This window comes from Triturus cristatus, chromosome 12, assembly GCF_964204655.1.
Source record: "Triturus cristatus chromosome 12, aTriCri1.1, whole genome shotgun sequence".
Lineage (NCBI taxonomy): Eukaryota > Metazoa > Chordata > Amphibia > Caudata > Salamandridae > Triturus > Triturus cristatus.
Window position 1 is genome coordinate 277,124,580 of NC_140595.1, and position 1,139,460 is coordinate 278,264,039.

Here is a 1,139,460-nt window from a genome sequence, read left to right on the forward strand (position 1 = left end):
TTTCGCAAAAAACACGCCCCCCGATCCGAAAAGGACGGGGCATGATTGGAGTGACGGGACCTCTTCTCCAATGGCTGGCCAGCATTTACTAGGCCAGCCAATGGAGAACAGGGGAGAAGAGGGGCGGGTTCAAGCCCCTCTTCTCCCAAGTCATTATCTCTCGCGAGCGAGACTGCGCAAGCGCAGCCATCGCTAGCCGAGACCTAAAAACGATGACGTGAAGCCTCTTTACATACCCACCACAGCTCGTTCATCGCTTACTCAGCTGCTCACCCACAAGCAATAACCACTAAACAAAGACGTTCCAGTCTGTGAATAAGGGTCCATCCTGGGTTTGCGTTCTTTTGCTGCATAACTAATTTTACCTCCGAGCCCCCTCTTTCGATAATAGTCAAAGGTTTTCTTCATTTTTATTATGTCAAAATAGCCCTAGTCGTGTGATACGTGTGCAACAGGCATAGGAATGTTGCAACATTGTGATTTGATGTCATTGCCGGTATATTGCACATATGAAAAAAAAAATTCCACCAGCGAAAAGTTTCTTTACTATTTCCCTGGTGACATTTGAGAAAAGATGTGTGCACGTGATTCATTCACAGCAACTTTGTCCTCCCATGGAAACTTTTTTTTAGGTCTCGCCTGGCGTTAGCGAGGGCTTCTTGGAATAAATGCGATTTAAAAACCTTGCTTTCTGCTCCGCGTGTATTTTCCATTGTTGCGCGTCATTTTGCGTCACCAATTATGCAAAACCGAGTGTCATTATTGTCCCGTAGGCTTCAGATTCACTGGATTAGGGTCCTGGGGAAGTGTGCCCCGGAGGTTTCACCGCCTCCATCTTGTAAATGCTGGTTGAGGGCGCCTGCCCAGAGTGACGGCCCATGTGTCAGGAGCCACAGTGGCCGCTCGCACACAGCCTGCAAACGAAGCATGCCAAATGCAATAGGTCTTGCCTTTAATTAAGTTAAAGCCATTTGCTTTGCTAATGGTTTTGTATTCTAGATTTGCATTATTTAATGTATATTTGTGATATGTGGATATATTTACTCTTCCCTCGACCCTTTCGTCTGCCTAGCCTGTGGCAACAGTTTAACAAGCATTTGCAATGCAATAGGTCTCGCCTTTGCATAAGTTTGAACAATTGGCATTGTAAATGACAGTGCCTTTTATTTATGTGTTTTGAAAACCTGCAAATGGTGCGTAAACACGCACTTTGTGCTTATAGTCGTTGCTTACGAGAAGCAAGGCTGGCAGTAACTGCGCCTCTTTTACTGCCAGCCTTGCTTCTCGTAAGCAAAGACTATAAGTGCAAAGTGTGTGTTTACTCACCGCTTACAGGTTTTCAAAACACATAAATAAAAGGCATTGTCATTTACAATGCCAATAGCTCAAACTTATGCAAAGGCGAGACCTATTGCATTGCAAATGCTTGTTTAGTAAATCCGTTTCTCAGGCAGGTCAACATTGCTATTAAATAGGTGCAGTATTTTGGGCATCTTGAAAGCAGTCCCTCATTTAAGAATCTTGAGATTTAAGTATGAGTGTTTAGTATAATTTTATAAATGTGGCTATAATACAAATCTATGCTACAGGTGCAGATCTCATGTAAAGACACATACCAGACAGTGACCAGATTAGAAGGTCACAATTAAAACCATTAGGTTTCCAAATCATTATCAGTTAAAAACAAGCATTGGCATAGCCAATATGTCTCGCTTTTGGGACCTTATAAGTGTTTAGCCATGCAACAGTTGATGTTGTTGCACCAAGGATATTGTGCTGCATAACCAAATACTTAAAAGGTCCCAAAAGCGAGATCTATTGGCTATGCCAATGCTTGTATTTTTTTGTTGCTGTGACACTGGGGTGCACTAGGTATGGCAGGGTCCTGCAGCTAGGGAGGTAGTGCTTATGCTAACCCAGCCACTTGGTGGCCGACCCACTCAGGGCTAATCACCTAACACAATTTGGATGTTTTGAGGAAGGCAGTAGTACACATTGCTATATTGTAATGTCTTGCACTTGTGCAAAAAAGTGGTGCAAACACACCTCACAAAATGTGTTCTGTTTCTGTGTTAGCATATAAGCCTATATAATTTGGACCACAAACATTTGCACTAGGGGAGAACACAGCAAACTGAGTTGACCTATTACTGTATCGAAACAATAAAAAACAGGAAATACATTTTCTATATGTGAGTTGGGCCCAGGTTTGAGGCAAAATCAGCGTGCTCCTTTTCTGAGTAAACAAATATTCCATTCCCAGTGTAAAAGAAGCTCACATGCTAAACATGCATACATTATTTTACAATGATTTCACAATCCATTATCTAAATATCTGTTCAGATGCAGATACAATGATGTAATATGGACTGATCACACTGACCAGGAATTTAAACTTTCTGGTACATACTGCAGAAACAGTGGGCCCTGGATAAACATTAATGGCAACCATTTGTGCAATATTTCGAACGTGACCATAGTGTCTAGGGAATAGCTGCTTGCTATATTGTCCGTCGTTCATCACCGCGAAAACGCCTTTGGGAGCAAAAAGGTGCTAGAGAAGCCGGAAACACATAACGTGTATTTGTAAAGCGCACGTTCACCGCGCCGGGTATCTTGGCGCTGAATGACAGATGTTTATTTTAGAAATGAACGGAGTTACGTACTACAGGGACTCGTCCTAGTAATTTACAGAAATGTTTGTAATGCTACCGAAGGAAAAATATGCAATAAACTTATTACCGGATATTTAATCCTTTATGAAGCAATTCAGTATGTTCAGTATACGGCAGTTAGCAGGGCACAAGTTATAAAAAAAAAAAAAAGAAGTGGGTGAGACCACGGCTAGAGCTTCCGATTTGGGAACCTCCCCCCCGGAGCTCTGTAGAGCGTGCAAACAACGGACAGCAGGGACAAACAAAACAAGGTGTGAATGTGTTGATTACAGGAGGGAATTAATTGCACCATTTGCTCGGTTTACACTACCTACAGCAGATACCTTGGCAGTACTGCCAATTACTTGTCATGGATGTGCACCATATGCTAAAGATGCCGATCAGACATCAGGAATACTCAACAGGTGCTAGAGAGCTCCAACAAGTGCCTAAGTATGCAGAAAATGTTTTCAAGGTGCTTTCTGTACAGCGCTGCATTCCTGGGAGGCCAGGTCCCAGTGGTATGGCTTATAACCAGCATTCAACAGTGAGCATCTCTGAATGACTTTCATTCTCTCCGATCGCAACTCCCTGGGGCATTTGCCATGCAGAGCTCTGCAGTGGTCTGGCGCAGACAGGAAGGTGAAGTGCAGTTCAAATCACCTGTGTTTTTGGTGGAATATTGTATGTCTAAGAGGTGGCACACCTGTGCCTGCTTTCTAGTTATGGGAACTCATAATGTTTTGTTAACTTTGATAAAGAGTAGAAAAGGCAAGAGTAAAGACAGGTGGACCTTTATTTCAAATGGTGCTGCCGGTATTGGACTGTTCAGCTTCGGGAGCTAAAGTTTGACTGTATGCACTGTATATGTTGCCAGGTTCAACAACATTTCCAGTACATAGAGCTAGACTTCATAATTCAGTCACACTATCTTCAGAATCGGCTGCAGTGCTTAATTTGTGCCGGTGGTTGTAGATGGTGGGCACTGGCACTTATCTTTGGACACTGGAACTTATTCTTCATGCTCAGACTTTGACCCAAACGCAGAGACAAAGGCAGTAAAGGAAGAAGAAAGGAGGAATAGAAAGATAAAACAGTGACAAAGACTGAAAACAGGGATGGAAAAACCCCTCTGCGGGCCCTGCAGGCGGTAGTAATACCTCACTGCCAGGAGGGGAGGGCAAGAGCGAGCGGGGGCGGTGGAGAAGGTGAGGGAAGGGGAAGTGAGGGGAGGGAGAAAGCAAAGGGGAGGTGGGGAATAGGGAGAGAGCGAGCGAGGGAAGGGGGTGAAGGTTGGCGAGCTGTGGCACGGCGAAGAGGGATGCTGAGAGGTGGTGACCCAACAAATTAACACAGAGAGGCAAGGCAAGCGGAGTCTGGAGGCAGGCGCCTGCTCCGGGCCGAGTCTCCGGCATGTAAATCACACAAAAAACAAATACATGATCAAATGTCTTTAAAGTTAAAAGAATGCATTTCTGTAACATGTAGGCGCATTTCAGAGCTTTCCGAACTCGTGCATTGTGCAGTTCAACTTGCCCAAAATCACACAGTGCAGAAGCAGAGACACTGTGATTAAGCTCGGATTGTGGAGGAGATGAGGGAAGGGCAAGTGAGGGGAGGGAGAAAGCAAAGGGGAGGCGGGGAATAGGGAGAGAGCGAGCGAGGGAAGGGGTGAAGGTTGGCGAGACTATGGCACGGTGAGGAGGGATGCTGAGAGGTGGTGACCCAACAAATTAACACGGAGAGGCGAGGCAAGTGGAGTCTTGAGGCAGGCGCCTGCTCCAGCCCCGAGTCTCCGGCATGTAAATCACACAAAGAACAAATAAATTTCAGAACTCGCGCATTTGAAGGTGCGGTCATTTGAGATGTGCACAAAAGGGGCCTTGTTGAAAAACAATTTGCCCAAAATCACACAGTGCGGAAGCAGAGACGCCGTGATTAAGCTCGGATTTTTTTATTTTCACGCTGCAATTCAACTTGCCCAATCTCTTGGCATATTGTGGCAGGGGGCCCGGGAGCGCATTCCAGGCGGGGGAGCGGACCATTTGAAGTATGATGCCGAGGGTACGCGCCAGTGGGCTGAAGCGCTTCCCCAAACGGTTTGCATGGCGGCACGATGCACGTGATTGTGCGCGTGCTCGCCATGCAATCCCCTTTCGGGAGCACTTTGAAATGCCCCTCTTACTAGAGTCTCGCATTGCGATTGCATAAACGCAATAGCTAGGCGAGACCTAAAAATGAAGAAGACATTTAAGAGCTTTTCCTATTTCCCTGACATACACTGCTGAATCACTAAATTAATTTTTAAAAGGTCTACGCAAGAAGCTGGGAGGGAGGGTTGCTTGTGATACGAATTCACACATTGTGAGGCCACTATGGAATCTCACTCTTTGGAGGTTGATAACACCTGCTATTTACATTATTCCAAAATAGCAGAAAATGTATGTGGTAGCAAGTAGGCCATAAACAAGTTACTACCATCCATAGTATTTCCATATTAGCAGACACAACAAATGAAACCGCATATCCAAGTAACCACCCACAAGCCTGAGATATCAGAATTATTTCAGGAGGTTTACTCTTCCAGATATCTCCAAAAAGGAAAGCTCTCCTCCTTTCCTGAGCAAGAAGTATGAATTAGCCATTTTAAAATTGACAGACCCCCATTAATTATTCCAGTGAAATGAGTCTTCAGAGTTGCAACAGTATTGTTTGAGATTATGCTGTTTACTTAGTGCCAGACGTTCTAAACTCTCTGCATAAGCAAAGATGTTCTACAATACAGAAGGGCTGCCCAAAACCAGGCAGTACAACTTAGCATGAACCTGTTATGGAATCCAGTGCGGTGTAACGTCTTTGATCCCTCAATTAAAAATGTTTACCTTCATGCAGCTATACCAAAAGACAGGATGCACAATACAACCCATCCTTCTTAGCTTGTGTAGACAAGCATTTGCAATTCAATAGGTCTCGCATTTACGAGAATTTAAGCTAGTGTCATTTACAATGGCAATAGCTCAAACTCTACGAGACCTATTTCACTTCAAAGAAGCGGCCAATATTGTCTGGGCCTGCTTGAAAATTAAAGCGCGCATGTTGTGCCTGACGTAGGAGAAACTTATTAAAGAAAATAGTGATTACAGACTAAATAATACATACCGTGTAACAGAGGTAAAAGGGCCAGTCAGCATGGAAGGTTACAAATGCAAACAAGGTGGTACCAAGGAGGGACTAACAAGCCTAATAAAGACTCTGAAGCCCGCGTTTACAAAGTACAAGGACACAAGGCAATTAAAAATATGGGTGGGAGTGGAGCAAATGAGAGCAATCTAAACAAGATCTTAATCTGGAACCAGGTGAGCACGGTTGCCCGTCTTTTATTTCCATGACGGTTGATGTTGTGGGAATAAAAACGGCAATGGCACTTATTTCGTGTGAAGTGCAACTGGTGCTCCCGAACGCGCTGGCCGATGTGATGGCACCGGTCGCACCGCCCTAAAAGCCAGCACTGACCAGTGGAATAGCTTTCACAGTGATCTCTTTGGCTAGAAGACGATTCTCTAAAGGTAAACAGTCTGGCGTTATTGCGCTGACTTTTACATAGTTTCTTATGGCAAATCTAAAAATATCCGAAAAATGAGATAATGGGCATCTCACCTTCGTCACATATTTGTTGAAATGGTTTGAAGTGGGCACATAGCCATCACCTGTCTTTGACTTTTGGGATTTTGATTCTGAAAATAAAAAAAAACATGTTAAAAGTTTGATGGACTGTGCCATCATGTTGATGGAGCTGTCTGTCAAACTTTTTTAAATAATTGTTAAGATCCGCCGTGAGGGTGGTTTCTGTCAATATAAGAGATGTCCACTGGGGTGGTGGGCATTTGTAAGTTCAGAGTGAGGTTACTCCTTTAGGACGACAAAGTATTTTACTCCCTCACCCTGATAGAGTGAAAACTGTATTCTGAACTCTAAATCAGCCCAGAGTTTTCAAGCTAATTTTGGATTCCGACTTCCATGGCAGAATACAACCCTACTGTCCACAGATGGACATCAACTAGGGGCGCCAGGTGTCGCAGCTGCGATTCCTGACTTTACCTGTGTGACCTCTTGGACTGCCCTTGCGATCCCTGGTTCAGAGAGGTCACTGGCAACTTCAAAATGAGAAAGCCATGTTTTTAGGTCGAGCATTCGAGACCTCTTGTATATACTTTAGTAGAAACTTAAATGTGTATGTACTTTGTGGGCTCTGGAGATCAGCCCTAGGACTTGTTTGCTTCCGCTTAGGGACTTTTTTTCTGTTCAACTGCCTCTATTTAACTGTCTTGATAGAAAACGACCAGTAGAGGTCAGTAAAATACTGGAATTGCTTTCTGCTTGTTCAACTGCCTCTATTTAACTGTCTTGATAGAAAACGACCAGTATTGGTCAGTAAAATACCAGAAATGCTTTCTGCTGAGGGACTTTCTTTTTTACATTTTTCTGGCAACTGCCTCCATATAACATTCTTGATAGAAAACGACCAGCAGAGGTCAGTAAAATAGCAGAATCACTTTAACATTCTCTAGATTCCAGTCCATAGAAATTCTTGATAGAAAACGACCAGCAGAGGTCAGTAAAATACCTGAATCACTTTAACATTCTCTAGATTCCAGTCCATAGAAATTGTCTTCCATGAGCACCCGTAGACAATTATATTTTTTTCAAATCTTGTATTTTCAGTGATATGAACACAGAAGGCTCTGATTGTATATTAAAAACATAGCTTTGGACTATACCATTTCCCGATGGAAGGTAATATTTCCCTCCATGTGTTCCCATACCTGGCATGTCACGAAGTTTGGTGCTTACTTTCCCTCCATGTTAAAGAACAGTAGATGTTTCAGCACCCAGGCTAATGTGCTGCATAGGTAAATACATATAAGGTCCCAAAGGCGAGACCGATTGCATTGCAAATGCTTGTTATTATGAAGCTCTCATGCCCTTGTCATTTCATTTGGCTTTCAGAAGCTGACAACGTACACTGGTCTCGAAACTGAAACTGGAATTGATTTTGTCTGTTAGGAGAGTGGGGGCTTCTTTCAGAGAGTGAGTGGGGCTACCCTGGAGGCGGATTAGGGGATGTGTTTTTTTGGACATCACCGCTAATACATCATAAGTTAAAGTCCCCCGAATGGGAATAACATGAATCCGAACTATTAGATCTTTTACCACACGTGCACTCCTGATCTGTGGGCCTAACAGTTGACGTGTTCTATATGCTGTGAATAGGTGGACAATGTCAGTGGACACGCATGTGTCTTTGGCAGGTATGGAAAAATGTCAGGTAACTTTGGGTCTTACACCTGGTAATTTAGGAAGAGGAACACCAGGCAACTCAGAATCAATGCAGAGGTTCCCTGTGGACACTGCTCAAACGGGCTGGGAAAGAGGACCTAAACATTCCACAGAGCTCTCAAAATGCATTTATATCCTCACTTGCGCCAGGCATCACTATCCCAGTGCCAAGATTTCCATGGAGCTCTCGCGATGCATCTGTAGCCTACCTTGCGTTATGCATTACTGTACTAGGCCGGTGATATCTTCATAGCCTTCCCATTGCGCCTCTATAAGTTGTATTAACAGTGTCTGAACTGTAACATGCAGTGTTGTACGTCTACTCAGACATCTGCAGTGCTTTAACATTGCATCTCTCTCCTGATTTACAGTATGCACTGGCATGCTAGTATGAGCACATCCTTTCAGGTCTTGCAAAATGCTTCTGACTTGTACTATGCACTGGAAACTCAGTATCGAGGCAAGAACAGCATGGCTAAAATGAATTAGGCTCAAAACCTTTGAGTATGATATGGTATCTGGGACAGTGGGAGGCAGGTTTCAAAGCATGTAGTGTCATTGATCTATACCTGCCATCAGTAAATTCAAAGATTCTCAAAGCGGATACCTACAATTGGTTCATTACAACACATGCAACCCAACTCAGGGTAATTCCGTGCTACAGATGCTTTTTATTTTCACGGCAAGAGTGGTTTTGTAATACATACAGCACTGTCTGGTGGGGATGTGCTAGCATTGTAGGTGGTAGTAGTGTGAAATTAATGGAAGGTGGACCTTGTGCAAGTCATGGAGTGGGCCAACAGTTGTTGGGTTAGTCACAGACACTCCCACTGGTTCAGGGATGAAGTTGTATGAAGATGAGGCAGGTGGCGGCCTTGTATGGATGGCTGGATAGGGGTTGGAGCAGATTAGGGCTGGGGTCTTACACTTCCCCTTGTTAGAAATAGCATCCTCACTCTTCCAGTCAATTCTCGGTACCAGACCACCTTTCTCTCTTATGAATCCCACCTCCTCGTTCAACGTCCACCCCCACCCCACCTCCCACAGCGTGGGTCGCCCTCTCCTGGCATGGGATGCTGATCCCTTAGATGTTGGGCTACATGTTAGACCATCCTCCGATGCCTACTAAATGCTACCCTATCTGTCTGCTGCTGTTAGTTTGCCTAGCCCATTCGCTCCAGAGTCCAAGGCTGTGGTTCATCTTCAATGTCCAGCAACATTAGCTTTTGGTTGCTTTTCCCTTTTCACTTGGGACTGATGTTTTGTGTACAGGGCTCATCCTCTGCCCTCTAGCAGTACCTGTGTGTTGGGTATTAGAAAGGCCCAAGACTGAATTCCATACAGCATTTGTGTATCTGTTCTGGCTTTTCAACTGCTGGCATTTGTGGATGCTCACTGACACCAAGCCAAAGATGGGAGACATAGGGAGCAATCGTACTCTACACTGTGGAGGGCAGGCGTCTTGGACACCTCTGCCTTATAGGTTGGGTCCACTTGTCAGCCTCCTTTCTTCCAGTGCCCTTCAGTTGAAGGGCAATCAATGCCTATATGTTTCATTATTCAATGTCTATTACTATTGTTTTGAGCATAGCCAAATAGCTGATGTTCGAACACTGTTAGATTTGCTTATTATTGACTTCACCCCTGTCCCATTTAAAAGCAATACTTAATTTAAATGACTTCTATCTAACCTATTCATTTTTGGGCGATAATACTATCCGGAAAGATACTAATAGTATTAGCACTGAAAGGTAAATAGTCGCTAGAAGTCTTTCCTTGCAATGCTACCCAAGCTAGTCCACCTATACCTTTTAAGTAGAGCATGGTGCATGCACATGGCACAGCTTAGATATGTAGCTATCATGGGCCTCCAAGAGCACTCAGCATTTACTCAAGATCCAACACAACATATTAGACAGAACTAGGTACAAAAGCTACACACTCCAGACACATTTCATGATTTGGTGTTAACTTGCTCCCTACAGCCCTTTCCACCAAATAAAAACAGACACAAACGTCCAACACAACAAATTAGGCTGAGTACCTCACACACTTTAGACAATGCAAAGATTTACCACTTGCATGCTTGCTATCAGTGCACCCTGCACAAATGAATATACATCTTATAAGAACACATAGGATTTACCTGGGATAGTGCAAATAAGCAAGTAGCTGGTTATTATGACTTTTCCCAATACATCCAGCTAATTCACTTATATTCAAAAGCCAGATATCTCAGCCAGTGCATAAGTATTTTGGTTAGAGATCCACACCCAACAAATATATATACTAAGTACAAGAAAACAAGGAATATCTTCAAACTGCCTGCTACTTAGTAGAAACCCCAAACACCAGATTAGTCCGCAATGTAATTCTTGAAATCTGGGTAAAGAGCAACCAAACATGATTTATGCAGGGGGGCGTGCCTGTTCACGCACAATGTGTGCTATATCAACACAGACAATACTATCTTACCTAAAAATCCTTGATGGCTCAGTTACCCATATTAAATTCCAATGATGGTGAAAGCATGTGTGCTTCAACAGTAGAGAATTGTGGGTTGTAATCGCATTTGCTTTCACCGTCCCCATGTTAGTGTTACAGGACTGAACTAGAGGTAGTCACTAGCCATGAGTTACAGCTGAGCTCACACTCTTATCTCATGTAATGTCCAATGATGACAACAATGAATGGAGAAAAGGTGAGGCTGACATTCAGATAGGGTAGAGATGCAGGAATTCTCTAAAACATATTGTTTGTACTTACTGCTGTGCTTATTTCTTTCTGAATACAATTTGATATTAAACACTTTTATGAATAGAACTGCCGTCAAATAAGAATAGAGAAGTACTTTGCCCACCTTGAGTTTTATTGTGGGCGTTCACTTAACGTAACATTTCCACATGCAGGGTCGCCCTAAGGGGGCAATGGGGATTGTAAACTGGCTTAGAGGCTGTGAACTCTCCCACCGAGTTGAGGGCAGGGGCTATGTGAAGACACACCTTAGGGAGTGGATAAGGGATGGACCAACACTTGCTACTGGTGATTTGTTATGATGGAATGGAAGGTGGATTCCTTGCACACCTTTCATCCCATCTCACCTCCGTCCTCCTCTTTGCTGATCCTATTTGATAAAGGTAAACACCCACAGCTGTGGGTATGTGTTGATCCTAGCATGATTGTGTTTGATAATTTATCTATGTAAGTGTTATATATTTTTTATTACTCAGTGCTGTTTGATATCTACTGTAATAGTCTAGAGATTTGACACATCATTATGCAACAAAAAATATGCAAAAAATATAACAATGCTGCATGGTGGAGTAACATGCTTATTTTTCAATCCTTGCAATGTACCTTTAATCAGGCAATGCAAGGACAGTAATCATCACATTTCCTTTATTAAAAAGTCCTTAGTAGGTTCTCCAGTGATGCTTAAACAACAAGGTAATGGATGGAATGCTTGAAGGAATCTTAGCCACTGGCAATCACTCGGGCTGCATCCCACTCCATTGATTTTCCCCCACTATGCAACCTCAGTTTTGATACAGCCATATGCAAATCACTGTTGGCCCTACTCCTCATGGGAACACTCCAGCCCGAACTGCCAGGCAAGTTCCTCCTTGAACAGGAACACAATCAACCTAGGACTGGTTTCACTCATATTATGTCTTTGCAGCCAGGTATATCTAGGTTTCGTGGCACAGTGAGTGAGGGGCCCACATCTGGGCATAACCCAGTGCCACTGTAACCAAGCTAAAACCAGCTGATGTGCCCATAACAAGGGCCAAACCGGTCCTGGGTTGCTTGTGCTCTGGTTCAGAGAGGACCTGGCTTTGCAGCTCGGGCTGGACTGTTCCGATTGGAGCAGGATCAAGGTTAATTTGCATATAGATGGGCCCAATGGAATGGTGTGTAAATTAACAATGGATTGGGTTGCGGCCCTGTGTAATTACCAGTGGCTGAGATTAATTCAACCTGTAGTGATAGTGTGTCATCCCTCTTTACTGTGCCGCATTGTATGTGCTGTTTATTATTGTGTTGAGCTCCATGTTCTGTGTTTCTTCTCAATGGTTGTCAACTCTGGTTTCTCCCATTGGAGTTGGGGACTGATGGAGAGAGGATCTACAGGACGTGGGCTCCTTTACTTATAATAAAGACTTCAACATTAGTATTTCAGGAGCCCAAGATCCTGTCAACTGGGACCTTGCCTTAGTTCCCCGGGACCTACTACGGCAGTCCTGGTTCCCCTTTACCCCTGGATATTGCATTATCGCTTCCTGGATTTAAGACAAGCCTCAGGATGTTTGTCTGCTTGCGTCATCCCCACGCACGGTGTCCACATCATCAGGTTAGTCTTTTGGTAAGCCTGATGGATGAGCGGTGCACGCTTGTGTAGGCGTCACCTTAGCAACAGGCCTTCGTGAGCCGACGCGCCCACAAATAAGTTGCCATAACAGTACAAGTCAACAAGAGCGTTGCATTGCTCTCCGATTTGCAATTATTCAACATGTCTAGTAACAGCATTAGCAACCATTACGGGGACCATTTTTCCATATTTCTTCACACACCAACAGTCTAAAGAAAGGTTTTTCGGGTGCTTTATTTGATTTCAACCATTTAAACCTGGAAGTGCATTGGCTGCTAGAGAAATCTGGTTTATTCATTTCCACCATTTGGAAGTTGTAATTTTCATTATTTTTTTCTCTCTTCTTCTTCAGTTTTTTACAAAAAAACCTTTAATAAAATGTTCTTTGTAACAAAGAGACATGTAACCATTCAGTACATTGGTAGTGTAGCATCGAAATCAAGCGTAAACTATGATATCACTGTCTTTCTAACCGCTTATAACTTACAAGGTCAGCTTTCCATCACGACAATCCCATTTCACAACATGTTCTGTATGTAGCTCAACAACATTTACATCTCTTGGCCTTAACACAGGGCCACCTTTTGCTTCCCAAACATGCTAGCGCAACAGTGACTGGCCCTCTGTCCGTCCGACCTCAGAGTCTCTGACAAGAAACATACCATGGTGCCTTCTACCCTTGTTCTCATGAACCCTCTTTCCCATGCGGAATAGCGTCCGTGCTTTCAGCCTTATTATCCTTAGTCGCTAGGTATGTCTTGTATAGTGTCCAGAGGTTTTTAGGACAACTGCGGTAGTTCGCAGCCCATATCTGCATAACCTCTCAGGCATATAGTAAACTATTCAAGAATTTAAAGTGAATCAACCTCTGCCTGCTGTTTAGGGAAATACTTTTCCTGCTTTCACAACAATATTTACACGTTGCGTCATCTAGATCTCTGCCCCAGTCAGCCTGCCATGCGGGGCCGAGCCTTAGTGTAGTGATTTTCCTGGTACCCTAGGGACAGTTTGTATATTTTAAACACAATTTGAGTTGGAGAGTAAGCTTTTATCAGATAGGTGAGGGGAGCTAGTTCATGTGGCTCTGCTAGATCACTTCCTCAGAGTCCCGTCAAGGCGTGCCTAGTTCAATGGAACTGGAATCTGTGGAGCAAGAGACCATTCTATGTAGTGGCCTCTACCTCCTCCCATTTCTGAGTATGTGTGTACTTTGACTCCTAGATACCGTACTGGGTCTGTTGTCCATTGTAGCGGGTAACCGGGTGTGAAAGGCATGGTGGCAGGAGTAAGGGGAAAATGTATGATTTTGTCCAATTTACCTTAAGGTCCGAAACCATGCCGAATTTCACTACCTCCCTCAATGTTGTCGACAAGTTATGTTCAGGATCACGCACATAAAGCAGCGTGTCATCTGCGTATGTAGAAACGATCAATTCATAATCCGGAAATCGAATCCCCCTATGTTTGTGGTACTCTCGGAGTGCGCAAGCCAATGACTCTGCCGTCAGTGCATATAGTATCGGGGATAGGGGCACCCTTGTCGCGTGCCTCTACATATATGAATCGGGGCAGTAACAAGGTTGCCAATCTTGATTCTGGCCTTTTCCAAAGTGGTTCTTACCTTAGACACTACTGATGGTAATAGCAAGTTTGTCAAAGGACACATATTTCTGGGAAGGAAAGGCATTGCAAAAATGTATGCATCTCTTAAAGGTAAACTTATTATTGTCTGGCAAGATTTACCAAAACTGGGCCTTGTGTTAATTCCGGGTTCTGATGTTCCTGTAGAAGTCTTGCTTGTGTGGCAACTGCTTGTGACTCTACAGAAGAGATTGAAGGGATTAAAGGTATTACAAAAGCTTATCCAGATGTGTTTCAATCTAAAATAGGAATTATTTCTAATTCTGAGCACAGATTCAAAAAGAAGCCGCATGCCATGCCAATCTCTCATAGAACATCAAGTGTTATTGAACATATTGGATTCAGAAGTTGTAATTACTCCCACAGACTCTTCAGAGTGGCTGAGCCCCACTGTTACAGTATGGAAAAAAGATGGCGATATTCATTTTTCTGCTGACTTACGCACACTCAACAATAATATCTTGGTGGATTGTCATCCTCTTCCTAAAGTTCAGGATTTATTGGCCAATTTGTCAGAGGCAAGTGATTTACGCTCAGCTTATCAGGTACCACTCACTGCAGATTCCCAAGATCTGTCCACCTTTGTGACCCCAATTACAGCTTACAAGTTTCTAAGACTTTCTTTTGGGCTGGCACCTGCAGCAATTGTTTTCCAAAAGCTCATCGATACCATATTGGTGGGTATTTCTGGTAACCAAGCGTACCAAGATCATGTGCTGATTTTTGGTAAGTCTGTTGAGGAGCATAATGAGAGTTTATTTAAAGTGTTAAATGTTTTTAAAAAGTATGGAATCACATTGAAACATGATAAATGTTGTTTTTTGGTGCAAGAAATTGATTAGGTCACCATGTTTCCATTAATTATACTAAACCAAAGATGACCCTGGTGTAGGCTATTTCAGAGTTACTGGCCCCTAAGGGCAAAGCGGAATTAAAATCATTTCTAGTGATGAGCGAATACTATTTACACTTTATTCAAGGGTATGCTTTTGTGGGAAAACCCCTCCGAAAGCTTTTAAATAAAGGGGAAAAATTCACATGGGACAGCTCAGTAGTTCAAGCTTTTGAATCCATCTATTAATTGTTCAAGCTCCAGCTCTTCTCTCATACAATTCAGGATGTGAGTGTACATTAATGGTGGTTCTAGTCAAACAGGTCTAGGCGCTGTTCTTTCCCTAAGTGTGCAAGATAATGAACGCACCATTGCATTTGCCTGTCACCTTTTGTTGCTACCCGAGAAAGTGTACAGTACGATTGAAAGAGAGGCACTAGCGTGTTCTTGGGCAATAGATTTCAGAGTTTTCTTTGGGGTACACATTTTACAATGTACATGGATTATAAACCATTGCTTCACATGCTTAACGGAAATGACTCAGGTAAAGCGTCTACAAGGTTGGGAAGACTTTTATCTAGTCTTCATTCACGATTTTGAATATACCAGGTAGGAGAAATGTTAGGGCTGATTACCTTTCAAGGTTGCCATTGACATTTGTTGAGCCTGCAGACGTTAAGAATGATGTTGAAAGCATTAAGGCTAGCCTAGATGATGCGCTTCTTTCTTCCTCTGGTACTATTTCCAAACTTCAATGGATGGAAGCTTTGGATAAGGATGAAGCACTTTTGTTGGTTAAACTGTTTTTAAGCAGAGGTTCGCCCAAAGAAAGATCTTTAGCAGCACCGTTGAAACCATTTGCACAAATTCAAGAACTCTCATTAGTTTATGGTGTTCTTATGAGGAATTATTTATGCATTCCTCCCTCTTTCATCAGAGAAAACATCATTGCTGCAGAGCATGCTGACCACTTGGGAGTGGGTGGTACATGTAAAAATGTTTTTTTTTTAAATTGGGTGGCCATCTTTGGACATGCAAGTTGCAAATTGGGTTTCAAAGTGTACTACTCATCATATGTCTGACAAAGATTAGACAACTCATCTTACACCTTTGCACACAGTTCCACTCCCAGTAGATGTTTGATCTAAAGTTGCGTTGGACTTCGCTGGTCCCTTTGACATACTAATCAGTGATATCTTATTGTTCTTGTTGTTGTCTAAGTGGGTCTACTTTGATTTTGTTTTAGTGTCTGCTACAGCTAGTGTCATTAGGTTTCTGCAAAAAGTTATTATTTAGAAGGCACACCTAGAGAATTAGTGATGGACAATGCAACTCATTTCACTTCTGCACAAATTGAAGGGTTTTTGGCAAAACATCATGTGAAGCATCTACAAGTCACACTTTATTCACCTACATCTAATGGTTTGGCTGAGAGAGTGAATAGGTTTCTCAAAGATGAAGTGCAGACAGCAATAGCGAACAAGCTACCTGTGGAAGAATTTTTGAGAGAGAAGATTTGGGCATACTCCATCAACCCACACAGCACCACTAGCATGGTTCCTTTTTGCCTTTTGAGGAATCGGACACCCATAAATAATACTCGTCCTGATTGGACTAGAGACATGCCTTCGAAAGATAAGACCTGTTGGTGTGAGCCCAGCAACCTTGTCAAGTTAGAGTATCCCAGGCACAGGAGATTCAGAAAAAGCACTATGATAATAAGTATGGTGTGAAATGTGTAGAATCTTGTGTTGGTGATTTAGTGATGATTAAAACTCCACAAAAAGTAAAAAAAAGGAGAAGCAACATTTTCTGTTCCTGTCAGAGTAATCAAAGTTGATAAAGTGTCATTCCGAATGGGTGATAGGAGGGTGATGGAGTAAAATAGCAGCAGTGAAAGTCACTCCAGAACAAGCCAATATTATAAGTAGATTCAGGGAGAAATGTGACTCTGGTCAAGGTTCTGGAAACATTTGGATTTTCTCTCACTCAGAGAACTTGCCCTATTGTCATTCTTGTCAAAAGAACTTTACACAGCAGAACGGTCTTGAACAGTCATCTGCTGGTGTGATGTCAACTTGTGGTCAGGCTGTATTTCTACAACAAGGGATGACTGAGGTCAGGGACTTCGAAGCTGACCTTATGGTGGCTACGCATGATTCTGGTATCCCCATGTCCAACAGGCATGCGCAACAGGTTTCAGGTGATTCCATTTCCAGCAGTCGTGATGATTCAACTAATGGTTCTAGAACACCACACAATGTTTCTTTACCCTCTAGGTTTAAGGATTATTACATGACTTAATTCAAGTTCTATTTTGTACTAAATGCATGTACTATTTCCATCAAAGCTTTTGCATATGTTTTTTTGTTTTGTTGTTTTTTTGTTTTTGTAAGGGGGAATTGATGTAGTGATAGTCTGTCATCCCTCTTTACTGTGTAGCATGCATGCTAACTGTGATGTAGCATCTCATGCACTGTTTATTCTATTGTTGATCTCCATGTTCTGTGTTTCTTCTCCACGGTTACCAACTCCGGTTTCTCCGGTTGGAGTTGGGGACTGATGGAGAGAGGATCTACAGATGTGGGCTTGTACTTATAATGAAGAATACTTCAACATTTGAACAGCAATTTGTCTCCATGCCTTTTTTTCTGTCACACCCACAGCTTCATAACCACCATGTATTGTATTATAATTGCATTTATATAGCACTTGTCACCCCGATGAGAGGTTGAAGCATTTTTTCGGCGAGTAGCATGGTACTCTGGAACCCAAAAATATTAGTGGTGAATTAGTGTAGTGAAATATGAAATTGATTTGAGCGGTGGATATGTTAGTCTGTTATTTGTACTGAGAAGGGTAGTGGAGGGATAGAAGAGGGAAATATTTGCATTTATATAGCGCTTGCTACCACTGATGAGGTGTTAAATTTCTTCTTGGCGAGCATCACTCTGATGTTAGTGGAAGGGTTCATGAATATTATGCATCATTCTTGCGTGTAAACATGTGTGTGCTTGGGGTGTGCACGCCTAAAAATATAAAATAAGATTTTGACAGTGTTAAAGTATGAAATGCGCTCATGCTTCCCAAAAGTAACACCTACTTTAAGGGATGTGAGGTAGTTTGTTGCTATTGTGTCGAGCCCTTAGGATTGGCAGCTGAAACTTGTGCCATGAAATATATTCTACTGCCAGTGAAAACCAAGACAGCCCACTCCAGTTGCTTAACCTATGCCCCAGAATGAGTGTTTGTACTACCACTCATTCTGTGTCTGTTTTGAGTTGTGGGGAAGCTTGCACTTCTGCTAACTCTGCTCTGCCTACTCTGTGAGCATGAGGGAAGCCTGCACTGCTACAACACATGATGTTCCTAATATGTGTGCCTGACGGACGCTTCCAGTTGTAACGGTGCCTGAGCATTTGGGAAGTTGTCTAAAATTTGAGGATCTAATTAATCTGCGTGGCATATGATGCCTTCCCCTGGGCATGTGATGGCTGCATGCCTGGCATATCGTGGAAACGAATACATGTGTTGTAATTAAATGAAGTTCATACTTGCTTTACCATTGTTGCTATTTAATTAATTTGATCGCAGAAATTAGGCCATTAATATGGTAACCAGGGGCTGTGATTTCACGTGGCACCCTCAGATGCAAATTTATAAAGCACTATATGCTTCTCTCTAAAAATTACGGACACCCACAGTACCACTTCGTTCCGGTGCAGGAATATCTCACCGGTGTCCCCGCCATACTCGTAATGGGGGCTGAGCAGTGAATTTAGGTCTCTGAAGTTCAATATGTTCTGCCATTTATGGTTTAGGTAATAAAAAGCATAACAAATAGCTTTGCAGTTAATAAAGGAAATGTTAAAACAGCGCATGCCTTATACCATATAGTCATAATATAACAAGAGAGATTTGCATGACTGCTGCAAAGGACGCTAAAAGGCCAGTCATGCCGTAGTCATAGTAAAAGGCAAATCCACTGTCAAAGCTAAAATGTGTTATTCATCTCAAAATACGTATCTCGTTTTTGCAGGTTCCACGCCTAACATTAGCAATGGCTGAATGCCATCTCACTTCAGTATCCAGTCGCTGCACCCCACCTACATGTACCCACACATCCGGGTCAGAACCTTGTCCAAACTCTCCTCTACTAGGCGCCATGCTTTCCCTCCAGACCGGACTCACATTGTTTAGCTAGCCCACGTGGGGCATGTGCTCCAGCGCGGAGTGCAAAATCCCTCCCTACCGTCACGGACCAAAAGATCTCACATACACACACTATCCATACATTCGCTGGTGGGGCCCATAACACCAACATTCACTCACCATCAGTCCGTGCGAGAGGCGATTATCCTTCCAAGCGCTGGAAATGAGGGGGAAAAATACCACTTTTACCCTAATGAGCAACAAATCTACACAACCTTCTAATACTCATTAGGCCCTGAATTTCACCTTTAGTATTCCTCTCATAAACGGGACGGATCAGTTAGTTGTAGGTTTAAGTGACTTTCTAACTCTCTAATTAACCTTTTCATTTTCACATTTCAATGAATAAACAACCCAACTCATTTCTGTAGATGTTCAAATTAAATTTTATATTAATATTGCAAATTAAATCATTCATTTGATCAAGTTGCCATTCATATTTACCTATTCTGGCTAAAGTCGTCCTCTATGTCAAATCTGGCAGTCTCGCAAATCTATGCCCATCAATTTTAGCAGGTTCAGTTCATCAGGGTTTTGGGCATTAATTCAGTCCGTCAAAGATTCAGGCTAACAGCTGTCCTGCAGTGTCACCGTCCTCTCCGCCAGCATATCATCAGGAAATCGAAGGAGCGACTCCCAACCTCTCTATTCTATGGGTTTTTATAATAATTTCAATAATAAAATGTAACAAAAATGAGTTTTAAACTGTTCTGATTGGCTGGTCAGGGGTCGTCCTACAAAGTTCTCATAAGGTTTAGTCCATGGTGTCAGCATACTTGCTGGTTCCGGTTTTTAAAGAAAGTCTTTTGTCTGTAGTGTTGGCACTATTCCCAGTGCGACCTTGATAAGTACAGCTTGCCTGGGGTCAGGACGAGGCCATTGTTGCTCATCTTAGCGCAGGCGCACTTCACCCAAGCCTTGTTCAGCGTTGGCAGTCGGGTTAGGCACCAAAGGCAGCCATCGTTCGATAGGCCAAAATGGTCAACTTAAGCAAAGAAACACAAACGTAATTAATACATAAAAATGACTATGCAAATGTTATTCCCTCGCTAATACCCATATGTGTGTGTATTTATCTAGCCAAAAGCAACACTCAATGCGGTTTATACTTACTAAATAAAGCACGAATCACAATTACATCACAAAAGCAACATATATCGTGCAATATTCTAATTGTTTATCATTAATATGCGTACGAAATTTAGTTCACATAATTAATTAGGCCATGCAGATGCAGATCCCACGTGTAATTCATATATTAGTAAGGTTGGTAAATATTTTCCACATCACTCCAATCCGTTAGTTCGATTATAATTAATTAATTAATATAATTAATAAAATATCATGCAAAATGGGGTGGGTATACAAATTTTTGCATAACCCGCTCCAGCAATCCCCCCTTTGGTGATTTTATCACCACACCACCCAAAATTTTGTTCTGTCTTACGGAATCTTTGAAATGTTTTCTTGCTCTTCCCTACAAATGTACTACCAAGCCTCACTAAGAAATTTTTAATAGCAGCAATTTTCTTACCAATTCTTTCCCAAACACCTTCAACCTCCAGTGGTGCAAGTTCATCATGCAATTCAGTAATATTCTTAATGTACGTTTTCAGATCTTTGCTTTCATCAGGAACGTAAGTACAACAATGTTGAACTTTCAGCATTCCACATACTCCACCCTCTTTTGCCAATAATATATCAAGGGCAAGTCGATTTTGCATTACCATAGCACGCATGGCAACCATTTCAGTGTTAACCAATAAAAATCCTCCAGCGGTGCTTGTTGACAAGCGATCCACTACTGTTGACAATTTTCTAATTTTGTTTGCATTCAGAGTTATTCCCACTGCTGGTATCAATGCCTGAAAAATGTCACCTACAATTTCTGCCCAAGATTCTCTCTTGGTTCTAGCTAAATGAGTACTTAAGCTATGTACACCATCTTCTCCTCTATCCATATGAAAGATTTTCGGAAAGACCTGGCCTACGTAACATGTGCCATACCAATGGTCTGGCAAACGATAATATGCCCTGTTCCCACAAATAAAATATAATCCAGGAAAGACTGGATCTCTTCCACCTTTAAATCCCCATCCACCCATGATTCGATATGTATCATGGCACTCACTATTACCTAGAAAATAATTATCATACACAGTTTGATTCCTTCGAATGCAAAATTTCCCTTTCTGAGGCAAATCTAAAGCTATAGTTGGACTAGCTTCTCCTTTCAAATGTTTTTCTTTCTCTATATCCCATATTGTTTTCTCCACTTTCCCTTCTGCTGCTTTTCTTTGCATTTTCAATCTTCTTTCCTCAACCATGTCTAGGAACGTCTTTTCCTCCTTCTTCAAACTGCATGTTAAATAGTTTCTAATGTTAGTTCCTTAGTTTCTAAAAAGAATTCACCTAATACCTTAGCAGGTTTTACTTTGTTTAATTTATTATAAGAAGGCACTTGCGCAAAAATGTTATCTACATCTGAAAAATAATATTCTAATTTCCCTGTGTCATAAAACAAACTAGCTATTACACTACATGTCATTCCATACGTTGCCGGAAGGTGATGATATGTCACTCCTCCAGAAACAGATGCAGGTAACTGCATAAATACATAGCAGTCCCGCACGTCCATTGTCTTTACATATTCATACAATAATTTTGAAAACACATTATTAGAAAAATCTGTTATTGACCTGTCTTTATGTAAATAGTTATTATCTATTCTAGTTGGAACTACCTTTGGAGTTTTCCCTAGTTTTGTTCTCACTATGTACTTCTAATGTATCTATAGTGGCCTTAAAGGAAATGACAAGAGCAAGGATGCTCCATGAAAGCATTAATAATCCTGTACAACAAAAACACATTTTACACCATCTTTTCATGAATGTACATCTACCTTTACTACTCTATGTTAGCCATCTTTGTTAAAATGGACCGTGTCTTTTGACTAAGCCTCTTGTACTTCACAACGAGTTTTTCTAACCTAAGGTTCTAACACCTATTTGGTTCTACCAGTCTCTATCTTTTGATTCAATATCTTGTTTTCTTCATCAATAGTTTTCTTAACTTATTCAGTTTGGCATCTCATCATTCTTCACTCTCCTCTCGTCATCCAAATATGGATTTTCCTGAACTTCCGTTTCTTCTTCCCCAATATCGGACAAGAGAACTCTCAGGATTTCCGATTCTATTTCATCCTCAACCACTTTCAGAACAGCCTCCTCTGGATTTCCTTGACTATCTGCCTCTTCTCCCTTTTCAGGCAGAGCCACGTACGTCCATTCTGGTGACTTATACTTCTGGTTAGGTTTCCTTGTTCTTCTACTCTCTTTGTCTTCAGTTAATTAGTCTTCTTTTGATTTTTCTTGACTTGTCACTTCATTCACCTGTTCAGCTCTCGGTGAATTCACTCGTGTCAGTCGGTATCTCAGCTTCCTTATTTTATTGGGCCAAACATCATCTCTTGCAACTCTTTTTACTTTACTTCCTTTGTCATTCTTTTCATTTCTCCAAGCTCTCTTTCTTAGAACTCGACCTTCAGGTATTTCATTTTCACTCTCTTCAGACTCTGTCTCAACTTGCTTTGTCTTTTCAGCAATTTTTCTTCCACCACTTGTTTTGTTTTCCCTACTTCTGTCCCTCCTCGGATCTCCGACACGCAATCTTCCTGCTGGCTACTTGTCCCTTCACCTAACTGGATGTTGCAGTTCCCTACACCTCCTCGGCGGTCTTCCGCAGAAATCTGTCCCTCTCTCTCTGTACCTGTCCCTTGTTCACTTAGATTTGTTACTTCAGGTGGAATTTCTCTCAGTCTCTCATCTGGTACTTCCTTGTCACGAATTTCTTTTATTGTATCTTCAGTACTCTTTCCTCTTTTCTTTCTGTGCTCTTTCTTAGAACCCTGCGCTTCTTGCTCGTTTCCAGAATCGCTGGAATAAGAAATCTGCAATCTTCTTCTCAGAGAGCTACTTCCGGGGACTAAAACTGAACTTTGTTCTGTTTCCCCCCTTTCAGAGTTTCCTCGTGTCTTTGACCCTTCGTCATCTGATTCAGTGCTTGATTCTGATTCATCAAAGTATTCTTTTCCTGTGCTGTCCACCGGATTTGGAATTCTCAATGTATGACTGGCATGGATCCAGTTCTTTAGTCCAGCACACTTCACAGCTGTGGTCAGAATGACTTGTCGTGGTTTTCCCCACCTTGGAACCAGACAATTTCTTCTTCTGTGGACTTTTATCCTTACCCAATCACCTGGGCTCAGATCATGGGCTTGCTTCTTTTCAAGTGTGGTGGCATCTGGTCCAACCTGATGAAACACAGAGTGAACTGTGTCAGCCAGGCCTTTACAGTATTCCAACACCATGTCATCAGTTATTGTTGTCATCAGCTTGTTGACTGGTATAAACACATGTCTCATAGCACGTTCCATGATTATTTCATGAGGACTCAATCCTGTAGTTCGTTCTGGAATTGACCTTATTGTCATTAGTACTAGAGGCAAGACATCAGGCCATTTCATATCTGTAGCCAAACACATTTTCCCTATTCTATTTTTGATAGTACCATTCATCTGTTCAACCACACCAGAAGCCTCTGGTCGGTAGGCACAATGAAGTTTTTGTTGTACATTCAATGCTTCACAAATTAATCCTACAATCTCATTATGAAAATGTCCTCCTCGGTCTGACTCAATTGTCACTGGGAACCCGAACCTGGGGATGAACTCTCTCAGCAGTAGCTAGGCTACTGTCAACCCATCATTTCTTCTTGTTGGGAATGCTTCCACCCCCTGGAGAATAGGCAGGCCACAACCAAAACATACCTTAGTCTGTTACAGGGAGGCATCTCAATGAAATCTACTTGCATTCTGGTGAAAGGCCCTCCTTCTCGACTATTGTTCCCAGACTCACTACTGTCTTCCTTCCAGGATTGTACTGCTGACATATTAAGCATCTCTGACAAAGACTTTCTGCCACAAGTCTGAATTTTGCATTGTACCAGGTCTGCTTAAATGACCTGATCATGGCATCTCTCCCAATATGTCCCTGGCCATGATACATCCGTGCCATGGTAGACATCATGCTATCAGGCATAACTGGTCTTCCATCGCGATAGACCCATACATGTTCCTTTTCCCTTGGGGCACATCCTGCTTTGACCCACTGTCTCATTTCCTCATCTCCTGCCTCATCCTGCAATTGTTTTAACTCTTCCCAAGTTCCCACAATGTTAGTGAACATCAATGAGCAAGAAGACATTTCTCTTTCCTTAGCCCGATTGACCGAATTCTGATTTCGTGCACAATACTGTGCCATGTCGTTGGCGTACCTGTTCCCGGTGGCAATATAATCACCACCTGACTATGTGCAGCACATTTTACAACAGCCAATTGTTTAGGCAGCTGTATCGCCTCAAGCAACTTTCCAACCACTTCTGCATTCTTAATGGGAGTTCCACTCGAGGTCAGGAAACCTCTTTGTAGCCATAGTTGGCCGAAGTCGTGGACGACTCCAAAGCCATACTGGCTGTCAGTTATCACAGTCACTCTCACACTCTTCCCAATCTTGCATGCTCTAGTCAAAGTCACAAGTTCTGCTACCTGGGCTGATTTCACTCCTTTCAAATATGATGCTTCTATTACTGCTGCGACTGTGCATACTGCATACGCTGCACTCAGCACTCCTTCATCTGTTCTCAAACATGACCCATCGACGAACATTACAAAATCACTTTCTGGCAAAGGTACATCTTTTATGTCTGGTCGGGGTTTGGCACAAAAATCAAGTACATCCAAACAATCATGATCAACTTCATCTCTTACCTCCACAATCTCAGCATCAGGCAACAAAGTTGCAGGATTCACATTCACACATCTCGCAAGACTCACATTAGTTACACCCAATATGACCTTTTCATACTTAGTCAGCCGACTATGTGTCATATACTGAGTACGACTCCTTGTCAACAGAATTGCTACATCATGGGGTACAAACACTTTCAATGGATATCCCATCACAATTCCTTCACTCTGCTCCAAACTTCGACATGTTGCAGCCACCGCTTTCAAACATCTAGGTAAACCTACAGCTACTGGATCTAGCATTGATGAAAAATATGCAATTGGTCTTCTCATTTTCCCATGTTTCTGGGTCAACACAAAGTGCACATCCATTTCTCTCACTGCAATACAACTCAATTTCTTTCTCATAGTCAGGCATACCTAATGCAGGTGCTTCACACAAACCATCTCTCAATTGTCTAAATGCTGCCAATTCTTCTTTGTTTAATTCAAGGGGATATTTTACATCACTTCTCATTAATCGCACCAAAGGCTTTGCGATCAAGGAAAAGTTACCTATCCACTGACGACAGTACCCAACCAGTCCCAAAAACATCCTCACTTCTCTTTGAGTCATGGGAGCTCTCATTCCTTTTATTATTCTGATTCTGTCTATGGTTATTTTCCTTAGTCCTTTCTCAATGTTATGTCCCAAATACTGCACTTCCTTCTTACAAAACTGTAGTTTTGCTGGTGACACTTTAAGTCCTCCATCTGCCAAATGATTCAGCAAGGCTATTGTATCTACCTCACGGGCTTCACGTGTTTTTGATGCCACTAAAAGGTCGTCAATATATTGGACCAATACAGAGCTCTCTGGCATTTCTAGACTCTCCAAAGACTTCTTTAATAACTGATTGAATATTGAGGGGCTCTCTGTATACCCCTGTGGGATTCGGCACCATGCCAAAATACGCTCACCAAAACGAAATGCAAAAATTTGCTGACTGTCATGGTGCAATGGGATGGAAAAGAAAGCATGACACAGATCAATTACTGTGTACCATTCTGCATCATGGGGAATCTGATATAAAATCACTGATGGATTTGGTACAATGGGACAACATGATACCACAATTTTATTCACCTTTCTCAGATCTTGCACTATCCTGAATTTCCCATTAGGCTTTTTCAGTCCCATTATCGGTGAATTACATGGACTACTCATTATTTCTCTCAACATTCCTTGCCTGATCATTTTCTCTATCACAGGAGTTACACCTTCAATTATTTCAGGTGTCAATCTGTACTGTGGAACATTTGGATATGTTACTCCTTCTTTTACAGTTATTTTAACTGGATCTACATTTCTCATTAGTCCTACATCTTCTCCAGTGAAATCCCAAACTTCTGCCTTTACAGATTTTCTCAGTTCTTTTGGAATTCATCTGGGTTGAATACAGCATATGTTTCAGTAACTTCACTTTCTCTGTTAGCTAGGGTCATCTTATACAATACATCATCATCTGGTGTTTCAAAAGCTATTCCATCCGGAGTACAAAATATGGCGCAATTCATTTTGCACAACAGGTCCCTACCTAATAAATTCACAGGACTGGAGTCACACACCACAAAATTTCCCTATGCTGACTTTCACTGGTTCTGTAAGATATGTCTTAATTTGCCTGTTGAACACACCAACTACTTGGATCGTTTCATCCGAGAGAGGAAGATTCTTAACATCAGCTGATCTAACAGTTGATCGAGTAGCACCAGTATCCACTAGGAAAGTAATATTTTCATCGTTAACCCTCCCATCTACAAAAAGTCCTGTCTGGTCTACTTCTAGAGTTGCGCCAAGTACGCACTCTTCTTCCTCCCTTCGGCACCGTCAATAACTCTCTTCTGCGTCACTCTCATCGCGTTGCAGCCAATACTGCGAGACAGCGGTAGCGCGTGGCAGCTTATTTACCTGTTTTTCTTTCGAGAATCCCGATTCACTACTACACTTCTGTGTGTTTCTGCTCTGTGGAAAAGGCAGTTTTGGCACCTGATTCTGTGGGGGAACAACTTGCTGCTGTTGCTGCAGTTGACCACTCACCTCATGCTGCACCTGTGGATTCAATGATGGATTTTCATTGTTAGTACTCGGGGGAAACTTACACTCGGATTTCCAATGCCCTATCCTGCCGCAATTATGACACGGGAACTTCTTTTTGCCTTCTTCAATATTCCCTTTGTACTTCCCATTACTACATTTTGGCTTTGTCCCTGCTTGTTCTACCAATTGTGCTTCCTGTCTCTCCGCTACCTTTACCTGTGCCCACATTGCCTTCTCCTTTAACTTCCGCTGTTTTGCTTCAATTTCATCACTGAAGTATTTAGCATGTCTCAATACTTCATCTATTTTCTTGTTTTGCCAATCTACCGTATGCTGTTTAATCATCTCACCAATTTCTGGTCGTAAACAATATACAAATCTGTATACAAAATGGCTCAAATTCTTTTCACTCAGATTCTCATCTCTGCTAAACTGCTTAAAAGCTTGTATTAGCCCTTCGTAATATGCATGTACTGACTCTTTACTTACCTGGTGTGTTCGATCAATTTTTACCCAGTCTGTTTCTTTAGGGGGCACTTTATTTTTCAGAAATACCATAACCTGCTCATATTTCTTCATTACCTCGGGGTCTGGTGCTCCTGTTTTAGGATCCCTTGGATATTCCTTGGTTGGCCAATTTATCATCAGTTTGCACTCTGACCATAGATCTGCTGGTACTATTATGTCAAATAGACTATTCAAATCAATCCATAGTACTTTAGACAATTTCAAAAATCTGTCTACCTGTCTGTACCACTCGACGGGCTTTTCGCGTAGTCGAGGGAAATCATTCGTAAAAGACAAAATATCCTGTCTCGTCCATGGGACATGTACATATCCTCCTCCTGGAATCTCTCTCATAGGGCACTCTGTTACTACCTTCTCCTTTTCTCTTACAGGAAAGGCTGAAAATGTCTTATCTGAGGCATCATCACGTTTTCTATACCACCTGCTTCTCCATTTATCCACATCTCCCCAGTTTCTCAGCAAAATGATTATGTCCTTAATTTGACCTATTCGTCCTGTGGTGTTCATATTATCAATGTCCTTTTCAGTGAATTCTACTCGATATGGTTTCTGTAGGGATTTTACCTTTTCAATATCAATGCCCATCTCATTTGCTACCTCTTCTAACCTTTCATGTAAGTTTTTCGCCCTCCAGGTCACACTCTTGCACAAAAATAATAATTCTTCATCCTGATAGGTTTTCAATTTTTCTGTCGGGATAGTCCCTATGATTAATTCTTCCAATACCATTCGTAACTTGGCCACATCAATTGATTGGGATTCTTTGTCTTTCCTCTGCAAGCTTCTTAACCATTCAGTTAACTCGTCTGTTGATGGTCCTACTGGTTTTTCTACATTTCCGTGTCCAAAAGCTTTTTGTGTTTCTGACACTGTCTCTATCATTGTCATACGTCTCTCTGCACAATTCTGATCTACAAATGGATTATTTGTAAAATTTGGTTCCATTACACTCATAGTCTGCCTCCATGGATTCTCATTCTGACTCACTCTTGGTTGTTCTACGGATTTATTACTTCTGTAAGGGACTGTCAAACAGTGCTCACTGTCCTTCTGTTTTTCAAAAATAGGCATTACTGGACCTATCCTTACTGGAACAGTTACGGCTTCTAGATTCTTGGTCAATTCTCTTATTTTCTCGGTTAATTCCAGGGTTGTTTTCGCTAATTCTACAGAATTTTCTCCATCTGTTCTTCCTTCCGATCTCTTTTCTACTTCCCTGGTACCACTGTTTTTACTCAAACTTAGGGATTCTGGTTCCGATTTCATAATTCACATCGTTTCTCTCATTGGGGCACTTGGAGTTAACATTTCTGGTTCTGGTCGATACGGTGGTGGATTTTTATAGAACATATCATCAAGAATATCATCCTCAGACTCATTCGCTCCATACCCTCTCGACTCCAAATTATGCCTCTTTTCTACACACTTTCGTCCTTCATTCTCTCCTACAGTTCTTACAGGGAACACACCCTCAGTCATACTCGTATCTCGCCATCTTTTCATTCGATCGCTATGCGTTTCATGTCCGTATAGTCTTCCAAACCAGTACCTATATCCTCTACCACTTCTTTGTCTCTCTCGTTCATGCATTTCGTCTTCCCATTCTGTCAAAGCCTCAAACTGTGTCGGTCTAGGTCTCGGTTCTAAATTCATCATCCTTTCCCTCAAGTTTCTTAAAACAGCCAAATTAAAAGAACCATGCTCTGGAAACGCTAAAACTCCGTCGTCCTTGGTGTATCTCACCCAGTTATCCAACCAAATACAAGTATGATACCCATATTTCGCAATCATAAAGGATGCAGGGGTTTTCGGTGGAGGAAGTAACTGTCCTTCCCTAGTCTTAACTGGTTTGTCCTTTTTAAACCACTTCTTGATTCTCCCTAACCAGGTTTTCTTTTCTTTCTCTGATGGGTCGTAATACATTTTCTTGTCTTTCGCGCAACGCTAGTCCCTCTTTACAACTGTACCGCTAATCTATCCAATCACAGCGCGACTTCACACTAACGCACCAATTCAGAGCGTCCACGTCACTGTCACAGTCCTCAAATCCTAGCGCGACTCACACTAACGCACCAATAAGGAGCGTCTACGTTACCCTGTTTCCTCCAATCCTAGCACGGCGTACACTAACGCACCAATCCGGGGCGTTTCACAGTTCTGACCGACTGTCCAATCCCAGCGCGGTCGTTCTGACGTCAACAGCCGCTGCGGCAGCTCCTGCTCCTGCTTCTGTCTACCCCTCCTTTACAAATCCGCTCAATAGATTTTTGTTTCAATTTCTACACTTCTGTTAGTAACAACATAGAAACCTCTCCATTGTCCACTTCGCTAACCAAAGAACAGAAAAAGACCTTTCTTACGAGAATTCCGTCTTTCCCGAGAGCAGCGCTTACCTCTGCCCTACTACGGAATCATTACTTCCGTTGATAAAGTAGCACATCCCTCTACTTCACCCTTCTAACAAGCATTAGCTAATTATTTCTCAAGACACATAGTTGGAGACCCAATGCTCCTGAGAAATAAACCTAGAGTTTCGCAATCAACCCAAATGTCTTTACATTCACACTCGTTCACACAAGAAAATGTAGTACATTCACACAGAATCCTGTCTTTCCCGAGAACAGCGAACAGTCTGTCCTACTACAGAATTATGACATACGTTAACAAAGCAGCGCTTACCTCTCCTTTGTCCTTCTAACAAGCTCAGAGAGTACCTATTACCTTTCCAGTGATAAGCGTTATCGGAATGCCAGTTGGATCCCTGGTACCTAAGACCAGAATTTCACAGGTAACCTTCGTTATCATACACACTTCTCTCACACAGAAAATGTCTCTAATGGAAACACACGATGATGCTACCGAATCGAACCCAGACAATGCGCCATGCAACTTCAATTGTCACACGTTTCCCCTGTGTACCTACAGGGCAACAACAATTCCGTCTTTCCCGAGAGCAGCGCTTACCTCTGCTCTACTACGGAACCGTTACAAACTTCCGACTTCCTACATCCAGAAGCCGTGCAAACAACATAAGACTCGACGTAACTCGACATAGAGTGTTAGTACATAAATCAATACCAATCAATAACCAAATCAATAAGCAATGTACAAGCAATAATCACTAAACCAAAACAATAACAACCATCATCTTGCTACCAGAAAAACTGCTCCAGCGCGGAGTGCAAAATCCTTCCCTACCGTCACGGACCAAAAGATCTCACATACTCACACTATCCATATATTCGCTCGCGGGGCCCATAACACCAACATTCACTCACCATCAGTCCGTGCGAGAGGCGATTATCCTTCCAAGCGCTGGAAATGAGGGGGAAAAATACCACTTTTACCCTAATGAGCAACAAATCTACACAACCTTCTAATACTCATTAGGCCCTGAATTTCACCTTTGGTATTCCTCTCATAAACGGGACGGATCAGTTAGTTGTTGGTTTAAGTGACTTTCTAACTCTCTAATTAACCTTTTCATTTACACATTTCAATGAATAAACAACCCAACTCATTTCTGTAGCTGTTCAAATTCAATTTTATATTAATATTGCAAATTAAATCATTCATATGGTCAAGTTGCCATTCATATTTACCTATTCTGGCTAAAGTCGTCCTCTATGTCAAATCTGGCAGTCTCGCAAATCTATGCCCATCAAATTTAAGAAAGGTTCAGCTCATCTGGGTTTTGGGCATTAATTCAGTCCGTCAAAGATTCAGGCTAACAGCTGTCCTGCAGTGTCACCGTCCTCTCCATCAGCATATCATCAGGAAATCGAAGGAGCGACTCCCAAACTCTCTATTCTATGGGTTTCATAATAATTTCAATAACAAAATGTAACAAAAATGAGTTTTAAACTGTTCAGATTGGCTGGTCAGGGGTCGTCCTACAAAGTTCTCATAAGGTTTAGTCCATGGTGTCCGCATACTTGCGGGTTCCGGTTTTTAAAGAAAGTCTTTTGTCTGTAGTGTTGGCACTATTCCCAGTGCGACCTTGATAAGTACAGCTTGCCTGGGGTCAGGACGAGGCCATTGTTGCTCATCTTAGCGCAGGCGCACTTCACCCAAGCTTTGTTCAGCGTTGGCAGTCGGGTTAGGCACCAAAGGCAGCCATCGTTCGATAGGCCAAAATGGTCAACTTAAGCAAAGAAACACAAAAACGTAATTAATACATAAAAATGACTATGCAAATGTTATTCCCTCGCTAATACCCATATGTGTGTGTATTTATCTAGCCAAAAGCAACACTCAATGCGGTTTATACTTACTAAATAAAGCACGAATCACAATTACATCACAAAAGCAACATATATCATGCAATATTCTAATTGTTTATCATTAATATGCGTACGAAATTTAGTTCACATAATTAATTAGGCCATGCAGATGCAGATCCCACGTGTAATTCATATATTAGTAAGGTTGGTAAATATTTTCCACATCACTCCAATCCGTTAGTTCAATTATAATTAATCAATTAATCTAATTAATAAAATATCATGCAGAATGGAGTGGGTATACACTTTTTTGCATAACCGCTCCAGCACATGCACGTGCCAAAAGGGGCTCTCATGGCCGCCCAATGTTCATCAGGGTAATATCAACCATCTGCTAGGCATGCACTATTACTGTGCAGCTTCATTAAGCCTGCCTAGTAATCTTACAACTCTGAGTGACAGATGCACTCTGAACAATTCCTCATCCAACTTACTCAGTTAATCCTCTTTCAGACATTTTGATTTTGTGAACTGCAATCTATGCCTCAGCCATTCACCCTAAATGTCCTATATTAATTAGGCCAGCGTGAAATATTTACTGCACGAGCAACATCTTCTGTAATAAAAAAATTCCAGTTTTTCGCATTACATGCATTTCGCATAATGTGCTCTGTGTCATGCTTTTTCTGTGAAATATTCATCAGTGGGAGGTTGGTTCGAGCAGAAACTATCTTTTAGGAAGTGTAAAACGAATGTTTGCGGCAGCCGATAGACATTCACTGCTCGAATCAGTGTTCTTCTAGAATCTCACGTTATCAGCGTAAGCGAGATGTACCCTTGTATAAAACTACAACGACCACGACATATATGTCACATAACAAATGCCATTTTCATGGAAATTACACAAATTACTCAAGGAAGAAATGTGCAACTGCATCACACTTGTTTTTGAGAAATGGTGCAATACACATTTATTTTAACTTAATTGTCTTCAGTGTGTTTGTGTATCAAACATTTGTACCACGCCAGTATACCATTGAGTTCTGTGGTGCAATGTTTAGAACTACATTGTGTTTGCCTTGAACATGATTTGACTCATTAGAAGCGTAGTGAAATGAATGTATGACATATCTTGTTTCAGGCTGTGTAGGAAGCTGGGTTTCTGTTGCAGTAACTCCCCCCCACACACTTTTTGCCAGATTTCTGATGCACTTTGACTTGCTGTGCCCTGGATCCCTGCCAATCAGGTTCCCAGGGCCTGTGTTCTTTCCCCAAACTGTACCTTTGAACCCCCAATTGCCATCTCTCTGGCCAAATGTAAGTCCCTTGTAAAAGGTACCATGGGTACCAAGGGCACTGTGACCAGGGAAGGCCTCTAAGGGCTGCAGCACATACAGTGTTCCCCTTGGAGGTCCTGTACCTTAACACACACTGCAGGCTGTGTGTTTTGGTGAGAGAAATGTGAAGAGTCGACATGGCACAAATTCCTGTGTGGCATGCCTGCAACCCACTGCCTATGGTATGGGTAAGACACCCCTCTAGCTGGGTGCACTATACCACTGGTGAGGGTACCGTTGCATGAGCACTGTACCCATTCTTAGACATTTTAAGTCTACTAAAGCCATAAAGAGTATATGGCCTGAGAGTTTGTCATTACGAACTCCACAGCACCATAATGGCTTTACTAAATTCAGGGAAGTTTGGTAGTAAACCTCTCAGCATAATAAACCCACACTGATGCCAGTGTGGGATTTAGTATGCAATGCACTCAGAGGGCATCTTTGAGCTACCACCTGAAAAATAACCAGCTTCTGGTGGGTTCTCTGACTGGTCCACACCAGCCTGCTGCCACAAGACATGTTTCTGGACCACTGGGGTGGGAGCCTTTTCTCCCTGAGCCCAGAAACAAAGCCTTTCCTGGGCGGAGGTGGTCACACCTCCACCAGGCCAGGAAGAGCCATCTGTGGCAGGGGAGCTTCAAAGGCCATGTCGCCTTTGTCACGTGACCCCCAGGCTCTCCTGCTATCAGCAGGCCCCCTTCCTGTCTCCCCTTCTTTTCGGCGGGAAGACAGGCAGTGTGCCCACGTCTGCCAACCCTACCCCTCAGGTGGGAGAGGCGAGGTGAAGCCCACTCTTCAGTGCCCACCATCTTGCTGATGGCAGGCACTCTCCAATCAGGATTAGGGATTGTGCGCACTTCCCCACGTGGGGTGAGCACACCAAGGGTGTAGCCACCCTAAGGTCAGTAGCCCTCGAGACCCCTAAAACGCCCCCTAAATACAGTATTTAGGGGGCAGCCCTGAACCAAGAAGACAGATTCCCGCAACCTACGAAGAAGGATGAAAGAAGATTCCCAGCAGAGGAGACTGCAGAGAAGAACTGACTTGGCCCCATACCTACTGGCCCGTCTGCAGTTTCCAGAGATCCTGTGCCAAAAATCACCTTGTCCTGCAGCCAGCTACCTCCAGAACCCCTGGGAGTACTGACAGCCTTCAACAAAGTCCAGATCTCCTGTGAACAGCAGCTCTGTTCAAAAGAAACTCCCAAGATAGACTCTGAGCCTGCAGAGCACAAAAAAAACGACACCAGGAACCACCACCTCACCCGACACCTACGGCTCAAATCTGGGTGGCCCACCGGTCCAAGCAAGGTCTCCCAGCACTCCAAAGTCCGAGTCCACTGTGGGTTGACCCCTCCAGGACTCATCAACATTACCTGCAGCCTCTGCACGGAGACCCTCTAAACCACGAGTGGACCAGTAAGGTGTAATCCGACCTCAAAAGACACCACTGCATCCAGCCACCCTGTGCCCTGGAGAAGAGAACCCGAGGTGCAAGTACGTCTGTGAGCCCTCCAGCTTATCTGCCCAGCTGTTCGTTCCTTCCGGAAGTCTTCCTGGACCAAGCCTGCAGCCAAAATAAATCCAAAACCAGCAACTCCCATTGAAAACAACAGGGCACCCGACGCCAAAACAGCACCCTGCACCCGACCACCCCTGTGCCATTGTGTGTGCACCTTGTGTGCTAAACTGGATCCTCCTTTGCCCTGAGCTTAAGTCCAGGAGCTTTGCTCCCTCAACCTTGTGGCCTGCTTGTGAGCAGCCACCAACTGGAAGCCCCCTATTCCCCATTGGATAACACTTGACCTCAGCACTCGGCCCCCGGCCATCCTAGTGCCGTTGCAGGTGCTTTGAGAGTGCATCCTCAACCCTAGGTGAACTCTGGTTCTAACCCCAGAATACTAACTCCATAACCTAAGTATTTACCGATAAACTGATAACTTAATTTCCTCCTATAGGATTGCATTGACTGCTTCTCTTAGATAATGTGCACACTTTACCTTACTTTGGTATAGTATATACAGAGCCAGCTTCCTACTGACTGTATGAATTATTTGCACACTGTACAAAGGTGGAATATTATGTGGTGATGCTGGGTAGGCCTCACCATGCAATACGCTCACAGACCCATAGATGGTTCTTGGTTTCACACTAATAAATCCTTAGTTCAGTCCTGGTAGTGTGGCAAAGGTAGTGTTCCCGCCCAGCCCGGGTGAATGTGACAGACCCCGCCACACACGAAGCACTGGTTTGCTCGTCTTTATTCTTCAACATGCAACCGTTAACTGAACATACTGCATCACAAACTTTATTAACCACACCCAGTCCCCCAGATTTACCTACTACTTGTAAGGAATCTATGCAAATGATCACTAGAGGCCTCATAAACACAAACACAGGACACAACATCTCCCCCTTTGTAAAATAGAAAGTATGGATAAATATATACACATTAATATTCATCGATGAGTCGTCGATGTGCTCGTCCCAGTCTTCCAGATCTAGTTGTACGAGATAGAGGATGGATGCCTTCATCTGGCATCTCTAGAGAAGAAATCAGATACTTGACTCGGGCACTAAGGTGGATTTGCCTCACTCATGAGGTCTGGAACTGATGAACATCGAGGCAACGGTTTAAAGTGTGACAAGTCTCTGTTTATGGATTTTCTGTCTGTTGGGCATTTACCATATGTCTTTTGCTAGCCACAGCTCTTAGCAGTTCAGATCAAAAGGAGTGTCAGTCTTGCGTCTCTGCTTTTGCTTGACAAGAATTCTTTCTCGAAACTGTGTCTAGAGTGCATCTGCGCTTATCGGTGTAAGATTTTATTTTGCATGTATGAGAGTGACACAAATGTCGTCAGGGTCTTCTGACCGACTGGTGGTCCATTGTGGTATCTTTGTTCCAAGAGCTCTCCCGAACAGCAAGGTAACAGGACTTTTCCTGTCTTGGAATGAGAAGTGGAATGGTAGGCACAGAGTGCTGGGCCTAAGGCTGACTTGAGGTCGATGCCTTCTCGTGCAGCACGCTGAACCACCCTTTTCAAAGTACCCATAAATTATTGAACAATGCCATTTTCCTGTGGCCAGAGAGGTGTACTTTTCTGATGTTTGAAGTGCAAGCAATTAAGAAAGCCTTTGAACTCTCTGCTACAGAAGGGGAGACCGTTGTCAGATTTGAGAATGGTGAGAACATCCCATGTTGTGAAAATGTCATACAGTCTCTTGATGACTGTGTGGTTGTTGATGAGTCTTCCACTAGAGGAAAGCGTGCCCCACCCCCCTGTTCTCCCATTCGCCACCCCGCTCCCGCCTCCCAGCTGCTCCTCCCTCCCAACTCCCCCTATATGGAGGGCACGCAGCGGCCGCGCCGCTGGCGCGCCACTGGTGCACCCAAGGCAAGCCCGTCTGCACCTGTACGTGCCTGGACCACGCCCAGCACCAGGACCCCTGGCCCCCGCTACCACCAAGACACCCGTCACCGCTACGATCACAGCACCCTCCATGCACTCAACACCGGATGATCACACACCTGCTTCCTGGCCGCCCCGAAGCACACCCACGGACCTTTCACCTGCCAGAACGGCAGCTTCTCCAGCATCCGCCCCGCCAAACCGCCGACCTGGAAAGAACCCAACTACCTCAGATGCATCCTCCTCAACACCCGCTCCGCCCGCAAACACGGCGTTGAACTCTGGGACCTACTCGACTCAACCACCCCAGACGTCGCCTTCCTGACGGAGACCTGGCTGAACCCCGCCTCGGCACCCGACATCGCCATAGCCGTCCCGGAAGGCTACAAGATCACCCGCAGGGACCGCACCAACGGAGTAGGGGGAGGAATCACCATCGTCCACAGGAACACTCTTAGAGTCTCGACCAACACCGACGACACCCTCAGCACCGCCGAACACCTGCACTTGCTGATCCACACCGACCCCAACACCTCACTCAGAGGAACCCTCATCTACAGACCCCCGGACCCCGACCACAGCTCAGCAACTCCATCGCCGACTTCGTCAGCACACACGCCCTCGCCTCCACGGACTACATCCTCCTCGGTGACCTGAACTTCCACCTCGAAAAGAACGACGACACCAACTCCACCACCCTGATCGACAACCTAGCAAACCTCGGACTCAGACAACTCATCACAACACCCACCCACTCCGCCGGCCACATGCTTGACCCCATCTTCTCCGCAAGCCCCGCGTCTCGTTCAACCACACCACCGAACTCCACTGGACCGACCACCGCTGCATTCACTTCACCTTCAAGAAGCCCACCACGCACCACCGCACCCAACAGACGCCTCGCCGCTGCTGGAGCAAAGTCACCAAAAACCAGCTAACCACCTCCCTCACCCAGAGCCCACCCGCCAACCCCACCGACCCCAACACCGCCGCCCGCAACCTCAGACAGTGGATCGACGACTGCGCCAACACCCTCGCCCGTTCAAGAAACCCTCCAACAGTCACACCAGCAAGAAAGCCAGCAGGGTTCACTGAAGACCTCCAGGCCTCCAAGCGAACCTGCCAAAAACTGGAGAAGAACTGGCTCCGTGAACAAACACCGGACAGCTACGCAGCCCACAAGAGCGCCACCCGCAGACACCATCATCTCATAAGATCTGCCAAAAGGGCCTCCTTCAAAGACCGCCTAGACAACAACGCACACAACAGCAAAGAGCTCTTCAACATCGTGAGGGAACTCTCCAACACCAACGACGTCCCACCTTCGTAAAACCTGTGCGACTCGCTGGCCACCTTCTTCCACCGCAAGATCGCAGACATCCACGACAGCTTCAATGCCACGCCCACCCGGACAACCACCGAGACGTCCGCCCCCACGACCACCATCCGCACCAACCGCCTGCTCGCCTGGACCAACATCACCGACGATGACGCCATCAAGACCATGCACACCATCCACTCCGGATCTCTGTCAGACCCATGCCCAAACAACATTTTCAACAAAGCCAGCACAGCCATCGCACCCCATCTCTGGAAAGTCATCAACATCCTCTTCAAGACAGCAACCTTCCTGGAGAGCTGGAAGCATGCCGAGATCAACGCCTTACTCAAGAAACCCAAGGCGGACCCCAAGGACCTCAAGAATTTCCAGCCCATCTCCCTGCTCCCATTCCCGACGAAGGTAATCGAGAAGACCGTCAACAAACAACTGACCCGCTACCTCGAGGGGAACAGCATCCTGGACCCTTCCCAATCCGGGTTACGCAGCAACCACAGCACCAAAACTGCCCTCCTCGCCGCCACCGATGACATCAGGACCCTGCTAGACTACGGAGAAACAGCGGCCCTCATCCTTCTGGACCTGTCAGCCGCCTTCGATGCGGTCTGCCACCGCACACTACGAACACACCTCCACAATGCCAGGATCCAAGAGAAGGCCTTGAACTGGACCACCTCCTTGCTCGCCGGCAGAACACAGAGTCCGCCTTCCCCCCCTTCCGCTCCGAAGCCACCGAGATCACATGGCGTACCCCAAGGCTCATCCCTCAGCCCAACGCTGTTCAACATCTACATGGCACCACTCGCCCATGTCACCGACTGTACGACCTCAACATCATCTCCTATGCTGACGACACCCAGCTGATCCTCTCCCTCACCAAAGACCCCCACACCACCAGAACCAACCTCCACGAAGGAATGAAGGCCATCGCCGAATGGATGAGGAACAGCCGACTGAAGCTGAACTCGGACAAGACAGAGGTCTTCATCCTCGGATCCACTCCCTCGCCCTGGGATGACTCCTGGTGGCCGACCGCACTGGGAACAGCCCCAACACCCACCGACCACGCACGCAACCTAGGGGTCATCCTCAACTCCACCCTCCCCATGACTAAGCAGGTCAACGCAGTCTCTTCCTCATGCTTCAACACCCTCCGCATGCTTCGCAGGATCTACAAGTGGATCCCCACCGAAACGAGAAGAACGGTCACCCAGGCCCTCGTCAGCAGCAGACTGGACTATGGAAACGCCCTCTACGCAGGAGCCTCGGCCAAACTCCTGCGATGGCTGCAATGCATCCAGAACGCCTCTGCATGCCTGATCCTCGACATCCCTCGCCGCAGCCACATCACACCCCACCTGTGAGACCTGCACTGGCTCCCCGTCAACAAGAGGATAACCTTCAAGCTCCTCATCCACGCACACAAGGCACTCCACAACACCGGACCAGCTTACCTCAACAGACGACTCAGCTTCTACACCCCCACCCGCCAGCTCCGCTCTGCTGACCTCGCCCTCACCATGGTCCCCCGCATCCGAAGAGTGACCTCCAGTGGCAGATCGTTGTCCCACCTGGCCGCCAAGACCTGGAACACACTCCCCACCCACCTACGGCAGACCCAAGACCTACTGACCTTCAGAAGACTCCTCAAGACCTGGCTTTTTGAGCAGTATCAGCATCCCCCACCCCCAGCGCCTTGAGACCCTCACGGGCAAGTAGTGCGCTTTATAAATGTTATGATTGATTGATTGACAACTATCATGAGATGATGTCCATTATTGAGGGGTCTGAAGAAGTCATCCACAATCATTTGGCAGGCTTGCTTAGGAATGTTTGACATTCTCAGCAGGTGCTGACCCATTTTAGGAAACAGGCAGGTGCACAAATGACAAGCTGTAAGCAACCTTTAAACTAATTTGTCAAGGTGTGGGACCCACACTCTATCCAGGAGGGCCTTTATAGTTGCAGCAAAGCAACACTGTCCTTTGTGTGCCAGTTCAATGGCTTGTTGCCTCAGGCTTAACTATTCTTGCCCCTTGAAGTATGACACCATCATGTGTAACAGAAAGTTCTTCCTGAACATTCCTGAATTTCTGCTATTTAACATCATCTGTAAGATTTCTAGTATGTTTTCTCCATGATTGCGTTCTAATGATTTCTTTGAACATAAGCATGTCTTTGTCCGTATTAGTAGCTGTCAGAATCTGTTTAATAGAAAGAGCTTCATGCGCACTTGACGTCACTATGATATTGATGTAGGCCACGGCCCCTTTGGCCGTTGTGATATGACGGTTTAACAGCACTCGTAAAAGAAGTCTGCGCAGTTTTGATCCTTCCCTGGTTTGTGCACGATAGTGCAATCATACCCCTGCAGACACAAGTCCCTCCTCCCATGCGAGGGTGCTTTTTGGCTGTCGAATTTCCAAAGATGATGAGTAAGGCCTAATGATCTGTGACGAGGGTGAAACGCTTTCTGTATAGAAACACATGGAAGTGTTCACATGCCCATACTATAGCTAAGATTTATTTCGCAGCTTGAGAATAGGCACGTTCAGTCTGAGATAGGTTCTGTCTAACATAGGTCAAATGTGTCTCTGAGCATCGGACTGTCCATTGTGCTGGACAGGGATCACGCTCAACCCCACCAGGTTGCATCCACCAAAATCTCTGTATGTAATTTCAGATCAAAGTAAGACATTTCATTTGCATTTTCAATTGCATGGTTTATTTTCTTAAAACTTCGGTCATACTTAGGTGACCTCTCAAACAGAAAATCTCTTTGTTAGTTCTCTTAGAGGGGCACTCACAGTTGCAAAATCACAAATGTATCTAGACAAGTAGCTGGCCATGCCTAAGAATGGTCGTAACATGAGCACATCTTCTGGAGGTCAAATAGATGACAATGTTTGTACCTTTTCGGGGTCAGGAGTCATTCCCTTTTCAGCAAAAATATGCCCAAAGAATTTGAGTCTCTTTTTGTGAAACTCGCACTTCTCTGCATTTTGCATTTAGTGCAAGACCTGTATCCGCAAGCAGATGGCATACTTGTGTGAGTGCTTTATCATGTTCCTGTCATTTATCCCCAAACACCAGTATATCATCACTGTTGTTAAAAGCATGTGTGACAGGCTGAATTATTCGACCAATGACAGCTTGAAAGATTTCTGCAGTTGACACACATACTGAAAGGCTTTTTTATGAGCCCCTTGCGCCGCTGGTTTGTCCCTTTTTGTGACGCACCGGCGGGGTAAAATATATCACCACACTGCAACATATTTAAAAAGTGACGCATCTAAGCAGACCCTTTCACAATGGGGTTGCCCCATGTGAAAGGACACATTACTGGAGTTGCATCTGTTTTCAGACACAACCCAGCAATGCACCAATTTTGAGCCTACAGATATGTGAGGAATACCGACGCATCTGTAAATCCTTGCAACATGGAGCGCCATACAGTAAATATAGCATATCCATGGTGTCGCAAGAAGGGCGTACTGAAAAGTGTTGCATCGCTGTTTTTACGCAGCAATGCAACACTTTCCATATATGATGCTCTGGACCTTTTATATCTGAACAAATCAACATGAGTTGAAAAAGTAGAAATGTACCTACAGTTTTCTTCCAGTTCAAGCTGATGGTAGCCTTTGTTCAAATCAAGGTGGGAGAAAACTGGTGACATTCACCTGTGTGATCATGTCCGCAATGTGTGGACATGTATGTCTTTCTCTTTCGATTGCTTTGTTGGTCTGTCGCATATTGAAACAAATGCGCACTGATCTTCCACTGTCCTTTTTTGGCATCACCATGATCGGTGAAACCCATGCTGTCAGACCTGTTGAGCGCTTGATGATTTCATTTCAGAGTACGAACATGGACAATAAGTAACTGGCACAACTAAGGAGAAATCTGAAGCCAATTTATAAAAATACATAGTATTTTTATCTTCTTTAGACACCAAAACAAATGGAATAGTATACATATAACTGAAGTTATACATTTTTGAAGCAATATAAAATCACTGCAAAATAATACAATGAAAATGTAACATTGCAGTCAATTGGAAAAAAACACTAGTGACAATTGGTCACTTGCCGGCCCAGTTGTGTGTACCCTTGTAGGGTAAAGGCTTGTGAAGTTTCTGGGGATGCACAATTCGAGACCCTCTCCGTATGACCTTCAGGGGTTACTACCAGCTCCTCCTGTGTTTTGTGAAAAGCTGCTAATTCATCCAAGTCATCTTTCTTGGATGTCCCGTGTTTCAGTGTTTGTTGGACTTGGCCTTTTTTGCAGGGTCATCCCTGAACTTTTTGCCTTCCTCCTAGCCTTTTTTATGATATGGTGTTGGTGGTTTTAGGACTCTGGGCACTTTATCACTGCTGTCCAGTGTAAAGTGCGTGTGCTCTCTGTGATAAACATGGTAAGATTGGTCTGCACCTGTTTGGCTTATTTAATTTACCTGTCAGTTGCTTGTAAAGTGGTGTCTCATATACCCGGGGCTAGTAAATTAAATGCCACTGGTGGGCTTGCAGAGCTGATTGCGCCACCCACCAAAGTAGCCTTTCAAACCTGTCTGTGTGCCATGTAGGTGACCACCCTTTTACTGCATGTCAGTCACCCCTAAGGTAGACCCTAGCTAACCCCATGGGCAGGGTGCATTATAGGTAAAAGGTAGGACATGTACCTTAAGTGTGTGACATGTCCTGGTAGTGACAAACAGCCATTTTGGTTTCTCACTGCTGTGAAGCTGCCCTGTATTGGGGATTCCCTGATAAGTGTTTCAGTGGTAATTCCTAATATGAGAGGAGGTCAAGTTTGGTATGGTTGGAATAGTAATAATAAATGCTGCACAATGGTGTGCGCAGATTTATTATCACTATTTTAGAAATGCCACTTTTAGAAGTTGGCATTTCTGTGTGCTATGTGTCTGCCTGCCTGATGTGGGTTGCATGTCTGGCTTTGGAGTGACAGGGGCTGGTGAGGTGTGTGTGGCTCCAGGGAGGGCAGGGTGAGTCAGCACTAGGCTGAATAGGGGATATGCATTTGGAGTAGTGGAAGGAGTAGTCACCTGACCCTGAATAGGTCTGTGCCTGCCTGGGTGAATGCTGTCTCCGCCCCCCTGTGGTGGTCTGATGACAAATCCTCCACCTGACAATAAGGAAGAGGAGCCCTGTAAACAGTGCTCCAAAAAAACCCAGAACCAGTTCAGGCTGGTTCCCCCAAGCCCTGTGCCAAGGGCATATAAAGGAAAAGGTTGTATAAATATTAGGGCTGTGACCCCAGGTGGGGTTGTGCTTTTTGTGCTTCCTTGGGACTTTCTGCGGCTGGGCACCAGGAGGAACCGCCATGAGGGACTACCTCCTTGCTGGAGGGCTCTGTGAGCTGGCCTGCCTGGGCCCAGCCTTGTGCCCCTGAAGCCTTTGCCTGGGCACCTTGTGGGCACTTTATTCTTCTCTCCCAGGATGGGGAGAGTGCTGGGGCGTTGCAGTGCTGAAGCTGCAACCTATGGAGAGGGAATCCAGATGTGGGGTTCCCCCGCATTTGCTGCCTTGGAAGCAGAAGCCCACCCCCCATTGCCGTCACTGAAAGCGGGAGCCTACTCCGCTGTTTTGGGATCCTGAGAGCGGGAGCCTACCCCCCATGGTGGGCGCATCTGCAGCAGAGCGGGAGCCCGCGCCCAAGATTGGCCCGGCCCTGTATATAATCCCCAGCAATTTTTACCTAGTACCAGTTGGCACAGTGTATGTGTGATTATGATTCTAATGTGTTTTAGATAATACAAAGGCTATTTCTTTTATAAACTTGGGTGGAGTTTCTTTTGTAGTGTGCCTAGTGTGTTGCTACTGTGTGTGTGTGTTGTGCAAACGCTTTACACATTACCTCTGGGATAAGCCTGACTGCTCGTGCCAAGCTACCGAGGGGGTGAGCAGGGGTTATCTTCAGAGTGTAACTCCTTTGCCCTGACTAGAGTGGTGGTTTCTGTCTGGCTTAGGGCCATGCCCTAGCCAACCAGAAATCCCATTTCTTTTTTTTTTTTTTTTTTTTTTTTTTTTAGTTCAGGGTTTCCTTATTTTTTTTTTTGTTTTTTTTTTTTTTTGTTTTTTGAAACCGTTTATTGCAGGTTGTAAAAGTTACAGGTATGGGCCTACAACCACCCGGCCGGCCGCTAGAATGACAAAAGCATATTGCATACATACAGTAAAAGTCTCTCGGCAGTGCAGAGCAATGAAACAGGAGTAATCAATGGTGCAGGCCACATAGCTCCAAGCCCACAGTACGGTTCCCTTTTCCTGAAACAAAACAACACCAAAAAACCACACCCGCAAGGCAACCCGCGATCCAAAGTGACAGCACGTGCTCCATAAGTGGGGGATCAAACCAGCAGCAGAACTCTGTGGAGGGGAATGGGAGTAGATCAGGGACTGGGGGACCGCGCGCCCGCGGCCGAGGGAGGGGGGCCGTCTAGGGAGACGGAGCAGGCGAGGCAGCCGGTAGCAGTGGTGGCTCACAAATACCCCCGCGGTAGGCGTTCCAGGGGCCCCAGAGTTTCACCCACGCCCCAGGCTTACCCCTCGCCACATACACCACCTTTTCACGAAACATACACCAATCCATATGCTCTTTCCAGGCCGACACCGCAGGGGGCCTCTGGGATCCCCACAATTGAGCAATGTCACGCTTAGCTATCATGTATCCCAGAGTCACCCACCGCGTCTGCGGGACCGAATAGTCATTCGGTTCCCATACATTCAGCAAGCATCTCCTCGCTTCAGGCAGCAGCGCGACACGCGTAACCACACGCAGGACCTCATGCACACCACGCCAGAATCGCTCCACCTTCGGGCACTCCCACAGTATATGCATGAAAGTCGCCAACGCACCACAGCCACGCTTACACATTCCGTCACCAGCAAAACCCATACGCAGAAGCCTTGGCCCCGTCACGTAAACCCGGTGAAGGATCTTGAGCTGGACGAAACGAAGGCGAGCCGGGATGGCCACCTCTTTCGGAGAGGCCACCGCGGAAATCCAATCCTCGTCGTCCAGCTCCAGCCCGTCGGCAACCCAGGCCTCGCGGAGACTAGTCAGCAGGCACGATCTATCGTTGATCAGTTTTTTGTATATGAGGGAGATCGTGCTGTCCGGTACATGGCCGTCCAGCACTCTGTCCTCCAGGGGGGAAGACTCCGGAATGGATGCGACGTCCGGGAAGACGGAGCCCAGCGCATGGCGGACTTGTAGGTACCGAAAGTACTCACTGCCCTGCAGCTGAAACTCCGCCTGCAGCGTCTCAAAAGTTTTGAATCCCCCCCTCGTCCAGAGATCTCCCACCGTGCTGATTCCGATCGTGTCCCACTTCTCGAAGCCCTTCGACGTCCACAGGGAGCCCAACCTCTCAGACGCATACAGCGGTGACGCCCGGGTCAAACGGTCCTTCCACCCCATAGCTGCATTAGCCGCGTGCCAGACACGCACCATGACACGCGTCGGTCCCGTCAAACGGGAGTCGGGCGCGCCAGAGTAGAGCGCGCGATTGTAATCGCCACCGGGTAGGAGCATCTTATCCATCTCAAATGCCGGGTTCAAGGCGGGCCCATAAAGGCCATGATTAATTGCAGCTAGTTGGGAGGCCCAGTAATACCGTTTAATGTCCGGGAGGGCGACCCCCCCATCGTACCACGGGAGCGTCAATTTAGCCAGAGCAATGCGCGGCCTCCCGTCCCAGAACAGGCGCCGCTGGAGGCCCTCCACCTCCCGGAAATAGCGTGCCGGGACCAAGTCCATAGTATTCTGGAGGGCGTAGAGGAATCGCGGCAGGGACATCATTTTGAACAAAGCCGCTCGGCCGAGCGGCGAGAGCGGCAGACGCCGCCAGCGCACCACGTCCTCCTTCAAGCGCTGGAGGGGGGGTAGCAAATTCCGCTCATAGCGGGCCTCCGGGTCAAGTGTGATATAGATACCCAGGTACCGAAAACCTTGGGAGGCAATCTGGATCGGACAGTCCCGTGGTAGGGCCGGAGCCTCCCCGGAAAGCACATAGACACAGGATTTCGCCCAGTTGATGACCAGGCCTGAGTTGCGACCGAATGAGCGCAAAACATCAACCAGGACGATCAGTGATTTACGCGGGGAGGCGAGATACAGAAGGATGTCGTCAGCATAGAGGGACACACGGTCCTCATGCTCGGGGGTCCAGCGGAGACCACGGATAGAAGGGTGCCACCGCAGCCACTCCGCCAGGGGCTCCAGGGCCAGGGCAAACAGGAGAGGCGACAGGGGGCAACCCTGTCGCGTACCCCTCCCCAGCGCAAATGGGGCCGAGACTCGCCCATTCACTACCACCTGCGCCAATGGGCTCGAATATAGCAATTTGACCCAGCTAATGAAACCCGGGCCGAACCCGAATTTCGCCAGCATCGCCCAGATGTATGGCCATTCAAGCGTATCAAACGCCATGGTGGCGTCCAAGGACGCCAAGATGGCCGGCTCCCGCACAAATGGGACACGCGCGAGCACCCCGTGCAAGCGCCGCAGATTGAGCGCCGTGTTGCGGTGCGGTATAAAGCCAGATTGGTCTTGGTGGACCAAGTCGCCCACCACGCCAACCAACCGGTTGGCCAACACCTTGGCAAGGATTTTGGGCTCCGCGTTCAAAAGCGAAATCGGCCTATAGGATGTGACCCGTTCACGGGGCTTCCCCTCCTTGTGGATCACCACAATTGTGGCCAGACGCTGGTCCGGCGGGAGGGAACCCTGCGAGTGGGCCGCCAGGAACATCGCGCGCAGGTGGGGCGCCAACACATCCGGGCGTAGCTTGTAGAGCTCGATGGGAATACCATTGGGGCCCATGGCCTTGCCGGATGCAACCGAGCGAATAGCCAAGGCAATTTCGTCCGAGGTGGGAGGGGCGTCCAGCGAATCCCTGTCCTCCACCGTTAGGAAGGGCAGTGCGATGTCCCGAAGCAGGGCATGGGAATCTTCCTCCGAGCAGGGGGAAACCGGGGAGTAGACTTCGCGGAAATAATCCGCGAAGCAGGAGACAATGGCTTCCGGCTCGGTGACACACGCACCATCAACACTCTCAATCAAAGGCACCACGCGGCTCGCTCTCTCCCTCTTATCCAACCATGCAGTCAATTTGCCAGCCTTATCACCCACATCATACAATCGCCCCTGCTGCTCTCTACCGAGGCCCCTGGCCGCCTCCGTGACGAGGGCCCGATAGGCCGCCTGCTTTAGGTGTAGAACATGCAACTTGGCGTCTGTTACCCCGCTCCCCAGGTCACCCTCCAGTTCTGCAATCTCGGCCTCTACCCTGGTCACCTCCTCCCGCTCGAGCCGCCGGGCATGGGAGATAAAGGAGAGGGCCTCCCCTCTAAGGACTACCTTGAAAGCCTCCCACAGGGAGATGGCCGAAGAGACCGACCCCACATTCTCGTCGAAATATCGCTGTAAGGATTTGATCAAATCGGCACGAATGGTGGGGTCGCGCAAATACCATGCATTAATTGGGGCCACCCTGCCATCCCCCCTCGGGAAGACATCGAAATGCAACAACAATGGGGAGTGGTCTGAGATACCCCGCGCTAGATGGCGCACCTCCCCCACCCTCCCTGCATGGGCCGCCGGGACAAGGATGTAATCAAGCCGCGAGAGGCTACCATGGGCACCCGAGTGGAAGGTGTACTGTCGCAGCGCGGGATGCTTTAATCGCCAGCAATCCACCAGGCCCAGCGTGTCCAAAAGGCCGGGCAGCCACGCCCGTGCCCGGGGGTGGTCCCTAGGGGGATGGCGATCCATAGACCCAGAGGCTACCGCATTAAAGTCCCCTCCAACCACCAGCAGGCCACTCGGAAGGTCCAGAAGGAGGCGCCCCAGGTCCGCGAATGTGGTGGCTTGTAACCCAGGCGGGACGTACACTGATATAAAGATAAACACTCTACCCTCCATTCTTCCCACCAGAACCGTGTAGCGTCCCCTCTCATCATGGCGCACCTCATCAATCTCCAACGGGAGCGAGTTCTTGATCATAATACCCACCCCCCGCGAGCCCGAGGTGAAGCCGGAATGGGCCACCAAACGATATCCCCGCCGATTCATTGCATGAAAGGAGTTACCTATAAGGTGCGTCTCCTGCAGGAAGACAACATCTGGTGTAATACGTTTTAAGTACTGCAGGACCACACCACGCTTAATCCTATCCCCCAGGCCGTTAACATTCCATGACAACACAGTCAAATCCCTACCCCCCATCATACGTCGAATCAATCGGTCGTCCCCCATCGAGCATCCTAAAAACAACAACATAGTAGCGGGTTTGCCCTGCGGTGTTAACATACAACACACCCCCCCCACCCCCCGGTCCCAACAGAACTCCCCCCTCCCTGCACCCCTGCATGAGCCCAAACAGCCCCCCCAAAGTGCAGTGTGCCTGTCGCCCCATAGCTAAAATACTAACTAGTCCCCCAGAGGAGGAGGGAAGCCCCCAACAGACCCCGCGCGACCTCCATAGGAGGGGAACATACGCAATCAATAAATGGTGAAGGAACAACGTCCAGAGCAAGGCCTATTCAGTCACCCCTCAATTCTGATCCGGCGGGCCCTCCTCGCCTGCCGCGCCCCCCCGGCCCCGATCTCCAGGCAGAGTGTCCAGCCAGTCCCCAGCCGCCTCGGGCCGGTCGAAGAAGTGCGTGCGACCATCCACCTCTACCCGCAGCTTGGCTGGAAAGAGCATTGAGTACTTGAGGTTCAGGTCCCTTAGGCGACGTTTAACACCAAGAAAGCTCTGTCGCTGCTTCTGGACCGCCGGAGTAAAGTCTGGGTAGAAATGTACCTCCATGTTTTCAAGCTTGACCGGTCCCTGTTGCCTGGAGGTCTGGAGGATAGCATCTCTGTCCCGAAAATTAAAAATCCGGGCAATGAGCGGCCGCGGCGGGGCACCAGTCTTAGGTCTGCCCCCGGGGACCCGGTGAGCACGCTCCACCGCAAAAAGCTTACTCAGCCCCCGGGGCTGGAGATGGGTCAGGATCAAATCTTCCACGAAAAGATCCGCCGCCTCCGCCTCTCGTCCCTCCGGCACCCCCACAATACGGACATTATTCCTTCGGGCCCGACCCTCGGAGTCCTCCAATCGCCGGTCCATCAGGGCGCTCGCCTGGCCAAGCCGGCGCACCTCCTTCTGGAGGGCCACCACGTCTGTCGTGAGGCTCGTCGTGGTGTGGGCCAGGGAGTCGACTCGGTCGTTTGTTTTGGACAAGTCTGCCCTCACAAGGCTCACATCCACAAGGACCGAGTCTATTTTTTGCGCTAAGGTGTCGAAACGCTGGTCCACCGAGGCCTTCATCTCTGCGATGGCGCCCATGACGTCCCGGAGGGTCAGATCCACCGGATGAGCAGATGCCTCCGTCGGGCCCACCGGGGGTGCACGCGATGTCTCCGGAGAACCCTTCTGAAGCGTGTAGCGGTCCATACTGTTGGCCTGGTGCGCCGTGCCACGGCGGGTCGTCTTCACCTTCGCCCGGTCGCCATCTTGTTTGGTGGACATGCTGGCTCTTCCACCGTCGTGCCAAGCTCCCCAAACGGGCCGCTATACCAAGTCACGGGTGCCGGGGGGGGGCAGGGGCGACCACCGAACCGCGGGTCAACCCACCGCCGGCGGGTCAGCCGGGCTCCCGGACAAGGCCACACCACCGCACCCCGCTCCGCAGCCCGACCCGGCTTGAGAGCTAGGAGGGCGCAAAAGCGAAAGTGAAAGTGCGGGGTACGCCAGTCGCCCAGCCCCGCTCGCCGCTGTTATTCACTTTGTCCCCGGATCGCCCCACTACTCCAGTCCGGGGGGCCGGCGAGGAGAAGGCCGCAACCTTCGATCGATGCTTCCACCGGCGTTCGGGGTCCGATTCGAGCCCAAAAAACGGGTGGCGCCTCAGCTCCGGTTCCCCAACACAGTCCCCTCAACAAGGACAGGATATCGCCAGGATTAATTCAGGAGGTCGCGGAGGTCCTCGGGAGCCTCGCACCTACGCGGCCATCTTGGTTGCGCGCTAGGCTCCTCCAGAAATCCCATTTCTAACAGTGTTTGTGTGTCAATCATACATTTTATAAGATGGGATCCTCTTTTGTGGCAGCACATATCTGTGGCCAGGACAGTGCTCGTTTGTAGTCTAAAGTTGAGATATTCTTCAACCAGAGAACACTTTGGGCAGGTTATTGGTAGTGGCTAACAGGAGAATTAGTCAGCAGGGTTCCATTCCTTCCCTGGCTTGTGAATGATGTCGTAGTCATACCCCTGCAGTCTCTTTCCCCATTGTTCAATTCTTGGGGGCATTTTTACTTTCAGATTGTAAATAAAGTTTGGTGGTCTGTGATTACGGTGAAGCATTTTTCATACTGGAAGATGTGAAAATGTTTGCAGGCCCAGGCAACCGGCAGACACTTTTTTCTGGTTGGGAGTAAGCCCTTTCCGGTGGTGATAGGCTCCTGCTGCCATAGACTTCTATGTGTATTTCAGCTTGAGGCGTACCAGAGTATTTTACCAGGATAGCTCCTAGCTCCATATGGGCTGGCGTCTACTGTGACTTCCGTGTCCAGTGCAGGATCAAAGTATGCCATCACTGTGGCCTTTTCTTTTGCAGTCTTGATGTTTTGAAAGCTTTGTTCACTTTCAGGTGGCCATTTGAACTCAACTGTTTTTCTCATGAGATTGCTCAGAGGTTTACTGAGGGTGGCATAGTCCTTGATGTATCTGGCACAGCAGGGCCGGCTTTTACATTGGTGGCGTCCCGGTGCGAAAGCCTTAGTTGTCACCCCCAGGACCTCCTCCACAGATTCCCTCGCAGCCACCAAACAAAGGTGCCCCTCATCCTTCATTAGCCTATCTTTCACATTTGTTTTATTTATAGCACCACGCTCATCGTAATGTAGGTTCTCAGAGTGCTTAACATTACACAAATACTTTGCCGAGACAGTGAATCATACAAGTGTGTAAATCAATGTATAGGAAAAGTTACATTAGACAAAAAGGGTGTGCCACGCTGCTGCTGGGCAGTATATTTTAAGAGTGCTTCATCTGGAGAAACACAAACTCAGGATTTAAAACATAATTCAGTGACTGGTGCTAGCTATACTAATAAGAATGTTTCACTACCAAAAGGAAACCTTTTTAGCAAACTTAGAATACAACTTGGAGGAAAAAAGTCCTAATCCTTTGCCTTGCAGTTTGCCTGTAGCTCTTATAAGTATTGTAATGCAGGAACTGCAAGTAGCAAAAAGATATCCATGTCAAACGCAGTAACCCACTGAGTTTTCTGCATGGAATAACACATTTATAACCTTCGTGTTACACGTTGCGTTGCGCAGGGTTTCATTGTGTCTCCCTCAGTGTTCCTTAAATTTGCCTGTACGTCCCCCAAAATTCAAACATTCATGCTCATCACGTATCCTTACAAAATTCTGAGCCTAAAGGCTGTTCCATTCCGCAGCTTTCATTTGACACGTGCATGCTGGAAATTGTAGTTTTAGTTCACTTCCAATGAACAAACTGTACAAATGCACCATAAAATGGTAGTTTGTTGGAATATAGAGCGCATTCCTGATAAACATGTTGAGGATCCCTGCCAGCCAATTATTGGTGGATGCTACGGTATTTTACAAGCACCCATAACAATGGCGCAAAAAGACAAAAAAAACAATCATTTGTGAGGAAGTTTGGCCATGAAACACAAGAGCCTATGGTAAAATGCTGGTTTGGGGAGCGGGGGATTACTTTTGTCACACAACATGTAAATGCCATCAGTGCCAAGCAGGAGCCCATGCTTACCTGCGAGTTTTGAAGCTCCAGCAGCAGTTCTACTCTTAGGCAACCTGGCAGAATGAAGTAAGTTCCATGTACGAAGGTAGCACGGAAACCGACCCACCAGTAATGAATAACTCCCGAAAGCCCCTTGGATAGTAAAGCAGAAAGCAGCAGGCCAGCTCTGCACGCTGCACCATTTCCCAGCACGCAGTGTGCAAGTTAACTTAGGGAACTGGGGAATTTTGGGCACCAGTGAACAGTGGCCAGGAATTATGGGTAAACTAAGTTTCCCACAATTCCCTTGTTAGCTGCTTGCTTCGCATGCCCTAACACCTCCCAGGACTGGCGGTTGAACTCAGCTGCAGCACCAGGCCAGCACTCACTGAATATACAGTGGGCAGAGACGCCTTTCGGGTGGAGGGCAAGTATCAGCCCAAATTTGACAAACAAGCAGAGGAACTTTTTCAATGGACAAATGGGAAAATGTGGCGCATTTGAGTGGGAATAAGCAAAGTCCAATCAGGCAACACTGTTCGTGCACGCACTCAGAACTCCAGGAGGAGCGTGCTTTTAAAGTGCATGCACAAACGGCGCCCCCAGAATGTGGCACCACCCGCACTGCCCTAGAGCCGGCCCTGTGGCACAGTATCTTACCATTCCTAAGGAGGACTACAGCGTGGTGATGTCCTGGAGTGGATTAGTTGTTGAGAATGCCTGTACATTATCTGGGTCAGGAATCATTGTCCTCTGAGAAGATATCCCCAAAGAATTTGAGTTTGGTGTTGTGAAACTCACATTTGTCCACATTCAATGTGAGTCCTGCTTCCACTAGCGGCTGGCACACACGATTTACTGCCTTGCCATGAGCTTTCCGAGTTCACTGACATTTTTGAAGGAAAGAGGGCACTTTGACGAAAAAATACGTATCCCGTATCATGGGGATTAAACAAACGAGGACAAGACTTAAACCTGATGCGAGCTGGGGCACAGCGTTTTAACTGATTTTATGTGTAAAGAGATTCTTAATCAATATAAAGACAACCATGAGGATGCTCAACATCAATATATGGATATCTAATTATCAAAATAGGACGTTGGATTAGATCACTACATCCTATTAGAAATGCAATTGGACAAGATTGTCACAATTTGAGTCCAGATGGTGTACTTTCATTTTTACGGGATCTAGTGCTCTAAAACAGAGCATTTTTGCTTAAGCCCTGAAGAAGCGCAGTGTGTACGAAACGTGTTGGCTGGATAAAGAGATCCATATTTATATATTTATACATATATATTACTGAGTGGCGGTAACCACTCTGTAGTTATAGTTAGTGTTACCAGGGATAGGTATTCCTTGGATTTTTGTCCTTTAATTACTTTTCACATTTTGTTATGAATCTCGGCTAAAGTTTCCAGAACTATCGCCTCCTATACCATTGGCAGAGTATGTAAAATTTTGCAACTTTTGGACATAGGCATGCAAACAAAAAAGGGGGATAGGTAAACACATTCTGACCCTAATGCACTTTACATAGACTTTTTGTATTGGGCATTGCAAGATGGATTAATTTAGAAATTCACAGCATGGTATGTAGATGATGCTTTTTTACACAGCAACTGCATTGGTTTAGTGGTTGTTAAGTTATAAGGCAAAACAACTTAGTGACATCTATTGTCGTGGTAGTACTGAGGCACACATTGATGACATCACTACATATGTTTGGCTACTGGGAGATAGTTCACAGAGAAAAGGCAGCCAATTTTGATTAGCAACAGAGGTTTGGCTGTGAGAGGTCTATCAAGAAGGAAATAAGACAGATCAATAATATAAATGTAGTATATATTCGCTTTGGAAAGTCCACCTAAGCTAGTGGTGGTAAGGATATGCCACTTAATATGTGTAATTTGTTTGAAACATAAATGGGGCACATTCATTCATATGTTTTCAATAGACTTTAGATTGGCTCGGAAAAGAGTCTTTGGTTTATGAGTAATATTTAGTATTACCTATGTTGCGTTTTTCATTCTTGGATGTTGCACGAGAACACATTATTGCAATGGGTGGTTAAATGGACACCCTTTGAACAATATAATAATGGGTTTGAAAAACAATATTAAAGTGGTAAATAGAAAACATCCCATGATCCCTCTGAAATGCAGTCAGTTGTGTTTATAAATCTGCTGCTTTTTTTGCAATTTGAAGAATTTGAGCGTGAGCATTTCCATTTTAAAATAAATGAGCTGTGTAACAGAGATCTGACAAAATAGAAAACAAATATACACCACAGCTGTGTAAAGAGGGTTTTGAAGAGAGAAGGGGAAGAAAACCTGTGCATGAATAGAATTGTACTTCTATGTGCCATATGAATCTAATATCCATTCAGAAACAAAGGACATTTCGTGCAATATTCAAAAAATCACAAATGCAAAAAAAATCTAAACTTTACAACTTTTGGAAACTTGCCCATTTGGGGACAAGGGCATTATTTAGTGAGCCTTCAAATTGAGATTTGCAATTCAACAGTCCATCACTTTAAAATGCTTTCCACTCATCATTGTACTACAAGGAAACTTAAACGGACATTATACTTTGCTAAAGGACCAGCATTACAACTTGAACAACTTAATAATGCTCTACTTCACTCAAATCCAACAGACATTAACTCTGTATGCTGGAGGACCTATATACCCTAGAAAGCGCTTTGCTTTCTACATGCCTGCCAGACACTTGAGATCGTCATCTCAGCTGCTTGCGCAAGTTCCTCGTGTGCGCCTTCAAAGAATGGGGGGCAGATCTCTGGCCGTGAGGGCAGCCACGGCTTGGAATTCTTTGCCTTTTTCTTTGCGCTGCATTCAAGAGCTGAGGCAATTTAAGAGACAGATCAAAACTTTTCTGTTTTAATTTCTACTTAATTGGCACCTTATAGGCTTGCGCCGGGACGCTCCCAGGAGTAGCTGCGTGCGTTATAAAAACCCAATAACATAACATATTATATACTTCATACAATTGAAATACTTTGTTGATGATTCAGAAAAGCCTACATTTCCAGATGTTGTTTACACCTACAATTCATGTCAAAATTGATAACTAAATTTACAGAGTTATAAAATGGAGATCCTCCATTTTCAAGAAACTATTTCAGAAATATCAAACAAAATATGTATTTGCTCAAGAAGAGCTCATTATGTAAAACAAACAAAAAATATTGATCTGCTTCAAAAGACTGAAAAAGAAGTGAAGGTAGCATTGAGAAAACTAGCTATAATCCTATTGTGGAAAACAAATATGATGTTTGTGATTATCAAACTGAGTGTAATTACTGGATTGCAAAACTGGACCATAACTTCATGCTTTCACGTACAATTCATAACAATTTGGAAATTAAGCCGATACCTCCAGAATTAATGAATCTATATTTACATGAAACTATTTCAATTCAAAAGGTACATCCATTTCAAACCATTTTTAGAAGGCAATCCAAATCTGGAAAGTTTCAACCTCAAGAATTAGTCTGTGCACTAAAAGGAAAAGTCATTTTCCTTCAATCAGATTTTAAGAAACAGCTTACAAACTCTTGGAGTGGAACACAAATTACAAGAGCCTTTAGTGGTATCAGTTAATAGAGAACCAACATAAGACAAAACAATTTGGCATGAATTAATAAGTATTTCAAAAATAAAGGAAGCCATGTCTTATCTTTGAAAAACAATATACACTATCAAAATGTGGATGTTGACTATTTTATCTATTGTACTCAGCTGCCAATTACACATGGCAAAGTGATTGGAATGTTTGTAAAATCCTCTCATCTTGTAGTCAGAGAAAAAAAATAAAACACCGCATTTTCATGTTAAAATCAATAGCAGCAATTTGTGAGAAGCCAGAGCCCGACATTTGACCTCTGAGACAAGATAAAAGTAAGGGCATCAGTATTGCGCATTTATGTCCTGAGCTCCAGCATGGCTATTTTGGAGGGGTGCTGCAGCTGTAGCACCCCCACGCCCCTACTCCCAGCGCCTACGGCTACAGGAGCTTTATTATACACTAACCTACTAAAGAACACGTGCAGCAAAATATTAGCAACAGCGTGCAAGATCAACGTATACAAGATGAAGAGCGCAAGCGCTACGTATGACCGCGGGATTTCCCAGGTGCCCTATCCCTAGATACTAGAAGCCAAGAGCTGTCATCGCGAGAAGTGAGCTGGATAGTCGGATCTCTGACCCAGAGTGAGGGCAGCCCAGCTGTCTTCGGAGGCGCCGCTCCTGGGATGCTTTGATCCTGGGCCTCCCTGAATGTACGGAGGCGCGCGCCTTTTATATGACGCTGAGTGGGAGTCAGGCCAGCTTGCTTATTAATTAATAAGCATGTCGGCGAATTTGCATCGCCTCCCTGCGTCACTTCTTCATTTTTCTAGTACCGGTCCCTGTTTGGAGTAGATGCTCCAATGTTTTGCCCGTCCCCCTGGAAACTCACATACTTCCCACAGATTAAACTTTGAAGAAGTGTTATATTATGCCTTAATGCGCATCATTACGCTCTCAGAATTGGGACTATTTTGTGTGTACGTTTGCAAACGAGGATGTGTAAATTTGGAAACATTACACCTAGCACGCCTACTGTTCAGATATTATGAGGTGGAGCAGCCTGGTGGCTGAATGAGATCCTACAGCTTTGCAACAATTGCAGAAGTGGTAATTATGCACAGGGATGCCGGCAGTAAGAAAGTTCAGCAGATCACTAGAAAACAGCTTCACACAAAGAAGATGACATGGAAAGGGCTTACGTCATTGTTCATCCTGAATAATATGCCTTCCCAGGTCGTGCACTCTCCCCTCACACCTTATTATCATAATCCAATGAGGGGAAAAGTGTAATGCTTTGAAATCATGATTCAGGAGCAAGAGCGGCAAACCTCAGGGGGCATTCGAGAGCTATCCCTGAACAAACAATTGCAATACACGTGTCATCAATGCCAATAAATTGAAATCTCACATAGACTTCGGTTATAAATCAGACTGACAAGGTCAAGTCTTGCACGGTAAATCAATAATGCCCCGCCTCCTCCCTGCCAGCGCGCTAATGATTGATGCTGCTGCTCAGTCTACATTCAGTTTCAGCCAATTATTTCTTTCCACTGGTGGATCTTTGACAAGACAACGGGCCTGCACAGGCTAACAGGGTGCAGGTATAGGTTGCAGAGGCTAAGGAGTTTATTAAAAGGAAGCAGACAGGGCCCTTGACTAACTCCCCCATCAATTTCTGGAGCTCTGCACCTTAATTCTTATTTTATGCAGTGAATACTCTCCTGCATCCAAGGGCTTAGTTCTCACTGCTGTTATTGGTATCCTTTTGGTCACTCTCATCTTCTTTGCTTATGTAAGATACCTTCGATATCAGAATTGATTCCTCACAGCATTTGCCATACATACATTGCAATGATGCACCCCTGCTGTGTTAGACCTGGCATCCTTGGTGTAGTTTCCCCTGACTATTTTGCCTCCTGACCTCCTGTTTTGCTGCCTTCATTTTTGCTGACTTTAGGATTCTGGGCACCTTACCGCTGCTAACCAGTGCTAAAGTTGACTTGCCCTCTACTCAAAACATGATAACATTGGCTTATTCACAATTGACATATTTAAATTTACTTGTGAGTCTATATGTGCCCAGGGCTTGTAAATTAAATGCAACTAGTGGGTCTGCAGCACTGAATGTGCCACCCCCTTCAGTACCCTTTAAACATGTCTCAGGTCTGCCACTTGCTGAGCCTGTGTGTGCAGTTTAAACTGCCATTTCGACCTGGCAAGTGAACCTACTTGCCAGACCCACACCTTCACTTTTATTACATTTAAGGCATCCCTAAGGTAGGCTGTAGGCAACTCTATGGGCAGGGTGCAGTGTATTTAAAAGGTAGGACACATACTTTTGAGTTTTGCATGTCCTGGTAGTGAAGAACTGCTAATGTGTTTTTCACTACTGCAAGGCCTATCCCTCCCATAGGTTCATATTGGGATTCCCTTAAACATCGTTTAAGTGTAATTTCCAATTGAGGAAATATAGAGATTTGGAGTTATGTGTATCTGGACTCGCAATTCAAAATTACAACTTATTTTGAAGTCGGATTTTAAATTCTTAAATGCCACTTTCAGAAAGTTGTCATTTACTTACTTTAACCATTCTGTGCCTCTGACTTTCTCTGCATACACGTTGGGGTTAAGTGACGGCTGGGCTTTGTGCATTCCCTCTATATAGTCCCACAAAGAGAGCTGGGGTGTGACATTTGCATCTTGATGGCCCATCACCAGACTGATGGGCCTTCTTGAGGTAGATTGGAAGGGAGGAGCTGACACTTGCACCTGACTAGGGCTGTGACTGCCCCCACACACAGATTTGCATACCCCCCTGTTGTGAGTCTGGAGCCAGGGCAGAAAAGGCAGGGACCATGTCATCTTCAAAGGCCTCTTTGAAGTCTTCCCTACTTCAAAGGCACATTTGGGTATACGTACTAGAACCCTGACACAACCAACTCAGAACTTTGCTGGAACGAAGGACATTCTGTCAGGAAGAAGAGTTGCTCTGCTGTAGGAGGGACTGCCACTTTGCTAGCTGCAAAGCTGTGTTGGCCTGCTGCCTGTTGATTACTGTGCTGTAGGAGGGACTGTCACTTTTCTACCTTCTCTGCTGTGTTGGCCTGCTGCTTCTTGCCTGGGAGTTTGAAGGACTGGACCTGTACTCTACATCCTTGAAACTAAGTTTCCCCAAGGCTTGCTGATTTAGCTCCTGTTTTTTGAAGTTTCAGGGAGATAAAAGACTTCTTGCAATTCTGCTGGTGCTGTTGGACTCTGCCATCTGTGAGTCCTACCCTTGCCTGAGGTGCTCTCTTCAGTCCTGGGACTCAGAAGTGGGTTCTGCAGGTGTTTGTGCTTCAAAGTTGATGGCGATCAGAACCAAAAGTAGGGCCCTCTGATGCCAACCCGCTGCCAATTCGATGACAATGTGGGTCTCGACTGTGCAGTTGTTCATTTGTAAATAAATAAGTGCTGGGGCTCTCGTCAGGAAGCATCTTGCACCAGCGCATTTCTCCTGTTAAAAACAGAACCAACGGGGGAGGAGCCTAGCGCGCAACCAAGATGGCCGCGTAGGTGCGAGGCTCCCGAGGACCTCCGCGACCTCCTATGACTATCCTGTCCCAGATGAGGGGACTGTGTTGGTGAGCCCGAGCTGAGGTGGCGCCCGTTTTCCGCTTCCAAATCGGACCTCGGACACCGACTTTAGCACCGATTGAGGTTTGCGGCCTTCTCCTAGCCGAACCCCGGATTTGCGTTGTGGGGCGATCCAGTGACGAAGCGAATAACAGCGGCGGATAGGGCTTGGTGGCTCGCGTAACCCACGCTTTCACTTTCGCTTTCGCACCCTCCTTGCTGTCTATGCGAGGTTGGGTCGCGGGGCTTTGTGTGTTGGTGTGGCCTCGCTGGGGGACCCTGCCTGCCCGCCGGCTGTGATCCGCCCCGCAGATCTGGGGTGGCACCCCCCCGGAGCCCGTGGACCGGCTTGCCCGCCCTTCACGACGTGGCTGGTGCGATCGGGAGACTGGGACCATGGCCACGAAACAAGATGGCGATCGGGCAAAGGTAAAATCGACCCGGCGTGGCGCAGCCCATCAGTCCAACAGCATGGATCGCTATACCCTCCAGAAGGGATCTCCTGAGGTGCCACGCAGGTCCCCTGAGGGCCCTACTGATGCCCCCGATCTGCCCACGGATCTGACTCTGCGGGATGTCATGGGCACCATCGCCGAGATGAAGGCCTCTGTGGGCCAGCGTTTTGACACACTGGCGCAGAAGATCGACTCGGTCCTCGTAGATGTTGGCCTGATAAGGGCCGATCTCTCCAAGACCAACGACCGAGTCGATTCTTTGGCCCACACCGCATCGGGCCTTACGACAGATGTGGCGGCCCTGCAAACGGAGGTGCGCCGGCTTGCTCGGGCGAGTGCGCTGATGGATCGTCGCCTGGAGGACTCCGAGAGTCGGGCCCGGAGGAACAACATCCGTATCATCGGGGTGCCTGAGGGACGTGAGGAAGCGGCGGCGGACCTTTTCGTGGAAGACCTGATTGTTACCCATCTCCAGCCACGGGGGCTGAGTAAATTCTTTGCTGTGGAGAGGGCCCACAGGGTTCCCGGGGGAAGGCCTAAGGTCGGAGCCGCTCCGAGACCTCTCATCGCCCGGATTTTTAATTTTCGGGACAGAGACGCTATCCTGCAATCCTCCAGACTACAGGGACCGATTAGACTTGACAATATGGACATTAATTTCTATCCTGATTTCACCCCTGCGGTCCAGAAGCAGAGACTGAGCTTCCTTGGTGTCAAGCGCCGTCTTCGGGACCTAAATCTCAAATACGCCATGCTTTTCCCAGCTAAGCTGCGAGTGGAGGTGGAAGGTCGCACACACTTTTTTGATCGTCCCGAAGCGGCCGGGGACTGGCTGGATACTCTGTCTGGAGATCGGGATCGGGGTGGCGGGGGGGGAGCGGCCGGGGGAGAGGGCTCGCCGGATCAAGACTGAGGGTCTAATATTAGGCCTCGCTCGGGACAAAAATGATGCCACTTTTGACTATACGTCGGATTGCTTAAGTTCCCCTCCTATGGAGGTTGTGTGGGGTCTCTTGGGGGTTCTCCCTCCTCCTCTGGGGGTCTAGTTAGTTTAACTATCTATGGGGCGACAGGCACACTGCACGTTGGGGGGGCTGTCTGGGCTCATGCAGGGGTGCAGGGAGGGGGGAGTTTTGTTGGGGTGGGTGGGCAGGGATGGGGTGTTGTTCGTTATTATCACAAGGCAACCCTTTTTTCGTGTTGGTTCTACTGTGCTCTCGGGGGGACGAATGATGGTTTCTGTGTATGATGGGGGTAGGGAATTAACTTTGTTGTCTTGGAACGTCAATGGACTGGGGGACAGGATCAAACGAGGTGTGGTCCTACAGTATCTGAAGCGACTCTCGCCTGATGTGGTCTTCCTGCAGGAGACACACCTTATTGGCAATTCCTTCTGCGCCATGAATCGGCGTGGCTACCGCCTCGTGGCCCACTCGGGCTTCACGTCAGGCTCGAGGGGTGTGGGTATCATGGTAAAGAACTCGCTCCCGTTAGAAATTGATGAGGTGCTCCACGATGACAGGGGACGTTACACTGTCTTGGTGGGTAGAATGGAGGGCAAAGTGGTTGTCTTTGTGTCAGTGTACGTCCCACCGGGGTTGCAGTCGACCACCTTTGCAGATCTGGGGCGCCTCCTCCTTGGCCTTCCGGGGGGGCTTCTGGTGGTGGGGGGGGGATTTCAACGCGGTGGTTTCTGGGACTGTGGATCGTCACCCCCCTAGGGACCTCCCCCGGGCACAGGCGTGGCTATCCGGCCTCTTGGATACACTGGGATTGGTGGACTGCTGGCGCTTAAAACATCCCACGCAGCTGCAATACACTTTCCACTCGGGGGCCCATGGTAGTCTCTCACGGCTTGATTATGTCCTTGTCCCGGCGGCCCATGTCGGGAGGGTGGGGGAGGTGCGCCATTTGGCACGGGGTATCTCGGACCACTCCCCGCTATTGTTGCATTTTGATGTCTTTCCGAGGGCTGAGAGCAGGGTGGTCCCAATCAATTCCTGGTACCTGCGCGACCCCACCATTCGCGCTGACTTGATTAAATCCCTCCAGCGCTATTTTGAGGAGAATGTGGGGTCAGTGCCTTCAGCTATCCCCCTGTGGGAGGCCTTCAAAACAGTACTTAGAGGGGAGGCCCTATCCCTTATTTCCCACGCCCGGAGGCGCGAGCGGGAGGAGGTGACCCGGGTGGAGGCTGAAATAGCTGAGCTGGAGGGTAATCTAGAAGATGGGGTGACGGATGCTGCACTACATGTCCTCCAGCTCAAACAGGTGGCTTATAGGGCCCTCGTTACGGAGGCGGCCAGGGGCCTTAGTAGAGAGCAACAGGGGCGACTGTATGATGTGGGTGATAAGGCTGGTAAACTGATAGCGTGGTTGGATAAAAAGGAGAGAGCGAATCGTGTGGTCCCGCTGATTGAGAAAACGAATGGTGTGTGTGTAACTGAGCCAGAAGAAATTGTCTCCTGTTTCGCGGAGTATTTCCGCGAGGTGTATTCCCCGGTCTCTTCTTGCTCGGAAGAGGATTCCCGTGCCCTGCTCAGGGATATCGCGCTGCCTTCCCTGTCCGGGGAGGACAGGGTGTCGCTGGACGCCGCTCCCACCTCCGACGAAATCGCCCTCGCCATACGCTCGGTCGCTTCTGGCAAGGCCATGGGCCCGAACGGTATCCCTATCGAGCTGTATAGGCTGCGACCGGATACATTGGCGCCTCACCTCCGCGCAATGTTCCTCGCGGCCCACTCGCTGGGCTCACTCCCGCTTGACCAGCGTCTGGCTACAATCGTGGTGATCCACAAGGAAGGGAGACCTCGGGATCGGGTTACTTCTTATCGGCCTATCTCATTACTGAATGCGGAGCCCAAAATTCTCGCTAAGGTACTCGCCAATCGGCTGGTCGGTGTGGTGGGAGATCTGGTTCATCAGGACCAGTCTGGCTTTATTCCCCATCGCAATACAGCCCTTAATCTGCGGCGTTTGCATGGGGTGCTTGCGCGCGTCCCATTTATACGGGAACCGGCCATTTTGGCGTCCTTAGACGCCACCATGGCGTTTGACACGCTTGAGTGGCCATACATCTGGGCGATGCTTGCGAAGTTCGGATTTGGCCCAGGATTCATCAGTTGGGTCAAACTGTTGTATGCGGGCCCATTGGCGCAGGTGGTCGTGAACGGAAGAGTATCGGCCCCGTTTGAGCTGGGCCGGGGCACGCGACAGGGCTGTCCCTTGTCGCCGCTTCTTTTTGCGCTTGCCTTGGAGCCCCTGGCGGAGTGGCTGCGGTGGGAGCCTTCCATCCGTGGTCTCCGTTGGACCCCCGAGTATGAGGACCGCGTATCCCTATACGCTGATGACATCCTTCTGTACCTAGCCTCCCCACGTAAATCACTTATAGTGCTAGTTGATGTTTTACACTCGTTTGGTCGTAACTCCGGTCTCGTCATCAACTGGGCTAAATCGTGTGTGTATGTTCTCTCTGGGGAGGCTCCTATTCTCCCGCGGGGCTGTCCGATCCAGATCGCCCCGCAGGGATTTCGGTACCTGGGTGTCTTCATTACTCTGGACCCGGAGGCCCGGTATGAACGGAATCTGCTTCCCCCCCTCCAGCGTCTGCGGGTAGATGTCGCACGCTGGCGGCGCCTGCCGCTTTCGCCGCTCGGCCGGGCGGCATTGTTCAAGATGATGTCTCTGCCGCGTTTTCTGTACGCTTTGCAGAACACTATGGACTTGGTCCCGGCGCGCTACTTCCGTGAGGTGGAGAGTCTGCAACGCCGCCTGTTCTGGGACGGGAGGCCGCGCATTGCTCTGGCTAAGCTGACGCTCCCATGGTTTGACGGGGGGATTGCCCTCCCGGATATTAAACGGTACTATTGGGCCTCCCAGCTCGCTGCCATTAACCATGGCCTCTACGGGCCCGCCTTAAACCCGGCATTTGAAATGGACAAGATGCTCCTGCCATGTGGCGACTACAATCGAGCGCTCTACTCTAGCGCGCCCGACGCTCGTCTGACGGGCCCCACGCGTGTTATGGTGCAAGTCTGGCACGCGGCCAATGCAGCTATGGGGTGGAAGGACCGTTTGACCCGGGCATCACCTCTATACGCGTCTGAGCGGTTAGGTTCCCTGTGGACCTCTAAGGGCTTCGAGAAGTGGGACATAATAGGTATCAGTAAAGTGGGGGATCTTTGGACGAGGGGAGGATTTAAAACGTTCGATATGCTACAGACGGAATTTCAGTTGCAGGGCAGTGAATACTTTCGGTATTTGCAGGTCCGTCATGCGCTGGGCTCCGTCTTCTCGGACGCTGCCTCCATCCCGGAATATTCCCCCCTGGAGGATAGAATGCTGGATGGGCACGTCCCGGACAGCACGATCTCACTTATATACAAAAAGCTCATAAACGACCGCTCGGGCCTGTTGACTGCCCTTCGTGCGGCTTGGGTTGCCGACGGGCTGGAGTTGGACGACGAGGACTGGACCTCCGCGGTGGCCTCCCCGAAGGAGGTGGCCATACCAGCTCGCCTTCGCTTCGTCCAGCTCAAGATACTCCACCGGGTCTACATGACGGGGCCAAAGCTTCTGCGTATGGGCTATGCTGGAGATGGGTTGTGTAAGCGTGGGTGTGGTGCTTTGGGGACCTTTATGCATATTTTGTGGGAGTGCCCGGAGGTAGAGGGGTTCTGGCGTGGTGTACATGAGGTGCTGCGACTGGTTACGCATGTGGCGCTGTTGCCTGAAGCGAGGAGATGCCTGTTGAATGTGTGGGAACCGACTGATTACTCGGCGCCGCAGACGTGGTGGGTGACTCTGGGATATATGATAGCCAAGCGTGATATTGCTCAACTGTGGGGATCCCAGAGGCCCCCGACGGTCTCGGCCTGGAAAGAACACATGGACTGGTGCATGTTTCGCGAAAAGGTGGTGTATGTGGCGAGGGGTAAGCCTGGGACATGGGTGAAAGTATGGGGCCCCTGGAACGCCTACCGAGGGGGTATCTGCGCACCACCGCTGCTGCCTGATGCCTCGCCAGCCCCATCCCCTTAGCCGACTCATTCCCCCGCTGCCGGGCATTGGGTTCCCCCAGTCCTCGCTCTGTTCTCTTCCCCCTCCTCACACTTCTGTGTATAGTTGGGATCCCCCCTCTTGGGGAGCACGTGCTGCTATTTTTGATTGTGGGTTGCCTTGTGGGTGTGGTTTTAATTTTTGTTGTTCTTAATTTAAAATGAAACCGCATAATGGGGCCTGGATGATGTGGCTTTTGACATTGTTACCTACTGTGAAATGCTCCTCCTGTAATGCCACGTGTTCCATAAATGTATGTCGTATGTTCCTACCATTGCTAGCGGCCGGCCGGAAGGTTGTGGGCCCATACTTGTATACTTTTAAGACTTGTAATAAACGGTTTAAAAAAAAAAAAAAAAAAAAAACAGAACCAACTACTAACCACGAAAGTGGGGAGAGGATGTGGCGTAATGGTCAGAGCTCCCGACTTCTGAGCTGGGGAACCAAGTTTAAGTCTCTGCATCCGCTCAACATCTTGTGGTTCTGGCCAAATCACTTTAATATCCTGGTACCTACCATAGACGAATGTGTCCTTAACTGGTGCTCATGAAAAGAGCTGGTGTTGATGATTAAGTGCCGGTACTAAGCACCGAAAACCACTGGCTCAAATTAAGCACTGTGACTGCAATGCTAGATGATGATGAAGTGGCGATCCAGAGCCCTGACTGTGAGGTTCGACTGTGATGCAGCGCCGATCCGAAGATGCCACTGCTAGGCTTGACTTCGATGCATCACTCTGACTGTGTGCTTTGGAACTGACGCAGCAAGCCTTCAATGCCGACACTTGGTCCATCCAACATATTTTTTCAACAGACCCTGAGTGGGTCCTGTAGCCGGCCTGCCCTCAATTGTGGTCGACCTGGAACTTTGGATTTACCCCAGTCTAGGGCGACGTCAAGTACCTTTCAGCGCTATTAACCTCTAAACAGTGTTTTGGGATTGAATCTTTAAAAATTCATATCTCCAGTTCTACTTATTGGAGTTTTGTCATTTTGGTTTTGTTGTACTCAGATAAATATTCTCTTTTTTTTCTAAACAGGACTGGAGTCCTTTTGTAGTGTTTTCACTGTGTTACTGTAATTAAAGTGTGCACAAATTCATTACACATTCCCTCCTAACTTAAGCCTAACTGCTCTGTTCCAAGCTACTAGAGGGTGAGCACAAGTTAATTCAGGTTGTGTATCTGACTTATCCTGAGTAGGATTGTGGTCCCTACTGGAAGGGTGCATACCTCTGTCAACTAGAAACCCAATATCTAACATTGGTTATCAGCGTTAAGGATAGGACTTGTGTTTGTGCAGTACTTTACAGTAAATTGGTGTACACTACCATCCACAATAAGACAAATTCGAATCAACTGTCTCTGATCCATATTGGAATTATTTTTCCTACTCTCTTTAATTGGTATTTATTTATTTTTAATTGTCACTGATTGGCATTTTTACTTTTTCCTAAAAACATGTCTCTGATTGGAGGTTCTGCATTTGCACCTGCACAAATGGAGTTTGAGCTAGCCAAACTAGAGGGTTACATTGTGGCCCAGCTCAAGGATTTCTGAAAAGGACTTTGGGCTTTCTATAAAGAGCACCACAAGGAAGGTGAAGCAGCGAAAGGCACTGAGAGCCTGGGTAGAAGCCCATGATGCATTTAATGAGACCCAGAGGAGGATGAGACTGAGGAGGAGCAGGATGAGGAGGAGGATTTGGACAAGGGTCTAAGAGGAGGCCTTGGGATGCTATCTGTGGATGAGTAGGCCAGTTTACTTCCACTGAGTAGTGATTCCTTCCAGAGCAGGGTTGCAATGTGTCATCCAAAGGCCTATTCTTAAGGAGCTGGAGGACAGGAGGGAGGAGAGAAAGTGCAGATTGGAGCTGGCCGAGCTCAAAATTGAGGAAAAACAAAAGCAACTGGCCATAGAGGAGGAAGAGAAAAGGAAAAGGTTGACCTTGATGAGGCGAAGATTATGTTGGCTCAGGAACTGAGCATGAGAGAGCTGGACATTAAGGCTAGACATGTGGAGTACAGCAGTGATGGTGGCAGCATTTCTTCCATGCCCTCTGACAGGACAAAGGTCTGGTGTCTGATTTTGTGGTGGAAGACGACATAGACAGATGGATTGAGGCCTATGAAATTGCACTCCAAATGCACAAGGTCCCTAAGAGGCAGATTGGGGGGCTAGTCTTTGGAAAAATATCCCTAGTGTGGGGGGGGGGGCACTCTACTGGTACTAGAAGGGAGTGACAGGATGAGTCATCACCCCATGAAGGAGGCCCAATCAGAAAGTTTGGTTGGACCCCAGAGAAATACAGACAACAATTCAGGGATAGTCAGAAGACTTCCGATCAGACCTGGGTGGATTGTGTGGATTCTTTTTGCAAGGCAGTGGATGTCTGGGTGAAAGGCATTGTGGTAAAAGTTTATCAGCGGCTGTATAATTTGTCTGCAACAGAGCATATGTCCAGTCTTTGCTTTCCAGATCTGTGCAAAACCCTTGTTGATAGCTTAGTGACCCTAGACAGCTTGCTCATGATGTGCCACTGGCAGGTCATATCGGGCAAGACAAGACCGTTGACAGGCTTGTCACCCACTTCTATTGGCCTCAAATGAGGAAGGCCCCAGGTGCGTTCTGTATGTACTGTCCTACCTGCCAGGCAAGTGGTAAGTCGGGGGAAATACAAGGCACCCTCTGCAACCTTTTCCTGTCATTAGCACCCTTTTTGAGCGAGTTGGCATCAACATTGTAGGGCCTCTGGATCCTAAGCCAGCCATGGGCAACAGATTAGTTCTGGTCTTGGTGAACTATGCCACTAGTAACCCAGAAGCTATTCCTGAGGTTAGTGACTGCACCCATGGTGGCGATGGCACTGATGGGGATCTTTACCAATGTGGGTTCCCCAAGGAGGTGGTATCTGACCGGGTTACCAACTACATGTCCAACTACATGAAGTCCATGTGGAAGGAATGTGATTTGGCATAAGTTCACTACTCCTTAATGCCCCAAACCAATGGGTTGGCTGAAAGGTTCAACCGTACCCATAAAGGCATGATTATGGGTCTACCTGAACCCATGAGGCATATGTAGGTAGTCCTGCTGCCTTGACTTCTGTTTGCCTACAGGGAGGTTCCACAGAAGGGAGTTGGCTTCAGCCCTTTTGAACTTCGATATGGACTCCCTGTGAGAGGACCTCCCAGTTTGGTTAAGCTCCCAAGAAGCCACCCCAGGATGTATGCAGCTACATGCTGGAGTTCTGCAACCAGACAGCCCACTTGCGGAAGCTCACACAGTAGAACCTGGAAGCTAGTCAGGAGGACATAAAACAATGGTCAACCAGAATACCAATCTGATTGATTTTCAGCCTGGTCAGAAAGTGTGGGCAATAGAACCAGTAGAGTCCTGGGCCCTGCAAGACCGTTGGACTGAGCCTTATGAGGTAAGGAGAACATGAGTGATGACACCTACCTGGTGGACCTCAAGATTACTAGGAACCTTTTGAAAGTCCTGCATGTGAAATACCTCAAGCCCCACTTTGAGAGGTCTGAGATTACCATGCTTATAGTTACTGATGATGGGGTGGAAGAGGAGAGTGAAACTCTCCCTGAACTCCTATCTTCAAAGGAGCAGAATGGGTTGGTGGAGGATGTCAGTATCTTCCTTACACTAACCCTAGATCAACAGAGGGACTGTAGCCTGTTGCTGAAGCAGTTTGCCTCTTTGTTCTCCCTTACTCCATGACTCACTATATGGTGTTTCCATGATATTGATACTGGCAGGGACAGTACAAAATGTACAGACTGTATGATAAGATGTGGGGTAGCATCAAGGAGGAGGTCTCCAAGATGCTGGCGTTAGTGGTCATTGAACCCTCAAACAGCATGTGGTCCAGCCTAGTGGTGTTGGTTCCCAAGGCTACAGCTCCAGGTTTCACACCTGAACTTAGATTCTGTGTAGACTACTGAGGACTCAATACAGTCATCAAGACTAACCCACACCTCATGAGGTCATTGATCGGCTTGGAGATGCCAACCTCCTCAGCACATTTGACTTGACGTCTAGGTACTGGCAGATTGCCTTGAGCGAGGGGGCTAAATAGAGGTCAGCGTTCTCAACAGATGGGCACTTCCAGTTCCAGGCCATGCCTTTTGGGTTGAAGTACACCAATGCCACCTTTCAGAGGCTGGTTAATGAGGTCCTGGCTGGGATAGAGAACTTCAGTTTTGCCTACCTAGGCAACATTGCGGTCTTCAGCTGTATTTCGGAGAACCACTTAAACCACCTCCAGGAAGTGCTTCGGGCTCTGCAGCGCACAGACCTGACTATCAAGGTCACTAAGTGCCAGATAGGGCAGGGTTCTGTGGTCTACTTGAGACATCAAATAGGGGGCGTCAAGGTACAGCCTTTGTAGCCCAAATTTGACACCATTCTAGATTGGGAACCTCCCAAGACCCAGACAGAAGTGAGAGCCTTGTTAGGCCTCACTAGATATTACAGGAGATTTATCAAGAGATATGGCACTGTTGTTGCCCGATTGACAGAGCTGTCTTCCAAGAAGCAGCCACATCAGGGGATCTGGACCAGAAAGCTTTTGACATCCTGAAGGAAGCCATGTGCATGGCACCTGTGCTCAAGGCACCTGATTTCTTCCAAGAGTCTGTTGTGCAGTTGGATGGCCCAGAACATGGCAATGGGGCCGTGCTCTCACAGCTAAATGACGAGGGCCTGGATCAGCCTTTAGCCTCCATCAGTAGGAGGCTACTTCCCGGGGAACAGAGGTGGAGCGCAATTGAAAGGAAACCCTTTGTTGTGGGCTTGCAGTTAAAGAAGCTAAGGCCATATATGTTTGGCACTCACTTCTGGGTTCAGACAGACCACAGGCCCTGGTTATTGCAGATGAGGGGTGAGAATCCCAAACTGTTGAGGTGGTCTGAACTTTATGGTGGAACACCATCCTGGCACAGTCCATGCCAATGCTGACAATCTCTCCAGGTTCTTCCGCCTTAGTGAAGAGACCTCCCAAGGGGTTGGGAAGCTCTTCCCACCTTCAGGTGGGGAGGTTACATGTTAGGTCTGACATCCTTGGCATAGTTTCCCCAGACTTTTTGTCTCCTGACCTCCTATTTTGCTGACTTCATTTTGCTGGATTTAGGATTCTGGACACATTACCACTGCTAACCAGTGCTAAAGTGCATATATTCTGTACACAAAACATGGCAACATTGGCTTATCCACAATTGGCATATTTAATTTACTTGTAAGTCCCTAGCAAAAATGCACCACATGTGCTCAGGGCCTGTAAATTAAATGCTATTTGTGGGCTTGCCACCCACATCAGTAGCCTTTAAACATGTCTCAAGTCTGCCACTGCAGAGCCTGTGGGCGCAGTTTAAACTGCTATTATGAGCTGGCAAGTTAACCTACTAGCCACGCCCAAACCTTCCATTTTATTACATATATGTCACCCCTAAGTTAGGTCCTAGGCAGCCCTATTGGCAGTGTGCAATGTATTTAAAAGGTAGGACATGTACTTTTGAGCTTTATATGTCCTGGTAGTTAAAAAACGCAATTCATTTTTCAGTACTGCAAGGCCTATCTCTCCCATAGGTTAACATTTGGGTTACCTTAAAACATCGTTTAAGTAGATTTGGAGCTTGGTGTCTCTAGACTCACAATTTAAAATCACAACCTATGATGAAATCAGATTTTACATTGTAAGTCTTGAAATGCCACTTTTAGAAAATGTGTATTTTCTTACTTTAACCATTCTGTGCCTCTGCCTGGTCTGAATACACGTCTAGGTTGGGTGACTGCACAGCTTTGTGCATTCCCTCTAGAGAGACACACAAAGGTAGCTGGGTTGTGACATTTGGATCCTGATGGTCCATCTCCAGGCTTATGGTCCTTGCAGAAGTAGATTGGAAAGAAAGAGCTGCCACTTGCACCTGAATAGGGCTTTGTCGGTCCCCACACAAAGACCTGCATACACCCCTGTAGTGAGTCTGGAGCCAGGGTAGGAAAGGCAGGTACCTTGTGATATTCAAAGGCCTTTTTGAAGTCTCTCCCTCTTCAAAGACACATTTGAGTATAAGTACTGGTCTCCTGACACCTACAAATCCAAACTTTGCTGGTGGAACAAATGCATTCTGCCAGGAAGAAGGGCTACTCTATATATATATATATATATATAGCAATGCTAACTGCATTGCTACATTCTCCTACTAATTGCTGTGCTGTAGGAGGGACTGCCACTTTGCCACCTGCTCCGCTGTGTTGGCCTGCTGCCTGCTGCTTCTTGTCTGGGAGCGAGAAGACTGGACCTGTTTTCTACCTCTTTGAGCCCAAGTTTCTCCAAGGGCTTGCTGACTTGAGTCCTGTTTCCCGAAGTCTCAGAGCCATAAATGACTTTTTGTAAATCTGCTGGCGCTGCTGGACTCTGTCATCTGTGAGTTCTACTCTTGCCCCAGGTGCACTCTCCAGTCCTAGGCTTCAGAAGTAGTTCTACAGCTTTTTTGTGTCAAAATCAACAAAGTCACACATCTGCATCGACTGGAACCGATGCAGTGCCCTCCAACGCCAACTCAGTGCCGATTCAACATCAACATGGGTCCCAACTGCAAGGCTCGAGGATGACGCAGTGCCAATCTGGAAGCCTCACTGCGAGGTTCGATGATGATGCAGCATTGATTTGATGGCGCCGCTGCGAGGCTCGACTTCGATGCATGGGCGAATCGGAACCGGCACATCCAGTCTTTGATGCCGATACTTGCTCCATCCAAGGTTTTTTTTCAGAGGGCCCTGCTTTGGCCCTGTAGCCAGCATGCCCTCCATCACAGTCGATCTGAAAATTTTGATTTTCCCCGGGTTTAGCGTGATCTCAAGTAACCTTTTATTGCTATTGTCTTCAAAGCACTGTTTTTGGGTTTAAGCTTTCAAAATCCATATCTCGAGTTCTACTTGTTGGATGTTTGTCATTTTTGTCTTGTTTTACTCCCTCTTTTACATTCCCTCTTAAGTTAAGACTAACTGCTCTGTGCCAAGTTACCAGGGATTGAGCACAGGTTAATTTAGGTTATGTATCTGACTTACCCTAAGTAGGATTGTGGTACCTACTTGGACAGGATGCATGTCTCTGTCAATTAGATGTCCACTTTCTAACAGCCTGTATCCTTACTCTTTTGCATAAGCAAGAAACTATTAATTTCCTTACTGTGTGTTCTTCTAAAGTTCTCATGTCTGTTTGTTTGCTTTCTTCCCTGCTTGTGTATGTCGGCACTCAACAAACTAGAACTTCCTCTGTCTTCCATGTGCCTTCCCACAATGCCTATTCATGTGGACTTAGAGAGTCATCCTTCTATGCCAATACCCGCTTAATGGACACACAGTTAGGAAAGGAAATGTCATGCAAGTTTCTTAAGGTTGTTAATTATCTTTTTTATCCTACATATTATCTTCCACTAACCCCTTTCTCTGTTGCTGTGCCTTATTTTAATTCTTGTCTATTTCGAAGCAGCATGAAAGTGATGCCTAGATATTCACTAATAATAAATAAATAGATAAATAAATGAACGAACAAATAAATAAATAAATGAACATGTAAGCAAGCAAGCAAACAAATAAATAAAATGTGAGCAATATTTGTTCATTCTTCAATGAGCCATAAGAGAGAATGACCTCTCATTATAGGGCTACTGAATTGGCGCTGCATTTTGAGTTCTGTTTCCTCTTTGCATTGCTTTTTTTTTTTTAGTTAATCCTCCGTGCATATAAGTAGGGCTCACAGTTTTATGTTTTTACAGATAAATACAAACAGAAAACAATATGTCACCTGTCTGCATTTATTTTTGAAAGTGGAAAAATACAGAAAATTATGCTTCCTGTGAGTGACTTTTCAGGCTGTCCATGAATTTCTGGCCAACAGCTGAGCAGATAGACAGCTTGGAGAGTCAAAAAACAGGTTGATATTTCCTTACATACAGGCATATTTTAACATATATTTGCATATAATGCTAATATTTACCAGTGGGTGTAGTGCTTTGCTCTATTGCCTGCTTAATTTGCTAAAACACAACAGGCATCAAAGTATGGTTGCATGTTTATCAGTTAAATGAATGTAGAAATATACATTTTTTCCACTCTATTTATTCTTAAAACACAAAATAAATATGAATAAATACTAATAAGATGGGTACAAAATAAATATGGATAAATACAGACATAAATGTTAAAAGAATAAATGCAATAAAATCGGTAACCTTACATATAAGAAACATTTTGAGAGCCTTAGGTGGTTACCTGAAATGGCTGTTCTGTGCTCTGTATACCACACGCATTGTTTTCTATTTAGCCTTTATGACAACTCAGTTGAATAAGAAGTCCATTGAAGTTGTCTCGGCTTAACCTACAGATCATGAGTTAGAATGCCAGTAGGGCCACTCGGGGCCAGACTGCCCATTTTTCCCATTGGGCATTTTCCCAGAAGACTGGAGTCTTTGGAGACTGGGTTTGAAGATGGAGGTTCGCTTCCTCCGTCTACAGCTTCCTAGGGCTCATGGCAGCAGGCGCAGCAGAGGCAAAAATGGAGAGAAAGCGAGTCCGAGAGAAAAAAATGAATGAGTGAAAAGAGAGCAGGCTGGTTTGAAAATTTTTCAATAGCTGCTTTTGGTTCCCAGTCTTGGGTTTGCTCACTATTTCACCCTTCTGGGGTTGTTAAATGAGTACCTTCTAGGTGGGTACTAATTACCATTTCTTTTGCATGCTAAAGTCCAAACCGATGGTCGAATGTGTTGCACAAGTGTAAATATAATTCTTTCTTTTGCTGTTATTTTCTATTGTAGATTGCTCTATCAGACCCCCCAGGATATAGCGGCATGGATTAGCAAATTTAGCGGCACAAATATGGCAATTTATCGGTACAAATATGGCAATTTAGCGGCATTTTTGCGGCACTTTATTTTACTCATAATCATTCATTTTTATCAATGGAAACTGTTTTAGCAGAGTATTCCGCTTTGAAATGGGCAACCTGGGATATGGAACAGAGGAAGCAGCCAACAGGTGAAGGCTGTTAGCCCTCTGGAAATGCAGTTCTCCATTTGTTTTAGTATAGGTTCTGAGAAGCCCATCAAAGATGGCCTGGTAGCATCCCATAGGAAATGGTATTCCAGAACCTACATTAGTGAAATTAAATATTTGCCTAAGATCACACAATTTCAGTATGGAAGCCACGATTTTATCCAGATTTTCTGGTTTCACTCTGTACAAATCAGCAAGTAAGTGGGTATCTATTTGTCTTTCCTTATGTTAAGACTTTGTTTTTAGTTTTAACCTCCTAGTGCATTCTTCTGTAGTTTTTTAAATTATAGCTCCAACTTGATCGAAGGTATTGAAGCGCTTCACATGCACACCAGTCACACTACACAATTACAATACAAACACATGCATTGTTTATAGGCATAGAGAGATTAAGTGCCCTGCCCAGAATCACAGGATGACGAGCCACAATTTCCAAGTGTATTAAAGCAAATCTAACTCAGCAACTGTTTAAACTGGTTAACATCCTGTAAGATATGCTCTCTGCCCTGTCTGCCACACAGGGAGGTCTAATACCTCCTCTGACACAAGGGCTTCCAGCACATCTGCCCCTATTCCTCCTTGTACCTCCATTCCAACCTATAACCTCATTCCGCCACCTGACCCCACTCAAAGCACTCACACTGTCCCAAAGTCCACCCAATGTCTTCTGGTGACCCAATTCCTCCACCTCCTTGAACAATTCCACATCTCCCTAAATTATCCCATACCCCTAAACCTCACCATTTCCATAAACATTCCTACCCATTAGACCCAGGCTCTGCCCCCATAAAAGTCTTCAAATCCCCAGCCAGGCTCAAAAAGTAGGACTTTCATCTGCTCTAAGTGTATATAATGCCCTAAGAGGGGGGCATTACTACAAAGGTGTGGAGGCAAGCTGAAGTCCTGGAGCCAAAATAAAAGACACTGTTTTCATTCCCCACCCCTGGACTTTGAGTTGGATTTTATTTTTCTGCCACCTACATATGTACATCCACACACAACCACCAAAATCTCCTAAGATCATTTTAAATTACACAGTACCTGAGCTGTGAGCACAATGGGAGCGGTGCTTTAGTTGCATACCATTTATAATCTTGTAGGGCTTTCTCCAAACTGATATTCTGCTCCTATAATGTCATGAAGAGACATGAAGAGACAAACTTTATAAAAGATCCAGATTTAGCGCCTGCTTTCATCTCTAATTGCATCGTGCCTTTAGAACAAAATCATAAAACATATTTTCTCCATGTTTGAACACCTGTCATTCCAAAACCTATGCACTTCCACCTCCATTTAATCCCCTCTCAGGTCGTCTTCAACCTTCTTTGAAGGTGCAGCCCTTGATTTCTATTGGTTTTCCTTTCTCTGGAGCGGGTGTAATTCCTTACCCCGTTAGAAGCAATCTGTGCTGTAAAAAAGAATATTATTTTGTTGCCTGATTTGTGGATGTATGCAAGGGTGATGTGTGCATCCTTCACATGCCTTCCCACACAGAAGACTCCGTATCAAGAATAAAGGGCCACCACTTTGAATTACAAATAAGAAAACCATTGAAAATTCAATAAACCGTACACATGAACATCTCGAGGAGCAATCACATCTTTATATGAGTATGTTCTGTACAAAAGAAACAAACTTCAGCAAATCAGTGCATTACTTTCAGTGGGATATTGGATAAGTCCCAATTGGGTTACCTGCGAAATGCCTATTCACATGAAGCCCTAATGACCCCCTCATAAACCTTTTCCCTGCATTCCTTAAATTACATGGGCACTTTTGTAAAAATCGCTGAATTTTTACAAAAGTGCAGATGTCGCGGTTTGCTGCGAAATCCTGGAGGGTCTGGCTAATGCTCCTGCTTCATGCAGTGGTTCTTCATTGGGTTATTTTTAGTATTGTTATTTGGCCCTTGCATATTGCACAATCCACCATTAGTCTATCATCACAGAATTGGGGTATATTCACTAAGAAGTGAAGGAGCGTGGCTTTAGCCTCCTTGGCTTAACAGAGCACTCCGCCACTTCAGAAACTCAGGGCTTCCCCATATTTACAACAATATGGTGCAGCCCTGCGTTTCCTCCTGCATTGGCGCTAAATTTAGCAGCCTAGCGCCAACGCAGGCACCCTTGCACCACAGTACAAGGGTGTCTGCGTTCAGCGGAAGAATGTTTATGTGCATGAAGGTCCCCCTTTGTGCACATAAGCAATCGTTAAATGGCGTTTTGTCGCTTCTATGTGTGCTGCTTAATGCTGCATGCAAAGAAGAACATTTTTTTTTATTGTTTATGTGAGCAAGGGTCACCTTCCTGCACATAAACAATCAATGGCAATTTGCTGTTTCTATGCTTGTTGCACAATGTAGTACAGATGGAAACAGTAAAAACAAGGAGAAATAAAGCACTTCTCCTCGTTTCGCCAGTTTAAGACCAGGTTTTCCCTGGTCTTAATTTTGGGGCTGCCTCCTATTTACGCTGCCCTTGTAAATAGGGGACATTGTCAAAATCAATGGATGTTGCGGTGGAACACCCACCGCAACACCCATTGCCCCCCATTTCACTCTAAGTACAGCATGAAAGGGTGCCTTATTTACCAGGCAGCGCTAAGCCACGTTAAGTGGCTAAATGCTGCATTGTAAATAAGGCGAAGGTCCTATCATCACCACAACGTCACTAAAAGTGACACTGTGGTGATGATAGGGGCTTCTAAATATACCCCGTTGTGTGTTATCCTCCTTTTTCTTTCACCGTGTTCCCAGTCCAATACTGTGCTTATCTGGAACAGAGCTCTTCTATGGGCTGCTCACAAGTACTGCATATTATTTTCAATTTAGTGTCCAAGCTGTAGGCTTATGCTGCAGGTGTACAAGAGAGATTGCACTGCAGGGCTTCCATGTCAGTCAATTTATTCCCCAAGAGCAAACTCTGTGAGAACAGATGCTTCATTACTTTCATATATTACTTTTGGATCAAAAACGTCTCATCTCATAAACCATGCCTAAAGTCATCCCGTACAGTGTGAGATCTCATATATATGAAAATTGAAAGACGAGCCCTCCCTTCCTCTGCCATCTTGTGAAAAATGCACCAGAGGCCTTAAAGAAATGATGCAGGATATTACCATCTTAGGAAACAATGTGAAGAAGATATAGTATCAGTACTGTGCTCAAGTTAATTCAGCCAAAATTAAAATGGCAACTTGAGCTATGGGCTCTTGGATCTACAAGTAAGCCAAGACATTTCACTGAACCAACAAATCCAACTTTTTATCCAACTGACAGCTCCAAAGAATCTTCAAATTTCAAACCTTAAGTCACGAAATGGCCATGGTTCCTCTTGGGCCATTTTTCCTATCCAGCCGTCTTGGTTACAATGTCTCTCTCTCAGTGAGAACCTACTACTCCCACTGCTCATCCCACGGATACTTTAGTCCTTTATATTGTGCATTAACACCTCAAGGAGTGGAGGCACCTGAGTCATGTGGAGTAGGTTTAAAGATTGGCAGCTTGCATCCTCACCGTAACTGATCTTCAGAACAGCAGCATGTAAGGTCGTCTCTGGCTCCTAACTGCTCCTTAAGTTGGTAAATAAATAAACAAGAGCAGGGGCCAACATGTTTCTTAAGAGCCCGTCGTTGGCACTGATGAATACTGGGGTGGCTAAATACCAAGCCTGACTAATCTTGATTGCACCTCATGTTCCCTTCTTCCTCCACCTCTCACTTCCCTCCTTCATTTCACTCTTGCAGATCCCTTTTAGGTCTGGCATGAGCCAAGACCTTTTCATTTTACCAAAATAGCATGTATAATATACTTACTTAAAGGGGCTTTCAGCAACCTCTCTCCACCCATTGCTCTTTTGTAGTGCCATTCTCATTTTGCTTCCGCCCACTACAGCATACAGCATGGGAGGGGGTCAGCTTACTTAAGCCTCTGGTTAACGTCACTTTGAGTGACTGCAATTTGCTCTTTCAGAAGGTGGACGTTTGCACACAAGGTAGTTCCCTTTAGTGCCAGTGTTGCATGATGTGATAGCAGGACACATTTGAAGTGTGCACAGGGCATATTCCAGCTTTATCAGTGCCTGTCTCCTTCCAATGCTGTTATAAATTCCTCTTAAAGTGGACTGCTGCTATTTTACAGGATACTATTTTGTGTTCCGGCACTCAATTTCACTAATGGCTCTTTAGTTCAAAGTCAAAGTCTTATTTACTCGGATATAAAATAGCCATAAAAGCACGTAAATTATCCGTACAGACACTTTGCAAAGAAGCAGGGATCCTATAATACATGAACCAGTAATAAATATGAAAACAAATAAACCTGATAAAATTCACAGCAGGCAATATTTTAGTAAATCCGCGTGCTGCAGAAAAAAATACTTTAAAACCTAAGCACAGAATTATCAGTAAAATCAATCCTCTAACATTGTTTTCCTGGAGGATACAGCAGCTTGGAGAAACATAGCTACACAACAACAAGATTCATCATCTGTAAAGGCGTGTCAAAAATGACATGCCTGCATACAGGGCTGTATCTTTCTGGATCTCATAAAAGGCATAAGAAATATTTTTCTATATAACACATAAAAACGGAAATAAAAGAGAAAGTGCATCATGGTTTGTTTAGACTGATTGTTACATGGGCATATCCTCAGATCAAGCTCCTGCTGATGCCCGGAAGGGAAGCATAAAAGATATTTTATTCTACCACCCCTAAAGTTGAACAGTAAGGCCCACATGCATCAAAGCAAAAGCCAGTCGCAAACGGGCAGATTCTCAGAATCTGCCCCTTTGCGACTGGGATTTTAGCATTTGGGATGCATCATCCCAAATGCAAAAATAGCAATTTAAGGAATCTCTAAATTACGATTCCTTAAATTGCTATTGCATTTAAGGAATCCCAAATTGAGATTCCTTAAATGCAATGCATGAAAGTTTAAAAATTAGTGATTTCGCTAATAGGGGGAGCAAATTACCATGAAGTTGAACTTCATGGTAATTTGCAAAAACTTTGAAAAATGCACTAAAGTGCATTTTTCAAAGTTCCATTTTACACACACACATGCCCTTGGGGCATGTGTGTGTGCAAGATGTATTCATATGCAGATTTCAGGGGTGCAACAGGGTGTCTTTTCGACGCCCTGGCACCCTTGAAATAGCATGAGCAATTTGCGATTCTCTAATTGAGATTAGCAAATTGAGAAAGTCTTCCCATTCATTCCTATTGGCCTCTAGGCCCATAGGAATCAATGGGGAGGTATTCCTTAATTGCGACTCGCAATTTGCGAGTAGCAATTAAGGAATGTTTAGAAATCGCTATTTTGTAAGCGATTTCTACATGCATAGCCTTTTGCTATTCCTTATTAGCGAATCCTTATTTTTCGCTATTAAGGAATCGCAAATGGCATTGTTGATGCATGTGCCAGTAAGTAACGTACCCAGCTCCTATTTGGGATCCATAAATAGTCTGAGGGGGACTCCCCTAAATTAAAATACAAGTAATCTGTGACACTCATTTTCATACTTTTGGCCCGCAATCTGTCTGTTGCAGCTGTCTCCAATAGTACCTGTCTCACTTGCTTCCTACAAGTAGCAGTCTGTGACCCTCTGTCCAAAAACATATCAATGAGGCCTATTCCTGCCAAGAATTTTTCAACATAAGCCACACAAGGGATGGAGAGACCCTTATCGCAAGCCAGGCAGTCCTTAATTATATTCTTTGTCAGTGTAGCATCTTCCGAGCTCCAAGTGGATAACTACAAGATGGCCGGCCGACTATGGATATAGTCACTCAAATAGTCTATGCCCAACTCACTTTGGCAAATGAAGTGAGGGGTGGATATGGGGGCTAATAGTAACCTCCTACAGAAACGATTCTCCTCCCTCTGGAGGTTAGTAGGATCACCCGAGCCCCAAACACCTGCTCCATAAGTCGCAATGGGGGCGCACTGTGCAGAGCATATTTGCATTGGAGATTTCAAGGGCCTCCCACCCTTTGGTGACTGTAAACTAAGTAGAGACCCGATTGCTCTATAAAACTTTTCTGTACACTGTGCAATGTGAGGGCACCATGAGCCTGAAGAACCAAAATTGATCCTCAAGTAAGTAAGTGCTAGTTAAAATGTTCATGCCAACAGTAATGGAGTGTTGTTTTGTGCGCTTCGGCCCACATGTCATTAAAAAGGACTTAGTGCAATTAGTCGACAGATTAAGATTTGCCATAAAATTAAGAAAGGAATGTGTTAAAAGATGCAAGGCTTTGGACGTTAGAGCAATTAAAACTGCATCATCAGCATTAACGCAGGGAGGGGGTACCCTGCACCAAAGGTACATCTTAGTAAGCTCTAAACTGAGCTCATTTATATGTAAAATAAAAAGTGATGGAGCCAATACGCACCCCTGGGGGATCCCCCACTTACTGCTACACTTGGAAGAAACTTCCCCCTTGCTCCCAAACCTCACTCGAGCCTTAGTACCTGTGTGTGTGGAAATAAGTAAATGTACTATAGATGGGTCCGTTTTTAATTTAATGAGCAAATGCCACAGTTTTGCCCGGTTGACACAGTCAAATGCCATTGCCAAGTCCATGAAGGTAAGATACAATGATGACTGTTTGGCCACTGTATACTTCCCAGGCTTAAATTTAGGCATTGCTCTATAGTCCCTATGCCGCATCTAAAACCATATTGACCGTCGTTTAGTACCTTGTCTTCGTTGGCCCACTCTACCATTCTATTATATAAAACCCTACTCAGAATGTTCACTGGAATGTCAATCAAGGAAATAGGATGGTGCATTTTGACTCCGCCCTGTTTCCTATTTTGAAAATTGGAACAATGACCGAAGAAGTCCAGGAGCAAGGAATTGAAGAATAGTTCAAACTATTATATACATTTGCCAACAATGGGGCCCACAGATTTAAATAACATCTGATGATGTCAACAGGGACACCATAGGGCCCCAGTGCTTTACCTCCTGCACTTTTTTGAATAGCAGCCTCAACTTCCAGCAAAGAAATAATCGAACAGAGTGGGTCGGCCCCTTGCCATAACCACAAGGAAGTGGGACTACCGTCTCTATGGATGTCTACAAAATGGAACACCCACTTTTCCATACTTATATGGCAACTCACTGCCGCTCCTCCCTGGTCAAAGGAGCACATACTAGACACAGCAGTCCAGAATGTTTTACTATCTTGTGTGTTGACAGTAACAGTGAAGAGAGACCACTGCTGTGTGATGACTTAAGCCCTTCTCTTGTGTGTGTCTGCTTTATTTAAACCTTCCATAAAGCAGTCACTAATATGCGATCCCAGGGATCTTTATTAAACTTTCCGGAGGGAGAAAACCAAACATTATTGTGTTTCATTTTATTTACACATAGGTGGGGTGGAATTTGGGTTTTTGCGTCCAATATTTTATACTGTGAACCCTAGTTCCTTCCTTTTTTTCCATGTTCTTTCTTTCGTTCCTTATATACTTTCCTTCCTTCCTATTTTCTTTTCTTCTTTCTTTCCTTCCTTTCTTTACTTAATGTTTACATTCTTTTTCCTTTTTTTCCTTCTTTCTTTCTTTTTTGCCTTTACTTCCATCATTCCATTGTTCTTTCTTTTTTTTGCCTTTCCTTTTTATTTCCTTCCTTCTTTCCTCCTTTCTTTTTGCACCTTCTTAATAATTTTCTTTCCTTCTACTGTCCTTTCTTTTTTTCCCTCATTTCCGTCTTTCATTTTTTTCTCTTTCTTTTGTCCCATCTTTCATTTTTCTTTCCCCTTTTCCTCTCATTCTTTCCTATTTTCGTTCCTTCGTTTCTTCTTTATTCTTTTCCTCCTTCTTTCTTTCTGATTTTTCTTCATTCTTTCTCTTTTTCCTTCTTTCACCTTCTTTCTTTTTACTTTTTTCATCAGCCAATGCCAGAACAATTGCTTTTTTTAGGTCTGTTTTAGCCAAGACCTTTTGATTTTACTAAAAGTATGTAAAGCATAGTTACTTATAGGGTTTGTTTGGCCAGACTTCATCCATTAGCCTGTGATTGTGTCATGCACATTTTTATTCCACCCACTCCAGCCTGCACCAAGGGCCAATGTTAGCCCACGTCAGCCATTGACTGTCTTTACTATGAGTTACGGCATTCTGCCCTTTCACAAGGAGTACATTCACACACAAGGTAGTTCCCTTCAGTGCCGGTGTACCATGGTAATGTGTATTTTTTTTAAATCAGAAAACACTTTTGTTTTAACCAGCGCTTTTTTGTTTTAGATTTAATGAGGACCCGGCCACTTCCCAAACATTAAAGTTTTGCAAAAACCATGATATTACATAAAAAGGAATTGCCAAAAGGCTGCTGGCCAACGCCAGACCTGTTGGCTATGCCAATGCTTGTTCATCGCTACTTTCTACCTTTGTCACTCTTTTCCCATTTTAGTCATTCTCCTTCTTTCTCTCTTTTCGATTTTCCTCAGGCTTGATCGGATGCAAAGGCTCATCCTAACAGATAAATCCCAGTGCCCAAGTACCTTAAATCACATGCACAAATTAGGCATTGCTGCTAATGAACAAGAAAGACTCAAACTGAAGTCATTCTGCATCAGTCATGGAGCCTCCTATTGGTCCAATTTTTCATCAGATTTCATCATCGCATTCCTTCACGTTTATGGTGGCCCTACAGTTTGCTAAAACCAGGGCTTTCAGTACAGTGGCTTCCCACTACGTTTTTCTCTCTCAATCAATTTGGCACACTGAAATCCTCTATTAATTGAGGAGGAGGAGGGGTTACACTGTCAATTTAGCCATTTATCTAGTTTGGGTTTTATAGTAATGTATGTTGTGGCACTGTGAAGCCACTTCTATGACATATTGGTGTTCTTAAAGTTGTCTGTAATCGTTTGTAAAGTCAAGTCACCAATGAGATGTAATAACTCATTTGATTTCACGAGATGCAGATGATGTGAATCCTCAGCCGTGCAAAGTCAATTTAAACCAATGCTTCTTTTATGGGAAGGCTCTGCTGTAACTATGGGTTATATTTTGAGACCATTGACATACAGGCCATCAAAACTCCTTCCCTCAAATATGTAAGTGCTGTTTGGCATTTACAAACAACACGAAGAGTGATCTTTTTTATCAATTTTTATCAATGATATATTGATCCAGCAGTGCAAATTTTCCATTAGTTGCCAGTGTTAAGTACACTTTATGGGAGCAGGAGAGTCACGCAAAACCAATGCTGATTCTGAAACACCAACGGAGTTTCAGCAAATTGCTGCCAACGAAAATTTAGGAAAAGGTCTTCAGATGAAATTCTCTCAGTAGAATACCAAGGCAAGATCTAATTTGACATTACCACTGTTTGAGCTAGCTGTTATCTTCTGGAGTGTTCTATGTGTGCCTGATCTAGGATGTGGCCTGGAGTGAAGTCGTGGGGTGGGAGGGCATACACATATGTTCCTGAAGACCCTGATGCCTGAGCAAAATCCTCCTGTTCCAGTAGATAGCCTTCAAGACATGTCAGCTCATGTGGCTAAATGTGCCACAAACAGACTGACAAGCTGAAGATCAAGGGCAGCATAAAAACTCTTGCCCGATTTCATTGTTGTATGTAATTCCTGTATTTAAAACGAGATTACTAACAATTGGCGGATCCCCTTCCAGTGTAGGACTTCAGGATGAGTATTATGGTCTCTGTGATTTTAAAAAAGCCATTCGAGCATCCTGAGATTTTCAGTGTTCCCTTCCCTTTTATCGCTAGTAGTCATCAAACCCTCTTAGAAATATTGTGATAAAGATTGTTCTACTGAATATCGATCCCCAGAATATCAAGGGCAGAATATTGAGGGACAAAATATAGAAAGGTGAGTGTATATAGGGACATATAGATTTACTATTCCTAACTTCACATCTTCGTACCTTGAAGATAAATGTACAGTGTGGGTACATGTAGGAGGTGCTAGGTACAGAAAATGTATACTACCTAACCTGTCAATATTTGTAAAACTACTCCTCTAGATTGTTTCCCATTGATATTCTGCAGTGTATATTCAGGGTGCACGCCATAATATGACGAGGTTATAACATTAATAAAAGGAAAATGATGTTAGAAGATTCTGTAACCTTGTTTAGAAGGCTACTCTTTATTACTTGCTTCAGATGAAGCAGAGGATTGTTGATAATTACTTTTCTGTAACAACAATTAATCTCTCAACATCTGTTTTAGTGTCTACATAGGACTCATGTTTGAATATATCACCTAGAACAATTGGTGTGATATTGGATACTCTCTTGGTCGAGGTACTGTTGGCGGGAGAGCAGTCGATTCCGAGGGAGGACCTAGTCGCCATAGATGCATCTATGACACTTTATTTGGCTATAGGTCATGGCCATCATTACTTCTGGAACCTCTTCCATGTAGATCATCTATTGAAGCCAAATATTATGCAAATGCTAAGTTTTGGGGGAGGGCTGAAGCAGGGTGGGTCAAAGTCAAAAAAGTATTTCATCACTTAGTGCTGAGCCACTGTTTACCAAGTGCTAAACATTTGATCTCATTATATGTCTCAAATATTCCAATTATTGGCCCTAGAGCTAAACTAGATCCAATAAATCTGTACAAAACTATGGTTTCAGTAGAATCAATGCGTTATTATAATTTTACCATTAAAAGTCACGGGAAGTTAATTCATGCCTAGCAAAAGAAATGAAGAAGAACATTTTTTGCAATGGGATTCAACTTTATTATCTCAGTTCTAAGTTTTCAATGTATCCCGACAAAGTATAGATTCTTGCCATTTCAGGGTTTTTTCTATCTTGCCCACTGTTGACCAGACCTGCCTGTACCTCGCAGAAGGGGAAGCCGCTCGTGAGCCGCTGTCGAGACTCTAACTCCCACAAGCCCCTGTTGAAATCGCGTATTAAAGTGCACATCTAGCACGCTCCTGGTGTTGCCCGCAGTTGCCCTGACCTACCTAGACCTCGCAGATGGAGAAGCCGCCTGTGAGCCGCTGAGGAGACTCTAACTCCCACAAGCACCGGCTGAAATCGCGCATTTAAGCGCGCACCGAGCTTGCTGCGCGGGACGTGCCCGGGCTGCACCCAGGCAAAGCTTGGGTCAAGAGTGGGCCCGTCCACACCCTTTGGAGCCCGGAAGAGGCTGGGCTGGGCCCCCCTCTCACTAATTGAGGAAGGGAAACCTGAAGACGACGAAGGGGTCACTTGAAGTATGGGGAAGAAGAAGACAACTCACCTGCCAGCTAAGGAGGTAACTCTTACATCTCTAGATTCATTTTTAGCTAAAGCCTCTTCAGCCAAAGAGGTAGCCCGTGCGGAGAGGAGACTTTCGACGGGCATAGATGACTACACACACAGGGTGACCACACAAGGTGCTTAATGAGGGCCAGACACTGAGCACACAAGCTGTCTTAACTAGCCCCCTCACTCCTAGCAGGGTTGTTCTGTTCACCCATATGCCTGTGAGAACAGCATCCACTGCTTTAGTGTCTGCCCACAAAAGAAAGAGGCCCTACCAAAGTCCCTTGTACCAGTAATCCAAAGTGACCTAGAAATTGCAAATTACCTTCAGCAAATCTGCTAACTGGTAACATGGTAACTTTACAACCACAGCCCAATGACCCGCCATCAAAGGTCCTGAACCCGGATGATCTTTACGATAAAATAACTGGGCTCCTATCTCCAGTATGTCAACATTTGGAATCTATTGAAAAAGCAATCAAGGAGCTAGCTGTAATGAAGCATGTGCTACCTTGGGAAGAAGGGGTTAGAGGCAGATCCATAGGGCCGAATCAATCTATCTCAGAGGGTATCAATAATGTAATGGATCATAATGGTCCAAGTCATCCACTCCAGGTGAATCGACAACCTCATATAGTAGCCTTACCAACCCTGACTGCACACTTGACCATGGACGACATTCGTTTTCAGCCTTAGTCGCAACCTCAGCCGTAGAGTCAGCGGCAGACACTTGTATACATCCTCCACCACAGGATGCAGTCCAGGGTAATTCGGCTCCAAGGTATGGGGGCCCACGCATAACACAGAGATCCTATGATCGGCAGAGGTTAGACCTCCCACCAGCTGCATGTTCTTATGTGGTTATTCTGGTGAATACCCCAGAACTAAAAAGTAATCAAATAGAAACCACCACTCAATTAATCCATAAAGCCAATCACTGGATTTACAAATTTATTAACGAACAGGCAGAGGGGCATCTTAAAATTCTAATAGCATGAACAGTTACTTGGTTGGGCAATCTAGATAAATCTATCAAGGGGGATTGCGTAGTTTTAAGCTTTAAGACACCAGCCATGGCAGAAAAACTACTGCACTTATTACCCAATACTCCAACAGCAACATCACAAATATTTGCCCTGCCACTTGGATTTTTCTACAAACCGAGGTTGCATCAGCCATGCACCAATGGAGTTAGGTGCCACAATCAAATCCCACTTTCATCAGATGCTGAAACGTGCTTGAGAAGTGCACTTACCCCCTCACCACTCTTATCAACCTCCAGCTGATTCATGGTATTGTCGGACTTGGATGCTTGTGAATGACGGAGAACTAAGGAGGTGACCCAAAACGTAGTAGTTACTGGCACCTCTGAGTGTGCGGGCTCCCAAATCTCATTACCAAAGGATACAGACAAATTCACAGCCATCACATGGAATGTTGCAGGCTTGGGATATAAACTGTCCGATCCAGATTGGCTCAAGTATATTCCACCTTTGATCTAGTTTGCCATATACTATATAGAGGGTCACCGTGTAATTACACGATGACCATGTAAAAACTGGCTGCAACAAATCCTATTTCATTTGGTATCAAACACGTTGGAATCATACCCCACACCGTAAACGGTGTCAGAGGTAAGATTCCAAGCACTGAAAGAACCCTCTTTTAGGCTTTCAGTGTTCCCAGTACCACCCTTCTTAACCCGGACAGCACAAAATGGTTGCTTCCGACCAGAGACACAATTCTGCCCTCCTGCTGCTGAGCCAAGCTCGAGCAGGGGAAGGCAGAACAATGGGCATCCTGTCACAGGGAGGTGTGATCACCTCCCAGACAGGATTTAGTGTATTGGGGTTGGGTGGGTGCGCTTGCAAGCGCCACTCAGTCTGCGTGAGGAGCACATTTGGTGTCCCTGTGCATACTCCAGTTCAAACCAGTCCTGGAAGCTGTTGGCTCCCGCTCTGGAGCAAAACTGGACAAAGGACATGAGAGTAACCTCCCCCCTGTCCAGACCCTCCCCTGGGAGGGTCCCCTAAATCTACTCAACCCTTTCCCTTGGGTACTTTAGGGCTTACCTGGGTGTAGGTCCCTAGATCTGTTGTGGGATAAGATTCAGATCAGACACCACTTCTTCTACCGTCTGGGCACTCTGGACTTCGCTGGACTTTGTTTGGGCCTGACTCAGTCTCCCTTCCAGTCTGCTGCATCATCTGCACCTGTGCATCATACAAGAACTTTCCAAGGCCTGTGAAGCATCAAAGACACTTGAAGGAATCTCCCTTGGAGTGGAGGAGTCACTCCCTTGCATTCGCAGGTACTGCAACTAAGTCGACCAGTCTGCTGATCCTGAGCTCCTCCGGACTCCGTAAGGTTCTGCAACACAGATAGTAGTTTTTCACAGTTCCCGAGGCTTGCCCTGCCCTCTCACCAAGTTTGAGGCCAGTATGTCTCATTAGGGTTGCAATAACTGAATCCCTGTGCACTGCGTCAACTTGCAGTTGCAAAGGCTTGCTGACTTCTTTCCAAAAAGATCTTTGGGCTCCAAGTAGCCCTAACCTCCAGCACCTCCAGTGACCAGAATCTTCAGCCACACCACATTGTGTGCATCGTGGCCTGCATCTTTTGGTGACCCGCTTGAGGTCCTCTCGCAACTCCAGTGCCTCCAACCGGTGGGTCAACTTGATTTCACTTGTTTCTTTTGGGCTCCCCCGATTGCTCGCGGCCTACCCTGACTCTCCTGCTTGTGGTGAGTCCCTTGGACCTTGCTGGTCCCGACGTTGCTCCTTCTTCACTTCCTGCATTGGTTGCATTTGCCAAGGCTTGTTCGTGCTCCCCCCGGACACCGACCCCTCAGCACTCGATATCCTTCACTAGGACAGCTTGTGCATGGCTCCTGGTCTTTCCTCAGCATCGCCTGGTCCCCACAGCTGCAGAGTCATGGTCATCGTCACCCATCCTACAACAACCAACATCGGAGGGCTTTTGTCTTCCAAGTCTCCTGGTCACTACTGAGTAACATAGACTCTGTCCCCTCTGTTTGCAGGTACCACTCATCTATAATCCTCCTTCGAATTCCACCAGACTCTTTCTCCTTCTTCAGCAGTGGCACTTTCCTGAAGTCCTCCATTGGGTTTGACGGCGGTTTCAGACACCACTTCACCCGCATGCACCCGGCTTCCCTGGTGTAGGTAACGTGGGTACTAGGGTAGCCACAGGTGGGGTGGCTCTCAAACCTTCTATCTTCCACAGGGTTTCTTCAGGGTCCACTTGGAAGGGTCCTTAACCTTTAAAAATCCAACCACTACTTATATATCGAGTTGTAAGGAGCACGGGTCGTGTTCCCACACTGCTCAAGCTCTCCATGTGGTCTCTATCTACTCACCTTGGGTGGTTCCTTGGGTCTCCAGCACTTCTACATCCTCTCGACATTGTCTTGACCTGAGCCGTGGTTCTTAACCCACATTCTTAGTATATGGTTTTGTCCCCCCCTGGGGTCCACTGTGTATTTAGTGCTATTTACTGTGTTTCTTTGCTAAAGTATTGTGTGCATTGTGTTTATCTCCGTGTAGGAGATATTTGAACATACTAGAGAGTACTATATAATGAATATATATTTCTATAAATACTTGGTGTGGTTCTTTTCACTTCATCTATACTATAAGAGTGCATTCTGGTAAAACAACCTGCTTTAAACTCCTTCTGTACTAAGCCTGAAGGCTGCTCTCCACAGCTACCACATATAGAGCTTTCTAAGGTTGTCTAAGACCTCTTAAATCACCATAAGGGTTGTCTGGACTGATGCAAGGTGCCAACTTACATTAGTGGACATCATATACCAGGCCATCTTCTCACAAGCACCATTATGGCATTCCAATCAATTTTGCTATAGATAAAAAAGAACCTATCGAAGAGTGGCGCAACCTCCATAATTAAGGACCAGAAGTGGTTCGACCAGCACTGCACCAGGATAAGGCTGATCCTTCAGAGGTGGTCATCTAATAGGCGGGCGGGCTCAGGGGTTGCGTGCTCTCACGGCATAACTGTTAGTGTAATAGGTGCATAATGCTCCCCATTTTTCTTTGACATGGTCGATTTTGTGTTGTTTATTGTTTGCTTTGGGGGAAAACATATTGTGCGGGAGGGATACGCCGGGGGCATGTTTTGAAGGCCCTCCTCCAGTTTATTAATACTCTCTCTACCCCCCCGTCTGGTGGGGTTTCTTTTCTTACTCCTTTTTCTCTGTTTCTTCTATATTTCGGGTCTGGTTCCGGGGCGACAGGCACACTGCTGGGGGGGGGGGGGGGCCGTACTCATCTGCAGAGGTGCAGGGTGGGGGGTTGGGGGAGGGAATTCTTTAGTCTTTAACCCTTTTTTTCCATGGCCTCCTTTTTATTCTCTTATTCTTCTTTGTCTTTCTTTTCTGGGATCAGCATGGTAGAACTTCTTCGTCGTTAATCACTGCTTTTTCATGTGTGCCACAATTTCCGTGGTGTTTTCTGGGTTTTAGGGCAGGGGACTGCAGGCGCAAATGGCCGTGATATTCCTCCACATCCTGAACTTCCTGTTTCAGCGCCATTGATTAGATAGATTGCTGTTTATTGTTGACGTTTATTATTCTGCCTGCCATTTTTCGCAGCTGGGAAACTGTTTGGCACCTGATCCTTCCATCCTCCCTTATTATAAAATGAAAACCTTTTGTATCCTGGTCTCCTACTTGGGCTGTTCAGTGGCCAAGAGTATACTAGCATGGAGATTCTGCTCCCCGAGGTGCTGCCTGTGATAAACCTTGATTTCTGTTACTCTGACTGCTTAGCGGCCGGCCCCGGGGGTTGTAGGCCCATACTTGTTATTGGTTGAAATGTCAATAAAGGTTTTTCAAAAAAAAAAAAAAAAAAACAGGAAATGGCACATTCGTTGCGATTGTTTTTAAATGCTTTCTAGCTGTTTTTTATTGGAGTTTTATTGTACATATCTGTGATGCACATATGAAATTTTATGATTAATTTGTATAAATCGAACAAAGTAATTCTGATTCTTTTTCTATCCTGGAGTTTCCTAATTTTCTTTTGCCCATTCTCTCCAACAACAGCACTGAGCTTGGTGACTTCTTGCAGCAGGTATATGGAACCAATTTGGCATGCCGTTCATCAATTACCTAGTCTGAAAAACCTAGTGATGCTTATTTCACTGATTGATGGTAAAATGCACCTTGTTTTCAAGGCAGAGCCTGACAGTGATGAATGGCCACTCAGAAAAGCTGGATACCAATTTACAGCCAAGTGGTTCACAGATGAGCAGTGAGCCATGTGTTTATGTCACTTTCAACAGATCACATGAAATCACAAGCAGCTCTCCATTGTTGGACTTAGGAAAGTGAAGTCACCAGTTCTGATCAGCACTGCTCCAAGTTATGTAAAACACAGCATAGTAATTTTGATGACTACTGTAACAAATTGTGTGACTTGTGAAAATGTTCATTAACACACACAAATTTGAGGCAGGAATTTATAACAAAAGAATTGGTTCACCAATTCCAATGCAGTGCATATATTCAGTGCTCACTTTAGTTTATTGCAATGGGCCTGCAGGTTCCACATGCTTGTCATAAACATCATTGACAAAGCCGATAAGTTTCGCCCATGCAAATTCTACTGGCCTTGTCAATGCAGTTGAGCTGCTGTGCAACATGGCTTAAAGTAAAAAAAAAAAAAATGAGACGTGCCCATAGTGATTTTTTTTAAAACTTTAAGCCATGTTGAACAGAAGATCAACTGCTGAGCAACCTATAAAAAAATTGACAAACCCAATCAGTTTCGCGTAGGCGAAACCTATTGGCTTTGCCAATGCCTTTGTTTTTTTACCTGTGTGCCGTGAACAGCCCCACAAAACTGCTTTAAGCTTCTGGTAGTGCCTGCCTGGCTGGAAAGCCAGTATAATAATTATATATATGTACTGCAGTTTCCCTGTTTTACATATCCTCACACAAAGCTAGAAAAAATATACAAAAAGGAAAAGTAGAAAGGGTAATGCTTAAAAATCACTTTATGTTGCAATTCTTATTATTGCAGGGTAGACAAATCAATTCTCCATAAAACAAATGCTTGATGTTGAATGTTTCTAGTTAAAATTTAAGAAATCAGTTCTCTTACAGGTAAAGACATCTTGCCAAATCTTCCACTCTGGCATTAGTCATTAGAGGCTTGTAGTTCTGAGGAAGATATGTGGTCTAGCTTCCAAGTTGATTTAAAATATGTTATCACTTTAAAAACGAAAGAGAACAAAGCACAGGCAAACATTCAATCTCAGTAATCTTACATCTATAATATTTTGATAGATAAATGTTTGGAAACACAACCATAAATACATTTGGTATATATTATATCACTTAATAGGAAACATGAGCAATGTTGCATGTATTAATATGAGCAGATAAGCTGGTCAGATAAATCAACGAGAAAACCCCTGATTCTGGCATCTTGTGATCTGAAAGCCACTACTTCAAATCCTGTCAGAGCTCATTCCTCCAAGGTCAATAAATGGAGCACTGTTAGTAGGGGTGATGGTGTTTGCCACCAGCGACATTAACCCTATCCATTGCGGTGATGATAGATGGGACGTATCTCAAAATTCTACAGGATTCATTTTATCAACGATGGAAGAGTGAGGTGTTGAGATGACCCTGCCAGGTTCAAAACTGTGAACGACACAGCAGTAGAGCAGAAATGTACATTCACTGGCCTCCTTCCAGTAACATAAAGCTGTCTGCACATCAAGAGCCAGTTACCTGCCTCTTAATCGCTGGTGCATCAGTATAGGATGCTTTTGAGAGTTATTTATTGGTGTATAAGGAGCGCTGCTGTAGTTTCACGTTAGACGCACTATAGCTCCTCTGCTCTGATAGACAGGGGTGTTGATGCCCACTATGCAGGGAGCGGATTGGCGTGCTTTCTACGCTTTTTACGCAATGAATACAGACGCCCAGTGGCTCTACTAGAAAACAATCAATCAAGTAAATAAAATATAAGTCCAAGTTTTATCAGGACAAGCATGGGACTTCCCTACACTGATTATCTAATCAGGGCCGAGTGAGTACGTCGCCCTCAGGACCTGTATAGACACCACCAGAGGCGCAACTAGAGCCAAATTTCGGGGGGGGGGGGGGGGCTAAGAAAAAATTTCAGGGGGGGCTGAATCTTTTAAGCCAAAGGCAGAGTGGAGCTGCAGGGGCTCTTAGAAGGGGTGAAACAACAGCGAGGCCTCATTAACATGTAAATGGTCTTTTAAAGACCTGTGAAGTGCTCGGGTGCGGCTGTGTGTGCCCCGGGAAGCTGTCTCATCCCGGGCTGCCACACACGACGGGGGGAGGGGGGGGGGGGGGGGGGGGGGGGTTCGGGGGGGGGGTTCGGAGGGGGCGGGGCTGAAGCCCTGTGAGTCCAATGGGTGTTGCGCGCCTGGACACCACAGGACAAAACAAAAACAAGCATTTGCAATGCAATAAGTCTTGCGTTTGCAAGAGTTAGAGCTAATGACGTTCTAAATTACAATGTCCTTTACATGTGTTTTGGTTTGCAGTAGAGTGGACGCATAAACAACTAGTAAAGCACACGTAAAGATGGAGTCCTTTGCAGCTGCAGCGGGTACAGGTAAGAGAGGTGGGGCGGTGGGAAGTCGCCAGACAACGAAATTGAGAAAATTGCATTAAAAACTAAAAGAAAAAACACACATCGTCGGCGATGCGGCGAGCGCGAAGTAAGTGGTTTTCTTTTTTTTGTTTTCCCTATTCCATCATCTGTTGACTAACCAGCCCTCCCCACCCCACTGCTCTTACCTGCACCGGCCTAGACTAGTCCTTTGACCAACGTATAAAATGCAAAATAAAGATCAGGGGAGGGCCGTGCTTTGCTTTCAAGAACAAGTAGGCACGATTAAATAGCAAACCGAATGGATTCAAAGATCAATACCACATTCATGAATAAGCATATTCCATTAAACCAAAACAGCCATAAAGTTGTTACCCAAGAAACAATTCCACAAATTAACACATACACTGCAAGGTAATGACATCTCACGTGGCTCGTATTTCCATCACATTGATGGCAAATGCTTTGAAGCTTCCTTCATAGTAACATCAAGACAACAAAATATATATCTTAAAACTGAATAAACGGAGCACGTACAGCAGAAATGATGCATTCCTTATTTCACCCCACACGAAAGAACTCCTGTGCCTCTAACTCTAGCGCGCGCAGCAGATGTGTCTGCTAACCAGGAAACGCCCACCGTTTGGCTGTATTGCTCCTACGATAGAGCTCGGAATAACTTCACAACCTCAAAGGAGCGCAACGTCACACGAAAAGATAGACGTCTATCAAAAATAGCCAACAATCAGACACTATTCGTCTAGTTACAAAATTTGTAATTTTTTATCTTATTTGTACGCAAGTTATACCTGTCAGCCAAAGACAGCGAAAGATGTGTGATTGTATTCAATTACATTACAGTGTGTTTTGTAATATCGAATATGCTTTTGTGTTAGAATGTACTGTAATTTTTGTTACCATATTGCACTGAATGCTATTATATCACAGAGGTTTGTAATTCACTTTATTCTGCTGTAATTACTTCTACGGTATCGTGCTCTGGTACAGGGGAGTGTATTACACCGAAAGGTGTTCTTCTATTAATAATGGAAGGGAGGGAGGAAGTGCGGCCCGGGCGAAGAGTCAACAGATGGCCAGAGCTGGCCAACCAAAAGAAGCAATCGCAGAAGCACTGTAACAGGCAGTGACGGGCGGGAGGCAGAGCCCTACCTGACTTCTGCTCTCCTATTCAAGGAGTCCTTAGTTTCTCTTTGTACCAGCCTTAGTTATTACCTATAAAGAAAAAATATTTTTTAGAATATTGATGAATTGTGTGAAGCCTTGATATTTTGGCTTGACAGCCCTGCACCTATTTTTGTGTTTTTTTTATTTTTCGTTTACCCTTTACGTTAAATTACTTGTTCCATTTCTGGATATTAGTATTTACATCTGGGGCTTACTAAAGCATGATACAGAATGTTTTTAGGTTGGTGATGTACTACATTATGTTAGCACTATAAGACGTGTTATTGACTTGGTGAATATCAAGTAAATGCCATCTTTTAGTTTTGTATGTATAGATTGTATGCAAAACCTGTGTATGCAGTTATTTCTCTTTAATTCAGGAGCGGGGAGTCATCAAGGTAGTTAATGATTACACAACTCAATACAGGACTATTGTTAACTGTTTAGTCCATCCATAGTAAGTCCTACTAATACTGATGCTGTTCTGTTTCTATACACACAAGGAACACATGGAAGTCACCTGAGACCCTACCTACCTTAATGAAGTGCTTCATGGGACAGGTGTTGTTTCTGCTTCCCCTTTCTTCCCCTCTTCCCTCCTCTTACCACAACATACTTTGACAAGGTTGGGTGTTCGTAGTGCAGTGTGGAAGATGGGATCTAACATCCTGTTCTTCATATTGATCCTGCGGAAAAGACCGGAGAGGGTTACAACATGATGATCAATTAGAATGAGAGAAGCCAAGGAAGTCTGGACACTATTGTCCAAGAGTTTAAACCCAACAAAGAGAGAGAGATTTGAATGCCTTTGATTGTCAGTCTACTGCCCTGGTAGACGTGTCTGCTACATCAGACGTGAAGGAGTGGTGGCCATTTTTGTGATGCGCATAATCCTGAGGTCTATATTTAAAACTGATTTTAGTTTTGACCAAAGAGGTTGTGCGCATATCAAAAAACACTAAGTAATCAATTCAACTGTAGCAAAGTTAGTACCATTTTGTGATTGCCTGCAAGCTCCCACAATATCCTCTTGTATAAGCATTTGACAGCCTCTAACCTTCCGTATCCGGTGAATAGATTTATTGATTAGCGTGTCTTTCCCTTCTATGGCCGAGGCATGCCTGAGTTTGCGAACATCTGTCATAAAAATTGAACAATTGTGGTTGCAGTGGGGGGCTAAATGCCCCCGTTTTCGGAATATTGTTTGCTTGGAGGGCCAGAGACATCTGAATGGTACCTTTCTTCTTGCAAGGGTTCAAAATGGGTTGAGATAAACATTTTGAATGTTCTGGCTGGGTTGTACTAGATGGTTTGGCACTCTTGAACTTATCAACACAAGTAGCTAATATCTTCAGACATGTTTAGAGCAAATTTCACTTTTCGCAATTGAATTGCTGGTGCTACTTAGACTGTTTACGAGCGTAGATTGATGTATTAACTCATATCTGGGCCCCCCACCTCATTTTTAAGCTCAATTATTTGCTAAAGAGGTAGATGCTGTAAGTTTTGCTATCTGGGACCCTTCTTCTATCTTGATTGTAAGGGAGATGTTTTCTGTACGTCCAAAGAGGAGAAGCGATTCCTGCATGGGACCATCGGAACATATGCTGCTGAGTCTGCTCGGGCGCTAGGATCTGGGGTTAGCCCGGGAGCTTGTAAGTCTTGCAGGATGGGTATGTCCTTAGCTAATGTCTCCCTGTGGGGACCCATAAAATAAATCGCTATATTGGAGCTGTACACTTACTCTTGGAAGCCTATCGTCTCTGACTATTGGGGTCACGACTGCGTTTCCGCTTAGGGATAGCACCAGCTGCCGCCTAAGAGACAGGGGTAGTTGTATGTGTAGTGTTAGCTCCTGGTTCAGCTGGAATAGATGAGTTTTTGCCAATAAGGGACTCGATCTCCTCAATTAGGAGTTTGATTTCCTTAAGTGTACTATTGTCAGGATTAGAGGTGCTTTTAAGGTACTTTTCAGTGCCCTGCACCTGATCCGAGGCCTTCCGTAGTCCCATAGTTGATTTGGCCACTACCAATGAGGAAGAAATGAGTAACAAGAAAGTGTCTCAGTCATAAAATAGAATAAGTAACTGTCTATCATCGACGATAGAAGCATAAAAGCAAACGTAAATAGCACATATGGGACATCAATAAAGCTGAAATAGCAGGTAACAAGCCATGGAAACCCACATGAACTGAAATATTAGCTTGTGATAAAAAGCCCCTAGATAACAAGAGATGGAAATTAACTAAGCCAAGGAGGGGAACTAGCCGAGCCTCCCCCGGCCTTCTCCGAGCTCTGACGGGTGTGGATGGGCCCACGCTCGTCTCAGGCTTCGCCGGATGCGGCCCGCACAGCGGCGTTGTGAGTCAGTTAAATACTGTAGCTTACAGGCAGTGCCGGCTCTAGAGCGGTGCGAGTGTTGCCACATTCTGTGCATTTACTTTAAAAGCACGCTCTTCCGGGAGTTCAGAGTGCGTGCACGAACAGTGTTGCCTGATTGGGCTTTGCTTATTCCCACTCAGTCAGTCAGTCAAAATTACTTTATTCGGCTCATATCAAGAACCATAAAAGTGCAAAACATCACAATATATACAATAAATAACATTTAAAATAAGCATTTACACATGATTTTAAAACACTACTTAAAATAAGACTAGGTCGGGTTTAATCAAAGTTCACAATTAATTTTAAACAACACTATGTCCACTTGATTTTTTTCCTTAATCTCATCGCAATAGCCCAAAAATTTGCTATATTAAAAATCTCCCAAGTAGTACCTAGCAGCTGGAGATACAAAAGAGCAGGTTTGACTTGTCTGAATCCTTTGTTCTTAATAAGAGGGATGATGAACTTTTTGCGGAGAGGGGACAAATGTTTACAAAAGAAAATAAAGTGGGCAGTATCCTTGAGGGAGAATCTGTCGCAAGAACAGATCTCCAGGTCCCTGTCCTTCATCCAACCAACAGAATCAGTGAGCAAAAGATGGTATTTGTTCAGTCTAAACCTTGTCAATAAAAAGCGATGATTCATGTTATTCACTATGGTCAAGTAAGGTTCAATGCTGCCTGTAGTTATTAATAGCTGATGGGCCTTTACTGTGGGTTTTGTTAGCTCCTTTTCTTCTCTGGCTAAAGTAATTCTAAGCTTGTGTGTGTCTTTTACCCATTTAAAGTCTCCCTTTGATAAATTGTTGGGATTATCAAATATGTCTGGGCGACCTATTTCGTCACTTAGGTTCTTAACATAGCGCAACCAAGGAATAGCCTTTCCGAACTCGAGCGATAAGCAATCTGTTATGATTTCACGATTTAGCTCGAGTTCCGGATTTTGCCAGATTGATAACCATTTTAAAAGGGGGGCTAATGCTATCCGGTCAGTTAAATAACCAACCCCACATTCTTGATGTACAATGTAACCAGAGGTTGCCTGGGGAAGTGATAGAATGGTTTTTAGGAACTTGTCCTCTACCACCTGAAGTTCCTTCACATTTTTAAATCCCCACAGGTCCGCACCATACATAGCTATAGAGATACATTTAGCTGCATAAATGTTCATATAGCTTGCATGGGTTTCACCCCCAGTTTGCGAGCAAAGTCCAACACACCTATGATTGATCTGGCAAAGGCATTTCGTTTTGCAGCTAGTTGAGGGACCCAGGATGACTTATCATCAAAAATAACCCCCAAATATGGGAAACTGGTAATTCTAGATAGGACATGGCCCTCACAAAGCATAGTCTTGATTTTCTTGGGTTTACAACCTACAGTCATAACATGAGATTTGGCGAAATTCACGCTTAAGTCAAGTCTTTTCATAAAATCAGCAAATGTGTCTAAAAGACTTTGAAGCCCTACTGCTGTACGCGCTAACAGTGCAGCATCGTCTGCATATAATAATGCTGGAATTTGGTACTTCCCTGCCCTAGGAATGTCCTTACAAGACTCAGTTAAGGCAGTGGCTAGGTCGTTGATATAGAGTGTAAAAAGCAGGGGGGCTAAAATACAGCCCTGCCTAACACCATTAGAGATTCCGATCTTGCCAGTGCAGTTGCCCAATCGGTCGAATCTAACTGTAGCAGAGAGATCTCTGTGAAGATCTGCTAAGAAATAGACAAGGTTTTCGTCTACTCCCTGCTTGAGAAGAAGTTCCCACAGTTTCGACCGGTTAACTCGGTCAAAGGCCGAGGATAAGTCCATAAAGGCCAGGTATAACGTCCCTTTCTTAGCTATAGTGTATTTACCTATTAAAAGGTAAAGATTCAAGCTTTGGTCTATAGTGCCACGGCCCTTACGAAACCCATATTGTAGGCACGAAAGGGTGTTGGTATCCTCCAACCATTCTGTTAATTTACCCAAAACTACTCGCCCCAGGACTTTTACTGCGGAATCAATGAGTGAGATAGGGCGGTAACAACTAGGGTCCCCTCTATTACCCTTTTTAAAAATAGGAATGATCACGGACTCGGACCAGGTGTCCGGAATGCCTGCGACACAGACCCTGTTAAAAATATTCATTAAAACTGTGGACCAAGTCTCAATGTCTGATTTAAAAAGGTCCGATGGGACGCCATCGGGTCCTGGAGCCTTATTGCTCGTCATCTTGCCGATGGCCTCAGCCACCTCGCCCTTGGTTACGAATAAAGTATATTGTTTCACAGTGGGAAGAGGAGGAATTGATCCACCATTCATACACACTTCGTAGACTGACTTGAAGTGAGAGTACCACTGGTGTACCCCGATACCGCAATCTAATTGATTATTACAGGGATCACGAAAGAAGGGTTTATTGACGACAGACCAGAACTTTGCACTATTACGAAGGACGTCAACCGAGGAAAGTTCTTCCCACGCGTCCTCCCGGATCTCCTTTTTCCTGGTTGCCAAGGTTTTAATATATTCTTTCCTGAGTTGGGCTATGTTAGACCGATTCAAAGGGTTACTGCTCAAGACCGCCCTCAGCTTTCTGTTGGCCAATGAACAGTTTTTGTCAAACCAACATAACTCTGCCTTGTCCATTGTTTTAACTGGACACCGAAGATCTGCTGAGATCTGGGAGCAGATTGCGGAATACGCCCCTAGTACTTCCACATTCCCTGCTTCTGAGTCAAGGCACATGGTCAACTCAGGGCCAACCTTCTTTTTCAAATTGGCAAAAAAATCATCAGGAATAACTTTGTTCCATCTGATCCTGCGATCCTGGTCTGTGGGGCGAATATGAGATTTGTCCGTTCTATCAGGGGCCGTAACAGGTTGTAAAAAGAGATCAGACAAAATGAGGACCACAGGATTATGATCGCTGAAATATGTCCAAGCTGCTGAATATTCCATAGTCCTGTTCCTCAATACTGAACTGGTGAAAATATAATCAATCACAGAGTATTTGCCGTTCCCTTTGAATGTTGGGATATTCTCATCCACCATGGCAGGGAGTAGCAAGCCATGATCAGCAAGGATTATTTCCAAAAGAGCACCCTGAGGTGAGTGCTCAAAATGGGCCTCCCGTGATTCTATTGGGCCTAAGGGATCCGTCAAAGGACATTTCTCTGGGCATCTGTGAATGTTAAAGTCGCCCATGATAATGATGGGACAAATAATCTCAGTTTCCTCCTTAAATTTAACCAAAAAACAATTTAATGCGGTGAGATGATCAACCGTGGTATCTCTATGATAAGAGTTATAAAAATTTACAATTAAGAAATTACTGCCCCCGTTGAGGGAAATTTGAACTGCCAAACAATTACATGAGCCAGTGTCAAGTTGAGTCAGCGAGCCAGAAATGCTAGCTGAAATCAAGGTAACCAACCCCCCCTTAGCCCTCCCCATATTAGACGGTACAGCAGACGCAAAGAAGCTTTTATATCCATCGATACACAAGGTGTTGTCCGTATCCCAAGTCTCTTGAAGACAGATTACTTCGCCTGAGCAGATAAGATCTCTCCAGGCTGGGTCATCTGTCTTATTTCTCAGCCCAGCTATGTTCCAGGTAACCAATTTAGTTAAAGGACCCATGAATCCATGGCTAGGGCCATTGACTATCAAAGGCACTATATCTGGGACTGCAGGCTGAGTTTCAGGCGCTATAGTTAGTTCTTGCAGCCCTAGTCACTCATTGTCATCCAAGGTGGATAGGGCAGAATATCTATTAGAGATATTCCCACTCAAATGGGCCCCATTTTCCCATTTGTATATTGAAAAAGTTCCTCTGCTCGTTTGTCAAATTTGGGCTGATACTTGCCCTCCCCTCAAGAGGCGTCTCTGCCCATTGTAAATTCAGTGAGTGCTGGCCTGGTGCGGCAGCTGAGTTGAACCGCCAGTCCTGGGAGGTGCTAGGGCATGCGAAGCAAGCAGCTAACAAGGGAATTGTGGGAAACTTAGTTTACCCATAATTCCTGGCCTCCGTTCACTGGCACCCAAAATTCCCCAGTTCCTTAAGTTAACTTGCACACTGCGTGCTGGGAAATGGTGCAGCGTGCAGAGCTGGCCTGCTGCTTTCTGCTTTACTATCCATGGGGCTTTCGGGAGTTATTCGTCACTGGTGGGTCGGTTTCCGTGCTACCTTCGTACATGGAACTTACTTCATTCTGCCAGGTTGCCTAAGAGTAGAACTGCTGCTGGAACTTCGAAACTCGCAGGTAAGCACGGGTTCGTGCTTGGCACCGATGTCATTTACATGTTGTGTGACAAAAGTAATCCCCCGCTCCCCAAACCAGCATTTTACCCTAGGCTCCTATGTCCAAACTTCCTCACAAATGATTGTTTTTTTTGTCTTTTTGCGCCATTGTTATGGGTGCTTGTAAAATACCGTAGCATCCACCAATAATTGACTGGCATGGATCCTCAACATGTTTATCAGGAACGCGCTCTATGTTCCAACAAACTACAGTTTTACGGTGCATTAGTACAGTTTGTTCATTGGAGGTGAACTAAAACTACAATTTCCAGCATGCACGTGTCAAAAGAAAGCTGCGGAACGGAACAGCCTTTAGGCTCAGAATTTAGTAAGGATAAGTGATGAGCAGGAATGTTTGAATTTTGGGGGACGTACAGGCAAATTTAAGGAAAACTGAGGGAGACACAATGAAACCCTGCGCAACGCAACGTGTAACACGAAGGTCATAAATGTGTTATTCCATGCAGAGAGCTCAGTGGGTTACTGCGTTTGACATGGATATCTTTTTGCTACTTGCAGTTCCTGCATTACAATACTTATAAGAGCTACAGGCAAACTGCAAGGCAAAGGATTAGGACGTTTTTCCTCCAAGTTGTATTATTCTAAGTTTGCTAAAAAGGTTTCCTTTTGGTAGTGAAACATTCTTATTAGTATAGATAGCACCAGCCACTGAATTATGTTTTAAATCTTGAGTTTGTGTTTCTCCAGATGAAGCACTCTTAAAATATACTGCCCAGCAGCAGGGTGGCACACCCTTTTTGTCTAATGTAACTTTTCCTATACATTGATTTACACACTTGTATGATTCACTGTATCTGCATAGCATTTGTGTAATGTTAAGCACTCTGAGAACCTACATTACGATGAGCGTGGTGCTATAAATAAAACAAATGTGAAAGATAGGCTTTGGAAGGATGAGGGGCACCTTTGTTTGGTGGCAGTGAGGGAATCTGTGGAGGAGGCTCTGGGGGTGCAACTAAGGCTTTCACACCGGGACGCCACCAATGCAAAAGCCGGCCCTGATTACAGGTGGTGATGTGACAGAGAGTTGTGGGAATTGCAGCCCTCAGCGACTGTCAGTGGCATAGAGGCTTACCCCCTGAGTCTGGCATGTTCATGGACAGGCAGGCAGCCCTTTCCTGCAGTGGCAATGCAGAGATATGCCACTGTGCCCCCCAGCATACAATGAAATGCAGGCAAGGTCGAGAGGCTTTTTCCCCGAGCAGCGGGGCTGTGAGTCAGTTAAATAGTGTAGTTTTCAGGCAGGTGGTGATGCTGCAGAGGGTTGTGGGAATTACAGTCCCCAGTGGCTGTCAGTGGCATAGAGGCATACCCCCTGAGTCTGACGTGATCCTGGACAGGCGAGAAGGCCTTTCCTGCAGTGGCAATGCACAGGAGCCACATGGTCAGGGGTGGCTCCTCCGCTAAGGTGGAGGAGCGTTCCCCCACTGCTTTCAGAGCAATGCAGAGGAGAAATAAAATTACAATAATGGGACATTATTATCATTTTATGTTTCTTGTTCCTATGTGCAGTGACGGCGGGGCTGGAGTGGTGGGCACACTTTTAGTGGGCATGACTGTTTGGCCAGCTGTCTTGGCCTGTCCAAACAGTCCTGCGCACTTTACATTTTCCCCACGAGGCTGCATTACACAGCCTGGTGGGAAACATGCCGAGGCTCCCTGTTCGCTTCTGAGTGCCAAACCACAGCGCTCAGACCAATCAGCATTGTGATTGGCTGGGAGCCCGGCTGCTTCCTGCTGTGACAGAAGAGAGGCGGCAGAGAGGCAGCAGCTGGCGACCAGAGGGGGTAATTTTTTTTTTTTTTTTAAATGTTCTACACACCTGCTACCGTTGCCTACCACCCGCCACTGGTCATGGTGCTTCCTAACATGAAATGAAACACAGTCAAGGTTAAGATTAAAGTACGCCACACAGAGAGCTTGGTATTACAAGTCTTCATTCTCTAGAGTGTAACCGTTAACTGACTTCTACTGCGTCATGAAGTTTATTAACCACACCCACTTACGTCACTAGACTTCGGAGTCCGTTAGGACCATAGGGGTCCTGCGCTCTATAATACACAAGACACTACACCATCTGTCATATTTAAGCTCCAAATATGGGCTAAAATGCTATGTGTAGATTTGCGTATTGCATAGCTGTGAAACGCATGTAACACATATATTTAGGTGATTCACAAGGAGGAAAGAAGGAAACATATGTAAACATGTAGAAATTCAATGAGGCCTGTCCATCTTCTCCATTCAGAGAATATACAGTTTGTGAGAAAAACAGGACATTTCTCATTGGTGTGTCCTGAAATAATTATTTAAAGCACAAAAATGGCATTCGTAAGTGAACAATGAGATAGTGACTGAGGAAGGCAATGCAAATCAGAACTCCAACCCAGGAATAACTCATAGATTGCCAAACACAGTTTACACACAGTCCAGTGCCAAAATCACAAGCAGAAGCGTCTTACACACATGTATACATCCTGTGAGTAAGGCACACACTAAATAGAGCTAACACAGTGGAAACACAAAGGATTCATGACATGAGATACTGTCAGGAAAAAGCAGGGTTTGTAGATACTGGGACATGCTGTCGGAAGAGGACACAACACAGAATATATGCCTGAATCGCTGTGAGAGTTCTGCGGGCTGGCCTTTAGTGGCTGTGGCACCAGGACCACTAGCCTGGACCGTCAAGGGGTGAGACATTCAGGTCATGAGTGTTAGAAGGGCTTTATAAACAGTTAACTTCCCTCTGGAAAGTGACTGGCATCTTGCTGTGTTGTACTGGCTCCTTTGCTGTTGCTCGAGGACGTTCACCTTTTATGAGCCTATCATTGATACTACCCCTCATCATGAGGGGGAGCACCTCAAGGACCTTTGCTGAGCTGAGGAGATCACGCCCACAGGAGCTGTGATATCCTCATCCCAGCAAAGTTCAGCTCAGGCAGCCTGGAGTCCGCAGCATGTCTAGCTCTTGGCTGCCTGACCTGAGATTAAAGAGTGTCTGTCAGGCTGACCTTTGCCCAGCCTGACATACACTCTTTATGCCTAAAATGTGCAGGGGCATGGCCCCTCTGCCCTTAAGGATGAGCCGCTGCTGTTACCCGTTCTTCATGCTTGTTGTTTTGCTGTTTGTTTAGTTCAGAAGTTAGACCTGGTGGTGGATTAGAATGGGGTTTTTTTCTGTGTGTTGTCCTTTCCTTGCTTTAACTTTTTTTACATGATTGCTTTCAGTCTGGAGGTCACCATTTTCAATACAGTCATCCTCCATGTTGGCTTGGGTTCACTGCGGCCCCCATACTGAAGCTGGTAAGCATGATAACGAAAATCATCTTTGTTATTCAATAGCTTTTGACTGTGAACTATAGTAAATGCTTGCCTGTTTTTCACACCTTTAGTAAACGCTTGACTTTTACCTGTAAAAACAGTACAGCGAATCCCCTAAAGTTTCCAAGACATACACCAGATGAGACCCTGGCCATCTCTTTTATCTCTCATTACCATTCTTCCTACCCTACAGAGTTTGTTCTTGTAATCCAGCATTCAAAGTGCATACAAAAATGTACGGGAATTGTGATCCTAAATGTAATGGGGGTGAAGTCAGTGAGTGAGCGGGCAGAATCCAAAGTGTGCCTAAAAAGACCGAAATATTCTGAAAGTATTTTGTTGGTCTTTCACCTTCAGGTAACTGCTTATTAAATGAAACATACTCTGATGGAAAAAAACTGCAAGTTCAAATAATCATTCAAACTTACACATTGTGAATCCTCTGTTGGTTACTGCGATCATTACAGATATCTGTGTCTGTAACCAGAGAGCTACAGAATTGAAATCTGGTTGGTGCAATGGGGAAACGTGAAACGAGGTCTAAACCAGTGGCAGAAAGCACTGTGAACATGCATGCCATTATTTAAACTTGCATCACACACAGTATAAGATACGCTGAAACAAAATGTGTGAAAAGATTTAGGTTTAAAAAAAAGAAGTGCTTCCAAAATATAGATCTGAGTAATATGGATGCTGTGCCTAGTGCCATTTTTTAAACTGTCCATTAAAAGCACACATTCCACGGCTCATCATGTCACCTTACAATACCTCCTAAAAAGAATACTTATCAAGTAACTAAATCAATTAAAGCCAATACCGGCTTCTAAGCAGCCTGTACATTTCTAGACAAAATGCACACATTTAAATTGTTTCGGGGGAAGCAGACACCCTGGCAAAAATGCTTGTTCCTTGTTCAGCTGGCTGTTGCTCCCTCTGCTTCACAGCACAGGAGACTCCCTCTCTTCAACTTCAGTTGAGGGATCTCAGATGTCGGAAGTAACCATCCTGGGACAGTTGCCTTGTAAACTCAAATCAGGGGAAATGCTTTTGTCAAATGTTTAAAGTATGGGCACGTTGTGCCCCTCAGATTCTGTCTTCTTTGACCTTTGCTGCTGTCTATGTTTACTCACCTATGAGCTGGACTACATCTTGGGGGTGGGACAGATTGCTATCAAACTCTACTGTTCAAGATCTCCAAATCCTAACTCATACACATAATTAACTGGGATGACACCACTGTCAATAAGAAAAAGACATTTCAGTATTGTGATTGTGGAGGGGTCAGACAATGGTACTTCAAACAAACTTAGTTCAAAACCCTGTGAAGTACTTTTCAATATGTTAGTTGTTCCAGCTTTTATGATCACAGGAGACAGTTAAGAACTCTTGAAATATTGTATGTTTGAAAGAAATGTCTTAATGGAGAAAGAACACCTGTGTCTGTATGTTTACATGATTATAAAGAAACTCCAACAGTAATGAGGAACGTTTGCTATCCCAATCTGTGTGCAGTACGTAAAGTAGCATGGAATGCTCAACACTAGTGAACCTGAATGGAACCTGCTAAACCTAATCAAATTATGGAGCACACAACCAATGGAAAAATATGAAAACTGTGTACAGAAGCACAACAATTACACCACACACTTGCCACAGACGAAACCCATGTTACATCATTCATTACATGGTCAGTGACATCACAGGTGACATCTCAAATGACATCACTAATGACATCACTGGTGACATCCACGTGATAATCTGATACACTTCCTCACACCCTAATATAACCTTTGATACACCCAGTCTAAAATACAGACTACCATTTTCGAAACCATAGACACACCAGTACCAATTACTACATACCCACTCACTGATTCCTAGGTCTACACACACATCCACTCACTCACCCATACAGTCACTCATACATGCAGCCACTATCATATGCACTCATACACCTATACAGACACTCACACACTACCACTCATCCAGTCAGTCATGCAAAGAATCAATCACACTCCCATTTACTCACCTATACAGTTATACACACACCTCCTCACTTATTTATACAGATACTAACACATACTTACACTCTTATACAATCACTGATACAAGCACAGCTAATCCATACAGCTACTCTCACAATCACTCACTCTCACATATAGTCATTTATATACTCCAACACTCACATATACTGTCTTTCACAAATGCAGTTACTCACACATGTACCATTGAGACATCCATTCACTCACCAAAACACCCATACACACACTCACCCACCCATACAACTCTTCACAGATGCACTCTTGAACCCATACACCCAGTGAACCACCCACTCACACATCTATGCACAGTCACACACCTCCGACCCGCCCACACAGACACTCAGGCACCCATACAGATACTCAGACAACTAATCAATAACCCATATAGACACTCATGTAGCTACTCACCAACCCATGCAGTCGCTTACACACTTATAGTTAGTTGTACTAACTACATCTCGCGTACCCGCAATCCACTGCTGATGATGTCACATATTACATCATTCATGACATGGTCAGTGACATCACTGATGACATCTCAAATGACATCACTGATGATATCATCCAGTGAATGAGGTTTGGTTCTTATTTAAATATGTATTATATATATATATAGCAATTTGCATTGAAGAACGAGCGGATATATACAAATAAATATCTGGATGGAGGATTTAGTAGCAGTGTGATTGACTGTTTACTTGACTAATTTATAGTGGCTCACTAAATATATTGGATAGTGACTAAACTGTGTGAATATCTGTATCACTTTGTCAGTTGTTGTGTAAACTGCTGCACCAGTTGGTTACTAGCTACGTGAAAGTCTATATTATTAATTGATTAGTTAACTGAGTATTTGTATGGGAGAGTGAATGTGTGTGTGGTTCGGTGGGGGGTGTGTGACTGCCCAAAGATGTGTGAATAGTTGATTCAGTAGGTATATGAAGTTAAAACTACATGTTATAACAGTTGTTTGGGTGAGTGAATATCTTTATGGGTGTGGCGATGAGCAAATATATGTCTCAATGGTACATGTCCAACAAACTAGAAGAATAAAAGCCAGTGTATGTGTCAGTTGTTGTATATAAATAAGTATACATAAGACTCAGTGATTGTATGAGTGACTGTATGGATAACTGTATACTTGTAATAGTGTTTTTATAACACACTAAGTATGAGTTATTATGTATATGAATAGATTAAGTGGTGTTTTTATAAGTGTATAGCTAAGTAAAAGTAAGTATGATCCATTGTTTGCATAAGTGAGTAGGATGACTTCATAAGTGATTAGGATGTGTGCTAGTGTGTAATGTCGATGTAGGTGTATAAGTATATTTGATAGTGTTCTATTGATCATTGACAGCATGTATGAGTGAATCTATAGGTAAGTGATTACATGTGTGTATAGATCTAGGAATCACTGAGTGGGTGTTTAGAAACTTGTATTGGTGTGTTAATGGTTTTTAACCTGGCACTCTTTTTTTTATAGTGAGTGATGAAAGGTTATACTAGTGTATGATGAGGTGTATCTGATTGTCACATGGATGATGTCATCAGTGATGTCATTTGAGATGTCATCAGTGATGTAACTGACCATGTCATGAGTGATGTAATATGTGACATCATCAGCAGTGGATTGCGGGCATGCGAGATGTAGTTAGTACAACTAACTATATCAGAGGAATTTCAATGGTTTTGTTCGAGTGAAATGTCCAGCTAGCTATAACACCCCTAAAACCTATTGTTTTTTCAGTGAATTTCTAAAGTTTTTTAAATGCTAATTCCTAACTATATCAGGCCTAAAACCTATGGTTTTTTCAGTGAATTTCAAAGGTTTTGTAAATGACAATTTTTAATGTATTAATTGTTATACCGATTATTTTGATACTGATTTACTACATTTTGTAAACTGTTTATTTTTAGATATTTTATTTTTTTAATTACATTATACATTACAATACAAAAAATACTTTCTCAGTACTTACTTCAGTTTAAATACTTTGCAAATAGGCAAAAGACTTTTAAGTACAGTAGTTACAGTTGTTGCAATGGGCAACACAATATCAAACTGCAACATTGAGCTGAATGTGAATTTCTACTCAAATGCAATTAGTTACTTTAGGGATTACTTTTCTAACCAGAGGACTGGGTCCTAGATTCAGTCCTTGGACATCTCCTGTAAACAGTTGAGTAAAAGCCTTTTGGTTACAGTAGTGATTTTTAAGGAATATTATTGTATTTTAAAAGTTGACACTTTGAAAAATGTTCACATAGAATCACCAATGTTATCCTATGGCAGAAAATTCCCTTAGCAGGTAAGTAGTGTTATCGTTACTTTTTCTTACTCAGTGGTGGATCCTGGATCCAGCACTGGCCAATCTCCTGTAAACAGTTGAAAGAATGTGTTTAAGTCATACAGACGATTTTTTAGGAATATTTTTAGTTTGTGAAAATAGACACTTAGAAACTTTTCTGGTAAAAACGACACAATGGATTCCTATGGAAGGAAATACAAGTTACTGGTAAGTACGCGTAGAATTACTTTTCAGAGTCAGTGCTGGGCTAAAAGATGCAGCCCTGCGTTCTCTCCTGATAACAGGTGAGTAAATGGGAATTCGTAGTTCGGCTGATTTTAGAGGAATATTTGTACAATGGTAAAGGAAGGGGGCGGGGCCTGAGGTGACGTGTGCAAACACGCCCTGTGGTGCGTTTTAAGTTGGGGAATTAATTCCTCTTCAATCCAGAGGTCCCCTGGGGGCCAACTAGCCCACCAGGTACCTCCAGTATGCGCCACGGAAACGCGTTAAGATTTGCCTTGCAATAATGAATAAATTATCTGATTCACTGCGGGAGTGCGGCTCATTTCTTTTTTACCGAAAGGAGAGTGTTGTGGCAATATATATATTACCTACTGGCAATAGGAAATCCGCAACATTCTATTTGGAATAACGTTGGCGCCGATTGACAAATCTTTTTGAAATGTTCCAAACTTTTGGCCTGCTCCAGTCCGCTCCTAGAAAAAAGGGGGGGTCCCAAAACGCGTTTTCCCCATGCATTTTCCCATAGGACCTGTTGACGCAGCTACAGCCCAAACTGCTGAATGGAATTACACCAAATTTGGCAAACCGGTAGTCCTCAGTTCAGACTCGTGCCTTTTGCTTAAATGGTGTAAATCCGTTCAGTAGTTCCTGAGAAAATTAGAGTTAAATAGATAGATATATCTGGGCGGAGCCTAACTACACATCTCATCGTGAGATCTGATTGGCTGTCAGCACTTCATCCAAGAAGTGTTGGCAGCCATCTTGGGACCAATATACATGATAGCACCTCATTAAAAAGCATTGCAGTTAATAGAAGGTTTTAAGACTTTAGTTACATTATAAATCATTTGTTGATGGTACCATACTCATTTTAGGAATTGTGGTGTGTTCTAAGGTGATTTTACCAATTGAAAAGCCTTCTGCTGTAATATCATGAATCATGTTTGAGAGAAAACTATTTTCTCATGCGTTTCACTCAGAGGTTTGGAAGGTGATCTATAAGCTAAACTGAGAGCATATTTTCTGTAAATTCACATTATCTTTCTCAGTCATGTGAGTATGAAGTCTGACATTCTCAGTAAAACATGTACATCCAACAAGGGCAGAGACTGTCAGTTGATTCCTTTGTGTTCTACTGCAGCTTCCCAGTGTGTTCTAAAGAACAACTAGAGCGCTAACAGTCCTACTTATGACAAACGTATTGCACACCTGAAGCCATCTTGATTGGAATAAAGTGGTAACTCTTAAAACATTTAATCTAAAAAGGAACAAAATGAGGGGGTTCATTTTGCCATAGAAAGTATGAATAGTGCTGCAGAAAGAAAAATTAGGGCACATTTTGAGTGACTTCTCAAATCCTCTTCTATTTCATTAAAAAATTCTGACATGCAGACTGTAACATGCACTTTCAATACCAGCAGCAGACTTCCCTGGAAAGCAGTAGCTTTACTACAGTGATCTAATAAGCAACTAAAGTGCTAACATTCTGAATTTATGGCAAATGTGTGACACATCTGAATGCCTTCTTGATGGAATCAAAGTAAAAAAACCTGAAAGTATTTCCTACTGAGGAGACTGTAATAAATGATGAAATAAGGAAACTTCGTAACAAATAAGTCTCCCAAAATGGCCACCAGAGACAAAAGAGCCCAAATGTAGCACAAATATCACCAAGATGTAGCCCAAGTATAGCCCAATGACAGAATGTCCCAGAGTGTTCTAACGAACAACTAGAGCACTAACAGTCTTACTTATGACACAAGTATGGCACACCTGAAGCCATCTTGATTTGAATAAAGTGGTAACACTTAAAACATTTAATTTACAAAGGAACAAAATGAGGGGGTTCATTTTGCCATAGAAATTATGATTAGTGCTGCAGAAAGAAAAATTAGGGCACATTTTGACTTCTCAAATCCTCTTCTATTTCATTAAAAAACTTCTGACATGCAGACTGAAACATTAACTTTGAATACCAGCAGTAGACTTCCCTGGTAAGCAGTAGCTTTACTACAGTGATCTAATGAGCAACTAGAGTGCTAACATTCAGAATTTATGGCAAATGTGTGACATATCTGAATACCTTCTTGATGGAATCAAAGTAAAAAACTGAAAGCATTTCCTACTGAGGAGACTGCAGTAAATGAGGAAATTAGGAAACTTCATAACAAATAAATCTCCCAAGATGGCCACCAGAGACAAAAGAGCCCAAATACAGCACAAATATCACCCAGATGTAGCCCACATGTAGCCCAATGACAGAAGTGTGCAAAACAATTATTTTATGTGTATTTGCAGTTTTATATAGTGCAGACTTGTCAGGTATTGGAGTGCTTGACATGAGCATTGGTTACATCACACAAGATCAAATTCATTTTGGTTGTAGACATGGGGAGACTAAGTGATTTGACCAGAATCACAGAATGTTGACCTGAAGCAGAAACTCCAACCTGGTTCCCCAGTTGCAAAGTCTGCAGCTCTGGAAGTAACACCACATCCTCTCCCCTAAGTGCAACATTTAATCAAGTGGTCAACTGGATAAAAAAACATAAAGATTACAAATAATTTAAACGTTCTTTGTCGCTATTTGAAAACTCAGAGAATATGTCCTCATTTTAGTTTTTTAGAGCACTAACCATCATTTTGATGCAAATAAGACCCTCTCATATATGTAATTTCTAAAGGAAATGCTCTAGGTATTACAGTTTTGATTACATCAAGATGACTACAGGCGTTCCACACTTTTGTAACAAATATAGAATGTTAGCAATCTAGTTGTTCATTGGGATACTGTTGAGAGGCAGAGGCCAGGGGCACGGACTCTGAAAATTGAAGGCAGGTAGGAGAGTGCAGAGGCAACAATTTGACCACACTGGGCAGGCAGGAAGGGCAGTGGCAGCACAACAGACTATGGAGGGCAGTGGAAATGGGGGCAGGGGCAACAAACCAACAATACAGGACTGGCAAGAGAGACTGTGGCAATATAATAGACCATTGTGGGCAGAAGGAAGAGGCAGTGGTAGTACAACCATACATGCCAACAGACCCGTTTCAGCCAGGAAACGTCCAATGTTTTTAAGCTCAAATGGGCTTTATTTGATCTGTCTCCTGTCTACAATCTCCTCTTTTTCAATGGAACTCAAAGGGGAAAATCAATACCCCAGTTTTTTTTCCAAAATCTCCCTCTTACCAAGTTCAAAATGTTCGCAAGTATGGTACATTGGATCATGGTAGGCAGGAGGAATTGGGGTAGGGACATGGACTCGGATAACAGAGGACAGGAGGGACATGGAGAGGTGCACCAAACAGACCCTACAGGGCAGGCATCAGGGTTTGCAGCAGCACAATACACCACAAAGGGCATGCGGGACGGGAGTGCAGCACAACAATCCATAGAAAGCAATAGGGGGGGGGACAGGACCATGCACATGGACAACAGAGAACAGAGGGGAAAGAGGCAATGGTAGCTAGCTGACCATAATGGACAGACAGGAGAGAAAGCTGCAGCATAACAGACCATAAAGGGCAGGAGGGACGGATCAGGGGCATTACAATGGAACAGACAAGCCAGGAGGGAGGGAATAGGGGTCTGCACATGGAAACAGGGGGCTGGGGGCAAGGGGGCAGGGCAGGAGCAGCAAGATGACCATGGAGGTCAGGCAGGATGGGCACTAGAAACAATGCACACCATGGAGAGCAACAGTGGGACTATGATGGCATACACACAGACCATGGAGGGAAGGTGGGAGGGGGTCAGGGGCAGCTAGCTGACCACACAGGGAGGGTGGGAAAGGGCCATGGCAGCACAGAAGACCATGCATGGCAAGCGGGAGGGTTAGTGGCAGCACAATGGCTATGATGGGCAAGAAGGAGGGTGTAGGGGCATGCACAAAGGACCATGGAGGATAGAAGGGAGGGTCAGGACCTGAGCACAGACAAGAGAGTTCAAGGGAAGGAGGCTCAAAACAGACCGCGCGGGGCAGGCAGGAGGAGCAGTTGCAGCACAACAGACCAGGGAGGGCAGAAGGGTGTGGCAGTAAAATGGACCATGGAGGACAGGAGGAAGGGGATAGGGGCATGGCATGTGGACAGGCAGGGTGGAGGTGGCAGGGACAGGTTACAGTCATCTGACAATGCTAGGCAGGTGGGAGGGGAGTGGCAGCTCAACAGAACACTCAGAGTAGATAGGAGTGGCAGGTCCATGGAACATGGTGGGCAAAAAGTATGGAGCAGGGGCATGCACAAAGACATTGGAGAGCAGGGGGAAGGAGAATAGGGGCAGCAAGCTAAGCACAGAGGCTAAGCAGGAGGTCAATGATGGGTCATATAATTGGGCAATGGAGGGCAGGAGGAGTGGACTGGTATATCATGCTAAATGGAGGGCAGTGGCAGCACATCAGCCCATGCATGGCAGGAGGGAGGAGGCTAGTCCATGGATTCAGACAACAGAGGATAGGGAGGAGGTGGATGGGGCAGCAAGCTAACTGTTCAGAGAAGGTGAGTATTAGGAACTTTATTGTTTTTAAAATGTGTGTCTGTGCGAACTACTTAAAATATGAACAAGTATGCAGCATAATCTCACTTTTATTCAGGAAGAAGAGGACGTTTGTGACTGTGACTCAAGGGCTCATTTGGCAGAAACACCCCCTGACCCTCCACCCCCCATCGCAAAATGTAATGCCCGTGAAAAGGGTAGGTGGACGAAGTGTTATATAGAACATAGTCCTGAGAGCACTATTGAAAATGAAAACTAGATATAGTATATGGTATAAACTATGCACCAAAAAGTGTGATATAAGATGAACCGGGGCATGAAATATAATATGAAATACATTGTGCGCAATGACAGATTCATTGGAGAGCGCGAGATAGCACAGGCACTAGCGCGTGCTATGCGATATGCGCCTTGGAGTGTAATATACACAGGGCAGTGTTTTGTAACCTAACTAGTCTCTAAAGTTGTAATATAAAATATGTGCTGGGGAGTGTAACGTTGCATATGCACTGTGACAAAGATATGGATCCCAGATTGTAATATATATGGCACAGCGCTGTGCGTTATAACATAGCAGTACAAAAGGGGGTGGTGATGGACGGAGCATCAGTACCAATCAAACACTCACACCCAGTCAAGAGATCTGGGTTTGATCTGTGGTAAATAAAATCTTCTTTACCGGACTGAATTTCATACGGAATCTTAAAATAAAATAAAATAGCTCAAAATAACAAGAGGCAGAATCCGTGGTATAAGAGGTTTTCTAAATGGGCTTTATTTCCACTCAAAATGGCCGACTCGAGTCGCGGCCTTCAGGTTCCGTCACCACGAGGGTTCAGGAAGTGAAGTACAATACTTTATTGACAGACATGCATTTTTATAATAAGTACATTACAATGAAACGAATGTAGAAGGCGTAACATTTGATAAGAAAAGTGACATAACAGGTACGTAATCGAAACTAGGCGTAATAAGGAATAAAAGAAACATGATTGGTTAGGATTATCAGACATAGGTGGATCTATAAGATAATACTTGGCATAGATGCGCGCGCAGCAGCATGACGTGTGAGTGACGTGCAACTAGGGGGTGAAGGGACTTGACATTTAGCTCTACATGTGGAGACGAGAAGTCTGGGGGGTCAAGTCAACCTAATCCCAAATCATATCTAACATCCTATGTTTAGAGAACTATGTTATCCACAAGGAAGGACTCTCGGACAGAATCTATTCTATACTAACTGTGTGTGCGTGTACAAGCGTCTAAGTGTCTATATGAGATGCGAGGGGCAGAAAACTTTCCATGGCAGCAGGGCTATGAATCATTTGCAGGAGGACGGAAAGGCTGAGTCCTTTGCTTGTGAGCTAAAGGAAATGTTTACCTAAATCACTAGACAGGAATGCATCGGCTGGAGAGCAAAATAGATAATTCGAAGGTGAAATACAGCTTCTTGGCAGGCAGGCGAAAACTGGCCGAGGCAGGCACCGTTAGCTGCACAGGGAGTAGGACAAAGTTCATGGATACAGATGCGAGCTCAAGCTGAAGCTGTCAGAGACAGAGAGCAGGGAAAGGCTTTGAGGACAGAATCGGGCCTACTTGCCTGAACTGTAAAAATGTAGTAACTTAGCCATATAAAGTCGGTGGCCTTTCATACTTAGGAATCGAATATCCAGCCCATCGATGGCGGATCTGACAGAGAACATGTCGACGGTAGACACACATATGTTTGCGTCTTAGAAACTGGAACTGGAGGGAACATACATGTACTTGTAACATGCATATAGAACCGTTGGGGTCCAAGATAGGGGACATAACTGATCAGGAAAATCCACATTTCCACATTCCCTCCTTGTCCCCTACTTGCCCTTCAAGAGATATCAATCTTCATCATTCCATCGATTTGCTCATGGAGCATCATTTCTTCTTCCTTCTTCTTCCGGTATTTTGAACGAGAACTGTGATATGGAATGCATGATGTGGCACACAGACCACAAATCGCTGGTCCACATTGCAGGCATAAACAACAACTGAAGAGCATAAGAAGGCCAATACCTAGGAAGGATAGAACTCTCCATCCCCAGGCTGATATCACACTCCAAAACCACCCGGACCACGTCCAAGTGCCTGGATTCTCGTGTATCTGGCTCACAATCTTATGAAGGCATGTTATAGCTTTATATACAGATGGCGAATTTTCTGGTATGAATATGCAGCAGCTGGATCCGATGACCCTGCAAGCTCCGCCCCTATCGGCCAGGATGACGTCAAGGACAAGACGATTCTGGAGAACAACAATTCTCATCACTGATTGTTCCTCTGTCAGATTGCCTAGGGCGGCTATAGTCTCGTTTACTACAGCTTCAAGAGTCTTGGTGAGTCTGCGTATCAGCTTACTATTTGATATGGTACCTATATAGGGAAAGATACCTTTATTGAAATCTACATACTTGTCCCATGCCGTCTCAGTATAATCGACAACTGGGAGATCTCTACGCTTTCTTTTGTGTACTAAATGAACATTTCGATAATAATCAGGGGGAGCTAGGAAAACAGGTGGCAGAAGGAATGCTATGTAACAGGTACCATCCCAATCTAGAGGCAGACGCATATATGCCGTCTGACCACATATAAAGTAAGAATGGCGAGAAGCTCTAAATGAAGATTTACCTTGATCACGATATTCTACTGTAGTAACGCATTGGCTATGGCCCATATGTATGGAACCAACTTTTCTCACACATAATTCACCCTTAACTGGAAATACAGACATAGTGGGCAGAATTAGTTCAACTTCGGATTTGACATTCAAAATCATAAGATTAGGCGTAAAATTACCTAATTTATACACTTCATTTTCTAAATCAGTTCCTGTTCTACTGGGGTGACCCTCCTTATTGGGGTGACAGACTTTGAATAAAACTAGATTCAGATTTCCCCATATCCAATGTTGTTGATAAACTGCTGTGTCTGGGTCTATGGAATTTAATAAACTAAACCATGCTCCACAGGAGCCATTGTGTGTGAACGGATGTGGAAAGAAAGGCAGAACTCCTTTGTTATTCTGATAGGGAGGGAGTCGGCCACACACCCAACAATTGGTGGCATTACTAGTCTGATGGGAATGATGTAACATACTAATGAATGTGTTATTGCGCAGCGCAAGTCTATAGGACAACTCATGTGGGGGTAGGTCACTAAAAGAATGTTCATCAGTTATATTGAAAGCACGTTTAGAAACAGGATAATACATATGCAACAATATACTTGCAGTAACTATTAAAAAACTCAAGGAAAACAAAATTAATAAAGTCACAATACAGTGGCTACGCAGTAATTTACAATAAGCATGTCGTTTCATTATGATTCTGGACTCTACATCATTCAGACCTAAGGGATACATGTCGGGACAGATTCAACCGCTTCACCTTGGAGAGGACTTAAACAATCAAATCGTCCGACAGTTTGGATCTGGACCTGAGTTTCTGCTTATAGAATTCGGTGCTACTGGCCTCAGCCAAGGGTAGCTTTGAGTCAATGGGGGAAGACACACGGGGAGTACTGTTTGTGTCAGGAGGAAGTCCATGAAATTTCTTGATATGGCTGGAATGCACCCAGCCTTTTCTCCCTTCGATCTTCACAGCTGTTCTGGTCGTCAGCAGGACCAACTTAGGAAGCCTCCACCTTGGCTCCAGTTGGGTTTTCCGATCGAAATTCCTGACGAGAACATAATCGCCGGGAATTACATCATGAGGTTTCACCTCGGTGTTGTCGGGAAAAGCTGCGACTACCTGTGAACGACAAGATTGTAGTGCAGACATCAAGGAAGCCAGGTAATCTGTCAGCATATTACAGTCAACATCAGTTATTTTACGGGGTATAGGCGTCCCCCACATATTCGGTGGTCTACCAAAGATCACCTCATAAGGGGATAGCCCTGTTCGAGAGTGTGCTACCATTCTCATGTAAAATAGCGCAACTGGTAAGGCTACTATCCAGTCCACACCTTTTTCCTGACATATTTTAGACAATCTGATTTTTAAAAGTTGATTATGTCGTTCCACGAGACCTGCTGCCTCGGGGTGTCGGACACAGTGGAATTTCCACTGATATCCCAACAAAAGTGAGACATGTTTCATTAATTCGGATGAGAAAGGCTGGCCGTTATCTGAATATACAACACGTGGTAAACCGTACCGTGGGAAGAATTCTCGAACTAGCTGCTTGGCAGTAGTCGGGGCAGTGTAATCTGATACGGGATACGCCTCTGTCCAACGGGAGAGAGCGCAGACAACTACGAGAACATATTTGAATCCTCGACAACGTTCCATCTGAATATAATCCATCTGGAGGACTTCAAAAGGATGGTCAGGAGGCTGAAATCCACCCTGCTCTACGGGAACACTCTTTCCTGGATTAAACTGACAACATATCATACAGGTACGAACTTTTTGTTTAGCTGCTGCTCGTAAATGTTTGTTGAACCAAATGTGCTGAATGCTGTCTAGCATAGCCTTCTCTCCTAAATGTGCTGGACTGTGAACTGTAGCTATAATGGCTTGAACCATGGAATCAGGGAGAAACCATACAGATTTCTCCTTCGTCATCCATCCTTGATCTGTCTGGATCCCTCCTAGTTCAGTCCACTTCTTTATTTCTTCTGCTGTGGCATGTGTCTGTATGTCAATTACGTCAAGTGCGGGATCCTTAATTGTCATACACTGTGTTGGTGTCTGAACTATTGGCTTTGTCATGTCTAATGTGCGATTCTGAGCAGTCTGTTTAGCTGTTCTGTCAGCTAAATCATTGCCTTGAGAAATGATATCAGTAACCTTCGTGTGTGCTTTACATTTCATAATCGATATAGCAGTGGGTAGATGTATTGCGTCTAACAAGGCATGAATGAGGGGTCCGTGCTGAATGTGGGCACCATGGGAGGTTAAATAACCTCTCTCTCGCCACAGCACGCCGAAGTCGTGTACAACTCCGAATGCATAACGTGAGTCAGTGTATACATTAACTTTCTTATTTGTGGCTTGAATACAGGCTTGCGTTAGAGCAATAAGTTCTGCTGCTTGGGCTGACAAAGTATCTATACAATTTGTCTCAATAACTTTAGTGTCTGTTGTGACTGCATACGCGGCCACTAAATCTCCTGTACTTGTTCTCATGCACGATCCGTCTACATACAACGTCAGGTCTGGATCTAACAATGGAACGTCTGTCAAGTCTTGTCTAGGTTTCGTCTTTATTTCAATGATTTCAACACAATCATGAGCTAGTGGGTCTGTTCCAATTACAGGTAATAGTGTAGCAGGATTCAATGTATTACACCGTCGGATCTCTATGTGTGGTTGAAACAATGTCAGTTCATAACCGGTAAGTCTTGCTATGGTCAAGTGTTGTGTTTGTGTTCGGTTCACAAGAACCTCTACTGCATGTGGTACTTGTACCGTCAATGGATGTCCTAACACTATGGCATCGCTTTGTCTGATTGCTAAAGCTGTCGCTGCCACTGATTTCAGGCATGCAGGCAAAGCCTGAGCTACGGGATCTAATGTACTGGAAAAATAAGCACATGGCTTGCGTGATCCTGCTTGATCCTGAGTGAGTACTGACAAGGCAGTACCTTCGCGTTCTGTGACAAAGAGTGTAAAATGTTTGCTATAACATGGTGTTGCTAAAACAGGTGCTTGACATAAAGCTTCCTTTAGGCTTTCAAAAGCTTGTGTATGTTCCTGAGTCCAAGGGAGAACAGTCGATGTGGCTGCCTCCTGTGTGGTTAACTGAATGAGTGGTTTTGCTAGAAATGCGTACTGAGGGATCCACTGCCTACAATATGAAGTGAGGCCTATGAAAGCCCGCACCTCCTTTTGTGTCTGGGGTATTGACATGTTAGCAATTAACTGGATGCGATCTGGTGTAAGCTGCCTTCCCTCCTTGGACAGCGAGTGACCAAGATAAATAACTCGCTGGACACAGAATTGCAGCTTAGAAGGAGACACCTTGTGCCCCTTGTCGGCTAGAAAATGTAAAACTGTCAGAGAAGCCTTTTCACATTCAGGTCCGCTTCTCGCGGTGATCAGCAGATCATCGACATATTGAAGCAGTGCAGTATTGACTGGCATGTGGATACTGTCAAGTTCTCGTTTCAGTGCTTGGCTGTAAATGCTGGGGCTTTCTGTGAATCCTTGGGGAGCGCGTGAGAATTTAAAACTGCGCCCATTTAAACTGAATCCGAACAAATATTGGCTTTCCGGATCTATTGGGACGCTGAAAAAGGCATTCTTGAGATCGATTACAGTAAAGAATGTTGCTTCGGAATCAATTGCTGTCAACAATGATGATATATCAGGGACCACAGGGAATTGTGGTACAATGCACTTGTTTAGTTCACGCAAATCAATAACCAATCGGTACACTGGTGGGGCAGTAGGATCAGTTCGTTTAAGAATCGGAATTATCGGTGAATTACATACATTGGAGTCTGTTTCTACAACTACTCCCTGGGCAATCAGCTCATCAATGATTTTCAGCAAAGCCACTACAGCATCATGCGGTAACTTGTATTGTCGCATTCGTGGTAGTACCACTCCTGCTTTCAGTGTGACTCGATAGGGTGTAATGTTCATGCAGCCAACATCCGTAGGGCCTTGTGCCCATAGATGTACTGGTAAAGTCTGTAGTCGGGGATCCATGTCTCTAGACACATAGTGACCTTTAAAATCACGCAAAAACAACCTTACTCCTTCCGGAGAACAACATATTATGGCTCCTAGTGCTTTCAGAGTTTTAATTCCTAACAGATTTTCTGGGCATGATTTAGTAAGCAATAAATCTGTAGTTCGTGTCAAAGGTCCTATCGTAAGTGGTAGAGGCTGTGATACTTCATTAACAATAGGTTTTCCCGAAAAACCAAGGGAAACATTTTGAGAGCCTGAGAGGGGTGCCCCTGGAACTTCACTACGTTTTATAGTTGTTCGACTTGCCCCTGTATCGAGTAAGAATTTTCTATCTTGACCTAATAATTCACTATGTACATAAGGTCCTTCTTGATCTACAGGAATCTCGATAAGCGGTAAGTCAACTTCCCTCTCTAGGCTGGTTCATGCGTAACGCTGATACTCAGGATATTCATACTGTGCAGTCTGATACATTTGTCGTGTTGTGGTTTGTGTGGCAGTAGCAGGCAACGGTGGTGCAGCTGGCACAAACTGTATGGGTTGCTGTGAGGCTGGCATGGACTGTTGTTGAACTGGCATGGACTGTCCATGCTGCATAGCTCCTTGTTCATTCTGATCTTGTCTAACTAATCGTGGTCTCTCCTTTGCAATACCTGTAGCTATATTACGTTTCAGGACTGGACAATCGTGTACATAATGGCCCAGTTGTTTACAGTAATTGCAGGTTCCTTTTACAGGAACTGCAGAATCACCAGAATGTGTCACACCCTTTTTGTGACCATCTGCTGGTACTGTCTGAGAAACTAACATTTTCATTTTTGTATCCTTCATGCGTCTATGCTCGTGTTCTTGTTCATCCCTAATTCTATTGTGATGATACTGTAACATTTGTAGCATTTGCGACGGAGTGTTACTTTGCCAGGTACTCTCGAATTTCAATATTCTATTCTTTACTGGAGGCAATGCATTTTCCACTAAATTTGTCACAAATAAATGTGGATATGAGTCACTACTTGCTTTTATACCACTATTTATACCAAAACATTTTTCAAATCGAGCATAATAATCGCTTGTGTCTTCATCTTGCTTTTGTTTGCAGGCTGTGATTGCACCCCAATCTTCCTTTTTTGTAGTTAATAAACGTGGCAGTACCTGTACTAGTAAACCTGGTAACAGTTTAACTTTATCCCCGAGCCCTGAACCTGCAGTTCGGCCCCTTTCTTCCTTTGCTAATGCTGTCCAGTCTATCTTTTGGTCACCCACTTCCCACTCTTTTTCTTTCAGTTTTTCATAAATGCCAGCAGGCAAAAGCACCTTTAATATCGTCATAATATCAGGAAAGGTGTACTCTCCCATCAGTAACATGTCTTTAATTTCTCGGTGGAAACCCGCTGGGTCTTTGTCATGACTAGGTACTACTTTCTTCATTTCCAATAATTCCATTTTTGATATGGGTGTGTAAACAAATACACGGTGAAACTCATTGTCTTCGCCTTTTATTGGGTGCACTTCTCGTAGGGGATTTTGTCTATCCATATAGTACGGCGCTCTTTCTCTGCGGGGCAGCGAGAGAGAATCCGGACTTACAAAAAGGACATACTGCTTACGTGACACTAATATCTCTTTAATTAGCTTGTTACTAGAACCTCTCCATCTGTTCGTGAGTAGTTCCGTTAATATATCAGGTAAAGGACCAGGGTCAGCATGTTGGCTCTTATATAATATGAGGAGTTGCTGAATCATATAGATTCCAGCTAAACGTTGTTCATCTGTACTGAGATTAAAAAACGTGTGTGCTACGGTCTCATCACCGTATTTTTCAGGACTGTCAATCCAGTGAACAGCTGATCTGGCTAATTCTTGCTCATCCATGGAATCGAGGAGGTGGTAACCCCTTCGTTCTCGTAGTATTTTATCTGCGGCTTGAAACGAATGTTCAGGAGACTTCAGATTTATTACAGGCGTCGGATACGTTCTGCTATTATTTGGACATACAGAGTGTATGGGATCAGAAAAACATCTAGTATTTTCACAGGATCTTCCTCTGCCTACATAGGCTATGGTCTCTGACTGTCTTGCGGAATTCCCTGATTCGGACACTTCATCTTGCTCAAACTCGTCTGTTCCCAATCTCTCTTCATGAATACGCTCTATTTCTTTACGGATTTTTCGGCACATGGCTATTATACAATTTTGCTTATCGTGTCTCCCTTCTGATATATTCTGACTCCATCTTGTAAGAATAAGCATTGCATTCGGGTCTACCCCCGGACGGTCTTGATTTCTGATCACACAGTTTATGAGGAAACGTAACAGTTCCCCCTGTATCTCTACTTTCTGGAATTCCATAGCTCTGTTAATACATCCTGGATCTCGTCCTGTTTGAACAAAATGATATATGTTATCTAGATGCGTAATCATCCCTGGTAACCTCGCTAAATACTCTGCGGCTCGCCTGATACGTAATGATGCCAGGACCATTTCATCCTCTTTACCAACCACCGGGTCATATCTACAATTTACAAGGAGTTCTTTAAGCGTACGTTCACTTACGAATTTAGGTGTACGAGAATGCGCTGACTCTTGAAAAACAAGTTTATTTATTCTGGGTGGTGTAAAGGTACTGCTAGCACCTCCCGTGGCCCCATCTGGGGCGTCGGGTGTGAATGGGTTCGTTGAACGTGACACAGCAACTATGGGCGTCGACACCCCTGTAGAATCGACTGCGGAGACAGATGCGGAAACAGATGTGCTTGCCGAAGCTTGTGTCGGGACTTGCTGTTGCACGGGGACAGATACCTGATCCTGACGTTGAACCCCTCCGCCAGACGGTCTATATGGTGTGGCGTTAGCATACTCGGGAGCTGCATCGTCTAGATATGAGGAAAGAAAAACATCTTCTGCGGTTCTGGGATGCCCTTTTTGATGTACCTTAATTGGAAATAATGGGGGTGGCAAGTCTTTTGGCATCTCTGTAACAGCCTTAGGTAGTCCTTCGGCTAGAAGGGGATACATACCATTCATAAGAGCATTTCTTTGTCTATTTACTTGTTCTGATTTCACTCGGATACCTTCCTCAATTAATAGATTTTCTTGAACTTTATTTGAACTTTCTTTACTCCTCTCTTCTTGTCTACGTGCTTTTTCTGTACGTCTATGAGATTCTTTACGCCATAACTCAACAGCGTCTTTCTGTGACTGTCTGACCTTTCTTTTCCATAACTCTTCCTCTACTTTCATGATGCACTCTGCATCCCAGGTTCCCGCTGCGGGCCACCTTTGACTTTCCGGCAATCCCTTGGTATAATCTACCCATAGATCAAGAAACAATATGGCATCTAAGCCATGCTTATGGTACATAAAATGCCCTGGAGTGTCCCTAGGAGGAATAGGAACTGCTTCTTCAAGCACCCCTTTTCTGGTAGTAATCTGTCTTAACTTCGAGAAAAGCGGCATATTGACAACTGATCTGATACTTACTCTTGAACTTACTTAATCCGAAAAAACACAATAATGAACAGTGAACAATGAACAATCATTCATACCACAATATGCAAGACATTTAAACACTTTAAATATTGAACATTAAATATTTTAACAATGACCGACAATGATGACAGTCTGCCTAACTAATCACCACGCTGAATTCTTGACAGTAACTGAATACTTCGGAATACTTGATATACTGCTAAACAGTACATATACACTGCTAAACAGTGCAGACCGGATTTGTGTACCCAAATCCGTCTTGACCGGCACAACCTATGTGCGCGTCAACACGCCTCCCCGGCGATGGTACTCACCGAGTAGCTCCTTGAAACGGAAGGCCTCAGAGAATGGACAGGACTCGATGACTGCGGACAGCGGACCCTCTGGACATCGGGATTTCGAGAAACCTGGTGGGCCTCTGTATACCTCGGATCTTGCTCTCTCAGCTAGGCTCTGGTCGGGATACTTCGCACTTCTCACCGCCTCGTCTGGGTTGATCGCAGCCTCAGTCGCCCCCGCTTGACCGGAGGGAGCTTACAGGAAATCCTGCTGGTACGCGTTTATGGTCCGTCCAGTTGTGGCAGGAGACCGGGCCTGCAACGCACCGCCGGCGCGTGAGATGAGAAAGTGTCCCTGTTCGGGCGCCATTATGTGGTAAATAAAATCTTCTTTACCGGACTGAATTTCATACGGAATCTTAAAATAAAATAAAATAGCTCAAAATAACAAGAGGCAGAATCCGTGGTATAAGAGGTTTTCTAAATGGGCTTTATTTCCACTCAAAATGGCCGACTCGAGTCGCGGCCTTCAGGTTCCGTCACCACGAGGGTTCAGGAAGTGAAGTACAATACTTTATTGACAGACATGCATTTTTATAATAAGTACATTACAATGAAACGAATGTAGAAGGCGTAACATTTGATAAGAAAAGTGACATAACAGGTACGTAATCGAAACTAGGCGTAATAAGGAATAAAAGAAACATGATTGGTTAGGATTATCAGACATAGGTGGATCTATAAGATAATACTTGGCATAGATGCGCGCGCAGCAGCATGACGTGTGAGTGACGTGCAACTAGGGGGTGAAGGGACTTGACATTTAGCTCTACATGTGGAGACGAGAAGTCTGGGGGGTCAAGTCAACCTAATCCCAAATCATATCTAACATCCTATGTTTAGAGAACTATGTTATCCACAAGGAAGGACTCTCGGACAGAATCTATTCTATACTAACTGTGTGTGCGTGTACAAGCGTCTAAGTGTCTATATGAGATGCGAGGGGCAGAAAACTTTCCATGGCAGCAGGGCTATGAATCATTTGCAGGAGGACGGAAAGGCTGAGTCCTTTGCTTGTGAGCTAAAGGAAATGTTTACCTAAATCACTAGACAGGAATGCATCGGCTGGAGAGCAAAATAGATAATTCGAAGGTGAAATACAGCTTCTTGGCAGGCAGGCGAAAACTGGCCGAGGCAGGCACCGTTAGCTGCACAGGGAGTAGGACAAAGTTCATGGATACAGATGCGAGCTCAAGCTGAAGCTGTCAGAGACAGAGAGCAGGGAAAGGCTTTGAGGACAGAATCGGGCCTACTTGCCTGAACTGTAAAAATGTAGTAACTTAGCCATATAAAGTCGGTGGCCTTTCATACTTAGGAATCGAATATCCAGCCCATCGATGGCGGATCTGACAGAGAACATGTCGACGGTAGACACACATATGTTTGCGTCTTAGAAACTGGAACTGGAGGGAACATACATGTACTTGTAACATGCATATAGAACCGTTGGGGTCCAAGATAGGGGACATAACTGATCAGGAAAATCCACATTTCCACAGATCCATCACCGTTCTTTAGCCCACTCAGCCACCCCAGTTCAGACATGGCTATATGCAAATCAGTCTGACCCTGTGCCTCATGGGAACAGTTCAGCCCGAACTGCCAAGCCATGCCTTCCCTGGACCGGAAACAAGCTTCCTAGGACCGGTTTCTGGCATTTTAGCCGTCTTCAGCCAGGCTTGCTTGAATCCAGTGGCAAAGTGAGCAAGGGACTCACGTCTGAGCATACCCTGCCAACTTATGGCGAACAAAGCAGTACAAAAGGGGGTGGTGATGGACGGAGCATCAGTACCAATCAAACACTCACACCCAGTCAAGAGATCTGGGTTTGATCCATCACCGTTCTTTAGCCCACTCTGCCACCCCAGTTCAGACATGGCCATATGCAAATCAGTCTGACCCTGTGCCTCATGGGAACAGTCCAGCCCGAACTGCCAAGCCATGCCTTCCCTGGACCGCAAAACAAGCTTCCTAGGACCGGTTTCTGGCATTTCAGCCGTCTTCAGCCAGGCTTGCTTGAATCCAGTGGCAAAGTGAGCAAGGGACTCACGTCTGAGCATACCCTGCCAACTTATGGCGAACAAAGCAGTACAAAAGGGGGTGGTGATGGACGGAGCATCAGTACCAATCAAACACTCACACCCAGTCAAGAGATCTGGGTTTGATCCATCACCGTTCTTTAGCCCACTCTGACACCCCAGTTCAGACATGGCCATATGCAAATCAGTCTGACCCTGTGCCTCATGGGAACAGTTCAGCCCGAACTGCCAAGCCATGCCTTCCCTGGACCGGAAACAAGCTGGCTATGTCTGAACTGGGGTGGCAGAGTGGGCTAAAGAACAGTGATGGATCAAACCCAGATCTGTTGACTGCGTGTGAGTGTTTGATTGGTTCTGATGCTCCGTCCATCACCACCCCCTTTTTTACTGCTTTGTTCGCCATAAGTTGGCACGGTATGCTCAGACGTGAGTCCCTTGCTCACTTTGCCACTGGATTCAAGCAAGCCTGGCTGAATACGGCTGTAATTCCAGAAACCGGTCCTAGGAAGCTTGTTTCCGGTCCAGGGAAGGCATGGCTTGGCAGTTCGGGCTGGACTGTTCCCATGAGGCACAGGGTCAGACTGATTTGCATATGGCTATGTCTGAACTGGGGTGGCAGAGTGGGCTAAAGAACGGTGATGGATCAAACCCAGATCTGTTGACTGGGTGTGAGTGTTTGATTGGTTCTGATGCTCCGTCCATCACCACCCCCTTTTTTACTGCTTTGTTCGCCATAAGTTGGCAGGGTATGCTCAGACGTGAGTCCCTTGCTCACTTTGCCACTGGATTCAAGCAAGCCTGGCTGAAGACGGCTGTAATGCCAGAAACCGGTCCTAGGAAGCTTGTTTCCGGTCCAGGGAAGGCATGGCTTGGCAGTTCGGGCTGGACTGTTCCCATGAGGCACAGGGTCAGACTGATTTGCATATGGCTATGTCTGAACTGGGGTGGCAGAGTGGGCTAAAGAACGGTGATGGATCAAACCCAGATCTGTTGACTGGGTGTGAGTGTTTGATTGGTTCTGATGCTCCGTCCATCACCACCCCCTTTTTTACTGCTTTGTTCGCCATAAGTTGGCAGGGTATGCTCAGACATGAGTCCCTTGCTCACTTTGCCACTGGATTCAAGCAAGCCTGGCTGAAGACGGCTGTAATGCCAGAAACCGGTCCTAGGAAGCTTGTTTCCGGTCCAGGGAAGGCATGGCTTGGCAGTTCGGGCTGGACTGTTCCCATAAGGCACAGGGTCAGACTGATTTGCATATGGCTATGTCTGAACTGGGGTGGCAGAGTGGGCTAAAGAACGGTGATGGATCAAACCCAGATCTGTTGACTGGGTGTGAGTGTTTGATTGGTTCTGATGCTCCGTCCATCACCACCCCCTTTTTTACTGCTTTGTTCGCCATAAGTTGGCAGGGTATGCTCAGACGTGAGTCCCTTGCTCACTTTGCCACTGGATTCAAGCAAGCCTGGCTGAAGACAGCGGTAATGCCAGAAACCGGTCCTAGGAAGCTTGTTTCCGGTCCAGGGAAGGCATGGCTTGGCATTTCGGGCTGGACTGTTCCCATGAGGCACAGGGTCAGACTGATTTGCATATGGCTATGTCTGAACTGGGGTGGCAGAGTGGGCTAAAGAATGGTGATGGATCAAACCCAGATCTGTTGACTGGGTGTGAGTGTTTGATTGGTTCTGATGCTCCGTCCATCACCACCCCCTTTTTTAGTGCGTTATAACATAGGCATCGAGGAAGGCACGTTAGATGGGGCAATATAACCCGTGCGAAGGCAAGTGTGGCATGACATATTCATGGGGTGGTGTTACAGTGCACGTGGGCTTGAGAGTGTCATAGCATACGCACTAGCTGGTGGAATACAACACAGAGGTGTGTGGCACTCGGCCGGGCACTGGTGGGTGTAACACTGCATTGGGCTCAGCCAGGAGCACGCTGTGACTCTCAAGTGAGGTTTGTCTCCTTTCCAGAGAGTAAAATAAAAAGTATTACACATCCGGCGGTGGATGTGTGGTTAATTAACCGTGAGGGGGGTTTCTTGCATAGTTTGGTCGAATTTTTGTCGAATCCCCTTTGAATGGCTTGGTGTGCGTGTGTATTAAATGTGCCTGTCAATAGCTACCCATGTTTGTATAAATAAACGACAAGGGTGTCTACTTGGAGAGTACCCACCGGCGGGGGCGCCGGGATTAGGCACGGTAGGGTGTCAGACACGTCAGAGCTTCACTAGCGGTGTAAATACATTCCACGTTGATTCATTGTATGCATAGTCACCTTTTAATGAATATCACGCAAATCGTCATGGTGATAGGCACATACGGTTTGTCCAGCATGTCCTAGGTGTTTCTATAAATATATATTTTTTTAAAATAATAAAAACAAAGGCCGGCCCCGGGGGATGGGGTACCTGGGGCCATAAGTGGCCTGAGGAGGGGGGCAATGCAGCCCCCTCCTAAAGATTTTTTTTTAAAAAAGGCCATGACCTGGGGGTTGGTGTCCCCGGGGCCGATTAAGGCCTTGAGAGGGGGGCCACACAGCCCCCTTCCAAATTTATTTTTTTCAACAAAGTAAATTATGGTGCAGGCCCTGGGGAATGGGGTTCCCAGGGCCAATAAATTAGAAAAAGAAGGGGGCCACACAGCCCTCCTTCTTAAAAAAATAAAATAAATAAAAGACCGGCATCTCACCGGAGGCCCCGCCCCCTCCTTGCAGCACTCCGCAAACGCGCCCCCTGGACAGTTGTTAGTTGGGGAATTAATTTCCCTTCAATACTGAGGGTCCCTGAGGGCCAACTAGCCCAACAGGTATCACCAGTATGCGCCAGGGAGCTGCGTTGCAGACAGGTGTTCTGAGGCCATGCCCCTTTTTACACCTCTATGCAACGCAGCTCTGTGGCGCTTACTGGAGGTACCTAGTGGGCTAGTTTGACCCTAGGGACCCTTAGGATTCAAGGGGACTTAATCTCTCAACTTAGAACGGCCACAGGGCGCGTTTACACAGTGGTGAAGGGTGGGGACGGGGCCTGAGGTGACGTGTGCAAACACGCCCTGTGGCGCGTTTTAAGGTGGGGAAATAATTCCCTTTCAATCCTGAGGGACCCTGGGGGCCAACTAGCCCACCAGGTGCTTCCAGGAAGCGCCACTGCTCTGCGTTGCAGAGAGGTGGTGCAGGCCGTGCCCCTTTTTACACCTCGCTGCAATGGCGCTTACTGGGCGTACCTAGTGGGCTATTTTGCCCTTAGGGACCCTCAGGATTCAAGGGGACTTAATCTCCCAACTTAAAACGGCCACAGGGCGTGTTTACACAGTGGTGAAGGGAGGGGACGGGGCCTGAGGTGACGTGTGCAAACACGCCCTATGGTGCGTTTTAAGTTGGGGAAATAATTCCCCTTCAATCCTGAGGGCCCCTGGGGGCTAACTAGCCCACCAGGTGCTTCCAGTAAGCGCCACTGAGCTGCGTTGCAGAGAGGTGGTCTAGGCCGTGCCCCTTTTTACATCTCTGTGCAACGCAGCTCTGTGGCGCTTACTGGAGGTACCTAGTGGGCTAGTTGGACCCTAGGGACCCTCAGGATTCAAGGGGACTTAATCTCCCAACTTAAAACGGCCACAGGGCGTGTTTACACAGTGGGGAAGGGAGGGGACGGGGCCTGAGGTGACGTGTGCAAACACACCCTGTGGCGCGTTTTAAGAGGTAGTTTTAATCCCCTGCCCTATTATATACTAGGGGCTTACAGAGGAGGTCATGCTAATCACAGGGGGACCCCAACGCATAGTGTTCCCTAGTGTATGTAGGTGTTTTCACTGTATTCTGAGTGTCTTTTAACATAGCACTGGCTCTAGGACTGGTTAGTCAGACTCAGTTACCACCAGTATCCGTCTGAAAAAGTTGAGGGTACAGGATGATTTTGCAACAAGGCTTCTTTCTGCTCTTCTGTTTGTTCTTTCTGCACGTTATCCTTCTTCCTGCACTTTTCTTCGTCTTTGAGGACTTCTGTTGCTTCTTTCTGCATTTCTTTTTTTTCTTTCTGTGCGTTTTTTCTTCTTTCTTCACATGTCCTATCTCTGTAGTCATAGTTAGAAATTAGCATTTAAAAAACCTTTGAAATTCACTGAAAAAACCATAGGTTTCAAGCACGTTATAGTTAGGAATTAGCATTTAAACAACCTTAAAAAGTCACTGAAAAAAACATAAGTTTCAGGGGCGTTATAGTTAGCTGGACTTTTCACTCGTACAAAACCATTGAAATTCCCACGTTATAGTTAGTTCAGCTAACTATAACTCGCGCGCCCGCAATGCACTGCTGATAACGTCACATATTACATTACTCATGACATGGTCAGTGACATCACTCATGACATCACTGATGACATCTCAAATGACATCACTGATGAGATCACTGATGACATCATCCTTGTGATAGAGTGGTAGACCTCCTCTCCCCCTAATATAACCTTTGATACACACATTCAAAAATAGAAACTAACATTTTCAAAACAATGAACATACCAATACCAGTTACAACAACCTATTCAGTAATTCTAAGATCCACATACACATCCACTCATTCACCAACAGTCCTATGCAGTCACTCATACATGTACTCACTTATCATATGTACTCATACACCTATACATCCTGTTACACAACGCCACTCATCCATAGAGTTACTCACACACATAGTCACTCATGCTAATAAAGAATCAAACATCCATTTACTTGCATATACAGTTATACACACACCACCACACCTACTTCTACAGAAACTTACACATACTTAGTCTTTTAAACAATCACTTATAGAAACACATACTTATTCATACAGGAACTCTTCCGATCTCTCAATCTCACATATACTAACTTATATACATCAATAGTCACATATACTAGTTTAAAACATATGTAGTTACTCATAAAGACACTATTGAGACAGTCATTCACTCACTAACACATCCATGCACACACTCATCCACCCATACAGTCCTGCACACATGCTGTCTTCAACACATACAAACAGTGAGTCACTCATTCATGCACCTACGCACTACGTAATACCTCCCACCGAACCATACAGACATCAGACACTCATACTGATACTCAAAAAACCAACTAATAACCTATATAGACACTCATGTAGCTACTCACCAACCCATGCAGCCACTTATACACAAAGTGAGAGACTGATACAGATATTTACATATTTAAACATTACTCACTAAGCCATGTATTCACTAAGATACACTTAATCAGTCAGTTATACAATCAATTTTTCAAAAACAAATCATCCATTTAGACACTTATATACCCATTTATTCTTCCATCGACCTTGAGACATACATATATAAAACATATGTAATTTTCAGAAAAACACACATTCACTGGATGATGTCATCAGTGATGTCATTTGAGATGTTATGAGTGATGTCATGAGTGATGTCACTGACCATGTCATGAGTGATGTAATATGTGACGTCATCAGCAGTGAATTGCGGGCGCGCGAGTTATAGTTAGCTGAACTAACTATAACGAGGGAATTTCAGTGGTTTTGTACGAGTGAAAAGTCCAGCTAACTATAACGCCCCTGAAACCTATGTTTTTTTCAGTGAATTTTTAAGGTTTTTTAAATGCTGATTCCTAACCATAACGTGCCTGAAACCTATGGTTTTTTCAGTGAATACATATATATATATATTCACTGAAAAAACCATAGGTTTCACACATGTTATAGTTAGCTGAACATTTTACTGATAAAATACCAATGAAATTCCCCCGTTATAGTTAGTGCAGGCAACTATAACTCACGCGACCGCAATCCTCTGCTGATGACATATGTGTCTTTATGAAAAAAAAATATTTGTAATATATGTATAGCTAAAATTTAATGGAAGAAGACATGGGCAAATAAGTGTCTAAATACAGTATTAGCATCAGCAGAGGATTGCGGTCACGTGAGTTATAGTTGCCTGCACTAACTATAACGGGGGAATTTCATTGGTTTTTTATCAGTAAAATGTAAAGCTAACTATAACATGTGTGAAACCTATGGTTTTTTCAGTGAATTTGCAAGGTTTTTTAAATGCTAATTCCTAACTATAACGTGTGTGAAACCTATGGTTTTTTCAGTGAATTTGTACGGTTTTTTAAATGCTAAGTTACTTTACGCCATTCGTGGCGTGCGCGCCCACTTAACGCAGTTCGTTCCGTGCGCGCACGGTGCGCTTTGCGCACCGTGCGCGCACAAGGAGCACGCGGTGCGCTTCGCGCACCGCGCGCCCACTTTACGTAGTTAGTGCCGTGCACGCAGGGTGGGCACGCGGTGCGCTACGCGCACCGCGTGCCCACGTTACGCTGGATGGGCCATGTACGCACGATGCGCTTCGCGCACCGTGCGCACATGGAGGACATATTATGCGCTTCGTTGTGAAAGGTAATGTTTGATTTTTTGAAGTGCAATGGTTCAAAAATATTATGCCATGCACAAATGGTGCCCTTCGGGCAACATTTGCACAAGGGGTATGGAGAATATGGTTATTTTTTACGCGTACGGTAAGCGTAATCGGCGATTTTTCGAAAAAAATTACATTTGCATTTTTGGCCTTGGGAGTTCTTTGAGGACACCTTCATCAAGGCTAGGTGGTTGGGAGCTGTCTAAACGGCCCCTTTATATGTTTTTTGTCTTTGTTTTTCTTCCACCTCCTCAGAGTGCGAGATAGAAAATGGTGGACGCCGCTTCCTGGTTTCGACCGATTCGAATGTTTACTAAGATCTAACAGCCAATCAGAATCGCGCTCGCGCACGTCACCGTACGCGTACGGTAAGCGCACGGTAAGCGCACCGTAAGCTGGCTCAGATATATATATTGATTTAAAGGCTATTTTCTCAGAATCTACTGAACAGATTTACACCAAACCTACAAAAGGCACTTCCTTGACCTGTAGACTACCTCTCTGCCAAATTTCAAGGAACTCTGTTCAGCCGTTCGGGCTGTAGCTGTGTCTAAAGGTCCTATGGAAAAATGCATGGGGAAAAACGCGTTTTGGGACCCCCCTTTTATCTCAGCCCCCGCTTGAAGAATCCCCCCGAGACTTTCAGGGTAGGAGCGGAGCGTAGCGCCCCATTAGTTTTGAAAATTTCGCGAGGATTCGTCGACCGGCGCCAAAGTTATTCAAAATAGAATGTTGCGGTTTTCCTATGGAAACAGGGTCCTAACTATAACTACCTACTGGCGACCGCCAGTAGGTAATATATATAAATATATAAATATATATATATATATGTGTGTTTGTGTGTGTATATATATGTGTGTGTGTGTGTGTGTATATATATATGTGTGTGTATATATATATTCACTGAAAAAACCATAGGTTTCAGGGGCATTAAAGTTAGTTGGACCTTTCACTCGTACAAAACCATAGAAATTCCCCCGTTATAGTTAGTTCAGCTAACTATAACTCGCGCGCCCGCAATGCACTGCTGATGACGTCACATATTACATCCCTCATGACATGGTCAGTGACATCACTCATGACATCACTGATGACAACTCAAATGACATCACTGATGACATCATCCTTGTGATAGAGTGGCAGACCTCCTCTCACACTAATATAACCTTTGATACACACACTCAAAAATACAAACTAACATTTTCAAAACAATGGACATACCAATACCAGTTACAACATACCTATTCAGTAATTCCAAGATCTACACACACATCCACTCATTCACCAACAGTCCCTATACGGTCACTCATACATTTATTCACTCATCATATGTACTCATACACCTATACATCCTGTTACACACCACCACTCAGCCATAGAGTTACTCACACACATAGTCGCACATGCAAACAAAGTATCAAACATCCATTTACTTGCATATACAGTTATACCCACACCACCACACTTACTTCTACAGAAACCTACACATACTTACTCTCTTAAACAATCACTTATAGAAACACCTACTTATTTGTACAGGAACTCTTCTAATCTCTCACTCTCACATATACTCACTTATATACACCAATACTCACATATATTAGTTTAAAACATATGTAGTTACTCATAAAGACACTATTGAGACATTCACTCACTAACACAACCATACACACACTCATCCACCTATACAGTCCTGCACACATGCTGTCTTCAACACATACAAACAGTGAGTCACTCATTCATGCATCTATGCACTAAGTAATACCCCCACCAAACCATACAGACACTCAGACACTCATACTGATACTCAAAAAAACAACTAATAACCCATATAGACACTCATGAAGCTACTCACCAACCCATGCAGCCACTTACACAAAGTGAGAGACTTATACAGATATTTACATATTTAAACATTACTCACTAACCCATGTATTCACTAAGATACACTTAATCAGTCACTTATGCAATCAATTTTACAAAAAAATCATCCATTTAGACACTTTTATACCCATGTATTCTTCCATCGACCTTGAGATATACATATATAAAACATATTTAATTTTCAGAAAAACACACATTCACTGGATGATGTCATTTGAGATGTCATCAATGATGTCATGAGTGATGTCACTGACCATGTCATGAGTGATGTAATATGTGACGTCATCAGCAGTGCATTGCGGGCGCGCGAGTTATAGTTAGCTGAACTAACTATAACGGGGGAATTTCTATGGTTTTGTACGAGTGAAATGTCCAACTAACTATAACGCCCCTAAAACCTATGTTTTTTTCAATGAATTTCTAAGGTTTTTTAAATGCTCATTTCTAACTATAACGTGCCTGAAACCTATGTTTTTTTTCAGTGAATATATATATGTTTATTATACTATGTATACATGTGAAAATGTCTCGGTCCGCCTGTTTGCCTCAGTGGCACAGAAAAAATGGGTGGAACTGACGTCAGCACGCCAACGAGGTCCTCTTATGGCTCCGATGACGTCATATGGTGTCGCGAGCGGAGCCGTACTGTGATGATGTCCTTGTCGACGTGGGAGAGCTAGGAAAGAATTTCCGTGGAATGCTGCTGCAGGGGATATTCACCTAAGTGTTCAGGCTAGTCCTTTGGGAGCAACTGTTTATGTTGCCACTCCAGAAACCGAAACCAGTGATCTGAGGGCAGAGGCCCTGCGGATGGCACACGAGGTGGGGTGCCCAGTCGTGTGCACCGGCGGAGCAGCGAAGTGATAAGCACTGCAACCCACAAAAAAGGTAACAAGGGCACTGAATAACACAGGATCTTCTCTTTGTATCTGGCAGGAACAACAAAGTTAAAATGCCCTAGTACCAAAATGTAGAATTAGTGCTACAACGGTCTTCAAGAGGACCTGCGATGCCGCTTCTGCCTCCCATACCCAGGAGGCGGCACATGGGTCACGGGGTACGGTCATACTGCGGTGGGACGCACACTCGTTGACCTCTCATGGCACTGCTCCACACTTCAGGAAGGACGCTTTCCCTTAGCTAGGTTTTTTGATGACGTGTCGCGTTGGCCCTGTCCAACATCAGAACTCCTTTAGATCCAAAAAGACTCTTCCACTTTCTCACTGGTAGTGAAACCAGGTCACGTGGACACTTTCACAATACAACAGCTGGGAATGCACTTTTCAGTAAAAAAAACACATTCCTTCCTCCTAATCAATCAAATAAACGTCTCACTAAAGAACAGGGGCCAGCTTCGATCGGTAAACAGCCGTTACAACGACTTTTTTACTTCGCGATACCATTGCAACGCATGCATTACCACGCATGCGTTGTACATCGCAAAGTCATTACTACATTACTACACATTTTTTAGAACACATGGTCATTTACCACGCATGCCTTTACAACAAATTTTGTTGTAAAGGTATGTATGGTAAATGACCATGCATTAAAAAAACATGTAGATGATCCACATTGTTGTAAGGAAACAGAGGCTGTTCCGTTTCCTCGCAACAACATGCACTGCCCCTCAGAGATGACGTGAAGCAGGAACCACGAGTAGAGAGGAACCACAAGGAGTGAGAGGTAAGGGGGATTGGGCATGGGGTGTGTTTTTTCCCCTAGGGTTTATGGTAGTGCAGTGGTGTTTGGGTAGTGTAGGGGGTCGTGCTGGGGTAGTGTTTTAGGGTTTAGGTTAGTGCAGTGGTGTATGGGTAGTGAAGGGGGTCGTGTTTAAGGGTTTAGGGTCGTGCAGTGGTGTTTGGGTAATGAAGGGGGTCATGCTGGGGGTAGTGTTTTAGGGTTTAGGGTAGTGCAGTTGTGTTTAGGTAGGGAAGGGGGTCGTGCTGGGGGTAGTGTTTTAGGGTAGTACAGTGGTGTTTGTGTAGTGTAGGCAGTCATGCTGGGGTTAGATTTAGTGTTTATGGTAGTACAGTGGTGTTTGGGTAGTCTAGGGTGTAGTGCTGGGGTAGTGTTTTAGGGTTTATGCTAGTGCAGTGGTGTTTGTGTAGTGTAGGGGGTAGTGCTGGGGGTAGTGTTTTAGGGTTTAGGGTAGTGCAGTGGTGTTTGTGTAGTGTAGGGCGCAGTGTTTTAGGGTTTAGGGTAGTGCAGTGGTGTTTGTGCACCGTAGGGGTTCGTGCTGGGTTCTAGTGTTTTAGGGTAGTGCAGTGGTGTTTGTGTAGTGTAGGGGGTTGTGCTGGGGGTAGTGTTTTATGGTTTAGCGTAGTGCAGTGGTGTTTGTGTAGTATAGGGGTTGTGCTGGGGGTAGTGTTTTCGGCTTTAGGGTAGTAAAGTGGTGTTTGTGTAGTGCAGGGGGTCATGCTGTGTGTATTGGTTTAGGGTAGTGCAGTGGTGTTTGTGTAGTGTATCTTGTCGTGCTGGGGGTAGTGTTTTAGGGTTTAGGATAGTGCAGTGGTGTTTGTGTATTGTAGGGGGTCGTGTTTTAGAGTAGGCCAGTGGTATTTGGGTAGTGTAGGGGTTCATACTGGGGGTAGTGCTTTAGGGTGTAGGGTAGTGCAGTGGGGTTTGTATAATGTAGGGGTCGTGCTGGGGGTAGTGTTTTAGGGTTTAGGTTAGTGCAGTGGTGTTTGGGCAGATCGACAACAATAGATCTCGCTAAGCGTGCAACGAATGCACTACGTCTCTAGGCGAGACCTAAAAGCATTGCACCAAGATGGCTGCCAACACTTCCTGGATTGAAGTGTTGTCAGCCATTTAGAGCCAAGCTCGTGCTTGTGTAGTTGGGTCCCGCCCAGATATATAAACACATTTTTCCTTTAATATCTCAAAAACTACTGAACAGATTTACACCATTTAAAAAAAAGGTCTCTTTCTGAACCAAGGGCTACCTTTTTGCCAAATTTGGTGGTACTCTGTTCAGCAGTTTCAGCTGTAACCGTGTCTAAAGTTTCCTATGGGAAATTGATTTTCCGACCTCAATTTTTTGAATTTCTCAGGTGCACAATAAGGTTTTTGTGCGGTTTCCTGGTGTGCTGTCTTCTCATTCCTGGAATTGACGCGGAATACGAGATTCTGAACGCATATATATATATATATATATTTTTTTTTTAAAACATTACTCAAACTACACAAATATAGATATATATGGAAACTGCAATTTGGTATCATTATAAGGAAAACATTAGAATGCACACTTATGTAAATGTCTGGATTATACAGCAAATGCACCGTCAGTATTTCAGTCAAGTGCACCGCTTTACATTAATGATATTAAAGCACACAAATATATGGTACTACATCACAGATATATAACATTGTCGGGATCTAAAAGGGAGGAGACAAAATTATGTTGCTTAAGCTCCAAATCTTTTCAGAATCCTGCCACAAAGTGAGTAACAGGATATGTGATTCAGTTCATCAGTCAAAGCAGGATGAGGAGAGAGAGGGTACAGACTGGAAGAATCAAACACTTTGGCGTGGCTGACAGAGTTCACCGAAAGGTATAGCTTCAATTTCATTTTCAATTACAATGTTTACATCCCCAAAATGAGGCAACTAAGGGCTCCTAAGAGAACAAGCCAGGAAAATTAAGAGAACGGGTGGGTGTTTCATGCTTTTTGAAACCAAAAGAAATACTGAATATGACTGATGCCATCCAGCAATGAATTCCTCAAGGAGATAACTTGGCAGAAAGAATCTGCCTCTGGCTTTTTCTGATAGTTTCAGGAAGCCCTATCAAATTCATTCCAGCAGGCCACAAACAAGTCAGTTGACTGTTACACTCCTTAGAAATGCTTAAGGCCCGATAAGCAATAAAAATAGGTACATTAAGCAATACAAATATTAATTAAATGAACAACAAAGATATTTGCATAATGGCATCTTTCAAACTTAAATTATTACTTGTAGAGCATAATAGGTGATGCTTGTTAGACTGGAGAACAATCGTATTAGCGTTCCTCTGGTCACACTCTTGTGATGGAATGATACAAAGGGGCATATTTGCAAGCTCCTATCGCCACCACATCATCACCTTTAGTGACGTTGTGGTGGTGATAGGAGCTTCGCCTTATTTACAAGGCTGCGTTAAGCCACTGAACGTGGCTTAATGCTGCCTTGTAAATAAGGCCCTCTTTCACGCTACACTTAGCGTGAAAGGGGCGGGCAATGGGTGTTGTGGTGGGCGTTCCACCGCAACACCCATTGATTTTGATGTTGCCCCCTATCTACAAGAGCAGCATAAATAGGAGGCAGCGCCAAAATTAAGACCAGGGAAAACCTGGTCTTAAACAGGCGAAACGTGGAGAAATGCTTTATAGCTCCTCGTTTTTGCTGTTTCCATGTGTGTTGTGTGGTGCAGCACACATAGAGCAAAACGCCAATGATTGTTTATGTGCAGGAAGGTCCCTCTTCCTGCACATAAATAATCATTTTTAAAAAAATGCTGTTTTGCAACTTCTATGTGTGCTGCACATAACAGATTGTTTATGTGCAGAAAGGGGGACCTTCCTGCACATAAACAATGTTCCCTATGGTGCAAGGGTGCCTGCGTTGGCACTAGACAGCTAAAATTAGTGCCAGCGCAGAGGGAAACGCAAGGCTGCACCATATTCTAGTAAATGTGGTTCAGCCCTGCGTTTCTAAAGTGATGAAGTGTGTTGTAGCCTTCTTGGCTTAACGACACACTTTGTCACTTTATTGTAAATATTCCCCAAAGTTCAACACACACACAGTTGTCAAAGTATATCTGCGCACACGCAATTTTAGTAAGAACATTTTATTACATATGAATCACATATTCAGACAAAACAACGGGGCCCCCAACAAACTGTACTGTAGCGAACTCAGTAAGGACAGATAAAGTGGTAATATATAGTGTTGTACACACAGGCTTCCAGTGGGAGTCACATGATAACGTAAAACAAATGAAGTACACCGTGTCTGAATCTGACATATAATGAAAAAGGAAGAAAACAAGCTTTATTTGCAACAAGAATGCAAACATCTCATCTGAGCAAGCTAGTCAGCATTTACTTCTCTCAGGAGCCAAGATGTGAAATAGAGGTTCTAAAGGTCAAAGGCAGCCACTTCCTTTAAGCGTAGTTGGTATGGGCGGGGCTGAGGCGATTACTGTTACTCTAAGGCAATATCTAGCATTAACAGTGGGAAATTAAAATGATGTGATATGTTTTCACATGGTATAATTATTATGTACATAGTGGCTCACAAAGTGGGTCCTACAGTGCTTCTGAGAAGGTGAAGTGATAACAGCACTGTTACACTGACATTGTTACCTTTTTCACAAGCACAGAGGAAGTGTTGTTTGTACTTAATACCATTATAAATTCACAGGCTGGAGAGGTGACTGCCTAACCATTTAAAGTGAAAAGCTAAAGCTTGTTTCTAAAACATGAGGATGCTCTCCTTAGTAGCAGAGCAAAATAAAAAAGTGACCAATTTGTCTGGTCTACACATCAAAAAATGAGAACCACTTGTGGTTGCATCTCTTTTGCATCAGTTTTTCCAATGACAAAGTTGGCAGTGGTTTAACCATAATTAGAACTGCTATCTGAAAGCGGAAACATGATTTTCCTGCACAAGCAACCAGATTTTTTGCATTTGTCAGGACCCTATTTCTGCTGGTATTAGGACTCTTTGCACTATGGCACTGCTATGCAGTACAGCAGTGTGTGGGAAGGCTAGATTTTCCATGAATATGCCTGGGTGTAATTAAAACTATTATTTCATATCTTTGCTTGGGAAAATGCTAGCAAAATGATACAAAGTTGTTTTCCACTTTGTTTCAAAAGTTTACCTCCTCAGTGAAAGAAGATTTTGATAACTTTAATGGAAAGTAACTTTTTAAAGGTGTACTTTGTGCTGCCCGACAGAGAACTGGTTCAGAACTAATTTCTATTCAGTCCTGCTTCAGAGGCTCAATAAACATTTAGGTTAGGAGTTATAATTCCTGATTCCAGAGGACAATGGCATGACTACTGAGCCTAGGAATGTTGTCAACTAATGGCCATTTAATAAGACTAAGCCATCTCACAGGGGTTGCAGGAACCGTGGGAATAACATAGGACAGTCTTAGCATTTCTTCCTTTGAATTGGTGAAGGCAAAAGGGGTTTACAAGAACTTCTCCCACTCATTAGTTCGCTACACTAGACTTTGTAACTCCAATTCTCGCACAAGGGAATACCAGTTTAAGACCTTAACTTAGTGGAGGGCACCTCATCTATAGACAGGCAGTGCTATGGGCGAGCCAGAGACCCACCCGATGGGATAAGGAATGAACCATGTTAGAATTAGAGCTTCTTGGAAGTTTTACAGTTAATCAAAGAGGATTTTATCTAAAAGGATGTGGAGAATCAGTGAGAAAAAAAAGCCAGAATTGGATGGCTAGAATTCTCTAATCACTAAACAAAGCACGACATTAGACTGGCATCGCAACACCACCACTTCAGAACACTTCTTGATCTGGGAAGGCAACATCTGAAGAAAGGATACTTTGCTAAATGAAAGTGTCTGGAATTGCTCTTAAACGATCAGGTGATGAGTCTCCTATTTACGTGACCCAGGAACATAAAGAGTGAAAGGATACCTGACACCAACATGGCCCAGTTGGCTACTGAGGACTGGATCCTGCAGGAGCTCTGGCAGGTGATGATTAGCAGCCTGCCCGGAGGGTTACAGACATGAATTGGGACAACTTCCCAGCAGCTGGGGAAACGTGGTACTTAGTCATTGTTTCCACCTCCAGAGTACCAGGACAAGGCACTTGGTCCTAGATGGGAGAAAAAAACTGGTTTATCACACTCATTGCACTTTGCTGCAGTGAAAAGAAGGTCAGCAGAACCTCATGGTTGAGATATCTGTACTCATGGAGCACTGCACAGCATCAGTTTCCAGCCTTGCCCTGTTAGAAGATTTTAAGAAGCAAAATGGTGACTAAGACCAAAAGTAAATCCGTGGCCCGTGGCGAAGTGAAAAATGAATTGCAGCAGGGAATTGACAGACTCTAGCCAATATGTGGTCTTTGTGGTCTTGGTGATTCTGCTGGTTATGTGGAGGAGTAGGCAAACATTTATCTTGAGAGGTCTCATAAAGCACTAAAGAACTATAGCCGGCATGTACTTTTCCAGTTCTTAGACTGTTGCTTTCGTTGATGCATTTTTTAGTGTATTATCTAGTTTTTTATACTGTGTATGGTTTTTATACTCTTTTTACAAGCTTATTTTATTTATTGTCACTGAAGACATCTGATTTTATATGTGTAATGTGATGTTGTATGCACTTTGATGGCAAATTACCAAATAAAGTTTTGTTAAATGGACTTTGGTGGTTATTAAATCCAAGTTTGCCCCGCTCTGAGCTTTGGGTACCAAAAGCAACAGCTTCAACTAGAGCTCGATAATGACATATATGACTTTGAGGTAGTCTCATAAGCTTCAGCCCTGGTCCTTGCTCCACTAGAAGACTTTGATCTTCACAAACATGACTAAGTCCCTGCTTGTGGTGCACTGGTGACCTGGTTGATGTGTCCAACATCTGCCCCATGGTCAGCCTGAAATTGCACCTATGTTTCAGTTCTTGGCGAACTACTATTTTTCAATGCCACTTTTCTTTTTCTTGTCACCCTTTGACCACACAACTTTAGAATTCATATCTTTGGTTACACTTATCAGATTTTTATTCTTTTGGCTTCTTTTTGCTTTTTCAATTTTTCTCTCCGTGACTAAAATGGTTTGGAAATTGTATTGTGTTACTTTCCCGACTTTAAAATTGTTGGTCACTGCTTGAAATGTTCACACACACATTTCTCTGGGAAATTGCCTCTTGATTGTGGCATAGTTACCAGGCGTTGATCAGAGATTCTTTAAGAATTGTGTTTTTTTCCTATAAAGATTGTGTTTACTAAGTTTGTAGGGACTCTCCCTTTCACATTTATAACTCCGGGTCATATTTATGCGGAATTGACGTAGAACAGCGCCGCAAGTCTTTCTGCTGCGCTGGCCTATGCCAATGTGACAGGGCAGGAATGCACCATATTTATGGGATATGGTGCATTCCTGTGCTTTCCCCCTGTGCTGCCGCACAATTTTCTGCCCAGCACCAACATACGCACCATTGCACCATGGTGCAAGGTTGCCTCAGTTGCAGGCAGGATTGTTTTTGTGTAGCAAGGAGCACCTTCCGGCCCAAAAACAATTCCAAGAGGTATTTTGCTCTTTCTATTTGGGTTGCTGCAGCACACATGGAAAGAAGAAAAAACTAGGTGAAATAAAAATGTGTCTCCTCATTGCACCTGCCCTGGGAAGGCATAAGCTTTTGGCACTACCCCAGGTTTACGTGATTAAGTAAATCTGGGCAGTGTCAAAATCCATGGATTCTGCTTGGAAAAAAACATTGCAACGCCCACGGAATGCCTCCTTGACTCAGAGTAAGACAAGGCAGTGACTTGCGCTGCTTTGTCCTACTCCTTATCTATGAGGACATGCAAAGCCATGCAGAGTGTCTTTGCGTCACCTCATAGATATGATTGAGAGGCTTGCACCACCAGAGTGTGAAAAAAAGTGATGGTCCTGCAGCGAACGCCTCTCATAAATAAGTCCTCCAGCCTCCAACACCCAGCATCTAAACATGACTGGAGAACTGGGAGGTGCATCGTCAGGTAATATGCTGTTTTTAGTGAATCTTATTTTACCACCGATCAGTAAACAAGGCATGTATTGTTAAAAAGCTCATTAACATATACCACCTTATTAATTCTTTGAGATTTTAACCTTTGTGCTGACACTTGAAATTGACAAACTAAAACAACATTCTACCAAACGCATATGAAAGACATACATTTTCCCTGGGGTTTACCAGGACAACCCTATGTGCAGGATATATACTGAACATGACATTCTACCCAGAATGCATAATTCAGTAGATTCAACAATCCCTCTTGCTAATATGGCCACATTACTGAGCCATTTGCTAGACCGTGTCGGAACCCTCCCGATCGACTCGGTCGGTTTACACTCTGCCTGACCGAATACGATGTTCAGGGTTGGATTGTAAACCACACGGTCTTTCTGAATCCATTCCGACCGGCTCTCGGAGATTTAGTGTCGGTCGGAACCACATCATACAGCTCTATGGACAGCGTTTCGGACCGAGCGATTACAATGCCGGTTTCTAAAAGCCTTTATGAGCCAGCCTGTCCGACATGAAAAGGCTGTCAAAAACTGTCTTTGGGGGCCCCTTGCAGGCCCCCTTCATCCTGCAGCCTCCGGTTTGAGGTCAAGGGGGCACCTCAGGGACCCCCTGTAAAACCCTGCACTGTGTGGCTGGCACAATGGGGTTTTCCGTACACCCCCCAATTTCCCCATAGGAGCCTGTGTTGTCGGGCGGAACACAGGCTCCCATAAAAGTCAATGGGAACCCGACCGAACAGTATTCGGTCACATCGTAATCAGTCGGGTGGAACAGCCGAACACAAGTCAGTCGGTTCTGATTCCGATACGGAGTCGGACAGAAAGTTTCCACCTGACATCGTAATAAGGCCCATTGTTGCCATTGGCAAGAACCAGGCCGAAACATAAAACTAAATGCTTTATAAAATCTCAGCCAATGGCAATCGCTTGAGCTGAATTCTGGTCTATTGTTTTAATGCCCAATATGCCACTCTCGACAGGTGCTAACCATATCCAAATCAAACTTTGTCCTGATCCACTGGGAACAATCCAGCCTTAACTGACAGGTCAGGCACCCTCTAAAGAGGCACACAATCAACACTAGATCGTTTTCAACCATATTCTGCCTTGTTAGAGAGTTGCAGCATGTGTTCTACGGTACTGCAAGCATGGGACCAATGTCTAGGCATATTCGTCACACTTCGAGCATCACGCTAAAACACAAATGTTATGGGTAAAATATTTGCAAACATTTTGGTCATTGTCAATTTTTCATGTCTGCAATAAAAGCCATAATTTTTTGTCCACTGATCCCCAAAAGACAAGGACAATATCTGAATCTGACCTGGTTCAGTCTTAAATTATCAAGACATATCCTGTTTGTATGGGAAATCAAGCAACCTTAGACTGTTATTTGCCTTGTAGGACCTCATCAGGAACCTACGTCTAGGGATCTGTAGCACTGCAAGTATGGGACCCTCATCTGAGCATACCCAACACACTTAGAGCTTCTCACTAAAAACACAAATAGGTGGAATCATTACAAATATCTAAACCACTGGCAGTCTTTCAGAACTGCATTCCTGTCCCTTGCTTTTTTGTCCACCATGTGGCTATGTACAAGGACCAGCTATATGCAAATCAGGCCCGGTCCTTCTCCTTGAGGAACAGTCCAGCTTGAACTACCAGAACTGATCCCCTTCGAAAAGGATTACAAGCTTAACCAGTGAAGAGCTGCATGAGTCTTGTGCAACTAGAATCACACACCTACTTATGCGAATACCTCTAATACTATACTACAAGCACAAAGGTAATGGGTAGAAGGTTGGCAGAAGTCTCAGACACTGGTAATCGTTGAGGCCTGCATTCCAGTCATTTCCTTTTTTCCCGCTATGCCAAATTTCACAAGGGCCAGATAGCTGCAAATCATGCTTGGTCCTGCTCAACTAGGACCTGTCCAACCTGACCTGCCAGGCTAGATCCCCTCTGAAGAGAAACACAAGCACATTTACACTTCCTTTGGCTTTCTTGGGTCCCATTAGTGGGGTGTAGTATGGGTCGTGTGGCATCAGCGGCATTGTGCCCAAGTCTGGGTATACCTGTCGCACTTAGTCATCACAACAACATAAAAGGTAATGGATGAAATGTTTGCAAATGTCTCAGCCACCTGCAATCATTCCAAGTCACATTGCAATTCATTACCTTTTCCCCACTATGCCACTCCACATAGCAGCCAGACACACACTAAGACACAGTGAACTAAAATGCAGTTCAAACTGATTAACATTAGCTCTGATTAATTAAATTATTTCACCCTCCCTTTATTTTCTTTCTCAGTGAGACGCCCACTGCGCAACTAGTACGTCAAATGTGAGTTGCATGTATCTCGTACCATAGGACTCAAGATGTACCCACTGATGAGGCCCAATAAGTTTGAAACAGCTCTGAGGTACTTGTGCTCTCATTTACAGAGGATGTGGCTTGGCAGTTCGAGCTGGATGTTTCTTACTGGACCAGAAACAAGGCTGAATTGCATAGGGTTGGTTGTGTGTGTAGTGGTAGAGTGAGTAAAAAGTGCTGTACTACAATGAGGCACAGAGTGACTACCTACAATATCCTAGAAAACCACAGAGATTAAAGGATGCTAAAGTGGTGTACAATGACTGCCCTCCTTATTCCTCATGGCGTCATAAGCACATTCAGTAAGTGGGTAGGCCTGGCTCTTTGAATGAGCCACAGTGCCCAGTCGGACCTGCAACACCCTTCCCCCACAAGCACCTTGATACCCTCACGGGTGAGTAGCCATGCTTAATAAATACTGATTGATTTATTGATAGACATTGTTCACTGGAAAGAGCAGTTTATGGTTTGGGCTTGGGGAAGTTGACAATGCTTCCAATCCTGTATATAAGGCAGCCAGTTGCAGCACACATACTTTCACTGTGATGAAAGATGTTGTGGGTTCTAGTAAAAACATGAAAATAATTGAAATATCACCCATCCTGCACAACTTCCATCCCCATGTGCATGCGCCCACTGAAGAGCAACCCGTAGGAGGTCATTTGTTAGTTACACTCAGTCACCTTGCGATCAATTTTAATTTTCTAGCTCCCTGAAACTAGGGCAAATGCATAGGAGGCACGCTAGCTTGATGAAATCTCATTGGTGTAAGAATACAGTGGGTTCTGCTTCTGGAAACATTTCTGGAGTGTCCAAAAGAGTTGGAGAATGACCCTAGCCATCCAGGATCAGGCTTGCTGATCCGGCATCGTTCCCAGGCAGATGGTGTCCCACTGGACTCTAACTTCAGCATGACCTGACCAGGGCACCAGTGCAGCTTGTGAAAGGAGCAGAATCTCTGTGAAGACCTGCTGGGAGTCTTAGCATTGATTAATTTGAGCCAGAGGTTGTTGGCAGGGCCCACCTGCACTTATTTTTAGGGACCAGCACTTATGTTTCGGCATCAAATGTTTAGTCAGTTCAAGACAGGGAAAAACACACAGATCGGAAAGACATGGAAGAGAAAGAGGCAAAATTATCACAGAGGGAGCACGCAGGAACCTACAAGAGTGAAAAGAAAGTGTCAGGGAGAGTCTGGTAGTGGATTAAAGACCATCACCCTTGGGATTCGCCGTCATTTAATGGCACTGGTCGCCGCCTTCTGAGCAGAAGTTTGGTCACCAGCACTATTTCTTTCTCAAAGTAAGCACTGACTGAGCTCACTGAATGGAGTCTCGCTGGAGTTGCCCTCTCCTCTGCCAGGGACACTAAACTACAGCACAGAAAAGCCTGAGGCTAAGGACAGGCTATAAACCCTTTCAAGGACACACTTAAGATAATATTATCACTATAGTGTGTCCTGCTGTAGTGTTAATTACAAGTATGCTTTGAATAAAGATCTCAGCTGTGTAGATAGATAGATATCTTTTATTTCGGCAACCAAGCCATAAAAAGTTTACATAAATAAGATCAATAGCAACAAGCATAAGACATACAAAATTATTGCACATGGGGAGATACAGATAAAACAATCTTAAAAAAGGAAGAAATAGCTCAACTAACAGATCATTATTAATATAATCGATCATAACCGTATCGTTGCTATATTGTGATTCTGTTGCCTTATAAAATGAGAATGTATCCTCTTGTACAACAAACAGTATACAAAGAAAAGATTTCATAAGTTACATATAAAACACGTTCATATATCACTCTGAAAGCAATTTGTAAAAATATAGCATGAATCAATATCTTGGGTGTAGAGGGAAGAGGAGGTCACTACACAACCTGTTTAAGTTTTGCTTGACAATTTAACTATCATAATTTGGAGTTATCTATGGCCTTCTTTCTTTGTTTCCACGCACAAAGCAGGTACCGAGATATCGCGATGGCTAGTTGTTCCCTAGTGTTGCTCTTAAAGAGTCTGATGGCTTCCCAATAATGTCTCAAACCCACAAGTTTACATACAGCCATGAGCCATTTCTTTCGAGCGAACCTATAAAGGGCAGAAAAACATAAAATGGATCTCCGATTCTTCGATATTAGGGCAGCTAGGACAGAATTTAGGATGAGATGGCACATTGGTCCATTTCAAAGTCTAAGTTCTCAGGGGTAGAAGCCTACATCTAAACTGGACATATAAGCGTTTGGACGGGAATGGATACATTCTGTCCATGTAGGGTTCAAGGCCTGGGACACACTTATGATTAAAGAACTGGCCTGTCAAGCTGCTATCTTGGTAAGCATCCCACGTTTGGATCAAGACTGCCTCCCAATATGACTGTATACCTTTTTGTGCATCTTCCTTAACAATCAGCTCAGGGGATGTCCATAGTTCATCCATACCTATTCCGTATGATGTTTCTTTGATATTCTTCAGCCATAGAGTGCACAGTGGTCTATCAGCACCTATTAGGTCTCTAATGCAATCTCTATAAATTCCTAATTCTTGCGTAGACCATAATCTAATCCAGTATAACAATGGTTTTATTAGGACTGTTAGGTGTATAGGTTTTAGTGCTAGGTCTAATCGCAGTGGAGTAATGGGAGAGCTTGGGGGGAGTTAAAATAAGCCCTTAATGAACTTATTTGCAATCTTAGTTATGGACTTCAAAGTAGCATACCTCCATATCTCTGCTCCATACATTACCGACGGTACCAGTGCTGCTCTATATACTGTAAGAATAGGGGAAATCGCACCTCCAGAAGCAGCCCTGTATTTTCTCCCTATTGCAGAGGCTTTCTGTTGGAGTATGACTTTGCTTTTTTTTTTAGCTGCGGACCCCATGTTTGGCTATTGCTTAACCTCACCCCAACATAGTCGAAATGGGACACTTTTTCTAGAGGAAGTCCTTCGATAGTCATGTTGCCGCTATATTTTTTGTGGGGGTTTATAATCATGGCCTTAGATTTAGAAGGATTTAATTCAAGTCCTCTATCCTTACAAAAAGTGTCAAAAGCATTCAATTCGGTTTGCAGGCCCATCGGGTATGAGAAATCAACAAGGTGTCATCTGCAAACATCAGCTAGTTTAGGGAAGTCATTTATGAATTCCTTCAACTTCCTCGCTGCACCATTAATATATAAACTAAAAAGTGATGGGACAAGGACACACCCTTGTCTAACTCCTTGGTTAATCTTTATCCTTTCCGTCAGATCACCTACATTGTTCCATCTAACCTTTGCATAGGTGGTAGCGTGGAGCTCTATCAGTAGTCTTAGTAGGTCTGGGGGATACCATCTCCTGCCAATACTTCCCACATCGTTTTTCTTGGCACCAGGCCGAATGCCGCTCTCAGGTCGATGAAAGTGACATGTAGATGGTCACGCTTCAAGGTGACATATTTCCATGTTATCTCCTTGAAGCAGAGGACCTGGTCCAATGTGCTGACCTTTGGTCTGAGCCCTGCTTGCACATCATCAAGGATGTTATTCTGTTCTACCCATTCATTCAATTTGAAGAGGACCTGTCTGCAGAATATTTTTTGTGTATTATCTAGCAGGCTTATGGGTCTGTAATTGGAGGGGTTTGTTCTGTCTCCCTTTTTATAGATAGACATTATGACGGCACCGTGCCATGTTGGAGGAATTGGATTGCCTTTTAATATGCTATTGAATAGTGCGTTCAAATATGGACACCAGATGTCAACTGTGTATTTTGTCGTAGCCCATTTTTCTGTACTAAAAGGTGTGTAGTGACAAGACAGCACAGAGAAGGCATTCTCGCAGCGCCAATTTTCACTAGCAAGCACCACAAAGGAGGAAGAGGAACGGTTTGGCGCTACACGGTGCTGCCTAGAGCTGTGCACTGTGTCCTACTCGGTCACTGCTGGAGGGATGTTCACAGAGTGGATAGGTTTGTGCCTACAAACATTATCATGAATCTTAGGGTTGATACAATCCCAGACTCTGGATTAGTGTACAAGAGACAAGACGTGAGATGGTATGTTGTTGTCGTCTTATTCCTCAGTACGTAAATAAACGCAAAATGGCCGTTGCAATCTTGTCCTTTTTATTTATTTAGTATGCTGGTGAATGCAGAAACAGCCAACACATGTTTCGCCCGTTGGCCAGCAGGCCAGGGCTTCTTCAAGGCAAAAAATATGCAAAAGTTTGGGTCTACCTTCGCACCACAGGCAGATCTGTAAGATGCTCACTTCTAAATGGGCGCATAAAAGGGAATTGATCCATAAATCATTCTTCAGTGAAATTGCAGCACTAGTTATGTTAACACGGTTAACGGTTTGACACGTTTTGTTACATTGGTTCTCAACAGAAAATAGGGTTTTGTGAGTAGTACATGGTTGAGTAAAAAATGAAACGTAGATGTCAGGTGCCTGCATAAATGCATTTGGTGATCGAATCAAGGTGGAATGTGTAAAATAAAGGAGATTCGCCTGGGTCCTCTGCAGGGGGGGAGAGGGGCATGATAAGCAATTTTTGATCAATGCTTTCAGAATGCAAACATCCAATAAACATTCTGTTAATACCTGTTCCTGGTAAACAGGTACACAGTCAGCACACATTGATACTGCAGCCTCGAGGGTGCACCTGGGCTGTCAGTTCTGGCTGGACTGTTCCTGTTGGAACCGGATGAAGACCACTTTACATACGGCGGGTGTCTGTCTCAGTGGCATAGGAGGCAAAAAGCAGGGGTCTGGATGAGGCTCTAGCCGGTGGGCAGCATGTGAGGTTATTTCAAGCAATACTTCCATTCCAGTTGTTTGTTGCGGTAGATGCATAAAGGCCATGCTCATTATGCCACAGGAATCAAGCTATACCTCCTCGCTGAGGCCTAAGTAGGGCGACACTGGTCTGGGGTTGCTTGTTTCCATCTGGAGCAGGGGCAGCTCCTCCATTATGGTGGAGGAGTGTCGCCCCCCACCCCGCTGAAAGCCAGCAGAGGCAACTAACAAAAATAAAATGATCATAAAACATTTTTATTATAATTGTATTTTTAGCCCTACAGGCTGAGGGAGGGGCGTGGCCTCTCATACTGAGGCTGAAGCACTACGGAAGAGAGGGGAGGGATGGGCACTGCCACAGTGTGTTGTATAGCTGGGTGGAGAGCTGGGAGCCTGCCCACTGGGCAGCAGTTCCTGAACGTCTGGGCAGCGAGGATCGGGAGGAAGCAGGTGGAGCAGGTAAGTGCAATTTTTTATATGTGTATTCTTTTTTTGTATTTCCCCTCCCCCGCCTCACCATTTCTTAATAAGAGTGACCGCCACTGTCTGGAGGGCCCCTGGCCTGGCGGCTCGGGGTGGACCGTTCCCATTAGTGCAGGACTAGCACTAGGTTGCATATGGCAGGTGTCTCTATCGAGGGGCATTGTGGGTGAAAACCAATAGTCTGGAATGCAGCCCAAAATAAATACCAAGTCTGAGATTAATTCCAGAATTCTACTCATCACAGGGTTTTTTCTCCAGACGTTCATATATCTGGTATGGGCATGCACAATGTGTGTGGTGACCAAAGGCACAGGTTTGTGATGTGCCAAAGCCCCCCCCCACCTGCCCTGTCCCTAGAGGAACAAAATCAACCCCATACCAATTTTTGTTTTTTTAGTAAGGGATGTGAAGTTTGTTCCTACGAGACAGAATGTGTCCAGGACCTACATCAGGCAATACCCGTAGCACTTTAGGAAGCTCAAAAATCGAAAAAGGTGATTGCTGAAATGTCTGTATTAATCTCATCCACTCATACTCACTTGGGGACACACTCCAGGCCGTCATTTTTTTGCCCACTATGCCACAATAGCAGAGACAAATGGGAAGGAGGCATGGTCATCGTCCAATTGGAACAGACCTGGCCGAACTCCCAGGCAAGGTCCTCTCCAAACAGGAACACAAGTAACCCCATTTTGGCATGTTGGGCCTGGACAGTGAGGTGCACCTTGAGTCTAATAGCACAGTGAGCACCAGACCCAGGTAAGGGCATGGCTGTCGCACTTTGGGTGTCCCAGTTCAGTGTGGACTGGACTGTTTCAAATGGAGCATGACCAAGACAGGTATGCATGTGGCTGGACGAGAATAAGGCCTGAGTGATTTCCAGCGGCTGACATTAATTCAAACATTCCTTTCATGACTTTTATGTTAGTAGAAATAGACACCCTGAGTATGATGTGCATGTTCAGATGTGGGTCAGTTCTACAGGCCTCAAGATGTACCTCACTGACCACACATAAGTAGGCCAAAACTGGCCTTCGGCTGCTTGCACGCCGATCTGGAGGGACCCTCGCCTGGAAATTCGGGCTGGACTCAATTTTGGTGCAAGAGGACATTTTCTTCCTCCCATCACTTTGCTGTTTGTGGTAGCAGACATGTTAATGGATCACAGGTGTACTTTAAGGCGTTTATGAAGGAAAGTGCTGGCTTTCCATATGTTTGCATAAAAAGAATGTAAGAAATAAACATGAAACGCCTCTACTGGATTCCTAACACTACACCTCCTACTACCAGGAGACTGAAGACCTCCCCTCAGCGGCATGCATGCTGCAGCGCCTGCGCCTACTACCGCCACACCCAGAGGCTTCAAGACTGAAGACCTCCCCTCAGCGGCATGCATGCTGCAGCGCCTGCGCCTACTACCACTACACCCAGAGGCTTCGAGACTGAAGACCTCCCCTCCACAGCATGCATGGCTGCAGCGCCTGGGCCTACTACCGCCACACCCAGAGGCTTCGAGACTGAAGACCTCCCCTCCGCGGCATGTATGGCTACAGCACCTGGGACTATTACCACTACACCCAGAGGCTTCGAGACCGAAGACCTCCCCTCCGCGGCATGTATGGCTACAGCACCTGGGACTATTACCACTACACCCAGAGGCTTCGAGACCGAAGACCTCCCCTCCGTGGCATGCATGGCTGCAGCGCTGCCCGCTATCACTGCACCAGAGGCTTCGTGACTGAAGACCTCCCCTCCACTGGATGCATGGCTGCAACGCCTAGGCCTATTACCACTACACCCAGAGGCTTTGAGACTGAAGACCTCCCCTCCACAGCATGCATGGCTGCAGCGCCTGGGCCTACTACCGCCACACCCAGAGGCTTTGAGACTGAAGACCTCCCCTCCGTGGCATGCATGGCTGCAGCGCTGCCTGCTACCACTACACCAGAGGCTTCGAGACTGAAGACCTCCGCTCTGCGGCATGCATGTCTGCAGCGCCTGGGCCTACTACCGCCACACCCAGAGGCTTCGAGACTGAAGACCTCCCCTCCGTGGCATGCATGGCTGCAGCGCTGCCTGCTACCACTGCACCAGAGGCTTCGAGACTGAAGACCTCCCCTCCGCGGCATGTATGGCTGCAGCACCTGGGACTATTACCACTACACCCAGAGGCTTCGAGACCGAAGACCTCCCCTCCGCGGCATGTATGGCTACAGCACCTGGGACTACTACCACTACACCCAGAGGCTTCGAGACTGAAGACCTCCCCTCCGTGGCATGCATGGCTGCAGCGCTGCCTGCTATCACTGCACCAGAGGCTTCGTGACTGAAGACCTCCCCTCCACTGGATGCATGGCTGCAACGCCTAGGCCTATTACCACTACACCCAGAGGCTTCGAGACTGAAGACCTCCCCTCCGCGGCATGTATGGCTACAGCACCTGGGCCTACTACCGCCACACCCAGAGGCTTTGATACTGAAGACCTCCCCTCCGTGGCATGCATGGCTGCAGCGCTGCCTGCTACCACTACACCAGAGGCTTCGTGACTGAAGACCTCCCCTCCACTGGATGCATGGCTGCAACGCCTAGGCCTATTACCACTACACCCAGAGGCTTCGAGACTGAAGACCTCCCCTCCACGGCATGTATGGCTGCAGCACCTGGGACTACTACCACTACACCCAGAGGCTTCGAGACTGAAGACCTCCCCTCCGTGGCATGCATGGCTGCAGCGCTGCCTGCTGTCACTGCACCAGAGGCTTCGAGACTGAAGACCTCCCCTCCGCGGCATGCATGGCTGCAGCGCCTGGGCCTATTACCACTACACCCAGAGGCTTCGAGACTGAAGACCTCCCCTCCGTGGCATGCATGGCTGCAGCGCTGCCTGCTACCACTGCACCAGAGGCTTTGAGACTGAAGACCTCCCCTCCGCTGCATACATGGCTGCAGCGCCTGGGCCTATTACCACTACACCCAGAGGCTTCGAGACTGAAGACCTCCCCTCCGCGGCATGCATGGCTGCAGCGCCTAGGCCTATTACCACTACACCCAGAGGCTTTGAGACTGAAGACCTTCCCTTCGTGGCATGCATGGCTGCAGCGTCTGGGCCTACTACCGCCACACCCAGAGGCTTTGAGACTGAAGACCTCCCCACCGTGGCATGCATGGCAGCAGCGCTGCCTGCTACTACTACACCAGAGGCTTCGAGACTGAAGACCTCCGCTCTGCGGCATGCATGTCTGCAGCGCCTGGGCCTACTACCGCCACACCCAGAGGCTTCGAGACATTTTCTTCCTCCCATCACTTTGCTGTTTGTGGTAGCAGACATGTTAATGGAGCACAGGTGTACATTAAGGCATTTATGAAGGCAAGTGCTGGCTTTCCATATGTTTGCATAAAATGAATGTAAGAAATAAACATGAAACGTCTCTACTGAATTCCTAACACTACACCTCCTACTCCCAGGAGACTGAAGACCTCCCCTCCGTGGCATGCATGGCTGCAGCGCTGCCTGCTACCACTTCACCAGAGGCTTCGAGACTGAAGACCTCTGCTCCGTGGCATGCATGGTTGCAGCGCCTGGGCCTACTACCACTACACCCAGAGGCTTTGAAACTGAAGACCTCCCCTCCACGGCATGCATGACCACTGCACCCAGAGGCTTTGAGACTGAAGACCTCCCCTCCGCTGCATACATGGCTGCAGCGCCTGGGCCTACTACCACTACACCTAGAGGCTTCGAGACTGAAGACCTCCCCTCCGCGGCATGTATGGCTGCAGCGCCTGGGACTACAACTGCCACACCCAGAGGCTTCGAGACTGAAGACCTCCCCTCCGCGGCATGCATGGCTGCAGCGCCTGGGCCTACTACCGCCACACCGAGAGGCTTTGAGACTGAAGACCTCCCCTTTGCAGCATGCATGGCTGCAGCGCCTGGGCCTACTACCACTACACCCAGAGGCTTTGAGACTGAAGATCTCCCCTCCGCGGCATGCATGGCTGCAGCGCCTGGGCCTTCTACCACTACACCCAGAGGCTTCGAGACTGAAGACCTCCCCTCCGTGGCATGCATGGCTGCAGTGCCTGGGCCTACTACCACTACACCCAGAGGCTTTGAAACTGAAGACCTCCCCTCCGCTGCATGCATGGCTGTAGCGCCTGTGCCTACTACCACTACACCCAGAGGCTTCGAGACTGAAGACCTCCCCTCCGCGGCATGCATGACCATGCACCCAGAGGCTTCGAGACTGAAGACCTCCGCTCCGCTGCATGCATGACTGTAGCGCCTGTGCCTACTACCACTACACCCAGAGGCTTCGAGACTGAAGACCTCCCCTCCGCGGCATGCATGACCATGCACCCAGAGGCTTCGAGACTGAAGACCTCCGCTCCGCTGCATGCATGGCTGTAGCGCCTGTGCCTACTACCACTACACCCAGAGGCTTCGAGACTGAAGACCTCCCCTCCGCGGCATGCATGACCATGCACCCAGAGGCTTCGAGACTGAAGACCTCCGCTCCGCTGCATGCATGGCTGTAGCGCCTGTGCCTACTACCACTACACCCAGAGGCTTCGAGACTGAAGACCTCCCCTCCGCGGCATGCATGCCTACTACCGCCACACCGAGAGGCTTCGAGGCTGAAGACCTCCCTGGCGCTGCATGCATGGCTGCAGCGCCTGGGCCTACTACCGCCACACCGAGAGGCTTCGAGGCTGAAGGCCTCCCTGGCGCTGCATGCATGGCTGCAGCGCCTGGGCCTACTACCACCACACCGAGAGGGTTCGAGGCTGAAGGTCTCCCTGCCGCTGTATGCATGGCTGCAGCGCCTGGGCCTACTACCACCACACCGAGAGTGTTCGAGGCTGAAGGCGTCCCTGCCGCTGCATGCATGGCTGCAGCGCCTATGCCTACTACCATTACACACAGAGGCTTCGATTCTCTGTTGCATGCAGCCTGCAGCCGTCTGCGCTTCCCCTGTCAGGTTTACGAGCTCTATTGTTCCAGCTAATCCCCAGAGTGGAAGCAAGTGACACATCCAATTTCGCCCCTCGGCGCACATAAATAGCAAACGGAGGATGTATTTTAGGTCACTGGAATCTTTTCTTGGAACGGGGAGAACTCGCCTGAATGTGCAGAGATTCTGCTCCCGTCTCTAACGTTTACCTTCAGGTTTTTATTTAGCTCAGTAGCAGCCTGAGACAAAGCAGGTGTGCCGATACCAAAGCGTAGGGTGCCTCGGAGCCAGAGAGCGCACTTCATGACGCACTAAGTATTTCCAAGTGCTCGTCAGGCGTGCAGTTTCGGCGCTGCGAGTTTGGGAAGGCTGAAGACCCCCCAACCAGTGGTGTAACAAAACACGAGGGGCGCACCCTGCAAGAAATTCTGAAGGGGCCCCTCACACTCACCCATCGCCCCGTCATCGCTGCCAAACAACTATTAACCATCTCTCTCGCATGTAAATGCGACAGTAAATATTATTCCAGGTCCCTAAAGCTAAAGGAATGGCTGGGGATAGTATTAGTATTTTTTTTAATGTATATTGTTTCCCTAAACAGCTGTTATACTGCTCCTCTCTAAATAACATGAGCAGCGCCACCTTGTGGCAGACTGCCTTAAGTGTGGTGTTGAAAATTAGGTGCCGGTGCCGAGCACCGGAAAGCTCCACCTCAAATTAAGGGCATGTGTCTGGACTGCACTTACAACTGCAAAGTGTATTGCAGGTTTAGGAGTGGTACACGATTCAGGGACAAACTCTAGGTTTTCAAAGTGGGAGGTCTGATATCAAAGGAATGATACCAAAAGAAAATATTTTGGGAAACTTTTCCCAGAGAGAGAGGCAGCCACATCCTCTGCGTTGCACAATTATTTTCTTTTCACTACTGTATAAACCGTGGCATCCATTTCAAGAGCAAACCGGTGAACAGTTATTTTCCAATACTTTGAAACAGTGCACGTGGCTTTTAATTTTTGAATGAAATACTGCACACTCCTTTCTATTATTGGAGTAAAAAATGAACTTTTATTTTTTGAGTAAAACAGTGCAATATCAAATCAAAACAGTCCACAAAGGTTTCAGTTACTAAATGACCAGTGTGCCTGCCTTTTATTAACTAAATATAGCCAAGCACAATCCCTCCCATTACTGGAGCATAAGAGTAGCCAGACTTTCCAGCCCTGGGGTTGAAGTGCAGAAGAAAAGGTATGAGAACACTGATCCTGAAGGCAAAGGATCAGGGCCACTGGGTGTGGGGGTAGGGTCCACGGCGTGGCTGAAAATAACAATATAATGTAGCTATTTTAGAGGTCTTTGATCTTCAGGTAGCTATCTATAAAATAATACACACATCTTAAATGCAAATACATGCAAGTTAAACTCTTAAATGGGAAATTCACTCTTTTATGTTATGAAAGCTCAGCTGTCTAATGCGATCACTGCAGATGTCTGTGTATGTGACAAGAGACTCATAGAATTGAATCCTGGTTGGCGCAGTGAGGAATAATGACTTGAGTATTTATAGTGTTATGATATCCCAGCCTGTGACAGGAAGCAATGTGAATATGGATTATTTTAACATTGTATTACACATATTAAAAGAAAAGATAGCCAAAATATGTGTAGCAATATTTGGTGTTTAAGATAAAATAGTGCTTTCAATCTATATTGTATTGTAAATGCATTTATATAGCGCTTACTACCCTTGATGGGGGCGTTGAAGCGCTTTGTCGGCAAGTAGCACGCTACTCCAGAACCCATAAAGGATTAGTGGTGAATTAGTATAGTAATATATGAGTGGTGGATAAGTTAGTAAGTTAATTGGATTGAGAAGGATAACAAAGGGATAGAAGAGGGAAAAAGGTTTACATTTATATAGCGCTTGCTACCCCTGATGAGGAGTTGAAGCGCTTTTTCGGCAAGTAGAACGCTACTCTAGAACCCATAAAGGATTAGTGGTGAATTAGTATAGTGAAATAGGAAATTAATTTGAGTGGTGGACATGTGAGTCTGTTATTTGGATTGAAAAGGGTAGTGGAGGGATAGAAGAGGGAAGGATTTAGAAATCTTTTTTTGTGTTTGTTTTAGGGCTCATAGCAGTAGGAGGAGACTTGGGATGAGCAATAGGGAAGTGGAAGGGAATGGTTTAGAAAGGCTTACTTTTGGGGATCGGAATAGTAAGAGAGGTATGAGATGATGCAAGGAGGGGTAAAGTAGGGAAGAGTCTACAAAGGGTTATTTTGGGGATCATAGTAGTGGTATGGGGTTTGGGAGGAGTGAAAGAGTGGAGGTAGAGGATATATTGATAGAGGTATAGGGTGACAAATAGGGTAGTGCATTGGAAAGGGTAGTAGAAAGTAAGCCCGAGTGGAGTGCCACTACGCGGAGTTCCACGGAGTTGGAAAAAACTCTGCTCCTCTTCGCTCCCCTCCACCCTCCCTAATTTAAATTATAACAAAAAAAGGCACTTACCTGCTGTGGCGTGTCTGGGCTGCCTCCTCCTTGCTGTGGTCTGGGTGGAGGGGCCGGCTAATTCCACTCCGCTATGAAGTCAGAGGTTTGCCTGAACTCCGTGTTCTCAAATGGAGCGCGGAGTAGGCAAAACTCCATAAACTCTGCTGGCGGAGCGGAGCTCTCCGCCCGGGGTTAGTAGAAAGATGTTTCAGATGAGTCAGAGAGTTGAGGTAGAGGATATATTGAGAGCGGTATGGGGTGAGAAATAGGGTAGTGCATTGGATTTGCTGAATTAGAAGAAAAGTAATAAAGATATAGATCCATAAGTACATGGACTGTACCTAGATGCCTAAATGGAGGTAGTATACGTAGATTAAAGATGTATTAAATAAACTCTGGCTTTCAAGTGTTGTTGTACTTTAAATTCATTTTATTTATTCATTTATATATATATTTTTGTAATTCAATAGCGAAGCAATTGTAGGTAGTTATAAGATTTACTTGTTTATGCACTCACTTATATATATGTTAAAAGCATAGAGTAATGTAACTATCAGTAATATGTACATTTGTTAAGCAGAACTAATGAATATCTATACATATAAAGTTTTAAAAACATAATTATTCTACACGTTTATAAAAAGCAATACACATATATAGTTACACATCTATAGTACAAATAAATGCTTATATACAGAGGGATATGTTGTATATTTCTGTTTACGTATGGTGGTTATGTGGGGGAAGAGCCAACTCTTGAGTAGTTTTCTGAAGATAGGTGGTTATCCGTGGATCTTATGTTGGGGGTAAAGAGATCCATATTTTGGCTGCTTAAACAGAGAAGGATGTGCCACCCATGTTTTTATTCTTGTACGTTGGGATTTTGAGGCGAGGTGTCTTTGTTGAATGAGTTTGGTGAATTTATTCCTGATGAAGAGCGGTCCTGTTCCATGTATCGCTTTGTGGGTGATACAAAGCAGCTTGAATGTGGATCTTCTGGCAACCGGTAAACAATGCAGGGCTTTCAAGGCAGGGGAGATGTGGTCTTGCTGATTTATTATGTAAGAGTAGTCTGGCAACCGAGTTCTGAGTCCGTTCTAGTCTTTTCATGGTTGTTAAAGGTGGTCCGTGGTAGAGGCTATTGGCGTAATTGAGTTTGGACTGAACAAGCGGGATGGTAGCCTGGACCTTGTGTGGAAATCCCAAATGGGGGAAGATTAGTCGCAGAGTTTTAATAGTAACAAAGCTTGATTTGCTAGTTTGTCCACTTGGGCATTTATTGATAGCTTGGAGTCCATGGTCGTTCCGAGGTTTCTTACTTCCTTCGATACTTTAGGCGGTGCTCCCAGATCATCAGGCCACGAGGCGAGCGGGTCATAATGTTTCCAATCATCACACATGAGTATTTCCGTTTTGGAAGCTTTCAATTTGAGATGGCTCACCATCCACTGAGCCATGGTTCTGAGACATCTGAAAACTGGAGAGTTTCCAATGTATTTGCGGCATTCCAGTTGAAGGAGTATTTGCGTGTCATCTGCATCGTTGTAGCACGTGAGGTGAAATTGATTGATCAGTGCCAGTAATGAATTCATGTAGATGTTGAAAAGCATAGGGAAGATGATGGAGCCTCGAGGGACCCCTGCTTTTGTGAAGTATGCTCTGGACGAGAAAGGTAGGGTATGGATGGCATTAGTTCTGTTGCGAAGGTAGGATGTGATCCAGTCTAGAGCAGTCCTCTCTATGCCGGCTGGGTTACAGTATTCTGGATTGGTGTATTGTAAAAGGGTCAGTGCTGGTGCTTTGTCTTTGTTTCAAGTATGAGTCCAACATGTATGCTTTGGCCGTGTAATCATTTGCCAGTTTGTCTGTGAAATCTTGAGTAACGGGATGGGCTCCTTCTAGACAATCTGGTTGACGAAATTCATTGAGAATTTTTATAGAATTCTTTATTTGCACATTTAGCCATTTGAATTCTGTCTGAATATTATGTTTTCTCCGCTTTTTTGATAGCTGACTTGTATAATCTGTTATTTTCTGTAGGTGACGTTTGTCTTGATTGCCATTTGTTTTGAGCCAGGTATGTTGCAGCTTTCTAATTTGTTGTTTTATCTCTGTATTTTTCCAAGGTGCTTGTTTTCTTTTGTTCTGTTGTGTGGTTTTAAGTGGTTTCAGGATATCAAAAGCTTCCTGTTGCCACTCATATAGTTTTTACACAGAATTTACTGTTTCTAGATCTGTACTGTATGTCAGTTGTGTTTTTAAGTGTTTCAGTCGAGTTTGTTCCACGGTCGATACACATAAGATGGTTTTAGGTGCATCGCTTAGTGTTGTTTTATGTTGGAAAGCAAGCAAACAGTGGTCTGAACATGTGACCAGAGTATTTGTTTGAAAGGTAATTAGGTCTGTATTGGTAAAAGGGACATCTAGGATGTGTCCATCGATGTGTGTGGCTTTGTGGACTATCTCATGCAGGTTCAGTGCATCTAGGCCAGCGATGATTGTTTTCGGATGGGGGATATTAGTTTGTCAAACCAAATGTTAAGGTCACGCAGAACACATATGTTGGAGTGTAGTGCTATTAGGTTTGAAACCGTGTCTAGGAATGTTGAATTGCTAGGTGGAGGTCTGTAAAGGAGCAGGAAGCTACAGGAGGTGTAGGATTGCATCAGCTAAAAAGGTCCCCACAATTATTTATGGAGACTTTGTCAACTTTAGTGATATGTAGTGTTTGCCTGAACACGACAGCTAGGCCCCCTCCTTTTTTGCCTATACGATTTTGGGTGATCATTTGATAGGCTAGACCAATGGCTTCATGCAGATTTCTATTCTTAATATGTAACCAGACTATTCAAAGTATAACAATTATTTTGTGTATCCACTAAAAGGGCGCCCTCCAGAACTGGCTGCTAACACCATGTTATTACCTCTCAAAAATAACAAATCTTTGTTACCATGAAGCTTCAAGTGATTTTATCAATTAACATCTCTACTGGTTCCCAAGCAACTTTTACATGTGCTGATTAACCAACTACACACATTTATATGTCTTTTCGGTAGCAGGCAACCAAACAAGAAGGCTTGTTGTCTCTTCTTTATCTCTCTGTCCCTCCTTCAGCTTCACAGCACAGAGGAACCCACCCCTTACCCCTCAGGGTCAGACTGGGACAGAAAAGAGGCATGGACACCAAAATAAATGTGGTCCCCATTAGTGAAATAAAAGTGGGCCATGTTTGCAAATCAGGCCGTTTTAAACTTGTAATGACATGTTGTAAATGTGTTTTGCAAGGTATGGGAAACTGCATGGATTTGATCTTCCTGCAGGCAATGTTTATTTTAATATCAGGGAAATCAGAAGTAAAAATCATCCCACCAGACCATAAAACAGGCCCACTCCAGTGTTTAATCTGAGCCGGAGGTTTCGGCTGGTTGGCACAGGCACTTAATTGTCAACACCAGCGCTTGTGAAAGTGTTCCACAAGGTGGCGGTGTCTGGCTGATTTAGAAATGACCACAACATCAGTTAATTATTCATTCATTATACATTAAAAGTGACTATCTACTGCCTCCCAAGGCATTCATCTAGCTTGGGGTCCTGGAATAGTCCAAAATGTCACAACTGTAGGAGTGTGATGGTTAGGAATTGTGTTGTTACCATCATTGGCAGCATGGCAGGGGCATTGTGTGGTGAAAACTGCACTGGCCTTCTGACGAGAGCCCAGGCACTCATTTGTTTTGCAGATTAAGCCCTGGCCCACTCACAGCCATAGAACCAGGCCACGCGCTGACATTTCAGATCAGCCCATCGGGCACTGCCTGACTGCTCTGCAGCCCAGTCCGGCCCTGCTCCCTCTACACTCCCGTGGCTTTCAGTGAGAGGCCCCTCAATGTCCACAATAATGATCCGGGGATGGTTGATCCTTCACAGACAGCATGGACACGGTTTTAGCCAGATTCAGAAAAAATGGACGTGTCCTTCCCCATAGAGCCTGCCCACTTTAACCCTCACCCTTTCAATATTAAATAAAGAGTGTACTTTTGTTCCATTTTGGGAAACAAATGCACGATCTCTTTGTTACTGAAAGCAAAAGCGCACATTCCTTTCTACTGTGGAATTAAATTGTGCCTTCCAAAGCAATTTCTGGAAAGAAAACAAGGCGCACTTCTTTTCAGTTCAACTTTCAGCAGGGCATATTGCATTCGTCACAGAGCTTTCTAACACAGAAACCATACGTTTCTTCGGAGCCTGACGCACCCCTGCGCTCATCCTGTGTTACCTTGTGGATCAGAGTCTGACATGAGGCACAGGCTGTGAGTAGAGGAGTGGACACTCCCAGAGGCAGGAAGTGCACCACTGCCTCTAAATACAGCCTTACAGAGTTGGGAGGCACTTTCATTTTTTTAAGTGCACGTGTAACCCACGGATAGATTTCGTTTTGTTAGTAATGGGTTATTCTATTTGTGACAGCAGGCCTGCCCCTAAAATGCTTCCTCTGGCATGGGGCAGGTGTCACTGTGTGTGAATGAGCTGGACATTAGTATTCACTCGGACCTGCCCACAGGACCTCGGGCACACGGGCCAGTGCTGGTGGGATCTCAGCACAGTAGGGTGATGGCCGGTTTGAGTGCGACAAGGGAGGACTTGCTGTGCTGTTTGGTCTTCCGGGGAGGCGTTCCACCAGGAAGGCGTCCCAGGGCAGATCATGCTTTGAAGGAATAACTGGGACCCTCTCATGATGTACACGGGGGTGGTGCCCGGCCCTCAACAATCTACAAAAGAAAACATTCAGTAAAAAATCCCAAAACATTTTTGGTATGTGTAAAACATAAAATATACATGTTCTACTTTTTACATACCATGCAGACAGCCCTATGGCCACTTAGGGCCAACCTTAGAGATGACACATCATTATTAAAAAATAAGGTTTAGGCCTGGTGAATGGTTTACTTTGCCAGGTCAAATCAGCATTTTTAAAACTGAAAATGCAGTATAAAGGGGCCACCCTGGAGACATGCTTTGCACTGTCAAATTAGTGGTGGTACAATATGTGCTGCAGTCCACTAGTGACATTAAACTTACAGGCCCTGGGTACACTTTTGTACCATATACTAGGGACTTATAGATAAGTTAAAAATGCCAATCAGGAGGATGTATGACGTTACAGCGCGTGCTGTTACAACGCGTGCTGTTACAACAAAACTTTTACAACGCAAGTGGATTTACAACGCTATGCCATTACAACGCAAGTCTTTACATCGACTTGCGCTAGATGGCGTGCTAACATTAGAAAAGTGTAATTTACTATTCCAACTCCAGTCCACTTAACAGTAGGGAAGGTGTTGGGATAGTAAACTACACTATTTGTAATGTTAGCACGCCATCTAGTGCAAGTCGATGTAAAGACTTGCGTTGTAATGGCATGCGTTGTAAATCCACTTGCGTTGTAACAGTTTCGTTGTAATGGTAGTGCGTTGTAAAAGTTGCGTTGTAAAGGTTGTTTACCCAATCAGGAGTGTAGACAATTTCGACATGGTTTTGGGATCTGAGCACATTACAGTGGGACCAGTGCAAAAAGCCAAAAAAAACATTAGATCAAAATAAAAATGAAAGTAACCATGCAAACATAGGCACTTTCTTACAGTAGGCATATTATACATGTCATCTTAGTAAAATCAAAGGTCTTGGCTAATACTAGACCTAAAAAAGAGCTGCATATACTTTAAAAAGGCTCACCATGGAATCCCATTCAGCATACCCAAAAATGTATTCACCCAGGCATTCAGTTTCACCAGCACTCCATTTTCATGAAAAGAGCTCTGAGTTCAACAAGAAACCTGAAACCCATCCTACAATTTTACAGTACAGCACCATTGTTTTATGCTTAATTAAGTTGTGGAGGGAGCCCCGAGACAGCCACCTCCATTTTGTAGCCCAAGCTTTACTGAGCCCCGAAAAGCCCATCAGCAAGGACAAACAAATGTGGTAAGAACACAGACTTTGTGCTGGCTGTGTTTGAAACTGTTTAAAAAAAAGCTCTTTTTCTCTACATGTGCATGTTTACAATTTTTTTGTTGGATTCTGTTCAATTTGGACTTTTAAAACTTCTCTTTTCTTCTACCAGTGACTGTTTAAATTTCTCTACTGGTTTTCCTCTACACTATGCTGAGACTCCTAGAAGGCAACGCTCCCCGCTTTACAAACTAAAACAGTAAAATACTCCCCTAAGCTTAGCCAGGGTGGGCTTTAGCGCTGGTGGTGCCCAGTGCAACACTTTTTGTTGGCGCTTGCCAGTGAGCAACTCTGCCATGGATTCCCTCACTACCACCCTTTAACAGTGTCCTTCAAGACTCCATAACCACTCTCTCTCGGATGCATTTAATTCATTTTATAGAGCCACTCATACTAGTGTAGGGTGTCAGAGTAATTTACATCACACACACCACACAGAGACAATCAATCATAGGTGTGTAAAGCAGTGAATAGGAAATGTTAAGTAAGAAAGAGGACTACAAGATGTGGGAGTCACATGTCATCCCTACTGGCAGACCGTATAGTTTAATAATGCTTGGTTTGGAGAAGCACAAACTTGGAATTTAAAATGTAACTGCATGGTTGGGGGGGTTCTCCTTAATAATCAGAATTGATATAAATCCAAATGAACCCTTTTTCCAACATTAGGCTAATAAAAGGCTGGTGAAAAATGATAACACTGTAATCTATGCCTTTTAGTTTGCAGGCAGCTGTTTGACGACAATTAATACCTCACTGTTCTATGTTAGGATTTTAACTTACAAACTGCAAGTAACAAAAGGATTACTCAGACAAAAGCAGCAACCCATTGACCTTTTTATGTTATATGCACTTTGTGATCTGCATGGTACACGTTCTTTGTAGCAGGCATATTAACTTGCTGCCCTACATTACCACAAGCCAATACTTTCACTAGACAAAGCTCCGATCTATCTCTAGGAAGAACATTAATCACCGGAGTTATCGCTACATTTTTATTGTTGCCTGAAAATTGCTGGACGCCAGCAGCGCGGCAGTAGGTGCTTTTCAAACCATAATATACTTGCAAAGATGATGACCCACCCGAAGTCAGTGCCTGGTGCAGTCCCACCAGTCGTACTGTCCTAGAGCCAGTCCTGAGCCTAACCAGAATGTTTTTAAGAGACTGTTTAAACTGTTTTGTGTGTGTTTGGAAAATGCATTTAACACTTGCTTTTTGCTAGAATAAGTGTGTTTTATGCGTGCAAAAAGCAGTATTTATGTGGTTTTTGATTTGGGCCTTAACGGAAGGGTTGAACAGGAACTACAAAGTATATATTGAACCTGTCTGTATCCATGGAGATTCTGACTTCAGGAGCACCTCCTTGCCCCTGCACACCAGTTTGTGCTTTAGAGACTATTTCCTCTTCTATTACTCACTTGACTCACCTTATACCTCAATTTACTACTATGATCACCCAAATTAAAACGTTCTAGACTCTCCCCTCCTCTCCTCTGTCACCCTTTGACTCATCCCAAACCTCATTTTACTACTATGATCTCCCAAATAACACTTTCTACAATCTTCCCTCCTCTCTCCCTCCTTTATGCTATTCAATCCAAGTAACAGACTCACACGTCCACCACTCGAATTAACAATTTATATTTCCCAATACTAATGCCACAAATACATTTTGGGTTCTGGCAGAGCATGCAAGTCACCTAAAAGCACATCAATGCCCCCTCTGGGGTAGTAAGCACTATATAAATACAATTACCATCACAAAGGGGGAGTAGATAGGGCTTAGAAAACCACAGATCCTGAACCAAAGTAACTTTGCTTTATGCATGTTAGAGCTTCTTTGTACTTAGAGCTAAATACGGAATTCACATTTAAATCCCTTGGTGTAAAATCCCTTTGAGTAAAAAAAGAATCGAAGAGTGTGGGTGATGTCTGTTCTCTAAGAATCTGGAAGCAAGGGCTATTCGAATCAGAGTGACACCCTCTGATGCAGAGACAGCAGTGCAGTGCCAGGCATTATTCAGCACTCGCGTCCCTATTGGTGCTGAGGACGGAAACAAACATTTGCAAAAAAGGATGTGGCTACATTTAATGTGTGCACAACAACTTGGAAAACTAGACAAGACACAATAAGACATGTCCAAATTCTAACGTTCATGCTTACTCCAAGCCCAGCTTCTCTCACATTGACTGAAATACAGGGAGCAGATCCTGTGACTGAAGACAGTCAGGCCCAGCTCAAACATATACCCAGTGCGCAACCCAGTGGCAGACCCTGGAGGCAAGGGCAGGGGCGAACTTTGCTCCCAGGTCTGCCCTATCCCCAAACTCATGTTATTAAATAGTTCAGTATCAGACGAAACATAATGAAGGTGCAAAAAGGGATGGGTTATCGTGAGTACTTCAGTTCCTCGTTTTCCTCTACTAATGTTCGAGCAACTGCTACCAGATGAAACATGGGCCGGGGGAGGCGAAGCCGGACCCTATAGGGGCGCGTGCCGAACGCCTCTTAACGGCAAACATAAATGTAGGTTAAAAAAAGCATGGGGACATTAAATATGTACATAATAACATGCCTGAGCAGAGGACACGCAATAACACATTTCCAGTCAGGCATAACATTAATTTTGGATGAGCTAGAATTTCTGCATATCATTCTGTGTTACCTAACAGAAGAAACAGACCAAATATGAGCATTGGGCAGCAGGCTCATGTGGCGCAGTGCTCAGAAACATACCGAGGGGCTGCAACTCTGCCCGCAGCACCCCCTCCCATCCCCCCACAAGAAGGGTGCACCCCTGATGCCCTCATCCCTTGTTTCCTATTCTCTGCATAGGACATGCCAGCACATGCACCCCCCATGCCACTGAAGACATTTGCTGAGGCTTCTCTTCTCGCAGAAAAGACCAGCTGGGAGTTTATTCATCAGATTGTGTGTTTTGCTGATTGCTAAGTGCCCTCGGGTATGCTCTCAGTGCCAGGGGAGCATATACACCCCTCTCGGCACTCAGTAAAGAATCAGGGACAGTATTCAGTAGCCACCGTGGATGCTCCCTGCAGGCCTGGCGCTACTGCAACCCCTAGGCAAGACAACCCTTTCACTGGGAGGCCAGGAGGTTAGGCGGCCCAGGGGTGGCTGGCGCTCTGTGAGGCGTGCAGAGGAATCCGGCCTTGTGACACCCTGTTGTAGCCTGAGGGAAGGTAGGAGTGCAGTGTGTCAGACAACAGGGCTGCTGAAATTATGCAGCAGAAGAAAAAGTCACGGCGAAAGAACATTGAAATTATGTGGCGATGTGTGGCACATTTCGTGGATTTATTTCTTCATTATTTTGATGTTTTTAGCAATGTAAGCACAGAGGCGTTTTAAAGCATAAACAAAGTGGGCCCTGGTCCAGGGCCCCAGCCTTTTGGGAGGGGGGGGGGGGGGGGGGGTGGGGGGGGGGGGCTGATAGAGCCAGCTCTGTTTTGCAGAAAGGCTGCCCTGATGACTTTGAATAATTCTTAAACAGATTTTTTGAAATACCGTTTCCCTTTGATACATTTTTAATGTGGGTGATGTGTGAGAGTCTATAACAATCATTGTACAGAGAAATATTGTGTTTTGAATGCAACATCCATAAAAAAAGTTTCTTTTATATCAAAACAGAACCTCATATATGAGAAATGGAAGAGTGTCACGGAATTTATTTGCAGTAATATTAGTGAGCTGCGGCGGTGTTACAGTGCTGAAAACACCCATCACTATACCTGAATATTAGATTTAAACACATTTAGAATTTGGACCAGTGTGACTATGCACTGTCAGTAACCTGGCCAAAAAGGGCATGAAAGAGTTGAAATTGGATCATAAATTCAAAACTGTTCCGAACAGGGGCCCCCAAAATACATTTGTTTCAGGGCCCCCAAAATCCTTAAAATGCCCCTGTGTTAGCACTGTCTGGGCAAATGTTTCAACTCATTAGTATCAGTTTATGTCCTGAATACAGCAATCAGCAACTGAAAGCTGACGACCAGTTAAACTTTGTAAAGGGCCTGCTGCTGGGTGGCAATCTGTATGGACGCGTTTTTTACTAACTATTGATCTGTTTTAACTGAACACAAGTTTTGGGGGTTAAAATCTGCAAATTATGCAGAAGATGATGGATTATGTGGGAAATGCATCAAATCCATAATCATGCGGAAATCGCCATGGCTGTAGATCACATAATTCCATGCTCATGGTTATGCCTCACTGCAGTCTGTGGGGTGGGAAGTAGTCCCTTCTGCTCTGCTATCGTCTGTGGTACAATGGACTCTGCCCTCTATTATTTTCCAGCATGACATCTGAGGCATTTTTTTCTTAGTTACATATTGCTCCCCTTGGATTCTGGGATGTCCAGTTCAGCAGGAGGTATTGGTGGCTGAAGGGACATTTATTTTCCCATCCAGTACATTCATTCATTCATCCATACTCGTGCTCTCAGTAATTTGTCCATTCATCCCGCTACATCTTTCATCCACAATCCCTTGCTCTCATCCATCCACGGACATACTAGTCCACTTAAAAAATGCACAAATACAACAACGTTTGATCACACAAATTCAGGCACGCCGGTGATCCCAATGCATGTTTAATTCGCATCAAGCATTTAAACAACTTTGCTTCATAGGTTACGGTGAACATTCACTGGGTATTTGAAATGTTACCCTTGAAATGAAACACCTTGGGCAGCATGCTTTTACTTAGTCAAGGACTGATCAAGGTTTTAGCTACACTGTGTGAGGCTTCCACATGCAAACAAAGGATACTGTTTCAGCAGGGGCTCTGTGTGCATCAGCAGGGCCTCTGTGCGCATCACCAGAGCCTCTGTGTGCACCAGCAGGGCCTCTGTGTGCATCAACAGGGCTTTGGTGTGCATCTCCAGGGCCTCTGTGTGCATCAGCAGGGCCTCTGTGCGCATCACCAGGGCCCCTGTGCGCATCACCAGGGCCCCTGTGCGCATCACCAGGGCCTCTGTGCGCATCACCAGGGCCTCTGTGCGCATCACCAGGGCTTCTGTGTGCATCGCCAGGGCTTCTGTGTGCATCGCCAGGCCCTCTGTGTGCATCGCCAGACCCTCTGTGTGCATCACCAGACCCTCTGTGTGCATCACCAGACCCTCTGTGTGCATCACCAGACCCTCTGTGTGCATCACCAGGCCCTCTGTGTGCATCACCAGGCCCTCTGTGTGCATCACCAGGCCCTCTGTGTGCATCAGCAGGGCCTCTGTGTGCATCAGCAGGGCCTCTGTGTGCATCACCAGGGCCTCTGTGTGCATCAGCAGGGCCTCTGTGTGCATCAGCAGGGCCTCTGTGTGCATCAGCAGGGCTCTGCACACATCAGCAGGGCCTCTGTGTTCAGCACCAGGGCCTCTGCGCACATCACGAGGGCCTCTGTGTGCATTACCAGGGCCTCTGTGTTCAGCACCAGGGCCTATGTGTGCATCAGCAGGGCCTCTGTGCGCATCACCAGGGCCTCTTTGCGCATCACCAGGGCCTCTTTGCGCATCACCAGAGCCTCTGTGTGCACCAGCAGGGCCTCTGTGTGCATCAACAGGGCTTTGGTGTGCACCACCAGGGCCTCTGTGTGCATCAGCAGGGCCTCTGTGTGCATCAGCAGGGCCTCTGTGTGCATCAGCAGGGCCTCAGCGTGCATCACCAGGGCCTCAGCGTGCATCACCAGGGCCCCTGCGCGCATCACCAGGGCCCCTGCGCACATCACCAGGGCTTCAGTGTGCATCAGCAGGCCCTCTGTGTGCATCACCAGGGCCTCTGTGTGCATCAGCAGGGCCTCTGTGTGCATCAGCAGGGCCTCTGTGTGCATCAGCAGGGCTCTGCACACATCAGCAGGGCCTCTGTGTTCAGCACCAGGGCCTCTGCGCACATCACGAGGGCCTCTGTGTGCATCACCAGGGCCTCTGTGTTCAGCACCAGGGCCTATGTGTGCATCAGCAGGGCCTCTGTGCGCATCACCAGGGCCTCTTTGCGCATCACCAGGGCCTCTTTGCGCATCACCAGAGCCTCTGTGTGCACCAGCAGGGCCTCTGTGTGCATCAACAGGGCTTTGGTGTGCACCACCAGGGCCTCTGTGTGCATCAGCAGGGCCTCTGTGTGCATCAGCAGGGCCTCTGTGTGCATCAACAGGGCCTCTGCGTGCATCAGCAGCGCCCCTGTGCGCATCACCAGGGCCCCTGTGCGCATCACCAGGGCTTCTGTGTGCATCAGCAGGGCCTCAGCGTGCATCACCAGGGCCTCAGCGTGCATCACCAGGGCCCCTGCGCGCATCACCAGGGCCCCTGCGCACATCACCAGGGCTTCAGTGTGCATCAGCAGGCCCTCTGTGTGCATCACCAGGCTCTCTGTGTGCATCACCAGGCTCTCTGTGTGCATCACCAGGCTCTCTGTGTGCATCAGCAGGGCCTCTGTGTGCATCACCAGGGCTTCTGTGTGCATCAGCAGAGCCTCTGTGTGCATCACCTTGGCCTCTGTGTGCATCAGCAGGGCCTCTGCATGCATCAGCAGGGCCTCAGCGCGCATCACCAGGGCCTCTGCGCGCATCACCGGGGCCTCTGCGCGCATCACCGGGGCCTCTGTGCGCATCACCGGGGCCTATGTGTGCATCAGCAGGGCCTCTGCGTGCATCAGCAGGGCCTCTGCGTGCATCAGCAGGGCCTCTGCGTGCATCAGCAGGGCCTCTGCGCGCATCACCAGGGCCTCTGCGTGCATCACCAGGGCCTCTGTGTGCATCACCAGGGCCTCTGTGTGCATCACCAGGGCCTCGGCGTGCTTGCAGAGCTCCATACTCCACCTAGGTGGCCTCAGGAGACAAGAAAAGTTTGCAGACCTCAGGAAGACTAGTCGTCTACGATCCCACTTGTTCACACATCCCCTCAGCCATCAGCAGGGCCTCTGAGTGCATCAGCAGCAGGGCATCTGTGTGCTCCAGCAGGGCCTCTATGTGCAGCAGCAGGGCCTCTATGTGCAGCAGCAGAGCCTCTATGTGCCACAGCAGGGCCTCTGTGTGCATCAGGAGGGCCTCTGTGTGCATCACCAGGGCCTCTGTGTGCATCACCAGGGCCTCTGTGCGCATCACCAGGGCCTCTGTGCGCATCACCAGGGCCTCTGTGTGCATCACCAGGGTCTCTGCGCGCATCACCAGGGTCTCTGCGCGCATCACCAGGGCCTCTGCGCACTATCACCAGGGCCTCTGCGCTCAGCACCAGGGCCTCTGCGTGCATCACCAGGGCCTCTGTGTGCATCACCAGGGCCTCTGTGTGCATCACCAGGGCCTCTGTGCGCATCACCAGGGCCTCTGTGCGCATCACCAGGGCCTCTGTGCGCATCACCAGGGCCTCTGTGCGCATCACCAGGGCCTCTGTGCGCATCACCAGGGCCTCTGCGTGCATCACCAGGGCCTCTGCGCACATCACCAGGGCCTCTGTGTTCAGCACCAGGGCCTCTGTGTTCAGCACCAGGGCCTCTGTGTGCACCAGCAGGACGTTTGTGTGCCTCAGCAGGGTCTCTGTGTGCATCAGCAGGGTCTCTGTGTGCATCATCATGGCTTCTGTTTGCACCCGCAGGGCCTCTGCGCTCAGCACCAGGGCCTCTGCGCTCAGCACCAGGGCCTCTGTGTGCATCACCAGGGCCTCTGTGCGCATCACCAGGGCCTCTGTGCGCATCACCAGGGCCTCTGTGCGCATCACCAGGGCCTCTGTGCGCATCACCAGGGCCTCTGTGCGCATCACCAGGGCCTCTGTGCGCATCACCAGGGCCTCTGTGCGCATCACCAGGGCCTCTGCGTGCATCACCAGGGCCTCTGCGCACATCACCAGGGCCTCTGTGTTCAGCACCAGGGCCTCTGTGTGCCTCAGCAGGACGTTTGTGTGCCTCAGCAGGGTCTCTGTGTGCATCAGCAGGGTCTCTGTGTGCATCATCATGGCTTCTGTTTGCACCCGCAGGGCCTCTGTGTGCAGTACCAGGGTCTCTGTGTTCAGCACCAGGGCCTCTGTGTGCATCAGCAGGGCCTCTGCGTGCATCACCAGGGCCTCTGTGTGCATCACCAGGGCCTCGGCGTGCTTGCAGAGCTCCATACTCCACCTAGGTGGCCTCAGGAGACAAGAAAGGTTTGCAGACCTCAGGAAGACTCGTCTCCTACGATCCCACTTGTTCACACGTCTCCTTATTATTCCTAGGTTTATGCAAAAATAGGAATCTAGTCCTTATGTAAGGAAATAATAAAGTGCTTCTCCTGAAAAAAAAATTGAAAGTGGAACACTGTCCTCTAAACACACAACCCCTTTTTCCAAAGGACTATTCCAATTCCAGCTTTAGAATGTAGATTAAACCATGTTTTCTTGTTTTTTTCCTTTCCATGCTCCTTATAGTTTTGTTTCATTTGAATGTTGTCACATTTGTAATATACTGCAACAATCCACTTTTTGAGAAAGCTCAAGTTCAAAGTTCAAAATATCTTTATTTCGGCCATTCTGGTCATAAAAGTACATTTGTTTAAAACAAGCAACATATTTCATACAGTTTTGTTATACAAAATGAAATAAAGTGCTGGACAGTGAAATACTTAAAAGGTCTCAATAAAAGCATTAATGTATATAAAACTACTCAATTTTGTACAATAAAAAAGAATAAAAATGGTTTAAAAATGTAAGAATCCAATTAAACCTGACTAGATTTTAGTACAGTTGAACGAATACACAACATGGAGAATAAATAAATATCGGGAAATTGAGTACACAATAGGGAGGCTGGTGTCATATTTTAATATCCTATAAGCCTCCCCGCAAAGAGTTGTCCCAAGATTCCGGCAGACCTGTTGGAGCCATCGGTGCCTGATCTTCTGGTATGCCGGACAGACAAACAATACATGTTGGTCCGTTTCAGAGCTATTCTCACAGACCGGACACCCCTTAGACTGTGCACCACCCCAATTATTTGTAAAGGCACGGAGTGGTAATACCCCGTGCCTAAATTGCAAATAAAGTTTCTTGGCTAGGGGGGCTGGACGATGTCAAGAACAGATTCTAACCTGTATTGGTCCTTGACTTCTAGAAATTGTACAGTCAGTGTACCAGTGGTCGAGTTTTCCTTAATCTGGTTTATCTTGAGTTCTCTAAAAAGCTTTTTAAAAGCTTTCCTAGGAATTGTTGGGCAAGATACTTCAGCGTTGGCCCATAGGTCACCCATCCTTAGAGTAACTAAGGTATTTTTGATATAGGCTAACCATGGGATTTTGCCCACCCCCTGCAAATTTAAGACCTCCTTCATCTCATCCTTAAAAGCCACCAATTCCGGTGTGCACCATAAACGTCTCCAGTGGAGAAGGGGCCTAAGGGCAACTTCCTCAGCAATTGGACAGACCCCAAGGTCCATACGGAGTGGTGTCAGTGGTGTACTTTTTGGGAGGCCTAGGATTTGTCTAATGAAGGAATTTTCATTCCTGGAGAGGGAGTCAGATGATTGATGGCCCGAAATTTCTGCCCCATACAGGGCCGCCCCCCTTGCTTGTGTCTTGTAAATTTCCATAGCCGGGCCAACCATTTTGTGGGTGTTTTTCTTAAGGTTCTTCGCCAGTCCCCCCGAAGTTTGGGCTAGTCTTAAACAAGCCTTCTTAATTTGGGCGTGCCACTGCTTTTTTATCAGTGAGGGTTTTGGGAAAGCACTTTCTTGACATCTGTTAATTACATTTTGGCATTGAAATTCTACTTCCTGAAAAAATCTAATACCTCCATTTGAGGGGCAAAACAACTTTTGACGCAGCTTAGCCTTTAGGAGACAGTATCTTCATCAGCTGCTTTACGGTGGGACTGAATCCTAGAATTCCTTTCAGGCCGTGAGATGCTTGAAATACTACAATATGAATCATATTACAAGGTGCCACGATTTTTAGGTCGAGCCTGGGCAGCACATATGCTGCTCTGCGAGGCATGCTGTATTGGAGTATGGACTTGAAGCCCCGTCCATTTGTCATTGGCTTTTGTCATTGGCTTGTGTCATTGTCCTTCATAAATGCTGATATCTGATTCCTTAAAAGGCTTGTTAGTCTCTTCGTAGTACTGCCTTGTCTTCACTTGTATTCTCCAATGAGGACTGGCCCTTTTACCTCTGTTGTTACCCGGTATGTCTTATTTAGGGGCATATTATCAAGAAACGGCGTTAAAATTATCCCCACTTTAGCGGCCCTTGAGAATTCCCATAGAAGCCCATGTTCTGGTGTCAACATGGGCTTCTATGGGAATTCTCTGCGGCATATTATCAAGCCCATTACCGCCGCTTTAGCTGCAGTTTTCTGCCGCTAAAGCGGCAATAATTTTAACGCCGTGCTTGATAATATGCCCCTTAGTCTGTAAGCACTACTTTTTTAATGCGTTTCTCCTCCTGCAGGTATGACATATTTTCCTGCATCTTTCAGTGTGCCAAGCGTGCCGTTTTACTTTGCAAGCAGCCCGTCCCGTTCCAAGCAGCCCATGGCGGTCGAGGTCTAGCATTTACAAGAGTTTGAGCTATCGGCAGGGCCGGACTGGCTGTAGCGGGCAACTGGTGTTTCCCCGGTGAGCCACCAGGGTGGGCCCGGTATTTGGCCCTGAGGGCCGTTTTTGGTACCGGGGGCAGTTTTGCATCATAGCTGCCCCTGCAACAAAAGCGGCCCAAAGCTTTCCACTAGCAGCCCCCCATCCTCCCGGCCAGCTGAGTCCTTTCCCAGGGCCAGTTTCAGTTCCCAGTCTGGCCCTGGCTATTGGCATTGTAAATGACAATGCCTTTTATTCATGTGTTAATTTTCAAAACAGATAAATAAAAGGCATTGTCATTTACAATGCCAACAGCTTAAACTCTCGCAAATGCGAGACCTATTGCACTGCAAATGATTGCTTCTGACTGTCTCGCTATCCAAGTGCCAGACAAATTTGGTTACTTTGCTAAACGTTTTAATAAAAATATCTTGTGCACTCATAAGACATCTGTACCTAATTATTCTCTTAAAAGTGTTTTAAAATGTTTTATGAAGTTGATATTGAACATGTTCAGTTTCTCACAAACGTCCACACTGCATGCAGCGTTTAGCAGGGTTATAGTGGCCTTGCAAAAGTTAAAATTGTAAAATAAAGTTGTTGAAGAGCTAAAAAAATAGTGTGTTTACATTTTATGGAGATATAATGTACTTGTAAAAGGCGGACAGGCTGTCACGTCTAATCAACACCCCAGCCTCGTTTTCAAGAGGTGGCGGTGGAGAACCGACTCTGCAGTAAATATTCGGTAATCTGGCAGGACATGACTAGCACGATTCTCCTTCAGTTACTGAGCCGTGATCTTGCTTTTCACACAGTGGGCAGCACTCAGAGGAATGGCAAACTGCCAAACGATGTAGAGGACTTCCATCCAGACCAATGGAAGCATTCACCCCCGACACGGATCACTCATAACTCGAGATTTTGAAAACAACACATTCAATTTTAGGTGACCAGTTCTAGTGCCCTTTCAACATCTAAGAGACGAAGAGACCAAATATAGAGTTATTTTAGTCCTTAAGCAAAAAAAAAAAAAATACTGGCTAAGTCTCTGTCTCAATATTAAGGTCCTAAGGGGATGTGTAGGCTTGGTGGTGCGGGACGACTGCAGTAAATTTGCCCTTCTACCAACCAGTCAAACCTACAGTTTCTTTGTCCCATTCAGAGATGGGGAGAGTGTAGTGCTTAATTGGTAAATAAATAAGTGCCAGGGCCCTTGTCAGGGGTCCACTGCAGCTTGCACCACCCATGGCTCAGCTGCCATTGACAGTCCCAACACAACTACTGACCATGACAGTCCTACAAACAGGACCAATCAGACTATTCTAGGCCCCCAAAGCTATAACAATGGCTTGGGCAGCAGGTATTAATCATTTTCATGTGGTGTTACACTTCTTTGTAAATTAGACAAACAGTGCCTCCATGTGGCAGACTGCTCTAAAAGCCCGTGTTGACAATTAAGTGCCTGAGCACCGGAAACCACCGCCTCAAATTAAGCACTGGGAGAGTGCCATTTGCACAAGCAAGAGCTCAGCTTGTCTGGCAGATGTCGACCTTTGACCTAGTGACCATTCCACCCCTGGACTGCTGCCTCATAGCGAACGTCGCCTCACCCTATTTAAGGTGAGGGAGTCATCATTCGATTTCCCTGGCTACGGCCGCCACAGCCTTTGCTGACCCAGCCAGTCAATATACCCGCCAGGGTCTAAATGGCTCTCTTAGATCTAGCCGTTTCACTTACATCGCAACAATTGTACAAAGCAAGAGCAAGTTTCCAACGCCTGCTTTCACATATTCAACAGTACTGGACTTTTCCATAGTTGATGAAAGAGGAGAGCACAGAAACATGATCACAGCTCTTCCCTTCCAAGCTCTAACCAAGAACACAAAAAACAATAACAGTAAAAAAAAAATCCATTTCACATAGTCAAAGACCTTTACTTCAGTTTTGTCGGTTAATAATTAATCTGTTTTCGTCATAATATTTGGATAAATAGATGAGTTGGCTTAAGAGACATCCAATGTTAAATCCATATCAACTAAGACATCAGAATAAAGTAAAAAATTAACTTGTGTCTGCAAAGCCTTAGGAGGGAAGAATGTGTCTCCCCAGAGTCACCTGGCGGTCGACCAAAAAGAGTGAAGACAATGTCAGTGAGAGGACGCACCCTGCTTGAGGTCAGCGGTGTGTGGCATTCGTCCCCGAGAGGGAGCCATGTGCATACATTCTGGAGGCGGGCATACATTTATTGCAATCACTTCAATTTTGTAATTTACATGGAGGAGCCCTGAAAATGAATGGACACTTCAGTTGTATAGGTTCAACAATTAAAGACTTAATAAAGATATCACCCCTGAAAGCTGGACACTCCATGGCTTGTGGTACATTAGCATCTTAGCTGCTCACGTGTGGCGGTCTACAAGCCAAGTCTCCATGTGAATCAGTAAGTCATAACCATTTATTTTCTCTTCTAAATTCTCTGATTCCATCCAAGGGGCAGAACCAATAAATGTTCCAGAAGACTACTTGCAGCTCTGATTCCCCCTCCTTAGTTCTAATAATAACCTTCAAAGCCTCGAATTAAATCTTCAGAGTTCAGAAGGTGACGGCGGATTACACACTATAAGTCTCAAATTACTTATACCTGGAAAACCTAAATGGATTGGGTGTTACTGATACTGAGCAAGGTCAGTATCCAACCATTCGATATTCCTGGCAACCTGTTCTTCATCCAGTGCTTTATGATTGGTCAAGAAGGGGCCACATACGCATTAGCTGAACATTGCACAAAGGGAGCGCCCACTCAGTGCCCATTCCTTTAGTGAGTCATTCAGTCATTGTTTCTATATTTGGTTAATACAGCATTAAAATAATACAATAACGTGAAACATGAATATTACACAAGTCAGACCATTGATCAGCTACATAACATTTAGACTGCATGATGATCAATCAATCAATGTTTTGGCTGACGTTTTAACATGGTTCCTATCTGCCTTTTACTCTGTGCTTTATTGAAATCTGATGGGGATGTATCATAATTTTAAATATGTGAACAATATATTTCTTGTACTTTTATGATCTTAACATTTAAGATCGAATAAAGTTATATTGATTGATTGATTGACTGCATGACGAGTAAAACTGAACAATAACATAAAGTAGGCATAGTATTTCATGGGACATTTAAAATATGAAAGGGTAAAGAACAAAGGCAAAGTACCCCAAGCCATTCAGTGCAACAAAGAATACAGTTCAAATTGGGCATTCGATCGCATCTGAAATACAATTTAAACTGAAACTCCGTATCTTTTCCTCACTATTAGAGAACCTCGAACATAATTAGTCACTGCTCAACAAACCTCAAATGAACCCAGCTGCTGTAAACAGAGCATTATAGTTCCTAATGCTAGCAGCTTGAAAAATCGGTGCTAAAAAGCGGGGGTGCCATAATCTATGCAATATGCAAAAAAGTATAAAGTGGGTAGCGCTTTGAGAGGACAAATTCTCATGGGCGATTTGGGAGATTCAAAAACCAAGCACACGCGGATCCCCTCCACGAGCCTTAAAAAGGCGATGGGGACCGCATTCCCGAGGGACGATTTTAATTTTAAAAGGAACGGGGGCCACGGGACCCATGCCTAATGGCAGTATATATATATTTATCTATATATCACGTCTCATGTGGCATCTTCACTCTTCGAGCACTTCATTTAATATTTTTACGGCCTGCTCTGGCCGGGAGGATGCCTCACTGCCTCAGAAGCAGGTCCAAGCGCTGGTGGCTTCAGGGCGCAAGGGGAGAGACGTGCGTCCGTGTTGGTGAGACGCAAACCAAGCAGAAACCCAGTTGTGCTCAACACGCGACCCACTTGATTAAAGAACTATAAAGACCATCATGCACCAGCAAGAGACACGCCCATATGGGCGGAACAAACTATATAAATCGCGAGTGCGAAATGCATGCTGTTTCCTCCGGTTATGCCAGTGAACAAGGGACTTTCTTACCCGAAACGCGTATGGCAGAGAACTTATGCCGAGAGGCACTACTGAGTGTGCTGCTGTCTGCTGATTAAAAAGGTCAAATTTCACGTCTTGTGTGGCATCTTCAATCTTCAAGCACTCCAATATATATATATATATATATATATATATATATCTATATATATATATGTAAAGGAAACCCTCTTGCTTCACAACAAAAAGGTAGGAGTCGCACTCAGGATTGCAGGAAAAGAAAAGTTTATGTCTGACGCGTTTCAACCTCACGGTCTTTGTCAAAGTATATAATTTTTTTCCCCCAAACGATTCCTTTGAATCAGCGCGCTCACGATAGGTTTAAGTAGTGCGGAAAAGGAATCGAGATCCGCATTATGTATATTCATCAAAGAAAGGATTACTCGCACTCCAAGAGGTTCATTTAAGAGGCTTATTTAAACCCGTGTGTAACAGCCAACACCTTCAAATTCTCACAAACCAACGCGCTTCGAACAGATTGGTCTTGATCACGTGATCAAGACCAACCTGGTCAAACCGCGTTGGTTTGTGAGAATTTGAAGGTGTTGGCTGTTACACACTGGATTAAATAAGCCTCTTTAACTGAACCTCTTGGAGTGCGAGTAATCCTTTCTTTGATGAATATATATAGATATATATATATATATACTCACACACATATATGTTAAAAGGTGAGGGTTGCCATGCGGTCCTTTACCCGAGCCTATTATGGCCCTGTATATGTTTATTAAAGGAGGGTGCGCGGCCCCCCCCTCTCTGAGCTGTATTTGGCCCCTGGGGTCCCATCCCCCGCGGCTTCAATAAATGAAAGGTGGGTGCCCTAGGCCCACTCGGGGCACCCACCAACCACGTGTTCAGGGGCTGTGGGAGAGCCCCTTAGCCCTGTGGCCCCAGGCGTGTTCCCACATGCAGCGAGAGCCAGCATTGTTCCCACCCGCAGGGAGCAGCTATTTATGCTGCTCTCTCTGGGCAGGAGCAATATCTTGATCTGTTTCCCTGCTCTCACTGAACAGATAAAAAATATGCTCTCCGCTGGCGGGAGCATTTTTAAAGCTTCCTCCGGCTGGGAGCAGAGTTAGTGTTTGCTCCAGTTAGGCAGAAGTTTTGAAAATGCTTCTGCCAGGCAGGAGCAAACACAAGTTTCTCTGCCCAGGCCGGTGTGAGTAGAGAAACTGCTGTGTCCCATGGCTGGGCTCGCTAAGACATAGCAAGTGAGGTGGCCCCGGGGATTGGATCCCCAGGGCCAATAATGGGTCAAGGAGGGTGAGCCAAGCAGCCACACTCCATTTTGTTAAACATAGCTGCTCTGGGGGAGGGAGTCCCCAGGGCCTTTTAAAGGCTAAGGGAGAGGGGGGACGTGCTACCCCTTGTCTTTTGGCACATTTAGGCCCCAGGGGTTGGCTTCCTGGGGTCTTTCAAGGCTCAGGGAAGGGGGACACTCCCTGCCCCCTTTATAAAATACAGCCCCGGGGTTGGTTCCCCGGAGCCTATATTGGCTTGGAGAGGTAAGCCGCACACTGCCTCCCCTTAATTTACCAATGCAGAATTCGAGCCACCATTTTGGTTATCTTTTTTTTATGGTAGCAACAATTTCTGTCTTTATTCTAATTTTGGCCCCGTGGGGGTTCATCTGGGTTCCCCTCCATAGGGCCTACAGGGGGCAGGGCATGAGTTTCTGAGTGGGTCTGTTAGTTGGTTTGTGAGTCTCTGACTGGGTCTGTGAGTAACTACAGGAGTGGCTTTGAAGGTCTGTGAGTGGATGGATGAGTCTCTGAGTGGGTCTATGAGTGGGTGAGTGAGAGTCTGAGTGGGTCAGTCAGTGGGTGTATGAGTCTCTGAGTGGATCTGTGAGTTTGTGGATGAGTCTCTAAGTGAGTCTATGAATGGAAACAGGTGTCTCGGTTGGGTCTGTTAGTTGGTGAACGAGTGTCTGAGTGGGTCTCTGAGAGCATGTAAGAGTCTCAGAGTAGGTGTGTGAGTGGGTGTGTGAGTGGATGTGTGAGTCTCTAAGTGGGTCTCACCTTTATTTTGACTCTTTCTGCTCCGTTCTGACCTTTATTCTGCCTCTTTCTGCTAGTTTCTCACCTTTATTTTGCCTCGTGCTGCTGGTTTCTAACCTCCATTTTTCCTCTATCTGCTCGTTTCTCACCTTTATTTTGTAATTTTCTGCAATTTCTCACCTTTACTTTGCCTCTTTCTTCTCGTTGCTGACCTCTATTTTGCCTCTTTCTGCATGTTTCTGACTTTTATTATGCCTCTTTCTGTGCCATCCTGACCTTTATTATGCCTCTTTCTGTGCCATCCTGACCTTTATTATGCCTCTTTCTGCTCGTTGTTGACTATTATACTGCCTCTTTATGCACGTTTCTCACCTTTATTTTAACTCTTCCGGCTTGTTTCTGACTTTGATTCTGCCTTTTTCTGGTTCCTTCTGACCTTTATTCTGCCTGTTTATGCTCGATGCTCACCTTTATTTTGCCTCTTTCTGCTCATTTCTGACTTTTATTCTGCATCTTTCTGCTCCCTTCTGACCTTTACTCTGCCTCTTTCTGCTCATCTTGCCCCTTCATTTTGCCTCTCTCTGCTTGTTGCCGACCTTTATTCTGCCTCTTTCTGCTCGTTGTTGACTTTTATTCTGCCTCTTTATGCTCATTTCTCACCTTTATTTTGCCTCTCTCTGCTCGTTCCTGACTTTTATTCTGCCTCTTTCTGCTCGTTTCTTACCTATATTCTGCCTCTTTCTGCTAATTTCTGACTTTTATTCTGCCTCTTTCTGCTCCCTTCTGACCTTTATTTTGCCTCTTTCTGCTCGTTTCTCACCATTATTCTGTCTCTTTCTGCTCTTTTCTCACCTTTATTTAGCCTCTTGATGCTCATGTATGACCTTCATTCTACCTCTTTCTGCTACTTGCTGACCATTATTTTACATCTTGCTGCTTGTTTCTGACCTCTATTTTGCCTCTTTCTGCTTGTTTCTAACCTTTATTCTTCCTCTTTCGCCTAATTTCTCCTCATTATTTTTCCTCTTTCTGCTCATTGCTGATATTTAGTCTGCCTCTTTTTGCTCATGCTTTGTTTCTCACCTTTATTTTTAATTTTCTGCTCATTCCTCACCTTTATCTTGCCTCTTTTGGCTAGTTTCTAAGCTCTATTCTGCCTTTTTCTGCTTGTTTCTAAGCTCTATTCTGCCTTTTTCTGCTTGTTTCTGACCTTTATTCTGCCTCTTTCGGCTCATTTCTCACCTTTATTTTGCCTCTTTCTGCTTGTTGCTGACCTTTAGTCTGCCTCTTTTTGCTTGTATCTGACCTTTATTCTGTCTTTTTCTGCTCGTTCCTCACCTTTATCTTGCCTCTTTCTGCTAGTTTCTAACCTCTATATTCTGCCTGTTTCTGCTTGTTTCTGACCCTTACTTTGCCTCTTTCTCCTCTTCTCCTGGGACCGCGGGGGAGCCTCAAGGCCCCTGTGGTCCTAGCCAGCTCCCGACTTCTGCTGGAGCTGGCATTGCCAGCTCCCGCAAGCAGGAAGCTGCTTCAAATAGCATCTCCCTGATGGTGGAAACAATGATTTTATCTGTTTCCCTGCACTCATTTCTATGTGCAGGGGAACAGATGAAAACTCTGCTTTCTGCAAGCAGGAGCTGTTTAACAGCTCCCACTTGCAGAAAGCAAAGCTTTGTTTGCTTTTGCTTGGTAGGAGCTGTCAGCTCCCACCAAGCAAAAGCAAACAGCTACCTTCCGAGGGTGGGCACATTGGGAGGTAGCAGGAGCCGGCCCTGGGGGGTGGCGGTCCACAGGGCCATCTATGGCTCAACTAGGGGTGCTGAGCGGCCCCCCTCCATTGTGGAAGTTAGCCCCGGGGAGGTGGTGAACCCCGGGGTCTGCTACTGACCCCCTACATTAATTTATTTCAGCCCTGGGGAGGTGGCGGTCCTCAGGTCTCCGGGGGAGGAATGCAGTCTTCCCTTAAATTGAATGAATTGTTCCAGGGAGGTGGCGGTCCCAGAGGCTCCGGGGGGCCTTATGGGTCCCCCGCATTAATTTTATATTTTTAGCCCCAGTGAGGTGGGGTTCCCTGGGGTGCGGATGGGCCCAGCAGGCCCGCCCGCATTATATGTGTAAGTGCCTGTGGAAGGTGGTGGTCCCTGGGGCTGCAGGCATTAATTTTATATGTTTAGCTCCGGGGAGGTGGCGGTCCTTGGAACATGGGTGGGCTCAGTGGGCATACATATTTTTAAGTGCCTTGTGGAGGTGGCGGTCTGCGGGTCTCCGAGGGGAACGCGCCCCAACACATTACTTTTATGTGTATTAGCCATTAGAGGTGGCGATACCCGGGGTGCGGGCCTACACACATGCATATTTTTAGGTGGCCCCACCCGACTGCATTTATTTATAGAGATTTGCCCTGAGGAGGTGGCTGCCTCTGGGGCTGCGGGGGGGGGGGCACCTATCCCCCTGCATTTATTTATAGAGATTTGCCCTAGGGAGGTGGCGGACCCCGGGCACGGAGAGCTGCATGAGCACCCCCTGTATACATTAACAGCAGTGACCGGTGGAGGTGGCAGTCCCCGGGGCAAAAATAAGCCATGAAAGTGGGTTCCAACTAAAAAAAAAATAGAGTCATCTGATTGGCTGTTGGGGGGTTTTATATTTGATCAGCCACCTCACTCCTGTAGGAAAGAGAGGCTCCCATGAACTCCAGTTCGAGCTTGTGCTCTGATTGTCTGGCCGTAATATGAAGAGAAATGTCGCTGCCGCCATTTCAGGACATAGGGGCTAGGTAAAGGGGCAGGGTAGGAGTACCCCGACCTCCCTTACCATGTTGGGGGAGTCCCCGAGAGACACCCCATGAGGTAAACTTTAATAAATATATATTTGTAGGGGTTTCTGTGACACCCGTAGAAGCCAGAGCGCCCCCTGGACTGCTACAGAGTTCCATGGGAGCGGAGGAGCCGTGCTAGTGCCAGCAAAAATCTAGCAGGTTCAGATTCTTTTTTTTTTTTAAAGGGGGGGGGGGGCTGAGTACCTGCAGTGGATTGCAACAAACAGGCAGTTGGCCCTTTGGCCAACCCCAGGCCATGCACAGCAGGGGGTTTGACTGCCCATGGCAGGTTGGACATAGGAACTATGACCAATGACTTGCTGTGCATGGTTGACTGTCATTCGTTGCTGGGTGTTGGCTGTGTGCAGGAGGTTGCATCCTTGCCATGCAGTGCTTCGGACCTCAATTAGTATTAGATTATGACATGTTCTGTGACATCATTGATAACATTACTGATGACAACTGAACTGACAACACTATGCATGGCTGGGGCTCAAGTTATTGTTACTTGAAATAACTAGAACTGTTGAATTTCAGTGTTCCTTTTAGTTTAAAATGTTATGTTTAAACTGATTTTTTCACCGAACTATAACATACCTTTAACCTTTGTTATTTTCAGTGAACATATTTAGGAGGCGCATTTGAAGGTGTGGAGCCGAAATACGTTGGTCCTCTCAATTTTTGTGTTTTTTGTTTTCACTCATGATAACCGTTGGTGTTCACGCATTCTTTTTACACAATCTACCTGCTAGAAACAAATCTGTGCTTTAGCCATTGTGTCACGGGTCACTGAGGAGGATTCTGTGGAGACGTATATTTAGACACAAGTCTAAGTTAAAGCTGTTATTTACTATTTAAGTGGGTGACATATTTGTGCCAATAGCATTACCAAGAGCTTACCAGGGATTTCATATATTAAACTAAGCTGGAGTGCCTCAAGCACTGCCTGGCAACACTTTGTTGGACGTGGCACTCAGAGCCTCCTCCCAGCCTGTATCACTCTGGCATCTCAATATAAGGTGTGTAATGCAGGCCCCTGCAGTGCAGGGAATTCCCCAACACTTCCAGGCCCCCACACCTTCATTAGGCCTCTTTAAGCCCAAAGCCAATAAATATATGTGAGACATGGGAGACTACATGGTCCCTCATCAGAGGACCCAAATATTTTGTATAATTCCACTGCTCCGCACATATGGTTACCCAGATGGGTGTTTCGTTAGTCGCTTGGCGCACCGAGCTCAAAGCATAGTGTGAAGTCTGCAGAATTCAGCCTGGTACACAGGATGTAAAACTTGGGTTCCTTTGTTCTTCAAATGAATTCCAGAAAAGAGACATGGACAAACCTTAGAAACAGCCCTGTCCAGGATGGTGGTCTGTCCACAGGATGCTAGTCATGTCCCTAATGCAAGATGTAGGAGAGTTTTTTCCTGTGATGTCAGTTCCTGTTTGAATCCTATGTAAAGGAGACAATCACAAGAGGAAGATGCATTGTAATGCATTTCTTTCCAGATTTTCCATTGGCCCATTAACTTGGCCCCCCGCTGCCCCCCCCCCCCGCACCTGAGGTCGCAGAGGTTGGTGGCAGCAACGGGTGACAGGTGAGGTATTCCGTGGAGGTAGCTGGGGAGAGAGCTACAGCTGAGGTGAGAGGAGAGCGCGACTGTCACTATTGGTGGCCGCAGAGTGTAGTGCCCAGCAAGACTGCGGAAGCAACCCAACTGGGTTGGGTGCGGCTTGCAGTCTGCCAGTGTGCCCTGCTCTCACCCCCAACCCTCCATCTCCTCCCCCTTCATTCCCTCTCATTTCCCGTACCCCTGTAGTCTGGTGCTTGGTGCCCATAGCACCCATTCAGCCGCACTGTACCGGGAGCCCGTGATTGTCTGCTCTTGTCTGCCCTTTGTCGCCTACCTGCATTCCTGACAGGGGACTGCAATCCCCACAGACACACGTGCCGGGGGAGGCGCCAATGTTGCACTCTTGCGCCAGGAAGCCGGGGCTCCAGCAGCGCCAAGGGCGGACCAGTCCATGCCCGTCGCAGCCCGGAGGAGGCTGGGCTGTGCTGGGCCACCTCCTAACAATGGTGACACAGGATACTAGGACTTGGCTCCACAACCTCCTGGTTCTGTGGCGTATTTGCGCCATTTATTTCTACCATAATTGGTGTCTGTGGTGTTGTCTATTGTTGTTCCCACAATGAGCAAATATAAGTTAGTTGTGGGGACTTTGGACGCTTTTGTCAGGGCCGTATCAATGCTGAGATTGAGCTGACTGAGAGGCGACTCTCTTCAGGTCCTCTATCTCTGCAGAGGCGCCATTCCTTAGGTTCAATCATCTCGGGTGATGTTTCTCAGACTCGCTTGTCCCCCATCATACAAGGCCAGCCGCAGTCTTCTCCTCTATCTTCTCCTTCTCCTCCACCTGCACCTGACTTGGAAGTTTCCTCTTTGGATCCTGTAACCAGGCCAAGCATAGTCACAAGGACACGGACTTCTAAACCCCATCGCGAGGTCAAGACGAAAGAGCCACCAGTGAAGCGAAGAAGGGTGCAGGCACACAAAAACCTAAACAACTGAAAGGGATCCGGCATGCTAATCCTGAGGTGATACAAACTTCTACCATCAGTACACAAACCAATGCTGTTTTCCCCTTACCTATATGTAGTACACCTGGGGTGTTGTTCTGGACACCGCTGGGGAGACCGTTCTGGACATTGTTCTTGCACAGTTTAAAGAATTAATAGACACTAGCCTTGTTCCACTTTGGGGGTGCTTGGAGCACTTGGATACTGCAATGAGTAAACTGATTGGCCAAAAAGAGTCATCGCAGACCGCTGTTGTCACAGGGGAGGGTTTAGGTCCAGATGTTCCTCATATACCTGTAGGTGCCTATAGAACCCCGAGGGAGGCACTTTTAAACGTGCCAACGGAAGATATCATAATAGATGCCCGTAACACTGAGTTAGCAGTAACTACTGTTCCCCATCAAGTAGGGTCTGATTTCCATCAGAATCAAGCCTGGAGGCTTTCTACTGGCCCCAGGGGTTCTAATACTCCGAAAGGGACCTATGATCCCGTCTCCCACATGATGGACCCAAATGCTAAAGCACCTGTCTAAATAGTGCCAGGGGCGGATGGGGTAGGAGGGGATTCTCTGGTGGCTATTAAGGAAGGTACTGGAGCTGTGATGCTTCTGACTATTAATCTACCCCCAGCTTCACTTCCATATGTCATTATATTGACTGGAGTACCCGAGACCAAAGTCTGCTAGAAGGAAACACAGTTGGACTTGAGGAATAAGTATCTATTCTGGCTGGCTAGACATGGGTAGTTTTTCTACGACTGTGCAGGAGAGATTTTAATTGTTCATAGAGTTGGCTGGGTGGGCACAAGACCCAAAACAATGTAAGGGGACTGTATTGTCATTAATTTTAGCAACCCTCAGACTGCTCGCATCTTGGCTAGCCACATCCATAGTCCCCAAGCGCTACCTTCAGGAGTCAGGGCCCACACTTTGGACTATTTCTATCTCCACAGTCGCAATCATAATAGGTCCACTAACATCTGTGCCCCAGTCAATAGGTTCTTAGGGCAATCTACAGTGGCCCCTTACCCCAGACCACTTTTCTTTAACATCCTAGTTGCGAACAGGTATGGGGTTTTAGATGAGGTGGATTGATTTGCATGGAATGGTGGATCTGACCCGAAAAGTGGGCATAGGAGTCTAGGTAGGGAACCAAGGGGTTCCAACAGAGGACAGATGATTCAGGTTATTCCGTGTGGTGTCAGGGAATGTTCCAGGGGTCTTGCTAACTGATTACCAGCAGGGAAACCCACTGTTGGTTGTGCACGATTTTCCCTTCTCTGGCACATCTAGCAGCGGTTCCCCTAGGGAAGGAGTGGAAGCAGTCCCTTTGGCCCAGCATGAGAATACCTTAAGCCCAGATTCTAATAGTCATCTTCCCTCTGGTGAATACCCTAATTCTGACCATAAGTTGAGGATGTTATCCTGGAACATCGCCGGAATTAAAAACAAACTGGACTCCCCTGAATGGGGGCTTTTTGTAGGTAGTTATGACGTGTGTATGTTCCAGGAAACTTGGGCAAGGGATGATATTATGAGGATGGGGTATGCAACCTTTAACATCTCAGCTACAAAGCGGGGGAGAGGTAGACCCTCTGGGGGCCTCTGTACCTGGGTTGCTACACATTTGGACTGCACAGTGGACCACTTGAACACCTTGTCTAATGACATCCAATGCACCATACTTACCTTTCCACCTAGCCTCAAAATTGCCTTTATTAATATTTACTCTCACCCTGTAAGTATCTGCCATAAATCACAGACCTTTAAACAACTTAACACCTTCATTGGTACCGTTCCCCCGAATACAAGATTGGTTTTAGAGGGTGACTTTAATTGTCAATTGAGCCTCTTGTTGCCTCTTCTGATGCACTCCCTAGTGCGGAGGATCGGTTATGGCTAATCCCCTGGACTCCGCTAGCACTTCAGATCAATGCAGTTACACTAACCTACTCTCTGAGAGCTTGTAATGGCCGCACCAAGTCAGGCAGACCAGGGAAGTCAACCGTTAATAGACCTGGACAATCCTCCCTGCTGGATTACATTTTAGTTGAAGCAAGATCATGGAAATGGATGGCTGATTTTGCTGTCCTGCCACGGCAGGACTGTGATCATAATGCCTTGAAACTGGAGCCTCGCCTCCCAAATTTCAACAACCCTATGGACAGTAGTTCCCCGGTAGCTAGCAATCTAATTCTTGCTAACAATAGGAGGAGAATTAGATGGGGGACACTAAAGAAGTCTACTGACAAGATAGCTGCACTATTCTCTCTAACTATAAAGCCCATACAGGAAATGGAGGAGATTGCTAGGAAAATGAATTCTCCCCAATCTATCGATAGAATAGAGATGCTGCACATAGAACTAACAACTAGTTTGGCTAACATATTTAACCCCCGTTACATCCCAAAGCAAAGCAGGGTTCCAAATCAACCTAGTACAATTACACTTGTCACAAGGCCAACCGAGCCCTCCTCGATGCTATCAAAAGTAGTGAGCGATACCTGATCAAGCAAATGAGGTGCTGCTATCGAGATTGCATTAAACAAGCAAAGAAGGTCTGGGAGTCAGATAAATGGGATGCCATCAGATTAGCCCTTTCAAATAGAGACATGAAGTTGTTCTGGTCACTAGTGTGCCCAGATAGCAACGAAGGCCAGCCAGCTCTAAAACACAATATTGCTGCAGCGGCATGGAAGTCTCACTTCCAAGCCTTATACTCCACAGAAGTAGGCACTAACCTAGAACCTGGCAGCTTCTCACCAATCCCCGGGATGGTACCTGGTGAGGACCGAGGGATCACCCTAGTTGAGGTCCTAAATGCAATTAGGAAGCTCTCTCTTGGCAAAGCACAGGGTTTAGACAAGATTCCAGGGGACTTATTTAGGGAAGAACCAACAATATGGGGACCCTACCTCTGGGTAGTCATTAATGCTGAAATTTACCCTATTTTCAAAAAGGGCTCACCTCTCTTACCGACCAACTATAGGCCGATCAGTCTGATCGATGTCACACAAAAACTGTTTGCTAGGGTCCTCCTAGATCGCTACCAGGCAGGTTTTAGGAAAAACATCTCCACTATTGACCAAATATTAAGGTTACAGCTATTATACTGGAAGACTGTATCAATGGAGAGTGTCAACCTCTAATTGATATTTGTCGACCTGAAAACTGCCTTCGATTTGGTACCCAGAGAAAGTTGTGGGAGGTTCTCAAACAACAGGGAATCCCCCCTTATCTCTTGACATTGATCATGAGACTGCACGTGGGGAATTATGCCCAAGTAAGGTACTGGAAATTTGGGGAACTAACCCCTCGTTTTCAAGTCAATAGAGGAGTAAGGCAGGGGTGCGTGCTTGCCCCAACCCTCTTTTGTCTTTTCATCAACGGTCTGGTCAAGAGCACAGTACCTTGGCATCTCATTCGCACAGTGGTTTCCAGCAGTGATAAAATCCCATCCACTCCTGTATTCTGCACATTTCACTACAGCTACCTCAGCAAGCAGTTGTAATGCATCAAGTAAATCCATCACATAACTTTCATTCCTGATAGAGGAACCAGAAGAATCCAATTAACCTCTTTGGGACCACAACTGACCAAATCATTGACCATGCCAAACCCATACAGACTGTCAGTATAAATGGTAGCTCTCAAATGGTTAGATACACAGAACGCTCTAGCAAGACCAATCAGTTCAGCTACCTGTGCGGATGTTACACTGCTCAAATAGGAGGCTTCCACAACACCTTCTAAGGGGCACACAGAATATGCTTCTCTCAGAACTCCTTGTCCATCTCTTAACCAAAAGCCATCCACAATCAAGGTAAAATCAGGCTCTTCCAGTGGGATATCTCGAATGCCAACTCTTGGTGTGGTACACAAATCTGTCACATCAAGACAGTCATGGTCAACCCCATTTCCATCATCATTAGATACAGGAAAAGGCAGAAGTGAAGCAGGGTTTAAGGAATGACACCTCTCCAGTGCCATGTTTTCGGCTGGCAGGATGACTTGCTCATACCTTGTGAGTCTGATATTTGTACGAGTTAACAAAATCTTTACTGAGTGAGGGAGCATCATAGTGATTAGTATCCAAGCACTATGCCCTCACACTGCTGAATGCTGACACAAACTTCAGCTACTGCCTTAACTCGTCCTGATAATGCTGCGGCTACCGGATCAAGTGTGGCAGAAAAGTAGGCAACAGGTTGCTTTGCTTCCCCCTGGGTAACAGTAAAGGACAAAATCTTTTTTCAACAATGCAATGGTGTCTTGTCTGCATGCATCTTGAGTTGTCAACACCACAAGCAGGTTGCCAATGTATTGGTCCAAGACCAAGTTGCACAGCAACTGCAAGGTCTCCACATTTTTCTTCAGTATCTGGAAAAAGATCGAGGGGCTGTCTATATACTCCTCTTGGAAGGAAAAGTCTCTTTTTGCATGATCATCCACAAAGTTTTGTACTGATGCTGTTGGTTTTTTTAACCTGAGAGTGAACCGAGGCCTGCTAACTAGACGTCAGTGCCAGTGTCAGTGTTCTAACCCTTTACAAAATGTGTTTTGGATTGGCTATCCACAATTGGCATATGTTAACTTACTTATAAGTCCCTAGTATATCGAAACCAGGGGTGCCCAGGGTCTGCAAAATAAAGTGTTCAATCAGGGCTGCAGTACTGATTGTGCCACTTTTTATGTGACAAAGCACAACATGGCTCTCACTGCAGACTCGAAAGCGGTTTTAAACTGCTATTTCGACTTTGCAATACAAACTCATTGCCATAGCATTAATGATTTATATGTCACTCCTAAGGAAGGCCTATTGGCCCCTAAGGCAGGGGGCTGTATATTATTAAGTAGTATATAAGTTCCTATCAGTAAAAGCCACAAATTGTCGTCACTTTTACTGTGGAAGAGCTTGTAGCCCCATTGGCAAGTACAGTTATAGGCTGACATCTCAGCCCTGCAAACGTCTGAATGGGACTACTAATGTTAGAGCTTCAAGGTACCGCGACATCAAACCCAACTTCATGCCCGAGTTGGATTTATGGTCACTTTTAAGGACAAGCAACTTTTAGAAAGTTGCAAAAACAACAGGTGATGGACAGAATGCAGAACAATGTCATACATTCACCCCAGTACAGAGGTCTGGGCCTAAATCCATCGTTTTTTTGCTCACCATGCCATTCCAGTTTGAACCCAGCCATATGCAAATCAGTCTTGACCCTTTGCCTCATGGGAACAGTCCAGCCCGAACTGCCAAGCCAGGTCCTCCCTGGACTGGAAACAAGCATCCTAGGACCGGTTTCGGGGTTTCACCCCTCTTCCGCCAGGATAGCTTGATTCCACTGGCATGGAGAGCACAGGACCCACGTCTGGGCATACCTGTACCACTCGGGGTGACAAATGCAAAAACAACAGGTGATGGACAGAATGCAAAAAAATGTCATACATTCACCCCAGTACAGAGATCTGGGCCTAAATCCATCGTTTTTTTGCTCACCATGCCATTCCAGTTTGAACCCAGCCATAAGAAAATCAGTCTTGACCCTGTGCCTCATGGGAACAGTCCAGCCCGAACTGCCAAGCCAGGTCCTCCCTGGACTGGAAACAAGCATCCTAGGACCAGTTTCGGGGTTTCACCCCTCTTCAGCCAGGATAGCTTGACCCCTTTGGCATAACTTTTAGAAAGTTGACATACTGTTGCCCAATTATTCTGTGGCTATTCACAGACCCTGGCCACGCGACAGTCTTCTGCCCTCCTAGGGAGGCGACTCTCACTCACAGGAACAAAAGAGGCCTACCGGAGAGGAAGGTGTTACTTCCCCCTCAACAGAAGCCACACAGGGTTTTGGCCCATAAGGTAAGCTTCAAAGCAGAAGCCACTTTTGATGGGCAAATGGTAACCACACTCGAGAATGACTGCCCCTTTGTTCAGTGAGATGGCCGGCAGCGGGAACAGAGAGGGAAACCAGTTGCCCACATGTAACCACAAAACTAGGGTGGAATACCAAGCTACTTATGATGAAAGACTGGTTTAGACATCTTGAGAGTGGGCAAAATAGTGTACTCTCGGATAGCTAAGATGCCACACATAACCATATGTCTTCATAAGGTAGAAGGGAACCTGGTAACCCATTGACTAGTGACTGCTTTTATCCCTCAAGGACATTTCTGGGCATAAATATGACACTCCTGGTATCCTGAACCTCAGATCAAATCTGGACTGGAGAGAGGATTAAAGAAGGTCTTCCCTGCTGATCTCTGGACCTGGCAAGAGAGGCAGCATGAACATCTGGACTGCACCTGCTACTTCTTGAGCTAGCAAAGAGAGGACTGTGCCTCTGGTTCCTGGCTCATGAAAAAGTCACTCCTGAACCCCAAGGAGAAAAGGTGAACTCCAAGTGACAGTCACCTGACTCCCTTTTCTAGCATCAGAGCCGTAGAAGTAGCACGTACTGGCCAGTCAGTAGCCACTTTCATCAAAAAGCTGCTGGGGTGCAGCCAAGAAGAGCACTCCTCAGCAATCATAAGTTGTACCTAAGTCTTTCAGAACCAGTACAATCATCAGAGTGCAATTTGGTTGGCAAAGACAGACACTAGCCTTCACTAAAGAAACTGCTGTACCTGCTGTGACCTGAGACCAATATCTCAGTCGCGGCTGACCTTCCGCTGCATCAAAGAGGTCTTAGAGGGTCATCAACCCCTGTGGCCAAAGTGGCCTCACCTGGACCGAGGAACCATTGCAGGAAGAGAGACCCCCATTGACTGCACAGCATCACACGCATCTTTGAGCATCCTCTGCATCCTGTAGCCTCAGCATCAGGACCACTGCTTGATGTCTATGATGGTCCTTGCACAAAGTGTGCAACTGGATTTGAGATTGCTTTGTTGACCAGGTAACTGTCCAGATATCCTTATTCCCTTGGTCTTCTCCCTGTCAGAATTGGTCACCCAGTCCGGCCGGAGTAGTCAAATACAACTCTTTCAAACTTGTAGAAAGTTTCTAAACTTTATGGTTACCAATGCTTGTTTGTGCTTTGGACTAAAAAGGTGAGATTTACGTTATACTTACAAATCTATATCTTTGGAACATTCTGGTGTGTTCTGCACCTCTTGGTGTCTTAAAATTCATAAAAATCTAATCTATTTTACAAATTGGTGTCAGCTTTCTTTCTTTTTGTGTGACGTTCATATTCTGTTGTTTGGTAGGTCTAAATGCTTTACAATAGTTCTTTTATTTAAGCCTTGTTGCTCAAAGCCACAGCTACCAAGGGTTGAGCTAGAGGTTTTATAAACAAGTCTGAATGGACCCAAGATGGCTTTGTGAGTGTAATAAATGGGGAGGTCACACAACCACAACATATAATACACCATAATCCTCACACCAAAGGCACTCAACACCATCCCAGGGTTTTATTTTGGAACCAGAATATGAAAAGAAATTGTCTTTCCTCATATAGAGAAATGGAAGAGAATGCTTGCCACAGGTTGATAACTAAGAGTCATTCAGTGTCTTAGGGTATTTGGAAGAGTATCATAGAAAGATTCTGTACCACAGGACAACATGGGACAACAATTTGATTAACTTCTCTTAAATCCTGAATGACTTTTTATTTATTTTGTATTCAGTTTTAAATCCTGCTCTAACATGGATTCAATCACAGGGGAAATTCCAGCTACCGCCTCTGGTGAAAGATTGCTTTGGGACGCTTAGAGATACTGTGAATTAGGTTTTATAGTTATCCTCCAAGTTCAACGTCTTTGGTTAGACCAATGCATTTACCAGTAAAATCCCAGACTTCTTCTTTCACCTACTCTCATAAGTCAGGAGCTAAGTCTTCCCTTGTCAGAACCAGGAACAGCTAAATGATTGACTCTTGACTTCAAATTTAAAATCTGCATCTTTATTGTGTATTGAAAGCTCAACGCCATCTGGTGTGCAATAGATTAGACAGTTGTGTTTACATTGTAGGTCCCTACCTAATAGATTAATTGGACTCGAATAACATATTACAAATGAATGGTCCTCCTCAAGAGGCCATATTTCACAAGGAATTTAGCTGAAACTAGGTTTCTACTTTTATTGGAAAGACCTACAACTTTGACTTGTTTTCCTGATATGGTAGCTTTAGGACCTGTACTGTTTTAACAGTAGAGCGAGTAGCTCGAGTGTCAATCAAGAATGATACAGGATGGCCATTCATATACAAATGGCCCATCTGGTCTGCCTCTAGACCTGCGCCAAGCATGCAGTCCTCGTCCCCTTTCAGGCACCATCATTGTGATTGATCAGAACACGGATCTCTGAGATTATTGGGATCTGGGAACTGTTGGAAGTTGTAGGGGTTTATGAAAGGGTTTTGGCGAACCTTTGAGTTTGGGTTTAAATTAAACCTTGCGTTGGGCCTGTTTGGCTGCCTTATTGGAACTTGAGGTATATTGGCATTATGAGCTCTTTGCATTTACATATTTTGCATTGGCATCACATTCATGTTTCGTACTTGAACATCATTTTGCATTTGGTTTGGATTCAACCTACATCTGCATTTCCAGGGTCCCATCTTGTTACAATAATGACATGGAGTAATCTTTTTCAATATCAACAGCCATCACTCATCCTCTGCCTTGCAGAACAAAGTTCCCATTCTGCATTATCTGACTACTGCCATGATAACTATCTCCTTGCATTCCTGCACCAGAGCCAGAACTATAACCTGAATTTGCCACATATGGGCCACTCTGAAATGCAATTTAGTTTGTGGCAACATGAATATCTCCTTAATATTCTTCTGCCTCACTTCCAAGTCATTGCTACAATACTTTGCCTAAAGTATTCATATCCTGCAACAATGCCTTCAAGATTTTCACAAGCCTCTCCACTTGTGTGCACCATGGGTCACAATGTTATCGCAACTTTAGAAATTGATTAGTAAATGTGGAAAGATCACCATGACTCAAGGCTACATGCACATGTCCGCTATCAGGCACTTCTCTCAATGGATACTCCTTAACCTTCAAATGGCTTACACTAATTTCTACCTTTGACCCCCCATTGTCCTTCTGTTTCCTTCCCTTGCTAGATCACTGATCCTTGTGGCTTTGAGTGGCACTCCACTTTCAGATACTGCCAACCAATTCCTTCACATGTAATTTAATACCTGATGTCTTCATATTCTTTATGTTATCCTCACTAATGAACGTTTTGATATTCTTTGTTGAATCATTACTTTTAGACAAGTTAACCCAATACTCTCTAGCTAACTCTTCCAAATTTTCTTGGGATTCATAGGCATGCCTTGTAGCTTCTATACTCAAATACAAGAGATCTTCCTAGTTGTACCGATCCACAAACCCCTAACTCAAGGTTCCTCTTGACAAGCTCCTCAAATTCTTCTGCCTTTAACCTCAAAATATCTAGTCTCCTTGAAGGGGTCCCTTTCTCCAGAGTTTGTGACTCAGGACGTCCTTCAACCTCAACGACAGGCATACTTACAAGGGGAACTCCTTCTTTTCAGGTCGTGCTCCCAAAATTAATGCAGTACTAATACCAGATGTACCCAGGGCTGTAGTAACAGAAGAGGTACTTGGGGTTGAATTAATAATAGTGCTGGTGGCAGTCAATAATAGATCTGGTGCGACAAGGGGTAAGCCACCCTCCAGGAGACTCTGATCAATTGGTTCACTTGCACCAGTGCGTGCAGGCTGTTGGTTCCCTCCAGCTTGATGGGCAGTATTATACAGAGGTGGCCGGGAAGTTAACAAATCATTCAGAAAGTCATCACTTGAGTCACTGTCATCCATCTCTCTTCTCCTCATTCCCAACTCCCTTTTGTGGTTTCTTTCTTTCTGTTTTCCCTTTGCTATCACATGATATATCCCTATGGCCCCTATCATACTTTCTCTCCATTCCTGCAAACCTTATTTCTCGCTCATGTCTGATATTTCTCCTTATATTTTACATGAGTGAAACGCACCCATGCATTCAACACTTCATATTGAGCAAGTCTTCGTGGGGGTTTCATCTCATACAACATTCACCTCGAGTTCTCCATTATTCCTGAGTTAAGGGTACCTTGTGGAGGAAATTGCTTGGAACCTTCATTCACTGTGAGCTTATTCCATTGTTTAATCCAAATACACATCTGTAATCCTATCTTGGTTGTCATGAAATGTGTACGGGTGCCCTCTGGAGGGGCCTCTCATGGACAGGTATTCGTACAACCTTTCTCGACAAAGCTTCCAATTGCTGGAAGAATTTCATCTTTTTCTGTATGCACCCAACACAACATCAGTAAACTTCAATTTAAATAAACAGCAATGTCCATCAAATAACAATGCATAATCCAGCAACACAAGGACCCAATCCTAGCGTGACACCACAGAACCAATTGCTCTCAGCATGGCACCCAATTATGTAATGACCAATCCTAACGTGGCACACACACCAACCGACCTATATCAGCACAACAACTTAAGACGAAACTCGCAGCACCTCACAGAGGCTTTTATTCCACAGTGATCAGCTTCACATAAGCAAAATATTGAAACTTAAAAGCGAAACAATGTCTCTTGTCTGTTTCGCTAAAGAAAAACCAAACTCCGCAATCATTCTAGAGGGAATAGGAAATAACCCCATCCCGGTGCTGTCACAAACAGGGTTTGAATTCTCAACCTGCAGGAAATCAACTTGATTAGCACACTCTACTACTCTGCTCAAAAGATTAACCCAACAACACTCTCAGTTAGTACTCTCTCCCAACAGTAGTTTAATAAGTTCTTAACTGGGAATGGCCGATGGCACCCCACAATACCTCAAACTTAACAAAAGAGTCAAACATTTATATAACTCAGTTTCTGTACCAGGATCTTGGATTATGGTAAATCTTATAACCAAAATTCAACTCTTTGCTGCAAGCACGTTTATCATTATAAGCCCAGCAATACACATTAAAAAGCATTTCAATCATCAACTTTATCGCGCAGCCCTCCTGGACCTGATGTGACACCACACATCAGATTAGAATGCGGATTGGGTCGGACTGATCCTAACTATCCATGGGGCAAATTTTGATCTCCTATGCCTCAGTGAAATCATTCTCTGCTACTAGATTTGATGTAGCACTTTGAAAAATTTCTTATGCAAACTCATACACAGGTTACGCTCAAATGGCTAGACCTTTAGTTCCAGCCGAAGATGACATATCATTCAATACATTTCAATAATGTGAAGCACATTTGGCACCACAAAGACTAAAGCATTAGATTTGCAACCAAGAAGGTTTATTAACACATTAGCAAAGTTACAAATTCAAATCATCAAATTACTTGTAAATCAATAGCCAATACATGAATGATTAGTCAATATAATTCAAAGCAATTTGAAATCATAAATGCAAAGACAAAGTATTATAAAGTTGACATAAAATAAATCAAAGCACACTCAGATTTCCATGAAGGGAACCCCCTTCTCAACTAAACTAAGAAAAAGTCTGAAAAGTTGTGGAGAAATCAGACGGGAGGTATCAGTATGGAAAGCTTTTGAAAGGCAGTTTCTACTTATCAAAAAAGATTGGTCAAAAAAAGTGGGGAAGATAGTTTCTCAAGAGAGCAACTCCTTCAGGCAAGAGGAAAATACATCATCTCTAAAAGGAGTGGAAAAGGCATCTGAAAACAAGTCTACACTGCTTTCGTTTAAAAGCCTATTTTCATCAGTTTACTACACCTAAACATGATTCCCATGAAGGGAACCAATCATGTTGAGGTTCATTCGGCTAAGGTAACTTGAATACAATGAAGTCTTTCTCAAACGCCCTCCAGTATCGCGTCCTATCCCACGTACTGTAAAATCAGGAGATTCTTCAAGGATTGCGGAAGCTAGACATTTACAAGAGAAAACAACAATAAAGATACATCTTTCAAGGCTGCTGGTAGAGCTTCTCTCCTGCCATAGAAAACAAGATACACTTTACAGAACTCAGGGAAAACCAATGCTTGCCATTTTCATTTGAGGCCTATCTTAACTACGGTCAAGTAAGACTTGAAAGTGCACGATAAATACATTTGCATGTTGGAAGTTAATGTTGTTATGTGTGAAAAACATTTAATTATGAAGAAAAATCTTCCAAAACTGTTGAGTGTATTAATGCTAGGAGTCAAGCAAGTAATGCTCACAAAATGCAGGAAAACACCTACATGGAATGACTAGTAATGGAAGTTATAGTTTATGTTGGGAATGGAAAAATTCTCTCGCTGAAAGAAAAGAGAAGAAAGACGATTTGAAAGGACTTGGGGCCAAGTTTTAGACTGCTTCACTAAGAACTAGAGGACTTTAGCCTGTGCCCAATCCTTGAGAGATCTCCAAAACATACCCTATTGATTGCATCAAGCAGTTAGAAGTGTGACGACAAGTGGATTTAAGACTACGGTGACTTGGCTTTATTCACATATAGCTGCACTGTGGAGAAGGTGGGACTCGAGGGAAAAAGTCTTGTTCTTAAGTTAAATTCAATAAAAATGCATTGAAACTTAAAGCTTCCCCTAAAAGCCACAACATTGCCTGTTGGTCCTCCCTTGAAGACCAAACTCTCCCTCATGGCTCCCTGACTGCCAGCCTCCAGTTGGCAAAGCACTTTGATCCACTCTTTGTGCTCCATCAGGGTACTTGCTCCAGTGTGGAATAAGTACAAGCCTTGTAAATGCTTTATTAGAACATTGGAACGTTGGCAGCTCCATTGAAGACAATGGAGTGCTCCGGCCTTATAATGGCTGGTATAAGCCCGGAGCACCAACATTCCAATGTGTCTTTGTTCACAGCTCTGGCTGTGAACAAAGACTTCAGGGAGCCTGAGGGGATTTCAATCCCCTCGCGCTCCCTGAAGGGCTTTGTTTTGGTAGAACATTCTGCCCTCTAGTGGCAGAATGTTGTAATAGCCTTATAGCCCTTCGTAGCAGGGCTATACCGCTGTTAATGGCCCGCTGCTGTTGTTAAAGTCCCTCGCCTTCGGCTCGGGCCTTTAACGCTGCAGCGGGCCATTAACAGCCGGTATAGCCCGCCACGGCGGGCTATAAGGCTATATTAACTTCTTAAAACGGTGCACTGATTGCCGTCTCAAGCTGGCACATGTGCAGTAGGAGGGATGCCACATTCATGGCCACCATACTGACACGGCTTTGACTTTTGTGTTTAACTTGGTTTCCCATATAGTCATGTTTTGTTTTGTAGTCAGAGAAAGCAATCGGGTCACTGAAGTCAGGCACACACTTGTATACGTCGGGGCTTGATGCACTGTGTGTATGAGGATCAAAAACCAGGCATAAAGACCAAAATAAGCATTATTTCTACAAGGAAAGACATATTTCCAAAAGAGGTTCAGTGGTGGAGTTGAAAGGCTTCAGATTATCCACTTTTGACAAATCCATAAACTGGGTAGCATCATTTCGTATCACATACTCAATAATTCCCTGGGATGTCTCAAGGGGAGAATCAGGTGGGACATTTTTCCCTGGGCCTTGCACTTCTGAGAGCCATGCAGGGTTGTTATTTAATTTGAATACTAGACCAAGGGAACTGGAAGCTATACGTCAAATATATTGCAATTGTAATTACATTTATATAACACTCACTACCCTCGACGAAGCCTCAAAGCGCTTTTCAGCAAGTAGAATGCTACACTGGAACCCAAAATTTATTAGTGGTGAATTAGTATAGGGGAAATATAAAATTAATTCGAGCGGTGAACATGCGACTCTGTTAGTTGGTTTGAAAAGGATAGTGGAGGGATCGAAGAGGGAAGGCTCTAGTGTTTATTTGGAGATCATACCAGTAGGAGAAGGTTTATGATATGTAAAGGAGGGATGGAGGAGGGAACAGTCTCTAGAAGTGGATTAGGGAGAGAGATGAGGTATCGCATGAGCCTAGGAGGGATACATGAGGGAGGAGTTTAGAAAGGCTTGTTTGGGAGATCTGAATAGTAAAAAAGGTTTGAGATGATGGAAGCAGGGGTAGAGGAGGGAAGAGTCTAGAAAGGGCTATTTATAAGATCATCGTAGTAGAATGGAATTTGGAATGAGTCAGAGAGGGAAGGTAGAGAATACATTGAGAGAGGTATAGGGTAGTGCATTGGAGATGCTGAATCAGGAGTAAAGTAATAAATATAAAGATACATATGTACATGGACGGTATATTTGTATAAGGAAGGTAATCTATCTATATTTAAGTTGTATTTCATGTGTTACTGCACTTTAAGCTAATTTATTTGTTTTTGATTTCTTTTTTATAATTCAATAGTGAAGCAATTGTAGATAAATAGTTATGATAACAATTAATGATTTATTCAGTGACCTATATAGAAGTTAAATATAGAATAATATAACCATAAGTAATATGTACATTTGTTAAGCAGACCTAATGAATATCTTTATATTTATAAACATAATTATTATACAAATTTATACAGAGGAATATACATCTCTAGATACATACATATAATCCAAATAAATGCTTATATACACAGGGATTTGCTGTACTTTTATGTTTGAGTATGGTGGTTATAAGGGGAAGAGCCAACTCTTGAATAGTCTTCTGAAGAGAAGGTAGCTATCCGTGGATCTTATGTTTGAGGTAGAGATCCATACTTTGGCTGCTTGAACAGAGGAGGATGTGCCACCTATGGTTATGTTCTTGTTTGCTGGGATTTTGAGGCGAGGTGCCAATCTAGAGTGGAGGTTCCTTTGTTGATCATATTTAGTTATTTTATTCCTGATGAAAAGAGGCCCTGTTCCAAGTATCGCTTTGTGAGTGATACAAAGCAGCTTGAATGTAGCTCTTCTCGCAACCAGTAACCATTGTAGGGCATTCAAGGGAGGGGAGATGTGGGCTTGTGGCTTTACATGTAGGAGTAGTCTGGCAGCAGAGTTCAGAATCCGTTGTAGTCTTTTCATAGTTGTTAAAGATGATCCGTGGTAGATGCTATTGGCGTAGTCGAGTTTAGACAGTACAAGAGATAGTAGCCTGGACCTTGTGTGGAAATTCCAGGTGGGGGAAGATGCGTTGCAGAGTTTTTATTGTAATGAAGCTTGATCTTGCTAGTTTGTCCACTTGGGCATTCATTAATAGCTTTGAGTCTATGGTAATTCCGAGGTTTCTTACTTCCTTGGATACCTTAGTCGGTGTTCCCATGTTGTCAGGCCAGGCGGCGAGTGGGTCATAATTTTTCCAATTGCCACATGTGAGCATTTCTGTTTTAGAAGCATTCAATTTGAGATGGCTCCATGTCATCCACTGCTCTGAGGCAACCAAAAATGTGTGATCTGTTAAGTTTCTGTAGGGGAAGTTTGTCTTTATTGGTGTTTGTTTTGAATCGGGTGCGTTGCAGCTTTCTAATGTGCTGTTTTATCTCTTTAAGCTCTGCATTTTTCCAATGTGCCTGTTTTTTATTTTGTCCTGCTTTGTTGTCCTTAGTGGTTTTAGGATATCAAAAGCTTCCTGTAGTCACTCATACAGTTTTTGTACTGAATTCAGATGTGGATGTGTATTATTTGTGTAGCCAGGAGGGCAGGTGTGGGCGCATGTTTCTAGTTTGTTATGGAAAGTATTATGAGGCACTATGTGTGTGTGGGAGAGAGATTTTGTTGTGCTGGTGTGTGTGTTATGTTTTGATTTTGAGGAGATAATGATGTAGTTGTCTTCTGAGAAGTATTTGTATGTAAAGTATTGTTGGTGAGTGGAAGCTGAATGGTAAAGGGAATGGTGATATGTTTTGGAACAGAGATTGTATGTGGTGTGTGTGAGAAGCTGGCCTGGCATATGATGTCCACCAATGTAAGTGGGCACCTTGCACCAGTCCTTACAACCCTTATGGTGATTTAAGAGGTCTCAGAGAACCTTAGAAAGCTATCCAAGTGGTAGCTGTGGAGAGCGGCCTTCAGGCTTAGTCTTGAAGGAGTATAAAGCAGCTCATTTTACCAGAATGCAATCTTATAGTATTGATTAAATGAAAAAGAACCACACAAAGTATGTATAAAAATATGTATTTACTATATAACTCTATCTAGTATGTTACAGTACCTCCCACACAGAGATAAACACAAAGCACACTATTCTTTAGCAGAGAAATCACAGTAAATAGCACTAATACACAGTGGGCCCCAGGGGAGGACCAAACCATATGCTAAGAAAGGAGTATAAGAACCATGACTCGAGTCAGGACGATGTCGAGAGGACGTAGAATTGCTGGAGACCCACAGAACCACCCAAGGTAAGTAGATAGGGACCCCACGGAGAGCGTGTGCAGTGTGTGAACACAACTGCGTTCTCCGTACAAGTCTATGTGCAGGTCGCTGATGGATTTTTAAAGATTAGGGACCCTTCCCAGTGGACCCTGAAGAAACCATGTGGAAGACAAAGTTGGAGAGCCACTCCACCCGTGGATACCATAGTACGTAGCTTACCTATCCCAGGGAAGCCGGGTGCATAGGTGTGAAGTGGCATCGGAAACCGCTGTTGAACCCAATGGAGGACTTCAGGACAGTGCCGCTGCTGGATGAGGAGAAAAGGTCCAGAGGAATACAAATGTAGATTCTTGAAGAGGAGTACCTGAAAGCAGAGGGGACAAAGTCTATGTCACTCAGGGGTGACCATGAGACTTGAAAGACGAATGCCCTTCGAAGTCGGGTGCTTCGGGGAAGCTGTTGATGGCCTTGACTCTGCAGCTGGGAGGACCAGGCGATGCTGGGGAAGACCAGGACTCACAGACGAGCTGTCCCATGAAGGATGTTGAGTGCTGATGGGTCAGTGTCCGGCGGGAGCCCCAACAAGCCTTGCCAAATGCAACCCACGCAGGTAGGCTAGAAGGTGCAAAGTTGGGACCAGCAAGGTCCAGGGGACTCACCACAAGCAGGGGAGTCAGGGCAGGCCTCAAGCAATCAGGGGAGCCCAAAGGAAACAAATATGACCCTCAAGTGGACTCACAGTCCGGAGGCACTGGAGTCGTGAGAGGACCTCAAGCAGCTCACCAAAAGATACAGGCCACGATGCACACGATGCGGTGTGGCTAAAGACTCTGATCACTGGAGGTGCTCGAGGTTGGGGCTACTTGGAGCTCAAAGATTTTCTTGCAAAGATGGTAACAAGCCTTTGCAACTGCAAAGTAGATGCAGTACTCAGGAGTTAAGTTATTGCAACTCCTACAATGAATACTGGCCTCAAATTTGGTGAGAGGGTAGAGCAGGCCTCGTGAACTGTGGAAAACCACCACCTGTGATGCAGAGCCCACGGCGTCCGGAGGAGCTCAGGATCTGCAGATCGGTCTACTTAGTTGCGGTTCCTGCGAATGCAGGGGAGTGACACCTTCACTCCAAGTGAAATTACTTTGGTTTTCCTTGATGCTTCACAGCCCTTGGAAGGTTCCTGTATGATGCACAGACGATGCAGCAGACTGGATGAGAGATTAACTCAGGCCCAAACTAAGTCCAGCGTAGTCCAGACTGCCCAGGCGGTAGAAGTGCAATGATGTCTGGTCTAAATCTTATCCCACGGTGATTCTAAAGACCTACACCCAGGTAAGACCTCAGGAAAGGGTTGGGAAGATTCAGGGGACCCTCCCAGGGGCAGGTCTGGACACGGGGAAGTTTACTTGAATGTCCTTTGTCGCGTTTCGCACCAGAGCGGGAGCCAACGGCTCCCAGGACTGGCTTGAACTGAACTATGTAAAAAAAGGAACTTGAGAGGGACCCCTTGAAACTCAAGGGAAATGGGGTACTTTAAACCAGTAAAGAGAGAGATATTCCCTTGTTACTACTTTTAGAAAAGCATGCAATGTTATGTCAAACAGAGGGTATTTTGTATCAAATATTTATTATTCTTTTTTAAAAAAAGATTCTTTAAAAAAACATGTTTATCTTTACAAACATACACAATTATAAAACATTTCATGTTACATCAAATCACATTGATTAAAAACATCATACAGTACATGTCATTTTCATCTCAAACAAATATAGACTTTTGGCCCAATTATGACCAGCATAACACGGAGACAGACAAATAATAAGATCCAATTACTCTTTTTCAGTACATATCAAAAAAAAAACTGAAATACAGCTTGTCACACGTTGATAAATCTGTGCGTCATTGAATCTGTATTGGGACTTTGATTATGCAAATCCACTGCGTCGACGCGTTTCGATGGTTTTATGGGGATCTGACCATCTTTATCAAGACAAATTAATACTGTCTCCCTCCAAAGTACGAGTAAGTCCTCTTCTTTTTTACAGCGTGTCTCAATTGCGCTGTATACTGTCCGTCGTGTTTTTCACTGGATCGGAGCATAATTATGGACTTAAATGCAATCCCTTATGATGTGATTATTGGGTCCCTCTATCTGAAGGAAGAAGAAGGCCAAAAGTATATACCTCTAATATCGACGAAAAGACAAAAGGCAATTCGCCATTGAACAAATCAGGAGAAAAATAGATGGAGAGTTGGGGTTTGCTCAAAACCTACAGAACCGGGAGCACATAGTAAAGTCTCGTGGAATCGAGGAATTACTCGTACTTTGGAGGGAGACAGTATTAATTTGTCTTGATAAAGATGGTCAGATCCCCATAAAACCATCGAAACGCGTCGACGCAGTGGATTTGCATAATCAAAGTCCCAATACAGATTCAATGACGCACAGATTTATCAACGTGTGACAAGCTGTATTTCAGGGTTTTTTTTTATATGTACTGAAAAAGAGTAATTGGATCTTATTATTTGTGTGTCTCCGTGTTATGCTGGTCATAATTGGGCCAAAAGTCTATATTTGTTTGAGATGAAAATGACATGTACTGTATGATGTTTTTAATCAATGTGATTTGATGTAACATGAAATGTTTTATAATTGTGTATGTTTGTAAAGATAAACATGTTTTTTTAAATAATCTTTTTTTAAAAAAGAATAATAAATATTTGATACAAAATACCCTCTGTTTGACATAACATTGCATGCTTTTCTAAAAGTAGTAACAAAGGAATATCTCTCTCTTTATTGAACTGAACTATGCACAGGGACACCAAATGTGCCCCTCATGCACACTTTCTGGCGCTGGCAAGCACACCCACATAGCCCTAATACATTAAATCCTGTCTGGGAGGTGGTCACACCTACCTGTGACAGGATGCCTATTGTTCTACCTTCCCCTGCTTGAGCTTGGCTTGGCTCAGCAGCAGGAGGACAGAAATGTTCCTCTGGTCGGCAGCAACCTTTTTGTGCTGTTCGGGACTAGAAGGCGGGTACCGGCAACACTGAGAGCCTCCTGGAGGGCTCTTCCAGTGCTTGGAATCATACCAATACCATATGATTCCAACATGTTTGATACCAAACATAATAGGATTCGTTGCAGCCGTTTTCAAGATGGTCATCGTGCGATTACGCAGTGCCCCTCTATATAGTATATGGCTGCTTCACTGACAACCCGGGAGAATGGACTCTGTAGGCTGCAGGGGTGTCCTGCTCATGCAGGGGCACCATCTCACTTAGATTCAAGCACCCTGCCTTCAGGATTGTAAAGGTGTGCTATAGGGGTGACTTATAGGTTTTAAGTGCAGTGACCCTTAAATAGAGTAAACCTATATGCACCAACACACACAGGCTGCAATGGAAGGCCTGTAGTTCCATTTTGAATGGTCTCTCATGGGTGGCATACTACATGCTTCAGCCCATGGGAGGCCTGTGGGGTACCGATGCCCTGGGTACAGGGGTACCATATACTAGGGACTTATAGGGGTACCCCAGTATCCAATCTGGGATGTACCTAAGTACTGAACACAGCAAATGAGGGAGAAAGCAGATAGACTGGGGTCCTGATTAGCAGGATCCCAGTCAGACTAGTCAAAAACAGCATAACATCAAGCAAAAAGTGGGGGTAACCATAAGAACCAGATCCTACTTTCCTAGTGTGTGAGAGGGAAAAACAAGAGTTAAGAGTATTTGTGTTAGATATGATAGGTGGAAGAGGTAATATGTGTGGTAGAGTGGAATGTGAGGGCTGTGTTTTTTTGGTAGACCAAGCAGGAGACTGCTGGTGGATGAAATAATGGAATGTTGAGTATAGGTATGGGGTGACAGAAAGGGGTGTGTTAGGAGTAAGTAAAGGGTAGAGCTGGTGCTTTGTATGAGCAGGGAGAGTGTGTCTGGATGGGATATAGTTGCGTATAGTGGGGATTTGTGTTGTGTTGGCGATGTGTGAATTTGTTAGTGGTGTTTTGTGTGTGAGTAAAGGTGCCATTGTGTAGTAGCTAGGGTAGAAGGGTGTGTAAGTGTGGTTTGTGGTGTTTTCTGGTGGCTGTTGCATCAATGAGAACTGGTTAGGGTTTCTTTGTAGTAAAAGAGTAGAGTGCATTTGTAGTGAGTTTGTTAATATGTCTGTAGATGTGGATGGGTTAAGGTGCGTGCTGGTGAATGGAAAATGACCAAAAAGTGTGCTTCATTCACGTAAATGCTGAAGATCACCCTGTATAATTGGTTATAGATAGGAATGACCTAAAAGTAGAGATAGGATCAAGTCAACAGGACCACCACAAGAGTTCTGCTAAACGCTTGTGTATGTAGCAATGTACGGCAAAGCTTCTGTTCTGTGGGACAGACATAATTAAATCAAAGCTGGTGCCAGATCTAACATGTAGCTATTAGTTGTGGGATGACAGTGGAACATTTGATGGTAGCAAATACCAAGGTTGTAACACTGCCCACATTTAATTTTCTTTGTAGAGCATCCCTTACGGTCAGAAGTATGGATACTTGGGGGTATACTTGGTGGTGTGGGCAACAGCCGACCAAGATGGCCGCAGCTTAGTGAGGCTCCGGCCAGCCATCACAAAATACCATGTAAATCTATACAGCTATCTGGACAAGATTACCAAGAAAGACATTCAGAGGCCATAGTGACCTCGGGGGGCGAGTTCAACCCCCGACTTTAAGATTCAGTGGCCGCCGGCTGGGTCTGCAGTCGCAATCTGTCATGAGTGGAGAGGCACCGAGCTGGCCGAGGGAAGTGCTCTCCACAAGCCTCGGACAAGCCCGTGATTGGCACAGGGGAGAGAGTGCCCAGATGGGTGAGGCAAACACAGAGCAGGGCCAGCGACAGATGAGCACAACACCACCAGTCGAGATGTGAGGCCGACGGATTTGCCAACACACCTGGAGGCGAAGGGCTGGGTATAGAGGGAGGGCACCGGTCACAGGATCCATGCCAGGCGCCTTGTGCGGTCCCGGTTTAGGCTGCAGTACTGCCCCTCCAACAAAGGCTGCGGCTCGGGACTCCGAGCCTGCAGGACAGTCCCGGTTGACGACGGCCTGGTCAAAATAAAGAGAGGCCGTCCAGGGAACAGAGACACCGTGCTCCACTCTACTCGGTCTTGGCACAAAAGCGGGCCCTGAGGTAGTGGTAGATCAGTGCTACCTGCCGGAGGCATGACCAAGATGGCTGCCGACTCCAAGGGCCCACTCCGGGGCAACCACTCCTGGGAGGCGGAGAGACACGTACCAGGTCCCGCAGATAAGAGAGCGAAGGCCCACCTCCGGGAAGATATACTGTGATCGAGGTGCCACTTCCCCTTCCCTTCTGTGGTGCTAAAAAACAAAGGGTGAAAAAACAAAATCCCACACATCCAGTACGGCCTAAAATGCACAGATAGGGTACTGAGACTGATCCGCATCCAGACCGGGTGGAAGAGCCTTTTTTGTGATACCGGAGACCTGAGACAGTGATCTGTCAGTGAAGCTTGGGGGTGGTGTGGGCATGCAGGTGAGAGCTCTTTGGGGGAGAGGCAGCCAACAGGCTTCTGCGTAGGGCTTTGAAGCCCACAGGTAGGCGGCTGTGATAGCCCCGTCAACTTAGTCCATTGCGTGCCCTAAACCTCCCCTCCCCTCTTTTCTCCTGATTCAATGCCCCACGGGTAGGTGGAAGACGGCATTCCCTGCCTGAATGAGCAAACAGTAATGTTGGAACTGAAGGGAGCACGCTCGGCCTGTTAAACGGTAAAAATTTAATTTTATTCAATTAGCCTCTGCTCTCAGCCATTTTGTCCACCAGCCCCATTTTGTGTTTCTGCAGGGACTCTGGTGAAGTCAGAAGTTACGTGTTCACTGAAAGCTGGTTGTATTGATAAGGCTAGCATGTCAGAGTAAGCAGCCCTGCCCTGCCGAAAGGCCTACATGCACAGATGTCTAATCTGTTAGCCCACCAACGCCTGTACCCTCCCTTGCCTATCTACAAAGATCACATGGGTAGGGGTTTATCAGGATTCTACAGTACGGCATGTAGGTGTTGTGTAAGGGGGTTGTGTAAGTGTTATGTAAAAAATGCTATAAGAGGGTTATGTAAAAGTGTGATGTAACCATGACAAAGGGGTTTTTGGTGAATTTCTATGGTACCCAAAATGTATAAAAGGCAGGTCTTAGACTGTTCTAGTTCGTTCCCTCTCAGGCACTTGTAGTGTCTGTATGACAGAGCCATCTCATGAGATATAATAAACTTGTGTTTTGTACCACTCCAGTGTCGATCCTCATTTACTGAACCCGTAGACAAAGGGTGTCCCTGCACCAGTGAGACTGGTAGGAATCTCACTTCTACAGGCCCTCCAGACCAAAATAGAGAAATATGCCCAGCCTTGGGTGGCAATCCCCACCCCGGGGATAGAAAACCAGCAGCCCTCAGTAGTAATACAGGCCTCTGCAACTGATGAGTCCCCAACTCTGCAGGATATTATGGCAGCTAAACAGGGTATAAAAATGTCTTTGGAGAGCAAGATTGATTCTGTAACGGCAGAAGTAACACCAATGCATACAGATCTCCTTAATGTAGGGGCCCAGGTTAAACATCCGGAGGATTCCATAACGTCTCTCTAGACAGAAAGGAAGACACTACGAGCCCAGGTAAGGGAGATACAAGAAGCTGTCAAGGTACTGGAGGCCAGAATGAAGGGTTTTGAGGGCAAATCAACGCCGGAATAACATCAGGATAATTGGGGCCCTGGAACAGTCTGAAGACCCAGCAGTGGACCTATTCGTGGAAAAAACAGTACTCAAACACTTACAGCCCTGCAGCCTTTCAAAATAATTCTCAGTGGAAAGGGTGCACCAGGTTGCTGGGACTCTGCTGGAACCGGGCACCCCACCGTGGCCTATTATTGCCCATATCTTCAATTATAGAGATGTAAGTTTGCAGGCTGCGCGCAGTGCACAGTCACTACACTGAGAGAACAGCATCATTACTTTCTTCCCAGACGTTACTCTACGGGTCCAGAAACTGCAACGCTCATTCCTGGAAGTTAAAAAAGTTCAAGCAAGAAAGATCTGAAATATGCATTGCTGTTCCCAGCAAAACTCAGAGTGGTGGCAGATGGCAAGACCTAGTTTTTCGGCACAAAGGAGGAAGTGTGGAACTGGTTGGATGTTATGAAAATGTGGATAAAGGTGCTCTGCATAGTTGTGGAAACAGGCAGTTTAAAGTCCGTCATGCAGGGAGGCGCAGTGGGGGGTGGGGTTGCAATATGATGTGTGTAGTAATTAAGCAAAGATGACACAAATCAATAGACACATGTTCCGACGAGATGTGGCTCTTTCCCCCCTGTCTCCCGGCAGAGCCACAGTTATAAACAGGGAAGCTCACAGGCAGCTACATCAGGGTGGGTGGATTTTCCCCATCACAACCCTACGGGGTGACTTGGAATGCCCCAGCCACATTAGACAGCTTCTTTGGGCCATGGCAGAAGTCAAACATGGAGTCAGACAAAAGATTTAAGATACTCTCCTGGAACGTGAATGGATTGGGGGAGAAAATTAAAAGAGGGGTGGTCTTCTAATACTTAGAAAGGTACTCCTCCGAGGTGGTTCTACTCCAGGAGACCCACATCATAGGCACTCACTATGCGGCACTGAACAGATGGCGATATAAATTGGTTGTCCATGCAGGATACACCAGAGGCTCTAGAGGGGTGAGCATCCTTGTGAACTCCTACTTTTTAATATGATTTTGCTCTATATGCTGCCAAGATTGCAAGCGCAGATGCTCTCGGATTTGGGGACCTGCTCCTTGATCTCCCAGTGGGCAGCATAATAATGGGGGGAATGTAATGTGACCCTCTCCTCTGAGATTGACCGTTGGCCAGTACGTCCACAGGATCACACAGGCACTATTTTAGTGGACTTTTTGTCAGCAGTGGGCCTCACGGACACATGGAGGGCACTCAACCCCACCACGTGTCAATACACCTACCATTCAGGAGCTCCTGGCAGTCCATCACATATTGACTATATCTTCACACTTGCTCATCAGCTCCCATGCTTTTGTGATGCAAAGCGCTTGGCCCTCTGTATTTCACACCATTCCCTGGTGTGAGTGAGTTATGAGTGTGGCTCCCCTCACCGATCCTGCCAGTGGGGGATCAATCCCTGGTATCTCAAGATTCCCCACATCAGAGCAAAGCTTCAGGAAGTGATGGCCCACTATATCTGGGAAAAAGTGGGGACAGTCGATTCTGCTAGCAAGCTTTGGGAGGCCTTCAAACGGTTGTTAGAGGACAGGACATTTCCCTAGTGGCGGGCCATAAAAAGGAGAACAAAGGCAGGTTGGGGACCCTAGAGCGGAAGATCTAGGGACTGGCGGCATGCCTAATCTCGGATGGCAATGAGTCTGTAAGACACTGCTTGACACTTAAGCAGAGGGAGTCTCGGGAAGCGGCTGAAGAGGCAGCCAAGGTTAGACATAATGCGTTACAACATAATCTCTATGAAGTTGGGGACAGCGCATGCAAACTATTGGCGTGGTTGGAAAGGCGAGAAGCAGCGTTGAGGTGGGTGTTTGAGGTTAAAATGCAGGATGATACCAAAGTCCAACAAGGGAAAGATATAGCAGACATGTTCTCAGAATATTACAGTTGGCTGTACACTCCGTCATCCACAGCCACCACAGAGGAGGTGCAAGATTTGCTGAGGACCCTCCAGGTGCCAGGGCCAGCAGCAGAAGACAGAGACCTCCTTGAACAAGATTTGTCAGACACTGAAATAGTCCAGGCAATCAGGGCGATGCGATCAGAGAAGACGGTCTCGTATAGTTCCTAGGAATCCCCAGGACCTGCTCGTTTTGGATTACCTCAACTGGGGGTGTGGTGTCCGGTCACCCCACAGCATATGTCAGCTGTTAGACCAGCTAAATCTTCAGTACCACTACCACCCCCCTGTATCTTAGAGTGATGTAGGTAGTTATCTGTCAACCACTGAACATGACACCCCTGATTCCTCAGGGATCATGGAAAACAGTACAGTACCTTTCACTCAGTCACTCGTGCTTGCTTATTCTCAAAAAATACACAGGATGGCGATTAGGACGTTTCAATAAGTATTTATTGGTCCAGCATCAGTCTTGTGTAAAACATATTTGCTGCGATAATTAGGAGACAAAAACATATGAATGAAATCCCAAGTACCAATATAGTAAACAGTAGATACATTTTGACTATAGTGCTAGGAAGATGAACATATACAGCAGTGGCATAACGAAACTTGAGGGGTGCCCCCCTGCAAGCCCACTCCGGACTCAATCTGGAGCTCTCCGGCCGAAGTGCGGCGCTGAGGGGGCCTCCTGGAGGTTGGGGGCCACCCTGGGCTGCGGGAGCCTGTGTTACGCCCCTGATATACAGTTCAGATAAAAAAATATCACTTGATTACTCCTAGAATGCGGGCCCTAAGGAATTGCCTAAATGTATCTAGCCTAGATCTGTATGTGTTGCATGTATATGCGTATAGATATGCTTATGTATATATGTAGCCAAGAATTCCCTAGCGAAGAACCAACACCCTCCCCTGATGGTAGAGAATTGAGGACTCCATCTCTGCTTTGAGGATGACACCCCGCAAGGGATGTCAGACCGCTGTGTGTCGAAAATTCAGCATGTAGGACCCTGTGTCAGCTTGGAAAGAATTCTCCTCTGATTTGTAAGGGGAAATAAGGGTCTTATATACTAGAGTGGTCACTCCAGGGTTTCTTCTAGAATCAATATGTTTTTAAAACAATCAAATGTTTTGAAAACAATCAGAAATGTTTTTCTAAACAAATGCGATCATGCAGAGTGGGCTGTTTGCCAAGGATGAAAAAAAGTGGTGACCCTTATACAGAATAATTATGCAGTGCCTGAGGACATGTTTATTTACGTCAGGTACAGGGATTATGATAGAATACTAAGAGCCTGGTGTCGAAGAGACGGGAGCAAGCTACTAGGTAAAAGGTCACCTGTTCAGAACCGTTAATGTCGTGGGGATGGGACAATGTATGTAAAAAAGGGCTACATGACAGGACTATCCTAAAAGAAATGACAGCGGGAGGTCCAAATGGCTTACCTATTGAGCTGTACAAGCTAACAGCAACAAATGTGGTTCCTCTGCTCTTACAGATGTTGCAGGAGAGCTGCGAAGTGGGTTACTACCAGGGGACCAAAGAATAGATAATGTGGTGGTGATCCACAAGGCAGGCAAGACCAGAGGTGATTGTGCCTCATACAGGCCAATTTAGCTTTTAAACGTGGAGGTGAAGATCCTGACTAAACTGCTGGCAACACGGCTAATCCAGGTCATACATTCACTGATCCATCTGGACCAGTCCAACTTTATGCCAGGAAGAAACACTGCGCTCAATTTGAGGCAGGTGCATGGAGTCCTGGGCAGAGGCAGCAGTGGTATCACTAGATTCACAGAAGACTTTGGGCCACGATTCCCAGTGTGGATCAGACTCCTAGACCCGTTGGCTCAAGTGACAGTTGACAGGGGCATATCCGAAGTCTTCCCGTTGTGATGGGGCACGAGGCAGGGGTGCTCCCTTTTGCCGCTCATATTCGCGCTGGTGTTGGAGCCTTTGGCAGTGTGGATATGAGGTGACCCCCTAATCCGGGGCCTGGGGTGGACATTGGAATGGGAAGATAGAATCTCACTTTATGAGGATGACCTCCTATTATACACAGCTAACCCTATGGCAACACTCCACAGGATACTGCATATTTTTTAATTATATTGCAAATACTCCAGCTACACCATCAACTGGGATAAGTCGGTGATCTATGTGCTCTGGGGGAATCCACCAAGCCTGCCCAGGGGTTGCACAATACCCATAGTGACTGAAGGGTTTCGATACCTGGGTATCTTTGTCACCAGAAACCCCAAGGTTTTCCACGACCAAAATTTAGACCCTCCCTGATTTGGCGTCTCCGAAATGACATCCAGCACTGGAGTTCCCTACCGCTGTCTCTCCTGGGAAGAGCATCACTTTTTAAAATGATGGCCTTGCCCCTATTCCTATACATGCTCCATGCCGAACCAACCTCCACCACACTACTGGTTTGGCAGGAAGCGTTAGCAGCCCTGGACTGGCAAGATAAGCTTACGCAGATGACACCCCTATGGGACTCCGTGAAGCTGGGACTATTGAAATGGTAGCAGGGCTTCGACCCATGGGATCTCATTAGCCTCTCAAGAGTGGGCGACCTGTGGATTGGAGGAGACATACGACCATTTGCAAACCTGCAAAAGGAATACCAGCTGGCACAATTGGAAGCCTTTCGATATCTACAGGTCCGCCATGCACTGAGAGCAGTGCTACCAAAATGAAAGACACTTCCTGAATCCTCTCCATTAGAGGACAGACTTCTTGTATACCATAAGAACATGACTAATTCCCCAGACCCCTTAACAGACCTCCGAACTCGCTGGGAAAGTGATATGGAACAGTTAGACGATGACAAATGGCAGGAGTCCTTGGCCTCCCCAAAAAAGTTGCCATACGCTTGTGTTTTAGGTTGATAGAGCTGAAGATATTTCACACAACTAACTTCACCTGCGCCACACTAGTAAAAATGGGAAGGGCTGACTCCCCGATGTGCTTGAGGGGCTGTGGACAGGAAGGTAATTTCTTCCATATTATATGGGAGTGTCCAGTGCTGCAGCAATATTGGGGGTCAGTGCTGTCCTGTATGCACGAGGTTTATAACATAGACACCACTGAGTCGCCTAAGTGCTGCCTGCTGAACATATGGGCCGAAATGACTCTCGCCAAATGCAATATTGCTAAGTTATGGAGAGCCGCAGCGGCCTCTACGTTGAATGAATGGAAGAAAGATATGGACTGATGCATGCTGGCAGAAAGGACGGTATATGAAAGTAAGAGATGTCCCAACAAATGGTCTAAAATCTGAAGGAAGTGGAATGAAAGCTATGCACACCACTGCCCCTATGAGGGCAAAGGGTATTGTTTGTAGACTTCTAATGGGGGATATAGGAACTCGGTGATGGAGGAAGATTTAGGAGTTGTGTATTGGAACACGGAAGACGCTTCCTCCTCATTGTCAGACTGTATTGCAATATCTTATGAACTGAATGTGAATTGCCATCGCTTTGCTATGTTTTCATTTTATGCAATAAAAAAGATTCAAAAGCAAAAAAATGAAGTATGGATACTTTGTTGGAACCTACATCTGCAGCTGCTTACTCTAGAAGATTTGTGTTGCAGTTCCAGAGCCCCAACTATTCTAACGCCTTCGCTGGAAATTGGTTCTTTGACGCCATCTTGAAATGACTCAGGCTGTAAGGATTAAGGGAAGATTTCTATAACAATGTAGGCTCAAAAGGCATCAGACTATCTGGACCAAAAAAGCCATGGAAACTTGGTATTTTGAGCCAGTTCTTAAATCAGGGTTTACCACCTTTTTTTTGTCCAGCCACCTCAAGTGGCAGCGGTCGGCCAGCAGGTGATTTAATTATATGGAGTAAAAACTAGCAAGCTCTTACTATTATAAGCCTTGATATAAACTCTCAAGATGTCCTAGGGTTGTCTGTTGCCGGACGAGGGTTTCCTGCTTTGCTTTTAATGTTTACAACAGGACATGTAAGGTAAATAGGCCTTCTAATACCCTACACATGTTAAAAAATGGCATGAATATTCTCCCACAAAATGACAGGGCAATCGCCGCCGGTGACTTTAATGTTACCTTTGAACCTTTTTGGCTCTAGGCCGTTTAAACTAACAGAAGAGGAGGATGCAGGTCGGGGTGTCCCTCAGCTAGATTTGGAACCTTTAAAGACATGTTCTGTGGTTGCTGACCAGTTGATGAGTCCATCTCTACATTTAGGTCTTAAGGCCTTTCATGGCAGGTCCATTATGGATCGTATTGGTGTCCATACCTTTAACCATATACTGTAAAAGAGTCTCATTGAATACATATATTAGCATTGCCATTGTGGTCTTCTCCTAAAGACATGGTGGTTGTAAAGAACCACAATAGGGGCCACAAAGCTCTTCCTTTGACTCTTAGTGGGCTTTCTTTTAATTTATTTTTTAGAGTTTTATATTGCGCGAACTAGACCCGAGACATCGGGTATCAGAGCGCTTTACATGAGCACAGTTTCGTTACAGAAGGACACATTCCTTTTTGTTAGGCATGGGGAGATTAAGTGATTTGTCCAGAATCACAGGATGTTAAGCGTCGTCGCCAGACTCTAATCCAGTTCCCCAGCTTCAAAGTCGACCACTCTAGCCGTAAAGCTATATCCTGGCTTGGGTCCGATGCACACGAGGGTAGTATTTCCAAATCTGGGGCCGACCCAACACTTTTGAATAACAAGCGTGCCCTAAAATGGGAGGGTGTCTGCAAGGATTCAATTGCCCAGGTCCAGATTTATGGCTAGGTGGCTGGCACTCTTGGAGGTACTGATTATTAGTGGACCCCGAACCCCTAATCCCTCTTCTAATCTTAAATCCCATGAAAAACTGTTTGTCTCTTGAAGGCTTGCTATGTAAAGATGTTCGCAAGGCTCCTAGGTTACATACTCGTTGCGTATGGTTCAATAGCAGCTGTAGAAAGATCAGGCATACTCTTGTACACAGTCTAAAAGCTGGTAACATGCAAGACATTTCTAGAACCGGGAAGCACTTTTGCAGCCTAAACTAGAATGTGAAAGAGAGTTGTGGGAGGATCTGATTGTAGAAGTCATGGTAGGGGACACTAAATAGTTTTGTGGGATAGTGGCCCATGGCAAACACAAAGCTGCCAATGGTGTTAATTACAATCTTCAACCTCAGACCTGGGTGGATCATTTCCAAAATATGTACGCAGCCAAGCCCATCTGTGAGAGAAGAGAATGAGAGAATCTCTTTACAGGTGAAGGCACCCCTCTGATTCTCAGGTATGAAGACATTGTAGAGGAAATCATGGTTCTCCCATCCCTGATTTCATCCCTGGGGACCTGTTCAGAAAAGAACCCTTGATCTGGGCCTCTTATTGTCAGCTGCTTTTCGCTGCTTATTGGAAGGTGGTCTGATTCCTGGGTCTTGGCAGACCGCTGAGATTGTCCTGATTTACAAAAAAGGATGCAAAGTGGAGCCAGGGAGTTATAGGCCCATCAGCCTTATTGCCACCTACCAGACAACCTTCTCTCATCTTCTTCTAGGGCAGTTGTTGGCTTGGATTAAGGACAATGCCATTCTTTCTGAGATGCAGGCGAGGTTTAAAAATGGGGTCAGCACAGTGGACCAAATCCTTTGCCTCTGTGTTCTTTTTATTGGAAAACTGTAACACTCGACAGAGGCCACCTGTCTGTAGTATTTGTCAATTTAAGATCAGCTTTTGATTTTATTCTCAGGGCTAAGCTGTGGGAAGCTTTGAAACAGCTGGTTGTCCCTGCCAACCTCTTGTCTGTTTTAGTCAGGCTGCATGCTCACAACACTGCTGTGTTGGGTATTGCAACAATGGTGAGCTTCCAGCCCCTTTTAATATTGAAACCGGTGTCTGACAGGGCTGTGTGCCGGCCCTGACACTGTTTACAGTGGTGTAGCTAGGGGGGGGGGGGGGGGGGCGGTGAGGGCGGTCCGCCCCAGGCGGCTCTATTTTGGGGACGGACAAAGGCATTCAGATAAGGCTCGGCTTGCTTTCGTGGACGTTCGGGGACGGGCAGAGAAGGAATAGGACTCGGGCAATATCCTCTTCTTTTTTGTGCTGGCAGCTCTCCCCCCCTCTCTTCCTATTATTCCCTCTATTTCTGTCTTACTCCTCACTTACTGAAAACTGTAACTTGAAGAAACGGTTCACAACCGCTTTCCTTCTTTCATTTATTTGCTTCCCTGTGAAATGGATCCAAAAAAGAAAAACACTCTTGCGGGAAATGCCCTTTTTCTGACATTTTTCTATTCCAAAGTGCAGCGGGATGGAGAGAAATAGAAGGTTTTAAATATGAAAAATAAATACATAACTAAATAAGGCAAGACAGAGTGGTTGCAAAGTGGCCAGATTGGTTTTATTCACATCCAAACACATCAGCCTCACTTTACAGACTTTGCAGTGAAGCGCTACTTTTGTTTTCTCATCTTGCTTTGAACAGCATTGTTGTCCCCAGGTGGGAAAGTGCACCATTCCTGGAGGTACTGCAATACCTGGTTGATGGGTGGATTGGAAAACAAAATGCGTACCATGGCTCTGTTTATGGATGTGGTCTTTTTAAACCATACTGCTTACGTTTATTGAGGATATAAGCAATCGACATTGAAACGGTTCCCTTCAGGGCCCTGCAGTCATGTCCTTAACTTTTCAGATAAAACCACTGGCTGATTTCTGAATAGTGAGTGAGAGATCGTTAAGGTAACCATGTTGTTTCTGCTTACATTTCATATGCTTTACTTAATCTTGCATTCCCTATGAGTGGTTGCTTTTTTTTTTTTTTTTTAGGCAGCATATTACTCTTATCAAGTGCATAATATGAATTGAGCCACATCCAAGTGTTTATAGCAGGGCACAATTAGGTTGTAGCTGAAGGCAGTGCGAGTTTCTCTCAGTGGGGCAGTATGGTGTTCAGTGGGGGAGAGGATGTGGCACTATGGCCAGAGCTGTCGAATTTGGAACTGGGGAACTGGGTTCAGCCTTCATGACCAGTCCACCAGACCACTCTACTGAGGGAGCACATTCCCATGCTAGACCTTAGAAGGCCCCTCTAGACCTTAGAAGGCTTGATGTCTTAGCACAAGCTGGTGGACCCTAGTGGTGTCAATTGTGAGTTAACCTTGAAGGCCTGTCCACCACAATCCATACTGAAGTTCATCTCCAGTCTTGCGGGCAGGCCTACGAAGCAGCACACCCTAGAGCAACAGTGATCCAGTCACTGTGACTCTGTTACTGAGGTCACATGAACCTTGAGCAGGTTAGGGCGGTGCAAATGGTGTGACCGCACTGGGTACCTATTTCGGGTGGGTGTGTAGTGTTTGCAAGTATTTTATGGTTTAAAAAAACACTTGCTGCCACCTTCTTGGCCTCCAGCAATTTTCATAAACAATAAAAATGTCATGATAACTTCGGTGATTAATGTTCTTCCTAGAGAGAGATCCGAGTTTTGTCTAGTGGAAGGGTTGACTCCTGGAAAGGTAGCACAGGGGGTTAATATGCCTGCTGCAAAGAACATGTACCATGCAGATCAAAAAGTGCACTGCTTTAATGGGGGGATGTTAAAGCTTGTAACAGGAAAAAGAAAGTGAAGGTTAAGTGTCTCGATGAAGTTGATTATGATTCAAGCGAATGTGAGGATAATATTAAGAAACTTACCATTAATGACTCTGGTAATTCACAAAACCTTGATCCTAAGGAGCTATTTATTTGGAACATTTATGACAACAATGATAGAATTCTTAAAAAACCCTTATGTTCCATGCTCATAGGTGGAATTTCAGTACAAATGCATGCTGATTCAGGTTCGCCTTATACGATAGTAGATGAAGAGACATGGAAATCTCTTTTTGTGGCACGTTTAGGCAATAAACTTCTAGAACCTGACATTCAACCAGTGGGGTTTTCTGGTGAAAAGATTGACATGGTTGGGTATAGGTTATTGCTTTTTGTATTCAAGAATAGACAAACTACCAGCAAACTATATGTTGCCAATTAGGGACCATCAGTTTTAGGTTGGAAGGATCAGGGAAAACTTGATATAATCCTCAACCCCAACAGTCCAGAACCTGTTATGGTACTTAATGAAGACAATTCGTTTTGTAAAAGTTTGTTAGAGAAATTTCCCAAAGTTTTTAGTGGCAGTATTGGAAATTTGAATGATTTTGAACATCGCATCATATTGAAATCTAATGCCTGTCCTAAGATCCACAAAGTGAGACAAATCCCTGTTCTCCTCAGAGATGATCTGAATAAAGAATTAGAGAAATTGGTCAAAGCGGACATTATTGAGCGTATTGAATACACTGAGTGGATTTCTCCGATTGTTGTTGCAAGACGTAGCAACGGAAAATTAAGATTGTGCATTGACCTTAGACATCTAAATAATAATATTGTCGTGGATAAGTTTCCTCTTCCGAAGATGTCGGAAATGTTGTCATTGGTGAAAAATGCAGAATGGTTTTCAACCATAGATCTTTCTGCTGCTTACCATCAGATTTCACTATCATGTTTCACGGCGCTTGCCGTTCCCCGCTATTCCCGCTAAACACACACAGAAATGCCGGGATACTCACTTCCGGGCGGAAGTTGAGTCCTGGTCTAGTCCTTGGCAGCTGACCTTCGTCTACAGAAGCACTTCCGGGGGAAACGCTTAAACATCGCGTTTCCCGCCGGCTCCGTGCTTCGAATTCCTTCCGGATTCTCCTGAGACGCGATTGATGTTCCCGGAGCTGAGACGCGTCAGGAATCAGCTGTTCTACTCCGCGCTGGAGCGCTGTTTGTTTGCTTTCCTCGCCGCGCTGGAGCGCGAGTCGAGGTATTGAACTTTTCCCCGACCTGTGAACCCTTGCCGCGCAGGAGCGCTGTTGTTTGTTCTATGTTGTACTCGCGCAGGAGCGCTTGCTTGGTTTCCTTTGGTCTCTCTGCGCTGGAGCGCTATCCAGGGCAGTTCGTTTTCTGCCTACATTAACCCTTGCCGCGCAGGTGCGCTGTACGGGGGTTAAGGGTTATTGCACAGGAGTGCTTTACTTTGGGTTTTCCTCACAGTTGTTTTGTTTCCCCATCGCGCAGGAGCGCTGCATTGGGGTATAGCTCCACAGAGCTGGAGCGTTGTTCATAGCTTACGTTAGCCTTCCTGGATGCCACATTTTTCGTTGTGACTAAGCATTGGTTAATGCAGTACGCGCAGGAGCGCTTTGCCTTCTGGTTTGACATTTGTTTATTGCACATTGCGCAGGAGCGCTTTCCCTTGGTTTTGCTTGGGTACCATTGCGCAGGAGCGCCTCACCTTGATTATCCTTCCTTGGAGCTGCAATGATTTCTGGGTACCGTAGTCTACAGAAGCACTGGTGAGTTCCCAGAAGGAGAACATTTTCTGTGTGTGTTTTAAGGGTTGCTCAGAAAGCGGGAGGTGTGGTCCTTTTCTGATCTGGTTCTTTCTTGTTTTCCAGTTGGCACCGAGATACCCCGCAAGCTCCACACCGCACACCAAGCCTCTACATTCTTGTCTGGCTCCCTTCCCTGCGTCCATCTCGCCCCTGCTGGGTCCTACATTCCACGAGGGTCAGGTGGGTACAGGGGCGGGTGCTCTTGTCGTCTCTGCGGATTTGCTTCACAAGCAGAGGTAAGTCTTGTGGGGCATCTGACAGAATTCGAAGCCCACAATAACTATTCCGCCCAGACGACATGGGCGACCCGGAGGTTACCTTGCAAGACATAGCAGTCATGCTGGCTGCCATGCAGGCAGAGAACCTCAGTTTACGCCATGACATAACTGCCCTACAGGGCCAGATGGCAGCCGGGGTCACCAATCCTTGGGGAACTACCCCTAGCCCCAGAGTCAGACAAGAAGGTCTGTTGAGACAGCCTACGTTTACTTTTGGGGGGTCCTCCGCTGCCACCAACCAGGACACAGCCATACAAGTCGTCACCCCCCATCCTGTACAGCTGGCACCACCCGAACGCTTCTACGGTGACAGCACCAAGTACGGAATATTCATCCATCAATGCCACCTGCATTTCATGGATAGAACCGCGGCTTTTCCCGATGATGCATCCAAGGTCGCATACGTTCTATCATACATGGGCGGGGACGCCGCTCAGTGGTCCATTGCATTGGTAGAAAATGACGATCCTATGCTCAACCACCTGCCGACATTTAAGGAAGCCATGCGGCGTATGTTCGCTCGTCACACCTTTGTGCAAGCCGCAGACAATGAGTTGCTCAACCTAAAACAAGGCAACCAAGACCTGCTTCATTACATCACCATGTTCAGCAGGCTTGTTATCGAGGCCCATTGGCCTGAGGATAAGAAGGTATCGGTGTTCTATCGGGGATTGCATGATGACCTGAAGGATCTCATATCACAGTTACCCAATCCGCCTGACGAAAAAGGTCCTTTCATCGATTTGGTGGTGAAAATGAACTGCTGACTACAGGAAAGAAGGACCGAGAAGGGAAAAGGCAGTGACAACCGTTTCTTGTCCTTTGGGGACAAGGGCGCCGAAAAGGCCAAAGAAGAATCCACTCCCCAGGGCGAGGCTCCTGAACCCATGCAGATCGGTGGCATAAGAGGACCCTTGACTAGTCAAGAAAGAGAAAAAAGGAGGAAGCAGAACCAGTGTCTGTACTGTGGTAAAAGCAGACACTTCGTCAGGGAATGTCCGGTGAAACCAACTAAACCTCGGGGCAGAAGGCCTTTTGCGTTGCCCATCACCAAAGGCGACAAGACGGGAAACGAGACAACCCAGTAGACAAGGGGATCCGTCCTCTGGGTTCTTCGTATTGCACCTCAGCGATCCCTGCATTATTCGACGGCAGTCACCACGTAGGCGTGGAAGTGTCCTTACGGAATCAGGCGGGCAGAACATGGCTGGTAACCGCTATGTTGGATTCCGGTGCGACAGGCAGCTTTATTGATACCGTTTTTTCACGTGCCTTGGGCATGAAAACAGTGTCAAAAGCACAACCAGAAACAGTCAAGGCTGTTGATGGAACGGACTTGACTTCCGGCCCTATCAGGCATCGAACCGAGAACATAAGTATGTCCTTTGCTAACCACCACGCTGAGTCCATCAGCTTTGACGTCATCGACGCCCCTCAATTCAAGGTCATATTGGGTTTGCCGTGGTTGGTGAAGCACAATCCCCGCATCAATTGGGTGTCCAGAATCATACACCTGGATTCGGAACACTGCTGTGGAACCTGTTATGCGAAGGACGACCTACTAGGTGCTCGCTCCATACAAGCACGATCGCTGCCATTACAAGGCATGGGGATGGTTTCCCAAGCAGCCATACCGGAGGACCTAGCGGAAGTGTTCGACAAGAAGGGAGCCAACACTCTGCCACCACATCGGTCATTCGACTGCCGAATAGACCTGATCCCCGGCTCCACGTTGCCATGCAGCAGAATTTATTCTCTCACGGAGAAGAAGAACAGCCACCTTCGATCCTATCTGGACGAGTATCTGGACAACGGTTTTATTCGTCATTCCAGGTCTCCGGTTTCCTCTCCTCTTTTCTTCGTGTCGAAGAAGGAAGGTGATCTAAGGACCTGTATAGACTTTAGATCGATGAACGCCATCACCGTGAAGAACCGGTACCCACTACCATTGATCTCCAACCTCCTGGATCAGGTAAAAAACGCCTCCGTTTACACAAAGCTCGACCTGCGGGGTGCTTACCATCTAGTCAGAGTCCGAAAGGGTGACGAATGGAAGACCGCCTTCCGGACGAAATTCGGTCTGTTCGAATAACAGGTCATGCCTATCGGACTCTGTAACGCCCCCGCAGCATTCCAGTTCTTCATCGACGAGGTGTTGAGTGACTACATAGACGTCTTCTGTATTGTCTACATAGACGATATCTTGATATGTTCACAGACCATCGCAGAACACGTGCAGCACGTGCGTTCCGTCCTCCAACAGCTGGGAAGACACCGTTTGTACGTGAGACTGGAGAAGAGCGTTTTTCACGTCACCTCTGTTGAATTCCTGGGGCACATCATCACTCCGGCAGGCATCCAAATGGACAACAAAAAAGTAGAAGCCATCTTGTCTTGGCCTACTCCGGAGTCCGTAAAAGGGGTCCAAAGGTTCCTAGGTTTTTCCAACTACTACCGTTGATTCATCACAGGCTTCTCCGAGATGGTGGCTCCTATTACACGCTTGTTGCGCAAAGGGGTGCGTTTTGGTTGGGATCAGAAAGCAGACAACGCCTTCCAAGAACTAAAAAGGCGTTTTACCATAGCCCCAGTTCTGGTGCATCCTGATACCGAGCAGCCCTTCATAGTGGAGGCAGACGCCTCTAAGGACGCCATAGGGGGCGTGTTATCACAAAGAAGCACCAGCACAGGACAGCTGAATCCAGTGGCCTTTTACTCCAAGAAACTCCAACCTGCTGAACGCAACTACACCGTGTCCGACCGGGAGCTCCTAGCAATCAAGACAGCATTCGAGGAATGGCGCCAATTCCTAAAAGACGCCAAACAAACAGTAACCATCTACACAGACCACAGGAACCTCCAGTTTCTACGTTCAGCACGTGCCCTCACAGCCCGACAGCTTCGATGGACCCTATTCTTCAATGAGTATAACTTTGTGATCACGTTCTGACCCGGGAAAGAAAACGCCAAAGCAGATGCCCTTTCGCGGCTAGACGAATCCAACGAGGATGCCGAAAACGCCAAGCCTGTTTCCATAATATCGGAGAAACACTTCCAGGGCGTCGTAGCATCCTCGGACTTCATGACTCTGGTGAAAAAAGACACGAAGCGGTCTGATCCAGTTGTCCTGGCAGAGGGACACGAAGGTGTGACTTGTGTGAACGGGTTGCTGTTCAGAGGAGAACGGTTGTACCTGCCTGGGGTGCCTTGTCAGAAAAGAGCAGTCCGCATGTGCCACGATCCTGTACTCTCCGGCCACCCTGGCTATCACAAGACGCTCGATCTCGTACAGAGACAGTTTTGGTGGCCAACAATGGTGACCGACACGGGAAACCATGTGACAAACTGTGCCGTTTGTCTGCTAGGCAAGAACAGTTCAAAGCCTTCTGTTGGTCTTCTGCGTTCCATCCCTGTGCTACTGTATCCGTGGAACACCATCTCCATGGATTTCGTGGTCGAACTCCCGCTCACCAAGACTGGTCACACCACGGTTCTCACCATAGTGGACCACCTCTCCAAGGTGGCGCATTTCGTTCCCTTGGTGAAATTACCCACAGCAGCGGAACTGGCCTTGGTCTTCGTGCACAAGGTAGTTCGCCTCCATGGCATTCCATCAGTGGTCATAACGGACCGGGGCTCGCAATTCGTGTCCCGCTTCTGGAAGGAGGTATGCAGGATACTCGAGATGGACGTGCGCCTGTCCTCAGCGTTACACCCCCAGACCGACGGTCAGGCCGAAAGAACAAACCACACCATGGAGCAGTACCTCCGTTGTTTGCTGCTTATGGTTGAGAAGGAACGGTCTGAGGTGATATGGATGGCGGAATACGCGTACAACAACAGCAAGCATTCGGCCATCGGCATGTCCCCCTTCTTTTGCCTCCACGGCCGTCACCCTCGCACTACTGCCTGGGAGGAACCCCTGGACAGCCAGTTACCAACAGTACGGTCTTATCATGATTCCCTGCGCAGACTCTGGCGGCAAGCACGGTTTGAGTTGGCCAAGGCGAAGGACACCTACAAGGCGCATGCTGATGCTCATAGACAGAAGGAGCCCGACTACCGCTTGGGTGACAGGGTGTGGCTTTCCATTAGGCACCTCAACGTGCATGGCCCCAAGAAACTGTTGCCCCGTTTTGTGGGTCCCTTTGTCATCGAGAAGGTGGTCAACCCCGTGGCTATGAAGCTCTCGCTTCCTCCGCACATGAAGATCCACCCGGTCTTCCATGTCTCCCTTCTGCAGGCGGTCCGTTCTGGTAGCGCTGTTCCCTCTCCTCCTTCTCCGGTGGTGGTGGAGGACCATGTTGAGTATGAGGTCAGGGCCATCTTGGGTTCTCGTCGTACCAGGGGTAAGCTATTCTACCTGGTGGACTGGAAGGGGTACGGTCCGGATGAGCGGTCTTGGGAGCCCTTATCCCATGTACGCCATGCTCCCGTTCTGGTCCGTGCTTTTCATCTGAGTCACCCTCTGAGCCCTCGTCCTGCCTCCCCCTTCTGAGTTCCGGGGGTGTTGGGGGGGATCTGTTTTTGGGGGGGGGTACTGTCATGTTTCACGGCGCTTGCCGTTCCCCGCTATTCCCGCTAAACACACACAGAAATGCCGGGATACTGACTTCCGGGCGGAAGTTGAGTCCCGGTCTAGTCCTTGGCAGCTGACCTTCGTCTACAGAAGCACTTCCGGGGGAAACGCTTAAACATCGCGTTTCCCGCCGGCTCCGTGCTTCGAAATCTTTCCGGATTCTCCTGAGACGCGATTGATGTTCCCGGAGCTGAGATGCGTCAGGAATCAGCTGTTCTACTCCGCACTGGAGCGCTGTTTGTTTGCTTTCCTCGCCGCGCTGGAGCGCGAGTCGAGGTATTGAACTTTTCCCCGACCTGTGAACCCTTGCCGCGCAGGAGCGCTGTTGTTTGTTCTATGTTGTACTCGCGCAGGAGCGCTTGCTTGGTTTCCTTTGGTCTCTCTGCGCTGGAGCGCTATCCAGGGCAGTTCGTTTTCTGCCTACATTAACCCTTGCCGCGCAGGTGCGCTGTACGGGGGTTAAGGGTTATTGCACAGGAGTGCTTTACTTTGGGTTTTCCTCACAGTTGTTTTGTTTCCCCATCGCGCAGGAGCGCTGCATTGGGGTATAGCTCCACAGAGCTGGAGCGTTGTTCATAGCTTACGTTAGCCTTCCAGAGATGCCACATTTTTCGTTGTGACTAAGCATTGGTTAATGCAGTACGCGCAGGAGCGCTTTGCCTTTTGGTTTGACATTTGTTTATTGCACATTGCGCAGGAGCGCTTTCCCTTGGTTTTGCTTGGGTACCTTTGCGCAGGAGCGCCTCAACTTGATTATACTTCCTTGGAGCTGCAATGATTTCTGGGTACCGTAGTCTACAGAAGCACTGGTGAGTTCCCAGAAGGAGAACATTTTCTGTGGGTGTTTTAAGGGTTGCTCAGAAAGCGGGAGGTGTGGTCCTTTTCTGATCTGGTTCTTTCTTGTTTTCCAGTTGGCACCGAGATACCCCGCAAGCTCCACACCACACACCAAGCCTCTACATTCTTGTCTTGCTCCCTTCCCTGCGTCCATCTCATCCCTGCTGGGTCCTAAATTCCACGAGGGTCAGGTGGGTACAGGGGCGGGTGCTCTTGTCGTCTCTGCGGAATTGCTTCACAAGCAGAGGTAAGTCTTGTGGGGCATCTGACATTCCCTTGCAGAAGAGAGCAAAGCGCTAACAGCTTTTGTTACCCCTTTCGGGTGTTTTCAGTGTAAAAGGCTTCCTTTTGGTTTAGCCTCTGCGGCTGCTATTTTTCAAAGGTTGATGTATCATCTATTTGGTCAAATTAAAAATGTTTCCAAGATGATATTCTTGTGTTTGGAGCTAATAGGGATGAACACGATAGAATCCTTAGTGAAGTCTTTACTATTTTGGAGAATAAAGGATTGACCGTTGAACATTCCAAGTGTAAGTTCGCTGTGAAATCAATCACTTACTTAGGTCACACCATCAGTAAAGATGGTATTTCTCCCAAACGTTCTTTAATAGAGGCTATTCGTGATGCACCTAATCCCACAAACAAGGAAGAAATTCGATCTTTCCTGGTCTAGCTGAATTTTATTCCAGATTTGTAAGAAACGTTTCTGCTAGAATGTTCTTCATTAGACAACTCCTTAAGAATAAAGTAAAGTTTTTATGGAGCACTGAATGTCAGTCTGAATTCGATAACATCAAACGTGCCATTGTAGAAGCCCCAGCCCTAAAGGGGTTTGATCCTGATGTAGACAACATTGTCCCAGTAGACGCTAGTAACAAGGGGTTAGGTGGCGTATTGTCTCAAATAGGACCAGATGGGAATGAGAACATCGTTGGTTATGCTTCTCGTGCATTGTCCCCTTCCGAAGAAAAATCTTCCGTTATTGAAAAAGGGTTGCCTGTTCAGGTTATCTCTGACAATGGAGTTCAATTCATGTCCAATTTAACTCAAGAATATTTTAAGAGAGCTGGCATTAAACATAGGACGACCTCGCTTTACAACCCTTCTGGTAACGGCATGGTTGAAAGATTCAATAGAGTTCTTAAAAACTCTATTCAAATGGCTGTTCAGAATGGTTGTGACTGGGAAGTGCAAATTTTCAAAACCGTGTGGATGTACAGAACAACACCCCATGAATCTTTAGAAGTAACACCTTTTGAAGTCATGAGAGGTCGAGGCGCCAGAACTAAATGCAATCCTGAATGGTTATTAGAAAGTACTTCTACTGCCTTACCTGTTGATGTTATTAGATCCAGAATAGTTACTAAATGTAACAAGTATCATGAAATGTATAACAAAAAACACAATACTAAGGATGTTTGTGTAAAAGTTGGTTCTTGGGTCAGGGTCAAGAAGCCTTGGAAAACTAGTAAAGGTGAAAGCCAATATTTCGAACCTTTGCAGGTTAAAAAGGTTTTAAGAAATGCTGTCCAATTGTCAGATGGTAAGGTTTGGAATCTTAAAAGAATTGCTATTTTTCGTCCTCCTCCTAATTTTCCTAATTTGGTAATTAACCTATCACATGATTCTCATTCAGAATGGGATGTTACTACAGAGGGGGATGGGAATGTGATTGCTTCTGATACTCCTAACTGTGTTAATGTTGGTTCTGATTCTGTTAATGATATTGTTATTTCGGAGGAAAGTTGTAATGGAGACTTATCTTCTTGTGAACAGCGAAACAACATGGAATTGTCATCGGAAGGGGTTCATGGGGAAGATCAAGTGATTACTGATGAACCTACTTGTAGTACCAAACGTACTCTATCAAAACCAAAATGGATGTCAGATTATTTTTGTGATGTTGCATCTTAATTTTTTTGTTGTAATTTGTTGATTATTGTGTAAGGGGAAGATGTGTTATGTTATATTTTATTATTGAGGATTTGTCTCGTGCTCTCCTTATGATCCTCGTGACACTGTCCACGCGAGGGGAGGTTCGAGAGTGTTGGGAGGTGGATTGAGTGTCGAGGAGAGAGCGGAGGCGTTACTCTGCTGATGCCGTGTTTACTTGAAATAAACACTTTAAACGATTGCCTGTCTCCGACCCTGACTTTACAGGGGACCATGATGAATGGTCATTTAATGTCAGCTGTAGATGATGGATCCCTAAGCAGTGTCATGTATGTGCATGTTTGCATTGTACTGAGGGGATTACCAGGTAATTGTTCACGCAGCTCTCTGAAGGATGTCACATGCGGTTTTTGCTGAGTCCCCAGATAGATCATGCAGTCTGTGTGTTCTCTTTTGTACTGCCAGTCACTGCCAGTCACCGGTGTATTCAACTGTGTAGCCTTGGACCGTGTCATGTATGTGCATGATTGAGGTAACAATTAGCAGCGATACTACGTGTCTCTCGGACCTTTTTCAAGTGGTCGCCGTCCTTTTTCCCCAGCAAAACCCACCCCCCCCCCCAGGGGCGGCAATCTGAGGGATAGCCCCGGGCGCCACAAGCTCTAGCTACGCCTCTGACTGTTTACTCTTTATATCAATGATTTAGCCAAAACATTTGACTTTCCTGGAAAGGCGCACCCAACCTAGGCCCTCACAAAATTGCGAAGCTGCTTTTTGCAGATTACGCGGTTTTGATATTCAAAACCCTGTGTGGCCAACAGGCAATAGGTGATCGCTTTTTAATCTTTTGAAGTGCTCCGGGCCTTGAGCTTACCTTTAATAAAAGTAAATGTATGGTGCTTAGCCCCTGTAAAACTGCCAGAGGAAATATCTTGGCACAAGGTGACACTCTTAAACAAGTGCAGGAGATGGTGTACCTGGGGGTTTGTCTAAACCACAGAATGAGCTGGTCCACGCGCATGAGAAAGTGTGCGTTGAAGCTCCAACAAGAAGCTGATGCTGTGACATAATTGCGCAAGGAAGCCCATGCATGCTCTCTTGAACCAGTGGTGGAGATGTATGATCTTGAAGCATCTGCCCGATCTATCACCACATTATGCCTCAACCTATTCTCTACTGCCATAGACTTTAGTCCACAGATGAATTGGAAACCTATAGAGTCTCGATTAAGGCACTTTTAAAATCTCCGGGCTGTGAGAAGATTGCCTGATCGGCCTATATTTAGCCTGTGCTGTATGAATTAGCCCTGCCTTCTCTTTGGGGTACTCCAGACACAGCCAAGCTAGTTCCTCATTTCTTGATTAAAGATCATCGAAAGGGGCATCTGCGAATGAGGAAATTGAAATGTGTTAAAGCGGGGAGCCCGACAGGCTTGTCCTTAGATATAAAGATCTCCCCTGCTAATGTTCTTTAATATCCTCCCAGGATCTACCCCATTGCACCTTTATTTAAAATGGAGGTATGAGGTTCTGCCAGTGAATAGCTTTTGTGAGAAATGGGGCATGAAGTATTGTAATTCAGGTAAGTGTCCCTCTTGTAACATGACTGAAAAAACTCTTCCCCATTTTGCTTTTTTTTTTGTCTCGCTTATGCTAAGCCACGCAATCAATGGTTAAAACTTGTGTGTAAACGTTTGGGCTTCCCTCATTATGTACCTGCACTATGAACTTTACGCTCTGAGGTGATTGTTGTTGCAATTAAAAAAACAATTTGCATGCTGCTAGGATGATCCGTATTCGTAGTGCTAAAGAGATGAAGTGCTGATATGTTTATGGTATTTTTTTCCCTTCCTTTTATTGATATGAGCTTTTTTATTATAGGTATACCCCACCTGTATTTTTGCTGAATGTTGTTTTTAATACTTCCAGGGGTTCCTTTTTATTACTTACAGATAATTCTTGCTTGTGATTGCTGGTATTTATTGCTCTTAAACTATATTCAATATTTTTACCACAAATTTTGTAACTTGTGTTTTGTTTATGAATTATTATATCCATAAGGAACATTCTTTGATGATGATGATATATGCTAGGTCTGGTTCCTCAGTGGACTAATGTGTCTATTGCAGGGGCCTGTGTTTCACCTCATGGTCACAGTTTCAAATCCCAGTGGCACCCCTCAGCCTTTCATCCATCTGAGGTCGATAAAATGAGTACCACTGAGATGGGTAACAATAAACATCTGTTATTCAGCACCAAGATGCCTACGGGTGAACATGCGCTCTAATACACAATATATATATATATATGTATATATCTGTATATTACCTACTGGTGGTCGCCAGTAGGTAGTTATAGTTAGGACCTATTATCCGTAGGAAATCCACAACATTCTATTTGGAATAACTTTGGTGCCGGTTGACGAACCTTCGGGTCCGCTCCTATCCTGAAAGTCTCGGGGTGATTCGTCAAGCGGGGGCCGATAAAAAAGGGGGTTTCCAAAACGTGTTTTCCCCATGCAATTTTCCATAGGAACCGTTAATCGCAGCTACAGCCCGAACTGCTGAACGGAATTACACCAAATTTGGCAAAAAGGTAGCCCTTGGTTCAGAGTCATGCCTTTTGGTTAAATGGTGTAAATCCGTTCAGTAGTTCCTGAGAAAATCAAAAGTAAAATCATATATATATCTATGGGCGCGGTGGATCAGCGCACCCTGCCGAGCACGAGCTGTATGCTAATTGGCTGTCAACACTCCAAACCAGGAAGTGTTGGCAGCCATCTTGTGCCTCGGTAGAACCGAGACACAAGGAAACAGAAGAAAAAACACGCAGAATGCAAAAAGGGGGCAAGGTAGAAACACCCTGATGCCCTAGGCCTGCTCAGGGGGTCCCCCAAGGCCCCAATTTTTTTTTTTTTTTTTTTAAATGATGCTTATATTTTCAAAATGATGTGCTTTTTATATATTTTATGAAAACTAAAAATGGGTTTTTATAATTTTTTACAATATGCTATTAATGTTATATATACATATCCGCAACATTCTATTTGGAATAACTTTGGTGCCGGTTGACGAATCTTCGGGAAAGTTTCAAAACTAGTGGGGCGCTCTGGTCCGCTCCTGTCCTGAAAGTCTCAGGGTGATTCGTCAAGCGGGGACTGAGAAAAAAGGGGGGTCCCAAAACGTATTTTCCCCAATGCCGGCTCCCGCAGGATGTGGGGAGCCGGCTGGGACCGTGGGGGGATTGGGGACCACCCCACGGCCTCCAACAGAGAGGGCCAGCCCCGGGGGATGGGGTCCCCCGGGTTATTAGTGGCCTGGGAGGGGGGCCACGCGGCCCCCCTCCTCAAATTGAAAAAATATATATATATATTTTTAAAAAACAAAGGCCGGCTCCGGGGGATGGGGTCCCCGGGGCCATAAGTGGCCACAGGAGGGGGGCAAGGCAGCCCCCCTCCAAAATAATAATAATTAAAAAAAGGGCCATGCCCCGGGGGATGGGGTCCCTGGGGCAAATTATGGCCTCGGGAGGGGAGCCACGCGGCCCCCTTCCGGATTTCTACTTTTAAAATAAAAAAATTGGGGGCAGGCCCTGGGGGATGGGGTCCCCAGGGCCAATAAATTAGAAAAAGAAGGGGGGCTACACAGCCCCCCTTCTTCAAAAATAAAAACATTTTAAAAACAGGATCGCGGCAGAGGCCACGCCCCCTCCTTGCACCACTCTGCAAACGCGCCCCCTGGCTAGTTGGAACCTAGGGACCCTCAGGATTCGAGGGGACTTAATCTCCCAACTTAAAACGGACACAGGGCGCGTTTACACAGGGGCGAAGGGAGGGGACGGGGCCTGAGGTGATGTGTGCAAACACGCCCTGTGGCGTGTTTTAAGTTGGGGAAATAATTCCCCTTCAATCCTGAGGGCCCCTGGGGGCTAACTAGCCCACCAGGTGCTTCCAGTAAGCGCCACTGCGCTGCGTTGCAGAGAGGTGGCACAGGCCGTGCCCCTTTTTACACCGCTCTGCAACGCAGCTCTGTGGCGCTTACTGGAGATACCTAGTGGGCTACTTGGACCCCAGGGACCCTCAGGATTCAAGGGGACTTAATCTCCCAAATTAAAACGGACACAGGGCGCATTTACACAGTGGTGAAGGGAGGGGATGGGGTAGGAAAGTGGCTCTATATATAGTGGACCAAAGTAAAATCAGCCTAACTACGAATTCCGATTTACTCACCTGTTATCAGGAGAGACCTCAGTGCTGCATCTTTGAGCCCAGTACTGATCCTGAAAAGTAATTCTAACCGTACTTAGCAGTAACTTGAATTTCCTTCCATAGGCTAACATTGACTAGTTTCACTTGGAAATTCTTCTAAGTGTGGAGTTTTGGAACTTACAAATATTCCTCTAAAGTCAGCCGAACTACAAATTCCGATTTACTCACCTTTTATCAGGAGAGACCTCCGTTCTGCATCTTTGAGCCCAGTGCTGATCCTGAAAAGTAATTCTAAACGTACTTACCAGTAACTTGAATTTCCTTCCATAGGCTAACATTGACTGGTTTCACTTGGAAATTCTTCTAAAGTGTGGAGTTTTGGAACTTTAAAATATTCACCTAAAATCATCCGAAAAACGAATTCCGATTTACTCACCTGTTATCAGGAGAGAACCCAGTGCTGCATCGTTTAGCCCAGCACTGACCCCGAAAAGTAATTCTAACCGTACTTACCAGTAACTTGTATTTCCTTCCATAGGAATCCATTGTCTGGTTTAAACCAGAAAAGTTTCTAAGTGTCGATTTTCACAAACTACAAATATTCCTTAAAATCGCCTGTATGACTTAAACGCATTCTTTCAACTGTTTACAGGAGATGCACCAGTGCTGGTTTCAGGATCCATCACTGAGTAAGAAAAAGTAATGATAACACTACTTACCTGCTAAGTGAATTTCCTCCCATAGGATAACATTGGTGATTCTATGTGAAAAAGTTTCCAAGTGTCAACTTTTAAAATACAATAATATTCCTTAAAAGTCACTAGTGTAACCAAAACGCTTTTACTCAACTGTTTACAGGAGATGTCCCAGGACTGAATCTAGGATCCAGACCTGTGGTTAGAAAAGTAATCCATAAAGTAACTAATTGCATTTAACTAGAAATTCCCATTGAGCTCAATGTTGCATTGTGTTTGAAATTGTGTTGCCCATTGCAACAACTGTAACTACTGTACTTAACAGTCTATTGCCTATTTGCAAAGTATTTAAACTAAAGTAATTCATTCTGAGAAAGTATATTTTGCAATGTATAATATAATAATAAAGTAATTTAAAAAATAAAATATCTAAAAATAAATAGTTTAAAAAAATGTAGTAAATCAGTATCAAAAAAATAAATACATTTAAAAATTGTCATTTACAAATTCTTTGAAATTCACTGAAAAAAACATAGATTTCAGACATGTTATAGTTAGGAATTAACATTTAAAAAACCTTAGAAATTCACTGAAAAAAACCATAGGTTTCAGGGCTATTATAATTAGCTGGACATTTCACTTGTACAAAACCATTGAAATTCCTCCGTTATAGTTAGTTCTGCTAACTATAACTCGGGCGCCCGCAATCCACTGCTGATGATGTCACATATTACATCATTCATGACATGGTCAGTGACATCACTGATGACATCACTGATGACATCTCAAATGACATCACTATGCCACCCTACACTGATAAAAGTAGTGCTATACAACAAATGAAATGCATATGAGAGAGGGGCTATGGAGAGATGAGGGGCGCTGGTGGAGGGTGGCAGTGAGGGAATCTGAAGAGGAGGTCATTAGGGGGAGGGGCTACGGTGTGATGAGGGGCACTGGAGATGGGTGGTAGTGAGGGAGTCCGAGAAGGAGGTCAATGGGTAGGGGGGCTACAGAGAGATGAGGAGCGCTGGTGGAGGGTGGCAGTGAGGGAATACGAGGAAGAGGTCAATAGGGGGGGCTATCGAGAGATGAGGGGTGCTGGTTGAGGGTGGCAGTAAGGGAGTCAGGGATGGAGGTCATGAGGGAGAGCCAGCGAAGTGTCACTAGCCAGATTCTCCCACCTCAGAAACCTCCTCTTCCCATCAAAGGGACATTACATGAAGAAAAAAACTTTTTGAGAGTAATAACAGTTAGAAAGAGATTTGGAAAGAAAAGAATGCATTTTACTGGGCCTTGTAAGTCTAAGGAGAGATAATGGAGGGCCCTGAAGCAGGCCTGGCTAGACTTATAAGTGACAAATCGGGCCTGCAGTGGCGCCACCCGGATGCACCCTTGGCCCACTCAAATACAAATTCCTGGAGCTGGGCCTGCTTTGAGATGTGTACTGTGACTGACCAGGTATTTTTTAGGTCTCGCGACCTGCGTTGCACTGCGCAGCAGTGCTTGCGCAGGCGAGAGTCCTTTTGTTCTGGGTTTCAGATATCGATCTAGGAATCGCACACGCTCGTGCGTGTGCGATTCCTTTGTAACTCCCCCATTGGCCTTTGCGTGAGTCTTCTTCCAAAAGACTGCACGCAATAGGCCTGAGGCACGCTCATAGCTCCTCCCATGGCCTATTGGTGTCTATTACGTGCACCAAGCGCGTAATAGACACCAATAGGCCATGGTTGGAGCTGTGATCGTGCCGAGAGTCAGGCGTGATGCGCGCGCCACTTGCTTTTCTTTACTTCTGGTATTAGCGCGGCACCCGCGCTTTACAGTAAAGCGCAGGTGCCGCGATTATACCAAAGGTAAAGAAATAGATTTTTGTTTCTATTTCTTTACGTTTGGTGTAATCGCGTCACCCGCACTTTACTTTTAATGTTATAAGTAAAGCGCGGGTGCCGCGATTATACTAAAAGTAAAGGAATAGAAAAAAACATCTATTTCTTTACCTTCTGTATAATCGCGGCACCCGCGCTTTACTTATAACATTAAAAGTAAAGCGCGGGTGCCGCGATTATACCAAAGGTAAAGAAATAGATTTTTTTTTCTATTTCTTTACGTTTGGTATAATCGCGGCACCCGCGCTTTACTTTTAATGGTATAAGTAAAGCGCGGGTGCCGCGATTATACTAAAAGTAAAGGAATAGATGGAACCAGGGAACAGAGCGATATGGTGACATGCCCAGGATCACACCATTACCTGAAGTGAGGAAATGAGTATGAGAGTTTGGTGCAGCTTTTCAGTGTGAGACCCTGCCTTCTGTTAATGGCACGAAGTGTTTGTAGCTCCTGTTTGCACTTTGGCAACACTTTTTCAGTCTAGCGCATATTGGAATGCACATAAACGACCTAGATATGCTTTTGACTCGGAACAACATTGCTTTTATTGTCAGGCCTCAAGGACACAGCGCCTTCCTTGCTATTTTACCATCACCGTCACACTACATAGCCTACCCATTTTCTTTGCGTTGGAGTCTGCTGATGTAAACCAAGTTGTCCTCAAATATAAAGCTCTAGATTACGGTTAGCAACGAGAGCACAATGTAAAAACAAAACATGTAAAAAACTATATATTATATGTGTGCTCAATGCTGGAAATCATTAGACTGGAATAAGCTTTAATGGAAGAAACCACAGCTGCTCTCTGCGATTCTGGGATGATTGCTTTATCTTATGCATTCTGTGGGTCCACCTCTTGGGCTATTGGCCTTTGCTGAATGGATTAAACTGATGGGGCAATATGGTTATCTTGGCACATGGGCAATCACGATTAATGCAAAGCTGATGGGGAAGTATAATGCTTATTTTTTCAAAATGATGTGCATCAAAGCCATAGTTGTTGCTTACTTGTCTAATGCAACTAACAACCATTGACAAAGCCAACAGTCCTGGCTTGTTGTAGGTGTAATGTTACTCGTTGTATCTGGATGGAATGACGAAGCAGTAAAATATCAGTGGGGCAACGCACTATGCTAAGCATGGGTTTTCAGTTCGTGGTTTTAAGCAACGCCCTTCATTACATCGGCCGCGTCCCTTTCAGAGCCCCCCCCCCCCAAAGCCTTTTCATTCCACTTAAAGCCCTGCCTCCGTTATAGTGACTTCCTGCTGTAGAGGGAGAACAAGTTCACTCAGGTCATCATACCTGCCAACTTGTTATGAATATTACAATTAATATTTTAACAAACATCGCATAAAAAATAACACTAAATAATTTCTTACTAATGAAAAGATTACACAACTATTACCATACCCAATACGTATCGCCTTCATATTCTTAAAAGTATTGCATAATTGTTACAGTATTCAAATTACAACTAATTCCATTTTTTTCAGATATTTAATATCATCTGCATAACCTGCTACATCTATTTGCATTTCTGACAATTTTTAATAGGTTGCTTAGCTTATAAGTACTTCATTTCTTAATTTCCCGTACAAATACAAAAAAATGATAATCTCATTTTCAGTGCCAACAACTCAAACTTTAATAATGCGAGACCTATTGCATTGAAAATGCTTGTTTATAGTAGAGGAGGGGTTCAGGCTGTCTCGAACATCGAGGGGCATTTACCTCCCAACGCGTTGGCAAAGGCTTAACACTCACCCTGTTGCAGACACACACTGCCCGACATTTCTTTCATTCATGGAAGTGATAGACCCAGGTGAAGCGGGATTGGTAGAACTTTCTGGAGACTGGAGTTTAGGAGGCATCTTCCTCAGAAGGAGACATGAATTGAGATATGCACCATCAACCACGTATCATGATGATGTCACCATTGCCAGACATGTGAGGCCCGGGTACAGAGGGTATTAGCCAGTCTCTAAGAGGGGGTGCACTTCAAGTGACCCCTCAATCTCCGAGCTGTCCTTTTAAACAGGAGGTCCCTGATTGAACATGTTTGATGGTCGAGCACACTTATTTAAAGTAAAAAACCCTACAGCTACTTTACAGTGAGTTGCTGAACGTTCAACATAATGCAGGTGCGCGTGCTCCCTATAGACGGCAGCAAGGCAGTGGGAAAGGTGGAAACAGAGGAGCAGAGCGGCATGATTGAAGGCAGGAGGAGAGAGGGCGAAGGAACTGAGCAGAGGAGGCTGACAACAGGTACAAGGCAAAGGGCGGAAGGCAGCAGCGGATCAGGAGAAGTGCCGGACAGGAGGAAGCAGGGAGTAGCAGAGCTGGGCAGGGGGAGAAGAAAGACCAGGCAGTGCTTAATTTGTTTAAAGAAAATGTGTCCTGTTGTCCAAGTTATTTCATTGGAGATACTACAGCTTATACACCCTGTCAGTGCTGCCAGAAGCAGAGCCACCGTTACATACTAAGTATCACATGTCAACAAATGTGACAATTTGAATTATTCCATGTCACCAAAGCTGTACGATTGTGGTACTCTTATTATAATGTATGTTGAAGTTTTAATCACCGACGCAAATTAAGCACTGCAACCAGGGCAGCAAACAACCAGGCAGGAGAGGAGGGGGTGGTAAAGTAAGGAAGGAGAGAGCGGAGGAGGCAGAAAGGATGGGCAAATGAGGCGGGCGATGAAGTGGGGTTCAATGGAACATGACCAATTACTGAACTAGGTGCAGGCAGGAGGGCATGACAGAGCTGGGACACCTCACAAATAAGAGCCTGAGGGTAGTTAGAGTGGGGAGAGGGTAAGAAAGAAGAGAAAACTATTCAAATTGGTGCAAGAGAATAGTGAGGAGAGGGTCATGAGCAAGGGAACACAAGGAAGGGAGCAAAATAAATGAGTCAAGATCACCCCTCAAATAAATGAGGGGTGAGCTGAGACCACTGCTGAAATAACCGAAGGAAAGAAAAGAATCCCCTGATCAAATAAAAGAAAGTCGAGATTAGGGGTCACTCCTTAAATAAAGGAGGGGGCTGCAGAGGCGGGGCCTCAAACCGAGGAGGAGAGATCACAGCAGCCTCTCCACAGGTAAATGAAGGGACCGCTCCTCAAATCAGGAAAGGAGCGGCGACCACCTTCAAATGAATTATTTGATACCCAACAGAGGCCAAATGGAAATAAATGAGCAACACACATAGCACTACTCGCACAAAAAAAATTGGCGAGAGGTCAAGACCTTCCCCAAAATCAATGAGGAACTGACAGGGGCGGCTCCGAAAGTTAAGGAGAAGTGAGATGAACGGACTCCTTAAAAAATACTCAAATAAATAAGGTGAGAAAGTACTCATAAAAGAGCATTCACAAAGGAGTGTCATTAGGGGAAAGAAGACCATGCCTCAAAACTCCCCAATTAAAAACAAGCACGCAGAGGTCACTCACTGCTCGAATACGAAAAGAACATTTCGAGGGCAGAGATCCCTAATTAACAAATGTGCAGTACACAGCTGGGAAAACGCCTCACTAAATGAAAAGAGAGCAGAAGTCACTCCTCACTTAAATAATGGGAGGAGGTTGGCCCCTTCTCAAATAAAGGAGGATGTGCATGGGATCTGGTTCAGGGACCAACTCCCAAATACATGAAGGTCTATTACCCCCTCCAACAAATCAGTAAACAGAGCATAGAATGCACCAAATATGAGCTGGAACCTGGGACCACTCCGCAAACAAAGGAGCAGCGATTACTTTCCAAATGAAACAGAAAGAGAGCAGAGAACATTCCTGAAATTTCATCAGCAGGTACCATGCGTGTAATGCATACAGGGGAGGGCTGGGACAGCCCACTCCTCGATAGCACAAGTACAAGAAAGAGCATTGCTGCCCCCCCCCCATTACCTCCTCGTCCAGTCTTCCTCGCCACAGTAATCACAAATGAGCCTCCGGCTCCACACAGAACTCCAAGTAAACTTAAAAGAGCAGCGCTCTAGTCTCCCCTCCCTCCTCCAATATGGCCCCCAGTGGCTTCAGCCAATCCCATAAAAGGATACATACCAACCATCTCGACCTGGTCTTTTTTTCTGCACTTCTCCGAGTGCTGTGTTACCTGCTGGTCAGGTTAGTGGGGCTGGGGTCCTGCTTGAGCAGACCCGTTTTTGCCCTTGGGTATTAACCCCTTCGCTGCTAGGCCTTTTCCCCTCCTGTGCTAAGCCTTTTTTGGGCTATTTGAGGTAGTGCGCGCTTAGGCCCCTGTAACTTTTTGACCACATTAGGTATCCACGCCAAATTTGCGTCCTTTTCTTCCAACATCTTGGGGATTCTAAAGGTACCCAGGGTTTGTGGATTCTCCTAGAGGGTTCCCAGAAATTAGTCAAAATACAGCAATTTTTTTTTTTTTTGTGAAAAATGTGAAAAACGGGCTGCAAATGAAAGCTTCTGGGTTTTTCTCTGCAAATGGTATCAAAAAAGGGTTTGTGGGGCTGAAATCACAATTTCTCCAGCTTTTAGGGAATGACAGAATTTTTTACACAGTTTTGGCATTTTTCTGGGACATACCCTATTTTTGCAATTTTTTGTGCTTTCAACCTCCTTCCAGTTAACGGTAGAAATGGGTACAAAAACAATAATGGATCCTGGAAAGCTATACATTTTTGAAAAGTAGACAACATTCTGAATTCAGCAAGGGGTCATTTGTGTAGATCCATCAAGGTTTCTTTATAGAAATTTACAGGCAAATATAGAAAAAATTAAAAATTTGTTGAAAAAAGCAGCCTTTTGAGTCAACGTTTTTACCTGTAACTTCTTCGAATTATGACATCTCTTTGAAAGCAATGTACCGTTACATCCGGTAGACCTTCCTGGTTGTGGGGACATATAGGACTTGTAGGTTCACCAAGAGCCCAACGAACCCAGAGTAGAAAAATGAGCAGCATTTTGTTAAGGTTTTTTTTTTTGGTCCGGGTATATAGCAATTATTGTGGGAAAATGTATACATGGAAAAATCGGTATGAAAGTCACCTATGTATTTCTGAAATGGGAACAAATTACAGAGTTCAGAAACAGTGCATATTTGCACATTTTCGAAATTGGGAATACTCATATTTGCATGACAATTATTGGTCATTTTTCAAAATGACTTTTTTTTTACACAATGTCTTTCATTTGGAAGGGAGAAATGCATCAAAAATCAATAGGTAATAACAGTTGCTTTACAAATGTGAACTACCCTAAGTCTCCCGATAAAAATGGTACCTCACTTGTGTGGGTAGGCATAGTGCCCACGACAGGAAGTGGCTCAAAACCTAAGGTGAACACACCACATTTTCACACTGAAAATTTACACTTTTTTTGCAAAGAGAGCTGTAGTTTTTGAACCCTAGCCCTGCCGGCACCTAGGGAAACCTAGCAAACCTATACATTTTTGAAAACTAGACACCCAGGGGAATCCAGGATGGGGTGACTTGACTGCCTCCCACCATGGTCTGTTACCCAGAATCCCTTGCAAACGTAAAAAATTGACAAAAAAAACACATTTTCCCCACATTTCTGTGATGGAAAGTTCTGGAATCTGCGTGAATCCACAAATTTCCACCCACCCCGCGTTCCCCAAAGTCCTACGAGAAAAATGGTACCTCACTTGTGCGGGTCGGCCTAGTGCCTGCGACAGGAAACGGCGCAAAACGCAACGTGGTTTTGCAGTGAAAAATGACCCTTTTTTTGGCAAAGTGACTAGCTGTAGATTTTGAACCCTAGCCCTGCAAGCACCTAGGGAAAACTAGCAAACCTATACATTTTTGAAAACTAGACACCCAGGGGAATCCAGGATGGGGTGACTTGACTGCCTCCCACCATGGTCTGTTACCCAGAATCCCTTGCAAACGTAAAACATTGACAAAACAAACACATTTTCCCCACATTTCTGTGATGGAAAGTTCTGGAATCTGCGTGGATCCACAAATTTCCACCCACCCCGCGTTCCCCAAAGTCCTACGAGAAAAATGGTACCTCACTTGTGCGGGTCGGCATAGTGCCCGCGACAGGAAACGGTGCAAAACGCAACGTGGTTTTGCAGTGCAAAATTACCCTTTTTTTGGCAAAGTGACTAGCTGTAGATTTTGAACCCTAGCCCTGCCGGCACCTAGGGAAACCTAGCAAACCTATACATTTTTGAAAACTAGACACCCAGGGGAATCCAGGATGGGGTGGCTTGACTGCCTCCCACCATGGTCTGTTACCCAGAATCCCTTGCAAACGTAAAAAATTGACAAAAAAAACACATTTTCCCCACATTTCTGTGATGGAAAGTTCTGGAATCTGCGTGGATCCACAAATTTCCACCCACCCCGCGTTCCCCAAAGTCCTACGAGAAAAATGGTACCTCACTTGTGCGGGTCGGCATAGTGCCCGCGACAGGAAACGGCGCAAAACGCAACGTGGTTTTGCAGTGCAAAATGACCCTTTTTTTGGCAAAGTGACTAGCTGTAGATTTTGAACCCTAGCCCTGCCGGCACCTAGGGAAACCTAGCAAACCTATACATTTTTGAAAACTAGACACCCAGGGGAATCCAGGATGGGGTGGCTTGACTGCCTCCCACCATGGTCTGTTACCCAGAATCCCTTGCAAACGTAAAAAATTGACAAAAAAAAACACATTTTCCCCACATTTCTGTGATGGAAAGTTCTGGAATCTGCGTGGATCCACAAATTTCCACCCACCCCGCGTTCCCCAAAGTCCTACGAGAAAAATGGTACCTCACTTGTGCGGGTCGGCCTAGTGCCCGCGACAGGAAACGGCACAAAACGCAACGTGGTTTTGCAGTGAAAAATGACCCTTTTTTTGGCAAAGTGACTAGCTGTAGATTTTGTACCCTAGCCCTGCCGGCACCTAGGGAAACCTAGCAAACCTATACATTTTTGAAAACTAGACACCCAGGGGAATCCAGGATGGGGTGGCTTGACTGCCTCCTACCATGGTCTCTTACCCAGAATCCCTTGCAAACGTATAAAATTGACAAAAAAAACAAATTTTCCCCACATTTCTGTGATGGAAAGTTCTGGAATCTGCGTGGATCCACAAATTTCCACCCACCCCGCGTTCCCCAAAGTCCTACGAGAAAAATGGTACCTCACTTGTGCGGGTCGGACTAGTGCCCGCGACAGGAAACGGCGCAAAACGCAACGTGGTTTTGCAGTGAAAAATGACCCTTTTTTTGGCAAAGTGACTAGCTGTAGATTTTGTACCCTAGCCCTGCCGGCACCTAGGGAAACCTAGCAAACCTATACATTTTTGAAAAGTAGAGACCCAGGGGAATCCAGGATGGGGTGACTTGACTGCCTCCCACCATGGTCTGTTACCCAGAATCCCTTGCAAACGTAAAAAATTGACAAAAAAAACACATTTTCCCCACATTTCTGTGATGGAAAGTTCTGGAATCTGCGTGGATCCACAAATTTCCACCCACCCCGCGTTCTCCAAAGTCCTACGAGAAAAATGGTACCTCACTTGTGCGGGTCGGCCTAGTGCCCGCGACAGGAAACGGCGCAAAACGCAACGTGGTTTTGCAGTGAAAAATGACCCTTTTTTTGGCAAAGTGACTAGCTGTAGATTTTGTACCCTAGCCCTGCCGGCACCTAGGGAAACCTAGCAAACCTATACATTTTTGAAAACTAGACACCCAGGGGAATCCAGGATGGGGTGACTTGACTGCCTCCCACCATGGTCTGTTACCCAGAATCCCTTGCAAACGTAAAAAATTGACAAAAAAAACACATTTTCCCCACATTTCTGTGATGGAAAGTTCTGGAATCTGCGTGGATCCACAAATTTCCACCCACCCCGCGTTCCCCAAAGTCCTAGGAGAAAAATGGTACCTCACTTGTGCGGGTCGGCCTAGTGCCCGCGACAGGAAACGGCGCAAAACGCAACGTGGTTTTGTAGCGAAAAATGACCCTTTTTTTGGCAAAGTGACTAGCTGTAGATTTTGAACCCTAGCCCTGCCGGCACCTAGGGAAACCTAGCAAACCCAGGCATTTTTGAAAACTAGACACCCGGCGGCTTCCAGGGAGGTATGGCTTGCGTGGATCCCCCAACGTTTCCTTACCCAGAATCTCCTGCAAACCTCATTTTTTGCTCAAAAAATCACTTTTTTCACACATTTTGGGGTGGGAAAGTAGTGGCATCACCGGGCTCACACAAATTTACCACCACCCAGCGTTCCCCCAGGTCTCCCGGTAAAAGTGGTGCCTCACTTGTGTGGGAGGCCCAAGTACCCGCGGCAGGCAAGGGCCCCAAACGTAGTGAGGCGACATCAAAATGGCCTATCGCCAAACCACCTGGTTTTGCAAGGGGGGTCACTTTGGTTTTTGGCCCGGTGCGCGGCGGCCATCTAGGGAAACCTACCAAACCCAGGCATTTTTGAAAACTAGACACCCGGCGGCTTCCAGGGAGGTATGGCTTGCGTGGATCCCCCAACGTTTCCTTACCCAGAATCCCCTGCAAACCTCATTTTTTTGCTCAAAAAATCACTTTTTTCACACATTTTGGGGTGGGAAAGTAGTGGCATCACCGGGCTCACACAAATTTACCACCACCCAGCGTTCCCCCAGGTCTCCCGGTAAAAATGGTGCCTCACTTGTGTGGGAGGCCCAAGTACCCGCGGCAGGCAAGGGCCCCAAACGTAGTGAGGCGACATCAAAATGGCCTATCGCCAAACCACCTGGTTTTGCAAGGGGGGGTCACTTTGGTTTTTGGCCCGGTGCGCGGCGGCCATCTAGGGAAACCTACCAAACCCAGGCATTTCTGAAAACTAGACACCCGGCGGCTTCCAGGGAGGTATGGCTTGCGTGGATCCCCCAACGTTTCCTTACCCAGAATCCCCTGCAAACCTCATTTTTTGCTCAAAAAATCACTTTTTTCACACATTTTGGGGTGGGAAAGTAGTGGCATCACCGGGCTCACACAAATTTACCACCACCCAGCGTTCCCCCAGGTCTCCCGGTAAAAATGGTGCCTCACTTGTGTGGGAGGCCCAAGTACCCGCGGCAGGCAAGGACAACAAACGTAGTGAGGCGACATCAAAATGGCCTATCGCCAAACCACCTGGTTTTGCAAGGGGGGTCACTTTGGTTTTTGGCCCGGTGTGGTTTGACACCCCAAAATGTGTGAAAAAAGTGATTTTTTGAGCAAAAAATGAGGTTTGCAGGGGATTCTGGGTAAGGAAACGTTGGGGGATCCACGCAAGCCATACCTCCCTGGAAGCCGCCGGGTGTCTAGTTTTCAAAAATGCCTGGGTTTGGTAGGTTTCCCTAGATGGCCGCCGCGCACCGGGCCAAAAACTAAAGTGACCCCCCTTGCAAAACCAGGTGGTTTGGCGATAGGCCATTTTGATGTCGCCTCACTACGTTTGGGGCCCTTGCCTGCCGCGGGTACTTGGGCCTCCCACACAAGTGAGGCACCATTTTTACCGGGAGACCTGGAGGAAGGCTGGGTGGTGGTAAATTTGTGTGAGCCCGGTGATGCCACTACTTTCCCACCCCAAAATGTGTGAAAAAAGTGATTTTTTGAGCAAACAATGAGGTTTGCAGGGGATTCTGGGTAAGGAAACGTTGGGGGATCCACGCAAGCCATACCTCCCTGGAAGCCGCCGGGTGTCTAGTTTTCAAAAATGCCTGGGTTTGGTAGGTTTCCCTAGATGGCCGCCGCGCACCGGGCCAAAAACCAAAGTGACCCCCCCTTGCAAAACCAGGTGGTTTGGCAATAGGCCATTTTGATGTCGCCTCACTACGTTTGGGGCCCTTGCCTGCCGCGGGTACTTGGGCCTCCCACACAAGTGAGGCACCATTTTTACCGGGAGACCAGGGGGAACGCTGGGTGGTGGTAAATTTGTGTGAGCCCGGTGAAGCCACTACTTTCCCACCCCAAAATGTGTGAAAAAAGTGATTTTTTGAGCAAAAAATGAGGTTTGCAGGGGATTCTGGGTAAGGAAACGTTGGGGGATCCACGCAAGCCATACCTCCCTGGAAGCCGCCGGGTGTCTAGTTTTCTAAAATGCCTGGGTTTGGTAGGTTTCCCTAGATGGCCGCCGCGCACCGGGCCAAAAACCAAAGTGACCCCCCTTGCAAAACCAGGTGGTTTGGCGATAGGCCATTTTGATGTCGCCTCACTACGTTTGGGGCCCTTGCCTGCCGCGGGTACTTGGGCCTCCCACACAAGTGAGGCACCATTTTTACCGGGAGACCTGGGGGAACGCTGGGTGGTGGTAAATTTGTGTGAGCCCGGTGATGCCACTACTTTCCCACCCCAAAATGTGTGAAAAAAGTGATGTTTTGAGCAAAAAATGAGGTTTGCAGGGGATTCTGGATAAGGAAACGTTGGGGGATCCACGCAAGCCATACCTCCCTGGAAGCCGCCGGGTGTCTAGTTTTCAAAAATGCCTGGGTTTGGTAGGTTTCCCTAGATGGCCGCCGCGCACCGGGCCAAAAACCAAAGTGACCCCCCTTGCAAAACCAGGTGGTTTGGCGATAGGCCATTTTGATGTCGCCTCACTACGTTTGGGGCCCTTGCCTGCCGCGGGTACTTGGGCCTCCCACACAAGTGAGGCACCATTTTTACCGGGAGACCTGGGGGAACGCTGGGTGGTGGTAAATTTGTGTGAGCCCGGTGATGCCACTACTTTCCCACCCCAAAATGTGTGAAAAAAGTGATTTTTTGAGCAAAAAATGAGGTTTGCAGGGGATTCTGGGTAAGGAAACGTTGGGGGATCCACGCAAGCCATACCTCCCTGGAAGCCGCCGGGTGTCTAGTTTTCAAAAATGCCTGGGTTTGGTAGGTTTCCCTAGATGGCCGCCGCGCACCGGGCCAAAAACCAAAGTGACCCCCCTTGCAAAACCAGGTGGTTTGGCGATAGGCCATTTTGATGTCGCCTCACTACGTTTGGGGCCCTTGCCTGCCGCGGGTACTTGGGCCTCCCACACAAGTGAGGCACCATTTTTACCGGGAGACCTGGGGGAACGCTGGGTGGTGGTAAATTTGTGTGAGCCCGGTGATGCCACTACTTTCCCACCCCAAAATGTGTGAAAAAAGTGATTTTTTGAGCAAAAAATGAGGTTTGCAGGGGATTCTGGGTAGGGAAACATTGGGGGATCCACGCAAGCCATACCTCCCTGGAAGCCGCCGGGTGTCTAGTTTTCAGAAATGCCTGGGTTTGGTAGGTTTCCCTAGATGGCCGCCGCGCACCAGGCCAAAAACCAAAGAGACCCCCCTTGAAAAACCAGGTGGTTTGGCGATAGGCCATCTTGATGTCGCCTCACTGCGTTTTAGGCCCTTGCCTGCCGCGGGTACTTGGGCCTCCCACACAAGTGAGGCACCATTTTTACCGGGAGACCTGGGGGAACGCTGGGTGGTGGTAAATTTGTGTGAGCCCGGTGATGCCACTACTTTCCCACCCCAAAATGTGTGAAAAAAGTGATTTTTTGGGCAAAAATTTAGGTTTGCAGGGGATTCTGGGTAAGGAAACATTGGGGGATCCACGCAAGCCATACCTCCCTGGAAGCCGCCGGGTGTCTAGTTTTCAGAAATGCGTGGGTTTGAAAGGTTTCCCTAGATGGCCGCCGAGCCCTGGGCAAAAAACCAAAGTAACCCCCCTTGCAAAACCAGATTAACTATTGTTACTACAGCGTGAGAATTTAGGAATAATACTGCAAAGAAAATGTGGCAGACAGTTTGAGGTTTACAGGACAATGGGGATAAAAAATATTTCTCAAATCACTAGAGAGACATCACCATGAACTCCCAAGGGTTTTCGACAATATCTACAGTTGGTGGGTTATTCTTACATGGAAAGTGTACCTTGGCAGAGAAACTAAAGACAAAGATTCCTGCACAACCATCTATTCCTCAAACACACACACATACTGGTTGGATTTGGCACGAGGGCGAGTCATGGTTCAGTGTATTAAATTTTATTAACAAGAGATTTCACAAAAATGAAATGCACTGTCAATAATTAAATTCACAAAAAACCAAACCAATGACTTGCAGCTCGTGAGCTGTAAAGCCACGTCAAGGCACCAACCACTTTACAGGCCATTCACACACCTTTCATACGTGATACAAACAAGACCATTCGCACCACCAGGTACAAAAGCAACACAGTACAAAAATCACAAAAAAGGGACAAGGTACACCCTGCTTCAGAAAGACAAATATTACTGCACAGCCATCTAACCCGCAAGCACACACACATACTGGTTGGATTTGGCACGAGGGTGAGTGATGGTTCAGTAGATAAAATTGTATTACCAAGTGATTTCACAAAACATGAAATGCACTGATAATAATTGAAAGGGCAAGAAACTGAACCATTGTCTCACAGCTCGTGAGCTGTAAAGCCACGACAAGGCACCAACCTCTTTACAGGCCATTCATACACCTTTCATACGTGTGAGACATACAAAACCATTCACACCGCCAGCCGCGGGCCCATCACATAACAAAACTCACACCAGCACACAGCGCCATTCAAGGGCCCATCACTTTCACACGCCCACAATCCAGACACAGCAACTACACAGGCTGAAGGATTGCGTGGAGTGGCACTCAGCTAGCAGTGTGTGTAGTGACCAGCAGAAAGTCACTACTCACACACAGCCAGCCAAGCACCAGTCGACACACACCGCTAGCCAAACGCCAGTCCACGCACACCGCTAGCCAAGCGCCAGTCCAGGCACACCGCCATCCAATCGCCAGTCCAGGCACACCGGCAGCCAATCGCCAATCCACCTACACCGCCAGCCAAGCTCCAGTCCACGGACACCACCAGACAAGCACCACTCCGCACACACCACCAGTCCACGCACACCGCCAGCCAAGTACCAGTCCACGCACACCGCCAGCCAAGCACCATTCCACGCACACCGCCAGCCAAGCTCCAGTCCACACACACCACCAGACAAGCTCCAGTCCACGGACACCACCAGCCAAGCTCCAGTCCACGGACACCACCAGCCAAACACCAGTCCGCACACACCACCAGTCCACACACACCGCCAGCCAAGTACCAGTCCACGCACACCGCCAGCCAAGCACCATTCCACGCACACCGCCAGCCAAGCACCATTCCACGCACACCGCCAGCCAAGCACCATTCCACGCACACCACCAGCCACGCACCAGTCCACGCACACCGCCAGTCCATGCACACCACCAGTCCACGCACACCGTCAGCCAAGCACCATTCCACGCACACCACCAACCAAGTGCCAGTCCACACACACCAACAGCCAAGCGCAAGCCTACACACACCGCCATCACATTTTGGATTTTTTTAGAAAAAAATAAAAACACAAACAAATTGCAAATAGATACAAATCTTCTAACAGAAAATCAGCAACTAAATACATTGCACTAACACCAACCTTGAAACAGAATCATATTTTCCAAAGAATACAGACCAGCCAGTTCACTTTACCACTCATGAATGTTCCCAAAAGTTTTTTCGCGTGTGGTACGCTCTGAAACAAGCAGGGAGACACAGTGCAGGATGAGAGGGACAATCGGGGCAGTACATACGACTCTCCTTCCGCAAACCTCTTCGCCAACAGACTCTACATCTCCTACTGGGAAAATCTTTTGCGGGTGTGGGAGGAATGTGATCTGGAAAGTGGCGTTCTTTCAATCTAGCAACATCCTCCACCAGTCCAACTCTAGGAACACTTGCCTGTTCCACTACAACAAGGCTGCCTATTACAGACTCCTGAAACTTAGCAAAAGTCATCTTTGACTCAGGGCAAGAATCCTGGAACACAACAAAAGCATTAAACATTGCCAAGTGGAAAAGATGGATAGCCAACTTCTTGTACCAAATGTAAGCCTTACGAAGAGCAGCGTAAGGTTCCAACCTCTGATCTACTCTGTCAACACCACCCATGTGCCTATTATAGTCTAAAACGCACACAGGTTTGCGCACTTCAGCGACCTGACCCCAAACAGTCACATGTGCAGTGCTTTCATCATGGATGGAAGTCAGCATGTAGACATCTCTCCTGTCTGTAAACTTCACAGCAAGAAGCTCCTGGCAACGCAACGCACTGCACTGTCCCCGCACAAGCTTTTGACAAACAAGTTCTTTTGGAAAACCTTTACGGTTACAGCGGATTGTGCCACAAGCAAAAGTGTCCACTTTGGCCAATTCCCTGAACAACCGCACACCAGTGTAGAAGTTATCTACATATAAATGGTGGCCTTTGTTAAAAAATCCTCTACCAAGTTCCCAAACAATTTTCTCAGTCACTCCAAACGTGGACGGACAACCAGGGGGGTTAATCCTGGATTCCTTACCGGTGTACACCCTGAAATTAGAGACATATCCAGTCCTACTGTCACACAGCATATACAGCTTTATTCCATAGCGTGCCCTCTTACTAGGAATGTATTGCCTAAAAACCAAGCGGCCCTTGAACAACACCAAAGACTCATCCACTGCAATTTCTCTACCAGGGGCATAAATCTCAGAAAATCTATCAACAAAGTGATCAAGGACAGGCCTAATCTTAAAAAGACGGTCACAATCAGGGTGATCTCGTGGCAACGCTAAACCATTATCAACAAAGTGCATCATCCGAAGCAGAAGCAAATACCTGTCACGAGTCATGACTGCCGGAAAAATAGACGTTGCCATCAAGGGACTGCTAGACCAATATGAAGCCAATGATGGCTTCCTTAGCAAGCCCATCAAAAAAGTTAAACCCAAGAACTTCTTCATCTCTTCAACATTTGTGGGAGTCCACCGGGTAGCTCTAGAGTGTGGCTTAAGACTGGCACTGTTGTCCCTCAAAAACTGTTCGGCATACACATTAGTCTGCTCAACAATCTCTGCCAAAAACACATCGTCCATAAACAACTGAAAAAAATTTACAGGCAAAAAGTTCTCAGTATTCACTCTAGACCCTGGAACACCAGTAAACTCTGGAAATTCCGGCTGCACCATGCCAGGGGCAACCCAGAGGTCATCACTTTCAACGGGAAGACTTGCAGCCCCAGCCTGCAGCCCAGATGTCTCTTGCCGCACTACACCAACGGAAAGGCTTGCAGCCCCAGCCTGCAGCCCAGATGCCTCTTGCCGCACTACACCAACGGGAAGCCTTGCAGCCCCAGCCTGCAGCCCAGATGTCTCTTGCCGCACTACACCAACGGAAAGGCTTGCAGCCCCAGCCTGCAGCCCAGATGCCTCTTGCCGCACTACACCAACGGGAAGCCTTGCAGTCCCAGCCTGCAGCCCAGATGCCTCTTGCCGCACTATCGGCACATCAGTCTCCTCCTCTAACACAGGCACTTCATCCGCACTAAGAGTATCTTCATCATCCGATGACCCCATACGGAGAGAAAACTCACTGCCAGAATCGTCCCCTGCCTCCTCTCCCTCAGAAGCAGAGTCAGTCTCTGACCCAATATCAGAGGAAGACTCAAACAGCAAACCAACAACCTGCTGAGCAGTCATCCTGCGGCTAGCCATTATACTTACTAAGATAGAAGACTGCACAAACAAGTCAACAACAACCAACAATGTGCAAACCAAGTAAGTAAAAAAATGTGTACCTTTTATCACAAAGATCAATGTACTCAAAAACTATACAATCCAATTACAAGAGACAGCTGCACTCACCAGAAACAAACTCTGCAGTGACACAGCAAAGACCAACGATATAAAACTAGAAAGAAGAAAAAAAAACAAATTACTCACAAGACAACAAAATACACATCGAGCACCAATGCAAAAAGTTTTTGACACTCAAAAACCAAACATACTGCTATTATTACACCATTTGCAAAAAAAAACAGGCAGAGAAATCAAACACATTTGCATTGTACAAAAAAACAGTCTCTTACCAAACTACACAAACAGCAGAACCACCAGTACCACAACGTCAACGTGAACAGAAGAAAAGCCTTCACCTAGAACAAAAAAGTAAACAAAAAAAACATTACAATTGGAAATCACAAAAAATATAACAATAAACATTATAACATGCCATGTCACTACCCAAATGGTCAATCGGTTTGTGTGCCAGGTGGGGCAGAAAACAGCAGGAAAAAAAAGGCTACTCAGTCCCGGGGTGGGTGAGCCAAATACATATAACAAATTGCACCCTGGAAGCGAGGGGTCACTTCTATTTCTAATTGAACTAATTCCCTGGTGTCTAGTGGGCTTTTCTGCCCCCAATGGGAGCAGAAACGGCAAAAAAATAAAACCGATCTTCCCCCAGAGGGGGCAGAAAAGTCTTCAAAAAATTTAGGGGCCCAAGGAAGCGACCCTTGCCCAAGGGGTCGCTTCCTACAATAATATTTATATCCCTGGTGTCTAGTGGGCTTTTCTGCCCCCCCCCTAGGAGCAGAAACGGACAGAAAGATGACCAATCTGCCCCCAGGGGGGGCAGAAAAGTATTCTAAATAATTAGGCCGCAAAGGAAGCGACCCTTGCCCAAGGGGTCGCTTCCTACATAAAGAAAAAGACATCCCTGGTGTCTAGTGGGCTTTTCTGCCCCCCCCTGGGGGCAGAAACGGGCAGAAAGACGACCGATCTGCCCCCAGGGGGGGCAGAAAAGTCTTCTAAATATTTTACCACCCTAGGAAGTGACCCTTGCCCAAGGGGTCACTTCCTACATAACATAAAAGACATCCCTGGTGTCTAGTGGGCTTTTATGCCCCCCCTGGGGGCAGACACGGGCAGAAAGAAGACCGATCTGCCCCCAGGGGGGGCAGAAAAGTCTTCAAATTATTGGGCCCCCCAAGGAAGCGACCCTTGCCTAAGGGGTCGCTTCCTACATAGCATAAACGACATCCCTGGTGTCTAGTGGGCTTTTCTGCCCCCCCCTGGGGGCAGAAACGCGCAGAAAGCGGACCGATCTGCCCCCAGGGGGGCAGAAAAGACTTCCAAAAATTTTGCCCCCAAGGAAGCGACCCTTGCCTAAGGGGTCGCTTCCTACATAGCATAAACAACATCCCTGGTGTCTAGTGGGCTTTTCTGCCCCCCCCTGGGGGCAGAAACGCGCAGAAAGCGGACCGATCTGCCCCCAGGGGGGGCAGAAAAGACTTCGACAAATTTTTCCCCCAAGGAAGCGACCCTTGCCTAAGGGGTCGCTTCCCAAATTCGAAAAAACAAATCCCTGGTGTCTAGTGGGGCATCCCTACTCCACGATCGCGACGCTGTGCGCGATCGTGGAGCAGGAATGCCCTGTATTGAGACATCGGGGGAGAGGAAATACTCTTTCCTCTCCCCCGATGCCTCAATACTACAAATTTCACCGCCGCGGCCCCCACCGGACAAGAAAACCTACCTCTTCCCCCTTGGACGCGCTGGAAGAAATGGATTCCAGCGCGTCCAACGCTTCCTGATGACGCCGGCGCGCGCTGTGCGCGCTGACGTCATCAGAAAGCGTGGGGGGGCTCGGGGGGGGCTCGGGGGTGGCAGCGGAAGCTCTTCCGCTGCCACCCCCGTAAAGGGGGGCAAGATCGCTGCACAAGGGGGGGAGCGCCAGCGCTTCCCCCGGGGGCTGTCCTCATGACGGAACGGTTCCGTCATGAGCACAGCCCAACCGATGCTCATGACGGAACCGTTCCGTCATGAGCATCGAAGGGGTTAAGTTTGGGGGAAGTGGTTGTTTGTATATATTGTTATTGGTTTTTCTTTTCCCCCTTCTTCTGCCTTCACGCCTCTGGTCCTGCTTCAGCGGACTTTCGTGGCGTTTGTGTTTGGGATTTCGTCTATGTATGTTATGGGAGCGCGCCGGGGCGTTTTCCAGTGGTGTTCGAGTCCTGCTACCGCTGTCGCGGTTGGTATTTCATACCTGCTGGGGGGTATTTGTATCCTTTCCCGACCGCGCGTCCTGCTGAGCGGACGTGGCGCGGCCGGGTCCGTTTGTTCTGGGGGCCGGAGGCTCCCGGTCACATTCCTACCTGCTGCCAAGGCCGTGTTGGTGCTCTGGGCCGTCCTCCTTCCTTCCCCCGGTGTCTGGTCTGGACCGGTTGGGTTCTGCTTTAGCAAGCCCTGGGTGTACAGGAGGCTGGACAAAGGGGTCTGAATGTCCCCTCGTCCTTGTGGGCAGAGTATTTGTTTGTTCACTGTGTGCTGCACCTCTGGCTTCTCTGTTGTTGTGCCTTGCTACATCTTTGCATTCCTGGCGACCACGGCTGCACCGGCTTGCTACAGATCTTTCTTGTGTCCGGCGAGGCTTCTCCTTTACTGCCCCGGATGCCGCGCTGCCTGTCTTGCTGGTTCCACGGCTGCCTCCTGGCCTGCATTCACTGCTGCTTCCATGGGGCCGGCGCTGGCAGCTGCGGGGCTCCAATTATCCCTGGTGTGTATTGGTGCTACGTTTGCTTTGGCTTTTGTTGACCTGAAACCAGACCCGGCGGGCGCCGGGGGCTGGTTTTCCATATGGCTCCCCCGGGCCCGGGTGGGCGCGCGCTCCCTCCCGGGTGCCGCGCGCTGCTATGTTTGCCTCTGGCGTTCCCGGTCCCAATGTTGCTGCCCGCTCGCCCGTTCCTGGGTTCAGGGGCGCGCGCTTGGAGGACGTGGTTCTGTACAGTATTTGTGACCCTGGAGTGGCTCATGTCCTTACACAACGAATCACAGGGTGTGTAAGGCAATTGGCGCTAACAACAGAATTGCACACAATCAAACGCATGTGAACCTATTTCACAGCGTTGGGAGTGGTAGAACTTCGCTAATACATTAAGAAGAATAGAAGCTGTGTGCTGCATCTGACTCTTTTGCAATTATGCATTTACTTTATTAGCGTGTGCATCAACTCCTTTTTTGGCTCACGTCCTTGTGGGTTTCTTTCGGTATTAACCTGGAGCTACAGCTCAACGGTAAGTCTTGTACCTCTGGTTGCAATGGGTCTCACAGGACAAGGGTTCAAGTCCCGCTTATGCTGTCAAAGTGTCATTAAATGGCGAACACTCACACTCTAAAACTTTCATTTCCCACATCGCTGTCTGGCCGTGTTTTTCGTTTGTTGTGTCTTGCACGCACGCATGCGCGCTCCATTCTCTCACGCTACGACACAGACTCGTGCTTTACGTCTGTGTGCGTGTGTTGTTTGACTGGGCACTTCTGCTGCCTGTCGTTTTTTTGACTCTGCCGTCTCGTTGTGCTGTGCCACGGGACCTGCGTCCTCTGGGTGAGTGTTCTTCTGTTGCTTTGCATATTTGCATTCCTGGGGGGTTTTAGGCACCTGTTACTGTGGTATTTGCCTGACACCTTTCGTTGGTTGATTTCCCCCATTTTACCCTTTTGTAGTCGGTCCTGACAGTTTGCATGTTTGTGCTTTGTTTGTTGGGTTTCTGTGTACTGCTTTTGTTGCGGTTCTGCCCTGCTGCTTGTCTTTGTGCGCTACTGCTTCCGTTGTGGGACCCTCTGTTTGCACTCATAGTTACGGGTTGGCCCTCCCAGCGGGTCCACTTTGGCCTTTCGTCCTCCTGGGGTCGATTTCGTGAGTGTCGCTGAGTTGGGTGTCAATGGACGTCTGTTGTTCAGCGCCGAGTCTCCTACGGGCACTCAAGGTTCCAATAGTCTCAGTGGCCTATTGGTTCAAGTCTGAGGCTCTTAATCTCACGGTTGCTGGTTCAATTCCCATTGATTCTCTTCGTTTCGATGTTTTGTTGTTGTTGTCCGCCCTGGTGGGGGTGGATTTTTATTATGTCTTTGGGTACCACGAGCTATGGCTCTAGGGTTGGTCATGTGCCTGTGTGGGACATGTGTCTAGTTGGGCGGGGTTAGTCTCCTGCTGATGCTGTCTAGGTGTCCTAGGATGGCGGATTTGCACGATCTGCTTTATAAGGTTTGCGGCTAGGTTTCTGTTGGGGGCGGGCTGCTGTTGGCACCTGTCATTTCCCACGGCTGCTTCTGTGGGTGCCCAACCGGAATGGGATGTGGCCTTCTTTCCTTGTCGGTTTCTTTCCCATTTCCCGAGTCCCTACTGGGGCTTGGGACTCTGTGTTGGGCGGAGGCGCTGTGTTGTTTTTTTTTTGTGTTTGTGTTGAAGCAGGAATGTGGCTCTCCGCTGTGCGGTTGGTTTTTGGCCTCCTTGGCCCCATGGCACAGGATCCCCTTAATCCCGGGGGGTGCTTCCGTCTCGCGGTATGGCCATGTGTGTTTTTTTTGGCGTTTTGTGGGGCCCTGGTTGGGCCTTCCCTTGTGCGTGTTTCGCTGTGGCCTAGTGGTTGGTGCTTCTTGCTCCTCGAGGTTTTGTGTTAACCTCTTTTTCTAGTGTCACCTTCGCGAGGTTGTTGGGGATTCTGTTTGTGTGGGGAGTTCTTCGCCCGCTGTTGACTTGATTTCATTCGGTTGATCTGGTGAGGTGGTAGGGTGTTCCCTTCCTTCCTCTCTGTGGCACCGTCTCTGGTGTTTTGTTGCACGGAGGGGTGGCTTGCTGCCACGGTTTTGGGGCGCTGTGCCTTGGTATTTGGGTGTATTCTCCTGCTGCCCATGCTTGGCTTCCAGGGCCCTGTGGTAAACAGAGTCACTATGGCCTGTTGGGTAAGGTCTTAGACTCTTAATCTGAAGATTAGGTGTTCATTCCCTGGTCATTCTCTGTTTGCTCAGCCTACAGTTTAGGCAATGGTATTTCCTTCAGTTCGGTTGGAAAATATTTCCCAGTCTCAGATGGCTGCTCACTGGCAGATGCTTCAATTGTCACATGACCTATGTGATTTCGCAAATGGTAATGTTTGTATTACGTGCACGGTTATGCCTTGCCGGGATGCCTGGAGAGTGGATGCCCTGTCGTTCCCTTGGCCGACGGGTCTCTTGTATGCCTTTCCCCCTGTTCCCCTGATTCCGGCGGTCTTGCAGAAGATCGAGTGGGAGGGGTCGTTTGTGCTTCTCATTGCTCCGGGTTGGATGCGTCGCCCTTGGTATCCCCTGATGTTGGAATTGGCTGTGTCTCCGGGGTGGGCCTTGCCATTCCGTCCTTACCCTCTGTTGGGTCCTCCTCTTCCTCTGCCTGTGTTCCGGTCCTTGGGTCTGCGGGCCTGGCTCTTGAGAGGGATTCGTTGATGCGAACTGGCTGTTCATTGGCTGTAGCTGGGGTCATTCAGCAATCCAGGAGACCTTCTACTCTTAACTCCTATGCTAAACACTGGGATAATTTTGTTTCTTGGTGTCTGGGTCGCGATCTGTCGGTGGCTTCTTTGGATCCGGCTCGCATTTTGGATTTTTTGAATGATGGTTTTGTACTAGGCTTGGCCATTTCGACTCTTCGGGCTCAGTGGGCTGCGATTCAGGCGTTCCATGTCCTCCCTTTGATTTCTGTTTCACCATTGGTTGCTAGACTTTTTAAGTCTCTCTCTTTCCCACGAGATGGTTGGTATGTATCCTTTTATGGGATTGGCTGAAGCCACTGGGGGCCATATTGGAGGAGGGAGGGGAGACTAGAGCGCTGCTCTTTTAAGTTTACTTGGAGTTCTGTGTGGAGCCGGAGGCTCATTTGTGATTACTGTGGCGAGGAAGACTAGGACTCGGAGTAATGAAGATTACCGGTAAGTAATCGGGGCATTCCCTTTGTGTGTTGGGGGGGCTCTCGGTTTGTCTTCAAGGCTCTGTCACAACAGCCTGTGTCACCGAGCTCAGACCAACCGCAGGCCCCCAGGGGTGAGATGGGCAGCTGTGCGCGGGCTTGGTTGACACCCACGAGATCTGGCAGGAGCAGCTGAGGGCAGTGAAGACACCAGCTGCGGATTTGAGGTGAGGAATGAGCAGCGGCAGAGATGGCAGCCCGCTCACTAGAACCCGATTTACACAAGCATTTTGTCAAAGCCCCCCATGCTGCGCTTTCACGTTAATGTCGGCCGCGCCCCTTTCTTTAGACAAGCCGCATCTAAAGAAAGGGGCGTGGCCCACATGAAAGTGAAATCACTGCATGGGGCGATTTGACCCAAAAAAGCACCTGTTTGTCATATTTTTGTAAAACTGCCCATGCTGCGCTTTCCCTTAAATAGCGGCCGCGCACCTTTCTTTAGACATGGCTTGTCTAAAGAAAGGGGTGCAGCCTCCATTAATGTGAAAGGACCGCATGCGCGCTAGTAAACATAAATAAATAAATAAGGGCAGCCACTTTACTTAAAGTGGACCTCGCTGCTAAAATAAATAAATAAAACGTGACTGCTATAGTTAAGGCCGACCGCCATTAGTAACTAAAATAAAAGCGGGCGGTGTGCTGCGAGTAGTGGGTGGAATAGGGGCACATTATTGAACAAAATAGTGCTTACAGCCAAAATAAAGCAGACCCTGTAACAAGAGAAGTAAAAGCTCCAGTTGTTATGGAAGGTAACAGATGCAGACAAGGTGGTACCAAGGAAGGACTAAGAAGCCTAATAACGACTCGGAAGCCAGCCTTTACGTAGGACAATGACACAAGCCAATTACAAATATGGGCGGAGTGGGCGGGGCTTCAAAGCCATACTCTAATACTGCATGCCTCGCAGCAGCTCATGTGCTGCCCAGGCTCGACCTAAAAAGCAATGGTGATAAGGGCCATCCTGTTGGGTGCCTTTAAAAAGGTATAAATTACTAGAGAATTGACCATTAATGAAAGGTCTGGCTGAAGGACCTGAACAGAGTGCTAATATCATGCGAATAAACAAACAGCCACAATTAAATGCAGACAAGTTACGAAATAAATGCTACCAATTGACTTTAACAAAAGCTTTTTCAGCATCAAGTGCTAGGACTCCAGAAGGAAGAGACAAAGGATGGACTAGTTGCAAACGCATTGGAATAATAATCTAGTGTTGTTCACAGAATGTCTATTTTTCATGAAACCAGATTGATCAACGTGAATAACATTGTCAAGAATAGAGGCTAATCTGGTTGCTAGAATTTTCGCATAAAGTTTACAGTCTTGATTAATTAAAGATATAGGGGAATAGTTTGAAACTTTAGTGGAATCTTTATTGGGTTTCGGGAGAACTATAATCAAGCTTTAGTGAAGGAACAGAAGTAGGTCCTGAAATACTAAAGTGAGTAACTAGTTTGAGTAGATGAGGTAAAAGGCGAGGAGAAAAATTCTTTTGAAATTCAACAGGTATACTGACGAACCGTGGTATTTAAGTGATTTAAGGGATTTAATGGCCGACACAATCTCTTCAAGATAAATCAGTAAATCCAATTTATCTGTAACTGATTGGGAAATTTTAGGTACCCTACAAAGCTCAACAAAATTATCAATATGAGGAATATCCATAGATGGAGGATTATTGTATAAAGTTGAATAATAATCCAAAACTTTTAATACAAAGATAATTTGCTAAAAGCCTTCCAGATTTATTAGCACTGAAACAAAATGTAGCCTTATTATTAGACATTGGAAAGCCAGCAGTCTTGCTTAATAGGGTGTTTAATTCAGAACAGAGTTTTATAAGTGTATTTTGTAAGTGATATCATTAAATGTGATAAAGGGGCGTTCATACTTCGCTATTTGTTTATTTAAACCCTTAAGTTTATAGTTAAATGACAACATTATGTGCCATAATAAATACGGTTGCACCTCTGACAAAAGCTTTGAAAGCATCCCGATTGACAATTGAAGTAGTGTCTTCTTGATTAAATGGAAAATAGCCATGCATTACACACAAAACTATTAGTTTAGGCTTTTCATTGTGGGCAACATTCACATTCATACTTCATCTACTTTGAGATGGCTGAGTGGAGTTAAGTTGCAAAACAAAAGAAATGAGCGCATGATCGGAAATATCGATATTATGAATAATGGGATCAGAAATTGAATGGATTACTTGACGGGATATTAATAAATAATCTGTTTTGAAATAGGAATTATGAGTATCACAGAAAAAGTTAAATATGTATCTGTTGGTTGATGCAAGTGCCAAATATCTACCAGTTTGGTAGTTTCAATAAAGGACCTGAGAGTTTAAAATGCTTTGGGAGGACAATATTTAGCCAGAGATGTTCTGTCCAAGAAGGGGTCATATATTAGGTTAAAATCATCTCCAATAATAAGCAGAACATTACATCCTTGTAGCACTTCAGATGTAAGGACGGACCATACATTTGGGTCTTCATTTATTGGACTATAAACATTATTCAAGCGTAAAATAGTATTATCAATTTTAATTCTCACTATAAGATAACAACCATCTGAATTAGAATTATTTTTGTAGCTGGAAATTAAGCTTTTTTTTTTAGAAAAGAATAGGAACTCCATTTGTTTTGTTAGCAGCAGGAAAATAAATAACATTACCAACCTTTTTTTTTATTCTTGTGTTGTAAAAAAGTTATCATCAATATGAGTCTCTTGGAGTAAACAAATATCAGCTTTATGTCTTGCAAAGTAATCTAAAATTTTCATTCATTTAACACAGTGGCGTAAACCTTTAACATTAAAAGAAACAAATTGTAATTCCATTAACGTCATCCATATTCATTAAAGCGAGAAAACAGTAAGAAAGAAGAAAAAAAGACAATCTGTAAGAGTAAAAAGTAGCTCTATGAATAAATTAAAGACGGGAAAGCGAAGACAAACATAGAAAAGATGACATAGAAACATAATTAATAATCCAGGATTGGCACACATGCATGTGCAAGAGTGACCTGCAGGGAAAATTCTCTAGTAAAGATAGTTGGGAAAATGGGCTAGCTATAAGTAAATATTAAATCAAAAGAATCAAGCATCAGTCTCATTCATTTCGATGGAGAGCTGAGAGTGTTGATCTAAGAAGGCATGAAGAAGGACTTGGAGACCATCTTTCTATATTCTCATAGTATATGGATCAAAAAAGGCCGTATTTTAAACCAGAGCTTCTTAATTGTGGTCTGAGCTCTGTAAACTCTTTGTGATTTTAACAGTTTCCTTGGTGAAGTCCTGATGGATGATTTTTTTTTTACCATTGACCAATAAAGATGGGATCTCTCTTGCTGCTTTATGGCTCATCATTAAGGGATGATGACGCAGAACTTTAAAGATCATTTGACGAGGTTTGAAATGACTTGGGTTTCGATGTGAAGGAATTCTTCAGCAGCAGTATGTAGGAGAGACCTGTGAGAGGCTCAAGAGGAAACACATCGCTAAAACCCCAGGAAACGTACCAACAAATGTATCCTCATGAAGCTCTGGCAATATATAGTTGTTAGAAGCACGACCAATGAGGTATAGCTATCCTGAAATATTGTAAATTATTGAAGATGCAGGCATCGGGGACAGTTAACGAGAGGCAGCCAACTTGTTTTGCGTGACTCCATCTTTAAAAAATTCTAATAGAAAGCATCCTTTTCATAAAAAGAAATCCTTGATTCACTTAGCATAGTCCTGGCTGTGGCAGCATAACTCCTCGATCACTTAGCAAATATGCTGTGGGCCATAAAGAAAGTTAAACCCAGAAATCTAAGGTGGCTACTCCTCCAAACTATGTGGGAGTTCAAGGCTTTCTTGGAAATGTATTCCATCATTGGGGTGCGATCACATAGCTCATTCTTCACACACACAAAGCATATTTCCATACAGCACCAAAACTCTGCAAGAACATCCTGACTTCCATTCTCTGAGATGGACTCAGTGTGAGCAGGTCTGGAATAACGCTGGCCCGCGCTTGCTGAGCCTTAAATGGCAAGCTATGTCTCAAGACATACTTCAAACATCAGGAAGACTAGAGTGGTTGTGGGGTGCTCTCCTCTTTTGCTAAGAGGGGCAAGACAAGGAACTCATCATGACAGTTGTCTGACAATTGCTACAAACGTAAAAATTCTTTGGTAACCCTTCTACAATAGCCGTATCAAAGGAGCAGCATGCAACACATCAAGGTGACCGTTTGTATCCTTGAAACCCAGTAGTGAATTGTCTCAAAAGCTCAGCTGCTCTTTAATGGACTTTTTAAGTTAAGGAACTATTTTCTTGTGCTTTACTTTTTTATTGTTTTTCTGATTAACTCCATTTCTGTTTAATCTAATTTTCTATTGCAATAACCTTTCATAATTTGATCATTTCCGTATGAGCTAATGGCCTTTTGCAGGTTCTCCCCACTTTTTAACAATTAGGCACTGGTGTAGTGATTCTCTGATGCACAGGGCCCTACTGACCAGGCCAAAGTGCATAGTGCATGTGTTTTTACCCTTCAATCCTGTACGTCCGATTGGCTCACCCACAATTTGCACAAGTTAACTTACTCATAAGTCCCTAGTATATAGTACCTGGGGTACCCAAGGCCTGTAAGTTAAAGTGTCACTCAAGGACAACAGCACTTATTGTGCCAACATGAGTGTGGCAAAATAAGACTCCCAGTCTGCCATTGCTGGCTGGCAGAGCAGTTTTCAAACTGTCATCTTGACATTGTCATTTAAACTAATGACTAAGTCCAGCTCTTCCTTTTTGATATATATGTCACCCCTAATGCAAGCCTATCGAGCCTTAAAGCAGGCTGCTATATATTAAAAAGTGGGATATGTGTTTTTACTTGTCCTAGCAGTAAAACCCCCAAATTGTGTTTTTCCCTGGGGAAGGCTAGTAGCCTGATTGCGAGTGGAGGGTTACACGCTGACAACTCAGCTGTGCTAACTTCTCAATGGGGCTAATAAAGCTAGTACTTTCAAAGGTATCAACAGAATTGTTACATTAAGTCCGACTTGATACCCAAAGCAAATGTAATTTAACTTTGAAGCAGCTGGCAACTTTAGAAAGTTTTCCTGTCACAGTTTATGGTTTGTGGCTACAAAACAGCCTTCTGCCCTCCTGGGAGGAGGTATGAACGACTCTCAGGAAGGATCACAAAGTACCTGCCATTGGAAGAGGTATTATCACTTACTGGCAAGAAGGCCAAACAGGGTGTGAGTCCACAAAGAGAGCTTGAAAGGGGATGCCACATTTGAAGGGCAAATGGTGGGCACACATGAGAAGGGTAGTTCTTTTATTCTGGTAGACAGGTTGGCATCGGGGACAGAGAGAGAGAAACAGTTGCCAAACTAATTTTCCAGAGGGAGTGTAGCACTTAGGTAGCCACATCTCTGGGTGTGCTACCGAGCTCTACGCTGCAAAAGAGGGGTTCTACCATTTAGGGAGTGGGCAGAATATTGCATTCTAGATAGCACACTTGACACAAAATTGTCATCAGGCTTGACAGAACCTGGTAACATTGGCTAATAGCAACCACATTCCCAGAGAGCAAGTTCGGGGCATAAAAGTGGCACCATTGGCACCAAGACTTCAGATCACTGAGAGAGATGATTGAAGAAGGAATGCCCTGCTGTTCCAGTGGACTGAGCAAAGAGAGGCGCAACAAAGACTGGATTGCACCTGCTGATCCTTGAGCTCAAAAAGAGAGGACTGTGCCAGTGGTGCCCTGCTCGAGAAAAAGTCGTCCCCAAGCCCCATACAGGAGAAGTGACTCCAAGACTCAAATCAAATCAAATCAAATAAGCTTTTTTTTTTTTTTTTTGTGGTATAAGCTTTATTCGATATAAAAAATATCATAAAAGCAATACATTTCCAAGTATACACATTATTTACATAAATAAAATAGGTTAAAAAGTCATTAAATCATCCTCTGGAAAGCTTATATAATACAAATTCCACAATTAGTTAAAAATTCATGGTTCGATTGTTAAAAGAAAAAAGACTGAATCTAAAATATGTAGACTAAAATCCAATATATGAGAGGGACAGGTGTTCGCCATCAGCGTCTACAGGCTTCCTGGCTAATAACTTGCTTCTAATTAGCCAGGCGGATCCCAAGAATTTAGCTACCCCACATATCAGAGTGAGGGAGGAGGTATCAGTGCAGAGGATGCGGAGAGCGTTACGATGGCACATTGGGCCCAATAGTTTGCAGACCGGTTTTAGCCACCTCATCCTGGGGAGCCTATACGCCGGACAGGCAAACAAGAGGTGAGCCGGCGTCTCGTTATGGTAGGCACAACCCGGACAGGGTAAAGATGGCATAGTTGGCCCTTTCCAACGCGAAACAAAGCTGTTGGTCGGCAAGGTCCCGAACCTTAGCTTCATATATAGTACCCTGTGGCTGGGGGTCTGAATAAAATCCAGATAAGTTTCTAGTGAGCGAGTGTGTTTGTGTTGGAAGAATCCCTCCGTCAGTTTCCCCAATCTGGGATTTTGGATAACCAGCTTCTGGACCCATTCCCAGTACAATTTTTTGATAACCTGTTTTGTGGGTGGTGATTGGGTGCGCCAGGCCTCCTTTAGACCAATAGAAATTAGAAGTTTTCGAAGGTCAGTTAGCCATATTATCTTGCTCCCAGAGTCCGCTGCAACTAGTTCGTCAAAAGCTGCAGCGTAATGGGAGAGTTCTGGAGTCCTTTTTATGCGGGCCCAGAACAAAAGGGGGCGCAAGCGTACTATATCCTGGAGTGAGTGTCTCCCTAGATCAAAAAATAGGGGCTTCAAGGGCGTCGAGGAAGGTAGGGAAAGCATGTCTCTCATAAACTTATTTTCCGTCAAGACAAGATCACTCACATTCTGAAAGCCCCAGAGCTCGGAGCCATACAAGGCTGAGGACAATGCTTTGCCGGCGTAGACCACAAGGACAGGGGCCACAGGCCTACACCCAGTAAGACGCTGCTCTCTCAAAATAACACCAGACGTCCTCTTGTGATTTAAGAGCATCTTAGCAAGGTGTGGGCCCCATTTCATGTCTTTTGCAAGAGAGATTCCCAAGTATTCAAAACCCTCCACGTTATCCAACGTTACCCCATCTAGGGTGAAGTGGTTTTTAAAACGATTGGACGGGTTGATGCACATGGTCTTAGTTTTGGTGGTATTAACTATCAGACCATGTGAATCACAGAAAGAGGCAAAGTTGTTCAAAAGTTTCTGGAGCCCCCCCGGGGATTTTGAAATCAAGAGAGTATCGTCTGCGAACAGGAGAGTCGGGATCTTCTCCCCGGCCAGTGATGGTGCATCGGCCGGGTCCTGGCTTAAAAAGTCAACCACCCCGTTGATGTAAAGAGAAAACAGGGTGGGTGCCAGCACACATCCCTGTCGAACTCCCCTGTTCACGGCGATTCTCTCAGTCAATTGCCCCTGGGACCCCCATCTAACCTTGGCGTAATTGCCTTGGTGTAGACGCTGGATCATGTCTAGGACCAAAGGGGGAGCACCAAGTTGTTGTAGGGTAAGCCAAAGTTTCCCCCGGGGAACTAAATCGAAAGCGGTCTTCAGATCTATGAAGGCAAGGTACAAGCTGCCCCTGCCCAGAAGTACTATCTTCCAATAAATCATGAAAAGTCTGAAGACTTGGTCGATTGTTCCCATCTTGGTCCTAAAACCTGCTTGAAAGTGGGAAAGAAAGTTGTTGTCTTCCATCCAATTGCCTAACCTAGCTAGTAAGACCCTGCCAACGACTTTCTGAATAACGTCAATTAGACTGATTGGCCGGTAGTTGGCAGGGTCTTCCCTATTCCCCTTTTTAAAAATGGGGACCACCTCGGCGCCCTTCCAAGAATCAGGTACTGGTGCACCTCTGGCTATCAAATTCAGAATCAGAAGGATAAGGGCTGCCCAAGGCTCAGCGAAGTGTAAAAGCAAGTCTCCAGGGAGGCCATCGGGACCTGCCGCCTTGCCAGGGGCTATGCTTTTGATTGCTGTCGTTACCTCGCTTAAGGCAAAGAGATCCCGGTGGTGACTGGGGGCTCTGGTAGGGGATGAATGAGCCATATCAAGGGAAGAGGGAGCATTAACGTCCTCTGTGTATAGTTTAGAAAAATGGAGCAGCCATTGGTTGGCGGTGATATGATTGGCCAGTGGGGGATTAATGGTGCTAGCCCTCTTGTTAATTAAATCCCAGAAGCCTTTCGAGTCTTTCTCAGATGAAGCATGTTTTAGTTTAGCCCAGTGATCCTCCTCCCAGCTTTTCTTTGCCTCCCTTTGTGCCTTGGCATACTCCTTCCTAGCTCTAATGACTGCGGCGGAGTCTTTTTTCTTAACTTCCAGAATGAGTGCCGCCCTTTTTTCCTTACAAGTAACAGAATACCAGGGGTTCGAAGCCTTGGCCTGTAGGCCTCCAGTGATGACCTTGCCTCTAGTTGTAAAGAAGGCGCTCAGATTCAAAATAAAATCTTGATAGATTTTATGGAAATTAGATAGGGACAAAGCGGAATTGGCATAAGATGTAAAATTGCTAATCTCTACTTCTAGATTGCCCTTTATGCTTGCCAATTTGTGTTCCTTAATCACAACTTTCTGCCATTTGAGGCGTCTACAACAATTACTAGGGACCACTTCTCTAGTAGACAGGAACGCTCGGCTAGTTGCGTCGGCACCAGGTACTTGCCAGACATTATTTAATTTTAAGCATAAGGGGTTGTGATCACTATCTGTGGAGGGTTTAACTTCCATGTCTAGCAGATCACACCATAGCCTGACATCTAAGAGAATATAATCTATCCTAGATGGAGAACAAATCCTATTAAAGGTGAATGCCCCATGGAGGTCTGAAATGGATCTTCCATTTACGGCTCTAAGGTTGAACTCTTGGACGAGGGCGTTTAATTGGATAACCCTCTGGGACCACTTTCTGATCGGAGGGAGATTGAGGGTCGGGATACTCCATTTGGCATCTAATTCAGCGGTACCCAAAAAATCCTCCGCACCAAGCGGTTCGAAAGTGCAATTTAAATCACCCCCTATAAGAATGTACGAAGACGGGGAGATGCCGGAAAGAATGCTTTCCAGCGTTGATATAGTAGCGGATCCCAGGGTGCCCTTGGTTCCCCTAGCATAGATGTTAAAAAGATCCAATGAGGGTTTATTGTGTGCTCCACCTACTGTTAAGTGCAAGATGTCATGAGAGATGCAATTGTGAGAGGAAATTGACCAATTCAGTGAAGCACTAACCCATATATGCAGGCCTCCAGAGGGACGTCCCTTTCTTGATCTGACTGCCGGGCAGAAATAGGTGGTATAACCTGACTTGTGTAGGGGTTTCAAGCTCCAAGTTTCCTGGAATAGGCAAATTTCATATTTTTCAACCTGGGCATTCCATTCGGGGATGGCTAGTTTCTTTTCCAGGCCCGCTATATTCCAAGACATAATATGGAGTGTGGAAGTATTTAGAGCATGGGGTGTCGAATTAGAAAGAGTGTCCACAGTCTCGAATTCGTCTTGGGGAATGAGGATATTTGAGATTCTAGGACCGGGGCTGAGTAATGTTGGCAGTCAGTCCACCTTGTTCAAGCCAGATTCCCCCCCTATTTCCCCCGATGGCATGTGGGGTGTAACTCCTATTGGGGGCCATAATGGTGATCGTCTAATTTGAATGGATGAAAAATCGGGAGAAGAAGAGCGAAATTCAAGAGCCACTAAATTCTCCGCCAGATTTTCGTCCACAAGTTCCAACTCTAAGCAGTCAAACGGGGAATTATGGGTCGATAGCCTTTTTACCCTGATTATATCCTCCCTAATGATAGATCTGCAGCCCCGGACCTGGCGCAACCAGTGTATAGCCTTATTACAAAGTGATACACTCCCTTCCAGACCCCGATTGGGGGGAAGTTTGGGAACTTTGACCAAGAAAACTGACTTCTTATGATTTAGGCCCAAATGATATGCGCCAGGTGCCTTATGAGTAGATACCGGGGCGTCCTGCTTAGCGGCGGGGTGGGTTTCAAAGTCCCTGGGAGTGCCCCCTCTACAGGTTCCAATAGGACGAGTGGAACTAATTACACTAGCTTTCTTCGCATAGCTAGACGTAGAGGTAGAGCTGGATGGCAAGGGGGAAGACGTGCTTGGAGGGTGGGGCAAAACACCAGGTCGTCTAGGCGGGACCAATTGGGAAGAAACGGTCTGCAAGCTAGCAGTGTGTGCAACTACAGGGGGAATAGTTGGAGAGGGTTGGGCGATATCAAGAGGCAGGGAAAGATTTAGCTTTACATTGAGAGCCTCAATGATCTTGCTGAGAGTGGTCACTGTACCCTGGAGTGAGTCAACTTTCTCCATAAGGCTCTCAAGAAGTTCTTTGCAGCTACATGGGGGCGACAGAAGAGCCTTTTGCTCGGTGTGTCCACATCTACTGGGAAGGAGGCAAGCTACAGTCTCAGCTACAGTCTCAGCTATATCTAATGCAGGTTCTAGCACTGAGAAGCGGTTGGAGCAGGGGATAGATTGAAAGGAATCATCTAAAGCTTTCTTGGAATCGTGATCGCCTTTAACTGGAGACTTAGGGTGGGAGACCGAGGTATCCAAAACTAAGGTAAGTCTAGTGTCCTCCATTAGTGAGCTGTGGGGAATTGGATTCAGGTGTGAAGCAGTTGTGTTAGGAGTTTTTTTCTTTTTTAAGAACATAGAAGGTATACCCTTTTGGGGAGTTTTATCCAACCTCTCCACATTATCCCCAACAGGCCCAGTAGAGTTCCCACTCAGAATGTCCTCACAATCCAAAACTATGTTCTCGATTCTGGCCATAACACAGTTGCTAGCAGCATGCTTTAAAACCTTAGATTTTTTCCCCTTCTTGCTTCCTGTGGGGCCCCCGCTCTCCATTGCCTTTCTCTTGCCCATTTCCCAGCAACTGCAGGAATCGCTGTGTTTTCTCTAGACACTGCAACAGTGATACAGCACTGTGACCAATCGGCTATAGCAACAGCGGAAGGTGTATTAAAGGTGTATTAAAGCAATAAAACAGTTACATAACCAAACCCTCAAAATAAACCAGTCTCAGGAGTTGGCTGATGCGCAAGACACAGCTTTATTCGGAAGGTTAATTTCAGTCCATAAAAGCATATACAATTTTATATTTCATTTTATACAATAAAACAAGTAACCTTAAAAATATATGTACAAGATATGTAGCAGGAGACTTTCATGTAGGTGATACTGGTTAGTATATGTGCAAATGGCAATCTATAGGCATGGAATAATTTCATCTTTGATTTATAAATTCATGAGTTTGGCTCTTGGTTAAGAAAAGAGTAATATAGAGCAATAGCTGCAATACAACTGATAAAAGTACAATTTGTTGAAGTATCAGACATAATAAAAGATTAATGATGTTTTAGAGCGGGAAAGAAGAAAAAATAACCCCCGTCTGCAGTATTAGGATCGTTGGGGGATATATCCAAAACAACGTTTGGTACCTAATAATTACAATACTTCATCACAACAGCTCTAATAAACAATTTGCTCTATCCTCAATTATACTTGTGTGCTATCGCTATTAAAAGAGTCTAAAACAATACTCTTTCGGCATTTGATAAGATTTTTTAAGAAAATAGTAACGTTAAAATTTATACAATCATTATCAAGACATTGGAGAGCCAGAAATGCTGGGCGACATTGTCGAATGCCCCAGATTTTAAGAATTGGGGTTAACCATTTCCTTCTCAAGTCTTTATAGAATTTACAAAATAAAATAACATGAATAGTTGATTGTTCGGAAACAGAATCACATGGACATTTTGGTAATATTTTTGACCAGTTATTAACAGTTGGAAATGCCACTAGCCTATGAAAGATGTTCAACCGAAAACGAGTAAGAACAAATCTGTCATATCCTTTTTCAGTTGTTAATAAATACAATTGCATGCCAAATGAGGATGAAATCATAAGGTGATGGCTGACAGAAGATTTTGAAACTTCACTCGTAAATCTCAATCTCTCCATGTGATTCAGACAACATTTCTTGAAATCTTTCCTTGAGACAGTCAACATGGAGAAAGGGTTATTAAAATATTCAGGATTTCCAATGTCTTTCATGAAGTCCCTCACATATCTTATCCATTCTATGTCACAGGAATGATCCAGTTTAAGGGCATCCTGTAGCACTAGCTGATTGAAGCGATTTGTCTCTGACTTCCAAATACGATGCCACAGGATTGCAGGTTGGATTTTTATGATGTCTGTTAGATAGGGGACTCCCAGCTCGGCGTGACAGACAAAGGTAGATGTAGAAGGCGGAACCGCCAATAAATATCTAAAAAAAGCATTTTCCACTTTCTGCAGTTCGTGAACATTGCGGTGTCCCCAAATCCCTGCCCCATATGTCGCTACACTCATACATTTTGCATTATATATTTTTAATAATTCCAAGGGAGCTCTTTTTCCTAATTGTTGAGAAAAATTAACAAGGGCAGAAGTGGCTCTCATAAAAAGGAGTTTTCTTAAAGTAATTGCTTGGCCCCAAGAGCCCTTTTCATCTATTAGAATCCCCAGGTATGAATAAGTGGAAGTAGTGGCCAGTTTACTCCCATTTAGATAGATATCTTTTACTTTTTTATTACCTTTGCCACAGTTCATCACAAAGGTTTTTGAGACATTTATCCTCAAATCAATGCCTTGCATAAATTTATTATAGGATTCCAATGCCTGCTGAAGAGCTAAAGGTGTTCTTGCTAAAATAACTGCATCGTCCGCATAGAGCAATGCTGGTATGCGTCTGGTAACCGAATTTAGTTGCACTTGGGGGACGTCCTGACTTCCCTCCAATAAGGCCTTCTCGAGTCCGTTGGTATATAGGGTAAAAAGGAATGGGGCCAGGACACACCCCTGTCTTACCCCTCTGTGGACCCTAAATAATGAGGTACATTCGCCCACTCTATCAAATCGGACACGCGCTGAGGCATTACTGTAGAGCGCTTTCAGGAAGTCGATTAGGTGTTCCTCTGCCTGCATTTCTTTTAAAATACGCCATAGTTTCGTATGAGAGACGCAATCGAAGGCCGAGGAGAGATCGACAAAAGCTAGATGGAGTTTTCCTCTCCTCGCCTTCGTATAGAGCCTGGAGCTGGACAGGAGATTAGTTTAACTGCAATGTAACAGTCCTGCCAAGCCTCATTGGCCTCTGTGACTCACTTCCTGCTGGAGTTGGCCACCCAAAGCGGGTCAGAGTTGTCGGTTAAAACTTTACAAAAGATTTCCAAGTAACAATGGTAGTTGCCAATGCCTGTTAACGATTTTAAATAAATACAGCGACTTATTATTTGCTTAGCAATTTATATCTCCAGAAATCTTTGGTGGATTTTGTTCTGTTTGGTGTAGAAAAATTTCATAAAAATAAACGCTATTTTTATAAATTAGTGTCAGATTTTTTTTGTGTCATGTTTCTTTCTCGGTCAACTGTTGTGGTACTTCTAAATGCTGTGCACTTGCTCCTTTGACAAAGCCTGACTGCTCAAAGTCAGAGCTACCCAGGGTTGAGCTAAAGTTTTACAAAGAAGCCTGACTGGATCCAAGGCGGCATTGTGAGTTTATTACACTGAGACATCACACAACTACACCACACAATAAACAACTTTCCACACAGAAATGGTTTATTGGACATTTTGTAACTGAGCAGCTGACTGACAAAGAAGGCAAAAACAAAGGAAAAGATACTTCCTAAATATGATACAGACATTTAATACATTGATAAAATAATTGATACAATGGAGACACTCTGCAATTGGAACCTAAAATGTATCCATAGCAGTTTAGTGTGCAAAAATGTTTTGTTGAGTTAGAAATGTACCATGCTTGGTATATAGTTACACGCCCAATCCTGCATGCCTAACTCTGAGCATCTGGTTTGGCATTTTTGTTTATGTTCACCTAGCCTCCCGCTAATCTATCAGATGTGTATATTTAACAAGCGTCTGGTCCTGAATCTGAAGGGGTGTACCGTCCATAGTTCCAGAGGACTACTATCTCTGTTTACAAATGGAAGAGGTGGTTTGATTGGTAGCACATCTGTTCTCTTTGTGCATTCAACGTCTGACATCCAAGTATTGGTGCCCCTCAAGGTTACAGCGACTGCACCCCACTCACTACCTAAGGTGCCAACAACTGGAACCCAATAGGATCCAGTGAAAGTGCAAAATGAAAATATAAACCTCTGCACTCTAATTCAGTTATTATATCAATTCATATAGTTGTTTGGCACAGATCAATTCAAAGTAACAACAGGACATCAATTCCGTTCTCACTGTATCAAACAGAGCAACTGAACTGACCCAGGACTCAACCGTCTGCAAAGAGGAGGCCTGTCTGCAATCTAGCAGCTCACATTCTGCCCATGCCATCAGCCCATGACAGGGCCTCTTTTGACAGAGTCGGACTGAGATAGAAAATAGGTCTGGACACCATATTAAAAATGACCCCCATTTGTGAATTAGAAAGCTAAAAAAGAGGCACATGTTTGCAAATTGGGCAAGTTTAGAACATGTAAAGATATGCTGTATAAGTGTTTTGCAATATATGAAAGACTTCATGGATTTGAGTTTGCGGCAGGTAATGTTTGTTTTAATATCATGAAAATCAATGGTACAAACTGGCCCAGCAGACCATAAAGCAGGTACACAAACAGGCAAAAAATCATCCCACACGCTGACCTGTCAGGCCAGCCCGTTGGCTACTTAGTGATTGCCCTTTGGGCCAGTCAGACCCTGCCGTCTGAAGATAGCCTTGCACTGCCACTGCCTCAATGACACTGCTGAGTGGTTTGCACCTGTAAGGGAGAGTGAATCTCCTATCTAGCCCAAAAGCAGCCAGAGGACCTTCTCCTGAGTGACAGAGGATCCCTACCTGAAGGGAGGGAGGCCGACACAAGACCAACTGCAGCTGTAGGACAACTCCAAGAGACTGATTACTACACCTGCTTAAAAACTGGTAGCCTGGGTGGAAGAAAGCACTGCAACTGCACTACTACCCCACCAATGTGCCCCTTCATAAGGTGGGCGGCAGGATGGAAACAGAGTGAGAAGGGGTTGAGCCTTACCTTCAAGAATTAGCCTCTCACCAGTATCCCAGGGGTCGTATTACTCAAAGTACCCTGGGGGCACAATAGGTGTTTTTGCCTGCTTTGCACTCCCTCCGGGGCACTTTCGTATTACAGAAGGGGCTGCAGATGCTAGTGCAGCCCCTTCTGTAATACCGATAGTGCTGGCACACATTAAGCACCAGCACTATATTCAGGGGGCATTCCCCATTTGCATGGGGGCGTGCCCTATGCAGATGATGGAATCCCTTTGCCTCTGCGCCGTATTACAGACGCGTGGGCACAGAGGCAAAAAAGCTCTCAGAAGACGCACTGACAGAGGGACATTTAAAAGGCGGCACACTGTCAGTGCACCCCCTGTGAGTAGCCCTCTGGATGGGGTAAAGGGGATCCTATGGACCCCCCAGACATCCCCTTGCAGGTGGGTGCCGTCAGTGACAGCACCCGCCTGCAAGAGTATCTCAAATCACCCTTCAAAGTGCCGACGGGATGCCTCATGTACTGTGAAAACAGGGAGCTGCTTTAAAGCAGCCGCTCTGTTTTTCATATGAATGCGCTGCCACATCAGTTCACGGCTGCCCTGGGGGCAGTGCATTCACCACAATGTGGCGCATTTTCCTTCATTGAGCTGGATGCATCTTATTGAAGGTGTGCAAAGTGCAATGAAGGAAAGTGCGCCACATGTATAATGCGCCCCAGGTATTTGATATTTTTGTGTTGAGTGTAGTATTGAGTTTTACCATGTATTATGGTGCTTTTCTTTTCTCATAGGAGAGTACCGGGCTACAATCACGTTATTGTGCTGGTAGGGTCTGTCAAGCGCTGAGCCTGTTATACTCTCACGTTCGCCTCCCTTAGAAGTCTGACTGCTTGCACTGCTACCAACAGGAATCAGTCATGAAGGGGTTGTCCTTGGCCCAGTTTGCAGATTCATAGTAGAACTGATCTCATGACATCAGAGGTAAAAGGTTCCTGCCCCACAGCTGTGGTCCAATAGCCTTCGCTTGCCCCTAGCCACCCCCCCCCCCCGAATAGGGATTGAGATGCCTGCTAATAACATTTGTCATGAGTCACCTGGATATTGGGGCAGTACAAGTCTGCTCACTTGCAGCTGGTATTGCTGGTGCTGGTTTCTTTGTGTTTCTGCCTTTTGTGCGTCTTTGATACAGTTCCCCATTTTTACCAAAGGTTCCCTCACAGTACTAAGGTTTTCTCAATCCTGCTGAAACACCAGCCTTTTCACCCTTGTTTCTTCCTTTCCTTTGCTTGCATTGTGAACCCTGCATATACATAACTTGGGCTGTAAACACGTACTGCTTTGTGCTGAAAATCTTAGAGAAGTGAGTGCCTAAATATAAAAAAACTCAAGTGCGTCTCACTCTAAATTAAAACAAAATCTGTTTCTCACAGTATCATGCTTCGTGACTGTCCAGTCCAAAATACTTAATTCGGTTTAAAGCATGTAAAGACAAAGAAAACAATATAACTTCGGAAGTCCATAGTTTTATTAAAATAGCTCACATGATAAAAAACTTAAAGAGAAGAAAAAAAAAATCCTGACTGCATACCTTGCGTGGTAAAATGTAAGAACAGCACTTAGTTCCTCAGTCTAAAATCCTCAAGTTCCGCATTCTAACTGCACCGTTTAACAAGCATTGGCATAGCCAATAGGTCTCGCTTTTGGGACCTTATAAGTATTAAGTTATGCAGCACAATATCCTTGCTGCACCAACATTACTGTTGCATGGCTAAACACTTATAAGGTCCCAAAGGCGAGACCTATTGGCTATGCCAATGCTTGTTTTAGTTATGGGGTAGATTAGGTGATTTGTCCAGAGTTACAGGAAAGTGAGCCAAAGCAGAGATTCGAAGCTGGTTCCCCTATTTTCAAAGTGGGCACCTCTGACCGTACCGTCGGCAATCATAGTCCTCGAGCAAGTTTTGTTTTGGCAGCAGGGGGCAAACGGCGTCACGTTTCTAAAGAAATTGCATAAATGAAAGTGAAAGCAAATGTTAGATTGTGAACTTGAAAGGGCTGGGATCGAGAGAGCCATTTTTAATCCATTTCTGAAGGATGTGGGGAAGGGGCTGCTGGTGTCGAAGATACGCTTATTCTTTTGTTATATAGCAGAAGAATGGATTTTGAAATATTCCTAAAATGCTGGGTTGGCGGCAAATTGCGATGTACCAAGGTAGGAGACGATACGTAAAGCTCCTATGCATCCTAGCGGCATTGAGGGTGTGAAAGGAATGGCTCTGTCAGCGGGACTTGTCGAACAATGGTGACCTGGTGACGCAGCTAGCGGGTGCGGTCACGAGGCTGCCCTCTCGAGCCTGCCCTCTCGAGCTCCCGGGTTTTATTTCATTTGCGTCTGTAAGAAAGATTTAGATGGTGTCTAATTGTTCGGCGGTGCTTGAAGCCGTGTAACAAACGGGATGATTTCCGAAGGTCGAAGCAGTGACAGAAGTCATCGCATTTTTATAATGAATATTTGTTTATTCTGTATTACATTATTGTATTGTTCCGTATTCTATACTGTAGTATCTTTAAAGGGTATGGATTTGCCTTTGGGGTTTGTCTATTTCTTCGCTTTCACTTCTCGTTTGGGAGTGTGTCGCATCCACCATAAAGCGAAACAGTAAACGTTTGTTTATTTGGGTATGGTGATGTCTGTGGGGCGGCACCCTATGACCCGATCCGACGTGTCTGTGGAATTTGTTTAAAGAATCAGTGTTTTTTCCAAAGTTGAATATTTCAAAGTTGAATATTTCATGAGCTACCTGCCTGTGGTGTACGTGCTCGTGTTACATTATACAGTACAATTCAGTCCTGGAATTGAAAAAAAACCAAGAAAAACAAGGCAAGCCCGGCGGAGCGTGGCGCGTGCGCTTGGCGGGGGCGGGGGAGCGCATTCCAGGCGGGGGAGCGGACCCTTTGAAGTGCTCCCAAAAGCGGAGTGCATGGCGGCACGATGCGCGTTATTGTGCGCGTGCTAGCCATGCAATCCGCTTTTGGGAGCACTTTGAAAAGCCCTTTTACAATAGTCTCGCTTTGCGAGTGCTTACGCGATAGCAAGGCGAGACCTAAAAAGCAAGCAGCATGATGACAGGTTCTAACGTCCAGCACAGGGCTGGATTAACCATTAAGCAAAATAAGAAGGTGCGTAGGGCATCAAGGGCATGGGGGCACCACAGAAACATTCCATTGCTGGATTTCCATAACGTGGAAGTATACAGAAGTAAACACTATTTTCATTCTTACTATATGGAGGCAAACAAATCTTTAAAGTGTTTAGGACCTCTAAAGGTCTTAATCGGCCTTGGTCTGGCAGCATCTGCAGGTGCAACCGAGTGGGCCTTGCTTGCCTACAATTGCAGTCTGCCAGTATTGGCTTTAAAAAATATTTTACGCATGTAAGAATAAAAGGGGCATACAAAAACAAAGTGTAAGGTGCCTTGGACGCAAATGCCATCTTATAAACAAGTAGCATTATCTGTCTCCTTAGTTCATCCCTTCGGGACTCATAGCAGATGTATTTAATTAAGCCTGAAGCAGGTAAACAAAAAGCATTGGATTTTTGTCATCGCATAAATTCGATACAATTCCTGAGAATAAGTGGTTTGAATCAATCCATAAGATCTGACAGCAGTTATAGACATGGCATTAGTTTCCCTTTCATTCCTCCTTACCATCAAGTAGGCTTTCTTGACCCAGGCTATATCTTTCTTAAAAGACTCTGGGTTATGAAACAAAGCAGGTTGTTCAAGTTTGTGCAATATTTTACCTAGTCAAGCCACAGGATCTTGTTGGCATGGTGCAGCCTCAGTCGTTAATAATTAATAATTTCAATCAATCAGGGGGTTTGTAAAGCACGAGCTACTCACCGAATGGTTCTCAAGGCACTGAGAGAGCCGGTGTGGGGGGGTGGGGGGTTCCGCAGCTCCTGCATGTTCACTGACTTCCATCGAAGAGCCAGGTTTTACGTAGTTAAGCCACAGGATTTTGTTGACATGGTGCAGCCTCAGTCTTTAATAATTAAACTGTTAAACTCAAGCTCGTTCTTGAGCCAAACAGATAACCACAAAGTCAAGGGACGAAGTTGAATTAGGTAGGAAATAAAGCCAATCGCTAGATCTTCATGGACATTCCAAAGCACTCAGCCAAATATCCAAATTTCCCTCCAATAGACCTTTTTAGGTGCCTGAGAAATAAAGAGCAATTAATATCATCCAAGAGTTTAATCTACAGTGTAGCTCGTTTGGCCACACAGTGAGGACCAAAAGTCAATAAATGGGATTAAATGTAGGTGTATTACAAATTCAAAGCCAAACTAATGTATACAACTCTCAAAAATAAATTGTAAAAATACGGAATCACTACTGGCAGTCTAAATCATCTAACACATTTAAGTCTCAAAAGCATAAAATATACTAGGAATTCAGTAATAGCAATGCAGAAAATAAGAAACATATCTGGTGATCAGTATATAATTTCTGGTCCTCTTGCCTAGGTATGAGTAAATCTAAATTACCTAAACTAAGCCTGAACTAAGTAGTATTAATTCGAGAAACCCTAACTAGATCCAGTAAAGCAGGAATGTGTCAGCATTTCAGAGTCTTCTGTGAGTCATAAAGCCACACAACAGAAATATAGCATAGAGATCTGTGCCCCTCGAAGTATAAAAGGAATCTGACTCAAGCGAAAGTGTGACTACCATTTAAACTTCCAGAGAACATTGGCGAATCCCACATCATGTGTTCCAGTACTTTTCCACCTTCTCACAGTAAAACTTTGCAACCTTATTCGATACACCCATCTCATGATCTGAACATCAGGAAGTCCATGGATTCCTCCCGTCTCTAGATATAACATGAATAGGTGTCCTCCCTCTGTTAGTTAGCTCCTCTTGTCCTTGCCAAGAGTTCTCTTCCTGAGCCTCACTAACTTTCATACACAATGTGCCTTTCACTTAGGCCTGGGCTAAAATTCCGTTCCGGTTGCGGAAATTGCGATAATTTGACATTTTCGCGATCCGTCGAGAGCGCGAAAATGTCAAAATTTCCGCAATCCGCATTTTACTGGAAATTTTTTGCTTGCTCGCGCTGTAAAATAATACATTCTCGCGTGCGCGCGATCGCCTTACCAGAATCCCCGCGTTCGCCGACAAGTTTTCCCGATCCAGTCGCGTTCACCATGAGATGTTGGATTGTTGGTGGCCATTTGCGCTGTCTCGTGACAGTTCGCGCCCGCAGTGACGTAATTCGTCGCGCGATCACGTCTTTCTTCTCGCGATCATGCACCGCGAGACAAGTGAAAACAAGATGGCCGCGCCAGCGAGCAACCACATGGGTAAGTTGGCGAGCCGCGACCATGCAGAAAATAACACGAACGGACGGGAAAAAAACTTCCGCATCTTCGCGATATTTCCACGTGTTTGCGGAGATTTTTAACATTTTCACGATAATTTGCGAAAGTGAATTTCGCAAATTCCGCCCATCCCTACTTTCACTAACTATGCGATCATATGAGTGTACCTGCAAAGAAGAAGAAAATAATGCAACCTGAGCAAACTTTTAAGTTGAAGGTTAAACATTAGAGTCCAAATGCTTGAGACCTGTGGTCAAGCTAACGCAGCAAAACACTTCAATACACATTTAAATGCATGGTTCTGGATTCATATACAGTTAAAAAAAATGTATGAAGGATGCTATTCAAATGATTGAAAAAAATTACTCAAACTACACAAATGCAGATATATATAAAAAATGCAATTTGGTACCACTAGAAGGAAAACATTAGTAAGCATGCTCATGTAAATGTCTCGATTATACAGCAAATGTACCTTCAGTATTTCGTTCAGGTGCACCACTTTACGTCAATATTATTAAAGCACACAATTATATGGTACTACATGCACATATATATATGGCATAGCCAAGTCGTGAAAGGGTGGAGCCCATTATAGGGGGACACGTTGCAGGGTAAAAAAAAATAGGTACTATAAAAATCTGTTCTGTGTTGATTGTAGTTGCGACAGATTAGTATACCCCCAAATCTCGTTGCCATATGTAGCTATGGCAAGACATTTCACCTTGTAGATTTTAAGCAAAGTAATAACACATCTCTGCCCTAATCTGGAGGCAAAGTCAAAAACAGAAGCAATGCTTCTGGCAAAAGTGTGACTTTTGGTGCTAACCAAAGGAGACCAACTAATAGAGGAATCAAAAAGAATCCCAATATAGAGGAACATCTTCACTTTGCTAAGTCTGCTACAGTGGAATCTACTCTTGGTATTTTCGGGCCAATTACCATGATATTAGATTTGATAAAGTTGATATTGAGTTCCAGGCTGTACACAAAATCCACAAAACTGTCAAAAGCAGTTGAGGGCTCAGGGTAGTTCTGGACATCAGGACAGCATCGTCGGAATAGAGCACAACGGACACTGCCTGACTACCCAGCAAGGGTAGATCTTGTCCTGTCAAAGATAAAAAAAAAGTTTCTAAATAATTAATATACAACATGAATAAACAGAAAGCTAACACACATCTATCCGACATCCCTTTGCAAAGCAAACTTCGTCGTACACTCCCATAACGAACAGAAGCGGTAAGGTTCATGTGCAAATCATGCAAAAGGCAATAATAGATTTATCACTCATATTCCAAACATAACAGTCCAGAACATAGCCCTATTAACCCTATCAAAGGCTGTGCTCAAGTCCTTAAACCCCAAATGAAGTGAGCCAGCCTTAGCATTAGTATATTTAGTTATAAGCACGTAGAGATTCAAACATTGAGCTACCGTCCCCTTCCCAGACTGGAACCCATATTGAACCTCAGTCAAAAAATGATAGTCATTGACCCACATGTTTAGTCTATTACTTTTAGTATTACTCCTACTATCACCATGACCATGGAATCGATCAAGGAGATAGGGCGATAACAATGTGGATCCTCTTTACAGCGCTTTTTAAAGACAGGTACCATTATCAAGTTGGACCATGAGAAGGTATTTGATGTCTAATGGTGGTATTGAGATAAAGGCCCTCATTTTGATGTCGGGCGGACTGCCACCGACAGGCCATTGGTGGCTGTCTGCTAGATATCTAGGATATATTAACCCGAGACTCCATCTCCCAGGCAAGTTAAAAACTCCCTGGAACATTTGCTGAACAAGTCCTAATACAATTGTCTGGGGATAACCTTATCGTCCACATAAAGTGTGAAAATTTGGCACTATATTGCCCACCCATGGGACGTGGCCACGGCAGCAACCAAGATGGCTGAGATCTTGTGAAGCTGCGGTGGCTGTAGCCCGCATCGCACAAGAATCTCTGCCATCCTTTTATTTACCCTCTTCCTCACTGCCTAACGATGCAACTGTCAATGAGATGATGCTGAATGCAGGCCTTCCCATGGCAGGGCCACTTCCTGGCCATATTTGAAGTGTTGGGTGGCCTGCGTGGCTCGGCATGGCCTCGGAGGCCCCATGGTGATATGGGCCATGGGCGATCATCAAGCAGAGACTACCCAGTCTAGCTGGTGCTGCTGGCCACCCTCACATCTCCGCAACACCCCAGTGAGGCTGTGGCGGAGGCCCACTCGACACACCCGCCATCTTGCCACAACTCAACTAGCTCATCCTGCGACGGGCACGCTACTGATGCAGTTTCTCAGCTCCACGGCCTAATAGGCCACAAACATACCAGTGGGTGAGTAGTGATTCTTTTATAGAAGGTATGGGCTGCAAAGATTAATAGACAGAAGCAGACAAAAGTTATAATAATTGTCAACACAGTTAACAAAAACAGTTCCACCAACTTGCTAAGACGGGCTATATATGTATGCATATACACTTTAAAAATCTAGCATACTCCTACGATGCTAACCCTAACTTACATGTCAAGTGTGTGAATGTATGATCTGCCAAGAAAACCCCAGAATGGATGATCTAATCCCTTAACCTGGTGGGTAAGAGTGTATGACCCCGTCTTGGTCACGAACGGGAAAACCCTCACAGAGATGTCAGTAAGCTGCTAGGGGAAGGCTTCGACATGCAGGGATACCTTGAAGTCAGCAGAAGTGTCTCCTCCAATCATGTTAGGAAACAAAAGGCTATATTTGGAAAATGGCATCCTTACCTCTGGTCGAGATTGTGATCAGGCAACCATTGTTTGTGTTCTACAGATAGCTGTGTCACCATGTGGATGTAATAATAAAACACATTTGCATTACGCACGTGAGAGGCCTTGCACCGAATGCCAAGGCAGTGTGATAGTATTCTAATGAAGTGTTCCGTGCCAGAAAGGTCAGTGTTTATGCGAAACCAGTCCAAGCGTCACAAATGCAAAATGTGTGTCAAACGTTAATGTGGCAAAGAGAAAGCAACTTTAGAAAAAAAGATTGCATATATGCAAGAATCACACAAAATCCTACAGGGTCTATCTCAGGCACATGACATTTGGGTTTCTGATTTTTTGTATTCTGGTTTTTGCACTTTGCTCATCAGGTACACTATGTGCTTTTCATTGATATGGCACTATCTCACTCACATTCTCATTTTAAATGGAATCTCTTAATGGCTCAGGAGGGTGGTAGACATCACATTCCTTCAGGGATGGCGCCTCCATTATGGAGGAGGAGCGTCGTGCCCCCCCGTCCTCCCCACACACACTGAAAGTCAGCAGAGGCAACCAAAAAAAATATATATAATAAAACAATTTTACTATCATTTTATTTGTTGTCACACAGGCTCGGCTCGAGGGAGGGTGGGGGCCAGTCATCCTGATGCTTCAGCACCAGGGAGGAGGAGGGAGTTGTGGGCACTGTCAAGTGGGCATGACTGTTTGGCTGGCCCTCTGGGGCTGACCAAACAGTCATGTGCACATAGCCTTTCTCCACCCAGCTGTGTTGTACAGCTGGGTGGAGAAACCAACACAGGCTCTCAGTCCACATCTGAGTGCCGAACCCAGGCGCTCAGACCAATAGCATTCCCGGTATGTGAGCAGTGCTGGGATTGGGAGCTGGCAGCCTGCGCAGTGTGCAGCAGTTTCTGGACAGCCAGGAGGTGAGGATCGGGACCAAGGTGGCGGCCGTCGGAGCAGGTAAGTGTAATTTTCATATTTATATCTTTTTTTCTTTACTTTGCATTCCCCCTCCCCCGCCCCACTACTTTACAATACCAGCGACCCCTACTGCCTTCCTTACATGGAATATTCATGATATTAATAATTCTCCTAATGGCACGCAAGTCCTCTCCTACCGGTCTTGTCATGGAGTGAAGATCGCCTTTCTTCAAGTAACACACCTCTCCCGCCTAGGGACTGTGACATTTGCCTCTACTTGGGGCTCACATCGCTACTTCTCCTGTTATAGCTCCCATTCTTGGGGAGTCTGTATTCTCGTAAATGAAAGCATACCCTTTTCACTGCACACTAGCCTTGTGGATACAGATGGTCGATACCTGACACTATCTGGCACCCCTGCTGACAAGCACACACCATTTATTAACATATATGCCCCTAAAATCGACACCCCTGAATTCTATCATGATCTTTATGCTCATATGGCATGGTTGGATGCGGATCTGGTAATACTGGATGGAGATTTTAACATGCTATTTTACCCTACAACGACTCTACAGGTCCTCCCCCGAGTAGAAAACACCACGCACTGGGCGTACTACACCCATATCATCAACACATATGCCCTTCATGACATCTAGCACACTCAACATCCCTCCATGCCTGACTACACCTTATATTCTACCCCTCATGCCATATGTACAAGGCTTGACTATTGTCTCCTCTCTGCCAATGCCTCACTTTGGACCACTGAGGTAAAACCTTTAACGCAAACCTCATCAGACCATAGCCCGGCCCTCCTGCACCCACAGCTCCCTTATGGCAGATCGGAGGCACTCCTGTAGATTCCCTGGTGACGCCCGAAATGATCAGGTCTTCCGCACTGAACGCCACAACTCAGTAGTTGAGTACTTTGCCTTGAGCTCCAGAAAAATCTCTACCCAGTATACTCTTTGGGAGGCCTTCAAGGCATACATTTGTGAAGTGTTCATATCTAAGCATGTGGGTATCCTGCACAATATATGCTCCCAATTCCAATGTTTAGAAATTGAACTTTCGCAACATTGACCAAGCCACCTCTCAACCAGTCAGCAGCCCCTAACTACACTGACGCTCTGTCATACTGACTGTGTTTTGCGACTTGGCTGACAGTGAGATCATGGCTACTATGCCCCAACCATCTTGGTGGCTATGTCACAGTTACATCCACACTCTGGGAACCCCATATCTGACAAACAGGGCATCCTGGCTGAGTTCCATCGCTATTATACACATCTATACACAACACACATGTCCGCCAAATAATAGAAGATCCCACTTACTTGACAGAAAGTGCCATGGTTTGACTTATGAATGACCATTGCTGCTTCCTCAGTGAACAAATCACATGCGAAGAAGTCATGCAGTCGATTGATGCTTTAGATGGGCTCAAAGCCTCCAGCCTGAATGGCTTAACAGGATCATTCTATAAAGCTTTTAAATAACAATTAGCTCTGCATCTTCTGGCCATGTACACTGAATCCTTAGACACAAGTTCCCTGCCTCCCACTCTCTGAGAAGCTGTACTAATTCTACTTTTGAAACTCAGCAAAGACCCTCATTTATGTGCTTCCTATCGCCCATTATCCCTTCTTAATCTGGACAATAATATCTTAGCAAAATTCCTTCTGCCAGATTGTCCTTACTAATGGAACAAATGATCTCCCCTATGCAGTCTGGTTTTGTCCCCCATAGATCCACTTCCCTTAATGGCTATCTTTGCGGTGCTAACAAGATCTCCCCCACAAACACAGCAGTAGCTGTCCTTTTAGAAGCTAAGAAAGCATTTGACCCCTGAGATGGCCTTTTTGAGAGCAACTTTGACAAAGATAGGCCTCACCAGGGGCTTTATCTCCTTAGTCAGGCTTCTCTATTCCAGTCCACTGGCACGCCTAAGCATCAGCGCCACACTTACAGAGGCCTTTCCTATCATCAGAGGGACCAGACAGGTTTGCCCCGTCCCCTCTCCCATTTATTATTGCAATGGATCACCTCATCCATCATCTCCAGGAGTGCTATATTGACTGCGGCCTCCAACTCACCCGAAGCCCCCTCCTACTCTCAATGTAGGTGGATGACATGTTGTTGTTTGGACGCCACCCCAATCCTGATTCTGCAACCTTTCAGGACTCCATATCAACTGAGCCAAATCTGAACTTTTTCCCCTCAGAGACAGCTCCCAACCTATTTCTATCAAATACCCATTAGCATGGTATGTGGAGAGCACTAACTACCTGGATAAACCCCTTCCTAGGGATAAAGACCAGATACTTCAGCTTAACTACGGCCCTGCTCTAGATAGGCTTACGACCCAGATAGAACGTTGGTTCAAACTCCCCCTCTCCATGTTGGGACTATAGCCAATAATCAAAATGGTGGTCCTCCCTTGTTTCCTTTATCACTTCCTAAACATTCCTATATCACTTACACAAGTTTTCTACTACCCTTCGTAGTCTCTTAACATGGCTCATTTGGGTAGACCGCACGCACCTTATACGCATGGATAGTCTAACTCTCCCCTTCTAACATGGCGGTTTTGGAGTCCCGGACCTCTACCATTAGTACCTTGTGGTCAATGTCACTACGCACATCTCTGGTACCACCCAGATGCTCGTATTCCCGATTTTAAACCCCAGAGGGACTAACTAGGGGACCTTCCCCACTCATCCATACTCATGAAGGGTCTTACCATAGACCCTTCAGACCTCCAAACCATCTCCACAACGTGCTGGGCATGGTGGAAACTCCACCGGATACTGGGTGGTGGTCTTCTCTACTCTCCTGCCATACCTTTGGCTAATAACCCATGTCTACCCCTTACACATGAGACTAGTCCAGCGCACCCTTCAGCGTCACAACCTCCATTACCTGGGAAACGCTTTCCTGAATGGGCATGTCCTAACACTTGCTGATCATACTCGCTTTCAAAACGCCTCCTATATGGACCACTTTGTGCTTAGACAGCTCCATAACACTCTGCACTTCCGTGTACCTTCCTACCCTTTGACCCCGATGACTTCCCTCCACTGTTGCTTTTTCCGCTGGACACGGATGGGGATAGAATGGTTTCAAGGCTGTGCACACTTGCGTGACCATGACACCCAATACCGCGACCCGGGTCAGGGGGGCCTGGGGCGCTGAACTGGGCTCCCCACTTACAGATAAGGTATGATCCTATTGCTGCTTTCAGACTCGCCGCATATCCGTAAACCATAAACAAATCTACTGCATTTCAAATTCCTACACCGGGCATACATCACCCCTTCTACTATTGCAAAGTTTGGTTCTACACGCTAACCCAATGTCCCAAATGCTTCTCTCCTGAAGCAGACTTTGCACACATGGCATAAACGTGCCCCCAGATTAGTCATTATTGGACCTCTGTGTTTCTCTCATCTCCACCATGATAGACGTAGAGGTCATACCTCACCCTCTTATGTAGATTCACATCATTGGCACTCCTCATCAAATGCAAAATTGCAATCCTCTAAGGCAACAGCCGCACCCCCTTCACCTTGAGCTAGTTTAAATGTATTTCACAATGTGACAAGGTCAGCGGGAACTATGCTCAACTGCAGCCTCTATGCCTAAAGATTTCTGGCAGCCCCTTAGAGGTTATCTGCTCACCTTGGAACCTGACACATTGGACTGACTGCTGCATCTCTCCCGAGGGTAAACAGCCCTTATAACAAATCTGTCACCCCGCATGCAATTACAAAGTGGTCGTTACAATGACTGCATTGTAATAACGCATGCCATTACCCCGCGATCTAAAATCCAACATCTTCCCTTCTGTCCGCACAGACTGAGTTGGAATTGTAAATTATACTATTCCAACATCCACTTGTTACGACTTGTGGGGTAATGGTATGCGTTGTTACAACGCGGGCGTTGTAATGACCGTGTTGTAATTGCATGCAGAGTGAAGGTATGCGTAATAAGGAGGCATATTCCTCTCGTGAGCATTCAACCAAACCTTTCCTTACCTGCCATACCATCTGTGATAACATGCTTCCGTGTGTAAACTACCTTGGATGAATGTGTCATATGTATGCAACATCCTCGTTTATGTCATACTCATGATGATATACCAAGTATCCTGACTCATAGCCACTGTAACTGTCTGCAATTGTGCTTTATTCATTGTTATATTTGTTGCTCTGCATGACCTTTCATGTATTAAAAGCTTAAAAAAAGAAAAGAAAAAAAGAGAATTGCCCACTGGGAAAAAGTAGCACACCAAGGAATATGATCACTTCTGGAATTCCAGAGCACCTCAAAGTTCAGAAAAGAAGATGCTAAGCCATAAGAGACAAAAAATAAAGTTGATAGTGAAAAAACAACACCTCCTGGTGAATGTAGGCACAGTTGAGATGCACCTCTCGTCTACACTGGCTGACTCAATAAGATTAAGAACAAAATTGAAATTACTTAATATGCGACTGAACAGTTCGCCTGGAGCAGAATAACTAAAATGTTGGGGGGACAGGTGGTAAGGGTGGCCAGTTGCAGAACTCTTGCACAGGGCAAGCGTGACGTAGTTGTGTGTTGAAGCATTTCCCTTTATAGGGCAGGCATGTTTTGCAACAAACATCTTTAATGGGAAGCACTAACATCTTCATCCTGACTAGGGTTAGCGTTATAAAAATTGATAAGCAGTAAATTACAATGATTCCGAAATGAAAGGCTGACTGCTAGTAAGTTTGTAGAACCTGTGTCCAATTATTTGAAGCTATTCAAGATACTCACCCACGCCTACAAACGCCTCCACAGCACTGGACCCCAATACCTCAACAATAGAATCTCCTTCCACATACCCAAGATAAACCGCCGATCCGCCGACCTAGTCCTCGCCGAAACCCCGTGCATCCACAGAACCAGAACAGGTGGAAGAGCCTTCTCCTTCATTGCGGCCAAGAGCTGGGATGAGCTACCGATCGACATCAGACGCGCCCCTCCCTGAACATTTTGAGGAAGACACTCAAGACTTGGCTCTTCGACTGAACTGAGCTGCTTCCCCCCCCCACCCCCAGTGCCTTGAGACCCTCACGGGTGAGTAGCGCGCTTACATTTCCTCAGATTGATTGATTTAAACTTAGTGAAGTTAGTACTTAGAGGCCCACCAATGTTACTACCCATGCTTAAATCTATTGCAGGGACAGAAATCCCCTTATAGCCCTCCAAAAGCAGACTGTTGGTTATCTCCCATGTTTCTTGCAGACAAATTACATTGTGTGTTTTCAAAAATTAGATCCAACGAACATTGTCCTTGTTTCTGGCTGCTCCTGCTACTTCACAAAACAAAATGGGAACGGTGTCTGTGTCATTTACGTTAGAATGGCCCCTGTTGTCAGTAGCACCATCATTGTTGCAACATTCTTGAAATAGTCAATCACGGACAGTCAGAGAACTCAGGGCTCCAAATCTGTGGTTAGTAGGGACACAGGGTATATAATCCTTATGTTATACATTGAAGTGAATGGATGAAGGCAATTGGTAGGATGCACAATGATTGGCAAGAATAGCAGGAGGCTTTTAGAAAAAACCTAAGGAGAGGGGCAACGCACCAGTAGAAGGTGCATGCAAATTTGACCAATCTGATAGCAAAAGGCCAGCTGTGTGGGAATTGTTAAAATTCACAATCATATCATTGTTGAACAGAGTTTTTCCTGACTTGCCTATCCAGTTGACCCTTTGCAACATATTAACACTGTTAAATAGAATGAAGTTATTGCCATGCCACCCCTCAGACCAATAGTAAATTTGTTTTTAAGTTGCAAATAATGTTGAACCCCCCCAGGTTTTAGAGGGGGTGCACTGGCAAGCACATCAACATAGGGTGTTGTAGTGAGCCATCTCGCAACTATCCTACAATGTTGCACCTTACACCCTCAGGCCAGGCTCAGTCCCGACGTGATAAATAAAGGTGCTTAAGCAGCTCATGGCTTATGTACGTAACCACGACTTGTCTGCTGTGCCCTTCCATAATGTGCCCTGCCCAATTATGTCCTAAGGTCATTGCAGTACCCCAAGGTGCCACCCCTCTACACTGGTGATGAGGGGGTCTGTCCCTGCTGCAAGGCTCAACCTGGGAAGCAACGAGTAGCAGCGCACAAAGGTGTGGTATCAAGTCTACCTGACATGGTCTCCGGGCCGAGGGAGTTGTCGGACTCATGTGCCCGCGAGTTGCAACTAGTGGCGAAGAAGCGGAGCAGGAGCCACAGCCGGAGGCGTTGCGGAGTGGCTGGAAGTGGTGTCGGCAGCGCTGAGGGAAGCTTTGCAGTGGAGCAGTTGCGGTGGGCATGACAGCCAGGCAGCCATCCCGAACACTGATGGGTGCTGTCGAGTCCCTATGCCGGCAGAGGAGAGAGGTCGGTGCTGGCGAGGCTGTGTTAGACCAGAGAAGTGCGGCGAGAGAGATGCTGCCCGGTGTGGCCGATGGTGAGACCACACGGTGAATGGAAAGTGAGTGTGAAAGGCAAGGCCCTGAGTGCACGTGGGCCTAGTAAATAAGACGAAAGTGCAAAGCATGACCCTGAGAGCAAGTGGGCCGATTTGAAAAAACAACTTGTGAATTCTGGTCTATCTAGCCATCCTGCACCCAAGAGACTGTGTCAGCTGCGGGGTCAAGTGCAGGTGCATTTAAAAGCGAGACAAGCCATACAGATGTGCCACAGGCAACCTTAAGTAGTTACTGAAGTGGATACCTGGCGCCTCGTTGTGGTTGGGGGCAACATGTCAGTACACGTGCTGCAGATCGGAGCATATAAATTCTCCCTGCTTCCACGGACAGAGTAAACCTACAGTCACACGCACATACACACATCATACGCTAGGGCCCATCACACTAAAATTCACTCTGTTACTCTATCCACACTGAATATAGGAGAACCAATCTGCATCTACAATGAGGTCAATGCGACCTGAATGATATTGCCCTGAGTCATGATTTTAAACATAAGAAATATATTTGGAACTCAATAAATGACAAGAAATAAACACCCAACAACTTAATTCAATCAATGCTTATTTATCTAAATTAATTCAAAATGGAAATCAATTATTAACGAAATCATTATTCTCATAGTTACCTATTCAAGCTAAAGGGTCAGGACAGGTCTCTCTGTAAGGTCTCTCGAGATGCCGTCCTCAGCATAGGTTCAGGAAGAAGTCCAAAACGCGATGAACCACAATGGAACGCAATGGAAGTAATGAGCGCAATGGAACACGGACCCTCTCTAGTCTAACATATTTATAGTGTATGTTGCAAACAAAAGTAACAAACAAATATTAGATATCCGTTGAGCCACTGAGCAGAGCGAGCAGGAAAGGAAGTCCCTCGGTTACATTTAGAAAACCTCCGCTCAGGAAAAATCACAAAAATAAAAAGACGGAACTCGAGTTTGCAAATGTATCTTTCGTAAATGTTCTTCCTTGATATCTTAGCAGAGTCACCGCAGACTGGACAATGTTCATTGTACTTTATCCTTGTCCAAGGCCAGCTGGAATCACTCCCAGAGCTGCCATCCTCACGGAAGATTTTCTAACCAGGCAAAAGCTGCGGTCAGGTGACTCTCGACCATATTCAGCAAGGCCTCCCATCAAAATTCACTCACTCGAGCGCAGGCTGTAAAAGGCAGCCATCTTGGTTTAGGCCAAAACGGACCATCTTAATTAAAAGAAACACAAAACAACGTTACCACAGCATAATGATAAAACAGTGTTAATTCCCACTAATACCCTTATGTGTATGTAATTATCTAGCCTCTTGCAACACAATAAAGCATTAGTACACGTTATTTCAAAAGCGTTTCGTGCTTTAAACAAACAGCACTTTGCAACATTAATTTAATTAAAACTGCACATTATTATTAAGCAACATATATGCATTCCCACGTGTAGTTTTCTCTCATTAGTAGTGTTGGTTAATCCGACTTCGACAAAACAAACTATGAATTAATGATTTTAAATTAATAATTTTAGTTAAACCATATAAACGAAACTGGAGCTTAAAACTCGATAAATTTTCAACAGAAAACTCTGCTCCAGCACAAGCACGTGAGGAGGCGGAGAATGCATCGCAGCGCTGCTCCCACTCAACGTTTGCAGTGCTACCGCCATTCACTCTACTAGCGGACCCTGCGACAGGAGCCCCAAGATGGCAGAAGTGGATTGGGCGGCTGGAAAACTACTTTCGCAGCTCACGCGGAACGGATGGTGCTGTAAGCAATCAACCATGTTACACATGGGGGAGATGAACTGCATGAATTGTTTCTGGACCTACCCAATACAGGGGCTGATGATGATTTCGAAGCAGTGGCGAGAGAGCTGAACAGGCATTCTCCACCCTCAAATAAACCCGGATTATGAACACTTCAAGTTTAGACAAGCCCGTCAGATGAAGGGGAGTCTGTAGATGTATTCTTTGCGAGATTGCACAAATTGGCCAGTGCCAGCACTGGAATGAGGAGCGGCCCGTGCACTTAAGAGCAGTAGAGTGGTGGGCCGGGTTTGAGAGGGATTCGACAGACGACCACGAGGTAAAATTAAATAAATAATTCATTTTTACTTGTTGTAGTCTGTCGAAATCCCTGACACCACTGCCCCACCGCCCTTACCTGCACGAGTCGCGGCTGACAGGAATAGACAAGGAATTTGGAAATATGTACGCAATTAATACAGGTCTTCTGCTCCATCAACCTGAGTCAGCTGATCCTGAGTCAGCAGGGAATATCCTAACATGACATCCTAATATCAGGAAGATATCATGAGCTAGCGGATGCCAGAGCAGGTGAAATGGAGTCGGTACTGGCCCTCAAAGCTACAACCTCATCACAATCAGGCCCAATGAAAATCAAGGAGGAACAGGTGGAAACATTCAGGAGATGGCCTAGGAAAGGACGTGGGGGTGTCAGCAACAAACAAGGGGAGAAGGTCTGTGGGAACTGGGAACTCAGTCACCCGCCAAGAGGTTGTCCGGCAAAGGGAAAGCCTTGCTTAAGATATGGGAGGCTGAACCATTTTGTAAAAGCTTGTTCTAATGCAACCCGAGTGCCTAGTGAAGGGGGTAAGAAAAAATAATTTGGCAGAGCCAAGCTAGTATCTGAGGAAGGGGAGGAGCAGGACTCGAAGCATGTAGTGTGTCAGTAAACAAAATTGCTGGAAGAGGACGGCGAAGACGAGGAAGAAGTATTCACCATATCATTCACCAGGTGTAGAAACCAAAAGAGAAGGCCCCCTCCTTTGTGCCGTGTTTAAGTCCAATAACAGCCCTTATCAATACAGGAGCATATCAGCCATTTAACCCTGTCCAAAACTTATGAACACCAATGCAAAGATATGCAAACGTATGGGGGCGCGTCGCCCATTCCCTTGCAGGGAGTTGGAGAGGTGGAGGTCAAACATGGGAAGATGGTCTCGCAGACAAGGTTGCAAGTCACCCAAGACAGTTCGGGCACCCTATTAGGCTGTCACACAGCAGAAGATTTGGGGCTGGTACTGTTTGCTTGACAAGTTCACCAATCACATGCTGAAGAAATAATGTCAGAGTTTGCAGAGCTCTTCGAGGGATTAGGGTGTTTGAAGATTGTAAAAGTGAAACTACACATTGATCAGGCCGTTAAGCCAATAGCTCTGCATCACTGGCATGTCCTGTTCCATCTTCAACCTTTAGTGAAAGCAGAGCTGGATAAACAAGAAAAAGTGGGAGCAATATAAAAAGTGTCTGGTCCCACCCCATGTGTATCTCCATTGGTATTTGCCCCCAAACACAAACAGCCAGGGGCAAAACGGCTATGTGTGGACATGTGACTGCCAAATAAAGCAATACGTAAAGAAAGACACATCACTTCAACGATCGATAAGATAGTGACTGGCATAAATAGGACAAAATGGTTCACTAAAGTTGATCTCAACTCTGGATGAATCCAGTCGGGACATAACATTCTCGACGCATGTGGGGTTGAGAAGATTTAGGGGACTCAGTTTTAGCATGTCTTCTGCTGCAGAGGTGTTCCAGGATGCTATAGGGGAGGCTTTGTCTGGAGTGGTGGGCGTCATCAGCGTCACAGATGACGTCCTAATTTTAGCGTAAACACTAGAAGAGCATCATGTGCGTTTAAGAGCAACCATGCAGCGTCTCGTGGAGCATTGACTGACACTACACGAAAGTAAAGACTCATTCTACACCAACGACGTGGAGTTCTAGGGCTACAAATTCTCCCAAGAGGGTCTCCAGGTGGATCCGGCCAAGGTCAAGGCCAGCAGAGCAGCTGTTATTCCCCAGAAACACACTGAAAAGCGTGGTTTCCTAGAGATGACCAACTATTGTAGGAGGTTCATCCCCCAGCTAGCAACCATTTCTGAACCCCTGAGGGCGCTTATGAAGAAAGACCCGCCATGGGAATGGTCAGGCTCAGCGTCACAGGCATTACAGGATGTCAAGAGAGCTCTGTTGCAAGGGGCCACCATGGTGTACTTCAGCTCTGGAAGCCAGACAGAACTTATTGTGGATACCAGCCCGGTGGGGATAGGTGCAGTGCTTCTACAGCAAGATACCCATGGTGAATGGGTACCCATTGCATGTGCTAGTCATGCACTTTCTGCAGTAGAGACAAAATACACCACATTGAGAGGAAGGCCTTCTCCATCAGGTGGGCCTGCCAACATTTTCACATTTACTTGTGGGCCACAATTTTCAACTTATCACCGACCACAAGCCACCGTGAAATGGAACACCTCGAATAGAGAGGTAGGCGGTGCAGTTACAACAGTACAACTTCAAGGTGGCATACCATCCAGGGATTAACAATCGCTCCGGATTGTCTGTTGTGCCACCCCCTGACAGGTGATTCAAGAACGTAGCGATAGACTGACAACAGCGCACAAGGTTTTGTGAGACTGGTCACTGAACTGGCGTGCCCTCGTGCACTGTTTCTAGAGGAGATTTTGGAAGCCACTAAGGCAGATAGCTGCATCAGAAAAGTGAACGAGATGTTGAAAGAGCATCGGTGGAAGGATTTTCTGGCTGGTATTGGCAGTCTTACTGATGAGGAGTGACAGGCTAGGACGTGCATGTGGCAAAGTCTCCATAAACTAAGTGAAAGTACTGAAGGGCTCCTACTGAGAAGCCAGCAAATTGTAATACCTCAGAGTCTCTGGAGGCGTACCATCAAGCTAGCTCATAAAGGCCACCAAGGGTAAGCGAAGACAAAGGATCATCTGAGGACTAAGGAGTGGTTTCCTGGGATTGTCCGGCTGGTGAAAGAGGTTGTGTGTGGCTGCCATTCATGTCTGCTTACTGGTTGTGAACCCATGATGATCCCAGTAATCACTAAACGTCCCTGTACCAAACCATGGTCATCAGTGAGCATGAATTTCGGGAGCTTCCAGACAGTCACATCACTTTGGTGGCAGTACACAGAAACACCAAGTTTCCAGCTGTGGAGCTTGTCCGCTCCACTGCATTTGAGTGCGTCAAACCAGCTTTGGAAAAGATCTTCACCATGCTGGGTCTACCCAATGAAATTAAGATGGAGAACAGTCCTCCTTTGCAAGGCCAGGAGTTCAGAGACTACATCCACCACCTTAACATTAATCACCAGCGGACTCCCCAATGGCCTCAAGCCAACGGGGAGGTAGAAAGATTCATGAGGACACTCAATAAAGCACTCTGGATTGGAGTAGACGAAGGAGAGGATCTGAAAGGATGTTTACATCAATTTCTGAGGGCATACAGACAAACGCCTCATAGCACTACTGGGTGTGTGCCAAGTGAGCTCATCATAAGAAGGCCGGTAAGGGACCTGTTCTGGTGAGTTCCAAGTGTGAACCAGGATTGTTGGACATGGCTGCCGCCCAAGCCAAGAGGTGCATGGCCAGTCGAAAGAGGAAAGCACGAGAGTCGTAATCAAAGACCGACACCCAGGGTGGAAATTTTAGACTCCTGTTGAAAGGTAAATTTGGGAAGTTGTCAAAGTGCGAGGAACAATGGTCACCGCAAAGAGAGTAGATATGGTGGTCTCAAGAAAAAGCTCTTGGTTCTGGAAAGCGGTGGGAGACCGAAGTCAAGATGATGTGGAGGGAAATGAAGTGTCTCTAACCGATCTGAGTGCTATGGAAGAGGAACCGTTGAGTTCTAGTCTGGGAATGGATAATGATGACGGATGTCCCCAGAGTGCCCGAAGAAATAGCACTAACTTCTCCAGCCAGCATGCAGCCAAGGAGTGATGTACCCGGAACACAGCAAGGTCATCCTTATCAGCTGAGAGCAAATCCGAGAGACAGCCAAAGACTGGGGGACTTTGCATGTTGAAGAGTTTGACATTGTGGAAGTTGTATTCCTTGAGAACGTTGTGTTCTCTTTATGGTTTGGTATTTTATTATTTTTGATGAAAGGTTGGGAGGAATGTAATAAGCCATCCGGCAATCATCCTACAATGTTGCACTTTACACCCTCAGGCCAGGCTCAGTCCCGAGGTGATAAATAAAGGTGCATAAGCCGCTCGTGGCTTATTCATGTAATCACGACTTGTGTGCTGTGTCATTCCATAAGGTGCCCTGGCCAGTTATCCCCTAAGGGCATCGCAGTAACCTGAGCGTGCCACCCCTCTACAGGTGTAGCGGTCAGTGGCAAATCAAGGTTCAGATTATCAGAACCAAAATCTCCATCTCTTACAACTGGATTACTGGGCGTCCCACTAGTATTGGCTGCAGCGAAAGACAGCTGCCAAGACCGAAGATTCTTCGAGGAAGCATGTACATTCAGCCCACCGACTGAGCGAGGCCCAGTGTTGCAAGCAGTAAGTATTGCTGATCCAAGATCAACATGGTGGGAATCCTCTAGCTGTACACAGGTGTTCTGCGGTTACCCACCTTCGGAAGTGTGGGACCCCGCAACCATGGATTCAAAACAACATAGTGGTGTGTGCCCCCCACAGTGGTCTGATGAAAAGGCTGGGAAGTAGCCTCAGGCTTGGTAAGAGCATCTTCTAGTTTACTGAGCCTATCATGGCAGGCAGTAAAGGAGGAAATGAATAAGTTCTCCAGTTTGCTAAAATACTTAGCAAGCAATTCAGTCACAACATAAAGTGTGAAAACTGAGCCAGTCATGGCACGAAGGGAGGCTGCCGCCTTCTTTTTTACCCTAGAAGGCTTAGATGAAACAGCCGGACATGTTGCTGGAGGATGATGCACGGTGGCTTGAACAATATGCGAATTGACGTCCAGGGACAGATTGGAATCAGACTTTGCGTTAGACGCAATCCCCTCAGATAATGCGGTCAGAATGCTTAGCAGCCGGTGAGGCTAACCCAGTTCTTCTACTGATCTAATGTCATTAGTTGTTGCCCCAACAGGGCACAGTGTTCAGGAGAAGACTTGCACTTGCCCATGTCCAAGTACTCTGGATGGAGTATGAAGGAGCGGATAACCACAGTGGACCGGGCCAACAGCAATCGGATTCAGTCTATGACAAGGCAATGAGAAGGTACAGAAGCAACAAAAGAGTCGCACGATGAACCTTTAGGAAGGGCCGCGGTAAAATGCAGAGCAAACTACCATTGCCAAGTGAAATGAAGAACACGTTCTTAGAAAGGGTGAGTCCTCTGAGGGTAGACTGTAGAGAGGTGGTCCAGCCCAGCCTCCTCTGGGCGGGGATGGGCCCGCCCTTGGCTTATCCTGCACGACCACTTAAGAGCGTGAGGAAAAAGTGTCTCTGCATGCCCCTACAGCAGGAATCATGGGACTTGCAACCCCTGCACGAGAGTCCACCTGGTGCCTGGTCTCCTTATGCTGCAGAAGCGCTTACAAGCGTGAGGGAAAAGGGGCATGGTCTGGCTGTGCAGCCCCCACCGCAGTGATCCTGGGACTTGCAGTCCCTACTCAAGAGTCTGCCTGGTGCTTCGTGACTGAATAATCCTGGCAATAGAAACACACTGCAGGGAGCCAAACACTTGTAATGCTTTTCTCGTTTCCATTGTATCAATTCCAGAGTACCTAATTGGTGCTGGTGGTTGTAGGTGATGGGCCCTACAACTCATTTATGTGGACGAGGACTTATTCTTCACCATGAGACTTTAATCCTGACCAAGAGAGTGAATGGCAGAAAAAGGAGAAAGAAAGAGATAAGGAAGAGAAAGACTGGAAAACTCTGACAAAGAACGCATGGATGAAAAAGAACATTCAAGAGACAAAAAGTGTAGGGTGGCTGGAAGAAAGAGGCATACGGTGGAATCAAAAGTAGGCAGCCTTAGTGTTTAGCAACCTCAGAATTTGATAGAGCTAGATGTGGGTTCCTAAGAAAAACTTTAGGTCCTTACACTTATTACACACTAAGCACTGTAACTCCTTCCTTAGGGTCCTTCCAAAACGTTTATTAAACCACATATCCAGAGTCTGCTTCTGAATGCTGCTTCTTCCTCCTCTTTTTACACTTCTGTGTTCAGACTTTAGTTCTCCTTCTTCCCTGTCCTTCTCCCAAGAGTATATCCCACCTGTTTCCTCCTTCCTACTCCAGCTTAGTAGTATTTCCTCCTGCATACTCTGAACCGGAGTTGCAGTGAAGGACAGTGCTGTATAAATGTAACAAATAAATAAATGATATTTAATGACATTTGAAGATTATAACATACACATGAATTTTACAAAGAACAAGCCCAACTCACTATTATCACAGACATCAGCATCAGTTGGACTGAACAGACAAATGAGACAACAGAGCATTCCTGGAATCAGCAGTCTTGAATTGTGAAAAGATAGTCATTAGGGCAGGTTTGATGGCATAATCTTTCATACGCTATGTTAGCGGGCCACATGCCATGCGGAAGTGCGGGGGGGGATTTTCGGAATGTTCACCGCAGTCATTGTGAGTTCAGTCAAGATGGTATGTGGGGTTAAACTTTGACACCATGGGGCATATTATAAGGGCATTGCGCCACAGGAACCTCACTCTCAACGACGTTCCGGTGGCGCAATGTCCTGCTTCATCTTTACAGAGTGGCGTTAAGCCACTTTTTGTGGCATAACGCAGATTTGTAAATATGGTAGCCTTACATGCAGGTATCTGCGTGAAAGGGACGTTCGATGGGTGTTGCTGGTGACATTCTACCACAACACCCATAGCTTTTTGATGCTGTCCCAGATTTACAATAATGCGTAAATCGGAGGCAACACCAAAAACGAACACCATGCAAGAGCAGGCATTAGAATGGCGATATTAGGAGAAATACTTTTATTTCTCCTCGTTTTTGCTTTTTCTATGTGAGCTGCATTCTGTAGAACACATACAAGAAGCAAAACGTCATGAATTATTGTTTATATGCAGGAAGGTGTCCCTTGCTGCACATAAACAATCAATTAATAATAACAGTTTGCTACTTCTATGTGTGCTGCAGAATGCAGCTCACATAGAAAAAACAAAAACGAGGAGAAATAAAAGTATTTCTCCTCATATCGCCATTCTAATGCCTGCTCTTGCATGGTGTTCGTTTTTGGTGTATAAGTATCAAATCACCATTATTGATTGGGTATCTGCAGGAAGGGACACCTTCCTGCACATAAACAATCATTCCCTGCAACACAGGCACCTTTGCACTATGGCACAGGAGAGACTGCGTTGGCGCTAGGCAGATAATTTGAGCAGCAGCGCTGGGGGAAACACACGGGTGCGCTGTATTCTGGTAAATATTGTGCATTCCCTCATTTTGGAACTGTTGGAGCATGGCACTCCCAAATTTGGTGCCGTTCGGCGCGCCGACATTTGCTTGTACATATGCCCACATATATTTATTTACATATTCGCTTTGATGTTAGCTATACTTTCAGGTGCATGAGGTTACTCTCTGAAGGGGACTTTTAATTTTCCATGGCAGATAGTTTACGGGATTGTACATTATAAAGCGCGTCTCACCGCTGAGAAGGCCGTGTAGTATTCTAATTTGAACCGGGTTCCTTGCAGTTTTTCAGGAGAACATGTTTGTAGGGTGTTGGCTGTATGGGACATCCTGGGTGACGTACATGAGGTCACAGACATGCTTCAAGCTTGGTTCGACGGTCGCCGCTGCACATAGGCCTGGGGTGTTGTGAAAATTGTGAAAATAGACGCAGGACCGTAGATGTTGCTGTTATTTATTATTTTTACGCAGACAAATCCGAGATTCAATTGCAACTGTTTCCAGAGGTGACTCTTTTAGCAAAGGAACATCAACATTTTAAAAAATCATGTATTTTGTCAACACTGTTGACCGACCTTGAGATATTGATCTTGGCTCCAGGAACATGATACATGCCTTATATTAGATTATTGGATAACGGTGCTTTTCTTGTTTGTGAGGCAGGTACCCTTCCCTGACAGGAACCACCAAGATCAGAATTATGTCTTAAGAGCTTGCGCGTAGTCTCTGTGGATTGTGAACTGGACTTTCCTTGTTGGCATGAGGTGAGATTGGCAGGTATAGGGAATAAATCTCTGTGCTAAAATGGCAGAGGAGCCCTCACTGGGGTCTTGGTACAATCCGAAAGGCAAGAGGGCTTTGGGCTGAAGGGGCTGCCAACCGTGTCACTGTCAAAATGCCAGACAAATACCCATCGGGTGACTTCATCACATGTGCATGCAGAGGAGTAAAGGGTGCTCTTTTCTCCTTGCACCACGAATCCCCCCACGCTCGTGTGTCCACGGTCACCTGTAGTGTATGAAGCTATAGGTGATTGTCGAGTAAAACACTTGTGCATCCATTTTGTTACTCAAGGGAGGCTCACTAAAATCATTATAAGTACAGTTAGGTTCCAGTTAAGTTAAAGCGCAGGTAGGTTGGCTAGGGGGTTTGATGCATCCCGTGATGAGATATTGCAGACCTGATCCATTGAGTAGACGGGCTTGATGGAGGATCGGTATGCAAAGGTGAGGAAATGACCGGTACATCAGGAGAAATTACATTATAATTAAGGTAGATTTGTCTGTGGACTGGGTGATTCTGTGAACTTGGAGGCGAGAGAGAGGAAAGGCGGTGCGGGTGTACTATAAACGTTTGCTAGGGTCCATTGGAAGGGGCATTAGAACATAGCTGGCCTGGTTTGATGGTTTCATTTGTAAGGAGATGAGAAGGTGTTTTTTGTGATTTCTCAAATACCTTGACAATAAAGTAAGTCATTTTATCAATTGTAAAACCGTGCTAATGGATCCTTCTTCAGATGCTTAAATGCTCAAAAGATGCCTTGCAAACTCAGCCGCACCTGAATCGCAAGCCAGGGAAGGTCCACTGGACGATTCCCACTCTTGGCCAGGAAACAGTAGATATACTCTAGTGCTGAGAATATCCAGTGTGAACAGGCAATTCACATGCCACATACCTAAACAGTACCTCCATGTGGTGACACCTCACCTGTCCAATGCAAGTTAATCCTCATAGAATGAGGAATGACAGTATGGGCCCAATTTTACCAGTTTGAATGATCCAGAGTATTCCCTTGCCCATGGCTATTAAGGCTCAGATTTAGCACTTAGTGTGAGTAAGTGGTAAATGTGAACAATGGGACTGGTGAGTAGTACAGGTAAAGGTGGGCGCAGAGAGGAAAAGATATTCCTTGGCAGGGTGGGGAGCATTACATGCGCCTTGTGCCATGGAAGGGGTCTAACAAAGGCCATGAAACCTGGGCAGGATGCACTGCCTACTGGATGGATATTCTGGCTGCTAAAACAAAGTCCGTTGTTCCCACACCCAGGAAAACTGAATGCGGGGTCAACAGTCCTCTTATGGTTGCGTGGAGTGGAGTGGAGTTCTACACAGGAATTCCATTCGCTCAACTTGTTATTGGGGTCTTAGTGATGCTTAAATACTTTTGTTGCTTTTTCGGGATGGGGAGTGGATAGCTCGAACTTGCAATAAGAGTCTGGGCCATATCCCTTTCGAATTCACAACTCGTTCAGCCATGTGTGGCCTCTTATGGTACTGATTGACTGTCTTACTTTCTTACCACTTTGTGATGTAACTATTCATTGGATTATTTAGCATTAACCTTGCAGAATGGAGAAACGTTCAACTGCTGCCAACTTGCTGCCAACTTGCCCAAACCTCAGACGGCTCTTACTTGAATGATTCCTTCAGCGCGCAGTATGCGTCATTACCAGAGAGACTGAACTTGCTGAACACCCTTTGTCCATCACTCCTGCTCTACCACCGTATCCTGTCTGCCAATAGCTGAGGCCTGTGCATCTGGGGGTTCTACTAACACAGCCAAGTTGGAGTTTCTTATTTCTCCCCAGTGCACTTTGAGTTGGGTTTTTTTGTTGCATATTTATATAGTGCGAACTCGACCGGAAGGTATTGGAGCGCTTTACATGAGCATCGTATTTACATTACACATTCAGGCACGGGGCGATTAAGTGATTTGCCCGGAATCACAGGATTTGGACGCGACCCCGATGCTCTAACCCTGGTTTCCTGCACCAAAGTCGGCAGTCTAGCCGACGGACCACATCCTCTCCCCAGTTAACTCCCCAGGAGTTATTATTGAAGGCATCTAGTTCTTCAGCTAATGGCCGGCCAGCAAAAAGGAAGAAGGATCAATCACGCGCCAACCCTAAAACCAGCTGCCTGATATCTGTAAGTTCAAACGAGGACTTTGATGGCCAGGGCAAGGCATTCATTGCTGAAGCTGCGAGGGTTCTGTGTAGAAAAATAACCGATATCCTGGAGGCTAAACTAAAGCCAACTCATGAACACCTGGGGGTTATTGAGGCAGGAACTCACTAAAGATGCCCAAGGTATGTGAGAGGCTATCCTAATAAACCTACAGAAATCCAAAAGATTTTGGGGAAGCTGCCTCACCCACAATTTAAAGTGACATGCTTGATCGCTGATGGTTCCCTACACCTCGGTTGGTAAATACCACCTCGGTGACCTCGACCATGGCAGGGAGTTCATTTATAAATGTTTGCTGGATTAATTGCAGGGATCCAGATAAATGATAAAAATACCTAAAGGTAAACCCAACGATTTCCCTTTATTGTTGGGTACCCTTGGTGAGGGTATAAAAAAAGATATGCCAGGCTTATGATGATATTCAATAATTCATCATTTTATGCCAGAGTGTTTCGGCCCTCTAAAAAAGCCCTGGTGGGTCTATGCTCATCTTCAGGGCTTCTATACTCCCTGCCCGTCTATGCATTCATTCCATGCAGCAATAATAAAACCTTATGCGCTCATACCTTCCACTGCCTAATGACATTTGAGCAACACCTGTAGGGATAATAGGGTGAAAAAATTATTAATTATGTAAAATAAATATTAACATCACTCGCCAACAACGAGTTCACTAGCTGGAACATTGCTGGGATAAACCAGAAATTAGAAGATCTAGAATGAGGCCAATTTACGGATTCTCATGGGATTTGTCTTTTTTCAGAAAACACAGATTGATAGCTCTTTAAAAAAGTGGCATTAAGAGCGATTGCGTTGCGGTTACTAGGTCCCCTGCAGGATGCCCTTCGGGTGGTTTCCTTTTCTGGTGACGAATAAGCTGACCTGCTCTGTAGGGATGCTACCCATTGCATCATTAGAAATGCAAGGACTAATCATTACACTTACTACTAATATCTACAACTGAAGTTCTGGCAACTGGAAGGAGTTTCCAACTCACTATCTCTTACATGACACTCTAGCCTGGTATTTTAAGTAACATCATGTTATTTTGGCAGATGACCTGAATTTAACTTACAAACAGTATGGAATCATACAGGACTTGTGCCACAATGAAGATGTAGAAGGGGGCATTCCTGAACTAACATCTCAAACGAGTCACCACCTCTCGAGGGCTGCCCCCAAATGGTTGACCTTACCTTAGCATTCAGCTTACCGGCCTGTAATGACCGTGCGCTGTCTGATTTCCTTCCTGGGCCAACCTTTAAAAGAGGGGCTTACTCCTGTCATATTGATTATATTGTTTTAGAGCTTAGGATATGGAGGCTGATGGAACATAATAGAGTCCTAGAGAGGGAATCGATCAACCCTGGTCCTAATTGTAAATGACTTAATTCCCCATCGATTGCCATTTCTATCTCCGCCCATTGCCAAATTTTGGAGGTCACCAATAACCAAACGAATGAGAAGTGGGAAGCTGTGTGTTCTTCCCCCGAGGTATTGGCAAACATGTATGCTAATGTTGCATCCCATGTGGTGGCGATGTCTAATACCTAGGGAAATAAAGATATTGTCGTCGCTGAGCATGCCAAGTTATTTTTTATGGTCTTAAAAACTTTTTTCTTAAGAATTTTAGGAAAGGTCTCATAATTTTAACCGGGGTGGGTGGTTCTCTCAACAGTGCATAGAGGCAAAGAACAACCTCCCTAAAGCAATACAAAAAAGGAGTAATTCATGACATTGGGAACTGTATAGCACTATATTGGTTTGTGACAAGGCAAGCTAAGGCAAACAGAGAAAGGAATAATTTGGAATATCTTTTAGAAACCTCTGCTAATAATGAAGCAAGGAAATTTTGGCAGTTCGTATGTCTAGGTAGTAGGAATTTACCTAAGCCAGAGGAAAAATCGATTCTGCCATGCAAGTGAGTTACCCATTCTGGGAACCTTTACTCTCCTCATGAAGAACTGACTTGATTCCTAAGAGAAGCGCGGAAGCCTTTGTTTGTTCTCCTGAGCCTACTTTCCCACCAGTAGTTTTGACCCTAACCAAGACAGGCACAGAGGTCTCCTCCCAGAAGACTGGCAAGCACTGGGCATGGATATGATCCCACAGGATCATTTTTAATCTGATCAACGTATTTGGGTCCCCATCATTAATCTTGTCTCTAATGCTGGAGAGACTGTGCCTGTTTTCAAAAAAAGAAACCCAAACATTTTGTCTAATTACCACCCAATCAGTCTCCTTGATAATATACAAAAGGTCTTTTGCAAACAGGTCTTGGAGAGACGATTAGATTGGATTGATGAAAACCATATTGTTTCCCACCTCCAGACAGGATTTAGGCCTAAAACCAGCTCCACTGGCCAGGTCTTCTGCTTTTTGATAACCAAGTGGAAGACTGTGAACATTTTGTTGCATTTATCGATCTCCGAGCTGCCTTTGAGTTGGTCCCCAAGTAGAAACTCTAGGAGGTTCTTCATGGGTTGGGAATCCCTGGTAGGTTGTTAAATATCATTGTGCACCTTCACGAGGGGAACTTTGCCAGGGTTTGCTGTGATGTGAACTGCAAATTAACCCAGGAAATTGCCATTGAAAAGGGTGCGCACAAAGGTTGTGTCCTGGTTCCCGCTCTTTTCCTTTTGTACATCAATAACTGTGTTAACTTCCTGATCAACTGTACTAATGGTTCCCCTATCCTAGCAGGTCAGAAAATTCCTACCCTCTTCTTTGCAGATTACACTTTTCTGTTTGCTAAAACCATTATAATAATACTCAAGTTCATAAAGCGCTTGGTTACACTAGGCTAGTGTGTCCCCGCGCTGCGGTACAAACCTAAGAGCCACATCCAGAAAAACCCTGAACTAGGTGAAAAGAAGACATGGCTTAATCTGAGGGGGAAAGGTGAGTTTTCAGCTCCTTGCGAAAGGTAGTCTCCGAAGCCTCCATCCGCAGCCCCCAAGGGAGTTTGTTCCACTGCTGCGCCGCCAAAAAGCGAAAGAAGCGACCACCCATCCTTGCCCTCCTGATTGTAGCAATGCTAAACTGCCCCATCCCACTCGATCTTAATTGACGGGTAGGGGAATAAGGGGTTAAGAGGTTGTGCAAGTAGGTGGGCCTCTTCCTTTGTAGAATCCGATGGCTAATACAGAGAGCCTTAAACAGAATTCGCTCCTTGATCGGAAGCCAGTGCAGGGCGATCAAGGCCCTCTTAGAAAGGGCTCTCTTGGGTAGCATCAGAACCAAGCGAGCTGCGACTTTCTGGATACATTGGAGCCTCTGTATACATTTGACATTTGCTCCCATGTATAGTACGTTTCCGTAGTCCAGCCTCGATGTCACCAAGGCATGGACCATGGTTTTCCTGGCTGAGGTAGGCAACAAGTCCAGGGTCCGAACCAATGCTGGCTCGCAAACCCTTGTAGACACATATAACATACATTTTACATGTCACAAGACCTTGAAATGAATGCACTAAAAACCAAGCAGATGACTTATGGTAAGAGGGAGATGGGATCCATTAGCCTGGGACAGTAACTGCTGGAATGAGTTAAGGATTTTTAATACCTGGGGATCAGTCTGACTGACCCTGGATCATGGTCCCTGCAGATCTCTAAAAGCTCACTCTTGATACCCCCTGGAGCTGCAGCCATTGTTGGATTTGCTAAAAGGGAACCTGGTATACAATTCTTCCAGCCATAGAAATTTAGAAAACTCAATCAAGGGGAGCAGCACTGTATGTCAGAGTTATGGGGCCATTGCTCCACGGGCTCCCTGGGTACCAATGAGAACAATTTCATAAGATATCCTTCAGGTATAGGAAGAGGTACCCCTCTGGTTCCGCATATATTGGACCTTGATCTTAAACCTGTGCCTGCATTGGCTTCACTAAAGCTGGTACTTTATTGGGTCCTTGTATGGGCCGTTGAAGAACTACAGTCCTATCGAGAGGGCCTAGTTGATATGAAAAACGTATGCAGCTCTCATACCATCAAGACATTAGAAAAAATAAAAACACTCTATGATTTGGGCTTAGGTCATTTTTGGGACGAGCCTGCTTCCACCACGTTTACTGTGGCTACTGTTGTTAAGGCTAGATGCTGGGAGAGAGCTATCACCCTGAATGAATTGTCGAGTTCCACAGGCAGTTGCACATGGTCCTATCTATTACACACAAGAGTGTGCCCAAGGCTGAGGAATTTCTAAATGTTATTTGTCCAACGTGTGCACAATCGCTTTACTACAATTTATGTATGGTACCGTGCCGACAGCTGTGGTTTTAGCAAAATGGGCTCCTCCACAAGCAAGGTCCACTTTGTGCCAGTCATGCATGTTGTCCCATGAGGATGAGGAACATCTGCTCTTTTTTTGCGCAAATTATTCTAGACCAAGCCCCCCGTGTAATCTACTGAAGATGTCACATCGTAGTACAAACACTTTTAGAGTTTGCAAAAGCGATTCTACTAGAGTGGTAGTGACTACAGTAAATTCCTTTTTAATGCATGATCTATTAGACTTAGAGTGGCCGCTCGATTAACAACGACCATTTCTATCGAAGGACTTTTCGATGCACATGTTTTCGCGAAATGAAATGAGTTGCTCTAATTGTACTTTAATGAGTGTGAACTGTGTCCTAATTGCTTACTGATTTTAATTGATGTTCTTACTGTTTTGCACTCGTTTAATTATTGTAGTTTTTTTAATCATTTTATTCTATTTCTATTGATTTTTGCTTTATTTATTTGAGTGCGTTTTGAAAAATTGCTTGATGATGAATTAGGGTGTTAGACCTATCAATAAACTTGTAAACTGGGGCTGGCACCGCTTTGCTTGGAATCTGCAGAAAAGCTCTTTGCAGAGCTCTGTACTGAAAGCTTGCATATGGCAAGCAAGTATATATGCACCCTCTTGGGTGTAGGACATTGCTACTGACTTGAATGCGGCCAAGGGTTCCCTCAGACACAACACTTTCAGAATGAAAGAGATTAACAAAGACATGCCCAGTAAATTCAGGAAGAGAGGAGCTGGCTTTCTTTGCACTGTTTTTGTTGACTGAGAGACTATGGCTGCCTTTCCAGCAACCCCAGAAGGAATTTTCGTTTTTTAGCTCTACTGAAGATGGACAATATCCAGAAACACATGTGACTAGAGATTCACAGCACTAACCTGCACCAACTTTGGTGAACCACTACATCTAAAATTCAAGTAAGAAATCACTGTGAACTGCATTTACCACAATGCTAAGGGGCAAACTGTGCTGGGAGGTGAGGCAGTGTGCTCCCATCCCCCAACTGTTTTTTTTGTCCTAACATTGGAAGGGATTGGGGTGGGAGAGATAGCAATGATATGGAGGGGTGATATTTAGAAATGCAAGGCTGCGAGAAAAGTGCTGAGAGGCAAGGTCTGATCAGGGCTACTGCCATGCATACACCCTTCAGGTGGGGCTTCACTGACTGATACTGACGCATGAAAGGTTGTCAAGGGACCATGTTACTGCCAAGCACCTCCCTTGTTAATTATCCTGGAAATAAAAATACAAAGGATTGCAGATGGACTTTACCACAGTGGGCTTCAGCAGAACGCATGCATTCCCAAACCATTGAACTGGGCTCTCTTCAGTTCACTGCTTTTTGAAGCTTGGCTGCCTTGATTAATTGTCCTCCCTCTTTGTTGAGCAGCTGTTTGTTGGTTCATGTGCTGAGGCATACACTCCATGTGTCCCTGGGACTAAAGCTGCCTTCTGACAAGGTCAAATGAGTCTGAACTTCTTTGTCGGATTCCGGATTAATCGAAGTATTTGTTTCTGATGGCATTAATGGGTAGCTTTAGGCCATAATTAATTTTCTCTCGCTTAAAATTAATTTTTCTCTTAATGCAGCAACAAGCAATATTATTATATGTAACAATTAGCCAGCACACATTGTGGAATGGGTAGTGAGCGGTAATGGAGGATTCCTGCTGGGGAAAAGGGGTAAATTCCTTCCATTAGAGAAGAAAACATTTTCGATCAACAGTAAAATTCATTCAGAACAGTTGACACTGATGATGAAGTTATACCAGGCAGTAATTGTATTCCATTACTTACCCAGTCACCGTCCAAGGCAAACGTTAGACCCCATTATGAGTGGCCCTTAATAATTCCCGATGTTTGCCCACCCCAGAATTACTGTTACCAGGGACTCTGGTACATCTGAGGGCAGGGAAGTAACAGAAAATATGCGGGTTTTTTTAGCGAGGAGTCACATGTGGAAATTTGATTTACTGTGCCGATTTCTGCAGCATTTTCTCTGGTATTCCACCCAGAGACGTTGTCTTATTGCAGCAGGTGAAGTCTCTAAATGAAACATCACAGGGATGCAGTGTTAATGCAATACTTATGGTTCCGGCAGAGCCGGTAACTCAAGTTACCGCTTCCATATAGGACCACTCATAATGGCAGCCACAATGTCCAAAAAATGATGGATTTTACCATCCAAAATACCACCAGCTGTGAGTAGATCTTAAAATAGCTTAAACCTCTGGCTTATTTCCACAACAAATACATTACCTATGCAAGTTCACTAAACACAACCAACGATGCCTGAGTGTTCAAGTGTTTTGCCATACTGGCGCCATGGCCACACTCCCTGTATTAAAATGCATTTTTGGCTGTCTGTATTTTTACCAGTTAATGGTAAATCTTACCCCAGTTGGTTTACTTATCTGCTAAATGGAAAGATATGTGTTTTCTGCTGAATGTGATTTCCACCGACCAGCACTGTTCGTCGGCCATCAGCGATTGCCACTGGTGGTACTTCTCATTGCTAATTCCATACCACCTCCAAATATGCACAACACTAGCTGGTACTTCAAGTAGACCATTATTAACCACAGAACTGATTTAGTGCTGGAGGCATTTCCAGTGTAATAAGGGCTCTTATGTCTACTGGATCTTACTGCTTTTATAGGGTACAGATTCCACATTGTTCAAATCTTTCTCCTGGCGTCAAATGAAGAGAGGTTTCAGAGCCGAGTCTAACCAAAGCAGATCAGACTCACCTCAGCTAGAACCACTTATGGTTTTTTCCCTCGTCAGGGCATCGTTGAAAACATGGCTATTCACACAGTCTGCTCCCACACCGCAATGGCGCCTAGAGATCCCTTTGGGGAGGATTTGTGCGCCTTACAAGTGGATTAAATAAATAAATACATTGTTTCTGGTTCAGATACATCAATCGTCACCTTCCACAACACCCTAATATTCGTAGGTCGTTGGTAACAAACTTGACAAACACGTGCACAAGCTATCCCATTGACCTTTCACATGTGAAAGGAAAAGGTCACTTTAGTCAAATACATACAGTAAATAACTACATTTACTTCACCTGTCTTCATCCACATTCTCCTCCCTTGTCACCATCTGGTTCCTGGTTTAAAGAGAAACAAGCATTGGCATAGCCAATAGGTCTCGCTTTTGGGACCTTATAAGTGTTTAGCCATGCAACAGTTGCATAACTAAATACTTATACGGTCCCAAAAGCGAGACCTATTGGCTATGCCAATGCTTGTTTCAATATAGCCTCAAATAATGTCTCAAAAACACCCGCCGCCTTGCTTTGCAGACATAGATATAACGATTTACTCAGCAACATGTACATTTTCTAGTTACTTTAAAACGTGTATTATTTACAAAGCGTTGTTTAGACCTCAGCTTTGGCTGAAAAAACACTTCAGTTTCCGTTAAAGAGAAGTATTCGATATGGCTGTGACTTTACTTCTTGTGAAAAGGTAATCTTGTGAATCCATTGCCTGATTTGTTCGCTTCAACCTCTCTGTGCTTTCACTTTCAGCATTTCACGAGGCAAGCTTGGTGTCTGGGCTGGTTGAGCAGCGCTGCACAAAAGAAAGTTGAAAAATGTGCAAGTTATACCCGAGTCTGGACCATGAATTTGGAGTGTGCAGCATTGTATATCACAGATGTTTTCCATCAGGTTTTGTTTCGCATGGCTGAAACAGTCTAAGTTAGAAAAGGGGAACAAAAAAAGAGAAACAGAAAACAAAAAACATAAAGCAAAAAAACGTACAAGCGCACAAACAATGGGAGATGAAAAGAAATAGAACGTAGAACTAAAGATGGAAGAGAGCTGGATAAGAACAGACAATTATACCGCGAGAGGAAAGGGGTGAACACGAGACATTAATGAGAAAATAGGGGAGATAAAAGAAGAAAACGGCAATGATTGAAAGAAAACTGCATAAACACGAACACACTGTGGCGGATTATAAATCCTGCAGACTAAAGTCACCTTGTGCGCGGTTACGAGTTCACCAAGCACGGATCTGAACTCGGTAACTCGAACAGCACCCCAAGTGATGAAAACAGTGTGCGTAATGTCTGGCGCATAGCTCGGTCAATACGTTTGGGGGAGGGGGGTTGGAAGCTTGATATCTTGTTAAACAAGCAATGGCCGCGCGGCCGTGAAAGTAACGGCCGCGCGGCCGTGAAAGCTAAAGTAATAGCGATCGCAATCAAAGCGAAAGTGATCGCGATCGCTAGGACGGGACACGCTGTGTGGCAAGCACGCGAGTGGTGCGCGCGCAGCAGTGATGGGCGACTGCGCGCGTTCACGCTCGCGTGCACTCAAGCTTTAGGCCACAGGCAGCACTTTAAAAATCCTAAATACAAAATGTCTCTTCGAGCCAGCGCAAGCGCTGGGGCTCAGCGAGACCTAAAAAGGACATAACAGGTTAGTGGCCCCTACAACCCCACCAGGGGGTACCTGTCCCGGGCCCTTACTGAATCCCTTCTTTAAAATATCACCAGCTTTGGGTTCCATTCAACACCAGGACTTTCCATCACTTACTAAAATAGAATATTGTGCCTGCCACCTAGATAACTATTACCATGCTGTACATGTCTAAAGGTTATTGACCACTGGAAGCACAACTGTACAAGGCCAAAATTATGCATACAGCAGGGGGTTCTACCACTCAGACATCCATCTAACTCGGGGACCCTCACTGGTCCAAGAGGGATACTGTCATTTCAGTTTTGCATATAACCAATGCTATGTAAGTTTTTCCTATTTACATTCTATGCATGTAAACTTAACTCATACAGATATTCAGACTATCTTACTCCAGCTCGTTGTGAACATAGGTATACCCTAATCTCATTAGACCTGTCCATATCTGTTCCCCTATCCTCATGGTGGATCTAGACAACCATAAATTTACATCAGCTGCCATAATGTGTTGAAAGGAAGTGACAAACCAGACAATTCAGACGTATGAGATCTGTAAGAGGACTTGAAGACCCTGATTGCAAGTAGGTCAGTAGTCTCCCGAAACAGAATTGCAAGTAAGTTACCATCTGCACCTCCCATGTGCTTGCACTTCCGATTTTCACCAAGTATATCCTGGCAAAAATCAGCAGGGCAAACAGAAAAGAATTTGTATTTTGCGCTCCTCAGAGCAAAGGAAAACGAAAAAATTGCCACTTTATTTCGCATTCAGATGTTTGCAACTTGGAATAAAGTACAAATTGCGCAACTGCTAGCCACCACACCCCGTGCAAACGGTAATTAGGTGGTGCATAATTTGCTCCTGCAATTGAGACAGTTTTCTGTTTGTGCCCTAAGAAGTGATGCTGTATACAACACCAACGTTACAAATCGAGGTTTGATGTAATAAGGCTGCAGCAAGTTCAAGTGCATCAAAATAGTACTTTAAGGGATAATATATACCTAACTACAACTTTGTAACAGAAATCCGCAATCTAAAGTTCCAGTGTGCAAAATTGGTATAGTGAAGGAACCCACAGGACTGAAGAAATGTACATGACTTTGTTAATGCAAAAATTGAATAAAAGCAGAAATACCACAATTAGGCATAAGGAGTTAACAAAAAGGGGTTATGGCTACTTTCTCAGTAATTATTTGAACAAAATTGAATTAAAACTAAATAAATCCGTAACAATTAAAGAAACCACAGAAACATTATTTACATATTAAACTGATTTAATAACCCACACAGAGTTAGTATGAACGTTAGAACACTGTTTATAATTACTTTAATTTATTTTAGGGTGTGAAATTAATTATTATCAGTACAATATAACTTAATTGGATTACATTTAATAATAAGGGTATCAGTTACCATTAGGATTAGAAAAATATAACTTTTATAAATTACTATTAAAATTAATTTGATTAACAATAGAGTTAGTGCTCCAGTCAACATTAGTGTATTTTAACAATTCATTTAACTGTATTTAATTTGAATTAGGATTGGAAATTGGCGTTGCTATAATGTAAAATAATATTTTAAATATGAACTTTGAATCAATTTTTGGTTAAGGTAGGGTCATTGTAAATGAAAATTAATATAATTTAATCGAATTAAATATATGATAAATAAAACTGTGAATCATTGAAAGAAAGAAGAGAAGGTAGCCGCCTGACTAAGGGAAAGTCGTGTCTGCAATAAGGAAAAGAGTAGATGTGATCATTCATTAGAGAGCATTAGATGCACGCTGCGACATAGGTTTCATAACCAAAGACCGACTGAGTTGGCGACCACAGATTGAAAAGAACAAAAGGTTACTAGTCGGAGATGCAACAGACCTATGATGATATGACTAGCAGAAGAAGCAGAACAAATAAGAATATTGTTTGATAGCTTTGCTGACATTAAGGCCCAAAAAAGTGATGTGGATTTGTGAAGCTATTTGAAAGAACTTGGCATTTGCCCCTACAGGAAACCTGGTCCAAATTTCCATGGGACATGCCAGGTTATGAGACGCACATATTCTCCGCATCTGGTAACATGAAACAGAGTGAATCATAAGGGCTTCAATAGAGTGTTACTATATATAAAGTGAAAGAAATAAGGATGCTCACTCTACATTCCAGACACTGAGTTAAATGGGAGGGATAAATACAAGAAGAGAAAGGGAAGCCATTGAATTAGAAGCAAGCAAATGAGAGTGACAACAAAACCAACCAATGGGACACAATGGGCAGGCTATTACAAGGATGTGTCACAGACAATCAATGTGTATCTACCCCCAATAAACTTGCAACTCATCAATATGCATGCACATGAAGCAGATGGACAACATGCTAAGCCTAATCAATCCAATGGTAGACATATGCCCAGGAAAAATTGTGGTAGCAGGAGACCTGAATGCCAAGCTTGGTATCTGGGTGTCATGCTGCCCAGACCACAGCAGCACCTACAGCCCGCCTGCAGACTTCTGCGCATGCCCCGCTTGCCGACTCTCGGCTGGCGAGGGCGGTGCTTGAGGTGAGGTCTTCAAAAGGAGGTGGTCCGCGAGGGGAACGTGCCAGGTCGCCAGGCCTCCCTAACCATCTGCCCTCACCTGTATTCTCGTGTCCGTGTCGCAGAGCAGGAGCGTTTCTTGCGTTCCCCTACTGACGTCTTCTGATTCCATGCTTCCGGGTTGCCACCCCTGTTCCGGAGGCATAGTTGCTGAGTCGGCGTGCCCTCGCCGGCCAGCCTAGTTACTTTTCTTCAGGCAACTTTTCCTACCGCTGTGCCTGCAAAAAAGATTTTTAGAAGTATTTAAAGAGTCATAGTCCTAGTTAAGGTAGGAGGCAATATAGATCTACGCTTTGTCCTGAGACTAATATACTTGTCTGATTCTACACTCCTTCAGCATTGTGGAGTGTATTCTCTGCTTTGCTGCATTTTTTTCTCTCTTTGGCTGTAAAAAAGAAGATAATGTTATTATTTACTGATTCTTGAATTAAGTAATTATCCCATTCCGACCCAGCACCTTTTTGTGCCACATTTATTTTTTCTCTTGTTATTCCTGCATAGGAAAATTTGTTTTTTCTTTTTTTCCTAGTGTTTCAGGATGTATATATTTTTATGGGTCTGAGGAATTTAAATGGTTGTCTCCGTTAAGGTTTGTATGTTTCACACTTATCATTGTTGGTCTTAAATTTCAAAGTCCTAATGCTTAATAAGTATACTTTCACTTTTTAGATATTACTGTGTTAGTCTCAAGTTCTAGTTGTTCATATCTCCTTGAACCACCAGCAGATCATTCTACAGGTATTCTCCAACATTTACAACACGTTCTGTATACCAGTCTTGTAGTTCTAGAGTCATATGTATCATTGTATCTTTCTCCATTACGAAATATATGCGACACCACACCTGACGGACCAGTGGATTCTACTCCTTTTCCCTTTCCTTGTTTTGTTCCCCCTCTTCCCCCCTTCTCCTCTTTTTGCTTGACTTTGTTGGGCGAAGGAGGTGGTTGAGGGAAGTTGGGACCCAGCATCCTCCCTTACAACTACCTTGCGGTAAGCTGGATACCGCATTTTGCATTCTTTTGTACTGTCGCGTTTCCCTCAGGTATTGCGACCACCATCTTGTTTATCCTGAGAGGATGTTTTCTCTTCAAATAAGAACACCAACGGGTTTTTTTAAGTCATAAAAGCCTCAAATTTGGAGTTCCTGCTAGTTATCTAATGCTCAATGATAATGTTTTACAATGGAGCTGCTTCTTTCATATCTCCTTAGTGGTCTTGAGATATCTTATATTATTTTTGGATTTCTTCTGGCGCTTTTTAAATATTGCCTCACCTTTTCTTCCTTGTGACTGTAATACTCAGCATAAAGTGTATACTATTTATTTTTGCTGTTCAGCTGTGCACCTCGTCAGGCTCCCTCAGTACTCTGGCTGCATGTTCCTTTTATGCTACCTTGTGTATGGGGAGAACAAAACCTGCTCATTGTTCTGTCAACAGTTCTTCTTCATCTGTGGTTGAATTCAACCCTTTTTGCGTTCTTCAAGAGAACATGGCTGATTCAGAACAAGGTGCTGTATCAAATCTCCTGCTTTCAAGTATTCCACTTCCTAGTTCCAAAATTGCGTCCAAACTATCGGGCACATCAGCCCTCTCATCTGGAAAAAGGGTTTAAAAAAAGACCCGCCTTTACTAACTATATCTGTTAAATGGTAGCGGCAGTTTCAGTCGATAACCTTTCAAGTATTTGCCCGGCGGTAATCGCCTCTTATACCACTCGATAATTTACCAATGAAAGAGGCAGGCGCCGGAGACTGGAAGGCAGGAAACAAAGTTTTATTCCGTCGGAGCAGAACACATCAGATCAGACAGCAAGGTATCGTCACGAGGTGCTCTAACTGCATCTCTGAGACCTGGTCTCTTATACACTGGTTTATTGCTTTATTACACATAGTACATTCTTGAGATTCCCTTGATGCATGGGGGAATATCCCCTGAAGCCCCGGTTCAGATCCGATCCCATACATAGATACAGTAGAAGTTCCCACCCCACCCACAGTAGGAGATGGCTATTGCGCAGCAGGGTATTCCGTCAATTCCCGGGGGTGTGTGTGACCGGTCGGGTCTCAGGGGGTAGGGGCTTTGATCTACTGTAATCCCTTTGATGTGGGGTGTTTCCCTTACAGTAGGGGCAATAAACTGCATCCGCAGGGCTAGGTGATGGCCTGGGACCAGTTCAGACAATGGGCCGCAGAGGAAGGGGGTTATCAAAGGAGAGGCATGACCATGTATGGGATGTCGGTCGGAAGTGGTTCCGTAGCAAGGTCGCGCAGAAGGAGAGGGTTTATGGCCTGTATGAGAGAGCGGGGGTGGCCAGCGCGCGGGGGATGCTCGCAGCGCCAAGGGGACCGCGCTGGCGATTGACAATGAGTGGGGAGAGAGTGGGGTGCCTAAAATGGCGGCCGTGCATTCGCTGTGCGTGGCGCTGGGGAGAGGCAAGATGGCGCAGATAATGTTCAGTTTGCAAGCTAAATTTCCACATATCTCCTCCTTCAATCTCTATGGAAATAATCCTTGAGGAAGTTCGGGCACTTAAGCCTTATATGGAAGAGACCAATATTCGGCTTCAACAACTGGATGATAAATGGTCGTACATGGAGAGTAGGACTGTTCAATAAAAAAATAAAATAGACTCTTTCCATTCCGTTGCCAATCAAGTCCATTCCATGCAATCTCAGATCTTGCATATTCAAAAACAGATTGAGAACCTTGAAAATCGCAACAGGCGCAATAATCTTTCCATTCCGTTGCCAATCAAGTCCATTCCATGCAATCTCAGATCTTGCATCTTCAAAAACAGATTGAGAACCTTGAAAATCGCAACAGGCGCAATAGTCTATGTATTTACGGCTTGGTAGAGGGACTTGACGGCCCTAATCCTCTCTCAATTTTCCAATCATTTCTTCCAAACCTACTGAATCTTCCTGAATCTCCGACATTGAACATTCAAAGAGCTCATTGTTTAGGTCACATTTCACAGTCTGCATCTTCATCGAATAAACCAAGAGGTGTTATTTTGTATTTTTTATAATCCACAGACTTGTTGAAGGTCCTGTAAGTGGTCAAGGGTAGAATCTCATGGCACGGCTCTACCCTTTTCTTTTCCAAAGCCCATGCCAAAGCAACAGCGGACAGATGGAAGACATTTCTGGACATGAGGCCAGCACTGAGAGACATCAATGCCAGATTCGGTCTTATCCATCCATACCTGTTTAAAGTCACTTATAAGAACAAGATCACAACCTCTGAAGATCCCGGTCTTCTTCAATGATTTTTGGACAATTGTAGGCTGGAAGATATGGAAGTTACTAGACCTACTGTTTAACTTATTTCAGTAAATTCTTCTTAGTATGCATTACAGTCCTGGTTGTATGTTTTTGTATTGTTTTTGTTAACATTTGTATAACTTGTGTCTCCTTCTTTTTCTCAGGTACTGCCCTTGTCATATGTCATACATGTGACTCCTTTACGTTTTTGATGATAAACCTCCCTCCTCCCATGTCCGTTTCCGAGAGCTCGTGTCGTTGTACCGTTCCACTTATGTGGCTCCATAACCTCTAATTTTGTGTGTTCTTTCTGGTATGTTATTTATTATATTTTATATATGGGTTTTGTCTCCCTCTCCCCTTTTTGCTTCATAACGTTTGTCCCCTTTTTCAACTTTTTTTTTCTCGTAAGATCTTTATCAAGTCGTTGTTTAGCTCTGGTTCTCCTTTTTAAATTTCCTCTGTTCATCAGCTCGTCTTTTTCTATTTTCCTGTCTTCTATTCTGCTTTTTATCTTTTTTTCTCTGATTTCAGTTTTTGCCTCATATGCAATCTATTCTGACAAGTTGTTACACTCCCAAGATTATACAATAGTATCTTTTGTTTTTATTTTATACTATTTTCATAGAAAGTTAATTATTACTGCCTGTTTTGTATTCTCTGAATTTATTATTGTATTATAGATGGCTTTAAGATTTATCTCAGGGAATGTTAAAGGTTTGCGCTCTCCTATAAAGCGCCAAAGGGTTTTATCTCACATTGCCAACTTAAAAGGTGATAGTGTTCTACTGCAAGAAATGCATATTTCAAAGAGACTAAACTTAAGAGAAAGTGGGTTGGTAATGTTTTTGCTTCTCCGTGCTCAGGGAAACGTAATGGGGTAGCTAATGTATGTCATAAGCACCTTACTATACAAACTCTCTCTCAAGATGTTGACTGTGAAGGTAGATGGGTTTCACTTTCCTTACTTATTGATAAAATTCCACTCACTATTGTTTATCTGTATGCACCTACTAATCTGGATAGTTCCTTTTGGCCAGGAGTGTTGTCTAAACTGATGGCTTATACTGATGATTATTTGATTGTTGGTAGAGATTGCATTATGGTTTCTCAACCCATCATAGATAGACACTCCAAATCTAGATTTCTGCCTTCACATATACTTTCTCAGTTCAGATCGACAATATCCCAACGATCTCTTATTGATGCATGGAGATTGCGCAATCCAACACGTCATGAGTACACCTTTTTTTCTCCTGCTCACTTTTTCCAATCACGGATAGATTATATGTTTATTTCTAACGCTCTTACTCAACATGTCATTAATTCTGATATAAGATCCACTTTGATATCCGACCACGCACCAGTCACTTTGGATTTAGATCTCCTTCCACCCTCTCAGGGAAATAGACTGTAGAGATTTAATAATTCTCTCGTCCTAGATTTGCAATTTACATGTACTTTTGAGCAATTTGCTTACACGTTCTTAAAAGAAAAATGAATCCCCTGACCTATCTCCTCAAATTATTTGGGATGTTTTTAAAGCCACTTCTAGAGATTATATTATTAACTTTTTTACCCAGAAACGGAAGTTTACCTCCTATAAATACTTAATTCATGCATTAAGCAATTAGAATAATCTTTTTATAAATCTCATTCGTAACGTATCTTAAATGATCTAGTGTGTGCTAAATTTGAGTTTAATACCCTCTCTACAAAATGTTCCAATACTTATCTACTCAAATCTAGTGCAAAATATTATGGAGGTCAAAATAAAGCAGGGAAACTTCTTGCAATACCTTAAAATCAAAAAAGAACATACACAAATGGATTCTATTTTAACCTCTACTATCAAAATATACATAAAATTGAGGATATTCTTTTGGAATTTACAAAATTTATCAGGCCCTATATACCCCAGAGTCTCAGTCTAATTCCCAAAATCTGCTTCATTATTTATCATCCATTCCTTTGCCTTCACGCCATGACTTCGATTTCTCCATATTGGAGAATGATATTTTAATCCAGGATATTTCTAATTCTATTCGTTTTATTAAACGTGGTAAAGCTCCCGGACCTGACAGTTTCACCTTTGAATTCTATTCTTACTTTTCCTCACTTCTGTTTCCCAAATTACACCAACTCTTCCTTTATTTTATATCCTCTCATACATCAGGTGACTATTTTTAAGAGGCATTGATATGTCTCCTTCCCAAAGATAATAAAGAGCACAGATTGTGTAAACATTATCATACTATTTCTCTAATTAACCTAGATTATAAACTTTTTGCAAATAATATTAGCTGTTCATTTGGATAAATTATCCCAATTAATTGGAAAAGAACAATGTGGTTTTATCATAGGTAGCCATATTTCGGAAAATACTCAACTCTTTTTTAATATGCTTAGTAAATACAAATCGTAGAAATCTTCTATGGCAGCTATCTCTTTGGACGCGGAAAAAGCATTTGATAGAGTTATTTGGTCTTTTATTTTCTCTACGCTTTCCTGGTTGGGTCCTAATTTTATTAATTATGTTTCTTTGTTATAGTCCTTACCTAAATCATCTATTTTCGTTAATGGCCCTATATCTCCTTTTTCCCTCTTCATAGAGGTGTTCGGCAAGGTTGTCCACTCTCCCCTTTATTATTTATACTTGCTTTGGAACCATTTTTAATACAGATTCGTTCTAATCCACAGATTACAGGTTTTGCTTATGGGAACACTCAGCTTAAACTTTCTGTCTATGCCGATGATATTTTGCTTTTTATCTCACATCCATAAACATCCTTACCAGCAGTTTTATTAAAAGTAGATCATTTTGCTTCTGTCTCGGGCTATACGTTAAATGGAGACAAATGTGAAATACTTTCTCTAAATAAATTATGTTTTCATGCTAATTTCAGTTAGTCTTCCTTTCATTGGAATCCAGATAAGAATAAATATCTAGGTTTGTGGTTCTCTGATACAGTTAAAGATACTATAGCTCTTAATTTGAAAACGCTACACTCGGTCTTTCTAGCACATAAATCTCATTGGAACCCTTTATTTTTATCCTGGTGGGGTCACCTCAACACTATAAAAATGATGCTTGTACCTATTATATTGTTCTATAGTCTCAATATAAAAAGATATATTCTGTTTTATCTAATTTTTTATGGAACAATAAAAAACCTAGGATTCCGCTTCTTAAACTTAAAAAAACAAAAACATATGGGGGAGTTAACTTTGCAGATTTCCATAAATATCACTTAGCCATTTGTCTTGAAAATGATTCTACACTTTTTCCTTTACGGACAGACCTTGAAAAACATGCATATTTTTATCTCCCATTTTTATTTCTTATAAAACTCCTAAAGATCAATTTTTAAACTCATCAATTTGGTCTAATACCTCTAGTAAATTACATAATCGGATAATTTTCTGGAAGGATTGGTACTCTAGAGGTTTTAAATGGATTCATCAGTTCTTTCAAGATGGTGCCTGCTTGCCATTTCCAGTAGTACAGTTGCTTTTCTCCTTTCCAGATTTATATGAAGTCAAATAACGCTTGCTTATCTCGGCAACTTAATCCTCTTATAACAAATGCTCTCTTCAGGCAACCTCTCCCTTACCGCCTCCTATTCATAACTTATTGGATATATTGCCTTCTGCATCCCTACAATATAAACATCTTACACTTGTTCAGGAACATAAGAGATAAAACAGAGGTAGAAAATATATGGGAACTCGATCTGTTGATTACTTTTTCCATCCCAATTTGGAAAGTAATTTGAGTTACAATAAGGAAATTATCTAGAGTGGCTAATGCAACTCAAACTTTATTTTTTTTATTTATAACTGCCTTTTGATCACCCCTGTTACGTTACATAAAATAGATTCTGCTGTACCTTTTAACTGTTGGTCTTGTTCTCAACCCCCAACAGATCTTAAACATATGCTCTTTGAATGTCCTCCGATTTATGAATTTTGGTTGATGGCTTGGCAACAGATAAATACTATTTTAAAGACACAAGCCCCATTTAATTTTTAATAAAAAATGTTGTCAGGATATGCCTCCCGATATCCCTGATCCCATGGAAGAAGAAGAGACCTTACCTCACTGGTCCACTCCTCTGCTTTCATTCCAGCCCCTGGGACCCTTGTCAATACGCTGGCGAGGTACTAGATGACCTTTAATTTCCCAGACCCGGAAGCTGTGGAGTTCATAAGTCACGCCCCCTTGAACTGGACGTACGCTACACCAGAGGAAAGAGAGGACACCGAGGAAGGAGCCGCGATCGAAAGGATCCGAGATGCAGAGGTTGACGAGACAGAGATGAGGGAGAACCCACAGCAGCTGCGAGGACGGGCGAGGAGTACACTCGATCTGAGAACTCGAGATACCGATAGTGAAGGCTACGGACGAAAGCCAGGAGGCCAACGACCCCGTGAATCACCCAGCCGCAAGTGGGGAGTGGGTGGTGGGCAGGAGTAGTGCCCCGGGGTAAAGAGAAAGGAAAACCTCTGTGAATGCCCTAACATAACAAAAGCCAGGGTTACTCTGCACTGATGGTGGCGGTCTCTCTTACCCTTTCAGCCCAAGCGGACGGGTGTGTTGTCTCCCTCACTCCCTCTCCCTCATTAATGTATTTGCGCGTTGGCTGATTTCCATTTTCTTTTCTTTATTTTGGGACCTTCTCTCCTGACTGGGCCGACTGAGACGCTGGAGAAAAGCCAAAGCCACAAGGAACAGCCAAGACTCCTTAAGGGGACGCTGGACATTTGTTTTTGTAATTTCCATTATGGACTCCAGGTTGAAATAAGCCTCTTTTCTGGCATAAGTGGCCTTGTGATTCCTGTGAACCCTAACATGTTTCTAGGTAGTATTTCTGACTTTTGGACTACTCAATCCAAGGATTTTCATATAATAGATTCACTTCTGGCTGCTGCTATTCAACAAATTATGAAATGCAGCAATGCTGCAGACATTCCCAGTAATTGATTTGATTTGATTTCTCAACTTATAGAGCGCGCAAATGCCCGTGGGCGTCTTGGCGCTATGACAGATCCTCATCTCATAGGAACGGATTCTAGAGTTATGCAGAGAATAGCCAGGTTTTTACTTCCTTCCTGAAGGATTTCAGAGATGGGCAAGTTTTTATGGCAAGAGGCAGCTGATTCCAGGTTCGTGCTGCATGTACAAGGAAGCTTCTTCCACCCCAGTTAGCTCGCCTGAATCTGGGGACACTAATTAGTTTTAATTGGCCGGATCTGAGATGTCTCGTTGGTTCATATATTTTTTAATGAGATCTTAGAAATTGTGATGCTATTCCCTGAAGTGCCTTGTAGGTCAGGCAGAGAGATAGATTTAAATTTCACCCTTTTTTCAATTGGCAGCCAATGCAGGGTTTTTAGTTTGTGACTGATTGGTTCAAACTTAGGTATGCCTAAAACCAATCTGGCTGCTGCGTTTTGTAGGCGTTGTAGTTTAGCTATGATTTTTTTCGTAGCTCCGGCATATAAACCATTTCCGTAATCCAGTCTTGACAGAGCTAAGGCTGTCACTTCTTTGTCAACTAATCAACTTTGTCATGGGGGCTGCCATAGAACACATAATAGATTCTCTTTGCCGCTTCTTTGCTACATTTCCCCAGGCAACTCTTGCGGCCATTGAAACCCTTGCATCACTTCAGACTCTTCCACCCGACATGGAAGAGGGGGCATTAACCCCAACCAAACCATAACATGGACAGTCCCCTCTCCCCTTGGGCAATATCTCCACCCCCTCCAGGTATTAAAAGAGACAACATCAGGATGTGCAGATGTCGCCCCATCAACCAACAAAACCCAGAACAAAGAATAACAAGGAACCATAAACTCATGGGGTCTATTTTAATTTCCCAAATCTCCATAGTTTCAGTATTGCTCATTTTACAACTGCCACCAAACACTGTGATGCGCTAGTGGCTGGTCAGCTGGTGGGGTGCGAGGTCAAGCCTCTAGCTCCCCAACCAGGTGCTAGCCTCAGGGGGGGTAGACTCCCATCAATTTCACTTTGCTTGGATTTAGAGGAACACAATTCCCATACAGCACCTTTTGCATGCACCCGCCATGTGGTAGCCTCTGCATTCCATCATCCATCTCAAATAAACAGCATTACACTTATCTGGGCCCAGTATTTATGTCCCTTCCCCATCAGGGGTCGTGCACTTTAAATGCCAGTATCCTCGTTTGGGTCTTGGTCCATCAGCTAGGCAGGGAATGAGTCCCTAGAGTTAGGGACAGTGTCCGAGGTTTGCAGAGTTACATCAAGGCATACTCGGATTCGCCTGGGTCTTCGAATCTCATTACTGGACTGCCAGGGGGGTTCTGCTTTTTCCGATTCCTGGGCGGCCTGCTTGATCCAGTTGGTTGGGGAAAATCCATTGAAGGTACCAAGCATGCCCCTGGGTGTCCCCGGGAATCCAACCAGTCACTCACTTTCACTACTTGAAAAGAAGAACAGCGGTTTCCGATTGCTTTCGACCCTCAATTTGGCCAGGAAGAGGAGGCTGTATTTAAGATTTAGGTCCCGGAGACGTTGTTTTACCATTAGGAAAGTTTTTCGCTGATCTTGCATATCTTGTGTGTAGTCTGGGTAGATTGGGATCTGGTGCCCGTCAAACAACAAAGGACTGCATGCGCAAGTAGCCTGCAAGATGGAGTCCGGGTCTCGGAAGTTGAAAATCCAGGCTATAATGGCTCTCGGTAGCGCACCAGGTTTGGGTGGAGGAACAAGCGTGCTATGTGCCTGCTCAACAGTAAAAAAACTTTAAATGCTTCATGGGGGCCAAAGTAGAAGTGATCCAGTCCTCAAGGAATAATTTGGCGGATGGATCTTCCGCTTTCTCAGAAAAACCGACAAAGCGTGGGTTATCCCTGCATGATCTCCCTTCAGAGTCTTTTGCTCTGTCATCCAATCGCAGCACTGACTTTTGGAGATCAAGCACAGTGTATTTTAAAGTATGGACCTCTGCCTGCAAGGTGTCCACCATTTGTGCTGTAGTGGTCACCCTGTCAGAGACTTTGTGTAAATCACAGCAGAGCAAGTTGACCTCAATGGTGACGGAATCTATTTTGTGCATCATCCTGTCTCGTGTGGTGTGGCTCACCACCAGCACATCCGCTATGGAGGGGGCCTGTTCTGCAATATGCTGCAGGCCCTCAGCGTGTTCAGTCAGGGTTGTCTCTTGTGCTCCAAGATCTGAAGGAATGGGATGCGCATAATTTAGGATTTTATTGGCTTGAGCTGCTCGGTTCCCTTTCTCTTTCACCATTTTTGCTGGCCATCGAGCTATCGGGTATCCTAGGGGCGCACCGGGTGTAATCCGGATAAATGTTTCGTACACTAGGGGCTGTCTGGGTGCCCAGTGTCTCAGTTTCCTAAATCTTGCACGGTGCCCACAGTGCTCCAATGCATAAGTGTGAGGAGGGACACTCCAATTCCCTTCTCAGCGCGATTCTCCGCAGGTATATTGTCACAAATATGCACTTAGCGGGGTCTCTGCTCAGCTTCTACGGCTTTCACCAAACTTCAAGCTGGGGTTATCTCGTATTTATGGGCCCTCCAGGTGTAGACACCATCCCCAGGCCTCATCTGCAGGCGATGTTGGTTAGTAAGCTGCCCGCGCTGCTCACCTTTTGTTACGAGCTCAGGCCCTCTGCCCTCCCATGTTACACCACTGGTGGCTCCCATTCGTGGGTCTCTGCACTGGAGCAACGAAACTTGAGCGGGCCCCCCTGCAAGGTACGTGAAGGGGCCCCTCCAGATTCCATCAGGAGCTCTCCAGCCAAAGTATTGTGCTGAGGGGGCCCCTTTGAGCTTAGCCCCTGGCACCCCCAGGGCAATATAGGGGCTGCGGGGGCCTGCGTTACGCCACTCTGCCCTCCCAGATCTGCCCTCCAAGATGGCAGGTATCGGTCTTGCACCGACTCTGGCGTCCTCAGTGTGGGCCTCAGTTCTCCAGGATTGTAGTATTCAGTCTTACACCGCCATTGCAGGCCTGGTTCTAGCGGGTGGGCCCGGTGGGCCAGACCCACCCAAACATGAGGCTGGCCCAACCAAACAGGGGCCTGGGCCCTGACAGTGATGGAACGAAGGCCAGTAGAAAATGGCGTCTTTCATTTAAAACGTTCCTCCGAACTTTGTTTCTTTCTTCCTATTCTGGGAGTTGCCTGATTGGGCCTGGGCTCTCTCTCACAGGACCCCTAATCACGCGTCTCCTTTTAGAAAGGTGGGCTGTGGCCCCACCCACTCATTGAGGTAAAATAGGGGCATTGCAAAGGGAAAAAATCCTCTCTTTGGAACCGGGTAACCTTAACCATTCTGCTGTGTGGATATTTCCTTTTCTATATGCTGGAGAAAAAAAGTTTGCTTTTCTGGATTCACCTTTCCTGGCCCCTGCAGCTGCTTATCAGACCAGGCAGTGAGCAGGAACCCAGCAGGTGAAAGAATGTCTGGCTATTTGTTCTTCTTTTTAAAATCATCAGGATAGGCCCAGCAAGACACATACTTCCTGTATGCGTTATTTAAACAGTTTTTATCATTATCAAGGCCTCTGCCACGGATGTAAGACAACAATAAAAATGTCCAGATAACTGGTGATTAATGATCCTGCCAATCCTTTGTCTGTTGGTGGTTTTGAAATGCAGATGAACTGTATTTTATGTGGGTAGCTCAGTGGGTTACTGCCTTTGTCACAGAGATTCTTGTGTTACTTGCAGTACAGAAATTACAATCCTAACATAGGACAGTGACCTATGAACTGCCATCAAAGAGCTGCATGCAAACCTGAATGATATAGTTAGAACTTATAATTTTTTTTGTGTTGTAATATAGTTAGAACTTCCCCAGTCTTTCACTATTCTAATGTTGCTAGAAAGAGTTTGGTTGAGCAGATAAACATGTTTATCAATAACGCCGACCCCTAACCACTGGGATATGCTTTAAATCCTGAGTTTGTGCTTCTCCAGACCAAACCCTCTTAAAATATACTGCCCAACAGTATGGATGACACGTGATTCCTACACATTGTAATCCTCATTGGCTTACGTGACATTCCCTGTAAATTGATTTACATACTTGCATGATTGATTGTCTCTGCATAATGTGTGCATGATGTAAAGTACTGTGACACCCTACACTGATATGAGTAGCGCTATACACCAAATGAAATGCATATGAGAGAGGGGCTACGGAGAGATGAGGGGCACTGGTGGAGGGTGGCAGTGAGGGAATCTGAGGAGGAGGTCAATAGGGGGAGGGGCTACGGAGTGATGAGGGGCACTGGAGATGGGTGGTAGTGAAGGAGTCCGAGAAGGAGGTCAATGGGTGGGGAGGCTACAGAGAGATGAGGGGCGCTGGTGGAGGGTGGCAGTGAGGGAATCCGAGGAGGAGGTCAATAGGACGAGGGGCCACGGAGTGATGGGGGGCACTGGAGATGGGTGGTAGTGAAGGAGTCCGAGAAGGAGGTCAATGGGTGGGGAGGCTACAGAGAGATGAGGAGCGCTGGTGGAGGGTGGCAGTGAGGGAATCCGAGGAGGAGGTCAATAGGGGGAGGGGACACGGAGTGATGAGGGGCACTGGAGATGGGTGGTAGTGAAGGAGTCCGAGAAGGAGGTCAATGGGTGGGGAGGCTACAGAGAGATGAGGGGTGCTGGTGGAGGGTGGCAGTGGGGAAATCAGAGGAGAAGGTCAATGGGGGGGGCTATCGAGAGATGAGGGGCACTGGTCTTGCTAGTCTAGAGCGTGCTGAGCGCGTCTCGGATAGCGCTGTTCGCTCTACCGCTTATTATTGGCTTTTAATCTGCCCCGTTTTGTATTTGCTTTAATTTGTTTTTTCTTCCCCCCTGATTTTAATTGGGAGCCCCCTTACCTGCACTATAAAAGTTTGGATTCCACCGCTGTTTGGCGGGCCCTTGTCACGGAGACGCTGGGGTTTTTTCTTGGCGGCCATATTGGGTGCGTACTGGGTGTAGATTGGGACGCCTGGCGGCGCCATCTTGTGGTTCCGACGTTCTAGTCGTCACAAGGACGCTAGACGGCTACATAAGGGGGTCATGTTGACGCGCAGCGGTATCGCGCAGCGGGGTCGCCGGATTGCCGCCGGAGTTACGCCAGAGTTCAGCCCGTCTGCGTCCGTCCGCGCTGAGGACGTGCTGCAGGTCGTGCCGGTAAGAGATGACCGGCATTCGATGGGACAGGTAAAGTGTTCTTATTCTTTGCAGGATTTGCTCGCTTTAAAGTCCACTTTTTTAGCCTGCCATCATCGATTTTCCCCCAAGGGGCTTTTATACTCTACCTCATGTCACACTTGTAAGGTGAGTCTGCTGCCCTCCGGACCGGACGATGACATTATACATACCTCTTATGCTCTGCCCAATAGCTCACAACTAGGAAATGGGTTCCTAATTAACGCTAGATCATTGATCAAAAACAATGTCGCTTTCAACGACTTTGTGACTGTTAGGAATCCCTCATGGGTGTTTGTTACAGAAACGTGGGCTTCGGATTCTTCTGGTCATGATTTGCTGATGGCCATTCCTGAAGGCTATGCACTCCATAGACTTGATAGAACTAGATGTAGAGGGGGCGGGCTGGCAATCCTTTATAAAACTTCTCTTATCTGTAGTATCAAAGCCTTGTCCGAGCCCTCGGATTCTTTTGAGGCCTTGTATTTTTCTATCTCTTGTTCTCCATCCCTATCTTTTACAGGCATTCCCATCTATAGACCCCCTGGACCTAGATCCGATTTTAGTGGTGAGCTCTTTAGAATTTTAGAGCCCTATTTTGGTAAGCCTTTTCTTACTATACTGGGGGATCTAAATTTCCATTTAGATGACATGGGTTCTAATGATACGCTTTCCTTGTTAGACTCGCTGGACGCATGTGGCCTCACCCAATTGGTTAGTAGTCCAACCCATCATGCCGGCCATATTCTAGATGGGGTATTTTCCAGCGACCCGAGATTGTCGGTTGGTTCCCCTTTACGTTTGGTCTGGTCTGACCATTTGGCAGTACCCTTAGGACTAGCTTCCTCCCCTGTAAGTGCGCCTAAGCCGAATGCCTGTAATAGACAACCCAAAAGGAGTTTTAGGAATATTACTAATGAATCCCTCTCTCCTTTTATAGGGGCTAGGTTGTATTCTTCCTTTGGGGAAGTCGGGGAGGCTGCACAAGAACTCGCTAATTCCATCACTAGAGCGGTAGATGTGCTAGCCCCCGCCTCTTTTCGGTATTCAGCAAGGCGTAATCCCTCTGCTCCTTGGTTCTCTGAGCCATTAAGGCTCCTGAGGCAGAGCTGTAGGAGACCGGAGAGAAGATGGCGAAAACTATGGGATCCCATTGAAGGTGAGGCACACAGGCGCCTGTTGCGAGAATACAATGCTAGGATAATTAAGGAAAAGCAGGAGTTTTTTTCTAAACTTACCTCTTCCCTTACTTCATCTAGGGAACTATTTAAAATTGTGGACTCCATTTGCTCTCTCCAAATGCCTGATCCAGTGGTAGGGTCTCAGGAGCTCTGTAATAAAATCTCAGATTTCTTTTATAATAAGATCGAGGACATGTATCTTGCCTTGGAAGCTCAGAGGAGTATTCTGGGTTCTCATTCTTCCCTGTCCCTTGCAAAACTGGAAACTTGGACTAGAGATCCCTCTAAGATCCTGTCCTCTTTTCCGCTGCTCTCTTCTGAGGAGTTGGATCTTTTGTTGAATAGAATAAAATCTGGCTCTCCTCTTGACCCCTGTCCTTTGAAAGTGTTGAAAGCATGTCGGGATACCCTATTACCCCCCTTGATGGAGGTGATGAATGGTGCCTTAACACAGGGTGTCTTTCCGGCAGCCTGGAAGAAGGCGATAGTGAAGCCTCTGCTTAAAAAGCCCACTCTGGACCCAGAAATGCTCAAAAACTTCCGCCCTATATCTTTGCTTCCTGCTCCAGCTAAAATGCTAGAATCCCACCTGAATTTCCATCTGTCGGCTTTTCTAGATTCTTCTGGATATTTGGATGATTCCCAGCATGGATTCAGGAGATGCCATAGCACCGAATCGGCACTTACTATGGTGGTGAATAACATCCGAATGAAGGTAGACCAAGGCCAGACCACTCTCTTGGTCCTTCTGGATCTTACGGCAGCATTTGATACCCTGTCTCCCTCGACTTTAACATCACGTCTGAGGGAGTTAGGAGTAGCGGGCTCGGCCTTGAAGCTCCTGTCCTCTTTTTTAGATCAAAGAGAGCAAAGGGTCATGCTTGGTGAGTTTCTCTCCCCTGCTAAAGCAATGCGGGGTTCCACAGGGGTCGGCCTTGAGTCCGACCCTGTTCAACATCTATGTGGCCCCTCTGGCAAGGCTTGTGAAATCGCAGGGGGTGGAGGTTGTGTCATACGCCGATGACACCCAAATCATGGTGTCCCTGGCCCACTCGGTTAATACATCAGCGACCAACTTTAGAAACTGCATGCAAGCAGTCTCCGAATGGATGATTCAAAACTCCCTAAAGTTGAACGGTGACAAAACCGAGGTCCTGATTTTTGGCAACAATCAGGATTGCTGGTCTAACGAGTGGTGGCCCCCTTCGCTGGGATCTTGCCCTACTCCATTCCACTCTGCCAGGAATCTGGGCATCATATTTGACACCTCATTGTCTATGACTCTCCAGGTGAACAGAACGGTGGCTACTTGCTGGGGGTTTATTAAGATTCTTAGGAGAATCGTTCACTATCTCTCCCCCCAGTCACGTAGACAGACGGTGGTTGCGTTGGTTGGGTCACGATTGGATTATTGCAACACTCTGTATGCAGACATCAACAGGGGTCTTATCCATCGCCTCCAGGTTGTACAAAATGCTGCAGCCAGATTTGTTCTAGCTGCTCCTGCTGCCTCATTGGCCACCTTAGCTAGGAAAAGCCTGCATTGGCTCCCAATCCAGTATAGGATTTCTTTTAAACTTCTAATCCTGGTGTTTGGAGCTTTAAGGGCTGCACCCCCTAACGCTTTGGGCTCTCTTTTAACCTGCTATATTCCTAGCAGGTGTCTTCGTTCCTCAGAGATGAACCTCCTAGTAGTTCCCCGTTTTAAGAAAGTCAGATGGGGAAGTAGGGCCTTCTCCATTGTGGCTCCCCGGTTATGGAATGCCCTCCCCTTAGAGATTAAGGCCCAACCTTCCATAACCCTCTTTAAAAAAGCACTCAAAACGTGGTACTTTACTAAAGCCTATTAGTAAGCAATTTCTATTTTAGTCTGATTTAACTAGTATTTTTGGTTAGGCGCCTTGACGCCCACTGGGCTAAGTAGCGCGTTATAAATTAGATTTCATTTCATTTCATGGTGGAGGGTGGCAGTGAGGGAATCAGAGGAGGAGGTCAATAGGGGGGGCTACGGAGAGATGAGGGACGCTGGTGGAGGATGGCAGTGAGGGAATCTGAGGTGGAGGTCAATAGGGGGGGCTATCGAGAGATGAGGGGCGCTGGTGGAGGGTGGCAGTGAGGGAATCAGAGGAGTAGGTAATGAGGGAGAGCCCGAGAAGTGTCACTTGCCTGATACTCCCATCTCAGAAACCTCCTCTTGCCATCAAAGGGACATTACATGGGGAAAAAAATTTTTTGAGAGTGATAACATTTAGAAAGAGATTTGGAAAGAAAAGAAATGTGTTTAACTGGACCCTTATAAGACTAAGGAGAGATAAACGAGGGCCCTGAAGCAGGCCTGGCTAGACATACAAGTGTCAAATTGGCCCCGCAGTGGCCCACCCGAATGCATCCTTGGCCCACCCAACAAAAAATTCCTGTAGCCGGGCCTGCGCCATTGGCCGCCAACTACTGCATCACAGTCCCTCATTCATTCTGCTGCGGTCCCAATGAGTGACGTGTCCAAAAAATTCAAGAGCTCCGCCTTGCAACTCAATGCGCCCCGCGGTCCAGGAGCCACCGCTGCCACCCAAGCCGGGGAGACCAGGGTACCGCCCCCCTGCCGGCGATGGTTTCTAGCGGCGCTCACTGGAGCCCGCCCCTCATAACAGGCGGAGTCCTCTCCGGAGCTACAACGTGTTAGTTATAACATTTTCAATAAGATCTGGTGAAAATGTATACTTTTTTATTGATTAAAAAATGTTGCATTCTGTATAGCTTCAGACTTCTGCTTGTATCAATGTATGTTGAACTGAAAAACAATCTATCTGCCGCACAACTGTGTTCCTCCACTTCTGCATCATTCCAGTGGCCCTGCATACACCGCTGCGGTCACTTCTAAACGTGACCGCTGCATGAAGGACATTCGCACAGCTGCTTCCTCGCTGTACTTCTGTAACGAACTCCAGAGTTTATCCGCTCCCTGAAAGAGCAGCAGCTAATTAAATCCAGATTTCTTTCATGAAGTTTTGTATTGTCTGTAGCCCTTTTTATTCCTGATTTGAGCAATGGAAATTAGAGAAGTCAAGGTAAAATCCGGGACTGGTTAGCATACTCGTCCAAGGAATTGGAACCTTGGGGTATCTCTCTGTGCTAGTGGGTACATGAACTGCTTTTGAACTGCCACGAACTGCACACCGCAATTATGAATATTGAAACTAAACTGAAAACTGTGCCTGTTTTCCAAAAAGTGCTCATTGTATACATTTTAGAATATTTCTCTCATGTAAGCATTTATTTTTAGAATGATCAGTTTATCATACCAGGCATAAGATTTGATTTAAAGTCTGTCTTAAATTTGTTTTCTTCAAATTAAGGATAAAAGTAACAACACGATGGTGCTGCGCACTTTAAGTGTTCCAGCTCTTGTCAGAAGCCCCAGTATTATTCTAATGAAAGCACAACAGACCTACCATGAGGTTTTGATGCCGTCTCCTTAAAGATATTGCACCACTGTTGCAAGATGTTGGTACTGTCCCATTAAATGCACCGAGGTGGTTTTATGGAGGCATTGAAATATAAGTCAGAAGATCCGAGGGCCGGCTCTAGGGCGGTGCGACCGGTGCCACCGCACCGGGTGCTGACTCTTGGAGGGGGCGCCCTGTTTGGAAGTATTTTATAGTTTTAAAAGCGCCTGCTGCTGCATTGCCGGCCTCCGCCAATTTTCATACAACATTAAAATGTCAACATAAGTACTGTGATTAATGTTCTTCCTGGAGAGAGAAGGAGTTTTGTCTAGTGGAAATTTTTCTCATTTTATGGTAGCACAGAGGGTTAATATGCCTGCTGCAAAGAACGTGTACCATGCAGATCACAAAGTGCATATAGTTTAAAACGGTCAGTGCTTTTTGATCCTTTTGTTACTATCAGTGTAGATGTTAAAATCCTAACATGGAACAGTGAGCTAATAACTGTCAAAGAGCTGCATGCAAACTGCAAGGTATAGATTAAAGCATTATATTTTTTATCTCTGTATTTCATTATTCTAATGTTTCTAAGAGTGTTTATTTCGGTTAAAAAACAATCCTTATTATTACATGTGACTCCAAACCATGGGGTTATGTTTTAAATTCTGAGTCTGTGCTTCTCTAGACCAAGCACTCTTAAACGATACTGTCTACCAGTATGGAGGACATGCGACTCACCTTGTAGTCTTCTGGCTTATGTAACATTTTCTATTCACTGATTTACACACCTATGATTGATTTTCTCTGTGTAATTTGTGTGTGATGTAAAGTGCTCAGACACCCTACACTGGCATAGGAGGTGCTATATAAACTAATTAAATACATCTGAGAGAGAGTGGCTATGGAGACTTGAGGGGACACTGTTGAAGGGTGGTAGTGAGGGAGTCTATGGGGGGTACCAACAAACATTGTCGCACAGGGCGCCACCAGTGCTAAAGCCGGCCCTGAACAACTCATCCAAAAACCAGACGGTGTTTGACGACGTACTCGTGAATCTGGGAAACTTTAGGGCCGTGTGGTAGTGAAGTGATCCTAACAAGTGCCAGGCCGGACCTACTTAAAGAGAGAACAGAGCTTACGACAACCCTAACAGTACCTGCCCGTTTATTCTGTGCTTGCTCTAAAATCTATTCACGAAGCTTCCAAAATAAATGAAGGGGAAAACTACAACTCCCTCAATGCACCTGGTTGCTGTTGGACTTTAGATTTGTTTCGTAACTTACCTTTGGGCTAGTGTTGTAACTCAGGTAGTTGGGCGTGGTTGTGAAACAGAGGCCTGGGTTTGCACGGTTGCACCTTGCGCGGAGCCAGACCCAGACCAGTTCGTCTTCATTCATGGGGCATGCGGGGAGAATTCTTAGAAACGTGTTTGGTCTCCTCTGGACTGAAGGCTGGCAAGGAACTAGGGCAGAGGTAAAGGCAGACACGCGGAGAGGACATTGCTCGGACACCGTTCCTTCCTGCTGTACTGGGAGGTGACTGAGTACAGTACAGCCCTGCGGGAGTGGGCGGAGTTTACCTCCTGACCTCCCCCGTGCCCTGTCCCTTACTTCTTTCTCTTGGTGGCGAGTACAGCCGGGACAGGAGTCTATTTACACCTCTGCATCCACCCCTCTGTCCTCGCGCCTCCGTTCTCCTCAGCTGCTTCCCTGGGACGGTCTAAGGGGCGGGGCTTCTCCTTAACTCACACACTCTAACCTCCCCTGTCCGGAACTCCGTTCTGGGAGTATACCTCTGTGGCCATCCACTTTTGAAAACAACAAACAACGTGGCTACTTCAAGTCCTCAAACCAGGAAGGATCGTGATTCTGCTGGGACCCTTAACAGCTAGGTAAGGGGGAAGCTACCGACTCTCACTGTGCTGTGGTCTTCACCATTGTGTAGTGTTATTGCAGTTTTTCACGTGTTTCTTTAAATCGGACAGGTACCGTTCATGGTTGGTATTATACGTAGCGCTGCGACGGGAATTGAGCGTCGTCACGAGCAGCACCATCTCCAGTCTATTCTCTTGTGGGTATCAATGCGCTAGAAGCCGTCTAAAATTCCCAGGTGCATGAACTAGTGTCATGTCATATGCAGTCTACATTTGCTTTGCATTTTGAGACTTGAGGTCTTGATTTCAGAACGTGATGAACAGGTCTACAAGTTCCAGAAAAGAAGGGGCGCTGGGATTTGAGGTGTCGGCGCTGAGTGGGCTGCATCACCTCTACAACAATCTCGAAGGCGTTTAAAAGGAAAATTAGCAGGAACTATGCCTTGCAATTTGATGTTTTTCTCTAGAGGTCACATGTCGCCTTCCCCACTAACAAATCGTTGCGTCATCATTTTGACATGGCTCTATGTTTACTTTCCCTTTCTGACTTTTGTCTGTAGATCCTAACTAGAGTCTGGCGTGTTTACAGGGCGTGTGAAACTAGACTACACGGCCCAATTGCTTTTTGAAATACTTGTCAATGAAGTTTACAAGTAATTCAAAATACACCAGCAGCAGGAAAAGTTCAAACGAGGCATGCTTTTTTAATATTTAGAGCGCGATTTAAATAACGATTTTATTGAAGCGGAAGCATGCCATGACACTTTACTAGTGCCATCCCCAAATGGCAAAGGTGTGCTGAAAGTCCTGAATGTTACATATATTATTGTTGACACGCATTGTAAGTTCTGCAGGAACACAGCATCGATTCTGCATTTTACTATGTCAGTTACAAGGTAAATCTACGTCACAGCAATGCATAAAATCCACGTCCTAATGATCTGCAACATTCGAGTGGGAAAGGCGTAGATAAAAATGTGTAAAGGCACAGTGGCTTAGCAAGGGTGCCGGGCCTTAATGTAACTATGGAACAACATGTTACATTGAGAATAAATGGCAGCATAAGCATTCCACCTCCAAGTTTGCCACTGTGCTGCAGAGGCCTCATTGATTAAGCCAGGTGATGCGTAAGTGTCATTCAGATGCAGAAATAGCAACATCTCCAAGGAGAAAATGCCTTTCGTGACTCATAGGATTTCCTCCAATAGAAGTGTTCTCATTCTAATGTATATTTCACTCATACAAATCTATACATAGAGGGCTGGTTCACTAACGAAAGGTGGAGTACATCAACATACTCAGAAGTTTGTGATGTCATGTAGTTTCCACTTTCCAGTAGGAACTTCACGTTTGTTGTGCAGTGTAAACTTTGGGGTGGTGCCAGTCTGATCCCGAGCACCCCCTCAGGATATGTTGTCCTACGGGCCAGCTAGCTCACAGTGCCACCGTAAACACCCCTAAACCTAGATAGGTAGCAAACTGTTTTGGCAACCACAGAACATGACATCCCTGATCCTCCAAGGAATCGTGGTAACAGATCTAGAACCCTTTTTCTAAGTCAATCGTGCCCTCTTTCTCTCAGAGAAATACACAAAGAATACATTGAAGGACGTTTTCAATATTTATTGAACAAATGGGATTCTTGTATGGAAGAAATGTGCTGCATTGATCAATACACCGAACCAAACAAGAGTAATTAGTAATATAAGGAGAAGTGTAGCTCACTGGTTAGAGGAGGCATACCCTGAAGCAGAGATCAGACCCGGGACCTGGGTTCGATTCCCGACGCGGCAGGGTCCAGAGCCCAATTGTCCACGGACTCGATAATTCTCGCTTCGGTGCCCACTCTAAGCACGAGTTCACACTATGCAGCTCTGGGCAACAAGCCTGCTTAATCTCCACAACGGCCCCCCGCGGCGGGATGCCTGGCTTTCACCTTGGGGATGCCCAGTACGGGTTATCTTACAGGGAAAAACCAGGACGGGTTCCCAATGCAAGCGCCAAGATGCCCGTAGGGTGATAGCTGCGCTCTATAAGTACATCAATCAATCAATCAATCAATCAATAAGAATGGTGAACAGGATGAACCGTTCCTCAATCTCGCTACAAAATGTATATATGCAAGCATATAATCTCTCTCTCTCTCTCTTTATATATATATATATATATATATATCTATATCTATATATCGTACTCCTACTATGCGTTCCCTATCCTGCTATCCTAAGTGTCCAGGGGGTGTATGCATTCTGCCAAGAATCCCCTATTGGTTGAGTCACCACCATTACCTGAAGGGAAAGAATGTAGGACCCCGTCTTGGTCACGAGTTGGCCATCCCTCTTCGCGGAGGGATCGGCAAGCAGCTGGGCTGAGGTATCCGTGTGTAGTGACCTTGTAAATGACAGCAAGTGCTTCACTGCGTAAAACCCGAAAAATGCTTGTTTATTTATAACAAAAAGCATCCTTGCTGTGAGACGAGACCTCCAGTCAGGCCGCCATTGTGTATATTCAATAGATAGCTGCATCGCTCTTATGTAAAAACAACAAACAACTGAATTTGCACAATGTGTGTTCAGACTTGTACGGGATGTTAAAGGTATTGAGGTGATGTTCTTACTAAGTGGAATTTGTAAGCAATGCAGTTTCAGAGAAATTAATTCTGCATTGTCACAAGCGCATATGTGTGTTAAGTCATCGTGTGAAAAGCAAGGCAGCTTAGTAGATGTGTATATGTTTAAAATGGCAGCGTTTCTCCCCGGGCCTAACTAAGGTACAAAACAGTGGACACTCATAAAGTCTAAATGTCAGGCTTTGCAAATGCAAGAATCCTAGTTGCATATGTGTGCACTGTGATTTCTTCTGAAACACATGGAAAAAGTGGTAGTAAAGAGGTGCCTTATCTTTGTAACTGCTCATATGGAAATATATCAAAGTCTTAAAACTGTTTCTTCAGTAGCAAACCGTGGAAAGATTACCAACATTTGAAAGCGGTTACGCAGTGGTAAAAGCATTGATCACATTTGCCAGAATTCCCCTTGAGAATTCCCAGAGGGTATAAATATAGGCATTTTCGGATAAAAATATATGTGAATTGGACCCATTATGTGTTTGCTCAGAAGAAGCAATCGTTTACATCGCAAAATGTACATTTGCGAATTGGTTGCAAAAATGAGTCCGGATACAGTTTAGAACCCCCTTTAAATGCAGGCAAACACAGGTAGAGGGGTTTGAGAGAGACAGCATGCTCCACCCCTGCATTCACACTCTTTCCAAGTTATCATTTTTATGAAATAGCATTCCTTCCACATGAACATTGCTTTAAAACGCAGGAAATGACGTGGCGCGGGGCAAGCGGCGATTCTCCGTGTCACAGGGGGTTCCTACTGAGGCCTGCCACAATTCCCACAGAGCCCCACAGGGACAGCTCCCCCTTGGTGAATCAGTTACCACCCCATGTCCGAAGTCAGTAACCGATTACTAATCGATAACTGGAATTGTGGCCTTAAACCATTGATAAACTGTATTGTGACTCACAAATTAGGGGGGACTTTATGTCCCTGCAAACGAGGTGCAAAAGTTACTTTACAAGTCACAAATACTTTTCCGACTTCCAAAGCATCTCTTGCACTTTGCACCTTAGCTTTTTGTAATCCCAAATCTTTGATTTTGTGAGTTGAAGGCTCTCTGACTTCAATCTGCTTTTGTACTTTGGGCACAAAGTGCTTACCAAACTGTGAGGTGCTACAACAAAAAAATAGTTACTTCATCAGTCTTTTATTTAGTTATGGTAAATTCAAGAATAGCATTTATAATAATATAGGTCAAGAAGTAAAACAACCACAGAGCACTTACAAGACAACCACAAGTCTCCAGTTTTATTATAAGTAAATAAATGCACAGCACAACCTCAAGTGTAGAATCTAGATAAGAATAATATGAATATACTTTTCTTTTCTAGTGCTTAACACGAGTTGGTGCTGTTTTTGAGGACTACAAACATCAGGCTTACTGCTCTCCAGTTTTAATGGTACTTAATGTAGCTATCCATGAAGGATAACAGACTGAGTAAGTCTTTCCATGAATCAAAGATGTGACTTGAAAGTCGTCAGTAGCAAGCTCTTGACACGCTGGGGCATCTTGCTGACATCCCATATCAAAACACACGCAAAGCCACAGTAAATAACTAATATTCATATATCACTTTGTTAGGTTAGATGGCTTCATGAATTGGTATGTAATAGGCTAGGTTTAGACTCCTGGGCTTTGAAAGCCCAGGAGTCGGCATCAGCATTTATAAACTTTCAAAGACACTTGCAGCTACAGCCCATTGTAGGGAGGAACTTACCGACTCTGCCTCACAATGGTTTATTTCGTGTTTTGTAGTGCCAGGAATTAAATGCCAGACATCTGCCTGGTGACTTGAGACCATGTTTCTATTCTGTGGTTGCATTTAAGAAAACAGCACATTGTGTGACTTCTAGTTTTCATTTTCTTTCAATTGAAGCAATTGCAATTGGCAACAATAATTTGGAAAAATCAAGTTGGGCATCCAGGATTAGACCAAACTGAGTAATTTGTTAAACTTAGCAAAGGAGCAGAAGACGGTAAATTCCACAAACCCTAACTGGTGAGAAGCAGTCTCTGCCACAATGTTGTGTATCCTTATCTTGATCCATATTACGAGATGCACAGTTACAGTTTGGGTGAATATTATTTCATTGCACGACACTCCTGTGGTACATTATTTCTACAGACACACAGCACTTCTACCAGTCACAGTAGGCCTTCTAGTGTTTTTTCTGTTAGCAGTTACCCTGTGTTCAAGATGGCCGTTACTTCAGGGGACAACAAACGTGATGGGCTTTAGCTCTTGCTTCAAAATATACAAAGTTCTGAAATTTCATAAACTGTTTTTAAGGGGAATACAAAGTATTCTAGGACTGCAGAATATTAATACATTTGAGGCGCTGTTGGATATTATAAAGTATTACATGAGTTATTGAGACCACTATCAGGTCTGTATGTGCTGTAGTAGGACGTATAGTGAGGGCTGGGGGCCATTACACCACCAGTGTATTTTTGCAACTCTACTGCCTCCGAGGCACATTCAAGTCATTTTCTGCTTGTGTGTGCTGAACTGGTGAAAACGTTTAAGCAGTGGGTGGATTACCCAGACAGGCAAAGAACCCTGTCCCGGAGTCAGGCTAACGCGTCCTTACTCATTTCACAGCAAACAGTATCTGGAATGGAAGGTTGGTGGCTCTAATTTAAGCACTAGTATGTACCCAGGAAAAGAGAGCATGAATTCGGAGCAGAAAACACACAGTGGGATGTTTGAATCTATAAGAAATGTATCCAAATAGTGTTCCTCCCGCACGCCATGCTGCTTGCGTTAGTGCCTGCCCACCCTCCTGCTTCCATGAGTTGCTGACCGGGACACTGGGTAACACGCCGAGACACCACTCTATATGAAGCTGATTTTGGAGTCTTTAAGAGGCCCGGACCTACGAGTGGCTGCAGTGGTAAACCCGGCCTAAAGGACAGAAAATCTGAGCAGCACACCAAAACGCCGCACATTGTTCGCCGCTCACCGCACACCCAAAGGCAGGTGATATTTGGCGGCTTTGAGAGAACAGGGCATGGGGGAAAGCCGACCAAGGGTGCTCTGTCCCCCGGGGGTATTGGGCAAACCAGTGCAGTTTAGACGACTGGGCTGGTTGGGCTATATCCGGTAAAAGATGTAGCCCAAGGTATTTATATCATGTCATGTTTGTCTGCCGCCCACCATTTTGCGTGGTAGGTACACACACAGAGGCTGCCCCAGAAATGTTCCCTCTTACTTATGCATGTTAGTTTAGGGCTAGGTTAGCCAACATCTGTAGGCGAGTGTTAGCCCCATTTTTAGGTCTCGCCTGAGCCAGCGCATGCACTGCTCTGCGAGACATTTAGTAAGTGGACTTTTATAAGTGCTACCACACACTTTTGCTGGCCTAGCACTTGCGGTTACGCGCACGTGCACATCCGCCAGCTTTCAGCGCCTGAGGCGCCATCTGGAGCGCAATCACTTTCACTTTCGCCGCTGCTGTGCGCGCACCACTCGCGTGCTTTAAAAAAAAAATTCCTGTGCTTCCTCCTCCCTCTTTATCGTGCCATGTGAAATAACAGAGCAAGATCGGTTTGTGAAGTAATAATGTGAACTCGTGCAGTGCTTTAACCACGTCACTGTTGTTATGTGTATACCCATCTTGAAATGCACAGGAATCCACTGACACCATAGTCGTGAATATTATATTACAGTAAGCCGCCAGCTTTCAGCGCCCGCGGCGCCATCTGGAGCGCGATCACTTTCACTTTTGCCGCTGCTGCACGCGCACCACTCGCGTGCTTCATTCGACTTTGTTCCCAGGCATGTCTCGTAAGTCCGCGACTGACGCATTGCATGCCCCCAGTCCGAGAGCTCAGTCGCCAGGGCTTCCCAACAGGGTCGGGTTACTGAGGCAAACGTGTTTTTTTTGTACTTTAACATAAGCCCGTAATATTGTTACATTTGAAATATTTCAGTTTCGTTCTTAGTTTCGCTCGACTTTGTTCCCAGGCATGACTCGTAAGTCCACGACTGACGCATTGCACGCCCCCAGTCCGAGAGCTCATTCGCCAGGGCTTCCCAGCAGGATCGGGTTACTGCGCCTATGGAAAACATTCCCCATGCTGACAGCCGAACATCACTCTCTGCTCCTGGGCCCTCTTGAAGAGCCTCGGAGGCGGATTGAAGCTGATGCTAACCCCCACCCACCCCATCCCCTCCTCCTCCCCACAGAACGCCCAAAACAGAAACGGAACATCGAACATGAGGCGCTCTTTGGTCGGCATTGCCCTCCGTATTTCGGAAAATTCGCGCTGCAAATATTATTCCCTCATTGCCAACTCTCACGCAGATGAAAACAGCCGTAACGTGCTCTCAGATCCGGTCTTGCTTTTTACATGTTGGTTGATGCCTCGATCGTGAACAAAGCCTCATTAACAAGTAAATGGTCCGGAAGAAGAAATGGTGGACACAGAGGTACAGGACCTCTCAGTGCTGCCAAAGGCACACAAGGGCACTGCTTGGTGGGGGGGGGTCTCCTCTAACCCCACCTCTAGTGGTATTTTTCAGCTTCTGTTTAGGGAGCAAGGTCAGCCAGTCGATGCGGAAGGGGCACAACAGCGAAGCACATTGGTTAGGCAGCACGCTTCAGAGCGGTCACCGACCTTACGGCCAGGTAAGGGTACAAATGTGTCTAAGGTGCCAGGTCCAGTCATGGTGTCAACGGGGGTAGATGCGGGGTACAAATGAGAACAGGAGGCATGACTGCAGAAGGGTAGGTATGTTAAAGACACAGGGGTAGGTGCAAAAGACATGAAGACAGAGGCTCCCAAAAAGATGGGTGTTGACAAAGAGGGTGGATAGAAGGACAAAGGGGCATCCACAAGTGTAGCGCAGGTTAGGGATACAGCTATAAGTTTAGGTGAGGAAGACAAACCAGGGGGTAAGAGGAAGGATGAGGAGACTGAAGGAAAAGAGAATAAAGAGTTCAAGAGAAGGAAACTGCCATACATGGGAGTTACTAAACCACTGGGGCCCATATAATGGTGTCTGCTGAAGAAAGAATTTAGAAAGGTTTGTGGCTCAAAAGAGGAGAAATGCGAACTGGCAAAGCACCCAAGGATACCCATGACCATGGAGAATTGGACAGCAGTGTTCCTTATATATGCCAGAATTTACTGTGAGAAATACCCGGAGAGGAGTTTAGCTTTATTTAAGTATATTGAAGTCATACGTAAGGCACAGATTTCCTTTGGGGGTAATGCTCGGGCCCAATATGACAAGGAGTTTAGAGTGTGAATGGCTGAAACAAAATGGGGCGAGTTAGATACGGAGCTAGGGCAGCAAACAATGGGCTGAGCCAAATTTGGAAAACCATATATACAGCAAGTGGTTTACCCATAGTATATCGGCCCTTTCAGGCCTGTCCCACCGGGGAAAGGGTGGGGAATTCGTATAAGGGCCAGTGAGGCACAACAGTTGCTTGTTGGGATTTCAAGAAGGAGATGTGCATGAGGGAGTATTTCAGATTAAGGCATGAATGCTCCAAGTGCTCAGGGAGGCATCCACTTGTCAACTGCTATGGAAACACAGGGGAGATGTCAGGGACTCAGTAAGATCACTACCCACAACAGCAACATATTTTAGAGGAAGCAGGAGCAGCTAACACAGGAGGTTACCCGGGGGGCGGGCACAGGGACCTCAGGGGAAAAGCTTTTATGCTGGTTAAGTTAGCTTGGCTCACATACTGGTTGAGATCCTACCAAATAAGGAAGGTACACATATTTTGTAGGAAGCTTTTACATGGGGTTTCAGGCTGGGGTACAAAGGCCAGAACGTACAGGATTGGGTGGAGAATTTGAGGTCAATTCAGACTCAACCACAAGTGGTGTGGGAAAAGTTAAGCAAAGAAGTGCAGGAAGGGATGATGGCAGGGCATTTTGACAAGTGGCTATTGGAGGAATTGATTGTTACCCGGTAGGAGTGGTGCCCAATTAAGAGTTTACACTCATTCAGCATCTGTCATGGCCAGAAGCCAATCATTCAATGACCTCATTGGGGAAGATCTACCATCAGTGCTCCGTGGACGTGGGTGTGGCCATGGTGGATCAGGCAGGATCGGTAGTCAATATGGCAAAGTGTGACATAAAGTCAGCTTTTCCGTTACTCCCTCTGCACCCGGATGATTTTCAACTGCTGGGTATCCAATTTCAGTGGCATGGTATGAGGGCAAAGCATTTCCTATGGGTTGCTCGATTTCATGTGCTCTTTGCAAGTGCTTCAGCACTTTTCTACTGTGGCTCTTCACTCAGGTAATGGGTCACGAAAAGGTGACCCGCTATCTCAATAACTTTTTGCTTTGTCATGGGCTCTGGTTCCACGGACTGTGAGCATCTGCCCGGTGAGTTTCCAGTAGCTCATGGAGGATGTGGGAGTTCCACTGGCCCAGAGAAAATGGTGGGTCTGGTGACCACCATTTAGTTTCTAGGAATTTAGTTGGATTCAGTAGCTATGAAAGCATACCTTCCAGCTGAGAAGAAGTTGTGGATACAATCAATCAATCAATCAAGGGTTGGTAAAGCGCAATTACTCACCCGTGACGGTCTCCAGGTGCTCTTGGGAGGTGGGAAACCGATCCGTCTAAGGCTGGTGTCATTCGAAGAGCCAGGTCTTAAGGTCCTTACTGAACTGGAGTAGTGTTGGAGATAGTCTGAGGTGGAGGGGTAGGGTTTTCCAGGTCTTGGCAGCAAGGAAGGAGAAGGACTATCTCTGGTTCTGGTTTTGAGGATGTGTGGGACGGTGGCCAGGGCGAGCTGAGTGGCGGTGTCTTTTGGGTGCGTGGAAGGAGAGGCTGCTGTTCAGGTTTGCTGGTCAGGCATTGTGGTGGGCCTTGTAAATGTGGGTGAGGAGTTTGAAGGCTATTCTTCTGTCTGCCGGGAACCAGTGGAGTTCGCGGAGCTGTTGAGTGATGTGGCTGTGCTGAGGGAGGTCGAGGACCTGTCTGGCTGCGATGTTCTGGACATTCTGGAATTTGCAGAGGTTTTTCTATGTACCCCCGGCATAGAGTGCGTTGCCGTAGTCGAGACTGCTGCTGATGAGTGTGTGAGTGACGGTCTTTCTGAATTCGGTGGTGATCCATCTAAGGGTCTTTCGCAGCAGGCGGAGGGTAGTGAAACAGGCCGAGGATACTTAGTTGATCTGGTGGTCCATTGTGAGCGAATTGTCTAGTATGATGACAAGGTTTGGTGTGTGGTCCGTGGGGTGGGGGGAGTTCCTAGAGCAGAGGGCCAAAAGGTATGGTTCCATGCGGAGGGGGTGGATCCCAGAATGAGGACTTCTGTCTTGTCTGAGTTGAGCTCAAGGCAGCTGTTCTTCATCCAGTTGGTGACTGCTTTCATCCCCTCTTGGAAGTTGTGCCTGGTGACGTTGGGTTCGTTGGTGAGGGAGAGGATCAGCTGTGTGTCGTCTGCGTGGGAGACGATGTTGAGTCAGTGGTTCCTGACGATGCTTGCGAGGGGGGCCATGTAGATGTTTAGGAGGGTGAGGCTGAGAGAGGAGCCCTGGGGCCCTCCACAGATGGTCTCTGTCAGTTCTGAGGGGTATAGCAGAAGTCTGACCCATTGTGTTCTGCCTGTGAGGAAGGATCTGATCCAGTTGAGGGCCTTGTTATGGATGCCGGCATTGGTAATCTAGTGGTTAGAGTGCAGTGGGAGATGGTGTTCAGTGCTGCTGAAAGGTCCAAGAGGATGAGGGCTGCGGTTTTGCCCTCTTTGAGGAGGGAGCGGATGTCACCGGTGGCAGCGAGGAGGGTGGTCTTGGTGCTGTAATTGCTTTGGAAACCAGAATGGGTGATGTCCAGGATTTCACTTGTTTCTTTGAAGTAGACTAGTTGGTTGTTGTCTGCTTTTTCAATTACTTTGGCTGAGAAGGGGAGCAGGGCGATGGACCTGAAGTTCTTAAGGTCTGTCGGGTCCACGGAGGGTTTCTTCAGGAGTGGATTGATTTTGACGTGTTTCCAGTTGTTGGGGAAGGAGGCAGTCTCGAGGGTAAAGGTCATGGTTCGGCGTAGCTCTGGTGTGATGGTGGGGGCAACTGTGTGGAAGATGTGGTGCGGGCAGGGTTCTGATGGTGCTCCGGAGTGGATGCTTTTCATGGTCTTTAGGGTGTTGTCCGTGTTGAGTGGGGTCGAACTGGGCAGGGTCTGCCGGGAGCATCAGTTGAGGAGATTGCTGGTGCAGTTGGGAGGTCCTGGTTGTTGTACATCATCTTGAGCTTGTGGTGGAAGAAGATGCAGAGTCTGTTGCAGAGGTCTTGGGAGGGTGGGATGTCTGTGGTTTCACTGTTGGGTTTGCCGAAATTCCTTGATGATGGTGAAGGGTTCTTTGCTGTTGTGTGCATTGGTGTTGATTCTGTCTTGAAGCGCCTTCTTCCTTGTGTTTTTGATGAGGTGGTGGTGTGCAGTGGTGGCTGCTTTGAAGGTGGTGGGGGCTTCAGGGGTTTTGTGGTTCCTCCATGTCTTTTCAAGTCGTCTGCAGTAGCGTCTGGATTCTTGCTGGGCAGGTGTGAACCAACCTGCTTTCATGATGTGTTTCCCCCGGGGCTTTCTTGAGGGGGGCCAGGGTGTTGCCGCAGTTTACAATCCATTGGTGAAGGTTGCGTGCTGTGGTGTTGGTGTTGGAAGTTGATTGTGGTGAGGTGCTGTTGAGGGCAGTGGTGAGCTGGTCCTCGGTGACCTTGTTCCAGCTTCTGCCAGGGAAACAGTGGGCGTGCTTGAGTGTGGTGGGTTTGTTGAAGGAGTAGTAGATACAGGGGTGGTCCAGAGAAGTTCTGTGGTGTGCCTGTAGGAGACGCAGTTTCCTGGGGCAAAGACTGGGTCGACTGTGTGCCCTGCTGTGTGCGTTGGGGTGGAGACTGACTGTTTAGTCCTATGTTGGCGAAGTTCTCTAGGAGGAAGGAGGTGTTCTGATCATTGTGGTTGTCCAGGTGGAAGTTGAGGTCTCCGAGTAGGATTTAGTCTGTGGATGTGAGGGCCTGTGGATTGATGAAGTCAATGATGGCAGCTATGAATGGAGCATGGGGGCCGGGTGGTCTGTAGATGAGGGTGCCACAGAGGGTGGTTTTCGGGTTGGTCTACAGCCGGTAGTGCAGATGCTCCATGTAGGCTGTCATGTCATCTGGGTGGGTGGTCTGGCAGAGGGTGCATTTGTGGATGGTGGCTATAACTCCTTCTGGCTGGTTGGGGTGGTCCATGCGAATGATCTTGTAGCCGTTAGGGATGACGATGTCTGGTGCTTAGCTGGCATTTGTCCAGGTTTCCGTAAGGAAGGTGACATCTGGTGAGGCGGCGTCGTGGAAGACCCAGATCACTGTGGCATGTTTGTGGAGTGATCGTATGTTGAGGCGAATGCAGTTGAGTGGTTTGGGTGCGGTGAGGGTCTGTTGGTTGGGTGATGGAGCTGGGGTATGGAGATGGGTGAACATGCTGCGGCAGTAAAGGCAGTAGAGAGGGCTGTGGGTGTTGATCGGCATCAAGAGCTGGCAGTTGTGGTTGCGTCTGGGGTTGAGATAGTAGAGGCTGCTGAAGTTGTAGCAGAGGCGGTTCAGAAGGCCAGAGTTCCTGGCGCTGGGCATGGTCGGGCATGGATGCCCACAGGTGGGCTTGCCTTTGGCACGCCTTTGGTGCGGCTGCCATTAAGTAGGGTGAGGGCGGGTTAGCTGGGAGGCAGGAAGCAGGGACCGGGAATGGCACAATGGAGGAGGGAGGGGCCACAGGGGCAGCGGCGGTGGGAAAAGGCTGAAGGAGGCGCGGGGGAAAAGAAAAGGGGGCACAGAAAATGGAGACAGGAAAAACAGGAAGAAACAGAAAAAAGGCACAGAGAAGGAGAAAAGAAAAAAAGGCAGAAAAGAAAGACAGAGGGTAGTACAGCAGAAGAGCAGAATTCTCTCCCACTGGACCACCAGGGATGAAGTGCAGGCGAGAGCCTGTGGGTGGAGGAGGGCCTCGAACACCCTGACACAGAGATCAGAGCACGCTCGGGGGGCAGCACTTAGCTGGTGGAGCTGCACCGGGGAAAAGCAGTTTCTCTGACTAGGTAAGTGGGCTTGTTCTTCTTGCCGTGCAGTGGCCGCCATTAAATAGGGTGAGGGGGGAGGATGGGTTAGCTGGGAGGCGGAAAGCAGAGAGCAGGAACAGTGCAATATAGGGGGGAGGGGCCGTGGGGGGCAGCAGTGGTGGGAAAAGGCCAAAGGAGGCACGAGGAAAAGAAAAGGGGGCACAGAAAAAGGAAACAGGAAAACAGGCAAAACCAGAAAAATGCACAGAAAAGGAGAAAAGGAAAAAGGAAAAAGGAAAAAAAGTCAGAGAAGAAAGACATAGGGCAGAACAGCAGAACAGCAGAATGCTCTCCCATTGGACCACCAGGGATGAGGGGCAGACGGGAGCCTGCGGGTGGAGGAGGGCCTCGAACACCTTGACACAGAGGTCAGATCTCGCTCAGGGGCAGCACTGACCTGGTGGAGCTGCGTGAGAGGAGAGCAGTTTAACTGACTAGGTCAGTGGACTTACTACAGGTATTGTTAGTCATGATGCTGGCAAAAAATAAAGTCACAGTGTGAGAAGTACAGGTGCTTTTAGGACACCTCAATTTTGCCTGCAGGATTGTGCGAGCCGGCAGGACTTTCTGCCGGAGGTTGGGATTGGCGCTCTCTGGCCGTTCCCTTCCACACCATTATGTTATGCTATCTGTGGTGTGAAGGCCGATCAGCAGACATGGCGGTATTTGCTGGACTTCTTCCATGGTAATCCAATTACAGTGCAACAGGATTTTGACTGTGACATTCAGACTTATTCAGATGCATCAGGTGGCATAGGATTTGGACTGCATTGTTTGAGACAGTGGTGTGCAGAGGAATGGCTGGATGGTTGGAAGCAAGTGGGACGCAGCATAACCTTTCTTGAACTTTTTCCAATAGTGGTAGCGGTCTAACTGCGTGGAGCATGGTTGCAGCACAAGAAGGTACTCTTTAGAATAGACAACATGGCTGTAGTTCAAGTGTTTAACAGACAATCGGCAAGAGACACACAGTTCCTAAAGTTGCTGAGGGATTTTGTTCTTGAATGTTTGTGACACGACATTCTATTTAAAGCCAGGCATGTACCAGGTGTGGACAATGACATTGTGGATGCTTTGTCTCGTTTGCAGTGGAAGAGGTTCCGTGAGCTGGCTAAGGAGGCGCACAAAGACAGAACGTGGATGCCCACGGAGTTATGGACAGTGGGCAACAGAGGATGTGTCAGCTGGTAGTTGGGTCCCTGGTGGCGTCCAGGCATAAGGCATATTACCAGGCTTGGGGCAAGTTTCTGAGTTCAGAAGCTTATCAAAGCTCGAATGAATGGGACAGAGTTGAGGACGTGGTGCAGTTCATTTTACAGCTGACTGCAAATAGTCTTTCCAGAGTAACAATTTCAGGGAAGTTGGCAGGCATCGCCTTCATGGGAAAATTCTTGTGGGGTTATGCGCCATCAGCAGGGAAACTGGGTAGGAGAATGCTAGAGGGTTGGGCTAGGGAATAAGGAAAGGGGGGCCAAATAAAGAGGCGTCTTTCCCTGCAGGTTCTTTGTAGGATGATCAATATTTTGCCAGAGGTAATTTTCATGTTGAAATTGTTCTTTTTTCCACATTAGTGACGAGGATGTTTTTTGGGGCATTCATGGTATCAGTGCTCTTGGGAGGTCAGGGTGAACAAGGTATGAAATGGGAGGACATTAGCTTTTGATAGAATGGTATTGAGATCCATTTGCTTAGCTCAGAGACTGACCAGCAGTCAAAGGCAACAACGGTACTTTTGCAGTTTCCGGAGGAAGGGGTTTGCCCGATGGCATGGGTCATGTAGCTCAGGGAGCAAGTGGGGAGAGTGGCTGGGCTTGTTTTCAAACACCAACTAGGGGATCAGATCACTTCTTTTTAACTGTTAGCGGTATTGAGGAAGGAAGCTACAAAGCTGGAGTTAGTGACAAACTAATTTGGCACTCATTCTTTTCGTATTGGGGCAGTGACAGATGCAGGAAAGAGATAGTGGTCTATGGAGCAAATAATGGAGCGAAGCAGGTGGTCATCAGATTGTTTTCAGAGGTATGTTAGGGACTGGGGGCGACTGTTAGAAAGACGATCTGTTTTCTTTTCCAGGTTTGGTTCCCGGTTCATTGACTGCTGGCTTGTCAGTGTGGATTGTCAGACATTCCTTCATTAAAGTGGGCAGAGTGGACTGCAGGGAGGAGTGCTTGGGGTAGGAATTTGGGTTTTCACAACAGCTCACTGACAGTTGAGTTGTTTGGTAAGGATGGTATGAGATGGAGAGAGTTGTTGCCCAAGCTCAACAGGTTAATGGTTAGGAATACTTGTCCGGATATTTTTATGATTCTCTTAGGAGAGAACGACATGGTGGTGGAGAAAGGTTTGACGCTATTACGATCCATGAAACAGGACTTGAGAGAGATAAGATTGCAATGGTCAGAGTAATTCATAGCATGGGCAGAGTTTTTACTTAGGAGATGTTGGAGAGGCGCAGTCAAGGATAGATAAAACTAGAAGGAACGTGAATAGAGAAATCGCCGTTTCTGTAGGGACGAGGGTTTAGGCCACATACAGCATGTGGACTAGTGTTACGAAGAGGTAGAGTTTTTTAAGAACGACGGAGTGCATCTTTCGGAGTACATGATGAGGTTATACTTGTTGGAGTTGAGGTTGTTTTTGGTCAGGCCCTTGAAGCTACAAGAGTGGTGTTTTGTGTTGGGGGTATGAAAAGTCAGGTTGGAGCTTTTTTCTGGTGGACGTTAGCCCACAAGTTTGCAGGGCTTCACTTAAGGTTATTTTGGTTAGTACAGGCTTAGCAGGCAGAAAGGGAGGGTCTCAACAAACCCACACCGAAGTCCTGGAGTTACAATGTTATGTCCTAGAAATAGCAAGTTTTGCACATGTTAATTAGTTTACTGCCAAGCAGAAGGGGAAGTATAAAATGAGTTAATCAGAGAAGTACAAGGGGTTGGGGTGTCAAAGTTTGAAGGGTATGTATACGGGGAGCAGGTTTAATCAGTGGAGAAGGACGGTAGGTTGTTTAATGTATCCTGAGGTTTTAGTTTTGTAAGGCCTTAGGCCGAGGATGTTTGTGCTACACACCTATTTCAATAAAGCACAATTTTTCACACATACAAGGAGTCAGTGGTCTGTTATGTGCCCCATTTCACCCAATCACAAAAATCAATAAAAGGCATGTCATGCTCTACAGGGGCAGCAGGTCTCCTTTGCCACTGTGTACTACCCCTGGGGAGCCGGAGGGTTCGAACAGGTGAGGGGTGGTCTTGCTTCCTGTTATAGGAGTATGCTGAATGGCCAGACTGCCCCTACAATGTTTTTGTGCTTGTGTGCCTTGCATGCCCTAGGACCTTAGACCCTCCCAGAGGCCGGTGCTATGCCTTTCTAAGACCGTTCCTTTGGGGTTTGCTTATCAATTCAATAGGGTAAAGCAGGCTGGTGGATGTATGACGTTACAACGCGTGCTGTTACAACGCGTGCTGTTACAACGAAACTTTTATAACGCAAGTGGATTTACAACGCTATGCCATTACAACGCAAGCCTTTACATCGTCTTGCGCTAGATGGCGTGCTAACATTAGAAAAGTGTAATTTACTATTCCAACTCCAGTCCACTTAACAGTAGGGAAGGTGTTGGGATAGTAAACTACACTATTTGTAATGTTAGCATGCCATCTAGCGCAAGTCGATGTAAAGACTTGCGTTGTAATGGCATGCGTTGTAAATCCACTTGCGTTGTAAAAGTTTTGTTGTAATGGTTGTTTACCCAGGCTGGTGGATGTCAAACAATGAACTACTGACTGTAGACTGAGTATACGACCTCTATTAGAAAGGAAGGTCTGTTAAGGGTCTATAATGTAGGAGGCAGCAGTGTGTGGTGTGGCAGTCTGAGGAGACTTTGCTTACAGACTTGGCACCTTTATCTGGACTGGCATTGAGAAGTTTGGTGGTTTTTTATGGCTTTGTTACTAATGAATACTGAGACAAACCTCAAGTCTCTGGGGATAAAAGCAAGCATCAAAAGAGCCGGTTAATGTAGCAACATCTAGCAGCTCACACCCAAAACAATAATAATGAATAAAACAGCTTCTATAAGGCTGGTTTGCTGGTCTGTTTGATGCTTCCTACAAAATATCATGAAGTTTGATTATGAAATTGAGTCTGGGCTGTGGTAAGGACTCCAGGTCACAGAAGACTGTGCTAGCCAGCACTCAGAGAGGAGCTGAGGTAGCAGGAGGGGGCAGAGTCAACACACGCTATATAGATCTGCTCCTTGCCCCGTAATGCGGGACGCCAAGGGCAGGTTCGTCATCTCCCAGAGGAGGCTGGCTTGAGCCACTCCTCTTGGCTGGAGAGTAAAGCATCTTTGATGGTTTGTGGTCACCACCATTCACAATGCAGAGGACTCCTTGAGAAGATATCATTGCATGGCCTTGAGTTGGTGATCTGGCTTCTCTGCTGAGGTCACTTGAATGGTATCTTATGGAAGGCTTATCTTTCCTGCTGTATTTTTTCAATATCATAAAAGCCAGTTTGTTCTTTATGGCACCATGGGGAAATGGAAGTTGCCAGGAGGTGGGGACAAAGTTATAACTTCAACTGCTTCAGCAGGTTCCACATTGGCTACCTTTCTGGCCAGAAGAGTTGGGTTTTCTGCAAAGAAATTGACCTGGCAGAAAGGTGGCTGTCCCTGGATAAAGGTGAACCTTTGAACTTCTCCCCTCACACTTCACCCTCCCAACAGCTCGGTGTCACTAATATCCAAATTGCTTCCGTGGAGGGCGACTTCACAAAGAGCGCTGCGACCTCTATACGATAAGTAACGGACCTTCATTCCTTGCACATGAGCAAAGCGGGCACATGCGTCAAGAGGAAAGTACAAAGTAACAGTGTTAGTAATGGCAAGCCTGGGGCCCTTAAGAACTTAAATAAAAATAAAACAGCCCATGAGCCCAGTCACACTGAACCTGACCCATTCTCGGGCCCGGGAGTAAATAATGGGGAAATCAATAACTTTAACTGAGCGCTGATTCTTGACAAGATCAAAGCCCTGTTCAATATTGGCGTCACACCCTGGTAGGAAAAATTAGAAATCTGGAACAAATTATTATAAAGTTAACTGAACATATCAATACATTTCTCTAATTCCCTGAGGTGGGGGACGTAGTGGTCTCGTACACCGTCCTGGCATCAACTGAATATACGAAGACCTATGCACAGGGAGCTGTACCTACTGCCCCATCTATTGATTCAACCACTCCTGCTGGCAGAATATCATCTACTGGGGGAGGGAACTCCAGCAAAAACCCCGAAAATCAAAAGCTCTGTCCCTCTACTAAGACAGGAGGGTTGCCCCAACAGAGGATACTTTCACCCATCTCCCTCTTCGCCTACTGTCCTTATGTTGCAGTCGAGACAAAGCTCTCAAGTCTGCTTGCAGACAGGACAGAAGCCCACAGCGATTTGAAAAATAAGGTGTGCCTTTGGCTAATCAGCAACTCTGCCTTGATCCTCTCAGAGTATAAAGACCTTCTCCTCATTACGAGAGTTCACTGGATTGGCCCCTAAGCTAACAGTCGAGCGGGTACTGCGTGGTGATCAATTGTTGGACTCCGCGTCTAGCTGGCTGATTTTCTTGTGATCCAGGACCTTTTCTCCTTCCTCTCATCACCTCTCTCCCTCTCAACTTTGGCTAGTGTAATGCATTTGCAGAGGTCAACTTATGATGAAATGAAAAAGCTGGAAACTGCTGAGCAGAGCAGGGTCAGGCAGGGGACGGAAAACCTGTTTCTGGTTTCTTATTAAACCATGCTAGTGTTTTTCAGCCGGATCACGTGTACATATGAAGCGATAAACAAGTCTTTGAGAACATTAGGCAGCATTATTTATTCTCATAAAGGGTTTTGTCTTGGCAGGAGAGCCATGGGTGAAGAAGTGTGCAATATGGGTGATTATATAATTGACAACTCATTGTCCATTTTGATCAGTTTTCTTCCAATTGACAGATCAGCTATCTATCTTGTGGAAGAAATAAAGATATCACTAAAAATATTTTGCTTGATTTCATAGCCATATTCCTGCCCACAAAAATCATCATTAGAAAAATGTATTATTTGCGCTTTCTGTTCTTTCTTGCCAAAAACGCATTTCCCTCCAATCACGTCTCTGTAAGATTTGAGGTTTGCATTTTGACTATTAATCCCTACAGATGTTTTAGGGGTGTCCAACTCTGTGGGGTAATTCAAAGTGGAAAGTATTTTCTTCATGGTTGCAGGCCTCTGCTGACATTGGAATATCCAGACTTATTTATCTCTTACTAGCAGATCATTGTGTCTTTGTATTTCAGGAGTCTCTATTCTCTTGTAGTATCAAAATCTATGTACCTTTTTCCAGAACAATGCCCTCAACCATAGGGTCCTTGTTCGTCGTTCAGGGTATCAGAATGAGTAATTCCTAATAAAATGTACTATCCCTCGGCAGAGGCAACGGCGCGTTGTCCTCCTCAATGTATTGGAATTCTCAGTATGTTACCTAGTAGGATATCTTGTTGTGAAAAGGGGTATCTGCTCTACGCAATGTGTACACCTGTTTGGTATTCCTCCTAATGAAATATGTCTCTGTTTTGGCATTGGTACTTCACTATCCTTTGCTTATTCACATGTTTAGAGTACTACCTAGGGGAATATGTTTTGTTGCATGTGCTTTATCTAGCACAGTGTCCACTAATTATCTGCAGATTGGTGCAGTGCAGTGTTTTTGAGACTGTTTCTTCTTTAGTGTGTTTCGCTTCTGCCCTATGATCTGGTGGACTGAGATCATGCTGGTTTGTGGATTCCTTGCTCTAGGGCTCATGTGTCTTCAGTAATCCTGTTTTGGGTGAGCACATGTTCATAGTCTCGGGGTTCTTGTGTCTAGGGACATATGACCTGCTGTCCTTTTAAAGGAAGGTTGGTATCATATGCTCCCTGTCCTTGTGACTCAGTGTCACGTTTCCCATTTTTTTTCACCACCCATTACAGCCAGCGGTTCTAGTCTCACAACCAGTTTCTTGGTTTCCAGCCCCTTAACCCATATCCCTCTAGTAAAGTTGCTGCAAGCGGGGTTGCGCCAGGCAATGAAGTCCAAAACACTGTTGTAGTATCAAAAGTCTTTATTTCAAATTAATCTTTTCCTTAAGTAAATAGCACATACAGCTCAGAGAACGCGTTTCGTTCCCACAAGGAGAACTTCATCAGGGCTGGAAATTACATACAAAAGAACCAAAATTAAAACACAGGCAACATTTTTGAGTGTTTTCTGGATCCTTCTGAATAGATTAATGTGGTATTTGTTTGAGTCCTGTGCCATTTTGTAATAAACTTCATTTGGGATTCTTCTCTGTGTTTTGATTTTGGTTTTCATGAAAATGTGAAATTCACATTACATTGGGCCAGACAGACTATTCAACATTTGGAGGATTTATAATTGTGTCTTGGCAAAGATTGTGCTAAAATCCGATTTGTAAAGTGTCGCCGTGTTTGAAAATAGTATTTTTCACCATAGAAAAGAATCAATACTCCCCAGTATTGAAAGAAACTGGAATGAGATGCAAGCGATTGCAAAATATGTTTATTTGTTTTTACCTATGTGGCTTGAAGCCTTTTTTTTTGTCTTACAATTTTGAAAAAAAAGGATTAGAAGACAACTGTGCAAGGAAGTTGTTTGCTCTCCCCCATTAACACTAGGGAGTGCCATAGGTATGAACTTGTTTAGTCTGAAATATCATTTTACAAGGAGGTTTGGGGTTTCTCCCCCAGAAACCTGTAGAAAAATGTAGCGTTAACGGTTATATTTAAAACTCCTTATGCACCAACATTGGTCAAACATTGATAGAATTGAAAGATTGCTGTGGTGGTTGGGAGTTTTTTTAAGGAACACCTGATAAATATAGATAATTAGGTACTTTTTAAGAATGTTATTGTTGTAACATCGGTCAGAATGTGGTAGGATATAAAGACCACTTTTAAAGGGTTTGGGACTGTCTCCAACAATGTTTTTGGGCGGTTTCGTAGCAAATGGCACATTTTTTAGTGCTTTAGGAAAGGAACATTGTAAAATCTTGTTAGGGTGTTTGATCATTTTAAAACTAGGTCTTAGCAGATTTTGTTGTTTTTGATAATTCCCTAATTATCATACTTTGTAAGTTTCCATTATGCTTTTTGTTTGTTCTCGGCAAGCTTCCTTAATTCCCCGATGTAAAAATCCACAGTTGGCTTCACCATTCTGTGGCCCACACTGAGAAGTTCTTGTTTTACGGGACCAGCATGATATGGGATGGGAAACAGCCACTACAACGTGGCCGTTTCCACGCATAACCTTAACCACGCATGCATTACAACGCATGCGTGGTTACCACGTATAGCCTTTACCACGCATTCTTTAGTACGAAATGCGTAGTAAAGGCATGTGTGTTAAAGGCTATACGTAAAAAAGGGGGCTTGGAGGGGTCACCCCCCCCCAAATTTTTTTTTAAAAAGCGTGTGCTAGAAAAAGGGGGTTTGGGGGTCACCCCCCAAAAAAGAAAAAAAACGCACCTGTTTGTGGAGGCAATCGGCATCGTTAGAGGAAACGAAAAGACACTTCCGCTTCCTCTTAACGATGTACAACGCACCTCGTAAGAGCATGAAGAGGAGAGGACGTGGAGAGGTAAGGGGGATTAAAGTTAAAACATCAAAATTATAAAAAGGAATGAGGGGGTGGTGTAGCGCAGGGGTAAATTTTAAGGGATACGTGGAGGGGTATTTAATAGAAGGGCTTGTGGGTGGGGCAGAGGGTCGCACAAGAGAACAGGGAAGGGGTAAAATAAAAAAAAGAGAGTGGGAGGGGGAAGGGCACAGGGGAGCAGTGAAAGAAATTAGGGCAGGGATCGGAGAAAACCAATACCATGAAAATGCCAATACCAAGCATGGTTTTACAACGAAAATCGTAGTAAAGGTATGCGTGGTAAAGATATTTTTGTGGTAAAAGTTATGCGTAGCAATGGCATTCGCGTTGTAACGCATGCGTGGAAGAGGCATGTGTTGCAACGGAATGCGTTGTAATGTCATACAACCCTATGGGACAAAATGCTGTGCTCAGCAGTTCCTCAAGTTATTTAGATCAAACCAGCAGGGTGGAAGTCACATTCAATGTCTAGTTTTTAGTATCAGCATCAGACCTTGACAGGGAGCCAAGCCCACAGTTGCAGGAGTTGCCCTGGGACAATCCAGGCACACCATTCTATACAAACACTTGTGCTTGCAGTTCAGTGGCAGAGGCCACAAAGACGGTGTCGAAAACGTAACTTAAACGGGGGAAACATAGTGCACATGGAATTTCCCATTGTCTAAGATACTAGTTTGCAATTTGTAGTCCTTTCTCAGTTATCACACATACATTTCTGGATTTCTCCAGCTAGCGCGTCACATTGTTATGTAATAGCCAGCTAGCACACTTTTCAATTTTTCCAAATACCCAAGTTAACTTTGCATTTTCCCTGAAGTCTCTAAGTCGTTTTGCAAGCTTTGCTCACTGGCAACTTTGCTCAATGGCAACAGTATCAACTGTCTGCCAATTCCACAAGGTCCTGTTAGCTCACTTAAACATCCAATAATTCTATAGTAAGCACACTTTTAAAGTTTTCAAAATGGCTGTTGGCATACATTTGATGTTTTCCATAAAGGTTCTAGTATGCACACTTAATGCACTTCTAAATACTCTAGTCATGACAACGCATGATGTTTAGTTGACTTCGACCAGTTGACTCTGGGGTAGGAGACTTTACCAGGGCCGTTTCTAGGTGTTTTGCCACCCTAGGCGAGAATTGAAAAATGCCACCCCCTCCCTTTTACTACCATCACTCTCTCCCCCTGTCATCCAGGCTTTTCAATATAAAAGTAAATATTTTTGTTGTGAAAATGAATTGAAGCAGAGCTGAAGATGGCCTGGGAGCTCGGGACTGGAGCTCTGTGAGGACTGAGGCTGCTAGGGGACGGGGGCTCTAAGAGGGCTGGGACTGCTAGAGGATGAGAGTTGAAGGTGCCGAGGCTGCTAGTGGATGGGAGGTCTGAGGGACCAGAAGCACTGGGACATGAGCTAAGAATGCCCTGGGTTCCGGAGAAGGCCCGAGCTGCTAGGGGTAGGTAGTTCTGATACGACTGGAGCTGCTAGAGTGTGGGCCCTTTAACGGCCAGGACAGGATCTGTACAGACAAAAAGGGTTTCGAGAAGACCAGGACTTCTTGAGGATGGGAACTAAGAGGACGAGGCTACAAGGAGACATAGGCTCTGGGAGGACTGGGGGGCGCAGCAGCTAGAGGAAGGGGTCCGTGAGAGGGCTGGTGGTAGCTCCGAGAGACTGCCCCGTGGCGCTGGGTGGTCCAAGGGGCAGGGGGCTGCTAGAGGCAGCGAGCTCCAATAAGGCTGGAGCCACTAGGCGATGGAAGGTCTGAGAACACAGGCTGGTGTTAAAGAGAGTCTCCGAATGTACCGTGTCTTTGCCTCCCATGGGCTGAGATTTCAACTCTCAGTGCGGCCTAAGCCCTGTTACGGTTTTGAGAGTGCTTGTTCTCCAAGGAACCTGTCCCTACCTTCAAGGCCCTTCTGCCGAGATGATGGACAGAATGCAGAATAAATTAAAACATTCACCCCAGTCAAGAGATCTGGGTTAAATTTGACGTCCTTTTGCTCACCGTGCTACCCCAGTTTAGACCCACCCATATGCAAATCTGTCTTGCCCCTGTTGGGAACAGTCCAGCCTGAACTGCCAGGCCAGGTCCTCCCTGGACCAGAAATGTGAGCCCTGGGGCCGGTTTCTGGGTTTCACCCCTCATCTGCCAGGCTAGCTTGAATCCTGATCTGTAACTGGGGTGAATGTTTGATTGGCTCAGCATTCCAACCATCATATGTTCTTTTTGCAATTGTCACCCTAAGTGGGAAGGGTATGCCCAGACGTGGGTCGCATCATGCCCGCTACGCCACCAGATTCAAGCTAGCCTGGCAAATGAGGGGTGATGCCCCGAAACAGGTCCCAGGATGCTTGTTTCTGGTCCAGGGAGGACCTGGCCAGACAGTTCGGGCTGGACTGTTCCCATGAGGCACAGGGTCAAGACTGATTTGCATGTGGCTGGGTCTAAAGTGGAATGGTGTGGCATGCAAAAAAAATGATGGATTTAACCCAGATCTGTGACTTTTTGCAGTCGTCAGATTAGATGGCAAAGAGTGTGTGTACCTACAACATCCGAAGCCACATCCCACTGGCGTGCTTTCACTCGCCCATCTCCCTCCCTCCCTCCTCCTCGGCCCACCGACTGGGCCCAGATCACACAGAGCGCACTCCACGCGGTGCGGGAAGCAAAACCTGTCTCTGTCTGAAACATACACGAGGCTCCTACATAAAAGGTTACAGTTAAAGTTCACTGACTCGAAAGGAGTGGTGGTATTTCACAGAGGATAAAGAATGTAATTACATATTACAGAACTTCATGTATTAATGTTGGAGGTAACTCAGATTTTAATGTAGCATGAGACCTGTACAGAACTGGAATTCTATTACTAAGGAGAGTTAAAGAACGAAGGGCAGAATATTCCTTCTGGAAGAATGGGCAAAGGTTTCCTCGCGACCAAAGTAAGCATTTCTGCTTCGTAATGTGACAAAGGTAAATATTCTTGTCTGGAGTGTTGATAAAACATGTCATTTTAAGCATGTTTTGTGATATCTGATAACTAAGGATGTGTGCATGAGGGCTGGGAGTTATGCTGAGGGCACTGTGGGTGTCTGTGTGTGTGGAATAGGTGGGCACTAGGAAAACAAAAAGAAACAGGTAAATAAGCAAGAGGCGAACTGTTGGGGTAACAGTCAGAGACACTCAGGAAAGGTATGGGGTACATATGAAACCCAGAGCACAGGCCGTGGTGGGCTGTGGTGAGGGGGCCGGAGGTGTGTGCGAGTACCCCTTCTGTATCATACTTTCATGGCAAATGCAACTAGAGGGCGACAAATGTTATTCAATGAGAGATAGGATCAGACTCTCAAAATCCGACCACTAACTTTGGGGAAAATAGGACGGAGAAAATAAAATAATGACCAGATTTCAATACCCCTTTTGCCAATGAACATCCCCCCCCCCCCCCCCCCCCCGCGCCCAGGCTCCCTGCACAGGCCCTTTCAGGCGCCAATATTTACAGCTGTTGGACAGCAGCGCGCACAGGCCGAGGCGCTGTGCCGGCCTTTGTACCGGCTGTAAGAGAGGCCTGGGCAGCGCCCACCCTTCTGGGAACAGCTTGGTCCCTCTGGGCGCTGTGAAGAAGCATGCGGTGACAGGCTGCTCTGCCCCCCCCCCCCCCTCCCCTGACCCAGGGCCCCCATTCATGCCCATCTCTTCCTCCAGGTGATAAATCGCTGACTGTCTCATAGGAGCAGGGTGGGGGCGTCTCACCCGTGAACCTCATGCACTTGGGTCTGCTGCTGTGTCTCATTCTGGCACGAACATCACTGGCCCTCAATTAAGTCCCTCATTTGAGCCATTCAAAGAAGTCGCTGCTTTGTTTTAGGCTCTCTTGGACAAAGATCACACAAGTAGTCACGTCGTAAGTCAGAAATGTCTCTGTGACCCCAGAGCCTCTGGCCAAACTCATGTCTTTTGCCGCCCTCCCCCTTTTGACGCCCTAGGCGGCCGCCTAGGCTTGCCTAATGGTAGAAACGGCCCTGGACTTTACTGTGGTCTGCCTCTTTGTGCTGTTGAAGGTGTCTCATTAGGACCATGGATACTACTGCATGATCTGCTTGCAAAGCAGACGGCATCAGCACTGGCAGGACAGGGACAACGGTCTAGGGTCCCATCAGCAACATGGTACTTGTTGGTCACACATTGGTTACCATTGTCATAGGCAATCCATTCAGAAATATACAACCTTTTTTGTGAATCGGGCCCACCATGTTTCACCCAGCAAAGAATGTACGGGGCTTTTTTCCAAAGCTATTTGCACGTGTCATATCCATGCTTTTAGGTGGGATTGCCATTGGGTAATGACTGAACACAAGCTATTGATTAGGAAGAGAGACAGCATGGCTTAATTACCTCCCAGGCATCAGTCCCCCATGTAAGTGCAGTAACACGTTGCACCCACCTGCAGTGGGAGCCTTGTCCTTTCCTCAAAGTGCTGCCTATATCACTGAATTTATAGAGGGAACAGCTATTTTATAATACCAGTCTACCTTTCAGTGCCTACTTGCCACAGTGCAAGTTTGAGTGATCTTGTTTCTAATATATGTCATCTGAGTGGCACGGTGACTGTCTGTATCAGTGTGGAAGTGGGTGCCTGAGTGACTGTTTGGGTGTGTGAGTGGCTGTATGGGAAACTAAGTGGGTGTGTGAGTAGCTATATAGGCGAGTAAGTGACTGTGAGGGGCTGTATGGGTGAGTGAGTGTGTGAGTGAGTGGCTGCATGGGTGACTGAGTGGCTGTGTGAATGGCTCTATGGGTGAGTGACTGGGTGTGAAAGAGGATGTATGGGTAAGTGAGTGGCTTACTGGGCTCCTCACCCCCACTTCACCTTACGGCTGTTGGAAAAAGCTCTCCGCTAAAGTGCCCCTACTGCAGGGAGCCCGTCAGGTATTGCACCGCCAACCTGATGAGGAGCAGCCCAATGATGAAGCATGACACCCTACTGGGTGTGTGAGGGCATTATATTCCAATAAATGGATTTCCAACTTTGAACCACTCTGGTCGGGTTGGCTTAGATTCCCTTCTTCTGACTCTCATCCCATAGGAACAGCATAACCTTTTCTTTATACTTGCTCAGGGGCATTTATGCTGGACCTTCTCAAAAGCCCCCTTGTCCCTTCCTTGTGTAATGGTTAATTTGATACCTTGAAGTACCCATTCTAGTACTCCCAGTCAGAATTTACCTGGGATGAGTGGTTAGCCAGCAACTCTGTGCTAACCAATAAGACTACCAACCTTTCCACAGCAAAAACGACAATTTTGAAGTTTTGTTGTTATGACATATAAAAAGCATATGTCCAACTTAGTAATACACAGCTCACTGTCGTGGAATGCCATAGGTCTTCTTTAGGGGAAATTTACTTATATTGTTAAGATAAGTGGGGGATTTGCCAATGGTTAAATGGTAAAGTCGAACTAGCAGTTTACCCTTCCAGGCTGCAGTGGCATGATGGGAGCCATTTTGTACTCTGTCACAAACAGGGTGGCACAACCAGTGCTACAGCCCTGGTGGGAGACACTGTCTTACATGTCCTGGGTACCCTTTGTACCATTTAATAGGGACATGTAAGTAAGTCAGCTTATGCCAATTGGGTGTGTCCAAATCAACATATACTTTGTAAGGGATTTGGACACTGGTACAGAGGTCTGGTTAGTAGGCCTCAGTGCACTCTCAGAATCGAAAAACCAACAACATCAGTCCAAAACTTTCATGGTGATCATGGAAAAAGGCTTACCTTACAGACCCCACCCCTTCGGACCGTATTGATAAAAAAAGGGTCGAGGGCTGTGTGGCCCCCCCACTCCAAGCCTTATAAGGCCCCAGAGACCCCATCCCCCGGGGCAGTCTCAAGTACTCTTCTCCGGGGAGGCCACACCTGGACAGAGTAGTTTCAGTGCGTGCAGGGGAACATATGTTTGCTCCCACCTGGCAGGAGCATTTTTAAACATGCATTCACTGCCTGCAGCAGTGAAGGCAGGGAAGAAAAGTCTGCTCCCAGCCGGTGGGAGATTTAAAAATGCTCTTATCAGGTGGGAGTACATTTCTGTTTCCCTGCCCGCACTGATTTGTGCAGGAAAATGGAAATTACTCCCAGCTACGAGGATCATGCAAAAAACTTCTGCTCCCTCTGGGTTGGAGCAATGCCAGCTCTTGCAGTATGTGGGGAGCCAACTGCAGACATGGGGGCCCCGGGGCTCACATGTTGCCCCCTACGTGGTGCTTGGTGGGTGCCCAGGGTTTTTACCATGGCACCCACCTATAATTTAGGCAGGCCCCAGGGGATAGGGTCCCAAGGGCCACAATAGGCTCAGGGAGGAGGCTCACATGGCCCCTCTCACCTTTTTAATAGGTGGCCCTGGGGGATGGGGACCCTGGAGCATATTGAGGCTCAGGGAGGGGCCCCGCCTTTCTCCCCTTTTTATTGGAATATGGCCCCAGGGGATGAGGTCCCCAGGCCTATTAATGCTTGGGGAGGAGAGCTGCATGCCCCCCTCCCCTAATATATGTATTTTGGTCCCAGGGGATGGATCCTATGGGCCACTATTGACTTCGAGAGGGGGAGCCATGTGCCCCTCTTCCCCTTTCATATATAGTTTAGCCCAGAGGATAGCATCCCCAGGGTCACAATTGGCTTGGGGAGAGGACTGTGCACCCCCTTCCCATAAAGCTCCTGGGGATGGGGTCCCTTGGGCCTCTTCTGGCTCGAGGAGTGGGGCCACGCAACCCCTCTTGATAAATACAATTTTTTTAATGCCTCAGGGGATGGGGTCCCCTCTGCCCGAATGCCGCCCTACACTGTGCATGCTAAAGACTGTGCTTGGTGTGGGGATGGCTGTCTGCGGCTGTAGAGCCTAGGTGCAAGTCATCCCCTTTAGGCAGGAGTTGGCTGCCTGTAGGAAGGTCGGAAACAGGCTGTGTGCGGCAGGGGGTTTGAATTTAGGTATGGAAACAAAATGTTACCTTACTTTAAAGAAACTCTAGAAACCTATTGATAAGTAATGTTCGGTGAGAATTCCAGTGGCAACTTAATGTTTTAAGCATACAAAACCACTGAAATGCACCAGTTATAGTTAGCTATTGTATTTATAATTCGGTCCCTAATGTAACTATAACTCGTGCCCTTTCCATGCACTGCTAATTACCCCACATATTACATAATTCATGACATCTTCTATGACATTATTCATAATATAACAGCAACATGTGGAATGAAATTATCGAAGAGAAAACTGCGCTGTGAAGGCATGAGTTATGGTTACCTTAGGGCATGTGTTATAGTTACGATAAATACATAACCTACTGGCAGTCACCAGTAGGTAGGTATAATTAGGGTAATGTTTTCATTGGAAAAGCCTTTTTTGACTTGCCTATATCTTAGGTGCTTTTTGATGAATCTTCACAAACGTTTCCAAAAAAAAGCGTGCCGCGACTCCGGCAAAAATTAATCAAAAAACAAGCACGGATTACCACGCTTGGTTTGAATTGAGCTGCTGGGTGGGCCAGGTCCCAGGGGTATTTTTTTTAAAAAGGAGGGGGCCCATGGGGCATCCCTTCTAAGGCTCTTAGAGGCTCCCCGGGACATTATTTTCATAATCGAGTGGGTCCCATGGACCCCTCCTCCTGGGCTTGCTTGAATCATGGTGGGGGGTCATGCAGACCACCCCTCCTGGACTTAATACAGGCCCCAGGGACCACCATCTTCCTGGGGCAATAATATCAGCAAATTGTGGGGGCCGCAAAGACCTCCTGTGCCCCAGAGGCCACCACCTCCCTGATGCCTAGACGATAAATAATGGGAGGAGCGGCCACACGGCCCCCTCCCGGGCCATATACGGCCCCAGGGACAGCCACCTCCCCCGGGCCAGCCAGTGCAAACAGAAGGAGGGGGCCACGTGGCCCTCGGCTTGGGGTCAGATAAGGCCATGGGGAAGGCCACTCCTCAGGGCCAACTCCTATAACCCCGGGTGCCCACCCCCAGACATAGCTGTTTGCTCTGACTTGGCTGGAGCTTTGACTGCTCTCATCAAGTCAGAGAAAACACAAACTCCACTCTCAGCAGGCAAGAGCTGTGAAACTGCCCCCGCTTGCTGAAAGCAGAGTTTTTGTGTGTGTCCCTGCCCACTGTCATGCGAGCAGGGAAACAGACAGAATGATTGCTCTCACAGACCAGAAACTGCACTTTTAGCAGCTCCCTGTCTGTGAGAGCAATGCCGGCTCCCGCAGGAGGCAGGGAGACGGCTGGGACTGCTGGGGGTTTAGGCTCCTCCCATAGTCCCTATGATGCACACTGGGTGATCTGGGGAAGCTAGGAGACATGGCCGGGCTTCGGGGGGATAGGTTCCCTAGGGCCGTAAGTGGCCAGGTTGGGAGGGGTGCACTGCCCCCTACCACTTTAATAAATGTATTTGGCCCCGGGGAGTTGGTGGTCCTTGGGATCCGGGGCGGTCCTCGTGGCCCCCCACATAATTTTTAAGTTAGCCCTGGGGAGGTGGTGGTCCCAGGGTATGTGAAAGCCCTTGGGGGGGGGGGGGTCTGTGCAGCCCCAGTCCTTTGTCTAAAATAAAGCCCCAGAGAAGTGGCTTCCTCAGAACTCTTGGAGCTCAATGGAGGGTGGTCGCAGTGGCCCTCTTCTTAATATCAGTAAAGCCTCGGGGAGGTGTTGGTCCCTGGGGCTCATAAGAGGGAAAAGAGAGGGCAGAAGAATGAGCAGGAAAGGCAAAACAGAGAGCAGAAAAAGAGCAGAAAGGGCAAAACGGAGAGCAAAAAAACAAGCAGAAAAGGCCAAACAAAGGGCAGAAAAGGCAAAACAGAGCAGAAGAGAGCAAACAGAGAGCACTCAAACACTCGCACACCCACTCACAGACCCAATGAGACACTCATATGCCTACTCACAAACCCACTCAGAGACTCATGCACCCACTCACAGACCCACTCAGAGACTCGTCCACTCACTCACATATCCACTGTGAAACTTCATGCACTCATTCAATCTCACTGAGACACTTGTACACCCACTCACAGATCCAATTAGACACTCACAGACTCACTCACAGACCCACTCAAAGATTCACACACCCACCGCAGACCAACTTAGAGGCTCATGTACTCACTCACAGACTCACTTAGAGGCTCCTTTACCCACTTACAGACCCACTCATGTAATTCCTCGCAGACTGACTCACGCTCACATGGAAACACTTGCAAACCCACTCAGACATTCTCGCACCCCCTCACAGACCAACTCAGACACCCATTAAGCCACTCACTCAATTGCTCACTCACACACTCACTGAGACTCTTGTGCTCTAACTCACACGCTCTCAAAGGTTACAGGTTACAGTCAGGAAATAAAAATTAAAAAAAATTAGAAATCCACTTTAAAAAAAAAATGAAGGTTACGGGGACATTATAGTTAGGAAATAGAATTTTTTTAAACTTAGAAATTCACTGGGAAAAAAAAGGTTATAAGAACATTCTAGTTAGGTTCAGATTTCATTTTTACAAAATCATAGAAATTCAGCAGTTATAGTTACCTGAGCTATCTACAACGTATGCCCCCTCAATGCGCTGCTTATGAGCGCACATATTATGATGACATCACTGATGACATCTCAAATGACATCACCGATGACATCACAGATGGCATCATCCCGTGAGTGTAAGTGTTTCATAACCATTTCTGAGACTTAAAGATATATACTAAGCTACGGCATAAGTTATTACTATTCTTTCTGTACTAGTAATTAGCCATACTATTTCTGACCTATCTGATCTGAGTGGATGTGTGACTATCTGTATCCATGTGTGAGTGGATGTCTGAGTGGCTGTAAGTGTGTGTGAGTTGCTGCATGGATGTGTTAGTGGGTATGTGAGTAGCTGTATGGGTGAGTGAGTGGCTGTATCAGAGAGTGAACAGATGTCTGAGTGGCTGTATGGGTGGGGTGGTGGCTGTGTAAATGGCATGCATTTTATAAACACTTACATACATTAGCTAGAGAATCTATTCTCTTTTCTATTTTGTTCTGTCATTTATAAAGCGAAAACTCTATAGAGTGATACACACATTTTACAAATTCTCTGAATGGTAGAAGAACATACATGACTGAGAATCAACAGGACCTAACAAGTCGATGTGAAATTTGGAAGATCCCACCATATCTTCAACAAAGGACTCCTACCGATTAGTGAAGCAAAAACACCAATTTTTACGCCTCCATCAACTTGGCCCAATTCTTGGATATGTGGCAAAATGCCACCATCAGACCCCTGCTCAAGAAACCATCCTCTGACCCAGCCATCTTTTCCAACTGCAGACCCATCTTTCTCCTAAAATACCTGGCAAAGGTTGTAGAGAAACTAATCAACTGATACCTCACCAACAAAAAACTCCTTAATGCCACACAATACAGATTCAGGCCTAACCATAGTACCGAAACAGCGCTCAAGACCGCCACGGATGAAAAAGCATGATCTTTGACAATGGAGACACTGCAGCACTCATTCTCCTGGGTCACTCTGCAGCATTTAAGACGGCCTCCCAGCTCATCCTCATCAGGTGCCTGCACGTGATTGGCATCCAAGGACTCACTCTCTCTTCCATCTGTTCCTTCTTAACGGATAGATCACCTTGAGACAAAACATGTTCGCTGGGCTGCCATTGTCAGTTTTTATATTAAAATAAGAAGCAATGAAGAATAAAGGTTTATTATGTCTTTTTAATCATCAGCATCTGAGTCTCCTCATTTCAATGGCAGAATATTGACAACTTGCCTCTGCACCATAGACTTGAGACTTTTATAGATATGATGGACAAATCAAAAAGATAATTTGGTTTTTTGAGTGCTTCTCTTTTTTATGGTTATCTTCATGTGTGATTAAGGGCATTGTAGGGCAGCTCCATGCTAGGTTCCAAGCACCAAACTGATTGGAGTTCTAAAATGTACACCTGTGCGGTAGAGTGTAACCATTGCTGCCAACAATTCTTGGTTTGGAGGTTGGCTGCACAAGTCAATGCCTTCACTGCAGCCTGTTTACACACCTTGATGATTCTGAGGAAGATCTTCAAATGCCCCCCAAGCAATACTAGGGAAACTGTCACTCATTCCCTAGTCACCAGCAAGTTAGACAACGGGAACTCCCTCTATGCTGGGACCACCATGCATCTCACTAGAAGACTACAAACCCTCAAGGACTTGGCAGTCAGATTCATCCTCAACCTCCTACACAGAACTCCCATCACTTCAGACCTTGGACAGCTCCATTGGCTGCCAACACACATACATTCTCATTTCAAACTCCTTACACACTCATTCAAAGCACTACAGAACTTAGGACCCACCTACCTGAATAGTCACAACTCCTTCCACCAACCATCCAGACACATTCGCTCTGCACAACTCCTACTCACACACATCCCATGCATGCACAAAACTATATCAGGAGAACAGGTGTTCTCTTACATCACTCCTAAAGTGTGGTCAGCCTCCCACTCTACACCAGAGCCTCCTCCTCTTGTCTTGAATTCCAGAAGAAGCCGAAGACCTGGTGTCTGAACCCCTTTCAGAATGCCAGAGGGCATGCAGGCTACTGGGCCCAGCCGTAGTGGTTGAGGCCTTTTACTCTTGATGTTCCAGGGTCTGACCTACTATAGATTGTGGGAAACTGGGCCAAGTACCCCTTCTGCAACTGACTCTCAATGGTAACTGTGGTCAAACAGTCAAGACTGTCTTGGGGGAAGATGTAGATACAAGTCAGTGAACACGACTCATAACTCAGAGTGCAAACAGTAAGAACAATAAATAATTGTCCAGTCAAATACTTGCTTTTGAATATGAAAAAGAAGTATTTTATTTCCAACTCTACAGATGCAAAGGTATTTGGCATACCAAGAAGCACCAACATAATCCCCCTTGAGCTGGGGGCTCTAGTACTTGTCAGGAAAACCTCTGTCCCACCCCCTTCATGTAACGTGTTCGATGTTATTCCCCTTTCTCTGGTGGCTGTATCCAGGCAATGCTCACTATTAGGCCGAATTCAAGAGTTCCCCTTTGACGTTTCAGGTTTTAGTCAAAAGTGTCTATGGTGTTGCTGGGCTGTTCGCAGCGAGTCTCCTAGGCCCAACTTGCCCAGTTCACGTTGTACCTGCTGTTGCATCCCTGAAGAGTTCAGTGGTGCAGCAGTTGCCCTCAGCGCAAGCACCCGCGAGTCCTGTTCTGCTCGGAAACGTCAGGCTCCTTGCAGCCAACGCAGAAGTCCATGGCAGTGCAGGCTCTCTCTCCTGAGCGGTGTTGTCGGAGATCTTCTCAGTTGTCAGAGCAGTTCTCAGTTCAGGAAGATGCAGTATGTTGTCGGAGAGCAGGCAGAGGGTTATATCCTTCCTTCAGCTCCCAACTGGAGCCCAAAGAGGGTGTGATGTCGGCCACAGCATCCTAGGCAGTCCTTAGTGTTCAGTCAGAGCAGCTCCGAATGAAGCCTCAGTCTCTCAATCAGGCAGTGACCTGAATCACTCAGCAATGTTGGCACTGGCAGCCTCTCCTGGCATACGGGATTGCCACGGTACTTGACAGCAAGGACACAGACTATCTTGGTTAAGGTGCCCACGCCAAGACGGTTACGAGTCTCTGGAAGTAATAACTTTACTTCTGGACTTCTTTGGCATACATGGTCAGCACAGCAGTGCGGGTTCATCCAGTCCTGCTCGACTCCTAACTTACGGCTCAGTCTCTGGCGGCCCTTTCCTGGCATATGGGTATCTCTGAGCCGACCCTGCACACGGGCACTGACCCAATGAGTGTACAGCCTCGCACCTCACTCGGAATCCTTTAGCAGGGTTCCTCACTGGACTTCCCTCCCTCCAATGCTCTCCTCTTCCTCACAGGGCACACTAGTCTCTGCAAACAGGCAGGCACTGGTGCTCCAGTGAAGGTGATCTTGATGTCCTGGGCGATGTCCCGTCGTCACACGGCCAGAGAGACTAGCATTAAAGACTGTCTGTCACAGCAGGCAAGATGCTGATGTATCCACAGCACAATCCATGGGAGTTACCAGAGTTCACACCTGGACGTCAGTCACAGTGATATGTGCATCAAAAGGTTAATCCCCGACTCCCCCTCCTACTCTTTATGACTCCCTTATCAGCCCCATCTTCTTTCCTGAGGTAATTAGGCTTCTTCCTTGTAATCTATCACTGAATCAAAGAGCAGTGTAAAGGGAGCCTCTTCCTTTTTCCCTCCAGTGTGTGTCCAACTCAGCTCACAGGAATGCAGCAATACACAAATGTACCTGGGGGAATCCTCTCCTCGTGTGTTAACCAGGCAGGCCTGGGCTTCCCAAAATGGAACCCAAGGTTCTCCATGTAATGTACCATTGCAGGCACACTTACTTAGTGCACATTCACATCACACTTACTGCCAGGACTGTTGCCTCCATGCATTGTACCCTTATATGCAGATATAGATTCAGCACATACAGTCTGCGCACACTGTTCAGCACTCAAGCTTTTCCATATCTAGCCAGGGTGTGCTATTTATAAACACACACAGACAGCACACACACTTACCATGTGTGTGCTGCACAACACTTCACCCTGCATGTATTGTACTTCATGCAAGCACCCAGTGCATGCCTTCCTCGCGCACGCACTAATCAGCACTGCATCTTTCATGTCATATAGTCCTTACATGCATACATACACCAGTACATGTGTCAGGCATGCATACACCCAGTCATGCACTAACCACACATGTACTGCACTGTACTGTTCTGTCACTGTACTGTACCCTTCACAGGCGTACATACATCAACTGCAGTCACTACTCCTGCGCTGTGCAGTACTCCCTATCTACCTGATGTAGGTCAAGGGTGAGTTAAGCACATAACAGTGAAACTTTAAAATAAAAGGTGACTGAGCCTGTATGCCTCATTCTAGTGCCACAGAGTAAAGAGGTTCCGTTCAATACTACTGATCATTGCGCGGTATGCTGCCACCACCATGCTTGTGCTGCTTAACTCCTGGTGATGGCACTAGCCTTCCACCACTATGCGGGTAGACCTTTGGGCGCCCCCCACTCCAGCAAGACTGCAATACGTGAGGCAGGCCTAGGTCATAACACACATACATGATTTGTGTTCTCCTTTGACAAAAATCAGCATTAGGGATCCAGACAACAGTACAGTTGGGCACTCGCGGCAAAGGTACACATCTCTTTGCATGCAGTGGACTTTTCCATCCCAACACCTGGCTTTCAATTACCCAGCCCACTATTGGCAGAGCAAGGCACATACACCTGCTCCCCATCAGGATAATCTCGTGGGTGGCAGTGCACTTTACAAATACACATAAAATAACATACTAAAGATAACAAAACTGAACATAACATAGTTAAACATAACTAAAGAGCATGTAACATAACTAAACATAACATATAAAACATATTAGAACATTGGAATGTTGGGAGATCCATTGTAGACAATGGAGTGCTCCATGCTTCTACGGGCCGGTAAAGGCCCGCAGAGCAACATTCCAATGTTTTACAAAAGCCTCTCGAAGTTCGATGGGATTTAAATCCCCTCGAGCTTCGAGAAGCCTTTGTTTAATTTGTTAGAACATTCTGCCCTCTAGTGGCAGAATGTTCTAATAACCTTATAGCCCTTCGTAGCAGGGCTATACCGCTATTAAAGTCCCGCTGCTTTTGTTAAAGTCCCTTGCCTTCGGCTCGGGCCTTTAACGCTGCAGTGGGCCTTTAATAGCCGGTATAGCCCGCTACGGCGGGCTATAAGGCTATAATATAACTCAACATAACTAAACATTACGTAACTAATCATAAACATACTTGCCCCTCATTGGTGAGAATAGGTATAGGCAATTCCTCTTATGTCATTTGGAATAGCACACTGTAAACAAGTGAGTGTTTCAAGACTCAAGACTTCAACGTTCATGTGTTATTAGAGATGTTTTAGATTTGTGTGGAATCTGAAAATTCCCCCACACCCCGATTTGTGGGGGAAGGGCAAATACCACATGATAACTCACTTGTGGAATTGCTTCCAGTATGGAGGAGGATTTCTGCTTACGAATTCTTGCATGAATGTGTCCAATCTCCAGGTAACAGAGCAATATCTAATACCACTGATATATATTTGAGGCCTTTTAGTCTGAGGATGGGGGATGGAGTGGCACTAGACTAACCTTTGAGTCTGTGATAAGGGGTGAAAGACGATCTTGAGCCTCTGTGGCAGGCAGAGGAAGTAACAAATTAGGGTATGCTGCCACCAGCCCAATAACCAACCAAAGGGCCTATTCTACTATCAGGGTCCTTCAGTCAAAAATCATACATTAAAAAAAAATGTTCATTCTCGAGGGGTGGGTTAAGTGATTTAGTGGATGTCCTTTATCTCACCTGCCCAAAATGTCTACCTTAAGATAAAAAATGCCGTTGTCTCTTTATTCTAAGTGCTACAGTGGTTCTCACAGGAAACAATTGAAAATAGTATGGTACGGTAATACAAATATGAGCATGATGACGTCTCAAAAAGGTAAAAGAAACCAATTATTACCATGCTCATGGGTGCTGGGACGTATAAATAAATATAACAACATGAAATCATTACAACGGGAACCAAGCGCAGGGCAAAAAAAAAACACAACTTCTCATCAGGACTGACAATAATGGGACATCCTGAAATTAAGTAGCATTGCATGCAAGGTGAGCATTCACATCAAGAAAAATCTAAGTTAGCTAACTCGCTTGGTAGGAGGTACGCGATAATGCCTGCAAGTAAAAGGTACGCGCCAGCAGCCGCTGTACGCTAAGAATGAGGCCGGGGTGCAGGGTATCCCATGAGGCCGAGGTGGCCGGGGAGGCCAGGGGAAACTCCGGACCCTGGGCATGTGGAGAGCGACGTAGAAGCCATGGGAGCAAGGATGCTTCCCGTTATTGTCATCCCTGATGAGACCCCTAGATCCTGTAGTGGGTCGAAACGCAATTGACAGTCTTAATGCAACAGATACTCTTGTCTTGTGTATTTTTCCAACAAATGATACAACTAACTAATTTTAAAAGTTGTCTGGTGCTCAACAAAAGCTTACTTCCTGTGCAAAAAAATGTTTGCCTTGCACTTGGCGTCCATCGTAATGATTTTGTGTCGTTATGTTTAGCTATGTGTGCCAGTGCCTATTTAGGTCTGGTGAGCATTGTTAATAAGTTTTTTTCTTTTAATGTTTTGAGACGTCATTTTGGTCATATTTTTATTACATGTATTACAGTACCATATATTTTTCAGTTATTTCCTGTGAGAACCGTGCAGCACATCAGAACTATATACCCAGGTTTTCATGGGCTTGAGGGTTGTTCTTGTAGCTATATGCCCGTTGTCTCCATTGAGACATGCCTGAATATAGACAATCCTCTCTCTGGGTAAGATACAAAAATAAAATAAAAAAAGAGCCACTATTCAGTATGTGTACTCTGCTTATCAAAGAACAACACATAGTAAAGATATAAGTATTTTGATTAAATACATTTTGTTTATACTGTAGATGCAAAACAAAATAGATAACAAACATGGCATTTGGTTATGTTTGGGTTCATGGAATTGCTTGTGTTTATTTTTCCTCTCCTGTATTTGACTTTGTATATTTTTACAGGATGAAGAGGGTAACATCCCTGGGTGTGTAATGTCCTGAATAAATGTAATAGATTTTTGGTAACAATGTAGGCCTCATTTAGACTGTTACAAAATATGTGGCATTGATATTTTTGCAATACTATGAATTTGTAGCGTTAAAGCAGAGCAACATTATTACATCAAATGCAAATTTATATAGGAAATATGTTCAACAGTACTGTTCACTTGGGATATTCCAATGTATTTCCACAAATTTCTACATCTGAATGGTTTAGCTGGTGCAACCAGTATTACCACTTTACAGTATGTTCTTTGGATTTGGCAGATCTCAATAAGGGGCTTATGTATTTTTGCATTGTTCCCTTTAAATTGTTGAGTACATGTGCATCAGCAATCATGGCAGGAAGCTGCTACACTTACCGTTTTGGTGCTGTAGCTCTGGGACCATATTACACAAAGTGCCCCGGGGCGCAACAGGAGCTTGCACCAGCATTTGTGCGCCCCTCGGGCACTTTGGTATTACAGACGGGGCCGCAGACGCTTGTGCTGCTCCTTCTGTAATACTGAAAGCGCTTTCTCAAGAGGACGTACCCTCATTTGCATGGGTGCGTGGCCCCATGCAAATGAGGGAATGTTTTTGCCTCTGTGCCCGCGCCGTAATATAGACCAAGGCTCAGAGGCAAAGAAGCTGTCAGAAGGCGCATTGACAGTGCACCACCTAAGAGGTGGCGCACTGTCATTGCATCTCCCGATAGCAGCCCTCTGGAGAGGGGGTCCTATGGGCCCCTAAGGCATCCCCTTTGCAGGTGGGTGCAGTCACTCACTGCACCTGCCTGCACGGGGATCGCTAATCCCCTTTAAAAGTGCAGGCGGAAACAGTGAAACACTGAGCGGCTGCTTCAAAACCACTCCATCTTTCACCTGAATGTGCTGCCTCAGTGCAGCACGAGTTTGTGGCTGCCCTGGGGGCAGTGCATTCTATGTAATAGGGCGCACTTTCCCTGCTTGCACCCAGCGCACCTGTTTTAAGGTGTGCTGGGCGCAAACATGGAAAGTGTGCCCTATACATAATGGGGCCCCAGGTCCTTGTCATTTTGGGCTTCTGCATTTCTTGACATGTGAGATATCCTCCCCTCTTATTGCTTTTATCGCCTACCATTCTCATAATGGACCTCTGCCTAGCCTCTATTCCCTTCAAGCCACCCTTTTTCTCACCCTTTACTTACCTGTAGTGGTTCATGCCCACTGGACTGCCCATCTGCAAGTTTTGAGGCTTGGATGTTCTAACGGTGTCCCAGGTATGCACATAGTCCTTGGTATCTTATTCTGCATAACAAAACGTCAGATTCTCCTGCACAGTTGTGATATTTCACTTTTTCTCTTAACTACTGCCCATGTTTCTGAGGACACAATCAATACCTGAATTTTATAAAGTATGTGGCACCCCATTCTATCCTTTTCTTCTGGGCCCTATTTGTGCTTGCTATAGAAATCTGTTCACTTTACCACTGCTAAACAGTAATAAAGTGCTTGTGTGTCCAAACTAAAACATGTACTGCACATTGGAACACCCTAATTGGCCTATTTAACTCTCTACAGGTCCATTTTCAATAGTGCCTTAAGTGAACCTATGGCATGGAAAATTAAGTGTCACATGTGAGCTACAATGTGTATTTCGACAATCTACACATATGACAAAGATCTATGGTCCTGAGTTAGAAGTGGGTGTAGGGAATGTCCTGTCACAAATGAGACGGATATCATGTCCTTAGTATAACGATGCACATAGGATAGAATGTGATCGAAATACGATGGATGGGATATCCATCATGTTTGTGACGGAGTGTACCACTCCACCGACTTCTAAATCAGGCCCTATGTCTACCAGGAGCACCACTGTGTTTTGACTGGGCTGCAGTTTAAATGCACTGCAGTGATATATGGCAGAGAAAATGGAGGAAAAGTCTATTTAAAAAATTCATAAGTACCCCTAAAGGTATGCCTTACAAGGATATGGTGCAGGGTGCTAATATATAAAAATAGGGCACATTACATATTGGGCAAAGTGTGCCCTCACAGTAGAATAAAATCCAAACCCTAATGCAATTTGGCCTGCCATGACCTTTTCCCAATATGCCTAGGTGGAATTAAAATCTTTATTTATTACCTACGCTTATGAATCGGCTAGAAAGTTAGTTTTTAAAATCTGAAGTAATGGTGCAGTCAGATTTTGCAGATAAATATCTTAGAACCAGTTCTGCCGATTATTACCCCTCCGGAGCTGGAATGCACATCCTTGGCTAGGAGACTTACCAACCCTGGCTCAGAGGACAATGTCTTGCCTCTGGGCCCAGGAAAGGCTAATGGGTATTAACTGCTGACCATTTACCAGTTAATAGCTATATGGGAGTGGACAGATACAGTTGGCAGAACAAAGGTCAGAATTAACTACTTCTTTAGACCTGGAGATGCCAAAGAGGGCTTCTTCTGTTATCCCCAGGACCCTCGTAGACAGGCTCCGGCACCAATCAAAGCGAAAACAGTGTTGACCCTGTAAGGTAGGGAAAGGGCCAGGAAGCGGAAGACATGCCTGCTTCGTTGCAGCCTAGTCCTACCATCTTAAAAGAGGGCTACTGGGTAATTTTACAGTCGGTGAGGCACTGCAAGAATATTGTTAAGATCGAGTGGTAGAATTTCTTCAATAGCATAAATCTGGCACCTCTACGGCCACCTTCTCAGAACATTCCTGGACCTTGGAAATCTCCATCTGACGAAGGCCCTGCTGGAAGATTAATCATGACTCCTGGCTCCTGCTGCAAGAAGAGGACTCGCACAAGGACTCCTGAATTTTGCTGCCACCCAGAGACTGGAACTACTGTCCAAGGGTTAGGTTGCTGGCCTTCTGTTTTCCTGCTTCAAGGACACCAGAAGCAGAAGCTCTCCTGACTCCAAGAGGGCCCAGTGAAGAGTACTTGACCTAGCAGGGGGACCAGGTTGAAGACAGACTGAGGGCTCAGAAGCCTGTGTTTAGGTGCTCGGGGATGCAGATCTGACCAGAAGAACATTTCCCAACAGTTTGAGACTATGTCTGAAGGTAAATCCTATGACGGGTAAAACCCGATTGATGTATTTGACCAGCGCTCTATCACGGTTGGCCGTAAATTTTGCTTATATCCCGGTCCATTGAAAACTATAGTTTTGCCCTAGTGCTTGATTTTCTCTGGGCACTTTTTGTCTTAAAATCTCGAAAATCCACATTTCCAGTTCCCCTTAACCTAATTTGATGTTGTTGGTTTCTATTGGTTACCAAATTGTTCTCTATTTTTTTTATTTGTTTGGGAATGTTATTGCGCTGTGTTCTTTACTTTACAATTGTTAGTATCACATTTCTCTGGGGATAGACTTCTGCTTGTGTCATAGCTACCAGGGGTTGAGAATCCCAGAGTGGGTTAATTGAGTTTGCTTGGGTGCCCCTCTCCCAATTTCATAACCCCATTTCTGACCAACTGCACTCAGTAGAGCTGGGTGTTCAGATCCACTCAAGACACATTATGCAACAGATACATTATGACCATTGTGAAAAGTCAAATACCCCTGTGTACTTCAGATGTTTCTTGAATAGAAATCCCCAATGAGATTATTTATATTACATTTACTTTAAGGTCTTCAACGTATTGGGTTGTGTCGTGATGATACTGGGGCAACAGGGCACCCTGTACTACAGGGACCTGTTGTAATTAACGGAGAGAAAGCCTCCGCTAAGATTACTAGTCTGGTGATATTGTGACCTTGATCTGGCTAGTCTACCATACTAGCGTGACAATTTGAATCAAATAGAACGCAGTGTACCGATGTGAGGATTGAATTTATGAGGATTTGGATATTGACGTTGGAACAGTAGTTTTTCGTGATACTCACGGGGTCACTATTGGGATATTATTGAAAAAATGTGTTCAGAAGGACTTTGAGTTACGGTGATAAGATAACTCTCACGTGTAATGAAGATTCAATAGAGAGTGTTGATTCAGGAACAATATAACAAGCCCTGAGGAAGTCATAGGGTACATGCCCAAAAGACGACGAAAAGGCGTTGGCATAAGGGAGTGGAAGATCATGTATAATAAAGGACCGAACAAGCCCAAAGAAACAGATTATTTTTGTTCCTTTACACTATTGTACTGTTTTGATGTTAAAAGTTGCGTGTGATTCAGAAATTGTAAAATACATTTACTTGTTGCTCGCACATTTTAATTTCATCTGAGTCACTCTCCCAAAGCTTTCCACTCTTCTTCTGGGCTGGAGATGTATAGGTTGGATGGTATTATCAAGGAACTGTTCACCACTGATCTGATGCTGAACCACCTTGATTGTTGGTTCGAAGCCTCTCAAAACTCCAGCGGCTGAACACTTTTGACACACATACTCTATGTACTTGAAGCAAGAAGTAGTAAGCCTTCTGTAGGTTGATTATTACTTTTTTCTTGGAATTCTGGAATGATTTGTTGATATTGACTGCTGAAAAAGCAAGTTTGGTCCATCATTTATTGTTGCCCAATCCAACATGTTACACATTGACCTTTGTTTCGCTTGTGTGCCTATGTCTTCTCTATGAAAGCGTGTACCTCATTTTGATCATTTCCAGATACTAATCTTGTACAGGCCAAATCGGTTTCCTCTTTTCCAAGGTCAACAAGTTGATTTTCATTACGTTTGCTAATAATAGATTGGGCAATCTGTTCAAAATACTTACATACAACAAAACGTCAATATCGCCTTGTTGTGCTGCATTTTGAAGGGAGAGTAAAAAGGGATTATTTAGAATACGTTTGCTTGTTGCTCCCTCATTTTCTTAATCTTTTTTTAATGATGATATCATAGTCCAACATAATCTGCCATTGGCACTTATAGTACTTCAATTTCACTACTACCAGTAGAACTAGCACTGGACACCACCATCTTGCCCATTGGCGGATCGCAGTACCACCACGACAGTCTGCAGCTTCAGTTTCTTTGTCAGCACCAATGTAGACCCGAGAGGACTCGAGCAAAGGGATCATATTCTGGAAGTGAATGGTGTAACTTGATGTGGTAAGGTTGAAGCCGCAAGCCTACAAATCACCATTTCTCAGTTAGCAGGTTCATGAGGCCTGTCTTATGTGGCAGGCTCATAGCAGCTGGTAGAAGTGTAACAATCAGTAGGTGGTGTACTATCAGTGAGCAGTCGGGGGTAGAGGCAGGGCAAAGGCTGGAGATGCAGCAGGTGCTCGTAGCAGCTGGTAGAAGTGTAACAATCTGTAGGTGGTGTACTATCAGTGAGCAGCAGGGGCAGAGGCAGGGCAAAGGCTGGAGATGCAGCGGGAGCTCGTAGCAGCTGGTAGAAGTGTAACACTCAGTAGGTGGTGTACTATCAGTGAGCAGCAGGGGCAGAGGCAGGGCAAAGGCTGGAGATGCAGCAGGAGCCTGTAGCAGCTGGTAGAAGTGTAACAATCAGTAGGTGGTGTACTATCAGTGAGCAGCAGGGGCAGAGGCAGGGCAAAGGCTGGAGATGCAGCAGGAGCCTGTAGCAGCTGGTAGAAGTGTAACAATCTGTAGGTGGTGTACTATCAGTGAGCAGTAGGGGGTAGAGGCAGGGCAAAGGCTGGAGATGCAGCAGGAGCTCATAGCAGCTGGTAGAAGTCCAACAATCAGTAGGTGGTGTACTATCAGTGAGCAGTAGGGGGTAGAGGCAGGGTAAAGGCTGGAGATGCAGCAGGAGCTCGTAGCAGCTGGTAGAAGTGTAACAATCAGTAGGTGGTGTACTATCAGTGAGCAGCAGGGGCAGAGGCAGGGCAAAGGCTGGAGATGCAGCAGGAGCCCGTAGCAGCTGGAGGAAGTGTAACAATCAGTAGGTGGTGTACTATCAGTGAGCAGCAGGGGCAGAGGCAGGGCAAAGGCTGGAGATGCAGCAGGAGCTCGTAGCAGCTGGAGGAAGTGTAACAATCAGTAGGTGGTGTACTATCAGTGAGCAGCAGGGGCAGAGGCAGGGCAAAGGCTGGAGATGCAGCAGGAGCCCGTAGCAGCTGGTGGAAGTGTAACAATCAGTAGGGGGTGTACTATCAGTGAGCAGTAGGGGGTAGAGGCAGGGCAAAGGCTGGAGATGCAGCAGGAGCCCGTAGCAGCTGGTAGAAGTGTAACAATCTGTAGGTGGTGTACTATCAGTGAGCAGTAGGGGGTAGAGGCAGGGTAAAGGCTGGAGATGCAGCAGGAGCCCGTAGCAGCTGGTGGAAGTGTAACAATCTATAGGTGGTGTACTATCAGTGAGCAGCAGGGGGTAGAGGCAGGGCAAAGGCTGGAGATGCAGCAGGAGCCCGTAGCAGCTGGTAGAAGTGTAACAATCTATAGGTGGTGTACTATCAGTGAGCAGCAGGGGGTAGAGGCAGGGCAAAGGCTGGAGATGCAGCAGGAGCCCGTAGCAGCTGGTAGAAGTGTAACAATCTGTAGGTGGTGCACTATCAGTGAGCAGCAGGGGCAGAGGCAGGGCAAAGGCTGGAGATGCAGCAGGAGCCCGTAGCAGCTGGTGGAAGTGTAACAATCAGTAGGGGGTGTACTATCAGTGAGCAGTAGGGGGTAGAGGCAGGGCAAAGGCTGGAGATGCAGCAGGAGCCCGTAGCAGCTGGTAGAAGTGTAACAATCTGTAGGTGGTGCACTATCAGTGAGCAGCAGGGGCAGAGGCAGGGCAAAGGCTGGAGATGCAGCAGGAGCCCGTAGCAGCTGGTAGAAGTGTAACAATCTATAGGTGGTGTACTATCAGTGAGCAGCAGGGGGTAGAGGCAGGGCAAAGGCTGGAGATGCAGCAGGAGCCCGTAGCAGCTGGTGGAAGTGTAACAATCTATAGGTGGTGTACTATCAGTGAGCAGCAGGGGGTAGAGGCAGGGCAAAGGCTGGAGATGCAGCAGGAGCCCGTAGCAGCTGGTAGAAGTGTAACAATCTATAGGTGGTGTACTATCAGTGAGCAGCAGGGGGTAGAGGCAGGGCAAAGGCTGGAGATGCAGCAGGAGCCCGTAGCAGCTGGTAGAAGTGTAACAATCTGTAGGTGGTGCACTATCAGTGAGCAGCAGGGGCAGAGGCAGGGCAAAGGCTGGAGATGCAGCGGGAGCTCGTAGCAGCTGCTGGAAGTGTAACAATCAGTAGGTGGTGTACTATCAGTGAGCAGCAGGGCGCAGAGGCAGGGCAAAGGCTGGAGATGCAGCAGGAGCCCGTAGCAGCTGGTAGAAGTGTAACAATCTATAGGTGGTGTACTATCAGTGAGCAGCAGGGGGTAGAGGCAGGGCAAAGGCTGGAGATGCAGCAGGAGCCCGTAGCAGCTGGTGGAAGTGTAACAATCAGTAGGTGGTGTACTATCAGTGAGCAGCAGGGGCAGAGGCAGGGCAAAGGCTGGAGATGCAGCAGGAGCCCGTAGCAGCTGGAGGAAGTGTAACAATCAGTAGGTGGTGTACTATCATTGAGCAGCAGGGGGCAGAGGCAGGGCAAAGGCTGGAGATGCAGCAGGAGCTCATAGCAGCTGGTAGGAGTGTAACACTCAGTAGGTGCAGCAGGGGGCAGAGGCAGGGCAAAGGCTGGAGATGCAGCAGGGGCCCGTAGCAGCTGGAGGAAGTGTAACAATCAGTAGGTGGTGTACTATCAGTGAGCAGCAGGGGGGCAGAGGCAGGGCAAAGGCTGGAGATGCAGCAGGAGCTCGTAGCAGCTAGTAGAAGTGTAACCATCTATAGGTGGTGTACTATCAGTGAGCAGCAGGGGGCAGAGGCAGGGCAAAGGCTGGAGATGCAGCAGGTGCTCGTAGCAGCTGGTAGAAGTGTAACAATCAGTAGGTGGTGTACTATCAGTGAGCAGTAGGGGGTAGAGGCAGGGTAAAGGCTGGAGATGCAGCAGGAGCTCATAGCAGCTGGTAGAAGTACAACAATCAGTAGGGGGTGTACTATCAGTGAGCAGTAGGGGGTAGAGGCAGGGCAAAGGCTGGAGATGCAGCAGGAGCCCGTAGCAGCTGGTAGAAGTGTAACAATCTGTAGGTGGTGTACTATCAGTGAGCAGTAGGGGCAGAGGCAGGGCAAAGGCTGGAGATGCAGCAGGAGCCCGTAGCAGCTGGTAGAAGTGTAACAATCTATAGGTGGTGTACTATCAGTGAGCAGTAGGGGGTAGAGGCAGGGCAAAGGATGGAGATGCAGCAGGAGCCCGTAGCAGCTGGTAGAAGTGTAACAATCAGTAGGTGGTGTACTATCAGTGAGCAGTAGGGGGTAGAGGCAGGGTAAAGGCTGGAGATGCAGCAGGAGCTCATAGCAGCTGGTAGAAGTGTAACAATCTGTAGGTGGTGCACTATCAGTGAGCAGCAGGGGCAGAGGCAGGGCAAAGGCTGGAGATGCAGCGGGAGCTCGTAGCAGCTGCTGGAAGTGTAACAATCAGTAGGTGGTGTACTATCAGTGAGCAGCAGGGGGCAGAGGCAGGGCAAAGGCTGGAGATGCAGCAGGAGCTCGTAGCAGCTGGTAGAAGTACAACAATCAGTAGGTGGTGTACTATCAGTGAGCAGTAGGGGGTAGAGGCAGGGCAAAGGCTGGAGATGCAGCAGGAGCTCGTAGCAGCTGGTAGAAGTACAACAATCAGTAGGTGGTGTACTATCAGTGAGCAGTAGGGGGTAGAGGCAGGGCAAAGGCTGGAGATGCAGCAGGAGCCCGTAGCAGCTGGAGGAAGTGTAACAATCAGTAGGTGGTGTACTATCAGTGAGCAGCAGGGGGCAGAGGCAGGGCAAAGGCTGGAGATGCAGCAGGAGCTCGTAGCAGCTGGTAGAAGTACAACAATCAGTAGGTGGTGTACTATCAGTGAGCAGTAGGGGGTAGAGGCAGGGCAAAGGCTGGAGATGCAGCAGGAGCTCGTAGCAGCTGGTAGAAGTACAACAATCAGTAGGTGGTGTACTATCAGTGAGCAGTAGGGGGTAGAGGCAGGGCAAAGGCTGGAGATGCAGCAGGAGCCCGTAGCAGCTGGAGGAAGTGTAACAATCAGTAGGTGGTGTACTATCAGTGAGCAGCAGGGGGCAGAGGCAGGGCAAAGGCTGGAGATGCAGCAGGAGCCCGTAGCAGCTGGTGGAAGTGTAACACTCAGTAGATGCAGCAGGGGCAGAGGCAGGGCAAAGGCTGGAGATGCAGCAGGAGCTCGTAGCAGCTGGTAGAAGTGTAACACTCAGTAGATGCAGCAGGGGCAGAGGCAGGGCAAAGGCTGGAGATGCAGCGGGAGCTCGTAGCAGCTGGTAGAAGTGTAACACTCAGTAGGTGCAGCAGGGGCAGAGGCAGGGCAAAGGCTGGAGATGCAGCGGGAGCTCGTAGCAGCTGGTGGAAGTGTAACAATCAGTAGGTGGTGTACTATCAGTGAGCAGCAGGGGGCAGAGGCAAGGCAAAGGCTGGAGATGCAGCAGGTGCTCGTAGCAGCTGGTAGAAGTGTAACAATCAGTAGGTGGTGTACTATCAGTGAGCAGTAGGGGGTAGAGGCAGGGCAAAGGCTGGAGATGCAGCAGGAGCTCGTAGCAGCTGGTAGAAGTGTAACACTCAGTAGGTGCAGCAGGGGGCAGAGGCAGGGCAAAGGCTGGAGATGCAGCAGGAGCTTGTAGCAGCTGGTAGAAGTGTAACAATCAGTAGGTGATGTACTATCAGTGAGCAGCAGGGGCAGAGGCAGGGCAAAGGCTGGAGATGCAGCAGGAGCTCGTAGCAGCTGGTAGAAGTGTAACACTCAGTAGGTGGTGTACTATCAGTGAGCAGTAGGGGGCAGAGGCAGGGCAAAGGTTGGAGATGCAGCAGGTGCTCGTAGCAGCTGGTAGAAGTGTAACACTCAGTAGGTGATGTACTATCAGTGAGCAGCAGGGGCAGAGGCAGGGCAAAGGCTGGAGATGCAGCAGGTGCTCGTAGCAGCTGGTAGAAGTGTAACAATCAGTAGGTGGTGTACTATCAGTGAGCAGTAGGGGGTAGAGGCAGGGTAAAGGCTGGAGATGCAGCAGGAGCTCGTAGCAGCTGGTAGAAGTGTAACACTCAGTAGGTGGTGTACTATCAGTGAGCAGCAGGGGGCAGAGGCAGGACAAAGGTTGGAGATGCAGCAGGAGCTCATAGCAGCTGGTAGGAGTGTAACACTCAGTAGGTGCAGCAGGGGCAGATGCAGGGCAAAGGCTGGAGATGCAGCAGGCGCTCGTAGCAGATGGTAGGAGTGTAACACTCAGTAGGTGCAGCAGGGGGCAGAGGCAGGGCAAAGGTTGGAGATGCAGCAGGAGCTCGTAGCATCTATTAGAAGTGTAAGTCTCAGTAGGTGCAGCAGGGGCCAGCGGTACGGCAAAGGCTGGAGATGGAGAATGTTAATCCTCTCCAGCAGCAAGAAGTGCTCCTTAAGAAGCCGCTACCACATACTGTGACATCTCATCTTGTCTTCTGCTGCTTTGGTAGTTTGGTGAACATTTTGTCAGGGATTTGGAACACTTCTTATTGCCACAGCGCAGATCAGTGCTCGGGTTCCTCGTTCCAGAACTGCCTCCATTGCCCTCGCCTGTGAAAGGTTCGGGTTTGGCATTACCCAAGTGTAGGAAACCGGGGTCTCCAGTCCCTATGGCGGTAACGTGACACGAGCGGCTGGGCACCCAAAGGCCTGTGTGTAAAGCAACCATACAACACGCACCTCTCATGGAACGGGGGACACACACAATAAGGGACGCAACACTGTATATTTTATGCAAAGATTCAAGTTTATCCAAGCAGATCGAGATAGATGCAGTTCATGAGATATAGGTGCAATTCATGAGCCATAAATGCAATTCATTGAGATGTACCTGCAAGTCATGAGATATACATGCAATTCATGGACTATAAATGCAATTCATGAGATATCAATGCACTACAGGAGATATAAATGCAATTAAATGAGAGGTATATGCAAGCTTCACTTATTCTGGCGTTGGATTCGCCAGCACCCTATTCACCAACACGTTATTTACCAGCATGTTTCCGGAAGGCTCTAGGCCACCCTCATGTGTCTGACTCCCCTTGGTAGGGTTCAGGGGAATGTAGCGCCACTCCTGGGGGCGTGCAGGGACCCAGGGCAGACCTCGCGGGCCTGCCGCTTTACCTGTAGCGCCTCAGTGGCGATTACCGCGTTATACGCGCTAAGCGGTGAATACCTCAGAACGGAGCATCTAGAACAGGACGCTACTCGTAACCAATAGCACTGAACACTTCACAACAGAGCATTTGGAATAAAGCGCTACTCGTAATCAATAGCACTGAACACTTCACAACGGAGCATATGGAATAAAGCGCTACTCGTAATCAATAGCACTGAACACTTCACAACGGAGCATTTGGAATAAAGCGCTACTCGTAATCAATAGCACTGAACACTTCACAACGGAGCATTTGGAATAAAGCGCTAGTCGTAATCAATAGCACTGAACACGTCACAACGGAGCATTTGGAATAAAGCGCTACTCGTAATCAATAGCACTGAACACTTCACAACGGAGCATTTCAAATAGAGCGCTACTCGTAATCACTAGCAATGTACACTTCAGAACGGAGCATTTCAAATAGAGCGCTACTCGTAAGCACTAGCAATGCACACTTCAGAACGGAGCATTTCAAATAGAGCGCTACTCGTAATCACTGGCAATGCACACTTCAGAACGGAGCATTTCACGGAGCACAACGAGTCTTACGGAGCGAGTCTCTCGTACTCCGGTGCAGTTCGTGGGGCACCACGCTCATTGACAGTCACGGAGGAACAAGGGGGCGGATCCCTCGGCGGGGTCTCTCAGTCGAGGTGACCAGGGGACTCCCACGGAGAGGGAACCCGGGCTCAGGGTGCGGTGTGGCTCCCAGCCAGCAGTTGGTGCACTGGGATCAGTCCCAAGCCTCCGGGCTTACCTTGCTCGACGTCGGGGGGGCGTCCTCACCGGCTCCGCAGTCCGCAGGCGATCCTGTTGCGACGGAGGGGCTGGTCACAGCTTCACACGCCTTTACCACAGCTGCGACAGCAGCGATGAGGGCCCGGGCTTCTCCTCGGGCCTCGCGACGACGAGGGGCACTCTTCTGGCCTCCGGGCCGCAGCGGTGAGCGCGCTTCAGCCTCCACACCACAGGGGGGGCTCAAATTAAGCAGTGGAGCTCCGCGCTCAACGGAGCACGCTGCCGGGGATCCCAGGCCAGGTCAGGGAGCGCAGGGGTCACAGCGCTAAGACCTGGTTGATCCTCAGCGATTCCACAATCAGTTTGGCATCTAGTGTCAATGTTCAGTCTGGACACGCAGTCTCAGAATTCAGTTCCTGCAATCAGTTGCTCTAGGAAGTCTTGATGGCGCAGATGTATCTGGCGCCCTTAAGGGGTTCTGTTTCAGGGGGGTAGGGAGTGAGTTGGCGACTAGGTCCTTCCTAGTCAGGCTGGGCAGAGGTGTCCTGGGTCCTCCTACTGCTGGGCAAGATCAGTGGGTTTCACAGGGTCCCTCACTCACTTAAGAGGCAGCACCTAAATCCTGTCACTCTCAGAGGCATAAGTCCCTGGCTAGGCCCTACCGCCTACACTCCTACGTGGATTCTCCAGCTCTGCTTTACCCCACTGGCCAACTAACTACAAAAAGTTCCCTCCCTCACTTAAGTAGCCCTAGGTCAGGTGACCTCTAGCCAAGGCGGCAAAAGTAAAAACCACACCTCCCTTCTAGAAGGTTCCAGCACATTCCAGGAGCTTCCCCATTCTACCTATGGGACAAAAAGGCGGGCTGGTGTCGCAACATTGTTGTGGGGTTCCAGCCAGCTCCTGGCAGCTAGGGTGCTACTAATAAAAGACCACTCTGCAGTAGCAGGGGTCTGTGGCAGCCATCTTGGGAGAAGTAACAAAAACGAAAAAATTCAGGAAAAAGGGCCAAGTCCAACACCAAGCACTAACGGAGCCTCCCGCTGGCTGATGTTGTTTGATGATACCGTTAGAATTAATGTAAACTATTAGGTCAGACTTGAGCTGGTCTGGAAAGTAAATGGCATGAAGGTAGACCGCGACAAGGAACTGGAAAGTTTAAGACCTTTGAATGTGGAGGCGCTGAAGCCTGGAATTGCTTTCCAGTTCAATAATTCCTTATAGATTATGCCAATTGTTTATTTATTTAGCCTATCTTCCAATAGGATGATGGCGCTCTGAGAGACAAACAAGTCTCTGATAAACATGGAGTGAGCCTGAGCCAGGAATGAATCCTGCAAATGCTGCCTGTCCATGAGATTGACTACATGAGACTGGTGACAGTTACCCTGGCTGTCATTGTGCAGCATGCAAATAGGATTGGGATTTCCGACTGCTTCGTTAGGGGAGTGATGAGAGGCGCTTTGACTTTGGAGAGTGGTGTTTGTTGTGTGGATGAAGGCGGGTGATATTGATGAGAATTTGAACATTTTGAAAATAGGTTTTTTGTTGGGAGTGTTGAAAAAATGAAAACACGGATTGGAATCAAACATGAATAGTGAACTTTATTGGTTATAAAAGGGTACTTAGCACACCCAGGAGAGCGCACCTTCTCCCATCTCTGTAAACCAGAATGGGGGGGCAGTGAGGAGGCTAAAATGAAGTGAGCTATGGCTTGAGTTTTTGCGACTCCATGCTTAGGACATTGTCAGAAGTCTTTACTCTGTAAAATACATTTCCCCTGACCTCTCGGCAGTGGTGTACCAACAAACCGAGTATACATTTGTTGAACAACATAGTTCCATCATTTCTTCCTAACATGGCGGACAGCACTTTAGCAAAGTCACCCTGTTTAGTTTGTTCAGTCTGATCCTGGCAGAGGCCAGGACATCTGAGCAGAAACCCTAGGCAAATAACGTGAGACTGGCATTCCCTCTATGCTAAAGCTGACTGGGCAGCTGAGTTGGCAGAATTCATAACATCAAGTGGATCCAGATTGCATGGATTGCTGTGTCTGGACCTTTTAACAGCTGGCAGACACTGTAACAAATAAAATGAGACGAATGGGCTAGTTGGCTCATTACTGACACCCTGGTTATACTTCTATTGGGAGTAACCACTGCGAAAACTGCAAACGGCGCTTCGTTTAGTCATGCTCCAGACTGCATATTTTTGTGTGCCCTGGAAGTTTGGGGCCATATTTTTCAAAAATCCCTTTTGCATTCTTCAAATAGCGAAATTTAGGTAATAGCTATTTAAGGAATGCAAAATGGTATGTCAGAAAATAGCTATTACCTCATAGCGATTCCTAAAGATTCCCCATTAGGTAATCTCTAGTAGGTGAGACTGCGGTGCGAATGGTTTTGCATTAGCTAATTTGCAATTACCTAATTGGAAATCACAAACTAGGAATACAAAAACAATGGTGTCCAGGCTCCTAAGGCCCCCCTGAAGCACCCCCTAAAAACAAATCTGCACATGTAAAGCACACATATGCCCTAGAGGCATGTGTGCGCCACATGTCCCTTGGAAAAATGCATTTTAGTGCATTTTTCATAAATTGCAAATGGTTACGATTGACTTGGAATCAATGGTAATGGCATTTCCTAAATGCACAGTTTGTATATAGAAAATGCTTGGTACATGTGCTTACAGAATCGCAAATTGCAATTCCCTATAGGCATTTGCAATTTTAGGTAATCGCAAAAAAGCCACAAGCTGAACCAGGTCCAGGTCGGACCTGGCCTCGCAGTCCGGGCTCGACTCTTCCTATTGCAGCAGGGTCAAGACTGATTTGCAATTGGCTGGGTCCAAAGTGACGTGGCATGTTGAGCAAAATAATGATTGACTGGGATCCGCCCATGAGTAACTACCAGTAGCTGTGATTAATTCAAGCATTCCATGTATCACTTTTTGTGTTCTTCACTTTTTGTATACTGCAGTGTGTTGCCCTAAGTGGGCCGGGTATGCCCAGATCTGGGTCCCATGCATACTTTGCCACTGGAACCAAGCTGTACCTGGCTGATGAGACCTAATCAAGGCTAAACCAGTCCTAGGTTGCTTGTGGTCCGGTTCAGTGAGGACCTGGCCTGGCAGTTCAGGCTGCGAGCAGGCTCAAGACTTATTTGAGTGGGTCCAAACTGAGGTGGCATGGTGGGCAAAATATCGATGAACTGAGATGCAGCCCTGAGTAATTACCAGTGACTTTAACATGAACACATAGCAATCTAAGGACGTTTTTGACTTCCTTGCTCATGTTTTGAAGTTTTGACATTTTTTTGGAGCACTTACAATTGCATTTGTATTCCTGTGACACTCTTTTAGTAACTGAGTGTTCACATTTCTTTACAATACTTTGCCAGATTGATATCTCTTTGTTACATCAGGCATTTATTTGTACATTTTGTAGAAATTTGGATCCTGTGTATAGTGTCTTCTACAAGTGAGATATACCAATACTTTTTTTTTCAAAAATGTCATAAATAAAGCTAGGGTTGGGGAGGGGGTTAAAGTTGTATTTCTTCCTAACATTTAAATTGCACCGCCTTTGTGAGTTTTATTAAAAACCGCTACCATCGCATTAGCCCTCGGTTCTTTCAATGCATATGAAGGGTTCTTCAAAATGTACCACTCAAAACATGACTGGAATTATTTCTAATCTTAACATTACCATACCACCATTTTTCAATGAATAAATATACATATTTCCATAGGCCGCTGCTTCCCGCGCTGTGTAATGGCGCGCTTGTCAGATTGGATCCCTGCGGCCCGGCCTAGCGGTGTGCAAGTGTGCCGAATCTCTGGTGGCTCGAGTTCATGTAAAGTTCTGCCTCGTTGGAGCTTGTAGCATAAGGTTTGGAGCGCAAATCCGTTTACAAATTCAATTAAAAAGATGGGAAATGCAGTGAGATACAGCAAGCCGTAGGCGCCCTGATAATACAAACATCATTACACCCTTTCATGTGTCAGAGAAGTAAATCACAGCAAGGATACAAGCTTTCTCCAAAAAGAAATTCCATTTTATTTCAAATTTCCTGAGGGACCTTCCCTCCATCCACCCCCCTCATTGGGGTTGCCCTCATGTCCCAAGGTCCCTCAGGGATTCTATTCTGCCGTAAGGTCAGCCGCGGTCCATGCAGGTAACAGCGGTGGGGCCAGGTGAGGGGGGATTTCGAGGGACGATGCCGAGGAAAAACAAATAATTTATTTACATTTCCCTCAGCATCGTCCCTCGAAATCCCCTCTTACCTGGCCCCACCACTGTTACCTGCACGGACCGCGGCTGCATAAGGTTATGACGCAGTTGTGTAAAGTGCAATGATGGGGCCCCCTGCAGAATCTGAAGAGGGGCCCTTCGCCTCTCATATCTCACTGATATTAATTAGTCTTGAGCTAAATAAGGGTCCCCTGAAAGCCCCCCCCCTCCTGCACTGCAGGGGGCTGAGATATGCCCCCGTCAGGAAGAGAGATGGGAGTTTTCCTGATCTTTCTGTTCAGTTCATGACATCACCCACAGCCAAGGTGCATTGATGCTCCTGTACCTGTTTTGTGAGGGTTTTTGTTCTTGCTCTGTCTCTGTTCTTCCTGTGTTATATTAATACACTTGTACCTACTGTGTGATAGTCACTGTGCTATTAGAGTTCTTCTTGCATTCCACTAGAGTAGATGTACCCACTTTGCTATAGTTCTAGTTATTTGTCGGTAATTTTGTGTTACGCTGATATACACATATTGTAAAGAATCACTCCACGGTGAGGCAAGTTCAGTACTTTATTCAGTAACCCCAGGTAGCAGTCGACAGGGTGAGTGCTGGGCATCAACTGCCGCACACAGAATCCCCAATCTACAGAATCCCAAAGTAGAAATCTGACACACCATAACAGACCAAGGGCATGGCATGGAAAGCAAACACTACATCTTCTCCCCACTAAAAACAAAAAAAGTAACACCACCCCGTGAAGACCACAACACTGAAGGAAGGAAAGAAAGAAGGCAAAAATCAATTAAATACTATTAGGTGAGCTGCAATCCAGAGTGTTATATTCCTGAGTTAGGACGTGTAGCGAAGCAACCTATTTCTTACATTGCCCTAGAAAATAACATTTCAGCAATAAACTTTTCATGCACAACAATGTTTGATTAGTTCATCTGAAACTACTTTGTTTATGCATCCAGCTTCGCACAACATTATCACGATGCCTTGAACATCATGTTCTAGTCCTCTCCGCGCACTAGGTACTAAAGTCGTCCTATCTTCATCCACGGGGCGACAGTGCTATCTACATATCCATTAAATCACTAATCTAACGCGAACATCGTGAAGGCTGCTTTTTATTATAAAATAATAGGCATCTCGATAGATTGGGAGAGCAGGCACTTCTGCTGACACTGAAGGTCCGTGCATGCTGAGAATCCCCATGCACCGGCCTGACATTCAGTGAGGGGTGTCCAATTCGAGGTCAAGACGGGGTTCTTCACTCTATCCGATCAGGTAATGGGGTTGGGTCGTCCCGTGGGGGGATTCTTGGCTCTACACCCACACATACTCTAGGAATACTCCGAGTAGGGTCCGCATCGTTGGAGTATGTTAGATTACTGTATTTTGCATATATGCCTGCATATATTCAATGCTTCAGCACCATGGTAGAAATGCATCTGCTGTTCACTCTTTTGGTGCTTGTAATAACGTTAATCTGCCTCTGTCTACTAATCATTGGAGCACATATATTTTATACAAGAATAACATTGGTTCAACAAATATTATTGAAAACCTCCCACTGAGTATTCTCTGTATATTTCTCTGAGAATAAGGGAGTCACGAGTGACTGAGCGGAGTCATGGCTGTCATGTTCAGTGGTTGCCAGAAACCATTCCCTCTTCCCGGGATTGTTAGGGGGGCTTACGGTGGCACTGTGAGCTAGCTGGTCTATAGGCCAACATATCCTGTGGGGGTGTCTGGAATCTGTCTTGACCCCAAGCCCTTAGTTTATGTTGTCCAAACAATGCGCAGAACCTATGGATTAGTAGGAACTACACGACAGAACAGTCTCAACAGACATGACATCCAACTAGAATGCAGAGTAAGAAGTTACACAGATAAAACAACATGGTCCACCATGAAATTCATAAACTTATGTGTCTGAGGCAGGGAAAGCACTCTACCTGACTTGATTATTTGAGCACTAGTGCCACGAGAATTCCCTTTAAGAGCTTTATCCTGAGTTCCAAGTTAATTGGATAACGCATGTGTGTGTGATCACTTCTGATCTCAACATAAATCTTTTCTCCTGAAGTCAGGTTGTGTCCCTAGCAACAGTCAGACCTTGAATTGTGCTTATATACAATGTCTACTTCAGGCAACTTAGGGAATAGATCAATCAATACTAAGGCATACTTCAAAGAATTATATGAATCCAAAATAAGCCCCAGAACGTCCATTGCCATAGCTTCCTAATCTTTATCAGGGTATTCTTGGGAATGAACAGAGATCTCAGGTTAATTTGGGATGTGTCGGCAAATGCACAATCTATTCAGTTCTGCCCAAATGTTTCAATATTTGATTCCACACCAGGCTACCAAAACAGGGGCATGACCCTTCTTTTCGATTTAACAATGCCAAAGTGGCCTTCATGATGCATTTAGGAGGTACAACTTTGGAACCCCTTAGCAAGAACCCGATGTCATCCATTAACAATGCATCTTTGATTTCCCGAAAGACTTTCAATTTCTCACCTACATGCTTCTTGCTGGGCACAAACTCTGGGCATGTTCACGTACTACACATGGAACATCTTCTCTAGTGTAACCATTAAACGATTCTCTCACCAAGATTTCAAATTGATCAGTTGAGTCCACCAAGCAACAGAAAAATCATCCCAAACATTTAGAACATGTTCTATTACAGGTAAAGTTGACCTACCTAGATAGTCTCCCACATTATTCTTAACATTAGTCTGCAGCTATAATCCAGAAATGTAAGAGACAATAATAAATGTGAGGTTTGTCTTCAGAATCCTGCTGGTGGTTAACATTTTTGTCAGTAGCTTATGGCACATGAGGAGAATATCAACATCACAAAATTAAATGATGGACAGAGCGTTGAAACTCTTCAAATACTCACCCCCAGTCCCACATCTGGGTTTAAACCATTGCTATTTTGCTTGTCACGTCACCCCAGTTTGGACCCGGCCATCTGCAAATAAGTCTTTATCCTGCTCCTCATGGGAACAGTCCAGCCTGAACTGCCAAGCCAGGTCCTCCCTGGTCCAGAAACACGCATCCTGGTACCGGTTTCAGGGTATCCCCCTTCATCAGCCAGGCTAGCTTGAATCCAGTTGGGCAGCGAGCAAGGAATCCATGTTGGGCATACCCATAGTCACATAGGGCACACATAGCAACAATACAAAATGAAATGATGGATGTTGAAACTTTTCAAACACTCACTCCCAGTCACATATCTGAAGGATCAGAATAAACACATACTGCCCAAATGGTTCTATGCCCCATACATATGCCTACTTAGGCAAATGACCATCTCTTGTGTGCTGTACCCCCAGTTATTTGTACTATTTGTTTGGCTGTAAGTAGAACTATGTGCGCTTTGTCTTACTAACCATAGTAAAGTGCCTGTGTGCCTTCTTTTAAACATGATCAAATTGGCATCACTCTAATGGGCATATTGTATTCACCTAAAATCACTAGTATTTGGTACAAGGGGTACCTAGGGTCTGGAAGTTATGTCACTACTGGACTGCAGCACCTATTGTGCCATCCATTACAGTGTCAGTGCAAACATGGCTTCAGGCCTACCACTGTAGCCTGATTGTGACAGTATAAAAACTGCAACTCGACCTAATAAAGTAATTTCTTTTGACAGGTCAAAACATTCCTTTTAAACATTAATAAGTCACCTCTATGTGGGCCTTTGTATTCCAGAAGGCATGTGCATATATTTAGAAGTTGGACATGTAGCAATGTAATATAAACATTATGACCCGCTTGACACCTGGCCTGATGAACTGGGATCACTACCTAAAGTATCGAAGGAAGTAAGAAACCTCGGAATGACCATGGACTCCAAGCTATCAATGAATGCCCAAGTGGATGAACTAGCAAGATCAAGCTTTGTTACTATAAAAACTCTGCGACAAATTTCCCCCCATTTGGGATTTCCCCACAAGGTCCAAGCTACCATCTCCTTTGTTTTGTCCAAACTCGATTACGCCAATAGCCTCTACCACGGATCACCTTTAACGACTATGAAAAGACTACAACGGATTCAGAACTCGGCTGCCAGACTACTCTTGCATATCAGTCCGCGAGACCACATCTCCCCTGCATTGGTTAGCGGTTGCCAGAAGATCCACGTTCAAGCTGCTTTGTATCACCCACAAAGCAATACATGGAATTGGACCTCTCTTCATCAGGAATACAATCACCAAACACATTCTCCATAGGAACCTCCACCCTAGAGTGACACCTCGCCTCAAAATCCCAAGATACAAGAAAAAAAACATGTGCGGCACATCCTTCTCTGTTCAAGCAGCCAAAATATTGAACGTCTTACTCACCAACATAAGATCCTCCGACAACCACCTTATCTTCAGAAAACTACTCAAGAATTGGCTCTTCCCCACATAAGCACCATACGCAAACAGAAATATATAGCATATCCCTCTGTATATAAGCATTTATTTGTACTATAGATATGTACCTATATATGTGTATTGCTTTTTATAAACATGGTAAATAATTATGTTTAAAACAATGAAAATATATTTTTAAGTACAACACTTGAAAACCTGAGTTTATCCAATGCAACGTTAATCTACTTATACTTACTTCCTTTATGCATCTATATACCTTCCATGTACTTGGATCTATGTTTTTATTACTTTCCTCCATTAGGAAAAAAAACATATTGAATGCACTACCCTATTTCTCACCCTATACCTCTATCAATATCTTTAACCTACATACACTTACTTCATCTATGCATCTATAAACTTTCTATGTACTTATGGATCTATATATTCATTACTTTCTTCTAATCTCTCTCAATATATCTTCTACCTCAACTCTCTGACTCATCTCAAACCTCTTTCTACTACTCTTTTCAATGCACCACCCTATTTCTCACCCATACCTCTATCAATATATCCTCTACATCCACTCTCTCATTCATATCAAACCCCATACCACTAATATGACCCCCAACATTGTATTTTCTGGACTCTCCCCTACTCTGCCCCTCCTTGCACCATCTGACACCTCTTTTACTATACTGATCCCCCAAAACAAGCCTTTCTAAACTCTTCCCTCTGACTCTTCCCCTCCACATCCCTTTTTACTCATCCCAAGCCTCCCACTACTGCTATGACGTCCAACAAAAAAAAGTCTAAATCCTTCACTTCTCTATCCTTCCACTATCCTTCTTTAATCAAAATAACAAATTAACATGTCCACTTCCCAAATTTCATATTTCACTATACTAATTCACCACTAGTCCTTTATGGGTTCCAATTAGCATGCTACTCGCCCCCCCAAAAAGCGCTTCAACACCTCATTAAGGATAGCAAGCACTATATAAATGCAAACCTTTCTTCCCTCTTCTATCCCTCCGCTATCCTTCTCAATCCAAATAACTGTATAATATCCACCGCTCAAATTACTTTCATATTTCACTATACTAATTCACCACTAATCCTTTATGGGTTCTGGAGTAGCGTGCTACTCGCCGAAAAAGCGCTTCAACACCCCAACAGGGGTAACAAGCGCTATACAAATGCAAACCTTTTTCCTCGTCTATCCCTCCGCTATCCTTCTCAATCCAAATAACTGACTAACCTATCCACCACTCAAATTACTTTCATATTTCACTATACTAATTCAACACTAATCCTTCTTGGGTTCAGGAGTAGTGTGATACTCTCCGAAAATGTGCTTCGATGCTTGGTCAGGGGTAGTAGGCGCTATATGAAGGCAATTACAATACAATGCAATACTTGTAGTGACTAGTACCCTAAAGCTATTTTCACTGTGATGGGCCTAGTTGATCTATATAGAAAACTAGAGTACACATTCGAATACTGTATCTCTGGAATGGGACCAACAAGAAAAATAATTAAATCACTATTTGTAATAGTAAAAATTCAGTTCACTGGTGAAGTCGAATGTTTAATACATATCAAGGGAAAGTAACGTTTAGAATGTTACTTTTGCCTTGTCTTAAGTTCCTGGCAGCTAACTTCCATTGGCTCCCCAGCTTCTCCCAGTCAGTTATCAGCTTTGAATAGGAGTGAAATGCCTCCTAGGAGCAAACAATAGCCTGACCTGGATTCTGCAGCATATGCATTGTGGGAGCTGTGGGAATCTTTTTTGACAATACACTGTCAAATGCCGCTTGAGTGTAAAATCCTGCATTACACGTTTTCCAGGTTTAAATACAACCCTTTGGACACATTTCAAAAGGGAGAGAAGTGGAAGTTAAAACTGTGCTTGTGGTTCCACCATCTGGCTGCTGAAGGACTCTGATTTTTATGAGACATCTGTCTTTAGGTTTGTTGAGGGTATACTAGGATTGCCATATTGCACTCCCCACAAACACACTAAGCTCTCAGAGCCCAAGTTCAGTGTGGCTTTAGCCTTTTGTCATCTTGAAAATGTCCAAAGTGGGTAGGGTTGGCCAAAGAACGTTTATTACAACAAAAAACAGTGCCTATCTATCCTATACCCTAGGATAGTTCCAGTAACAACACATAGGATTGCTGGTTCTGTATATATATGTATATATATATATATATATGTGTGTGTATGTTGTACATTTCGTTTTTTCACTTTATTAGCCGCAGCATTATTTTGCTAGTGGTTCTGAAGAAAGCCTGGATACTTACATAGATCACCTTGGCTGAAACATATCGACCATTTTCTAAACCTAGTAGTTTATAAAATTACACTGCTTGTTGCACTGCTTTTTATCCCTACCAGTGTGAGCAAGTGAATAAATGTTTGGTTTTGTTCACACTAGGCAGTTTTATCTCACTATCGCTACTCACATCTTCACTTTTTTGAGCTGCGTCCTCACATGACCACACCTCATACATATGGGATGTTCGCATCCTTAGTAGTGTTGCGCTACCTTCAAAACATCCCAGAGCTCCTTCCTCACATTGAGGAAGTTGTAGCCCTCAGTGTGACTAGTTATTCCCACTGGGAGGAGAAACCCATATGATGAAGCATGCCACCTTAGGTGGGTGAGGGTAGTCGTCCTAAAAGGGATCTCTCCCTCGAGGAGATTAGCGGAGACATATACCTGACAACCATCAGTTTGTTTTTGTGCGTACTTAGACCCAAGGTTATTTTTGTGTTATAATTACAAAGAACTTTTGTCCCATTGGCTAGGATGTGCCCAGGAGTTATTCTCACCCACTTGCTAGTGCCATGAATAAACGTGGTACCCTCTGCAGAACACTTCCTGGACCTGGGAAAGACCAGAAGAGGACTGGACAAGCAGTCTGTTACTTGAGAGGTTCCATAAAAGACTCAAGTTGCTCCCTCTTGTACCCAGGATAAAGACGTAGACTCTCGGGGTCATAAGGCTGACCTATTCAAGCTACAGGGATACAACAAGCTAAGAGAGGCCTTTTCCTGGAAATACCCCACTAACCAGTGACGACTGGACCCTGATGCTGGCCTCTGCCTGACACCCTTTGACTCTCTAAGTGCCTCCTGTGATGAGAAGATAACCTCTTAGACCAGGAAGATCTCTGCCATAGCTAGCAGGGGGTTGCGCTCTGGTTAATTTAGTGACCTTGAGGGTTCACTCTCACCAGTGTTGTGATGCTTTCAGGTGGATAGTCACCCACCCCAAATAATAATCCAATTTCTTATACTAACATTTCTCCCTGAATCTCAGAGTACTTTGCTTCTGTGGAGGGAACAAGAGTGTGTAGCAAAGGAAATAATACATTCTTAGTCATTCTTATCAGTTTGGGACAGCACAACAACTCACCCATTCCCACTGCAATCTGTGGCAGTCACACTCCTTAAGCTGAGATCAAAGCCTTGTAATGGAATAGGTTTACAATAACCTCCTTGATGGCATTGAAATATTTTTTAAGCACATCCCTCCATACAAATTTCTGACTATGCTTGAGCAGCTGCCTAGTGCCATGGATTTTACATGCTATGTCTTGCACAAACTTCAAGTACAATTCTGACAACTGTAAAATGTTTTAATTGCATCTCTTGGAATAGATGTTGTTGCATTACTTATAGCATCTACAAATTCTTTTTTGATAAATTTCCATGTTCACTGACTTAGTGAACCAAATAGGCCACTGACCTCACATAGAATTATCCATTTTACATACCCAGCTGCAAAACCCTTGGAATTAAGTACACTTACAATATGCCCCAACCGCTGGTCGTGTTCCTCTCAATCCTTCCCAATGACAAGTATGTCATCTTGAAAGAAGAATACTCCTTTCTGACCCTTTATGCATGACGCATCGACCTTTTGAATACTGCTGTGACTGAAGCTAATCCAAAGGGTATGCAAACAGACTGATAAAGCCTAAAGGGAGGGTATGCAAATAAACTGATAAAACGGAAAGGGTGTGATGAATGCTGTGCGGTTTTTGCTATTCAGATGAAGAGGCACCTGGAGGAATGCTGATGCTAGGTGTACACTGGAAAAATACTTGACGCCCTATGTCATGACTAACTTCATTGATCATGGGCAAGTGAATCTTGACATCTAGTGTAATTTTAATCAGATCCCTTAGGTCATTGCGCAGTCTCACTTAACTGCAGTCCCTTTCAGGCATGACCAAAGGTGCTAGTCAGTCCATAGAACCCGCTGCTTCAATAATTTCTACTTTCTCCAACGTATGTCTTTCTGCTGCTACCTTATCCCCAATACCCATAAGTATATAGCTATCTTTAACTGGGGAATAACACATCCTCAGGATGATATAGTGGGTAAATCCTTGAAATCTCCATACTTTTCATTAAAAAACACGAAGAAATTTGTTGCAGAAAGCTTGGCAAATATTAAGACATGTTCCTTGCTCTTGGGATCCACTGATGCCCTAATGCTCTCTGGTCTACTCACATTTTTCAGCAATATACTGTTTACCATAGGTTTTCCTCCTTTTAAATTTGGAGGATAAGGTTCTGAATCCCAACATTTGTATGTTTTACCTGGTAAAACTTTCTGGGCGTCTGGTGACTCTCGTTCCTTGCCAGCCACATCAACAAACCTACGTGCACACACATTTTTATCCACAGTAGTGAAGGGTAAATCAGAGTCTGCAACTATGTCACCTGGTATGCACTCTATTTCCATTCTATACTTAGGCTTGTTTTTGGAATTCACATGTAATTCAAGTGCTCTTTGTTCAATACTCAGTAGATGGATAGATGGATAGATAGATAGATAGATAGATAGATAGATAGATAGATAGTTTTTTAATTGTATCACGTTAATTAAAACCTTTACAATATAAAACATTATTTTAAAACAGTAAAAACAGTGCGAAAACATAATATAGCTTGTTCAGTTCATACAATAACAGCCATGGTCAGCCAGCCAATCGTACTACCACACGATAAACGCAACTAAGACCATGCTCCACTAAAGTTCAAGGTGCAGTGTTATACAACAAGATGGTAAGGCACACTTCAAGAGGGGCTGGGTGCTGTGTTGGGGTCAAATGAAGGTTGGGTGGGAGGACCTACAATGGGCCTGGCAGCTAAAACGAATTTATGTAAACATCTTCTGAAGCCCTAACAAGTTCAATGTTATCCTCAGCTGTAACAGTCAAGCATTTGGAAAATCCAGTGAAATGAGATGGAGACGGTGACTAGACCCATACACAACAAGTTTGCTATGCATCGTGGGCCAAAAGGAAATCTTTTTTGGCCGGCAAACGACTTATATGCTGAGGGATTCATTAGAAGACAGATGGTCCATCAACAGGTTGTTATTGGTAAAGTGCCTTGTGCAATAAGAAGTGTCCGGTGTCTCTGCAGGGCATCCGGTGATTAAAGTGCAATTTGAAATGAGAATAAAGCTGGGCATAATTCACTATGACTGTACTCTACTGGTCAGATTCTTTTGAGGTGCATGACAGGCAATCCGAAACAGCCCCAAGCGGATTGAATTTAGGAAAGTGCAATAAGATCTGGCGGGCATAACTGCTGCCGGGCCAGAGATTGGAGTTAAAGTTTAAGGTTTAACTAAAATAAAGTGCTGCTGCAACGCCATGTGGAGAATCCATTTTGGCCATGCTCTAAGAGTCTATTTTGAAGATGACGAGCTGGAGTTCAAAGACTGGTCCAACTAGAATGGGTCTGCATGGACCGAAGGCAGACTCATTAACAGCCTCACCTGCTTGCCAGAGATGTGGAGTCTTCAAGGAAAGAGAGAAGGGAGGCTCACCTGTGGTAGGTTCAGGAGCTTGACTGCTTCTCTGAAGAATTTAGCACATCTTACTGATAGCTGCACATTCACACCACTCAGACACGCGGCGATGGCCGTCTTGCATTGTGTTATGCTGAGTTTGTGGAACAACGGTTTCAGCCAATAGTATCTTAAATTCTTTAGGGCCGGATACACGCATATCACATGGGTCAGACTTTCCTTCTTCTAATTACATACACAGCAGGTGTATTCCACTGATCCAGTTAAAGGATCAAATTTGTGGCCTTTTAGGGTAATTAAACCACATCTCAGCCTCAAGAGATCTTTTTTAACAGCCAATTTCATGGGGCTGCATATAATGTTTTCCCCGGTTCTTGATAGTCTCACATACACTGGCGTAGGCTTTTCGGGAAAGCTCTTTTTTTCATCAATTCCAGATTTTATCTTAGCCGTTTTAACCAACAATTTTGCAGTAAGCTGGGGGTTAAACTGTGTTTAAAGATGTTCGGCGCGTTAAGACCTTCCATTGCCTCCCTCAGGTAGGGTTCCCATATGAATTTTTTTATCTTTGATAACGCACCCTATAATTTATTTAAGTAACCCCAGATGGGAAGTCTTCCGCTTTGTATAGTTTCCAAAAAACGGCCTTTCAACATATTAGATTGTTTATAAAGACCAAATTCCAGCCATATTTGTGAAGATGGTGCGGCATCCAGAAGATTAAATAGACATCTATAACATCTTTATTAAGCTATGTTCAGCCAGGAAGAGATGTGATCTTTAAAGATCAATGAGCCATATGTGAGTGTTGCATAAAGTTGGAGTCTACTACTTTACAGATGCCAGTTAGATCAGTAACACTCTGCCTACAGACCAGTTTTTTTAAGCTCACGGTCATTGACAAAGCAGATTCCTTTAGATTGGGCAGATGTGTGATATGGGAACCACGCTGGTGCGAATTCTCAGGATACAATCTAATGTATTGCTCCCTCCAGTGTTTGAAGATTCTGAATCACGATACTTGGGAACACTCTACTCATAGGTATTTAAATGCCTCTTCCTGCAGACCCTTCCAAAATGTCCAGTAATGCCAAAATATGAGAATCTTTATTTTACCACAGAACAATTGTTATCCTGAGCAAATTGGATTTAGCCCCCACGCCTAGACCAGCTTGTGCGGTTGTACTTAGGAGAAGCTTGCCTACTCTGAAATTAACGTTCATCCTTGTTAGTGGAGAAGGTCTTTTCTTTGTTCTTAGGGGAGTGCGCCCTTCCTTGAGAAACTCTACTGATGGTATCCTTGCATGCATACTACTTAAAGCGCCTTTCGATCTCCTCTTGGATAAATCTGCTGATTTCACTATAGCCACATCCCCCTTCAAGTTAAAGTCCCCTTGCACCCATAGCCTTTCTGGTGTGCATAGCTATTCGATCTTGGGCGAATTTGTGATACAAGTTAACGAATTTGCAAGAAATGTCTATTTTTTTGGTGCTGCTATGTAGTCATCCATGGGCTTGTTATTGCCTTGTTTGTAATTAAAAGAATGGAATCAATCAATTGCAACACAAATGGTAGGCGTAAGACGTGTATCTAGATCTTCAAAGGCATTCTTGAATACCTCATCTGCTGACCTCACCTTCTTCTCCATCTGAATAAAAAATCCTTAGTCCTTCTGAGCCTAAGGTCTGTACGATTATTTTCTTTTTCCTAACAAGAGTGAATTCTCCCATGGACTTATCCTCTGTTGTTGTACTATAATTCAAGAAATATTCCTTCCACTGACCACTCATGGGGCATTCACCAGAAGCTGTAAGAAAAGCCTACGGAGGGGTCAGAGGGAAGGTTTTGCGGTGCACACATGGTGTAAGATAAAAGGACACTAAGATAAGTAAAGAGTCACCGAGGAGCCAAGATGGCGACCGAGACGGCAGCGTAGATTCCCGGCTCCGTGAACCTCCGCATCCCGCACGGATATCCTGTACTAGATCCTCAGCTTGCGCCATGGGATCGTGTTTGTGAAGGAGAGTGGCAACCGATCGTGTGACTCCGGGGTTTCTGGCTACTGTACCGCCTGAGAAATCTGCGGATGAACTTTGCGGCCCGTGCAGCCCCGGAGCCGGGACCTCGAGTGGACGCCTTGGCCGGGTGGCAGTTTAACAACAACGGCCTGTGGTGACTGGGTGGAGTCGGTCCGCCGGAGCGGTGCTGCCCCCGGCCTGCATCTCGCCGCGGCCGCTCCCGTTGCTAAAGCGTAGTGGATCGAGGGCATGCCCGGGGGTGCAGTTCTCAGACTCTTCGGTGTTTGTCCCTGCCTTTGTCGGTGAGCTGCCCGGACACCGCCCCTAGCTCGCCCTGATCCTTGCAGATTGCACCCGGATTTTCGCGGCTGCTGGTCCTTGGTGGAGACGACTGTTGCCCGAGTCCACGCAACGGCTGACTTTGTGCCTGCCCCCGGACCCCTGTCTCCAGCGACGTGGACCCCGAGGTGCTTGTCCCTGGGTCCCGGCCCCCATACGAGTCGGGCCTCCCCCGGCGGCCATCTTGTTGCGATGCAGCCTACTATCCTGTCCACCGGGTCGCAGCAGGATTGGGAGTGTGTGACTTTGGGGAGTGTGGCAGAGCGACCGCGGGGAGCAGTGCGGGGGTACGGCGACCTCCTTGAGGCCCTTGGTGCCCTTCATTTCTCCTTGGCTCGTGGCATCGAGGTCTTGGGGAGTAAGATCGACGGTGTGGCATCAGCGTTGGGACAATGGCGGTATGCTGGTCCACAGTTACACAGGGACTTCCTACACTGCACACAGGAGGATAATGTCGCGGCCATCCCTGCGATTAGTGCACAGCCGGACACTCCGGACAGTATGCTACCGTATGATCGGCTGACTGAGGGTTTGGTCTGTTCCGGAGGTAGTGGTTCCGAGTGGAAGGTGGTGGCCTCGTCCCGTGCACGACCTCCGGTGACCCGGGGACTTTCCCAGCAATGCCTGTCTACTTTGGATGATTCAGCCTTCCCGGACCTTGTGTGCAGTGCAGATCCTGGGGCAGCACTGGGAAAGATGTCCCTCCGAGAGGCGGACTGTGTTGGCGTTCTGAGACCTCCACCCCACCTGTGTGCGTCGCTTCCCGGTTGTTTTGGGACATCCCTTCACCTTGGAGCGTCGGACATGGCGCTGGGTCGGGGGGTAGGCATGGGCAGCATCGCCAGGAGTGGTCAGGGATGAGGCTGATCCCTCGGGGTGGTCATCTGGTAGACGGGCGGACTCACGGTTGTGTACTCCCAGGACATAGTTACTAGCATATTCGGTGCGCAATGCTCCCCATTCCCCCTTTTGTTATGGTCGATTTGGTGCTACTTATTGTTTGCTGTTGGGATACCTTACTGTGCGGGAGGGAGAAGCCGGGGGTATGTTCTGAAGGCCCTCCTCCAGTTTATTATATTTTCTCCACCCCCCCGCCTGGTGGGGTTCTTTCTTATTCCTTTTTCCCTGTTTCTTCTATATTTCGGGTCTAGTTCCAGGGCGACAGGCACACTGCTGGGGGGAGGGGCCATACTCATTTGCAGAGGTGCAGGGTGGGGGGTTGGGGGGGGGACTCTTTTCTTTCTCAGTCTTCCTCTCTTTTTCCATGGCCTCCTTTTTCTTCTCCGTTTCTTCTTGTTTCTTCTTTTCTGGGATCAGCGTGGTACGCCTCTTTTGCTGTGAACCGTTGTCTCTCCGTGTGTGCCACAGTTTCCTGGGGTTTTCTGGGCGTTAGGTATGGGGGCCTGCAGGCGCAACTGTTTTTGATATTCTTCCCCATCCTTTCCTGTGTTTGCGCCATGGATTCGATAGATTGCTGTTTATTGCTAACGTTTATTATGCGGCCTGCCCTTTATCGCTGTTGGGAAATTGTTTGGCACCTGATCCTACTGTTTTGTTTCATTATAAAATGAAAAACCCCTTTTCTCCTGGTGTCCTACCTGCGAGGCTCCTAGGCCGAACTATCTTAGTATGAAGATTTTGCTACCGAGGTGCCGCATGTGCTTATATTTGACCTTATTGCTCTGATTGCGTAGCGGCCGGCCCTGGGGGGTTGTAGGCCCATACTTGTCAATGATCAAAATGTCAATAAAGGTTTTTCAAAAAAAAAAAAAAAAAAAAAAAAGATAAGTAAAGAGTAACCAAATTCTATGCAGGCTTGTAGTAGTAAAAACATATTGGGCTTAAATTAAGCCTCACAGGCGACAATTGAAATGATAGTACAGATCCCTGAGCAGATACAAGAATATAAAATAAAATTATCAAAGTCTTCCCAACGTAACTTTTTGTTACCACACTAGCTACAGTCGCCGGCATTCTTGTTTAATGCATGTTGTATGATGCATACTTGAATCATGCTCCAGTGGTTTCTGCTGACTCAGCTGTACAACCAAATCCCATAGTAGCTGACACAACGCTTGTCTTGACACAGGAAAACAATGCTCGAAGACTCCGGCACAGCTACACAGAGACACAACTAGTAGTGACTACCATTGCAAGAGGTCTGTAACACCAAAGAGAGTGTTGTGGCTTCTTCTGGAGTTGCGCTTGTTACAAACTTGCAAAATCAATACTTTATTCAGCAACTCACGGTACCAGTAGACAGGTTGAGCACCGGGCATCTACTACCACACAAGGAATACTCAAACCCTGCATCCCCAACTTACAACTCTATCACCTCATAATAGAGCAAGAGTATTGCATAGAAAGGTGACACTATATGACCTACTTTGTGGTTTGTTATTGTTCTTACTTATTTATTGTTGTGTTACATTGATGTGTTCTTTACATGTTTTTAATCCTCTTCTCATAATAATAAATTGATGTACATGGATGGTGCGGGGGCTAGGGGTTGACGTTGTGGCCTGGAAATCTTGTTGTGGTTCTTGTGTTCACATGGAAAACAATAACATTTGGTTATAAAACAAATTGATGTACATGTGCCCACTTTCTGATTGTTATTGTTCTCACTCTGTTATTATGGTGTTATAGTTCTGTACATTTACCTACTGTGTGGTAGTCATTGTTGCCCTCTTCTTACTGTCGTATATTGATGTAATGTACCTACTCTGTGATATTTATAGTTCATGCAGTATTTCTATTCTGGTATATAGTTGTACATGCCCCTCTTTTCTTTGATATGTTCACTGAAGTTTATATGAGTGATGAACCATGATGTCCAATGTAATTAAAAGAAAACATGGAAGGACTGTCTCTAGTTTTTTTCCCTTTAGGTGTTGCCTACAAGTGACTTTCTTGTCACTTTCATTTGCTTGGTTCTTAATCAATGGCTTTCTTTCTCTTATTGTGTTTATCTCTGTCAGGTTATGAGATAAGACACCATATAGGAGAGTAAGGAAACATACCACATGAAGGGAAATGGAAAATGCGGCAATGGAAATTGCAGTCATGGAGGACAATACCTTCTAGGGCTGAGGTCTAATACACACTGTCACAGCCACCTGAGGACCGATAGTTCACTTCCAGGTCACAGTGACAGAGCCCTATTAAAGTGTTAGTGGATTCTGAAGACTGTGTCTGGCAACATTTGCTGTTTTTACTCTTTCGCTTCACGCTATAGTTTGCACCTGAATTTACGTTATCCCCACCTTTAGTGTGTTTCCTTTATTGGTACCCTTCCTCCCAACTGCTTGTACTGACCCTTGTTTTGTCTTGAACTGACCTTGGTTTTCGACTCTGCTATGGTTCTCATCGACTTCTGTCTTCCCTTGTGATTAAGCTTTTTGACAACTAAGAACATATTTTTATACCTGGTTAAGGATTTCCCCTTTTTGGTTTGGTGACTACAATTCTGCCCTTCAGTAGAAGAGTGTGAACCTCCCTCCCCCCACCCATCACCCCTCGCCCCCTCTTTCAGGTCTCAGGCAAATTTCCTGGTTTGGCTGGAGGATATTTACAGAGACGCTTTTGTCATCATATGAACCAATTATAGAATTCCTCCTCCACTACTCAATGCTCACTGTCTTCTGTATTGTCTCTTGACGTGAGTCAAAGTGTGCCTCTGCATAAAAGATGATAAAAGATCGGGGACCACCTCCAAGGGAAGAAGGTTTAATTAACATCACTATACTTTGAGCCACATCTCTCCCATAACGCATACATTCTTTATCATCCTTTTAATTAGGTGGCTTGTATCCTTCCAATGCTCACATTTAGGGGGTGTGCAGTCAAAATATCGATTTTATTTTTTTAATTTTTATTATATCGACCTACACTAATATCGAGTTTTTAATATCGTAGGGACCGAATATCGATGTCAAGAATATCGGTGACCAGAATATTGAACCTAAGGTAAGTAATATCGTTTTTTTAATATCGAAGTAAGTAATATTGTTAGCAAAAATATTGTTTTTAAGAATATCGATATTTATATTGGTGTTATGTATTTTAGTATGTATTTTATATATATTACAAAATGGGGGTGCGCAGCTCAAGAAGTCCAATATGCAAAGATTGATAGAAAAGTAACTTCTTTATTCTACATTTTTTAAGATCATCAGATATGGAAACTCCAGCCAACATGTTTCATTCCCTTATTGGGAATTTCATCAGGGCAAAAAAATATATTATTTATAAAGTGCAAATTTCCAAAGTACCAACAACATTCAGTAATAGTACTTGATTCTGAACAGTTGGCTTCTCAAGACCGGCGGTGTGTTCCTATATAGACCTGTTATAAAAGTCCAAGAAATCAGTCGTAGTCTGAAAGACGGATCCGTATAACACGATAAAAAGCCCGACGGGGAAAAGTCAAAGAGCGAATGTGATCTATATGTCCACTAAATATCCGAAGCAGTTTCCAATAGTTCATAAGGTCCAGTGTACTGCACTGTGGCCCATATACACTCAGAGCAGATATGAAGACTCCTTAATGCCGCTACCGAAACTTCCTCTCTCTTCCGTCTATATCTGATGATCTTAAAAAATTTAGACTAAAGAAGTTACTTTTCTATCAACCTTGCATATTAGACTTCTTGAGCTGCGCACCCCCATTTGGTAAAACAGTTTCTGATCTAGAGCACAGTGACGCCATACAACGGCTGGTGCTGGTATAGTTTGCACGGCGAACCTATTTATTGGAACGCGCGCGAGGTGCGGCATAGGAGATCCGCCGTTGTTTCATTGGATAAGTATTTTATATGTATGTTTAACATTTTTAGTAATGTATTTTTATTATTTTTAAATATATGTAATAAATGTTTAGAAATTAGTAATTTTTTTAAAGTAAATTTTGTGTTTTAGTATCAGAGCGGGTTGTGGGTTTATAGGGGAATTGGGTGGGAAGTAATTGAATTATAATTAATTAATATGTTTTTATTTATTGGTGATTATTAATTTATTGTTAAATAATTATTAATTGGTAATTAATTATTTAATTGATTAATTTATCATAATTTTTTATTATAATTAATGTATTATTTTGTATTTATTGTTAATTAATGTATTGGTAATTAATTATTAATTGCCCATTAATTTTTATTAATTGATAATTAAAATAATTATGTTGTTATGTGTAGCGGGTTGTGGGTTTATAAGGGAATAGGGTGGGAAGTTATTGAATTACAATTAATGTTTTTATTTGTTGTTGATTATTAATTTATTGTCAAATAATTGATTGGTAATTACATTTTATTAATAGCTTAATAATCATATTATTTATGATTAATTTATTTTTGATTTATTGTTAATTTATTGTTAATTTTTGTTAATACATTTTTATTAATTGATTAATTGAAAAATAAATTAATTGTGTTATTATTTATGTGTAGTGGGTTGTGTGTTTATGGAGGAATAGGGTGGGAAGAAATTTAATGTTATTTAAGTAAATATTAATTTAATTGTATTGGTATGTAATAATGTTTTTGTTTATTTTTAATATATTATTTATTTTACAAAATTCATTTAATTAATAAGTACGTTAATTTAACCCCTACACTATCCAACGCTTTCCCTACTGTTGCACTCACTGAAGTGGGAATAGTAATTTTAATCCCCACGCTATCCAAAGCTTTCCACACTGTTGCACTCACTGGAGTGGGAATAGTAATTTTAACCCCTACGCTATCCAACGCTTTCCCTACTGTTGCACTCACTGAAGTGGGAATAGTAATTTTAACCCTTACCCTATCCAATGCTTTTCCCTACTGTTGCACTCACTGGAGTGGGAATAGTAATTTTAACCCCTACGCTATCCAACGCTTTCCCTACTGTTGCACTCACTGAAGTGGGAATAGTAATGTTTACCCCTACGCTATCCAACGCTTACCCTACTGTTGCACTCACTGGAGTGGGAATAGTAATTTTACCCCTACGCTATCCAACACTTTCCCTACTGTTGCACTCTCTGGAGTGGGAATAGTAACTTTTACCCCTACGCTATGTGGAGTAATTATATATATTAATTTATATGTATATGTTTAATTTATATTAACATTGTATGTATTAGTTATTATTTGTTAAACACGTTTTAATATTTTTAACTTTCTTTTATTTATATGTATTATTTACTTAATTTTACACTATTATTAAAACATTTTAAAAAACGATATTTTTAACCGATGTTTTTGACAACGATATTTTGTTTCCGATATTTTTGTACTTGCCATTATGTAGCTAGGACTTCGATATTTTTGACATCGATGTTTTTGTAGGTCGATTTTCTGTCCATCGATATTCTGTCAGACATTCCATTTAGGGAACTACTTTTTTCATTTTCTTTCCTCATTCCATGAGAGTACCCGTGTTTCCTTGCTCTCTCCCTTTTGTGCTGCTTCCTCCTGGATATTTTGCCCCCACCCTCTGCGCTCTGTGTTGCTCCTTTTCCCCCCACCTAATCCATAGCTTTCCCCATTACATCCTTTTCTGTTTTTTTATTTGATACGTCATCCTCCCCCTCTCAATTGTTTCTGTTGGTTGACTTCTGTCTCACTCTGTTTTTGAAAAGCACTTTCACACATGTTTAAATCCTTTTTTTTAAATACATGTACCTCTCCAAGAGGCATCCACCATCTTGGAAAGGTAAATAAAAAAGGAAACAAAGTGACGGTCAAAGCATGTTTTATGCACATGCCTGTATGGTGACACTGGGCCGGCAAAGCAAGAAGACGCAAAAGTGTGCATGAGTACCAACAGTCATTGCACACTTTTTTTAATTATATTTTTTTGTTGCTGAGTATAAGCACCAATAGAATACAAAGGGGCATACCCAAATGGCCCTCTCTTACCTGGGTAAAGACCCAACTATAATATATAAAGAAAGTGGGAAAAGAGGGATCAATTTTTTCGTTTATTTTAGCACAAGACACAATAAATTATCTTGGCACTCACGTTTTTTCACAGTGGTACATACAGAGGTAGTCCTCTTGGCATCAGAGGTATCACTCCTCTATCATAATTTTCCACATAACTAATTTCCAATTAACTCAATCTGTGGAATCCTGATAGATCAGTGTGTCGACGCGTTCGCGTTTCAGCCTCCAAATTTTGTGGCTTCCTCAGGACGGGGATTACAGTCTATCTGCAAATAATCCAGGTGGGTCCCTCTTCAAGGGCGGCTTTATGTCAATTCTTCCATGTCGATACCTTAAAATATAGGGCATCTTATATTCCTCCTGTAGCTCTTAGCACCGTCTTCCAATAATTGAAGTAGCGGTGCCCCGTGAATTTTTCCAAAGCTTCCTCCTAATGCTCGAATCTGCCTGAACTGCTGCACTTCCTGATGCCAAGAGGACTACCTCTGTATGTACCACTGTGAATAAGAAGTGTACATATGTGTATTATCAAGTAGGGGAATGTACATATGTTATATATGTTGTATATATGAGGTATATATATGTTGTATGAATTTGTATATATGGATTGTAGCTTTATGAATATATCTCGGTGATTTTCTGTACATAGTATGTGTCCATTGTTCTGAGGTTGACCAATAGATATATGCGTCTGTAAAATAATTGTTGAGTTAGTTGGAAAAAACGTGAGTGCCAAGATAATTTATTGTGTCTTGTGCTAAAATAAACGAAAAAATTGATCCCTCTTATCCCACTTTCTTTATATATTATAGCTGAGTATAAGCACAGCATAGGTAAAAAAACATTGGCAAAGCCAATCAGTCCAAAAAGGCGATACCTATTGGCTACTCAATGTTTCTGAGTTACTTCAGTGAATCAGCACGAAAAATCGAATTTCTAGAATGACACCGCTTTGATTGGTCTCTTGAGAGTGAGATGTGAAGTCTGTGTGCTTAGTGTGTGCGTGTGTTGCACGAGTGATCCTTGTGCATGGAAATGTCTCCCTCTACATGAATTCTGCTTGAACATTGTGGGTATAATTGACTGCTTGTAGTGAAAGCAGTTACAGTAGACGTCGGTCACCTGACCACAGTGGAGTGATTAATAAATATGGGCTCTTTTTACCTTGTCACTGACTTGCAATAAAAGGTGATGGCTACTTCTGCATCCCAGTCTCCTCCTTCTAACTACTTCTGATTTCTAAAGCACATTTTTAAACCATGTTTATTGTTTCCTAGATAAGGGCAGGACTATCTCTAATTGAATAGTACATGGTTATCAGGCCTGGAAATCTAGAAGCTGAGTATGCCCAATAGTAGGTAATACCCGATCTCTTCAAGCGGTACTTAGCCAACTCACATGTCCCAGTTTTAAGTTACCCTGCGTGCACTCTGTGTCGAGATGATGGGTCAAAAAGAAATAAATAGGGGGAAAGTATTTGGTCATCTAGATGGTTTCTTCTCTGCAGTTGACCTGCTCTTGGTGTAAGATTTTGATATTGAAACTGAGCTGTAATGCTGTAAAACTCGTCTGTCTAAAATAAGGATAAATGGTGCAGATGAGCCCAAGGTGACATTACAGAATATTTCTTGTAACATTCGTTAACTGTAAGGAGCCGCATTGATCACTAAGGTGCCGATTCCGATCCGGGTCGGAAAGCACTCCGACCGAGTCGGATCCGGAGTGTTTTCCGACTGAGTCAGACCTCTACAGTCCGACCGAGCGAGTACGATGCGCACGTATGCTGTCGGACTCGGTTCGGTCAGACTCTCATAGAAGTCAATGGGAGCCATTTGTACGACGCGTACATGCACTCCCATTGACTGAATGGGTACGTCTCGAACAAGTGCGCCCTCTACAGTGGGTACGCATCGGTGCCATCTGCGCCATACATGCCTGTGTGGGGGAGACCCATGGGTCTGCCCCTGTGTGCGAGTCGTTCGGCTGCGGGTGAAGGGGGTCCGACGCGGACACCCGAAGTCCAACTCCGGGAGCTTCTGTGAGCCGGACGCTCCGACTCAGTCGAGCTGTCCGATTGGAGCATCATACTCATTTGGTCGAGAATAGTCTCCATTGCGCATGTCGGTTTGCGTGCGACCGAGTTGGACGGATTGGAGCCGGGAACGAGTCGGTCAGGGAATTTGCGCATCTTTGCATCGTACTTCGTCGTGCGGACCCGTGTACGGATCGGTCGGAAATGAAGACTCTGAATCGGATCCGCTACGGCCGAAACCGATTCGGTGCCCTTCCGACCGAGATCGGAATCGGCCCCTTAATGTTACATTCAGTTTGAGTTTATACTCAAACTTGTCTGCCTTTCTTTTGATTTATATTATATTTCTTGTAAAATAGAAGAATTGCCTAGAAAGTCATTCGGAACAAATTCAAAATATGTTCTATGTCTCGAAGATTTCAGCAAAAGGATTATGTAAGACCATTAAATCTCTCCTTCAAGCTACCTTGTATATGGTACATTGGACCGAAACTTTTCACTACTGCCCATTCACATTAGCCACCCTATCTTTCCTATGGTCCTACCATACTTCTAAGTCCCCCTTTCCTGACTGCCAGCTCTCCACCCGGCTGCCCAATGGAGCCCTCACACGCATTTCTGCTATCCTCTCTAAATTTTATGCTGGATTAGTTTGTCCTGTGCCCACCTTCCCTCCTTCCTTCCTTAAGTCTCTCCCTGGCTTTATTGCGTCTCCCCCTGGCACCTGTTGACCAATAGCTGCCAACCTTGCATAACCTTTGCCACGTGCCTAGGCTGCTCACTGCCTTTCTGTTGGATTCTGCATCCTCCTCCCCTGGCTACTCCATACTACCTCTCTCACTCTCTAATGCATCAACCAGTGTCCACTCGCCCCTATGTAACCTCCTCTGAATTATTTCGCAACCACTTCTGAGAGTGACTGGAAACACATGAAAAACGTTAAAATTCAATCTCCTAGTCCCTCCTGTTGCAGTCCGAATGTTGGCAACGCCACCACTTAACCGTGGCGCTGAAGAAATTTGTTGTAATATGTGTTTCTATAAGGTCTATCTTTGGGCCAAATTGTCAAAAATATTTCCATGGAAAAAGCGGCACATTCTGCAATTAAAATGTCTGTAGGAACCGTAAAGGCTGTCTTTGTCTATTTTGCATGGAGAGATGTTGCATGTGAATGCCACTCTGTGTGCAGATTTTTCTGCACTTCGGACACCTAGTGGTTGTTCCCAGGTGGCTGGCAGTAGAACAGCAATACATACAAACCAAGGGCATCATAACGATGGCGGGCGGCACCGCAACGGCAAAAGAGACCACACGCCATAGGTGCGGCGGACCCGCCATGCCCATCAGGATGCGACCGCCACCATGGCAGTCGCATCCTGCATTTTTTACATTGCGGCGGGCGGTGCTGTAAGAAGCACCTGCCGCAATGTGAAAGATACATGTTGTGCATTTGCATGCACAACGTGACGGGCACCGCGCAGTGCCTGCCACCTTGTGCATGCAAATGTAGGTGGGTACCATGGGTACCCCCCCGAGTGCACCCCCCAACACTCTTGGCCCCCAACAGCAGAGACCCCATGCCTTTCCATGGCAGTAATGCCGCCTTGGAAAGGCTCTTCTCCGCCTGCATCATGATATGGATGGCGGTGTCTAGCAGACAGTCGATAAATCGACCGGTGGAAAAGCGGTGGACGGTCTTTCCGTCTGCCGCGGACCCCCCAGCCATACTAATATGGCGAGGGGGGCAATCAGGCATGGATGGCAGGCAGATCACCCCCGCAGGGCCAGCGGGGGCGATCTGCCCGCCATCCTAATGGGCCCCCAAGTGAGAATAAACCGTTTAGTAACCAGTGGGCGCACACAAACATTTGCTATGCCTTTCCCAAGTGTCCTTCTTTAAAGGAATACCTCCATTTTCACAGCTGGATTGGGGAAGGCGAGATTAAACGCTGACAAATGTTGTCCTTTGGGAGGGTAAAAGAAAAAAGACGGCATTAATCCCATCTAAATACATGTCAATTATCTCCGGTGGTAACACTTGCCATACATATCCTTACATGCTAAGTAAATCATAAAAAATGCATATTCCAAACTCACAGAAGCCTTCGAAGTGAGAACTACCGGGGCTGTTTGCACTCGCCTTTTCTCTTCCTGCTGGCTATAGAATGGATCATGAAGACATCTACAGCAAGGAGAAGAATTGGAACCAGCGGACACCTAGGCCGCAGCTTGATGAGCTGGACTGTGCAGACGATGTGGCCATACTCTCCCATATCCATCTGCAGATGCAAGAGAAGACCTCCAAGGGGGCAGCAAAATCAGCACAACTTACCCTCAACATTCACAGGGAAAAACCAAGATCCTGAAGGCTAACATTGCCAGCACAACTGCAGGCAATGCACTGGAAGAGGTTGAGGCCTACACCTATCTGGGCAGTGTCATAGACAAACAGGGAGGCACAGACTCCAATATCAAAGCAAGAATCGGCAAAGCAAGGGCTGTCTTCATTCAGCTGAAGAAGATCTGGAGCTCCAAAGACCTAATATTGCAAACCAAGGTCAGGCTCTTAAACGCCAATGTAAAATGAGTCCTTCTGTATGGAGAACAATCTTGGAGGACAACAGTGACCACCACCATCAAAGTTTAGACCTTCAACAACACCCCGCTGAAGAAAATCCTCCAAATCGGCTGGTCAAGCACCATCAGTTACAACTACTTTTTGCAACTGACTTTCCAACTCCTTGCTCATGAAGAAATTATGAAAAGATGCTGGGGCTGGATAGGTCACAACCTTCACAAGCCCACATCAAACACTACCAGGCACGCATTGATCTGGAACCCTCAAGGGAAAAGAGGAAGGCCACTATACACCTGGTGCTGAGGCCTTGAGGCTGACTGCAAGAAGACGGGTTACACATAGAGTCAGACTGAAAGAAAATCCCAGGACAGAGTTAGCTGGTTAATAGCCTATACCCCAGGAGGGGTAGTAGGAATAAGTAAGTTAGTATGCAGGGGTATATAGCTCATAGTAATTCAAGGAATACTATGAGGAAAAGTCATTGATATAGCCATTTGTTAGTGATCTGTAGAACTTTTTTAATGTACACAGCCATGGTGCTATAGCAGGTGTGCTGTCTGTAACTGCACTACACTTCTGCCAACATGCAGGGCACATTTTACCTATCAAATTGATTCTGTTTAGTTGTGTTGACCAGCCAAAGGTCCTAAAATAATTCAATAAATCAGAGGTATTGTATGGGTATCTGGTCTGAAACCTGGTCTAACTTTTCTGAATGATGCACACATGTAAATTAATAGATGCATTTATGTTGTGAGCAATGCTTTTCACATGAACAGTTGTGACACTGCTGCACCACCAGCTCTTTTGGCAGAGGGTGGAGTGAGTTAGGTGGGTGGCTTAGGCTTGCTGTGTGACCTCACTGTTTCTTGGTTTTGGAAGATTATGTGGTTAAAAGCTTCTCCCTTGATCCTGGATGTGGTACACTGGCTCTGCCTTAAGTCATGTCTAGAACCACTCTTTATGCTATATCCCTGGATGTTGAGGCGGAATGTGAAATGACTTTTAAATATTTTGTACCACAGATTTGCAGTAAGTAAAAGGCTACACATTTTGTTTTTCAACGTGCTCTCTCAATGGGATAGTTTTCATTACGATTACATTTTGAAATTAGATTGTATATAATCTGACTAGGAAACAACCTTACATGTCAATGTGCTGCTGTGTACAAACACTGTAAATTACAGGTTTACTGTTGCCCAACTTTAAAAAGATTGATGGCTAAATCACTGCAATTCAGCATGGCAGTCTGCTGTTCCCAGCAGCTGTCACCTTGCCACCATGACCGAAGTAAAGCAAGACTACGTCGAGCATGCATCTCTTGCTTCAATTGACAGTGAATGAAGTGTAATGAACTTAAGCAATATTTCATATTTTACATAACCAAATAAGCAATGGCTCTTATTATCAGCCAGAGATTGAAATATAAACTAAACAGTTGTGCCATGGTTTATGGACACTGATTCACCAAAATGCCTGGAGTAGTGCCTTGAGACCCTCACGGTGAGTAGCGCACTTTAAAAGCCCCCTATTGATTGATTGATATAACCTTTGACCTTAATGATGTCACAGGAAGTGACATCATATGACCTTTGACCCTGAATCCTCCCAAGAAGTGATGTCAAAAAACCTTAATCCTGATGACATCACAATAATTAACATTGCTGAAGTCACATAATTTCATAATTAATATTATATATTGTTTTAGGGGAGAACAAATGGTGTGGGTTTCTTTTCCCTGAGAAATGTTTGAAAAAAATGGGTTTTACTAATGCATTTTAATGCACAATGTTCACATAACATTTCTAAAAAGCCATAGGCTCTAAAACCCACTCACTAGATATTCAAGTCCTTTCATTGTGTGCCAAGCTACTTAAATCTGACAGTGCCCATGAGTTCTCCCAATTATGGTTTTAACCTGTCCTATGGATGCCCCTTATGTAAAAAATTACCTCAATTACTAGCAGCCATTTTGCAATGGTGGCCCCTTTTGCCCAAACATTGCATACAATATGCCAGTGCCAGAACTTTCCTAATACTGCTTCTCTTGCACTGTAGAGGTCCCTTATGTCAAAGGTTATAACTAATATGTCAAGGACAACATTTTGTCATGGATGGCCCCATGACTAGGCCTGGGCGGTGAACTTCGCTTCATTTGCAGAGTTTGCGGAGTTCTCTGCACTCCGCGGAGCTCACGGTGTGCAGAAAGCTCTGCTTCGCGATGTGCAGCAGTTTCTTCCCCGCTTGCGAACGGTAAGTTCGCGAGCGCGAGCTGCTGCTCGGGTAGAATTTCTACCCGAGTGTCAGGAATACCATCACAAACTGCCGTACGCACTGCACTCCGCCACTCGAGGAACTTCGCTGAGTTTTTTTGTAACTTTGCGGAGTTCCGCATAGCAAAACTCCGCAAACTACGTCATACCCATAATCTTGCCACGGTTGTCTTCCCAAATACCACAAATTTCCTCCAATGTGCCATCACAAGCATTTTGCCACTGGTGCCAACTATGCCAAGAATATCCTCCAGGAAGACCAGCATGGGCATTTTTTTCATGGGTGCTCCATGTCAAAATGTACCTACAAAATGCCAGCAGTCGCCAAGGGTATCCCATATGCAAGTATTGTCTCCAATATTCCAGTGCCAATATTTTGTCAAGGGTGCTTCTCTAAGCCAAGAAGCATGCCCGGTACCTGCAAGCATAACAACCCATGCTCACTTAGATTCATTTGTTCTCAGTCATTTTATCATTAGCACTGACCTACTCTTGGTCACTCACTCTCACCCTGAATCATTCATTCACACTCTCACTCACTCTTACTCTGACTCACTTATACTTACTCATTTTGACACACACATCCATGATCCCATATACAAACATACATGCTCACACATATACATGCTCTTGCTCCCAAGCTCACTCTCACCCACATGCACGCACACAACCTACATCAAAACCCTTTTATTTTTCTTATGCAAGATTCCAGTGAAGGTCCATATCTTGCTGCTGTACTTTTTATTACACTAATAGTGAATTATAAAATATTATTCACTATTAATGTAATAAAAATAAGCAGAAAACGAGGTTAGAGCCTGACTCTGATAATGCTCTGTGTTCTGTGCACTGATTTTGCCACTTCTGAGGCCGGGGGTTGCATAGGCAGTGCCAGGGCTAGCATGGGGTCGCAACCTTGGTGACCACTAAATGACGTCCATGCCATGGTGGTCCCTGAGCCAAACCAGATCTTAGTATGTCTACAGTAACTGCAGGGGCTCAAATTTTTTCTCCGGAGCACTTGCTGCGGTTGCTCAATCCCGAGGATGTCCAGTCTTGATTTCAACTCGTGCCTTTCTTCCAGCACTCTATGCTACATGTCTCTTAATCTCACAGTTCCGGGTTCTATTTCATCCCTGTTTTCTCATTGTGTCCCTGTTTTCATATTTTTCTCTTCATCCCTCTTTTTCCCTTGTCTGACTTTCTATCTTGTGCTCAATTGAAAATCTGAGGATGGGAAAAAAAAACTCTCGTTTCCTGGCACTGCAACCACCGGCGCAATTTAAGCACCTATTTCAACATAGAACCCCATGCTAGTTCTTCACGAACATCAACATGTTATAATGAATAGTGTCCATGTAATGCAGTGTATTGCGATGCGCGTGAAGCCAGGTGGCTAGAGCAAGATGCTCAAATTCTGGCTCTTCAGCAGAATTATGTTGTTTTAGAGGCATTGGCATGTAAATAACATTGGTAAGTTGTGTCTCTTTTCATGAGAAATGATTTAACGAAAGGAAAAATATCAGTAAAAATGATACTGGATTACTGGGCATGGCAAGTGTCTGTTATAAACAGACTGTCTAATAGCTTGATGATAATCCTATTGTAAATCTTGTGTTTCTGTTTGACTCGAGGGCATCCGTTATGTGGGGCACGACTAAGAATGGTTGGTATTCAGATGAGTGACGCGGGCTCGCTGATGAGCGCCCAGTATAGAATATCGGAGACCTCCACTGATGATATGGGATCACTCATCCCACTCATCATAAGCGTGGCTGAAACTGACTGATGTGATCTTGGAAGAGTACTCAGATACCCGATTGATTATCTATGCTGCAGCAATAATCACAACCGTGCAATGTTAAGCGGCCCATTGAGGACCACGGAGAGTGAGTTTGAACCCCTGCTCCAACATTGCTGTGCTTTTGAATTGTTTTACCCTTTTTCATTTAGATCCTTCTGCCTTCAGTTGGCTGAATGTTCTAGTAGCCTTACAGGCCTTGTATAATAATCCACATAATAATCCACATTTGTAAAGCGTGAACAATCCCCCGTAAGGGTCTCTAGGCGCTGAGGGCCGTCGGGAAGATTAAGCAAGCTATTGCCCAGAGTCACATGGTGCTGGGCTAATCTGCCGCCGGCGCCGGGGATTGAACCGTGATCCCCAGATGCCGCCGTCAGTCGCCCTGGCCGCGGCGCCACACCTCTTCCCTCCCTCCCTTGTACCTTGTGCAATATCTGCTGTTAACGCCCACTCCCTCATTATGGGTGGTCGCCTGAAGTGTTTGCTTATCACTTGAGCAGAGGGTCTTTGAAGACTTCTAACAGAGGGCTATAATGCTACCTAGTATAGCTTCAAAGTAACAAAGTGCACAGCCCCAGTGGTTTATAGTGCTAGGTAGCTGGCTACCTGCAAGGTGGCGTTCAGTGCCAAGCAGAATGTGGCAGCTTGGTCAAGCATGCAGTCCACCTATACGGAAAATAGTGCATGAAAATTATTAATTAAAGTCGCACACAATATGGGAATAGGAGCAAGGCGGGAGAAGTAGCCATCACAAAACTGAGATTTGCTAGGCTGTTAATGAACAAACTCCAAGGGCCAACATGCTTCTGGATTGGGGTACTTTTTGCACCTGGAAGTAGCCACGGACCGTTCTATTGTCAGTTACACATACCCCTAGCCTATATCACCCATCTGTAGTTCTAGGCTAGGGCGACCATCACCATATACTGTCACTAATGTGATGAGTTTCCGCCGGCGAATGAGGCATGCCATTGGCACTTGCAATCAGCTATGTGGTTGCTTGTGCTCCTGTGTAGCCGATACAGTTCGGACCTGAATGTTCTTATTGGAACATGACCATGGCTGGTTTGCTTGCGGCAGGTCTCTGCCTGGAGTGGCATAATAGGCAAAAAAAATATGCAATGGATGTTAATGTATCACGAGCGATTACCAGTGGCTGAGATTTAGCCAAGTATTTCACCCATCCCAATTTGTTTTGCAAAGTACGATCAATTAGTTGCAAATCTGCAAAAGCCACGGTTAGTTTAGGAGCACCTCCACTGCTTAGTATGTATGCGCACTTACATGTTTATTATATTTTATTAAGATTAAAAGAAATCCATATAAATGCGACATTACATAAAAATGTGCATATCCACATATTCAAGAATAGAGCTTTATAAAAACAAATCTGGCCTTCCTTGCTATCATTCTCATTCACCCGAAAAATCTACTTGATCAGGAGAACCTGTCTGTGCATCATATTTTTAGTGCACCTCGATACCATATCAATATAGCTCTACTATTAGCATTAATGTCAAGCTGACAGGTCTATTTGGTCTCATGCTAGATGCATTTGCCTGCACAGGTTGTACTAAAAAATGTCTTCTACTGGTTGGATTAAAATACTTAGCATGAATACATGTCCAAGTGGATGCATGTGTAATTCTTTGCGCTGGTAATAAAGAGTGGTTGGTCTGTAACCCCTTACATTGATTCCACCTCAAACATTCCTGTGTTTGACTTCCCAATTGAATAGTTCTAAAGTTTTACTGTTCGAAATATTTAAAGAATCGTGGAAAAATAGGGAATGTGAAGATCAGGGAAGCAGGAAAGCCAAGGCAAAAGAAGATGAAATGTGGACGATGTACGATCTCCTTGCAAGGAAAACAGACAAGGAAGGAAAGAGAAGCATAACAAACCTCAAGGAGATGAGGCGCACAGGGTGAAAGGGATTATAAGGGATTACATCAAAAAAGCAAAAAAGAGAAATTAAAAAGACATAAAATACATAACATAGGAGAAGCAAAAAGGAGACAACAGAAGGGAAAACAAAATCATACAAATGTAAAAGAAGTAAATACATTGAAGAGTAAAATGTTCGATCTAAAATTAAAGAGAAATATAACATTTATAGTAATGCTCTTGAATTGAGAAATTCGAAATTGTCTATCAGTAGTATTAGTTCTCATCTCCCATTTTTCGGTGTTGCTGTCATGGTTAAAATCCACATCCTAAATAATTTGTACAGTTTCAGCTCAAAGTCAATACAGCTGCAACTCTTTGAGCATTTCCCACCTCTGCTTTTTTAAGCTGTCCCGCCTAATTATTCACTGTATTCAGCTTAATTCCCAGTAGTCAAATACATACGTACTTTCCACTATCAATTCATTTGGATCTACCTGGAAATACACTGTTTTGCACATCAAAGGACCATCAGTTTTGTCTAGGTTCACCCCCAGGGACTCACGCTGATAATGTATATTGACTTCATGAAAGATGATCTGCTGTCCCATCTATGCTTTTGGTAAGAGGACTGTGTTGTCAGTGAAGTATGCAAAAGGAACAATTGACGGACGGAATGCTGGACAATGCAAACATTCACCCCCAGTCACAAGGATCTTTGCATTCTTTGCTTCTGCCCTTGTGCAGCTTTGTTGTGTTGGGACCTTTCTTTAAGCGCCGGGACGCCCCTTGGCTGGGGCAGCTGTGCGCTATAAAAGTGTTTTTAACATAACATTTGTCAGTGAAGAGCGCACTAGGGAGCATATTAGTGACTAACTCAGGACATCCTAATGGAGCCATCTCAGTTTTTGAGCTACATCGCGAACGAACGGATCAAAACACTTTGTTACCAGAACACCGCTCTGCCGTTCCCGTCGTTTCCAGTTTTAGAGTCCTTTCTTCTGTTCTGTGCTCAGTGTGCTAGCGAGAGCTTCTCTTTTATATTCTGTTTTTGAGCTGGTCCTGCAGGTGTGAAAGCTGTTTGTGAAGAGATTGAGAGATCGCATTCTTGAGGAACTCGGTGTAAATCAAGAAAATGAAAGACTAAGGCCTGATTGACACGTGACGGATATCCTGTCAGCCATATTACAAGTGCCGTTGGATATACGGCGGACAGGATATCTGTCATGTTTGTGACAGAGTAACCCGTCCGCTGAACTCTAGATCAGGCCCTGAGCCCATCCATCCTAAGACACAACTACTCTGCGAAAAAGCTCTGTGACTTGGCCGCCTGTGACCAGATGCACCATTGCTGTTGAAATTTTGGATGAAATTCGCACACATCGTGATCAGTTTGTAAGCGGACTCCTGGTGCCCGTCATTTATTTCCCAAGTGCTTCTAGGCTCTATCATATAAGTCAAAGTTTTACCTCTTGACGCAATGTATAGGAGGAAAGTAAATTGGGTCTCACTCTCTCTCAAATGTGTCTGACGTCATGCCAACCGGAACTGGTTGGAAACTGTATACATTGATATAAAGACGTTGAAGACCATGAACCACCTGTGTTAACCCAGAGAAGCTCCTCAAATTAAATGTATTTTACATAGTGCCTCCACTTTTCTTAACCAAACACCCTACCTCTCTGGATTTACGTGCTTACACACATGAAAGATGGGCAAGGACATTATTCACTTGATGTTCACATGCTCTAGTGTAAAATATTCTTCTGTTTATGGAACTTGAAAAAGAATCAAGATTACACAGTCCACAGACTCTACTCTGGCTAATATTATTTCCATCCTACTCTGTAGAAATATTTCATTTGAACTCAGTGTGGGTTTATTCTCCAAATATGCTATAAACAGTATTAACTTGGTAAATTACTTGTATTAAGTTAATTATCCGACACATAATATCTACAAGTAATTAGACACACAGCATGTTTTGGTGACAAAACATTACTTGATGCTAGATTAGCATTACCCCTGTGAGTGGAGTGACTCTCTGCTGTTTAAGTGTGGAACAGGTAGACTTTTCTGAGGCTGCCTGTTTTACTTTTCATAAGATTCTGACGGGGAAAACAAGCCCTAATATCTTATGTCCATAGCCACACTTGCGTCTGAGTCCCATCTAGTGACCTTTCGAGCTCCTCATGCATACAAAGAAAAGACAACTCTGGTACCTCTATGATACTAAACTGTGGAATCCTGGTACGTCAACAGTACTTGCCTGAAGTCCACCTCTCCTACAGCAGTCAGTCTACTGAGGAAAGAAGGTTGGATTACTCCAAATTATTAGTCTCTTCTGAATCCTGAGGTCTCTTTCAGGAAAAGCCTGATGGCCTGGTTAACTTACAAACTGTGTGTTCCTACAGGCGATGCCTGTACGAAGGCTCCCGTCAGGGTAACCAGCATAAACTGCAGCTCCTGGTCTCCTCCTGCCCTCCAATCAGCTCCTGGCTTCTCTCCTGCATCAACATTACCACGCGAGGAGCAGCTGAGTAAAGTTCAGAGTTCATGTTTAACATCCTTTCACAAAAACATGGTTTAACTGCATAACTTATTTTTGCTTTTCTAGAAAGCTCAATTGGGGACATCCTCTATCACCATGTAAGCAAGACTGAAGGCTTCCCAAGCAATAACCAGGCAATCACTGAAGCCTACTTGCTGACTGAAATTGTAGTTTAGAATTCTATCAAATCCTACCACAGTTTCACTTGAATACAGGACACAGTTTCCCTCAAGCACTCTAATTTGTATAAACACTAACAAAACGTTCAGCATTAGCTGAGTCCTCCTTCGCTCTACACAAAATTGACCCCACTAACAGTTATCAAACTATGACCAGTGCGACTGTCGATAAAGCCACCTATGAATCGGCATCACCTACAGAGAAACTGTAAAGTGTAATACTATGATTACAGATATTAACCAAAGAAGAGCCTCTCTCACTAATGAGCCGCTCAAATCCAATGGAGTGAACAATTAGGGCCTAGTAAAGGTTTTCAGCCTAACCGAAGAGAGTGCCTTCCACAAAAAGCATTGTGCACCGCAAACGTAATGCGTAAATATGAGTCTGCCATCCTCTTTCTATGTGCCCTCAAGGAAAAGATAATTTCACAAGGATACAACATGTTGGGGAAGGATATGGAAACAGAACCAGGGGTGAAGTCTTCATAGTACATGGGGTGCATTTTAGGCACTCCTTTTATCCCTTTGCAAGCCTTGTCCTTTGAAAGCCTGCATTAGAACCCTGCTTAGTGAATAATACCCTCATATAGCCCTCTTTCACCATCAACCAAGCCATCAGTGAAGCACTGCTTGGCTTCACTAACCCTACATTACTGTTCCATGATGACTATTCACTAGTTGGGGACTTTAACTTCAATTGTGATTACTAGAAGGATGCCTAAGTAGAAGCTTTATTAGAAAATTGAAATGTCGAGCACTCCATTGAATACAATGGAGTGCTCCGGACTTCTCATGGCTGGTAGAAGCCTGGAGCATCAACATTCTAGTGTTTGTTCACAGCTGTTGCTGTGAACAAAGGCCTCACAGAGCCCGAGGGGATTTCAACCCCTCAGGCTCGGTGAGGCTGTTGTTTTACAAATTAGAACATTCTGCCCTCTAAGGGCGGACTGTTCGAATAGCCTTAGAGCCCTCCATAGCGGGCTCTACAGGTCAATAAAAGCCTGCTCCCTTGTTAAAGGCCTCGCCTTCGGCTCGGGCCTTTAACACTGGAGCGGGCCTTTAATGGCCGGTAATGCCCGATACGGCAGGCTCTAAGGCTATATTATACTTCATACTGGACATCTATTTAATGCAGCTATCCAACAGGACAGCCCACTCAGAGACACTTTAGACCTCATTATTATATGAGTATGAACATCATTTAGGCATTTGGATAAAATCCATCTGTAGATATACGAAAGACCCCCATAGAGGCGGGCATGTGGAGGGTGTGGTGTTTATCCCTTTCCAAGCATTGTGGGTTTGCCAAGTGGCAGAGGACTGACCATAATGTTAGGCAGCAGAAGAAGAGAATGGACCAAACCAGTGAGTACTCCCGGCATGGGTCATGCCATCTCTGCTGACAAGAGAAAGGACATGGTATAACCCAGCAACATTGGGGATGAGATATTTGGTTGTGACCATTTTCCTGGTGCAGTCCCTTCGCCCTCCATGGGGATCCTTTTCACAGTTCTGGTTCTGACATACATGTCTTTGTTTCTGGTGCCCAGGTCTGCAGTTAAGACGGAACTTTGCACGTAGGTGAAAGACGTTCAGTAGTTTGGGAAACATACACCATTACATTTGAATTTGTGGAAAATATTGCCTTTTTAATGGTCTGATGATCAAATGCATGGCCCCTAGACACTTTATCTTAAGAGGAATGAAGGGCAGCACGTTTACAAACCGCAATCTTAAGAGATCGCATCAGTGCATCAAGTAAACTTTTAATGTAAGTGCCATTTTACATTGGAATCCCTGCTGGTTCCACAGGAGCCCAAAAATCAACCACTCCAACAATGTGGCTTGATCATTATATAGTGTACTAATTTTTTATGCATTGTTATGCAAACATGATTGCGCAGAATACACTTGCGATAAAAAATCAAAGTGCCCCATTCATTTCTGAGACGTGAACCATTAAAACACTACATCGGTTGGCAATGGGATGCTGGTGAATTTGAAAGATCGGTCTGGGGCTTGGTTAAGTGGGCATTTGTCAAGAGACGGTCATGAGGCTCACCTTCCTGGGCTGTGGGTACCAGGGAGGCACAAAACAACGGCCTAGATTAATATAGGAGGCATGTATCAGGATAATTATAATTTTATACCTGGTCAATGTGGTTGCAGATAAATGTTGGGTTTTAGTGGTGAACAATGGTTCCAAAAGGGAAGCAATTATTTACACTTGAAAGGAATCAAACTTCACAAAACAAAGCATTAGTAGATCAAAAAGATTAATCAATATTAGACAATGAATAGTATTTGCAAAAAACCAAATAATTTATTTTTTGAGATTCATTTGAATGTCAACTCATTTATCAATTCATTGGAATATGGACGAAAAATGAAGAAGGCTGTATATACAAAAATATTAGCAAAGAAGCGACGCAGTGACAAAGTGAATAAGGTGACTAAGTGTAGTGGTGAAGATGCAAGTATTTACAATATATATACGTGATTATCATTAAAACACTCATACTATTCATTGTCTAATATTGATTAATCTTTTTGATCTACTAATGCTGTGTTTTGTGAAGTTTGATTCCTTTCAAGTGTAAATAATTGCTTCCCTTTTGGAACCATTGTTCATATTTTGTTGATAAAGCCCAGGTTCCTTGGGTTATAGGGTTACCCCTGTTTGTTTAACTGTGGGTTTTAGTGGTGAGCTGAAGGCTAAATGCAAGATTGGGCCGCAGCCACAATGAAGGTACAAACGAGGACAATATTTTTAGAGATGTCTATGAGCGGGGTGGCAGCCTCTGCAGCTCTGAAATATGAAGAAAGCCCCGCAGTCCCTGCCTTAATGATAGTTGAATAATAAGGGCTTCTTATTATCTCCATGGCGCTGGACGAGTACCCCAGATGCAGACTCATGCTTTTCATGACTATACAAACTGAATGTTTTTCTATATTTGGGAAACTCACAGGATAGGGGCAGACGATAGCCTATTTCAAACCTACAAAGGTTCTGCTTCCCTAGTCCACGGCAAAGGATCTCGGGTATGTCTGTTAGCATTATCTTGGAGGGGTTTCACAAGAGAAGCAAAACCCAGATCCATTGTATACAATAGTCTACAATTTCCAACAAAGATGGTGACAGGTCTCGGTAACTTACAGACAGCTTCAGTATGACCTACAGGCAAGTGCCTTTCTATTCTGTGACTGAGATAATGGACATAGGGGGAAACAACATTTCTTTGTTGAAGCTTTATGAAAATTCTTAGCCAATTCAGTGAGAAGGTATGGAGAGGCAACTTTGCAATGGTTTAGTGAATCACAAGCAATAATCAAATCCTCTACATATTAAACCAGCATTGAACCACAGTGGAAGATGAAGGCATCTTCAATGGGATAGGGGAAACTATGCTTCTGGCATGGGGGACCTGGACAGCATTGGGAAAGATGAGCCAGGGCTCTAACTTGGCTTTGAGAGCCAGAGCATGAGCTGAACAATCAAAAAAAGGAAATCAGGAAAGAAATGTCATGAACAAATATGATGACGACCAACTTCCCTCAGAGGACAGTCCAGCAACCACACCTCAGAGTACCATATCAGTGACCGCCTCCTCTTGGATGCTTAGTGTCCACCATCCCTCGGAGATCACGAACAGCGATCAACTCCCCACAGAGGACAGTACCAACAGCCACCTTCTCTGAGGTACCAGCGACCACTTCAGATCAGAGAACAGTACCAACAGCCCTCATAAGACTGTATCAGTGACCACTGCCCCACAGAGGGAAGTCCAGTGACTAACTTCCATCAGCTAACACTCCAGTGACCAACTCCCCTCAGAGGACATTCCCCTGACCACCTTCCCTCAGAGGACAGCACCAGTGACTACCAGCCCTCAGAGATCATTATCAGTGATTACCTCCCCTCAGAGGACAGTACAGGTGACCACCAACCCCCTGAGACCTGTATCATAGGTCACAACCCCTCAAAGGACAGTACCAGCTACCACCTACCCTCAGAGGACACTAGCAGCAATCGGGCCATGAGAGCCACTACATTTCTAGGGTCGACATGGACAGCCTTTGGAATAGCTGAGAAAGAGGTCTGGCTTGTCTTTGAGTGCCAAAGCATGAGCCGAGCCATCAAAAGATGTAAATCGGACAGTAAATGTCATGAAAAAATGTGTTAAAGGCCAAATAAAACTAACAAAATATTTTTCAACATTTCCGTCTTTCAGTTAAATACATACAATTCTAACTTTGTAATAAGTAGGCCTGGGCGGTGAATTCCGTTCCGCTCACGGAATTTGGGTAATTTCGCGTTCCGCGGAGAATGCACAATTGCCAAAAATTCCGCGATCCGCAGCTTCGCTGAATTTTATGCTTTTTTGCGCTTCCAAATTGCGTGTTCACGAGATATTTCCCCCCGAGCACGCAAACAGCGTTCGCGAACAGGAAAAAAGCATCCCGAACGGACGGAACAAGCAATTCTGCCTGTTCGCGGAATTTCTGCGTGCGCGCGGAGATTTTTTTACCGTTTCACAGAGCTTTGCGTAGTGCGACTATGCAAATTCCGCCCAGCCCTAGTAATAGGTGCCATTTAATGAAAATAATATATTTTTAACATGAAACAACCAAATGTACCGTCATGCTGTAACTACTTTATAACGAGCTTTCAAAAGTTTGATATGTTCTCTAATTTTAAGGCCTATATTGTTGTTAAATGTGAAGCAAGTTTATTTTATAATAGAATATATATCTGAGATTTTTGTAGACTGCATGTCTTAAACTGAATCGCTTTAATGTGCTCTCAAAGTGGTTTAGCAAGGGAAACGATGCACAGTGAAGTAAAGTGGGGGCCTTTGATCAAGCGGAGAAGTCTGGATTTGAATCCAGGTTTTCTGGCTGCACTTGTGTAATTTAGACACTGTGGGGTTATATCCTTATTTCCTCCTTTTAGCTCCATAAACCAGTGCTTTGTGTTTAGTTTCTTCATGAATTAGTGTTAGTGCATGAAGTTCAATAAATACACTTATTACAGCGTAAATCAAACCGATAATATACACAAGTGTATACATGTGCATAGTCCCAACTTTCAAAGGGATGATTTTCTGTTTGGCATGTTTCCACATACACTGTGGCTCAAACACAGCGACAAGCAAGCTGGCTGAAATCAGGCTGCACTGCGCATGCGCCTTCTTGAAGAGCTGAAGCCCTAGGAGCAAACTCGGTGGGGGCTTTAATACCTCTGTGGTTTCCCTAATTATTCAATAGCAATCACAAAGGTATTCAGCCCCTCCTGAAGTCATTATTTTTCTCTAGTCAGCTATAACATTTATAAAAATTGCAGTCTCCTGCATTCCCCTATTCTGCTGGCTTGAAAACCAGACGTTTTTAGGTGAATGTAAACCCTTTAGTGACAGCAATTAATTGATGAACAAACCACAGAGGTCTTAGGGCCGCATGCTTCAAAGAATGGAATTGCGATTCCTAAATAGCAATTTTTAGGGAATCGCTATTTAGGAATCGCAATTCCTTATACATGTAGGAATCGCAAAAAAGAATGTGATTCCTACAAATTCCTTAATAGCGACTCGCAAATTGCGACTCGCTATTAAGGAATGCCTTTCTATTCATTACTATGGGCCTAGAGGTCCATAGGAATGAATGGGAAGTCATTCGCAATTTGTGAGTACCCAATAGGTACTCGCAAATTGCGCATGCAATTTGAAGAGTGCTAGACCCTGCTGCACCCCCAAAATTGGCAAGTGTGGCGCACACATATGCCCTAAGGGCATATATGTGCCCCACATGGCACTTAAAAAATTTAATTTTATGCATTTTTCTAAGAAATTGCAAATTCCCATCAACTTGAAGTTGATGGTAATTTGCAATTCCAAATTGGGAAAACGCAATTTGTGAATGCATGATGCATCTCATTTAGGGAATCTCAATTTGTGATTCCCTAACTGCATTTGCAATTAAGGAAATCGCAAAACACTGTGATTTCCTTAATTGCGAATGCCTTTGGGCTTGATGCATCGAAAATAGCATTTTACCGGTCGCAAACGGGCCGAATCTGTGAAACAGCCCGTATGCGACCAGTAAAATACTTGATGCATGTGCCCGTTAGAGCCCTCAGGAGTTTGCTCCTCAGGTTACGGTGCTCCAAGGAGTCGCAGGATGAGCAGCATTACTTCATTCAGACATTTTGTGACTGTTGTTTAATCTTCAGTTTCCATTTAAAATAGGGAGTTTGGAGGATATTGCCCACTGCATCCCTCCTCCTAAGCCCATGGGTTTCCAGATACTTGTCCGAACCTGTGACAAGATGGATGCTGTCTCTGTAAAGTCCTGGGAGTTGACACCCTATTGGATGGGACCAGGAAAATAAGAAGTCACAAATGAAAGTGGGGTAAAGATTGCACCAGTAAACTAGGCAGCCGCAGCTGGAATGCTAGTCAAAATAGTTGCAGGATAAAGTACAACTAGGACAACTGGCATTACTAGAGCATCAAATGCTCTAGAATCTTGCACACATTTGTATGTAACTTTATCAGACTTTTCTAATGGTGTAAATGGGAGTATATTGAACTGCTCACAGTAGGAACTACAATTCCTTGAGTTATTAATGTGTTAATAATGTGGCAGATTCCTACTTCTGCTCAAGGTCGTAACGGGTACTGAGGAGTTGGAGGCAGTTCCTTGGTGGGGTCAATCTTCATCTTCACTGGATCAGTGGACAGTTCACACAAACGTCATTTGTGTGCTCGGACCATAAAGAATGCAGAGAGATAGATGTGGGTACCTTCAGTCTGCATTTCACATCATTCATATGATCAGTAGTTTCAGATACAACAGCTAAGACCTCATTTTCTTTTACTATTGGGATATTTGTAGTAACACCATCATTAGTGCAGTACACCCTACACTTGGTATAAGATCCTGCCCCAGCCAGATAGTGCGAGAGCGCGGGCTCGATGCAAAGGCGTGCTGATCAGGGGTGTGGGGCAGGGTGATGGAGACTGGACCGGGGATGTGGTGCAAACCTAGTGTTAGGAATGCCAGATGCATCGGCGGACGTGCCTGAGGAGAGGTAAAGAAAGAAACTCAAAGGGGCTCAAGGGGGGGTTCCCTCGCACTGGTATCAATATGGGATGTAGCAGGTGTCACATTTTGTCTAGTGGGTTCAGAGTTTTTACCGAGCAGTCAGCACCTCTCAGGCTGCCCAAAAAGGTAGAATCTTGGCTTTCAGAAAGCTGGGTGAGTCCGGTTTATCTATTTGGAATAGTGTAAGAAAATGTAGGCTGGGACAGTGGAATGATGCAATGGACCACACCTGAAGCATGCGCCTCCTGAAGGGCGACCCCATTGTGTTACATCCCTTTCCCCCCCCCCCCCCCCCCCCGCCTCCAATGTCTGCCCTTCTCATTCATTCTGCGCCTTCCACCCTGGTTCCTCCCTTTCATGGTTTATTGGAACAATTGCTTTTGCAAAGATTGATCAGGATTCATTTGACTGTTTTTTTTCTTTTCGCGTCACTAGGCAATGATTGACAACAGTGACTAGTTCAGCCAGCCCCTTCATTTGCTACTTAGTGCAGACAGTACAAAGTTCCATCTGAACTTCAGGTAAAACCCTGAAGAAGGGCAGCACCTGCAAGGAATTCGCTCTTGTTTTGTGTAAAACTGGAAATGTGAGTCGGTCCCTTTTGAGTGAGCATACCCCCATTACAACATCCGGCAGCCTTTCTTGTGTCGCTGCAAGAGAGGCTGCATCATCTGGGGCATGTTGGTGCCAATTTCCCTTTTAAACCAAAGGGTCTCTACTCTCTACCCTCACTCTGTACCAATTATCGTAACAGTTGAGTCGCATCAGCTCAATTAGGTTTATAACACTCAACTACAATTTGAAGTTCTTTACAAAATGTTTCGTCTGTAGTTAGGAACTATTTCTTCTTTATATTGACAAGGTTTGTTGGGGACCAAGGGGCATGAATAGTTACCCTTTCATACTCTTCTAGTCCTGGGTACTCCTTTAGAGGAAGAAAGTAATTTTGGGGATTGATGCTTTTGACATCACTAGACGAGGGGTGTGTCAGTGACTTCAGCAGGTTCTTCAAGCTCTCTTGCTGGTCAGCTAGTCGTGCATCTTATGCTATCCCTGATTATGGCTGGATCGATGGCTGGCACCGGTCCAATGAGGTGCCCAGTGAGATCAGGCTCTGGAAGAGGCACGTGTTGTTGTGGAATCAGCCTTTTGTTGATGTCCTTTGTACAATTCTCTAGTGCTTTGCCATCAGTTGCTTAGTTCACTGCGCTTGCCATGCCTGATGCGCATTATACCCCTCCCACTGGCAGATCAGCCGGCGTTGCCCCGTTTCCAGGCACTGCCGCAGAGGCACTTGCAGCATCTGCAGCTGGCATGGGAAAAGTCAAAACATCTAGTAAATTTTCTTCTTTACTTCTGTCTCCTCTTTCTTCTCTGATATGATTTGGGGAAACAAATATGAAAGATTAAACGTGCTGGCCCTTACCTTGCCCCTCAAATGGGTAACTTGAGTCACTTATGGGTCTGTTTCATACCCCTAAACTCAGACGTATGTTTTTCTTTAACTAGCTTTCTTCTACCGATTTAGGGAAACTATATTGTTTTGTATCCACAGTACTTTTGAGCTCTTTTAGTGTTTTTCTAAAATGATTCTAGCACTCTAAATCAAAGATACCTTTCTCCAAAAAGGCTTTCTTCCCATCCTTGTTAGTGAGTTCCGCCCACTGCTTTATATACTTGTGCTTTATATTTCCACATCAGATGGGGGGGGAGTCCCCTTTGCTGAGAGTTGCTCTTTCTTGTCCCTGTACCTGTTACTGCTCACTCATTCACAATCCGGAATGGATTAAAGTATTTGGCAGCCCAGGGGCGTGGTCAATGCAAGATGGCAGCCAAGACTTTTTTTCTAGGCAGCTCCAGCACCACCTATTGAAATCCTGCAATATCTCCCCTGAGGCGACCCATGGCTGCTCTTGCGTCTCAGATCCTGATGCCGTGCCCCTTGTACCATCCGCTGAGCCTTCTTAGAGCCTCGGGCAGCTGTGATTGACTGCAGTCAGAGAGCAGAGGCCTAGCGATACTGTGCATCAGTATCTGAAGTGATTCTGAGCGCAGGGACACCCGCGGTGCTGATCGCATGTCTTCTGGCTGCGCTTAGTGAAGTGCTTCCCCCTTTGAAGACGGGGAGCGGCAGTGATGGCAGTGGCTAAGGGGTGCAGTAGTGCTGCAAAGCACTCGCACCATGGTCCTGTGAGAGACTGATGTGGACTGTTGGGTCTGGCAGAGGTCCATCTGCCCTCGGCGACCTGTCGCTGTCAGAGGCCATAATTGATATCAACAGGGGCCTGGTTCTAACCTGGAGGCCTGAGAGGGGTTGCTCCATCAGATGTACTGTCCAACTGCCCTGGATGGAGTAAGCCTAGCTGCAGAGGGAGACCAAGGAGTGCCTGGCATGTGGTAAGGTGGAAACCATACTGGTGGCCACATCGTGGCAAAGTGATTGCACAAGCTGTTGTCTGTTTGTTCTTTCTGCAATGCTGCACTACAATCCTACTGTCTGTGGAGTGTGATTGGCTACTCTGCCCTGCCTGGCCTAATATGACTTGGTGTCTGCCTGAACCGGAGAAGATGTGCTGTGCGCCCCCGCTAAGACAGGGCTAACACTGCTGAACTGCACAACTGCCTTGATATATTGTATGGAGTGATCTGTAGGTACTCTTGGACTAAGTGCAGAACCTCGCTGGGATCTGCCACCCCCAAGAGGGCTTGATGTGGGCATAGTTCCTGGATCTGGTCGTGTGCCTGGGGTGTGGCTTTCTTCTTGAGGGAGCTGACTCTTACTTTGACTCTTGGGTGCCAGTGGCTCAGTTGAAAGAACATAGGAAGCATAAGGCGTCTGGCCCACAGCAGGATAACAACATCATGCAATACGCAGTGACTCCCAGTGCTGTGAGGCAGGAGGAACTACAAACGAACTGTGGGGGTGGTCAGTTGCAGGGGGAGCCAATGCGTGCGGAACTACTTGCCACCATTCAGGGCTCGAGGACAGCTCTGGAGGGCAAAATAGAGGCGGTGTCCATTGATATTAACTTGCTCCGGATGGACCTTTGCAAGATCACTGAAAAAGTCAATGCTGCGGAAGAATCCATTGCGGACTTTCAGACAGAGGTCACAGCACTGCGTGAGCATATGGCAAAATTGGAATCCTTGACAAAAACATTGAAAGCCAAAGCAGAAGACTCGGAGGGGCACTCATGGCATAATAACATTCAGGTCTTGGGGTTCCCAGAGGGTGTGGAGACCACATCTCCTGAACAGTTCCTGAAGGAATGGATTCCCAATACACTGAAGCCGCAAGAGCTGTCTGCGATGTTCTCTGAAGAGCATGTGTACGGGGTGCTGGAGGCCCAACCTCCTCTGGACGCACCTCCAAGAGCACTTACTGCTTGTATTTTTCATTATAAAGACATAGATTGTATCCTGAGGGTCGCCACAGAGGCTGAAGATTGCACTATGAAAACTGCTACATTGCCATCTACCCCGAATGAATGCACAAGATGAGGATTCAGCAGAAGTCGTATCTAGAGGTTAAGCAAAATCTCAAAGCATTGAACCTGCACTCTATGTTGTTGTATCCTTCTAGACTGCGTGTTATTGCGAATGGAAAAACCCACCTCTTTTATCGTCCAGAGTAGGTATGGTCATGGTTGGAACTATGGGACAGAGTACCTGCATGATGTCTTGAGAGGGGCACTGCAGAGCTGAGAAGATCAGTGAGGACTGGTGTCTGGTGACACAGCCCCTCGGGACTAACCGGGACTAGTGTGTACAGAACTTCATGTGCGCTGGTGCAGGAGGACAACACCATTAGAAATGAGGAGATTTTTTTGTTGCTGGAGAGCCACACACTCACAACTGAGACCAGGGGATGGGAGAGCTGATGTCCCGCTGACGGATGTGGCCATGTCCCTGGAGGTGGCTGGTGGTTTGGAGTCCTGATATGTATGTTTGATGAACAATTACACTTGGGGTGGCACAGAGCACATCACAGATACTGCATTACTCATGGGAACATTGGAGCCTGGTTAAGAAAGAAGGGCTATATGTATGCTGGGCATGCACAGTCGTTATGGGTGGTGTGATTCGGGGGACAGTCCCACCAGACAACTTTAATCCTTCCATTTAAACTATAGGGGGGGAGAATCCTGTTTGAGCACAGTTCGCAAGAGCGGAAATCCTCTGGTTCGCCCTGGAGGTTCTTCGACCTCGGGCTAGATGGAGAAAGATCCCTGCACCTGAGGCAGCACAAATGTAATGTGATTAATGGGAAAGGGGACTGTTTTATTGTTGGAATATCTGATTGTACTAACTGGGGAACTGTGCTAGGATGTTTGCTAGCCAGAATTGTATGGGCAGACACACATTTATTTGATTCCTTTGTGTCTCTCTTGGGAGGGATTATTGAGAGAGAATGTTTATGATGTTTTATTGTTGGCATATTGCTTGCAAGATCAGGGCTTACAGGTGCACCTGCCTGTTTCTACTGGACCTCCCTTTGTGTTGTGAGAGCGGAATATTCTTGGGTTGACAATAACACGTTTTTGCCTGGAACGCTCTAACCCCCTCCCACTACCTATGAAAGAGACTATGGTTAATAATGATCAGGTTATAACTCTTCTTTTATGCCTGGAGTCTTAGTTGGCTTGGTGAGAGAGACTCTTGGCATTGGGACTGCAGTGGGACCTGTCATGAGTGATGTAATATGTGAAGTCATGAGCACTGCTTTGAGGGGGCATAAGTTCTAGTTAGCTCAGGTATGTAACTATATCTACTGAATTTCACTGGTAACTATAACGTCCCTGTAACCATTGGTTTTTTTCAATGAATTTATAAGGATTTTTAAATTTTATTTCCTAACTATAACATCCCTTTAACCTTTGGTTTTATCAGTGAATTTCTAAAGTTTTTGCTAACTATATTATCCCTGTAACCTTGGTTTCTTTTTGTGAATTTCTATGGTTTTTAATGTTATTTCCTAACTATAACATCCCTGTAACCTTTGTTTTTTTTAGTAATTCCAAAAGTTTTTTATGATTTTATTTCCGAACTGTAATCTTTGAGTGTGTGAGTGAATGCATGAGTGTCTCAGTAGGCGTGTGAGTGAGTGCATGAGTGTCTCAATGGGTGTGTGTGTGTGTGAGTTGGTCTGGGAGTGGCTGCATAAATGTCTCGCTGGATGTGTGAGTAGGTGCATGAGTGCCTGAGTGGGTCTGTGAGTGGGTGCGTGAGAGTCTGAGTAGGTATCTGAGGAGGTCTGTTAGTGGATGTTAGAGTGTCTGAGTGGGTTTGAAAGTGCCTCCATGAGTCTGTGAGTGAGCGTATGAGTGTCTGAGTGGGTCTGTGAGAGGGTGTGTAAATCTGAGTGGGTCTGTGAGTCAGTGCATCAGTCTCTGAGTCAGTCTGTGCGTGGGTGTGAGAGAGTATGAGTGGTTCTATGAGTGGGCCTGAGTGGGCTTGTCAGTGGGTGTGAGAGTGTCTGAGTATGTCTATGAGTAGGTGCATGAGTGTCTTAGTGGGTCGATGAGTGTGTGTGTGCAAGCGTGAGTAGGTCTGAGAGTGGATGTATCAGTGTCTGAGTGGGTCTGTTAGTGGGTGTGTGAGTGTCTGAATGCATGAGTGGGTGTCAAAGTGTCTCTGGGGTGTGTCAGTAGCTTTGGAAGGGAAGGAGGGTTGCGCATCCCCCCCTCCCCAGGTCCATTTCAGCCCCAGGAACCCCATCCCCTGGGGCATGATCAAAAATGATTGGGGATGAGGGCATGACAGCAGACAGGGAAACAGATGAAAACTTTGTTCCCAGAAAGTGGGAGCAGTTTGACTGCTCCCGCCCTCTGGGAGCGGAGTTAGCTGTTACAGCTCCCGCCAAGCGAAAGAAAACAGTTATCCTCCGAGGGTGGCCACTCGGGACATAGCAGGAACCAGCCCTGAGGGGTAGCAGTTCCCAGTCCCATTAATGGCCACATGGCCCCCCTCCATTAATCAAGCACGGGCCGCCCCTGGAGAAGTGGTGGTGATGGCCCATGGACCGTATATGGCCCTGGGAGGGGGACCGCATATGTGTTTGACCCTAGGGTGTTGGCAGTCCCCAGTTCCCGAGGGGTCCCCATGCCCCTGCATCATCATTTATGTACCCTCAGGGAGGAGGTGGTCCCTGGGGCATATTAAAGCCCCAGGAGGGGCACCCCTCCTTTTCTTTATTATTAAATATCCTCATGCCCCTGAGACCTGGTCCACCTGGAGGCTAGAGTGAAATCAAGCACGGGCACCAGTGCTTGTTTTTATTTAAAATTTTTGCTGCACATTTTCTAATGCGTTGCGATTTTCACTGCAAAACCTTTTTTTTCTGCTTTTTGGTGGAGGTCCCTTGTGGACCTCAGCACCCTGTCTAGGGGGTCAGGGTATTTCTATCCTGCCCCCTAGTCTTAATTTTTTACATTTTTCTTGGGACTTGGCTGAGTCTGCGTCCCAAGAAGGTTGCCAACACTTCCTGATTGAAGTGTTGGTAGCCAATCAGATCTCTTCACGAGATCGGGAGGATTCGCAAAGGGTGCACGTCCCTAGATATAATCAAACTGTTGTTTCTTTAAATAACTCTAAAACTACTGAACGGATTTACACCAAATAATAAAAAACACTCCCTTTGGACCAAGAGCTACCTTTCTGTCAAATTTGGTGTAATTCTGTTCAGCGGTTCTTGCTGTAGTCATTTCTAAAATTCCAATAGGAATTAACATGGGAAATTGAGTTTTTGACCAACCCTTTTTCTCAGCCCCCGTTTGACAGATCACCCTGCACCATTCCACGCACAAGACCCAACTAGATACTGTTTTTGGAAAATTTGGTCAAGATTCGTCAAACTGTGCCAACGTTATAGGCAAGTCAAAAAACGCTTTTCCAATTGAAACTAGCTCTTAACTGTAATAACCCACTGGCTGCCGCCAGTAGGTAATATATAAAACGTGTTTCACTTACTTGATATATACATTTTTGCTGAAAAGGCATGCGTGGTAAAGGCGTATGTGTGGTAAAAACCTGCGCTGTAAAGGCAATGCGTGGTAAAGGCATAGCGTGGTTCAGTCATACATCTGACTAGGAGGGATGAAAAATTGCAGAATGGTTTAATAATTTGAGGAGCCCTCTTGGCTGACTTTGCAGAGAAAGGGGATATTGATGAGCAAGACCACATTCAAAGCACGCATTGAATAAGTTGAAGGGATGGGAAACTAATGATGTGTGCATGTGTCCCCAGTGCCTTTTAATGAACATGTTGTATGTGCACCATATCTGGTTGAGGTGTACCCATAGCTGAGATCGTCTGGGTTCGGTAAAGGATGGCTGGGGGTGAATAAGGGAGAGTGAAGACAGTGGGAAGAAATGAAACTTTGGGAGAACTTGTACTTTCAATCTGTGCAACGAGGATATACCCCGAAAAATGGATACTGTGTGCAATAGGAATGTTGTTGGTTATGTTGGACTTTGCATAAATAAAGATTTGTTTTTAAAGTATCTGTCAGCCCTGTGCTGCAGATCATCCTGTCGAGTAAATGGCAACACAAGTGCAGGTGGGAGTAACAATATTAACTATTTTCATTGAGGAATGTTACTTCAACGCTTTTCCACTGACTCTTACTTTCGGAATTCTCCGGTTGCAGCCTGTGGAGGCTATAAGAGGTTCCATGTTGGCTAGATCAACATACCTCTCTCAATCACATATTCATGTGTTAGGTTTCTGGTACTCCTGCCTATTTTCCCATTTCAGCTCAATTCTGAAGCCATCTGCTCTTTAATGTGGATTGCATTCACACTCTTGTTTCCTAATTACCTGAGATTTAATGTAATGTAAATAAAATTTGTGGAGCGCAACTAATGCCCGAAAGCGTCTTGGCGCTATAGAAAGCTGAGAACCGGTGCAGCAGTTGTGGAGAATTCTGCTGTGGGCGAGAACTAAAAAAAGTTACAATTATCCGGCTTCCACAAATAGCCAGGTTTTTAGGCCCTTTCTGAAACTGATCAATGAGGGTGCTGTTTTTAGGGCAAGAGGCAGTTGGTTCCAAAGCATTGCTGTAGTCCTAAAGAACTTCTGCCTCAACATGTTGCCTTCTTAGCTGGGAGGACCATCATGTTTTTCGCCAGGCCTGAACGTAGAGTTCTTGCTGGCGAATACCATCTCAATTTGTTCATAAACTGTTCTGGTCCCAGTCCATGCAAGGATTTAAACGCCAAGCAGAGGGCCTTGAATTTGCTTCTTTGGCTGACTGGCAGCCAATGCAGTCTTCTGATGGCTTCCCTTGCTGATTAATTTTTTGGGATCTTAAAAATGAGGCGGGCTCTCCGCATTCTGTAAAATCTGAAGTCTGTTAACGAGACTCGTTGCAAGCGAAAGATAAAGACCACTACAATAGTCAATTCGTGTAAGGACCATAGCTAGGGTCACTTCTTTTTAAAAGTGCAGTCGGGATATATTTTTTGATCTTTTTAATCAACCTTATAGAACAGAAGGATGCCACTGTCATTTTGTTGACTTGTTTTTTAAATTTAAGTTCCCTATCCATTATAACACCTAAGTTCCTTACCTTGGTTGAGGGTGTGGGTAGGGTATCTAACTACGGCGGCCACCAGTCTGATGTCCAGAGGAAGGGTTTGTTGCCAAAGATGATGGACCTCGGTCTTTGAGGCATTCAGCTTCAAGCAATTTCTATCCATCCAGTCACTCACCTCTCTCATGCAAGTGCTGAAAGCGCATCCAGGACTGTTTTCCTATTTGTCAGAGACACCACAATTTGGTTGTCATCTGCATAAGAGGCAAGGGAAAAGCCAGCATTTTTTATAATCGATGCTAGTGGCGTAACATAAAGCCTAAAAAGTGTAGGGCTGAGTGCCGATCCTTGTGGCACTCCACATGGTAAGGAGAACTGCTTGGAGACAAACTTTCCCATTGCCACATTTTGCTGTCGATTCAATAGGAATGATTTTAGTAGATTAATTGCTGTGCCTTTTATCCCTAAGTCTTGGAGCCGGTCCACCAGAATCTCATGGCTGACCGTATCAAATGCCACCGAAAGGTCAAGCATAACCAACACCGCTGTCCCTCCTCTGTCGAGAATTTCACGTATTTCTTCCGTGGCTATGTTTAAAGCGGATTCAGTGCTATAATTTTTCCTGAAATCATGTTGCGATTCATCAAGCAGTGAGTTTACTTCTATATATTATGAAATTTGCTTATTCATAATTTTCTCTGCCAGTTTAGCCGCGAAAGGGAGTCTAGAGATAGGCCTATAGTTACATGGCTCAGCGCTGTCCAAATTATCTTTTTTCAGAAGTGGGAGAATTGAGGTACGTTTCCATTGGACAGGGAAAGTCCCAATTGTGAACACATTGTTTAGAATTAGACCCAGGTTTCTTTCCACCTGGGCCTATATTTGGTGCATAATTATAGGCGGACAGGGATTATATGGAGAGCCTGATTTGATTAACAGAGTTAAGTCTCTGAGTTCATCCTCTGAGGGGGTCGCAAATGCCCTGTACGTACCTACCCAAACTGGTTTGTCCTGTACTCACCTATCCTGATGACAATCTTGAGTTCTTCGAAAAGTACAACACTGAATAAACATGACCAGACTTCACACGATTGTAAAGAATTTAAATGAATTAATGCCATCTGTCCTGATTGACGGAGTGAGCGCTAGGCCGTTTTCCACTCAAGTTTTCTTTGTAAATGTGTCCTTTACTGCTGGTACCTCGTGCCTTCATGTGGCTTGAAGTCCAGCCCTGGTTCCTAAATGATTTTTTTAAAGACCTATTTTATTGTTTTAAATAACGCAAACAGGCATCAACTGTTACAGAACCAATTCTCATCATCCCCCGCACAACAGGTAAGGTAAGGTAATTCAGCATTAATATTATCTCATTACAATAATGGCATGCCCTGAAAACACATTTATATAACTGCCCTAAACAGTAACTAAGTATCCCCTCTCAATCTTCCATACAGTCATTTCAGCAGAGCAATCAGTCCTCACCCCTAACAAGCGGCCCCTCGACATCCGTTAAAGAGGATGATCCAGTAGCCTCCAGGTCCATTGATTTGGCCATGAGCCCGCCCCCGCACCTCAAAGTCTTCCTCCGCCTTACCATCACGCCTACACCGCCGCAATGGGTCTACCTCAGGAACGGCCAATTCCGCCACATCCATCACCCATGGTTGCCCACTCGGACCGCATTGACCCATCCATGTGACCATTACCGCCGGTTTCTAAATTCAGTGTAACATAGGCATTCTAGGACGAAACACCAAGATTGATTAAGAAATTACCGTAGGTGCCACTTGAAGCCTGAGCAAGTTTATTAAAATTCTAAAATATTAGGAGTCTATGATTCACAGATTAGGGCCACAAGAGATTCCCATCCCCCATTGAAAATATAATACTAAATATGTATGTACACTCCAAACAGATTACAGCGGACATCACAGGGTTGAAACTAAAACAGAGGTATTGTATGTAGGACTGAAGCGTAACCAGTGAGATAGAAAACTTTAGCCTTCGAAATGTTACATGAATGAAAAGATGACAGCATGAACCAGCAGTCTGAGAATCTACGCTGGCTCCTGTCCAGCATGAGTGAGGCTTTATATATCAGAAGTGGCCCAACTTAGTGCTATGGTGAATGGGAGCAATCGGAATGGCACCTACAACCACAGTGAGCACTAGGGCGAGCATTATAGTCATTTCACAGATGGAACACCTCACATACTTTTGATGCGGCACAGATGTGCCTCCAAGTGGCAACCGTGCCCCTCTGCCATGTTCTGCCCATGGAGCTCTGTGTGTGATTTTGCATCTCACACACAAATCCGGCTTGCTACAGGGGCCAAGCAAAATACCATATGGATTCAAATTATCTACCTCCCCGTCACCAGCTTTTCTCATTGAAATTGACATCTCCATATTCAACACTGGTAATATCCTCATTCAAGCATCCGAATTCCACCTTAACATCTTTGACCACCATTTCAGCACCCTGGCAGACCATATATCCAAACCTGTCCCCAACCCTTCTTCCCAATTGTCTGACACCCTTATGGTATCTCTCCCCCACCGGTGCTGTCCCCCCCAGACATCCCAACTGCACACACCATTATCCAAACATACTCTTTATCTAGTGACTGACTCCCTCAAACCCATCTCACCTCCTCATTCCTTTCCCCTACTTCCAGACCCCCTCACCTTCTGACCTTACCAGCCCCTGTGCCAATATCTCCCCCTCTAAACTCCTCTCTCTCCCCTCAACCTGATGTAATTACTTCCCGGCCACCTCACCTAGAACTTCCCCTCTCTGTGCCAATATCTCCCTCTCTATATCTCACTCTCCCCCCCCAAACTGATGTTTCTTCCCCCTACATCCCTTACTCCATCACCTCGTCCAACAACCTGAACTCCCCTCTGACTCCCCGTCCAGGCATCTCCCCTCCTCCACATATCCTTCCTCCCCAACTAACATGGAATCCTCTCTTCTCCCCCCTCCTTGGTCTCTTCACTCACCTCCTTTTCAACCGAACTCCCCCTCAGTTTTATTGCTCTGACACTATCTAACATTGAACGTAATCTCTCATCCGTGAAGACGGAACTAACACGACTCAGAGAGGATTTCAACGCCCTTAACGCCAGGGCCTTCCTCAATCATACGGATACTGCCTGTGCTAACTTCCCATACATCCCCCAACGTAACCGTTGGAAAACCATACCTCTTTGCAGTAGATCACTCCGGCCTCTCCGTGCTATGAACTACCTCTCCTCTTCTGACCTTACAGACTTATGCAACTCCTACTTTCCTAAACCATTGATCCCTGATCAACCCCGCACCTATTCCAGCATCCCAGTGATTTTGGGAACCAGCAGAATCCCCTCCTCCCCCATCTCCCCTAGACCACCAGCTCAACTTAGTACCATACACTCTTGCTCTCCCACCAAAGTCAGCCCTAAGCCCCTCTCCTGCATGCTTGTTAACTGGCGCTCGGCTGTCCGACATGCGACCGAATTATCAGAAACCACCCTCAGTGAAACTATCGACATTGTCTTTCTCACAGAAACCTGGCTGAATGACCACTCAATGGCCATCCTTGACCTACTCACCCCCCGGTACTCTATCATTAGGAAAAATAGACTGGACAGAAAAGGGGGTGGTTTAGCTATAATCTATAAAAACAATGGCTCTTCCCCAATATGTCTACATAACATCTACCACCCTCCAGAGAACCTGCTTCCCTTCGCTGAGGAACTATCCGGCCTCCTTACACAATCCTCACTTTCCAACTCGAAAAATCTCTTCTTAGGAGATTTTAACATTCACTGGAACAATGTTGTTGATCCCACAGTCAGCCACCTCATTAATCTTCTTGAGATCAATGACCTTACTCCCACCCATACCAAAGGGGCCACTCTCGACGCCATCTTTTCCAACAATGACCTGGCCTCCCTTTCCAACATCCTCCCTATTGACTGGTCTGACCATCACCTCATTTTTTCAAGATCGAATCCACTCCACTCCCCTCCTCCCCACCGCCCAAAATTACAAACACCTGAAATGGACCAGAAACTTTAATCAAATCCCCCCTGGTGAACTTGAGGCTAAACTCCAAGCACAACTTCTTCTCACCCCTCTCTTTCCCAAGTTGCCAACGAGCTCACTGAGCTTTTCAATAAGACCGTCAATGATGTTGTAGACGTATTAGCCCCTCCCAAACAAAAAAACCAAAGAAACATTCCATTCAAATCTTGGTTTAACTCGCATCTCAATAACGAAAGACACTCACTTTGACTGACGGAAAGATTATGGAGACAACACCCCTCCCCCTCCCATCTAGCCCTCCTCCGAGCTGCTAGATCTACTTACAAGAAACACATTTTCAATGAAAAGGCTACCTTCTTCCGAACACTACTCCATCGTGTTAAAAATAGACCCAGAGAACTGTTTCCCATAGTTCGAAATCAAACCTCTTCAACCCCCCTAATGCGGACTGCCTCAACTGACAGATGTGAGGAAATCGCCAACTTCTTCTCTGGCAAAATCGCCAAAATAGATTAATCCACCCCTCTAACTCAGGTACCACCCAACCCCCCACTTGCCACTGACATTTCCTTTGACGTTCCTCCCTCGCTGACTCTACCTTCTGATCCTTCCTCCCACCCACACATTACAACCCCTCCTGAATCCAACCTTCCCTACTGACAGCTGAAAAACAACGCTTCCTGGCTTAACTTCCACCCTGTGACAGACAGTGGAGTCTTTAACATCATTGCCAAACTTAAACCGACCTCACACACCAAAGACCCTCTCCCCTCGAACCTTGTCCAAGATCTAAACCATATTATTGCCCCTTACTGGACTTCTATCATCAGCACCTCCCTTTCCACAGGATGTGTCCTTAACTCCCTTCAACTCGAACAAATCACTCCTATTCTCAAAAACCACACTGCTGACCCTAATGACATGAACAAACTCCGCCCTATCTCTAACCTCCCGCTTCTTCCCAAAGCCCTTGAGAAATGTGCCTTACTCCAATTGGACAAACACATTAACAATTTCAATTTCCTTGACTCCTTCCAATCCGGGTTCAGAAAAGGCTGCAGCACTGAAACCGCCATGCTTAATATTGTTGATGACATCCATTGTTCCTTGACAAAGGTGAGTCTTGCCTACTTATTCTCCTTGACCTCTCTGCTGTCTTTGATACAGTCAACCACAATTCTCTACTTAACTCGCTCAAGTCTCGCTTTGGTCTTAACAGTCTTGTCTTCAAATGGTTCACCTCGTAACTCCAACACAGAACTGAACAAATCAAAATCAAAGACTGCCTCTCAAACCCTGCACCTGTCTCCCTAGCTGTCCCTGAAGGCTCTATTCTCTCCCTGTGTCTCTTTAACCTCTTTATGGAACCCCTTGCCCTTATTCTGAATCAAGCTGAAATCAATTATCACCTCTATGCTGATGACACCCAACTTTACTATAAGATTAGGTGCCACTCTGACGTACTACATCTTAACAATACACTGAGCAAGATCCAATCCTGGTTCTACTCCAATCATCTCAAACTAAACCCCCAAAAAACTGAAGTCATCCTCTTCTCTCCAAAGAATAACAAGCTCCCCATCCAATCCTGGATCTCTGACCTTAATGCCCTTAACTGTCCCTATCCAATTCAGTGAAATCTCATGGGATCACCATTGACAAAAACCTAACTCTCAACGACCACATAAAAAAACTCAGCCAAAGGAGCACTCTTCAACTCTCCGTCATTTGAAGAAAATCAAACCCTTCATTCCACCTGAAGATTTCAAAGGGATTGTCCACTCTCTAATACTCTCACAAATTGACTATAGTAACGCTATCCTCACAGGAACCCCTAAAGTACACCTAGCCCCCCTCAGAGCTGTGCTCCACTTAGCGGCCAGGCTAATCACTGACTATAAGCCTTTTGACCACATCTCCCCAGCCCTTAAGGCCCTTAATGGCTGCCCATTGAAGGTAGTCCCTCCTGCAAGACAGCATGCATTACGCATAAAGCTCTCCACCAAGATACCCCGTTATACCTCTCAAACAAACTCAAAGCGGGCAACTCCAGACCGATGAGCAGCACTAACGCCCTCCTCCTTGTCCCCCCTATCTTAAAAGAAAACCACACAATCACGCTCCTTCTCCGTAAATCCACGATCATCTGGAATGCTCTCCCCAAGGACCTGAGATGTAATGTCTCCTACCTCAGCTTTAAAAAAGACTTCAAACTTCACCTTCTCTGCAAATATTGGGGTCCATAACCGCACCTCTGACCCTACACTCAGCCTCCCCGCCTTGATTCTCCTTTACCTCATCCCTTTTCCCTTGATTCTCCCTTACCCCATCCCTATCACTCAGCCTCCCCATCCTGATTCTCCTTTACCTCATCCCCATTCTCCTGACTCTCCTTTACCTCATCCCTTTTCCCTTGATTCTCCCTTACCCCATCCCTATCACTCAGCCTCCCCATCATGATTCTCCTTTACCTCATCCCCATTCTCCTGACTCTCCTTTACCTCATCCCTTTTCCCTTGATTCTCCCTTACCCCATCCCTATCACTCAGCCTCCCCATCATGATTCTCCTTTACCTCATCCCCATTCTCCAGACTCTCCTTTACCTCATCCCTATCTCTCAAGTCTCCCCCCTCTTTCTTATTTCTTACCCTCCTCACTCTCTCCCTTCTCCCGTCTCTTCCCTCTCCTCTGTGTACTACCCACCCCCCTCTCCTCTAAAAATCTCTCCCTATCTACTTTACCCTCCCCCTTCCCCAATTTTGGTTTTTACCCACCTATTCTTATCTAATTTATTCCTCACCCTTAGCCCAATCCACAATCTTTTTGCTCCCACCTTTCACTTTTTACGTAACCTTACCTTGCTTCTTGTTACTGTTCAAAACAGCCCTCCGTGAGAGCCTTCACATATATATTGCTCCCTGCCCATTCTGTTTAACTCTTTTTAATATTACCTTCCCGAATGCTCTGCTATAGACTGTGCCTCCGATTACTGTTTAAATTAGCCCTCCATGTATATTGCTCTCTGCCCATTTTGTTTTAATTATTTCTTTAATATGAATGCTCTGCTACTGAATAATTGTTCCTTGTCTTATAATCCTTTGCTCACTTGTAAATCGCTCTGATACCCCCGGGTCGAGCCAGCGCTATATAAAACCTTTCAAATAAACACCAAACGCAGTCTACGCGAATGCTTGCCAATGGGCACCCTATCCTTTCACAAGATTGATCAGCGATGTCGAGCTTTAAGCCACATCTGTAAAATCATAAACTGTTGCCCGATTAATCAGACTCTGCCCTCCAGCCATCTGACTGAACACACCACTTGCAGTTCTGCAGCAGCTGCAAACAGTGCTCTGCGTTCTCATTGCACATTTGACACAACACCTATAAGGGATGCAGAATACCCACAGTAGAGCGTTGTTGGACTTTTCAGTAACTTCCTGTGAAGACATCTCTGGAACAGAACATTCTAGAAAGCCTTTACTCCATTAAAGGCAAATATACGCTACACAAATACATTAAAACACTCTTTCATGGTAGGTCAAAAGAACACACTTCTTTCTTTTGGGACTGTGTGTATACAGTAAACAACTAAATTCTGTATCCCGGTTTATAGGTAAAGTCACTGTCTCGCAAATGCGGATTTAGACATTTTCTGGATTCTCAAAATGTTTCCAGGTTATGTCTTTTTTGTGCAACATATTAATGACTCTTGTACAGTTGAACTAAGTCGCATCCATGTGTTTATAATGGACCACAATTGAGAGTTCTGGAATTCGGGCTGAAAGAAGTGCACGATTCTCACAGTGCCTGTCACTGGATCAAAAAGGTGTTCAGAGTACATAATCATCCAGTCCTTGGCCTCTCTGCAGAGCACACTGAGAGCATTGGTCACTATGCCAGTTGCAACTGTGATTCTATGCGTATGTGTGTGAAGGAGATAAACACTGTCCAAAGTAAGTAAAAGAAAAGAAAATGCCCGGAGGTGAGTGGGTGTGTTTTGTGTGTGTGTGTGGGTGCGGTGGCGAAATGAAGATGTGAGGAAGTGCATACTGGGGAGAGTGAAAAGACAGTGCAGAGGAGGAAAGAGCTTAAGTGTGGGATATACAGGCGGAGGATTTCAAGAAGATGTAAAGAAGAAAAGGGCAGGAGTGTCTAAGGTAGACTGCAGAGGAAAGTGATGTGAAGGAGAGACGGGAGTGATTGAGACTCTCTGAATACCACTGTCCCTCCCACCAATCTCAGTAATCATCATCATCATCAATCTTTATTTCGACATGTAGTCATAAAAGTAACCATACAATTATCAATACAAATACAGTACAATAGGTAAAAATATACGGCACAGTGACCGAGTGCAAGATAAAAAAATCGATAATAAAATGGATATACCGGTTGATACAACAGGTAATTGACATCGCCCATGGAACATGCCAATATTAATAGTCGATGCAAGGTGACTCCATACAATCTAGAATATTAAAGTCCATTCTCAAAGCATCTAGGGTACTAGTGTGGGGGTATGGTTACGGGCAGGATTGTCACAAGTCCTTCTTATCCTCCACATGGCTGAGAGAAAGGATGAGACAGCAAAGACTATTATAATAGTTAAGTCTGTTTTAAAAACTCGGTAGGCGTGCATACAATGCGTGAACCCCAGATTCTTACATACGGGGACAATCCAAGACTTTCTGATCTTACTATATGCAGGACAAAAAAATAATATATGCAGCTCAGTTTCCTGGTCTGCATTGCAACCAGGACAATTTTTTGGAGGGAACGGAGACCATTTACTCGTAAAGGCTCTTATAGGTAAGCAGCCGTATCTCCACTGCAAATACAATTTCCTTGCAAGGTGAGGTCTAATAACATTCAGGACATCCTCAAAATGGTAAAAATCTTTAGAGATTAAAAAAGTTTGTGTTAAAATGGAAGATTGAGATTTTAGAATTAAGACAGTGAATTTAGATTCATAATACAGATTAGCCAGGTGCTTTCGTGAGACAGTGGTGCATGCTGTCACCGGGTCAGTCCACAGCTGTGGAAGGCCTATTTTCACCAATTCCTCCTTAACATACCTGAACCAGGGATGTTTCCCTGCGTTGGGTAATCCCAGGACTTCCATAAATTCTTTCCTATAGTCCTGGAGCTCTGGAGTAATCCAGATCCTCCGCCAGAATGTTAAAGGTTTGAGACCCAGTTCTTCATCTATGGATCTGAGGCCCAAATCGAGTCTCAAAGGCAATAAGGAGTACTGGGAGGAAGGGCCAAGAGATGCCTTAGAAATTTACTTTCTGTAATTGTATTCTCTGAGCGGCAATTACAACCCCAAAGTTCTCCTCCATAAACAGCTCCACCCCTTGCCTGCAATTTATATATTTCAAGGGGTGGACCAGTTGGTTTAACACATGATTTATTTAGGAGTTTTATAATCCCCCCTACTGATTGAGCTAATTTCAGTTGGGCTTTGATTTGATGAGGCGCCCATGTCATTGTTTCATTTAAAATGAGCCCCAGGTACTCAAAGGTCTGGACCCTTTCCAGGGTAATTCTCCCTATACTTGGGTTAGAACGTTTCATTGTTGGTGAATTAAAAATCATGTATTTAGTTTTGAGGGTGTTTATTTCTAAACCCCGATCCACACAAAACGTCTCAAAACCATCCAACACTCGTTGTAAGCCCATAGGTGACTTAGAGAGTAATAAAGTGTCATCTGCGAACATAATCGCAGAGACCCGGGAGCCGGCAAGTTTAGGGGCATCGCTGTTAATAACCTCGTTCAGATGTGCGAAGACTCCGTTGACGTAGAGACAGAATAGGGTGGGAGCTAAGACACACCCCTGTCTGACTCCCCTGTCAACGGGGAATCTAGATGTTAATACTCCGTTTTTCCCACACCTGACTTGTGCGAAGTTTCCCTTTTGCAGTCGAATTATCATATTCAATAAGGGTTCAGGAATGCCCAGTTGTTGTAAGACAGACCACAATTTGGCCCTGGGAACCAGGTCGAACGCCGCACGTAAATCCACAAAAACAGTATACAACGAGCCACCCTCGACTTTAACAGTTTTCCAAAATAGCATAGTCAAGCGGAAAATCTGGTCGATAGTAGACACGTTCTTCCTGAACCCTGCCTGGTAAGGGCTCAGGATGGAGAATTCTTCTGCCCAGTCCCTAAGGCGATCTAAAATTAGCCTTGCAAACATTTTTTGGGGTACGTCAATAAGGCTGATAGGCCTATAGTTGGTTGGGAGTAGAGGCGAGCCTTTCTTAAAGTTTGGGACTATCTCGGCTCCCAGCCATGTACTAGGTATCGCCATACCCTTCTGGACTGCATTAAATAAAGCCGTTAGATAGGGAGCCTAAATCTTAGGTTCATGTTTAAAGAGGTCACCGGGGAGTTTATCCAGCCCAGGTGCTTTACCGGCTGGAAGTTTGGATAATATAACAAGGACCTCTTGCTCCCTGAACTCATCCCCATATTGATCAATAGCAGGTTTAAACAGTGGTACCCCCAGCTCCTTTTCATTAACAGAATGATCGGCACCATAAAGGGAGGAAAAATGGTCTTCCCAAACAGTGGCAGCAATATTGGGTGCAATCGCCAATGAAGGATCAGACGACTCCATGTTAACAATTTGCCAGAACTTCCGTGATGTTTAACTCACATTCTCATAATTTCAGAACTGAAGCATGTTCAATCTTATTTACAACATAATTATTGTTGTTACTCATTTATCGTATACAGCGAACAGCCATTGACAAAGCCCATAGCCCTGACTTGTTTTAGGTGTATGTCAGTTGTTGGTGTTAGATATCTGCATGCAATAACAGACAACACAAAGACGCAGCAAAATATCAGTCAAGCCCCGCACTGTGGGATCCATAAATTTGTAGTTTCCTTGTTCAAGCTGCGCAGGGCTTTAAGTGGGATGAAAAAACTGGGGGGGGGGGTCTCACAAAGGGGTGTGGCCAATTTAATTAAGGGCTTGGCTTAAAACACATAAGCTAACAATCTGTGCTTAGCATAGTGTGTCGCCCAACTTGTTTTTTGCTGTTTCTGTCATTGCATCCAGATATATGATACAACAAGTAACATCATACCTACAACAAGTCAGGACTATTGGCTTTGTCAATGGTTAATATTTGCATAAGATAAATAAGCAGCAACTATGGCTTATATATAATATTGAAAAAGCTTGTTGCTGCTCCTGAGTTTCAAAAAGAGAAGGGAAATCCAGAGAGAAAATTACTCTCTTTAAAAGATTTCCCTTCCCCTACAACGCTGACCTGCCATTACGTCACGTAACTTCTCCACAAGTGAGCAGCTCACATCGATGTGCCTGCTGTCACTGCAGTCCAGAAAAAACGGACCGCCTGTGCCAGGACACAAAACAGAGCCCAATAGAGTGGCGGCTCGTGGAGAGAGAGTGCTGCGAGGCGGTGAAGAGGGGGAGTAGCAGGGTGGGGGTAGTAAACCACGGAATACGGTCGAACAGAGGTAAGTGAACAAATACATTTTAAAAAAACAATTTTCATTGCCCGCGCTGCATTGCCAAATGCGATGCAGCGCGCGCAACGAAATTTGTTTTATTTATTTATTTGTTTACTTACCTCTGTTCGGCCCTGTTCTGTAGTTTACTACCCTCCACCCTGCTCCTCCCCCGCTCCGGCTAACTGCCCTTCAGCACTCCCTCCACGAGCCGCTACTTGTTTCGAGGCCCCCTTTAAACAAGCGCTCGCCATGACATTTGGCTTTTTCTGCCGTCCCACTTGGACGGCTTAGCCTGCTAAAAGATTTCTTGTCTTTATGGGGCCATGTGTTTGGCCCCATAAAGATAAGAAACCTTTTACAGCAGAAGGAAAGCAGGCGAGGCCGTCCAAGCAGGACGGCTCAAAAAGCCGAGCGAATAAGTCACCAACAGCTCTTTTCCAATGGCTGGCCGGCAAACGGTGGCCAGCCAATGGAAAAGAGGGGCGGGGCTTAATTCCCCTTACAGAACATACCCCATATCATTAAATCTCGCCAGTGAGACTGTGCATGTGCGCAGCCTACGCTAGTGAGACCTAAAAACTGCCGGTGCTCATACCCAGCCCACTTAAAGCCCTGAAGCTGCGCCCTTAATGAGATAGGCCAAGCTGCTTTTAAACCCCCCTCCCCCACTCCTAATATCATACTTAAAGCCCTGATCTTTCGGTGAAGTAATCTTTGATGTAATTTATGATGATGCGGGGCAGAGGTGAAGAGTACACAGTGAACTTAAGGTGTTAGGGCTCTTGATCGCAACAATTTACTCTCATCCGATTACGTCGGCGTGAAGTCGGAGGCTTGTTAACCAGAAGTGAGAAGTCCCTGCGAGAAACAAGATGGCTTCGAAATTCACATCTTTATTTTCTAATCTGCTTAACCTGTCCCCTTTCAGAAATTGAAACACTCTCTGATGTGAACAACAGAACACAGAATGTATATATTTTGCCTTTAACCCCCTCACTTTAACGAGAAAGGTGTTTGCAAGATGCTAGCCTAGGGACCAATCCACTGGCCAGGACAGTGCCGTTGACTGATGAACTTTCGGAGTAGCCCAAAAAAGTATTCTGGGACGCACTACCCATGACCTGCTGTCATCTAAATAGACACACCCAGGGGCTTATTTACAAGCCCCTGCCGCCACTTTTGCGTCACTTTTAACATGGGAAAAGTGGCTCAACGGGCTTGTAAATATACCCCCATGTGTTTTGAGGCCACCGCCGAGTGGTTAGCAGCGCTTTACAAAACCCGTAAATAAATGACATTTCAGAGGTCGATTACAGAACGTGGTGAACATGGCAGGTGAGTTGTAGGTCTCTAAATTAAAGGGCGCCCTCGTTACCCCGGCCCTGGCTGTGTGGCCTTGCGCGCAGGCCGCTTTGGAGGCGGCGAAGTCCCGCTGGACTCCGGGTTTAGAGAGATGTTCCAGTCCTTGGCTTGGGATCAAAACTCTGATCTCATTAACTTTTCAACTCCGAGGACACTGTACCCTGCGCCTACACATCTAATGCCCTCACAAGCCCATTAACAAGCTGCCGTGGATTTCGTAACCGCGGGCTGATCCGCCCTGCCCGCGGACCTGTCAATCACAGTAACAAGCTGTATGCAAATGGCGGTAACACCTGCAGTGGAGCCCTCTCAGGCGTGAACGCTCGCGCTTCCAAAATACGACGGAAGCTGCAGCGCCTTCCTATGGTCAGCAGGTTCTATTTGCGCAATGAAAACATCCTGCGGTCTGTTTGAATTAATGGGCGGAAAACAGTGAGTTTACTGTCCAGGAATGCATCCAAATAACCCACACAGCATTTCAATTTCCATAAGCACGTTGAGGGAGCATCGTTTAATCAATGACTCCATTAAATATATCTTTATTTCCCACATTTGTGTAGTATTAAAGAGGAAAAACAGTGCAAACAAGCAAAAATAAAAAACGGTATCTAGATGCAATTATGCAGCTGTGCATAGACTATAAAAAAGATCACAATATTGCACATTTCCTTAATTTTAGTATATGGAATATAATAGAGGCAACCGAGCAACATATCAGAGAACTATGTAACTGTTATAAAAATAGCAAGGCCGGTCTACATTGACAAAATGTGAAATTGGCAGTAAAAGTGTTCGTCTAGGGCGGCATTTGATAACAGGAGCAAAAGAACACAACATGTAGGGTCGACTGGACAGACTTCCCATTACAGGGGCATGGACTCCAATCCAACAAAGTGCAACTATTAGCAGGAAACGCTACCATTGAAGTAAAAGGTTAACACGAAACCTGGTGAGGACGAATGGCTGCTGTCTATTGTTGATACAAGAGAGATGCTGTTGAAGGCCCTCTTGAATGTGCACCAGGTTGTAAGAGTGCACCGTAATTCAAAAGCCAGCTCAAAACCCTCTTCCTCAATCGATCCTTATGAAGTGAGAGCGGACCCACAAGACGGAATCGCGCCCACCTGGCCATCCAGTCACTGGGATAAGAATAACTTCTTACAGCATCTACCTCTTGACTCGCACCTGTGTCCCCCCCACTGAACAAGACCCGTCACTATTCATTGTGCTTACTAACACTACTCTCTGTACTCGACTGCTACCAGACAAATCCTGAACATTGACCCGTCACGAATCACTGTGCTTACTAACACTACTCTCTGTACTCGACTGCTACCAGACAAATCCTGAACATTGACCCGTCACGAATCACTGTGCTTACTAACACTACTCTCTGTACTCGACTGCTACCTGACAAATCCTGAACATTGACCCGTCACGAATCACTGTGCTTACTAACACTACTCTATGTACTCGACTGCTACCTGACAAATCCTGAACATTGACCCGTCACGAATCACTGTGCTTACTAACACTACTCTCTGTACTCAACTGCTACCTGACAAATCCTGAACATTGTCACGAATCACTGTGCTTACTAACACTACTCTCTGTACTCGACTGCTACCTGACAAATCCTGAACATTGACCCGTCACGAATCACTGTGCTTACTAACACTACTCTCTGTACTCGACTGCTACCAGACAAATCCTGAACATTGTCCTGTCACGAATCACTGTGTTTACTATTACTAGTCTTTGTACTCAATTGTTACTTTATAAATGTTGTAATGTGCTTCCATACCCTCGGGTCTGGCCAGCGCTATATAAAACTCATAAAATAAAATAAAAAAATAAAAATAAAGCCGTAGATTTAAGATTATCAAGAGAATCTATAGTCACCGATGCCTTATCATAAAATAGTTGCTTTAAAATACTTTTTCCATAGAGGTGGCAAGACTCCGGAGTGGCAAATAAACCCGGTTGACCAATCAACTCGCATGCAGTTTTCACATATGCAAGCCACAGGATATCTAGGGCAGATTGAAGTCGAAGACAGTCTTTTATAATGAGCTTGTTGAGGATGGTCTCATCCCTTACGCATATAGAGTGCCACTATAAGAGAGGGGATCATTTAATTCTGTCCCCTCTATAGGGAATTACCAATTGTTTTTTCAGAAACTTGTTTTTATTTGTTGGGTCATCTTTACGTTGGTCATGCCCCAGATACCTGCCCCTTAGAATGTAATAGCCACACACCTACTAGTGTAAATCACAGAAATCTCTTCCACTGATATTGAGCCCTAAGTTTTACAAAAACCTTGCAAACTGATGATAGATCTTTCAAAGAGTGCTTTTCTATTTGATAACATTGGTTTCCAGTTATATTTATCATCAAAGAGAAGGATTCAGCCACCAATACATTATCATTGTTAATAAAAGGAGAGGGTTTTTAAGCCAGTCTTGCCCCGTAGTTCATTGTAAACAGTTTACTCTCATTTGCCTTCAAATCTAGTTTATTCATAAATACAATAAAATTGTCAATTAAACTTTGAAGCCCTTTTCCTGTTCTGGCCACTAAAACCGCATTATCTGCGTTCAAAAGAACGGGCAGGGGACGAGCCCCAATGTAGGGAGGTTCCTTTGATCTCAACTTTAATAATGTGTCATCTTCATTGATGTAAAAAGAGAATAAAAACAGGCCAAGGATGCATCCTTGTCTTACTCTCCTTTTAATACTAAAATTATCAGTGCATTCTGTGTCCTTACCAAAGCAGACACAGGCAGAAGCATGCTTACATAGTTGTCTTATAAATGAGATCATGCCCTTCTCCATTCCCAACTCATTCATGATGGGCCACAGTTTAGAGTGTGGAACACAGTAAAAGGCTGCTGTGAGGTCAATGAAGGACAAATATATTGATCTCTTTTTCGCAGCAGTGTACTTACCTATGACTAAACTGAGGTTTAATCATTGGTTTGGAGTGCCCAAGCCTTTCTCAAAACCTTATTGGGTGGCAGTTAAAATGTTGTTCTCAGCCACCCAGTCCTCCAGCCCTTGTAGCAGAATATGCTCCATAACTTTATTAGTAGAATCTTAGAGAGATATAGGCCTGTAATTTTTGTTTGGGATTTATCCCCTTTTTTATAAACGGGGATTATTACTGAACTGTTCCATGCAGAAGGAGGGCCTTCCATTGCTACTGCATTAAACACATCGGTAAGCAAAGGAGCCCACAGGTCTAGCCTAGCAACAAAAACACCTAGAGGAACCCCGTTTGAGCCTGGTGGCTTGCCCTTCTTATTTCCAACCAATGCCCACAGACCTCCACATACTAAAAAATCAAGGGAGAATGGGTGATGTCTGTGCAATCCCTTTAACTATCATCTGCTTGATCCTCCGGGGTGTCCTGAGTGGTGTAAACATTAGAAAAATGGTCTAACCACTTGTGTGGCAGGAAATGGACTTCTGCAGAAGGACCCATTTGATCACTAAAATAGGAGGCATTAACCACCCGCCAAAAACCAGCACTATCTTTATGCAGACTAGCTAAATGAATAGTATTTCAGCAATCCTCCTTTATCTGCTTTTTTCTAATTACCCAAGCTGATTTATATAGTGCACCTGCTTTCTTAATTAACTCCACTGCCTGGGTTTAACATGAAGTGCAATGTGGAGGGCTGTATGAGCTTGGTACTGGCGCTATCAAACCACCTACATGGCTTTTATGGGAGGGGACTGCTGAAGCTTGTTAACGACTGCCTAATATTCACTGAAATGTCCATAAAGGCTCGCCTGATCTCATTGGCCTCACTTGCGTGTCAAGGCAAGTAACGACCTCTAAGTGCTGTTGTTGGATAATGGATGGGAGGAAATTAGTGGTATCAAACTTGGCCCATTTTATAATAAATCAGCTTTTCTGGACCGAAACGGGTTTGTAGCTAACTTTGAGCTGGGTTTTAAGACCCCAATCTGCACCCTCAAATTTAGAGCCGCATGGTCCCTATAACAGGTGAAATTAGACTCCAGGTCACTGATGCAATTATTGAAGATTTCAGAAACCAAAATAAAGTCAATAGTTGAAGTGCACAGATTACTCGTGAAGGTAGGAGCAAGATTAGGGAATGCTGAACAGGTATAATTGATCATAATTGGATTATACTTAACTAGTAGATTGTTCAGTGAGTTCCCATAGGAGTCATGTGACAATTGTATCAAGCCCTACTCGTTAGAGTACACAAACCCACACACTAGCTTATCCTGCAGTTTGCAGTGGTGGGCGTTAAATTCTCCTACGGAGAACACTCGCAAAGGTTTAGGGTGTTCATTAAAAATCACTTGGATAGAATCATCTAAGTAGGCCACCACCTGATTTCTCCTAAAGTCAAAGCAGTTATTATACATTTTAGCTAGGATAATGTCCCAATCTCTCTGCAAATGAAACAGGAGTAAATGGAAAATGTGGTGTAATTGATGAACTTAACCAGATTCCCACGAAAAGTATTTAGAATATATGTTGGGAGGGGCAGGCATTCAATACACCGAAAAACCATCAATGTAACCTCTCTACAGCACCTACGTTTCTTGAAAACAAAGAATATGAAATTTAAATATATATTCTCTCTAGTCAGCCATGTCAAACTTTTCCTTTAGCCCTGCTATGTTCCATGATAAGAGCTAAACTTAATTTGAGTTGTTCATAGCACTCTGATTGTAACAAGGTTGGCTAACCTAGAGGTGTGAGGTGATAAAATCCCATTGGTCAGAGTGGGAGGGTTAGATGAGGATGAAAAGAATGTGTCAGACTCTACAGGAGCTGAGCAAACATATTTACATTTACACTACAACGTATTCAAAGGGAATCAATCCTGTTAATTAAAATCGCTCAGAAAACCAAATCAATAATACCCCCGCCAATCGTTATCATTTGGTAGAGAAAGTCTATCACTAGACTGAAAGATATGTTGATTCTGAAAAGGAGTAGCCCTAATTGACAGCCTATATAACTACCCTAGTGGAACTACCATAATAGACTTAGACAAAATGTGGGTACTAGAGCATGTATGGAGAATCTTCTCAACCAATGCAGGCTTTCGAAAATTGATAACAATGCCTTCCCCCGCGTCGGTCTTCACTCCTTTACCTGCCCAGTTTATTTGTCTAATCATTATCACATTTTGAACCATAACATTTGTTAGATATACCCTACACCTCAACCATTGTATACATTTGTTTTTAAGCGCCCACCACAATTCATGTATGTTCTCTGATAGTGTGGGAACCCCTACTGTCATCAGTACAGAGGGGGCTGACTCAGGTGGTAGATTGAAATTAACAAATTATGGTTTAGTAAAGGTATGTGGGTGGGAGAGGGGCTAAGGAGGTAGTACCTTGGTGTTAGTGGTTGGCTCATCTACAAGAGTCCAAGGGCCTGATGTACGACCATTTTTTGCGGTCGCAAACGGGAAGTCTGCTCATTTGTTACCACAAAATAGGTCTGTGCAATGTACAAACCCTATTTTGAGAGTCGGTAACCCATTACCGACTCCCAAAATAGGGTTTGCGACTCGCTATTAGGAAGGGGCGTGCTAGGAGCGTCCCTTCCTAATTGCGACACTTCTATGTACGAATGTTTTGCAAGTAGGTGGTAAGCCACTCACAAACAGGAAGGTGTCCCAAGGGGACCCCTTCCCTTTTGTGAGTGACAGCAAAATTATATTTTTTTAATAGCAAGCAGTGGTCCCACGAACCACTGCCTACTCTTAAAAATAAAACAGAAATGTTTCATTTTTATTTTTTAAATGCATCCCATTTTTCTTTGGGAAAATGGACTGCATTTAAAAAACAATGATGTATTTGAAAAGAAACAGTCACAGACATGGTGGTCTGCTGACCCCCAGCAGGCTACCATCCTAGTGAGTGCTGGCCATTCCGAATGGGGTCGCAAATCGAGACCTGTCTCATGATTATTAATGATGCAGGTCATTTGTGACCCCATTGGGAATCGCAAACAGTGTCTGAGACACTGTTGAACATTCCATTTTGCTAGTGGCAAATTGTGAGTCGCAAAACGTCGCAATTTGTGATTCGCAAAATATAATGGTTGTACATCTGGCCTAAAGTACTGTTCTGAGCTCTAAAATGAGGTGTGTGATGATCCTACCTCACCTGAACACAGTTTTTAAACACACCGTGGATGAAACTAGTAACTTGTCAGATTTAGGGGACTGCACCTTATCTAGGAGTTCCTGGGATCCTATACAAGACTGTAGTAGAGTTTCAACTGAGGTCAGTCTCGTAGAGAAAGTGGTTAATTGAGATGTATTACACTGCTCCATAGCTGAAATCAGGGCCTGGCATTGTTTAACCATGTTTTGGAAGGTCTGGAGTTCTGGGTTAAGCAGAGTCTCAAAGCTAGAGCTGCCAGATGAAATTGGCTGTATAGTACTTTGTGTTAAGGCTCATAGTAAAGAGAGCACGCCTCTGGATCAGTGCGACGCGCAGATGGGCCCACCTCTTGATTTCCTCAAATCTGCTTACCATAAAGGCACAGAATGTTAAGGTGATCAAGGGTTTACCCCCCTTATCCTACTAGGGTGTTTTCTGACCTTTTCTGACATTTTGGCTCTGGTTGGTCAGATCAGTGTTGGGTATGTTGTGGAGTAGTCCCATGAGTTCAGGGAGGGATAGGATTGTGGCTTTAGCAGGGGTTCTATGGGCATGACTATTTCTTTCCAAAAACGTCTCCCTGGTGTGTGCACTAGAGTGTGGTTGCTGTACGATCCCTTCCTGAGACAATTTTCCTGCAGGGGGCTACCTGTTTGGATATTACCCTCAGTTGCGCTTGCTATGAGTTGTGTTTTCAGTCCTTGTATGTTTGCTACATGTGCGCGTAAATGTGGAAAGGAGGGGCGTGTTGCCGTTTGGTGTTGCTGGTGCTTGCAACGTGCCCCGGGAACACTTTCTTATGTTTGTACATCTCCCTGCACATGGTGTGCTATGTCGCCTTTGCTTGTGGCATCTGATACCTGGCTTTAGCTGATCTTAACCCAGTCTTTTTATCTGGAAACTTCCTTTTGGGCTAACTTTGGGCTGTTTTCTTTTAGCGTTGGCATTTCCTTTAGTCACATAATTAATTTCCTTCCTAGCCCTGAGGGGCGAAGGTCAGAGGATGCTACGTGGCCCCATACCACCCCGTCAGGTCGGAAGTCAGGGATGACTGTTTTCTTGGATTGTGCTTGCAAGGTTGGCGCAATGTGAGTGGGCTATGTTTGGAATGGGGTGCACCTTGTGCCCTGCATTCCACCCTGGAGTAAGTGTAGAGGCTTGGAAGCCTTCATCCCTGGCACACCCCTCTACCTCGGGTCACACTCCGCATTCCATCAGCGTTTCTACTCATGCTGCACTCATTTTGCTGTCTCTCTTTGGGTCTGCTCCTGCTTCTCTCTATCCTTTTCATTCTTTTTTTTATGGTAGTGGAGTATATGAACTTGCATTTACTGGCACGGTTTGGTATCTAAACCAACTACGCTATCCAACCCACTCTATCACGGTGGGTAATCCTTTCTTCAAAATATTATAGAAAAATGTGACTTGTGGGCCTTTGTTGGCCCACGGTTATCCGTCTTACACTCCCCATTGTTCCCTCATTCTTTTTAGGAAATCGTTTATGCTTCCCTCTGGCTTCATTATCTCTGACCTTAGCTCTTCTACATCAGGGCAGTAAAGGAATGTTTCTCTCAGGGCAGTTCATATCCGGTGCCTGTGTGAATTAAATGTGGCCCCTTCATGCTAGGTATTTGGTAGAGTTATTGCTGGAATGCAAGATTGGATGAGTGTTTGTTTGCTCCCCAATTAGGCTGCTTAGCAGGTTTTTAATGTCACCTCTCACTAGGTTGATACCTGTGGTGTTTTTCCTCCAAGCATGTGATCCATTTCCCTGCCCCGTCCAGCAATGACTGCAACTTTGTTCTCAATCCCTCTCTGTCCACCTGGGCCCATGGCATGTATATGATCCCCACTAAGCCCTTCTGTAGTAATGAGTACATACTTATTCCAGGTGACTCGAAGGTGTCTCCTCAATGTAGCTCTCCCATCTTGCAAGGCATTGCTGCATGTAAAGGAAGTTCCAATTGGAGTTACCTCCTTCATGCCTGATGCATCCTCTGCTACTGCCATGGACTCTGGCTCAAATGATCCTTCCATCGGCCAACACATGTCATATTGGTCCCTCTCCTCAGTCCAATCTGCTGTCCTGTACTCTTGCTCTAACTCCTGGTTGCGTGCTCTTTCTCCCTTGAGCATCGGCTCACGCCTCTCTTCCTCACGCTGTATGGCCTGTTTCTTTTGCTCTGAGCTATGCGTTGCTTTTGTTAGCCAGGCTTCACCTTCAAAATCACTCCCCATCTCCTCCTTGGCTACCTGGGCAATCCCTGGAGCCCCAGCCTCGTAATCAGTAACTCTGGGCGGAGTTGGCAGAGTGCCACTTTGCAGAATTCCACAGAGTGCACCCTTACAAATTAGGTCCTGGGAGCTCTGTGCTGTTACAATATTTGCATCAAACAGTTTGACTGAACACCAATAAAAACAAGATAAACACACATATGTAGTATTACAACATATGGCGAATATGCAATATGTTAGAATAGCATCTCATGAGATCAGTTTTTTTACACAATACAGTTTGCCATTAACAATCAATACAACATAATCACATTCATAATACAGTTCAATAATGGTTGACAGAAAAGAATTCTATGTCAAAAACATTTGTACACTCTCCGCACATGTTATCCTCTAAACAGAGAAGACTTATGTGGAGCATGTGGTAATCATAGAAACCATATCGTAATAAATCTGAAATCAATCACACAAGTTACGCCCAGTTTCAGGTGTCCAATTTTTTCCCTATTCCGAATTTCACAATGTTAAAACGCCCATGGTCCAAGCTAGATGTACCTCCCACAATCCTTCCAGCTACTAAGGGTGTTAAGAAACCTCTTAGTACTGAGAAATCGTTGAACTAAATAACTATGAGACTTGTGTATTAACTTCGCCCAATCGGGTTAGTTGCACCTCAAAAATCAACATCCGGGGAGTTGTCCAAGGTTATCTTTACCTTAACGAGCATACTCCACTATCGAAAAAAGGTGACTTCCGCGGGGACGCCTCCAAGGATGCCTTATGACTGATTCAGTTAGCACATATAAAATAGGTAATATGCCAGACCATGTCAGTGGCACAAGCTTCTCCCTAGTTTACCATACGGCAAATGCCTTTGAGTATGTTTGAGGTTCTGATGTAACCTCTCACCCTCTGCGGCAGCTGCTTCAGGACGGACCTCCTCTCTGAAGTTTCAGCAGGACTACCCATCAGTTGCGGTGTCTGCCCACCTTTCCCGTTGCACAATCGCGTATCCATCCGGGCAGGGTCTCCTTCCTTTGGCTGAAGTTGGGTTTGAGGTCCCAATCATCTCTTGGCTGGCTCGCTGAAATGTTATTCAAGTTTGAAATCTCATAAAAAACAGATGACAGGAGGCATTTGGCAAAACAGGAACAGTTTGTTTAATTAAACATTAAAGTCGGGAGAACAGTTACAGGCTCAAGGTCTGGGGACGGTCTCAATTTACAATCAGTATGTGTTCTTCTTTTATACAAAACATAATGGGTTATGAAAGTTTCTGGAGTACTATATATGATGAGGGATGTTAATTTCTGCCTTTGGAGTCTTAAATTAATTGTCTAATTGTTACCACAGGAGGGTCTTGACCTCGCGTGGACACGTGGCCAATGGATAACGTGTCTAGATGTCTGGCATCGGGCTCACATGATCACTGTGTGTGCCTGGTTCTGATTGACTATTTATTTGTAATTCATGTGGCATCTGACCTTCAATGGTGTTTTAGGAGCATGTGTACCCCTTCTGGCCATGTGTGCTTTATTGGGACAATCTCCTTTGACCCTTGTAATGTTGCTGCGCTTATCCGTGGGATTGATCAAGCGTTTCCTTCCAAAGTGTTTGCCTGCCAATTACGCACCCTCCCACCTGTGACCCATCAATCGGCAATCTTGGTCCTTGGTTCCAGGGCCTACTTGATTAAATAGGTGCGAGTCAAGCATGATGTGGAGTTCATAACAAGTGATGCTGTTAATAAGTACAAGATATCATTTTCATTCATGAATGCATCAATTTCCATATTAACAATCCAACCCTCACAGAAACTGGTATTTTTTAGTGAATGTTCCAAATTGACTCATAATCCCAAGGTCTTGTAGACCAGAGAGTTGTAAACACTAAGCACTCCTTACATGTTTACACCAGATAACAAGCCCTTAAACCACAAGGCTCCAAACGTATAAGGACAATGTCATGAATGCACTTACTTTTGTCTTCTAATTCAAGCGTGGATCGCACTTCCAAATTTTAATTAGCGCCTGCACAGAAAACCGTTTGATTGCTTGGGCTTCCGTACGTACCAACAAACAAGCAACATAAGTGCTCCACGCGTAGATGGACACACACAGAACCGCTTTGCGTCTCAGAGAAATACAGCCGGTGATTTCCTACCTGGGAAAACCAACGTTGTCGGAGTCAGGAACAGGTGTCTCTCCATAGACTCACATGCAGTAGCGGGCAATCAACTGACATTCTCCAGTAAGCTTACGTGCCACCAGCATGCATTGCCCAACACTCATCTGACATTAAGAGGAACTTTAAGCACGTCGGCTGATGTTCTGGTGCTTCTATATATACTCGCACCTGCCCTGGCCTGCTGCATGTCATTTCCGAGTGTGGAATCATGGGACGTGTAGTTCCATAGAGCTTCTGAGTAACTATAAAACATATGGGATAAAACATGCTCAATTACACATGATTCATAAACAACAGGAATCCCCCCACCATGTACAGTAAGGGCCGCCTTCTGCCCATGTTCAGAACCCTGAAGGTGCCAATGAGGTTTCATTTCCTGACAATTTGGGCTCGTACCATCCATAATTTAGGTCTCTTTTTGGGAGATGGACCAGTATACTGCGCAGGAGAAACAGGGATAATTGATTCTGTCCAGACCACTGCACAGCCATTAGTATTTAACCATTCTGGAATCATTAGACTGATCCCATGGTGTTTACTCCGATGCCAGAAGGGTGAAGGGGTGCACTTTGGAGGTCAACCAGTGAGGAAACAGATTTGATAGTTGCCTCAATTTTGGCCTCAGCACTGCAGATCTCTTTGTTCAATGTCCCATTGCTCCCGATAAAACTTTTTCCAGTGTCCCAGCACTCCCCTTAGAGGTAGTATTATGCTTCCTCTTACACATATTGTACAACTAGGGTCAGATTCCAAGTTCAAAAACTGCCAAACAGTCCTAGATTCCTCAGGTTGAAGTCAGGGCATTTCAACTGACAGTTCATGGCAAGGAGAGGATGCCAATCCATAAGGGCCTTTAGACCGGGGCATAGTTCCAGGAGTAAAATCACCAAAGGGTGTCTTCGCTGGATCGTAGATGGGCCTCTCTTCACCTGGGAACATGCCAGGGCACGTCCTGTGACCACGGGATGCCTGTGCGCTTAAGAGCGCATGTTAGCTCCTCTCACCTCGGTGGCTGCTGGGGGACATAGTCCTACCCCAGTGGGAAACAAAATGCCAGAAAAGTCAGTGTGGGCAGGGAACAGGAACTTGCTGTGACCCGCTTGTACACTTAAGAGTGCAGGTTGGACCCTCCTTGGGAGTTGCTGGGGAATGTAGTCCCACTCCAGTGCGAAAGAAAATACCAGAAAAATCAGTGCAGGCAGAGAACAGGAACTTGTTGCAACCAGCGACAGCAGGATGCCCATGTTCTTCTTAAGAGCACTTATTGGCCCCTTCTCGCCTCAGGAACTGCTTGGAGACATAGTCCCACCCTAGTGTGAAACAAAATGCCAGAAAAGTCAGAGCGGGCAGGGAACAGAAACCTGCTGCGACTCACGACTATGGGAAGCCTGTGCACTTAAGAGCGTGTGTTGACCCCATCTCACCTCAGGGGCTGCCGGGAGATGTAGTCCCACCCCAGTGGGAAACAAAATGCCAGAAAAGTCAGTGCGTGCAGGGAACAGGAACTTGCTGCAACCCTCTTTCAATTTGTTAATATAATAAAGCACAGAAAAGGGGATACTACATTACATTTTGCAAAAATACTACTTTCCACATTATTTTTGCTTTGACCAAAGAAGAGCAAGGAGAACGCGATTTACATAAAGTGTACACATACTCCCTATAATACGCTTGTGAAAAAAATAGCAGCAAACTCTGCTTCCTCCATTTCTTGAAAAAGATTGATGAGAGGCAACACACAAAATCAGTAAGTTACAATGTACACAAAGCATGGTTCATTCCGCAGGCGTTGTGGGTTTAGTTGTAAATCTTTATTTTCCAAATAGTCTTTTGTACACATGTGGAAAACAGCCAACGCGTTTCACCCTTCACAAGGGATTCTTCAGGGCTGTGAATATATACAATATAGGAAATATTTAGAACCACTATTCAATGAGATAATCAGTTGTTTGGTTAAAAAGACAAGTACGTTTGGAAGAAAGAGAAGAAAAAATGGTGAGTTTGGACAGTCAAAGTCCAAAACAGAAGTACGGAGCAAAAGTCACCACATAGGAGGAAGCACCCATGCTAATTGGGATTCAAGGAAAAGTCAAAGAAGGTCATGAAAAAAAAACAATTTGGAAAGACAGAGCCTAAAGGATACCTTAAAAGTTGATCCCCAAACTAGAATAAACACCCTAAGTGCAAAAAAGAGTATCATGACTCAAAAACTACCTCTTACCAAAGGTAAGATGGCCAGATTCATGTCTCAGTTTGTAGAATCCAGCAATATGTGTTATTGTATAACGTCCCTGTTAGTGGACGTTGTCTCCACACATGAGTCCGAGATAGAAAAGGAAGTATACGTTAAAAATAACTTATTGCCACACTGCTGAAATAGCTAATAGAAAGTGTAGTCCCAATAAGCAGATGGACGAGAAATGAAAAGCAAGAATGTAATAAAAATTGGTACTCGACCATAACCAACGTCACCCATAGTGTGGATGAGAAAAAATAGAGCTTACCTAAGATCATTAGTGAGTACCCAAATGTCTTCAGTCCAATAAGAATATATGTTGTCAATGATGGAGAAGAGCTAGGGCTTGTGGCATTAATAAGCCTCCAGTGTAGTCAGGTAGAGTACCTAAAAGCTGAGTAAAGGACGGTGTAACTAATAGTATCCAAATAAAATATACCAATAATTTCAAGTAGGATACTGCGGAGCTAACTGTGTGACTGCCGAGATCAGTAAAGCGAAGGATCAAAAACACACAAGTAAAGGCGTCCAGTGTGTCCCCACACCCTGACGTTAATGTGTAAAGATCGGCACGATACAAGTGCCCAACATTAAATTGTGACTTGCCCATAGCTATTCTAATTTATGGCTATGAGCTTGGGTAAGGAGTACTCATGCCCAAAAACGCGTAAAGCGCTAGTCACATATGTAGTATGTATGCCCTTGACTCAAAGGAAGAAAATCCCAGCTAACCAAAAGGATACCAAAATGGTCCAAAATGTTGGCTGTATGTGTCCGTAAAGCGCTGGTCAATCATATATTATGTACGCCCTTACGCTAGTTGAGATAATCCCAGCTAACCAGTAGAATACCAGAAGGTCCAAACTGTTTGGTAATGTGTGTTGGGAGGGCTCCTGGAAGAGGAACAAAAATGTGCAAGCTCTAATGGAAGCCAAATAGCTGCTGGGTATTCCGTTAAAATAGCTAAAATCAGGGGAACAGCCTTTATAACGGAAGCGTTACAACGCATGCCATTACAACGCATGTCGTTACAACGTGAAAGGCTTGTTGCAGGGGGTAGAAGGTGTTGGAGTTAACTTGAAAACCTTCCCTACTGTTGCACACACTGGAGTTGTAATAGTAAATTATTCTATTCTAACTTCCAGCACACTCCCGACAGCAAGTCGGGGTAGAGGTATGCGTTGTAACGGCATGCAATGTAATGGCATGCGTTGTAACGTCATACAACCCTCAAATCATGTATAAAGTAAGTGAACTACAAAAAGGCATTGCCATAGGTAGAATATGTGGTAAGGCGTGGGCCGCCACGTGTAGTCTAATCAAAGGAAGGTGCAGTCCTGAGATCCAATAATAGACGCTCCAAACAATACATTTAAGTAATAAGCCAAGTGCCATTCCCTAAAGTTAACCTGTGCAATGAAGCGCTAGCCGCCAAGTCAGGTAGGTGCCCAGCTAAATAACCCTCTATGACACCTCCGTTTTAAATGCGGAGATATGAATCAATCAAAAATGAGTAGTACGTGAGAACTGCGCTGTGCTGCCACCCATAAGCCTAGCTGTATCCAAGGTGACCAACGTGCACCAACGCATGCATGTCACTTCTGTGGTCATACCGATGGAAAGCTGGAACGCTAACCAGAGTACCTTTTTGGAAGCGTTTTCAGTACTTCCGTCTTAATGTAAACTGTTGGCACTGGATGGCCAAGAATTCTTACGCTAAAAAAACACTTAATCTTATAAAGTGATGATTATGCCCAGTGAAAATCAAATCGATCTAAAGGATAAGCAGAGTACTAATGAGAATTATTTATAAAAAACGGTAGACACAGTGTTAAATGTGGTCCGAGGAATGTGCCAAAAATTGGGAGATAGGGACGTCTTGGGAAATAGGGGTAATGTCCAAGGGGAGTCCACCACCCATTACTTTGCCATTTCTCTGCTCTGATTTGGGAATTAAAGGCTAAGAGTTATTAGAACCTCTAAGTAGGAAAAAGAAGAACATGTGGCACTTGTAAAAAGAATTGCAAAGGTTGCGCTGAGTGGCGTAAGCAGAGTAAACACCTCAATGCTGAATCAGTCCGATGGTTGGAAAATTGAGGGATGTAAGGAAAGGAGAAGAATAAAAGTTGCTGCTGAAGCATGCAACATAGTGTTAGAGCAAGAGATGCTAATGCATACGTATGGAGAGGTGAGAAAAATGTACATTGAGTAGTCAACGAAAAAGCAGTTGTTCAAAGGAACTTTCATAACAAATATCAGTTGACAACTATTGTCACAAGAAGCATATGGCAGACCTCACAAGTAAGCAAGAAGAGGGAAAGAGTAGCAGAGTATTGATGCACCCGTAAATGCACCCGACCTAAATTTCTTGCAGCAAACTACAGCGTATTCAATTTATTCAAGCCCTGCCCTTGAGCAGGAGAAATCTGTAAATTCCAGGATTGAGTTGTGGGTTTCAGCTCAGGCTTCAATTTGATCTTTTGTTTCTCATTTGTTTTCACGTGTTTTCTCGCTTCAAGTAGTGATTCATACTGCATGCTCCTCAGCGTTCCCTCACAGGGCCACATTTATTTTTCTGAACGCATCGCTGTAACTTTTAAGGGACTGGGAATCAGGCGCGCGCAACGCCCATTGGGCTCAAAGGGCTTCAGCCCCCCGTTTGTCAGCCCGGCTGAGACAGCTTCCCGGGCACACACACAGCCGCACCCGAGCACTTCACAGATCTTTAAAAGACCATTTACTCGGTAATGAGGCTTTGTTCTTCTTTCACCCCTTCTGGAGCCCCTGCATCTTCACTCTGCCAATTGCTGGAAGTATTAAACCCCCCCCCCGAAATTTGTATTAGCCCCGCATGAAATTTCACTCTAGTTGCGCCTCTGCATCGAATACACTCTTTCAAATGGCATTTTAAGATTGCCAGTGTGTGTGTGTGTGTGTGTGTGTGGGTGGGGGTTTGAAGGTCTGCTGTCCCTTGAAGGCTTCCATCCCTCCATTGAAAGGCTTTCGGTAGAATTTGCATAACACATTCCTGCATCTTTAATATTATAAAGACAATATTCTACAAAATCCCGCTGAATGTTCATCTTGCATGTTAACCGATGTGTATTTGTGATGCAGCGTTAATTGAAATATGGAACACAAAGCATTCAGTGTGAGAAACCATTAACTGCTTAGTGACCTGACCAATGTTAAATCGGGCCTTAAATGTCTAAATTACTGTATGCACAACATGGTTTTGAGCGGGCTCATAATCTTTCCAAGAATGATACAGAAACATAGAGGTGTACATACAGTCATGCTGCAATACCTGTCTTCGACTCCTGCCAGGTATGCAGCAAGAGCCCAGTGGCCCTCAAGGTCGTTGTCAGAGAGCAGCTGTGTTTATTAGGAGCCGGCCCCCAAGGTTGCTCCCAGCCCCGCTCCCATCCAGACCCAGAAATCAATGATTCGACAACCAGTGTTGTGGGTGAAAAATACCCTGTTTATTACCATAAATCATTCAAATAAACACGACAATTCATAACTAGCAATTCAATAATTCAACACATCAAACTTTATAAAAATTTCGTCACACATTACTATTTACATATATGCTCAACCTGTTATCATAAACCATCAGCATTTTGTATAAAAAATGTTATCTATGGCTCCAGTACTAAGGGGCCTTCTGGCTCATACCCCCCAAATGAGAACCACGGAGGCGCAACCCACCTGCGTCCTTAAGAAGTGGGCCCCTGCCATCTGGTCCTTGTCCGTATCCCTAGGGACCCACCCCTCCACCACCAGGCTGGCCCAGGGGGGGTTTGTAGGGTATAACCAGGGGCCGCAGCCCCATGCAATAGTGTGTAACGTGGCGCCCTTGCCCCCCCCCCAGCCGGTGTAACCATTCCCTGTGGGGTGAACTTACCATCTCTCCCCCTCACTGCTGTTCTAGGGGTTATGCAGGAGGGCTCCCCTTAACAATGCAAGGCACTCTATGTGGCCTCCTTACTGCTACAAGGGTGACCAGGGCCAACCGGTCCTTCGCCCACCCCACCACAAAACAAATTCCGCACGAATGACCAAATGCCATCGATCCATAGATCAGTCCCAATGTCCGACAGGCGCATGTCATCGTGGTGAAACATGTGGTCCCCCCTCAGCAACCTGTGAGGTGTATGAGATAAGCGCCCTGCCCTGAACACAGCTTGGCCAATTCCCCATTCAAGCACCTCACTGACACGTTCAGGGCCCTTGACCTCACTCCGGGCCCCCATCTCCGCCACAGAATCATGAAGGACCAAGCAATCCCCGCCCCAGGGAAGGTCCTCCTCAAACAAGCAAACTCTGTCAGCAACGCTTCTCTAACAGCACGACGACCCAGCTCCACCATGTTGTTTCCACCCACATGAATGATGATTAAGTCCGGGGACTGGAGTCCCTCGTGTGCCCTTTTCTCTTCCACCAACTGATGTAGCTGCCTGATCCGGAGACCTCCAATGCCCCGCCAAAGGAATGACATCCCATCCGAGGTCATCAGACTCCGGGGACGGTGCTGGAAGGAAAAGAGGACGAGTGGTCTGTCTTGTTTTCGTCTGTCAGATGCCTTCTGATAGTGGTGAGTTTTTGGATACCGAGGTGGTAGCCTCATTACTCCACATTAATTTTTAGTTTTTTAGTCGCTGTTTAGGTTGTCTTATTGATGTGTGATGCTTTGTCACAGTTGAGGTTGGATCACAAGGTCAGCGCTGTGATAGGCCGTGGGTTGCGGTCAATTTGGTTTGCAGAAGTGTCAGCAAGTTTTATCACAGAGTCTTGTTTTCGTCTGCCAAATGTCTTCTGGCGGTGATGAACTTTTGATGGCTGCCACGGCAGTTGCCTTCTGACAGTGATGAGTTTTGGGTGCCTGCCGGGGCGGTTTGCCCTCAGGCAGTGATGAGTTTTTGGATGCTGTGTTGCTGTTTCAGTTTCACATGGTTAGCGCTTCGATGGGCCGCGGGTACCGGTCATATGGGTTTGTAGAAATGTCTGCAAGTGTCCTGATCAGTGGGTTTTCTTTTTGATCCAATCCTTTGTAGAATGTCCTGTTGAGTTTGCGGAGATGGTCGTACAACATCTCAACGCCTAGGTCTCTGTGGAGGTCTGCTGTTCTTGTGAAGATAGGAGCACCTGCTGCCATCCGTAAGGCCCTGCTCTGAAGTCTCTGTAGGTCTTTCCGATGCTGCGGGCGGCAGCCACTCCAAACTGGTGAAGCGTACGTCATAGTTTGTCGAATTATTGCGGTGATTGCTCGCACCTTGCTCTGCATGGGCATCGACTTGGTCTTCAGGAGTGGGTATAATGCAGCCAGTTTTGTTGCTGCTTTCTGGCAGGTCTTCTCTATGTGGTTTCTTCAGCTGAGTTTAGTGTCCAGAGTACCCCCCCCAGGTAGGATCTGCTGTTTTCCCATTTAATCTCTTCCCCATTGAGGAGGATCTGTGGGTGTTCCCTGTTCAGCTTCTTGGTGAATAATGTTGCTGTGGTTTTGCTTGTGTTCAGGGTGATCTGCCAGTCGCTGTACCATTCGGAGAGTCTGCTGAGCAATGTCTCAAGGTTCTTAGCCTCTTCCTTTTCGCTGAAGGATTGGGAGAGGACTGCAACATCATCGGCGTAAAGAGCAAGATCAGTCTTCCTTAGGTCCGTGGGGATGTTGTTTGTGAATATGTTAAAGAGGAATGGTCCTAGGATTGATCCCTGAGGCACTCCAGCAAAAATTGGGCGTGACGTTGAGCATTCTTCTCGTACCGCCACGTGAAAGGTCAGTTTTGACAAGTAGAGGAAGAGTGTCCGGGCAACGCGCCCTAAATAGTCCCCCATCTACTCCTCCCTCCTCCAGCACCGGCGCTGCCCTGAAGTGACATCACGACCTGCACCTCTCACCCCGGAAGCAATCCTCGCCGGTCGCGGAGGCCAATCCGCCCATCAGGAAGTATGGGGGTATGGACGGGATCCCGGGGTTCCGTGCTCTAATGGTGCACTTCTAATTGTACCCGCTTTTCCAGTAGTTGAACAACCTCTTACTGCATGACCAGGCTCTCTCTGGCAGAGCAAGGGGTATGAAAAATGGCCTTTCTTCTGAAGCACCGTAGATGGGCCTCTTATAGGGTGCATTTCAAAAGACTGCTATTTCTCTAAGGACGGCCTTGGGGTAGTTTATTCCCTCGAGCTATATTCACAAAAGTATAGAGAAATCTTCAAATCGTATGTTTTCTCCCAACATTTTTGCTGATATCTGTCTGTCTGGAAATTCACAATTTGCACCAGGATTATGTTTGGAAATCTTTCAAATTCCTTATGCAATGGACTGTTCCCATGAGGAGGGTCTGTACAGATTAACATAAGGCAGGCCCCTTGCTCGCTGTGCCACTGGATCCAAGCTATATATCACTGACAAGGGCTAACAAGATTGAAACCGGTCAGGGTTCCTTGTCTTTACTTCTGGAGGGGACCTGGCTTGGGAGTTTGTGTTAGCCGTTTCCCATGAAGAGCAGGGTCAATACTGATTTGCATAAGACGGGCATCTGTCAAGAGTGGCATAGTGTACATAAACGATGAGTTGGAATGCTAACCAGCATGGGCATTATTTGCAAGCATTCCTTCCATTAACCTTTGTGCTTGTGATACAACGCCGTAGGTGGCCAAGTGTATACCCTCACGTGGGGCACTTGCTGGATGTCACAGGATCTGAGCTATACCCGACAGAACTAATAAGGCTAAAAATGGTGTGCATCACTTGTGTTCCTTTCTAGTGGAGACTTTGTGCAGTCACACATGTTCTCTGTTATCTTGAAGCAGCACTCATCTTCAGCATGGTGCAGTCTGCAAAAGTGGTTAATTTGTTAAAAAATAAGTGCTGGGGCTCTCGTCAGGAGGCAGTTTGCACCAGCCCATTTCTCCTGTTAGCACTGCCTAAAACAGAACCAACAACTGAACCAATCAACCATGAAAGTGGGGAGAGGATGTGGAGTAATGGCCAGAGCTGGTGACATCGGAGCTGGGAAATCAGGTTCGAGTCTCCGCGTCGGCTCAACATCCTGTGATTCTGGCCAAATCACTTAATCTCCCTGTGCCTACCTTAACTGGTGCTCATGAAAAGTGGCTGTGCTGATAATTAAGTGCCGGTGCTGAGCACTGGAAACCACTGTCTCAAATTAAGCACTGGTTCTGAAATGTGTACTCTTCAATCAAAGGTTTAGTAACACTATTTGGTGAGTCAGCGGCCCTATCAATTTGAATTTCCTCTTCTATGATCTACGTTACTGTGCCACCACCCAAATCGGAGACATCTCCAGTCTTTCCAGTGTAGTGAGGGACAGGCACATTCAAGGGTACGTTCAGCTGGATTCCTCCAGGCATTTACTTCTGATTTCAGGAACACACCCGGTCCACACGTACCTCAGACACTTTCCCTCCTTGCTGTGGTTTTGGGTTTTCTGTTAAAATCCATTAAAACTGACAAAACCCAAAGAATCAAATACATGCTTTTCATTGGAAACCAGGAACACTGAATTAGTTGCTGTATGCTGCTTTAATGCCCTATGTTGCCACAGCAGTATAAACACAGCCGCAGTTCTAAGACGTTTTCTATGATTTTCAATGATGGATACACCCATTATGGGACTTTCGTGGCCCCTGGTGAGTCACCACATATGTTTTAGGGGGTTTTATAGCACTCTCAAATACTCAAGAGTGTCCTGGCGCGTGCAGTTATCAAAGCCCAATGAAGTGGAAAATATAAATCAGCTAGTTGAAGAGAAAAGCTTTAAGTTGCTTCTTGAAAAGTCTAAAATCCTCAATATGTCATTGTGACTGTGTAAAGATCCCTGCCCACAAGGACCTACTTCAACTCCCTGCTCTGCTGTTTAGGGAGCATGGGTAAGTCACCAGGATCTAATTTGATGCGCTCTGCGTGCCGCTCTCCTGCATTTATTGACAACGAATGCAGCTCTGCTTTTCTTTCTGCACAAGATAGAAAATGGACCAAAACTGCACATACTGCACAACTGCAGCGCAGAATGCAAAGACAAAGTCACTTTTGACAGCAAATGTACAGCAGGATGAGGACCAAATAGACTGAAAATGGTCTGGGGTTGCTTGTATTCCGTATTAGAGGGCACCAGGGCTCACAGTTCGGGATTCAACTCTGGAGCAGGACCAAGGCTGATCTGCATGTGGCTGGTTCCTGTCTAAAGCGGCAGTGTGAGGAGGCATGGCTGGTAAAAACAATGATGGACTGGAATGAGGCGCTGAGTAATTACCAGTGGCTAAGATGAATTCTAGCATTCCACCTATAACCTCTGTGTTTTTCTCAGTGTGACGGGTATGCGTAGATGTGGGCCCCATGCTCACTGTGTCACTGGAATCAAGACCCACCCTAATGACAAGGCCAAAATACACCAACACCAATGTGTGTTTGCTAGTGTTCCTGGTCAGAGAGCACCTGGCCTGGCAGTTCAGGCTGGATTGTTCCTATTGGAGAAACGAGGCTGATTTTCATATGACGGGTTCCTGTCTTAGGTGGTATGGTGAGCAATCCTCACAATGACTTCCAAAACAACACAAACAGTAGGAACAGCTCAACAATATAAAAACACGAAACCAGGAGAAGAAAGAAGTAAAAGCTGCACAAAAGTACACAATTCTTGTTATGTGGTCTTCCTATACTTAGAAATTGACTGCCAGTGCTGCACTAGTTGATTCATTCAATGTGTGACCTACAGAGTTAAACAACCAAACGTTCTCTTGTAGGTCATGATGTTTCTTGAGCACAGTTTCCTGTCACGAAAACTATTATAGTCAGCTGTATGGATACTATACCTTCACCAGGCTTCTTCCTATGACTAGAGAGTGCAGGAAAAGACCCAGATCAAACAGTTATACCACATTATTAGCCCATCTCTTTCCTGGTATCTTGTAACCAAGAAGAGTACAATCTAATGCTGGGAGCAATAATAGAGCACGGATATCCTATAACGTATACTTATCGCTGTACCTATAAAATCCTCTTTCAGCTGATCAATGCTATTAAATTAAGAAAATAAAAACAGGATTGGGCTTTAAATGCCCATCAGTAACCTTTTATCTGCTGCACTTATATCTTAATGAGGTGCAAACATGTCTATAGCCATGCACATCCTTCACGTGAGCTGAGAACGGTGTGTTGGAAAGAGGAGTAAGAACGCTGAAAAATAAAGTAGACAGGCAGGGGAGATAAATAATGAAATTTACAAAAGCGAGCAAATTCAAAGAAAATTTGAAGGATGGATGAAGAGCAAGAAAAAAGTAAGGGTAAATTGGCTACTGGAATTAATGAGGGAAGCAAGAAAATTGAAATAGAATTCCTTTGATAAAAAAATACAGTGCCTATGATTTTTTTCAAAACACTGATCACCGCAAATTTTTGCAAGTTTGGAAAATACTGGAATACACTGGAAAAAAACGGAATTCACAACAGAAACTGAAAACAGGAAAGCTTACACCTACATACCTTATGTAAGTTGACTCTAAACAAGCGAACTGTGACCAGCAGCAGTCCGTTGTGGCTTGTTTGAAAAAGTACACTTTATATGTATAACCAAGCTACTCTGCCTAGCAGGAGTCCGGGAAAGTGAGGCACGAAGGGCATCTTAATCTGAGGGTTTTTTTTCACAGTCGCACAGCTTCTCCCTTGTGAAGAAGGATATGAGTAAGAAGTTAAACAGTCAGGTCTGGAACTGGTGTTTTTTTTACTCAGGTGAAGCAATATTTTGCAGACTGTTTACCCTAAGTATAAGATGACTTTCTTGTAGGGCTTGATCTGTCACTCAGGAGCTTATACTTCTCTGGGTGGCTGCCTTGGTAGTGACTTATTGAGGAAATGGACACCCACTACAGCCCAAGAACTTAGCTCTAAATTGGGAAGCCATAGTGGAGCCCAAACCATGGTTGTTGGTAGGTTTACCACCGAGCCTGCATTTTATTAGGTCATCCAGTAAATTTATGTCAAGGCTTTTTTATAAATTGTGATTATCAGCAAAAGCAAATATGACTTACAGTTTGGTTTCTAAACTAAAAAAACGAAATGCAAGAATAAATCACTCTAAAAGTACTGTAGAGCTATTTAAACAATTCCTGAATGCTTATTATTGCCACCAGGGGCAGCACTGCCAAGTTAAAAATAAGATTAGAGAAGGTGTTACACACGTACTGAAAAGAAATTGATTATTATTTAGGTTTGCCTACCTCAAGTAATAGTCCCAACCCTTGTCAAGGTGAACCATCAAAGCCACTAAATTATTAGTAAAGTTGGCCCACTAAGCCAAGATGAGCTTCATTTTCACTTGCGTTATATTGGTCATTTGAGTTTAATTTAGGTTAGAGCAAGTTGTGACTAATTTGCGTTATAATGAATTTCTAAATGTTGGCAATTTAAAAAAAATATATATTTTTATTGCAAACAACGTAACAGCAGTACATCAGTGATACCATAATTTTACATATAACCGACCAATTAGTTAGCAGTTGCTTTTCTATTATCAGAGCAGGTATTTCACCAGTGTTGCATACCACCCCCCCCCATATGCCTTAAGTCCCATTCACAGCCCTCAATAGGTTTGCCACTGCCCCCAGATCTTTTCCCATTTCTTCAGACAGCCTCTGTTATGATAAATAGTTCGTTCTTCAACCAGCACCAGTCTAGATCCGTCTGCCAGTCCTCAACCTTTGGTAAAGCTCGGGCATCCCAGCACCTGGCTAGGTTGCGTTGGCCACTACCGCTGCCAACGCCAGCCAGATCCCTGTGTATCTCAGCCATTCCAGTTCCCCAGGAATCTTCAACAGGAACCACTTAAGCTCTAAGGGGACCTCTACCTCCGTCACCTGTGCCATAATTCTTCCAATGTTACCCCAATATGTCTGTGGGCATTCCCATATAAGATGGTAGAATGTTCCCTCCTGCCACAACCCCTGTGTAACCGTGATGACTCTACACTGCCCAAACAGGGTAGTAGCCTCCTGGAGCAATATATGCGGTGGAAGACCTTTAATTAAACAGAAATGGAAGCAAATTGCTACCTCCCTAGGTCCATGTAGGGCCTCCATCCAATCTTCGTCCTCTACTGGGCCGACATCTCTCACCCATGCGGCTCTCAATGGTCCTGAGGGGTCTGGTACTTTGTTCACTAGTTTTTTATACACTATTGATATCGCCTTCCCCTTTAGGGATCTGTCAAGAGTCTATCCTTTAAGGTAGAGTCCTCAGCCAGTTCTTCACCCTCACAGATGTGGCCCCTGATGGCATGGCCCAGCTGCAGGTACCGTAGCCACTGCCCCAGTCCTGGTTTGTACTCTTGCTGGAGAATCTCAAACTTCACAAACACGTTATTCCTCCAAGCATCACCTAGGTTTTCCGGCCCCAACAATTTCCATTTTTCAAAGCCCTTCAATCTGCCCACTGTCTTTAATTGTTCACTTGCCCACAGGGAGGTCATCGCCGTTAATCCCCCCCACACACACAACCTAATGTGTAATAGGATTTATGTGGGTGTAGGGACTTTGTAATTGAACAAATGATAATAATGATCAACTATGGGAAAAATCTAACTGTGTAATATCAAATTATATAAGCTAAGTGTGTGACTTCAAATCAATTGTATTGATGTATGTTTTAGATCTATTGTGCTTGTTATAACACTTCACAGTGGAAATCTGTGTGAATTAGATTTCATCTTTGACTCAGTCTAGAACTAATTTGCAGGTATCATATGCTGGGATCTTCATTTTCACACTGAGATACCACTGTTTTTTCGTGGATTACTATTCAGTCATTAAATATCATTCTATGTGCATGTTTCACTACCTTGGTGTATTTTATCTCAATTGGATTGGATTGGGTCTTCATTTATTGAGGTGTGATTAGAGAATCATTAAAGTGCTTTTTATTGAGTCTGGATAAAAGTTCGGTTTACAACCTTTATATGTGACCAATATTAAAATATATGCTATTCTTTTCTCTTTCTTGTATCTTGATATTGTTAAGTGGAATTCAATAGCTTGTTTAATTGATTATTTAATCTTGTCTTGTAGATTGAGAATCAAAGAAAATGGTAAAAAAACAAATCGAATTTCATTATAACAATATGAATTTATTTAGATTTTCAGGTATTCTGAAATAAATAGTTTATATTATGAAATATATATATATTTAGTTATACTGGTCTTGTAAGGTCTTCTCTCACAGATTTAGTAATCTCTATTTATTTCTCTCTATCTGAATTATGGAAAATGTATTTGCAAATATTGATGGATGGCTATAGGGAAACCAAAAGGAACATTTATGTACAGATGATTTTCTGTTGTTTGACGGAATGATGAATATGCATAGCTAGCAATTTTTAGGTGTGTTGTTGAGAATCGTAGTTGTATATTTATTTTCATTTTTAATTAGGACTTGAAAAACTGACAGGTATCATGTAACACATGCTGGTTGTACCACAATTTCACTATTACTTTATTTAAGAAATGTTGTTAATTTGAGGTGCTCATTTGTTTGTTTATTTAATGGCAGCACGTTGTATGAAGTGCAATAATGTGAACAATCACAATATATCCACAACAAAATAAAGATATGGTATAAATACATAATTCAAATAGGAGTTGTGCATTGTGCAAAATGTTTATGGTAGTAGAATAAAGGGAACACTTTTTTACATTGACCTAGTATTCTGAATTTAAATAGGTGCCTCTTACAATTATATATTTTTTGCAATTAACAATACATTATTGGTGAATGGTAAGGTAACCATCACCCTAGAGAGCAATTAAAAACGACGGACAATAAGCTTTTGTTACCCTATTAGTAAAAATAGTGGTTTAAGTATGTTTTGGGGCTGGTTCCACTCCTGTGATACAATATTAGTATTTTAATCTGTACTCTGATTTTCTACAAAGAACAGATAGGATTTGTCACTATAGTGACATGGTAATATTACATTATTAAATGTCCCACTTTTAAATACCATGTACCATAACTAATGGGCTACAAGGCTTACATTGTGGTGACTTCGTGATATTTCAAAGGAGGTTTTTACCTGCCCAGTTATTTTTATAAGTAGCATTGCTGCATTCAGCCTACACAAGGTAGGCCTGAACACGTTTGCTTTGATATTTTAGTGAATGGCACAATAAGCGCTACAGACTTTAAACTTCCAAGTACCGTGTCACTTTTTACAGCTTATATTAGGGACTTACAGGCAAGGTGCTAGGATGCTTGATTCCGGTCCAGGGAAGACATGGCTTGGCAGTTCGGGCTGGACTGTTCCCATGAGGCACAGGGTCAAGACTGATTTGCATATGGCCATGTCTGAACTGGGGTGGTGTGGTGAGCAAAATAACGATGGATTAAACCCAGATCTGTGACTGGGGGTGAGTGTTTTGCCATTGTGCAACATTCCGTCCATCATCTTGTGTGTTTTGCTGTTCACCCTATGTGGGAAGGGTATGCCCAGACGTGGGTCCCGTGCTCACTACGCCACTGGAGTCAAGCTATCCTGGCTGATGACGGCTGATAGCCAGAAACCGGTTCTAGGATGCTTGATTCCGGTCCAGGGAAGACATGGCTTGGCAGTTCGGGCTGGACTGTTCCCATGAGGCACAGGGTCAAGACTGATTTGCATATGGCCATGTCTGAACTGGGGTGGTGTGGTGAGCAAAATAACGATGGTTTAAACCCAGATCTGTGACTGGGGGTGAGTGTTTTGCCATTGTGCAACATTCCGTCCATCATCTTGTGTGTTTTGCTGTTCACCCTATGTGGGAAGGGTATGCCCAGACGTGGGTCCCGTGCTCACTACGCCACTGGAGTCAAGCTATCCTGGCTGATGACGGCTGATAGCCAGAAACCGGTCCTAGGATGCTTGATTCCGGTCCAGGGAAGACATGGCTTGGCAGTTCGGGCTGGACTGTTCCCATGAGGCACAGGGTCAAGACTGATTTGCATATGGCCATGTCTGAACTGGGGTGGTGTGGTGAGCAAAATAACGATGGATTAAACCCAGATCTGTGACTGGGGGTGAGTGTTTTGCCATTGTGCAACATTCCGTCCATCATCTTGTGTGTTTTGCTGTCCCATAGAAGTGGCCTTCGGTGATAAGTCACTTGGTATCAGGACATCATCCCTGTAAACCGATTGTGTTAACGTGGCTGACCCTCTCCTAGACTTCCAGGGGCATTGACCCTCTTACCAACGCCCCAATTTTCATTATAAACTGGTCAGTCATTAACAAATAGCACATAATGCTACAGCAACACTCCCTCGATTTTGCTTGCTATTGCGACACAATATACAAATATTTTTGGATTGTATTGCAACATTTAGATAGCGCTTACGTGGTATTGTGCTAAGTTGAATTCGTATCCTATTGTGTGCCTTTTCCAGTTGATTTTGACATGTTAGTTTACTCGTTACAAGGAAAAACATGACGGATATTCATCCTTCTTATCACAAGGGTGACTGAGCAACCTGCCTGCCGAATTCTAAAGCAGGCCCCAAGTCTTTTCTGCCTTGACCTATGCCCTGCCAGAACTGAATCATGGACTGGCCACACCTTTGACTGCAGACATTTGTGAATATTTTTGGCCATTTCTGTGATGTGCAAAGAGACCTGGTTTGAAGCTAAGGTAACCACTGACCGTTTTTAGGTCGAGCCTCGTCCTGCAGTATCTCTCTATGGGCATTTAGCACACCTCCCAATTGCTATTGGTTGTTATGTGTGGAATTTAAAACTGCTGGCTTATTATTGGTGCATTTCTGGAAATGCCCCTCCCTTGTGAGCGGAGTTCCTTCCCTGACGATTTCACTAAGAGAATGGTTTTGTTGGCCACCTCCCTCCTCCCATCTGGTTTGTTTATAGCTGCCTCTTGCCTGCCCTCAGCACAGCACCTGCATTCCTTAAATAACAGCAGCAACTGGGATGGCTGGCTCACATGAGCGCTCTGCTGGTGTCTGGTATTTTTGATAGTGATTTATTAGCGCTAACTTTAAAGTATTGAAGCGCTTTACATGAGCACCAGTTACATTATTTGTTTACATTAGGAACGGGCAAAGTGAGTGATTTGCCAGAATTGGATGTTGAGCCGATGCTGAAACTTGAAACCTTTTCCTTCGATGCAAAGCAAGCAGTGTTGCTGCTTTAAAAATCTCCTCCCACTCAACAATTCTCCATGGTGCGGAACTCCATTCCCTTCCCACCCTGTTCCTCTGATGTAAAGCCGGCAGTGTTGCTGCTTTTAAAATCTCCTCCCACTCAACATTTCTCCATGGTGCAGAACTCCGTTCCCTTCCCAAACCTCCAAACTTGTTCAATGAGCAGTAATACTGATGTGAAAGAATCCAAATTTCTTTTCTCTTTGGTCATGCTTTTGATCCAGCGATCAGGGATCGATAGTTTTTCACAAACAAAGGCCCATTTACTTTACCCAACTGATCCCTTCACGCTGGGTTTAGTGTGATGTTTACCCAACTTACCAAATACACAATAGAACCTGCATTTCTCCTTACAATATGTATATTTTTGTGGCGACGAACCTTTGGAAGGTTAATTAATTGATGGCAATAATATGCACTTATCAATACTACTAAATAATAACAGACTCAGTATGTAATTTATAATGTTATCGAAACATAATGTGAAATAATGCTCATCAAGTTTCATCATACAATGCAAATCATAGATTATCACAGAGAACATGTATTAGCAATGAATAGAAACAAACTCATATCAAATAAACAGTGCATTGGATAGGCGAAGAGAGAAAGGTTTCAGTGACAAAAATATACATTTGCAAATGATTATGCAAATTCAGGATTTTATCTATACTAACCCAAGTAAGAAATCAGGAAAATTTATCCTCTGGCCAAAGGGCAGTAAGACCCCTCAAGAAGAGTCGAGTGGCAAAGATTAAGTCAGAAATCAAGAAACAGGTAGGCCTCTATCTGGAAACAGCAAAACTGACAACAGCGATGAGCTCCCGCTACCTAAACACCAGCCGACCTAACCACACCCATTAGGGACTTTCAGTTATTCCCTAAAACCTGAATGTCCAACCCACATTTGTTTCAATATCAGAATAAACTCTGTTTCTCATTGGCTAAGGATGGGGATGTACTGTCACACCACTCTCAGCAGGACCATTTTATTCAATGTTCTTTTGTCTTAAACTTTCAGCATTACGACGGAGTCTTCCCAGGAAACAACTTTGAACACAATCATAGTACATATTTCCTGCGGCACATTTTCCTGTATCAAGTCTTTACGCTTCCATTGTTTGCCACTGCCATAAGTTGCTCGCTTCTACTGTTTATCAAAATTTCTTTTCCATAGCTTGGTAGTCACACTGTACTCTATGAAGGTCACGCTTGGCTTTTGCATTCTCTCTTGTCTTTTGAAACCCTCTTTGGTCATTTTTATTTTTCCACCAGATATTAGCCCCAAACTGGCATGCAAGAAGGTAGGCTCATGCTTGCTTTTCTACAGAAATCAAACACAAACATTTATTATTTTCATGAAATTTAATTTTATTGCACACCATCCCAGCATTGCACAACCCGTGTTATTCCTAGCAAAATTTTGTTAACATGCACAAAAGCAGCATTAGTCTTTTTATTTTCCCTTTACCCAAAAGCGTCTGCGACCTAGTTTTCATGCATTAGTACACACATGCGCAAAAGCATTTCCCCTTATTTTAGTGTTCTTTAATAAAAGTTTCACAGCACACTGTTAATAAGTGTAACTGAGGGTTCAATCTGAGCAGGTTTTTATTTCCGCAAAACCCTGCTCCATCACTTTCAGTGTCATTACAGGGGCAAACGTCATGTTTGTGATGTGAGGAGATGTTCATGCCATGACAAAGCCTAAACGTGTGTTTATGAGTTGTGAAAACGTTGTATCCTGCCAAAACAAACAGGTTTTATGAGTTCAAACAGCTTTGGCATCACACGGACGTATATTACATATGTGTGTATGTTTGCAGCATTTGTAGAACGTGACAACGTCATATAAACAACACAGGACGCATGAGTAGATGGTCAACTGTTTCAATAAATGTTGTCAAACAATTATTTTTCTGACCGATTAAAACCTTGAAATGACCTCCTAATTTAAATTTCATCTTTTGGGTAATGTTGACATCATGCCAAAGCGTTAAGGTACTTGTAGTCAACGCAGTGTTGATGTGGCAACTTGTAGTTTCGAGTATCATCAAATGCAAATTTTCGTTTCATGAAGTAATGTGACCTCTGCGCCACATAATAAGTATGTCATGTGAACGAAATTTAATGGTGTTATAAAATATATATTTTTGGGTTGAGGCCTTGTTGACATCAAGACCAACTATAAATGTATTTGCTGAAGTCAAACGGCGGCAAAATGTACTTATCTTTAACACATTTCTGTAACCATTTGGTCTATGTGGGCTTACTGCACTCATAATTACGAAGTGTCATTTTTCAGTGAATTGCATCAAGGTTGCAGTGATCAAATGCAGACTTATCTTTGATAGCAGATAGTTTTGGTGTAAGAATGAGATGAAAACACTTTGCATTTTAGACCGGGCAGGAGACAGAAGCGTCGGCACTTCCCAGCTCTTGCCTCTAAATAGTTTCATCTGTTGATTTCCTTTTCAGATGAGCTCTTAAAGATTAAAATAAATGTTGTATGTTTTGAGTGGAGTTTTATTGTGTCAGTTGCTTCTGGGGTCTTTATGTTTGCATGTGCCTGTGTGGGTTTTGTGTGCGTCCTTACGTGAGTGTCTGATTGTTTAATGTTGTGTGTGCGTGTGCTTACTGTTTCCACACTCAAATATCACTGTACTGGGATATATAACAGTGGGATTAACATACTTCAGAGAGGGTTGAACTCCCGAGGTAGCATTAACATGCTTCACAGGTGCTGATACTCCAGAGGTGGGAGGCTTCCATGGGCAGCAGCATAGGACTTTTCTTTTTCCTGTGGTGCGAAATGCTCTGAACCACCTTCCCTCAAGAAGTGTGGAGAGGTTATAAACAGAATTAAGTATCGACAAAGCAGATCTGATTGACCAGTCCAAACACCTGGTGCCTCGCAGAGGCAGACACCACAGGTCCCACCGCCAGATTCCCCATAGGCTGTGATCGATGCCCCCACCCCCCCTGTCCCCTCCCCGCCTCCGCGTCCGCGGCCACCCCGGCCTTCCCCCGCACGATGGTCCAGCTCTCGAGCGCATAGATACAAGTATTTCGGATAGGCGACATAGTGCACCCCCATTCCCTAGTTCTCTGTCCCCAGTTAGTTCGCGGTTACTCACTGGCTGCACTCCTATAGCCTCTACGACATCCCTCACAGGGATTCAATCACACTGCATGGCATCCCTGCGGCGAGGCGATCACTGCGAGCTCTGGGGGGGCATACCCAGAGACTGGTCCCGAACACACACCGGCAGCCCCACTCAGGGAAGAGGCGAATGGCCTGAGGGCCCATGAGACTGCGAGACCGAAAGGGCTGTGACCGGGCGCTTCTGATATGTAAGTCTCTGTGATGCTGGCGATACCGCCTGTGCCTGCGTGTAGTACTATTGTTTACAAATGCCAATAAAAATGTTTTACAAAAAAAAGCAGATCTGATTGACTTGAATGGAATGGCATTGAGTGTTGAGACGAAGATGATGTCAGTTGGAGCCACTGAACATTAGAGTTAGCTCTGCTGTCTAAGCCCTTAGTGCTGTGGCTAGGTTTGCTGTTCACTCGATACTGAGAAATTGATAATCTAACACAGGCTAGCTCTGACATCTGAGCTAAGATCATGTGTCATTTGAGCTGCAATTTTTTGATAGCTTTAATTCATTATTTTGTCACTTGGGCACACTAGCACCACTGCCTGGGCACAGGTTTCAACTAATTTGTACCAGTTTAACACTCCAATACAACAAGAAATTGAGATATGACCAGTCAACGTATGTGAAGGACCATCCAGTGTCCCTTTTGGTGTCCCCACGTTTTAGATACTTTTCATACTTTTGAACACGAAACATGTTTTGTTACAATATGCAGATAATGGTGCAGATGATGGATCATGTGGGAATGGGCCAATTCCATAATTATGTGTGAAACTTTGTGGCTGCAAAATCGATTACTTTCAATGGTCTTGGCATAGGTTAACAGGTAGCCTGAAGTCTCATGCGTTACTGGCAAATGGGTCCCCTTGTGGTTGTTTCTAGAATCTAACCATTGAGTGCGAGGTGTGTAACCTCCTTGTGGATGTTTCTAGAATCTAACCATTGAGTGCGAGGTGCGTAACCTCCTTGTGGATGTTTCTAGAATCTAATCATTGAGCGTGAGGTGTGTAACCTGAAGGAACACAAGCTTTACGTGTCTCTGAGCGCTTCACAAATGAGGACATGACATTTTGAGGACTGCTTTGCTTGAGGGACAGCCTTGCTATCTCAAACCTCACTCATATGTGTGCAGCCCAAGAGTAATCATTGGTATAGCACTGCTGTTTTAGGGTCTAGTGAGAGTTGTGTACCCTGACGCTTATCTTTGCATATGCATGCTTGCCTGTGAAGGACAGCTGTTGCTGGAATCATTAAATCCATGTAACCCGTAGAGTAGCTTTGCTGTCCCAACTGTTGAGGACAGCTTTGGGGACTCTGATTGAACTCTCCTGTCTCAGACATTGATGAGAGTGATGTGGCACAGTAGATAGCTCTGCTGTTTTAAGCATTGCTGAGACATGTGCAACGAGAGAAGGAACTTTTATCGAATGCCTTGATGAGAGCAGTGTAGCCTCAGGTAGATCTGTGGTGATCCAGACATTGAGAGCTGTGACTCATTTAGGGTAGTTCTGCTGACTCTCGTACTACCTACATGTGTGTGTAAATTAAGTATTGCTCTGCTCTTTCAGTTGTTAGTGATAGCAATGGAAACTGAGGGATAGCTCTTCAGTCTTGGCAGTCAGAGTGCATTGTAACCCCAGGAGTAGCTGTTGTCACAGGCCTAAAAGAGGCACAGAGAAACATTTGATTAACTTCGGTACTCAATTAAAGAATCACAAACTTATTTCTTATTAATCCAAATTTGTTTATCTAATAATAATTTGCTCTGCATTAGCATTTAGGCACTACAGATTATAACATAATTTGGTTTATTTCAAGGAGAAATCGAACCTTTTGTAAATAAGCATAGATTTAGAAATGCATTTTATAGTTACCAAATATCAAACGTTGGCGACCCTCCGATCACATAGAGGATTATCCAAAATCTCTGCAACTATCTCCGGGATAAACTGTCCGACCCACAGCAATGATCAAACCATCAGATGAAATAACTTCCCAAAAATCAAAGAAACCCAAGGTAAACCATGGAAATCTTCATTAGCTCAACGTAGACCCAACGCTATGGAAGATCAGCCCAGTGAACCACCCCCCTTTGGCAGATGAGGGTATTTTACACCCTTTTCCCTCTTACTTCAGATCAACATGCAACAATTTAGGGGTAGAAACTGTTCCGATTGGCCAGTCCGAGGTCAACTTGTAATTTCTCAAAAGTTTCCCAGGACCAACTGGTTTTCCATGAGACTTGGCATAGCAAAGCTCAAAATGTATATTATCCATTCGGTTCACAGGCGAAAGTTCCGGAAGTAATAACAAGCAAGCATCCTTGTACAGGTCCTCCATTGTCCCCTCGGTAGTTCACACCGTCCATCACTTGCCAACCCTCCATGCTCCTATCCTTGACAAGGAACATGGTGTGGCAGCGCTGAGGTCTTGCGGAGATCTCCAGAGCCATCCGATTCTGCGCAGAAGTCATCGCGCTCACATGACGGCGGCTTCACAGGACCTCCATTTTAAGTACTGCGGCCTAGTAGACCCGAATGCCAACTTATGCAAAAACATACATAACAGTAATTAGAATATAGAAATGAGGATTCTAATGTTTAATCCCACTCTAATACCAATGTATATTAGTATTTTCCTAGCTTGTAGCAACATTTAAATCAATAATACTCACCCTTCTGCAGTACTGAAAGCACAAACCATCACAAAAGCAACATAAATCATCTAATTTTCTATTTCACCACAATCTAAAATTAGTTTGCGTACCATAGTTAATTAATTAGTTGTTCTGCCATGCAATTAGCATTTTAATCCCACATGTATCTTGTGTTTATCAAGGTGTAAAGGTTGGTTAGTAATGTCTCACTTCAAACTAATTAGTACGAGTTAATTTTTAGAATGATTATGCAATTAATTTCATGCAAAATAGAGGAGTTATACAAAATTTTGTTTTACCTTCTCCATCAATCCCCCCTTTGGTGATTTTTAACATCACCACTAATCACTACATTTTCTAAATTTTTCTACGGAAATGGTTACTCGGTTCCCTTGCATTTGTTAGGTTACATCATAGTGTTTCCCATATCCTTCTCCTTTGTTTTCTTGTACATGTTTTCTTGCAACTCTTCTAATTCTATATCTTATATCTCTCTTTCTCTCATTTCCTTATCTTTTCTTTTCTTAATTTCTATTTTTATCTTATTTTGTAATTTTCTTCTTTTTATGCACACACATCCTAATCTCATTATTAACACTAATATAATCACAAAGGTCACAGGTATCAGTATTTTACCCACAAAAGAACTACCTAATCTTGTTAATAAATTCTTAATAGTAGAAAAACTCTTACCAAGTTTCTCCCAAACACTTTCAACCTCCAGTGTAACAATTTCTTCATGCAAATCAGTTATATTCTTAATGTACTTCTTTAGGTTTTGACTTTCTTCAGGAATCAAAGTACAACAATGTTGCACTTTCAGCATTCCACAGACTCCTCCCTATTTGGCTAAAATAATATTGTCAAGGTCATGTTGATTTTGCATAATCATAGCTCTCATGGCTGCCATTTCAGTATTCACCATTAAGAACCCTCAAGCTGTGCTGGATGATAAACGATCCACAACTGTAGACAATTTTCTAATTTTATATGCATTCAGAGATATTCCAACTGCTGGTATTAGTGCTCCAAAAATATCACCTATAATTTCTGACCAACTTTCCCTCCTTATACGTGTTAGTTGCCTACCTATTTCGTGCAAACCGTCCTCTCCCCTTCCCACATGAAATATATTTGGGAAGACCAGGCCTAGGTAACATGTCTCATACCAGTGGTCCGGTAACCTATAATAAGCTCTGTTCCCACAGATGTAATATATTCCAGGGAATACCGGGTCATTTCCTCCTTTAAATCCCCATCCTCCCATGATTTTATATAAGTCATGGCATTCACTTGCACCTACAAAATAATTATCATAGACAGTATTATCTCTACTGATGCACAATTTCCCTTTCTGAGGCCAATCTAACGCCATTGCTGGATTTGTTTCTCCCTTTAAATGATTTTCCTTTCCAACATCTCAAAATGTTGTTTCCATCTTTTCCCCAGACACCTTCCTTTGCATCTTAACTCTCCTTTCTTCTACCATGTCCAGGAAAGCTTTCTCTTCTTTTCTCAAACTACAGGTAAGATTATTCTTAAACACTTCTTCTAAAGTTAACTCTCTTGTTTGCAGGAAAAATTCACCTAATGTTCCACCAGGAATCACCTTGTTTAGTTCAGGAACTACAGGTATCTGTGAGAAAACATTATCTACGTCAGTGTTATAGTATTCTAATTTTTCTGTTTTATAAAACAAACTAGCTAAGACACTACAAGTTATTTCATATGTCAAAGGAAGGTGATGATAAGTGACACCTTCTGACACAGATGCAGGTAATTGCACTTAGCCTCTTTTCTTCAACAACTTTTCTTTGTCTAAACCTAAGGCTCTGATTGCCTACTTGGTTCTTTTATGGTCACGTGTCTCATCTGGAGTTTTAATTCCTTGTGATTTTCTTTGTCATTTCAATCCATGCATGAATCGACTTTGTCTTTAAGTTCACAATCTTTGTTCAGAACTTCCTGATCATCCGTTTCTTCTCTGGTGTCAGACAAGATAACTCTCGGGATTTCCGAATCTTCTTCTTCTTCAACCACTTCCTGCACAGTCACTCCTAGACTTTCTTGGTTATCTGCTTCCTCTTGTATATCAGGAAGTGCCAGATATGTCCATTCCGGTGACTTGTACTTCTGGTTCGGTTTCTTTATCCTCTTTGCTCCTTGCAAGTGTTTCTGATCAGCGTCTTCTGGTTTTTCTTGACTAGACACTTCATTCACTTGTTCAGCATTAGAAGATCTTATTCTGGTTAATCGGTATCTCAATCTTTTGATTCTGTTGGGCCAAATTTCTTCTTTTGACGGCCTTTTTAAATTTGTTCCTTTCCCTTCTCGCTCCATTTTCCAAGCTCTTTTCCTTAAAGTTCTTTCCCCTTTGTTTTCTTCATCACTCTCTTCAGATTCTGCATCGATCTGGCTTTTACTTTCTTTGGATTTTATCCTCAAGACCTCTGGTTCATTGTCTGCGTGTATCCCTCCTCGTGTTTCTTCCACGCAATCTTCCTGCTGACTAACTGTCCCTTTTTCTACCTGGGTGTGTGGTGTCCCTACACCTCCTCGGGGGTCTTCCGCAATTATCTTACCCTCACTCTCTGTATCTAATTCCTCACCTTCTATTTCTATGATTTTGGGCAGAAATTCTCTTGTGCTTGTACTCGTGACTTCCTTACCAAAGATTACTTGTTCAGTTTCTCCAGGATTCTCATTTACTCTTTCTTGTATTCCCACTGGTTCTGTCTCTGATTCAGAACAGGTATCAGAAATTTCAAGTCGTCTTCTTAGTGGTATATTCTCTTGCCCCACAATTTGACTCAAACCCGCTTCACCTGTTCCTGGGTTTTGTCTTGTTCTTGTTTCTTCTGATTCGGATTCAGAGCTGGTATCTGACGCTTCCTGATGCTCTTCTTCAGATCAGATCGAGGACATGGGACGCGAAGAGTGTGACTGGCATGAACCCAATTCTTTACCTTTGCACACCTCACAGCAGTCGTTGTTGTCAGAATCACTTGACGTGGTTTCCCCCAGCATCGAACCAGACAATTTCTCCTTCTGTGTACTTTGATGCGTACCCAATCTCCAGGACTTAAGTCATGAGCTGGCTTCTTTTCAAGAGTGGTCACATCTGGTGTAACCTGATGAAACACAGAATGTACCATATCATCTAGTCCTTTGCAATAATCCAAGACAAAGTCATCAGATATAGGCAGTAGTTTGTTGACAGGAATGAAAACATGTCTCATTGCTCTGCCCATGATAATTTCATGGGGACTCAGACCAGTGTTCCTATCAGGAATTGATCTAATTGCCATGAGGACAAGAGGCAAGACATCTGGCCATTTTAAACCTGTGGCCAAACACATTTTTCCCAATCTGTTTTTTATGGTGCCATTTATCTGCTCCACCACTCCAGAAGCTTCTGGTCGGTAGGCACAATGCAGTTTCTGTTGTACATTCAATGCTTCACAAATCAATTTTATAATTTCATGCTGAAAATGCGTTTCTCTATCTGGTTCAATCGTTACTGGGAAACCAAACCTAGGAATGAACTATCTCAGTAGGAGTTTTGCTACAGTAACTCCATCATTTCTTCTGGTCGGGTAAGCCTCCACCCAATGTGAAAACAGACAGACAATCACCAGTACATATCTTAGCCTGTTACATGAGGGCATTTCAATGAAATCAAGCTGCATTCGAGCGAAAGGACCTCCTTCCCGTCCTATGGTTCTCAAACTCACAACAGTTTTTCTTCCTGGATTACATTGCTGGCATATAAGGCATCTCTGACAAAGGCTCTCAGCTATAAGCCGAAACTTCGCATTATACCAGGTCTGTTTAAAAAGTCTAATCATGGCATCCCTACCTATGTGAGCCTGCCTATGGTACATCCGTGCCATGGTAGAGATCATGCTATCAGTCATTACTGGTATTACATCGCGGTAAACCCAAATTCTGTCTGCCTTTCGTGGTGCACATCCTGATTTTTCCCACTGTTTCTTTTCCTCTTCCCCTGCCTCTTCCTGTAACTGTCTCACTGCATCCCATGTACTCACAGTGTTAGTTAAAAGCAAGGGACATGACTCCATTTCCTTCTCCCTATTACGGTTTAAGGAAGTTTGATTTCGCGCACAATATTGTGCTAGGTTATTGGCAAACTCATTGCCGGCTGACACATAGTCAGTTCCCTTCGTATGTGCTGCGCATTTTATAACTGCAATTTGTTTAGGCAGCTGTATCGCCTCAAGTAATTTTCCAACCATTTCTGCATTTCTGATTGGAGTTCCACTCGACGTCAAGAAACCTCTTTGGGACCAGATCTGCCCAAAGTCATGCACCACTCCAAACCCATACTGACTGTCAGTAACCACAGTGACTCGTAGATTCTTTCCCAACTTGCATGCTCTGACCAGTGCAAACAATTCAGCAACTTGAGCAGATCGTATTCCTCTCAAACAAGATGCTTCCAACACAGTTGTTACTGTACACACAGCATAGGCAGCACTCAAAATCCCTTCTCTAGTTCGCAGGTGTTAGATCTGTCAGCCCTTTGGGTGGTCCCTCCTCATCATTATTTATTTTTTCCCACTTTTGGCTCAAACCCTGTTTGAATTTTTCCTTTTTGGGAACCACCAGACTTTTTCGTGTTGCTGCAGATTCAGGGAGCCATTTTAGCTACCCCTGAAACTTCTGTCTGAGGGCCTGGAGCACAAAATGGTGGCCACCTGTGACATCACCAGCATCCACTGGAACCTACTAGCACCTTCCAGAACATTCCAGAACCCTGTGACAGTTGGAGGCGGTTTAGAATGTTGGGAAGCTAAGACAGAGAGTTGGCAGTTGGAGCTGGCAGTTGGCACCTGACTGGTGAAGAGTGAGCAGCAGAAACCTGAAGGAGGAAGGAGTGAGGCAGCAGGGGTGGAAACTTGTGCCTGGAGTGGGGTCCATAAACCCACCCGTGATACTAGTCCCTACTGACTGAGCCCAGCCTGGAGCCCTGTGTGGGAAGAAGCAAGGAAAACCATCCTAAGGACCTGGACAGCAGGAACAGGCCTTAGAAGTCAAGAAAGCAAGTACCTGACCTGGATACTGGTCTCCCTGGAGCCGGACGTCGAGTAGCCTGGAGACCTGGAGCCTGAGGTGGAGAAGTGGCGCTGACTGGAGAAGCAGACGTCGTGCCCAGAGCCGCCAGAGATCGTGAGAGGGCGCCGACGGAGGACGTGAGGTGTACCAGAGGTCGAGGTGGAAGTTAACCAAGGTCGAGTGAGCGGTGTCAACTGGGGAGTGAAGTCCGCCCTCCGGAGTCGCCGGAGACCGAGGTGAAGTGTACCGGAGGTCGGGAGTGAGGATCGCACTCCGGAGTCGCCGGAACCGGAGAGAATCGTGCCGGAGGTCGGGAGTGGAGGTCGCACTCCGGAGTCGCCGGAACCCTAAGGAGAGGAGCACCGGAGGTCGGGAGTGAGGATCGCACTCCGGAGTCGCCGGAAGTCGACCTCGAACCAAGGCCGGCCGACGTCATCGAAGCTGAGGTCGCCATCGGACCGGAGCCGCCCGAAGTCGACATCGAGTAAAGACTGCCCGACGCCATCGAATCGGAGGTCGAGATCGAGCCGAGGCCGCCGACATCGAACCGGAGCCGCCTACCGGCATCGTCAGGAACTGACATTGTGCCGAGGCCGCCGACGTCGAACCGGATCCGCCTCACGGCGTCGACACGACTCCAGCGGCGTCGGAACATCAGAAAAAGGGCAGTAAGTGGAATAGAGGGCGCCAAAGGCCCTGTGGAATCCTACGAGACTACTCTAGGGGTTAGAGAGGTGCTGGAACCAGCTGGACTGTGCCAGGGGTGAGCTGGGACTAATCTAGAGGGGTTGTGTAGAGTGAGAGAGCCAGGTCTCTGGTATCCCCCCCTTGATCTACCTCAGTTTAGGCCTCAGCCTTGTCCAAGCCAGGGAGTAGACACCCTCAAGCCTTCCACATCCCCACAAGCTGTGCCTGGGCCAAATCAGCCCTTAGGAATTCAAATATGATCTGATTCTATGAGTGTCACTGTCAGCTTTTAATTATTTATTAGGGGCACTGTATTTATTGTATTTAACCTATTTATTGCTTCACTGTATTTATTGGTCCACAGTATTTATTGATGCACAATATTTATTGGTTTACAGTATTTATTGCCTCAGAATATTTAATTGCCTGTATGTATTGCACTTATATTTATGCCTTCATTATTTATGATCACCCCTATTTATTGAATCATTAAGCCAGTATTTATTTGACCTGCACTATTTAAAAAGTTTGTATATTGTGATTGTTATTTATTTATCTAATCAGCAACTAAGAGAAAAAGAAGATAAAGAAAGATATTTTCATAATTTTTACGGTGTAGAGTCGTTTTTGGAACGGATGCACGCATGTATATTGTATGGGTATGTCGTATGCTTAGCACGGTGCCTGATTCCTGACCACTCAAGCCAAGCTACCACATTGTATGTCTGGGAGAACACCACCACCCTTCCAGTGTGGGAGTGTTTTTCTAACAGCAGGCATGACCCATCCACAAACATCACATAGTCACTCTCTTTCAGAGGCACATCTTTTATGTCCGGACGCGGTTTGGTGCAAAAATCAAGCACTTCCAAACAGGCATGATCAACATAATTCTTCACTTCCGCATTCACAGCATCAGGTAGTAATGTTGATGGGTTCACATTAGTGCACTTTACAAGACTCACATTTGTAGCACCCAAAATTACCTTTTCACATTTGGTTAGACGACTATGCGTCATAAACTGGGTTTTGCTCCTTGTTAAAAGGAATGCCACATCATGGGGCACAAACACTCTCACAGGATATTCCATCACAATTCCTTCACCTTGTTCCAAACTTTTACACGTGGCTTCCACAGCTTTCAAACAACCAGGCAAAGCTACAGCTATGGGAATTAACACAGCTGAAAAATAGGCAATCGGTCGTCTCAATCTTTCATGTCTTTGTACCAACACGGAAAGTGCACATTCATCTCTCTCACTGCAATAGAGCTCGAATTATTTTTCGGAATCAGGCATTCCAAGAGCTGGTGCTTTACACAAGCTGTCTCTCAATTGTCTAAAAGCTTTCATCTCTTCTTTATTCAGCTCAAGCGGATCTTTTACATCACTTTTTGCTGGACGTACCAGAGGTTTTGCAATCAGCGAAAAGTTGCTGATCCACTGGCGACAATATCCTACCATCCCAAAAAACATTCTGACTTCTCTTTGTGTCATTGGTGCTCTTATTCCTTTTATTATTTTAATCCTGTCCACAGTCACCCTTCTCGGGCCTTTTTCAATCTTATGACCTACGTATTGTACTTCTTTCTGACAAAACTTTAATTTTGATGGGGATACTTTGAGTCCTCCATCGGCCAAATGATTTAACAGTGCAACTGTGTCCACCACACATGCCTCTCACGTCTTTGATGCCACCAATAGTTCATCGATGTACTGCACAAGCAATGACCTTTTGGGCATTTTTAAATCTTCCAGGGACTTCTTTAGAATCTGATTAAATATTGATGGACTTTCTGTATACCCTTGAGGGATACAGCACCATGCCAAAATACGCTCACCGAACCGGAACGAAAACTTTTGTTGGCTATCAGGGTGCAATGGGATAGAAAAGAAAGCATGACACAAGTCAATGACTGTGTACCATTCTGCATCATGGGGAATCTGATATAAGATTACCGAAGGGTTCGGTACAATGGGACAGCATGGAACAACAATTGTATTCCCTTTTCTCAAATCCTGTACTATCCTAAAAGTCCCATTCGTTTTTTTCAAACCCATGATATCAGAGAATTACATGGACTACTCATTATCTCTCTCAGAATTCCTTGTTCAATCATTATTTCAATTACAGGCGTTACTCCTGCAATTATTTCTGGTGTTAGTTTATACTGAGCAATATTTGGGTAATTTACTCCTTCTTTTACAATTATTTTCACAGATCTACTCTTCATCAATCCAATATCCTCTCCTGTGAAATCCCATACTTCGGGTTTCACTGTTTACTTCAACTCTTGAGGCAATCCTTACGGATCAAATACAACTAAGTTTGCCATTGTCATTCTATACAGTACATCTTCATCAGGAGTTTCAAAAGCTATGCCATCAGGGGTACAGAAAATAGTGCAATTCATTTTGCACAACAAATCTCTCCCCAACAGATTTACGTGGCTAGTGTCACACACGTCAAATCGATGCATGTCGGTGAATTTCCCTATTTTAACCTTTACAGGATCCGTAAGATAAGCTTTTATCTGTTGGTTTGAGACCCCAACTACTTGGATTGTTTCACCCGAGAGAGGAAGATTTTTAACGTCCGCTGATCTAACAGTTGAACGAGTAGCACCAGTATCTACTAGGAAAGTAATGTTCACTTCATTCAAATTTCCATCCACAAAGGGTCCTGTCTGGTCTACCTTTAGAGTTGCGCCAAGTACGCACTCTTCTTCCTCTCCTAGGCACCGTCAATAACTCTCCTCTGACTCACTCTCATCGCGTTGCAGCCAATACTGCGAAACAGCACTAGCGCGCGGTAGCTTTGTTACCTGTTCTTCGGTGTAGAATCTTGTCTCATTACTCTATCTCTGAGGATTTACGTGCTGTGGAAAAGGTGGCTGACACTGTTGGGTAACAACCTGCTGCTGTTGCCGCGGTTGGCAACTCACCTCATTCTGCACCTGTGGATTCAATGATGAATTATCACCATTGGCTCTCGGTGGCAATTTACACTCGGATTACCAATGCCCTAATTTTCCGCAATTATGACATGGCCACTTCTTCTTAGCTTCCTCTATGCTGACCTGTCCGTTTCCTTTTCCGATATTAGGTTTTTGTTTTGCTTGGCCCATGCCATTAGCTTGCTCGATCAACTGGGCTTCTTGTCGCTCAGCAACCTTAACCTGTGCCCACATTGCCTTTTCTTTCAGTTTACGTTGTTTGGCTTCAATTTCATTACTAAAATATTTTGCATGTCGTAACACTTCATCTATCTTTTTATTCTGCCAATCTACTGTATGTTGTTTGATCATTTTACTAACCTCAGGCATTAAACCATAAACAAATCTGTACACAAAATGACTCAAATCCTTTTCGCTTAATTTCTCATCTCCACTATATTGCTTAAAAGCTAACAATAACCTCTCATAATACGCATGTACAGACTCTTTAGCCTCTTGGTGAGTTCTGTCAATTTTTACCCAGTCAGTTTCTTTCGGAGGTACTTTATTTTTCAAAAAGGTAATTACCTGATCATATTTTTTAATTACTTCCGGATCAGGGGCTCCCATCTTAGGATTCATAGGATACTCTTGCGTTGGCCAATCTATTGTAATTTTACATTCTGCCCATAAATCTGCAGGTACATTTGTATCAAAAAGACCGTTCAGATCTATCCACAACACCTTTGAAAGTTTGACAAACCTTTCTACCTGTCGGTATCATTCAACTGGTTTTTCTCTTAACCTTGGAAAATCAATGGTAAACGACAAAATATCTTGTCTAGTCCAAGGGACATGCACATGTCCTCCTCCTGGGATTTCTCTCATGGAACATTCTGTTACCACCAGCTCTTTTTCTCTCACCGGAATGCTGAGAAAACCTTATCTGTAGTTTCCTCTCTTTTTCCGAACCATCTACTTTTCCACCGATCCAAATCACCCCATTTGCTTAGCAAGGCAATCGGTTCTTTAATTTAGGTCAACCTTCCTGCAGTATTCAAGTTTTCAATATCCTTTTCGGAAAAATCTACCCTATACGGTTTTTGCAATGACCATATTTTCTCAAAATCAATTCCCATTTCACTCGCTGTCTCTTCTAATTTTTCATGCAACGTTCTCGCTCTCCAAGTTATACTTTTGCAGAGGAACATTAGTTCCTCATCCTGATATGCTTTTAATTTTTCAGTAGGAATGGTTCCTACGATTAATTCTTCTAATGTTACCTTTAATTTTGCTACATCTAAAGGTTGTGGTTCTGTATCTTTTCTCTGTAAACTTCTTAACCAATCACTTAATTCTTCAGATGTGGGTCCTACAGGGGTTGTCCCGGTTCTTATTTTATCTGTTATTCTCTCTGGGGTTTCAGTTGCGGATTCTGTTGTCATAAGTGCCTTACTTGCTGGACTTTAATTTACAGCTACATTTTTAGGAGTACTTAAACCTGATGTTCCTACCATATTCTTTCATTCATTTCCTCCGGAACCACTTCTTTGTCTCCTTTTGCCTACCACAATTATAAGGAACTGTTAAACTATGCTCACTATCTTTCTGTTTAATCAAGAACAGGCATCACCGGCCCTATAGTTACAGGTACGGCCACTGCTTCCATATTCTTAGTTAACTCTCTGATTTTCTCAGTTAATTCCAATGTAGTTCTAGCTAACTCGGCAGAATTTTCATTTCCAGTTCTAACGGGTTGTGGCATTTCAGAATCTTTAAACAGATTAATTTTCCCCAAATTAGGTGGCGGTTGTTCAAAATTTTTATTCATTACGGTTTCTTTTACCGGTGCACTCGGCGTCATTAACGTGGAATTCGGTTGATATGGGGGTGGATTTTTATAGAACATGTCCTCCAGCACTTCATCTTCTGATTCACTCACTCCATATCTATAACCTTCTGACCCTGTGTTATTTCTCTTTTCTGTACATTTCCTGCCACTCGTCTCTTTAGCATTTCTCAGAGGAAACATACCATCAGTCATATTCGCATTCCGCCATCTTCTCATTCTGTCATCATGACTTTCTTGACCACAATGTCTACCAAACATGTAATTATACCTTCTTCCACTCCGATGCCTTTCCCTTTCATACATCTCTTCCTCCCATTCAGTCAAAGCCTCGAATTGGGTAGGTCTGGGTTTCGGTTCTAACCTCATCATCCTGTCTCTTAAATTTCATAATACAGCCAAACTAAACAAACCACTTTCTGGAAATGCTAGTACTCCATCCTCTTTTGTGTACCTTGCCCAATTCTCCAACCAGATACATGTATGATAACCATATTTTGCTATCATAAAAGATGCAGGTGATTTAGGTGGAGGAAGTATCTGTCCTTCTCTAGTCACAATCTGCTTATCCTTCTTAAATAGGCCTTTAATTTTCCCAAACCATGATTTTTTCTCTTTCTCGGGTGGATCGTAGTACATGATTTTTATTTTTCAAAGTTCTTAATCAACTAAGCTTTACAAATCACTTCCTTCACGGCTTCTCCGTATTCTGTCCAATCCCAGCACGACTCACACTAACGCACCAATCCTGGGCGTCTACGTCACTCCTGAAGTTCTCCACTCCCAGCGCGACACACACTAAGGCACCAATCAGTGAAAGCTTTGTCTCTCTACAGCTGACCAATCCCAGCTCGATCTTCCTGACGTCAGCCTTTCTCGCTACTCCTGATCTTGCTGACCCCTCCTTTACAACATTTTCAGCAACATTTTCTTGCGTCTTTTTTTTAACTCAAAATCTTAGTAACAACATGAAACACATCTTCATTGCCTGTTTCGCTAAACCAAAGAGATAGTTTTGCCCATCTACACAAGAATTCTGTCTTTCCAGTAGGCAGAGCTTACCTCTACCCTACCACAGAATTATTTTGTTTCGTCGATAAAGTAGCACTTCCCTCTGCCTTACCCTTCTAACAAGCAAAAGGCTAACCTGTTTCTCTGTGGATAAAACACAAGTGGAGACTACAATGCTCCTGAGAATTAAGGCCAGAGTTTCACAAGAAAACCTATTGCTATTTCACTCACACACATTCATACGGAAAATGTCCCTAAAGATAACACACGACGATGACACTGTGCGATTTCACTTGCCACACATTTACCCTGCCTTCATACAGGGCAACCAACTTCCTACTTCCCGGAAGTCTTTAAAACATTTGACAACATAAAACGCAACACAAACTCAACATAAAGTGTTAAACATAAATCAATAATCACCAAACCAATGCAATAAAACCATCAATCTGCTACCAAGAAAACTGCTCCAGCATAAAGGGCAAATTTACATATTCTCCCTATGTCACAGACTCGTCATCACAACCACTCAACCATACACTCATTCATTGGTGAGGCCCATAACACCAACAGGCACTCGTCTCACTCTAATCCGTACACAGGAGAAAAAGCGCAGGACATGTGGGTACCTTATTACCTATCAGGATTAAATTTCTTTACATTATATACATTTGCACCTATAGAATCCTGACCTTAACATCAAGGCACTCCACCACTTGGTCGACGGACCAATTAGTTGGACTGGTTGATGATGAATTAGAACCAGCTAAAACACAATTAAAGCCTAGGAAACATTTGATTAACTTCGGTACTCAATTAATGAATCACAAACTCATTTCTTATTAATCCAAATTTGTTTATCTAATAATATTTTGCTCTGCATTAGCACTTAGGCACTACAGATTATAACATAATTCGGTTTATTTCAAGGAGAAATCAAACCTTTTGTAAATAAGCATAGATTTAGAAATGCATTTCAGTTGCCAAATATCAAACGTTAGCGACCCTCCGATCACAAAGAGGATTATCCAAAATCTCTGCTACTATCTCTGGGATAAACTGTCCGACCCACAGCAATGATCAAACCATCAGATGAAATAACTTCGCGAAAATCAAAGAAACCCAAGGTAAACCATGGAAATCTTCATTAGCTCAACGTAGACCCAACGCCATGGAAGATCAGCCCAGTGAACCACCCCCCTTTGGCAGATGAGGGTATTTTATACCCTTTTCCCTCTTACTTCAGATCAACATGCAACAATTTAGGGGTAAAAACTGTTCTGATTGGCCAGTCCGGGGTCAACTTGTAATTTCTCAAACATTTCCCCGGGCCAACTGGTTTTCCATGATACTTGGCATAGCAAAGCGCAAAATGTATATTATTCATTCAGTTCACAGGCGAAAGTTCCGAAAGTAATAACAAGCAAGCATCCTTGTACAGGTCCTCCATTGTCCCCTCGGTAGTTCACACCGTCCATCACTTGGCAACCGTCCATGCTCCTATCTTTGACAAGGAACACGGTGTTGCAGCGCTGAGGTCACCCGGAGATCTCCAGAGCTTTCCGATTCTGCGCAGAAGTCATCGCGCTCACATGACGGCGGCTTCACAGGACCTCCATTTTAAGTACTGTGGCCTAGTAGAACCGAATGCCAACTTAAGCAAAAACAGACATAACAGTAATTAGAATATAGAGATGAAGATTCTAATGTTTAATCCCACTCTAATCCCAATGTATATTAGTATTTTCCTAGCTTGTAGCAACATTTAAAGCAATAATACTAACCCTTCTGCAGTACTGAAAGCACAAACCATCACAAAAGCAACATAAATCATGCAATTTTCTATTTCACCACAATCTAAAATTTGTTTGCGTACCATAGTTAATTAATTAGTTGTTCTGCCATGCAATTAGCATTTTAGTCCCGTGTGTATCTTGTGTTTATCAAGGTGAAAAGGTTGGTTAGTAATGTCTCACTTCAAAGTAATTAGTACGAGTTAATTTTTAGAATGATTATGTAATTAACCCCTTCGATGCTCATGACGGAGCGGTTCCGTCATGAGCATCGGTTGGGCTGTGCTCATGACGGAACTGCTCCGTCATGAGGACAGCCCCTGGGGGAAGCGCTGGCGCTCCCCCCCTGGGGCATCGATCGTGCCCCCACAGACGGGGATGGCAGCGGAAGAGTTTCCGCTGCCACCCCCGAGCCCCCCCACGCTTCCTGGTGACGTCAGCGCGCGCCGACGTCATCAGGAAGTGCTGGGACGCCTGGAAGCCATTTGCTTCCGGGCGTCCCAGCAGCAGCATCAGGTCAGTGGAGTTCTCCGGTGGGGACGCGGGGGCCGCGGCGGTGATTTTGAAAGTATTGAGGCATCGGGGGAGAGGAAAGAGTATTTCCTCTCCCCTGATGTCTCAATACAGGGCATTCCTGTAGCACGATCGCGCACAGCGTCGCGATCGTGCTGCAGGAATGCCACCACTAGGCACCAGGGATGCGTTTTAGCACTAAAGGAAGCGACCCCTTGGGCAAGGGTCGCTTCCAATGGCCCCATTATCTCTGCAAGACTTTTCTGCCCCCTCTGGGGGCAGATCGGTTGAATTTTCGTGCCGTTTCCGCTCCCAGGGGGGGGCAGAAGAGCCCACTAGACACCAGGGATCATTGCAATGTTGTAGGAAGCGACCCCTTGGGCAAGGGTCGCTTCCTGGGCCCCCAATATTTTTGGAAGACTTTTCTGCCCCCTCTGGGGGCAGATCGGTTCAATTTTTTTGCCGTTTCTGCTCCCAGGGGGGGGGGCAGAAAAGCCCACTAGACACCAGGGATGTGTTAGATATTTTAGGAAGCGACCCCTTGGGCAAGGGTCGCTTCCTGGGCCCCCAATATTTTTGGAAGACTTTTCTGCCCCCTCTGGGGGCAGATCGGTTTAGTTTTTTTGCCGTTTCTGCTCCCAGGGGGGGCAGAAAAGCCCACTAGACACCAGGGATCTTTGTGATATTGTAGGAAGCGACCCCTTGGGCAAGGGTTGCTTCCTGGGGGCTCAAATATTTTTCAAGACTTTTCTGCCCCCTCCTGGGGGCAGATCGGTCTTTTGTGTAGCCGTTTCTGGTCCCAGGGGGGGGCAGAAAAGCCCACTAGACACCAGGGAATTAGTGTAAAAAAAATCGAATTGACCCCTTGCTTCCAGGGTGCAATTTTTTATAATATGTATTTGGCCCACCCGCCCCGGGACAGAGTAGCCTTTATTTTCCTGCTGTTTTCTGCCCCACCTGGCACACAACTCGATTGACCATTTGGGTAGTGACTTGGCATGTTATAATGTTTATTGTTATATGTTTTGTGAATTGCAATTGTAATGGTTTTTTGTTTACTTTTTAGTTCTAGGTGAAGGTGTTTGCTCTTTTCATTGTGCTTGGTGGTTCTGCTGTTTGTGTAGTTTGGTAAGAGACTTTTTTTTGTACAATGTAAATGTGTTTGATTTCTCTGCATGAATTTTTTTTGCAAATGGTGTAATAATAGCCGTATGTTTGTTTTTTGAGTGTCAAAAACTTTTTGCATTGGTGCTCGATGTGTATTTTGTTGTCTTGTGAGTAATTTCTTTTTTTTCTTCTTTCTAGTTTGATATCGTTGGTTTTTGCTGTGTCACTGCAGAGTTGGTTTCTGGTGAGTGCAGCTGTCTCTTGTAATTGGATTGTATAGTTTTTGAGTACATTGATCTTTGTGATAAAGGTACACATTTCTTTACTTACTTGGTTTGCACATTGTTGGTTGTTGTTGACTTGTTTGTGCAGTTTTATATCTTAGTAAGTATAATGGCTAGCCGCAGGATGACTGCTCAGCAGGTTGTTGGTTTGCTGTTTGAGTCTTCCTCTCATATTGGTTCAGAGACTGACTCTGCATCTGAGGGAGAGGAGGCAGGGGACGATTCTGGCAGTGAGTTGTCTCTCCGTATGGAGTCATCGGATGATGAAGATACTCTTAGTGCGAATGAAGTGCCTGTGTTAGAGGCGGAGACTGATGTGCCGATAGTGCGGCAAGAGGCATCTGGGCTGCAGCCTGGGGCTGCAAGGCTTCCCGTTGGTGTAGTGCGGCAAGAGGCATCTGGGCTGCAGCCTGCTGCTGCAAGGCTTCCCGTTGGTGTAGTGCGGCAAGAGGCTTCTGGGCTGCAGGCTGGGGCTGCAAGGCTTCCCTTTGAAAGTGATGACCTCTGGGTTGCCCCTGGCATGGTGCAGCCGGCATTGCCAGAGTTTACTGGTGTTCCAGGGTCTAGAGTGAATACTGAAAACTTTTTGCCGGTCAATTTTTTTCAGTTGTTTATGGACGATGTGTTTTTTGCAGAGATTGTTGAGCAGACTAATTTGTATGCCGAACAGTTTTTGAGGGACAACTGTGCCAGTCTTAAGCCACACTCTAGAGCTACCCGGTGGACTCCCACAAATGTTGAAGAGATGAAGAAGTTCTTGGGTTTAACTTTTTTGATGGGCTTGCTAAGGAAGCCATCAATGTCTTCATATTGGTCTAGCAGTCCCTTGATGGCAACGTCTATTTTTCCGGCAGTCATGAGTCGTGACAGGTATTTGCTTCTGCTTCGGATGATGCATTTTGTTGATAATGGTTTAGCGTTGCCACGAGATCACCCTGACTGTGACCGTCTTTTTAAGATTAGGCCTGTCCTTGATCACTTTGTTGATCGATTTTCTGAGATTTATGCCCCTGGGAAAGAAATTGCAGTGGATGAGTCTTTGGTGTTGTTCAAGGGCCGCTTGGTTTTTAGGCAATACATTCCTAGTAAGAGGGCACGCTATGGAATAAAGCTGTATATGCTGTGTGACAGTAGGACTGGATATGTCTCTAATTTCAGGGTGTACACCGGTAAGGAATCTAGGTTTAACCTCCCTGGTTGTCCGTCCACTTTTGGAGTGACTGAGAAAATTGTTTGGGAACTTGGAAGAGGATTTTTTAACAAAGGCCACCATTTATATGTAGATAACTTCTACACTGGTGTACGGTTGTTCAGGGAATTGGCCAAAGTGGACACTCTTGCTTGTGGCACAATCTGCTCGAACCGTAAAGGTTTCCCGAAAGAACTTGTTTGTCAAAAGCTTGTGCGGGGATAGTGCAGTGCGTTGCGTTGCCAGGAGCTTCTTGCTGTGAAGTTTACAGACAGGAGAGATGTCTACATGCTGACTACCATCCATGATGAAAGCACTGCACCTGTGACTGTTTGGGGTCAGGTCGCTGAAGCGCGCAAACCTGTGTGCATTTTAGACTATAATAGGCACATGGGTGGTGTTGACAGAGTAGATCAGAGGTTGGAACCGTACACTGCTCTTCGTAAGGCTTACATTTGGTACAAGAAGTTGGCTATCCATTTTTTCCACTTGGCAATGTTTAATGCTTTTGTTGTGTTCCAGGATTCTTGCCCTGAGTCAAAGATGACTTTTGCTAAGTTTCAGGAGTCTGTAATAGGCAGCCTTGTTGTAGTGGAACAGGCAAGTGTTCCTAGAGTTGGACTGGTGGAGGATGTTGCTAGATTGAAAGAACGCCACTTTCCAGATCACATTCCTCCCACACTCGCAAAAGATTTTCCCAGTAGGAGATGTAGAGTCTGTTGGCGAAAAGGTTTGCGGAAGGAGAGTCGTATGTACTGCCCCGACTGTCCTTCTCATCCTGCACTGTCTCCCTGCTTGTTTTAGAGCGTACCACACACGAAAGAATTTTTGGGAGGATTCTTGAGTGGTAAAGTGAACTGCCTGGTCTGTATTCTTTGGATAATTTGATTCTGTTTCAAGGTTGGTGTTAGTGCAATGTATTTAGTTGCTGATTTTCTGTTAGAAGATTTGTATCTATTTGCAATTTGTGTGTGTTTTTATTTTTTTCTAAAAAAATCCTAAATGTGATGGCGGTGTGTGTAGGCTTGTGCTTGGCTGTTGGTGTGTGTGGACTGGCACTTGGTTGGTGGTGTGCGTGGAATGGTGCTTGGCTGGCGGTGTGCATGGACTGGCGGTGTGCGTGGACTGGTGCGTGGCTGGTGGTGTGCGTGGACTGGAGCTTGGCTGGCAGTGTGCGTGGAATGGTGCTTGGCTGGCGGTGTGCGTGGACTGGTACTTGGCTGGCGGTGTGCGTGGACTGGTGGTGTGCGTGGACTGGTGCTTGGCTGGTGGTGTCCGTGGACTGGAGCTTGGCTGGTGGTGTGCGTGTACTGGAGCTTGGCTGGCGGTGTGCGTGGAATGGTGCTTGGCTGGCGGTGTGCGTGGACTGGTACTTGGCTGGCGGTGTGCGTGGACTGGTGGTGTGTGCGGACTGGTGCTTGGCTGGTGGTGTCCGTGGACTGGCGCTTGGCTAGCGGTGTGCGTGGAATGGTGTTTGGCTAGCGGTGTGTGTGGACTGGTGCTCGGCTGGCTGTGTGTGAGTAGTGACTTTCTGCTGGTCACTACACACACTGCTAGCTGAGTGCCACTCCACGCAATCCATCAGCCTGTGTAGTTGCTGTGTCTGGATTGTGGGCGTGTGAAAGTGATGGGCCCTTGAATGGCGCTGTGTGCTGGTGTGAGTTTTGTTATGTGATGGGCCCGCGGCTGGCGGTGTGAATGGTTTTGTATGTCTCACACGTATGAAAGGTGTATGAATGGCCTGTAAAGAGGTTGGTGCCTTGTCGTGGCTTTATAGCTCACGAGCTGTGAGTCAATGGTTCAGTTTCTCGCCCTTTCAATTATTACCAGTGCATTTCATTTCTGTGAAATCACTTGCTAATACAATTGTATCTACTGAACCATCACTCACCCTCGTGCCAAATCCAACCAGTATGTGTGTGTGCTTGCGGATTAGATGGCTGTGCAGTAATATTTGTCTTTCTGAAGCAGGGTGTACCTTGTCCCTTTTTGTTCAATTTTGTAATGTGTTGCTTTTGTGCCTGGTGGTGCGAATGGTCTTGTTTGTATCACGTTTGAAAGGTGTATGAATGGCCTGTAAAGTGGTCGGTGCCTTGACGTGGCTTTACAGCTCACGAGCTGTGAGTCATTGGTTTGGTTTTTTGTGAATTTAATTATTGACAGTGCATTTCATTTTTGTGAAATCTCTTGTTAATAAAATTTAATACACTGAACCATGACTCGCCCTCGTGCCAAATCCAACCAGTATGTGTGTGTGTTTGAGGAATAGATGGTTGTGCAGGAATCTTTGTCTTTAGTTTCTCTGCCAAGGTACACTTTCCATGCAAGAATAACCCACCAACTGTAGATATTGTCGAAAACCCATGGGAGTTCATGGTGATGTCTCTCTTGTGAATTCAAAAAAAATTTTTAGCCCCAATGTCCTGCAAACCTCAAAATGTCTGCCACATTTTCTTTGCAATATTATTCCAAAATTCTCACGCTGTAGGAACAATAGTTAATCTGGTTTTGCAAGGGGGGTCACTTTGGTTTTTGGCCCGTGATCGTTTTGCGATAGGCCATTTTGATGTCGCCTCACTACGTTTTGGGCCCTTGCCTGCCGCGGGTACTTGGGCCTCCCACACAAGTGAGGCACCATTTTTACCGGGAGACCTGGGGGAACGCTGGGTGGTGGTAAATTTGTGTGAGCCCAGTGATGCCACTACTTTCCCACCCCAAAATGTGTGAAAAAAGTGATTTTTTCAGCAAAAATTGAGGTTTGCAGGGGATTCTGGGTAAGGAAACGTTGGGGGATCCACGCAAGCCATACCTCCCTGGAAGCCGCCGGGTGTCTAGTTTTCAGAAATGCGTGGGTTTGGTAGGTTTCCCTAGATGGCCGCCGTGCACCGGGCCAAAAACCAAAGTGACCCCCCTTGCAAAACCAGGTGGTTTTGCGATAGGCCATTTTGATGTCGCCTCACTACGTTTTGGGCCCTTGCCTGCCGCGGGTACTTGGGCCTCCCACACAAGTGAGGCACCATTTTTACCGGGAGATCTGGGGGAACGCTGGGTGGTGGTAAATTTGTGTGAGCCCAGTGATGCCACTACTTTCCCACCCCAAAATGTGTGAAAAAAGTGATTTTTTCAGCAATAATTGAGGTTTGCAGGGGATTCTGGGTAAGGAAACGTTGGGGGATCCACGCAAGCCATACCTCCCTGGAAGCCGCCGGGTGTCTAGTTTTCAGAAATGTCTGGGTTTGGTAGGTTTCCTTAGGTGGCCGCCGCGCACCGGGCCAAAAACCAAAGTGACCCCCCTTGCAAAACCAGATCGTTTTGCGATAGGCCATTTTGATGTCGCCTCACTACGTTTTGGGCCCTTGCCTGCCGCGGGTACTTGGGCCTCCCACACAAGTGAGGCACCATTTTTACCGGGAGACCTGGGGGAACGCTGGGTGGTGGTAAATTTGTGTGAGCCCGGTGGTGCCACTACTTTCCCACCCCAAAATGTGTGAAAAAAGTGATTTTTTCAGCAAACATTGAGGTTTGCAGGGGATTCTGGGTAAGGAAACGTTGGGGGATCCACACAAGCCATACCTCCCTGGAAGCCGCCGGGTGTCTAGTTTTCAGAAATGTCTGGGTTTGGTAGGTTTCCCTAGATGGCCGCCGCGCACCGGGCCAAAAACCAAAGTGACCCCCCTTGCAAAACCAGGTGGTTTTGCGATAGGCCATTTTGATGTCGCCTCACTACGTTTTTTGCCCTTGCCTGCCGCGGGTACTTGGGCCTCCCACACAAGTGAGGCACCATTTTTACCGGGAGACCTGGGGGAATGCTGGGTGGTGGTAAATTTGTGTGAGCCCGGTGATTCCACTACTTTCCCACCCCAAAATGTGTGAAAAAAGTGATTTTTTCAGCAAATATTGAGGTTTGCAGGGGATTCTGGGTAGGGAAACGTTGGGGGATCCACGCAAGCCATACCTCCCTGGAAGCCGCCGGGTGTCTAGTTTTCAGAAATGTCTGGGTTTGGTAGGTTTCCCTAGGTGCCGGCAGGGCTAGAGTTCAAAAACTACAGCTAGTCACTTAGCCAAAAAAGGGTAATTTTTCACTGCAAAATTGAGGTGTGACCACGTTGCGTTTTGCGCCGTTTCCTGTCGCGGGCACTAGGCCGACCTGCACAAGTGAGGTACCATTTTTCTCGTATGACTTTGGGGAATGCGGGGTGGGTGGGAATTTGTGGATCCACGCAGATTCCAGAACTTTCCATCCCAGAAATGTGGGGAAAATGTGTTTTTTTTGTCATTTTTTTACGTTTGCAAGGGATTCTGGGTAACAGACCATGGTGGGAGGCAGTCAAGTCACCCCATCCTGGATTCCCCTGGGTGTCTAGTTTTCAAAAATGTATAGGTTTGCTAGGTTTCCCTAAGTGCCGGCAGGGCTAGGGTTCAAAAACTACAGCTAGTCACTTTGCCAAAAAAGGGTCATTTTTCAATGGAAAATTGAGGTGTGACCACGTTGCGTTTTAAGCCGTTTCCTGTCGCGGGCACTAGGCCGACCCGCACAAGTGAGGTACCATTTTTCTCGTAGGACTTTGGGGAACGCGGGGTGGGTGGAAATTTGTGGATCCACGCAGATTCCAGAACTTTCCATCCCAGAAATGTGGGGAAAATTTGTTTTTTTTGTCTTTTTTTTACGTTTGCAAGGGATTCTGGGTAACAGACCATGGTGGGAGGCAGTCAAGTCACCCCATCCTGGATTCCCCTGGGTGTCTAGTTTTCAAAAATGTATAGGTTTGCTAGGTTTCCCTAAGTGCCGGCAGGGCTAGGGTTCAAAAACTACAGCTAGTCACTTTGCCAAAAAAGGGTCATTTTTCACTGCAAAATTGAGGTCTGACCACGTTGCGTTTTGCACCGTTTCCTGTCGCGGGCACTAGGCCGACCCGCACAAGTGAGGTACCATTTTTCTCGTAGGACTTTGGGGAACGCGGGGTGGGTGGAAATTTGTGGATCCACGCAGATTCCAGAACTTTCCACCACAGAAATGTGGGGAAAATGTGTTTTTTTTGTCAATTTTTTACGTTTGCAAGGGATTCTGGGTAACAGACCATGGTGGGAGGCAGTCAAGTCACCCCATCCTGGAGTCCCCTGGGTGTCTAGTTTTCAAAAATGTATAGGTTTGCTAGGTTTCCCTAAGTGTCGGCAGGGCTAGGGTTCAGAAACTACAGCTAGTCACTTTGCCAAAAAAGGGTCATTTTTCACTGCAAAATTGAGGTGTGACCACGTTGCGTTTTGCGCCGTTTCCTATCGCGGGCACTAGGCCGACCCGCACAAGTGAGGTACCATTTTTCTCGTAGGACTTTGGGGAACGCGGGGTGGGTGGAAATTTGTGGATCCACGCAGATTCCAGAACTTTCCATCCCAGAAATGTGGGGAAAATGTGTTTTTTTGTCATTTTTTTACGTTTGCAAGGGATTCTGGGTAACAGACCATGGTGGGAGGCAGTCAAGTCACCCCATCCTGGATTCCCCTGGGTGTCTAGTTTTAAAAAATTTATAGGTTTGCTAGGTTTCCCGAAGTGCCGGCAGGGCTAGGGTTCAAAAACTACAGCTAGTCACTTTGCCAAAAAAGGGTCATTTTTCACTGCAAAATTGAGGTGTGACCACGTTGAGTTTTGCGCCGTTTCCTGTCGCGGGCACTAGGCCGACACGCACAAGTGAGGTACCATTTTTCTCGTAGGACTTTGGGGAACGCGGGGTGGGTGGAAATTTGTGGATCCACGCAGATTCCAGAACTTTCCATCCCAGAAATGTGGGGAAAATATGTTTTTTTTGTCATTTTTTTACGTTTGCAAGGGATTCTGGGTAACAGACCATGGTGGGAGGCAGTCAAGTCACCCCATCCTGGATTCCCCTGGGTGTCTAGTTTTCAAAAATGTATAGGTTTGCTAGGTTTCCCTAAGTGCCGGCAGGGCTAGGGTTCAGAAACTACAGCTAGTCACTTTGCCAAAAAAGGGTCATTTTTCACTGGAAAATTGAGGTGTGACCACGTTGCATTTTGCGCCGTTTCTTGTCGCGGGCACTAGGCCGACCCGCACAAGTGAGGTACCATTTTTCTCGTAGGACTTTGGGGGACGCGGGGTGGGTGGAAATTTGTGGATCCACGCAGATTCCAGAACTTTCCACCACAGAAATGTGGGGAAAATGTGTTTTTTTTGTCAATTTTTTACGTTTGCAAGGGATTCTGGGTAACAGACTATGGTGGGAGGCAGTCAAGTCACCCCATCCTGGATTCCCCTGGGTGTCTAGTTTTCAAAAATGTATAGGTTTGCTAGGTTTCCCAAGGTGCTGGCAGGGCTAGGTTCAAAAACTACAGCTAGTCCCTTTGCCAAAAAAGGGTCATTTTTCACTGCAAAATTGAGGTGTGACCACGTTGCGTTTTGAGCCGTTTCTTGTCGCGGGCACTAGGCCGACCCGCACAAGTGAGGTACCATTTTTCTCGTAGGACTTTGGGGAACGCGGGGTGGGTGGAAATTTGTGGATCCACGCAGATTCCAGAACTTTCCACCACAGAAATGTGGGGAAAATGTGTTTTTTTTGGCAATTTTTTAGGTTTGCAAGGGATTCTGGGTAACAGAACCTGGTGGGAGGCAGTCAAGTCACCCCATCCTGGATTCCCCTGGGTGTCTAGTTTTCAAAAATGTATAGGTTTGCTAGGTTTCCCTAGGTGCCGGCAGGGCTAGGGTTCAAAAACTACAGCTAGACTTCGCAAAAAATGTGTAAATTTTCAGTGTGAAAATGTGGTGTGTTCACCTTAGGTGTGAGCCACTTCCTGTCGTGGGCACTATGCCTACCCACACAAGTGAGGTACCGTTTTTATCGGGAGACTTAGGGTAGTTCAGATTTGTAAAGCAACTGTTATTACCTATTGATTTTTGATGCATATCTCCCTTCCAAATGAAAGACATTGTGTGAAAAAAAAGTCATTTTGAAAAATGACCAATAGCTGTCATGCAAGTATGAGTATTCCCAATTTCGAAAAAGTGCAAATATACACTGTTTCTAAACTCTGTAATTTGTTCCCATTTCAGAAATACAAAGGTGTTTTTCATACCAATTTTTCCATGTATACATTTTCACACTATAATTGCTATATACCCAGAACTAAAAAAAAAAACATTACAAAATGCTGCTCAGTTTTTTACTCTGGGTTCCTTGGGCTCTTGGTGAACCTACAAGTCCTATATATCCCCACAACCAGGAAGGTCCAGTGGATGTAACGGTACATTGCTTTCTAAGAGATGTCATAATTAGAAGAAGTTACAGGTGAAAACGTTGACTCAAAAGGCTGCTTTTTTCAACTAATTTTTAATTTTTCCTTTATTTAACTGGTAGTTTCTATAAAGAAACCTTGATGGATCTACACAAATGACCCCTTGCTGAATTCAGAATTTTGTCTACTTTTCAAAAATGTATAGCTTTCCAGGATCCATTATTGTTTTTGTACCCATTTCTACCATTAACTTGAAGGAGGTTGAAAGCACAAAAAATAGCAAAAATAGGGTATGTCCCAGAAAAATGTCAAAACTGTGTGAAAAATTTTGGTTTTCTGACAAAATTCTGTCATTCCCTAAAAGCTGGAGAAATGGTGATTTCAGCCCCACAAACCCTTTTTTATACCATTTGCAGAGAAAAACCCAGAAGCTTTCATTTGCAGCCCGTTTTTCCCATTTTTGCAAAAAACCCAAAATGTTGTTGTATTTTGACTAATTTCTGGGAACCCTCTAGGAGAATCCACAAACCCTGGGTACCTTTAGAATCCCCATGATGTTGGAAAAAAGGACGCAAATTTGGCGTGGATACCTAATGTGGTCAAAAAGTTACAGGGGCCTAAGCGCGCACTACCCCAAATAGCCCAAAAAAGGCTTAGCACAGGAGGGGGCAAGGCCTAGCAGCGAAGGGGTTAATTTCATGCAAAATAGAGGAGGTATACAATATTTTGTTTTACCTGCTCCATCACCTGCATGGATAAACACTTATTAGGTCCCAAAGGTGAGACCTTTGCCCATGCCAATGCTTTCCTTACTGGCATGACAGTATTTAATGTTCTGGATGGTACAAATATTAGAACAATCACCTAAACTTGTACTTTTTTTTACTTCTGATCAGTACAAACCTTGAACAGTAAATATAAAAATAAAGGAGTTTTTAAATGTTCTCCACGTCTACCATAATGATCTCTTACTGTTACGGATGAATTAAAATAAATAAAGACAGTAAAGCTATTTTAATAAATGTATACAAACAGTTTTATCGAAAGTTATATTGAAGTATCTGGTTCTGGGTAGTTGCAGGATCTTAAAATGTGAACAAGGTGTTAACCCTCCAGCCCGCCCCTATGTCGCTGTGACGCAGGCTCACCAGGTGATCTAACAAACTTACTCCACTTGACTTTGGCTGGAATGTTTCCTGCTTATGTCACGTGCCGGTTGACCTTTGCCTCCTGAAACATTGGCTCTGGGTTAGACTGTGGAAAGGAGCTAGTGTGGAGCGAGCTCGCAAGGGCTGTGGGATGCGTCAGGTGCCGCGACTTGCAGTACACAGTGAGTGAGGTAAGGTATCCCCCCCACCCTGGGTTCACTAAATGGTCCTAAAAGTCTGTCCATGTCCGCGCGAATGGACCTTGCGGCTATTATAACCGACAAGGGTCGTTGCAGTTAGTAAATAATTTAGAAATTCTCTTGATTCTTGTAAGAGATTGGTATAGGCATGTGAAGCGTTTGCGTGAGCCGAGCAGTGTGGTTTTCCAGATCGTGCGTTGACCTGTGTGTTGCGTAATGTCCAGACTTGTAAATTGCACAACAGCTCTCGTCAGCAAACAAATATTCGGAGTTCGAATTGGCAGCAGGGACGGACTTGGGTATTTTCACGACTATTTAAACTCCTTAATAGAGTAAATAATTTACGGGCGATCCGTATTGTTTAGTCGGAGAGCACTCCGGGACACAGGTGGAAGTGAGCAGGAACCCAGTTACACTACTTTTATTTATTATTGCTGTAGTTCCAGTATTTTTACAACCATTTTCACCGCTACTACATCTATACTTGTATTTTTTGCAGTTATTCACGCCTATTTCATTGCATAGTTCGACTCCTTACTGTAAGATTCTTAATTCTTAACTGGGGCTCCTCGTGAACTGTCAGGTACTTAGATTGTAGTCTGCTTTGGCGCGCACTCTTTTCCCACCAACAATCGCCAGCAAGCCGACCACTGCTACATATGTTACGCAACTTTCACGGGGAAATGATTAGGCCTGGGCAAAAATTTCGTTCCGTTCGCGGAAATTGCGATAATTTGACATTTTTGCGTTCCGCGGAGAGCGCGAAAATGTCAAAAATTCCGGTTTCCGCAGCTTGGCGATAATTTGTTTCTTGCTCGCGCTGTAAAATGATACATTCTCGCGCGCGCGCGATCGCCTTACCTGAATCCCTGCGTTCGCCGACAAGTTTTCTTGATCCGGTCGCGTTCTCCATGAGATGTTGTATTGTTTTTAGCCATTTGCGCTGTCTCGCGACAGTTCGCGCCCGCAGTGACGTCATGCGTCGCGCGATCACGTCTTTCTTCTCGCGATCATGCACCGCGAGAACAACTCAAAACAAGATGGCCGCGCCCGCAAGCAGCCACATGGGTAAGTTGGCGACCCGCAACCATGCAGAAAATCTCGCGAACATGCCGGAAAAAAACTTCCGCATCTTCGCGATATTTCTGCTTGTTTGCGATAATTTTAAACATTCTCGCGATAATTTGCGAAGGTTAATTCCGCAAATTCCGCCCACCCCTAGAAATGATGTCCTTTAATTTTGTAGCGACTGGCAGGTTGTTCCGCAAGGTTTTCCTTTTATTTTTGTGTTTCGATACAGTGTGCGGCCACTGCCAGCTTCACTAGTTGAGAATAATATTGTGATAACGGATTGTTGCGCAGCTGTACAACCCGCAGCAAACTACCTATATGTGTAAACTAAATGCAACTCTGATCTCCATAAAACGAGGCTACTTGGAAGTGGGGTGTTTTGCTCAGGAGCGAGTGCATAACTTCTGAATGGAGTATCTGTTGTCGACCTCAGGGTCGGACTGGCCATTCTGTCACTGTGGTATTTCCCCAGTAGGCGGTGGGCTTGTGTGATTGTTTTTGCCAGAGCTGATTTTAATTTCCAGCCCCGCCCTGGTTGGCTTTCCGAACAGGAGACCTTGTACATTGGGTACATTGGGTTTTTCCTTTACCTAAACACTTTGGCCAAGTTTGGCTTCCAAGGTGGCGTATCCAGGAGGGCTCTTGGCTATGCATTATTTTTTTCTGGTCTCAACATGCCGTGAAGTTCCTGGCCAGCATCTAGTTTTCTTCCAGCTCGCATTTTGGCCACTCAGGAATTTTGGGGTGTCACTCTTGCATGTAGGCTTCTGAGTTTGCTGCATGCAGGAGAAATACTACAATCGGGGCGTATTAAAGTGCAGTTAAACAATTGATTTGGAAGTATTTATCCATAATGTGTTTTACTGTTTATTCCCTTGTTAGCAATCTGTTTTTATCTTGATTTTTGAAGGCATTTTCATGTATTATATCCCAATTCAAGATGGCGGAACCACTTTTGGAATTAGAAATGGATGTCTGGGTTGAGTTCAAATGTTTTGTAATTGTATCTGTTTTCTTGTACCTTTTACTGGGCTCTGTGGATTTTTTACCTTCTCCAGTTTCTGCTTGTAGTTTTGCCCTTCGCCTAGCTGCTTGGCCTGATCACTTGGATGGTTTTTGCTGCTCTCCAGTATTTTCTTTTCCTGCTGAAGATTATACTCTGAAGCAAATCTACATTCCTAGTTAAAATTTGGCGTTGTTTCAGGCGATGACTGGCAATTCCTACTCACAAAGAAGATATACCACCTGTCGCCAAGAAGACCTGCTCTTGCCAGGTTGTGATGCCAATGAAAAATTATTTCAAAGAATTACCAATAGCAGGCAATGACTTTCAAGTCCAAAGTCTAACCACCGAAAATGCCTTAGTGTACTGCAAAAAGGCTTCTCCTCTGGCTGGTTTGGCAGAATTGAAACTCGATGGGAACCCTCAGAAACTAAAGGCATTTTTGGACACTTGACAGATCCATTTTCCAATTAAGCCTCACATTTATGCTAGTAATAGATCTAAGGTGGGCTTTGTTGTCAGCAATACTATGGGAAGTGCTTTGGCATGGCCTGTGCCTTTAGTTTTGGGTGCTAGTCCGTTTCTGGACAATTTTCTTGCGTTCCACACAGAATTCAGAAGACTTTTGATTGCTAAGATTAGGTACTCTGCCCAAGAGGAATTTTGGAATTCAGGCAAGGTTCATTGGATCTACATACCTACGTTGTCAAATTCAAGGATCTAGCTGACTAGTATCTGTTCTTTTCACCCTATTTCAAAAAAGGCTCAAAGAAATACCTGAAGGACAAACTTGCAAGAGTTGCTAGGCCAGCATGCCTACAAGATCTTCAACTGGCCATTCAGATTGACAGTTGGCTTCACGAAAGGTGAATGGAACATTGTAAACAATCCTTGTCAAAAACTCATGTCAACCAGTGTTCAAGATTCCATCTAAGCCTTCCGATTGGGAAGATGAGCTCATGCAAATGGGTATCACTAATGGTCCCTTGACTGAGGCAAAGAATCCAAGACGGAGTAATTAAGGACTGTGCTAATATTATGGTCTGAAAGGTCTTCTTCAGAGTTATTGCCCTGTATGCCTTGTCCCTCATCCTAAGAACTAGAAAGCTCGACCCTAGTGCAGGGATAGAGGCGAATAATAATTAGTCATGCCTGCCTTCACTTCTGAAATGTTTCAGTTTTGTCATACTGGAAGGGTAACAACTATTCCAGTCTCACCATCTCTTGGGGACAGTTCTTGTAGACTGTGGAGCCTCCAATATCCATATGGATATTTAGTGGCCTCCAGACCATCAGATTCTAGTCTGTAAGAAAGACTTTCCAATTGCTGTAGAAGCAGTAGATGTAATCTTAGTGGCTTTTGACCAAGTTATTGAATAAACTCAATCCTTACCTCTTCGGATTGCTTCCTGTTATAAAAAAAACACATAACTTTGATTTAATTTCCTCCCCCTGTTATCCTGTAATATTAGGTATCAACTGGCTAGTTAGACACAATCCTTATATAAACTTGTGTGCAAAAACCTTGTTGCTGGGCTCACAGTTTTGTCTCTCTCATTGTACAGCCGATTGACTAACTTTCTTCAACAGGAAGTTCAGAAGTTCTCCTTAACAATTTCTCTAAGACAATGAAACAACTGTCTGAAATCCCTAACATCTATCAAGAATACCTCGATGTGTTCTATGAGTCCTTAAACAAGAAATTACCGCCTCACCGGCTCTTTGATCACACCATTGAAATCTTTCCTGAGTCTAGATTTCCTCATGAGCTGACCTTCTCCTTGTCTCCACGAGTACGACACTAACTTTGAAAGTGGAAGTACCTTGCCACTAACTTAGAAAATGGTCTCATTACTTCGTCTAAGTCCCCTGCTTCGATCTGGTACCGAAAAAGAGCACTTCTGAATTTAGGCCTTGTAAAGCTTGTGACTGTCAAGGACTGTTATCTTTTGGCCTTCATTTCCGATATTCTAGAGGAGGTTCAAGGGGCTAAAATATTTACCAATTGGATCTGAGAGGAGCCTATCACCTGATCTGGATTCGGTGAGGTTATGAATAGAAAATAGCATTCAGAATACCATTTGTGCACTTTGAGTGTTTAGTGATGCCGTTCTGCCTCCGTAATGCCCCAGCCGTTTTTCAGCACTTTATGAATACTATCTTTTCTGCATTGTCCTCCAGACAATGGTTGTCTACTTAGATGACATCCTTGTTTTTTCTAAATACCCAGCAGGCCGTCTGTCTCATGTCGAGGAAGTCCTGCATCATCTGAGAGAAAACAAATTGCTGGGCAAAACTTTAAAAGCATCTGTTTGAAAAATATTCTGCAGACTATTCGGGCTGTATTCTTTCCTCTGAAGGAACTGCCATGGACACTCAGTAGGTTCAAATCATTCTAGATTGACCCACTCTCACTTCCATAAAAGAATCACAGAGCTTTTTAGGTCTAGCAAATTGCTGCATGAAAATAATCAAGTATTTCTCCAAGCTTGTCTTTCCATTTACTGATCTGCTCAATAAAACAAGACCTTTCAATGAAGTTGTAGTTCCACCTAATGTTTGTAAGGCTGAAAAATATTTGTTTTCAAGCTCCCATATTACAGCAGCCATTCATTCTTGAGACTTATGCCTCGGAACCTCCTGTGGTGCCTTGTTTTATCTCTGTCGTGATGGAGAAGAACATCCATTTGCCTTCTTCTCCTAAAAAAGTATTCCATTTAGGTGAACTACAGGCTCATTTATCAAATGGAGACACAATTTGAATAACTGTTCTTATTGACCACAGAAATCTGTTCTTATTGACCACAGAAATATAATTCTATACTCTTGGGTGGTATAAGTATATACACCTCTTATTAGCATGCAATACAATATATGTCCAGTGTGTGACAATAGGAGTGGAACCAGGGAGTTGACATTATAATAGTAGTGATTTCTCTAGGTCCAGAAGAATAGCCAATAGGGCGATGGCTTGAAACATGTTGACCGTTCAGGAATTTAGGAGCATTGCCTCCTTTTCCTAAACATCCCCCTTGCTTTTACCCATACCAAATAGGGGTCAGAATAAAAACAAAACCTCCTAGCCAGGTATTTTTCAAAATAATGCACTCCAGCTCAAATCACCCCTGCACTCCTCCCTCCGAGATTATCTTTTTTTTCATTGTATAGTCACTCAAAATGCTCGTGCGTAACCCGTAGGTCACAGCACGGCCCGTTCCACAGTGGAACGGGAAGGACCCAATGATGAAGCATGCCACCAAGGGGTAACCCTGGTGGGTGAGGGTTTTACAAAAAACTTTTTTTTTTTCTTAGGGAGGTTTAGACTCCTTAGAATAGAGTTCTTGAATGTACCTCAGTTAGGCAATTTTGTATTATGTTGTTATATTATTTAAGTTGGGTTTCTTCTTTTTACTAGAGCACCATAGCATGGCTTCTATCTAGGGCCTTGGATGAGACTCATTGAGAAAGCAAAAACCCTTAAAAGAGTTGAGGATAAAAGCAAAAAATTCGGGAAACGCCAAGCCATTATTTTACATGTTCAGGAATAGTTATCTAGAGTCACTTGAAAGACACAAGGTGAGGAGTGCTGCAGAAATAGAAAAGGAGCCTACTTGTATTTAGAATCACGACAAGGGAGCCACCATCCACTTTTACATATCGGTCCAGGTGACAATGCTGTGTAGAAATAAAACCCATGGTTGAGTAATATTCTGTAAGAAATGCTGAGAACCTTAAAGGCAATCCCCAGGGGTGAAAATAACCCTTTGGGAGGTTGCAGAAATTGCACCTGTAACAAAGTTAGAGGGGCTGCCGCATTTTGCAGAAACTGCACATATTATAGAAGGTATAGAGGGAGGCACAACAAATGATAGGTGACTTAGTTATACACCGGAATTGCCAAATATTGTTGTCCTTAAACTGAGTGTGGTCAGCAAAATTGAAGAATAAAAATTGTAGGCTATATGACTTTTCTGTGTGGTCTCCCTGGATTTTTCTGCTAGTGTTAAAACTCTGTTTACTTTACCCTTTAACCAGTAGTGCAGTGCCCATGCTCTCCCTTTGAACATGGTCGGAATGGTATACTTCTAATTTGTTTATTTAACTTGCCTATAAGCAGTGCCAATGGAATTATGTGGCAGAGTAGGACCAAAATATGCGTCGGGGTTGACTAAATTATACAGCAAGAAAAGGGAACTTATGCGGCATAATGCGGCACATTTTTTTTTATAGTATTACCTCATAATTTTGTCATTTTTACACCTGTTAACAGTGTCTGCAAAAAGAGTTCACCTTAATTAGTACCAATTTAACCCCCAAATACAGCATTTAGCGCTGAAAGGTAGCCAGTCAACCTTTGCGAAAGCCTTCTGGTGCGCAGGAACCCAAGTCGCCATTTTGTTTTGTAACTTTTGATCCATTTGTGCAAGAAACAAAATCTTTTTTTGTTAAAATCTGCAGATTATGCAGCAGATGGTGGATTATGTGGCAAATGTGGCAAATCAATAATTATGTGAAAATCGCAGCAGCCACTGAATCACATAACTTGAGTGGCCCTGCCTATAAGTCCTTAGTATATGGTACAAAATAATACCAGAGCCTGGGATTTAAATGTCACAAGTGGACTGAGGCACCTATGGTGGGATCTACTCTTGTGGAAGTGGAAACATAGCCAATGGCCTACCATTGAATCCACAATGTAACAGTTCAAAACCTGCACTGCTGTCTGTTAAAATAAACCCTTTGACCGGTAAAAAGCTTCCTTTTAAATATTAATAAATCACAAGTATGTATGTCTTGTAGCCCTCAAGGCAGAGTGCATGGCATTTATAAGTAGGACATGTAGAAAGTGAACGTGTCCTTACAGCGACTAGTTCCCAAAAGCTATTTTCACTTTAGGAAGAATAGCTATCCCATAGAGAAACCATTGAAAGTAATATGAAAAAGGAATACTGTATCTCGGTATTGGGACCAGGTAAAAAATAATTAAACCACAATTTTAGATAGTTATTAAAAATCCAATTCAGTGGTGAAGTTGGATTTTTACTTATTAAGCAAATGTAACTTTTACAAAGTTAGTTTTTACCTGCCTGAATTGTCAGAAAAGTAATTGGCATACGTCTCTGCCAGCTGTCAGCATGTGCTCAAAAAGTGTGACATACATCCCAGGGGAAGAACAAACAGACCTGAATGAGCGGAGATCGCTCCTCCTCCGAACTTTACAGATTATGCAGGGTGGGGTCTCTGGGTAGCCTTTATGACACAACAGTGTCAAATCCTGATTGACAGGTCTGCTGAGCCACATGTAACAACCGGGTCACACTTGAAAGGAAGAAACAGGATGCTTTTGTCCTATCAGACTTCTGTCTCTGGGTTTGTTATGGGCAAAATGCCTGCCTCGAACTAGCTATTAGTTTTAGATGTAGGAAGACATTAGGATTACCATACTGCAAGCTTAGTGTGGCCAAAGACTTTTGCCATCTTGAAAATGCCCTGTCATGTGGCATTATGGGTCAGTTAGCAGCACGACAGGCAGTAACTGCTATAGAAGTGGTTAGGGTTACCCCAGGGAACTTAAACCCCATTTCCACCTTCTTGTTAGTGCCAGGCATAAATGTTGCATCTTCAGGCTCCCATTTCAGAACACTTTATAGCCCTTTGGAAGATCAGGTTGGACCTGCTGTCTATGACCTGAGAGGAGCCCTGAAGGACTGGACCTGCTCTTCTTGTACCCGGGACAATGAAGTGGACTCCAAGTGTCAGTTGGGTGACGACCTGTGTGACTACAGTATGACATGAAGCTGTAAGAGGTCTTTACTTGGATGTGCCCACCTGATCACTCACTAGAGGACTTGGACTTGACCCTGCTTGTGACCTCTGGAGAGAGGACCTTCAGTATCTCTAGAACAAGAGCTCAGTTACTCCCATCCTAATTTCTCAGGCAAACATGAACCTTTTCCCAAAGGCTGATGGTTGGGATCGACTCTGGATGGCGGATGCCATGGCTAAAACCAAAAATAGCAGAAAACCATGGTCCGCGTTCTTGTAAGCGGGGTAAAATGTTCTCAGTGAGCCACCTATTGATGGACTGTGTATTCTTTCACAAGAAAAGGAAGAAGATTCTATGAACTGTTTTTAAATAATATGGGGTAAAGCCAAGAGAAATGGGCCTAAACATGATATGCAGCCTTAGATTTCAGGATGGAACCAATGCCGTTGGTCAACACCGGCACAAAATCATAAGATCCTATGCTAGACTTTCTACCTCCTTGTGGTTTAGACCCAGGTTGGTACCCCCTTGGTTCGGTAGTGATGTGTTTCCAACCAGCAGACTGATGTTGACTATATTAAGAGGATGTCCTGATTAGGACACTGGTCTGCAGATGAGAAACCTGGCTTTGCTAGTGAGACTGACTGAACCAGTCCCTTGTGATTGTGATAATTTGTCTTTGCATACTGCACTTTATAATGTTCTAGTTGGCAAAATGAGTTGCATGTTGCTGGTTAATCTGTTGCTCTTCTAAACGTTTTAATAGGCATGGGATAATGAGCTGCTGACATTCTATGAGTAGAAATTATTTTACCTTCTATACTGTTTTGTATTTATTTTAGGCTTGATGACGTGTTTGTTGAATTGATTTAATTAAGCGCTATGTATTGCTGATTTTATGATATTTGTAATTGTATATGTCATTGAATTGGGTTAATATGCAATATTTCTGTAAGAATTTATTTCTTCTGAATAAAGAATTTTGATTGATTGACCCCTACATGTCACCCTGTGAGTCTTCAAGTGCCTCTCCAGAGTTCCTGTGTTGCTTTGGAACTTTATTCCATCGCGGCCAGTCTCAGCTCTTGCCTAGGTCTCAGACTACCATGAAAATTGAATATCACTGGCACTTGGTCCATTTTTGCTCTATTTCCACTTAAAACTTTTAAAATTCATATCTCTTGTACACCTTATTGGATTGTTGTCATTTGGCTTTTAAAATTGTACACTACATTTCTAATTTTGTTAGGGATTTTTATTGGTTGGCAAGTCTAACTTTATTACTATTTTCATACTGCATACATATTTAAGTAAGCCTGTATGCTCTGTGCCTAAGCTATCAGGGAGGGTGTGTGTGTGTGTGTGTATGTGTGTGTATATATGTGTGTGTGTGCTCTCTCTCTTCTTGCTTTAGGGCATGGGGCTATACCCCAACCCTACATTATTGATGCAGTTGAGAACAAGTCCATTATTAGGCCGGAGATTCTTGTTGGGAGTAAAGAAAGGTCTAGGAAACTCCAGGTTGGGTTGGGCCTATAAAATAAATTAGTATGGTAGCTCTAACAGCAAATAAGGAAGACTCTGAGGAAAACGTTCAGATCTGTGGAGGCTGCTGCCTCCAAATATTGGTCTTCCTGTTAAAAGAATGGGTCTGAAGATTGCAAGTGAATTCTTTAACTTTACTGACATAGAAGCATTACTGGAGACTGCATGCAGAGCCATTAAGTCATAAATGACACTCTACAAATACCCATCTACATTCCACATTCCAACCTTCATTCCATGTCCATGCTTCCCTTTTAGTATTCTCACACCATGACCATTGAAGATGCAGACACACACACATATGTTGAAGAAGCAACGCCATTCGCCTTCCACCTATTAAGAAATAACAAGGTACAGAACTAACCTAAAACTTAATGTTTATTTGCCCCATATATCCCAGTAAAAGATCCTACAGCAACTATGGGTTCTTCATTTAGCTTCCCATTTCCACTTCCATAAACCTCATCCTCATTCTTCTCACAATTGGAGGACCAGAGACTTACGTACAAAAATATTGCTCTTAGCTTGCTTCGAAACCTCCCTCTCATGATGCCTTATATTTATGACACCTTACTGTAGCTGAATGTTGAAATCCTCTTCAAATTCCTTAAATAAAGCATCACCTTCCACTCTCACCAACCTTTTTAAGACTTTAGTCATTTTAAAAGAATTAGATCAGCTCTAATTTCTTAGATTTTCCTAGTAACTTGATTTGCAACCTTTGACCTTCATTTGATTGTATTGTTAGTCGCCCTGCCTCTCATCCAGTATATGTACTTCTGAATTTTAACCTTATACACACATACCTTGTGCCTCATATCTGGTAAAACCTCAAACCAGGTTTCGCACTTGTTAGACTTGGCATCTTTTGGCGTGTTTCCCCAGAGTTTTTGCTTTCTGACCTCCCGGTTTTGACTCTGTTTTTGCTGGCGTAGTGTTTGTGAGCACTTTTCTCACTGCTGATCAGTGGTAAAGTGCAAGTGCTCCTGTGGTAAATTGTGTTATGGATTGGTGTTTCCATGATTGGATATTTGATTTACTTGTTAGTCCCTAGTAAAGTGCACTGAGTGTGCCAGGGCCTGTGAATCAAATTCTACTAGTGGGCCTGCAGCACTGATTGTGCCACCCACGTGAGTAGCCCTGAAAAGGAAACTCAAACCCGCTATTGAGAAGTTTGCACACGGTTTGTAACTGCCATGTCAACTTGGCCAGTGCACACACTTGCCAGTCCCTCACCTTCCCTTTTCTTACATGTCTGCCACCCCTAAGGTAGGCCCAATGTACTCCTATGGGCCGGGTGCAGTGTATGTGAAAGGTAGGACATGCCCTGGTGTGTGTGGCATATCCTGTTAGCGAATTACGGCCAATTTTGTTTTTCACTATTGCAAGGCTACCTGTTCCCCATAGGACAGAATGGGGAGTTTGTTTATAACATCTTATAAACATAACTTGCCCGGGGAATTAGGTAAGAAAATACAGTTTAGTATGCCTGAACTCAGAATCTATAAAGGCATCTTTTAGTGAAGGTGATTTTTACATTCTGTGTTTGAAAATACCACTTTTAGAAAGTAGGTATTTTCTTGCTCAGTCATCCCGTGTGCCTCTGCTGGAATGTGGATTGCCTGTCTGGGTTTTGGATGACAGAAGGCTGGGGAGCAGGAGTGGCTCCAGATAGTCTAGGTTGGTCAGGAAAGGGCTGAATAGACCTGGGCTTCAATTGGGGAAGGGGGAGGAGATTTCCTTGCACCTCAAAGGGCCTGGTCTGCCTCTGACCATGCAGTCTCCACCTCCTGCTAGGAAGTCACACCAGAGAAGGCAGAACTGGTTCTGGCTGGGCACTGACACTCTCTGCCTGAAAGATCAAAGGATTTTGGGATATAAATATTTGGGCCCAGACCCCTGAACTTCAGAACTTTTTTGGACCAAGAAGACTACCAAGAAGAAGAGCTGGAGAAGCTGTGAGGAGGAACTACCACCTTGCTGTGTGCTTTGCTGTGTTGGCCTGCAGAGGTTGCTTCTGTCTTGGGCAGTGACAGGACTGGAATGAACTTTCTGCAATCTTCTTTTGTGAGTTTCTCCAAGGGCTTGAGGTAGAGCTTGCCCCCTGTTCAAGAAGCAGAAACAGCAAAGACTTCAAGCTCTTCTGCCCTCAGCACTGGGGACTGTGTGTTTTGTGCTGCAGCAGAAGAAGAAGCAACCCGACGACGTCGTCGACGACAACACTTCCGACTTCATGTCCTGAAGACACCGCAGAGAGCACTGCCGCAACGCCGCGCCATGACCCTGGTCTCACCGACGACGCCTGCTGATGCCGCCCCTGAGCCGCTGCTCGCACCGCTACCTGTGGGCACCGTACTCCGCCTGCCTCACTTTACGACGACGCCTTGGTATCCCCGCCAACGCCGCATCACGCCGAAATCTATGCCACTGCTTTCACCGTGCTTCGAAAGCACCGCTCGTAAAGTTACACGATGCACCGCCCTCATTCCGCACCGCAGCCTTGGCCTGCCGGCGCCATCGACTCCCATTCGTCAGCCGACAACAGCAGTTCAGCAACGACGACGCCACTGCTTACACTGCGACCTGCCCGCACTGCGACAAGCATCACATTCACTTCACACCGCGACGCTGGTCTCACTGACTATGTCAACTGACACCGCCACCAAGCCTCTGCTCGCACCACGACCTGAGGGCACCGCACGCTGAAATGCTGCACTTCACACCGCAGCACCAGACGACTGCCGACGCCAGCGCTCCTGACTTCAACAGAGAGGAGTTTGATCTGCAACGCGTGTGACTTCGAGGGCTCCGACAACTCCTGCACCAACCTCTGGAACTGACTCCTGCGGATGCCATGCTTTCGGAAGCTCAACGAGAGGCCGCCGATGCCCTGCATTTCTAAAAGGTACTGTTTGCGGGTCTTACCGACACTGTAGCTGGCCCGTGACACCGCGATCAGCCAGAACTGTTTGGATCTGTTTGCTCACGATGCCGTGATAGCCCCAGACGGCGCTATCAACATCAAGGAACTGTTTTTCAAGCATATTTTGATAACTGAAGATTTTTAAGTATTGTATTGTGGATTTTGATCGTATTTGGTCTTGTCTTAAGTATATAAAAATATTGGATATTTTTCTAAATTGGTGTGGTGTCCTTTTGTAGTGCTTACACTGTATTACTGTTGGTTATGTGCAAATGCTTTACACACTGCGTCTAAGATAAGCCTGACTGCTCATGCCAAGCTACCAATGGGGTGAGCAGGGGTTATTTTAGGAGTGGGTGGTGTTCTGTACGAAAGTTGAGTTGGTTGTAATGATTTGTTTCTAACAAATCCTTTCTTTCAAAGCTAACATGATAGACTATTTGGCAAATCTTTTGAAATGCTCCACTTGGCCATTGGCCTCAGGATGAACAGTGGGACTTGACCCATTCGTTCCAGCCGTCATGCCATAGCAGCATACAGCCTAAACCACTGTTACTTGTGTCAACTGAAATTACATTTGTTTTCAGACAATGAAAGATTTTAAGCACGGTGCTTGGACTAAATCCTGTGTTTCAAACGCTTTATTTTTTATTTCTCCAATTCAAATTTTGCATTTGTTTTCAATAACTTTCTCTAATTTTGCCTAAAATTCAATGTGCCCCAGAAAAGAGATCAATTAGTCTTTCAATGAAGGTTTAGACAGATATTCGATGGCTTTAGCATGGTAACTCTCAGTTTTAATACCACTCTTCGAATATTGTGCCCCAAATACTCAACTTCACTTTATCCATTCTTACATTTCCCCCACCCCAAAGTTAATCTCTTTTCTCCCTACATATGCAACACCCTGTTTAAACCGGAATTATGCACTTGCAGACACTAATATATGATCCTGGAAGATTAATGCCCCACTTATACATTCTAAAGTTTCTGTTATAATCCTTTGAAAGACGGATGTGGCACTGGCAAGCCAAATTGCATCCTCTTACATTTGTACACCCCTTCTAGAATTGCAAACAGAATCATGTGTACAATTCCTTTCTAGAAAGATGTGATGATAGGCTCTTACTAAGTACAAGATTGAAAACAGTGTTGCATCAGCTAGTGCAGATACCATTTCTTCTAGATTAGGAATGTATTGATGATCTACTCAAGTGACATTACTGATGCTGCAAAGACCTATATATGATCGTAAACCTCCAGAGCCTTTAGAGGAATTGACCATCAGACAACCTTTAGAGATGTTTGAGTAGGTTTGATTGTATCTTTCTCACAAGTATCATTTAGCACATATTTTGGTTTTCCCATGTATTTTATTGGTATATTCGTTGCACAGTGACACATAGCTACCGTGCCTTCATTTAGAAAACCCTCTGTAATTTCCTAACGTCTCTGTAAATCCCTCAGTGTAATCCACAGTGGTTGTTGGGGCTGCATTATTATACCTCATTTGCAGGTGTCTAATGCCCCAGTACTCACTCTCTATCACGTAATTGGGAGAAACTGCTGGATGGTCTAATGAGATCAATGTATCCCCAAGATCCGACCATCGCAATTTAGGGTCGCCTTTTTCTTCTTCCCAGAACTTACCAAATGTTCTCCTTCTGCTAGAGTTAATGGTCCCCCCAAAAATAACCTGCTGGGTCAATCTTATGCACAGTGTACCCCTCACTGCTTATGTCAGTAGGTAGTTGTTTCTCACACACCACAATGCATTAACAGGAGCCTTACCTTCTCTGGTAGACTATACACAAGAATTAACCACAAGCCCTCTCTTTGCCATCGACCACTATCATACTTCATGGTAAAACATCGAATTTCAAGTTCGCATCAACTCGAAGCACAAGGATTGGGATTCAGACCCAAATTGTCATTCTCCTTTTAGGGGTCACTATACTCACTTTGTTGTAAAGCAGCGATCTCCACCCTTTTCTGTAGTAAGAGCTACTCATATTCAATGAAAATCATCACGACCTGCTAATTAGATTAGTGTTGTAATAGTGACAACATCAGACAAGAGTACATTTGTGGCTACTACATTATGCAGGATTATTAACATTGATCTCCTCAGTGCATAAGACAGGATAGCTAAAAGCAGTGTAAAATAAGACTCTGTAAGTGCCTCTACGTGGGTAATACATAATAGCCATAGCTGCAATGTCCCTAGCACCAAGGTAATAACACTATTAGTAAGTTTCTCTCAATGTCACGTAATTCATCACTTAGCTGTCAACTTTGCATATATATTCGGAAATTCAACCATTTTTCTACATCAGCTTATGAGATCAGAAAACAAACAATTTCTGATCTCTGATACAAGCTTCATTTCGACAAAGGTGTCATTAAAGCTATGATTACAATAAAACACATTGCTGTTCATTAAAAACTAGAAATATATAGCAGAGTACAGATTTACAGCATCGTTGGTTTGTATAGATGTTACTGCAACATAATGATCAATTAAACTCGAAGTACAATGATGCAAGTGTCATATCCAAGAAGTAAAAAAGATTAAAACTATGAAACAGGAAAGCAATTAATACATACACAGTTTAGTTCAAGTTATTTTGTGCATATCGTCATTAAAAACAACGGATGCCCTATACCCGAGACGTGGAAAGGCGCCGAGGTGGTGCCTATTTTTAAAAAAAGAGCTAGGGAGTACCTGCTGCAGAGAATTCAATTCTGGGCTGAGGAGGAGAATATCCTCTCCCAATATTAGGTGGGGTTTAGGGCCAGAACTGGGACAGTTGATCAGGCGTTCAGGCAGCTTCTTCTTTATTGGAAGGTAGTTGTGATAGGTGGAGGCAGTCTTTATCTTGCTTTCATCGATCTGAAGACTGCCTTCGACCTGGTCCCCCGGGATCAATTGTGGAAAGTTTTGAGTAAGATGGACATTCCCCCTTTTATTCTTAACTTGCTTGTTCGATTGCACAAGGGTAATTATGCACAAGTGAGATGGGGGGCAAAAGGGCAAACAACCGATAGGATCTCAGTGAACAGGGGGGTACGCCAGGGCTGTGTTATGGCGCCCACCCTGTTCTCCTTATATGTGAAAGGGTGGTAAGTTTACTTCAGGAAATTCTATCTGATGCCCGGCCCTGGCAGGAGATAGGGTACCCACCCTCCTGTTCGCAGATGATACGCTGTTGATCTCCAAGACCCCGGTAGGATTACAGAGACTCCTGGACAGGTTTCAGCTCTTCTGCACCTCAAGGGGGCTGATCATCAACACCACAAAGACTAAACTGATGACATTCAACCCCTACAAGCCCTTTAGGCATATTTTTACCCTTGGTGGAACGCGTTTGGAGAGAGTCAGCACTTTCAATTACCTGGGCATTCGACTCTCCGAAACAGTGCATTGGAATCCCCACATTAATAAGATGCTTCTGAACCACAAACGTGTGGCTGGGGCAATAGGCAGAGAACATCGCTCCTCACAGAGCAGACCCGTTGCCCCAGCGCTCACGATCTACGCTGCAAAGGCTGAAAGGTTAGTTTGGCCCTTTATGGTGCGGAACTGTGGTGGTTCAACAATGTGCAAGAGATCTGTAGCTCCGATCACAAGTTCCTGACAGAGCTAGTGAGCCTTCCCCGAAATGCCCTACTCAAGCCCTTGATGAGCGATATGGGAAGACGCTCTTACAGAGACATCGCCAGATGAAGACCGCTGTTTTATTGGGCTCGATTGTTGCGAACTGCCAAGCTTACCAAATATGTGGCCGCATTTAAAGAGGTAATTACCTTAGACGGCAACAACAGGGTCAGTTGGATTAACAATGTTAAGAAACTAGTATCTGACCTAGGCCTCAAAGATTTTTGGGAAGATCAGAACCCACCCTGTAAGGACGATCTTAAAAAAGTATATTGGGCCTGGGTTGACGCACAGGAACTTAGTAACCCCAGAGCAGATAGAATGGCAGAAGATTTTTATCAGTTTAAGCAGCATATATTTTTGGAACAATATTTAGACTTCTTCCAGGGCCCAAGAGATAGGGCACTCTACATGCAGTTTAGGGTTGGCTCCCTCTTAGTTCGTGAGTTGACTCCAAAATGGAGTCCTCCTTATCAGACAATTGCGGTCTGCCCCTGCTGTGATGCACCAAAAGAGAGCGTGGCCCACCTCATGTTCGCATGCCCAGCATACTCCCGGGCCAGGTCAAGATGGATAAAACCGATCTGTAGACAGCTGGGTACCTCTGATCATTGAGTTGCTTTGCGGATCTTGAAATCAGATCCAAGATCCCTTTTTGTCTGTGGTGTGGCAAAGTACCTTGGCTACATTTGGCTCGTTAGGTCTAAATTTTTGCGTAGGGAGGTATGATTTTACATTGTGAACGCTTCTTTATATATTTTCAAATGTCATCAAACAGCTGAAAAAGATTAAATGTTTCTTATTCTCATTCAATTAGTTTTACTTACTAATTAGATCTTAGTATTTTTAAATCCACGAATTAATTCTCCATCTCCACTGAGGGTTTAGTGTGATACTGTTAATAACTACTAACAAAATGATCAATCCTTTGTATATTATGCTCAGATGGAATGTACATATTTACTTTTATTTCTGTTTTTATGGTAACTCGTATCTTTTATCTTTGGATTGTAAGAATGATGCTGCTTTTAAGATACTTGTTATCGAAATAAAGCTATTTGACTGACTGACTGACATTAAAAACTAAGATAAAATCATGTAATACTTCGTTTTTTTTACAATGAATTATAAAAAGAATTCACAAGGCCATTCAGTTTTCCTTGGCTTAGGGTGAAGGTTTTAGCGAGTAAAGTGCTTGTACATAGTAGATCTAGCAATTTATATAATATGGCTTTAAGGTCCCCGCTAATCTGCTTTCAATTAAGGCTATGTCTTTCTTGTGAGCACCTTACACCTTGTGAGCCATGCTTGTCACAGAAATTTTGCTACACAGCATGCATAAAAGGGCCTGGGATCGGACCTAAGAATGCGTAATGCTGTATAGTGATCTCGTGTTCCCAGTTGTCGACAAAGGGGTTTCAACCATTCTGCCCGTGATGATTTATACGCCGGGCAAGCAAACATTAAATGGGCAATGCTTTCAATCGGAGCCTTGCAACATGGGCAATTTTTCTCCTTGTTTTGGCCCCACTTTGTTGTCGCCTCACAGACTGGGAGAGTTCCGAGCCTAAAGTGGATATAGAGTGTTCTATCTCTTGGTACTTTAATTGTGTCGAGGAAGGGTTCAAAGTATCTGGTGTGCTTATGAGAATAGAATTCTAGTGTTAATTTGCCCACATTAGGGTTACGGTTCTCTCTTTGATCCACCCATTCCCAGTATAGGCGTTTGAGTTCTTCTCTCCTCGGGGGTTCCTGACTAGCGCAACAGCCCTGGAGACCCATAGCTATCAGCGTTCTTTTTGATGTTGAAAATCCAGCCTATTTTCCCGCCAGTATCTAGGCTAATGATCTCAGTCATGGCTTCTGCATAGGATGAAAGCTCAGGGGTTCGCCTAATCCGAGCCCAGAAGAGTACAGGATGCAACCTTGCTATGTCACCAAGTGACCGCCTATCCATATCTAACAATAGAGGGGCAGGGGGGACATACTTGGGTGCCATAACCAAGTCTCTCAGAAATGTATATTCTGACCTGCAGAGATCATAGTTTGTCGAACCCCCAAACGTCTGCTTCATAAAGGGCAGAACTGGCTGCTTTTAGGTCGTAAATTTGGAGTGCTGGGCCCACAGGCCTAGTATGTGATAGGTGATGTTCTTTCCAAATTACTCAGGTTGTTCTTTTATGTCCCAACAACATTTTCGCTATGTGTGGTCCCCAGGACATCTTGTCAGAAAATCTTCCACCCAAATAATCAAAGGTGTCCACCTTTTCAAGGGGGACACCACTTAGCAGGGGGCCACTTTATATGATCTATGGCAATTAAAGGCCATAAATTTGGTTTTAGAGCTATTTATGACCAATCCCATATTGTCACAGAAAAGTTTAAATCTATTGATAAGACGTTGTAACCCTGCTGGGGTCTTGGATATCAGCAGGGTGTCGTCTGCGAATAACAGGGTTGGTATCTTGTTACCTCCCAAAGTGGGCGAGTCGGCAGGCTCCTCTAGGAGGAAGTCGACTACCCCGTTCATATATAGGGAGAACAGGGTTGGGGCCAGGACGCATCCCAGTCGAACCCCTCTATTATCAGGGATGCACTCTGTTGTTTGTCCCTGCTCCCCCCAACTGACCTGGTCGACATTACCCTCATGGAGTCGGATCTGTAATTTTAGGATGAACGGGGGTATGCCCATCCCACCAAGCGTTTGCTACAGTTTAGATCTAGGGACTAAATCAAAGGCAGTCTTCAGGTCGATAATTGCAAGATAAAGACTGCCCTTGCCCAGCACAACTATTTTCCAGTAAATGAGTAGAAGTCGAAATACTTGGTCCATTGTCCCGGTCTTTGATCTAAAACCGGCCTGATACTGGGAAAGGATACTCTCATCCTCTGACCATGACTGTATCCTGTGCAGAAGCATCCGGTCAAAGACTATCTACCAGACTAATAGATCTGTAGTTGGCGGGATCATCCTTTACACCCTTTTTATATATGGGGACCACTTAGGCGCTCTTTCAGGACACTGGGACTGGCATGCCGTCAGCTATAGCATTTGCTAGGAGTAGGCTATATTGAGCCCAGTTGCTGGGATCAGCCAAGAACAAATCACCTGGCAAGCCATCAGAACCTGCAGCTTTTGAGGGAACAATTTTACTTATTGCAGCTTCTGCCTCCAGAAGGGTAAAGCGTTACTCCTTTGTCGTGCACCCATTTACTCCATCTGGTACCCCTTCCATGTTTGCCTCCACTGCTGAATAAAGACCTTTGAAGTGGTCGGACCACACCTGGCTGGTGATGTAATTTGGGGGTGAACGGGCACCTGTCTTCCTACCCCAGGTTACTAATTTCCAAAACAAATGATTGTCTTTAGTTAAGCAAGCATCTTTCAGTTGTGCCCAGCGTGATTCGTCCCAGCTTGCCTTTGCCTCGCGCTGGGTTACTTTGTAGGATTTTCTGGCAGATTTTATAAGCGGCTGGTTTTTCTCTTCGATGCCTTTGGCCAGGATTGATCTTTTAGCCCTACAGTCTTTGTTGTACCAGGAATAAAGATCCTTGGTGGTGCTGCTCGATTTTTTTGTTCATATCTGGGGCTTAGAAATATGTGCTTATTTGCGCAACAGTGTGCGCATGGGCCCTTGAGGTGTCTATTAATCTTGTTGCGCTGCTAGCTGCAGATCGGAGCTTGGCTATGCCTGAGGTAAGCTCGTATTTGATATCAGCGGTCTTGGCATTACTTAAAATTACCTTCTTCCATTTCAAGAATGTTTAACAATTGGATGGGACTATGTCTCTGGTAGTTGTCAGAGGTGTATTATTCAACTGTTGATGGGTTTCCTCCCACTGGGGCGTCATGGTCAGACACAGGGGGTTGTGGTCGCTCTCTATTGTCGAGCCCACTAGCATATCGACCAGATTCCCTCATAATTTAACATCTAGAAGGATGTAGTCTATCCGGGATGGGCAGCTCACTCTGTTAAAGTTGTTAACACCTTGCTTGTCCGATGGAGACCTTCCATTAGTTGCCCTTAGTACTTACTCCAAAGCAATAGTATTGAGTTGGAGCACTTGAGTCCATCTTTTTACTATGGGGAGGTCAAGTTGGGGTACTGTCCATTTGCTATCTTGATCTTCTGCTCCCGATAGATCCTCTATAGCCAGTGGTTCGTAGGTGCAATTAAGATCTCCCGCAACTATTACTCGTGCTTAGGGAGAGCAATTAGCTAGGCATTCGTCTAATACTGAGATGGTTGCTGAAGGCCTGCCACCCTTTGTCCCTCTTGCATAAACATTAAAAAGTTCTATTTGGAGACCGCTCCTAGGTCCCCTAATACTTAGCCACAAAATGTCAGGGCTTGCGGTGGTTTGTAGGGTAATTCAACAATCTAAAGCTATGCTTATCCAGACAATCAAGCCTTCAGATAGGCGCCCTATCCCAGTGGAAATTGCAGGTATATGAAAGCAGGTGTAACCTGCCTTGTATAGAGGAACCAAACTCCACGTCTCCTGAAAGAGGCAGACGTCAAAGTCACCCACAAATTTGTTCCAATGGGGGCGCTGGATCTTGCTATTTAAGCCCGCCATATTCCATGAAACAATCTACAAAAGATGTTTGGCTGCAGGGTCAATATCGGCATTTGGCGCAGAAGTATAGGTGTCAGTTTGTGTGTTGACTGGTACTTGCAACCCTGAGTGTATAGGAGTGTTGGCAGCTAGTTTTTTGCCTGTACCATCCACGGTGTAAGTTTGGGGCTTAGAGAAAACCAAAGAAGCAAGAGGGCTAGCTATATGGTTGGAACTGGGCTCTACAGTTTGTAAGGCAAAGTGGTGGTGTATCGGGTCCTTTAGTCAATCAATGGCCTCAAGAGAAGAAGAGGTGCATACTAGGTGTATTGATGGCTGTGGAGTTATTGGCCCGTACTGCTTATGAATAGGGGAATGCCTGAGTTGGATAGAGGACCCTTCGGGGGGACAAGTACGAAACTCCAGAGCAAGGAGGTTTTCCGCCAGATCGGTTTACTTGAGGGTGATCTCGATATTATCAAGATGGTAGGTTGGGGAGGGACACCTCCGTGCTCGTAGAATGTTGTCTCTAATCACTGATCGACAACCCCTGACATGACGAATCCAGTGAGTCACTTTGTTTATCAGGGACACCTCGCTTTCGTAAGCATTCTTGATGTTAATTTTTGGGACATTGGTCATGTAAATGGTTTTGTTTTTATTTTGCGGCCAATAGGTGTTATCTGAGGCTGTTAAAGTGGGGGACTGGTCTCGACTTCCATGTTTAGAAGGTTGAGCTTGCTGTGGCCGTGCAGCCCCATGTGTAGTTGTAAGTTTCTGTGGGGCTGCTAGCCTTTTGAGCTTCTCTTGGATATTAATGTTGGATCTATTAGATTCCCAAGCTAATGATGTATTTGTGGCTTGCTTGCTATTAAAAAGAGGAGGGATAGCTTGTTGGTGTAGGTCGGGGTTCTGGGGGATGCTAGCTTTACTAGGAAACACTGGTTCTCGTGGCATCAAATCGTTATTGTTGGCAAATGGGTGGCGACTCTAAGGAAGCGTCTTGCCATTTGAGAGGTGGATCTGCCTTAACAAATGTTTTCACTATGGTGGTAAGGCTTTCTATCATATTTTTTAATGCGCCAATCTCCGCTCTTAATATGTTCTCAGTAGAGTGGATGTCCAAGGGCTCTGTCTTGTCTTTTTTTTAGTGCACCGCAATATCGTGTTCTCCTCTGGGAGATGGTAGTACGGGCGTACTTTCGCTAAGTTCATCCCTATCGACCTGGAGGGGTAGAAATCTATTTGAGCAAGGGATGGCAATTTCTTGACCTTGTTCTTTCTGAGAATAACTATTGCTAGTACAAAGGGTCGAAGAAGCAGGAAGTTGAGGTGTATCCTGGGCTATTGTTGGAAGCTTTTTTGAGTTTGTAGGAATCTTTTTGGGGGGAGGTTTTTGAAACATTGTGGGAATAGTTGGGGGGCAGTTTGGTCTCGGGCTTGAGGGAGATCTACTGGCTAGAGAGTCCATCTGGCTGCCCTCTAGGATTTCCTTGCATTCATTAATCAGGGTATCTATCCTGTCGAGGACACAATTTCTGCCAGGATGTTTTAAAGTCTTCCTAGCCCTTTTCCCTTTTGTCGCCCGGCTCGCCCCGCTTCCCCCAGCACCTTCCATAGTTTTCCTTTTCCCCATGTTACGCCTCGACTAAACTGCTAGTATCGATGAGTGCTAGCAATAGGTAAGCAATGAGTAGACCTGTGCTCCCCAAAGGAGGGTGGAATTGCAACCAACCAAAAAAAGTTGAAAGCGTAACCCCCGGCAGCTCAGAGAGGACAAAGTCACCACAGTCAACAAAGCTGGCGCGTGTGTTAGCCAAAAGTCAGCAATGCGCAGGGTAAGGGTAGGGCACGGAGCATAGTACCTTCTTGGAGCAATAATGGCAGATGACCACAATTCCAAGAGCAAATGCAAGGGGGGTGGCCCTGCCCTGCCTCTTCCTGGCGATGACGGGCAAGGACGGGCCCGGGCGACGCAGGAGATGAGGCAGCGCTTTGTAGCGCGATTGAGGCGCCTCCCCCTCACCTGTGGTAGCAGTGACGTGGCGGGAAGAGACCGCGTTGCACCCTGGGACTCCAAGTCCCACCAGGGTGAGTAGCCCTCAAAAGTGAAGAGCAGGAGAAGTGGCCACGAATGCTGGGAGGTACAGCACCCTGGGCTTAGGCTTCCGCCAGGATTTTATGAGGAAGAATGCTGGCTAGCAGAGACCAACAGAGAAAATGCGGTGAGTTCTGTTTAATACAAAGTCTGAGCAAGTAAACACCCAAAGGAAAACAATCAACCTGGTCTCGCTGAAGAGCGTGTGAGGCAGCAAACATAAGACAAAGGCATACGTCTGCCTATCTCGCAAGTGCAAAACTGCCTGTGCTGAGAAGGATTATAGGATGTGACATTCGCTTTCCACTTTCCACCAATCAGGTTTTTCAATAAAGTTAGTTGAAGAGAACAAAAAAAAAAAAGGCAGTAGCACCTTCCTATAGTCCTGGTACGTGTGACACAGACAGTGCTCCAAAAAGAAATATCTCATGCTAAGGCGCTTCGTGCTAGCACACCAAAAAATTAAATGTCCCCAGAATCAGGAAACCAAAGTAACGTTCCAACGTTTGGGTTCGCTGCAATGCAGTCCACAGACAATGGGGGCAAATGCTTTGACAGCGGTCTCATTTAGTGAACGCAGTGCGTCCTCGCGCTGCGTGAGGTAAGCCGCTACTGTGTTGTTCCAGGAAAGGGAAACAAAGAAGGAACCGCCCTATTCACTCAGCATTGGGATTCCAGCGGGAAGTTTCATCTCAGATGCACACTTTTCAATGTTGGTATTCATTGGTATATATTAATTCAGCCAAGCAAAACCTCTGACTTTAGTGGGCGTGGCTGCACACAGGAGAGTTAACGGCTGTCAGCCAGAAAGCTACCAGTAGCTCACGAGCCACTCGTTGGAAAAGCCTTCTCTATAGAGTCGGCCAAAATGTACTCTTTTCCCCATACCTCCTAAAATGCTACATCTTTAACATCTTTCTTCTAAAAAAAAATTGTTTTGCAATTATTTTTTTTGCCACCTCCTTTTTTATTAATAACCAGAATTTTTGAAGAGGACTGACCTTTAATATGTTTGACATTTTTTTTCTGATTGCTTAGTACCCTCCACTATATTTATAGCTATGTGCAAATTCAGATCTGATAGCGGCTTTTGTCTTTTTTGGAACATTTTTCATCTTCATTTTATTAAGAAATTGGTCTCTTAAAACCTGTTCAGAGCAAATATGTTCAAAATTGCAGGTTGTCACCATTAACCTGACAACATATCCTTCTAAAGACTCCACAGCTTTTTATTTGCATGAATAAAACATTTATGCCATTACCATATTTTTGTCTTTTTTTTCTCATAGCTTATTAGCTGTTAAAATATTCGAGTACCACTGAGAGCAGGGCCTTCCACTTTTAACTGCCATCTTACACAACTTATAGACACAGTTAAAAGGACAAGCCAAAGCTCCTAACTATATTTATAAACTTAACTGACATATAACTAATAAAAGAAGCAGATAAGCCAGCTGCACGTAAGGCCGCTCAATCATAAGTGACACTCTACAAACCCGACTGTAGAGCCCATATTTCGGCAGGTTCTCCTCATCCGTTCTATGATTCCCACACCACAAACATTCAGCTTAACCACCAGCACAGACATGTAGTTCAATAAACCACACCACACGTTTGGAAAATTCAGATGGAAAAAGGAGAAGGGAGCGACCCTTTGTCAATGGAGAAGCCTCCATGAAAACCCTGTGAAGGAAAATGCCGAGATCAGTGCAAGGATGAGGTCTTGGGTAGTGGTAAGAGGTATTTAGGTGAGAGAACAGGCTTCATCATGTGAGATAACTTTAGTGGCTGGAGCACATGCCTGTTGTTTTGTTGCTGTGGATGCACAGTGACTAGGAACGTGACTGACGCACTGGCACTACGGGCCGATAAATGCAAGCAGTCTGACTAATTGTTTGAAGGACACAATTAGAGACTGAGCCACAACCCGGTATTTCATCTGTGGCATCACTCATTACTTAGATGTCAGTAGGGCTGAGCTAAGATTATTGGCACCGGAAGTGAAGTGAAATGTTACTGCCCTCTTGTACTGCGCTCCCCGCCCCACCCCATGTTTGATGCTGTTAATAGCAGTCTGGCACCTGTAGCAGGTTTTGGCCGCCCAGAAATGCTCTCCTGGAGCCTCCCTCATTGCAGCAAGAGCTGGATCTCAGGGCTGGACTGGGAACGCAAACTGGTCCTGGCAATTGTCGGGTCGACTGCGGTGGGGAGGTGTTTGTGGAAAACACTGCAGCTGCTTTTGTTACAGGGGCTGATATTGTAGCTATGCTGCTCAACAGGCCCCTGGTAACAACAAGCATTTACAATGCAACGGTCTCGGCATTCTTAAAGTTAGAGCTGTTGGCATCGCTCATGACCATGCCGTTTCTTTAAATGTTTTAAAAACAAAAACATAAACAAAAATAATGTCATGAGCAATGCCAATAGCTCTAACTTTAACAATGCCGAGACCATTGCATTGTAAATGCTTGTTACGGTTGCCAATGCTCCAATTCAGCATCTGCGACCTTTAAAATGATTTTTGTTATTGTACGAATCCCACTTTGAGTCAGAAAGGTTTTTCTTGCTCCTAGAATGGTTTTCTGAATGGATACTGGAAAGGGGGTGTATTTGGAATACCAAATCAATAGCTAATGTATCAATGTTTTGACAACAGAATCTGGTCTAAAAACATTATTATTTTACCAACACCTGAAAGGAGGTAGTAATGCATTTGAAAACGGCAAGGGGTCTCCTAGAAACACCTTCCCCTTTGTGAATGTAAACACAAAGTTTGTTGAAGAATAAGCAATGGTCAATGGGACCACTGCCAACTCTTACACAACTCTTACACAAACTAAAAAAAAGTACACTTTTATTTTTAAACGCAGCCCCGTTTCATTTAAGGAAAACAGGCTGCATTTGAAACAAAGTTTGCTTTATTAAACTACAATCAATGACATGGTAGTTAGTCTGCCTAACCACAGCAAGGCACCATCTCTCTGATGGTGCCCAACCGTAGTGAGTTACAATTTGCAACCTACCTCATTAGTATTCATGATTATTGATACTTTGATTGATTAACATTTATTAGTTGTATTAATTAATTCATTAAATTGATTAATATGTAATATTATTATTAAGATTTGATTGATGATTGATACTTAGATTCCGCTCTACTACAATTTGGAACTATTAGTACAAAGGTTGGTTCTCCAAATTCTGTACTGCTGCAAAAATACTGGTCACACATTGCGACCAGTATTTTGGGAGCAGGAAATAGTACATCTGCCCCCTAGTTTGCAATTACATACAGAGGAAAACAAAAGTTCTCAAATTCCTCGAGGACAGGTCTGAGTAGGTTATTAAATCTTGCTTTTATCCTTCGAAAGCAGGGGATTGTGATTTTTCACAATTTACAGGAAACAAAACAGGGCACAATTGGCTATTCCCACTAGACATGGAACCGCTTCAGATTTCTGGAAAAACACGATAGAATTTTGGAAACATAGCATCAATGGTATGACACACACATCAACCAACCAACACCAGAGACACAGCTATCACTCCCAGTGCCCCAATAGCAGACATCACTCAAATATGAACTACATTTGCTGTCAAAGCAAGCCTGTCCAATAAAGAAATATGAAGGCAAAGCAATAAATACACAGGCCAGAAGCTAACCCAGCACTGACAGCAGGCTGAGCTGGCGCCACTCTCATCTCCCTGGATGCCATGGAAGAGAGGTCTCATGCCTGGACACATACAGATCAACAAATACTGCGCACCAAGAACACCACAAAGACTGGACCCCTGTGTCAGAGGCAGAGTTAGAAATAATAATATGGACATTTTTACTGAGGAAACACAGGCATTTCCAGGAGCCTAAAGACTGCACTTTGCAGCAACGTTTGCAAAGGATCTGCTTTAGGAAGCACATATTTACACATTGATTATTCGGACTACTGGTGGCTGCCCAAAATGCTCTTGGTCTCCCGCTGTTTTGCCCTGACACACGGACTGCACATAGCATCAAAGGGACCACAACCACCAGCAGCCCTAGCGCGGACGTGCTATAGGAACGAGGCGCTGGCCCGCAGCGCGGGGGCCAAGGGCAAGCCTGTCCGCGCCGAGGAGGAGGAGGCTGGGCTGGCCCCCCCCCAATCCCCCCCTTGACATCAGATATCGTTACCCCACGCACAGGTACCGGCCCCTGTTCTGTATATTTTAACCCTTTTGTATTTGTCTGTTTGCCGTATGCAGTTTGTTGTTTAACTTCTATAGTCCGTTTCAAGAGGAGTAAAATGATTAAGCGCAAGACCCCGAACGACCGCTTGGGAGGTAGAATTGTGGGAACCCTTGACTCTTTTTTAACCAGAGCCACAACCGTTTTGAACCATGAAATTGAACTGACACAACGCCGTTTATCTCTGGACCCTGTGCTGCAGACAGGTGTCGCTCTGGGGGTTGAAATCGTGCATACCGCTGAGACAAAATCTCCCTCATTAATTCAGGAAGCAGAAATTGAATTACGTACCGGAGGGGTATCAGAGCAGCGAGATCCCGCACCATTATCATGTCGCTCTGGGGGTTGAAATCGTGCATACCGCTGAGACAAAATCTCCCTCATTAATTCAGGAAGCAGAAATTGAATTACGTACCGGAGGGGTATCAGAGCAGCGAGATCCCGCACCATTATCAACAAGTAAAGAGGAACAAGCCGAGGGCACCGGAAGACACCACCGCCTTTCTCCGAGGCGAAGCAGAAATGCCTCGGAGAAACGCAGTGGCGATTTTGGATTCGGGGGCGTGTTTTGCTTTTATCTCCTCTTGCCATTGGCTGGAGGAGATAATTAGACTTTCTGAAAAAAACACGCCCCCCGATCCGAAAAGGACGGGGCCTAATCGGAACGACGAACCTCTTCTCCAATGGCTGGCCAGCATTCAAGAGGCCAGCCAATGGAGAACAGGGGAGAAGAGGGGCGGGTTCAAGCCCCTCTTCTCCAAGTCATTAAATCTCGGATCGAGACTGCGCAAGCGCAGCCTCGAGCCGAGACCTAAAAACGGCCTCCACCCTGGCACAGGCGAAGGGCCCGGTGCCCGCTACGGCCAGTCCGGCCCTGATCAGTATATCGAGGCGGGGAAGGTTCATCAGGCTAGCGTTCAATGCGTTATATTGACAGACCTCCAGTCTCCTCCTTAGAGAGACTCTTGGGATGACGAAATGTACCCTGCCTGGATAGGGAGAGTGTGCACATCTGCCTGAAGATTATACTAGCAAACAAACCCTACCTATTAACAAAATACAATCATCCATGTGCACTAAGTGGCGAGCGTCTGCTGACACCAGTTTGTGGTCACTGCTGCGGCCAGTAAACTGCCCCAAGCACGACTGTGGAGCCCGATACTGACGTTTACTGATCTGCGATATAGCGCATACACTGCTGCGTAGAATGGGTGAATGAACAGTGATGGCCTGGCAAGACACACTATGCGGCATCTCCCCTAAAGCTTAAACTAATCACCAAAATGTAAGACCGGTGGCGCCTGAGTCCCTGTAGCGGAGCGCAGCCGTATTATATGTTAGTTCAGAAATCGGAGGGGAACGCCCCTAAACCGGTCAAGAGTCAGTGGGGCGATATAATACCAGAAGGGCTGCTGCAATGTCTACCTGAGCACATGCGGAACGCAGTCTAATCCCTTTCTAGAGGCATGCAGCACAGCCACAGACACTTCACATACCTGTTGCTGAGACTCATTGTCCATATATCCTGTACCTATATGAACCCACATACTGACCTGGCTGGCAACCGGATGGTAAACCTATTGAACATGAAGGGAATGGAAACGCTGCAGTTAAGCACACGTTACACGCAAATCCCCATCAGGCACTGTACTGGAATAGTTACTTTCCTGTCATTGTTAGACACACAGTTTGGATGGACATCGTTGCAGAGTTTGCCCTAGTTGTTATGATGTTACCAGTTTAATCGATGTTTTGGTTACGTCAGACCAGCCCGAAACTACTTACATATGTCACATGTTTGATAACACCGTGTTTGCACCTGATCCCCTTGATGATTGCACATATTTGCAATGGCACGAGTTAACATACTGACATGGAATATACGCGGAATGCATACACCCACACGGCGATACTCAATATTCGCCTACCTCCAGAGACATTCAGTCGGCATCGCCCTGTTACAGGGGACACACATGTCACAAATAGAACTGGAACGGCTACGCAGGCGTTGGAGGGGACAGATATTCGGCTCTGCGTACTCAGCACACGCGAGAGGCACACAAATCTGGGTGACAGCAGGAGTCCCATTTACGCATGAGGAAACCGTAATCGATACCGAAGTTAGATACACCTTTGTACGAGGAAGGCTAAATGCTCAGACAGTATTACTAGGCTCCATGATCACCCCAAATGTGGATCAACCCTCCTTTCTTACATGCCTATCACAAACATTAACCCCATATGCTGGGCTCCCCTGGATGGTGGGAGGAGACTTCAATTCGGTGCTCAACGTTGATCTGGATAGGTCATTCCCCCTCTTCATTAAACTACCGCCATGTCTAAAGCCCAGGCGCTCACGGACTGGCTCACAAACTGGGTGATATTGGATATATGGCACACTCTTAACCCTACAGAACGTGTCTACTCCTATTATTCGGCAGTACATGACCTACATATACATCTTGATAGACTAGTGAGTTCCCAATCACTACTCCCTTTAATCATGAAGCTAGAATACCTTGGTCGGACACATTCCGATCATAATTCCCTCTGGATTCAGCTCAGCTGGGAGGCAGACCATCCCCCCATGCCCACATGGCGTCTCCAAACAACTGCATTAGAAGACCCAGAATTCCGCTCATCGCTAGGGACGGCCATCCTCACATACTTTGAACTAAATGAGGGTACAGCGAGCAATACACCCATAGAGTGGGAGGCTTTTAAAGTGGCTATCAGAGGGCACTGCCTAGGGGCCACGTGGAGCATGCGCAAGCAGCTGACAACCTCCCTCACAAAATTAGAAACCCAACTACTGGGATGCGAGCGGGAGGTGGGGGTGAAGGGGAAGGATTTGTGGTGCCTGGAGCAGCTGCGCGCAGAGCATGCAGACCTATCGGAGCGATTAAGATGTCATAATATACAGCACATACAGCTCGCACCCATGCATCAGTCGATCGAGCGGGCCGCCTACTTGCCTAGCTGATACGACGGGAACACAACCGCACTCCGATAGGGGCCATACGTACACCGGAAGGGACACTGGTATATACACAGCGTGAGATACGCAAGGCCCTGACAGAACACTACACCCAGTTATACCAATCTAGAGTGTGCTGTCCGGACCAAGAACTGGAGGGGTTTCTGAACTCCGTGCAACTGCCTGCAGTCTCAGGGGAGCACCAGGAGATTCTTAATGGTCCACTAACATTGGAAGAGATTGGAGATGCAATCGGATCCATGGCATCTGGGAAAACGCCGGGGCCAAATGGCCTGCCAGCAGAGTACTTTAAGGCATATCATGAGTCTCTCACGCAAAGCCTTCACACTCTACTCTCAGCATCTCTAGAAGAGCAGGAACTACCTCCCTCAATGCGTGAGGCGTATCTGGTGTTCCTATTAAAACATGATAGAGATCCTACGGCCCTGGGCTCCTATAGGCCCTTGGCCCTACTTAATACTGACTATAAAATACTTGCCAAGTTGTTGGTGGAAAGACTGGCACCGGTGGTCCCCAGGCTGGTTTATGCCGACCAGAACGGCTTTGTGCCCGCACGAGCACCTCCCTAAACCTGAGGTGTTATTTTAGAGTGGCGCCAGACGCTACACAGGAATGGCCCAGGGCAGGGTGCCTAATATTAGATCTGGAAAAGGCATTTGATTCTTTAGAATGGGACTACCTCTCTGCGGTACTATTAAAGTATGACCTGGGCCTAGGGTTTTTCCAAATGGTTAACTTACTGTACACAAAGCCTACAGTTCATGTGCGAATGGGGCAGTACATATCGGATACTATACCGGTGCGCAGGGGCACCAGGCAGGGATGCCCATTGTCCCCCCTCCTTTTCGCGCTCGCAATAGAGCCCCTGGCGGAGGCGATGCGCACCATATTGGGAGACGGCAAACCTCTGGGTGATGCAACACACCAAGTATCACTCTACGCAGACAATCTCTTAATTTATGTTAAAGATATAGAGAGAGTTCCTGATCAATTGGCACACCTCGTACAGACTTTTGCCACAATCTCCGGGCTGCTAGTGAACATTGATAAATCCTGCATACATGCGTGCATACATGTGTTCTCTGAGGAGGGTCGAGATCCGGGCTATACCGTTAACGGTAGAAGGCTGCAGTGGAGAGAGGGCACCTTCCGTTACCTGGGGATCCAGATCTATCGCAAGCCGAAAGACCTGTTTGACAGGAATCTTCCCCGGCTCATATATTATTTTGCCAATTTGCCTTTATATATCCCTTTATATATCCCAGCATCTTTTTTTACCACACTAAGCTAGTTCGGGACTTCCTGTGGGGGAACGCACAACACAGAATGGCATTGGCAAATCTATATTTACCTACGGATCAGGGTGGTCTTGCTGCGCCTTGCTTTGAACATTACTATCTGGCTGCTCAACTGCAGTGGATAGCCCGCTGGCTCGCAGATAGGAATCGTGCAGACACGGCTACCATGCAACCGCCCCACGCGCTGGAACAAATAGTCTGACTTTTTCACCCTGCTACCCGGGCTACAACACCAACACCATTGCTACTAGCGGTGGCATACAAATGGTATCGCAGATGTCTATACATCACCAGAAGTGTCACTCCTTACGCACCGGCAATACCGCTGGAAGGGTCCCCTAGAAGGCCCACAGTGCTCACGTCTCAGTCAATTGCAGAGTGGCAAGAGGGAGGCCGCCAAACATTAGGGGACTTGTACCGAGATGGAGCGCTCATACCGTACACATCTCTAGTGGATGACGAGGGGTTCCACCAGGGACAATTCTTCATGCATCGCTCGCTGATTACCACAATAACGACTAGATGGGGAGACTCCACTGAACCGAGTCCCCACCTCACCATACAGTATCTGCATGTCATGGGACGTGACAGGCATCTCATACGCTGGTTCGCGGCATCCCTCAGAACCCATGCAGCAATAAGCCTTGACCTGCTCCATCGTAAATGGGAACTAGATCTGGGGAGACAACTAGAAGAGAAAGAATGGACACAGATACTAAAGAACCCGGTACGCATACCTAGAAACATGAGGTTTAGGCAAATACAGTTACACGTTGTCCACAGGGCCTACCTCACACCGGCCACAATCAATTGCTACTTTCACCTTACAGATGCAACGGGTCCGAGATGTGCCGAACCAGGGCCGAGCTGGTGCACATGCTATGGAACTGCCCCCGAATACATACATACTGGCACACAGTGAGTAGGCTGTTACATACTTCCACTGGCCGTGAACTGCCTTTCGAATGGACAGTAGATCTACTGTATCACTTTAAGAAGACCCCCGCCACTAAGGTAGTCTCCAGGTTCCTGGATTTAGGGATAGTGGTCGCTAAACGACTTCTAACTAAACGGTGGAAAGCTGAAGATCCGCCCCATGCGCGTGCGTGGCACCATTCATTACTAGCATAGGCCAAAGCAGAAAGCATTGCCATCAAGCGCGAAGAAACATTGGGGCTGCGTAAAGAGCCCATAGCAGCTTGTTGGGACGCATTCCTGGATGCGCTACAGCGAGTTGAGGAGGGAGGATCTGGGAAACTAATAGACTGAACAGGGGGTGAGCAGATAACGTGAACCACACATACCCTTGTGCGATGTGCCGCGGTACTCCATGAACACATATCGATCACTTAAATGTCCGCGCAGGCGTTTGCACCACAGACGGGAGATGATGGCTGCTGGAATCACAAGGAAGTATAATGTACGCATGTGCAGGGACAAGGGGATAGGATTAAATGGGCTGGTCACTGTTTTTGTTTTCGTTATTTATCATCTCATCTGTACAAACCCCAAGGTGAATTCACTGGAAGGACTTTTGCGAAACGCCACAGTTACCTAATTCGTACTCCATTGTATTTGTTATAACTTTACAAAATGTGTGATAATAATTGGAGTACAGATAGTGTCACTGCCTTCTTAAAATAGTAGATGTTGAATGCACACAACCTGCGCATGACAGACTGTGTACCTGATATAAAACGGATTTCACAATGTACTGATGGCAAATGGGTATGCATGTATCATAGCCCAGACTCTTACTGTAGTAAATGGTCTTACATGCAATTGTTACCTTTCATGAAAATGTTAAAAATCAATAAAACAGATTTAAACAAAAAAAATCCATGTGCACAAAGGCCTTCTCCAACATGGCATGAGAGCCAGAGAAGGGCTTTGAGGATGGTGGGACACAACAAGTGCACTCTTCTTGTGTGACTGCAACTACTACTGCCTCATAGGACTGCAGAGGACCAACAGTGGTGGCATCACTACCAATTTTAGTTAGGGTAGTCCTTTTCAGATGCCACCTTCTACGTAGCTGGCCTTCCAGCGAATCCCTTGTTTTGGATTGTCTGCTAGTCCCCTGCAACCTGGACATTCGCCCATCCGTGCCGAGCTTGGATGCTGCTTGTGTGTATGGCCTTTGTGTGGAAAATATGTGTGGAGGTATGTGGTGCCTCTGATCATGATCACTCTCCCTTCCATTGTGTGTGATAAAATTCGAATTGGAACTTAAGATAGGTGTATGGGGAGAGCCCAGGCAGCAGCTGTGAATTGTAGTACTTGCCTCTGAAATCCCAAAAGGCAGTGCAGTGATGCGACTCAATTCTGTTTAGGAGTGGAAAAAGTGGGTCCCTTTGAAACCAAGGCATTTCCCCTGCTCTTTCATAGTGCATTGTACTGTGGTACGCTTAACCACCACAGGTTAACAGGCAGTTGAGCGGGACAGCCTGTATATCACATGTGTCCTTGGTATGGGGTTCTCCTGCCTGAAGACTCCCTGCTTCAGTCCACTGTCATGGTCACACTTTATACAGACGCCATGGCTGGACCAGTCTTTTTCAAAATCGCAAAAGTGCAGAACTGCCTGGACCTGGACACAGAACTGAATTGATGGAATACACTACGCCTCTGTGCAGCTTCGGTATAAAGATGGTAAAGAAACTTCCAGTTGGTGTGCCAATATTTCCCGAACAGCAACCTGGAGTCTCACACAGTGAAGACTAGGAGAAAACTTAGAGCACCAGGGTTGGGATGACTAGTGCCAACTCCTATTGTCCATGTTTGGTATTGGCATCCTTGGGGAATGGACAAGTCTGCCAGGAGGAGTTGCTTGTGCCCAGATTCATGAAAAACAGCCAACTAACTGTTGAGGAGGGGTTCAGAGGGTACTCTTGCACCATCAGCGCCAATCCTTAAGAAAGGAGACCGCATCACCATCACCCTATCCAATCTCTGTTGTTGATCTTTGCTTTGGTTTACCTTCAATGCGTCTTGGTATAGGTATGCCCTTGTATAAGTAAACTACATGCTCTAACATTCCTTTACACCAGGGGTCGCCAGCCTTTTTTTGTAGTGAGATCTGCTTCTGATCAGTGAAAATCGTCATGAGCTACTAAAGGCTAAGCACCTCCTACATTTTTATGAGAGACCCCCCTCCCCCTCCCCCCCACGCCCGCTTCATTGACTTTAAGCCTAATTTCTTTGCAGTCCATACTGTGGTTTGAACAAAATACTGATTGAGGCTCCAATTACCTCTTGGCCTCACAAAGTGAAAGCTGGTGTGGGCAACTGAAGGGGAGCACAACAGAATCCAGAGACAGCATAAATAAATGTGCTGAGTAAGGGCCTCTTCTTCGTCAGGGATCTTATCATAAGGTAGTTCTGCCTCATGATTGTCATCATGTATTCATTCATGCATCTGTATACTGAAAACGTGGAAACTGAGTCATTTACTTGAGGGACTTGCAGTGGCCAAATTTAGACACAGAACTGGGTTTCATCCTTTTTATGTGGTGCCGATTCCTTCAACCTGAGCCAGAAGTGTGAAACTTCAGCCTGGTACCACAAAAGCCACTTTGAAAGTTTATCCATAATTAATTGGTATGTGAGTGTTTTTCTATTTCTTTGAGACTTGGTCACTTCTGCTCTCAAAAGCTACAGAGTAAAGCACTGCCTTGGCTTCTAGTCTGCAAGCCCTGAGACACCTTTTTGATTAAAGAAAATGCTCTGCTAAAATTCATCTGGTACTTTTATTAAAACTGTCAAAATTATTTCTAATTATAATCCCACCCACCCTCACTAATAAACCAATTCTTTAAAAAACAAACACGCATTTTTCTACGTCTTGCACATGGCCAAACCTCGCATTTGGTAGACTTTCTCCTGCTCGTTTCAATCTCACACATAAAGGAGATTTGACAGGCCAAGCTTTAGTGCACTCACTCTTCCTAAACTTGGAAGGAAAGGTAGTAAACACTGCGCTTTACATTAAATAAAGCGCGGTGACAGCCGATGTTAAAATCAAAGGACCTTGCATGCACAGAACCGCTTTCAATGACTACTATATGAAAGCAGATAAAAAGCGCAGTGAAGTTAGTGAAAGCCAGCCGCGGTCCGTGCAGGTAAGAGCGGTGGGGCAGTAGGGTCAGGTGGGGGGATTTCGACAGATGACGACAAGGGAAAATTATTTATTTCATTTTCCCTCGACGTCGTCTGTCAAAATTCCCCCCGCCTGGCCCCACCGCCACCGCTCTTACCTGCACAGGCTGCAGCTGGTGAAAGCAGCTCCGTGCATGCAAGGCCCTTTGATTTTAACATTGGCTACCACCGCGCTTTACATCTAGTAATGCTTTCACTGAGCTGCATGCATTCAGCCGCTTCACATCTCTAGTAACCATGCTTTACATCTAATAAAGCGTGGTGGCAGCAGATGTTAAAATCAAAGGACCTTGCATGCACAGAACCGCTTTCAATGACTACTATATGAAAGCAGATAAAAAGCGCAGTGAAGTTAGTGAAAGCCAGCCGCGGTCCGTGCAGGTAAGAGCGGTGGGGCAGTAGGGTCAGGTGGGGAGATTTCGACAGATGACGACAAGGGAAAATTATTTATTTCATTTTCCCTCGACGTCGTCTGTCAAAATTCCCCCCGCCTGGCCCACCGCCACCGCTCTTACCTGCACAGGCTGCAGCTGGTGAAAGCAGCTCCGTGCATGCAAGGCCCTTTGATTTTAACATTGGCTACCACCGCGCTTTACATCTAGTAATGCTTTCACTGAGCTGCATGCATTCAGCCGCTTCACATCTCTAGTAACCATGCTTTACATCTAATAAAGCGTGGTGGCAGCAGATGTTAAAATCAAAGGGCCTTGTGTGCACTGAGTTGCTTTCACTGACTGCAGAAATAAAGTGTGGTTACTAGAGATTTAAAGCGGCTCAGTGCACACAAGACCCTTTCATTTTAAAGTTAGCTGCCTCCAAGCTTTACTATGGAAGGCAGATATAAAGGGAAACCGACTTTACAAACGAGGTTTTTACCATGTTGTTCCTTTACCACGCATTTTTAGCACGCTTGTTTTTACCACATGTATGTTTATTACAGTGCATGCATTTACCAGGCATTTAAGGTAAGTTGGAGGGTGTGAGGGTTTCCCACCACAAATACATTGTTTTTATATATATAATGTGTGGTAATGGCATACATTGTAAAAGCATATGGTTTGAAAATAAAATGCGAGGTAAAAAAGCATGGTTAAGGCGTGCAATGTATTTCCCTGCATTGTTCCGTAGCACAACCGAGATATAGCGTGGTACCAGCCAACATTAAAATCAAAGCAACTTGCATGAGCTGAGGCGCTTTACATCGGTAGTAAGTACTCTTTTAATCTAGTAAAGCGCTGTGACAACCAACATTAAAATCAAAGGGCCTTGCGTGCATTGGGCCGCTTTCACTGACTGCAATTTTATAAAGCGCGGTTACTATGGAAGGCAGATATAAAGGGTAAACGGCGTTTACTTAGTAGGCGTTACTTCGCATGCCGTTACTACGCGGACGTTAGTACGCACGCGTTGTTACTTAGAAAACCTTTACTACGCAAGTCGGAACAGCGACTTGCGTTGGGGGGGGGAAGGTGTTGGATTTAAAATCCAACACCTTCCCTAGTGTCCGCATAGACTGGAGTTGGAATAGTAAATTATACTATTCCAACATCCAGCACCCCCTACTGTAATTCGTTGTTCCGAATTGCGTAGGAAAGGAATGCAAACTAAAAACGTGGTCGTACTAATGACCGCGTAGTAATGGCATGCGTACTAAACGCATGCGAAGTAACCTCATATATTCGATATAAAGTGCTGTGCCAACTGAGGTTAAAATGAAGTGCCGTGCATGCGCTGAGCTGCTTTTACTGACTATGTGGCTACTAGGCCAGGAGCTCACTTACTGATCTGCTCCGCACAGGGTCGAAAAGGCAGATTGAAAACTTTTTGCCAGCCTGGGAAAGGCAGGTGGAGCAGTTCCTGATTGTGGCAGACTTCAAGAAGAGCGTGATGTACATCTGCCTGCCCCGCCCCTGCTAAGCTCAGTGCAGCCAATCTGAACAGCGGGGTTGGGTGAGGGCCATCAATCTCGGATAACAGGATAACAAACCTAAAAAGACAACGAAGGGCTAATAAAGAAATGCCGAAGCTCCGAATCAAGCCTTTATTATTTGATGCCGGCCGCGAGTTACTCCCAGGGGGTCGGTGAGCTACTGGCAGCTCGCTGTCAACCAGTTGGAGCCCCCTGCTTTGCTCAAGAAAAGGAGACATACCACTCTGTGCTCACTGCCCAGTGTCAGACACGATTTATCTCCTCACATTAGCGCTATGTCCTCTTTAGTGCCCTTCATGAATGATGTTAAAATTATCTCTTTCCCTAATGCCAATTTTTACCCATAATCAAATTATCAGGCTGTTTTGGTGTGTGCAATATCCATTCCTCAGGCTTATTCTGCTTCCCCTGCGGCCCTGCATCATCTTCCGCCCAAAATCTGTTAAGTAACTGTGATATTTTGCACCAGCTGGCAGTGTTATTGCTTTATCGCTGTCACCTACCTGACGGCCATACCCATGGGCAGGGCCGGACTGGCTGTAGCGGGCACCGGGCATTTTCCCGACGGCCAGAAGGGTGGGGGCCGGTTTTGGACCGTGGGGGCCATTGTTCGTACAGGGGGCCCGTTCTGCAGCAGTGCTGCAATATCGGCCCCCTATACCAAAAGCAGCAGCTGTGTGTCCTACCAGACCCTCATAGTGGCCGGTCATACTTAATTGCCAGGGTCGGTTTGTATTACCAGTCCGGCCCTGCCCATGGGACATAATAATAGTGCTTTCTTATGCCGCTTCCGGTTTTCAAGAGACAGAAGGGACATGCATCAAATATCAAGATGGGAAATTAAAGTTGCATCATTCTTATAAATCTGTGGAGCATAATGCAAGAGTACTATCTTTCTACAGGCCTTCATTTCTTTTCATATTATCCAGCTGAAAACTGCAGTAGTTATCACTGTTGACCCACAATTTGTGAAATGTAGAGTACCATGTATTATTCAAAAAAGTTGTCCCAAGTCCAAACATAGTTACATGCAAAATACATGTATGCTTTGCATTAATTTTAAGCAAAAACGAATTCCACTGCACAATATTCTACATTTGAATTTGTTCAGAGCGAAGGTTTTCAGTTGACCATTATGTTAAATTTTAAAGTTTCAATTTTGTTGCACCATGAAACTATTTCGTGGACATTGGCACTTTATAAATGCCATTTCCATTTAATAAATCATTCATTCAATGCCCAGTGAACCTTATCACTCAACTGTCCATTGAGCTGACAATTACACGCTAAACTCTGGGAAAGCTGAGGTCTTCTGATCACACAACAGTCACAGAAAGATCTTCTGTTCGTACCCTTTTTTAGCTGCTCAGACTTCACACATTAACAGTCAGGCAGCACAGAGAGATAAAGCAAGCAGTCCTGCAGGTATTTGATAGCCAAGGTACTACATATGTTTCTCCTGATCTTAGGACAATAAAAATGTCAGCACTCTCTAGATATCAGCTATAGAATGTCAGCACAAATATATCAGATTCTAGAATATTGAAGTAGTTTGGTATTACATTTTAAAATGTGCAATATAGTTTTCTAGCCGGCTGTGGAGGGCTATATTGGTGGTTAAACGCCCTCTACTGAAGTTATAGGGCTTCTTCCGATGTTTTAGGTCTGAGCTGCAGATAAGGGACCATAAAGAGAGAGAGGGCTAAAAACAGCTGGGCTAGTCGAATGTAGAAGGCTAAAAGGCTATTGGAACATTCCATCCACTTAGAGTCAAATGTTCTTATTTAAAAAGGGAGAAAGACAAAGCCAAACTTCAGAGTGTTGGAACAGAAGGCCTATACCAGCCGTTATTGGCCCTGAGCCACCTCAATGTCTTCAATGGAGCACTCAACATTTCAATGTCTTAATAACATTTCCTCAATTTATTGTAATTAGGATATGAGAAGTCACAGAGAAACTATGTAAAGCTGTAAAGAGATCTGATTTAGATACCTTCGAATTAGCCAGTGTGAAAACGTATATCCTGCTTGTACGATGTTGATATACTTCTCTGGAGTAAAATGTTAATATTCGTGGTTATAATCAAGAATGAATGAATGATTTATAATCAACATGGTTGTTATTTTATAGTAGTTTGAACTTCCTGGCATTGAATATGCTTGCTATTTTTTATGGTTCAAATAGGCCAGAAGCCAAAAAAAACAGTGTTGTACATTCTCTGTATTGTAGCACTGTGCTCCAAGTGACCTTTTTCTACCATAAGCCATGTCCGTTCAAATGACAGTTATCTTTGATTCTTTTGCTGGGATTCTGACTATTTGGCATTGAAGGCTTTTTGGAGTTTTGGCTTCATAATGTGCTGTGTTTTGTTTTTAACACTAGGAGCCTCAAGTTGACTTGTAGCCTGGTCTCTTATTAATAAAAGGGTGTGCAGAATTAGCATGATTTGCTAGTGATACCAGGGAAGAGCCAGTAGGTAGTAATGGTTAGGACCTAGTTTCCATAGGAAAAGCATTTTTTGACTTGCCAATAACTTTGGCATCGTTTGACCAATCTGCATGAAATCTTTCAAACAAAGTCATGGAAAGTTTGGGGGTGATCCGTGCAGTGTGGTGCGAAATAAGGGTGCGTTTGTAATGTTAATTCCGATAGGAACGCGTTGTCAGACCTGCAGCCCAAACCGCTGGACGGTATTACACCAAATTTGGCAGAAAGATAGATGTTACACAGGTTGTGCTTTTTGTTATTTGGTGCAAATCCGTTCAGTACTTTTTGCGAAATTTATGCTGAAAATTATAGTGATATCTCTGTCCATTTATATTTCACTGCGATTAATTGCGAATGCGTGCACCAACAGGAATGCTCTGATTGGCTGGACGCAACCTGAACTGAAAGTTGCGGTCGCCATTTTATTGAATGGGAGTGGTTAATGGGCTGAAAATGTCTATCAAAGCTAACATAAGGGGTCACGGTGGAGGTACTCTGACCCCATGTTTGAGAAATGAGAGTATTAGTGACACAAATTATGTGCCCAAAATTGATTTTATTAATCTAGTGCGATATTCGTGATGATGATGCGATCGCCAGCATGCCCCCCATGTACCGTCGCAGATACATCGTAAATATTGCGATATCATTGCGACTATTGGTGGAAATATAAAAAAAATATATTTGGACACACTTGCTGGTCACTGTCACACACTCATGTATGCACTCACAAATTCACTCAAACACTTATACACCCGTTCACATACCTGCTCACACACTCATACATTAAGTCACATACCCATTCAGATACTCATGCATCCACTCACATACCCATTCTGTTATGTTATGTTATGTTATTCTTCATTTATAAGGCGCACAGATGCCACAGCCAAGCGGCGTCCTGGCGCTACAAAGGACAAGCAACACAACCAACACATGTAACAAGCTAACCAAGATCGCTAGACCAAAGGAAACAAGAATGTTTTGACCGCTTTCCGAAAGGGAAGCAAGTCCGGAATGGATCGAACACTGAACGGCAGTGTGTTCCAAAGGCTGGCCGCCAAGACACTAAATGAGCGTCCGCCCATTCTGGCTTTTTTAAAGCGAGGGACTGTGGCCAAAAATTGACCGGTTGAACGAAGTGTTCTAGCCGGTGTGTAGTAGGAGATGGTCTGAGACAGAATAGGAGGGGAGGCCAGTTTCAGAATCTTAAAAACCAGACACAGTACTTTAAATTTTATCCTCTGCCTAACGGGCAGCCAGTGAAGATCTAAAATGGCGCTCCTAACTGAGCAAAATTTAGGCAAGCCTATCAGCAAACGGGCAGCCGCGTTTTGTACGCGCTGAAGGCGTGTGAGTTCTGCTTGATTGGTGCCCAATAAGAGTGCACTGGCATAATCCAGTCTGGAAAGGATCATGGCCTGCACTATAAGTTGCCTGGTAGAGGCGTCAAAAAATTTAAGGATAGGCCTGAGGCTCTGAAGAACGCCATAGCAGGTGCCCGCAACTTTCTTTGTGTGGGGGGTGAATGAAAGATTAGCATCAAGCAGAATTCCAAGATTCTTCACCTGAGTGACTGGTGTGGGAGTTGGGCCGAGCTCTAAAGGCCACCAGTCGTCTCCCCAAAGATGGATTTCCTTGCCAAGCACTAAGACTTCTGTTTTTGTGGCGTTAAGTTGGAGACGATTGTCGGTCATCCAACTTGCCACCTCTCTAAGAGCTTGTTGAAAATTAGAGGAATTCAGCGTGGTAGAGCCATTAAGAGCCCCAGCTAGTTGGGTGTCATCGGCGTAAGACACCATAGTGAGACCCCATTTATTGGCAACTTCCGTCAACGGTCTCACGTACAAATTGAACAGGGTCGGACTGAGTGCCGAACTCTGCGGAACTCCTTGGGAAATCGGGCGAGGGGAAGACTCGTAAGGGGGAATACAAACCTTGAACGTGCGCTCGGCCAAAAAAGAGCGAAACCAACCCAAGGCAGTGCCATTTATACCCGCTTCTCTCAGTCTCTGGAGCAGGATCGGGTGGGAGACTGTGTCAAAGGCGGCACTGAGATCTAGCAGAATCAGTGCCGCCGTCTGACCAGAGTCTAACATAGTACGAAGATGTTCAACCATAGCCACCAGGGCTGTCTCAGTACTATGACCTGCTCTAAAGCCATTCTGGGAAGGATGAAGGATACCTGTATTTAAAAGATGGCCAGATAGGATGTTATTGACGTGAGCCTCAGCAATCTTAGAGACCCATGGGAGCAAAGAGATGGGCCGGTAGTGCTCTGGCTTCGCAGGATCTAATGTAGCCTTTTTCAGTACCGGCATCACCATAGCTTGCTTCCATTTTACAGGTACCAACCCAGTACTGAGAGATAGCTTAATGAGACTGAGAAGAGACGGAAGACACAGCTCTGGCAGATCCCTGAATTGTGCGGGTCTCAGAGGGTACTCATGCACCTACTTATAGCACCTACTTATAGACTCACTCGGAGAGTGATGCACCCATGTACAGACCCACTCAGAGACTCCTGCAACTACTTAGAGACACACTCATAGACTCAGGTGTACAGTCTCAGTCCCACTTAAAGACTTACACTCACTCAAAGACCCATGTGGGCCCTCATGCACCTACTCACAGACCCACTTAGATACTCATTCATTCACTTACAGACTCACTCAGAGAGTTGCACACCCATGTACAGACCTACTCAGAGACTCACATACCCACTTACAGACCCACTTATGTATGTACTCACAGACCCACTGAGACACTCATACATCCACTTATAGATCCACTCAGACACTCATACACCCACTCACACACCCATACAGTCACTCCCACACTCCGTCACAGACCCTCTCAGACTTATGGACTCAGTCACTCACTCATACATTCAGAAACTCGCAAACCCATTCACAAATTCACTTGGATATACACGCACCCACTCAAGGCTCATGCATCCACTCACCCACCAGACACTTGCCCTCCCAGTCACAGACCCACTTAGACACTTATGTATGCACCCGTTTACTCACCCACTCAGAGACTTATGCTCTCATTCACAAACCCATACAGTCACTCATACACAGATCCATTCAGACACTCATACATCCACTCACTGACTCACTGACCCACTCAGACACTCACATGCCCATACAGTCACTCACGCACCCACTCATAGACCCACTCAGAGACTTGTGCACCCAGTCAGTTATAAACTCAGAGACTCATGTACCCACTTACAGTCACACTCCGAGACCCAGGCACCCCACTGACAGCATCACTCAAACGTTCACACTGCCAGTGATAGACCCACTTAGAGACAATAAGGACTCACTCACAGACCCACTCAGACACCCACTTAGACACTCATGTATCCACTCACAATTCCAGTCAGACAGTTATATACTTACAAATGCACAAAGGCACTTATGCACCTACTCACAGATTGAGTGAGAGACTTAGGCAACCAACGGCAGACCCATTGCGACACTGATGCAAGCACTCATAGATGCACTGAAGCAGTCATGCAGTCCATTAGAGAAGCATTGATAGACTAATGCACCATCTTACAGATATACTGAAATACCTATACAGTGAATGAGAGACTTACTGTTACAGTGATGTATGCAGTTATAGATTACACTGAAAACGTTATGCATTGTGTTATAGAGATATTGAGGGAGTTGTACATTCTATTATACAGTCATTTAGATAGTAATGTGTTTAGTCTGTTGGTTATAATCCATCTTGCAGTTATACATTTTGAATGTGGTGGTGGCAATTGAATATCTGCATTTGTTTTGTCATTTTACAATGTATTTGTGGCGATTGCGGCTACCGATATCATTGCGAAACCCAGCGTCACAGCGAAACCGGAAAATCAGTTTAAATGATTGTTTTTATACAAATTCCCTATAAAAAGTGACTTTAAACAGTGCAGCAATAAACCCCTGGTGTCTAAAATACTATAAAATGTGTGCATTTATGTGTTTTTCATCTCTTGAAAAAGGCGCGATTATCATGGTTACCAAAGTCATCACAACTCTTGGCATCATCGAAAAACCGGAAGTAGGGTTCAACACAGTTTTAAACAAAGTTACCCTAAATATATGTGTACAAACATTTTCTTTAAGTTAGTAATGTGTGTATTGCAATAGTTAGAATTAATTTTTTAAGTTATAATTTTTGAATGTGGTGGTGGTGGTTGTTGAATGTTGCATTTGTTTTGTTATTTTACAACGAGATCGCGATCATCGCAACATGGCTGCGAATTTCAAGAATTCCCAAAATAATAATTGAACAAGAAAATTAACAAAATGTTGGTCTATTGCGTGGCTCTGAGAAGAGCCTTTGTGTTGAGAGTGTGTATAAGATAGCTACATATAAGACTGTCTGTAAAGTTTCAAGTTGCCTAGAAAGACCCTGTTCCCTTCATCTGCAAAGTGAACCCCATCACCTCTATATATTCCATGCATGTCGAAACGCAGATTGTTGTTGTAGATAGACCCCATTTTATGGTCTCTGAGGAAAGCCGAAACTGTTTTATTAACATGTTTCCTGGCTTTGTCAATCTGTGGACAGAATTGATTTGACCACTTCCATTTCTGTCTTTGGCATATATTAGAGTACACCAAGATAGTGTGAGGGAAATGCCACATCAGTTCTGCAGAGGTATTTTTCATTAGGTTTTCCAGCCGTACCCCAGTCAATTTTCCTAGGTCATTGCCACCACACTGCACAATTATGAGGTGAAGAGTTTGGAAACCCACAATGGGTTTAACCAAAGCCAGCAGCTGTTGAAACCGTAACACTTTCTAGCCAAACCAAGTAATCTCCACATTTGACAAAACCAAGTCTCTGTCAATACCTTTTGTTTTTTTCAAGCAGCTTCTTTAGCCCAATAGACATAGCTGTGGCCCACAATCCACACTCTAAGCATTTTTTAGGAAGAAGACGTAGCACACAGGACAGGTCTGCATCTTAATATCACAGTTGGTACTATGAACGACTGTGAAAATGCATGTTTTCACTGTCGAAATTTGATTGGATGAGGAGAAAATGCAGGTGAATAAAAGTAGGTTGCATTTGGAAATGATTAGTAAATAGATGTTTCATTGGCACTGATAAATAGAAAAAAAATGTAATCGAGAGTTGGATATGCTTTACTGTATGTGCAGTAAACCACACCACATCCTCCGGTGCCATAGATTATTTATAGGGGAGGAGGTGCGTGCCCCCCCCTTCCTGAGCCCAAAAAGCCCTGGGGACCCCAGCCTCAGGGCCAAGCAACTATTGGGGAAGGGGCATGCGGCCCTCCCCCCAAACCTTAAAGGGCCCTAGAAACCCCATTCACTAGAGAGTTTACCATTATACGTGGGTCTCCAGTTCCCACTCGGGCATCCACACAACATAACAAAAGTTCCCACAGGGGGAGCCCCAGAGCCCCTGCGACCCTAGCAGTCTCCTACCTGGGAGCCGGCATTGCTTCCGCCCAGTGGGAGCAGCTGCTTCTTCTTGCTCCCGCCGTGTTGGATCTATCAGGTTTTCTCCTCCCACAAGAGCACGTGCATGGAAACAGATTTACATCCACCTGGCTGAAGGAGTTTTAAAGTTCCCGCAGGGTGGGAGCACACTTCTTTCCCTGCGTGTTATTCTGTGTGCAGGGAAAACCACTGTATCTCTGGGGCGGGAACCCCCTGAATGAAGGAAGTGACCCGATTAGGGCCACCCGGGTCACTTGCGACAACCTCTCAGCCTTCCTAACAAATGAAGAGTGGTCAGACAGTAGAGAATACAAACCAAAGATATTTATTAGAGATACACTCGAGCGGAGTCCGGTCTGACCAGCCTCCTTAGATTGCCGCAGAGGGACTGACCTCTGTCAACATGGTAACACATATTGTACATTTCTGGATCCCTCTAAAGACACGCCCAGACTGGAATTTTCCAGTTAGTGGCTGATGAACAAAGGAGATACAGAAGGATGAGTTGTAATCCCAGGACAGGGTACATGCTATCTCTGTCAAGGTCACTCTGCCTGTGCCCGCCACTCTAAGGGTGAGAGCAGGCCTATCTCGTGAGAAAAGTATGTGATGACAAAACAGTCTATTCATTAGTGCAGCGAAGCTCAACCTTGTAGAAATGCAAAAAAATATTGCAGCTGCTTTCTGCTGAGGTGAACAGAGTGAGACAGAAGTTAGTTTCGATCATGGCTCAAAATGGCAGCTGAATACAAAAATGGTGCCACAAATGGTAACTTAAGACATGCAATGCATAAAGAATTCGGCTAAAACATTTATATTTCAACATGACACAGGTAAAGAGCTGGCCCCAGGGGATAAGGTAATAGGGCATTTTAAGGCTCTGTAAGGGAGGGGTGCGCACGGTCCCTTTCCCCTCTGGTTATGCTTTGTCCCTGGGGGATGGTGTCCCTGGGGCCCATTTGGGCTCTTGGTGTGGGAGGGTCATGCTTCTCCTCCCCTACAAGTACAGACTCAGCCTAGGGGGATGGTGTCGCCGGACCACTACAGGCTCTGGGAGGGGGCCGTGAGCTCCCTCCCCTATTATGTTTTTGGGCCCAGGGGATGGGGTCCCTAGGGTCTCCGAAGGCTCAGAGCGGGGGATCGCATGCCTCCCTTTCTAAATAATTAACTAACTAATACATTCAGGCCTTGAAAAATCATAAAAAGTTTACTAAACCTGCAGGTCTAGTACTTAAATAATCTACTCGACCTAATTGTAATGTTCTTAACCCATAAACTGTTTTCGAATTATGTGATTGTAGGCAAATATTTTAATTCACTGAGCTGCCATTTTCTTCATTATCACATGTGAGAGCACCTTGAAATACGCAAGTTAAACATGTCTGCTATACAAAAAACTCTTTTGTTTGATTTAATAGGCTAAACGTTTGCTCCATATATAATATAAAACCAGCCACCTATAGGATACACATGACCCCTGACTTGCATCTCAATTCATGAACAGCATTGTCATCAGGGCGGGGGCAAAAATGTTTCTCTCAACATGTTTAAAAACTATCACTTTCAATAAATACATAACTAAAGAATTAAGTGGTAGCACAGTGTCATTTGCAATGAGAAGATTTTGCATTGAAATTGGCACAAACTTTCTCACTGACAAGCAGTTTTACTGCTAAAACTATATAGTGTACTAACAATAATGTTTGGAAATAGAGTTTCTGCAAATATTTGTGATTTGCACATTACCTAGTAAAGTGTTCTGATTTGTTTTGCTTCTATTTAAATCTTTGTTTTCATCACACTTCTGAATTACAAAGAAAATATATATATGTATGCTTTCATAATTCCTGCTATATTTTGAAATATTTGTACTATTAATTTGCGAGCTATTTAAATGTTGTGTATTAGAAAAGAAACTGACATCTTCCACCCTATTGTTTCACAATGACCACCAGACCGCTCAATTGACAAAAACTTCTAACTGACATTTGACTTTTGTCCTTCAACAGACAGCAAGTCTGTCAAGATAAACAAGATTTAAATGCATCATTATTGCTTGTTCACCTTCTGAATGAACAGAACACTTGTTCCTTTGGAGCTTAAGCTCAATACCTACAATGAAGCAGTAGGTCCTAAGAATAGCTCGACCTGATAAACCCTGACTTGCCATAGGGAGTGAGTAGATCTTTCTAGGCCTGTTCTTACATTGACTTAATGGAAGGTTCTCGCCACATTTTATCGGTGGAAACCAGTGAAGTATAATAGGTTACAGTCTGTGATTTTGGTGTACAAAGAAGTCTTGAGCATATTTAGATATAATGTGATCTTTACATCTAAGAAATATATATCTTAGGCACGTATCTCGCCTGTCAATTTAGTTGGGATGTGTTGTAACATTTCAGTATTAGATTTAAGGTGTTCCATCAGTCCTTTGGTTTATTTGTCTTTGTTCTATATGTGGTTGTATTCAAGATTAGCTGTGAAAAGAGGTTGACATGGCAAGCAGCTGCCATTGAACCCACGGAAGTGCTGTTGCACTGCAAAATAAAAAATCTGTGGCCTTCGAAGTAGCTATGGTATAAAGTACTAAGCTATTCATTGTCAACGAGTCAGATCTCCCCACCCTTAGCATGTGTTGCATGCCTGTCTTTCTAAAAAGAACTGCTGACCAAACTAATCAATTTTGATATGCACTGAAAAACTGTCCCACATTAGACTTAGAAGCCGGTCCACACTGGCTTGTCAGACCAGTTCAATAGACACTTCGCAATTGTCCACGAGGCCAGTCTACACCGTCTAACATATCTCATCATGTTGAGATTTTTAGCCCCACACTTCCAGTGGTAACCACAATAGTAGAAGTTTCAGAGTGCAGTTGGCTCACTGGCTGGCTAAATGTGTCATTAACTGGCCCCCCATTATATGGCCCCCCTCGAGGATGTGGTAACACCATTTAACATCAAAATGGTGAGTTACGCTGACGACACCCAACTAGTCGTCTCCCTGTCCCAGCTGATTGACCATCCTGAAAATCTGACTAACTGCCTCACTAATATCCACAACTGGATGAACGAATCATCATTGAAATTGAATGGGACTAAGACAGAGGTAATGTTACTCGGCAAACAATGGACAACCATCCCTCCCACAATATGGCCCGATGTGTTCGGAGAAATTCCCCCCCCCCTAAATCTGAAATCAAGACACTCGGGGTGTGGCTAGAGCCACAGCTTACGATGAAAACCCAGGCAACCAAAACCTCGGGCACATGTTTTGGGCTCATGCGTACGACCCGTAAAATCCTGCCCTTACTCCCACCTATGTCCAGAAAGCTCCTTATCCAGGGCCTGGTGTTGTCCCGTTTGGACTACAGCAATCTGGTCTACTTGGGAGCCCCCGAGGCTACCATCACGAAACTCCAGCGGACACAGAACGCGGCAGCACGCATGATTACCAACACCCCCCCCAGAATATCCGCCAAGCCAGCCCTTAAAACCCTGCATTGGCTCCCCGTGCGCCAAAGGGTGCACTTTAAAGCAATGTGTACTACACACAAGCTTTACAACGGATCTGGTCCAGCGATCCTTAGTAAAATGATCACACCTTATACAGCACCCAGATCGCTACGATCTCAAAATGAGAATCTAGTCCGCATCCCCAGATTCAAAAAAGCCCGCACAGGAGGCCGACAATTCTCCGTTCAGGCGGCCAAGGGCTGGAACGCACTCCCTCGCGCCCTCAGACTGGAATCCAACTTCCTTGCTTTCCGCAAAAAACTAAAGACCCATCTGTTTCCCAACTAACACCCTTCGGTTTCCTCCCCTCTCAATAAGATTCAAGTTACATAGCGCGGGGATGCCCTTGGGTCACCAGGCGCTTTAGAAATCGCTAAAATAAATAAATAAATAAATAAACTGCAGGGAGCGTCTTACCGGCTGTGTGCTCCATTTGGTAGTCATGTAAGCATTGCTTTTCATATTTAATTTGATGGGACACAAGATCTTACCTCTATTTTATTCACTTCATTTAGTGTAGCTTTGTTTTATTTCTCCATCATTACATTTGGTGAACAGAAAATTGAAACCAGCATTGGCAAAGCCAATAGGTCTCATCTATGCAAGAGCTATTCGCTTTGCCAAAATGTTTAAACAATTTTGTACACCAGAGTGGCTGCTGTTCAGCATGGCTGAAAAGTTAGTGGGGTAAAGGAGAGTGGAGTCGAGTCTCGTAAAGTGGAGTAGAGTGGAGTGTTATGGACTGGCGTAGAGTGACGCACAGTAGAGGTGGGTAGCATGGAGAGGAGTGAAATGGAGTGTCAATGAGTAGCGCACAGTGTTGTGGAGGGAGTAGAGTGTCGTAGAGTGGGGGCATAGAGTTGAGTGCATAGAATAGAGTACAAGTTGATTAGAGTGCTGTAGGTGGTGTAGAGCAAAGTGGAATGGTATAGACGGTTTTGAGTAGAGTGTTGTAAAGTGGAGTAGATTGTCATAGAGTGGAGTGGCATAGAGTGGAGAAGTGTGACATAGAATAGAGTGAAGTAAAGTTGCATGAGTGGCATAGAGGGAGTTGCATAGAGCGTTATAGAGTGGTGTTGTACAATGGTGTGGGGTAGAGTGGAGTGGCATAGAGTGGAGTAGAGTATCTGGAACAGAGTTGAATGGAGTAAAGCATCATAGAGTGGAGAGGATTAGAGTGGAGTAGAGTGGCCTAGAATGGAGTGGCATAAAGTACAATTGTGCTGGGCAGATTGGCATAGAGTGCAGTGACGTAAAGTGTATTTGTTTTGAGTAAAGTGGTGTAGGGAGCATTGGTGTAGAATAGTTGTGTAGCATGATGTGGTGTGGCGCATAGTGGAATAGAGTGGCGTAGACTACAGAGGCTTAGAGTAGATTGTTTCAGAGTATAGTGAAGTGGCATAGAGTGCAGAGGTATAGAGTAAAATATCATAGAGTGCAGTGGTGCAGAGTAGATTAGAGTGGTTTAGAGTGGATTGGTGTAGAGTACAGTGGCATAGAGTGGTGCGATGCAGAGTAGAGTGGCATAGACTTCAGTGGCGGAGAGAGCAGTGTTGCAGAGTTGACAAACATTGAGTGAAGTGGCATAGAGTGGTGCAGGATAGAATGCAGTGGCATAGAGTCGAGTGAAGCACAGTAGAGTGGAAGTGAGTGCATTGACATAGAGTAGAGTAGTGCAGAGGCGCAGAGTGCAGTGGTGTAGAGAGTAGAAGCAGTTGAGTAGTGTTTCAGAGTAGAGTGGTGCAGAGTAGAATAGAGTGGCGTAGAGTGCAGTTACTTAGAGCACAATGGTGTATAGTGACATAGTGTGCAGTGGCATAGAGTGCAGTGCCATAGAGTAGAATGTTGTGGAGTATAGTGGCATGAAGTGCAGTAGTGCAGAGTAGTTGGCATAGGTACAGCAGCGTAAGGTGCATTGGGTTTGAGTAAAGTGGTCTACAGGTGAATTGGCATAGAGTTCAGTGGTTTAGAGTAGCATAAAGGGCAGTGTGTAGATTACATAGGTTTTGAGTAAAGTGGTGTAGAGTGCATTAGCGTAATGTGCAGTGGTGTATAGTGGAGCAGTGTAGTGTGGAGTGCTGCTGAGTGCAGTAGCATAGAGTAGATTGTTTCAGAGTAGAGCGCAGTGGTACAGAGTAGATTAGGGTGGCGTTAAGTGGAGTGATACAGCGTAGAGTGCAGTGACATAGCGTCCAGTATTGCAGAGTAGGGTGGTATAAAGTGGAGTGGCATGGAATGGTGTAGAATGCAGTGGTGAAGAGTGCAGTGGTGCATAGTAGAGTAGGGTGGGGTAGAGTGCATTGGCATATAGTGGAGTGGTGTAGAATAGAAATGCGAAGAGTGGGCTGTTGCAGAGAAGAATGTAGTGATGCAGTTTTCAGTGTAATGGTGCAGAGTAGAGTGCAGTAGTGTGGAGTGGAGCAGAGTAGAGTGGAATGGGGTAACTTAGAGCATGCATGGCATGGTAGCATACTGCCATTACAGACAATACATCTTAATTGAAATAACCATTACATTTGCGCTCACACAGTTTTACTGAAAAAAGTATACGTCACACAAACGACAATGTGTAGAAATTTCATCACCCAGTGAATTGATTTAATCATCAGCACAAGCCATTTACAGACATTTACATTTTGTTGTGGGCTAGAAGAAAAATTACAGTTAAGGGACTCCCAGATTATATATACATATATATATATATATATATATATATATATATATATATATATATATATATATATATATATATATATATATATATATATATATATATATATATATATATATATTCTTGCTTAGACAGAGGAGACCATGACTTCCCGGCTGACATACTGACTAGAGACGCTGAGGTTTCTGCATGCAGACACTCCAGCTTGCAGTGGTCTAACATCCCTCGCGGGGTGTCCAACTCGAGACCAGGACGGGGTCCCATATTCTCTCCTTTCCCAGGTAATGGGGTGGACTAGACCTTAGAGGGATTCTTGGCATAACACCTACACCAATGCTAGGTACATCTATTTAGGGAGCCATCATAGGAGTACGCACTCTCTTATCATGTGTTTTATTAACTTGTATATATTCATGATTACTGCAAGATGGTAGAACTGTACCATCCCTTTACTTTCATAGTACTGCTAATCATATATCTCTGCTACTGCCTAATGGTTGTTACATCACATCTATTTTACACTAGAATAGCAAATGTTCAATAAATCCTTATTGAAACAACCAGACTGTTTATCTGTGTATCTCTGAAACGAACTAAGTGAGCACGAGTGACTGAGCGAAAGGTAGTGTATTGTTTTCACGATCCTGGGGGATCATGGTTGTCATGTTCTGAGGTTGCCAGAAACTATTCTCTCCCCAATAAGAGGCGATTCTGTGAGCTAGCTAATGCAAACAGTCTAACATATCTGGTGGGGATGCTCAGAACCAGTCTGCCACCAAACCCACAGTTTATGTTATCCGAACCTACAGATCCTGTATAGGGTATATCGGAACTACACGACATGGTGCCGCCAACGTTGGTTGGGTACATATTTAACAGTAGAAACTGAGTCGTTCAGTCGTGCTATTCTCAGAGACCCCTACTCACAAAACATCAGAGACGTCTGGAGTGGGTGGGCAGTAATTCTGCCACAGCTGAGCAGGCAAAAAATCCTATTTCTTTAGCTTTTGGTTAATTAAGCTTGAAGGACACAGTGTTCCTAAAATTGTGCATTAAAACCATATCCTAGTTCCCTTGAACAAACTTCTTCTTCACAAAATGACTGAGACAGGAGGTGACGTAAGAGTAGATCTGCACCTCTCAGCAGGAGAAGAAGATGAAGACGCGATTCCGATTGCAGAAAAACTCAGACATACAGTCACCATGAAACTGTTAGAAAATGGTTTATCAGCTAGGGGTGGCTTAGTAGTTTTCGTGGTTGACGCGCACGAATGTAATAAAACAGAGGAATTTTATTTGTGGGTTACATTCCCAGCAGCAAATGCAAGAACAAAGACATTTCACTCTTACACAGAAGGAGATGCAGCAGTGGAATATGGTCCGTTTGAGGACATAGAGATTCCACTCACATACCAGGAACACTTATACTGGTTTAAAGGCGCCCTACCCCACATAAGAGGAAGAGGAAGATTAGGCCCTTTCGGAGAAGAGGCAACATAGCCCCTATTAGCGGCCTGCACACCACATCCTGACATTGACACAATGCCACAAGGAGACTTACTCATACAACACAAAGATTTAATTAAAATCTATAGAAACATGACGCAATTCGTCATGAGGACATTCACTGTCCAACCAGCAATAGTTGCAACAAATGGAACTCAATCTCAGGGTACAGCAACTAAAATCACACCACAAACATTACACGCAGTGATGGGCAAGATGCCCACAAAATGCGAACAAATGCCATTCTGGGTAGCTCAGAAAATAACACAGCTCGTGGCAGTATTCCCGAATACTACACCGTATGAAAAACACAGAATGCTACCAATCTGCTTGCCCATGGAGATAACTCCACAAGTAGAGGATTGTACCACCTGGGGTACAGTATTTGCTGCCATTTATACCAGAACTCATGGTATTCCTTCATTAGTGGTGATACCAGATGTATTGAGACAAATACAAAATGAATACTGAGCAGAGCCTGCTCTGAACTTTGGGATGAAGTTACGAGGTAACTATGCACTGGTTTCAGCCATAATATTAGCTAATATTAAAGGGGAAGCAGCTTTAGTGGCTATCCGCGAATGCCTAAGGGAGTTCAGTCCTTTAGAACAGGAACACGAACTACCAAAAATAATTGAAACTGCATATGTAGAATTAGGCAGAGACAGTTGGGGTGGGAAAGCTTTAAAACCACAACTGATGGGCAGTCCTGAAAAGGACACTGCAAAGCAGACACCTGCTTCTTCTAAAAAGAAGTGGGACAATAAAAAACTAAAAACGTTTAAAGAGAACAGATCTCAATCCCGAGGTAGATCTCCTCCACAGGAGCCCTCTAAAAAGAGGAATAATCTCAGGAATAGGGATAATATTAGGAAACCTGACAGGTATCAGCATACTGATACACATGCCTCTCGTTCCTTTCAGGGTTCATCGAAATACTCTGGGAGGGAAGGACGGTCAGAAAGACAAGAGGAGCGTACAAAGTCAAGAGACAAGCAGCATGCTCAGGATCACACTTCTAAAAAAGAAGAAAAGCCAAAGCAAAAGCCGCTGTTCAAAAAGAAGAAGGTTGCAGGTCTAAAGATCAGACATGCGCAGAATTGTGAGGACTCGACTACTGAACAGGGAGTGGGCTCTGACGTTGCTAGACATTGCGGCAGAAGTAACAATAGCTCGCCTGAACCTAATGGAATTTCTGGTGATAGCGGACTTGAATGATTATATCACGGTAGAAACACCCGATACTAGGGTGAGTGTCCAGCATAAAGTATATGAAATAACGCTCCAGATAGAGGGACACAAGTGTAGGAAAGTTAGACTTCTCTTTTGGAAGAACCTTACGCTTGGCTATGACATTTTGTTAGCTGAACAAGATTGGCCCACAGCATTGGTCATGGATTGCCCTAAAGGAGAAACAGTAATTCTATCAGCATTCTCGGATCATTTTCCCAGGCATTTGCAACACACATATGCAAGGGAGTAGGCGGTAGCCCAAGCTCCAGCATTATATAAGAACCATGTTGGATGGGATGAGGATTCAACCCACCACATAATTCCTTTAACAAATACTCCAACTGCACAGAGGCAGTATCTAATCAAGCAAGAAGCTAAAAAACAGGTCAGGGAGATCTTAGATCAACTTGAATACCAAGGGGTGATCGAAAATTGCGCCTCGTCAATGAATAATCCTTTGTTTCCAGTCATGAAACCCCACAATACACATCGTCCAGTTTTAGATTACAGACATTTAAACACTTGCACTAAGACATTTGCAGTTCAAAATGCACACAGTGCCGTATTAATGAATAACATTGTGCGGAAAAAAAACAAAATAACACTTGATATCTCAAATGGATTTTTCAGCTAAAATATAGCGCCTGAAAGCAGGTATTTAACAGCATTCTCAGCGCTAGGGTCACAGCGCAATTTCGGCGACTCCCCCAGAGGTATGAGAACAGCCCGGAGTAACTACAAAAATTAGATGAAGAGGCATTGTTCTATGTGGATGATATTTATCTAATGGACAATGACCTAGATGAACACTTGAACAGGGTGAATACCATACTTCTGGGATTTGCATCTGAGGGCTACAAATGTAACTTTAAAAAATCAAAAATAGCCCACCTCAGTGTCCTGTTTTTGGGATACGAGGTTTCAAGTAAAGGAAAAAGCCTGGCAGCCAATTTTTTTGAAAAATGAGTGCTGCTCCAACCTCCAAAATCATTAAAAAATCTACAATCAGTACTGGGATTCCTAAATTTAGGTTGAACATACATTTTGGATTACGCAGAAAGAGTAAGACCTTTCTACGACTTAATTAAACCTGATTTCTCAGCCAGATATTGGACACAGGAACATACAGATACACTACGTTCGTTACAAGCTGACATGATAGCTTCCAAACACTTACAGACATGCGTGAACATACGCAACATGGTGATCTGTATAATCGCGGGTCAATCTGGGTACACATATCTGACATATAATGAAGGTGAAGCAAACACAAGGAGATGATGGACAGAGCGCTGAAACTTTTCAGACACTCACCCCCAGTCACAGATCTGGGTTAAATCCATCATCCTTCTTTAGCTCACTTTGCCACCTCAGTTCAGACCCAGCTATATGCAAAGCAGTCTTGACCCTGTTCCTCATGGGAACAGTCCAGACCAAACTGCCAAGCCAGGTCTTCCCTGAACCAGAAACAAGCATCCTGGGACCGGTTTCTGGGTAACACCCTTCATCAGCCAGGCTAGCTTGAATCCAGTGGCAAAGTGAGCAAGGGACCCACGTCTGGGCATACCCTGCCAACTTAGGGCGAACAAAGCAAACACAAGGAGATGCTGGACGGAGCGCTGAAACCTTTCAGACACTCACCCCAGTCACAGATCTGGGTTAAATCCATCATCATTCTTTAGCTCACTTTGCCACCTCAGTTCAGACCCTGCTATATGTAAATCAGTCTTGACCATGTGCCTCATGGGAACAGTCCAGCCCGAACTGTCAAGCCAGGGCTTCCCTGAACCGGAAACAAGCATCCTGGGACCGGTTTCTGAGTAGCACCCTTCATCAGCCAGGCTAGCTTGAATCCAGTGGCAAAGTGAGCAAGGGACCCACGTCTGGGCATACCCTGCAAACTTAGGGCGAACAAAGCAAACACAAGGAGATGATGGACGGAGCACTGAAACTTTTCAGACACTCACTCCCAGTCACAGATCTGGGTTAAATCCATCATCATTCTTTAGGTAAAACAGTACCGATTGCATACAAATCACATTTGTACACGAATGCTGAGATGCGCTTCGCATCCACAGAAAAGATTCTGACAGCTGTACAGACTGCTGTATTGAGAGAAAGAGCACTGTCTCAGGGGAAATGAATAATAGTAGTGACTCCGGTTCTAGCCTTAGAGGCTGCTACAAAGGCAAGCATTCCTAACACTAAAGCCTTAAATCCGAGATGAATACACTGGGCTAATTCTCTCACTGCAACAGATGTAGAATACAGGCACGACCCAAATTTAAAGACACAAGCATTCCTGCAATACGAACAAGAATATCCTTTACCAAATGAAATAATGCCTCTGAATCAGTATGAATATATTATTTACACTGACGGATCTGCTCAACCGGCCATAGGAAGTAAGCAACAATATAGCACGGCATGTGTGAAGGCGTTCACGTTGAAGGGAATTCAGTGGCTGATAAAGCCGCAAAGGGGGCTGTACGTACGGCTTCCGTAGGTGCAATCACTCGTTCTAAAACGAGAATAGACGGTGAGATTATGGTAGCTGTCGTTGCTTCACGCAAAAACAGCACAGCAGTACCAAAAATATTTCCACTCAAGTACTCCTACAAGTTAGATGCGAATAACATTCCGTTTGCTCAGATTCCTGGAGTGGGGGATAGAGTAATTGTAAACATGGATCGTAGGTTAGGTTTATTTCTGGCAGCCCACGAAGGGATAGGTTCTGCTCATGCAGGAGTTACAGCAACTGTTTATTGAAAAAACGCTATTGGTGGCATGGTTTAACAAAGCAGACTAAAGACTACGTCTTGAAATGCGACATCTGCCAGCAGATGAAAGGTTCCACCATAACACGTCCTACACAGACACCATTGTTAATAGCTGACAAACCACTAGCGTGTGTCTACCTAGACCACTGCGGCCTGTTAAAAAGAGATGGGGCTAAAAAATATATTATGGTAGCAGTGTACTCCTGCTCGAGATTCCTATGGGTGTGGCCCTAGCGCTCGGCTGACGCTCTAACTGTTATAAAAGATTTGCGAGTCTTTATAGGGACATACGCAATTGGCACATTACATTCTGACCAAGGCCCTGCGTTTAGCTCTAACACTTACAAGGAGGCCATGGGAAGTTTAGGTGTAGCATTGCAGTACTCATCTCCTTACCATCCCGAGGGAAATTTGGTACTGGAGAGAAAAAAACAAGACTTAAAGCAATCTTTAACAGCTAGGGTATTCGGCATGGGTGAAAGTTGGGTAAAACATCTTTATGTAGTTCAACGGGCTCTCAATAACATGCCACGAAGTTCTCTAGGGGGTCACTCCGTACGAGATCCTATTTGGGACAAGAATGTGGGTACCTGATCTTGATTGTGAAGGCGCAGTGGCGGATGAAAAGCCTTTTGACATCCATGAACGTTTGGCTGTTTTACAGGATCTAAACCAATCCAAGTAACTCCACCTGAAGCAGACCGCCACTGGGAAAGTCATATCAGCCACGGCAAGACATGTCTGGATCCGAAAAGTCAGGGATCTGGTCAGAGAGAAAATAGTGGGCAAGAAAGAATTTGGGCCATCCTAAAGAAAACCTGTACCGGTTCTAGCCATTGAAGGAACAAGAACTGTACTTGTACCGCCTCTTGCTGGTAAAAAGGAGAAAAGATTTGTCTCAATTGACTTAATCGAACCACGCTATGTGGCCGATACTAAGCAGTAGGCCACGTGGACTCCAAAGTAGCAGAAGCCCTCCTCTCGCTACTATTCAAGAAACTCAAACTGAAAGACTCATCACGTTCGAAGAGTCACCTATACGAAATGATGGACTATGTAACAATGCTATGGAACTCCCTTGAACCCGAAGATTAACTTCAAAATAACACTCAAGTTGCTATTAGACCAAATACAGACGTCTACGTCACTTTGCCTCGACGAGAGCACAGTACGATTTCAACAAATCCTGATGCAATTCCAACAATTGATTGAACTGCTTCTGGCTACTTCATAAACTTTGATACATTTTCTTTGGATCCAAGTGAACCTGAAATGAAGCCAGCCGAGAAATCATGCAAGCAGCAAGTTAGAGACTTTATGAACTTTCTTAGAAAAACTTACCTGGTATCACCATGGTTAGAACTATGGGTAACTTCCGGGATCCTTTTCTTTCTTTTCTGGTTAGGCATAGTGATAGTTTTTAACATGCTTATTAGTGGACAATACATTCGACAAAACTCTCTAGCCCAAAAGGTGAATATAATTTTAAAACCAGAACAATCATCTCATCGAGAAGAAAGAGACTTGTCGTCCGTGAACATTACAGCAGTTCCTGTACCGGATGGCATAGTTTGGGACAAGGTTGATTTCGATATCTTTGGGCCAACAGAAATTTTAAAAATTCCACATTTATTTAAAATATCATTGAATGATATCATTACCTCAAGTACATTTTCCGATGATTGGGATTTTGAAACTGTAAATAACATGTTGTCTGATTTAGAAAAATCTGCTGCATTTTCTAATAGTGAAACATTAGAGGGCTCAGCAGATTATGAATAAATGTATTCTTATCAATATTATGGTCATAATTTTTTGCATAAATATGCTAACCCTAGAAGTGTGTTCACATACCACCAGTGGGAACATTGACCAACACTGCCAAAAGGCAGTTCAAAAACATTTGCACAAAAGTTTCCATATTTTTCAGGGTTTAATATGTCAGACCCAGCCACATAATATTATAGCACAGAAAAATATGTTAACAAACACCAAACCGATTTATTCTGCATCCTTTATTGCCCAGTTGTCTGAACAAGGTTACTACTTATGGAAGGACACCATAGACTTAAAATCAGTCTGGGGTACTAGAGAATGGCAAGTTCAGGGAACAGAAGCTTTATTTAGAGCATGCCTTAATCCCTCAACAGATCATGTTTTTGAATGAGACAGTGCAACAGACGTCTTGCCTTGGAATAGCCAAGAAAAAAGACTTGAACACACCTCGGCTGCCAACACCAATCGCCAGGGTAATGAAACATCACAAGAAGAAATTACATTAGATGACATCAAACAATACAACAGGTCAGACCACGATTGGAAGAAATGGTTGATTAGGCCCAAGGACACCAATAGCTGTCAATCTAGATTCTTGGGTACAACAGAAAAGTTTAGTATCCATAGGCCTGATCCACGCTATGTACAGAGAGAACATCCAGGGGTAGTGACATCATACAGTGTTGTGCCCAGATTGGCTAAAAACCTCAACACTGCAACGAGTATGGGACCCCCTTGAGATTTACTTAAGGTCAGGGAAAAAGGGGAAAAAGAAACAATCATATAAAGAGATTTCCCTCACGACCTCTATTGATGATAATACAATTTAATTGTGATAAGGGAAAAAAAGGGCCTACCTCAACACTCACACAGGTGAAACAACACTTTATCCTTACTCATACAGGACATGGATCTTATAGATTTTTTACTAGGTGCCAGGAAGCCATGCCAAAAATGTTTCATATATGCTGGCATTTATGCTGCCTACAATGACATTTGGAAAATATCCCAACAAGAGGCCGCAGAGAGAATACGGGAAACAGACCGTGTTAACTTAGAGAAATTTCTAGCAGTGATAGCCAATGGGTTAACAACATTAACCTCCAGGATATATTCCTTAGGCAACATTGTATCTTCTGCGATAGACATACTGAAACAAGATTTGGCCATATTACAACACGGACAATCTCAGTTACGTTTGATTATGTTATTGAGCTGGACGCTACAATCTTTGCGTGCAGGCTATGTGCCTTGGCATTTTATAAACAGTACATCTCTGTTTTCTGAATACAATCGAACAGATAAATAGATGGAAATGGCACAAAGGGGAGCTAAATATACAATGCTGCGTATCAAAAAACTGGATAGATTACCGTTCACAGTGGCAGAATCAACGCACACAGAATGTCTAATCCATGGCCACATAACTCTAAAAGTCACTACTTTTCAGTTTCAATATTGCCTTGAACGAAAGCAGGCAGGCAAATATGAAAAAAATGGGTAAGGAATACATTTAGGAATCTTGGGAATTACCATACAGATTTCGTATCGAGAAGTGTTTCTCAGTGGTAAAAACTGTGAGAGCGCTATAAGTCGATTGCTCATATGTCAGGACATTCTGCTGCACGGGGCTTGTAAGGGTTCTGTGGTGAACTTGTCCTGTCATCTGAGAGGTGCCCCAGCTGCAGTGATTACTCCAGCATTTAGGCGACTTTCAAATGGTAGTTACTTGATGCTGAACAGTCAAGGCTGCTGTGGAATGCTCCCGGGCATAGCATATCTGGTAACTGTGAGCTCCAGGGTTACTTGTTGTATGCAAGTATTGTTTCCACTGACACATACAGTCAGGGAGACGCCATTATGGCCTTCACTGAATGTTTCTTTAATACTGATTTGATAACCTAGGCAGAATGAAAGCCGTCGCAAGGTCTTCAGCTGAGATACAGGCGCTTATTAATACAAACTGCCCTTTCCATCTCATAGAAATGGTAAATCGTATCTTTAACATGAGGGTAGTAGTGTTCCCTAACAGGGAAGAACCTGCACATCAATACAAGAGATAATATATAAACAAAGTCAATGGCGTCAAACAGTGAATAGAAAAGTGCTGTAAGTACAGCGGGGTGCTTAGCTAGCTAGAAGCACACACCACCCAAGAGTGCTTAATAAGCAAGTTACAGAAAAACCTGCCAATTTCAATATCAAAAAAACAAAAGCTAATACAGCACACCCTTAATCTGTGTACATAGGTCCAACTCGATAACCAGTAATGAGGACCGATATTAAGTCAAGATCAAAGAGACAATCTCACAATTCATAAAATCATATATAGCAGTCCAAAATCCAGTAAGTCATGATGAACAGTCCACGTAGTTATAATAGAAGACGTTCTTTATATATTTTTTCCGAAAAACCAATTTTTCAAAGTAGAACACAGCCAACACGTGTTTCATTAGTACTTGTCAGTACACAGACTTTCTCAAGGCTATTGAATAATTCTATGAACTCCAGAATAAGAACAATCCTGGATAGTCAGTACACGATGGATAAGCAATCCACACCATATAATAAACAACAGTCTGGTTAGTCTACGATAACAGTCAAGTGTATAATGAAAAGAAGTAATAATCACAGTACACCCATCACGATCATGATGCGTCGAGTCCTTATGGTTTGCCAAGAAAGTCAAGAAAATCACAGCGCGTGATAACGCTCGCCCATAAGCAGTCGGTCAACAGTGTGGAACTGAGCCTATGACCGGAGGCTCAGTTCCACGCCGGCGTAACGACGGACAGAGCTGTGCCCCTTTCCTGAGCGGTCGCCAGGTAGAGGTGTGGTGACTTACCTAGTAGTTACGGGTAATGTTCTTCATAAAACAGGCACATCAAGCAAATTCTTGTCCCTGTATCCTTTTATGTTACATCACTTATACACTTTTTCGCAGCAGCATCACAGGTCCTGATGAAAGCCTAGCCTACTTATAGGAATAATGGCTGAAACATGTTGACCGATTAGTCCTACTTCACCATCGCGGTTTGTAATTTAGACTGCTGGTGCGCTGCTTTTTTAATCCTGGCGAAGAACGTCTCACAATAAAGATTTTTCTGGCGTTCTTGATCTAGTTTTAACTTCACATTCCTCAAAGTTTTGATTTATTTTGCGCTGTGCCCTCACTCATACTGTTAGCTCTTCATTTGTGGATTTAGAATATCCGATACAATATACAAAACATCCCTGAGCTCCTCCCTCTCAGAGAGGGGGTCGTAGCCCCCAGGGGAACTAGGTTTTTCCTCTGGGAAGAGAATCCCAAATGATGAAGCAAGTCACCTTTGGTGAGTGAGGGATTTCGCCCTGTAAAGGGAAATACCCATAGTTAGTTCTGTTGGGCTTAGTTGCTAGTTCTGTTTCACATTTTTCCTTTCTTTTTGATAAACCAACCATTAGTGGTTTTTCCACACTTTTCTAAGTACTATTGTAGTCCTCAGGATTTCCTACTGTTGATTATTCTTGGCATAATACCTACACCGATGCTAGGTACATTTAGGTACATCTAGTTAGGGAGACATCGTAGGAGTACGCATCCTCTTATCATGTGTTTTATGTACTTGTATATATTCATGATTGTTGCAAGATGGTAGAACTGTACAATCCCTTAACTTTCATAGTACTGCTAATTATATATCTCTGCTACTGGCTAATGGTTATTACAGCACATCTATTTTACACTAGAATAACAACTGTTCAATAAATCCTTACTGAAACTCCCAGACTGTTTATTCTGTGTGTCTCTGAGATTAACTAAGTGAGCACGAGTGACTGAGTGAAAAGTAGTATATTGGTTCCACGATCCTAGGGAATCAGGGTTGTCATGCCCTGAGGTTGCCAGAAACTTTTCTCTCCCTGATAAGAGGAGATTCTAGTGGCACTGTGAGCTAGCTATTGCAAACAGGCTAACATATCCGGTTGGGGTGCTTGGAATCAGTCTGCCACCAAACCCACAGTTTGTTATCTGAACGCGCAGATCCTGTATAGGGCATATAGGAACTACATGACAAGATTTAAAGGCCTGTTAACAGAAAGAAAGTTCAGGAGAGAATTCAGTAAACCAGGTTTGGGCAACAGGAGGGACGAACTTGAGCTGGACAGCCTAAGGGAAGTAAAGCCAGCAAATGTGAGTTACAAACCACAAAGGCAATGGTAAGCATCAGGTGGAATGCATTCCTAAGTCAGGTTTCTGAATTTCCCCAAGATTAATTTAGCAAACCAGACAGCTGTGCAGTCTGGTAGGCTGCACCCTAAAAAAGAAACTAAGAAATTGCCACTAAGATCAACGTTACAAGCCATGTTTTGTTTTACTCAGTCTCTCCTTGTACAACTCTTTGAAATGCAGAAGTGAATTAGTGAGAGTGATGAGATCTTGTAGGACATCAATTAATTTGGCCCAGGCTATGTGCCTCCCATTATAGCACATACCTACAAGAAAGATGATAAAATAATTTTAATAAAGGAGAGAGAGAAGGTGTGTGTTGTGAGAGGGCCTTTGGAGAGCCACTCGGCTCCCCTACGTGCAGTAGCATAATGGATGCACGTAGGGGAGCCGAGTTTTTGAAACTAGCTGTGACTTTCCTTCCATTGCTGTGACCTCTTCTATAGAGTGTGTTAGTTGGTTGACTGGGGGTGAGAAGTCACACAGCTAGCTGGTTTTCTCAGTTGAGTGATGCATCAATCAAAGAAACACGAAATAATAAAAAAACGATGTCTGAGTGAGACCGAAGTCCCCAGAGATAGGTCCGTCCATAAGGGATTTGTCTCTGAAGTCAAGGGTTCCTATTTCTCATAAGATGCAAATCTTATAATTGGAAATGCATATGCACAGCATTTCTTGCACTGGATCTGCGTGCCTGCGCTTTTGCAGGGTACTGCCAACAGTGTCCAGGAGTCATAATTATGTGAAGCAGGTTACTGCACCCCTTTATGAGACCGTATCATATACCACGTATATATAAGAAATGGCCTGCAACACCTTACCTTTAATCGCGGATCCTTCTTTCATTCACCTGGCAACCCTTGAGGGTGATCCTTTTCCTCCCTTTGCGAATCAACAGTCTCTCCACTGAGATTGCTGTGTTTACCTTTGAGCTTATCAGCTCTCACTAGAGTGTTGACGCACGCAACGCAGAGGAGCATTGATACGAAGAAGTGATGTATTTTAGCTCCCGCGTTTTATAGAGAGGAGAATTCTGCTGTTTGCATCAAAGAAGGCATGCCTTAAATCTGGGGTCTTAATGGAGGTACAATAACAGATATGGGCAGAAGGTCCAATGTTGTAGCCCAATAAACTAACTGTTGTGGCTGACCGGGCCTGTTGAAGGGGTCAGATGAGCCCACAGCTTTGTGCAGAAGGTCGGTCCACACTTGAAGCTGATGTAAGGATGTCATCTTTTAGTGCAGCTAGACTTAGATGATGCAAGTCTGAGTCCATCCTTCTTCATACTTTAATTCACTATCAAGTAAACCCCCAAAAGAGTCTAGCATTTTCCTGACACAAGGAAAGAATTCTTCAGACCATAATTCATCACAGTTCTATTAGGGGCAGGAGTTCCCACTGATGTGACTTGGTCTCCTCAAACACAAGCTGTTAGAGAGATGGTGACCCAAGCTCCAGTTTTCCACTCATGCGGCTTGGAAAGTTTGCAATATAGGGTGAACCAGTCTTGCAGTAGGAGTTGTCCACTTGTGCAGCTAGACGGGTAACAATTCTACTGGCAGGAATTCATTGTTGCACCCGCAGGAACCACAGTTACTCTGGAAGGGTACTGTGTTGCACTAGACTGAATACATTATGGCACACAGTGGGGCCCACTGTAAGAACGGTACTCGCTGTTACTCAGAGTGGTACAGTGTTTCATGTTGTAACCAGTTTTTTTGTGAGGAACTAATTTACCAAGATGTTTTCTGGGATAATAGTGGAAAGGCCTAGTTCTCCACCGAGGAGCAGACAGTAATTACATAAAAGATGTCCACTCTTTAAAGTGACCACACACTGCTGCATGCATGTTGACACAATCTGAGTCATGAGCCTCAGTGATTGGACAGGCCAGCTCTGGAAGACCTGAGGTGCACAAGTGAAAATAACTGACCTCCTGGCTTGGGGGAGTTGGCAACTCTTCTAAAGATAGTTTTTTTTTTTTAATGCAATGCTCTGCAGCAGTGTTGGACAGCCAGGGCCCTATTGAAGGGGCATGATGGGGGCTTACAAGGGAGATTCATAGTGCCCTTGGAAGACTGCATGTCGCCATGTTCCAGCTACTATTAGAAAACAGTACTAGCGATGAGATTTGGGGGGGGGGGGGCTGCTTGCTGCAGAGAGATGACTAGTGGCTGGAGGATAGTTTACGAGGTGCTATGGATGCATGAAGGTATCATACAGTCATGCCACTACATTTGGTGTATGCTTGGTGCAATAAACCAATTGTGTTGTGTCTCATCTTTCTGTATGCATCCTTTCCTAGGAAGAAGGCTTCCATCCGATTGCTGATTGGCGGAAGGATTGAATGCTGGTCATGTACCGGACCTCTGATGAGGACAGCTTCAGCAGCAGCAATCTTAGCACGCCGCCACTCAGCTGCCAATCCAGCGAGAATGAGGACACCGACCCTGAGGGGGAGGAGAAACTGTGCACTGTATGCGGAGACAAAGCCACTGGTTACCACTTTCACGTCATGTCCTGTGAAGGTTGCAAGGGCTTCTTCAGGTGAGTGTTTGGGCTAACGGACACTCCTGTGGCGAAACGTGTAGGGTTCTTCAAGGCTCTACTGCCTTACTCAGGAGAAATAGTGAGCTCTAATGTTTCTCAAAGTGAAAATATTACAGTGTGCCTTCATTGCCTTAAAATGTAGACATTTGTTCTCTATCCTTGATAGTTTCTCCGTCTACATCGATGTGCAGTTTGATGGTCTGTATTAGGAACTCTGAGTTTCACCTCTTGCATGTTATTCTTCAGTGCTGCTATAGTTGATTAGGCGAAAGTTTTTTCAAACGCCCTGTAAACGAGCTGAACTTAGTATCCCCTACGATATATACCAAGCAGCGACCAAGCCAAAGTGTCTGGCTTGCCACTATCATTGCAAGAGTTTAAACACTGCGCTGTTTCCGTAGCAAGTAGTGGTGACAGCGGACTCAATCTATAAATCCGGAAATGCTGCCATTGTTTAGGTTATGCAGATACATTGTAAATAGTGCGCTCTTATTCGCATTCTTAGTGCAGGAAGTTACAAAGAGTTCACCCGCTGAAATATTGTATCGCACTGAGGCCCAGAAAGCACTCGATTCGGAGTTTAGAACTGCAAAAATGCCTTTTCTTTTGGACAAAACTCATGTTGGTAGTCAGTAAACTTTTGCTAACTCCTAAAATGGGGCTGTGACCCCAAACTGAATCGGCATTTGGAAAAGACATGTTGTAGTTGTCCCTTCAAAATACAGAATCGTTGTGATCAGTAGCCATGTTTTGTGACAAAATGGCGTGCGTGGGGTGATACTGCATTATCTTTGTGAATTAAAACAAAATATTAGGGAATAGGTGGTAGATCAGGGTTCCAACTCTCAAACAAACCTTGGAAAAACAGCAAACAATTTTTTTTGTTTAAACCCTAGTAGGACGCCATCCCTGTGATGGCCGCCAATCATAGTGAGTCGCAATTTGCGGCCTACCTCCCTAATAATTATGAGGTAGTTCAGATTACGACTCACTAGGATTTGGAATTTAAGACCCACTGTGTTACTATATAGGTCGGTTTGTAAAATCGTTTATTGCTCTCAATAATACTGGTCACAATATGTGGCCAGTTTTTTGTACATACGGGCCCGAGTTTTGGCAGAATAACTTAGACGGTAAACACAAAAACTATTTGTTTCTTGTGTTTTGAGTGTATAGGAACACACATACCCACAAGAGCGAGTGCTAAATTAAGAGATTCTCATTATGTGGAATGTTGCATTTAGCGCTTACTGTCTCGTGACAAGGCCTTATTGAGCCTCCTTCTTCTAGTTTATCATTAGTGTCAGAAATGTTACCACTCATTTTAGTGATATCTCCAGAATAGCGTAACCTTACATTAAGATCTTAAGCTCTGTTTAAATTCCAATTTAATGTCCTTTTGTTTCTGTGAATTTGGAACTTTATCTTTTTTTCCGAAGGTCTTTAAACGTCTACCTGAAGTTAGCCATTTATGGAGGAGGTTACTGGGAGGATGATAAACATGACCATTTTAATTGTAATTGTATTTATATAGCACTTACTAACCCTGACTAGGTGTTGAAGCGCTTGCTACGGCGGAACCCAAAATGGATTAGTGGTCGATTAGAATAGGGAAATATAAGTTGGTAATTCGAGCACTGGACATGTGAGTCTGTTAGTTGGATGTAGTAGGATAAAGATGAGATAGAGGAAGGAATAGTCTAGAAAGTGTTATTTGGGGAGATCATAATAGTCAAATGAGGTTTTGGATGAGTCAATGGAGGGATAGAGGAACAGAGAGTCTAGAAAGGGGTATTTGGGACAATATAGTAGTAAAAGATGGTTGGGGTTGAGCCAAAGGAGGAATGGAGGAGGGAAGAGTGTAAAAAGGGTTATTGAGAGATAATAGTAGTACAATGGCTTTTGGGATGAGTCAGAGAGTGGAGATAGAGGATATATTGAAAAAGGTATAGAATGAGACACAGAGTAGTGCCTTTGAGAGAGTTGAAGGTTTCTTTTTCTTCTCTACAGTAGGAGAAATGTAATAAATATATAGATACATAACTACATAGAAAGGTATACCTGCATATGGAAAATAATAGATATACAATTGTATTGTATAAAGACCCATATGTGTGATTGCATGGATAAATAGAAACTCAGACTTTCAATTGCTGCTGTACATAAAGCTATTGTTTTGTGTATTTGTATTATTATTTTGTTTTTGGGAAATGCTAGGCATTTTGTTATATTTATTTATATTTGTTTATTTTTCTTTGCTATTTTCCCCAATATTTCAGTAGTGAAACACTTATAGATACAATTGTTATAATCATATTTACCCATTATGATAGATAAAATAAAATTAAACAGAGTCCATAATCATCTATTCAAAATACTTATATAACTTATCACACATTGTGATAGACTAAAGTAAGTAAAGCAGAGACCCATAAGCATATCAGCAAATAACTTATATGTGATCTATACATTGACGAATATATATATTCAGCATAAATAATATATATGGATTCTATAATAATAATAATCTTTATTCGGCAGTAGTCACAGCCATAAACAACATTAAAAAAGACAGCATCCCCGCTGCTGGCAAGTCTCACTAATGAAACGGCAATATGGTCTTCCCTCCCACTGTCGCTATACGGCAGGTCCGCCATCTTTAAGATGGTCTTGTTGCGCCGAATTCTATACAAACTGCAAAATTTCTCTTAGAAGATCCCCCGACCCTGGTTTTCACAAATAAATTCCTCTGGAACGGGGGTGCGATCAGAGTGGCGCTCTGCACCTGCGCACAGTCTACGTACTGTAGAGGAATTGCTGCGGCCGATGTTTATACATAATATGTCGCCTCCCCCATCTTAATAATTAATGAATGGTGGTATAGTTCCCCAAGAGATCCAGCATTCGCACTTGAACACGTCACCATGGAAAAGACCCCTCTTCTTCAGCTCCTTTATAGTTCTCATACCCTGGAGTCGCTGCCCTCTGCGGGCCAAGTAGTGATCCAGCTTTGACGAACGGCCGTCCGGCAGATGGGATGGAGCGGGACTCTAACTCACACGACCCCTCTGTGGCATGGCACCTATCTCTGCCCTGTGGCCGCCCTGCCCAGCTTTCGTGGGTGGGACTTGGCAGGGATCTCGACCCTAGGTGATATAATGAGGGGCACAACATTGAAGTCATTACAGCAACTTTAGAGCGACTTCCAATTGCACAAGTCCCAGTTCTACAAATATCTGCAATTCCGCCATGCCCTGACCCCCCTGATTCGAACCCTGGAATCCCTACCAGAGTTCCATCCCCTTGAAGGACGCTGCTTAATGGGTGATTTGGGTCTACATAAAATCAGACAAATCTATCAAACACTGACAATGCACACCCAGACCACCCTTGACAAGACCAGATGCGCATGGCAGGAAGATATCCCAGACCTGACTGACGATGACTGGGCAGAGACCATCGCCAGCCCCCGGGGTGCGGCGGTGTCTACACGGTTCCGACTCACACAATTCAAATATCTGCACTGCGCCTATTATACCTGCACCAGACTTTGGGCGATGGGCGCAATCCAATTACCTACATGCCTGAGATGAGAGTGGGAGGACGGGACTTTTCTTCATACCGTCTGGGGATGCTCCGCATTGCAACCCTTTTGGCGCAGAGTTTCCTCGTGCCTCAGCTCTGTGTTAGCATGGGAACTCCCATACACCCCACGACTCTTTCTCCTACATATCACTGACGGGACTGGGGTCATAGATATAAGCAGCACCTACTCTTTTTAGCCCTTACTATCGCCAAACGCGATATCGCATAGATGTTGAAAGGGACTTTTCCCCCCAACTCTGGGCAAGTGGAAGACAGAGCTTGACAGGTGTATGGGTGCGGAAATCGTTGTGTTCTTGGCAAGTGGTTGCCCTCAGAAACCTCATAAAATATGGACCCGTTGGACGACGTACCGAAGGATTGAGCTCCCCCCCATACCGTCGATGGACCCCTGAAGGACACACCTCAGCTGACATGTTCTCCAGTTTTCTTTTGCCCCACACTGGGTTTATCTTTCAACCTACACAATATCCTGGGTTCTCTCTAACTGAGTCTGGATCTGTCTGCACACTGTTTTTGTTGGTTTGCCTGCATGTTCTCAGGCTATGTAAGAAATGTGACACAATGGTATCCCTGTTAATTCAGACTTTCCTACAGGTACATGTAGGGCTCCTGCCCAAATGTTACAGGAAATACCAAATAAAATGTGTTTTGAAGAAAAAAAAGACAGCATCACATTCATTTGTTAGCAGCATATCACTTAAGTGTGCAAAGTTCGCAGTTTGGCCATGTAAACATCAATCATAACCTTCAATCAGATACAAATATAAATACAAATCAAGATGAACGAGTGTGCAGTAATCCAAAGGATAAAAACAACATAAAATTAATTTGTGCAAGCATGTCCCGAAGACTGAGCAAAATCGTAAATCCCCTTATACTTTTCAGTCACCTCAGAATATCTTGACTTGCTCTTAAAAAGTTAGTAACACTAGAAAGCGTGCAAGCATTCGTCAGAAGCTGTAAATACAGTAAAGCTACACAGGCATGCTTAAATTTCTTTTCTTTTAAAAGCACTTTAAGAAACAGTCGCCTAGGGTGCGTAAAATATTTACAAAGGAATACAAAGTGTAAGGTGTCTTGTGGAGACCTACTGTCGCAGCCACAGGGACCTCTATCTTCTATGTGTGAGACAAAACCTGGGGAAGGTGCCTATAAATGAAGAAACATGTTCAGTCTAAAACAAGTGATTATAAATCTGTCTTGAGCATTTATTAAAAACATTAAATAAGGCTCCATGCCCTGCATAGACTTCACCAAGACATGCCCTCTTACCATGGGTTTCCTAAGCTTGATTTCCTCCCTGGAGGCCATGGCATGCTTGAAAACAATATTTTCACAATATTCTTATCCTTTGGTTTCACTGTGTCGTATCTCATAAGAATATCTGCTCTGCCCAAAGCCGTGAGGGTTTCCTTGACATATCTTATTCTTGGGATTTGAAATGTGTGGTCAAGTGAGAGGCAGTCCTGCATTACTAGCTGGTTAAAACCTGCCTCCTAACTAGACCAGATCTTTACCCAACATAGCAAAGGTTTGACGGCCACCAAGTCTGTTATGTACTTCATTCCTAATTCTTCATAAACTGAGTACGAGGGGGTGCCCTGTGGTACTTTCAAGATTCGTCTGAGATATTTATTTTGTGCAGTCTGTATTTTGTCGGCTGCCGAGAAACCCCATATCTCACTTCCATATGAAACCTTAGAGATACAGAAGGAGTTGTACAACTTTAAAATTACCCCCCAGTGACCATGTGCCTAGTCTTTGGGCATAATTTGCAACTGCTTCCATTGATTTTTTCATGTCCAGTATCTTCCTCTCCTTCAAATGTTTGAAATTAAGTTTCTCATCAAATAAGATGCCCAGGTAAGAAAAGGTCGGGACCTTCGCTAAATAATGAAAGCCCACTTTGTAGGTGTTATGCCTGGTGGCCTGCCTACCGCATTCCATGATGTATGATTTTGTCAAATTCGGTGACAGGTCCATCCTGTTTATAAAGGCCACAAAGCCATCAAGTAACACCTGCAATCCTCTTGGGGTTTGTGCTAACAGTACCGCGTTGTTCGCATACAACAAGACGGCGACCGGTCTCCTGCCTAGCCTCGGGGTGTCAGCCTATAAGTTGATATGGGATGATTCTTGATTTACACCATAAATAAAAAAAGGAGCTAGTATACATCCTTGTATGACCCCACTAGAACATTTAAAGTAGCCAGTGATATGCCCATCCTGAGTGTATCTGACTGCGGTGGAGGTGTTGGGAGTGCAGGGTCATTAAAACATTTATGATCGCTAGGATCAACCCCAAGGGTACCAACCAGAGCCCACAATTTACTGCGGTTTTCCCAGCCAAATGCCGCAGTGAGGTCCAAAAAAAAAACAGAAAAAGAGCTCCCGGTATGGCTATCGTATATTTCGAGATCAAAAGATAGAGGTTTAGACATTGATCTGTTGTTGACCTTCCTTTGGGGAACCCATATTGCACCTCCAAGATAATTTTATGAGTGTCCGCCCACTCAGAAAGCCTATTTAATAAAACCTGTCCAAGAACTTTGACAGTGGCATCAATAAGGGATATGGGGCGATAACAGTGGGGGTTATCCCTTTCCCCTTACTTGAAGATCAGGCCAATGGTAGTCGTGGACCACGAAGGGGGCATTACTGTCCTAACTGCGATGTTTAATACCCTGGTTAAAACTGGGGCCCAAACCTTTATATTGTTGCGAAAAAGGTCCGGAGGGATCCCGTCTGGACCAGGAGCCTTAATCAGCAACAAACCCTCAATACACAGCCTGACCTCATCAAGAGTAAAGGTAATTGATCAAGCGCTAGGAGGGGGACTTGGATCCTCAGTGGGTTGCAAGTTAAATCCATAGTTATAGACACCCTCAAAGTGGGCCTTCCATTGCTCTGGGGTGATGTTATGACCTAGGCTCGGTTTATCCGGTTCTGAAAAACAGGGCTATTGATGACACTCCAAAAAAGGGTACAGTCCTTTTGTTCGCAAGCCTCTATTTACTCCTCCCATGCTTGTTTTTTTAGCAAGCCCTGATGGCCCCCTTATTTTTACTGCGACAGATTGCCGCCCAAGATCTATCACGTGAGATCTGTTTCAAGGCCTTCTAAAGTTGGCGCAAGGCCCTGGAGCACTCATTATCAAACCATCTAGAGAACTCAATACGAGGGGTGGCTACCTGGACTGTTAATAAACCGTCAACTGTTTGTGCAATACATGCATGTATGATATCTTCTCCAGGGGGTAGCAGATATGAACACTTTGGAATCTTCAGTTGTCTCAGACTAAAAAGAGCATGGTTAAAAGCGGTAGTATCCACCTGTGACAACCTCAGGCGCCTCCCTTGATCAGTTACGGACAAAGAGCCTGCATACATCCTCCAAGGTGCAGTTTGATTTCCTGGTGCTTCATGTACCAAAGACAGAGGGTTGTGATCACTAAAAGCACTGTCTTGGATGTTGAAGGAGGATTTAACCACTAAAAAGGAAAAAAAAAAATACAAAATAAATAATAGATGCGGCTCCCCTATCTTTGTAGGTTGGCGGCATGGGAGAATCAGGAGAGTTCGCCACCAGATCCAGGGTGTATATTAACCATGAGTGTTTAGGAGGGCATTCAGTTCCTGTCCTTCTAGGGAGTGGTCCATATGCAGACCATCTCTAATCGTACATGTGGACCAATCTCACATATTCAGGGCAAGATCTGAACATAGATGGCAATTAAAATCTCCCAGTAGAATTAAATGCGCCTGGGGAAGACCTTCGTCCTACATCCACTCAAGGCGACCACTTAACTCTGCAAGACTTGAGGGCTCATGAGTCTTTTGTTTCGCATTATAAAAATTATTTATAGTAAAACTAAATGATTTATCTGCCGCTACTGTCAGACCTTGTGCTACCTTGGAATCCCAATGCAAATGCTTCACTGGTCCACAGATCCTGAGGTCTATAGAGATAATTAGGCCAACCCTTGCTCTTCTCGTTCTTGCCCCCACTGCCGGACAAAAAAAGGTTTCATAACCCTATCGAAAGTAGTTATTTTCAGTCTGCCATGTCTCCTGAAGAAAAATTAAATTAAAGAATCTGATAAAATTGAGCCACCTGTCTTCCGCAAATTTTGTGGCCAGACCTGCCACGTTCCAGGAAACAATTTTTACGTTTTTGCCCCTGCCCTCGTTATGGTTTAAAAATGGCACAGTGAAGCCCAACTTTGGGATACTAGTCCCCGTGCTACTTGACCCCAGGCCACTTATACAACTAAGATGATGGTCGACATTAGCACCAAGCTGTGACTTCCTGATTTTCAAATCTCTGTGGCTGTGATTCCGCAGACATAACAGTAGCTAAACTGTTCCCCTTACACTCTTGCAGTCAGTCTGGGTCATTAAGGTCCCTCAGGGGAGCATAGGGATTGTGTGTTGTCTATATACCCCAGAGGGGAGAAGAAACTCCCCCCTGGAATGGGGGTGAATGCTGGTTATGATATTTTGTGAGGGCCTGTAAAAAAAGGCCCAAAGGTAATGACTTGATGCCCAACTCTAGATAAAGGGACTGGGAGGTCTATTGCAAGATGTTTCGAGCTAGTTCTGGGAATCTGAATATGACTATCACACCATCACCCTCAAATGTATTCCCAGACCGACCTATCCAAGAGACCATCCTGGCCATCAAAATATGCCTATGGTCTTCCACTTTAAATCTGGCATGTTTGCTTAGCTAGTGTGTAGCTTTGTTGATAAGTTGGTCAGTAGGTTCGGCCCTTTGAGGGCCATGGCCTGGTACCCCTAGCAAAACCACAGTATAGGGGCAGCACGGTGGGGGGAGATCAATTACTGGTAGTCCAGGGCTGTTGAGGGCAGATAAGCTATCTCTGACTGCTTCCCTATGCTGTATCTGGGGATGCTGGTGGGTCAGGTCCGAGCGGCCTGAGTTTTTATTAATCGATCGAGGCTCGGTACCCCAAAACTCAATTTCATGGTTCGTTACACCCTCTGCCCTTGAACTAGAAATGAGGGGCTTATTAATATTCAGGATATTTAAAGCAGGGGTTCCAATTTGTGCTGTCTGTTGCTGTGAGATAACCTTGAGGGATGTTGGGTTAATAGAAGCCAGCACATTTTCAACTCTACCTAAAGCATCTCTAGACTCTAACATTAATTTAGTAAATTCATTGTAGAACTTAGTCAAAAAATAAGTCAATGCTTCAGTAAGTTATTTTTTTAAAAGGAGCCCAGAGCTCGTCTATGCTCCTTAAATCGATGTTTGCAGTTCCTTCCCCTTTCTTGGCCGTCTCCAACTACTTGCTGACTCGCCGTAACCTTGTAGGAGTTGAGGGCCCTCCCGGATCCACTCCCTGATCCGTATCAGATTGTGCCTTGCTCTTGTTTTTAAGTTCCTGTGTAAGGTTGTTGGAGCTAGAGCTAAAGCTAAAGGCCTCTGTGACTGTCAGAGCTGCCTCCTGGAGACCTTCCAGAGATATTTGGTTTGTTGAGTGTGGGAGAACACCAAGCGGGCGGCACTGGGACTACCTGGGTCAAAAAAAAGCCTCCTCTCTGCCCTGTCTATTTCTTTTGAGATTGCCCCCACTGCTTCTGCTAGAAAGAAGTCAATGGTCTTGTGTTTCTTGCCAGATGAGGAACTCACAAAGGCTGCTTTCCTCTTCCCCATAGTACCCTTGTCCAAAGTGCTTCCAGATATAAAAGAGCACTGCAAAAAGCTAGACCCCCCTCAAAGTTCAGGTGCGCGAGTACTCATTGTAGCTGCGTCCGCCGCAAACTGCAGCTCTTGTGGTGTCCGGGTGATTAACCGGGTCCTTTTCAGATATAAAGCTCTTGTCCTGGGACTGACTGTGCCCATAAAACCAAAGGACCAAGAGAGTAGGCCCAGCCTGGCCTCATTCGGCCGCGGACGGGCACAGACAGGACTGCCCTTGGCCCCGCCGGGTCCTGCGCTGCGGGAGTCCCAAGCTGCTGATGTAGCACCACCAGGCGCAAGCAGTTCTGGGGTTTGTAGGCTTCTTCCTCTGCCCTGTGGCAAGGACTGGCTTCCCGTGATGCTGGAGCCCGAGCTGCTGATGTATCACCTCCTGGTACTAGAGTGACGTGGGTGGCAGCACGGCCTCAAGCAGTTCTGGGGGTTGTAGGCTTCTACCTCTCCCTCGTGGCAATGATGGGCTTCATAGTATATGTATTGTAACCATAAGTAATAGATACATTTGTTAAGCAGACCTTTAAGAATATCTGTATATATTTAAACTTTAAGTAGTATATATATTTGTACAAAGAAATTAACATATCTTAATACATACATATAATCAAATTATACATGTTAAACATACACACAAATATGCTGTACATTTGTTTTGAGTATGGTGGTCTTTTAGGAGAGAGCCATTTCTTGAGTAGTAGTTTGAAGGGAAGATAGTTTGGCTGCTTGAAGAGAGAAATATATACCACCTATGTTTTTTTACTTTTATGCTGGGGTTTTGAGGCGAGGTGCCAATCTAGAGTGCAATTCGATGTTTAAGACAGGAACTTACCCTTCCACCTGGGAAGAAAGTGTCATCACACCGCTACTAAAGAAGTATAACCTCGACCCCACAGAGACTAAAAACTATAGACCAATTGCATGTCTCCCTTTCCCCGCAAAAATCTTTGAAAAGGTGATGAACACTCAGCTGGCCCATTTTATCGATGAAAACAACCTTCTAGATGACACTCAATTCGGCTTTAGAAAAGGCCACGGCACTGAAACAGCCCTCATCAAGGCATCCGATGAAATTAGGATGATTCTGGACCATGGGGGTCCTGGTGCTGCTGGATCTTTCAGCAGCATTCGACACGGTCGACCACGCAACCCTGATCGACCGTGTCTCAGCAATAGGCATCAGAGACCGAGCCAAGGCCCTCCTGGCCTCCTTTCTTTCCCACCGCATCCAACTAGTAACCCTTGGCGGCATCAAATCTCCATCTTTTGCACTCCCGTACGGTGTGCCGCAGGGATCATGGCTGAGTCTGACCTTGTTTAATATATACGTGTCGGAATTGGCGAGGATCATCAAGTCCTACGACATGTGACTAACCTCATACGCCGACGATACACAGTTGGTGCTAGCGGTTCACAATGAAGGAGGGACAGTCGCTGCAAACTTCCAAGAGGGAATGCTTGCAATAAGCACTTGGATGGCAAACAACTGCCTCAAATTAAACTCAGACAAGAAGGAGGTGATCTTTTGTAATCTCTCCCCTAGCTGGTCCCCTACCTGGTGGTCACTAGAGCTAGGCTCACCTCCGTCTCCTTTCACAAAGGTCAGAAACCTAGGTGTTTTTTTGACGATAAGTTGTTATTCATACACTATGCAAACGCAGTTTTCTCTTCATCCTTCTATACCATCAGGATGATAAAAAAACTTCTACCTTTTCTACCAACTAGCGCCGGCAGGACTCTCATCAGTACGCTGGTTATGTCAAAGGTAGACTATTGCAATGGTCTACTCATCAATGCCCAGGAAAGAGTCCTAAACAAGTTACAAATGGTGCAAAACGCAGCGGCAAGGATTCTGTCAGCACCCCCAAGTCCAAACCAATATCCAAGATGGTACGACAGTTTCACTGGCTACCTATCAGGAGCAGAACCAAGTTCAAGGCCCTATGCATTGCCTACAAGGCAATCCACAACACAGGACTTGAGTTCCTGAAGAAAACTCTCTGTTCCTACATGCCAAGTAGACCCTTACACTCATCAGCAGCAAACTTGCTGACTGTCCCCAGAACCAAGAAAGCTTCTTGGGGCGAGAGAAGATTCCCTCTCGCCACTGCCAGACTATGGAACACACTCCCCCTTCACATCAAGACCATTCCCACTCTGTTTTCCTTCCGTAAACAATTGAAAACCTGGCTTTTTAATCAATAAATCACCCACTCCCAGTCCCTCCTCTACCCAGCCATCCATAGTGCCGAGACACTCGAGGGTATTTGCGCGCTCTACAAATTGCTTAAATAAATTAAATAGAGTGGAGGGTTCCATTGATGTATGTATTTGGTGAGTTTATTCCTGATAAAAAGTGATTTTATTACATGTATTGCTTTTTGGGTCATACAAAGCTGCGTGAAGGTGGATCTTCTGGCAACAGGTAGCCAATGTAGGGCTCTCAAGCCAGGGGAGATGTGGGCTTGTGGCTTTAGAAGTGGATTAGTATAGCAGCAGAGTTAGGAATTATTTGTAGTCTTTTCATAGTTGATAAAGCTGATCTGTAGTAGAGACCATCGGCGTAATCAAGTGAAGACTGTACAAGAGAGATAGTAGCTTGGACCTTTGGTGGAAATCCTAGGTGGGGGAAGATGCGTCATAGAGTTTTCATAGTAATGAATCTTGATGTTGCTAATTTATCGACTTAGGCATTCATTGATCGCTTGGAGTCCAAGGCAATTCCAAGGTTTCTTACTTTGTTGGATACTTTAGGAGGTGGTCCCCAATCATCCGCCCAGGCGGAGAGTGGGTCATAGTTTTTCCAATCGCCACATGTGAGTATGTCAGTTTTGGACACGTTCAATATGACAAAGAATATGGTTCCATGTCATCGATCAATTAACGGCTCTGATGCAACTGAAGATGTGAGTTTGCACTGTCGTTGGGGCCTTCCAGTTTAAGAAGAATTTGTATGTCATCTGCGTAGTTATACCATGTGAGCTCAAATTCATTAATCATTTCCGGTAATTTCTTCATGTCGATGTTGAAAAGCATTGGTGAGATGATAGAGCCTTGAGGGACCCTGCTTTTGTGAAGTATGGTTTGGGTTAGAAAGAGGTAATATGGATGACATTTGTTCTGTTTTGAAGGTAGGACGTGATCCAGTCGAGAACAGTCTGTTCTGTGGAGAGTCTTTGGATTAGATTGTCATGATCAACTTAGTCGAAGGCAGATGAAAGTTCCAAGAGAACTAGTGCGGTGACCTTGTTCCGGTCTACTGTGTTTTTAACGTTAGCCCAGATGCGACGTAGGCAGATTCTGGGCCTCTTCCTGGACGGAATCCTGTTTGGAAGCTGTAAGGATGGAGTTGTCTTCAATGAATTGTGACATCTGGGCAAGTGCTGCTCTTTCTATCAGTTTTTCCAGGAAATTTCCATTTGTAATTGGTCTAAGTTGTTTGGGTCATCTGGGTCCAGGTTTGTTTTCTGTAATAATTGGTTCATGCATAATTCTTTCAATGTCTTCTAGAGTTGCAAAAGGGTGAGAAACTTGTACAACAAATGGGCCTCGAAGCTATTGCGCAAAATAAAAGAGAGTTTGTTATCTAGAAACCAAATGGCTGTGCTACAACCAGATCAGGCGTTATGCATGAGGAAATCAAAGCTGAATCAAAGCTGAATCAAAGAATTGGCTGAAAGGGTACTCAACCCATTTGAGAGATGGTTGCTAAGTAAGAGGAGAGATAGACATGCGGTATCCTAAATACAAATATGTCTTAACACTGACTCCAGGGGGCACAAATCTGCAGGCCAGAAACACTGGGAGACCGATTTAAAGTGCCACATGACAAATAGAAGTAGGTGATCTAGAGCTGGAAATAGCTCTTCTAGTCCAAGTGTAAAACAATGCTTCTTCATATAATATTGCCCTATATTGGAATTATACCCCAAGCAGGGTGCAGGAATGGAATTAAGCAAGGATTGTGGAATGCTGGAGAATATGGGGGCCACAGGTTCAATGCTGCAATTGCTGTGGAATTGTCCGATGCTCAGAAGATACTGGACAAAAGTCCTCAACGAGATCAACCTAATGTTAAATATAAAAATAGGATTCATCTGCCAGCATACCTTGTTCTGAGGGTGGCAGATAAACTGTCTTACCCAGCTCACTCTAAGAGAGGCCACTTAATCATTCTTCTGTTTTGTGCATTGATGTTGACTGTGCTGGAGCTCAGGGAAAAATAGAATGTCCCGAATTCAAGAAGGTGGATGTATAGTATATGGGATTTACTTGGGATGGTGATGAGATCCATGTCAATAGCAGAAAGGCTAGAACTATTTGAGGTCCTAGGGATACCATGCCTGGGGTTGCTGGCTTTGGAATTTCTGGAGGTTTTTTGTCCGAGGTATTTGAGAGTATTACATTTCACAGGGCTGGATTAAGACAATAGACACCTTTGGGGCAGGCATGGAATGGACTGGAGCCTTTCATAAAGCATGAGCATATTACTATGTGCTCTGGTGCAAGTAATGAGATTGAAGGTTCACATCATCACAGCACCATAGATAAGGTGATGGGGGTGTAGGAGGGAATTCCTTTGTTCTACGATTTATACCATAAGCAAAGAGCTTAGTTATTATAAAGTGTTTGCTGCTAACCTGCCAACTGGTGTATGTAGATGGGTTCAATTGTAACATCTTTCTTCAATAAAAAGATTTGACCCATAAAAAGGTTTACAGCATTAAGCGGGCAGATTTCACACCGCCTGCTGATCAACCTCAATTCCCCCAAATTTCACAGAATCAATGCTCTACCTTTTTGGACATACCAAGTGGGGGCAGACTTATTTATTCATTTATTTATATAAAGTTTTATATAGTGCGGACATGACCCAATCTGGTATCAGACTGCTTTACAGATGAACAAGGACACATACAGTTGGGACCGAAGGTCAGTAACAACAACAGTGATAAGCAAGATACTGGAGTAGAAAGAAGAACAAGTTATCATGCCAATGCAAAAGGAAATAGAAGAGCATATAGGAGCAGCAGACAAATAAAGATCTTGCGAACAGTCAAAAGTCATAGACCAAGTCAAAGTCATAGGATCAAATGCGAATTACATCGTAGTAGCGTCACTCAGGGCGAGGTAGTCCGTGGAGGAGGAGCGAAACCAGCATGTAGAGGAACCAAAAATGAGTGGTGCCTGGTGGGGGTAGGTGCAATCAATCGAGGGCGTTCATCAATAGAGTTTTCATATCTTTTTTGAATTATGCCGTAGAGGGAATCAGTCTGATTTGCAGAGGCAAGGAGTTCCAGATTTTCTGTGCGATACCCGAGAACTCCCAATTATAGGTTTTCAGCAACAGGGTGCTGGAGTTCCTAGAAGATCTGTTACCACCAGGAAGTTCCAGTTTCAGTTTTTGGGCTAGGTACAGAGGGGTGTTAAAGTGAAGGGCCTTGTGTGTCATGTACGCAATTGTAGGATGAATACTAGCCTCAAAAGGCCGCCAGTTTAGTTATTTCAGGTCCGGAGTGATGTGGCTGTTTCTTCTGGAACCCGTGATGAGCATTGCAGCTGACTTCAGGGATGCCCTGAGTTGTGCCAACTTGTAGCTGGGTAGCCCACAGAGTGTTGCGCTACCATAATCTAACGTGGAAATTACTAGTGCTTGAACCGCGGACTTGAAGTCGTCCGAGGGAGGAAGGGTTTTCTCTTTATTAGAATACTCATGTGGAAGTTGGCACTTTTGATGGCTGAGCTAATGTGCTCCTGCATACTCAATGTCTTATTGAATATTATTCCAAGAGACCTAGCGGAATCAATGATGTGTGGGATACAATTGAGAGCTGTTAGGTGTTTCAAGTACTCAGCGATGATGGTTTGGTTGGCACGATAAGGAGGAATTCCATTTTGGAGGAATTTAGCTTGAGATGTTGGGAAGTCAGCCAGGGTTGTGTTTTGAGTATGGTTGAGTTGAGTGAACTGATGTCGTCTGGGGAGGAGATTTTCAGGTACAGTTGGGTGTCATCATCATACATGTGATAGTGAATGTTCGATGAATTGAGCATTTCTGTTAGAGGCTCCATGAACAAGATGAAGAGCGTGGGTAAGAGTGCAGATCCGTGAGGTACCCCAAGAGTGGATGGCATAGAATTGGTGAGTAATTGATTGACTTTAAATCTTTGTGTTCTGTTATTAAGAAAGGAGGCAAACCAGCTTAACACTGCACCTGAAAGATCCATCCTTCATTCCAGTAAGTCGAAGAGGTTGTCATGTTTGACCGTATCAAACGCTGAAGATAAGTCAAGAAGGATTAGAAGGCAGGCTTCATTCCTATCTAGCATTCTTAGGGCATAATCGACTATGTGCGTAATAGCCGTTTCAGTACTATGGCTCTGGCGAAAACCCGATTGGAATTGATCTAAAAGCTGAAATTGATCAATGTGGTTACATAGTTGGAGAAGAACACATTTCCCTAGGAGCTTCGATATAGTTGGAAAGCTAGTGATAGGACGAAAGTTATTAAGGTCCTCTTGGTCCGTGGTGGGTTTTTTGAGAATGGGCGTAACCTGCCCTAACTTTAGGCAATCGGGGACCATACCTTGATATAAGGAGGCATTTACTATTTTGGTCCAGAGGGAGACCAAGTACCATTTCATCTCATTGAAGAAACATGAGGGTAAAGGGTCACTGAAGTGGTTTGAGGGTTTCAAAGTAGCAAGCAGGTTGAGTATAGAGAATTTGTCAAAGGGAGTGAATTGGCTCCAGTAGACATTATTTTTGGGTGGGAGACCTATAGCAGGCAGAGGCTGAGATGAAGTGAGTTGGCTCCAGGAGGAGTTATTTTTGAGAGAGAAACCTATAGCAGGCAGAGGCTGAGGTGGAGGAGGGGATGTAGGGTTAGTTGGGAATAGGACAGTCTGTTGGTTGCATTGCAATGATTGGAGATCAGTTTCAATCTTAATAGTTTTTTCAAGGAATAAAGAGGCAAACACTTCACAGGTAGGATGGGTAATGGACTGTAATGGCCGGAGAGTGGGGAGATAGTTCTATTGGAGTTTGGTCAATTCAAAAAGTTTTTTAGGTCTGTTTATAACATTATCTATTTGGCTTCTGAAGAAGTTCGATTTTGCCCTCCTGATATTTTTGTTGTAAGTGCTTCTACTAGATATGAGGAGCATAAGGTGATCAGGGGACGGGGAGCCTCTCCAGGATCGTTCGGCAAGTCTCAGATTGCGTCTCTCTGAATTTAAACTATTGTTGAACCAAGGTTTGGAGTTTTTGGAGGACTTTCTTTTTAGTTGTAAGGGGACAACGGAGTCTAAAATACTCAATATAGAGCTGTTGTAATGCTCCGTGAGGTCCTGTACCTCAGACATGTCAATTGGTGGCAGTAAGGTGTTCTTGCTGAGGGAAATCAGTTCATTCATGTTTGAGTTTCTTAGAGATAATTTCCAGAGCCTGTGATTCTCGTCTTGTGATAAGGAGACTGCTCTCTGAATACTGTAAACATTTTAGGAATCAACTGTTTTTATTGAAGGAAGAATTTCCATGCCTGGGTACTCTTGCCGTGATAGAAGAGGATAGGATTGGACAAGGGCAATATCATTGGGGTCATCACTGTCCTCTTCGCTAGCTGAAGGAGCATGTTGATCATGTCAAGGGGATCTTTCAAAGCTTGCTTGCGCTTCATCCTGCAGTCATACGTAGAAAGTCTTCAGTAATAATCGGACTGCGAGTTTTGTCATTTTGTGGGAATGAATGAGATTGCATTACAGATGGCAAGTGAGGTATTGTGTTTTCTAGCTTCTTGACTCATGCTTATGCCAGTAGCTTTGTTATTTGTAGTCCCTGTATTTGTTTGTTCTGGCTATTTGCCTTTGGTCAGCCCATCAACCTGTGCTGCTCCATTTCCGGGTGTGCCTTGCAGTGCACACTCAGCATCTTCCTGATGGTATGGGGATGTTTACAATATCTCACATATCTTCTTTTTCTTCCACTGTTTTTGATTTCTCACTAGTGATTTGGGGAAACGTATAAGGAGGAGGTGGTGAACCTGAGGCAAAAGACTTAACCCTGTCCATCAAGCGGCCAATTTTGTACCTCATTTTCCTGTGGGTGCCTTTCAGTGCACCTGAGGTTCTTGCTTATGCTTAATGGCTTCCTTATACCAATGTAAAAAGGCTGCCTATTGTTCTGGAATGGATTTATACTTAGGATACGTCATATATTTCTTAAGGCTCTTGAAGCATTAAATGCCAATGGTACCTTCTTCAGGAAAAACATTTTCATCTTCATCACCAGAGCACCTAAAACAATTTCTAATATTCCTGCACATACATTTGCCATAGTAGTTCTTCATTCCATGTGTGTGAGTTCCTTTTGTTAAGGCCTTTTCAGCATTGGATTTTTCTGCCCCCATTTCCCCTTCTACTCCCTCATTCATAGTCGGGGACGCAGTTGGTTATCTGTCAGTCTTTTGCCACAGCTCATAAGCAAAGACAAATCACCATTTTATAGAACTCTATACACAGACTTCCATCCAATGGAGAAAAGGTCCACAAGTGTTTGGTATGAGATCATAATGAAGGAAGAAGACCTTCAGTTGTAGCAAGAATGTCAACTTTTAGAGTCGAGGAAGCTACTCCCCACCCATCTCAGAAGCCGAGATGCCAAAGAGAGAGAGGCTCTGATCATCACAGAGAGGTAAAACTTACATTAGGCATTTGTTCGCCTAAAGTAGAAAAATCTGGCTGCAGCACACTTACCGTAAGGAAATTACTCGCATTTTACTCTGCGCTGGGTGTTAAATATTGCATGTGATTATTACCACACGGGGTAATTACCACACTGTCTATTTACCCAACATTTTCAATTTTTACCCGACACATTTTGCCATGAAAACCCAGGTTAAATTGTTCGGGTGAAATTGATTGTAAAAATGCGCCCAATGTTGCACATAACAGTGATATCATATGTTAAACCTCGTTACAACCTGCAGAAGTCAAAATAGATGGTTTCGTTCCCCACAGCTAGTCTAAACGCCACACAGGCGTAAGTAGTCCCCAGCCATTTTCAGTAGATCTCAGAACGAGGGCCAAACGCTTGGGTAAATACAAAGTTGGATTGCATTTAGAAAAAGATTTACAGATGCAGCATGACCGAGAATTATTGCGGTTATTAAAGGAGTTTGGATTCTATTAAGGAACAAGCATTCTACATTGTTACAGTTCTCTATATTTTCAGGATCCTGCAGAATGTCCTACTTCGTTGACAACGGATAGTAGTTAACATATATAATCTTTCTTGACCGACCTAAACACTGACCAGCTGCCCTCCATTTATGAGTCTCCCTCTTCTGGACCTGGGATCTTATCTGCAACTATAAACAATCTGTATTCTGCTAATCCATCCGGGTGGATTAGCAGAATACAGATTGTTTGCAGCTACAAATGTATAGCAGACAGCTTTAGCATCCAAGCAGGGCTTTAAGTGGGATGAAAAAACTGTGGGGGGAGGGGAATCCCTCAAAGGGGCGTGGCCGATATACTTAAGGGGGTGGCCTAAAGCATTTATGTTAAAAATATGTGCTCATCATAATGTGCCGCCCGACTGGTATTTCCCTGCTTCTGTAATTGCCTCCACATATGATACAACAAGTAACATTACACCAACAACAAGCCAGGACTATTAGCTTTGTCAAGCGTTGTTACTTGGATACGATAAATATGCTACATGCATACATTTAACTATGGCGTTGTTGTATATAATATTGAAAATGCTTTCGTTCTTGCGGGAGAGGTTGTGGAGTAATGGCTAGAGCTGCCAATTTAGTAGCTGAGGAAGCAGGTTTGAGTCTCTGCGTCAGCTCAGCATCCTGTGTTTCTGGGCAAATCACTCAATGGCACGTGCCTACCAAAAAAATAAATGAATATGTCCTTGTTGGTGCTCACTTCGAGTTTTGCAATATAACAGTGCAAAAAAATAAAAGTTATATCCAAAACAGTGAACTGCCGCAGAGTTAAGAATTTTTTTCCATTCTGAGAGTGAGGACGAAAATGAAGAGCCTGATAGGGACCGCTTTTAAGAACTGCTGGTGCTCAGCACCGGCCCAATTAAAGCCCTGCTTTCAATGATGCTACAATGTCCACTCTGCACCCAGCAAAGAACGTGAATCTCACAATCACCCATGTTTTACAAGTTTAGCCTTGTTTATTTTATCGTTTTCAACCCAGGTGCACAAATGTGGTTTGTGTGCTTTACTAGTGACCACTAAATATTATATAAATATTAGGTGAGTTTAGAATGAGCGCTAATATGTACACATCGTTTAAGGATAAAGGAGTTCAGATGCTCCAGTATAGTGAATGAATCAAAAACTCCTTTTTAATATCCATTCTGGGTACCATATCTGTGGGGCACCTAGGAAGAGGGAGCATAGATTCTGCGCCTACAAATGCCTCCACCCTACAAGGGACCAAAATACCTCAACGACAGAATCAACTTCCACGTACCCAAAAGAAACCTCCGATCTGCCAACCTCGCACTGGCCGAAACCCCAGGCATCCACAGAGCCAGAGCAGGTGGAAGATCATTCTCTCACATTGCAGCCAAGACCTGGAACGAGCTACCGACAGACATCGGACGCGCCCCCTCCCTGAACACCTTCAGGGAGACCCTCAAGACGTGGCTCTACGGCTAAACAGATCTGCGGACCCCCCCTCAGCACCTTGAGACCGTCACGGGTGAGTAGCGCACTAACAATCGCCTGATTGATTGATTAGGGTAACTGTGAGGTGCTAGTGAGTGAGTGGTTTGCAGGGTTTTAGCTTCACCTTGGAGAGAAAGTCATCAAACTTGTCTATACATCAGCTCTTTGCTGTCAACAAGTACCAGGAAAGGCAAGAGAACATAACTTTCAGCTAAACTGACACTTACCATACACTGACTGAGAATTGAGTCGTCTACACATCATTATGCACTGGCTGCGCCACAAACATGGTGTGCACTAGGGACAGCTTCAGAGGTTAATTTTGAAAAGATCACATGACAATAGAGAGGTAAAATTACACCTTTCCTTAACATGAACTTCATTTAGGGGTTGCCAAAAATCGCAGCTGCGAGCCCTGGCTTGCCCTTGTGACTCTGCGCACCATGTTTTAGGCTTCTGGCCTCAGAGATGGCAATATCATTGCCAAGAGCAGAAGTAAACAGTATCTGGCAAACATTTTTAGGTCCACTGAGGCTGAGATATTAACCTTTAGGTTCTGTTAGATAAATTCGGTGATACAATGCAAACTCTTCTGATTTACAAAAAAAAAGACATCATTTTTTTTTCCAATTTGTTTTTATATTGAAAATAACATCACAAATATGAAGTCTAAATCCTAAAATATCTCATAAAAAATATTTAACTTCTGAACTCATCCTGCAATTAATGCTCTGGATCCACCAATTTAGACCCCTAACATTTCACAGTTGAACATAAACAATTTCTAAAGATTACATTTCTCAAAATATATATTACTAACTTGTTTAAACAACGTCAGTAGGAAAAGGAGAATGTGGAGGAATAAGGAAAGGACTAGAAAGGGGGCAACGAGAAGGGTGAACAGCAGAGGGGTTAGTAAAAACAAGAAGAAAAGGGGAAAATTAGGTGTTTAGGTAAACAGGTGAAGTAAAGCGAGTTCTGCTGATCATCCTACAGTCTTAAAAGGTAAATACGTTTGTCTCCTGGTGGTTGTCAGTTGCATTAGAGAGGCTTAGGCAGAGAACTTTCACACTTCCTCACATTACCACCAGGTAACATCATCCTAGATCAGTCAATTCAGCACCGGACCTAGCCCTTTCCAGGAAAGAATTTGCTACATGCAGTGAGGGTAAAGACATGACTTTAACCATCTCTTGTCAGTTGCAAGCAGGCAGGCTAGGATAGCTAAACCAGCTTTTGACTTAACTACAACAGGTGTTTTCTCCTTGCCTGCACACTCCTACTAAGATCAAGGACGAGGAGAATTCTCAATTGCTGTCATTGAAATGCGCTTTTTTGAGTCTTGCTTCCTATTGTCAGCATCACAGCGTTAAAGTGTCACCTGATGGTGCCTCCATCGGGGTTAACTGTGATAACTGGTGACCTACTCGGTAGTCTGTGGACCTTCTCGCTAACTCCTTTGCAGTGCAGGAGGCGGGAAGCAATTGAACTTGAATCACATTTGTCACTGGTGTCTGAACTTAAACCCCATATTGGACGTTCTCGAAAAACTCTACCATGCCATCAAGGACTAACTCTACTTCTACTCAATTCTGGAAGTATGTATGGGCACCAGCCATCTCAGCCTCCCCAGTACTTGAACATTTGCATCCATGAAGCTACCATGGCTCCCACCCTTCTAACCCTCTTCTCTTCTCCATCCTCTCCAAACATGTTTAACCCTATATGTGAATTTCTCCACCTTTACCAACTTTCTTGGGATAGCGGCAAGGATAATTTTTGTTTCCCTTTGCCTCCATAAGGTTTTCAGCTGCAATATCCTGCTCGCCATCTTTGGGCGACCCCTTCGTTTTGTGCCAGCTGGAAAAAGTCCTTCATATTTCTCTTGGTTTGCTTTCCCGACTTGGCAATCGCACCATCGTCTGGAGACAGGGCACTTAGCAGGCTTGCATATCTGAACGTGTCAAATTAGTGCTTCCTCCTCAACTCACAACCTCCCACCATGAACAGAGCATTCACAAGGCCTCCTAAAACTGCAGTGGCCCCAGCCACACAGCTGGATTGATACTCCGACCAAGGTTCTTTGAATACCATCAGACTGTCTGTCAATCACCCACTGCATGCCTCTAAGGCATATCACTCTCACTGGCCGAGCAAGTACTGCAGGGCCATCAGGTGTGGCTGGGTGCCATCTTGGCCATCGCCATTGACTCTGAGGTTTCTCAGAGCTCCGAAATGTACTGTACCAGGGTCCACCAGTACTCTTTACTTCTCCACTGGGTACTGTATTTCACATCCCAAAACAGCTCTAAATAACATTGCTTTGGATGTCCGGAAACGTACCGCTGCTGCCACATCAAGGGAGCAGTGTGAGGAAAAAGGCTGCCATGTTTCTCGCCACCATGCTTTGCCCCCCACAAACAAGTTGAGCATTAGTGCCTTACCAGTGCCTAATTTGTAAAATAAATAAGTGCCAGGGCTCTCGTCAGGGGTCACTGCAGCTTGCCCCATACATTGCCACTGCCATGTGCCAATGATAGTGTAACACAACTTCCAACCATCACACACCTACACGTGTGACAATTCGGACTATTACAAGCCCTTAAACCTATAAGAATGGCTTGGGGAGCAGATAATGGTCATTTTAATGTATATGTATTTAAATCGTAATTAACTGTTATGGCCCTCTATAAATTAGCAAGGCAGTGCCACCTTGTGGCAGACCGTCACAAGCTCTGGTGTTGACAATTAACTGCAGGTGCAGAGCACTAGAAACCACAGACTCAAATTGAGCACTGTGCTTACCAATGAACAGTTAACAACATAGAACAAGAACAATTTATGCCAATGTATGCCAGTAAAAAAGTTTGGATTCAATATATGGTTCAAATCAATTAAAACAGTTGGGCATAACTGCTATTTTTTTCACTTTTGTTTTTTGTCTCTTGCTTTGATTTCTGATTTTTTTTTTCATGAGGTATGAAAATTCACATGCGTTTTCTCTTAAGATTACTGTGATAGTTATTAACATTAGCTTGCCCATGTTAACCATTGCTGTGCAGGCTGTAACGCCACTGATGCGTTTAGCCTCTTTTTCATGCTTGGCAATGATAGCAAACACAACAAGATGATAGACAGAGTGCTGAAACTTTTCAACCACTCACCCCCTGTCACAGATCTGTGTTTAAACCATCATTCTTTTGCTCACCATGCCACCCCAGTTTGGACCTAGCCAAATGCAAATCAGTATTGACCCTGCTCCCCATGGGAACATTCCAGCCCGAACTACCAGGCCAGGTACTCCCTGGACCGGAAACAAGCATCCTGGTACCGGTTTCAGGGTATTACCCCCTCATCAGTCAGGCTAGCTTGAATCCAGTGGCACAGCGAGCAAGGGACCCACGACTGGGCATCCCCTTGGCCACTTAAGGCGAACATAGCAAACACAACAAGATGATGGACGGAGTGCTGAAACAATAATAAAAAGCGTGGATTCACAAGTAGCTAGCTCAGCAACTGGACGTTTACATTTTTTGTATCTTTCCTCAAGGATTTTTGCGCCCTTCTCATGAGTACTTGGTACACCAGCAATGAGCGTATTTTTTCAGTTTGTCACTTGTTCCATTTCTAACTGTGTGCAAATGTCTTTAACGAAACAATGTATGGAAGGAAATGAACATTAGATGGTCACTGTGGTCAAAGGGGGAACCTTTGTTGCTTTATCTCATCATGTGATAAGGTTTATTTTACTAAACATGCTCGACTTCAAGTAGACCTGTGTGAGGATTCTTCTTTAACCTGTCTACAATAAACAGTGGTTCTTAACCTGAGGTCTGGGGATTCCAGGCCCACTGAGAGGGTCCGTGACTGAATTAGAAATTAAATAATATTAGCAGATAAATAAAGTGCATATAAATAAAGAAGAAAATGTAATGCTGAACATTTTCTAAACGTTCAACCAATGTGAAGAAATTTGAAATTGGTGGCTAAAAATTAAGTTAGTATTCTCAGATTGATTTGTGGGAGCAGTGCAAGTGCATCAAGCATAATATAGTATGGATGATGAGTGAATTTAGTCAAGCTCCAAACTTCTGATTACAATTAACATTTTTTTTTTTAAATATATTTGTGAATTAAATAAAACATTTAATTGTTTGTGGATTTGTATGATAAATGCTTTTCTCCATATATTTTTGTGCATTGATATACCGTTCAAATCATTAAAAATTCTTAGGCCGGGCCCCCCGGCTTCCAATAATGACTCATTGGAGTCCAAGGATTCCAGTAATGATTCTGTAGAGGTCTGCGAGTTCCAGCAATGATTAAGATGAGGTTCACAGAAGTCAATAGGTTAAGAACTCTGCACTAGGGTTCCCGTTAAAACATGAGAGTTCTTCAATATGTAATTTATGTTTTCACTGTTCTGTAACCGTAGATACCCTTAATTTGTTATGTAATACAAGGACAAATGTACAATGTTCTCTTTGGACATCATATTAGATCTCAAATTAAACTATAGGTGGTATCTAAGATACACCATTATCAGTGTTGTGTTGTTAACTTATTCATGTATTTATTATTGAATGCAAACAGTGTCAATTTATGTGTTGTCATTAACATTAAATTCTTGTGATGCCACTTTCTGTGATGCCATACAGGCCAAAGAGCATGTGATGTCACTTCCGCAATCCTGGGCATTTTGGTGAAGCATCGTCCTTGCTCCTTAAATGATGATAATAGTTAGTCAGTCAAAATACTTTATTCAGTTCATTAAAACCATAAAAGTACGAGGAGACGCGCGAGCGCGCAAAACAAGATGGCCGCCGTATAGAGAGCTCCGGCGCTTTTCGCCCGTTTTTTCGATAAATAACGACGAATCCTGTCAGGTTTGCGGCACAAATCAGGTCGCTTAACTTATGAACATCCTACCTGTGGACTGCTGTGATTTTCTGTGGATTTGGACTGTGTCTCAGGCGTTTTCCGGTGTTCAGCCTCTGCTTCCAGCTCTGTCTTCAGGTATTCCTAGCTTTCTCTGTCAGGGGGCGGAGCAAGCCTTCAGGAAAGGGCCTGGCTTGGGCCTAGCCACTCCCATAGCCTGTTTTAGCTGCTGCACCAAGCTTTAATAAGGATTTCCTCACTGCTGCAGTATTTTTTCCTTTATTTTCTTGCGTTGTTGCTGTTATTTCTGCAATTTTGTTATTTTATTTTATTTTTATTATTATTATTCTACTTTCGATACTAAATCAACATGGATAATAAAAATATTCATCCTAAAAGGAAGCAGCAGGTTTCACCTCCGCCAATTAAATCAAAGGCGGTAGAGTCAACAGAACCTTCACTATCCTTAATTTTAGAGGAAATTCAAGCGCTTCGTGTCAATACAGAGTCTATTGCCTCAGAGATTAAAAATGTTCGAAAGGAAATGGCGAGTCTGTCAATGAAAATCTCTGATAATGCAATTAAAATACACGATAATAAGGCTAAGCTTGAGACTTTCACTCCACTTGTAGCTAAAATATCTCCTTTGTCTACCCGACTTCTAGAGATGGAAAATCGTAACAGACAGTACAATTTGCGCATTTTTAATTTACCAGAGGATGTGGAGGGTGGCAACTGTAGATTGTATTTGGAAAATTTGATTCCTGGGCTTCTACAAATTAAATTTCCAGAAAAATTTGAGATTGACAAGGCCCATAGAATTCCTTCACATCGCAATCCCCAACATACTAAACCTCGTCAAATGATTTTCAAAGTCCTCAGACATCATCATTTGGTTTTGATTCGTAAGGCAGCACGAGAGATTCCTTCCTTGATGGTCAATGGGAATAAAATCTTTATTCATCAAGACTTTGCCGGGGAAACAGTCTCAATCCGCAAGGAATTTTCTGCTCTTCGGCCACAACTGCGAAGTCTTGGGTTCAAATATGGTCTTTTTGACCCTTCAACAATGCGTATCTGGAAAGACAATCTGTCAAAATCTTTTCAACGTCCTGATGACTTGCGTCAGTTTTTGGATCAACGTTCACAGCAATCCATGGATACTCATGACTCTAATACTTGATTATAGCTAATTTACGTATTTTCTGACAGGTTTATGAGTCAGTACTACATTGGGCTCCAACGGCTCGGTCATACTTGTTGAGTGTATGTGCGTCTCATCTTTGATATTTTTGTACCCTGTTAGTCGTTCTCTCCTTTTTAAAAAATTTTCCCCTCCTTTTACTTGTTCTGGAGCTACTATTTTCTCTTATTATTGTTCTCCTTCTTTTCTTTTTCTCCTCTTCTTGATCTTTTTTTTCTCTTTCTCTCTTCATTATGGCTGATATTCACAATATTAAAGTTGTTTCACTAAATGTTAAAGGTTTACGTCATCCAGTTAAGCGTACAAAAATCTTAGATTATTTAGGTAGTTGTAAGGCAGATATTTGTTTTCTTCAAGAGACTCATATAGATGACAAAATCTTAAATTATATGAAAAAGAAATGGGTAGATACTATTGTTTCATCACCTGCTATTGGTAAAAAAAATGGGGTGGCTATTTTTGTTGCAAAAAAATTACATTGCCAAGTCTTAAGCAAAATTTCGGATACAGATGGAAGATATATTATAGCTAAAATTAAAATTCATGATTCTGTCATATTTTTACTCAATGTTTATGGCCCTACTGCGGATGACCCTCTTTTTTGGCCTAAAATCACCACTGAGGTCCTAAAGTTGGGTAAAGTTCCTTTAATAGTTGGAGGTGACTTTAATGTTATTGCTGATCCATTATTGGATAGAATATCTAGTACTAAATTTCGCCCTCCTAAGGTTTTTCATGCTTTTAAATCATTTATTCAGACTACCAAGTTAGTTGACATTTGGCGTTTGCATTTTCCTACAGAAAAATGTTTTACATTCTTCTCTAATCCACATAATTCGCATTCTAGAATTGATTATTTTTTAATCTCCACACAATTAGTCCAATCTGTTAAGAACCCTAAGATTGGTAATATTGACATCTCAGATCATGCCTTGATTTCTTTTGTTCTGAACTTAACTTCAACTTTTGCAAATCAAACTAGATGGCGTATGAATACTGGAATTGTTCTTAACCCCTTCGGTGCTCATGACGGAACGGTTCCGTCATGAGCCACGGTTGAGCTGTGCTCATGACGGAACCGTTCCGTCATGACCACGCCCGCGCAAGATTCCGTCAGCACAGCGGCGGAATTTGCGCAGCATGGAAGGGGTTAATGAACATAATAAGCCTAAAATCTTAAATGCTATTCAAGACTATTTTTTACTCAATCCTGAAGGATCCACTTCTATGGTCAATAGATGGGACGCCTTTAAAGCGTACATTAGGGGTGTCACTATTTCAATTATGGCCTATGAAAATAAAACATTCAACGCACGTATTAGATGTTTGGAAAAACAAATTGCGAAATTTGAAAGGCTTTTTATTTCATCAAATGACCCTCAATTTAAAGTCAAGCTACAAAAACTTCGATATGAATTTAACTCAATCCTTAGTACAAGAGCTGGCATCCAAATTTCTAATTCTAAGGCTAAATTCCGTTTTAATGCCAACAGATCTGGGAAGCTTTTAGCTAATTACTTACGTATCAAAAAAGATAGAACGCAATTTACCTCAATTCATGGCCCTAATGGTAAAATTGCAATATCTCATAACGATATTGTTAAGGAATTTTTGGATTTTTACTCTACTTTATATAATAAGCCTGATCCTCATGATCCCTCCATACTGGACTCTTTTTTAAATACATGTGATTTGCCCAAAATTTCGCACTCGGACAGGCTTGGGCTAGATTTACCCATTACTACAGATGAAATTTTAGCTGCTATTAAATCCATTAAAAAAAAAAAAATCCCCTGGTCCAGATGGTATCCCAGCAGAGTTTTATAAAGAGTTCCAGTCCCAACTTTTGCCTTATTTATTTCAACTTTTTACTTTTTTTGGCTCTTCAGGAACGATTTCAGGTTCTTTTACTGATGCTTTAATTATTGTACTCCCTAAGCCAGATAAAGACCCCACTCTTGTTTCAAATTACCGCCCTATTTCTTTAATTAATCAAGATTGTAAATTGTATGCTAAAATACTTGCTTCTAGACTGGCCCCTATATTAGATTCTATTATACATCTTGATCAATCCGGTTTTATGAAGAATAGATATTCTACAAATAACACAAGAACCTTATTACACGTTATTGAGCAGAGTTCCACTTTAAGTTCCCCCGCAGGAATTTTGGCTCTGGATGCAGAGAAAGCTTTCGACAAAATCCTTTGGCAATTTTTATTTCAAACCTTATTATCATTTAATTTTGGTACTTCGTTTATACGCATGATTTCTGCTCTGTATTATGCCCCTACTGCTCGTTTATTTATCAATGGCCAAGTATCTAGTCAGTTTTCTCTTTTTAGAGGCACAAGACAAGGCTGTCCCCTCTCTCCACTTTTATTTCTCATTGGAATTGAACCTTTCCTTACTCATATAAGAAAATGTGTCAATATTAAAGGTATTAAGATTAAGGAGATTAATATCAAAACCTTAGCCTATGCTGATGATGTGCTATTATTTATTAGTGAACCTATATCTTCATTACCTGCCTTATTAGAAATTATTGCAAAATATTCCATGGTTTCTGGCTATAAACTTAATATCAATAAAACTGAATTCTTTCCTTTGAACATTTTTTGTACTCCTGATATGTTACCCATGGCTGATATTGTGTGGCAAAAAGATAAATTAAAATATCTTGGGATTCTATTTGCATCCTCCATTAAAGCAACATTAACATTAAATAGTAACTTTATTCTGAATTATATTACAGATAAAGCGTCTAAATGGTCTTCACTTCACCTCTCTTGGTGGGGTAGAATGGACTCCATTAAAATGACTATTGCTCCAAAAAATTTTTATACACTTGCTATGATTCCTATTCAATTTCCATTGCAATTCTATAAGGACATTGATATACTTCTCTCCAAATTTCTTTGGAATAATAAATCAACTCGTATTGGTTATAAAAAATTAAACATACCCAAATGCAATGCTGGATTTGGCTTGCCTGACTTTTTTCTATACCACAAGGCATTTATACTGAAACAAAGTTCCATATGGTTTCCTCCTTCCTCTTTAAATAACCAACCTACATGGCTTCATATAGAGCAGTCTCTTGTGGATCCTTTTCCATTGACCACCTTGCTAACAATGTCCAATAGGTCAACATATGTGCATAAATCGGTTATTTTTAAATCCACTAAACTCATTTTTAATGACCTGGATTCAATTTATTTGACCCCTATGAGTCATACTGTAGATATGTCATTGTGGCATAGTAATGTGATTAAATTGAATAGAAATGTTAATTTTTGGAGTGCTTGGATTAAAGCTGGTATTTTTTATCTTAAAGACATCTATCTCGACAATGTTTTTATTTCTTTTGAAGCTTTACAAATGAAATTTAGTTTACCTCAATCTGATTTTATTAAATATGAGTCTTTATGTAATTCAATTTTAGATTCATTTCCTCATGGTATTCCGTTTAATGTTAAAGTAGATTTAGCAGTATATATTCGAACTATTTCTACATCATCACATACTGTCTCTATTTTATATAAAAAATTATCTAATTCTATAGGAAACAATTTACATATTATTTCAACATTTTGGAATGCTGAGCTTTCACTTTCTTTGTCCAACGATATTTGGACGACTGTTTGGCTTAATAGTATTTCAGGATGGCTGCCTGTTTCACTTTACCAAACTAATTCTTATATTTTATTTAATTGTTTATGGACCCCAGTGCGTTTATTTCGTGCTAAACTGATGCAAGACGACATTTGCTGGCATTGTAAATTATTTCCTGGATCATTAAGACATATGCTTTTTGATTGTCCATTAATTTTTAAATTTTGGTCTGATGTTTGGGATATTATTCAACAAATATTTCATATTCATGATGTTATTTCTTACAAAATATTAATATGTAAATCTGTTGGTCTTCTGCATAACTTAACTGAATTAGAAGGTAAACTGTTTAATTTCCTATTGTCAGCTGCTTTAAAGTCTATTACATTTTGCTGGAAGGATATTTCGTCTTTATCGGTTCATGCTTGGTGGTCATGGGTTATTTTTACAAGAAGAGGGGCTCAATTATCCCTAAAAGGGATCAATCATAACTCTAATTTGTTTCACTCTTTTTGGTTACCTATAGATGTATACTTAGCTTTATAATTGTATATTTATATTTGATTCACCGTTTTGCAGTCTGTCTACTTATAGCCTTATATGATATATGTAGCTCTTTTTTCTAATAAGTTGACATTGCAATTTTCCATGGCTCCCTCCCTTCCCTTCTTTTTAGTTTTTCTTCCCTCCTTTAATTGATTATTTATACTTCTTTACCTATTGTATTTAGAGTTGCTTTTGGTAATTTTTTATTTTAAATAGGTATTTTCGCTTATGATAAATTTTTTCTGTAATGTCTGTACTTGTTCATTATTATGGAAAATTTAATAAAACATTTTGAACTTAAAAAAAAAAACAAAAAAAAAAAAAACACACGGGAGGAGCCAAGATGGTGACCAGGACGGCAGCGTAGGCTCCCGGCTCCGTGAACCTCCGCATCCCGCACAGATATCCTGCATGAGATCCTTAGCCTGCGCTATATGCCCGTGTTGGTGAATGAGAGCGGCAACCGATAGTGTGACCCCGAAGTTTCTGGCAGCGGTACCGCCGGAGAAATGTCCGTTTGAAGTTTGCGGCCTGTGCAACCCTGGAACCGGGACCTCGAGTGGACAACATGGCCGGGCGGCAGTTCAACAACAGCGGCCTTTGGTGATTGGGTGGAGTCGGACTACCGGAGCGGTGCGAATATCGGCCTACATTTCGCCGTGGTCGTTCCTACCACTAAGCGTAGCGGAACGAGTGCACGCCCGAGGTGGCAACTCCAAGATTCTCCGGTGATTGCCTCAGCCTTCGCCGGTGAGTTGCCCGGACGCCGCCCGTAACTCGCCCCGACTCTTGCGGGCTGCTCCCGGATTTTCGCGGGCGCTGGTCCGTGGTGGGGATGACTGTGGCCCGTGGCCACACACCGGATACATTTTTTGCCTGCCCCAGGAACCCTGTTTCCAGTGACATGGAACCCGAGGCGCTTGTGCCTGAGTCCCGGTCCCAATCTGGGTTGGACCTACCCGGCGGCCATTTTGGTAGGACGAAGTCTACCATCCTGTACACTGGATCGCAGCAAGATTGGGAGGGTGCGACTATGAGGAGCGTAGCGGAGCGAGCGCCGGGAGCTGTACTGGGGTACGGTGACCTTCTCGAGGCTCTCGGTGCCCTTCATTCCACCTTGGTTCACGGCGCCTGGGTGTTGGGGAGTAAGCTTGATGGAGTGGCATCAGCGTCGGAACAGTTGCGGCCTGCCTGTCCCCAGGTACGCAGGGACTTCCTACACTGCACACGGGAGGACAGTGTCGTGGCCGCCCCTGTGAATAGTGCACAACTGGAAACTCCGGACAGTATACTAACGTGCGATCGGCTGGCTGTGGGTCTGGTCTGTTCCGGAGGTTTTGGACCTGAGTGGGGGGTGGTGGCCTTGTCCCGTGCGCAGCCTCCGGCGACTCAGGCAATATTCAAGCAACGGTCGCCTGCTCTGGCTGATTCCGCCCTCCTGGACCGTGTGTGCAGTGTAAATCCTGGGGCAGCACTGGGAAAGACGACCCTCCATAAGGCTGACTGTGTCGGTATACAGAGACTTCCACCCTACCTGTGTGTGTCGCTTCCTGATCTTTATTGGACGCTCCTCTTCCTTGCAACATTGGACATGGCACTGGGTCGATGGGTATGCATGGGTAGATTTGCAAAGAGTGGCCAAGGATAAGGCTGATCCTTCAGAGGTGGTCATCTAATAGGCGGGCGGGCTCGGGGGTTGCGTGCTCTCACGGCATAATTGTTAGTGTAATAGGTGCGTAAAGCTCCTTACTTTTCTTTGACAGGGTTGATTTTGTGTTGTTTATTGTTTGCTTTGCGGGGAAACATATGGTGCGGGAGGGAGAAGCCGGGGGCATGTTTTGCAGGCCCTCCTCCAGTTTATTAATACTCTCTCTACCCCCCCGTTCGGTGGGGGTTCTTTTCCTACTCCTTTTTCTCTGTTTCTTCTATATTTCGGGTCTGGTTCCGGGGCGACAGGCACACTGCTGGGGGGGGGGCCGTACTCATCTGCAGAGGTGCAGGGTGGGGGGTTGGGGGAGGGGATTCTTTAGTCTTTAACCCCTTTTTTTTCCATGGCCTCCTTTTTCTTCTCTCATTCTTCTTTGTCCTTTTTCCGGGATCAGCATGGTAGAACTCCTTGGTTGTTAATCACTGCTTTTCTCTGTGTGCCATAATTTCCGTGGTGTTTCCTGGGTCTTAGGGCAGGGGGTTGCAGGCGCAAATGGCCGTGATATTCCTCCATATCCTGAACTTCCTGTTTCAGCGCCATTGCTTAGATAGACTGCTGTTTATTGTTTGCGTTCATCATTCTGCCTGCCATTTTTCGCTGCTGGGAAACTGTTTGGCACCTGATCCTCCCATCCTCCCTTATTATAAAATGTAAACCTTTATTATCCTGGTCTCCTACTTGGGCTGTTCAGTGACTGAGAGTATACTACCGTGGAGATTCTGCTCCCCGAGGTGCTGACTGTGATAAAATTGCTTTCTGTTATTCTGACTGCTTAGCGGCCGGCCCCGGGGGTTGTAGGCCCATACGTGTAATTGATTGAAATGTCAATAAAGGTTTTTAAAAAAAAAAACAAAAAAAAAAAAACCATAAAAGTACATACAATAGAATCTAGTAAATTGAAATAAAAATATATAAATAAGTCTTCCCTAAAATCTTAGACATAGAAATATCACAGTACATCAAATAAAATCATTTCCAAGCATTGCTACATAGAGAGTCCATATATACAAATATTCAAAGGAGCTGTTTTTCCTTTTTCTGACCGCCGCAACTAAAAAGGTCTTACTTGCAAGAAACCTTTGTTTTTTTAATAACGGTAATATGAAACGTTTATGAGTACAGCAATAGTAATCACAAAACATCATAAAATGCAATGTGTCCTGAGTGGAAAAATTATCACACGAACAAGGGCCCAAATATTTCATCGTACACCACCCCCGAGGTTCCGCCAGCATAGATTGTAAAAGGTTTCATCTGAACCTTGTAAAAAGAAAACAATGAAATGGAATTATTTCAATTAAGTAAGGTTCCATTAACAGGATCATTATTAGTAATATATAGGCCTATACCATAAAGTTCAGGAGCTCCCTTGCTTCTCTCTCCATGTGCAAATTTCCCAGCTAAAATCTTTATATAGCGTATCCAGGGAATATTGTCTGCTCAGTCTAAAGACGGACAGTCCTCCGCTATTTTGTGATTCAGTTCTGGGTTAATCCAAATCCTAATCCAGCACAAAAGTGGGGCCATTACTACCAGGTCAGAAACATAAACAACCCCCCCAATTCCTGATGGACAATATCAGAGGGTACAGATTGCGGGACTGAGAGCATTTTTCTAAAAAACTTCTTCTCCAATAATTGCAATTCTCTTGCCTCCTTCTACCCCCAAATGTCGGACCCATAGCAAGCGATAGCAATACATTTGGCTTTATTTATATTTATCATAGTTTGATTTGGTTTAGCCCCTAAACGGTTTGCGAAATCAAGGGCTACTACAATGGCTCTTGCCATGGCATTTCTTTTTGTTTTTCTTTGTGGGGTCCATGTGCCCCTATCATCAAATAAGACCCTTTTCTAGCTCTTGGTCCGAGTATAATTGTGTGTGAATTGACAAATTTAGTATTTAAGTCCAGTGAAGCCATAAAATCAACAAAAGAGCTAAGTAAATGTTGAAGCCCCAAAGCCGTCCTTGCCATTAGCACTGCGTCGCCGCATAAATAAGCCCAGGAATTAACTGATCCCCTGCACGCAGGATATCTTTACAAGCTAAACAGAGGGCTGAGTCTAGATTATTAATATATAGCGTGAACAATAGAGGGGCTAATAAACACCCCTATCTGAATCCCCTTGATATCTTTATAGATGGTGAGGGAGTACCCCTCTTATCATATCTAACCACAGCAGTAAGATCCCTGAGCAAGTTAAACAAAAAATTAACAATGTTCTAATCCACTCCTGTATTGATCAGTAAAGTCCATAATTGTGATCTATTCATGCGGTCAAAAGCTGAGGCTAGATCCATAAAAGCTAAATGTAGTGACCCCCTTTTAGCTGCAGTATATTTTCCTACTATCAGCTGTAAAGTAAGACACTGGTTTATTGTTCCCTTACCTGTCCTAAAGCCATATTGTAAATTAGAAATTACCTTTTGATCTTTTAGCCAATCAGTACATTTTTTGAGTACCACTCTTCCTGTGACTTTTACTGCAGAATCGATCAACTATATATAGGGCTATAACATCATGGGTCATCTCTTTCCCCTTTCTTGAAAACTGTGATGATGATAGAGTGTGACCACGACCGTGGCAAACCAATCAAACAAGCAGTATTAAATACATGTGTCAAAATTTTAGACCATAGTGGCAGGTTTAACTTATAAAGATTGTCCGGTACGCCGTACTGTCCGGGTGCTTTGTTAATAAAACTGCCTCAGTTACTTCTTCTTCATTAAAAACCAAAACACATTGCCCCCATCAAGTACAGGGGGAGAAGAACTGGCTACTTCAGTAGGGTTGACACATATGTTTTGAATATGTGTAACTCACTGATCAGCTGGTATATCGGGCTATTTCTAGCTCACGAGAAGAATGGTCTATTAACCCAGTGGTTCCCAAACTTTTTTGACCTGTGGCTCCCTTGACTTAATTGGCCGTGGCTCCCCCATTTTTTTACCGGTGGGTGGGGATGTAAGCCCGACCTCAGGAGTACTTCCTGTTGTCTTCCTTAAATTAATTGGGATGCAATGAAGGTATTTAATTATATTTGTAACAAAATAAAAAGAGAACAGTTGTAAAAGGGGAAAAACAAACTTTTGTTTTATGTGCTGATACGTTTTTTCTCATCGAGAATGTGAATGCGGCATGAACTCAGGCGTGGGAGGCTGTATTAAAGCCACTGACCATACTGATGTTTCAGTAATATTTGAATGTATTCCCCTTTCAGGGACCATCCGAGAGTTCTACTGGGTTTGGTCTGGAATAGATTAGAAAAATGACGATGGCCCTGTCTGTAAACGCACATTTGAAGATGTTTTTAAACAAAATGCACTTTTTTTTTATTTCATTGTAAATGCATATTCCCTTTTGAATATATGGAATATGAATTTACAATGACATTTTAAAAAAAAGTTTATTTTGTTTAAAAAACATCTTCAAATGTCCGTTTACAGACAGGGCCATCGTCATTTTTCTAATCTATTGCAGACCAAACCTAGTAGAACTCTCGGTTAATCTGGACTTAAATTCCACCAAGTTAAGACGGAGGCACTCGGTGTTAGCATTGCATACTGGAGGAAAAATGTACCCAACAGGCAAACACGCACTCCGAAATTAATTTACCCTCTCCCCCTGCCTGCCAGAACCCTGCCAACCCTCTCCCCCTGCCCGCAGATGTCGCCCCTGTCTCTTGTTTTATGCCTTGTGGCTGGCGCTGCGCTAGGAGTGCCCGTTCTGCTCATGCTTTCTCCCTTCGTGACCTCTCCTGCCCCCTCTACCCATGTCTGCCCCCTTCGTGTCTTGAGACTGTCACTTCTTCCCATGCCTGCTCCCTTCGTGCCCTCTGACTGTGTCTTCTATCCATGCTGCTCCCTTTGTGTCCTCAGACTATCCTTCTCTCCATGCCTGCTCCCTTCGCGCACTCACTCTGCTCCTAGTGTCCATGCCTGCTTCCGTCGTGCCCTCAGACTACCCTTCTGTCCGTGCCTGCCCCCATACCCCTTCTGTCCATGCCTGCCCCACGCCCTCAGACTGCCCCTTTCGTGCATGCCTGCTCCCTTCATGCACTCAGTCTGCTCCTTGTGTCCATGACTGCTCCATTTGTGCCCCCTGATTGACCCATCTGGCAATGCCTGCTCCCACTGTGCTTTCAGACTTCCCCTTCTGTCCATCCCAGCCCCCTTCGTGCTCTTGGACTACCTCGTCTGTCCAAGCCTTCTCCCTTTGTGCCCTAAGACTGCCCTTTTCCTCCATGCCTGCTCCCTTCGTGCCCTCTAACTATCCATTATCTCCTTGCCTGTTCTCTTTGTGCCCTCAGACTACCCCTTCTTTTCATGCCGGTTTCCTTAAAGCGGCGGATTTTCCACGATTATGCAGGTGGCATTTCTACATTTCTAGCGCTGCGGCTGCAATTTCCCACATCGTGCCGCGGCGCCCCTGGCAACTCATAACAGCGCACCGGGGTGCCGCGGCGCACAGTTTGGGAACCATGGTATTAACCCCTTCGCTGCTACTCCTCCTGCCCCCCGCTAAGCCTTTGTTTGGCTATATGGGATAGTTCACGTTTAGGCCCCTGTACCCTTTTGTACACATGAAGTATCCATGCCACATTTGCATCCTTTTCTTTCAATATCCTAAGGGTTCAAAAGCACCCATGGTTTGTGGGTTCCCCTTTAGGGATCCGAGAAATTAGCCAAAATGCAGCTACATTCTGATTTATTTGGGAAAAATGGGAAAAAAGTGTTGCAGAAGAAAGCGGTTTTTTTTTTCTCTGCAAATGGTATTAACCAGGGTTTGTGGTATTAAATTCACCATCATCCCAACTTTCAGGAACAGGCATACTTTTGTCAGAAAACCAAAAATGTTCTACACACGTTTGGCTTTTGCTGGGATTTAGCCTATTTTTCCTATTTTTTGTGCTTTCAACCTCCTTCCAGTAGGTGGTAGAAATGGGTGTGAAACCAATAATGGGTCCTGGGAAACTATACATTTCTGGAAAGTAGATAACATTCTGAATTCAGAAAGGGGTCATTTGTGTAGATCCTTCAAGATTTCTTATAGAAACTAAGAGTTGAAATAACAAAATATTGAAATTGAGTTGATAAAAAACCAGCCATTTGTGCCTACATTTTCACCTGTAACTTCTTCTAAGTATGGCAGATTGTTTAAAGCAATATACTTTTACGACCGCTGGACTCTTCTGGTTGTAGGGATATATAGGACTTGCAGTTTCACCAAGAACCCGAGGTACCCAGAGCCAATAACTGAGTTGCACCTTGCAATGGTTTTTCATTGTGTACCCGGTATACAGCAATTCATTTGGAAAACTATAAAGAGTGAAAAATTGGTATCAAGAAAACCTTTGCATTTCTGAAATGGGAACAAAATATTGAATTCAGAAGCAGTGGTTATTTTCACATCTCGAAATTTGTGGATACCCATACTAGCATACCAAGCATTCCCCTGTGTTTCCCGATAAAAATTATAACTCACTTGTGTGGGTGCCCAAAGCAGAGTCAGCCTAAAAACGTATAAAATGAAAAACGGAAGGAGAACCAAAGCGTGTCCATTAGGGCAGTTTTTCTTATATTTTTTTAGGCTGACTCTGCTTTGGGCACCCACTCAAGTGAGGTGTAATTTTTATCAGGAGATCGAGGGGAATGCTGGGCAGTAGGACATTTGTGTCGGCACGCTGATCCCGCTCAGAAATGTGAGGAAAATGTGATTATTTAACTAAATTTGAGGTTTGCAGGGCATTCCAGGTAAGAAAACATTGGGGGATCCGTTCAAGCCACATCTCCCTGAACTTCCCCGGGTGTGTAGTTTTCAGAAATGTCTGGATTTGGTAGGTTTGCTCCAATGGCTGCTGTGGCCCGGACCAAAAACGCAGGTGACCCACCCCCTTGCAAAACAAGGTTCTTGGTAGTAGCTCATTTAGCACAGGTTCTTCCAGTCCTTCAACTTGCTTAACTTTCATGACCAGTTCCCCTTCATATGCTGCTCAGCGGTATTAGATTCACTTCTGGTGACCCCCAAGGCCTACTTACCCTCTTCACTTTGAAATTCTTCTGATAGGGCTCCCACAGCCGTTGTGAGATACAAAATTATTGATGCACAATATTGAGGGACCTTCGCTCACTGAGTCTGGGTTGCAAATTAATTTACGCTTACCCATGGTTTTTACCCGGTGGTGAGAGAAAGAGGAGTAGCCCAGCCCAGCCTCTGCCAGGAGCTGACGGGAGCGGGGTAGGCCGGCCCTTGGCCCGGGCTTTGCCCACGCACATCCTGCGCAGCGGGACTCCCTCAAGTTTTAATAGTCCTGCAGGTCACTGACAGGTGGGAGCCCAGCAAGAACTTTGAGTCTCCAGCGGTTGTGCTATACTCTGCAACGGCTCCAACCTTAGATGCAGGCAAGCAGGCCACAGGTGCAGCCTTCAGGAAGGTCCAGAAAACAACAAGAGACTGACCCCAGCAGCGTGGACACACAGAAGGAGAATGCGATTCTCCCCTATAATACTCATTGAAGACACCATCAGCAATTCACACCAGAGAGGACCTTCTCTCAGTTCCTCATTTCCTACCAGGAATATTACCCGTTTGGCATGGGAAGTCTATGCAATCGACTGTTGAATCTTCTTATCAGATTGTGTCTCCAGAAATACCTTACCTAATGGTGTATTTAGCTCAGTCTCTATCTTTTAATTCCACTGTTTTAGAAATAATGATCTGTTTACACAGAAAGTGCTGAAAAGCTAAAACACAGAGCCAGATTTATGAGTTTTCTGAACATTGTGTACCAGAGTAAAGGCTTTGGGAATCTTGACCAGCTCTGATATGTAGGCTTCTGTACATTTTTGTCCAGCCCATATCATAATCAAATAAAGCCGCAACCATGACCATTACATCAGCAGTCTTGTAATTCGACCAATATTGCTAGCAGATGGCTGTCTGTGATAGTGAATCTGATTCCCATATGGATAATAACTTCAAGGGCTTCAATACTTTTCACCTTTTAGCGCTATTATATTCCCAGGTATGTTTTGTGTCTCAGCCTAAACTTTTTAAAGAATGAGCAAGCATTTGAATTAATTCTGATTGTGACCAGATCATCTAGAAACCTCTTGGCTTGAAGGTTTTGTAATGTACCTCTCAGTACCTTATGAAATAGAGTGCTTGCTTGGCACTCTAGTACATTTGCCCTTCATTTTGTGGATGATGGGAAGCATCTGTTACAAGAGAGCTGTCGAAAGTCCAGCGTGTTCAGATAAAGACTTATGGACTAGTGCAGGCCTATGTCACCAGCATTTTCGACTCATTGATGCATGAATTATGTTAAATGTGTGATCTAGGATCTGGAAGCGTGTACAGATTCACTCTCACTCTCACTCTCTCACTCTCTCACTCTCTCACTCTCTCACTCTCTCACTCTCTCACTCTCTCACTCTCTCTCTCTCTCACTCTCTCTCTCACTCTCTCTCTCACTCTCTCTCTCACTCTCTCTCTCACTCTCTCTCTCACTCTCTCTCTCACTCTCTCTCTCACTCTCTCTCACTCTCTCTCTCACTCTCTCACTCTCTCACTCTCTCACTCTCTCACTCTCTCACTCTCTCACTCTCTCACTCTCTCTCTCTCTCTCTCTCTCTCGTCCCAGTTCTGGCCCACAGTCCCTCCCCCTGACCAATCATTTGCTCCAGGCGCGTAACAGACCCCCGCAATGCCGTGGTGCGGAGGGGGGGGCCGAGCTGCAGGGGCCCCCCTCTGCACAGTACTCAGACCTAAGAGCTACGGATTCAAACTGGAGCGGGGGGCCCTCCGTGTACCTTGCAGGGGGCCCCCCTCAACTTTCATTACGCCACTGATTTGCTCTCTCATGACATCCTGCCAGTCATGTCTCGTATATGCGAGCTATCAGGCCTCACACTATTGCTAGGCTCCCACATTAGCCTACTTACAGCACTGCCATTGAAAGTTGTAACAAGCATTGGCATAGCCAATAGGTCTCGCCTTTGGGACCATCCAGCACAATATTCTTGGTGCAACAACATCAGGTGTTGCATGGCCAAACACTTATAAGGTCCCAAAGGCGAGACCTATTGGCTATGCCAATGCTTGTTTTGTTTACTTATAGTTTCATCGGTGTTTAAAATCCTATTGACTTTAAGAGTCAGCAGAAATTGCACATTTACTGCATAGACTATCTGGATCTCTTGTATTAACAGGGAAAATACACTTCTTACTAGTAGCTAAAGGGCTCTTTGAGGCGCGTGATATGCAGCAGCACTTGTTTGGCAATGGACCGGCTCACTCTCTTCAGCCGCAGAATTTGAGGAAGGGCGACGCCTTCAAAGGCAAGCTAAGCTTCAGAAGGCAAGCCAGTACCGACCACTTGTTAAGCAGTACAAATGTGCTTGTGGGATCAATAAAACAGGATCGACAAAAGTCGGCTAGGGGAGTGTATGAACGCATATATCTAAATCCTCCATTCTTGCAAAACAATTTATCACGCTACCAAGCTGCACCAGTATTTAGAAACAAACATGTATAGGTGAAGCCAATAGGTCATGCCTTTGGGCCTATTTCTTTTCTGAGGCTGCGCAGAATCGGCAAAAGGCAAAATGTTTCCTGAACATGCTCTACAACAGTGCCAAAAACAAGAGGTGAGTCAGAAAGACACAACGTTGTGCCATGTTGCCGCGTCATTCAGTGATTCATGCACATGCATATTGAATGACATGTTGGTAATTTTTTGGGATGCACTTTAAGAAGTAAATATAAAATTAAAAAAAGTTGCTCAAAAGTGCATTTATTTATTTATTAATTTAAGAGGAGAGTTTTCCTGCCCTCCAGAAATAAAAATAAAAAATAAATATATATATTTTAAGCACTGCGAGAGGTGAGGTAATAATGAACTGGGAGCATCAGGCCACCTTTAGGCCTTGGGGTGTAGAGAATATTCAAAATAAAGAGAAGCAGAGGTGGGAAAGAAGGGAGCAATACGGAGCGGGTGGGGTTGGTGCTGTCATCTAATAGGAAGGAAGCACACGAGGGAGAGAGGAAGTGGGGGGAGCAACTTTGAGTGCAGAGTATGGGACTTTACTTTGTGTAAGGAGGAGCCGCATACGGGGTAACTGGGGGGAGAAGCTGCACTCTAAGAAAGAGCTACAAACTTCACAGTCATCGCGCACTGGAAGAAACAAGCCCGGGAGTGGTGCGTGCGCGCACCGTCTGCTCTTTTTGGAAGCACATACTCGTGCTTGGTGCGCGCCCCTGCTCGCTCCCGCAAGGTGGATGCCGCCACAAGCACGAGTATGTGCTTCCAAAAAGAGCAGAGCAACGGCTAAAGGTCCTCCTACGCAGCGCTGCGTAGGCGAGACCTAATACACATGCTTCCAGTTGCATTACTGTTGTACATTTATCCTTACACATAGTATATAGTTATTGTTTCTTCCATTTCTATCATTGTTCACCCTTGGTGATCTTAACAAAAACATTCAGCCACTTATTCACCCAGAATGATAGGCCCATACACCGTTCTGTGAATCAAGTTCTTGAACTCTTTCTGTTTCTCCACTGATCAAACCATAGCAAGGTTGTTCCTCTGAAAGTGTAATTATTTTACTGAGCAGTATTTTAGGTGCTGATATCCAGCTCATAGAGAACCGTAGTCTGAGCTTGTAGATATTTAGTTTATTCCCGAAAAACGCCTTGCTTTGCCGAAATAAACTATAAATGCTGTTGTTAAATTCCAGAACTTCAGCCCCTACACCCCATTGGCGCACTTTTGAAAGCAAGAATAGTGACTGTGTTAAGAGTTAACTAAATGGGGATTTGATGAAATCGGTTTACAAAAAAAACCACTAAATGGGGATTCGAGGCGAGCCGGAGAAGCAGGAGTACCTGTGAAAAACTGAGTTAAAATTACTGGCTGCATTTTTATGGACATCGATTCACCAAAATGCCTGGGGTAACTGAAGTGAATGGCTCACAACATTTGACCCTAAAGACATTGTAGGTAGTGACATCATATGACCTTGAACCCGGAATGTTCCCAGGAACTGGTCATATGAAGTTAACTTTGAGGACATCACAGTTAATAACAAGCATTTGCAATGCAATAGGTCTCGCATTTACGAGAGTTTCAGCTATTGGCAATGCAATAACTTAAACTCTCGCAAATGTGAGACCTATTGCAAATTACTAGCGCCCATGCCGCGCTTTCACATTCATGGAGGCCAAGCCCCTTTCTTTAGACAAGCCGCATCTAAAGAAAGGGGCGTGGCCGACATTAAAGTGAACCCGTGATATGGGGCGCTTTGACAAAAAAACAAAACCGCATCTGTTTGTCAAGTTGACAAACAGATTTTCTTTTTTTTGTAAAAGCGCCCATGCCATGCTCTCCCTTTAATAGCGGCTGCACATCTTTCTTTAGACGTGTCTTGTCTAAATAAAGGGCCGCAGCCTCCATGAATATGAAAGCGCCACATGGGCGCTAGTAAACAAACCAAATAAAATACAAAAATAATTACGAGCAGCCTCTATAATTAAAGCAGACCACACTGCTAAAAAAAAAGAAAGAAAGAAACGCGGCCACTATAGTTAAAGCAGACCGCCATTAGTAAATATAAAAGAGGGTGGCGTGTTGCGACGTAGTGGGTGGTATAGAGGTAAATCATTAAACAAAATAGTGCTTACAGTCAAAATAAAGCAGACCGTGTAGCATGACAAGTAAAAGGTACAGTCGTTATTGGAGGTAACACATGCAGACAAGCCCCATCCACTCTACTGCCATATTTTTAATTGGCTTGTGTCATTGTCCTTCATAAACGCTGGCTTCCAAGTCGTTATTAGGCACCACCTTGTCTGCAAACTCGACTTTGCCATTACACCCAGGCTTGACCTTAAAAGGAAAGCTTTGCCATTGGGCGTAATGGCAAAGTCGAGTTAGCAGTTTGAAACTGTTCTGCCAGCAAGCAATAGCAGGCAGGGAGTCATTATTTTACCTTAATGTGGCACAGCTGTTGTTGCAGCCCAAAAGAGACACTTTAACTTACCGGTCCTAGCGGCCCCTGGTATGATATATTAGGGTCTCACAGGTAAATCAAAGAATGCCAATTGGGGACAAGCCAATTAAACATACACACTTTTAAGGGCCAGATCACATGCATGGAGTCCTGATAGCAGGGCTCAAGGCATTTCAGAGCTATTACCTAGTAGTCCAAATGAGAGCAAAAAGGGGGGGGGGGGGGCGGCCCTGTACAAAGCCTCTTTCCTCACAACTCTTAAAAGCCTACTGGCTGACATAGGCTGACACATTTATTGTGAAAAGCATAGCTGTCTTTCTCATAACTTTACATAATAAAAGATCGGACCTATAGTCTTGATTAATGGCCTGCCACTTTGCACAAAACAGTATTGCTATATTGAGCATTAGCTTTACCATAGGGTAAAAGGTATATTACAAGCACTACTTTTAGTGGGAGCACCCATCGGCCCAATTAAATGCTTTACTCAAGGTAATCAAAATGTAGGCCTCTCTCGCAGTGTTACTTCCGAAAGCTCTTTTCATGTTGTTCACCCAAGGTATGGTGATAGCTCCTATCAAGCCAGACATAAAAAGCACTGAGCACAGGAAGCAAATTATTGGGCGCACTACCACACAGGAGCATTGCGCGGTACAAGCCGTGAAGACTTCCCCAAGAAAGGGTGGGCAGCCAGTCTTGGCTTCCCACTAAAGCGTGGTAGATTGGATTAGTGCTTCTCTAACTGCATATACCAGGGCCCCCCAACCTGGCTTAAGATATGCACAGGAGAGTACTGCCTGTCCCAGGCCCTGGGGAGAGGTAGAAACCCTACGCAACAGGGATAGAGTCAGTGGTCATACTCACCCCCACGGGGACTAAAATTTTATGAGAAAAGGCTATTCTAGTGCTCATTTGAAGACCTGCAGCCACTGCAAATGCTTAAAAACATCAAGTTGAAGTAAAAATTCATTTATCATTATCTTCTATGCAGCATCTTCTTACCTGTTCATAATATGGACTGTGATCCTTATCCCTTACTTTTCTCGAATGATTTTGAAACTCTTTTGGAGCAATATTGACTTGGTTTTAAAAACTTGGCACTATAGTTGCTGTATGGTTGCCCAATATGGCTGCCGTTCAGCACGCATACATAAGGGTAAGTATGTTACGTAACGTCCAGAGCTGCCCACTCGGGAACTGGGGAACCAAGTTCGAGTCTCAGTGTCGGCTCAACATCCAGTGATTCTGGCCAAATCACTTAATCTCCCCGTGCCTACTTAAAATAAATGTCTCCTTGTGTAATGTAACTGGTGCTCACCTAAAGCGCTACAATACCTTTGGGCGAGTTTGTGCTATATAAAAACTGCAACAGGAAAAAATTAACACTGGTCGAGTCGTTTACTGATGCTCTCTGTGAAGGTCAAAAAACGATCTCTCTCACACACGTCATTCCGTTTAATCTCTGGATGCAGAAAGGTCGCTCCGCGGCAGCGATGTGATGCGTGCGCTTTTCTTCCAGTGTACTCAATCCATGCTTAGCCTTAATTTAATAATTGTTGACCACGGTCTCTTGCTCACCACCAGATGAAACTCATGGCAAAGCTTTGTTTTACCAAGAGAGCATTTGCTTTTCTGCTTCTGACATCAAACCTGACAGCAGGGGGCAGCATCCGTTCTCTGGTTTACTTGTCCAACCGGAGGGATTTCAAGAGGTGTTGTTGACTTGCTTCAAAGCGATATTTCATGTAATAACTGTTGATACTTTTAAAAAACATGTCTCTCAAAATACTCGTGAGTAACATCCTAGTCAATTTAAGTGAAAAATTCTTGCTACTTATGCGTATTCTGGTGTGGAGGCGTTCAGTGCCAGACACCGCACAGGGGCTCAGGTTTGGGGAGCTATAATCCACGGTTTAATTTCTTAACTCTAACAAATATTAAGCCCTGATATTGTAAGGGCTACGAAGTGACATCTGTGAAAATAGGCGCTACATACAGACAGGGTCGGAATGGGAAAGAAACTGGGATCAGGCACTAAAATAAAGAAGCGCGTGTCTGCCTTGTATAGTTGCAGCTCGCGGTGGGAGCGTGGGAGGCAGAGAGGAGACGCCATGCGCGTGCACATCGCCTGTCCGTGCGTGCACATAGTTTGTCTCCCTTAGCGCACCAAACTCACAACAATAGTCTCGCCAAGGCGAAAGCAGTTATCGGTGCCCCCCCCCCCCCCCCAATGTTCCGTGGCTGCCCCTTTATGCCAAACACTATATATATAGAATGCCAATAGCATAGACTTGCAGATGCTGACATCCATATACCATGGTTGTTACTTATATAAGAAATTACTTCCAGTATGTCAGGGCCAGCTTTTTATCATAGTTGTCCTCCTCTTATTTTCCACAGCTGTCCTCCTTTTTTGCGGAGAATTACCTCCATTGTGCGAGCACCAGTATTTTACCATTGGTGCCCAATACCAAGAATTCCTTTAAATTTGACAGCACCAGCATCTTCCCGAGATAACCCATGACATGATTTACCTCTAGTACACTGTAAAATATTGGGTTACTCGTTGAGGGGAGTGAAACCCTTCTTAAGCAGCAACCACAATCCTTGTCAGGGTGAAGTCGCATGCAAACCCCCAATTAGCCTGTGCTCAACGCTCTGGTAGCTTGGCACAGAGGACTTAGGCTTAAGTTAGAGGCAGTATGTAAAGTATTTGTGCAACAGTTCGAATAATAATGAAATAATAATGCTACACAAAAAAGATCCCACACCAAATTACAAAAATAGATTAGATTTTAACAAATAAAACAAGGCCAAAGTGACAAAATTCCAATTAATAGAACCAGAGACGTGCAATTTTAAAGATTTAAGTGAAATTAGCACCAAAAAGCCCAAGGCGCCACTTATGGCTATTTGGTCGTGTGACACGAGGAGAAAGTCACAAGTTCAGTCGACTGTGATGGAGCTTGGGTCAGATACAGGGACTAGGTTAGAACAGCTGAAATGTTATCTTCTCAGTCCAGCGCAGAGTCCCGTTCACGGTGGAGGGTCCTGCAAAGAGCAGGGAAGCGTTGTGAGGGTTGTCGATGAAGATTGAAGAGCAGGTCTAGCGTTGTGGTCGCAGTAGCACAAAGAGCCTGTTGTCCTTGTGAACGGTTGGGCTGGTACTTGGTGGTGGCGCTCCAAATGAGCAATTGATGCTGCATCACAAAGAGTCGGTTGCTGGAACTTCACATTGGCAAGCTGTGCGAACAACAAGGCTTTGACGCCAACAAGCCAATTCGCAGTTGCAAAGAGCCAAAAACTTCAGCTCCACTGAGGCCCCACGAAGGGTCCAGGATCTATGGGGCACTACTTGGGGGTAAGGGGCTATTCCAGCAGGATCTGGGTTCTAGTTCAGAAGGTTGGGGGCCTGTTATGTAACTGTGGTGATGAACAGGAGGCCAGCAGAGTAGTCATTCTGGGATTCCTGGGTTCAAGTGCAGGTCCAATCCCTCTGACTCATGCAGGGGGCAGCAGGGCAGCAATCCAGCAAGGCAGCAATCCCATATGCCAGTAATCCAGAAGGGCAGCTGTCTAGCAGAGTGGGAGTCCTTTCAGCAGTGCAGCAGTCCATCTTCCTGTCAGTCTCTCCACAGGTCCAAAAGTGTACTGAAGAATTTGTGCCTGAGATCCAATATTTATGCCAGGTGCCTCCTCAAAAGTGGGAGAAGCTCATGAAGGTTTCCGTTTGAAGTGCATAGGTTTGGTGCCTCCCCTGCCCTGGCTCCAGACTAACTACAGGGGGTATACAGCGCTTTGTGTGGAGGTAGGACACAGCCTATTCAAGTGTAAGTAGTGTTATGCCCAACTCTGCCCTCCCATCCTGCCAGTGATGGGCAATCCAGGCACACCTAAGCTCTCTATTTTGTGTGTCTGTCTAGTAGGAATGCACAAAGACAACTTCCAGCTGCACCCTGTACCCTGTACCTACCACCGCGAGAGCGCCGTAAATTGCGCCCGTCAATCTCCCCCACCCCCTGCTCTCACTAAAACATTAAGCTCGTTTCGGACGGAGATACACCTGCCCCTAACCCACCACTGAATAGCGATGCAATATATATATCACTTTATATGCAAATAACGACAGGGAAGTGCCCTAGACTGTGCGAACTGGAGGTAGGAGACTCTGGATGGCCATACGACCCGGAGGCAGGCTCCATATACTAAATGGCTAAGGCAGGAAAATGCTAACTTTCTGAAATTGGCACTTTCAAAATTGTAATTTAAAATCCGACTTCACCAGAAGAGAGCATTTTTCATCACAATTCCAAAGTCAACAAACGTGAACTGGTTACCTGTTCCCATTTGGAAATTATAACTTATTACATTTAGTAAGGTAACTCCAATGTTATCCTAAGGGAGAATTAGGCCTTGCAGTAGTGAAAAACAAATTTAAGGGGTTTTCTTTACCAGGACACGTAAAACGTAAAATAACATGTCCTACTTTTGAAATACATTGCCCCCTGCCCGGTGGGACTCTTTGAGTCTACCCTAGAGGTGACATATATGTATTTAAAATGAGGATTTGAGGTTTATTTTGCCAGGCCGAAATAGCATTTTAAAACTTCACACACAGGTTGCAATGGCAGGCCTGGGGACTGTTTAAAGGGCTATGTAAGTGGTTGGCACAATAAGTGCTTCAGGCCTACTAGTAGCACTCTAGCAGTAGCAATTGATTTACAGGCTCCAGGTGCAAGTAGTACCACTTTACTGCCCCAGTGTTCCTGACACTGATTTTGTTTGCCATCTTTGAGGTAAGGGATTACAAAGGCGTTGCCAGGGGTTGCAGAGTGCAAGGCTAGAGGTCACAGCTGCGACCCTGAAAATGCCTAAATGACATCCATGCTGGTGCAGCACTGATAGCAGTAGCCCTGTGCTTTGTACTGAAAGCAGACTGACATTGGCTCTTCACTGCACTTGAACTATGGTTTAACTGCACCTGCTGCACTACTTATAGTAGCACCTTTGTGGTGTGTGCCAGGAGCAAACTGATGTTGGTTCTTCACACCACCTGGGCCCTTGTGGTATGTGCTACTGACAGGGCCAGACTGGAAACCCAAAGCAGTCCCAGCAGTTTTCTCGGACAAGCCCCGAGGGCCGCACTGCCTAGCCCTGGGAGGCTGGAAATGCCTGCTTGTTGCTTTTGTTACTGGGGGCGATATTGCATCACCACTGCAAAACAGGCACCCAGTAACGAAACTGCCCCTCCAACCGCTGTAAAACTGGCCCCCACTCTTCCAGCCTTCTGGGGAAACGCCGGATGCACATTACGACCAATTCAGTCCTGGCTACTGATAGGTGAGCCTCTGTGCCCCATGCTGGGAACAGGCTGTACCAGGCATCTAACATCAGAGTCCTGGTGCCAATGCGCCTGTTGCACTAAAGCATTTTTTTCTTTACCACCAACTAAAAGCAGGCAGTTTATAAACCAAGTCTCTAGCCTACATGGGAGACATTCCAGCATCATTTAATAGGAGGTAAGGGGAAATATGTGGAGAAACTGCAGGGCAAAGAACCACACTTTCTCTGCACATTTTCTACACTTTTCCTCATTTTTGGCCACAATCTGACACCCATTGGCCACTGCTGCAGACCTGGTGAGAATTTGAGGAAAAATATGAAGACTAAACACATTTTTTCCCGCAAGTTACCCCATATATACCCGCAATTCAAGAACGTATAAATGAGGGTGTGTCACATCAAGTGCTGTGCAGATCTATTATAGTATTTCCAATGCATGTTTTTTAGACCCACAACCAAGCTCTGAGACCTTTAAAAAAAAGCTTAACAGTGATGCCCTGTTAGTAATCTTGTTAATGCATATCACAGTAAGAGCTGCTGTGAACCAGAAAGTTGTTGTAGTGACTAATACATTTAATTGAAGCAAATAGGTAGCAGGCAGCAATAGAAAGCCACCCAGGGACCTACTTCCAGTGTCCAGGTCCATAAACAGACTAAACATAATAATAGGGAGACAGACCTTACATCCTACATGGCTCTTCTCTTGAACTCCTGCAGCTGATGTTACAATTATTTCAGAAGCAGAGAAAAGAAACTGAAAGTAACTCTTCCTGTCATAGCCAGCTTCTGCAAGGGAGGCCTTAAATGGTTTTTTGAGAGGGCTGTGATTGGATGATGGGCTGGTCAGAGTGAAACAGTTTGTAATGGTTTAGTGCTCAAGTGAGCTCAGTCTGAAGTAGTTGTGCTATTAAGAGAATCGTTGTCTTTTGCAAAAAAATACATATCGAATGCTCCTTATTCTGGTTCTGCCTTTGAAACTCCAGTCAATCAATCAATCAATATGAGCTTTATTCGGATAAAAACAACATATCCATAAAAGTGCAGTTAAAAAACATTATTTACAATTGGACATAGAAGAAATTAGTCCGAAATCATAGAATTACGAAAACGTACAGCCATTTTTAAAAAGGATCCAACTCGGAAACATAATTCATCATTATTAATTGCAAGCATCAACTCATAGGCTATTTTATAATCAGTTACGCATCGGGATTTAAAGTACGGAATCAGAAATTTTTTCGTGAGCGGTAAATAAAAGGAACAAAAGAATGAGAAATGTAACATTGATTGTTTCAGATTGTGGGTACGTGGACAGGGGGTGTGATCAAGGTTCAGAGAATAGCCAGTTGGAAAAGACAGTAAGTATTTCATGGTGTCGGTCCTTAGCCTGAAAAATAGACCCCGTTCCCAACAGCCAACAGGTTTTAAGAGATATGTAGGCATTACTGTGGATACATGCTCTATTCGCATATATCTAGCAACGGAGGTTTTATTACGTTCAGCTGCTAGCCTAGTTTCTTTATACGATGCATAGAGTAGTTTTTCCACAGTTTTAATGCTTGGAGGGTTGTGGGCTAAAGGGTTTATAAAAAGGTGTTCCAAATTCAGGCTAATTAAGCTTTTGTGGACTCCGGCCAACCATGATATGACCAGCCCTCTGTCACATTTTAAACAATCCAGGATAATTTCCCTAGTCAGTTGTGCCGCCGGGTTTTTCCAAATCCTAAGCCAGAATAATGTCGGGCGTGCCTTAATAAAATCCTCTATATAGGATAAGTGAAGCTCGCCGTGGCAAGCATATGTAGATGAGGAAAATGGGGCACCCAATATTTTGCGACAAAACCTGTTCTCTTCTCGTTGGATAGGTGAGCTGGCAGTGTTCCCCCATACCTCTGCGCCGTACGTAACGGTTGGAATGCATTGTTGTCTGTAAATTTTGACAATAGCAGGCACTACCTCTATGTTTTTGGGTTTGGGTAGCCCGAGAATTGTATTAATGGAATTAATAAATTTCCTATTGCAATGGGCAATGTGATCATTCCACAAACCGTTAGATGCAAAAACCTGGCCCAGATACGGAAAAGTGCTGGTGCTAGACAATCTGGTAGAGTTAGATACAATAGAAAGGTTAAAATACTTCTTAGTCCCACATGACATTAAAAATGATTTCTTAAAATTAGTACACAGATCTAATGTTGCCATAAATTCCACAAAACCGTTGACCAAAGCTCTCAGGGCATTAGGGGTACGCCCCATTAGCACAGCATCATCTGCATAAAGCAGCGCGGGGATTTTATTCCCGTCGATGCTAGGGACGTCCTCAGTTAGGGGCAGTAGAGATTTAGATAGGTCATTGATGTATAAAATGAATAGGAGGGGGGCCAAGACACAGCCCTGTCTGACCCCCCTACCAATTTCAATTGGCTTAGAGACCTCACCGTTCCTTCCAATGCGAACCCTGGCTTTCAGGTCTCTGTGTATATATGCTAAAAAGGAGACTAATGAGTCGTCAAGGCCGAGAATTAAAAGGGTTTTCCACAGCTGGGATCTGTTTACAAAATCAAAGGCTGAGGTAAGGTCCATGAATGCCAGATACATTGGTGTTTTCTTAGCTACGGTGTATTTACTGACAACTCCAGTGGCTAGGGGTACCAGTAGCAGTGCCAGGGGAAGCAATGAGCGTGGCAGGGATCGCAATAGCGACCAGTAAACAACGTCCAAGTGCGTTTTACTGAGATTCAAAAGTGACGTGTAAATGACACTTAAGTACCCAGTTCACCAAAATGGTTTTCAGTTTTTCATTCGGTTCAGTTTGGTACATAAAGCAAAACCATCCATAAAGCCCGAATATTATTTAGCATTTTTTTCATTAATTGTTGCTGTTTCTCATGCTTTTTCCATATTTTTTGCAGGTGTGAGTGGTTTTAGTTGAAACTATCACTCGGACGACTGCCCAAAATACTGCTCAGGTTTTTCCTGTCACTTCTGTACAAAGGGGTCTATCTCAAGAATAGTTTTCAAGCAGCTGACAGTCCATTGCAGTGAGCAGGTGTCTTATGTGATATTGTACGCAAGGTCATACCTCGTATATAGTTTTCGTGTAGACAACGACCCAAGCATAATTTGCGTAATATGCACTTTTTTCTAGGGGTGGGCGGAATTTGGGTAGTCGTGCTACGCAAAGCTCCACGAAACGGTAAAAAATCTCTGCAAGCTCGCAAAAGTTCCACGAACACGCTTGTTCCGTCCGTTCGCAATGCTTTTTTACTGTTCGAGAACGCTGTTTGCGTGCTGAGTGCGAAATATCTTGCGAACACGCATTTTAAGAGCTCAAACAAGCAAAATTCTGTGAAACCACGGATCGCAGAATTTTTGGTCATTCCACATTCTCCGCGGAACGCGAAATTACCCAAATTCCGCATATTCCGCGAGCGGAACGGAATTTACCGTCCAGGCCTACTTTTTTCACAGAAATGTTACTTATTTCTTGAGTAGAACATTACGCAAGTTCATGCACCTTTAACTGAAGTACAGCTCTGCCTTCCTCGGGAGGAGAAACGGATGAGGGAAAACTGGGTGCAGTTCAATGGGGCAAAACAGAAACCTTCATCGTCGCCTCCTATTAAAAAAAAGGATCATCTCTAATGACATTCTTCCACGTGCAGGTTTGGGGAAAAGGGGGACGAAATAAAATCCTATTTAGACCAGTTGAGAAACTGGTCGGTTTTTTTTTAGTAGCGGCTATGCCGATTTAGCCACATATTAGTAAATACCTCCGAAAAATAACCAAAATGAAACATTCTGACTTATACCTAGCTTATAAAAACAAATAAGGTTAACAGCAGCTTTATCCTCTATAGAGTTCCATTTGGAACCCCACTCACCCTATTGACCACACTTCATGCTTGCCCAGGTAACATTCATAGTATATACCAGGATAAAACCAGGAGTACTTAGAACCAGAACAAATGGGAGCACACGTTTTCTTACATTTTGTGAATCTTCAATCCAGCTTTAAAAACTGTTCTTAAGTGGGTGTAGTCTATCAGCCTCTCCCTGCTGTTGGATACTTATTAGACCCTAGTGGCTGTACACCTTGTTCGTATTTTAGGAATGAACAAATTGGGCAATTGCATATGAACCTCAACCTTTTTTTTAAATGGGCCCAATTGCTACGTATATAGTGCACATAAGCGATTTTGAGAGAACCATCTCTTTTTTGTCTCGGTCCAGTTCTATGCAAAAAAATTACAAGGTCCTTGTTGTGATGGAAAAGTGCCTCAGACGGTGATGGAAGTGTGCGCCTGCCATGGATGGCCCCACTGCATTGATGTCTGGATCCCAGTGGTTTGTTGCCCACAGCTAAAACGGCTCATGATGTGCACAGTGATATAGGCCTGTCTCACGGTTGTGGTCTGTTTGGACTGGGAGGGGCACCCAAAGCGCTGCTGTCGTAGTGGTGAAAGGCTACTGCCCTTGTGGAGTTAAGAAGCAGGAGCGCGGTGCTGGCAGCATACCGTATAATGATTAGTAGAAGTGAAGAGGCCTTTTAACCTGTGTCAGTAGAGTGAGCCCTCAGTTCTGCTGCTGTGTGCTAACCTCACCCTGGGCCTACATCAGGTTAGTATACAGTGCTGTGCCATGTGTATGTGTTATATGCACATACTGGGTGTATGTGTGCCTGTGAAAGGTACAATACATGAAGGATGTAGTGCTGTGCCGCCATCATCACCACTGGAAATTAGTGTAAAGTCCTAAGTGAGGGAGAAATACTACAGAACAATAAAGGGATAAACAGATACTGCTAGAACTTGTGGCACACATAAATATGCAATAAAAAAAAATCCAACATCTGCTTGAACCCACTGTCAGGCACTTATCTCTGTGTATGATGGAGTTGGAGTTCCAACGTGGAACTGATCTAGTTATGTAGTAGATAAGACAGGCGTTTAGTAGAAATTAGGGACTGAAAAATGGCTACAATCTTTGTAGGAAGACACTTGTGTGTAGTCAATATTTGTCAGTCTGTTTTTCGCACTAGATGAACGAACCTGCGTGAAATATCATTTGAGAGCAAGGCCTGGACCTAGTGCTGTTGAGGAATTTATGGATAAAATAGAATCCAAGTATTCAACAATGCCAAGTCGTTGGCCATGTTCCCAATGGAGCGGGTAACTATAAGATGAAAAGTCCTCAGGTACACCAATTGATAGTGACACCAAAGAGCTGAGTAGCTTGCCAGAATTATCCCAACGTCGTTACAAGTGACCTGGCTGAGTGGGCCAATGCAAAAGCAAAATATCTGTTAGAGTAGACTTACAGGGGCCTTAATTGCATAGGAGAGATAGACCCTAATAAATACTGAAAACTTTAGAAACCACAAGGTTGATCTTTAGTAACGATAATATGCTTAGTGAGGTCTAAAACGAAGGTGCATCATTTTTTTTTTTTTTTTGAAAAACCTTTATTGATGTTTCAATCATTTACACGTATGGGCCTACAACCCCCCGGGGCCGGCCGCTAAGTAACCAGGATAATAATAGCAAATGTCAACACAGGCGGTACCTCGGAGAGCAAAGTCTTCAATCCAATATAGTCCGGCCAATGAGCCGCGCAGGTAGGACACCAGGAGAGAAAGGGTTTTTCATTTTATGATAAGACAAAACAATAGGATCAGGTGCCAAACAATTTCCCAACAGCGAGAAGGGGCAAGGATAAGAGACGTAAACAATAAGCAGCACTACATTAAATCAATGGCGCAGGCGCGGGAAAGTACGGATGAGGAGAAATATCAAAGATAGTTGCGCCTACAGGTCCCCGTACCTAAAGCCCAGCGAACCCCCCGGAAACTGTGGCACACATAAAGAGCAAACGATTCACAATCAGGGTGGTGTATCGCACTGATCCCAGAAAAAGAAAGCAAAAAGAAATAGAGAAGAAAACGGAGGCCATGGAAAAAGAGATAAAGACTAAAGAGTCCCCTCCCCCATCCCCCCACCCTGCACCTCTGCGAATGAGTATGGCCCCACCCCCCAGCAGTGTGCCTGTCGCCCTGGAACTAGACCCGAAATATAGAAGAGACAGGGAAAAAAGAGAGTGAGAAAGAGCCCCCCCAGACGGGGGGGCGGAAAGAATATAATAAACTGGAGGAGGGCCTTAAAAACATACCCCCGGCTTCTCCCTCCCGCACGGTGAAGTCTCCCCCCAGCAAACGATTAGCAGCACCAAGTCGACCATATCAAAAAAGGGGGGGGGGGAGAATGGGGAGCATTATACACCAACTATGCAAATAACTACGAGAGCGCGCAACCATGAGTCCGCCTGTCTACTAGGTGACCACCCCCGAAGAATCAGCCTCAGCCTTGACCGCTTTTTGCGATTCTGCCCATGCCTGTCCCTCGACCCAGCACCATGTCCGATGTCCCAAGGTACAGGAGTGTCCAAAAACAGTCGGGAAGCGCCGCACACCGGTGGGGTGGAAGTCTCTGAGCATCCGCACAGACCGCTTCATGGAGGGGCGTCTTTTCCAGTGCCGCCCCAGGATCTGCACTGCACACAAGGTCCAGACAGGCTGAATCAGCCAAATGAGACACACGTTGCTGGAATTGTCCCTGGGCCGCCGGAGACCGCGCACGGGACAAGGCCACCATCTTCCGCTCAGGTCCGATACCTCCGGAACAGATCAAGTCCACAGTTAGCCGACCACACGGTAGCATATTGTCCGGAGTGTCCGGCTGTACACTAATCGCGGGGGGGGCCGCAACATCTTCCTCTTGTGTGCAGTGTGGAAAGCCACTGTGTACCCGTGGACCAGCATGCCGCCACTGTCCCAACGCTGTTACCACACCATCTAGCTTCCCCTCCAGGACCCCGGCGCCATGAGCCAAGGAGGAATGAAGGGCACCAAGGGCCTCCAGGAGGTTGCCGTATCCCAGAGCAGCTCCCTCCGATCGCTCCGCCACACTCCCGTAAGTCACACACCCCCAGTCTCGTTGCGTCCCAGCGGACAGGATGGTAGGCTGCATCGCGACAAAATGGCCGCTGGGAAGGCCCGACTCGTAGTGGGGCCAGGACCCCGGGAACAACTCCTCAAGGTCCACGTCGCTGAAGACAGGGATCCTGGGGCAGGCACAGATTCAGCCGTTGCGCGGTCACGGGCAACAGTCGTCTCTGCCACGGACCAGCTCCCGCGAAAAGCCGGGAGCAGCCCGCAAGGATCAGGGCGAGCCAGGGACGGCGTCCGGGCAGCTCACCGTCAAAGGCAGGGGCAAACGCCACGGAATCCAAGAATTGCACACCCGGGCATGTCCTCAGTCCGCAACGTTCAGCAGGGGGGAGCGGCCGCAGCAAAATGCAGGCCGAGGGGAGCTCCACTTCGGTGGACCGACTCCACCCAGTCACCACAGGCCGCTGTTGTTCAACTGCCACCCGGCCAAGGCGTCCACTCGAGGTCCCGGCTTCGGGACCGCACGGGCCGCAAAGTTCAACCGCTGATTTCTCCGGTTGTACGGCAGTCAGAGACCTCGGAGTCACACGATCGGTTGCCACTTTCGTTTACGAACACGATCTCGTAGCGCAGAATAAGGATCTCATGCAGGATATCCGTGCGGGATGCGGAGGTTCACGGAGCCGGGAATCTACGCTGCCGTCCCGGTCGCCATCTTGGCTCCTCCCGAAGGTGCATCATTTAACATGATTATAAGTGTGATTTATGGTAATACATCTTTGTGCAAATTCTTCCTAATTAATAATTAAATATAAAGAGAGACAAATTATTGCTCCAGTGGTCAACTTGCCACTGATATGAACTACTGTCTTACCACTGGTAGTAAAGTTAATTTAGGATCAATTATTGGCAGAAGATGCCTAGATTAACGTATGTATTTATTTGAGAAGTTTTACATAGCATTTCTTGATCCATGCCTAAAAAGCCTAACTCCAAGTCTAGTGGCGTAATAATACAGTAGGTGAAAGTGGGTGGGTATGGCATGAAACGTGTGTTACATAATTTGTTTTTCTCAATGTGATTTTGTAACTGTACACAGGTGTCGTAGTTTTGTCTAGTAGGATAAGAAAAAGCTCTAAAACGTTAAGGAAAAATCCCAAATTGCATTACACTTGGGTGAAATATAGGTAGTGACAAGTTTTTGGGTTCAGGAATGAGTTACGTTTTCGGGTTGAGGAGGGTATTTTTAGGTCAGGGATGGGTGGATTTCAGACGTAGTAAGGGGTTTCTGTGGGTTAGACTTGGGTGGAGTTTAGGGGTTGGGATGGTTTATTAGGAATCAGGAATGAGTGGAGTTTAGGGTTGATGAGGGTAGTTTAGGGCTACCAGATACGTAGGGTGTAGGGTTGGTGAGGGGTTTTTAGGGTTCAGGGGAGGGTGGAGAATAGGGATGTTGAGGGGTTTTTGGGGGTTGGTGGATGGGCAGAGTTTAGGGCTAGTGAGGGTTTTAAAGATTTAGTAATGGGTAGATTTTAGGGGTGAGGAGGAATTTTAGGAGTCAGGGATAGTTACAAGCAGAAATGTTTTTAGGGTCCAGGAATGGGTTGGGTTTAGGGTGGTGAGTGGGTTCAAAGGTTCATGAATGGGTAGAGTTTAGATGTAGAAAGGGGTTTTAGGGTTAAAGTATGGGTGCTGGGATGGGTGGAGTGTAGGAGTGGGGAGGATTTTAAGGGTCAAGATGTAGGTGGAATTTAGGCTTATAAAGGGTTTAGGGATGGATGGAGTAAAAGGGTATAAGGGTTTTAGGGTTCAAGGGTATGTGGAATTTAGGGGTAGAAAGGGATTTAAGGTTCATGGATTGATGTAGTTTAAATATGATGAGGGTTTTAAAAGCAAGGATGGATGGTATTCGGGGGTTGTAAGGAGGTGAGGGAAGGATGGTGGTGAGAGGTCTGCAAACTAAAAGCATCCAAAGTAATTGTTTGGTAGTGTAAAAGATACACTTTGACAGTGTAAAAGATAGATATCCAAAATAATGTCCCCTGAAGTAAAGCACTGAAATAAATACCTCTGACTAAATTATTCCTGAAAGTAAAACCTGCACCCATTGCAGTTACAGACTGTCTACGAATTGGTTTCTATGAAATGGTAAATGCAATTCATCCTGCAAACATATTAAACAGTTTAGGTGAAATGATTTCTCAGTAATAGTATTCCATGAAACATTTTCCTATGAAGTCACATACAACCACAATAGATGGGTTGGTACAGAAGCATAAAGCAAAGAACAAGATAAAGTGTCAGAGAAAAAACAGCAGAGACTTAGTCTTTAGCTTGAATGAATATCTGGCTGTTCCAACACCAGTCTTGTACAGTTCGACGTACCTTGGAATAAGGCACAACACCTTCATAGGAACATAACATAGGAGGTGAACAGTATCACTAGAAACGTTGTGTAGTGCTCTGGTTGAAAGAATGTGTAATTGGATTAGGCAGAATCCTGGTGGCAACTTACTTTCATCTGTCTTCTCTTGTTCTGAAGTGGAGGTTTTCAGAGTGGCAGAGGGTAATTTGTGAATTTGTGTTGCATTGTCAACAATTTCTCTGGCTACAAAAAGTTTCGAATAGAGATTGGCCTAGTGTTTTAAGTTTGTGACAGGTCACTTTCTATCTTCAGGTCAAAGATTCAAAGAACGAGTTGCAAGGTAGCCTTTGAGTTTCTGCCTTATGAACATATTTTCAAGCGTCCATTTTTTAAACATCCTGTTATGGCAAGTTGCCCTCAAAGAATCTTGAGAGGGATTGCACTACATCCGTTTAGGCTGCTGGAAATGTCTCTATTTTGGTTTATGTATGTCTTCATCAAAAGTGACAACCCATTTCAATCTTGTCTTAGTGCCTAATTTGCTTTCTTTGTTTTCTCTCGATGGCCCTCTCCTGCTCTTCGCATTGGTTTCCAACCCAACCTGCAGACGGTCGATCAGCAAAGGAGTCAACTTCACCTGCCAGTTCACGCGAAGCTGCACCATCAACAAAAGCAAACGTCGCCAGTGCCAGGCCTGCAGGCTTCAGAAGTGCCTGGACGCCGGGATGAGGAAGGAGAGTATGTCTGCATTGCATTTCTTTCATATGAATGGCACAATGGGGTTTTTGGTTTAAGATTCACCTTTTGGTTCAGTGCAAAATAGCTCATAAAAGTGAGATCTTAGGGCACCTCAAAAATAGGCATTTAAGGTTCAAGATGAAATACAGAACACATGTTCCTTAAATAATAACTCTTTGTTGGATTGGAACATGTATGCTGAGTGTATGAGGGCGTCTAAAGGGTACTTGTGAAGTGTGAAGTTGACACTAGGGTATGGGAGGTCTTTAATTGGAGTTCTGCTTCGGACGGGCATCAAGCGTCTACTTCTATGTTGTGCTTTAAAGCCCTGACGGGCATCCACGCTCCATTCAAAGGTGTAGCAGACCACAAATGTGTATCCTAGTACTATATCCAAGGATGATGTGATGATCAGTGGTGGTGCTAGGGCACAGAGCAGACAGGCGGCGGCTGCTGGACCGAAGCCGTGGTGCTTGAGGTTTTGGCCATTGGTGTCGTGGGCTCCATGCTACCATGGCTCTGCAGCTAGCCCAGGTACAGACATTTCCACACTGGGTTCACATGCTACTCAGGGAGGTGGTGTGGTCAGCCTGGGGGATAACTCAACATTCCGTCAACGGATATAGTAACTTTAATGTCCAGCCTAGTGTTTACAGTTTGGAAAAGAAGCTACTGTTAATTAAACAACAATACTCAATGTTACGCAATTTGGTTGTGACTATAGGGTGCTATCCCTGCTCATGTTTCCCTTGTAGGCGCTCAGCCCTCCCTCCTCTCCGTGCTCTCGTCACCTTCGTGACCCTGTGTAGATTGGCTCACAGTAAGCCTTGGTACAAGCATGAATAATCTCAGGCTCTGGTTACATCAGGACTCTCTTTCTTACCCCTCAGTGTCGTAGTGGGCAGAAACAGTTATTGGTCCTCATGCTCAGCTCACTCCTTTTGTAGTGGCTCACTTCGACTGTAGGTGAGGACCTTTGGTAATCACGTGCCGTTCCCAGCAGCATCCACGGGGCAGAGTGGGCGCACCTCACGTCTTCACCCACCGCAGCCTTGCTGGAATGTCTGGGGCTGCTCGCAGGCTTTGGTGCTGCGGTGCAGGCACCCGTGGCAGTCGCAGCTGGCGTCTGGGGTGATGCAGTGCACTGTGAAGCTGTCGCCACCTGACCAAGAACAATGCACCTTAAGAGGTCGTTGAAGAGCAGCGTGGGCTGATGCACTCAGTCTCACAGTTGGGCGCTGGCCTGGTTGTTATAAATGGTACAACAGTTGCAAAACTGGCCAGAGATGATGCACATTGTAAGAGCGGTACAGCTCACCTTGGGCTGTTTCACACACAGCCAGGTAGCTGCAGGCAATGCAGGCTGATGTATGGATGAACACAGTCCTTCACTGTTATCACCTGGAACCATGGAGAAAGACCTGGATACCCACTGAAGCACATGTCACTCTTGGTTTCACTCTCTCAGTCAGTCATCTTTCTCTGGGTGCTCATCAGACCAGGAACATGCTGGGCTTCTCCTGGACTGTCTCTTCTACTGCAGGGTCGGGTAGATTCCTTGCCTCCCTCAGCAGTACAAGTGAAGGGAAAAACCCAATACACCCTTGAGGGCTTGGGCAGATAAATTGAAAAGGTTAAAGTGCCAACAAGGGATTTTATTTGAAACAAGCTATTTAGTTGTATATTTCAAAAGAAATTAATTAACAGGTGTATTTCAAAATTAACACCAAGGAAGTTATCAATCTATTGATCTAATCGTCAAATATAAAGAGAACACACACGGGAATTGTTTTTTGTGAAATGAACACAAGTTTTTTTTATGTATAAATCGAGGTAAAAAGGAGTACAAATAAACCATTGGTTTGAGCAATAAATCATGAAAAAAAGGGGGTTACATTAAATCCACATTTCATCAAAAAACATCTATTTCAGAACAATTAAACAGAGATATATCTCATTCATGAGAAAATAATCAGCTGTATATAGCAGATATTATGAAAATAGATGATGCAGTCGACGTTTCGGTCTTGGATGGCATCAGTCCGTTTGACCATCTTCAGGACAGTTATTATTGCATATGAAAGACTCCTATATAAACATAATACAAACAGTTACAAAAATTGTCAACATGATTGTGCTATCTGCATTTAATACAAATATATTCAAAACAACCTGTGTGTGAGGAGTAAACTTCTTAGTGTTATGTAAAATATATTGGCACTGTACTACATAAATTATCTACAGAGCAAGGACTAATCTTCTTACTGTTTGATAGAGTCTATTGTGGCACTGTATTACACAAGTTATCTACAGGTCACGTATCTTTTTTAATTTTCGAGTGATGTAATATTGTATGTAATACGTGACGTCATCAGCAGCGCATTGCGGGGGCGCGAGTTATAGCTAGCTGAACTAACTATAACAGGGGAAGTTCTAGGGTTTTGTACGAGGGAAATGTCCAGCTAACTATAACGCCCCTGAAACCTTTGGTTTTTTTCAGTGATAAATATATATATACATTTATTTAATATGTACAACACCACCAGGAGGGAGCTACCAGCCAGCTCCGTAACGCTCATCCTCCTCCCTACACATTCACCGTTTCCCTGGCAAACTTCCTTCTAAAATGCAGTTGGCTGCATTGTCAACACGAAACAATGCAAACTATCTCTCTCCCATAAAACACACGAGAATTCCCTCGAACAACCAATGCATAACTTACAATATATATAATAGCGCTAAGAAATAATATATACTATACATTTACAATCTATGAGGTAACACTAAATAATAAACTCTAATTTAATCTTCTTATGACTACAATGGCATCACTGAAGAGAAATGTATACATAACATTTTTTTTCTGTACACCACTAATGTTTCATTACAAAATCATCACACAATTTAGGAGTGCAATGCACACTTCCTTGACCTGCTCAAACACACTATCATTATGAGTTTCCTTGTCACGTTTTTCTCCACCCAGCAAACATTCAGCTATTTTCACCACCTTTTTTGAGTTCCACACATTTCCATCACTCACCAACACCGTGTAACTATTCACTTTCCTGATTTGAAGAGGCTTTGAGAACTTTGAGAACTCCTTACACTCTCTCCATCCCTTCCTTCCACGCACCCACTACCCCACTGCGCATCTCTCCATAACACCCTCATGTGATCCTCCAAGGGACTCATTGTTGCTCCTTTCCTTCTTTTCCATACCTTTTACCAAAGGCATCCAGGCTTCTCTACCTCTCATGACATTGAAAGGCACTTTGCTTGTGACTCATTTGGCCGTGGTGCGATATTCTCTCACCAACTTCCTCACTGCATCCCTCCAGCCACTACCATAACACAAAGCCAACTGTATGCCTTCGTTAAAGGTTCCATTCCACCTTTCAACAAGACTATTACTTTGGGGATAATAAACTGATGATCTTATATGTTCCACTCCATTTACCCTTAAAAAATCCTTCATGCCTTGAGACACAAATTGAACCCCATTATCGGCCACTATACACTCTGGTATGCATTCTCGTTCCCAGAACTCTTCCAAAAATGTTATCACATCCAGTATTGTCAGCGGATCCGAAAACATTAAATCAGGCCACCTCGAGTAATAATCAATTACTACTGTGGATTATTTATGACGAGAACCTCAGACATTAAATGGGCCAGAAATGTCCAATCCTATCTTCTTCCATGGATAATTTATTTTTTCTACTACAACAGGTGGATTCTCTACCATTCTTTGAGACTTATCGCTCCACTCACACGCCAAACAATCTCTTACTATTCTTTTCACATCCTTATCCAACCCCGACCACCAGTACTCTGCTCTCACTCTATGCTTTTTCGCACTTATGTGCACTGCAGCACTTGAAGGGAGCTGCCAGCCAGCTCCGTAACGGTTCTCCTCTTTCCTCAGCACTCATCGTTCCCCCCGCAACCTTCCCATCGTTCCTCCCACAAACTTCCTTCTAGAATGCAGCTGACTGCATTCTCTACGAGAGACCGTGCACCACATGAGCATCCAAAATGGTTCCCACTGGTTTCAGTACTCAGACTCGTACACACGCAGTATCCTACTACCAGACATGTTCTACACACACACATTCTGCATGCACATGCACTTGACATAGACTCAGGATGTCAGCACCAAGTTCTAGCCTTCGAATATCAGCAGAACTATACACAAGAGTGGGCAGTAGCCTACTGTCTGACTGACACAGATAAAAAAGTCTGGTCACTCTGTTCGAGCGCAAAACATGGTATGCTGCCGCTACTTCCTTATATGCCTTATTCATATCAAGGACAGTCGTCCTTTGTCCACTATGAAGGTTCATTTGGCAAAACCTCGTATAGTCAGGGGTAGGCCCAGGTTTCTGTTCAGAGGCTAAAATAGTGAGACACCAGTGCTAAAATGACAGTCAGTTTACCAGATACACATGCTGTTGCGTTGGTGTGCACTCAGAGTGAGTACGGTCCATATCCTCATACAGGCAGACAAGCTCATCTTCTCTTCTTGGCTCAAAGCAAGCATGGCTTCACAAGATATGCTAGATTTACTTCCTGCAGAGAGAGTAACAACCTTAAAAAGGTTTCGCCACTCTCAGCTTGTTTGTTTTTACAATGGGGTGTAGAATCCCCTGGCTGTAAAAATGAGTGTGACTTATTTGTAAATGTAAATGTCAAGGTACTTATAGAGCGCACTGTCACCAGACGGCCACCTTGCGGTGTCGCCTTTTGCGGTTTCCTGGCGCTGATACTCCTACCGCTGTGGAACCCCTCCTGGCTTTCCCGGTGAAGTGTCCACTCCTGGGCACCCCCAGGGTGAAGCCAGGCATCCTTAGCGCTGTTGGGGCCGGTGTGGAGGCTAAGCAAGCTATTGCCCAGAGTTGCAGCGTTGGGCCCGTGATTAGAATAGGCACCGAGGCAAGAATAGACAGGTCCGAGGAAATTGAGCCCGAGCCCCGCCGAGGCGGGAATCGAACCCTGGTCCCTGGCCAGAACTCTGCTTCAGGGTCTGCCGCTCTAACCATTGAGCCACACTCCTAAACAGTGTGCCAATATTTATCTTCCTTCAGTGCCAACGGTATGAAGCCAGAGCCTTCCAGTCTTCTGCCTTTTTTCTAAGCTTAAACACTCCCCCCCCCCCCCCCCCCCCCCCCAATTCCTGAGTAAGTGCATTACTCCATGATCCAGGGCTTTCTGGGATTTGAAGCGGGGATTTGCAGGTGGGACCGGTTTGAAACAGTTAAGTTGTAGATTCCACTTCAGATGTACCAGATTTACTTGGCCAAAATGAAATATGAACTAACAACATAAGCAGGCAGTACCCAATAGGTATAGGAAAGTTTTGCGTAGGCTCGTCTCTGGTAGATATGGCTGCGGGCTAGAGTGCCCACCATGGTCAGAGCCAGCCCTCCTAAAGGGGAGTCACCAACTTGTGAAGCACTTGGGGCTCAGGACTTCACTATTCAGTTGTATGAGTTGTATAAGTAAGAAAAAACTCACTCGTCCACTTATTCCACACTTGATGAAAGGAAGTGACCGAGCCCCATTTAGGGGGTTTGGATGGATCATCAACTAAGGATAGCTATCAGGTAGTCTCTCCACAGTATTAGACGGAAAAAAGCTAGTCCCTCTCGGTTATATAATGCTGCCTCCGCCAGTCGCAGCATATATGCGTTGCGGGGATAGTAGCCAGCACTCCGAATCGGGATATACTCCGGGTGTTTCCCAGTTACCTGAGCATTGCCCAGATAACCAACATTACAGAAAAAGAATGGGCACCCCAAGTCCGGAAAAAATAGACTGTACAGGACAGCACAGCTTTTATAAGGTGCGCTGCTACCTCTGAAAAAGTACTAGTTTAAGCAGTAGAAGAGACTAGATGCAGGGAGAGGGTATTCCTAAATCCAACAGCAGGAGTTATAGGGTGAACCTTGGCTCTAAATTGCTATAATTCCTTTTGACGTTTTTCCATCTCAAAATGTATTCAAATCACATGTTCTGTACAGTTAAAAAAATAATCTTTATTAGTTTCTTGATGTGTGTTCTTTTATTAAAAGTAATGTGTGGTATTCGGAAGTAATCAAGTTTTATTTACATTGGGGCAAAAACAGATAATGAGTGTGTATTAGGACAGATTATTAAAGATATGGCAGTAATGACTGGAGTGCTGTGACTGAATGTGTGGCCAAATCTACTAGGCTAACATCAAATCCATGCGCTGCATATAACGGTCAGAGGCACTGAATCTGCTCTGATTTGCACATGAGATGTCCTGAACATTTCTGTGGATGAAGATGAAATGGCTGCAGTACTTCTCTTCGACCTATTAGGATCCGCCTTCAACAGTGTACTTCATGAAACCCCATTAACAAGCATGAGTGCTTGATTTAAGGTTTGGTGAATGAAGTAAAAGCAGACCTGGGCGCTGAGGACATTACGTAAAGGGGATAGAACTGCCTCAAAACCACTGGGCAATGGATGATCGTCACCCCAAACTCAATGCCTCAATAGCAGAAGTCGAAACATGCGGCAAAGGGGAATTTAGGAATTATCATTGATTCACAGCCCTCTCCATCACACCACAGTTCAATCAAAATAACCCCATGAGGATCCTTCAACACATCGGCCCTCACCTGGGCTTCCAGTGAAAGGACTACGCACCCACCTCACTCATTCTTTCATGCCTAATCTATGTCAATAGCCCATACCATGCTGTATCAACATGTACTACAAGACCACTCCAAAGAATTAAAAATGCAGCAGCAAGGCAACTTCTGCACCATAAGATTTGCAACCACATCTGACCAGCCATGAAGACTCTGCATTGGCAATCTCTTGTCAAAAAATCTACACAAGGTGTTGTGCATAACACACAATGCACTAAATAGATCTGGATTGTTATTCTTACAGACATAGCACAAGAAATACACTCAAAATCGGATAGTTCGATCCAGGTTAGCACCACAATTGCTTACCAGATGAGAATAAAACTGTTGGTGGTACATCCTTCTCCGTCCAGTCTGCCTAAAGTATGGAGTTCACTCCTAGCAAAAAGTAAGTGTCCCTGAAAATAACATGAAGTTTAGGCAGATGCTTCCTACTCGAATCTCATGACATAAATAGAGTAAGGATTTCACGACCAACAGGAAAGGAAACTTAGGGCCATATGTACAGCGATTGTATTTTTCGTCTTCCAAATTGCGTTGCTTTGCGACTCGCAAAATGCAATGTACAACAGGGTCTCAGACACTGTTGATTCCCAATGGGGTTGCAAATTGCATGCCTCATCAATATTCATGAGGCAAGTTCAATTTGCGACCCCATTTGGAATGGCTAGCACACCCAGCGATGGTAGCCTGCTGGGGTCAGCAGACCTCCCTGTCTGGGACTGCTTTTTAAATAAAGTAGGTCTTTATTTAAATGGATCCTGTTTTCCATAAAGGAAAACGGGATGCATTTAAAAAACAAAAATGAAACTTTTGAAGGAATTATTCATAATGGAACTTTTTACAACCTTCAGCAAACTTTTGAACTGAGAATTAGAAAAGACATACTATGTGCTGCTCAGTAACACTCAACATGACTGTTAATATTTTTGCAGAAAAACGTACACGTTCTTCTAGGACATTTCAAACCTCATATGCCCGTCTGCAGGCCCACAGCATGGCGGCAGAGGCTGGAAAATCCAATAAGAATGGTGTGAAGTCCATGGAGGTGGATGAGGCCATGAAGAGGCCAAACAGGATCCAAGTATCTTCTAATGCAATCCTGCTTAAGATGTAAACTGAAAGGAATGTTTTGATGCACTTGTTTTCAACATCTCAGCCATTTTGAAAGATTCATGAATTCTGTGACGATCACCAATACCTTCAGGGAAGAAAGAAAAGAATAGCCAATAGCAGTTATTAGCTTATTACAGTCCCCCAGAAATTACATAAGTGTGTGTTGTACATCACAAGCTACTTCATGACGGCCATTCAAAATACGGTCCAACGTGAATAAAGGGGATCAAAGATGCACACATCAGGGCGGCCTCCTGTTTCTCGATGATGCCCATCCTACTCCTTGAGGCTCCAGAGCCTCCCACTAGGTCAAATGAGCATATTTCTTAGCGGCGACTAGAGGGAAAAGGTCCTGCCCTAAGGTTGATACAGTGATATCCTATAAAATCTAAGCCAACTAATCATACTAGGATTGGCTTAGTCATGCTAGGAATGGTGGTCTGCAGCTTCCTCAGAGTGCTTCCCTCCCAGGGCAATGTTATATTTATATGAGGTGTAATAATATAGCCTCAATTACATGATCGTCCGGGGATGGTACTGGAGTGGGCAGATTTATGCTCACTCCTCGCAAGGTGTTTATAGAGGCATCTTAAGCAACACCTTTGTTCTGATGGTCCAGGCCCATTGCAGATACCGAGAGACCGCGAACACTAGATGTTCGCTCATATCGCTCTTTAAGATCCTTAAAGCTCCTTATGTTACTTCACACCTATATTCAGACATAATGCCACAATCCATTGTTTACGGGGCAGTACATACTTCAGGCAGAAGAAGGGGACATGTGCCTCCATCTTTGTGTGTTGCAGGCAGTGAGGGCAGTGACTTAGGTGGATTACCTCCCCGCAACCCCATTGTAGTGGTCAGGCTAGCTCATTATGCACCCTACCGGGGCTGGTCTGACAAAATTTGCCAGGGCTGCTTTGGGTTCCCCGTCTGGCGCTTCTAGGGAGAGAGAAGGATAGTGTCAGATCTTTATAGATATGGCACTATCCTGCTGTCGCCCTCTTACACGATGCAGTAACTTTGGGTGCTGGACTTTGTGAACATTTTAATAATCTGGACTTTAGTCTCTTTCCCCTCACTCACTCTAACTCACATTCTCTCACTTGCTCTTTCCCACTCATGCACACTCCCACTCACTTTAACTCAAACGCAAACCTACTCACTCACTGATTCTCATGCTCACATACTAACACAATTACACACACTCAGTAGATGTGGGCCCTGGTGCAACTGCACCTGCTTTACCATTGATAGCTATATCCACAACTCTCTTCTACTCCCTCTCACAACCTCCAATCACTCATTGTAACACACTCATACTCCTTTACTTACTCCCTCCTACTCACTTTCACCTATTCATACACACTCCCAAACTCTGATTCTCACTTTCACCCTCATTCATACTCTCAAATACACATACACACTTTCACTCAATCTCATTCACATTCAATCACTCACAAACACATACACACATACATACTTACCTTGCTTATTTAACTGGCAACTCGGGAGGTCTATGGCAGCAGCAAAGCAGAAAACAGGTGCTGGGTATTGGAAGCGGGAAGCCATGATTCCCAACGAGGAGCCTGATGGAGCAGCAAGGGCAGGATTGAAAAGGGGAAGACCCACCACAATACCTCTCCCTGCTTCTTAATAGTACTGGAAGTGCAAGCCTAAAAGAAGCTGGGACACTGCTTGTGATCCTCCCCTGCTGCACTGAGTGGCTTTTCATGGCTTCAGGAATGCACTCATGTACACCCTCACAGACTCATGTTAGCAGATATACTGTGCTGCCTTAGACATGCGCAGTTTGCTCCTTAGTAAAAATGGATTGTGCCTGTGTGAATGGACCGTAGTTGAACTATGCCACTCACATGAGCAATTCAGTCATCCATCTACAGAGTGTTTCATTTTGAAAGAACACTTAGTAGCTGGATCATGCCCGAGGCCCCTACTCCTTCTTATGTCCTCAGGAGCCTGAAAAGGAGACAGAGAGGGCTGCCCTGCGGACTGGCATTATTCATGAAAACAGGAAACTCGTGTTTTCATGAACACTGCTATATTAAAAAGTGCACAGGGGCCTCACTGTAGGCGGGGGAGGGCCTGTGCCCAGAAGCCCCAGATAAGGAACTGCTGCTGATTGGCATCAATGTGATGGTTTAACAATGATGTCATATCACACAGTTACTCTTTTTTTTTTTTTAAATGTTGAAGGTTTTTATTAGGTTTTCCACAACAAAGCAAATCAAAGGAAAAAACGAGTGTGATAAGGCAATATAAGAGGATACATAATGTTCAGACAACATGAGCAGAATCCGATGGCCATCTATAAATTTATACATGAGAAAGAAACAAAATGCGAAAACAATACATATAGTTCTGCAATAGTAATACAAAATAGAAACACAAAAAAGAAACAGGAAGGAAATTATCGAGTGGTTCACTAAAGGACCTCTTGCCATTCAATAATTGTGTATGCTTCTAACGGTCGAGTATGGGGAGGTTAAGGCCAGAGAATAGCACATTTACAAGTGACGAATATGTATAGATTTTTTAATGGTCCATCTTTGTTGATAATAAGGATACAAAGTGGGCAGCACATAGATTATAGGGTAGGGATGATGGAGAGTTAACCCAGTGTCCAGGACCAGGAGATGACACCTGCCCAGTGCACAAGGAAGGGGGCAGACCACGATCCATGAGGGATCAGGGAGGTTTTGTCATAGAGAATTAGGTGTCCAAAGATGTCCATACCCAGTTATTTTGGGGTTTCCAATGGGAATTCTGAAGAGAGAGATTATCTGCACCTCTTAAGAAGGAGATCCAGTTCAGCCAGGCCTTAAAGGAGGAGGCAGCCTTGTTTTTCCAGTTGGCCAATATTGACTTACATGCAAAAGTCAGTAATATGTCCACTAGGGGTCTATAATTCTGTGTTTGGATTTGGGGGTCTAGAAAACCTTGAACTAGTGAAAGAAGTTCCTTGTTAAGACGGGCCACACAGATAGAGAAGATAAAGATAAACACGCTGTCCCAAAAGGAGGAGACCTTACTGCAGTAAAATAGAACATTGTCCAATAGAAGAAGATGGGCCCCTTAAAACCAAAGGAGTAGGGCACTGTACAATGAAAGGGGAAAAGGATCCTTTGGACAAGACTGAGTTGCCTAAGCGTATTTCTGTTTCTACATTTCAATCCAGCTAACACCATTACCATTCTATCTCACTCATTCATGCTAGAGAAGATTGAACCATATATAATCAGCAAATAAACAAAGGAGAATAACATTCTCTAAATAAAAAATGTATGTAATTTATTAACAAGAACACAAATAAAATAGAACAATGAGTTCCTAGACAATATGCCTTACAATAATCATAAAAAAGGAGAAATTCATTTATACAATCCTTTGAAACCCTTTTTCATCTATATGGGAGCACCTAAAGGCTATGATCATTAGAACAGCTTCTACAACAATTACGATTCGTCTCAAAGAGGCAATATAGACTATTCGCAAGCAACATTTGCCTACTTCTAAGAACCTACTGTTATCAACTTTGAATGGGACCGCACTACATTTATTGGCCATATGGATTCTACTAAAAGCAACCATTTAAAAGAAAACGGAAGATACATTGCGTGGCCATTTATAATTGATATAGAGGCCTTTCGGGGAAGTCGTGTGACAACGTTCCGACCCCAAAATTGAGTGCAGAGTACGTCACCAATAATAGGTTGATATTGGTCGTTTTTACAAGCTTTTTAAACAATCTAAGAGAGTCTATTGATTGGTCTTGAAAAAGATGGTAAAACTTTACATCCATCGAAACGCGTCGACGCACTACTAACTACATAATTTGTGAACACGGGCGGTGGTGAATGAGTAGCAACCATAAAATACCAAGTTCCACGTCCTTTTGATCTGTTACACCACGGACATGTAAAATTTTAAAGGCATATTTTGTTTGTCTGTGTTATACTCTCTTTTTTATGATGTATTGTTTTTGTATTTTTTATAATTAGATTGTATAAATGAATTTCTCCTTTTTTATGATTATTGTAAGGCATATTGTCCAGGACTCATAGTTCTATTTTATTTGTGATCGTGTTAATAAATTACAGACATTGTTTATTTAGAGAATTTTATTCTCCTTTGTTTATTTGCTGACTATATATGGTTGAATCTTCTCTAGCATGAATGAGTGAGATAGAATGGTAATGGTGTTGGCTGGATTGAAATGTAGAAACTGAAATACGCTTAGGCAACTCAGTCTTCTCCAAAGGATCCTTTTCCCCTTTCACTGTAATATAGAACATGACGGAGGTCCCCGGTAGCTGCATTACGAATCCAACATGTGGGGTTATCTTTAGGAGACATTTTATGGAGCCATGACAGAGTCCAAAAGGATCTGTGTAGAAGCCAGTACTTTGTTTGGGAACGTGCGAAAGAGATCTTGTGGGTTACGACTGATTTCCAAATTAGTTCCCAGTTATCCGGTGGGATGGTTCCACGGTCATTCCATTTTTCTAAGATAGTTTTCATGGAGGATGTGGATTTAGGTAATAAGAGGTGGTGATAGAACTTAAAGGCTTGTGACCTGACTTGTTAAAGGTCATTATTGTCTTGATGATGGAGAGATCTTTATCCGGGAAGTTTAACTTGGACAGGCTTGCTTTGAATTTAAGGAATTCATAAAAGTCTATATCTGAGAGGTTGTATTGATGTTTAAATTCTCTGAAGGAGAACGGGGCACCCGAAGAGCCCAGTTGTCTTGGGAAATGGATGCCTTTCGAACCCCATGATTTCTAGAATATGGTTTTCCCTTTAATTTTGATCTTTGCGTTGTTCCATAACGACATCATATCAGAGGTGGCTTGGACAGTGCGGCACATGGCAGCTTAATAGTGCAGCTCCACCACCGCGGTCCTTCACAGTGGGCTTTCTTACCTAAATGTCGGGTCCTGACGAAATCCACTTCAGTCCCTTACTCAAGAGTATTGATAGAGCCAATCCGTGAGCAGGATCACATCTTCCAAGCTCTTTGAGGCTACTTTCATGGATCTCGAACCCTAATCGGTGCAGGCCTCCTCTCGCTAAATTGGCAGCCGGACCCTCGCATCATCGGCAACATTGGCAGTGCTAAATGAGCTGGGAGTGAAGCGCTCATCATACAAGGCTCCTGGAAATCACCACATTTTGCTTGCGACTCACTGAACAACGCTCTATCTCAGAAGGTATATTGGATGACTCAGCTCTCGCAGGAGGCGGCTCCATGAATTGTCTTGCCTTGCCTAACTTGAAAATGGCAGCCGTTTTCGAATAAAATAAATATAAGAGCTTACACGGTCAGCAGCTGCTCCACTGTGCACATTGGACAGCTCACCTGAAAATATACTCCCTTCCAAGGAGTCCACTAATTAATAGGGTGTGAAGATACACTGAGGTTGTGCTGGAGCCTTGCAGGGCTCTGCCTGACCTCAAAATGGCGCCTACGTACGAGATGGTATGATCTGAGCTCCTGGCCCATTTAAATCCTCTCGTACTTACTTGTTGAACTTGCTGGTTCAAGAAAGATACTCCTCCTCACCACGATTTATGTTCTACACAAATGGGTACAATCAAGATTATGGAGAAGTCATTACACCTTCGAGTAAAAATGTGTGTATTACATATTTTGATACTTTTATTGAACAAAAAGCAGTGGTATAAAACCCAGGTATGTTTAAGGAACCATGGAAAACATTTCACTGTTACGTGTAAAATTTAGATTTTGTCTTCATAACGGATGTCCCCAAACCACTTTACAGATGTTTTACATTGTCCAGGCTACTTGGATTATGCAGCTTGGACAATCAAGGCTATCTTTATAGTATGCAACAAAAAATGCGAATTATATGGCACTTAGTCTGGCAGTATTATTTTCATCCGTTTGAGCTAGAATCAACAATTTTGGTGTAATCTGCATATTTTATGGCAATTTCACAAAATTCATAATTATGCTGTAAACTCTGCAGCCACAGATTCACATAAATCCACTGATCTCACCATTGCTTATTGTTTTATCAAAAATGTATTTGTGACAAGTAAACAAAAGCTCAGCATTTTTTTAAATTCCAGTCAATGCCCATTGTTAGCTACACTTTGAATAAAACAGCTTGTAATATAGAAAACACATAACAGTACCTTGTCTCTGCTATCTCGGGCTTCTGGTGACATTTACAAACTACAGGGCCAACTATATCACCAGAACCACTGAATGATAGTGTTGGGCTAGATCACCCAGTTACCCGTTATGCATGCTCTATATGTACTTAAGTTTAAACCATTGTGTATATGCAAATAGATAAACCTCAACTTTAAACAAAAGACAACTCAATTAAGTGCTACCCATATACAATACATAAATGCCAAAATAATTTGTATCTTGTCTACTCACTAGACAGCTTGAGTAAATTGGCCTAGTGCCTATGTTAAAACATCAACAGAACATGAGTGTTCACAAACAGTGGTCAAATCAAATGTTTGGAGCTTTTTTTGAAAGTTCCATTACATCAACTACTGAAGGAGATGTGGTCTTGAGCTGTTGGTGAGCACCTCATTTTGGGACAGCCAGAAAGAAGCCCTCCATGATTTTATGTATCCCTGTTTATTCTTCACACCTCAAGACTACTTCTTAATATCTGTGGCCACATTTTATTAGGCACCTTGGGAGATTCTCCCACACCCAGCTTCTTGTTCCCTAGAAGCATTTATCGTTCTGCAGCTCATGTTACTTTTAATCAGAAAAGACACTTTTCCAGTAAAGCCTTCAGTGCTTTCTTATCTGTGTGTCAGACATGCGTAGGACTCGCTTGGTACCAACCATCTTGCAGACATCCGAAACTCGCAGGTCTAGTGGACACTCTGAGCTCTAGCAGTGCTCAGTGTCTCAGGGGAATGCACTGGAGTTAACAAAAGATGTGACTTTAATGTGCTGAAGCATGAAAGAACAGGCAGGGTTATATACCTTTTCCATGCTTTAGCACACTAAAAGGACCTATTGGTCTTCCAAACGAGCATTGCAATACTGTCTCGGCCCCCAGTTCACAAAATGGTAGCCCCACCACCACCTTTTAGTACAATTTCCCACCACCACTTCCCGAAGGTAGGGTCTAGTTGCGCCACTGACTGCAGTATAACACACTGCAACATGTGAAGGTCAGTCAAGATGGAAGTCTTACTGGCTTCCTTCATCCAGAACCTGGGGAGGTGATGGGGAGCCGAGCCCGGGAGACACCCACCCCACTGTCTGGCCATGATTGATCGTATGTGGGCCATGCTTCTGTGCCCGTTCACTCTGCAGCACTAAAAGCAGTTATTATGCTGCCCAAGCCGTGGCATCGCAGCCCCACCCTTTTTACGCGGTAGCAGGAAGAGATTGTTCAAGACTTCCTACAGTACGTAACGGCCTCATCAGAGCAGATGACCTGGGACGGAGGGATGCCGCACGATAGGAGATGAGGGCCCGAGGTAGCCCCTTGGACTAACACTGCCATGGCGCAGTGCCTTGTTCTGATATTCAGAGGACTCAGAGTGTTTCAATTTACTATGCGAGACATAGCATTTTAGTGTGGTGATGTGTATAGGGTATACCAGCAAAAAATGTGTGGCATTTGACAGGGCTATGAATCCTATTACTCTTGTAATCTAGGGGAACAACCGTAACCATAAACTAGCTAAAACAATTGTCTGTTTTACAGCTTTACAAAGCTGCCATGAACAGCCTGTTTGAGTGAGTTGGTTGGTTGTACAGTTTTGTATCATAGATTCTGCTTTAAATCTCTTAAAACTTCTTCACGCCTGGTGCTCGCATTTTCGGGAGCATGCATTATTTTAACTGGAAGTCAAATAAAAACGTCCCTTTTCCATCTGTGCGTTGAATTGGGTCATTCTACCGACTGAAACACTGAAGAACCGGGGTTTAACCCAGCGGCGTCAGGGGCACGCCTAAGATCTTCAAGTTCACCTGTCTTGGTATACAGAGACACGGAATACTTCTGGATGGCATCAGAGACCAAGTTTATTAGCTGCAGCTAGTAACAGTGATCCTAGAAATACATCACGGTGTAAATTCTCAGGAGACTGCTCATTTTACTAAGGCGAGACGTCTCCTTTTATACCCAATATTCACATTATAAATGTACACCCACTGCACAAAATTCTAGCCAATAAGGTACATTTTTAAACAAAGTGTCACATAACAAAAACTCAATTTACAGTATCCCAACCCAAAAGTTAATTATTAGGAATGTCCCAAATTCAATCTCCACAAGCCGGACAAACCTATAATTGAAAGCATAACCCATGTAATGAAGAAATATAAAAAAAGAACGGTAACAGATTCTGAACAAGATAAGGCATGTGCAAGGAAACTAAAAGTTAACGATGTCCTGAACATTGATTGGCAATCTCAGACAAAGATCGATCAGGGAAATTGGATTTGCGGGTCAGTTTCAGGTGCAGAGGTCAGTTTCTTACAGTTCATTTCAGAGTCAAAAAGAAACCTAGTTAATGTATACATGAACTAAGAAGGCCAGGCCACTTTATTCGCCAGGCTACCTTCACAGGCCTACGTGAGGGCAACACAAAATGGTGGCTCAGAACAAAATGGAGTCAGACTCGAGAATTACAGAACCTCAACACCATGCCATTGGGAAGGGAGTTTTTTCCTTAGTGCGAAGTGCGGACATCTCAGACGTTTGGATAGTGATAAGATATCTTGTTTCAAGCTTGGAAGTGAGGTAGCTGCCATGCTGTCAAATGGCTCCGTCAGGGCAAAGCTCCTTAAAAAGAAGTGGGGGGGACTGACCAAGTTAGGCAGTGTGTAAGTGACATAATGGCGTGTGACATCATAGTGCGTGACATTGCGCATTACAGGAAGTGGCATCTCAATCCATGATCTCGCAGAAGTGACTATCAGATCTTAAGACTTCATACATATGTTTAGCAGGTCTATTGAATACACTTGTGCACATTCCAATATTTAAGAAATGAGATTGTGCATCAGGGTTGTGCCCCAAAAAAGTGACGCACACTGGACGCAAAATCTGGGCCTCAATTTATACATTTATTTATTGTTAAACCCTGCCCCAACGTGGCACTAAATCTGTCCTGCTCAATTGCTTGGAGAGCCTGCACTTTAATATATCTTATAGGGTTAAGGCACCTGCTGCAGAGATCTTTGTGTGCCAACTTAATCTCTGGGAATATTAATAATGGTAAAATAATTTGAGATTAACATATTTGGTGGAGAGATCTGTGTTTTGTCTAGTCTCAGTTTTGAATCAAAGTAGCTGCCTCTCTTAAGTAACTATGAAGTGAGAGGCTGTGTGCCTTTGTTTATCCTCCATTGCATTTAGGGGTAAGGCTCCTAATAGCTCTCGCTTCTGTACTCCAAAACAATGAGGCCTGATGGCCCCTTAACTTCACCCTTTGTTATGGGCCCAGCTGGAATCTGATCACCCCTCTCCATGCCTGCACGTTGCTGCTCAGATCTTAACGTGCAGGCGCTGCTGAATGTGTCCCGGCATCTGAAAATTTCACAAGGTTAAGTTTGGCATATTTCTGTGGGGCCTCTTGGGAGGGTAGAGGATGTCCACCCTGCGAAAGGAGTTGGTGGATGCTGTCTACCCACGTGTATCCTCGACTTGTGCCCTGGGCTCTGTGTTGTTTTCAGGGAAGCACATTTGGTGGTGCACATACAATGTGGCAGCAGGCCCCCTCTAGATGTTACCAGTAAAGTAGGCAGCCAACTTTACTTGAATAAACCCCTTTCCCAGGGGAATAACACAGGCCCCTCCAGCCACTGCAGTGGGGTCTTCCCATTTAGCCTAAGGCCTGTGAATATTTGTGATGTATGGGAGTCCCAGGAGTCTCTCAACACATTCTGTTGTGGGACCCCATCATTTTGTGTGACTCCACAATCATGAGATTTGTACATAGGACAATGCTCATCGAAAGACTGGTGCAGATTCAATCACGTTTGAGACCATGCCTTCCCGTGGCAGTGGCCCAAAGGAGAGCTACCCAGGTTTCGAATGTGGTAATTGTAGGTTAATCTGTCTTTACTGAATGGTATGCTCTTTCCCCATTTTCTAAAGAAAGCGTGCCACCTTCTCCCTCTCTCCTCACATAAGTAGATTGGTAAATCCAACAGACGTAGGTCCTAGTTACCTCAGCTGGCTCGGGGTTTTGAGAACATTGCATTGATTTTCTTTTTATTGTGTTTTTATTGTATTGAAGCACATATAAGTACATTTGATTTTCTGTAGAAATTTATTATCTTCAACAGAAACGAAAGTTCACCAGAGGGAGCGACAGTAAATGCAGCAGGCTGATGAGCTCTCGAGCACTGAGGAATGGAAGAAAGTGATTGCTAGAGAAAGAAAGGGAGTGACTATTGGGAAGGAGGGTGGTATTAAAGGTGGGTTGGGAAATGATTGAATACACTAGGGAATAAATATGATACACGATGAAGGAGACTTAGAGGTGGGGAGAGATTTGGAAGGGGTGAGATGTGGAAGAGGTGAAGGATCATTAACGATAGGTTTGGACATAAAAAGAAAAAAGACCCTGATAGGAGATGAGAAGGGAGCAAGAAAGGGGTTCAGAGAGTCATGGTGGGATCATAGAGACGTGGTGAAGATGCTTGGATAGCGGTATTAAGCTATACACTGGTCTAGGTCCACATTTATTGAATCATCTCTGACGCTTGGTTCAGTGGATGTTTTCAGAAACCTACTTCAGCGTTTAATATAGGTGAAATAAACTCATCACACAATCACTTATTACTTGAGCACTTTGCCCTTTGTGTAGATAACACAAGGAGGGTTTTGGATTGACAGGGTGGATTAGGTTGCTAGTTTGTGTCCATAAATTGAGCTATTCAGAAAGTTGCTGCTCTACACTGCTCCTGTGCAAATGCACTAATACAATGGATCTTAACCTTTTGACTTCAGTGGACCCCTTGTTAATCATTACTGGAATCTGGGGACCCCCACGGAGTCATTGGTAAAATCCTGGGACCCCGGTGTAAGCAGTTTCGTAGATTTGAAGTGTAAATCAATGCACAAACTTACAGAAACAAGCATTCATCAACAAATACACAATTTTCTTCTTTATGTCCGTAGACTTTATTAATCTGTTAATATTATATTTTTTCACTTCCTAAGCTTTCACGGAACCCCTGAGTGGGTGTCGCGGACCCCCAGGGGACCCGGGACCATAGGTTAGGAACCTCTGCACAAATACATAGCTTTTCAGAGATATTGACATTTGGGACAAATATTGAGTATGATCTCATAATAATGAATGCCCAGGTCAGGCCAACATGGTTATATATTATTTAGCTCTTTTTCCCAAGAGTTTTCTCTTTTACAACTTCCTTTCTGGAATACCTTTTCTTCCGTTTTCAATGATGTCTAATATGTCCTTTTAACTAATGTATACGTTGTTGCATATCACCTGATGAAACTTGAAAGGAATATGTTAGTTTCAGTGAGACGTTATCATTTAATATTAATTTAGCAAGGCACTAATTATAAATATTTGTTTTGTAATAGTTTATAAAATGATACCTAAAAGTCTAACTGACCCTCAGACTATGTTTTAACAGCTCTCTGGGGAGGCCTTGGCTTTCCTGATGGCATAAACATGGGCAATCATTTTCTGCTGAGCCTTCTCGGGTAATGCTCAGCATATATCACACCTTTGGCTTTGCTCAACAATGCTACTTTACATTCCTCAGTGACTGAAACCTCCTGTGTCATCACTGCAGGCCAAACGTCTTTGCTTCAAGCCTGCCGGGGGAGCTTTCCTCTGCTTTGCCTCACAACATGGAATCCCTTTGAAGTGCAACCAAAATTAGAGCAAAAGAATAGGTGGATCCTTCCTACAGGTTTGGCCCTTTGCCATCTTGGAATTACAAGAAATGACACACAATAATTCAGTGGACTGAAAACAAGCATCGATAAAGTTATATGCTGCTGCTTGGTAATGGTAAGGTCTTTTTGAAGGTCTCCAGGCTTATAAGTACCTTTTCCCTCAGGAACACATTGACCATTCGCCTTAACAGGCTGATACCCATTCAGTCAACTGCATATAACGCATTTTGCCTTGTCCTCCACTGGGTTATGGCTGCTTCTCTGAATGTGATCATATTCAACATTATTGACAATACTGACGATAAACGTGTTTTCAAAGCTGTTGGGCTTTACTTCTGTGCTGCAGCTTCCCCATCCCAGGCTGCCATGTAAATAAATGGCAGCCATTTACAAGCCCTTTTCCACAGCTCATGTTCATAGTGTAGATTTCTAAGCAAGAGGCTTCCCGGCGGGGACTTGTATGGCAACACAGACCACTTCGGCTTCTCACTGCTTTCTGCGACCCACCAAACTTGGGGCAGTTTTAGATTTTGAAGACGCTGCAGAAATAAAGAAAGGTCTGTACCCCTTTTCCAAAATTCCTGTTTGACTGAGTCCTATCCAATGATAATGGTGAATCTGATCCCCAACATACTGCTGTGACCAGTAAGATACTCTGTTGGTCTCCTGCTTTCCTGCTGTCAGAACCCAGAGTGCTTGGTGGTCTGTATGCCCTTATAATTGTGAAACACAAAGGGAACTCCCATGATGGAATTTACAACACACAGTCCTGTGAGCAGAGGGATTCTTGGTAATCAGCCTGTGCCTGGATGTTTTCAAGAACAGTAAAAGAGACTGTATCTGACTGTTAGTAGTAGAAGTGAAAGAAACGTGTGTGACAGCCAGACACCTCTAGAGGGCCTGGTGTGATCATTTGCCAACAAGCCTCACATTATGTTTATACTAGGAGAGATGTGTTTAAGACATGTGCAAGTGGGAAGTTGCACATGACTTCCACCTTCTAACCCACAGTAAAGTGATCAGGACATTCTCTCTGCTACTGTCTTTGCCTACCCCTGCCTCTATACCCAAATGTTTAAGTTACTACTCTCCCAACACCACCCTGTGTCGCGTTTATCTCACTACCTGCTATATCAACCTCCTCTTTCTCTTTACTACTCCACCTTTCCCTATCTCTCTATGCCATACCATCCTCATATCCCTCCCCTCTCTCTAACCCCTATATCTACCTCATGTCTCTCAACCTCACATCTCTCTACCTTACACCTCTCTCTGCTTCATCTCAGCCTCACCTGTCTTCTCTCTCTCAAAACATAACTTCTCAGTTAACCTCACTATTCATTCGCTAACTTCACCTGTCCACACCGGCTCTTCCTATATTTTTTCGATCTACCTCGTCTCTCTGACTACTTTCCTCCTTTCTCACACCTCTTGTTTTCTACTGCTATCTCTTTCTCTAGCCATCATTGCATCCTCTATCTCTTTTCGCTGTACCTCCTTCTACACCTCAAATTGCCCTCTCTACTACACTACTGTCTCTTTATATCTCTCTCTACTTCACCTCCGTCTACTTCACCAGGATTTCTCAATCTCACCCTCTCTATCTGTATAAGAGCCTCACCTCCCTTTCTATACTTCGCCTCTGTTCCTCTTTCACCTAATTTCCCTCTGCATGCCTTTCTTGCTTTGGGCCTTTCTCTCTTCATTTTCTTCCTCAATCTAAAACATTATCATTCTCTCCACCTCTCTTGGCCTACCCTTTCCTCTATCTGCCTATGTATATTCTTTCTAATTACATCCCCTTTCCCTTTTTACGTATCATCACTCCCCACTTCACCCATCTCCCTGTATCGCTACATCCTTTCTCCCTCTACTTAATCTCTCTATATCTTTCGCTCTATCTCCTGTCTCCTACTGCCTCTCATATCTCTAACTCACCAGAGCCTGATGTAATTTTCTCGTCAGAGCATTGTACGCATTGAAAGAAGAGAGGAGAGAAAAGAGAGGAAGAGAAAATGACTAGATTTCACTGAATTGAATTGTGAAAATCCACATATTAGTGCTTGTATTGTCACTGTTGCAGTGAAAATGCTATTTTTAAGGAGATTCATTTGCGATGACCAGTATTAGGCAAATAATGTTAGAATTTCAATCACTATGGGCATATGTCTTGTATTGTAATTGCATTTATATAGCGCTTACTACCCCTGATGAGGCTTTGAAGCACTTTTTTCGGCGAGTAGCGCGCTACTCCGGAACACATAAAGAATTAGTGGTGAATTAGTATAGGGAATTATGAAAGTAATTTGAGTGGTGGATATGTTAGTCTGTTATTTGAATTGGAAAGGATGGTGGGGGGATAGAAGGTGCAAAAGGTTTGCATGTATATAGTGCTTGCTACCCCTGATGAGCTGTTGAAGCTCTTTTACGTCGAATAGCACTCTCCTCCAGAACACATAAAGGATTAGTGGTGAATTAGAATAATGAAATATGAAAGTAATTTAAGTGGTGGATATATTAGTCTGTTATTTGGATTGAGAAGGATAGTGGGGGGATTTTTTAAATCTTTTATATTTGATTTTTTTTAAATGGCGCACAGAACTGTACCCAGATGCATAAATAAAACAAGCATTGGCATAGCCAATAGGTCTTGTCTTTGGGACCTTATAAGTCTTTAGCCAAGTAACACTTGATGTTGTTACACCAAGGATATTGTGCTTGATAACTAAACACTTATAAGGTCCCAAAGGCGAAACCTATTGGCTATGCCAATGCTTGTTGTTACTTGACCGTGTTCACGTTTTTCTTGAGCATTGCACAGTCACTATAACCTTCACATATTGACTCAAGGTAAAAAAAAATGTTTACATACGGGTCCAGTATTTATTGTACTTTAGTAACAGAATAAGTATTTGGTTATATTACTCTTACTCTCAAAATTCTGTAATAGAGACGTTTTCTAATGCGGGATATTTCCATATTGCTTCAAACAAGTCCGTAGGAACCGTCGTTCTTTGTAGCAAACTCAAATCCCGGCAAAGCTAACTAAGCCTTGCACCTGCCTCAAAGTCAAGTAAGTCAAGAATCATTAAACGGAATAACAAGAACATCCATTATTTATAATTCTTAGAAACAGAGCCACTATCTAAAGCACCAAACAAAAATACAGGTTACTGCTACCTTAAAAACTATCCATCAACCCTAGCTAAAGCTCAGAGGGCACTACACCAGCACTCTGCCGATGACTCCCCAGTGTACATGCAATCATGTAATCTCCTAAATCGTCTAAAATGCTGCCTTATGGGGGAGGAGCCTAGCGCTTGACCAAGATGGCCGCGTGAGCTTAGAGCTCCCGAGACCCTCGCGCCCTCCGTCGACTATCCTGTCTCTAATCCTGATGGTATGCATGGCACCGTGTTGCTGAGTTGTCAGGGAGGCGATTGATGCTACCCGCGGTCGGATCGCCCATCGGGAACCGGACTTATGACTGGCGAAAGATTGCGGCCTAACTCCCGGAGATGCCAGGGGCTAGAATTGGCAGGATGCCCGACTCCTAGTTGATCAACAACGGCCTGGTGAGGTGTGAACTGTCGGACGGAGGCCCTCGCTCTTTCACTTTCGATTTCGTTCCCTTTGTCTGCCTGGACACTGTAGAGCTCTGGGTGGCTTTATAACCCCAAGGTCGCTCGGCGGGCTACTTTGGCAGAACAAGGCGGACCTGCTCACTCTTTATACCTCTCTCTGAGAGGGAACGGTCTTCACTGCATTGGACTGCCTGGAGTCCATTATGTCGGGCAAGGCAGAAGGAGATCGGCTGAAGACTAAGTCCACCAGGCGGGGAACGTATTCCCAAGTCAACAGTATGGACCGCTACCCCCTCCTGAAGACATCGCCGAGTGGATCGAGCCAGGCGCCGGATGCCCAGAAGGAGGACTCGCCTGGGACACCGGAGCTCTCCCTGCAGGATGTCATGGGCGCGCTTGATGGGATGCAGACCTCGATGGGGAGGCAATTCGAGGCCCTGGCGCATAAGGTGGATGCCATCCTGGTGGATGTCAACTTGATCCGCTCGGACCTGGGCAAGACAAACGAACGCGTTAAGGACCTGGACCACAAGACCACGGGCCTCACTGATGATGTTGCGGATCTGCAGAACGAGGTCCGGAAGCTGAGGGCCGAGAGTGACCTCGCCGCCCGCCGGCTGGAGGACTTCGAGAGCCGGTCCAGGCGCAACAACGTGCGCGTCATCGGGGTCCCGTAATCCTCGGATGAGGCTTCGACGGACCTGCTTGTGGAAGATTTGGTCCTCAATCATCTGAAGCCTAAGGGCCTTGGAAAGTTTTTTGCGGTGGAAAGGGCCCATAGGGTGCCGGGCGGACGGCCCAAGGCGGGTGCCCCGCCGCGGCCGATTGTCGCCCGGCTCTTTCATTTTCGAGATCGGGACGCTATCCTGCAAGCTTCGAGGGTGACGGGCCCAGTCCCCTTCCAGAATGCGTCGGTGAATTTTTATCCGGACTTCACCCAGCAGGTGCAGAGACAGAGACAGGGCTTCCTGGGGGTGAAGCGAAGACTTCGGGAACGGGACCTGAAGTATGCCATGCTTTTCCCCGCCAGACTACGGGTGGTGCATGAAGATCGGACATTCTTTTTTGACTCTCCTGTTATGGCCGACGAATGGCTGGACGCTTTGCCCCGGCGACGGACCGGGGACGACACAGCTGAGCATGGAGACAGTGGCCGGGATGGACAGGGCTGATATCTCAAAGCCGGCCTGACTTGATTTGACCATACCTGAAGATTTGAACAGAGTGCAGTAACTGTGGAGGGTTGCGGGAGGACGAGGGGTGCTCTTTTCCTCCCTTAGGGTACTTTTTGTAGATTTTTGTTTTTGTAGGGCGACAGGCACACTGCAAGTTGGGGGGGCTTTTTAAGCTGCAGCAGGGGTGCAGGGTGGGGGGAGTTATGGGGAGTTTGAGTTTGTTGTTGGGGGGTTTATTTCTGCAAGGCATGATGATTATCCTCAGGGCTGTTCCATGGTGGCGCCTCGGGTGTGGGGTGGGCCTCTTTCCGTTTGAGGATGGGGGGTAGAGGCTTAAGTGTTCTAAGCTGGAATGTTAATGGTTTGGGGGATCGCATTAAGAGGGGGATTGTTTTGCAATTTCTGAAACGTTCAATGCCAGACGTTGTCCTGCTGCAGGAGACGCATCTCATAGGCAATACGTGCTATGCCCTGAATAGGAAGGGGTATAAATTCATTGCACACTCGGGATTCTCTTCTGGGTCCAGGGGTGTGGGCATCCTCGTTAGAGCATCGCTGCCTTTTGAGGTGGACTCCACCATTGTTGACGATAGGGGGAGGTTTGTGGCGGTGGCGGGGCGGTGGGAAGGAAGGACTTTGGTTTTGGTTTCGGTTTATGTCCCGCCGGCCCTGCAGGCCTCCACATTTGCTGAACTGGGCAGGGCTTTGCTGACTCTCCCGGGGGGCATGCTGGTAGTGGGAGGGGATTTCAACGCTGTGGGTTCCGGACTGCTGGATAGATACCCGCCCAGGGACACAGGGGGGGCTCAGAAATGGCTTCCAGACCTCCTGGACACGTTTGGCCTGATAGACTGCTGGAGGCTCCGGCACCCCACACAGAGTCAATACACGTTTCACTCCGGGGCGCATGGTAGCCTCTCCAGGATTGACTACCTGCTCACTCTGGCCGCACACGCCTCGTTGATATCCGAGGCGAGGCACATGGCACGTGGTATCTCTGATCACTCGCCAGTGTGGATCCGGCTGGATCTAGGTCGGGAGGGAGGAGGGAGGGTGGCCCCCATCAACCCATGGTATTTCCGAGACCCCAAGATGCGCAGCGCCCTGGTAAAGAAGGTAGATAATTACTTTAAGGACAATCTGGGAACCGTGGACTCGGCGGTGTCGCTGTGGGAAGCTTTTAAGACCGTGCTTCGGGGGGAGGCCCTCTCCCTGGTGGTGACTGCCAAGAATCGGAGGGATTGCGAAGTGCGGCAAGTGGAGGAGGAGATTGCGGCCCTTGAGGGGGATATGGAGGAGGAGGTCACAGAGTCCTCATTGCATGAGCTTTGCTTGAAGCAGGCGGAGTATAGGGACCTGGTGACGGACGCCGCCAAGACCCTCAGCAGGGAACAACAGGGCCGCCTGTATGACGTTGGAGATAAGGCAGGGAAACTCCTGGCGTGGCTGGACAGGAAGGAACGGGTCAATAGAGTGGTGCCAGAGTTGATTGGAGAGGGGGGAGAGGCGATTGTGGAACCTGAGGGGATTGTGGAGTGTTTCGCGGAGTATTTTCATAGGGTTTATTCCTCTGTGTCGGACAGGCCGCCCGAAGACTCGTCTGATCTCCTCCGTGATATCGAGTTGCCCTGCCTCTCTGACATAGATAGGGACGATTTGGATGGCGACATCACGGTTGACGAGGTGGCGGGGGCGATTCGCGCGTTGAATTCGGGTAAGGCCTCTGGACCGAACGGACTGCCGATCGATCTGTACAAACTGTTCCCGGATAGGGTCGCCCCTCACCTGCGCGCCATGATTTTGGAGGCGCGGGGGGATGGGATCCTTCCGTTGGATCAGCGGCTGGCGTCGATCGTGGTCATACACAAAGAGGGTAAACCCCGAGATAGATGCGCCTCCTATCGGCCCATTTCACTCCTCAACGCTGAGCCGAAAATTCTGGCCAAACTCCTGGCTACCCGTTTGATTAGGGTACTTGGCGATCTGGTCCACCCGGATCAATCTGGCTTTATCCCGCACCGAAACACAGCATTGAACCTTAGGCGTCTTCATGGCGTCATCGCCAGGGCGGGCACGCTGCGTGAACCGGCTGTTGTGGCATCTCTTGATGCCACGATGGCCTTTGACACGGTGGAGTGGGCATATTTATGGGCCGTGCTGGCCAAGTTTGGTTTCGGTCGCGGGTTTGTGAGTTGGGTCCGGTTGCTGTACGAGGGGCCACTAGCGAATGTTGTGGTGAATGGTCGGGCATCTACTCCGTTTCAGCTTGGTAGGGGTACTCGGCAGGGCTGCCCCCTGTCGCCTCTGTTGTTCGCCCTCGCCCTTGAACCGTTGGCTGCGTGGATACGTTGGCACCCGGATATACGGGGGCCTTCGGTGGTCGCCTGATCACGAGGACCGTATTTCGCTTTATGCCGATGATATCCTGCTGTATCTTGCCTCACCTAAGAAGTCACTTATAGTGGTCTGTGACGTACTCGCATCGTTCGGTAGGAACTCGGGGCTTGTGATTAATTGGGGCAAATCGTACTTGTACGTTCTTAGTGGCGAGGTCCCACCGATCCCTAGAACATGTTCGATACAGGTTGCCCAGCAAGGTTTTGTGTATTTGGGTTTTTTTATATCCATGGATCCTGCTGTGCGCTATGAGAGGAACCTGCTCCCCCCCTTGGCACGCTTGAGGCGAGATGTTGAAGGTTGGCGGAGGCTGCCGCTCTCCCTTGTTGGGCGTGCGGCCCTGTTCAAAATGATGTCTCTTCCCCGCTTCCTCTACGCCCTCCAGAACACCTTGGACTGGGTACCGGCCAAATACTTTCGGGAGGTCGAAGGCCTCCAAAGGACGTTGCTGTGGGATGGGCGGCCGCGAATAGCTATTTCAAAGTTGACGCTCCCATGGTACGATGGGGGCATTGCGCTCCCAGACATCCGACGGTACTATTGGGCCACGCAGCTGAGCGCGATCAACCATGGGTTTTACGGCCCTGCCCTCAGCCCTGGGTATGCCATGGATAGGTGGCTGCTGCGCGGCGGCAACTACTACAGGGCGTTGTATTCGCGGTCCCTAGACTCGTCCCTCACGGGGCCCACAGGTGTGGCGGTGCGCGTATGGAAGATGGCGACCGACTCGCTGGGCTGGAAGGATAGGCTAACCCTCGCTACCCCATTGTTTGAATCGGAAAGGTTGGGAAGACTCTGGCATACGAAGGGCTTTGATAAGTGGGATCTGATAGGTATATCCAAGGTGGGGGATGTGCTGCATAAGGGGAGGGTGAAGTCCTTCGAGGAGTTGCAGACTGAGTTTGAGCTAGGGCCCTCAGAGTATTTTAGGTATATCCAGCTGCGTCACGCCCTCCGCTCAGTCCTCGTGGAGGGTGAGAAGGTGCCGGAGTCCTCTCCCCTTGAGGACCGAGTCCTTGATGGTCATATGCCCGAGAGCACGATTTCACTCATATATAAGAAGTTGATAAACGTCCGGGCAGACTTGCTATTGGGGCTGGGAGAACAGTGGACCAGGGATGGCCTCGAGTTGGATAATGAGGACTGGCAGTCAGCGGTTTCTTCGCCTAAGGAGGTTGCGATCCCGTCGCGTCTGAGGCTGGTGCAGCTTAAAATACTGCACCGGGTGTATGTTACGGGGCCAAGGCTGGTCCACATGGGATTCTCGGAGGACGGCCTGTGCAGAAGGGGATGTGGTATGGTGGGTACTTTCCTGCACATCATTTGGGAATGTGGTGTCATTGTGGAGTTCTGGAGGAGAGTCCATGCAGTTATGGGGGAGGTGACGGGCATTGTGGTACAGCCGGAGGCGCGGTGTTGCCTCCTGAACGTCTGGGGGCCCACTGATCTCGATGAGGCGCAGACCCAATGGGTGACTCTGGGTAACATGGTAGCTAAAAGGGATATCGCGCGATTATGGGGCTCCTCGGGACCCCCTACACTGACCGCGTGGAAGGAGAACATGGATTGGAGCATGTTTAGGGAGAAGACGGTCTACTGCTCTAGAGGTCGCCCCCGGAAGTGGCATGCCATCTGGGGGCGGTGGAACCAATACAGGGGGGGAATATGTCTCGCCCCGGACCTGGAACCTCCCGAGGAACAGCTTTCCCCCTGACCTACCTTCCAGCACAGTTTGGTTTTAGTAACCGTTCTGGGCCTCTGCTGTTCCCCTTCTTCCTCCGCACACAGTCTTATACTTAGTAGATGAGTGGGGTCCTGCCTCCCCTGGGGGCTTTCGCCATGGGCTTTCAATGTTCTGCCTTGCTGGGGTTTGTTGTGTGTTTTTTCTGTGTTTATTTAAAATTGGACCTTTGCATTACTCATCGTACTGTATTGGGGACACATCACTGTATCTAACTTGCAATGCTGCCGAACCTTCGGGCTGTCGGCTGAATAGCTGTGTCCTGAATTTCGAAATAAAGGTTTTCAAAAAAAAAATAAATAAATAAAAAAAAAAAGCAAAATAAAAAAAAAAAAAAATGCTGCCTTATATCCACCGACAGCACAGGAAATCTGTGGCCGCCTCCTCATTGCAGAAAGCTTTAATTTCCACATCTGCAACATAAATTGATCACACAAGTACATTGGCTAAGAAGATGAAGCCCACTTCACGGTCGTTTCTCTGCTGCTCTTCAAAACAAATCACACCACTAACTCAACTAACATCCACAGTGAGAGATGATAGCAGGTGGGGACACCACGGGCGTCTCCGTGCCTACTCTAACACGCATGCCGGTTTCTTTTACTCTAATCCTGCCACCCTGCAGTTCCACAGCTCAACCCCACCCGATTAACGCCTCACCCAATCTAAGTGTGTAAACCGGGCCTTGTGCCGGACTTCACACTGTAAGACCACCACCAGGTGAAAGAGCATTGCTGTACCCCCACACCTGCACAGCCGCGTCCAGCTTTCCCTCGAAGGTAAAGTCAACCAGGTCGGGCCGCAGGCACAGCGCATAATTGAGAGGTCGTACGTCTGCCGGGAGTTGCTCGATAGGCTGCCTCTCTGTCATGTTGCGGGCCTGGAGGAACGAGCGTGTGGAGGAGACGACGACTGACAGGAGCAGGCAGGATGGAGAACACCCTGCGGACCGACAGCATCCAGCCTAGGAAGAGAGGCGGACCCGTCACACGACCTGTCACATAATATGCGCGAGGACTTCGTCAGGGCGTCAACCAACGCTGCCGCTCCCCCTACAACAGCGACAGTGTGCTGAACACTAACCTGGCCACCATCTTGAAATGTACCGATGTCGGCTGGGAAGCCTGGTGTCCGTCCTTAAACTATAAAATATCGACAGAAATGTAAGATTGATATATTTTTAATTTCTGGAACATATACATCACTAATAGTGAACGATTCTGATATTTGCATGATTTAAAAAAAATATCCCCGGTCTTAAAAGTATTTTAAATTGGGACTCATCAATGTTCTTCTTTTCCATAGTAATACTCATTACGTTACTTCGACATGCCATCCCTAGCCTCATGCCTAACGACCCGATGAGCGTTTATTGGCTCACTTTTCTAGTTTCTTAAACAAGCGCTTGCCATTACCTTGTCCTCCCCATGATCCCGTGCACCTCTGAGCTCCATGCCTGCTTCACAGCTGTCGTGAAGACTTTTCTTAGCTGCTTGTTAAATAAACAAGCAGATAAGAAATGTCTTCACGACAGCCGTGAATCAGGCGAGGCAGTCCAACAAAAAGCCAAAGGGAGGCAACCGAAAACCCTACTTTTCAATGGGAAGCCAGCGTTTAACATAAACGCTGATGCTACCCAATGAAAAGGAGGGGCGGGGCTTAGAGTAACCTTCTTGAAACTGACTTCTCACTATAGCTCTCGCAGGCGAGGAGCGCATGCACGCTCCAATGCCAGGCGAGAACTAAAAAGCAGAAGTGCATCCATATTACCAGTGTTTTCATATTCACTGGTGAGGACAATAGAAGAGAGAATAAGCAAGCAAAATCAATTCAGGTTACATAGTTTTAGAGGTCTGAGTGTGGAACATATCATTGCGTCGTCTTGTACCTCAAGTCCATAATAATTGATCCAACTACCCATATTTTGCGGTATATCAGCGTCATTTGTGAGAGGTCAATCTCCGTGGATATGCCTAGGAGTATATATTTGGGGTATTGTGGTCTCTATGACTCTGCCTAATTCCAAGAGCACTTTACACCAGAAAGAATGTACTGTTGGGCATGTCCAGAGTGTGTAATAAAAGCCTCTCCGTGGTTCCCTACACCGGTGGCATTCCAATGAGGCTGCCCTTCCCAATTTTGATAGGCGAGCCCTATCATAGAACATCCGGTGAAGGATTTTGAGTTGGATAAGTCGCAGCCTGGATTTGATCACTACCTCCCGCTGGAACATTAACAGAGCCTCCCAAACGGAATCATCTATTGCCCCAGACCGTTCGCCCATCTATACCATGCCCTTGTCCATTAACATTTGCTATGTCACCTTTACTGTGTATTTCGAAATTGGGAGGAACAGGCTGGTTAGACATTGTAGTTCAAGTAGAATGTTGATGTTGCTTAACAAAAACAGTTTTGATCCAAAGACTGAAAGAAATGGCGTTATCAACGCTTGTACAGTCATTTATTTTAGTAATATTTGATGGTAGGACTCAGCAGCTACAACTCTTGCCCGTTTTTGCATGCCCCCATTTCTGTGAGTTTAACTGACACTTTAATATTTTCTAGCATCATGAGGGCTGAAATATCTGACACTGTATGCTAGTCTCTTAATTCACCCACTAGATCCTGACTTTCCGGAGCACACTATCCCTATCTGGCTGATATTTAGCCTCAATTGAACCACACTTCTATAGAATAAGATGATGAAACCCACTACTATCTGTATGTAGGGATTATAGAGAATAGTGGCTGTAATGTGGGGCAAGACCACCACCAGCAGTTCAGTCTTAAATATCCATCCTCATCAAAAGCCAGCTCTTAGCTCCACATTGCTCCTTTAATTTACTCAGTCGTGAACATTCATGCTCTCTGCCTCAGCACTCAGTTACATCAAGTATTCTCACTTGTCAGTCAAGGTACTGCACCATCCATTCAAACGCGACACAACCAAGATTCAGCAGACGCTCATATAGGGACAGTGTACTTGACATGATCTAATGCCGATGCACAGATGTAATTTACTTGCTAGCGGACCATTTTCCAGAATAAAAACAATATCTCACCACTGTCATTATTTTTGTTGTTGTTGACATGAACTATGGTGTGCTCACACCACATTATTACTCATGAATACGTTGTTAGTGGTCTCCCAACCCAGTTGGTAGGATATTCCCTTAAGAACATCACATCAGATCGGATTTTCCTCAGTTTACAACAGGCAATTGTTGATTAAAAAAGAAATCATCCTGGATCGCTTGAATCTGTTGCCCAACACTTGGGGTCACACGTCACATCACAGGCCACCATGCCAAACCTTTTACAGATATGGGCTGTCGCTTTACAAATCCTTGTTTTCAGGTATTTTTGGCTCAGTTGATTCAAATGAACTGAACAAGACTATTACTCCCAGAATTCACCATATACAAAGCTTAGGGCGTGGAGCAGGATAACCCATTGGCATGTAATCATCTGGTCACCTTCTGCAATCATGTATCACTTTTCTCCAGTTAATATTCTATCAACTATTTTGGTTGATAAAATTTGTAAAATAATCTTACAGTTTATGCAATTCCATTTCTCTTTTCGATTTGTGAGCATGTACGTCTTCTGGCCTTCGTGCCATCACCTCTTTACAGAGAGGTGATACAGTTAGTATCTTTGCTCTGTAGAAATCCCTCACTGTTATCTATAGCCTGTATTGTAGCTAGTGGTTTGGCTAAGGTTTTTATAGGACATCATGTGTAATTCAAGTGAGCAGCAAAAGAAGATATTGTGGATCACAGACAAATTGTGACTGTGATCAATTGGCTTTATCCGTTTCTGAAAGTGGGTCCCAGATAGGTGCCGTTTAAGGAAGGCTGCGCTGCCTCTATACTTTCCCGGCACGGTAAAGTGTACGAGTGAAGACAGAATTTCTCACCATTGTATCGAAAGATTCAATTTACAGCATCTTCATTTTTCTCTGTTTGATTGATCAGTGATCATGTCACACGAGTCCCTGATGATCCGCCGAGCTCTAAGGAATCAAAGGAAGCAGGAGCGTCTGCAGAGTGTGGAGCAACCAACTCCGGATGGCCTCACTGAGGAGCAGGAGCAGCTGATTGAACTGTTGAAACATTCCCACAAGAAGAACTTCAATGACAGCATGCCTCTGATCTTCGGTCTAAAGGTGAGGCGAGTGGTGCAGCGCTTCTTCGTTTAAAGGTTGAATGTTGAGCCCAAAAGGGAATCCCAACCACACCCTATTGCCTCCCTGTATTTCCCACCTTTGTTTGTAGGATTTACATTCATGGTCTTATTATCAATTTCCCTTTTTTGACCTACAAAAGTTATCAAGAAAATGGGCAACTTTGAATGGGGGCCATGTCAGGCTAATTCCCCCAGTGGTTTGGAACTACGCTCACTATAACTATACTCTGTTACTCCATGTGTATTCGTAAAGCTCACAACCACCCGCAAGGTTTTTCCTGCCATTGACTCTGTGTACAGATATGCCTTTATTTCTCACTGTATATCTACTGACCTACTCCCCCACAGACAGAAAATGTGGCTAACTTCACAGAATGTTTTGAGCATTACTAAACGATTTTCTGACTTTCAGAAGAGGATAAACAGATTTCCAGTTTAATAATGCACATTTTAAAACCCATAAGCCAGAAAGTGCAGATGGCACAAAACATGCTGTAAAATGACCAAATCCTCCCGAAATCCCCAGCCAGAACTTAGAGCTAAGGTGTCAGTACGTGGAAGCATGTTGTGTAGCATGTATGTCATGGTCGAGGAATACTACCGTGTGTAACACCCTTTGAAAAACTGGACTGTTTGCCAAAATAAACCTCTACAATAAGAGTAAACCATGCAGACAGTGATTTGAGGCAAAACTGGTGCTGAACATAAAATGATGATGGGCACTTTCTCCTTTTACGTAATGTGATTAAATGAAAGGATCACAAAGGAGGACTGTGTTGCAGTGTTTATCTTGTGGCATGTTTTAATAACAAAGAGACATGGATGTTAAGTACAGGATGTTTACCATCCCGACCTTATATTTCAAGTGACTCTGTTGTAGTCGTAAAGTCATTTGTTGCCTTCAAACCATCAATGTCCAGGATCTAGTCTCCCTGGCACTTGACTGTTGGTTGTGAGTAGCAGCATTCAGTGGTGGTAGCAGTGATTGGTGGAGCTGTTCCATTGCGGCACAGTGTACTATCTCCCAATAGCAGATGGAACCTTATGGGAATGGGTTTGTTCCAGCTGGATGTTTGTTGAAAAAGTCAGGCCATCCAGCATGGGGGGGTGGTCTTTTATTAGGTCTTGCCTGATCCAGCGCATGCGCTGGTCTGGCGAGACTTATTGAGAGGGCTTCTAAAAGTGCTACCAGCCCAGCCTAGAGCTACAGTGCATGTGCGCGCGCGCCGCGTTTTACCGCGATTACTTTCACTTTCGGCCGCACGGCCGATTTGATGTTTGATCGTGATCGCGATCACTTTCACTTTCGGGGCCCCTTATAAGTATTTAGTTACGCAACTGTTGCATGGCTAAACACTTATAAGGTCCCAAAGGCGAGACCTATTGGCTATGCCAATGCTTGTTTTTAGGTCTGTTTTGGAGACCGATCCTACTGCCTTGTTAACTGACGATTTTCCGAAAAATCATTATATATTATTCATAGTAATAATACATGCAGAAAGGAACTTTGGGTGAGCTTTCTTTTGCTGTTGCTTTGTTGATTGGCAGCAACGTTAGTTCAGGCCACACAGAACACCTACAGTGTTGGAGTAAGTTAGCCCCTTCAGCCAATGGCTTAATTGGCACTTCTTGTCTAATTTTGGATCAGCCCACAGAACAGCCATCTGGTAAGAGGAGTGCTTGTGATGTGGAGTGTTGAAAACTTGTTGTTCTTGACACCAAACAATATGTCCTATGCATCACCATATAAGTTCATAGAGTGGTAGAGGGAAATGTAGACTGAGGAAAGAAAGAGGTAACATTGGTATATAATTTGTAATCTATAAATATCCTTAGTAGGTTAAATGAAGTTAGTAAATCATAAAAATGAATACAAATGCCATACTTTAATAAATGTTCAACCCAGGGTATATACCTTGTCCATTCCCGTTCTTTCAAAAGATTTATTTATTAGTAAATTGGACAGATTTACAAAGCCCAGGAGAAAAGAAATTCTTACTAGAATGTAATTTAGAGAACCCATATTAATGTTATAAATTATAACTGGGTTTAATTAGTGCAAGATTCTAGGATGCTTCTATAATGACATTGTAGAAAGAAAAAACTCTGGCATTGCCCGAAGAGGATCTCCTTTAAAGTTATCAGATTGATCTGATTTTACAAGGGTTGGGATAAATGTTTCAAGCCCAGTAGCTGATATTGTGAAACAATTTTGCAATCACTATTTATTAATTAAATTTGCATAAAACATTTGCAAAAACATTATTTACCCTGGTTACGGATGAGTATAATTGCAGCAGATACAAATGTTCCCTTAGCACAACCTTCAGAGTTCTGATAATTGTGGAGCCAGCAAATCTGAGAAATGTGCCCTAAAGTCAATATGAAGGGTATGTGGACCAGGAGCTCTGGACTTTGCATTTTTAACTTATGGAAAGTAATGCTAGCCTTTAATTTACTAAATTCCAAACTCCTATTTAATTGTTTAAAAAACTTCCAAAATATAAATATTACCTTCTGCATATTGGTTTTAATGATAAAGTTCAAACATGTTAGCAATGCCTTTATCTGATGCAATAATGTTATTGTCCACATTATTTAATCACAGATTGTATTAAATTAGACTTTTTTTGATTTTTAACTTTAATAATATTTTACCTGTATTGTTTTGGACTCCATAATGTTTGGCCTTGTCTCTAAGAGGGATATTATTGGCGTTTAATATAGCAAGTTTATTTAGTTAGTTCAATTTTTACCTTTATTAAATTGGCAAATGTATCGGAGGAACTAGAGATGTGATTTTGATGTTCCAAAGATTTAATTAATCTGATGTGATTGACTATTAAGAATTAAGAATATATTAGGCATTACTTGTAATACTTTGTCCACCAATTTAAGAAACAACATAACCTCATAAAACAGCGTTATATGTGTGCCAGTGGTACAGATGTAGTTTCAGCAACATTTATGACAATTTATGAAATTCATTCACTACAAAAGGTTGCATCAGGAATGAGATAAATATTGAACCAACACCTACTATTAATACTCCCAGTAAAATTATGGTCAATAAACACTATTGAGGAAGCATGATCTAATAGACAAATAAAACTAATGTTCGGTTTAAATATATTACTGGTAGTAAATTGTAAATTAATACTCATTTCTAGATAGAGACCCTATGTACAAACTGTGTATTATTTGGAAGTCCAGTTGCAAAGTCTCCATGAATCAGACAGAGGTCTCAAGTTCATCACAAAAGAAGGCAAAAGTCCAGAACCCAGGGATGAAAGGTAAAAACCACATCACAAGAGGGAACAAAGACTAAACAAAGAAGGAAGTGTGAGTGAAAAGATACTCATTAAATATCATTCATCCTCCTCCTTTAATACAAAAAAACATATGTTAAAAGAAGCACAAGGGAGAAACATCCCAGAACTCTACCACTATGGGTGGACTGCACCCATGAATAGTTTTACTTGTAAAAAAAAAAAAAAAAACACACAAACTATGAAGAAGGGACTACAACCCAACTCACCACCCCTCATGAAAGGGGCCATACATGCGAAAAATGGGACTGTGACCCATAATACAAACAAAACTAAATGGAACTAAAACCCATAAAGTCAGCCTCAACAGGAAGATACCACATAATGTTATTTTTTTACTGAATGATTGTGGATAGAGAGAGAAAAAAAATCCTTGACTGCTTTAGGTATTTTGTTTGTAGTTTCTGGTGCCTGCTATTTTGTATGCACATGGGTGCATGATTGGCTCTTTATCTGTTTGCATTTGTGATTCAAAGTCAGTTGATTTGAGTGTGTTGATATCTGGACCTGTTTTATTGTGCATCTGTGCGTCACCATTGGTTTTTGGTCTGACTATGTGTGTGTGCGCGCACTGGTACCATCATTTTGTTTTTTTCCTGCATTTCCCATACAAAGGCCAAACGTTTTGGCTTTGCTTATTTTCTTTGGCACTCTCCTACAGACCAAGCATTGGCACCGCCTTCTCTGTTTTTAATATGCTAAGTGGTAACAGACGTTAAAGCTTTAAACTTAGGCACATAAAAGCGAGCCATATTGAATGACACTTAGTCTTCATTAATGTCCACTTTTTGTTTCATCGCATCATCCTAGATCATGAATTTAGAAAGAAACCAAGTACTATAGTGAAGAGCCCCTTGCAGCACAGGCTTCCTTTTACCTACAAACAAAAAGAGGACTGTAGTGAAGCCAAGAGAGCTGTTAGACTTGGCATCTTTTGGCGCGTTTCCCCCGAGTTTTTGCTTTCTGCCCTCCCGGTTTTGACTCTGTTTTTGCTGGTGTAATGTTTCTGCGCGCTTTTCACACTGCTGATCAGTGGTAAAGTGCTGGTGCGCCTGTGGTAATTTGTGTTATGATTGGATGCTTGACATACTTGTAAGTCCCCAGAAAAGGGCACTGCGGGTGCCGGGGTATGCCTGAACACAGCGTCTAAAGACGCAGCCTTTAGCGAGGGTGCCCTTTTCATTCTGAGTTCATAAAGGCCACTTTTAGAAAGTGGGTATTATTTTGCTCGGTCTTCCCGTGTGCCTCTGCTGGAATGTGGATTGCCTGTCTGGGTTTTGGACGACCGATGGCTAGGAAGCAGGGTGGCTCCCGATAGTCTAGGTAGGTCAGGAAAGGGCTAAATAGACCTGGGTCGCGATGAGGGGAAGAGGGAGGAGATTTCCTTGCACCTCAAAGGACCTGGTCTGCCCCTGACAAAGCTGTCTCCACCTCCTGCCAGGAATTCACGCCAGAGAAGGCCCGACTGGTTCTGGCTGGACACAGACACCCTCTGCCTGGAAGATCAAAGGATTTTTGTGTACAAATACTGGGTCCCAGACCCCTGAACTTTAGAATTTATCTGGATCAAGAAGACTGCCCAGAAGAAGAGCCGGAGAAGCTGCTAAGAGGAACGACTGCTTTGCTGCTTGCTTTGCTGGGCTGACCTGCAGTGGCTGCTTCTGTCTTGGGCAGTGAAAGGCCTGGACTGGACTTTCTACAACCGCATTGGTGAGACTCTCCAAGGGCTTGAAGTAGAGCTTGCCCCCTGTTCACGGAGTCTCAGGAACTTCAAAGACTCCAGGTTCTTCGACCCGCAGCACTGGGGACTGTGCGTTTCAAACTGCAACCCCGAGAACACCACCTCGACGACGCCTACGATGAGCCAGCCGACCCCGTGTCCTGAAGGCACCGCAGAGGGCAACGCCGCACCGCGACCCTGGTCTCACCGATGACGCCTGCTGACGCCATCATTGAGCAGTTGCTTGCACCGCGACCGATGGCCATCGCACTCTGCACCCCCTCGCAACACGACAATGCCGTGGCCTTCCTGACGCCTCCACTTCCTGCCAAAATCAACACCGCTGCTTGCACCATGGTTCGGGGGCACCGCTCATAAAGTTACACGATGCACCGCCCTCATCCCACACCGCAGCCTTGGCCCACCGATGCCGGTGTCATCGACTCCAGTTCGTCAGCTGTCAACAGCGCTTCAGCCACGACGACGCCGCTGCTGGCATTGTGACCTTCTAGCACCGTGACTCCATCTCGCCCCGCGACCCTTGTCTCACCGATGACGCCATCTGACGCCGCCACCGAGCCGCTGCTCGCACCACCACCTGGGGGCACCGCAGCACCCAACGCCTGTTGGCACCAGCGCTCCTGATCCCATTAGAAAGGTGCTCGACCTGCAACGTGAGTGACTTCAAGGGCCCCATCGCCCTGCATCTCTGAAAGTTAATGTTTGCGGGTCGTCCCGACACCGTAGCTGGCCTGCGACCCCGCGGTCAGCCAGAACTGTTTTTGGATTTGTGTGTTCACGACGCCGTGGTAGCCTGGACGGAGCTACCCACACAAGGAACTCTTTTTAATCAACGTATTTTTGGAACTGTGATCTTATAAGTATAGTAGTGTGGATTTTTATCGTTTTGGGTCTTTTTTTAATTATATAAAAATATTGGATATGTTTCTAAACTGGTGTGGTGTCCTTTTGTAGTGCGTACACTGTATTACTGTAGGTTATGTGCAACTGCTTTATACACTGCGTCTAAGATAAGCCTGGCTGCTCGTGCCAAGCTACCAAGGGGGTGAGCAGGGGTTATTTTAAACGTGTAACTCTAGAGTGGTGATTTTTGCCTGGCTTTGGCCTACGCCATAGCCTACCAAAAATCCCATTTCTAACAAGAGCCTTCAATATACACTGGATTCCATTTAATGAAAAAACCAAGATTTAATAGAAAGGGAGACTTTGTTAGTGAATACTTCCTTAACATCGGCTTAAAAAAAATTCCCCGCTCTGGAGGAACCCTACTACTTCATGCTACACGTCATCAGAGCATGCAGCAGGGAAAGCGGAAGCACCCGTCTTGGTTGTTACCGAGCAGGGTTCCTTCACAAGCTGGAGCAAGCAACAGCACCAAAATGGACAAGGGTTCCTAACTGTGGCGGCCGCTGCCTACCTAAAGTGGTAGGGCAGCCACGGATGGAGAGGGTGGTGGGTTCGGGAGGGGGTAAGAAATAAAATATAAGAATAAAAAATAAAAAAATACTTACCTGATGCCCCGCTCTGCTCCCACTGATGCCTGCATAGCTGTTCCTCTTGGGCCGATGGCCAGAAGGGGATGGACCCCCAGGGCACAGGCTCCGCATCCAATCCAGGTGCAGCTCTCACAAGAGAGCAGTGGCAAGATTGGTCTGAGCGGCCTCGTTTGCCGCTCAGACGGTGCATGGGAGTCTGTGTTGTTTCTCCAGCCCGGCTGTGTAACACAGCCAGGTTGGAGAAGCATAAATGCACATGTGTGTTCGGTCGGCCTCGGACGGACGGCCAAACACACATGCGCACTTTTGAGGACACTTTACTCCTCCCTGACATGCCCGGCCCTGCCCCGCTCTATACCTTTGTATTCCGGGGCTCAGACAGCATTAATAAAATTATAATAGGATTGCTTTATTATCATTTTATTTATTGTCTGCTATCACAGGCTGTGGGGAGATGCTCCTCCGTCATGAAGGAAGAAGATCATAGGAGGCAGCAACACCTCAGAGGAACACCATGTGCAAGTTCTCAGGCACCCTCTGAACTCTATACCACATCCTCTTTAAACCCCAGGGCTTCAAGGCTGCTAAAAATATAAAATAACTCTGAAATAAATACTTCATGTGCGATCTTTTTAGAGCAAAATATTGTGAGGATTAGGCAGACCAGAGGAACGCCAAACGAACCAGCATTATGTTAAATTAAAGCAATGAAACTGTGCTAAAGAAATCTAGAGACACACGAGCAGAGGAAGAGAGATAGAGGAAAGAGGGAAGAGCGGGACAACATGATGGACGGGGAACGGCAGAGGCCAGAGCCTCAGGAGTACAGAAGAGATGCACATAAAAGTGAGGGGTTGGACCAACCGGTGAGCCTGAGAAAGAGGCCAGAGCATTGGGAGTAAAGGAGAGGTGGGGAAGGAGGGAGCTGGAGATCTGGTGAAAGAGAAAGAGGTCAGAGCCAGGCAGTGGGGGTAAGATGGGAGAGTGAGGGAGGAGTTAGAGCAGGAGGAGAGAAGGGGAGATAGAAAGGGGCAAGAGCAAGGTCAGCACAGAGACGGGGAAGGAGGAGGGAGCAGTGGTGGCTGGTAAGTTTTGGTGGGAGGGGGACGGATGGGACACACACACACGCACACACACACATACAAATAACACTTACAGCCATGCGTGCACACACACACACACACACCCATTCACAACACTCTTTACCAAACATTCATACATACATGCATGCATGCACCAAACATTAAAAGAAAACACACACTTACCTGCAGCCAGCTGTGCCTCGGTGGTTCCAGGAGGCTTGGGACTGCTGCCTTCCCTCCAGCCAATGAAGGAAGGCAGCAGTCCTAACGTCATCACAGAGTGGGATGGGGTCAGTAAGACTTGCTGACCCCACCCCACTACGTGATGAAGTGTCACTGATTGACACTCAACCCTGGGCGCTTCAGGGATTAAAACTGAAGCACCCAGGTACCAGGCAATCAGTGATGCTACCCCTCGTCACTGAGGTGAGGGCTTCAGGGACCTTTGCTGAGCCGAGGACGCCTCGACTACAGGAGCTGTGACTTCCTCAGCCCAGCAAAGTTCAGCACAGGCAGCCAGGAGCCTGCGCATTTTGCGCATGTCTGGCTCCTGGCTGCCTGACCTTAAATGAACAGTGTCTGTCAGGCTGACCTTTGTTCAGCCTGACAGACACTGTTCGTGTGCGGCAACAGGTGGAGGGGCATGGTCCCTCAGCATTAATGGACCGGCCACGGCTGGGAGGGAAGGACTCTGTGTACAGTGGTTGTCGTGTATACGATGAATATATTGCTAGATGACAAGTGTACTTTTCAAATGTAAAATAGTCCCTAATGCATTCTAACATATAGTGGAAGGATACGTCTGAAAGGCCAATAGCATTAGTAGAAAGTCCTAAAAGAACCAATAATGTTAGAAACCGAAGAGACTAATAATTTGCAACCTCCACCCTTCTATACATTTACGTTCTTGAGTTGCAAAAGAATAAAAAGCATATAAAATCCAAAACCGTTGGTGGTGAAAACAAAAATGCTGCCTGATGCAGTTTATTGTCCAAATACAGGTATGACTCTTCATTTCGACCTACTAGACCGATGTCATGCAAGTAACCGACCTCCATCTCAGAAGCAAAATGGCTGCTCTTATGAAGTACAAGAAGTGTGCTATTCTGAAGCATTCCCACATCCACCTTCTAGAAACAAATCCATGGGTGAAGAGACCTATGCCTGCTGCCATTGGTTCTAGCATAACTCAGTCTAGTCCAAGATCATTTCCTTCTTCATTTTTTAGGAAGTAATGTTCTTCCTTCACCTCTCAGGTCTCTACCCTCAGTTTTAAAGGAGGATTGTCTACCGGAGATTTTGTTTGGCTTAAAGTATTCCTTAGCGATCAAAGAAATTGGTTTTGAATCGAAAATGAAGCCGCATAACCAGAATGTGTTTTTCTCAGTGAAGATGCTTTTACTGGGAGTAAACCAACCTAAACAACACCATTTGGCACATGTTGGATGCGTCTCCATTTTTTCTGGCCTTGACCACGATATCCAAATATTGTTCTGGAAAGTAATTGATATGAATTATTTCACTAAGATCACAATTAGTGCCAGTCCTGTCATTGATCACTAGTGGATCGACCAGTATTGCTTTTGAGATCCATTCCAACATGTACAATGTGGTGTTTTCAAGAATGCTGATGGATGCTCTACTGGACTATTAGACTTGTGGCGAATGTGTTTACAACATATGCCTTTAAAACTCATTTAATACATCATGTGGACCTTGAACCATGAAAAACTCTTACCTTCCTTTACCTATGTCCACCCTGAACCCTAAAATCTCAGCACTTCCCTTTGCCTCTACCCAAACCTGAATCCTAAAAACCCATTACATACTTTTAACTCTACCTGCCCCTGAACCATAAAAATCCTTACCTCTCTTTACCTCTATCCAACCCTGAACCATCAAAACTACTTGCCTCTTTACCTCTACCTGCCATGACCCTATAATACCCCATCCCTTAAGCCTTAAACTCTCCCTTCTTTTTAAGTGGCATTAAAATTATATTTGAAAAAGGTTCTAACCATCGTTGTGAAGGTCTGCATTGCAAAAAAAGCTTTAAAATGCCTTTGTATTTCCCTGCGTTGTAAAGGCTCGCGTTGTAACGTCTAGCGTAGGAAGCACCACGATGTAAACGTTAAATATTCACTATTCACATTAATACAATACATTGGGAACACTGAATGGCCAATTATAATACTGATATAGTCAATGTTCATGACCCTGTAAATGTCCAAGCCCGGTACTGCATCCAAAGCGTTGACGGCAGACATAGCGGTGTGAGGACTATATGCTTCCGAAACTGTCCTACACCGGCAAGCTACAGGAATTACAAGAACATTGTCGGGTACACCACAAGACTTACTTTTGCTTGCGAAGTGATTCCGCAGAGACGACAGGAGCACCCGTCCTTGTCCCCACCTGACCTCCCCTGGGACCAGGACCCAACAGGGATGAGATGGACGCAAGGAAAGGAGCCAGAAAACGGGGATGAGGTGATAATGCGTGGAAGGTGCTGCGCAGGATATTCCGGGGACAACTGGAAAACAGAACAAGAATCTAATTGGTAAAGATCCCCTGCTTTCGCCCTTTATCAAACCTTCCCTAAAACACACACAAGCGCTATCCTGCCAGGACTCACCGGTGTGTCTGCTGCTCACGGTCTCCAAATTTTCGTGTTGTTCAATACGGAACTGAATACTCCAGGAGGGCTCCCCAGCATGGGCCCCCCGTAAAGCAAGAGCATGCGCTCCTGCGCGGGTTCGAGGAACTAAAAGATGAAGCGCCCCTGCGCTAGTCACAACGAAAGAAGGATTGCACTGTGCTCTGACTCCCAAAAACTAAGATGTAGCGCTCCTGCGCTGAACCCCCAAAGGACCTAAAGATGGTGCATATGCGTGGACCCCCAATTGTATTAGGGACGTAGCTCTCCTGCACGGTTGGCAAAAGAAAACAAGCCTGTTGGTGTTCCAGTGAGGAAACAAGAAAACACAAGGGTAGCGCTCCAGCGCGGTGATATGACAACACAGTATTAGCGCTCCAGCGCAGTGATATGAAAAAACAATATATGCGCTCCAGCACGGTGATACAAAATACCCCAAAGCTAACGCTCCAGCGTGGTAGCAAGAAAAAAACAATATATGCGCTTCAGCGCGGTGATCAGGAAAAACTCAGTTGTTACCGCTACCGCGCGGTAACCAGGAACACAAGTTAACGCTCCAACGCGTTTGGCAACGAAATAGACTGGTACTCACAGAACGGTGGGTCTCTGGAAACTCCCACTCGACGTGAGCCTCTGACGAAATCTGAAGCACAGAGCCGGCGGGAAGCGCGAGCTGAAAGCGTTTCCCCCGGAAGTGCTTCAGTGCTCTGCAGGAACTAGACCGGGGCTCATCTTCCAACCGGAAGTGAGTATCCCGGCAGTGTTGTGTGTGTTTACAGGATGTCGGGGAACGGCAACCGCCGTGAACCCGACAGAACCCCCCCCCCCAAAACAAGCCCCCCTCCGAAACCCCGGACCTCAGAAAGGGCAAGCAGGGTGAGGGCTCAGGGGGTGACTCAGATGAAAAGCCTGGACCAGAAGGGGAGCATGACGGACATGGGACAAGGGTTCCCAAGATCGCTCATCCGGACCGTAACCCCTCCAGTCCACCAAGTAGAAGAGTTTACCCCGGACACGGCGAGACCCCAAGATGGCCCTGACCTCATACTCAACATGGCCCTCCACCACCACTGGAGACGGAGGAGAGTGAATCGGTGCACCAGAGCGGACCGCCCGCAGAAGGGAGACATGGAAGACCGGGTGGATCCGCATGTGCGGAGGCAGCGAGAGTTTCATGGCCACAGGGTTGATCACCTTCTCGATGGCAAAGGGACCCACAAAACGAGGCAATAGTTTCTTGGGACCATGCACGTTGAGGTGCCGAATGGACAACCACACCGTGTCGCCCACACGGTAGTCGGGCTCCTTCTGTCTGTGGGCGTCGGCATGCGCCTTGTAGGTGTCCTTAGCTTTCGCCAACTCAAACCACGCCTGCTGCCAGAGGTCGCGCAGGGACTCATGATAGGCATGCACCGATGGTAACTGGCTGACCCGAGGTACCTCCCAAGCAGCGGTGCGGGGGTGACGGCCGTGAAGGCAAAAGAAAGGAGACATGCCTATGGCCGAATGTTTGCTGTTATTGTACGCAAATTCCGCCATCCATAACACCGCTGACCATTCCTTCTCCACCATCAGAAGCAAACAACGGAGGTACTGTTCCATGGTGTGGTTCATTCTCTCTGCCTGACCGTCGGTCTGAGGATGATAGGCTGAAGATAAGCGCACGTCCATCTCGAGGATGGTGCATACCTCCTTCCAGAAACGGGACACAAATTGAGAACCCCGGTCCGTTATGACCACCGAAGGGATGCCATGGAGGCGGACCACCTCGTGCACGAAGACCAAAGCCAGCTCTGTTGCGGTGGGCACTTTCAACAAGGGTATAAAGTGCGCCATTTTAGATAGGTGGTCAACGATGGTGAGAACCGTGGTATGCCCGGTCTTGGTGATGGGGAGATCAACCACGAAATCCATGGAGATGGTGTGCCAGGGAAAGGGCGGCACGGGAATGGGCCGCAGTAGACCAACAGAAGGGTCGGATCTGTTCTTCCCTAGAAGGCAAATGGTACAATTCGCCACATGAGTACGGGTGTCGGATACCAGTGTTGGCCACCAAAACTGTCTTTGTACGAGGTCAAGTGTCTTGTGGTAACCGGGATGGCCAGAGAGGACTTGATCATGGCACAAGCGGAGTGCCCTTTGTTGGCTGGGTGTTCCAGGTAGATACAACCGTTCTTCTTTAAACAGCAGTCCGTCGGCCCGGTTCGGTCCATCGTGTTCCTTAGCCAGGACCACCGGATCGGACCGCTTCATCTCACGTTTCACGAGAGACAGGAAGTCCGAGGACGCAACCACCCCCTGGAAGTGTTTCTCCGCCAGAATAGGACTTGGCTCGGTGTTTTCGGCATATCCGTCACGTTCATCTAGTCGTGAAAGGGCGTCTGCTTTGGCGTTGTCTTTTCCGGGTCGGAATGTAATTATGAAGTTGTATTCATTGAAGAATAGAGTCCACCTCAACTGTCGGGCTGTGAGGGCACGGGCTGAACGGAGAAACTGAAGGTTCCGGTGGTCAGTGTAGATGGTCACCGTATGTTTGGCGTCTTTCAGGAAATGGCGCCATTCCTCAAACGCCGTTTTGATGGCTAAGAGCTCTCGGTCAGACACCGTGTAGTTGCGTTCTGCTGGTTGTAGCTTCTTTGAATAAAAAGCCACCGGATGCAGTTGTCCTGTGCTGGTACTTCGTTGGGATAACACGCCTCCCATAGCTTCCTGTGAGGTGTCTGCTTCCACTATGAAGGGCTGCTCGGTGTCAGGATGCACCAGTACGGGGGCGATGGTGAATCGTCTCTTTAGTTCTTGGAAGGCGCTGTCAGCGTTCTGGTCCCACCCAAACTGCACTCCTTTCCGTAACAAGCGCGTAATAGGAGCTACCAGAGCGGAAAAGCCTGTGATGAACCTACGGTAGTAGTTGGCAAAACCTATGAACCTCTGGACCCCCTTTACGGATTCCGGAGAAGGCCAAGTCAAGATGGCATCGACTTTCTTGTTGTCCATCTGGATGCCTGCCGGAGTGATGATGTGCCCCAGGAACTCCACCGAGGTGACGTGAAAGACGCTCTTCTCCAGTTTAACGTATAAATGATGTTCCCCTAGTTGTTGGAGGACTGCGCGCACGTGCTGTACGTGGTCCTTGATGGTTCGGGAATATATCAGGATATCGTCTATATAGACAATACAGAAGACGTCTATGAAGTCCCTCAACACCTCGTCTATGAAGAATTGGAACGCTGCGGGGGCATTACAGAGTCCGAAAGGCATCACTTGGTATTCGAACAGACCAAACTTCGTCCGGAAAGCGGTCTTCCATTCGTCCCCTTTCCTGACTCTGACGAGATGGTAAGCACCCCGCAGGTCGAGCTTCGTGTATACCGATGCGTTTTTTACTTGCTCCAGGAGGTTTGAGATCAACAGTAGAGGGTATCGGTTTTTTACGGTGATGGCGTTCATCGCCCGAAAGTCAATACAGGTCCTCAGATCGCCTTCCTTCTTCGACACAAAGAGGAGAGGAAACCGGAGACCTAGAATGGCGAATAAAGCCGTTGTCCAAAAACTCATCCAAATACGAACGAAGGTGAGTATTCTCCTTCTCTGTGAGAGAATATATCCTGCTGCAAGGCAGCGTGGAGCCAGGGATCAAATCAATGCGGCAGTCGAACGATCGGTGAGGAGGCAGAGTGTTGGCCCCCTTCTTATCGAACACCTCCGCTAGGTCCTGATACTCCTCTGGTATGTTTGCTTGGGAAACCGTCCCCATGCCATCTATCGGTAGGGACCGCGCCTGTATGGCGCGAGTCCCCGTTAGAATGTCCTTCATGTAACAGGTTGTGCAGCAGTATTCAGAATCCAGGTGTATTATTCTGGCCACCCAATCGATCCGGGGATTGTGCTTCACTAACCATGGTAACCCCAGGATGATCTTGAATTGAGGAGCGTCGATAACGTCGAAACAAACAGCCTCAGCGTGCTGGTTGACAAAGGACATGATCATGTTCTCTGTTTGATGCCTGATAGGGCCGGAAGTCAAATCCGTTCCGTCAACAGCCTTGACCGTTTCAGGTTGCTCCTTTGCTACTGTGGCTATGCCCAAGGTGCGTAGATAAACGGTGTCAATAAAGCTGCCTGTCGCACCGGAATCCAGCATGGCTGTAACCGACCAGGTTCTGCCCGCCTGATTTTGTAAGGTGACTTCTATTCCTACGTGATGACTGCCGTCCAGTACTGCAGGGATCGCTGAGGCGTTATACGAAGAACCCAGAGGACGGATCCCCTTGTCTACTGGGTTGTCTCGTTTCCCATCGAATCACTTTTGGTGACGGGTAACGCAAACGGCCTTCTGCCTCTTGTTTTGGAGGGTTTCACTGGACATTCCCTGACGAAATGTCCGCTCTTCCCACAATAGAGACATTGGTTCTGTTTTCTCCTTTTTTCTCTCTCTTGACTAGTCAACGGCCCTCTTATGCCCCCGATCTGCATGGGTTCGGATGTGTCACTTGGAGGAGTTGCTTCATCTTTGGCCTTTTCGGCGCCCTTGTCTCCACTGGACAGGAAACGATGGTCGCTGTTTCTCCCTTTATCGGTCCTTCTTTCCTGTAGTCGGAAATTCATCTTCACCACTAAGTCTATAAAAGGACCTATTTCCTCAGGCGGGTTGGGCAACTGGGAGATGAGATCCTTCAGATCTTCCCGTAGGCCTCGGTAGAAAACTGACACCTTTTTATCCTCTGGCCAATGGGCCTCGATGACAAGCCGGCTGAATCGGGTGATGTAATGTAGCAGGTCTTGATTACCTTGCTTTAGGTTTAGCAACTCATTGTCTGCAGCCTGTACAAAGGTGTGACGAGCGAACATATGCCGCATGGTTTCCTGGAATGTTGGCAAGTGGTGAAGCATGGGATCGTCGTTTTCCACAAATGAAATGGACCACTGAGCTGCGTCTCCCCCCATGTATGATAAGATGTAAGCGATCTTGGATGCGTCATCGGGAAAAGCCTTGTTTCTGCCCATGAAGTGCAAGTGACACTGGTGGATGAAGATCCCATACTTGGTACTGTCGCCGTAGAAACGTTCAGGTGGTGCCAGTTGTACAGGATGGGGTGTGACGACTTGTATGGCAGTGCTCGGATCGGTGGCAGCGGAGGGCCCCCAAAGGTGAAAGTTGGTGGGCGCAACAACCCTTCTTGTATGACTCTGTGACTAGGAGTGGTTCCCCAAGGACTGGTAACCCCGGACGCCACTTGACCCAGTAGGGTAGTGATATCGTGGCGTAGACTTAGGTTCTCGGTTTGCATGGCAGCCAGCATGACTGCTATGTCGCGCAAGGTGACCTCCTGGTCGCTCATGTCGTCTGGGTGGAATAGGTAACGTGGGCTTCAGATTCTGTCGGGTACCCCACAAGACTTACTTTTGCTTGCGAAGTGATTCCGCAGAGACGACAGGAGCACCCGTCCTTGTCCCCACCTGACCTCCCCTGGGACCAGGACCCAACAGGGATGAGATGGACGCAAGGAAAGGAGCCAGAAAACGGGGATGAGGTGATAATGCGTGGAAGGTGCTGCGCAGGATATTCCGGGGACAACTGGAAAACAGAACAAGAATCTAATTGGTAAAGATCCCCTGCTTTCGCCCTTTATCAAACCTTCCCTAAAACACACACAAGCGCTATCCTGCCAGGACTCACCGGTGTGTCTGCTGCTCACGGTCTCCAACTTTTCGTGTTGTTCAATACGGAACTGAATACTCCAGGAGAGCTCCCCAGCATGGGCCCCCCGTAAAGCAAGAGCATGCGCTCCTGCGCGGGTTCGAGGAACTAAAAGATGAAGCGCCCCTGTGCTAGTCACAACGAAAGAAGGATTGCACTGTGCTCTGACTCCCAAAAACGTAAGATGTAGCGCTCCTGCGCTGAACCCTCAAAGGACCTAAAGATGGTGCATATGCGTGGACCCCCAATTGTATTAGGGACGTAGCTCTCCTGCACGGTTGGCAAAAGAAAACAAGCCTGTTGGTGTTCCAGTGAGGAAACAAGAAAACACAAGGGTAGCGCTCCAGCGCGGTGATATGACAACACAGTATTAGCGCTCCAGCACGGTGATATGAAAGAACAATATATGCGCTCCAGCGCGGTGATACAAAATACCCCAAAGCTAACGCTCCAGCGTGGTAGCAAGGAATAAACAATATATGCGCTCCAGCGCGGTGATCAGGAAAACCTCAGTTGTTACCGCTACCGCACGGTAACCAGGAACACAAGTTAACGCTCCAACGCGTTTGGCAACGAAATAGACTGGTACTCACAGAACGGTGGGTCTCTGGAAACTCCCACTCGACGTGAGCCTCTGACGAAATCTGAAGCACAGAGCCGGCGGGAGGCGCGAGCTAAAAGCGTTTCCCCCGGAAGTGCTTCAGTGCTCTGCAGGAACTAGACCGGGGCTCATCTTCCAACCGAAAGTGAGTATCCCGGCAGTGTTGTGTGTGTTTACAGGATGTCGGGGAACGGCAACCGCCGCGAACCCGACAAACATCCTGCATTCATGCAATGGCTCGATGCAGGGAAGAGTGACCCCACAGCTTCTGATGTTTAATGGTTAAGGTAACAGTGGGACAATTCTTGCTGCCAACATGGTGAGAAGGATGCAGGTGAGCTGATGGTGCCTTTGTTCTGTACTCCAGTCACTCGCCCACAGTGCTACTGTGACATGACTGTTACTCTCCAGTGCTCCAATGCAGCATCATTACACCACAACTCCAGATCTGTGCATGAATGATGGTGACCTGTGGAGGATGGGCCATAAATAGCCGGGAGGAGCTAAGGTTGCTTAGGTTCCATAAACTGATGTATCTGGTACTTTGTCTATTTTTTAACCTTAGCAAATATATTTGTTCTTTGTTTTATCTTTGTATTTGGGACTATAAAGGTTTCTTAATTATGTACTTGGGCCCTGACGCTGGATTCAGTTCACTTTCTTGCAACTTTCTGCAACCACCATCTCATCACCAAATTTGGCAAGCAATAAAGTAGGCATAGAGATATGTTCGACGATTTGGAGCAGGTTGTGTAAGAATCTAAGGGGTACAATAACAAGAAAATGATGGAGCGTGGAGCTGCAGCAAATTTTGCAGCTAAACGCGCCGCCATTTCCAAAACGCAAAGATGCGGCATATTTACAACAATACGGTGCACACCTGTGTTTTCCCAAGCGCCAAAAATTGCTGCCTAGCGTCAACACAGTCACCCTTGCTCCATAGTGCAATGGTGCCTGCGTTGCAGGGAATGATAGCTTATGTGCAGAATAATGGTAATTTGTTACTTTTATGTGTGCTGCAGTCTGCAGCACACATAGAAGTAGCAAATCGTCATTATTATTACATGATTGTTTATGTGCAGGAAGGGACACCTTCCTGCACAGAATAAAATCGTTCATGGCATTTTGCTGTTTCTATGTGTGCTGAAAAAGCAAAAACTAGGAGAAATAAAAGTATTTCTCCTCGTTGTAATGGCTGCTTTTGCATGGTGTTAGTTTTTGGCACTGTCTAAGATTTACACATCCTTGTCAATCTGGGGCAGCATCAAAAAGCAATGGGTGTTGTGGTGGAACACCCACAAGAACACCCATTGCACGCCCCTTTCATGCAGATACCTGCATGTAAGGGTACCATATTTACAAAGCGGCCTGAAGGCAGAAAATGAGGATTGATTCCACTTTGTAAATATGGTGCATGACATTGCGCCACCGGAACGTCAAAGAAAGTGACGTTCTGGTGGCACAATCCCCTTGTAAATATGCCGCTTAGTTTTAATCTCAGGTGTGGAGGGTGTTTGTGTCGCATCTGTGCCTAAAATTACAGTAGTACTGAAATGGAGATATAGGGCAAAGTTCTTTTTTCTCTAATGTATGCTACCATTCCTTCAAATTGCATTATTATATAGTAGGGTCTTTTTTGGGAAACATTGCAACCTTATTGCCTTCGAACCAACATTTCTTCCACCTGACGCATCTACCTGGAAAAAAATCGAGATGACTAAAGAAAGAAAATTGTAGGCTCGAATAAATTCACCATAGTTGTCAGTTACTGCAGTTCATTGCTGTCCACTTATCATCCCAAAAAGGCAGGTAGAATACTGCATTACCTCACCTTGATAACAAAAAAGAGGCAGACCTTATTTTAATAAAATCCAAAGAACACAATGCTTAGGTGCAGTCGCTCTGAGGTTAAAACGTGTGGGTGAAAATACGGGGACCCTTCAGGCGGGTGGGGACCCTTGCAGGCGGGTGGGGACCCTTGCAGGCGGGTGGTGGTTACAAATGTAAATGAGTCCAGATCATGTTGATTTCTGTTTTGATTTTAGAGTGGAAGAAATATCTATATTCACAAATTCTATAACTTTTGCACACAGAAGTCCTTATATAAACTACGCCTTGGATTCAAGATCTACACGGAAGCTCTCACAAATACCATGTTTTTTTACCTGAACCACACTAAACTCCTTATAAAGTTCAAATGTTTTGCCCAACCCATGAGTATATTCCTTTAAGCATTCATTGCTCCATCCACCAATATGGCCACCTTCCATCTGTTTATCCATCTACCGATCCATCTAGCTAGCTGTCTATCTGAGGACAGGTGACTGAATACAATATGGAAAAGCTACTGCTGGAACCGCCAAATGTATAGAATTGTGTAAAGGATAAGTGTGTCTTGCAGCTGCTGAATTCATAGAATCTATCTATCTATCTATCTATCTATCTATCTATCTATCTATCTATCTATCTATCTATCTATCCATCTATCCATCTAACGCAAGTCACTTGAAATATTTAATGTAATGTTGCCTTAGCTCCAAATTATTTGTGTCAGAGTCAGCAGATGTCCTAAGCCCCCCCCAAAAAGAAAAGAAAAGCTGTCGGGTGTCCCCTTGTTTATTCCTGCATGCCAGGAGTGTTGTGAGCAGGCTGAACCTGTTAGAGGATTTCTTATCTGCAGATGTTACAGTAGAGCACTAACTCACACAACAAATCAGTACACAGTATTTATATTTTATACTCCATGATTATGATTATGTATTATACACAGTTCGCACCTACACAGTGTGTACAGTAATGAATACAGAAATTAGAAACAGCAAGTAATGTTCACATTACGGTTAGGGCAAAGTTTAGATATGCCACAATCATATTTCATCACACATCCCTCATCATTTGACCTCCTCACCACCTAAGTTATAACTAGCTGTCCTGGAGCATGGCTGGATTTGTGTATTTGTATATTGCAAGTGATGTAAAGGTCCCCTGTGTACCTTACCGTTCCATCACGCATGAAGTCGGGGCTCAGTGTTGCAGCATCCATCCATCAGGTGGTCCATATGTCCCACCTTATCCCAAGCACCGGTATCTGGTATCTGTCTCTTGGGCAGGGTGCACTGTGGAGCAAGGTGAGGTCAGCGGGGGTTGGTTCTTCTCCTGCACAGGACATTGAATACTTGTGTTCACATTCTAGGAAGTGCCTTGAAGCAGGCGTCCTTGATATTACCATCCCGTAGTTCAAGAGGGAACTTGCAAAGTCACCTCTCCTTGCGGCTGCTATAGCTGCCCTGTCTCTTAGAGGACTTTGGAGAATGGTCGCTTTTCCTGCCTGTTAACGCGACCAATGAAAACGTAACACACAAGGACATATTCCTTCATTTCCACAATTCGGATGGTTCCTCTTAAAAGCAAGCAGGCGTGTTTTCTAAGCCTTACGCTTCCTTCAGGCACTCATTTAGGTATTTAATAATAATAAATGCATTAAAGTCCGATACGTGACAGTCTTTTTTCAGTTACCCAAGCCTGAGTTTACAATAAAAGCAAACATTCTGACAGAGCCTCACTCCTGGCACTTCGGGCTGGACTGTTCCCATGAGGCACAGGGTCAGACTGATTTGCATATAGCCATGTTTGAACTGGGGTGGCGGAGTGAGCTAAAGAATGATGATGGATTAAACCCAGATCAGTTGATTGGGGGTGAGTGTTTGATTTGCTCAAGCGCTCCGTCCATCATCCCCTTTGGTATCGCTCACCCCTGGTCAGCAGTGGAATTTCCCATCATGGAACCGGTGCATGGACGTTCTCCTCTCTTTCGAATATGCTCGTTGTTGGAGAATCCATACTGCTGAGACAGGGCTTCACGGGGGAGGCTTGGGTCCACAGTGTAGAGCTCAGAGCAGAGCATGGTCGAGATGGACAGCTCTGCAGACAGTGCATAAAAAAGAGGCAACCATCACTTCTGCATGTTCACACATGGGCAAGGGCCTACAAGGACTGTGGCATGCTAATGTCCACCCTTCTTTCAGCTTTTATGTTCCTAAAAGGACACATTTTTCCTGAACTAAATAATCTGACAGATTGGTTGTCCTCCTCTTTAGGGAAGCCTTTACTCGTTGTTTTGAGGCTGCTTCGTCAGTAGTGTTCCTACATTTTCTATTCCTGCGCTGCCTGCTTCTTGCATTGGTGTTCCACTACCATCCAGCTACACCGGCATCTTCATCTTGTCTTTCTGTTCTTTTTTGCTCCCAATCTGTCCTCTTTCTTGCTACATGATTCCACTAGTGTTTGAGTACACTTCCTTCTTGCTGGCCTAAATATGTCCTTTTGGGATACTGGAATAGTCAGTCTTAGTTCTCCTGACCTTGCCCTGCAGATAGTCATTCTTTTGAAGTTTGATGGAGTCATGTGTCAAGGGTAGCCTATGCTTCAAGCAACGTATCTCCACCACAGCCCACTTCTTCACCATTTTACCATCGCCCCAACGTCATCCAGTCTGATATACTGCAGCTCATTCTATGGTGTTGTTCCAAGGTATACACTGAAGTCCCTCTATGTAATCCACGATTTAAGAATAAGAGTTATTCAGAAGTTCCCTTCAAGGCCATAAAACGTGTCAAATTCCTGCACTGTTTTACAAAAAGCATGACTGGGACACTAGGGAGATGAAGACGTTCTTACAGAGACAGTCATTTGTGTGAAAACCCTATGCTGGTCGCAAAGTCTTGAAAGGTCGATTACATGAGACCCAAGTGGCATTCCTCTTGTTACTAAGTTTGACTTGGAGCAAAGTTCAGCGCTGCGCGGATTTCCGCGCAGTGCTGAAGGTTCTGAGCGCGGGCGGGGCCATGACGGAACGGTTCCGTCATAAGCACAGCCCAACCGACGTGCATGACGGAACCGTTCCGTCATAAGCGTCGAAGGGGTTAAAACTAATGTGTGAAAAACAACGTAACATTAATCTATTTTTCTCGCTCTATTTTATATTTCTTTGCAGCCTCCAGACACTCTGTATGCTCATTTTAGGAGATCTAGGAACAGGCGCTGTCGGAACTCTAGCAGTCTTTCCCTATCTCCTTGTAGTCAGTCACCCACCACAGAGGAGTCTCTGTCACCCATCTTTGAGACACCTAGCGAAGAACAGAGAAGAACGCAGATTGAGGAGCAGAATTGCTCCTTTGAGACAGCCTTGCTTCTCCAGCACTTCAGCGATCTCAGTACATTTGTGATCCAACAGTTGATCAAATTTGCAAAAGAGATCCCAGAATTCCGGTGAGTTTGTGCATTTCTATTTCCTTCCCTATCTTTAAATGTATGTGTTTCTATAATCCACATGATTTTAAAATGTGTGGCTATCTGAGCAAAACTGCCGTCTGAGGTATCTGTATATTGACTAGTATGTGTATATATATATATATATATATATATATATATTCACTGAAAAAACCATAGGTTTCACACAAGTTATAGTTAGCTGTACATTTCACTCGTAAAAAACCAATGAAATTCCCCCGTTATAGTTAGTGCAGGCAACTATAACTCACGCGACCGCAATCCTCTGCTGATGCTAATACTGTATTTAGACACTTATTTGCCCATGTCTTCTTCCATTAAATTTTAGCTATACATATATTACAAATATTTTTTTTTCATAAAGACACATATGTCATCAGCAGAGGATTGCGGTCGCGTGAGTTATAGTTGCCTGCACTAACTATAACGGGGGAATTTCATTGGTTTTTTACGAGTGAAATGTACAGCTAACTATAACTTGTGTGAAACCTATGGTTTTTTCAGTGAATTTGCAAGGTTTTTTAAATGCTAATTCCTAACTATAACGTGTGTGAAACCTATGGTTTTTTCAGTGAATTTGTACGTTTTTTAAAATGCTAAGTTACTTTACGCCATTCGTGGCGTGCGCGCCCAGTTAACGCAGTTCGTTCCGTGCGCGCACGGTGCGCTTCGTGCACCGTGCGCGCACAGTGAGCACGCGGTGCGCTTCGCGCAACGCGCGCCCACTTTACGCAGTTAGTGTCGTGCACGCACGGTGGTCACGCGGCGCGCTGCGCGCACCGCGTGCCCACGTTACGCGGGATGGGCCATGTACGCACGATGCGCTTTGCGCACCGTGCGCACATGGGGGACATATTATGTGCTTCGTTGTGAAAGGTATTCATTTTTAGTTTCCTTGCTTTAAATATGACATGCACAAATGGTGCCCTTCGGGCACCATTTGCACACGGGGTGGGGAAAGTGTGGATAATTTTTTTTTTTTTTTATAATTTTAACCGTACGCGTAATCGGCGATTTTTCGAAAAAAATTAAAATTGTTTTTTGGGCCTTGGGGGTTGTTGGGGGACACCTATATCGATGCTGGGTGGTTAAGAACTAAATATACTACCCCTTTAGATGTTTTTTGACTTTGTTTATGCTGCCCCCCTCAGAGTGCGAGAGAGAAAATGGCGGCCGCCGCTTCCTGGTTTCGACCGATTCGAATGTTTACTTAGATCGAACAGCCAATCAGAATCGCGCTCGCGCACGTCACCGTACGCGTACGGTAAGCGCACCGTAAGCGCACCGTAAGCTATTGATTTAAAGGCTATTTTCTCAGAATCTACTGAACAGATTTACACCAAACCTACAAAAGGCACTTCCTTGACCTGTAGACTACCTCTCTGCCAAATTTCAAGGAACTCTGTTCAGCCGTTCGGGCTGTAGCTGTGTCTAAAGGTCCTATGGAAAAATGCATGGGAAAAACGCGTTTTGGGACCCCCCTTTTATCTCAGCCCCCGCTTGACGAATCCCCCCGAGACTTTCAGGGTAGGAGCGGAGCGCAGCGCCCCACCTATTTTGAAAATTTTGCGAGGATTCGTCGACCGGCGCCAAAGTTATTCAAAATAGAATGTTGCGGTTTTCCTATGGAAACAGGGTCCTAACTAGAACTACCTACTGGCGATCGCCAGTAGGTATATATATATATATATATATATATATATATATATATATATATATATATATATATATATATATATATATATATATATATATATATATATATATATATATATATATATATATATATATATATATATATATATATATTCCAAACGAAAAGCACCCAACGTTGGAGGTCCACACACAGTGTGTCTTTATCATTTATTTCGCCAGGCAGCATCTCAAAACAATTGCGTGGACACAGCAGAGTTCAGCCATGAATTCCCTACGCGTTTCAGGTATCGTTTCACCCTTGTTCACAGGAATGGCGTATGAAGATGGGAGGCGGCAAAGTATCTTATTTAAATGTTTTTTAAGTCCCGCCTCATGGGCATGTCAGCTCAATCCTTTATGGCACTTGAAGTCGTAGATACCGCCACCCCAACTCCTTCAATGAATAAAAAAGTCCCAAGTGGGTCGCTCTGTTCAACACAGTTGCCGCAATGCTGTTCTCACCCTTGCCAAACCACACGTTGTTCCATTGATGCAGGTATAGTACCAGCGTCGGACCCGCACTTTCAGCAGGGGGGCCCTCCGCGACCTGGGTAGGCCGCTAATATTCCAAACGAAAAGCACCCGAAAAGACACGCTGTGTGTGGACCTCCAACGTTGGGTGCTTTTCGTTTGGAATATATATATATATATATATATATATATATATATATATATTACCTACTGGCAGTTGCCAGTAGGTAGTTATAGTTACGACCTTGTTTCTATTCAAAAAGCGTTTTTTCTTTTGCCAATCTCTTTGGCGCCGTTTGAAGAATCTTCCTCAAAAGTTTCCCAAAAAAAGGTTCACTCAGGTCAGCTCCTGTCTTGACAGTTTCAGAGTGATTCCTCAAGCGGGGGCTGAGAAAGAGAGGTCCCAAGACACGTTGTCCCAATGTTAATTTCCATAGGAACTTTATACACGGCTACAGCCCGAACTGCTCAATGGAATTACACCAGATTTAGCAAAAAGGTAGCTCTTGGTCCAAAATGATGTAAATCTGTTCAGTAGTTGCTGAGAAATTCAATAAATAAAAATGTATATATCTGAGCATCGAGGAGGAGAGCTAACTTCTGATTGGCTGCCAACACTCCAAAGCAGAATGTGTTGGCAGCCATCTTGTGAATCGGTAACCGAGTCACAAGAAAAAGGGGGAAAAAAGTGAAAAATGAAGAAAAGGGGGCAAGGTAGAAACACCCTGACCACCTAGTGCTGCTCAGGGGCTCCCACAGGGACCCCCAGCACAAAAAGCGCTTTTTTAAAAATAATTTCGTCCGAATTTGTGATGGGAGCACGAATCTGGCTGTAATTATTTTAAAAACGAAGCACGTTCTCCCGCGGTTTGTTTGTTTCAAGGCACCGGGTGGGCCAGGTCCCGGGGGCAATTCTTAATTATAGTGTGGGAGCCCCCACAGCCTCAGGAACCGCCACCTCCCCAGGGCATTGTTTATCATATGTGGGGGGGGCACGCGGCCCCCCAGCAGCAGGGGACCACCACCGTCCCGGGGCATTCCTAATTATGTGCAGGCGGCCTCGTGGGCACCCCAAGCCCTGGGGACCACCACCTCCCCGGGGCTTTGAAAATGTATGGAGGGGGGCCGTGCGGCCCCCCTCCTAGAGACCTTGATGGCGCTGGGGACTGCCACCCCCCCCAGGGCCGGCTCTGGCAATGTCCCAGGGTGCCCGACCCCGGGACATTGCCGTTTGCTATGGCAGGGCGGGAGCATGGCTCCCGCCCTGTCATAACAAACTCTGCTTTGCTTTGTTGAAGCAAAGCAGAATTAGTTTTGGGCAAGGGGAGCTGCATGTTAGCAGCTCCCCTTTTCCAAAAGCAATGCAGTCTCCCGCAGGAGGCGGGGAGCCGGCTGGGACCGTGTGGCATTGGGGCTCCCTCCATGGTCCCCAATGCTATGGGCCGGCCCCGGGGTCCCCAGGGCCCCATACCCTGGGGACCCCAGAATGGCCGCGCCCTGGGGGATGGGGTCCACAGAGCTGAAATTGTCATGGGGGATGGGGTCCCCGGGGCCAATAGTGGCCCAGGGAAGGGGGGCCAAGCAGCACCCCTTCCCTATAAATATTTTTTTTAAATAGAGGCCATGCCTCTGGGGATGGGGCCCCTGGGGCCAAAAGAGGCCCAGGGAAGGGGGGGCAACGTGGCCCCCCTTCCTTAGAAATATATTTTAAAAAGGAGGCCATATCCAAGGGCATTGGGTCCACGGGGCCGAAATTGGCCTTGGGAGGGGGGCCGCGCGGCTCCCTTCCCTTTCTAATTTGTTTTTTTTTATAAGAAGGGGTCAGGCCCTGGGGGATGGGTTCCACAGGGCCCCAAAAATACTAAAGGGGGGCCACACAGCCGCACTTCTAAAAATATATTTTAAAAAAAGCTGGCATCTCACCGGAGGCCTCGCCCCCTCCCTGCACCACTCTGCAAATGCGCCCCCTGGTGCGTTCTAAGTTTGGGAATTAAGTCCCCTGGAATACTGAGGGTCCCTGGGGCCAACTAGCCCACCAGGTACCTCCAGTAAGTGCCACACAGCTGGATTGCAGAGGGGTGGCCCGAGGCCATGCCCCTTTTTTCACCACTCTGCAAACTCGCCTCTTGGCGCACAGGTGGTGGGGCGATGAGGTCCTCTTGTGACCTTAGGACCTCAGGACACAAGTGGACTTCATCCTCCGAGCAGCAGTGCACCAGGAGCTGCGTTTGCAGAGTGGTATAAAAAGGGGGCATCGCCTCAGACCACTCTCAGCAATCCAGGTGTGTGGCACTTACTGGAGGTACCTGGTGGGCTAGTTGGCCCCCAGGGAGCCTCAGGAATGAAGGGTACTTAATACCCCAACTTAGAACACGCCAGGAGGCGCGTTTGCAGAGTGGTAGGGAAAGTGGTTGTGGCCTTTATCCACCCCTCAGCAATCCCACTGTGTAGGGCTTACTGGAGGTAAGAGGTAGGCTTGTTGGATCCTAAAGGACCCCCAGCAGAAAAAGGGACTTCTAGCCTCATCCAAGAGTGCGCCAGGGAGTGTGTTTGCAGAGTGGTGGGCAAAGGGGACGTAGCCTGCTATAAGAACTTAGCAATCCTGCTGTGTGGGACTTACTGGAGGTAATAGGAGCGGCAGTTGGCCCCCAAGGATGTCCTTGGGGGGGCAACTACCCCTCTTGTTACCTCCAGTAAGTCCCACACAGTGGGATTGCTAAGACGCCTTCGGAGGCCATGCCCCCCTTTCTCCAACACTCTATAAACACGCCTCCTGGCTGACTACGGGGTGGGGGATTAAGTCCAATTTACTCCTGAGGGACTTTGGGGTCATGAAGCCCTGCTGGTACCTCCTGTGAGTCCTACGCAGCGGAATTCCTGAGCGCTGGTCGAAGGCCCAGCACCCTTTCTCCACCACTCTGCAAACTGTATTGTATTTGCAGTGTAATAGGTTTCGCATTTGCGAAAATTAGAGCTATTGGCGTAAATGTAAAAGTTTTTTACTAATGTTTTTTGGAGTGGAGGGGATGTACGTTGTGTGTAGTGGAATTATGTGGTATGTTGTGCAGTGAAATTATGTGGATAGAAAGTATGTGGTCTTTAGTATATAGGAATTATGTAGAGTGGGATTATGTGTTATGGAGAGTAATTATGTGGTATGGTAGTCTGTGTTGTGGAGTGGTAACGTCCGGTTTAGTCTTCCTCCTTTCCATAGATGCTCAACTATGAAGTCAGTGAGACAAAAAAAGAAAGAATCACTGAGAAGCACTTCTGGACCTAGTCAGAGGTATGAGCAGGGCCATTGGAATTATGCAACTGCAATTATAAATTTTCTGCATTAGCCACCTAATTCATGATCTGCTCCCTAATCTGCAGATTTAAACAAAAACAGCCTTGTTTCTATCTCAAACGGCTCAAACGTTACCAAAAATACAGTGACAAGTGTTACCGAGTGGTGGAAGGCCCTTTGCAAACCTAGAATGGTCACCTGTTACTTATTGCTTAATGTGGGTGTTAAATTGGTACTAATGGTGTGCAACCCAATCTTGCTTTCTTCTGTACCTCTCTTGCCTCTTTCTGCATTTCTGTTGTTTCTTTCTGCACAATTCTTTCTTTTTTTGCACTTCTCTTGCCTCTTTCTGCAAATCTCTTCTACTTTCTGCACACTTCTTCCCTCTTTCTGCACCTTTATTGCCTTTATCTGTACCCCTCTCATGCCTTTCCTCACCCTTTTTGCCTCTTTCTGCACCTCTGTCCTTCTTTCTGCACTTCTTTTGTTTCTTTCTGTACCCATCTTGCTTCTTTCTGCACCCCTCGTGCCTCTCTCCACCACTCTTCCCGCACTACTGTTGCTTCTTTCTGCACCTCTATTGCCTCTTTCTGCAGTTCGCTTGCCTCCTTCTGCTCTTCACTTGCCTTTTTTGTAACTTTCTTGCCTCTTTCTGCACTTCTCTTGTCTCTTTCTGCACCTCACTTGCTTCTTTCTGCACCAATTTTACCTGTTTCTGCACCCCTCTTCCCTATTTGTGCATCTCTCTTGCCTCTTTCTACACCTCTCTTTCATCTTTCTATACCACTCTTACCTCTTTCTGTACCTCTGTTCCTTCTTTCTTCACCTGTCTTGTCTTTCTGCACCCTTTGTGCCTCTTTTAGCACCTTTGTTGGTTCTTTCTGCAGTTTTCTTCCTGTTTCTGCACCCCTCCTGCCTCTTTCTGTGCCCCTCTTGCCTCTTTGTGCACCTCTCCTACCCCTTTCTGAACCCTTCATGCCTCTCTTTCCACCTCTGTTGGTTCTTTCTGCACTTCTTTTGCTTTGTTCTGTACTTCACTTGCCTCTTTCTGTACCCCTCTTTGCCTCTTACTTACCCCTGTTGGTTCTTTATGCACTGCTCTGGTTTCTTCCTGCACCTCTGTTCTAAATTTCTGCATCCCTCTTGCCTTTTTCTGCACCCCTCTTTCTTCACCTCTCTTGCCTCAGTCTGCCCACCTGTTCCCTCTTTCTGCACCTCTTTTGCCTGTTTCTGTAACTCTCTTGCCTCTTTCTGCAGTTCTCTTGCCTCCTTCTGCACCTCACGTGCCTCTTTTGCACTGCTCTTGCTTCTTTCTGCACCTCTCTTGCTTCTTTCTGCATGCCTCTTTCTGCACCGCTTTTACCTGTAGCTGCACCTCTCTTGTCTCTTTCTGCACCTCTGTTACCACTTTCTGTACATCTTTAGCCTATTTCTGCAACTTTCTAGCCTCTTTCTGCACTTCTCTTGCCTCATTCTGCACCTCATTTGCTTCTTTCTGCACTTCTCTTGCCTCTTTCTGCACTTCTCTTGCCTTTTTCTGCACTCCTGTTCCTTTATTCTGCACTTTCCGTGGTTCTTTCTGCACCTGTCCTGCTTCTTTCTGCACCCCTGTTGTCTCTTTATGTACCTCTTTTGCTTGTTTCTGCAAATTTCTTGCCTCTTTCTGCAGTTCTCTTGCCTCCTTCTATACCTCTGTTGCTTATTTCTGCTCTTCTCTTGCCTCCTTCTATACCTCTATTGCTTTTTTCTGGACGCCTCTTGCCTCTTTCTGCACCCCTGTTCCGTGTCTGCACTTGTCTTCCCTCTTTCTGTACCTTTCTTGCCTGTTTCTGCATCTCACTTGTCTCTTTCTGCACTTTTCTTGCCTCTTTCAGCACCTCTGTTGCTTCATTCTGGCCTTCTCTTCCTTCTTTCTGCACCCCTCCAGCCTCTTTCTGTACCTCTCTTGCCTCTTTATGCACCTCTCCCACCTTTTTCTGTACTCCTCTTGCCTCTTTTTGCACCTCTGTTGGTTCTTTCTGCACTGCTCTGGCTTCTTTCTGCACCTCACTTGTCTCCTTCTGCACTTCTCTTGCTTCTTTCTAGAGCTCTGTTGCTTCTTTCGTCAGCTCTCTTGCCTCTTTCTGCACTTCTCTTCCTTCTTACTGCACCCTGCCTGCCTCTTTCTGTACCTCTCTTGCCTCTTTCTGCACCTCTCTTGCCTCTTTCTGCACTTCACTTGCTTCTTTCTGCACCTCACTTGCCTCTTTCAGTACCTCTGTTGCTTCTTTCTTCACTTCACTTGCCTCTTTCTGCACCTCTGAGTTATAGGTAGTTTTAATCCCCCTGCCCTATTATGTACCAGGGCCTTACAGGGGAGGTCATGCCAATCACAGGGTTACCCCAACCCATAGTGTACCCTAGTGTATGTAGGTGTTTTCACTGTATTCTAAGTGTCTTTAAGAATAGCACTGGCTCCGGGCCTGGTTGGTCAGAGTCAGTTACCACCAGTACCAGTCAGCAAAAAGTTGGGGGCTTAGGATGACTTTGCAACAAGGCCTCTTTCTGCACCTCTGTTGCCTCTTTCTGCATTTCTCTTGCTTCTTTCTGTGCCTTTCTTCCTCTTTCTGCACATGTCCTACCTCTGTAGGCATAGTTAGAAATTAGCATTTAAAAAACCTTTGAAATTCGCTGAAAAAAATATAGGTTTCAGGGACGTTATAGTTAGAAATTAGCATTTAAAAACCTTTGAAATTCACTGAAAAAAACATAGGTTTCAGGGACGTTATAGTTAGAAATTAGCATTTAAAAACCTTTGAAATTCACTGAAAAAAACATAGGTTTCAGGGATGTTTGAGTTAGAAATTATCATTTAAAAAACCTTAGAACTTCACTGAATAAACCACAGGTATCAGGGACGTTATAGTTAGTTGGACATTTCACTCGTAAAAAACCAGAGAAATTCGGCCGTTATAGTTAGTTGAGCTAATTATGACTTGCACCCCCGCAATGCACTGCTGATGACATCACATATACACTTTTACATCTGACAATTAACTAAATAGTGCTCAAAATAACAGCAGCATCAATCAGTCTCTGACAGTCCATATGTTCATTACTTTAATATCTTACCTTTTCATATTGTATTGAAAATGTAAGTAGCATTTCATTTCATACCTCCTAAGAGTTGGCAAAACTCTCTAAATCACTTCCAGTTACTCGGTGGTCTTTGTGAGCATATGGTTGTTAGGGTATTGATTGTAACTGATCTTCATGGGAGGTGTCAGGGGTGCTGTGTGAGGACCGGATAAATGCTTGAATCATGGTTTTGCAAGCTGGTAGCTGCCCATTTCCATGAGTTGTGGTAGAAAACTCAGAGAATACACACGGTCATGCATGCATATTCATTCCCTTTTTTTCCGGAATTATTTATTATTTATGCATGTGGCAAGAGCCGTGTTTTTAATATTCAGAATGGTTGTTACTTGCTTTTATTCTAGCAGGAATTAAGATCAGCTTCTTGGCTGCCTGGAAAAGGAAAGAGTTTCTGTCTGAGCAAGGCTTTTTAAAGGGAGGAATGGCCAAGAGTGGGTCCCACAATATCATTTGGTGATTTCTGTTGAGTACATCTGAGGGAAGAGTGCTGTGGATGTCTAAATGAGGCATACGTGTTGCTGTAAAGGTAATGCTTCTGTCTCTCAGAAAAAAGTTTAAAAGTGGATTAACTGATGAGATGGGAGTAGGTAGTTTGTCTTGGGGCTGCATTCTGAATTATCTGCAGACTACAAAGAAGGTGACAAGTGGCTCTGAGGTAGACATTGTTGGAATAGTCTAGACGGAAAATCAATGAGTGGACGGTTGCACCTTTAGAGGGAAGCCAAAGTAAGGGAAAATGTGATGCTTGGATCATGTGATTTAGGAAGATCCTTTGGTAGCTTGATTATCATTTTAATTTTTTTAAAGAGTTTTATATAACGCGAACTTGACCTGAATCGGGTATCAGAGAGCTTTACATAGCACCAGTTGCATTACAGGAGGACATATTCATTTTTGTTAGGCACCGGGAGATAAAGTCATTTGCCCAGAATCACAGGATGTTCAGCGTCATTGCTGAGACTCGAACCCAGTTCCCCAGATTCAAGGTCGACCGCCCTAGCCGTTAGGCCAACTCCTCTCCCCATTATCTTCTACTACCAGGAAGAGACTGGAGTTCACCATCGGCCCAGATTACAGACTTGGTTTAAAGGGTTTTTAAGTGCCATGGACAGATGGACTAGGCACTGTAATTTTTGAAAATGCTCCCATTCAGAGATTGCAAATCTGATAAAATACCTTTACTATTTTAGGAGGCAAAAACGTTTTTTCCGACTCCCAAAAGGGATTTCGGATGAATAAAGACTCATCATTTGAAAGGGGTGTGTCATAGGTGTTCCTTCCAAATATTGAATTGTTATCTTATGGATCATGTTTTGCAGCTAAAATACAGTCGCAAAATATTGGAAATTTACTGACATTTCAAGGGAGGTGGAAATGCATTTGCAAAATGGAGGTATGCTATTGACACACCTTCCCGTCTGGGAATGTAGACGAAAATTTGATGAAGAGTTGTCAGTGGTCCAGGAGACCATTGCCAAAGTCTTAAACTATTTTTAAAAAAGTAAATGTTATGGTTTTTTTTAAACACAGCCCTATTTCCTTTTAGGAAAACAGTCTGTAACAATGTCTACTTTACTGAAGATTATTGAGAGTCAACCAAAGCATGGTGGCCTGCAAATCTTTTTCAGCAACTGTGATTGTGGCCAACCGGATTGTGATGCAATTAGCAACCTACCTTTTTTTCGGAAAAGCCGGTGCATGCAACTCTGAGCAATATAATGTAATTTGTGCTCTTCCGGCAACGGCTCTCAAGATCTTTGAGTTAGTGTTCTAGCATCAGGAGTTGTGTGTGGATTGTTTTTAATATTCCAAATTGTTTTGACATGTATGGCCCACAAATATCTGAATTGAATGTACTGTCCATATGTTTAACATAAACTAGTCCTGTATCGCAGTAGCCACATCTGCTCCAAAAGCAGAGTCTAATAGCGCACAAGATGGAAATCTTCAGGGGCGCAGTTGGTTAGAATCAGTCGCAAAGGATATATGCAGCCACACCGGGGGGTGGTCTGCCAGCATTTTAGGGGGATGTTTCTGCTCCGGGATCCAATGGATTATATCATCTGAGCACCACCAGAAATCTGCTCTAGGAAATGAGTCATGAACAATACAATGCTACGATTAGGAGATCTCTTCCACATATTTAGTGTGCCAGGTCTCACAGAGATCTAGCAATTTGAAGTCACATCTCATGCTGTCCGGAAGAACTTTGGAGTGAGATAAGACATGTCTGGAGTGATTATCTTTTTATCTTATTTATTACAAAATGTAAGTCTCCTTCCCATATTATCAGTCAGTCAGTGCATTCTTGGCATATTTCTGTCAAATCAAAGAACATATCAAAACAATCGGTGTTGGGACCATAGACATTTATAATAAATCACAGGATGGTCTAGTAGTGTTCTAGTGTGTATTTGTGCATATTAATATGGCTAGCTCTCACAAATACAAGCTATACATGGATAGGTGGCACCGCTCACCGCATTTAGCTGAAAACCTACTGGGGTGAGTATCTCTAAGGCGAGCCTGCTGTAGTAACATTATGGATCCATTGTGTCTGTCAAGATATGATTGGACTAACCTAAATATCTTAATCCACAAATATTCCAGGAAATCAGCGTTCCGTCACGTCATGTAAGTGCGATGTTTAACACATGTTCTACCTATGTGACAAAAGTACACAATAGAAGAGGAGTGTATTTACAATGTACATTATCCACAAAGCATGCCTCTGTCTAGAAACCCTGTTGGTAGGTAAATCCAGTTTCAGTCAAGCTTATTTGAAATAGCAACTTCCAAACTATTCTCCGCTTCCTAGCTCACTGACTATAAAACAAGTCAGTGACCCTCCGACACTGATCACCGCAAACATCTGCAAATTACCGTAATCCCCAAGAAAGGTAGCAACAGAAACAAAAAAGGAGAGAAAAGGAAACCAAGTGAACTATACTGCATGTAACACAAGCAGACGCATACTGATGCACCATCTGCTCCAGGGAGTAAGAAGCTATTGAAATACTATGAGCCTGATTACGATGTTGGTCGGAAACAGTCGGAGGCTTTCCAACCGACATGGCAGGTTTAAAGTCCAACCGCCGTATAATGACAGTTGCCGGAGTTTAAACCCACAGAGGAATCCGACGCAGTTCCGACGGACTCAAGGAGCTTGTCGACCAGTCGGAAAGTGCTCATAATCCCTTAAGGACAGCATTTCCGCCGTCGGGATTATGATGCTGGTTTCCGACAGCCAATCCACGCTGGCCTTTCTGACATGGATTGGTTGTCGGAAACTGACTTTGAGGGGCCTTTGCAGGGCCCCCTTCTCCCCTGGCCCTCTGCTATGGGGCCTACTAGGGGGAACCTATGGTGCCCCCCCCCCTAACCATCTCTGCACCTTGGGGCAGGCACCATGAGGTGCCTACCACACGGTGCAGGGATGTTTACAAACTTCCATTTTTCAATGGGAGCTTGTGCTGCAGGCGGGTTCGGCCTGATGCACAAGCTCCCATTGAAAAATTCAAGTTTGCAACTGCACCATGTGTGGTCTTATCCTAACGAGTTTTTCAGAACTGCCAACCTATGGCCGGGTGATTCTTTCCCCAATTGCCTCAGACCGACATCGTAATTAGGCCCTATGTTTTTCCCCACTGACAATGCACAAGCTGCCACACAACGGAAGTAAATGATACGATAACAAATGTTTTTCAATATATGCAAGAGGCTGAGAGGATTACAAAGCTGCAAGAACACCAGGTAATTGGTATTGTTTTGCAAAGTAAAGTGCAGCTTTCTGATCGCCCAAAAATGTAGGTTTCTTCTCAATCATTACTCTCAGTTTTGCTGGGTACAGCGTAGTGTAACCAGCACCTTTATTACGCAGCAGATTTTTAACATTTGAGAATGTCTTTCTGGCCTCTAGGACAGCAATTATAAACTCAAGGAAGATGGCAATATCAGAACTCTGTTAACGCAGGGGACCCTGTTCCCTGGCTAGCCTTAAATTTGTATTTCTGTCCCAATAATTGAGCAGGTGGACTATAATAGGCCACGCAGGTGCCACACCATTGTCTTCAAGATCTGAGATACGGCAGTCAGCGCCATCAATTTGCTCAGCATGTTTATCCAAACACTCTGATAAGGGTTCGAGTCGGAAGTGCACAGAATCCAGCTTTTCTCCTATGGCCACCTGTCCAGCCTTCAAGTCATGCAGTAGTGCTTTGGTTTCATCCGCAGTACCTGGTGGCATCTCATCTACAGCATTCTTTTCACCTTCTCGAGCTCTACAGACTTTTTGTTGCTAAAATATTAATTTACTTTGCTTCTGGTAAGCCCTCCCCATGTTTGGATCACTGGATACTTGCATGAGTCACACTGAAACACTGCACAGCAAGTAAACACCGGCGTGACCCAATAGTCACTACAGTGAGACAGTTCAGGAACAATGTTTTTAGGAAGCAACTGAGTTACCGGCTCAGGTACGCACATGTGTTGTGTCTTAGCTATACTGCCTTGTCGTGGTTTAGGAAGACATCTGCCTATGTCTGGAGGATAGCTGGAGGCCAGCCAAAAAGTATTCAAATGCAGGACTCTGTTCCCACAAAGGCTGTGTTGCAAAATTACAGTAAGGAGCTCTGCGACCTCCCCGCCATCACCAGCCCCACAGGTCGCACCTGCCCTCCACCTCACGATCAAAGGCAGGGTAGACAGCAGCCACGCCATCAACAACCTGGCTCACCCCAGGGCAGCTATTCACAAATCAGCAGGCCACATCTCCGCCTGCTGGGATGTGGTGTCTCTAAGGCATGCTGTGGGGCCAGACAAAGGACACCAAGCCTCCCCTATATCGTCGATTCAAAGCATAGCAGGCAAAACTCCACACAGCTGTGATGTCAGGTAGGAAAATAAGCATTATTCGGGCTCCTGGAGCGGAGCGCCAAACTCAAGTGACTCAAGTCATTTCCCGGCACGGCGGCCCCCCCCACGCTTAGCAACCGACCTAAAGAATATTATTAGGTGGGCTGGATTGCGACTCCATCTGATTCTGTTTTTTACCAAATGGTGCATAGGTCAGTTCCTAAAAGTATTTACTCATCACAGATTGCGCCCAGAATTTTGCAGCCAGTAAATAGTACATCTGGCCCATGTTCTTTAGGCAAGATGTTAGATCAGTCATAGTTGGTCCAATTCCCACACACTGCTATTTCAGTTTTTGATGTATTTAGTTTACATTCATTAGACCCGATACTCACAAAAAAGTGACAGATGAAATGCTTGAGTCACTGGTAATTACTCGGTCTGCATCCCAGTCCATGGTTATTTTACAAGCCTTCAAACATCAGTTTCGACCCAGCCATTTGCAAATCAGTCTTGACCCTTCTCCAATGGGAACAGTCCAACTCGAACTGCCAGGCTTTCTCTGAAATGGAGTACAAGCAACCACAGACTGATTTTGCCCTTATTATGGCTCATAAGCCAGACATTTCTTGGTTCCAGTGGCACAGTGTGGACGGGACCCACATCTAGAGACATACGTGTCCCAATTAGGTCATCACCCTAAAGCCTACAGAAAGTGATGGCTAGAATGTATAAATTGATCCCAGCCACTGGTAATTACTCAAGGCCACATCTCAGTTCATCGTTTTTTTGCACACCATGCCACCTCAATCTGGACCCAGCCATTTGCAAATGAGTCTTGGCCCTGCTGCAATGGGAACTGTACAGTCCAGTGCAAACTTTACCACTGGAACCAAGCTGATGAGTCCCAATAAGGTCAAAACTGGTCATGGGTTGCTTGTGTTCTGGATCAGAGAGGACTTGGCCAGGCAGTTCCGCCTGGACTGTTTCTATATATAGTTCACCAGATCCCCTGTCCAAATTCATTTTGCTTCTTGGTGTGTTTGCAGCCGTTGGGACACAAAGCTCTATATGACCCCCAAATGTCCCATTACTGGTCTCCCATGTCATTCCAAGGTACTGCATAGAATCCCGTTGAATATATATTGTGTGTTAAACTTTCTAGGGACCCAGTCTAGCACCCTATCTAATGCGTCTTCATCTTACACTTGCTCATAAGACAAATCAGTGAAATAACACATTTGAGGCACACACCACATATTTGTAGGTTTCTTGACGCCAGTTTTGCTTGGGCATTCATGTTTGGTTTCAAGCCATGAGTATTCTGGCAAGAAATTCCAGAGCGTTGGGCCACCTACAGTAGGCCCTGCTCCCTCTAAAACCGAACGTTAACTCAGGGGGGTGGGTGGGGTACCTGTTTTTTTTATCTTTGCAGCTAAATATGTTATCTCCTCATGCCTGAATACTGGGCTGCCTAAAGTTGGCTGTGATATGAAACCCGAAAATAGAAACTATGCTTTTTTATGGGCTGCAACTCGATCACAAGTGACTTGTTTTCCCGCACTCGTGTTTTCCAGTTGCAGGAGCATTGGGTCTCGCTCTATAGGTTGGACATTGCATCCGGTACACTTGCAGAAGTATGGGACAGAGTCTGTGGGCACAGTCACTGCCTGGCCCGGCTAATCGCCCTCCCATGGCATGGCAGGAGCGTTCATGGTCCTCCCACCTGCACCAGTCTGTCCTGTCCTCTTCCCACCAGCACCCCATATAGTTAGCCACCTGCAGGTGGTAAATGCGAGCTGTCATCTGCTCGAAAATGTGCATTTCAGTAGGCCTGGGCAGTAAATTCTGTTCCGCTCGCGGAATTTGGGTAAATTCGCGTTACGCAGAGAATGCGGAATTGCCAAAAATTCCGCGGCTTCGCATAATTTTTTGCTTGTTCGCGCTTTTCAAATGCGTGTTTGCAAGATTCTTCTCCCGAGCACGCAAACAGTGTTTGCGAACAGGAAAAAAGCATTGCGAACGTGCGGAACAAGCAATTCCGTGTGTTCGTGGAACTTTTGCGTGCTCGCGGAGATTTTATACCAATTCGCGGAGCTTTGCGTAGCGCGACTACGCAAATTCCGCCCACCCATTTCATGTGTAATGGGACCTTAGTCATTCCCCGTTCTGTGGAAATTGCCTGGTAACTGCATGGTACTGCAAGGTGGTTTCACACGGTCTGTGGTTTACTGGTGATGAGGCTGCACTCCATCATTGCCATGCAACTCGTCATCATGGCCCACGTGACCAACAATACCTGCCTTTCAGGAGCACAGATTTTGCAATAAGAATGTATCAAATTTCCTGTTTATAGCAAACATGTCACTTGCTCGTCATATTATCCAAAGAAAGTACCTGCTGCGTTGTGCAAAAAATGTAATTGGGGATCCTGAACTAAGTTTTTGTATTTGGTTGAACTTTTCAGTACATTGAGGGACATCCTTTGTAATTACAGAAAAAGAGGGTTTATTTTCAGAGCGTGTTAGTATCACTCTCTTGTATTACTCTATGAAGTGTAATATCTTGATAATCACATTCCGCTTCATGGTGACCTTGAATGTTCTTGTAAACTAATTACACTTTCATGAAAGCCATCATGTGGAAATCTGAATTGTTAATGCATTCCACTGACGAAAGGATGCTACTCTTCCTAAAAGTGCCCCTGTCTTTTAATGTAGTTGAAGCATAGTATGAGCCTTTTGTTTTGTGTTGTAATGGAAGTTCTTGTTTTTGGAAAGAGAACTGTCAATGGATGATCAGATAGCTTTACTCAAAGGAGCAGCCTTCGAAGTGTCCCAGATCCAGTGCAACACCCTGTTCGACGAAGACGCGTTGTCCTGGAATTGTGGTGAAATCTGCTACAGCATCGAAGACTGCTTGATTGGTGAGTCGCACTTTTTTGAAGTTCTTTAAGCAATCTTCAGTGTTTCTCCAGTGTGATACAAGATCAGCCATACCTGACCATTTTTTCTATCTTTGTTGTGGTCACCCCTTCGACTAGTGTCCACTTAATGAACCCCACCATTTATTTATCCATATATTCTACTAGCTGACCGGTGCTTCTATAGTATCGAGGTTACCGTTCCTCCTTTCCTTTCTCCTCTCCGTTAGTAGGCCTGGGAAGGGGGCGGGGAAGAGTGGGAATGCCCTCCAGCAACTGATCTCTAATACTGCACCTGCTTTTTTAATTTTTATAACCTTATCATTTTGATACACTCTTGCCCACTTTTGCTCACCTTTCTTTGTTGTAAAGTTTTTTTTATTCCATTTCATTATTATTGTTTCGTCATATATACACACATTGTCCTGATGTGAGCTATACAAAATGTTGCCAAGAGAATATGCAAATTACATGCAAAGTTACATTCAAGGCTGAGTTAGTGGGATACCAATGTCGAGGTGTCTTGTGTGCCTAGATTATAGAGCGACAGTTGAGTAGTAATGAACACGTTTCAACATGATCCTGCTTTCAGGAGCTTTTGGAACTTACGTATATGGCGTTCTTTTCTGAGGGTAGGTAGGCTGCTCAGCAGTCTGGGTTCATGACGGAGAGGGTCACTAGCTTCCTGCTTATGTAGATCTTGTAGGAATGTGTTTTAAGGTGAGGTTTGCATTCATCGATTGTGTGGCACTCTGGAGAGGAGTGCCGGCTTTCCCCGCGGTAGGTTGGTGTTGGGTGGGGCACAGAGGCCACTGTGAATGAGGTAGCATTGGTTGAACCGGGCTCTAATGCCCACCGAGAACCAGCAGTGGGGCAGCAGAAGTGCAGTAAACAAGCAGACTCTAGAGAGTATGCCCCTGGTATCATGTTTTTATGCGCCCACAGGGGGTTTTGGGGGGGGGGGGGGCGTTGACCAGGAGAGACAACAGAGTATGATGCGCCATAATTGAGAAGTGGTGGATTAAAAAACACGGCTCACATTGCCACTGTGCAGTCAAATTTGGAATGGAAGCTGTTATTTCTATCAAATGCCCAGGTGAGTCTGGCTTTACAAAGTGTTAATGCGAGGTTTCAGTGGTCGTCCGTTCTCTGTGAACCACCACAAAGATTTAGATTCAGCTATAAAATGAGAATTTACTGTTTAGAAAGAGTTCAAGCTCACAAGTGATGATGGTGGATTTGGAAAGTCAGTAAGGAATAAAGCACCCAGTTTTGTGGGGCTTTATTTAAGGGAAGTGAAGCACAACCTCGGCTCTGTGTTGGCTGGGCATTTTTCACCAGAGTAGGCATATGGAACTTCAGTTGTTGTGTGTTGTTTGTGTATAAATATACAGAGGCCAACTGAAACAACTCTTAGAAGGATCTAGTTTTGAAAATAATTCCACATTTCATGATTTTACATCTAGGTATGCAATGTTGCTTTTTGGTCCAGCTCATTCCAACACCGAGCACTCCAACATCATTATATTTTCCTTTTTTCAGTACTTGTTTCTGTAATAGCGTATGCCATTCCTTACTGTTCATCCAGGCATTTCTTCTGGCACAATTTTGTCCTCTTTCCCCGCCCTCTCACTTCTTAGTTTTCAGGAGGAACATAAGTCAGTGCTTCCCTTGAACAATGACAGCAATTTTTGGTAACATCCATTGCCAAAAACATATGTTTCGTTTCACGCTCAATGTTTTTGCCATTTTTTATGAAACTATAAAAATGAAATTTAAGTAGTTCATATTGCTAATGTAGTTATTATTTTTAAATTAACTTTTGAACTTAAATGTCAATTTTTTTCAAGTTAAATTTGAAATTTAGAATGTTGTAGCAGGTTGTTGGGTTTCTAGGAAAAATAAGTTGGGAAGTAAATTTGAGTTCAACAGATGCAAAAGAACTTTCCAACTTGAACTGTAAAGAAATCTACTTATCCTTAAGTATTAGTGATAGCAGCTGTAGGGACATAAAGCATATCTAGACAATCCTTTAACAGTATGATACACTGACAATACTTTAATGGGGTTTTACAAAATGTGGTTTCTGGCAAATAGTATATCATGGACTATAATGTGCAGGAATTCTTAAGGCCTTATGTTAGGTTGCCTGCACCTTATTTGACGCAACACTGGCCATGTTAGCCTAATGAGACCGAGCAAAACAAACAACCCTTACACATTTATTAAACTTGCTCCTCAAATAATATGATTCAGTTGTTTTTAAAAACCACGAGAAGTGCAGGTGACCAGGACTGAGATTTCGTGAAGTCCGAAGATAGTTGAAATTAATTACGTCAAGTAGATTACAAACCTTTAGAATCTTATTAACTATGATCATTTTCTTGAATTCCTATATTGCCTACTGATAAATTGTCAGTGCTTTTGTGAACGTTTTTTGAAGTTTAAAAGGCCTCCTATTCCTCCTTTTAATCTATGTGTTTTTATCAAATGCTGCTCAGGACTGGTGGGGATGGACTGATGATTTTCCTAGTTTTTAAATAGCTGTTTCTGCATGGGACAATTTAATCTGTTTATTTAGTGAATTGAGCCGTAAATGAGTCTAGGAAATCCTGGAAAGACTCTTTGGGACGGTAGATTTGTTTAAAAGCTTTAGTTCAGCACTAAAACTTTGATAAGCCAACCATTTTAACACATTGCTCTTGTCTTTTGACACCTTGTTACTACATTATTTTAACCAAAATATCTATATGCATTTATTTTGTGATCTAAACAATGTGTAAGTCTAAAAATATGCATTGGTTCCCTGTGCATGTGACTACTTCTGCACCGACCAGCTTTCTCAATTTGACAAGCAGCTTATTCCTTTTAAACAAATACTCAAAGTCCAAAAACTCTTAATTGGACCTTTCCGCAGCATTTCTGTGTAATAGCAATATTTCATATGTGTTAGACCTGTAGAAATGGTACTAGTGGGCCTGAAACACTAATCGTGCCACCCACTTAAGAAGTCTTTTAAAGTTAGGTTTCAGGCCTGCTATTGCAGCGTGCATGTGCAGTTTTAAACAGCCTTTTCGACCTGGCAAAATAAACCTTTTGGCTGTAGCGGGCACCGGGCAATCCCCCAGTGCGCCGCACAGGTGGGGGCCGGTTTTGGGCCCCTGGGGGCCGTTTTTGTTATAGGGCCGTTTTTGCAGCATAGCTGCAAAATCGGCCATGTAACAAACACGGCCGAAAACCTTCCGCGGCACCCCCAAGCCCCGAGGAAGGGGGGGGCGAGCACTTTGCCAGGGCCGGTTTTGGTTCCCAGTCCGGCCCTGCCTACACCTCCCTTTTTACTACACATGTTACCCCTATGGTAGTCCCTAAACAGCCCATGTGGCAGGGTGCAATGTAGTTAAAAAGTTGGATATTTACTTTCAAGTTTTGCATGTCCTGGTACTGGAAAAACCCAACATTTGTTTTTCACTACTGTGAGGTCTACCTCTCCCATAGAATAACGTTGACTTGCCTTATTACATTTAATATGTGATAACATTTGGCTGGGAGCAGGTGGGAAATCATGTTGTTGGTCCCAGGAATTGTAAATTAAAACCCTCTGTAATGGTAAGTCTAATTTTGAATTTTTTTTATCACAATTTAAAAAATGCCACATTTGGAAAGTTGCAAACGCAACATGATGGACGGAGTGCTGAAACTATTCAACTACTCACCCCCAGTCACAGGTCTGGGCTTAATCTGTCGTTCTTTTGCTAACCATGCCACCCCAGTTTCGACCCAGCCATATGCAAATCAGTCTTGACCGAGCTTCCCAAGGGAACAGTCCAGCCTGAATTGCCAGGCCAGGTCCTCGCAAGACTGGAAACAAGCATCCTAGGACCGGTTTCAGGGTATCACCCCTCAACAGTCAGGCTAGCTGGAATCTAGTGGCACAGTGAGCAAGGGACCCATGTCTGGCATACAGTTGGCCACTTAGGGCTGATGAGTGGTGTTACCCTGAAACCAGTCCCAGGATGCTTGTTTCTGGTCCAGGGAGGACCCACTTAGCAAAAGAACAATGGATTTAACCCAGTTCTCTTGACTGGGGCTGAATGTTTGGTTCATTCAGCATTCCGTCCATAATTTGTTGCCATCGGACCTTTGGAAAGTTGACATTTTTTTGTCCTAACCTGCAGCCTGCTCCTGGATAACATGTCTAAGTGGAGTTGGAAGTTGGCCTTTCTGTATTCCTCATAGACAGTTTTACAAAGCAGTGTCTGGGGGTGTTGGTAGGATGGGCCACTTCTGACATAATAGGGTAGTGGTGCTGTCCCCTACCACACTTGCACTTCAAAGGCACTGGCTCAGCTCACACACAAAGAACTTCACACTAGCCTATTGTGCCCCCAGACAGCATAAGACTACAGCAGGAAATTCCAGAAACCTCTATGAAGGAAACTCCAGAAGCTTCTCTCATGTCAGTGTGGGCACCAGGTATAAAAAGTGGACCTTTAGACTCACTCTTCAGTATGAGGCCTGCCCTGCTTGCTGGGAAGGATGACCGGACCTGCCCCCTTCATCCCAGGCTGAAGTGACTCCAAGGGTCAGCTAACAGACCTCCTGTTCTGTGCTACTGTGACATAACAAGCTTCAGAGACCTCTCTGCAACTGCCAAGCTGACCTGCTGCAACTTGACCTGCAAATGGAACTGCCTGAGCCCTGCTGGCCTCTGCTGTAGTGAATTATTGATCCCCAAGAAGTGCCCCCTAGGTCTCGGACACTTGGTGTGGCATCAGTTGTGCTTCTCCTCAAAAAACAGAAGATATCTTGAATTATTGGGCTCCTTGCAACAACAAATGGCCTGCTTGCACAAAGATATTGCTGCTCATGTTGACCGCCAACGTGAGGCTCAGGTGAACCCAACTCTTTGCCAGCAACACGAGATCTTAACTTCGTGCTACAGGTTCAATAGCCCGCTGTGACAGCCAATGTGACTCTCCAGCAATGATCGTCCGAGACGCCCAACAGGATCCAGGATCTTCAGTCTACAGCAATGCCTGTCCACAGTGCCTGGCTGCTCTTCACACTACAAAAAGGACCATCCACGATGCTCTCCCTGCTCCTCACGGCCTTCTCTGCTGCAAATGGAACTCTTCGCACTGGACTTTTAGAAGGTAACTTTTTTTGCAGGACTAACCTGGTCCTGTCTCAGGGTCATGCTTCATCACAGTTGGCATGAACTTGTGACTTTCACCTGGTCTTGCACGACCAGATAACCGTGAGTGGCTCTTTGTGCTTTTAGGACGCTTGCAATACTTACCCTAGATCTTTAAAATTGCATATCCCTGGTTGTACTGATTTGATTTTTGTCGTTTTGTGTCAAATAATTTATTACATTTTACCCTATTGTTCTAAATTGGTGTGAGATTTTGCTTGTGTTGTGTTTTTGCTTTATTGCTGTTTGTGTGCTGCATAATTGCTTTACTCATTGTATCCAAGTTAAGCCTGACTGTTTTTGTGCCAAGCTACCACAGGGTTAAGCAAAAGGTTAATTTAATTACTTTTTGTGGTTCACCGTGACAAGGATTGTGGCTGTTGCTTGAGTAGGGGTTCACCCCCTCAACCAACAACCGAATTTCTCACAGTATGGAATGTGGGTAATTCTGGAAGGTGATGCGCCTAGAGTGAGAGGAAAGGCAGAGGTAATCTCATTGAAGCTACTGGATTAAACGGTTACTGGGCAGGGAGTGCTGGTGTAGCCGCCTTGATTGCGCAACTTGAAACACATTGTTTACTGTTGAAAATAATTGTTTACGATTTTTGTAACAAGAATGTAACCGTTGAAGAGACAATTCAGTCTGCAAATGTAGTATATATATATGTGCTTAGATATGTGCATTTTTTTGTGCAAAAATATATACTACTTATGGTTTTAAAATATATAGGTATTCTTTAGGTCTGTTTGACAAATGTATATATTACTTATATTTAATATATAGGCTGCACGATCCACCTTTGTTTGTGATATATCAAATAAATAAAACGGATTGAGAGGACATTTGGATTGTGTAACATACTGCTTGGACGAGTTATAACATCAAATGAAAAGATTGGTCCTGGTAGCAGATTAAAAAAATATAATATATAAAATTGAACACCAACAGACAGTTGAAAACCACATCATCAAATGGCTCCGGTACATTGATGATCTCCTGATAATATGGCGAGGCACAAAAGAACAAGCGCACAAGTTTGTAACTGCCATTAACTGTAATTCTTTAAATTTGAATTTTACTGCTATGATCAGTGAAACAGCGGTCAACTTTTTAGACACACAAATCTATATTCACAGCAATTTGTTGGAGACACGTCTCTACAGAAAGGAGACAGCTGGCAACTCCACTTTGCATGCTCAGAGTTCTCACCCTAAGCATCTGATCAATAGCATACCTTATGGTGAGATGCTCCGCCTGAGACGTATATGCAGTAATGAAGTGGACCTACAGAAAGCCCAAACTGAGAGCAAAAACAGATTCCTCGAATGAGGGTATGCTCCTAATATCATCTCACAGGCTATTACTAAATCTATGAGTAGCTCTCGTGATGTTCTCCTTAGAGATAAACAGATACAGACAATCCCCTTTTCTTCTTCTGCCACCAGCCCCACAGCCAAAGAATTCCGTCTGATTTTGGGTTATAGTCGCCAACACAAAGCCATACAAAAAATCATACAAAATAATTGGCCGTTGATACTTAATGATCCAGTAATAGGACCCCTGCTTCCACAGCGTGTGTCCATTACTTACAGTAAAGCACCCTCTATGAGGGATAGCTTAGTTACTACTAATCCTGAAATCATCGAAAATACAACTTGGCTGCAGACCCACAAGGGCTTCTTTAAATGTAAAACATGCAAAGCATGTATCCATGGTATTAATACCAGTACATACTCTACTCCATTTTGCGATAGAGAGTATAAAATTCAAAAATTGCTCACTTGTAAAACTGAATATGCTATATATGTCTTAACGTGCCCATGTGATCTCAAATACATAGGTAGTACCAAACTCCAAGTCCATAAAAGAGTCTTACAACATTTACGTGCCATCACTCATCAAGACAATACATATCCTGTAGCTCGCCACTTTAAAGAATTTCACCAGTCCAATATTAAATATTTGAGCTACTATGTGATTGACACAATATCTCCCAGTAGACGTGGTGGTGACAGGGACCACAAACTGAGACAACTGGAGACTCGGTATATCATACAATTGGATACTAAGGGCCATATGTAGATAATTTCTATTTACCGATTCATAAATACCGAATTTTACCGATTCGGTATTTATGAATCGGTAAATAGAATGTAGGTAGACATTCGGTAATTATTACCGAATCGGTAATATTCGGTATTACTGATTCGGTATTTACCGAATTGGTAATAATGCATCCCTTCCCATTCATTCCTATGGGCCTGGAGGCCCATAGGAATGAATGGGAAGCCATTCACTATTACCGATTCGGTAAATACGGAATCGGTAATAGGGGGAGCATATTCATGGGTGGCAGGGTGTCACATTGACACCCTGTTGCATCCCTGAATCGTGCATGTGTGCACATGTGGCGCACATACATGCCCTAAGGGCATGTATGTCTGCCACATGGCACTTTTCAAAAAGCACAAAATTGCTTTTTAAAAGGTATTCGTTATTTACCATCAACTTGTAGTTGGTGGTAAATAACGAATCCAGAAACCAAAAATGCACTCACTTGAGTGCCCCCTAAATAGGATTTCAGGATTCGGTAATTTACCGAATCGGTAGTTTACCGATTTCTTAAAATTCCGATTCGGTAAATTACCGAATCCTGAAATCCAGCCACCTACATCTCAATTGCCTAAATACCGGTCGGTAACGGGATATTTACCGATTTTCGGCCGTTACCGATCGGTATTTAGGTACCAATGTCTCCAGGTGGCCTCAATGTCACGGAAGATCTTTATACATGTCTGTAAATGATTGTAATGATAATATAACATAGCACAGTCAACTTCAGGTTTCTGATGACATTTTATACTTTTGGTGCTACCATATATGTAAGTTTGATCCGACAATATGCACTGATATACTTTATAGCTCAAGAAACTTAGGATCTTTATAAGGAATGTCTTATTTGGAATGTAGCTTTTATGTATCTATCTATTTATTCATATTTATGATTATTTATTATGATATATATATTTATTGATAATTGCAACTGTGTTGATATTATGCCCATTTGCACACATATATATATTTTATATGTATTTTATCTTAGCTAACATTTGCACTTCCATCGTTTCTTATCCAATAAGTTCAATTTCTTAAGAGATACTCTCATTTTTGCACTATGCACTTTATTAATAGCATTAGGTATATCGTATTCACATCTGCATATATAGTTTTACAAATTTTAATTTGTTGTTGCACTGACTTTTCACATTATATGGGATATGAGGTTTTCCTCTATTTTTATCATCCCATGAAACGAAATACGATTTGATATCTGTTTGTGATTTCCATATGAAGATACTGTATTCATTTATACCTACCTTTGTGCTCTTTTTCTTTGATGTGTTAGTACCGAAGTATGATACATGGCAATCATGGTGGTTTTAAATATTGAGTCTTCAACTAATATTGAACGTGTAACATTCATGTTTGACTATAGATTGCACGTGCTAATCTTTTACACGTCATTTAGCTCTTTTAAACAAAATTAATGTTGGAAATACATAATTTAGAAAACCCTGTTTGCCAAACTTTGGTAGTTAGATTCATATACTTTTTAATTTGTGTGATCTTTATGATTTGAGGTATTTCACTGCAATGCGACAGCACGTCCATTTCAAATCTTATATAGACGAATGTATTCGATTGCATAACTGCGGAACCAACAGTATTTTACTGATTATTAATTTATGTGCATCCCTCCCAAATGGACTTTTGAATATAATGAGGATAAATACTTTTTTGAAACGGTTAAAATTAGTCTGTGAAACACTCTTTGGTCGTAAAAATGTATTTTACGCATTTATTCTTGTTTAGTAGAGCAACTTGCACATATTCGATTGCATTTTAAATATTTGCCGAATGTTGGTTCTTATTCCACTCTAAATCTATCCTATTTTGTCTATTTCTATGGATTAGAGACCATGTGATGTAGCTACGTTTTGCACCTGCACTTTAAATGTTTGTTGATTGGCTCCGACATGTCATGTGAGCAAGGCTTTTGACGAGCTGAAACGCGTCATGGCAATGAGAGGAGTAAATTATATCTAAGCACTTACTCTGGGTCTGTGTCCTACTTTGTTCGGCGAATACAGTACACCGGATTTGGAAAACAAGTTTTATATATATATATATATATATATATATATATATAATATAGAAATTCAAAGCTCCTGGATCACTTGAAACGTACTTCACAAGTTACACAGGTACAGACCACAAAGTGCGCCGTGGAAAGTTTTAACGTGCTTAATTTATTCTTCCATTGTCAGCATGACGCGTTTCGGCTGTGAACACACAGCCTTGATCACATGACCCCCCGGTGAAGCACATGATTTATATACTGTGACGGATTGGATAATCAGAGTTGCGTGACGGTTAGCGCAAGGAGCTAAACAAAATACTTACAATTTAGACAAGTATATGTTTAAAATTCATAAATATATAAATAACATAATAAATACATTATCACTGTTAAATATATAAAAAGTGAAGAAATACAAAATGTATAAAACAAATTAAGTATTAAAAAGACTAATCTTTTTTATATAAGCAGTTTTAGAAGACAGCCTAAATCTGGAGTCTAACTGTAGTCAAGTGACCTGAATATTTGCTCCTACATATGAATTTGTCCATTTGCACTGTCCCAGTCACGCATATAAATAAAGTGCTAGTGCTAAAATCCAAAAGTATATAAACAAAATATTAAATTGAAAAATCAATAATGATATTAAAATTCATATCATATCCAATTTGTCCCTTGAAAAAAGGAAAATAATGGCAAATGAAATTCACATATTGCATGAATTTGAACACTGTATACATAAATGCTTAAATCACCAATTTCCTCGATTCAGAACAAATGCACTACTTATTCAGATCAACAAATACGATCACAATAATTATAGTAAAAATCATCACATAAAGATTCATAAGATAAATGTAATCATCAAAAACCGTGTCAAAATTGATAGACCTGAGCCCCCTAAAAAAATATATTGTAATCTATTAGCAAAGCAGTGTAAAACATGCCTAAATGCATCTGATAAAATCAAAACACATAATTCATATTTAACCCATCATAAAACTATAAAAAGTTATGGAGATCTTCCCCTGTATTCAGTCCTTTAGGGATTCTTGTATCTAATAGAAGAATGTATTTAGACTCCAATTGTCTTAACTGTTTTTCTCTGTTTCCGCCTCTTAAGTTCTTTTGTACAGAGTCAATGACAAAGTGACATAAATCATTTAGGTTTTTGTTATGCACCAATTTGAAATGCCGTGCTACTGGGTAACTATCGTCTGCATTGACTATTGCTCTAAGGTGTTGAAGGATGCGATTAAAAACTTGTAATTTAGTACTTCCCACGTACTTCAATTCACAAGTGAATTCCAATACATACACTGCATAGTCTGTGCGGCATGTCAGAGGTTTATGAATTTTAATAGGGTTATTTTCAAATACACTGCAATATTCTGTAGTATTTCTGCCAAATTTACAGGCCCTGCAAGAGATACATTTACGGAAACCTGTTTTCGTGGATAACCAGTTGCTGGGGTTAATTACCTCAGGGTTAGATTTAACCAGAGCATCCCTCATCGAGGGAGCTCTTCTAAAAGTGATCAGTTGTTTATCAGGCAAAAGAGGGGCCAAAGTAATGTCTGTTTTTAATAGAGGCCAATGTTTAGTTAAGATACCTCTTATTTTTCTTTCTTCTACATTGAACGTAGTTATAAGCCTAGTTCCATCTTGATCATCTTTAAGAACATCATCTGGGTTTTTTCTTTTTTTGGATTGTGCGACGGTATTAAGACATTCCTCTCTGGTATGGTTATTGGCCTTAGTTCTGGCCAATTCTAACTCTTTCAAATTGTATCCACGGGCAAGAAATCTATTGAGGGACTCAAGTTGGCATTTTTCTAGATCAGAGTTAGAACTGCAAATTCTGCGCATACGTAAAAATTCACCGTATGGTATGCTTTTAATAAGATGGCCAGGGTGGGCACTGCTTGCGTGTAAAATCGCATTACCAGCTGTTTTCTTTCTATGCAATTTAGTTTGAATACCTTTATTGTCAACATAAATTTCAACGTCTAGAAATTGGATAGAGGATTTACTGATATCGGCAGTGAATTGTAAATAAGACTATTGATATTAATCATGTTGAGAAAAGATTTAGCCGATTCTGGGGTACCTTTCCAAATCAAACATATGTCATCTATGAACCTCCAAAATCTAATTATATTGGAGTCAAAGATTAGTTTGTGGGTGCCTCTGAGGACATGCTCCTCCCACCACCCAACATGAAGACATGCATAGGTTGGGGAAAAGCATGCCCCCATCGCAACTCCTCTCTGTTGCCGGTAAATCTCTTTGTTGAAAAGAAAATAGTTATTTTCTAGGCAGATTTGTATCATTCGTAATATCATACCATTATGTTGACTAAATTCAATGTTACGCTTATCTAAAAAGTATTTTACAGCTGTTAAACCATCAGCATGATGAATGCTAGTATATAATGTACAGATATCCATGACCACCAGTACATAGTCCTCTTCCCAGGGTACTTCTCTCAATTTAGACAAAAAGTGTCCAGTGTCTTTAATGAAAGAGGGAAGGTTTTCTACTGATTCATGTAGAAAATGGTCCACATACTTGGACATAGGTTCCAGGAGGCTTTTTTGAGCTGAAATGATGGGCCGTCCTGGTACTGGTGTAGACTGTTTATGAATCTTTGGTATGAAGTAAAGTGTGGGTGTAACCGGAAAGTCATTTTTAAGGAAACTGAATTCTTGCTTGCTTAATAGACCTTCCCTCTTATATATATATACACACACACATACGCATAAAACAGTACCCTTCCAGGTATAGAGTGCCGCATAAATTATACAAAAAAGAAGCAGAGAACCCTGGGCAGTTCCCAAGTTTAGGTGGAGAGCAGCTCCTTTATAGAACACCCTACAACACCAGCAACTCTCTGATTTTGCTCACCTCAAATTTCATTTCTGCTTTTCTATCAAAGTTTTTAAGTAAAAAAATCTTCAACTCCCTCCAATGCACTACTCTGCCTCATCCTATACCTCTCCTAATATATCCCCTGCGTCCACTCTCTGACTTGCCCCATACTTCATTCTACTACTATGATCTCCCTAAGATCCTTTCTTGACTCTTCCCTCCTCTATCCCTCATTGATTCACCCCAAAGCTCATTCTACTACTCTGATCTCCCATATAACCCCTCCTTGACTTATTCCAAACCTCATTTTATTACTATGATCTCTAAAATAACACTTCCTAGACTCTTCCCTCCTGTATATCTCCTTTAACTCATCCCAAACCTAATTTTGCTCCTTCCTCTATCCCTCCTTTATCCTATTCAATCAAACTAACAGACTCACATGTCCACTCGTCAAATTAACAACGAATATTTCCCTATTCTTATCCACTACTAATCCTTTGGGTTTAGGAGTAGCGTGCTAATCGCCGAGAGGTATTTCAACATCTCGTCAGGGGTCGTATGCAGTATATAAATACAATTACAATAGTACGCCACAATATATAAACCTAAATAAAATTATCTATATTTTACAAAAACTTGATACAATTTTGTTTGTCCAAGAGCAGAACTCTCAATTAAATATGATACTTACGTTGTTCTGAATAATGCAAAAAGTCTGATTCAGGACTGCTGTTAATCGGACCTGTGACTTGCGGCAGATCTCAGTAGTGAGCACACAACACAATGAGCTATTTTTCCAGCTTGAAAGACTGTTACATGCCACATTACGGCAACAAAATCCTTTCGAAAGTAGATGAATGAAAGAGAGCATCAGTACAGATCTATCTTCCAATGAATGCTTTCTAACAACAATGGTCAGCTGCATTTCTTTTAAAAAGTATAGTAACCTAAAGAACCCTTTTCTTTTATTTTCTGAATTCCTTGACATCCTAGTTGGGATTCATCAGATGTACTTGGATCTTGCAATAAAGTTTAACGTGAACCTGAAGAAGCTGAAGCTACATGAGGCTGAATACGTGTTGATGGAGGCCATTGCCCTCTTTGCACCTGGTGAGTTATGCAGATGTTGGTAAGGGGATGTCAGCCAATGGCAACCTAGTGAGTAAAATATTATGATAATGGTGGGATGCAGGAAAATGAATATTTGAAATACATCCATCACAACTTTGTTCTTCAATATCTCTGCTTTGATTGATCTTAACTATACTAGACTGGTGGTGGAAATGAGATATTGTTGTTGGCTGTATTTAGTAAATGAGCAATTTGAGCTGGAATTCACTGTAAGTCTTGCATCTGAACATTTCTAATTATTTATTGGTATGGGGGTAGGAAGACGTTGTCATTATTAAAATTATAGACTCACTAGATATTATAGGGAGTTCAAAGAATGATACTTTAGGAATCTGTATCTGGCCTGCGGACCATAAAGTAATCAATCCATGTATATAGAACATGCTACTTCTTTGCCCTTCTGTCATATGCTGTGATGTTTGGCTTCTAATGTAATTTTCTATTTTACTAGAGAACTTTAAATTATATCCCCATGTAGATGTGGCAGGCTTCCAAAAATCTGCATCCCAAAAATAAAATGGATGAAGGGATTCAAGTTTATGACCCATCCTGATTTGTAACACATTTGTACTATCTGGATGATAGACTTGCCAGACAAAGATGGCATTGGGAAATCAGGCCTTTGAAAATAATTAATTTGTGGATGTGGAAGGTGACCTGGGATTGGAAAATATGACAATTTAGAAAGGTGGTGTACCGTCCTGTGAATATGGAGATGTAAGACTTTCTCACAAAAGGGTGAAGCGCAGGGACATGCAGTGTTCATTGAACTGCAGGGTTTGTTACTGATAGTGAGTTCGTAGCATTGCTGGTTCCACTGGTGGCTAGCCTCAGAGGAAGGTGGAAGAGAGAAAGAGGCACACCAAAGACAGAATCAACAGCAGCCACAGACTGCTGCAGTAACTTGTGGAATGGACATTTTACTGCCAACAACTATTTGTTTGTGGGACATTTTCTCTCCTGTCCCAGTACATACCGGCAGTTGAAGTGAGTTCACGAGTGCTGTCTTCACCCACCTGTTACAGATTACCACAACCTATCCTGGAATTTGGTCATGGGTTTTGGTTAGGTAAGTGAGGCCCTAATCTAGAAAAAGCTGGGAGAAAGGATTTGGGAGATTGACTTTGAATTGCCAGTACCGGTTGCTCCAAATGTAGAGGGACTGATTCATAAAAATATTACCATAATGAGCTATTCAACCCAGGAACAGTGTGCGTAGCTCCCTCCTCCTGCTCACCCCTGAATCTTTTTTAAAACTGCAACACATCGCACTTCCTAATAGTTGCTCATTAACAATGTAAATCCTTTCATCCCTCGTTCCAGATTATCTCCTTCACAACTTGACTCCAGAGTCAGATTAATCTATTTCAAAGCAATGCACTGTAATAGGTAAATGTGGCTATAGGGAATGGGGTGTAGGGTCTGCTCCCCATTTGTTTCAAGTACCATTACCACACCCCAGCACTGAAGGTGCCCAATGAGGGAAAGCCCAGACAACATGCTGACTACTTGTTAAAAGGCCTGGTGCCACTCCTCAAGAGGCACTTTCTGTGTGCTTGTGTGAGTGTATCTATCAAAGCATGGTGGTGGAATACTCAATTGGACAATAGACATATGATTCAAGTATTTGGAGTGCGAATGCCTGGGTATTGTAGACAACACCTTTGCAGAGGAGGCGGTTTTTGGGCATATAAAATAGTACCTGGTAATACAAACCAACCAACTGATCAGCACCGCCAAGAAAACTGCATTCAAGGACCGGCTGGACAACAACGCACACAACTGTAAGGAACTCTTCAACATCGTGAAAGAGCTCTCCAACCCCAACGCAGGAAACAACGACATCACCCCTTCGCAAGACCTCTGCAACTCCCTCGCCTCCTACTTCCACAACAAGATCGCGGACATACACAACAGCTTCAGCATTCAACCGACGCACGCCACGACCGCAGCAACGCCGCCCTCCACCACCCTCCGCGCCTGGACTCCGGTCAACACCGAAGACACCGTCCGCATGATGAACTCCGTCCACTCAGGATCTCCGACCGACCCCTGCCCTCACCACGTCTTCAACAAGGCGGACGCTGTCATCGCACCCCACCTGCGGGACATTATCAACACCTCCTTCGACACGCCACCTTCCCTGAGAGCTGGAAGCACGCCGAACTCAGCGCTCTACTCAAGAAACCCACAGCGGACCCCACCGAACTCAAGAATTACCGCCCCATCTCGCTCCTCCCGTTTCCAGCCAAAGTCATCGAGAAGACCGTCAACAAACAGCTGGCCGCCTTCCTCGAGACGAATGGATCCCTCGACCCCTCACAGTCTGGTTTCCGAGCCAACCATAGCACCGAGACCGCCCTCATCACCGCCACTGACGACATCCGAGCCCTGATGGACAACGGAAATACAGCGGCCCTCATCCTCCTAGACCTCTCCGCGGCATTCGACACTGTCTGCCACCGCACCCTAGTGCAGCGCCTCAGCAACGTCGGAATCCAGGAGAAGGCACTGGAATGGATCATCTCCTTCCTCGACGGAAGAACACAGAGAGTCCGCCTACCACCGTTCAAGTCAGAGGCCACCGAAGTCATCTGCGGCGTCCCTCAAGGATCCTCGCTGAGCCCCACCCTCTTCAACGTCTACATGAGCCCCCTCGCGGCCATCGCACGCCAACACAACCTCAACATAATCTCCTATGCCGACGACACCCAGCTCTCTCCCTGACCAACGACCCCGCCGCCGCCAGAGCCAATCTGCACGAAGGGATGAAAGATGTAGCCGAGTGGATGACGACCAGCCGCCTGAAACTGAACTCAGACAAGACGGAGGTCCTCATCCTGGGCTCCTCGCCCTCCGCCTGGGACGACTCCTGGTGGCCCCCCGCCCTGGGCTCCGCACCCAAACCGACGGACCACGCACGCAACCTGGGCTTCATCCTGGACTCCTCCGTCTCCATGACCAGACAAGTCAACGCCGTCTCCTCATCGTGCTTCAACATCCTACGCATGATCTTCTGGTGGATCCCCACCGAGACCAGGATGACCGTCACCCAGGCCCTCGTCACCAGCCGACTGGACTACGGCAACGCCCTCTACGCCGGTACCACCGTCAAGCTCCAGAAGAGACTCCAGCGGATCCAGAACGCCTCAGCCAGACTCATCCTCGACATCCCTCGAACCAGCCACATCTCCGGACATCTGAGAGACCTGCACTGGCTCCCCGTCAACAAAAGAATCACCTTCCGTCTCCTCACCCACGCACACAAAGCCCTACACGATCAAGGCCCGAGCTACCTCAACAACCGAATCAACTTCTACGCTCCCAAACGCCACCTCCGATCAGCCAACCACGCCCTCGCCGCCGTCCCCCGCATCCGAAGAGCGACAACAGGAGGAAGGTCCTTCTCCTACCTGGCCGCCAAGACCTGGAACTCCCTCCCGACCGACCTGCGCCTGACCCAAGACCACCTCTCCTTCAGGAAGAAGCTCAAGACCTGACTGTTCGAGCAGTAATGGCACCCCCCCCCCCTAGCGCCTTGAGACCCTACGGGTAAGTAGTGCGCTCTATAAATGTCTTGATTGATTGATTGATTGAACTTTGGCCTGTGCATGGGTGCATAAATCTGATCGTTCTTGGCCTTAAAGGTATATAGCCTTATGGTATAGCCTTGGTAAAGAATGCTGTTTCCCAGGATATAAAGCAATCCTTCATTGCATTGGGCTGTTTCTTGATGTTGGACCTGGTCCTCTCTGCAGGGTCATCCCCAACCTTTTTGCCTTCACCCGTACTTTTTTCTAAATTTCATTTTGTTGGTTTTAGGACTACACTTTACCACTGCCAATCCATGCAAAAGTGCTTGTGCTCTCTCCCCTAAACATGGTAAAATTGGCTTGCACCAAATTAGCACTTTTCATTTACTTATTAGTTCCTAGTAGAGTCGTAATACATGTACCCAGGACCTGTATATTAAATGCTTCTGGCGGGCCTGCAGCACTTATTGTATCACCCACTTAAGTAGCCATTCAAAACATGTCTCAGGCCTGCCATCTCTGCCTGTTTGTAGTTTTAGAGTGTCATTTCGACTTGGCAAAATAACCCCTTTGCCAGGCCTAAACCTGCCTGTGTAGGCCCTAGACAGCCCTTGGGGCAGGGTACAATGTATTTAAAAAGTTGGACATGTACTTTTAAGTTTTACATGACCTGGTAGTGAAAAACTCTTAAATTTGTTTTTTCATTACTGCAAGGCCTACCTCTCTCATAGGATGACATTGGGTTACCTTATTACATTTAATAAGTGATAACGTTTGTTTGGTAACAGGTAGAAATGTCAATGTTTGGTCTCTAAAGAATTTTTAAAGATATGTTTATGACATCTGTCATTTGCTGTTACATCACAGTAGCAGATAGATTATCAGAATATATGACTTTTAACATTTAAGCGCCCTCCTGGAACACACCAGACATTGTGTAAAACCCAGGCAATATGGTAAATATCAGCTTAGGTTCAAATCATTTGTACATACTTCCATTACACCCCAACACTCAGAAGATCTAGAGTGCTAAATTGTAAGTGCGTTCCCCATAGCTGGCTTATCTGGGCGTCTCATTCAATAGGCACTAGATGTCTCCATGCATTGTGTGTTTCGGACTATATATATATATGTAGGCCAATGGTAAAGGGGGGAACTTGGAGAAATTATAATAAAATAAACTAAACAGCTACTAGACAGCTTATCAACTATGTCTCCGGGTCTAGAGGGGAGAGGGCATCAGCCAGTCCATAGGGATATATGTAAATGTGTTATCATCTATTAACAGCCGTCAACTCTTTCGAGTCTTATGGTGACAGTGACCATCAGTATGGCTAGCATGGGTTTGCCTAACCCATAATTCAGAATGGCATATGCCCCGGGTCTCTGTTACTCATTCACCAGTGCAGCTATCTCCATCCACGTCTTCCATGCCAAGTACCCTGGGGCTCCCCACTCACTCACCAGGGTTGTCCAGTTCCAAGTGTATGTTGTCTCCGGGTTTTCCCAGCTCGTCAAGATCTCCATCCTCTGATCAGCCAATGGATGTCTGCGCAGTCCTTGGGCATCCTCCCTCCTAAGTGCCTGTCCCTCCACCTCTGCCCAGGTATGACGTCCCTCTCGCAAATCTCTAGCTTCCGCCCTCTGTCTAATTTCCATGCCGTTGCTATTCTGTGGCGAGCTAAGGCCAGTACCAGGTCAATGAATCTAGAGCCCACTTTACATGCCCTGGGTCTGGGTATGCCCCCCCTCAAGAAACAGATTTGTATCATACAGGTGCGCCCCAGGGTGGTCTGAAGCTGCTGTAGTATCTGGGTCCAAAAGTACTGCATTACTTGGCTTCTCCAAGTCATATGGCAAGCACTTGACAGAGAGCGGACAGCTTTGAGGTTCTCCCCAATGTATGATCTGTCGTCTTTGTGGGGTAAGGTACATCATGTGTAGATAAACCATATATATTTTAGCCTGGTATTGCGGGAGACCTTCTTGTGGTATGCTATTACCCTTTCCCATTTTTAATCCGCAATATTATGTCCCAGTATCGCTTCGCAACGAGCCCTCAGTCTCTAATGGTTTCCTCCCCATCTCATTCAGCTCTGTAGAACCATGTCACTAAGTGTTGTGCAGAGCCCATTGACAGCAGGAATTGAAGGACTGCATGAGTTCTTCCCACCTCTTGGCCCACAGGACTACAAACGTCCATGCTAGTGCTTCATAGGTCAGGAATTGACCTCTGGGTTGGGGGTAGGTATTAAATAAGTCCTCTAATGGACTAAGGCTCCGTGCAGAAAACTATCTCCAACTGTCCAGAGGCCCACCTCCGTCCACTCTAAGAGTTGGGTAGCGGTGAAACATGTGACTGGGTCTCTGTGAGGGAGACCCAGCAGCAGGCAGAGCTGGTGCATACTTTGGGCAGAGCAGGAGGGCGAACGAAAGTCCCCGATATAGAGTTAGTCCCAAGAGGTCAAAGGCGTGTGCATGATTGTCATCTACCCATCCAGCTACCCATTGCAACTGTGCTACCAGAAAGAAGAGATCAAAATCTGGCTCTCCCAGTCTCCCAGCATTTAGCGGACGTCTTGCGATTTCCAGGGTCACTCTATGACAATTACCATCCCATATCAGGTCACTAAGGCGGGTATCAAGGTGTTTGATCCATGTCACGTGTATCTTAACCAGTAGGTTCATAAAAAAGTATAATAAGCAGGGGAGCATCACCATCTTGGCGAGCGAGACACTCGCCATAAGTGGTAGGCGCAAAGATCTCCAAAAGGTCACACTTGACCGTAGGGACCAGAGAGCTGTTTGAAGTTCCTTTCTCAAATGTCATACAGGTCATGGTAACCCTTTCTCCCAAATATTTAAAGTTAGTGAGGGACCATATGAAGTCCGACGGAAGATCCAGTGGCCGAGTGGTCCCCCTTATGCACCGGAATATACACGTCTTAGCTCGGTTAACCTTTAAGCCCAGCATAGTCCCGAAATCTTCCAGGAGCTGAGACTCCCTCTGCTCTCCAGCTGATCCACCCATCAAATATAGTAGGAGATCGTCAGCGTAGAGTGAGATAATGTGTTCATGACTGTCTATCACTATACCACTACTCCTGCCCTTGTTCCTGAACAGTTCCGCCAATGGCTCTATGGCCAATGTAAATAGCAGAGAAGGCAGTGGGCAGCCCTGCCTGGCTCCCCTAAATATGCTGTATGCAGTGGAAAATGTGGAACCAGTCTTCACTCTGGCTGTCGGATCTGCATAAAGGAGGGAGATCCATTTAATCCACCACTCTCCCAACCCTATCTTGTTCATAACCTGTAGGAGAAAGTCCCACCAAATGGGGTCAAATACCTTCTCGAGTTCTACTGACATGTTCAGAGCCTCCCTATCAGCCTGCACCTCACGGTGATAAAGTATATAGTACAGACTCCTGAGGTTGAGTGATGTGCTACGGTTCAGAATTAAACTATTCTGGTCTCTGTGTACCAGAGTTTGCATGTATGGGAGCAACCTACTCACCAATATTTTGCTAAGGAGTTTGAAGTCCATATTCAACAAGGACAGTGGGCGAATCGCTGATAGGGGCCCACATGCTACATCAGTCTTAGGTAGAGGAATTACTGTTGCACTCCGTGTGGAGCCCTGAAGGTGGCCTATCCAGAAAGACTCAGCATAGACTATGACCAGTCTGGGAGCAAGAGAGCCCACGAAGGCGGAGTAAAACTCCACCGGGAGACTATCTGCACCCGGAGTCTTAACCGTGGGCTAGTCCGTCAGCAATACGTGGACTTCCTGACCCATCACAGGGCCTCCTATGTCTTCTCGGTCCTCTAGTGGCAGAGACGGGAGAGTAATTTGGTTCAGGAATTAGTCCTGCGTCCCCTCAGGCAGCATCTCTGGGTTACAGTACAGCGTTTCATAATACCTTTGGAACTCTTGTTGATATCACCTGGCGAGTACATGTGCGTCCCAGGGGAGGAGGTGATGTGAGTGATGGGTGCACCTCTTAATTCTGGACAGATAAGCCATGCCAGAAGTCTCCCAGATCTACCTTCCTCTGCATGTGCCTTAGCTGGATAGGTTTTATAGTCGTGGCACCTCAGACGCTTTGGTATAGCGTTGTAGCGTTAGTATGCATCAATTAGTGATTTTTTGGCATCTGGGTCTGTTCCCAGGGCACCCTCTAATGTATGGAACCTATTATCTAGGGTGGTCAGTCCTGCATGGAGCTCCCTAATTACACCCACTGAATGGCTCATACAATGCCTTTGTAACACCACTTCGTATGTCTCCTGTTCAGTCAAAGAGGACAACACAGAGCCCTGATTGTGTTTAAAATAGTCAATAATACATGCATGAAGGGACTCCCTGTAAAAGGTGTCTTCAAGACTCGCCGGCTGGAGACACCACAATGGGACAGCCGGTCTATCATTAATGGGCCAAACCCTCAGGAAGAGTGGGCTGGTCAGAGAAGTGTACGCCCAAGGTATTCTGTAAAGGTGGCATGTTGACTCAGCCTCTCTGAGCATAAGAATTTGTCCAACCGGGTATGGAGTGTGTAAATGGGTGAAAAGTAGGAATAGTTTGTCTCAAAAAAATTGTAATTTAAAATCCTCTTTATTGGTCATAGGCCTGGGCGTAGTTCGCGAAGTAGCACTTCGCGAAGCTACGCAAAGTGAAGTTCGCACTACGCGAGCTTCGCGTAGCACTTCGCGAACTGCGTAGTACCTTGTTCGCACTGTGCCAGATGTCGTTTTCAATGATTGCACAGTGCGGACAAGCAACCGGCACTGTGCAATCATTGAAAATGGCATCTTGCACAGTGCGAGCTGTAGTTTTCTGCTGCTCGAGTAGATTTTTACTCGAGCTTCAGCTTTCTCAACGCGAACTGGTAGTTTCTCATCGCGAGCGGTCGCGAGCATACGCGACCACTCGCAATGAGAAACCTGACCTCCTCGCGTTGGGAATCTCGCCGGGAGGTTTATTTTCCATACTCGCGATCGCCAACTTGAAGTTGCTGATCGCGAACAAGGAAAAAGTATCGCCGGGATGTCATTTTGCTTGCTCGCGGTCGCCAACTTGACTTTGAGGACCGCGAGCAAGCAAAAAATGACCGCAGCACTACGCAACACTACGCTACGCGTGTTCGCACTGTGCTACGTGCAGTTCGCGTAGTGCGAAGTAGCGCGAACTTCGCAAACTACGTGAGCGTAGCGTAGTGCTTCGCCCAGGCTTAATTTTAAGTCACAATTTTGAAAATGCCACTTTTAGAAAGTTTGCATTTTCTTGTCCCACCCATTTGGTACCTAAAGCTTGTGTACTAGATCACATGCTTGTCAACATTTGGCAGTTAGCCTTTGTGTATTTCTCCCAGATAGTGAGTCATAGGGGGACTAGGTGTTCGCAAGATGAGCAATCCTCCCAGGATGGGAGGGTAGAGTTGTTCTTTGCCCCACTTAAGTTTCAAAGGAGCTGCCTCAGCACACTTACAAAGAACTTCACGCCAGTCTTTTCTCACCTTTGACCTCTTGGAGCCTGGACAGGGAGGAAGGAAATTCCGGAAACATTGGATGAAAATACTAGAAGTTTCTTCCACTTCAAAGCAGGCATTAGGTATAAAAATAGGACCCTGAGACCCACTCTTGAGTCAACTCCTGGACCTATGGGGGACATGCAGAAGGTCTGCTGTGTACTTCAGAGGACTTCCCTGCTGTTTGAAGCCTTCATTAAACCCTCAGAGTATTGCGCTGCTACTTGAGGACTGCCTTGCTGCTTGAACCAGGAACTACTAGAGTGACTCAAAGGACTAGTTGGCAGGCCCCCTGTTCTGAGCTACAGGGACACAAAAAGCTACAACAACTTGTACCCTGCACCCTGCCCAAACTGAGCCCTACCCTCCAAGAGGGGCCAACCCATTTACGGACCTTTGGAAGTGGTGTTAAAGGTGACCAAACTGCCAAAACCAAAAACTTGGGACTTAAAATTTTCAGCCAAAATGTGCCCGTTCGCCAATCCACCCAAGGTGCATCACCTGTCACCCTGACTTAGTGGTAGCTCCCACTTTTCTTCTTCTCTGCAGCAGCAAATCCTGTTTAGCAGTTTCTCGCACAGGGGTATTTGGCCTCTTGGAGCTTTCGTCGGCTACAGCCTGCAGCTTTGTCCCACTGTAGGTTTTCGACTTCCAAAAAAAAGACAAAATCGTAACGTAGAAATTTTCACCATGGCTTTAGCCAGTGGCTACTGCCTTACCCCTCTAAACTTTGCCTTCTCAGTTGTTTTTCTTCCAATATTCTTCTGAGTCTGAAGGTAAGCCAAAACCGGGCCCAATCCACCTCTGGTATCCGAACCACACCCTATCGCGTCCAGCCATAACTTTCTATTTTGCGCGGGTCTCGCGCGACTAGATGTCCACGGTTGACATGTTGATCTTTTAGGCACTAGTTTTTTTCTTAATTGGTGTGGGGTTTTTTGGTCTTTTTTACTATGTGTGTGCTGCATAAATGCCTAACATAGTTCCTCTACGTTAAGCCTGACTACTTTGTGCCAAGCTACCAGAGGATTAAACACAGCTTAATTTAATGTCTTTTGTAGTTCACAGTGACAAGGTTTGTGGTTGTTTCTTGAGAAGTGGTTTCAACCCTTCAATCAAAAACCCAATTTGTAAAACACTTGACATTTGAAATTGTTCTTGGTCATATGAAGTGAAGCCTCGCATATCAAGATGAATTCAAAGCATGTGCATATATAAGGCTGTTCCTTGTCATATGAGGCTTGAACATGGGTATAAGAGGCCATAGCTGATATAGGAAGCTGTAATTGCCAAATGAGTAAGTGAGCACCTTGTCGCACTATAACAGCAATTTGATCAAGGATGCAAGCACTTCAGAGGCTATTCCTAATCAGGGATGGAAGCCCTCCAGAGTTTATTCCTTAACCAATACAATTTTAATATCATTTACCTTGCATTCTGGTCCCATTTGAATGGTTTTAACCATCTATTTATATATAATTAGAAAATAACTAGTGATCATTTTATCTTATGGCACAGTCCCGCTTGGTGCACAGATACACACTAGGTTAAAATTATTTTTCCAAAGTTATTCAATGCAGATAAAAAGTTATTTTATTCTAATTAAATTGCTCATATATCTGACCTACAGCCCAAATTATATTCAATGTTTCAATTACTCCTTTTAGTGCATTATGGTATTTTCTTTTTTAACAAAACAAAATACCCAGTTAAATCATGTGTGTTTGTTTCATATAAACACTGCTAATATAGCTTAACAAGTTCAAGAAACAGTAAAAGGCAAAACAAAACCACAGGATTAATTCTGCTCACATGAAGAACAGTTGTAAATCTGTTCTATGGAATTCTCAATGTCCAAGTTACAAACTATGTCCTCAAATCTTTGCATTCTTGTATAATGTTGAACTATTTTCCTTCATTGGAATCTAAAACCGTCACTTTTTTCTACTGAAGTCTTTCAGTTCTTTCTTTTGCAGTTCAAAATTCTATGTAGCTTACATTTTAAACAGCTAATTTCTTGGACTTCGTTCACTTTTTTCATGTATATCAATACAAAATGGCTCGTATGGCCTATGCTTTAGGACTAAACCACATAAAAGCAACCATACATCTTATGTTCATCTGTGCCATGGATATGTCACAAATGGCAATTAATCCACATTCATAGTTGCTCAATCAATAGTCACCGAAATAAGGATCCTGGTTAGTTGCCCGAATCTCCAGCAGATTCGTCCCAGTCCATGTTCTATGACTTATTCACTGAATGTTGTAAGGTGGGTTATAGGGAGTGCTAGGTAGGCACCTAACACCAGCAACAAGGTCACCAACATGGTACTGGGTCCAAAATAAGGTCTCTATAAATTATTTCCTTGTGCAATCCTTGGTAGCTGACACCTAGCTATAAAGCTCAAATTAGGAGACAGCCATGTAAAGCATTTAAAAACACCAATAAAGTGAATAAATAAAACACAACTCACAAGACAAAATCCCACACCAATCTAAAACAATTAGGAAATATCTGTATCTTTACAATGCCACCAAAACCATGAAAATCCAATGTAGGAAACTAGAGATATTAATTTTTAAAGAATAAACACTTTCTAGTGCTTCTATCCCCATAGCAGCACTTCTGGACATCTGATTGCGCTTTGCTGGGACAAAGTCAAAGTGTGAGGCTGACCGCGGTGGACCGCTGCTTGGATACTCCACACGGTAGACCCCGGTCAAAATGTTACCTTCGAACTTAGAAACATTTCTGGAGCTTTTTTCAGCAAGGGCCCTCGCTGCTCTCCACCGATCTGGATTCAGTAAGGGTCTGCCAGCTTGACTTTTAGGGAGCTCCCAATCAAACTCTGAAAGTTGGACCTCCGGAGCTCGTCAGCAAGACTAATCTGGAATCTGGGCCGGGTTGCAGTTGAAGGTTTTTGGCTGTTGCAGTTGGGTCGGTCACCCCCAGGAGCTGTTTCCAAAAAGTTTCCGAAACTTTCCCAAACTTCTGAAGGTCCATCCAGAAGGTCTTTTGGGGTCCAAAATACAAATCCAAGAGTCTGGAATCTTCTAGATGGTCCTTGGTAGGCCTGGATTTCACTTGCCACAATTCACTTGGTCAACCCCTTTAAATTCTACTGGACGCTCTCACAGAGGGGGACTTTAGCTTGAGAAGGGTCAGTTAAGCTCTGCTAACCTGTAGCTTCAGGGAGTCCACTCCTTACTCCTTCTTGAAGCAAGGTAACATCCTCAGATCTGTAGTCTCAGAGAGTGCAGCAGTTGCATTCTTCACCAAGCAGGTCCTTGGGGCAGGATTCCAGCAGAACAATCTCCTTCTTCTTGTAGTTTCAAGCTGCAGAACTGAGAAGCATTGCACCTCTTACATAGTTAACCAGTGTTCTCTGGTGACAAGCAGGGGAGCATCCCTGTCCAATGGGGTGCACGGCAGCACCCCAAAGTATGACAACTTCCTCCAAAGTCTGGCATAATCTTGTCCCAAAAAGGACTATTCTCTCAAAATCCATCATGGCTAAAATGTCAGCAGAGTAGCAAGAGCTAACTAAACCAAACTCAGAGTACGGCTTATTTCCAGCAGATAGCCTCTACCCTGGGTAGTCACTTATCGAGTAATCAAGGCAACCTGGCTGATCCCGTAATTTCTGACCTATCAGGGAAGACTGCAAGAAGGCTGGATATTGGTTTATAGACAAAGTCTTATGACTTCTTTTCGGTACAAGTTAGGATAAACTAAACAATGGCAAATTGCTGGATCTATCAATACCATTTTATTCATTCCTAGCAATAGTTATGTGTCCATAAAATATTGCCATGTTAGCCTATGAGGCCAACTATCTACAATGGGGAAAATGAAATGTGCAATTTCTCCCTCACCAGGGTTTATAACACATATTTTATATAAAACACCTGCTTATAATTACAGGATCCCCCACCCCTGGGACACATAGGGAAGCCCTAGGTGGTACCTAATATGTAAAAAAAATTTAGATTAATACTTCAGTGCCCACAGTACCGAAGTTGACTTTGCAGGGAATTTCCCACCCTCTGGAAAAATAATTTAGGCAGCTTTAATTCACCAGAGTTCATAAAACATCTTTTATAGAGACCCTGCTTTTATTTACAAGAGCCCCACCCCTGGAACACCTAGGGGAGACCTTGAGGGTACCTAATATATAAAAAAATAAGGTAAATTAGCACTTTCAAAGGGCCCATGCCACCAAAGTCGAGTTTGCAGTGAATTTACTTTTAAAATCAGTGCTCCAACACAGGGCTGCTTTTAAAATGACCTTGTGCTCAGGCCAATTGTATTTGGACCCAAATACATAGTGTACCCTGTACATGTGGCTGTTTAAACATAACACTGGCCCATGGCCTGTCTAGCAGAGCCCAAGGCACTCCCTGAGTCAGAAAACCAGCATCCAGGGTTCTCAAATGGGCCATAAAGTGGGGGGACACTGCAAGCAGGTCCTGATTCCTCACACTAAACTTAAGATACCCCCATCTCAGGATTCTAACCCAAAGAGTCTGTTACTAATGCTAAATAACATCACCTGCAACTGGGAGAACCTAGGTAAAGCAGAACTAAAGAAAGTCACTGATTTAGTTAGCAACAAATAAAAATTGGCTCAATGTAAGAGAATAGGTCACAAACTCAAACACTGTTTGAAAAACTTGAGCGATCGTATTAGCAAACTCTAATGTAAATCCCATTTGCAAGGTTATCAATGTGGACTCTGAAGATCAAGAGGGTCCTGGCATCGTATGTGAATCATGAAAAGCCCAAATCAAACGAGAGAGCCATTCAAAAATCTTCCATAAGATCACTGAAGCAGGTTCCGCAACTTAACTGCTACTCCTTAATTTGAGATGATTCACACATTTTTTTCTGACCAAGATTGATAAAATTATTCTAGCTTTTTAGGACTCTTCAGCTAAGACCCTTTTGAACCACATCAGCCCACCCATATTCGTTGTCTATTTCAACCCTCATCCCAACAGAGTCCCTCTATAATCTGAGAAAATGTGTGTCCATCCAACCAGTGGTGTCATGCTTTGTAGTATCCTACACAACTGAGTGGATACTCACACCTCTGTATAACAGATCTACCAAAGATATCAGCTGCCAATAGCCTACTCAAAAAGGTTTTCAAATAGCACCTATAACCCTATTGCTAAACAAAACTGCTGATCCCAAAACTCTGTTTTCATCCAATTTCCAACTTCCCACCTCCTAGCTAACTTCTGGAAGTCCAGATTAAACAATACTTTCACAACTTTAAGGAAGCACAAAACATTCTGTATGACCTCCCATCAGGGTTCAGATCTCTTAATTGTCAATAGACCACTTTTCCCAGCTATCAGAAAGGATCTCCTCCCACTGCTAGACCCAAACAACGCTAATGTCCTCACCTTCGTTTCCCCTGTTGTCTTTATGGCATAGTGAACTACAGCATACTGCTACAGAAGATGGAACAGTACACCACAATCACAGACTCATCAATTCAGTGGATCCAGTCTTTTCAGACTAACAGAAGCCAGCAAGTCAGAATTGGCAATGTCACTTAAATAACCTAAACTGTGACAAGTGAAAATATTGTAATTGTATTTATATTGTGCTTACTACCCCTGACAAAGCTTTGAAACACTTTTTGGTGAGTAGCATGCTACTTTGGAACCCAAAATGGATTAGTGATGGATTAGTATAGGGAAATATAAATGGTTAATTCGAGAGGTGTACATGCGAGACTGTTAGTTGGATTTAGTCGGAGAAATGAGGTATAGAGAATGGAAGAATCTAGGAAGTGTTATTTGGGACATCATAGTAATAAAAGAAGGTTTTGGATGAGTCAAAGGAGGCCTAGAGAAGGGAAGAGTCTAGAAAAGGTTATTAGGGAGATCATAGCAGGAGCACAATGATGTTTGGGATGCATTAGAGTGGAGGTAGAGGAAATATTGAGGGAGGTCTAGGATGAGATATAGAGTAGTACCTTGGAGAGAGTTGAAGGCCTTTATTTTATTCCTACAGTAGGAGTAACATAATAAATATATAGATACATAACTACATTGAAAGGTAGACACGTATGTGGAAAATAATAAAGAGATAAAAAGTTGTAATATATAAAGTCCCAAATGTGCATGTTTGAATAAATAGTTAGAAACTCAGACTTTTAAATGTTCCTGTACATGAAAATAATACATTTGTGTTAATTTTGGGTGGGGGCATTTTATGCATTTTGGTTATTTATATATTTTTATTTTATTTTACATTTTGCCCCGATATTTCAATGGTGAATAACTTTTAGATACAATTATCTAACACATCATGATAGATATAATAAAACAGAGACCCATAAGCTCCTATTCAAATAACTGATATAACTTTTCACACATTGTGTTAGATATAATAAATAAAGCAGAGACCCATAAGCATATAGTCAAATAGTTTATATGTAAACTATATAGTCAGCCATATACATGTTAAGCATAAATAGTATATATATTCCACAGTTAAGTCAAAAATTATATAACTCAATAATTTCATTAATTTTATAGGTCCCCCTATTAAAATCTTCCAAATTAGCATTGCATTATACATAATCTTTATTAAAATACAATTAGTATGAAATGGGGACTAAGCTTCCATCCTAAATTTTCAGGAAGCTGTTAAGCGCAATAAATTCATTTCACATTTCGAGCTACAGTTTCTAAATTTTCTAACCCATTCTGAGCCGCCGTACCATTATTACGCCCTGTATGGGCTGACTTCACCGCATCGCTTCTTAGCCTGTTTTTATTTATGGACATTTAATTATGTATAAGCATTCAGTTAAGCCTACTGCCCTGAATGAGTTTATGGATATATCGTAAGCAATAAGATTACCCAGAAAAACGAATTCCTGAAATCTACAGTTCTAATCTGATTTGATCACCAGCCCTTATCACTAGGAGGCGAGAATAAGTTAATGCCACCACATATCTCTTAATCAGCAACAAATTCAGCCTATATGGACCCACATTTCTTCTTCGTTGTTAAGCCCTCTTGGCATTTTAGTTTGCAACTTTATAATATATTTGGATTCTAGTGTGCGTAACCTTCTCACAAGATCTCCTCCCCTCTCAGATTTCACAACCTGATCCAGGCAGAAGAATGTGAGTAGATTACTGTTGCTGTCATGTTCCATCTCGAAATGACGTGCAACAGGATAGTTCTGATCCCTGTTGTTTATCACCCTAAGATGTTCTAGGACTCTCTTTTTGGTGGGATGAATAGTACTTCCCACATACTGTTTCCCACAGGGGCACACTAGACCATAGACCGTATAGTCTGAGTTGCAATTCAGGAGTTTTGAGATAGGGGTTTTGGCCTTTTTCCCTGGTATGAGATAATCATTTACCTTATGGCTGTTTTTACATGCTTTGCATTTCAAACAGGGAAAAAATCCCTTAACAGGTACTGTTTTCTTCTTTTTCGGCTCATAATGACTTCTCACCAAATGATCCTTCAGGGAACTGCCTCTTCTGTATGTTACTAAGGATTGTCTGGTAACAGTTTTCCCATTACATTGTCGGATTTCAGTATCTTCCAATTTCTTCGGAGAATTTGAAACACTTCTGATGATTTCTCAGTGAAATTGGTGATGACTCTGATATTCTCATCTTTACTTGTATCTTTCTCTACAAGCAGTTGGCTTCTTTCTGTGGCATTGCATTTTCCTTCAGCTTCATTTAAAATTCCTCTACAGTAGCCTCTTTTCTGAAATATCAGTTTGGCCTGGCCTATAGCTTTGTCGCATTCTGAGGGGGTGGAACAATTACGCTTCATCCTAAAGAATTCGCCTAAAGGAATATTGTTTACCACACTTCTAGGATGACAGCTTCCTGCATGCAGGATTGTATTTCCTGCTGTCGGCTTCCGATAAAGCGCTGTTTCTATATTGTTCCTTCGATGTAAACCCTCAGATCTAAGTAAACATATATATACATATTAACCATATGTAATATATAAATGTGTTAAGCACACGTAAAAGAATATATATATATATTTAAACCATATGTAGTGTGTGTGTGTGTGTGTGTGTGTGTGTGTGTATGTATGTTTATATATATCTATATATATATATATATATACACACACACAAAGAAATGAACATACCTAAATACATATAATACAATTATACATGTTTACAGACACAGGCATATGCTGTATATTTCTATTTTGAGTATGGTGGTCATATAGGAAAGAGCCAACTCTTAAGTAGTCTTCTGAACATAAGATAATAATCTGTGGATCTTATGTTTGGGGGTAATGAATTCCATAGTTTGGCTACTTGAACAGAAAAAGATGTACCACCCATATATTTTTTTTAATGTATGCTGGGATTTTGAAGCGAGGTGCCAATCTTGAGCGGAGGTTCCTTTGTTGCATGTATTTTGTGATTTTATTCCTGAGTAAAAGGGGTCCTCTTCCATATACTGCTTTTTGGGTGATACAGAGTTGCTTGAATGTGGATCTTCCGGCAACTGGTAACCAATGCAGGGCCCTCAATGCAGGGGAAATTTGGGCTTGTGGCTTTAAACGTAAGAGTTTTCTGGCAGCAGAGTTCTGATATTGTTGTAGTCTTTTCATAGTTGATAAAGATGATCCGTGGTAGAAGTAATTGGCATAATCAAGTTTAGACAGTACAAGAGCTTGGACCTTGTGTGCAAATCCTAGGTGGGGGAAGATGCGTTAGAGAGTTTTCATAGTAATGAAGCTTGATCTTGTTAACTTATCCACTTGGGCATTCATTGATAGCTTTGAGCCCTTGATAAATTCAGATTTTCCACAGTTAGGATGGGTAGAAAATCATGATTTTATTAAAGACACAGACGCTGATATTATGCATATTTCTTTAATTGCTAACTCACAGCAGCAACTGCAAAACAATTAAAAAGAACTTAGAATAGTAAACTAACATTCTAAAGTCTATTTCATCCTCTGTGAGGCAGCCATCTTCCTTCTTTGTTCTCTCGAACTATTTTTTATCCTTATTTGGATGAATGCAGGAAGCTGTGTTCGATGTTTGTGTGAGTATGAGAGAAGAATGGAATGTTTGAGGTGCAGTGCGGGTTTTCAATTGATAATTTCTAACAGATCCCTGCATAAGGCGGTGTCTGCGCCTACCTTGGCTCGATGGGTCAGGGAGGTCACGAGAAGAGCAGGGATAGATTTATCTAAATTTGGAGCGCATTCCGATAGGGGGACTATGGATTTCCTACTTCCTTGTATACTTTAGGAGGTGGTCCCAGGTCATCAAGCTAGATACAAAGAATGTCATAGTTGTTCCAATTGCCACATGTGAGCATTTCGGTATTGTACGCATTGAATTTGAGATAGCTCCATGTCATCCACTGATCAACGGCTCTGAGGTAACTGAAGATTTTTGCTTTTCTGATGTCTTTGGGGATTTCCACTTTAAGAAGTATTTGTGTGATCTGCATAACTATAGTATGTGAGCTGAAATGTATTGATCATTGCTGGTAAGGAATTCATGTAGATGTTGGAAAGCATTGGTGAGATGATAGAACCTTGAGGGACCCCTGCTTTTCTGAAGTACAGTTTGGATGAAAAAGGGGAAGTATGGATGATATTTGTTATGTTTTGAAGGTAGGACGTGATCCAGTCGAGAACAGTCCCCTCTATGCCAGCTTCATAGAGCCTTTGGATTAGAGTGTCAAGAGCATCTATGTGACCCCATTCCAGTCTACTGTGTTGTTAAGGTCATCCCTGATGGCAATGAGGGCAGATTCTGTGACTTTTCCTGGATGGAATCCTGTTAGGAAGTCTGAAAGTGTGGAGTTATCTTCAATGAATTGTGACATCTGGGTGAATGCTGCTCTTTCTATCAGTTTGCCCTGGAAGGGTCCATTTGTCATCGGTCTGTATTTGTTTGGCTCATGTGGTTCCAGGTTTGTTTTCTTTAATAATAGGCATATGAGTGCCTTTTTTAAGTCTTCTGGAAAGATTCCTGTTGTTAAAGAATTATTAATGATTGCTCTGACTGGTGTGGCAGCAGAGGTAATTAAAAGAATATTCTTGAAGATCTGTGGTGGACAAGGATCAGAAGGGCATCCTGCTGGCCTGCTTTCTTTGACAAGATCCAAAAATTCAGTTTCTGATAGTTGTTTGAAGGAATGTAAAGTCTGGCTTAGCCTACACTTGGAGGGGATTTTTGGAAAAGGGTTGGTGGTCTTGGTTTTCCTTTGTTTTAAATATGAGTCCAACATGTCTGCTTTGGTTGTGTAATGATTTGCCGGTTTGTTAGTAAATTCTTGAGAAATGGGATGAGTTCCTTTTGTGCATTTAGGTTTATGAAATTCAGTGAGAATTGGTAAAATTCTTTATTTGCACATTTAGCATCTTGAATTCTGTTTGAATAATACTGTTCTCTTTAGCTTTTTTGATTGTTGTCCTGTATAATCTGTTAAATTTGTGCAGGTGGAGTTTGTCTTCATTGTTATTTTTTTGAGTCAGGTACCTTGCAGCTGTACAATTTGTTGTTTTATCTTTTCTAGTTCTGCATTCTCCCAAGGTGCTTATTTTCTTTTGTCCTGTTTTGTTTTTCTTAATTGTATTAGGATATCAAAAGCTAAAAGGTTACTGGAGCCACTCATAAAGGTTTTGAAGTGAATTTATTGTTTCAAGATCTGTGTTGGATGTTAGTTGTGCTTTTAAGTGGTCAAACTTGATTTTTTCCATGGTCGATATGTGGTAGAATGTGATGTGGCCTTAGTTGTGGTGTTTTTTTTGGGAAAGCTGCCAGGTGGTTGTCTGACCATGTGACTAGAGTGACCTATTAAAAGTTAACTAGTTCTTGATTTGCATAAATGACATATAGGATGTGTCCACCAATGTGGGTGGGTTTGTAAATGATCCGATGTAGTGTCAGTGTGTTTAGACAAGTGATGATAGTTCTTGGATGCAGGATATTGGGTTTGTCAAATCATATGTTTATGTCACCAAGGATGCATAGGTTGGAGTGCAGTGTCAGAAGGTTTGAAACTGTGTCTAGAAACGTGTCTTGGAATGTTGTATTGCTAGGCGGCGGTCTGTAAAAAATGACAAAGTTACAGGAGGAAGTTGGTGTAGGGTTGCATCTGGTGAATAGAGCCTAACAACCTTATGTGGAAATGTCAGCTTTAGGGAAGTATATTGTGTCCTTGAATATAACAGTTAGTCCACCTGCTATTTTGTCTGTGCAATTTTGTGTGACCGTTTCATTTTAAGTGAATTTGCAAGGTTTTTTAAATGCTAATTCCTAACTATAACGTGTATGAAACCTATGGTTTTTTCAGTGAATTTGTACAGTTTTTTAAATGCTAAGTTATGTATGTATTATTTTTTTTTTTATATATTTATTTTACAATAAACTACGTATAAAATGTTTTTTTTTTTTTCTTTTTTGGTTTTACACCGTGCGCGCACCGTGCGCGCACCCCCGCGATTTAAAAAAATAAATAAAAAAATTCTGCCTTCGGTGTCCTTCAGGGACCCCCTGACAAAGGCTAGGGGGTCAGGAACTCTCTACCCTGCCCCCTTTTCACGTTCGCCACCTTCCTTTTTCACTCTCGCACTGAAAATAAACAAAATGGCGGCCGACACTTCCTGATTTCGACCGATTCGAACGTTGACTAACATGTAACCACCAATCAGAATTACGCTCGCGCACGTTAGGGTGCTCGCACGGTGCTCGCACGGTGCGCGCACGGTACGCACTTATAGATATTTATATGCTTTTAAATGCTATTTTCTCAGGAACTACTGAACAGATTGACACCAGACCTGCAAAAGGCACTTCCCTTACCTGAGGACCACCTCTCTGCCAAATTTCAAGTAATTCTGTTCAGCCGTTCGGGCTGTACCTTCAACTAAAGGTCCTATGGGAAAATGCATGGAGAAAACGCGTTTTGGGACCCCCCTTTTTTCTCAGCCCCCACTTGATGAATCGCCCCGAGACTTTCAGGGTAGGAGCTGAGCGGAGCGCCCCATTAGTTTTGAAAATTTCGCGAGGATTCGTCAACCGGCGCCAAAGTTATTCAAAATAGAATTTTCAGATTTCCTATGGAAACACGGTCCTAACTATAACTATCTACTGGCGACCGCCAGTAGATAATATATATAATATATATATATATATATATATATATATATATATATATATATATATATATATATATATATATATAATATTTTAGTAGGACAGAAAAAATGAGTAAACAGTCTGTCTTTTAATTACATATCAGGGTAAAGACCGTATTTCTATGTCTATTGTTTACCGTTGTCATGACGATGTTCCAAGATACCAGGTACTTAATGGCTGTTGATGGTGTTGCCTGTGGTATTGACAAAGGCGGCTTGCCGTCGAAACGCGTCGTGGCCTTTTGGTGAAAATAAAACCACCCCTTGCTTTATCCTCACGGAGTCTACGCCTGTTTGATTTTCTGTAACAGGAATGGTCGCATATATATATATATATATATATATTCACTGAAAAAACCATAGGTTTCACACATGTTATAGTTAGCGGAAATTTTACTGATAAAAAACCAATGAAATTGCCCCGTTATAGTTAGTGCTGGCAACTATAACTCACGCGACCGCAATCCTCTGCTGATGCTAATACTGTATTTAGACACTTATTTGCCCATGTCTTCTTCCATACATTTTTAGCTATACATATATTACAAATATTTTTTTTTATAAAGACACATATGTCATCAGCAGAAGATTGCGGTCGCGTGAGTTATAGTTGCCAGCACTAACTATAACGGGGCAATTTCATTGGTTTTTTATCAGTAAAATTTCCGCTAACTATAACATGTGTGAAACCTATGGTTTTTTCAGTGAATTTGCAAGGTTTTTTAAATGCTAATTCCTAACTATAACGTGTGTGAAACCTATGGTTTTTTCAGTGAATTTGTACGTTTTTTTAAATGCTAAGTTACTTTACGCCATTCGAGGCGTGCGCGCCCACTTAACGCAGTGCGTTCCGTGCACGGTTTTTATCAACTTTAATAAGCCCTGTACATTTGGTGGCCTTCGGCCACCAAAAGCACAGGGGGTGGGGTCAATGTGGATAGTGTTTTTTTTATTTCGATTTTATAATTTCATGTTGCCAAAATATAGTTTTTTTACTGATGTAATAAGCACTGTACATTTGGTGGTCTACGGCCACCAAAAGCACAGGGGGTGGGGTAAGTGTGGATAGTGTTTTTTTTATTTCTATTTTTTACCGTACGCTTACGGTAAGCGTACGGTAAGCGTACTCGGCAAAATTGCCGAAAAAAAAATAAAAACGTTTTTGCTCTTGGGGGATGTTTGGGGACTCCCTCAACATGACTATGTGGGAGGGAGTTGTCAAAACAGCCCCGTAACATGTTTTTGGGCATCATGTTTGATAAATAACACTCAGTGCGAGAGACAAAATGGCGGACGCCGCTTCCTGGTTTCGGCCGATTCGAATGTTTACTAAGATCTAAGAGCCAATCAGAATCGCGCTCGCGCACGCCACCGTACGCGTACGGTAAGCGTACGGTAAGCGTACCGTAAGCGGGCTCAGATATATATATTGATTTAAAGGCTATTTTCTCAGAATCTACTGAACAGATTTACACCAAACCTACAAAAGGCACTTCCTTGACATAGGGACTACCTCTCTGCCAAATTTCTAGTAATTCTGTTCAGCCGTTCGGGCTGTAGCTCTGTCTAAAGGTCCTATGGAAAAATGCATGGGAAAAACGCGTTTTGGGACCCCCCTTTTATCTCAGCCCCCGCTTGACGAATCCCCCCGAGACTTTCAGGGTAGGAGCGGAGCGTAGCGCCCCACCTATTTTGAGAAATTCGCGAGGATTCATCTACCGGCGCCAAAGTTATTCAAAATACAATGTTGCGGATTTCCTATGGAAAAGGGGTCATAACTATAACTACCTACTGGCGACCGCCAGTAGGTAATATATAGATATATATATATATATACGTTTAACAATTTACAGAGCACTCACGGGGTTTTGAAAGTATTTATTGGCAGCAGTTATCCGGGCATGACCCCGTTCAGCGTTTGCCTTTCTCAAATGCCACAAGCTGCTTTCAACTTTGTGCACCACACATCATTGGTTAAAATACCTTATCGACCATTCTCATTGGTACACCTCCCCCACAGCCCGGGGGACTGCCACCTCCCCGGAGCTAATATAAATCATATTCAGCACAGAGGCTCCCGCCCTCCCACACAGCCCCAGAGACTGCCACCTCCATGGGGCACACATACAATAATGAAGGGGGTCCATTCCAGACCCCCTGCCCCGGGGACCATCACGTCCCCAGGGCAAATTGGAACAAAGGAGGGGAGCCGCATGGCCCCCCTCCTGAAGCCCTAGATGGCCCTGGGGACCGCCAACCCCCAGGGCCACCTCCAGCAATGTCCTGGGGTGCCCACCCCCTGGACATTACAGTTTGCTATAGCTTGAGGGGGCTAACATAAATCATATTCAGCACAGAGGCTCCCCTTCACACAGCCCCGGAGACTGCCACCTCTATGGGGCACACATACAGTAATGAAGGGGGTCCATTACGGACCCCCTGCCCCGGGGACCACCACGTCCCCGGGGCAAATTGGAACAAAGGAGGGGAGCCGCGCGGTCCCCCTCCAGAAGCCCTAGATAGCCCTGGGGACCGCCAACCCCCAGGGCCAACTTCAGCAATGTCCTGGGATGCCCACTGTGAGAAGTTGGCCTGGTATATGATGTTCACTAGTTAAAGTGACCACCTTGTACCATGCCAAGCAACCCTTATGGTGTGGTTGTAAGTCAACCTTTTCGGACTAGCTGCCCTAGTGGTAGCGTAGGCTAAGCAGTCTTTGAGGCTAAACTCGTGAAACGTGTTAAGCAAGCTGTTTTACCAAATGCAACCCCCTTTTATACCAATGAAAGGACACCACACAGATATATATTCAAAATATATATGTATTTATTTCTCAAAGTAACCCCTAGTCTCTTTATGAGCACAGGAGCACAAATCGTCAAACAAGATTACAGTAGAATACACAGAAGTTGCACTTTATATGGATAGGCCCTGGTGGCCGCTCAAACCATATACTAAAATAGTGGTATAAGTACCACGAACAGAAAAGGGAAAAGGCCTAGGGCCTCTAGAATCGCTGGGCCTACAAGGAGCTAACTTTCGTTAGTGACCAGGAGGTCCACGGGGTGCGTGTGCAGAGCAAATAGTCACACGCGAGCTCCCATAGGTTTTCAATGGGTGCGTAAAAAGTACAAAGTTACTGCAAAGAGGATCTTCCGGATGGACTAGGAACTTAAGATTGGAAACACAGACACTAGAGATGATTCTCTACACTTGGGCACCGGAGTGCCAGCTTTACCTCACCCACAGGAAGCTGGTGCATAGGCGTCGAAGTGCGTCGGGTTTCTTCTATCTGTTCAATGGAGCCTGTGGACAAAGATGCTGCAGGCGACCGGTCCGGAAGAGATGCGGTGGATCCAAGAGTGGATCGGAGATGTTGAAGACCTGTAAGCAGAGGGGACAGTGTTCACAGTCACTAGCCAGTGACCAGCGTGGCACCAGGTGGGTACCAGGCGATGTCGGGTGCAAACAGGAAGAAAGGTGTAGCTTGTCTCTGCAGCCACGTGGTCCCTGAAGGTCAATGACGTCCAGGAGTCGGGTCACGAGCTGTCCCACGCAGGCTCTCGCTGTCGGCAGTGTCGGCGACTTGATCGAAGCAAACAAGCCTTGGCAAAAGCAATTGTTGTAGGAGATGAAATAAGCTGATGATTCTGACCAGCAAGGTCCGAGGGATTGCTCCTTTGGAGGGGAGCAAGGGCCAGTCTGGAGCAACCAGACCATCGGTGTATTTCTTGAAGTTCGTCGCCAAGATGGCCACTAGCCAGCGGGCCAGCAACCGGTTAGGCGCGTCGAGTGGCAAAATGCAGAAGGGCCCCACGCAGATCGTGGAGATGCTGGAGGGCTCACCTTTGGTGCAGATGCTGCTCGTGTGTTGGGCTTCTCAGATCCCAAAGCACAACTTGGAGGGAGCCTCGGTTGTTGCGCTTGCAGCTTGTCGTGGTCTTTTCAAGATGGCTGGCTCCACGTGTCTCGGTGCCTCCACGGGTCTCCTCTTCTCAGGGACTGTGGATCGGGCGGTGAGAGGTCTGGAGGTCCAGGTCTTGTCAGTCTCTGGGCTCGGGCTCCGGCGGGAGGCGGCGGCAAAGCAGACGTCGATTCGCTGGATGGTGCTTGCGTTAGCAAGGTGGTCACTCAGGGGAGATTGGCTTCAGTCCTCTGTGCGGCAGAGCGTCAAAGTTCCCGTCTTCTTCTTAGTTTCAAGTTGATTCCAGGATGTCTGAAGTCTTAGGACACAGCTCCTACCTTTAAGCGGATTCTAGGGGCCGGACTACCTGCTAGGTCCCTCCCTAAGGGTGGGACCAGGAAGGGGGGTGGTTACACCCCCAATCCTTTGTCCAGGCCCGGGACTGGTGTGCCCCAGGACCGGATTGAACTGGCATATGCACCGAGGCTCCTTGTGAGCCTCACGCATGTCTGGTTTCTTTCAAGCCCTACCTGACCAATAGACAAAATCCTGTCTGGGGTGGTGCACGCACCTCCCCTGGCAGGAAACCCTTTGTCCACACCTCCCAAGCTGGAAGGACTACCAGCAGCAGGAGGGCAGACTTGTGTCTGTGGTGGCAGCATCCATTTTGTGGAGCTGAGGCTATGTCTGATTTTACCCGGGTTTCAGGTATTGTACATGTCGTGTCCCTCTAGAAGGGTGGAACGCTAACCCCGTCGCCAGAATTGGCGAGGGGTTAGTATTCCAATTCGTATGACACCTTACTCGACATGTTTTGATAAAGCCAAACCAAAGTTAGCATTTAACCGCGAGGTTCATAATGCACTTAAGAGTATATGGTATGACGATATCTGGAAACAGTAGAAGGAAGTTGTTCCGACCACTGCAGACAGGCTCAGCTCATGCCAGAGCACCATCTCACATGGAACCAAGCACTCTGCCTTCAGGATTGTTAAGGCCTGCCATAGGAGTGACTTATAGGTTACCAGGTGTCCCATTTAAGGTTAGGTATAGGTATACTACACCTAAGTAAGAGGTGGTTACACCAACTTACCCCAGCTGAGTGATCAGCCAGTTGTGTCAAATTTGTTAGGCCAAGCCTGGGGTGGCATAATACATGCTTCAGCCCCTGGCAGGCCTTAGATACACCAATGCCCTGGGTACCTAGTGTACACTGGTACAGGGGCTGACAGGGTGATCCACTTCCAATTGGTTATGCACCTAGGGTGCATAGTTTTAATTTAGTAGAGAGAACAGCAGGCTGGGGGTCTGATTGGCAGGCCCACAGCCTCAGTATGTCAAAAACCAGTGAAGCAAAAAGCAAAAATTTGGGGTGACCATAGGATAGCAGACCCTACTCTCCTACACCCACCCCCTGCACATTGCAGTTTGCTATAGCTTGAGAGAGCACCGGTCCTGCCAAGCCATAGCAAACAATTGCTCTGCTTTCAACAAGCGATAGCAAATATGCTCTTGCTTGTTGAAAGCAGAGCAATGTCTGTTTCCCTGCCCACTGTCAAGCAAGCAGGGAAACAGACATTGCTTTGGGATCCTGGAAGCTGCATGTTAGCAGCTTCCTGGATCCAAAAGCAATGCTGGCTCCCACAGGAGGTGAAGAGCCGGTAGGGACCACAAGGGCCTTCAGGCTCACCCTGCGGTCCCCAATGAAGAGGCACGGGCCCGGGGGATGGAGACCTCGGGCCAAAGTTGGCCCATGGAGGGGGTCCGCATGGCCCTGCTCCCCTTTTTTTTTTTTCTTCAACTTTTTTTAAAAACAGAGGCAGGTCCCGGGTGATGCGGTCTCCGGAGCCAATATCGGCCCAGGGAGGGGGGGGGGTCGCACGGGGTCCCCTTTTAAAAAGTGTTTTAAAATAAAGACCTGGTCCCGAGGCATGAGGTCCCCAGGGCCGATATTGTCCCGATTACGGGGGCTGCACGGGCTCCCCTCCCTATTTTAGAAAAAATATAGCATGGCCAGGCCCCAGGGGATGGGGTCCCTGGGGCCAGAATCAGCCTGGAGAGGGGGGCCACGTGGCCCACCTCCCCTTTGAAAAAAAAATTAAAAAGAATCAGGCCCTGGGGGAAAGAACCTTTTTTTTTTTTACAAGTTTATATGTTTGGGTATTTTTTTTAACCATTTTGAAGTTTTTTTTTTTATTTTTGTTCAAAATTAACAAAAAAAGACACAAAAAAAGGTGTGCTTCAACAGGGGCAACAATAAATTAACAACAATCATTTTATATTGTTTCAAGCATCTTAGAAAATACTTGCTCGCTGACACCAAGCACGGTTGAGCACTTAGGGCAGAAAAGTCCAGCATTGGTAAACTCAGGTAAAGTTAGTAGCATAGTTCAAACTTGGCCTGGTGCAGATGATGTTCCAGCCGGAGCACTTCCGGAACCTTGTTCTGCTTCCTGCTCTTTCAAACGCCGTACTTCTGCTCTAGCCAGTCGAGCACTGTGCATGGTCTTGAGATGCTTCTATATGGAAGAAGTACCACAAGATTACTTCCTCTCAGATCTATGAGACAGTACTTTCTGCAGATATTGCAAGTTACTTTGCGAGCGTGCACCTTTTTCTTATCTTCAGGAATTGTAAAAAATGTCCACACTACACTTTCTTTCCTCTTCTATGGTGGTTCCTCATCTTCTTCCTCCATACTGTCTTCCTCCTCCTGCTGCAAATCAGAAGAGACTACCATCTTCTCATAAACACAAGAAAAAAACACCAAAGAACCTTCAAAATGGTTGCTTTCTTTACAAATGATACTGTTCAGTAACAGACCCAACGAAAAAGAACATTGGTGGGATTTTCTCTTTCTATACTATAGAAAGCTCTTTAACCAATGAAATCCTTTTAATTTTATGTAATATGGTATGCAAGACCCCTATGTGACCCCCTTCGTGGCTCCAACACGAATCCCTAAAAAAATATTACATTTGAATTTGTATGTACTTTTCTTTAAAAATATACCATTCTTACTTCTTATTGCTCCATGTTTAATGTAAACTAAAAAGATCATTAAATAAACATTTTAATACTTTTGAAAAATTGCTAGAGTTGCGCACCCTACATGATACCGGAAAAATGTGACGCGGCGGTGAGCAATGGTATCTCAGTCCCACTAAATAATTTTTAAAAAACCATAAAGCCTAAAAATTTTTTTACAAATGTGTGCATAACAAAAACTATAATCTATAAATGACGAATATAAATACGTGTGTGTGTGTGTATATATATATATATATATATATATATATATATATATATATATGTGTGTATATATATATACATATATATATATAAATATATATATATATATATATATATATATATCTGTACTAATAGTGCCAACATTGAGTTGGAATCGCATACCTGACGCGCTTCCTGAAAACGGTATGTGACACCATCGCTACTTTTCAAAATCTGTGATAAAGATCAAAACGTTCATATTTGCTGCATCCTATATTTTTGTATTTACTATATTAATAATTCTCTCACTTCAAACTAATTTGAAAACGTTACTATACATATGTAAATTTAATAGCTTCACTGTGCCGGACTCGCCTACCATACGCGGGGATTTGCTCCCGGTGCGAGAACCTTATTTTTTTTAAATTGTATACAACCAACAACACCATGTTTCTTAAAACAATATATAAACTTATTACTGAAACACTTAAACTAATGCATTAAATTACGACAAAATTTTAAAACGATTTAATTAACATATACTATCAAATACTAAGGTTACACGTATATTATAGTTAGGAATTAGTATTTAAAAATTCACTGAAAAAGACCTAAGGTTACAGGGGCGTTATAGTTAGGAATTAGCATTTAAAAAGCCTTAGAAATTCACAGAAAAAAACAAAGGTTGCAAGGGCGTTGTAGTTACGCTGACGTTTCACTCGTACAAAACCAGAGAAGTTCAGCCGTTATAGTTAGTGAGTTAACTAACTAGCCCCCCCACAATGCACTGCTTATGACCTCACTTATGACATCACTCATGACATGGTCAGTGACATCACTGATGACATCAATGATGACATCTCTTAAGTGCTAATTCCTTCGTCACTGTAACCTTTGGTTCCCTCAGTGAATATATATATATATATATATATATATATCAAACCAACAGAGTTCCCTCTTGTGGAAGAGCCAACACCAGGTAGGTTACTTTCAATCTTTATTGTGCACGAAGGCTGCGCACACGGGACAAAAGGTATCATGCAAAATTCATATGCCCAAGCCAGACGCGTTTCAAGTCAAAAGACCCTTCTTCAATGGTTGTCGGCATCAAAATATCGAAGCACTGATTCCTGTGCAGCCTATATGCTCCATACGCCACAGTGGGCGTGGCCTGCAGGCTCTCTGGTCAATGTAGTTGCACTGGGTTTTCTCAAGTGAGTCCGTGTTGCGATATTTGTTTCAAAATCATAAACATCACAGTGGATTGACGATCACCTTAAAATCATCATGTGGTATTCTTACTCCTTCATGCTCGAAAGCTACCAGCCTCAGCGGAAATGTCAAGTGAACATCACCTTGGGAGCGCTTTGTTCTCAGCTGGGCTCTTCCGCGACCGAGGAGGCCGCTAAACACCAAACCAACAGAGTTCCCTCTTGTGGAAGAGCCAACACCAGGTAGGTTACTTTCAATCTTTATTGTGCACGAAGGCTGCGCACACGGGACAAAAGGTATCATGCAAAATTCATATGCCCAAGCCAGACGCGTTTCAAGTCAAAAGACCCTTCTTCAATGGTTGTCGGCATCAAAATATCGAAGCACTGATTCCTGTGCAGCCTATATGCTCCATACGCCACAGTGGGCGTGGCCTGCAGGCTCTCTGGTCAATGTAGTTGCACTGGGTTTTCTCAAGTGAGTCCGTGTTGCGATATTTGTTTCAAAATCATAAACATCACAGTGGATTGACGATCACCTTAAAATCATCATGTGGCATTCTTACTCCTTCATGCTCGAAAGTTACCAGCCTCAGCGGAAATGTCAAGTGAACATCACCTTGGGAGCGCTTTGTTCTCAGCTGGGCTCTTCCGCGACCGAGGAGGCCGCTAAACACCAAACCAACAGAGTTCCCTCTTGTGGAAGAGCCAACACCAGGTAGGTTACTTTCAATCTTTATTGTGCACGAAGGCTGCGCACACGGGACAAAAGGTATCATGCAAAATTCATATGCCCAAGCCAGACGCGTTTCAAGTCAAAAGACCCTTCTTCAATGGTTGTCGGCATAAAAATATCGAAGCACTGATTCCTGTGCAGCCTATATGCTCCATACGCCACAGTGGGCGTGGCCTGCAGGCTCTCTGGTCAATGTAGTTGCACTGGGTTTTCTCAAGTGAGTCCGTTTTGCGATATTTGTTTCAAAATCATAAACATCACAGTGGATTGACGATCACCTTAAAATCATCATGTGGCATTCTTACTCCTTCATGCTCGAAAGCTACCAGCCTCAGCGGAAATGTCAAGTGAACATCACCTTGGGAGCGCTTTGTTCTCAGCTGGGCTCTTCCGCGACCGAGGAGGCCGCTAAACACCAAACCAACAGAGTTCCCTCTTGTGGAAGAGCCAACACCAGGTAGGTTACTTTCAATCTTTATTGTGCACGAAGGCTGCGCACACGGGACAAAAGGTATCATGCAAAATTCATATGCCCAAGCCAGATGCGTTTCAAGTCAAAAGACCCTTCTTCAATGGTTGTCGGCATCAAAATAACCTACCTGGTGTTGGCTCTTCCACAAGAGGGAACTCTGTTGGTTTGGTGTTTAGCGGCCTCCTCGGTCGCGGAAGAGCCCAGCTGAGAACAAAGCGCTCCCAAGGTGATGTTCACTTGACATTTCCGCTGAGGCTGGTAGCTTTCGAGCATGAAGGAGTAAGAATGCCACATGATGATTTTAAGGTGATCGTCAATCCACTGTGATGTTTATGATTTTGAAACAAATATCGCAACACGGACTCACTTGAGAAAACCCAGTGCAACTACATTGACCAGAGAGCCTGCAGGCCACGCCCACTGTGGCGTATGGAGCATATAGGCTGCACAGGAATCAGTGCTTCGATATTTTGATGCCGACAACCATTGAAGAAGGGTCTTTTGACTTGAAACGCGTCTGGCTTGGGCATATGAATTTTGCATGATACCTTTTGTCCCGTGTGCGCAGCCTTCGTGCACAATAAAGATTGTAAGTAACCTACCTGGTGTTGGCTCTTCCACAAGAGGGAACTCTGTTGGTTTGGTGTTTAGCGGCCTCCTCGGTCGCGGAAGAGCCCAGCTGAGAACAAAGCGCTCCCAAGGTGATGTTCACTTGACATTTCCGCTGAGGCTGGTAGCTTTCGAGCATGAAGGAGTAAGAATGCCACATGATGATTTTAAGGTGATCGTCAATCCACTGTGATGTTTATGATTTTGAAACAAATATCGCAACACGGACTCACTTGAGAAAACCCAGTGCAACTACATTGACCAGAGAGCCTGCAGGCCACGCCCACTGTGGCGTATGGAGCATATAGGCTGCACAGGAATCAGTGCTTCGATATTTTGATGCCGACAACCATTGAAGAAGGGTCTTTTGACTTGAAACGCGTCTGGCTTGGGCATATGAATTTTGCATGATACCTTTTGTCCCGTGTGCGCAGCCTTCGTGCACAATAAAGATTGAAAGTAACCTACCTGGTGTTGGCTCTTCCACAAGAGGGAACTCTGTTGGTTTGATATATATATATATATATCGACGCTCCCAGTTCTTGCCGCTGGCTCGTGCACTCAGTAGCGGGTGCTAGAATCGCGACGGCAAAATTGCGTATAATAACGCTCAAGCAAATAAATACCAGCACTCGCGGGGGGTTAATCCTGATCCGGATTTAATGGCACACAGGAATGAAAAAACAAACGCGCCAAACACTGACGAAGGCGTACCGCTGAAACGCGTTCGTTTTTTCATTCCTGTGTGCCATTAAATCCGGATAAGAATTAACCCCCCGCGAGTGCTGGTATTTATTTGCTTGAGCGTTGAGATACATATATATATATATATTCACTTAAAAAGCCAAAGGTTTCACACACGTTATAGTTAGGAATTAGCATTTAAAAAACCTTGCAAATTCACTTAAAAAGCCATAGGTTTCACACATGTTATAGTTAGCTGGACATTTCACTTGTAAAAAACCATTGAAATTTCCCCGTTATAGTTAGTTCAGATAACTATAACTCACGCGCCCGCAATCCACTGCTCATGACGTCACATATTACATCACTCATGACATGGTCAGTGGCATCACTCATGACATCACTGATGACATCATCCTTGTGATAGAGTGGCGGTCGCACGAGTTATAGTTATCTGAACTAACTATAACGGGGGAATTTCAATGGTTTTTTACGAGTGAAATGTCCAGCTAACTATAACATGTGTGAAACCTATGGTTTTTTAAGTGAATTTGCAAGGTTTTTTAAATGCTAAGTTATGTATGTATTATTATATTTTTTATATATTTATTTTACAATAAACTACCTATGTATATAGTTATAGATTGAGTGTATCCTGCAATATGGAATGGCTTGTTTAAAATGTTTTTTTTATTTTTTTAAGGTTTTTCACCATGCGCACCCCGCGATTTAAAAAAAAAAAAAAAAAATTTTTTTTTCACCCTCCGGGGTCCTTCAGGGACCCCATGACAAAGGCTAGGGGGTCAGGAACTCTCTACCCTGCCCCCTTTTCACGTTCTCCACCTTTGTTTTTCACTGTCGCACTGTAAACACACAAAATGCATGGGGAAAATGCGTTTTGGGACCCCCCTTTTTTTTCAGCCCCCGCTTGACGAATCACGCCGAGACTTTCAGGGTAGGAGCTGAGCGGAGCGCCCCATTAGTTTTGAAAATTTCGCGAGGATTCGTCAACCGGCGCCAAAGTTATTCAAAATAGAATTTTCAGATTTCCTATGGAAACTCGGTCCTAACTATAACTATCTACTGGCGACCGCCAGTAGATAATATATAACCTCCTGGCGGTCAATAGGTAGTTATAGTTAGGACCTATTATCCATAGGAAATCCGCAACATTCTATTTGGAATAACTTTGGCGTCGGTTGACGAATCTTTGTAAAATTTTCAAAACTGGTGGGGCGCTCCGGTCCGCTCCTATCCTCAAAGTCTTGAGGTGATTCATGAAGCGATGGCCGAGAAAAAAGGGGGTCCCAAAACGTGTTTTCCCCATGCAATTTCCCATAGGAACCTTTAATCGCAGCTGCAGCCCGAACTGCTGAACGGAATTACACCAAATTTGGCAAAGAGGTAGACCTTGTTTCACACTCGTGCCTTTTTGTTAAATGGTGTAAATCCGCTTAGTAGTTCCTGAGAACTGTGTTACAGACAGGTGTTCAGAGGCCACGCCACTTTTTACACCTCTCTGCAACGCAGCTCTGTGGCGCTTACTGGAGATACCTAGTGGGTTAATTTGCCCCTAGGGACCCTCAGGATTCAAGGGGACTTAATCTTCCAACTTAAAATGGCCACAGGGCGTGTTTACACAATGGGGAAGGGAGGGGACAGGGCCTGAGGTGACGTGTGCAAACACGCCCTATGGCGCGTTTTAAGTTGGGGAAATCATTCCCCTTCAATCCTGAGGGCTCCCGGGGGCTAACTAGCCCACCAGGTGCTTCCAGTAAGCACCACTGCGCTGCATTGCAGAGAGGTGGTCTAGGCCGTGCCACTTTTTACACCGCTCTGCAACGCAGCTCTGTGGCACTTACTGGAGGTACCTAGTGGGCTAGTTGGACCCCAGGCACTCTAAGAATTCAAGGGGACTTAATCTTCCAACTTAAAACGGCCACAGGGCGTGTTTACACAATGGGGAAGGGAGGGGACAGGGCCTGAGGTGACGTGTGCAAACACGCCCTATGGCACGTTTTAAGTTGGGGAAATCATTCCCCTTCAATCCTGAGGGCCCCTGGGGCTAACTAGCCCACCAGGTGCTTCCAGTAAGCGCCACTGTGCTGCGTTGCAGAGAGGTGGTCCAGGCCGTGCCACTTTTTACACCTCTCTGCAACGCACCTCTGTGACACTTACTGGAGGTACCTAGTGGGCTAGTTGGACCCTAGGGACCCTCAGGATTGAAGGGGAATTATTTCCCCAACCTAAAACGCGCCACAGGGCGTGTTTGCACAGTGGTGAAGGGACGGGATGATGTAGGAAAGTGGCTCTATATATACTGGACCAAAGTAAAATCAGCCGAACTACGAATTCCGATTTACTCACCTGTTATCAGGAGAGACCTCAGTGCTGCATCTTTGAGCCCAGTACGGATCCTGAAAAGTAATTCTAACCGTACTTACCAGTAACTTGAATTTCCTTCCATAGGATAACATTGACTGGTTTCACTTGGAAATTCTTCTAAGTGTGGAGTTTTGGAACTTACAAAAATTTCTCTAAAATCAGCCGAACTACGAATTCCGATTTACTCACCTGTTATCAGGAGAGACCTCAGTGCTGCATTTTTTAGCCCAGTACTGATCCTGAAAAGTAATTCTAACCGTACTTACCAGTAACTTGAATTCCCTCCATAGGCTAACATTGATTGGTTTCACTTGGAAATTCTTCTAAGTGTGGAGTTTTGGAACTTTAAAATATTCGTCTAAAATCAGCCGAACTACAAATTCCGATTTACTCACCTGTTATCAGGAGAGACCTCAGTGCTGCATCTTTGAGCCCAGTACTGATCCTGAAAAGTAATTCTAACCGTACTTACCAGTAACTTGAATTTCCTTTTATAGGATATCATTGCCTGCTTTTTGCTGAAAAAGTTTCTAAGTGTCGATTTTTGAAACTTACAAATATTCCTCTAAAATCAGCCGAACTACGAATTCAGATTTACTCACCTGTTATCAGGAGAGACATCAGTGCTGCATCTTTGAGCCCAGTGCTGATCCTGAAAAGTAATTCTAACCGTACTTACCAGTAACTTGAATTTCCTTCCAGAGTATATCATTGCCTGCTTTTTGCTGAAAAAGTATCTGTTGATTTTTGAAACTTACAAATATTCTCTAAAAATCGTGCCAACGATAAAAACGTTATTACTTGCCTGTTTTAGATTGAGGTCCCAGTGCTGAACCTAGGAGTCCAGCACTGGATTAAAAAAGTAACGTGAACATACTTTACCTGCAAATTGAATTTCCTTCCATAGGATAACATTGGTAATTCTAGCTGAAAAAGTTTCTAAGTGTCAACTTTTAAAATACAATAATATTCCTTATAAATCACTACTGTAACCAAAACGCTTTTACTTAACTGTTTACAGCTCATGTCCCTGGACTGAATCTAGGATCCAGTCCTGTTGTTAGAAAAGTAATCTACAAAGTAACTAATTGCATTTAACCAGACATTCTCATTGAGCTCAAAGTTGCATTGTGTTTGAAATTGTGTTGCCTATTGCAACAAACTGTAACTATTGCATTCAAAAAGTCTATTGCCTATTTGAAAAGTATTTAACTAAAGTAACTCATCCTGAGAAAGTATATTTTGATACCTTGTTGGTTCTAAAATAAAACAACTATATCTTTTGATACAAACCAATTGGCCTAGAGTTCAGTTCTTGAGTGTGTGAGACCATTTGCTGACTGAGTGTGTACAACAAATGCTTTACACTGTCCTCTGATACTGCCTTAATGTGCGGCCAAGTTACCACTTTAGAGAGTAAGGTTATATCTAACTTTAACCTCTGCCAAACCTCTGGGGACTCTATACACACTATACCTTACTTTGGTCCAGTATATATAGAGCCACTTTCCTACACCATCCCCTCCCTTCACCACTGTGTAAACGCGCCCTGTGTCTGTTTTAATTTGGGAGATTAAGTCCCCTTGAATCCGGAGTGTCCCTAGGGTCTAAGTAGCCCACTAGGTACCTCTAGCAAGCACCACAGAGCTGCGTTGCAGAGAGGTGTAAAAAGGGGCACGGCCTGGGCCACCTGTCTGAAACACAGCACAGTGGCGCTTACTGGAAACACCTGGTGGGCTATTTAGCCCCCTGGGGCTCTCAGGATTGAAGGGGAATTATTTCCCAAACTTAAACACGCCACAGGACGTGTTTTCACACGTCAGCTCAGGCCCAATCCCCTCCCTTCACCACTGTGTAAGTATTCATGCAGTGAGCCAGGCCTTAGCACATGGACTGCTTCAAACGCCTATCCACTATGCATGTAGTCCTCTAACCACCTACACACTTGTCTTTCACACCTTCAATTCCCCAGTCAGTATCCATACACTTCCAGGAAACACCAAGTCACTCCCCTTGCACTCCTCTAGTGACCCATTCAGCACCATGTAGTAATCCATTCACTGCGCCAAAACCCAACCACTTATAAATTCACCCAGGCACTCTCCTTGCAGTACTCTAATCATTCAGTCAGTACCCAAGTACTCATGCACTGAGCCAGGCCTTAGCACATGGACTGCTTCAAATCCCTATCCACTGTGCATGCAGTCCCGTAACTAACCAACATACTTATAGTTCTGCACTTATACATTGAACAAAAAAACAATATTTCAGTTTCAATATTTTAAAAAACATTTTTATTTTCATTTATATTGAAAATATATAATTTAATTTAAAAAATAAAATATGTAAAAATAAACAGTTAAAAAACTGTAGAAAATCAGTATAAAAAAAATACATATAACTATTATTACATTTAAAAATTATCATTTAAAAAACCTTCGAAATTCACTGAAAAAACCATAGGTTTCAAATATGTTATAGTTGGGAATTAGCATTTCAAAAACCTTAGAAATTCCCTGAAAAGATCATAGGTTTCAGGGCTGATATAGTTAGCTGGAAATTTCACTCGTTCAAAACCATTGAAATTCCTCCGTTATAGTTAGTTCTGCTAACTATAACTCGCGCGCCCGCAATCCACTGCTGATGATGTCACATATTACATCATTCATGACATGGTCAGTGACATCACTGATGACATCACTGATGACATCTCAAATGACATCACTGATGACATCATCCACGTGACAATTAGATACACCTCATCATACACTAGTATAACCTTTCATCACTCACTGTAAAATACAGAGTACCATATTTGAATCCATTGACACACCAATACAAGTTTCTAAAAACCCACTCAGTGATTCCTAGATCTACACACACATCTAATCACTTACCTATGGATTCACTCATACATGCTGTCAAAAATCAATAGAACACTATCAAATATACTTATACACCTATATCGACATTACACACCAGCACACATCCTATTCACTTATGCAGGCATCCTACTCACTTATGCAAACAATGGATCATACTTACATTTATTTAGTTACACACTTGTACAAACACCACTTCATTTATTCATATAGATAATAATTCATACTTAGTGTGTTATAAAATCACCATTACAAGTATACAGTTATCCATACAGTCACTTATACAATCACTGAGTCTTATGTATACTTATCTATATACAACAACTGTCACATACACTGACTTTTATTTTTCTAGTTTGTTGGACATGTACCATTGAGAAATATATTTGCTCATCACCACACCCATAAAGATATTCACTCACCTAAACAACTGTTACAACATGTAGTCTTAACCTCATATACCCACTGAATCAACTATTCACACATCTTTGGGCAGTCACACACCCCCCACCGAACCACACACACACTCACTCTCCCATACATATACTCAGTTAACTAATCAATAACTAATATAGACTTTCATATAGCTTGTAACCAACTGGTGCAGCAGTTTAAACAACAACTGACAAAGTGATACAGATATTCACACAATTTAGTCACTATCCAATATATTTAGTGAGATACTATAAATTAGTAAAGTAAACAGTCAATCACACTGCTACTAAATCATCCATCCAGATAGTTCTATTTATATATCCACTCATTCTTCAATGCCGATTGATATATATATATATATATATATCTAATACATATTTAAATAACGAACCAAACCACATTCACTGGATGATGTCATCAGCGATGTCATCAGTGATGTCACTGACCATGTCATGAATGATGTAATATGTGACATCATTGGATTGCGGGCGCGCGAGTTATAGTTAGCAGAACTACCTATAACGGAGGAATTTCAATGGTTTTGTACGAGTGAAATGTCCAGCTAACTATAACAGCCCTGAAACCTATGTTTTTTTCAGTGAAAAAAAAAAAATATATATATATATGTGTGTATGTATATATTTACCTACTGGCGGTCGCCAGTAGGTAGTTATAGTTAGGACCCTGTTTCCATAGGAAAACCGCAACATTCTATTTTGAATAACTTTGGCGCCGGTCGACGAATCCTCGTGAAATTTTCAAAATAGGTGGGGCGCTGCTCACTGTGCGCGAAGCGCACCGCGCGCGCACGGAACGAACTACGTTAACTGGGCGCGCACGCCACGAATGGCGTAAAGTAACTTAGCATTTAAAAAAAGTACAAATTCACTGAAAAAACCATAGGTTTCACACACGTTATAGTTAGGAATTAGCATTTAAAAAACCTTGCAAATTCACTGAAAAAAACATAGGTTTCACACAAGTTATAGTTAGCAGTACATTTCACTCGTAAAAAACCAATGAAATTCCCCCGTTATAGTTAGTGCAGGCAACTATAACTCACGCGACCGCAATCCTCTGCTGATGACATATGTGTCTTTATGAAAAAAAAATATTTGTAATATATGTATAGCTAAAATTTAATGGAAGAAGACATGGGCAAATAAGTGTCTAAATACAGTATTAGCATCAGCAGAGGATTGCGGTCGCGTGAGTTATAGTTGCCTGCACTAACTATAACGGGGGAATTTCATTGGTTTTTTACGAGTGAAATGTACTGCTAACTATAACTTGTGTGAAACCTATGTTTTTTTCAGTGAATATATATATATATATATGCGTGTGTGTGTGTGTGTGTGTATATATATATATATATATATATATATTATCTACTGGCGGTCGCCAGTAGATAGTTATAGTTAGGACCGTGTTTCCATAGGAAATCCGCAACATTCTATTTGGAATAACTTTGGCGCCGATTGACGAATCCTCGCTAAATTCTCAAAATAGGTGGGGCGCTCCGCTCCGCTCCTTCCCTGAAAGTCTCGGGGGGATTCGTCAAGCGGGGGCTGAGAAAAAGGGGGGGTCCCAAAACGCGTTTTCCCCATGCATTTTTCCATAGGACCTTTAGTCCGAGCTGCAGCCCGAACGGCTGAACAGAATTACTTGAAATTTGGCAGAGAGGTAGCCCTCAGGTCAGGGATGTGCCTTCTGAAGGTCTCGTGTAAATCTGTTCAGTATTTCCTGAGAAAATAGCATTTAAATCAATATATATATCTATAGGCGCGCTCCGAGCGCGTACCGTAAGCTTACCGTAAGCTTACCGTACGCGCACGCCGCCGTGTGTGAGCGCGATTCTGATTGGTTGTTAGATCTTAGTAAACATTCGAATCGGTCGAAACCAGGAAGTGTCGGCCGCCATTTTGTCTCTCGCACTCTGAGGGGGTGAAAAATAAAGGTGGATAACGTGAAAAGGGGGCAGGGTGGACAGTTCCTGACCCCCTAGCCTTTGTTAGGGGGTCCCAGAAGGACCCCCAAGGGCAAAAATTAATTCTAATTTTTTCGAAAAATCGCCGAATGCGCGTAGCGTACACGCACGGCGTAAACGGAAAAATTCCGCGAACTTCGCGTAACGATTCCGCGATTACGCGTACCGTGCGCGCACGGTAAAAAAGTTTTTTCAAAAAGGAGAGGTTAAAAAAAAAATTAAAAATTGTGAGGTAAGGTTGGCTCTTAAAAGAGCCGTTGTGTTAATACAGGGATAGAGGAAAGAAAGAATGGGAATATTATGAACGTCTACAAACGTGCTGGTCTATCTTATTGTTAATAAGGGAAACACTGGTCTCCCCAAAAACAATAAGACCACAACACGTTGTACACCTCATTGAAACCCTCCGAAATCGAGGGTTAATGTCCAGAGGAGCTGAAGAAGGTGATGCTCCCACCTCAGAGGAAGGGCTCAGCTGAGCTGCCGATGATGTACTCGGCTGAGCTTCTGAGGTTGGGCTCTGGTGACTTACTGAAGAGTTTTCTCCAGTATGTCGAGCAAAGGTCCTGGGATGTTTATCCCTAAGGTGTCTCATCATAGAGTGATTTCCAAAGGAATACTTCTTCCTTGGATTTCCTCTAGATAAAACACGGTCACAAAGTCTGCAAGTGACCAATGGAGCATTGACCTTTTTCTGCCCCTCTGGAAAAGTAAAATACTCCCACACAAAAGAATCCTTTTGTTTCCTCCTTCTCTGTATGAGGATGGTGCTGCTAGGCTCACTCTCAGAAGAGGACTGCTGTTCTGCCATTGTATCTCAATGTCAATTCAGCTCCTTCTCCTAGGGGATCTCAAGCAGTAATGAGGGGAATGGGTGTGGTGTTGGAAGTTTCTGGAACTGAAAGTAGTTTAAACCAATGAAAAGTGTTCTTTGTGGATCACATGACCTACCGTGCGCGCTCCGTAAGCTTACGCTACGCGCTCCGTAAGCTAACGCTACGCGCTCGTAAACCAGTATGCATGCGCAAACGTGACGTACACATGCGCTTACGGAGCGCGTACGTATCACGCACTCGCGCATGCGCATTACACGCACCCGCGTAACCGCGACGTTGGTTCTGCGCAACGCGCATGCGTGTACGGGTTGCCGAAGAAGTACGCGTGCGTACGTACGTCACGTACGTATCACGTAAGCGCACCGTACTTATGACGTACGGAGCGCGTAGCGTCAGCTTACCGTACGCGCACGGCAAAAAATTCATAAAAAAAAAAAAATTTAAAGTTTCAAGGGTTGTAGAAGATAATAACTGTGATGTACAACTGTATGTAAACATCATTTTAAAAAAAATTAACCATTCCATAATGCAGGATACAGTACATTTTTTATTTTTTACATAGGTTGAATAATATTTTTTAACAAAAATCTCAAAAAAAATTTTACATTTAAAAAACCTTTGAAATTCACTGAAAAAACCATAGGTTTCACACACGTTATAGTTAGGAATTAGCATTTAAAAAACCTTGCAAATTCACTGAAAAAACCATAGGTTTCACACATGTTATAGTTAGCAGGACATTTCACTCGTGAAAAACCAATGAAATTCCCCCATTATAGTTAGTGCAGGCAACTATAACTCATGTGACCGCAATCCTCTGCTGATGACGTCCGATATTACATCACTGATGACATGTGTTTTTCTGAAAAAAAAAATATTTGTAATATATGTATAGCTAAAAATTAATGGAAGAAGACATGGGTAAATAAGTGTCTAAATACAGTGATGTAAAATCTGACGTCATCAGCAGAGGATTGCGGTCGCGTGAGTTATAGTTGCCTGCACTAACTATAACGGGGGAATTACATTGGTTTTTCACGAGTGAAATGTCCTGCTAACTATAACATGTGTGAAACCTATGGTTTTTTCAGTGAATTTGCAAGGTTTTTTAAATGCTAATTCCTAACTATAACGTGTGTGAAACCTATGGTTTTTTCAGTGAATATATATATCCTACTGGCGGTCGCCAGTAGGTAGTTATAGTTAGGACCTATTATCCATAGGAAATCCGCAACATTCTATTTGGAATAACTTTGGCGCCGGTTGACGAATCTTCTTGAAATTTTCAAAACTGGTGGGGCGCTCCGGTCCGCTCCTATCCTGAAAGTCTCGGGATGTTTCATCAAGCAAGCGGGGGCCGAGAAAAAAGGGGGGTCCCAAAACATGTTTTCCCCATGCAATTTTCCATAGGAACCTTTAATCGCAGCTACAGCCCGAACTGCTGAATGGAATTACACCAAATTTGGCAAAAAGGTAGCCCCTGGTTCAGAGTCGTGCCTTTTGGTTAAATGGTGTAAATCCGTTCAGTAGTTCCTGAGAAAATCCAAAGTAAAATCACATATATATCTGGCCGGAGCCTGACCACACATCTCATCGTGAGATCTGATTGGCTGTCAGCACTTCATCCAATAAGTGTTGGCAGCCATCTTGAGACCAATATACATGATAGCACCTCATTAAAAAGCAATGCAATTAATAGAAGGTTTTAAGACTTTAGTTACATTATAAATCATTTGTTGATGGTACCATATTCATTTTAGGAATTGTGGTGTGTTCTAAGGTGATTTTACCATGTGAAAAAGCCTTCTGCTGTGATTTCATGAATCATGTTTGAGAGAAAACTATTTTCTCATGCTTTTCCCACAGAGGTTTGAAAGGTGATCTATAAGCTAAACTGAGAGCATATTTTCTGTAAATTCACATTATCTTTCTCAGTCATGTGAGAATGAAGTCTGACATTCTCAGTAAAACATGTACATCTAACAAGGGCAGAGACTGTCAATTGATTCCATTGTGTTCTACTGCTGCTTCCCAGAGTGTTCTAAAGAACAACTAGAGCGCTAACAGTCTTACTTATGACAAACTATGGCACACCTGAAGCCATCTTGATTGGAATAATGTGGTAACACTTAAAACATTTAATTTGCAAAGGAACAAAATGAGGGGGTTTATTTTGCCATAGAAGTTATGATTAGTGCTGCAGAAAGAAAAATCAGGGCACATTTTGACTTCTCAAATCCTCTTCTAATTCATTAAAAAATTCTGACATGCAGACTGAAACATGCACTGTGAATACCAGCAGCAGACTTCCCTGGTGAGCAGTAGCTTTACTACAGTGATCTAATGAGCAACTAGAGTGCTAACATTCAGAATTTATGGCAAATGTGTGACACATCTGAATGCCTTCTTGATGGAACCAAAGTAAAAAACTGAAAGTATTTCCTACTGAGGAGACTGAAGTAAATGAGGAAATTAGGAAACTTCATTACAAATAAGTCACAAAAGATGGCCACCAGAGACAAAAGAGCCCAAATGTAGCACACATATCACCCAGATGTAGCCCACATGTAGCCCAATGACAGAAGTGTGCAAAACACTTATTATTTTGTGTTTTTGCAGTGTTATATAGTGCAGACTTGTCAGGTATTGGAGTGCTTTACATGAGCATTGGTTACATCACACAAGAACAAATCCATTTTCGTTGTAGACATGGGGAGATTAAGTGATTTGACCAGAATCACAGAATGTCGAGCTGAAGCAGAAACTCCAACCTGGTTCCCCAGTTGCAAAGTCTGTAGCTCTGGAAGTAACACCATATCCTCTCCCCTAAGTGCAACATTTAATCAAGTGGTCATCTGGATAAACAAACATAAAGATAACAAATAATTTAAAAGTGCTTGGTCGCTATTTGAAAACTCAGAAAATATGTCCTCATTTTAGTTTTGTAGAGCACTAACCATAATTTTGATGCAAATAAGATCCTCTCATATATGTAATTTCTAAAGGAAATGCTCTAGGTATTACAGTTTTGATTACATCAAGAGGACGTCAGGCGTTCCACACTTTTGTAAAAAAATGTAGAATGTTAGCAATCTAGTTGTTCATTAGTATACTGTTGAGACGCAGAGGCACGGACTCTGAAAATTGAAGGCAGGTAGGAGGGTGCAGAGGCAACAATTTGACCACACTGGGCAGGCAGGAAGGGCAGTGGCTGCACAACAGACTATGGAGGGCAGTGGAAAGGGGGGCAGGGGCAACAAACCAACAATACAGGACTGGCAAGAGTGGCTGTGGCAATATAATAGACTATTGTGGGCAGAAGGAAGAGGCAGTGGTGGTACAACCATACATGCCAACAGACCCGATTCAGCCAGGAAACGTCCACTGTTTTTAAGATCAAATGGGCTTTATTTGATCTGTCTCCTGTCTACAATCTCCTCTTTTTCAATGTAACTCAAAGGGGAAAATCAATACCCCAGTTTTTGTTCAAAATCTCCATCTTACCAAGTTCAAAATGTTCGCAAGTATGGTACATTGGATCATAGAAGGCAGGAGGAATTGGGGTAGGGACATGGACTCGGATAACAGAGGACAGGAGGGACATGGAGAGGTGCACCAAACTGACCCTACAGTGCAGGCGTCAGGGTTTGCAGCAGCACAATACACCACACAGGGCATGCGGGACAGGAGTGCAGCACAACAATCCATAGAAAGCAATAGGGAGGGGACAGGACCATGCACATGGACAACAGAGAACAGAGGGGAAAGATGCAATGGTAGTTAGCTGACCATAATGGACAGACAGGAGAGAAAGCTGCAGCATAACAGACCATAAAAGGGCAGGAGGGACGGATCAGGGGCATTACAATGGAACAGACAAACCAGGAGGGAGGGAATAGGGGTCTTCACATGGAAACAGAGGGCAGGGGCAAAGGGGCAGGGCAGGAGCAGCAAGATGACCATGGAGGTCAGGCAGGATGGGCACTAGAAGCAAGACACACCAGCAACAGTGAGACTATGATGGCATACACACAGACCATGGAGGGAAGGTGGGAGGGGGTCAGGAGCAGCTAGCTGACCACACAGGGAAGGTGAGAGGGGCCGTGGCAGCACAGAAGACCATGCATGGCAAGCGGGAGGGTTAGTGGCAGCACAATGGCTATGATGGGTGTTAGACGGACCGGGAGGGTCGGCCGAGGACAAGGGGAGAGGTCTCCGGGGAGAGCCGTCTCCAGCGATCGTACAGACGAGTAACTTCCACCCCACAGATGTACACCACACAAAGATAAGGTTTAACGTTCTTTATAAGCAATCTTTAGGTACGATAGAGTGGTACAAGGAGGTCAGGACTCAGGGGTCCCCTCGATTCTAGTCTCTTGGTTGGGAAAGGGGGTAGCGGGACAGTCTTGTTACCAATCTGGTAGATGCGATGATATATTGGATAGCTCACAATCCTCGAGCTCGGTGTTCTAGCTGGACGGGCCGCGGCAGCGCCAGCAGGTCCCGGTGAAGGTGGTCGTTACACGGTCCGCGGCAGCGCCAGCAGGTCCCGATGAAGGTGGTGGTTACAACGGTCCGTGGCAGCGCCAGCAGGTCCCAACGAAGGTGGTAGTTACAACAGTCCGCGGCAGCGCCAGCAGGTCCCGACGAAGGTGGTAGTTACAACGGTCCGCGGCAGCGCCAGCAGGTCCCGACGAGGATGGAGGATGCAGAAGGCCGCGGCAGCGCCAGCAGGCAGGATGATAGTTCACAAGGCAGGGCTACGGCAGCGCCGGTAGTCCGTCAAGGATGAGTTCTTCTCGGTGTCTCGCGACTCCAGGATACAACTGCCTTCCTGCTCTGGAGCTGCCCCAGTTATAGGTCTGGCGCCCTTTGATGTCCGGACCCTCGCACTTGGAGGTCGAGAGGTCCGGGATGAGGGAGTCCAGACACCCAGCAGGGGGGTGGAGCCAGCGCCCGGGGAAGCTGGGGGCGATCGGCACCTGGCGGGGGAGAGCTATCGACACTTCTTTCTCCCATCGACCTGCCAAGTGGTCCGTTCACCTCCTGGGTGGATGGTGGTGCCGGGATGTCGGGGCCTGGCCAGGCCCAGGGTTAGGGTCGAGCTGAGGCCACGCGGCCTCGTGGTGCAGTGTCCAAGATGGCGGCCGGGCCGGGCGAGGGAGCCGGTAGTGGTTCTGCTCCATGATACAGAGATGTCCAGGGGCAGGAGTCCCGTCGGGAGACGGGGTGCGGGTTGTTTCTGTGGGTAACACCTGGAGGCCCGGGGCTTGGGTCCTGTCATGCGGGGAGGGAGCAAGCCCTTCATGTGGCCTGTCCAACATGCGTCCCCCCCAGCTGAAGGCGGGGAGAGTCACCCATCCTCTTGGGGACTCTCCTCGTCGAGGCGGAAAAAGCGTGACAGGCCATCTGCGTTGGCGTGGTCGTGGCCCGGTCGATGTTCCACAGTGAAGTCCATCCCCTGCAGGGAGATGGACCAACGCAATAGTTTGGGGTTTTCCCCCCGCATCTGCATTAGCCACTGCAGGGGTCGATGATCTGTTTGCACCCGGAAGTGGGTACCGAAGAGATAGGGCCGGAGCTTTTTGAGGGCCCACACCACTGCGAAGGCCTCCCTCTCGATGGTGCTCCAGCGCTGTTCCCGGGCCAGGAGGCGTCTGCTGATGAAGGCCACCGGTTGGTCAAGTCCCTCGGAGTTCAGCTGGGAGAGGACCGCCCCAATGCCATGGTCGGAGGCATCTGTTTGTACGATGAACTCCCGACTGTAGTCGGGGGCCTGGAGCACAGGGGCAGTGCACATGGCGGCTTTCAGCTTCTCGAAGGCCGCTTGACAGTCTGGGGTCCAGTTGACCTTCTTCGGGTGGTTTTTGGACGTGAGTCCCGTGAGGGGCCCCACAATGCTGCCATAGTCCCTCACGAACCGCCGGTAGTAGCCGGTGAGCCCCAAGAAGGCTCGGACCTCGGTCTGCGTGACTGGAGGCTGCCAGGACTGGATGGCAGCGATTTTGAGTTGCAGAGGGGCCACCAGACCGCTTCCCACCTGGTGTCCGAGATAGGTCACTGACCCCTGACCAATTTGGCACTTGCTGGCCTTGATTGTGAGGCCGGCCCGTTGGAGGGCCTGCAGGACCTCTCGGAGGTGGTGGAGGTGGTCGGACCAGTGGCGGCTGTACACAGCGATATCGTCCAGGTAGGCGGCGCTGAACTCCTCGAGCCCCGCCAAGACCTGGTTCACCAGTCGCTGAAAGGTAGCTGGGGCATTCTTCATGCCGAAGGGCATGACTTTGAAGTGGTAGTGGCCATCGGGGGTAGAAAAGGCGGATCGTTCTTGGGCCCGGGGTGTGAGACCGATCTGCCAGTAGCCCGCTGTCAGGTCGAAGATGCTGAGGTAGCGGGCAGCCCCCATGCGGTCGATCAGCTCATCCGCTCGGGGGATGGGATGAGCGTCGGTTCTGGTGACAGCATTCAAGCCCCGATAGTCGACGCAGAATCGGAGCTCAGGAGTGGTGCCGGGGGCAGCAGCTTTGGGGACCAGCACGACCGGGCTGGCCCAGGGGCTGTCCGAGGGCTCGATGACCCCGAGCGTGAGCATCTTTGATACCTCCTCTTGGATGCAGGCCCGTACCCGATCTGGTACGCGGTACGCCCGGTGTCTGATAGGGGGACTGTCCCCAGTGTCCACGTCGTGCAAGCACCAGGGGGTGACCCCTGGGGTGAGGGAAAACAAGGTAGCAAACTGCAGCAGGAGGTCCCGGCAGCCTTGGCGCTGTTCCGGGGTGAGGGCATCGGAGAGCCGGACCCCGTCCACGGAACCATCTTTCTCACGAGTCTTCAGGAGATCAGGGAGAGGCTCGGAGTCTTCTTCCGCTCCACTGTCTGTAGCCATCAGGAGACTGAGCTCCGAGCGCACAAAGTGGGGTTTGAGTCTGTTGGTGTGGAGGACCCGGAGGGGGTTCTGTGGAGATTCCATATCGATGAGATAGGTGACGGGGCTCTTGCGTTCGACCACTTTGAAGGGCCCCGTCCACTTGTCCTGCAAGGCACATGGTTCGGTGGGGGACATCACCCACACTTGTTGGCCAGGTTCGAATTCGATGGAGGAGGCATTTTGATCGTACCATTTTTTCATGTCCTCCTGACTGGCCTCAAGGTTCGCTTTCGCCATTTCTCTGACTCGCCTGGTCTGATTGCGTAGGGTCAGGAGGTACTTGAAGACGTCTGGAGGGGTCTTTAGGGGGGCCATCTCCCAACCTTCTTTGACTGGGCTGAGGGGCCCTCGCACAGGGTGCCCGTACAAGAGTTCGAAAGGGCTAAAGCCGAGGGACTTCTGGGGAACTTCTCGATAGGCGAAGAGGAGGCACGGAAGTAGTACATCCCACTGGCGACGGAGGGGCTCTTCCAATCCCCCAATCATTCCCTTGAGCGTGTGGTTGAACCGCTCGACTAGTCCGTTTCCTTGAGGGTGATAGGGGGTCGTGAACCGGTAGGTGACCCCGCACTGTTGCCAGAGGGACTTCATATACTTCGAAATAAAGTTTGTGCCTCTGTCGCTGACGACTTCTCGGGGGAAGCCCACCCGGGAGAAGATCCCCATTAAGGCCCGGCCGACCACCGGGGCTGTTACAGTTCGCAGGGGCACAGCCTCGGGGTAGCGGGTGGCGTGGTCCACCAGTACCAGGATGAACCGATGTCCTTGTGCTGTACGGGGGTCCAGGAGCCCCACAATGTCTATTCCCACCCTCTCGAACGGGGTGGTGACAACTGGGAAGGGTTGCAGAGGTGCTTTGAGTTTGCGGCCGCTCTCCCCGCTGGCCTGGCACGTGGGGCAGGACCGGCAGTGGTTGAGGACGTCGTTTCTCATCTTCGGCCAGAAAAAGTGGGTCACCAGGCGACTGTACGTTTTGTCCTGGCCCAGGTGTCCAGCCAGAGGGACATCGTGGGCCAAATTTAACAGGAAGTCTCTAAAACGGAGGGGCACCACCAGCACTCGACTGGCCCCTAACTCCGCGATTCTCTGTTCACTGTACAATAGGTCGTTGTCCCAATAGATCCAATGGGCTCCGGTGGTGTCCCCTGCGCTCTGGGCGAGGGCTTGCTGGCGGAGTCCCTCGAGGGAGGGACAGGTCTTCTGTTCTTGACGGAACTGTTCCTGGGTGGGCCCCCCTTCCTGACGCCACTGAGCCAGGTTGGGAAGGTCCTGGGGCTGAGCGAGCCCTTCGGGGGTTTGCTCTGGGGGGTCGGTATTGTCGGTGTCTTCTACTGGAGCGATCGGGGGAGGAGGTGCTGGCCATTCTGGTTCTTCTGGTCGGGGGATGACACGGGCGGCCATGGACCGGGTGGTTACGCACGCCCAGTCCGGGAGGCCCAACATCCCCAGGTGCTCTCTTCTTTCTACGGCGGCCCACGGGGAACTCTCCAGATCATTCCCCAGGAGACAGTCCACGGGGGCATCATCTCGGACCGTCACCTTCAACATGCCGGAGACTCCTCCCCATTCGAAGGGGACGCAGGCCATCCGACATAGACTCTCCGAATTGTCGGCTGAACGGACGGGGCAGAGAATGTTCGGCAGGATCTGCTCTGGTTTTACCAGGTGACAGCGGACGGCCGTCACACTGGCCCCCGTGTCACGTAGTGCTTCGGCCCGGCGTCCATTAATGTTCACCCACTGACTATATTTTCTGGTGTTGGCGGGTAGGGGAGCCCGCGGGACCATGTCTCTTCCCCCTAGGCACACTAGAACCATGGCGGCCGGTTCCCACTCTTGTTGTTCCTGCTCATATTCTTCCTGTTCTTCGGAGATTGGTTCTCCCCCCAGGGCGGCGGCAGCTACCTGGCGGGGTCTCGGAGTTTGGTTCTGTGGACAGTTCGGGTCATTGGCGTAGTGGCCGACTCGCTGGCATCGGTGACATGTGACATTGGCTCGGAACCCCGGGCGCATCGGGGGGTTGCTGGCAGCGGGAGCGGCCGGGACGGTGTCTCTTCCTCGTTCCTGGCCTCCTCCTCCTCCTCGGGGACGGTGCTGACCTTGGTAGTTCCGGTTCTGTTCGTGCGGCCCTTTCCGGCCCACTCGGGTGCTTTCCCACCGGTCAGCTTCGGCGGCGAGTTGCCGTGGGTCAGTCAATTTACTGTCGAGGAGGTGCTGCCTGAGCTCGACGAAGCAGTTGTTAGAGAGGTGCTCCCACACCATGAGATTAAAAAGTTGCTCGTAGGTCGTTACGTGGCTTCCCTTGATCCAACCCTCGAAGGCTCGGCTGAAATAGTTGACATATTCCACCCAAGTTGTACCCGGGATCCGGGTGCAGTCTCGGAACCTCTGGCGGTACATTTCGGGTGTGAGCCCATATCGGGTGAGGAGGGCCGCCTTCATGTGGTCATAGGATGACATCAGATGGTCTGGGAGCTGTAACAGGGCATCGCGGCCTTCATTGACGAACCTCCCCCATAGACCGGCTCCCCAGTCACTTCGATCGATCCGGTGGGAGGTCATGGCGATCTCGTAGGCCTTGAACCACTGCTGTATGTCGTCCTCTCGGACATACTCTCGAACATCCTTGGGGATGTGGACTTTCTTTTCTGTCGCTCCCGGGGTGCGCGGTCGCTCGGGCACCTCCAGTTCTTTGTTCTGCTTCCGTAGGTCTATTTCTGCCAGTTTGCACTCGTGTTCGTACGCTAATCTCTTTTCTTCGAGCTCTCTCTGCCTCTGTTTTTCTTCCCGATCTTCTCGGAGCCGCAGATGTTCTAGGTTCAGTTTTTGTTCGGCTAATTTTAGTTCACCGTCCATTTTGAGCCGTGCCATTTCTAGCTCATGTAGTCTGCTTTTTTCTCTCTCTTGGATCTCTTCCTGCGAGAGACCCGTTCTTCGCTCCTTGGGAGCCGTGGTGTTCCTCTCTGATGCTGCAATGTTTTGGTCCGGGGATCTCGCGGCCCCGGTTTCTGCCCACGACTCAATGGCGTGCTTGAAATCGTCTTTGGTACTCAGGCCGGTGGTAGCAATGCCTAGTTCAATGCAGAATTGTTTCAACTCACGATGGCTGTACTCTTCCAATTTCTCCATCTGGAATTTCTCGGTGGATCCGCTCTCTTTGGTTGACATCGTGGTTTCGTCGTGGGGTGAGCTACTCTCTGTACGATTACGCGTTGATTCGGATCGCGCCGCTGGCCACCAATGTTAGACGGACCGGGAGGGTCGGCCGAGGACAAGGGGAGAGGTCTCCGGGGAGAGCCGTCTCCAGCGATCGTACAGACGAGTAACTTCCCCCCCACAGATGTACACCACACAAAGATAAGGTTTAACGTTCTTTATAAGCAATCTTTAGGTACGATAGAGTGGTACAAGGAGGTCAGGACTCAGGGGTCCCCTCGATTCTAGTCTCTTGGTTGGGAAAGGGGGTAGCGGGACAGTCTTGTTACCAATCTGGTAGATGCGATGATATATTGGATAGCTCACAATCCTCGAGCTCGGTGTTCTAGCTGGACGGGCCGCGGCAGCGCCAGCAGGTCCCGGTGAAGGTGGTCGTTACACGGTCCGCGGCAGCGCCAGCAGGTCCCGACGAAGGTGGTAGTTACAACGGTCCGCGGCAGCGCCAGCAGGTCCCGACGAGGATGGAGGATGCAGAAGGCCGCGGCAGCGCCAGCAGGCAGGATGATAGTTCACAAGGCAGGGCTACGGCAGCGCCGGTAGTCCGTCAAGGATGAGTTCTTCTCGGTGTCTCTCGACTCCAGGATACAACTGCCTTCCTGCTCTGGAGCTGCCCCAGTTATAGGTCTGGCGCCCTTTGATGTCCGGACCCTCGCACTTGGAGGTCGGGAGGTCCGGGATGAGGGAGTCCAGACACCCAGCAGGGGGGTGGAGCCAGCGCCCGGGGAAGCTGGGGGCGATCGGCACCTGGCGGGGGAGAGCCATCGACACTTCTTTCTCCCATTGACCTGCCAAGTGGTCCGTTCACCTCCTGGGTGGATGGTGGTGCCGGGATGTCGGGGCCTGGCCAGGCCCAGGGTTAGGGTCGAGCTGAGGCCACGCGGCCTCGTGGTGCAGTGTCCAAGATGGCGGCCGGGCCGGGCGAGGGAGCCGGTAGTGGTTCGGCCCCATGATACAGAGATGTCCGGGGGCAGGAGTCCCGTCGGGAGACGGGGTGCGGGTTGTTTCTGTGGGTAACACCTGGAGGCCCGGGGCTTGGGTCCTGTCATGCGGGGAGGGAGCAAGCCCTTCATGTGGCCTGTCCAACAATGGGCAAGAAGGAGGGTGCAGGGGCATGCACAAAGGACCATGGAGGATAAAAGGGAGGGTCAGGACCTGGGCACAGACAAGAGAGTTCAGGGGAAGGGGCCTCACAACAGACCACGCGGGGCAGGCAGGAGGTGCAGTTGCAGCACAACAGACCAGGGAGGGCAAAAGAGTGTGGCAGTAAAATGGACCATGGAGGACAGGAGGAAGGGGATAGGGTCATGGAATGTTCACCGGCAGGGTGGAGGTGGCAGGGACAGGTTACAGTCATCTGACAAATGCTAGGCAGGTGGGAGGGGAGTGGCAGCTCAACAGAACACTCAGAGTAGATAGGAGTGGCAGGTCCATGGAACATGGTGGGCAAAAAGGATGGCACAGGGGCATGCACAAAGACATCAGAGGGCAGGGGGAAGAAGAATAGGGGCAGCAAGCTAAGCACAGAGGTCAATGATGGGGCATAGAATTGGGCAATGGAGGGCAGGAGGAGTGAACTGGTACATCATGCTAAATGGAGGGCAGTGGCAGCACATCAGACCATGCATGGCAGGAGGGAGGAGGCTAGTCCATGGATTCAGACAACAGAGGATAGGGAGGAGGTGGATGGGGCAGCAAGCTAACTGTTCAGAGAAGGCGGGTATTAGGAACTTTATTGTTTTTAAAATGTGTGTCTGTGCGAACTACTTAAAATATGAACTAGTATGCAGCATAATCTCACTTTTATTCAGGAAGAAGAGGACGTTTGTGACTGTGACTCCGGGCTCACTTGGCAGAAACACCCCCTGACTCTCCACCCCCCCCCCATCGCAAAATGTAATGCCTGTGAAAAGGGTAGGTGAACGCAGTGTTATATAGAATACAGTCCTGAGAGCACGATTGAAAATGAAAACTAGATATAGTGTATGGTATAAACTATGCACCAAAAAGTGTGATATAAGATGAACCGGGATGTGAAATACAATATGCAATACATTGTGCGCAATGGCAGATTCATTGGAGAGCGCAAGATAGCACAGGCACTAGCGCGTGCTATGAGATATGCACCTTGGAGTGTAATATGCACAGGGCAGTGTTGTGTAACCTAACTACTATCTAAAGTTATAATATAAAATATGTGCTGGGGAGTGTAATGTTGCTTATGCACTGTGACAAAGATATGGATCCCAGATTGTAATATGTATGGCATAGAGCTGTGCGATATAACATATGCATCGAGGAAGGCACGTTAGATGGGGCAATATAACCCGTGCGAAGGCAAGTGTGGCATGGCATATTCACAGGGTGGTGTTACAGTGCAAATGGGCTAGAGAGTGTCATAGCATAATCACTAGCTGGTGGAATACAACACAGAGGTGTGTGGCACTCGGTGGACACGGATGGGTGTAACACAGCATTGGGCTCAGCCAGGAGCGCGCTGTGACTCTCAAGTGAGGTTTGTCTCCTTTCCAGAGAGTAAAATAAAAAGTATTACACATCCAGCGGTGGATGTGTGTTTTATTAACCGTGAGGGGGGTTTCTTGCATAGTTTTTGTCGAATTTTTGTCGAATCCCCTTTGAATGGCTTGGTGTGCGTGTGTATTAAATCTGCCCGTCAATAGCTCCCCATGTTTGTATAAATAAACGACAAGGGTGTCTACTTGGAGAGTACCCACCAGCGGGGGCGCCAGGATTAGGCACGGTAGGGCGTCAGACAAGTCAGAGCTTCACTAGCGGTGTAAATACATTCCACGTGGATTCAATGTATGTATAGTCGCCTTTTAATGAATATCACTCAAATCGTCATGGTGATAGGTACGTACGGTTTGTCCAGCATGTCCTAGGTGTTTCTATAAATATATTTTAAAAAATTAATAAAAAACAAAGGCCGGCCCCGGGGAATGGGGCCATAAGTGGCCTGAGGAGGGGGGCAACGCAGCCTCCTAAAGAATAAAAAAAAAAAAAAAGGCCATGCCCCGGGGTTGGGGTTGGGGTTGGGGTCCCCGGGGCCGATTAAGGCCTCGGGAGGGGGGCCCCTTCCAAATTTATTTTTTTCAAAAAATGAGTTCCCCAGGGCCAATCAATTAGAAAAAGAAGGGGGGCCACACAGCCCCCCTTCTTAAAAAATAAAAATAAGACAGGCATCGCGCCGGAGGCCACGCCCCCTCCTTGCAGCACTCTGCAAACTCGCCCCCTGGCGAGTTGTAAGTTGGGGAATTAATTCCCCTTCAATACCGAGGGTCCCTGAGGGCCAACTAGCCCAATAGGTATCTCCAGTATGCGCCAGGGAGCTGCGTTGCAGACAGGTGTTCTGAGGCCACACCCCTTTTTACACCTCTCTGCAACGTAGCTCTGTGGCGCTTACTGGAGGTACCTAGTGGGCTAGTTTGACCCTAGGGACCCTTAGGTTTCAAGGGGACTTAATCTCTCAGCTTAGAACGGCCACAGGGCATGTTTACACATTGGTGAAGGGAGGGGACGGCGCCTGAGGTGACTTGTGCAAACACGCCCTGTGGCGCATTTTAAGTTGGGGAAATAATTCCCTTTCAATCCTGAGGGACCCTGGGGGCCAACAAGCCCACCAGGTGCTTCCAGTAAACGCCACTGCGCTGTGTTGCAGAGAGGTGGTGCAGGCTGTGCCCCTTTTTACACCTCTCTGCAATGGCACTTACTGGACGTACCTAGTGGGCTATTTTGCCCCTAGGGAACCTCAGGATTCAAGGGGACTTAATCTCCCAACTTAAAATGGCCACAGGGCGTGTTTACACAGTGGGGAAGGAAGGGGACGGGGCCTGAGGTGACGTGTGCAAACACGCCCCATGGCGCGTTTTAAGTTGGGGAAATAATTCTCCTTCAATCCTGAGGGCCCCTGGGGGCTAAGTAGCCCACCAGGTGCTTCCACAAAGCGCCACTGCTTTGAGATGTCATCAGTGATGTCACTGACCATGTCATGAGTGATGTAATATGTGACGTCATCAGCAGTGCATTGCGGGCGCGCAAGTTATATTTAGCTGAACTAACTATAACGGGGGTATTTTAATGGTTTTGTACAAGTGAAAAGTCCAGCTAACTATAACGCCCCTGAAACCTATGGTTTTTTCAGTGAATTTCTAAGGTTTTTTAAATGCTAATTCCTAACTATAACGTGTCTGAAACCCATGGTTTTTTCAGTAAATATATATGTAGATAGATAGATAGATAGATAGATAGATAGATAGATAGATAGATAGATAGATAGATAGATATACACACAAATTCACACCTTTGGTGAAAAGACGAGCCACTCCAGATTACTGATGATTTCAGCAATCCTTTTTAATTAGGCAGACAACAAAATAACACATTTAGATCACATGGTGGTCTTGATCATATATATATATCACTTTTCTTTCCGAATCGGCAAGGTTCACACCGAAAAGAAGGACACAGACCCAAAATAGGTGCTTGCATTAATTTACTCCGGTTGTCGCCATGATGTATTTCAGCTCAAACAAGACTTGTTCACATGACATGTGGAGCACAAATTCAGTGCATTTTTAAAGTGACATTGCAATACGTTGAAACACCACATGACCAACCATGCATAGACATAGACGAAATCATGACAAATGTTAAACACATTTTGTAGAGTATATACAAGTATAGGTAAAATACTGTAGATCAGCCTGATTGACAATTCTTATTTCCAAAGTAAGGAGATGATCACGGGACATATATAAATAATCTAAATACCCAAATTGGTAGAAATATGAACAGTAGAATACTGAAAAATCCCCGATATTAGTTACATTACTAATAATGACCAAAGCTCCAGTGTGGAAAATAGAATGCATTACGGCATATTTGTCTATCATGGCTTATGGCCGATCACCGTAACTCGAATATGCCTACAGATTGTAAGACAAGGTTGAGTTACTCCGAATATTGGGTGAATACCGAACAATGCCTAAATGTCGGCCAATTAGTTGTGTTGAAATAAATCTTTTGCAACAGGTAAACTGCTGAAATAGTTGTTGATGCTGTCCAAATAATGGATGCTCAACTCTCTCGGTATTCAGTTAATCTTGTGCCGTGGAGTGACATGTGAAGCTGAGCAATAAGTACTGATGCCTCTTAAAGCTTCTGGTGGGAACTGCATAACTATGTACTAATAATGTATATAGAATTGTGTCTTGTAACTCAGTAACATCCTGAGAAAATGTCACTGATAGTTTGTAAATATCCATCCTAATCTTGAACAGTCCAAAACATATTAGTCAAATGGCCTCATTCTGTTTGGGCACAGAGTTCATATAGGTCTATTTAGTGTGTACAGTCGTACATACCTCTTGTTAATGTGCAAATATAGCTGTGCAAACCTGCTGTGCAAAGATGCGTAACCCCTATAACATAACCTGTGTAAAGCTACATCTAGGGTAAAAATACATGCTATTCAATAAATACATATAAAAGTATATATAAAAATTATCATAGATAGATAGATAGATAGATAGATAGATACAAATAAATATGCATTTAGCATATAAATACATCTTGATAAAAATTATAGTAAAAACACTGTATGGTAAGCTGGTATGCATCATAAATTGATCTCACATCGTGATATGGAGATCAACATATGTAAAACCTAGCACAGCGAGTTTAAAATCACAGCTAAAACAGAATCAAAACAACTCTTGACTATGCTTTGCGGTTACAGATTAAAGACATGTATAGAGATCCTCTGTGACATTGAGACCACCTGGAAACTTGATATCTAGTTGTAATATGTACTGAGTCTCCAATGTTCTCAGTTTGTGGTCTCTGTCACCTACACGTCTGCTAGTCGGTATTGTGTCAATCACGAAGTAGCTCAGATTTTTATTATCAGATTGATGGAATTCACTAAATTGATGAGCTACTGGATATGTGTTGTGTTGGTTTGTGATTGCACGAAGATGTTGGAGGACCCGTTTGTGAACTTCCAACTTGGCGCTGCCTATGTACTTAAGGCCACATGGGCACATGAGCACATAGACAGCGTATTCTGTTTTACAAGTTAAAAGTTTTTGAATTTTGTATTCCCTATCACAAAACGGTGTGGAGTATGTACTGGTGTTCTTGCCATGGATACATGCTTTACATGTCTTACATTTGTAAAATCCCTTGTGTGTCTGTAACCATGTTGTGTTGTCAATAATCTCGGGGTTGGCCATGACTAAACTGTCTCTCATAGATGGCGCTTTGCTGTATGTGATGGACACCCTCTGTGGTAGCAGGGGTCCAATCACCGGGTCGTTGAGGACAAGAGGACAACTGATTTGTAAAATGTTCTGAATGGCTTTGTGTTGTCGACTGTAACCCAGAATCATGCTAAATTCATTGGTGATGGGGCTAGTCTCAAGAGATTTGGAAACTATCTGTGTTTGTTTATCTGTAAGGAGTTCCTCCCTGGACATGCTCATAGATTTGGAGATGGCCTGCAAGATAATATTGGGACCATAGCCTCTCTAAAGAAATCTAGATTTGCTGTCATTCTGGGCTCTTTTTAGATCAACCTCATTACTGCATATACGTCTAAGGTGAAGCATCTCGCCAAACGGTATGCTGTTGATCAGATGTCTTGGATGTGAACTATGTGCATGTAAGGTAGAATTGCCGGCTGTCTCCTTTCTATATAGCTGTGTCTCTATTTTGTTTTGTGGATATATACTTGCGTATCCAGGAAGTTAACAGATAACTCACTGATAGTAGCCGTAAATTCTAGGTTTAAGGAATCGCAGTTGATTTGTGTGACAAAATTCTGTGCCTGCTCCTTTGTTCCTTGCCATACTATCAGGAGGTCGTCAATATAGCGGAGCCATTTTATAACATGGCTCTTAACTGTTTGTTGATATTCAATGTTGACAACCAGCTCCTACCACCAGCCCATGTGCAAACATGCATAGCTGGGGGAGAAGCTGGCCCCAATCGCAATCCGCCCTGGTCTGTTGGTATAGCAGAGTGTTGAACATAAAGATATTGTTGTTCAAACAAAATTCAATCATAGAGACTAGCATCTCACTATGTTAATCATCATGTTTGGGACGTTGTGCCAAGTAATGTTGTACGGCATTGATTCCATCTTTGTGTTGGATGCTGGTAGAGAGAGCAGAGACATCTAGTGCAATTAACAAATAATCTTCCTGCCGCACCACATTTTTTATTTTTCTGATAAAATCACCCGTATCCCGAACATATGACGGCAAATTTTTGACAAAATCTTGTAAAAAATAGTCTACATATTTGGATGAATTTTCCAACAGTCCATCCTTTGCTGTAATGATTGGAGACGGCCAGGGGTTTTTTCCTAGTCCTTATGTATCTTCGGAATGAAGTATATGGAAGTAGTAGTGGGATAGTCTTTTTTAAGAAATTTGAATTCATCCTCACTGATCAAGTCTTTTCTCCTCCATGTTGCCAATTTTTTGTAGAAGTCCAGATATGTGTCTTTCAAATGTGCCGTATTGCTCCGACTATAACATGATCGGTCATTGATTTGACTAAAGGCCTCGTTTTTGTAGTCCTCCTGTGACCAAAGAACAATGTTCCCACCTTTGTCACTGTTTCGTATGACTATATATATTTTTTTTTTTGCAATTTCTGAATCAGGCTAATATATTGTTGATCCTGTCTATTGTATCTTCTTTGGGTTGTAAGCACTGATTTGTTAAGTTGTTTGATGCATGACGTAACAGTTTCGTGGAACACATCTATGGAGTCACGTGGAGCAATTGGGTTAAATGTAGATTTTGGTTTGAAAGGGGTCATGACCCTAGTACTTCCACGACTGGTCGTTTTGTCTGTAGAACTACTTATCCCGGGATGTTGGCTGGTTTCTCCATCCCAGAGTTCCTCGAGTTCACGGAAGAAAGGAAGATCTGATTGTGTTAGATTAGATTGTATTCCCACATCTTCATCAATTCCCTTTTGTTGGTATTGGGTGTTGTCACTCTGAAGCATATAGTATTTTTTCAATTTGAGTTTTCTGACCCCTTTTTAGATGTCCATTCTAGTAGATGCGTAATTGAAATCATTGTATGGACAGTATGATAGGCAGAGACTTAAAATGCGTGTTTCCTCTGGTGTTAATTCCATTTTGGTTAAGTTGACTACCATTTTGTTGTTTGCTGCTGACTGGCTTATCTCTTTTTCCAATATCCCGACCTCTTTTTTTGTTGCTGTTTGCGGCGCTTTCCTGCTTTGCGCCTCTGCCTTCACCTGTAGTTTGTAATTGTCCTGCGTATTTTCTTTGGGGTCTTGGTCGAAGCGTTTGTCTCCTCTCTTCGCATAAAAAATTCAGCTCTTCGCCTGGTGATGGTTTGGCCCTTTGTTGTTCTCCCTGGGGGTGTCTCATTTCCGATTCTGACTCACTCCCCCCAGAATATGTTGCCTCATTGGGTGCACCCACTCTTCTTGACGTTGGATTTGGTATAGCGTTGGACGCTTCTGATGGGCCCTTAAGCTTGGAGACACGGAGCGCGTCATATTTTTGGGCAAATGTAATAATTTGCCCTAAGTCGCACTCATTTTTGTCTCTTAAGAATTTATAAGCTTTTACGTTCTTTGATTTTCTCTTCCTCTTTTTTAAGTCTAATTGTCATTTCCTTGCGTAGTTTGAGAATTTCTTACGTCTCACCTAATTTGTCTAGCTCTTCATTCAATTCATTTATTTCTTTAAGCAGGCGTGCCCGGTCAATGTCCGCATATTTTATCAAAATCAGGATAAGTTTTAGTGAGGGTTCTAGATTGCACTCTGCCCATTCACGCATTAGATCCAGGTTTGGTTCCTCATAGGTCGGGCCGTTAAGATCCTAAGGCCTCGAGGAATTCTCTCAACATCAATATACCCTTGGAGAGATCTTGACTCCCGCCATTTACTTTGTTCCATTTGCATCTTTTTTTCAAATATTTTATATTTGTTTTTCACCGAGTTCATTTCAGTTGTACTTGTGCTTTCATTTGATCTGGCGCTGCGGGTGGCCGAAGGAGTGTCGGAAAACATCCCCATTGCGGCCGCCTCTCTTTCCCGCACCATGTCAGCCAACATTTTGGAGTTGACGGTGTTGAATGTTCTCTCGAAGCGTCACGCCGTGCAATCCGGCTCGCCTCGCTCGTAGCGCCCACTCCTCCACCCCAGAATACCCTTACGTCCTACCTGGAATAATCTGTGTCTTCCGAGTCCTCCGACTTGGTTTTCACCGATCTTCACAGGATACTTGGCGAATAGCGGGTTCTGGGGGGGGTCAGACGCGCAAGTTCCTTTGTCAGACCGTAGTGCTTCCAGGAAACCCGGAAGCTGTGTTCCACAAAGCACCTCGTCCAGTATGGAGGAGGGATCCGTGTAAGACCGCCTAGAACCAGACGGTCTATAATATCACTTTGCTTTCCGAATCGGCAAAGTTCACACCGAAAAGACGGACACGGACCCAAAATAGGTGCTTGAATTAATTTACTCCATTTGTCGCCATGACGCGTTTCAGCTCAAACGAGCCTTGTTCACATGTCATGCCGGAGCATGAATTCAGTGCATTTTTAAAGTGACATTGCAATACGTTGAAACACCACATGACCAACCATGCATAGACATAGACGAAATCATGACAAATGTTAAACACATTTTGTAGAGCATATACAAGTATAGGTAAAATACTGTAGATCAGCCTGATTGACAATTCTTATTTCCAAAGTAAGGAGATGATCACGGGACATAAATAAATAATCTAAATACCCAAATTGGTAGAAATATGAACAGTATATACATTATGCTAATTACTCTTGTATGAAATTCTGATGCGACTCAGTGTGACATATGGCAGGGGCATTTTTGACCACACCTGGTCGATTTTAACTACCCCTAATTAATACATGCAAACAAGTACTCCACCTCCTCTCTTTGGTTTGTGCTGATAAAATGCAGCGGTCCGCCTAAAACTCGTCCTCCTCGTTTGAATGAAAAACGACGAGGAGGACGAGTTTCAGGCGGACCGCTGCATTTTATCAGCACAAACCAAAGAGACGAGGTGGAGTATTTGGAATCCCCCCGACTTTTTTAAGAAAGAGAAATCCGGTTGTCTTTGAGAGCATCGAGCATACAATAAACGCGTAAGCAAGGTGCTAATTTCTGGCAATTCTGTGGACGGGCCTATTTTAAAATATTGAATACAACAAATGAACTGGTGTGGGACCCACACACACAAAAAATATTTATACGCAAGCAACTAACTGTGGGCAAAAAGAAGAAATTATTGGGAAGAAGAAATATATGCGACAATACAATAGTTGAATGCCTCCCTCCCATAACAAAGGACAATAACAGAGAAAAATGAATCTACAGTCTTGATAAAGATGGAATGAAAAGCTAAACCATCGAAACGCGTTGACGCATATTGATTTACATAATCTTAGGGTTAATTCGATCCTTTATTTGCAAAACGAAGAGTGCAACTGGGCCGGGTTTTTAATACCCCACATGATATGTTATACCCAAAGACAGAGTGTATTGTCTAGAAACTTCTTTTTCTCTTGTGTTTACATTGTGACTTACGTCCTGTATAAAATTGTGATCATTGTATAAATATAGTTAGGACCACGGTTCCATAGAAAAAGCATTTTTTGGTTTGCAGATAACTTTGGCACTGTTTGATGAATATTCATGAAACCTTCCAAAAAATGGTTAATTTACCTCAGCTCCTTCCTGGAAAGTTTTGGGATGATCCGCCAAGTGGGGGCCGAGAAAAAAGGGGGTTACAAAATGTGTTTTTCCCATGCAATTTTCCAGAAGAAAATTTGGTACTGCTACAGCCAAAACTGCTGAACTCAGTCACACCAAATTTGTCAGAAGGCTGGGTCCAGAGAGCATGTTTTTTGTGAATTATTGTAAATCCATTAAACAGTTTTTGAGAAATGAAGGTTCAAAATTTGTGTAATGTTATTCTAGATATAGGCACTAGGCAGTAAGCTTGGCTTGGTCATGTGTTCAGCAATGTATTATTTGATTTTCTAGACCGGCCTGGGGTTTTACACAGAGACGTGATTGACCAGATTCATGAAAAGATGGCTCTCACTCTACAATGCTACATTCAGCAAAGTCACCCGGGTCCGGAGGGCAGGTAAGGAATGGCAATGTCACAGCCATGAAAATGGACTGTGTGACAATCACACTGTGCTATTGATTGGACGGATAGACTTGAGAAATAAAGAAGACTGCCTGCTAGAGGCAATGTTATTTCAGGAACTTACAAGAGGGCAAAGAGAAAATGTAATAATGAGACACTATTTGTATGTATATAAGTAGAGGGTTTACATGGCCACTAGCAAGGCTAATCGTCAGGAGACCGGTGGTGCACAAAACAGGTTATCAACAATAGACACAGAAAAGTAGACGACTGGCCACTGGAAGGAATGTTTAGGAATTTTCAAGAGATTCAAGACGATGAATACAAAATAGAATTATGAAACACTACGTCTAGGTTAATAGGTAGAGGGTTAATATGTCTTCTAGGAAGACGAATGGTCAGGAGCCCCAAAGTGCACAAACCAGGTTATCAACAATCGAACTAGGAGTCAGGCACAACATAATCCCTGGTAATATAGAACAAGAATGGCCCTGAGTTATTGCCAGTGGTTGAGACTAATCCAATCGTTCCATCCATCACTTTTCTGTATACTTTAGTGTGTCACCCTAAGTGGGACCGGTAGCCCCAGATGTGGCCTCATGCACACTGTCACTGGAACTAAACTATACCTGGCTGATGAGCCCTAACTAGAGAGAAAACGGTCCTGGGTTGCTTGTTTTCTGGTTCTGGGAGGATCTGGCCTCAAATTTCAGGCTGGAGTGTTCCCACTGGAGCATGGTCAAAACTGATTTGCATATGACTGGGTCCAAAATGAGGTGGCATTGTGTTCAAAATATTAATGGACTGGGTTGCAGCCTGAGTGATTTCCAGTGGCTGAGATTAATTCAGAATCCTATCACTTTTGTGTATACTTCCATGCAGCTAGAGAGCATAGCAGGGTGGGTGACTGTGTGAAACTAACAGCAGCAACACTGTCCCTGATTATAGAGCGAAGCACTGGGGTTGACTGCACTGAGCTATCAGCAGCATTGCCACCTTTGGTATGAAAGCACAGTACTGGGACTGGAAGCGTACAGCTAGGATCATCAGTTGCAACACCCAAATCCCAATATTGTGCTGCTAACCCTATCAGCCTCCACCCCCTGAGGTTGTGGTCTGCTGCTTTGCCTTCTTATCACAATTCAGATAACCATATACTTAAGAAAATCAATTCATTAAAATGTCATGGGTCGCAGAAGTAATATGTGTCTCTTGACCCCAATGAAATTATATGCTGACCCCTTGTGCCTGTAGGGTGGCTCAGCAAGTTAAACACTCCCATCTCCCAAATGCAGTAAATGAAGGCAAAGAGCTTGAATCTTGGTAAGACCGACTCAACCTTCCATCCTCGTGGCGCCGGTAAATTTAGTGCCAATAAACAGGTTCACAGTAACATCTGCTACGTGCATCCTTTCAAAACTGTAGAAATGGAGATAGAAATGAAGTTATTATTGTCATGCAGTGGCAGGGGGTTGCTTCCTAACCTCTGAAGACAGTCGTCACAGTGGTACCAAAAAGAAAGTTGGGTGTAGAAGTGCTACCCCCTGGCTGCCCCTAATTGACAACAGTTCTTATGATGTAAGCTTATAATATTTTATATTAAATGAATGAAGTCTTGCTATTTTAATATCTTGTTCTATGTTCCAGACACAACAATTAGGAAAAGTGTTTAATATTTCCCATTTTTCTTCGCCCACAAAGGAGGCTTGTTGTACTTCAAATTAAACTTGGATTCTTCTTCCTATATTCTTATCAAAATATCAGTTAAAACATTTTCAGCATGAGATTAACTGCTTTGTACCTTACACATTACTCCCAGCTCACTCACAATAATCTCACATGAGATAATCATTCATTTATCGACTTTAAATTCTGTCTTGGTTTATGGTAAATGACAACGTGGCTGACACCCCGCCCACATCCACAGACCACACATGAAATCTCTGCATCATCTTGGACTCCTCGCTCACCATGAACCCCCAGATCAACGCCGTCTCATCATCCTGCTTCCACACACTACACCTGCTACGAAAGATCTTCAAGTGGATCCCCACCGAGTCCAGAAAGACGGTCACCCACGCACTCGTCATCAGCAGACTCAACTACGGCGAACGCACTCTAGGCCAGCATCACCCAGAAACTCCTCAAACTGCAGAGCATCCAAACGCCTCTGCCAGACTCATCCTCAATACCCCCGCCGCAGTCACATCACCAGCCACCTGAGATACCTCCACTGGCTCCCAGTCAACAAAAGAATCACCTTCAAGCTCTTCACACAAGCCTACAAAGCCCTACACGACGTGGGACCTGCATACTTCAACCACTGCCTCGCATTCCATGCACCCTCTAGAGACCTAAGCTCCGCCTAACTGGCCGTAGCTGCCATCCCAAGTACCCGCAAGACCCTGGCTGGGGAAAGATTCTTCTCCTACCTTGCAGCAAAGACCTGGAACACCATGCCTCTCCACCTAAGGCAATCACCGTCACTGCCCCGATTCAGGAAGGACCTCAAGACCTGGCTCTTCGACTGAACCACAGGCCCTGCAACAGATCAGCTGCCCCCCAGTTCCTTGAGACCCTTACGGATAGAAGTCACTTGATTGATTAATTGACATACATATTTGAAGCTAGGGAGGAAGGAAGGTGTTCAGTATAATCTGTTTAGCCTCACTTGAAGGTGAAGTGGACCAGCATTCAGCATTTACAAAGGCGTGTTCTCCGCTCAGTAATGTACAAGATCATGTGGCGCGTTGTGCTGTAGTCTGCAGTACTGGGCCCTTGGTCTGTGGTTCTATAGGTTATAGACCGGCATTTGTATGAATGAACGGTAGTTGTGGCCTGAGCTCGCACACAGGAGAGTCCTGATGGCTTTCTTACACCTGTTGATACAGTCCTATGTAGAATCGTGGATGCTGGGTATAGAATGGTAAACTCTCCGCCAATATCTCTATAATCTATACATACATACTGGGGTTATTAGGGGAATATGAAATAAATATTTTGTACAAACCTTTTCCTCCCCACCCTCCCTTATTCCAGTCGTTATAGCATGAATCATTCCGCCTGCCTGAGACAGACTAGCCAATAAACATTACTGAGAAAAAGTACATTTTCTCCTCTTTGTTACTAACCTTGTCCTCTCTTTCTTTTTTACTATTTGCCATTCCCCCCCCCCCTTCCTTGCAACTCCTCCTTTCCTCCCCTGAGCATCACCTTTACAGGCCACTCTGCTCTCCAGCCCACAGTATCGGCAGGTTCAGCTCCACACCCATGCCCAGTCCTTGTTCTGTCTACAGACCCCTCCCCAGCCCGTGCACCCTTTACATTCTCCCCGTCATCATTAACTGCACTGTTCGCTCCTTAATTACCCCCTCTCAAAATGTCTCCGCCCTCACCCAGGTTCCTTCTTCGTCTTCTGCCGCGTCATCTTCGTGCTGTTCCGTCCTTTACTCCACCCCTAGTTGTGTCTACACCATGGGTACATCTCTAGAGGCTGGCTCCTGTTCTTCTGCTGTTTTATTTTCCAGATGTTTGTGTTTGCATGATTAATTATACGGGACCTGCATCAACGTTTAATGATTCTTTTCAGGCCGTCTATGTCCCGTGGGCGGGAAGGAGGGTGCGATTTACTCATCTCTTATCGTAATTGTTGTTTTCTGCCGCTTCCTTTTGTTCCCCACCTACGCCTTTCAGTCCTCCCACTTGGAGCTGCCACGTTGTTTGTCGCTCTTTCCAAGGTCTGATACATGCAGAGGTGGTGGGGACCTGCAGTGCAGTTCAGTGCAGAGCTGCGGGGCCAGTGAAAAGGGAACTGGCCACAGCTCGCCTCATAATGTGACTCCAAGGGCTGGAAATGTTCGCACACGAATGCGGAAGCCCGGCCAGCAGCCTTCCTCCCTTCACTCCAGAAGGCAGTCTTCCATTAGGAGAGCTGCAGAGGGCTGCACCAGAAGTCTTGGACGTCAGTCCATGAAGGGATTGTCTGCCCACTACCAGCATTGCATTACATGTGGTCATTGTCATTGGTGTCTTTTAAAGGGGGGGAATTCAGTGATGTGTGATTCTGGGGCCCTCCTACGCCTGTCCGAAGCTTCATAGGGCCCGGGTCACCCAATTAATGCAGCGCCTTTCTCTGGTTTTCCTGCCTCTGGGCATGCACCCGTTCCACAATGGAAATATAATCCAGGAAAACATTTACAAGCTGCTCCAGCATTTTGCAGCAGCTAGCAGAGGCTGGCCTTATCCCTTGGTTTCAATACTGTATAACACAACAGCAGACCAGGCTCGCGTGGGCACATTTTGTGAAGGAAAGTGTGACTGTGAATAGTGGGGGATGGGGGGGGGGGACTGTGTCAAAAAGCATCAGCTGCCCCTCCCACGTGATGACCCTTGGCATCATGCAAAATTGGGAATCTGCATATGGCCTGACGTCACAGACAAGTGGAATCATAGACACATTCATAAAATGACAACACTTGATCTTTCATCCTCCTTGTTATCACTGAAGCAAATTTACTAGAAGTACATTCCCTTAGTTTGTCATCATTGAAATAAATAATTCCTAATCAAGAGAAATATCTGTATGGTGTTGCTCTATTGAGTGGATGGACATTGCATGCAGTGTGCTGGATTGTAAAGTGACCCCAGGCTCGAGTCTTTGGGTTGACACATGGAAAGTGGGTTTCCTATTGGAAGCCAAACGGGCCGCGATTGCAACCAGTAGTTTGGTCACTTATCAGCACTCCTGTGACTGCCAAGAGAGGTCTACACAGAGAGTATACTGTCATGAAAGAGGCAGATCTCAGTTTGGAGAAATATACAAGCAGAGGATGCCCATCTAATCATCCCATGCTGCCTACCTCTCTTTCGGGTTAATTCCAAAATGTGCAAACAATATTTTGGAGAAACTGACAATTTTCGTAAGAAATGCACTGAGCTCCATATAAAATTCCAGGTTTTCTGTGAAAATAAAGTCGCATCAAAATTGTGTATAATTCCTGAATGACTTGGTAATTTATTATTATACTTTTTTCCTAAGAAAAGGTTTTAAAAAGCTCATAGGAAACGTTAAAAAATGTTTTTTAGTAGTATCCTTTTTTCTGTATCTTTCTTGAAAGCATATTTTCTATGTCCACCAAGGTGGCAGCCTGTTTGCTATGTTCACCATGGTGGCAGCCTGTTTTCTATGTCCAACATGGCAGCCTGTTTTCTTTGTACACCATGGCAGCCTGTTTTCTATGTCCACCATGGCAGCCTGTTTTCTATGTCTGTCATGGTGGCAGCCTGTTTTCTTTGTCCACTATGGCAGCCTGTTTCTATGGCCACCATGGCAGCCTGTTTTCTACGGCCACCATGGCAGCCTGTTTTCTACGGCCACCATGGCAGCCTGTTTTCTTTGTCCACCATGGCAGCCTGTTTTCTATGTCCTCCATGGCAGCCTGTTTTCTATGTCTGTCATGGTGGCAGCCTGTTTTCTTTGTCCACTATGGCAGCCTGTTTCTATGGCCACAATGGCAGCCTGTTTTCTACGGCCACCATGGCAGCCTGTTTTCTATGTCCACCGTAGCAGCCTGTTTTCTATATCCACCAAGGCAGCCTGTTTTCTATGTCCACCAAGGCAGCCTGTTTTCTATATCCACCAGGGCAGCCTGTTTTCTATATCCGAAGTAAAAAAAGAGGAGGAGATACCCTTAAATCCAATCTGGGACAGGGTCAATACCAACTAAAACAAGCATTGGCATAGCCAATAGGTCTCGCTTTTGGGACCTTATAAGTATTTAGTTATGCAGCACAATATCCTTGGTGCAACAACATCAACTGTTGCATGGCTAAACACTTATAAGGTCCCAAAGGCGAGATCTATTGGCTATGCCAATGCTTGTTGATATATTGAGGCTCCTTTCTAGCCATTTCTGTTTTTAGCTTGTTCATCTTAACCCCTTGCCTGCTCATGACGGAACCACTCCATCATGAGCCACAGGCGCCATGTGCTCATGACGGAGTGGTTCCGTCATGCTGCGGCCGCTGCGGCCGCTCCGCCCACGCGGCACTGATTCCCCGCCTGTGCGGGCGAACAATGCAAGTGGGCGGAGTCGTGACGGAACCACTCCGTCATGAGCACAGTGCGCCCGTGGCTCATGACGGAGTGGTTCCGTCACAAGCATGGCGGCGCCGCGCACACCCCGAACCCCCCCAGCGCCGCGGCGGAATTCGTGCCGCGGCGAAGGGGTTAAATACTTCACAATATTACCGGAGACTAACAGCCTTTACAGTAGTTGAGATATTTCTACGATATATATGTAGCACTGAAGGAGGACAACTGCGATTCTTTTTTTTATGTGGTCTACAAATGGAAATCTGGGTGAGCACGAGGCAACCACAGGTTACACAACTCAAACCAATGCAGTTGGGGAGGGGGGGGGGGGCGGATAACTGTCTGAAAGCACATATTTTGCATGGATACTAAAGGCAACTGAGGCTGAAATACAAGAGCACAGATCAATAGTGAAGATTCCCAAGTATTGCTAGTTGCCGGACAAAATCAAGACAAAGCCATGAATTCTCTAGCAGTGCCCAGGACTCCACAATATATGAGATACTTCCACCCCGTGTTTTTTTTTTAAACCCTTTACTCACAAAGAAAACCATTGCCATGCATCAGTCCACCCACATATCACCTTCAACTCGAAGCTCACATCTGAAGTACCCTGCCCCCACCCTAGGATCCACTAAACTTATCCCACACTCACGTAAACCCTTCCCACACTTACACAGCGCTTTAAAAACTAGATAGTTCATGCACTTGGCTTTAAGTTTACATACTTCTCTCTGTAGTGTACTGTTCTGTGCAAAGGTAAGACGTTGAAGGTGAAATGGTTCATGTGACGTTCAGCTCAATAAAATAAAAATAAACAGAACTTAACAAAATGTTGACCGTATCAAGGGCAGTTTAATTTACTCAACTATTAATAGCAGAAACCGAATTATGCAAAAATGCGGAGTCTTAAAGGTGAGAAAACATGCTAGTAGAGGGACCAAATAAATTAAAGGTTTAACAAGCAATGAGACACTTTTCCTGCTGTCCTCAAATACATGACTGGTGGCATCAACTGTGATCGACAGTCAGACAGGCAACAGGCAACATGAATGTCTTAGAAGTGAGAGAACTACAAAAACTGGGTAAAATTCATCATGTCTTTTCTTTTAAAAAAAAGTAGTGTCGATTTGGAATACACATTTAAATATATATATAATCAAGGCAGACCTACTAAAAATCTCTGGTAGCGTCAAAAGTTGAAAGCACTAATTATTAATTAGGTTCCTGCGTAAAACGGCTTTACGCCAAGTCGGGGTATTTTTAACCAGCATTTGTGATTGGAACCTATTCAACTCTCCGATAGGGGCCATTGTTACAGACGATGCAAAAGAACCAATAAAAACAAACATTTCACGTTACCTGTGAAGCTGCTGTTCATTTCAGGGACGTTATCATCGTTGTTTTCTGGGTGCACAATGCCAGCATTTTGCATGTCATTGTAAGACTTGGATCGCCTTGGAGTTGTCTGCTTGGAGTCGGACTAAAGGTTTCGCAAAGCATCACAGGAAATCACAATTGATTGGCCTGTAATTATGCAGCGGATGTGGGTCTCTTGCTGCTGTTTTTTTAAAGTGTTCAGAAGAGGAAACCTTTGCCAGTCGTCATGCTGCGCTAACTCGAAAACACTCGCCACTTCTGTTGCTTTTCAGCGGGTCAGCTAGGGAGTGAACCAGTGCTGTGGGAATGGGTGTTGTAGAGTTTCTAAAAAGAGGATGATTATATTTTTTTCTCAACCTTTTACTTTATTAAATAAATAAAGTGCATATTTTGAAAACAGCCATAGCACCAGACTGCAATGTAAACAAGCCGGGGAGTTGTGTGCGCGCGCACGTGACGCGGCCGTCAAAGTGAAAGGGATCGCGATCGCAGGCTGGAAGGGTGCCCGCGCGCGTTGCATTTAATGAGCCATGAAGGAAGCGCACGCCCGCGCACATGCACGCAAGCTGTAGGCCACAGTGGTAGCATTTTCTGAAGCCCTTACTAAAAGTCTTGCTTGAGCTAGCGCATGCGCTAGCTCAAGCGAGACCTAAAACACAAAGGGTCCCTATTCAATACATTCAATTAAGAAATTCCCATACAACATTGGTGCTTAAAGGGAATAACTGATCATGCTAATACAATACAGAACAATATTATTGAGTCAAAGCAACAGAGAACTAGTAATACACTTGTTAAAAACATGTACAGTTTATTCCAAAATCAACAGGAATTTAAAAACATTTCATATTATAATACATATTAAAATACATATACATTATTACGAGAAAACAGAAAAGTCGACGCTGCGTTTCAGTGGATGAATGATCGTTCACCTTCTTCAGGACAGTTTTCTAAACGTTTTGAATGCAGCTAGTATTGCACTTTACTAGACTTGCCAATGAAGCAATTTACTTTCACATTCGGGGATTTGACGATGTCCCACTAGTAAAGACCTTTAATTTAGGTACCAGATTGTTGGGTATGTTCGTTTGCGCAACCGTTCAGTGCTAAATGAGATCTATCGGAAAGAAATCTTTTTAAAATGTATATTTCTGTAGCTGGCAGTTGCTGAGTCAAGATCTGATGTATCACGTGTATCCTGACCCGGAAGCTGTTCGTTGCGTGCAAGGAGGCCGTCGTTATTTTAAAAGGTTTTTAATCTACTAGATGCATGCTCATCAAGGCAAAGGCACAAGGTTTCTAAACCATTAGATGCACGTTGATCATGGCTACTACAGAAGTCCCAAATGGAATAAATATCGGTTTAGACCCTGAAAACCGTAAACAATACATCAGATCTTGACTCAGCAACTGCGAGCTAGAGAAATATAAATTTTAAAAAGATTTCTCTCCGATAGATCTCATTTAGCACTGAACGGTGGCACGAACGAACATACCCAACAATCTGGTACCTAAATTAAAGGTCTTTACTAGTGGGACATCGTCAAATCCCCGAATGTGAAAGTTAATTGCATCATTGGCAAGTCTAGTAAAGTGCAATACTAGCTGCATTCAAAACGTTTAGAAAACTGTCCTGAAGAAGGTGAACGATCATTCATCCACCGAAACGCAGCGTCAACTTTTCTGTTTTCTCGTAATAATGTATATGTATTTTAATATGTATTTTAATATGAAATGTTTTTAAATTCCTGTTGATTTTGGAATAAACTGTACATATTTTTAACAAGTGTATTACTGGTTCTCTGTTGCTTTGACTCAATAATATTGTTCTGTATTGTATTAGCATGATCAATTATTCCCTTTAAGCACCAATGTTGTATTGGAATTTCTTAATTGAATGTGTTGAATAGGGGCCCTTTTTGTTTTTTAGTTTATTTTCTATATCCACCAGGGCAGCCTGTTTTCTATGTCCACCATGGTGGCAGCCTGTTTTCTATATCCACCAGGGCAGCCTGTTTTCTATTTCCACTGCATTTTATAGAAGAAAAGGAAGCAGAAAACAAGGGCACAGGAAATCGTGTTGAATAGCTAAGCAAGATCAGGGTGAGGTGTTGAGAAAATAGACACCATGACAGTGATAGAGGTGCAAAGAGGGGGGAATGGGAAAAAAAGAGGTGGGGACGGAGGATGCACCGGATGTTTTTTAGTGATTGAGGGTGAAAAAGAGGAGGGCGAGTGGTCACAAAAGTGCGAATGAGCAGAGGGAACAGTCACAAGTAAGAAGAGGGGATTTCAGAGGGGCAGATGTGGGCAACCCAACTATGTGTTTAAACAAGTTATGATGCTTTTAACGTTTTGGACTACAGCGCCTCCTTACTGTATTTATTTTAAGGGGCACATACAGGCGTACCTTTACTTAGGTCAGATCCCATGCTGCATGTATTCTTCCCTTTCTTTGCTTCTCTTTCCAAAGGCAAGGAAAAAAGGATTGTAATTTTATGCAATATTCCACACACACAACACTAAGAGAATGATCTCCAAGTATTTGAGATTACTAGAGTCTGAACTTGATTTCAAGGGCATTTTTAATTAAAAAACACACATATTTTTACTTACCAACACAGGTTTAACTTCAACAAATTGGCCTTTCAGAACTCCTAATAACAATAGACCAATGGGGCCCAAAAATAGGCTCTTTCCCTTGCCAAGACTATGGAAACTGCGAGCCATCATTTTAGTTGAGTCAGCACCCCATCCCCAAAATGGGAAAAAGATTAAACCATTCCTTAAAGCCATTTGTAACAATAGAAATTATGTGCATTTGCTAATATGCCCCGCCTCGTACAGTAGAAGAGACCCAGACAGAGAGAGATCAAAGTGCTCATTAAAGTACAAAATAGTAATGTACGGATGGGCAATCCCAAGTCTTTGATGTCAGACCTCTTCAAGAAAGCCAGACATAACATCAACCAAATGTGATACCAGGATCTTGAAATAATAAAAAGCAATCGTGAGGTAAAAGAACAAGTATTTGTTACAAAGAGAAGCTGTATGGATCAAACAAGCATTGGCAAAACCAGTAGGTCTAACCTTTGGGACTTTTTAAGTTTGCCAGTTATTTTTAGCGGGGCTGTGCAACATGACTAAAGTCTAAACAAAACACGGGACTATGATGCGTCCACCCTCCTCATTTGTTGTGTGCACCTACAACATGATGCAGACCCTTTTTAAAAAAAATCAGTCTGAGTTGGATCTGTAAATGAAAATAGCGAAAAGTAGTGTGAATTTTTTTTTTCTTTTTTTGAGGCACGTGTAGGTGGGGTAGCAAAATTGAGGGCATTTGTGGGGAAGGAACTAAAACAAGGGAGCGCAGCGACATGAGGCAGAAGTAACATCGAGGTTTGGGTGGGAAGGAATATGGAGGGTGGGGCAAAGAGAAGCATACTGGCTACAGAGAGGAATTTGGGTCTGTTAGGTCACATAACAATGGATGAGAAGCAGACTAGTGTGAGCATGACACAGAGGAGGCAAAAAAGAAAGAGCAGCACAGAGCATGGGCCACATGAAGGAGACAGCTGGAAAACACATGCACTATTGTGGAATGCCTATCACAAAAAAAGAAGTAGGCTTTCAAACTGAGCCATGGAAGGACTCAATAAATGCGTCCATGTTCCATGGGAGGGACAAACACAGGAAGAGTTAGTAAAGTCCACAGAAATTGACAAATAAGAGGCAAGCAAATGAGAGTGACAAAAAAATAGCCAATTTCATGAAGTAAGCGGACTCTAAGCCCACTAAAGGCAGTCAATAGGTCTTTTTGCCAACAGACAGCTTGGGCAGTCTGGTAGGCAAGACCTAAAAATATCTACAGCTTGATATCAAAGGATCTCAATGATCAGTTAGAAACAGCACGCTTTTATAACTACTTTACTTTGTCAAAGTTTGCTGGTTTCCGTAGTTGTTTATTTTTTTAACTCTCTTCTTATAACCAGAATTGTTTATTATTCCATGTTACCAATGATGAACCTTCAACATTATTGAATAGGAATATTCCACCTTTTTTACATTGTGGCACTGACCCTTTCCCTTTTATTCGTCTGGCAGTGTTATAAACACCAATCTTTAAAAAAAACTCTACGGGTCACCCATCTTTCAACTACTTCATGAATACCTGTTCCAACATTTTCCACAAAATTGAGGAAGGACTTCTTGCTCTTTTACCTATTATTAGCATAGTCATTGCCTACGTATTAGAACCATAAATGTGGGACTCTCGTGAATTTCCGTCTCTGTGTACTTTTATAGATGATAATGTTTCTCTACATCTGGGCCTATTTCTGTGATATCACCATCATGACAGGATCGAGATCGATTGGGTTGCATGGTCCTCCCGTTCCAATAAGCAGTCACAGCTAGTGTCGGGGCAAAGTGGCGGGCGGGGGAAGGTGGGGGAGAAAACAATTGCAAAAAAAAAGAACTTACTTGAATGCCCGCCGCATCGCTGCTCTTCCGGCTCCACTGCAGCACAGGCTCCCAAACGCCCCTGCGGCCAATCCTAAAACTGCTCTTATGGCAGCATGAGAGCAGAATCAGTATTGGCCTGAGCGCCCTCGATTTTCCGCTCCCAGAGAGACTGGGAGCCTGTGCCTGCTGTCTCCAACCAGGCTACACAGCTCGGGTTGGAGACAGCTCAGTGCGCATATCGGTTTGGCCGTCCTGAGACTGCAGGCTAAACCCACATGCGCACTGACAGCAGTGCACCTACCATTCTTCCTCCATGACGATCATGGATTTGGCCCCACCCCAAGACTCGGCCATGAAAGAAAAATAAAATGATAATAAGCCTGCTTTATTATAGTTTTATTTTTCACGTTTTGTAGGTGCTGCTGCTGGCATGGGCGGGCGACGCTCCTGTGCCGGAGCATAGGAGCTGCCACTGCCAATGAGGTGCTGAAGTTTTATCACATTTAGATCATTTGTCAGTTGTATGGTGCTAACGAAATAGCTTATTCAATAGTTAAGAGAAACACATCATGAACCCCTGTCTGTTTCGTTGCTTGACATCTGACTACCTGCTTGATAAGATGTTGAATGAATGCTGTCGCTATAAAAAAGAAGGTCTTTCGATCAACAGTAGCATGTTCACACATGTGCTTTTTTGAAGGACTTGAAACTTATTCTTGGGGCTTGTCTTTCTGAATTTGTTTTTAGCTGTATGAAATTTAATATCTAGGATTCTTCTTGAGACTGACCATGTTTGAAAGTTATTGCACGGTTCACCGTTCGAGATTCTCCAATCTTAAGTTCAACATCTACCATTCATCCTCAGATTTGTTATTGAGTACATTTTTACACTTTTAACGGATAATCTTGAGATCATTTTTTCAATTAGCAAAATACATTTATGTTCCTTTTAAAGAACTGTTGAACTTTTGATTTAATTGGGTTTGTTGTTGTGTTATTACTTGCCTAGAATGCCCAGATAATTAAATGAATACATTTTCATCGGGGAGCGCCATGAGCCTGAAAAGCATCCAGCAACAAGGGGATATAAATATTTTGATTAAATTACTTGTAATATTTTATTGTTGTGACTCCAAATTAATAATAATTTCTGGAAAACTATAATTTAATCATAATACAATAGCCTGGTAGTCGTATCACCTCAGTTTATAAATTTGAATACCCATAAGTAATCCACAAGAGTACACTACTGAAGTGCCTATCTGAGGTTTGCTGCACCTGGGGGTTTGGCTGAATCCAAAAGGTTTGCACTTGATTCAATGTAGACTGATAAAAAAAAAAAAAAACCTTGAACGTCACTGAAAAACAATGGTTAAATTAATGTTATAGTTGAGTTAGGTTCTAAGACCTTAACTATGTTAAAAAAAACTAAAATTAATTGAAAAAAAAACCAAAGGTTATAGTGATGTTATAGTTAGGGTTTGAATGACACACAAGCAAATGTTTAAAAAACAAAAACCAATAATAACCACTAAAATTCACCAGTTGTAGTTTGTTTAAAGAAAAAAAGTATAACTTAAAGAATGTGTGGTTCACAGTGTGGCGGTGAAAGAAATAAAATATAAATGTGTACTGGCGTATGTTCAGAACTGTGCCACCTTGGCGTACTCCCACTTTAGGCATTTTGCACCTTTTTTCTGTGGTGCTATTTACTAACAGTTTACAGAGGAAGCAGTGGCTCCTCTGTAGATTTGGGTATCTCCCTCTTTTCACAGGAAACATTTTTTGCTTGGAACTTTAGCTCCACCTAATGAATCTGTACAACACGTCCTAAAAATGTATTCCATTTTATTTCAAACTTTTAACATTCCGTTCAGGTTTGTCATTGGTTGGTGCGAGATTTATGCAGGTAGTCCAAAACTTGTTTTTCCGATGCTAATCCCATGCTGAAGCTGTTGCTACTTTGGCCTATCAGGTCTCAAGAAAACCGCTGAGAAATATATAAATAGAATTGGTACAAAAATTGTGATAATATAGCTCTTCGTTAGATAAAAATCTTATTTGATAGGCGGTTTATGTTCTTTACCGTGCTGTATGTCACTTTGCTCATGTCATTAGTTCTATCAAACATTCCGCGCGATTATCTTTTCCAAACTTTGATATTAAGTGAATACTTCATGTCAGCACCTCAATTACACAATTATTATTCATTACTCTGTCTAGCGACTGTCATTTGTCTCTTTATATTTAAGCAACTCTTTGTCAGTGGTACAGTACAATTTAATATGCTTGGATTTGTAATGCCTTCTATCTCATTAACAATTTTGTTCGGTTTAAAAGGATGTATGGCACTTATTCTTCAATATATACCTAATGCATTTATATATTTATGTGCTTCTTCCCAGTACTAAATCATTGCTAAACATCATATCAAAATCAAATTAAATGACTGCGGCAAGGATTTAAGGAAGATCTCAGTCCAGGTTTACCAAATAATTCTGACACTTTTGCATACATTAATGAATGATGTTTGAGTTGTGCATGCATTCAATAGGTTAACTTCTTGGAATTTCAAACTATCAAACTGAGAAAGTGCCATTCATTTAGAAGCCTTAACTCATAAATTCAATTAAGACAGTCTTGCCAAGAAAATTGACTGTGAACATATCCCGGATGGCTTAAACCGGATGGTGCAGCTATTTGTAAGCCAACATGTGGATTAGTGATCTGATCACTAATATATGTGTTTAATGACTATAGGATGTTGTTGGATTGTTACAGGCAAATATGGACTACGGGGGCGTGTATTGGTGCTGCTCCAGGGATGGTTATATAGAACACTAGTTGACCTGCAGTTTTCAGATTTGTGTCATTGGCATGGAGCCACGTGCAAGAAGCCAGTCAGATAAGTGGGGGCTCATTCTATTCTTCAGGGGTGTTGTGGTTCAGAGTTAGTGATGCTCCTTAAAATGCGCATCTTGGCCAAAACCTCCCCATGTGTTATGAAAGATCCAACTCCAAGTGGGAGCTCAGTTATTTAATAATGATTGGATACCCGCCTCCATAGTGGTAAGCCCAGCCAGTTCCCATCCTAATTGTTGCATTACTACTTTATCCAGGTATCTGGGCGAGTAGCAAGGCAAGTGAAATATTGGGTGCATAGGATATAACACCTCTCGCGCTTTGCAACATCCATCAGTGTCACTCTTACGCCATTTGTGTGCGGCAGGCTCTGGCGATTTGTGACCTAGACAGTTGTAGGACCCCCCAAGCTAATCAATCAATCAGTCAAGATTGAGAGGGAGGATGCATCCTAATGGCTAGAGCAGTCTACCTCGGAGCTGGGGAACCAGGTTCGAGTCTCGGCAGGGACGCACAATCTCCTCGTGCCTAACAAAATAAAATGAATGTGTCCATCTCTAACTCAACTGGTGCTCATGTAAACCACTCTGATACCTTCAGGTCTGGTTTGTATCAATCAATCAAGTAGTGTTTGTAGAGCGTGGCTAATCACCTGAGGGGGTATTGAGGCACCAAGCTGCAGGTATCAGTAAAAAAGCCAGGTCTTGAGTCCCTTCCTGAAGTGGGTCAGCAAGGGTGCAATGCTGAGGTGTGGGGGGAGGGCGTTTCAGGGTTTGGCGGTGAGGTGGGAGAAGGAGCAACCTCCGGAGCGACAGAGGTGGATGCGTGGTATCTGTGCAAAGTGTGCAGTTAGAGAATCCTGGGAGGTCGGTGGAAATGCAGGAGGTGGTTCATGTAGGCGGGTCCTTGGTCATGGATAGCCTTGTAAGCGTGGGTCAGAAGCTTGAATTGGCATCTCTTCTTGAAGGGGAGCCAGTGGAGCACCTTCAGGTGCAGGGTGATATGGGTCCTCTTGGGCAGGTTGAGGATCAGTCTGGCGGCTGCGTTCTGGATTGTCTGGAGTCTATGCATGAGTTCTGTGGTGGTGCCTTCAAAGAGTGCATTGCCGTAGTCCAGTCGGCTGCTTTTGAGGGTCCGCCTCACCATTTTCCTGGTGTTGATGGGAGAGCCTCCTGAAAATTTTGCTGAGCATGCTGAGCTTGTAGAAAAAGGCTGAGGAGATAGCGTTAATCTGAAGTTTCATGGAAAGTTCGCTGTCCAAGATGATGCTGAGGTGGCAGGTGTGGTCATTTGGCGTGGGATGGGTCTGAGCTCCACCAGACACCAGGAGTCTTTCCACAGGGCGGTGTGTCTGTCGAAGATCTGAACTTAAGTTTTATCCATGTTGCGCTTCAAGCAGTTGTCCTTCATCCAGGCTGAAACTTTCTTATTACATTTTTTAGAATTTGGTGTTTGTCGTGGTGGGATACGCTGTGAGCAAGAGAACAAGCTGGGTATCGATGATGTTGTGTGATCTGACGATGTCTGCGAGTGGTGTCATGCAGATGTTTAAGAGGGTTGGGCTGAGGAATGAGCCTTGGGGTTCACCGCAAATTTGATTGTGAGGTGAAGGAAAGGAGGCAAACTCTCTGGGTGTGCCCGTGAGAAAGGATGCCATCCATCTGAGCGCATCATCTGTGATTCCAATCTGGTCTATTCAATTGATGAGTGTGTGGTAGGAGATGGTGTCGAAAGCTGCAGAGAGGTCAAGCAGGATCAGGGCTGCTGATTCTCCTCTGTCGAGTAGGGCACGGATATTGCTTATTGTGGCGATTAGGGCTGTCTCGGTACTGTGTTTGCCTTTAAAACCAGCAGATGTAGGTGAAAGGTCCTTCTGTGGAGTGAGGTGAAGCGAGGCAGCAGCTGTTGTTGTGTTCGGGGTCCAGTGCATGGAGGTCTGTTGCGGAGTATCTGTGGAAGTACAGAGAACAGTGTTCCTGGTACTGGGTGCGGTCCAGGTGCATATAGGTGCAGAGGGGCTTGCTTTTGGTGTGCCAGGGGCACATCCGTTGCACATGGCCACGCAGTGGCCTCCATAAGTAGTCCTGGGAGATGAGAGGGTCTGGCAGGGAGGCGGGAGGACGGCAAGCGGGAAATGGGAAATGGGTGGGGTCGGGAAAAGCAGCGGGCAGTGAGCACGGCACACAGAGGTGGGAAGAAGATACAATGTGGGAAAAAATTATACTAAATTAAACAACAGGTCTCAAGGCTAAAACTTAAACAACAGGGTTCGCAAGACTAAATAACTAAATTAAACTAAACAGGACGAACAGAAGTACAAAAGGAAATACCTTCTTGCTTGGTAGCTGGACTGTGGGACTGAACTGGCGGCCTCGGGCTGCGAGCGATGCAGCAGACTTCAGGAGCTGGGCAGAGGGGGAGTGGAGCAGAGATCAGGGCTCATAGGCTACTCTGTGGAGCTGTGCAGCAGCCTCCAAGAGTAGTCCTAGGAGGAGCTGTCAGGGAGGCGGGAGGGCAGTGAGCGTAAAATCGACTTAAGTGGGAAAAGCTGCGGGCAGTGGCCACAGTACACAGAGGAGGGTAGAAAATACAACTTGGAAACAAATTATACTAAATTAAACAACAGGGCTCACAGGCGGAAAAGGAAACAACAGGGCTCACTAGACTAAATTAAACTAAACAGGGCTAACAGAAGTACAATAGAGAATAACTACTTGCTTAGTAGCCAGACTCCGGGACAGAACTGGCGTCTTCGGGGCTGTGAGCGATGCAGAAGAATCGAGGAGCTGGGCAGTGGGGGAGCGGTGCAGAGACAAGGGGTCAAAGGCTACTACCCAAGCTAACTGTGTTGTTCTAGACTTTCATGTGCCTTTCTTAAGATCATTTACATTTCGTGTTGCCATCCAGTATTAAAGCCATTGAGCTTGGCTGCTAAATACCATAATTCAAAATCAGGGACCCCTCGACCTTCCACTGTACCTGCACTTTAAGTTGTCTTGAGGCACTCTAATACAGTTGCCATTCCACTTCAGGTCCAATAAAAAGCTGGCCAATTCTTTAAAGTACCTCTTTGGCAGAATGCATGGTTGGTTTGTATAATAAAGGAGGTGAGGTAACAATATAATTTTTGACAGCTCTAGCCAGCCAGCTGTCCTGAGTGGGAGGGAGAGTCAGAACGTCACTTTAGATTGGCGTGACCTCACCGTTCTTCCAGTACTACTGGCTATTATATCATTTCCTTGCAGTAGACTGCTACCCTAAAATACTTAGAAGCAGAGGTTTGCTACTTTTGGGAGAATAGTCATGGATCTGTCCCATATCGAGGGGGGTCCTAAGTCTTAATGAGTATATACTAGTCTTGCCCAGATTCGCCACCAGCCCAGGCAAGGTGCCATAAGCTTCTAGTTCTCTGATGAATACACCAAAGTGGTTCTGTGCCCCAACATATGTAATAGTAGATCATCGGCATATAGTGAAACATTATCACACGTTTCACAGTTTGAGATTCCTCAATCTGTACCAGCCATTTGGAGTTGTGCAGCAAACTGTTCAAAAGCTAATGTGAATAAGAGGGGACAGATGGGGCAGCCTTATTTGGTTCCTAGACCAAGTCACAAATCCAGAGCACTATAACACAATTGTATTTCTGGTTTGCCAATGTTGCAGATCCAATGTTTTTATTTTCAAAGCATCCCAAGTTTGTTGACGCACAGGCCAATTTCAATCGAAAAACAGCCGACACATGTTTCGTCGAAGTATGACTTTTTCAAGGCTGTCTGTAATTAGAAACCAAGCAAACCAAATTCTAGACGCGTCTTGTGGCGAAATCCAAACGTCCTTGGAGCCCCATGGGCTAGGTATAAAAAAGCGTATTGGTCTTCTCTCTCTATGACCTATAGTTGGGATTTCTCTAAGCAGTCAGTGTTGCCGTCTAGGTAAAGGTCAAGTCGTTTGATTGGTAGAATCCCCTGAATTCTGTTATTTCCGAAATCGGAGTGTATTGATAAAGCTAGCAGAGTATAGTCGCTGCGCACACCAATAAGTAAACGCTTAGTTTCCAAGGGGTAGAGTAGGCCCATTGTTAAGGCAGATGTCCATGGTGGCTTCAGCTTTCTCTCCAAGCGTATACGTGATTCACAGATATACCTGATATTTTTCCAAGATCAGTCAGCTCATGTTTACTTGCGCTGTTGTGAAGGTACAAAGGACCTTGATCCCTTTAGGGAAGGCACTGCCAAGACTAAAGCAGTCCCTCACTTTATGTAGGTATTTCCAGCTGAGAGAGTTGAATGCTTTTTCCATGCCAATCATTAATAAAGCTGCATTGAACCATGCCTTTGGAGCTATCTCAAATATCTTAAACAGTCGCCTTATGTTTTACGATGTATTGTGGCCCGGGATTAAGTCACTTTGGTCAACATGGATAGTGTGTGGCGTGTGCCGTAGTAAGCTATTTGCTAGAATTTTCACCAGTATTTTATAATCAATGTGCAATATGGAATAGAGATAGTATGCTAATAATTCTTTTGGGGATTTACCTGGTCTAAAGAGGACAACGACCAAGGCCACACTGGTTATGTGGAGAAGGATCACATGTTCAATAGCCACACTGTAAAGTATGACCAGCTTGGGCACTATTTGGTCTGTGAAGGATTCGTAAAATTCTAGAGGCAGTCCATCTGCTCTAGGAATCTTCCCTCCTGTCAGCAATGATATTGTGCCTTTCACTTCCTGCAAAGAAAACAGTTTCCCCAACGTGCTTTTGTCTTGGAGCGGTAGTCTGGGCAATGGAATATCATTCAAGAAGTCACCTACAGCAAAGTCTGTCCCATTGTCCCTGTTGCATATCATTGCTTATAATAACCCAGAAAAACTTTGGTAATACCTTTTTGGTATTATTGAAGAGTCCGATCAAAGTCTACCATATTAGTGATCCTGAGTCTATCTGAATTAGCTATCCAGGCTAGATAGCAGTCTCCTGTAACAGGCAAGAAGGGCTTCTGATACAAACTAGCCAAACATGGACATCGTGAACTGTCAAATAGGAATATTTCTACTAAATTTGGTGCTTGTGACCACAGACATCCCTGTAAGTCTAATGTGTCAACCGGTCCCTGAGGTCCTTGGAAGCTGCATGCAGAGGTGCATTAGGGAGGGGTAGTGGGACCTATCCAAATGTATATCTAATAACCCATTAAAATATCTTCCTATAAGTGAAATTTTTTATCAGCGGGGAAAGACATCAGTAGAAGTACACTTGCCCTACGTTCAGAGCATTAATGCTACACAACAACCGGAGTCTACCATCAAGCCTGCCCTGTACAAATACATATCTTAGTGTTTATGATTTGGTTACAGATTTCGAATGGGATCCTGGGCCTTGTCCAGATAAGTGTCCCTCTGGTATATGATTAAGAACTTGTGGACACAACGTGTCCCCTCCATTTACTATGTTGTTTTTATCCTTTTCTATTTACCAGATAAGTTTATTGAAACATGGCAATATGTATCTCTATGCATTGTAAATGTGATTGTACCTTATACCGCTTGTCTATTGTGTACATCCCTCGGACATTCCATGTTAAAATCTTATACGTATTTAACGCCATCTTGTATCAGATTGGGAGGTACATGGGTCTCCAGAAGGGGCTTCTATCCACATCAAGAACCCAATAATTAATCTATGGATTCTATGGTTTAAGGGGCTGATTTGATTATTTGCAGACTGAGTAATTACCGCTGCCATGGACAAGTACTTTACTCCCACCATCATGAGGCTACTCCACCTGCCGTATTTATGGATGTCCGTTCCCCCTGAAGACAGCTATAGCATTGTCAGGAACCACCATCACAGCGGTTTTGGGAAATGCATTGTAAGTTTGATGGAAGGTTCCGTCAATATGATGGAATCATCCTTTAACCCCTTGTACGCGCAGGACGGCTCCTGGCCGTCATGCATCACGGTGGGCGTGTGCGTACGACGGCCGGGGGCTGTCGTAATCCCGCCCACCGTTTATTTCTCCCGCACAGCGCGGGAAATAAACCCGCACCCAAGGGGTTAAACATATTTTCTCTTTTCAAAATGAAAATCCAAAAGCGGGAATTTATTTTTGAAAATACATAGAACAGTGACCCCCTCACCTATGAAGCTGTGATGGTGGGGCGTGGCCCCGTGCGTAGAACAATGAGGGACACTAGTCCGGATCAAGAGCTATAGTCTTTCTTTTAATGGTCACGCTACAGTACAAGTTTGAATAGCTGTTTCTCTCTCCTGTTCTTTAACCAAAGTCTTCTGTTTCTCCTTCTCCGGGGGTTCTTACTCCGATGGGACGGCTCCGGCGGTCATGAAAGGAAGAGAAAGACCACTCTTAGACTCACTGTTCTCTGGGTCAAAAGTGAGGGGGTGGGGAAAGGGAGTGAGGAGTCACCGGGGTCCGCCACCAACAAAGCTAACGTTGGCCGTAGGGAGGCAATAAGTGTGTCATACGCCGTCAATCAGCCCCAAAGACCCACCCCGTGACCTCCCTGCTAACGATAACCTGCCTACTTCCCTCCCCGTGGTGAAATAAAGCCCAGGATCCGACCCCGTACCTTTCCCAGCCACGCTCCTCCCGTGGGCACGTGGCAGGGCGAGACGCTGTGTCGTTGGCCTCCAGGCCCTCCGTCCCTCTCGTTGCTGAGGTTCCCGTCTCCTCCGCTTCCGTTCTTCCTCCGTCCGCTTCCTCGCTCTCCGTCTCTTTCTCCACTCGCTCTCCGGCTTCCTCTCCTCCGTGGGCTTGCGCGCCGTTCCCTTCGCAAACTTCCTCCTTACGTGGACTACTCACACCGGATTGGTGCGCCGTGGGTGACGTCAGGAGGGGCGTGTCAGCCTCCGAGGCAAGCCAGGCCGTATTAAAGGGGCCACGCGCGTCCTGCAGAGGGGGTGGAAAGGCATAGTCACTGAGGGTCCTTTCCGTTCCCTCCTCCTCTCCTGCGACTATGCGACACATCCCTCCCCCTGGATTTTCCCGATCGGGGGAAATCGGGTATCGGGAGAGAAAGTCGGCATTTCCCTGGTCCATCCCTTTCCGATGCCGCACTTCAAAGCAATAGGGCTGTAAGGCCAAGAACCATCGGAGGATGCGCTCATTGTGACCCTTATTTCTCTGGAGCCAAGTGAGAGGGGCATGGTCCGTAAAGAGAGTGAAGGGCCTACCCTCCAGATAGTAACGCAACTTGTCCACCCCCCACCGAACAGCCAAACACTCCTTCTCCACAGTGGAATAAGCTTGTTCACGGGGAAACAACTTTCGGCTGATGTATAGGATGGGGCGTTCGCATCCCTCAGCGTCCTCCTGGGAGAGTACGGCCCCAATTCCAACCCCGGAGGTCTCAGTCTGGAAGATAAAGGGTTTCTGGAAGTCAGGGGTCACCAAGATCGGGGATGAGGAGAGGGCATTTTTGAGGGACTGAAAAGCAGTAGCTTCCTGGTCGGTGGGTGCCCGTAAACGGGGAGAGGTATGAGACTTACGGAGGAGATCCGTAAGGGGCCCAGCCAGGTTTGCGAATTGTGAGATAAACCTCCTATAGTACCCAACCAGTCCCAGAAATGCCCGGAGTTCTCTTTTGGTTTTTGGGTATGGTAAGGCCTGAACGGCTGCCACTTTTTGTTTTTGGGGTTCTATGTTTCCGTCCCCGAGGAGATACCCCAGATATTTCACCTGTTTAAAAGCCACTCTGGATTTCTTCGCATTTATATGAAGCCCAGCCTTGCCTATACTCTCAAGAATATTGGTCAGATGTTGAAGGTGCTCGGTCCAGGTTTTACTGAAGACCACTATGTCATCCAGGTAGGCGGATGCATAGGGGAGATGTGAGGAAAGTAGGGTATCCATGGCCCGTTGAAAAGTGGCCAGAGCCCCGTGCAGCCCAAAAGGCAGTACGGTGAATTGGTAATGACCAGACGGAGTGGAGAAGGCTGTTTTCTCCTGGTCAGCAGGGGCTAGGGGAATCTGCCAATAGCCCTTGGTGAGGTCGATGGTTGTTATGTATTTAGCCTCACCAAGGCGTTCCACCAGTTCGTCAACCCGGGGAAGCGGGTATGCGTCCTGTTTGGAGACTCTATTGACGGCTCTAAAGTCTATGCAAAACCGGATGCTTCCGTCCGGTTTTGGCACCAAAACCACTGGGGAGCACCAGTTGCTATGGGAAGGTGTGATCACTCCTGTTTCTAGCATCTGTTGTATTTCTGCTTGAAAGGCCACTCGTCGGGCTTCAGGTATCCTGTAAGGCTTTTGTTTTACAATAACCCCGGGTGGGGTAGGGATAGCGTGTTCCGCCAGGTGAGTTCTCCCTGGTTGATTGGAGAACACATCCGAGAACCTGAGAAGAAGGGAGATTGTTTCGTCCCGCTGAGTTGTAGAGAGCTCGGGATTGATAGGGACGTCTTTTACGGTATGTACCAGGGGTAAGGTGACAGAAACCGTTTGTGATGGTCGGGGAGGATTTCCTAACCATTTCTTTAATATGTTGATATGATATATTTGAGTTTTGGTTTTTGTCACCTGCAGGACGTACGTGGTTCTTCCTATCTTTTTAATGATCCGGAAGGGACCCTGCCATTCTTTCTTTATCTTTTGCGTGGAAGTGGGCAATAACACCAGGACCCAGTCACCTACATCGAGCTCTCTCCACTTCTTCCCCTTATTGTAGAAGTGTTTCTGTTTTATTTGGGCGATGGCCAAGTGGTCGTGGGCTAGGGTCCTTAACTTGTGTAGTCGGGACTGCAACTGGCGGGTATAGTCTAACAAGGCCTCGGCTTCCTGTTTCCCTTCTTTTTCCCAGCTGTCTTTGGTTATTTCCAGCAGGGTTCTAGGTTTCCTACCAAAGAGAAGCTCTAAAGGGGAGGCACCTAGGCTGGATTGTGTCTGGCTCCTTAAAACAAACAAAGCCAAAGACAAGAGCTGGTCCTAGTTCTTCCCATCCCCAGACAGAAGTTTCTTTAGAGTCAGTTTAAGACTTCCGTTGTAGCGCTCAACTAAGCCATCTGTCTGGGGGTGGTACACCGCGGTCTTTATATGTTTGATGCGTAACTGTTGGCAAACCTGTTTCATTAAGTTGGACACGAACGGGGTCCCTTGATCTGTGACTATTTCTCTGGGGAATCCCATCCGTGAAAACACCTCAACCAGACGCTGCGCTATGACGGTGGAAGTGGCTGCTCTAAGGGGAAAGGCCTCTGGGTACCGAGTGGCATAATCAACCAGGACAAGGGCGTATTGATGTCCTCTACTGGACTTGGGTAAGGGTCCTATGAGGTCCATGCCTATTCTGTCAAAAGGGTTGCCTATGATGGGCAGGGGTTGCAGGGGGACCGCAGGTGGAACGTATGGGTTTCGTCGTTGGCATATATGGCATTCCTGACAGTACTTCTGTATCTGTGCATATACACCTGGCCAGAAGAAGTGCTGAAGAATGGTCTGCCCTGTTTTTTCTGCCCCAACGTGACCCGCCAAAAGGTGGGCATGTGCAAAGAAAAGTATCTGATCCCTAAAGTCTGAGGGAACAAGAAGTTGAGGGATCGCGTCTGCTTTCGCCAAACGGTATAGGACACCGTTTTGTTCAACAAACGTGGGATACACTCTGGTTGAGGGGTCTTGTTCGGCCCGGGCTTTGTTCCAGGCATTGATAAGACTGGCGTCGTTTAATTGGGCAGTTCGAAAGTGGGTATCCCTAGCCCAGGGTTCAGATGTCAACAGGGAGACACGACAGGGTTTAGGGGACATGAGGGCTTCGCTCATCATGGAAGTAAAGCATGGATTATCAGTCCCTATAATGAGTGGTTCTGGAAGGTTTGTGAGGACCCCCACTATTGCGTCCATGGTTGCCCCGGTGTGGGTTTGTAGGCGGATTGCAGCCAGAGGATATTCCCTAATGTCCCCGTGAACACAACGAATTCCCACCCTCTTATCCGGTAGGATACACGAGGGTTGAATAAGATCCTGCCTGACTACGGAGTGTTTGCAGCCGGAGTCTAGAGCATAGGTGGCTGTTCCATCCTTGTTCACGGTTTGGTAGGCCGCTTGAGCTTCACCCACCAATAAAGGTGCCAGGTAGAAAGGCCATCCCTCTCCCGCCCAGGCACTAGCTCGGGCTGCTCTTTCGAAGTTTAAAAAGAACGCCAACGGGTCTTCTCCGGGCGTAAACTTCTGAAGGGGGACCACAGCTCCCGGAGGTGCGGCCGCTCTAGTCTGTCCCAGCGAGGCCATGAGGAGGCTCTGTCCTTCGGCCAATTTCACCAGATTATCGGCTTGGTTCTGAATAGCCGAGGTGAACACGGCCCGGTCGGCTTCCGCCTGGGAGGTGGTGCGTTCTATGGCCCATTCCATTTTGGCCTGGCTCTCCTTCATCTGATGAATGAGCGTGTCCATCCTGTATCGGTTGGGGGTTCACACTAAAGGCTCCTATCTGTCTCGCCACTTGTGATGGTGGGGCGTGACCCCGTGCGTAGAACAATGAGGGACACTAGTCCAGATCAAGAGCTATAGTCTTTCTTTTAATGGTCACGCTACAGTACAAGTTTGAATAGCTGTTTCTCTCTCCTGTTCTTTAACCGAAGTCTTCTGTTTCTCCTTCTCCGGGGGTTCTTACTCCGATGGGACGGCTCCGGCGGTCATGAAAGGAAGAGAAAGACCACTCTTAGACTCACTGTTCTCTGGATCAATAGTGAGGGGGGGGGGGGAAGGGAGTGAGGAGTCACCGGGGTCCGCCACCAACAAAGCTAACGTTGGCCGTAGGGAGGCAATAAGTGTGTCATACGCCGTCAATCAGCCCCAAAGACCCACCCCGTGACCTCCCTGCTAACGACAACCTGCCTACTTCCCTCCCCGTGGTGAAATAAAGCCCAGGATCCGACCCCGTACCTTTCCCAGCCACGCTCCTCCCGTGGGCGCGTGGCAGGGCGAGACGCTGTGCCGTTGGCCTCCAGGCACTCCGTCCCTCTCGTTACTGAGGTTCCCGTCTCCTCCGCTTCCGTTCTTCCCGACTCTTCCTCCGTCCGCTTCCTCGCTCTCCGTCTCTTTCTCCACTCGCTCTCCGGCTTCCTCTCCTCCGTGGGCTTGCGCGCCGTTCCCTTCGCAAACTTCCTCCTTACGTGGACTGCTCACACCGGATTGGTGCGCCGTGGGTGACGTCAGGAGGGGCGTGTCAGCCTCCGAGGCAAGCCAGGCCGTATTAAAGGGGCCACGCGCGTCCTGCAGAGGGGGTGGAAAGGCATAGTCACTGAGGGTCCTTTCCGTTCCCTCCTCCTCTCCTGCGACTATGCGACAGAAGCATTTTTCCCATTTCGTGGGATTCATATGAAAGGTTTCACTGCCCCTTGTTGCCACATTTTTCCGGGCAGTGACGGCAGTGAAAATGGACCAAGAGTCTGCCCAATCTAAATACAGCGGGCGCACACATGGAAAACCCTCAGATGGCTTTTACTCCATCAAAGGTGTTTATAGGTGGTAAGTATGGAGAATGTGTGATGTTACAATGCATAAACAACAATTGATGGACAGAATGCAGAACAATGTCATACATTCACCCCAGTACAGAGATCTGGGCCTAAATCCATCGTTTTTTTGCTCACCATGCCATTCCAGTTTGAACCCAGCCATATGCAAATCAGTCTTGATAAACAACCGCAATGGACCGCACTCTGCTAGCCCCTCCTCCGGGTCGCCCCAAGGGAAGCTGGCACACAACGTTCCCGAGTGGTTCACCCCAGTGGGTGCAAGTAAGTACTTGTTGAACTGATGATCTCTGATGGAGTTCTTGAGTGGTTCACCCCAGTGGGTGCAAGTAAGTACTTGTTGAACTGATGATCTCTAGACCCGATACATGTCCCGGGTTTTAAAATATCGCCCGAGACATGGCTCGGGTTTCGGGATAACTTCCCTCCTCAGTAGAGAAAATAGTTAGGGGTGGAAGAGAGGGCCGCCAAGCAACCGTCAAGGGCCTCAGTGCCCGCACAGGCACGCAGGTGCGTCGTCCAGGAGCTCGTCAGCTCAAAGCTCGAGGGAGCCATTTTTATAAACAACCGCAATGGACCGCACTCCGCTAGCCCCTCCTCCGGGTCGCCCCAAGGGAAGCTGGCACACAACGTTCCCGAGTGGTTCACCCCAGTGGGTGCAAGTAAGTACTTGTTGAACTGATGATCTCTGATGGAGTTCTTGAGTGGTTCACCCCAGTGGGTGCAAGTAAGTATTTGTTGAACTGATGATCTCTAGACCCGATACATGTCCCGGGTTTTAAAATATCGCCCGAGACATGGCTCGGGTTTCGGGATAACTTCCCTCCTCAGTCTTGACCCTGTGCCTCATGGGAACAGTCCAGCCCGAACTGCCAAGCCAGGTCCTCCCTGGACTGGAACAAGCATCCTAGGACCGGTTTCGGGGTTTCACCCCTCTTCAGCCAAGATAGCTTGATTCCAGTGGCATGGAGAGCACAATGCATAGATTTACAACGCATGCCTTTACAACGCAGTTTTTACATCGCAACATCCTTTACAATGCATACATTTACATTGCATGCCAGTACAACGCATTTTTTAAAACTACATTTACAACGCATTCCATTACATCGCATTATACCTTTACAATGCATACCATTACAACGCATACCATTACATTGCATTTAAGGTAAGTGTTAGAAAGTGTAGGGGTAAAAATGACTATTCTAACTCCAGGGGGTGCAACAGTAGGGTAAGTGTTGGATAGTGTAGGGGTACTAAGCGTTGTAATTGTATGTGTTGTAGTGACATGCAATGTAATTGCTGCGTTGTAGTGACATGCGTTGTAAAGGATGTTGCGATGTAATGACTGCGTTGTAAATGTAGTGCGATGTAATGACTGCGTTGAAAAGGTTGTTTCCCAGGTATGGAGTAGTCTCCACTGTCTATACATTGAAGGCCCACCCAAAAATAAATGTGGCAGCAGTTCAGGTTGGTGGGAAGGGTACTCTATCACTGTTGTGATGTAGTACCATCTGCCAACATTTACTTCAGCCCCTAAGTTGCTAGAGGAACCATCCCCCCCGCCCCTGAGGCATTGGTCCCAACTTTCCCCACCCAAAGATTAGGCAACTACACTAAACTAAGAAAGATGTAAGTGCATTATTTTGCAGCACGTGTCATACTATAATAAGGAACAATGTGCCTTCACCCGTGAAAGGGGGGAGGCTTTATGACTGGTTAAGGTTGGTTATAAGGAACCAGTGGAGTGTGGGATATGTACCTTGTCAGCCCAGCTACCTGGCTAGCGTATGCTTGTAATAGTGACTAGGCATTCTGTGAGTTGCTGTGGTGTCTCTGAAATGAGAGGCGAAAGGGGAGGTTGGCATTCACCATATAGGGTACCCACTGGGACCAAGGCAAACCGCGCCTTGAATTGAAAAGAAGTAAAAGCAACAGATACAATTTCATGTCACATTAATGCAAGAAGAAGGACCCTTGTCTTTTAGGCAAAGAGTAGCATGATGATTCAGTACATGTTCAGAGCAGTTCAATAGCAATTTCTGGCATGCAATAGAAAGATTTTTTCGGGGATTGAGGCAAATCGCACTGCACTTATCTAGCTGTAAGATAACGTGTTAAATAGACTGTTTAGGTGCTTAGGACCTGAGACTCAAAACCCCTAAGTATCCCGAGATCACAAAGATCCCTCAAAAACATATGAAACTAAATGATCCAGCACCCTTATTTGTAGCCATACACAAGCACAGTATAATTACATCAATGATTTTTTCATTCATTGGTATTTTATAACTGCATAGTTTAACACGACATCAATTCGGCAGGCAAGTTTCAATTCCTTTATTTGTGACTTCTCCTTCACAATGGATAAAACCGTAGCCAACTCGTTTCGTCCTCTCGGACTTCTTCAGTGCAAAAGCTGTTTGGCCTCTTATCTTGATTATTGTTAGCGTTGTTCAACTCCTTCTCTTTAAGGGAATTTAGAGGATTATGTTTATGACAAAATTCATCCCAATGTCATTAATTTGTGTGTATGTAGATAAAAATCTGTAGCAATTCGTCTTGTACTTGGATCTTAAGCCTGGGTGTAATACTACAGTCGGTATTACCCCATTCGTGACCTTCCATTTTAAGCCAGCTTGCGTGACAGCATGTACTGCTGACTCCACGCTGTCACCGGCACCTTGATGTGCCGGTGATAGTTGTTGATTGCTGTTTTATGAGCTGCTCTGTCAGTGGGGTTCTTAGTGGTGTGCCATCGTTTCTCCAGTTGGTGGCAGTTGTGCTTGGTGATCCTGAGTTCTGAGGTGTTCCAGCTGCCATGTTTAGAGGTCTTGTTAGATCTTATAGGCTTTAGTGGGGCAACTCTGTAGGTGCTGTCAGTGATCCAGGTGGTGAAGTTCTAGATGTCCTGGTTGAGGTCTGTTGAGGCTTCAGGTTGGGAGGTGGTGAGGGCCTGTGACCACTGAGTTTCTGTGACCCTGTTCCAGCTGTGGTGGGAGCAGATCTAACGCCTGGTGATGGTGTGCTGGGCGTCGGTGAAGGTGAAGGGTACAATGTTCTGGTCAGTCCAGGTGAGGTCTGTGGTGTGGCTGGATTTGATTCTGTAACTAGAGGTGGAAATGGGGTTAAGTTTGAGTGTTCAGCTACCAATTCGGTGACTAGTTGGGTGAGGCTGATGTTGAGGTTCTCTAGGAGGGCGATGGAATTGTCATTGTTGGGGTCGTCGATGTGGAAGTTGAGATCACCGAGTAGGACGTAGTGGTGAGAGTGGATAGCTAGGGGGCGATGAGGTTGGGGCTGGCATCGCAGAATGCTGCTCGAGGTCCCAGGGGTTGGTAGTCGAGGGGGACTCTTATCATGGTCTTTACGCCATTTTGAACCAGGAAGTTGAGGGTTCATGAGAGACGGGGGGTCGTCATTAGTGATGGTGCATCTTATGGTTTACTTGAAGATGATGATGAAGCCTCAGCCTTATTTGTTTGTGCGGTATTTATTGGTTCAGCATGTGATGTAAAGTACTCTGACGCCCTAAACAGCTATGAGTAGCGCTATAAAACAAATTAAATGCTTGTGAGAGAGGGGCTATGGAGAGATGAGGGCACTGGTAGAGCGTGCTAGTGAGGAGATTCTTGGAGAAGGTTTGTTTTGCGGTGGGCACCAACAAAGATAGTCACACTGGTTTCTGCCAGCACCAAAGCCGTCAATGCCTATGCATTCCAGACCCAATTATAGAGGCCACCAACAGCATAACTCCTGAAAAGGAGAACATAATAATCTCATCCTCCCACAAATAAACCTGTGTCTTCCTTTTATCTTTTGCACCATAAATCTAGCGGTGTAGTAACATTATATGTGTAGATCCTGTGCCAGTAATATTATAGCACTCTGTCTCACCCTCTCTTTTCCTCCCCTCCCCCTCAATTTCCCCCCAATCACGTTTTCATCGCATTTCTTCATCCACTTCTGCTTTTCTTTCGGCTTTCTTTCTCAATTGTATTTTTGTCACTCTTGTTTTTCTCCCCTTTGCTTTTGCTTACTTTACTCAGCAGTGGCATTATTCTATTTCATATCCTTTCCTCTTTCCACTTTGCCTGATCTTGAAACGCACTATTTCTGTCCTCCCAGTGTTCCTTTCTTTTAACTCATCCAGTAGCTGCTTGTGTCCCGGCAAAGTGGTGTGGCAGGGTAGGTGGTGAGGGGAAAGAGGGGAAACGACAAACAAAGGAGAAACAAAAAAAACGTAGCTGCCGCATCACCGCACCTCTGCTCCGTCTTCACCAGCACAGGTTCCCAGAATCCCCTGCGACCAATCGTGATACTGCTTTCATGTTGCTGAAATCAGCATCAGGATTTACCTTCGCGCTGATGATTTGTGCTCCCAGTGACACTGGGAGCTTGTGTAACACAGCTGGATTGGAGACAGCTTCAGTGCGCATGATGATTTGGCCACCCTGAGACGGACGGACAGACCGTCATGCATACTGGCAACAGTGCCCTGCCCACCACTCCCCCTCCATGACAACCCCTGATTAGGCCCCGCTCCAAAACTCACGATTGAAAGAAAAATAAAACAATAATAAACACTTTTATTATCATTTTATTTTATAAAGTTTTGAGGCTGATGGGGGTTGGGGGGGGGGGGAATCGATGCTCCTCCGCTGAACTCATCTCCTCTTTCATTCTGGCTCCCATCCTTTTTCTTTCCTCACTCCCTTCTCTATTGCTCTGCACTCCCTGCTTGTCTTTCTGTTATGCCTTTTTCTGAAACATCTGTCTCTGCCACCTTTTTCTCCACCCTATCTTTTTCAGTGATGTCTCCAACATTTCCTTTCTTTTCTTGAGCTCACTGTTTCCATTATCTTGCTATATTTCCCCATTCTTTTTTCCTTTTCCTCAGCCTGCCATTGTAAAAATTCTGCCATTCTCTTTCTTTTCTTTTCTTGTTTATTTCTGGCTGCTTTTGGGCCCGTCCCTTCTTTCCTTTATTTCACCTCTTTTATATTTCTTCTATAGCTACCTTGCCTAGACCACTTTCACTATATCCCACTTCTGAACTGCTCATGCCTGCTCTACATTTTCTTGGTCTCCTTATTTCCTCTTTATTATCTGTCCCCAGATGTGATATTCTCATTCCCCTTTCACTGCACCTTAGCTCTCACTTGCTCTTTCCCATTGTTTTTCAAAACTATTTTTGGAGTGAGTGTGCTGAAATTAAGATTTTTTTCAGACCTGAGAGTGGTTTGAGTAGGGTTGTTGTTTCTTGCAAGTATCTCTGTGTGTGTTTGCGCATGCTTGGAGGGAACCATTGTGTGTGGTGGTTGTCAGATTGCTCTGTATGAAGTGACTGGGTTGGCATGATTTTTGCCCCAATGGAGGTAATGCAATCTACAAGCAACCTGTGTTGATCCTGAACCATTGACCAAGAGGCTGTTTCCTATAACTAAATTCATATTTTAGTGACCATTAGCAAAGCCACCTTTCCACTTATTCATTGTATTGTTTGCATAGAGCAGCCACATGTATAGTTTTTTTAGTTTGTTTATTGCGATGGTACTTGACCTTTCCTCCTTGGTGTAGATACATTTGTGTTGGTGCGGTTGAGTGCTTAATGACATCCTTCATATCATTTTTTTTAAAAGTCTTGATGTGAGAACGTTCCCTAAACCCCAGTGATCAGCTCTCTTGCTTGTTCCACGCAGCGTGGGGGCTCAGGGCACTTGCCAGGGCGGCTTGTCCCAATCTAGCCCTGCATACATCCTCTCCCAACCTTGGGTAAGATGGTAGATGAAGAATAATATACATTCTCCACTCTTCCTCAAGACAGATAGGAACAATGCTGACGCCCTCTGCCATTGGCAGTTATGGAGTGCAGATAACATAGTCCCTCCACGCATTGGTGAAAAAAGGTCCTCACTGCATTTAAAAAAAACAAAATCCTGACATCATTCAAAATAAAAATTAACTGTGTTTTTAGGTTGAAACCTGACGGTCAGAGCAACGGCCTGGTTTGTAAAGACTTATTAGGGACATTCTGAAAGCTTCCCTGAGAATGCATTCCACCTATTGCTTACCATCAACCTTGTGTTTTGTAACTTACTGTCGCTAGCTTTCTATTTGCTGGCTCTATTTGTTTTAGGCTGTCCAGTATGTCTTTGTCTCTCCTGTGGAGCATGGCCTGTTTACTATATTCCACAAGTGCTCGCTTTCTGTAAACAGGCTGTTCAATTTTGATCTTATCATGTCACATTTGCAATGAATTCAAAACAGAGTTCAAGTGTTGGTCTCTGTCTTCCAAGGAGCTTGGTGTTTACTTTTCTTTCTCTGACTCCAAGTTAAGAGGATTCATTAGATAATCATGTTGGTTACTGGGGATGTGCTGGAGGAAGGCTGCATGATGTTATTTTTTGCGAGCACCGAACACAAATTAATTGACTGTAAATACACTGTGCAAATATTTCAGAATATATCAGAATAAAGAAAGCCTAAGCACATTTTTTTGTAATTCTTAAGGCAGGTGGGAACTAATATTTTAATAACATCATATCAAATCAACCCACTAGGTGATGCTATTTCCACACATTGTTTGTTCACTGTACAGTTTTATCAGTAAAACTCTACTCCACTCTATGCCACGCCGCTCTACAACACTACGCCGCTATTCCACAACACTCCACTCTACTTCCTTCCACTCTACACCCCTTCACTGTGTGCTACTCTATATTTTTTCACTTTACATCCCTCCACTCTAAATCACTCCACTGTACATCCCAAGCAGTTTACTCCACAACACTACATTCTACACCATTCCACTCTATGCCACCCCACTCGGCATCTCTCTATGCCTTCCACTCTTTGCTACTCCACATCTCTCCAAACTACATCACTCCACTGCAACACCTACTCTCTACTTCACAACACTCCACTCTACGCCATGACACTACACCACTCCACTCCATGCCACTCTCCTCTCCGCCACTAACCTTTAGCCATGATAAATCGTAGCTTCGCTGGTGTACAACATGGCTAAAATACATCAGCCAAGCTAATAGGTCTTGTGTATGCATGACCTATTGGTGTTGCCAATGCTTGTTTTTCTCTCTATGTGTGCAGACATTTTGAGAGCATAATGAAAGACGGCAAACGTATGCCACCCCAGTAAGCAATAAGCATCGCCATCATAGAGCATGTCAGGCGAAGTTAAAGCAGCCTCACCTTAGGGCAAGGACAGCATATGACTTCAGGGCAGAGCTGCCGACTTTAAACTGAGGAATCAGGTTTGAGTCTCTGTGTTGCATCAACATCCTGTTATTCTGGGCAAATCACTTCATCTCACCGGGCCTGTAAACAATGCATGTGTCCTGTGATGCACCTGGTGCTCGTGTAAAAAGCTTCAGTACCTTCGGGTCGGTTCATGTTCGCGCTGTAAAAAAAACTACTACAAAAAGGCAATGATGGCGTGTGTTGGCAGTCGTACAAACGCAACAAGTAACAAAATATTTTGAAATGCGTGAATTTGCGGCTGCTGGCCCTTAATAGATGCAAACTACATGTAATTAATGGCGTTAGTGCTGCTTTGTGATTTTTACATGTTTACCGCTCTCAAGGTTGTGGGTACTGCCTAAGAGGAATGTACCTTCTGAATCAGGCTTCGTTATCACTGATATATTTCATTAGCATTCCCTACAGATTATGAAACATGACTGACCATGTCAAAATATTCCCAGCAGGCACTTAGCTGAAAAGTGATGGCTTAGCCCCAGCTCTGCAATATTTAGCACCCGATTCGAGCCGCTGGCACCCTGCTGAGCCTTCACTTTTAACCTAAGGAGGCTTCGGCCTTAACCATCCCAGGGTACTTACAGAGGGTTTGATTTTTTTTGTTAATAGTTATGTCAAAATATTGCACAATGCCTAGAAAACACAAATGGCTCAGTGAGCACTATATATAGAGTCATATTTAATTTTTAATATGTGTCCTGGAACACGTCTTTATCTGCTGTAGATCAGGTTCCTGGAATGCAGTTGAGCAGTGATTAAAAAATAGCCCCCACAAGCCCTGCACGAGGTAGTTGTCAAAACCGAGCTATTTATTTCAAAATCGAGAGCTGGCATCTCTTTTCTGAAGAATGAATTATGTATTGGATGTGGGAGCTTTAGTCTGTATACTATCAGTAAAAAAATAAAAAAACTTTTTTGTTGGGTGCATTGGTGGTACTTCGGCAGTACCTGTTCCCACCTCCTGAAAAGGTACTGAAAGTATGGGTGCGGGGGGTTGTGCAGTGCCCCCCAAATAACCATGCTGGAGGTCTGAAGGTGAATGAGCATTAACATATTTACATTTTGATTTTATATTATTGCATTTGCTCTGCGTTCAAAGACAGAGGTCAATTGTCTAGAATGCTGCAAATTGCTTATTCTTTTAAGGTGAAGACGGGTGCTTACTTTTCTTTCTCTTACTGCAGCGTGAAGACTTTGTAAAGTGAAATTTGTGACAATCCTGATGATATGACAATCTTGCTGATGTGAAAGTAAATGCTGTAGATTGTAGTTTTCTTCCCAAACCTATCAAAATGTAATTACCTGCAAATATACTGTGCAAGTATTTCACAATAAATAAACAGGTGTAAAAGCACAAATGAAGCACTTTTTTATTCTAATTCTGAAATATATTGTAAACAAAGATTTTAATAGGATCAACACAACTTGATACACTAGGTGATGCCGGTCAGCCAATCGAAGTAACTGTAGTCAGACTAAATTAGACCATAAAAGTGCATAATAACATCATTACATTCATTAGTCAATAAAAGTGATTAAAATATATTGACATTATGTAATAAAATCATTAAAAGACCGAATACAAGTTAATCCACTTAACTAGTAAACTAGCAAATCATTCCCAAACAATACACAATTAAGAACACAATACTCATGTTGCAATTTATCCAGTAATATAAGCCATCCAGGCTAATCAAAGCCAAGACAAAACATACTTGACTACTATCCCTAGAGACATTAAATATGGGAGCAACAGCTTACAAATAAGTGCATTACATTCTAATCTATCTGCACCAACAAAACGCAGAATAATCATAAGCAGTCTCATATCAACAATAAAGTGCATACATTATAACTGTACACGATAAACTCAGTTCCCCTTAAATGATCATGTGAAAGCAGCAACTCAGATAGCGGTGGAGGGAAAACTAGTAACAATTTGGGACCCAACGTGCTCACCTACGCCCTCTCGTGGTAAAAAAAAAAGTAGTCTTGAGGCACAATACTATGTAACAAATCAAGCTAGCCCAGAACCCATGTCAAGTGCCTTCCTCAGTCTCAATGATGAGGCTTGGAAGCAAGCAACAACATAAGCTAAATGATCATCCGGAAGTAACTGAAGGTACATGAGAGCTGGCTTAACCTGGAAACAATTCAGGGATTTTAATAGAGGTACTAAAATGGGCACTCGGGGGACATCATAAGAACCACAAAAAACATAAAATGCACGAGGTTGTGGGCAGAAAAAGTATCATGTGTACAGGGCCTCATCTGTTCATTCCACAGACTGGGCTTATGAAAAGCCATCAACGTATGAAATTGATTACATTGGAATCTAGTAAGTGGAAAACAATGATGGCCATTAGACACATTACGCAAGTAGGGTTCAACATATATATGGCCTTGTTGAAATCCGTGTGTGTCCTCGCACTAGGGGTCTCTCAAGTTCTACATCCTCTCTAGCAGCTTTCCACCAAGTCAGGAAGTTGTTCCGTGTACAAGAAATAGATGCCTTTGTAATATTATGTGGCGAGGCAAACGGAGATGTTCAGCCAAACCTACCAAAGGTGTTCCGTATATATGCCAGCAATTTCATTGATCTCCACCTTTGGAGCTGCATACAATCTGTGAATATCTCCCTGTTGATATTATTCTCTGGTCTCACCTAAATAGTGAGCCATCTGATCAAGGGACACAAGACAATGAGATCAGACAGATAAGGCAGCCCCAACACCTCCTGAACCATAAAAGCAGGAGTAAATGCAGGGACATCCAAGAGACGTCCACGGAGCCCATTCTCCGTCCCTTGAAGCTCCTTTGGGTCTATATATCCCCACACATTGCTGCCATATGTGGCTACTGAGACCGACTTGGCCTGGTAGATCTTGATCAGTGCACCCAGTGGTTTACTACTGATTCTAGAGGAGAAAGAAAAAAAATGGCCCAATAGAGCCTGACGGGGATAATCATTCGGATCTTTTCAATGGGCCTAGGTAAATCTATCATCAAAAAACACTGCTAAATATGTGAAGGTCTGAATCCTGGTCAGCGTGTGGCCCTGTACATGGAAGGTTCTTAACCTGGTCCCCCTAGGGCCCAAAACCATCACCTGAGATTTACCCTTGTTTGTTGAGAGGTCAAGAGTCCATATACATGACAAAACCGTTTAGCAGTGTGTGAAGGCCCAGGCAGTGTCTTTTAGCAACACAGTTCCATCCACATATAACAATGCACAAATCTGGCGAGTACCCACCCACAGACAGTCCACCTGCTTATCTAGCAGGTCATTTACATAAAATGTGAACAAAAATGGGACCAGTATACATCCCTGTCTCACCCCACTCTTTAAACTAAAAGAGCTGGTACACGACCCGTCAACTTTATATTGACAACTGCCACTGTATCCCTATGCAACTCGCTGAGGAAATAAACTGTCTTTGTACATTCCCATCTCCAGCAAAATGGGCCACAACTTGGATCTGTTCACTCTGTCAAAGGCAGAGGGCAGATCACTGAATGCGATAAACAGCGACCTTGGTCTCACAATGGTGTATTTGTTAATTAACAGAAAAATATTTAAGCATTGGTCACATGTGCCCACGCCTGGGCGAAACCCAAACTGTAAATCCTGGAGAATGGAACTGTGCTCTGCCCATGACATAGCCGTCTTTAAAATAACCCTACCCATCACATTGACAACCGAATAGATCAAGGAGATGGGCCTATAACAACTGGGTAGATCTCTGGAGCCCTTTTTAAGCACAGGGATGATAATGGATTGGGACCAGAAATGCAGGAGACCTGTACGTGCTGCCAAATTGAACACGCAGGTTAAAATCAGGGGCCAAAGTTCAGGTGACAACTTAAGTCGGCGAGAATCCTATCAGGAGCAGGGGCCTTATGACTTGTGATGTATCATATTGCTGATATAACCTCACCAACACCATTGTCAAATTACACTGATGGGCAGATAAAAAGAGAGCTCATGATGGGCACCACTATCCAAAGAATTATGAATACCCTCAAAATGCTCAATCCACTTTTCCAGGAGGATATACGAAGAAATAGTATGGCCCCATTATCATTAAATAAAAGGCAATTAACAAACTCCCAGAATTTACCACTATCTGCCCTGAGTGAGGCCTCCATAAGATCAGCCTAGGCTTCCTCTTGAAAGTGCTTTCTTCCTCAGATCGATGCCCTTCCTATATGCAGAACGTCTACTGGCTATAACACCACTGTCTTTAGGCTGACCTTTAAGTGCAGACATTAGTCATTTATGTGGTGTTGAGCGATCTCTGTTGAACCAGCGAGGATTGCTACTTACTACTGGTTTTGGGGGGAAGTGATATCTTAGATTTAATTTCAGCCCCAATCTCTGAATAAGGGTTCTGGGAAGCACCAGCAGCACATGAGTCCCCCAAACACAGGTCACATTTATCCCACACAGCTTCCACAAGACATTTTAAAAAGTCCTCTGGAACGATCTTCGACCACCTTAATCTGCTGCCCTGATCTGTCACTGTGCTATCCAAAGGGGTAGAATCACTGTATGCCAGGGCTTGTGCAAACAGATCATTAACATTAACACAAATATAGTACTGATCACTGAAACCTAAAATGCCCCACAAAGGTACTAAAATGAAAAAGTAATCTATTGTGGAGTGCAAACCTCATCCAATAAAATTTGGGGCAACACTACCGTCTGCTCTTTGAAAGGTTTTGGTCATAACACAGTCCAAGTTAAACTCTGCTAAGATATTATTCAAAACGGCACCCGCTTGACTGTATTCCAAGTACAAAGAGTCTTCACTGTACTCTTGGTTACTTGAAGTGAAGGAATGTAAGCAGAGGTAAATATTAAAATCTCCAACTAAAATAAAACCAGCTTTAATTTTGCTACAAGTGCCAATGTTGAACATGTGTTCCCTAAGAGAGGAGAGTGTTGCGCAATAGGTGGGACTGGTGGTTACATTATAAAAATGTGGCAAACCAAAACCTCCAACCACCGGGGCTTTAAACAAACTTGCTTGTAAGTTGCTTAAGCTTGTTGCCATATACTTAATCTTGCAATTTAATGAAAGAGATACCAGGGTAAACAAACCTCTCTTTGGATGCCCCTTTTTTGAGGGCACTGTAGGATTGAAGTATGATTCATAGCCTTCCAAAAAAAGAACCCTCTAAGTCCCACGTTCCTGCAGGCAAACTATAGAAAATGATCTGAGAAACCCCAACCAATCAGGGTCATTTCTTGTCTTATTTAAATCTGCTGCATTCAAGGAAGCTAGTCTAAGCGGACTCGTGATGGCGTCTCCACTAGAAAATAGGCTATCTGAAATAACAGTGCAGCTACAGGGAACCTCTCCCTACTGTAATGGGATTTGCGCCATTCAATGTACCTCTATTGACACTTGAGAGCTCTATGTCCCAAGAAGCAAGGGCCCCATTGCAAACACCCCCTACTAATAGTTCTCACAGGTTGGCCACCAAGACTATCCTCAATACTATAAGAGACACCATAGTCATTGACCAAAACACGGAAGCATCTCTCCTCTGGATCAGTATGTACTTCAGTCTGCATGGCCCCTTGCTCCGTTGTCTGATCTAACACCCTTCTTACCCCAGTCTCCACACTGTCCCCAGAGGGTAGCTTCTCATAGTTGGGACCATGGCGTGAGTCAAGAGTATCTGCCCCCAAAACCTCGATTGTTTTAGAGGTATGTATAACAAAGCCATCGGTTCTGGGTGACCTCATAGCCCATTCTGAGGCAGAAAAAAACAGTGAGAATGGCTCGGCCAGACCTAGTCAGACAGCAGCATGCACAGGCCTAACAACGGCTGAGCAATTTAAACACTAAGGCTGCCTTTCCCCTGGAACTAACAAACTCATAAGGCTCCTAATCCTTCCACGGGAAAGAGCACAGCTAAACAGAGTGTCCATTGAGTGGTCAAATACTGCCGGTCAGGGGGAGCAAGAAGACAATGTCTCACGATGTTCCTCACCAAATGACGGCTGGCAAAAAATAAGCAATGTTTCAAAAACCCGACATAGGCCCAATATTGGCATAAAAAAATGCAAGATATCCCACATGTACTTTCAAACGATACAGATATCAGAGGCGTGGCTGAGCCCAGCCTATTCTGGGCGATGATGGGCACAAGACGGGCCCACCCTTGGCCTGCCTTAGCCCTGGATATGCCTAAGTGTGGCACGCATAGTGGGTCTTAGCACTGTGCTCTATAGCTTCAAACAAATAGCTGCCAGATGTGCGCTGATGTCAGGGGCCACCTCCACAGAGCCCAACTGAATTCTGGAACTCATGGTCCCTCAACGATAGTCTCCCACTTAGCAGGTCTTCTGCAACGCGCTATATAGTGCCAAACAAACTGCTGCCAAATGTGTGACGTGTCAGGGGCTCGCTTGACATAGCCCGTCTGAATTCTGGGACTCGTGGTCCCACAAAATAGTCTACAGCGCAGCGTGTCTTTACACCACGCTATATAGCACCAAACAAACTGCTGCCAGGTGTGCGCCGGTGTCAGAGGCCACCTCCACAGAGCCCATCTGAATTCTGAGGCTTGTGGTCCTGCAACAATAGTTTCATGATGCCATTTCCACACATTATCGTTTGCGAACTGTATAGTTTTATCAGTAAAACTTTGTATGTGCAAATGTAATGGTCATTTCAATTAAAAATATGTTGTTTGTATTTGAAGTGCACTACCACACCCTGTACTTCACTACACTCTACGACACTTTACTCCACTCCACTCCACTCTGAACCATGACTCTCTACACCACTCCATGACACTCTACACTGCTCTACTCCAATGTTCCCTACTCCACTCTTTTCTACTCCACACAACTCTACGCCACTCCACTCTACGACTCTCCACTCCACTCTGGCACTGCATGAAACTCCAATCTACCCCACTCTACTTCACCCTACAACAATCTACCCCACTCTACTCCACTGTATTCCATACCACTCTGCTCTACTCTACACTACGCCACTCCAGTCCACGACTCTCCACTCCACTCTGGCACTGCATGAAACTCCAATCTACCCCACTCTACTTCACCCTACTCCAATCTACCGCACTCTACTCCACTGTATTCCATACCACTCTGCTCTACTCTACACTACGCCACTCCACTCTATGACTCTCCACTCTGGCACTGCATGAAACTAAAATCTACCCCACTGTACTCCAACCTACTCCAATCTACCCCACTTTATTTCACTATATTCCATACCACTCTGCTCAAGTCCACAGTACACCACTCCACTCTTAGTCACTCTATTCTACAACACCCTACTCCACTCCACAACACTCTACTCCACTCTTTACACTTTTCTTTGTGATGCACAAATATCAAATATTTGCTGAATCTCAATTTCCACACATTATTGTTTGTGTGCAATATAGTTTCATCAGTAAAACTGTATTACTGTGCAAATTTAGTGGTCATTTCCATGCGAAATGCGCTGCCTGTGGATGACCACCCCGTGCTTAGTAATATATTTGAGACAGTGAGCACCAAAATGCAACACCAGCTACAAACTACACCTTTGCCGCTCTCCTGCTCAATGGGCGTGGGTCATTTGCGCCACTTGTTCTTTGTGTGATGCTCGGATTGTTCTGAATCCTTGTGAGTTCTGTGATGTAACATTGATGGCAGCACCTACAGGCTTAAAATCGTTCCGGGACCCCTGCCTTTGTGGGAGAGGGAGGGAGGGAGAGCGTTCATGTGTTCTTCCCTCCTCCAGCTTTGCATGACTCGAGCACTCCCTGCTTTACTGGAGACCGGTTCTCACAGCCTGCAAAGCTCACCGCCCAGCGACTGCTACAGAGACGCGTTGCGGTTCGACGGAGCGTGGAAGGCCCATTTTCCTTTTATAGCCCATGGATGACCCTTGACCCTCACAATAATGATTTTTGACCCGTGGGCGTTTTCATATTACAGTAGAGGGCAAAGTTCGTAGCTCATCTTTGGTAAGAAAATAAACTCATAAATTCTACATGAATAATGTGCTCTGGTTGTTTTCTCTCAGTGTAATAACATGGGGTCGTCGCGAGCCCTGTGGCTGCTGGGTCACAAGCCTTTGCTTTGTCCATAGTGTGGAAACAAGAGCAGGGCGCGTTGCTCCAGCAAACTGAAGAAAACGGTGGCGTTTTCAGGGTATTCGTAATTAAAATGTAAGAGGGAAAGGTTTACACACAATGAATACCAGTAACGATTACTTCTTATTGATTCTGACACCCCACCAGGATGTTGTACTCCAGTGTTGGCTGGCACTGGATTCTGTGCACATTGTGAAAAGGAACTCCATGTTATTTTACCTGATATCCATAGCTTGGAAATTGAAATATAGGATATGATAGACGCTAAAGACCACCTCACACCTTACTCTTTCTCCTATTCACCGACGCTCACTAATTCATACTAGGCATCACATATCGCCACATTGGAGAACAGCCCATAACATAATCCGACTCAAACATACAATAATCAGATTGTACCAGACACCACAACATCACACCACATCATTCAGCACACTGTTCCATGCCACATTGTACCTCCTTTCACCAGATCTCACTTAATCACATCACTCTACTCTACAACTTGGAATACCATAACATCAGCTACTACATAGCAACATGCCACCGTACAACAGGCATGCACTACACGACATACAACACCTATCCTCATGCCACCTCCGCACACCAAACATCTACCTATATTCATTCATTCATTCATTCAAAGGAATTTTATTCGATTCACAGAATCATCAAAGCATAATTAAGAAACTATCAAACATTGCTAAAAACACATACAGTACATTAATCCTCTTAATATTTACAGTTAGCACCAGCATAATTTTGTGACTGTACGCTATATTTACCCAGTTGGGAGTCTTCATTTAATTTTGTCTCAGATGCTTTGTTCTCTATTTACAATATTTAGCAATATGTTCCATAAAGTGCCAAGTGCAAATTTATATGGGCTTCTTTAAAAATATACTATTAAAAAATATTTAAAATGCTTCGATGATTACGAAGAATACATTCTAGTTAAAACTCCATACGTTTTACCTTCAAGAATTCACATTTTGTGGTACACATCCTGGTACCTGAACACTAATGCAAGGATCAACCCCTGTCAAAGTAATATATATTGGTTTTAAAATTTGAGCCCTTTCTTTCTCCTTATAAAATTGGTGGTCAGTAAAAATCTGCTAACGCCAAACACAATAAGTTTGGAGGAATCAGTTTTTAGTATACGCAACATTTCAGTGTGTTTTCTAACATTCAAACTTCTGCCCAAAGGTTTTATCCATTTTCTTCTGGCATTTACATATGCAGGGCAGAACAATAGGACGTGTGCTATATCCTCCCTACCTCCTAAATGGCAGAGCATGCACTCCTCTATCTCTACCTATATCATACCACACCACTTCACTCAGGAGCAACTAAAACACAAAAAACAAACAACTGAAGGAGCCAATGTAACATACAATCTGTGTTTTCCTGTTTATTTTCCTATGCCAGAAAAGATTGGGCTGCTTTTAAGAGTTCTCTGAAGCAAGTTTTTCCCAAATATCGAGTCACCCATCCTTATGGCCACATCAAGAGGGTACACTAGGAGACCAAATTGTGTGTATTTCACCCGCGCCGAGACTTGTTGATAACGACACACCGAGCTACTCATCCATGCCCCAAGCCAAGTCCGCACCTGTATGCTGGATCGATTAACAATCACACGCCTACATTAAGATGGGAAGCCTGTAGGGCTCCACATCGCCGCAAGAGATGTTCACTAGCAAACCCACAATCTGCTAGACAACAAGCACTGAATCAAAGTGGATTGGATTGGATTGGATTGGATTGAATTGAATTGAATTGAATTGAATGAGATTTATTAGGAGGTCTCCCAGGCATCTTGGTGCTAGGAACAATGAAAACTGAGGGATAAAAACAGGAAAGAAAAGAGCGGACTAGGTCAGCAGAACAAATACGTCTTGTATCCATTTTGAAGGGTTAAGATTGAATACTTATGCTATGCAAAGGGAGACTGTTCCTGATCTGAGAATCAAGCAAGTAGAGTGTACGCCTGCTCGTCGAGAGCATTTGACATGGGCAACAGAGAAGAAATGCTTGAGCGCAGAATTCTCAGAGAGTTGTAACAGGATGTCCTAGGGATGAGAGGAAATACATATATGCTTACTTGAAGTCTGCACACAATTATTTAGCAAATCAATCAAAGTGCAATATTGTTCTGCCAATCAACAGCGTGGCCCCTCTCTAGTAGTGAACATCTAATGCTAATCCCACCCCTATTGATAGACTTCTGTAAGTTTTCTACATACATGATTTCAAAGGAGAGTACACGTGACAGAAACAGAAGCTCATATTAAGAAAAGATGCAAGAAATGTTACCTGTCGGATGGTGAGCTAGTCTTCCTATGAATCCAACTTAGAATGCCAAGCACCAGAAATATGCTGAATATGTCGGAAACACTAAGGATGAGCAGGTCTGTGTATAGCTTGGACATTTTGTAGCTTAATTTTCAAGTCTGCTTTGATTTTAAACTGTTCTAGGATGCATTCTGATATACGTGATTGCTGCATTCTATTCCCTTTTTAAATTGGTTTTATTCAACTTTTTAATTGTAAATTGTGTTGCATTTTTGTATACTTTGATGGTATGTTTTACCCCAAAAAGTATTTATGATGATGATAATGATGAACATGGGTACAACATGAAAACAAGATGACAGGTGATAGCATAGCAGAGGTTTTTAAGCACATTTTTGTGCACTTTGACAGAATTGTAATTGTATTTATATAGTGTTTACTACCCCTGAAAAGGCGTTGAAGCGGTTTCCGGCAAATCGCACACTACTCCGGAACTCGAAGGTGGAATAGTGGTGGATTAGTAGATAGAAATATTAGTTATTGTTGGGAGTAGGTGAAGTGGTAGACATGTGATCCTGTTAGTTGGACGAGGAGGATAAAGGATGGGCAGAGGAGGGAAGAGTTTGGAAAGGGTTATTTGGGAGTTCATAGTAGTAAAAGAGGTTTAGGATGAGTCAGAGAGTAAAGGTAGGGGATATTTTGGAAGAAGAATATGAGTCATAGGGTGGTAGTTTGGGAAGAATTATTATATTTTTGTCTCTGCAGTGGGAGAAAAAAAAATATGAATATGTAAATACATACCAACACATAAGAGGTATGCATACATAGATATTTTTCATGATATGCATACGGAAAATTATTAAGAGATATACAATTGTACTAGATAAAGTCTCATGTACAAGCCTAGATAAATATTTACAAACTCAGGCTTTTTTTCTGTAAAATAAGGGGTTTTGTATTTTATTTTTTGTTTTGTTTTTTGAATAATTTTCTTTTAATTTTTTGTAATTTATATTTTTTCCCCAATATTTCAATTGTGAAGCCCTTATAGATGCAATTGCTATAATCATACGTACACATTGTGAACAGATAGGTGTTATTATAGAAAAATTGACCCATAAGCTTAAACGCATCACCTTATATGTTATTATGTATTGACTCATCCATGTCATATTTGTGTGCTACATCCTTTGTTACCATCCGAATACGGGTATTGCAGGTAAATTGAACTATTTCAACAAAAACGATTACTCAACAATAATTTGCAACAGTGACAAGTGACAGTATTTATCTGCAAAGTATGATTACCATGTCTTTAGTGCATTTATTGGGAGCCGGAGTTTGGGTCCTATTCCATATCCAATGGTTATAGGAGGTGAGGGAAGTGGAGGGGGGGGGGTTGCACCACTGGATGATGGCTATCCATCCTATGTACGCTGCTCCCAACTACCCTCAGTCTCTGTGTGTGATTGGGAAATATTGGGTTGCGTTGTCTGTGTGTCATCTGCGTCAGACTCTGGAAGAGTGTTAGGTCTTTGTAGTCCCTCTAGCATGTTACCTCATTTTTCAGTGTCTCGTTCTGCGTTCTCGTCTGTGCGCACTGCTTTTAGGCGGCTTTCTTCTGCCACACCCCACTCTTGCATGTCTGCCTGCCATCTGTCCAGTCTTGGGGGAGAGTTTGAGTCAAATGTATCGCAGCACACCGTATTGCTAAAACTAGGCCTAGCAGCGCAAACCTGTGTCGAGTACACTTTCCTTTCTTTGGTGTCGGGAGCAACCCCAGCAGGCAGTGTTTAATTGTCGCTTCTATGTTGACGGCTGTAACGGTGCGTAACATCCAGATTACCTGATGCCAGCATCTCTGCAAACAGATACACAACCAGGTCATGTGTAGGAAACTTGCTGGGTCCGCGCCACATCTGGGGCAAACTGAGTGGGGGTCTGGGTTAAAACGAGCAAGCCTTTGAGGTGTCAGGTAAGTATGGTGTATATAGTGGAACTGAATACGTTTCAATCTGGTGTTACTGGCCACCTCTCTGACCTGTGCAAAAGCTCTCTTCCATTCTCCTTCCGTAAGGGGTACCGTAGATCCTCCGACCATCTGCCTCTTATCTGGGATGTGTCAACTGTGCGGTCTTCTTTGAGGGCCCTATAACAACGAGAAATGAGACCTTTAGTGGAGCCCGGGTTAAGTAATATCACTAGGGTATGTGACTCTGCCGGCTCTTCTGGAAAGGAGGGCCATATTTTGCGTACTGTGTGTGGTATTTTACTGTATTGGAGAAACTGACCCTCAGGGATTTGATACCAGTCGCTCGCTTCACCAAATGTCAGAAATGTCCCATTTGCGAATTTGTCCCCGGCCATCGTACAACCGCCCTCATACCATTTGGATATATCCATGACTGATTGGATTTGAAAGAACCTCTGCAACGATTGTAGGGGAAGTGAATTTGTATATGGTGCTCTGCACATAACCTGTGTAACCGCCTGCTCCCAAACCGCCACCACCAGTCTGAATATAAATAAACATGTATTAGGGACCTAGGTACCCATTATTAGGAACTTTGGGATATTGGTCTGCTAGCAGAGCTTTTTCTATGTAATGCCCATCCAGGCACCACTGTGCGGCGTACTGTAATAGTCCATCAAAATAGTAGAGCCTAAAGTCAGGGAGGCCCAATCCCCCCAGCTCCATGCCTAATTTAAGTAAATCTAATTTCACCCTGCTCCTGCCATCAGCTCAGACCAGCAATATCAGTAATTTATCTAGTGTGGTAAATGTAGAGGTTGGTATATGACAGAACGTATTTTGTAGTTCATACAGACACCTAGGTAGCATTACCATTCTGGCAGTGCAACTCGTCCCATAATAGAAATGGGGAGTCTAAACAGATTGACTCTTTCAGTTTCTCTATGGCAGCACCTATATTTAGTGCGTATTGGTTTCGGGGGCTGTGTGTCACTTGCATACCAGGATATCTGAAATGATCTGTTTCCCAGCTGAACTCTACATCAGGGAGGTCTCGCACTTCTACCTGTGCTAAAGCTGCTAATGGGAAGGCAACAGATTTACTACGATTAATGTGGAGACCATATGTCTTTACAAACGAGTGCAACACTTCCAATAGGGCCGGTATCGCCTCTTCCGGGTGGCAGACATACAGCAGGGCATCGTCCGCATATAGGGAAATCCCGTGTGGACGACCGTCAATGGTGATTACCCACCAGTTCATGTCTCAGCTCAATCGAATGGCCAGAGGTTCCATTATTAAAGTAAATAGCAACAGACAGACCCCGGCCGTGTGTCCCTCTCAATTGTCATGCTTTCTGATATTTGGTTGCCCGTACACACACGAGTGCTCGGACTCCAATTCAGTGACTGGACCCATGTAATAAATTCTCAACCAAGTCCCATTTTTCGAGAATCTCCCACATGTACTTCCACCGTACAGTGTTGAATGCTTTTTCGATGTCAAAGGCGACTACTGGCGCTCTATCATCAATGGCAGCTATCGAGTGTAACACATGTGAGAGGCAGCGAATATCCATGTGAGTTCCCCTACCCGGAATAAACCCGCACTGATCTTCATGGACCAGCTGGATCACCACTCTACTGAGGCGAGTCGCAAGATTCTTGGTGAGTATCTTTGGCCTATACGAACCCGGATCTCGTGAGTCTCTGCCTAGTGTCGGTAGCATAACTATCTGAGCCTCTCTCATAGTCTGTGGGAGGATACCTCTTTCTTTAGCCTCTTGTAGCAGCCTAGGGAGTAGTATATCACTATACATTTGGTACAGCTCCACCGGGATAGCATCAGGGCCCGGGGTTTGACACTTTCATTTGTAAGCCAGACCAATTATCATTGCTGGTGCGTGGGGCCATTATTTCCAATAAATTAAATGCGGTATTGGACCCAATCTTCCTGGGTCTGCATTTTAGGGAAAAGTCTAGTATCTGTAGTTATGTTGTAGGGAGATTCCATCCTATATAGTTGTTGAAAAATTACCCTCTCTGAAGGGTCACCCCAATCTATTTGCCTACCTCCGCCACTTTTGCTAACCTCGTTTTTGTCGGCTTAAGGACTCTGAGCACCCTACCCGTGCTAACCAGTCTTTCCAGCCTCTCCTCTCTACATGGTGTGATTGATACATCCACAATTGGCATATTTCATTTACTTATAAGTCCCTAGTAAAGTGCACTACATGTGCCCAGGGCTTGTAAATTAAATTCTACTAGTGAGTGGGATTGCAGCACTGTTTGTACCACTCACTCAAATAGCTTTTAAGCATGTCTCAGGCCTGTGTGTGCAGTTTACACTGCCATGTTGACTTGGAATTTAAAATCCCTTTACAAGCCTTACTTTCCCCTTTTATTACATATAAATTACCCCTAAGGTAGGCCCTCTGTAGCTAATAGGGAAAGGTGCTATGTAATTTAAAGGTAGGAAATGTACTTTTAAATTTTACCTGTCCTGGTAATGAAAAACACCCAATTTTGTTTTTCACTACTTTGAGGCCTACCCCTCTCATATGTTAACATTGGGAATCCCTTATTACACTCTTACACTGTAATTCCTGATTGAGAAGGAGTAACTGGCTTGTTTCATATCACTGGAATGGTAATGATAAATCCTCTTTACTGGTAAAGATGAATTTATCACTACCCTTTAAAAATGTCCCTCTTAGAAAGCTGGCCTTTTCTGCTCTTAGCCATGTGTGCCTGCATCCTGTCTCCAATACATGTCTGGGGTGGATGACAGCTGGACTTTGTGCATTCCCTTTAGACAGACACACACACAGGGAGCTTAGGTATGACTGATGGGCCATCCACATTCTAATGGACCTGAGTAGGTTGTGTCATGTCCCCGCACTAAGGGCTGCATACCCACCTGTAGTGAGTTTGGAGCCAGGGCAGGATGTTCAGGGACTCTGTGCACCTCAATGGTATCTCTTTGAAGTCTTTCCACTTCAAAGGCACAACTGGGTATAAGTCCTGTATTTCTGAACCCACAAAAGTAGACACTGCTGAACCTATGAAGACACTTAGGCTGGAGGATGGACTGCTATCCTGCTACAAGGATTTCCACTCTGCTGGACAGCTGCTCTGTAAGAACTGCTTTTCTGCTGTGCTTCCCTGCTGCCTGCTACCCTCTGCCCTATTGACACATCCCCTCGACTACGTGGAGAAACCCGGAGCATGGCACTCAGAAACAATGTATCTCGGAACCGATGTTTTGTCTTTGGAAATGGTGAATTGCCATCGTTGCATGGGGAAAATCGATGCATCACCTTGATTGTGTGATCGACACAGACGCATCGCTCGGCCCCAAATCTCGCTGTTGCAACAAGGATCAAGGTACTTTTGTTCAGCAGGACTTGCATGCCTCCTGTATCCGGCCCGCACTCCATCACGGTCAGCCAGAACTCTTGGCTTTGCCCTGGTCCAGCAGGACCAGATAACCCCGTAGGCGCTTATTGCTTCTAAGCGCTATTCATTTACTTTTAACTTTTTAAAAATCATATCTTGACTTCTACTTATTGGGTTTATGGCATTTTGGTCTTGTTTTATTTATGAAATCATAATCTGTTTTCCTAACTTGGTGATGAGTCTTTTTGTGTTTTCACAGTGTTACTGTTTGAAGTGTTGCTCAAATACTATACATATTGCCTCTAAAGTTAAGCCTGCCTACTCTGTGCCATGCTAAAAGAGGATGAGCACAGGTTAAATAATGGTGCGTATCTCACTTAGCTTGACTAGGTTTGTGGTTCTTGCTTGGACAGGGTGCATACCTCTGCCAACCAGAAACCCAATTTCTAACAATAGTTCAATCCGGCCCGGTATCGCCCCCTATAGACAATGGTGAACACAAAATGAGGTAATCAATTGTGATATAATTTGAGCACAAGTCCTAAAACAGAAGTGGGGTGACTAAGCAAGTTAGGCAGTATGCAAGTGGCATCATGACACATGCCATCCCAGTGCATGACTTTGCACATGGCGTCACATGAAGTGAACTCAATGGAAGTAACTGTCAGGCCAGGTTCCGCAGGATGCAGTCGCGTAGAGTGAGAGTCCACCTCCAGATATTACCAAGTCCCTGAAGTGTTAAAACACAGGGCCTTCGAATTATCAGGTTGTGGTAAATAAAATAAATATTACCGGACTGAATTTCATGCGGAATCTTAAATTAAAGTAAATAGCTCAAAATAACAAGAGGCAGAATCCGTGGTATAAGAGGTTTTCTAATGGGCTTTATTCCATTCAAAATGGCCGACTCGAGTCGCGGCCCTCAGGTTCCGTCACCACGAAGGTTCAGGAAGTGAAGTACAATAATTTATTAACAGACATGTATTTTTATAATAAGTTCATTACAATGAAACGAATGTAGAAGGCGTAACATTTGATAAGAAAAATGACGTAACAGTGACATAATCGAAACTAGGCGTAATAAGGAATAAAAGAAACATGATTGGTTAGAATTATCAGACATAGGTGGATCTATAAGATAATACTTGGCATAGATGCGCGCGCGGCAGCATGACGTGTAATTGACGTGCAACTAGGGGGTGAAGGGGACTTGACATTTAGCTCTACATGTGGAGACGAGAAGTCTGGGGTCAAGTCATCCTAATCCCAAATCATATCTAACATCCTATGTTTAAAGAACTATGTTATCCACAAGGAAGGACTCTCGGACAGAATCTATTCTATACTGACTGTGTGCGTGTACAAGCGTCTAAGTGTCTATATGAGATGCGAGGGGCAGAAAACTTTCCATGGCAACAGGGCTATGAATCACTTGCAGGAGGACGGAAAGGCTGAGTCCTTTGCTTGTGAGCTAAAGGAAATGTTTACCTAAATCACTGGACAGGAATGCATCGGCTGGAGAGCAGAATAGATAATTCGAAGGTGAAATACAACTTCTTGGCAGACAGGCGAAAACTGGCCGAGGCAGGCACCGTTAGCTGCACAGGGAGTAGGACAAAGTTCATGGATACAGATGCGAGCTCAAGCTGAAGCTGTCAGAGACAGAGAGCAGGGAAAGGCTTTGAGGACAGAATCGGGCCTACTCGCCTGAACTGTAAAAATGGAGTAACTTAGCCATATAAAGTCGGTGGCCTTTCATACTTAGGAATCGAATATCCAGCCCATTGATGGCGGATCTGACAGAGAACATGTTGACGGTAGACACACATATGTTTGCGTCTTAGAAACTGGAACTGGAGGGAACATACATGTACTTGTAACATGCATATAGAACCGTTGGGGTCCAAGATAGGGGACATAACTGATCAGGAAAATCCACATTTCCACATTCCCTCCTTGTCCCCTTCTTGCCCTTCACGAGACATCAATCTTCATTATTCCATTGATTTGCTCATGGAGCATCATTTCTTCTTCCTTCTTCTTCCGGGATTTTGAGCGAAAACCTTGATGTGGAATACATGATGTGGCACACAGACCACAAATCGCTGGTCCACATTGTAGGCATAAACAACAACTGAAGAGCATAAGAAGGCCAATACCTAGGAAGGATAGAACTCTCCATCCCCAGGCTGATATCACACTCCAAAACCACCCGGACCACGTCCAAGTGCCTGGATTCTCGTGTATCTGGCTTACAATCTTATGAAGGCGTGTTATAGCTTTATATACAGATGGCGAATTTTCTGGTATGAATATACAGCAGCTGGATCCGATGACCCTACAAGCTCCGCCCCTATCGGCCAGGATGACGTCAAGGACAAGACGATTCTGGAGAACAACAATTCTCATCACTGATTGTTCCTCTGTCAGATTGCCTAGGGCGGCTATAGTCTCGTTTACTACAGCTTCAAGAGTCTTGGTGAGTCTGCGTATCAGCTTACTATTTGATATTGTACCTATATAGGGAAAGATACCTTTATTGAAATCTACATACTTGTCCCATGCCGTCTCAGTATAATCGACAACCGGGAGATCTCTTTTCTCTCTATTGTGTACTAAATGAACATTTCGATAATAATCAGGGGGAGCTAGGAAAACAGGTGGCAAAAGGAATGCTATGTAACAGGTACCATCCCAATCTAGAGGCAGACGCATATATGCCGTCTGACCACATATAAAGTAAGAATGGCGAGAAGCTCTAAATGAAGATTTACCTTGATCACTATATTCTACTGTAGTAACGCATTGGCTATGGCCCATGTGTATGGAACCAACTTTTCTTACACATAATTCACCCTTAACTGGAAATACTGACATAGTGGGCAGAATTAGTTCAACTTCGGATTTGACATTCAAAATCATAAGATTAGGCGTAAAATTACCTAATTTATACACTTCATTTTCTAAATCAGTTCCTGTTCTACTGGGGTGACCCTCCTTATTAGGGTGACAGACTTTGAATAAAACTAGATTCAGATTTCCCCATATCCAATGTTGTTGATAAACTGCTGTGTCTGGGTCTATGGAATTTAATAAACTAAACCATGCTCCACAGGAGCCATTGTGTGTGAATGGATGTGGAAAGAAAGGCAGAACTCCTTTGTTATTCTGATAGGGAGGGAGTCGGCCACACACCCAACAATTGGTCGCATTACTAGTCTGATGGGAGTGATGTAACATACTAATGAATGTGTTATTGCGCAGCGCAAGTCTATAAGATAATTCATGTGGCGGTAGGTCACTAAAAGAATGTTCATCAGTTATATTGAAAACACGTTTAGAAACAGGATAATACATATGCAACAATATACTTGCAGTAACTATTAAAAAACTCAATAAAAACAAAATTAATAAAGTCACAATACAGTGGTTACGCAGTAATTTACAATAAGCATGTCGTTTCATTATGATTCTGGACTCTACATGATTCAGACCTAAGGGGTACATGTCGGGACAGATTCAACCGCTTCACCTTGGAGAGGACTTAAACAATCAAATCGTCCGACAGTTTAGATCTGGACCTGAGTTTCTGTTTATAGCACTGAGAGTCATTTTGTTCAACAAAAGGAAGTTTTGAATCAGTCTGTGAGGGAGTGCAGGGCACAGTGTCTATATCTGAAGGTAGTCCATGAAATTTTTTGACGTGACTGGAATGAATCCACCCTTTTCGTCCCTCGATCTTCACGGCTGTTCTTGTGGTCAACAGGACCAACTTGGGTGCTTTCCACCTGGGCTCCAATTGACTTTTCCTGTCGAAGTTTCTCACAAAGACAAGATTACCCGGAACAACGTCATGGGGTTTCGCCTCAGTGTTGTCGGGAAAGGCTGCAGCTACCTGTGAACGAGAAGATTGTAGTGCAGACATCAAGGAAGCCAGGTAATCTGTCAGCATATTACAGTCAACATCAGTTATTTTACGTGGTATAGGCGTCCCCCACATATTCGGTGGTCTACCAAAGATCACCTCATACGGGGATAGCCCTGTTCTAGAGTGTGCTACCATTCTCATGTAAAAGAGTGCAACTGGTAATGCTACTATCCAGTCGACACCTTTCTCTCTACATATTTTGGACAGTCTGATTTTCAGTGTCTGGTTATGTCTTTCTACGAGACCTGCTGCCTCGGGATGTCGGACACAGTGGAATTTCCACTGATATCCCAACAAGAGTGAGACATGTTTCATTAATTCGGAGGAGAAAGGCTGACCGTTATCTGAATATACAACACGTGGTAAACCGTACCGTGGGAAGAATTCTCGAACTAGCTGCTTGGCAGTAGTCGGGGCAGTGTAATCTGATACGGGATACGCCTCTGTCCAACGGGAGAGAGCGCAGACAACTACGAGGACATATTTGAATCCTCGACAACGTTCCATCTGAATATAATCCATCTGGAGGACTTCAAAAGGATGGTCAGGAGGCTGAAATCCACCCTGCTCTACGGGAACACTCTTTCCTGGATTAAACTGGCAACATATCATACAGGTACGAACTTTTTGTTTAGCTGCTGCTCGTAAATGTTTGTTGAACCAAATGTGCTGAATGCTGTCTAGCATAGCCTTCTCTCCTAAATGTGCTGGACTGTGAACTGTAGCTATAATGGCTTGAACCATGGAATCAGGGAGAAACCATACAGATTTCTCCTTCGTCATCCATCCTTGATCTGTCTGGATCCCTCCTAGTTCAGTCCACTTCTTTATTTCTTCTGCTGTGGCATGTGTCTGTATGTCAATTACGTCAAGTGCGGGATCCTTAATTGCCATACACTGTGTTGGGGTCTGAACTATTGGCTTTGTCATGTCTAATGTGCGATTCTGAGCAGTCTGTTTAGCTGTTCTGTCAGCTAAATCATTGCCTTGAGAAATGGTATCAGTAACCTTCGTGTGTGCTTTACATTTCATAATCGATATAGCAGTGGGTAGATGTATTGCGTCTAACAAAGCATGAATGAGGGGCCCGTGCTGAATGTGGGCACCATGGGACGTTAGATAACCTCTCTCTCGCCACAGCACGCCGAAGTCGTGTACAACTCCGAATGCATAACGTGAGTCAGTGTATACATTAACTTTCTTATTTGTGGCTTGAATACAGGCTTGCGTTAGAGCAATAAGTTCTGCTGCTTGGGCTGACAGAATATCTATACAATGTGTCTCAATAACTTCAGTGTCTGTTGTGACTGCATACGCGGCCACTAAATCTCCTGTACTTGCTCTCATGCATGATCCGTCTACATACAACGTCAGGTCTGGATCTAACAATGGAACGTCTGTCAAGTCTTGTCTAGGTTTCGTCTTTATTTCAATGATTTCAACACAATCATGAGCTAGTGGGTCTGTTCCAATTACAGGTAATAGTGTAGCAGGATTCAATGTATTACACCGTCGGATCTCTATGTGTGGTTGAAACAATGTCAGTTCATAACCGGTAAGTCTTGCTATGGTCAAGTGTTGCGTTTGTGTTCGGTTCACAAGAACCTCTACTGCATGTGGTACTTGAACTGTCAATGGGTGTCCTAATACTATGGCATCGCTTTGTCTGATTGCTAAAGCTGTCGCTGCCACTGATTTCAGGCATGCAGGCAAAGCCTGAGCTACGGGATCTAATGTACTGGAAAAATAAGCACATGGCTTGCGTGATCCTGCTTGATCCTGAGTGAGTACTGACAAGGCAGTACCTTCGCGTTCTGTAACAAAGAGTGTAAAAGGTTTGCTATAACATGGTGTTGCTAAAACAGGTGCTTGACATAAAGCTCCCTTTAGGCTTTCAAAAGCTTGTGTATGTTCCTGAGTCCAAGGGAGAACAGTCGATGTGGCTGCCTCCTGTGTGGTTAACTGAATGAGTGGTTTTGCTAGAAATGCGTACTGAGGGATCCACTGCCTACAATATGAAGTGAGGCCTATGAAAGCCCGCACCTCCTTTTGTGTCTGGGGTATTGACATGTTAGCAATTAACTGGATGCGATCTGGTGTAAGCTGCCTTCCCTCCTTGGACAGCGAGTGACCAAGATAAATAACTCGCTGAACACAGAATTGCAGCTTAGAAGGGGACACCTTGTGCCCCTTGTCGGCTAGGAAATGTAAAACTGTCAGAGAAGCTTTTTCACATTCTGGCTCGCTTCTCGCGGTGATCAGCAGATCATCGACATATTGAAGCAGTGCAGTATTGACTGGCATATGGATACTGTCAAGTTCTCGTTTCAGTGCTTGGCTGTAGATGCTGGGGCTTTCTGTAAATCCTTGAGGAGCGCGTGAGAATTTAAAGCTGCGCCCATTTAAACTGAATCCGAACAAGTATTGGCTTTCCGGATCTATTGGGACGCTGAAAAAGGCATTCTTGAGATCAATTACAGTAAAAAATGTTGCTTCGGAATCAATTGCTGTCAACAATGATGATATATCAGGGACCACAGGGAATTGTGGTACAATACACTTGTTTAGTTCACGCAAATCAATAACCAATCGGTACACTGGTGGAGCAGTAGGATCAGTTCGTTTAAGAATCGGAATTATCGGTGAATTACATACATTGGAGTCTGTTTCTACAACTACTCCCTGGGCAATTAGCTCATCAATGATTTTCAACAAAGCCACCACAGCATCATGCGGTAACTTGTATTGTCGCATTCGTGGTAGTACCACTCCTGCTTTCAATGTAACTCGATAGGGTGTAATGTTCATGCAGCCAACATCCGTAGGGCCTTGTGCCCATAGATGTACTGGTAAAGTCTGTAGTCGGGGATCCATGTCTCTAGACACATAGTGACCTTTAAAATCACGCAAAAACAACCTTACTCCTTCCGGAGAACAACATATTATGGCTCCTAGTGCTTTCAGAGTTTTAATTCCTAACAAATTTTCTGGGCATGATTTAGTAAGCAATAAATCTGTAGTTCGTGTCAAAGGTCCTATCGTAAGTGGTAGAGGCTGTGATACTTCATTAACAATAGGTTTTCCTGAAAAACCAAGGGAAACATTTTGAGAGCCTGAGAGGGGTGCCCCTGGAACTTCACTACGTTTTATGGTTGTTCGACTTGCCCCTGTATCGAGTAAGAATTTTCTATCTTGACCTAATAATTCACTATGTACATAAGGTCCTTCTTGATCTACCGGAATCTCGATAAGCGGTAAGTCAACTTCCCTCTCTAGGCTGGTTCATGCGTAACGCTGATACTCAGGGTATTCATACTGTGCAGTCTGATACATTTGTTGTGTTGTGGTTTGTGTGGCAGTAGCAGGCAACGGTGGTGCAGCTGGCACAAACTGTATGGGTTGCTGTGAGGCTGGCATAGACTGTTGCTGAACTGGCACGGACTGTCCATGCTGCATAGCTCCTTGTTCATTCTGATCTTGTCTAACTAATCGTGGTCTCTCTTTTGCAATACCTGTAGCTATATTACGTTTCAGAACTTGACAATCATGTACATAATGGCCTAGTTGTTTACAGTAATTGCAGGTTCCTTTTACAGGAACTGCAGAATCACCAGAATGTGTCACACCCTTTTTGTGACCATCTGCTGGTACTGTCTGAGAAACTAACATTTTCATTTTTGTATCCTTCATGCGTCTATGCTCGTGTTCTTGTTCATCCCTAATTCTATTGTGATGATACTGTAACATTTGTAGCATTTGCGACGGAGTGTTACTTTGCCAGGTACTCTCGAATTTCAATATTCTATTCTTCACTGGAGGCAATGCATTTTCCACTAATTTTGTCACAAATAAATGTGGATATGAGTCACTACTTGCTTTTATACCACTATTTATACCAAAACATTTTTCAAATCGAGCATAATAATCGCTCGTGTCTTCATCTTGTTTTTGTTTACAGGCTGTGATTGCACCCCAATCTTCCTTTTTTGTAGTTAATAAACGTGGCAATACCTGTACTAGTAAACCTGGTAATAGTTTAACTTTATCCCCGAGCCCTGAACCTGCAGCTCGGCCTCTTTCTTCCTCTGCTAATGCTGTCCAGTCTATCTTTTGGTCTCCCACTTCCCACTCTTTTTCTTTCAGTTTTTCATATATGCCAGCAGGCAAAAGCACCTTTAATATCGTCATAATATCAGGAAAGGTGTACTCTCCCATCAGTAACATGTCTTTAATTTCTCGGTGGAAACCCGCTGGGTCTTTGTCATGACTAGGTACTACTTTCTTCATTTCTAATAATTCCATTTTTGATATGGGTGTGTAAACAAATACACGGTGAAACTCATTGTCTTCGCCTTTTATTGGGTGCACTTCCCGTAAAGGATTTTGTCTATCCATGTAGTACGGTGCTCTTTCTCTGGGGGGCAGCGAAAGAGAATCTGGATTTACAAAAAGGACGTACTGCTTACGTGACACTAATATCTCTTTAATTAGCTTGTTACTAGAACCTCTCCATCTGTTCGTGAGTAGTTCCGTTAATATATCAGGTAAAGGACCAGGGTCAGCATGTTGGCTCTTATATAATATGAGGAGTTGCTGAATCATATAGGTTCCAGCTAAACGTTGTTCATCTGTACTGAGGTTGAGAAACGTGTGTGCTACGGTCTCATCACCGTATTTTTCAGGACTAACAATCCAGTGAACGGCTGATCTGGCTAATTCTTGCTCATCCATGGAATCGAGGAGGTGGTAACCTCTTCGTTCTCGTAGTATTTTATCTGCGGCTTGAAACGAATGTTCAGGAGACTTCAGATTTATTACAGGCGTCGGATACGTTCTGCTATTATTTGGACATACAGAGTGTATTGGATCAGAAAAACATCTAGTATTTTCACAAGATCTTCCTCTGCCTACATAGGCTATGGTCTCTGACTGTCTTGCAGAGTTCCCTGATTCGGACACTTCATCTTGCTCAAACTCGTCTGTTCCCAATCTCTCTTCATGAATACGCTCTATTTCTTTACGTATTTTTCGGCACATGGCTATTATACAATTTTGCTTATCGTGTCTCCCTTCTGATATATTCTGACTCCATCTTGTAAGAATAAGCATTGCATTCCGGTCTACCCCCGGACGATCTTGATTTCTGATCACACAGTTTATGAGGAAACGTAACAGTTCCCCCTGTATCTCTACTTTCTGGAATTCCATAGCTCTGTTAATACATCCTGGATCTCGTCCTGTTTGAACAAAATGATATATGTTATCCAGATGCATAGCCATTCCTGGTAACCTCGCTAAATACTCTGCGGCTCGTCTGATACGTAATGATGCCAGGACCATTTCGTCCTCTTTACCAACCACGGGGTCATATCTACAATTTACAAGGAGTTCCTTAAGCGTACGTTCATTTACGAATTTAGGTGTACGTGAATGCGCTGACTCTTGAAAAACAAGTTTATTTATTCTAGGTGGTGTGAAAGTACTGCTAGCACCTCCCGTGGCCCCATCTGGGGCGTCGGGTGTGAATGGGTTCGTTGAACGTGACACAGCAACTATGGGTGTCGACACCTCTGTAGAGTCGACTGCGGAGACAGATGCGGAAACAGATGTGCTTGCCGAAGCTTGTATCGGGACTTGCTGTTGCACGGGGACAGATACCTGATCCTGACGTTGAACCCCTCCGCCAGACGGTCTATGTGGTGTGGCGTTAGCATACTCGGGAGCTGCATCGTCTAGATATGAGGAAAGAAAAACATCTTCTGCGGTTCTGGGATGCCCCTTTGGATGTACCTTAATTGGAAATAATGGGGGTGGCAAGTCTTTTGGCACCTCCGTAACAGCCTTAGGTAGTCCTTCGGCTAGAAGGGGATACATACCATTCATAAGAGCATTTCTTTGTCTATTTACTTGTTCTGATTTCACTCGGATACCTTCCTCAATTAATAGATTTTCTTGAACTTTATTTGAACTTTCTTTACTCCTCTCTTCTTGTCTACGTGCTTTTTCTGTTCGCCTATGAGATTCTTTACGCCATAACTCAACAGCGTCTTTCTGTGACTGTCTGACCTTTCTTTTCCATAACTCTTCCTCCACTTTCATGATGCACTCTGCATCCCAGGTTCCCGCTATGGGCCACCTTTGACTTTCTGGTAATCCTTTGGTATAATCTACCCATAGATCAAGAAATAATATGGCATCTAAGCCATGCTTATGGTACATGAAATGTCCTGGAGTGTCTCTAGGAGGAATAGGAACTGCTTCTTCAAGCACCCCTTTTCTAGTAGTAATCTGTCTTAACTTCGAGAAGAGCGGCATATTGACAACTGACCTGATACTTACTCTTGAACTTGCTTAATACGAGAAACACAATAATGAACAGTGAACAATGAACAGTCATTCATACCACAATATGCAAGACATTTTCTGAATACTTTAAACATTAAACATTAAACATTATAACAATGATCGACAATGATGACAGTCTGCCTAACTAATCACCACGCTGAATTCTTGACAGTAACTGAATACTTCGGAATACTTGATATACTGCTAAACAGTACATATACACTGCTAAACAGTGCAGACCGGATTTGTGTACCCAAATCCGTCTTGACCGGCACAACCTGTGTGCGCGTCAACACGCCTCCTCGGCGATAGTACTCACCGAGTAGCTCCTTGAAACGGAAGGCCTCAGAGAATGGACAGGACTCGATAACTGCGGACATCGGACCCTCTGGACGTCGGAATTTCGGAAAACCTGGTGGGCCTCTGTATACCTCGGATCTTGCTCTCTCAGCTAGGCTCTGGTCGGGATACTTCGCACTTCTCACCGCCTCGTCTGGGTTGATCGCAGCCTCAGTCGCCCCCGCTTGACCGGAGGGAGCTTACAGGAAATCCTGCTGGTACGCGTTTATGGTCCGTCCAGCTGTGGCAGGAGACCGGGCCTGCAACGCACCGCCGGCGCGTGAGATGAGAAAGTGTCCCTATTCGGGCGCCATTATGTGGTAAATAAAATAAATATTACCGGACTGAATTTCATGCGGAATCTTAAATTAAAGTAAATAGCTCAAAATAACAAGAGGCAGAATCCGTGGTATAAGAGGTTTTCTAATGGGCTTTATTCCATTCAAAATGGCCGACTCGAGTCGCGGCCCTCAGGTTCCGTCACCACGAAGGTTCAGGAAGTGAAGTACAATAATTTATTAACAGACATGTATTTTTATAATAAGTTCATTACAATGAAACGAATGTAGAAGGCGTAACATTTGATAAGAAAAATGACGTAACAGTGACATAATCGAAACTAGGCGTAATAAGGAATAAAAGAAACATGATTGGTTAGAATTATCAGACATAGGTGGATCTATAAGATAATACTTGGCATAGATGCGCGCGCGGCAGCATGACGTGTAATTGACGTGCAACTAGGGGGTGAAGGGGACTTGACATTTAGCTCTACATGTGGAGACGAGAAGTCTGGGGTCAAGTCATCCTAATCCCAAATCATATCTAACATCCTATGTTTAAAGAACTATGTTATCCACAAGGAAGGACTCTCGGACAGAATCTATTCTATACTGACTGTGTGCGTGTACAAGCGTCTAAGTGTCTATATGAGATGCGAGGGGCAGAAAACTTTCCATGGCAACAGGGCTATGAATCACTTGCAGGAGGACGGAAAGGCTGAGTCCTTTGCTTGTGAGCTAAAGGAAATGTTTACCTAAATCACTGGACAGGAATGCATCGGCTGGAGAGCAGAATAGATAATTCGAAGGTGAAATACAACTTCTTGGCAGACAGGCGAAAACTGGCCGAGGCAGGCACCGTTAGCTGCACAGGGAGTAGGACAAAGTTCATGGATACAGATGCGAGCTCAAGCTGAAGCTGTCAGAGACAGAGAGCAGGGAAAGGCTTTGAGGACAGAATCGGGCCTACTCGCCTGAACTGTAAAAATGGAGTAACTTAGCCATATAAAGTCGGTGGCCTTTCATACTTAGGAATCGAATATCCAGCCCATTGATGGCGGATCTGACAGAGAACATGTTGACGGTAGACACACATATGTTTGCGTCTTAGAAACTGGAACTGGAGGGAACATACATGTACTTGTAACATGCATATAGAACCGTTGGGGTCCAAGATAGGGGACATAACTGATCAGGAAAATCCACATTTCCACAAGGTGAGGGAAAGGAAAGGGAAGGGACAGCGGGGAAGGGATCCTGAAACGACAAAAAGGCACAGAATAAGAGAAGTGACTTGCATGCTACACTACACCACTCTCTCTAGTGCCACCATATCTATACCTGTAATAGAATAGCCTGGGGTCTTGGGGTAGAATCCAGCCCTCCCAGCAAGCATACATCAGCAATAATATGAACACAAGGCTCTCCACCCTTCCTCGTTCCTTGGTGGGGAATTGAGGTGTTCCGGTTATCATCAGACTCTTTCCCTGCAAGGTTTCCTTCACCTCACAGAGAGTTGTCAGAGAAAGTATGACGGGAATTCACCGGAAATCCGGGCATAGTTCAAATGAAGTAAACAAAGTCGCGGTAGCATAGAAAGCAGGTTCTTTGCAAAAGTTAGTAACCCCTCTCACATGGACCTGTATAAGAAACGTGTAGGTATAAACAATAACCCAGGCAAAAGCAAGGAAATGGGGCGTTCGGTAATACGCGGTTGTGACCGCCGCTATATTCCGCCGCCTCTGCTAACCTCCGTTCGATACCTGGTTGGGGGCGCTAAACCCCGGATAAGAGTATCTTCGGTAATGCAGCTCTAGGAAGAGTCTTCTTCCGAATCGACTGCCAACTTGAAACAACGTGTGTCCGTAGTATTCCCAGGACACAGCAACAGAACTTTTACACAGACTCACCGTCTGCTACAGGAACGCGGGACGAGCGGTTGACTTTTCCGCCTCGGCCCTCGGGACTCGGGAAGCACGACAACTAATCTCCCGCTAGGAAGCAACTCCTGGTATGTTCAATCTTCGGAATCCGTGTTCTCGCGGAAGCGAGAGGTCCGGGGTGACGTCGAATTACGCGCGCTGTGTAGAGCGCTCCTGGCGCTTAAATCCGTTCTTCCGGACTCTGGCCTTCTGGGCTTTGTAGTCCGCTGAAGGCTAGGAAGGCGCTTCGGCGCCACGGAGAAATCCTGACAGTAACATCACAAGAAGTGACATCGGATATTAAGACCTCACACATATGTTTATCAGGTATATCATGAGTACATTCAAGTGCATTATGAGAGTTACCAAATGAAATTTGGCATCGGAGTTGTGCCAAAAAAGTGGCGCAATCCCAACGCAAAATCTGGGCCTCAAGTAATACTTTTTTTTTACCCTGCCACAAATAAATTGGCAACAAGGAGAAGCATGGTAGTAGATCTGTTCTGCTTAATTGGTTGCAAAGTCTGCATTTTAAAATATTTTGTGGGCTAAGTTATCTGCTGCAGAGGTGCCCAGCACTTCTCAGTGAATAGTAATAATGATAAGATAGCTATGGAGGTTAACGCTTTTGCAGGCGAGGTCTGTGTTTTGTCTGGTCCAAGATCTGAATCAAAGTAGAATAGACGTTTAATGTGTCTCCTGCAAAGTACATAATGTAACAAGAGATGGCAGATTTTTATTTTATGTAGATCCGTAAGTGGGTTACTGCTTTGAACACAGAGATCCTTTGTTACCTGCAGTTTATAAATTGTAATCCTTCTAAAAGACAACAGTGAAGTATGAAGGACATGTGACTCCTACACCGTGTAACCCTTACAGTCTCATGTAGCTCATCATGTACATTGATTTACACACTACATGATTTGTCAATGTATAAATGTGTATGTTACGCAAAGCGCTCTGACTCCCTGCTTAGGGATGCATAGCGCTATAAAAGAAATAGAATAGTGCTACTGAAATTGTTACTTATGTAAATACATGGACCTACCAGCACATCTGCCATTCTTGCAGTGCACCCGCTTATATACAGGGACTGAAAAAAGTCAAAAGCATGACTCTCTTTAGCACTTGTGAAGAGATTACACGCTGTGTGCTTTTGTTTCCTCTCCATTCCATTTACATTTCTTCCAGGCCACCTCCAGTCACGATACTCTATATAAAGGAGGCCTTAACTTTACCTTTGGCCCAGCTGGAGGTAAAAAATAAAAGCCACCTCGCTGCCTGCACGTTGCTACTGGTAATAAAAAGCAGACAATGTACAGGCTCCGCTTAACGTGTCCCGGTGCCTGAAAATTACACCGTGACAAGTGCAGCATATTTGTGTGGGGCCCAACTTCTTGGCAGCTGTAGTGTCTCGGGCCCTAGGCCCTCATGATTTACAAATGACCACCCAGATACTCCGCAGTGCGGTACTGGAACTGGCCCAGGGCACCTGTGCCAGGCCCCTTTTATTTGCAGGCTCACCTGGCTGGTGACACCTGTGGTGGGTGGGTGTTAGTGTAAGTGTTCTACAGGGTGAAACACTAGAATGTGTCCAGCCGGACACTACATCCCTCCCAAACATTAATGAAAAGAAACAAACAAAAGTCCAACCTGTAAGAAAACAAATACACAATACACAGCACCAAATGAGTCTCTTCAGGCCGTCAGCCAGGCAGCACTGGAGCTTTGGACCGCATGGTCAGGATGCTTTAGTCCGCCTTGGCGATGTTTTTCAGACCGGCCTGGTCTTGCAGTGTTGGAGTCTATTTACAAAGTTCAAGTGTTGGTGCATCTGGAGCGGTGGTGGAGTCCACTCTGGAAATCTCGCAGGTGCTCAGGTTCCGGTGGACGACAAACCTACAGTTGTTGGGGATGATCTTGGTGTATGAGGCCTTCCCTTGGAGGCGACGTGCTTGATGGTCTTTCTAGCTGACAGCTTAGCAACTTCAGACTTGCCTCTCTTGCCTGGACTCCTCTCTCACTGGAGCCATCTAAAGGGCCTTCCTGCCGGGCTGCCATGGGACTGTGTGGACTGTGCGGGCTTTGTGTAGGCCACGCGAAGGCATCGCTGAGGAACTGCCAACAGGACCACAGCCAAGTCACTCATGTAGCCGCAGAGGGTGGTGTCTCGATCTAGATTTCCTCGCCGTCAGGACTCAGGTTCTGTGCCTTCCTCTGATGGTCTTTGGGTGGCCAGTCTTCGACTGTGACCTCTATGCTTCCCATGCCTGTCGTGGAGCTGCTGCAGAGGCATCTCTCCTATCCGGATTCCCCTCTCACAGGGACTTCGTCAAGGCCCTTGCCCCTTTATTGCCACGTGACCGCGTGTGCTGTGCGGGCCTTTCGTAGGCCGCGCTGAGGGGTCGCTGCAGAACTCTCAACGGGGCCATGGCTAAGCCTCGTGTAACACCAAGGGTGGATATTCCAATGGTCAGGTATGCCCTACTTTGGCAGGCTTCAGGTTGACGGTGGCACACAGAAGGTTACTGGGTGGCTAGCCTCATTGAACTCCGGTTGTCTGGAGTGTTGGGATCCACTTTGGTGGTGTGATGCTCCTTTGACTGTCTTGGTGATGATGCACCTGGATGGCGATGACAAACACAGTGATTTTCTTTCAGTTGGGCAACAGGCAATGATCTCTTGCCTTGGGTGACCTTGTGGAGTGAGGAGGGCTAGAGGAACTTCGTGGCCACTTGCAGTTGTCTTCCAGCAGGTGCACTTGCTAGGCGTGGTGCTATCCATACCAAGCAGCCGGTGACAGGTGAGAGGACAGTTGAACTGTGAAGCGTGGGGCCTGGACACAAATCGCGCTTGCTAGCGGCTTACGGTTGGTCCTCCCACGAAGCTGTCTCCAGTGACGTCTATGCACCCCGGTGGCTGGCTTGTGCTGATGAACACCTTCTCCAGTGCTGGCATGAGTCCTCTGTCCTATCACTCTTCTCCGTTCCATTTTGTGCACCTGTGGTGGTTGTCTGCCCTGTGGCATTGTGCCACTGTTATTTCTTCCTTCGCAGAGTGGCGTCCTGCCACTCTCTTTTCCTCCTTCCGACAAGGTCCTCGCTTGGATGTGGCATCCTGCCACATCATGTTTGCGCCACATGGACATCTCGCTGGTCGCGTCCAGTTCTTGGGACGGTATTTCCTTTTCTGCGGACCTGTCGCCGGTCTGTCCTGTCAGTAGGACTTGCTTCTTCCTCTTGAGGAATTCACGGGCACCATCCCCTCCTCAGGGATTTTGCAATGCTCCTCTTCTCTTCACTCAAGGGTAATGTACTTGCACCTCGAGGCTGCGCCATCGTGGCACTTGATCCTGCCTCCCTTCGGGCATGCTTGGCGGAGTTTGGTCACTTCGAGTGACGTGCCCCCTGCTTGCGATGCGAATTTTGCGTCCGGCCATGTGTCGCCTCTCGTCGTAGCACATGTTGTGGTGGCAGCTTGCCACGTAGAGTGTGCGACTCTCCTTGCCTGTCTTGGGTCATTGTCGACTCCGTCTTAAGGCAGTGTGAGGGAGGACACTTCTGTCCTTGGCCCACTTTGGGGCTCCGCTGGTGCAGTGGAAATGTAGAGGATCTCCCTGCTGCCTTCAACATTGCTTCTCATCTGTGGAGAGGTCTCTCTTCTAGTCGCCTGCCCCTGTTGTCAGCTTTTGGGTGCCAGCGTCGGCGCACCTCGGACTCTGCTCTCATGTTCCTTCTTGCGGCAGCCTCTTCTGGAGCTTGGCGTGCTTGCTTCTCTTTCTTGTGGTGGTGGTTATTCACCACCAGGGGCGTGTGGCGGTGTTTCTTTGCTTGTGGTGGCATCTGACAGCCACTGGGGGTTGCAGGCTATGTGCACTGTCTTCATGTACTTCCTGTGGACCTTGCTGTCTTCTTGGGCTTTGCTGCTTGCAGCTTGGCTGCCTTTGGGTCCATTACCTTGGCTGGACGTCTCTTGGCTAGGCAGCTTTGAACTTCCTGTGGGCTTCTTGATAGATGTTAAGAGTCTCTCCCCTCCTGAATGTCAGGCAGCGCACTATAGAGGAGCGTGGTACACATGGGTCATTCATTTGGGCTTCTGTCTGGTATTGTCTCTGTGCCTGCTGGCTGGGGCAAGGGCTCTGCAGGTCTCTTTGGTTAAACAGTCTCTCCCCCTTGTCCTAAAGCAGGGCAGTTCAAACAGTGACGATGCAGGCTGTGCTTTCCTTTACTTTGGCCAGTGCCAAAGAGGCTCTCGTGCTGTGTGCGCTTTTAATGTGGGGCTGGGTTTTTTTTTTTGAAGGGCAGTTTCTTTAACATCTTGCTGTGCTTGGTTTGCGTGCCATGAAGAATACTGCTTTACAACAAACAAATGATGGACGGAATGCTGACAATGCAGACATTCTCCCCCAGTCAAGAGATCTGGGTTAAATCCATCGTTCTGGCTTGGCAGTTCGGGCTGGACTGTTCCCATGAGGCACAGGATAAAGACTGATTTGCATATGGCTGGGTTCAAACTGGAATGGCATGGTGAGCAAAAAAACGATGGATTTAGGCCCAGATCTCTGTACTGGGGTGAATGTATGACATTGTTCTGCATTCTGTCCATCAATTGTTGTTTTTGCATTTGTCACCCCGAGTGGGACGGGTATGCTCAGACGTGAGTCCCGTGCTCTCCATGCCACTCGAATCAAGCTATCCTGGCTGAAGAGGGGTGAAACCCTGAAACCGGTCCCAGGATGCTTGTTTCCAGTCCAGGGAGGACCTGGCTTGGCAGTTCGGGCTGGACTGTTCCCATGAGGCACAGGATCAAGACTGATTTGCATATGGCTGGGTTCAAACTGGAATGGCATGGTGAGCAAAAAACGATGGATTTAGGCCCAGATCTCTGTACTGGGGTGAATGTATGACATTGTTCTGCATTCTGTCCATCAATTGTTGTTTTTGCATTTGTCACCCCGAGTGGGACGGGTATGCTCAGACGTGAGTCCCGTGCTCTCCATGCCACTGGAATCAAGCTATCCTGGCTGAAGAGGGGTGAAACCCCGAAACCGGTCCCAGGATGCTTGTTTCCAGTCCAGGGAGGACCTGGCTTGGCAGTTCGGGCTGGACTGTTCCCATGAGGCACAGGATCAAGACTGATTTGCATATGGCTGGGTTCAAACTGGAATGGCATGGTGAGCAAAAAAACGATGGATTTAGGCCCAGATCTCTGTACTGGGGTGAATGTATGACATTGTTCTGCATTCTGTCCATCAATTGTTGTTTTTGCATTTGTCACCCTGAGTGGGACGGGTATGCTCAGACGTGAGTCCCGTGCTCTCCATGCCACTGGAATCAAGCTATCCTGGCTGAAGAGGGGTGAAACCCCGAAACCGGTCCCAGGATGCTTGTTTCCAGTCCAGGGAGGACCTGGCTTGGCAGTTCGGGCTGGACTGTTCCCATGAGGCACAGAATCAAGACTGATTTGCATATGGCTGGGTTCAAACTGGAATGGCATGGTGAGCAAAAAAACGATGGATTTAGGCCCAGATCTCTGTACTGGGGTGAATGTATGACATTGTTCTGCATTCTGTCCATCAATTGTTGTTTTTGCATGAAGAATACTGCTAGCAGGGGGGGAGGGGCGCTTCAGTCACCATTCCACAGCAGGGCACGACATCTCTTCTGAGGCTGTGTGGGTGTTTTTACTGTAACATGCTCCCTTTTCCACGGGCGCAGTACCCACAGGTGGCCACTAGGCGGCACTGTGAACACTTCACTCCGGCCGCGGCAGCTTTTCTTATGCTGCAGGTCAAATTCCCGGTGTGGCGGTGCACCAGGAGACATCAGGGTGTGCAGTCTACTCCTGCAGCAGGCAGTCTTCACTCGGTGTAAACCCTTGCGCATTCCTTGTGCCTGGCTCAGTCTCTGTGGTCACCAGGAGGCTACTTATGCTTGGGCTTGAGTGCCTTATTCCTCATCCTTGGTCAAACGGGTAGCACGTTGCTGGGAGTGCTGGGTCGGGACTCTCAGTGCTGAGGCGGGCATCGCTCACGCAGGTGGCTTGTCAAATATCGCTGGTCTTCGGGACGCTACGGGTTGGTGCAGGATTATTCCTCCTGCTGGTGGGGTCCTACTGTTGGCAAGGAGGCCCCCGGGGGAAGTAAGACCAGCGGTCTAGTCTTCCCCCGGGGAGTTCGCGCGAGGGAAGGACAGGGGAGGAAGGGGTGGGATAAGGGGTGGGGTCGCAGGTAGGGATTAAAAGGGGCAGGAAGAGGAAGTCCTTCCTCTTCCATTCCCCAGCGCCTCAGGGTGGGATAGTTAGTGGATCGTTGGGTGCGCGGAGCGGGGCCTGTGGAGAGTCGGAGGATCGGCGGGGGCGTGTTCTCGCGTCTGGAGCGGAGTGTTTGGTGAGGTTACGAGCGGGGACAGGGCGGCCTCGTTTGGTGACGTTTGGCGGCCTGTGGGTGTCGGGTGGAGTCGGCGGGGGCGGAGCGGCGGTTAGCGCGGAGCGCGTGTACGATGGCATCAGGAGGGGGTCAGGCGCCGGATGAGGCGGCGGTGCGGGCGGCGCTGCAGTTGTTGGGGCGTGCGGGGAGGGCGGACCTTCTGCGGCCGGGGGTTTTAGAGCAGGCATGGGTGGGGATGTCCAGGGCTCCGCGTTCGGCGTCCGCGGGGGTTGCAGCGGCCGTTGTGGCCTGTATGGAGGAACCGCCTCCGAAGAAACACGCGGTGGGTGCGCGGGGGGGGGCAGGAAGGCGGGGCCTGGGGGGAAGCCTGGAGATAGGCGTCTGAGCCTCCCGGCAATGGGTTCGTCGGCTGAGGTGCCTGAGGGGATGGGCGGGAGGGCTGGTGAGGACGTGGGTGGAGCAGTGGAGGCGCGGCAGGACCGGGGGGGGGCCCGGGCTGGGGGCAGCGGGGGGGCCTCGTTCTTGGTGGAGTATAGTGAGGACAGCGACGTGGAGGAGGATCCGGAGGAGCAGGTGGGGGATGATTTTGCCCTGTATCTTTCGGGGAGTGAGTCCGCGGGGGGTGAGGGCGGTGGGTGGGGGGACCAGGGACCGGACATGGTGGGGGGGGGCAGGGGGAAGGGTGGGGGGCGGGGAGGTAAGGGCAAAGGCCCGGCGAAGGCGGCGGGGGGACGGGGGTCTGGGCCTGGGACGCCTGGCCCCTCAGGGGGCGCAGGCCGCGGTCGTGGGGCGCGGGCCGCGGGGGAGGGGCGGTGGGACGACCGTTGGGCGGAGATGTCTTTGGAGGAGCGTATCCGGGAGCAGCGGCGGCTGATTGAGGATACGGAGCGGCGTTGGGAGGAGATGTGCGCGGCCAGGGAGGGGGAGCGGGCGGCGGACCGGGTGGTGGCGCGCGGGGGAGGGGCGGGGCCGGCGGGGGGGCGCGGGCGCTGGGTATGGCTGGATGAGGCAGGGACGGACTTGACGTCGCAGAGACCTGGTGGCGCTGGGGCCCCCTCGGACTATGCCGGTCGCGAGGGGGGGGGGATCCAAGCCAGCGCAGAGTGCTGGCAGAGGCCGGGGTGGGCCGGCGGGGCGCACTACGGCCTCCAGACGCCGGGACGAAGCAGTAGGGGGGTCCGCGGCGGCCTGCCCTCCATCGAGGGAGCGCGCATCATCGGCGCCGGAGTATGAATTTGTCCAAGGAGAGAAAGGAAAAGGAATGAAGCGAGTGGTGCGTGAGGTGCGCATGGAGCCCAGTGAGCCTGTGGTGGTCGAGGAGCTGGATTACGAGTCGGAAAGTGAGGAGTTGGAAGAAGGCGAAGTGCGTGAGGTGACGGGGCCGGTGGCAACGCGGAAGTTTGGTGTTTTCCAGGATGACAAAGCCAGCTGCAGCAAGGCGCCAGCGGCGAGGGTGTCAGCCCCGGGTCCCGGCGGACGGGCGCAGGAGGTGCCACGCACTTTGACAGGTGAGAGCACATGGTGGGGGGCGTGGGGAGAGGGGAGCGGGGAGGGGCGTAAGAAGTCTTGTAGGTCTGTGGGGGTGGGGGATGGGTCGGTGAGGGTGGTGGGAGAGTCGGCGCAGCCGAAGGTGCCGGCTAAGGCGGCGGCCCCGGAGGGGGATGAGAAGCACATGGTGGGAGCTGGAGTTCAGACGGATAAGGTGACAGATGGGAAGGAGGAAGGGGGTGAGAAACATAAGAAGAAGCTGCCTTATATGGGGTTGGCGATGCCCCTGGGGTCCCATCTGTCTGAAAAGACGAGGGGCAGGATTTGGAAACACGAGTATGTGGATGTTTTTAAATTGTTGCATCGGGAGATTCAGGCGAAAGAGGGGTCTAAAGAGGAGGAGTGGGAGTTGACGCGGCGGCCGCGGGTACCGATAACGATGGAAAATTGGACGTCGGCCTTCCTGATTTACGCCAGTATATATTGCGAGAAGCATCCGGATAGGGCGATTGCGTTGTTCAAATACATGGATATCATCAGAAAAGCGCAGATGCACTTTGGGGGTTTTGCCTGGCTCAGTTACGATGAGGAATTTCGGGCGAGGGTCAGCGTCAACCCTGACAAGCCCTGGGGTGAGGTAGATCAGGAGCTGTGGGTGCAATGGATGGCCTCCACGCAGTCCTCTGCGGCCACCCACACTGCGAGTGGCCTTCCGGTGGCTTATCGGTCTTTTCAGTCCCGTCCCGCCTCGGGGGGGGCGGGAGGGGGAACTAGTGGAGCTGGGAGTGCGGGAGGGCAGGCTGCCGCTGCTGGCGCAACCGGACAGCCCGCTAAGGGTGGGGGAGCCAACACTGGGGCTTGTTGGAATTTCAACAAGGGATTCTGCTCCCGACACCCCTGCAGATTTAAGCATGAGTGTTCTAAGTGTGGAGGCAAACACCCGGTCACGCAGTGTTTCACATTGGCCACCCCGTCCGAGCAATGGCGGGTCACAAAGGGACGGGGACAGGCTGGGCCGAAGGGCTCCTACACCAGTTAGTGTGGAGGCCATGGGTCCGTGGCTCTCCCGCTACCCTGATAGGGCGGCGGCGCTGCGGCTGTTTTGGGGATTCACAGAAGGGTTTCGAGTGGGGTACCAGGGGCCGCGGGAGTGCAGGTGGGCTGAGAATTTGCGGTCGGCGAAGGAGTTGCCGGGAGTGGTGGAGGCTAAGTTGCGCAAGGAGGTGTTGGAAGGTCGCGTGGCCGGCCCGTTTGACACGTGGCCGCTGTCCGAACTCATCATATCCCCTTTGGGGGTGGTTCCAAAAAAGGAACCTGGCGAGTTTCGTTTGATTCACCACTTGTCATGGCCTGAGGGGCGATCAGTAAATGATTTCATCGCGGAGGAGGATTCCCGGGTTTTGTATGCGTCGGTGGATGATGCGATTGGGCTGGTGCGACTGTGTGGGCGGGGGGCGGAATTGGCCAAGTGTGACATCAAGTCGGCGTTTCGCCTTCTGCCGATTCACCCGGAGGATTTCTCGTTGCTGGGCATGCAGTTCGGGGGGGCCATTTTTGTGGACAAGGTGTTGCCCATGGGGTGCGCGATCTCTTGTGCTCTGTTCGAGACTTTCAGTTCCTTTTTGCAAAGGGCCTTCACTGACAGGGCGGGGCACCGGCTGGTGTCCCACTACTTGGATGACTTTTTGTTTGTAGGCCGCGGTCAGTCGGGGGAGTGTGGGGCGGCTTTGGGTCACTTTCAGAGGATGGCGGGAGAGTTTGGGGTGCCGCTGGCACCGGAGAAGACGGCTGGGCCCAGTTGTTGTCTGGCGTTTCTGGGGATTGAATTGGATTCAGTGGAATGGATGGCGCGCCTCCCCCAGCAAAAGGTGTTGGAGATCCAGGACTGTCTGAGCCAAGTGGTGGTGCAACGGAAGATCGATCTGAGGTCCGTCCAGCGTTTGTTGGGCTTGCTGAACTTTGCGTGCCGAGTGGTGCGGGCGGGCAGGACGTTTTGCAGGCGGCTGGGGCTGGCCATGTCAGGGGCGGTGTTGCCCCATCACAGGGTGCGGATTTCAGTGGGTGTCCGGGCGGATCTGCGAGTGTGGCAGGGGTTCTTGAGTGAGTTCAATGGGGTCTCCTTGGACTTTGCCGATGACAACATGGTGTGGCAGGTGCAGATTTTTTCGGATGCGGCTGGGGCGCGCGGCTTTGGTGTTTTCTGGGATGGTCGGTGGTGTGCGGAGCAGTGACCGGCGCACTGGTTGGTGCAGGGCAGGAGCATTGCGTTTCTGGAGTTCTTTCCGCTGCTGGTGGCGCTGCAGGTGTGGGGGCAGGAATTCCGGAACCGATCGGTGCTTTTTCATGTGGACAACAGGACGGTGGTGGATTTGGTGAACCATCAGAGGGCTAGGGACCTGCGGGTGCTGCGCTTGCTGCGAAGTTTCATGCTGCTGTGCTTGCGCTTGAATGTGCTGTTTCGCGCGAAACATGTGCCGGGCGTTAGCAATGACATCGCGGATGCATTGTCTCGTTCGCAGTGGCAGCGTTTCCGAAGGTTGGCGCCCGGAGCGGACTTTGCCAAGACCAAGGTGCCGGAGGGTATTTGGAGCTGGGGGGAGTGAGAGTGGTGAATCTGGTGGAGCGGTCTGTTGCCGAGTCCACGCGGCGGACGTATCGTATGGCATGGGTGGAGTTGGGGGTGTTCTTGGGTTGGTCGCGGGCTGAGTGGCGGATGTCTCAAGGTGAGTGTGAGGCGGGTGTCGTGCGCTATGTTTTGCACTGCATGGACAGGGGATTGTCGTCAGTGACGATTGCAGGTAAATTGGCGGGGATTTCTTTCTATGGGAAGCTCTATCTGGGTTTTGATCCGGCCAAGGGTGAGTTGCTGAGCAGGATGCTGAAGGGCTGGACCAGGGAGCGGGGAGGGCGGGGGGGAGCACCATTGCGCCAGGCGATCACTTTTGACCTGTTGGTGGAGGTGTTGGGGGAGTTGGGTTTTCTGTGTTACGATCAGTATGAGTTGGCGTTGTTCCGCCTATGTATGACATGGATGTTTTTTGGGGCTTTTCGGGTTTCGGAGTTGCTGGGGGGTAGGGGGGCGATGGGGATGAGGTTTGAGGATGTACGTTTGGATGGGGGGCGCCTGGGGATATGGCTGGGGCGTTCCAAGACGGATCAGGTTGGCAGAGGCGCGTGGGTGTGGCTGAATGAGTCTGGGGAGTTGGCAGTGTGCCCGGTGCGGGAGTGGAGCAGTTTTTTCGGGCAGTGCGGCCGTGTGGCTGGGGAGATTTTCTGTCATGCTTTGGGGAAAAGGGTCACGGCTTACCAACTCTTGGCGGTACTGCGCTTAGCGTTGCGGCGCTTAGGTAGGGACCCGGCGGGGTATGGGACTCATTCCTTCCGGATCGGCGCGGCGACGGCGGCGGCACGGCTGGGTTGGTCCTGGGATAAGATCAGGAAGATTGGTAGATGGCGTTCGCGCTGCTGCGAGCGGTACGTCAGGAAGTAGGGCGGAGGGGTGCGCGGCGGCTGTGTGCGCGTTTTGCACGTCCTTTCTCGTTTCTAATGCTCCTTTTTCTTCGTTGGTTGTGTTGGGGGTCCTGGAGCCAAGACGGTTACCTGGATAGTGGGACATTCATTTGTGCATTGGGCTGCCAAGTTTTCGGACAGGCAGGTGTACGGGCGTAGCCTGGGCCTGAGAAGCTGCAGTCACGAGGTTTTCTGGTGGGGTAGGAGTGGAATGCGCTGGGGGGAGCTTTTGCCTTGGCTCACGAAGAAGGTTTCGCAGCAAGGATGTCCGGATCTGCTTGTCATTCACCTGGGGGAGAACGATCTGGTGCGGCAATCAGCGGTGTCCTTGATTTATTTGATGCAGCGGGACTTGGCAGCGATCAAACGCAATCTGGCTGGCGCTTGTATTGTGTGGACAGAGTTCATTCCCAGAAAGTTTTGGAGGGGGGCGTTGAAGCCCGCTGCAGTGGAACGTGCCCGCAGAAAATTAAATAGGGCGATGAGAGTGTTTTGTGAGGGCTGTGGGATCAAGGTGCTGGCGCATCCTGGTCTGCGGCTCGAAGAGCCCTTGCTTTTCAGGGCTGATGGCGTGCACCTTTCGCACATGGGAAACGCTTACTATATGATGGAGATGAGGGATTTTATCAGTGGGCTGTGGAATGAGTCGATCTGGTGTATGCGGAGGTGAAGGCAAAAGGTGCACTTGTGGGGGTGGGGCAGGTAACCGCCCTCCGGGGGTTCCCTGGTTGGCGGATTGGGGAGGGGGGAGGAGTCCATGACGGGCATACTCACCCTTCCGGGGAGGGGGATACTGGGGGAAACGTGGGGGTGCGTCAGAGCAGTGGACGACGAATGGAGATGATGGTGGAGTTTTGGAAGAGAAGGGAGGAAGCGAATGGAAGTGAGAAGGTTGCGGTGTGAAGTGGGGATGGAGTAGTTGGAGTCTTGGAGAGTATGGGTAGTGAGGATTGTTGTGGTTGGGGATTGTTGGGGATTTGTGTTGTGTTTCTGGTTATGGTTGTCCAACCCTGTCCTAATAAAATGGCCTTTTACGCTATAATACCTTGCGTGGACTGATTATTGCGCGAGGAGGCCCCCGGGGGAAGTAAGACCAGCGGTCTAGTCTTCCCCCGGGGAGTTCGCGCGAGGGAAGGACAGGGGAGGAAGGGGTGGGATAAGGGGTGGGGTCGCAGGTAGGGATTAAAAGGGGCAGGAAGAGGAAGTCCTTCCTCTTCCATTCCCCAGCGCCTCAGGGTGGGATAGTTAGTGGATCGTTGGCCACCCGCCCACCCGGCAATTACATGACTAGTTGAGGAGGTCATGTTTTCAGCGTGCCAGTTTAGGACGGGTTGTGTGTGTGTGGGGCGGATTGGGGAGGGGGGAGGAGTCCATGACGGGCATACTCACCCTTCCGGGGAGGGGGATACTGGGGGAAACGTGGGGGTGCGTCAGAGCAGTGGACGACGAATGGAGATGATGGTGGAGTTTTGGAAGAGAAGGGAGGAAGCGAATGGAAGTGAGAAGGTTGCGGTGTGAAGTGGGGATGGAGTAGTTGGAGTCTTGGAGAGTATGGGTAGTGAGGATTGTTGTGGTTGGGGATTGTTGGGGATTTGTGTTGTGTTTCTGGTTATGGTTGTCCAACCCTGTCCTAATAAAATGGCCTTTTACGCTATAATACCTTGCGTGGACTGATTATTGCGCGACTGGCAGCAGGGTCGCCAAACGAGACACTATCCTCTGGCCCCAGCGCATCTTCTTCTGTACTGCATGGTGCTAATCAGATTTTCCTGTCCGCCCGGTTAGAGGCTACAGGTACCTCCGTTGCCAGTTTACTTTGTTTAACTGTGGCTCGCTCTCTGTGCTGGGCGTGAAGGTGGGAACTGCTTGCTAAGAAGGCTTTCCCCCTTTCTTTCTTTCGTTCTTTCTTTTTTTCTTGCCAGGTCAAGGGGAGGCATGTAACGTTGGGGCACGGGGTCACTCGCCCCTTTCCGTTGGTGCCACTCAAACCTCCTTCACATGGCCTGTGCTGCGGCAGTGACCTCCTTGATGAGGTGGGGGGGGTGGGGGGAGCGGTGCCGGGAGCAGAGTTGCAGGGAGCTCCAAGGGGCCTTGTTTTTTTCTGTAACGCCTCACCTTGCGGCGGTGCTGTCAGTCCTCGCTTTGACACTGTGGCCACTTCAGAGGCAACGGCCGCTCCTCGTCGCTACGGGCCATGCCATTGTTTTCTTTGGATGTACTTGGTTACCACAGGCTGTGTACGTCCTCATGCAGGTGGGGCCTCGTCATCTGTCGGCAGTGGCTCGGGGGTCATGCGGTGATGTTGCCGCACTTCACCCCCTTCTTTCCCAGGGCACAGTGTGCAGGCCGGCGGCCGCAAGGTCATGCTAAACAGGTCACAGGTGCCTTGGGCTGCATTACCCTCCGGGGCACATTAGAGATGCACCCTGTGTGCATGCAGGGTTGGGACCCGCTCGTCGCCATTGTAGTGTCTCGGGCCCTAGGCCCTCATTATGTACAAATGACCACACAGATACTCCGCAGTGCGGTACTGGAACTGGCCCAGCGCACGTGCGCCCGGACCCTTTTATTTGCAGGGTCACCTGACTGGTGACGCCTGTGGTGGGTGGGTGTTGTAGAGGGTGGAACACTAGAACGTGTCCAGCCGGACACTACAGCAACGTGGACGACGTCCACCATGTGGAAATTGTGGGTGGAATCTGTGTACTGCCGACTACTGCCCTGGGTATAATTCCACCTTTACATTGATTCCTGCGCTACTTTGGACTTCTGTTATAGCTTCATATTCCTTCAAGAACCAGGTGCATGCACCGCAGTAAACTTCAAACACTAGCTGCGTGCATTTCTGAGGTGGCAGCGATCGAGAGTTGTACCTGAGCCTTGGAGAGTTCCTTCAGAACAGACTGGACCGCTTCGTCTGGTCAGCCACAGTATGTTCCACACTGAACACCCAAAGACAGAATTCATCTTCATTTGTAGCGCTAACATTGCGTGCATACTTGCTTCCTGGCTCATCTGCCCACTCGATGGGACTGGCAGTGTGCTACTGCATTGACATCATATTTATGAAGAGCGAGGCGGGGAGGGCGCCGTTCGCAGGCGCGGAAGGTCTGGCGGCAATAAATCCTCCCCTGTGCGGGCCTAATGATGGTAGCGTCTTAAGGAATGTCCGTCGACGCGGTACATTACACCTCGGCCCGTAATCATGCGGCAGAAGGCAGCCTCTGACGGAGCGCTGACAAGGGAATTAGCAGCGGATTTATATGAAAGAGGCAAGGAGAGACTGACTCGGAGATTCAATGAATCAGAGGCGGCCCTCCTACCACATCAAGATGTCGTGCCAAAAATAATACGCCAGTCTCACTGCACCAGGGGCATTATTCTTTGCGAAGATTGTGTTTTTCAAGGAGCCTTCACTAGAAATGTCTTCAGGGGAGAGGTGGGGGTCAGAAACCAATCAGCAACCGGCAGCTTTTCATCGCTGTCAGTGGCCTGTAATGGGACCTCACGCAGTCTGCCCCTGTGTCATATCCGCTTTCTGGAGCTGGGCCCTCGCGTGTGTAGGCTGTCCGTCCTCCGAGCTGACTCGTCCTTTATGGCCTGCCTTTCCACCCTCATTCTCAAAGCGAAGGTTACCCGAGGTCGCCAAGTCAGCAAGGACGCAGTGTTGCGGTCCTGGGCGTTTCTTCTGCAAATCATTGTTTTCAGGCGTGTGTGTTCAATTATATAATAAACTGAAGTGAACTACAATTCCCAGGATGCATCATGTTTGTACACTAAACCCTAAGGTTAAAGCACTATATCTATGAGCCATCGGGTAACCTTACCCAGAAGCCCCTTTTGTGTCTGTCATTACCAAAACAGCTGGGCCCATCATAATTTTCCTTTGTCCTGACCCGGATCATAGTTGATTCTTGTGATCTACCCCTCCCTAGAGTTGGGCCCACCGAGCAGGGCCTGCCCTTGTGGCTGGTTTGTCGTCAGAGCTGAGACCTTCTTTGTGTTCAGTTGTGTCTCGAGCTGGGGCAGCCCTTACTATATGTGCATAGCTAGAGCTGGGCTAATCCTTGTGGTATGCCTCCCTCCAGAGCTGGACATACCTCTGTTGTCTCGCCATACTCCCCGCAGGGATCAAGTTCGTGGAAATACGTACCCACAAAAGTCTGTCTGTCTCATTCTTTTAGTGCACAGTAGCCCTTGTTTCTGCGCCTTGTCGCTGGGCGTCACTGAGGACCACTCTGCCCCGGCTGGGTCGACCTCAAAAGTGTTATACTGGCTGGCAGGCGCGCAACGCCCATTGGACTCACAGGGCTTCAGCTGCTGTTTTCTAGAATGATGCTTCTTATCATATAAGCCGAGACTTGCTGTTCTGAAAATAGAGAGGCAAATTTCTTCCAGAGTGAGAACCCCAGGGCGAGCTTGCCAGTCTTGCTCGATCTGGGATGCGGACCAGTTAACGGCAAATGCCAGGTATGGGGCCCGGCTCTGATCACAGGGATTTGTGATGTATCATTTGTGCTCATGTTGCGAGGTTAGGTTTAGGCACATATATCATTTGCCATGCTAGGGCTTTTCATTTTGTATAGTCTATTGATAATGCTAATCACGTTACTAAGATGTGTATGTTTCCTGATTGCAGCACGGATGCTTCATGATAGAGCACAATAGTTTCAATAAATATTGTAAACTTTCCTTGTGTCTTTCAGTTGTTTATTAAGGACATCTATGAGTGAGAACGAAAGGTGATGACATGTTACCATGTTTTCCTGAGGCGGCTAGAGTGTTGTGTTCTGGGATGCCAACTTACTTGTTACTCTGGGAAGGTTAAGAGGGCAAGTAAGGCACTATGAGCTAGTCAGCATTCGTGCCCATAGGTACTGATATGGTGTTGTGACTCAGACCCTACATACTGATGTTCTATTATCCCAGATATAGATATGTTTTTACAACCGAATCCCTGCAACAATGCAAGAGGGTTGATATGATGGAACAGGTTTATAACGGAACTGTTTTTGTCAGTGGTAATGTGTTGATCACTTCCATGCACATATAGGCTGTGTGTCGTACACTGGTGGTGCCCCCGAGAACCCGACGCATACCTCAGAGCATGTGCTCTAAGTGCTATTATGGTTTGATTCATTTCAGAGCAGTCTGATTTATAGCCTGCATTTTTATTATAGATTTCCGTCCCTCCGACCAGATAAATTAATATTGTGTTGGGTTATTCTCTCCCGGTATCCGTGGAGGCTGCCCTGATTCATATTCCACTTTGAATTGCTTTCGTTAATAGAATTTACAAATCTATTTGTCCCTTCGAGATGTTCCGTCATGTTCATGTGAACTGTAAAGTGATTTTATTTTGTGTTTGCTTTTACATTTATAACAGTTGTACTGCGCAAGAAGGGTAATCACTCCTGAGGTAATTTGTTTACCCTGTATTCCTGCTGGCTCATTTCCACTGATTTGTATGTATTAGTTGTGGATATTAGGGAATCTGCGGCTATCATATTCGTATTTGCATGTTTAAGCCAGTGTACTAACTATGGAAACCGAATATAACGTCTGACCTGCAGTGGGTGGAAGGCTTATGAAAGTCTTGGATGCCGGCAATCTCCTCTGCTGCATTTCCTGACCATTGTTTTCCCCTCACTGTGTCACTTCAGACAGCGAACAACCATATGCAAATCAGCCTTGTTTATGCTCCACTAGGAACAGTCCAGACTGCCAGGCCAGGTGCCGTCTGAATGGGCATGCTGGCAACCCTATACCTGCTTTGGCCTAGTTAGGCCTCATCAGTGAAGGGTACCCTGAGTCCTGTGGCTTGGTGAGTATGGGAATACTGGGCACAACCATCGCACTTAGGGTGTCACACTGAGGAAAACACATAGGTGACTGGTGGAATGCATACAAAATACTCAATCATTCCAGTCCATAATTTTGAGATCTCAAGCCATGTGAAAGCGTTCCTGTCCTCAACATGCTCTTAACACACAAACACACCCATGCATGGTCTCTCCCATTACACTTGAGTTTTACGTTCTCTTGTTTTTACTGTTACTACTTCAACGAATACAAGATTATTTCAGGTACACTGCTCAACTTGTAAAATAATTTTTAAAAAAAGGGGTGGGGGAGGGAGACAATAATCGCCTAGCCTGAAAGATATTTTGGGAGGATGCCACCAATGCTGTCTACTGCTGCCCAGTGCAACCACACATGCCACCCCTATCATGTTGCCCCTTTCCTTGACATAGTTCCTAAGTCAGTCATATTTTTCCAATGCTGCCCAACCAGATTTGTGCAGTATTATAGAAATACTAATACGTAGATTGCATTCTCTTCAAATAACCAGTATTCCATGTATAGGCAGAGCTGAAGGTATTCTGAGTTTTTGCATGTTTGGGGTCAGTATCATTTGCATTCTGAACAAGGGTGGGGGGGGGGGGGCACAGTGCCTAGCATACCAGCACACATTTTGCCCAAATGCATTGAAAGTCTTTAGTTTTCACCATTGTTGGTGCCGCCAGACTCTGCAATCCCTCCCCCTTGTTTTGATTGGCTCCTTGCTGAGGTGTTGGGCTGACGAGTTCATTGGGCTTCACTACATTTAAAGTGTTTGCTCTCTACTGAAGAAGGACAAACATCCTTAAACACGTGTGAAAAAAGATAGCACTGGCTGCACCAACAACGATGAAAACTAACGACTTTCAACTGAAGGAAGTGTTATCGAGCACTGCATTTACCATAATACATTTGGGCAGTTTCCTGGAATGCCAGGCAATGTGCTCTCCACTCCCCCCCCTGTTTTGATTTGCTTCTTGTTGAGCTAATGGACTGATAAGCTCCATGGGATGCACCAGCGCTCTGGGAGTGGGGCCGAAACCTGAAAAGACTGCGGGCAGCACTGCCAGCACCCCCACTTTTAAAGTGTTGCTCTCTACTGAAAAGGACAAGCATCCTGAAACACCTGTCTAGAGTTGCACAGTATTAGCTGCCGCAACAATGGTGAAAACTAAAGACTTTCAACTGAAGCTGAAAGTCTGCATTTACACAATGCAGCACTGCATTCACCACAGTGTATTTTGGCAAAATGTGTGCTGGCATTCCCAGCAGTGTGGTTTCTCCTCCGATCATTTGCATTCCGGTTTGTAAAGTCAAGCATTTATAATAGACAAAACGCTCCCCGTACCATAATTCAATTAACAAAATGCCCATTTGTTTTGGTAGGGAATCTAAATCTAAATGTGTCTAAGACAATGATGGAGCAGCCAGTCAAATCAACATCACTGAATGTTGCAGAGACATAGCACTGAAACTATAGTACTGGCATGGCCCAACTTGGCTGAAACCAGCAAATGGTAGGTTAGCCTGTGGCTCTCCCTGCTCGAGGGCGGGGCAGGGCCTAGGACATGCCCCAGAAGCAGTGAGTAGCACTGACCATTTGCTGTAGTAGCAGTGCCATTCTGGAAACAAAAATAAGCGTGAGAATTACAATTAGCTATGCTGCTCAGCAGACACTGTTTTTTTCTTGTAAAATATACACCTATTTGGCCACTTCACAACCTGGGCAATCATCAGTAATACAGATACCCCAGTGTTTAATGTGCGCGATTTGTGAACCGCTCCGTCATGAGCATCGAAGGGGTTAATGTGCGCGAGTTGTGATTCTCCTACAAAATCAGTAACGTTTCATGATGCCCCCCATGATTTCCATTACAGGGGCCGCTAAAAAGACATTCCCTGGAACAGCTTTCTCTTTTTTTTGTTTGTTGTTCCTTTTTTATTATTGATGAATGGGTATTGGCTGTTTCCACAGTTCATGACATACAACGTTCCCGGGCATGCCTCGAGGGAGCTGGTCGAAGAACAGTTTCATTTTTGCTCGTTGCAGGAGCAGGGTGTCACAAGCGTTGTCCACACTTCTGCGGAGGACTGACGTCTTACGTCGAAGCTGAGCAGATAGCACAGCTATATGGTTGTCTAAATACATCTTGGGGACATTCAGAAAGCTTCCCTGAGAATACATTCTGCCCATTGCTTGCCATTGGCCTTGTGGTTTGGAACTCACATTTTCTGGCTTTCTGTTTGCTGGCTTTACTTTTTTTAGGCTGTCCAGGGTGAGTTTGTCCCTCCCAAGTAGCAAAGCTGTTTGACACCAATCCCCAGGAGTGCTCCTTTCTATAAACAGATCTGTCAATCTTGTTCTGGTCTTATCACATTTTCTGTGCATTCCAAGACTGAGGTCAAACGTCAGGCTCTGTCTGCCTAGGGAGCTTGTTTACTTTTCTTTCTCTGACTTCAAAGTGATTTAAGTTTCAATCTTGCTGGATACTTGGGGTAGTTAAGGGATTTTTTTTCTAGCACACAACATTTGAATGAACTGTGCAAGTATTTCAGAATATATCAGAATTAGGAACACATAAAGTACTTTTTTTTGTTATTTCATAAGTGTGTTGGGAACAAATACTTTACTAACAAATCAATGCATTAGGTGGTGCCATTTCCACACATTATTCTTTGTGCGCCGCATCGTTTTATTAGTAATAATGTATGTCTGTGCAAATGTAATGGTCATTTCAATTGGAAATGTGTTATCTGTAATGGAAGTGTGCAACCACACCATATATACTCCACTCTAAGCCACTCCACACTGTCACAACTCAGTGCCATTGCACTCTAAGCCACTCCACTTTACACTATCCTACTCACCTGCACTCTGCGCCACTGCACTCTACTCCACTCTGCACCACTCCATTCCATTGCACTCCTCGCCGCTTCACTCTTCACCTCTCTACTCTACACCACTCTATTCTGTGCCAATGCATTCTATGCCACTCTACTCTACACTACTGCACTCTTCGCCACTGCACTCTACACCACTCCAGTCAATGACTCTCCAATCTACTCTGCACAACCCCACTCTATGCCACTCTGCAGCTCTCCACTCTAAGACTCTGCACTCTGTGGCAGTAAACTCTATGCCAATGCACTTTACTCTGTCACACTCAACTCTACACCCCTGGAATTTACGCTAATCCACACTGTATTCTATGCCACTACACTCTACACCACTTTACTCTACACCATTACACTCTATGCCACTGCACTCTACTCTGCACAACTCCAGTCTATGCACTACTTGCTTCCTTCCCTCCTTCACCAGGCTGAGAGGCCCTCTGACCAGCTTACCATACAGAAGTTCACTGGTACCTCCCTGTACGCAAACAAGAGGCATGGCAAAAGGACGTCCCACTCCGGCCCAAGGGCTCCGGCAGGCCCATAATCCCACCTTTAAGGGTCCTGCTGAATCTATCAACAAGCCCATTGGTTTGGGTTGATAGGGTGTGGAGTACTTGTATGTTACCCCACACTTGTCCCACATGGATTTCATATATGCTGAAATGAAGCTGGTGCCATAGTCAGATACTACCTCCTTTGGGAACCCCATATGGGTAAATGGCCCCATCAGTGCCCTGGTTACTGTGGGTGCAGTCACTGTTCTCAGAGTATTGTCTCTGGGTACCAGGTGGCATGGTCCACCAAGACCAGGATGAACCTATTTCCCAGGGCTTTCTTGGGGTCCAGTGGCCAAACAGTGTTGATGCCCACCCTTTCAAAGGAGAGTGCCAACAACTGGAAGGGGAACCAGGGCAGCCCTGCATTTCCCTCCTGACTTCCCACTGGCCTGGCAGTGCAACATGACCTGCAGTACGCATCTGAGGCTATTTTCATTCAGGGCCAATAAAAAGTGATTGACAAGCCTGACAAAAGTCTTGTCCTGCCCTAGATGACCTGCCAGGGGATCATCAAGAGCCAGTTCCAGAACTAATGCCCTGTAGTACACAGGTTGCATCAGGCTCAGGAACCTTATCACGCTATACAGGAGACTATTCTTCCAGTAAATAAGGTTATCACTAAAGGTGTCATCAGCTGCCCAGGCCTTGGCCTGCTACCATAGGCCTCCCAACATAGGACACTCCTTCTGCTCTCTGCAGAGCTCGTCCCTGGTTGGACCTACTTCCTTCTTCCAATTGAGTTCAGGCAGGGTTCCCAGGGCAGCAATATCCTCCCCTGTACGTTCTGGAGCTTCACCATCAACCTCCATCTCCTCTCAGACTGTGGGAGTTTCAGGAGAGGGGTTGCAGCACCACTTGCCCTTTCTCTGTTTGGCAGATACATTCTTCCAGGCTCCAGGTCCTCCTGACTACATTCTGTGGCAGCCATGGACTGTGTGGTTAGACACATCCACGTAGGCGACCCATGTGAATCAAGGTAGGACCGGAGCACCACCTCTTTCCAGAAGGTGTGCTGCAGGTCATTAGTGAGCAGAAAATCCACAGGCATGGATGGACTCACAGCTATCCTAATGGAACCTGAGACCCCCCAATTCAAAGTGAACCAGAGCCACTGAATAGTGACTCTCATGTTTGCCAGATACTACAACCAGGTGGACTATATTAGGGGTTACCTGCTCTGAGGACTCAAACCAACACCTGGCGGTTGTCATGCTGGCTCCCCTGCCTCTGAGCCTCCACTCTCTGCTTATTGATGGTGACACACTGCTTGTACTTTTTTGTGTTGCTAGGCATATGGACCTTTGGCACCATCTCTCCATCACCCAGGAACACTAGGGTAGCCTGTACACTATCCCCTTACTAATGGGGGCAATCTCCTCTGCAAGCACTACACTAACCAGGCCCGGTGTCTGTCCACCTGTAGGGGCCTGCAACCACTTGGAACACTTGGTATCACCCTTGAAGTGCCCAAATTGATGCCACTAATAGCACTTTGGGGTGAACATCCCTGAGGACTTTTGGTCAGGGAACTTACTCTTTGTTCAGGTGGGGATTGGGAATCCTGCCCCAGGAAACTACGTGGAGGACCTCATTTTTATCTTTCCCTCCTTCTGGTGGGGTCCCTGCCTATAACTATGATCATCCCCAGATATCTTTTTGTGGACCCTGGTGCGGAGTAAGTGGTCCACCTCCTTGATAAACTCTGTGGGGGTTTGTGAACTTGCTGCAGGTCTACAAAACAAAGCCTGAATTAGGCTGTCTTGCCACCAAATTTTACAGCCCCTGGTAATCTTTCACTTTACTGCATTTCACCCAACCATCCAGTGCCTTGCAAAAGGAATCTACTCAATCCACCCAGGATTTATAAGGCAGATTTTGTCTGTCTCTAAACTTCTGCCTAAACGTTTCTGGGCTGAGGCCGTACTTCTTGACAAGGGTGTCCTTCATGGGGGGGGGGGGGATACCTCTTCCTCTTGCCCTTCTCTAGGGTCATTAGGGCATCCCTCCATTCACTAGGTATGTGCCTCTAGAGCCTGGCCTCCAGATCCTCCTCAGAGACCCTATTAATCTCCAGAGCAGCTTCGCAGGCTTCAAACCACTCGTCGATGTCATCCTACAACAAAATTAAGCACCAGATCCTTTGGAATGTGGATCCACTTGTCTCCAGAGGACACAGGGGGTATGCTGCCACCATTATTGCTGAACTCCACATGTTTAGCTCTAATGTCCATCTCGCTGCGACTTAGTTCATGGGCCATTCTCCTCTCCCTCCATGGCTAGTCTCTTTTCCTCCAAGTCTTTCTCAACCTCAGCCTTTTCCCTTGCGAAGCCTGTCCCAGCCTCAACCATTCTCTCCTCTGCTTCCACCTTGAGCTTGGCCAATTGCTGGGGGTTGAGTCCTCCCCCTTCTCCTCCGGGTGCTGCATTTCAGGACCAGCATCTAGAACCTCATATCATCATCCTCATCTGCTGTGGTAAGTGATTGGTGGATTTCTGCCCAGGCCTTCTGCGCTTTTTGGAGCTCCAGCTTTCTGCTGTTCCTCTTGGATGGAAGTCCTTGCAGAATGTCTTGAGCTCAACCAGTGTATGTATCGAGGTTGGCAAGCTCAAATACCATATTTGCAGGTTTTGAAAGAGGCACATACAGTCTGGTAGAAAGAGTGTGGGTTTGGAAAAAAGCAAAACGCCAATCAAGGAGAATTAAAAAAAACTCAAATTGGTAACAAAATATTTAATTGGGATTTTTAGTGTTACACCAAATCACTGTACGGCACTGCACAAGTCCTAATCTCATTGCGGAACACCAGTGCGGGAAATTTGGTTACTGGTTAGGGGGGGAGTGAAGCCCTGCTTGAGCAGCAACCACAATCTCTGTCAGGGTGAAATGCAAGTAAAACCAACATTAATCTATGCTCAACCCTCTGGTAGTGTGGTACAAAAGCAGTCAGGCTTAACTTAGAGGTAATGTATGAAGTTTTCATGCAGCACTTGAAACAGTAATTGAGTGAAAACACAACACAAGAAAAATCCCACACCAATTTTGGAAAAAGAGTATAATTTAATAAATGATTTTGGACCTAAACTAGAAAAATCCAATCAGTAGAACCAAAGATATGCAATTTCAAAATTTGAAGTAAAAATATTGCCTGGAAGCACAAAGCACCAACTGTGGTTATTTGGTTGCGCTGGACCAAGACAAAGTCTGACCGATATATATTGCAGTTTGGATACTGGGGTCAAGTTAGGCAGGCTGAACAAAGTACCTTAAATCCTGGTTGCAGAGCGTTGCAAGATTCCGTGTTGAGGATGTGCCGCCCAGCGGTAGTTCTGAGGTGCTGCGAGGCTATGATGCGAAGTCTTGCATCATCTTAGAGGGTACCGCTGATGAGGGACTTGCAATGCAAAGTCCTGTCTCAAAGATTCGTCCCACACCAGCGGTTCCAAAGAATCTGCAGCGCTGTGATGCGAAGTCCTAGATCATTGTCAGAGGGTGCCGTTGACGAGGGTCTAGCAATATGAAAGCCTGCGTAGAGAATGCATTGCAGAGCGGGCAGCAAAGCACAGATCGGCATCAGGGATGCGTGCCCTTGTGGTGGTTCCAAAGCAGAACTGCGAGGAATTGCATTGTGCTGCATCGGTTCCGACAACAGGTTCACAACCTAGCCGACAGAGCATCTGCAGGCCCATTTTTATTGGTCCAGAACTGGCACCAATTGGGGGGTAGGACTCATAGCAGATAGGGTCCAAGTGCTGGGTTCAAGATGGTTGAAGCCTTTTTTTACCCTGAGGCTCTGATCAGAAGGCCAGCCAACTAGCCCATGGAGTCACTCTGGTGGTCCTGGGTTCAAAGTGCACGTGAAGTCCTTTCACTCAGGGCAGCAGGGCAACAGAGTAGTAATCCTTCTTGCAAAGCGGCACAGCAGTCCTTCGGAGTCTTCCCCAGGTCCAGAGGTGTAATGAAGAGTTGGGTCTGAGGGTCCATTATTTATACCTAGTGTCCACTTTAAAGTAGGAGAAGGTTCTGGGGGTTTCCACTCCCAGGGATGTTTGGGATTTCCAGCCTCCCTGCCATGGCCCCAGCTTGTCTGGGGTTTCAAAAGACTTGTGCCAAACCCTTTGTGAGTCATCACAGATGTAGCCTTTGTGAAGTGCAAATGTGGTAGGTTACTGCTCCTACCCCTAATCAAGTCGGAGATGGCCCATCCTGCCAACACCTATTATCCTTTGTCTCACTGTCTGGGAGCAATACACAAAGACCACCTACCAGCTACACATAGTCATGTGACCCATGGTGCAGAGTGCAGGTACAAAATGGTTAGGATAAGAGAATCCCAACTTTCTAAAAGTGGCAGTTTCAGAATTGTTAAGTAGCGCCTTTGGGAAAGACGTCCTCACAATAGCACTCGAACGGCGGATTTCCGCTTTGAAGAAAGGTACAAACGTTCTCGTGGCAATTATAATTTGTTTAATTCATGTGAAAAAGTCGAAGGGTATGATAATTCTCATACTTTATAGACTTAATCCAAGTGATGATAGACATCGCAGTTACATATTCGTAGGTTTAGCAAACAACATTTTTCAGATGTCCCCGATGCATTTCGGGACTCGCCCTTCGTCAGGGGATTATTCTACAAGAAAAAAAGGAAAAATAGGCATAGATCCAGGATGTAGGGCCATAGTATCATTTAATGTGAGTTAGTATGTGAAAGAACTGATCGTCAGGTTATCTGGGGTACCTCTTGGCTATGCCAAGGCTTGTTAATTCATATAAGTCACCACTATACAGCCCAGAGGGCACAGTGCAGTTATTAAAAACGTTGGACATTAGTTTTACGTGTCCTGATAGTGAAAAACTCTTAAATAAGTTCTTCAAACAATCGTAGTATACACAGCGTTCTCACACCTGCTCACTTTGATTAAGAACACCTCCGTTACCCCAGATAACCTGACGATCAGTTCTTTCACATACTAACTCACATTAAATGATACTATGGCCCTACATCCTGGATCTATGCCTATTTTACCATTTTTTCTTGTAGAAAAATCCCCCTGACGAAGGGCGAGTCCCGAAATGCATCGGGGACATCTGAAAAATGTTGTTTGCTAAACCTACGAATATGTAACTGCGATGTCTATCATCACTTGGATTAAGTCTCTAAAGTATGAGAATTATCATACCCTTCGACTTTTTCACATGAATTAAACAAATTATAATTGCCACGAACGTTTGTACCTTTCTTCAAAGCGGAAATCCGCCGTTCGAGTGCTATTGTGAGGACGTCTTTCCCAAAGGCGCTACTTAACATTGATTGCTTACACCTCTATGGTTAGGAGGTGGTCTCACCAGCACCAAAGCTTCTCTACAAGGATTATCTACCAACACTATTATCCTATATCTGTGAGTGCAACCGTTCTTTGAACTTTATTCAGTTTCAGAATTGTGACTTAAAACCTGACTTTGCAATAAAAGAGGATTTTAAATTGCATTTCTTTAGACAACAAACTCGACATTCCTACTTGCTCCCAATGGACAGTTAGCACTTATTAAATGTAATAAGGCAACCCAGTGTTATCTTGTGGGGGAGCTAGACCCTGCATAAGTGAAGAACTTATTTAAGAGTTTTTCACTATCAGGACACGTAAAACTTAAAAGTACATGTCCAACGTTTTTAATAACTGCACTGTGCCCTCTGGGCTGTATAGTGGTGACTTATATGAATTAACAAGCCTTGGCATAGCCAATAGGTCTCGCCTTTGGAACCTTATAAGTATTTAGTTATGCAGTACAATATCCTTGGCGCAACAACATCAACTGTTGCATGATAAGGTCCCAAAGGCGAGACCTATTGACTATGAAAGACTTATGTGCCAGCATAACAGCCTGTTGCCTTCGCCGTTAACTCTGGTTCGTTGCCATGGGAACGTCCAGGATACATCTGTGCACAATTAATATTCTAGCACTCCTTCATTAGGTAAGGGGCACTGTCACAGTCAGTGGAAACACGACACAAAGGAAGCGCAGCCTGTTCACTACAGCTGTACAATGCGTTCACTTAACTTGCCCATTGAGAGCACCATGTCAGGGGCTGCCCTGCGACGTGAAAGAGTTCGAACATGACGTCAGAGGGAGCATGGCTATGGAGGGGAGAGGTGTATTTATTTGTTTTTTTATTTATGCAATTATATAGCGCGTCCTGTGCCAGAAAGCATTGGAGCGCGTTACATGCGCACCAGTTACATTACAGAAGGACACATTCATTCGTTTTTTTAGGCACCGAGATATTAAGTAATGTGTCCAGGATCACAGGATGTTGAGCCGACGCCGAGACTGGAAGCGGTTTCCCCGGGTCCTCAGGCGGCAGCCATTGTCTGCCCTTTAAGGCTGACAGTGGTGCAGAGGAGCAGAGTGAGTCTCATAGCAGCGCCTCAGACTCGCCTGAAGGCAGTTTTCATCCAACTTTCATTCGGAGCCCTTTCTCTGATAAAGCCTCTTTTGTCGGAAGTCCGCAGCAAGGCGCAGACAAGAACTTTGGCAGCAAAAGCCCAAATGAAGAAAAACGTAAAATGGCACCATAGCTGCTAACGAGCCCTACGAGGGGCTCCAGTTCCGAGGCGTTAATGAGGCCGCAGCGGACAGAGCCGCGTGTGTGTAAAGAGTGGCACTCCAGGGCGGACACTGTGCAGACATCCTCGGGGGTGCCCAGTGTGGCGGGGGAATGGTTTGGGGCAAGGGACCAGGCGCTATAGGGCTTCAAGGGCAAACAGAATATAGATAATTCGAGCGCAAAGTGACGTAGTGGCAGTGCTACTCGGGTAAAATCGTCAGGGGGTCCAGCGAGTACACGGACCAGAAGCATACGTCACGAAGGAAGGCGATCGTTGGCTTTTAAGGACTCTGGTGTATAAGGTGTAAGGCCCAGTTACAAATACACAGATTCAGCAGGGAGCATAGTGTTAAGGGTCAGGAGCGCATTGGAGGGAGGGAGGGGAGGGAAGGGCGGAGGGAGGGGCGGGGGGGGCAGGGAATACAGGAGCTGGAGAGATGAGAACCAAGGGCTGCAGAAACCAGGTAGCACGAGGACAAACGGAGCATAATGACCATGGGACACGCTGGTCATTATTTTTAAGCCATCAGCTGTTTCAATTTTACGCCCCCATTTCTCTTTTTTGCAGATTTATATAGCGCGAACTCAAGCGGAGGTTTGCATAACCATCAGTTACAATGCACAAGGACACATTAATTTTTTGGTAGCAGGAGAGATTAAGTGATTTGCCCAGAATCACAGGATGTCGAGCCAACGCCGAGACTCAAACCTACCTGGTTCCCCTGTTCTAAAGTTGGCAGCTCTGGCCATTTGCCACATCCTCTCCCTTACAGAGTTAAAAGTGAAGAACGTCCGTGTCACGCCTACGGTGTTACGAAATACGGGGCCACTTAGCAGTTATGAATTATCAGTGGTGAGGTCCTGTGCACCAGAAGACATAGCGATAAGCGGGCATTAGAGACGGGAGCGTGTAGGGTTTAGGAAGCATTTTGGTGCATGATGACAATGAGGCAGAGACACCCAGTTTGAAGGTTGTCCTGGTCAAGACGGGCTGTGCAGTGCAGGTTCCACACCCAACACTATAAGGAGATGACACGGGGGCACATCGGTACCACGAATTACTATTCCTTGCTCTCTGACGCTTCTTTTTAAGTTTTAAAGGAGAGTTTATTGAAGTTCATTTACAACAGGATAACAAAAAAGCATAATATTAAACTCATCTCATGTAGAAAAATAGAGCGTCATAACTAAGAGAAAGGAATAAAAGACAGGGGAAAGAAGTGGAAGGGAGAAGGGCAGAAATCATCATCAAATAGAACAAGAACAATTGCAATGGGAATGTAATCATTGTCATACAAAGTTATACAAAAGAATAAAGAGATGGATCAAACGTACAAGAACTCCTCCAATAAAAATATACAAAATAGTCATAAAACAAGCAGTAATAGTATGTGCATGAAACCATCAGGAATGCTGTCATGGGGGTTTGGGAACTTCTTCTGTACACGGGCTGTGTAGGGGAGGGATCGAGCAGACACATCTAAAAAATTTGTAATGGGAAGCCATAATAAATCACGTTTAGTGGCAAGTGTAATGGGATAAACATAGGCTCTGTCAAGTCTATGATGATAACAGACTCCAAACCACCAAGCCTGAAAGGAAACAGTTGAGGTATCCTTCCAAGACTTAGTGATCTGCTGAAACGCTACAGCTAGAAGTAAATCGATAATGGACGTGTTGGCGGTGGAAAAGGACCATATGTCTGAGAGACTACCTAAAAAGATATGTGAAAGTGTAAGAGGGGAAAGAGGTGGAAAAAATCTTATTGATCTGAGACCACACATCAGTCCAAAATTTATGAATCCTCGGACAGTTAAATAACATGTGTTTAAGATCTGCCCACGATGCTGAACAAGACCAGCAAGAGGAGGGGATGGAAGGATCAATTGTATGCAACTTGGCAGGAGTAATCAAAAGTCTGTTGTATATAAAAAATAACGTTTGAGTTGTATTCGCTGCTCTAGAGGATTTCCTTATCTTGGTCCAGACCTTTTGCCACAGTGAGACAGAAAATGTGTCCTCTACATCTGACTCCCAGTCCGTTTCTGTTTTAGATTTATCTCGAGCATCAGAGGTATCCCTTAGTTTTGTATATATCTGGGAAGCAGAAGAAGAAGCCAATAAACAAGGGAGAGAAAGAGGGGATAAATTAGTGCGAGTGGTGGAATCAGAAAGAGCGTCATAACTGTTCTGCAAAACTGTACTCAATAGATTATATTTGGATTCAAATGATTTATGCAAAGAAAAGCGAGATTGAAGGGTAGAGAAGGGAATACATGTGCCTTCATCAAACAATTGATGGGTCCAATTAATACCAAGGTTATTCCAATCCTTCCAAAAAAGCATCCTATTACGAAGTTTAATAAGAGGATTATACCACAAGGGAGATTGTAAAAAACGCGAACGGTCATCCAAACCTCCCAAAAAGAGAGGAGAAAAAGTTTTCCGAGAGTTTTTAAGAATAGGGAGAGAAAATTTATTGGGAATATGGGACAGCGATACAAATTCCTCAAAAGTAAAAGGATGGAAAAAAGATGACTCAATCTCAACCCACAAAGGTTTTGAAATGATATCGGATTCTTGTTCAGACAATAAGGGAACAGAATGCTTAAGGAAAAATGAGGAATGATAAGAGGCAAAGTCCGGAAAATTAACTCCACCCAACTGCTTAGGACATTTAAGTTTTGCAAAAGACATTCTAGCCTTTTTATGCTGACACAAGAACTTAGACAGCGTAGAGTATATATTCTTATAACAAGACTTAGGGATATTAACTGGAAGATTAGAAAGGTAAAACAAAATAATGGGAACTAACATCATTTTAATTGAGTCCAGCCTTCCCCACCAGGATAAGAACAAGGGATGCCAACGAGTTGTGGAGTCCTGTAACATTGTTTGTAGATTTTTGATGTTAAGTGCTACAGTGTCTTTAATGGAGGATTTGAACCACAGGCCTAAATATTTTATCTTAACCGGGCTCCAATGAAAAGAAGAAGTCAAGAAGTCTGCATGAAAACAAAATTTATTCAGAGGGAGAATTTCACATTTGTCAACATTGAGCTTATAACCAGAAACTTTCGCAAAGTCAGATACTTCCGATAAAAAGGATGGAATAGAGGATTGTGGATTGGAAATGAATAAAAGAATATCGTCCGCATAGGCAGAGAGCTTCAAATACCTATCACCATAGGGGAAACCAGTAATTTTCACATTCATACGGATTTTTATCAAGAAAGGCTCTAATGCTAAAATGAAAAGAAGAGGAGAAAGAGGACATCCTTGTCGGACACCTCTGAAGAGAGGAAACGAAGAGGAGACAAGACCATTAGCTAAAATAAAAGATCTAGGAAAGGAATACAATAAAGAGACATAAGCAAGAAATTTCCGGCCAAAACCAAACCAAGTAAGGACTGCGAGCATAAATTGCCAATTAACCCTATCAAATGCTTTTTCAGCATCTAATGCAACAGCAGCTAAAGAATGTGGGTAGGAATGAGACTTACTTAGTACATTAAAAAAGAGACGAGTATTGTCCGAAAGATGACGACCTTTAATGAAACCGCATTGTTCCTTACCAATTATGTTAGGCAGAATTTTGTCAAGGCGGAGCGCAAGAATTTTTGCAAAGATCTTATAATCCAGATTGATTAAAGAGATGGGCCTATAATTTTTACATAAAGTATGGTCTTTATTGTCCTTAGGTATGAGATAAATTAAGGCCTCTTGAAAAGATCCTTCAGATTTTTTGGACGATATAAAAAATAAAAATAGTTGATGAAGTTTGGGAACAAGGAAATTAGCAAAATGTAAATAGAATTCTATCGTAAAGCCATCTGGCCCAGGAGCTTTACCTTTTTTGATTATCCGAATGGACTCTAAGATATCTTTAGGGCCTATATCTGCTTCTAATGGGGCAAAGTCTGTGTCTGGAAAGGAAGGAGAAGGAATGGAAGATAAATAATGAGCAATATCTGTTAACAAAGGAGGAGATTCCGGAGTATAAAGATTCTGATAAAAATTAGTGAACTCTGCCAGAATATCTTCATCCTTATGAAGAGTGAGATTCGACGAGGAGACAATAGACTCAATTTTTGTGCGTTCTTGCTTAACTTTGAGATATTTGGCAAGAAGATTGCCTGCCTTATTTTGCGCACAGTTAAATTTAGCACTGGATTTAAGCAGGATTAAATTAGCAGATTCAGTGGAGAGTTTATTAAAGGAGAGTTTGGCCTTGAGAAGTTTATTTAAGTCAGACTGAGATTTAGATAAATAATAACAATGTTCCAATTGCTTAATTTGTGTATTAGTTGACTGTAAGGAATGGAATGCAGCACGCCTTTTACGGGAAACAAACGAGATAATGAAATCTCTAGAAGCAGCTTTAAAAGTATCCCATACTACCTGAGGGGATACCAGAGGAGACTCATTTTCAGTAAAAAATATGGATGAAAATTCAAGGAAAGCTGGGGTAAATTTGGGATCTAATAGGAGAGAATTATTAAATCTCCATCTCCTAGTACCTTTTATGGGGGGAAGTAGATCGAGACGCAAGGAAACTGGAGCATGATCAGAAATTAAAAAAGAGCCTATTTCAGAATGGGTAATGTGTTGGACCAGGGCTTTAGAAACAAAAATGTAGTCAATCCGGGACTGTGAAGAATGAGCTGGTGAGTAATATGTATATTCCTGAAGTGTAGGATGGCAGAGTCTCCAAGAATCAACCAGAGAGCGTTGGGATATAGTAGATGTGAATTGAGTGTGCATGGAAGAGGGAGAAAAACGTGAATGGGACTTTCGGTCTAAAATAGGGTCCATAACCATATTGCAGTCCCCTCCTAAAATGAGATAGTCATCAGAGGATTGCATCAATGAGACTAATACCTGGGGCCAAAATAATTTATCATGTGTAGAAGGAGCATACACATTAAAAATAGTTAAAGGGATGTTATCAATCAACAAAGATACAATGACCCATCTACCATCAGAATCATTGGTTTGATTTATAACTTTGATATTTAACCGCTTATGACAGAGAATTGCAACACCATTACGTTTCCCTGAACCAGGAGATGCAAATACATGTCCTACCCAATTACGGCGTAATTTAGTAACCTCAGCCTCTTGTATATGAATTTCTTGTAATAGGACAATATCTCCCTTTAAATTTGCCAAATGCGACAAAACTCGTTGCCGCTTAATGGGAGAACCCAAACCCTTAACATTCCAAGTAAATATACTTAACGACATTTAAATATATATTTCATAACAAAAAATATCACTTATGCAAGAGACAATCAAGTAAATAAATATCGAGAGAATCATCATATAAAAATTGGAAAGAAGTAACATTAGCACAGGAGGAGAAGCGATAAGATGCAATAAAGAAGTACGAGATGAACAAAACTGAAAGTGAGAAAAGAAGACCACTAGCAGAGCAGAAGGAGAGAAAGAGGTAACAGAGAGGATTAGAACAAAAAACAAAGAAACAACAACAGCACTCCGGGTAATGTAAGAATAAGAAACGAAAAGAGAGGAGAGGGAAATGGAAAAAGGAAAAAATGAGAAAGAGTCAATAATAGAATAAACAATACACAATAACGCCCGTACTTGAAGAGAAAAACAAAGAACAAAAAGACATGACAGAAAAACCCAATATAATATATCAAAAAGACATACCCCAGACAAACATTGAGGATGGGGAGGGTGAAGCCTCATGGGAAAAGGCAGCATACCAAGACGGACAACTCCAAGACTGACGAAGGTACGAAGGACGACGACCTCCAGGGACAATGAGTAAGGAAGGAGTAAGGGACTGAATAATGTGTCTAAAAAGAAAACAAAGAAGAAAAAATGTTAACCACCAAAGTTATATACGGAACATAGAAAAGAGAATGCAAAAATTTAACATAAAACAGAGAAGTCTAACAAATGTCAATACGTTGACCAAAATTACGATCGAGACATGTCCATAGACTCATCTCTACAGGTATTCAAAAAATGCTGAAGAAGCGCAGGGTCCTCATAGTTAGTTGTTTTGTTCTGATATGTGACTTTAAACAAACATGGATGAAATAAACCATATCGAGCGTTCAAATTACGGAGAGCAGGCCTCATGTCCAAAAATTTCTTCCGGCGATCTGCCGTGGCATTAGAATAGTCTTGGGCAAAGAACAAATTAGAGCCGTTCCAAAGAATCTTCCCTTTTTGCTTGGCAGCCTGTAGGACTTTGAGTAGGTCGGTATACTCCAAAAAATATAGGATAATACCTCTAGGTTTCACATGAGAGGACGAAGCAGAAGCAGAAGAGCCCGGGTTGTGACCCAAGCGGTGAGCCCGCTGGATGTTGAGAGGGGGTGTTGCAGGAAATCCAAGAATTTTTGGTAAAAAAGATCGGAAAAATAGCAAGGGGTCAGAACCTTCAAGTCCCTCCGAAAGGCCATAAATGCGTAGGTTATTACGCCTATTCCTGTTTTCCAAATTCTCCACCTGCTGCGTCAGATGCATGATCTCCCTTCGCATATCAGGAATGTGGTCTGTAACAGCTTGAATAGATTCAACATGAATCTCTAGAGCATCAACTCTCTTCTCAGTATTTGACCAATTATCCTCAAGGTGTTGAAGGCGAAAGTTAGTCTCTGTCATGTATGGCTTAAGAGAATGAATCTCTTCCAACAAAAGCTCCATTGAAAGTATAGGTGAAGTATTAGGAGGAGAAGGAGGGTTAATTTTTGTTCTTTTACCAGAAGATGAAGAAGAAGCAGAGGGAATCTTAGAGATTGATTTATTACTGGAACATGAAGGAACGGAAGCCATAAGCGCAGAATTAACAGATTCAGAACCGGACAGACTCCTGCAGCACACTGTAAGGATTAGGGTCTGCCATGGACGAGGATTTGGGCTGCTGGGCACCACCACGGCTAGTGCGAGGCATTGCCATTCAACACCAGAAACGGGACACCAAGAGATGTGAATAGAATACTTTGCGTTTATAAATCTGGTCAGTGAGGATGGAGCGAGCAATCCACTGTATTAATGTATCCAAAGCCAAAGTCAGAAATACCACATCACGACGTCAGGAGAAATAAAAGTCAAGATGGAAACCAATTGAGGCTCACCGACAGTCACATGAGTGAGTGGATGTGAGGAAAACCTTCAACGACGTAGCGCGGGAAATCGGAGCATCCAAAATGGCGGTCGCGGCATTCACGGCGCCGCGGCAGACACAGGAAGCAAATATCAGCCAACTCCGCTATCCATTAAAAGTCCCTGACATCCCAGTCGATGCCTGCAGGAATAGGGAACATGGCCCCACAAATATAAAAGTCCGCCGTGAAGAGAAAGAGCCCTGGGGGAAGTCGAACACGCTACTCCGTCACGGAGCTCCGGCAGGTAGCGGCCATTTTCTTCGGCGTTCAAGCCACGCCCCCCGCTCTCTGACGCCTCTGAGCAGAGACCTTTCTGCGTCGGGGGCCGCATACCCGAGCAGGACTGCAGATTTACAATTGTACATGCCATACTCTACCTAGCCACCAGGTGACGCACAGCATCAAGGTTGGTGTGACGTTCTCTACCCTCATTTCCCCAGGAGCAGCTTCTGCCACCGCCCTCAACTCACCTGGGAAATAAGGTCGGATAGCACGCAGGAAAGCGCAGAATCACACCTGTCTTTGCACGAAGTCAGGTGGTAGTCATTACACAGAGAGAGCGTGGAGCGACAATTTAGAGACTTGAATATTTAACTTTGTCAAAAATGCAACCAGCTTCAAATAAGCTCTTAGCTAGAAGCGAACATTATTTATTCTATCGTGTTCTTAGTAATATTTCATAAGTAAAATACATTTACAGTTACCGGACACAACCACGCAACGCATCTAAAAGAAACGAGCGCGGTACCGCAAAGGCAGGCGTGTGTTTATTTTCCCATTGCGCTTTCACTTTAAATGAAAGCGCGATGCGAAAATAAACAGGCGGCTGACTTTGCCAAAGCCCAATGAGAAGACAAGCACGCGAGTGGTGCGCGCGCGCACAACAGCGAGACATCTGTTTTGCATTATCGCGCACGCACCTGTGCACGATAATTCAAAACAGATGTGGCGTGTGCGTATAGCTGCAAGCAATAGGCCGTGGGTGAACCAAAGGCGGGACATTCACCCACCTTTGCCCAATTGCATGCTGTCTTTCTCAGAAAGATGCACGCAAAGGCGAATAGCCTCTGAACGAAAACAAACCTCACGCACGAGCGTGTGGTGAGCTTTCCAAAGCCCTTTTACTGTTTACATAAAGTCTCGCCAGAGCAGTGCATGCGCGCTGCTACAGGCTCAACCTAAAAAGGAAGTGTGAGAAGTTGGCCTGGCATATGCTGTCTCCTAGTTATAGGGGACACCTTGCACCAGTCCAATTCGACTCTTATTGATGATAGGTTTAAGACAACCTTTAAAGAACGCTATCCTAGTGGTAGCTGTGGAGAGCAGCCTTCAGGCTAAGTCTTGAAGGAGTGTTAAGCTTATTGTTTTACCATAGATAACCTCTTGAATAACCAAATGAAAGAGTAGCCCACACAGGTATATATATAAAATATATGTATTTATTCTAGACAGAATCCCACAAGTCTCTTTATGAGGCTGAGGCAAAGTTACAATTCAAACAAGCATTGTTAGATACAATAAATAGCACTGGAATCATAGGGCCCCGGGGGGGACCAAACCATATATTAAAAAAGTGGTATAAGAACCACGACAATTCTACAGACAATGCCTAGGGCATTTAGGATCACTGGCCCCTTAAGAATCCACCCCAGGTTATGAGGAAGGGGACCCACGGGAGGCGCGTGCAGTGGAAATAGCTGCTATCGGGATCTCTATTAAAGCCTATGGAGAAAGTCGCGGTTTGATTTAAACAGATTAAAGACACTTCTAGCAGGAGTTCAAAGGTAAAAACTTAGAGTTAAGCTTTTGAGGAGCCCACTACCACGGAAGTACCGAGGTACCACTGTTACCTGCCCCAGGGAAGCCGGGTGCATAGGTCGTTTTCGATGTCGGGTCGCGGGCTGATTTTCAATGGGAAAATGTACAAAACTGCTGCTAGCCAAAAGCGTCAATGATGCCATGAAGATTGAAGTTGTAGATCTTGTAGAGAAGAACCTGAAAGCAGAGGGGACAGAGTCTGGGTCACGGCACAGTGACCAGGGAGCTCAAAGGAAAGAGCCCTTCTGTAGGAGAGTGGAATCTGACTAATGGTTGCCCCCAACTTTTTGCCTGGTATTTAAGTGGTTTTTGACTAGTCTGGCTGGGATCCTGCTATCCAGGACCCCAGCCTATCTGCTTTCTCCCTAAAACTGTTGTGAGTACTCTAGGTACAAACATAATTGGATGCTGGGCATGCCCATCCAGTCCCTTGTAGATGGTACCCTAGGTACCCAGGGCATGGGTCCCCCAGTAGGCCTACCAGGGCTGCAGCACTTATTGTGCCACCCTGGGACAGCCACCCAAACTGACACCACCAGGCCACTACTGTAGCCTGGGTAAGGTGGTGCTAGCACCCCTTACAGGGATGTAGGTACCCTATGTCCCATACAATTACAACACATATACTCTCATAGGTCACCCCTATGGCAGGCCCTGGTAATCCTACAGGGCTGGGTGCTGAGGTATGTGTGAGGGGGGACCCCTACATGAGTAGGACCTCCCTGCAACCTTCGTAAAACCGTTACTGGGTTGTTTGTAGTGTAGCCATACCATATACTCTTACCGCATTATAAGTTATTGCGTCATCGCTGTAACTTGGGACTGGCTACACAGAACCATATCGTGTTTGGTGTCAAACATGAAGGAATCATACCCCCAGTCCAGCCATGGGCATGGGGGCACGATTCCCCCTTGCTAGGAGGGTGATATGGGAAAAGCGGTAGAATTTGGAAACCAATTTAAAAGTGCACATGTACCACAAAATGGCTACTGTTCGCCACCTACACGACTCTGGCTGGCTGTTGCTGGGGAAAACCCCAGCCTCGCCATCTGGACAATAGGGCTCCTGTGGCAGGGAGGTGCCAGCACCTCCCCAGACAGGATATGTGGATTGGAACAGGGTGGGTGCACCAAAAGTCCATTCAGAGTTGCACGTAGGCAGCTGCAGAGCCCCAATTCTGCATACACCGCCTGGAACCGGTTCAGGGGCATCCTGCCCCTCGCCCAGGCGGGAAACACACAAAGGGGAGTGGGTGTAGCCACCCTTTCCCGCCTCTACTCTGATTGGTAGGCTCTATTTTGGACCATCCCCTAATCTTGGGGATATATGGGAATAACTTTGCCCTAGAGCCTTAGATTCGTACAGGACTTCACAGAACTGACCTTCGACGAGCTGCTGCCCAGCTGACTGAAGAAATCTCCCTTGGGATAAAGGAGTTATCCCCCTGCTTGGCAGGCACCTAAAAGACTACAAGATACCCGGTTGGGACTTCGTTGCTCTCACGACCTTCGACGCCTTCCAGCAACCTCGAGGTGGGTCTCCAGTGCATCCCAGCGTCCTGTGAGTGTGCCCAGCAAGTCTGAGCACCCTGGACCACGTGGGTGTCGAGATCCCCGCATACCCCGAGACACCGGCCACCTCTTGTCCAGCACACGACCCCGACCAGTGGGGAAGTTGTGCTTTGGCCCATTCTTGAGCCAACCTTCAAGCAGCATTTGTGCCGACTCTCAGCTCCCTGGCCCGCTCCGGTGGCCCGTGGGAGCCCTTTTACGCACTCCATTTTGCTGCCTTCCGCGGTCCCTTGTCTCTCGACTGGTGGGCCTTGACGGAGGACAAACTTCCTTTCTAAGAGTTCCCCTGGTTGCTCCAGGCCTGCTCTACGCTCCCTGCAAAGGAGAGCACCCTCAGACCTCGTGGGTCTGCACCAGCAGCTGCTTTGTTCATCTTGCGTGGGTTGCGGTTGCCAATGCTTAGTGGATCCAATCGGGACACTAACACCGCAGCGACCCTCAGCCGACGTGGGACAGTCGCCCTCCAGAAGCTGGCCTTCCTTGAAGCCTCCCGGAGCCCGTGACTGCAGAGCCCAGCTGTACCTTCCACACCTGAAGCACCCGACATCCACGAGCTCCTTCCTGTGAGCTCCCTGGTCACTGTGCTGTGACCCAGACTCTGTCCCCTCTGCTTTCAGGTTCATCTTTGTCTTTTCTTCAACTTTAATCTTCACGACTTCAGCGACACTTCCAGCTAGCAGCAGTTTGGACTCCTTTTCCATAGAAAATCAGCCCGCGACCCGACACCAGAATCGACCTATGCACCCGGCTTCCCTGGGGCAGGTAACAGTGGTACTTCGGTACTCCCGTGGTGGTGGGCTCTCCAAAGCCTTAAGTCTCAAGCCTTAACTTTGTACTGTTGTTAGAAGTGTCCTTAAACCTTAATTATTCAACCGCGACATTCTCCATAGGCTAACATTGCGATCCCGACAGCAGCTTCTCGCACTGCACACGCCTCCCGTGGGTCCCCTTCCTCTTAACTGTGGGTGGATTCTTAAGGGGCCAGCGATCCTGAATGCCCTAGGCATTGCCTGTAGAATTGTCGTGGTTCTTATACCACTATTTTAGTATATGGTTTGGTCCCCCCCTGGGGCCCATTGATTTCTGTGCTATTTATTGTGTTTAGAAATGCTTGTTTGAATTGTAACTTTGCCACTAGCCACATAAAGTGACTGTGGGATTCTGTCTAGAATAAATACATATATTTTATATATATACCTGTGTGGGCTACTCTTTCATTTGGTTATTCAAGAGGTTATTATGGTAAAACAATAAGCTTAACACTCCTTCAAGACTTAGCCTGAAGGCTGCTCTCCACAGCTACCACTAGGATAGCTTTCTTTAAAGGTTGTCTTAAACCTACCATCAATAGGAGTCGAATTGGACTGGTGCAAGGTGTCCCTATAACTAGGAACAGCATATGCCAGGCCAACTTCTCACATTGGTGTGCAGCGGTTGGATTCAAGCTTGCCATTGTTTTACCAGATAACAAATTGAATTTCTAAAGTGAAAGCCACAAGGTACCAAAGGTACATATAAATTCAAGCTAGAATACAATAAGTTCTACTGAACTTGGAGTTGTGTGTAGAGGGTTTAGCACACCTTGACTACAACTCAAGAGAGGGTTCAGTAGGCCACACTTAGTGTAGGTAGATACATCACTACACTAAACATGTCTTCAGGTGGCACTAAGGCTATGGAAGGACCCCAGAGGGTCCCAGTAGATAAGTATGATAATTTCACCTTTGCAGAGCTCAGGGAAATGTGCACCCTTAGGGGACTGAAGACAGAAAGAGGTGCCAACACAAAACGTCTCAAGGAGATCCTGCTCATAGCAGACTTTATGGAGTCCATAGGATCCAGAGGGACGGACAGAGTGGGTGGGCACCCCTCAGAAGAGGACACTCCCAGAGTGGAATCTGAAGAGGAACAGGAAGAGGATGAAAATCCTGACCTGGAAGAAACAAACCACTCACAGCATGGAGGTGATGGCCCAAGAGGCACTCCCTCCACCCTTAAAAGGGGAGTGGTGGGTCCAAGAAGGAACAGATCCCCCTCAGTGGGATCCAACCATTCTAAGGGATCCAAAGGGTCCTCTGCCTCTTCTCAGAGAAGAGAAACCTCTCATGAGAGGAAATGCAGACTGATCAAATTTGAGCAGGCTAAGCTTGAGCTTAAAAGAGAACAGTTAGCATTGGACAGGGAAACCCTGGAGCTTCAGAAAGCTTCAAGAAAGTGGGGTCTAGAGATCCCTGGTGGCAGTAATGAAACCCCTAGAGTTAGAGAGAGAGTCCCTGACAATAGGAACCTCCACAAGATTGTGCCCCCCTATCAGAATGGGGATGATATCCACAAATGGATATCTGCTCTTGAAAGGGCCTGTAGAGTACAGAGGGTCCCTGTAGAGCAGTGGGCAGCAATCCTGTGGCTCTCCTTTTCAGATAAAGGGAGAGACAAGCTCCTCTCTGTAAGAGAAGAGGATGCTGATGATTATTATATCTTGAAAGCTGCTTTAATAGATGGGTTTGGCTTAACCACTGATCAATACAGACTTAAGTTCAGAGACACCCAGAAAGCACAGAATCAAGATTGGGTAGACTTTGTGGATTGTGCAACCAAGGCACTGGAAGGTTGGTTAAATGGCAGTAAAGTTAATGATTATCAAGGATTGTATAATCTCATTATGAGGGAGCAGATTCTTAATAATTGTCAGAACCAACTTTTACACCAGCACCTGGTGGACTCTGATCTGACCTCTCCCCAAGAATTGGGAAAGAAGGCAGACAAATGGGTCAGAACCAGGATCAGGCCTAAGAACCAAGTTGGTGACCAGAAGAAGGATTCCACTAAGCCCAAAGAGAAAGGTGGGGATGATAAACAAGAAAAGTCCTCTGAAGGGCCCCAACAAACCAGTGCTGGGGGTGGGTCCCAAAATACTTCCTCTAATACCAAGAAACCGTATTGCCATGTGTGTAAGAAACCTGGCCACTGGAAGACTGACTCCAGCTGTCCTAAGAATGGCAATAAAGAAAATGTTCCTCCAAAACCAGCTCCAACACCTCCTGTTACTACTAGTAGTAATCCCCCAGGTGGTGGGAGTGCACCCAAAAACTTAGTTGGGTTCTCTTTGGGGACACCAGTGGACTCTGGCCTAGCCAGGTCCCCTGCATTAGCAACTATGGTCTGTGATGGTGGCATGGGGTTTGCCAACTTCACCATGAGTCCCAGTATCCTGGGCAGGTACAGACAAGAACCAATAATCAATGGTCAGAAGGCTGTGGCCTATAAGGACACAGGGGCCAGTGTCACCATGGTGACCAAGAGGCTAGTGCCCCTAGATCAGCTTTTACCTGGGTTTAGCTATCAGGTGACCAATATTGATGGAATCAGGACAGATCATCCCATGGCAGTGATAAATCTCAGCTGGGGAGGAGTCACTGGCCCCAAGAGAGTGGCAGTGTCCCCAAACTTGCCTGTAGATTGTCTACTGGGGAATGATCTAGAAATCTCAGCCTGGGCTGAGGTTGACCACAAGGCCCATTTGAAAATGGTAGGAATTCCTGAGAGAGTGGATGAGACCCTGAGGGCCTCACCTCCACCCCAGGAGAAAATAGAAAGAGTGAAGCCTGAAACTATGGATCACTCTACACAAACAGAGAGCATAGGGGAGGAAGAGCAGTCTTCCCCCCACCAGACTACAGGTAAAGGTCCAGTTTCTCAGGGAACTGACCCTGCCCCTTGTGAAGTAACTGCCCCAGAAGTGGACAGGCTTGGCCTGCCCACCTCTCTGATGGCAGGGGATCCTTCCAAGGTGGTACCCAGTCTGGAGCAGGTATCCTGCCCCTCTCTACCCTGCCTCAGTCAGCCCAGGGCTGCAGAGGTCAGGGAGGTCAGTGGACCCTTATTGGGCCCCTGCCCAGAGGAACCCCCTCATCAACAGATTAGGGACACCCAGCAGAGTAGTTTCAGCCAGGTGAATATTCCTCTACAAACTGAGGGATCCCCCTTACCCCTAGGTATAGGCACCCCTCAAATGGATGTTGTTGAACACAGGGAAACCTGGGGCCTAGCTGCCCCAAACCTTCCAGTGCCCTCCACTATTCCAGCCAAAGGGATCCAACCCCCAGCTGTAGGCAGCCAGAGGTTGACCCTTAGGGCCAGATATGACACCGTCCTGGGCAGAAAGGCTTCCATAGTGGCCAGTGATCTGAGGAGGTTGAGACCAACCCAAGTAGGGTCTCACTTCCAGACTCAGACACCCCACCAGCCCACCTCTGACCCAAAAACCAATACAGGTAATTTCCCTAGACTTTGGAGAAACTCTAGAACCCCTTGGGGTAGGATTTCCCAAGTGGACCATGACACAGGGAGCAACCATGTTAGTACAGGTTCTTCCTTATATGGCCACTCAGGAAATAAAGGCTTATCTGGACAAGGTTAGCCTTATCTCCTTTTGTTTGGGGGGGGGGTTATGTAGGAGAGTGGAATCTGACTAATGGTTGCCCCCAACTTTTTGCCTGGTATTTAAGTGGTTTTTGACTAGTCTGGCTGGGATCCTGCTATCCAGGACCCCAGCCTATCTGCTTTCTCCCTAAAACTGTTGTGAGTACTCTAGGTACAAACATAATTGGATGCTGGGCATGCCCATCCAGTCCCTTGTAGATGGTACCCTAGGTACCCAGGGCATGGGTCCCCCAGTAGGCCTACCAGGGCTGCAGCACTTATTGTGCCACCCTGGGACAGCCACCCAAACTGACACCACCAGGCCACTACTGTAGCCTGGGTAAGGTGGTGCTAGCACCCCTTACAGGGATGTAGGTACCCTATGTCCCATACAATTACAACACATATACTCTCATAGGTCACCCCTATGGCAGGCCCTGGTAATCCTACAGGGCTGGGTGCTGAGGTATGTGTGAGGGGGGACCCCTACATGAGTAGGACCTCCCTGCAACCTTCGTAAAACCGTTACTGGGTTGTTTGTAGTGTAGCCATACCATATACTCTTACCGCATTATAAGTTATTGCGTCATCGCTGTAACTTGGGACTGGCTACACAGAACCATATCGTGTTTGGTGTCAAACATGAAGGAATCATACCCCCAGTCCAGCCATGGGCATGGGGGCACGATTCCCCCTTGCTAGGAGGGTGATATGGGAAAAGCGGTAGAATTTGGAAACCAATTTAAAAGTGCACATGTACCACAAAATGGCTACTGTTCGCCACCTACACGACTCTGGCTGGCTGTTGCTGGGGAAAACCCCAGCCTCGCCATCTGGACAATAGGGCTCCTGTGGCAGGGAGGTGCCAGCACCTCCCCAGACAGGATATGTGGATTGGAACAGGGTGGGTGCACCAAAAGTCCATTCAGAGTTGCACGTAGGCAGCTGCAGAGCCCCAATTCTGCATACACCGCCTGGAACCGGTTCAGGGGCATCCTGCCCCTCGCCCAGGCGGGAAACACACAAAGGGGAGTGGGTGTAGCCACCCTTTCCCGCCTCTACTCTGATTGGTAGGCTCTATTTTGGACCATCCCCTAATCTTGGGGATATATGGGAATAACTTTGCCCTAGAGCCTTAGATTCGTACAGGACTTCACAGAACTGACCTTCGACGAGCTGCTGCCCAGCTGACTGAAGAAATCTCCCTTGGGATAAAGGAGTTATCCCCCTGCTTGGCAGGCACCTAAAAGACTACAAGATACCCGGTTGGGACTTCGTTGCTCTCACGACCTTCGACGCCTTCCAGCAACCTCGAGGTGGGTCTCCAGTGCATCCCAGCGTCCTGTGAGTGTGCCCAGCAAGTCTGAGCACCCTGGACCACGTGGGTGTCGAGATCCCCGCATACCCCGAGACACCGGCCACCTCTTGTCCAGCACACGACCCCGACCAGTGGGGAAGTTGTGCTTTGGCCCATTCTTGAGCCAACCTTCAAGCAGCATTTGTGCCGACTCTCAGCTCCCTGGCCCGCTCCGGTGGCCCGTGGGAGCCCTTTTACGCACTCCATTTTGCTGCCTTCCGCGGTCCCTTGTCTCTCGACTGGTGGGCCTTGACGGAGGACAAACTTCCTTTCTAAGAGTTCCCCTGGTTGCTCCAGGCCTGCTCTACGCTCCCTGCAAAGGAGAGCACCCTCAGACCTCGTGGGTCTGCACCAGCAGCTGCTTTGTTCATCTTGCGTGGGTTGCGGTTGCCAATGCTTAGTGGATCCAATCGGGACACTAACACCGCAGCGACCCTCAGCCGACGTGGGACAGTCGCCCTCCAGAAGCTGGCCTTCCTTGAAGCCTCCCGGAGCCCGTGACTGCAGAGCCCAGCTGTACCTTCCACACCTGAAGCACCCGACATCCACGAGCTCCTTCCTGTGAGCTCCCTGGTCACTGTGCTGTGACCCAGACTCTGTCCCCTCTGCTTTCAGGTTCATCTTTGTCTTTTCTTCAACTTTAATCTTCACGACTTCAGCGACACTTCCAGCTAGCAGCAGTTTGGACTCCTTTTCCATAGAAAATCAGCCCGCGACCCGACACCAGAATCGACCTATGCACCCGGCTTCCCTGGGGCAGGTAACAGTGGTACTTCGGTACTCCCGTGGTGGTGGGCTCTCCAAAGCCTTAAGTCTCAAGCCTTAACTTTGTACTGTTGTTAGAAGTGTCCTTAAACCTTAATTATTCAACCGCGACATTCTCCATAGGCTAACATTGCGATCCCGACAGCAGCTTCTCGCACTGCACACGCCTCCCGTGGGTCCCCTTCCTCTTAACTGTGGGTGGATTCTTAAGGGGCCAGCGATCCTGAATGCCCTAGGCATTGCCTGTAGAATTGTCGTGGTTCTTATACCACTATTTTAGTATATGGTTTGGTCCCCCCCTGGGGCCCATTGATTTCTGTGCTATTTATTGTGTTTAGAAATGCTTGTTTGAATTGTAACTTTGCCACTAGCCACATAAAGTGACTGTGGGATTCTGTCTAGAATAAATACATATATTTTATATATATACCTGTGTGGGCTACTCTTTCATTTGGTTATTCAAGAGGTTATTATGGTAAAACAATAAGCTTAACACTCCTTCAAGACTTAGCCTGAAGGCTGCTCTCCACAGCTACCACTAGGATAGCTTTCTTTAAAGGTTGTCTTAAACCTACCATCAATAGGAGTCGAATTGGACTGGTGCAAGGTGTCCCTATAACTAGGAACAGCATATGCCAGGCCAACTTCTCACACCTTCAATGTCGGGTGCTTCAAGTGTAAAGAGGTGTAGCTTGGACCTGCAGCCACAGGCTCCGGGAGGCTTCAAGGAAGGCCAGCTTCTGGAGGGCGACTGTCCCACGTGGGATAAGGGTTGCTGCGGTGTTAGCGTCCGGATTGGATCCACTAAGCCTTGGCAACCGCAACCCACAGAAAATTAACAAATCAGCTACTGGTGCAGACCCACGAGGTCTGTTTGAGAGCTCCTTTGGAGAGACTGTAGAGCAGGCCTGGAGCAACCAGGGGAACTCTTGGAAGTCGAGATTGTCCTCCGCTAGGGCCCACAAGTCGAGAGACAAGGGACCGCAGAAGGCAGCAAAATGGAGTGCGTAAAAGGGAGCCCACGGGCCACCGGATGGGGCTAGGGCGCTGATCTTTAGCACAATTGCTGATTGGTGGTTGGCTCAAAAATGGGACAAAGCACAACTTCCCCACTGGTCAGGGTCGTGTGCTATGCAAGAGGTGGCTGGTGTCCTGGGGTATTGGGAATCTCGGCACCCACGCGGTCCACGGTGCTCAGACTTGCTGTGCACACTTACTGGCCTCTGGGATGCTTAGGAAACCCACCTCAAGGTTGCTGGGAGTCGACGAAGTCCGTAGGAGCAGCGAAGTTCCAACTGGGTCACTTGCAGTGTTTCAGGTGCCTGCTAAGCAGGGGGGTAACTCCTTTACCCCAAGGGAGATTTCTTCAGTCAGCTGGGCAGCAGCTCATCGAAGGTCAATTCTGTGAAGTCCAAGATTAATCTGAGGCTCTGGGGCCACGTTATTCACCTTTATCCCCAAGATTAGGGGAGTGTCCAGAGTAGTGTCCACCAATGAGAGGTGAGGCGGGAAAGGGTGGCTACACCCTCTCCCCTTTGTGTGTTTCCTGCCTGGGCGAGGGGCAGGATGCCCCTGAACCGGTTCCAGGCGGTGTATGCAGAATGTAGGCGCTGTAGCAGCCTACGTGCAACTCTGAAAGGCAACATATGGTGCACCTACCCAGTTCCAATCCACATATCCTGTCTGGGGAGGTGCTAGCACCTCCCTGCCACAGGAGCCCTATTGTCCAGCTGGCGAGGCTGGGATTTTCCCCAGCAACAGCCAGCCAGAGTCGTGTGGGTGGCGGGTAGTAGCCATTTTGTAGTACGTGTGCACTTTTAAATTGGTGTCTAAATTCTAGAGTCTAGGTAATCCCTCCTCTCTCACTAGTGATCAAGTTATAACACTAATTGCCCCTATAACATGGGAAGAGGTAGAGGAATCGATATTGAGTTTGGCTATTGGTAAGGCGATGGGCCCGGATCATATCCCTTTAGAATTTTACCGTACCTTCCGTAACATCTTGAAACCAGAATTATTAAAAATCTTTCAAGAAGCTTTTGCAGGCAGGCCTCCTCCTTCATGGTCATTAGCAACTATAGTTGTATTAAAAAAAAAAGGTAAAGATGCTCTGGATTTGGGGTCGTATAGACCAATTTCTCTACTAACCTGCGACAGCAAGATCTTTTCTAAGATATTAGCAAACAGACTAAAAGACTTTATGCCCAATTTAGTAATAAAAACCCAACATGGTTTTATTAAAAATAGAGACACAACGGACCATGTAAGAAGAATCATTACCCTCCTAGACTGGGCTCAGGCCTCGAGATCCCCAGTCGGCGTGGCGTTATTGGACGCTGAAAAAGCATTTGACAGGGTCGACTGGGGATTTCTTTGGTCTGTCCTAGCCTGGAAGGGATTTCCAGGCAGATATATAACAGCCTTGAAAGCCCTATATACTGACCCCAAGGCGAGCATACGAATTGCTTCGGATACTTCAACAACACTTACAATAACGAGGGGGACAAGGCAGGGATGTCCCTGCTCCCCCTTGTTATTTGCATTATATATAGAACCATATCTGGAAAAAATTCTCCCCTGTGATGATCCACCAAATTGAGTATAAGATTCTGGCTTATGCCGATGATGTCGCGATAGTGACCTCAGACATTAATCGCGCTTTTCCTAAGATTATTGAAATAGCTGGCGAATTTGGATCATATTCTGGCTACAAATTAAATATTTCAAAAACACAGATGATTCACTCTACTGCTGGTGCGCCAACTGGTTTGCCATTGTCGAAGACGGCTTTGTATCTAGGTGTGATTCTGTCACCTAAAGTAGAAGATATTGTTGGGCTCAATCTCGATCCAGTACTTGCTGCTACGAATAGGTCCCTTGAGAGGTTGGATAACTTACATCTCTCTTTGTATGGTCGCGCCAATGTCGTCAAGATGCTTTTCCTTCCCAAGTTTCTTTATTTTTTTCGGACTATACCGCTACTTTTTCCATCCAGTTTTTTTACTAAATTAGATAGGATAACTTCTAGATTTCTATGGGGATATAAAAGAGCAAGGAAGTCTTTACTTAGCTGTACTTTACCCTCGCTTCGGGGTGGCTGGGGCATTCCTAATTTTCGTTTATATTACTTGGCGATATCACTTAGACTAATGAGTAGCTTAATTTTTGAGGGGATAATTCTTGAGGATTTTTTATATCCTTCAATTTATACAATGACTCTTGGTAGTCAAGCACAAAGATGCCTGGTCCGCTTTCTAGAACCAAGTTACTATAAGAAAACAAGGTTCAAGATAATGGAAACAGTCTTCTTATTATGGAAAATGTGTAAACGAAGACTTCATCTAGATAGTAACTTTAATTTCTATACGCCCTTATATGATAACCCATCGCTGCCATTAATCTTTTCTGATCATATCATGCAGCGTTGGCAAAATTGTAATATTCGTCAAATTGGGGATCTCTTTCCTAATGAACAATTTATAGCATTCTCTCATCTTCAACAACTGTATAACTTGCCTAAATCAGATTTTTTCAAATACCTTCAAATACGTAGTTTCCTAAATTCAAAGAATTTGGTGAACTCTAACAAAATTAAGAAACACGAGGTATTAGAATGCTGCCTGAAACAAAAGAAAATTGGGGTGATATACAAAGCAATGATTAAAGGCTTAGAAGATAACCTTGTATCTTGCAATGCGAAATGGCAAAAAGAGATGAATATTGAAAATATAGATGTATTAGATACCTTAGTTCTGTCTAATCAAGTATTAATTAATGGATCACTAAAGAGCCAGAGCTTTATGAGTACTTTTGATTTATACTATACTCCCGCCAAGTTATCAAAATGGAAAGGGAATATTGGAGATAAGTGCAACCGTTGTGGATGCATTGGTGCAAACTCTATTCATATGTTCTTTTTATGTCCTAAACTATCTCAATTTATTTCTGAAGTTCAACTGTTTCTAAATCAAATAATGAATATTCCCTTAACACTGTCTGTTGATCTTGTTATACTTGGCATTCAATTTAATCCAGCTCGGCCGTACACAAGTGCGGAAGAGGGATTTTTGTTTATATCAATGTCTATTTTTAGATATTGCATCACTTCGCATTGGCTTGATGCAGATCCCCCTTCATTTTCTCAATGGCAGATTAAATTGTTGAATTTGTATCAATTAGAGAATGCTGTCTTTCGCCTAAAGGGGACGAAAAAGAGGAATTTTGGCTTTAAACTTTGGGCTCCTATTCACGGATGGTTACAATGTTAAAATATAATATGTACTTTATCCGATTTTCCTGTCATGCTGTATTTATGTCTTTGTATAATTAATTGGATAATAATGTGTCTGGTCAACCTTCACTTGCTGCTGTGAAAATCAATAAAAAAAAAAAAATAAATAAAAAAAAAAAGGTGTCTAAATTCTGCCACTTTTCCCATATCGCCCCTCTAGCAGGGGGGAATCGTGCCCTCATGCCCATGACTGGACTGGGGGTAGGATTCCTACATGTTTGACACCAAATACGATATGGTTCTGTGTAGCCATTCTCAAGTTATCACGCTATCGCGATAGACTTATAATGCGGTTAAGAGCATATGGTATGGCCACACTACAAACAACCCAGCAATGATTTTACGAAGGTTGCAGAGAGGCCCTACTCAGGTAGGGGTCCCCCCTCACACATACCTCAGCATCCTGCCTTGTAGGATTAGCAAGGTCTGCTATAGGGGTGACCTATGAGAGTATATGTGTTGTAAGGGGGTGGGATATAGGGTACCTATATCCCTGTAAGGGGTGCTAGCACCACCTTACCCAGACTACAGTAGTGGTCTGGTGGTGTCAGTTTGTATGGCTGTCCCAGGGGTGGCACAATGAGTGCTTCAGCCCCTGGTAGGCCTACTGAGGGACCCATGCCCTGGGTACCTAGGGTACCATCTACAAGGGACTGTCAGGGCAACCTCAGTATCCAATTGGTTTGTACCTAGGGTACTCACATCGTTTAAGAGAGGAAGCAGATAGGCTGGGGTCCTGGATAGCAGGGCCACAGCCTGGCTAGAGTCATAAAACAGTCAAAACATCAGCAAAAAGTTGGGGTCAACTATGCAGTCGATGCCACTCTCCTACAGGAAGGTTTAGCCTGACAAAAGGTTTATTTTGGCAGTTTGAAGTGGCAGTTTAAACTGCACACACAGGCGGCAATGGCATGCCTGAGACCTGTTTCAAGGGCTTCTTGGGTGGGTGGCAGGGTGGGTGGCACAATCAGTGCAGCAAACCCACTAGTAGCATTTCATTTACGGGCCCTGGGTACATGTAGTACCACTTTACTAGGGACTTACAAGTGTATTAAATGTGCCAATTGGTTATAAGACAATTTTGGAATGAAGAGAGCACAAGCACTTTAGCACTGGTTAGGAGTGGTAAAATGTGCAGAGTCCTAAAGCCAGCAAAAACATGAAGATGAAAGGAAAAAAGTTGGGAGAAAACCATGCCAATGATGACAGGTCCAACAATGACAAAAATAGTTATGCTACATTTATGTGCAAGAGGCCATTATTTTTTTACTATGGATGTAGTTTCTGATGTTCTGTTCCACTTGCTCCTGCTCATTCAGCCTCCCAATCAGTGCACTGTTGCAAGCCATCTGTCCTCTTGTCTCCGCAGAGCACCGAGTGAATGACATCAATGTAATAGTGATATACAACGTTGCTAGAATGCATGTATTGTGAATTAAGCGCCCATCCTGTACCCAAAGTATAATTTGAAAGATTTCCACTTGAAGTGTTAGTGTTGAAGTGCAAATTCTATGAGTCAATATTAGAGGGATGGTTCATTTTGTGTTGATGATCTGCAAAGGGCAGTTGCTGAGAGGGAAGGCGCCAGACCGCCGACAGACGCCAAAGAGTCCTGTTTATTTATTCTTACTCTCTGGTAAGTCTGTTCTATTGCTATGCTATTATTCCAGTAAGGAGCTGCGCTCTCTGAACCCCCTTAGTTCTCATATGTATGGAAAATCGGCAAGCTCGATCGAGTCTTCTAGTAACTGTCAGTCTACTACCCATAATAGTAAAGAGATAATCACACGAACCCACGAAATAACGAACATTCGCGCTAAAGATATAAAAGCCGCCCCAAACCCCTTTTGGCCCTATATCTCAATGCTAGGTCTATACCCAAACATGCTCTTGAACTTTGGAGTCTTTTAGAGGCAGAGTAGCCTAATATATGTTTTATAACAGAGACTTGGCTCCACGGTTCAGCCTCATCGAGTGTTACAATAGCGTTTCCTCCTCAATACCATCTAACAAGGTTAGATAGAGATGTGGGTAAAGGTGGTGGTATTGCAGTCGCTACCATGGCCCCTTCTGTGATTAGAGTATTAGAATCACTTTCATCCACGATGTCAGAGATACTGATTTTTAATATTGACATCCCGGACTCGGAAACCTGGAATGGGGCGTTGATCTATAGACCTCCTGGACCAAAGACGCAATTTGTCAACCATTTGTTGGAAACAATAGTGTCCTTTGTATTAGCTGCAGACAACTTTATCTTAATTGGAGATTTAAATTATCATGTGGAGCTACCATTGGACACCGATTCGGGCCTCTTAATTGGGGCTATGAACACGCTAGGGTTAATGCAGAGGGTAATCGGCCCAACCCACTCAGCTGGACACACATTAGACCTGTTATTCACGAACTCCCTCAAATAGACCATTGAATCTCCTTGTCCAGTATTATGGATGGCTCATTCTATTTTAAAATTTGGTGTGCCTATAAACACACATAGGAAAACCGGTCCGAATAAAAGTATTTTGATTCGGCCCTGGCGTAAGTTAACACCTGATACTTTTCTAGCACATTTTGAACCCCCACAACTATGTCAGTCGGACACTGTGGATTTGGCTGCTAGTAATCTTGAATCCGCTATTACACTGGCTCTGGACAAAGCCGTTCCTTTTACTAAGGTTCAAGAAAAAAAATAATGCTTCACCCTGGTTTATAGCTGCATTAAAAATTGATAAACACGCCAGTGGAGAAAAACTAAAACCGAGGAAGATCGCAGGAACTACAGGCACCTTCACCTAATCTATATAAAAAACATTAAATCAACTAAAAAGACCTATTTAACCCAGCGCATAAATAACGCCGCACACTCGAGCAAAGAACTTTATAAAATATTGAAGGAATTTACCTCCCCTCAGGTTGAACAGTCCTCTTTCTCGCCTACTCAAGAGTGGGTCGACTCTGTCTCCTCTTTTTTTGATAATAAAATTAAAACCATCTATGCCTCATTCCCGCATCAGGTCAATGATCATAATCACTCTATCAGTAATACGATTAAGACACCTTCTGTGTTGAAAACTCATAATGCCCCCCTATTAATGGACTTTGAACCCATAACTACCACCGAAGTAGCGGAAGGTTTAATTAGGATTAAATCTGGTTCTTCAGCCGATCTTTTTCCTCCCCGCTCCTCCACTAAGATTACGCCGCTGTTCGTGAATGTCTTAACTATCATTTTTAACATGTCATTAAATCAAGCTAAGGTTCCGAAGAGGTGGAAACATGCTCAGGTTAAGCCAATTCTTAAGAAATCCTTGGCTGACCCTAACTTACCAGTAAACTACCGCCCCATTTCATTGCTTCTCTATTTTGTGAAGGTACTGGAGCACTTAGTTAATAAAACTAGAGAGCCATGGCCTTCTCGATTCCTCACAGTCAGGCTTCCGTGCTGCTCACAGTACGGAGACCGCAGTTATCGAGATGGTAGATAACATCAGGTTTGCTTTGGAAAAACGAGAATCTGCAATTTTGGTTCTCTTGGACCTGTCTACCATCTCCCACAGTATCCTGAAACATCGACTGTGGGAGGTGGGTATCAGAGGGAAGGCCTTGGACTGGCTTGAGAATTACCTGGCTGACCGATCTACCACCGTTCATGTAGATGAAATGGTTTCGCGCACACCGTTCATGTAGATGAAATGGTCTCGCGCACCTATCCAGTAACGGTCGGGGTTCCGCAGATCCATTCTCAGTCCCATGCTGTTTAATGTTTAACACCTTTAGCGGGTATCATTAGATCATACGGTTTTGAGACCCTTTCGTATGCTGATGATACCCAGCTGCTCGTTACTTGTGGCTCTGACTACGATGGTGCTCAATCCCGCTTTAAGAGCTGCATGGTCCAAATTAACAACTGGATGAGCTTAAATAAATTGCAGTTGAATGGCAGTAAGACTGAGATTATTCTTTTCGGAAGAGCCGAGCAGTTCTGGACGCAGGATTGGTGGCCCACTGAGCTGGGCACCTGCCCTTTCCCCAAGCTAGCAGTATGTAACCTAGGTATCATTATTGATAATTCTTTGCCCATGAAAGCTCATATCAACGAAGTTCTAGGATTCTGCTTTGGGATTATGCGCAATCTCTGAAAAAAACTTAAGTGGCTACCTATTGAAGCAAGGAAATCTCTGGTACATGGACTTGTCATCAGTCGCCTCGGCTATGGCAATGCTCTGTTTACTGCACTTAATCAAGATTTGCTTTCTAAACTTCAAATCCTTCAAAATACTGCCTCCAGAATTATTCTTAATCTTCCCCCCAGATCTTCTTCAGTCCCGACTCTTAACACCCTGCATTGGCTTCCGGCTCGTCAAAGAGGACACTATAAAATCTTGAGTCTCACACACAAGATAATGTATGGTATCGGTCCTTGTTATCTAGCAAAAAAATTGCAATGGTACGTACCTGGGCGTTCTTTAAGGTCTGGCACTAAATCTTACCTTGCTCAGCTGCGTATCCGAACTTTCCGTAATGGTGGCCATTCATTTTCTTACCTCTCCCCCATGCTTTGGAACAAATTGTCATCAGAACTTTTATGCATAGCAGACCACTCATGTTTCTGTAAAAGGCTGAAAACCTGGCTCTTTTCTCAATAAGCTTTTGCATTGGGTATCTAGGTTACTGTCTGTTTCTCTGTCTTTTTGCTGCTAGCGCCTTGAGACCTTTCGGTGATTTGTGCGCTTTCTAAAAATATTTGACATTGACATTGACAAGATGGAAGATTTCTCTCACTTTAAGAAATGGGTTAGTGCTAAAAAATCAGAAAGTATGTAAGTGTTTCTGATTATTTAATATGACCCTAAACATGATCAGACTATGCTGAATTTGCAGAATCTATTACTAGAAAGTGTGATTTTTGTATACAAACTATTGGTTTTTAGCTGTTCTAGCTCTTCCTTTTGGGATTTTACAGCTGTCATTAGGACTGCTGTAGTGGAGACTTTATTTTCTATGTTCTTTTGACTTGGATTCTTTATGGGATGTGTGTGTACTCTTTGAGTATGGCACTAGAATTCTTGCTTAGATTATGTCTAACTAGGAATTATTGATTGTTATGATTTTGCATTATTTGTAATTCTGTGTTTGAGCCTTTATGGCATTTCATGTATTTTTCTCTACCACATTTTAACAATTATGTATTAAAATTAATATTGTTGGCCTATTTTTACTCTAGAACTCAGCCTTTCATGATTCCAATATTGTATTCCATTTAACTCTACTAAACTGTGTCATTCTGATGAGGAGGGTAGTTTCTAATCACTGGATCTATTGCGAGATGTGGGAGCTGAATAATGTTAGACGCATTTTATAGTGATCAAATATTGGGGTTCAGATGATTATTGGGGTTTGGCACCAACAATAATTTGAGTGTGGTGGCAGAGGGATGGAATGTCACAGAAGGGTGGTGGAAGGGCAGGTTAATGGCAAGGGACAGGGTGGTTTTGGGGGCTTTAAAATACGATAAAACAAGAAATATAGGTAAAATAAAACAACACTACATTGGCACAAAAAATACATATGTGTGCTGCAAATTGTCCATTTTTGGTACCGCTAAATTTCAATTTTGATGCCACAAAATCCTGGGGGAGTGTGAATAATAGCAGCTCAGTTAAACCCATTTGCTCCGAAATTAGTTTTCGAGCTTAGTCCTAGGAACCACCTGAAATTAGGCACTGGAAATGTCCATTACATTTCTGTTATGATTTTCTTTTATACTTCTCTATATTGTTTTTCAAAAAGCATATACATTCTAATCGAGCCAATGAGATATTGGCTAAAGAACAATCTTCTTCAAGAACAGTACTCATTCCAAATCCCAGGTGAGGAATATTCAGTAAACCTCCACTGGGGAGAGGGGCATTCATACCTCAACATGTGTGCACATTGATAGAAGAAAAATACATGCTAACAGATATGCCTTATATATCTAGCCTTATATATCAGCCAACGAACAAGCATTATTAGGTGCATTACACTTTTTTCACCCCAGATGAAGCAGAATTCAATGAACCTAAGTTGAGACTCTATATGACGAGCGAGTGTGAACCGAAATAAGACAGAAGAGACATGCCACCAATCAGCTGTTGATGTGAAGTAATGAAGAGGTGTGGCCTGTTGAAAAGTGCTGCTGCTTTGACTCCAAAATGCTTTGGTGTTTCTGAGGACACCCACTTCCTTACAAATTAGAACATGCATTTGTTCATGCCACAGAGCCACCCATTTCGAATTGGGGGTGAAGGGCAAGGGTCACTGGCACACAAGAGCGGGGCAGCGTCATTCTGGAACAACACGAGGCCAGGTTCCAAAGTGCTTTGGGGTATTGTTTGGTTTCTACACCCTCTGATATGTTAAGTAGCACCAATCTAGGGGAGGGTTGAATTGGAAACACAAGAGCTGTCAAGATGGTGTGAAGATCCTTCACCAGACCTGAATGTGTGGACGTCCATATAGTGTGTAGAATAATGTTTCCTCTTCTGAATTATAGTCATATTACTTTATTCGATATAAAATATCATAAAAGTACACCAAATATGGTCAACATAAAATGGACGTATTGTACAACATATGGCAATTAAAAATATTTAAAAAAACAGAATATGTACATATAAAACCAGAAACATAGTGACCTCTAGGCATACACAAAGTATCTAGATTTCAAAGGACCTGGCTCTAAGGGGCGTTAATCATTTTTGTGCGTGTCAACCAGGCACACCCCAAATATTTGGCTACCCCACACACTGTGGCAGGTAAAGAAGTATCTGTTAAAATAAATCGTAATGCCACCCTCAAGTCCGTAAATCCCAAGTTCCTACAGATTGGTCTAAGCCATTTTCTCCTCGCCATCTTGTAAGCCGGGCACGCGAAGAAAAAGTGGGGAATGGATTCAAGAGGGGTAGTACAACCAGGGCAATTGGTAGATGTCACTCTCGAGCTTTTCCATTTTGCTACAAAGGTGTTAAGCGGGAGTGTGCCAAATCTGAGCCTTGTATAGAGCATTCTGTCTCGTGGCGATTGTATAAAGTCAAGATAAAGTTCGATTTTAGCCACAAGCTTATGCTCTAAAAAGTGTTCAGTGAGAGACCCATGGTTTGTTTTTCGAATTTCCACACCCCTAACCCAATCCCAGTATGCTTTTCTTATGGTTTGCTTGGTAGGTGGAATCTGACTAGACCAAGCCTCCCCGAATCCAATTTCTATAACCAGCTGTTTTAATTTATGTATCCATTTGATCTTATTGCCTATGTTTAAAAGAATGATCTCATTCAAGGCGTTGGCATAGCTGGCTAGATCGGGGTTTTGTCTCAAGCGAACCCAGAAGGGCAATGGGCGCAGTCTAGCTATATCCTTGATGGATCGGTTACCCATATCTTTCCGGAGTGGTATCAAAGGGGTTGAGAGGGGGAGAGAAATAAGATTTCTTAAAAAGTTGTTCTCGGATTTCTCCAGATCACAAGTGTTCTCGAACCCCCATAACTCAGCCCCATATAGAGCTGAGGGTAAAGCTTTCCCATGGTAGACTATAAGGGCCGGACCAACTAGTCTACTAAAGGAGAGACGTTGTTCGCGTAATATAGCACCCGTCACCCTTTTATGATTGAGGAGCATTTTGTCTAGGTGACTATTCCATTTCATTTTATTGTTGAGCCTGATACCCAAGTAATCGAAGCAGTGCTTAATTTGTAAAATTGGAAGTGCAGGTGCTCAAATGTTTGTCGAAGGCCACACCTGGAACAAGGAGCCCGCTGGGGTACTGACGCGCTACACTTGTAAAACTGCGTTATTTTGATCACTGCAGGACAGAAGCGCATTGCGCTAGCGAAACATACTTTTTAAAAAATAATAATAATCCCTTTTTTGTATCTAGGTTATATATTGTTTATTTTTCCCTGGATTTTAATCGCGCCGCGAGCGCACACGTTGCCCCCCACTTGCACAGTAAAATACCGCATTGGCGAGTTACTCACCGCTTCTAGAGCGGGTCCCGGGTCACTTAGGACGCCATCATTGGTGAGGATCTGGGGAGGAAGCGCCGTTTGTCGGCGCCATCTTTGTTGTAGCGCTCTAGCGTTCTGACGCTTGGAAGGAGAGCCTTCATAAGCTGAGGACTCAGGTAGGTGCAACCTGGAACAAGGAGCCCGCTGGGGTACTGACGCGCTACACTTGTAAAACTGCGTTATTTTGATCACTGCAGGACAGAAGCGCATTGCGCTAGCGAAACATACTTTTTAAAAATAATAATAATCCCTTTTTTGTATCTAGGTTATATATTGTTTATTTTTCCCTGGATTTTAATCGCGCCGCGAGCGCACACGTTGCCCCCCACTTGCACAGTAAAATACCGCATTGGCGAGTTACTCACCGCTTCTAGAGCGGGTCCCGGGTCACTTAGGACGCCATCATTGGTGAGGATCTGGGGAGGAAGCGCCGTTTGTCGGCGCCATCTTTGTTGTAGCGCTCTAGCGTTCTGACGCTTGGAAGGAGAGCCTTCATAAGCTGAGGACTCAGGTAGGTGCAACCTGGAACAAGGAGCCCGCTGGGGTACTGACGCGCTACACTTGTAAAACTGCGTTATTTTGATCACTGCAGGACAGAAGCGCATTGCGCTAGCGAAACATACTTTTTAAAAAATAATAATAATCCCTTTTTTGTATCTAGGTTATATATTGTTTATTTTTCCCTGGATTTTAATCGCGCCGCGAGCGCACACGTTGCCCCCCACTTGCACAGTAAAATACCGCATTGGCGAGTTACTCACCGCTTCTAGAGCGGGTCCCGGGTCACTTAGGACGCCATCATTGGTGAGGATCTGGGGAGGAAGCGCCGTTTGTCGGCGCCATCTTTGTTGTAGCGCTCTAGCGTTCTGACGCTTGGAAGGAGAGCCTTCATAAGCTGAGGACTCAGGTAGGTGCAACCTGGAACAAGGAGCCCGCTGGGGTACTGACGCGCTACACTTGTAAAACTGCGTTATTTTGATCACTGCAGGACAGAAGCGCATTGCGCTAGCGAAACATACTTTTTAAAAATAATAATAATCCCTTTTTTGTATCTAGGTTATATATTGTTTATTTTTCCCTGGATTTTAATCGCGCCGCGAGCGCACACGTTGCCCCCCACTTGCACAGTAAAATACCGCATTGGCGAGTTACTCACCGCTTCTAGAGCGGGTCCCGGGTCACTTAGGACGCCATCATTGGTGAGGATCTGGGGAGGAAGCGCCGTTTGTCGGCGCCATCTTTGTTGTAGCGCTCTAGCGTTCTGACGCTTGGAAGGAGAGCCTTCATAAGCTGAGGACTCAGGTAGGTGCAACCTGGAACAAGGAGCCCGCTGGGGTACTGACGCGCTACACTTGTAAAACTGCGTTATTTTGATCACTGCAGGACAGAAGCGCATTGCGCTAGCGAAACATACTTTTTAAAAAATAATAATAATCCCTTTTTTGTATCTAGGTTATATATTGTTTATTTTTCCCTGGATTTTAATCGCGCCGCGAGCGCACACGTTGCCCCCCACTTGCACAGTAAAATACCGCATTGGCGAGTTACTCACCGCTTCTAGAGCGGGTCCCGGGTCACTTAGGACGCCATCATTGGTGAGGATCTGGGGAGGAAGCGCCGTTTGTCGGCGCCATCTTTGTTGTAGCGCTCTAGCGTTCTGACGCTTGGAAGGAGAGCCTTCATAAGCTGAGGACTCAGGTAGGTGCAACCTGGAACAAGGAGCCCGCTGGGGTACTGACGCGCTACACTTGTAAAACTGCGTTATTTTGATCACTGCAGGACAGAAGCGCATTGCGCTAGCGAAACATACTTTTTAAAAATAATAATAATCCCTTTTTGTATCTAGGTTATATATTGTTTATTTTTCCCTGGATTTTAATCGCGCCGCGAGCGCACACGTTGCCCCCCACTTGCACAGTAAAATACCGCATTGGCGAGTTACTCACCGCTTCTAGAGCGGGTCCCGGGTCACTTAGGACACCATGATTGGTGAGGATCTGGGGAGGAAGCGCCGTTTGTCGGCGCCATCTTTGTTGTAGCGCTCTAGCGTTCTGACGCTTGGAAGGAGAGCCTTCATAAGCTGAGGACTCAGGTAGGTGCAACCTGGAACAAGGAGCCCGCTGGGGTACTGACGCGCTACACTTGTAAAACTGCGTTATTTTGATCACTGCAGGACAGAAGCGCATTGCGCTAGCGAAACATACTTTTAAAAAAATAATAATAATCCCTTTTTTGTATCTAGGTTATATATTGTTTATTTTTCCCTGGATTTTAATCGCGCCGCGAGCGCACACGTTGCCCCCCACTTGCACAGTAAAATACCGCATTGGCGAGTTACTCACCGCTTCTAGAGCGGGTCCCGGGTCACTTAGGACGCCATCATTGGTGAGGATCTGGGGAGGAAGCGCCGTTTGTCGGCGCCATCTTTGTTGTAGCGCTCTAGCGTTCTGACGCTTGGAAGGAGAGCCTTCATAAGCTGAGGACTCAGGTAGGTGCAACCTGGAACAAGGAGCCCGCTGGGGTACTGACGCGCTACACTTGTAAAACTGCGTTATTTTGATCACTGCAGGACAGAAGCGCATTGCGCTAGCGAAACATACTTTTTAAAAATAATAATAATCCCTTTTTGTATCTAGGTTATATATTGTTTATTTTTCCCTGGATTTTAATCGCGCCGCGAGCGCACACGTTGCCCCCCACTTGCACAGTAAAATACCGCATTGGCGAGTTACTCACCGCTTCTAGAGCGGGTCCCGGGTCACTTAGGACGCCATCATTGGTGAGGATCTGGGGAGGAAGCGCCGTTTGTCGGCGCCATCTTTGTTGTAGCGCTCTAGCGTTCTGACGCTTGGAAGGAGAGCCTTCATAACCGGGCCATGAGGACGCGCAGCGGGAGCGCCTGATGAGCGCCGGAGGAGCGCCAGAGGAAAGCCCGTTTGCGCCCGTTCGCGCACGATCGAGCCTCGGGCCTGGATGTTCCGGGCATGTAAGAGTATACTCTCGCACTGAGTTACTAGGGCATAAGGGAACGACCTCTCCCCGATGTTTACATTCGTTAGACTTGACGAAAAGGCCACCATGCATGTAATCGGTGTCCTTTCTTCACGTCGGAACAGGTATCCGACGAAAATATACCGTCGGAAAACCTGAGGATGGCTTTACTTAATTGCCGATCCCTGCCTGGACACAAGGAGGAAATCTCACTCCTAATTACTTTTAGTGACCTTGATGTCCTGTTTCTGGTGGAGACCTGGCTGGGAGAACACTCTGCCCCAGATCTGGTAGAGGCACTACCCTTAGGATACAGAGTACAGCATAAAGACCGACCAGGAAGAATAGGGGGAGGGATCGCAATCATTTACAGGGAGAACATAAGTTGCCGTCTACAGAATACGAATATCCAGGGATGTGAGAGCACTCATTTTACTCTCCACCCCTCAGACGAGAGCTCACTAACAGGGCTTCTGATCTATCGACCACCAGGCCCTCTTGGCTCATTCCAGGAAAGCCTGTTGGAGGCAGTGATAGGAGGGGTCTGTACGGCCACGAATTTCCTGCTATTGGGAGATCTTAACATCCACTTTAACAAGCCAGAGGATAGATCAGCGAAAGATCTAGAAAATGACCTAGAGAGTTATGACCTCAATTTGAGGGTGCGGAGCTCCACGCACAAGTCAGGAAACACCCTTGACCCCATTTTCACTAATGTTGAGACCATAAAGGTCTCGGAGCCTTATCGTGTCCCTTGGTCGGATCACTCGGTGATCCCTTTCCACTGGAAAATACCCAGAACGAGTACTTCTACTTCCTCAGATAGAGTGTTAATAAGACCGTGGTCCAAACTTGATGTGGACAACTGGAGGGGACTATTAGAAGACAGCAAGCCTCTGGATAACTCCAATGTGGAGGAGGCTGCTAACAACTTTAATCAATGGATTACCCAATCCTTGGACAAACTTATTCCTAAAAAACCCTCAACTATCAGGAAGGGAGAGTTGAAACACCCATGGTTCACCTCAGAATTAAGGCTGCTAAAACAAGAATGCAAAAGGGCAGAACGTCATTGGAGGAAGGACTTTAGTACTGACAGGAAGCTCAGTTATAAAATCCTACTGAAGAAATATAAAAATGCTCTTATCGCTACTAAAACGGCCTTCTTTGAAAACAAGATTGAATCCGCCGCCAATGCCCCCAGGGAAATGTTTAAGATCGTGAAGCTCCTTAATAAAATCCCGGATCCTCCTGTAATAGCAGGTGAGCTGAATACAAGATGTGAGGACATGGCAAACTATTTTCAGACCAAAATTGATAAGATTTTGGAGACGATTCCGGTAGTAGATTCTACTGTTTGCCACTCGGTTCCTCCTTGGGAGGAAAGAAGGGAATGTCCAACACTCTCAGAGTTTGCCCCCCTTACGGAAGAGCTTCTTCCCTCTCTGATGGGGAGCATAAAAAGTGGATCGCCACGAGATCCAGCTCCTATGAAAATTCTCAATCAGGCACTCCCTGCCATTAGTGAACCGGTAACCAAGATGGTTAACGCCTCTCTGGATTTGGCTACGGTTCCCAAGGTATGGAAAGTGGCCATGGTCAGATCTCTAATTAAAAAACCGAACCTTGACCCCGAAGACTTAGCGAATTATCGCCCGGTATCTTTGTTACCTGGGATGGGGAAGTTAATTGAGAAACTGACAAACATCCAATTAGCGGCATTTCTGGAGAAGCATAATCTCCTCCATCCATCCCAGACAGGATTCAGAAGGGGACAAGGCACTGAAACAGCATTGTTGAAGGTGGTGGAAGAGGCCAGAAGGATTTTGGACGCAGGTGGCAGCGCTGCCATTATCCTTCTGGACCTCAGCGCCGCCTTCGACACAGTTAACCACCATCTGCTGCTGACTCGACTCCGGAATCTTGGGATAACCGGAAAAGCCTGGAAGTGGCTTAGATCCTTTCTGGAGGATAGATACTACCAGGTGTTTGAGGGCAATAGCTGTTCTCGCCTGTTACCGTTACAGTGTGGGGTACCACAGGGTTCATCCCTCAGCCCCACACTGTTTAACGTATACATGGCCCCGTTAGCAGAACTGGTTGCCCCGTTTGGCATCCAGCTAATAAGTTATGCTGACGACACTCAGCTGGTGTTTTCTCTGCAACAAATAGAGTCCCCGCCGAACAACCTGGCAAATTGTCTGGAGACGGTGGTAAATTGGATGAATCTGTCTCAATTGAGACTCAATGGAGGAAAAACGGAGCTGATGCTCTTAGGCAGACAGGATATTCCCGACCATCTTGCCTGGCCTACCAGTATGGGCGCTATACCATCACCTAAGACAGAAATAAAGAGCCTAGGCTTTTGGCTTGATAATGTTTTATCTTTTGAGAATCAAGCCAGAAAGACATCTGCAGTCTGTCATGGGATACTGAAATCCCTACGCAAAATCTTGCCCCAACTTCCAGAAACAGCAAGGAAGACCGTAGTCCAGGCGTTGGTCTTATCACGAATTGATTACGGGAATGCTATATATCTTGGGGCCCCAACTTCCACTCTTAAAACCTTGCAAGTGGCCCAGAATCATGCTGCTAGGATCTTAACGGGCACTAGTAGATATATGTCGGCGAAGCCAGCCTTGAGATCGCTCCACTGGCTCCCGGTGAAGGAGCGGGTGCGATTTAAATCGCTCTGCATTACACATAAGATCCTACATAGAGAAGGTCCTTCCATATTGGAAAACATGATAAGTCCTTATAGGCCCCAACGTAAGCTCAGATCGAGCGAACATAATCTGGCAATTATCCCGAGGATAAAACGAGCCCGCTCAGGCGGCCGACTCTTCTCTCTGCAAGCAGCAAAAGAATGGAATTCCCTCCCGGATTACTTGAGACTGGAACCTACCTTCCTTAAGTTTAGGAAGCAACTTAAAACATTTTTATTCCCCAGAATTTAATGCGGTAAAACAATGTGATGTGAATTAACCCTAGGCTCACTTTGTACCAAAAGCGCTGGGATGCTTACGGGTAGCCATGCGCTATACAAGTGATTTTACAATACAATACAATACAATACCTACTTTTCTCTGGCTCCACCCACTGCCTCCACTGGCTCCACCCACTTACTCTATTAGCTTCATTCACAACTGGCACTGCGAAAAGTCAAATGTTAAACCCGATCTGAATTTCAGCAAGGGGGCCTTCCTCATAGTAAGGTTTTGATAGGTTCCCCTGCCCTGTGAACATTTTGAAAAAGATTAAATCAAACGTGCATTTAAAGCACAATTTTGGAATAAATGAGCTAAAATCACTAACGCATTGAAAAGGGACAATTCCAGTGCTATATGTGCTGATTTGGGGAAAGGACAATACAGAGGTATGCCATTTTTAACAAAGTCCAGGCGTGCCATCCCCACAATTTTTGCCAACCCCGTAAAGCATATTGAAGGTATGAAATATTGTTACAAGCAGCAAATTATAATTGTGAAGAGAAAAAGATGAATAACAAAGAGAAATTTATTTTCTGCTTGAGCAGCAAAAAAGAGGAAGTTGTCTCTCGTATTCACAACTATTTATCCAAGGACAGTGATGCCTCTGTGATATGTGATTTTGAACACCTAAGGGCCGATTCACAAAGGGCCTCCACACTCCGGCCCGGCAGTCGTGGTAGAGGGCACACTCATGGCGGGATCTCCCCACTGCAGTTACTCATTGCGGAGGTCCCACGACGAGTGTAGAGGCCCACACCATGAGTGCAGGCACTGTTGACACACCTGCGGGGCCTCTGCCACGAGTGTGAAGGCCCTTTGTGAATCGTCCCTCTAGTAAGTTAAGTTTACTGAAGTATTGGGTATGGGACACTACCACTACATGCGATAACAAATAAGTGACAGGAGTGTCCCGTCATCTATGCCCTGGATGCCATGTGGAGGAAGAAACAATAATCCATGTTATGCTCTTCTGCGTGGCATATAAACAGATTAGGCTGAAATGGATCATCCAGCTCTGCACAAACCTGGGCATTAGGAACTATTGTGAATTTTTTAGAATCCTAAAATCCGACACTGACCCGGTCCATGTGGTTGCAATTTCGAAATTCTCATTTTCCATGTGGTTAATACGTAGTAACTTGCTAAAATTATATCAGACCACAAGTAACCTTGAGCCTTCTCCCTCTTTGCACTTGTCACCCTAATTAATCTTCCGCTTTTAGTGATTTTCATGGTCTCATGGTTTTTATCCATTGCATTGGTATTTTATCCAAATATGTTTATATTTTAACCTATTTTATGATTCTATATTTATTATGAATTTTATATGATGTATGGTTTTTTTTGTGTGCATTTTTGGCTGAAATAGCTGCTATAAATCCTCCATGAATGAATGAATCGGCCCCCTAGTAAGTTAACTTTACTGAAGTATTGATCTTCTCATGTTTTGATGAATTTCTTAGTTTAAATATGCTTGTGAAATTTTGCTGCGAGAATTTAATGTAATGAGGAACCAGATGTAATTCAGCCTCCTGTCATGAAATTAAATCATTTTGGACTGTAGGTCCCCATATGAAACAAAAGATAACCATCATCACAGAACCTGGGCAAAGGACGGCCGTTACAATCAAAGTAGGAAAGCTAGAGTGTAACACTTGAATTGTGGGGAAAAAACAACTCTGTTAGGATAACTGTGCTAGCTGAGTTCACATCAGCCCTTGAAAGGAGCTAGTGAGAAAAGACATTGAAAGCCCTGCACCAACTTTTTCTAGGTCTATTGCCAATTCCCTACCGCCCATTCACCCACTCCTCACCCAAGAAGAGGTATGGTACAACTGTTGTCTTGGATTTTCATTTATTCTGTCCTCTTCTGAAGGCACTACCCAAAGTGTTCATTTACTATACATATCAAGATTTGAACTAAGAACGTCTTGCGCAGATGCACTGTCATCTTCCTGCAAGGCACACATTTGGAGAATACTAAAAAAAACTGACTATTAACTTTAGCTCGGGCTGAGGTGCCTTATCTGTGAATTCCTCTTCTGTTTCCGCTTGCCAAAAAGAGAGGTTAAGCTGACTATTAAACCTCTGCTCCCTCTCTAGGCTTAGTTTTTGTTTTAAGAGTGCCCATTTATGCCTGAGTTTTACTCAGTGCTTAATTTGAGCTGGTGGTTTCTAGTGCTCAGCACCAGCACTTAATCATCAACATGGCACTTAATCATTAACATCGGAGCTTTTCATGAGCACCAGTTAAGGACATATTAATGTACGGGGAGATTAAGTGATTTGCCCAGAATCACAGGATGTTGAACTGACTGAGGAGACTTGAACCTGGTTCCCCAGCTCCGAAGTCTGCAGCACTGGCCATTACGCGACATTCTCTTCCCACTTTCATGGTTAGCAGTTGCTTCTGTTTTAGGTGGCGCTAGCAGGTGAAATTGGCTGGTGCAAGCTGCCTCCTGACGAGAGCCCTGGCACTTTTTTTTTTTACAAATTAACCACTGATTTTATTAGAGGTGGGCAAGCCAAAAATTAACAGGGAGAGCTGAGCCAGAGCCGAGCTACTGGTCTGGCTCAGATCTTAAAGCCTGCGCATGAACTGAGCCCTGGAAAACATTTGCTATGTAAATCATAAAACAAACATTATGTAAACTATTATAAGGTCTCGTCAAAATTAAAAAATGTGTATTTCTTTACCATGTGGAAGCTTTGCCATTAATAGTCAGATTATAGAACTGCACTGAGAAGTACTTGTTAAAAGTGAGTTTCTAAACATAAACCATTAGTGAACTAAGAGACAAGACAACTGACATGCAAACCCTGTACATAACCCAGAGTATTTTAGAACAGCATTAGAGTTTTATTAAATCAAACACAATAGGTTGTTGTAAAACTGGTATCCTGAACTCAACGTTTGGAAGGGCTTTCAAGCAGGTTATGAAGTAAAAAAAAAAGTGTTTTGGTAAAATAAAATATTTGCCTATGGTCACACAAATTAAGCTGGTAGCTGCAATTTACCAAGGTTTTCCGGTTTTACTTTGTACAAATCAGGCAGTAAATGGGTATCCATTTGTCTTTTCTATAATAAGGCTTTGTTTTCACCTTTCTGCAGCTTTTATATAGCGTGAACTTGGCACAGTTTACATGAGCACCAGTTAAGTACATTACACAGGGTCGCATTCATTGTTTATAGGCAATGAGGATATTAAACGCTTTGCCCAAACTCACAGGGTGTTGAGTGGACCCCGAACCTCCAACGGGGTTCTCCAGCTGCAAAGTTGTCACATCCTGGGTAGGGGGCAAGCAGAAGCCATATGAAAAAGCTCGGCTCGAAGTTCCAACAGGACCTCGGGTTAAGACAGAGCCATGCTTCAGGCTCGACCTTGGCTCGAGCTTAGAGTGGCTCGCCTCTACAATTTTTACTCACCACTTCAAGGGCAGACCTGTTCTAAGTGTCTGCATTAGGGCCCAAGGAACCCAACCCATGCTGCATCACAGGGCCCTAACGGCGAACACTGCATTAGCTGCCACCCACGCAGCCATATAAGTAGAAGAAAAGAATCTATGAATGCATGCATGGGTGGGTATAATGAATGCGCAAGTAAGTTCTTCTGTTTTGTCACTCTACAGATCCTTTAACACGATCCCTCAACAACACCAATGTATTTACCTTGTAAACATTGTACACAGCAAAATATCGCCGCTTTCCAGTTATCTATTAGTTCCCGTCAGTCTCATTGGGAATATTCCAGCTTCTGTTTAGTGCTGACTAGAGCCTGTACATTTTCCACTGGGGATAATATGTAATTCTCAATAGTGCAGCGGAACCACCCAAAGGTCGAAGAGGACAGACAAGTTCAAGGAGCTTGAAGTACTCCTGTGCCCGGTAATAGGCAGCCACGTTTGTTCCACGTACCTCAGCATATTTTTGCCCAGAGGCGCATTCAGCAGGTGCCCTCACTGTACATGAGTGGTTCCGAACCGTTCCGTTAGGCGGGCCTGGTGCAGCTGCTAATAACTGTTGAACGGATGACACGCAGTGGGGTGGGGTGCGCGCATGCGGGTATGCTGGGGCGTGGCAAGCTGAAAAAAATCTGCGCACGCTGCTGCACAGCACCTGCCCCCGGAAGAACTGAAATCCAGCGCAATGACTCAGTGTCCCAAGGCCCGCCCACAGGGCACCGACGGCAACACTCAAATAAAGGCTGCCATCAATAAACATTTTAATGATTTTTCACTCGGGACTGGAGATGGTCATTAGAACATCACTCTGCGGCTGCTCCGAGGTAAATGTAATTAAACACATCAATGCAATATCCATTATGTCACCACCAAGGGCAGCAGATGGGTGTCGAGTGTAGACCCGGCCCTGATAAGAAAGTGCCGGTGCTAAGCACCGGCACAAATTAAGCACTGAATCGAAGGAATCAACAGTATCCAATAAGATGCCATTCAATGTGATGTCATTCCTGAAGCGTTTCGATGGGGATAGTGCCATGAGTTTGGTTTTAGTTGTATTAATCACTAATCCCCGTACGTCACAGAATTGGCTGAATCTGTCCAATAATTTTTGCAGACCACTTGGGGTTTTGGACATCAAAAGGGTATCGTCAGCAAAAAGAAGGGTGGGGGATTTTTCTCCTGCCAGGGAAGGGGCATCAGATGGAACCTCTTTAAGAAAATCAACTACCCCATTTATAAAAAGAGAAAACAGGGTAGGAGCCAACACACAGCCCTGGCGTACACTCCTGTTCACTGCGACCCTTTGTGTCAACTGGCCCTGGTTTCCCCACCTGATTCTTGCATAATTCCCCTCATGGAGGTGCTTAATAATGTCAAGTAGCATGGGGGGAAGGCCCATATCAGAGAGTGTCTGCCATAGTTTGGCACGAGGGACCAGGTCAAACGCGGTCTTCAGGTCAATGAAGGCCAGATAGAGACTGCCTTTCCCAATGACCACTGTTTTCCAGTAGATCATATGAAAACGGAAGACCTGGTCCATCGTGCCCACCCCCTGTCAAAAACCCGTCTGAAAATGCGAAAGCACATTGTCCTCGTCCATCCATGACCTCACCCTCATAAGGAGGACCCTGCCAACCACCTTTTGGATTACGTCGATTAAGCTAATCGGCCTGTAGTTGGCAGGATCCTCCCTATTCCCCTTTTTGTATATGGTTACCACCTCAGCGCCCTTCCAGGAGTCAGGAATAGGGTGGCCTCTGGCAACAAGATTCAATATAGATAAAATAAAGTTAGCCCATAGTTTGGATTCATGTCGGAGAAGGTCACCGGGAATAGCGTCCGGACCCGCAGCCTTTCCCGGGGCTAACCCTTCAATGGCGAGAAGAACATCGTTGAGTTTGAAAAGGGCAGCTGGGTGAACTACCTCCTGGGTCACGATTAATGGGGGGGTCGATCAGAGGTGGCAATGGTTTTTCAACAAATTGAGACAAAGGGACGTCGCCCTCACTGTATAGTGCAGAGAAATGTAAGTACCACTGTTGTTCCGTTATGTGGTTGGGTATCGCCTCGCCCTTTTGACTGCCTTTATGGATAAGACTCCAAAACAATGTAGCGTCCTTCAAAGAAGAAGCAGATTTAAGGTCCTGCCAATGCGCTTCTTACCAGATTCGCTTGGCTTGTTCAATAGCCCCAGAATACTCTTTTCTTGCCTGTCGAACCTGAGAGATATCATTTCTTTGGAGGGCTACGGTCAACGTGCGTCTCTTTTCTTTACATATATTAGAGTACCACAGATTGGAGGGCCTGGGGATCTTTTTAGGAGCAAAATGATCCTGTGTGATGAAAAACGTTCCCAACTTTTCAATGATTTCTTGATAAAAAGATGGGAGTGGAGAGCTCAGGGCTCCCTCAGGAGATGCTCCAATCAAATCGACCTCCAGAGCTTTCGACTCCAGAAGGTCTCTTATTTAACACAATTTGTCATCCTCCAAGGAGACCTTATGCCATTTAAGGCGTTGTTTGCAATTAGAGGGCACTACTTCTTTTGTTGCTAGATTCGTTTCAATATGGGGTCTAAAGATTGACCATTTATTACTTAAAAGCATGCATAGCGGGTTATGGTCACTATCTTGTGAAGATAAAATTTCCATATCAGCGAGGTCCTGCCAAAGCCATACGTCCAGTAGGATGTAGTCAATCCTTGATTGGGAATTGGTCCTATTGAATGTGTTGGCCCCAAACTTATCCGGGCGTGTCCTGCCATTAACAGCTCTTAAATTGTGCGCCACAGTTAGAGCGTTCAATTGTATGGCCCTTTGTGTCCACTTCTTTATTGGGGCTAGGCTAAGAGGGGGTATTAAAAGAATGTTGTCCTGTTCAGCCGAATCCAGAACATCCTCGGAACAAAGAGGTTCATAGGTACAATTAAAGTCTCCTGCCACAATAACGACTGATTTGGGATTAATACTTGACAGCTCGCTCTCTAGGGCTGCTATAGTGTAAGAAAATTGTGCCCCGGGAGACCCTCTGGCATAAACATTAAATATTTCCAGGTTACGCTCATTCATGGGACCTGACACTGATAAATGTAAAATGTCATTTGAGGGAGTTGTTTGTATACAAGCTGACCAATTCAGAGCAATGTTTAACCAGATATGGAGCCCACCTGCTGGTCGACCTCTCCCTGAATGTAGAGCTGGGAGAAAGAAGGTGGTAAATCCAGACTTATAGAGGGGGACAGTGCTCCAGGTTTCCTGAAACAGACAAATGTCTTGCTGATCTATAAAATTGTTCCACTCTGGTAACAAAAGTTTTTTTTGTAACCCAGCAATGTTCCAAGAGAGGAAACAAATGAAAACTGGAGCACTCTCCTTAATATGAGTACTACTAGCGCTAATATGACTAGCATGGTTGTCCGGTGGTCTCCCCCACAACCCTAGCTCAGCCCCCCTGGTATTAGGACGAGAGACTGGGTCAACTCTTTTCCCATCCGTTGATCTGATATCCAATACTGACGGGAGTAGTGTGTCCAGTCAATCGACTGAACTCAGCCCAGACTCAAACCCTTCACCCTCAGAGGACCACAGTGGAGAAAAACGGAAGTGAATTTTCGAAGGTTCGGGGGGTAGTACGATGTTCAAGTGCCACCAAGTTGTCTGCAAGTTTGTCATCGAGTAACTGTAACTCAATACAGTCTGTCAGTGATCCTTCTTTTGTAATCCTCTTGACTTTGACCAGGTCCTCCCGTATTACCGACCTACAACCTCTCACATATCTTATCCAGTGGATTACTTTGTTGCGGAGAGATTCTTGGGTTTGGAATCTAAGGTGGCTCGGGGATTTAGGGACCTTGGTCATATAGATTTTGGAAATAAAGTTCCTCTCATGTGAATTACACCTACTTGGTCCTAGACATTGTTGGCCAGACGACCCTTCTCTAATCGGTACGGTTCCATCATATTTGGATCTTGGGTGGAATTGTTCCAAAATATTACTTCTAGGAACCTTAACCATAGTAGGCTCAAGAGAAGGAGTCGAATTGCTCGCAAGAAAAGGGCTAAGGGTAGAGGATTGGGCCTGGGTCACCTGGCCTAGCACTGGGCTACTCCCACTTTCCCCAGAGCGCTTCTCCTCCCCACCCCTGCCTATACTGTTCCTTAAAAAAGAGGGGGTTGGGGTAACTAAGCCACGGGGCCTGGCTTCAAGCACATCGACTATTTGCCTCAACATGGCTAATTCCCTTTCAAGTAGTTCCACTCTCTGTTGGAGAGCAGCATTAAGAGGGCCACAAAAATTACAATGGACAGGGTTAACAGAAGGCTCAGCCACACCTTCTTGGCTAGGAGTAGCGATTAGACTATGGGCGGGGCTAGGATCTAAAACAGCAAATCTGTTTGAGCAGGGTATTTCGTCCAACAAGCCTTCGCAGGCGTTACCATTGCTAGTGGCTCTCGAGTGAGCACCCAGGCCTGAACAATCTTGTAAGGTGCAGTGCCCCGGGCTATCCACGTTGGGTTTATGTACTAGAACCGTTGGTAGTTTTTGTAATGTTTTCCTAGAAAACATAGCAGGCACAACTCTTTCATGTGGGTGTGACTGTAACGCCCTGAACGTCTCAGGATCGTTTAACAGACACGATAATGAGGACGCAACCACTTGTGAAGGGTTAGTTATTTTAATGAAGGCAAAAACAATACAACGAATAAACAAAAGTTATAGTCACTGGAATCCTCCAGGCTAAGTACGTTACCAGCCCACAGCACGGATGGTCCTAACCGTCCTCTGCATATACGCCGATCCCGGCGTATGCCAACAGAGGGCAGAAATGAAATGGCCGACAATGCCAATCGGTAGGCTGTGAGGGGCACGACGAGTGTTGGGGAGAATCGAGGAGTCAGGGAAACACCCAGCCGGGGTCTCTACCTGAAGGGAGCAGCCGCTCAACCTCTTCCTCCGACTGCACCGGGACGCGGAGTCACCTCCTGGTGATGCGTCACCGATACCCCAATCAAAAGCAAGAAGACTGAACCGAGAGCAGCCGCTCGATCGATCCTGTGGACTTCCGAGTCTGTAACGCGGCAAACACCTCCTGGTGTGCGTTACAGCTGGCAGTCCCTGTATCTCTGGTCGGGCTGGGAGTTACGACTCCAACCAGCAAAAGCGCCACTGCGCTTTGACTCAGCCGAGTCAAAAAGCGAAGCTCAATGGTTGACCGGTAGAGCTTCCGGGTCCTTCACAGGTGACGATGGGGCAAGACACGGCCCAGGGAGTAACGACTCGACCTACCTCCGTTCTTGCCTTACTGGAGCACCACTCCGGAACACTGCTCTTCACGAAGCAGGTACGTCGGTGTAAACACAATATCCGACAGCCTTGTACCTCCCGGTTCCTCCCTTTATAGGGCCTGTTTTCCTTGAGTTATGTAACAGCTCTCCTGTTTACATAAGGGCGTGTTTTCCCTTGAGTTATGTAACAGCTCTCCTGTTTACATAAGGGTGTGTTTTCCCTTGAGTTATGTAACAGCTCACCTGTTTACATAAGGGCGTGTTTTCCTTGAGTTATGTAACAGCTCTCCTGTTTACATAACCTCTCAACCGCTAAGCATCCTGGGAGATGTAGTCCGTTTACGCTGGTTACCGTTTTCCTCCCCTCGCATGACAGGAATTCTTGACAGTACATCCTCCCTCTCAGCGGCTCCCCACGGGTCCAGCGCTGGCAGGAAAACGCCGATGGAACAAGGAGACCAAGCGCGGAGCATGAACCCCTTCAGCCGGTTCCCATGATTGCTCCTCCGGGCCATAGCCTTTCCACGCAACCAGGTACCACAGCTTCCCCCTGCGCCATTTGGACGCCCGTATGCCCGACACTTCATACTCCACCTCCGACTCCACGCATACCGGCCTAGGTGTCCCAGACAGCTTGGAGGGGGCTGGTTTGAGCAATGATACATGAAAGACAGGGTGTATCCGCAATGACTGGGGCAAGCACACCTTCACGTTCACGGGACCCATACACTTGGTAATGCGATAGGGGCCCATGTACTTGGGATGGAACACACTGTTCTTTCGAAACCTCATGTTTCTTGTGGATATCCAGACGTAGTCTCCAGTGCGGTACAGTGGCCCGGGCCTTCTCTTCCTGTCGGCCGCAGCCTTGTATCGTCTCTTGGCCTCTATTAGGACAGCCCTTGAGCGCATCAACGTGTCTTTTATGTGTGCCACCCTGTCCGCTGTGGCGGGAATCCTGTCCTCTCTGAACGGATGTAGAAATGGCAAGAACCTGGGATGTTGGCCATAGTTGCTATAGAACGGAGATGACTGTGTGGAGCTGTGAGTGGCGTTGTTATAGGCTATCTCTGCAACCCATAGCAAGTCGACCCATTCTTCCCTGCCCTGGTCCACAAAACATCGCAGATACTGTTTGAGCGTTTGGTTCAGGCGCTCGGTTTGGCCGTCCGTTTGAGGGTGGTAGCTGGTGGACAGGGCGGTCTTAACATGCAGCGCAGTTCACCAAGTCTTCCAGAATTGCGCAGTAAACTGCGACCCCCGGTCCGACACGATCACCCCAGGTAATCCATGCAGTCGTACCACATTCTTTAGGAGTAGTGACGCCAATTCCCCGGCCGTAGGGACTCTCTTGCAGGGGATGAAGTGCCCCATTTTCGTCAAGTAATCCACCACCACCAGTATTGCCGTCATCCCCTGGTCTACCGGTAGGCCCACCACGAAGTCCAGTGATATGCTATCCCATGGTCTATCCGGGGTCGGAAGTGGATGTAAGAGCCCTTGGGTTCGGCCATGGTCGGCCTTCATGGTAGCACACGTAGGACACTCCTGTCCCCACCTCCTGACATCCACTCTCATGGTTGGCCACCAGAAATGCCGTCCCATGCTAGCCACCGTTTTTTCAAAGCCCAAATGACCTGCGCATGGAGAGTCATGGCACCAGATGAATGCTTGTTTCCTTAGCCTAGGCGTGGGTATCAACAGGCACCTGCCCTTCAGGGGTATCCCGTCCTTCAGCTGCCATTCTCTGTGACTGAGGAGCCACCTCCGCCATGCGAATGACCTGATCCCTCTCTTTATTCCCCTCAGGAAAGTATCCGGTTGGATAACCCCCAATACCATCCTCGGGGAAATGATGGAACGCTCGGTCGCAGGCAATGGTTCCTTAACTGCAGATTGACGGGACAGGGCGTCCGCCTTCCGGTTTTCCGTCCCCGGCCGATATGTGATGCGGAAGTTGAACCCCGCAAAGAAGATCATCCACCGCAGCTGCCTGGGAGAAAGGTGTCTTGTGGCCGTCATGAACTGTAGATTCCGATGGTCCGTGTACACCGATACCACATGTCTTGCCCCCATCAACCAATGCCTCCATTCGGTGAAGGCGTCCTTGATTGCGAGAAGCTCCTTCTCCGCAATATGGTAGTTGCGTTCGGCGTCGTTGAGTTTGCGGGACATGTACGCAACGGGATGAAGCACCCCTGTGTCGTGGTTGCGTTGGGACAAGATAGCCCCCAGCGCCACATCCGAAGCGTCCGCTTCCACCACGTAGGGGAGATCCGGATCGGGGTGAGCCAACACCGGCGCCTTACCAAAGGCGCTTTTCAGGGCCTCAAAGGCTGTGTTCGCTTCAGGGGACCAGACAAACTCCTTGGACTTCCTCAGTAGCTGTGTGATTGGGGCCACCAATCCTGAAAATCCATCTATAAACCGCCTGTAAAAGTTGGCGAAGCCAATGAAACTTTGGACGTCCTTCACGCTTTGGGGCACCGGCCATTCTTTCACCGCCTTGATCTTTCGTTCTGCCATCTCCTGTCCCTCTGGACTCAGCATCACTCCGAGGAATTCCACGGACGTGACGTGGAAGTCACACTTGCTGAGTTTACAAAACAGCTTGTTTTCCCTCAGCTTTTGGAGCACAGCATTGACGTGGTGTACGTGCTCCTCCACACTGGACGAGTAGATGAGGATGTCGTCGATATATACGACCACGTAGATATCCAACTCCTCTCTGAATACCTCATTCAAAAAGTACTGAAAGGCTGCCGGGGCGTTGCACAGACCGAACGGCATGACGAGGTACTCAAAAAGGCCGAACCTGGTCTTAAAGGCGGTCTTCCACTCGTCTCCGTCCCTCATGCGCACCAGATGGTATGCCCCTTTCAAATCCAACTTGGTGTAGATACGAGCTTTCTTGACCTGTTCCAGCAGTACACTGATGAGAGGCAAGGGGTACCGATTCTTTATGGTTATCGCATTCAATGCCCTAAAGTCCACACAGGCTCTCAGCTCCCCATTAGCTTTCGGGATGAAGAAGAGTGGCGAGGCGGCCGGAGACTTGGACGGGCGGATGAATCCTAGCTTGAGGAGTTTATCCAGGTACCCCCGGAGATGCACGTTTTCAGGCTCCGTCAGGGCATACAGCCTGCCGCTGGGAACGCTGGCCCCTGGCACCAGGTCGATCTGGCAGTCAAACTGTCTATGTGGCGGTAGCACTTCCGCCCTCACCTCATCAAATACATCCTCAAAACTGTGATAAGCCTGGGGGAGAGCCACATCTTTTTCTGCCGCTGTAGCCACCATCTGACTCCCGCTCTCATCTGCGTCAAGGGATTCCGTTCTTTTTCCACAATGCAGGATGCAATACGGTGACGTCATTTCGACGCGATGTGTTGGCCAATCCACAGAGGGGTTGTGTTTCTGTAGCCACGGCAATCCCAATATGACGCCATATTGGGGCGCTCGGATGATGTTAAAATCGATTTGTTCCAAATGGTTCCTCCCATATCTCATCGGAAGGACCCCCGTGTGCTGCCCGATGGGCCCCGTCACCAATCGCCTTCCGTCTACAGCATAGACGTCTTCGGGTACAGCTTTGGGAAGAAGCACTAGCCCTAGCCTGCATGCCTCGTTGTGGTCCATAAACATGCCAGTGGCCCCTGAATCCACCATGGCCACAACGGGTATCCACTGGTCATGCACTCCCACGTGCACCGTGAGAAACAGGTGTCGGTGTCCCTTAGTGACCGAGTTGGAGAGTGAAGGGATGGATGAGTGACTCCGAGATGCCCCTTCTTTGGTCTGGGAGTCCTCTAGTTTTCCGCCGGTATGTCCACCACGGCTGTTACCGACCGGTTGGCCCGATAACGTGACGTCTTCGGTTTGGCAGGCCATTCACGTACGTAGTGGCCTTTTTTGCCACAATATAGGCACAATCCTTGTTTACGGCGTGACTCTTTCTCCGTGGCTGTGAGGCTCGCTCGTATTGCGCCGATGTCCATGGGTTCTCCCTTGGATGCGGTGGAAGTTTCAGGACTTCCCACCGTCACATAGGATGGAAGGGATTTTCCTTTTCTCCCATGATCCCCTTTTCTTTCACTCAGCCTATGTTCCAGCCGTAATACCAGGTTGATAAGGCCCTCACATGTCTTGGGTTGAGGGTCAATATGAGCCACGGCGTCTTTGAGCTCATCGCACAGCCCGTGATGGAAGAGCGCCGTCTGTTTAGCAACAGGCCACTTGGTTTCCGCAACTAGCCGTCGGAACGCGTTGAGATACTGCACCAGGTCGTTGGATCCCTGTCTCAACTCAAGCATTTCACGGTCCGCCGTGTACGAGTCAGCCCTTCTGTCGAATACCTTCAGGAATTCCTCGCGAAAAGCACCCCAATCACATAAGATGGGGTCGTCCCTGCTCACCAGAGGTACGGCCCATTGTGCCGCGTTTCCAGCCAAATAGGAAATAAGGAAAGCCACACGAGCCTGACTCGTGGGGAACGCCTTTGGTTTGCACGATAAATGTAGCGCCACTTGTGTGAGGAATACCTGCACTGTGTTAGGATGCCCACTGTACCTCTCTGGTGTTGCCAAGGGGATGGCTACCGGCATTTCCACTACTACCGCAGGGGTCTGGTTCGTGAGGGAGGTGCTGGGCGTGAGCGGGTCCAATTGGATAGCATCCAGTTTGGCTTTTACATCTGCTGTTTCTTGCCTAGAGGCAGCCACTTCAACTTGCACGGTCGCTAAAGCAGCCAGCACATCATCAAGTGTTGCCATGTCTGTTATCGACCGGGAGACAGTTAGTGTTATTACGGTCGGATATTTTGTAACGCCCTGAACGTCTCAGGATCGTTTAACAGACACGATAATGAGGACGCAAACACTTGTGAAGGGTTAGTTATTTTAATGAAGGCAAAAACAATACAACGAATAAACAAAAGTTATAGTCACTGGAATCCTCCAGGCTAAGTACGTTACCAGCCCACAGCACGGATGGTCCTAACCGTCCTCTGCATATACGCCGATCCCGGCGTATGCCAACAGAGGGCAGAAATGAAATGGCCGACAATGCCAATCGGTAGGCTGTGAGGGGCACGACGAGTGTTGGGGAGAATCGAGGAGTCAGGGAAACACCCAGCCGGGGTCTCTACCTGAAGGGAGCAGCCGCTCAACCTCTTCCTCCGACTGCACCGGGACGCGGAGTCACCTCCTGGTGATGCGTCACCGATACCCCAATCAAAAGCAAGAAGACTGAACCGAGAGCAGCCGCTCGATCGATCCTGTGGACTTCCGAGTCTGTAACGCGGCAAACACCTCCTGGTGTGCGTTACAGCTGGCAGTCCCTGTATCTCTGGTCGGGCTGGGAGTTACGACTCCAACCAGCAAAAGCGCCACTGCGCTTTGACTCAGCCGAGTCAAAAAGCGAAGCTCAATGGTTGACCGGTAGAGCTTCCGGGTCCTTCACAGGTGACGATGGGGCAAGACACGGCCCAGGGAGTAACGACTCGACCTACCTCCGTTCTTGCCTTACTGGAGCACCACTCCGGAACACTGCTCTTCACGAAGCAGGTACGTCGGTGTAAACACAATATCCGACAGCCTTGTACCTCCCGGTTCCTCCCTTTATAGGGCCTGTTTTCCTTGAGTTATGTAACAGCTCTCCTGTTTACATAAGGGCGTGTTTTCCCTTGAGTTATGTAACAGCTCTCCTGTTTACATAAGGGTGTGTTTTCCCTTGAGTTATGTAACAGCTCTCCTGTTTACATAAGGGCGTGTTTTCCTTGAGTTATGTAACAGCTCTCCTGTTTACATAACCTCTCAACCGCTAAGCATCCTGGGAGATGTAGTCCGTTTACGCTGGTTACCGTTTTCCTCCCCTCGCATGACAGGAATTCTTGACAGTGACAATCCTAGTACTTCCTCAGTCAGTTGGGCTCAAAACAGTGGTAAGGATATTGCTGTCTCCCAGGATATTTTCGCAATCATTTACAATACCCTCAATCCTTGTGAGGACACAATTATTGGCCGCATGGGGGGCTTTCTTGACCTTTTTTCCTCTTTTGGATGGCAAGGAGCCCCCTCCCTCCATTGACTTCCTCTTCCCCATTGGAGTAGATGAGCTCGACAAACAGGTAATGGAGTACAAACACTAATGACAGAATATCTAGCGTCAGAAGCTGACAGACTTAATACAGCCAACAGTACCTTATATCAGTAGCTCAGAAGTCAAGTGTCGAGATCAAAGAGGGGGGGCCCAGCCCGGCCTCCTCCCGGCGATGAGGGGCAAGGACGGGCCCGCCCTAGGCCCGCGCGTCCCGCGCTGCGGGAGGGTTGATCTCTCTTTATGCCCCCTGGCGCTGGTCTGACGCTGGTCCAGTGAGTGACTGCACCCATCTGCAAGGGGATGTTTGAGGGGGTCCATACAACCCTCTTGACCTCCTGTGGAGGGCTGCTATCGGGCCGAGTGACAGTGCACCTCCTGATAGCTTGTTTAACTCTGCGCCCAGGTCCATAATACAGCGCAGAAGTAAAGATGATTTCCTCATTTGCATAGGGCCACGCCCTCATGAGAAAGGTCCGGTGAAACATGTGCACCAGCATTACAGAAGGGGCGCCACTGTAGTCTGTGGCCGCCACTATAGTCTGTGGCCCCTTCTGTAATACCAAAGTACCCTGGAGGTGCGCAAAACAGGCGCAAATGTCCATTGTGCAACCAGGAGCAATTCTGTAAAACGGCCCAGATGTCTAACAGGTCCAGGGAGGCGGAGAAGTCTGATAAGGGTGTGATCCATGCATTGAGCACAGTGTTGTCAGAGAAATGGTCCCAACTCCAGTTCATATCCCCTTTATAATCGCTATCGATTGAAGGATGCCAGGATGAGTCTCTAACAGTGAGGAACACAGAAAAAAGAGCAAAGTGACTGATACCATTGTGGGGGTGTATATGCTGAAACAGGTGAATATATGCTCTTCAGTGTTCACCGATTCCATTATGGATCTACTGTGTGAGTCATGAAAGGTTTTCGGAAGTGAACAGTTACGTTTCTCCGTAAAAAGATAGTTACTCCTCACTAGCTCCTAATGAAATCAGAATGATGGACATGTATGAAGCCATACTACCCAACAAAAAGTTACTTCTCAGGAAATGGTCTAATGGCACAGGAGGATATTGGGAAGGGTGACCAGAATTTTAAAGCAAAAAACCGGGAGGTTTCCCAAAAATAGAAGAAGGACTACAATGTTACTTCAACACAGTGCACAGAATGACAGTGCTCCTTAGCAGAACATTACTAAAAAGGCAGTAAGAAAATACATAAAATGCAATTTTTTTAAGCCAGTTGCATGCCTGTTAATTAAATTGCTTTCCTGTAACAGCTGCTAACTATCCTTGCTTTGCGAAATATAAAAAAATACCTCCCACACTTTTTAGCCGACCCTCTCAAAAAACCGGGACCTGAGCTTAATTTTCTGAAATCTGCCAGAACAGCAGTCGCAAATCCGGAATGCCTGGTCACCCTAATATTGGGGAAATGTTGCTTCATGGCTTTCAAAACAGCACCTCTCGTAAATTTGTTATTAAGGCCATTGGCATTTCCATAATAAAGCATGCTTTAGACAGCATACTATTAGAACTGCCCATTAGCTGGGGAAGGCTTATGAGAGGCAGGCGCATGATGTGGTCGATGCCAGATTCTCTCTCCTGAAATGACCACACCAGATGTGAAAAGAAATAACCGTAAGCATGAAACTTCCAAATACAAAGTTCAAATCTAAACCACCCACCTCGCCACTCTTCCAAAGAGAATGTTTATCACTCCTTGCTGACACATAGTTTAAGGTCCCTCAATAAGGTATTTGACTGAAGCAAAAGATGACCTATGCTCAAAACAATAAGAACAGCCCATCCTCTATGAAATAATAACTAGGAAAAGTGAGGAGAATCCAGTGGGCAGCTTGTCGCGTGCCCATCACAGAAAGCGCACACTTCCAGCTTCACTCCAAGGAGTGTGTGTAGAGAGTTATTTGTTAGCGCACAACTGGCTAGTCAATATGTCCAGGTGCTGCCTTCTGCATTGCCTGGGAGGTTATGCGGGTGACCCCACGCCACGGTTGATGCCAAACAACCGATAGCGAGAGTCTGCGAGGCATTAGTTGGCAACATAATTATGAGTCAGTACCTCATTGGTCGGCGATGCCTGAAGTGAAGCAAGCGATTGGCTAATCGATAGGTCTGGCTCCCAGGATGACTGTAAAGATAGGCACCAACAATGATGAGTGTAGATGTAATTCACTGTACTGAATCTTTGTTAAGAAGATTTAGACCTAAAGTTGATCTATCTTTGTGCACTTTAACAGCTGCTCATTTAAATACTAACGGTAATACCATGACTGCTTACTTTTCTAGCCAAATATCCTCCCTTTCCCATCAGACATCTCTACTTGTCGCTCCAAGAAAAACAAGCATTAGTAAAGCCAGTAGGTTTGATTTTAATTCACTAACACATACAAACTGGGTCATGCACAAATGCTATTTGTGTGCACTAGCACATTGGAATCAAACGTGTTGACTTTGCAAGTGCTTGTTAAAAAGCGGTTGGAGGAGTGCACTCCTGCAGTAATCTGGCAGATCCCATGATGGCACAGAGATCTGAACAAGATGGGTAGCAGGAGTGCCCCAAAACGTGGTACCTGTGTTCAAGATTGACATGGGAATTCCATCCTGACCTGGTGCTACTTGGCAGCAAATATTGTAAGTAATACCATCGATTCATCCAAGCTTGGAGATAAAGAGCCATCTTTAATATGTATCACTATTAGGATTTGAGGAGATAGTACTAACAGTAGATGAAGGCAGATCCTGAATGGGACTACCTTAATGGAGCACTGAGGCATGAATTAGTGCCTGGTGCAAAATGCTTCCAAATCTAGATCATTCAGAAATTCACAGAATTTCCAGAATTAATTCATCTGCAGCTCTCAGCTAACAATCAATTGCCGTGGAGTTCACTGAAGTTTGGCATAGCGGATTTCTTTCTAGGAATATTTCCTAAACTGTTTATTCTCTGAGCACAGCAAGTCTGTTGCCACTGCTTTATTTATCCCAGGCGTTGCTTTCTGCCCTGTCAAGTGTGAAAACAGATAGAGATGCAGTGTTGTTAAGTAGATCCTCTAGGCACTAGAAAGAAATGTCACCTCTAGATGTGATTGACTAAAAGACTGATACTCTACTTAAACGTTTCTTTGAAAATATTCTCTATGGGATCAAACCTGTTCTGAAAAGCATGTGCTTGGTATGTGTATCTTAATGTCAATGCTAAATGATTTCCAGCTACAATACCTGGATGCCTGACTTAAGTTAAATGCCCTCAAATGTATTTTACAACAGGGATTGTGCCTTGCCATTTGAAATTCAAAGCGATAGTCACTGATGTAAACCCCATTTCGTTCTTTTTATCCACATTCCTCAAGGAAGGGATCATAAAGTGCTCGCCATCAGGGATCTGTGCATGAGAACACGGAGGTTCAAGATGGAACTGTGCAGATACTTCTACAACTTATTAGAAGAATTGGACTTTATAACAGTTAAAGCCAAGCAGGATGTGTATTGCATGTTCCATTATGCTCCTCTGGGCATTCTTGAGGGGGTTTGTTTGTTTGAATAATTGATTCTGGGGAGTCTGGAGGTATCAAGTTATCTGCATCACCAGATGAATTCAGAAAAAAAACTTCCAGGAAGAACTTTAATGTTTGTGAATTGTTCTAAAATGTTGGCTACCCTAGAGCAAGTGGTGATTCATTCCAAAGTTTAGGTCCTTAAGGCAAGACTCTGCTTCCTGTCCTTAGTCCAACTTATTGCTTGGCATGGCAATCCTAGCCCCAACATTGATCCAACTCTAGCTGGCAAGATGGTTTTGCAAGTTAAGCATAATGATGAAGTCTTGCATGATCTACAAGTTACAGATTGGAATCTCAATAAAGCCAACTGAGCCATTTTCCTTCCAAGGTTAAAAAACCGTACACTAGACAATAGTATCACCTGCTCTTTAGGGTGTTAATAATCATTAAGATTGCAGTATTACACCCCATATGAAAACTTATTATTGTTAAAACTGTATTTCCTACCTCTCACTATTTTCAGGTGACATGGAAGGAGTGCTTTAGGAAATTGCAATGAAAACAGGCAGTCAGTGACCTAGTTGGAGACAAAATATAGGAAATGACCCCCCCTATTCTTTAACTTAATCCAGTGGTATACGGAACAGATGCTTTGGTGATCTGGTGACAAATCGAAATCACTTTTCCCTATCCACATTGTTCTACAAGTGGTTGCCAAATTCCAAAGCAAGGATGGAGGGAGATGGTCCTAATAACTACAGCAGATTATGGTTTCACATTCTACAGTCTGTCACAATAGAACCCAGTGAGTAGACTCTTTCTGATCATATCTTTGCTCGTCCACCCACCTCTGCTTTTCCTTCAGCTGAACAGGCACCAGTTAATGGACTGGAGGTTGATATTGTCCTAATCAATGTCAGAACAAATTCAGCTACCCATAAGGCCAAACAGATGGCTTACTTCTATCACCAGGTGTCATTGGACCTCCTGCGCCAAGGAAGCATTTCAACCTTTCGATTGTAATCTTTGAAGGATTCAACAGTTCTTGCTGGTGGTGTCTCATAAGAGTCTCTCTATTGTCACGATAAAGATTCACTAATCCTAGGAGGGTTTAAAACACTCTGCATCCCAAGTTCTGAAAGCCTTAATTTTGATGACTCCTCTGCCGAGAAGGATTCAATCCATCAGTCAATCAGGGTTTGTAAAGCGCAACTACTCACCTGTGAGGGTCTCAAGGTGCTGGGGGGAGAGGGGGCAGCTCCGTAGTGTGCTGGGGCTATCCCAAGAGCCAGGTCTTGAGATCCTCCCTGAACTGGGGCAAGTGGGAGATTTCCAGAGGTGGATGGATAGGCTATTCCAGGCTTTGGCAGCGAGGTAGGCGATGGACTTTCCTCCTGTTCTAGTCTTGTTGATACGAGGGACGGTGGCCAGAGAGAGCTGGGCTAATCACAGGTGTCTTTTGGGTGCGTGGAAGGAGAGGCGACTGTTCAGGTATGCGGGTCCAGTGTTGTGAAGGGCCTTGTATGTGTGGGTGAGAAGTTTGAAGGTTCTTCTTTCGAATGGAAGCCAGTGGAGATTGCGCAGGTGTTGGGTGATGTGACTGCAACAGGGGATTCAAGGATCAGTTTGGCTGTGGCTTCTGGACAGTCTGGAGTTTGTGAAGGAGTTTCTTATTGATTCCTGCAGAGATAACGTTGCCATAGTCCAGTATGCTGCTGATGAGTGCCTGCGTGATCGTTTTCTGGGTTCAGCTGGGATCCATCTGATTCTCCCTCTAAGGGATCTTCTACTGATCCTGATAGTTGTACAAAGTTCTCTTTTTGAATCCTGCAAGAGATTCCCGTTGGCTGGTTGACTGACAATGCTATGTTTTCGGTGGCAATAATGTTGCTTAGGCACTCAGGAGTTCTGCTTGCCTTGGTGTGCAGATTCCCTAATGTGAGAATCTTGCTGGGTTATAGGTGCCAAATTCTGCTGTGGGCCTTTCAGATAAGGTATGTTCAGCCTTTCTGCTGGATCCTATGATGATGCTTTCTGCCTCTCAGCCAGTAAGTATGAACACAGGATTCTCAATGTAAGGAGAGTGGTGCTCTCTACCTAGAGAGAATAGCTTATTTTAGGCTTTCAGATCATTTGCTTGTGAATGCTGGTACCGAAAGATGGGCTGCTCCTTCCCATCGAGACACTAAATAGATAGCTAGTAGCCTCATTACTCTAGTTCACTGAATAAATGTGTAGATCTTCTCTCTGTATCAACACGCAAAACTGTGGTCCCCACCTTCATCACTTCTAGTCTGGGTTATACTAACATCCTATATCTAGGTCTACCAGATAAATTGATCAACCAGTTGCAAACTGTTCAAAATGTGGCCACGTTGGTAATCTTGGTGATTCCAAGACCAGACTTGGTCTCTCACCATCTCAAGTTACTGTGCTGGCTACCAGTTAAGACATTTATTCTGTTTGGAACCCTCGTCCTCCTGGTTCACAGTGCTTTCTGTAATTCTGGATCTAAATATCGTTTGAATCCTGCTGTTCTTCATAGGTATGTCAGAACTTTTAGATCATCTATGTCTTTGCAGACAGAGACTCCCAAGTTCATCCAGTTCAGGCTGAGAGGCTACTCTTTTTCTGTGCTTGCAATCAATGAATTGAATCTTCTTCCTCTGAACCTGCGCCATATCGGCAATGAGATACTGTTCAGTAAAGCTCTTAAAACTCGACTCTTTACACTGTGCTAAGTATGGGAGGTTGACGGGTTGTTTAATCTTTTTTATAGTGTTGGGACACTCCTCGGACTAGCTGTTGCGCTTTATATTGTGTATAATAAGAGAATGTGACGTTACGGCCAGAGTTGCTGATTTCGGACCTAGGGAACCAGATTTGAGTCTTGATGTAGGCTCAACATTCTATGATTATACTAGGCAAAACAAGTAATCTCCCATGCTTTAAAAAAAAAAGAAAGGTAACTGGTGCTCATTGAAGGCGCTCCAATACCTTTGGGTCAAGTTTGCACTATTAAAAACTGCTCATAAAAAAACAAAAAAAATCCCCGTCCGTCCGTCCATCCATCCATTCATTCATTCATTCATTCATTCATCCATCCATTCATTCATTCATTCATTCATTCATTCATGCACTTGAGTTGTCAGGGATCGAATTGCCAGAAAGGGAATGTTGTTGCTCTACTGGAAATATGAAAAGAAGCAACTTGGGCTTCTCCTTTAACTTTAGTACCCCACTCTAGGCTGCAGTTAGAAGAATAGCTGACTCATAGTTGAACTGGAGGCTCTGCCATCAATTTCTCACTGATAACTTGTGGCTTACACGTTCATTAAGAACAATGAAGTAGAATTTTGAGGAGGCAGCCTCTGATTTGGTATGTGCAACTCAATATTCTCTAGCTTTGCTATATGCTCAAAAGGTGTGACAGGGGTTGGGTTACTTTTGCCCTGATAACGTATGGACAACATTCGCGGCTGCTATGGGGCAGTAGTGGTGGGGTTGAGGATGGTTAAAAAAAGAAAGGAAAAAAATTGGAATTTTATTTTTCAACTTACCTGCCAGCCGCCGCTTCTCCTCCGCCCTCTTCTTCTTCCATCGACTCTGGAACAGGAAGCACCCAGGATTCCAGACTCCCCTAGCCAATCATGACACTGCTGATAGCAGCATCGTGATTCATCTGAGCACAGTGGTTTGGTGCTCAGATGGGTACTGGGAGCCTGGGCATGTTTTCCACCCAGGCTGTGCAACATGTGCCCACTGGAAAACATGCCAAGTGCACATGGCGGCTTGGCTGGCCCAAAACGGCCGGCCAAACCGCCATGAGCACTAGAATGCCCACCACTCCTCCCCCTGTTCTGTGGGCAGTCCAGCGCCCCCCCTACAGAGTACTGAAAAATAAAATGATAAAACAAGCTCTTATTATAATTTTATTTTTCCTGTGGTAAGACTCTCCTCTGCCCCTGATAGAATACCCCAAGTCATCTCTTTCTCGTTCCCTTCTTTGCATGCCGCCATTCCTTCCCTCAAAAAAGGAAGAGGTTGCAATGCAAATTTGTACTGGGCTTAGGTATTCGAAGAAAATTGGCCTTTAACTCTTAAAAGTAAATAATGCCCAGGGGATCTGAAGGCTGACAGTGGTACTTCAAAAGTAATTAAGTCGCTAAAAATGGTTTACCCATTGCCTTGGAGTTTACCATACGAAATCAAGGAATTACAAGCTCTCTGTTGTTCGGCAATCTGTGTTACTGACTCAGGCCTGAGACAATTTAAATTGATACATATCCTATTTGCACAGCGTCGTGTAATGGATATTTAAACCCTTCATGAAACAGCCATGGATAAATCATTTAAACATATGGAAATCGAAGACGAAAGATACATCGAACTGTAATTGTATTGCCTGTGCAGAACATTGGGCATGTCAGGGCTGTTTTATGGAATGGGGCTTTCTGCATTTTATTAGAAATCACACATATTTCACAGGTTTTCACTCTTGGCTTAGGAATTCAGAATAATTGATGAGTCTGTTTTGATGATGGATATATTTTGGGCCGTAGCATGAGTAAATTTAATTTCAGAATCTTCCTGCAGGATCCAATTGACCGAGCAATATTAGGCTATTCTTGTGCTCACAAAGCTGTCACATTTCCTTCTGGCAAAACATAAACCGGGCCGTAAAGAGGACACATGATTTAAAATGTCAGAGGAGTTTTATGCTGTGGTGTAATGGCCGAAAACTCCTTTACTACAGCAGCAATTTGCATCTGTTTAAATATTAACGGGCAGCAAAATGTTTTATGGGATGGAAGGTCCATTTTTCAGACAGAGGAAGATTGTAATTGGAGCTAGGCTCACGCTGGCAGGAGTTTTCCAGCATCTCGAGGCTATACCTCGCGCAGAATGTAACCTCCACGAGCTTAGCAAGGCCGGATATAGCGCTGGTGGCGCCCGGCGCGACAATCAATTCTGGCGCCCCCACGTCCCATGACCGCCTCCTCGGATTTTCTCCCTAGCCCCTGCAAAATTGCCTCTCATCTCTCCTATTATAAGATATTGCTAAACACAGCGCCCCCCCTGAGGTCACAGCACACCCCTCCACAGGTCAGCGCTCACCAGTCAATTGCCCTAAAACCGACCCTGAGCTTGCATAGCCCAGGTCAGGTTCTAGTGGAATTGGTCCTGAGCTTACGTAGCCCAGGTCAGGCTCTAGTGGAATTTCGTCGTTCATTTTAGTGTCTAGTCATAAAGGCCTTTTGGAGCATCTGAAGTAGTACTCTTTTAGATACTCTTACAGGCCTTTGTGAATTAGCCCCAAAACGTCAAAAATGGGAATATTCCTACACTGTTGGTGCAGGTAGAAAGGACTATGCATTTCTGCACTTTCACTGTGTGGGAGTCGGACATTTCAGGACCGATTCACAAAGGAATGTAAGAGTACTCCTGTTTACTACTTCCTGTAGACATAAATACTTTGCTAATCGACCCCTTTGACTCTATAGTAGAGGATGTTTTAGAGTTTTTTTTTTATATATAGCGCGAACTAGACCCAAATAAATCGGGTATCAGAGCGCTGTACATGAGCACCGGTTTCGTTACACATTACACAAGGACACATTCATTTTTGTTAGGCACGGGGAGATTGTGTGATTTGCCCAGAATCACAGGAAACTGAGCGTCGTTGCCGAGACTCGAACCAGGTTCCCCAGCTTCGAGGTCGACCGCTCTAGCCCTAAGGCTACATCCGCTCCCCAATTAAATTCTCTTATGGATATAGCACCTCCATGGGAGTTTTTTTTTTGCCACACAATTTTAAATTTGTCTTCTTTATTTCTGAAGAGAGTCTTGTCCTGTGCACTGAAATGGTAGCTGTGCAGCTGAACATGCCATGGATATGTATAAATGTCTGTAGATGCAAAAATGAAGGTGCTGGTTGTTGTATTATCTCTCTTAGCTTTCTTAATGCTTTGGCCTTATGCTGCAGCCTATTGTTCTATTTATTCTGAGAATGTTCTACTGTTGCCTTGTTGCCTTGTTGTTGGGTTTTGTCTTATTCAAAAGGCTTGGAGGGCGGTTGAAGCTGGATGCAGATCTTCTTATGTCTCCTGTCTGCCGTGTAGCTATTCACCAATAAACTCATCTAATTCTACATGAATGTCCCTGCCTCATCACTAGAAAATGGTGGCGACGAGGATTGGCACTCCTCTGTTCTTATGTTTATACCTTATTGTGGATACTATTATGGTGAACCACACACCAATACAGTTACATACTGTGCTTCATGCCAAGCCAGTCACGGTGATTGGCACACCTCTGGTCTCTGTTTCATGCCAACCCAGTCACGGTGATTGGCACACTTTTATATATATATATATTTTAAATACTTGTACAAATTCAAATTTGTTGGTTCTGTTTTAAAAATTAATATTTACTTAATATACACATGCGGATTCTCATGAGGTGATTCGCACACCATTTTAAGCATCATATTTCAACTTTATGTATTAATATTTTCGTGTGTCTTTTGGTGTTTTCTCTTCCTCTCCTGCATATTTCGTTATCTGTTTTAATTTTCTCTTATTTTTGCTCTTCAATACATCATTTTTTTTAATTGTTTCTCCATTGTTCTCTTCTTCACAAAGAAATCTGTTGCTCCTCCTCCTTCATTCCTAGAAGCTCCAGGAGAACCTCCTGTTCGATGGGAGATTTGGTTTGACGCTTTCAAAACCTATCTTGGAGCAATTGGTGCTTCTAGATTTAGTAGTGAACGGAAAAAATTTCTACTTCTCCATTCTTTAGGGTTTGAGGGTAGGTGTATCTTTAAACACCTTCCTGAAGTTACTCATCTTCCAGAAGATGCCATTGACGACTATCAAGACACCATAGCAAAAGTTAAAACAAGATTTGATAAACAACAGAGTCTCATGGTCTTGCGTCACAAATATTTTAAGAGACATCTAGGTGAAGGAGAAGATGTAGATGCATACATTTCTGTTCTCCGCAGACTGGCTTCTGTTTGATGAACTGATCTGTAAAAGCTTCAAATTGACAGAGATCAATTTGTATTTCAGTGCAAGGACAAACACATCCGTCAGAAGTTGTTGTCTCTTAGGAATCCCACTTTAGATGAAACAATCAAAATAGCAAAAAGTATTGAAACTTCTCAAATTTTCCTGAAGGAATTGGAAGACAAGACACTTGATTCTGTAAATGTTATTGCTAATACTAAGGGTAAACAAATCGATTTTCATTATTCTTCTCCTAAGAATACTATAGGGAGAAACCAAACCGTAGGGAAAAATGTGTCAGATTATTCCAACACTAAACAAATGTGTTATCATTATGGGAATCCACCTCATCAGAAGGGTGGAAAGTGTCCAGGTGCCAATGTTGTTTGCAATTATTGTAAAAAAGTAGGTCACTTTGCCAAAAATTGTTTAAAAATGAAAAATCGCAAAAACAACTGTTGCGTGTGTGTTGGAATCAGATCATGAATCTGATTCTGATGTAGTTTCTGTGGTTACTGATGTGTATGATTCTGAATCAACTGAAGGAGATCCAACTAACTGTGTTGATCCCATTGTTGAGATCTATGTTGGTGATAAGCCTTTAAATTTGCTAGTCGGTTCTTGTGCTAGAATCTCGATGATAATGCAAAAACTAATCTATGAAACATGGGGAAACAGACACCTTGAACCTCCTGATCGCTCCCCTGTTTCGTATGAAGGACGCAAAATTGAACTTTTGGGGTTCATCGAAGAGGTGTTGGTGTTCAAGGGTAGAAAGATTAGAGGCAAAGTCTATGTTGCTATTAAGGGTTTGAACATTCTAGGCTGGTTCCGCATGATTCTTAAGCCTGGTTCAAAAGAACAAGTTCATGTAGTTTCAGACGAGCACCAAGAATTTAAATGGAGGGAAAGGTTTCCATCTGTTTTTGGTGATGGTTTGGGATTGGTACGAGGTTCAAACACAAGATCATTGTGAAAGATGGAGCACTTCCTGTTAAGCCCAAGCTGAGAGGTGTACCTTTCAGTGTCAGGGACGATCTTGAAAAGGAACTCAAGTCTTTGTGCGACTATGGCATTATCGAGCCGACAGAATCTTCTCTCTGGCTTTCGCCTTTGATCGTTGCACGGAAGAGGTGTGGGACCTTGTGTAGACTTGAGGTCCTTAAATAAAGAGATTTGGATTGACTCTCACCCCCTACCCAAAATCTGCAACCTTTTTGCATGTGTCAGAGGCTCGAGGTACTTCTGAAAGTTAGATCTAGCTAGTGCCTATCATCAGATAAAGTTACATCCGGACTCACATCCTCTCACTGCGTTTGTGTCTCCTCTGGGCACATTCCAATACAAGCGGATGCCTTTTGGATTATCCTCCGCTGCCTCTGTTTTCCAACGTGTCGTGCATAATTTACTTGGTGGGATTGAGGGAGTTCTTGTGTTTCAAGACGAGGTTTTGATACATTCCAAAGACGTTCCATCACATGATTGTTTACTTAGCAAGGCGTTGGAGATTTTCAAAGAAAATGGTGTGGTGGTCAAATCAGAAAAGTGTAAATTTCTCAGTGAAGAGATTGAGTATCTCGGTTATCTAATATCTGGTGAATGAATTAAGCCCAGGAAGGGCCTCTTAGATGCCATCACACATGTGTCTGCACCTGTTGACAAAACAGTAGTCAAGTCTTTACTTAGTCTTTTGGAATACTATTCCAAATATATTCCCAATTATGCCACCATTGTACGACCCATTAGTTCCCTTCTCAGAAAGGGTGTTGAGTTTAAGTGGTCTGATGAGTGTGCCTCTGCTCTCCAATGTGTGAAAGACAGTCTGAATAACAGTGGAGCACTAAAACCTTATGATCCTGAGTTACCCACGTACATAACAGTCGATGCCAGCCAAGTTGGTTTGGGCGCAGTGTTAACTCAAAATGCATGTAATGACGAGAATACCATCGTATTTGCTTCAAGAGTCTTAAGGGATGGAGAGCTACAGTATTCCGTCATTGAGAAGGAACTTCTATCCTGTCTGTGGGCAATCAAAATTTTGCCCATATGTCTGGGGTAGATGTTTCCTATTGAGGACTCACCATAAGCCTTTGATCAGTATTCTTGGTTCAGGCACCAATAAATGTTGTTCCCCAAGAATTGTCCGGATGGTTTCTCGCCATATGCAATACCAATTTGATGTCACCCATGTTTCTGGGGGTAAGAATATCAGAGCTGATTTTCTATCTTGTTTTCCTGTGAAAAATATCAATGAGGAACATGTTTTTCAAGATGAGGAAGATTCTGATGACTGTTTTGTAGCCTCTCTTGATCTACAAGAACATGACCTTGGCACTGAAGAGAACTGGGTGAAAGCTCTTAATGATGATGATGTTTTGCAGCAAGTGTGTGAATTTGTTAAATGTGGGTGGCCCAAGGAACGTGTTCTTTCTCCATGCCTTCAACCTTTTTGGAAGATTGAGTCTGAGACATCTATAGAGGGTGGAGTATTACTGCGATCTGACAAGCTTATTCCTCCACAGAGTCTTAGAAAAGGTATCATTACCAAAGCTCATGATGGTCATTTGGGTTCTACCTTCACAAAGCGACGCATACGAGAATTATTCTGGTGGCCCTCTATGGATACAGAAATCAATGATGTTGTTGACATGTGTGTTGTGTGCCGTACTGCAGATGAAGGTTTGAAAGTGTCGACTCCACTCCTTCTTCCTATTGAATATCCTTCTGTACCCTGGAATAAATTAGGGCTAGATATTATCGGTCCACTTGAAACTTTACCTGGTGGATGTCGGTTCATTTTAGTACTCATTGACTATGGGTCAAAGTGACCAGAGATTAAGCTAGTAAGAGATTCCTCCTCTGCCGTTGTTATTTCTTTCCTTAAAGAAGCTTTTATGAGGGAGGGGTTTCCTGAAACCATGGTCACAGACAATGGGACACAATTCATTAGTGCCAGTTTCCAGTCATTTCTCCAGTCCAGCAATATTAAACATGTGAAGAGCTCTCTTTATCACCCACAGTCTAATGGTCTCGTTGAGCGCTTGAACAGAGTTGTGGGTGACTGTATCAAGTGGGCGAGATCTGGTAACCATAATGTAGTTAAGTCTCTTAACAGCATGCTTTGGTTTTATAGAACAACTCCCCATTCTACGACCAAAGTATCTCTTTTTGATCGGTTACGAGGAAGGAGAGCCAACACTAACTTCAAACTTCTTATGGATCTAGCCAGAGGAAATGTTTCTATTTCTCAATCGAAACAAAAGTCTTGGTATGACAAGAAGAAAGCAGTTAAAATTGTTCCTGTGGTTGAGGGAGATTTGGTACGTGTAAAGTCTCCCACACATGTTAAAAAGGGACACAGCAAATTTGGTGCTTCTATTACTGTGATTAAGGTGGGAAGGAATGCTGTACAGGTTGAAGGAGGAAAATGGTGGAATGTGGGTAAGATTGTTAAAGTCAAAAATATACCACTTGTTAATGCTGACTCTTCTTTAGGTCATGATGTCTCTGTGCCTCCTGCAGGTTCCGGTATTACCGTGATTTTTTGTCTTATTTATTTATTTTCTTTTTCTTTTGTTCTTCTTTCATGTTTATTGAAAAAGAATGTTGTATTGTCTCTCTTAGCTTTCTTAATGCTTTGGCCTTATGCTGCAGCCTATTGTTCTATTTATTCTGAGAATGTTCTACTGTTGCCTGGTTGCCTTGTTGTTGGGGTTGTCTTATTCAAAAGCCTTGGAGGGCGGTTGAAGCTGGATGCAGATGTAGTTATTCTCCAATAAACTCATCTAATTCTACATGAATGTCCCTGCCTCGTCACTACACTGGTGATAACTGAAACTGGCAGAAAAACCATTGGGTATTCAAATTTCCTCATGATTTTTACACCGTTGCTAAACAATAGACCGGTAGGAATGGGTAGAAGAACCTGTTCTTCACTTGAAACGCCAAAAAAAAGACTGGGGTTGAGTGTTTGATTAGCTCAAACGCTCCGTCCATCATCCCCTTTGGTATCGCTTTGTTCGCTCTAAGTTGGCAGGGAATGCCCAGACGTGGGTCCCTTGCTCACTTTGCCACTGGATTCAAGATAGCCTGGCTGAAGAGGGTTATGAACCCGAAACCGGTCCCAGGATGCTTGTTTCCGGTCCAGGGAAGACATGGCTTGGCAGTTCGGGCTGGACTGTTCCCATGAGGCACAGGGTCAGACTGATTTGCATATGGCCATGTCTGAACTGGGGTGGTGGAGTGAGCTAAAGAATGATGATGGATCAAACCCAGATCAGTTGAATGGGGGTGAGTGTTTGATTAGCTCAAACGCTCCGTCCATCATCCCCTTTGGTATCGCTCATATATAACAAGCATTTGCAATGCAATAGGTCTCACATTTACGCAAATTTAAGCTATTGGCATTGTAAATTACAATGTGTTTTGAGAGCACACTGCCTAGCACAGGATTTGTACTTTCAGTACAAAAGTCTATGTATAGACCAACTCAGAAGGTTAGACAGTTCCCATGCATTGGATGTGTGTTGTGTTGTTATGTGAAGTGAACATAAATCCCCTTGTTTCTGCTTGCTTCATGTGGGTGTTCGACGACGGTTACCTTCCACAGAGAACGAAGCAAACAGGAAAGCAAGATGTCAATTGTGTAAAACCTAAAAAAAAAAAAAAACAGAACTGCTGTGCTCGTAGAAAACCCAATATCTGAATTAGACTGCGTTCCCCAAGGCGCCAACAAGTGTAATAATCAGCTTCAACGCTACAAATTGTAATTAAAAACAATATAAACACAGGTACAAAGCGGAAACAAACCACAGCCTGCGAGAGTAAATAGCATAAATTGTGGGAAACTGAAAGCTCTGTGTGCCGCGAAGGTAAAGATACAAATACAGATCCTGGCGTTTGTTTATTTGATTGCCTTTTGTGTATTGTTGTGTGCCGCAGAGACATTTCCTTTTGCTCTTATGAAATGCGGTGGTTTTGCAGTGTTTTGTCAGCTCGTCCTTTTGAAAACACAGATGGCTGGGCTGAAACGGCGGGTTGGTTGTGGAGACCCCGGGACCCTCAGTGGATGAATGCGCTAGCTGCTGGGCCGATATCTGGAGCGCTAAAGGTCAAAGCGCATGCTTAGACTCCGCCTTTTAGCAAACATAAACTCATCCCTGCGTTCAGACAGTTATACCAACAGCAGTGACTAGGCAATTATGTTTCTAAGGTAGCTCGGTGTATTAATGCAGAGGTTTGAATATATACCTAAAGTGTCACGGGTTTAAATAGTGACGGGCCAAGTCAGTATTTAATCTTTTCGATGTGTAATGAAAGCCATTACGTAGGATAATACTAACAGGTTTTATCAATAAGCTCCAAGAAGCAGTTCAATGTGCCCTTTCTAATAGAAATTAAATAATAAATGTAAGTTAACACCAGCGCCAGCTAAACAAAGTGGCGCCTTTCATGGTGCTATAAAACCACACTCTGCACATTGGTCCCTACACACCACAAAGAGGGAAACAGCTGCTTGGTGAGCGCCCTTTTGCCTGTCTCACATGAGCCGCCGTCTGGCCGGGGTTGACATGGGGCCCCTGTTCTTTTTGCGGCTTCCGGTTATCGCTGCTGTTGGGGGATGAGGTGAAGTCGTGACAGTCTGAACAAGGCCTTAAAATAAATAATAACTGGTGGATTGCAGAGGAGCCTGTCTGCACTCTGCCTGAGCTAGCAGCAGACCCTCCTACATCACACCAAACATGCATGGAGTAAACGAATAGAAAAAATGGCGGGCCACTACTTTTTTACTATTTCTTTACTTTTGCAGCAATCGCGGCACCCGCGCTTTACTTTTCACTATGTTAAAGTAAAGCGTGGGTGCCACATTGCTGCAAAAGTACAGAAATAGAAAGCAATCTATTTCTTTACTTTTTCTACAATCGCGGCACCCGCGCTTTAGCTTAACATGGCTAAAGGTAAAGCGCGTGTGCCGCCAACGTGAAAAAAAAAGTAAAAGTTACAAAACAATAACATGGCAGTCATTATTAGAGTTGAAGCTGCCGCAATGTTAAACGACCATTACACGAATGGTAAAAAAAAGTGCTTACCCAGTAATTAAAAGACACCATGTAACGCCGCAAGTAAAAGATCCATCCGGGTGGGCGGGCGGGCCAAAAGGAGACAGGGCGGTAACAAGGAGGGACTAAGAAGCCTCATTTACAATCTAAAGCCAGCGTTTAACATGAACAATGACGCAAGCCAATGGAAAGAAGGGGCGGGGCTTAAACTCCACTTCTTATAATCGAGGAGATTTCAGAAGTCTGGCAGAGCGGGCAGTGCATGAGCGCTGCAACGCTAGGCGAGACCTAAAAATTGTGTATTTTTCTGTACTAAAATTGGTTAAAAGGATAAATGAAATTGAAATAAATGGAATATGCAATTTTACCTGGCCTATCATTTTACGAAATGTATATAGCACATTTCTTCTTGTGCCAAGAATGTCCCTAAAAATCAGCTAGTATTTTTTTTTAAATGCATGATATTTGCTGTTAAATACAGACAAACACTTGTAATGTTCATCAAAGAAACAATAGTACTGTTTCAAACTACCAACTTTTCATTTTTCGGAAATGTATTAAACATTAGTTTGTGATTTTATTAAAGTAATTTTATATAGAAGTGCCCTACATGGACAGATTATAATTTGCATTTTAAGCAACATGTGATCTGAACAATGAAAAACATATTCGCCTATTTCCAAGATTGTTATACCAGATATCTGCGGGAGTCTTTCACCTATTCTAACTAAGATCCACGGAGCCAGGCATGGTTGAATTTATCAGGCTGGTCTCCCTCTGAGGTTATTTACATTTTTGACAGAACTAAATCTTAATGGATTTCTGATATTTTGGGTCCAGATAAAGCACGGGCAATAGGTAGGTACGGATGAACTTTATGGAAATCACTTTTTACTTTAGTTATTATTTTACCTAATTCTCATTTTTTTCAGTTGTTTTCTTAATATATTTCAACCATTAATTTCTACTTGAAACATTTTAATTAATGTTAGTTTGGTTATTTGGAAGGCGGTTCTTTTACAGTACATTTTCAATGCATATTTTTGGTTTCTCTTTTCATATTTTTTAGCATTGATTGTTAATTTTAAAGGTAATTTTATTTTTTATTCATTTATAATATGCGGTCTCCCAAGTATTTAATTAGCATTACTCTGTCCTGCTACATCTTTGGAATGTTTTAAATATTTTGTTTCAATGTTGTTTTATTGTACTTATTACATTTTTATATTTTCTTTAAAGTTGCTGTGAAATTTAAAGTTCTTTATTTCTTACGGACGGTTATAAAGTGTGTTTATTTGGCATAGTACCGAAACATACCTTTTTTAAGTTTGCTTTGTACCTTATGTCAATCTATCAAAGACGAACAGCGGTTTCCATAATGGAAACCTCCTAATCTTTATGAACTGGACTGTGGCCCATTCCACAGCATACCACTTCCTCGCACCCACAGTATGTAAGGGCCAATATTAGTTCACAGATGTGTGGGCACCATCATGTAAAGAATGCCTATAACATGACTTTATCAACTACCACTATGTGCCAGTACTAGGCCAGGATTGGTGTTCTCTGTATGTCACTTGTGACCCTTAATATGTCTGGGGTGGCCACAGTCTTGTCAAAGATATACAGAACATACCAGGAATTAACACTAGTTACATTAGGGCCTAGCTTACATCAGGGGAGAGCACCACCATGCCAAGGAGGCCCACAATATTACAAGAATTCCTATCACATTGCCAGAGCTGGAATTCAGGATGCTAATGATGCCCACAATATGCCAATAATGATCAGCATTATGCCAGGTGTGAGCCCCATCATGCTGATTACATAGCTGGAATATGCCCATTAATCCAGCGGTGTACCGTACCTTCAAAAATAATTTAACAGTTGTCAGTGGGTGTTGTGAGGGATTTTCTCTGAATTGTGTTCATTGGGCCATGACTGTTTGTATTTTGATATTGGTCTTCCTCGTAACACTCATCACTTTATCTTTTTTGTCTAAAGTAAGCCTCTCAGGCTTCATGATCTTTTGCAACCCAGTTTGAGTATAATCTTGTGGTAGATTCTGCTCAATTTTAAAGTCAGTTTTCAAAGTATCACACTTTCCCCCCCAGTTCTGATATTTCCTATAGTTTATTTTTTTTTAAACAATATTTTCACCATTATTTTCCAAAGTAGAATCATGTAAACTCTTCTATTTTTCATCCATTTTAAGGTGACATATGTACCTCTCAGAACATATAAATATCTCAGATGTTTTGTTTAACATCAATTGTTGTTGCAGATTTTTAAAACAAATTTCGAAATTTATGTTGATTTTTATTCATTTTTATTATAGCCTCTTTTTACTGACCGGTGTGTGTTTTTGAAGGTTATTTTACTGTTTGCTATAACATTTGAATCTTGTAATAATTATTTATTTTTCTTATAATATCTTTATAGTTTACTTTAAGTTACCAAGGATATTCAAAGTTCTTTATTGCTGAATGCACAGTTGGAAAGTGAAAGGAAGCTCCAGACACAATGGTAAACATCCCATCTGCAACTGCCAACAGAACCTCCAAATAGAACCCGCTATAAGTTTCACTCATGGAACTTTAATAATCTACAAGTTCCCATATTCTGAGCTACCCCAGCCCAACACATATCCCAACACACCTCATTTCATTCACAAAATAAAAATATAAAGAAATAACAATATAATTAGTAAATAACATAAGTAAAGAACATGAATTCAAGGATACACAGAGATTAAATGTACACAATGTATGACATAAAGTATTCAAAACTTAACACAAGAATCCAGTTAATATATGTCCTAATCCTGCAACTTCACTAGACTCGATCTTACTCTACCTGAACCCTCTTGTTAGAACATCTGTTATCAGACTTAGACGCTCTTTGTACCCCAATTTTGCTACCTACATACTCAGCTTTGTATTCAGGCACCACAGAGACAAAACATTTATTCCACGTTTTACTGTTTTCTAACACTACTATGTGATCTTTCACACAAATGGGTGCAGAAAAATGTGACAAGCCTTTGCAAACAAATCCAAGTCTCTTGTTTCTCACCCAGGCTCCAATCTGAATTGCTAAGGCTCTTTGTCGATCATCCACAGTACTATAGTTCTTCTGCACTGCAGTTCTTACATCCACCACTCCTGCTATTTTTACCACATCAACATTTTCCTAGACATCCATTCTTTGTTTCATTTAGATCCTGCAATCCTGCCTCTCAGTAATGTAAAAGGGGATAACACTGTACTTATATGAGGGATTGTTCTCATGGGTGGTCAAAACATATCATCAATCACTTCCTTCCAATTCATTCCCATTGATAAGTTCAAGCTGTAATTGTTCCTTGAGGACACGGTTCACCATCTCAACCAAACCATTACTGCGGGGCTGGTATAAGGAAGCTAGAATGTGCTTTATGCCTTATTTTTCCAGCAAACTTTTCATTTCCCTATATACAAGTTGAGTGCCATTGTCCATCACTAATTCTTCAAGGAATCCCTCTCTCAAAAACACTTCCCTGAAGAATTTAATAACTGCATATGAATTTATGATGTCTACAAATTTCACTTCGCGCCATTTAGTCATGGAGTAAACCAAAACTAAAGTATAGTTAGGTGTGCTATCTGTAACTCCAAAAGGTCCAGACACATAAATGCCACTTCATATCAAGGTGTGTTTTTAACTATGATAGGGTTGACAGGGAAGGGGCATGTCACCTGCGATTTATCACTGAAGACACACATGCAACATTCACAGAAAATGTTCAATAGCTTTTTCCACCCTGGCCACCAAAAATCCTCTCTTACTCTATCCTTCATAGCGCTAATCCCTAGATGACCATCATAGGCCAAATCCAGGACTCTTCTGCGTAGGCATCCCGGATGATCAACTGCCCACCTGTGCAGATAATGCACCCAACACTGGATAATCCCCCCCCCACTCTCCTGTAGGGAATCAATGTTTCAGGGGTAGATTTGTTAATGGGCCAACCATTTCAACAAAGTTTGGCACATCCTGAAACTCATTGTTGTCTGACACTGCCTCCAATCACTCCTGCTCAGATAGAGCCCCCTTCATAGTGTCATCATCTGAACCTACAACACACACCATCTCAAGATCATCCATTATTTTGTATGGTTTTTCACTCCCTGCCAGTGGCAGTCTAGACATGGGAAACAGCCTTTACACTGTTACAACGCATGCCATTACCCCGCATGCCGTTGCAACGCAAAAAGGTGTGTAGCAGCGGGTAGAAGGTGTTGAATTTTACTCCAACACCTTCCCTACTGTTGCACACACTGAAGTTGGAATAGAAAATTAAACTATTCCAATTTCCAGCGCTCCCCGCGACAGCAAGCCGTGGTAAAGTTCTGCATTGCAACGGCATGCGGGCTAATGGCATGTGATGTAATGTCACATAACCCTAGACAGGCAATCAGAAACATAATTCTTGGCCCTGCCAAATTTTCCAGCTTGTAATAAAATTCTTGCAATCTATATTGCCATTTCACAATACGTGGGGTAGCTCTTCCACCCCCTTTTGTGGTGAAAAGATCCATCATCGGTTTGTCGTCTTTCCTTAAATTCATTTTCACACAAAATGTTTTTTAAATGTTGCACTCCCCACCACAAGGCCAAGGCTTCTTTATCCATTGTTGAGTATGTGATTTCAGCTCTCCTCAGAGTTCTGGAAGCTAAGCAATGGTTTCCTCACACTCATCACTCCTTTTTATCGTAAGCACTGCACCAAATCCTACATTACTCATGTGGGTGGAGATGGTACACAAGTCATTGGTGCCAAAAGGTTTAAGAGGATGAGCTTGTACAATTTCCTTCTCGATCAACTCAAGGTTCATTCCACATTTTTCGTCCCGCACGTACCTCACATTTTTTAGAAGCTTACGCACGCACACAGTTTAATCTGAGAAGTTGTTAACAAATTTGGCATAGTATTCTACTAAACTGAGGAATGAGCGAAGCTGGTCTTTGTCCTTGGGTGTTAGCGCATCCTGGATGACTTCTTGAATATTCAATATTCACTTTGGGGTCAACCCCGTTGCCTGATAAAACCTGTCTTTCTTTAGCGTTAACCCACTAGTCTTGATGATCTCTAACACACCCCTCACTCTGTCATTATGTTCAGCCTCTATCACACTAAATATCAAGATGTCATCTTGGCAAAATGTGATCCCCCCCTTTAGTGATTTTTAATAAATTGTTCATTAATCGTTGGAATACGAGTGAAGCTGTCGCCAGATCAAATGGCATACAGACATATCAATATGTTCCTTCAGGCGTAACAAACAATGTGTGGTGTTTAGAATCCCTTCTTACCTTAACCTATTGACAAGCTGAGGATGCATTAGGAGCAGTGAAGAAACTAGCACCACCCAAAGTCACCAGCATTTCATTGATGTGAGTGAGGGTTGGTGATCCACCCAAATATTAGAATTTAGATCTCTCAAATCTACACAAAGCCTTAAGGACTTATCAGCTTTATGCTCAAGGGCTATGGGGGCCAGCCATTCCGACCCTTAACTATGCCATGCAGCACAATCTCTCTAATTCGAGTTTCAGTTGAACACTCAATCTTAATGGCACTTTAGGTAACTTGTGGGCCACCACTTTTGCGTCGTCTTTAAGAATTATGTGATGCTGGAAACCCTTGAGCTTTCCCAATTTTCTCATTAAAAACTTCAGGGTCATCCCTGACCCATTCATCAGCCTTTTATTGGCAAACCAGGCTTGAAATGGGAGACTTGCCATTTGTTGTGCACAATAAATCCCACTCGCTTTTTACTAGAAAAAAACATGTAAGGATGATTTGGATCAAAAGCAATTCCAAGTTCCAAGTTCCCCCAGCTCAACCCAACTCCTTGGGGAGAGGAGTTGGCCTAATGGCTAGGGTGGCCGACCTCGAATCTGGGGAACCGGGTTCGAGTCTCGGCAATGACGCCGAACATCCTGTGATTCTGGGCAAATCACTTAATCTCCCCGTGCCTAACGAAAATGAATGTGTCCTCATGTAACGCAACTGGTGCTATATAAAGCGCTCTGATACCCGATATCAGGTCATGTTCACACTATATAAAACTGCACACTCCTTGACAATATATATATTGGTCTCACAGCAGATTTCCCATCAATTTCCAAGATGGCATCAAACTTCCCCATAACCTCTACTCTCTTGCCCCATACGCAAACGATTTATGCAAGATTAATACACCTGAATATCCCCTAACCCACCAAAATGCTTCACATTCATTAGCGTGAAAGGAAAACCAGAGTCTGCCATGAATTTCACGTCCCCACTATTAACAGCAATCACGCAAGACAGGGGTTTCCTTTTACTTGACCCAATTATGGATGATGTTTCTATGACATCACTCCCTTCCTGGCTGGAGGAAGACAACTTTAGTACAATATACCGATCCTCATCAAAGTCAATAAAATGTTTTTCAATGGTTTTAACCATCTGCAAATGAGCTTTTCTTTTGTCCAGAGCTCGCAGTGCACACACATTGAAAGTGAATCCAAGTTATATATTAAAAGTGCTTTTTTCTTTTTTGATGTGAACGTATCCCCATGAATTGCATCTAAATATGCTTTGAAGGTCTATTTCCATTGTTGTGAGTTTAACTCAGGAGTGCCGGGTGTATTAAGAAAAGGTAGTGATGCTAATATTCTTTCCATGAGGTGACCGTGTGTGGGTGAGTTGCTGCCACACTGTATATAGGATGAAACTTAGCCCAATGTTTCTCATAGTTTAATAAAACCTTTCCAGGATACATGCAGAACACAGTTGTGGAAGTTGGCACTGATTAGTACATAATATTATATGGTTGTTGTTAGACATGACAACCTTAGAGTGGTCTCCTCCCAACTTTTTGCCTGCCTTCCTCCATTTTTCTGACCTTGTTTTTGCTGTTTGCTGACCACTGCTAAAGTGCTTGTGCTCTCTCCCCTAAACATGATAACAGTGGCTTACCCCTAATTGGCATATTTAACTTACTTAGAAGTCCCTTGTAAAGTGGACTACATGTGCCCTAGGACTGTAAATTAAATGCTACGAGTAGGCCTGCAGCACTCATTGTGCCCCCCACTTACATAGCCCTCTAACCATGGCTCAGACCTGCCATTGCAGAGCCTGCATGTGCAGTTTACACTGCCACTTGGACCTGGGAAGATAAACCTCTTGCCAGGCCTATACCTTCCTTTCTATACATGCAAGTCATCCCTAAGGTAGCCTTGTAAGACCCGCAGGGCAGGGTGCAATGTATTTCAGAGGCAGCACATGTACTGTTCAGTTATACATGTCTTGGTAGTGAAAAACTCCCAATTTCATTTAGCTCTACTGCAAGGCCTATTGCTCCCATAGGATAACATGAGGATTGCCTTATTACATTGTTTAAGTGTAACTTGCTATTGCGAAAAGACAAACTTTTCAAGTTTGGTGTAAGTGAACTCAAACTTTAAAATCACAACTTATGGTGAAGTTGGATTTTGAATTCAAGTATAGCAAATGCCACCTTTTAGGAAGTTGGCATTTACTTACTTTAGCCGTGTGGGGCCTGCTGTCTGTCTCTGTTTAGTCTGGGCTGGGTGTCGGCTGGTCTTTGTGCAGTACCTCTAGACAGCCACATACAAAGGATGTTTAGGTGTGTCTTGATGGGCCATCCTGGGTGATGGGATGGTGAAGCTGGGCACAGCCTCCACTTACACCTGTATAGACTGTGTCCTGCCCACACCCCCTAAAGGGCTGCATACTCCTCTGTAGTGAATCTAGAAGCAGGGAAGTAAGGGAGGACCTCTGTGCACTTACTAGCTTTTTTTAAGTCTCCCCCACTTACTTCAAAGGTACAACTGGGTATAAATACTGGACCTCTGACACCATCATGACTTCAGTACACTTCCGTACCTGTGACTACCTGGAAGAAGAGCTGCTGTGCTTCTGAAACATTACTTTGGCTGTACTTCGCATCTTCTTTGACATTGACACAGGACCGGATCAAGGAACTTTGGTTCAGCAGGCTCAAGAGGGTCCCTGTACCAGACCTGCGCTCCATCTCAGTCAGCCTGAACTTTTGTCTTTATCCTGGTCCAGCGCAACTAGATACCCCATTTAAACACTTATTGCTCCTAAGCGCTATTTCACATTTATTATTTAATAATTAATATCTTGACTTCTACATATTGCCATTTTTTCATTTAGATTTTTTTTTATTTATAAAATTAAGCTCTATTTTTCTAACCTGGCGTGGAGTCCTTTTGTGGTGTTTTTACTGTGTTACTGTTTAAGGTGTTGCACAAATGCTTTACACATTGCCTCTTAAGTTAAGCTTGACTACTCTGTGCCAAGCTACCAGAGGGTGAGCACAGGATGATTTACAGTGTGTTGTGACTTACCAAGACTAGGATTGTGGTTCCTGCTTGGCAGGGTGCATACCTCTGCCAACAAGAAACCCAATTTCTAACAGTTGTTAACTATAATTTTAGGTGTGCCTTTCACCAACTGTTGATGCAGGCCTAATACTTTGCATAAACCAGGGTGTGCCGGTCAACACAAGTAAATGCAGGTCTCCTTCAAATTCGCAAGTATGCCTGTCACTATACGTCAGTGCAGGCCTTTCAATAACATTCAGAATTTCAGGTTTTCCTGTCACCGTAAATTAGTGCAGCCTTTCTAACAACGTGAGGCACATACAGTTTTATGATATGTTCCCCAATTCAAGAAGGCCACTACTTTGCACAGGCAGTGCGTGTTTTTCCATGGGAAGTAGGGCACACATTGAGAAAGTTCTCAATGCTCTAAAATGGGCGCCAGGACTGTGTGTGTCAGCTCCAGTTATCAAAGGCGGTGGGGGCTTGAAGAACCCACCAAGAACGTTGTGAGTCCTTCAAGATGACCGCCAAGGTGCGAGTGTTTATATGGCCAGTCGGGCTCAAAATTTCAGCGGAGTGGGTTAGCTGTGTTGTGTTCACCCACATTGAAGGGGGCACACATTGGCCTGCACAAGCCGAGCATGGCCCAAACAGGTGATCAGGATCTCTAAGGAATCACCTCTGTACTCTGAGATGCCACACTCTTCAAGAAGCAGGAGGGAGTGCTGCCAGATCCTGACATGGTGGAGCACAGAGTCACAGCAGAGGTAGAACGCTGGTGTTGACAAATCATTGCCGCTTAAAGGAAGCTTCAGACATGATGGTAAGAGCTAGCAATTTATTACCCTGTCAGTTCCAACGTCCTGGCAGCAACTGCCAACGGAACCCCCAGATAGAACCCGACCTAAGTTCCACGCAGGGAACTCTAATAACCTACAAATCCCCATTTTCTGAGCCACCCCAGTCCAGCACATATCGCAACAAATTTAATATGGCATCTTTTTACTTATCATTGAGTGTTTTCAGAGGCTATTTTACTTTTTGCTATAACAGTTGAATCTTGTAATTATTTTTATTTTTATTTATTTTTACTTAAAATATCTTTATAGTTTACTTTAAATTACCAAGAGCATTTAAAGTTCTTTATTGCTTAATGCAAGATTGTAAAATGTATTTGTTGGCTGTGCAATCCACCTACATGAAGTTTTCTTTGTCGCTTACACCAAGCAACTAACGCTGCACAAAGGTTTGCCGTATTGAACCCTTTTTGTACCACTATTGAAGACAAAAACCAGGCTACAGACATTGCCAAAGACATCACCTAAGCGTACAGTGATTAGGCAATGTTTGTACCCCTGATTTTATTCAAGTTACCTCACCTTGTTGTTTTCCCTCTCTTGCACTCGGGAAATGTTTGATGAGGAAAAATAGTTGCCGGTCCTCAAAATAGAGTGTTGATGGCCCCCACCGTCAACCACCAACTCAAATTAAGCGCTGCCTACAATATATACATTTATATTCACACGTTTGGTGAGTACCACCTGGCGATTAAACCATCATATCAGCATGTTTAAGCCTTTTAACTGCTTCAGAAATACATTACCAATTCCAAGAAGATTTCTCTGCAAAAAGGTCCCTCGGTTGCCTATTTTCCAGTTGTTCTTGCTGCTGTGGTCTGGTCAAAAAAGGAAAGGTTGTACGTCTGATCAATAGGTTATCCCCTTCCTATTTTTTGGTGCGCTGAGTCTCAAATATGTAATGTAAAAGAGTTATTTAAGAAAATGTTTGAATTGTTTTTTTTTTACAAAGAATCATAAGCATATATCTGCACTTACTGAGCAGACAGGGAACAGACCTGTCTGTCGTATGCTGTTTCTACTGTTGGAGCCCCTATCATCTACGTGCCTTGGATTCCTGCCTCAGGGAGGTGTACCTATGGCACCTTGGTCATCCCGCCACAATCAAGGTCAAAGCCGTTGCGGGACGTGACCGCTGGGGACTACTAGTCCCATAATCCTCTGCTTGGCCACCAGCTGATTCTGATTAGTGCCTACATAGTCGCGAGGGTGTCCCGCTGCGCAGGACCCACCCATGTTATGCCCGGCCCGTCCTGCGCCCTTCAGCGACTGGAGGAGGCTGGGCCACCCCTCTTGGTCCTGGTTTATGAACAGTTTGGGTAGCTGAGGAGGCAAAACTCAATGGGTAGAAGAAAGGAATCAATAGTGGCAATTGTGTTCCCACCCCCTGAACTACTGTTCAGGGTCTGGGAACAAGATTGCCACTATTGATTCATTTCTATTTAGGGCAACTGGAGTCCTTACAAAAGAAATTGAACTCACATAAAGGAGACTTTCCATGGAAGAGGCAAGAGGGTATCGCCCATCTCAAGGGTATTTCATGCTGGGCCCGATAACATTATAGAGGTTCATGGTTCGCTCACTTGCCCTGAGGGTACGGACTTGGTCAATAATATTGTCGATGACCCCATGTGTATAGACTGTTACTAATGGAACCCCCAATAAAGGAAAAGAGGGTAGGGGTGGTGAAGAAAAAGTCACGCATGGTTAAGAAAAGGGCTACTGTTGACGCTATCACTAATCAAGACAAACTTATATGTGATGAAATGTGCAGCAGGGTCGAAACTATGTTAAAATCCTCTTAAACCCATGGTATGAGTTCATGGGTGCAATTGAGGCTAAAGAGAAAGAACGCATTCAAGCAAACAGTAATATATTATTTGAGAATCCATCTTGTATTCATTGATGGGCCGTTGAAAAAGAATAGGTCCAGTACACAGACGTTGAATTCTTTTACTTCAGAGTCAGAATAAGAAACAGTAAAATTCATAACACCGCAGCTGACACGTGTTTTGTCCTCCTGGACTTTTTCAAGGCTGCAACATCATATTAAACTGACATTACAAATATTAATATTTTCTACACATACCCTTATGGGTATCACCACTAGCCATCACTATATGTTCAAGACAGCAGTATGTGTAACCCGCGTGTATGGACCAAGATTATAGACATTACAGAACCAAATATTTAAGATTCAGTATTAAGTGTGAGTACTCTTTGTAAAAAGAGGGAAACCCAAAACCATCACCATGTAACACCAATAACACCATAATTAAAATCTGTAGAGGACAGAGAATAAGGCTCAAATCAGTCATGACAGATTCAAGACGAAATAAAATAATTCCCAGAGCGTAGACCTCCACCAGTAAGAACAAAGTGGAATATGTACATATCATACCTATAGAACAAAGAGTCCTCTCAAATTCCGTAACAAAAAGTGTATATTTATATGGCATTCTTACGGTTGAAGTCACCACATACTAGGTAAGAGCCATCCCTGCACCAACTAAACGCTGCAGTAACTCGATTTATTCAAACTGATGCTTATACCTACTTAACGTGAATGGTCGAAATCTTCTGTATTTTGCTTTGATTTGGAAGCGTTTTTTCCACTTGCAGGTGGGTGTCTTTGAGGCCAGTATTCTTTTAAATTTTACTCTGACCCGTATGGTCATTTTATGACAGTTACGATTCTCTGTTTTTACATTTTTGATGTTGTTGTGGTTTTTCTATTTCTCCGACAATAACGTACACTTGAGACTATATGTCTCGGTCTGCCTCGTTGGGTGCACAGCGTGGTATTTAGATCTACTACCGTGATGTTTTACGATTTTCTACATGGGGTGGACTCATTAATATAATTTTTCCAGTGCATGCCTTCTCATAAGTAAGTGGAGGCCAATAAGTAACTCCTCCTAACGCTTGTGTGTAGTAGGCAATCATAAGTCTTTTGGGATTGTATTGTGAATTGTCACATAGGCAGTGACATAGCATAGTACTGTCAGTCCACAAACTGGCCATTTGTTGAAAGAACATAGTGTAATAGGCAATCAATGCCCTTATCGAGGGAGTGATTGCTATGCTTCCTCTTCTTGTCTTGCTCTCTTTTACAGCAGGCTTATCAAGGTCATGCCACACCTTTTCCCCTGATTGGACAATAATAGACAGAAGTTGGGGGTAAGTGCTCTCAGTTTTGAGTACTACAATGACCACAATCCAATCTTTTCATCTTTTGTATGTCACATATGTTTGCCCGTAGTCATCTATAACATTGGATATTTCTCTTTGTTCCTCTCTGTAGATTGCATATGAAGTAATGTCCATGACTGGGACAGTCTGGATATAGTGACTCCTCATATAAATATACACCTTTTGTGACAGAATTTGTGAGGAGACTTTAATAATTTACAGGTGTTCTTTGTTCTATAGGTATGATATGTACATATTCCACTTTATTTTTTCTGGTGGAGGTCTACGCTCTGGGAATTATATTATTTTGTCTTGAATCTGTCATGACTGATTTGAGCCTTATTCTCTGTACTCTACAGATTTTAATTATAGCGTTATTGGTGTCACATGGTGGTGGTTTGGGGTTTCACTCTTTTTACAAAGAGTACTACACTTAATACTGAATGTTAAATACTTAGTTCTGTAATGTCTATGCTCTCGTCCATACACGTGAGTTACACATACTGCTGTCTTGATCAAATGGTGATGGCTAGTGGTGATACCCATAAGGGTATGTGTAGAAATATTAATATTTGTAATGCCAGTTTAATATGATCTTGCAGCCTTGAAAAAGTTCAGGAGGATGAAACACGTGTTGGCTGTGGTGTTTTGAATTTTACTGGTTGTTATTCTGACTGTGAACTAAAAGAAGAATTGAACTTCTGTTGACTGGATCTATTCATTTTCAACGGCCCATCACTGAATATGGGACTGATACTCAAATAATATACTACTGCGTGCTTGAGTGCTTTCTTTCTCTTTGGACATTGTAAACGCACCTCACTTGGTGGGGTGTGGTTGACTAGCACCTAAGGTGACTCAGTTCATAGCACATCAGCACCATTTGAACATTTTGATTATGGACTTTGTTTTTCTAGTACAGCTCATAATTTTTGATAGATGTGCAGTTACTAAGGCTTATTCACCAATGTTGGTTGTATATCATTGTATATGCAATTTAGGCTAGCCTGTTTAATCTGTCCAAATGTTGCAAGGCCTCCCCACCCATGGAAATACGTTCACCTTTTGATTTGAGACCTGTTAACTCTGAGAGGGAAGCATCAGGGGGGGCAGCTAATTCAGCTGGAAGAGCTGTATTAAAATCACTGGTGGAGTCACGAGGGTCCATGTCTGCCCAACAGGTAAAGATAGGTGGAACTACTCAACCGCCAAGGGGGCATGACCAGTGTGTTGACAACTGTACAATCTGCCCGGTGTGGGTTCAGGCAGTTGAGAGGGCCAGATACATGGAAAGGGCTGCTTGCCTGAATAGATTGCACCTCCTGCCTGAAACAGCACCCTTAGTGGCTGTTTTAGTGGACGAGCCACTTTTGAAGTAGGGCTCGATGGAGTCAACCTAAGAGCTAATGCGTAAAGTCAAATTTTGGAGTGTAAATGCCCTGGAAAACGGTCCCATCCTTTCCACATATATAATTACAGTGAGAAGAGTAGGATGGGTTGGGTATAAGGAGAACATTATTAAAGGGGATTGTGTGGTGATCAACCTCAAACATCCTGGGGTTACATGAGGCTTTGTGCATAGTATACATAGTCATACATCTATCATGGAAATCAAGATTGTCTCCTTGTACTTTTTTTACCCTGCAAGATTATCATTCCACAGAAGTTTGAGTATTGCTCCATGGTGTGTGGGCTCTGGCATGCAGGGGACAAACATACCAGGTCGAGCCCCCTTATGAATAGATTTGAGCCACTGAGTATGCTGGACAGCAACAATAGACTGCACCCACCCGTCCTAACTCCGCTGCAGATCTGCACCAGCAGTGATTGTGCTCAAAGGATGCATTTAGAACAGGTTGTCCAGGAGCAGGGGCCTACAGTGAAATTAGTCAGTTGGAAAATTGCAGTGCTTAATAGCAAAAAAGAGGATGAGTATTGGCTGTATATAGTTTCTGGTTACCACATATTAGTGATGCAAGTAACATGGGCTACTGATGACTTTTTCCATTTAGATGGGTTCATCTCCTTTGCTAGTGCAGCTAGGCCTTCAGATTCAGGAAAAGCCAAAGGAGGGCTGCTTACCCATACCTCCTTGAGGATTCCATGCATCCCTCACCTTGTAATTCAATTAAAAAAATCTTTATTCCATCTTAAAAAAAGGTCATAAAAGCACATATTAAAATTATACAGTGATAAAAATACATAAGTTAAAAAAATATATACTGGTCTCGTGCAACAATATGCTACTCTCAGTGCAATACAATAAATAAGAATGTTAAGACAATGTCAATAAATCAGATATAAAGAAGATAAAACATGATTTAAAACAACTAAGATACCTCGTTACATCCTCACCATTGTTTTTCTACTGTGAATGGCCAATTTAAGACAGCAAGAAACAGTATAACAAATATCTGGACTATTCAAAATTTGAAGGTAGGTTAGGGCAACCCTACATTTCCGAAACGCTAATTTGTTCAGTATTGGTTTAAGACATGCCTGAAAATATCACCAATAGTAGCCACAGAAAAACATGAAGTTTAGCAAACTCTGTTCTGCCTGAGAGACCATTCAAACTGACACCACAGGTCTGCTACTGCAGCCTGTGTAAGGTGGTGCATTCACCCCTTACTTAGATATAGGTTCACTATATCTATTCTAAATCACTGCACATATAAACCTATCAGTCACCCCTATGGCGGGCTTTATCAATCCTAAAGGCAGGGTGCTGGGGTTTATATGAGAGGGTGCACCTGCATGAGCAGAGCCCCTCTGCAGCCTTCGGAACCTATTTTCCGGGGTTGTTTGTGATGCAGCCAACCATATATATTTAAGTGCCGTATCTAACTTTAAAACGGCTGTTTAGAAACATGTTGTGTTTGGTGTCAAACACCTTGGAATCATACCTCCCCGGAAGGTATGATTCCACCCTCCTAGAGGGACATATTTGACACACCGGGCTACCCGGTACTAGCTTTCTCGACCTGGGCATCACAAAATGGATGCTGCCAACCACAGACATGAGTCTGCCCTCCTGCTGCTGATCCAAGCTCTAGCAGGGGAAGGCTTGACAATAGGTTTCCTGTCACAGTGTTGTGTTCAAATACCATAATGACCTGAATACCTCAACAGGGAGGTGTGACCACCTCCCAGACAGGCTTTAGTGTATTGGGGCTGGGTGGGTGCACTCTTAGAGTGCTTTGAAGTCTGCACGGGGGGCACATTTGGTGTCCCTGTGCATAGTCCAGCTCAAACCGGTTGCAGGAGCCATTGGCTCCTGCTCTGGCATGAAACTGGACAAAGGACATGGGTGTAGCCACCCCTCTGTCCTGACTCTCCCATAGGTGGGTCCCCAGAGTTTTTCCCACCCCTTCCTTGGGTATAAAGTAGGAACCCTGACTACAGAACTTTAGATTTTACCTGGACTAAACTCTTCTACAGAAACCAAGTACTTCGACGAGCTGCACGACGCTGGATGACTGAAGAATCTCCCTTGGAGTAAAGGATTTACTCCTCTACAAGGCAGGCACCTATACGCATCTGACCGGTTTGCATCTTCCGAGCTCCTGAGGACTCCGAAGATTTCTGCAACACAGGAGGTGGGTTCCCAAGGTCTCTGAGGTCGATCTGCTCTCTCAGCAATTCTGAGACCAGCCTCCCTCGTGGGGACCGTGCAACCCAAACCCCTGTGCACCGCGTACTTTTGCAGCAGCATATGCTTTTCGGCAACCCCTGGGGCTGTGCTTTTGACTACTTGTAGTTCCAACCCCGAGCAGTGTTTCCACTGAAGATTTCTAGCCTACACTTCACGAGTTGTCCGTGGGCTGGTATTTCATGATTCAGCTCGAGGTCCCTTCGCGCTCCCTGGTCCGTTGGCCTGTGGGTCCCTGTGAAGGTAACTTTGACTTTCCGTGGGCTTTCCTGGTTGCTCCAGACGTGCCCTGACTCTCTATAGCTTGGAGAGTCCCCAGGACCTTGCTGGTCCTCACCGAAGCATCTTTCCTATGCCCGGGTGGGTTGCAGTTGGTGTTTAATCCGAACACTGACCCCCCAGCACTCGACATCCTTTGTGGGACAACTCCCCTCCGGACTTTGGTCGTCGTCTCCTGGTCCCCGTGTCTGCAGAGTCAAGCTTCACCTCTTCTCACCTGAAGCACCCGACATCGGTGGGCATTCGTCTATTGTGCCCCTGGTCACTGTGATGTGACCCAGACTCTGTCCTCTCTGCTTTCAGGTTCATCTCACCTCGGATCCAGGCTTGGATACCACCAGATACTTTTCATCTTCCCGGCAGCAGCACTTTTCCGCATCACGCCACTGAAAACGACAAAGGTTCCCGACATCACTTGACCCCTATGCACCCGGCTCCTCTGGGTTAGGTAACACGGGTATCTCGGTACTCTCAAGGGTGCTGGCCTTAGAACCTTCTATGTTTGACAGGGTTTGCTTAAAGTCCTCTCCAAAGTGTCCTTAATCTTTAAAATTCCAACGCGACTTTTCCATAGGATTGTACCGAGGTCGCGCCAGTGTTCACACACTGCACCCGTCCTCCGTGGGTCGCCTGTGTCACTACTTTGGGTGGTTCCTTGGGGTCCCAGTGATTCTACGTGCTCTAGGCACTGTGTCTAGTTGTGGTTGTTATACCACTTTCTTAGTATATGGTTTGGTCTCCCCCTGGAGCCCACTGTGTATTGTGCTATTTACTGTCGTTCTATTGATTTAATATTGTGTGCTTTGTTCTCATCTCATAAAGAGGTTAGTAGAGAGTGTTTAGTAATAAATACATATATTTTATATATCTCTTATGTGGTTCTCCTTTCATTTGGTCATTCAGGAGGTTCTGATCTGGTAAAACAAGCTGCTTTACATTCCTTCGAGACTTAGCCTGAAGGCTGCTCTCCATAGCTACCACTAGGATAGCTTTCAATAAAGGTGGTCTTTAACCTAATCATCAATAAGGGTTGTTTGGACTGGTACAAGGTGCCCACTTTAATTAGTGGTCAGCATATACCAGGGCAACTTCTCACAAGTACGTGAACTAAATCGATTTGAAATGGAGAGTACCTGCACTTCTCGGCACTGCTGTAATAAATGTAATGGGTGAGTACAGCATTTCTCAGGAGCAGAAAGGTACCCTAAATAGTGAGTACATGTACTTCTATATTTCCATTTAAGGCGCTTGGAGGTATCCACTAGGGTCGGTGTTTTTTTTAAATTACGCAGTAAGGCCATTCAGATGATATGAAAATTCAGCTCATTTTCGCATCACCTGATGCGACTGGATAAACGCACAGGTACTCCTAGTTCCTTGCAGGCACCACAGCACTGTCAGGAGATGGGCAATGTAATCACCTCCCTTGTTATTGCATTAAATTGAATACACAGCGGCCTCCCCTCGGACAGTGCTTGAAAACAAGTTCCCCAGCAGTTGATTCTGTGAGTGGTGCCTGCCAGGTAAAGTGCCAGAATGACCTGGCAGGCAGGCACCGCACCCATGCTTTGTGTTAGGGAAATCTGCTTTCAAGAGCACTCTCAGCGGTTAGAAACATGCAATTACCTAGGTTAACAGGGCTTCTTGAAGCACCTGTGTTGGGCTTTGTGTTTTTGTTTGTTTACCCACAGAGTAACCTTGATTCTGCTCTGCGGGCAAAAAAACTCTGAGGGATTAGCCTGTTAAGAAATTCACTGGGTAATTTCGCCCACACCAAGTATGCGCATGCAAATACAAAAATAGAAGCAGTTGTGGATTGTGTCAAAAATATTAATGGGATTCATGAAAGACTTTTCAACATGACATTTATAGTTGTAGTTCAGTTTGTTATTTTTCAAAGCAACGTTTTGTGTTACCTTAATTGAAAGTTATACATTCTATAACGTTTTACACCGAGTTCTTTGGTTCTACATTTTTTACAAGGACTTTTGTTTTCATACAAACCCTGTCTCTCCACAAATCTGGTGACTCCTGGGATGCTCTGTGTGGATTTATCCTGATTTCTTCTGTTTACTGCTCTTTTTGGGCCAAAGGAAGGTCAATTTGTCAATGTAACTTTATTATGACTCCCACAGAAGCCCAAAGAATCTATAACAAATAAAACAGTTGTACATTATAGATCCACATTTGACAGGATATAAGACCTCTGACCAGTTGCATCCAACATACAAGGACAACAATAACTACCCTTTATAAAGTGACAACGTGCATAGCACCTTAGAACATCATGTTTCAATTCACAACACATTAAAAGCACTTTATGCTCACATATTTCAGACACTACAGAAGCAAAAAAAAAGGCACATAAGAACGTATTCAATAACTACAATTCCAAACCTTTATAAAATGCAACGTGAATGGTTCAATATGCAAAGTGCAAATAATGGATGAAACGGTCTCATAAATATAACCTTAAACATTAGGAGCATAATCACAGAACTCAACTCCTCACTGATACTGCTGATATCAGGGATGAATTCCTGACATATTACAGCACACTGTATACTTCCCAAACCACCCACAATCCGACCGAGCAGGAAGAATATTTCTCAGAGATAGCTCTGGTGTACCTAGAAAAATACATGCAAGACTTTTTGGCTGAGCCCTTCTCCTCTGATGAGATTATAAGCACGATTGAAGCACTAAATGGATCCACTGCACCAGGCCTTGACGGTTTCACTGGTGACTTTTACAAATCCTACAAAGATCTACTGGCTCCCAGACTACTAGACGTTTACAATGAGGCACTGGAGCGGAATGAGCTAACGCCCACTCTCAGGGAGGCTGTGATAGTTTTACTCCCTAAACCAGGGAAGGATCCTCTGCTCTGTGGATCCTACAGGCCGCTATCATTATTAAACTTACATTATAAAATCCTAGCGAAGATGATAGCACTGCGGCTCTCTTTGCTGCTGGACAAAATCATCTCCCCCGTTCAATCGGGGTTTGTGCCTCATCGGTCCAACTCCCTAACTTTAAGGATGCTATTTGCGGTATTGCACAGAATTAATCCTGAGATCCCAGCCGCGGCAATCCTTCTAGACACCGAGAAGGCATTTGATTCTTTGTAATGGCCGTTTTTTATTTCTATAATGCGCAGGATGGGTATGCCCAAGGTATTCATCAATCTCTCTGCTCTCTTGTATCGGGACCCAACGGCGAGGATCCGTCTCAATAGCACTGTGTCTCGCTCCTTCTCCCTCTCAAGAAGCACCAGGCAAGGCTGTCCGTTATCACCGTGTTTGTTCATTTTGGCAATGGACTCCCTGGTCCGACATTTTCAGGAGCGACATCTGCAGAGAGGACTCCAGTTTCATAAGGGTCCTCTGCTGGTCTCCCTATATGCGGACAATGTCATTTTGTACAGGCAAACCTCGAACCTTTGATTAGGGAAATCATTAGGTTTGGGCGCTTCTCGGGTCTGTGAATAAATTGGCACAAGTCAGTTATTTTTCCTCTTACTTCAAGCACTATTCACTGGAATTGCGAGTTTCCCCTGGAATGGTGCGCTGATTCGACAAAATATCTTGAAATATATAGACATCTGGATACTGACCAAATAATCCATCTAAATTACGGCCAGGCGGTGCATAAACTAGAGGAACAGGTTGAAGAATGGCTGCGACTCCCCCTGTCGATTGCCGGCAGAGTGGCTTTAATTAAAATGGTTATCCTTCAGAAATTTCTCAATCTGTTTAATAACATCCCAATACCGCATCCCAATAGTTTCTTCTTGACATAACCACTCAACTAATTACCTGGGGTGGCAAGAGACCCAGAGCCCGTTTAGAAGTTATGACACTTCCTTACGGTAGAGACGGATTTGGGGCACCCAATCTTCAGCTATATTATTTAGTCGCCCTGTGCAGCTACGCACACTCCTGGTTTCATCCCGACGCCAGAATCCCGTACCTACCTCCGGAGACTGACTTAGTCCTCCCAGGCTCCTTAAACACGGTGCTCCCTCAGGGCTTACCCCATGACCCCAAAAACATAAAAACTGTTACAACCAGAAGCTGGGCCTGGAAAAAACTGATCAGAATTATGAGGGCCCCCATACTATACTTACCTGGGCTTCCAATAATTAATACGAATTGGAGCCCAATCACTGGCGAACTACCGGTGCAAAAAACGCCCTCCAAATATGACATCGGTAAAGCTGGAGATTTGTTAACTGGCGGGCAATTTTTCTCTATGTCAGAAGAAGAGAAATTCAAGGAGGCAACGTTCATGGACAAGTTTATTTTTAACTGGGTGCGTTCAGCGATGAGACTGCTGCTGCCGGATTTCCCACTTGAGCCAGACACCTTTGTACCACTCTCCGCAGTTATTGAGTGTAAGGGGGGAAAACATCTCACTTCCAAACTATACAGAGCATGTGCAGACTACATCCCAATTGATGATACCAAAGTTCGGGAGAAATGGGAGGTTGATCTGGGACACCCAATCCTAGACGACCAATGGACTGCGTGCTGTATGCAGACAAAGGAAATTTCCTTGAACAGCCGCCATAAACAAATCCATTCCAAATTTTTACGTAGGCTCTATGTCACTCCAGAGAAACTTCATAAGATAGACCCGACCAGACCCCTCTTTTGTTTGAAATGCGGGGCCCCGCACGCAGATTTTGCACATCTCACTTGTAAGTGCGGCAAAATTAAAGCATACTGGGCAGAAATATTTTGAGTCTTGGGAAACATGGTAGAAATGGATATTACACCACGCCAGAGCTCGCATGAATGGGGTATGTGGTCAACTTTTCGAAGGGGTTCTGAAAATTCATTGCCTTGGGGTTGTTGTTGGCAAAGAGAGAGATTGCTCTCAGGTGGGGGACAAAGGTAGCTTATACGTTACAGACTTGGTTACGTAGTCTTACATATTGCAATACCAACAGCGAACTGTTTTGCAGTACCTTACCCAGGGCAGGTGGGTTGGAGGATAATGGCTGATAGGCTATCACAGTTTGTAATAGTTGTCAAATGTGACAGACGGTGGGGATGTACTTTCAGATTCTACATTGTCATGCAAATAAGCAATGTGTTATTAACATATTCTTTTTTTTTTTTGTTGAAAATTTGTTTTTATTTTCTACAAATAACAATCGGTGCTAGTCATACAACCACAGTTTGGCAGCATTTCGTTGCATATGTGTATTCAAATATAGCATTTCTGGAATTAATTGGCGCCATGTACAGTACTACAGAGACACAAGTCATATCCAGTGAGTGGACTATATGCTAGGTACACAGTTCCCCCTCCTTCTCATTAATTCAGTCACTAACATCAGAGCTTATTAACATATTCTATGTTGTACTCGAGAAACTGGTTAATAAAGTTTTTAAAAAACAGCAGCATACAAAAATAACTATACTTTACAAAAAGACAGTGTGCAATGAACCATATAGCATCATGTTTCAATTCACATCACATTAAAGGCAATGTATGCTCACTTATTTCCAAACACTAGAGAAGCAGATGAGGCATATAATGTGCTCATTCAATAAATCCATATTCAAACCTTTGTAAAAAGAATGTGTAAGGTGCAATACGCAAAATATAAATAATGCATAAAACAATCATATAAATACAACACAAATACAGAGATTTAAAATATTATATTAGAGTATCCAAGATCAGAGAATAGCAATTGAAGCCCTAATAAATATTCAAAAATGATTTAAAAAGTTGGCCAATTTTATTGCAAATCATTTCATTACGATGGGACAGAATACATTTATGGACCCTAAAGGCAGAATGGACGTTAAATTTAATAAACGGCCTTAAAAATAATGTCAAGCATTCTGCAACACTGGGCAAGCAAACAATACGAAGCTAAGGCCCTGAGTATATAGCTGGCACAGCTCTTATCTTCTGTCCTTTTTCTGGGTTTTGTCCCAAATACCCGTAATCACACGCAGAGGGAGCAAATTCAAGCTCAGCAAAGGATCGACCTTCTGAGCCCATGGGGAAAATTCCCTACTAAATAAGGCTGAGGTTTATCCCCAGATTGCTCCCAAACCCCACCCTACTACAGAGATTTGACTGGCTTAGGGCAATATCTCTGGCCAAGCTCATTTTGAACAGTGAGCCCTTTATAAGAAACTTCAAAGCAAACTTGGACATAAAAGAATCAATATTCAAGTTAAGCCCAAACATTTCATTAACCCACTCAAAAGACCTAAAGAACATGGACCATTCTTTCAACAGGGAGAACATTTCAACCCTCAAAGCTGCCCTCAGTGTTTCCTCCTCCCCAACTAGGAGAGAGTTTCCCCACCTTAATACAGCTGCCAATGAGAAGATATATGAATTATCAATACCAAACTCCAGACGTAAAAGACATGGGGGGCCTGCCAGAGTATTCAAATTACAAATTTGGCAAACAATGTGGCCTTTGGTCCCTTGAAAAGAGTGCCAGTAGCTCATATTCAGCATCTCACATGCATAGCACAAGAAGGAAGGGATTTTAACCCTGTAGATGGACAAGACTTGCCCAAAATGGCGTCTCATGAACATTTTGTAAAATCTATGCAGGGCATTAGCCTGGGAGATGGCCCTGCTCACACAGAACTTTATGTGATCCACATCCTGCCCATTCTTGATGAAAACATTTCCAAGCTAAATATACAAGTCCACTATTTCGAGTCTTTCAGTACCCAAGAACCATTGGCAACCCCTACTTAATCTTAACCCATTCTTACAGAAGATCAGAAGATCAAACCTTAGTTTTAGAAATATTGATCTTCAAAAAAGAGGCTTCAGCTCATGTAGACAAACCTTCTAAATAACACTGCAGACCAATAAGAGTTAAATCCAGAATGGCTACCTCATTGGCATATAATAAGCAGCCAATGGACATTGTGCCTATTCTGAGGGTGGGTCATCCTCACTTGGCTTAAGATGCTTGCAAGGTTAAAAATATATAGGGAAAACAAAAACAGAGACAACAGACAATCTTGTGTGGGACCGTTTGAGTTTTGACCTTGCAGGATAACCTCTGCGTCCCTCCCATCAGGACTTGGCACCAAGTATCCATATGTAGATCCAAAAGGTGGTGCGAAACACCCAGAAGGAGATGATTCCTCCACAGTGTTTGATGATCCACTCTATCAAACACTGTGGAGAAATCAATGAACGCCATATATACTGGCAATACTTGAGAAAAAACATATTTTTATACAACTGTTTAGAGGACCGCAATATTATCCAGTGTGCTGTGATTCCTCCTAAAACTGGCTTGTTCTGGAGGAATAATGTTCTGATCTTGAGCCCACTGCTGTAACTGAGCTATTGGCAAATAGTTAGCCAGAAACGTCCAGCAAAGCTATCTATCTGAAACTTGCCTGGGATGATGTAGGGCCCTTCTTGTACAACAGGACAATGACACTCCCCTTCCAGGACTGGGGGATTTGCCCAGATTGATAGCAATCAATAAACACAGGAGCAAGAACGGATCCCCAGTCAGCCGCCTCCTTTTAAATGGCTGCAATGGGAACTTCCTCAGGCCCTACGGCGCCAGACGTTCTGGCATTCTTTGTAAACGCCATGATCTCCTCCACTGAGGGGGCACCATACAGCTAGAGTTAAGCCTCATCCACACAAAGAGTCACATGGATGTCTAACTTGGAATTATTCATAAATACCTGAGAAATATAGTCCACTCAGGCATATGCAGGAATCAGAATTGCTTGCGCTTTCCCCCTAGAATCACAGTATTTGGCAATAAAACACCAGTACTTCCTAGAGTCTTTGCCCTTGCAGCCTCTCTTAGACTGATCCATTTTGAATCACGTTCCATTCTCCTTCCAAGAAGTTTGGGACGGCTTCTTAACCTTTTAAGACGGTCAATTTTGCGCTGTTGACACAATGATAATGTAAATGTATGTGTCTTGTAAAGCGCACTGCTGCCCTGAGGCGTCCTGGCGCTGTAGACCGCTGGGGAACCCGTCCTGGCTATCCCTGTGAGATGGTCCCTCCAGGGTATCTCCAAGGTGAAACCAGGCATCCCCGGCGAATGTGGGGGGCCGTTGTGGAGATGAGGCAAGCTAATGCCCAGAGTTGCCGAGTGTGTTCCTGGTTAGAGTAGGTACCGAGGCGAGAATTATCGAGTCCGTTTTGACCCTGGTCCACAACCCTGCCGCGTCGGGAATTGAACCCTGGTCTCTGGCCGATTCTCTGCTTACGGATCTGCCGCCTCTAACCAGTGAGCCACACCTCTCCACAAATGTTTTCGTATTAATATGTTTATTTCCCGATTTAATACTTTTAGAGAAGATTTACACTTTTTCAGCGACCGAGGACCAACAAACTGGTACTTAATTTGCGAAACTCTTCCATGTGGGACTCGAAAAAATGAATAAGATCGCCAAAAGCAAGTCTCACCAGATCGTCACAAACTCTCTTAATTTTGAGACTAGTGGCAACTGTATTCTTTGCTGTCCAGAAGGAGATCCATTCGACTTATTGAAACTGGTCAGACCCAAAAGGGGGTTCCCAGAGTCAGGTTCTTTAGGTCTTTTGAGTGGGCTAATGAAATGTTTGGGCTTAACTTGAATATGGATTCTTTTATGTCCAAGTTCGCTTTGAAGTTTCTTATAAAGGGCTCACTGTTCAAAATGAGCTTGGCCAGAGATATTGCCCTAAGCCAGTCAAATCTCTGTAGTAGGGTGGTGTTTGGGAGCAATCTGGGGATAAACCTCAGCCTTATTTAGTAGGGAATGTGCCCCATGGGCTCAGAAGGTCGATCCTTTACTGAGCTTGAATTTGCTCCCTCTGCGTGTGATTACGGGTATTTGGGACAAAACCCAGAAAAAGGACAGAAGATAAGAGCTGTGCCAGCTACATACTCAGGATCTTAGCTTCGTATTGTTTGCCTGCCCAGTGTTGCAGAATGCTTGACATTATTTTTAAGGCCTATGTTTATTAAATTTAACGTCCATTCTGCCTTTAGGGTCTATAAATGTATTCTGTCCCATCGTAATGAAATGATTTGCAATAAAATTGGCCAACTTTTTAAATTCTTTTTGAATATTTATTAGGGCTTCAATTGCTATTCTCTGATCTGGGATACTCTAATATAATATTTTAAATCTCTGTATTTGTGTTGTATTTATATGATTGTTTTATGCATTATTTATATTTTGCGTATTGCACCTTACACATTCTTTTTACAAAGGTTTCAATATGGATTTATTGAATGAGCACATTATATGCCTCATCTGCTTCTCTAGTGTTTGGAAATAAGTGAGCATACATTGCCTTTAATGTGATGTGAATTGAAACATGATGCTATATGGTTCATTGCACACTGTCTTTTTGTAAAGTATAGTTATTTTTGTATGCTGCAGTTTTTTTAAAAACTTTATTTACCAGTTTCTCGAGTACAACATTGAATATGTTAATAAGACACAAGCTCTGATGTTAGTGACTGAATTAATGACTCTTGGGGACTAAAAGCTGGAAGAAGGTGAAACGAGCTGGGTATCTAGCTTCTGTACAATTCCCATTGCAATTACTTCCTGACCCTGCCAGGAAAAAGAATAGAACTGCACAACTGGCCATAGGATTACTCCCAATTTCCTTTTCTCCCACCATCCATCAATTGTCCCTCTCGACTGCTCTATTTATGGCCCTTAAAAGAGCAGCAAAAAGTAGAGTATGTGTGAGGGCATTAACGTAGGTAAAATATGACCAGGCATTCTGTTGAGAGGCAGTTGGTCATTAGTTTGTGGCCAAACTGGTCATATTATGTGGTGACGTATGCCCCAGGAGATAACTGTCTGTGGAGAGAAGTTGTAAGTGGTGTCTGGCCAAGAGGTCACAACTCACAAGCACTGTACTTATGTATTTCCTGTTGAGCTTGCAGAGAAACATCTTTTAAACTATTATTGTAGAATTAGTTCATCTGCAAGTGGTGTTGCTTCCCGTGTTGTGATTCGGTCTAATGGCATGTCATGGCACTATTGTGTTGTCGTCACTGTCCAAAGCCATGTAACCTGGTCGGAGCTTAATTTGTAAATAGGAAGTGCAGGGGTCCAATGTGCTTCTGAGGAGCCTATCACCAGTACTGCCAAATTCCAGGTTGACCAAATACCAAGTCTATTTTGATTTCATTTCATGCCTCTTCCTTCCAAAGACCCTAAGCTTCCAGTTTCCTTATCTGTCTACCGGGGGTCCATTTTTTCATTGATGTCTGCTTTATTGCTTTCCTATGTTTCTCATATTCCCTCTTACTTCCTTTTGTGTCTATTTCTCTTACTCTAGGTCAAAGTCAAATGACAAATAAATGTTAGTCCCCAAAGTGAGCATCCAAGACTCATAACCTACAACCGGGGTTACAAATGAGGCACTGTCTTGCTCTCACCTTTGAAGCCGCCGTGAAATGCTGAACGCTAGGCCTCAGAGTTGTGGATTATGCTTTATAGATTATGCATCTGAAGGTTATTCTCATATTCGCCATGCAATAAATGAGATTGTGCAGAAGCAAGCATGGAGACCCAGAAAGGCGTGCCAGGAACCGAGATGTGTGACTGTAATAAACTGCGAACTACATGGGACAGGAGACAGGAAGCTGTCAAACAGTAGGATATCAGGAATATATGTGTTAAAATCCTGTCATGCATTTGACTCTGATCAGAGATTGAGAGACATTCCATTGCTTAGGGCCAGTGGCAGATGGGCTGCTGGGATAGAGGCTACTGGTGGACGGGACAGTGGTTTCCCATCTCACTTTGAGGCAGGGGAGCTGCAAGTTTGGTGAAATGTGACCCCCATCTAATTAGAGCTGAACTCCGCTCCACCTAACTTTAAATGACCTCTAAACTCTGTGTGTATTATGCAACATGCAGAAAATGGTTTCTCAAATGCAAACATCCCTGTGCAAATCTTTACCCAGAAGGCCCATGTTTAACACACATGCAAATATAACAAGCATTGGCATAGCCAATAGGTCTCGCCTTTGGGACCTTATAAGTGTTTAGCCATGCAACAGTTGCATAACTAAATACTTATAAGGTCCCAAAAGCGAGGCTATTGGCTATGCCAAGCGGCCGTGAAAGTGAAAGTGATCGCGATCAAACATCAAAGCGGACGTGCGGCCGCGAAAGTGAAAGTAATCGCGGTAAAGCACGGCGCGCGTGCCAGCGCAAATGCACTGTAGCTCTAGGCTGGCCTGGTAGCACTTTTTGGAGCCCTCTCAATAAGTCTCGCCAGACCAGCGCATGCGCTGGGTCAGGCGAGACCTAAAAAACCGCACTTTATGCACATGCAGTAACTGTACCTGATAATACCTAGGTTTTTAACATCAACTTTAACAAAATTTGCATCAGAATAATTTTATGAAGGTTACAAAAAGTTATAATAAAAACTTAACATACACATTTGATTCTCATTAAATGTTTATCAGTGAATCCCCATAAGTTACCATGGGGACTTCAGCGTGAGCATGTTTTATAACAATACCACATGTGGCTATTCCAACAGATTTACCATTACAAACTTCACTGCTGCCACGGTTGGCTAATGAAGGAAAGATGACAGGATTTCTCATGCTAACCCAACCGTGTATGGTTGCAAGATCACGTTTTTTATTTTTAGAACCCCTCTTACCAGCTTCCAGAGGGAAGTGATGTCAGGAAATATCAATAGGGTTAAAGCTTCAGGGATGGCCATTATAATATTTAGTTTCCAGAATGTGTCCTTCTTCCCATCAACATCCTTGCCCCTTGTCTAATTTGCAACTCCAGGGGAACATTTATTTATAGATTTCAAAACCCTGTGGAACTTCTAACCAGCTACGCTTTTTTTTAATCAGACTCTGTTTTTTAATCAGGCTCTAATGATCGTTTGAAAGTGAGACTGCCTTTAGCTATAGATAGTTTTAGTAGTTTATTGTCACATGTTGCCAAATACTGTTTATTAACAGACATCAGCCACATGTTTGCAATAATAATTGCTTTAAAAGACTCATGCATTTGACACCCACAGAGGCTACAAGTCATGTGATGTCACTTCCGGTGATGCCATCGTTAGTTAAAGTACGCTTAGCGTCACTTCTGATATCGCTGTGATTTTACTAAAAAAGGGTGTTGTGTAACTGTCTGTCAGTAGTCTCCAAAATTGAATACCTGTATTTTGTCTTTGTGTCTTGCAGGTTTCTCTATGCTAAAATACTCTGCTTGCTGGCAGAACTGCGAACATTAAATGTTGAGAACACCAAAGAAATCCTTTTAATGCAAGAACGATCTGCTAATGCTGTGAGCCCACTACTCAAAGAGCTTGTCAGCTAGCCCGGCCCCATGAACCCTGACACACTGTCCGTGTCCGAACCCTGACACACTGTCCGTGTCCGATCTACAATATGATCTTTTATTAAAGGGATCCAATTTCATCCAGTTTCCTTTGATCTCGAGGTGTACTGTCTCCTGTTATTGGGGTCTCTGTCATTCGATCAATTTCACAAACCATGCCTATTCTGAACTTATCTTTTTTTAAGTTTTAAGGTTGTTTATTATAGATATGTCATACAACCCAAAGATACCTAATAAGTAGTAATCTTCTCTTTTATTTTGTCTGTTTTCATCCATTTTCCGAAATCCTGATGAGAGTGTCAAAACTTGTATCATAATATGTTTGAACGCCTTTTATCCTTGATGCTCAAGTCTCATGTTCACTTCTCAAGTCTTGTGTGGTATAGTTTCATCCTTTATTTCCTTCACTTTGTTGTCAGTACTCCCAGTATTTATTCAATTAGCTATAATCTCATGTAGTCAGTTATCAGCTTGTCTTGTTTAATCTCCTCTTCAACTCGCCCAGCTGCCTGGCCTTGTCCGCTAGAATTGCTGCCAGTATTTCCCAATCATAATCTCCTTTTATCCTGCCCACTATAATTGTGTTAATTGTCTAATTGTCTTGTCCTTTATTCTATTTAAGGTCCTGTAAGCTTTTTTTCAGCCTGGCTTTATATTTAATTCAGTCTTTTCTAAAACTGTGCAACCCAATCATACAGATTCCTGTATTCTTTTCTGCTGCCGTTTCACCAAAACTTGTAGCCTTTTTGCTGTCCTAGCCGTAACAATGGAAGCGGGCAAGTCTCCTTTCACCTCATTGTGTCTTTCATACTCTGAATTGTTATTTGTTACTAATGAAAGTGGAAGCTGTGTGGGAGGAAATTGTGGAAGGTCAGTGTGATGCCATCCTATATAAACAAAAAAAAGAGCAAGTGTCTCTGGAATTGAATACAAGTAATAGTTGCACATAGAAGTGGGATGACAGAGGGGGCTACCTGAGGAGGCCAATATGCTCTTGTACTGCCAGGGCAGCAACCTAACAAGTGATTTTTCTCTCGCCCGCTCATGTGCAGGGTGTTAGTCTGGCCAGGGTCTGAGGCCTGGCTGATTAGGGCTCCCCCTACTGATGCACTTCCACCTTGGGAGCTTTCGGGAGCTTGAGAAGGGTTTGGAGTGTGAACTCCTGCTCAACATTTTGACTTCCTTTAGCCTTGAAGAAGTCGGTGGTATCCATGCCTTTTAAAGATTGGGTAGTTTCTGCTTAGGTTGCCAGCCTTGTTTGCTCTTCCACATCCTTCCTCGTTCATTAAGTGCATTTGTTCAGCAGTAAGCAGTTGTGTTGCCTTTAAAAAAAGTGCATGGCTACTTCTAATGTTACCAATTCCCTTTCTTGCCCTTTTGACATCCTTTTACTCATTTGATTCCATGCCTGCTTGGCACATGTTGCCACATGTTTGACAGGGCCTTCTCTGAACCAAAATTACCATAGTGGAAAGGATTGTGTGGCAGGTGCTCTCCACATCCCTTTATCAATCAAGAATGCTGCTAGATCTGTTCCTGATTCATTGGCCACCGTCAGGAGCACACATCTTTTACCATGACATTCACTGGAACAAAAAGCAAATTGTGGACATTTAGTGCATTTCACAAATTTCTTTGGAAAACTACCCATAACTTTTGAAATATCCTCAGCTTAGGCCCTGCATGTGTTTGTGTGGCCTTTGATCCACTATGTATAATCTTGCTTTTTTGTAAATACCATCAAATCTTTAAAGGTTTATCATATTCATCTGTTTAGTTCAAGACTCCAAATAATATAAAAAGTTCTCAGTTTTATGGTTCCAGATGTTTATCGTAGAACTACTTAAAAAAACCCTGGTGCTCTTGAATAGTAGGGCAAAAGACAACCATTTACTGTGGACAGTTTGTGAGAGATTTCAGAAGATTTTGCTGATCTTGGTAGAAGAGATTTGTCATAGTAATAAACCGGTAACTAACGGTGTGGCTGCTTAGACCAGATTAGGTTCTTTTCAGATACTGTTCTACTCCATTGGTGGCATCCCACGTCTTCTCAGCTGCTTTCATACCCACATTTTTAAACCTTCAAATGTAGACTGTACTGATTTTAAAATTAAAAAGGTAGTATTACAATTGTAACTATAAAACGTTTTTGTAGGGAGCAGTTTACCAACCAATGAATTTAAATGCAAACTTATTTTACGTTTCAATTTGATTTATTTTTATAACTGTCATGGCGAATTTTTGAATAATATATGTAATTAGTCCTGGAAATATATTCTTTCACATTTCGCAAACATAAATGAAAAAGTGTTCTAACACACAGAAATTCTAATGTTCACAGTAAATATAATCAAGTGTATTCAGCCAACACATGTTTTGCTGCTTTTTCAGGGTTGAAAACATAAACAATAAAGCACTTTTTCGATTAATTACATTATCTTCTTTTCTATTGAAATTGCACTAACTTATATGATTCCATTGACAGATCCAGACACACAAGACAAAGCTCAACTTGATCTGACTACTCCAATTTTACATTTCCCCAACATTGACCTAATGCATTCTATCTTTATGTCTGGACATTTTCCAACATATCTCATATCTCTTTATATGTTCAGTGAATGTGCCATTTATAGTCATCAGGTCATATTCCCAATCTAATTATTCAATCAAAATGTTTTAAAATAAACCAAGTCTGTCATTATTCCAATTTCTCAAAAGCAGCCTTTCTGTCCCCTACTTTTCTTACCCGTAATAATTATCATATACAGTTAAAGTTGATAAAATTGTGATTCTTAGATTTTGATCTATAAAAGAAGGTAGTTTCGCCTGAAAGGAAAAGATAATATAACAGAGAGGTAAATAAGAGAAGCATAAGAAACATCGCTTCCCTGTATTCTTATCCCATTGATAGGCTGCTACATAGTGTTGTGTTCCACTTACCCTCCAAAGGGGTTTCACTAAATAGATATTGGTGGGCGATAATTAATTTTTCCAGAGCACATCAGTAATCCACAATACAATATTCACATCAAAGGAAATCTAAAAATAAAATAAAAGGCAAACTATCATTCAATTTGGTAACTCCACCACCAACTTATGACCCATATAAATATTTAACAAGTAAGCATTACTCACACAGCAGCCTACTCACTTCCCTAACTCTCTACATACTATGGAAATTCAGTCATACACAACAATAAAGATTTTGCCGTTGCCTCCCAATGTTGCCGTTCTCTGTTGTCTGCAGGCAGTAAAGGCATCTCATACAACACAACCTCATCCATTCAACAAAAAGTTTCCTTTCAAAGATCATAACATGGTTATTTCCTACAAACAGTGTTGCAACTCATATTTACAGCATACATTTCATTACTTGTCTTTTCTTTATTTACTTTCTGCCTGGTATAGCGATTCAACCCGTTACAGAATTAGAGGTGTCGCCACTGCCCCTAAAGGTTACCACTCTCTTGTTGGCTAACATTAATTTTAGCTACTCGCGCTACATAAATCATCACCTCGACTTGATTTACTTTTTCTCATTCCATTGGATAATGCCAACACGTTTACTGCGACATTTGGTAGTAGCTCCTTTTTACTTCGTGCCATTGCACCACATTTTTCTAAAAACAATGTTGCCACTAACGATCTAATTATACACATACTCAAACAAAGATTACCAAATCCACTTAGCAGCATTGCCACTTACTCTTACTTTAGCATGAATTGAATAGACTCAGCGTTGCTGCATATTTTCAACTTGAGATATTGCAAATATAATGTTCTATAGTACAAAAGGAGAAAAGAGAGTGATCATAACCCAATTGTTCTCTACTATGTTGTTGCCTATTACACGATAATCTCAAACCAATACTTTCTAAGCCTATGTAACCTTCATAACGGTTTGTCGCTCGCACCATGGCTACCGCATACCAAACACGACCCAGTGACCGGTAAGTTCTGAACTGCATTTCATTAAGAACATTCTCAATTCAACAACTCCAAGTCTTTGTTCATGGCAAAATCTTATCCAATTTCATTCTATTGCATTTCACAGTACTGCTATCTCTTGTCATATATCACATAGTCCTACATGTAGTCTGTCTCACATTATTTCAAAATGATAAATATAAAATTGATAAACTTAAAATCAAGATCACCAGTGAGAACCAATCCCATTATTGTCAACCTTTCATTTTCTCGAGGCCATAGACCATTACACTAAGCTATTGGAAAACACAAAGGGAAAATTTCTATTGTTCACAAACATCACTACATTTTCTAATCCTTCAATGCTTCATACTATAACCTCTCAAATATTCAGCTGGTTCATCTCATTGTTCAATCCCCCGCTGTCCTAGTATTGTCCAACCAAGCACTCCAACATCCTCAAGCTCTGGCCTTGGTTTCAAAGTATAACATCCTTTTCCCACTGACTATGGATATTGTAACCTATGGCCATTCAGCAACAGTCTGTTCTTTTTAGTCCACATTCTCTGAAGATATTATAGTATAACAAATCTATAGTTCAAGTCAATTGTTCCACATTATTTCAAAATTACGAGATTTAATTTTATCTCTCTCACACTTAAGGTCAACAGCGAGACCCGAACTCACACTTATTTTCCTCTCTGTTGTCAAGCCTCAGTGCATTGACATATTCAAGAAAGAATTTTTTTAATCAATCTTTACATTGACTCCTGCCATTCGGACAATGAGCCCAACTGTTGTCACCCATTATTTTATAAGCCAGAGCAACAGCGACGCTGGAGTCTATCTAATTTCATTCTTTAACTCATTGAAAGTTACATTAATTGCAAGTTCATAGAAACAGTGTAAAGAATAGAGAATTAGATGAGTAGAACCAAGAAAAAAGATTGTTTTACAACATCTATGTCCACTAATATAGTGTTGTGCTTAGTTCTCTGTCCAGGTTTAGCCCCTTTTCTACTTTCTGTAATTTCTCTATCCACCAAGTCTCCTTGTGGCAGAGACACTGTGTCCTATCTCCACCCCTGTGGTGGCTTTTTACATGATCTATACCCATGATTCTTAAAACTTGAAATATCCCTCTTGGTATGAAGTTCTTTAAAATGCTTCCCAAGAAGAGACTTCTCATTACATTTTCTAATGGCATTTAAATGTTGCTTGATCTTTCTTTTAAAGGTCAAATGACTGGGGGCGTGGCTTGCAGGCCGACAATGGCAGACGCATGAGTCTGCTGCTCTGCACCGGCCCGTAATAAATCACACCGCACGGCCTGGGGGAAATACTCCCAGGAGTGTGGACCTGGTCCGGGGAGAGGCTCGTGTGATCAAGGAGGCGAACCAGGGGCCCGGCGGCATATTCCATGCTGCGGTAGGGAAGTTGAGCTGCGCAGCGAGCCAGAAGCCAAGATGGCAGCGCTCCCGATTGCCAACGGGGCTCAGGCGGCAACTGGCAGCAGACTTGAGCCAGTCTGGAAGACACCATGCCATAGAACAACAAGCTCAGACCTAGGGCTTGGAAGGTGAGAGCTGTGCTTAGTACTGTGATGTCTGCTTCACTCAGATTCAAGACGCAGGTCCGGGCCCCATGGCGCCTACACAAGCTACACCAACGCCGGCAGGACAGGGCCCACGGTGACACCCCCCCCCCCCATTTTCTGCTCCTACTGAACACTAGCTCAGACTCCTGGACCTACCCACATATCGATGGTACCCCCCAGGGCAATCTCTAGATCCGGGCAGGGAGAGGAATGTTGAAGGGGACCCTGAGAGCAGAGCAGACCCAGTGGGATGACCTGGAAACTCCCCATTGCTGAATGGCCTGGGGACAGCCCAGGGACCCCGCTGCAGCTGTACCTCCTCCGCATAATAAGGAGACAGGCCCGGAGCTTGGGCTTGGGAGGTGGGGGCTGTGTTTGGTGCTGTGTCATTGTCACTGTGCTTCGGTAAGGGGATCGTAGATCAGCAGTAAGAAGGACTAGTTGTTCTGTTTGTTATACTGCTTTATTTGTACTTTTCACATTGGGTTTGGGCGTGGAACAGAAACTCCAAAGTCCCGGTCCGATTAACTAAATTTCCAGTCCCGATCTGTAGGGGTAGTGGGGATGTCCCTTCTCCACTTCAGTAGGATCGTAGTATTCGTCTCCGGAGTTGGGGTCTCCCCTGGGGAATCCTCACTCTTCGTGGAGCATCCCCCTCGATCAGGCAGGGTCCGGCAGGAACTCCCCACAAGAAAACAAAAGGATAGGGTCAGTTTCTCATACTGCAATCCTGTTACGGGGCCCAAGGGTAGGTAGTGAGGGGAAATTGGATCACCACAGTGTCGTTGATGTCGGCGCGATATATGAGGAGTGCTCGGGCGTGACTGTACGTCAAAAGGGCATGACTACGGGGCTAGCGCTTTTCTTTCACACCCCAAGCCGGCCTCCTGACCCAACCCGCTACGCGGCTTCGTACCTGTGAGAGCCACACCTCTCCAGAGGTGTGGCTGGGCGATACGCCAGACCGTTGGCTTCCTGGCTCTCTTTCCTCTTGTCGAAGTCTGCCGGTGGTTTTTCGCTGGTCGAGTTCCTCAGCTCCTCGTCTGTTTCCGTTCATGTCTGCTTCTTTCTCCTTCTCTTCCGGGTTTCCCGGCTCTCTTGGTTCTCCTCCCCTTTTTCTGCTGACGCTTCCTTCACTGATTGGTTCCAGTTCTGCGTCATCATCCGAGGGGGCGTTGTCTCTGACAGTAGATGGCCAATTAAAGGGGACACCGCTTCTTGAGTTCTCCTCCGATATCCATTCGTCTTGGACCATATATCTCGGACTTGCCTGTGATAAGGGAGACATGTCAATTCTTTCAAAGGTAGGAGACCACCAGTTCTCGTGTCCCCCTGGTTCCTCGTAAGGTGGTTGTCGGGGTCCCTGGGTGCCCCGGTGACAGTCATCTGCTTCATTTAAAGATCCAGGACCCGAGTCGGGGCCCTGTGGCGCCTTACACAGGCTACATCAACGCCGGCGGGGCAGGGCTGGGGGCACCCCCCTTTTTATTTTTTTTATTATTTACTCCTGCTAAATACTTGCCCAGTCTTTTGGGCCCACCTTCATGCTGATGGTTTACCACAGGGGCAGCCTCAGGTTCTGAGTGGAAACTAGAGGGTCGAGTGGGAGCCTGGGAACAGAACATTCCCAGTGAGAAAGCCAGGACAGTCCCACGTCGCTGAACGTCCTGGGAATAGCCCTGGGACATATGCTGCAACCGTATCACCACCGGCTCTGATCGGCAAAGAAAACCAGGTCTCTTGGATACTGTTGGGACTACTGGTTAACACTTAGATCTGTAAACGTCCACCATAGGATTAACTAGCCCCTATTAATTCTATATCCTGCTGACACCAGGTGAACACTGGCATCACCCTTTGGTTATTCCCCGCTAACAAACCCGGTTAACCTATACCTTCCTCAACAACCATTCCATAACGTCCTGGAAGCCACGCCGGGCCAACTTGTTGAACTCTGCACCTCTATTCATGAAATAATATGGACAAAGCTATGGCTAAGACAGCGGGGGGACCCTCAGACTAGGGGTAAGAACAGGTTAAACTCCAACAGCAATCGCAGGTCCCACAGACAACGATGGACCCTGCACAGCAACAGCTGACTAAAATCCTGGAAGCAATTGCGGACACCAAATCCAAATTTCACTAGGATATCAGCACCGTGTGGGTGGGACCAAGCTTGTTGAGAACTGAACATCAAAACCTGGCGGAGTGAATCAAGGGGGCTGAGGCCTCAATTGTGGAGCTTCACCCTGTACCACAGACCTTAACATGGAACATGGGTCACGGAACTCACAAATCGAGTTCAGACCCTTAAGCGCAGACCCAAAGATGCGGAGGGACAAAATAAGAGGAATAACATCAGAAGGGGGGGACATGATCTCCTTCCTGGAACCTTGGCTATGTGCGGTGGTGGCACCAGAGGGCCTCTCATCAATTTACACTCTCAAGAGGGCACCTAGGGTACCCGCCCCCCTGCACCAGCTCGCCCACCGCACCCTATAGTGGCAAGGCTTCTCCATTATAAGGAAAGAGATGTTCTCCTCCAAAAAGCTAGGGCAGATGGACCATTCAAGATAGATAACAGCAGGGTCTCTATTTTCCCCAATTATACTGCTGAGGTGCAAAGGCGCTAGGCCTCCTTCCTCGAAGTCAAATAGGCCCTGCGAGAAGAGAACATACACCACTCCTTGATGTTTCCAGCTAGCCTTCGCATTATGCTAGATGGAAAGACGCACTTTTGTGAGGACCCCGATGGGGCCTGGGATTGGCTTGAATCATACAAATCTGGGGACCCCACAAAGAAAGCCCCCCCCCCCCATCCCTTGGGATCAACAGACTGGGAAAAGATCGCGGGCCAGGCTGAAGCAGAGACCATCTAAAAAACCGAGCCCCTCCCAAACAGAGAGGGAGAGGGCGGATCCACTATATGTAGTGGCGCACCTCTTGAAAGGAAAAAAAATTGCCTCAGAACCCTGTTCCTGCTTCTCTAAGGGCACAGGTGCCACAGACTCAGAGGTCCCCCAAACAGACATTATTACTCTACTGACTCTCACCCCTAGAACGGCGGACAACCTTAGAACTGGATGGGGCCACTCGCCGGGAAGATAAGGATCACTGACCCAGGCTGGAGGTGACAGATGACTGGGCCAATGTGAATCACGCTGTACAATACCGAACTACCCAATGGGCAACATCTAGAACGTGGCCCGCCACCCCTTGAGGGCCCGCACCTAAGACTGGATGGGGCCTTCTGTTGACTATGATTACTTGTCTGCAGTTTGGGCGGCTGGCCGTTGCCAGACTGCTCTGGGTAAATGGGAGTTTTGTTTTTTTGGGGGATTAATTGTTACTTTTCTGGTTTTCGTGCAGGTGGGGTCTCAGCTTTCTAATCCCTGGGAGGCGGAGGAGAGGGTGGTTTGGGGCTGGAGAGTCCGGGTATCTTAATACTAGTAAATGGCATCCAACCCACCCACTTTAAAGCGCCTAACATAGAATATTAGGGGGATTGGCTCAACCACCATAACATTCACAGATACTTACGCAGACGGGTGTACTGGTTGCCCTCCTACAAGAGACACACCTCACTCACAATGAGGCAGAGAAACTACGTAGGAGGTGGAGAGGGAAAATATTTGCAACAACCTACTCTGCATATGCTGGGGGACACTCATTTCGATACATGCGGAAGTACCTTTTGAGGCACAACATACCCTAGTGGATAAAGAAGGTAGATATGTTCTATTAAAAGGTTCGCTCTTTGGTCATGAAATTGTACTGGATAGCATATATATGCCCAACCAGGACCAGGTTTCCTTTCTCTGGGCCCTTTCTGCCACATAGGCGGAGATGCCGATGCCAGATATACTGATAGGTGGCGATTTTAATTGTGTTACTGATATTACACTTGACCGTTCATATCCCCCATTGTCAAACGCTCAGACACAGCGCACGACAACTTGATTCTGAGACTGGAGGGATCATTGGGGGTAGGTGGACATATGAAGGTCACAACACAAAGTGGACAGGGATTATTCATATTAATCCTCAATTCACCAGGCCCGCTAGTACCACTGTGGCACCTAAACCCACTAATGCTGGAAGACGCTTGTTGTAGCGAAACCATAGGCACAACCATTGACACCTATTTTGCTACCAACACGTAAACGGTGTCTACCGCATTGATGGAACGGGAGGGGTTCAAGGTTGTGATAAGGGGACACTGTCTGGGGCAGTCAATTCGAGCACAAAAAAGAATACATCGTGAGCTGACAGAGCTAGAGGGTAAGCTACACAAATTTGATAATACACATGGAACAGAATCTAAAAGCGACGCATGCACTATACTGCCAGACCCTAGAACTTTGCGGTGCCATAACTATGGGGCTACCTCACTGGGGTCCAGGGGGAGAGGAAGCCTGGTGGTCTGCTGGCATGGCTCATTAAGCCAGAAATTCGGGGATCCCTGATCACGCATATTTGATCCCGCACCGGGATCCCAATCCACCACCGTCAGGCGAGAGAAGTATTAGGAGACCTGGTGACCATGTAAGACATACAAGTGGCAATCAAGAGCATGGCCACTGGGAAAATCCCAAGTCTGGATGGACTTCCAATAGAATTGTATTTGTGCTATGTTACAGCACTGGCTCCCCACTTAGAAGTCCTATATGCTGAACCACTGAGGATGGTACATCTTCCTGGACCCACGTTGGACACCTTTGTGGTCCCACTCCCTAAGAAAGCTTCAGGAGGCGCAGGTCACAGGTTTCCGACCGCTCTCCATGCTTAACATGGATTTCAAAACCCTAAGCAAGATCCTAGCGCTCCACTTATTGCCAATAATGCCTACCTTAGTCCACGCAGACCAGAACAGTTTTCTCCCGGCCCGAAACGCATCATACAGCCTACGAAGACTGTACTCTGTGATGTTCTGCCCAACACAAAGCAGTCATAACTGGCCGCACTTTTATTGATTGACCTCAAAAAACTTTTGATACAGTTAGATGAGATCATTTACTTGAGACAATGAGTCAGATGGGACTGGGAGAGGGTTGGTTGAAACGGGTGCCACTCCTACATGAAAGCCCCACAGATAGAGTTAAAACTGGTAAGAAAGTTTCCACACAATACGAGATGGAATGGGGCACAAGACAGCGTTGTCCACTGTCGCTCCTCCTGTTCGCGTTGGCGATTGAACCACTAGCAATATGGTTTAGTCAGGGTGGGTGGGGTGGGGCTAGGTCTGATGGTAGGTGGATACACTCAGTTTATATCCCTGTTTGCAGATGATTTACTGATCTACCTTAAGGATGCTGGTAAATGCACTATCACAGAGCTGAATATACTGGGACAATTTGAGGCTGTATCAGGACTAAAAGTAAACCGACACAAGACATACCTAGTCCCCTGTCGGCAGGATTGCCTCGCCTACTGGACCTCACAGAGGACCTCAACTGGGTCACCTCCACTGGATCGTGTGTATCGTTTTGGTGTTCTCTCTGACTGTCAATCATTACCCGAATTTCACTTGCACATCGTTTTTTTTTAAATAAACACTTGATCTCATTGAATCACTGGTCACATTTGCTTTAGTTGGGTCCCTTGATTCCAAGCAGGATGCATTTGAGGATGATACACTTTCTGTTGATGATGTTCTCTCTACAGATTTTACATTTCTAAATTTCACATCATATTTCCTTCCATATGAGTACACCCTCCCAAATTTATCATCTCTTTCGTCTCTTTGAATCTTGGCCTTCTTCCTCTCCTTTTTGTCGTCTTGATATTTATCTAAAACTTGTTCTCAAATCCTGTTGTTTTTACGTGTACCGTCTTCAAGTTTTAGTTTCGCAATCTCTACCTTAGTTGCTACCATCTCTTGTTTAAAGCTTTCTATTTTGCTCTCTGCTTACTCAATAAACCTGGGCATCAGATTCCTCGATGTCTGACTCACTTCTGCTTCCAGCATTCTGCTTGATTTGAGTCCAAGTCCTCGACTGCAGGAAAAATATGTATTGACTTGGTGGGGCACCAGTCCAGCAGGAGAGCTTGATCGGAGCTAGTAGTATCCTTGCCCACAATTTGTTGTATTACAATAGAGGACACTAAAGTCCTATTTATTTTAATACGTCTCTCTTCAGAGTGTATTACTTTGAACAAACTAAGTTTAAAGTTTGTGTTCTTAACTTCAGTAAGGCAAAATTCCAAAGTGTTTTTTTTTAATGCATCTAATAGTCACTGCCTGTTGATATTTGAGAATTTGTAGATCATCAGGCAGCTGATGTTGCTTTTGTAGGTGATACAGGAATTGAGCCTTTCGTTACTAGGTAATCTCAGTAATTCTCAAACAAATCTCTCTTTTATTTATTTTCCTTGAATCTTCATTCATAATATTTTCTTTGGAACTATCTCACCCAATCGTGTGCCTCCCCAGATCACAAACGTTTATAGTTTAGTCTTCAACTATTTTATTCTCACTCGGTGACATTGCGCTTTGCTCAGTTCATACGCACATAACTTCTCATTCTCTCCAGCACTGTGTTTTAGTCTAGAAGTTTTCAGTGTATTCAGTCCTATCTCATCCAGGTCTGTCTCTTCTCACTGATTAATAACTTACTCATGCATTTCCCTTGCTCTTTTTCCTTGCTTACTATCTTGTCCCCTCTTACCCAGCCATGAGACCAGCTATGCAGGGATATTCACCAAAGCGACATCATTATGTAAAACAACAATGTAGTTTCACAACAAAATGACCTCTATAATTCAAAGATTTCTGAGTAATTATAGACAGTGTACTGTGCAGCAAGGGCACTGCCAGTAAGCTGGTAAAATATGGTGGTTAATATATTGCTCTGGAGTTGTTTTAGGATTTTTAATGATGCACATTTAATTTTGACATGATTGATGAGACTCATTTAATGTCTTTTGCAGACGTATTTTTATTAAATGTACCTTCCATTTGTGTCTCTGTTCAGATAAGCTCTTAATTTTGGAGAATCAAATCCAACATATTTCCTGTTGTCTTCATGTTTAAAGAGCACATGATTGTCAGTCATGACAGCACAGCACAGGAAAGGGAAAGTTGTCATTTTTGCATAGATCAGCCATGACATAGGAAATGTTTTCCAACCACCACCAAAAAACTCACTCACAGGCCACAAGCATGTTTTAATGTGCCGCTTTTAGAGTTGTGAATTTTTCAGTACTGCTGCAATGTTAACGGGTGTGACAAACAATCCCTTGCCAATAAATCCAGAAATTGAATCAATCATCTCAAGAGATCTCTCTACTCACTCAGTCCTTTGGCTCACTAGCCGTTGGTTCCTGTCCTCTGGCCATTAGTGCCTGCATGCTTTAAAGGAAGTCTCTACCTGCACATGTGTGTCGCCCCTTCTAAGTGATGCACATGTTGTGACCTTGGAGTAACTGAATGTTTTTGTTTACGTTTTGTCCAGCCAAAAGCTGTTAATCGCACTTAAAAAAATGGAATCACTGCACTTTCAGTGCTTTTCTTTTATGTTCACTGCATTTAGCTGTTCCAGTGAGCCATCCTGACGTATATTAAAGATGTAAAACCGATGGTTGTATGTACTTTTGTCCATCATCAATGTAATTCTTGCAATTTGTTTGATTTGTATTGGTGGATTTTATGATATTCTCAGGGGTTTCTATCTTGTAAGAGTTTCAATAAGTGATAATAAAGTTAAAGTTGTTATTTACACTCATTCTTTCATCTTCTGTCTCACAAAAGTGTGCAGTAGGAAAGGTGGGCCTGACTCACGACGACGATAATAACTTTTAATAATCACACGATTTTTCTAAAGTGTTTCACACTGCACCTCTGCCGTTTCTAGGTGCAGTTACCTGTTATCACCCAATGTAATGTTACTCAACTGTGCAGTGATTGTGTATTAATGCTGCAAACCCTAGATTGAGCATTGAGTCTAGGGCCGGTTGCTCTGGGACTTGGACATGTTGCAGGTAGTTCATGCAGGCTCTTAAGGCAGGAATTACAAAGGTAGAGTTGCATAGAAAGGTAATCCTTGCAGGTTTAGTGACAGAGTAGCATTGCCAAGGAGGAAATATTTAAAAGGGCCTTGCCTGAAACACCTTTGACAATCGCTTCCAATACCTCAGCATGTTTAAGAAGGTTCTGAAAAGTGCCTGTTTCAAGTTGGCTCACAGCCTCACTTTATCAAGACTGTCTACTTGGGGTCTGGACCCACCAACCATTCATCACATTCTAGCCCGCAAAGATCTGATGACTAGTCGCAAAGAACTCTTTCTGCTTATTTAATATTCAACGAGCACCGGTTTCAGAGTGGCCTGTCAGGTACCACATCGCTTTTAAAGTTTTTTTTCTCTAGTGAATGACCCCTTTTCCTCTGGGTACATATCTCAGGTTTACTGCACGCTGGCTCTAAAACACTCAAGCTCTAAAGGCTTCTTTGGTGGCGCCCAATGTTAGGTGATAACGTCTTATGAGCAAAACTGCCCACTGGATCTACATGCCACCTGTTCATTGATATCCAGGGGCCCGTAAAGACCTGGGGCCGTATTACAGACAGTGCCCCAAGGGTGCAACAGGCGTTGGTGCCCGCTTTGCGCTCCCCCGGGACACTCAGGCATTGCAGAAGGTGCTGCAGATGCTTGAGCGCCCCCTTATGCAATACCGATAGCACTGGTGCACATGAAACATGAAAATAGGAACCTTTCACCAATATTTACTTGTATCCCCTGCTCTTGCCACGTCCTCTGCTTAGGTGCAGGAAGAAGTATAATCAGATTATAGCTTTAGTCAACAGCATGAAGGTAAACAACATTTAAATCTAGTTTTTAAAACTATGAAACAGCTAAACTGGCATAGGCACATGCCAGTAAGTCTGGGTTTTGACTGCTAATGCTCCGAGTTTTAGCACTTTTGAGTGATACAGGGGGAGCCAGTAGCAGTGCCCTCCTTAAGTCACTGTGCCACTGGATTCAAGCTAGCCTGGCTGAAGAAGGGTGACATACCCTGAAACCAGTCCCAGGATGCTTGTTTTCTGTCCAGGGAGGACCAGGCCTGGCAATTCGGTCTGGACTGTTCCCATGGGGCACAGGGTCAAGACTGATTTGCATATGGCTGGGTCCAAACTGGGGTGGAGTAGTGGGCAAAAGAACGATGGATTTAACCCAGATCTTTTGACTGGGGGAGAATGTTTGCATTGTCAGCATTCCGTTCATCATTTGTTTGCTGTAACACTTTTCGCCCTAAGTGGGATGGTATGCCCAGACGTGGGTCCCTTGCTCACTGTGCCACTGGATTCAAGCTAGCCTGGCTGAAGAAGGGTGACATACCCTGAAACCGGTCCCAGGATGCTTGTTTCCGGTCCAGGGAGGACCTGGCCTGGCAGTACGGTCTGGACTGTTCCCATGGGACACAGGGTCAAGACTGATTTGCATATGGCTGGGTCCAAACTGGGGTGGCGTAGTGGTCAAAAGAACGATGGATTTAACCCAGATCTTTTGACTGGGGGAGAATGTTTGCATTGTCCGCTTCCGTCCATCATTTGTTTGCTGTAACACACTCAGTCAAGTGCAGGTGGAGGGATACACTCGAATAATGAATAGCATAAGGTGAGAAATGAATAATAGGATGGGCCAAAACATGAATGACAAAGTCCCAAGCTAATGGCTGAAAGAAGCAGCTTGGAGAATGGCAATGATGGACAGGGGTGGACTCAAGTCCCCCTGTGTTTATATTGTTAGCAATTGGTCTATCTGAAAGGTATGCCGTAAAACTCCAAACTTAAAAGGTGGATAATAAACAAAACATGCACTACAGAGAACACATCCAGAAAGTGGAAGAGGCAGATTGAGCAATATTTTAGTACGCCGTGTGCCGAAAAAGATTCACCTCACAATAGCAGCGAAAGTGAGTTTATTAGCCATTGGCGCGTGGTTCTCCGGTGAAAGACCCATCTTGGGTCACTTGTGCGGTAAAGCTGATTTTTAAATATGACTTATTTTGTGGTCACAACTCTGGTTGGAGTGCCAGCTAGCTATGTATTGGCCTTCTTGGACTCATGTCTTTTTGTCTTACAGGTCTGGCTCCCTAAGGTCTCCCATCGAGCCATAACATAACAAAACAACATATATATTTGTTCACCCTCGTGAATCTTGGCGCTAAATAACAGGTGTCTGTTGTTCCTCTCTCACTGGTACCTCGGAGACAGTAGACATCCCTGCCTCCTTCAGCGAAGCCACGCGAGGAGTCTGCCCCCGAGGCCTGTCGGGCACTTGGAAGCGAGCCTTCACCGAGTGACTTTGGAAGAGGTCCTCAGGCGGGAGAATAAAAGGTTCTGCTTTTGAATTGCTCTTTGTGGCCTTTCTATTTTTATTGTGTGACCTCCTGTCACTCTGAAGCATAGAAATCATTGTATTCAGTCAATGCCTTTGCAGGAGTCCCAGGGCAATTTTCATAACAGAGCCATAAAAATTGAACATGAATTGCAAGCCGTAAAGCAGTGCAGGTGGAAAAGGCACCACACATTTCCAGGGATCTGGACTTCTTTTTCACCTTCAGCTTTGATCCAAGCGTTTGTCTACGTCTGGGTGTTTGCTGTCAGGTGATGAGCTGGAGCAGTGATGTGAAGTCCAGAGCAGGAACACATACATTAGAGAGTGATCCCAGCTTACAGCAATGGCTGCTGAGTAAATTCAGACCAACTGTTTTTTTCTGTTTGAAAATAGACTATAATAAGAAAATTGGCACCTTATGGCAGTTTTGACACTGAAACTAGAACCACCTAACCCCCAAATAGAAAAATACAAAAAAGTGCTCACCTTTTAATTATTGTACAGCTACATATTGGGGCATATTTACAAGGAAATCGCGAAGTGTGTGGCAAATTTTGCAGCACTGCCCTCTGGCGTTTCCAAAACTCAGAGATACGCATTTTGAAAACAATGCAGCGCACCCCTGTATTTTCCCTAGTGCCGGCGCTAAAAATAGCAGCCTAGCACTAACACAGACACCATTGCGCCATAGTGCAAGGGTCCCTGAATGATTGTTTATGTGCAGGAAGGTGTCCTTTCCTACACATAAACAAACAATAATGGCAATTTGTTACTCCTATACAGCACACTTTGAAGAACCAAATCGTCATTATTTAGAGATTGTTTATGTGAAAAATGCAGCACACATAGAAAAAGCAAAAACGAGGAGAAATAAAGGTGTTTCACCTCGTTGTGCCATTCTAACGCCTGCTCTTGCATGGCGTTAGTTTTTGGCACTGTCTCAGATTTACAGATCCTTGTAAATCTGGGGTAACGTAAAAAAGGAATGGGTGTTGTGGTGGAATGCCTATGCAACACCCATTGCACGCCCCTTTCACGCAGATACCTGTGTGAAAGTGTGCAATATTTACAAAGCGGTTTTAAGCCACAAAAAGTGGCTTAATGCCAGTTTGTAAATATGATGCAGGGCATTGCGCCACCGGAACGTCAGTAAAAGTGATGTTCCTGTGGCTCAATCTCTTTGTAAATATGCCCCATTGTGTTGGTAAAGCCGGGAAAGGAAGGAATCGATACGCCAATACATTGAAATCATAAAGATGACATTTTGTTTTCCTTTTCAAACATTACAACCACACTGGCGATATCAAAGCTGCAGTTCCACAGCACTGGAGTATTGCAGCCTATTGTTATTGTTAATTAGTACTTGCATACCACACAATCTATTAGTCCCAACAATACATGACTCCGTTAGAACCTACCAGTGGGCAAATTCTTGCAAGTTAAATGGAATTGTTCCACGATAAGGGCTTTTGAGACACAAGAAAAGGCACTAGAAAAAAAATTGGTGGCACGCCATTTCCCTAAGAAAGTGGTAAGGAACGCTAAGAAAAGAGCAAAGAACAATCGTAGAGAAGGCCTGTTGGAATGCTACAGTAAACCTGAAAACTACAGGGTTGTTTGTGTTGCAAATAAAGTCCAGAACATCATAAAAAAGAACTGGAGGATTTTGAACGGGGGAACCAAGCAATGGTCTCAACCACTCTTTGCCTTCAAAAGAAACGAGCCTACAATATGAATTGGTTCATACAAAAACACCGTCGCCACAGACTAACCCACAAACCAAGTTATGGGACAACAACCAGCTGGTGGGCCACTACCCACGTGGCAACTGTGTATCCTGCCAATTCACAAGAAGCACAAAAGAGGTTGGTATTAAGACAGGGGGTCATGGGATCTTAAAAGTTTGACGAACTGCAACAGTGAAAATGCTGTCTACCTAATCACTTGCCCATGTGGTCTATTCTATGTGGAAATGACCACATGCAAAATAAAGATACGAATCAACGAACATAGAAGCACTATCCGATGCAAAAAGAATAACACAAAATTGACACACCACTACCTTGAACAAGGTAATCGGGAAGCAGAGCTGACATGGGTGATCCTAGAGAAAGTAAATACGAACTACCCAGACATTCCGAAAAAACTTTTGACACGTGAACAGCGCTGGGTTTATTGTCTAAGGTCATGGGTGAATGGACTGAGTGATGAAATCTCCTGTCTTCAAATCACATAAAAAAGAGGATCATGAAATAATTCAAAACACACAGTGTGGGTAACCGCTAAACTGTAAATACAGTTATGCGGCACATAGTCCATGATGACATCTTTAGCCACAGCCCACGAGAATCTAATTGATACCGGACATGTAACGCCTTATCACAATAAGTGAAATACGTGGGCCATGTACATTTATCTTGAATAATGAACATAATATCGAAACACCTGTACCTTGGCATATCATGGCACCATTTAGAAACAAGTTGCAAACAGCCAATTATATATTGACATGGGCCGATAAATAAGTCATGTATGCTTATCGAATTGTATGGAAAATAAATAATACCCACTTATAATATCTCATGGCATCTTCTATAAAAAGCTTGTGTGAATCTTATAAGAATTTGACATAGCCCACCCTGTCAAAATTGAATTACATAGCCCGTTTACGCTTATTTATTATTGTGAGAAGTTGGCCTGGCATATGCTGTCTCCTAGTTATAGGGACACCTTGCACCAGTCCAATTCGACTCTTATTGATGATAGGTTTAAGACAACCTTTAAAGAAAGCTATCCTAGTGGTAGCTGTGGAGAGCAGCCTTCAGGCTAAGTCTTGAAGGAGTGTTAAGCTTATTGTTTTACCATAATAACCTCTTGAATAACCAAATGAAAGAGTAGCCCACACAGGTATATATATAAAATATATGTATTTATTCTAGACAGAATCCCACAGTCTCTTTATGAGGCTAGTGGCAAAGTTACCATTCAAACAAGCATTTGTAAACACAGTAAATAGCACAGGAATCACAGGGCCCCAGGGGGGGACCAAACCATATATCAAAAAAGTGGTATAAGAACCACGACAATTCTACAGACAATGCCTAGGGCATTTAGGATCGCTGGCCCCTTAAGTATCCACCCCAGGTTATGAGGAAGGGGACCCACGGGAGGCGCGTGCAGTGGAAGTAGCTGCTATCGGGATCTCTATTATAGTCTATGGAGAATGTCGCGGTTGAAATTACACAGATTAAAGTCACTTCTAGCAGGAGTACAAAGTTAAAACTTTAGACTTAAGCTTTTGAGGAGCCCACTACCACGAGAGTACCGAGGTACCACTGTTACCTGCCCCAGGGAAGCCGGTTGCATAGGTCGATTCTGGTGTCGGGTCGCGGGCTGATTTTCTATAGGAAAATGTTCAAAAGTGCTGCGAGCCAAAAGCGTCGATGATGCCGTGAAGATCACAGATGTGAAGATTGTAGAGAAGAACCTGAAAGCAGAGGGGACAGAGTCTGGGTCACGGCAAAGTGACCAGGAGGCTCAAAGCAAAGAGCCCTTCGATGTCGGGTGCTTCAGGTGCGAAGTGGTGTAGCTTGGATCTGCAGCCACGGGCTCCGGGAGGCTTCAAGGAAGGCCAGCTTCTGGAGGGCAACTGTCCCACGTCGGATGAGGGTCGCTGCAGTGTTAGTGTCCGGATTGGATCCACTAAGCTTTGGCAACCGCAACCCACAAAAGATAAACAAATCTGCTACAGTACAGACCCACGAGGTCTGGGAGAGGTCTCCTTTGGGGAGACTGTAGAGCAGGCCTGGAGCAACCAGGAGAACTCTTGATTGTTGAAATAGACCTCCACTGGGGCCCACAAGTTGAGAGACAAGGGACCGCGGGAGGCGGCAATTTGGAGTGCGTAAAAGGGCACCCACGGGCCACCGGAGGGGGCTAGGGCGCTGGTCTTTGGCACAAGTGCTGTAGAGTGGTTGGCTCAAAAACGGGCCAAAGCACAACTTCCCCACTGGTCAGGGTCATGTGCTACGCAAGAGGTGGCCGGTGTCCTGGGGTATTGGGGATCTCGCCACCCACGCGGTCCACGGTGCCCAAACTCGTTGAGCACACTCATTGGCCTCTGGGATGCGCTGGAAACCCACCTCAAGGGTGCTGGAAGTCGTCGAAGTCCGTAGGAGCAGCGAGGTTCCAACTGGGTCACTTGCAGTGTTTCAGGTGCCTGCCAAGCAGGGGGATAACTCCTTTATCCCAAGGGAGATTTCTTCCGTCAGCTGGGCAGCAGCAAGTCGAAGGTCAAGACTGTAAAGTTCAAGATTAATCTGAGGCTCTGGGGCCACGTTATTCACCTTTATCCCCAAGATTAGGGGAGTGTCCAGAGTAGTGTCCACCACTGAGTGGTGAGGCAGGAAAGGGTGGCTACACCCTCTCCCCTTTGTGTGTTTCCCGCCTGGGCGAGGGGCAGGATGCCCCTGAACCGGTTCCAAGCGGTGTATGCAGAATTAGGGCTCTGCAGCTGCCTACGTGCAACTCTGAAAGGACATTTGGTGCACCCACCCTGTTCCAATCCACATTATCCTGTCTGGGGAGATGCTAGCACCTCCCTGCCACAGGAGCCCTATTGTCCAGCTGGCGAGGCTGGGGTTTTCCCCAGCAACAGCCAGCCAGAGTTGTGTGGGTGGCGGGTAGTAGCCATTTTGTACTACATGTGCACTTTTAAATTGGTGTCTCAATTCTGCCGCTTTTCCCATATCGCCCCTCTAGCAGGGGGAATCGTACCCTCATGCCCATGGCTGGACTGGGGGTATGATTCCTACATGTTTGACATCAAACACGATATGGTTCTGTGTAGCCATTCTCAAGTTATCGCGTTATCGCGATAGACTTATAATGCGGTTAAGAGTATATGGTATGGCTACACTACAAACAACCCAGCAATGATTTTACGAAGGTTGCAGGGAGGTCCTACTCATGTAGGGGTCCCCCCTCACACATACCTCAGCACCCTGCCTTGTAGGATTAGCAAGGCCTGCCATAGGGGTGCCCCATGAGAGTACATGTGTTGTAATGGGGTGGGATATAGGCTACCTATATCCCTGTAAGGGGTGCTAGCACCACCTTACCCAGACTACAGTAGTGGTCTGGTGGTGTCAGTTTGTATGGCTGTCCCAGGGTGGCACAATAAGTGCTGCAGCCCTGGTAGGCCTACTGAGGGACCCATGCCCTGGGTACCTAGGGTACCATCTACAAGGGTCTGTCAGGGCACCCTCAGCATCCAATTGGTTTGTACCTAGGGTACTTCACATTAGTTTTAGGGAGAAAGCAGATAGGCTGGGGTCCTGGATAGCAGGATCCCAGCCAGACTAGTCAAAAACCACTCAAATACCAGGCAAAAAGTTGGGGGCAACCATTAGTCAGATTCCACCTTCCTACAATTATACATAACAGATGCCCCCAAAAAGACAACGAAATGCTGGCACGTCATGGCACTTCCTAATCACAAGCTGCAAGCAGCCGATTAAGTCAGATGGACGACAACTACAATTCCCATGAGCCCTTGGGAAAGAAAATGCGACAGTAGGGGAAGCCACGTCACTACGCGTCCCCCAGACAGTCTTTACTTTGGATATTTGAAAAGGCACTGGCTCTCCTGTGAGCCCCCTTAACATACCGGAAAAAAAGTAAACCTTGTTGCCAGTACCTCCGGGCATTTGTATTACTAGTGCACTAAAGTAATACTAATGCCGACTGGAAATGCACGCATCGCAAAGCACTCGGGGAACGGCTGACCCTGCAACCATCGCACCACAAGCCCCAGGAGCCTGATGGGCAGCGACAGCATCGGTGGGCACACCCCCTGTGGTCACTGCTATATCTACAGGCCCCACATCTCGCAACGCGGGACGCGCGCGGGGTGAAGCCCAGGCAAAGGGCGGGCCGTCTGCGGCCGTCAGAGGTCGAAGGAGGTCGGGCCGGGCCACCCCCCCAAATCTTCAGAATGGGTAAGCGCAAACAAGTTGTGAATGTGGAGGAGAATGGGAATAAAGCCAAGGTCGCTAGAAAATCGGACTGTATTATTTCCTATTTGTCGTCTGCTGTCGGGGTTTTAACGAAAGAAATTGCAAATGCCGAACAGGAACTTGGCCTGCTACCCCCTACATTGTCCAGCGTATCTACGGATTGTGTGGTAGTTCCTAGTATACCTTTGGAACCAGTGGTGGTGGTGTCTAATCCTGCTCTAGTGAGTGACCCTGGTGATTTTACCCAGGCTGTGGTTGTTCAACAGGGGCATTTGGGCCATGGTAATGTAGGAACTATAAGGCCCAGTAAGAAGACCACCGTGAAACGTCCTAAAACCCCCAAAGCCCCGCAATCTACTGAAGGGGCATTGGGGTATCTCATGGCGGACCTACTAGAAGACATTATCACCTCACGCTTAGAACCTCTACTAGTGGGCATCGCAAAAGACATTGTTGAGACTTTAAATGCCTGTGTTGCTGACCTGCTTAACAAATGTTCTAAATTTGTAGCCTCCGTCAAAGAGTTTAGCTTACAACAAGGGGGGTCTGGTCAGGTCACACGCAGCCCACACAGCCCTGAGGGGGGAACGGTAGTATCCTCCGACCCTATGATTCCATTTTGTCCACAGGGAAATAGTAGCACCCCAGGTATGGCATTGAGCTTGGGCCCACCCTCTTCTATTGCTCAGCCGTTATTAGTGAAGCACACCCCTGTAAATACGCCTCATGTGGCGAGCCATATGGCACCCCAGTCCCCGGACCGATGTGCGTGGCAGACAAGGGGTAGTTTGGTTACCCTTGACCTTCGCCCGGAAGCGGCCCCCTTGGTGGCTGTCTTTGTTGGGGTACCGCGGCCCCCTTGGTGGCTGTCTTTGTTGGGGTACCACCGCTCCGTGATGGTGTGCAGGAATCCACTTTTGATTTACTGAAGGCATCCAGATCTTGGTGCATAGCCTCCAGTTGTGGGGGTTTGGACATTGCCCCCAACATCATCATGGCAAGAAGGATGGGGTGGGTTGGGCGGCGGCCGAAGCGGGTCTTGGGTGACTGTGTCATAGTTAATTTTAATAGCCCGGACATTGCAGATAGATTGTTTTGGGATGGGTCTGAGGTTGGGCATAGGGGTATTAGACCAGTGCCCCTAGGGTTTTTCTACCCACCCACAGCAAAGCTATCAGGTGGCATATACAGTCACTCGGGCGAACCCCGTGTCGCTAAATACTCCCTCCCTACACCTCCCAGGCAACGACCTTCTTATAGACAACTACCCCCTTATAGACAGTCCCCCAGGGTGGGGTGTCACAGTCCGGGGGGGACATCCAGGCCCAGAGTTTGTCAGGTACCTAATAATGTTTTTGTACCCCATTCTACCAATTTGACCCTGAATAATCATTTTACCCCACTGTCAAATCTGGCGGCAAATGATTGACTGATAACCTCGGCTCACCCCCCTGTACCCAGTCAGGTAACCCCGGGTATCAGGGATAGTTGTAAATTAATTAGCTGGAATGTTGCTGGGATTAGATCCAAGAGAGCGGATGTATCTTGGCTGCACTTCATTGGAGATTATGATATTATTGCCATACAGGAATCTTGGGATTCCTCAATTAATTTCCATCTGGATGGCTACTCCAGCTATGTGGTAACGGCAGTTGTGGGTGGGGTGGGACGAGCGAAAGGGGGCCTAATATTTCTTTGTGCACTTCATTTGAAGGGCATATTTACTTGCCTGGCCTCTGGTTCGAATAATTGTCTCTGTGTCGAATGGCTAGTCTCCCATTCCCTGAAAATTTTATTGATTAATTTCTATAATTCTAGGGACTGTGTGGTTTTTAATCAACACATGGCCGCCTTACAATGTTTTTTTCTAGAGTACAGTCAGAAACAAAACACTGGTTTCGAGATCGTCCTTATGGGCGATTTTAATGTTCATCCCTGCGAGGGCGTATGCCATGTGAGGGCCCATGAAGACCAGGAGGGTCCATTAGGGGCTGTAGCCTCTCACTTTGAGCACTCTAAGCAGGGGGAGGCCCTAGAGGAATTCCTGGCCAGCTCCAATATCTTTGAGTCTAATATTATAGAGCTTGGAGGTAGGGCTATTACGTACAAAGGCACGATCTCTGGGTCAGTGATCGACTATATTTTTATGTCCTCTGGTGCTTTAGCACGGGTAAGAGCCTATAATGTTATCCCGTCTGCCCTTAGTGATCACAATCCGGTTTTTCTGGAGCTGGTCATGCCCGAAAGCTCGGGCGAGTCGCGTCATGTTGGCCAGGGTGACCTTCCCCTGAGTACGAAGGACCAGGGTCGTAGAGTCAAATGGGCCAAGGTGGTACCCAAAACTTTTATGGAGGAGTTGTGTGTTAAAGTTAATCGGCACTGGGCCACTTGCCTTAATGATAATTCACCGGCGGCGGAGGTGGTTAGTGCCTTTGAGGCTATTTGCGCCCAGATCTCCAGGGACCTGACCTCCGCTAAAACCCGCAGTAGCAGTAATCCGTCAAGATGGTTTGACGGAAGTTGTTCTAAGGCCCATAGTAATTTACATAAGGCACTAAATAGTTGCCCTAGGGATAGGGGGGCAATTGTAGCAGCCAGAGGGGCCTATAAAATGGCTATTGCCAAACGGAAAAAGGCAATTAAATCAGAGGCCTGGAACAATCTTTTATCTATCGATGTCCTTTGGGACAGCGGTAAGTTCTGGGCAACAATTAACCATCCTTTTTTTTCGGGCACTGTGGGCTCTGATTTGGATTGTGCAATTCCGGATGAGCAATGGTTTGACTACTTTAGTAATATGTATGGAGCGGGTGGCTCAAGTCCTCCCAGTAGCAGCACTAGTTTAGAACCCCTTTCGCTGCCCTGTTTGTCCTTTGACTGTGTGGATGTGGAGAAAGCCATAAAGGACTCTGCAAGTAACAAGGCGCCGGGTCCTGACGGTGTGCCGGCAGACCTATATGGCTCTTCCCCTATCCTTTGGGCTAGGGTCTTAACAAACGTTTTTAATGCTGTGTCTGGTCACAGGTTCCCTGATTCGTGGGCTACGGCGGTAATTATTCCAATCTTTAAAAAGGGTATACGGGGAGACCCCTCCTGTTATAGACCCATCTCCCTGCTAGACTCTGCAGTGAAGATTCTGGGCAGGGTCTTACTTCTTAAACTTAGGGATGCTCTGGATAGCCGGGGTATTCTGTCTAATTTACAATATGGGTTTAGAGCGAATAGGGGGACCCTTGATCAATGTCTAAATCTCCAGCTTTTAATCAGTAAATACACAGTGGCTAAGGATGGATCCCTTTTTATGGCCTTTATGGACCTGTCCTCCGCTTTCGATTTAGTCAATCGGTCAAAGCTATGGTCTATTATGTTGGATCTGGGTATTGACCCTCCCCTGGTTGGTTTTTTAGTAGCACTCCACCAGGATCTCTCTGCTTCAGTGAGGGTCACCCAGGATGGGAAATGCTCTAAGCACTTTAGGTCAGAGAGAGGGGTGAGGCAGGGGTGTATCCTTGCCCCACTCCTCTTTACTATTTATATCAATGGCCTGGAAAGGTCTCTGGGGACCCCGAGGGCGGACGCGCCGCGTGTAGGGGATCTAGTTATACCAGTTCTCCTATACGCTGATGATGCGGCCTTACTGGCCCGCACTGGGGTGGGGCTTCAGAGACTGCTGGATTCCTTTGGCGCCTTTATGGCTGCTTTAGACCTCAAGGTGAATATTAAGAAATCTCATTTCATGGTGATGGGGAAACAGGGCAGAAAACCTAAATCTCGATCCTTTTTTTGTAATGGGGAGGAGATTACGAGAGTTAAGGTTTTCTGCTATTTGGAGGTCCTTTTTGATGAGAGTGGTACCTGGGGCCCGCAAATAAAGCTCAAATGCAACTCCGTAGCCAGATCTACCTCTGCGCTTTTGAGCATTGCTAAAAGATTGGGGGCAAGACCAATGGAGGCCCTACTAAAAGTCTATACTGCAAAATGTTTGGCTATCGCCACCTGTGACGCGGCACTGTGGGGCTATGTTTCGCAGGACACGATCCAAGTGGTCGAAAATAGATTCTTGAGACACTTGCTCTCAGTCCCGCAATCGACCCCAGTCTTTTCCATTCATGCGGAGGTGGGCCTGGGCTACGTTTTGGATAAGCTGAAGATGGCCCCACTGTTGTGCTGGGTGAAAACCTGGCTAAATCAGGAAATCACTCTCAATCATTTGATTCTTAATGACATTTTAGCTTTGGACCATGCTAAAAGAATACCATGGCTGGAGTACGTCAGAGCGGCGTTCTCCCGTCTGGGGCGTCCAGAGCTCTTTTCATCCCCATCACATATTGTTAAGGCTGATTTAGCTTGGACTAAGCAGTCCTTTATAGATAGGGTCAAATTGGATCGCGAAGAGAGGGAACTTTTAAAACCATGTGTTAGAATGCATTTTATGCTTCTCTTATCTCCTTCGCTGGAACCTTATCTAAGTATTGTATCTAATCCACATCATAGATTTCTTTTGCTGAGATTTTATTTTAATTTGATTCAGCACTCACTTGGTTTTTATCCATCCTGGGGCAAAACTTGAATGTAGTAGGCCATGCCATTGTGATAATTTTTCTATTCAAGACACATTGCACTTTATTATGTTTTGCGACCTCTATTCTGCTATTCTGCTAGCCGGAAAAAATATCTGCTGCCAATTCTGAAGGAAGCTGGTTTTGTACAAGTTAGACCTGCCCTATTATGTCTACAGCAGTTGAGCAGTACTCGCATTATATTTAGTGTGGCAAATTTTCTGGCAGCAGCTGTGCGTTGTAAATCAAAACTCTCCTCTAATTTGTGCAATTCTTGAGCGATTTTTGACGGAAGGTTTTTAGGCACGGTATTTTTAATTCTGTGGATATGTTTTTAATATTGCTGGTTTATTTTATGTCTTTGACTGTTTTTATTGATTGTATGAAATCTGTACTTTTATGATTTAAATTAATCGAAAAAAAGTGTTTTCTGACTGACTGGCACGTCATTATAAGCGCCACAGGCAGGTGCCACATCAGACGTCGGAACACGAACAGCTGCACCGGAGCGTACTAACTAACCGCAGGTGCTGTGCATCTCGCTTTCCTGCAAGATGGAACACAATTAAATATGCACCTTCCCTGCCATTCCTACATCATCGGGAGGAAGGAGCAGGTGAACGTAGGTGTACAGCGAGGGACGCACCTTGAGGCAGTACCAGAATGAATGAGTGATGGGAGTTTCTCCTTGGCTACTGCTGAACGCCAGTAAGTACGTGATGGTCTAACTTGTATTATCTATTAAAAAAATTACTATCCATAGAGTGTGACTACAGGGGTCCCTAAACCCTTCTTCCATGGGGCATTGAAGACCCTACATTGGGGTAAGGTTGTGAGCTGGTCTTGCAATTCAGTAAAGAAATGCTTTTTATGATTGCCTCCCGTGTGCAGTCTCTTAGCATGACATTAGGATGCAATGCTGCATCCTTACTTATCATACAGCGTTACTTAAGTCTCCTGCCCCCCTCTTTTTTAAGGCACCTTATATAATTTTTATGTATTCACAGGTATCGATTAACCGAAATTTAGTTTAGAAGTAGACACAGGTCACCCTAACAACAAGGCAATTCTTAGTGCAACAGTGCTTCACCAGGAGCCCATTTGCTCGTCCTGAAAAATGCTGCGGACTCAGTAGACCCACAAGGCAGAAACATCTCGACGACTGTAACAGTAGTGATGAGGTAATAGTTCCCCCTATCCCCACATTCTCAATTTTTAATACCAAATGGTATGTCCAATGATTAAATTAAATCCAAGATGCCACATTGTTTTTTTTAAAGTCACTATCCACACAGACCCACTCTAACTTATAAGTGCCTCCCTGTATTCAGGTGTAGGCCCGCTCTCCATCAAACCAGGTTTTTGGAGAGCGAGGGTTGTCCTATGATGAAGCATGACACCTGGTGGTATGTGAGGACAACGCGTTACATCTTTTTGTATGCCCAGCACTTCTATTAAGCAATGCTAAGAGGGACACAGTGACGTAACATAACTGAATATAATTCTCCGGTAGCTAAGATTTTGGGTATAATGTCATAACTTTACCTGGTTTTTAGCTAAAAGTTGCCTGCAATTTTTTTAACTGCAATATAGCCTGTGTATCTATAAAATAAAAAAATTAAAAGATTTTGAGTGATTCATTTGTTAAAATAAATAAGTGGAGGAACCCAAATTTCTTAGGCGGATGCTACTCGCACAGCCGAATAGTGGCATTCCTGCATACCAAGGCAGCCTACTTTTGATTCCACCTCCTCGATCTGTTTTCACCTCCTACACTTCCTGCCATCTTTATTTCACTTATTCTGGTTTTTTTCACTTCCTCCTTTCTTCCTATGTGTTATAACCATACTTGATCAATTGTTATCTTCCAAACACCCTGACTTCCTAGCAACTGCACATACCGGTTACTTGGTGTGATTCTAGAATGTAAGCGGAGAAGTTGTACCGGGAGCAGCACAAGGTTCATCAAGGGCCTTTCTCTTCCAATAAACTTACCGACGATTTCCCGTGAGATTCTTCATTTTTACAGTGGCGACGATTTTGGGATCACATTGAAATCGCCGCGGGACTTTCATGAAGAAAAAAGAAAACCTGCATCGACGTACTACAGTAACGTCGTTAACGAAGACGAATACATATGGCCCTTGAATTCGATGGTCACCGCTTTCAACCTGTTGCCGATCATCACCAAAGACTTTTTCAAGGGGTGTGTCTTTAGTTAAATAAATGTGTGCTTACCGTTAATTACGGCCCTCGCGCTTCTTGTAGGTAGCGCGCACTCCCTGCTCGAACCGTTTCTTCTATGGACGGCTCTGACGTGTCCTGAGGCTCACGGGACTATTTGCACAGCTACACGTCATGTACAGCGTGCGTGCTACGCATCACGCACAGCGTGCGTGCATCCATCTTAACTTGGGAAGTAAATTGTATGCTTGTACCGCGTTATAACGCTAAAAGCATTCACAAGCAACGTTTAACCGAAGAAACAAATGAGTGTTGTATGGTGTTTTTGACAATAAAATAGTTACGTATGAACACCTAATCATATTTGCATACAGTTTCTGCCACTAATTCGTAAAAAAAAAAAAAATCCTTCCAGTATACAACATTTTTGCAACAGAAGAAACCAATTCTTGGTAAAAGCGATACATATATGCCCACCAGTGAAACTTTATATTAATTTCACCTTGTTGCCAATTTTCACAATTTCTTTACCGCCAGCATGACTTCCCAATCAACAATAACTGCTCCCCCACCATTTCTACAGAATCCAGGCCAACCAGACATTCCATGGGAAGAATGGAAAGAAGCTTTTGAAACCTATTTGGAAGCCATAGGTGGTGATGTGTACGTCTCAAAAAGGAAATTGGCCATTCTAAAACACTCCTTAGGTCAAGAAGGAAGGAATGTGTTAAAAACATTACCCGAAATGGATGAAATTAACGCAACAGAAGATCAAACAGGTGAAAGCGGTGATAATAATGACATCGATGTCTACGACATAGCGTTGAAAGCCTTGGAAGAAAACTTTGGAAGAAAAATCAGTATAGTAGTGGAACGACACAAATTCTTTTCTCGGGCTCAAAAGCAAACTGAATCTATTGAACAATATGTATCCAACTTACGTAAATTTGCAGTCAATTGCAATTTTAAAGATCTGAGAGATGAACTCACCAGCGATCAAATGATCAATAGATTGTATAACCTCAAGATTCAAGAAAAACTGCTTGGTATGAAGAACCCTTCATTAGAAAAATCTATTGCTACAACAAAAAGATTGGAGAATACATCGAGATATGTAAAAGAATTAAGTGGAAATTCTACTAGTAAAGATGTGCAAGATGAAGCTGTCCACAGTATCAATAATACAAACAAACAATACAATAAACAAATTCAACCAAAATTTGACGAGATAAAATTAGATCAAACAAGATCTGAGCCCAGATATTGTTTTAGGTGTGGTAGTCCTAAACATACTGCTGATGCCAGTCATTGCCCAGCTATCAGGAGCAGATGTTATAGATGGAAACAAATTGGGCACTATTCAAGACTATGTAAAGGCACGCCTAATTTTCAAATGAACAAAAAAGCCATTAACTTCGTAAAAGAAGATGAGGTTTTGAGTGAAAGTGAAAACGACGACATAGAATTAATAATGATTGATTCTTCACAGGTCTACAATTGTGAAGGACCCAAAGACACTTATCGTCCTCCCAAGTGTCTCGTGAAAATTAATGGGTCAGATGTGCACATGTGGGCAGATTCATGTTCTCCTTTCTCTATAATTGATAAAGCAATCTGGGAAAAAATAGGCTTCAATCCAAATGATTTACTACCTACCGATGTCACATCAGAGGGTTACTGTGGCTATGTCTCAACTGAAATTTGCTTCAAAAATAAGAAAACGTTAGCCAAATTATACATTGTGGAAAAAGGAAAATCTCTTTTTGGATGGAAAGAACAACAAACTTTAGATATCATCTTAAATCCCAATCATCCCGATCAAGTGTTGAACATAGTTTCTCCTAACAACAAATGGGTCACCAAGTTTCCAGATCTTTTTAAAGAATCCTTAGGATGTCTCCAAAAATTCAAACATCGCATAATTTTAAAAGACAGTGCTGTACCCAAAGTACACAAGGTAAGGAACGTGCCAATGATATTGAGACAAAAATTGAAGGATGAATTACAAAGACTATGCAAAGATGGCATAATCGAGCCGATCGAAGCATCGGAATGGTTAAGTCTGGTAGTTTTAGCTAAAAAAAACCAATGGCAAAATCAGAATGTGCATCGATTTGAGGGACTTAAATGAGTGTATATGGATTGATCGTCATCCGCTTCCTAAAATAAATGAAATGTTGGCCAGCATTGAGGGTGGCGCACATTTCACCACATTAGACTTATCAAGTGCATACCACCAAATTCTTTTAGACGAAGGAAGCAGACATCTCACTTCTTTCATTACTCCTGAAGGAGCATTCCAGTTTATCCGGATGCCATTTGGTCTTGCTTCGGCATCCGCAGTTTTTCAAAGAGTGATGCAAAAGATTTTAGCTGGAATTAAGAACACTTTAGTATTTCAGGACGATGTATTGATTTGGGGGAGTGATATTTCACAACATGATGTCATATTAGAATCAGTTTTCTGTAAACTAGCTGATGCGGGTCTTACAATAGGTCTTGAAAAATGCAAATTTTGTGTGCCCGAAGTGGAATATTTAGGGCACACCTTAACAAAAGAAGGGGTCAAGCCTAAAATTAGTTTAATTGACGCCATTGAAAAAGCGCCTTCCCCAGCAGACAAAGACCAATTAAGATCCTTTTTGGGTCTTGTGGAGTACTACTCCAAATTTGTTAGTCATTTTTCCAACAAAATTCAGATCCTAAGAAATCTCATGAAGAAAGGGATAAAATTCACATGGTCTGATGGTTGCCAAACAACTTTTGAGAGTATAAAAAAAGCTATTGCAAAAGCTGTTTGTTTAAAATCATTTAATCCTAATGACAAGACTATCATATCCACTGATGCTAGCAATCATGGTCTTGGTGCTGTCCTCATCCAGGTACACGAGGGAAAGGAAAGAGTGGTAGCGTTTGCTTCTCGCACTTTAAAGGGTGCAGAACATACTTACTCCACAGTCGAAAAAGAAGCCCTTGCTTGCTGGTGGGGTGTTCAACATTTTCGCATATATGTTTGGGGCATTAGATGTACATTAAGAACAGACCATAAACCATTAGTGAATCTTTTCTCTACGAAAGGATCAGCTAAAGCTACTCCCAGAATAGCCAAATGGCTTTATCGACTTCAAGAATATTCATTTGACGTCAAATATATCCCTGGTGTAAAAAATGTAAATGCTGACCGTCTATCTAGATTGCCGATTGAAAATACAAGTGTGAATGATGACGATGAATGGATGATTGCTGACATCAATGACAGATGTAGTGCTATATCTGAAGAAGAGTGGATGTCTGCTGCCAAAGGCGATATCACTCTTAAGAATCTCATGGAAGCCCTTACAGACATTCAAGGGTGGAAGTTGCATCCTGAATCTTTAGAGCCTTTCAAACTTATATAGTCCGAATTTGCGATAGTCAACAAATTGGTGAGAAGAGGTTGTCGTCTTGTAGTTCCACAAAGTCTAAGAGGAAGACTATTAAATCTCATGCATGAGGGTCATTGCGGCATGTCAGCTTTGAAAAGACGTATCAGGGAAGATTTCTGGTGGCCAGCCATGGATACTCAAATTGAAAGATTTGTACGTGATTGTGCTGCTTGTGCCCTGAGTGATAAATCACACACCACCCAAGAGTCCATGATCGATCCTATACCTTTACCTGAATCACCTTGGGAAAAACTAGCCATTGATATATGTGGTCCATTTGAGACTCTTGGCACCAGTGACAGATTTGCCATTGTCATGATTGATTATTTTTCAAAGTGGCCTGAGGTAACATTTGTAAAAGAGGTGAAATCTAGTGTTGTAATTACATTTTGCAAAGATATTTTCAGAAGAGAGGGTTGTCCGGCTTAAATTGTCTCAGACAATGGTTCGCAGTTCATTTCAGCTGAATTTGAAAAATTTCTAAATACATGGGGAATTAAACATACCAGGACTCCGTTGTACCATCCTTGGGGAAATGGTTTAGTGGAGAAGTTCAATAGAGTGCTAGTAGAAAGTATACAACTCGCTAGCAAAAGTGGTTTAAGTCATAAACAATAGGTGAGAAACATGTTATGGAGCTATAGGACCACTCCACATTCAGTCACCAAAGAAACTCCTTTCATCATTCTCAAGGGTAGAATACCTTGCACGGTAGCCGTGCCGGCTTGGATGAATAAAGCACGCAAGAGTGAGGTAAATCATGATGAAATCAGAGTCCGTGTTCATAAACATCAGGATTCTTATGGTCATAGACACAATTCCCAGATTCACAAGGTTCCCCGATCTTTTAGGACAGTAATGTTGGTAAGAGTTTATATAGGTGACAGATCAAAAAAGGGTACATCTATATGGTCATGCCCCAAGGAGATTGTGCATGTAAGAGGCAAGTGTGTAAAATTGGCTGATGGTAATTGGTGGAACACTAGAAAAGTGTCCATATGTAATTCCACTGAACAAAATGAGTGGTTAAGATGTCAATCTTCTAAATCAATTTACAGTAAAGATTGTGATTTCACTTCCGATATGAAATTATCACGAAAATGTATGCTCAATCTTACTATTACTCGTCAATCTTCCCTTACTATTGTCAGACCTAAATTTCTTGATGATTACATTTGTGATTAATTATTTGATTGTAAGTATTAATTACATTTCAAGTCAATGTTCTTTATCTTTGCAGGGGGAATATGCATTGTAATTATTTTTTTTATTGTTAGAAGGGAGATATGTTATAACCATACTTGATCAATTTTTATCTTCCAAACACCCTGACTTCCTAGCAACTGCACATACCGGTTACGTGGTGTGATTCTAGAATGTAAGCGGAGCAGTTGTACCGGGAGCAGCACAAGGTTCATCAAGGGCCTTTCTCTTCCAATAAACTTACCGACGATTTCCCGTGGTGAGATTCTTCATTTTTTACACTATGATGCTGTTTTCCTATCTTCTCTTGCTTTCTCACTTGCTTTTCTCTGGTCAGTGTCAAAATCTTATGATGAAAATGTATGTTCCGGTCCCCTGTGACCAGTACCCGGAAACAAGAACATAAATTAAGTCCTGCCGTGGAGCTATCTGTCCCTAACTCCTCAACTATCGCCAGTATGGATTTCACAGTTTTATGCTTTTCTGCTCTTTTTCACTTACGGGGCAGATGATCCTCTTCTGCAAATACTCAGAAAACTCCTAAACACTTTTGCATGTTTCTAACTTGATTTCCTTACGACTTTCACAGTCCACACCCATTCAGAAAGAGCCTGTCAGCATACCACTTCCTCACACATCTATCCATCACACCGCTAAGCGATGGGTCCCAAAAAATGATGACCACACCTTGGGGATCAGCACACAAGGTAAGGAAATACTTCCCACATAAGCTCAAAGTAAAGACAGCACACTTCCAGCCACACATCCACATGGTGTATCGTGCTATGCCTGTGTACAAGCGCTTCATTGTCCTGGGTAAGCACTATGCAAATGCCAAAATACAGTAAAATACCTCCAGTGCTAGTCTCAACCACAGCCCCACTCACGTAATAGAGGATCTTCGGCCCTGTACAAAGACTGTCTACCACCACTGCCTGAACTTAAGCTATCTTTTCATGCTCATTTATTAAGATGCTCTCCAGCCCGGCCTTGTAGTAAGTCAAGCACCACATATGGCGATTAACAGGTACTGAAACACACACAAATCTAACAAACAATGGAGACAGGGCCTTAAAATACCACCCCAAATTAAGTAATGTTAAATAAAGAAATACAATTCATTTGACTTTTAAAATATATTTATGCATATATGTTTTGTTTAACATTAGAAAATATATATCATTATTAACAACTAATTTTGTTATTTACAATTTCATATTAAACTTTTACATTTTTGTTAAAATGAAAAATAATTTCAAATATTTAAACTCGTAACTTTTAACCAAATGAAATATACTAAATACAACTAAAAATGTTTTAATATATTCTTTTAAATATATTTACAGAGCAAACTGAAATTTTTTTATTAAGTAAATATTATAGAATTAATTTAATGACCTAATCTTCTGTAACATTTTATTTTATTAGTTCTACGTTACTGATGAATATTTCTATAATTTATAGAATGTTTCATTGAGTAACTTTAAAACTGTTCCTTATATTTTTCCACGAGAGATCTCTACCTAGCTGGGGGAGATCACCACAACAGTGATGAAGATTTTCACCTACATGTAAAAATGTTACTAGTAATAATTTTACACTCCTACATTTGGCTCCACACCCTGTTTCAGAGGGTGGAGATATGGAAGTCTACACTTTACAGTACATTTACACACAGAAATGGTGAATAGCCAGAATGACTACATTTACTATAAGTGTAAGATTAAATTTACATGTGTAGAGTTGTATGTAAATTAACCTTTGTGACTAGGCCCCACCAATTTCTGATTAGGATAACATCTTGATTCATCCACCCATGTAGACTCACTCTCTTAAAGTTCTTCATTTATTGAATACATAATAAATTGATCTAATATTTTATACTTTTCCGAAATTTAGAGGATGCAGTCCCAAAAACCTCAATTATGCCCTTCAGAAACATTGTAGGTCCAGTTCACAAATACATTTAAATGTACACTTGTGTATTTTCTCATGTGTACATGTACTTTTACACTTTGTAGTAACTTTACTACTTTTAGCTATCTACCATTTCCAAGTGTACAATTATTACAAAATATAGGCTTACCTGGCCTGGCCCCTTTGGCCAGTTTTGAAGCCAAATTCAAGAGTATAAACATACTATGAGTAACATTTTACATGGAGGCAGAGGTCACCAGGCCTGGAAAAGAGATCTCCCTATGGTAAAGAATAGTTTCAAGTTTCAACTTTATTTATTTTGCATAGTTACTGTAAACCATTGCAACATTTGTTTAAGAGAGATCCAGTAGAGTTATTATCATACAATAATAAAAACCATAAGATACAAGCTAAAAATTTCTATACATTAAAAAAGTTAGCAATGCAGGCGATGGCAAGATTCATTGGTAAAGAATAGGTAAAAGTAAAAATAAGTTTGCTAATCTTTAAAAATAGTAACAATATTTTAAATGTAAATATTAATGTAAAATATTGTATATATGTTTTAAACCAGAACAAATAAAATGTTACAGCACTATCTTAAAGTATATCAAAACAATTCAATATATTAAATGAATGTATAATTGTTTATTGAAAGATTAATTAAAAACAAAACTTACCTACAGTAGAATGTATATTTCGCTTTACTATGTATTAAAAATTACAAACAGTTATGTACATAAGAAATTTTAATGTAATGTAACCTTTGATACACACACTTTTAATGAATGGGCTCAAACAGACTGCTGCCTTTTTCGGAAAAAGGCAGCAGTCTGTTTGTGCCCAATTCCGTTCTAATAAACGGACGGAATTGACCCTGAGAGTGCTTGTTCATTTATGGGTACGGTTACCCTTTGAATGCAGGAAGCTGAGATTTTTTGCGGTTCCACCCCCGCAACTACAGCACCCGTCTGTGAGTGCACCATCTGTGTGATTGGGATCTGGAATTATTTACTGAAAAAAACATAGGTTTCAGGGGTGTTATAGTTAGTTGAACATTTCACTCGTACAAAACCATAGAAATTCCCCCGTTATAGTTAGTTCAGCTAACTATAACTTGCGCGCTCGCAATGCACTGCTGATGACGTCACATATTACATCACTCATGACATGGCCAGTAACATCACTCATGATATCACTGATGACATCTCAAATGACATCACTGATGACATCATCCTTGTGATATAGTGGCAGACCTCCTCTCACCCTAATGTAACCTTTGATACACACACTCAAAAATACAAACTAACATTTTCAAAACAATGGACATACCAATACCAGTTACAACACACCTATTCAGTAATTCCAAGATCTACACACACATCCACTCATTCACCAACAGTCCCTATACAGTCACTCATACATGTACTCACTCATCATATGTACTGATACACCTATACATCCTGTTACACACCGCCACTCATCCATAGAGTTACTAACACACATAGTCACACATGCAAACAAAGTATCAAACATCCATTTACTTGCATATACAGTTATACACACACTACCACACTTACTTCTACAGAAACTTACACACACTTACTCTCTTAAACAATCACTTATAGAAACACCTACTTATGTGTACAGGAACTCTTCCAATCTCTCACTCTCACATATACTCACTTATATAAACCAATACTCACATATACTAGTTTAAAACATATGTAGTTACTCATAAAGACACTATTGAGACGGTCATTCACTCACTAACACACCCATACACACACTCATCCACCTATACAGTCCTGCACACATGCTGACTTCAACACATACAAACAGTGAGTCACTCATTCATGCATCTATGTACTAAGTAATAACCCCACTGAACCATACAGACACTCAGACACTCATACTGATACTCATAAAACCAACTAATAACCCATATAGACACTCATGTAGCTACTCACCAACCCATGCACCCACTTATACACAAAGGGAGAGACTGATACAGATATTTACATATTTAAACATTACTCACTAACCCATGTATTCACTAAGATACACTTAATCAGTCAGTTATACAATCAATTTTACAAAAAAAAATCCATCCATTTAGACACTTATATACCCAATTCTTCTTCTATCGACCTTGAGATATACATATATAAAACATATTTAATTTTCCGAAAAACACACATTCACTGGATGATGTCATCAGTGATGTCATTTGAGATGTCATCAGTGATGTCATGAGTGATGTCACTGACCATGCCATTAGTGCCATGACACGCATGTTATAGTTAGCTGAACTAACTATAACGGGGAATTTCTATGGTTTCATAAGAGTGAAATGTCCAACTAACTATAACGCCCCTGAAACCTATGGTTTTTTCAGTGAATTTCTAAGGTTTTTTAAATGCTAATTTCTAACTATAGCGTGCCTGAAACCTATGTTTTTTTCAGTGAATATATATATATATTTATTGTACTATCAAGACACATGGGGTGTTCCAAAAGAAACGAGCAGCACTCGAGACACGAACCTCTTGTTCCCCAGCAAGGCATTTAATGGTATGAGCAGAATAGCGAACCAGTTCATTCACAAGGCAGCTGACCGCCACCTGACGCGTTTCGAGTAAATCTCTTCCTCAGAGGCGGTTCCGGTCAGAAAGCGCATGGCGGGCTGCAAGCACCCAATTAAGCGATATCGTATGTCCTGATTGGACTGCTCAAAATGAGACTATACGTTGCAGTCTGGGAGTTGCAGTCCTAAAATTCCTTGCCCCTTAAAATGTCTGCCAAATCACAAGCTCTGGATGAGCCCCAGCAAGCGCATCTGCCCTTAATCCATAGTTCGTGCTCCACATATGGTCCCTGCTGTTACGAAGATCTGTGGCCCCCTTCACCTGGGGTGGTGCCAGCTCAGCGGCAGAACAACCGCTAGTACATCAAGACACATGGGGTGTTCCAAAAGAAACGAGCAGCACTCGAGACACGAACCTCTTGTTCCCCAGCAAGGCATTTAATGGTATGAGCAGAATAGCGAACCAGTTCATTCACAAGGCAGCTGACCGCCACCTGACGCGTTTCGAGTAAATCTCTTCCTCAGAGGCGGTTCCGGTCAGAAAGCGCATGGCGGGCTGCAAGCACCCAATTAAGCGATATCGTATGTCCTGATTGGACTGCTCAAAATGAGACTATACGTTGCAGTCTGGGAGTTGCAGTCCCAAAATTCCTTGCCCCTTAAAATGTCTGCCAAATCACAAGCTCTGGATGAGCCCCAGCAAGCGCATCTGCCCTTAATCCATAGTTCGTGCTCCACATATGGTCCCCGCTGTTACGAAGATCTGTGGCCCCCTTCACCTGGGGTGGTGCCAGCTCAGCGGCAGAACAACCGCTAGTACATCAAGACACATGGGGTGTTCCAAAAGAAACGAGCAGCACTCGAGACACGAACCTCTTGTTCCCCAGCAAGGCATTTAATGGTATGAGCAGAATAGCGAACCAGTTCATTCACAAGGCAGCTGACCGCCACCTGACGCGTTTCGAGTAAATCTCTTCCTCAGAGGCGGTTCCGGTCAGAAAGCGCATGGCGGGCTGCAAGCACCCAATTATGCGATATCGTATGTCCTGATTGGACTGCTCAAAATGAGACTATACGTTGCAGTCTGGGAGTTGCAGTCCCAAAATTCCTTGCCCCTTAAAATGTCTGCCAAATCACAAGCTCTGGATGAGCCCCAGCAAGCGCATCTGCCCTTAATCCATAGTTCGTGCTCCACATATGGTCCCCGCTGTTACGAAGATCTGTGGCCCCCTTCACCTGGGGTGGTGCCAGCTCAGCGGCAGAACAACCGCTAGTACATCAAGACACATGGGGTGTTCCAAAAGAAACGAGCAGCACTCGAGACACGAACCTCTTGTTCCCCAGCAAGGCATTTAATGGTATGAGCAGAATAGCGAACCAGTTCATTCACAAGGCAGCTGACCGCCACCTGACGCGTTTCGAGTAAATCTCTTCCTCAGAGGCGGTTCCGGTCAGAAAGCGCATGGCGGGCTGCAAGCACCCAATTAAGCGATATCGTATGTCCTGATTGGACTGCTCAAAATGAGCCTATACGTTGCAGTCTGGGAGTTGCAGTCCCAAAATTCCTTGCCCCTTAAAATGTCTGCCAAATCACAAGCTCTGGATGAGCCCCAGCAAGCGCATCTGCCCTTAATCCATAGTTCGTGCTCCACATATGGTCCCCGCTGTTACGAAGATCTGTGGCCCCCTTCACCTGGGGTGGTGCCAGCTCAGCGGCAGAACAACCGCTAGTACATCAAGACACATGGGGTGTTCCAAAAGAAACGAGCAGCACTCGAGACACGAACCTCTTGTTCCCCAGCAAGGCATTTAATGGTATGAGCAGAATAGCGAACCAGTTCATTCACAAGGCAGCTGACCGCCACCTGACGCGTTTCGAGTAAATCTCTTCCTCAGAGGCGGTTCCGGTCAGAAAGCGCATGGCGGGCTGCAAGCACCCAATTAAGCGATATCGTATGTCCTGATTGGACTGCTCAAAATGAGACTATACGTTGCAGTCTGGGAGTTGCAGTCCCAAAATTCCTTGCCCCTTAAAATGTCTGCCAAATCACAAGCTCTGGATGAGCCCCAGCAAGCGCATCTGCCCTTAATCCATAGTTCGTGCTCCACATATGGTCCCCGCTGTTACGAAGATCTGTGGCCCCCTTCACCTGGGGTGGTGCCAGCTCAGCGGCAGAACAACCGCTAGTACATCAAGACACATGGGGTGTTCCAAAAGAAACGAGCAGCACTCGAGACACGAACCTCTTGTTCCCCAGCAAGGCATTTAATGGTATGAGCAGAATAGCGAACCAGTTCATTCACAAGGCAGCTGACCGCCACCTGGCGCGTTTCGAGTAAATCTCTTCCTCAGAGGCGGTTCCGGTCAGAAAGCACATGGCGGGCTGCAAGCACCCAATTAAGCGATATCGTATGTCCTGATTGGACTGCTCAAAATGAGACTATACGTTGCAGTCTGGGAGTTGCAGTCCCAAAATTCCTTGCCCCTTAAAATGTCTGCCAAATCACAAGCTCTGGATGAGCCCCAGCAAGCGCATCTGCCCTTAATCCATAGTTCGTGCTCCACATATGGTCCCCGCTGTTACGAAGATCTGTGGCCCCCTTCACCTGGGGTGGTGCCAGCTCAGCGGCAGAACAACCGCTAGTACATCAAGACACATGGGGTGTTCCAAAAGAAACGAGCAGCACTCGAGACACAAACCTCTTGTTCCCCAGCAAGGCATTTAATGGTATGAGCAGAATAGCAAATCAGTTCATTCACAAGGCAGCTGACCGCCACCTGACGCGTTTCGAGTAAATCTCTTCCTCAGAGGCGGTTCCGGTCAGAAAGCGCATGGCGGGCTGCAAGCACCCAATTAAGCGATATCGTATGTCCTGATTGGACTGCTCAAAATGAGACTATACGTTGCAGTCTGGGAGTTGCAGTCCCAAAATTCCTTGCCCCTTAAAATGTCTGCCAAATCACAAGCTCTGGATGAGCCCCAGCAAGCGCATCTGCCCTTAATCCATAGTTCGTGCTCCACATATGGTCCCCGCTGTTACGAAGATCTGTGGCCCCCTTCACCTGGGGTGGTGCCAGCTCAGCGGCAGAACAACCGCTAGTACATCAAGACACATGGGGTGTTCCAAAAGAAACGAGCAGCACTCGAGACACGAACTGTTCCCCAGCAAGGCATTTAATGGTATGAGCAGAATAGCGAACCAGTTCATTCACAAGGCAGCTGACCGCCACCTGACGCGTTTCGAGTAAATCTCTTCCTCAGAGGCGGTTCCGGTCAGAAAGCGCATGGCGGGCTGCAAGCACCCAATTAAGCGATATCGTATGTCCTGATTGGACTGCTCAAAATGAGACTATACGTTGCAGGACTCGAAACGCGTCAGGTGGCGGTCAGCTGCCTTGTGAATGAACTGGTTCGCTATTCTGCTCATACCATTAAATGCCTTGCTGGGGAACAAGAGGTTCGTGTCTCGAGTGCTGCTCGTTTCTTTTGGAACACCCCATGTGTCTTGATTTATTGTACTATGTATACATGTGAAAATGTCTCGTCCGCCTGTTTGCCTCGGTGGCACAGAAAAAATGGGTGGAACTGACGTCAGCACTCCAACGAGGTCCTCTTATGGCTCAGATGACGTCGTACGGTGTCACGAGCGGAGCCGTGCTATTATGACGTTCTCGTCGACGTGGGAGAGCTAGGAAAGAATTTCCGTGGAATGCTGGTGCAGGGGATATTCACCTGTTTATGTTGCCACTCCAGAAACCGAAACCAGTGATATGAGGGAAGAGGCCCTGTAGATGGCACACGTTGTGGGGTGCCCACTCGTGTGCACCGGCGGGGCAGCGAAGTGACAAGCACCACAACCCACAAAAAAGGTAATGAGGGCACTGAATAACACAGGAACTTTTTTTTGTATCTGGCAGGAACAACAAAGTTAAAATGCCCTAGTACCAAAATGTAGAATTAGTGCTACAACCTTCTTCAAGAGGACCTGCGATGCCGCTTCTGCCTCCCGTACCCTGGAGGCGGCACATGGGTCACACGGTACGGTCATACTGCGGTGGGACGCACACTCCTTGACCTCTCATGGCACTGCTCCACATTTCAGGGAGGATGCTTTCCATTAGCTATGTTTTCTGATGACGTGTCGCGCCGGCCCCGTCCAACAACAGAACTCCTTTAGATCCAAACAGACTCTTCCACTTTCTCACCGGAAGTGAAACCAGGCCACGCGGACACTTTCACAATACAACAGCTGGGAATGCACTTTTCAGTAAAAAAATCACATTCCTTCCTCCTAATTATTCAAATAAATGTCTCACTGAAGAACAGGGGCCAGCTTTGATCGGTAAACAGCCGTTACAACAACTTTTTTACTGCGCGATACCATTACAACGCATGCATTATCACACATGTGTTGTACATCGCGAAGTCATTACTACACATTTTCTTAGAAAACACATGGTCATTTACCACACATGCCTTTACAACAAATTATGTTGTAAAGGTATGTATGGTAAATGACCATGCGTTCTAAAAAATGTGTAGACGCTCCACGTTGTTGTAAGGAAACAGAGGCTGTTCAGTTTCCTCACAACGACGTGCACCGCCCCTCAGAGGCGACGTGAAGCAGGAATCACGAGGAGAGAGGAACCACGAGGAGTGAGAGGTAAGGGGGATTGGGCATGGGGTGTTTTTTTCCCCTAGGGTTTAGGGTAGTGCAGTGGTGTTTGGGTAGTGTAGGGGGTCGTGCTGGGGTAGTGTTTTAGGGTTTAGGGTAGTGCAGTGGTGTTTGGGTAGTGTAGGGGGTCGTGCTGGGGTAGTGTTTTAGGGTTTAGGGTAGTGCAGTAGTGTAGGGGTCATGCTGGGGGTAGTGTTTTAGGGTTTAGGGTAGTGCAGTGGTGTATGGGTAGTGTAGGGGGTTGTGCTGGGGTAGTGTTTTAGGGTTTAGGGTAGTGCAGTGGTGTTTGGGTAGTGTAGGGGGTCGTGCTGGGGTAGTGTTTTAGGGTTTAGGGTAGTGCAGCAGTGTAGGGGTCATGCTGGGGGTAGTGTTTTAGGGTAGTGCAGTGGTGTATGGGTAGTGTAGGGGGTCGTGCTGGGGTAGTGTTTTAGGGTTTAGGGTAGTGCAGTGGTGTTTGAGTAGTGTAGGGGGTTGTGCTGGTGGTAGTGTTTTAGGGTTTAGGGTAGTGCAGTGGTGTTTGTGTAGTGTAGGGGGTCGTGCTGGGGGTAGTGTTTTATGGTTTAGGGTAGTGCAGTGGTGTTTGGGTAGTGTAGTGGGTCATGCTGGGGGTAGATTTAGGGTTTAGGGTAGTGCAGTGGTGTTTGGGTAGTGTAGGCAGTCGTGCTGGGGGTAGTGTTTTAGGGTTTAGGGTAGTGCAGTGGTGTTTGTGTACTGTAGGGGGTCGTGCTGGGTTCTAGTGTTTTAGGGTTTAGGGTAGTGCAGTGGTGTTTGTGTAGTGTAGGGGGTCGTGGTGGTAGTGTTTTAGGGTTTAGGGTAGTGCAGTTATTTTTGGGTAGTGTAGGGTGTCATGCTGGGGGTAGTGTTTTAGGGTTTAGGGTAGTGCGCCCAACCAGCCACAATATCCGTGGACAAAGGGGATCCTGACTCTTTTGAACGCTCCACTAATTGAATAATTTGGTTCAAGGGCCCTACCACTTCCAATAACTATCAATTCCTTTCTTGGCATCCCTCATATACTTGGAGAAAAAGGTACATTGCTTCCCATCAATTTCAGGTGTGTGTGCCACCTTCCCCTTCAGTGAGGGCCTGGGGCCTTCTCCCCTCATCCTATTCCTGACCTCCCTTTCAAGGGGTTGATGGATTTTCCCCACCACATACACTGCCACTTTGGTGTCAGGGGTCCACTCCGCCGACCAAGGATGGTAAATTTGGGTAGGCTCGAACATGTCCGAGTGGACTCTGTCCCAAATCCGGGACTGAGAGGAGTGAGACTCTGGATGCCAGGGATGCCCGAGTCCTTATCCTCATCGGAGGAGCGATCGTCATCCGATACACCCTCTCCCTCTAAGGGAAACCCGCCGTCGGGTTCTACAATAGTGGTGACAGCATCGCATTTTTCTCTGGACTCCTCCTCCTCCCGGCAGGGTGCATGTTTTAGCGTTCATGCATTCTTGAGGAAGGTCTCCGTAAGTTTATCAAATCCTTCCAAGTGCCCCGCCTTATGCTTAACGGCCCTTTCATTCCCCATCTGGGAGCTACTGGGGCCCGCCACCACCAGATCTGGGTCCTTGAACACCCCAGGGATGCTTTTTGCCAGCTTATCAACCTGATCCCTAAGAGGAGCCAGCGCCCTAGAAATAGCCAGAGAGAGGGCTTGGTCAAAATGGTCTTCTGGAGAAGACATGATAGCAGAGGGTGTGAGCACAGAACAAATGCCCTTAAAATCCTTAAGGCAGCCCCCTCGCCGGTGCTCCAACAGCTGGGCTTTCCCCGAAGCTGTTATAAGAATAGACTGAGGTGCAATACCAATAACGTGGCCATGTGGAGAAATCGCCGCGTAGCCGTGTCAAAATTAGGCGAGGGTTGGCTGGGAATTTGAGATGTCATCAGTGATGTCATGAGTGATGTCAGTGACCATGTCATGAGTGATGTTATATGTGACGTCATCAGCAGTGGATTGCGGGTGCGCGAGTTATAGTTAGCTGAACTAACTATAACGGGGGAATTTCATTGGTTTTTTACGAGTGAAATGTCCAGCTAACTAGAACGTCTGTGAAACCTATGGTTTTTTCAGTGAATTTGCAAGGTTTTTAAAATGCAAATTCCTAACTATAACGTGTGTGAAACCTATGGTTTTTTCAGTGAATTTGTATGGTTTTTTAAATGCTAATTCTTATATTTAACGTGTGTGAAATCATTTTTTAAACACTATTGTAAAATTTTTAAAATTCTGCAATATATAATTTTTCACCTTTTTCTTAACCAAACAGGTAAGATATAGTAGTATAACATAGTGAATCTTTTTGTTCTTTTTTTTTTTTTTTTACGTGCGCGTATGGTAAGCTTACCGTAAGCGCACGTTTTGCTTTACGTACGTAATATTTCTACTCTGTTTGCGTATGGTTACGCAATTTACGTAGACGTCCGTACTGCGTACGCGACGCGTAAGCGCATACGTTACACGCGCATGTTACGCGGAAGTGGTGGAGCGTGCCTGTTATGGGCATGCGCGCATGCGCGTGTCTTTTATACGCGCATGCGTACTTTTACCGTAAGCGCTCCGTAAGCGCTCCGTAAGCGTAACGTACGCGCACGGTTGGTCATGTGATCAAGAAACAGCACTTTTGATTGGTTTAACGTACTTTCAGTTCTAGAACTCTCCTACACCACACCCATTACCCTCATTTCTGCTTGTGATCCCTTAGGAGAAGGAGCTGAGTTGTCTTTGTGATACGATGGCAGAACAGCAGTCCTCTTCTGAGAGTGAGCCAGGTAGCAGCATCATCGGAGAGAGAAGGAGGAAACAAAAGACTTCTTTTGTATGGGAATATTTCACCTATCCAGAGGGGCAGAAAAAGGTAAATGCTCCTTTAGTCACCTGCTCACTTTGTGAGCGTGTCTTATCTAGAGGGAATCCTAGGAAGAAGTATTACTTTGGAAATCACTCTATGGTTAGACACATTAAGGATAAACATCCCAGGACTTATGCTAGACATACTGGAGAAACATCTCCAGTAAGTCACCCAAGCACACCTGCAGATGCTCAGCCGAGTACTTCTTCGGCAGCTCAGCCGAGCACTTCCTCTGCGGTGGGAGCATCACCCTTTTCTGGTCCTCTGGATATAAACCCTCGTTTTGGGAGGGTTACAATGAGGTGCACAAGATGTCATGGCCTAATTGTTCATGCGGAGACCAGTGTTTCCCTCATAAACAATAGGATAGACCAGCACATCTGTGGTCCTTGTTAGTATTCCCATTCTTTCTTTCCTCTTTCCCTTTATGAACACAACGGTTCTTTTAAGAGCCAACCTTACTTCTTAACTTTTTTTAAAAAAATTTAATTGACTTTTTAAATTTTTTTTTTTTACCGTGCGCGTACGGTACGCGCATTTTTTTTTTTTTTTTTTTAAAACCCCCCAAAAATTGAATTAACCTATAAGGTCCATGAGGGACTACGACAGAAATGAAAAAAGCATAGAGAAGAGTAGTGAAAAAAGTGAGCATTAAAGTAAATGTGTGATAACTGACTACACTCCAGCAAAAGAAATCAGCCTTAGTGATGTTGAATGTATTAGTGTTACTCACTGCTTCCATCAAACACCAGTCACTTGTGAATACTCAGCATGATTCTACAGGTTAAACTGCTGGGTGTGTGCTAACAGTCTGCTTATGCAGACTGTGTATTTTGAGTTGCAAGAGACATACGCATGGTTACTTCCCAAAAGAACCAGAGAGACACCAAATACATCTCTGACAGCAATTCCTCTATGCTCACAGACTCATGCTGTGATTTTACGCGTAAAATGAAATTTGCTTGCCATTTTCAAAGCACACTTACTACTGTTTTCTGTGTTTTTAGGCAGAAAACGAAATTTGCTTGCCAATTTCAAAGCACACTTACTACTGTTTTTTTCCTGCAAGCGTTAATTACTCTAACAGTCGCATACATTTTCATTACAGTTTTCAGACACAGAAAACAGCACATGTCCAAACAGCTTTTTCTGACCATGAACATGTGTGACCTTGGTGACTGACTACACTCCAGCAAAAGAAATCAGCCTTAGTGATGTTGAATGTATTAGCGTTACTCACTGCTTCCATAAAACACCAGTCACTTGTGAATACTCAGCATGATTCTACAGGATAAACTGCTGGGTGTGTGCTAACAGTCTGCTTATGCAGACTGTGTATTTTCAGTTGCAAGAGACATACGCATGGTTACTTCCCAAAAAAACCAGAGAGACACCAAATACATCTCTGACAGCAATTCCTCTATGCTCACAGACTCATGCAAAATTCACCACATACATCCCCTCTCAAACTCATAACTCATCTTTAAAATTTGTTAGTTGAGAAAGAAATGTGGCACTCAAACAGCAGACTATCACAGTCAGAATATCAGAGCTGTACACCTCTCTCCTCTGAGCAGAACCAATTAATGGCAATGTTTCCCTCTCTTTTTTCACACTTATACATGTTAATTACAAATCTCTGTGCTTCCCACTTTTTTTAAAATGAAATCATACATTTCTATTGGTTGAAAACTTCAACCCTTTTCCAAATGTTCCCTTCTCCCAACTTGACTTTTGCCTGCTACCATAGCAACAGCTCATGGAACACTGCTGTGAGGAGAGAGGTCAGAAGTTCACCACACAATGTTTCAAATCGAAAGACCAAGAGTGCTTCACCTGTCCAACCTTTACAGCAAATCCAAACTATTCTTCTGTATGAACATAATTTTCTAAACCAATACAAAACATTCTTCTATAAATGTACACATACAGCCTAGTTTTTAGTGTAGAATGGTGTGAAACAGCCAATGAGTTCTTTTTATTTTAAAAAAATATATATGCCTCCATTTTCAAACTGTCTTTCATTTCATTTTGCCATTCTACTGAAAGACACCTTCAGAGTGCATCCAGATCTCCTTGAAAGATGTTCACAGTGTGGATTGTAGGTCACAGCTATGTCTTCTGGAGTGAAAAATTTGCAGAAAAAAGAGGTATGGTGAGAGACCTTGCTTTGCCAAATGTAAACATTAAATGGATTGGTCAAAGAGGGTTAAAGTGGCACCAAGTAATGCCTTTGGTGAAAACCGTTCTACATCTCCCACACCCTAACCTTATTATTGTGCACTGTGGTGGAAATGACCTAGGCACTTTAACTGGTGTAGGTCTGGAAATGCTTATTAAGGACACCTTTGTGCAATTGATGTCGCTTTTTCCTCATTCTGCCTTTGTATATTCTAACATATGCCAAAGGCAAAAGTGGAACTGGTCCTACCAATTTTGTCCGCAGATTGACAAAGCAAGAAAGCACGTCAACAAATCTGTTTCTGCTTTCCTCAGAGACTATGGTATGGGTTCTATATACCACAACAACTTGCGTTACAACATGCAAGACATTTATAGAGGAGACGGTGTACATTTCAATGATGAAGGGAACAGAGTCTTCCTCTTAAACTTTAGACTCTGCATCGGTACTTACTTGTAGGTACCAAAAAACACTCAATGAACACAACGGCTCTTTTTAGAGCCCCCTAATATCTTATCACTTAAAATTGTTTTTTTCTTTTTTTTTGTTATTTTCTACCGTACGCGTACGGTAAGCTTACCGTACGCGCACCCCGTGTTTTTTTAAAAAAACATTTCAATGTATTTTTCATACTTTTATGGCCTTCTTGGACCCCCTGACAAACGCTAGGGGGTCTGCAACTCTCTTCGTTGCCCCCTTTCCACGTTCTCCTCCTTTTTTATCAGTGTGAGACACACAAAATGGAGGCCGACACTTCCTGATTTCGACCGATTCGAATGTTTACAGTCATGTAACCACCAATCAGAATTGAGCTCGCGCATGGCACCGTGCGCGTACAGTAAGCTTACCGTAAGCGCTCGGAGCGCGCCTATAGATATATATATTGATTCAAATGCTATTTTCTCAGCAAATACTGAACACATTTACACCAGACCTACAAAAGGCACATCACTGACCTGAGGACTACCTCTTTGCCAAATTTCAAGTAATTCTGTTCAGCCATTCGGGCTGCAGCTTGGACTAAAGGTCCTATGGAAAAATGCATCGGGAAAACGTGTTTTGGGACCCCCCCTTTTTCTCAGCCCCCACTTGACGAATCCCCCCGAGACTTTCAGGGAAAGAGCGGAGCGGAGCGCCCCACCTATTTTGAAAATTTCGCGAGGATTCGTCAATCGGCGCCAAAGTTATTCAAAATAGAATGTTGTGGATTTCCTATGGAAACACGGTCCTAACTATAACTACCTACTGGCGACCGCCAGTAGGTAATATATAGATATATATATATATTCACTGAAAAAACACAGGTTTCAGGGACGTTGTAGTTAGTTGGACATTTCACTCGTACAAAACCAGAGAAATTCAGCCGTTATAGTTAGTAGAGCTAACTATAACTCGCGCCCCCGCAATGCACTGCAGATGACGTCACATATTACATCACTCATGATAGGGTCTGTGACATCACTGATGACATCACTGATGACATCTCAAATAACATCACTGATGACATCATCCAGTGATTGTGTGTTTCTTTAAAGTTTAAATATGTTTTATATATATATGCCAAGGTGTATTGAAGAATGAGTGGGTGTATAAGTGTCTGGATGGATGATTTAGTAGGTGTGTGACTGATTGTATAACTGACTGCTTAAGCGTATCTCACTGAATGCATGGGTTAGTGAGTAAACTATGTAAAGTTCGGTATTCGTTTGTCAGTTGGTGTATACGCGGCTGCATGGGTTGGTGAGTAGCTACATGACTGTCTATATGGGTTATTGATTGGTTGTTTGAGTATCTGTATGGGTGCCTGAGTGTCTGTGTGAGTGGGTGGGTAGTGGGTGACTCTGTGCATAGATGTGTGAGTGGGTGATTCACTGAGTGTATGGGTTCAAGAGTGCATCTGTGAAGGTCTGTATGGGTGGGTGAGTGTGTGTATGGGTGTGTTGGTGAGTGAATTGATGTATCAGTGGTATATGTGTGAGTAACTACATATGTGAAAGGCAGTATATGTGAGTATTGGAGTATATAAATGACAATACGTGAAAGTGAGTGATTGTGAGAGTGGCTGTATGGATGAGTGTGCGCTTGTATCAGTAATTGTGTAAGAGAGTAAGTATGTGTTAGTATTTGTATAAATAAGTGCGGTGGTCTGTGTAGAACTGTATAGGTGAGTAAATGGGTGTGATTGATTCTTTGCATGACTGAGGGTGTGTGTGAGTCAGTCTATGGATGAGTGGTGGTGTGTGAGTGTATGTATAGGTGTAAGAGTGCATATGATAGTGCTGTATTGATGAGTGACTGCATGTATGAGAAACTGTAACCCTCTTCGGAGCTCAGATATCGATATTTTTCTTTTTTTAATTTCTCAGGAACTACTGAACGGATTTACACAATTTAAAAAAGGTCTCTTTCTGAAGCAAGGGCTAGCTTCTTGCCAAATTTAGTGTAATTCCGCTCAGCAGTTCGGGCTGTAGCCGTGTGTAAATTTTCCTAAGGAAATTAAAATGGGGAAAACAAGTTTTGTGACCCCCCTTTTTTCTCGCCCCCATTTGATGAATCACCCCAAAATGTTCAAGATAGGAGCTGACCGGAGCGCCCCATTAGTTTTGAACATTTCGCAAAGATTCGTCAACCGGCGCCACAGATATTGGCAAAAGAAAAAACGCTTTTTGAATAGAAATGAGGTCCTAACTATAACTACCTACTGGCGACCACCGGTAGATAATATATATATGTGTGTGTGTCTATCTATATATTTTCATTTATTGTAACATTTTTCATAAAGCATTTTATTATTAGTCTCTGCTTCCATTATTATGGGAATGTGTATGTGTTGCAGTATTTCTGAATGGCCATGTGTGGTACTGGACATACTCCAAAGCTATGCTGGAGTGCATTTACAATTGTTTAAGGTCCTCTTTAGGTATAGTAACTTTAGAAGTGCAATTTGTGAATAACAATGGGCTGACTCTTTTTAGGTGTAGATAGGTATGTGTTTATACGTATACATTTGTACAATTATTGGTCTGAATATTAAACTAATTTACTTATTTATTTATTTATTTATTTATTGAGTTTTATATATCGCTGGCTAGACCCGGAGGTATCGGAGCGCTTTACATGAGGAAGAAGCATTGTTTCAGAACATGTTTACAAAGTTACATCAGTTACTGGAGCATAGTTACAGGAATTACATGAGTTCAAAAGCATAGCATAAACATGAGGGAAAAAAATAGGCAAGGGGAGAGAAGATTAGGGGAGAGAGGGAAGGAATAGGGGAGGTAGATGGAGGATAATGGAGGGGAGAGGAGGGGAGACGAGGAAAAACAGTGTCCGACATCCGGCTGGGTAGGTGACGGCCGAGGGGTGAACCAGAGGCAAACTCCTCTATAGCTGCGTGGGACAGCTCCACCCATCATCATTTTAAATTCTAGGCTTGTATTCTCTTGTCTTGCTTTGTCCTGAGTAGGCCTAAAACCATAATGACAAAAACGGGTCGACCTATATTTTGGAGGAGCCCAACGATATTAATTGAAGTATGATTGGATCGGTCTTAAGGAACAATTAAGGGGTTAGTGCCCCCAAGGACTCATTGATACTGTGAATACCTCCAGGTGGATTATAGACATAATAACTATATAAATACCTTTGTGTTTTTAATCACACACAAGGGACAAGGGACAGATGGACAAAGAGCTACCCTGCTTTTCACAGGTGTTTGTTACATATGGAAGTCTTTGTTTTTGTATGTGATATTTGTAATTGGCATTAATCAATTACATTTCCAGAAATCTAGAAGTATGTTATGGAATGTAGACAGATATACAGATAGGCTTTGTGTAATAAATTGATATGAGAAATCTATGTTTGATTGGGTCATATTACAGATAAAAATGAATGATTTAATTGTAGCATAAATACCTTAGCTTGACTTTATCACTATAAAATACCATCCACCAACCCCCTTGTACAATATAAGTAATCTAGGTTACGCGGTGTTAGATGGACATATCCCCGTTTATCTAAACCATTTATTCCATTGGGCATTTCCCAAGTGGGCGGGAGGTCGGTTTTTGAAGACAGAAGGCGGCTGATGGCACCTCTGTCACTATCCAGCTCTTGTAGATAACCACAGCAGGCACAGCCAGTGCTTTCGAAGGGAGATGGCAGACAGAAAGAAACAAGAGTAAGGAGAGAGAAGATGAGAGACCAGGACAGTAGCGTGGCTGGTTTGCACAGTTTTGCCAGAGCTGCTTTTTATTCTCAGTCCAGCCCTGATTCATAAGGCCACTGCCACACACCGTAGACATGTTTAATTCATAGTCTCATAGTTCAGAACTGAAACATTTTTAGCTCTAATACTTTACACTAAACTCATTGTTGTTACCCATTTTGTTGATACAGCCAATAAGCATTGGCAATTGGTTTTATTTGTTTTATGCTAATATCCATTGTTGTGTCATATGTGTGGATGCAATGAAAGAAATTCACAGAAAGGCACCCAAACACTGTTCAGGTGGTGTGCTTTGTGAAGCACAGAAATGTACTATAATTGTATACAAGCAACGCCCATAAGTGCCCAGACCACGCCTCTTCTTTGGCCACACCGATTTTAAAGTCCCTCCTGTAGGAAGGTGGAATCTGACTGCATCGTTAGCCCCACTTTTTTTCTGGTATTTTGCTGGTTTTCGACTTAGTCTGACTGGGATCCTGCTAATCAGGACCCCCGTCTATCTGCTTTCTCCCTAAATTGGTTGTGCATGTACTTTAAGTACACTCCAGATTGTATTCTGGGGTGCCCTTATCAGACCCTAGTGTATGGTATACTATGTACCCAGGGCATAGGTACCCCAGAGGGCTCCCAGGGGCTGCAGCATGTATTATGCCACCCCTGGGAGACCATTCAAATTACACCACAGGTCTGCTATAGCAGCCTGTGTAAGGTGGGGCATGCACCCCTTACTTAGATATAGGTTCACTATATCCACTCCATATCACTGCACATATAAACCTACCAGTCACCTCTATGGCAGGCCTTATCAATCCTGAAGACAGAGTGCTGGGTTTTATGTGAGAGGGTGCACCTGCATAAGCACAGTTCCTCTGCAGCCTTTGGACCCATATTCCGGAGTTGTTTGTGATGCAGCCAACCATATATACTTAAGTGCATTATAACCTTGCGGTAAATGCTAACTTTAAAACGACTGCAAGGATACATGTCGTGTTTGGTGTCAAACACCTTGGAATCATACCTCCCCACCAGTAACTAACTGGCGGGGGAGGTATGATTCCACCCTCCTAGAGGGAGAAATATGACAACACTGGTACACCCGGTACCAGCTTTACAGAACCTGGCATCACAAAATGGATGCTGCCATGCCACAGACACGAGTCTGCCCTCCTGCTGCTGGACGAAACTCGAGCAGAGGACGGCCTGACAATTGGTTTCCTGTCGCATGAGGTGTCACCACCTCTCAGACAGGCTTTAGTTCTTTAATTTCAGTTCAAATAGCTTTATTCGACAACATGTATCATAAAAGCATTATTTGACATCCATACAATAAAACAGTATCTGTTCAGTGATAAAAAAAGGTCTTACAATACAGAAGGTCGTTTAAAAGTGTCTTGGCGTAACATTAGTAGCCGCATATTTGAATAAAAACATTAAACAAATTTCATAAAAGACTTAAGTCTAGAACAATATGTACATGTCGCTAAAAAAAATAATTAGTAAAAGGGATAGTCCACCACGGTAATCAATATATAAAGTGCTAGTGCTATTTCCATCATAAGCAGTGTTCAGAAGTTATAGAGCAGGCCAATATAATCTATGGTCTTATCACACATAATGAGTCGTAAATATCTACATTGGGGTCACACCTCGTAGGGCTCTGATTCTAATTAACCAAGCTTTGCCTAAAAACTTGGCCCCTCCACATGAAAACAGAACACTGGGATCAGATTTTAAAATGCGCAGAGCAAACCGGTATTCGCGGGTGCCCATACCACTGCATATTGGTTTTAGCCATTTGCTCCTAGCTTTATTATAACCAGGGCAAGCACACAGGACATGAGCAACACACTCCACCGGAGCTCCACAACACGGGCAACTCTCTGTCATGTTCTCGGCTGTATGCCACTTTGCCATTCGGTTATTAACAAGCAGTGTGCCGAACCTAAACTGAATATACAGAGTCCTATCTCGTGAGACCTGGATCATGTCTAGGTAGGGCTCCAAGCTTCTGGTTTGCTTAAACGAAAAGAACTCCTCTGTCAATCTACCCAACATTGGCTTACAAAGTTCTTGCCTGTCAATCCAATCCCAATAATATCACTTGAGTTCCACTTTACTAGGGGGAGTCTGGGTATCCCATGATTCTTTAAGGCCAAGTTGCATCATAGTTTTCTTCACATATGATAGCCACTTGACCTTATGGTTCACATCCAGATTCATTACCTCCGTTAGAGCTAAGGCGTAGTTGGTAAGCTTTAGTGTATTGGGGCTGGGTGGGTGCACTCTGAGAGTGCTTTGATGTCTGCACTGGGGGCACATTTAGTGTCCCTGTGCATAGTCCAGCTCAAACCGGTTGCAGGAGCCATTTGCTCCTGCTCTGACGCCCAACTGGACAAAGGACATGGGTGTAGCCACCCCACTGTCCTGACCCTCCCATAGGTGGGTCCCCAGAGTTTGTCCTACCCCTTCCTTGGGTATAAAGTAGGAACCCCTGACTACAGGATTTTAGATTTTACCTGGACTAAACTCTGCTACAGAAACCAAGTACTTCGACGATCTGCACGACGCTGGATGACTGAAGAATCTCCTTTGGAGTAAAGGAGTTACTCCCCTGCAAGGCAGGCACCTGAAACGCATCTGACCGGTTTGCATCTCCAAAGCTCCTGAGGAATCCGAAGATTTCTGCAACACAGAAGGTGGATTCCCGAGGTCTCTGAGGTTGATCTGTGCTCTCAGCAATTCTGAGGCCCGTATCCCTCGTGGGGACCGTGCAACCCGAATCCCTGTGCACCGTGTACATTTGCAGCAGCATATACTTTCTGGCGACCCCTGAGGATGTGCTTTGGGCTACTTGTAGTCCTGACCCCGAGCAGTACTTCCACTGAAGATTTCTGGCCTACACTCCACGAGTGTTCCGTGGGCTGGTATTTCGTGATTCAGCTCGAGGTCCCTTCGCGATCCCTGATCCACCGACCTGTATGTCCCTGAGAAGGTCACTTTGACTTTCTGTGGCTTTCCTGGTTGCTCCAGATGTGCCCTGACTCTCCATAGCTTGGAGAGTCCCCAGGACCTTGCTGGTCCTCATCGAAGCATCTTTCCACTGACCTCGTGGGTTGCAGTTGCCAAGGCTTGTTGGTGATCAATCCAGACACTGACCCCCCAGCACTCGACATCCTTTGTGGGACAGCTCACCTCCGGAATTTGGTCATCGTCGACGTCTCCTGGTCCCCATGGCCGCAGAGTCAAGCTTCACCTCTTCTTACGTGAAACACCCGACATCGGTGGGCATTCACTGTGAAGTGACCCAGATTCTGTCCCCTCTGCTTTCAGGTTCCTCTGAGCTCTGATCCAGGCTTGGATCACACCGGACACTTTTCATCTTCCCGGCAGCAGCACGTCTTCGCATCACGACATTGAAATCAACGAGCGTTTCCGACACCATTTGACCCCTATGCACCCAACTCCTCTGGGATAGGTAACACGGGTACCTCGGTACTCACAAGGGTGCTGGCCTTAGAACCTTCTATGTTCCAAAGGGCTTGCTTGAAGTCCTCTCCTAAGTGTCCTTAATCTTTAAAATTCCAACCGCGACTTTCCCCTAGAGTTGTACGGGGCTCGCGGCTGTGTTCTCACACTGCACCCGTCCACCGTGGGTCCCCTGTGTCACTACCTTGGGTGGTTCCTTGGGGTCCCAGAGATTCTATGTGCTCTAGGCACTGTGACTAGTCAAGTCGGGGTTGTTATACCACTTTCTTAGTATATGGTAAGGTCTCCCCCTGAAGCCCGAAGTGTATTGTGCAATTTACTGTCGTTCTAGTGCTTAAAGATTGTGTGCTTTGTTCTCTAATCTCATAAAGAGTTTAGTAGAGAGTGTTTAGTAATAAATACATATATTTTATATATTCCTTGTGTGGTTCTCCTTTCATTTGGTCATTCAGGAGGTTATAATCTGGTAAACCACGCTGCTTTACATTCCTTCTAGACTTATCCTGAAGGCTGCTCTCCACAGCTACCACTAGGATAGCTTTCAATAAAGGTTGTCTTTAACCTAATCATCAATAAGGGTTGTTTGGACTGGTGCAAGGTGCCCACTTTAACTAGTGGACAGCATATACCAGGCAAACTTCTCACACCTCCACCCCCCACCCTATCTTTTTCAACCAACTTAAAGAACTGGATGAAGTGACCCACTTTAAAAAAGAACTTCTTCATGTGGCACCATCTCCTAAAGGTAGTAACTCACTTACAAAATCATGTGCGACATCTGTGAAGGTACTCCGGACATGGAAGCACGGGATGGAAAATGTGCCAAGTGGGTACAAAAGTGATGAAATCATCTGCAGGTGCCACAATGCATCTGTGACAGAGATGTTGACTCTACATTTGATCATGAGCTTGCAGGCCATGAGCTCGAACCCTACAACCCAACTCAGCCCTCCGTTCCTCAGAGGTCAGTATATTGACTATTGTTCCATTGGGTAATTGACACGTGACATTTACAGTGTTTAGGAATGGCATACGTGCATCATAATCTAAAATGGTTTATTTTCAGCTGGCCAGATGTTTAAGGTGGTAAGATAGTTTGATAAGTAAAAGGGGGGGGCACACAGAAGACTACTCATTGGGTGCAAGTGTTTGTTGCTGAAAATGAGGTGTAACTTGGAAGTCACAAGTTGATTTGCTCGGGTAGTAATATAGGTTGGTGCTTTAAGACACCCTCTGCACGGCTAAGTGTGTACTTGGCCAGTCTCAGATTCCAATATGACAAAAGGAGACACTTTCAGCACTGGACGAATTACGATAGACCACAGATATAGATATTCTTGAAGCCCTTATATTACTCAAGCTGTCCACAGCCTTTGACGCAGTTGAACATCAGATCCTGATAGCTCAGCTGGGCGATCTGGGTGCTAATGTTATTATAACCTGGCCTTGTTTTAGAGATTTTCAAGCCTCCCACAAGGTCTGCGATATTGGGTAGTGCCGGAGACTGAAGTGCCAGCCGGGCATGCGCATTGCTCTGCTTTACATTTCCCGTATGCTGGTATGCAAGTGAAGTCTTGTGATGGGGATTTCCAGGTCTCTGCTGCCAAACCTGACTCCATGCATTCCGTTCACCTCACTGGGGGTGTAGCGCAGATCTATAGACCCCATCTTCCTTACACACCCTTCCTACAGTTTTGGGTTGCTTGTTCAGATAGACAGTGGGCCATAGATGTGAACAAGGAATATGGCAACGCACCAAGTGCCGCACAGTATGAGCAGTATGAGCGTTCACCAACCCAGCCTCCATGAGCAGCACCAGACTTGTGTCCATCATGTTCAAGAGCTTCAGAGTCACTAACACATATATTTTTCTTCTGCCCGGCTTACACTATCCAAAGAAACAAATGGATACTGCCCATCTGTTCAGCGTTGGGAACCAGAAAGCACATGGAGGCTTTTAGAATATCAAGCACAGATACAACACGAGTTATACTGTTTGCTATCTCATAATGTTTATGGTCCACTTGCATCTGGGCCAGTTAGTGCTTAGGAGCAAATGGTTAAGTATCTCCCTTTTATATATGGGGTATGATACTTTTTTGCCTCTTTGTCCCGAAACCTACAACTGAATCTTTTGGTGTTGATGATTTTTGTTATGTATTCAGGACTTTTTAATTGCATTTTTATTCTGTAAATTTTTTATGTCTCTTTTAGTCATATTGTCTAGAGGTGCTGTAATACTTTTTACAGAAACTGTGGTTGATTGCAATATCCTAATTGAGATAGCTAGGGCTAGAATGTTTTTGTTTTACAACAATGTCTTGTTAAAAACTCTGTATCTTCTTTAAAAATAGTGACAATCTCCTTTTATATGTTTCTAATTGACTTCTTTCTATTTGGAAGCAGAAACAGTATTTTATATGTATTTGCTATGCACTTTCAAATTATTGATCAAAAATAAGTCAATAGTATAAGACCTGTTGGTGGGTCTGGTCCCAGAAAGTACCGGTCGTGGGGGAAAATTATATTTGACATTTTTATATGTGTGTGTATTGATATTTATATGATATTTAATTTATACAATGTATGTTTCTTTAATGATCCTAGAGATTGAAATAAAGCTTTTCAATGGATTGAGTAGTATCCGAGTACATTATCTCAGCCTCCGTGCTGTGCCCAACCAAAGGAACATACATCCCATCCATTGCGCCATGCTTTATGGTACATGCAGTTCAAGAAAACCAATTCAGACATCAATGAGAACCATGATACTGCCTTGCTTAGTTCCCTGCAGCATCAACATCCTGCTTCTTCACAGATAGTTATTTCAGGTGGTGCCCATGCTTTCTGTCTGTGTTATTTCTGATTTCTTCCAAGCCGTAGCTGACACTGGACCCCACAACATCCTTAAATTATAGAACAGCCTAGGAAACCTAGTTAATATTTATTCCCAACTGGAATCCAATACTCCTCAGACTTGCTACAAACTGAAAGCTGTTGCTAGAAACTGTAATCCTGGTTTCCTACATGGACTATTACCTGTGTTCAGGGCAGGGGTATCCAATGCCCTTTAGGTCTGATTATGACTACATAAATTAGTTCTCTTTAGATGTTGTTACATGCAGATTTAACTCGCATCTATATCTTAAAAGTATGTCATTAGTCAGGCCCTCCTAAACCTATGATGAAAAACCTTAGTTTAAGGGTCTGGATATTCATTAGACGAAATCCCTTATTCTAGGCAGGTGTTGACTAAAATCAGAACTGTAAAATCTGGAGAACAATATATTAAGATCGCTTTTAGGCAAAATCCCCTCCAAAAAAGTTCGGTCTCCTCTCAGAAGATGAATTCAACTAGCTAACCTTGGTTGTAGTGTTATTTAGTTTTGTAATTGTTAAGCATTTTTCTCTCTTCTGATCCATTATTCAACTCTTTAAACACTTTCATTTTACCACTGCTCTCTTACCCTGCTAGTTTATTCTCCATCTCTCTCGTTTCCATACAGTGCAACCAATTTAGGTTTGATGGGATTAACATATGATGTTTGTGGCAGGCAATCTCCTTGAAGTTAATGGAGAAAATCTTTTGGTGGGCAGCAGAGTTTGTCGGCGGGTGGCCGCATTGAAGTTTAGGGGCAGCATTTGGCTAAGATTACCTGATGACTCCAAGTCCTAAATTTTAGTTTAACATCCTAATGTATTCTGTTGTAGTCCTGGGTGACTTCAGTTGGCACAATTGAAATACCACTGGTGAAAACAATGATTTGTAAAAGCATCATCGGGGAACTTTACATTTGGCAAGTTACTAGGCTGAACATGATTCCAAAGCAATGCCACCCTCCAAGTCCTCGAGCTTTCTTTTGTAATTCAGGGTGATTTGAGTAGCATGCCTTCTTTTCAGACTCAACAAACTATGGGGCATATTATCAAGCACATCGTTAAAATTATCGCCGCTTTAACGGCAGAAAACTGCCGCTAAAGCGGCGATAATGGGCTTGATAATATGCCGCAGAGAATTCCAATAGAAACCCATGTTGACACTAGAACATGGGCTTCTATGGGAATTCTCAAGGGCATATTATCAAGCCCATTATCGCTGCTTTGGCTGCAGTTTTCTGCCGCTAAAGCGGTGATAATTTTAACGCCGTTTCTTGATAATATGCCCCTTCTTTTGCTCTGTCCTTCAAGGCCACGATAACATGCGCAGGGCTAAATACCGTTTCCTTTGCAAACAGAATTACAAGTTGTGTGATAATTATCACACCCTCCTAGCTTTCCCCTGATAAATTTCAGCAAGTCAACCCTGTCAAAAATTATTAAGGTAAAAGTCCAGTAGAAAACGAAGAAACATGCAGAATTCGGTGTGTTACATACCGATTCACATGTTACACTTCATTTGCAAGTTAAAAAGTTGGATCATGAGGTATTTGCCACACGTGATAAATACCTCACTTCAGCTTAATAGGGGTTACCATGAATGGTAAATTAGTCACCTATTCCGCCTGACTTGTAATGAGAGCCCGAGTGACTATACTCCTCACCTCAATCTATATTCTGTCTCTTCATTCACCAGAAGCCATACTCCTCTCACTGACTATCCATAGGACGCCTTCCATTTACTCAAGCCCTCCTCTTTTTTTAACCTCACAACTTCAACGCAGTGCATTATATTGCTGATCACCTTGTACCTCAACATACAATAAGGCCATGATCACAAGTGCAGGGCCAAATTCTGATCCCTGTGCAAACATGTCATATTTATCACTCCCTCACAATTTCCCTTGATAAATTCCAAGCCTGCTGAAATTTATTGGGTGAAAAGGACCATAAAAAAGGAAAACATGCGGAATTCGGTGTGTTAAATATGGATTCTGCATGTATTGCCTCATTTGCAGGTTAAAAAGACAGAACAGAAGATATTTACCAGACGTGCTAAATACCTCACTCCTGGGTAAACCTAACTTGTAATGGGGGCCTTAGAGTCTTAAAAGGAAACAAGCCAAAATCTTAATAATATAGGGGAAACTATAAAAACCTATAAAAACCATGACGTATGGAATAAATGACAAATCATACAGAAATCTAATTGAGGCTACGGGCATTCAGTCACTCTAGAATAGTTATAGCCTCCCATATTGAGTTGGTGTGGATTGTAACAGAGTGGTTTGGGTGGTACATCAAGAGTATTCATGAATGTGTGTCCAGGTCTCCATCCTTGCACAAGCAATCTCATGTGTGATGTAGTTCAGTTCAGTTCATGAAGCTTTATTCGGTTCATATCATATAATGACCATAAAAGCACGCAGCAAAACACGAAAATACAGAAATATAAACAACAATATTTAAAAAATCATGCTTTTCCGATAATAAATAGATTTACAGATAAAACTAGCAGTATAAAAACATATATCTGGGGAATTCATGTTAAAATGTGTGATGTAATAAATAGAGATAATTGGATTCTTCACAGAAATTCTGGTAGGTTACTACTCCACACCCTGCCATGATACATTCAGATATGAGTGATAAGTCTGGTACAGTTATGAAGTTACATATTTCAAGTAGTATTCTAAAACAAGTGTTGCTCAATGTCTTATGAAGCTTGTTAAATGCAGAACAATGTTATATTCCAAGCAGCATCAGAAGGTTCACTTCTTGTTGGTCTGGGCACATTGGTGAAATTAAATTTTCTTGTGTCATTCACTATAGAACAACAATTCACATTTCTAATCTTCAGCATAGTACAGCATAGTGCAGAATTGTCTTTGATTGCGGCCTCTGAGGAGATGAGATTCATTATGGACAAGGGAGAAAAAGCTGCTGTGATCCTTTTGAAACTATCTGCAGCCTTTGACATGGTGAGTCACTCCATCCTCTTAGATCGTTTAGAGGCGATAGTGATTTGTGGAACAGTGTTGGTTCTCTTTCAGTCTTTTCTAACAGGGAGCAGTCTGTCGCCTTGGGAGAATTCACGTCCAAACCATTCCCACTGCCCTGTATGATTCCTCAGGGGTCAGCAAGACTAAGCCGCTCTTTTGGGCTTTTCAACCATTTCCTATGCCGACTGTGAGAAGTTGGCCTGGTATATGCTGTCCACTAGTTATAGTGGGCACCTTGCACCAGTCCAAATGACCCTTATTGATGATTAGGTTAAAGACAACATTTATTGAAAGCTATCCTAGTGGTAGCTACGGAGAGCAGCCTTCAGGCTAAGTCTCGAAGGAATGTAAAGCAGTTTGTTTTTCCAGATCAGAACCTCCTGAATGACCAAATGAAAGGAGAACCACACAAGAGATATATAAAATATATGTATTTATTACTAAACACTCTCTACTAACCTCTTTATGAGATTAGAGCACAAAGCACACAATATTAAATCCCTAGAACAACAGTAAATAGCACAATACACAGCGGGCTCCAGGGGGAGACAGAACCATATACTAAGAAAGTGGTATAACAACCACGACTTAACTAGACACAGTGCCTAGAGCACATAGAATCGCTGGGTCCCCAAGGTACCACCCAAAGTAGTAACACAGAGGACCCACAGAGGACGGGTGCAGTGTGTGAACACAGGCACGAGCTCCTTACAACTCTATGGGAAAGTCGCGGTTGGAATTTTAGAGTTTAAGTACACTTCAGAGAGGACTTTAAGAAAACCCCTTGGAACATAGATGGTTCTAAGGACAGCACCCTTGAGATTACTGAGATACCCGTGTTACCTATCCCAGAGGAGCCGGGTGCATAGGGGTCAAGTGGTGTCGGAAACCTTCGTCGTTTTCAATAGCGTGATGCGAAAAAGTGCTTCTGCCGGGAAGATGAAAAGTGTCCGCTGGAATCCAAGCCTGGATCTGAGGTGAGAAGAACCTGAAAGCAGAGGGGACAGAGTCTGGGTCACTTCAGAGTTACCAGGGGCACGATAGACGAATGCCCACCGATGTCGGGTGTTTTAGGTGAGAAGATGCAATGCTTGACTCTGCAGCCACGGAGACTAGGAGACGTCGACGATGACCAAAGTCCAGAGGTGAGCCGTCCCCCGAAGGATGTCGAGTGCTGGGGGGGTCAGTGTCCCGATTAAACACCAACAAGCCTTGGCAACTGCAACCCACGTGGACAGAGGAAATAAGCTTCGGTGAGAACCAGCAAGGTTCTGGGGACTCTCCAAACTATGGAGAGTCAGGGCACATCTGGAGCAACCAGGGAAGCCCCACGAAAGTCAAAGTTACCTTCCCAGGGACCCACAGGCCAACGGACCATGGATTGCTACGGGACCTCAAGCTGAATCACGAAATACCAGCCCACGGAGCACTCGTGGAGTGTAGGCCAGAAATCTTTGGTGGAAATACTGCTCGGGGTCAGGACTACAAGTAGCCCAAAGCACAGCCTCAGGGATTTCCAAAAAGCATATGCTGCTGCAAAAGTACACGGTGCACAGGGGTTCGGGTTGCACGGTCCCCACGATGGATACTGGTCTCAGCCTTGCTGAGAGAACAGATCGACCTCAGAGACCTTGGGAACCCACCTCCTGTGTTGCAGAAATCTTCGGAGTCCTCAAGAGCTCGGAGATGCAAACTGGTCAGATGCGTTAAGGTGCCTGCTGCTGCAGGGGAGTAACTCCTTTACTCCAAGGGAGATTCTTCAGTCATCCAGCATAGTGTAGATCGTCAAAGTACTTGGTTTCTGTAGGAGAGTTTAGTCCAGGTAAAATCTAAAGTCCTGTAGTCAGGTTTCCTACTTTATAGCCAAGGAAGGGGTGGGACAAACTCCGGGGACCCACCTATGGTAGGCTCAAGACAGAGGGGTGGCAACACCCATTTCCTTTGTCCAGTTTCGTGCCAGAACAGCAGCAAATGGCTCCTGCAACTTGTTTGAACTGGACTATGCACAGGGGCACCGAATGGGCCCCCAGTGCAGACTTCAAACACTCTCAGAGTGCACCCACCCAGCCCCAATACACAAAATCCTGTCTGGGAAGTGGTCACACCTCCCTGTGACAGGAAACCTATTGTCAAGCCTTCCTCTGCTCAAGCTTGGCTCAGCAGCAGGAGGGCAGACTCGTGTCTGTGGCTTGCAGCATCCATTTTGTGATGCCCAGGTCGAGAAAGCTGGTACCGGGTAGCCCGGTAACCCACAATAGTGGTTCTAGAAGGGACAAATCATACCTCCCACACCAGTTACTGGTATGGAGGTATGATTCCAAGGTGTTTGACACCAAACACGACATGTTTCTAAGCAGCCGTTTTAAAGTTAGCATTTACCGCAACGTTATAATGCACTGAAATACATTTGGTTTGGCTGCATCACAAACAACCCCAGAAAATAGGTTCCGAAGGCTGCAGAGAGGCTCTGCTCATGCAGGAGCACCGTCTAACATAAAAAACATCACACTGCCTTCAGGATTGATAAGACCTGCCATAGGGGCGACTGATAGTTTTATATGTGCAGTGATTTAGAATAGATATAGTGAACCTATATCTAAGTAAGGGGTGCATGCGCACCACCTTACACAGGCTGCAGTAGCAGACCTGTGGTGTCAGTTTGAATGGTCTCTCAGGGGTGGTATAATACACGCTGCAGCCCCTGGGAGGCCTCTGGGGTACCTATTCCCTGGGTACATAGTATACCATATACTAGTGACTGATAAGGGTACCCCAGTATCCAATCTGGAGAGTACCTAAAGTACATGCAATCAATTTAGGGAGAAAGCAGATAAACTGGGGTCCTGATTAGCAGGATCCTAGTCAGACTAGTCAAAAACCAGCAAAACACCAGGAAAAAAGTGGGGGTAACCATGCAGTCAGATTCCTCCTTCCTACACTACCCACCTGATGTTCAAGAAGGAGTGATTTGTTTCTACTACTTTATTCGGATGCATTATAGCATCCATAAAAGTGACAATCAGTGTATACAGTCAGACAGAGTGATAAAACATACATTTCATAAAAATGCAATAAAGCGAATACGTATTAAAAATGTACAAATATATACACAATCAATAATGCAGTAATATTAACAGCAGATGGTTAAAATAGCATACACCTGCGAGTTCGCACAGCAGATATGAGAAAATCCCCACAGTGCAGAACAGCTTCTTCAGTTGATAATTGAAGTAAAAATCTCAGAGAAGGCCTGCATTGTCTAATGTTATAGCAATTATATCTTAAAAACTTAATTAAAAACAGTCTGGTGTGCCTAACGTAAAATGTACAAAACAATGTTAACTGTAACATCAACTGGCCTGATATTTTATCCCAAGGGCATGTGAAATAATCAACGTAAGTTTAAATTAAAGAAGTTTAATCAGAGATAACAGCTGACATTCATCACCACAGCGATAACGGTGAATAATGAACCGTTACTCAAGGAGCGCAGGTTAGAACACTAACAACGTTCTAAGGATGTTCCAACAGTGGGGGTGAGGGAAGGAACAAAAAGAATGGAAGATGTAGGATACAACACATCTCCCTTCCAACAGGGATAGAAAACAAGAAAGGGTTTAATACATAACATAGTCTCTTTGCCATTTGGGTTTGGAGTGAATATTCCTCAGATGCAACTTAATATTAGGAATGGTACACCTGTTGTGATTTTCATATCTAACATTACAATCATTGTCAAGAATACCATTGCTGTTGTCATGGAATACCCTATCCACACTCCAGTATTGTCCATCATTCAACTGTACAACATTCTTGAACACTTTGCTTACCACCTTCCTGTCAGAGAATTTTGAACAACCTGAAGTTACAGAATTGGGTAACTTTATCCTTACTGCATCTCCTACCTCCACAGTTCTAGGAGATTTCTGCACTCTACAATTATACCTTTCCACATATTTCTTTTGATGTAAGTGTATTTTATCCATGATCATATCTCTGTTGACTTCCTCCCTCCTTCCACCAACAAGCCACAGAGGGCTCAACTTGGTGCCAGGATCTCTCCCTTTGAGGGACTTAAATGGTGACACTCCCGTGACTGAGTGGGGAGTGACGAGATAAGACCAGATCATTTCATCAAGTGCTTTAACTACATTGCTTCCATTGTGTACATTAAGTTGAATGCAGTCTTTAATCATGCGATTGATAGGTTCTACTAGACATTTGTCCTAGGACAGTATAAGGCTGTTGGTTGATGTTCAACAGAGAATTTATGTAGAAACTCTCTCATAAGTGTGGAGGTAAATTGGACACCATTATCCGTAACCAAGATTTGTGGTACCCCTTCAGTACGGAAAACTTCTTGAAGGAAGCAAATTACACTGTTGGTAGGGATATTTTCTACCACTTTGATGATAATCCATTTTGAATGATAATCTACTAATGTGAGTATGAACCTTCCACCTAGCCCTTTTACATTTAAAGATCCAATGATATCCATGGCTACTTTAATCCAAGGAGCAGGTGGAACTTCCACAGGTGAGATTTTCCCCTTACTCACCACTTTACTCTTGTCACTCACTGCACAAGGCACACACTCTCTCACTTTTCTCTCAACCATGGCGTCCATGTTTGGCCACCAATAATGTAAGAGAATCTTGCTTTTGCTTTTACTGCAACCTAAATGACCTTCATGGGCTAAACTTATAATCTTTTCTCTTAAACTCTCTGGTGGTACTAACTTGTTCCCTCTGTATAAATTCTGTTCTTGTACATGTAACTCGTTTCTCACTTCCCAGAACACATCTTCACCATTTTTTAAATCAGATGATCTACTCGGCCAACCTTCTAATATAAGTTGTTTCACTCTTAGAAATAGAATATCATTTGACAAGGCCTCTTCCCATTCTGGTTTGTTCAATCCATCAAAAACCGTAGCCACTACTACTTCATCACAAGAACCTTCCTCTGGTTCCTGATTTTTTAGGGGTAGTCTAGACAAACAATCGGCTGCCTGATTAGGTTGTCCAGGTATGTATACTATCTTAAAATTATACCCCTCAAGTCCAAGGAACCATTTGGATATTCTGGGAGTGGTTCTTTCTAGGTTCTTTGAAGAAAACTTACTTACTAAGGGTTTATGATGTGTCCTCATAGTGAAAGGTATGCCCCAAACAAATGTCCTAAAATGCAACACAGCCCAATAACATGCGAGCACCTCTCTTTCAATAGCAGAATAACGAGATTCCGCTTCCGTAAGAGCTCTAGAGGCGAAGGCTACTATCCTTTCTCCTCCTTCCGTCATTTGACTGAGAGTAGCACCAATCCCTTTCAGACTGGCATCCGTAGTGATAATGGTGCGTTTACTAGTATCAAAACACCCCAAAAATGGTGTATTAGATATGTTATCTTTAAGGTTCTCAAAAGCTTCTGTACACTGTTCATCCCACTCAAATGTTGTTCCTTTTTTTTAGTAGACCTCTCAATGGATATGTAGTGTCTGCAAAATTTTTGATGAACTTTGAATAGTACTCTGACAATCCAAGGAAAGATTTAACCTCTTCCTTGTTGTTGGGTCTGGGTGCTAATTTAATTGCATCCACAAGATTAGGGGTCTTCCTCTTGCTCTCTGTGCCCAGGACGCTACGCTGCATGTGGGGCCCTTGGACTGCCTAACACAACGGGACTGCGAGGACCTGGGAGCATCGCGCTCCGTTAATCCAGCTCACCTGCTCCTCTTCCCGCTGGTCACTCCGACGCCACGCCTCGCGGCCCCCGCTGCGCGGGTGCCGCTCGCAGGCTCTACCACCACCATTTAAAAACTCGGCTGGCGTATTGAAGGTTGGGTCTTCCTCTTGCTCTCTGTGCCCAGGACGCTACGCTGCATGTGGGGCCCTTGGACTGCCTAACACAACGGGACTGCGAGGACCTGGGAGCATCGCGCTCCGTTAATCCAGCTCACCTGCTCCTCTTCCCGCTGGTCACTCCGACGCCACGCCTCGCGGCCCCCGCTGCGCGGGTGCCGCTCGCAGGCTCTAACACCTGCTCCTCCTCTTGAAACCCCGCCCTCATCACTATTTAGTCCCGTCCACGTGAATCCGCAGCGCGGATCGCAGCGCGGGCGAAGCCCGGGCCAAGGGCGGGCCCGTTGTAGCCCGTTCGAGCCCGCAAGAGTCCGGACCGGGCCACGTCCCTTTCATTTGCGGACTTGGGTGCAGGTTTGATTTGGGCTTTACATCTATACTGTTGCATTGCTTCCGGGTTGATAGAGTTTAGTGGGCACAGTGGGTGTCAGGCATTGCTTGCCATAGCTGTGGGTATTCTAACGTTCCAACGCAATTGTTTCCCCCATACTCCGAGCTTAGCGCAATGGCCTCTAAAACGGGCAGGATTCCTGCTCGCAATGATAATCTTACGGGCACCTTAGATAACTTCATCATCAGAGCTAACTCAGTGATAGACCAGGGCATAGTTCTTATGGAACGAAGGGTTTCGCAAGAACTTGCTCAGGCCAGACGATCCTCCCTGGGTCCCATAGCTTCTGTTTGTACTCCCCGAGCCTTTGAAGGTATTCCTAATTGCACAGGCGCCAAATCATCTGCACTCCCACTGACCCAATTTATTGATGACACTCCACAAAGTGACACCATGAGTTGCGATGAATTAATAACTTCACCGAAAATTAGTTCCCCTCCACCGCTGTGCTCAGGCCCTATCCTGCACAACAAGAAGGATAAAACTCTGTTAGTGCCTTCGAAGAATAAATCTAAAGCTCCTAGTGGGAAAAGAATTCATTCTGGGGGTAAGAAAACTTCAAAGCGCAGGGATAATCTAACCACCGAAGTTCCAATCAGGTTAAGTGAAGATCTTGAGTTATGCTCCCCGCACTCAGTTCCCCCCACTGATATGGTCGATGCTAGCGCTTCATCCAACATCCCGCTACAAACAGAAGGGGTTGTAACATCGTTGCAACTTAACTCATTGTTGCACACCCTACTCGATCCTATTCTTACTAGGTTAGATAGGATAACAACTCACCTGGCCCAGCTTGAGATTATTATCAATGGAGCACAGGGAAACGTCCATAATAACACACAATTGCAATGCTCCTGCAAATGCAATCACAATAACAGGCCGGATGGGATAACCCCAGCTGCACCCTTAAACAATTTAAATAATTTAAACACTCAGCAACTGTCTAACCACCCTACTACAGATCAGGTAGCTCCTGCCCATATTGTCAACCCAGCACCCCTCCAAACTGAAGTCAGGGCCATTAACACCCAACCATCTGCTCCTATTATTCCAGCATCTGCTCTGGTGGCAAAAGGTAGTGTCAGTGGAAGTTTGACAAAAAGGGGAGATCTGGGAGAGGTACTTGGGCCTCTTTTGACAATTGATTTACCTCCCGAATCTTGCCCCCTTGTGGTCGTTCTCACAGGTGTCCCTGAAATAAGTGAAGCCACCACAGAAGATTACATCTCCCTAAAGAATAAGACGATGCAATGGCTGTGTACCCACAGGCCTCTGCCCCCCCATGTCAACAGTGAAATTATTATGGTCAGAAGGGTGGGCTGGATAGGGCATACCCGTAAAACTACACAAGGTGACTGTGTCTTAGTCAATTTCAGGGACCCCAAAACAGTGGAGTACATTTGTAGGGGGGGATTTTCCCACCTTGACACTAAAATTGCAACATGCCCTCTTTCTTTTTTCTATCCTAGTCAATTTGCAGATAGCCAAGAAACCGAATGGTCCCTCGTACCCCATTCCCGAAGGGGGCGTGTCGGGCAACCAAGGCGAGAAGCTCACACCTTGTCCCGCACTTTCATCCCCCTTTACAACAGGTATAGCCAGTTAGATCAGGTGGACTGACTGACACGGTCGCTAGACGGGACTCAGGCTCCCCACCAGATTGAGTCAATTCATGAAGGCAACATGCTTCCCTGTAGCAGGGAGGTACCTTCTCCCTCTGGAGGGATCAGCTCCGGTCACTCCCTAGAGAGTATTGGTTGCAGTCTCAATGAGCAACACCATACAGAAAATCTAGTCAATTACACCATTGCTCCTGAGGACCCCATCGAACTCAACCCATCGCAGAGTCTACCCCATTCGATTGTCTTTCCATCTCTACCCAATAGCCACGTCCAGCACATGTCCATAATATCATGGAACGTGGCGGGAATAAGCACCAAACTTAAGTGCCCTGAATGGGGCTCCTTTGTAGACACCTACGATGTGATTTTATTCCAAGAGACTTGGGCTAGGGAGGGAGCCCACAGACTGGGGTTCGTGGCCTTTAATACCATGGCACGTTGGGGAGGCATTGGGAGGCCGTCTGGCGGCCTGTCCACGTGGGTTGGTATCCATCTGGGTTGCAAAGCAGAATTAATAGAGACCAATTCAGCTGACATTTTATGTGTCTTACTGACATGGCAATCCTCTTTTAAACTAGCCCTAATTAATGTTTATTCCCGCCCCATAGCACTGGCTAGGGAATCTCAAACCATCAGAGAACTTTCAGTTTTTCTCGACTCTTTGAATCGGGAGATTCAGTTTATAATTGCAGGTGATTTCAACTGCCATTATGAGCCCCTACCAGGGATGGATGAGGGAGCCCTGTTGGAAGAGGATGAGTTCTGGGGAATTCCTCCATGCAACTCTGCTCCTGCTAAGGCTTGGTCCCCACTAGCTACACAGATTATGTCTCTAACCCTTCACAATTCAGTTAGGGCGGTCAACGGTAGGAAACCCTCGGACATTCCGTCTAGATGTACGTACAATAAAAAAGATCATGAATCTCATCTAGACTATGTTATGGTCGAGACAAGGCTTTGGCCAAAGATCGTGGATCTGGAGGTATTGCCCAGGATTGATAGCGATCATAACGCTCTGGTGCTAAAGTTGATATCTCCTCTTGTTTTAAAGCGACAACCCGAACTGCCATCTGACCCTGGCCTTGTTTTATCTAATAATAGGCGGCGTGTCAAATGGGCGAAACTGCAAGTTAAGAGGGATGCCCTCCCTAGATTATATTTAACCATTCTCCCCTTCCTCACCAAGGCAAGGGATATCCTGATCTCGGAAGAGCATTCTGTTCCCTCTGTGAACCTGCTTACTCTTCATCAGGACTTGGTGGACACATTAGCCGATATTTTTAATCCAGTTGTAACCTCCAATAAACCTATGGTGCCCCGCCCTTCTTCCTGGTATAATGCTGCGTGCAGGAAGTCAAAAACCAATTTGATAAATGCAATTAAGGATGGTACGGATAGTTTAACTATTCGCGCCCTCAGACGCTCCTATAAGGAAGTAATGGAACAGGCAAAAATTGCCTGGGACTGGGAGCGCTGGCACAATCTTGCCTCTGCACTTACTAGTAAGGAATCGCGGAGATTCTGGGCAATTGTAAACAATGGGACTGCTGAACCCCGCAATGCTTTAGAAGTAAATCTAGACCCAGGGGTTTGGGAATCCCATTTTAAGTCTCTCTATGCAGGATTGTCTGATTTAGATGTTCTGCATTTTTATCCTTTTGTACCTGGAGATGATGAGGTTGAGACCTTGCCCTTCACCCACGATGATATTATCATTGCCCTGGGAAAAATGATGTGGGGCAAAGCCCCAGGTTTAGATAAACTACCAGGAGACATGTTTAAGGACCAGCCCCTGATTTGGGCACCGTATCTGTACGCTCTATTCAATAATATCTTGCGAGGCGCAGAAGTTCCCGGGTCGTGGCTGGGAGCAGAGATTATACCCATCTATAAAAAGGGGTCACCTCTGCTCCCAGCAAATTACAGACCCATCAGTCTCATTGATGTCCCCCAAAAAATATTTGCTCGACTTATTTTAGATCGCCTGCAAGAGTGGATCAATGAGAATAATATTTTGTCACCCTATCAGGCTGGTTTTAGGAGTAAAACATCCACTACGGATCAGCTATTCCGCCTAGCTATGCTGTACTGGAAGACCGTCACCATAGAGGGTGGCAGCCTCTATATGGTGTTCGTTGATCTCCGTTCAGCATTTGACACCGTGCCTAGGGGGAAATTGTGGGCTGTCCTTCGGGACCTGGGAGTACCTAATGCTCTGTTGAACATATTAGTGAGATTGCATACACAGAATTTTGCGCAGGTCAGGTGTGCGAGGGGAGGAGTTTTGTCCGCAAGGTTCCCGGTAGATAAGGGAGTTAGGCAAGGGTGTGTCCTTGCCCCCACCTTGTTCTGCCTGTACGTGAATGGGTTGATCTCTCGCCTGGATGCAGTCCTAAACAACGATGCACCCAGGCTGGCAGGTAAGAAAATCGCAGCAATAATGTTTGCCGACGATACTCTCTTATTAGCTAAGTCACCCATGGGGATACAGCGCACATTGATTGGGTTTCATGAATTCTGTATTGATCATGGTCTACAAATCAACGTAGACAAAACTAAATTCATGATTTTTAATCCCCCACGACGCACCAGACCCCCTACTATATTGGACACAGTTTCGCTTGAGAGAGTGCAGACCTTTCAATACCTAGGTGTCACGCTGAGCGAAAATCTTTCCTGGGTGCCTCATCTCTTAAAATCCAAGCTTAAACTGACTCAAACAGCGGGTGGAATATTGAAAATGAACAATGCCTCATCATATAGGCCCATAAGCCCAGGTTTAGAAATTTATAAAACCAGGGCAAGATCAGCGGCCCTGTATGGGGGGGAACTATGGGGGTATGTTGTGAGTCCTGAACTAACTAAAGCGGAGAATAGATTCTTGAGGCAGCTGCTAATGCTCCCGCAGAGTACCCCCCTTATTCCTCTTCGGCTTGACCTGGGCCTACTCCCAATCCAGGAGGAACTGTCTCTTAAACCCCTCAGATTCTGGAGGAGATTATGGCTAACCCCTGAACTCACACAATATAGAACTGAACTGCAGGAAGTATTAAATCTGAGCAAAGCTGTGCACATCCCCTGGCTCTCCTATGTCAAACAGGAATTTACGTTAATGGGTCTTGTGGATTTATGGCATCAGCCAGCGATTGCCTGCAGTGAGATTTCAGGAAAACAGCTTACCCAGTCACATAGAGTTAGATGCACTAGTGCATGGCTGCACAACTCACGTATTGGTCCTATGGTAAATTCATTTTTAGAGTTTAAATCTGTATACTCCTTTGAGGACTATTTAAATGTAATTTATCCTGTACTGGCCAGAAAGTTATACATCCAATGGAGGTTTGGCTGCCTCCCCCTTGCATGTTTCACAAACAAGTGGTCTAGCTCCGGGGTTTCCAAATGCCCTGGCTGTGGCACGGATTTAGAGAATGAATGTCACATCCTTTTCTTCTGTCCCATGTACAGCAGAGCCCGTAAGCACTGGATTATACCTGTATGTAGGAACCTGGGCTTTCATAAATATGCAGATGCACTTAGAGTCTTTAAATCTAATACAGCAGCTTACATTGTGTTTGCACTTGCTAAGTATCTCCATGCATTCTGGATAAAAAGGAGTTTTTTAATTCGAAACAGTGCCTAGACTAATCTGGGGTGTTAGCTGTAAAAAATTTCTCTTTTTTAACTGATGATGCTTTTACTGTGTATTTTATTGTATTGTGTTTTAACTGCTACTTTTATGGCCGAAACAGGTCGAAATAAAGTATTATTGAAATTGAAATTGATTAGCTTTAGGCTTAATTCCCTCTTTAGAGATAACATGTCCTAAATAAGTGACAGAGCGAACTCCTATTTGTCATTTTTCCTTTTTCAAAGTAAGTCCGGCCTCCTTCAATCTACTCAGAACCATGCGTAATTTCTCATTATGTTCGTCCTCATCCTTCCCATAAACTAACAAGTCGTCCTGAAAACACAATACCTGTTCTATCCCCTTTAAAATATTCTGCATAGCTCTTTGGAAAACCGCCACAGCGGAAGCTAGCCCAAAAGGCATTCTACAAAATCTGAACGCTCCGAACGGCATGATAAAAGTGGTCAAAGCCTTACTTGAGGAATGAAGTCTTACCTGGTGGTAGGCTGAGGATAAATCAATTACTGTGAAAAATTCTGCTCCACAAATCTGGTTAAGCATGTCATTAATATTTGGCAAACGGTGCCTGTCAATCCATATGTTACTGTTTAATTCTCTCAAATCAATACACAATTTAATGCTATTTGTGTTACCTTTAGACGTAATAACAATGGTTGCAACCCATTCTGCACACTCCACTGGTTCTATAACACCCTGACTCAAAAGTTTGTCTAACTCATTCTTCAAAGGTTCTTTCATCATTATGGGAATATTCCTACATTTATGAGCTACAGGTTTAGCACCCTCCTTCAATTTGATTTTGTGCTGGTACTCTTTTAAACACCCAAGTTTATCTGTGAAGATTCCAGGAAACTCATCAAAAATTTCCACTCCACAAACACTCCTTTCCACTAGCATCACAGGAATATCCGCAGTAGGATCAAGTTTCATTCCTAAGTCTCTTTGGTGTGCCCAACCTAATAGGTTTGCACCCTTCTTGGCAATATAAACTTTCCCTACAGTACTCCTATCTTTGAATGTAATCTTCATAATGACAACTCCTTCTAGGAGAATCGGATCTTTATTATAACCTACTGGTACTACATCTGGAGTTTGTAGTAAGGTCTCCCCCTCATTGAATTTGTTATGGTAAGTCTCACTATTCATGAAAGTAAATGGTGAACAAGAATCAGCATACATTTCCAATTTGTGCCCGTCCAAACCAATTTCGCATTTAGGTAGATCAATTTGGTATACATTACATTTGTCTAAAACATTAACTTGCAATACATAATTGCTTTTATACTCTTCATTATTCTCTATGCTAATTACTGTTTTACCGGACATGTCCTTACATGCACGTGCAAAATGACCCTTACGATTACAAATCCTACACGTGGCAGTTCTCGCTAAGCAGTTAATGTTGTTGGCTAAATGCCCACTGCTACCACATCTGAAGCATCTTAATCTGTTTTCTGTGAATATTCTTTCCTTGTTAACCACTTTTGCTGCTTCTTTTCTCCTAGTGTTTCTAATGGCACACACATCCTTTAACTCTTCATTTATTTCACTTACACTACTATCATCCGTCGTGTTCATCTCTTTCATACATTCAGCAGTGTGCTCTACACTTTTTGCAATGTCCATTGCAGTTTTTAAATCTGGGTTACCAACTAATAATTTTCCTTGAATTTTGTTGTTGTTAGTACAACGTACTAATTGGTCACGTATCAAAGATTCAGTAAGCTCATTAAATTCTATTTGCGAGTTCCCTTAGGCTAGCAATATAATTTCCTACCTTTTCGTTTTTCCCTTGAAATCTTCCAAAAAATGTATGTCTTTCTAGTACAACATCAATTTTGTCGGCAAATTGAAGTTCTCATTTCTTTATGCTATAATCATACACATCTCTTCCTTCTTCTCCTACTTCTTCTTCTTCTAAATCTGGTAAACTGTCAAATATTTTCCTCCCTTCCGCTCCTAAATTATGGAGCAAGATATGTTGTCTCCTAATCGCAGAAAACCCACTCGCACCAATTGCAATAAGATAAGACTCAAAGCTTTACCTCCAATCTTTCCATGGAACTAATGGTTCCCATGCCTCAGATGTAAATGGTGTGGGTTGAAGCATACTAGCCGCTTCCATACTTTAAATATGTTTTCTCACAATATTCAGAATTGTTATCTCAATAAAACATATACCGTAATACATGAATTATGCACTAAATACTCATACCATACTTCAGTTGTGTAGCACAATGCAAAATAGTTAGGAAAACTTATATTGCTACTTCCAAAAGTTGTTAAATAGTCTTAATTCTCTTCACTTAGGAAAAAATAAAAAAAATAATTCAAGTCAATGGCAGAAATGGTTAGGACCAGTTTCAAACTACAGCTGCCTTCCTCAGAAATACCTTCCCAAATGTTCTTTGCGCGTTTACCAAATGATTCCTCTCACAGTTCCCACTCCACCGATCGTTGTACAAATGAATCCTCTCACAGTCTCCACTTCGCCGCTCGTTAACAGATGTACCAACGGCTCTCCACTCCACCGTACAGCAAACTCCTTCGAGGAAAAGTGTCGCTTCACACAGATCAGCACAGAAGCCCAAGAAGTCTCCTCAAATCACTGCGCATGTGCGAACCGAAGACACAAGTCGGAACACCTCTTCACAACACTGCGCATGGGCTTAAATACACCACACTTTTTTATACTTCCTTCGTGATCCCTCCGCGGCTTCGCACAGCTGCGTACAACACTACCAGGAAGTAGGTGCGAAAGCTTAAACGGAAACCGCAAGGACACGATCATCAGGCTCTGTACATCCGAGGATCCCCTCTTTACACCTTCTTCTCTGTGATGCAATATCCAACAAGCGTGGTGAGTCAATAAACTCTATGTATACGCTGAATTTACATAAAATATATTTCTCATATTCAACCAATTGCTCCCCAGTGCTTCCGTAACGTTCTTGCTCACTATTTTACGATAGTCACTTTGCCTCCTCAAAATAATCAAAGTCCTTATCCCGGCTGTGGTTACTCATGGAGGGAATGTCAGCGTTGTCCTCCGCTCGACTAGAACTCGTCGCCAGTGAAATAATCAACGTAAGTTTAAATGAAAGAAGTTTATTCAGAGATAACAGCTGACATTCATCACCACAGCGGTAACGGTGAATAATGAACCGTTAGTCAAGGAGCGCAGGTTAGAACACTGACAACGTTCTAAGGATGTTCCAACAGTGGGGGTGAGAGAAGGAACCAAAAGAATGGAAGATGTAGGATACAACAGCATGGCCTGTCATCAAGATTATTCGAAAAACCCAAGGGGAAACATAACAAATATTTTACTGTGTCTGATCTGAACCCAAACAGAAGAGAATGTTCCCATCGACCGCTTGCATCCCGAATATAGTTTTTACCAAAACCAGTCAGGGTAACATAAGCATTAACGTTAGCATCCTCATAATTATAAAGTTCTTAGGGTGGTTTAGGTTAACGGATCTGTACAGGCAGACTGCATGCTGCTCTTACAGTATTCAGCCTTGACATAGGCCAGCCATGGAATGAGAAGACCTCTGTCAAGGGATAGACAGTCCCTTATAATATCGTTCAATTACTCAGCCTCTGTATTCCTCTAGATAGAGTGCCACAGTAAAGTAGGCCAGGCCCTCATCCAGTCCGCTAAATGGGCAGGACTGTGTTTCTTGTGGCAAATGAAGTGTGAAGATGGACAGGATTGTTCTACAAAATCAGTTTTCTTCAAGCTGTAAAGCCCTGCAGTGTGAGATATCCCTTCTGCTCCATACATATCAATAGGTATACCTCTGGTTGAGGGAAGCTACACAAGGAACTGATAGCCATCCACAATTTGGTTCAGCGATGCAGAATGTTAGGGGTCCATGACCCTCGGGCTGAAAAGATGCCACCAAGATATTGTAAAGTACTAGTACTACTCAGACAGTTAGGGCCAATTGACATGGTTAAAAGTTGTGTGCACCTTGGACCATAGGACATAATATGGGATTTCGTAAAATTGGTCTGCAGGTCCAGTGAGGCCATGAAATCAACAAGGGCAAACACCCGCTGACGCAGTGCCTTAGGGGTGCATGCCATAAGCACTGCATCATCCACATAAAGGAGAGTAGATAACATTATGCCTCTAATTTTAGGTGCATCAGAGGTAACGCATGTTAAAAATGGGTGGAGCTCTTTGATACATAAAATAAATAAAAGGGAAACTAGCACACAGCCCTGCCTCACTCCATGGTGAATGTCTCCATCTCTCGAGATTTATCCCTGTGTACTAATGCAAACCCTAGACTTCATAGTCTTATGCAGTTACACAAGAAAGTGCATTAGTGCTGAATGCAGACCCTGTGCAATAAGTAGGGACCATAATTTGGACCGAGTTATGCAATCAAAGGCTGACGATAGGTCCATAAAAGCAAGATAACAAGGGGGTTGTTTAGCAACCATACATTTCCCCCAAACCAGATTTATGTTAAGGCATTGTTCAAACATTCCTACTTTATTCCTGAACCAGTAGTGACAGAGGTAAAGCACTGATTCAGTCCATATCCATTCTATAATTCTATTGTGAATTACTCTCTCCAGGATTTTATCTATAGTATCAATTAACGAAATCAGCCGATAGCAACCCGAAAGTGAGCTATCCCCTTTTTTAAAATTGGGTACGACAATAGATGCACCCCAGGTATCAGGTAGAGAGGAGTAGACATGATTATTAAAAACATTAGCGAGGAGGGGTTCCCAAAAGGTAACGTTCCTTTTAATTAGGACACCATCAGGGCCCGGTGCCTTACCATCAACACTATGGGTAATGGCACCTTATGCTTCAGTTAGTAATGTTTAAAAGCGCAATAAGATGCAATTGTCTATAGTAAAAGTGTTGGAGGGTGATGGGACAGCGTATATTTTGCAAAAGTGGTCCTCCCAAGCCTTATTTGCAATGTGGCATGTGATGGAGCTCACAGGCTGATTTTTACGCTTCACTACTACCTAGAAAGACTTACTGTTATGCAAGTGAGATGCTTGCCTTAATGAATCCCATTGTGTCACAATTAGCTCCTACCACCGATTGGCAGTGACTTTTAATATTGCTTGCACAGGAGGACCTCTAATGCACGGTCACGGGGTTTGGAAACCAAGGCCAAGCGCAATGCAGGATTCGCCGCTGAACTCTCATACTAAACCATCTCGGTGAGTTCACTGTGGGGCATAAGGGCTTTGAAAGAGCTTCCCTAATACCAAAACATAGGGTATTGAAAGCCTCCACCCCTGACAATCAGGCACCGCTGCAGATAGGCACAATACCACCAACCCCAGATTCTCCTTAATAATTGTGTTGAGAGAATGAGCCAGGTCAGGTATTCTCCACAAGACCGTAAGTTATCATTTGACAGTTGCAAATTACAAGCCCCTTTGACTATCCTAAATGTTTTTTTTCTGCGGAGTAGTAATTCAATCTCAATAGGGTTGTGATCACTGTGGTTTGAGGGGACAACGGTGACATGCGAATGTTAACCCCCTAGATTACGAGTGACCAAAACACGATCTATTATGGAGGAGCTACCTCTGCCCCTAAAGGTAGGTACTTCTGAGCAGGCTGGGCTCACAGCTTCCAATACATTGACTAGGTCAAGTGGAGTGAGAAAAGAGATCAGTTCCTCAGTGTTGGCCGGTGGGCATAGTGCTGCGTTAGAGGCCCAAGATCTCCATGGGAGTCTCACGTTGAAGTCACTAGCCAAACAGAGATATGCTAAATGCCCAGCCAATGCTAAACCATCTACCAACTTGGAAATATGATTAAATAATGGTTGGTATTTGGTATGCTAGAAAAGTCATGGTTGTAGAAATTCACAAAGTAGAGACTCAAGTGGGTCTTTACAACTATGATTTGGAAACTACTCTCTTGAGTATCCACAGATTTAACGTGCCCACTAATAGGTACACTCGCCCAGAGAGTCAAACCTCCGGAAGCCCGCCCACAGTGAGAGGGAATGGGTGGAGCACTAATACACTGGTAACCATCAACTAATGAGGGTGATGTTTTCCATGTTTCTTGGAATAGGACAGTATCAGAGCCCTTAATAAAATTAGGCCAGTCTGGCATGTTAATCTTTGACCCAAGGCCGGCGACGTCCAGCTTAATATTTTAAGTGGCAAAGCCCCTCTTTCTATAGAAAGGCCCCCCGTGGTGACAGCAGCAAAGTGCAGTGGTGATGTGTCATTGTGAGTAGTTTACTATGGCACTCGCGGCCTAACTCCCCACTCTGCCGCAAGGGCCCGTTGGATGTCAATAGTGGGGTCTGTTCTAGGTGCATCATTACAAATATTTAGCTGGTGCAACTCAGGCAAACTACCATAAAGTCATTATACTTTCTCCAAGTCACTGAGTGGAGAAAACATATTGGTGCAGGGGAAACAAGGTACCTGTCCAGGATCAGTATAAGCACATAAGAGAGAGACAACTAGCTTGTAAAAATACCCAAGGGGTAGGGCACCAACCGTAGTTTCAGTTAAATAATTACATTTGCTTGCTCTCAGTGTGTTCCTTACATAAGCATGTCTTCAGTTTATGACAATACAATTCCCCGCAATGTTTTTCTTCGATTGACCAAGCAAACCCACCTTCGTCTTCATTCAAATCTAATTTTGGCCCCATGTGATAGAATGTTTGTATTTACTCAGCAGTCCTATTCCAGAGCTGGACCCATGACTCCTGTTGATCAGATCTCAGGGGAGAGCCCCAGCCAGAATCAAAACAAAGGGACAGGCTGCATGGGGGAGACTCAAAGTATCCTGTCAGGGAGAAAGGGCAGGATAGCCATCACCCTTAGGGGGAAGGTTAGTGATTCGCAAACGGGGACAAACTGAAGTCAGTTGGTTAGTGGTATTTGAATCCATTATCCTTGGTGTTTCCATATAACTTGCATTCGTAGTTGTTGCGGGTGTACAATTGCCCATAGAATTCATAAGAGGGCTCTTACTCGTGTCCTGTGGGTTGTCACGTAAAGAATTATGCAAAGTTGTATGTCCTTGTGCTAATGGCCCATTCCCCATGCTCCCTGAATGCTCTGTAGCTAAGTGTTTAAGGGCATTGCCCAGCAGACCCTCTATTTGGTCCAAATGGTCGGAAAGCGGTTTGAGTTTCCCCTCAATAATACTGTTTATATTTTTTGCACAAATTGACAGATGATAAGAAATCCTGTCTCAAAGCATCGCATGTCTGGCTTGTGGAGGACTGGTATTGTGGTAGGGGCTGAAACCAGATATGGAGCTGAATGTTGTTGCTTTGGTGGGAGGATGATTGCTTCTGGTTTGCAGTCGCATTCTTCCCCATTTGTCTTTTCCACTTAGCAGCTAGGCTTGTGGCAGACTGGGTGATTGGGGGGTCGGGGGGGTGCCTGGCTTAGAATCTACTTGCGTTGCCTCTGTAGTGTCAGCACAGTTACTGTTACTGATGCAGTCTGACACATGTCCAGGGCCTGCCCCACCCTTAGGAAAGCGCAGTGCGTCTCTATCAGCATCAGAAAGTGCACGATCGGGGGTATGGCAAAGGGTGACCCATAGTCCAAGGAGAGTCTGCACTCAGTTAACTCTATTCCATTTGCAATAATCCTGACTGCTCTCTCTAACTCTAACTGGAGGGTACCCACCGTAACGTTATGCTTCACTCTGTGTTTAATCAACAACACTTGACAAAACATCTCACCTTGCTGCAGGAGGGCACTTCATGAAGTCCACGGAATCCACTAATTTGCAGGCTTTTAAAGAGAGTGGGCCCAGCCCAGCATTGGCCAGCCGAGGGCGGGGCAGATGGGCCAGCCATTGGCCCGGGCTTCGCCAAGGCACGGCCCGCGTGCGTCCAGCACCACCGGGTTTCAAAGTGCGCTATATAGTGCTAGCCAAGCATGCCTAGCCGCTGGCAGTGACATGCAAGATGAAAGACAGCCTCCAGGAGCCCAAAGAATGGTGGAACAAGTAGTCCTGGATCACTGTTCCCAAGAAGGAGTGGTTGAATAAGCTGCAGGGTAGGGTTAACGGTTTCATCTGGGCCTCGAGAGGGGGTCGTATTGCTTGGAAAAAGTTAAGCAGGATAAGAGAAAAGGGGAGTCTGACTCTTCCTGATTTCCAGTATTATGCATGGGCTTTCCTATTAAAGAATGGGAGAATGTTACTAACTAACCTGACAACTCTGAGATAAGCAAACTGTTTAAGGCAATGTTGGCAGACACACAGAGTGGAAATTCAAGCTTCATGTATAAACTCGGTGACCCTAAATTCAATAAAAAGTAGGCCTGGGCGGTGAACTTCGCTCTGTTCGCAGAGTTTGCGGAGTTTTCTGCACTCCATGGAGCTTGCGGAGTGCAGAAAACTCTGCTTCGTGATGTGCAGCTGACTTTTTTCCCCGCTCGCGAAAGCGAACTGTAAGTTCGCGATCGTGAATGTTAAGTTCACAAGCGCGAGCTGCTGCTCGGGTAGAATATCTACGCGAGCGGCAGGAATACCAGCACAAACTGCAGTTTGCACTGCACTCCGCCACTCGCGGACCTTCGCTGAGATTTTTTTGTTTGTAACTCCGCGGAGTTACATGTAGCAGAACTTTGCGAACTACGCCCGAGCCTAAAACCTGAGGCTGAAGGTGTTGCAGGATATGGCAGAGCTATCTAGTGGTATCCAGAAGGACAAAGGTCTGCCTTACTTTAGCAGGTACGCACCAATGTGTAGCTCCCCGTGATTGGGAAAAGCAACATAATGCTGTAGCATGATCAGTGCATCTTTTCCCCATCCGATTTTGTATATTTCAGTGGAGCTGGCGGCCAAAGCCAAGACGTTGCACAGAGACCGCTGCCTTGCGTGAACACACCCCCACGCAGCAACGCCATAGGTGGAGGGAAGTAATGCAATACTCTGCTGACATGGCGCTGGAAGCGTTGAAGACACGGTCACCAGAGTAGGCTGTGGCGGTGTTGTGGGGCCGAACAGAGGAGGAGGAGCCCACACCTGAGGCTGCCCGGAGTTGAACGAGTTGAGTGCACCGGTCTTGTGGTTGCCAATGCATGAAAAGCAAAAACCAAAGGAAATGATGGACGGAGTGTTGAACATTGCAAGCACTCACCCCCAGTCAACTGATCTGGGTTTAATCCATCACCGTTCTTTAGCCCACTCTGCCACCCCAGTTCAGACATGACCATATGCAACTCAGTCTGACCCTGTGCCTCATGGGAACAGTCCAGCCCGAACTGCCAAGCCATGTCTTCCTGGACCGGAAACAAGCTTCCTAGGACCGGTTTCTGGCATTTCAGCCGTCTTCAGCCAGGCTTGCTTGAATACAGTGGCAAAGTGAGCAAGGGACTCACGTCTGAGCATACCCTGCCAATTTATGGCGAACAAAGCAAAAACCAAAGGAAATGATGGACGGAGTGTTGAACATTGCAAGCACTCACCCCCAGTCAACTGATCTGGGTTTAATCCATCACCGTTCTTTAGCCCACTCTGCCACCCCAGTTCAGACATGGCCATATGCAAATCAGTCTGACCCTGTGCCTCATGGGAACAGTCCAGCCCGAACTGCCAAGCCATGTCTTCCCTGGACCGGAAACAAGCTTCCTAGGACCGGTTTCTGGCATTTCAGCCGTCTTCAGCCAGGCTTGCTTGAATCCAGTGGCAAAGTGAGCAAGGGACTCACGTCTGAGCATACCCTGCCAACTTATGGCGAACAAAGCAAAAACCAAAGGAAATGATGGACGGAGTGTTGAACATTGCAAGCACTCACCCCCAGTCAACTGATCTGGGTTTAATCCATCACCGTTCTTTAGCCCACTCTGCCACCCCAGTTCAGACATGGCCATATGCAAATCAGTCTGACCCTGTGCCTCATGGGAACAGTCCAGCCCGAACTGCCAAGCCATGTCTTCCCTGGACCGGAAACAAGCTTCCTAGGACCGGTTTCTGGCATTTCAGCCGTCTTAAGCCAGGCTTGCTTGAATCCAGTGGCAAAGTGAGCAAGGGACTCACGTCTGAGCATACCCTGCCAACTTATGGCGAACAAAGCAAAAACCAAAGGAAATGATGGACGGAGTGTTGAACATTGCAAGCACTCACCCCCAGTCAACTGATCTGGGTTTAATCCATCACCGTTCTTTAGCCCACTCTGCCACCCCAGTTCAGACATGGCCATATGCAAATCAGTCTGACCCTGTGCCTCATGGGAACAGTCCAGCCCGAACTGCCAAGCCATGTCTTCCCTGGACCGGAAACAAGCTTCCTAGGACCGGTTTCTGGCATTTCAGCCGTCTTCAGCCAGGCTTGCTTGAATCCAGTGGCAAAGTGAGCAAGGGACTCACGTCTGAGCATACCCTGCCAACTTATGGCGAACAAAGCAAAAACCAAAGGAAATGATGGACGGAGTGTTGAACATTGCAAGCACTCACCCCCAGTCAACTGATCTGGGTTTAATCCATCACCGTTCTTTAGCCCACTCTGCCACCCCAGTTCAGACATGGCCATATGCAAATCAGTCTGACCCTGTGCCTCATGGGAACAGTCCAGCCCGAACTGCCAGGCCATGTCTTCCCTGGACCAGAAACAAGCTTCCTAGGACCGGTTTCTGGCATTTCAGCCGTCTTCAGCCAGGCTTGCTTGAATCCAGTGGCAAAGTGAGCAAGGGACTCACGTCTGAGCATACCCTGCCAACTTATGGCGAACAAAGCAAAAACCAAAGGAAATGATGGACGGAGTGTTGAACATTGCAAGCACTCACCCCCAGTCAACTGATCTGGGTTTAATCCATCACCGTTCTTTAGCCCACTCTGCCACCCCAGTTCAGACATGGCCATATGCAAATCAGTCTGACCCTGTGCCTCATGGGAACAGTCCAGCCCGAACTGCCAAGCCATGTCTTCCCTGGACCGGAAACAAGCTTCCTAGGACCGGTTTCTGGCATTTCAGCCGTCTTCAGCCAGGCTTGCTTGAATCCAGTGGCAAAGTGAGCAAGGGACTCACGTCTGAGCATACCCTGCCAACTTATGGCGAACAAAGCAAAAACCAAAGGAAATGATGGACGGAGTGTTGAACATTGCAAGCACTCACCCCAGTCAACTGATCTGGGTTTAATCCATCACCGTTCTTTAGCCCACTCTGCCACCCCAGTTCAGACATGGCCATATGCAAATCAGTCTGACCCTGTGCCTCATGGGAACAGTCCAGCCCGAACTGCCAAGCCATGTCTTCCCTGGACCGGAAACAAGCTTCCTAGGACCGGTTTCTGGCATTTCAGCCGTCTTCAGCCAGGCTTGCTTGAATCCAGTGGCAAAGTGAGCAAGGGACTCACGTCTGAGCATACCCTGCCAACTTATGGCGAACAAAGCAAAAACCAAAGGAAATGATGGACGGAGTGTTGAACATTGCAAGCACTCACCCCCAGTCAACTGATCTGGGTTTAATCCATCACCGTTCTTTAGCCCACTCTGCCACCCCAGTTCAGACATGGCCATATGCAAATCAGTCTGACCCTGTGCCTCATGGGAACAGTCCAGCCCGAACTGCCAAGCCATGTCTTCCCTGGACCGGAAACAAGCTTCCTAGGACCGGTTTCTGGCATTTCAGCCGTCTTCAGCCAGGCTTGCTTGAATCCAGTGGCAAAGTGAGCAAGGGACTCACGTCTGAGCATACCCTGCCAACTTATGGCGAACAAAGCAAAAACCAAAGGAAATGATGGACGGAGTGTTGAACATTGCAAGCACTCACCCCCAGTCAACTGATCTGGGTTTAATCCATCACCGTTCTTTAGCCCACTCTGCCACCCCAGTTCAGACATGGCCATATGCAAATCAGTCTGACCCTGTGCCTCATGGGAACAGTCCAGCCCGAACTGCCAAGCCATGTCTTCCCTGGACCGGAAACAAGCTTCCTAGGACCGGTTTCTGGCATTTCAGCCGTCTTCAGCCAGGCTTGCTTGAATCCAGTGGCAAAGTGAGCAAGGGACTCACGTCTGAGCATACCCTGCCAACTTATGGCGAACAAAGCAAAAACCAAAGGAAATGATGGACGGAGTGTTGAACATTGCAAGCACTCACCCCCAGTCAACTGATCTGGGTTTAATCCATCACCGTTCTTTAGCCCACTCTGCCACCCCAGTTCAGACATGGCCATATGCAAATCAGTCTGACCCTGTGCCTCATGGGAACAGTCCAGCCCGAACTGCCAAGCCATGTCTTCCCTGGACCGGAAACAAGCTTCCTAGGACCGGTTTCTGGCATTTCAGCCGTCTTCAGCCAGGCTTGCTTGAATCCAGTGGCAAAGTGAGCAAGGGACTCACGTCTGAGCATACCCTGCCAACTTATGGCGAACAAAGCAAAAACCAAAGGAAATGATGGACGGAGTGTTGAACATTGCAAGCATCTGCCAGTCTGACAGAATGGGCGGGCCCTGGAGGTCTGTGTGAGGAGCCGGTGAACGGCCCAAGGGGGGCGCCTGGCTTTTGACCCATAGTACAGACGGTTCTGACAGAGTTTTTCAGCCCCGCGCGGAGGGCCAGTGGACCTGGGGGCCCTGGAGACTGTTTGACATGGGCCATGGATGGCCTTGCACCGATGCCCCACGTCTTCCCAGGAACTGCCAGGCCCGGGGGGTAACCGAGGGATTTCGATATCTGGGAATATTCATCACAAGAGACCCAAATATCTTTTTTGAGCATAACTTAAAGCCCCCTTGCAGTGTCTGAAAGGGGATGTACAACACTGGAGAGGCCTCCTCCTGTCTTTGCTGGGGAAGGCGTCATTGTTTAATATGATGGTGCTGCCTTGCTTTTTGCACATTCTTCACAATACACTGTACCTGGCCCCCCCCCAATACTTCCGAGATGTTGTCGCCATTGTTCAAACACTCCTCTGGGATGGGGGAGCCCCCGGGATATCTTTACCAAAACTGACGAGGGGCTGGTATGATGGTGGAATAGCATTCCCGGCCCTTCGATATTTCTATTGGGCAGCCCAACTTGCAGTAGGGAATCACTCGGTCCATCTCTCACAAAATGAGCCCGCGTACAGAATGGATAGGTGGAATATGAGGCCTTGAGGTTACCTCAGAGCAATCTATGGAGGGAAACGCCATGCAACATCCCTTACAACAACCTCTTCGACAATTAAACTTTGGCACACCACCTTAGGGGCACTGGGATGGTGAGGCAGGATCACCCAGACCACGTCAGTGTTCGATACGGCACGGATAGGTCTGCTGGGGGAGCACAGGGGCTTGGACAAATGGGATCTAATTTGCCTTTCATATGTAGGAGATCTATGGGCAAATGGAGAGGTGAAGTCCTTTGGCTACTTACAATAGGAATACTAGCTGGAGCCCCCAGAGACCTTCCACTGCCTGCAAATTAGCCATGTCCTGATGAGGGCGATACGGAGAGGTGAGGAACTTCCTGAGGCTTCCCGATTGAAGGATAGATTGCTCAATGATCATATAAACAAAAAAGCCATCTCTCTGACCTACTGCAAACTCCTGAATAGCTCCCCTGATCCCCTGGTTAAGCTCTGTGAAAGGTGGGAGGATGACTTGGAACAGCTAGAAGATGATGAGTGGCAGGAGGCGCTTCCATTCCCTAGAGAAGTAGCCATCCAATCTTGTTTTCGATTGATGCAACTCAAGATTCTTCATAGGACCTATTACACATGTACCACACTGGTCAAGATGGGTATAGTTAGGTCATTGTGTACCAGAGGATGTGGCTGGCAGGGTACATTCTTCCTCATGATGTGGGACTCTTCGGTACTTCAGACATTTTGGGCTGCTGTAGTATCCTGTATCATGGCAGTGTATATTGGGAATATGACCCCCTCCGCAAAATGGTGCCTTTTGAATATATGGGAGGCAACAGACCTGACTAATACAGACCAGCTAGAATGTGGAGAGCATCATACGCCCTGATGTTAGGGGAGTTGAAGGCAGACATGGACTGGTGTATGCAGGCAGAATGAGTGTTATGAGGGCAGGGGATGTCCCCATAAGTGGACAAAGATCTGGGGAAGATGGAATTAAAGTAGGGGAATGTTGTGCACACCTATTAGAGGAACTGATCCAATGGCTTTGGAGTGACCAGTAGAATATGGAAATTCTGGCTTCAGGGTCACTGCAAATGGAGGCTCCTGGTATGAATTATATAAGGACTGCTTTAACCTTGGATGAGCTTTGGAATGGCCGAAGGAAGAATATCGAGGTTTCTGGTCCAAAAGGTTGACGTAGCCTGAAACAGCAATCAGCAGGACATGCAGTAGTCCAGGGTACTGCTGTCTGCTCCATGGTGGTCCGCAGCTGCCACTCACACAGTGGAAGCTGCCCCTCAAGAGTAGCTTCCATTCTGCAAAAAAACGTGTTGGAGCCACCAGAAATGGACGCAAAGTATTGATACTTTTCTTGCAATTCACAAGGCAGGGCGAAGGCCCCCTCTGTTGCCACTGATTCCCTGCTGTTGGCAAAGGGGCAGAGGCTAATTATGATTTTCTCTTTCAAAGCCTGCACTTTGAATGGGGCAGGATTGGTGATTGGAAACATTCTTCGGGATTATGGCCCTGCTCTGTATATAGAAGAAACATTTCATATATCACATCAAATAACGTGATGGGGACATGCCAGAAAGTAGTGATTAATTTGTAAAATAATAAGTCCCAGGGGGGCAAAGTTTTGCTCAGAATGTTGCGGCCGGCACTGCAGAATGTAGGGGATGCCAAATCCCAAAGCTGCCCAGTCTTGAGTCCTCCTCATGCGTCTTCCATCCACTGTCCGAAACACCCTGTCCCCTTTTGCTCGCTTTTGCAGGATCTTTTTCATCTCTGCTTTCTCCCTTTGGTGAATCTTTTCTGGTCCTTCTCTTCCTTCTCCTTTCCACCTCTTGTGTTTTTCTCTCTCTTGCTCTGGGTCAAAGTCAGATGAGGAAAAATAAGCGTTGGTTCCCAAAAATGATTGTCGATAGACCCCACCTGCAATCACCGGCTCAAATTAAGGATTGCGATAGGAGGAGGCGGGACCCTGAGGTTGAATATGGTGATTCAATAGAAATGACATTAAAACAGCTTGAAAAATGCCATTAAAGTGTGTATTTGTGACCATGTTTTACAGGTTGCATTCTTCGCTGTTAAAGTTTTTTTTAAAGTGAGGTTCGAGTTATCCAGATCAGGTCCTTGTTGTTTCGACCTACCTGGGGTGAAAGGGTTTACTTGCAAGAGTCTGCTCCCAATGAACTACACAGTGACACCATTTATTCGGCGCTATGTAAGGCTGCCCGGGGGGAGGTTGCGTAGCAGCCCGCCCCTTGGAGGGCGGCCGCCTTAGTGCCACAGGAAGGCACAGGGGTGGGAGGTCGAGTCCCTGGGCTAGTCTAAGGGAGACCCCAGCAGATAGCTGCTTCCGGCGAGGGGGGGAGGGGACAGGGGTACATATTCTGTCCCCGCCCCCTCCTCGTCCTCTTGTCCGCTCGTTCGCCTTGCTGCGTGGTCGTGTCGGTGTTAGTCGTGGTCATCTCCCTGCCTCCCTCTGGTGAGTCATGCCGGCGAACTCCTCTCGCCCCGGCCCTGTCCCTGGGCAGTACCAGGAGACGGGGCCCTGTGGTCGGTGTACCACGGGTGGGGGGGGCCGTGCCCCGGGGCCTTGTACGGGCAGTTTGAACTGGGCTTACTAGCGGGTTGCCTGGGGGGGTCGCCGCTAGTTGGATTCGGCGGCTGCAGGGAATTAATGCATTATGAATATTTGGCCATGCCTGGTCCTGGCAAGAGTAGGCCGCGCTAGCGTGTGGGTTTGGCGCCAACGCACTTAGGCTCTGCTGGGGTGCCCATGCCCATGTGTATTTGCCCTCGCCGCCCCGTTCTGGAAGCAGACATGTGCTCGGGGCGACGTTGTTTGTAATTTTGGCTTTAGGGAGGGGAGAGGGTGTAGCGCAATGGACAGAGCCGCGGACTCGGGAGCTGGGTATTTCCGCGCGATTCCTGGTGGCGCAACATTCTGTATCGGCTAATTCTTGTTGGGGGATAATGACTCATCTCGCGCTTTGGAACCGCGTGCTGGGGACTGGGCACACGGTTTAGGTGCGACCTACGTTTGGCGGCCGCCCCCCCTTTTGCGACTAGTTCGTGCCGGATACGGGGGGTACGGTATCGTTGCCCTTTTCATCGTTAGGCCTCGGGCTCCTGGGACCCTGCACCCCATCCACCCCCCCCCCTCCCTCCGGGGTCAGCGGCATTACCGCAGCCTCCCGACTTCGTCCTCCTTCTCGAGACCAGTTTTCACCGTGCACAGAACGGGCCACGGGCGCTACTTGCGGTCCTGAGTGCCTGGGGTTCGTAGGGTGATGGGGTCCAGGTTCCACCGCCGCCTTTAGGCTGGGAGCCTGCTAGTGCGAAAGTTAGGGTAGCTCGGTTGGTGAGTGCCTGGCGCTGTGTACGCGGTTATGCTTTATATTCTGCGGCAATATCTTGGTCGAGGGTTCGCTCCCCGGGTTGGCCTGTAACTTCCTCTGGTCGAGTCAAGGCAACAACCGGATCGAGGAAGCGGTTGCAGGCTGTAAGGCCGCCTCTGGTGCGGGTGGCCGGGGTTTTCGAGCCTCGGGGTAGCGTCTCAGTGCCGGTCTCATTTCCGTGGCTGGGGAACATATTTACTGGTCCGGCCTGGGACTTCTCTTAGGAGGGGAGGGGGTCCGCCGGCCCATCCGGCTGTCTTGGTTGCAGGCGGCGGGGCTCGCGCCTCGTGGCACGCGCCGGTGACCTGTGGAGGGGTCAGCCTGGTCGATGCGAGGTCGCTCTTTAATATGGCGGTTGAGCCGGAGCGGGGGCGGTCGCGTTATTTGTGGGCATTTTTCGTATTCCCGGGCCAGTAAGGTTATGCAGGCGTGCACCGGGCCAGCGCTCCAGCACCGTCGGGTCGAGTCCGCGCTGGAGAAGGGGCTATGTGGGGGTTCCGGCCCCCGGTTATTGGCATGCTCCACTGTTGTGAGAGGTTGGTTACCGGTTACAGTGCGCGTCCTCGGACCGGGGGCTGTGGTTTTCGAGTGTACCCATGTACGCATTTGGTGCGCGTGCTAAGCGCTCTGATACTTGGTTGGATTCGGGTCAAGTTCACGTTTTAATAAATAATATTGTATGCGGCGGCCCTCGTGCCGGGTGATACAGGGTATCGGCGACAGTCATCTTGTGTTGGGGGCGGCCTCGGGGTCGGTGCGCTCGGCAGCCCGCCACGAGCCGCTTTCAGGCAGGAGGGGGGGGGGCAGCGCCAACTTCTGTTATTGCGACCCCCCCCCTTCCCCTATGAGGAGCCATTAGGTGCTTGGCTCTAGTGCAAGCCTTGCACAGGTGGTTGTCCAGCTCTCACAGGACAGGCCCTGTGTCCCGCCACTGCATTCCAGTACTCTAGTGGGTAACATTTCATATCCCCCCCCCTCCGCGCCTAAGGGGCACGGGGGCATGGCTGCAGGCCACAGTTGGCATTAAAAAAAAAATGGTATTAACCTTTTCATTTTCCTCCTTAGATTGTGACTGGTGCCCGGCCGAACGGTGGAACTCGCTCGCTGCTGGACAGGGGTGTAAGTTCGCTAGGGGTTGGGGGAGGGACACGGAGAGTATGCACCCGCCTGCAAGCACAAGAATAGCTCGTGTATAACGCTCTGATACCTGATTGGATCCAGGCCAAGTTCGCGTTATATCAAACTCTGCAATATTAAAAAAAATAATAATAATTGCGGCGGCCCTCGTGCTGGGAGTCACTGGGTATCCGCGCTCCGGTAATCTCGTGCTGGCGGCGGCTTCAGGGTCAATAGGAGCCTGGTGCAGGTGCAAGTCTTGCGCAGGTGGTTGTCCAGCCCCCACAGGATAGGCCCCGTGTCCCGCCATCGCGTACTAGTGCTTTAGTGGGTAACATTTCTAATCCTCCCCCACCGCGCCAAGGGGTGTGTTGCAGGAGGAGTTACAGGGCGATCCAGGGTCTGCACATACCAAGGGGTATATCATGCAGCAGCACCGCGGGGTGCTAAGCCAGGATACCCAGGGATGGTTAGCGTGTCCCCTGGAAGAACGACGGCGCCCCGTTAGCCGACAGGCGGTTGTGGGTCTGAGCAACCGGGGGCTGCCATGTATGCTCCGCCCACCCATCACGGGGGGCGTGTGAAGCAAGTGGACTGGTGGTCCACGGATGGGAGGGGTGGACCCTCCCAATATTTGGTATACACCAGTTGGCGTTGCCATGGTGACTCTAGGCTTATCAGACGGGCAGGCGGCATAGGGGCTGGCCTGCCCTGGGATCGCCCGTAAGATAACCCACCATGTTTGCATATTGCTTATGCTAATAAACCTGCAGCAATATTTCTCCACTTACATTACTGTGTCGTGTGTTTTATTTATGTACTTATGTGTTTTGTGATAACTGTTGCCGATATTGGCACTATGCCCCCAGCACACCGAGCGTTCGGCACGAGAGGCCACATGCAACACATGGAAAAACGAGGTGTGGAATATCCTAAGGTAAGGCACCCCCAAAAAACAACTACGAGGTGGGAGAAAAACGTTTTCTGACATGCAGTTAAACAATTTGATTCTGCAGAGAAATGACGCTCCTGTGCCCGGGTGCCACTACACCAGCTGCACCGTAGAGAGTCACACCCTGGCTGCCCTTGCTTCTCTCATATGGGACCGCAGTGAAGCCAGTTTATTTTGCTCCCACTCCAAACCCCCCTCCCACGGTGATTGCTTGTCGTGCGTGGGCTGCAAGGACTCCCTAGCGCGTGCTGCTGTGTGTGCAGCGAGTCTGCCATCTCGTTCCCTGCAATGCAGTGCTGACACTAAGGGCTGCCAAGCCGCCGCCAGTGCACCGCCCTGTGCGTCGGCGGTAAAAGCCATCTTCTGCAGTAGGTCAGAAATGGATTAGAGATGCATAGGTCCCCGCTGCCCGCGGTGCGGGGGGGGGGGGGGAGCGCCAGCCCCCACCCGCCCTCAGCACAGTACCCTTGCCTGAGAGCGCATCATTGAGTCGGAAGAGGGCCCGTCCATGTATCTTGCAGGGGGGCCTTCAGGTTACGCCACTGTGGAGATGCAGTCTCCCAGCCGCGCGCGCCGCAGCTCTTTAGGAGATGTCTCAGGACGGTATTTGTGTGCTCAACTCGAGGAATGCCAAATATCTGCGCAAATTCAATTCAGTTTTCACTGAGCTGCCGTGTTCTGCTGCCGTGTTTTCTGCATTGCAGGTTGTGCTTATATAAGGGATATTCAGTTTTCTGCAAAGGCACAGAAGGTCAATGTTATGCATTAACTTGTTACTTTACTACTCTCAGGAGCAATTTATTGACTGTACCGTGCTCTGCAGGCTTGGTAAGGAGAGGCCGCTTCCCAGAGGTGGTAGGTGAACTTGGGAAGTGATGAGGCGGAAACGACTTCTCCAGATTGCAAACCCCACTCCTCCCAGCAGAGCTTCCACAATGAGCATTTCGAAAAAATAGACAATGGTTCGTTTTTACAGTACAGAATATTCTTGCCAAAGAGCCACAGGTTGTACTGGCAGTCAAGATCTTGGCTATCCATGATGCAGCAGGTGCAGTGGCACCGAGTTCCTTATTTGTGGGCGGTGGCTCTCCACACCCAAATAATGGATGCTTTTGCTAACCAAAAGTGTGTCAAACGGCGCATTTGCCATGCTTGCATTAGAGTAGTGCCTTTGAATTTTTTGATACGTTTTTGCGACAGTTCTGAAAGGGCATTTATGAAATATGCCAGTACATTTAGGGTGTGTCAAGCAAGACTTCTCTACAGGAGTTTCAAAACACTTCCCCACACAATTTAACTACAAGGTTGCAAAGCAATGCATTTTGTCGTACAATTTTCTTTAAAAATGGCTGAAAAGACATAGGTTTTGAAGGAAATTGAAGGAATTTGGATACACAGTTTGACGTTGCCTAATATTTGTCAGCCTCTTAGTAGCACAGTTCTTCACTTCTGGCTCCCCATTCCTTTCACTTTTCCAACTTGTCTCCTACAGTTTGATTGTTGTGACAGAGAATCTACCTGGGCCTGATCACGGTGGGGTCTGCAAATCCTGTTTGCACCCAAACATTCGTGATTACTCTGGCAAGATACTGGTGCAAAATGTGCCGGGAATTGAGAATAGTATGCACTATTTTGTTTTGCTCTCCATTCTCCCACAGTTCGGTACAAATTGTGCCCCAACCTCTCCCCCCCCCCCCCCACACACACATTAATTTGTGAAACTCATGTAGTCACAGATTGGAATGCCCCAGTCATCATCGGAAAAGTTTCACCTCAGAAGGTAGTGTGGCACAAGGTAAAGTTGCACATATATCACAATCTCAGGCCACAAGCAGCACAAGTCTTGAGGTTCTATAGATCACACAAGCTTAGACACTGGATCAGACAGCATACATAACTCTTGGGCTACACTAAACTTACAAGGTAAGGCTTGGGAAGCAGTATGACAACTAATATCACACATCTCAATCACTATTAGTCATGAAACAACAGCCATAATACAAAATGTTCTCTGGAACTAAGAAATGACTTCAGCTATAAGGATTCCCAACTCAGCATGAATTATCACTCAATGATCAACTTAAGTATATTGCGTGATTGCAAATTACTAGTTTCTAAATATTTACAACCTCTGGCATCAAATATTAGCTCTTCATTTAGCAAAATTATCTCCTTTCTCCAAAAGACCAGGTTGAAATGTTATTACAATACTCAGATTGTGTTCTCAAATACCTTCTTTTCAATTTGGGTATACTAACCAGTTCCATCACACAAAATATTTTCTTTGTCTTCGTATATAACACTTTTTGTCTCTGAATACCAGATTTCATTTTTAGTAAACAGGAGCTGGTCCTCAAATATAAACGTGTCATATTTACCAAGTACTTTCATGTACTTCTGCTGTCCTGCTTGAGCAGATTCTGACATTCTTGTCCATATACCAGCCTCACGTGTCAGGGATGCTAACCCTGGTCTATCTATTGTATGCCACGACTACCCATATGAATCCAAGCACCCATTATTGCAGGGGTGGCCACATTTAGGAAGAACCTATCATGATGCGAGAGACAGTTCCCACAATGCCTGGATTGGCCACCATTATGACAACGGTGGTCCTCATTCTCCACAGAATACCCGCAATATGCCATTTTGCAATGTATGCCAGGGAAGGCCACAATTATTCCAGGAGACACCAACACAATGCATGCGATATGAGATGGCTCCATGTTTCTAGGGATGCTCACCATAAAGCTAAATACTACCACAATATGCCTGGGCTGCAGTTTTTATAGTGATTGCAGACATTATGCCTACTACTAACATAAGGGCCATCCTAATGCCAGGGGTGGTACCATGAGGCGAAGGGGGGTACGAAATTCCACTAGACAAACATTATGATATGACCAACTTTATGACAAGGGTAATTGCCATAACGCCAGTAGGCACACTTTGAAAGGCCTGTTTTATGCCATGTTTAATCACCAGAACTGCCACAACATGCCAAGCATGATAACAATATACAGGTACCAATATTGGGCCATTGGGGACTACCATAGTCCCAAGAGGTACAAGACAGTGGAGTTTGCATTATGCCGGCAATGGGCAGCCTCATGCTCCCACATATGAGGCATGCAGTGTAACCCATCACTCCTCACAAATAAACATGCATGCCCCTTTGCCTACACAAACCACACACAGGCAGACTGGCACAGCCGTACACATTCATTTATACACACACAGACACATTCACTCATACACTCAGAGACAAATTCACCTACATAAGCGACATTCAAACACACACACTCACAAATATACCTCCAGTCCTTCCCCCATCCATGTGAGGATGGAGTAAAGGAGTCAGCAGCAAAAAGCAGACCAGCATGCCCTTCTTGTTTGCCGACAATGGATGCATGCTTGGATTGCCATGTTCTTTTTAGCTCATGCTAACCAGACCAAGAAGTAAACTCTCCATTCTCTGGTGCGTGCACGCCTTGTGAGCGCAGCAGCTGAACACACGGCTACTACGGAGACTGCCTTGCGTGTTCGGCCCGTAGGATGAAAGAAGGAAAGTTCTACTGAGCATCTGCATGCACTTTTGAAAAAATGTATTGTTGAGGATAACACAACACTCACAACTGGAAACTCACAGATGCTGATGGTGACTTTGCTGTGTTTAGGCTGGACACAAAAGCCCTGCTGTCTGCCAGGTCTTGTCATGTCCCAAGCTGGAAGGGTGTGAGGACCAAGCCTGGGAATGCCAAAGCCTGGCCAGCAAGGGAAACAGTTGGGAAATATTCTTCAGAATTACATTTCCCTGTTTCTGTGCAGTGGTATGTAGGAATTTTTAAGTAAACAAAAGCTAACACAAAGCAATGTTGGGCTATAAGAATGTAGGTGTCTGCTAGGTAAATTGGTCATATTGGCATGCATGCTACCTTCACCATTCTCAGGCAGGTATTTTAGGTGGCATTCAAAGGCTTCCCACTCATTTATTTGAGTGTATGTGTTTTTGCTTCTCTGCTGTAACTGTCCTGAGGCCAGACTCCAGAGAGGGAGTGCTGGAGAGCAGTCAGGGAAACTCATCAGGAAGAGGTGTGGCGCCGCGGCCAGGGCGACTGACTCCGGAATCTGGGGATCACGGTTCGATGCCGGCGGCAGATAAGCCCAGCACCATGTGACTCTGGGCAATAGCTTGCTTAATTTTCCCGACGGCCCCCAGCGCCTAGAGACCCTTACAGGTGATTGTTCGCGCTTTACAAATGTGGATATATATATCATTAGCTCTTTTTCAACTGATACTGTTTCTTCCTGAAGGTAGCAATGAACTCTTGCTGGAGCAAACAGCTGCTGATGGTCCAAAAGTCCTCCCTACCTCCCTGCCTTTCATTAGAGATCTCAGATGTTGGCAGGGTTTCGATTAGTTTTTGCTCACCTGGGACCCGATCGCTTAAAAAATGTCTTGGTGGTATTTGAAGTTGTCAGATCATGTACACAGTTTTAATTTTATGATTATGGAATATTGTGCACTGGCAAACCTAAATTTGACCTTTTAAGTGTGAACACATTTAGTTTTCTTTTACTTTTTGGATAATCATGTAATTAAAGTTTGTATTATGTGGTGTTAGAATAAGACTTTCTTCTAAAAGATGCATTAAGTGTGTGAGTGGCTTCAAATTATCATGTTTTTAATTTCTAACGATTTGTTCAGATGTTTACTACCCGGGCGCAGGACATCAGCAAGGGAAAAAGCAAGACTCTGCATAACAAGATACACTCTGTGGTATCTCGGAAAACGCCAAATGAGACAACACATTTCGTTTTAGCAAACAACTAAGAGGTGCCTCAACCCCAGGCTGCCAAGAAAATGAACAATTTATATTAAAGCAAAAGACACATAATTGATGGACGGAATGCAGAACAAATCAAAGCATTCACCCCCAGTCAAGAGATCTGGGTTAAATCCATCATTCTTTTGCTCACCTGGCCACCCCGGTTTAGACCTGGCCATATGCAAATCAGTCTTGACCCTGTGCCTCATGGGAACAGTCCAGCCCGAACTGCCAAGCCAGGGAGGACCTTTCCCATGAGGCACAGGGTCAAGACTGATTTGCATATGGCTGGGTTCAAACTGGAATGGCATGGTGAGCAAAGAAACAATGGATTTAGGCTCAGCTCTCTGTACTGGGGTGAATGTATGACATTGTTCTGCATTCTGTCCATCAACTGTTGTTTTTGCATTTGTCACCCCGAGTGGGACGGGTATGCCCAGACGTGGGTCCCGTGCTCTCCATGCCACTGGAGTCAAGCTATCCTGGGTGAAGGGGGGTGTAACCCTGAAACCGGTCCTAGAATGCTTGTTTCCAGTCCAGGGAGGACCTGGCTTGACAGTTCGGGCTGGACTGTTCCCATATGGCACAGGGTCAAGACTGATTTGCATATGGCCGGGTTCAAACTGGAATGGCATGGTGAGCAAAAACACGATGGATTTAGGCCCATATCTCTGTACTGGGGTGAATGTATGACATTTTTCTGCATTCTGTCCATCAACTGTTGTTTTTGCAATTTATATTAAAGACATAAAAATACACAGCATAAATATGAGCAAGCAAAGAAACTGAAAAATAGTGGGGTGTTGACCCGATGTGCACTACAAAATAGGGTTGATGTTTGGATTTAAAAAATTCAAAATGATAGGTATATAAATGTTAAAATACACTCAACACTGACTGTTCTCAGAACAAACATAACGGGTTGCACTCCCAGTGATAGCATTGAGATGCACGCTGCAGATATTAACAGAGCAGCAAGTGGAAATGTAAAAGTAGCTGATAAGATGCAGCTAACGATGCATATCACTAGGATTGATTCATTCTACAACAGTGCGACTGCGTACACTAATACAATATTGAGAGAGCGCACTTCATATAATCCAGATGAATGATTCAATCAGCATCTCATAATTGCACAAAATTGTATTTAATTAAATATAACTCTCAACAAGAAAACCACATTATATGGAACAGCACAGTGCTAAAGAAAGCACTGTGAAATCTACTGCCTATCATTTAAAATACCCCTGGCAGATTTTACTGACAATGATTTCAGACTTTTTATGTGATCCACCAATAACTCTGCTCAACTGAAAGAAGACACACAATTGTTCATGTGAACTCGTCAAAACTGCTGATAGGAATCATGCTCACACAAAACTCAAAACTATATCTATTACCCGCCGCCTCTGGGGCCGTAGCTTAGTCAATGAGATTAGTGGTGTGTAAATCTCGAATTTCCCAGCATAAAAAGTATTAGGCCACAGGGTGAATGTGTGGGGTGACCAATGTTTGAGATGAACTTTTCCCATGAGGAACAGGGTCTGTACTAATTTGCATTAGGTGGGCCTCCGGGGCGGATTTCAAGTTTAGTGGATAAATACTCTGTTGCAACTGTGACAGAGTACCCTGCCTGCAAAACTCAAGGTCCATCCTCCCAATCTTAAATGAGGCGGACTGCAAGTTTTACACCGAACATAGTAAAATTCACTCTGTCAGTGTAAAACCTCCTTCGAAGGACATACGTAGTAGGTGTGATCGGAAGTAAGCCATCCAACCACCCATCCTATTAACAGTGGACCATCAGACTGATTTATTTTGCTGACTGTCACCATCAGGTATATCCTGGTGGCAAGGGACGGTAAAAAAAATAAATGACTCCACTCAATTCTCGCATAATGGTGGGGGGGCATTATTTATTTATTTTTCAGAAATAACCTCCCACTTTGGGATTTTGTTTTTGAAAATAAAAAAACTTTTGAAAAGTTTGCAGGCCAGCCGTAATGTTTGATGGAGCTGTCCATTAAACTGTTTCTACATTAACAGGAACCTCCATGATGGCGGTTCCTGCCAATGTATAGAGATGTTAGCCTGGCTGGAGGACATCTCTAAATTTGTTGAGCAGTGTAAAGTTCTCCGCCACCCTGTATGCCTTTAATCCGTCTCTTAAATCCTAAATCCGCCCTCTGCCTAGAGTGGCCCAGTGAGTGAAAAATAATGGTTTTGAACGGTGCCCAATGGGATTGCCAGTGGTTAGACTACTTGCAACCTTTCGTCCCATTACCTTTTGGGTGTTTCATTACCAGTAGTATGGCCGAAAACCCAAGACTGGTGTAGCTTTCCAAGCCTACTGCTGCCAATGTTAGTGAATTCTAAAAAGTTAAAAATTGCACCTATTCAAGGAGTAATTCTATGGGTGCCGATTTACAATTTTTTGGGATAAACCGGTTCTCTAAGTTTCATATTTACAAAGCAGTGGCGCAAAGCAGAGCAGGAATCAAAGTTGGTTCACTGCACTGCATTATCTGTAGAGAGCAGAACTGCACCATCTCTTCGAAACGATGTCTCGGTTCTCCTACCTCAATGCGCTGGTGTGCTTTGGGGGGCCTAGCTGGAACGCAATCACCCTTGCGCCATAGTGTCTGCGTTATGATCAAGGTCGTTTTTGTGCAGGAAGGGGTACATTTCTGTACATAAACTATCTTTGGAGGGTTATTCCTCTTTACGTGTGTGCTGCAGAATGCAGCACGCATGCAAAAAAGATTTACCGCAGAGAAATAAAGATATTTCTACTAATTATGCTAGCGTCAGGCATGCACAGAATTCTGGTGCAGATTCATGTCTGCAACTTTTTGTAAATATGGGTTTGTGTCGAAACTCATGGGTGGATGCACAGGAATGCCCTTGCGCCACCCAAGGAACACCTACATGATGCAAAGTAATGCAAAGCAGCGAAATACGCTGTGTTGTGTTGCTTTTTCATACAAAGCCATGCAAATCGACATTTGAATGACTTTCTACATACTGAAAATAATTTTGCATAGTGGCTAGGTGAAAAAAGTGATCAACTAGACGTAAACTTTTTGTACATCTGCTGCTAAATATATTTACATTTCTGATCCAAAAAATGAACAAGTTAAAACCTCTTAGTGAAATAAGGATGCCAAGAGAAACCGACACACACATAGCAAACCTACTGAGGACCCCAGACCCAACTAGCAATCAAAAAATGTAATTATTTGAGGGGCGTCACACCCCAAGCACCTCACCTGAACCTACGCCCCTGCCCACCTCTTGTACTTTCAAACAATCTGCATGGCATTCTTCATACTATGCTCCTTTAGGAAGTGGGAACATTTTATTAATTCACTATGTCAGAACCAGCATAAATGTGAAAATACTAGCAGCAGCCTAAGGAAGTGATCAAAAAGGTATCTACCCTTGCCATCCATTCCTTCCCTATATACCACAAACTTCTGTGCCAAATGGGGTAGGTCATGAAGAGGTCATGGACTCCCCATCTACAGCTCCTTTGCCCATCTTCATGTCCAATTCTTTCTTAAGCGCACACCAAGAGACAATGCAGTTGTAACATATAGTGTATATCTGGACGTTATTGTGGAATATGAAACATATTCTGAAGTTAGAGAGCGATCGACGTACGTCAGAGTAAAATAAGAGAGTTGATAAACCTTTCCCCTCCAAGTCTGAGGGGTATGCTTCATCTCAGACCCCTTTCTTGCTGAGGTCAGAGCTTAATGCTGGGATGTAGACGCCATAACCCCCTGGAAGTAACTCCTGAAACCCACAGAGGACCATTGTTGGTTTAATAACCTGGAATTAAAAAGTGTTTTACCAATATTCGCGTTTTAGCCAGTACTTTTTTCATAATTTGAACCGTCTGTTTATGCCCTGGAGAGGGAGACATGTCTGCGGTGCCCACTGACATCTGGACACTTGTCATTCTCTTTGTAATCATTCAAAATTTGTATTTTAGAAGCTTAGGTTTTATGGTTTAATGTATGTATTTAAATGTCTATTCCAGTATCTTCTCATAGTCTGTCCTATCTCTAGCCATACTTTGAGATGAAGGTTGGCCTGGGCTGGAAATGCTTTGTTTAGTTAGTTGGACTCGTGCTGAACCTCACTGGGATTCTCCACTCACCTGGTCACATCGCAGCAGATAAGCCAAGCTAGGGGCTGTGTCCTTCAGTGGACATTGCTCAGTGCAGGTTCCGTACCTACATGAACAGGTTATCCAACAAGTACAAAGCGAGACATTCCCAGCCATTAGAGAAGGACGCCTTCTAACACCCATGCGTTTTCTGCCAGTATCTCTATTATAGTATTTCTGCAAATTGCCCACGCCTCATCTCATTTCAAAGATGATATCACCTCTCCTCTGACAGTCAAACTGAAAATATCTAATCTCCTCTATTTCACCTATTAATCCCACCAGCTATGAGCACAAACTCACACCGCTACCACCACCAATGATCACACCTAACTTCTACTCATTGAATCTACCACAAAGAACCTGGAGTAAACGCGTGAAATGGCGTCCTCAACGGCATGTCTAATCCCAGTAACCAACACTAGCCAATGGCTACTGGGTCAACCCCTGATCTTGGGTTTCGGATCACTTAAAAGCCTCGTTGGCGGTAACAGCTGCAGTGTAGATGTCATTATAATACTGTACTGCACACAGGAGGAGGAGATGTTTGTGTACACATTGATCTGGAAGACTGACGACATTCCAATCTCTCGCCCTTCTCCACAGTGCCAGGTCTGTGCACAGGGCTCGCTGAGAATTAGGGTGCATGAAATTGCAAATTTACACTCATCTAGTGTTTCCCGCTAAAACCACAATGAATAATCAAAGGTCGCAAAAATCAACGTGCTTGAGCTTGCATGTGAAAACATAGACTTTTGTGATCTTAATATTACACGCTTCCCTGTTTTCATCATATTTTACACAAGTGTAATTTGCCACGCCTCTCTACTAAAAGTGGGCGATCCACTGAAAGCTGCAGCCTGAAGCCTGGCTCTGCTCAGCTCAAGGTCCTATTGGAACCTCGAGCTCATAATGAGCCGAGCTTTCATGTGGCTTCTGCCTGCCTCCCTCCTCCTAGGATGTAACGTTACGGTTAAAGTGGCTGACTGGGGAACCAGGTTCGAGTTTCGGCATGGGCTCAGCATCTTGTGAATCTGGGCAAACCACTTAGGGGCATATTTACAACAAAATGACACAATGCAACGGAGCGTATTTACAGCATATGACACATCCCTGTACTTTCCTCTGCACTGGTGCACAATTGGCTGCCTAGCGCCAATGCAGGCACCCTTGCACTATACTGCAAGGGTGCCTGCGTTGTAGAAATTGTTGTGTAGGAAGGGACACCTTCCTGCAGAAAAACAATAATTGATGGCATTTTCCTCCTTCTATGTGTGCTGCAGAATTAAGCACACCTAGAAAGAAGAAAAAACAAGGAGAAATAAAGGTATTTATCCTCGTAGTTCACCCTTATGCCTCCTCTGGGGAGGCGTAGGCTTTTGACACATTCCCAGGTTTACAAATCCTTGCTCATCTGGTAATACGTCAAAATCCATGTAACCACAAAATCCATGGAACGCCCTTTTTATGCAGAGTAAGGCAACACAGCGACTTGCGCTTCAATGCCTTTGTTGATATCTACAAGGCCATATAAAACCACGAAAATTAATTTGTATGGCCTTGTAGATATGGCCGGCACACTGCACCATTGGAGCGTCACAAAAATGACACTCCAGCTGCGTAAATGTGTGTAAATATGGCCCTTAATCTCTCTGTGCTTATAAAGAATGAATGTGGTGTTGTGTAATGTAACTGGTGCTTATGTAACACGCTCCACTACCTTCAGGTCAAGTTCACACTATTTTTAAAAAAATGCACTTAGAGGTAAAACCAAAGCATTAACATACAGTTGACAATTAGATACCCATTTACTGGCCTCTACATAGTGCTTCATACCTCTGATGAAGTTGCGAAAAGCTAAGGTTTGCATCAGATTCCTAGATGCCCTTTCAGAGTACATACTTGAAAACAGTGTTGGTTGTAGAATGGCCTGTACAGGAGGTGTTGGGAAAATTGGGTGAGGTTTGGAGACAGACTCTTGATATGGTACAGTGGCGGTAAGGATGAGGGGATGCAGAGAGTGGAAGAATAAACACAGACAGTTGTATATTTACTGGCTTTATGAGGGTTTTGTCCAAAAAGTAGAGTACCATTCAATTGGTTCATTGGAGAATACCAGTGGATACAATATGGAGCCACCCTGAAGTACCGGGGATTTTAGGACCCCAGCGGTGCCAGGGATAGCACCCTATGACTTCGGGTTATCCTGTTGCTGTAGTATTATAAAAGACGCTCTCATGGTAATGTAACAAAGAACTTGGCAAAAGAAGCTGAAATATGAAAAGACATCTTTATTAAACTCTCATGAGTGAGACTACGTCGCACAGAAGCCTTAGCAACTGGATGAGGCAGTCTGCAGAACAAAAACCAGTCTTCTATTTTATACAGAATATTACGCTTTGGGCAACACCGCCCCTGTTTTACAAGTGGTCATTCACATATTTTGGCTTCAAAGAAAAGGCAGAGTCATGGTGACAATCCCACATTCCTGTTCAACCAGCCCACAATTATTTACCCAGCGAGGCTCAGATCCCACATCAGATATCGATAGGCCCCAATAAACATGAGCATCTCCTGTTTGGGAAACAAGCCATAAAGCAGGAACAGTCAGGTGTGAAAGAGATTAGCTGGAGGCTCGTGTTTAATGTAAAGGCTTTATGGTGTGTCAAGCCCTGATGCTAATCACAGGTGGCCAGAGGACGGGGAGCTCGTGAGACCGGACTGACCTGGGGCAGCAGAGCCAAGCTGCCCAGGTCATAGAGAAGTCAAAGGAAGGCACATGTGCTCTAAAGGCCCGTATTTGCTTCATAATATGTAGCCTATGTGAGGGCAACCATAAGATGGCCACCGCTCTAAGATGGAACCCACGTAGTGATGTATAATATCGTATACATAGTGCATTTATCAATGAAACATTATATAAAGCACTTGTACATACCGCATTGGCCATTCACGGTTTGCTAATACCGGAAGAGACAGGGGTAGGGCCCTGCCTCCTACGCGGTCCCAAATTTTAAAGTACCACAGACCCTCCTTTTGCCCTTACATAGGCAATAACTATACTCTCATCAATCCGAGTCTAGGTCAATATTCATGAAGTCATGGAGATGTTGCTGTAGCATCATCCTATTACTTAGCTCGTTTTCTGATACATGTTTCCTTACACATGTAGTAGCACAAAGGCCACATATGGCGGGACAAAATAAGGAATACCTCTGTCTGTAGTAGGCGGCATAAGATCACACACCCAATAATTAGTGATGTTCACTACTAACTAATGTTGATGCAGAAGCTGTACAAAAGAATTGCTTACAAATTCTAATCTTTTAACCTGCCCATGTTCAGGATAGGGTGAAAAGAGTACAAAGAAGCAGTGGTAGGAAAAGACATAGGTTGGGAAGCGGGTGCAGAAGTCAATTGAGTAGAGAAAAACGATCCCACCCATAAATGACAATGTCATGCTTGAAAAGACACTAGAAAACACGTTATTAAGAACATATAAACAACGGGAGAAAGTAGTAACCACTATTGCAAATGAAATAATAGTTTTTCACAACCCTAAGTAAAAAGCAAATCCCAAAATTATCTAGTAACATTTTTAGGGCTCAGTAATTTCAGTAATTCTTGTATGTTCAGGTGAAACAGTGGTGACCCTCATCAATGCTCTAAGGTGAAAAGGGGGTACTCTTTCCACAGAAAATGGACTTTTATTCTGCTTATACTAAACAGAATAGTACTTTAAAACAATGCCAGCAAAACAATCTGTCTCCTTAACACCTACTCTATACAATCACACGGAAACCTCTTGTGAAACCACCTATGCCCAGAGTCCGTTCAAAAAGCCTCTCTGGCAGGCTTCTATTGTCCATCAAATCTTCTTCTGTTGTTTTCTTTTGCATGGGCCTCTTCATTCAAGCCTTACATGAGAAAAGTACTGCTTAGTTGGAGTGCCCTCCTGGCAAACACCCACAGCTCACTCGAGAGTCTCAATGTCTCAAGGCAGTGCGCCAGTATCTTTCCTTTGCGGCAGGCACTACAGGTAGTGTGCTCTCCATTGATCAAGGGCATAGGTCATCTCGTGCAGACCTGGGACCATTCTCAGGCTCCAACACTCATCATTCAGTGTCAGAGGACGCTCGGGCTGTTCTTCCATGGGCCCTAGAATTAGTGCCTTTTGTCAATCTTGGATCCGCCGGTGCACTGCACTTCCATTGGAGCAAAGGAAAGGGGGGTGTGTGGCCAAAAACTCAGGCCCAGGGGCTCAAGGGACTGCACACTGTCAGAAGTTACCAGCACATGACAGGCGCTCTTGTGCACTGAAATTCTGGTTCTGTGGCAAAACCAGCTCCTCCATCTTTTCTGATGTTGAACGCCTTCTGATGAAGCAAGTGCAATGCTTTAAACAGTTCATTGTATAACAAGGGGACTGCAAACAGGTGGCCTGTGGTCTTTCAAAGGAGTGGCCACACGCCATGGGACAATTTTGGTCTAGAATACACTGTCATTCTCAAAAAGCAATACAAATATAAAGGCAGTAGGTAAAACAGCGTCTCTAATCTTTTCAATTGGGTTTCCGTGTGAGAGCCTCCATCATTTAAGGGTAGATAACTACACGAGAATTCTGTCTACATGGATGTCTTCACATATGGTGGCATTGTGTAATGGGGCAAACACATTTTTTTTTCAATGATTAGGTGTTCCTAAATTCCTTATCTAGAACATCTCAATAGAGAAATCACATGGTACAGATTATCATGGGCATGTAGAAAAGTTTCACATCAGGTGCAATATGCAATACACAGGCTAATAGTCAAATATGCAAACAAAAGACAAGAACTAGAGGGTCCTGATATTTGCATGATTAGAACACATCTGATCCCACCAAAAATTAAAGCAGCAGGAACAAAAGGGTAAAAACCACATTAAAAATAGACATTGAAAATTCGTCATGTTCAAAAAGTAAACGTAAGATATCTCCTTTTGAGATGGAAAACTTGTCTTACTATAATATTGAGTCAGTTAACCAGTCTATCGCTACTCTGACAGTCAGGCTGGAAAACATTGAAGCAGGCCTAAGGAAAATTCTTGGAAACCAGTCTGGTCATACAAAAGGGAATTATACATAATATGGGGAGCCCTGGTGCATCACTGCAGTCTGGAAGTGTGTACAATACACCTACAATAATAAATGGGCTGACTGGTGAAAGGAATACGGAAAAGGGAATTGGAACTAGGACACAACTAAAATCCACAATAACTAAGCATGATGCGACATCGGTCAGGGGAGAAGCAACAAAAGAAAAAAAAATCTATAGGAAGAACAAAAATTATTTGGGTCATAGTCAGGCATGTGACACAACATCAAGAGTACGGATGATACACAAAAGGCCAGAGTTACACACATTTTAACTCTACCGCTGGTGACTACACCATATACGATACTCCTAGGTAATATTCCAGTTCCTTCTTCAGGAAAAAATGAAAACCTGTTTTTTTTTTAGGAACAAGAGCCATATGCTAATTAGGAAACAGAACATCATAAACTAATGTAATATAGAAATTAGGCCACCTTGAGTCACAGATCTATAATTTCATCCTTAGGTCCAATCAAGGATACATAAATGTAAGGCTGCCTGTTCCTTTAAGGGAAGGGGCAGTAACGTGACTAACTACAGGTGACACACTTTGATCCTGTATATCTCTTTTATTTCCCTTCAATACAATTATAGCCAAATAGACATGCACTGGTAAAGTGTTGTCTCTCATGTTCACAGCATGAAATATCATTAGCTGTGGAATTTAGTAACCAGAACAAGTTCAACCAATTGTTGCGTAGCGATGGGCATCGTCATGACCATCCCCTCACAACACAGGTAAACTTGTAATAGTATCAAAAGCAGCAACAAAAACAACGAAAACATGCAAAAAAAAATAAAAAACGCACAAAACGTCAAGCCATCAGATATACTTGCTGTATATCAAGCACAAAAAGCATAGGCAAATTTCAATAGCATATGTGAGTAAGCGGTGACACACAAACACCATGTCATGTACTTTATGCACTGTAAAACTGCAGCCCAAAACCCAATAATTGGGCCTGTTTAATTTGTCAGGTTTAAAATCCTTACCCTCCTTTTTGACAGTAGATCCCCAGTCAATGGAAATCTGCTGTCAAACATAACTTTACTGTCTCTCTTCTAACATACAGGACCAGCAAGAACAATTCATGATAGGACCAAATACACAAAAATAAATTTCCATTACTTAACTGTTACCCTCTTGTTGCAACATCAAGCCACCGTAGTTTTACCTTTCTGAAAGTAAAAATCGTTACATGACACTCCATATTAATTTGGCACCTACAATTTGCACTGTGAAAAAAAAAAGGTCTTAATTGGCAATGCGTTCTCACGTAGGCATGTAGCCTTAAAAAAATTTTTAGAAAAAGGCTGCATCTTGTTTTCTGTCTAAGACTTAATGCAACACTTCGTTTTCTGTTAAATAACACAAATGTATCAGTTCTGCAAAGCATTTAACATGATGTTTGGGCTTTCAAAGAAAACCCCTTTTCTATATTTTCCCTTTGGAATTAAGTTCTTTAGTTTTAGTGATGTTGTTATGGAGAAACCAGAAACCCCAGCTTTAGAGGCCCGTGTAGCAAGGTCATTCTGCATTCCACAGAGGCAAGGCCCTAATTTAAAAGGTCATAAATGTCAACTCCATTGTTTACGGGAAAGATAGCATCTCAGCAGCGTGACCGAGCCACCCTCTGCAGCTCTCCCAGCCCCCAGCTTCTGCCACTCTGAATTTGTCAAAGCCAGAAGGCCTTCCTAATTCCTCCTAACTTGCAATAATTCACTCTATTTTGAAAAATAATTTCTCCTTTTTAGGCGCTAAAAAAATTATCCCTATTCCCAGATTGTTAAACTACATGTACTGTGAATAATTCACAAAACTTAATAACACACATACCAGTTTTTAGAATAAATGCTTGTTGCAATCCTATGCAATGGTACACATTTCATCAACTTTAAATTAATGAACTTCTCAGTAGGCCCAGCTGAAGTTAGAACCTTCAACCCTGATATTAAAACAAGCCGTTGTACTGGCATATTAACTCATTGAATCATAAGAAGGCACAACCTGTAAATATATATCAAACCTAAATGTATGTATTTACTGAAGCCTGAGACACTTTAAAAAGTACTCTGAATGAAAGAAAATGCAGTTAAAACAGCGCTTTTACCCAAATTCGACTTTGATATTTTAGGTATTAAAAAATGAGTATCCTAAAATTTTCTTGCATAATATGCATTACCAGAATGTCCATTACATAACCCATGAGTCAGGCATTGGAAATAATAACTTATACTTTATAAAAATGAGCTTGTTTGCGCCTGCGCCAAGGGAAAATTGTACACACGAATGCTTGCCATTTTAGTGATGCAACACAACTCAAATCAAATTTTAATGCTAGGAGGCCATAGTATGAGTATTAAGCTTTATAAATATCAAAAAACGATTTTGAAAAGCACTTATTTTTTTAAAATAATTTTTCCATGATTAATAATTTTCTTTAAAAAAAAAAAATCCCAATTATTCGTTTTTGTGATAATTCCATGTATAAAAAACAAGCTGCATCCCTTGCCTATCATTTTGGACACATTTAACTCACAAGCCTAAGCGCATAAGCCCAATTTGAAACGCGTCACATTTTTGCGCCACTTTCATTTAAAAGGACAGTTATGCAAAATTCCACCCGTGTTTAACTGGGAAAGTGCTGGCTGAATGAACATTCCTATCAAATATACTGCAGCTGAAAAGTTTGCCTGTGAACATCTAATACAATGCATCTAAGGAAAATGCTGTAAATTTATTTACTTTTGCAAAAATAGATAATTTCGTTTTTGGGGCCTTATTTATATCTATTGAATGTGGTTCTAATTTTATCCTTGAAGCATTTAACGGCAGTTTTGTATATGTGCACAACTGCTCATTCTATAAATTAAATAGCAACACATAGCTATTTTAGCACATCACATTGTTCATTTCTGGATTTTTCCTAAGTTTCTACTTAACATTAATTAACCAACATTTTGCTTAACAGACTGAAAACATCAGAAGACCCACAAACACATATTGAGCTCATTTCAGACATAAACGGAAAGGGGGGTCAAACAGACAATACAGCGTGCTTTAGCCATTTTTCATAAATAGCGCCGTCGCAATTTACTTACGGAAGTTGCACTAATGCGAAAACCACATAGACATTTAAACACACAGTTGACTTGCAAATCAATACGCATGACAGAAAGAAAGAACAGCTCACAGACTATACTTGAACCAAACCATTTGCAAATACTAGTTGTAAGTCATATTTACCAGAAACGCTTCTCAATAGTATTCCAAAAGGCTGCATAAACAGCCCAACAGACAGATGTATGTCCAAGAAGTAGTGAGTGCGCTCAATTCACTAGCTTTGCCTAGCAGAACACCACACAAAATCGTTCTGCATATCTTTATTCATGAAACTGCGCAGAACGAAGGATCCTTGTTTTGTATTATGTCATATTTTAATTCCCTGGGGATACAAAATCACCAAGGAAGAAATATGTTTTCAAATCTAACCGATTTTAACTATGGTACCGTCCAAAAAAGCAACACATTTTTCCATGTGAGCTTACAAACAGGCATGCAACTAAACCAAATGGAGAAATATCTCCTCATTACCTGCCTACACAAATTGCAATTCGCATATCCAAACCTATACAAACCAAAAGTTGGCCAACACAAATTTCTACATTTCAAACTTGCTAAGATCAGGCATCTTATAGCTCACTAATCTAACTTCAAACTTCAAGGGGTTATCTCTATCAATACACTCGCAAATATACGAGACCCTTGGCTATGGTAATTGCAATGACCAAATTAAAAACCAAGAAACCAACCCCTCGGCTTTGGTAATTGCGATAACCAAATCAAAGACCCAAAGAACCAAAGGAGTGGGAGCGACCCACTTATACTTAACTCTTACTTTTATTAATCAAAAGGTTATCCAAATTCTAACTGTCAAGTTCTTCATAACAAAACGTCTTCTATAATACTCACGCCAAAAAGGGTTCTAATCGGGAGTGACATCTTTTGGAGAGTCAAAGTCAGAAAGATCAGAGATATACTGGGCTGCAGAGACAAAGAATCCCCCAGAACCTCGGTACCTGCTTAGTGGATTTCTGTCGTGTTCTCCCCAGCAGATTTCTGTCCTCTGACAAGATCGCTCCTCCAGATAGTCACTTGTATTGATGCCGCGCTGTCGGGCGCCAACTGAAGTACCGGGGATTTTAGGACCCCAGCGGTGCCAGGGATAGCACCCTATGACTTCGGGTTATCCTGTTGCTGTAGTATTATAAAAGACGCTCTCATGGTAATGTAACAAAGAACTTGGCAAAAGAAGCTGAAATATGAAAAGACATCTTTATTAAACTCTCATGAGTGAGACTACGTCGCACAGAAGCCTTAGCAACTGAATGAGGCAGTCTGCAGAACAAAAACCAGTCTTCTATTTTATACAGAATATTACGCTTTGGGCAACACCGCCCCTGTTTTACAAGTGGTCATTCACATATTTTGGCTTCAAAGAAAAGGCAGAGTCATGGTGACAATCCCACATTCATGTTCAACCAGCCCACAATTATTTACCCAGCGAGGCTCAGATCCCACATCAGATATCGATAGGCCCCAATAAACATGAGCATCTCCTGTTTGGGAAACAAGCCATAAAGCAGGAACAGTCAGGTGTGAAATAGATTAGCTGGAGGCTCGTGTTTAATGTAAAGGCTTTATGGTGTGTCAAGCCCTGATGCTAATCACAGGTGGCCAGAGGACGGGGAGCTCGTGAGACCGGACTGACCTGGGGCAGCAGAGCCAAGCTGGCCAGGTCATAGAGAAGTCAAAGGAAGGCACATGTGCTCTAAAGGCCCGTATTTGCTTCATAATATGTAGCCTATGTGAGGGCAACCATAAGATGGCCACCGCTCTAAGATGGAACCCACGTGGTGATGTATAATATCGTATACATAGTGCATTTATCAATGAAACGTTATATAAAGCACTTGTACATACCGCATTGGCCATTCGCGGTTTGCTAATACCGGAAGAGACAGGGGTAGGGCCCTGCCTCCTACGCGGTCCCAAATTTTAAAGTACCACAACCCTTGTGTGAACGATCCTGGAAGCACTTTTAAGAAACACTTGACTGAACGACATCAAGAAGCCAAACCACTGGAGCTGTTGTTAAACAACCAGTGAATAAACTATTTGAAGTGACTCAAAGAGCCACAGAGGGCCTGCCCATGGTGACATGGCTAATAGTTTACAAAGGCACTACGATTACATTAAACCATTATGTGGATGTTCACATGAGAGTCATAATGGGACAGTCAACTGAGAACATCAGACACCATAATGTAAACATCTATGGTCCACCCCCTATTGTGGGCCATTCCATTCACTTCACAAGAGTACTATTTTTAGGTCGAGCCTAGCAGCATGCATGTGCTGCTCTGTGAGGCATGGTGTATTCAGTATATGGGCTTCAAACCGGCCCATCGTTTGTCGTTAGTTGTTCCGGGTGTCTTTCTAAATTCCTTACATTTGAATGGTAAATTGTGCCCATTTGTCCTTCTTTGTGGTCTGCCGTTCCCTCCCTTTGAGACTGGTCCTGTTACAGGGCTCATTCCACTTCTGTCCATTTCAGTTTGTTCGGTGCGCTATTTTTTCTGATTACCTGCCTCATGTTCTGGAAATGTTGCAAACAGGAGCAGCTGACCAGTGTTACTGCTTCCCCCCCCCCCCCCTACCGTTTCTCAGTGTGTTCTCCCCTTCACACCTCAGCTTTCACTTATGAGCTACAGAGTCTGGGTCACTGAAGATCGAGATGAGCAGTGACAATGTTAGAATGTTAGAAATTTGACTTTACTCACTAGCTCCCTTTCACCCAATCTATCGTTTTTTTTAGTTAATTATGTTTAACACGCTCGGAGCACCGTTGCTCCATTTCTGCAAACAGAGCTGTAAATCGTGTTCTTTATCTAGTCATAAATGTGGCAGTGGTGTCTCTGGTCACAGTGGTAATTTGTCATTCTAAGTCCTCTTGGCAGTGCTGCAGCTACGTCTCTGTTCCCAGTGGTAAATCATCATTGTTAGTCCTCTAGCCAGTGCTGCTGGCTGCTTCTCTGGTCCCATCAGTAACTCCCTCATTCTAAATCCTCTAGGCAGTGCTGCAGCTGTGTCTCTGGTCACAGTGATAATTCCTCATTCTAGGTCCTCAATGCAGTGCTGCAACTGCGTCTCTGTTCCCAGTGGTAAGTCCACATTCTTAGTCTTCTAGCAAGTGCTGCTGGCTGCTTCTCTGTCCCAATAGTAATTCCTCATTCTTAGTCCTCCAGACAGTGCTGCAGCTGCTTCTCTGGTCCCAGTGGTAATTCCTCATTCTTGGCCCTCTAGGCAGTGCTGCCGCTGCGCCTCTGTCTCCAGTAGTAATTCCTGAATCTATGTCCTCTAGCCAGTGCTGCTCGCTGTTTCTCTGGTCCCAGTGGTAATTCCTCATTCTTACTCTTCTAGGCAGTGCTCATAGCTGTTTCTCTGGTTCTGTTGGTGATTCCTCATTCTTTAGTCCTCTATGCAGTGCTGCTGGCTGCATCTCTGGCCCAGTGGAAATTCCTCATTCTTAGTCTTCTAGATAGTGCTGCAGCTGCTTCTCTGGTTCCAGTGGTAATTCCTCATTCTGGGTCCTCTAGGCAGTGCTGCAGCTGCTTCTTTGGTCGCATTGGTAATTCCTCATTCTAAGTCCTCTAGGCAGTGCTGCTAGTTGCTATTCTGGTTCAGTTGCTAATTCCTCATTTTAAGTCCTCTACACAGAGCTGCAGCTGCTTCCTTGGTCTTGTCAGTATTTCCTCCATGCTAAGTCCTCTAGACAGTGCTGCAGCTGCATCTTTGTTTCCACTGGTAATTCCTCATTCTTAGTCATCTAGCAAGTGCTGCTAGCTGCATCTCCTTTCCCAATGATAATATCTCACTCTAGGCAGTGCCGCTAACTGATTTTCTGGTCCCAGTGGTAATTACTCATTCTTAGTCCTTTAGGTAGTGCTGCTAGCCGCTTCTCTGGTCCTATTGGCAGTTCCTCATTTTACGTCCTCTACACAGTGCTGCTAGCTGCTACACAAGTCCCTTTTGATAATTCCTCAATCTACGTCTTCCAGACAGTGCTGCTAGTTGTTACTCTGGTCGCATCAGTAATTCCTCCTTCTAAGTCTTCCAGACATTGTTGCTAGCTCCTACTCTGGTCCCGTCAGAAATTCCCACATTTTAGGTAATCTAGGTAGTGCTGCAGCTGTGTCTCTATTCCCAGTGGTAATTCCTTATTTTAAGTCCTCTAGGCAGTGCTGCAGCTGCATCTTTTGGTGAACAAGCAAACACAAAGAGATGATGGACCGAGCGCTGAAACTTTTCAGACACTCACCCCCAGTCACAGATCTGCGTTGAATCCATCGCCACCCCAGTTCGCTGCTTCTCTGGCGTCATCGGTAATTCCTCATTCTAAGTCCTCTAGACAGTGCTGCAGCTGCTTCTCTGGTCCAAGTGGTAATTCCTCATTCTAAGTCCTCTACACAGTGCTGCAACTGTGTCTCTCTGTTCATACATCCACTACACTCCAAACCAAAACACATGGATAAAGGACATTGTCATTTACAACACAACTAGCTCTAGCTCTGACAAATGTGAGACCTATTGCATTGAAAATGCTTGTTTTGCCAGGGAGTGGTAGGCAATAAAGCTCTGAGAAGGAATGCCACTGTAATTGGTCCAAACAATGAAGACATCACAGGAAAACACTCATCCACCCTTTATCTGAACACATGGACTGGGCGCCAAGGGGATGAGGTAACGCAGAGGGTCGGAGAAAAGAATCACGACTGGCTCTGAGGTCACATCACAAGAAGGACGGGTGGGGGGGTTAAGAAACCCCTGCATAGTACCTAAGGGTATGACTGGGCCCAGGAGGGAAGGGGTGCAGCTGCACGGCTCGGAAGGCTCAGAAGATTTGTGTAAGGCAAAGTGGAGTAAAGGAAGGAACCATCATGCCTTCTGCCTCGCCACAGATAAATCTCGGTATAATTGTGGATGCAGTCAAGTAATATGTGCAGCAGTGCTTAATTTGTAATTCAACCAGTGCCGGTGCACAAAGCTCTGCTCTGAAACCCGCGGCCTGTGCTTTCAAATGTCGGTGCACCGAATACCAAGGCAGCCTAGTCTTCAATCGACCTCATGGCTCCTCCATTCATGCTTTCCCCTTGTTCACGGTCAATGTCTGATTAGGAAAAATAAGACCCCTTCGCCGAAAATGAATGCTTGTGGCCCCCACCGACGACCCCCATCCCAAACTAAGCACAGATTGGCAGAATTCAATACTATACATTGATATGTTCAAAAATGTTCATTTCATATTTTTTAAATCTCACAAAAGTGTGCTCGATTAGTGAAAACTTATCACACACCCTAAGTGGCAAATGTGGAAAGCAGCCTCTGTCCCCATCGCTCTCAGATTGATTGCAGAAAGCAGGAGGAGGATTCAAAAGCTTGCTTCAAAATATAGCTTGCTTAATCTCCACAACGGCCCCCACAACGCTAAGGATGCCTGACCTCCACCTTGGGGGTGCCCAGGAGTGGACGCCTCACAGGGAAAGCCAGGATGGGTTCCACAGCGGTATTCGTACAAGCGCCTTGAGACCCTTGCGTGTGAGTAGTGCGCTATACAAGTATCAATTTACAATTTATTTACAATTTATAAAAGAAAAGTTAATGAAAAGAAATACTCTGAACTAGTGAAGGGAGGAGAGGAGGAAAGGGAAGGAATGGATAGGAGAGAGAGAGAGCTCAGGGGGACAAAGGGAGTGGGGCTGGTTTGAGCATTTGTGCTAGGGTTTCTATTGGTTCCCCAGTCCAGACGTGCAAATGAGGAATTAAGTGTGACCTTTTTCCTTCAGTGGTAAAAGGTGAAAGGTCCTTGCAAGACTAGGACACAAAAGAATTCCTGGCAAAAATGCTTGAAGGGGGGCTGCTCCCTTCCTTCTCGCCTGCTCGTTTCTCCCTCTCTCCTCTCTCTCTTAAAGCCCCCCTGTGCCTGATGTAAGTACCTCGGAAAGCTGTAGAAAGTGACAGAGGCACCAGTAGCTCCTCCTGCCCCAAAAACCGACCTTCAAAGGCTTCAGGCCACCGGGGAAATGCCCGGTGGAAAGAACGGGCAGTCCGGGCCTGCCAAAGGGGTAGTTTGTAGACATGTTCTCAAGTTTGTTACCTACAACGTAGGGGCACATGTTTTTTGTGAAAGGTGATGAATTACCATGTTTGATCCGAATACTAATTCCAGACCATAACAATAGAGAGATCTTAATCAGTGTTACAAGGTCCTTGTGAGTGACACCCACTACACGGGGATCTCAATGACCTTCCTGTGAGAAGGTCTGTGAGTCTCTTCCAGCTCACAGACCCTGTGCAGTGCATTTTGAGCCTCTTCCCAAACTGTCGGGCTGCCCCCGAGAGCCTTCGCATCACCCTTTCCTCTTCAAAAGTATCCGAGAGATAACAGGAGGACGTTCACTTCCAGCTCAACCACTGCCACCGGTGTGATCTTCAACGCGTCTCTATCTGGGGAGCACAAGGACCTTTCAGATTCAATGTTATGGAAATCAGACTAGCGCGTGGCATGACTGACTTCTACGCGGGCGGAAATGGGCGGGGGCAAAATCCAGTGTGCCAAACGCGACTCTAATATTGGAATCGTGGAGTCGAGCGCAGTCAGGGGTGAGAAAGCAATATCTTTTCATGTCAGCAGGAGACGTACAACGCCGATTGCTACTGAGGCACAGCCCGAGATGACCTTAGCTTTGGGTAACCTGGCATTTTGCAGCTGATTACAACTGCCACATTCTGTGTGTCTTGTGCTAGGAGGCGACGCACAGTGGAAACCGAGTGAAATGAAAGGGCTGCAGAGCTTGCCAGGGACGGACCCAGCTCCTGCTCGGAGCCGGTCTACTGCGCCTCTGGGTGACATTTGATGCCCACTCGAGTGATCAAACGGCTGATGCGCTGTGATGTGAGAGGGGCCCCCCGGGACGCGTGGGGGGGGGGTCAGTTTAAGCAGGCCCAGTCTCCGCCGCCATGTCTGGCTCCTCAAGAAATTGACTGAAAGAGCAATCTATGGTGCGACTGAGCGAGCGCGCGGGCTGGGGAGGGTGTGCTCGTCTCCTCAGTCTGAGGAGTAGGTCAGCCGCGGTGCGTCCATTGGGGCGTAGGGGCGTAGCCCCACCAGCCCTGCTGATTGGACCCGCGTTAAATAATACCCGCGTTAAATAATTAAAATATAATGTCCAAATTACCATTTACTGCGCACATTATTCCGGCGGCGCCGGGCAGCACCCGACTTTATCGGGAGTGTGCAGGGGGGCGGGCTGGCTGGTGTGGTCATTGATTTGAAGCCGGATGATTGACAGGTCTAAAAACTTTTTTTTTCCCCTTTCCCCGCATGTATACTTCGGGCAGCAACTTGCCCGAGCATGCGCACCCAGGCCGGCCCCATTAGCTAGTAGGGGGGGGGGGGGTGCAGGACCTGCTGGCGGCAGCGCTGGCAGCAAAAGGGCGACAGGGCGAGCAGTCACTATGCCCTCCAAGCCAATCCTGGCGCTGCATGCAGCGCCACTGCGCCAGGATTGGCCGGTCACCGCGCAGCATGAGCAGGGGCAATCCTGATTGGATGCCGAGCTTGACGTAAGGTAAGCGTGCTGCTTGGATCCGGTAACGGTCGGGTTCACTTCGTGCGCGTCGCCTGAGCCTCGTGGTCGTCGTGACTCGTGGACTGGACGGTGGCTGAGGACTGAGGACACACAGGTAGGATCGGTTGGGGAAACATGGGGAAATGCTGGGCCGGCTGATTTGTAACTGCTGTCATATACCGTTTTAAGTGTTTATTAAAGTCCTTTTCGTATCAAATTAAAGCAGTGAGTTGGACCTACAATTTTGTGCTGCGGAGCGTTCAGTTTGTACACCCCTGCCCTACTTTCCTGAGAAGCCTGTGGCTGTTCACCAGCGGTACCACTGAAATTCGTGTTGAAGGGGTTGTACTTGGCCTAGTTTGCGAAGCCATAGTAGGACAGATTACAGGAGATCTGAGGTGAACCACCCCTGCCCTATGGCCGTGGCTCAGCCCCTAAACTGGGTCTGGCACATGCCTTCAACCAGAAAGGTTATGTATTCAGAGTGACCAACTTTACTCGTTGTGCCACCCAAGTCTATATAGTCCGTTAATCACTATTCACTGAATTCTACATTTCATTGGAAGTCAAGGGCACAGTGTGTGCAGGTAGAAATGCCGCACTAAAGGCATTAAAGGAAAAGAATGAAAACCAGCCTAGATGCCGGTCTACATCATTTCTTCAAAAGCTGCAAAACAGCACTTGTGGCTGTAGGTGACCTATTCCTTCCTTCATAGTGGTCGTTATGAAATCCATTGGGGCTCAGTGTTGGGCATGGGATTTCTTCCACCCCACCTGCGCTATACCCTTAGCGATCAGTCCCTGCTCGATTCCCACACAAGCTCACAGCCACAGTTGCAGTGCTTGAACCTCATCTGTTGTGCTGCTGCCCTCCAGCAGCCTTTGCCTGCTTTATCTACTCCCTTTTGGCTGATTCCTCAGGGCCTAAGACTAATCCCACCTCCCACTCAGCCACCTCTGGTTCCCACTCAGTCTTCTTTCCTGTGCTATTCCTCAGCGCACTCTTCCCCTCTTGCACTGGTATTTTAGTTACGGAGAGTAGGCATGCACTAATGCAGGAAGAACAGATATTCAAAGTATGTACACTTTCACGAGAGTTGGGTAATTAAATGTATGCTGTGTTAGGTGTGCCTGTGTAAGTGCTGGGTGACACGGAGTGAGCAGTGTGAGTGCAGGGTGAAAGGTATGCCTGTGGAAGTACAGGGTGAGTAGTGAGTGCAGGGTGAATAGGGTGCCCATGTGAGAACTGGGTGACCAGTGTGGTCTTGTCTCAGGACGGGAAGCGTGAAAGATGAGCTGTGTGAGAAATGCGTAACCGAAGTACCAGTGCGAGTGCTGGGGGAATCGTGAACCAGTGTGAGTGTAGGGTCATTCGTGGAGCTGTGTCCATGCAGGAGGATTCATCCCTCGACAGGAAGAAACCGTCATTGACAGTTTAGGTGTAATTGGAACTATAATTATAATGATTGTGAAGCTGATCCTGCAACAAAATGTCAGTATTTTGGATATTTCAAAGTTACTTTTGTAGAGGTAGGTGAGCCTTTGAAGGCCAGAGCCAGATGTTGAGCTCTGGCTCTGAAAGAAGTGTTCTTGGAACTTCACGCCAAGTCTTCTTGTGGTTTCTGTCACCCACACACTTATGTTTGTCACTACGCCGCCTCATCGAGAGGCTAAATGTTGCAACGTAAAACCAAGAAACCTGGTTTCAAATGGTATATCTGCTTGGCAAAATGTGTGTTTCCCTGGCCCATTAACTTATTTCACTGTGCCTTCTTTTCTGTTATCATCCTACCTTAAAACTCAATTAAGGATGTGTCATCAACAACCTCATTTGTTTAAAAGACTTTAATAATACCCCCTATGTTATAAAAACCTATGCAGTGTTCACATGACGGCTGACTTGCCTCTTGGTTCACTAAAAGCATCGTCCTCGCAGGCATGAATGTTTCAAAGTTGACATTTAGAACCAATAACTTCTCATAAATTCCAGTCCATGCAGAAATTAATTCTAGGTCTCTGAACTAAAACGCATCCAAGTTAAACAAATCTACCTTTTTAAAATTTGAGCCTTTAGCATAGGTTTACATGGCAAATTATACACCACACAGAGCACTGCCTGGACTCTGGCTCGGCACTCTTTTAATGTTCTGCTTGCCTAGCTCTGTATTGTTCCTGAAATGTATTCTTCCACTGTGGCATCAAGGGTCCTTAACAAGAGCAGGGACAGCAGGGGGGCCTGTAGTAATTAAAACACACAGACTGGTGAACTGAGAGCAGTCATGCGAAGGTGTGGCTAGAAGCGAAGAATACACTTTGACACCGCATAATCATGATTGCACTTAAGCACTTTAGGGTAATGCTTTAGTTGTGATACAATACATATATCATGCATTTATGTATTTCCATGTCTTAAGGTACCTTTCTTAGATTTGCGAATGAGAGAATATTTTATACTGGATTAGGTATGTGTTAAATATGTTATATTCTAAATCTCTGCTGAATGGGATTCATTCAAAATGTACACTTTATGATTAGGGTCAATCTGATGGCAGCGTAATCAAAATGACTTACTCCGTGACTCTAGGATTGTCGACAATGAATCTCTAGTATTGTGTGCTTTATTGCACCTTTCCTAGTGGGCTTCTGATATATTATGCATACTGTGAGACACTGCACTTCAATATCTGTGATTGCCTGTGTTTGCCTTAGCTTCTGCTTTGCAGTTGTCTCATTGGGTGATGAACTGAGCTATTACCCTTTTGCACTTGTTTTCTTGTCACGTTTGCTGGTTATTGAAATACAAAGGTCAAATGTCAGCCGCTTTCATTCTGGGAGCCTGGTGTTTACTTTTCTTTCTCTGACTTCGAAGTGAGAGAGTTATGTGAAATCTTGCTATGAAATGGAAAGGGTTTTTTCTAGCACACAACAAATATGAAAAGTGCTGATATTTCACACTATATTAGAATTATAAATAGATAATGAAGTTAATTTTTGTATTGGAGTCTGGAAACAAATATTTGAATACAATGAAAACACAATACACTAGCCAATGCTATTTCCACACATTATCATTTATGCGCTAAAAATCTGCATGTCTGTACCAATGTTATGGTCATTTCAATTGGAAATGTGTTGTCTGTAAAGGCAGTGTGCTACCACACGATGGATACTCCACATTACGCCGCTCCACTCTGCAACACTCTCCTTCAGTCTATGCCCTTTGATTCAGAGACATGCCCCTCGACTTTGACATGCCACTCTATGCCACTCCAATCTAAGCCACTCAACACCATTTGACCCTCTTAACTCTACCCACCCCACTCTTTACTAATCTATTTCAGTCAACTCTATCTCACTTCACTACAGTCTACCCCACTAGGGTCTACCCAACTTTACCCCTCTCCACTCCTGGCCAATCCACCCCAACCTGCCTCATTCCACTACAATCTACATCACTACAATCTACTCCAATCCACTCAACCACAATCTACACCAGTCCAGTCTGCCTATCTACCCTACTGCAATCTACCTCACTGCAATCCTCTCAATGTTTTCCACTCTACTACAATCTACCCCACTCCACTCTCCCACAATCTTGCACTCCAGTCTACTCCACAGCAAACTACCCCACCCCATGCCTTCCCCGCTCTGGTCTTCTCAAGTCTACCCCAACTCCACTTCACCCCAACTCCACTCGCTCTTCTCAAGACTACCCCAACTCCACTCCAATGTACCCCACCCCTTTCTGCCCCGCTCCAATCTACCCCTTTCCAATACACCAGTCTACCCCGCTCAACTCCAGTCTACCCCACCCCACTCTAGCCCACTTCACACCCATGTACCCCAATCTACTCCAGTCTACTACAATCTACCCCACTCCGCCCCAATCTACCCCACTCCGCCCCAATCTACCCCACTTACTCCAATCTACCCCACTTACTCCAATCTACCCCACTTACTCCAATCTACCCCACTTACTCCAATTACACTGCTGTGCAACTTCTTCTACTCTTAGAGCTGAGATTTCCATGAGTCTTATAGTCTGAATTCAGCACCTGAGCATAATAGGACAGAATGTATGAAGCTCTGTGGTAATACTGAATAAGCAGCTACCTATGTTATGCCATCTATTAATGTAATAACTGCACTTTCACAATTGCTTTATTAACCTTCCTGCTTTCTCAAATTTGCTTGAAAATGCCTGATTTTTCTTCTTTTTTTTCAATATTTTCTAGGGGGGGGTAACCCCCCCAAACCCCCCTTTTGGGGTTCGGGCTCGCTCGCTGCGCTCGCTCGCTACGGTGCTGTATGCTAATTCGTTTGCGCCCCACCACTTTAAAATCTCACCCACCGCCCCTGGAGTAGGTGTGTGGTATCCTTTCTTCCTCCACTAAATCATTCATGTGGTTGAAGTTGTTTCGGAGCGCTGCGCCTGCCCTTGTTTCCTTCTGCTGCGTTTTCCTAGTCCAGCCCTCTCTGCACTGCATTATGTAATCTTCCAATACAATGTCTGAGGAAGGTTTGCAATGCCGTTGACGTGGCACGAGCGAAGCATTCCTGCTAATGCATCCTGCACAGACTCGCCGTTATAACTAGAAATCACTCTTAAATTAGGGAGAATGATGAGGCCTTTAAAATTAGGATGACCCCGCTCTCGAAACCGAAAGCCAAGACAGGTCAAAGAGACAGGAAGTAGTAAGATAATACGTTGGAAGTGAACAAGAGCGCGCAATTCCGAAAATTGCACTCTCGAGCCTAAAATAACTATAACTTGGATCTCCCAAGACTGGACGTGAGCGAGCCAAGAAATGTACAGGCAGACGACCAGAGCCGAGCCAAGGTTAGGATCTGGCTCTAGACGCCAGTGCACGAGCCGAGCGTGGAAAATGTGTCTATGAAATCATGCAACGAACATCACGTTAGTAGTAGCGTGTGGCCTAGGTTTTAATTAGACAGAGCAACATTATAATCACTAAAACAAAAGAAGTTTGTGTGCAGCACTCACCCTGAACTCAAGTATTGGATGGTGCTTTGCAAGGCTTTAAGTGGGCCGGGTCTCACCGGGTCTGAGCACCGGCAGTTTTTTAAAGGAGGCCTCGAAACGGGTCTCTATCGGGCCCTGTTTTGTGCCCTGGCACAGGCGGTCCGTTTTTTTCCGGACTACAGTGACAGCAGGGATGTGCCTGTGCTCACACTGCTCACTTCTCACTAGTGGAGAATTTACGGTATGACGTCATGGCAGGTGAGCGTTGTAGGGGAAGGGAAATACTTTAAAGAGAGTCATTTTCTCTCTGGATTTCCCTTCTCTTTTTGAAACTCAGGAGCAGTAATATTGTCGTGGTGTCACCAGGGTTCTAAGTGGAAGCTTTTTCATTCAATATTATATACAAGCCATGGTTGCTGCTTATTTATCTTATGCAACTAACAACCATTGACAAAGCCAATAGCCCTGACTTGTTGTAGTTATGATGTTACTTGTATCATATATCTGGATGCAATGACAGAAACCGCAAAATACAAGTCAGGCGGCACACTATGCTAAGCACATATTTTCAGCTTATGCGTTTTAAGCCACGCCCTTAATTACATTGGGCACGCCCCTTTGAGAGACCCCCCACTTTTTTCATCCCACTTAAAGCCCTGGTGCTTTGATATAACAAACTGAGCAAAAAGAAGGCTCCGTGACAAAGTATTTGCCTAGGATCACACCATTTGGGCAAACAGGGAAGCCGGGATTGATTTCCAACGTTTCCAGTTTCATGCAGTGCAATTCAGCCACTAGATTGGCATCTCTGGTATCAAAGTTTGACACTTTGGCTTTATATCCTGGAGAGGGGCTTTAGAGTTTGGGTGACAGGCAGAACACACATTTTATTTTTGGAAGTTTCACATATTACACATTTTGCCCACATACATACAAGCACTTCCCAACACACAAACTATCTTACACCTTTTTTTCAATGCACCGGGAGATTCACAGGAAGCAGAGCATTTGAACCTGGCTCCCCATGTTTAAAGCATTTGTAGCCACTAAACTATATGGCCTCCTGTGAAGGCTCAGCTCATTCTGGGCTTGAAGTTCCGAGAGGACCTCAAGCTGGGCCAGAGCCAACCATCTGACTCGGGCCTGGCTCCAGCTTCAGGGGCTCGCCCACCTCTACGCAAGACACTGTTATTACACCCCACTTTCAAACATTAAAGTGGGATCTTCCAAGCTTCCGCTTCTGTAGTTTAATCTGAAGGTTGTAAATTGCTCTTTCCTTTGATAGAGGCTTGGCTGACGCGGGGCACATGATGGTTTTATTGGCCCTCTGGCTTCCTTACAATAGATTCTCATATGTTTTTCAAAGTTTGTTATCTGTGTTACTTTTACAGAGTTCTTCATCTGTATTCTCTAAAGTTGCATTATCAACATGTTCGTCACATTGCGAGTTGAAGAAGGTGCTTTATGTGGGCCTCGATGAAGAGTCTGCCAACGGAGCAATTCCTCCTGATTCACGGAAGAGAGCTGCTGCCAGTGGATTCCAACGTTATCTCAAATCTTCCTTCCTAAGGAGAGGTCTGTATCTGGTTTGAAACCCCAGTGCTTGGACAAGACCAAATGGGGATGGGAGACAAAGAGAGAACTCATCCGACATTGTCATCTCGCGGACCTAGAGAAACCCTCTAATTGGTGGGTCAGCAGCATCACAGCTTGAGGAGGTTACCAATACCTTATGGTATAATTTAATTTATCAAGTACTAGCACACAGCCACAAGGAAATCAGATATAAAGAAACTGCAAAATCTACTTTGACTGGCATCAGAATGGAGTAGACTAACAAGTCCTCAGAAAGTCTTAGATACTAACCCAGGAATGGAAAATTAAGTTAGGAAAAACCATCAAAGTAATGGACATTAAAGGGAGAGCACAGCAAGATACAAAAAGTCAATGTCTGTGGAAATGTGTTGGAATTTCTGACCTCAAGAGACTGGACAATGGGTAAAGAAAACAAAGTAGTGTGAACTAGGAACGGCAGAAACAGCAACAGTCCATACAGCATCTACAGTTGGCAAATGCTGAGCTACACATGACGATGCAACATATGTTGGCACTTTTCCTGGTAACCTAGAAGTGCAAATGTGACCTGTAAATGTTTCCTTTTTAAGCCCCCCTTCTCATATGCCGGAGCAACACTTGCCTGGTGTGCAGCTGTCAATACCCCGTTCAGAGGGCCACGTGGCAAGCAGGAGCTACTGAGCCCAACTGAGGGGGTAAAGGCCTTTTACTCCTGGTGTCCGGGGACTGACCTACTATGGATCCTGAAGCTAGCACTTGACTGTCAGTGGTAGTGCGGGTCAAGCAATCCAAGGCTTCTTGGGGTGAGGTAGATACAGGGGGTGCAGACAGTCTTACAACTCAAAATACATTCAACAACAGCAATAATTGATTGTCCAGTCAAATTCTTTTCCCCATGACAATAGTAGTATTTATACATGAACACAAAGTGAAATACGGCATACACAAACAATATACACAGCTCTAGTAAATCAGGGCTCTAGTGTTTAATTGTTATCACCTGAGTTCTGCCTCTCTCTCATTAGTGGTAGTGGTTATTCCCCATTCACTATAGGTGACATTCAGGTTAGGCCCAACAAGCAATCTGGGTCTCAGGAGTCCCCACTCTGACTCAGTTTACAAAAATGAAAAGTGTACAGTGCTGAAGCTCTATTTCGCAGAGAAGTTCACTGGGTCCTCTGGCCCATAGCTCAGTCTTACCCTCACCAGCAGGTATCATCTGACCTAAGTCTCCAAGACTTGGTTGCTGTGGCTGCCTTTGGGTGAGTATCACACATACAGTTCTTCAAGGGCTGCCACTGGGTGTCCTCAGCTCCCCTGCGATGCAACTGCATGCTTCCTTCGGTCTTCCCCTCAAAGGGGGATAGATTTGTTGACGATTCATGGTTCTTAAACTCAGTCAGGGCTTCAGCCCACATAGGTCACCATGATGGCCTCTCCTCCTTGTGATAGCATTCACCACGTTGCAATCCTTTTCTTCCTCCTATGGCCCCCTATGGCATACGGAGTCACCACACCTGCTCTTCACCCGGGTGACAGCCCAATTGGCCAGGCAGCAGGTTCCTCTTTTCGGAGGCTCCCTCTGGCATATAGGGTCACCGACTCACACCACAAAATGGGGACAACCCAATGGACATGCAATCTTCATGACGGCCCTCTTTGGCATGTAGGGGTTGCTGACTCGCATCATGCTTGGGCGACAGCCCGATCTGCATGGCAACCTTCACAGCAGCCTCCACTGATATACGGGATTGCCGACTCACTCTGCACACGGATGATAGCCTGATGAGCATGGCAATGTCCACAGTGGCCATCTTTGGCATACGGGCTGCAGACTTACACCTGCACAAGGGCAACAAGCTGATTGTGCAGCACAGTTCACATCTCATCTCACGGTGGCCCTCCTTTGGCATATAAGGATCTCTGACTTAAACTGGCACACTGGGAATGACCCATTCGGTGCAGCAAAATTCATGGTTCACTTAACAGCAGCACTCCTCTGATATACAGGGGTAACCGACCTAACCCTGCACATGGGCGATAATCCGATCAGTGAGCAGCCATCTCCTTACAGCTCGCTACAGGGATCCACCTACCAGGCTCCCCCACTGGACTTCACTCCCTCCAGCTCTCCTGTTCCTCACAGGGCTCACTGATTTTGGCAAGCAGGCAGACACTGATGCTCCTGGCTTCAGGGGCAGGTGGTCTCGGATGTCCTTGAGTAATGTTCCCTCACGCAACTGGGAGACTGGCAGGCCTTAGCCTCCACCCTAGTCACAGGCGGAAGTCTTGCAGAGCTTCCCCTCATCGCACAGGCCATCTAGCATCTTGACAGTTGTCAATTTGGGGCCTCGAGCTGCCCATCTTATTGTCCATTACCAGACACAAAATGTGATTTGGTGTGAGTCTTTGAAGCTTGTGTTAGGGGTCTGGTTCCTTTTGAAGTGCCCTCTCTGCTGACCTGCCCTTCCTCCAGCGGTTACCACCTGGATGGGCCGGAATTGTTTGAAACTGAACTCAAACAAAACAGAGGTTCTTCTGTTTGGCAACAATCCCTCCTTCTGATCCCCCTCCTGGTGGACGACAGGCCTGGGTTCACTCCCTATCCCAGCCACAAAAGTAAGACATTTAGGAGCTATCATGGACCACAGACTTACCTTTGGATATCAGGTTAATTCAGTTACTTCCTCTACATTTCTTATCTTTCAAATGTTGAGGAAAATCCTGTGTTTCAAACCTCTAGATGGCAGGAAAACTGTAGTGTCCTCGCTCATTCTGTCGAGACTAGACTACAGCAACAGTCTGTTCATAAAAATGCAGCAGCAACATCTTCACAGGCTTTCGGTCCTCCAAAACGCAGCTGGTAGACTTCTTTCCGGGACTCCTAAATTCTCTCCCATTAAACCTGTGATTATGGACCTCCACTGGCTCCCCATCATTAAAAAATAAAATACAAAACAATTAGTATTAACCTATAAGGCTTCCCAAAATTCGGGTCCAGCTTTTTTCAGACAAAAACAAGTCTTGTATCTTCCCAGCAGAACTCTTCGATCCTCCAGGACAAAGCTCCTGGCAGTCCTCAGATTCAAAAAAGCTAACTGGGAAAGTTGAAGTTTTATCCTGGGTGCTGCTAAAACTTGAAATTCTTTACCATTTTCCATTTGCTCCTCCTCTCGTCTCTTGGCTTTTAGGAAGGCCTTGAAGACTAGACTTTTATCCTATTAGTTTGCCCATGTTTCGTACTAGGAGCTAGCGCCAGGACACCTTCGAGTATCTGCGCGCTTTATAAAAACCTAATAACATTAACATTATGTCATGGCGTATATGCGTGATCTGTGTTCGCACATGAAAACAAGAATCGGGAAAAGGGATCCAGACATCGTTGCTGTTGGGGCACTCAGGGCAGTGGTACATGTTTGCCACCATGAGAGGGCTCTTCTGTCCCAACAACCACTTTCTCCAACCTTGCCTAGTCTGGTGCTGAGTTATGCTTATGTGTTTTGTTGTCCTCAGGTGTTTGGCATGTCTTGTTCTTGGCAAAGTTTCTATCTAAGTGCCCATGTCTCAGAAAGTTGTTGTTTCACAATAAGCTATCCTCCTGCTCTCTGCTTTTGGACCACTTGACCACCTCAGCTTGATGATGCCTTGAAGTAGCATACAACTCCATGAGGACATTGTGGTGGTGAGAAGGTCTAGCAGTTTCTTACAAGAACACATGTGAGTACAGTTGTCTCGCCAGAGATCTTCCAGAAACTTCAAAGATCTCATCTTAGATGTCTCCACAGCAATTGCTCACTCTCATTTCAGACTCAGCACTAACAACATTCTAGACAGCATCTTACCAGGTGTGGCTCATAGACCTTATGGCTTCCCAGGGTGTTGAGAAAATCCCCTGGTACCTACTCCAGAAATCTGTCCTGGACCAATTCTGGCTTTCTTCGGAGAAGCTGTGTACAAATTCCATAGCCAGTATAAAAGCAAACTACTGGGAGCTTGCTGCTGTTGGGAACGTGTTGAACTGCAAAGGGTCCCGATCATTAACCTTCATTGATTTCAAACCCAGTGCACAGTATGAGCACACAATTGATGAAATTGTCCCCCCCCATTGGCATGGAAGACGTACCTGCAATTCAGGTACAGATCTTTACCCATTAAAACCTTTAGTAATAAATAGCCTAAAAAGGGCACAACAGATAACCTTTCTCCTGCTTGCCAAGGAGGTTTGGAATCACCTACCTACCCATACACTTTTCTTTTGTCCATCAAATCGCCAGCTTCGGAAGAAGTGGATTGTGCCACCATGTAAGAATCTGGGCACCAGAAATTACATGGAAGCATTTAGACTACTGAAAACTGATACTAGCAGAGTAGTGGTCTTCGGCATAACCAAATATCTATTTGGCCAGTGGGTAAGCTGGAAAAAGTATGTAAATGGAAACCATTGCTCTACCCGCACGCAAAGGAGCACTAGTATGTAGTGCTTCACGCAGACTCAGTATTGCGTGAGTTTTTAAACTGGTAATAATACTTTAGTACTGTACTATCTGTGGTCGACATGGCTGACCGCTATCATGTCTACCATGCCGGGTTACGGTGTAAACCGATCGCAAACCACAAATGGAGTATCATTATTGAAGGAAATCGTCAGAATGATAACTTTCTAATTCCGAGGAGGCATGGGCTCAGGAATGAGCCCCTGGTGAAGGGCGTAGCCCGAAATGTAGTGGGCATGAATGAATTAAAAATTCACAAATAATAAAAAGAGAATGCTCAAAGATGAATGGCACATTGGAAATTAAATAAAAGGAGAATTCTTTGAACCATATTGGATTACTTTTTTGAATTATTAAAATTATTTGAACCAGAATGCGGATTGTAGACGTTCTCCACACATTGGGAATATCACATTGTTCAACATGGTTTTCTCCATACTGCACATTGCTATTCTGACACTTCAATGTACCTATGCACTGGTCACTTTATTACTCCTACGTTGATGCACCTTGTTGTAGGATGTTCATTCATTGCTATGGCTCTTTGAGTCCAATATGAAGCTACCAATCTTTCTTTCTTTCGGACCCATGCTTCCCTGGCTGTAATTATGATGTATTTGCTGCTAGCTCCCATTTCTGTATTTCCAATGGTCTTAGGCTGTTTTGTGTGACCAGCGCTGTTTTAACTTTGCCTTGTTGATATTGTTCTTTGATATTTTATTGGATTCTTTTAAAGTAATATTTATTTGTCTTTGATTTTAAATGTTTTATGTGATGTAATGTGATGTACTTTTATGATCCTAGTGATCAATAATAAAGTCTTTGATGATGATGGCATCATTTATATGGCCGCACTCCTAAAGCACATGCATGTACATATAGAAGCATGCATGTTCGCATGCAAGTATGCAGCACACACACACACACACACACATACAGATGCAATCGTTCAAACTCTCTCTTTTTCCCTCTTCATATCAAGGTCACACGTATATCACCGTACAAACCGCTCATTCATACCCATTGAAAAGATGCACTTTGCTATGCCCATAATAATGTCTTACATTCTGCGTCACATTGGTGCTGTCTGGGAATGCAAGCTCCATCATAACAAATGTCTTATCCAACTTCTACGGTGCAATGTCCCAGAAGAGCAAACCTTCCCACAGAACCTTTTCAATCGTGCTTGAGTGTCCTCATCAGACCAAAGATTGTGGTGCACCATCGACTGCTTAGTGAGACATGAATAGGAACATTGCAATATATGTATCACCCACAAGTTTTTACAGAGACTACACATTTCACTGTACAGCTGAAGGGAACAGCAGGGCTGATGGGTGGTAGCAGAGAGGTGTTGACCACCAAATGGAATTGGACATTTGGAAGATCTTAAAGGCATTTAATGCAGTGATTAATTTGAGCTGGTGATTTTAGGTAGGGCACACCGGCACTTATTTGTGGCTACCAGCACTTACGTTTACTCATTAGACTTTCGAACAGAGTAAGAAAGAGAAAAGCACAAATGGGGGAAAGGGGAAGGGGGAGAAAGACAGAAAAGCAGTTACAAAGGCCGAAGGCAAGGATAAGAAAACAGCCTGTAGGGGCGTGGCCAGCAACATGGCCGAGTAAGACGTGCTCCGCGCTAGCTCTGGTTGAGCTGCTCTAAAACCGGCGTTCTACATGTGTCTGGCGGTCCGGAGGAGACGGGACGGACATGCCACCAGGTCGGAGGCTACTACAGAGTCTGGGGGAAGAAGTGGGAAGTGCACCGAACCCGGAGAACGCGAGGCGCTGCCCGGGAGGTGAGCGAGGCCGAGGGGCAGCAAGATGGCGGCCGCTCTCGGAGAGCTAGGAGACGGCACAGCAGCCGGGCAGAGTGTGGCGTAGAGATTCAAGGGGCGGCCTCGACGCATCGTGTGGGCAGGTCGGGGCCGCTGAAACCCCCGCATATTCCCGGTAAGCGGAGACAGGCTGGATTGGGGGGGCTGGGACGCTTGTCGCCTCCCCTCTGCGCAGGTGCGTGAGCCGGACGGACGAGGTCCGCAACAGAGATCGTCTCAGGGAGACCCGGCTGGCCTGTGGAGAACCGCCGGTGGGAAGCCCGCTGATAGGAGGAGCCGCCCGGGGGTGTGCACAGAGGTGGACGTCCGGACACAGGGGAATCCTGGACCGCAGGCAGCAGCGGGCCCGGGAGACAGTGGAGCCTGACTGGTGGGCCCCGGACATATCTCTACCCTGGTGGTGGCTGACTCGGAGGCCCAGGCCCTTCACCCCAATCGGTGGCCGGAGTGCGGGCGGGAGTGAGGCCCCGTTGCGCCTGCCACGGGGACTCGGCCGCAAAGACCACTAGCTCTGCGGAGGCAGTTCCGCCCGCGGCAGCAAAGTCCATGCTATAGGAGCAGTGCAGAGTCCTCTGCGTCAGCGCAGAATAGTCTGACGCCGCCAAGCTCACGGAAGTCAGCAGCGCCCGAGAAGTGGGGGCCTATGCTGCGGGGATATTTCGGCGGGGTCCTCTAGGGAGCGGAGACAGCTGGCAAAGCCCCCAGGAGCGGGGGGTGGAGAACAGACCGACATCCCACGCGGGAGCCGGTGACCCTGCACCGAGGCTGGAGATGGGGAAAAAGGCCCCGCTAGAGAAACCCACCAGGCAAGGGACCATGGAGGATTATGCACGTACCCGGACGCAGACAGGGGCGCCACCTCGCCCCCCTGTCACGCGCTCAGACACGGAGATGCTGATGGAAGCCATACAAGCCTCCAGGACGGACATCCACGAGTCGACTCCGAGATCGGAGAGGTGGGCTCCGAAGTCACACTGCTGAGGCAGGACTTCCGTAGCTTGTCGGAGAGGGTACAGACGGCAGAAACCCAGATAAGTGAAGCAGAGGATACCATCACCCATCTCCGGAAGGATGTGGCGGAACTACAGGCCTCGCACAGACAACTGCTCTGGAAGGTGGATGATGCGGAAAACAGGGAAAGACGCAACAACCTGCGATTCGTGGGATTCGGAGAAGGCATCGAGGGGTCGGACATGGCGCAGTACCTCCATAATTGGCTGAAGAGCACATTTCCACAGACCCAGTTTTCGAACTGTTTTGTGATTGAGCGGGCACATAGGGCGCTACTGGTGAAGCCGCCGGTGGGCGCACGACCACGCCCCGTCATCGCACGTTTCCTCAATTATGCTGACAGGGATCTGATACTGCGAGAGGCTCGGAAAATGGGAGCGATACGACTGGAAAATACAAACATTATGATCTTCCCGGACTACAGCCAAGAGGTGCAAAAGCAGAGGCGAGCCTTCGATGCGGTAAAAGCGAAATTGAGAGACCTACGCATTACCTACATGCTGCTCTTCCCGGCGAAGCTTAAGGTGATACATGATGGCAGAACTCAGTTTTTCACCCATCCAGAGGAGGCCTGGCAGTGGCTGGAGGAACGACCCGCGTCCAGTAGACGGAGAACCGAACGAGGCGACGGCCGAGAACGACCGTCTGGCAGTGGCGCAAGGCCCAAGGAAGCGGCGCCAATACAGACACAGGGACAGACAAGGCGGGGAAATGGGAAGCGGCTGCATAAGACACCATACTCGGATGGCGGCTCGCCGAGGCGCCGAAAGCAGGACTCAACGTCACCTGGAGGGACTAAGGTGCCGGGATCTCGATTTAGCTGTCTGGCGGGCAACGGCAGTTCTGAGGAGGACGAGGAGGGGCATGGACACGCATCTGGGGGGGCGGGAGCGACAGAGCAGAGTTCCATGCACCCGCTAGAAGCAGCGATCCGTGACCTAGAGCGGGACGCACCGGATCCCACGGAAGACCTGAGACCAGATACCCAAGACTCCCACTCCTGAGTGTGGATGGACTGAACAGTAAAGATTGCAGCTTACACCCGATGGAGCACGCAAGTTGCTACACCCCCTTTTATTCTTTGTTTGTTTCTCATTTTGTCATCAATGTATTTGTGTTCTCGGACCAGGTGGACTGGGAATGTTTTAGTGCTGACCACATAGAGGGCACGCGATAGGTTGACGACGGAAGGGATTGCAAGGGAGGGCGACAGGCCTACTCCGCCAGCAGTCCTGTTTCCGTGGAAATTGGGACTGACGGGGGGGCGGTGGGGAGGGGGGGGATCAGGGGAGTGTTGGGGGTTCACAGTTTGGGGGTGTTGGGGGTTGGGGGGGAGGGGACGGGACAGTTGGGGAAGGTTGGGTGGGAAGGGGACGGAGACAGGTCAATGAAGGCACACACGACACGACACGGGGCTTGGCCGCCACCGGGGAGCCACCACACCATTCACCACAGATGGAGACGCAATGCATGACGCCCAGGTAACGCAGGGAGTGGACAGGGAAGGGTTCTCGATCCTAACGTGGAATGTAAATGGGCTGGGTAGTAAAATCAAACGAGGCCTGGTAAATGCATACATTAAGAAGCTAGGCCCAAACTTTGCGTTATTGCAAGAAACACACCTTATGGGGAGTAAATGTGGATTCCTAGCCCGAGGGCACTACAAGGTCCTAGCGCATGCGGGATTTACCCAAGGTTCGATACGAGTGGCAATCCTGATACGGAAAACACATCCGTTTAGGGTGACACAGACGTGGACGGATTCACTGGGGACTTACGTGGGGGTCCGGGGAGTGTGGAGACGGAAAGAATACACAATAGTGTTTGCCTATGCACCACCTAAACTCCAGGCAGCCACGTTGAAAGGAGTGGTGGAAATAATGCTCGCTACGTCGGATACTGTGCAGGTGCTTGGGGGCGACTTTAATGACGTGGTGGCTCAGACGCTTGATAGGACGGGAGACAGGGGGAGACGCCCACCTCCGACTGCCCTTGCCACCATGATTGAGGCTATAGGTCTGACAGATTTATGGAGATGGTTACACCCGGAACGGCGAGATTATTCATTTTTCTCTGGTGCCCACAAGGTGTATTCCAGACTGGATTATATCTTCATGGCTCGACACATGCTGACTAGGGGGGTTCTAGCCGAGTATAAAGCGAGGGGTTTATCAGATCACTCCCCCCTTATGGTGACAATGGGACACCGGATACGGGGACAGGGGCACTGGCGAGTATCAGCATGGGACCTGCAAAACTCGAAGCTACTGAAGGGCATACGAGCGGATGTTAAAGTCTGCTTAGCCGAAAATGAGGGCTCGGTGTCGTCGCCGGTGACCTTATGGGAATCCATGAAGGCGGTCATGAGGGGTAGGGTCCAGGATAGGATTGCAGAGGAGAATAGGGAAAAGCAGAGGGAACTGCAGACACTGGAACGTCACATACTTCAGCTGGAGAGAGAATATCTCGTTGGTAAGGCACGGGAGACACTCCGCCGGTTGCTCGATGTTCAACGGCAATATAGAGATCTTGCCACGGGAGAAGCCAAAAAACAGGCGATGGCAATGCTCCATCGTCTATATGACGTCGGAGATAAGTCAGGAAAGCTGCTGGCGTGGTTAAGTAGAAAGGAGAGGGACGCGAGGTGGATAGAACAGGTGAGAGATGCGCAGGGAAATCTGGTGCATTCCGATGCTCAGATTTCAGAGGCATTCGTGGTGCACTTTCGGGCATTCTATGCAGCACGGGACCTGGGCACGCAAGATGACGCACTGCAGTACATGGCAGATCTGGACCTACCATTGCTCGCGGACGGGGACCTCAAAGAGCTGGAGGCTCCCCTCACGTTGGACGAGGTAAAAAAGGCGCTGGCCAAGCTGCGGGTGGGGAAAGCGCCGGGCCCGAACGGGTTCCCGGCGGAATTCTTTAAAAAAACGGCAGATCTTTTGGCTCGCCATTTGCTGGCTTTATTTGAGGGGGCGCGAAAAGAGGGGAGCCTCCCCCCAGATCTGCGATTGGCCACGATCATCCCGATCTTCAAAGAGGGGAGGCAGCCGGAGGAGTGCACCTCATATCGCCCGATATCCCTACTTAACACTGAAGTGAAACTATTGGCGACGGTGCTGGCCCTCAGGCTGCGGAAGGTGCTCCCGGGTTTGGTTCACCTGGACCAGACGGGCTTTCTCCCAAGCAGAGCGACGAGACTGAATTTACGGAGATCGCATAACTGGCTGCAGGCGGTGAGCGGCAGGCAGGATCCCCACTGGTTTCTCTCCCTGGACGCAGAGAAGGCATTCGATGCGGTACATTGGCCCTTCCTGGAAGGGGTCCTGGGGCGCATGGGCTTCGGACCCGTCTTCCGCCAGTGGGTGCGACTGCTGTATACGGACCCAAGGGCACGAGTGAGAGTAAATGGGGTCACTTCCGGGGATTTCCCTATCTGTAGGGGTACACGGCAGGGGTGCCCCTTGTCCCCCCTGCTTTTCACACTGACAATTGAGGTACTGGCGGCGCTAGTCAGACAACACCCAGGGATTAGGGGTTTTCGAAAGGGACCACAAGACGAGATGGAGGAAAAAATATCCCTTTACGCGGATGATGTCCTTCTCTATGTTACCCACCCGGCCACGACGATCCTGATAATCTTTTCAGAGCTGGAACGGTACGGTGCCCACTCGGGATATAGAGTTAACTGGCACAAGTCGGTATTGTACGATCCAGGGGGGCGGGAGCACTGGCCGTGTCTCCCGGACAGGCTCCAGACAATGAAGGAAGGGTTTCATTATCTTGGAGTGTTCCTAACGCTTGACCAGAGCGTCTCTTATAGTAAGAATGTCGGAAGGATTCTTAGCAACTTTGTAGAGGACGCGCACAGATGGCGACGGCTGCCGCTTACGATACTGGGGCGCGCAGCCATGTTTAAGATGATGACGCTACCCAGGTTCCTGTATGCGTTCCAAAATGAATATTATCCAGTTCCCAGAAGGGTCTTCCGGGAGATCGACTCGGAGGTTCGTAGCTTCCTCTGGTTAGGCAAGCAACCCAGGGTGGCACTAAAGACCCTGCAGCGGCACCAATATAGCGGGGGGATCTCGCTTCCCAACGTTGTGGCCTACTATTGGGCGGAACACCTAGTGTCCATTAACGACTGGTTCCATGCCCCAGCCATGCACCCAACGTATGCTTTAGAGCGGTTCGCCATGAGCGCACACTCATACAATCACTATCTCTATGGTGGTAAAGGTACGGGACGGTTACTGCCGGCAACTAGACTCACCCTGGCGATATGGAAAAGGGCGAACCGGGTGATTGGATGGGATCGGAAGCTGACTAGACAAACGCCTCTATGGCACTGCGCGTGGTTACCAGAACTGAATAAGTTGAGAGGGTTCAAACACTGGGATACCATTGGGGTGTCGACGTTGGGGGACGTGCTAGTGAGGGGGGAACTGAAGTCCTTCTCGGTACTTAGGACGGAATTTGGCTTACTCCCCACGCAGTATTACAAATATGCGCAGCTGAAGCCTGCATGGAGGGCTGCAGACGGCCTCACTCCCGGAATACGCACCCCTGGAGGGGCGCCTGCTGCAGGAACACATGATAGAGAGGGCGGTGTCCCTCACATATCGGACCCTCATGAACAACATGCCCGACACTCTGGGGGCGCTTAGAGTACCCTGGGAGACGGAAGTGGGTGAGATGGACGATGTGGATTGGGACACAGTTCTCATGCATCCACGAGAAGTGGCGATCAAATCTCGGCTGCGGCTGATACAATTTAATATCCTGCATAGGACCTATTTTGACAGACTAAGATTGTACAAAATGGGAAGGATAGGGGACACGTCTTGTCTGAGATGCGGAAGGGAAGGAGGGGACTTCTATCACATACTCTGGATGTGCCCACAGATTCAGAAGTATTGGCGAGGGATCCTGGGGGAATTAGGTAAAGTGCTAGAGGTTCCAATGCAGGAGGATCCCAAACTGGTGTCACTGGGCATGACGAACGATGTAGACCTCACTCGCCCACTGCTGACCTTCTTGGTTCTGGCCCTTGCGGTGGCAAAGAGGGACGTGGCGAAATACTGGGGAGTGCCCACGCCGCCCCGACTGGAGGAATGGAGGAGGGGTCTCGACCTATACATGGCGGCAGAAAGGGTTACATACAAGGCGCGGGGATGTCCCAAGAAATTTAGCAGGGTATGGTCCCGGTGGAGGAAATATCATGGCCTGGAGGGTGGTCTCTAGAAGGGTGGCTGAGAGGGGGGTCCTGCACGGTTTACGGAAGGTATGAGTAGCCCAGGAGCGTGGGCGGATGTGAACAATAAGGACGATGGTACAATCAGCAGAGCAATTATTGAACGGGCTCCTTGTACGAAGGGGGAGGGGGGGTGGCGGATAAGCACAGTGGGTGTGCTGACCAGTGCTGACCTGTTTGTTTGGTTGTTCTTATTTTGTGATAAGGAAAAAAACAAAAATGCAAATAAAAATATTTTTAAAAAAATAAAAAAAATAAACAGCCTGTAAGACCAAAATAAGGGAGCAGAGGCTGCCTGGTGGTGGAAGAAAGAGTGAAGAGGAGGAATGCACACTATGCATCCTTGGTATTTGCCAACCCCAACATTCTTTAGGGCCATCTGAGGGCTTCAAGCAAAACTTTGAGCACCAGCACTTATTATTTTGCAAATTAAGTACTAATTGAATGATATACTTTAAACAGAACCTTTAGGCCCATTTAAGAATTGTGTGGAAAAGATGGAGCTAATTGAATTTTCCATTTAAGAATATGCTTTGATTCAAACTTTGGCAGGTTTTAGCCTTTTTTGAATCTGGTACTTGGTTCATTGGAAAGGACACTTTTGACCAGGTTCAGATTGGGCTCCCTCAGATCGCAGCTCTGTTTCCCTTTCGGTGAATATGATGCGGAAAGAATATGTAGTTGCCTATGTAACGAAACAGAGAAACATCCACTACAACGCAGTCAGTACAACGACCTACCTTTACAAAGCAACTGTTACAACGCAACTGCCTTTACATCGCATGTCATTACAACGCATGCCATTACAACGCATGTCACTACAACGCATGCCATTAAAACGCATTATAAGGTAAGTAATGGAGATTTTTTTAGTATTAGGGTGGGTATGGGTTTTGGGGTACATTGGAATAGTAATTTTTACCCCTACACTATCCAACACTTTCCCTACTGTTGCACTCACTGGAGTGGGAATAGTAATTTTTACCCCTACACTATCCAACACTTAGTAATTTGTACCCCTAAACTATCCAACACTTACCCTACTGTTGCACTCACTGGAGTGGGAATTGTTATTTTTACCCCTACACTATCCAACACTTACCCTACTGTTGCCCTAAAAGGATTATGCGTTGTAATGGTATCCGTTGTAATGGTATGCATTATAACGAATTGCGTTGTAATGGTTGTTTTAAAAAATGCGTTGTAAAATCATGCAAAGTAATGGTAGTTGCGATGTAAAGACTCCTTTGTAAAAGCATGTGTTGTCATTGCATGCATTGTAACGTCATATATTCAACAAAACAACTGCACATTTGCACAGACCCAGTCACGTTTTTTATTCTTTTGTAAATTCTATCAGTCGTTTTCGCACAAATTTTAAATATCAATTCTCTGAAGAGTACAATTTAAGAGATGTTGACGGACGTTATGTTTTTTCAAATGCTCAATTGCTCTGAGATCTGGCTAAGTGTAGGTCTCTTTTTAAAATTTTCAATACGATATAAAAAGACCTTAATTTTTGGAGTTACTTGGGTTGGCAATATTTACAAAGTGAGCATGTGATCTACTTTACAGAAAGCCTGTAATATAATTGTTTTAATGTTTTTTCTGATTTAGAAAGTGATATTGTTTGTGTAAACATTTAGGATTGTCATAAGTATACATTTTGTAATTTCATTTTTAACAATTGAACTTTTATGATTATTTTTAAATGATCACATGAAGATTATTAAATAAGGCCTATACACAGTAAATAACAATACCCTGGGCTGAAAATCACTTATAATGAAATTTCCAGGTAAAACTGAGGCAGAACACGCTCCATCAGTATGTTACGGATTTTTTACCAGCCCTTTTTCCTAATACATTTTACCGTTTTTTTGCTTTAGAAATTTGTCCGGTGGGAGGACAGCAAGGACAACTCGGAGTCTGGCTCCAGAACAAACTTCTTAGTGAAATAACTATTTAGTCTGACCGCATGTTCACGCCTTCGATTCCAGCGACTCCACCCAGCCTTTATTCCTTCTGAGGTTGGTAAAATGATCACTGTTGAATTGTGCAACAATAAATAATTATTGGTTACATATAAATTGGTAGTAGTGGTTCCCAAATTGGGAAAAGAACCGCACAATCAATAGGTGGGAAAAGTATCAGAATATACAGTAATACAGTGTGAATCAATGTTAGCTACACGTTGTAATTAATTCTGGAGTGCTAGCTTGGCTCAATTGCACCTACTACCAAAAGATGCTACTCACACAGAAGTGAACTAATGTGTGTACAAACTTGAGAATATAGAGCACTAATGAGCACACCCTTTAACCCCTTCGCTGCGGCGCGAATTCCGCCGCAGCGCTGGGGGGGTTTGGGGGTTTGCGGCGCCGCTTTGCTCATGACGGAACCACGCCGTCATGAGTCACGGGCGAGCTGTGCTCATGACGGAGTGGTTCCGTCATGACTCCACCCACTTGCGCTAATCGCCCGCACAGGCGGGGAATTAGCGCCGCGTGGGCGGAGCGGCCGCCAACGGCCGCAGCATGACGGAACCACTCCGTCATGAGCACACTGCGCCCGTGGCTCATGACGGAGTGGTTCCGTCATGAGCGGGGAACGGGTTAATAGTCATAATCACCCAGAGTACTGAATAGGTAAAGATGCTCCAAATAACAGATACCAGAAATACGTCACTTAACAAGTAGTATTAATCGATGAAATCACACAATATGATTTTTTACATGATATATACAGAGTCCACAATATTCAAATTCTTGAACTTGGCGATTTTATTCTTGTTCTTATTACATTCAGCACAAAAATCTGCCAATATGCCAACACGTGTTTCGTCACCCCTTAGACTTTTTCAAGGCGGTTAGCGAAAAACTTGTTATCGAACGTGTTCATGAGTGGATCAAAGTTGCGTGTCACTCGTAGTTACACAAGCATCCAAAGCTATGATCAATAGGTATCACAGCCCACTTGTAAAACTGGTTGCACACCCGTCATATAATAACATTGGGTGTTAACGACCCAGGAGAGAGATGATCCTGGCCCTTCTCCTTCATGTTACAATAGGACCACTAAAATGCCGGTGGGAACCCTGAGAAGTTCCACTCCGCAATCCGGTGGGAGTACGTCCTCCACCTCGTTCCCGTTCTCCTCGCTGTGGCCACATTTTACGGCACAACCCTTGTCCACGTGCACGGCATCTACACTACCCAGAAAGCCACGCGAGAGACAGTCTCTCGCACGTGGCACTTCCACAGAGTAGCGTGCAAGAGAGGGGCAGAAGGGCTTTGTAAATGCCATTCAATGCAAGTACTTTTGCATGCCAGCCACCCAGCGTGCCAGACTTGCACAGGCACCAGTCGGGCAGAAAATCCTCCCACAGTAAGGAGACTGAAGGCGCACCTCAGTGGAAGCTCTGAAGATGACTGATGAAACGCTATCAGGCTCCGGGATGTTACTTTCATTGCAGCAGCCAGTAGCGGCTAGAGGTGATTCGCGCCGGTCTGACTTTGGGATATCAGAGAGCCGTGCACGCGCCTGACAGGCCGCCCCTCTGACCAGAGACTCCCATGTGAGGGGAAAGGAGGCCGCCTCGCGGCTCCGAAAGCTTCCAGCGTGACAGGGCCTGTCTGCTGCCCCGGTGTAGGTCTGAGAGAAGGCGGCCTAGAGAGACGGATGCGGCACTCTGCTAGACTAATGGATGCAGAACATAGCGCGCGGCTCTTAAAAGCTTTTTCTCTCACATCGACCGGTCGCTTGTGCCCTTTCTGCTTTGAAGGGGAAGCCAGTCAGCAAAGGCACGCAAGCCAAGCCCAGCTAACTGGCACCAGTCCCAGGACGACGTGCTGCATTAGAAACCAAGACAAACGGCGAGGGACGCCTGAGGCCAATCCCGTCAAGAGAGAGTAATACGACTTCCAAAGCGCTACACTGAAACCCAAACCCGTGTAGGCACTTCTAGACTGACCTCTGGATGCAGAAGACGAGCGGTGTTCTGAGGGTCATTGGGATGGTGCTGAATGTGGGGCATTACTTAGGGTGACCAGACGTCCCGGATTTGCCAGGACGGTCCCTGTTTTTCCCTAGCTGTCCTGGCAGATTTCAAGAAATTTAGCTCATGTCCCGGTTTTTAAAGAGGGTCAACTGAAAAGGGAGGGAGGTGCTTTTTTATGTTTTACAAAGAAGGAATAGTTAGCAGTTGTTTCAAGAAAGCAGTTTAATTAACAGGCAAGCTACTAGGTTCAAAAATTGCATTTTATGTATGTTCTTACTGCCTGTTCTGTAATTCTCTTCTGAAGAGGTGTCATTCTGTGCGCTCGCTTGAAGTAAAGTTGTAGTCCTTCTTCTATTTTTGTGGAATGTCCCCGTTTTTGGCTTTAAAATTCTGGTCACCCTAGCATTACTCCATGGCCCCCAGCAGTGGCCACAGTTCTGCTGGTTTAGGGACATATTGGAAACCGCAAGATTGTGATGGGTCCTTGGTGCGTGTCAGCACCGCAGAGGTTTTATCACAGTCACCCGATGTGTTTGGGTGTGGGGTGCGTCGGTGCTTGATATGGAAGCTTTGATTGATCGATTCACCCATTGGCTTTCCGATGGTTTTAGCTATGCGGCACAGCATCACCAGTGCATCGGTTGGCAGGCAGGCACCACTCGGGCGTTGGCCTCAAGGCCGGCTTTAGCACTGGTGGTGCCCTGTGCGACAATGTTTTTTGGCGCCCCCCCCCAATGACCACCTCCGCCACAAATTTCCACACTGCCACTATTTGACAGTGCTGCTCAAGTCTCAATAACCACTGTCTCTTAGATTAATTTAGTTTTATAGCGCGACTCATACCAGTTTAAGGTGTCAGAACACTTTACATCTCACACACATTGCACAGAGACACTCATACATGTGTAAATGAGTGAATAGGAAATGTTACATAAGACAAAGGCCTACAAGGTGTAGAAGTAAAATGTCATCCATTCTGGTAGGCAGTATAGTTTGAGTCCTTGGTCAAGAAAAAGACAAATTCAGAATTTAAAAAATGTTACACCAATGTTGGGGGTTTTCCTAAATCAGTCAGTCAGTCAGTCAGTCAGTCAAAGAGGCTTTATTTCGATATGAATATATCTTAAAAAGCAAAACTACAACATTGTACAATAAGAAGATAAAAAGGAATCAGTGCATGGAAAAATAGACAAACATTTCATACTGCTACTGATGCCAATAAATTAGCTAAAAACAGGTAAGAATATCGGATAAAAAAGCAGATTAAACCACATACAAAAGCCTAGATGACCTAATGGTTTTCCTAAATAAAAAGAATTGATTTCTACATAAATGAACCCTTTTTGCAATATTAGGATAACAAAAGACTGGCAAAAACACATACATAGCTCTTAACACATACCTTGCAGTTTGCATGCAGCTCTTTGATGACAGGTAATATATTAGGATTTTAACTTATACAAGTAACAACAGGGTCTCTCTGACAAAAGCGGTAACCCATTGACCAATTTATAGTTTATGCACTTTGTGATATCAATGGGACACGTTATTTGCAGCACACATATTAACACTCTGCACTACAGGTCAGCATTTCTTAGATAAAGCTCAGGTCTCTCTCCAAAAAGAACATTAATCAGATGAGTTATCTTGACATTTTTATTGCTGGAACTAAGAACACGGCACCATTTGCCTCTAAAACAATAAACATGGCGCCCCCACCCCAAGCCAGCGCCCGGTGCGATGGCACCGATCGCACCGCCCTAGAGCCGGCCCTGGTTGGCCTACAAAATGACATGGCCGCTTTTTAGGTCTCAGCTAGACAACACATACACTGTCTCTTCATGGCATGTTGTGGGCTGCAGCCATCCAATAGGTTTCCCATTTGTTCACGTCAACATTGCTCTTGTATCACTGTTTCCATTTGTCCATGGCATGCATACGTCATGCCTCTTCTTGTGATCGGTCCTTTTCTAGAACATGGACCAAGTACTTGTGTCCATCCACTGCTCCCATTTTTGGAGCAACTTTTTAATTTGCGTTTAAGCACTGCATACGAGTGCTTGTGTTTTCACTTGCGCCGTCCCCACCCACCCGCCCTCCATTCATGCTGCTTCTTCCCCCTTCCACCCGCCCCATCCCTGTTGCTTCTTTCCCCTCCCGCCCACTCCTTTTACTGTTGCAAATTCCCCCATCTACCCCAACCCTGTTGCTTCTTTCCTCCTCCCACATGCCCCTATCACTGTTGCTTCTTTCCCCTCTCGAGCCCAGTAGCATTAATGCAAAGAGGATGTGGCGTAATGGCCACAGCTATCGACTTTGGAATGGGGGAACCAGGTTCGAGTCTCAGCTTCGAAACAACATTCTTTGATTCTGGGCATACCACCTAATATTACAGTGCCTACTAAAAATGAATATGTCATTTTGTAATGTAACTGGTACTCAGGTAAAGTGCTCCAATACTTTCAGGTCGAGACTGTACTTTATAAAACTGAAAAAAAAATATTACACTATGACGCATTCAGTTTTAGGTCTCGGCCAGACAGAATAAGTGCTGTCTCTTCGCAACCAAACATGAAAACCTTTTTTTTTTTTTAAAGTGGGTGAGGTGGGGAAGTAAAGCAGGGGTGTGCATGGGAAGCGGATTTTTAAAGCGGGCTGAGAAAGCAACACAGGGGAGTGGGTTCGGGGCAGAAGCAACACAGTGGCTGAAGGGCAGAAACAACGCAGAGGGGGCAGGAGGGAAGAAGCAACATGGGGCACCAGTGGGGGGATACAAACGTATAGATGGTGAGGATAAAGCATGTGAATTAGAAGACAACATTGGTGTAGTGGGGGTGAAGCACATGGGAGAGCAAGAGGAATACAGAGCGTGGTGGGGGAGAAGCACATGAGAGAGACAGCATGAAAACACATGCACTCTTGTGCATGAGACAAACAGTGTGCTGATGGATTAGATTTTTCGGATATTAGCGAACCCCTCATGCATTCCAATGGAAGCACTTCCTAGAAGGTAGAATGATATACAAAATAGCCAACAGCATGAGTGGAAAAAAATGCAACCCTGGGTGAAGCCTAAGGAAAGAAGAAAAAAGTAGTGCCTGAAAAAGAGAGCTTTGGAAGGGCACAAGTAATGGTCCGTGCTCAAGGGGCTAAACAAACACAAGAAAAGGAAGGAAAACACACACAGCTAACGAATAAGAAGCAAGCAAATAAAAGTGAAAAGGAAGCCAACCAAAGGCCAAGGGCATTATAAGATAACAATATGTCTTGCAACAGATAGCGCATGCTGTGTTAGGTGAGACCTAAAAATCGGTAGTGTAAGAACTGTTAATGGAAAATGCAAATAAGTATAACTAAAAAAACAATCCAACAGTTCCCGCTCCTCTAACTGGGACAGGGGAACTATGAGTTAGGCGGTCAGGAACCCTTTCTGCTTATTGCAGGCAGGAGGATGTTCCTTGTCCTCACTTAGGGGGTGATTACGATGGCAGAGGGTCCCCCACGGCCAGCCGTGTGGTGGTGGGCCATTTGCCATCGGACGATGATTCTCCGCCTGCCAAATTAGGATGGCCGGGGAATCGTACCGCGACCGTGGGGGGGGCGCAAAGATCGTCTGCCACGGATCCGCCACAGGCAATCGGAACGATTGCCTGGCGGACCATCCAGATAGCGTGCTGGCCGCAGCCAGCCGTTCCGTGGTGGGTAAACCGCCATTGAAAGGCTGGCGGAGAATGCATTTGGGGGACCGTTGTGGGCCCCCCTTGTGCTGGGGGGTTGTGAGGCACTGTGGGGGTACCCATGGTACCCCCCTACATTTCACTGCACTAAATGGCAGGCACCACTTGGTGCCTGCCACGTAGTGCAGTGAAAAGCACAACATGCATGTTTAGCATTGCTGCGGGTGCTGCAGTCAGCAGCACCCTCCACAATGTTAACCATGCATGGTGTGACCGCCACGGTGGCGGTTGCATCGTAATTTGACGTGCGGGACCGCCGCGTTACAGGCGGGTGGTCCCAGGCACTGATACAGTGGCGGGCGAACTCGAGTCCGCCCGCCATCGTAATGACCCCCTAAGATTTGACTTTAGTGTTTATGTCCTGCATATTCTCCATTGTTTGGGCAACATGATGGATATTCATGTCCAGGAGTTTGCTGCGCAGAGCTGTTTCTTAGGACTCAAGAACCAATGCTTAATTTGATACAGTGGTTGCATGGGGGACCCACTAGCACTGATTTTTGGGGGCTGGCACTTATTTTTTTTCTCATCAAACTTTGATCTAAAGCAAGAGATAGCAAAACACTAAAGGTGAAAGGAGGATAAAGAGTAAGATGGAAAACCAGTGATAAAGGGATAAAGCAGGAATGGACAAGAACCTGTAAGAGTGAGATAAAGAGGAAGGGAGTTTCTGGCAGTGAATTAAAGAGTTGTGAGTTGGACTCAAGACTATGCTGCTTTGATATTCAGGACCCTGATCGTTGATAGCACTGGATGCGGCTTTCTGAGCATCCCCTTTCAGCCAGGACAGAATTACAACTTGGTAGGTTTTACCACACCTGGAATTATTGGGTTTGGTAGACCCAGGTATAATTCTGTCAAAAGCAGATGTAACATCAAGCTCGAAATCGACCAGTAAACATGCAGAAGCAGGTGCTCTAAGTTTGCACTTCACATGTTATTTCCCATTCTGGGCCACAACACGTGTATTTTGAAGGTAGTGTTGTTGTGATGCCTCAAGGAATGCTTATTTTGGTTGGGGATTAAAACACCAACTTTACCATGCAGCTCATGATCGGGAACTTTCCACATTACCTGTATGCTGCTGCTGCAATACCGTACCTGTTGCTGCAATACCGTACCTGTTGTCGCCAGCACTGGCAGACTGGAAGATTATTCAGAAAGTAGGGCTGGTCCTACATTAAATACTTTGTCAACTTGTCCTCATGGCAGTCAACAAGCAATCCAGTGCAACCTCTGATTCATCTAAATGATTGCTAAGCCTGACAAGTGCCTGAGATACTGCTTCTTAAGAAAAATGCCCACAGCCGAGTAATGAACGCGCCATGCATACCCAAAACCCTCTTTTCCTTCTCAAACAGATGAGGAATAACAAAACGAGGTTTCATGCGTCTGCCAATCCATCATATTTTACCAGGTGCTTAAAGGTTCATTTCATGTAGTGATCATCAACAACCTTTAAATAAGGTGATAAAAAAAATACTTTCACTACTACAATTCACCTCACTGGGTGGCTTGGATATGGTGGATGCTGTCAAATAAGTTTTAATTGAACTGATTATGGGTTAATGATTAAGAATGTAGCAAAATCTGTCCTTTATATTAAAATTATAATTCAGTTTAGTGTAGAAAGAATTTAGTCAAAAAATACAAGTGGCAAAACATTTGGATAAAAACAATGCAAGAAATTATCCCACAATCCACTTCAACTCCCTTATGCTTGCACACTTACAATCTTTTGTTCTATTCATTTCCCTCCCATAACAAATATAAAGACACAATATATAGATCAAAAAAATATAACTAGTGAAAAGGCTACAGGTGTTGTCTCCTGTATTGGTTTACCTATAACCTGTAAGCAGAGATAGGGAAGCATTGGCAAATTCAACAAGTATGTCTTCAATATAATAACACATGTACATACAGGCAAATGCTGTTGGCAAATCAAAGCCAGTCCTATTTCGTAGTCGGAGCTAGGGAGAGAGAAGCCAAAAAGTATTCGGGGGGATATTCTCAAGAACGTGTGATAACTACCGCAAAATTAGCTTAACGCATCTCTTCACATCGCAGTCCATCGCGGGAAAATAACACTGTGTTAACGTGGTATTCACAACCCGGCGGCACCATGCGATAGTCCCACGGTAACGCATCACATGGCTAAAATCAACGCGACTCCATAAAAATGCGAAACACCAACGCGAAAAAAGTTGCGCTGCCTCAAATCGCGATACAAAAATCAGCGACAACCAGCCACAGGCCTGCAATTCCCACACGTCATGGTGGAAAATGCACATAAAAGCAAAAAAAAAACCACACCAAAACCCATTCAAACCGCGTAGCACCATAGATGCACCCGAACCGAGAGCAGAGGACAACCTGAACCCCACAAGCCCCTTGGAGGACCAGCCAGGAACCCTGTGTTTGGGGAAGGGCAAGGAGAAGAGGAAGACGGGGCTCAGTCCGCAGAAAGACCGGATCATCGTCACGGAGGTGATAGAACACTACCAACAACTGTTCGTCACCTCCACTGCGTCATTGGCAACACAAACAGAAATATGGCAGTCCATCGTCACCAACGTGAATGCAGTTGGAGTGTCGAGGAGGTCAATGGAGGAGGTCAAGAGGCGCTGGCATGAAGTGCACAGCCAAACCAAGGTGAAACTAGCTGCCAACAGGAAGGCAACAAAGACGACTGGAGGTGGGAGTCCTGCGCCACAGGAGGAGCTGGCTGAGCTGGAGGAAATGGTAGCCACAGACACGGTGCAAGGAGTTAGGGGTCTGGACACAGCTCGATGTGACCTGACCCAACAGCAGCAGGGTGAGTAACAACCAGGGACTGGGGGGAGGAAGGGAGATGGGCACAATGGCACACATGCACAATCATGTGCAGCACACTGCACACCCACTATGAGTGTGAGCATGTCCCTGATACACTTGACACACTTCAGCACACATAGAAACACCAAGTAGGCCCCCGTCCACAATGTGCACAAATGGGCCCCCCTCCATATCACCAATGCCACAACCTACCCATGCACATGTGCTGAATCCAGAAAAGCAGCGGCTCTGTGAGCCACACTGACAATGCAAGTGACACTACATGACAGATAGCATGGCTGCAGTCACAATACATGACATGGTGCACAAGACGACATTGAGGTGACTGAGTGTGGACCACATCCGTAAAGGAGCAGGTCACACTCTGACACATCCACGTGCACCTACAACCCATGACATCAAAAACACATCTGCAGACAAACAATGCACAAGAGTACAACATTTGTCCAACAGCACAAATGACCCAAGTCGCAAACATCTCAGCACACGAAAAGCACACAAGTCAAAGGCACACCGACTCAAAGGGATAAGGGGCCGCCAAATCAGAGCTGCAGGAGCGACTCGTCAACAATGCAACACACACACATAGCAATCACAGTACATCAATATTGACGACAATGTGGTACAAAGTACAACCCTCACACCACAGGACTGAGGACACAACTGGTGCCGCTCGTGCGTAGAAACTGGCCAATCATATCTGGCATTGCATGACACTGAGATGATAATGTACGAGTACAACCACACATCCGTCGTGTACTCGAAATGTCCACTGTCTCTCATCAAATAGCCAGCTTCACCAAAACAGCCACAATGTGCATTGTCATGCAGTCTGAATGTAAATATCTACAATGCGTCAACATACATGGAACACACTGTTAACCTGCATCTCCCCATTACATTGCAGAGGGACAATCAACTCCTCCTGCAGAGCAGACCACACATCTCTACAGTGATGATGAAGAGGACACCCTGCACATTTGCCCCGACACTCTCCAACGGCTCGTGGACAGCCTCCGCACCCCACCCCCAGGAACAGGGCAGACCAGCTGCATCACGGTGACCCCACACCCTGCACAGACCACACAGCATGAAGCACGCACCGTCATGGCTGGCTCACGGGACCCCCACGACCAATACATGGAATTCCAACGCCATGTGTTAGGGTGTCAGGAGAAGATGGCTGATCAGTTGCGGGTGGGGTTTGACCTCATGGCAGCCAAACTCAATGCCATACGTGGGTGTCTGAGTCCCATCAGGGACCACTTACAGTCCCTAACGGACACCCACTGTCCGCACCATGCTTACCAACAATCCTTGGCTGACCTCACTGGGGCCATTACTCAGATACAAGAACTATATAGTCAGACAGGCTCCAGTGATAACAGCACAGAGTTGACACAGATGCGGAGGACAATGGAAATCATGGAGCCGATGCAGCCTGGAAGTATGACTGCCACGGCTGAACACCAGCGAGACGTAGCTGGGATCTTCCATGCCTTGCAGATCCTCATCTTACAATTGCTGCCACTGAGCCTGTACCAGATGAGTGCTGCAGGAACCCCGACACACACATCTTCACCCCCTGACGTGTCATTAGCACACAGTGATGCAGCACTATCACCTTCGCACCCTGATGTGTCAGTGGCACACAGTGATGCAGGCATAACACCACCACACACACCTGACACACCGGACACAGAAGACGTCTCAGAGGAGTAAGATGTGTAGGGTAATGACTGTGTGAGGAAGGAGGTAGTAGCATCTGTCCCCGCCACATGGCCTGTCCCTGCCTGGTTCAGCCCCATGCATCATGCCCTGGAACAACACCTCCCACTGTCCCCCAAAACACTCTGCGACATTCACCTGGACCCCGACATGGACTGCCACATCTGCTCTGGTACCAATGACACAGCAATCTGGCTGCGGACCAAACTTTTCCTCTTCAGATTAACTCTGCATTCCCCCAAGGACTCTGGTTGGCCAACCACTGGGCAACCATGTTATGTGGGCTTGAAATGGCCATGTATTGCTTCAGCTCCGACACTCCCCAGAATGTGAATAAAACATTCCAAATCACACAGATGTGTCATGTCTATGTTCACTCACGTATGAAAGTATGGATGAATGTAGGGACATTGATTGCACAAAAAGGTACACCCTGGTAAATGTCATCAATGCGCATGTAAGACCCTAACCCACATGGCCAATTAGATGATTGTGAAGGTGGGAACTAGCTGCGGCCTCATTGCACATGAACGACTATCTTGCAACCCCCAAACGTAGCCCAACGGCCATGTATTAATTAGGGCTATGTGTAGAAATGTCAAAATCGGTGGCATGCCTGAAGTAGTGTCCCCCATCGCATGTGGCCACAGAACATCTCTTCGCATGACCTACTCACACACATCAGTGTGGACACAGCCTGTTTTGATGGATCACAGTGATCCACATGGCAAGGAGTTGGACACCATACTCACATTGCTGAAGACACGTAAGAGCACAGATCTACCAGCAACTATCCCAGACACAATGTCTGGCTCACAGAGATGGAGCTGCCAATAGGGACTCACCACCAATGTACATGCGTCAGTCTGTCCCTCCCTGTGTACGGACAATGCTCATTGAGGCACACGATTTGTCATACTAATCAACACTCTTCACAGTTGTACACTGGTGAAGTTGCGTAGACTTTATTAGCATGTGCGTGTCAGTACGGGCAAGGAATGGGCCACAACTTGCAGACAAATGCTTAAGACACTTACAGGCAGCATGGGAACATGTCGAGGTGCAAGAAATGAGGAGTCAGAAATTAACACAAATAATTACGGATGGCAATGGTCTCAGCCCACCTGTCCTTGCTGGACAATTCACGTGATGTTTGGAGTCTGCTCATTGCCCCGTATCAGGGGACACGACTCACAGCCCATGGAATCTGCATGGAGCTGTACCACCGGACTGCGCCGACTGTGTGCTCTGCTGACAGTGAGCAGGTGAAAGGGACCAACAAGGTCACATGTCGTGCTACATTGCCATGTGTGTAGTCTCCCTCCAGCAGTATGTCAGATTTAGGAATGTTGCCAAGCGACACTGTGTAGCTCCACTCATGGGGCTGCATCACCTTGCACAGGTGTGTAACAACACGCGTAGGTGCACACACATGCATTCTGAGTCCTGGCAAATGCAGACATGCCCACTGTTGTTCTGGGATATGTGACCATTCCTCCACGATGCAACACAGTGTTGGGACCTGTGCTCTGGGTGTCAATCAGTTGTGGCTACAGGAAGGTAGTCACTCGTCCATGAATGCGAGCGCAGCTTCATAGGCAATCAGATCCAGAAGTACGTCGTTCTCGAGTTCAAGGAACACGAGGGAGAGCCAATCCATTTACCGGTCTGGACAGATGTGCTCCGTCCATGCAGTTTCACCAATCCGCAACACAGCCCAATAGGGGAGCGCCTCGATGTGGTCACTGCACACGATGACTTGTGCAATCTCCCATCCACTACTGCCAGCACATACGCCACAGATCAAGGCATCCCATGCACGGGTATCCCGGTTGCACTCCTGTTCGTGGGCCAACAGGGGGCACACACACAAGTCATAATCCAGTTCAGCTACCGTTGTGTTGGATAGGCAGACATCCATGGGCCACTCGAATGTGCATGATGGACAGTGGAACCAGGGCTGGACGCATGTGATGTAGGCAAGACGGAAACTCAGACAGTAACTGATTCACAAAACTGCCAGTGGCAGTGATCCCAACAGATGCAGCATTCGTGCACGGTACAATTCCATGTGATAGTGGTTGTGGATGTGCCAGGGATTGCCTGCCAATGCGTTTGTTGGTCTCATACCACCGGCACTCCTCAGACCGGCGGCAGTTCTGTGGACGATATGCCACAGCTCGGAGCAATGAGTCGTATGTGTGTTCAACGTTTGGACCTATGGGTTGTTTTTTACAAATGTGTCAGGGGCATCCCATGCAGGTGTACCTCGAGCAGGGACACGTGCGTGTGGGGTGTGGACAAGTTGGTCTTTCATTAGCGCCGTTCGTGGTGTGGGAGTCATCAGAGTCTGGTATGGTATCTCACTCTGGGTGCCGGGCGGATTCAGGACCAAAGTCAGAGGTTCGGATGTCCTTCCGCCTTGTGTATTGAGACAAAAGAGCTTTCATGCCTAATTTTAGTCTGACTACTGCTTGCATTTCTGAAATGTGATGTGGCCTTCACGCTGAAATTGATGCCAGGCCTTAGATTTAGGGTGCACCAATTGCGAAACACACGCAACAGTTGGCATGTATGAGCCAAGGGCCCGATTGGCCTTGCGCTCCTTGTTCAGTCTCTCTCTTCCTCTCTCTTTCTTTCTCTCTTTCCCTCTCTTTCTCTCTCTCTCTCTCTCTCTCTCTCTCTCTCTCTCTCTCCTTTGATGAGTGCCTGACACACCTTATCTTGGATATTGTCTTGCAGGCTGACACTTACAGAATGTCCGGGGATGACCCGCCATGACTCTTCTAAATAGTTGTTTGGAGACAAATTTGATTGGGATATTTTGTTTGGTCTTTTAATGGTGAATGATTGATTCTGCTTTGTCTGTACTCACATGACTGTTATTTGTTGTAATTCTGCGACATGAGGCGAAAGATTTTGTTCATGATTTTGTGATGATGATGTGCAATCTCTTGGTCCAGGGAAGGTGGCGGGTGCCCGGGGTAGGGCCCCAAGGGGGTGTCCAGGGGCTGGCGGTTATTGTTGTGGCCCTCTTGGGGGTCCAAGCTGCATGAACATTGGCTCCATGGCATCTGTTGTTCTTCAGGTGTGGCTCTGGGCTGGGCTCCCTTTTCTGGTGCAGGTTGTAGTCCGACTTTACACCAGGTGAGAGCAGGTGTTAAATTCCTGCTGCTAACGCGCCTTATTGTATGTTTTGTGATCTTATTGCCGATCTGGCTGGTCATTGAGAATGTTGTGGAGTGGTGTTGTCGCAGCTTTTTGCACGGGAAAGCCTACTCTGCATATCATTAGCGTTCGTTGCCGGGGTCATCTGTGGCGATGTTTTCTGCGACTGCTATCGCAGGTAAACTGGTGATATGGGCTGTTAGCACCAGCTTGTGAATGGGACGATAAATTTATCGCGACTTTGGCTGCAATAAAGTGCCAATAACTCGGCGATAGATCCTTGAGAATATGCCCCTTGGTTTCTGTAAAGAATGCTTCTAAGAGATAAAGAACAGAATGCGACAAACAGTGCAATAACGTAGTAGCATTTTGGATATTAAATAATCACTCATACATTCCAAAGGTGGCATTTCCTAGAAGGTAGAATGATACACCAAATGGCCAAAAGCATGAGGGGTGAAAAAAATGCTACCCTGGGAGGTGTCAATGCCTCACTATGGGCCATATGTAGGTAAATTATTTTTACCGATTCATAAATACCGAATTTTACCGAATCGGTATTTAAGAATCGGTAAGTTATATGTAGGTCAACAATCGGTAAACATTACCGAATCGTTAAAATTCGGTAAACATGAATCGGAATTTACCGAATCGGTAAATGCCGAAGCGGTATTTTCCGATTCGGTAAATACCGAAGCGGCATTTTCCGAATCGGTAAATACCGAAGCGGTATTTTCCGAATCGGTAAATACCGAATCGGTAAATACCGAATCGGCAGTTCAACAACACATGACTTCAAGCAGCCAATCCTGTGCAACCTCAACCCCACCCAACCAGGGAGTGGCCACACCCAGGCAGGTGCACACAATTAGCAGACTCTGGAGAGGCTGGGAGTGCTGAGGAGAGGAAGAGAGCAACTGCCAGATTCTGACCTGGAGACTGCAAGAATGGCCAGCCAGGACACAGAGAGGGAAGGAGGGGAGAGGAAGCGAAAGCTCAAATTCAGCCCAAAGGAGCTGCAAGTTCTGGTGGAGGAGGTCGTGAAGCAGCACCAGAAACTATTTGGGAAACTGTCACAGCAAGTGCCTGAGTCAGAAAAAAGAAAGATCTGGCTTGGAATCCAGGCACAGGTGAATGCCATAGGAGTGACCCCCCGGGACATCGATGTCCTGAAGAAGCGGTGGTATGACATCCGCATTATCACCAAGAGGAAGGTGGCAGATTTAAAAAAAGAGGCCAGCCAGACAGGAGGTGGACGCAGCAGAGCACCAGCCCTGACAGAACTGGAGGAGCTAGTGGAGACAACGATTGAGCCAGAAAGCATCGTGGGGATTGGGGACGCTGACAGCTCCGCCAGAGGCACCTCCAAACAAGGTAAGACGCTTGCACAGCAATGTGCCCCCCCCTACCCCTATCCCAACTCCCAAAATGTGCCATGAGAATCCCACTCCAGTACAGTTATTAGTGCATGGCTGCAATGCATCATGGGAGATGTAGTCCCTGAAAGGCCAAACATGATACGAGGACATTGAGATACTGTCTAGAAATTGTATTGTCATGTCATCAAGACAAAGCTTCAGGTACACTTAGCTGCTGTTGCTTTTCTGTCCACAGGCACTACTGCGCACAGAACTGGCCATGAGAAGGGAGAGAGAGCACACCACACACCCAGCACAGAGAAGGCCACCACCAGTTCCGGCCAGGGAACGGCACCACAGGCACTTACACCACCCCAGCCAGCATCGCCGCTCCAGCCAGCATCCCCAGTCCTGCAGGTTTCACCACCATCTTCACCTCCTGCACAGCACAGGTTGAGGAGGAGTCCTGCAGCTAGGTTGGATGTGACCGACTCATCATCCGAGGAGTCGAGGGGCCCGGAAACGTCCACTGTACCCCAGGATGTAACCCATGCCAGTGTGCCGTCCGAGTCTGAGGGAGAACACACAGTTGGCAGACGGCGCCGCAGGGCTCGGCCGCAGAGTCCACCTCCCCTTGGGCAGGGCCATGGAGTGTTCTCAGGTCTTGAGGGCACCATGGTGAAAATACAACGCGTACAGGCAAGGGCAATGGTGTCCGTACAGCGACAGATGCGTGGCCTACACAACACCTTTGGAAACATTGAAAAGGGCATCACCACCATGGCAGGGGGCATTGCTGATATGGCAGCGGGCATGCGGGACATGTCCCAATCCATCATGGAGCTGTGCTCAAAGTTCGATGAGGACAGGGCCACACGGCGCAGGGGACATCAGAGGAAGGATCAGACCTCGAGGGCAGTGAACCGGCTGGCGACTGCCACATCGCTGATCTGCAGGCGCTCTGTTGCGATGCAGGAGGGCCTTGCACAGTGCAGCACAGATGTGTCCAGGGGGATGGTTAGGGTCACAAGTGCACTAGAAGTGCTGCTCACCAGCCAGTCTGCAGCAGCTGGCGCTTTGGATGCTGGCGACACAGAAGACACGACCAGCAGGAGCAGCATAACCCCCCCCCGTCCCAGACACTCGTCGGAGCAACAGGCGTCAACGTGGTGCCACTGGTACCCCAGCCAGTGAGGACGCCCCCTCAATTCCATCCCGCACTGCTGCGCGTGGGCGCAAACATTAATGCCCCATGCGAAACAATGACACATTTGGGTGAAGTAACCCTTAACTCACAAAATTTAATTTTTCATTGTTGTTGCAATACAGTTTCCTTTGTGTTGTGGCGTAGTGCTGCCTGATTAAACTACGTCATGGCATCCAACTACAGGCTGTGTCCCCTTACTCATTCAGAAATAGTTGGATGTGATCTCTGCCCGTCTCACTCTTCCATCTGTTGCTGTTTGTACTCCTGCTGCGTTGGCCTCTGCATGCGCAGTCTCATCATCATTGTCCTCAATATATGTCATTTCGACCTCTGTGCCTCTCTTTGTGGCAAGGTTGTGCAGCATTGCACAAGTGGCAATAATCTTGCAGCAGAGGATGGGTGTGTACTGGCGTGCACCTCCACTCTTATGGAGGCAGCGAAACCTGCTCTTCAGTAGTCCAAACGTGCGCTCCACCACATTGCGAGTAGATTTGTGTGCCACATTATATCGTCTCTCACTCTGGGTTGATGGGTGTAGGTAGGGAGTGAGGATGAATGACCGCACGGCATATGCACTGTCCCCTAGGTGAGTAAAAGGGAGACATCAGTCACATGCCTCAATATACTATGATTTGCACTGAGTACCATGTAGCGTCACTGTTACTTACCTAGCAGGTATCCTTCTCCGAATTCTCCCGCAAGCAGTCGTGTGTAGATCCCACTGTTCTGGAAGATGTAGGAGTCATGGGTGCTCCCAGGGAATTTGGCAATGATATCAGTGATGATGTTCCCTGCATCGCAGATTACTTGCACATTGATGGAGTAGGTGGACTTTCTGTTTCTGTAGATGTGCTCAGTGGCAGCTGGTGGGCAGATTGGGATGTGTGTGCCATCTATACAGCCAATGACATGGGGGAACTGTGCCATTTGATAAAAGTCAGTTTTAGTTTTCTGCAGTTCAGCCTGTGTGTTTGGAAAGCTGATGTAGTGGTGCATTCTCTGCATCATGGCATCCAGGAACTTCCTGAAGAAACGGGACATGCAACTCTGGGAAACACCGCCCACCGCAGCTATCACCCCCTGGTAACTGCCAGATGCAAGTAGGTGTAGGCTGCAGAGCACCTGCACATGTGGTGGTATGGCATGGGCCCTTCTTGTTGGCTGGTCCAGGAGTGGGTGCAGGTCCCTTATCAGGTCCAAGATGGTTTGGGGGTGTAGCCTGTACCTTTCATGTATCTCTGCGTCAGTCAGTTGGAAGAGTGTGATGCGCTGTCTGTAGATGCGTTCCTCCCGTCTCCATATCCTCAGTCCTGCAGCCTGTAGACGTAGCCGCCTTGCAATGACATACAGAGCGGCCATGTTGTCCATGCTGTTGCATTTTGGGATTGCTTAAATGCACTGTTGAAAATTACCACCTGCTTTCTATCAGTGTTAATTACCGACTCTTATTTACCGATTTTGAAGGATTTCCTAATTACCGAATTTACATACATAACATTTTTCCGTATTACCACTTCATATTTACCACTTCATATTTACCGATTCGGAAAATATGTATTCGGTAAATTTGAAGCGGTATTTTTGCAGTCGGTAAATTTGAATCGGTATTTACCGATTCATATTTACCGAATATGTGTTTTTGGCCTCCTACATCTCAACTATCTAAATACCGGTCGGTAACGTGTGTTTTACCGAATTTCGGCCGTTACCGACCGGTATTTGGCTACCTACATATGGCCCAAAATGTACATTTTAAAGAAATGGTAGTGATAGGTCATACACAAAGCTGCATTGTCAGCAATACCTAAAAACAGAGGTCTTCAAACTTTTGGATGCCGAGACCCCCCTGTCAACATTTTGAGGTGTAAGGACCCCCTCCTGACAAAAATGTCTAAACCTGTTGACTAAATTGTGTGGGATGAAAATGTAAATGAGGTTATGTGATGCAGCGTACTTTGGGATAGCATTGCTTCATTATTTTGACATTTGTTACACACAGTAACACTGTGGGGAGATTTCACCCAATCAGTACCCATTTATAACCAAAATACAGCAATTATCATCAGAAAGATTTCTAGTCAACCTTTGAGAAGGGCCTTCCACTCTGCAGGAATACGTGCTGCCACATTAGAAGCTCACCTGGCCCTGGCTGAGAGAAGCAGGGGTCCCTTAAAACCCTGGCGGTTTTGTGCAGAGTTAAACAGTTTACCCATGCAGCTTTCCTCTCACCCCCTTCCTTCCATCCCTCTCTCCTCTCCTAACCCTGGATCCCTCTCTCACTTAGCAGGCTATTTTCTTTCACCCCTTTTTACAACTTCTGAATTCTCCCCATTCAATCTCTCACTTCACCTTTAATCACCTCTTGCCATTCTGTCCTTTCACTGCCCTCATCTCTAACAGTCTCTCACTTTTATCTCATGGCCTCTCTGACCCCGTCACCTCCCGTGCCCCTCAGCACTTCTCATTCACCTCGTCTCTCCATTCAAATTTTTGTCTATTTGTATCCTACACCTCTCCAGTCCCCCCCTTCCTCTTTCACATCTCCCCTTTGTTCTAAAAGAAGCCCTCACCTTTGGCTCACACTCACTTCTTGCGTGTCCACACTTCTCTTTGGCACTTCACATTTCTCCTCATCCCTGACCTCTTCAATCAAATTCTCACTCCCTTGCTGTCCTCTCTCATCCTCTCATCACCAAGCATACGGGTCGGACCCGTGTGCTCCTCTCGGCATGTGCCACTCTGCTTATTGTTCCCTAATTCAAGAAGGCATGAGTTATCTGTCTCGCTGTTTTGATGCAGGCCGCGCAGTTATTGAACGTGCACCCTCCTTTGCTTCGCTCCACCAAGAATCTATTATCCTTTAGGAAGATATAAAAACCTTTCTCTATGCTCTGTAGGTTACCCCATTTGGCTGGTTCTCCTTCTGTGTGTTTCTCATTTGCCTTCAGGCCGTAGATGGATATTAGCCCCAGGACATCTTTTGGTAACAGTAGTGCATTGCAGATGTAAATAATAATAGGCAGAAGCAGGGGAGCCACTAGACCAGAACTTCAGGGGGGGCTAACACTCCCAGTCAGGGCTAGTCCTAACACTGGTCGCACCACCCGGTGCAACAGTCTTTTTTGATGCCCCACCCCGTTTCCTACTTCTCCATGAATTCCTTCACTGCCACTCACCAATAATGCACTACATCTCTCTATAGCACCTTTCAGGCAAACATTTCATTTTTTATAGCACTACTCCTCATAGTTTACTCACACTCATTTCTGTGATCGGCATGGTACATATTCTTTGTAGCAGACACATTAACCCTCTGCACTGTGTGGGTGACAAGAGTGCCCATGTGAGTGCACGGTGAGTGATGCAACAGTGTGAGAGTAGGGTAAGAGGAGTGACTGCAGGGTGAGTGAGGTGACATATGAATTTGGGTGCGGATGCAAGTTCAGAATGGGACAAATGAATGTATGATTACTGATGGGCTTGTTTGAGTGAGTTGCATATTGAGTAGTGAGGGGGGACAGGTGAGTGAAGTGTCACATGAGTGCAGGGTAAGTAGTGTGCTTGTGTGACTGCAGGGTGAGGTATAGGGTGAACAACGCAAGTGCATTGTGAGTGCAAAGTGATCACTGTGAGTGCAGGGTGAGCAGGTGAATGGTGCGAGTGCATGGTGATCAGTGCGAGTGCATTGTGATCGCTGTGAGTGCAGGGTGAGCGTGAAAGTGAAGGGCGAGAATGAGGAATGAGTGGTCTGAATGCGGGTGCATTCCCAGACACTTGAAGTAAGTCAGCATGTTATTGACGGCGGTGTAGAGTTTAAGATCTAAGTTAAACTATTGCGGCATTAATTGGGGCTCGAGGGTGAAGGAAATAAATAATGTGCTGATCCTGCAACAAACTTCCAGCCCTATGTTTAGGGTTGCCAGCAGATTATTTTGATGGCCCAGTCGGTACAAAAAAAGCAGTCACTTAAAGCGGTATTTTCAGTACTTATCTGTGCATACTTCGAACAGCAAATATAAATAGAAAGCACTTTTAATTGTGTTCTAGGGCTGCCTCAATGATCCATGACTGATAATTAAAGAGAACAAAGACAGAAAAGTCATATAAAGAATGCATACATACTTTTTTATTTCTAAGTTTATTTAGTACCAAGAGGAGGTCTTTGCAGACTCTTTAAACACATGGCAGGCATTTTTCTTTTGGCAAGCCTGCTTTGTATTCCTTTCCATGAAATGCATTCTCACACTACAGCAGGAAATGTAAAAGACAAAGTAAGGAATAGGCTGAGTGGGGACCCAGGGGTTACTGGAACCAGGGATAAAACCTAAGCCTCTGTAACCAGTTTGCAAAGGCATGTAAAAATGCAAATGGTCTTTAAAGACCTGTGAAAAACAGGGGGGTGCCGGAGATAAGACTCCAGACACTGCCCAGCTGAGCCCCCAGCAGCTCGAGTTTCACTGCAGCAGCCCGGACTGAGACACAGGAAGGGGAAAGACGGGGGGGGCTGAAGCCCTTGGGCCTGGGCAGAAGTGTGACTGGGAAGGCGCGACCCCCTTTGCATCACTCCACGGCCCCCCTGGGGGTCGCGTCCCACAGTTTGAAGACCCCTGCCTAAAAAGAACATGCTATTAAAAAATGGAGCACAGTTTCTGGGCAAGTTCATTGACTAGAAAAACGAGTCCGCCACACTTCAATACGAGTTCTCAAGGCAAATGGCTGAACCTTTTTAGTATGTGAACAAAATAGCACAAAGGGTCTTTAAGTCGGTAAACTGAGAGAACTGTTCTCTATACTAGCCACTGTTGGACCCAATGAATCCAGGACAGTCATGCTAAATGAGTGAGAGTGAGTGAGCGCCATGTTCAGTTCAAAAATATGTATTAATATTGAAGTACCGGGTTCTTAGAACCCAGCGGTGCAAGGGAACACACCCTAAGACTTCGGATTCTTCCTGTTTCAGACCCACAGAAACACAGAGTCTTCTAGGTGAATTCAAAGATCGTCTTTATTGGCTGCAGACCAATCACAGATATCCGAGAAGTACAACACGATGTATGTTCTCAGGAGACTGCTCCTGAACCAAAAACCAGTCTTTACTTATATACACAAAATTACGCTTTGGGGGCAACACCGCCCCTGTTTTACAAGTGGTCATTCACATATTTTAGTTTCAAAGGAACAGCGGAGCCATAATGACAATCCCACATTTCAGTTCATTAAGCACACAGTCATTGTACCCAGCGAGGCTCAGAACCCTCATCAGATAACAGCAGACCCCAATAAAAGGGGCACCTCCTGCTCGTAAAACAAGCCATAAAGTAGGAAACAGAGTCAGGTGTGAAAACAGCTTAGTCAGGGATCGTGTGCAAACAGGGGCTTTATGATGGGTCGAGCCCTGATGCTAATCACATTAGGCCGTGAGAAAGGAACCGGCCGGACAGGATTGACCTCGGGCAGCGGAGTCGGCTTGCACAGGTCAGAGAGAAGTCACAGAAGGTGTACGTGTCCTTTAGGCCTAGGCATGGCCTTAGTGCGCAGCCTATGTGAGGGCAACCACAAAATGGCTACTGTACTAAAATGTAACCTAAAGGGTACGATATGTGGCATCGTATGCAGGGTGAATTCATCAGTAAAACATGACGAAAACACTCATATATACCGCGTTGCTCATTTGCGGTTCGCTGATACCAAACTTGGCATGGTGGGACCATGCCACCTACATGGTTCCGATTTTTACAGTACCACAGACCCTCCTTTTGCCCTTACATAGGCAAGAACTATACTAATCTGAGTCCAAGTCTACATTCATAAAGTCACGGAGATGTTGCTGTAGCATCATCCTATTGCTTAGCTCGTCCTTTGATATAGGTTTCCTTACACATGATGTAACACAGAGGCTACACATTACAGGAGCACACTGTATACATAAACAGAACAGAAAAAGGATGGCTAAAATCATTCCAATGACTATTAGAATCTTCCATCCCCAAGCTGATATCAGTCCCCAGAACCACCCCATCAGTGACCAATCTCCTTTATCTACGTGAATGGATTCGGAAATCTTATGCAGTTTGGAAATGGCCTGGTAGACTGTCGGAGCGTTATCCGGTATGAAAATACAACAGCTTGATTGGATGACCTTGCATACCCCACCACGGTCTGCAAGTATGACGTCTAGAACCATACGGTTCTGCAACGTCATCAGGCGATCCGCTTGAAGCTCAGCTGTCAAGTTACCATGGGCACCGGCCGTTACATTAACAGTGGATTCAACTACACGGGTCAGTTGTCTCAGGTTCCGACTATTGACCATTGTTCCCCAAAACGGCAGGAAACCCAGGAAAAAATCTCCCGCTTCCTGGCCGGCAGTATCTTCCTTACTAACAACGCCTCTCACAACTCTGGTCTTGTGGTAATCAGAGGCAGCCAAAAACGCAGGGGAAAACTGTGATGGAAAAATGTATGTCTCAGTACAGTTACTCTTCCCTAGCTGAGCTCTCGGATTCTGACCATTACCTTGTAGACAGAACCGACCTATGTGGGGTACGACCCAAATCGGGGATGAACTTTTGCGCTGATTTTCACCCAAACTGATGCTATACCCAGTCGCGTTCCAGCCTACATAAGCTTGCAACTCATCCTTGGGAATAGATGTATATGCATCGATATCTCTACTCATATCTGCAACTCCCTTCATCAAGGCTTTATTATTCGAGTTAGGTCTAATGGAACGCGGTGGTCGCTGGGAGTAGGTTTCAAGCGCAGAAAGAAACATGGTCTGGAATGCCCATGACGAACCATTATAGCTGAATGGCAGTACTAGATATGGGATGCCCTTATTAATGGTGTGCGGCATCAAACCACACACCCAGCAGTTCGTTGTATTCATAACCAGTTGGTGCTGGTGCAGGAGTTGAATGAACAAATTGTTTACAAATTCAGCACGTCTAGCTTGTTCGTGTTCTGGCACAGGGTGAAAAGAGTGTTGGGAAACAGTAGGAAGAGGTGTGGGCTGTACAGTGGGTGCAAATGACACTTGGAAAGACAATAATACACAACCTACAGAAAACATCATTATGCTAGATAGCACAAATAGACATAATACTATAAAACATTTGCTATTCATTATTTTACATATTCTGCTCTTGAAATTTATTTCCTCGGTGGGCCTCTTCATCCTGAAAAACTCCATCCTCTAATCGTGCTGCTCGCGGCGGATGAGTATCTCCTGCTAAGGAGTACACCTGTCAGTTCAGGGAACGCCCTAGACCAACCAGAACCTTTGACCTAACGTCTTCGGCTTGTACCCCAAAGTCTTGGCACCGTGACCCTGCAGCTGAACCCGGATGGTGGTTCGAAAAACAAAAAGTCAAAAGGTTTTTCAGGTGAGAGAGCTGCACTTTTTGAAGATATCAAAGAAAAAGAATTTTTATTTGTCCATAGTTCTTGGCCTCAAATTATACCTATTTCTGCCAGGCACTGTCTGGTCTTGAAACAAAAGTTCAGGCTCTGTGGTATCCAATCGAATTGATGGCGATATAGCTTCTTGCAGAATGTCGTCACTTTCTCGCTCTGTATTTGTCCCCTTTACACGTGCATCGCTAAAAGGCACAAAACGAGGCACAGTCTCAGCCTCAGAGTCAGCGATCCCCTCCTGGACCCACCGATCATACGGTAGGGGCAAAGGGATCCTCTTACAGTGTATGCCGTGAATCCAATTCTTTTTCCCTCTCACTCAAATTGCTGATCTTGTCGACAGCAGGACTAGGTGGGGGCCTTTCCAACGGGGCTCATCATTCTTTGTACGTTGAAAATTTTTAACTAGCACCCACGTTCCAGGATTAATAGAGTGTCCTGGAGCTTCAGAGGCCTGGGGCAGAGTATCGTGAACCTGTTGGTGTAAGACACGTAATTTAGCCGTCAATTCATACAGGTAATCAAGCAGTACTGGATATTCGATTTCACTGAACTTTGTCGGCCTTGGCACTCCCCATACATTGGCCAGACGGCCAAACACTATTTCATACGGACTAAGTCCCACTCGCGAATGCACAGTCGTTCTTGTTGATAGGAGTGCTAAGGGCAGAGCGTCAGGCCATTTAAGACCGGAGCTCGCCTGAATTTTGGCCAAATTAAGCTTCAAGGTGCCATTGTAGCACTCTACTAATCCAGCTGATTGGGGGTGATTTGCAGCGTGAAACTTTTGCTTAATGCCTAGTCCCTCACACACATTCTTCATTACTCGGCCTACAAATTCACTCCCGTTATCACTCCACACCATCCTTGGCATTCCGAACCTAGGGAAAAATTCTTTAACTAGGGCTTTAGCTGTGGATAAGGCAGTATTGTCTTTTAGGGGATATGCTTCTATCCATTTTGAAAAGGCACAAACAACAACCAGTACATATTTCAAATTGTTGCATCTTTCCATGTGGATGAAGTCTAGTTGCAGAACTTCAAAAGGATATGATGGAGGCGCAAAATGACCAGGTGGAGTTGGGGTTCCCCTACCAGGATTGTATTTCAGACATACCATGCAATTTTTGACTACATTCTCTGCACATTTAGGGATTTCAGCATTCTGCCATACTGGAGCCAACAACTTACAAATCCCTTTCACACTGATATGTGCCATTCCATGCGCCATCGTAACCACTGGAAGCACATATGCTTCAGGTAACAACCATCGCCGGTGTTCTGACAAATCAATCCAACAACCGTTTTCATCTAATTTACCCTTACTCTCTTTCCACATACTTAATTCTTTCTCTGTAGCTTCAGCTTGAAGGGACTTCACACTCTCTATCGTGTCTTCACACATTCCAACATCACAAACCCATCTTGCAGGGCCTGCAACATACATTCGGGTTGTCACATCCTTTGCTGTTTCTTTCGCGGTTTCGTCAGCAAATGCATTACCACGCCCAACATCATCGGTAACCTTCTTGTGTGCACTGCATTTCACAATCGCAACTTGTAATGGCAAGGTCAGCGACTCAAGGAGATCATTCACTAACTGACCATTCTGAATCTTAGCTCCATGCGAAGTCAGGAACCCACGTTCTTTCCACAAACGCCCAAAACTATGGGCCACACCAAAAGCGTACTGACTGTCAGTATATATATTCACTTTCATTCCTTTCGACAACACGCATGCTCTTGTAAGTGCAATTAATTCTACTGCTTGAGCCGAATTATGTGGTATGCGTGCAGTTTCAACAATCGTGTGCAGAGTCGTGACAGCATACGCAGCAGTCGTATCACCATTCGGAAGCTTGAAGCATGAACCATCCACCCATAAGGTACCATCACATTCAACCAGGGGAGTATCTTTAAGATCCTCTCTCCTTTTTGTTTCTTCTTCTGTTCTGAACAGACAATCATGCTGTTCAACCTCATCTGTGTCTGCTGAGATTGGCAATAATGTGGCTGGATTCAACGTATTGCACCTCTTTATGTGCACATGACTCGCTAGCAGCGTCAACTCGTAACTTGACAATCGAGCATTAGTTAAATGCTGTGTCTTGGTCCTATTTAACAATGTGTCCACTTCATGAGGAACCATTACTATCAATGTGTTATTCATCACTAGTCCAGCAGACTGTCGAATAGACGCAGCTGCTGCCGCTGTAGCTCTTAAACAACTTGGCAATGCCCTCGCTACAGGGTCCAAAGTCGATGAAAAATACGCGCATGGGCGCGGTCTGTCTCCAAAAGGCTGTGTCAGTACTGACAATGCACAACCGTCCCTTTCAGAAACATACAAGGTAAAAGGCTTACTATAGTCGGGGGTGCCCAACACAGGAGCTGAACATAATGCCTTACGTAATTCCACAAAACTTTTCTGACACTCTTCAGACCATGGGACAGGATTACTGTCACGATTCCCCATCTCCAAACCCTTATCACAGAGAGTACCCACCTCAGCGCTCCCCTAGAGTATGAAAGCACGAGAGAGAATGACTGAGACCCGTGGCACTACAACTCCCAGCATACCCTGGGACATTCCTCCGCCGTTCTGATTGGCGAACACTAATTCAAACTCCCCCTTAAGCACCTCCTCTACAGGCAGTAGGTGCTTGACAATCCGTTTAGCTTTCCACGTCGGAGCGGACGCTTTCCTTCCCGCACCGGATTTCCGAAGACAACGCCGTTGCAGATTTCATCAGGGCGGACGCTTTCCTTCCCGCGCAGGATTTCCGAAGGCAACGCGTTGCTGAACTCCTCGAGGTCCCGCTGGGACATTCAGCGCCGCGTTTGGAACTTCCTTCTCGATCGATACCGGACCCCGAGGGCTGCAAGGCATCGCTGGTGGCACTCACGCAAGTACAACTCCCGGAGCGTGACAGCGTTTGCCTTGCTTGTTACCCTCGTTCCTTTTTGCTTGCTTTGTTCTTGTTCTTCCCGCAAAGAGGTGCAAGGCGAGAACTTACCCGGAATACTTTCTGCTTGGGCAGAACTGTTTTCTGCAGCCTCAGTCCACCACGGCTCCTCTTCCCCCGCCCTGTGGGTACAGACTCTCGTGCCTATAACAAGGGGGGGTTTCTACAGCTGTCCGTATTGGCCCGGGCTGCGCCTCACTTCAGTACTTTGCAGCTTCTGCCTGAGATATCACGGAAGCACAGACTTCCATTCAAACCCTTACCTTGATCCCGTTAAGAACGGAACGCGTTCTCTACATGCGTATTACCTGGGTCATGACTGCCTAGTTCCAGTAAGTGCCTGGGGTGGTTGCCTTGGGAAGGGAAGGGACGGGGGCGAGTGGATGCCAGTAGAGATAAGTGCTGATGCTTGTGTACCTTCTTCTCGTCCCTCTATAGGGCCCTCCCACTATCTGGACTTCGAGCACATACCAGACACAGGCCAGACGCTTCCCAGGCAGTGACCTTTCTTATTTTGTCCCCTTCCCTTTTCCCCGGGGTGCTGAGTCACATAGCTGCGTATTCTTGCACTGTGGGGCATAGCGTTTCGGAGAGCTGGGAAGCCCCTCAGCTCGTCATCGTTCCCGCTGGCTGCTGCGACAAGGTTAGTGGAGTCTAACACTGTCCGTCACCACTAACACCGTGACAAATTGTCAAGCCCACGAACGACGACCAGCCTGAACGATGGACACGAATGTAGTGTTGACCTCGTTACTCGAGAGCTTGAATGCTCTACAAATAGAGGTGCAAACTGCACGCTTAGAGAACCAAGATCTTAGAAAGGAAATGGGTACTCTGCGTAGAGAGGTGGCAGGTCTAACGCGGAGAAGCCCCTACATTAGAGAAGCAACGCTCCCCCCCCCAGGGGCCACCACACGCCCTCCAGCCAGGGAAGACCAGGCAGGTGGGTTTTTTTTTACCAGGTCCTCAGGTCCTTCACAGTCTAGTGATCCAGTACCTACAGTTCACGTGATTCAGAATACTAGCATACCGCTAGCACCCCCTGAACGCTTCTATGGCGAACCCAAGAAATTTGAGACTTTTCTAAATCAGTGCCGGCTTCACTTCTTGTGCAAACCAGCGATCTTCCAAGATGACACGGCAAAAACAGCATTAATGATGTCGTATATGGGGGGGAACGCCGCTAGCTGGACCATCCCGTTGATGGAGAGAAACGATCCGGTCTTGCACCAGTTCCCGGACTTTTGCATAGAATTACGTAAACTCTTTGACCGAAAATCCCATATGTTAACCTTGGACCGTGAACTCCTCACCTTAAGGCAAGGGACACAAGATTTGCTCACATACATCACCGCGTTCAATCGGTTAGTGGTAGAAACCGACTGGCCACCTGAAAAAAGAACCACCTTGTTCTACCAGGGCCTGAGGGGGGAATTGAAAGATGTACTTTCCCAAGTAGTTCAATTACCTCCGACGTGCGAGGAGATGATCGAACTGACCGTCCAATTAGACCACCGGTTACAAGAACGCAAGGGAGATAAGACTCGGGGGGAAGCACGCCCCTGGTACCCCAAACCTAAAGAATATTCCGAAACAAGACCCAAGAACTCGGAAGGAGTGGAACCAATGCAAATTGGAGGTATACGTGGACCTCTCACCGTAGAAGAGCGAGAGAAAAGAAGAAAAATGAAGCTCTGCTTATACTGCGGGAAAGGAGGTCATTTCATCCGAGAATGCCGAGCCCGAGCACAGCTTCCCGAAAGGAGCCTGTCACCAAGACAGCCGACTGTGATGGGAACCAAAGAAACGGCGGAAAACTGAAGAGCCCGAACCAGTTCGAGATCGCTGGACCGGGCGGAAGAAGAACCTCGATCTCCTCTGTCATAGCCAATACCCTACAACCCGCAGTGGCGCACCTGAATGTAGCCGTATCCCTATAGGTGACCCAGGGTTCACCCCTTAAAACAGACGCCTTATTGGATCCTGGGGCAACAGGGAACTACATGGATATCGATTACGCTCAGAAAATAGGCGTCCCCAGCGAAAGAAAAGAAAAACCCGAATGGGTAAAGGCAGTGGATGGCTCAGTGCTAACCTCAGGACCAGTCACCTCGCATACACCGCCGCTCCTAATGCAGTTCGGTGAGAACCATCTAGAATGCATACAGTTTGACCTGATTGATGCGCCACAATTCTGTCTAATTCTGGGTATGCCCTGGCTGACACTTCATGATCCAGAGGTAAAGTGGGCAGCCCGCACTGTTACCATGAATTCCCAGTATTGCAAAGAACATTGTACTCAAGCTAAATTTCCCCCCGGAGCCGTCGAAAATACCAAGGCAAGGCTCGTGGCAAGCGCAAACGTACCAGAAGCCTCTGTTATTGCAGCCACGCTACCAGAGGAATACGCTGACTACAAGTCCCTCATCGATAAACAATCCGCGACCCAACTCCCGCCACATAGAGTTTACGACTGCCGCATTGAGCTGATTCCAGGAGCGGATATCCCGTGTAGTCGGGTATATGCATTGACAGAGGCTGAAACCCACTACTTACAGACATACCTGGAAGAGAACCTCGCCTCAGGATTCATCACCCATTCATCCTCACCCGCCTCGTCTCCCCTCTTTTTTATACCGAAGAAGGACTGCGACGAGCTCCGCACATGTATAGATTATCGCGCGCTAAACCGGGTGACGGTGAAGAATCGCTACCCATTACCCTTGATTCCGGTACTCCTCGATCAAATCAAGGGGGCCCGATATTTCACTAAACTGGATCTACGCGGGGCATACCACCTGGTTCGTGTAAAGAGTGGAGACGAGTGGAAGACCGCCTTCCGAACAAAATTTGGCCTTTTTGAGTATCGGGTGATGCCATTCGGGCTCTGTAACGCCCCAGCAGCGTTCCAATACTTCATGGACGAAGTATTGAGGGGGTACTTGGACAGCTTCTGCATGGTCTATATTGACGATATTCTCGTTTATTCCACCACACTCCAGGAACATGTTACCCACGTCACCGCTGTTCTGGATCGGCTTCGTCAGCATTCTTTGTATGCTAAATTGGAAAAATGTTTATTCCACGTACAAGAGGTCGCCTTCTTGGGCTATGTCATCAATGCTCAGGGGTTCAAAATGGATACGAGCAAGGTGGACGCTATCATACAGTGGAAAACCCCACAGCACGTAAAAGCAGTACAAAGCTTCCTCGGCTTTGCGAATTACTACCGGCGATTCATAAAGGACTTTTCGAAAATCATCCAACCCATTTCGCATCTACTGAAAAAGGATGCTCCTTTTGTCTGGGGAAAGGCAGCAGACCGATCCTTCCGAAGTCTGAAGGACAAGTTCACTCAAGCTCCCATCTTGCGACATCCAGACCCGCAAGTCCCCTTTATTGTAGAGACGGATGCTTCCCAATATGCTATTGGTGGTGTTTTGTCCCAAAGACATCCTAAGACAGGGCAACTACACCCGGTAGCCTACTACTCGAAAAAACTGAATCCCAGCGAAATCAACTACTCCATATCGGACAAGGAATTATTAGCGATCAAAAGGGCCTGCGAAGAGTGGCGGCACTATCTGTTGGGGGCTCACCATACATTCGAAATCTACACAGACCATCGAAACCTGCTCTTTTTGAAGACTGCGAAAGCACTAACACCACGTCAATTACGATGGACTCTTTTTTTTCGGATTATGATTTCATTATAAAGTACCGGCCAGGTTCCCAGAATGGAAAAGCGGATGTCCTCTCCCGGCTTCCCCATGAAGAGAGAGATACAGCAGACGCCCGCATGGAAACTCCATTCATTCTGGCAGAGGGAGTTGTGAAAACACCCACCATTGCCGTTATCACCGCGGACCAATTCCTGAAAGAAGTCCACGCATCCTTGACCAACCTAGACACACAAGCCTGGTTAACGAAAGCCCCGGACACAAGATCGGAGAAAGAAGGACTGCTCTTTGTTCAACACGCACTGTATATCCCAACGACAGAATTACAAGAGCAAGTAATGACATGGGCTCATGATACGGCTTTAGGAGGACATATGGGAATCCAGAAGACCATAAAAGGTATAGAACGATCTTTCTGGTGGCCAACACTGAGAGCTGATATGCGAGACTACGTTAAAACCTGTGCCGTGTGTGCTCAGGGTAAGGCCGTGCATTCGAAACCCACAGGACAGCTACGTCCTTTACCAGTTCCCCCACGCCCCTGGCATACCATTTCTATGGACTTTATCGTAGAAATGCCTCCTTGTCAGGGATATACGGTGGTACTAGTCATCGTTGACCACCTTACCAAAATGGGACACTTCGTCCCTCTGGAAAAACTCCCTACTTCGTATGGTTTGGCAAAGTTAATGCTCCAACACGTCGTACGAGCCCATGGAATTCCCTGTGTGATCATTACGGACCGAGGGACACAATTCACCTCCCGCTTCGTGAAATCGCTATGCGCCTCCATGAAGATAGAAGCCAAGCTTTCAACAAGTTACCATCCCCAAACAGATGGAAAAACGGAGCACTTGAACCAAACCTTGGAGCAGTACCTCCGCTGTTATACCATGCAGAATGCCACGGATTGGGTCGAACTCTTATGGACCGCGGAATTCGCATACAATAATACCGAACACTCTACGTTGGGATGCTCTCCGTTCTTCTGTTTATTGGGACACCACCCAAACATACTCCCCTTCGAGTGGCCCATAGAAACAACTCTTCCAAGCCTCCAGGAACACCATGCTCATCTCAGAGCAATTCTCATAGAGGCAAAACATAACCTGGTGAGAGCGCAAGCAGCTCACAAAAGATTCGCAGACAAGAAAAGAACCCAAGAACCCGACTATAAAATCGGAGATAAGGTCTGGCTAGCTACAAAAAACATACATCTGAAAGGCATAGACAAACTCAAACCCAAATACATAGGCCCCTACAGTATTGAAGAAATCATCAATCCAGTAGCGGTACGACTAGCATTGCCCCCTTCTTGGCGAATACATCCTGTCTTCCACGTTTCCCTTCTCCAGCCATGTCCAGTCAACGTTCGAGTTATAGATCAACCCCCTCCAGTTGTGGTAGATGGGCAGGAGGAATATGAAATGAACAAAATATTGGATTCCCGATTGATTCGGGGACGAGTCCAATATTTGGTAGATTGGTAAGGATTTGGGGTGGAAGACAGAACATGGGTACCCGAGCAGAATCTCCATTGCCCCGAGTTAGTAGACCAGTTCCACGAAGACAATCCAGGGAAACCCGGACGACCGCCGAGTCGGCGATCCTTCAGGAGGGGTTCTGTCACGATTCCCCATCTCCAAACCCTTATCACAGAGAGTACCCACCTCAGCGCTCCCCTAGAGTATGAAAGCACGAGAGAGAATGACTGAGACCCGTGGCACTACAACTCCCAGCATACCCTGGGACATTCCTCCGCCGTTCTGATTGGCGGACACTAATTCAAACTCCCCCTTAAGCACCTCCTCTACAGGCAGTAGGTGCTTGACAATCCGTTTAGCTTTCCACGTCGGAGCGGACGCTTTCCTTCCCGCACCGGATTTCCGAAGACAACGCCGTTGCAGATTTCATCAGGGCGGACGCTTTCCTTCCTGCGCAGGATTTCCGAAGGCAACGCGTTGCTGAACTCCTCGAGGTCCCGCTGGGACATTCAGCGCCGCGTTTGGAACTTCCTTCTCGATCGATACCGGACCCCGAGGGCTGCAAGGCATAGCTGGTGGCACTCACGCAAGTACAACTCCCTGAGCGTGACAGCGTTTGCCTTGCTTGTTACCCTCGTTCCTTTTTGCTTGCTTTGTTCTTGTTCTTCCCGCACAGAGGTGCAAGGAGAGAACTTACCCGGAATACTTTCTGCTTGGGCAGAACTGTTTTCTGCAGCCTCAGTCCACCACGGCTCCTCTTCCCCCGCCCTGTGGGTACAGACTCTCGTGCCTATAACAGGGGGGGGGTTTCTACAGCTGTCCGGATTGGCCCGGGCTGCGCCTCACTTCAGTACTTTGCAGCTTCTGCCTGAGATATCACGGAAGCACAGACTTCCATTCAAACCCTTACCTTGATCCTGTTAAGAACGGAACGCGTTCTCTACATGCGTATTACCTGGGTCATGACTGCCTAGTTCCAGTAAGTGCCTGGGGTGGTTGCCTTGGGAAGGGAAGGGACGGGGGCGAGTGGATGCCAGTAGAGATAAGTGCTGATGCTTGTGTACCTTCTTCTCGTCCCTCTATAGGGCCCTCCCACTATCCGGACTTCGAGCGCATACCAGACACAGGCCAGACGCTTCCCAGGCAGTGACCTTTCTTATTTTGTCCCCTTCCCTTTTCCCCGGGGTGCTGAGTCACATAGCTGCGTATTCTTGCACTGTGGGGCATAGCGTTTCGGAGAGCTGGGAAGCCCCTCAGCTCGTCATCGTTCCCGCTGGCTGCTGCGACAAGGTTAGTGGAGTCTAACACTGTCCGTCACCACTAACACCGTGACAATTTGGTATATCTTTATATGTTAATGCTAGCGATGGTTTTGCCAATAAAGAAAAACTCGGGATCCAGTGCCTACAATATGAAGTAATGCCCAGGAAAGCACGCACTTCTCTCTTTGTTTTTGGCACGCTTAATTGTGCAATGGCTTGGATTCTTTCTGGGGTCAGCTTTGTTCCCTCCTTCGAGAAGAGATGACCTAAATAGGTCACTTCTTGTCGACAATATTGCAGCTTAGAGAGAGACACTTTGTGATGGAAGGTAGACAAATGACGCAACAAAGATGATGTAGCTTGTTTACAAATCTCCTCAGTATCTGTGGCTATTAGTAAATCGTCAACATACTGGATAAGGGTAGCACCTTTAGGTAAAACAAGGGCATCAAGCTGTGCTTTTAAAGCCTGACTGTATATTGATGGGCTTTCACAGTAGCCCTGTGGAGCACGTTTAAAACGAAAGCCTCGACCTCCTAAACAAAAGCCAAACATATCCCTGCTCTCCTCTGCAATCGGGATACTAAAGAAAGCATTCTTTAAATCAATTACTGAGAACCAAGCAGCGGAAGCTGGGATCATAGTCAACAAGGCGGTTATATCAGGGACCACTGGAAACTGTGGCACAACAACCTTATTGACCTCTCTAAGGTCGATCACAAATCTGTAAGCAGGTGGCTGCGAAGGGTCAGTACGTTTCAAAACAGGCAGAACCGGACTATTGCAAACGTTGCCTCTTGTCTCTTCAATGACATCCTTCTCAATTAAATCATAGATAATTGCTAACAACGCTTTTTCACCTTCCTTAGAAATCTTGTACTGGGGAATGCGGGGCAATTTAACATTGGCTTTTAAAGTGACAACATACGGAGGTATTTCCAAAAGGCCCACATCATTAGGGCCAGTGGCCCAAAGGGCATCAGGAAGAGATGACAATTCAGCTGGTAGTTCAGTCTTTGACAAATACATGGGAGAAATCACTTCCTTACCCAGCGTAAGTTGTACTCCTGAGGGAGAACAATATAATGTTGCATGTAATCTCTTCAACAGGTCCAATCCTAACAAGTTTTCATTACATCCTGTCGTCAGGATGAGGGGTGCTTTCAGCTCACAAGGTCCAACAGAAAGGGCATAGGACTTGAGATCAGGTTCCTAACCGGGGCGCCAGAAAAACCTATGGAAACATTCATTTTGCCAGACAAAGGCGCGCCAGGGAGTTTGGAGCGCATAATAGAACTCTTTGCAGCACCAGTGTCCAGCAGAAAGGGCTCTGTTATACCCGCTGTAGTCACCTTAACATACGGTCCGCTCTGATCCACTGGCACTGAAACAACTCCCTCTCTCTGTCTATGGCTGTCCTAGTAATCATTTCCTTCCGTATTATCATCTTCTGCATAGTAGTCATTATTATAGTACTGCGCTGTCTTGCCAGCCGCATTGGCTTGCTGATCAAAACTATTCATCGTATTTTGAGGCGGAAGAGGTCGCGCGTTCTGGGGAACATTTCCACGCCCTCTACCTCTCGGGGCTTGCTGGCCACCTCTACCTCTTGCGCCATAAGCATTATTTGTGCGCTGCAACAATCTAAGACAATTACTTTTAAAGTGACCCTCTTCCTTGCAATATGAACATTGATTGGGACCGAGAGGGACACGTGGTTGATAATACCCATACATTTGCTGATTATTCTGGAACTGTTGGGGTTGCTGATAGATACCCTGGGTTTGCCTATAATTATTCTGACCTGCACGTGGTGGATAAGCCTGCTGTAAAAGAACCTTCGTTTTCAACTCTTTCGTTTTCTTATCCGTTCTATCCTTCTCATCTTTATCCCTATTTTCATAATACTGTGCTGTAGCCAGTATTTGTGCTGAAGAGGAAACGGCCCAAGAACTCTCCGAATCTTTTAATTTCTTACACAGCTCTGGAAGCACATTATGCACAAATTTATCGACAAATAACCGTTGGCCACCTTCTGTACTCATGTCCTGACCACTGTGGTCAATAAATGTTTCTTCAAACCTAGTGAAGAAATCGGACACTGTTTCATCTTTCTTCTGTTTGCACGCGGATAATTTATCCCAATTTACACGTATTGCGGGCATTAAAGTTTTCATATAATTAATTATCCTACCAGGGAGTTCTGCTACCACAGGCTCAGGCTTGGCACCACCGACCTGTCTATTGTCCGCATTAAGGATATTAGCCCATGTGTCACCTAGTTCTGCAGCATGATCTGCATTACGAATCAATCCCCACAAAGGCTGTGGATCAACATTTCCGAACAACATATCTATGTCTGCCAGGTTCATGACACACGATTCTGCAGTCTGCGATAACTCCTTATAATATCCTGCAGGGTTCTTACGGGGGTCAGGCAATGTCTGTTTAAGGGCTAATACTTCAGATCGTTTCCAGGGAACATGTACCCAAACACGCTGAAAATGTGGCAGAACAGGTGGAACAGCATTCGCATCACCAGGTCTCCAAACTGGAGGAACCTCATGCATCGGATATTGTCGCACTTTTACCTGTTTCCCTTTAGGGAATTCCTGTCCAAACAACGATTGCTGACAATCCCCATTCCTGAAAGACAGCAGTGTCGCAACTGCTTTCTCAACATCAGAACCCACAATCGTACCTTTTCCAAATTCAAATCGCACTTGACACAACTCCTGCGGACTGGAGTCTACATCATTATCTTTCAATTCCTCACATAGAATTTCACACATTTTCTCAAAAACGTACCGCTGTTGTGGCGCTTCCCACTGATGAAAAACATTAACAACAGATTCTACATCATACCTAGAAGGATAAACAATCCATCTACGTGCCATGCAGTCCAGTTCTTCTTTCTCTCTAGAACCAGGTATTTGACTACGTAACTGCTTACGCTGTGGACCAGGGGTCGTAGTAGACGACCCAAAGAGGGGTGATATAAGACTAGTGACTGCACTAGCTAGTCGGTGTCTTGCAGAAGGAGAAGTCGAGGCAAGAACCGGGGCAAAAACAGAGGGAAGGAAAATGGGTGCAGATACAGATACATGGGTAGCAGCAGGTAGGGCACCAAGAGAGACAGCTGATGCGCTAGGGAAAGTCGCAAGGGGCGCAGAAGTGGTAGGTTGCAAAATCGGCGGCCCTTGGGAAGGCTGCGCTACCAGGACAGGAGCCGGCTGAGGAGGAGCTGGCGGCTGCGGGAAAGCTTGCTGCGCATTAACTGGAGGCTGCACATTTACGGGCTGTGGAGGCGCTGTAGCATTTTGCGCATAAGGGGGTGGCGAACTTAGCAAATGGGACATTAGGGAATCTTTCTCTTTCTCTTTTGACTCATCTTGTTGAAGGGGTGGCAAAACTGGATAACATTTATCAATGACTAGTTTGCGTTGCCTATGCAACTGCTCATCCATTCGGTCCTCTTCATTATCCTTAAACTGCAAAGCTGCTTGCATGATTGACATGCCTCTCTCTCTTTTATTTTTCTTTGCTAATTTAATTTCTTTTTGTTTGGCTTCCTTTCGTCATAGGCGGAAGGAATCAAACATCGCCGGCCGGGTTTTCTTCTTGAACAATTTAACTTCTAAATTATCTAGGATCTCTGTGTCGAAACTACCATTTTGGGGCCATTTTAAAACACCATCCTTTCTGGTGTATCGGACCCATACTTCATTATACGTAATGGGGCCCACGCCATGTTTCACATAAAGCTCATAGGTTGGAGTTCCAATTGGAGGAACCGGACACGAATCCTCCAATCGGGAGTCCCTTTTACAACCAAAACAAAACAAATTTCCAAATATACTAGAACCAGGCATCTTTGCTCACTAGTCTAGTTTCAAACTTCAAAGGATTATCGAATACGATAGTCTCGTGAATACACGAGTCCTCTGGCTTTGGCACTTGCAAGACCCAAATCAAAGTGATCCCAAAGGATACCAAAATCCCGAAGGATACCAAACAAACTGGGAGACGCTCCACTTATACTTAACTGAGGTATCGATGACTTCACCAGAAGACTCTCTCAATTGTTTCGCTCTACCAAATCGTCAAGGGTCCAAAACAGGGCAATTAATCAGGGCAGCAGTCCTTAGTCGCCGTCCGGACGCGGAGAACCTCGCAGAAAAGACTTTCGGACCACGTCGACATGCACGGGTCGATGAAGTGGCGGCCTTCCTCCAGAATTTCCACACGAAGCTCCTCATGAACCTCTGGCTTGGACCGGTACCACTGAAATCGCCCCGAGTTGGGCGCCAACTGAAGTACCGGGTTTTTAGAACCCAGCGGTGCAGGGGAACACACCCTAAGACTTCAGATTCTTCCTGTTTCAGACCCACAGAAACACAGAGTCTTCTAGGTGAATTCAAAGATCGTCTTTATTGGCTGCAGACCAATCACAGATATCCGAGAAGTACAACACGATGTATGTTCTCAGGAGACTGCTCCTGAACCAAAAACCAGTCTTTACTTATATACACAAAATTACGCTTTGGGGGCAACACCGCCCCTGTTTTACAAGTGGTCATTCACATATTTTAGTTTGAAAGGAACAGCGGAGCCATAATGACAATCCCACATTTCAGTTCATTAAGCACGCAGTCATTGTACCCAGCGAGGCTCAGAACCCTCATCAGATAACAGCAGACCCTGCCCCCCGCCAGGCCGGATTCCGCCCCACACACTCTACGGAGTCCGTAGTCCTCTCGGTCCTCGACAACCTCAGGGAGGGAATGGACACTAACCAGACCCAGGCCTTGGTTCTCCTCGATCTCTCAGCCGCTTTTGACATGGTTGATCATACCATCTTGCTTTCCCGTGTCAGGGCGGCGGGGATCGGGGGCACCGCGCTGGTATGGTTATCCTCCTTCCTAAGGGACCGCACCCAGGCAGTTCGCCTGGGTGATTTTTCTGCGGACTTTCGGAAAGTTCAGTGCAGGGTCCCCCAAGGCTCCTCCCTTTCACCTCTTTTGTTTAATCTTTACATCGCCCCTCTTATTTTCTCACTGCAGCAAATGGAGGTCACCGTATTTAATTATGCGGATGACCTCCAACTTGTCTTTAATCTGTCTTCTTCCCCTGCCTCTGTTCTTAACTTCCAATCTATCATGATTCATATCCGGGACTGGATGAACCACAACCATCTGAAACTCAACCCAGACAAGACTGAGCTGGTGTTGACGGGTGGTTCATCCAGCCCCTGGTCTTCCTTGTTTTGGCCTTCTTCCCTTGGCTCTCCACCTGTCCCCTCTACCTCAGTAAAAACATTAGGCATTAATCTCAATTCTCAACTCACCCTTCACTCCCAGGTTAGTTCTGTGGTTTCTTCTTCTTTTCTTTCACTGCGCACTATACGCAAGGTGTCCCGTTTTTTTTCTTTTGACGCTTTGAAACTGATCACCTTGGCAATGGTCATCTCCCACCTGGATTACGGCAACGCCTTATATGCAAGTATACCTGCATATAGCTTAAGGCGTCTGCAGCAGATCCAAAACCAGGCGGTGCGCCTGGTGTTTAAACTTCCAAAGTCTCACCACGTCACTCCCCTCCTCAAGTCCCTACATTGGCTCCCTGTCCGCACGCGTGTCCAGTTTAAGCTTGCTTCCATCATCTTCCAAGCACGACTGGGCACGGCCCTGGCTTTTATCTCATCTGAGATCATTCCCTATGTTCCCTCCAGGGAACTGCGTTCATCCACTCAATCCCTTCTCACAGTCCCGCGGTTCCGGAGGAAGAAATGGGGAGGATCGAAATTTGCGACCCTTGCTCCACTCTTCTGGAACTCCCTGCCTCTTGAGCTTAGAGCCTTAACTCTTTATCCGCAATTCCGGAAACAGCTCAAAGCTCATTTGTTTACTAAATTTTTTAACTAGTTCATTAGCAGTTTCTGTTTCCTTTTAACTCAGCTTCGGCTTCCCTCGCCCAGATATCTGTTAGTTGCAGCGCCATGAAACCGCTGGTGAACGTGCGCTTTATAAATAATTTTAAATTCAATTCAAATTCAAATTCAATAAAACGGGCACCTCCTGCTCGTAAAACAAGCCATAAAGTAGGAAACAGAGTCAGGTGTGAAAACAGCTTAGTCAGGGATCGTGTGCGAACAGGGGCTTTATGATGGGTCGAGCCCTGATGCTAATCACATTAGGCCGCGAGAAAGGAACCGGCCGGACAGGATTGACCTCGGGCAGTGGAGTCAGCTTGCACAGGTCAGAGAGAAGTCACAGAAGGTGTACGTGTCCTTTAGGCCTAGGCATGGCCTTAGTGCGCAGCCTATGTGAGGGCAACCACAAAATGGCTACTGTACTAAAATGGAACCTAAAGGGTATGATATGTGGCATCGTATGCAGGGTGAATTCATCAGTGAAACATGACGAAAACACTCATACATACCGCGTTGCTCATTTGCGGTTTGCTGATACCAAACTTGGCATGGTGGGACCATGCCACCTACATGATTCCGATTTTTACAGTACCACAATATTTACATTAAAAGGTGCAATTACATTTGATAGCCACGTTGCTTCTTGCACCTCTCTTTAGACTCCATCTTCCATCTCTCTGCACACCAAACACCTCTTATCCCAGTCCTTCATCTTCATGATCATTTGTTACCACCACTTTTCACCATTTTCCACCCCAATATTATACCCTTGCATTAGCCTTTATTACTGACATTATCTCATAGAGATTTAACTTCCTGCACAAGTCTGCTCCTCCACACTTCCACCACTACAATGTCCCTTCACATTTACATGCACCAATTCCTATTTCTTTCACTTTCTATTATCACTCTTAGTCGTGCCACTTGACTCAATATACCCCTACAAGCACTCCCTCCCTAGTTGCCTTTTATCACAGCAGACTACCACCCCATTCTCCACCCTATCGCTCTTGGACTGTGATTTAAACACTTACCAATCCCCTCTCGCACCCAACAACCGTACCACAACACTCCACTTCAACCATGAACTCAAACACCAATACGCTATTCACCACTCATCCAAAATGCCCACACCTTCTCAACTCTAATCTCCTACCTCCTCAATCATTGGCGGTATCATCTTTTCCAATTCCTTCCACATCTCTTGGTATTCTCTCCCCTTTCATCCTGTCACCCACACCTGCACCCACATCCATCAAAGTACCAACTAACTATGGCAAATGCACCACCATCCATTCCCTCGTCTCACCATCCTCCGACCACTGGCCCAATGAAATTGAAGTAGCCATGGTTATTGGCCCCACGCTCACAATTCACTTCGCTCCCTCTCCCACCAAAACAATCTTCTCTTCACACCTCCTCCTTCCATTTCGACTCCATGACACTAAACTCTCATCTCCTCTCTTCTCCTACTGTGTAATCCTTGCCAATGTCACACAGTATCAGGTCAATCCAAAATACCAAGCCCAAGTTCCTGCTCGATTCCGTTTATCGTGTATTTAGGGACACTGCAATAATGCAATTCTGTGACTCTTGTGCTTTCCACAAAATTATAGATTTGCTGCATTTTCCACACGTCCCACCATCCTCGGTGTAATGGGTGTTGAAATGTCAAAATAACGAAATAATACTTTCACCAATTGTCACATTGTGCTGCATACTTTATCTTTTCTTGCCAGATCATTTTGTTAACTCTGCTGTATAATTTGGCCTGAACACAGAAAGACCGAATACCACAATTTTTATAACATTGAAATGATGTGCGATTGTGAATAGGAATAATTTATTATGTTAACAAGCTTAAGAATTTGCAGAATTCGAACCTAGAAATCTGTTTAAATAGGCTTCAGTCTTCAGTTGTCATCATCATGATCTAGATTGAAAAACATTTAGAAAAAAATGTGATGAGGACTCAATCATAATTTTCCTTATGCTACTAATTTATTGTGACTTTTATGGTTTTTACATTGTAAAACCGAATAAAGTTTTATGAAATGAAATGAAATACTAATTTATGAGAATGCCCAGGTCAACGCCTTTTCTGCTTCTGGTTTGGACTCATGCCACGAAATGAGTCAACAGCCGAAAACCCCTCATGGATATACTGGAAAAAAGATTGAGCTAGTTCATAAGGGAGATAGACTCACCGCTGCACACAGTTATTTATTCCTCCGCATTTAACTGCGTTCTTAACTTTTTGTGCCAAGAAAGGTCCGATTTACTTGAAAAGGTGGTTTACTCAGCAGTGGGAGGAATTCAGGAGGGGGTATGGCCTCCAAGACAGAAAGGGTGTTTCTTTCATTCCAAGAGGCTTGCAGTTGTCACAAGGTTCCCTCAAATAAAGCCTAATGTCAGTGGCATCAAAGAAGCAGCAGGGGAATGCCTTGATTTGAAGGAGAGGCTTCTTATAAAGGGGATTCAGATCTTGAATAAACTTAGGGGGAGATTTACTAAGCTTTTGCGCCGTGTTTGCGTCACAAAAGTGACGCAAAACGACTCAAAATCTTTTTTTTGTAATTTACTTTCCAGTGCTAAACTTGTTTAGCGCTGGAAATAATGTAAAAGTAATGTGAAGCAGCACATTGCGCTGTTTCGCGTTACTTTGCGCCATGGTGGCGTACCAAGGGTGGTGGATGTGCGTTCCCATGCAACTACCCAAGGTTTCTCATGCTAAACCCAATTTACTCAAAACAGTAGATTGTGTTTAGCGTGAGAAAACTGCGCCCTTTCCAACTAGGCGCAAGGAAGGAGAAATGCTTTCATTTCCCCTTCCTTTTCCAACGTTGCATGCGTGCTGCACTGTGCAACACGCATACAGAGTGGGAAAAGATTTCCCTTGTGTCTAGCATAGTATTTTGTACAGGAAGGGTACCCTTCCTGTACAAATCCTATGCTAAACTCATGCACACACCCTAGTGATGCAGCGCTGAGGCAGCTGTAATCAGTGCTGGCGCAAGGGAAAGCAGACGAGATAGCCATATATTTGAAAATATGGTGCTCTCCTGCACCCTCTCTGTCGCGCAACGCAGCGCAGCCTAACGGGGAGCTGCGCTGCGTGGTGCGACTTTTTAGTAAATCTCCCCCTAAATCTTAATTCTAACCTGACAGTGCAGAAGGGCTTTCATCAGGCAAGAAGTATATGGGTAATAAACTCCCTCAATGCCCTCGCCACCGCCCTCCCCCCACCTACACATTGGAACACCCCTTCCAAGGGTAAATTATCAGGGTTGGACTGGGACAGAAAATAGGCCTGGCGCCAAAATAAAAGTCGTCCCCATTAGTGAATTTGACAGCTAAAAAGTAACCCATGTTTGCAAAGTTGGGGAGTTTGATTTTACGAAGACACACTGTATACGTGTTTTGCAAGTTATAGAAGAATGAATGGATTTGTGCTTGCTGTTGGCAATGTTTGTTTTAATATCAGGGAAATTAAGAGTTGCAGAGCATGAAACAGGCCCAGAAAGAGCCAAAATTCATGCCCGCACACTGTCCTGTCAGCCCAGCCCCTCGGGCACTGCCTGATTGCCCTGTAGGCCAGTCTGACCCTGAAAATGAATGCCAGGCTGTCTGAGGAACAATTTGATTTGCTGCTGAATTATTACCACTAACCCCGCCTGAGGGGCATTGAATGCCACAGAGCTTAATTTGTGCAGGTGGGTGCATGTGGTGGGCAGGACAATCATGTTGAGGAAACGGACATATTTTTTATCATCATACTTCCATTCCGAGAAACAAAAAGACAGCAAAGGGATCGAGTAGAAGAAAGGAAAACAGTTATAAAGGTATAAAGCCGAGCTGAAAAAGAACCTGCACGAGTGACATAAGGGGCCAGAAAGTGTAGGGGATTAAAAGAGAGAGACTTCAGGGGGAATCAAGAGTAAGCACCTTTGATATTTGCCAACACTGGCATTGAGCAGCACCCGCAGGTGGCTCCTAAGAAAAAACCTTGAGCCCCCACGCTGATGGTTTCTTATAAAAAGTAACTCAGCAGTGGATGATGGACTGCGCTAATTTAATAAATTGTGACAGACAGCTAGACTTCAACAGACACTGCTGCCTCCAGAGAGCAAATGAAGCAGAAAGGAGCTCAGGTGGGGCAGTTTGGAGATCTCCGTTACCAAAAATGGCCAGTTCTCATTTCTTGCTCTGGCAGATATAAACACCCTGCAAGCTCAAAGTCAGAATTGTTGGTATATCTTGATGGCAGTGATCAT

The 1,139,460-nt window shown here is 45.1% G+C and overlaps 1 protein-coding gene and 1 long non-coding RNA gene across 9 annotated transcripts; one reads left to right on the forward strand and one right to left on the reverse strand.

The window, feature by feature from the left end:
• The first annotated feature begins 103,368 nt into the window (after positions 1-103,368).
• NR1I3 (nuclear receptor subfamily 1 group I member 3) lies at positions 103,369-961,731 on the forward strand. 8 transcript variants are annotated; one of them, XM_085638658.1, is made up of 10 exons: positions 329,422-329,696; positions 400,366-400,416; positions 569,282-569,523; positions 627,770-627,900; positions 660,495-660,685; positions 682,302-682,576; positions 698,822-698,967; positions 712,168-712,284; positions 774,144-774,249; positions 959,146-961,731. In XM_085638658.1, the coding sequence occupies exons 3-10, from the start codon at positions 569,324-569,326 to the stop codon at positions 959,279-959,281; spliced, it is 1,302 nt and encodes a 433-aa protein (XP_085494784.1). In that variant the 5' UTR covers positions 329,422-329,696; positions 400,366-400,416; positions 569,282-569,323; the 3' UTR covers positions 959,282-961,731. The 8 variants fall into 8 exon arrangements, with proteins under 8 accessions (XP_085494785.1, XP_085494782.1, XP_085494787.1 ...); XM_085638659.1 differs by lacking the exons at positions 329,422-329,696; positions 400,366-400,416 and adding an exon at positions 103,369-103,398; XM_085638656.1 differs by lacking the exons at positions 329,422-329,696; positions 400,366-400,416 and adding an exon at positions 313,164-313,282.
• LOC146775853 (uncharacterized) lies at positions 286,762-329,345 on the reverse strand. Its single transcript, XR_014972229.1, has 4 exons — positions 329,089-329,345; positions 309,745-309,922; positions 294,066-294,317; positions 286,762-287,416 (listed from the first exon to the last, which is right to left on the reverse strand). It is a non-coding gene; the product is annotated as an uncharacterized LOC146775853 (long non-coding RNA).
• Positions 961,732-1,139,460: the final 177,729 nt, after the last annotated feature.

Bases quoted from the DNA above. Each gene is read 5' to 3' on its own strand.
- NR1I3 (XM_085638659.1), top strand. From the start codon at position 569,324: ATGCTGGTCATGTACCGGACCTCTGATGAGGACAGCTTCAGCAGCAGC. The intron at 569,524-627,769 runs GTGAGTGTTTGG...CCCAACCTGCAG, and splicing joins GGTTGCAAGGGCTTCTTCAG to ACGGTCGATCAGCAAAGGAG. The intron at 627,901-660,494 runs GTATGTCTGCAT...TTGATTGATCAG, and splicing joins CGCCGGGATGAGGAAGGAGA to TGATCATGTCACACGAGTCC.